General features: G+C 38.7%; 3 protein-coding genes and 1 long non-coding RNA gene across 7 annotated transcripts in view; 3 read left to right on the forward strand and 1 right to left on the reverse strand.

Annotated features, from left to right (window-relative positions):
* Positions 1–124781: 124781 nt before the first annotated feature.
* LRP1B (LDL receptor related protein 1B) lies at positions 124782–759218 on the reverse strand. The gene is made up of 91 exons (XM_053982292.1): positions 759040–759218; positions 596896–597021; positions 496959–497096; positions 422418–422537; positions 420691–420819; positions 413832–414089; positions 393318–393480; positions 357331–357553; positions 354334–354505; positions 352135–352278; positions 350118–350354; positions 345566–345746; positions 342554–342773; positions 340725–340914; positions 335730–335852; positions 333551–333691; positions 330182–330307; positions 328317–328433; positions 324746–324826; positions 323341–323508; positions 321456–321638; positions 315686–315886; positions 313943–314188; positions 307759–307956; positions 306879–307083; positions 304421–304585; positions 303644–303888; positions 297332–297463; positions 295936–296163; positions 292953–293127; positions 292563–292657; positions 288791–288940; positions 279980–280120; positions 279127–279252; positions 277876–278007; positions 274205–274339; positions 273265–273394; positions 270778–270904; positions 270472–270623; positions 270060–270184; positions 266615–266986; positions 255678–255867; positions 253577–253781; positions 248177–248369; positions 246899–247024; positions 244777–244905; positions 243319–243438; positions 241712–241825; positions 241373–241522; positions 238769–238891; positions 236917–237036; positions 234104–234232; positions 233110–233232; positions 232129–232269; positions 230862–231049; positions 229249–229432; positions 227963–228048; positions 224337–224459; positions 220423–220604; positions 217929–218128; positions 206217–206405; positions 205366–205514; positions 201525–201618; positions 200327–200443; positions 200037–200156; positions 197594–197713; positions 192088–192204; positions 187020–187126; positions 186234–186363; positions 185133–185239; positions 184665–184797; positions 181327–181449; positions 180748–180870; positions 180362–180499; positions 179706–179840; positions 178924–179043; positions 177522–177763; positions 171493–171716; positions 171180–171286; positions 169334–169450; positions 167493–167666; positions 166857–166982; positions 159409–159573; positions 150788–150949; positions 146597–146771; positions 145868–145972; positions 134505–134581; positions 132378–132468; positions 129924–130068; positions 128813–128911; positions 124782–126469 (listed from the first exon to the last, which is right to left on the reverse strand). Exons 1-91 carry the CDS (start codon positions 759119–759121, stop codon positions 126329–126331), a joined length of 13800 nt encoding a protein of 4599 aa, XP_053838267.1. The 5' UTR covers positions 759122–759218; the 3' UTR covers positions 124782–126328.
* A 277-nt stretch (positions 759219–759495) lies between these two features.
* LOC128810122 (uncharacterized) lies at positions 759496–784824 on the forward strand. Of its 2 annotated transcripts, none has more exons than XR_008437946.1 (4): positions 759496–759804; positions 772519–772708; positions 776698–776872; positions 784749–784824. It is a non-coding gene; the product is annotated as an uncharacterized LOC128810122 (long non-coding RNA). The 2 variants fall into 2 exon arrangements; XR_008437947.1 differs by lacking the exon at positions 759496–759804 and adding an exon at positions 771533–771597.
* Positions 784825–983268: 198444 nt separating this feature from the next.
* KYNU (kynureninase) lies at positions 983269–1044564 on the forward strand. 3 transcript variants are annotated; one of them, XM_053982453.1, is made up of 14 exons: positions 983269–983286; positions 991043–991232; positions 996249–996369; positions 1003007–1003089; positions 1008768–1008829; positions 1010172–1010243; positions 1011746–1011820; positions 1013146–1013292; positions 1019871–1019969; positions 1020756–1020829; positions 1037542–1037594; positions 1039082–1039167; positions 1042799–1043029; positions 1044239–1044564. In XM_053982453.1, exons 2-14 carry the CDS (start codon positions 991064–991066, stop codon positions 1044389–1044391), a joined length of 1425 nt encoding a protein of 474 aa, XP_053838428.1. In that variant the 5' UTR covers positions 983269–983286; positions 991043–991063; the 3' UTR covers positions 1044392–1044564. The 3 variants fall into 3 exon arrangements, with proteins under 3 accessions (XP_053838428.1, XP_053838425.1, XP_053838427.1); XM_053982450.1 differs by lacking the exon at positions 983269–983286 and adding an exon at positions 986593–986676; XM_053982452.1 differs by lacking the exon at positions 983269–983286 and adding an exon at positions 986647–986665.
* Positions 1044565–1057904: 13340 nt separating this feature from the next.
* Positions 1057905–1153433, forward strand: part of ARHGAP15 (Rho GTPase activating protein 15) — a 320784-nt gene continuing 225255 nt past the window's right edge. Inside the window, exons 1-6 of the mRNA XM_053982387.1 lie at positions 1057905–1057944; positions 1074548–1074727; positions 1104608–1104682; positions 1107836–1107897; positions 1109138–1109225; positions 1115677–1115766. Coding sequence (XP_053838362.1) covers positions 1057921–1057944; positions 1074548–1074727; positions 1104608–1104682; positions 1107836–1107897; positions 1109138–1109225; positions 1115677–1115766 — 519 coding nt within the window. The 5' untranslated portion in view covers positions 1057905–1057920. The remainder of the gene's footprint in view (positions 1057945–1074547; positions 1074728–1104607; positions 1104683–1107835; positions 1107898–1109137; positions 1109226–1115676; positions 1115767–1153433) is intronic.

Raw genomic sequence — 1153433 nt, forward strand, 5'->3', positions numbered from 1 at the left:
TCCAGCGTCACCACAGCAGCCAGAGTGACAGAATAGAGCACAGAAGCAAAGAATTCCATCACTCAGGTGGCTCTGATGCCTCAGGATTTCAGCTTTTATATTTTTCATGTATTTGTAATCCTGCAATTCTTTCGTGTATAGCTCTAAACTCCATACAGAGTATCAGCTGCTGTCTTCACATTTTGGTCAGACACAACAATTCCTCTCCAGGCGTGAGAATCAAGGACACTTTCCTGTCTCAGGCTCTGAGAGATGGAAACAAAAATGAGCTGGGGGGGAGCAAACTGGGGCTAATTTACTTCATTACCTGAAGCTGTAATTGGAAGATTAAGCCCCAGTATGCAAAAGGACCAAACTTATTAAAGTGTGAAAACCTGTGACCCATGGTCCATTTTGGGTGTCGCCCCTGGGGGGACTTCATCTGCCCAAAATGTACCTGGAGGCCCTTCAATAAATATAACTGGTTTTTTTCCTCTTAATTTTGTCTGGCCTCTGTTTTAGGTAGCCCCAAAAAGGCATCAGCACCATCACATTTCTCTCAAGTTTGGTCTCTCAAGTTGTCCTGTTGCTGCCACATGGTTCCTGCTTTTACTCAGTGTGAACAGAGTTTATTGTGTGACAATGCATGTTGCCACCTTAATGCAAAACAAGATGAATTTGCTGTTGAATCGCATCCTATACTCTGATATTTACACTCATAGTGTTTCATTTAGAAAACATTGCATCCCCACCCCCTGTTCAGTGTTTTCCATACCTGCCAGCACTCCTCTTCTTTGACTTGTCAAGTTTAAATATCTTGTGTCTGCTTGTTTAAGTGAGGGTATTCCGAATTATCTGATAAGAGAATATTATGCAAGGCTGTAAACATTCCAGACAAATGACTGTGAGGATCATTTAATGGAAAAGCACACACCAAGCCATTAAAGATATTTTGCAGTATAACCAAGGAGTTTCAAAAGTTGTTCATTTGGCTTAACTACATTGCTCAAGGAGTTTTATTCTTGGATTTCTTGAGGAAAAAATAGGTTACTTAAGAAGAAACTTCTAAATCGTTGTTCCTAATTTTGATTTTAGATTTTGCTGTTGCAGAATCACTGGTTTTACCACTCTTATTGGATGAGCCATTTTACAGGCCTGACTTGTAGCCCTTTGGGAGTCTTTGGAAGTCTTTCCATTAATTTCACTGATGTTTAGATTATATTCCTTCAAGATCACCAAGACTCCAAGTCCAGTATTTCTGATATTTTTTAATAAGAGATCTCTGTCTGTTTCCTAGAAATGAAAAAAAAAAAAAATCTGTTTTTAACAGTACACAATTTTTACTTTTCTGTGGCTTTCTTTGCTAATGTTTGAATTTATTTGTGGCAGTTTCTGTGCACTGGTAGGGGTCCAGTGTGGATTTTGTCTCTAAGTTTTGGCCTAAAAGGCACGGCTCTGAAATCTGTTGAAGGGTGAGATTTATCCTTGCCAAAATACTGGTAATCAAAACCAATTTCCAACAAAGAGAGTTTTCCAAAATCAGTCCAGCCTTTTTTAGTTGTCTGTTGACAGAAAACAAAAGGCAAAAAAAAAAAAAAAAAAAAAAAAAAAGTAAGTGGAAGGTTTTCAGGGCAATAGGAGAAAGGGGTAAGTTTTGGAGATTTGCTTATCCCTTATTTGTGTTCTTCTAAACAGATTTTAATCAAAGGGAGCCTTTGAGGGTGGTAAAGATGAAATTGAAGCTTCCCATTGTCTCAAGTAGGAATTTTCCCTGGGCTGGATATAGCTCCCTTCATTTCAGGAAGACAAATGATGGCAGGTCAGACAATGAGGTGTTTCCCATTCTCCCCATCCAAGACAAGACCTTACAGAATTCAGAAAAAAAGAATGACATTGACTTTTCCTTTCCCCCCTACCAAATGTCTTTCTAAAAGAAAAAAAAAAAAAAAGTGAAAAAACCCCATGGAGAACCTGCATAAAAATATCAGAAAATATCCTCACAGTTTCTACCGTTATTAACCTGAATAAGAGGAGAACCTGAAAGTCCACAGAAGGTTGGTGTAGTCAAGTGTGGGTAGGGGATGCTTGGAACAATTGTCTTCACTGTGAACAACACAACAGTGAACCCCTGACACCAGTCCTTCTAGTATTAAATGAATTTTCAGTGATGGGGATGGATACAGAGAGATAAAACAAGCCAAAAGTCACAGCTGGGAGCTGCCAGCAGCATTTTAGACTCAGCCAAAAATTGCCTGATGGATACACACGTTGGGTTCTCAAATGTCTTCACTTTGTAAGGAGACAGTGTTTGCCTGAACATCCCTCCTGGCATGTCAGAGTGGGGAGTGGGGACGGGCTGCAGGAGATGGGCTGGCTCTGCTGGGAGGATGGAGCAGCCCGGGGGACCAGCAGAGGGGGAGGAAGGCTGGAGGAAGAGTATTAAGAGCAACAACCTTTGCCTTTTTCTTCAGACGCAGGACTGAGTGTCAGGATGGAACTGAATGATAACACAATTATAAAAATGCAAATACATTTTGCCAAATAGCCAAAGATGCGGCTATTTGACACTTTGCTCCAAGTGTGAAATGCTCAGGCTCCAGAGTCAATGTAGGAGGTTTGAGTGGCCCACAGAAGACCTGGGTTACAGAGGAATGTTGAGAGATGAATCCCATCCCTCACATATTTTTTAAATCCCATCCCTCACATATTGTCCCATCTCACATATTTTCTGAAGGTCAGGTAGAAGCATCCTTCCCCTTGGGTACCTCCAGGAAGGAAAGGCGAGGGGTGTTTCATGTTCTGCTTCTCAAAATGTGTGGCTAGCAGTTTCCTTTTGCACTCGAGCCAGCAGGGATCTGTACAATCCTTTATTTCCTTCTGCTTCCTATGAGGAATACCCTTAACATGAGGCTGTCCCCTGGGGTGGCTTTCTAGGCAGAGAAGAGATTTGTTATTCACAGGTGACATAGAGAGCATGACCCTGCCTGAACGCACACTTTCCTAGTAGGACAGTGTCCTTCAGAGGGAAAAGATGTCTTCACTATAAAGGTTTTTGGTGTTTTTTTTTTTTTTTTTTTTTTTTGCAAGTCTGAATTTACTTGATAAAACCCTCCTCTGTCCATTTTTGTTTGCTTTTTTTTTTTTTTCATCTGACTGAAAATACCTGCCAGGTCTAGTGACAAGAAATAAACTCTCTGTGCCCCCAGGGCAGTCCCCTCTCTGTTGGTATGGGCTGGCTGTGTCCTCTGATTCTTCCAGTCCTTTCTGCAGTCCCTGAGCAAGAGGAAAGTTTGGCACAATGGGTTTTGATTGAGTCCCAGCACCCCTCCCACCAAAGGATTTTCCTAACAAGGATGAGAAGAAGATCAGTTTTGGGATTCTCTCTCCCTATTTCTTTTAGTTACCTTTGTCCGTATATTTTAGAGAGATGCCAAAAATCTTAGGATCACCAAAGTGCTACTCAAACCTCTTATTAGCCCAAAAAACTTCTCCTTATCTCTTACTGTAGGACTGCACAGATGACATGGAATGGGAAGAAATTCATCTTAGCTTATGTCCACTTTGGGGAAATACACAGAGGGCATACAGTGATTAGAGCTTGTGTTTTCTTCTGTTTTGTGTTCTTGTGTATGGAAGAGAGCATTGCTGGTTGTTCAGAAAACAATGCAAGTACTGTATGTAATTTAGAGGACCAAGCTCTGCATTTAAGTGAGAACTAGTTGTGATTTTTAGGGTAATAATTCATTACACATAAGCATATCCTGCTTTTCAGAGCTCTGGGATTGTAGAGAATGATTTAGATCATTTGATGTGTTTATCTTTCAGCTCCTAATTCCTTTGGGAGAGGAAGAACTCTTTTAGAGAATCACTCATTAGCCAGTGAAGGAAAATACAGGACTTCAAACTCTAAAGCAGAGACAAAATGAAGGAACCTCACGATCATCTCCAGTTTTTTTCAGGGTAGCAAGAGCATGGGTGCCTGGGCTCTGAGACAGCATAAGTGCACCTATTATAGGCAATAAATCAGGTCCTTGTAACTGCAGTGCCCCATGGCATGGATCAAGGCAGGGTGTGCCCCCTGACCTGACCTGGAGCCCTCCCAGCTCTGGCAGAGCAGGGGCAGGAGTCTCTGCTTCTCTCTCCTCACCGTTTTGCTACTCTGACCAGCTGAACTTTAGCTGGGCACAGGGTGCCCTTATTAAATCTGCAGAGTGTCCCCTCAGTGCCCTTCTTAGATGGCACCACTGCCAGGTGCCAGGGCACAGCCAGGACTGATGTGTGAATTATTCATATCAGCTCCTTATTTAATGGAAAACCCCAAATTGTTGCAGAGATGTCAAAATAAATCACATTGCAATATGCCTCTGCTCCAGAGTGCCCCAAGACATGTCTGAGAATGGTTGTTGTTGCTCAGCTGCTCAAACCCAAAAATGATTATTCTAAGTGAAGAGATTGGCAATTACCAAATATTTGTAAAGAGGACACTCATGTATAAACTATGTATATTGGAACTGGCTGGTGATTTCCCATCAGAATCCATTTTCAGAAAAGCACATGATTTCCACTAAATCTGTATGAAAGAGAAATCTTTCATTTTTTAGAAATCCTTTTCTTTTTCTTCCTCCTAGATCAGCTCAGTATTTATTTCACTTTTGTGAACTGCTCTGGCTGTCTGAATTCCTTCTACCAGGGACTGCTTCAGCCTCTGCAAACATCATTTATTGTGCAACTTAAGTGAAATGGTTACATGATTAAATAACCAAACAAACTACATTTTGATCCTTCTTCTGCAAAATTAATATTAATGACTATGGAAGTGTTATTGAAACACTTTGCCTCTCCTCCCTAAGTCTTGCCTTATTTTGTCTCAATAGTGAAAAAAAGAGTAAGAGAAGTGGCTTCTCACAGCCTTCATGCAGTTATTATTGCTCAGGAAATTTTCTGACTGAATTTTCCCACTGAGAGTGAACTTTCCATATAGGAATGAATTTCCTTTGAAAAGGCAGCAGAAAGACATTCCACAGGAGGTTTTCATCAGTATGTGCAGTGGAAAGGCATGAAGTGGAAAGGTGTTGCCCATCCCTTGAACCATTTCATTCATCCTTTTCTTTTTTGAAGAAATCAAAACTCTCAAGGGCAATCCCCTCCTAGGTGTTCCAGCCAGGGGTAATAATGAGAGTGAGAGCAGAACCACCAGCTTGGACTGAAAACATACTAGAACCAGCCCTGGAACTGGCTGTCCACATATCTGTCATCTCTTCTCTCATCCTCCTTTCCCACCCTGGCTGCTACAATTTGATGTTTTAGGAGAGGCTGTGTAAGCAGATGTTGTGTTCAGAGAGAGCTCAATTCCTGCTCCTGGCCTGGGCAGGGCTCCTCTGGGGCAGGCCTGGAGGTTGCTGCCACTTCTTCCACACAGATGTTGCCTCTTCCAAGCTTTCAAACAGGCCAGGGATGCCAGGAGTAAATAAAAAACCACCAGAGCTGTACCAAAAATATTATATAAATGGTTTGAGATGTAAAATATGGCAAAGCTATTGGGTGAATGAAAACAAGTGGCAGAGAAATGTGAGTATTGCAGTGGAGATCACTCCCCTAATTTGATTCAATTGCCTTTCCACATTCATTCAAGACAGAAAAATGCTGCAAATATAATTTCTTTTCAGAGCTGATGGGTTAATATAAGTATTAATGGGAGTATTCATCACCATCAGATTAACTCTAAAGCCCTAGGAGACAGGCATCCCAGCAGATTTAGGAGCACAGTCAGGCTCCTCCATAGGATGCTCACCATAATTTATTTTTTCAGGATCCCTGAGAAATCCCCTGGAGAATCCTCAACTGCATCACTGTAAAGGAAACCAAGGCATCAAAGTGTGTTCTTAAAACTCCTCCTCTTCTTCCAGTCTGTGTCATACAAATAGGAAACGAGGTTTAACAATTTTGTTAAAACATTTGCAATTACAAATAAGAATTTTATGTCAAGCTCCCAGCGACATATGTTTCACTCTACAGCCTTATCACGGAGTAGATTGCTTTGGAAAAGACAGAGATTTATTCTGAAACATTTTTCTTTCATCTCTTTATAGTTCTTTTGATGATTTTAAATGTTTGTGCTATTGGTACTTACGTACAGTAAATGATAAATGATATATTATAACAACAACTCCACGAAGCTGCATTGCTTTTTAAACTGAATTTAGTGAATTTACTGCCTTGAAAGGTAACAGATTGATAGCACTAGTGAATTAAATCCTCTCTTTATCCCCAGAACAAGAATAATATGGGCATTGCAAATATTTTCCAGGCCTATAAATCAGCCATGGCACCTCAACTCTCATCCACAGGGACCTGCTGCTCCCTGCTTTTATTTTGCTTTTTTCCTAAAGCTTCTTTAGGGATTTTACAGAATACATCAATTTTGAGAAGAAAAGGGTGGTGGAATACCTCATAAGCCTCTGGTTTATGTATGAAACAAAAATCATTAAATTATAAATGATTAGAATTGTTAGGAATATGTGATTTGGTGGTTAGTGCTGCCTTGGAAGGTGGAACAGGAGCTGCTGAAATAAACACCTCACCCAGCCATGGGTGAGAGACTCTCCTCCACCTCTCACAGACACTGTTTTCAAAATCTCCACTCTTTTACTGCTGATACTGTCATAAACCTCCAAGTGGCCACCTTGGAAACACCAGAAACCATAGAAATGTTGGAAATACAGTGCTGTATTCTCTCAGATATATTTACTTCATTGCTCTCAGTGAAGTTAATCTGATTTATACACATCACCCCACAGGAAAAGCAAGTTTCCAACAGAGTTCAGAAAGACCTCATGGGAGCTAAGGGTCAATTTCCAGCCAGCCCAATAATTTATTTTCCACAAGGCTTCCTCTGTTCAGTATTCTCCACCACACATTTTGCAAAATCTAGATTTTCATCTTTTGAGACAGGTAAAAATCAATTCATTACCGAATTTTTCTGAAGAAAATTGTGTGCAGGGAAAAAGCAGGTGTTAAATAAAAACTGAGGCACTCCAAACACATTATTGCAGCTCTTATAAATAACAGTTGTCTCTTAAATTCATCTCTTGTAAAGAGATCTCATCTAATTCACCTGCCTTTGAAAACCCCGTAATATAAAACTAATGGAATAATATTTATTGTTATAGACCAGTAGCATTTTAGAGGCAATGATGGGGCTAGAATAGGTTTTATTTGATGTGGGTTTTTTTCACCAAGGTAAGTATTCATTTCAAATATCACATAAATTGGAATCATAACTCTGTGTTACAAACCTGTGTGGCTTTTTGGGCAGTAGATAATGGGCTGCTCTTAAATAATTGCCTTCCTGTCTCCCACTGCACACAGACCTCCCTCGGGCTAGTTTTTCAATGATTCCTTTCTTTCTGCCCAACTTTTTTTGTTGTTGTCCATTTTGACATTTTTATGACCTCATTTTGGATTAGCTGTTTCAGCCACCTTTTTAAGGGACATTTCACCTTCAGTGCAATGGCCCTTAGCTTCTAATATTCATAAAATTCAAATCTTGCCTTCAGCCAGTTATTCCTGTTGTTTCCTTCTCCAGCTGCTTTTCTGTCGTTTCAGTTTGATTGGCAACATGAGATTTGCTATGAACCACCCAAAAATTCTGCAGTTGCTGCTTCTGAAGGTCCATGAAAACAATGCAAGTGCAGCAGAGATAATTTCTTTGTTTTCAGCTTCAGTTTTTATTTATTTGTGGCTCAAACCAGCGCAATCAGGGACATGAAATTAGTGGTGTATCAGAGCAAATCTTATGAAAGCATTTTGGTGTTTATTTATATAAACCCAAGAAAAAACGTTTTTACTTTATTAGGGGCTTTAATAACATTTACCTGTTTAGATTTTACAGTCTGAGTGTCATGTGATGGGTTTTACACATCTGAGTGCTTGTTAATTGAATACTCCAATTCAGCCTCTAATTCTGCCTTTTAATGGTTGAAAGGCCATTAAAGCAGTGATTTCTCTAATAGCTGTGTAGGAAAGGTGATTTTTTTTGTTTCATCCCAACCCACTCTCTCCCTCACCTTTGGCTGAGTGCTCTGAAGGGGCTGACCAGACCCTTTTGGTTCAAGCTTGGTGCCAGAGCAGCTCAAAGCTCATTTTCGGAATTATCTCACAATGCAAATAAGACAGACCTGCTCTGTGTGTGTTTTCCACAATAAAACCCTCAGATCAGCGTTTCCTGTTAGCACATATTAATTTTATTTATATAATATATATTATAATAGATATTATTATATATAATATATAAAATATATTATATAGCGTATATTATATATAATATATTTATTACACAATAAATATTATATATTATCTATAATATGTTATATATTATCTATTATATGTATTATATATTATATATTATATATCATGTATCATATATTATATGTTATATATGATATATATGATATATATGATTATGATATATGATATATGATATATGATATATGATATATGATATATGATATATTATATATATATTTTTAAAATTTCATTAGCCTAAAACAATGGTCTGCAGAACTCCTTTCAAAAATTCAGCCAAACCCTTTTTTTCCAGCTAGAGAACCTGGATGAAGCTAAATAAGTCCTCAGAAAATTGCAAAGGAGGAAGGAAAGTTTGCTTTTTTTATTTCCCCAGCACACCCAGAGCTTCATAAAATTCTAGTCCAAGCTGAAGCACACTGGGTTACAGGACACTTCTCTGCAGCTATAAAAAAAGGAGCAGATGTTTGCACCTGCCAGATTTGCTTCTGACTCCCATGCTGTGAACGTGTAATCACTGCAGGTAATGGCATCTTGCTAAGAGCTAACTCAATAAGTTGCATTTAGGGACATGGAGCTTATGATTCATTCTGTTACTGCATTTTGTTACACACTTAGTAGGATTGACTCAATACCAATGGCTAAATTATGACTAAATACCATTGGCTAACTTATCAAGGTATCTGATTTTATAACTCCATCTTAATGTGCTTTGCTCTTTTTTTGGGCTTGCTAATGTATTGCAAATTGTCAATTCTTTAAAATATTCTAGAAAATGTCAACTCACATCGTTGCTTGGCCTAAAGTCAAATGTAACAAATGCTTTGTTAAATAATTGGTGTAAGACTAGAGAACAAAGTCATCCATCATCGAGTCACAGGTTTTGTTTTGTTTCCAGTAAGTTCTTTCAGTGCAATTTCCTTTGGTAATAAATCTTAGATCTGTGATATTTAATAGCATTACACAACACTGAATTTTCTCTGTGTGTTTAACACTGAATTTTCTCTGTGTGTAGGCTAAACACCAATATGAAAACCAAGAGCTTACACAGACCTTTCACAGCATTTTTGAGTGTATAGTGGACATAAAATATTTAAGATATGAGCCAACTACTGCTCAGCTGAAGAGGAAACTTCTGTTATTCCCCCAGTGCTCATTATCAAGTTTGCTGAACTTTCCTCAGGAGCAGCTGGTGCTGGGCAATGCCTGATGAAATGAACAGTCTGGCTTGTCACATCACAAATGCTTCCTCGAGTTTGGAGTGGGTCACAGAGCAGAAATTGGCTGTTTCATGGAGCAGGAACTGTTGCATCAGCCACATTTTCAGCTTTTGGATAACGTCCCCTCAGTGCCCCTGAGTGAGGATCCCCCTGGCCCTGCAGAGCTTGGCACTGGAGATGAGGATCTGGGGAATGAGGCACTTCAGTGGTGCAAAGGAATCTCAACAGCCAGTTTTTGGAAATGCATGCTTCCTTTTCTAGTGTGAATCAGTAAATCTGATAATCTAATTCCCATTATATTAACATTCTCTGTTGTTGTGTTTTGGTTTTGATTTATTTAAATTGTTTGGAAGGCAAATCAATTAGTAAAAGATTCAGTTGCACAAGCTCACAGAGAGTTGAGGGTCTAAGTGGTCCGTTAAATCAAAGAATAAATGGAAATATTTTTTATAAGTTCTGGCTTTCTCTGTGTTTTAGGATCTGAGTCAAAATGGTACCAAAACACAATACAATTTGGTCCATTCTTTTGGCTGAAATTACTGAGAATTTCCATGATTCTGTAAGATTTTCAGGTGAATTATGAAGACCCTTTTATGACCAGTTTCTCTGAGACTGTCTTACCAAAACTGACTCCAGGTTTAGCTGGAAAAAAACTTGCAATTTTTCCCCCTAAAATAGCAGTATGCCATTTTCTGTTGGCCAAGATTGCACTACCTGCTCTACCAGGAGTTGCTAAAGCAGAGATTAAACTCCAGGGAAACACCTGACCACCAGACCCATGGATCTGGACTCTACAGGCAGCTTCCAGGTTTCTCATGAGGTTTATTGTTATTTTTTTGTAAGGTGAAGACAAGATATAGGTGGTATTTTAACATTGGCACAAGGGCAGTGGATGAAAGCATTGGCATCTCCAAAAGACTTCCTGGAATTTCTGGAATACCTGCAGCATTTCAGCAGTGCCTACAAATTGCTAATGTCATTTGGTGACAGACTGCAAATGATTTAAAATGGCTAAATATGATGCTAGTAGATGGGCTTGTTGAAAGCTTTGATCGAAGAGAGAAAGGGATTCTTTTAAAAACCCACTGCTAACAGTAGGTAAAAAGTTAATGAGAAACATGTAAATAATTAATTCTTCCTCTAGAGCCAGAAAAGATTTGTTGTTGCTGTTAATGGACTCACAATATATGTTGTATTGTCTTTTCTGAAGTAAGCACCGAGTTACTTGATCTCCATACAAAAGAAAATAATTTATTGCACCAATAGTTTTAATACTGTTTTCCCAGAAAACAGTGTTTTCCTGGGTTAACTACAGCAGCATGTCTTGATGATAACACATGGCTCAGCTAAAGTGACACTTCAAAAATAAACAGGATACTTTAAATCAAAAAACTGGAGAAGGAAAATATGGGAAAAAATTCTGGCACTTGATATTTGCAAAAAAGCAATTGCAAAGCACACAGAACTGTCTCAGATGACCCAGCTGTAATACTGCAGTTAAATATATTTCCTTCCTCCACTTGATGTTCTCTGAAGCAGTTGCTCCAGGAGAAGCAGTAAAGTCAGGACTTTATTTACAAATATAATAAGCAGAGTCTGAAGGTCACAGCCTGAAGGTCATTCAGGTCAAAAATACTCACAGGATTGTTCAGATGTGGTCATTCCACAGCTGAAGTGAAAATATCCTCTCCCCACTTTATTTGGTAAGCATTTTGGCAACATTACAATAATCTCTCCCATAATTTGACATTGTGATATTAAATAATGTGACTGCTCTTAGCTGGCTCAAAAAAAAAAAATTCCTTGATAGTTGTGATGAACTTTTAATTTTAATTCAACCTTTCTGACCACATTCTCTGCATTGTTTTAGAAACTGGGCTGGAGCAGGTGCAGCTCATGTAGTGATACCTTGTCATGAACCAGAGGATGGCTGGGGGATAGGTACTGGGTGTAAAAAAACACATAAAAAATTGTCAGCCAGGTCCCTTCTGGAAAAGATAGTCAGCTCATGGTACAGCCTCATCCATGTGTGACAGACACCCTGGTATTTAATCATTATAAATGCACAGGGCCTACTGCTGCTCCTGCTCCTGATGGAAAAGCTGCACCTTGGCTATCTGATGCTATTACTTTTCATTTATAAGTAAATGTAAGTGAATAAATATAGTGGAAGGATTTATTTTTATTTTTATGTTTATTTTATTTTTATTTTTATTTTTATTTGTATTTTTTTTTTCATTTCTGTAGCACCCAGCAGGAGTTTCAGGATATTGAATTACTTCATCCTGTTTTTCTTTTTCCCCATGGGCATCTGAAATAGCTGGAGGTGTCACAGCTTTTATAACTTTGTGAAAATCAACGGGCTGATGGAGTGGGGGTAGGTCTTGTGTAACTCCAGCAACTCTTCCTCTGCAGAAATGGGAAATCTCCCTGACTTTTCACACGAGGGCTGTCACTCATCCTCACTGAGGGACCCCAGCAGATTGGCACATGCTTGAGCCTTTTTTCCTGGTTCCTGTGAAAGCTTTTCTCCACGGATCCAACTGTTAGCAAGTCTTTGGTCATTTGGTAGGTGGGGAAAAGCTTCACACAATCCCAGGCACGTCATCCCTGTTGGTGCCTTAGGCTACAGAAGATGATGAGCCTTGGCCACGTTAGCTGAGCTGGCAGCCTTGTGGCTTCTCGGCTCATTGCTGCTGAATGCCACCTCAGTGTCACAGGGGCCTCACGTCCTCCCTGGAAAATACTTGTGTCAGAAATGAGGCTACAGAAAGTCTGACACACCCAGCAGCAAGTGATCCTGCTGCATTGATAATTCCTGCAAGAATCATTCCTGGGTCTTGGTGACGTGCTGTTCCCCACATCTGGCCGTGGCAAGCATCTCACCCTGTCAGTGGACGTTGCTATTTCTGGGTTTCTGCTTCCCAGGCTGGATGTGAGCAGCTGCATGTGACCTAGCAACAGATCTGGGAGAGCAAATGATATCAGTCCTGACGGGAATTAAAATCATGTATCTTTTACAGGGCACAGCTGCTCTAGGGGTGCTGCTCCCCACACAGAAATGCTGTGAAAAATGTTCCCCAACTCCCTCCTCATGTCAGGCAAGGCAGACATGTTTTGTTATGTATCTGTTTAGCTAAGCCTTACACAGCAAGCAGCCTGGGAAAGCATCAGTCGGTATCAGTAATAGAAATAATTAAGAATTACGTGATGAGGGCTTGCCAGGCATGTTCTAGTGTGTACCAGAGGAGCTGTCACACACACTCATCTCCCAAGGAGCTCTCCACTCCCTGAATTACCCAGCTGCCCAGCAGATGGTGGTATTATTTCAACTACTCTGCTCTGAGCTGCCTGGGAAGCAGCCAGGCTGCACGGAACAGCATCGGAAAAGTCAGTTCAGGATTTCACAGCTCTCACTATTGCATTTACAGGTTATTTCCTGCAGCATCCTGATATTCCTTCTTGTAGAAATAAATGTTACTGATATATATCAGCTGCCTGGTAGCCAAAGGGGACTTACAAGAAGGTTGAAGAGGGAATTTTTTCGAGGGCAGAGAGTGACAGGACAAGGGGGAATGGCTTCAGACTGACAGAGGGCAGGGTTAGATTGGATATTAGGAAGAAATTCTTCCCTGTGAGGAGGTGAGGCCCTGGCACAGGTTGCTCAGAGAAGCTGTGGCTGCCCCATCCCTGGAAGTGTTCAAGGCCAGGTTGGATGAGCAGCCTGGTCTAGAGGAAAGTGTCCCTGCCCATGGCAGAGGGATTGGAACAAGATTCTCTGATCTATTAAGCTAACTATTCTTACAGTTGTCTTGCATAAAATGCTGGTGACATGAGGGAGATCCCCTTCTCACTATCAGGAAGAAATAATTCTTTGAAAGAGCTCTTTTCCAGAAATTTCAATCGGCTACAAGCAGCATTTGAGCCATGGCCTTGTGGTGTCATTACCTCCTGGGAGTTCCAGCCTTTTCCACAGCTTATGTGGGATAACCCAATTACTCATCATCTATACCAGCAATAAGCTGTTTCTTTCTTTTTCATCTCTTGTAACATTTTATTCTGCTCTGTTTTCCCCCCTCCTGAGCAGACACTTCATTAGATTTGCTGACTCTCTCCCATCTCCTTTTTGCAGTCTGTGTTTTGTCCTTTTCCCTCTGAGCTGCTGGCACATCTACAGACATCAGCTCCTCTCCTGGCTGTTTGGCTGCCATGGAGCAAGATTCCCCAAGGGAGAAGCAATCACAGATCTGATGGTGTTTGTGCCTTTGGGTGGGAGCTAGAGAGAGGAAATAGCATTTTTAGGGTGGAGCCTCTCTCTACTCTCTTAAGTTGTACTTAATCTTTTGCTTACTTTATTATAAGCCATTGAAGCCTGACATGGTCAGTCACCAGCTGGGAATGATCACCCAAAGGCAGCTGGAAAAATCTGTTTGCTGAATAATACTCAATAATTGATAATATTGATAATATTCAATAAGTTGTGACCTGACACAATATCTGGATGCTTTCCAGAGGAGTGAGGAATGACATGTTTCAGTGCAGACTTCATGAGCTGCTGCACATATTTATTTAGCTGCTGTAGATCTTCATGAATACTTTATATGAACCCAAAGTCTGGAACATGATGCAGGTAATTTTCCTGATGCCAGCAGGAGCAGAAATTTGTCATACCTATTTAGGTCTTGTGACTCTATATTCGAGTGCTAAGAAAACAATAACCGATTATGAATATTGAATATTATGTAAAAAATATTTAGGACCAAACTCACCTGCAGCTCTATCACTTAACCTGCAGCCAGGTTGCACAGAGCTAGCAAAATATTCCAGTATTCCAGCCTCTGGAATTCTGGCCCTGGTGGGAACTCTCAGAAAAATCAGAACTTTGTGGCACCCACAGTGCAAATACAGCTGAAATTTGAGGGTGGGACCCAAAATTCTGTTTCAAGTGTGTTTCCTCAAACAGCACAGGCCATGCCTGACCAAGGTGGGTACTGCAGAGCTGTAGCCTGGGTTGTAGTTATCCCACCCACTCAGCCATGCACAGTAAGGTATCAAAATGTGAGAGACGTGAGGAGGAGACTGCTCATGAGAACTACAGAGTATAATTTCTGTAATATAAGGCAATTTATATGTAAAATGTCTGCAATCTGAAAAAAGTGCCTTAAATGCAATATTCAAAATTCAGCAATAAAAATCCTGTATCTGACAATGATAAAACATTGTATTAAAAACATGTCACTCAGAGAGGAGGTGTTCTTTGTGGGGGAAACAAGGTTTGTAATGTGGAGTTAAAATAGTGGTGACAGGAGCAGGATCAGTCATGCACAGCTGATCCCTGTCCCCCAGCAGGGCCAGGATGGGAGCTTGGAGGTGCAGAAATACTTCACACTTCAGAATTTTGCTCTGGGCACCAGGACTCTCCACTGGGGCTGCTGCCAGGACTGTGGGTTTGCAGAATTGGACCCTACAGTAATAGGAACTAGTTGCTGGTCAAGCGATAAATTCTTCTAAATTGGCTCAAATAGGAATAGTCTAGCAATTTCTTTCTTTGTGTTCCAGGCCCCAAAGCACTTAATTTTCAAACAGTTAAAAATAATTAATAAACTAATCAAGTCTTACCTAACCATCCTAATTATGAATATTATGAGTATTACCTTTGAATCTTACATTCCCCTGGTCTTTTCACTGCACTTGATCTCTACACAGATGATCCGAAGAAGATTTCCTTGTAACCCAAAGATAAATAAATTAAGGAGATCTCTCAAAGTAGAAAATAGAAGCAGTTCTATTACTTACAGAAAAAGCAGCCAAAAAAATTCACTAAAGAGAGTGGAATAATGCATACCCTACATCCTTGAAATGAACTTTAGACAGCTGCAGAGGAACTGGGACATTTCAGTTGTACAGTACCAAGAATGGGGTCACAAGCTAGCTTTCATGGGAATTAGATCTTTATCTATCTTGTCTGTGCTTGATTAGAGCAGTGGGATGAAATGCAAGAAGTTTTCTAGTATGTTCTCTTCTCTCTCTCTCTCTCTTTTTTTTTTTTTTTTCCCAGTTTAATCTATTTCCAAAGTAGTAAGATGGAAGATTTAGATGCTGAAAAGCAGCAATGCCATCAAGCAGCCTCAGTCACAGAAGGCATAAACATGTAATACAGTGTGCAATTTAACAGGATTATCAGAAAATATTACCCAAGATTTTCTTCTACTAAATGTTCACCCATCCTTTGTCAAGTATTTCTAATTACCAGGATTTTAATGGTAATGTTTAACAGCCCCAGAACTCCAGGGTCTTTTAATATCTGCCACAACTGAGTTTTCAATTAACATAATTCTGTCCTTAATTTCCATCATCATAATTATCCTTCATTACAGCAACATTCTTAAATCGGACTCATCAAAGCAAAATCTTTCCTTGTTTAATTTGACTTGCAACTCAGACTGGGATTCAACCTCAAATTGTCATTTCACCCTATAGTTTCAATAAGTGGAAAAAAACACCAACCCACTTTGGTTTTCCCCATGCAGCAGTTGTTTTGGTGTCGGGGACACACCATGATTTTTGTCAAAACTAAGAGTCAAGGGTTGAGTGTTTGTACAATTCTTGTAATAATAGCAGGAACAGTGCAAGATAGAACTGTGTGATATTTGCAACAGTCACTCACATCACAGCATGGCTGACCTTCAGAAAACCCAGCACGTAACAAAAGAGTATTTGTAGTAGATAAGAGCCATCTCTCTGATAATTCACCTATCTTAGAGGAGCAATCCATTTGATATGCTATTAATTACTTTAAAAAATGCTGGGCTACCAGTAAGCTACAGCTCTTAATTTATTTAAATTTCTCATATGCAATTCATTTCCAAAGTGCCTCAATGTTTGCATTTGGAAAATGTGATCAGCCTACAAAGGAATTTCGATGTTCTCAGTGTCAGATCTTGCAGCCTGCACCAGCTGTGGGTGACCTCAGTGTGATGGCAAAGCAGGATGGAGTCTGTCTGCCTCCAGAAGTGGCTTTCAAGCCCACTGAAGCAGGTCACTGGAACCAGTGGTGCACTGCTGCATGGAGTGCAGCCTCACCCTGAGCTCATTGAAGTCAATTTTATTGCTGATTTTGTGGGAACAGACTCCAGCTCTCCATCCCTTTGTCAGTGTGCTTTCAAAATCCCTTCTGCAGTGCTTCATCCAAGAAATCAATTTCACAAATTCAGATCAGGAGGACTGCAAAACAAATGTAGCTGTGACAAGCAGGTCATGATAAAGGGTTGGGTGCTGCTTATTACTTTGAGTACTTTTGTGGTATTTCCTCTCTTAAGCCTGTGTAGCAGCCTCAGCTTAGAAGGTTTCTAAATTAAAACTAAAATCTAAGAAATACTACATCATAGAAAAATAACTGGCAATCTCACTTTATTTGATGGAGAAAAATAGCTGGCAATCTCATTATCCTCTTCTGCCATTGCCCTGTGGGATGCTGTGTGGTGCAAGGAGATTGTGGGGTGTAATGCAGCCCTGGTACCCAGCTGAGCCTGGAAGTGGCTCTAGAATTTTGGACCCTTCTTCCCTTTCATTCAAGCAAACTGGAAAATTAGAGGCAACACAGACCCAGAGTAAAAAAATGGACATTGCTTATAGCAGTGTTTTCTAGAAAGGTGAATTGCAAAGCATAATTTTGGAACAGCAGCTTTGTTCAGGACTGTAATAATGTGTGTGCTACATGCAAGCAGCAATTCTATATATACATAGTGCAATATAAATTTATGAGATTTATAGATGCCTGTCTTTGCTTTTTTGGCTGTGTGCTATGCAATAAAGAGATCTTCTTGCAGCTGCCTAAAATCTATAGATAATAAAAGTGTAGTCCATACTCAATTGCTAATTAATCTAGATCTTCTCTTTACATTTTATTAATTTTAATGCGGCTGATTAGGAGCAAAAGACATGATTTATATAAAGGCTGCACTTAGCTCATTGCAAGAGGCTTAAGCTCTCAGCCGTAACACGAGAAGGAAGGAGCCTGGAAACATTTTCTTTCTTCTGCATCCTTGGTCTCTGCAATCCAGTGCTGAGAGCACAGTCTGGCCAGGGGGACACAGAATCATTCCTTTTCTTGGATATACCTGATCTTGGTGATCATCCTGCACATTCCTGTTATTTATATCCTGCTCCATCCAGGCTGGAGTAGATGACCTCCAGATGTTCCTCCAACAGACATTTCTGGGTTCCCTTGGTCCTGCTGCTCCGGGGTACAAAATCAGCCTGGATGGCATCATCTGTGAGCAGGGGACACTGCAGGGCCTGAGGTGCCTTACTGAACTGTTTAAGAGGTTATCTTGGGAACCTTGAAATCCTCAAGAGTTCATTTTGATTCATGTTTTCCTGGGAACTCTCCTGGGGGTGCAAATCTGGATCTGGGTCTTACTTTTACACACCCTAAGTGCCTTTGATCCCAAACCTGCAACTGATGTAAATGGGAGATGGTAGAAGATGCTTATTTAAAAAAACACAACCCTTTCCCCCCCAAAAAAAACCCCAAACAAACAAAACTCAAAAAAAAAAAACCCACAAAACAAAGAAAAAAGGACACCATAAAATATATTTTCCAGCTAAGATGATAGTTGACTTTTAAACAAAATTTTCTGTTTCACATAACAGTTCCTGAGCTGCTGACAATTCCAGAGTAGCAACCTGAGAGCGGTTTTGTTCTTCCTTTCTGATAAAACTCCTCCTGTTGTCAGCAGTAGGATAATACTAGCACTGAAATCTACCTGTGTTGGATCAACATGGTTTGATTTATAGTCTGTATGTAGCTACTTAATTCATAGCTATATAAATAAATATTTTTAAAAATCGAGTACAGCAAATTCAGAGTGGGAATAACTAAGATATTTTATGAAAATATCAATAATGCCATGAGTATGTGTGTGACACCAAAGAAATAAGCAATTACAAGGCATGGCTTGAATACTACTACTGTAGTAGGAAAGCAGTTTGAAGCAAGGATGAGGATTTTTATTTCCTGATGGGATTTTGAGAGCCAGCCCCCCTTACAAGCTGGTCATCCTTAACTTAATGCTGTTAAGAACTGTCAAGATTAAAGCAAATTTGTGCACATGAAAGAGTAAGTAAATGCATGTGCTTGATCTTACCTGTTTCTTTTCATGCAGTCCCAGTGTAACTGCTCTTTACATCCATAAATTTAATCAACATCATGACTGGTAAACTCCTCCTGTTGTGGCCCATTAAAAATCTTTAGAAATTATTGGCTGGCTAAAATAATGAAAGGATGAAATAACGTTTGTTTCTAGCTGGTCTTTGGCCTGGCTTTGTGCTGCAACACTTGCAATGTACAGGAATGTATAATTAAAAATTATCTACTATGTTTTAAAAATATTCACTGAAAATACTTTTACTCACACAATATTGCCTATTCCTCTTCAATTTGGGTTTCTAGTGAAAACAAGTTGAATTTCTGGGGTGATCAAGAGAGGCAGCAGAAAGCATTGTCCCAAGCTCAAGTAAATTCATAAACAAGTTTTATGTCCTGGATGAATTCTAGCCCTTGCTAAGCAGTGCAACACACTGCTCTGGGTATGGCCCATCTGCCACTTCAGCACATCCTACCCAACCTCTTCTGTAAGGTGTAAGCAAAAAAAAAAAAAAGAAAAAATAAAGTCATTCCTTGCTTATCCTCTGCTTGAAGGAGAATCTGTGTCTCCTAGAATGTTGGGCCCTGAGTGGGGAAAGTATCCGAGCTCACTCCGAGTCAGCTGTGCTGGGAGCTGGCTGCACTGCAGGAGTCCTTCACAGCTGGAATTCCCATTTCATCTGCTGGGACTGAATTCACTGCACTTCATCCAAGCAGCAATCCAAGCCCCCAGAAGAGGCAGGCAGGCAAATTCTACCAGAAAATCAAAATTTGGCTGCGTGTGGAATGTTGACTCTGGCTTGAGTTACCTTTATGAGCACAAGTGCATATTTCAAACGCTGCAAGCACATATGGTAATGGCTGGCAATTAGGCATCCCCTGACAAGGATATTTGTCTTCAAAGTCAACAAATACAGTATGACCACCCTTTGTCTAGGTAAAGAACAAAAAAATTACAGTTCCTTATTTAAAATTATTTACTTTATCATTCATAAAAGTCTAATCGCACCATCATTTAATAAAATTTTATTGAAAGAACCAGCAAGGTCTCAGCAAGAAATTTTATCTGTCCTTTGATTGCAATAACTTACAGGCTAAGCAGAAAACCACTAAAGAAAATGGAAAACATTCATCCTGTTCACTTTTCTATTAGCACAGGATTGTTTTGCCTTTTGTTTCACCAGTGTCTTGTCTAGTCTGGTCTCCAGTGTTCCTATGAGACTTCTGAAATAAGTTAGCAATAAAAAAGATAGTGCTGTTAAAATTTTCTCTTTGATATGTATTGGCATTTGTCAGACATTTCACTCTGATTAAGAAAAAGTGGCTAAATGTAAACCTTAACCAATCTTTTTTTTGCAGGGCTATTTTTTATTAAATGCAATGAAAACAAAGATTTTTTTTTTTAAGTCATACTAAAATTAGGATTTGGTTATGATCATGATTGATAAAATTTAACAAGTTGCATTTACAACCTCTGAGTTAATGTCCTGTCTAATGAATCATATTTTTGTGTCCTTTTTATTACATTTCTGTCATTGATAAGAAGAAGCTGCCCTATAATGCTTGTGTTATAGCTGTTATTCATAGGTGTGTTTTCAGATAAAGCTGTAATAAAAAAATATTTTCAATGAAGCTTTCTTTAACAAAATATTAAATGCGTCTTTGCAAATTAAATCAAATATGAAGGAAAACATGATAAAGGCAAATATGTCAACCAACACAGGCTATGCAGTCCTGCCCTTGACTGACTGAGTGAAAGCTTTTCTGCTTTGGTAAATATTAAGAGTAGAATATGAAAAACACTAATTAATGTGCACAGCCCCTATTGACTCTCAGAAAGACATGACTTTTCAAGGTCACTTATCCATTTTCAATTATTCCATCTTTAGGCTTTAACAGAAGACTCACATCACCATGGTGTTCAAGAAAAAATGGTGTGTCATGTATTAGGAGCTAGTCTAACGCGTGAAAAATCTAAATCCATTTTACTTAACTATTTAAAACCTTCCATGAGAGAAGCCTTGCCTGGAGTTTGGACAGGGGATCCAAAAATTCCTAGGATGGTGGGGAGGAAAAAGTGTAGTAATTTCCTCTGCTAATGAATGCGGAACAGCCAATCTTCCTCTGACTCCAAAATGCTTTTACCTGGGCTCAAAGTGAGCTGTCATCGGAAAAAAAAATCATAAATAAATTATGATTTATCTATATACAGCAAATAACAAATGCAATGCTTTAACAGCAAGAGCAGACTGAATCACTGCTTGTAGAGGAGAAGAGCTGTTGTTACGACCAACATCAGATTAAAAATGAGTGTTCCAGAATGGATTCCTTATTGGATGTAAAAACCACTACCTGTCCTTCCCTGAGGAACTGGAGGTTGGTTGTTTCTTTTTAAGGGAAAAAAACAAAAGACTATAAAGGCAATAAAGAGGAATCATACAATCTGCCAGCAAGGCAAACAGAGAAGTCTGGATATGTACATCCCATTTTGCCTTGTTTGCTGACAACTGATACTGAGAAATAGCAGCAGCCCATACCTCTGTCCTCCCACTGCTCATCCTAATCTTACCTAAAAAATAAAAAATAAATAAATATGGAGTGTAGTTATAAGAATACAGAGATTCCTGTCCTGAAGTAGTGGGGAGCCAGCAATGAAGGGAAACAGTGAGATAAAAGTAGGATTTCATGAACAAGGAATATTTATATTATAATTTGCCCAAGAAGAAAAATGGGTTATGTGAGGAGCAGGAGGCATATTTTGTCCTGTGATCCCAAAATTTCAATTCACCTCTGTGATGGAGGCTTACAAAATCCTGAGGTGGAAACGTGTTAAAACAAACTGTTCCATTTCCAGCTCTGCCACCAGCACCACACAGGGTGAGCCACCCACTTCTCCTCTGTCTCAGCTTCCAGCTCTGAAAAACAGGTTAATAACACCTATCTCACAGAGAAGTCGTGAGCTTGCATTTTTCAGCCAGATTGGAGACAGCCAGAAAACATGCTGAGGTAATTGACTGATAGTTGCAAAGCACTTTGAATGTAAATATCCAGTAGCCTGACTTTATTCAGGATTTCTTATCTTTAATTTCCCATTTACAAACATGTGGCACGCTTTTTAGCTGCAAAAAGCATTTTTTAAGGGAGCTTACAAGCGGTAGCATATCAGAAGATCTGAACAGGGTGGATTTGTTGTGCTTCTTTCAGGTTAACTGTTTGCAGATTTTACCAGTTTCACAAGTGCAAGAAAACAAAGCTAAAGGTCTGTTTAGCTTTAAAAGCATTTGGAAGATTAATAGCATGATGGTTTTATTCCCATCATCTTGGTGATTTTTTTCTTCTTTCCATTTCTGTCTTAATCTTGTGTTTTTATCCTTTTTAGGTTTTTTTTTACCTGGTGTTTGATTTCTTCCCAGGCATCTCCAGAAAGAGGGCGAAAGGTGGGATCCAGAAAATCTGCTGGCACCACCTGCAACTCCTGCCACATGGAAATGCTCCCAGGGAACATCTGTTCTTCCTCATGGATTTGCAGAGGTGAGTTCCTCCTCTTCCTCCTTTTCCTGTAGTCAAATGCTGATCCATGTGCTGTTTCTCCTGGATAGGAATCACACAGCCGTGATTATATACTATTATTATTATTATTATTATTATTATAGTTATACAAGACCAAAACTTGTGGATCAAAACCATTTCCTTACTAGAGGCTGCTGTGTTTTTTGAAGGATGAAACAATCCCTTTGGATGATCTAGCACAAACTTTTAGGGGTTTAATGAAGAGACCAGGAAGGCTTTAATTGGGTAGATAGAAAGAGTAAATACCACACACTTTTGTGACCCTGGTTCACACATGTAAGGAAAGACCAATCAGCTGTAATAATATTCACTGAATACACACTCAATACACACTGAAGTGTACTGAGTCCTCATCAAAACTCCCATTTTCCACTGTGTTTCCAAACTCCCAAAATCTGAAGTTCTGCCAACTGGCAGCACAAGTATTCAGCTCTAGATTTCAAATTGTGATGTTGCTTTTGCTAAATAGGAGTGCTTTTGAGACAATTGTGTTCCTGCTCCAATAATCTCTGTAGCTGCTTGTTTCCATCAAACCCTTCCTCTGTGCTGGAGTGATTGCAGTTTCTTCCAGTTCAGGAGCACTGTTAGAGGCAGACTGGTCAGAACTAGCTCTGACATGCCTGAAATTCTGACTCCTGCTTCTGCATGTCACTTTTCATCTTATTTGGGCTTTAAGATGAGGGATCATTGTGCAGTGTTGTTCCAGAAGGCTTCAAAGTCATTGATCAAGAAATATGAATCCATCACTGTGTGTAATTGGGTGTGAACTGTCTTCATCCCACAACTGGCACTTTGGCAGCATCAGAAGGGATGCACTTTTACTGAAATAGTCATCATAGCAGGATCCTGTGTCTTGCTCATGCAGCTTTTACTAACTGAGAATGCAGAAGATAATTTGACATTGCTGCTCAAAGCAGCTGGGGGCAAACCTTGAGCCTGCTGCACAGGCTCTCATGGGCAAGTCTCCTCTGGCATTAAAATAAATGAATTTATGGTCCTAGAGTTGGGTAGCCAAGTTCTCCCCAAATCAAAATCACTGCACAGCAGTATCCAGAGCTGTCAACAGGAGAGTTTTCGAAGGGGGTCTCAGTGAATCTGTTGTCAGTCCCATCACAGTGGGTGAATAAATATTGGAGCTGGCCAACTGCTGGGAGGGAGAGAGGCTCCTCTGACAGGAACATTAGGTAGGAATTTGAAGTGGCTTCTTAAACAGGAAATGATCCTGGTTTTCTGAGAAGTCCAGATACACTCTTTTTTTTCTGCTGTACAAATTTTAATCCATTGTTTGACCCTCTTAGACACCCACTAGAAGCTGAGATGCTTGTCTCACACTTAACTCCCTCTTATGAGCTCTGTTCTGCTGGGCTGTCTGCAGAGAATGAGGGTAACCAGTGTGTAAACTCATTCCCACTCTTTATTCCCTTTTTTATCCCTCTTTGCCTGTGAGAGTTGAGGAGGGATTGTATTTCTGAACTGTGCAGAGATCATCACACTTTTAGGTAGGGCTACCAAAAAAATTAAAGAGAGTAAAAATGGAACAGAGATCGTTTTCAAAACACCTCATCATACTCCACTGGCTCCCATCAGTCAACAGGACATGCATGAGGAAATCCTGCACACAGACAACATCAGAAACAGGAACATACTTTTGCTTTCTAACCCAAGAGCTCTTATCAATATTTGATGTTACTTTCACTTGGACTGTGTCTTTTTAAATGTACTTTACAATCTTTTGTAATGTGAATTCAGTCAAATAAGTGTAGAGACTGCTTCTTTCTCTGTAATTCTCGTTATTGCTTTGGACAAAGTATTTCCAAAAACGCTCTGGCAGTGCGTGGCAGGCTTCACAGAATAGAGGCTTGCAATGGATTTGCTGACAGGCTCTTAGTTGGTTCAGCACTAGCCACCAGAGCTATGATAAAGAGCTTTATCTTGGATTAAAGCTTCTGGAATTACTCATTAATTGGATTAATGAACTGTAATTCATCATGCATGTCAATCCTACTTTGCTCTAACTTCTTCTTTCACCCTACTTGTAACATTCATCCAAAGGAAGACCTCTGTTCTGGGAAAGTTCAAGAACAATGTTAAGACTTCAATGATTCATTTTAAATACCTAATGTGATCAAAAATCCCTTTATTTCTTCCTGGAGTACCTCTATAACTTTTAGTTATGTCATACTTAGAGCATTTCTTTAAAACCCCTCATTTCAGAGTTTAGGTCTGTTTGAGAAGTTTTTTTTAAGCTTTCAAGGCTGAAGAAGCATCTTCACTGTTGTTTTTTAATTTTTTTCTTTTAAGAAATTAAATTACTTTAAGTGCTTACCTTAGATTTGTGTCTGTGTATGTGTTGTAATGCATTCTATTAAAATATTTACTTAAGTAGAGCCAGAAAGAAACACAGGCTGAAACTTCCAGTTGATTGTGGTTAAAAAATCTTTGGAAAATATACTCTACCTTTTTTTCCCTCACATTTTTTTCCTATGTGCTGATAAATGATCTAAAATTTTAGCATGTGTTTTTTGGCTTTTTGTCTCAAATAAGCTGTTTCATTTGCACTGTCAGAGGACACTTCATTGAATATACAGAATATATATTGCTCTACACTCTGAAACAGTAACATTAGCCCTGCTCAGCTGTGAAAAGCTGAAGAACAGATTCTGCAGACATCACTCCTCCAGAGCTGTTAATATATTGCCTCAGAGTCTGCTTACAGAAGAATATGTGCATGGCAGGAAGTCAGAATTTGACATGAAAATGTTTCTGAAGTTTGGAAGTTACCTAATCACACATCTTCCCGTTTGCTCTGTGAGTGTCGAAGCCCCTTGGCCTGAACCTCGGAAGGGTAAGGAGCTCTCAGCTTTCACATCTTGCTGTGGAGAAAGGGATGTTTCATCTGCATATCCCAGCCACTCTCAGTTTTCAGCAGCCAGCAGCTCCTGAGGGATAGGAGCTATCTAATCCCATTTATTTGCAGAGGGGAAGTCAAACATGGTCACAGGAGAGGTTTAATGTACATGTGCTTTCTGTACAGAGCATTTGCAGTAAAACGGCAGCACTCGCCCTGCCCAGCAGAAGCCAGAACAGACTGAGGAGTGGAGTAAAAAGAGATTCTGCTCTCTCATGTCAAGGAGATCTTTCTCTGCTCCTGTGCTGGGGGAAAGATGCTTTGATGGGAACCTGCACCTTAGTGAGGTGGAAAGCAAAGCCCCTGTGCAGGAGGAGAGTGTTGCTATTGAACACAAAATGAGTACACAGAAGCTTGGTGAGTTCAAGAGAGAAAAAGCTAATTTTATTTCTGACTTCATAATATATAGAATTCCAAAAGTGGCAGTGGATTGGAGGATAAAATTGCCACCTCTCCAACCACACTGGTCAAACCAACAGTCCATCAATTCTCTCCTCCCACAAAGAAGAATGCAAACCAATCATTATTTACATGAACAGTGCGTGAGAACTCCAGTAGAAATATGTAAACATTGTCAGAAGGCTAAAGAAGTTTTATGAGACTTTAAAACTTTCAAAAGAACTATAAAAGAAAACACTTAAACATCAGGGTACCAGGAGAGCAGAGGTGAAGCAGCGCTGGCGAGAGCTCCCCAGCTCCACCTCGGAATGTGACTCGCTCCTTCAGAGCAGGGCCAGGACCCCCAGAGAGGCCAGCCTTGGCACACAGAGCAGAAATCAGTCAGGCTGATTGCACCCAAACATTACCATATTCTCTGGCACCAAAGCAAGGACCTAGCCCAGCCAAGGAAGAAGAGTGGGGGAAGTGATATCCGAGTGACATTTTCCCATGTGCCCTCCTCTTAGTCTGGGGGAACTGAGCTAATGAAATACCACCAGTGTTTCTGTGAGTGAACGCATTACTTAACATTATAAGAGAAATATCTTCTATGAGGAAAGGTAATATCCCTTATTAAACCAACTAATATAATTAGAAACCAGAGAGACTTTCAAGCCAGAGTCGCTTTGTTAGTCTGACAAGAAGAGCAGAATTCAGCTTAATGTAGGCCAGACACAAGAGCTCATAATTCAAGCTAATTGTGTTAATCACTTTGTGGTGGAGAAGGGAGCTGGCACATCAGTGCAGGGAGGGCTGATATCAGGGGAAAAGGGACCATGACTTAGTTTGGGAGTAATATGAAGGTGCTCAGTGTTGCAGAGTGGGTAAGAGGAAGATTGTAATGTACTGTAAAATCAGAGCTTTTATGGATTTTTATTAACCAGTCACCTTCTAAGATTTAGTTCCTGGCTTGACTTTTGAAGGTATTTTTCTGGTATTTTCCTTTCCTGAGGATCAAATCTGAGAAATTAAAGATGGAGCACGTGCTTGGAGGAAATGCTCTTCCACTGGCAGAACAGAATTGAGATTCATATGGCATCTCTGCTTTCTAACAGGACTGTTCACTGTCTTTTTACCCCCAGAAGTTTCCCTTGTTTTGTACACAGACTCAGGGTGGGATTTACATCACTGAAATTTAGCTATTTTGTATAGGAGAGACATCACCCAATCAGTTATGGGAAAAAACACTCCTCCAGAGAAAAATTCACGTCACCCACCTTCAGGAGAGGTTGCTACTGGATTAGCATAATGCATTTGACAGAAAACCCTGGTAATTCAATAGCTGTCATGTCATCAACAGCATCCTACAAAGGGCAATGACTGATAGACCCCCCCAGGGATGGAAACCTTCGAGGTTATCCATCCTAAGCTGCTCCTGATGTTTCAGATGTATTTTTAAGATGGGTTGGATCAGCCTTTCAAAGTGGTGAAACAGAGTGCACCAAGGTAAGAAGCTTTAACCATCTGCCTTCCCAATGCAGCCACCCCAAGTTTAATTATTTCACTGTTTGAAAATAGAGCTTACCAAAATATTGTTGATCCCGGGAATTCACAGAGGCTGCACAAGACAGAAGCAGTTTTCTTCAAAGAGATGAGCTTGTTATTTGAATCTGGCCCTTGCTGCTAATAGTAGGATATGGAGGATTAAATCTAAAGATAAGTAGGCGTGGAAGATGTTTGCAATAAAAATTATGTACTTTAAAAAAAAACTTAGAATAATTAAAATGAATTGGGTTGAGAGGCCAGTTGATTCTTCTGCTTTCAGGACACCTGGAAAACTTAGCACTGCTCTGAGGCTTCTCAGCATGGGTTGAAGACAGGAATTAACTCAGCCAGTGGGATCTCTTAAATATAAAAGACTTCTCCATTAGTTTTAAGTAGGGAGATTTTTTCTTTTCTTCACTGCAGATGCACACTGGGATGGTGACAGGTAGACACTCCTGTGTCATGGACAATGAAGGTGAAAGAGAGAGCCCAGGGCTCTCTCCTGCCATGGGAAAACCAGCCTCCTGCCATGAAGGTTTCCTGAAGGGGAATTCCTCCACCCATGCCAGCAGTGACCTTGTTTGTGTCCATGGAGCTGCTGACTCGAGGCTTCAGTCGCTCAAGGCAAAACCTTCTCCCTCAACCTCAAATCTGGAGCAATTTGCACAAAGTTTAACAGACATTGTTCAGGCCCTGGAACACAACAACAAGCAAGCACTGTGTAGAGATGGCACTGCACAGATTAACAATCCAGAGGAACATGATGCTGAATGGAAATTGCACTTCTGGCTTTAATTTCCTTAGGTGAGTAACAGGGCTGTAAACTCCATGTCTTGAACCACAATGCTGGCACATCTCCATCCCACCTGGAAGCGTCCCCTCCACTGAAACCCTCATACAGTGTAAGTGACACCCTGTCTATATTGAAATAATCTCTACAGATTGTCTTTTTCTTGATTCAGAGCAGACTATGAGGTTGTTTTACACAATGTACTCTGAAGGGAGGCTGTAGACAGGTGGGGGTCGGTCTCTTCCATGGGGCAGCAGCTGACAGAACAAGGGGACACAGTCTCAAGCTACGTCAGGGAAGGTACAGGTTGGATATTAGGCAAAAACTTTTCACTGAAAGAATAATAGAGTACTGCAATTGTCTTCCCAGGGAGGTGGAAGAATCACCATCTCTGGATGTGTCTAAAAAAGACTGGACGTGGTGCTTGGTGCTATAGTCTAGTTGAGGTGTCAGGGCACAGGATGGACTTTGTGATCTTAGAGGTCTCTTCCAACCTCATGATTCTGTGATTCTGTGATTCTGTATCTTGTGATCAATCCCCGTGGTTTTGCTCTCCAAAGCATTGATCTCATCCTGCTTCTGGATCACCTCTACTCAGATTTGTTCCGTGCTTCACAGAGCCATGATTCCCATTGCCAGGCACTGCTCCAAGCAAATGATAAGTCTTGTATTTTAGGATGTAGATTGAGGCAAAAGGCTGTTTTTCTGAAAAAGCCTACATCTTCCACCATTATGGAGCTTTTCTTCAACAAAGCTGACACCGCTTCAAACCGAACATTTTTAGATAGCTGTCACAAAAAACATCAGACTCTTCTGTTGAGTGTAACAGTCGGTGCCTGAACCCCAGGAAACGTTGCTCAAATTATCATTTCAAATGTCAGCACTGGCTATAATGAAAACTGAATTTCTAACCACTCCAAAACCACACTTAAAAAGAGATTTTTCTGGAGCTTTCATAATTCTGTGGTGTACAAGAGAAAAAAAAAAAAACAAACAATGTTATATGCATATAAATTAATTTCCAGAAGCACAGATTATGTTGCATTATTATTTTATTAACACTTAATGACTGGGTCACCTTACCAGGAAGATGACACTTTCTGCAGAACTACAAAGAATACATAAGCCTAGCAAATAGAATCTAATACAGCACAAAATAAATTATGATATGTACTTTTACCAAAACATGAATGCCACAATATTAAAGAAAAAGTTTATTACAGATAATTGCTTGCTCTGTTTATGCTGTTTCTGTAGAACTTGGATAAGCAATTTAAGTTGCAGAGATTTATAACTGTTTCCCTGAAGATGTATGAAATAAAAAAAAATTGCAAGCCTTTTTAATCCACCTATAAATCATTTTATACATTTAATTTCGTCTGTATACATTTCATGGGTTCATATATAAAATACAACTGAAAACTGCTACATGCTTTCAGATGAACCAGGTTTTCCACTTCTTTTCACCTCTTTATCATTACTTTATGTGTTCACTTCAAGTAGAATATATCAAAATTCCCACCGGTTACTTAATATTAAATATTTAACGGACGTACAATTCCGCATTTAAAAATATTTTTGTGTGGATGTCAGTGGTGAGTATTGCATATGTTTCTCCTCAATAAGACTCGGGATGCGTTGAATACTTTGGAAACCTGAGTACTGAGGAGGGAGCCCCAGACTTGGCAAGGCTGGCTGCAAGGCAAGTGCCAAACACTGGAGAAGGCTCTGGGGAGACCAGAGAGACCCTTCCAGTGCCTCGAAGGGCTCCAGGAGAGCTGGAGAGGGACTTCTCACAAGGACAGGGAGTGACAGAAGGGGGAATAGCCTTAGGCTGCAGGAGGGCAGGGTTGGATGGGATGTTAGGAAGAATTCATCCCTGTGAGGGTGGTGAGGGCAGCACAGGCTGCCCACAGAAGCTGTGCCTGCTCCATCTCTAAAAGCAGTCAGTGCCAGTTTGAACAGGGCAGTCTGAGGTGTCCCTGCCCATGGCAGCGTGGATAGTTATAACTGCATAATTATGGTCCCTTCCAACACAAAGCATTCTGTGATTCCATGATCCAAGGGGAAACCCCAGCTGGGACCCAGCACTCTTGAATGAAGCCAAAATCTTCTACATTGTCCCACCTCTGATTCCTGCCCCCAAGGCAAGCCCTGGGGAGATGGGCTCACCACCCAAAGACTCTCTCTCCTGTTCCAATCCATTTCCCCTCTTCACAAGGTGCAGCAAAATCCCTCATTTGCTATCAAGAATCAATGCATTTAACAGAAAAAAGTGGCAGCACCAAGGCTCTGACTCCTCCCTGCCCTTGGCAGCTCAATCTGAGATGTATCCTCCCGTTTCCTTGTTTAAAATTTTAAAAGTTGAATTTTAAAAATGGTTTTGGAGAAGAATCCTCCAAACTTTGCATTTAGGTATCTGGAACATATATTTTGATGATATACAACTACTATCAATGTGCTGCTACACATATTTTAAACACAACAGAGCTTCAGTTATAGATTACTTACTGTTTTTTTAAATGGTAGTTGAGAAGTTCAAAGCCATTTTATTACTACTGAGAAATTTATCTGTGGGGACATTAGAATAAAAAGTACTTATTTCTTCGTGACTGAAATTGCACTATTGTGGGGTATCAGTTTACATTTTAAAGCTGTAAATTTATGAAATTGCATTATGTTTATAGTTGTCATCAAAATATGAAAAGGAACATTAATCTTTTCAAATTTAATTTTCCCTGGATTTTAATTTCATTGCTTATTATCGGAGGGATTTATAGATTTTTTTCTTCTTAATATCTCTGACTTAACAAAATTTATGTTTGAAAAAAATATATAGGCCACAGTACTAAAGAGATTTTTCTAGATAATTATTTTTCCATTTCTTTTCATAGGCAAATATTTTATTGAGCAGATGGGACTCTGGTACTCCAGTATCAGAGAACATATGTAAAATATAATATCCCTGGTTGCCTTGTTCACACTGGTATGAGAGAAGCCTATTTTGTCCTGCAGTTTTGAAGCCTTGACTGAGATGCAAGATGAGAAATGTGTGTAGCATGGTAGATGTACATTTATTTGTCTCATAGCTAAAGCTGAGGCAGCTGAAGTAAGAAGATGCTACAACAAAATGAACTAGATCTCAAAGTGCTTTTGTTTAAGAGTTTAGGCTTGTTCTGTTTCTTAAGAAAATGAACAGAATAGACTGAGAAATGGTGAAAAATTACCTGCACTGCTTGTTTCCTGCTCTGTGTCACTGGAGGATCCTCCGTGAGATTCACTGCCCATTTAGGGTGAATTTCTCATGGTGGAAATGTCCACCAAAATCCAAATTCAGGAAGAAATCTCTCTTTTACCTCTAAGTCAGGCACTTTTCATCACTGCCTATCCTACTCTTTTGTTGCTTGAATTTTTATGGGCTGTATTTTATCTCTGCCAAGAGAACAGCAGCTCCTGAACTACGAAACATTTTCACACAGGGCAGCTTAGCCCTTCGTGTATTTCCTGATGGATTTTGCTTCTTTCCATTTCGTTGTACAAAAGCAGGCAGCAGACCCAGTTTCCCACAGGAATGGTTTGCTGTGTTTACTAACCTTGAGAGAGGGAAACAGTTAATTTGGATGTGCTCATTTAGATGATCTTTTTACCAGTCCTTGTGGAAAGACAGAGAATTACTTGCAGATATTAAAATCTCAAAAATGCGACTGAGGTGCTACCTTAATAGAAGTCAGACCTTATAAATATTCCATGTGCCTGGGATTGTATATTACATTTCTGCAATTTTCTTTCTGCTATTATCTATTTTTATTATGAGCTTTATTCGATCAGCAACTCTGATAACTTCAGTAAAAAGTTTATTTAGAAAAACAAATCCAGAAAGGTTTTCATTGTAGACTGCTAGGGAATTTTTGGACTGCCAGTCATTCTTCTTTCCAGTTGGGATTTATTGCCTGTTTGTCACTTACAGTCTACAGATTATACTTATCAATAAACAAAGACTTGTTTTTTTTATTACAGTTTATGCATGTCAAGGATGATTTTTTATTCCCCTGCATCATCAGACAAGTTAATTTCTGAATATCCAACACCTCTAGTTTGTCAGCTCATGGCATGACATGACACCCCTACTGCCATCCTTGAAGGGTTTTTATATGAAGTATAAATTAGTGTCACACTCATGGATCTGTGCCTGAAGGTGCAAATGTGAACAAACTGTGAAGGATGGGTTGGTTCTCACAAATTCCTTAGGATTAACATGGTTTGGAGTCCAAGTTAAAATGAATAAAAATGTGGTTGATGTCAGAGTTTCGAGTTCTTTTTCCTTCATCAGTCTGCTAGACTCTGCTCCAGGGAGGGAAGCTAAATAGAGAAATAATTTACCTCTTGTAAAAGCTGATCCAGGACCTTTCTGCTTACCTGCCTGCGTGGGTTAGAGCAGTCACGCAGCAAGGAGGAGGCATTTGCACGGGGCCACATCCTCCATTTGGGTTCAGAGACACTAAATAAATAATACATCCTTTCCTAATGTCTCAGCAGGATGATCTTTCACCCTCTGGCTCTGGTCTCCGGGAAGCCATTGTAGTTCCAGTTACAGTCATGCACTTCTAATTTTTGAAAAGGTTAACACAGTTTTATCTTTAATAGCTGCTTGATCATTGCAGAAGCTAACAAGTCATGTTGGAAACATTAGTCAGGGAGACAGGGGAATATATCTGGATGTCTCACACAATTATAAGGAGGGTTATTCTCCTGCTGTTATCACTGCACTACCATGGCTGGTATTGAAATGACATATTTATTAGGGAAGAGTACATGGGGTTCAAGAAGTTTTGGGTGCTTGCCAGCAGTGGAGTGTTTGCCTCTCCCCTCCTCCATCTGGTCATCTGCTTCTCCAAACCGTCTTGTGAAAATAGTCAGGCTATTGCTGCTCCTCTTATGTTCTAGGATTTCACGCTGGCACTTTCACTGAAGGGCATCACCATGTTCTCTGCCACAGTAATTTGATTAAATGGCAGAGTGCTGTGTTAGGAAGAGAGAGTCAAATAAAACAGCTTTTTTTTTTTTTTTTAATGTTCTTAATTAAGCATATGCAACTTTGTGTAAATTGTCTTTGAAAAATGAATTATAATACAAATTTATTGTTCATTTAAAAAATCTTGTGATTTTCTCTACATCTTCTCTCTGACCAGATCCAGCCGAGCTCTCTGTTTGCCAGGAATTAGTAAAATCCCTGAATCTCTCCAGCTTTGGTACTCCATCATGGGAGAGATTAATATCAGGAACTGGAGTGCCATGAAAACTGGAGTCATGGGACAGGTCAAGGAGCATAAGCAAAATCAGTGGCTTCTCCTGTGGTTTCAGCCACAAATCCACTCTTTCCAACAATTCAGACTAAGAAATGTTATCATTCTTCCTGTGATTTAAGTAACTACTGTGCTCTGGGAAAAAGGTAGGTGGATGCAAATTTGTTTAAGTTTCTTTTTCATTAGAAAATAAAAACTGTATTGACTTGGGGATCAGCACACAGATATAATGTCATTTGGCAGTCATCCATGACTGTGGCTTATTTCTAGTGATGTATTTCTGTGTTTGCTTTAGTTCATGAAATTCTTTGCAAAGATGGACTACAAACAAAACTGTATTTATTTTAATTGCAAAATATATTATTATACTTTTTTGTATATAACATGTGAATACATAATAATATATCTGTATATTACTAAATACATAATAATATCTATGTTTCATTAAATATGTAATAATAATATATCTATAATAATATATTTATATATAATGATTATCTATATGTATCTGTATCAATATCTACATTTGTAGAGAGAAACAGATGTGGATATTGATATCATTATAGATATAAATATCCATATGGATATTCCCAAAAGCATTTTGTGTTTAAGGAATGAGTAGTCTAAGTCAATTATAACTAGCAACATCTGCAACTGTGTCTGCTTTCCTAAAAGAACCCTTTTGTGGGGGGGAGGGGAATTTTTTCCCCAGACTTGCCCTGAACCAGGACAAACTGTTAACAAGGTTGCGCAGGTAAGTTTTATTAAAGAAGTAACAAAAATTGTAAAATTCATTGGTTTAGAGAAAGCACACATTGCAAGTAGGGGATGAAGAAATGCTCAGTTCAAGAAGATTGACATTTATCCAAAATAAGTACACTTTAGCTGAATATAGGTTAATATCACAGCACCTTTCGTAACAATTTTCACTAAAAGCAGTATTTTAGTGGCAATATTTGCTGCTGATTTCACACTGACCCACTATCAGATTGCATTTAGGCTGTTTTAAAATTCAAAGTTGTGGCTGCCCCATCGCTGGGAGTGTCCAAGGCCAGGTTGGATGGGGTTTGGAGCAACCTGGGACAGTGGAAGGTATCCCTGCTCATGGCAGGGAAGTCGGAAGGAGATGAACTTTAAGTTCACTTCCACCCCAAACCATTCTATGATTCCATGTTTTCAGTGGCTCAGTGTTACTGCTTGAAGGCTAATTATTTGCTGTGATTGCCTAAAGATTCCGTATTGCCTTTAAGTGGGGAAAAGAAAAACTAATGAAGTTGTACAATTAGAGTAATCATAGCTAATAATTAAATAAGGCTGGAAATTGCACATACGGAGCTGTTCTGCTTTTTTTTTTTTTTAATGTCCTAATTTTAATGACTTTGCTGAGTCTTAAGAGCAGAGGCTTAAGAGAAATTGAATGTTCCCCATCTAGAGCTGGTGACCAGAGATCGTGCAACATCCCAAAATAATTAAAATTCTAGCTGAAAGCCCAGCCCACATTCATTGTAATGTAATAACATTTTGATGCAGTTACTGCAATAACATTTTGATTTTTACATGTATCATGTGAAAATATTTTGGAATTAGAAAAAGCAAAAGGGGCAAAAATATTCTTTTGGCTTGCACAGTTTCAGGAGAGGTCTCTGACTTGTGCTGTGGGTGTGCAAACCCTGACATCCTTTCTTGTGGCCACCTTCTGGTGAGCAGGGCGTGTATTGGGACATCTAGAGCAGTGAAGAGGGAAGAAATATCTTAACTAAAGCTTGTTACATCACCACCACAAGCTGGGAGGAAAATGCTTTGGCTGATAACTGGGGGCAAGTCTGTAATGATTGTGGGCAGCAGAGCACCAGTTTGGCCACACCAAATTCCAGAGAAAAGAAGATAGAATGGATTTTCTTATCATTTTGAGCTAAAGAATTATTTTTATGAGTTTTTTTTTTTTTTTGTTTTCCTAGCTAGAGCATTCTCTCAATTTTCTTTATTTAGACTGTTTGCACACACATATTTTCTAGTGTTGGAATTCTCTGCTGCTTAATGTAAACACTGGGCAACATCTCAGTTATTTTATCAGGAGTGTTGCACTAAACATGAATGTGTCAACACATGAATAAACCTAGAAAAATTCAAAATAATTGGACAAGTAGCTTCTACTGCAGCCTTCAGTTGACTAAACTAATAGCAAATGAGAATGCCATGATGGAAATATTGAGACATGCAGTGCAGAAAACACATGAAATGCTAAATGAATCATGGAAACCCTGACATCAAATTACAACAGTGAAGCAAAACCTGACTCCAGGAGAAGGAAAATGGAACTGAAACTCCTGCTAAAATTGTGGCAAGCTTTGACTATAATCCACCATCTAAATCCATGTGTCTGTCCCCCGAGTTTAACCTCAGTGTCACAAAAAAACCCAAAAAAAAACCCCCCCAAAAAAAACCAAACAAAAAACCCCAAAAAACCCCCAAAAACCACCAAAAACCAAACCAAACCAAAACGAACAAAAAAAACCACAACAAAACAAAACAACAACAACAAAAAAAAAAAAAAAAAAACACCAAAAAAAAAAGCAACCAAAAAAAACCTAACAAACCACCCAGCCTGCAAAATACAGAACTGGTGTAAATTAAATAAGTGTCTGCTTCTGCCTTTCCCCACAGGAAAAGATGCTGCTGGTACCAAAGCTCTGGAGTCACCTGGAACTTCTACCAAAGAACGAAACCTGTGTGGAGCAGCTCACAGTCTGGGAAGAGCATCTCAAAAACTCTCTGAGCCTTGCAAAACTGTCATTTAAAGGCTCCTTCAACCTGGGAAGTTAAAAAAAAAAAAAAAATCTGAAAAAAAACCAAACCAACTAAACAGAAGATGGGAACAAACTTCCAACAGATGTAGCTGTCATTTAAAATTAATGCAAAAAGCTGTGGTACAAATCCTTATGATGTGTGCAATCACCCTTGTTTCTAGCAAAGCAAAAGCAGCAATGTCTCCCAAAATATATCCATTAAAAAGAAAGAAACAAAGTGCACCAACAGTAATTAAATCAAGGCACTGAGTAGAAGAGCTCCACAATCTGTCCACACATGCATCCTATAGGCACCTCAAAGCCCCGTCCTCAAGGACCAATAATCCCCCCAAGAAGTGATTTACTTTCCTTGCCACAAAACGTGCCGAAACATGAAGCCACGAATTCTCCTGCTGAAAAGAGGAAAACATTCCTGTCCTAAAAGTGGGAGGAGCAGGGAAGAGAAGTGGTTAACAAAACCCACAGCGTTGTGCCTTGAGCGTGGGCAGGGGAGCGCTGCTGGAGGCCTTGGCTTGGGGTCAAGTGCCGATGAAAGAAGCAGGGAAGATGGTTGTTTTAGGAAAAAAGACCCATTTCAAATAAGACAGCCATCATATCTAACACAAATTAGTGGTGCTTCCAAAAAAAAAAAAAAAAAAAAAAAAAAAACAAAAAAAAAACACCATGCTAACCTGGAAATAAAGAAATCTTCCCAAACTCATCAGTGCCGTGTCCAAACAGCACTCGTGTCCCCTCAGCCAGAGGTGTGAATGGGAGAAGACACCTCATGTCTCCAGAGCCTTTTTCAGCTTCTGGGATCAGAGAGGATTGGGGGAATAGGTGATTGCATACCCAAAGTGGGAATAATTGCTTTCAGGTGAAAGAAGTTTACAGTCATAGCCAAAATCCATTTTTACTCAAGTAGCAGCAAGATGTCTACGTATATGAAAAAAGAAAAAAAGGCATAGTGGAAATATGTCTAAATTCCACTGTATTTTACTTAACTAATAAAGAAAAAAAAATTTGGTCACGTTTTTATTTCTGGAATTATGCCTTTCCCATTCTACATAGATGTCTTTAAACCATCCTTCTGTGTTGTTTCACCTAATACCTTAACACTTGCATACAAGGAAGCATCATTTTCAGATTACTGCTTCTGCCACACACATTAGAATTACTTCCCAAGGGAATGAACTCCTAATTTTTAACAGCCAATACAATTATTTGCATTTTAAATATCATCTTGATTAATCACTGACAAGCTGCTCGGTACGAGACACCAGTCAAATGAATATATTTTAAAAGTACTATATAATCAAGCCATTTAACCAAGCATTTTATATGTCTCAGGACAAAACAAACCTCTGTCAATAAAATTACAAGGCATATCACAATCTACAACAGATGCTTTATTGAATTCTTTAAATATATTACTCCATTAGCTTCAGTTCATGTCAGTGTGGCATGTCAGGTGAAAGCTTCTTAAATGAACACCAGATAAAGGATGAACCTGTTGCAGCAATAGATTTACTGTTATGGATTTAAGAGGCCTCTGCTGTATTCCCATTACTTTATTACCATTTAGCACATTCTAATTAAAAATAAAAAGACTTCTTCCCTTCGCCTCCTTCCCTTGTGCATTGAGAAGTGATTTAATTCTACGGAGAAAGAGCAAACGACAGATCAAAAGAAAATGTTAGACTATAAATTACCTGCTTCTCTGGACATATGGACTATTCATTAAGTATGAGGTTGAATGTTAGTTAAATTGCTTGGCTGTCAGATATGCTAATTCAACTGAGCCATTTTCTACATCGTGTACGACATTCCCTCGCTGTGATTTAGGGAATTGCTTCTCAACTGGAAGCTCTGGTTCCCAGAGACCCTCCAGCCACATCTTTGCTGGTGTGACAAGGACTGGCACTGCCCACGAGGCCAGGCAGGTGTCTGCTCCACCACTACCCCCCAAAACCTGATATTCACTTAATTAACCTGAGAAGGTAGGCAATCTCAGTGGATGAATGGCTAGGGAAAAAAAAGTGCAAGGAATAGAAATGACAGCAGTGCAGATTTGTCCTTCTCTGGGAAAAGCTCGAGTTTCCTTTATGGAAATGAAATGCTGGGCTCCCTGTATTTCAAAGTGTCCACATCTCTAACGACAGCCTGTGAACAGCAGGGCAAGGCAGGCAAATTGCACTCACAACAGAAATGGAGTTGCAGAAAAAAGCTATGCTGTTGACAGCCTAGAAGTATGGTAATGGGAGAGTGGGTAGCTCATGCCTTTTGCTGCACTTGGAGGGGGTTGTGTAAAGGACCTACATTAGCACTACATTTTATTATTCAATTAAAACCTCCCACAGACTTTTTTTTATTTATGCAAATTTTTGAGAGTGGAAAAATTGTTGTTATTATGAATGAAAATCCTGAATCCTCATTGTTGGATTTTTAGTTTAAATGCTGATGGCTCTTAACATTCATAAAAATAGTAATAAGAAAATTTGCACTGGATAGATCCTGGCAAAACCCTGCCAGGACCAGCTTAGCCTTAGCAGAGCTGAGTGAATGCAATTTAGCATTCTCCAGCAGCCCTTTGCTCTTCCCAGGCTTCCTTTCATCAGAGACTTGCCAAAGTATTTTGAACTGCTTGGTTATTTCTGACTTAGATAAACACCCTGTAGGAAATTACATTAATACTAGTTCACACTGGGAAACCCTTATGACCCCGTTTCATTATTACCACTCCTATCATCATTCACATCATGAATAAAGATGTGGGGCATTGCTCCTGGAAATACATTCTATTGCTAAAAGGCTGCATTTTTTAAGTTACCTTTGCCTTGCTGGAAGGGAAGAGGTGGTGTCAAGGCAGGTTGTCTGCAAGAGCTTCACATTTGCCCAAGTGAGCTGATACACTGAACCTCCAAAAAGCAAGGCTGAGAAACATTAGATACTTCTTTAGACTAGGGATTTGTTTTCTTTAGGATCATTTAAAGCTTACCTAGTCTCAGGTTAAAACTTTTCCCAGCTGTTGGATAGGCACAGATTAAGAAAGCTGAAGTTTAACCACAGGCTGGCACTGCACTTCAAAATGGTTTTTGCTGGATGAGTTTCCAACTTGAAGAGCACATGGTTAAAATTTATTAGGGACATTTTCCTACACAGTAAATTTACCAAAAGGAAATTCAGTTCTGTGAGATGACTGTGTATGTCAAACTATTTGAATCATTTGGGCTATAATGAAGAACATGTTATCCAGCTTTAACTGGATATTCACGTCAGGGAGAAGATGCACCTACTTAGAAGGAATTTGGTTATAGTAATCAGTCATTTCTCTGAAAAAGCACTGTTGATTAATCCTGTTGTGGCAGGAGTTACCAGGCAATTTTGTTAACAACAGCCTTAAAGTTATTTTATTTGGAGAGAAGGCAAATCAGAATTTTTCTCTAGGAAAGCATAGTATTGTTCTCTGTTCTCCTAAAGAGTGGCCCTTTGAGAGAAGTTGTCAGATAGTGGAGAACTTGTTTTTGCATTTCATTATCTATCTTTCAAGGAAATTTCTAGGACAGAGCAGCTTTCTGGGAACTGAACTGTGCTTCATGGACTGAACTTTTCAGAAGACTGGGTTGTGGTTTCCCTGAATATATCCTTTTCCTCTGATGAGACTGGTGTGGATATGCACAAAGTAAGTTAAACTCAGACTGTAGTTAAACTGTAAGTTAAACCAGACTCTGCTTCAGTGGTTTCTTCCTCCTGAGCTATTCTCTAAGGGCAAAGCTAAGCATTTAAATGTACATAACTTATTAGGATAACACTGAAAGTCTGGCCAATTGGAGAGAGTATAAATCTGAATTTAAATGCCCACTTTTGAGGATTTTTGGTTACTGACAGTTATTGCAATAGCTTTGCAATTATACCCCAAAAATGCAATTGTGCATGAGTGTTTGTAGGGTTTTATTTGCACATAATTAATATTTTGTCTCATTGGCAGTGGGTACAAAAGGTTTGCAGTGTTTGGAAAGATGGAGTGCTCAGAGCTGCTAAACTTAAAATTCAAGCTACATTTCCATAAACATAAAATATGAGGGTGAGAAGTGATTTAAATTTATGAATGGGGAATAAAATTCTCCTGCTCTAAAACTCTCTTACCATTTGCTAATGGTAGAATGGTAGATAATGATGGAATGGTTTGTGAATTTACTTTGTGACTAAACTACAGACTGAAGAAGTTCTGAGCTTTCAGAACATCAGAGTTAGATGACACACAGTACTATGTAATTGTCAAATATCGCACGATATCCATAAAGAAAAACTCATTAAACAGCAGTGAAATTGCAGATGATTTGAAAGGTATCTGAATGTTTCTAAATTTAGCTCAATTAAAATAATAGACCAGTGTGAAAAATAGTGCTTAAGAAGTCTGAGGGGAGAAAAAATGATTCTAGTGATCTAGTAGTATGTGCTCTGTGTAAACAAAGCTCTAAAGATTCAGAAACAAGATACTGTAATTGAAGTCCATTAAAATCAACAGAGGAATAAAAAGCAGAGGGAAACAGCACAGGAAGGAAAACACATGCCAAGGGAGTTTCAGGGTACTGATTGTACCAAGGGAGGTTCAAAATATCGAGTGCTCACCTGGAATTTCCACTGAATTAACAAAAGCAATTGATGATCAAGGACTGAGGAAGCCTTGGGAGTCTCTCTGCTGGTAAATTTTGGCATGAAGCTTTAAGGACATTATTCTGCTGACCTCGCTCAGCCTGTGATTCCACCCCTGTCCCTCTGTTTTTCCTTTTTACAAGGTGTGGACTATAAATAAGTCATAATGCTGAATCACACCCTTTCTGCAGTGCAACATTCTCTGATCTGCTGCATTTGCTTCATCTGAAAGGGCAAAGAAAAGTATTTATGTCTGTCCTCAGGCTTGCCACGAATTACCCTGTCAGCACCCAGTATCTCTAAAAATATATCTGTCATGCAGAGAATTTTTCTTCCCACCCTGTGCTCTTCTTCCTCATGGCCATGAGGATCCTGAGGAGCCTCACCAGTTGTAGGAGCTATGCACCAACAGTGACAACTTTCATGTTCTGACTTCACGAGCCCAGCTTCAGCAGCAAAATATTTTACTTCTATTTGTGTTTTCCATCTGCTTTTTCATCTTCAACTGTCATTTTCATGACTTTCTTCCTATCTATGAAGACTGTCATTTTTCCCATTCAGGGAAATACAATTTTAAAGAATGTGATTGTCATTTTTCCCGTTCAGGGAAATACAGTTTTAAAAAATTGTGATTTTAAGTTTTGATGCTTTAGAAGAACATAAACTAGCATGAGATTTATAAGATATAATTGAATGAGATTTTGTTGGTTTACTTAGAGGAAATTTCCCCTTATTTTCCTGACTCTTCTCTCTATTAAAATAACACAAAAGCAAGGAAAAATCTACAGCATCCCCATACAGTCACCATTTGAATTTACTGTGCTTGGGTACCCAGCAGACCCATTAGTGAGTATCATTACATACAGAGAGTGCTTATTTCAGGAAGAGTATCATATTTGATTATAAACTGTGGAACACATATAATTTTAATATGCTGTATTGGCCAGATTAATTGGTCCTTCCTCTTACATTGTAAGTGGTCTCATTTATTTCAGTATAGCACAAAATTAAGTAAAGGAACAAATAAAAGCGACAATGGGTCAATTTAATAGTCAGGAGGTTGCACAGCCTGCACCACTTTTCTGCTTCCACTCCAGACAGGCTGTTGTGATAATTTTAACTCTGCCTGGTTAATGATGATGTGAAATGCTGGCCAAATATTGTACACCTTGCTCATGCCAGCAATCCCACTGAACCCCGGTGTTTATAGCAGTTTCTGTACTCCATCACCTGGATGCCATGAAATGAAGTAGGATAGTCCATTAATTTCTTTTAGTGCAGGACTGGCAAACTGAAGACTGCACCAATTGATGTGCTGAACAGGAGGCTGGGAGGTTGGAAATGTACCTGATGCTGCATCTTTGCACACAGCTCAAGTAAAAATAATCATTAATCAATAAACAGCAAAATGTATTTTTCAGAGGAATTTTTTTTCCAATGAGAAATCAGCTGCTGAAATGGCTGCCATAGGAAAGTTTTCCCATTTCAAGTGAGGTATTTGTGTAAACTGGCTGATAAACAAAAAAAACAAGATTATTTTGCAGCCACCCCTAAAAGAAATTTTAGGCCTATCAAGCAAAGAGATGATGTGTTCTGTGCCTTTGAGTGCATCTTGCCTCAGAATTCCCTTTGCCTTAATTTGGTGGGCTAATTAATTCCCATTTATGTTTAAGTAAATGATTCTTCACAGCATTCACTGACTTAGTCCTTATTGGATAAACATAAACAAAATTTATGGATAACTCTAAGCCCAAGTCCTTGAACTGCTGAGAGGACTGCCTTGAGAATTCAGCCTTCAATTCCCAACTTCTTAGAAAGTCCACAGTAAGTAATGATGCTCAGTATATCAGCCTGATACTGCCTCTGCACATTAGCATTGCTTGGATGGTGTCCATAACTCTTGAAATGCTGAAGCCCACAGTAAAAACAAGTACCATCATGGGGCTGTTCTCCCTCAATAAAAATGTTTCTTTGCATGCAGACCTACAAGCCTATATGAAAGCAACGTGTCTAACTAACTAGCCACTTGCTCGATGGATTTTGGGGAGCAGAAGGGAGTTGAAAGGCACAAGTTGCAGTGGGCTAAGCTGCTTGTCTGGCTTTATTTCCTCTGCCATCTTAAAGATGCTCAAAGGTGGATAAATTGATGTGGGAACTTGTACCTATATATTATTTTCTCAGCCTGGAGAAGAGAAGGTTCTGAGGAGAACACATTGAGGCTTTTCAGTACTTTTAGAGGGCTTATAAAAAAGGACAGGGACTTTTTATGTGGGCAGATGGGGCCAGGACAAGAGGGAATGATTTTAATCCAAAAGAGGAGAGATTTAGATTAGGTATTAGGAAGAAATTCGTGGCTGTGAGGGTGGTGAGGCACAGGGTGCCCACAGAAGCTGGGGATGCTCCATCCCTGGAAGTGTCCAAGGCCAGGTTGGACGGGGCTTGGAGCAACCTGGTCTGGTGGAAGGTGTCCCTGCCCATGGCAAGGGTTGGAACTGGATGAGCTTTAAGGTTCCATTCCAACCCAAAACATTCTCCAATTCTCTGCCTGTGGAACAAAGCAATCTGGCATTTCATAAATATCAACAGGAGTGAAGTAACGTCCCTGTATGTAGTTCCTTTTAGATCTTCAGGAAGAGGCATAAAAATTAATATTTATAAAATAAAAATAATAATTTTTATTTTATCAAATAATTGGTGAATGATTTTATTAACACTTAATTTTGCATTGGTGGTCTCTACTAATCCCATACTGCCATTGGTTAAATTTGGGCAAGAAAAGTGAGTGTGGATCTGACCCATAGGCACTCTGCCAGCATAAGAAACAAAAACAGGCAGGTATTTAAAAGAAAAAAGCAGACAAACAAAACTACATTTTCACTTAGAAAAGGAATTTTAAAGACAAAATGGGAAACAGGCACTGTAGAAGCAGATAGGCAGCATATTTAGAGAATATCCAGACTACAAAGGCAGTAAAATTAAAATAAAAATGGAGCAACTCAATGAAAAGAACAAAAGATTCCAAGAGCACTGGAGTACATGTTTTACATAATGAAGAATTCAAAGGAAAAGAAGAAAAATAATGAATTTTAAATACTCTTTTCAGTAGTACCTACCTCTAAGTCTCTAATCAAAACCAGAAGCCTTTGCACAGAGCACAGCAATTATAGTAATCAAATACAGTGTGCAAGTTTATTTCTTTGGACTTTTTCTTGTTTCTTCTTTTTCCTTTTATTCTTTCTTTATTTCTCAGTTATTTCTTTTTCTCTCTTCCTTGCTTTCTTCTCCCTCACATGTGTATTCTATCCCCTTTTCATAATTTTTCAGTGCTTTTTCTTATTTTCATTAAGTTATTTATAGAAAACCTTAAGATGATATAGTGAAAATGTGTGAAAGCCACTCCTGTTGATTTCTGTAATACAAAATTTCTAAAAGTGTGTTTGAGCTATGACTGTGAATAATTATATTTAGGTCTCAAGAATGTAACATGACCCCAGTGGAACAATATTGCTTGTTACCTGTTGAACTGTATTTTGTGAACACAAGGATGTCCCCCAGGGGGATTAGAAACCAAAGCCCTTTGGCATCAGAGTTCTGACAACAAGATAAAATAGGAAATTAGGCAGGTGAAAATCAGTTATCTGTAGCTGGGTTTCCTTTGCTGAGACTGCAGACTCCAAAACAGAGTTTACATTGGTATCACCCTCAACACCAATGGCATCAGACAGGAAATGTCTGATATTATAAACTAGCCCTTACTCAGCCCCTTCCCAGCAATGATCACACCAATCATTTCAACATCAAATACACAGTATGTAACCCTACAGCAAAAGTCTGAGTAGCTTTAAATCATTTTTATTTAGAGTGTTTAGCTTGTTGCTCTCTCTCTCTCTCTGTCATTTATATAGCTCTCTCTTTTTTTTTTTTTTTTTTAAGGCTTACATGATTTAGCATCAGAAACAGTTGGGAATGAAATTGTCTACATTAGAAAAAAAAATTATAAAACAAATAAGGCAAGTAAAGCAGAAATCATTGGTTCATTTTATCTCTGAATCTTACCAAAACCATAAAAAAAAGTACTTCAGAATCTCCATCTCTGCCCAATTTGGTTAAGCAAAACACAAGAAAACTGTGGCTAGAAGCAGAAAAGCTGCTGTTGAATAATTTGTAGTGTAAAGAAACACATGCACATCTTGCCTTTCTCGCTTTTCCAACTGATGCCAAGCTTTGTGAAAGAACACATCTTGCCAGACACGGCTGAATGTCATCCCACCCCCAGGATTTTCTACAGAAGACAACCTAATGCTGCAACATTCATACATAAAATAGTTTTTGTTTTCTGCCATTATCAGGGCAGAGGAATGTTTTGATATACACAGACTAGTTCCTCACATCATCACTGATCTCGTAAACATAATAAATATCAATAAGGCAGTATGAAGCCTCCAAAATTACTGATGCCCATTGACAAAAATTTCCATTTCAAGAAAACCTTAAAGACATTTTAAGAGGCTGATACACAGAGCTTTTAAAAGGCACTGCTGAAGACTGATTGTCCTCTTATCATGTCTGCAGCTTCTAAGTCTTCCAAGCTGTTCATTTTCAGGGAGATTTACATTAGAAAATTAAAGGGTTTAGATTAAGCATGAAGATTTTTAGATTACAAATAATAAATCACACCTGAGTTCCTGAATAAACCAAATTATTGAGATTTTTCAGGCTCACCTAAAAGACTATTTCTTCTATCACTAGTTCTTGCACTTCTGATCATTTCAGTTTTAACTGGAAAGAAAATAAATCCATTCCTTCAAAACAAAATTATTGTATAACTAGCAAAAAACAGAATTTATTATTTGTTTTTCAGCAAGATGCTTGAAATGGTACATTTTAACTAGAAAAGAATAGCTCTGTCTTTCCTCCACTAGGGAAAGACTTAGGAAAAAAGTTAAATTATGTTGCTTTAGTATTTCCTTGGGAGACCTCCTCTTTTCCGCTTCTTTTATTTCTGAAATTCCCAAAAGAGATTGACTTATGACATAAAAGAGGAAGAAAATAGAAGCCATTTTCTTTCAGCTTCTGTGGACTACACTGTAAGCAGGAGTTGCCTCTTTTTCACCCAAGAATCATTTTCACTCAGTTATCAATACTGACAATTTTACCTGTTTAGGAAAGACATGATTGGTTTTGACAGGTCCTAGTGAAGGATGCACCCAATTGTGTGCAGCTCTCAGGCTCCCTGCTCTGATTCCTGTCCCAGAACATTAAATCTCTGTTTTCCAGCAGCTCAGGTGCCGTCCTCTTCTCTTGAGGAGATCAATTTCCTCACGGCCAGTAAATGAACGAATGAAGACGCTGCTGTTTCAAAAATCATTGCTGGGCACTGGTGGTTCACACTAACAAGAGGAGAGAAGCCAGTGAGTGATTCCTGCAGTTAACCTTCACACACACACACAGATGGGCCTGAGCAAGAGAAAATGCCACGGAGAGCAGAGCTGCAGAGGCTGATCAGAAAGACAAACGTTCCTGATGGAAAGTGATCTTTCACCATCAGCTCCTTGGTTCAAACCCTTTCAAAAGTTGTGAGATTAAGCAAGGTTAAAGGATTGAAGTTACTGAGAGCCCAAGGCTCCAAGAGTTTCCTTGTCCTCTCTGTGTACTTAAGTGGAAAATACGAATACACAGCAATACCTGCTAAAATTTTTTGTGAGATTTGAATGCCCTTTGAAAACTACAGAAAAATAGAGTTAAAACATTTCATGTATGCTCCTGCTTCTAATGGTAAACGTGGTCACATTGTCCCAGAAATTAAAGGAGTTAAAAGTTGAGTGGGAAGATGAACACTGCTCATAATAACAACAAAATGTGGAAAGTGGTGGTAATGATAAATAAAAATAGATTTGTGATATTGATGCATGTTTCTGAAGCTAATTACCAAAAGTGAATAGATAGCTAAATGTAATGAAATAAAATAAAAATTGGTGATAGGAACATAATATATTATTATTATTATTTCCATTTCCCACAATAATATATACTGAATGGTCACTCCCCAGAACATCAATTGCACCTCACACTTAAGCACACACTCACCAAAACTTTTAACCCCCATTTGCACTTCAGCTGGAGAAGAGATGATTAACAGAGGTTTTCTATCAAAAATACTAGCCTAAGAAATATCAGCACCTTCCAGATATGCCACTGAGCATACAGATGAAAAGCACCTGCACAAGTACCCTCTTAAAATGTTTTCCTTGCAGGAAATGCTAGAAAATTTAAATATGGACCCTTTCTCTTCCATTCTGTCAAAGTTTACATTATCTGAAACTTTCAAAATACCTTTACTTGTGGAGCAGGTAACAATATTGTCTTTTCAAGAGACTGGAATTGCTACATTTTTCTGTGACTGACTTTTAGTGAAATTATTACTGGATCACCTTTATTATCTCAGAGAAATTTTCAGTCTGTCCTTGACTCACATAACCTGGATAATGTGTGTGAACTGCCTCAGTGGGGGCAGTGCAGGTCATGGCACAAGTAGGGAGTAAGGTCCCTGATTATAGTTGAATATCTGCATCTACATGACTGGCAAACAGGGGTTGTACTGACCCCTATTTTGGTGCTTTTGGAAATTCTGCCTTTCATGGCATTTATTATTGTTGCCACTTAACTGTTTGGGACAGGAATAAGAAAAATAAATTTCCCATGTCAGATGTTAGTAAATTGATTCATGCACTTCTGAAAGTCATGCAGTTGGTAGAAAATTAAGCTGATATAGGAACCTGCACATAACAATACTTCTTTAGCTCTTTTCCTAAAGTGTAATAATATGCACTCCCCACACGCAACAATCAATGTCACAATTCACCACACTGAAAAATATTTAATTTAGAATTCTTTTTGGCTTGGTTTTTTTTTTTTTTTTTTTTTTTTTTTTTTTTTTTTTTTTCCACTACCATGAAGTTTTAATGTTGAATCCTGAGTTTTGATGCATGGCTTATTGGATAGATGACAAAACCCAGCATGGCAATTAGCACAGACAAGTGTGAGGGAGCAGAATCAAGTTTTCTTGGCAGCACAATGAGTGCTATGCCCTGATGGGTCCATTTTCTCCTTTGCTTGCAGAAACAACTGCACCATTTCCTCACGCTGAGTCTCAGTTAGAATTCAGGAGTAAATGGGGAGAAGTTGTTGACAAGTTTTTTCCAGCACAGAAAGTTAACTTAATTTGCTAGGAGATTGTTTTTTTGTGCAAAACCACCGTGATATCTGACATGAGGAGCTTTCTTCTGAGACCTAAATTGTTTTCACCAATTCTTACACCACCATTTGCTTCACTCTCCTTAATGGTTCAGTTATCAAATGAGATAGAGGAAAATACTCTCATATCCCTTTAAAATTCCAGGAATAATTAACCTCTAAAATAAACTTTTGTTCTACTTTTGGAGGAATCATTAAGCAATAATGGAAACAATAGACTTTTTAATTAAACTTCACTGGAGAGGCAATTCTGGTATTTGCTGAGCTTGTCAGATGCTTTGATAGCATTTCCCAGTTTTGCTGGCATTTTGCTGCTTTTTCTCCCTGACCCTCCCTGAACTCTAGCTTTATTTAGGGAATCTTGATGTTGACAGAGATGTTCCCAGCAAACTGAGTTTTCATCTTGCTTGCAGACACTTTCTGGCTGGCAGTGTCACCTTGTGCACTCCCAGTGTGTGGTGCAGGCTGCCTTTCTGAGCTCACAGTGCCAGGTCAGCTTTCAGAGGAGGACAATCCATCCTTCAGACTTGGTCATTGGCTCTCTGCTCCTATTTTCTCATGAACCACCTGAAGTCCTGACTTCTCCAGGTGCAAGCCAGATTTCTGAAGGTGTTTCCACTCTGTTTAAAAGAGATTGTCCCTTGACATTTGAACCTCTGCTACTGACCAACCCAATCTCTGTTGAGGACCTGCAGATGCTTCGAGGAAATCAACCTGTGAAGGTTCTTCTGGGGAAAGGGCAAGGAAAAGAAGCACCAATATGAGCAACTCTAGATTTTATCTCCTTTTGAATAGTCTGTACAAGAGCAGAGAAAAAACACAGAGTAAGAAGTGGGTGAAAGAGGCAGAGCAGTAAATTAAGATGTCAGAAGCAGAGGAGCATGATGAGTTTGGGATGTCTGTGTTAGACAAGAATCATGCTTGAAATGTGTGACAGAAAGTTGCCAGACAAGGACACACACAGAAGAGTGGTCAGAGATGGGTCATATTTAGATCTATATTTAGATTTATTTTCATCTATATTTAGATGTTAGTGAGGGTGGTTAGACATTAATAGGTTTTCAAATCTCAGAGTAAAATGGGTATTGGGAGCTGAAATGAGAGCAGCTCATCCATACTCCCCAGAGGGAAAATAAAGAGAACTCGGCTTCCACAGCTCCTCTGGGTTCAACAGAAGGAAAGTCTGCTGCCAAACCCTGTCATGTTCCAACCATCTGCAAACACAAAATGATGAAGGCACCAACACAAGTCTCTGTTAGTAGCACAGCTCTCCTAAAATGGGTTTTTTGAAATCTTGGGCAGACAAGTCCAGAGGTAAAGGCAGGAAGAAAGGAGACAGCTCAGACACAGTGCAACAATTAGACCTTCTCACCCAGTCAGGTAGCAGAATGTAAGGAAAAGCCTTATAAGCTCCTTGTGGGGAAGTGGAAACCTGGGTTAGACAGGTATATTAAGGTGCTATAAAAAAGGATCTTAGGAAAGTACCAAAAATTGTGCTAGGAGATTATTGTGAAAAGGGAGTTATAAGTAATCAATAATTGTCTGGATGTGAAGAAAGCCTTGGCTGTGAAAAATCATCCAAAGGAAAAAAACTATTTACTGTATTATAAAAACTAGTAGTATTATAAAAACTAGTCCTTTAAGATCAATGTCTATTTTAGATCTCATAACTGCTATCTGCAGTTATCCAAAAATTACAGTTACAATTTGTCCATTGCAGCTATGGTAAAAATTAAAAATAAACTTTTTCTGTCCTCTTCCACCACCTGTTTTAAAGAATGGCATTCAGTTCTCATATAAAAAAAATGCAAAATATATAAATAATATGTTTGATTTTTTAAAATTTCACTAAAGAGAAAATAATTTGTTACTTGAAAATTACAGTTTTCAAAGACCAGGAGCTTAATTTCTGACCAGGTGATTTTAATGGGAATGACATTGGATTACTGCCAGGCATTTAATGAAAAATATCCCCTTAAGTGTCTTCATTATAATTATGAAAACAGTGCAGTTCAGCTAAATCTAAAAAACTTACCCCTAAGTAATCGTGCCACGACTTTTCATTACAGTGCATTAGTTTAAAGCACACATTGAACCCAGGCCAAATCAATACTTGATTTAAAGAGGAAGAATGGAAAGTTTTGTAAAAGTCTGGAGGTGACAGCATCTGTACATCTCTTTTTCCCAATAAAAAATGCATTGCAATAACATTTTCTATCCGAGAAAACATTTGGTTGGCAGGTTCTAAACACACAAAACACAAACTTGACGCAGATGCTTTATATAAAGTCTGGAAATCCAGCTGAGACCCACAGCTGCAGGAGGGACATTTGAATAACAGAATAAATAGGGGCCCATTTTCTGACTGACCAGCTCATTTCTCAACTCCTGTAATTTGAGAAGTGCCGAGTTTTCCCTTCCAAATCCTCCATCATCCAGAGCACACCTAGCAGAGTCTGATCTAATCCTTCCAGGAGTTAATTTCCTTTGTGTTCAGCAAAATGTTCAAGACTCCCTATTTAATCTTTTGTCTGTTACATGAGCTTTTAGAATGGGTTCAGAGGGTACAGCAGTTTTTACATTTTGTGTTTTTACTGTTTATTCTGATCTATGTGAAATCTCAGTCAAATATTTTGCTTATTTTTAAAATCCTATTTTTATGTCAATTCCAGTAACATTAACAAGTATTGTGTTAGTGCATAGCTAAAATATTAGCATTAAATACATGTTAAATACCTGGATGATTTCTAGTCTGAATGACACCTTCAGCTGTTGCTGTTTAACAGTCATCAATCCCTGGGAATTGGAGCAGAGTTCGATTTTTCTTCCTAATTTCTCCCTTACACATTTTCAGCTTTCAGACTCTGTGGCCTTTTGGGGGAATATTCTCCTTTCTGGACATGTGTGTTACAGTGCTGTGGCCATGGAAACTGGAGTTCCAAACAAGAAAGAAAAGCAAAACAGGAGTTTTTGCCTCCTCCAAGACCCAGCACTGAGTCCCAAATCATCTTCTGCACTTCCCTTCTCTTCCAGATAATTGTTTGCTTCCAACTATTTCTTTTTCTCTTGAACTGGTTTAGTTTTCATCTTCGTTTTCAACTATTTTTAAAGGTATAAAGATTGATTACATTCTCTCCCTTTCTTTTTAGCTGCCATTTGTCACTGTTGTGAAAAACATCGGCATGAAGGCTACTTCTATTAAATGGGAAACACTATAATTCCCATGTAATTTGTCCTTGTATAAGGAACAAAAAAAAAAAAAAAAAAGGAAAAAAAAGAGAAGAAATAGCATTTCTTCCGTGGCTAGATTTGATTTCCCCACATAAATCCACACCTTCACACATCCCACCCACACATCATTTCATACACGCTGCCGAGTTAGTGAAATGCCACAGACTGCAAGGAAATATCTTAGAAACAATTGCATTTATCTTGTGAATGGCACCCTCTGATTAGCTTCCTTATAATCAATCACACTGATATCTGATTCACAAAAGCCCAATTATGCCTCTGTAAGAGCAATTAGATGGAGACCTTAAAAGAACAGATTAAAAGGTTTGAATACTTGGAGAGAGTAATTTAAAAATATTTAAAGGAAATTACTTTTTAATTTTATGTATTCATCTATTTGTAAGTTAATGAAATTAATGAGGCAAGAAATGAAATGGAAATTCCACAACTTTGCATTTCTACAGTTAGTTTGTTTGCCCCGAGCAAGCACAGAAAACCATATTTACTACCATTCTGGAGCTAAAAATAATAAATAGTGTATAATTGCAAGAGTAATTCTATTACATATTTTGCCCCTTTTCTCTCATAAAATCTACAAATATCCTAAAATATCTCCATGAAGAAGTCTCTGTTGGCCAGCATGAGGCTGAAATTCTACTGTAAATGTATATAAAGTGACCCTGGAAAAATCACATATTTCTATTAAGATTGGTCTTTTCCCTTCTGCAAACAATATCTGCTCAGCTTTCCATGTCAACCTAACTTTGAAATGAATCATTTGTGGAACTGAAAGCTGTGGCCTAAGAACTGTGAAAAAAAGCAGTTTTCAGAAGATATGTGTGTACTTGAAATGTTTTCTTCCTGCTTCAGATGGGGAGACATTTGCTCGTTCCCTTCACTTTAGCTTGGAAAAATCAACACAATCAAAATAAATATAAGAAATGGGCTGAAACTCAACCTGCAGCTCCTTTGCAATCACTGAACACCCATAAGTTTTGATCAAGCACTCAAGCTAAGGAAGAATTCCAATGATTGATTAGCTCAGGTACTCTAACGAGCTAGCTGGGCAGCATCTCCTCCTGCTGACATCTTCTATAGTTCACTCTTGGTGGGCTGCCATCCTGATTTCTTTTGCTTGTAAAAAAAAACCATAATTCACCATCCCAATGCAAGGACACACTAATATATACAAGGAATTAGGTTTTAGGGTCTTTGGTTGGGTTGTGTGGTTTATGGGTGGTTTTGCTGTAGGCAGGATCACACCTCTGGATTAGGATGGGCCATGGGAGGAGATGGGAGGCTCCTAACAGACAGTGACTGACATTTTCTTGTTGTTTAGGCCCAAAAATCTATCATCAGTGGTTGCAGACACAGAGCAAGAGAATAAAAACTGACAGTGTTGAAATGAGGCAGGAACCACTGCTCTTGAAAATTCTCCTCAGAAATGTTAGGAAGGTCATGAAATAAAGCCTTGCTCAGGGAGATACTGATACTTGATAAAGTTCTGAACCTCAGGATCTGACATTATTGCTCATGAAATTGGTGGGAGCCACTTGGTTGAATGCTAAGCTCCTTTTGAGACTATCCTTAGAAGGATTAAAAAGGAGAACAAGCAGAGCATGAAAATCTGAATTATTACACCCAAAGTAAAAGGCAGTCAGTGCAAATATTCAAAGAAAGTGACATCAGTAGCCTTTGGGTCTTGTGAGGAACAAAATTATAACTTTTGAGAAAAGTAAGAAAATGTACATCATCAAATCAGATGTCCCAAGCTAATATAACACCAATAGAACATATTTGACTTTTACTAGAAGCCATGAAGCACTTAATTAAGAAGATCAAGTTGGCAAGAAGCCTTTTTATTAGTTATATCTAATTGTAAGCAATCGCTGTAGTATTAAACCAGTAATATAGCAAAAGTGTCATTTATTATTATGAGATTCTGTGTAGTTTAAAGTTCTGTTTAATAATACCAACAACAGTGATAATAACATTAATGTACAAAGCATTAGCAGGAAGCTTATGAGGTCATTGTCCCTCTTGTCCTGCTCAGAAGGAATCCTTCTGGCAGTTTTGGGTCTCTAATCAGACTTGCAGGACTGAAACAAATAGAAAATCTCTAAGCTTCAATATTTGGGTCTCAGCCCATCAAATGTGAATGCTTTCAGACTTGTCTATATCTCTTGCTCTTGATCCCTCATCTTGGAGACCAGGATGCAGCATGGCACCATCCCTAGCATCCGAGCATGGGAACATTCTTTACATTGCTATCTTTTTTAAAGAGGATGGTTTAAACCAGGTGGTGGTTTTTTTTTTTTTGTTTTGTTGCTGTTGTTTTGTTTTGTTTTGGTTTGGTTTTTTGTGGGCTTTTTTTTGTTTGTTTGTTTGTTTTTTTTTTTTTTTTTTTTTTTTTTGTTTTTGTTTTTGTTTTTTTTGGGTTTTTTTAAAGATAGAATAACTCCTCTAAAATGAACGGCTGGACACACAGCACTACAAAAGCAGCAGACATTTGGCTTTAGATGCTCATTAGTTGTTCTTTGGCTAGGGTAACAAAGGCATCAATCTGGATTTGATAGGAAAATCCTGTAGGTATTTATTCTCCAAACTTTCCCCACTACCTTTACACATAGACCCTGACCCTACACTCCTTCCTGTACCCCATTTGTCTCCTGCCAAGAAGGAATCCAAAATCTCACCTGACCTAGGAGTTCCCTTCTTCTTTCACTCATGCCCCACTTCAATGTTGACCACAATGGTGATTATCTTTCAGGTCTGGTGGTGGTCCATGTTGCCTGAATGGTCATCAAACTTTAACAACTTCTCATAATTTCTGGCCAAAATTATGCTAATGGAAAACTGCACAGAGCTCAGATATATCAAAGCATCAAATTAAGGAACAATTTTAGACTTCCATCCAAAATTCATAAATTCAGCACAAACAGATTCCTGGAGCCGTCCCTGTTAAGTCAACTGTGAATATCTGTGGGTAAGTGTAATTGCTTATGTAAGTAAAATAAACAAATAAAGTAGCAGATGACATCACATATTTAGCAACAAAAATAAATCTTCAAAGTAGAAATAGGATTCAGTACATGTTTGTGGAAAGACAGAATCTTGCCTAAGATGTTAAAAAACATTTAAGTACATTAACAATGCCCAGGAGTGCAGTAGTTCCTCCCCCTGTTTAGCAGCCTACTGGACATACTGAAAAGCTCAGGCCTTGCCATGCAAAAACTTGACTTGGAGCGGGTTTGGATCAAATGGAGTCAGCTGCATGAAAGAAACCTCTTAGTGTATATTTGATTTTAGAGTTGAAGGACAAACTCTTTTAGAGTTTAAATCTAGCCAAATTTTTACTTTATTTATGATCTTTATATTGTTTTTGCAGTGAGAGATTTTGACTTCAGAGCCTGTAAACAAACAAGATATCTTGATATTCTCACGTACACAAATTGTTATATGTAAAGACACGCTACCTCCTTTGATGCTTTCTCATTGAAATTGGCATCATTGATATTAAATATATTAACATCTATGTGATCTTAGGTGCATCAGTGCATCCTTAGGTATTTATTATTTTTGTATTTCTCATTGCTATATTGTGTTTTTCTTGGCAGCAGCTTTCTCACCTCTGCTGACGCCATTGTCTGATACAATTAATCAGCAGGAAGTGCTGGTCTCTATCTACAGTCACTGACTCATAAATATCATAAACACTCCTTCATTGCATCCTGAAAACATAAAAATAATGGTATCAAAGTGTATTTCTATGAGTCATGCAGCTAGTTCTATGGAACCAAAACGACATCTTTTTTTTCATGGAAAAAAAAAAAAAAAGGATCTTTTTGGCAGAGTTTGATTTCCAGAGAAAGAATTCACCATATCTCTGTAATTCTGCTTATTCTTCATTTGCTTCATGGATGATTATATTCAGATTATGGATATTGTAATGACTGAATCTTTATTTCAATGACAGTTTGAGAATGGACTATCTGAATTTACTCAACAGAAAATAAATCCACAGTAAATAACAAAGTGTCTTTGTCTTACAAAGCAAACTAAATAATGAATTCAAACTTTCTTTCTTGAGAAGAAGTATGGAATGTTTTCAAAATGTTAATATACAAAATTGGATGCTGAATTTTTTCCCCTACGTTTCAGGCTGATCTGCAAGAGATCTGCTGATCTCTTTCCATAGCAGGAAAGAGAAATAATAAAGTTTTCAGAAATACTTACAGTAAACCTAAGTAATTTTTTTTTTACTTTGAAAATAATAATTAATAATGATATAAACCCATGTCAGTTCCTGCTTTTGTGTTTTTCTATATATTGGCAATTTTTGCAGTGTGATCTTAGCTCCACTGAAGTCCATAGTACAAAATAAAATCCCTCAGTGGGTAAACACAAGCACACTGTGAAAAAAAGTGGTACTCTGAAGACCTTGAAAACACAACACACATTTTCTTTCCTCCTGCTTTATCATTTTTACCTCTGTGAGCCCTCAGAAACCTTCAGGTTATTTTTCATGGAAATTATGAGCACCTTTCTCTCTCTTGTCTTTTAATCATCCACCAATGCAGAGGACAATTCTTCTCTTCTTATTTGCAAAGCAGAGCTTTAGAGCTATTATTTCTCCCCCACAAAAGAGCATAATATAGGCAGCTGCAGATAACTGGTTTTGTGATCTTCACATTTTGCTCCAAAATACTGCAATCTTTAAAATAAATGCTGGAGCTGGAAAAGTCCTACATTCACAATCCTCTCAATAAGGCTAAGATTTCTTTAGTGGTCCCTGCCAATAAGACATGACATTTATTTGGGCCAGGATTCATATGTGTTGACAAGGGAATGAACAAAGTCCTAACCCACTTTACACAGGCCATGAAATATTCCCATCAAAGGGCTGCACTGCTAAACTAAGACTGATTTTAAGAGGTGAAGAATGCTGTATAAGCATGATTCCTTGGAGCAATTATAACCTTCAAAAGGCAACCGTGTAACAGGATTTAATCTAGAATAAGAAATAAAAGACCTACATTCTTGGGTCACATATGAGATAAAGCTCAAATTCTGCATTTTTAATTTTTCTCCCAAGAAATGATTTGAAGAACATCCACTTTATTCAACTGCCAGACCTAAAGCTTTCCAAGCTAATACACTGCTTCCTTTGATCCTACTTTGGCACAGGCACAATCTGCCTCATTGTAATCTGAATCCCCTCTTTTGTTTTCTGTTTAACAGCAGACACTTTAAGAGAAGAATAAAAGTCCCTGTTCCATACAGGTCTCAAAAACCTCTTTGCATCATTTGGCTTTATCTCTGAAACTGGCAGGTCTCACAAGTGTAAAACTCCAGCTACGATTTCCCAGTGATTTCTGGAAGTTTCCCTGTCCTTTAAAATACCCTCTGTCCTTACCTTCTGGAAAACGAAATATATAGAAGTATTAAACACTTCCAGCTCTCCATCACATCAAGGTGGTTCAGTTGAGGTTGCTGTTATGAACTCAGGCCCTCAGAATATTCACCCTGACACCCAAGAAGTCAAGTTTTGAATCTCAGCTCGCTATAATTGACTACCGCTGGGATTTGTGGCTCAACTTATCTGTATCAAGGACTCATTACTGCTTTTCTGAGACAAGCTGGGCTTTGCAAAATCACCAGCATTGTCACATTTTCAAAAATGTTCATAGATTTGCTCCATAGAGTCATTAAATGTTGCCCAGGCTCTTGACCCACCGGTGACAGAGCAGAGTCGAGTTCTGCTCACGGAGCAATGTCACAGTGCCCAGCAAGGGCTGTTTCCAGAAAAGAAATCCCACAGCAAACAAGTCCATCCCTGCAAGTGACCACTTCAGATGGTGCAAGTTTTGTGATTATGAATCCTTGGGGCTGTTCCTCTGTTGCTACAGAGAATCACAGAATAACAGAACAGTTTGGGTTGCAAAGGACCTTAAAAGTCATCTGGGTCCACCCCCAGCCATGGGCAGGTTGCTCAATGTGTCATCACATCTTTCACTGCATCTTGTCAGAAAAATCTGTGTATTGTTCCTCACTAAGGAGCAATACTCCTTTTAATTACTCTTTTAGGTATGATGGGCTCAGGTTTTCCTGACTACTTTGAAAGAAAACTCTACAGTTTTTAATTTGTTTTTGTTTACATTTCACTGCCACAATTTCAAGGAATTTGGACATGTCTCTATTATGGAGAAATCCTTGTGTTGGAATTTTGGTTATTGAGAATTTTGGATTTTTTGTGTTGACAGGTATTGATTTTTAAGAGAATATTTGATTTGAGGTTGTAGAGAGGTCTTTAAAATTGAATAATACATCTAAGCTTATAGGCGTATAGTTTAAAAAGAAGTGTGCAATATTATGTAGTAGAAAACGTAGAGTTTAAATTTTTAGAATATAGTAATATATATAAAGTAAAATAAAAGTTTTAAGGTAGAAAATAATCTCTTTTTAATTAATTTTTTTAAATTTAATTTTAATTTTTTTTTTTTGCATGACTGAGAATTTAACAATTTGCAATCCTTGCATGGCTGAGAATTTAACAATGTGCAAACCAAACATTTTCTGAGTGCAAAAGCTCTGCACATTCTTGCCTCGCTTGCTCAGAGGAATATAAATGAGTGGGTCAGATGGGAATCTTTATTCTTTCGTTTTTAAATATCTACTAATGAAGCAATTGTCAGAAGGCTGAGTCATAATGTAAATGTGTTTCTGACCAAAGGTCTGGCTGCTCCAGCACACTTCAGAGTATCCGGAGGAGTACATCTAATCTGCATCCACTCTAGTTATTCATCAGACTCCTGCAATTATCTCAAGAGTGCTGGAAGGAAACAAGCAGACACAGGGAAATTCTTGGAGTAAATTTTGATCTGACTGAACTGAAGCTGCTACTTCTACTACAAGAAAGATTCTTTACAAAAGCCCAAAACAATTACAGCAAAATATGTTAGAGTTCATCCTGGCATCAGAAAGGTGGCTAACAAGTGTTTGGAATAATTTCTCCTGGAAGGAACATTTAGAGGTCACCTAGTCCTACCCCCTGCAATGAGAAGGGACATCTTCAATCAGATCAGGCTGCTCAGAGCCCTGTCTTCTAAAAGAATGCATAAATGCATCCCTTTTGATGCACAGGGGAGGGAAAAGAGCCACCAAAGGAGAGGGGAAAATAAAGAAAGAAGGAACAATGGCATTAATACAAAGAAGAACCAGCACATTTAGTTCAAATCCTTCAATATGATGTAAACTAACAGAAACCAAACTGCAAGTTATATTTGAAAATAATATCAAGTAAAATTATAATATATGGTGAGAGGATTTGGCACTGCTCACGTGAGAATAATGACACTGATCCTTCCCCTTAAGAGTATGGATCATTCATAATTATTACTCCAATTTAAAGGCTTCTGAACACTTTTCAAGCACCTTCTCTAGATGGTGGCTATAAGAAGGTCAGAAGTTTTATAAGTATATATGAAAAGAAGGGACAGCTAGCAAACAGAAGGAGCAGAGAGCGAGAAAGAGATGTTAAACTGGTAAAAAGAGAGAGACTGGGATATTTGGTAGCTTCTCCTGCAAATTCTGGAATGGTTTGCAGAGGTAAAGACCTTCCCTGAGAGAGTTCTTTCAGAGCAAAGATATATTTGCTGTTTGGTAAATCCTGAAATCAACGTGTGCTTTCCTATAGGTCTACACATCCTCACATCTTCCTTCCACAATTTCAAAAGATATTACCAAAATATGTAAACACAGGATTTATTTCCTTAATGTCAATTGTTGTCAAAGACCACGATCTGTTTTGACAGCCAGGGTACATTTCTATGCAGCCTCTCAGCTGGAAAGGAGCTGAAGCAGAAGGAAGGATTTTTCTGGATCAGCCTGCTAGGACATGAGATTTTGGCTGTACAAACAGGCTCTGACTCTCAAGTAGGTATGTGCATGTGCTTGCACAGTGTTTCAAATATTTTTAACTTTGGATTGCCACCAACTAGTAAACTTTCTGTGTGCCTGTGCACATTAATTCTTTTATTCACTCTAAACTTCCTCACCTTCAGGGAAGAAATGTCTTGAGATTATGTTAGGAAAAGAAACACACTTGGCCCTAGGTCTAGGTCAAACATTGACTTGAAGAAACAATAATTGTGTCAGTAAATTATTTCTGGCACAATATCTGTCACCTGTTTCAAAAGAGTTGAAGGCAAACATGCCCATTCCTCAGCTTAAACAAATCTGGCCTCCATGCTGCTGAGCTGGCAAGAGATGCTTATATTCCTTTTCTGCTTTTTTTTTTAATCAAGTTTTAAAAGGTCCTTGTTGCCAGGCTTCTAAACAAGCCATTTCAAGCCAACTTCTGATTTCTTCTTTGTTTTCTCAGGGGGAATTTGAGGGCTTCACTCTGAGGGAGTCAGACAGTCATTTTCCTGTGCTCGTGTCTTTCCTTCTGCTGAAGAGTCAGTGTCTGGGAAAGACTTAAAATTTGGGGAGTTGGTAGGGACTAGCAGTCAAAATACTCAATGAAAATATTTGTGTAAACTCGAGGAAATTAAAATCCTAGCTAATGTTAACATGATTGTAGAGGAGAATAACAATAGTGAATAGATGTAGCCACACACCTGCTCTGGAGAGCTCATTTTAAATTGATTATTCAGGTCTCACCAGGTGCAGCAACTTTTTCTGTTGATGCTTGTGCTAGTTTGAAGCTCAAGCGCAATGTTATTATTAGTTACTTCTCAGTTGGTTTCTCACTTTACCCGTTTCTGAAGGATTTTAGCCCAATCTCGTTATTTTTCATACTAAATGAGGAAAACCAGATGGACAAGATGGATCACAGACAGCCTTGAAATTATGCTTGTTCTCCAAGGAAGGAATGAAATCCTGCAGTTATATCATTTATGAGTGGCTGTTTACTTTTACTGCCTCATAACCAGACCTTGGGATCCATTAATGACTAGAAATCACACACCCTGTAGCAACCATTTATGCAAACTTTAGTGAGCAAAAAGAAGAGTCATCCGTATCTTTCACGTTATGCTATAGGAGAATAATAATATCAAATAACCCAGAATATGCTGCAATGTAAAAGTATCAGCTGCAGGTCTGCATACAAAAAAGAAGACACATAAAACTTTATAGTTGATGTCTTTTTAATATTCTAAATTAATACATAAGTGTAAAAAACTACTTTGCCTGTGTCCTGTTAGCCAAGGAGGGCAGAGGTCTAATGTTTCATCTCATAAATTTATTTTAAGAAATAAGAAAACTTGCCTTTGAGAGGTATGTCAATGCAAAAATAATTATTGCATGCAAGCCCCTCAGCATAAAATGAAATTAGACAAGAAATAAAGGAAATGAAACAATACTATTTGAATGATTAAATCAATTTTGGCTGGGGTCATGTTGCATTAAGGGAAGACATTATACAGGCAGGACTATATTTTCCCTTCCTGTCAAGAGGACTGCAGTTCATCTGACTCCTGCACCTCAGCAGTACACGTGCCACACAGGAATGTTATCTCCCAATGCCATTTTAGTAGGAAACAAAAGCTGTTCCTCTTCAGTGCAAACCTTGTCACTGTGACCCAGGTATTGTTGAGTTTGGGTTGTTTGAAGAGGTTTTACAAGTAGTGACCTCAGCAAATTCAATTATCAAGGGCAATCATATCTCCCCCTCTCAATGTTTGAGCAGAAAAAAGTCTGATTTTGTAAACAAGTTCTCCTCTGAGATCCTTTATCCCTTCCTGTAGCAATTCTGGTCTGGATTCACCATATCTGAAGAGAGATAACAGTCAAGGTGTGCAGCAACTCACTTCAGAGTTGTATTCATTAAGACATATAAATACTTAATTATCTTCACTGGAAAGAGCCTGCAATTACAGCCCCTCAGAGAAGTTTGTAAGCAGCATGTAGCTGAATATGATATCTTATATTTTCTCAGGTGTCAAACTGTTGACTTCATCACCAGCTTCTCTACCTGAAGTAATAATTTTCCATCTTGCAACATATCAGATGTGCTGAAGCTCAACCCCCAAAATAGTCACTTTTCATTTTCTTTTTTTTTCCTCCTGAAACAAATCATGTCTAAAAAATCATGATTATATAGAGATAGTAAATTTATAGAGCATTTTGTTTTATTGCCTCGTCTGCATTCTTTTCATTCTGAGTGCAGATAGAGGTGAGCCCACTGTACAGCAGTGGTTTTACATCTTGCCTCACACCTTTCTTTTCCTCCTTCTAGGAGTTGTAGAGGCTACATCAAAATGTCTAGGCAGTGTTTGGGTGAAGTTTTGTATCAATAGATGATTTAAGAGGCTAAAGACTCTTAAGTTATTATTTTGGTTGGCATCAAACAATTGGGCCAAGGAAAGTCCTGGGCTTTGGACCATGCATCCACAATTTGTTGAACTGGTTGCTGTCAGGTGGTACCCAGGGAAGGAGTTCAGAAGAATTCAAATGAATGATGAGCCATGGGTGTGGATGGACAGGAGGCTGACTGAACATCAAATAAGGACACAATGAAGGGCTGTGAGGCTTTTGCTTCAGGCCATAACAAGAACTGCAGTGCTTAGGAGGAAAACACTGCTGTGACTGGGTCTTTCCATCACCACCAGGATTATTGGATTTTCTTATTCTTATTAAACAGTGCCTAAAGAGCAAAGAATGCTGCAGTGGCTGGACCATAGGATAGTTGTGATATTCCAAGGAACAAACTCAGAAAATCAACACTCATCAGTTTAAACATCTTAATCTATTCTATCATTTATTCTGCCTATGCTGTTTGTAAACGCCATTAAAGTGAATTAACAAACTATAATACTGAAGGCAGACAAGAAATCTAATTATCTTTTGTCTCAGAGCACCATATGCTTCTTTTAACTTCAAATAATAGGCTGAAAAACATTAGTATTTTAAATGAATCTTTGATGAAGTTGAACAAGAGAGAGGGAAAAAAAAAAAGCTAACCAATCCCTTCCAGTTATATTGTTTTTTGCTACATGGGTTTACCTTTTTCATATGCTTGTTTTGCAGCATACCAAAGGGCAAATGAAAACAGGTGACAGGGTTAGTCACTTTTATGTCAGACATCATTTTGCTCCCAGCTGTGGCCCTGAGGAAGGTTTTGTTCATTGGTTTTTTTATTATTACTGTATTTTTGGCATGCTCATCTAGCTGCAAAAGCACCAGATGTCTCCATTGACTTTTTGAATAAACAAGCAAACTAGAAAATTATAATAATTTTAAATCCCTTCATATGTTGCATGCATAAAGGAGAGCCTTGTTCTTTGGGATTTATTTTTTACTCCGAAATGTTACACCGCAAAAAATAAAAAGCAAACAACGCCCCAACCCACCAAAACAAAACAACCCCCTGGAGCAATACCTTCTCGTGGCTGATGGCAAGTGTGGATCCACTGGCCTGGAGAGCACTTTCTCAAAAGAAGTGAAAGGCAGGCATTGCCTCTCCATCCTGCTGGCTGTCTGTGTGCACCGAGGACAGCGAGGCTGTGTGGGTGCAGAACCGCCCCAAGCCATGACCTTCATCCAGGAATATTGGCTGTGTCCAATGAGGTGTCCATTTCTCCAGGGACATCTGTAAGGAGGAGAAACCTGTATGGAAAGATAGTTAAAAATATTTCTATTAAAAATATTTGTATTGCATAGTGATGGCTTTTTCTTTTCCCTCTTCCTTGTTCACGGGTTTTTTGTAAGAGTTTCTGAGGTAGCTGGTTTATCTGTTCAGCTCTTTCTATCAGCAGCAGCTATCAGATTTTTTTTTTTAATGCATTATTAGTCTTCTATAGAATAATCCACAAATAAACTTAGGGGATAAAAAATGGCTGTTTACAATACTGATGACAGAAAGAAAAAAATCTATTTTAGATACTTGGCAAGACTCCTTTTTGCTTTGTCTCCAGGCAGGAAGAGGACAGGAACCATTTGGTGTGTCTGTGCTGGTAATGAAGACATACACATGGACTACCACCAGCTCTGCTTCATGAAGCCACTCTGTGCTCTTCAGGTGATTAATAAAAGACTTTATGGTTGAGATTTAAGGAAGAGAAAGGTTTTCATACATTTGCTCTGGTTTTCTTTTAAAGGATTACTCACATTCTTTCCAAAAGAAGCTGGCAATACTTTTTCTCAGAAAGGAAATTAATTATAACAGCAACTTCTGGTTTCATTAAATATATTAGTACTTTAATATTTCATATTTGGTTAAGATCTGAAAAGAGAAATAAAAGCTGTTAAATCTTTAGGACATCACTTCAATTTCCTCAGAAAGTCTGAGGAAGCAATTCCATCTTTTCTATTCATTACATAAAGGAAAAGAGGATTATTTAAATGTATTCAGAGACCTTAACTATGCAATATCCTGGTGGAATTTGCATGTAATGATGATTTTAGACTAAATTCTTCTTTTGGATAAAGTCACAGTAGTATTTTTTTATTTCAGGACTGGTTCAAATCAAATCAGATCTTGACCACATTGAGCTCTGGCAGGTTTTTGGGCAATGCCTCCTTCCCTGGTCGAAGAACTGCTCATATGGGTCAATCCTGCTCTGAGTGGAGTCTCAGGGACCATCAGTCACCAGCAATATCCTCTGATTCTGAGTGCAAAGTGAAAGGATATGGAATTTAGATAAAGAATTGGTTAACCAAAGAATTTTACTCAAAGCAATAATACACAAATAAAAATATGTTTAACTAACCCTAAGAATTCCCTTTTCCAATTTCACCTGCAGGAGAGGCACAACTGGCTAATAAAAGTTCCAGACTGGAAAGAAATATTTTCCTCTCTAAGCATTTCATTTGGATCCTGACAGTTCTTTCACAATCCTTTGGATTTTCATCTCTCCACTTCAAATATATTATTCCAGGTAATAACTACAATATTTACCATTTTATCTCCTCTCAGTGGTGTACTGAGTACACAAAAAAGTACTTTTTGGAGGTCTAAAATGTTTCTTGCAGAGCATCTGAGGGACACTGCAGCCCCTGTCAGCTGGAAGTGGGTGCTCAAGACCTTTTTACCCTTTTATCAATGAGACTTTTGCATACTCATTTTAAAATTAGACCATCCATACCAGTCTTATTTGTGTTTCTTTATAAAGTGTCTCTGCTGCCTCCTCTGAGCAGTGATTCTTTTGCAGCTGGCCTTGCTTTTTTGGGCTGCATGTTCTATTTTCCTGGAATGAATCTCATATCACTTCTGAAATGTGGAATACTGTCAAAGGGAGGGATATTGACTGCATCCTCACATAAAACTGCTGAGAAAGACACAGAAAATGGATCTCACCCCTGGCTGAGGAGGACTTAGCCCCATCCCAAGACTACTAGACTAAACTCAGCCTACTAATAAAAAATGCCAAACCACCTCCCTTTTAGGAACCCTACTCCACATTTAGGCAGGGATGCTGTTGTTACATGAGGACATCAGCTGTCCAAATGCAGGCAGGTGATGCCCCTCTTCATTCAGTCCTTTCTGGTGAGATGCACCTGGATGTGGACAGGTCTAGGAAGCGTCAGGTGAGAAACCTGTGCTGCAGTGGGGACAGCATGCAAAGGACTTTCCTCTTTAATATCTTACACTTACTTATTTTAAGTGGATGTGTCCTAAATTGTGCAGTTAAAGACCTTAATCATTGAGGGTGTCTCCTCACTGTACAGTTTTGTATCCCAGATACTTAAGAGATGGGCTAGAATGCAAAGAACTGAAATCCACGTTTTGAAAAAATTAGGGCTTGTTGTTTTTTTTTTTTTCTTTCAGCTGGATTACATTATTGTGGTAGGTCTCTTCTAAGTTAAAATAATCTATTCTGTCCCTTTTATTGAGTTCAGTCTTAAGCAACAATTGCACTAGCAGCCCCTCCTCCTGTCTTTGCCTGTCTTTGGGTAACAGCCTCTTCACTGCTGAGTGATGCTCTGATCAACAGGGAAAAAACAGAGAAATGGACAATTTCCCCTAAGCCATCATAAATATTTCCTGCCAGGACCCCCGTGATAAGATGGAGCTGCTGATTTCATATTGCAGCTGCATCCCAGAATGGCAAAAAGGAATTGCATGGTGTTGCTGCTTAGGGAGCCTATAAAGTCCTAGTGAGATCTCTGTCCCCACATGCCCACGCCAAGGAATGGATATGATAAAGCTTGGACCTCATCCAAACCCTGCTTTCTGTCTCCAGCTTTCTGTTTGCAGCAGCCGAGCCTTTCAAATTCATGCTGGAATAATGTGACCTCGGGAGATCTTTATTTAAACAAATAGAATCAGGTTGTATAGCTATGTGGTTAATGACAGCTCCTGAAACACATTCAGCAGCAATTTGATGTTATTATTACAGCTAAGTAGTTTCCATAAGGTCTCAGTTAAATATTTCTCCACTAACTCACCAAGACAAAGAGTTGACCTCAGCTTTCTTTCGGAGTCCATCAATACAGTTCCTTGCGAAGCAGAGGGGCTGTTTAAAACAAAAATAAATCCAAGAACTTCCACCTCCTCCTGTTCCATATTAGCTAAACACACTGAGCCGGCAGGGCTGCCCATCCCCTGATGGCCCATAAGAGCTGTTTTCCTTCTATTTTTAAGGGTAAAATTCTCTATAAAGGTGGGCTGCCTGCTGGACTCATGATGGATTTAAGATGTTGGTATTCAGATTAGGGCAGAAGCAGCTAAAAAGGAAGGAAAATATGTTCTAGTCTTGCTGTTGTGTTCAATGAAAGTCTAATCACATCAGGCATTTTTTTTCAAATTAGCATTATTTGTGTTTAGCCTTCATTAGCGCAGTTTAAATTCAACAGTTGGTTACAGTAAACCCTACAGAAACAGGGACATGCTTCAGCTTCTTTGCAAAGGGGCCTGGGGACTGCATATTTATAGAGATCCGTGGAAAAGATTACAAATAAAAAAACACAGATATTTTTGTTTGAATTCAATTCATATTAGTATTGTGAAGCTATCAACATGAAGGAAAAAGATTCTGTTAATAAGAGAGCATCTCTGCACTTGTCAGCATGACAGAAATGTTCTGTAGATGGGTGTTTTCTTTAGAATATGCACATTGTAAAGCTTACCAAGCCTGACATTGCCTCAGAGTCTGGGTTCACATTCAGGGGCAGATATAGATTGGTTTGGGCAGAAAGGAACCTTAAAGTTCATCTTTGCAAGTCTCTGCCATGGTCAGGGACAATTTCCACTGTCCCAGGTTGCTCCAAGCCCTGTCCAACCTGGCCTTGAACACTTCCAGGGACTCAGGGGCAGCCACAGCTGCTCTGGGCACCCTGTGCCAGGGCCTCACCTCCTGACAGGGAAGGAATAGAAACACAAACTTTCATTTCCCTCAAAGCACAGCTACATGAGACCTGCATGAATTTTTGAGGTGTGAATACACATTTTTTGCTGCTTGGCCTCTCTGGTCTTGGAAAGCTCTCCTGGACCCAGGGAATGTTGTGGGCTGCCAGGCAGATCTGGTGCCCCAGAGGTGCCCAGCACTTCTCTCAGAAGGGTTACCTGAGAAAGAGCTACCTGAGCTTTGTCTACTGCCTGGAAAAGTTCTCATGCCCACCTGTGATGTTATCCCAGATGTCCTTGTCCGTGCCTTCTACTTGCCCTCTATAGTTTTAAGCCTGAACTAATGTAAAACGACATCCTCCAAAACGTCAAGGCCCATTTCCTTCAACCTTCCCTTCATGAGCATTAACTCCTGAAGAGTTACATACAGTTTCCTGACTGCCACCTGTCTCTCTTCCAATTCCAGCTGAATTAACAGCATGAGCTGTTCTTCCCTCTGTTCAAGGTTAGCACCAAGCCCTTGATGTCTGGGGACTAAAAAGGTCATGGGATATTGGAACTCTTGATGGTTCACCAGCAATGGGGCACCTCTGGAGGCAGTGGCTGGCTGCTGGAGGCCCAAGGACAGCGCCAAAATCTGCCACAGCCCCGAGGGGTTCTGCCCACCCATCAGCAAGCAGAGGTGATGGCACTGCAGGAGGAGTGAACCCAGCTCTGGAGAAGCAGGACACCTCTGTGAGAGTCTCCACTTGTTCTCTGTGATTTAAAAAAGTAACTACAGGAAAATAAACAAGATTTTGCTTACAAATATGACTGAAACACCTCTGTGGAGGCTTTTACAGCAACCAAGGGAGCATGCTGTGAGTTTGTAATCAGGCCACGCTGTACTGTCAGAGACTGAGTCCTTTCAGCAGCCGTGGCAATGACGTGCATGTGTTGAAAAGTGAAAAAACAACTTTATGTTTTTCCCCGTGGGGGAAAACACTGAAAGCCTTTTTTCCTTTTTAATATACTAAGAGGTGTGAAAGATTTCATGCTATCTTCAGATGTCAGTGTTAGATTAGGATGTAATGACAGGGGACATAAGGTATTGCTGGACAGTAAAATGCCTCTGGCCACAAGCAAGCCTGTCCTCGTTAATTTTATCTCAACCTCATCTCTCTGATTTGTCACTGGCTCTGAATTCTTCAATCCCTTCTCTCCATAAAAATGTCTAGCTGTCTCTTAAATTCATTTATGTCATTGCCTTTTATGACCTTTCTTGATAACTTACTCTTTGTATTTTCTATCCTGAGTAAAAAGCTCTGCCTGAGTGAATTCTCTCATTGGTCTTAATTTCCTAATTTGTAGGGTTTGCTGTCTGTCCAAGTTATTAAATTCTGCACCAATAAGAGCATTATATTTATGGATATTTTGTTTTTTCACTAGTTAAAAAGCTTGGGAAGTGTTGTTCTTTTTTTTTTTTAATAGAAGTTCATTTACTGAAATACCCATGGGCAGCTTTTTTCATGTTTTTTGCCAGATGTAAGTTTGGAAAGAGTTTTAAAACTGTACATATCTATATTGTACCTGGAGCAGGGACTTAAGCAGGGTTGGGTTTGACTCAAATTGCTGGTTTTGGCAAGTTCCTTCCCAACCTACTCTTCTCTTCCCCTATTCTATGGTTTGTGTGTTTTAAACCATCATCCTCTACTCTCTGTCAACTATGAATGCAGCTTCTGCAAAAATGTTCCTCTTGACTGTCTTGATAATTTCTGCAGTACTTGGAGTATTAAAAAGCTTTGTGAAACAGTAATAAAAATACAATGTTCACAAGTATCTCTATTCATATGCATCTCTATTCTTTACACCTCAGCTTGGGCTATCTATGAAAGTCTCTCATATGCATTTTCTACTTCCAGACTTTGTGCTCCAGATCAGCTCAAAAGGCTTTATTATTAAAACTTTACCCATTTCATTTCTGTGCAGATTTCATTGTCCGTCATGGCCAATATATCTTCCCTTAATTTTCACAAAGTCCAGCCAGGTAGGTCATGACCAGGTTCTTCTACAATCTTTTTATATATTTAGACACTGTAATGAGATCATCATCCAGTGTGCTTTTTCGTTCAGGCTAAATATGCTACACTTCCTGAGTCCCTTTCTCATCCACGGCATAAATTTAACTCCTTACCTTTACCACACTGCTGTAAAAACTGACTGAAGTGTCAAAGCTCTGGGTGGCTTTTCAATTTTTCTGAGTTGGTACATGATTTTAAAAATTTTTTGGGTCCAGCTCCTTCCTTCCTTCCTTCCTTCCTTCCTTCCTTCCTTCCTTCCTTCCTTCCTTCCTTCCTTCCTTCCTTCCTTCCTTCCTTCCTTCCTTCCTTCCTTCCTTCTTCCTTCCTTCCTTCCTTCCTTCCTTCCTTCCTTCCTTCCTTCCTTCCTTCCTTCCTTCCTTCCTTCCTTCCTTCCTTCCTTCCTTCCTTCCTTCCTTCCTTCCTCCCTTCCTCCCTCCCTCCCTCCCTCCCTCCCTCCCTCCCTTCCTCCCTCCCTCCCTCCCCCCCTTCCTCCCTTCCTCCCTTCCTCCCTTCCCTTCCTCCCTCCCTTCCTCCCTCCCTTCCTCCCTTCCTTCCTTCCTTCCTTCCTTCCTTCCTTCCTTCCTTCCTTCCTTCCTTCCTTCCTTCCTTCCTTCCTCTTCCTTCCTTCCTTCTTCCTTCCTTCCTTCCTTCCTTCCTTCCTTCCTTCCTTCCTTCCTTCCTTCCTTCCTTCCTTCCTTCCTTCCTTCCTTCCTTCTTCCTTCCTTCTTCCTTCCTTCCTTCCTTCCTTCCTTCCTTCCTTCCTTCCTTCCTTCCTTCCTTCCTTCCTTCCTTCCTTCCTTCCTTCCTTCCTTCCTTCCTTCCTTCCTTCCTTCCTTCCTTCCTTCCTTCCTTCCTTCCTTCCTTCCTTCCTTCCTTCCTTCCTTCCTTCCTTCCTTCCTTCCTTCCTTCCTTCCTTCCTTCCTTCCTTCCTTCCTTCCTTCCTTCCTTCCTTCCTTCCTTCCTTCCTTCCTTCCTTCCTTCCTTCCTTCCTTCCTTCCTTCCTTCCTTCCTTCCTTCCTTCCTTCCTTCCTTCCTTCCTTCCTTCCTTCTTCCTTCCTTCCTTCCTTCCTTCCTTCCTTCCTTCCTTCCTTCCTTCCTTCCTTCCTTCCTTCCTTCCTTCCTTCCTTCCTTCCTTCCTTCCTCCTTCCTTCCTTCCTTCCTTCCTTCCTTCCTTCCTTCCTTCCTCCCTTCCTCCCTTCCTCCCTTCCTCCCTTCCTCCCTTCCTCCCTTCCTCCCTTCCTCCCTTCCTCCCCTTCCTCCCTTCCTCCCCTTCCTCCCTTCCTCCCTTCCTCCCTTCCTCCCTCCCTTCCTCCCTCCCTTCCTTCCTCCCTTCCTTCCTCCCTTCCTTCCTCCCTTCCTCCCTTCCTCCCTCCTTCCTTCCACAGAAAGAACTGCCTCCATGACACTGCTGAGTGTTGCAGAAGCTGCCATTTGGGAGCACTAGTCAAAAAAAAAAATAAAAAAAATCCCCCCAAACCAAAAGCTGACTGCTGTTTCCCAAATGCTGGCTGTTCCGTGGGTTTTTCTTACCAGCATGCAAGACCTGGCTTGGAAAGAAGGATAAAGGCACAAGACTTTCTTGTTCCTGTATTATAAACCACACTGGTAACAGAGTTGGGTAGAGAATTGAGTAAATTCTCAGCAAAACAACTCAAGTTCTGCTCAGGAATGTGCATAATGCTCTCTTATAAAGGGAATTTTTTCTTCTGGACTTATTAATGAGAAGAAACTGAAATGCTGAACGCATGGATTGTTCTGCAGCACTAAATAATTACAGCAAGTTCTTCTAGTTCTGTCCGTGGGGCTAGCAATGAAATGACTCTTTCCTTTCTCTCAGTGTTCAGCAATATTAATTCCTGTGTCCCTGAGTTATTTGGCAAGAGTGAGCTGAAAATTCAGAGGAAATGCTGCGTTTATTTTTTAGTACTGTCTTCAGTCTCATGGGGCCAGCATGGTTTGTACCAAGGAAAGACAATCATTTGTTCTGCTTACAAGGAAGGAAAAAAGTAATTGGGGGGTGATATTTACCATTGTTGTATAAATAAGACCATTTTGATGTTGAATTTGGAGGTAGATGTGATTGGAATTGTCAGACAGGTAAAAGAGTGCTGGTGGTGATGCTCAGCAGCCAGGACAGGGAGCATCAGGGACAAAGGAAGTCCCACAAGTGCAGGAAGAATGGTGGGCTGATGCCTGTGTTGCCATCCCTTCCTGCATGACTGGCTCATAGACATGCACTGTGCATCACTTTAAAATATTTGTTTCCAGCTGCAATTCTGTGCATGCTGCTTTGCTTGGAGGCTGCATATCCTGCTTGGGTGTTTCCAAAAAGATGGGAATTTTTCTCAGCAGAAAAGGACCATGTAACAGATAAAGCACCACAAGCAAATATTTTTTTAAAAAAATATTATCAGACTAGGACTAGATTAAAATTATAATTATCAAGAAAAAGAAATGCCATGATAGGCTTGATTTGCTCGAGTCTGACTGATAATTTGAGCACAGAGCTACACTTCCTCCAAAGCATGCCTGAGATCTATTCCTGAAACTGGATCCAAGTGGTATTCATTAACAGCTCCACCATGCATATTTATTTTGCTCTGCACATGATAATGTGTGAACAACAAAAGGGATAATGTCATTATGGAGGCGCAAGTAGCAGCTCTGTACTTGTGAGCAGGTTTATGTTCTCATCCTCTCATTTTCTGCTCCAAAGATCTGTCTGCACGATGTCTTTGGTTAAAAGAGCGCACACAAAAAAAAAAAAAAAAAAAAAAAAAAAAAAAAAAAAAAAAAAAAGCTCCAGGAAATTTAAATCCAGATTAAAACACATTTCTATGCTGATTATTAAAACATCATTTAAGGATCATCTTATGCTGTGCTTTTCACACAGATCTCCCACACCGATGGAAATTGCCAGGGCAGGGATGGACTTACAGCCTCTCTTTGCCTCAGGAGCAAAAACAAGAGATGCAGTTTAGGCAGCCCACCCTGGAGATGGCAGCACTGGCCAGGTTTCCCGAGATTATGAGTGTTCTGTCCTCTCATGCTTTACTTGAGCAAAGCTTTGCCACAAACCCTGGTGCCAGGATTTATATCAGTAAGTGTGGAAAGCCCACAGGGCTCCACTGAGCTGCCTTTTGCAGCACTGTTCTGCTCATGAGCTCCATAGTTTCAGTAGCTCAAAACTGCATGAAGAAAGATGTGTTTGTTGAAGGAAATAAAAGTCTCACCCAGGAAAAGAAGATCTAAAATAACCCTGAAAATATGAAGAGACAGAAAAATGTTAATATCTTATCCCAGGATGGCTCTGAAACTGATTTTGAAGCAAACAAACAGCCAAAGAAAGTTATGGGGGAGTTTTAGAAAGGTATTTCTGTGACAAAGCAGGCTGCCGCTGTATTTGTTGCACATGAGAAGGATGCAGGAGCCTCGTGCATGTCCAGGCTCCTTTGGTCACAGCAGGACTTGTTCTGTCCTGCCTCGAGCAGAGCGACTGCTGTCACCCAGCCCCGAGTGCCAGCTGCACAACACAAACAAATGGGCTGGTACCCACCACACTCGGGAATTTCTTTGATGAATTGCCATCAGTGGAGAATAATTTATCATAGCTGAACCATTTTTGGTAGAAAACACTGTGTGAGCAATGAAATATGTCAGGAAGTACTTTTTAGCTGGAGGTTCTGTTCAGGATGAAAAATGCCTTCCTTGAAGGAAGCAGCACACTGATACCCAGGAGAGGAAACAGGGATGTACAAGGAAAGGTCCTTTATCCCTTTATCCAAACAATGGAATCCTAAAGCCTCTTTTCTGCACAACCTCATGGTGAGGGATGCTCTTGGAAGATACAGAAATGGCAGCATGAGGACATGAGTGTGCATCCTACACTTCCAAACAGAAGATGTCATCTCTGCCCAGGAAAATTATTCAAATCTCAATACTTCCTAGGAAGGAAATCTCTTCTCATGAGGGAAAAGTGTCCCTCTTAGGAAGGATGTGCTTGTTCTGAACAACAGCCAGCCAGCACTGGATTTTCACCTTTCACCACAAGTTCTCAGGAGCCATTGACTCTAATCACTTGTCTCTTGTGTCTATATACCTTTGTAGACTTTCCTCACTCTGCTTTCCTCACTCTGAAATTAGTTTGTGGTGTCCTAGAAAACCTGGGCACCATGAAAAAATTCCTTGCCTTTTGTTGGGGCTTTTTTTTTTTTGAGATTTAGGAAGTATTACCATCTACCCTAGTGGTATAATACACAAAGCACCTATTGGAACAAATGGACAGTTTTCATTTTTGTCTCCTCTCTCTAGTAAATAACAGCTTATTTGAAAGAAGCAGGAATTAGCTGAAACTAAATGAAACAACTATCCATGATAAAGGTTTGTGACAACCAGGCAGGAAATAGTTTTCTGGTTTCACCCAAATTTTTTCAGTCTGGGACATTTGTGGCTGCCTGGAATGGGTGAGGGCCAAGATCTCACTCTCCATTACAAAGAGGCTGTGAGGCTGGTGGTGTTCTCATGTTTCCACCAAAACTTTTATTTTTCTCAGGTTTCATTTCAGTTTTGATTTTCTTATGGTTACACTGCAGTAAGGGAGAGCAAAGTACCAAAACAGAACTCATTTCCAGCCTTCAGAAAGCATATAAGTGGGTTTAGAAAGGGTTGGGATGAAATTCTTCAATAACATGCAAGCCTTTCTCTCTGAAGAGTTTCACATCAATATCTTTGTGGAAACAAACATTTTCCTGATTTCAACAGGCCAGTGCTTCTCCTCAAAACACCTTTCAAGGCTCTCACCTAATTCAGAATGTTACACAGACACAACTTCAGAAATCCTATGACTTTCTTTAGGCTTTTTGAACTTTCCTAAAACAAAGGCATGAGTTTCTGTTCCATTTTCTGGGACAGAAAGACCTATGGAAAATCGTAATTGTTTAACATTCAGTGTAGTTTTGCAGCAAAGGGTGAAACACAAACCTTTATTCTCAGGTTCTCCAAACCCCTCCACTTTACAGCTGGGGTCCAGAAGAGAGCACCTGACATTTCCTCAGTGTCCTCACCTGGCACTGCTGATGGGCACAGGCAAAAAGCTCCATGCAATTGGAATCATGCTTTGAAATCCATGACCCTTTTTTGGAAGCTGAACATATATTGTTCAAGCTCCACCAGCAGAAGGAGTGCAACCAGCTGCATCCTCATTTCCCTCCCAGTGCACTCCTAAGAATCCCAGTGGGTAACAGAAATTTTGCTTTATTACAGCCCTTCTCTGTATGGATTAATGCACTCACTGCAGCCTTCTAGCACTCCACTGCTCAAGTAATAGACTGTAATATCCCTGACATTCAGGAGGAAAAAAACAGAATACAATTAAAAACAGAATACATAATATTCACTGAAATAAAACAGATTTCCAATCAATTAAAACAGACTCTCCTTCCAATAGCACCAGACAAATAATACATTTACAAAACTAATCGGTTCTACACAAGCTGAGCTAATGAGTGTCATTTGGGTCACATCCTCAAATTGCAAATAAATGTTATCATTTATCAACCTAACACATTACTCAATAAATCTTCTGCACCACTGTTCATATTTATCAGCTGTGTCATTTAATATTCCTTTCTGGTTTAGAAAACTATTTCCTCTGGTTCCTGACCCTTTGTAATGAAAAACTCCTGAAAACAGACAGTAGCTAATTCAAGAATCATATAATTTGGAGCTAATCAGTGCTGTGGCTGGTGTTGAAATGCTCTAATATTAATTTCTCAATGGACCTCCTCCCAGGTTGGAAATACTATGAGCTGTTGAGATTAAATATTCATTTAAGGAAGGCCAGACTGTAGTCAATGCCATAAGAGGTTTTACAGCATATAAAAGCATGACAATTATTTTCTGTTTTTTTCATTTATGCAAGTGCAATTTGGACACTCCCAGTCTGAGGCATAAACCCTCTCCATCTCAGCCACCCGATGCACAACACACCACCTCATGTGCAGATTGGTGATTCTGGTGATTTCAGCATCCCCCAGTCCCTGCTGGGATGGAAATGAGAGAGGGGGAAGCTTCCAAACACTGCCGGCCAACATCCCTCCTTCCCCCCTGACAGCCATGGGGCAAACAGGTCTTGATACCTGGGGGGTCCTTTCCTTTGTCCCAGACTGCTTCCCCAGCAGTGGCATCCTGGCAGGGCTCACTGCAGGCTCACACAGAGAGGCCCCTTTGCCCAACACATCCATTCCAGAACTGAATTACTCAGATTCATCTTCTTCACTGCAAGCACATAAAGCACAGGCACAGAGCCACTGGGACACCTCTGAGAGGGGCATCCTGTGAGTGCCCTTCTCCAGGAGCGTGCTTGTGTATCTCCAGAGCATGTTCTGAGTGACTGCTAAACACTAAAGGAGTCCTGAGCTGCAGTGTCCTCTTTGTACAGCTGTACAGTGTCCTCTTTACAGCCCACAGCACAGCTGGACACAATCCATGGCTCCACATTTCACCAGAAGGGCCCTCACCACCAGTGCTCAGGGTAGCAAATGATCTGTTTGATGAACATGGCTGAGCTGGGCATGCTGGTGGTCATCTGGCTCAGGTTGTTATGTGGATCTAACTCCCCATTTTCAGTTCTCTTTTCCCTAGCTCCTTCTGTTTCCTGCTATTTCCCCCATCTCCTGCCCCACTGCTGCTCGAAGTGCCCTTGCATTGACTCCAGCCCCCCTTTAGCACCATCATCACTCCTATCCCATCATCTTAATGGCTCCTAATGCTCTCATCAGCTTCCTTACTTTTACTTTCAGCTCACATCCCACCCATTTCCATTTCCCAATGGACTACAGTCCATTTCCTATCACCTCCTTTGGTCCCTCTCCTTCATTTCCCTCCTTTTCATCCTCCTTTCATCATTTGATTCAGATAGGTTTTGTGATCCCCTGCCTGCCTCTGGCACCTGCAGAGCTGAAAGCAAGGATGAGACAGCATTTTGTTGTCAGCTCGAGCCTGGTTGTGACAGAAACCCCCAGATGCAAAGAGATTTGACTGCTCCAGCAGCTGGAGGCCCAAACAGAGTCACAGAATTGGAAGGGACCTTAAAGATCATCGAGTTCCAAACCCCTGCCATGGGCAGGGACACCTTCCACTAGAAATATGGGCAGGCTGTCACCCCTCAGTAGGAGCAGTGCAAGTATGGACCTTGCATGCCTCATGCAAAGCTCTGCAACAGCTCTCTGCAAAGCTGGGGACACACACAGAGGTTTGCAAAAATTTCCCCTTGAGGGAAGTTTTGACTGCAAAGTCAGCAAAAAGCACCTCTGGTACAGGAGGATCTGCTGACAAATAACAAGCTCTCATAGCAGGAGGTTAAATCAGAGTAATGTGCCTAAAATCATGTAGCCAGAAGCAAACATAAGTGTGAGTAGTTATAAACAACTGAAAATGAGAGGTTGATTGTGGGAAATGTTAGACAACTTTGGCTTAAACATAGAATTCTCACTATAGATATGGCTGCCATATTGTTTATAAACAGACTTAGATCTGCTGAAATGTACCATCACAAGGAATTCTGCATCCATCAAAAACTGGCCACTTTGAAGTTCTACCTTATCTGGATTTCACTGAGAATGTATAGAAACAAGCAAATCTGCAGTTCTGGATTTCCATATAAACAGAACTCAGATAAACATCCCAACACCTCGAGTGCTCCTTTCAGCTGTAGTTTTGATCTTACTGCTTTCAGTGAGAGCCCTGGAAACTTAACAGCACTGGAATATCCAGACTGGTTTTTGCTGTGCAGATCTGAGGGGGGAAATTTACACTTGAATGTTACATTTATTTTAATGTTTGTTTATGTAATTTAATAAACACATCAGTACTGTAGATGGAATTTAGCAATGTGTAAATACCTCAAAAATAGTATGCATAACATTTATGGTACAACGTAGTCATAACACATCAACCACTATTAAAAACCCATTTACTTGAATTTTAGGGTTGCACTTCACACTGCTAAATGTCTTAGATAAGTTTATCCAGCCATTTCTAATGTAACATGCAACATTAAAATAAAGGCATTTGCAGTGCCTGTTGACCACTTTAACCAATTTAATAAACCATGAATAATAAGGTACATGCACAGAAGTGTCAAATAAGTATCAGGTGAATCTTCATTTTTAAAATATTCATCTCCCCAACTAAAATAAACGCCTTTTCTTTGAGTGACAATGTGCTGAACTCCTGTGAGTTAAAGAGTCTCTGTGCTTTCAGTAAATATTTTCCTTTGTGAGCTCAGTCTGTGTGCATTGTGTGTGGGGGGGTGCTTCAGATGAGTATTTTCTGGCAGTATTTACATTTCTGTAATCACATCACCTGTAGTGACAATGAACAGTTGTTAAGCATCTTGTAGAGCTTTGTCTTGCTCAGAACTACTTCTTCCTCTTGTGCATAAAGAGAGTGCTGGTTCCATAACTGAGAATGTTTGCATTTAGAGCAAACTTCACATTTGTAATCTGGAAATGTCTCGACTGAGTCATGTTACTTCAGGCAGCTTTTAGGTAGCCTCACATGAGGTGGACATGCAGCCTATTCCATGAGAGCATCTGTTTTCAGAGACACAGCAGGGAGACCTGAGAGCATCCACAAACCACATTCTGCTCTCTGTGCACATTGCTGCACAGAAGTAGCAAGTGGATTTTCACAGGGATGTGAACTTAATGCAAAGTCCTTACCTCTTTATTCTGTGAAGATACATTCCATGCCTTTATTCCTTCGCTAAACAGTCTAATCTAACTACAACTTTGTGGCACATAATCATTACACCCATGCACAAACTCCTGCCTCTGTGCTTTCCCTTTTTCATTCTCCCATTCAGCAGTGTGCAAAGCCCCAGCCTTTCTCTGCATTTATCATTCCTCTCCCTGCTGCAGCTCCTGCAGAACCTGGCTTGCGTGCTGAGGAACAGTCAGAAAAAAAAACCACCCAACCATTTAACAAGACTTTGAGCTCCAGTCATCTGGATTTACTCTGTGGATCTTGCAGCTGGTATTGATCTCAAAGAATAATTCTGAAATAGTAAGTTCTGGGAAAGTAAATAGAAACAGCCACCAGGGTTTTTTTTACCCATGTTCCCAAGTATTGAATGCTCCATTATGAAAGCCATTCTGGTTATAATTCTTCCCTTATCCCAACTTCTTTCTGCTGCTTGCTATTTTCAGTAAAACCTAATAAATAGTTACTCTAGGGTTTTGTTTTCAAGGATGCAGAATAATGGTTGTAACTTGCCTCAGGTGCCTGTTCACCATGGTTACCACATCGAGGTTGAGAGAGCTGTGGAACTTTGGACAGTGGGGACGTGGGCTGAGGGAGTGAGCCCCTGGCAGGACAGGGAAGCAGCCTGGAGACTCCTAAGGTGGCAGAATAAATTACAGATTAATTGCCACTGTCTAAACAGTGACAATCATAATTTGTTTTTCAACAAGAGATGACATCAGAAGTCTTAAAAAAAAAAAAAAAACCACATCATTTTAAAGCCGGCAAATTAACACAGGTGTGTAATATATATCTCATCCTATGGTTATTTATAATTGCAAAACTTTCTTGACCTTCCCCTGAGATGTCAAAATTTTTACTCTGAGCTCTGTCATTTCTTAGTTTTGCCCTTCTTCAACAGTATGCTTAGACTTTTAAAAGGTTTGTCCACAGCACTAAGCAGCAATCAAAGGATGAAGAATTTTAGACTTTGATTGCGTGTAAAGTAGAGAGACAACAATGCATCAATATGGTGCTGCTCTGAGCAATGACTGAAGCCTGTTCTCTCTCCAGCTTTATGGCTGTAGGAGTGACTCATAAGAAGGTATTTTATTTAGTTATTATATCACAGAGCAGGTTGTGCTCTGTATAGTCTGCTGAGTCTTTAAGATTAGTAATTATTCTCCAAAGATGAGATTCAGAAAAGCATCACCTAATCAGTGTGCTGGCTTCATTGCACACGTTAGTTGACATTAGCAGTCTGTTTTACTCCAGGCTCTGCAGCATTTTGGACATCTTTTTGCTACTACTTCAATAAAGTTTTGGTAGAGAGCTCAGGGTGTTAAGCACATGTTCAACATTAACAATAATGGCAGTCATGCACATTTTGCTATCAGGACTTCATTTACTAATTACCTCCAAGGCTTTATATTCTAAACCAAATACATTAAGCGTAGCATTTGCCAGAATGCACTTGAGTTTCTTTCATTCATACTTCTGTTCCAGGCTCCAGACAGACCAAATATTCTGATTGTGTCACTCTTTAATGCTAAATTGGGTACAAATGTACTTGGGTAATTAATCACACTCAGTGTTTATTGTGCATCTTTCTTATTATTATGCAAGTAGATTTCTCACAGCTTGTAGCTCATTATCAGAGTGCATGAAAACAGCTGATTACCTTTCTTCTCATATAATTACATTAACAGCAAGGCCAACTTCCTTTTTTTCCATGTATCTTTGACCATGTGAAGTATTTGGGAAAGAATTATTGGGAGAAAAGAGCAATATTTCACAGGTTTCAACTACCACCAACAAACAGAAATAGCAGAAATACCCAGAATTCCCATCCCCATAGAAAACAAACAAACAAACAAAAACAAAACAAAACAAAACAAAACAAACAAACAAACAAACAAAAAACCACACACACAAAAAAACACAGGAGTGAAAAAAAAAGACTGAAGAATAAGTCTAGATTTAGGTAGAATTGGCTGAAGAAACATGTTTTTCATGGATCTGTGGTTTCATTGTTAAATGATTAAAAAAAAAAAAAAAATTACCATGACCCAAGTTTTACCCTCTGCGTCACTGGAGCTGAGATTTTTTTGCCTTAAGCAGGTATTGCTTTACTCTGTGTCTACAGTCCCAATAAAAAGATCTTTTGGGACCTTTCTTTGGAAATGGGTGCTCATTTTCCAGCCATCCCACTGCTCCCTCTGTGGTTTTGGCATTCCCACCTTTGGGACCTGCCCAGACCTCTCTGCATTCCCCTTGGCCACCTGCCTGTGTGTTCTGAATGAGCTGTGGACATTCAGATCTGAAGCAGCTAAAAGAGAGGTGGATCCCATTTGGATTTAAGTTCAGCCTTTTAATGATGGCTAGCATCTAAACAGCTTCACCTAAACTTATGCTGCTGATGGATATTTTTAAAACAAAGTAAAAGTGTTATTTGATTAACATAATTTTTATTTCTTCTTGAATGGATATGCAATTTTTTCCATTAAATTACAAGAAAGTGCACAATGAAATTTTAGCTTCCCTTTTCAGTTCCCATAGTAGATCTTTTGTTTTGTATTGAATCTGCATTGCATTATTATTCGTAATTGCCCCATTTTGTCTGATAAATTACAGGGAAATGAAGAAGAGTGACTTAAATTCTACGAGGGAAATAGGAAAGATTAGCACCATATTGACTCACCTTAGTGTTTTTTTAAAGGTGATTATTAGAGGAGAATTCATCACCTAAGCTTCCCCTTAATATCTCAAACCTCCACCCATCTCTGATGTAGAAAAATACCACTCTTACAAAAAGTCATGGTAAACATAAACCAGAGAAACCTTTGTTCAAGGTGCTCTAATTGGCCCCATCCATTGAAAACAAACACAGAGCTGCTGTGTCCCAGAACAGGGGATAAAATCAGCCTCGTTCTCCCCGTGCAGCTTTGGCAGAGTTGAACAAACAGGTGAGCAGATAGATTTTCCTCACTCAGTTCTTCCAAGGGGAAGGGCTGCCAGTCAAGGACCCATTTCCAGGAGATGGATGAAGGATGGTAAGGGCTGCTTGCAGCGAGGGCTTCTTGTGCTTGTAAGGAGACTCCTCACTCCAGTTCTGCCCCGCAGTGCAATTACAAATCCTCATTTTGTACCATGTACCTTCTTTTGTTTGAAGAACAGAATGCTTGAGCAGTTACTGTGCTTATTTGCATACGGGCATTTTACAGCACATATCATCAACCCTGTTCCCTTATGTAATTACACCAGTCCAGCTTTTTCCTGGGGCTTTCTTCTCCTTCTCATTATGCCTTCACCAGCACTAAAATTCTTTGTGCCTGCCTCTAAATGATCTTCTGGACCCAATCATAGTTCAGAGCTTTAATCAAACTGAATTTAGACTCTGCATCCTTTCTCTTTAGTTTGGCTACATTTTAAAAACTGTAGAGACAAATAGCAGTACTTCTGTTATGCTTTGGAATTATTTAGTTTCTATTATGTTTTGGAATCACTTCTGGGATCAAATTATCTTTTATATCTGGATGAAGCTGTTGACTTCACTGGGATTGCATGTGCAGATATGAAAACAGAGTACAATGAGACCAATGGATGCTTAATAAATTAATACTTTCAGAAAATTAGCTCTCTTCTCTGGTGGGATAAAGCAGTGGCACAAAATAAACCATAAACACATACTTACAACACAGAGTCCTCAATTATTTTCCTAACATTTATTTTTATTGTCTGTAAATTTACCAGGAGGGTAATTCCCTCTGGTAGCCCTTATGAAATTTCATAAACCTGTTATTTTCTTATTAATGACTTTCCTCTAGAATTTAAGGAAAAAAAAAAAAAAAGGGAGGAAAGGTAGGTCATGCACTGTACTGCTCTGGTGCCATATACATATTTAAATACTTACTGCTTACACATGTGGATCCCACTCCAACAGCAAGTAGGGAAGAGAAATTTTCAATCAGGTTCTACAGTTCCAGGGTTTCTCTCATCACTGCTTTTAGACTTTTATGCTAGAGGGACAAAAAACGATCTTCACTGTTAATTTCACATATTAAGTGGAGTAGCCTTTGAAATTTCTGGATGGTTCCTGTACATATTTCCTGTGAATATGTACCATATTTTCACTGCTAAAATATTGGAACTTTTTCAGGTGGCAAATTGTCCATGAGATTTATTCTTGCAAACAAGTGCATTATAAGTTCCTTCTTTCATTTATTTTCAAAAATTGCTATATGAAAAAAGAGAGAACTCTACCCTTAGATAATTATTCAAGTAAGCTGGTTTCATCTTGTTTCAAAAGCAATCCAATAACTATGGTGCAACAGGAGATGTAACCTAGCATAAATAAAAGGGAGTTTAATTACTCCTATGATTATATGAAATGAAGGCAAAATCACAGGTCTCTGATAGGCAAAAGCTGTATCTCATCTTGTCATTTGTGGAAATTCAGGATGTTTCTACTTATGCTGTTTGGGGCCACTGTTTTAGTTTTCAGTCTTCCCCCCACCCCCCCACCCCCCTTTGTCTCCACCCATTTTTTTTCCTATTTTACCAAGACCCCAAATTTAATTTCTTCAGAAGGCCAGGTCAGAGCAGCTCATCCTCTATGAGTGTTTGAGTTCATATGCTGTGAGGCACTTTGAAAACATGAAATAAAATACTGTTATTCTCTCCTGATATTCCCTGGGACTCAACACGCTCTGACAAATATGTTCTCAGACCCAAATTATCCTATTTGGATTAGCAGAGCTTGCTGCATCCCAGAAGGAATGGAGGCAGCACAGACCTGTCCTCCCCTTCTTCCTGTGTAAGAAATAAACCCTGAACCAAACATCCTCAGAATCACCACCCTTGTGAAAGAACAGCATATGGACAGCCACAATTTAGAATCTCTCTGGAATTCCACTGGAATACTTAGCAGCATTTCTTTTGTTGTTGTTGCTGCTGTTGATTTATGGAACAGAGCAAGATTAAAAAGTATTGTCTCACTGGAGAAACTGAAAATTGTAATGAGTTTTGTGGTCAGCAGTGATCATATTAGCTTTCCTTAAAATAGGAGATATCCAAATTCTCATCTAATTACAGTTTCACAATGAAGTAGGGGAGAGAAAGGTCACAGCATTATAGCCAGCATATTTTGTTTTCCTCTGGAAAGAGTACAAGAATAGTTTCAATGGAAGCAGTTTGTGATTATGCTTGATAATTTGTAATTAACTCTCCAGGGTGCTGGTGAGGCCTAATTAATTACTTATTGGAAAGCATTTGGAGATCTTTGGATCAACGCTGTTATAATAATGCCAAGAATTGTTGTTGTTGTTATCATTAGGTATTTTCCATCCCCAAATGCAGTTAGGTGGAAAATGTACCTTTATTACTTTATGATGTCTTACAGGCAGGACTAATCTGCAGAAAAGCAGTATTTAAAAGCTGAGAATCATTTTCTCTGCAGTGTGAAACTAGAGATGTTTATTCTAAATCTGTGAGCATAATTTATGAGTAAGGCAAACACATAAATTGCGTTCAGGAGTTTCACAGTAATAACACACTTTATATTCTCCATCTGCAGATAAGCAGATAAGGTGCATCTATTTGTAGGATTTGTCTTAAGTTATGAAACTGTCTTCAGTGCTGTGAAACTAGCATATCATGAATGCCTGTGTGTATTTAGCATCCAGCATTCATTCTCAGGCCTGTCAACAGGAACATGCCACCTCTGCAATTAACCCAATTTAATATAGAAATGGAGAGTTCTGAAGAGATGAGGATCTCTGTCCAAGCCAGGATGATACCTTGCTGCAAAACATCAGGAAACCAGTCCATACAATATTTGTTTTTCATAGAACCTGGGTTTGCAGGGTGGGGCAGACTCACGTGTAAAACAGATGACAGATGCTGGCTTTTCTACAAAAGTCTGAGAAGAGAAGGACAGCTTCAAAAAACAGCACCTTGCAGGAGGCTTGAACTGGAGCAAGGAACTGACTTCTGCAGTCTCTGCTGTTCAGATGAGCTGTGGAGGAGGGAGGTGAGCAATAGAACAAAAACTGTGTGCAAGGACTCAGGAGCCTTCCAGCGTCTCCAGACAGAACTCCAAAAATGTTCAGACATGGTATAGAAACTGAGGAATCTGTAGAGAATTTTCTCAGAATTGTAGATATTTCCCACCCCCCCACCCCAGATCTTATGTTTTATTGTAGGTAAATCTAAAGCAAATGGTTAAATTATGTTCTGTGACTCCTAATCACAGCTGCAGGTTTATCTTCAGTATCAAAATCCCTTGGAAATACCTGCAGTGAAAAAGTATCTAATTGTGTTACACTGAAGAGTCCAAGAGATAGGAAATATTCCTGAGGTCTCCTCGTTGTGCAGAGCTAGCAACCTGGGAGTCTAAAGCAGGATGCTTTGCTATACACTGCTCAAACAAAGAAAGGCTGAAGTCTGAAGATAGTGAGTGTCTTTCAAGTACAGATCAACCCTGGAGGAACCCTGCCAGTGCTGGAAAAATGTGGGTAAAAAGAGACACAAATATGCATATCATCTATGGAACTCATAATAATTACCCAGAGAAATATGGTTTACTTGTAGTAAGTATTCATGTTTCTTTCAGAAGAAGAAAGATCTCAAAATATATTGCTTTCAATATTTTGTCCCTTGTAGTAATGCATTCATGAATAAATCTCTAGATAACCATATACCACTCCTTTTTTTTTTTTTAATTTATTTTTTATGGTGTTGAATGTGTAGTTCCCTCAAGCATTAGCTGTCTCTAACAAGCAGGTTGTGGTGGCTCTCTGTTTACCTTGTCAACAGTACTCATTTCTGTTATCACTCTTCTGGAAGAACAAAGTTTCTAGATATGCCTCAAAGGTGAACATAATTACGCTGTTTACATTGTTATTCCTACAGGGATCATAAAACAGTACTTAGAATGATGTTTACAGTCATCAGCGAGGCAGAAATCACTCTGTACGTTCAAGAAAGGCAGCAAACAATGTCCCATCACCAGCTAATTACAAATGGGACTGTGCTGTGCAAAGATCCCCTGCCTCACACGTGATCTAGGTGTGGGTACATCAGTAGCCTGAAGCATTCAGCAATTAATCTGTCCATCAAAACAAAATTTCTCTGAGGTGTTTTCATTGGGACCCTGCAGACAGCGTGACTTGCCAGTTTCTAACCTGATACTCAAGGCAAAAAAAAAAAAAAAAAACCAAAAAAAACAACAAACCAATTATAATGATGTAAGCTTTAATGTATCAAAACCTCCACATCCTTCCTCTGTACCAAACTTTCCTGGTTTTCTGCTAGGCTCAGCAGCAAAGTAAAGTGAAGCCCACAGAATAATTTCCTTTAACTTCGGCGTGGTTTGGGTCAGAAGTTTGCAGAGGGGCTCATGAAAAACAGCAACGAAGTGGAAATTCTGCTGCAGGGGTGTTCACACCAAGGGAGCACAGCTGCTCCTCCTGCCTGTGAGCTGCCTGTGAGATCACAGACACAGCAACACTTTTTAAAGTTACTTCTCTAAAATATACAATAAATACTGATTTAAGACAGCTTAGCAATGATCATTCATGCTTTGCTTGAGACCAAAACTTCGATTTTCGCACAAAACCAGGTGTTTTCCTTATTTCCTGATTGCTAATCACCAAGCAAGCCTGTTCCATTGAACTGTGATGTTATTTGATATTCACAATCTTCCTGTTGTAATATGAAGTTTATCCTGGCTGACACTTTCCTTCCCTTGTTTGGTGGCTTGGTAGTCAAACATCATCATTGCTGTTTGTGGAGGAAGAGCACGGGGGAGGCATCAGCTCCACTGCACATCCATGGCAATGTCAGCCACAGAAGCTCAAATTAATCAGCCAACATAATCAAATATCTATCATAAAAACCCAAAAGCTATCACTTTGGAGAGAAGAAAAATAATAAAAGAAGTACAGCATATGAAATGCTGCGAGGATGCAGCAAAACCAATTTTTGTGGGAATCCTTGGACCTTGTCGACACAGCCCTGTTGTTTATGGAGGCAATTATGCCAGTGTAAACACACTGCTGAGAGAAAAGTGCAGCTTTTGAAGTTAAACAGATGGAGGTTAAACCTTTGCCCTGGACAGGATAAGGTTTGGGACAGTCATGCTGTGCTGTTGGTCACCTCTGGGCTGCACTGGAAATTCAGCATTGTCCTGGGGTGCCAGTAAAAGAACACCAGGGCACCCTTGCTACACCTGGAGAACATAAACCACACAATCATGGGATGGGTTGGGCTGGAAGGGACCTTTCAAAGGTCATCCAGCCCAGCCCCCTGCCATGTGCAGGGATGCCTTCTGTGTGGCTGGCTTGCTCCCATACAGGCAGTCCTTGAATCCAGTAATGCTCTGGAAATTGCTGTCCAGAGACCAAAAAGGGTTTTGAGAGGTTTTCAGTAATTTGTCTTTTTTTTTTTTTTTTTTTCTCTTTTGATTCTGTGTAAGAGTGAGAGCTGGTGAAGTCTGAAGCTGAGCACATAACCATGGATGACAGCAAGGTCAGGGTTTCCACCAAGCTGTGAAGCTTGTTCTTAGCACAGCACTTCCAGCTGCAAAACACAGGCCAAACTCAGGGTTATTGCTGTCACATATATTTAAGAGGTGACAGTCATGAAAGGAAGGGCAGAGAGTCCACCAGAGGTACAGTTCGTACATTAGCAATTTCACAACCCATCTGTTAAATTCTTATCTCTTTAGATTTATTGCCAGCTTGACAAAATAAAGCTTTAAGAAGACAGAGGCATCTTCTAATCATTCAGAAAGCTGAAATAAAACATTTCCATATAATGGTTTGCTGTATCTTTTTTGTCATTTTTACAGCATGTTTCAGTCTCAGTTACTCATGGAGTGTTTAAACTATTTTAAGTGAAACTGGAGAGAGCATTGTCATACTTTTCTCTTGCAGAATTTCAAATTGAAGAACTTATCAGGTCTCAAAAATTCAGAGTTCAATCTGGTCTCCTAATATAAGAAAGAGGAAGTTTTGGTGTTCTTTGGTCTTTCCAGAATACTATTAGTACTCTCCTCTGCAAATGGGGAGAAATTTAGAAGCCTGCACCACTTCTAAAGCATTGACAAAATTTCTGACATTTCTGGTTGAAAAACAATTATGTTTTTCTTAATTATTTCTTATTTTATCATAGACCAAACCCTCCAAGTTCAACAGCCATTCATATATAAGGACTCTCATTGATTGTGATTAAATCCTTTCTGCATCTCAGTAATGATGGGTAAGTGCTCCAATTAATTATAGAATTAACCATTCTCAATACCATTATAGAAATACTTTTTAAAACTATCTACATTAACATGATTTAGCAATTAAGATCGACATAATGAAAAAAAAATTTAAAATTATACAAAATTGAGAGGATCTGCTCACAAACTCTCAGGCACATGAACAAAACACAACTGGAAGCTGAGGTGGTACAGATAGAAGGCCTCACCATGATGCTTTCACAACTCGTCCCCCTCTCTGAACAGCCATTCTGTTCAGAAAAAATGTTTTTTTTATGGCCCCAACCATATCTTCAAATTAAATTTGCTATTTCCATCGCTGGTTTAAATTCTGACTATTTTACTTTCCTGAGTAACACCCTGAATTTGTTTACTACAATAATCTTTTAATTTGTATGTGGATAAATTCATGCACAATTTCTTGGGTGGACCAGGAGGATGAGAATATATTTTAGTAATAACAATCAAGCCTGTCTCATTTCCTTGGGATTAATGATTAGCTGAGAGAGCTGATGGCCTCAAGTAGGAGACATTATTTTATCAGAGGTAATTATTTTGTTTTGTTTTTAATTAGGGAACAATTAGAAAAAAACCTGACTTTGTAAGAGGAATTAAAGCATCACAGGAGGAAAAAAATACAATCTCTCAGACAAGGGAAAAGGTCTCTTTAAAGTGTTTGATAACCTTTGGTAAGATAAGCAGGTTAATACTGCAACAAACCAGTATTTTCTCTGGGTTTCATCTGTTCTCTCAAGTGTTTGTGTTTCTCTGCTCCCAGTAGGGTTTTTTGTTGATGTTTTGAAAAATGAAGCATGTAGATTTTGAGAAACATTCATATATCTATTGTGCATGCTTGGAAAATGTTTTACAACATAATCTTTTATGATGAGTGGCTCTGTCTGACTTCAAGTCTGTCAGCTAAAATGCATTGCAAATGGGTGAGGAAAAGGAAAACTGGAAAATGTCAAAGACCTTTAAAACGTAAAAACCCCCGGGGAGATAAAAACCTAAACCCAACCAAGCCAAAGCACAAAAGAAGAGTCAGAGGTTTACAGACCAGTCAATTTAACCTCTCTTACCAAGAATAAAAAATTAGAATAAAAAGTTAAATTAAGTCTTTGCAAGTACCCAGAAGACATTAGGGAAATGGGTAACAACCAACACAAGTTCATCAATAACTGTGACATGATTGTGACAAATTTCTTCTCTGTCAATTGTGTCAACTATTTTCCTGTATCACAGTAAAAGACTTGTGCTACTTTCATGTGCTTTTCTTACACTAACACAACTTAAATGAGCTTGTTAGGACAGAGAGTGAAAAACTGCCAGCAAACACACACTGAGAGGGAAGGCAGGAGGAGATGGAGTGTCAGAAGGTCAGACCTGAGACAGCTGCAGCATCCTCAGGTTCCTGTAAGGACAGGTTTTATCAGCGACCAGGGAAGGTCAGAGCACAGAGCTATAAAATTTACACCTAACCTGAAGCAGAAGGGAACTGCAAACACATTGGAATATGAAAACAATATGGAATATGAAACACATGATCTTGAGTGGTGGAGTTGATCCGTAAAGAAAAATAAAGGAGGTAAATATCAGCAGGAACTAATTTTGTGCTTAAACGGGAACAATTGTCTGCACAACTACAGAATGGTGGAAAGCACCCAGTTATTCTTTTGTAAATCCAAAGAAGTTGTGGAGATCAACCAAAAGTGTCTGAGAAGTGCAGGAGTTTACACAATGTGCAGTTCACATGGGCACTCACATGCAGCTGCCATCCCTGATTTTGGGGAAAGAAGAGGCATGGTACTGTATGACAAGGTGATACAGGAATAAAGACAAGGGCAAAAATACTTGAGATCAGATGGCTTCTGAAGACAAGTTTTTCTAACTATGCCTGACCACGTTGCTCTTGGGTTCCTTGGCAGTTTTTTGCACTTCTCAAGAAATGTTGTCAAGAAAAGGGAAGAGAAGAAGCCTTCTTGGTGTGTCTGACAAGCAGGATCACACATCCTGAATAAGAAAAACTTGAACCCACTAGAAATACTGGTGTGCAAAGTTCAGATTAGTTTGACCTTCATTTTCCAAACAATTTATAAATTAGCTTCATCTTGCAGGTTTTCACTCTCCTTAAATGTGTTATTTATAACACTAAGCGTTGTAGCTAAGGAGAACCAGTGCCCATGATAATGCTGTTTTCAGTTCAAGCACACTCTTGATGACTTTGTCTTTGTTAACTTATTTGTCTTTGCTTTGTGAAATTATCTGCCATTTGCTCATCATGTTCTGCAAATCCTCTGCAGTAATAACTACATGCAGCAGCCCTTCTGTCTAGTCAGCCGAGATTTGACAGCCTCTGTTTGTTAAGCGAATCACTTCACCGAGACTTTGGAACGCACTTTTCATCTCCCTCCATTCTCATTATCCAGCTAAGGTCCTTATAACATATGGTCCTATTTTCCTAATTGCGTCCTCCGTTCCACGTCAAACCAAGCTAATCTTTCAAACCGTCAGGCTAATCAGTACAAAATGCATGGCCACTGCTTGCACACATGCTGGTAACAAGAGGGGAACAGGACCTACACAAATCAGGAAATGCCACCGAGTCCCAGCTGCCTTGTTTATTCCTCCCTCATTTTCTAAGATTATCTGAAATGCATCTTCTTTCGCATTTACATTTTCCAAGTGATTTTCTCAGCAGAGAACCATTAGCACTGGTGGCTGGTGTCCTACCCAGCCAGACCTCCACCATAAAGTACAGCTTTCACTAGTGGTTCCCCTGAGACAGATCTTCAGGTGAAGGAATAATGCTGTATAAAATGTTCCTATTATCCGCAAGAAAAGACAACATATTATTTAACCACCTTTAAGGCAGCAAAAAATGTAGTTTGTGTGGCAATTACCACTCAGTTGCAGGTTTCTTATTTGGTAAAAAATAAAAGGTAACATGTAGCTTGTAATCTACTTATCATAACTTTGACATAATCTCAGCAAGCCTGATCATTCCTCTAAAGCAGGCTGGCTGGGCAGCTAATGCAGAGAGGGGCTGGAGAGATGCTGGTTTGTGCATTTAAGCACACAGCTATAGACTAAAAGAAACAAAGGCAAAGAAAAACTCCTTCCTTGCAGTTTAAATACATTTTTGGTATCTGGGCCAGCTGATACATCATAGACAATTCCATCAAAGTTGTATGAATTCAGTAGACCTGACCTAACTCCTAGTGCATCTTCTGATGCACTGAATTGTCTTTACTCGTGAATAAAGACTGAATTGTATTTACTCGTGAATAAATGCCACAGAGACATGAAATCTGAGACAGTTCTGAATTAGGATTTTCATTCCTCAACATTCCTCATCATCCTACATGACACATTTGTGCCCTGGGCCCCTCACATATGTGTAGGGCTGAGCCTTTAACCACACACACAGACAAAACCCACCTATTTTCTGTGTTTGGTCTGCAAACACTTGTGCCTGTGGGGAGCATTTCTCACAGTGTTGTTCCACAGTAGCACAGGAAAAACTAGGAGCATCTTCTCAGTGAGCAGCATAAGAGGTGTAAGCCCGCCTTAAATTAAAATGTGGGTGCCAAGGGAGAATTGGTTTATATGATCAGAATATGGACTATCTTTAAGTATAAGCAAATGTTTTAAATATGATTACTACAAATCCTCATAAGCCTACCTTGAAAATTAGCTCCTGAAAGAGCAATTTAGGTGTCCCCATTCCTGCATCATGGACAATCCTGTCACTTGCTCCTGGTTACACAGATCCTGGTTTACCTGACCTTGCAACATCCAGGTCTGCTCCTAATCCACGATAATGAGCAGTGAATGAAGGAAAAGTCTGAAGTTTCTCATACAAAGGGAAAAAATACAGAATCCAAGGGTCCTGCTCTCGTTTCATTCACGCCTCGTGTGTCTCGGATTTATCTGAAGCAGGAATTGTGGAACTGTCTCCTGTAAAAGACACCTAAGTACTGCTCCATGGAAATGCATGTATTCACACTGGGGCCCTATTTAGTGCCTTGGTTTGATCTCCAGTCTAAAGATACCTCTGAAGTAACATCAAAGCATGATTTTAGAACAGTTTTCCTTACATGTATTACACGGAGTTGACTTTATACAATTCAACTGATACAACTCAGACTAGAAACCAAGTAGGGAGGTATTAAATGTGAGACATATGGCAGTGCTAGGAGAGGCACACAGGAGAGGAAAAGGCTGCTGGATCTACGTAGATGTAGACACAGCCTCTGAGTAGGGAGAGATTAAATGGGCTGGTGTGCAATCTGTTTGGGAAAGAGATGGCTCAGGTGGGATGTCGCAGAGGAAAGTTATGAGCAACACAGAAAAAGTTAATAGGGAGTAATTATCCAACACAGAAGGGTTTGGGACAGTGCACTAAATTAATTTGTGTAATTTAAGAAGAGGCAAAGGGCAGCTTTTTTTCCATGCATTCACGATTAAATTGTGGAACTGGTAATTATAGGGTGTTACAATCATAAAGAGGTTCAAAGGCAATTAAACTAATAGAGGGAAGAAACACACTTCTGGGGCCAATCTACAATGATGTGGATGCTGTGTGGGTGAGAGCAGAGGAGCCAGGCTGCAGGTGTGCTCTCCTTCCTCAGGCATTTGCTGACAGCCACTGCCAGAGATGAAACCCTGAAGGGGATGACTCCACAGCCTAGTCCATCACAGCCAGCTTTCTGGTTTATATTCTGAGTTTTCCCTGTCCACAGAGGCCTCTCAGCAGGCAGTTCCAACCCTGGCTACTCCAGAGCCTCTGGTAGGAGAGGGCAGTCACATCCCACAGCAAAAATACCCCAGTGCTGGGCAGGCAGCAATGCCTGGCAGTAATTAACACAGGTCACATAAATATAAAATCATATGCTTCTAAACACATTACTAAAGTTCACCCAATGTCCAAAAGAAAACAAAATGTAATTAAGTAAATTATGTGCTTCTCTGTATTTTTGAGGCTTTCTTAAGAAGGGAGTGGGGGGGGGGGGGAAAGGATGCTTAGGAATTTAGGGATGCTTGAATTTTCAGTTCCAGATAATTAAGTTCTGCATTTGAGGCTTATTAAAATATATTGCCCAAGAGACCAGACAGAATGTGAGATGGCTGGGTACAAAACTTTCAGAGATAAAGAGAGCAAAGCTGCGAGGTCTAAATGACCTTTTATTATTCCTGAATACCTTATGATGTTGGGAAATGAAGACTGTGAAACAGATGGAGCTGTTAACGAGTTTAGGCAACAACAAGAAAGCTGCTGCAGCTCAGAAAGGCTGTAGCAAAAAAGCTTGAATTTCATATTAAAAACTGTGGGTCAGTTAAGATCAGTCAAACGTAGAAGGGGAAAAGATAGCAAAGACTCATAACTTGTTTTATTTTTAAAAGCCAGAAGATATAATGGCTTCTCTCCAAATGAGATGCCACTTTGGCTCAGCCAGATGATGCCCCAGCTGCCCCTGGTGGGCAGGATAGGCTGGGGATATCTCAGGGACCTGAAGCTGGTCTATACCAGAGCTACTGCTGTAGTTTATGCCTAAATAAGTGAATTGAATGATTCAGCAGAAATCAATCAGCAGAAAACTATGGATATTGCACCTGCAGACAATTGTTGCTTGAGAAAGCTAAAAGCACAGAGTTTTGTTTAAAACCTAAGGGCCTAGTAAGAGTTGAGATGAGGTCGTTTAGGGTCCTAGGACAGCCTGTGTCAATGCTTCTTGCACGTGTCTGAGATGCTGAACGTGGTCTGTCTCACCAATCTGCACCTGACAGAAAGGTTAGATAAGCTTTCTGTTACATTTTGTACCCACCACACACAATATAGAAATGTTAATAATTTATTACCATTTGTCATTAATATTGCAAAGTCAAGCATTCATAAGCTGGGTTGTCTGGGCAACCTCCTTTTTTGCTCTCTTGTGCACTGTATTGATGAGTTCTGTAATTACAGCAGGACTTGCCATTATTTCTGCAGGACCCTCGACTCATTTGGTGCACGGATCAGCCACGGCTCCTCTAATGAGCACAGCTCGTCAATATTTTATTTCAGCCCCGCTGTTAATTGTGTGGCTGCATCACATTTACCAGCCCTGTTTAAACACGGTGCTGAGGACTGACCTGCCAGGCTCCCCACTGACTTCCAAACCACATTCATTATTCCCCTGCTTTTGTGCAGAGCAGCTGTTTGATCCCCACACTGACACCACAAGGACAGGGCAGGAACCTGCTCATTTCACTGTGGGAAACTGAAGTACCAAGAGATGAAGGTCAAAACTGTTTGCTAGTTTTGAATGTCCAGCCTGGGGCCTCTGGGAGGTGAATTTTTGAGTGTGCTCAGCATTATGTGACATGAGGTACGTGCAGTGCACCCCTCCTATTGCCATTAGCTGCATCTACAAGCACTCAAAATTTCTACACATCACACAGTCAAAAACAATGCCAAAATGAACTTGAAAATGCTCAAGACTTGTCACATTAGGTTGAATTAAACAGTCTTTCTTTTTTTCAAATTATGGTGTGTTTCTATCTTGTAGATATTTTACATTATTGGTGTGTTTCTATCTTGTAGATATTTTACATTATTTGGACTTTCCTCCTTTTGCTCCCACACAATCCCAAGCATTGATGTCCTGACGGTGCTTTTGTGGAATAGCAAACCTTTCAATGGTTTGAACAGAGCCAGGCTTGGCCTGAAATGAACAATATCTAATGCTCTGTTCAATTTGGTCAATAATGTCTCCTCACAATACTGGAAACAAGGATGGACTGACCCATGCAGTGACCCGTGTCCTCCTCTCATTCCCCTGCCTTCCACCACACAGCTGAACAAATTAATACAACTTCAAGGCAACCAAGTTCAGAAAGAACAGTAAATGGTGTGTTCTCTTCCAAACCCCCAAATAATCTACATTTGTTTTGGAGCACTACCATGAATCACTTTAATCTTTCCTTTCTTGAGATATTTTTTGATTTCTTTCTATGAATTCCATCCTTCCCCAGCTGAACATGTCTATTCTGGGTGCATTTGAAAACTCCTCAGATGAGGGTTTTAGTCATTTGCTTTTTGGTGAGTAATTGTGCTCATTTCCAGCCAGAAGGCAGTTAACCTTTTGAGACAGTCAATTGCCCTCTCTGTGTACCTACTGCTGCTCTTACGGGTGGTGGAAGGCTAAAACTTAATAACCTAGAAAAGATGAAGCATTAACTTCGCTCTGACAAAAAAACTCATTCTAAGTTTTAAGGCGAGAAATTTTCAAGAGAACCTGAAAGACTTGGTTCTCAGAGAACTGTTGTAGAGTTGGAAACCTGACTAACTTAGTACTAAATCACAGTCTGTATGACTCAGGCAGCATCTGTGACACTTTCTTGTATTTGATTGTGATAACTATGTGAGTTTGAAGGCTATTACTGAAAGATAATGTAAAATATAAGGAGTGCGCAGATGTATATATCCTTTTTATCAATTAGAAAATCTTGCTTTGCTTCAGAAAAAGAACCATATGCACTTAAATTAAATGATGGCAATCTTTAACAAACACACCAGGAGACTGTGATTACCCATAAGAACTTTAAACTGTGCATATCTTTGTAAAAATCCCATTTTAAAAGTGCCATATGCACTACATATGCAAAACAAATATTGCAACATGACACTCTTAGAATACTACATGTGCTAGCAGCCAAGTTATAGAAGATTGGGAAAACCCAGCAATAAATCTTTAACACTTTTTAAGTGAAATTCTACCCCACTTTTTGGAAGGGTTCACAGTTATGCAGGCAAGCCCCAGGTGGCCTTTAAAGATGAGGACAAGGGGGAAGGTTCTTTATCTGTGCCCTTGAAGGTGGGCTTTAAGCACCTACAATTCCTCCTTGTTCCTCCCTCTTTACCTTGGGGGGCCACCAGAACTGGGACAACTGGGACAGAAGGAGGCTGGGGGAGGTCAGAAGGTGATTAGACCCATCCAGCATTAGTGATAAAGTGAGGGAAAAGAGAGGGCAATAAAACCAGAAAGAGACAAAATCCTGGCTTGGGGAGCTACCCTCTGTCAGTCTGGGGGTCCCGACACAGTATGGGCATAGTCAGAAATCCTGGGAGGCAGATTTGAGGGGGAGGAGGTGGGAGAAGATGATGTTGAGGAGACACACAGGTAGAGCTCCTCATCTGAAAGTCAAAGACAGAGAAATAACTAGTTGTGGCTTCGGGGACTGCTCTTTTTTGTTTTGCTTTTACTTTTACTTGATAGATGAAGAGGAAACAGGGAATTTCCATTGGGTTTGGATTTAAAATGGATCTGTAAAATCATTCTTCACTTGACAGACTTGGTCTCCTCAGTGGGAAACTTTCAGAAGATGGCTAAAAAAAAAAAAAAAAAACCAACCAAAAAACAACAAACCACCAAAACAACCCAAGCCAAAACCTGCTTAATATCCCCATGAGTATAAAATCCAAATAGATCTGTGTGAGAGATGCTCCTACCCCTGGCAGAGTAGGCTAATGATGATGTTGCTGTCTCAGAGAAGAGCAGATGTAAAGTTGTAGAGTGAAGGGAGTCTCTGATTCACACACTTCATTATTTCCCATATTTGCATCATGAAAAATCAGGCTCTATCTATGCCATGCAAAGCAGGTGTTGTTTCACAGCTCCTCATTACCCTGGTCTTATCTCAGTGTCTTCTCACCCCCAACTTTGCCACCAGGTGCTTTTCCTGCTCCAGCAGCAGGTCAGCAAACCCCAAACTGGCACATCCACAGCTCTTTCCTTATCCCTATTTGTAGGAAAAGGTCTAATTTCTAGAAGCCTTTGTGTGGGCTTGAATAACTTAAATACAAATTAATTCTTTTTTGAAACATTCTAAATTCTTAATTCCTCAAATGCTAAGAACATTTGCTACTGAGAAATGTTTTATAGAAAAAGTTTGTTACTGCTAATACATCTGTCTGCTTAAAGGTGAAAAATCACATACATTTCTTAACAGACCCCAAATGATATGTTCTTCTGAGGTGCCTATTTTCAGGTATTTTGTATTTTTCTGCAATCAAAATCACAAAACTTTTTAAAATGATAACACAGAAAATTATATTTTTCCGTCTTTTTCATTTTCCATCAAATGACTACAAAGTCAAAATTCTTTAGGCAGTCATTATCTGGCAATTTTTAAGCAATTTCCTTGCCAAAACTAAAAAAGAAATATCCCTACAAAGATACTTAAAAAGAGACAATACCTGCTTTGGTGATCACTCCATGCAAAGCCTTTGTGAGAACTGAATTTAATCAGACATGCTTGGAGCTGGAAGTCTGCCTTTGTTGAAATAAGAATGAACTGACCTGAAACAGCATTTTGGCTCCTTTTCAACCCCTCAGAAACTTAAAGGTATAGCTCAAGGAATGTCCTGCATGAAAGAATAAAATGGAAACTTTTACAATGCTCACTAATTTCTGCCCATACAAAGGAGACGCAGCCATCGAGCTCAGGAAAAATTCTAACTCAACCTGCACATGTGGTGGCATATTAACTAGGGATGACCTGATCCTGCTGGCATGGCAATTCCATGGAAACGAAAAAAGTTAAAGGAATGAGGATTTTTAGCAGCCAGTGCCTGGCACAGGTGATGTGTCATGTGCTGTGTGCTACGTGGTGGTGCCAGGTGAGCACAAACACTTCTTCCAGGAACTCTTGTTTTCATTATTTTCATTGATCTGACAAGATTTAACTGAAAGTTCAGCTTTGACCAGTTCTAAACCAGATTATTTAAAATGGTTTAGCACATCAAGCATAGTTCCTGAATTTTTGCATGAAGTTCTTCTGCACCTTGATAAGCAAATCCAGTTTTCCTTGTGGCATCAGGATAAGATGATCTAGCACTCAAGACATTTTGGCCTTATGTCCCTAAGGACACATCCCTGGTCCAGGGCAGATCCACCACTGGCCTGCTCTGCTTTCACAGCCTGGGCATGGAATTCTTCTTGATGAATCCATGTTCCAGGTGGAGAATTTAGTTGCAGGTACATCATCTGTCTTCGCAAACCAGTAAAAACACATGTATTATTTATTTATAAACACTTTCTGCTCTCTTAGATACTAAGCCAGGCTATGGCTTTCTATACTGCTCTTTTATTAAGAATGTTGTCACATTTTTTGTTGGCACCTGTTGGGTTTTTCCACCTATTTCTCCTGACCCAATGCCTGGAAATTCAAAAGACATGAAATATCCTGGTTTCTCCTAAAAAGCTTCAAGTATTTCTCCAAATTCCCAGCAAATCAGGCAAAAATTATTAAACACTTTTCACAAATCATAAACTATTCCAGAAAAGCTCCCTTCCTTAATACATCCATGATTTAAGAGAAGCAATTATCACTGCAAAGGCTTATTTTAGGGCTGCAGCTGTAACAGACTGAGAGCACTGTGATTTCATTAATAATCAATAAAAGAGGCAATAGAAGCCTTCCCTTTAAGCATCCTTTTCATCGTGAAGGAATCTTCTCGTTTGAAGCAAAAATGCAATGCAGATGGATGATGACAACATCACTGGAAATATCTTAAGGCATTTACATATTTTTCTGACTCCAAAACCCATTAGAGAAGTCAGGCACATTTTGCACTCACTTTTGAGCACTGTGAACACCAGGAATTTAATAACGAGAAACGTTCCAAGTCAGTGCTAGTGTAGTGTTAAATGCAACCTGTATTTCTCATCGTTTTTTCCCTAAGTGACAATCTTGACAAGTCTAGACAGGCTTTTTCTCCCACATGTTCACTAAATTCCTCCCATTTTGCCACTGAAAATTTCCAGCAGCCTCCACAGTACAGCAGTGCAGCCAAAACCAAACATAAAATGTTGTTACAAACCCTCGGTGGGGAGTGGTGGTGGTTTTTTTTCTACAGAACTAATATTCGTGACTTGAAAATCTTGTTTTTATGCATCCAAGTTAAAAAATCATAGTCCCTGATGGTATCAGGGAATGGTTTGCAGATGAATAGATGCTTACCTTTTCCTGCTAATGTTATGACAGTAGCATTGTAAGAACTGGAATATAAGAGAGATGAGGTTTTCAGGAAAGGAGGAAATATCTTTTATTAAAACACAGCTGGAAGAGTGATGAAAACATAGCTGGAAGAGTGATGAATCTCTGTCTGTGGTAAAAGTTTTGTATCTGAAAGTATCTATTGGGGTTTGGTGGTTTTCCCCCTCTACTGAGAGCAATTTTCTTCCTACAACCACTTATAACTCATTTACACCACTTCTGCCAGGGAATCCTCCAACTCTCACAATCTTTGACATTGCCAAAGACAGTAAAAATATTACTCTAAAGAGACACTCAGAGCTTCTTCACGGCCTTTGGGCTGAAAATTGTCCAAAAAACACGGGGAGAAAAACAGGACTGTAGTTCTCTGTCCTGGCTTACCTACCTCTGGAAGTGGGAGACACATAAAGAGGAATAGACAGAGAATCACAGAATATTCTGTGTTGGAAGAGACCCATGAGGATCCTTCGAGTCCAACTGCTGGCCCTGAACAGGGTAATCCTGAGAGCCACACACGTGCCATCAGCACAGAGGATGGAGGAGGACGATGCCCTGTGCAGTCTCTGTGTCCATGTGCAGACCCAGCTGAGCTGAATGCAGCCAGGGCTTTGCACAGAGGAACCTCCAGCACCTCCTGGAGCCTCCCACCAGCTTTGTCCCCAGCAGACAGCGGGGAGCAGGGCTGGCATGGGACCAGCCATCCTGGCTCAGCTCCTGCAGAAACAGGCAGGGCAAGGAGGAGGGAACAGCACTCCAACCAACACAGCCTTCCCTAACAGGGAGGTCAGTGGGGAAAAAGACTAAGGGATCACTTTGGCTGTCAGAAGTGCCATCTTTTAATGAAAATGGCAAGCACAAAGTCACTTATTTTTCGTGTATTACATGGCAACACTTGTCTCGCAGTCAAGTATCGCAGGCATGCTTTCAGCAGGGCTTTTAATGAGGTGCTTGATCCTTATGTAAAATCAGCACCAGAGCCCTTATCCAGCAGGAACTAACAAGGAGCTATAAATGGCCCAATTACCAGCCTGAAATGTCATTCACACATTCGTTATCTCCCACACCAACAAGGAAAAATAACACGGAGACACAGTAGCTGAGGGCGAATTGAAATTGCTGTTGATTGAACTAGAACTTGTGAAGCTCTCCATGCAATTCAAAGCTTTAAAATTTAATGTGAACTATATTTAGTTTCAAACATTAGCTGGGTTCATTGATATTTTGTTTTAGCCTTGCCAAAAGTCACAATATCCTTATTAATAATATTAGCAGCTTTGAGTGTTGCCTACGTGACGATGTACTGAGCTCTCAAGAGAAGTTCCTTAGAGAACTTACTTTGGGAGCAGCAGCCCTCAGCACAGAGGATTTCTGGGACATGTAGTCTTTGTGGTCAAATGCTCTTCCTTCAAGCCACTTTTGTGGACTTCACACATCACTTTTGTGTGAGGCTTGATACCTGAAGAAGGGATTTTGCATGTTTGATTTTTTAAACTGAATTTTTCATCTTAATCATTCTGTTGCTAAATCATACGGTGGTTAACTTTGCAGATGTTAATCCTATATTATGTAGGCCTTTAAATTGGCAGTACTATAATAGTAGAGCAACTAAATAATAAAATTATAGAATGGTTTGGATTGGGAGGGACCTTAAAGCTCATCTCCTTCTGACTGCCTGCCATGGACAGGGACACCTTCCACTAGACCAGGTTGCTCTGAGCTCCATCCAACCTGGTCTTGAACACTTCAAGGGATGGAGCATCCACCACTTCTGTGGGTGAACAGTACCAGAGCTTCACCACCCTCACAGTAAATAATAGTAAATAAAAATTTCCCTGAAAGAAAAAGAAAGCTGCTGATAACATCATTGTTTATAATACTATACTATAATTTTAACAATATGAACTCTGTCAGGCAGTGGGAGTGCCTTGGCCATGGCACAGCAACCCTCAGCTCCTCCCATCTTCCCCTGTTTCACAGGCACATCATCTAATCCAAGAAAAGCTCTGAAATAAAGGTTTTCCACTTCAAGTTAGCACAGGCAGGTCCCAGCAAGCAGACATCATCTAAATCCCTCACTGCTTTCTACAAAAATAAAGTTGTTTTTCCTCCTTCCTTTCATGTGAGCTGCGTTGTTGCTGTGGGACACCCGGATCCATGCCCCTGGGGGATGCTGTGATCCCCTATAAAGCACTTTGGATGAAACAAAGCTGAATGTCTCATTCTGAGGTGCTCAGGGAAGATACAGGGCAGTTTAGATCCCAGCACTGTCACGTTTCAAAAGCCTGTTTAAGAGAAAGGAAGAGTTTTGCATTCCTCCTCTTGGAGCTGTCAGTAAATTCACTAATTGGGGCTGTGAAATTGCTCATTTCTGGTGTTACCTGGAAGGCAAACAAAGGATGGGGATCAGGAGCTGGAGTGGAGGGTGCAGGTTTGAGACCCACTCAGTTCTAGACACACCTTACACAGGTGCATATCACACGTTTGCAATATATTTCTGTTGATTCCCAGCCAAGAATTTTCAAGCAGATTTAAATAAATGGGGTTAAATTTGCTTGCAGAAGCACGCCTATATTGCACTTTAAATAAAAACAAATTATGGTAATGTGTGTTGCTGAATGCAGAGAGCTCTAAGCACTAAAAAGAATAAACATGTCTTATCTTCTAGCCTTTGTAACTGATAATACTTCAGGCTTTTAATAGCGAAATAGCATTTTGTTTTTACCTTTGGCATGGCATATTCATCCATTAGATTTCACTGAAGTTCAGTGAAGTGGAAATAGTTTAATTTTCAGTAATTTTGGTTAATCTCAATTTACCATGTGTTTTACAGAAAATGCTGAGCACATCATGTTAGGGACTGATTTGAGTCACAAAAAAAGTGCGTTTTTTCCTATTTGATTTTTTTTAAAGATATTAGAAAAAAAGAAAAAAGTCTGATTTTCAACACAACTATATACATCATGAGTATTTTTCATGAGAATATTGCTATAAACCATCAACATCTTAACACAATAAAAAAAGGTCCCTTTTTAATGCAATTTCTTCAATTAATATTTAAAACACAAGGTGTTACTTACTTCTATTGAGTAGGTCTTTCCTTCCTCTCTTACATTTTTACTTCTGTTTTGTTCCTTTGTCTGGTCTTTTGGAGACTTTTCAGGTGATTAGGGGGCGGTGTTGGGTTTGCCTTTTTTCTTCCCCTTACAACTATTAGGATGGAAGTGCAAGATAAATTACTTTTTCTACCCATCATTTTTCTCCTGGAGTATCTTTTGCATCAGCATTTCCCTCCAGCTAAACTCATGCTTCACCAGCTTTTTAAGCACAAGGAACAATCTCTGTGTTGCCATCTCGGAGCAGAGTCAGCCCAGCCTGCAGGAGAGGATGCTCTCTGTGCTCCCCACCCTGCACAGATCACTCCCTTGGGAATATGTGCTATTTATTAAATTTATTTTTATTTATATGGGAACATACAGCTTTTTTCTGCTGTTGAATGAGGGAAGATTTGGCCTTTGGGCCAAATGTCACTTGCAGTGCCCATTGGGACAGTGGTGTGTGTGGCGGATTTGTTGCAAAACCCACTATAATATGGAAATTTTCCTTAGCAGTACAGTGGTCAGTGGTCCCAGAAAATAACCTAATAAACCACAGATAGACACAGAAAAAGCCATTGGGGTGGGCAAAGCAACTTCACTTTATTACTTTTTAAAGATCACCTGGGTGAAGGTGCCTGGCTTTAGTTTGAGAGGGCTAGACACTGTGATCAAGGCAGATCCTCCTCTCAACCTCTTCTCTGATTGGCTTTTTTTGTTTGCTTGTTCTTTGGTGGTGGTTTTTGTGTATTTTGTTTGTTTGTTTGGTTTGGTCTTTTCTGTGTTTTTTTTTTTTTTTTTTTTTTTTTTGTTGGTTGTGGTTGTTTTTGCTTTTTTAATATCATAGAATCATAGAATGGTTTGAGTTGGGCAGGACCTTAAAGATCCTCCTGTTCCACCCCCTGCCATGTGACACCTTCCAGTGGACCAGGTTGCTCCAGGCCCCATCCACCGTGGCTGTGGACACTGCCAGGGAGGAGGCATCCACAAGGATTGTCACAAGTTTTGCCTCTACTCTGTGAAAGCTTACACAGAATTTTAGTTATAAGCAAACAAGCAGGAGAGTTTAAAGTACATCCCTGCTTGAGTCAAACAAGAACTTAATCCCTGAGCAGCAGCAGTTCCTACACTGCAGCCTGACTTGTAGATTAAATTTGCCACAGGACAAGAATTTTCAAAGGGAGTAGATAATCCTATGGACAGCCAAGGTATCCAGAGACATAATTAGCAGCTTCTGAAGAAGCTGGAAGGAAGTTCAAACATTTATATTTCAGATATTAGTGGGCTGCATTGCATTTTGTATCTTTGCATCCTGAATTTAGGGGAAGAGCTTACTTTTTATTCCTTTTCAGGCATCTCACCACTGACAGAGACAGATTGCTGAAAGGTGTGGTCTTTAGGTCTCATTCAGTTCCTAATCACTGGATCCTGAGGTGCAGTCAGGCAGCATTTTTCTCTGCAATCACATTACAATTTGTAGGTGAACTCAGTAATGCTTTCTAAACTTGTTTAATATTTCTAGTGCAGCTGTCAGCCGGCTTATGAAATGTTTACCTGTACTGTGGTTTCCATGTTCCTCTTGCTGAGTTTCTTCTTTGGAAATTAAAGCTGTCCATGATCTTGTGCAGAGATATTGCCAGTGCTGCTGACCAGAAGGAGCACAGAGTTTCCTGAGGCCACTTTATAATTGCATTTTGGAATACAAATGAGTTTACTCTCTGAAGAAGATATTTCATTTGAATTCTTCCCAACTTAATTTCTTTTATAAACTCCATCATCCCAGTGTTTCTGCAGTCTGCCCACAAATTAAACAATATTTTGTGACTGTGCAAAGTAGCTCCTGTGTGGGATTCTGACATGTGATTTTGCCCCTGGTTTATAGTCTGCTTTCTGTGAGGCTGAAGGGCAGATGAAGCAAAGTGGGCACAACCAAAAGCCTGTGTGACGTGCATCACTCTGCAGTGATACTGAAATTGCAAATCCAGATGCCCTGACTTGCACAGCTGTGTGTCAAATCAAAATAAAATAGGAGATAAATTGCAAGTGAATGCTCTCACAGACCACCCAGAGGCTCTGTGATGGAGCAGCGCTGAAATAACTCTGTCGGGTGGTGGCAATTGCTATTAGAGCTGCCCCACGGTGAGGATTTGGGTCAAAAGTCCCCTGAAATGTCAGAATGTTCTCCATTTCATATTACTATTTTCTGATTTCAAAAGCTGTGCATGCTAAACCCCTTGGAAGTTCGGAAGGGGGACTTCTATAACTCAATAAATGTCTTGCCAGAAAAAATGTTGCCACAAATAAGTGGTGATTCTGTCCTTCTTGTATTCATTCTTTTTCTCTAGCTTTTGTGGCATTTCCCACCTCTTAACTACTAAAACACACACTTTTGCACTAGGCAAGAGCTGCTGAAATCCTTTGGTCTGTCCCCCTGCACTGTGGTGTCCCAGCCAACCCCAACTGGCCACCATAAATATCTAAAGAGGGATTTGCTACTTTGTGCTTACATTACCTGTGTCAGTCCTTCAGCAGAGTTTTAATGCTTTGAATCATTCCTCTACCCATTTTTGCATCCTTTAAGAATTTCTAATCATGGTTTTTCTGCCAGTCTAGACATTGATAGCTCATTTTATCTTTCCACACAGTGTGTGCTTTGCCGACCTGCGAACCATTTTTAGAGCTTTTCGCTAAACTCCTTCCAAATTAGTCAACATCTCCCTGCTAATGATGCATTCAGAGTTAACATAAAGGTGAAAAAGCATCACTAAATGAGCTCCTTTCTATGTTAGCAGTGCTTAAATGAAAGCAAGTTCAAGTGAAAAAGCTTATTTTAATGGTAGTGGTGTCTGAGCGAAGTCTGCTGGATGTGGAGCACCAGGCAGATGAATGGCTGAGTGAATCTGAACAGGCCAAATTGCTAATGTGGGAATGCCAATAAACAGAACCATTTGGATGAATATTTGATGGAATCAAGAGAACTTCATAAAGATTTAAATTTTATCATAAAGGTATTGGAAATTAGAAAATGACTGAAACACGTTCCCTTCCTGCTGCTTAAAGGGAGTTGTGGTGGTTTTTTCCATCCAAAAATATTAAATTTTTTAAGAGAAGGAATAGTGAGCATGGAGTCTCTATAGCTGTAGACATGTCAGTCTTCAGGGACAGCCTGGAATATTGATTCAGTCTGCAGCAGGAGGGAGAGTTGGGGCAGGGGGCTTGATGTAGAGAAGGAAACTTTCCAGAGTATCAGTAGGGAAAGCACTGAGCTGGGATGAACCACAACCACATGCTGCTCCTCTGCATTCACAGGCCACATTACAGCTTCTTTGGTGTTACAAGTGAGTAGTAGAATGGACTTGTGTGGAATTACTCAGCTGATGCAAACTTGGTTGTACAGAAAGATGCCTTTTAAAGTTAAAATTGAATATTGTTCTGTACATGCCTTGAGTGTAGCACAGAGCAGAAATGGAAGAAATTAAGTCTTAAAAACATCCGCTCATGAAATATCTTTTCAACAGAAAAGAGAACGCTAAAAGTGGGAAAACATTAAATGCCAGCAGCTAGATCCACAAATGGTAAAGCAAATACTTAATATTTTGCACCTTAATTACATGAGTAAAGCCATGACAAAGAGTCTCTGGCAGGGCTAAAAAAAATACAAGTAAAGCAACTTAGATTCAACATCAAATCATGAGAAAACTTCTGATGCTTCCCACAATTAAGTTAGGTTAAGCTCAAAACATTTATGGAAATTCATAAGAAAATATAACTCTTAGTGAAAAGGAAAAAGATTCTTGTAAATTTTTAATATGAACTATGCAGACAATTACATTAATAAGATTTAATTATACCATGAAATATTTAGTGTTTCTCTCTATGCTAAATATTATTTTGAACACAGTTCTAGAAAGATTAGAAAGCTTAAGAGATAGCAAGAAAGAAAACAAGAACAAGTGTTTAAAACAAATTAATTTTGAAAATGCATTAACTGTAAAGACCGTTGTTTCAGTCTTTGCTTAAAACAAGGGAGCATTTTGGTCAGCTATTGCATATTAATCTCTTTATAAATACAGATATAAGAAATACTTTGTGTGCTATGTTTAATTAAGAGAAGAAACAGCTCAAGTCTTATAGGTCACATTTAACAAAATCTACAATTAACACCCAAATTTTGGCAGAAATGCACAACTATTTATTAGTGTCTACATTTACTTTTTACTATGGCAGAACTAACCAGCCATATATTTACTATCAACCACAACGTGACTGGCTAATTAACCACCTTGTGAAGTACTGTTTCCTAAACTGTCTGCTGTTGCTGTCTTCATTCTATGGCTCTTTGGTCTAACACCACTTCATAATTAAGGGAAGCCAAGCTTCCTGCAGGAAGTGCACTGGATTCTGTCCATCCTCAGCCCTGGTTCTCTTTCAGTGTAGGCTGCATCCCTACTGACCCACAGGATGGGCTCCCATTCCCACCCAAATGCTTGCCCTGATGCCCACACACTTGGTGCTGGTAGTTCAAATTGTGATTTAAACTTATTGCCAAAAGCAATAGAATAGCCCAGGACAGCTGTAATTGGATAAACAAGTTGTTATTCCTCAAAATGCACATTTCTAATGCCAGTCTCCCCTATAGTACCTCAAGCACTGTACCACTCATCTGTGCCTCAGACCCACTGAATTCACTGAGGTTCATAAGGAATTAGGTGCCAGAACACCATCAAGTGATCTTTTTCACCCTAAACATGAACAAAATGCTTTATGCATCTAATAAGACCAATATTCAATAAGCAGAAAGGGATTTCAAGGGTTTACCTGACTTCCAGGTGAGCATAGGGCAGGCAGAGCATCCAGGGCAGTGTGCTGGAAACCTGGGCAGCCCAGAAAAACATGCAGGATAAGTCTCCTCCGAATGGGAATGAGTGCTGTGGAGTTGGCCCTGAAATATAAGCATCATTTTTTTGTAAATGTGATGTTTGTTTTTACATTTCATAGAGCCAGAGAGTCACAGAATGGTTTGGGTTAGAAGGGACCATAAAGATCCCTTTAACTAGTTAAGGGATCTTAACCTTTAGTTAAGGTTAAGGGATCTTAAACTAATCTCAACTACCCTTAAGCTAGTTCCAACCCCCATGCCATGGGCAAGGACACTTGAATGCAGTTAATTCATGTACTGACTCAAATCTATTCACATTTTTTAATAAGGATACAATATATGACATATATTTACATATAGATGCAGAGCTGTCTATATGTACACACACACACAATCTGTATGGAAGAAAAGACTCCAGCCTCTGCTCTATCCTCCCCTCCCATCCCTGTCAGAAGTACAGATTAGCCTTATTTCTGCAGGGCATGGCAACAGTTTGAGGAAGAAAGAGGCGAGGAGCCTGTGCTGCTGCTGGCATGGAGTGTGTCCCTGTGAGGACAATCCCTGCTTCCCACAGCCAGGGCACTGACCATCCCTGCTTCCCACAGCCAGGGCACTGCTTTAAGGGATGGGTCTGGAGCCTGTTCCCTCACCAATATCACTTGACATGTGGAACAGGGAAGTGGCACTCTGTATATCCATCCCCAGCAACTCCTAATGTTTTATTTAATAATTTGGCACAGGAGGAGATGCTATGATTAATTTTGAATACAAAATGCTCACACTGCTTCAATATGGTGAGCTCTTTAAAGGATCTGCTCGCAGCAGACACCAGTTGTGATTTCCCACCCTACCTGGTCTCACATCAGTTGGGGCACCACAACTTCTAGAGGAGTCCTTGGTGGGTGGTGTCTCTGCCCATGGCAGGGGGTTGGAACTGCTTGTTCCATCCAACCCAAACCACTCCATACTCTATGATGTCATTCTATTCTGTTTTACATGTTTTCTGTGCCCTTCTCCACCACTTTCCCCTTTTTTAAACTTTTAATTCTCTCACTTTTATTTCCTTTCTCTTTTGCCTAAAACACCTCGTTAGCTTTAACACACTATTTCACTCTGCCTACTCTGCCAGGGAGCAGCTTGGATTTGTTTGTTTTCCATTTTATTTGGAAGCCCATAAAGGAGGGAGAGGAGCAAGTAGCCCCAGGTGCACGGGGGCAGCCACCTGCCCCTTGTGCCACACGGTGCAGGGGCATGAAAAGCAAAGTTACAGGTGGGGAGCACGTAGCTCAAGGAGAGAGGCTGCAGGGAAGAGGAGGAGCCAACAGCTTGGGCTCAGAGGAGGTGAGAAAATGAACCTGCCCAGAGATGAGAGAGAGGAGGGCACAGTTTGCTGCAGCTCTGAAAGAGAATTAACCAAAGCAAATCCTGCAAGTCAGCACAGACCTGCAAGTGTGGCAGGGGAGACAGGAGGAGATGCACAGAAAACTTTTTTTTGCTGTTCTGTCGCTGCTCAGCTCATTCCTTTGAAGGTTTGTTTGTTTTAGATGGCAAATATTAGGCAAAAGTGAAGTGAAAAAATATTTTTGTAGGTGTTTCTTCTGTCTTTTTTTTTTTTTTTTTTCTTTAAATTTAAAACACTGCTCCTTCTTGAGATCTCAAAGCCAAGAGGAGGAAAGTGCAGACTACCTCTGACTGGTTTGGGGTCCCATCACATCTGCCCTGGGAGACACAGACAGGAATGGGCAGGGCTGGCTCCCTGCATAGCACTCCAGGCAGGAGAAGACATTAAATTTTGTAAGATCAGAAAATAATTTTAGATTTGTATTTGGTGGGTTTTTGTTGGGGTTTTTCTATGCCTATAAGGGTTAGGGATATCAATCCCTCAAACTTTCATGTGTTTAGGCACCTGCTGGGGCACTGTTTCACGCCTTGTCTCTAGTGAAGATAGGATTTAGCTATAAGCCAATCCTATTTCCACTTCCCCAAGCAGAAAACTGGGCATAATGGACCTCACCTTTTCTTTTTATGTGTAGGACAATCATCCATGCAGCTCTCCTCACTGGCATGCAGGAAGGTTGCCCACTCTGGACCAGCAGTCTGTGGGTAGAAAAAGAGGCCACTTGCTGTCACCTCAGCATCAGGCTTTGCAACAAATATCACCATGTTTGGCACCCCCAGGAACTGAATTTTCTCACCTCAGACACGCTGCCATGCACATGGGCAGGAGGAGGGAGGGAGAAGAAGCCTCTGCAGTAGGCTAATCGTGGAGAGCACTAGGTTAAAATTTATGCTTTCAGAATATATTGATTTCAAAATAAGTATCAATTTACCTTGCCACCCTACAAGCTTTTTCTAGGCACTAATTCATGAGCTTTACACACACACACACACATACACAAAATAGTTGAGAAGGCAGAGATAAGACATGCTGGTTGAATTTAAAATTATTTCTGTCATAAAAAAACACCCAAAAAAACCTTTTTTGGGGACAGATTCTCAGATAAATCTACACAGCTCCTCTGAAGTGAACCGAGCCATGACGTTTTGTACTCCAGCTACAGAGTTTGTCCTTATCAGATTGATCCTGATGGACACAAAGTCAGCCATCAAATCCCTTGTATTTTCAGCAGGGAAGGATTGGTTCCGTTGTATAAACATCGTGGAGTTGCTGAAAAGATGAAGGAAGAAAAAGGCATCATAAAGTTCCTGGTTTCCTAAGCAGATGGGAGAAAGAAGGCAAATTATAGTGTAAAGCATCATTTCACCAAGAGAAGGGTCCATGCTGGAAGAGCTCTCAGCAAAGAGGATTTTGCTTTGCCATGTGTGGTCTCTGGGAAACAAAAGGAAGGGTGTGACTGAAATGAAGACGGGCAGAATGCAATATTTCCCTTTGATGTGTAAACAGATTTAATGCAACAAAAATCAATGAGGAAACTCTCCAAAGGAGAGTGTTTTAATGTGTTATCATATTTCACATAGATTTCATAAAAATTCAATTTCAATTATAGCACAGTTTACAAACAGAGGAAAGCGCTGTGCCTCCCTGGAAAACATATGGCCATCAAAACTTCAAACAAAATACTGCCAAAGTCACTCATAAAAAATAAATAGCCATAAGCCAGCGTGTTATTGTCCTTTTAATGTCTGCTGAATGCCCATAACTCTTCCTGTGCCCGCCTCGGCTGTCAGCTCCCTGACACTCCAGTCTCCCATCCTCACACCTCCCCTTGAGGAGCTCTCGGAGCAGGAGCTGCATTGTGAGCAGGGCTGGATGGTTCTGGGTGTTATCTGACATCTCCAGCTGGCTGCAGAAGGCTGCTGCAGGAAAAGCATCCAATAAAGAACCACAAAGAGCCCCAGCGTGGCGGTGGAGCAGCAGCAGGGAGAGGCTGAGCCCAGCCACAGGCCAGGGCTGCTGTGGCTGCTGCAGGAAGAGAAATGGGCTCTGTCCCAGGCAGCAGCAGAGGTTTCCTGAGAGCTCTTGGCTCCAGCCACCAGCTCCTGCCTTCCCAAATTAAAAACCCATTTGGTTTGCCCAAGCTGGACAACCAGACTCAGTGTGGGGCTCATTTCTGGCTTTGCTGCAGGTGTCAGGAGGAGCCGGGCTCTGGTGCTGTGTGTACAAGTGGGGACCTACTTTTGCACTTTTGTCAAGGGATTGGGATAGGAATGAGAGGAAATGTCCAGGCTGGAAGGCAGAGGTGGCTGTGAAACCCCATGCCCTCGGCAGATGTGCAGCTTTGACCTCAGCACAGCCTGCACCCCAATGCCCATTGCTGGGATACATTTGTGTGAAAAAAACCCTTTTCCTGCCACTGGGATACAGCTAAAGCTTTCTGGAAAAGCAGTAATGCTTTTTCCCCACCTTTAACTGCTAGCAGGTTCACCATATCTCTCTCTGCACTTTCCAGCTGATGGAGAGATATGCTGTTTCCATTAACAACCAAACTGTTTCCCTTTTTCCCCAATATTTTGTCCTTTAAGAACTTCCTGCTGTTGGATGGAGACCAGCATGTGCAAGTGAAGGGATGCCTGGCTGGGTCAGGCATCCCTCTACAATGTTCTGTCCCTTTGCAGTACCCACAGAGGGGGAAAGGGAAGGCAGGGCCAGGGGACAGCAGGGCAAAGGCAGCACTCAGGGAAGAGCAAATCTGCAGGGCAGCACTCCCCAGCCCCCTCACATCCCAATTTAATTTGGAAATACAGGAGGGACCTACTAGTTCTAAGAGTTTTGCTCAGGCTGGAGGGAGGTGAATCAGGAGCAAGAGCCAGGAATGAACAGAAGAAATGAAAACCAGAAAAACATGGAAGAAGGAGGACATTATTGATGGCAATAGTGAAGTGTAAGTGTGGGGGAAGAAAGCATGATGTATGCTGGCAAGGGAGGGTGAGCTCACAAACCTGATGTATTTTATCTGAGGGAGAGAGAGGACAGGGCTCAGAGCTGACACTTTTCTCAGGGCACACCTGTCCAGCACAGACTGGGAGATGTGGGTCTGGCTGCACCTCCACGAGCTCTTACAGATGGTACCTGCAAATTTGCTCAGGACAGACACCCTACATAAATATAAAGAATAAGAAAAATCATTTCTCCTTTCTTAATAGTAGCCTGCACCTAGGCTAGAGATTTTTTGTTTTTCCAGAAAGGCTATAAAATGTATCATCCCTACCCTCCCCCTGGCATTAAAGTCTTGCCTCAAAATATACCCAATCTTGACTTTAGGACGTGTGGCCCTTGGAGTAAGGCCAAATATCCACACATCTGCCATTAGGATTTTACAGGAAACCATTTAGTGGCAGGGTTTTCCCACAAGCAGTTCGTCTCCTCACTAAATGAGCCATTTTGACAGCTTCTGGACCATCTTTCTCTGTGAGCTCTTTGGGGCAGTTTGGTTTTAAGGCTCCTGAGCACAAACTGCTGACAACTTGGTGGATTTGGTCACTTCTAGAACAATAAAGACAAAAAGGAAAGACTGATTTTTTCTTTTTGTTTGCTTGTTTTTCCTATTACAAACGATAGTATCTAAGTTCACAGTGGGTAGCACAGTAATATTAAAATAGATCACTCTCCAAAGGCCTGAGAAAATAGCAACAATTAAATGTTAAATATAAATGCATGACGCCTTCAAGGTAGCTCAAGCCAGCTTCATCAGTAAATAGCATTATAGAGAAAGATGAATCTCACAGCATCCCCCAAAAGAACTAAAAATGATGGGAAAACTTCAGGCACAGTCACAACAGCAATAGCATCAGGGTGCATAGGAATGCACATTTCTGCACATTAAATATTCTCCTTACAACTTTCCTTCTGGGTCTCTCCTGCGGGGGTAAATTTATTCCAATAATGTCCAATCCTCTCTTTAGAGATCTGTAATGGCAAGGCAGCCCAAAGCACAAATTCACAGAGACAAAAGCCCTGGAGAGCATTCACAGGTGTGTGCCTCACCAAGGAGCACAAAAACCCAGGATCTGCAGCAGTTTTGGGTCAGACATAAAGTATTTTTTTTAGTTTGTTGTTTCTTGTTTTTTGTTGGGTTTTTATTTTAGTTTTGTTGTGGGGTGGTTTTTTTTGTTGTTGTTGTTGTTATTGTTTTGGTTTGGTTTTTTGGGTTTTTTTTGGGGTTTGTTTTGTTTTGTTTTGTGTTTTCCTTTTGTTTCCTCCTACCCTGTTGGCTGGGTGCCCTTCCTGAGGGTGGGCAGTGTGCTGGGGTGGGATGCTCAGGTGGGAGAGGGATGCTCATGTGGGAAGACAACACATATTTGGAAGTGATCTATAGAAAAGCCTCGGGTTTGTACCTAAATTCTCTTAAATATTTAACTAATAGGCATGAAGAGAAAAGTGGCCACCTTGTTTAACCTATGAAGAGCTGGGCAGTGTGAGCTGGCAAATAACAGTGTCTGAAATGCCAGGAGGAAGGGGAAAATAAAGAAACACAAACACAGGAGTATTGGAGACATAAAAGCACCTCTGTCACTGGATAAGTTGGTAGCTTTGCTCTGCATGGGAGGTGGGACTGGAGCCTTCCAGGGATTGTGCTGTGGGTTTGAAGGGTGATGGTGTTTAGAGACCAAGCACTGCCTGTCCCCAGGACACGACTGGAGGAGAGGGGAGCAGCTCAGACATGTCACCTCCAGATTTCTAGCTGCTTCTGGCTAAAGCAAAAGAGAAATATATCCCCTTCCCTTCCAAAAACTCTCCAAGGATCCACAACTGTAAAATTAGAAAGCTCTAACCTAATATTTATAAAGAAGGATATAAAAGAGGACTAAAAAAATATTGCACTGGTGGGTAAGCAGTTGGTTAAATCAGGCAGGAAAGCCAGGAAAATGCCATCCCATGTGATGAAGTGCAGCCAGGAGGACACAGCAGTGGGAGGGAGGAGTGTGGAGCTCTGTGAGGGAACACAGGCTGCTTGCCTGGGGTGCTGCAGCAGCCTGCAGGCTTGGGCAGTGCATCCATGCCTTGGGCAGAGCATCCATGCCTTGGGCATGAGCAAAGGGAAGAGAGAAAGGACGTGGTTATGGATCTTCAGGCAGGGCAAAGAGGAAAAAATGGCAAGACCAAAAGAGTTTTGGAGAAATTTGCAACCTCTCAGGTGCGCTCAGGGCTGACACTGCACTGCTGCTGTGGGAATCACTGCTGGAACTCCCCAGCATGAGGTGACTTTCAGAGAGCTGCAGTAACCCCAGGAGAAGGTTGGGCCAGTGAAGATCAGCCTCGGGAGTGCCCTTCAGGAGAAGAGCAAATAAATTTGGGCCACAGCCTCCCCACTCTGCCCAAAGAGCTGGGAGAAGTCGCAGCATAGGAAAGTTGTGCTGGACTTTAATGAGGCTGCCTGCGGGCAAATGTGAAATGAATAAGAGACAGCTGATGGAAACTAATCACTGCCTAAAAGAGTTCAGTACAGATGTGTTCAAGACACAGTTATGAAAGACAGGATTGAACATCTCCTCCAATAAAAGCTGTGTCAAATGACAGCCCAGGCCGACGCAGTTAATTAAAGCACAGTGTTGAGACACTCGTGTATGGGAAGCAATAAACAGCTTTTGCAGTTGATTAAACAGTGAAGACTGGGGCTTTTAAATTGGCACAGGAGATATTTGCTGTAAGCACACCTCAGAGTCACAGGTATTAATGCTCCAAAAAGGATGGTTTGCTCAGCTTACCTTCCCCAGAGAAGGAGCAGCAAGTGCATGGACACAGGCAGATGAATTTCCTTCTCAGCAAAGGTGGCTTTGGTCATGAGGGAGGTTGGGGAGAGGCTGCTGTGTGGAGCAGAGATGAGCTGAGCCTCCAAAAGTGGGTAAAACGCTCGATAACAGACAGTAATTTTGTTGCAGTTTATCTTTTCCAGTTCACGAATGCCCCTGTTGGTTTTTAGACACACAAAAGCCCTTCCAGAGCTGAAAATTGCTCTCACTGTAAGAGCACCTGGCTCCTGCAGCTTGCAGCCATCCCCGGCAGCAGCAGCCTGACGTGCCTGTGACACTCAGGATACACACACAGCGGCCAAGTGCCTCACCCCAACTTATCTTTATAGACAAAGGAAGAACAATAGCAAAGCCAGAGGCACATTATATGAGTTTCACAATGCCCTGCCATCAAACACAGCCTCCTGCAGCCTTTACTGCTGAGCAAAGAGTTTCACAGAACAATTTACCAGAGCCACAGAGAGCCAAAGCTGGGAGTGAGTGAATATTTTGCTTTCCATGTCACTGGTTCATTAAGCACAATTAACCCTGAACTTGAGTGTGCCACCAGCTGTGCCTTCCCACTGCTCTGTCCTCTGCTATGCCACACCCACCAGTAGCCCAGAATTTTGGACATGGAGAGTCCCACACTTGCAGAATATTTGCGTGAATAGGGCAAACAGAGCCCAGAGGAAAAAGGGTAAGGTGGTGAGGCAAAATATTTGTTGTGAAATTCACTTTTCTGTTAAGTGGCAGCACCATGTTTCCCAGCTGTATTTACATGATAAACAGTGTAGGGAATTCAATCAGAGGAATTCTACTTGAAATATCAGCTGAGGACTGTAAATAATGTAATTAATATAATATTGTAGTGCAATGTAATTCAATGCAAGGTGCATACAGCTGTCAGTTGACAGCAAAGAAAGAGAAGATGCTGGATACAGGGGCTAATTGACAGTGCTAATTATTTCTCATGAACGGATAACATATATAAAAAATTATAACTTGTATAGGATCCTGAATGCTGAAGGAAGATAAAGCCATCAGGTTATGCCAGGAGGAGAGAAGGGATGGGATGGATTCCAAGGAAGGGACACAGATCAGTGATCCTGTGCTGCTTTCAGCCCAAATTCTCCAGGCTTGGAAGCCAAGCAGGGCTCCCTGTCCATTCTGTACTGAACTTTAAAGTGCAGGGAAAAGCAGGAGCTCAAAATGAGTTTCAGTAGTGAAGCTGCTCTTTACTTTTCATAGCAATGGATTTTTTAAAAGGTATGTCAAAGAGAATTGAATTTGGGTCCATGAATACAGCAGTAAGTGATGTAACTCAAGTTAATTGCATTGTCTCTGTCTCCCAAGAACTGGATTTCTCCTTCTTCCAGCAGATAGACTCTGTATATTGTGGGCTTGGTTAAAATCTAAGTGTTCACTTTAGATCAAGGTGTTTTCCTAGTGAGATATACTGAATATATTTTGAATTTATAAAATACTCTTATGAGAAAGAACTATTGAGAATGAAGATGGGAAAGTAGGGAGCATATAAAACAGTTTGTAAATATTTTCTGTGAAATTCTGGTGTATGTGTAGGAGTTCCCCTGTCCAAGCCCAGCCTGTGCTCCAGGGGTGGGACACTGACAGCTCTTTCCCTTTGGCCAATACTTTCCTAGCAAAAAAAAAAGCTCCATTAATGCCTGAAAGAGCCCATGGGACCAGGAAATGGCCAAACTGTTACTGGCAGGGTTAAATCATGGGTGTACATTGGGAAAATGTACCTCAGGGTGTAAATCCTGAGGTGTACATTGGGAAAACAAGGTTTTCTCCAGGCTATGTGGAGAAGATGGTGCTGCTCTGACAGAGTGATGGTTCTTATTTCTTTTTGGCCTTTGGCATGTGACTATCATTTCACATCCTGATGCCCACCAGCAGTGTCCAAACAATGCTCATTGCAGTGACATTATTGTTATTGTTGTTGAAAAATGAAAGTAAACAAGGGGCTTGGACGTATCCATAGGGCAACAGGGTTTTACAAGCACTTTAAAATACACAATTTTTCAAATTTTTCACTTGAGTACTCTCAGTAGCAATACTGTGTGTTCTTACAAGGGTTTCAGCCTGCAGATTTATGCTCTAGTGTGAACTACATTGCTACCTTCAGCTATTAACTTGGTACAGGAAAAAAATAAACTCATATGCCGAGACTGCACAGTGAACCTAAAAAAAAATTCTTGTCATTAAGAAGCAGGTTTGCTACACAGAATTTTGAACAGCCTTTAATTTCCACTGTACATTCACACACACACGCTGGACGAACTGCAAGCTCTCACAGGAAACATCCAGAGAAGGGATTTTAAATTCTAGAGTATAAAGAAACTGATTTAATCAGCTTAAAGCATGTTGATAAAATAGTTAAGTAGATTAGATTAAAATTCCACAGTTTCAATGCTTCATGAGTGAAGCTGTTTAGTCCCTATGAGAGTGGCACTTTTTTGCCATCATCTAAGGAAAGCAATGGACACTGAATACATGTCACATCACAAGAAATGCTCTGTTCCTGGCAAACTTGGAATTCAGAGCACTCTTAAAGAGCAGGTTATGCAAATATCCATTTCCTAGTAGAAATTTAATTATGTGATACCATGCTATGAAAATCAGAAATTCTCTTCCTGCCCATGTACCTGGACTTTAGAAGACATTCATGTGTTTCTGCAGCACAATAGTCTCAAATATTCTAAAATTCCTAAAAGTTCCTAAAACCCCCTAAAAATCAGTATCACCACATCTCACACTGACACAAAAAATACTTACAAAAGTGATTTTGACATTCTAATAGGAAGCTAACCAGCATCATGAGCAGAATCAAGTAAAGTAGATCCATCTCTGTGGTGGTTGCTGCCAAGTTCCCCACAGCTTAGCAAGCAGAGCAGGCACAGACAACGCTTAAAAGCCATCAAAACTGAAATTACAGGGGGAAAAAAAAATGTCTGATAATGGAGCACTTTGCTTTGCAAGGCTGCTCTAGCTTAGGTCAGGCAGAGTTTTCAATGGAAACAAAAAAATCTCTATGCAGTGACAGCAAAGAAAACTGAAGCAGGAGATGCCCTTATTATCATAAATGTCCATTTCCCTCTGTATCCTTTAGAATATAACTTTTCATGAACCTCACTACTGTGTAAGGTTGCCATGAGCCCTGAGGGAAGCGAGCCAGTCCAGCCAAGCTGGCTGAGGTGTCCATCCTCTGGAGGTCCTGAGTCTGCTGCCCAGAGCAGGTCAGCACAGAGTGGAGCTGAGAGAGAATTCAAGAGCCATCAGGATGAGAAATGGCAGAATTTCAATTCCTCGGGGCCAGAGAGCCTGGTGGCAAGGGTGAGGAGTGAGAGGAGGGAGCTGGAGTGCAAGTTAAGGGTTGCTGAAACCAGCTGAGAGAAAAGGGGTGTGATCATTGCAATTGCACAGAGCAGAGCCAGTGCCTTAAACAACTACAGCCTTTGCTGAGAAGCATTTTACTGCTCTTTATGAATGAAATGTGGGGTCAGGGCCTTCCTAGGATTGTTCTCTGGTGTTCACTTCTCTTGCCTTCTTTTCTGTTTTGTGAAAACCTCCCTTTAGCAGCTAATAATGCTGAAGGGGTAGGTAGGAGGAAACCCAAACAACAAAAAATCCCACCTCTTTAGAGCACCTGGCAACATGACAAGACACCAGGTATTGGAAATTTCATCCTGGGGAAAGTCTTTTCTTCATTCTACCAGCATAGACCTTCCTCCAACCCAAAAAAACCCTCAGAGGTTTCTCCAGCAGAAATTATTCAGAATATAGGCCCAAATCTTGCTCTTATAGACATAATGAAATCAGCTGCATTGGCTACACTATCGTAGAATCATAGAACATCTAGGGTTCAAAGTAACCCACAGGCATTGAGTCCAACTTCTTAGATACATTAAATACTATCTGTGTGACTCTCTGATGCCCAGAATTTTGCAGAGGCATGGATGCAGCCTTGTTTGTTTGGAGTTTTTCTCTGCTGAAATATGAAGATATCTGCTCACAGTGCCAATTCAATTTGGGAGTTAGCTCCTTAGAGATCGTGCCTGGCATTGGCAAGGGATCAATGCATGTCTTCACTTACAGAGCAAGATTTACAAGCAATGAAGTGGCAGTTCAGAGCTCTGTGGCCACTTGGACTGCAGTAAGGAGGAGACAGAGAGCAAAGAGTCTCCATGAGTCCCTCCCCCCTCAGATATCACACAGAGACCATGGGGTGCAGCAAAAGAGGACAACCAGACCCCTGTGGCCTTTGTGCTGCCCCACAGCCTGGCTGGAGGTGACATTCCAGCAGGTGACATTCCGTGCTCGTGAGGTGTAGAGCGGGTCCCACCACAACGGGGTCATCTCTGCTTCATTTTAACTCCTCACTTTCTTAAGGGCTGTAAAAAGTAGGGTAGTTTGTCCATGATGGATGGGACAAGCAGCTTTAAACTTCACCGGTGGAAACTGAGACATATGCATCAATTAAAAAAAAAAAAATTAAAAAGTAAGGACAGCAAGTGCTGAAATTGGCTGTTTAAGGATATTGCTGTCACTTTGAAATTGGCTGTTTAGGGACACTGCTGTCACTCTTCAGAAATTCTGGAGAAATGCCTATGGAGGCTGCCTGAGCCATAGCTGATGCTGTTAAGGAAATGTGGAGAGGGCAAGAAGAACCCCAAGGTACTGTCAAGCCCTGTGATTCTGGTTTTTTTTTTATTCTTAATTAAGTAGTTCCCTCCCTCGGTGCTGTCCACAGGGTTTCTGTCATCTGTAATGAGTATGATTCTGTTTTTCTGTCATTCAGCTCTTCCAAAACACCACAAATTTTTAAACTGCAATTCAAACTCTGAAATTGCAGGAAGTATAAATTAAAGGAACAGCTCTGTACAAAGAATTCAATTTCATATTATCTGTACCCATGGAAATCCAGTTAATTTCCCTGACTTTTTTCAACCTGCCAGGGAGTAGGAATTAAAAACACGTATGAAAACATTAAAGAAGTAGAATTGCATTTGAGTACTTTGGAATAGGAATAAGGAAGGGTTGAAAACAATTTAAGAAATAAGAGGCTTCCAGTAACTGAGTCCTACAGACTTTGGGTACACATAGTATCTATATTGTAACTCTGAAAACAAGAATTAAAAGGATCCTCTCGGATATATAAGGTGTTTTACTAGCTAGACTCATTTTCCATAACTTCCTGTGAGGAGTTATTATCCTGAACTTTGACATCCCTCAAAGTCCCCTCAGCCAGCTAAGGGAAAATTTAATTCTTCATAATATACACATTTAAAATAGACCACATAGCTTCAAATGAACACTCCCCACCAAAAACCACAAGTCTCTATTTCTTCTTTTTTTTTTTTTTTTTTTTTTTTTTTTTTTTTTTTTTTTTTTTTTTAATTTTAGTTAACTTACATGTAGCTTTCCATGCACCTCTTGGAATCTTCATCATTTTGCTCCACACCTCTGGAGACAGTTCCCTCTCCCAGCACTGGTTCATGGAGCCAGGCAGATTTTGTGAGCTCCCCAAAGGCTCGTCCCAGATCTAATCTTGCTCTCTTGCCATTACAAGACAGTGTAGGTGTTTTTTTTTTAATTAAGAAGGGCCTCATTTCCCTTCCTCTGAGACACAACTGTTGCTTTGTTAGGTCAAGGAACATCTCCTCTCCTGATGGACTAATGAAGTGCTCCTTGTCCCAGGGAAGGTAACGCTTCTGTCCCCTCCCTCCAGAGAGTCACCAAGCTTGTCTCAGGGTGAAGTGTCCTTTTCAATGAACTTTCATATTTTACATCAAGCTGTACAAATAAACACACTTGACCCAGCAGTGCAGTGGAGTTTCAATGTTCCCAGGTTATTGCCTGCTCCTGGCTGACATGGAAACTATTAACCACCCTGGGATGACTGACCTCAGCATTTTTCTCTTTGGCGGACGGTAGCAATTGTTCTGATATTAATGATGTCAATGAAAATAGGATGTGATGCAGTAATATGTGACAGGATCCAGGTTGTCATACTGTATTTATGGGATATGGCTATTTAAACAGACAATATGATTGCTGCTTTTCAATTTTCATTATGGTAATTGATTTGCTGTTTCATTTACTGCTAATGTGCTTGTTAACCTAAATTATTTTATTCCTTCATTAAAATGTTAATTTAACAAAGCATATTTCTGAAAGTCTACTTTTAAGAGATATGTGAGAAGAAAATTCCTTTAAGGTATTTTCAAATATTGAAATGTTAGCTACATTTTAAAACACTTACAGCAGTAGACACAAGTTGTAATGGATGTATGAACTTTTTACTGCAAAAAAGAGGTTTGCCCTGCTGATTATAGACCCTTAAAAGTAATTTAATATGATTTCTTTCAATTTTGATATTCCTTAAAGAAGGACACTGTTATCAAGTCAGATGTGCCTAATTAGGACTTTATCAGTGACAAGAAATGCTGTTCAATCCTTTAAGACTTATTAATTTTATATCAAAACGCATGAGAGCTGTCATGTAGTTTGCCAGATATTCTTAAATCTGGGTAGATAATATTTGATTTGGGATTATGGACAACTGAAACTGTCCAGCATGACTCAGTCTGGGAAATAACCAGCTAAGAATTTTGTTGGGCTGAAGACGTGGGGCCAAACCCAGTGGTGGTGCTGGTGGTGCTTCACCCCATGAGTCCTTCAGTGGGACACAAGGATGTGCAATCCCTATTTCCCTCCCAGTCCTTCCATGCCTGACATTCCTTTCCAGCTGCTGCCACGGCACTCGGGGATTACTCTCAGCTCTGTGTCCCCGTGCCCTTGCATATTTAATCATAATTGGAAGTCAAGTGACTTTTACGAGACATGAATGTTAATTACCTTTCAAATTGCTGGAGAGGGTACTTTGTCTGGAGTTCCTCTGATTGTGGTAATTAATTAGTTGTGTGAGGTCAGCCTCCTGCCTTGCACAGTTCATTGAACAGCGTCTTTTCAAATATTTATAAAGATGTTTTAGTACCTATCACTGAAAGCTGCATTAATGTTTTAATTTAAGCAGAAAAAAGCACAACTTAATCCTGTCAGACACAACTGTGGTAATATATCTACATAGTAGCATTCTCAAATTAGGCATTATATTTTATTTTATTCATGTTCATTAAGAATAGGGGAGAAATATATCTGATTCTGCATTGTAGGAAACAAACTAGAAAAAAATGAACTAGAGCTAAAACTGTAGAAAAATTTACATTAAATTACTTTTCAAGGCAATGAACTACTAGGATTTCAGGAATTTCAAGATGATTAAAATAGCTGAATATATGCAGAAAATCATCACAAATCTTCCTCTAAAGCTTAACATCTTCTGAAAAGTGTCAGATGAGACACATCAGGGCAGAGCAAGGTCTGAACCCAATCACGCACACAAATCCCAAAGAAGGTCTCTCTCTCTTTATGACAGACCAATTTTCCAACTGCCTGTTGAGCTACAGAGCCCTACAGGTTAGATAGGTTCTGTTTGTACAACCATAGCTCACCACAGCCAGTGGAAAGGGCACCAAAAGTCCATGGGATCTCCAGCCTGGGGGAGCAGGGGCTGCACACCAGCCTTGGGGAGCTCACACACTGCTTTTATTGCACAGTGACTCTGGTTCTGCTGTACAAAGAGCCCTGGTACACTCTTACTACATAAAAGAAGTTTCAATGACTGCCGGGCTCTAACTGGAATATTGGGACTCCTGAAGTAAGGACAGACATTGCTAGTCCAACAGATCTGATCACTGGAGAATGCACTGGACACCTTTATCCACTTCTACTCCCCAGTGCACTCCTCCTGCTCTGAAAAGCAGCAGATAAGACCTTTTGAAGTTGAATGCTTACAATTTTACAGAAAAATGCAGGATATGCACATATTCCATTTGTGTGTCAGGTAGGAGAAAAGAGATGTCCAGAATTACAGACTTACCTGGAGCAGAGCAACCTTAACCTTACACATAAACCAGACCACTCATCCCATCTTGTTTTATTCTTCCTGAAGGACATCTCTCCTGATGTATTACTATAAGACATGGCAGACCACCTCCCAGTATGTGAGAATATTACTTGAACATTTCTTCCTTTTCCTTTTGAAAAGAAAAATTTCCTTTTTTTAAAATAAAAATTTTTACGGACCTCTAACACCTCAAAGTAACAGCACAACTAGAGCTGCTATATTTACATTTCAGTCATCACTTCCTGATTTACCAAGCAGTTAATCTCATATTTCACCAAGTGTGCAGAATTTCTGTTGGGCAGCTCTGGGGATAGCTGGCCACTCTCTGAATGTGAAGAAAAGGCAGTGTGTGATGTCCACAGCACAGCATGAGGGCTGAGCTGGAAGGCGGAAAGCTCCTCCCGAGCTCCTTGCTGCAGTTTTGCTATCAGGTGTCACCGCTCTCACACCCAGCAACCTCGTGCTCTTCAGAGCTTCATTCCTGCTTTTCTATCAGACCAGGGCTCCACTTTGGGATACTCCAAAACTCAGAGTCCTCAATGGAATTAAAACTTTGCCCTGACATTGGCTGCTGCTCTTTGGATGGAGCAAATCCACCGTGGCTCCTGCCCTGGTTTAGGTGTTGGTCTGCCACAGAGCTCGGTGAGCTGCTCACACACACAGGGCACCAGATTTAAACACCATCAGGTGGAAACCCATTCCCTGAGGCTCAGATGCAATCCCCTTGAGCTGTTCAGGAGCTTCGACACTCACCTGTTGAGCAGGTCATCTCTTCAGCAAGCGCTCTCATGAATCTGCACACACTTACCTCATTCTCTTTATCACTAATGAATCATCAAACACCAGCTCATGTGACAGAATGCTGCCTGTGCATTATAAACAGTGAGAAACTATTGGACTACATAGCTTATTTCCTGAAATCTTCTGAAGTGCCAACTCTTGTAACATTCAAAATTGTTTATTTAAGAAATATTTTAAGAAAAATGAGTGGCCAGTTTCTATATTTTTTTTTTTTCCCTCTCCAGCATGAACAGATACTTTAAAAAAGCTTTAGCAGTAATCCTAAATTAATATTTCATTTGAGCTTCCCTGGTAGTTTCAGCTCTTCCCTTCTATTCAACTGTGAAAATTATTTTTTACTCAAAGTAACTATAGATAAGTACTGATACTATACTATTCACTATATACATTTTGTATTTGTACACATCATGGTATTTTAAAGTTATTTTTTATCAAAAAATGGATCATTAGTAGGCTTAGTAGCAGTAGTGGAGGTCAGCAGTGTCATCATCTTCATTCCATGGAAAATTCATTGAACATCCTTTGAGGGCAGCAGACAATTCCCTCTATACAAGTTCAGCTTTGAACATCACTGTCAGAGGTCATGAGAGGCACAACACGTACCAAGTGACGTGCAGCTGGCACAGGGAAGCAAAAAGATCCTTATGCCTTTTTCTTCCTCTTTGTCACCTTAAAATATGGGCACTGAATGAGAAACCCTTGCCTCCATGAGACCTGTATTTCACATGTGGAGATGGTAAGCACAGTAAATTAGTGACCTAGGATGATAAATTATCCTTCCCTCCATCAGCCATCCTTCTGTCCAGCTAAGACTTGAAAAATTCCAAATGCCTCAGTACCTTTGCAGAGATGCCCAGGGCTGGACAGACAAGATTCATTGTTGGTCTGCTTGTTCCACATGAAAAATGTCTTCACTTTTAAGTCTGACAACCTTGAGGACCTTTTATCATCACTGACATTGCTTCCCTCTATCATCTTCTCATCCTCCAAAAAGGGGATGCATTGATTCTATTCTGATACATAACTTTGGTTATACATAACTGGTTCTATTGTGATGATAACTTTGACACATTTTCTGAAATTTTTACACAAAATTTAGTTAATATATGTGACTACACTGATTCTGACAAAAATAAAACAATTGCTGCTACATTAGGAGTTTCTCAGCAATCTCACTGCCAGGTAATAGACTGAAGTAGGAATTTTAAAGGCATTCCATTACAGAGCTTTCCTTCTGCAAACATCAAACACCATGACTGTCTTAGAAATGAGAAAGAAACAATTAGAATATGCACAGCAAAATAAATAATCTCAAAATAAATATTCTCAAATCTGCTTCCTAGTGTGTTCATTAACAGGACTGCACTGATGTTGCCAATCTCAATTATGTGGAGTGACTAATCAGAGTACCAGGATTATCACCCACCTCAATTTGTCATTTAGAATTTTGTCATCATTCAGAGTTTATGTAAACTCTTGTATAGACCAACAGGCCAATTACAAAGCAGAGACTCCACTGCACTATTATGTAAATAAACTAGAATAACTTCTGTGAGGAAATAAAAAATCCATTAGACAGAACTATAACATTTTCAACACATCCCTCTTTTTTTTTTTTTTTTTCATGTTTTGCATAGAGATTCTCCATTCGGCAAAGAATTTTAGAACCTAGTTTGTGATGGAGCACATCACCTGTCCCCCTTTAAACTTAGACTTATTTCTGTTGTCCATTGAATGAAAACGTGGGTATTCCTTAGCCTAAGAGCACAAAGTCAATGAACAGTTCCATTTCTGTAAATAATTTTAACTCCTGCTATTTGTGGAACCCACAGAGAGCTTCCCATTGCCAAGCAAAATCATTAGTACTGTGGGAGAAAAAAATTATCCCGATGAATTCTGTGGAATAGTACAGAACTGGCATTTCACCTGAATGCCCACTGAATGCTTTCACAGGAAAACAACCAGGAAAAGTCTTGCAACTACGCTCTGAAGAGACAGATGCATCTATCTGTGATGTAGCCAATTTTTTTTTTTTTTTTTTTCACTTCTAAGCTTGTGTCAGCTTACAACACACATGAATCTGTGCTCTAAATAACAGCAAAAAGGCTGCGGGAATGTAAAAAGTTAAACATTTTTCTTGTCCCTTGTAAAATTTTATAGAATTTCCTGCCCAAAACTATTTTACTAAACTTATGAGGATGCACATATAAGTAATTGATCAGATCCTCAATTTTTCACCCTTCAGCTCCTTGTGTGTTCTGCCCACCTACAGAACCTGGGAATTCTGGGGCTGTGGAAGGATTGTGGAAAGAGCTGCTGTGGAGAACCTTGGTAAAGTGAAACAACAAACAAACAAAAACCATTGTGGATTGTTACAACTATGTGCAATTTAAAGATTATTAAGTATGGCAGTGGTAGAGCTCAGTATCTCCATCAAAATTCTGCCTACATATTTATGACCTCATTCTGATCTAATATCGAGTATTTAATAGCTCCACTAACATCAACTGTGTATTCAGAAGGAAATAAATTATTATTTATAAAATAATTAACTCTCAAGCAGGTATAAAGTAAATAAAATATCTCAGTGAAGGGAAACTGAGACATCACAATAGGTAAAATTCCTCAGGCCTGTGTAAGAATTCATAGTTTAAAACTCATGTTACTTTTATACCCACCAGATAAAATTTAGATCTACCCGAGTTTTAAAGATAAGAGATTCTTTGCCAGAAAATTAATGGTAAAGTTTCTGAAATGTCCAACTACTTACGCCTCGTAACGACTGTAATTGTGGGGAAAAAAAAAAATTAAAAGAGGGCCTAATCCATCTCTGATGATGTCAGCAGAACAAAGGCAGAACCTGTGGAATCGTAGCTGTGTGGTATGAAACTATTTAATACAGTATTTTTATAGAAAAAATAATAGCTTTAAAATTCTATTGACATTAATATACAGCTATACACCTAAGTCATCCAAACACGTGCAGAGCTGCAAAAACATTCAAATAGAATTTGTATAAAAAGCAAAAATTTTCATTAAGAAAATGGATTTAGCCATTTGTACAAAGTAATGTTCTTTTGCTTCAATTTGCTCTTTCTTTAGCTTTCATTTTATAAGTTAAATTTAAAAATTAGTCAACACACTGAATTAAGTATGTAGATTTTCATTTAAATAAATCAGTCAACAATTTTTTTATAAAGTATTTAACACTTCATTGTAGAAACATAGGCAAAATGACTATTATAACCAAAATGAAAAATACTGTTCAATTTAAAAAAATGTACTTAAACAAGAACCTGAAAAAGTTTATGATATGCATAACATTGTTCAAGCAAAATTGCACTAGTATTACATAAATCAAGAGTTTTATAAAGGCCCCAATATGGCAAAGTTTAGAAATAGGTAGTATGCATGCACAATAGTACAACAAAAATCTCTTATAAAACAGCAGTTATTTTTGTAATGCTTGTACAAAGGGAATAAAGAGCAACCACAAACATATTTAATCTGTTAGGTTAATATATTATGATAGCTAAAAGTCAGTCATGTCTAGGAGAGGAAGGAAGAGTCCTCCACAGTATATGTGTGAATACGTCTTTTGTGCCTTTAAAGTTATGTATAAAATATTTTGATTCAGTTCAAACCTGAAAGCAATTGTATTCTTTATTTCCATCAAAATTAAAAAAAAAGGTGAGTTGGATTTTGCCTCTTAGCAACAACAGAAAACAGGCCAGGTCAGAGAAGTGCTGGAAACCGATACTGATGCTTTTCACTTTTGATACTCGGAGTTTGATATTGAACCCAGACTACTGAAACTTGGGCTTTGCTAAGGTTTCACTAATATGCAGCTTGGCTCCTTTTACCTCCACAATTCCACAGTTTATCTTAATTTAAAGAAACTGCTGTGTTTTGAATCCTTTAATATCACTAAATGGGTGTGAGGGGTTTAATTTATGATTGTCAAAACCGAATGCTGTGATCATCTGAGTGTGCTTAAGGTTTGGGGTCCGGCTTTTTCCCTACTGCTGGGTGTGAGTTGAGGAGTTATTAATCCATAAGAACTGTGTGTGATTAAGTGAATAAACATGTAAAGCATGTGTAGGCAATGCCCTCTTGTGCTCTAGGGTGGCTACTGTCCTACAGGACAGTTGGAGTTTGTATGCTTTGTCCCACAGCAAGTAAGGTTTCAGCTTCCAAGATATATCATTGCTATGTTCTATAAGGTTTTAATAAATACAAAGCTTGTTTACATGGTATATATGTTTAGTATATCATGTACAGTCACTGAATTTCTGAAACATAATCATTGTGTTCATGCAGATCATTAGATGTTTCACTTCTATAGTCTTGTTTACTTCTTGGCAACCTAAAGCTAATTTAAAAGCAAGTTATGTTTGTTTGTGAAAAGTTATCTAGCTTCATCAGGATCTGAAGAGAAGTTCTAATGGGCACAAAGAAGAGAGTAGACCATTCAATCATTCTTTCACCATTTAAAATAAACAAAATTACACACTGTACTACAGCTTCCAGACTACATAATGAAAAAGTGCAGATACCATCTTCATCGATTAAGTAGAACCAAAAAAGTTCATAGAAAATAGATTGCTCATTTTCACGCTACAAACGAATAAGTTGTTTGCCATTTTAACAAATTTAAAGATGTGTTTTTTCAGCAGCATTGTTGTAAATTGTACCGTAGTGCAGTTTCTTTTTCATAAAAATACCTTACAAATGGTCAGTCAAAAGTCATCAGCAAAAGAAAAACCCAGAAAACAATCAACCAAACAAAAAACAGAGGTAATGCTGATGCCAAAACAATTATAATACTGTTGGTACATAGAAAAGTAATCCTTATATTTTATACATTTATACAGAGTATAAAAGGTAACAGCAGATTATGCCACAGTCTCCCTTATCCCAATATCTATTTTCTTTGGAAGAAGTTCTCTTCTTTCATCAACACTTGCTAAGGAGTTTCGACAGTTTTGTCCATCCACGTATAACTTTGCATATACTGGATTGGCGTAATTTGTTGGCTGTAGAGAAATTAAACAAACATTAGACCAGTCAGATTGAATCAAAATTAGCATTTATGGAAATGGAAATGGCTTGTTAAAGCAAGAACAAGTACACATAAAATACAACAGGACATATTTAATAGATACCTGGACATCTGCAAACCTGATGATGAGTTAATTATTTAGTTGAAAATTAAATTCATGATGAGACATGCTATTAAAGCAACCAATGACATGACATGCAGCATATTATGATATTAAAACCACAAAAACATTGACAAATATGAAATTAAAAACCTTGAAAAAATGTCTCTGAGGTTGACTTGTCCACCTTATTACACTGGAAGATTTCAGAATAGGTATGAAGGAGTTTATAGGGAAGGTGCACTGTGAGACCATGTGACAAGTTTAACAGTAGAAAACTGCAGCCAACAGTTTCCATATATTACCTGTTCTAAGACATCAGCATCCCATCAATAGCTGACCATGTTTTCGAATTCTGTGGCCCAAATACACAACATGATTTGACCAAAAATATTCAAGACTTTTGTCATGTAAATTAAACTTTAATAATAAACCAGCATAACTGCTAATATATCATAGTAGTTACAAATTGAGAAGTCATTTCTCAGCAATTTTGGTGGTTTGGATTGTAATAAAAAACATCTGTTGAAATGAGTGGCACTTCAGCATAGGACGAGTCCATTTTTAATGCTGCAAAGCCCTTCATTGTGTGAGAAATCCCCTGAGTCTCCACTACTTCCTTCATACTTTGTGCCTTTATTGTCTCTAGAAGAACTTTGCTATCCAATAAGTGTTCAGCTTTTACCCACGAAAACAGGAAAGGCACCTTGTGTCAAAATCCTCCTCTTTTCATAACTAATTTATCAGCACTGCTCTGCTTGCACAGGTACAGAGTGGAACACCAACAAGCTCTAAAAAAGGAAAATAATTTGCTTGGTGTAATATGAAGTGGCTAAACTTTGAATTGGCCAAACCAGAAATGAGTAGGTTTTCCTGACTTGAAAATATCCTGAGTACACCCTGGGAAACAAGAAATGAAAAAATGACTTTAAGTCTTAGTTCTTCCTTTCCTTGTTGCTCAACTCTGTTTTTGAGCCCAGGATTCAGATATTCCTCAGGCTGGATAGCTACAGCAGCTGCTCAGTTAGTGATTAAAAAGCTGCCCATTCCATCTATTACAGATGAAAAAGTGATTGCCTCGTGGTCCAGACTTTCCTGGAATGGAGGCAGAACAAGGTGAGCCACATTTATTTATTAAAAAAAAAAAAATTAAAAAAAGGTACTTTCAGTTCTACCTGTCTGTCCCCATAGATCTTTACTTTTGTGGTCATGATTATAATCAGAAATTTAGTTTTATTTCAATTGTTAGGACTTTTTTACTTCATTGACTCCTATTATTAAGGATGATAAGCACAACAGAACAGAGATCCTTTGCATCTTTGCAGTGCCTTATTGAGTTATTAAAATTATGCAAAATAGTAGGGTCTGCCTCATGATGCCTCTTTGAGTGGTACTGATGGCACAAGGCAGTACAGTGAGGTGCAGAAAGAAGCTGGAGTGACCAGAATTTAAGAGAAAAAGTTAAAGATGGGTGAATATTCTGGCTTTCATCATCCATGGTTCTGTGCTCTATCAGAAAAACCACACCCCATAAAAATTATTACATTTCCAAATACAACATGTTACAATCATGCAAGAACATGAATGGCACAAAAGATGGATATATATTGAGGCACATGAATATGAATGTTGTATTGATGTCTTTTTTGTATCTTAAATCATACTAAGTTGTAGTAAAAAATCCAATGTTTTCGAAGGAGCTCTTTTATGATACAAATCCATTAAAATCTGAACAATTGTAACATGCTTTGCAAATATTGAGGGAAATTGTTAATTTTAATGTGCATCAAATTCCTCTATAATAAAAGCACTTGTTTCCATTATTTGGGACCATTTTTCAGTTTGATAAACTTCACTAAATGCCTGTAATTACATACAGATTTCAAATATATCAGGATACATGGCTGTGAAGACCATGGTAAACTTGTATAATGTTATGGCAAAGCATCACATCGCTTACTGGTTTTATTCCTTTTCAAAGACATTTGCAGTTTTAGATCATGTTACGATGATGGTACAGATGAAATTTTGTATGCAGAGGGGGACCCTTTATTTCAAATAGAAAATGTATTTTTTACTGTCATTCTTCATTCCATTAAAAGAAGAAAAACAAAATTAAAAACAAACAGAAAATGCCTCTACTCAAAAATGACAGACAAACTTTCTTTAGAAAGGGGCTGTGGTGGAATGGAATGGACTTGGATCATCATTTCTCACCCCTGTTGATAGTGGTCCTTTCAAGTCAGAGTTTAGGTAGATTGATGGAGCTGTGTGGGGAAGCTTGAATGCAGTGGACCCTCCCCCTATGTATCTGGCCTGTATAAACAGAAAATTTCAGTTTCTGGGCTAATAGAGCATTTTCCATGTGTACTTATCAACACTGCTAAATAAACAGTGCACCAACTAAAAGCATTATTTTAGAGTGATCTACATTTATTAAAGCCTCCTTCCAGGCAATCCTCAGCACGAAAAATTCTTACATTCAATACAAGAATAAAATCCAGCATTTTCCGACCATTTTCCACTAAAGGATTAGGGCCAGACTTCACAATAAGCATTGGCTCAGCCACTCTGCCTCCAGTGAGTAACTCCATTTCCAGCTTACCTCCTGCACTGAGCACACTGCCTGCGTGATGCAGTGATGACATTCCTAGAGCTATCAGTAATCCCGTTATTGCTTTGTCAGAAATGCCACAGAGTGATGGCTGCCCTTTGGTGTGTGTCTGATTATGGAGCTCCGGGAGAGATATCGCGGCATTACCCCGCTCATCCCGTGTCACATCACTCAGGCACTTCAATCACTGGAGTGGTGCTGCAGGACTGACAGCATCTCTTACAAGGAAATGATAATACTTACTAGCTTTGTGCAAACATTTAATCTATCTGCCCCGTCAGGAATCCCAGTTCCTCGTGCCTTGGCAAGTTTTCACGTGTGAACTAAGTTAGTCTCGTATGTATGCATGCACTCTTTCATGCTTCAGACAGGGCTGGGCAATAATGTGTTTCCAATTCTAAATATTTGCCACTAGGTTGTGGTTTGCCGGCTCACAGACACGTCTGCCTTGACAAAAAAACCCCAATCATTTTGTAGTTAATTTCTAACTCTATTTTGATAAAATACGGGCACCAGGAAAAATGACCATCAGACAGCATCGGACTACAAAACAGCTGTTAATATATATATGACATTTATTCTAATGAAATCTAACTTAGTTTTATATTCATTAACTAAATCTAAATGTCATTGTTCTACATTTCTATTCGTTACATTTAAAGACAAAACCTTTGCAAGACATAAAATGGCTTTGCCACTAGAAAGAGAAATTACCTTTTCTGCATTTAGAGTAAAATCTGAGGCTAAAAGACCACCTTCACTGTGGTCATGGCCCACCTCATACATGTTATATGATGGATTGCCAATTTCTACATTGATTCCTCCATTAATCATGGGCTGTCTTCTGATAGTTTTTGTCCTGCAATGCATAAACATACAAAAAAAAAAAAAAAAAAAAAAAAAAAGATAGTGAACTTTCAAGTAAGCTGTTGGGTATTTTGTTTCTCTTTAATCTCTAACATCAACAGGGTGAAAAAGCATTTCCTGCAGAGACAATCAGAGAAAATCCTTCCATTTTCCAAGCAAAGTAGCAATCTGAGTCTACGTATAGATCTCACAGAAGCTGGAAGCAGAATGTTACTGTTTTTCTCAGTTTAGCTATAGTGGTATGGATCCATACAAAGTGCTAACTTGCTGGATACAACCCTGACTTCCTCCAGTTATTTCCAGATTTCCCTCACTTCCAAGGAAAGCCTTGCAAAGTCATTGCAGATTCCCTGCAGGAATGAAGACAGAGAGAACATGAGTCATGTCCCCTTGCTCATTCATTTCACTTCTATTTCCAACCAGCTGCCCAAAGTCAGCTGTAAGCTGAGGACAAGCAAATGGTTCCATCACGACGCATTAAAAATGTATGAACTTCTCATCATTCCAGTTTGTATTCCCTGCCAGTGGTGATTGGAACGCTGAAGTTCAACTTGAATTTTCTTTCAAGCTTTAAATAAAAGACAGAGCCTTATTTTTAACCTTGAATTAGGTATCAGTAAAGATAAGTGATTGAGTTGAATTGTTTCTGTTGCTGAATTCATTTCTTTAAGCTAAGGAGGTGATTTCAGCCCGAGCAATTGAAATAACCTCAAGAGGGTAATTTTTTCCCAGTGCAATATGTTCTCTAGAATTACAAGGGAATAATAGGGAGGTCACAGTCAGGATGATAACAGTCGAGTCCTCTTGTTGGCTGAGTAAGATGCAGTCAGTGTCTGAAATCCAATATACTAAATGATCCGTATTTTTCAGAAATGTCATTGAAAGAAATATTTCCTAAAATAGGCACTTAACAGTAGCATGCAAGTGTTGAACAGCTACACCTAGTTTAACACTTGACAATCTTCTCTGAAGAGATAAAATAACTCTAAAATACATTTTAAAATATAATTTTAAGAAGAAAGCCCTTTATTGAGGCTAGTTTTTATTTCTCCACTGAACATCTATTATTTAACAAGTGTTTCTCAGTAACCTAAATAATTTACAGAGCAGCAACTGGTTTCAGTATTTGGCTATCACTAAACTTGGCATTTTAGGTGCAGCAGCACATAATGACATCCATGGAGTCTGGCAGGGTCAGCATTACTAACAGTATGGTCAGGAAATGTATTTATCTTATTGGCTTTACAAAAAAAGGTTTTAAAAATTGATGCTCACTAGTTTACACCAGAGTTTGCAGGGGAGAGAGATGCTGCATGTGATGCCAGATCACAGTAACTCAAAAGATTCTTTTAGCCTGGAGCACTGAAATAGCCTTGTAAATGTCCGCGTTTGCAGAAACAGCAGATTCATCACTTATTTCTAAAGGACTTAACAAAGAGACATTATCTTGGTTTCAGATGTGGGGTGACAAGCCCCAGGAGAAAGGAAGCCAGCTGCTCAAGGCCAGCAAGCAGGACAGCTACAGGCCTGAAGTCAGTGGTTTGCTCTCTGATTCCCACTCTGCCTTCCCTAGTGAGCCATGTCCTTTTTACCAGGAATCTTCCCTTGCTAAATCTGCATCACCTTCAACATGATGCTCTTTGAACATGTGAAGGGTAGCAGCTCTCTCAGGTGCCTCGTACAGCAGAAACACTTCTGCCTCCCCTGGCCACCAAACGTGGCCTTGGAAGAAATGCCCAAAGTCAAAAAGCCAAACTCGAGCTCATTATCAGCTCTAAGGCAGCTAAATTCAAGAGAACAAAATATTCCCTGCTCAGTGCTGGATTTTTTCTTCCTGTACAAGATACTAAAGGACCACAGTAATGAGGAAAAGGTTTGGAACTCTACAGTAAATATTCTGAGTATTGTTTACGTCTTCAATATAACTTGAAGATGTAAACAATACTCAAAATTTGAGTATGTGGTTTCCATGAAACACATTCATTCTGTTAAGTTCTCTAAGTCTCTGGATAAAGTTATTGTATTGTACAATAACTTTACACTTATACAGGATTGAGCAAAGTAGGTAAGAACTACAATTTTTTATCTACTGCATGAGGAACTTAAATATCAATAACAGATGTGGTTGTTCCAGCAAGAACCAAAATGTAACTGATTTGCTGCCTCCAGAAACAAGTCTTGGGTCATTTGTTGCATTTTTGTCCCTCACATAAAGTGATTTTTTTTGTATATTGGGAAGATGCAAATGCTTGAGAGATTTTTTCATATTTTCACTTCATAAATCAATATCAAATTACTTACCTTCGTTTTCTTTTGCAAAGAAATAGTCCAATTACAAGAGTAGTGATCAAAGTCACCAGTAGAACAAGAGGAACAATGATTGCTATGCTTCCTAAAACAGAAGGAAATATCATTGAATAATCATGGTTTCACAGCTGTAAAACAGTTAAATTAATTAAAAGAGAATAATTTCCCACACCAACAATGCAATTTCACGTGGTGTGCTTCACTCATCAATTTGAGATTTTAATGCTGATCAATAAAAAAACCCAACTTCATTACAGTTAATAGTGTACACACAAGTACTTTTATGAACAAATCAGGAGTTTCCTCTTTTTGGATACCAATATAATTTGAATTAATTCCCTGCCCTCATTTGCAGCAACAGTCCATGAAAGCCTGGAATTGCTGAACAATTTGGACTGGAGCGGCACAGCCAGGATCTTCAACAGTTTAGGTCATGTAATTATTAATTTAAAATATCCAGTAGGCTTAGCTCTGGTTGAAGAATTAATTAGTATTTATAGGTATCTATTATCTTTATTTGTGGGAAAATAAAAAGCAGCATCTTCATTTCTAGATGGTTGGTGCATTCCTGCATTTTGCTGCATTTTACTGCATTGTAGTCGAGAGCCAACAATTTTGCTTTGTTGATATAGGCAATCACAAAAACTACAATAATGTTTAATGCAGCAGAAAAACAGTGCACAGATCAGACAGCAATGTTAAAGGAAAGGAGGGAACAGGGAAGAACAAAATGGGCTTCACATTATTTTGGCAGATAATTTCACTGAAATGAGACCATCTGCAAAAATAAGGTCAGTAACTGTACCCTCATTTCTGAGCCTTACTTTAAGTGTCTGCTTCTAAAGTAATACATGCAACAAGTAATTTTATGTTATAAATACAGGACTTATGAAAGCAGGAATCCAGGATAAAGCCAGTGTGGAGAGGCATGTATTTTCTTTAACACCACAATCCGTAACTGGTGGAAACCAAAAATATTGCTGGTTGTTTCACTGACAACATTTATTGATTTATTAAAAAAATAAGCTGCTGGCAGTGTCTGCTCTACATTAAGCACAGTCTAAATAAAGAATTGAAAACTGCTTTGAATTCTGCCTGAAGGCTTTCTGCTTGAAAGCCAAGTCAGGTTGTCAGAGACACGAAATGAAGTACTGAATAAAAACTTGAAGCATCCTGAGTTCACTTCAGTTTATGAGGATTCAGCATGTAAAGGATATTACAACAAGACTCTTTTAAGAAAATATTTGATAAATGACTGTGTTAAGTCCTACTTAGGTGCCACAAAAAAAAAAAAAAAAAAAAAAAAAAAAAAGGTTAATTTTGTCTTGGCATGTAAACACTCAGAAAAAAAAAAAGCCCTGAAAAACATCCCACCAGGCATGAGTTACCATTTGGTGGCCACGGTGCAGCCTGGGGTCTAAGAGAAGCCCCTTCCCCAAACTGCAGCTGTTATTCCCTCACAATGAAACAGTGACCCAAGTTCTGCCTGGGAAGGTTTCATCTAAGCACCAAGCTGACCTGAATAGCAGGCAGCTCCTTGTGCTGCTCCACTTGGGCTACGTGTGAGCAGGGCAGGTACAGCAGGGCACCAGCAGCACACTCAGCACTCTGCAGGACAGTTTCAGCTGCCAATCCTGCAGCAATGCCATCCTTTTATGCACTCAGACGTGTTCAAAAACATTCAGCAGGAGCTATTCTTACTTTCAGGGTGATTTTCACACTAGGTAAAACTCACCCCTCTGCAGATGGCCAACACAAAAGTTATGCACTACTTCCAGCTCTATTTTTGATGCTTTCAGTAGGATTTAAATGGTCAGAGGTCTCTCACTAGTTCCCTGCACAGGGCTGATATGGCCAAGTGCTTGTCACTGGATATTCTTTTCTTAGAAAAAGTGCAGCTAGCCCTTGGAGCAGGGAGTGCAAGGCCCAAGAACTGCCTCGTGCAACACCAAATGGCAATCTAAAGTCTAGAAATATCTACATTTTGTTTTTTTTTAAAAGAAAAATATACCAGTAATGAGCATTTTCCATGACATAAACTCCCATTTTAAGATAGCACAAGGCTTAGATTTCTAAAGTGAGCCAAATTTGATGAGTGACAGCAGTGATTGAAGTACTTACTGGTACTGATGTTGTCAGACTTGCTGCTTTTGGGAGCTGGCCTCTCACACTGTGTGCCTGACCAGTTGGCTGAACATCTGAAAGGATCCAATTACGATGGGAAAGTTAATAAATGTCAGCTATTAACACAGCAACCCATGAAAGAGACCACCAGCATCTTCTCAAGAACTACATGAACAACAGCAGTGCATCTAAAAAACCAACAAGAATCCTCATGGAAAGGAGTCAGCAGGACCCTGCCACAGCACTGACAACACTCAGAGTAGGGATTTAGTTTCAACCTGCACCTTTGTGTGTTTGATTCCTGTTATTATCACTGCAAGCTCAATTCTAGAGTTCTTTTCTAATTTCTCAAATAATAAAACAAGTTTAATCAAAAGTATATTAGGATTTTAACTTTTGAAACCTTGAACTTCATAACCAGATATTTATTTGCAGAAATACAGCCACATGTGTGTGTGTGTGTGTAAGCAGGCATGAGAGTCAAAGAATAAAGAGTTGTCCTAAAGGGACAGGAGCATCTCCTGGCCTCAGAAAGCCCTAAATACTATTTATATTCCGAATATGTGTTCGAGGAGCCAGGTGCCTGGATTCTGCTCTTCTGCTGTATTTCAGCTATTCTGCTATAATTTCCTTGTGTGAATATCAATATGCAAATAGTTCTTCAGCTGGGATTCAGAACACTCTCCAAGCATACAAGGAAACACAAGGAGTCCATGGAAGCAGACTCAGTAAATCCATCAAAAGCAGAAACAAATACTTGAATGAAAGTCATTTGCTTATTCAACCTGCTGTAAATATGATTAAGTTTACTACAGACCCTCAAACTCTCCTTGTGGAAACGGCAGGAAGTAGTCACTTTTCATCTGTCTCTGCTGCAAATTGTGAAATGAATCATGTTTTTTCTAAGTCTTTTTGAATTATTTATGAATTTCAACATCAGTTATCTTTAGGGAGGTGCAATAGAGCATTACCCTCATACAGTTCCAAGAATTACTGCTATCTGATGCCTTCCTAAGGATTTAATAAATTGCAAAGTTTAGAGCTGGTTATGCTTAACAACTGGTCTTGTTCTATAATAAAAGAAGTTTTGGAAAGACACCAAATATTCTAGACAAAAACAATGCCATTCTCAGAGAGGAGCCCCAGGCAGCTTTGCTGGTGATACTTTGGGCTCTCTTTTGTCTTTGCAGAACACTGCAGAAGACTGGCTCGTTTCTCTCCTTGATCCTAAGCCTATTCCAGCACAACCTGACATTCAGATAAATCTCTTTACTGGGTTTCATTTTAAGCTAGAACTTCTTTTGGGAAGTTAATTTAATTTTTGGTAGGATACACTATGAAAATGCTTAAGCTCTACAGAGGGTCTTTAGAAGCATTATTGATTTTTTAAAATAAATTGATTATTATTGCTAGTTGATTCATATATTGTCACACACTAGCTAAATTACATTATAATTTAGAAGTACTTCATGTTCATTGAAATAAGTTTGTTTATTTAAATAAATATGGCAAATACACAGTTAGGTTTCCCCACTGCAAAGAACCCCCAATTCTTAATTACACACATGCTACACAATGATATATTTTATAACTGAACCCAACTGACTTTTCCACCTGCTTACCATCACTTCAGCACACTGCAAGTCACAGGGAACACAACTTTAATCTTTCAAAAGATGCATCTGTTCCTTTTTCTTTCCAGATCTCTTTTTTAGCAATTATGTAAGATAAAAATAAGTTTGCACTGACAGCTTACCTTGCTAAGATACTGTTCAAGGAATTTGCTTTTTAAAAATATCAATTTTCAACATACAGCTGCAAAATAAGTGCCTCCATTCTTGTAGAGAAGCACTATATATCTTTATACTTAGAATATTCTACTCAGCTCCGAGCTGTTGGCACATGACAAACATGAACCAGTCTTTCTATTTCTTACTGATATTTTGCATCATTCCTGCTCAGGATTCAGCTCATGTAATTAAAACTTGTGATGACAGGCAATTTGCATTTAATACTATACTACTGAAGGGGGAAAAATAATTTAGTGTTAGACAAATCTAACTTTGCAACTAAATTCTTATATTAAATGTTTCAAATGCTTTCACTGTATATAAAATCATTATGATAAATCTGTCATAAAAACACTTCAGAGAAGATAAGGCAGTGAAACTAGCAAAAGGATCACCATGAAGCATTCAAGTACAAGCTCATGAGAAACTTGTATAATGTACAATTACATTCTTCAAAACCTTTTAGCAGACATGATATTAAAACAGCTGGTGAAGAAAAAAATCCCACAGCTAGATATGCAGTAAACAGAGGAAAATATAAGGCAAACATATTAAAAGTTCTTTACCTATCTTGTCAATCTAATTGCAAAAATCAGCAATATTGAAACACCTGAGGCATTTGCTAGAAGTCTCATAAAAACATTGTCAGTTGCCACTACATTTTAATTTTTTTTCCAAATGCTTGCTTTCTCTAATAAACTTTAAAGAGACTGAAGCTGGAAGAATGACAATCATTTCCTTCTGCACTTGGAGGTGAAATGAGTGCCCTTTGATGGTCCAGCAAGGTACTAAAGGCTTGTCATGGGCAGACAGAGAAGGAAAAGGAATAAAGCCCAGGGGAAAGGGATGTTTCCTGCAGGGGAATTTGACACAGAAAATTAGCCATGAGCAGGCACATGGATAATGATGGGGCTGGGACATGGACAGCTGTTCATGCAGGAACATGGGAAAAGAGCAGATCTTAGACAGTTTTAATTGTCTGCAGAGAGAAATTGCTCTTAATAACAGCATTTTCTGGTGTCAGGACATTTAAATTCAGACTGTTCAGTTCCCAGCATGGGAACTGACTCCTGGTTGAGTTTGATGTGCAGTGGTTTGTCCTTTTCCAAGCTCTTTGGTACCAGGAGCTGTTGTCCTGTGCCATTTTCAGGGGCTGTATGGTCAGACAGGACATTTGCAGAACCACATAAAGCCACTTTGTTTCATCAAAGATGTTCACATCATCACAAACTCAGGAGAAAGAACAGTGGAAATGCCTGATTTGAGTCACTCCCAGACAAATACAGATGGAAACAGGTGGGGAAGCTGACAGTGAAGGACAGGCTGGAGTCAGTTGTGTGGGGCAAGGTGCTGCAGAGAACATCTCAGGTGCAAATCTCCAGTTCCCAGCAGAACCAGAGAAAGATCAAAGAGCAGCAGTACCACAGGGGATGCCCAGATGAAAACTGAGAGTGACTGTAATAAATAAAGGTTGCACACGTTCTGCTGCCAAGGTCATTAATAAAACTGCTACAGCTCTCTCTGTAATAATTCAGTTCCACATTTATAAAGAGATGAGAGCTTGGGAAGTGCCTCCTCAGGTACTGAATGCCTGTGCCATTGCAATTATCTATTTTGAGGAAATAGCATTGGAAAGAGATGTTTTAAAAAACTTTTAGTTGAGGTTATGAAGGTGCAGCACTTGGAGTGAGGAATGTTTAGAATGAAGATATTTACATTTCCAATCATGCTGTTGTTACAGAGTCCATTCATGACAAAATGTCTCTCTCCTTTATTTCTGTATAACCCTTACAGGTCAGTCTGATCAAACTTTCTAAACTCCATTATTCAGGTACTTGACCATTTCACTATGAAATAACTGAATAAATAGGGAAAAAAAAGTAAAAAAAGGGCTAATTTGGTGGCAATATGCAATTAAAAAAATAATTATCCTTTTTTCTCCCTCTTTGTGCCACAGGCATTGTGATAAAAATATAATACAGAAGGCATAACATGCAGTTAAAAGTGCTTTTGTTTTCCAACTCAATACACCAGTGCAGATCCAAAAATGACAACATTGAAAGACTAGTCTAGACATGTAACAGAAACTGTGAAACAGTCCTTACAAAACAAAGGTGGAAGGGAAACTGAAAATGTTTCTTAGCTATAAATGATATTTCTTCATTATACAAAGTAATTTTTTAAACTTTGCTTTTCCTTTTGGTCATTATATAGCAATATATACTAAAACATCCTTATGAAAGTATCTAGCCTCTCTGTTTTAAGAGCACTTAACATTAAAATTTCACTGGAACTTGTCTTATCATTAATATTAAAACTATTTTTAAGACAAGAGAACATCTGGATTACAGTTATTTACTATCTACATTAAATTACATTGAAAGATAAAAATCAAAATTCCCTTTTTACCCAAAACTCTGTAGGATGCCAGAGGATGACAAAAGCCTTGCACTAAACCAATTAATTAAACTATTCCTTATAACAAATTTAGGAATACTTCTGCAGATATGTATTGTTCATACAGGGAGCTGATATAATAGAGTTAAACCCACTGATAAACTCTCTGAAGTTTCTAAACTCACTTTCATAACAAAGACCAAAATCCCAACCCAGGGCTGATCAATAATTCCACATTCTGCAGCTTGCCCTCTATTGTAGGGTTTCATTATTTTCAAGTAATAACTTTTCCATGATCATTTTATACATGAATAAACTTGGAGCTGAGTAGTTTTGACTAATGAGCATCCCTCAACATCATAAAAGGAAAATAATGTAGAAGCTAAGGGATACAAAATTTATACTGGCTACCTGAAAATGAAATACAAATTACCTTGCAGTCCAATACATTCAGAACAGGACAATTACATCATTCAAAAGCAGGTAAAACAACAAAAAATTTCTTTTCAGGAATGCAAAAAAAAAAAAAACCCAGAAATTTAGTCAAAATATACTTGGAAAAAAAAAAGTGACTTGAAAAATGAATTTTAATTTGGGCATGAGATTACTATGTACAAATCATTATTCACAGCTGCATGACGTTCACTGTAAGGAACAACTTCCATGTGCAACTCAGCCTCATTCATCCCAAGGTAAGAAAAAGAAGAAACTGAGAGTCATTAACCACTGTGCAATTAGCAATATGTGTACAGTACAGAGGCTATACAAGTACCAAAAATAATAACAGAAAAATATATAAAAGCATGTCCAGGTGACTACTACTGTAGCTGAAATTACACTGAGCAATAAAACAAAAGGAAAAGAGGTTGAAATGCTAAAACTATAAAGAAAAGATGAGAAAAGACTGGGTAAGTAGGTAGATAAAAACCCAAACATGTTTTTCCCAAGCAGTGATATACAGCAACAAATATTATACAAGTTTTATCTGAACAATTTTAAACTCATGGACAAAGGATATCTGCGTTACAGCCTAGTCAGTAAATGCCCCATGAAAAAGATACATATTCCTCTTTTCCAAGATCTTAAAATTTCCTCCTCTGACAGCCACTCTTCAAACACCTGTTTTCATTTGGTTCTTGAACTACTACTAGTTTGTGGTACAAAGTGGGTAAAAGATCTTTTATCATACAAAGGTATAACCTGTGGATTATATTCAATTTCAAGATATTTATAACAAAGATATTTTTAGTTGAAAAAGAAACCTCTCAAAGGACTGGCAGAATGCTGTGACATTCCTGTTGTAATTGCAATTGGGGAGCTCATTAAATATACCCTAGGAAATCATATGGAAAGCATTTATTGCAGGATACTTGATAAAATTTCCTGGTTTGTGCTGCTTCTCAGGGTCACCAGGGCCTTCTCTTAGGCTTTTCAATCCTGTGACTGTTCTATATCACAGAGGCTTTTTCTACTCAGCCTCCAGAAAATGCCAGTCAGGGTCTGCAGGCTATGCTCCCTTATTTGTCCACAACTGGACCATGGATGTACCTGAACCTTTTTTTGAGCAGAGGTTTGGTTTAGTGATGAGTTTATTTATTATAAACCTGCGTGTAAATGTAGCACTTGTACAGCTGCATGCGCACTTAAATAAAAACTGTTCATATTTGAAGATTTTTCAACAGGAAAGGAATGTCAGGAGGAAGGTACAACATCACAGGCACATGAGCTGCAGGAGAGCGCCTCCATAAAGAGGAATGCACTCTTTTATTCCTGAATTCTGGGACCTAAACACACACAGACACATCTGCACACACAGTGCTCACTCCCAAGCTCTCCCCTCACACACTGTCTCTCTCCAGCCTCCTGGATACAAAGCTGGCAAGAACAACTTGGCAACACTGGGGCAGGTTTCCCAGAAAAGCTGTGCATGCCCCATCCCTGGAAGGTCCAGGCCAGGCTGGGTGGGGCTCCGAACAGCCTGCTCCAGTGGAAGGTGTCCCTGCCCATGGCAGGGGGGCTGGAACAAGAGGAGCTTTAAGGTCCCTTCCAACCAAAAGCATCCTAGGATTCTGTCAGAACAGCTCTCCTGCTTGTTTCACTCCTGCAGGAGCTACTTTTCCTAATTTATGCAAGTCTGAAATTCCAGGTTCAAACTTTGTAATCAGTTTTAAGTAATCCCACAACTTGTTCTCTCCCCAGTTGTTCACGGTAGTTAACCTGTTACTTGACTAAAATTCTCCATTAAGAAATGAAGTTATTTATTCTTTCTCCATCCTTCACTTCTCAGTTTCCTCTGTTACCAAATTCAGGCTTTCTCCAAGCTCCTGCATGGTTTGTGCCTTCTCATTAACTCTCCAGGATGAGTTGTTCTTCACTACAGAGGAACTGATGTTTGTTCTAATACTGAAATACAACACACACTAGAATCCCTCTGAACACTTAGCACATCCAGTCACAGGCAACTAATGTAATGCTGTACTTTGTCTTCTGCTTTTTATATTTCTAGAATGCCTTAGGGGTTGTGTAAGGGAGTTATGATTTGATCACATTTATTTTCAGATAATAATAATAGAACACATCCATGTGCAGGTACAAATACCAATAGTAATAAAAAAAAAAAAAGATGGCATTCTGGCAACATATAGTTATGATGAAGGTATAAAAGAAACAAAGCTGAGAGAGAGCAATATTCTGTGCTAAAGATTCTGTAATGAAAGCTCTGCCCATTCAACAACCAGTGCCACTCTTGAGTTCTTGAAAATTTCAATTCTTTCCAGTTCTCTTCACTGGTATCATACAAGGTGTAATCTCTCTCTAAACCTTGCTTCTCTTGCAGGAATGTATATACAGGTGGGTAGTTAGTGAGAAGGAAACAGAGACATAAATGAAGATATTTATTTAAAGACAGACTGATAGAACAGATGGAATGAACAGTTTGTGAAATACACAGAAAAAACATTTCTTGATTATTTCCCATATGAATCTGATCTCCTGATCATTCTTTTTTTCAACTGATTTGTAAATTTACTGGTGCAATTCAGGCATATCTCACCTGCTTCTTCTGTTATGCACATCACACACAGACCCCACCCATTAGTGAGCAGTACTAAAGAGGTCCTTGAAAACACAGTATGGGAATGACAGTAACTTATCCTACTTTAAGACACCCTAAGTGGAACACTTTTCAGAAAAGGTCATTACCCCAAATTTTAACATTCTGAAATTCTCTCACAACCTTTGTAACTGAGCAAGAACAATAATGTGTGTGTGTGTGGGGGGGGAATAATAATCATCACATACCAAAAATAATGTGAAGAAATAATATTCTAGATTGCATACAAGTCCAAAGAGAAATCACAGCATATTCTGCATATTTAAAACCCTGACAAGATCTTTCACTGAAACTGACAATAGCCTTCATAAAACATTCTTTTTTTTGGTGCCTTATATGAAGTCTCAGTAAGGCCTTAATTCATTCCTAAAATGGTTGGGTGAAAACCACAACTCCTCCTTCCAGAGTGCAACTGATATTTAGGTCATTTAGTGCATTCAACATTAAAAAGACACCTTGAGACAGGAAGATAAAATAAAAATGTGTGCTAGCAGTACAGGCTGTTGAAAGGAGAGTCTGTTCTTACAGGCTTAGAGTTGCTCTATAATTATGGCTTTGGGATTGCCCTTTGGAACAGCTAAATCTTATTCTCTATTGTCTTTACTGAATGATAATAAGGGCATGATTAAGTGTAAAGTTTGCATTCTCAACTGATGCTGACTGTGAGAGAGAGCAGAGCTCCTGCTGAATGACAATAAACCCAGGCATCTCCTATTTCTTCTAAAAATCACCCACTCCCCAGTTAGAGACTGGTTTAGAAAAACATTAACCTGTGGACAAATGGCTCCTAGAGCATTTGAGAGAAAAAGCAGGAAAGGTACATCCAATATGTGACTTTATAGGCAGCAGTATGTTGTTCTTAGGGCTGCATGGTTCTGAAAGCACAGGCATGATACATGGAGATACAAAAAGTTCCAAGCACCCCTGTTCCACACACTGCTGACCACTCCATACTCTTCCAAGTCCAAGAAGTGGTAGTTAGGACATTAATCTTGTTTCCAACTGATTTATGGTACCTCAAGCCAGAGAGTTTCATTGCATGAGAACATTGCCAAAGCAACTGAGATCACGTTTAAAAAAAAAAAAAATTTAGATTATTCACCCTAAGCAGTCACTGTCTTTGGTACCCACCAGACACCCACATTACATCCCCACAGCATTCTGTGTTTTCATAAGCCATTCACTGAGAGAAGTTTAAATCTATGTGAATTTCACATTTTCTCCCAAGTCTAGGTCTTTGGTTCATGATTTCATTACTGACTTTTGCATCACAACCACTGAGTGAAGCTGTGTTCATCTGACAGGTGTTTTGAATCTCTCTGTTCATCTGCAGGATTTTCAAAGACTAAGGTTGTTTTTTTTTCCTGATGAAGCTTAAAATTTTCTCTTTAAGAAATAGACCTAAAATCCTTCAGAGAAGTAGAGAATACAAATGTAATTTTCTTTTTTAACCAAAGAAGTCAATGTTATGATGTAGCTCACATACTTTTGTTTAACAGTTTCTGTTTTACAGCATTATTTCTATAAAATTAACAACAACACTTATAAATAAGTTTCATTCCTGAATTAGCACCTAAATAGCTGTTCTGTTCCTTTCCCTGTTCAGATAAGAAATAGGAAGTCAGACTACAGAACATGTGCAATATCACTGTTCACTAAACTTTATGCAATGTAGGATTAACTTGGTAAAATATCTGAAAACATGAGCAATAGAGGCCGAGCGGCATTTTCAATTTTTTTCCAATTTACTTAGTAAAAATAAAGCCTTTTATTTCTTTCTCTGATGATACACACACTCCAAATGTATTTATAAATATACTCATCAGTGCAACTCTCAAAGGGTAAGTGTGTATTATAGAAATGGTCCCCCAGATTAAGTATATATTGTGAAATGTATGTGAATGTGCATGACTTGAACCAATGAACTGTGGCCTGGAATGATGTCACAGAATGTTCAGCATTAAGTGGAAGGTTAAACCTACTTGCATCTCGGTTCATTAAACGTGGTTAAAGTGCAAATTCCCTCATTCTGACAGTAGTAATCACAAGGGTTCACTTTCTGGTCACAGCGCTGACTTTTAAACCCCACAGAGCATCTGCAGAATTTCAGTAAAATAGACCTACATAAATATTCTGCCTCGTGCTGGAAAGATTTTAAACGCATTATATACAACCACGGCAAGACACGCACACATACACGGGCACACACCCACAGAAGACAAAAATCAATATTTTCTTTTCATGGAAGGTCCATCTGACAACACTGAAAAGTCTGCTCATGACTGATGATCAAATAGTTTTTAAAACAATGGGCCTATACTGCCTGAGGGATCTCAGAGTATTGTCAGATGTACATTTCTATCGATTGATCCAGATTGCAATGGCCTTAAAAATGTTCATTACCATTTTCGTAGCATTGTTAATGGTGTTGGTGTATGCTGCAGCATTTATGTATTGTAAATCCACACACAAATTAAAGCACAAAACCTTTTTTTTTTTTTTTTCCTTGAGATGCTATGGTGCTCCATGTGAATTGAAAAAGAATATGAGAGTTTTATAAGAAAAAAAATTAATGAAAAGTCACAAGCTTCCAAAATAGCCATTCTAGGTGTTTAAGCAAATGAATCACCAGGCTTAGTCAGCATATTTGGGCCTTACATATCATAGCTACAATACTCTCCTTTTGTCAGGATTTATCAGTCTCTGGTTCTCAACTAAAAACATTTAAGGAGGCATAAATAACAGGCAAAATGGTAAAAACAGGAAAAAATAATAATGAAAGAGAAAAATAAGCACCAAAAATATTTCCAAATGAATAAGGGCTACCATGCAAAACTAAATTACATTGTCTTCAGCCCCAAACCTGCAAACATACGTTGACAATTTTTCAGTGGTAGTGCCACTACAATTGTGTGTCCTTTTTCTCTTGCAGAAGTGCTTCATCTCTCACAGGGAGGAACCCTTGGCACATCTCCTCCACTGGTCAGACTAACAAAATCTAGGCATTTATGAAACTCCTTTGAGAGACTGAATAGAACTCTTTCAAGATCACCTGCATCAACAAAATTAAGGAATGGCTGTATCTTTATTCACAAAGTTGTGGTGCCAAATCCCTTTGGGCAACAATTTGCTTATATCACCCAGGAAATGAGACACTTATGTCCAATTCTGTCTTCCAACACGTCTCCCTTCCAGCCTGGAGGATGCTCTGAGCTCCAGGTGGTTTGGAGAACTGGAAGACTATTGTGAAATTAATATTTTAAGGAAACAAATAAAAAAAATGTAAAAAAAATGAAAAGAGTGTGACTACGTAGCTCAGAATAACTGAGAGCAGGAAAGAAATTAATTTCTTGCTACAGTGATTACTTCAGTGTTTTATATTGAGCAGCTGAAAAAGAAGATACACCATAGCTCTCAAGAAAGGAGTAGAATGTAGGCTTTTCTGCTTGCAACAGTACTTCTCTTCTAGGCTACAAAATCAGAATTTCTTTGGCATTTTATGTCTGAGCTTAAGAAAAGCACCCTGAATTACTCTCAACCATGGCATAGGAGAGAGATCACAATCTCACCCCCGAACAGCCACAACACTCCGGGCAGTGGGAAGGTTAGGGCAGAAATGTGAAATACATGAGCATATCTCCATAGGGGAATAACACTGATATGACTTTTCCTATTCTCCAGCCATCAGGAGGAGGGTTTTGCCTCCAAATCTGACCATCTCTGTAGGAAAAAAGACTCAATCCACCTCTGAGAAGCAGGACAGGCAATCTCGAGTTTCCATTCCAGATAAAAATGCCTGAATAGACCTAAAATTACTATAAGTCTCCAAAGATATATCTTTGTATCTATATGCATTCACAATAGAGCCCTTAGTTCTAAATTTCAACACACATTTTGCAAAAAGGTATGCAAGGTATGAGGTTACACAAATAGCTAGAAAACAAATACTGTAAGCTGAAACTGCAACCAGCACATTATTCATCCTAGAGAGACCAAAAATGCAGACACATGCACAATAATTTCAATATTTGTCGTCACACAGACATTTTAATGATACTCACAGACAGACAGGTATATTTGTCTCTGGGTCCAGCTGACAGGTGCCACCATTGTAGCAGTAGCCATCACACAGCTGACAGGTAGAGGCAATCTTTCCATTAGTGCAACTGCCATGGTTTAAAAAAAAAAAAATGCAAAGTGTTTCAGTAAATCTGAGCATTTCACTGTAAAATCAGTATTTTAATATATTATTATAAGATCTACTGATTGAAAGAATTCTAGGTTTCTGGTTTGAAAAGTTAGCACAGACAATGAAATTATTGCACAGTATATATTTAATCTTTCTTTTAATGAAAATAAACTATTATAATACAAAACAATCACTCGGCAACAGAGCAGCACATGTTACCTATGCCTCCAACAGTATTTAGTATGTCTCTATCCTCTATCGCTGTCACAGATAATGCAGAATTTTCAACAGTGAAGAACAATGAAGAAATTTCAATGGTATAGAAGAACTCCATTGTTAACTTGATTAATTTCAACGTTTCCAAGTGAAAACCCTTCAGTTTCCTGCTATATTGTGCTTCCTCCAGTGAGGAGTGCTCCACAAGTTGGTGTTGAAAGCCAGGAGCCAGCTGGTTTTGCACGGGCAGGAGCCACACAGAGGAACTGACGTGACGTGACCGCTCCAGGGACAAGCTGTGGCGCGAGAGATGTAAAGCACAACGCAGCAGAGCTGCTGCAAAATGTAGGGCTTGGAACAAGACCTCTCCCCCAGACACACTCACTTGCACACCACGTCGCTGCTGTCCTTGTTTGTGATGCAGTGTCCCCCGTGGCAGCGGCTGCACTTGTCCACCTCGCACTTGGGGCCCTCAAACCGCGCGGGGCAGACGCATTCCACGCGGCCGTCGTCGGAAATCGTGCACGACTCGGAGTTCACGCAGTAGTGGTGGCAAACATCTGAAACAACACCAGGCCCAATTACTAAAAGGCATTAAGGAGGATTATAGAAATAAATAATGCATTGCTTTCATGTTTTAAAGGATACTGTAACAAAAACAAAATGGAAACTGAAGGCGGTGACTCACTGGCATCCACAGGAATCGAGAATACCCCATAAACAGATATATAATATATTAACAATGTAATCTTAGGAAGTTAAATGGAAGTATAAACTCATAAGAGGGTTTTTTTTTTTCCCTTTCTAATTGTCTAACCATTTATGGCATCATTCCACATAATATAAAGACTCCTGATGAGAAAAGCAGAGCAATCTTAATGTATTTAATGGGACGTTGGCTGAATAAAAATCTTCTGATACATTCACATTACCATTAACAGCATTATGCTAAACTGAAATTGAAACAATATTTTGAAATAATTAAGTTTTATTTTCATTTATCCACATATTAAAATTTCATGGAGTTCTAATAATAATGTATAAAGACATAATCCATAAGTTCTACCAAGTACCACATACATGCATAAGCTTCACAGACTGTGCAAGACCCTATTATCATATTTAACTTTTTAAATGCCAGTAGGACTGAGATTTCAAGTAGCAAAATCTTTAACTCTTCAGAACCACCAGTAAGTGTCTCGGTTTTCATCCCTTTTAAAAAATCAAATTGCCTAACTGAAGAAGCTTCCAAGGGCTACAAAATACTGGTAATCTTAACATTTGGGTTAATTTTTATTTATGTGGTAGTGACAAGTTTATTTTGTGGTTTGTTTTTATCTTTAAAGTCATCATTTAAGCTCCTTAATGGGCAGGGACACCTTCCACTATCCCAGGTTGCTCCAAGCCTCATCCTGGCCTTGAACACTTCCAGGGATGGGGCAGCCACAACTTCTCTGGGCAGCACTTATGGGGGTATCTCAAAGTCAGAAACACATTTAGCTAATGCTGCTCTCTGTGCTGCTTTTCCTCCTCTCCAAGGAGTGAGAACTGCTGGAAGAGTTTTGCTGGGGGGCAGAGCATGGCTGTTGGAGGAGTTATTTCTGTTTGAATATTCATTTTATGTCTCCATTGTCTGTGCAGGCTGTAGGCTCAGCTGCTTAAGGAATCAGCAACCAAGCAGCTTAAAAGATGCTAAATGAAGTTCTTAGTTGTTTCTTGTTCCCCAGTTCCAGGTATGGAATGGCATTTTGCAGCAGGGGGGCTGTTTTTGGAACAAAAACTACTGCAGTTTGAAAGCTAATACTGGAAGTGATTTTATGTAAGAACAGTGCAAGGGGCATATGTTTGCATGGACATTACAATAAAAAAAAAAAACCACAAATATGTAGGAATAGGAAGGTCACATGTCAAAACAATTATTAGTTTTTAGGCTTGATTGCAGTCACAAGCACCTAGAGTCATCTGCAGTATCTAAAATGTTTATGCTACATTTGGGCTGAAATGACACAAAATTATTTCTTTTTCCTCCTAAAAAAGGGATTTCAGTTTCAAAGTCACAGCTTGTGGGATCACCATATCCACTTTGAATGATTGTAACTGCATGAAAATATTTCTTATTTTTTAGGTAGTTTGGGCCTTAAATGATACAAGAAATGAACTTTAGCTACTCTGTGTGTCTTTTTTCTGGAATTTAAAACAGGGAGCTACATTCAAATACATCAGATTTATGTGTATTTAATAACATGCACAGTGTTAGTAGAATTCTATGTAAATTCAGTCACTTAAATTTATTTCAGCCATGCCAGTGCCTTGACACGGAACACTCATTTAGGTTATTAGCCCTTATGTGAACTAATCACAGGAGAAACTCTGCATTGGGTAATTGGAGACAATAAGTGTGGGGGAAATGAGGTCTTTGCAAGCTGGTAATACTGCAAGCAAATGTCTTCTCCCTGCCATAAAACCCTACTAATAATATTTTAAGCTTGGGAGCAGGAGTAAAATACCTACACACATTCATGTGCCATCCTTTGCATATGAACTACCTTCAATCACAGCAAAGACAGACTGAAAAAGATATCTGGGAGGCAACCAATCTTTGCAATAATGCCATTTAATGTATTCCAACTGGCATAAAAAGTGAGGGTAATTAATAAAGCAAAATATAATGCACATGTGTGAATAAAGCAAAAAAATTACAGATATGGCTTTATATACACATTATTAACTGTAGATTGGTATAATATAACAAAACTTATTGGCCAGCAAAAAATACTCTAAAAGATTGCAAGATTTTCTTTTTCCCCCAAAAGACTTAAGTTTTAGATCAGCAAAATCTTAATTTTATTTTGTATTTCATAATGTCTTCGAGTCTCTGTGTTGTGGTAATTTCCCAGACAATCCAAATCTGATAATAAGCACTGTTTAAAAAGTACCCCTAAATTCCCAAATTTACATTTAAATTAATTCTCTTAAATAAATAAAAAAAAGAGGATGTTTGCAGAAGCATTCAACTAGAAACAATTTGTTTGGTTTTGGGTAAGCCTCAAGTAAATATTTTTCCTTAATCTGTGTGTCTGTCTCTGCATGATTTATGTGCTATACTATTTTCAAATACCCAATTGTGTTTGCAGATACTTATTTGTGGATTCATGCAGTTTGTTTAATACCAAGGGGGAGAGAATCACAATTACTGCTGGTTTTCCATTCAAAGGTTTCAATTTATTTCATAGTCTCCCAACTGGAAATATATTCAGTTTACTTCAGTACAAAGATACACACTATCCCTTTCCTTGTCTGACAGACCTTTCTCTAAAACTAAATACCTTTTTATATTGCAGAGTATTCTAAGCCAGACCTTTATAGCAGCTAATTTCCCATCCCTTTTTTTTTCTTAAATCAAGCCTTCTTCAGCAAATTCACTGAAGGTATATAAGAGATGATGGCTTTCACATTTAATGTTCTATGACAAGCACTACGACAGTCTAACAAGGCTATGACAGTCCTTGCCTTTGGAATGTTACAATCAAAGAAAAGCAGGAGATGATTAAAAAACATAATTCAGATCTCATTAAAATAATTTGTTCTGACTTAAGGAAGGTTGCTTGTTAGTCATCATTTTTGAAAAGACATGGGGAAGACAAACTGCCATTTGTAACTGAGTGACCAAAAGAAGAAATTCAAGATTATGTTCAAATGTCTTGAGTTACTGAAAAGAGATAATGGTGAAAAAAAACACAAAAGCATAGCAAGAAAATAAATATAAATGAAATAAGAGCAAAATGTCTATTGGTTGATAGTCTACTTTTCTTACTCCTCTGTTAAATAAATGAAAAATTAGAGGATGTTGTAGAAAGTGAGAAGAGCCTTTCTAAGGGCATGGAAACCTTCAGAAAACAGTCTCAATGAGAAGAGACTGATGGTCAGTGGAATGAAAAAAATGGGAGAAAATCAGATACAAAAGACAGAAGCTAAGTCCTGAGAATTAAACAAGAGTAACATTCAGAAATCCTTTACAATTCCAACACCACGATGGGGCAGAAACCATACTCAGGGTGATCACTGAGCAAGCTGAGGGAATATAGCATTGTGAAACTCAAAGCTATCCTCAAAGTGCTGCTTGCTGGGGGAAGAAATCGAAAACAAAGGTAAAAGAGCAGTTTAAAAGACTTTTTTGTCTGCAAAGATTAGGGACACCAGAAGGTTCTTTAACCAAGTATGTCAATTCATTACCAGCATAACAAAACACATGACAAGTTGTAGTAGAAGATTTTTACACAATTATCTCACGGCTACTGACAAAGTCATCTGTCTTGTACTGCTCCACTCTATGGCTTATTCATGAAAATAACAATAAATCATTCTTAAAAAAGCTCTTTCTTCAGCCATGTAGAAGGGGAGAAATATGCTCAAAGATCACCTGAATACACCAGATGACATTGCCTCAGCAGCACAAATAATCTGGGGCTAAATTTAACTACGCCATAAAAGAAAAATACCCACGTGGGCTTTAAACTTCCATTGCGTGGAGCTTTTCCTACAAACCCAGATGGAATAATTTGTGGAGATCACTTACAGTACTGGCACCTGTCTCCTGTGTACTCGGGCAGGCAGGCACAGAAGGGCTGGTTGCCAGCAGTGACACTGCAGGTGCCCCCGTTCTGGCAGAAGCGCTCGCACACGGTCTGGTTGCAGCGCGGCCCCGTAAAACCCAGAGCGCAGCTGCAGGTCGGCCGGCCTGTCCAAAGCAGAGAAAGCTATTTTATGATAAAAATAAATACAAAGTAATCAGCACTTCACACAGATTTATTGTAAGAGTAGGAAGTTTCAATGTTCTAGCCCAACTGTGTTTCCCTGGACGCTGAGGGAGTGTGCCTTTGCAAACATTTCTTGAATGCAGAACTTTTGAAAAACAAAAGAGTCTCTGGGAGATATGGGCACTCAAAAACTGCATCTCTGCATTTTTACACTTGTGCATGTGCAGTCATTGACTCTTTTATGAGAAAAAAGTCATTATTTAAAATGTGAAATCATTTCAAAGGTGGTCCTAAGCAGGAATTTAAGATATGACTGAACTCTTCAAGTCATCCTGCCATGCTGGGTTCCTTCTGTTGCAAAGGATAACTGTGTGATCACCATTGCTGTCTCTTCAGGGTGCACTACGTTATTCTGAAATCTACAAACCTTGATATATAATCACATGTAAAACAAATATTTACTAATGCACTAATAGCTACACTTTACAGAACAGTTTTTAATAAACCACAAGTATCTGTGCCTGTTTTGTTGTGCCACCCCTCTCAGATAACGAAGACTGTTACACAAAAATTGCTGTCTGGCATCAGACCAAAGATACCTGTTACATCAGTATTCAATGTCTGAAAAGCAGTTAACACTTGGGGATGAACATTTGCACACAATGAACTCCTAGTCTACAACTTCTTTTCAAAGGATTTTAAAATAGTCTTTAAAACCCAATGCATTTTTCTCCTATGATCATTCTCTGTTGTAGTTTTCCCATTTTTTTTCCTTATCTAAATCTCATGTCTAAAGGATTTATAGCTTTGTTACTATTCCACTGTTTTATTAAACCCTTCCACTTTCCTGTCTTATTTTCTTAAGGCTTATCTTTAAAACAAACTTCTAGATCCCATTAATGTTTTTCCATCTCCTGACTTTGCTTTTTTATCTCCTTTATAATCGTCAGGTAAATGACCTGATGTGTCCAACCAGCCATCTCCCTTCTCACTTCTTAATAAACCATTCTCATTCTTGATTATCTCTTGCAATACATTATTTTTTCCCCCACCCTCCTCTTTGCTTTCATTCAGCTTCAAGGATTTTCCTAAATTTGTGGAGAACAAAGTTTAACACTTTTATTTTTCCTGGCTTCCCAGGAAGGAAAGAGATGAAGATTAAGCAGGACCTGAGGACCCTTCTGAAATAAAAGGGCAGACAGGATGGGTTGGAATAAGATGAGCATTAAGGTTCCCTCCAACCCAAAACATTTCATGGTTTGGTGTTTATCAAGTTAACTGTGTCATGTACTGCATGTCTGATGCAGAATCACTGGACTGGAATTACAGGCATAAACAGGAGAAATAACCTCTCAGGTTTTACCACTGACCACCCAATGTATCCACACTTGCTTTCCCACTTGCCTCCTGATGTTCACCACAGCTGCATCTGAAACTCTGAGGTGTGCAACCCTGCTTACCTTGCTGGTCTTTCTTCTCCACTTAGCTGGCTGTATTATTGAGTAATTAAGATTAAACTGTGTATTCCACAAACCCCACAATCTGATTTTTCTTCTGGTCTGCCTTTCTTTTAATCCTGTGCAATCATTTAGTATCAAATTCTTTGGAGAATTTTTCAATGCAAGCGAACCGCCCTCATTTTGTCTCCTCTCTCTGACTCATGCAGAATGATTTATTCAATCATTTTCCTTCACTTCTTACCCTTCTAACACGACACACTTCATGTAATTCTTTTCTGTATTTTCTATTTTAAGCTATGCTAATTTAAAGTGTTTTGCAAATCATCCTAAGGGCCATGAGATCAGTTAGTCTCTTTCTCTAATGAGTACAGCAGGAACAAAACCATTGACCTAAAAATAGCTCCAACTCCTTTAATATGCATCAGCCTGGTTATTCATATCTGTCCCCTGTGATCTAAACATTAAATCAAAGATGTTGAACTCAGATGTTAGCACAGATTCCACTTGTTTTTCCCCATGTATACAGTTGTATTTAAATTTCTGCCCCCAAGACAGGAGGTTTCACATAATCCTTCATTTGAAGCAGTGTTTCAGTAAAAAAACCCCATAAAATAGTGACAGAACATAGATCTGGAGGTCTGAAATCAGTTTTCATTATAAATAGTCCTCTATCTGTTAAAAAGATGAGACAATGATATTTTTCTAGTTTGTAGAAAAGATTATTCTATTCTTTACTAAAGTAGACTTATAAATATGCCAAACTGCTGACAGCTAAATGAAAATTTAATACAGTATAGCCTAAAACCCATTTTTGTCACTCAATTTAACATGATTTTCAGTAATGCTAACAGTCCATTGCCTATTTATACACTGAGTGTTGACACCAGAAATAATACTAATAATGACATTTTCATTTGCCTTATTCCCATAAATTATTTCTGATACAAAAAAAAAAAAAAAAAAGTTCCAGGGACAGTTTAACAGAACTGCAGCATTAAACAATACCAAACAATGGCATAAGGTTTTGTATCATAGAATCAGAACATAGATTTATGTTTGCAAAGGAAACAGTCATGTAACCAAGATGTCACATAACCCAGATGGCAGAAACTGCAGGATGAGCTCATGCACAGAGAGCTCCAGCACCTTCTCTGGTCATGAAATCTCAGGATTAGAACTCCACAGACACAGAATTAAAACTCTCTCTGAATTCTTGACCCTCACCACCACAGAAAGATTCACAACACATTAGCATGTAGAAAAATATTCACATGGGAAGTGGTTCATGGAATAAATGCAGAACAGAATTTAGTAGAATAAAGGAGAATATATTCTGGTGACTCTAAGTTATTTTCGGCAGTAGGATATGAAAAAACAGATGAAATTTTTGACATAGAAATGAAATGTAGTTTTGCCCTTTCTCACAAAAAATAAATCATTCAAAAAGAAAAAAAAAAAAGATAGCAGGGATTAAAATCTTTCAATGTTCAATTAGGTTTGGATACAGAGGATGTAGTTACTCCTGGTTTGTCAACTTAATTTGGTATATAATAACTATTGTCTATATAATAACTTTTCAAATAAACTTCAAAAATTGCCAATAAATATCTTGGTTTACTTTCTCTGTAATATGTGGGTGACTTCTTTTGGGAATTCATTCATTATCTTAAGCTTATATTTATATATATTTTTCAAGGACTAGAATTCTAAGGAGATAAATTTTCACACATGATATTGCCTAAGCAACAGAGAAACACTGCATTTTCAATAACCAAATAAAGTTAAAAAAAATTTAAAAATAATTAAAACCTAGGTCAATAGCATTATTTTTGTAAGCTTTCTGCAAGTTTTGAAAATGAGATCATCCAGACGAATGTCTTCACCAAAACCTACATTATTTATTTCTTCCAGTCACTGGTAAATTCACTATTAGCAATGTGTGTTTTGAAGTCATTATGTATGAATATGCACAATTAATTTCAATATTTAAGTTGCTGTCATTATTAAAGAAAAGGAGGTGATTCTACATGAGCTTTCTGTAAGCAATATTTTGTCCTTTGGAGTTGTTATCAGCAGTCTGTGGGAATCACAATAATTCATTTCTGTGTGGTTGATGAACCATAATTAGCTTTACTGAAACAATAGGAGTGGAGAGAAGCTGCATTATTGAAGATAATTAGTAGGTGAGCTGATTGGGATCTATCCCAACAGATAGAGAGTCTCTCTGTGTTATTGGAAAGGAGAAAAGAACAATTTCTAAATATCTCTGAGTAGTTTCAGGGACTGCTCTTTCCAAAGCTGGTGGTGGTGGTTCTGCTGGGACCTGGGATCAGCTCCAGGGAAACACCACCCTCGTGCTGCCCACAGTGCCTGTCCTGCTGACAGCACCAGGGAAACTCCTGGGACTGATGTGGCATCAGCAAAACAGGCTCTTCACTGACAGTGTTTTCAGTGGGCACCAAATCACCTTGTTTTGCTCATAAAATAGAATGCAAAATAACATCTGCTTCATACACAATGATTCTTTCAGATTATTTCATATATTTCCATTTAGAGGAAAGACAATTTTTTTCACTCATTTTGATACAAACATCACAATTCTGTATGATTAGACACACCTTTTGTATAGTACAAAGTGATTTCTCTAATTCTGTGAATGAGATAAAATAATGTGTTTGAGACAATCAGCAAACTATTGCTGCAATATTTTTGCTTTAAATTACATGGAGAAACAAAGTGTGTTTTTATGGTAACAGTGACTTTTTTCACCGAAATTCCCATTAATTTGGCTTACTGGAAAGTGTTCATTATTACACCCAAACTTTTAATTACATGTCTCAGATGTGTACTTTTAATTAACTGATGACATTTTCTTTGTTCAATTATTGTAGTTCAATACAACTGTCGTAAACTTATAAATTTTAATTAAAGCTGCTCCAATCTCTGGCTATATAACATTCACACAGGAATTTGCCAAAAGGCTTAGCAGTAAGTAAGCCAACAGTGAATAATCCCTGAATTGCCAGTGGGATTTGTTTAACAAATTAACATTTGTGTGCAGATAATGAGGTTCTACAACTTAACACATCCAGCAAAGATTTAGCACAATCATGTTTTAAAAAATTAGCAATACTCTGCAATTTACTTAATTAGTTATCACATTACTATTCTGTATTAGGTGGGGAAAGAGGATTTACACATCCACTAGAACACACACATTCACCAGAAGATTATTTTGTATGCTGCATCATTTTATTTGGATCAGAATATGATCCGTTCATTCCCAGGAAATCTCATTTTTTTTGAGCCAGAAATTATCAGTAAGGAAATTCCCTGACTCCTGAGGAAGCTTCCAGCTGTGGGGACCCTTTGGAAGCATCATCTCATGAGGCTGAAATTGCTGGCAGCTCCTAAGCTCTCCAGAGGCCACGTGTACAAAATGACACTTGTGAGATTGACTGCATCAAAGCTGTTAGAATAACATGTCAGAATTGACAAGGGCAATTCAAGCCTCCAAGGAAGAGAGGGTCAAGCAAGCTGAAATGATCACAGGTCATTTGTATCTTGCAGATGGGTTTAGATTGGCACTGGCACATGTATGGCTTCTGCAACTTCCAGAGGAAAACTTGTCATCATTTTGAACAAAAATACACTTTAAGAAAAGGCAAGGTTGGGAAAACATGTAGAACTTGATTGCATGAGTTTAGCAGGTCAGTTTGATGAGTCAGATGTATAATGGATGAGAAGGATGACTGCTGCTTGTTGAGGAGGTGTTTGTGAGCACAGACAGCAACAGCACAGCAGATCAAAGTCAAACGATATGAGCTGACTTAATTTTAAAATAGTAATCTTACACTTCACAGAGATTGAGGCAGTTTACCAAAACCAGTTTGCAATATGCCTATTGGAACATGGGGATTTAAAGGATGTGTCACTTGTAGGCCTGGTTTAGTGGGGCACCTGGCAGAGCTGGGTTAAGCTGGACTCAACCTCAGAGGTCTTTTCCAGTCTTAAAGATTCTATGATTCTATTGCTGTCAGACAGACCAACCTGGTAGGACAAGCTACAGATCTAGACAAAATATAATGCTGAAGTTCTAAAACCATTAATGAGAAACTGAGCAGTTCCTGGTAATAAAAAAAGTTTTCATTCCTATGTGTAGAAATGTACAAGAATAAAATAATGACAAACTAACAACTCTCACGTGAGCCTGGCACAGCAGATCAGCTCTGGCTGGGAGGCTGAGACGAGGAGAAGGCTGGTCTGGATTTTACACCCTCAGTCCAACTGCAAAGGGCTTGTCCATCCCCTGCAGCTAAAAGTGCCCTGCCCTATTCAAGGGCTGTGTATCCGACTGTAAAGATGAAATGGTTGCTGCAAAAATACTGGAGGAATTAAGCTATCTTGGTTTAATTGCATTTTTCAATGCTTTTGGGGAGTCCAGTGTAACTCCTCTCTGTAAAACATGGAACACACTTAGCACATCATGGGCTGGATTAAGCTGTGATAAGGGGCATCTCAATGGCATGCTAGTTTGTTTCAGTAACACACGATTTATGGACTGATAGAGATAAGAAATGCAGCCTGATAAGAAATAGAGATTTCCTCTTAATAGAATATTTACCAGGTCCAGGGGCCAGGCATGCAAGGAAGATGAGATGCACATGAACTTGAACATTTTTTCTGGAATATTGGATGGAGTAACTGTGATTTAGAAAGATACAAGGTCTTTCTTCCACATTTCCAGCACATGAAAGTTATGGTGTGGGCTTCAAGGCATGACTACCCTCATGAATTGGAAATGGCAGGTAGGACATCTGGTTAACTTGAAATATGGCTGTTAAAAATTTGATGAAACTAAATGGAGACAGCACAGCAGAAGAATAGTCCTATCAGTGGGTGTGCAGAGGTACAGCCATCAGACCCAACTCTGTGCTGGTGTCAGCTCTTAAAGGCTACAATGTGTGCTACAATAAACTTCAGCTGCTGTTAAAGATTCAGATTCCCCCAAATGAGGCAGCTGAACAATGAAATGTGGACTGTGGTGACACCCATGCTGGCTCTCCTGATGCATTTTAGTACAGACATGTCATTCCATTTGGGACCAAGCATCAGGCTGATTCCTGCCCTCCTTAAGCCGATTCCTTCATCCCCAGGCTGATTCCTGCCTCCTCTGACTGATTTCTGCCCTCCCCAGGCTGATTCCTGCCCTCCCCAGGCCCATGTTAAGAATTCAACAAAGTGTATTGTAGACCCTGCTTATATCTTGCCTAAACCCACTGGTGGCAAAACCACTAATTGTTTTAGCAAGGCTGAGAGATTTCAGAGGCTGGATTTAGCAGGAAAATGAAAATTAAAAATATCCATGCAGTAGCATAGCTGTGTGAGCACAGCAAGTGTGATCTGCCTGGGAAAGGGAAAACAAACTGCTGGAGGTGAGTGAGCCCTGTGGCTACTGCCAAAAAAAAAAGGATTAAATAAATCCCTGGGGTCTCTGCAGGACTCACAACAGAGCTGAGTTCCAGGAGCCAAGTTATTAATTTTATTAAGCCTTTTAACCCCACAAAAGAATCAATTAGATGCCAGACATGTAAAAATGTGGGAATAAACATCCTCTCTTCAGATGATGAGGAAGCTCTTCACACCATTTAAACCATCACTTCCACTCACTTCCATGTCCTTACTTAGCATTTATTGATCTCAACACATTGATAAAAATCTCTGCTTATCACTTGTGCCAGTAGTTCCATCAGCTGTTAGGAGCAGTTTAAAGTCTAATTAATCAACTTCCAGTACAAGTAATTCTCATTTTCTGATATTTAGTCATTATTATGAACAACATTATTAACCCTCAACGACTCAGAACTGAAATAATAAATTACTAGACTTGCATTCCCTGGGAATTTTGCCACCACACCTCAGTCAATGGGAGGAGGCTCCAGAGAAGCCAGCAAGTGGGGCTAAATTAGCAAATTACATAGGCTAACGTTAATTAGTAAGGAGCATCATGAAAATCTTTACAATCTAAGCCCTCTCTGCCATGGAAACTCAGATGCAGAATTCTGCATTACAAGGAGGAAACTCTGATGAGCAGTCACAAACTTCTCAATGTCAGGTGCCTGGACTTTTTTCAGAGGGTGGTGGCCACTTCATCACACAGGAGAAAATGATTCACAGCATCTTAAGCGGATGAAAGTTTCTGAGAAGGAGGTAGCAAACTCTTCTCCAGCTCTTGTATTTTGAATCAAATATTTAAATATTCATTGAAGCAGAAAATAGAGTTCTACTTCTCCTTTCTCACAGAATTGCTACATTTTAGAGTACTTCTTTTTACACTTTTCCTCTCTAGCCCAAACATTACACAAGATACAAAAGCTTATGTGTTAGGAACAAAGATCAATTGTCAAATGCCTGCTTTTTAACAGGATAAACCCCCTGAACCCAGGAGATGGAATTTCAAATTCCTTCAGGAAAATGAAGGATCTGAGTTCTCATCAACAAAGTCTTCCTGAGAATTAGGTGAGTAAAATTCCTATTTGGTGAACTCCAGTAAGACAAAGGTAAAAGATTGAGGTCAGGTATTTAAGCAAATATCTCTGTGTATGCACATATAAATTTAGGGGGTGAATTGATATAAATTTAGAGAAGAAGAAATCTGAACTTGCTGTAGATGTAGCTTGACTGGACATTTTGCTTTACAATTCCACTGCTACACCACAACACATGAGTCTTTACACTGAATATTTACTTATATTCTCCTTTTTCTGGTATACAGTTTAATTGTGCTGAAACTCCCAGATAAGTGAATGAAAAGCCCTATTGATTACAAACAATATGTGTGGAATATGCTGCTATTTTTTTGCATATTGTTTAAGTACAGACAAAGCAAATAAAGAGAAAAAGAAAAAAAAATTAAAGGAACAAATTCAAGCATTTAATGCAGGTATAACAGCAAGATAGAACTCTTCAGAAATACTTACCAAGGAGAGAGGCCCCACAGGTTCCCCCATTCTGGCAGTAGTTGTAGCAGTGATTGGTTTCACACCTTTCACCAGAGTAGCTTGGCCAGCAGTGGCATCGGGCATCCCCCTTCTCATTTATAATGCACTTCCCTCCGTTCTCACAGGTTAATTTACAGCTGTCATCTGCAGCAAGAGCACACACAGCTTCAAAAACCCCAGCCCCATGAAATGGCAAAACGGAACCTTGCCTCAAACACAGCCACGGATCTCTGTCAGCAAGGGGCAGAATATCACTTTTCACAATGGAGAAAGAAACTATGCCTTCTGTTTGCACAGTGACAGAAAAATCCCCACAACTGGGGACCATAAACCCTGGAAAGGCTCCCAGGAGCTGTAGAGCTGGTGGGAGCTCTTGCATGTCACAGGGAAGTTGGCCTCCCTAGGATCTAAGTGAGTAATGATAGTATGAATTCTTATTTGAAATTATAATTCCAAGTTTGAGAATTGGAAAATTGAATGCTGGCTTCATCTGGGAGACCTTGGAAAACTTCTCAGTCATTTTCTTGTGACTTCAGCCCTTTTTAATTAGCCTTTTTTGGATTTCTCTTCCACACTCTCTGCTAACTAACAGCCTTCTTAACTAAGCCCTGTCCAAAATATTTAAAAGGAAATTATTTAGCCTTTAAATCCTCTTCCAAAATTGGTATTTGCATACAAACCTGTTTCTCATAAGTCACATTTTCTGCTAATTTATTTTTTTTCTGTTCAGACTGTAAAATCCCTGAGAAGGGAAGCTGCCTGCTGCTCTGCAATCACATTTCTTATGGCAGTGCCACCCTCTTAGTGATGCAGTATAAGGGGACACAAACTCTGATCAGGCCAGACTCAATCCTCATGTAAAGCTCTTGTGTAATTAGAGTTGTGCCTCTCTTCAAAACACTGTGAACAGTAAACCTCTATTAATTTCAATGAACAAGGTACAAAATCACTCAATGATAACAACAGCAAATTAATTCTAGATGAGCACACATATAATGCTCAAACACACAAACAACTGTAATCCTAAAGAAGCAGAAAAGCACCTTTCCAGCCCAAATCATACTTTCAGCAACGGGACTTCATTTGTCACGTAGCAAAACAATTCTGTGAAGCCAGACTGCTTCCTAACTAATCCAGGAATTTAGCCAACATGGCTTTAAACAAAAGAGATGCCACAAGAACTTTTCAATAATGCATCCACCAGCTGCAGGAGTGTTGCTGAATTCATCTGCTTTAGTCAAACAATTCATGAAAAAGAGTCCAAGTTCCTATTTGTCCCTTTGTGGTTGAGGTCTAACCCTGGTGTGGCACAGGCACAGCACCTCCTTTGAGGTTTAATGAAACACATTGTGTTGCAAGTGCAGAGCTTAGCAGTGTTGGATGTTCTCTACCTAGCCAGTTCTCTCCAGAAAGAACTCTGTAAAACCCAGGAACACAACTGTGCTTGTGCAGAGCCCTTTCTTTGATGCTGCCAAGTCTCTCTCTCCTGCCTGTGAGCACCCCTCCTCAGCAGGGTCTAAGCCTCCTTTCACAGCCAGTGCTGAGATGGTGCAGACACAAAACCTGGGATCAAACCTATTTAAACAAAACTTCTGGAAACTGTCATCTTTCAGATAATTGTAACTTTCCAAAATTAAGCTGCAACTAAATTTCCCATGATGGACTGACCAGCGCCTCATTATTTCCCGAGTTTTACAATAAAAATATGAAATCCTGTTTTCACTTGATTTTTTGGTATCCACCCTGTATAAATACAATTGCTGTAAGAAAGCTACTTTGTATTTGGGAGTTTGAGGATGCTTCAGTGTTTTATTAATTTGGGTGGTTCATTAAATCCTTTGATGTTCCATGAACCATTCTTTGGTTACTCATTATAGAAGTTGTTTGAATGGATAATGTAGCATATCTTATTGGAGAGAAGGCCTATTTTTGTTTTGCTTAGCTTATCTGTTTTACTTATCATTACTCATGAGTTTATGGAGCAGAACTTGGCAAAAACAGAATAAATAACAGTGAAGTACAGACAACTGCTCATTTTTATGAACCTTTCTGATAGTGCATTAAAAGTATGTTCTATTTCTTTTTTTGAGCAATTCCACAAAATTAAGATATAAAATTTGGGGGGGGGAAATGGAAACTACGACTGATTTTGTTCTCTATGAAACATCTTGAATTCAAGACTTTCAGTACAACTCTAATATGAAAAGAAAAAAATCTAATACAGCAATTTTGGACTTTCAATAAGCTGAGAAAGAAGATTGAAAGATGCAATGGAAAAGGCAGTTTTAAAATAGTGTATTAGACTTGAACAATATATGGGGTGTAATGCTGCTGCTTTGGTGTCTGGAGGTAAATACAAGAAACAAATTACACGGATTCACATCAGCTGAGCACAAAAGGGGATGACATGCCTGCCTTTGTGTGGGAGACACGAGCAGAACAGTTCCATAGGAGAAGACAGGAAGAAAAGGAATACAGGAGAAAAATACAGAAGAATTAGTAGAAAAAGTTGAATACAGTTAATTGGAATTACTGAATAAATACCTCAGAAAGAAGAAGTGGGAACAGGTCTAGCAAGTGCCCACCCTTGGAACAAACTTGTTAAAAAGACAAAATCAGAAAAGTTTCTAACTCCAGTTTCAATGCTGCTCTGAGCTTACTAAACTCAGACTTAAAAGACCTCTCAGCTGCTCCTTTCACTTCTGAAATGACAGAGGTATATAATTTCAATTGTTATCCTACCTCTAGTCTAGCTACTGAATCTCTCTAACATGAAAGAAAGAAAGGATTACAGATCATGTAATTTTATATATTCTCCCCTAATCTGGATATTTAGACTTCTACTGCCTTGTTTTTCCTATTTCAATCTTAACATGTTTAATACACAATACAAAGAATTTTGATTCACCATTTCTCTTATGATTTTCTTCCCAGTAAAACTGACAGAAACATTAGTAGACTTTGTCTTATCAGCTTCATCTTTGACTCTTCCCTTTTACTGGAAGCAAAAGGAAAATCTTACAAAGAATAAACACTGATAAAACACCAAACCAAAGCTTTGTGAACTCTACTGGTATTTTTTTCTTTCACTTGTTCAATTTTTTTGATATTCCATTCCTCTCCCCCATTTACACAAGACACACCTTTTATTGGCATTTCTATAACAACCCTATTCTTTCTTAGAGAAAAATGCATCTTTTTGCTATTTTCTCCTTTTTGAAGTATTCCCCATTTTCTGGACAAAACAAGTTAAATGGGGAGATGATGTTACAGAGCACAAGGCTCGGGACCTACGTCCTTTGGGACAAGAACAGTTTCCCCCACAGTGGGAAATACTCATCCCATGGGGCAGAAAGTTATTTGCTCTTGGCTCTCCCTTGGACAAAGATGTAGCTCATCCTTTACTGAGCAGAATGCACCTCATAAAGACAGAGAGCAGAGTTTTAATGTTGAGGTAAGGTTCTATAAATCTTCCTTCAGATGAGAGTCGTACTACACCTGCCAATTCGCCATATGCTGAAAAGTATCAGAACAAGTTGTTCTCCCCAAATTTTGTCTGAAGGCTGCAAGACAGATGCTCCTCTTTGTTTTCCCTTCACATTTTTTTTTCCTCTTAAGACATCTGTTTTCTTTACAATTTTAAAAGGAAAAGAATGGCTAAGAAAACAATGCAGAGTGAGAAAATCTAGCTGGCACCCATTTTCTTCTGAACTAGGAAACAATAACCCCTTTGTAAATACAGAAGAAATGCTGTAAACAGAAGATTTCTTTTCAAACCAGGAGCAGATTTCTTTGTGACCACTGTTTTTTTTTTGTGGTTTTTTTTTTTTTTTTTGTTTTTTTGTTTTTTTTTTTTTGGTTTTTTTTTTTTTTTTTTTTTTTTTTTTTTTTAAATCTAAGAAGTTTGGAAAACAGAAGAACCCCCAAGAAGATATCATGGACCAAACTGCAGTAGCTCCTCCTCCCTAAGGCAGACTTTGGGGTTGAAAAAGAAGGCACACAGGGATGAACCTCTCCAACCCCAGCCAAAGCACCTCCTCTGCCTGCAATCTCTGTATGCACTGGGCAAGTCCCCGCAGAGACGTGCTGAGGGAAGCAACATGATAAATTAATTGTTTCATCTCTCTTCAGAAGCAACACCAGTTCTGAGTCTTTGGAATTTTTTCCTCAGGCTTTCCATTCAACCAAAAGAACAGAAATGCTCCCCTCTTAAGAGGAAAGTGATGAATGTGAGGCTCCAGAACAGGGAACTCTTGGAAGTTTTCATTACTCTTGCTCCTTCAGCTGTGTGACTCAATGTCTTCCTCCAATGCAAGTCTCTCTGTTTTCATCCTCTGGGTACATTTTTAGTTTCATTGTGCTACAGACAATTAGATACAAGAAACCCAATATATGCAAATCCAGGGGTCTCTCTTAGGAAAACGAGGTGGTACGCTGCTCTTTCCTCTGCTCTAACTAAAGTGTACTTTCTAAACTGAAAAAGTCCTGCCTGTTTCAGTCAATAAATAAACCCCAAAAGAACTCTGGTCTATCAGTCACTCACAATGATCCAGGGAGAAATGAGATGGAAGCTCATCTCAGAAAACACTGGAACTTGTACTCACTTGGTTATAAAAAAACCTTCCCAGTGATGCAACACACCCATATGTTGCAATGACTCCAGCTTGAAAACTCCAAATCAAACCCAGAAGTTGTTTCTCCTCAGTTGCTTGAGGTGTCTGAGGAAATCTGGATTCAGTCCTACAGAAAGCCACTGAGGATTCAATATTTAAAATTCCTCATGTATGGCCGATGAGAAAAAAAAACAAAACAATGGACCAAGCCAGGAGTAGCAGTATGCAGAATTTTAGGACTTAGCTAATTTTCTTCTGATTAAAAAAAAAAAAAAAGGAAGAAACTGAACAATCTAAAGAACAAAAATCTGAGCCAGTTTTTGGGATGTAGCACAAGGAACAGAACAAGACTGAGATTACCTTGCAGTCACCAACCATTATGGTAGACAGACTAAGAGACATTGAATTGAAATGGAGAAGGCTGTCCCATTTTGGCTCTGCCAAGTCATGGAAATCTATCAGTAGTTTCCTTACTGCATTTAAAAAGACTTAAAAACCACTCAAAGACATTTAAAATATTATGAATAGTCAAGATCCTACTATTTTCTATTGTAACTTGAATTATATATTATTCAAAAAGTACAGTTCAACCCTACAAGTTCTTGATATCCACAATTGCTAGTAATTTCTAAGAGTAAAAGACTTCTTACATGACCTAAAATAGCTGTGTGCAAGCACAATAAAACCAGAACACCTCAAAAACCAGAAGGCCACCAAAATCAACAAGAATATTTTGACTGACTTTGAATCAGGATTTGATTGCACAATAACAGAAAAAAAAAAAAAAAAAGTCTGTATAAGCTCCCTTTGGATTGTCAGGTCACCCTTAAACAGTACACAGTCAATTGAGGCAGGATTTTCTGTTTGGGTTTATTGACGTCCTTAACTGTGCCAAAAATGCTCTGAAGAGCTTTAAACAAACTGAATGTGTGGGGTCTGGAATATTCACATACATTTTCTAGATCTTCATCAGAAAGGGAAAACTGCAGCTCCTAGTTTTTATTCCATATTTTATAACCTCCTAAAGGAAAAGAACCTGATTTATAAATTGATTTTTCGTTGGTTTGCAGGCTATTGGTGACCTAAGAATGGCAAGTGACTGTCAGTCAGCAGTTAATTATACATCTGTATCAGTTCAAGATGCTGATCTTGGGGTCAACACTGATATTTTCAGAAATCTCTGCTGGTCCTTGGAAGCTGAAGTGGAGTTTCAGCAAGAGACAAACATTTAACATCCACTTCCACTTAAAAAAAAAATCAAAATAGTGCAGAAAAAATAGAGTATGCTGTAATACAGAAGTGTCAATTCATAATTTGTAATCTGTGATATTACAAAACTTGATGCCTACTATTACAAAAATAAAATAGATGAAAAAAAGTAAGAAAAAGCCTACATTAGGCATTACTTGAAACATAATTGTAAACAAAAAACTAAGGAAACACTTATTCAGCAGCCCTTTAAAAAGTCATAACAGATATTGCAGCCATGGGAAGGTACTGAAAATTATCAATATATTAAAAATGCTTCTCTAGGCATTTTCTGTCTACCCATAAAAATTTATAACAAGTCATTTAAAAACCTCTTCAGATCTCTCTTTAATAAAAACACACATTCCTGAAAACATTACCACAGCACAATCCTTTGCCCACGAGTGAAAATGGAGCATTACTGAAATTATGAGTTCAAACTGGTACAAGTCAGCAGTGAAAACAAATTTATTTTATTTGTCCATTCTTCAGCACCTAAGTAACTATAGGTAATTTGAAATAATTTTTAGGCAGTGCTGTAACAGCAGAAATTCTTGACACGTGTCCACCTGAGATGGAGAAAGAGCTGACCCTTGGGCAGGGAGGGTGTTCAGACTGATTTGTGCCCAGAGTTGGACAGTTTTATTCATACCACGTCATGAACCACTAAAACACAGTCTTGTTAATTCAATATTTAAAGCCTAGGCAGTATAGATCAATGAGATTTTCTTCAGAGAATTATGACATTTCAGGTAAATTAATTTAATGGCTAAATTGAGCACTTTAAGCACAGAGGATCTCACCAAAATATCCATCACTTGCACTTCTGAGCCTGGAATTAAACATCAGAAAAACATCCTAATACACATAATACACACAAGAAATGCTATTCTGTGATTTCTGGAACATTTACAAATTCAAGCTGGCTAAGAAATCATTCAAGTAGTGTGACCAAGCTAGGTTTGGCCTAAATTAAAGACATTTTAAAGTACTTAATAATCTTCTATGGAAAAGATTCCCTCCCCATTACTAAAACACAGCAAGAACTTAATGGCTCTTTTCTCATGAATTCTGGTTTCCAGTGTCTCAGTATTAGTCATTACAGAGGTTCCCAGAATATATAAGTTTAGATAAAAATGCTGCAGGGTTTTTTTCTTTTTTTGACTGTTACTTCAAAGTCATTATTATTTGCTATGCTGCTCTTGCTGTCTTTTCACCATTGCTGCAGTGTTTTTTTTTCTCCTGAATGACTCACATTTAATTTGGGATCCAAAACACCTCAGTGCTTTTCAAACTTCTCTTGGTCAGTATTTATACCCACTCACTTTTAAGTATCATCTTATATCACTTAAGCTGAAAGCTCATTTTTCATTTTGATGAATATTAGCAGGGGAGATATTTTTTTGAATCAGGGGTTTTGTTTCTTCACCTTTCAGTTTCAGCTAATTAATGTGTGTATTGAACAACATCACAAAACTCTGCACTCACAGCCAGCCTGGCTTTTTGCAATGACCAAAACTGACCAGCTGTTTATTTTCTGGTTTTCCTGTAGTGTTCAGTACCTACCTAGGAGGCTCTGATCAATGCATGTTCCATTCATCAATGCCTTTCCTTCTGGACAAGCACATGTTGCACCAGAAGGGTTGAGTAAACAAATGAATTCACACGTCAGGTCCAAGCAGGGGTTGGGCACTGTTTAAAAAGACAAAATATTAGAAATATTGATTTTTAAAATTATTTAATAAATTCAGAGGTATGTTCTAAAGCTAAGAAAAGATAAATAATCAGATACAAAAATTCTGATACACTTCCACTTCCCAGGACATCAACAGCCTCAAGTCTGTGAACCCACTCCCCCAAAAAGCAATGCAAGACCCACAGAAGGACAGAATTCATTCCATTACCAAGAAATGTATTGGTAACATGGAGTAAGAAATTTCACCTGCTTCTGGCTAGAGGGATTGTTATTCATCTCTCCTCTAATTTTTTTATATCTCAGTTACTGTGCAGGTACCAAGGGCATTTCTGTACAAATTTGTCCAGCATCCTTTCAAATGGGTGCAAACGCATCAAAATGATATAAAGAAATATGACTAAATCTATTTTCAGTGTGTACAATCAGGCTCTGGTTTATGTTTACACAACTTGGTTACTTTTTTTCCCCCCTGAGGTGATAAATTTAAAGTAATTATGCTTACTCACAGTCCGTTTGTTTGTAGCGGTGAAAAATCAAGGCACTTTTTGCTTTATCAACATCCACACTGAGATATTCCACAAGGCTCTTGCCAAATTTGTGCACTCTAAATGCACCATTTTTAGGGCCTGCTCCATATATGTAATCCTCAAAAATGTCAATTCTATGTGGATGCAGTAAACCTTGAGTAAAAATGGATAGCGAATACAAATATATATTCATATTCAAATAAACAACTATTTAAAATAAAAACGTCAATTAATTACTGTGATTAACACCTAAGGACATTATCTTTCAGACAGCTTGTTTGGTCCTCACAAAAATTACCTTTAAAAAAGCAATCTTCCTCAAAGGAACTCTTCCCCTTTTGCAGGCAACTTAAATGTTAAGATTTTTATCAGTTTTCCACAAAATTGAGCCTCAGAAACTGGCTGATCATTGAAAAAAAAAATAAAAGAACTCCATAGTAACAGCTCACCAATTAGAACAGACTTGTTCTACTTGCTGTACCTGAAGTACAACACTTTAACTAGATGTATGTGACAAGGAAGAAAGAGGTCATTTTGCTTCACATCAAAGAAATTATTCTGACAAAACATTTCTTCAGCTCCTTCCTAACATATTTGAAATGCTAGGTTTTCTCCTACACTTGTTTTAATTCATAATTATAGTAAATTAATGCAAAAGAAATTGTTAACTCTACCAACTCCTCATTTTTTAAGAGCTCTGTGGGCCTATTAGGCCATCAGTTGGATTTCCTGTTTTATTTCCCTTGTATTTACTTAATTTCATCAATCAGCCTTTATTTCTTCCTATTGTTCTTTCATGCTCTCAGTGTTTGGTACTCAGTATTTAATTTTCAAAAAAATATGTATAAATTCTTATTAATACCTTAAGGTTTATTTAATTCAATGGGTTGAAGGTTTTAGTCTCATTGCAAAGCAATTTCTAAACTCCCCCAATTTTCCTTTGGTAAGAGGAGTTTGTGGTCAGACCCCTACCCTCAAAGTGATCTCTCTTCAGATGATTATATTCATGGATATTGATACAAATTGTGGAATAAAATGCTTTTAAACCAAAATAAAAGTATTTCAAACTTGTCCTGCCCAATTAGGATTATGGGAGATTCCTCCTAGTATATTCCAGAATATCTTAGGGAATTCTGGGTTAAAACACTCAGGACCACCAGGTATAACAACACCCTGACAATTCTCCAGAACCAGCTGCCCACTAAGCAATCCTCTCAAAAAGACTGCTTTCAAATATTTTTTTTAATGTGTCCCTTTTATTTTCTACTCAAATTTCATAAATTTCTTACTTAACAAATTGTTAAAAAGCCATTGTGCAACTGAAAACAGTTTGCTTCACCAGAATCTCCTTTTTTATCAAAAGGAACTTTCTTCATTCACATTCTGTTAGCAGAATTCTGTGATTAGTCCCTGACCTGAAAGCCAAGCCCATTATTCTCCCAGAACTGATTCAGATCAACTGTTCTACAACCCCTGAAACTCCAATTCAATGCAGGCAGCTCTAATATAAGTCCAAATGAAATCAAGCCTAAATATTAATCACAATGTTACTCAATAGTACCTAAACTTGGAGAACTGCACACAGATCTTTGAATCTTTGTTCCCCTAAGGTAATTTTATTAGATTATCCTAAAGCTGAAATTTTCTTTATCTTATCTAAAACACTTGCTTAGATAAGGTTTGAAGCATTGTCTAACAAAAGCACAAAATATTACTCAATAAGCACTGCTTTTTGCTTACATAGTTCCTCTGAATAGTGAAACTTCAGTCATATAAAATAAAGTAAAATAGGAATCATGTTATACCAAGGCTCTCCATACCTTGTTTTGTGCTCACAGACACAACTGAGTCGGACCCATCAAAAAGAACACTGCCAATAACAGACAACTCAAAATCAGCCCAGAACAAGCGCTGGCTGAACTGATCAACTACGAGACCTACAAAGGAGATAAAGTTCAAATAGGAACATAAAACCTGAAAAAAATTAATATTTTTCTATAATTCTACATGTTTATGTCATTCATATTGTTATGTACACAAAATATTGCAGCAATGAAAAGATTTGACTGGAAAACAAAGCAAATAAAATATTACATCTCTCACTTAAACCTTCCCCTTGGGGCAACCATGGTTTTTTACTTTCTTTACCTTACTCTGGCCAAGGTCAGCACCTTTTCTAGCCCATTCTTCTCAGGGATAGAAATACCAGGTGGGAATTAAATATAGACTCAAATCCTCTAACCTGTTCTCCCAACCAAAATCTAATATGCCAATTGCACCAGTGTGATCCCATGTTAAAAACAAGGTATTCAGAATTCATGGAGTCTTTGCACCCTGCTTCCACACATATTTAATTCTGTTCTCATTTTTATCACCAATACTTCCCATGCAGTCTTGCAGAATTAAAAATCAGATTATTTTAACTACATTACTGCTGCAAAACTTAAACAGCAATATTGGCAGATATATAGCTATATATATATATTTATCTGTATATGAAAAGAAAACAAAAGAGAATAAAAGATCAATGACATTATAAATGCCCAGTCTCTAAGCAACAATTAAATGGCTAAATCAAGTAGTCCATGCTTCACAGAGGAAGATTAAATTGTTAATATGCCATTTTAGGTCATGTTAAAAACTTCAGCCTGAAGAAAATATTGAAACCATAAAATAATTTAATTCTGAGCTTTTGAAGTTGCAGTGCATCTTTAATAAGAATGGGAAAAGGTATTTTTTCTTCCTATTTATGTAAGTAGGTAAGTCAGAAAAAAATGCATCAAAAGAAATTATACATAACAGTGAAAATACTCCTCTCAAGGTCATAAATTAATCAGCTACAGATAGATGAGACGAAGTGGAGAAATTCTGACTCACAGACCAGTGAAATATATTTACATTTAAAACTCCACTAAAAAAAAAAAAACAAAAAAAACCAAAAACAAACAAACAAAAAAAAACCTCTTGTAAAGAAACACTGGTATTCAGGGATATGGCTAAAGAGAATAATTTCTGGCAAAAGGCAATCATCATGTGTCAGTTCTGTGTGATACATGGGACCTGTAAGGGGAATGCTTTAGAAGCAGTCCCCACTCTCCAGATTTAATTTAATCTTTGCATTTTAATGAGAAGATTTAAATACAAATTAATACATAACTAGCATTCTCAAGGTATCTTTCATGGTATCAGAGATAAAAGAAGTACTTCTATTTGTTTTATACATGTAACACTCCTGTGATAGTAATTTCTGTGTGAATCCTATGAAGTCAGGCCCAAATGCTCAAATTCTCACTCCCTCTTATTTGAAATAGGAAAGCCATATGTGGTAATAAATTTAAAAACATTGTAAACAAAATTAGTAAAATCCCATTTGGGAGGAAATACTAAAGGCTTGAACTCTTTCTTTGCATTCCCTCTATATTGGCCTGTGTTAAATATCTGACAAAAAATTTAAAAACTCCATGAACATCTATTTCCTACCATGTGGTAAAGGAAGAAAACACAGTAAATTATTTCCAGTCAGAAAATATAGGAAAATGCCCATTCCTTGGGTGTTTTTTCAGGTTCTTTTGGTTGTTGTTGTTTTTGTTTGGTTTTTTTAACTGAGAGACTGAAATCCTCCTGATTTAGTGAGTACCAGATATTTGGGAAAAATAAGGTGTTTACCTGTAGGTCTTTGCAGGTTCTTTTGAACCAGTATCCTTCTCAGAGTACCATCCATAGATGATTCCTCTATGTGAGACCGATCCCCAATAACTGTCCAGTACATCATCCTGAAAGTATTAAACACAAAAATTAACCTAAATGCTGGCACAGAGCCTCAAAACACTTCACTGATGCTCAATTGTTGAGAGCCTTTCAGCATTCCTGCAGAGTGGAGGTCTTGGTTTACATTTAGGTAAGCTGAGCAAGAAATTAAGTAAACAACTTGAAATTTTATTTGAATTACCAAATCAGAGAGGTGTTGACGGATACATACCCCTTTTTAGGATTTACAGCAATTGCATATGGCTCTCCTGCAATGCTGGTGAGGAGCCTGGTGCAGTTGGGTCCCTTCAGCTGTCCCACATTGATGGAGTACCTGAGGCTGGTCCAGTGAGTCGTGTAGTAGCTGAACCAATGCATTCGGGAATGATCAGTCCAGTAAATATTCCCAGCCACCCAGTCCACAGCAATGCCCCTGGGCCTTTTGAACTCTGGACACTAAAAGGAACAGATGTTGCAGTCAGATTTGTGGAAATGGCCTTCCACAGCAGCTGCACAGCCACAGATTCCTGTCATTTTTTCAGAAACACTGCACTGGAAAGATTTAAACTGCACCTGCAGGAGTTCAGCTCTGAGGGATCTGCTGATCCTCTATTCCACGCAGAGGAACAAGCCAATGCTTCAAATCTGTTCTCTCAAGTTTAAGGCTACCCACATTAGGGAAAAGTCACTTTGACATCCACTACTTGAACTATTGATACTGAAGCAAATAAGTGTTTTGGACTGTAATTTGAAAGTGAAGGAAAAGGAAGATTTAAGATTATGCAGCTATTTTATTCCATGGTGTTCCATGCCAAAGCCCTCAGTGAAAACAGCATGAGCCCATCCTGAGGAGAGGGTAGAGAAAATCTGCATTAGAAAACTGCATAAAATTCCCTCTGTATTCATGAATATTCATCTTCACACATAAAAGATGCTTGACTGATTATAACATTAAATTTATCAACTGCAGGATCTCTATCATTTTTTTTTTCATCATGATTAAGGCTTAGCTCTGAAAGATGCTCCTAAGGACAGGAGTTCATATTGCAAATAGGAGATCTATATGAACAACTCTAAAGTTTACTGGAATTCCTGCAGAAATGAGGATTACCCAACTCTTTCTAACATGAATGCAGTGTATCATAAAAACCTCAAGACCAGCATAAGCTATAAATACACATACAGTTGTTTGCCTATTTACTTATAACTATATCAAATTAAATTATGAAAAAAAACCCCAGATATTCTTTAAAAAATGAAGGAATGAAATGCTACTAAGACACATAACTGAAAACCAGGAAAGAAAATCCTAAAATAACTTCTTTTCCCTTAAGTGCCAGAGTTCCCTAATACCACAAGACTTTTTTAGACTATTTTCATCATAAAATAAAGGTACTTTCATTCTCTAGGTGAAATAATAGGACCACAAGGGTGAATTTAGAGAGTTCGTTGCTCATAAACTTTTAATTCTGCAAAAAGTTCATAGAAGGTATGCTTTATAGATATGTAGAACCTTGATTTTCTATTTAGAGGAATAGTAAAGCAGCAAAATCAATCACTGCATTTACAAAACAGTATTTCATTAAAAACAGGGTCACAGTTTATTTTTAAAGTGAAATAAAATATTGTACCATAATTCTTTGGTATGAGATGATGACAGTGGTGGAATATGCTTCCACAAATAACAGAATTCTTTTTTTAAGTGTAGTATTTGCATACAACAAACTTTTTTCTTCTTTACTATCCAAGCAACATTCACAGAAAGGACCAGATACCAAAAAAAGAGGTATTTCCAGGTAAGACTAATTGTATTTTTAGTCCAAACTCCTTTTAGTTCTGGGCAATATTCAGGCACCTGAGTCAAGAAACTTCTCATACCTGGAGATCTGTTTGGATACTACAAGGATGAATGGCTTACAATGATGGAACAAAATATCGTTTTAAAAGGAAGGCATCTGCCATGGCCAGAAAAAAAAAAAGCCTCTCAATTTTTTTTTTTTTTTTTTTTTTTTTTTTTTTTTTTTTTACTGTTCAAACCCACAGTTTACGATAAGACTCTTTTTTGAGAGCCTGGAAAGACCCAGATGGGAGTTGCCAAGCAGACTGAGAGATGGTTCCCAAAAAAGGTGGTTCTAGAAGCAGATGAGACATCCTACAAAAACTGGAGAATGGGGATGGGGTTGTTGAGGAATACTGACCCTGTCTCCTCAACCAGACAGGAAAAGTAAAGCTCCAGTAATGCTGGGGGAATATTAAAGATCAAATGAAGAGGGAGACGAACAGAAGAAATGTCAAGGAGCCATGTGGTGTAAGAGATTTTAAAAAAAGAGGAAAAAACCCACTAGCTGATGCTGTGGCTGTGCAATTTCCAGTTGTGTTCATTAAGTTGCAGCTACATCATATTTGTGAGGTCTTCAGCATCTTCTCACACTGTCTAGCAAAATTGCTAACTGGAAATGAGCTCTTACCTAATAGCTTATTTGGATTATGTTAATTTTGATGAATAATTCTGCATACAAAATAAGGATGAAAATACAGGAAGAAAATCACATTAATGTTTTCTGCAGTGATTTTAGCCCACTTTGATGCTAATTATAATGTGCTACAACTTATTAGAAAAACTGTGGTTTGAAAGCTAATTGCCTTTCACAGTTTGGAAGTCTCTGCACAGCTACAGACCACGGCAGCTCAATGACTTTTGATCGGAACTGCTGTCTTTTGTAAATTCTGTTTTCAAGGTAAAGAATTAATAACAAAAACCAAAAACCAAAAAAAAACCCAAAAAACCCCCAAAAAACAACCAACCAAACAAAAAAACCCCAAAAACAAACCCAACAAATGAACAAACACACACAAAAAAAAGAAGCTGCAGTAATAACTTGGATCTGAAAACCTTTATCATATAATGGCAGATTACAGATGTTCAGCCCCCAAAGCTGAGTTTGACTGAAAAAAATATGTTGCACATGAAGTAGGAATGCATCCCTTTGCAATGTTTAACAGGAACAATAAATCTAATTTGTATTATAAGCACATATGAAGCAGTATTTTATCTTATTTATTTTGCAGATATTTTGGGTATGGAATTGCTGTGGAACAAAGTAAAGGAATATTTTATTTTGCCTAAAATACCTTCATTAAAAATAATACATTATCTAATGTTATATTACTAGAACAGTAAAAAGAAATTAAAAACAACAAAATGTTTAGATTTTTGCCCACTGAAACACAACATTTTTGTTGATAGATGAGCATCCCAGTGGGTGCAGTAATTCACCAAACCACCACTTGTATTACATAAAGTAGGATCACTTATAAACCCAAACCAGCTGATTCCAGAAAGAGTCTTCTAAGTATATAAACTTCATCCAGACAGAGCTGTAGCTCTAAATAAACTCCTGCTGTTCAGAGAAAATGGGCTGGAAGCAGTTTGCATTCACAGGGGTGCACTGGGCCCAGGGGCAAGGGTTGGGAAACATCCCGAGGGTGGTTAAGGGTTCTTGAGGGTTCTTGTGAACCCTTGTCCCAAGGGTTGGGACTCATCCCGAGGGTGGTTAAGGGTTCTTGTGAAGCTCTCAGAACTCTGGGGCTGGAGCAGGCTGCCCATAAACTGACTGGATACACTACAAAACCTGTGCTTTTCTTCCTGTTAGATGGTATCATCATTTTCATGTTTTTTGTCCTCTTCCATAAAATAAAGCACTTGAACTGAAGTGTGGGGTGGCTCCGTGTTCATTGTTCACCTCAGATAACTTCTGCAGCTCTCTCCAAGGATTAGGCAGCAAAAAGCTGCTCCAGTTATCACCAACTCACTCTGACTGCCTGCACTCGGCTGGGATGAAATCCTCTTCTGCATCTGTCAATAAACTCTGAAGAGCTGATATTTACTATTTCCTTTAATGCTTGAATTTGTACCAGTCTTAAACCCCTTTTCACAGAAAATCAGGAGAGCTACTTAAAGCTATTCTCTGAGGAAGGCTCTTGATATGCTAATTCTGTGGAGCAATTTCAGTTGAGATGGATTTTTGCATTAATGTAATTACCTGAAAATGCAGGTGACTTTGTTCAAGTTTACTGTCCTGATTTACATATCAAAGTCTAGATATAAAAGTTATAATTTAACCTTTGAAAATTTATCCATTAAAAAAAAAAAACAAAAAAACCTTGGGTTAAAATTAAGGAATTCTCAAGCTTTTTAAAGCCAAATTTCAGTGACAATATTAAAGCAACACTATAAAACCAATTAACCTATTGATCAGCTGCAAATAAGGCAACAATATTAGAATATTAATGAGATAACACTGGGAAAATAACTGAATAGTTAAGCACAATGAGAAGCAAATATTTCACAAATATAAATGAGAAGTGTCCAAGATCTATTCAAAGACAGTCTGCGCATTTTCCACATTCAGATTTGTAATCTGAATTCTTATGTTGGATCAAACATTGTCACAAGGACCTACGTGCACTGAAGAGACAGGGGAACATGGGGTATAAAGAAAACCATCATTTTTTCAATATCTTTGAATCAAAAAGGAAGTGACTAAAAGATCTTTTTAGATAACAGTGAAAAGGGATACAAAAAGTGAAAACTATTTCAGTATATTAGGGAAATACTAATTCTAACAATATTTTTTCTCTATTAGTTTAAACAGGGGGGCAGTGACAAATGAGCTGTGAAAATTTCAGTCCCTGGACTATGAAGATGTCTGAAGGAAGCTTATGCTCCATTTTATGGATCTCTAAGAAAGTGTTAGATCTTTTAGAGAGGCTGCAGGTCAGCAAGCTGCTCTTGCTGCAGAATGCACCTGCAGATTGCCCCCAAAAAGAAAAAAAAAAAAAAAAAATAACACCACCACCTTCTCAACACTAACTTTACAAGGCTTCACACTTTCATTATTTTCTAATGAATAACTCGATACACAGATCTGCTAATCAGGAGTTTTCAAACAGAAATGTACACCACATTTAAATGAGAAAACTCAATGGCAGAATTACTCCACATCTTCAATACAGGTATACTTCTGCAAAATCAAATGATAGAGCTGACCTGTTAGGGTTCCTAGGCATTATTTTGTACTTCAGATCTACATTCCATACACGTTCTCTGAACGAAATCTAGACACTTCTGCTGGGCAGGTGGGAGTGTTGGTTTGAAACCACTCTTATAAAGATGCAACAACAGATTCCAGATATCTTCAGGGCCCATTGGTGCCTACATCAGGAGGCTTTTTGCCCTGCTGGTGTCAAAGGTCAGGAATGTCATTCCTTTGGAGAGGAAATATCCTTGGGTGGAATGTACTCAGAAGTGGTTTCAGAAGTGTATGAATTATAGATGAAAGATTGGGCTACTGTTGCTACTCCTGTTTATTCTGGGTGCATAAAAGCAGGCATGTGATGGGAGGTCATCACTGTTACCTCTCCTAAGTTTAAGGAAACGTGAAACAGCCAGAGAGGTGTTTTTTCTAACTGGCCAAAAAAACACCATTAAAAACTCTACTCTGCTATCAAATTCAATGAAGACTAAAAAACCCCAAATCTAAATTTACAGCATTATAGAAACAGCAATGCAAAGACCACATTGCTATCTTCAGTTCAGCAATATCACTTCCTAGAGAATTTTGTAGAAACATTTTAGGCAAAATGAGTAACAACCTGCATTTATTTTATTTTCAAGTAAAGACCACTTAAAATTACCCAAGCTTATGAAAATATACATTTCTGTTGCAAAGCCTAAACCTACATTTATGCTTATCCAAAATAAGATACTATGAAGTTCAACAAAAACAGGAGTAAATACCAATTGTTCTAACGTTTAAATGTATGTCATAACTTTGCCAATATTATTGTCTATATGATCTCTGTAGAAATTAAATTAAATTGTGTTTAATATTCATTTTCTGTCTTCCAAAGATTTGAAATTCATGGCTTTCTTCTTCTATATATTATATTCTTCCCTTTTCCCTGTTGAAATAAAAAATCTCAATGGTATACAGCCTTCTCAATGTTCTAATATAGTGATTACTTCTCTGCAGGAAAGTTTTTCAAATCCTACAATTTCGTTGTCTTGGAGACTTTACCAAATCTGTCAGAGTCTTGAACAGAAAAGCTTTAGTAGCCATATATATCACTGAAATAAAATCATTCTCAGAGAGACATTTTAATTTACTGAATCAGCCCATGCTATTATAGAAGAGTCAGAATAAAAAAAATAAATTGTATTAAATTTGTGTGATTTAATCTTTGATTTTGATCACTTACTATCAAGCCACTGTTACTCTGCCTTCTCTCTCTGTCGTGAAGTTTTCTGTAGAAAATCCCTCCTGGATTAAATTGAGTGCTCCAAACAATCATATCCCCTTGAAAATATGCATCCATTCCAGTTATCCTTGAATTGTGTTCAATATGTGATATTTGCTGATGAGCATCACTGTAGTTGAATGGATATGCAAAACCCAGGATGTCAGTGTCATTAGCAACATAGAGAACTTGATCTTCAGAGCCTAGGGATTATTATAGTGAAACAAAAATAAGGTAAATGTCAACTAATGCAAAATCAGTGTGTTTTACTCAAGTAGCTTTTCGGTGCTCAGCTGATATAATTTCTGAGGTTAAAATTATTTTCTGGTTGTTGAAGACTGCAGAAGCACCTACACTCTGGGAAATAAATGCAACTCTTGATATTCTGATATCAACATATCAACTTCAGTGCTCACCAAGTACACAGTGAGACACCCAGGACTACATTTTAAGGTGTATGTAATATTAGAATTTGAATATTTTAAAGCAGTATACAAAAATACACAATATTATGCATTCAGCCCATATGAACCCCATATGAATCCCATATCCCATATATGCATGCTGTCTTAGAGGGTCCTAAATGTATACATTAAAGGAACAGAGAACTGTCAATAAACATGGCTTTAAATTGCTCAATGGGAAATTAGGAGTGGAATGATTTTATCTTTAGTGAAGGCTGTTGACTGCAACAGAACCTGTGTCTTACATCTCCTCATTTCAGATAGCCAGATACCATCTTGATCCAGATGTTGTAAAGTATATTATTCATAAGAAAATGTTCTCTAATATCAATTAATTGTGTTTTGAGAAAGTGAAAATCTGATTGATAATTTAGAATGTATTTGGATTATTTTTATATCCCCATTAATATTGCATTTATCCATAGAGAATCAATTTTAAATGTCTGTCCAACACACTTCCTCCTTATGAGTATGAAATATCAAGCATCATTTGTTCCCTTCCTCCTGATAAATGCAAGAACAAAGAGGAGGTTGGTTAAAGCAAATATCAGGGAGGAAAGAAGGAAGCATGAACTGCATTACAATGGAAATTAAGCTGGTGGACAATTCAGATTTAGGATAATGATTCCCAGATTTTTAAATTATAAGCCCCCAGAATTATGTCTGTGTTCCTATAATAACAAACCATTATCTTCAGTTAGTAATCCTATTTGTTCCCATGTCATAATCTGATTTCTTTAGTAACAGGCAGTGATGCCAAACCCTGAGAGAGTCCATGTTATGTGTGAAATACTAATGACTCATTAATATGATCTTCCCATGGCAAATTTGCTTCAAAAAATATGGACAAGCTATATAACAAATGACAGCACTGTCGCTTTTGATTTTTACAGCCTTACCCTTTGCTATGCAACTGTTGTTCCTCTCCTTGTAATTTTTCTCACACGCACATCTGTAAGAGCCCTTTAAATTATGGCAGTGTTGGGAGCAGGTACCAAATACCATACATTCATTGATATCTATGAAGAAAAAATTGTAATTTATATACCTGTAGTTCAGTACACTACTATTTAACATGCTCATACAGCCATGGAACAAAGCAGATGAGCAAAGATGAACAAACAAACTCAAACATTTTCCTGCTCACCAGTGTGGCACCATACATATTAAGATTACATTTTTTAAGGAAATTCACTTTCTATCTGTTTACCTTGATTTCGGTTTTGTATTATGCATCTTCATTCTTTTAAGCATCTCAAAATATTCTCATATGCCAACCTTAATACCAATGTTAAATAATCTACTAGACCATAAAAAAATCCATTTAGTCCTTAAATTATTTAATAGCCTGACTTGAACCTCTTGACATTCTAACAACTTATGTTAAATCAGTTGTTCTTAACAACTAATGCTAAATCTTTGATAACCTCTCCAGGTAAAATGCATGAATCTACATTTTGTAAATACTTTCTGGTGGCTTTTTTGGTTTTGTTGTGGTTTTTTTTTTTTTTTTTTTTTCTTTTCTTTTCTTTTCTTTTCTTAATCCCATAGCTATCGAACAGCTTTTACTCTGTGGAAAAAGAAAAACCCCAAACATGATATGTATCTTCTTCTCCAGCACAGAAAATTGACTACAGAATTTTAATACTTCACAACAAGGGAAGATGGAAAATATCTGTACCTTCACATTGTCTGTTCCTCCTGTTTCTCTGAAATCCAGGTTTACACTGACACAATAGGGATGATTTTGTTTGATTACAGAACGCATCATCTCCACAAGGATTCACATTATCTTCACATGTATATTCAGCGATGCCTAAACATAAACAAAATGTCTAAAAAAATCCCTGATTTTAACACTTTGTTCAAAGTGTTAAAAATTACATCTAATTTAACAACAACAACTATCAAATTCATCTTTCTGTTTAAAGAGCATCAGGTAAATTTTTAACAAATAAATGACATTATAGTGTTTATCTACAGCTGCATGATTTAATGTATTATATTTTATGCAATGACTGTATTTAGCTGAGATACATTTCCCATCAAGAATTTAATACTTAATTTTTTCTTGTTGCAAATATGAAACAATACAATCAACTTGTACTTAAATTTTGTAAAGAACTCGTAACTACACCAAAAAAGCTCTACAACTTGAATTGCTATCAAATTTGCCTTGCTCCTGTGCTACAGGATTTCATTAAATTTTAACTAAAAAAAGGAACTACATTAAACTGAGTTCTGTATTGTTTAATAGGTCTTGCACAGATGAATGTCTTGGCTAATTGTTTATTTTCTGCTACAATCAAGAGAACAGATCTTGCCAGCCCAACTCACTTATTTTGCAGTCTTGCTCATCTGAGCCATCTCCACAGTCATCAAACCAGTCACACTGCAGCTCCATGGGAATGCACTTCTTGTCATTGCAAGCAAACTCATCTTTTTTACACGGTCTGGCTTTATACGTGATTTTATCTACATAATTACAGGTCGATAAGAGAAAAAATAAATCAGTATTTAGGATTCTCAGGTTATTTTAGACACATACAAATGGGAATCACCGCCAAGCATTAGGCGACTGGAAATTAAATTCTTTTGGTTTCAAATCCTGATCTGCTAACCTGCAGTTCAGCTTTACTGAAGGACAAGCAGATCTGGGTAACAAAGTTTGCCTTCAAGGTGTTTTCTCTGCTCAGAATGCCTAGAAAGGCAATATCACCTACCACAGTGATCTTCATCTGAGTTATCTCCGCAGTCATCGACCTCGTTGCAAATCTGCTCAGGCCGCAGACAAACCCTGTTGTTTCTACATCTGTAGGGCCTCGTTGGAGGGCAGGGAAACTTTACTGCACAGCAAAGAAAAGAAGCAGCTGTTACCCAGCTGTTAATCCTTTTTTATGACACCTCAAAGCCAGATGTGTGTTGGCATTTTAAGTACTTCTTTTAGAGGTTTTGTGTGATAAGGGTGATTTATACCTTTTTTTTGAGAACTAGTAAATATGGCAGAAAAATAGCAAAAGAAAGATGAAGTATAATGATGGTCAATATTACATCATACAAGTAACTTTTTGCTCCCTCTGTGGGTTTCCTACAGAAAAGTTTCATTTCTCAAAACCAGAAAATATCAAATATCTGAAATTACATGAAAAGCAATAACAAAAGAAAGTTATATCCCCATATTTCAAGCTTATCTTCTAAAAGCAAAACAAAATTTAAGGCACATGTGCCTTTATATATTTGTGTGTCTTAAATGCTATTCTTGCTTTGTTATACACAAAACTCTGAAAAATATAATGCCATACCACACATTTCAGCAACTTCATCAGAGTTATCTCCACAGTCGTCCTCACCATCACAAACCCAAAAATGTAGTTTGCAGAGGGAATTGTTGCACAAAAATTCATCAGCTCTACATATATTTCCCCCTGGGAAGATGAAAAGACAACAGAAAAAAAAGGCAGGAAAACAAAAAGACGAAAGAATGTCAGTTTTTGATAAAACCACTACAACCACTTACCACACACTATTTGCAGAGAGTAACAGAAGTAACATAACTAAATTTACAGATCCCAAAGGAACAGGCTGGAGAGGCAGAGGAATACTCATTCAAAAATCTCTTCCTTGACCAAACAGTCCCTGTCTCTGACTGCCAGCTGGGAATTACCAAACCAGTGACCAGCTGGGCATGTCCCATTTGCATTTAGCCAGGAGATGTTCAAACTCCCTGTCTGCAACTCTCCTTGGTGCTGCAGCCTCTCAGCAAAGGCCTGGCTGGTACATCAGGAATTTGGGCCATCAGAGAATGAAATAAACAGAAATAGGGCCAAATATGTGAAAAGCCACTTCAGTCCTGGTTTATTTCACACCAGTGTCTGATCCTTCACCTATTCCTACTCCACTCTCTGAGTCACACGTTGGAGACAAAGTGATTGCAGCCCATCAGCCATGAGGCAGCACCTTCTTCTTCTCCTGAGGAGCAACAGGCTTGGCCAGCTTTGTAAAACCCCCACCACCTCCAAATGCTGTATCTAGGAAAGGTCCAGCCATGTGGGCACAGAACAGATAAAATTAAAGTGACCTCTGCCAGATCTTCCTTTCTGTAACTTCTGAAATGCCTCATTGGGACAGTTATTGAACACAGAAAGCAGCAAGAATAAAATCTTCCATGCGTTCTGACTCATCTAACAAAAGGGAACCTAGGGTAAGGGAAAATGGTTTAGGGCAGAGTGCTCTCAGGCTTTAAAAATTAGTTCAAGGTGGATTCAGTTCTAATGTATGTTGTGATATGAAAGAATTTGTTTCCCAATTGTGACTAAATTTTATCACTACCAATCAACAAAGTTATGGAAAGTTCTTGCAATTAATTTCCTATAAAACACTTTTTTTTGGTAAATGGATTTTCAGTTTCCTGAGAGGAGTGGATTATAAAATAAATAAAGCTGTGTACCTGCAGAGAAGGAAACAATGAAATTTTATATGATAATGCCAAAACTCTTACTGTGGCTTACCTCAATGCATTACACCCACTCTAAGAGCTAGATCAGGCTTCAGTGGCTTTTTACTCACTCATTCAATGCCCTGTTCACACCTCATTAAAATCAACAGAAGGCTTTCTCTTGCTATAAAGGTTCAGAATGGCTGAACTTTTTCCCCCCAAAAAACTAATTTCCATGAAATGCCCATTGCATAAAAGGATATTCGAACTCTCACTCTGCTACCAGGTATTATTCATTCCCATGGCAAATATAACTTATGAACATTAACAGAAATATCCTGTATAATTATCCAAGGAAAATATATAAAATTCAAGTACTCTTCATGATGAAAGGCATGAATCCAAATAATAGTGTGTGCAATCACAATATAACCATCATTCTAGTTGTTTAATAAGATTGAAGAGAGTTATTTTTGTAAACATGCACAGTGGGCCACAGATAAATATTATGGATATTATTTTAGAATGCTGTAGAATAAAACTCCATTTGTGTTTGTTGTATTTCCAAAGATGAAAAAATTAGTTATCTGTGAGATAAACTGGAATTTCTTTCATGTGATTGCTCTGCCTGTCATAATTCCTTTATAAAATAGATTTCTGCAACAGAATTATAATTGTGACATAAATACAAAGTATGATAGCAATAACCAACTAGGAATAGGTTTCTTATTGTATTGTAAGCAATTTGCAGTTCACAGAAGCTCCATTACGCTACCCAAAGAATAACGTGGACATCAGATAAAATAAGTGTGTTACTATTTACTTCCACTTCATTGGGTTTTAAAGAGATATAGTTGAGATATTTTAAAAGCACTTTTAAAATGGACTAGATGGCTGTTATTTATTTATTTATTTGACTTTGTTATCTGTCTTCTTGCACCTAAACACCTCTGGAATATTCTGCACATTCTCTGGATTTCCTGGTCTCTCTTTCAAACCTAACCATCCACACACAATGTCTTTTTTTCCCCCCTTTAGTCTTAAGTACTGTGTAAAAAACTTAAAACAAGGAAAGGACAATTGATTATGTTTGCTTTGTATCTGATTATTATCACATACAACTGTACTCCATTATGCTTTGAATTTATGCACAGAACATGTGACTGTAGGTGGCTAACCCACAGAACTATCCACTTTAAAGAAAAAGAAAGAAGAAAATCCAGGAAAAAAACCCAAAAGGATGACAAAATGCCAATTAAAATTATTCTTTAGGAAAAAAGTCCTTTAATTTGATTAAGAGGCTGGTGAGGAATGTGCGGGTCAAGGGCAGCCTGGGCTGCAGTGGTCATGGAATGGGGGAGTTCAAAACCCTTCAGGCTGCAAGGAGGGTGCAGAGCAAGATCCCTACACTGCTGGGCTCCAGGACAGCACACTTGGGCTTCTCCAGGATGTGCTTGGGAAAGCCCTGGAGGGAAGAGGGGCCCAGGAGAGCCTGGCTGGTATCCAAGCATCACCTCTTCCAAGCCCAGGAGTGATGTGTCTCAACAAAGAGTAAGTCAGAGTGTGCCAGAAGGACTCTGGATGAACAAGCTGCTCATGGACAAACACAAAAAAGAAGGTGAACCACTGGCACAGGTTGCTCAGAGAAGCTCTGGATGCCCATCCCTGGAAGTGTCCAAGGCCAGGTTGGATGGGGCTTGGATCAGCCTGGGACAGTGGAAGGTGTCCCTGCCCATGGCAGAGGGCTGGAACTGGATGAATTTTAAGGTCTCTTCCAATCCAAAGTGTTCTGTAATTTTCTGAAATTAAACAGAAACCTGGGTTCTTAAGATGACTTATTTAGCAAATGTTCATTATATTGCACAGCTGTGTGATTTATTGTGCATGGCTTTGTAATTTACTGTGTCCTATAAAAGCTTAAATTAACCAGATTTACTGCTGATTTCCTTGATGAAAAAGAATGTGCTTCCAGTAACAACATGACCTTTTCATCACTGGGGAGGGAAACAGAAAGGAAGAACAAGTCATAAACAACCTAAGTTTTGCTTATTCCTATAGATCACTTGTTAAGCTGCTGTACTGTCTTCATCAGAAGAGGTTGCAGAACTTTCCTTTCTCCACTCATAATGGCCAGGGTACCACTAACTTGCAATATGTGTGTTCATAAAAAAGCCCAATGAACATTTTTGGAGAAGTGTCTCTTGCCTTGGTCACAGTTTTCTTCATCACTGCCATCCACACAGTCATGGATCCCATCACAAAGCCATCGCACAGGGATACAGTACGCCTTGTTTCTGCACCGAAACTGATCTTCTTTACATTCTGTTACACAATCCATCTGTGGGAACACAGACATCAGCTATGGATTAATGACTGAGAGCAGCAACAACTTGTCCACGCTGCCAGGATGGAGCAGACCCTGATGGAAACCGCCCCAGAACCACGCTTGGGGGTTGACTTTGAGAAAACACATTTCTGCACTTGTCAAATGCACAGGCTGTCAAAACCTGTCCACAGAGCACAGAAACATACAATCATGGGGCTAAATTATCTCACAGCACTCAGAGGATGCAGGAAAACCCTATTTGCCCTTTCAATTATTTTGAGACCTAAAAAATTTATAAAACAAAAAATCAGGAAAAAGAAATAAATCACCAGAAATGTGTCAGGTACCTCATCAGAGCCATCAGCACAGTCCAACTCCCCGTTGCATTTCAAGGATGCTGAAATGCAGCCTCCACTTGCACACACGTACTCACTTGAAGAGCAGGTTGGAGATGCTGGTTACAAACACATATTTTGGCATTAAGAAAAATATAATTTATGAATAAATTGATTTTTAATTTGAAGTTTCCTTCTGGTTAATAGCAAGCCAACTTGTGTCTAAGCACTTTCCTAAAATACAATAAAATATTTGACAAATCTGAATTGTGGCATCCCAAATAAATTGTATAAGTATAGTGAAAAGGTATTTGTGTTTTTCATTTAGAAATTTAATTTTATTATTTCCTTATGCTTGGTAACAAAGGCAACTACACAAATGCATATCTTCATAGAATGAGTATATTCAAAAAATTGCATTCCTTAAAATGGGCTTAGAGTTTAGCTAAATGTAGCTAATTTATAATTGAATAAACTAAATTTTTAGGAAATCATCTCATTGGAAAGTATACCTTATTACAATCAAAAACATAAATATTAAGCAGGATATTTTAATATAAAGGTGGATATTTTTTGTTGCACTGTAAATCAGGAGAGTTTTGTCATAGGCTTTTATCACTGACACCTAGCTTACAAAAAAATTTAGGAAAGTTCCTGCTAAAATAAACAACTGTATTTTCCAAGAAAGCAAACCTAAAATAAAATAAAAATAACAATAATTTAGTAGACAAAAATCTTTGCATAAAGACTATTAAACTTTGAATGAAGACCACAAAGCAAAACATCTCAGGACACACCAAGATTTACTGACATTTTCAGAGCAGAATTTTATATGTTGAGTATTTATTAACAAATTACAATTCAAAAAAATTGAATTAAATACCTATGCCCCAACAAGCTTCACACTGCAGAGTTGTACATACGTGGGATTTTCAAAACACCAGTAAGAATACACAATGATGCAAAGTCAAAAGGTGAAGTATTTCAGATTTTTTTTGCACTTTCTTGCTGCTACTAGTGCCCAAGAAATCATGATTTGATGATTTATATTCTTCCTTCACTCTGATTCATTCCTGGCTTCATTTTATAATTCAGAATTATTTAAAACAATACCTGGTTCACAATTTTTCTCATCATCCCCAAGTTTGCAGTCCTCGTGGCCGTCACATTTCCATTTTGCCGAGATGCACTGGCCATTGGAGCACTGGAACTGATCCCTAGAACAGCCTGTTTCACAATACCTCTGGTACCAGAAACAACCAATAAACAAGATCAAGAATTTAATATAAACATTGGTAAATATGCAGCTGGTGACAGAAGCTACAGCCAATAATCCCACATGTTATGAAATATGTAGTAATTAAAGTCTTGTGAAAAGAAATATATTTGTGGAGATGATTCAAAATGGTGGCACACACCCTCTAAATAGCTGGGAAACACCTGAGGTCAGCATTGACAGGAAAAGACAAGGGAAAAAAGGGAAAAAAAAAAACCAGAAAGCCAGCAAAGTATTATTCAGTGAGCTTCTGATGCACAGCAAACAGTCTTCATTGTTATTTCAAAAAAATTCTCTCAAACCAAGCCAATGCTGTGTGTAAAGAGAATGGTTTCCCAAGCAGGACACAAAGTCTTTATGTGATGGGAAGAGTTTCAGATCACTACTGAGACAAGAAAATGTAGAATACTCTTCAACTTTACTTGATTTATTTATGTGTTCTCTTTTTAGAATAATTACATCAGGAGGTTTGGTTTTAATTTAGTAATTATATTTGCATACAGGGATTTATGTGTGGAGTTACCACTGTTGCTTTTCAGAAAATTTCTATGCAGGAATCCATTCTCCAACAATTTAAAGCTACTAATTCTCTAAAGAAATGTTTTATTCTGGAAGATCCCTACCTCATCTGAGCCATCTGCACAGTCATAGTCGCCATCACACCAGAATCTTGCGGAAACACAGTCTCCATTTGCACAAGGAAAATCTTTCAAAGTGCACGTTTGAGGCTCTGAAGAAAGAAAAGAAACAACCCTAGGTTTATTATAATTTCCTTTAAATATTTTACAAATAAACCCTCCCAATCAATCAATGAATAAATATGAAAAACTCAAAACAATTAGCTTGCAAATGATAAGAAGTGGTTTTCTGTGGGATTTTATTCCACATCTTTTAACTAAATTTCACTTACGTATAGTAAGACAGTAATGAAAATACTTTCATTACTTTCATACATTTGGGTTCTACCAAATTTCTTTGCAAAATAACATGATATTGAGTGTACATATTTTATTAATTTCCACACATGCAGGTCATTAGAGGGTTTGTGAGATATGCACCACAGAGCAGAAATACATTTTGCATGTCAATATCCAGTGAAATTAGAACTAAGCAGATTTCTGACTTTCCATCACTCACTAGCACATCATTTATCACATATCTTTTAGAGGGTGTGTGCCAAGAGTCAGCTTCCCCCGTGCTCAGCATTCAGGGGAATGGCAAATGGAACACAAAATTTGGTGTTTCAAATAAAATAAATTTTTTCACTACTGCTGACACAGAAACATTGGCAAGGGGGACCTCTGGGGGAGAGTCCCACAGGAGAACATCATGTGCTTTCCTCCTGAGAATGAGGACCACTCCAAATGACATTTTTTGCATTCTGGAGCATTAGACTAAACAAAGGTAGAAGGTATTGGGGATTTAGGAGAAGTTAAACAAGTCTCTATGTGCAATTTAGATCTGCCAGTCAGAGGGCTTGGGGAAAAAAAGGACTTAAAAAGCAAAACAGGATTATTTGCGGGATTATTTCCACCACAGAAAACAAGGCATTGTGTAAATGACGTAAAATCAAAAATAAGGATTAATTAGTAAAATCTTTTCAGCAGAGAGATGGGAAACAACAAATGACAGTGACTGAATGAAAGGAAGAAGGATAAAAAAAAGAGAAGAGACAGAGCAGACAGCAGGAATGGACATCAGGAATGGATAGCAATAAATTGAGAAATGCTGAAGGGTCCTTTAGTGAGTTATGGAAGGTGCAAGCATGAATGCTTTTGGAAAATGTACCACAGTGATAAAGAAAAGCAAACACAATAGTAGAGGACTCAAACTGAGAAAAATTTGGTAAATACCAGCATGAGAATACACCACACACAAGTTACATGGATGTAACAAACTTGACTTCATGTGTTTTGGGGTCTGTTTTCTTTTTGGTTGGTTGGTTGGTTGGTTGGTTTTTTCCCCCCAAGGATTTATAAAAATCAAAAACTGTTCCAGGAAAGGAACAGTTTTAATCAACTTTTCCACTGCCTTTTTCCACTCTTTACTTCATAAAAAGATTCAAAATAACGCTTTTTGAAATTTTTTAAGAGAAACTTCACTTTTTGGGTAGGAACAAGTTTTGAAGTTGTAGGAAAGTAATTTTAAAAGCTCATCTACAACAATTACATCAATTCTTCAGAAATGTTATATTTCAACAAATTAAAGGCTGGCATTGATGTGGACATAGATTATATGCACACTACCTCAAATTTTCTTTCAAAGTGTAAGCTTTAGTAAATCCCTGACATTTAATTCTTTTTGTTTTCATCAATCCAAGAAAGAGAATTTCATGATATGATAAAATATATACAGGAAATAATTTGTGGGAAAAGTAATTCGCAAGCAAACAAAACATTTGACATATTTCTATATTGATTGGAAAATACAAGCAAATACTTTTGCTATACTGCTAATAAATTATTTATAAGCAGAGATTTGATACTGGAAAAAATGTACACAAAGAGCTAAGTACTCAAATCTCCATTTGCAAGAAATATTTCTTCTGCTGCTGGGTTCCAGCTCTGTGATTTACATATGAACACAGAAAAGTACTTTTCCATCAGTGCTCAGATTGTTAGAAAGGAATGAGTATTAATACAAAACAATATTAAAGGAACAAGCTTTAATGGACTTCTGTATAACCCATGAAGGACAACATTGGTAAAGCTGCTTTACCAAAACACTGAAACACCTTCCCAAGAAAAGCATTTGGGATATAAACTTATCCCAGGACAAAATTAACTCATTTGTTTTCTTGGCAACTTGTAGAAGCAACAAAAGAGCATTAGGAAGAACTTGTAGCAGCACAAATATTTTTACACTGATTGAATTCATGTCTTGCCACAACATTATTGTGTTAGCTTTGCTTCAATGGTTACAGTACCTTACATTTTCTTTAATCACATTAAATAAAAAAAAAAAAAAAATACTGGTGCCTCCTTTTTAGGTTAGATAGAATAAGATTAATTCCTATTGAATTTTCCTTTATTGGAGTTTCCTGATAGAGGAAACTTCATTTTTGTGGTAATTTGTTTTTAAAAATCCAAATAAATGCTGAAAGCAAATTCTCCCTCCAGATAGATATTACCTCAGAAGAATTAAAAATGTATCCTACATTTCTTATTGTGGACCCATTACATACCAATATCCAAGCCAATAAGTCTTATTTCAAACCGTCCAAATATAGTTAAAAAACCAATAGACTGTAAGACAAATAATGACAAAAACTCTTATAAAGAGCTATGAAAAAATGCCTGACCTCCAATTGCTCAATAATCTGGTGAATTAAAAATAAATATTACAATTAGTTTACCTTTATCAGTTAGTTACGCATAGGATTTCTTACCTCTCAAAAAGAATCATAATCACTGTTCAGAACTAAAGTGCATTTGTTAACAAGGAATTTTGATCAAATACTACCTGCTCATTACATGTTAAAAAAAAAAAAAAACTGAATGGGTGTGAAAAATTATTAGTGCTATATTATTGTGCCCATTGAGACTTTGTTATGATATGATCAGAAGAGTAAAGTTCTTGCATGTGAAGAAACTCTAGAGAAAAGTGTAAATGCTTGAGCTGAATTTCTATAATTCAGTGAATTCATTCCTCATTCCTGAAAAACAACTCATTTTCTGATATACTTCCCTGATAGCCTTTTGTATATTATATTCATGGATGTCATGAACAATTTATCTCACTGTGCAATGGAACTTATTTTGTCAAATGCTTTTAAAGTTCTAATTTCATATGTATTTGTTTCATTGCACTTTATTCTGTAAGTGGCTTGATGGTCTATAAAAATTTTATACAACTATTTCAAAGAGCTGAACAGTATTAAGTAGTGCCCCAGTGCTTCCAAGATTTTGGATTTTAAAACTATGCAAGCCTGCTGTGTTTAATTTAAACAGTAGAATCCATAGCTAGAATTTAAGTATGCATTTGACAAGCAAAAGTAAACTTTAAAAAACCCTAACACCTTTTTTACCTGGGTACTGTCAACTCACTAATTCCATCCATTACAATTAATTACAATTTTTTTTTTTTATCTTCAAGTCTAGAGAACAACCAAGAATTGAATGTATAACTTAGCTATTAATATGGACACAAAGTTGGCTAACAGCATAATCTTTTTTTTTCTTAGAAACTTCAGATTATTTCTCTATTTGAATTTTCTCTATATTCTCTATTTGAATTTTTTGATAGCACTTTGTAGTATGATGATCTGAACTTTAAGGAAGAGAATTATTACTGCTGGGTCATACACATGGCTAATTCCAAATATGATACTCAGATACTCAACACTTATTTTGCCAACAGCAACAACATTTTGTGGAAGTTTTTGTTTTTTCCTTTTTTTTCCCAAATTTTCAAACTGCCCAGTCCTATAGATTAACACCATCACAGCAAAACTATCACTCTCTATTTGACTTCTACATGAGAATAAAAACATAAAATGATTTCTTGCTACTTGTAGTACAGAAAACTGACACTAATAATCAATCCCCAAGTAAAATGTCCCACAAAGCTAAGAAAGCTTTTGTGTGCCAACCCCCCTGGGGCACAACAACAAAAGGCTCTGCGTGATTACTGAGCCACATTTTCCTTTTTTTTTTGTAACACTTCCATATGAAAACCACAGCACTACTGCTTGCAGTAATAAAACTCACAATATTTTCAAGTGCAGGGAGTAATTACCAGGCAGACAAATCCACTTTAACCTCCCAAGCTGAATGAGACACTCTGTACCTAGGGACACCACATCCTGGACTGCAGAAAGGGGCAGCAGCATTCACTCTGCATTAGAATGTCGAATTTATTAATCTTTCTAGATCATCACCTTGAAGATACTAAATACACTCTCATGGTATACAATCAGGAATGAGTATTCATGATTATGTGCAAGAAAAAGATATTAACTTTGTGCATTTCTGAGTAAAAAGGAAAAAAAAAAACCACAGCAATTGTCAAGAGAAGGGGCTTCAGAACTATATAGGGAATGTCCCTCTTGAAATATTTTATAAAGACAGTAATTATTAGATAAAAGCATTACAAATTTTTCATTTCTTCCTGAGATCCAGATGGAAATTAACTCCCTGAAAGTGGTATTACAGAGATTTATTAGGCCTTCAGGTTCCTCATGGGTAGGAGAGAACTGGGTAACTGAGTTACTTTGAATAACCACATCTATTTCTCAATGCAATTAAATACTAAAGAAATTGACTTCTCAATATGAAACAAGGCAAATCATCTCAAGAATACAATGAATATAATGAGCAGGTAATGTTTGATCAAAATTCCTTGTTAACAAATGCTTATCACTTCACTTTTGAACAGTATTTATGATTCTTTTTTAAATATAATAAATTTGAAATGTAACTAACTGATAAACGAATTGTAAACCAATATTTATTTTTAATTCACCAGATTATTAAGCAGTTGGAGGTCAGGCATTTTTTCATAGCTGATACAGCTCTTTATAAGAATAAACAGAATTTGAGAATTACAGGAAGGGACATTTTCAATTGCGGTCAGCAGAGCAGAGGGTGTTGAATGAAAGTTCACGTGTGTTTTATAAAAATCCCAAGGTTTTCTCTTGCACGTTGCCAACCTGACTCTGTTCTAACATGGACCAAGGGAAAAGTTACTTACTACAGTTTTCTTCATCAGAATTATCTCCACAATCATTCTGGCTGTCACATCTCCAGTGATCTGGAATGCAGTTGTTGTTTTTGCACTGGAACTCATGAGGTCCACAAGTTTTTTTATCTGTAATTAGGGTAAGTAATATTTACAGCATTGCAAACAAAGAGTCAAAATGAGAAAGACTCCCACTAAATGCATTATAACGTTACTGGATCCATAAAATAATGAGCAACCATAATACTTGAAGTTTTACTTTCAGGAATAATTTATCTCTCATAACATTCTTTAAACTTCTATTTATACTTTTACACCTTAATCTGAAATTTGATGAAATTAAAATATGCAGTGCATAAACTATCATATAAAGTTAAAAAAATATGTAATTCAGAAGGGGTCACAAAAGAGGGTATTAGTACACTGAATCTCAAGAACTGAATTCACTTTTCCTTGAATTTATCTGTAGGACTGCCCTAAAAAAGATCAGGTCACTATAAACCACTAAAATATTGATTTGAAAAATGTACAAAATATGTATTTCTCAAAAGTTACTTTGACATATAATAATTTAGGACAGGAAATTTTGCACTTTGATTTAAATTTTTACCTACTGATGGATTGGATGTTACTCATATAAGGTAAAACATTACAAGGCCTATAGTGCTGAACTGAGGGAAATTTCCTTCAGGTTCTGTATTTTCAATGAACTTTTCTATTTACAGAGGAGCATTGGAAGCCTCTTAGAGATACATGAACACCCTGAACTCCTCCAGCAGGGAGGAGCTGCCTTTGTGTTTTCTGTGAGCAACTCTTGAATAATTTGTTCAGCTTCTAAGGACTGAGATGAAATGAAGTAAATTAAAAAGTTATCAGTGACATTTTCACTGGGGGAGGAAAAAAAAAAAAAAGCTTGCTTTGTAAAAGCCTCAATGACATATTTAAAATTACATGTCACTGTGATATTGCACTAGAAAATGTTTAAATTTCTGTTAGGAAAAGTCAAAACATGTCAGAGCAGCTTCACTCTGCTCTCATGGCAACCCAGGGCTGCTAATGACTGACAAACAGCAGCTCCAATCAACTGATTCCTCTGCTGCTGAACCACAAATTAGAGGTGTTAATTTGATGCTAGGGGCCAAATGTTGCATTTTGTCTGTTGTTTTAGATGTGGCTCTGGAACCAGATTGATAAAACTACATTTGAGTACCAAGATTGGTGTTGCAGCTCAGTTGTGTGCACTGAAAAATATGATCATTGCAATTCTGTCTTTTGGCAGAGAACAAGGAACAAACACAATATCACAATTGCAAGCAGTTTTCTCCCAAAGTATGTTTTTCCCTATGATATTTTTTAATATTACAGTCTATGATACTTGCATCATAATATTTCAAATACTTGCACTGGCAAACAATTAAAAAGAATTAATATTACAAAATGTAAAAATATTCCTCCCAAACGTATCACACTCTTGTATTTTCATTCCGTAGCTCAGCAAAGGATAAAGTTTCAAACCTGAAATCCATCCTATGTTTATTAAAACACTTCCAGTAAAGTCTGCAATCTTCCACTAGAGTATTTGCCCACAAAATTAATTGTAGCACTAATGACAGATAACATCACAGCAACATATAAATATTCTATTTATCCCTCCACATTCAGTAGAAATACCAAGATCTAATCAGTAATACACAGAGCCAGAGATGACACCCATTCATTTCACTTACCTGAATATGAAATATATCTTTTCTTACTCTTCATAAATAATTATTTAGTTCTGAAGCATACTAAATCCATTTTGTAGCATTTCCTTTCCTATACATTTGAAGAAAATCTAGATTTTTTAATTTATCCAACCTTAACCTCTGATTGCTACTTGAATGTTAATCTTTCTCTTCATACTTTACTCCTAGCAAACATAAAGGAATACAGTTTTTTAAAACAAAATATTTTGCATGTTTGTAAGGCTCTCCTTTCTTCACAAATCTGAAAACTTTATTTTTCCTCAGGGTTGAATGATCTCGTGTAGCAGCTTACAGCTGACAATGTCTTACAAACCAGATTTGCTTGTCTTGTATTTCTTTCTTCACATAAATGAGAACTGAGGGAAACACTGGGATACCAGTGATAGGATATAACAAAGAAGAAAATTTGGGAAAGTTTTGTAACAATTATCTGATCTTTGAGAATGATGGATTCATTCACCTCAAAGGAAACAGTGCCAGACCTTCTTTATTGGGAATTGTGGAACCATGAAAAGCACACAGGGGCCCACACACATTTTGCCATCTCTGCCTTCCACACTAAATTGTTTTCTCATTTTTCTTAAAATGAGACCCCCTTAAAGTGTGAAAGTTCAGATAGAAATGGTGCAAAGGCAAAGGAGCAAGCACTGATAACTCCATTTTCATATTGCTCTCTTCAAATTGTTATTAAGAGATTCACTGACCTGCTGTAACTGGCACAGCCCTTCCTTAGAAATTTGTGTGATCAGAGGGAGCTGCGGATGCTGCTGAACTGAACTAGGATTTTATTTTAGAAATATTTCTAAATGAGCATGAGGAAACCAGGATGAAGGCTTAAATGGAGAAACAAAACCAAAACAAGGCAAAAAAGCCCATCTGCACCCTAAACACATTTTGATTCAAATATCAATCCCTGTGAATGAAACCACTAATTGTATGCATTGCTCTTCTTTGGGGATTTTAAATCCATACATTTTCACGTGTGTGCATTTGTGTGTGTGTGTGTGTCTGGGTGGGATAAAATCCAAAACTAAAAGGAATTTGCTTTTGATCCAGGATCAGCTGGCTGTCCTAGAGCTTGGCAGGCTGTCACCCATGCTGGGTACAGGAAATTATAAACCTGTTGAAGGAACTTTAAGATTATGTAATGCATCCTTCAAGTGCCTCAAAGAAAATATTCTTTATCATCAGGAAAAAAGCCTACTTTTTTACTTTCACAGCTAAAAATAAAAATCAATATTTAAAAAACTAAGAAGGAAGAAAGCAGTCATGCCAATGTTGACACATCAGGAAAATAAAGACCTGAAACACACAAAACCTTTAAAGACTATTATAAAATCACTTTCCAAGACCACATACAGCTTTCTTCAGATTCTAACTCAAACTAGTCCATTTTAATGTAAAGTATCAAAGTTGTGAGCAAGGACTAGCATCATCTAATGGCTTTCTTTAATTGCCTGGACCGTTAGCACCAATGAACTCTATCTCTTGTTCTCCAAGAAACACCAGACACTCCTAAAGAAACCTACATTTCCTGATTCTACCTCGACTGTCTGAGTTGGAAAGCAACCACAGAAGAATAAATACATTTACACTGCTTCTAGAAATGTACTCAGTGTGACATCTCCAATAACACACAGCAGCAGAAGTTGACTAAGCAAAGTACATATGGCCATGCAGCACTCAAGCAAAAACAGATTCTTTTACACAAGTTTTGAATTGCAGACATTTTAGAAATGAACTCCAAACAATAACAAATTAGTGTTACATCAACATATGTAGATCCTTTTTATACTCATTCATATACTTCATAGAATTTAATTCTATCAAACTTTGTACATAAAAATAACAATCTTTAACTTGAAAAAGAAAATGCAGAGGACCAAACTGTGTTGAAACTACTGCCATTGTAAGGTCATTTAACCATATTTCAAATGCTAAAAATATGGAAAACTTCAAAATATGATTAAACACACCCTGTTCTTGTCAAGGCTTAGCTGTTCCATGTGTACTCAACCGTGTTTGGCACAGAGATTGTGACTATGGATAAATTATTCTGTCTCCTCCAACACAAAAAACAAGAGCAGTGTACGCAGCCAGGAGATTAAAAATAAAGATGTGGGTGTTTTATCAGGGAAGTGTGTGGTTAAGCTGTGGGACACCTCGCTGCAGCATGTTGTGAAAACTTTACAAAGGCAAAAAGAGACTGAAATCTATGATGAATTATTGTTCACAGAGACCTATTTGACTGACAATATCTCTGATTCTCCAGTTGTTAGAGGATGGAAGGGTATCCCAGGGAAGTCTCAGTGTGGGCCAGGTTTGCTCACATTTTCCTGCCTAGAGAAAGGACAAAAGTCAAGCTGAGTCTCAGATATGAACCAACACCTCCAGCTGGATATGTTGTGATTTGAAGGACTTTTTGAGCTTGGGACTGCACACATTGCTTCTCTATATTTTTTAACCATTTGAGTAATTTTTATTCTATCTCTTGTAAAATAATGGCTCAGAGTGAAGTACTTATCCTAAACACAATTTTTCCGATTTACTGTCAGTGTTATTTCTTTTTCTCTTTTTTAAAAAAATAAATTGTGACTTGAGCGTATTACTAGAGGAAATATTTTACGACCATTTGTGCCACATCAGTTGGGTGTGCACAGGTTGGCCAAAATGTGAATCCATGGTTTGGAAGTTTGGAATGCTGTCCCAGTTGGAAAGCCACAGCATGTTGGACATCCAGGTGATGTGGAATAGTGGAGGAGAAAGTAGCTGTGACATAGATCAGAAAGTGAGCAGGGCAGGGCAGGAGTGGAGATGGAGCTTCATCTCCTTTGCATTCACTGTTTCTTCAAGATAAATGATTCCTTGGACTGTAAACTTCTCACCACTCGACAGGAATAATTATTTTCCCCATCCTGGCAATTCAAACGATGGTCTTGGATTTTCAGTGCTGAGAAAGTTCATTTTCCCAGGCATATTTGCCACCTTCAGCATTTTCTTTATATGCTCATGTGTCAATTATTTGAAACACATCCATGGAAAAGCAGCTCAGTGCTTTGTCCTTGACTGTAGCCTGTAGTTTTGTTACTCTGTTGTCCCAGAGATAAACCTGTCCAGACACAGGTGTTTCATCAAACCATTCACTGATGTGTGGATGAATAATGGTGAGAGCTTTAAATGTTCCATATTTGTCTTGTTCTCCTCCACCTCAGACCATTTTTCTGTGTTTTCCTTTATAGACCAGTCTTGGAACTTTCACAAGTGTTTCTGCACATGGTTAGTGTGTGTCTTGCATTGACATCCATACTCATAACTCCCTGGAGCTCACAGAGAGAAGTTGGCCATGTCAAGTTAAAAACTGCTCTGAACCTTTCTATACCATCAGTCTTAACTACCAGGATTTGCAAATTATTGTATTTTCACTATTTATGAACTTCAGCAGCAATTAATTGCAGACTGAACTATAACTATATTTAAAAATAAAGAATATCACCTAATCCTATGACAGCCACTACATTCTGTGCCACTTCCATGACTCTAAATGCCAAATGAGAGCCTCATTTGCAGCTCCTGCCAATAAAGAAGTTGCACAATAGGAATTGATCAACTACTCATACAAAGATTGCCATTCAGTAAGAACTGGATGAGCCAGAGAAGTTCCAGATAGGTATTATCAAACACTGAAAGAGGATATAAAAAGTGGGAAGATGATTTCCTTTTGCTAAAAAAATGTCAAGCCACAGCAATAGGTACAGGACCATTGGCATACTCACCACAGTTTGCTTCATCTGACCCATCTGCACAGTCTGGGTCTTCATCACACACCCACAGCTTGGAAATGCAGTGTTTGGTTGTTTTACACTGGAAGTGGTCTGGAGAACAACTGTTTTCAGCTTTAAATAAAAGAATTCCAGATCAAAATTAGAAATTTCTGCTAATACTTAAAATATGTGTTTTAAAGAAAAAGAAACCATTAAGGATTCAAGAATCAGAAACTGGATATCTCTAGCATAATTTATATAATATCTGTAAGAAAAAAACCATTCAGGTTTATACTGTTTATAGTTTTGTCATTTTCTTATATATTATTTTTTATAAACATTAAGGTAAAAGAAATATAATGAGACAATATGAATATCACAATGAATATATTGTGATAGTCTTTTAACAGCAAATAGACTTACCATGGATAGAATGAAACCACTTTAGCAAAAATCATTCAAGCTTTTTACCTTACCTTTCTAAAATGCCAGTTATAAATTCTGAGAGTCAGTTTATAAGACTAAGGCAGCTCTGGATGCTTTGATCAAAAACAGAATTACAATTATGCATGATTTTTGTGAAAGTCTGTGTTCTGTTAAACTGGGCAAATGTTAAGAAAAGTTTGACAAATATTTCACTTAATCAGTTTAGAACAACAATTTTTGAATGAATCTTGCAGCAAGAAAAAGATGCAAAGATGCAGCTGAGCTTTCAGCCTATTCTTTAAGTATGGTCTAAGTTAGAGTTTAACTGCATTAACCTTAGAACAGGTATTTAAAAACAAAACAGATCCTCAGTGCACACGTGATTCTAGATGTTCTTTAGAGATGAGTATATGTACCCCAAATAATTTTAAACTGAACTGACCATAGGAGAAAAACAGGAAATGTTTGATAAGGTTTTCCCACATGAATTTATGTCCCACCTTTGACTAAGGAATTCTGTAGTGCCTTTAAAAACTTTCCTGCTCCTGTTGTTTCCTCCCTGATATTACCATTCTTGTCTCAGGTTTGGCAAGATGAAAAATTTTAGGTTTGCTAAAAGTTGGTGTATTATTGCTTTCAGTGTCACATTTCCATAGACTTGGGTATGTTCCTAACTGTACCACAACAAATAATTCTGATCCTCAGCTAGGACACATCACCAGGGATTTCAGAGTGCTTTACAAGAAACACCAGCACAATGACCTTCACTGTACATTTGGAAAGCCTTCAGTATGAAATGTGACTTTGAAAAAATCACCTGGTAAGCAAAACAGAACAGTGGCAGACCTAAAAAAAAAAAAGAAAAAGGATTTTATGGATGCCAGACTGGTGACATTAGAGTGAGAGAGAATCTCACCTGTTACCTGTCTTGTGCCAGGAGCCCAAGTCAATATGAACTCACAGTCCCTGAGCTGTAGATTCTGCTGCTCTGATTTAACTTCTGCCAGCTACACCTCAAGGTTTTTGGGAGCCTTCCATGTACCATGTGCAGTTCTTTCCAGGGGAAAAAGTAATCTCCCTTATCTTTCACAAGAGCTTTCCTGATCCCTCTTAATCAGCTTTTAAAGAAACCCAACATGCAAACCAACACAAAATGCTTTCTGCAAAACTTGTATTTACATCTCTCACGAGCAGTTTGGAAGGCAGCCATCAAACATGACCATCCACAAAGCCTTTGTATCCTTAGCCTCCCCTTGCAGAAGGATTTGTTCTTTGCAGAAATGCAACACATGCAAACCTCGAGAAAGCTGATCCAGAGCAAGCAGCTCAGATCAGCAGCAGATCTGAGCAGTGAAATCAGTAAAACACAGAGCTACATTTCAAGGCAGCCCCATGATCTTTGTTACAAAATGATCAGACACAAATTTATTCAACAAATTTCCATTATAAATTAAAAATATTTTCTCCACTTATATCTAAGAAATGTAAAGTGAAAATAAATGTGTGAAAAGTAAATTGCACTAAAAGCTGAGCTGCACTAAATGGAAATCCAGTTACATAGATAAATGAATGAAATACCCAGAGAAAGGGGAACAGAAAAGGTAAAAATAATCAATGAAACAACAAGAATGTAAAGGAGCTTGAATCCACAGCTTTTCCAACAAAAGATTCTGAAAAACATCTTTTTCCATTGAAACATACTGCTGCAAGGCATAGCAGATGAAAGCTCAGGAATATGAGTCATTTGTGAGTTGGTTCAGAGTCAAATACATGTTTCAACCTCAGTCAAAAACCCAATTAAATGCCTGAAATTGTTTATACCCCTCTCTTCTTTGCAATGACTTGAAATTTGGAGTTAATAAATTACATTTTAGTTTGCTCTTTTGTATATGAAGCATTGCACACCAGTCCTGTGAATTAACTGTTTGCACGTTCTCAAATTGTTTTATATAGAGGACATTGAGAGTGTTTTACTCCAGTTCCCTGTTTAAAACCAGCTACAGAGGAAAATTCTCTAAGCATAACTTACGACAGTCTCTTTCATCTTCTTCATCACCACAGTCATCCTGGCCATTGCATCTCAGGTTTATTGGGATACACTTCTGGTTCTTTGTGCACTTGAATTGCCCCGACAGACACACGTGTGTGTCTGTAAATTAAAAGAAAATTAAAAGAGCAAGTTAAAATGATTAAAAGTTGAAAAGATTCAAAACTTCAAAGGTAGATGAAGAAAAATGCTGTTTGTTGACAGTGTGTGAAACATGACATTTAAAGCAGTTTGGCCTGTTTCTGAAGCCTGCAGTGCATACAAGCACCTACCACAGTTCAGTTCATCAGAATTGTCCCCACAGTCGTTCTCTCCATCACAGATAAAGGCTGGAAGAGCACAAAGCCCAGTTCCACACTGGAAACGTCCTGGCTGACATCTGAATTCAGCTGGGAAAAGACAAAACCTCTTATGAATACACCAGAGCAATGGTTAAAGTCTCACTCTTGCTGTTCTTACCCCATGGACTAATCCAATACACCTATAAACTTGTATTTCCTTTATAATCTCAATCTCAGTATATATTAGTAATTAAATGATTGCAAGACTAATTTCAAAGTCTGATATCTTTAATTTGTATGGCTCTAGTTACAGTGCTAATGACACAGAGTGAAAACCCCCTGCAGGTTGAAGCTTACCAAAGGTTCAACAGAGACCTGCAATTTCAGATCAATACACTTGAGTTCAAGTCTGCTTTTAAGAAACTCCCTATCCCACTGTAATTTTATTTCCCAAGGAAGGAATTGTTCCTTCTCCAGCCACTGTCATTAGAAATAATGAGCAATTACATACCTCTATAGTAATATTATATGTAAGTATAGAATAGCTTAAAATAAAAACTTATGTGGAATGATTGCACATGGTAAAATTTGCTTCAGAGGCCTCTGTAGCAGGAGAAGAGAACTAATTATAAAATGGTTAAAATAGGGGTCAGGGATTTAAATTTAAAAAAAATCAAATTATCTGTTAATTAACCAGAAAATTGTGGAACACACCGAGCATTTTTTTCAAATATAAGCTTAAGGAAGGGAAGCAAGGATCACAGGGAGAACATTTTTGTTGCTCAGAAAACAGCAGTGAAGAATAATGTGTATCTAAATGTCTACAATTGCAACAAAACACAAGGAAATGAGATTAGAATCCCACATTTTTATTACACTGAAAAAAAAAAAAAACCAAATAAACCTGTCAGAAGTTTGTATCCATGCAAAGAATTCCACAACCTCAAAGCAACAGTTTCAAAATTAAAATCTTTAGTGAAAATGTAACCGAGACGAAGAAAAGGTTTGAAAGATGAAAAATATGCATGATTTTCCAAACACCTTAATAGACTCAGAGACCAAGGAGCATAAAGTTGTGCTGCAAACAGAAATGTCCACAAAAATCCTCTTCCTAAACTTATTTATGAAGTGTTCTATTTGGTCTGGGCCCTGCTGACAGAGGCAGAGCCCAGAGCCGGCGCGCACTCACGGCACTCGGCGGGCTCGTCGGAGCCGTCCCCGCAGTCATCCACCGTGTCACACTTCCACCAGAACGGGATGCACTTGTCGGTTTTGCAGCGGAACTGCAAAGAGGAAAGGCCAGCAGGAATAAAAGATTTCATATTGACATTTTTCATTCATTTATTTATTTCTTTATAAGCAGGAATAGTGCAGTTTATGAACATCAGCTCTGCTGTGAGACAGGGGCTTCGAAATTTAACTCAAGGTAGAAACCAATTTTGGATTGAGCAGGAGTCTGCTGTTTAAACTTGTTTAGTCTATTAACTCCTTGTGCTTGCAAAAGAGAAACAAAGACCTTCTCTGCAAGGAAAACAAAGGTGATTCAAAGCTATTTAGAAAAGAATACAAGCACCCAAGCTGAAGAGAGATTAAGAGGGGCCCCACCGACCTTGGGGCTAAAGCAGACAGAAAATCTGAATCTGGGTTACAAGCACCACATTACAGCTGCGTGACTGAAGAACTGTGCAAGCTCATAAAAATTGATAAGACAGTTTAATGTCTTTTATGCATGTCTTTTATGCATATGCAACAGGTTAGAGGGATAAAATAAACTCAGGAATTTTCGGAGATACACGTGTCCTTTAAAGGAAGCTATCCCACATGCGCCCAATGCTAAAATAAATCATACTGACTTTACAATTTCTACAAGTTGTGGAGTAGTTTTTTCAGCAAATCAGCTGCTTGAGGCATTGACGTATCAATAATTTTCTGGCTGTTAATTTTACAAAACTTGTGTTTTAAATTTTGGGGCTTTTTTATTTAGATATGTTTGGCACTGGGTTTGCCAAAGTGATAAAAATCACTGTAGTTTCAATGACTGTGTTATGCTGGCGTACAATGCCCCAACACAAACTGCTCATTAAATTTTGCTGCCTTCTGTGATTTCATTCTTGAAGGTCTTATTCAAAGCAAACACTTCAATTCTCACTTTTTGCAGACTGTTGAAACAGACAACATCATTTTTCCAGATAAATACAAACACTCACAGTTGAAAAGAGCCTTAATGTGTGGTGTTGTGTACAGTGTTGCTTACATTGTTTGAATTAAATGAAAAAATCAAATGTAAAGCCTTCCAGACTTTCAAAAAGATAAAACATCTGTAGAAAAAAATGAAAAATCTTCTGTAGGAAGGCTGTGCATTTACTCTCTACTCAGGTGAGCAGAGTACTTTGTTCTGACTGAAAGGGGAATGCAAACAAAAACGGTACAAACTGATGTCATTTTCTAGGGCTGTACCTAAAAACTGAGTACATTATGAGGATCATTTCAGGGACAAAAATCTGGGTAGATTATCAGTCAGCTTTTAAGAAATGCTGGTTTTCCTACCTTCTGTCTCTTTGAACACAGAAAGGAAGGAAACCAGAAGATTTAGAAAGGCAAGATATTTCATTTTCTGTCTCTGGGCAGCTTATTTTCACATTTTAAAAATCAATGATTATTCAATAAAACTGTATTTAAATGATATATGATATATTTGGTGCCTTAGCTCAGTTTCTTTTTTCTGCCAAGAAAAATTAGGATTTCAATGGCATTTATGATATAGAACCTATAGTTGGAGCTACATCATTCCTGTAGCACTGTGAGGGACCTGCTGTGTAACAGGCTGGGCTGAGGGGCAGCTGTTACTGCCCCACACAGATCTGCAGCTCAGAGGGGTCAGCAGGAGTCAAACAGAAACTCAGACAATTGCCATCCTTTGTCCTCTTCACTTGCTCTGCTCACCACAAGGGACTTCAGGCTGCCAAAATGGCATCAGAAAGTTATTTCCAGGAAATAAGCACTAACTCTGAGATGTTGTTATGAAAATACTTGCATTCCTTTCCAAACTGAGGAGACAAAACCCTGCAAAATCAGGGATCAGGGTCTCATATGGGTCTTAAATGGATGGATTTTTGGTGTTCAAGAGTCTAATGGGATTTGTATTAAAAAACTTCTCATGCCAAATGGGCCATCACAGGATGGTCTGGAGAGGCAAGGTCAGTTTATGGACCATCCAACTCCTTCCCATCAGAAACAGCCAAAGGTGGCTGTGCTGTCAAAAATGATGACATTGCAGGAGCAACTCTGATCTGACAGCATCATCTGAAAGTCTTAAGGAGAGACAAAATTTTGCCACTGATATCTGCATCTGATGCCATCAGACTGATGAGTTATCAAAGAGTAATCAGATTGCAAACCTGGAAAAAAATTATGAATAATCAATGCCAAGCTCTAACTTCCTGTCTGAAGCTGCCTCTTTCACATAATTCTGCTCTCCACTGTGGATTCCACAAGTGATAAAATATTGCTCCTCAAGTGTCCAAGATGTGATGCTATTTCTTCAATTCATACTACCACTGAATTAATTAGACTGGAATGGAGCCATTCAGTCAACTGTTAGTATATAAATTCACTGTGGTATAAGCTTCTAGTGTCACTAGAAATTTTAAGTGTCTATTTTTTTTAAAGCTAAATTTGAGGAACTAAATATGGGGCAAAATTGTTATGAAATTCCCAATTTTAGAAGTGATTTACATCTTAAGCAAACAGAGAAAGTCAAGTCTCTTAAATAAGATTATTATTTGAGTGAAACTGTACCTCTTTTATTAAGATGGACACTGCTCCCTAAAAATTAGGAGTAAAACGATTTTCCTTAATGCTGGAAATCATTATCATGCATCATGATATAGAACATTGTAAGAAGTCATTAGCACACCTCTATTAAAAAGGAACTATTAGAAAATCAGACTACTAAAAATACTTTAAAAGCCATATGTACTATAAAAATCAACCATTTAATTGTCTGGTTAGAACAATCCAAAGGCTTTTATCAAAGTGGTTCTCTTATATGAAATCAGTATGTTCTACTTACTTACCTTACATTTTAAGAAAAAAAAGTAATAAATGTTTCTTTTAAGTAATAGGGAATACAGTTTAGTGTTTTAATTGATGAATTTTTTTTCCATTTTACATATTTATTTTTAACACAAGTCTATCATTTTCCAATCTTTCTAACTAGACTGAGCTTGTCTTTTTTTAATGCAAAATTCATTCATGCATCCCAAATCACTGTTACACACACTCTGTATTTGATATTTCAGACAAATGTTTTTTCAAGGCTATTTTTACAAGTTTAGCAGCTGTATTTGTTCTGGTGACTGGCAGGAACACCAACATTTGAAAGTGAACAAGTCCTGTATTCTCTGGAGAAAAAGCCATTTGCAAGTGTTTCCCTCTAACAGCCTTGGAGACGAAATACTCTGTGGAATCTCGTCCAACTGGGATTCCTGCTTCATCTAATTTATCATTTAGATGCATTTGCAGAGGGCTTTGGCCACAAACCATGGCAGGCAGGGCACTGAGGGGAGGGGACACCTGACCAGGCCACGATGGGAATTAGTAGTATGCTAATAGAACCATCCTATGTTTGGTCAAGTTTCCAGTTCTCCTTCTCCCTTGGTTCAGGACTTTTTTCTTATAAGGTCGTGTTCTGAGCTCACCCTCCTGACTGGACCTTGTCCCCCAATACCTGGCTGCATTTGCCCTGCCTAAGGGGTTTTTGGAATCTAACTCTGTTCCCTGCACCCCGTTTGTTATTTTCCTTATTAAACTTTTTATTTTCCAGGCTAGATCCATCGCTCCCGTTCCTCTTCCATTAGCCAGCTCTTCCCGGCTTAGCCAGGCAGGGAGATCACTGTGAGCTCTCAAGCTCACAACGCTCCAAGTGCCCCTCTGAGTGTTGAGCTCCTTTTGATGGTCCCCCATGCTGGGTGAAGCCAGCATTCCTGGTTGCACAGCAGGGGCAGGGCAGTCAATCCCCAGGCAGGTACCTGGCTGGCGGTGCAGTTGGACAGGCACGTCCTGTTGTCCGCGGCCAGGTAGAAGTTGGTGGGGCAGGCACACGAGTGCAGCTTGTCAGGGGCCAGCAGGCACAGGTGGCTGCAGCCGCCGTTGTTCAGCGTGCACACGTGTCTGGACACTGTGGAGAGAAGAGGGGAGGTAGATCAGAGCCTCTTATCTTAGCACGCTTTGGGGTATCTGCTTTACGGAGGAAGAAAATTGTGTGCCATGTTCTGTCTTTGCAGTGCAATGTCTCGGATCAAAAACACACAGAGGCAAACTCTTCCTGCTGCCTTTAAGCTATTCTCTGTTGTATACAAAAATGAATTATTGCCATGGTTGTAAGTTCAATACTGAAAGAATGAGAGGAATAAAAAATCTCTTTTTTTTATAATGTGATAAAAATTAGCTTATCTATGTCAATTGCCAAATAGCATTCAGTTATAGTGATATCAGCAGATAAGACAGAATCATACCACTCACATTCTCTGACATTCCCTCAGTCTAGCAGTATTCTTCTGCAATATTAACACTTTTCAAAGAACTGGGTTAAAAGTTTTCATAACACACTGTTCCTCACTTAAAAAATGGTAACTTGTACTGTAATGCAACTTAACAGTTCTTTACTTTCAGTCAGCATTTCGGTTAATTTTTAAGCACATAAATTATATCTCTACTGAGCAAGTTTTGTTAGATGAAAAATGATCATGTGAAAACTTCCACAATCTGAAGCAGAACAGAAACAATCATTGCAGATAAACGAGCATGCAGTACTTCAGCACATGGCTACTCAGTCAAATACCTCCATGTGCTGCCTGGAAAGCAGAGACAGGATAATTACCATCAGGCTGCCTGTAAGAATGATACACCTGGATGTCTGTGATGGTGTGCCACGAGTTAATCAGGGAGAGCCTGTCCGAGCCAGAGGTTTTGTGGGCACGGCTGAGGGATTTGGTTTTCCCATCTGTCCAGTAGATGTAGTCTTCAAACAATGTCAGTGCAATCACCCCTGGGATGTCTTGATTAGGGACTGGAAGGAGAGATGCTCAGATTAATGTTCACTCTTGGGAAAGTGCCAGTTAAAATATTCCCCACTGCACAGGCTGGCAGAACAACTGCTATGGAATGTCCTGAGGATAATTATGGTGACAACACACCAGCACCAGAGGGTCCCTTATTACCAGTTACAATGAAGGTGGATGGAGGACAAGCTCTACCTGCTTGGAATTTGTTGGTCCAGTCAGTGTTAAGGAAATGAAACAATTTCAGTTCAAAAAACAACCTCCAGATTTTAAACTAAAGGCACATCAAACTTTAAAATAGTAAGTAACAAACATAACTTTCTCCACTCTTTGCATAAGCAATATAAATTGGCTCTTTTACTGGAATAAAAGTTATTAGAAAACATTCAGAACATAACATATACATCTCCTGATGCTCTCTGTTTAATACTCTTTCTTACAATTAATAGCATTTTATTTCATCAAAATATACTGACAAGAAAGACAGAAAAAAAAATGGTATTAAAAAAAACCATTGCAGTAAGAGGGAATATTGATAATTTCTAGCATCACCAACCACACAATATAAAAAAATAAGTCCATAGCTACAGTATCACAAAATTATGAGCCAACATTATTTGGAAAAGGATGGAAGGACAAAAGGGAGAAAAAGCTTTGGAGCATTCTTTATCCTTCAATATACTCCTTAACCTGAAGTATTTGTTCTTGGTAAGCAGTAACTGAATGCCACCTTTCCTTTTTCCTCCTTTAAACATCAATAGTAGTAATCATAGATGTCACAGGAGAATATCTGACCACAATAATTATTTGTAAATGATAATCTTTTGTTGCTGAATCACCTAATTACTGTTAGAGGTGAAAAGGCAGAGCACAGCACAGCAGATGACTGTCATGTTTAACCAGCACATCTTTAACACCTTTACCCTGTTTTCTGCATCTTTTTACCTGAAAACTGTTGACATAGAGTAGGCAAATCTCAAATTCCCGTTGGAACATTTTATAGCTCATTGAGATCTGATGACTGGTACTTGGAACAACAACTGAGAAAATTCAATTTTCTATCCAGTATTCCTCCCTCTACTGAACATGCAGGGCATGTTGCCCTCTGGTCAAGGAGACCTTGCTGCTTAGGCCTGAAATTATTTTCCCTTCTTATATGTCTCCATGAACCACATCAATCACACTGAAATGAGAATATAATATTTTTGAAAGAGCTTCAGAGCATTTCCGAGAAATCAGTCAAAGTCCAAAGAAATCTTGGCAATTTTAATCTTAATCCTCTTTACAGAGGCAACTTTGCCACAGTTCCATACAGGGTACAGTACAAGAAGAGCTCTTATAACTTCTGTGATTTGTAGACTCCCACTGTGTAACGTTTCCAATGAGAAATACAAGCCAGGCTGACAGGAGAAGCAGGATGGGACATCAGAAGCTGCTCCCCTGAATGAGGCCCCAAAACTTTCCATAACTCTAATTATTTTATTTTTGCTTCAGTTCTGAGACAGTATTGGTTCATATAAATTATGACCCTTGCTTCTACTTTTAGCACCAAATTAAAGATGTCAAAAGTCCCACTCCAGTCTCTCTAAAGACAAAAAATGTCCTATTTTATCTGTCAGTTTTCTCTTTTTCTGATCAAAGTTAAGATTAAAATCAGAATAAGAGGGCATATAAAAGCATTAACATACATGAAGAGATTTACATAGAAAAAATTATTTTGATTTCATCACCTTTATTATTCCCCACCAATGAAAAATACACCTAATAGTCATCCTTATTTTGGATATCCAGGAATCAAACCCCATAGCCTAAGCATAGCTATATGAATAAACGCTTATTCTTTTGTTTTGTGGATGTTTGTGGATGTCCAGACAATTTATCCTGCCTTCATTGGATTAGACATACATCAAAATCCAGATGAAACTTTATATTCATGAGCTAAAGAAGATTCAGGAGATTTCCATACACTGCCTGAACTGGCCCATCACACTGCATTAACAGGAAGCCAAGTGAAGTGTGTGGCACAAAATATTAAATACTACAGTTAGAACACTGCACAGAAGAAAATTGTTCATTGACTCAAGTACAATTTTCTTTTATTTAAAAGAAAAATAAATTCTGCAAGTACCAGGTTTAAAAGCTTAACTCTTTCAAACGTCTTAAAAATAAACACACCTTATCAGGAACAATGCAGCAAATATTAAAGTCTCTTCTTTTTATGTTCTTTAAAAAAAGAAAGACAAAATATATTTGTTTCTAAAAACTGGGTTTCCTATTATTACTATTTATAGGTATAAAGTTGGAACTGTCAATGGCAGAACACTCACAGATTCAGGTTGCAATTTGTCCTGTCCCTGTTTTTATTTCTGAGCAACTCTGTAATTTTAATGGGCTTCTGCATTAACTTTTCATTAGGTCACAATCAACACAAACTTGCACCATTAAAAGCTGTAAAAGCTAAATGTATTCTGTTGTGAAACATAGGGAAAGTTATTAAAAAATCAATTAAGAAAGCAATGAATAGTACACATATATGCAAATGAAAATCCATTTGAAGTAAAACAGAATATAGCTACAGAATGACTGGAAAATATTTTTTACAAAAATTCTACACTGACCATAAAAAGATAAAATGCTTATAAAAGAAGAATTAATAATTACATAACAGAAAAACTTATATTTCTTTTAAGCTGCCCATAAAACTCATTGTATTTTCTTGTAGAAAATAAACCTGTAAAGCCTGAGAGAGTTTTCTGAAAACAGGCATTGAGTGGCTACCAATTCTGATTACTTTTTTTTTTTTTTTTTTTTTTTTTTTTTTTTTGCCTTTTACTATGTTATAAGCATGGAAACATCAGAACTGTTGACATGTAAGAGGTTCTAGAATTTATAGTTCCCACCAACCAAACAAAAATGAACAGAAAACTGAGGTCATTTTTGCATCTGATTATCTGATGGAGCAGTAAAATGCTCCATAATGCTCTTTATTCTTTGTCTTTGAGGATATCAGTGTTTCACACTTTCCAAAACTTCAGGCAGTGAATATTGATTTTTCTAGAAATGTATGGAGTAGTAGAAACACCCACTTCCTTTTTTCACTCTTTCCTGTAACTCCAAAAAACATTTTATCACATTGCAAACCCATTAGTAAGAACGGAATATATTCTGTTAAAGCTAAAATTCCTTTCTCCACCACAACCTCCTCCTCTCAGAGCTGGGCAAGTTCCTTGCAATTCCTCCTCTTCTTATGAACCTGCTGCCAACTCTGATTCTCTGCTGGTGTTTCATTTTACCCATAAATCATGGATTTTCTGACACTGAATGCTAATCCCAAACAGTGCTTGACCAACCAGGTAGATGAGAAAAGGGACGAGAAAGAGGAGGCAGAAAGGAGAAGGAATGCACAGGCCTTTCAGAAAGCTGCAGAAAATAGGAAGAAAAAACTCAGGCGGGTAATAAAGGGAAAAACAAGGAGGCTTGTAACAGATCAGAAGTGGTGGGAAATAAAAATTATTAGATACTTGAAGACAAAAATGACAATATATAACATAAGGAAGAGAAAGTGCTGCATGAACTTATGAGAAGAGCCACAGGAGTTTATGTGACTTATGTGATTATGTTGACACATGAGAACCACGACAGACTTAAAATATATGTGTCTCTCTCTCCCCTACTTAGAAATTTTGTATGAATTTTGATCCAAGAATATAAATTCATAGGCTGTAAGTCATATTTGTGATACAAATGTTTACTTTTCTCTGAGAAGTGAACTCTGCATCCCTTATATTTTCTGAGCACATTTACTTAAGCATAAAAAAATGCTCATTTATTTCAGGAATGAAAATCATTCCATCTAGGATTCCTGAGCTACAAAACCTGAAGGCATACAGAAGTGAAGCCCAGTTCCCTTGGCTCTTATTGAAACACAAGTTTTTCCAAAAGTAAAAACAAATACAATAACTCAAATAATAATAAAATAGGTCTCATTGGCAGGTGGTAAAATCGATGTACCAAGAAAAAGTGTCCTTTAAAGGACAAATGTTGACCCCCTTCTAAGAGAAAAACAAAAGCAAAATTATCAGTGCCCTATCATGTCCAGAAGATGGTTGATCACTTCCAAGACAGAAAGGGATGTGTCCCTTCCCTTTCCAAAAACAAGGGACTGCAACCTTGCCCTGCCCTTGTGCAAAATCTACAGAAACAGAAGAGGTGAAAAATCCCTGTTAGGCTCCTGTTAGAATGCCAGTTCTGGGAAGCAATTGCTAAAAGTAATTAATTGTTGTTAAGCAACAATTTAAATTACTTTCTAGCTCCCTGGGCATTACAGGAGTTTGTTTTAGAATTTTGGCATCCAAACACAGAAAATTTACATGGGTGACCAAACCTGAAAAAACAGGCTACGCTATTTTGAATTCCACTCCCTGAAAATCAAGTTCAGAAACTTGATTTTCTGAACTGCAATAAAAGAGAAATAAAAAGCCTACTGACATCTCGATCTAAATGGAAGCAGTGGTAATCTCCTAGGAAGGGTTACAAACCCTCCAAAGACAAATTGCATCAAGGAAGAACAACACTTAATAAGAAAATAGCAATTAAACCTACAAAACCAAATAAACTTGGAGATTGCTGATCTCTTCTGCAGCAATTCCTGGCCCCCACTGTCCTCTTGCCACATGAACTCCCTTGTAGCTGTTTCTGTCTCATTTTACATTCAACTTGGAGCCTCCCTGAGACACAGTCAATATTTTTTTATTTCCTATACTACTTATTCCTGATACTTGCTTCCTTTGATAAAGAATTTGAACTGCTTAGTCCATAAAATTAATAATGAATAATGACAATAAGATTATATCTATTAAGCTTGTGACAAAGTGCGTAGTTCTGACAGATATAATTAAATTTAAGTATATTACATCACATTATATATTGCATTAAAATACTGTATTTTAAAGATATATTATAATCATTATTACATTTATGAAATTGACACTTGGTTTAGAAACCTAAACCTGTCAAACTCAATGAACAGAAAAAAGAAATATTAATGTAATATATAGATTAACTCTATATAAAAACTATATATATATAAAATATATATATAGTTTTTTATATATATAGTTATGCATATATATAGTTTTAGGATGTTATTACTCATATCTTTAATAACATGTGCATGCATAAATATTTATTTCTGCAAAATTAATATATTACCTCAAACATCCAGATTGGGTTAAGGATGGAAGATAAAAGTTCAGTGGTGGGATATTTTGCCAGTATAAAAATGTAACTGAAACAATGAAAACTGAGAATATTTCAGTACAACAAACTCACACAAAACTTGTTATACATCCCCAAACTGCTATCACTAAAGAAGCAGGAAATTTAGCCTTAAATCTAAACATCTTAAAGTACTAATGTGTTTGAGATATTAAAGTTCATGATTAGATATAACAATACCATGAGTATAGATGCATAAATTTTTCAAAACCTGCCTACAAAACCAATTGATAAAAACGAGGAATGAAATATTTTATTGTCCCACTTTAAAATGTTTTATTACCTTTTTTAATTCACTGTGAGCAGTTGTTTATATGCCAGTTACCCCACGGCAGTACAAAGCAGTAATAAATTACTCTCAAATATACACAAGTCACTATTTGAGTAGAACAACTGTGTGTGCTAGTGAATTTTAAAGGTTTTTTAATTATTTTTCAGATTTACAGAGACCCATTGCCTGCCTGCCAGCCCCTCACCTTAGACTCCTGTCTTGCTGCTGGTTTTCATATCCATTCCCAGTGACCCCTAAGTTATTCCTTCTTTTATCTTTCCCTCTCCTGCCACCATCCAACTGTGAGGACATAAACCACTGAGCCACTTTGGTTTATCTCATTTGTCTTCTACTGAAACCATGGGAGCTGATCAACATTGCAACTCCCTTCATCAAAATCCTCCCCTTTTCCATTGTGTTGATTGGAACAGGGAGAAAACAGAAAATCTGTGGTTTATGTTCTTTGTCCTGATTACCCTCTGACAGGAACAGCTGCATGGGAAGTAATGCCCATCCCTTAAAATTTGTGATAGCACAAGTCCAGCACATGGAGAAGTTTCAAGTATAGTGAACTATTTTCAGAAGTTTATAGTCTAATTTGGGCGTATTTCACAAAGCCAGCAGAATATACAGAAACCAAACTGTTGGCAACCTTTGATGCCTCAGGTTTTAGCTTTTATATTTTTCAGGTTCTGTGCTACTGTAGCGTGTGGGTCTGGGCTCCATATTAGAGGACAATAAGCTCTCTTCACAGAGTAGGGAGACAAAACAATTCCTTCTCTAGCTGGGATCCAAGGACAAATGATCCAAATCTCAGGCCCAAGAGCACAAACAACATGAAGAGAGAAAAACAAGAAGGATGAGACTTCATAACCTAAAGCTGTATGTGGAGAATTAACTCCAATATGCAAATGGACCAAAATATATAAAAATGAGAGACCCTGTGACAGGTTGTGCATTTTGTGACCATTTTGGTTCATCTTGGGTGCAGCCCTGGCTGGGCTCTTGTGCTGCCCAAAGTGCATCCATTGAGGACTTCTAATAAATCCCTGCTTTATTCTTTAGCTCTGTCCAGTCTCTGTTCTGGGTCAGCCTTCACAAGGCATCACCCTCAAACTGGTCTTCATAAATTGAAGACTGGGCAACCTTAGAGTAAAGTAACTGCCTTTAATACAGGTGGATCTGAACAGTTTCTCCTGGATATTATCCTTTAAAAGAGAAGGAACCCAATAACATAAAGTAATCAGATTTGGAAAGACATATGGATTGGAGAATTTTATAGGAACAATTATGAAAAGTGAATCCAGAAGTCAGTAACAGAGAGGAAGCAATTATCAGTTTGTGCCATCATATGTGGCTACAATTAATAATTCTATAGACTCTTCAAAAGTTGGGAAAATGCTGCCATATCAGAGCTACTTCTCATCTGCTCTGAGAAACAAACCCTCTTTCAGATGTCTCTAATTTTTGAGCTATGAGAACTTCCAGTATAAATCTAGAAGGAAATGGTTACTGTAATCTTTTAGATCACTTCTACATTAGGAGAATTTTATAAACAATTGGGCATATTCTCTTTTAAAACTCTGGTGGCAGAGTTCAGAATTAGACAGAAATACTCATTTTCTACCTGCAAACTCCTTACAATGAGCAACTGCTGAAATCACAGGCACTAAAAATGAAAGTGGTTGTAATGTCCAACTCCCTTGTGCTCGTTACTTCAAAACTTGCATTCTCTCCAAGTCTGAGAATTGCAAACATTCAGGCAGAAGTTGTCTCAAGAACAGGGTTTTTTTTTCAAATTGAGTTACTCCAGGAAAGTTATTCTCTGTTGATTATATTACACTTAAAGAAGTAATGTAATAATAATAATTTATTTGAAGTGCAACATTTTCCCATCGCTAATTTCCATGCCTCTGTCAGATGAAGGAATAAAGTGCTCAACTTTTTGTTTTTACTGTATAAACCAACAGCTTGACACAGTTTAAGACCTAATCTCAGAGAAGTTTCTGTACTTCCTAAATTGGACTGTCAGATTTCCCTTTTATAGTTTCATTATATTGAAATGCTCATCTTCAAAGAGAAATGGGGGAATGCAGGCAGCTCTGGGATTTAGGAGCCCTGAAGGTTGGGAAAACCTGAATGGAGAACCAGATACCCAGGGAACTGTGAAGCTTGCATCTCTTCTGGGTGGTGGGAACAGAGAACAGTTAAGTCTGACAAATTCTTAAATTTTTTATTTATTTTTTTTTTAAAGCTCACATAAGTAAACCAGCTTAGTGCTTAGCCAGATTAGTGCTTCAATACTTGCTTAATCATTTACAGTGTATAACATTTGTGAATGCTGCAGTGCTGAATTGGCTAAGCTCTAAAGACAGTTTATATAACCAAGCATTAAACTTCAAACAGCTCAGCAAGGTCATTGCTGCCCCAGTGCCAAGAAGAGCTCCCAAGCACTCTAAGATTTCTGGCCTAGTTAGCACGTTTTCAAAATTCTTACTAGGAGTCTCTTGGCAATTATAAAAAACAATTTCTCTACTGAAATGCAGAGGAACTTTACAAGAGAAAAGCAGCAGATGTTCTCCTCAAAAAGGTTTAAGGTTCAGTAGAAACAACCCAATTTAAAAACCCCATACTTGTTGATGAAATGTTAACACCAAGATCTAAATACACGTAAACTCCTATTGCATGTAATGAACACTTCCTGGTTTAGCAGACAGCATGTCAATAATTAGCCTAAGATTGTTGTGTTTATCCTAAATTATCTGATGTGGAGCACAGAACACTACACACTGTCTCATACCATCCCTTAATGATGTGAAATCCACTAATTCTCATAAGTTACTTATTTGCCGGGTCTTTTGAAATCTCTGTGCCATTTTCTGATACATTTTGTAATAGACAACTTAAAATCCAAAAATCACAGTCTCAGGAAAAAACCTCAGAGCAAGCCATCCTTATCCTCAGAGGTCACAGAAACAGGTGAGAAAATTATTAGTTTGCCATTAGGAGCACTTCATTGCATCACTGACAGCATTCCTGTTCAGACTTTTCCCTCTCCTCCATGAAAATGTATTTTGTGGTCGCTGTATCTGTACCTTTATCCTTCTCCATTCGAAAACACAAAGGATAAGAGCAAACTCAACCATCTCCCCCTTAGTTAGCTTTGACAATAAAAAATGTCCAAAATGACAAAGGAAAACAGACCATGAAATCCATGCGAAAAACATGCCTTCAAGGAACACAATTATCACAAGAGAGAAAACCTAATCTTTCTCATTTAAGTGCTTATCAGTGTGGATTACAGATATCAGAAGGCCAAGGGGTATCACAGTTCTAAACACTGAACTTGAGCACTGAGTTTACCCTATTAAAATAATTATTTTACAATGGCTAAATTTCATCATCCAGAATATTTCTAGTCTTGTGCTGAATCACAAAGAAATTATTTTTTTTTTGTTGGTTGTTCCAGGAGACAGCTGGGAGAAAGGGAAAAGACTCTGATTAAAGGCAAATTGATCATTATCTGTGAACTCTGCAAAACTGTCAAAGCTCCCCTTGGAGCACCCACGGGGCTGTTTCATCTGTTTCAGACACCAAGAATTCTATCCCTGTTTTGTTAAATCCACAGAAACTTTTCTACAACTTCATTTTGATTTGTTAATGATGTTTTGAGTGAAACTCCTGACAGCAGAAAGCGACAAGAGGCGTTAGGTGTGGGCAGGCAGGAGAGGATCCAGACAAGGGCCACAAAGATGATCCAAGGCTTGGGAACCTGCCATGAGAGCAAAGGCTGAGAGAATTGGCTTTGTTCACTCTTTAGAAGAGAAACCTCATCACCAGATTCCAGTCTTTAAAGAGGCTGCAAAGAAATGGAGACTCCCTTTTTACATGGAAAAGGTGAGGTGTGATGGGAACAGGTTACTCTTGGGAAGATTCCGACTGGAGATAAGAGGAACAATTTTCACAATGAGAATATTGGAATATGTTCCCAAGGAAATAATGGATTGGATACTTCTAAGATGCAGCTGGACATGGCTGTGGGTCATCCAGACCATGCTTTTCCCAGAAAAGACTGGACTAAGTGATCCATGAGGTTGGACTAGGTGATCCGTGAGGTCCTTTCCAACCTCATCCTTTACGATGATTGACTAAGGAAAAAATCTGCTTTCACATCATTTAAATACCTCAGGATCTCCCAAAGCTCAATTCTGATGGCTTGAATATTTATACACCATCTGGACTTCAAAGAGACATGTCCTCAAAAGCAGCACGATACCAGCTTTACACAAAGTCACTATTGCTTTTGGAGCTTGCCTCAGATACTTCACTGCTACCAAATCTGGATAAATTTGCTGTGGCATTGTGAAAAATTTCCTTCTTCTCCAGGATCAGGCATCCTCAGAAGAAGACATTAGCAGATACAAAGCAGTTGAAACTGATTTTATCCAATTGTGCAGGAACCCCACAGGTTGGAGACCAAGACAATGGACACTGAAGATGGTCTGGCTGGAATTTTGCAGCTATCTCCTGAGTTTAGTGACAGAAGGACATTTCTGGGGAAAGAAAAATTCTGAAACTCTCAGGCTGAAAGGGAAGACTGTGAAAAGTTTGACCACTGCAGTCAGTTTAGGGCTAAGAGAGACACACTGGCTACTATTTACTTCTTTCCTTTGAAAGATCCAGAAAGAAGAGTAAGAGGATAATTTTATGAGAACAAAAAGCAGGATAGCAGCACAGAGAATGACATCAAGAGGAGGAGGGAGTTTTGCTTCCTCTGTCAGAAGAGCAGACTGTCAGCGGGAATCCAGCTCAGGGCTATGTCTGAGCAAGGGCTGCTTAGGTGAGCAGGTTACAATTGACTGGTGTTCATCCCAAAAAAACATGGACATTATGCTGAGATTAATGGGAATGTTTACAGCTCTCGTAGCTACTGCTAGAATCTCTCCAATCTACCATTTCAGACAACTGCCATTGAATTATTCATGATGTATTTATAACCTACAATTCATGAATATAAGGGCTAGAAAACTTGGTTTTGCTTTCCTTTTTTTTTTTTTTTTTTTTTTTTTTTTTTTTTTCATAGTGAAGCTTTGATCTGAAAATAAAGTAGTTACTTCATCAATTGTGGTTTGGAGAAGACGAGAGGCACCCAGTACAGGATAAAAGCCTAAAAGAGCCCAAATCCATGAAGTTTTACCAGCAGTACAGCAGTGCTGAGGTTGGGTAAATCTTGAGGAAGGAGTTCAGGTAACAATTTCATCTCAAATAAAACCCCCCAAAAAACTCTGTAGACTAATACTATTTCATATATTTGAATTAAAATGAAAGATCTTTAATTATACAATTTGGAATATGAGAACAATTCATCATAGTGTAGAATCATTTTTTTTTTAATACTTTACAGATAAATGACACAAGCTTTTTAATTATCTGTCAGGTGAGAAGCAAAACACAGGATAAAGATTAGTTCATTGCATAAGTATTTCAAAAGTTATTATTTCACCCATCTACCGGGAAAGCCCCAAATTACATTTGAAATACTGGTCTCATGCTGAGCAGACTAATAGCTTTTCCAGGCTTTCTGAAGTGGGAGAAAAGGCTGATTTTATCCCCCTGTTCTGACACATGGCACAGAGGATCTCTCCCTTCTACTTTTACTCACTCTGTAACTTAATCAAGAACGTGTCTATATATGCCAGAGTATAAAATTGAAAGGCTGCCTCAGACTACTGCGTGTGTTCCTAGAGCATCTTTTTCTATTTGACATTTTTCCCACAAACACATAGTACTGCACATTTAAAAGCTATTCATATCCATAACAGAGAACAAAAATGAAAAGCAGATTTTAAAATATTGATAAAAGGAAAAAAAAAATAATCTCAAAAAAGGTTGGAAAAAGGTTTTAAAGGACAGTTTTTACATAACTATACATAACATGGAAAGGATCAAAAAGAAAAAAAACACAACTGAAGTGTTGACCAACCTTTATGTCTGTGAGATCCATCCATGTCAGAAAACTCAATGTGATTCTCATCAGCCCAGTAGAGTCTGTGGTTGACGTAGTCTATGGTGAGAGCCATAGGTCTGGATATTTGTGTTTCTATAACCACAGCTTGCCTGGATCCATCCATCCCAACACGGCCAATGTGAGGGGACTCACAGCAATCGATCCAGTACAGGTATCTGTGAAACAAAACACAGCAACTGAGTAACAATGATGCTTCAGGTTTTAGCTTTTATATTTTTCAGGTTTTGTTTTACTGTAGTGTGTGTCTAGGCTTCATATAAAGGGATGGTGAGCTCTCTTCACAGAGCAGGGAGACAAAACAATTCCTTCTCTAGCTGGGATCCAAGGACAAATGATCCAAATCTCAGGCCCAAGATCATAAACAATGTGGACTGAAGAGAAAAAACCGAGAAGGATGTGACTTCATAAACTAAATTTCATAAACTAAACTTCATAAACTAAAGCTATAACTGGACAATTAACTCCAAATGGACCAAAACATATAAACTCATGGCCAGTCGTCCACTTTGTGACCATTTTGGGTTCACCTTGGGTGTAGCCCTGGCTGGGTTCTTGTGCTGCCCAAAGTAGATCTATTGAAACCTCCTAAGAAATCCCTACTTTATTCTTTAGCTCCATCTAGTCTCTGTTCTAGGTCAGCCTTCACAAGGCATCAGCAGCAATAATTGACCAGAGAAGCTGTGGCTGCCCCATCCCTGGAAGTGTCCAAGACCAGGTTTGATGGGGCTTTGAGCAACCTGGGATAGTGAATGGCATTCCTGCCCATCTTGGGGGTTTGAAACTGGATGATCTTTAGGTCTCTTCTAAACCAAACCATTCTGTGACTTAATGCTTAATTTATTTAGTTGATCTCAAGAATAAATCAGTAATTACTCTACAAATTTCCACCTTCCAGATAAATCTTTTCATTTTTCTGGACCTGTCTCTAAATAGGTATGGTGAATGTAAAGGCTTTGAATACGAATCCTCATGCTAAGTGTGATTTTATTAAATTGATTATGGACTAGCAAAATGTGAATTTAAATGGCTTAGTCTTGATACCTTAGAATTTGAAGCACCACCAAAACTGGGCTTTGTGAATCTCATATCCTATGTAAATGGCATCATTAATAAATTTATCAGAAATATGGCATTGCATCTACTTCTTTTTTTTGACACATATTTCAAAACTTTTTTTGCTGTTATGCAACCACATAATTCAAATTTACTTGCTTCAAGAAGTACTAGCTCCAAAACATTAAAAGAGTTTCTCGCACAGAGGGTTTAAAGATGGGTGAAACACTGAGAGAGGCTGTCGGAAAGCTGAGCAGCAATTTTCCCCTCAACATGCTATTTAACCACAATTCAGAGCATGTTTGCCATAAAGAAAGAAAAATCCCATTATTTAGTACATGGATGCATGTGGCTGCTGTTGTGTGCCATTACTCAGAACCTCAGGACAGATCTTTCCAGCTGGGAAGTTGATTCTGCTCTACAGGCTTTGGACAGGCCCTCCAAAACCCAGATGCAGCTCATATTCTTAATAACCACCTGGAACAGAATTTGTGTGCAGGAGGAAATGGTGGCCCTAAGAGCAGTTACAGGTATGCTACAACACCCAGGTGCAATATGCTGGCACCCAGCCTGCTCCACACAGAGAGAGGAAACTTTCTCCACTCTCTCCAACAGAAAATGTTTTCTTTGGAAACAAACTGCATGGCAGCAGCAGGTTAATTCACTAAGCATTTCTCATTTGTGAGGAAAAAAAAAACAAACCCAAGATACAAGTAACACCGTTTCAAATTATATCTGAATTTAAGGTTTTATTTCCAGTAAAATTCTGCATTAAAATAAATGAAGAAAAGCTTATATTTAGCAATAAAAAATTGTAAAAAACAGCCTTGGAAAGCTGTCTATACACATAAAAAAAGCCCCCCAGTAAGTTATTATGCCTATTCATTTATATATCTAAGCCTTCCTGAAAGACTGGCACTCTCTGTTCTAACTTTGTAGAGTGATTTTTGCATACTCAGGGATGCCCAGGCAACCACAGAAATATTCCATCTCTTGGAAACATTAAACAAAGGTCTGTATCCTCCCTTCCCAATTTTACAGGGAAGAAAGGGTACAGTTAAAAGAAAATTAAATTCTAGTTCTAAGAAATAGTAGAAAATAGCTTTTATCTTGAAAAAACTAGTAAAGTATATATATATATATATATATATATATATATATATATATATATATATATATATAAAAGTATATATATATTTATGCAAGGAAAAACACTGTGTTTCTTTGTTTAGGTAGAGTCCAGATCAACACAACTTTCTCCTGTCACGAATATTAGATAAAAAAAAAAAACAAACCCAAAACAACAAAGTATTAATTCCTATTTTTTGAATAAAAATTATTTTAATATCACATCAGGATTAAGTAGGAAGTACTGAAAATTGAAGCTGCTTCTTACCCAGCTTGAGGATCTAAGGACAGATCTCTGGGAAACTTCACTCTCTTGCTCACAAGGACGGTTGGGTACAAGCCATTGAGTTTAGACACCTCAATAATTCTCTTTTCAGTATCAGACCAATAGAGATTCTTCCCAATCCAATCGACAGCCAGGGCATTGGGAACAGCTGTATTGTGAACTACCTGGAAAAGCAAAAATTATATTATTTATCTAAATAACTGGCGAAAGGAACAATAATCCGAGAGCTACTGATGCCAGGATACTGAGAGACTGGATATTTCATACAGTGACATAAAGCATGTAAAAATTGGGTATTATTCACTGCTAAACACTGACACTTCTCAGGCAATGACACTTCTTAGGTAGCTACAAGAATGTGACACTTTCCTCCTAGTGAGGGAGAATGGAGCATGCTATGATATTGTAAAGAGGAAATTACCAACTTCTCTGCATTATGCATGAATTTTAAAAACTTTTGATCTTTCATTTTTCATCTTAAGTATCCAGTTTTCTCTTAATGTAAAAAGAAAAAAAAAAAAAAACAAAACCAAACTTTTCTCCCTTTCACTATTCTATTTTTTGTTCCACAGAACAGAGTGGAGATGTGGCTGCTCTCCCCACAGCGTGCCCTTGAGCACATCTGCTTCGCATCTGCCCATTTCTCTCAGCAGTCCCCATCAGTGTCTCCTTCATTTTAATGTCACAGTAGTGCCATATGTCATCGTGACAGAGAGACCATGAGAGCACTCAGAGTTACTGGCTGGACAGGAAATACTGGGCTCTTATTTCCAACATTCATGTGGCAGAAGAATGAGGAACTTCCCAAGAATTAGTTAAATTTCAAAAGGATGACATTGTTAAGAGATAAAAGCAGTTTAGTCACCTACTGGAAAGCCTACAGACTACTGACAGGGATATGTTATTCCCAGGGGTTTTGATGACTTGGATAATTCTGGAACTTGAACAAATTCCTCTAGATATATGTGATTGCAAATCTCATCATGACAGCATGAGTCAGTCTGGCTTGTCTGGGAGTACTTCATGTCAAGTGTTCAGTAATATTTGAATATTCACAATCATTTGAGTCCAATTTCTCCTAGGCTTGAAAATTCTATTCCTGAGAAGATCTATCCTGACCTGATATCTACTCCTGATTAAGTTCTGATTAGGTCTGTGCAGCTAGAACTTCAGGAAAAAAAAACCCCACAAATCAGAAAACAATACTTGAAAATTTATGAGATTTCTTAAGCACTGATAATGGGTTTATACTGATAATGGGTTTATTATTGTGGTGAACATTCTAATTTACTGTTATCTTCATCACCAACAGCATGTGCACCAGAGTATAAACTTCATGTATAAACCTGTATTATGTATAACTGAATGTGCTAGTTTTAAATTTATTTACCATCTGAAGACATGGAAAAGCCTTCAAGATAAAAAGGGATATGGTGAGATGCTTTAAATCAATTTTACAGTTATGAATATGTAAAAGCACCTTCTCAGGTTGTTACATAATTTATCACCTTATAAATTCTTTTTAAAAAGTTAAATTCCAGGATACATCGCCTTTTTAATGGGAATAAGAGGTTTTATTTTCTAAAGCCTCCACACTACCAGCTTCACCAGTTTATAAATGTGCAATTGCAGCACCTGCTGCACTGGCACAAGGGACATTTAATGCAGAAATAGATAACTCTGAAAATTTAGGTAGTGGTTTAGCTGTCTAAAGACTACACTAGAGCATCAACCAAACGAATGAGTCTCTCTTTCTGATGGCTTTTCCTTGGGAGAGTCACTTCAACCTGTCCCAGTCACTGAGATCACCAGTGTGGCACTTCATGTGCATGGTCCAGCTTTTGACTTCATTTCCCACTAACATTTGGGAACCTAAACTCTCCATAAAACACTGTGTTAACAGCTGAACACAGCCATGTGAAAAAGCTGTCATTTCAATTCTGTAAGTATCTCCTCCATGAGCAGAGGCAGAAGAAAAATGAGATGTCATCAGGCTTCCCAGAGCTGGTGTGCTGAAGAAATGCCATCTCCTGCAAGGGGAATCTGAAGCAATACATCAAATAGCATCTTACACTGAGAGCAGTTCTATTTATAGCAAAGAATAACACAACAAGTGGGAAGATATTAAAATGAGAGATTCAACAGGGGAAAAACCATAAAAACTCTCCCTTGTGACAAAACAACCCCATTAAAATATGTATACAGGTTTGCTAGATAACAAGTAATAACCCCAACATTTAAATAATTAAATAAATAATTATAATAATTTCATTTGAAATAATTTTTAATTATGTCAGCTATTAAGTATATCCTATGGCAAGCTAATAAAAAAGTCAAAGAGTCACAAAAATTTGGCTCTGCATAAAAGGTTACTGACAGACTGTTAGAGAGTTCTAGTATATAATTCTTGCTAATTTTTTTCACCTTTTTTTTTTTTTTAGCTTTCAGAGGCCAAATCTTGGCCAAGTTTTTCAGAGAAAAAACAGATTTTTGCATGAAAATTAAATGGATTTATTTTTATGATTATTGCTTTGAATATAGCATCCTGTATGAGCAAAATTTTAATTGACATGATACTTGTGCAACTTGCAAACTGATGGAAAAATGAAATATCCTCATCCTAAACAAAATGTCCAGATCCTAATTTTCTTCTAGTGGTTGTTCAATTTTTGATATATTTTCTTAAAAAATGTAATTATTAATGAATCAGTAAAAAGCAATTTTTTTTATAATCTTCTACCTGGTTATTAGAACACTTTTAACTGGGAAAAATTCCTTGTTCTTGAAATAGTGAAGATTAGAAATAAAGAGTCTGAGTAATCCCCAGCCCTTATATAATACTGAATCATCCAGAAGGGACAGAAGCTGAGGAGGATGCTTTGGAAACTGTTTAAAGACAATAAATATGATTCAAGGATTTAATGGATTTTGAACCCCACACTTGCCAGCCTTCTATTTTTTTCCCCACACAGGTAAAACTTCTGAATGCATGCTGGGTTTTACTTTTACCCCAATGCAATCAGATTGCCAGAAGCTGCTCATCCACTTGCTTTTTTTTTTTTTTTTTTCTTTTCAAGAACAATTATTTTGGTGCGAAGGTTGCAAACAAGGTTCACTGAAGCCAGTGAGTTTCAAACCCTAACTCACATAAGGAGCAAAGCTGACGTGCTCTGAGGATGTGTCAGTCCATGCACCAAGCTGAGAAGGAAAAACACAAATCTTTTCTCTCTTCATGATTACTGGTGTGCAGAGAGGGAACAAAATTCATAAGATAGGTTCCTGCTCATTTAAGTCCCTGTTTCAGAAGGCCAGACATAATAGAATAAACAAATAATTCCTTACTGCTTATCACCAGTTCTGGGAAAATGTTCACAAAAGTCAACAAATGTGTTTAATAGTGGATTTGTGAACTTAATCCACTACAGAGACAGAACAGACAGGCTGTGCAGAAATGGGAGTGCACTTTTACCCGTCACAGCAAAGACATTGAGTCATTTTAATTATCAATGTAGTGAAGGTGAAACAAAAACAAACTGAAGATCACAGGAAATGTGATACAGGAAGAAATAATGCACCAGTGTATTTATACAGCTTACACCTAATTATAGCTCTTTTTTTTTTTCCTTTGGCATCCTGGAAGCCACATGGAACTGCCAATTCAGTAAACTGTCAGATAAGTCCTAAGGAATTTAGCTCCTAAATACAGTTCTCCTTGCCCCTATCTTTACTTCAAATAAGATACCAATGCAATTAAATTTTACTAGGACTTGCTAGCTCATGCTGCGTTTGTATTCATACACCAAAGCTTCACAATCTGGGTTAAATGTATGAAGGAGCATTTCCCAAAGCACTCAAAAAATTTAATTCTAGTAGTGACATTATTAATCCTCAATTACCTTGATGTCACTTCCATTTAAAGACATTCTGTTTATGCGACTGCCATTTGGTCTGCTGGAATCAATCCAATAAATGAACTCTTCTCTGTAGTCAAAGTCTATTGCAATCACATTGTTCAGCCCCTAAAAACAGGAAAAAACCTCAATTTATTCAAATGTTTGAACACAAAGTGCTGGATAGCATTCAGAATGCAAAACATATTTAATATTCCTAATGCTTTATTTTACTGTCTGCACATTTGTGAAGCACTTCCCTCTCTTTTCCATACATTACTTGTAAACAAAGACAAAGACTGTAACAGAAATAAATTTGGTGACAAATTGAGCCATTTCAAAAAATGCAGATGAGACTTGAAACTAAGTGAGGCTCCTGTGTTTTTCTATACTCTTATATAAATGAAGTTTAGCAGTGAATACTTCTAACTTTTGCTCAGTTTCACTCTTGATTACTACCTTTGGCCTTCCTTTGGCAAACTAGATGTGAGAATCAGAAACAGTATAATGTTTATGACATTTAAATAGTGAAAAAAAAATCCTTAGTAATATAAATAAATCAGGAATTCAAAATGGTGGTGGTGCAAAAAGGCATTATTGTTAATTCCTGAATGAGGAGGTTTTGATTTTTTTAGATGCTATATTATATAGGTACACTACATATATGTATTTATAGATGTGTGTGTGTGGTGTGTATCTACACAGAGGTGGTAGATACAAAAAGTGTGAAAGCTGGAGATCCAGCAGGCACCTGGGAATCTCCTGTGGCTCCAATTACAGAGCCAACACATTTTGAGAGAGAGTGGTGATTATATCTGAGGTAATCCAACACACTGGGAGGAGCAATCATACAATAATGGCCTTTCATCCCAAATGGCAGATAAGGAAGAAGGAGCTTGCATTCAGATGATGCCTCTTATTTCCTTATCTGCCCCATAACCTGCTGAATGTTCTGATATGTAGTGAAATCACAATTATTCTTAATATGCCAGTTGTTATCAATGAAATATGGAGCAGCAGCAGTGAAAGGAACGGATGTGGTCTGTATTCCCTCTATAAATTCAAGGTCAGTTAATCAATTCCCTTATCAGCTCAATAGCATCCTGCTTTCAGGTAGATCAGCAGCCTCCCTGTTTAGTGTAACATTGCTGGGAAGGGCTGGACCAGCCAGCTCCAAAGTAAACAACTAAGCACAACAACATTTAATCGTACGGAAATTGATACACGGCTTATCCGCCATCTACTGCCATGTAATTTCTGTAAATCTACCTTTTGATCAAAATGTACAGGAAAACAGTAGTTAGGCTGCACAAATCATCATGAAAAAAAGCCTGAAACTATCTAGTGTAGGAAGACCACTCATATTTTTCAAAAATATCATATATGTGCAGACACTTTTCACAAAACCAGCTGCAGCTCTGTCAGTCATAACTGGGCTGCAAAACACTGATCCTGTCTCTTTTCCCTTTTCCTCCTGTTAGTATAATTGCATCTACAGAGAAACCCCCACCAAAAATTCTTAACCAAGGAGACAACAGGTCAACAGACACAAAATATTATTTAATACAACTTCATAACATTCTATAAATCAAAGTCAGCAATTTGTAAAAAAAAAAAAAAAAAAATGGCCTTATTGCTATATATTCCACAGCACTGTAAAAGTTTCCTAAGGATCAAAACTAATACAGAGAACTGACTGCCTGCACATCTTTGGTTTCAAGTGTTTTATTTTGGGTCAGTATAATTTCAATTTTTGCCAGAACATCAATTGCAGGTAAAGAATTCTATATGTCTGTAACAGAGTTTTCTGTCCAGACATAATTTCCTCTTTATCATATACATATCTCATTTAAGTCCTCCTAGCATAATTCTTTGTCATTTCACAAGAAATTTGCTTTTTAGAAAGAATAGGGAAGATTTCAAATGGCATCAGTGGCCTTAGTCTCTCATCATAAACCTGTGGATTTGTTTCTGTTACACACAGCACACAATATATCCTTGGCTGTGATTTGTGTTCCCTTGGTGCCCCACTTAAAAACATGGAGATAAACATCACAAATAATGAGGAGGAAGATTATCTACTCTGCCTATTGAAACCCTGAGGATTTTGATGACTAGGAGTAAAGGAAATGGAAAGCAAAGACGATACATGACGCACAATTCAAACAGTTGTACTGTTTATGTGTATTTGGAAAAAAAAAAAAAGAAAGAAAAAGAAAATAGAGGAAAAAGCTGGCACATAACTCAGAGAAGACTGAAGGAGCTCCTAATTTCAGCTCCTTTATTTGGAGTTTATATGAACAACTATTAGAATGGTAATCACAGACCAAATACACAGAGAGAAGGGTGGGTTTGCTCCTCTGCCAGAGCCACTCTGGTGTTTGCCATCACCTGGTAGATGTGCAGGAAAGAGCCCAATCCATCATGGCACTACAAGGACACAGGGATGTCCTTATGAGGGACACAGCCCCCCTGCTCTGCTGGTAAAGATCCCTCTTTGGCTTTCACATCAAATGCTGGCTTTGCAGGAGCAAACACCAGTGGGTTCAACAGCAGAGGTGTTTATCAGCCCAGTGAATGAATGGAACATGGAAAACATTTATTTTGTTCAATGGTTGGAGCTGCTTGGTCTCTAATGTCCATTGAATTCAGGACCATCTGTCAGCACCAACCACGAAGAAAATGTCCTGTGGCTCCCCTCTTTTCACAGGCATCTATGAACAGGTACACCAGCAAAAGAGGAGAGAGGCAGTGAGATGCAAATGAGAGGGAATCAGAAGGATTTCAGGAGAACAGACAGACTTTCACAATGTCTAAGCTTAAATAAAGGCAATGTTTCATTCAAGATGGTTAATTTCATAATTACTGTTGTGAAGACCTGAGCACCTCTCTTGTGACATTCAGGTGCACAGCATAGTCACACAAGAAGTTACAAAAAGCCTAATGATATTGATGGGGAGTAGATAATTTCCTAGTCTTACTACAACTGATCCATTAGTATTCAAGGAAATTGATATTTTTATTAAAACATATTTTGGAAATCTAATCTGTGGCAAATAACTACACTTAGGTGAAGCACAGAAGGACAGCAGACTGCTAAAAATGGCAGCTCTGTATTTACTGGGTGACGTTCTATTTTTGCAGTTTTTCACTTTTTCTTTTCTCTGTTATAATATTTTAGAGTAATTACTTTAAAAATTAGCTTTACACAAAGATAAGAGTTCACATTTTGTAATACCATAAATATTGGGACTGCCTGTCTGAAAATAGATTTAAATTATGACAGTAAGTGGCCCAAATAATACATGGCCAAATAAGTGGGAATTTTTGTTTGTTTTTTTTTTTTTTAACTGAAATAGACAAATTGCACAAAACATATTGTGATGGAAGAGGATCACAAATAACATAATTTTAGTACATCAGAATGACTGACAAAACAACTGCCTGAGCTTTAATCATGTCAAATCCAGAAAAAAATAGTCAATTAGAGGTATTGTAATAACTCTGAAGGTACCGCAGTTGTTCTGTGGTGCACACAATGCCAATTATAGGATGATGTTTCTGTCAGTTGCAAACTTTAGAAAAAAATAAAAGTATTGAGTTAAACTTAGAGCATGGTACTATGGTTATACCTGTTTCAACAAAGTGTAGTTGGATCCATCAGTGCTAATTTTTCTTATTTCATGATGATCAGCCAGAATTAAGAAAGGTTCCTCATCTAAACCCCGGGAGAAAGAATATATTAGACTAGCTTTTACGTTAATTTATGGAAAATCAGGAATACAATGCTGAAATACAGATGGCTTGAAAAATAAATGTTACATGCTCTGATCAATGTTATGGATGAAAGAAATATTTAAAACATTCAAATGCTCCAAGAAAGATCAATGATGCAGTATAAAAATGAACAAAGCAATCAATTAGTATATCTTTCAATGCAATTTAACTCTTTTGCCTTTGTAATATGGGAACCACACTTTATTTTATCCTAATTTAATGTAGAGATTAAATGGGAAATATATTTCATTCCATATGTTTTAATTTCAGCATTTCCTTTCAATTTAACACTGGCTACTAATTATGGTTGCAAACCAAGCATGTTTTTGAGGTTTCATTAGTCTGAATGATACTTTGAGAAAGAAACAGCTACTCATAAAAACCTTGATTTTTTTGTAAGTTTGGACTGAAGCCAGATTTGACTTTGTGTAACCCTGGCTTTCTAGCTTATAAAAAATATTTACTTTCAGATACTCCGTCATGACATCACTGAAACATCTCTGACTGACACTGACATATATAGTTCTAAAAATATTTTTAAGGCTGTGTTTATTTTAGCTCTATTGAGAGACACCTCGACTAAAATTAAAAAAAAAAAAAAAAAGATCACCAGTGATAATTAAAAATGTATTAAAGGCTTTGTATCTACTGCTCTTGCACTCTAGAATGTAATGTGTTGTCCAGCCTATTCTGCTCCTGTACTGAACACATTTGCATGTCATAACAAAGTTTGTATTTTCTATTATTTTTTCCTGCTCCTCCTTTTCAATGAGGAAGTTTGATGTATATTCTAATATTCTAAAGGTGATGAAATCTTATCCTAACCATGCTATTATCATCTGACTCAGAAGCAGAACTAAATGATGTATTTTAACTTTTCTAATAAAGTTAATTATTCACACTTTCATAAACCACTGTATCTATTTATTACAAATGAGCTGAGGAAAATACAGACTAAAAATATAACTTATTATTGCATTCAGACACAGTCACATTGCTATTTTATATTGAAAAAGTAGCAGATTCAAAGTAACTCTGTTTTTATCTTGCATATAAAGGCAACACAGACCTTAGGGCTAATTTTTTTTCCACAAATTATTTGAATACAGCTGTGGATTATAAAAGCATTAAACAGTAATACCTGAAAGGGATTTGCAGCCATTTGGGTTATCAGGCTGTGTTTCATACCCTTCTGCACACAAGCATTTGTAGGTTCCATAAGTATTGATGCATTGCTGGCTACAGGGAAATCCAGATGAACATTCATCAATATCTACACACGTTTTGCCATCATCCTTCAGGAGGAATCCAGGCCAGCATTTGCACTAGGAAAGAAAACCAAATACATTCATTTTTAATTCTGTTTATCACCTGTGTGTACTTGCTTCTGAATATGTTAGCATCATAAACTTTTTATGTATCTCATTTTTTTCAAGTAACATCTTAATTACTTTGCTGCTTGTATGGTTTACAGGAGGCATATCTAATTTTCTTTTCAAATATTCCTGATGTGATCCTATGCACCATTTCAAAAAAATCCAAACAAAACCCTGTAGAATGAGCAATTATTCTTTCTACTTTAACTGCAAAAAAAGTAAAGCACACCTTTTCAAAATTATAGAAAGGATTTTTTCTTGAAAATAATGATGAATGGACCTTTGGATGCCTTCATTTTCAATTATAAATCTGTTTTTTGGTGAGGATAGACAGTTTTTAACTATTTTCCCTGGAATCATTAATACCACCTAGCAATCTATGTAACCAACACAGGAATGTGAATGAGAACTCTTGAGGCCGATTAGGAGCTGGACGTGGACAATTCTTGTGGATCCCTTCTAACTCAGAATATTCTCTGATCCTGGCAAGTTTATCCCATGCAATGGGAAAGGTGCACAATACAACTGGGCAGAGGGGTTTTGAAAAAGAGGCATAAATTTTATCTACAGAAGACTTCCTGTCATGTTCCCTCCTATATTCTCTATTTCTCTCTGCAGAGATCCAGGGCGTGCTTTCTCCACCACTTCAACAAGGTTTTTGTTGAACTCAACAGCTCTTGAGTCTCTGTCTCAACCCTCACACTTCCAGAGGGTTGAATACCTGCAGATCTAAGCCAAGCTGCACAGATTTTATTTAGTTCTCAGTGGGACAATATTCAGCTGAAAAGATGAAACTTTGGGAGTGCAGTTAGGGTTACTTCAGAGTTAAAACCCTGAAAAAAGTCTTTTTTCTATTTTTAGCTGCTATTTACAGGCTGCTGCAGGCCGTTCCTTTCTACTTGTCAAGGCCAAAGAGCAGATTCAAAAAACATCCTCACATGCAGATAATGAACAGTTTTATTCTGCTACTAAGGTGATATTACTTTATTTAAATATTTCTGTAAGAGTCTCTGTCTTGGGGAAAGAAAAAAAATAAAACAAAAAACTGGAGAAAACCACTATTTCTGCTGTTCGTTCCTATGTATTGTAAAATTTTTACTCATTGATTTTCAGTGGTCTGTATATACCAGTATGATTTGTGGTATTTAAAGCATTGAATGGTCTTTTCCATAGCTTTAAAAATATGTACATTTTTAAAATACAATTGGCAATTGTTTGCTTACAGGAAATGAAAATTTGAATGTTCTTATTTTGGCACTCAAGCTACTTCACTACAAAGAGATACCGCACAGTGGGACTTTTTTATAATCATGCAATAGTTAAACACTTAAGAGCTAAAAACTCAAATTATATTAAACCATATTTTGCAATTATTCACCTTGTATCCAACAGGAAGGTCCTGACAATCTTGGGAACAGCCACTGACTTTCTTACTGAGGCACTCATTAATGTGGCAGCTTTTCTCATCAGACCCATCACTGCAATCTTCTTTGTTATCACAAACCTCACTTTGAGGAATGCACTTGCCATTTTTGCACATAAAAAAAGAGCTGTTACATGACTGCTCTGGAAAACAAAAAAGAACACACAACTTGGTGTCACCTCTTAGTATTTGGAATTAGTTTTCTCATGGATCAGCTGCTGTGTGCATGCAAAAGGAAAAAATTGTGTAACAATTGAATGTTTATTATTTATTGATAGCTTTATAAAAACTTCTCACTTTTCAGTGTCTTTGAAGATTATTCCTCTCCTGGAAAAATGAGTGAAGGCATCAACTTATTACTCCCTTCTACATATTTATTTTCCATTTATATAATGGAGAACCCTCTACATAATTGCTGCACAAAATACAGTTCTTGTTTCCAAAAGTTAAAAAAAACCCCCATGAGTTCCACCCTCTATGGATGCTGAGGGGTTTAGGAACACAACTGGCTGAATTCCAATGTCTAATTCCTTTTCTAATGACCTACATTCAGCTCCTTCAAATAACAACTGGAACATTTAAATAAATATAAGGCAGGTGTGCTGCCTCACCTCACAGGAGATGAGTGTTTTCCATCAAAATTGGAATAAAGAACCAGGCTACAGTGCAATGAAATGCTAAGGTCTAGACAGAAGAATTGGTCTTTCAGAAAGCCACAGAATAGAACAACAAATGCAGACCAGGACTAATTTCCCTCTCAAAAACCAGTCAAACCTCATCAAACGTATTAATGTAAGCAGAAATATCAATAAAATCAATAGCATTCCATCAATAATTTACTAAAAAAATTAAGCAGTGTTTATTATTTATAGTGGGAGTAACTTTACATCTCCTTTTATATGAACTCCTTCTGTGTGATGAATATCTGGAACACAGTAACCGTTATAAGAGCAAACTTTGGAAATTACAATATTGATATCATCTTCTTTTAGTATCAACAGGAGTTATGCATTAAGGACGTGTCTGCTATTTTATTCCATAGGAACTGGTGGATTGGACTTTGTGAAGTTTAGGATGCTCAGAACACTTTCTCCTTGCAAGACATGAGCAAAATCACCATGAAGGCACTGGAAATTTAAGCTATGTGGTTTTTGCTGACTTAGAACTCTAAACCATCGCTCTCAAAAAAAGAAAGGTCACTCAGGTTCAAAAAATTACAAACCTGAACTTTTGCACTTGGGGTTGATAGGTGCTTCGTCAGAGTGGTCTGGGCAGTCAAAGTCCCCATCGCATTGCCACTGGGAATTCAGCAGGCAGCGCCCATCAGCACAGGTGAACTCCCCAGGACGACAGCGACGATACCCTACAAAAACAGCAACCACTCACCTCATGTTTGCTCTCACAGCTTCAATAGAAAATTCTACATTACTGAAGCAACACAAAGAAAATTATTTTTTGCCCCGTTTAGAGATGCAGAGTGTTGTGCTCATACACCAGCAAAAAGAGAAATCAAAATAAAGGAATCAGTAATATACAGATATTTTCTAGCTATTTGCTGTTGTGTTTCTCATTTCTGGAGCAAATTTCAGAGTAAATAACCAATATAGATTGTAACAGCACAAAACCAGGCATGATAATCACCAAATTGTCATGTTGAAGGGGATATTTGCTCTGTATTTTCCATAAATATTATTTATATAGATTAATGTTTCTGAGTATGGCCCAGATACATAGAACAGACACTCAGAACATATAAGAAATCCTAAATTCATGTGAATGGTGAAAATTAAATATTCACATATGGTTATAGTTGATATAATTTAAATGCACTGATAATCATGACAGATGTGTTTGACTCTGTGATAGAAAAAAAAAACATATATGGAGATAAAGACAAAAATACATATAATAAAGATAAACTTATTAAACAAGAAATTTTAGGACATACTTTTAAAATTCTCCCAAATATTATTAGCAATCAACTGTAAGACTCTACGGAAAATAATTTGTCACTCTAGTCCCAGATCCAAGTTAATTCCAAGCTGTATTAATTAATGCATAATTTAAAAGTAAGAATTAAAACAATTTTTAGAAAAGAATTTTTATTCTTTTTCAATAATGCCTTAGAGAGGCAGACCCTGAAGAATACCTTACAGTTAGCAATGTGAAATTGTTTTATTTACTCTATTTTTGTTATACTTGCCACATTCCAGGGATTCATCTGATCCATCTCCACAGTCGTCATCGTGGTCACAAACAAACTGTTTGGGAATGCAGACTTTGTTATGGCACATGAAAGCATTCTCATCACAAGTGTTATTGGGAGCTAAAGAAAATGCAGCACATAAAAAAAAAAAAAAAAGAAAGAAATTGTGAACAATCAGATAAACAGCCGATTTTCTTACACAAAGATGAAATGAGAAGTGAATTTCAGGGAATTCAATGGAAATAACCATAACTTCTTAGTCAGATAAGAAGCATCACACAATTCAATACCAGAAAAAGCTACTCATCACAAAGAAAGCTACAGAAGTAAAGATAGCTAAAATCTTCTGTAATCCAAGAAAGAAAAGCTTCAGAAGTCGATGCTGTCTATGACTAAACTAAGGTCTGGCTCTGAAGAAAAGAATATTTGGGAAGAAGAGATGTCCTTAAATTGGTCTGCTCCTGAACAAATGCTCTTTGAAGTCCACATTCAAAACACTCACAATATATAGAATATACTTATGTACAGTTTTTATATATTAATTAAAAAAAAACCTCCAATGAAACTATTACTGAACTCCTGACACTGTTCATGGAAATGTGTCTCAGGTAGTCTGGAAGTAACATTTTATAGGGCAAGAGATGTCAGGATCTGAACGATTAGCCAGAATAAACTGAAGACAGAACTTGCATCTCCCTTCTTGATGCACAACCTCCTTGACATGAGCAGAAGCATTTTCTTCAGGAAGAGCAATAAAACGTCAGAGTCACTGAAGTGCTGATTTTCACCAGTAAACACTGCAAAAAGCCTGTGTCGTGCCACACATCCTGATCTCCAGCTGGGCTTCCTCGGTGTGTCAGCCTGAGTAAAGCTGTGCAGGATCCTCTCCACGCGCTCACACGTGGGTCAGCACTCTTCACCAGCAAAGTGGACATGAAAATGACATGAAATAGCATGAGAATAATATTTTTTTTTTGACATGCAAACCTACCACAGCCCGCTGTGGAGAGCTCATCGCTTCCGTTGGGACAGTCGCGCTCCCCGTCACAGAGCCAGTGCTGGGGCACGCAGGCGTGGGAGCCCAGGCAGCTGAAGGTGTCTGCAGCACACGTCACTGAGCCTGGGGAGACAAAGCAAGGGAGCCCTCAGCACTGAACCATCCCAAATCGCCAGCTGGAATACCCTAGCCCATGTTTGTATGGTGACTGGTGATGATTAAAGGGATTTATTTTAACATCTAGGCAATTATTTCATTCTGCACATTATGATAAATCTACTGGCCAGGATCATTTTACAGTCAATTTTTCACAGAATTCACAGAATCACCAGGTTGGAAGAGACCTTCAAGATCATTGAGTCATCCAGCCCCAGCACCTCAACTAAACACTGGCACCCAGTGCCACATCCAGGTTTTTTTAAACACAGCCAGGGATGGTGACTCCACCACCTCCCCGGGCAGCCATTCCAGAACTTTATCACCCTTTCCATAAAAAAACTTTTTCCTAATATCCAACCTGTATTTCCCTTGGTGCAGCTTGAGACTGTGTGCTCTGGTTCTGTCAGTGCTGCCTGGGGAAAGAGCCCAATCCCACCTGAGCACAGCCACCTTTCAGGGAGTTCTAGAGAGTGATAAGGTCACTCTGAGTCTCCTTTTCTCCAGGCTAAACACCCCCATCTTTTGACCATCTGCTGTTTCTTCCATTCTTTTCATTCATTCAGTCTCTTAAATTTCTCATGCTTCATGGAAACTATCCAGCAGAATAACTTTTCCAACCAGTTTTGGTCAATAACTTTGGCTGCATGTTTGGACTGACTGGACACAGGAACTGATCAAACCACGTGATCCCTGCATCACCAAACTCTGTGCCAGGAATCCAAAGGCACTCCAAACTTTTTTCCCACAGAGAAGAAAACAATGTGCACCAAGTACAACAGTAGTGGGAGTAAAAAATATCTGACAGCTCTGATCCAACTAACTCCACATACTATTTACCCAATTTTTTTTTTGCTATTTTTTAGATAATATTATACCCTAGGGTTAAACTTCCTCAATTTGGAAGTAAATTTTTGTGCAATCCATCACTTTATGTATTCTCTTAGATAAGTTAAAAATTATTCACTAAAAAGGAGACAGTGCATTTTATACTAGTTTTAATTCGAATTTAATAAAATATTAATTTAAAAAATATTTTCTAACTTACTTATGCAAAAGAGGCAACTTTTGCTTACTTAAACTCATTTGCCATTTTTTGATATTTCTGGAATTGAACTTCATGTTAAAAAAATACTGATTTTTCTAAGACTGAAAAATCTGAAGTCATTTTGATCTCTTTTCTCCTTGCAACGGAGATCTGACTACTGTTCCTAAGAAGAAATACAGCCTTAACTCTCCCTTCATCGTACCCAGCGCAGATTTTTCCCTCTTTGAGAGAAGTTAAGTGTCCTAAATAATTAATATTTTGCCATATTTGAACAGTATAAGTTCTACCTCCACCCCTTTCATTTGCTGGTATTTCTACATCTTTGATTAAGCAACTACTTCAACAAACCAGACTTTTTTCTCTGTCTAACACTTACAGTTATCAACAATATTTTTACTGTGATTACACACTGGCAATATGGAATAAATATTGTTTGTTGAATCGACTTTAAGTAAAAGGATTTTTGAAAAGGAACATATCTTTAAATGCTAAAAGCTGAAATTTTAAAAAGAAACTTAAAATACAGAGAACAACGGAACCGATGTATAAATATCACCAAATTGTGACAGCATGACTTGACACAATGTGATTTTCTTTGGAAAAGAATTCAATACCACATTTCCAGTCCATTGAGCCCTAGAATAAACACAAAATTTTCAATTCCTTATGCACCTTGAAGAGTTTGGGAATTTGAGAGGAATATCATCCAGTATATGCTTATGGCATAGAAAATTTTAGAGGGAATAAAAGAAAGAGCTAGGGAAAAAAACAAAAAACAAAAAACCAAAAAAAAACCAACCTAAAACAAAAATACAATAACTTTAGAGTCTTTGAGCACCTGGCACTCAAATGTAAAACTCAAATGGGCTTTTATATCAAGGATAGGAAGTGGAGAACAGGCTGGCTGCCCTTTTACCCAGCTGGTTTGCCATTCATAACTTTACTGATAGTGATGCCTTAAGTTTCAGCTTTCATATTTTTCAGATTCTGTACTGCCTTAGTGTGTGACTCTGAACTTCATATAAAGTGTTAGTAAGTTCTCTTCACAGCTTAGTTAGACAAAATAATCCTTTTCCAGCCTGAGAACCAAGGACAGCATTGCAGCTTCAGGCCCCAGAAGTGTAAACACCAGCGAATTGAGGAGAGCAAACTGGGAGGATGGGACTGCATAACCTGCAGCTGTAATTGGACAATTGACCTCAATGTGCAAATGGACCAAATCTTATAAAAGTGTGACAACTCGTGACTGGTCATTCATTTTTGTGACCATTTTGGGTCCATCTTGGGCAGAGCCATGGCTGGGCTCTTGCACTGCCCAAGGTGTATCCTTTGAAGGCTTTTTAATAAATACCTACTTCATTCTTTTAACTCTGTCCAACCTCTGCTCCAGGTCAGCCTCTTTAGGCATCAAGAGAATTACATAAATCATACAGTTCCCATAAAAATTAACCTATCTGCTGGTTGGAGGGGGTTGAGGGAGGCGATCCCTCACAACCTTTGGAGACTCTGCCCTTGTTCCCTTCCCAGCCTCTGCTTTGGAACATGTGATCACCCTCATTAAGCATGATCTGACCCAACCCAGAACTGAAAAGATCCAACTCACCACAGATGGCATCGCTCTCGTCTAAACCATCTCCGCAGTCGTCCTCACCGTCGCAGGTCCACTGCTTGGAGATGCACTTGTTTGCAGAGCAAGCAAACTGATTCCAGGAGCAGGACGAATCTGGGGATGACACCAGGCCCTGCATTTGTTAGGTTGACAACATCACTGCATTCCCTGCTGTTTCAAGCACAGTTTAGGGCTTTTTGCACTGCTCCTTTCTCTCCTCCCACTTGCCATGTATTAAAACACTCCAACTCTGTGCAATCCCAGTCTTGTTATTCATCATATTATCAGTTTGTCAAGGGTTTGCATTCACCAACACATTTTCAAAAATAAACAGTGACACATTCCAAAAGACATTCCAATATTTTCAAATATTTTGTAAGTGGGATGAGGATAAATACTTTTAAAAAACTGAAGCCTAGTTTGCTTATTTAACAGATGCTACAACTACAGTGAAATGCTTTATTTGGGTAGTAGGACAGCGAGGGCACAGTTCAAATTTTCCAACCCAGCCTTCCTCCTATATTCTAGATGTTAATATGATATTTTCTAAGGATGGAGTTCTTTTTTCTCACAAGAAAAAATTCTGTGTGTTTGCTTTATGCCATTTACACCTTTCTATACATTGAAAATAAGAGCTTCTACATTTCAAAATCAGACTGCAAAATTGTCCTAAATCAACTCTATTCTTTCCTGAAAAATTCAGGTCTTGTATTTTTCCCAGGGTTCTTTCTTTAAGAATAAATCTTATTTTGTTGCAACTGATTTTGATGACAAAAAATTTTAATATTAACATTAAAAAGAATTTTAGGTAAGAAATCTGAATTTAAAGGAGAGCATTGTAACAGGTATCTCAAAATGGGCAAGAGCAATTGATAGGGAAAAAGCATTGACTTAACCCCCTTCCCTTTTGCCCACAAAAATCAGCTAATTCAGTTTGCAGTATTGTACACAAGTGTATAACACCTGGAAATATAAACACCAAGTTAAGCTTGAGAAATGTGGCCAACAGAAAAGATTCTGATTGCCACAGTGCACAGCACTTCCTAATTTCAAAGTTATGAGATTAAAATATACAATGTAAACTGCAAATCAAATATGGAAGCATGTCAGTGGGAACTGGGTCATGAAGAGAGTAATTTAAAATGTTCAGTCATGGTAAGTAAAGAAAAAAAAAACACAAAAAAAACTGAAAAAAACCCCAAAATTCAGGTTTTATTTAAAAAGGGAATAGAAAAATTTGACACTGCTTTCTGGTACAATTTCAATACAAAAATAATCCATTCAGGTAATTCATGCAAATTGAAAAGACCAGCTCTCACTAGGAGTAAAACCAACCTGCTTTGTGTATCAATTAGTTAAAATTTAAGAATCTGAAAAGATCTGAGACAGAACAGACCCTTAACCCAGTACACAGTTCATGCTGTATTTTATTTACATCACTTTTGTCCTTACTTTAAACAATTATATCTGTATAGTCTCTGATGCAAAGCAATGCCTTCTTTGAGGTTTGGGTATTTCCTGCTGGGCTCCAAATACTGATTCAAATTCAGCATATCTGTAAAACTCTTCTAATTAGAAGTTGTGAAGAATTAGTGGAATTGTTAAATATTAAAGTAATAGAAAACCCTATATATAAAGATATCCTTAAGAGAAAAAAGAAAATTAAAGGGCTTTCATTCTGGCATGAAATAGAATTTAAGGTATTGGCAGTATGAAATATTAGAGTTGAATCTTAAAACGCAGCATTAAAGACATTTTTATAGAATCTCTGAGATATGAATGCACACTTCTTTGTTTCCAAAGTGCATTAGTGACTAGAGAAATACAAATAAGACAAAATGCTCACCACAGTGCAATTCATCTACTCCGTCCTCACAGTCTTTCTGCCCATCACAAAGCCAGGTGGTCAGAATACATCTTCCACTAGGACAACCAAAATAATTTTCTTCACATGTGGGTTTGTTTTGAACTGTGATAAAATAAAGAATGTAATGTAAAATGGTCTCTACTAGTATGATTAGGAGCCTAATACATTTCTGCTAAATTTCTGAATACTGATGGACAAAGTGTTTATGTCTAAAAATGGAAAAAAAATAATTTGTGATCATAAAAAAAAAGTGATAGATAAGTAGTTTAGTGAGCTGAAATACTTATTTTTTATTTTTTTAGAGAAGAATCAGAGCACAGCTTCAAACTAAATCAAAAAGCCTAGAGAGGAAAGTAGTTCAGTTTACAGGTTTTGAGGTCAGGCAGGTCAGCATTGCTTGTTGTTTTACACCAGCTGAAGAAATTGCCCTTCTGAACTTTCTGCTGTCATTTACAAGATAATCTAATTGTGACAGTATTTTTGTCACTGGGAGAAGCCACAGATCTCATGCATGCACTGACTAACAGGAGCTACACCAGTGATACTGAAGCCAGAGGTTTAGATTTGGTCAGAAATTAAAAAGTTCTCCCCTGACTTTTTAATTTTGTTGAGATAGAAAGTAATTTAAAATTTGACTTTTATGAATAATTAAGAAACCAGGTGTGAGGAAAGAAAACATGCCACATGTAGAGTTCCATGATGCAAGCAGAAATATTAGTCTAATAACAGCTTATTTTCAAAATCTTAAGCAAGGTCCTGGGAAAACCCAGGATGGAATTTCAAGCACTGGAGACCACTGAAACTCTGTGCCATGATTTTCATTATTCTCTCAGTGCACTGGATTTCTTTTCAGCCTCATCTCTTTTGAAAGGAAAGGTAAAGTAAACATTTATGGCTTCTACAGCTGTATGAATGCAAAAAAACCCAAAATAACTAAAGAAAGAAGTGGAACATCTGTGATGACTTGGTAGATATTAAGGATTCCCTAAGCATAGCTACCTTCCATGAATATTTTGCTGTAATTTTCTGTAAGAACAGTGACACTGAACCAAACTGCTAATGGGAATTGCAATATTCATAACAGAAACAACACTCAAAAACTTAATGTGCCAGAGCTGGTCAGTTTTGAATGAAATGGCAAAGGAAATCGCATGTAGGCTGAGTGGGAATGGTATTGCTTCCAAGTAAAGGGAGGAATGATCCAGGCAATTAGTCACACATTAAAATGATGGAACATTTTGGCACGCATTTGGAATTCAGAGAGAAGTAATACAAATAAATGGACAATGGAATAAAATGCACATTAGTGTACTTATGCAACATTACTTTACAGAAGCTGTAGCACACTGCTCTCAACGTTTTCCGTAGTATGGAAAAAAAACCCTTTCTTTGTCTAAAAATACAGCAAAAATTAAGCTATTTTGACCTTAAAGAAAATAAATTCTACATAATTAAGAGAAAATCTAGAGAATGTAGAGAATAGAATGGAAACTCTAAGTTAATATGCATCTATTTTATAGGATGGAAGTTCTTAATGACAGGTTGGCTGTCAGTACTGCTGAAGTCTCAGATTCCTCTGGATCCTGGTAATATTTTTGTCAATAAATTTGGCACAATAAATATGAGAATTCTAACAGAGCCTTCTGGTGACACAATAGGATTATCACATAGGAAAAGATAACATTAAATGGAAAGAATCAGATTATGTCCACTACTATGCAAAAGTTTGATGGCATCGAACAATGTAAATTAGTAGTTTTAATTTTACAAATGAATAAAATTTATTATGTACTTAATATTTACTTTTATTTAACACTAATTCTTAGAGGAAGGAGAGTTACTGGTCAACAGGAGGTTCATTTCCCTCTAGAATTAATTAATTATAAAAAGAAATAGAAATTTAAAAAGTTTTCATGTTGTACTTAGTATTATCAAACTCAAATGAGGGGTTCTGGATAAAAATGGAGCAAACACAGAAATGCCCTCCTTCATTAGTTAAGAATTTAATTTATGACTAATTCATTGGTTAACATTAAATAGAACCCCAGTCCTATGTCTGGGGCTCAAGTTATCATGATCTCTTTCTCCTGGCTGCTATCACAAAAGCAATAACCCTGGATTCTACCCTTGCAGCCTATTCCAACAAATAAAAGAGAAAGTAAAACAAGTCAGCATGAAAAGAAATACCACCCACTAAAGCAGTAGCTAATAAAAGTTCCTGAGTGGTTATGTTGATGCTTGATGAGCTTGACATTTTAATGACTCATGTTTTACTCAAATAAAAATGATAAATGGCAGGCCTAACCTGGAGGAAACAGAAAGCTAGACATTACAGTTTGCTTCAGAAAAAAAAAGTCAGTATTCATTGTAATAATTTGCATAATCCCAGGAAACACAAAATAAAGGTGAATAAACTGCATTCAACATTGTAATAATCTCCATGGTAAATAAATCAGTATTGACCAAATAAACATTTTGCAACATCATGAGAAACTCTCCCTCCCCATACAGGACATTTTATCTTTGTTTAAGAGGTAAATTAATGTTTTGAGTTGGTTTTTTAAATTTTTTTTTTACAGTTACCTGGGCATTTTAATTCATCTGTATAATCTCCGCAGTCATTAGACCCATCACAAATCCATTCTGGCAGTATACAGAGGGAAGTTGAATTACAGCTGATAAATCCTGAAGATTTTATCCCAAGTTTATAGAAGTAAGCACAGTTTGTATTATCTGGAAAGAGACAGAAAATTACCACACACCTAACAGAGCCTGAGAGCCTCAACATTTAATTTTCACGTTGGGCTCAAGGAGCCCATGCAGGTGTTGGAATCCCAAGCAGCAACACCCAGGAATGAACTGCTCCATAACAAGGAATAATCAGGGAGCAGCTGCTGGGAGGCAGCACGAACACAAACTCACTGCAGTTCTTTTCATCCGAGGCATCTGCACAGTCAATGATCTGGTTGCACTGCGCTGATTTCCCGACGCAAACCCCATCTGCGCAGCGGAATTCTGCCGGGGCGCACGCCGAGTCTGCAACATATGGTTATAAAGGATGTAAATTTGTGTGCTAAACACACTCTTCAGATGCACATCAGACACATGATGATGCTTAAGCCTTCTGCCTTTCAGAATGAGGCATTCAGAACACACTGTACCTTCCAGCAGACATATGATTTGGAGTTTATTACACCTTCTAAGTTGCTAATTTTTTTAATTTATTTTTTTTAGCCTAAGAGTGTCTCTAGGTAATTCAATTCATTTTGGGATGATCAATTGTCCTGGTTTTGCACAATTGCAGATTTCCCTTGGTGGCAGCTATTTGTGAAAAAATTGTGAGTGACAAGAGAACTGTTTTTTTTTCTTGTGGAGAAGTCTCCAGAATGTTAACAAGAGGGACTTCTTTCCTTAAGTGAACTGAAGAAAGACTTTTCTAGAAGTGGTAAACTTACTGAAATTTTAGGTTTTGTTTCTTTACATTGCCAGTGGGAAAGAAAAAGTTGTGGGGGGAGGAGAATTGCTCTAAAGGTTTTGTTCTGATTCTTATTACTCTTTTAGTTACCGTTAGTAAATTTTTCTTTATAACCTTTTAAAGTTTTGAGCCTGCTTTGCCTTTCTCCTAATCCTACCTCACAGCAGGAAGTGATTGACCAGCACTGAACCCACCACACTCATTGGAAATCTCAAAATTGGCAAAATCTCAAATTAGGGAACCAAAACCACTACATGAAATTGGTGTTTCCTCCTGGTTTCGAACTGAAACTGCCACATCATCATTTGAGGGAGGAAGAAGCATTTTCAGGATCATCTGTGAATCTCTCAGATTTATTTCTCGTAAGACCAGTTTGGGGTTCTTGCCTATATGTTTTTCCCTCCACTTATATTTAGATAAATGATTAAAAATAATTTGGTGCCTTCAAAAAATGCTTGTTACTACAGCTATTCAGCTTTTAGTTATAAATCTCGTGGAATAATATCCCTGCCAACCTTTCTGAATTGTAACTAAGGATTTGTGTGGTCTGCTTGCTGGTCTATATGCATTGGCTGTTGCACAGATATAAATATTCATGTTAAAAGATATAAATCAAAAAACAATTCTGATATGAAGAGAAGAACAATTCTTGGAAGCTTTGCAAAGGCCACGGACACTGCCATGCATCTGAGAAGCAGAGAAATAGAGCATTTGCTGCTTCAGAGAAGAAGCACATGCAGAGAAATCACCATCTTTCAATCTGTCTGCAGTACAATTACTCTCTCATTACTTCACAGAAGATACAGCACCTGTATTTTATATTTTATACATATAAAACATAAAATATTAAATGCATAATGCACATGTATATGTTGTATTTTATAGCCAAAACCACTCTCCTTCTAGAAGACTGTAGGTGCAAACCAAAATCAGCCTTTGCATCAATCCCATCGTATGACTAAATCACACATTATTTTCCAGCTACTCCTATTTGCATAATGAGTATTTACAAAGCAATATTCCAAAATCGCCTTGGAAATAAAATGCCATTTACCTTTGCAGTCAAATTCATCAGAGTTGTCACCACAGTCATTGGCACCATCACAGACTTTGTCACTGGGAACACAGCGGCGATTGGAGCACGGCTTGAAGCCCTTCCGACAGCCTCTGTTTTCTGGGAAGTTAAATACCAGCTCATGATTGGATTGACACCTCACGAAAACAGCCTTACCCTCAATCCAAACAAATGTTCCAGAACAATATTTTAATTGATGATGCATTCCAAGCTACAGGAAAAAAAACTTCAGAAATTGTTCATCTATTATGCAGCATAACTTGGACTGATAAAGGGATAAAGAGCAATAAATAAAACCATGATGAGAAAGAATGACCAAAAAAAAGAAAAAAAGAAAAAGGGTGGCCTAATTCCCAGCTTTCATTACCTTGGTACAAAATGCCCATGTACCTAAAATGCATTTGTTTTGACACGCTTGTTTGGGGAGACTGTTTGCATGTGGCATCACAAAGAATGAAGTATACCAAATTTGGCCTAAACCAAAACAGGAATAAATGGAGAAAAAAACAATAACAAATATTAGCAGAGAGGTTTCTGGATTTATGAGCACCAATACCAACAGCGTTCTGCTCAAGAACATTATTGAAGACTGAATTTTGCATATAATGATATGTTTGAAAATTCAGGACTGATTTACTGAAGCCCTAATTATTGCAGAAGTCACAATAATAATGTTCACTGCATTAGTTAATCAAAATAATGAGTCCAGCACTCTGTTCTTTATCAGATTCAGAAAGCAACATCCTGTATATGACCTAGTGCACGAAAGGACTCCAGTTCTTTCAGGTTTTTTCTCCAATGTGTAGGAAAATATTTGGTACAGTTGATTTAAATGAGGCAAGGTGTTCACTGTCACACTGTGTCCGTCATAAATTATGTGGCAAATCCATGGAAAGACAAATTGTTGGTTCTCAGAATTACAGAATCATGGAATGGGTTTGAAGGGACCTTAAAAATCATCTCCTTCCACCCCACTCCACACCTTTTACTATCCCAGGCTGCTCCAAGACCTGTCCAATTTGGCCTTGGACACTTCTGGGGATGGGGCAACCACAGCTGCTCTGGGTAACAAATGTTGTATTTATCAATCTATAAATTTAATAACTAGCATTTATATATTTTACATTACTGTACAATAAGGTATCTTCCATCTTTAAAAAAGCAGTTAGCCATGTTTTTCTTTATTTTTGTTCTAGACAGAAACATGAGAACATCTGAGATGCTTTTTATTAAATATGTCAGTTGATACATGAAGTTTGGAAGAAAAAAATATTTTCAGGTAATTTTTTCCATGTCATGTCAAGGTTTTCTTAATGTGTGTTGGCATTTTCTTCCTGGCCATCTTGGCCGAGCACTTGGTGTGAATAAGAGGAAGCAATCTAAGTATGTATAACACCAAAACGACAACAGGAAGGTGAAAGATCTGGAAATACTCACCACAGTAGAAAAGTTTCTCATCAGACTTGTCCTTACAGTGAGCAATGCCATCGCAGGTCAGCTGATAATCAATGCATTCACCGTTCCCACATTCAAACTCTGAATAGATGTTGCAAGTAGAATTTTTACCTAAAAATAAACCACATTAACATGTAATTTTTAAAAGCTTTTATAAGTACTGAAAATGAGAAAATATGCTGGCTGCATTTCAATTTTGACCTACATGAATTTTGAATTTACGGTTTTGAGTACAAAACAGTAAAACACACCATGGCATCAGAACTTAAAAGCTTCTACAAAGAGAACCTGTAAAAGAAAATACATTGACAAATATCCATGAAGGAACATGTAGTGGAACTATTCACAAGCACTCATTCTGATAAGAACTTTGGAACTACTGTGCTCAGCTTCCTTCTACTCACCCATGCCTTCCCAACCCCCAGCTTGATTGATACAGCCTAAACCCCAAGGCACAAAACCTGCTGCTTCCATTTTACTTTTTTCTTTTATTCACAGAAACCCTCCCCTTCTCATCTAGTGGATGTTTTATGTATTATTTTAGAAGACAACCAGGTGCATGTTTAAAATTTTTCCTCTTTTACTTAAAAAACAAAAACATTTCACAAATTAGACACAACAATTTGGTCATGAACTTTAGGATAAGTCATACATCTGCTTCATGAGCATGGTTCTAAGAAAAATATCAATGTGAAAAGAAACAAGGAGCATTTAGGACAACTCAAGAAGAAGAAAATGGGGAAATTATATCCAATTGTTATGCTTCTTTCTTGTTTCCATTATAAGCACTTCAGCACAAATTCAGGAAGAACCAATGTCTGCTATATGCAATAGCCAAGCCAATATAAAATGAAAATATTTCTTGATTTGATTGAAACATGAAGAAAAAGTGCTGAAAACAGATTCTGAACAAGGTGAGATCTGGTCTTGAATATGATTTATTTAGTCCTTTACATTTGAAGTATTTTTATCTCCTTTCCCTCCATTTTCTAGCATTGTATTGAGAATAATTATCAATTACATTTGTAGTTCATCTAGTTCAGCATCTTAGACTGCAATCTTTAGAAAAAAATGAAAATAATAAAAGTATATATAGTATAACCTGCCCTCAGTTTGAGTCTAACTGGACACCCTTGTAGAGATTGCTTCAAACTCCATCTTGCAGAAAGAAAGAATTTTAAATGCCTTTCAAATGGTTTCTTTGATGGCATGTAAGTAGTCAGAGTAGTCATTACCCATATCATCATCACTCCCTCTTAGAATTTCACTGAAGCTTTGTCTCAAGACTCTTGACTGGCAGTAAGTTATACAGCCTAATTACACTGTGAAAGGACAGTTAATTCCTTTTCTCAGCTGGAATTGCTAACTTTCAATTTTATTGAGTATCACTTGCAATTCTGTTATGAAGAAAGGAACTTTTGATCTCAAAGCTAAACTCTAGTCTGTCTTGTCTCCATCCTTTATGTGCTACTCTACCCCATCATTTAATGTCTTTTTTTTTTTTTCCTGATAGCTGAGATCAACATTTCCTGCAAACACTCTACAGAATAATTTAGAAGATTAAATCTTATTTCATGTCCTAGATGACAATTTAAACATGATTTTACATAAGAGCAATTTTAAAAGTTGTGATGTATTTGGAAAATAGAAATGCCATATAATTATAAAATAAATTGTTAGGCATGTGAATTAATCTGCTGAACCTCTCTCACTTCCACTGCCAATCACAGGTTTGACAACACAGAGATAGGTGAGAAAGTGCTTTAATTAAGGTTCAGCTTCAGTAGCTTATCCCACATAACTCTGGGGAAGGATACACACAGACATTTCTATATCAGCAGTAATTGTGATAAATACGTAAAAATCCTATTAATAAGAAACAGTATCCCACTACCATAATAGGAGTTTAAGGAGAGTATGAACACTTTTTAACCCCCCAAAGGACTTACAAGACAAAAGAGTTAAAAGCCTGGTTTGTGCTGAATTGCCAGATCAATTTTTACAGTATACCGAAGAAATAAAATTAATGGCTTGGGCCAACTGTCCTATGAAAGCCAAGTGCCTCACAGCACAGAAAAGCATTGTGTCAGCCACCATTACTTACTCACACATCTGTTATCATCTATCAGGACTCTGTCCCCTCTGCACGAGCAGTTCACTCGTCCATCAGGCGTCAGAAGGCACAAATCATGGCAGCCTCCATTCATTTGTGCACAGGGAGATAACTCACCTGGAAGACAAACAACAAGAGATGAACTCTTATTTTATTAAATTTGCTTCAATGGCCAATGTCTTTGAGAGAGCAGAAGTCACCATATCTCAAATTCATGGGCAATTGATTCGGGTTTTATCAGTCAGATGAAAATGTCAGCATCCCTCAGATGCTGGCATGCTAAAGATAAACAAACACCTGAAAAATAATAATTTTAAAAACCTGCAACTTTCAAAACTGCAGAAATTTGACAGGAAAGTATTTAGCTGCTATCCACTGAGCTCTGCGCACATTCTGAATAATGCTTATTTACTTGGTGCCCTGGGTTGTAAGATATGTGTGTATACTATTTGACATCTGTCAGAGGTGGGGCAGTTATCTCCTGTTAGCTGGGCAGTTTTCTTTATCATTTCCACAAACCAATCCTCCCTCCAGGAGATCTCTTCTGTTCATGGGCCAGTGAGTGTCCCTGCATGAGGTGATAAAGTTCCATCATCCCATTGAGAGATGCTCCGCCCAGGGGGAAGGGCCAAGCATTCCTACCTGGATACAATCTGACATCTGGAACACCACAGCAGCCTTTGCCCACTGCGTTCCCAGAGGAGCAGCTTTCTTTCACTGGATTCCCAGAGGAAGATCAGGCCCATCTCCACCACCACTGGACCTTCAGAGGAAAACTTTACCCTTCTCTAGGATCCCTCCTCCAGCAGAGCCACAGCTGGCACTGCAGGAGGGCTGAGCCACCATTTCAATTGGACTGCTACCAACACCCTGACCCAAAGGGTGTCAGGTCATGTTCTGAATCTGTCAGTGCTTTTGTTTATTTTTTTGGTTTGTTTTTTTTTTTGTTTGTACTATTGCATTTGTATTTAAATTTTCCTATTAAAGAACTGTTATCCTATTCCCATATCTTTGCCTGAGAGCCCCTTCATTTCAAAATTATAATAATTGGGAGGGAGGGGGTTTACATTTTCCATTTCAAGGAAGGCTCCTGCCTTCCTTAGCAGACACCTGTCTTTTCAAACAAAGACACATGGGAAAAGGTTATACCCCATCTTTTCTTAATGAAAGAATTTATGAAACACCATATAAACTTTTAACTCAGCTAAAACTAAGTAAAATCCCTGAAATGAATGATGTTGGCATTAAGAAAACTGCTTTGTAGCTTACAACTGTTGGTGTCGTTGGCAACAGCGATGATTCCCATGGGCTGGTGCGGGATGTCAGAGCGCAGAACTTTGGTGTCTCCCCCCGTGTATTTGCTGGAACGCAGGATGGCTCTCCTCACTCCATCTGACCAGAAGATGTACTCGTCATACACAGCCAGGCTGAGGAAAGTGCCTGGGCCAGACTTGACAATGACCTAAAATGCAAAAGTGCAGAAAAGGAACAGGAGAGGAAGTGCTGTCACTGAATGAGAAGATTTTAAAGTGCAAACTGTGACTCCCATCACGTTAGGCAAAACACTTAATACTTTTATACCTTCAGCACCTGGGGAAATGAGATAACAGCACTTAAAATATGTTAAAAGGATGCCACAGGCATCCAAATTTCAGAAAATCAGGCATCTGTTCCTTAATTAAAAAAAAACACAGTTTATCTAAATGTGCCTGTAAAAATACCTACTCAACACTTTACCTGCTTAATAGCTCCAAAAGAAGAGAGAGAAGGTTCTTTCAGCATGGGTCAAAGTCTAAAAATTCAGTCTTAGGAACCAAAGTTTTTCAGTCTTTAGGCAATGAAGTGCTTTAGAACTGAGAAACTTGACCCTAGACAATAAATGTTTCATGTTTCCCAATTCAGAAAAAAAAATCTCACCATAGTAATAACTAATTTAAAACCTAGAAGGAAAAATGAATTGAAGGTCACTATCTAATAAAATAATAAAAAAAAATCTAGAAATACAATGAATTTGATCCTAATCCAAACCATGCCTCCTGTAAAATATTTGTATATGTTCTTTCTTTCCATATATCAGAATTAAAAATTTCACATGAACAGTTTCCCTTCTGAAGAATCTGATGAATTTATACCAGAGTTTTAGTTGAAAGTTTAATTTCGGCTGAACAGAATTACTGGAAGGGGGTTAACATTTCTCCATTAGATAATGGACATAAAAAATACTCTTACTATTTTTATTGAATTGTTCTAGGTTTCTATGTGAAAAAATAGTAAGTTATGTATAAAGTGGGAACAGTTCTCACCCAGGTTATGAAAAAAAAAAAAAACAAAACAACCCTGTGTCTATGTGCTACTTATCATAGGGAAATTGGGATAAAACTAGAAAAATAATATCCCTTAACATATCTACTTAGATCACCATGGTTTTCCATCTGCTTTGTGTGCTTTATCACCTTTCCCAGAGGGAGTTTATAACAACAATGAGATTTCATGGAAATCTCCGTGAATCAGCAATCCTTTGTGCTTGCAAGGGGATGCTTTGTGACAGCTCTTTAAAAAAGGCTGGAATGAGAACGGAGTAGTAATAGTCAATCCCATATTTAATTATTAAAAAAATTCATTGTGGTTGTGTAGGAAGTCTTTCCCTCCATATAACAAATGCACCTACTATACAGGACATCCAAATTTAATTTTGTGAAACACAAGCTCCCAGTTTTGATATTGCAGCTATGCCTTGGAGACTAAGAAGGTGCCCCAGTTCTGCAGGATTCAATACCAAGGGATGCTCCAAGTTTCTTCCCACCTGTGCCATTTCAGGGTATCTCAACAACCTGCTAACATAAATAATTCTTGTCCTGTGCACAGCAGCATTCCTGTCCATGTTTAAATTCACTGATACAGACAGAATGTCAAAATTGCTTACATTAATCAGATAATTATAACAAATTCTACTTCACTATGCACATCATGTATTGTTGCATATTTTAAAGAGAGTTGGACAGTAAATCATTTTACCCAGGAAAGATTTTTTTCCCCATGATAAGTATCCTAAAAAAACAACTTTTCTCTACCCAACATTTTTCCAGAATGAAAAGTATTAAAAGATAAATGGGAATAAATTAATGGGGAAAGATTTCTTCTCTAACTGTGCAAATTTCCAGTAAGACACTTTTCATAATACACTCTTAAAAGCTTGCAGTATTTATATTCAGACATTTCAGGGGGGGAAAAAATAAAAATCATTAATGTTTCTAAAAGATCTTTATGAAATCTGGCCATGCAGATTTTGCAGCCCCATATTCTTCTCTGTGATAGTGTGATACTGTCCCAGTTGGAACAATTCTATTGTTAAAACCAGGACTAAAGCGCTGCCCTGCTCAGGTTTTTGTGCTGCGGAGCACTGTCCTAATTTATCTCAGATTCTAACAATGGAATGTAAATTCACCACAGAGCTGATCATTGCTGTTCGGCCTTGGGAGAGCTGAGGTCCAAATACAGTGTCACAAAACCAAATGGTTTTTTTCACTATTGCTCATTGTATTTCATTTCCTGGGGTCACTGTATTATGTCACAGCCCTATACAAGGACACTGGTTTTATTCAAGCAACCAAAATAAAGACTTCATATTTCTATCAGCTTTTGGCCACCTTTACAACCCTTTGAAATTCTAACTTATATAATAACACTGACAGTTGTGACAATATTTTATTTCTATTTTTTAATTTCTATTTTTTTAAAGCTAAATTTATACTAAAACTTGCAACAACCCAAGTACAATTTTAAAACTTTAAGGAATCATGAAAAGACATCCCTACCATCCCTTCCATCTGCAAGAGTGGAAGTCAGACACATCCAAGAGCACATCCCATGTTTTAATAGTAAATGATATCAAAGCTCAGTTACATAAGATATTTCAAGCCCTAAGTAACAGATGAAAATTTTTCTCTGGTTTCTCTGGTTTTTCATAAATGCACAGCCAAACCTAAAGCTTGCACTTCTGCTGTGGACTGAAGCTATCTGATAAAATGTAATTGAATAAAACAGAAGTTGAACACCAACTGTGGAACTTCTTGAATTGCGTTAATACAGAAATTCAATAGAATAAAAACAAACACCCTAGAAACTGGAAGTTACAATTACTGGCAGGTTGCATTTACATGAAGGTTACAATTACCAGAAACACCTCTAAACCCATATTGATTTTAACAATCACGCCTATAGGTCTTCAAAATTATAACTGAGAATACAAAAATTCCACTTGGATATTAAAAAAATAACTGTTTACAGGAAGTTATTGATGTTTCTAGTTTTTCACATGTAAAATATAACAAAATACTTAACACTGAAGAAGAAAAGGAAAAAGAAATCAAAGTAGCTCATGATTTATTAGAAAAATAAGTCCAAAACTTGAAATCAGCTTTATTTGCTGTTGGCTCTGTTTCTTTGTTAAAAGAAAGAAAAAAAAAAAAAAAAAAAAAAAAGTTGTAATTAAAGCACTAAGCAGCTAAAACCAGGTGTGGCCATAATATAAAATCCAAGTAAGGGCAGGAGAAAAAATGGAAGAAAATGGGAAAGATTTATGGAAAAAAAAAGAAACCAAAAAAACCCCACACTTCTATTCTTAAACCAAAAGATCTGACAGAATAGAACAAAAAATGTTAAAAATCCAACCCCATAAAAACTTTATATTTTCTAAGCAATAAGGAACAACAGTAACAAAAGTCTTCCAAACTTGAAAGAGTATTCTTGAAACCAAATACTGGTATTAAAATATCAGCTCAACACAAAAATCAATAAACCCTTACAATCCACTTTAAAGAGTCAGTTCAATATTGCTAAATGATTTTCTCCTAATTCATTGTACTAGATTATTGTGGTGAGCAGAATGAAGAAAGAAGCTGCTATCTGGAAGGAAATTCATTACATTACCATTAGCCTTTCATGTTCTGCTACCCAATTTCTACCCTTGTTAACCTAACTGGAACCAGAGAGCAATGAAGCAGAGATACTGGGGATAGGGAAATTTGATTTTTGATGGGTTGTTCAGGACTGAACACCCCGAAGAATCTGAGATCACCAGAAGAATGGACCAATCATAACCTGCATTGATGTCAGAGAAATCCAAGATCTCATCCAGATGGACAGCACATGGGCAAAGTAAAACAGCTGCTCTGGAAATATTTTTCTCTAGGTTAATAATAGAGTTAACAGGCTGGATTCTGGCATTGCTTGTGCCAGTAAAAATGCATCTACAGCGTGATCAGCCACTCTGCTGAAGTGCTGCTAGAGGCCAAGCAGCCTGATGGGCTTTTCCTTCTGCCGTAACAATCCTCATCTAAGTAATGCAGGAAGAGTGAGAACCCAGATCAGTGCTTGTGACAACAGAATCAACTGATTATCCCACAACAGGTATTGGTGTAACACACAGAGCTCCCAAAAACCCTTCAGAAGAGAGTGCTGGACTCAGATTACTGTGTACATGAGTTTTTTTTTTACTGCAATGGAGAAGAAGAGGTAAATTGTCAGAAAGCCAAACCAAGAGGCAAGGCACAGAAAAATTTGAAGTTTCAATGTTGAAAAATCACTGAGAAAACTCAATGATCATTTTCTTCTTGCTGCTGCAAAATGAAAGTCAAAGACCTGATCAAAAAAGTAGTATTTCAGTAATGGTTTCTGTAACTAAGTGGCATCATGTCCTACTTCATGTCTGTGATGCCTATTTTGTGACACCTTATGCAAAGATAAACTATTTAATCACAATCTACTAATTACTTTGTATTTCTGTTTTGTGTTAACAAGTATATAGTCAGAGAGTGAAAACTTCAGATTCCATTTGGTTGGTTTGCCAAGTTTCTGATACAGTTACTGCATCTGCAAGCATTAGTGAGCTGTGGTCAATGTTTATAGAAGGAAAACAAAAGGAAAAAGGAAAAGCACATGCCTGTCCATGCTGACTGTATTTCAGTTCTGCTCTTACAAGCTTGGCTCTCCTATTTCATTCTGAAAAAAATATTTGTCTAAAAATAGTGTGTGGAACTTCTGGATAAGATTCCAAAAAGCCATATAATTTTCATTTAAGATGAAAAAAATATTTCAAAGCTCATATATTGCATATGAAGCAGTTTTAAAAAGTTAATAGTTATCAAAGGGGGATGATGCACACTCTCTTGTAAAGCTGGGAATTGAGTACAAGCCAGAACATGCCCTTCATTCATTATATCCTGAACTTTGGGAGGTACAAAATCCCTGAAATGAAGATTTCATGAAATATGAGAAATGTAGGGCTAAAGATGTAACAAATCCACAAGCACAGATCAACTGCCTTCAGCACATTCCTAGTAAATGATCTGCTTGAGCTGAAACTAAAAGAGTGTTCAAGGACCAAAGTATATAACGATGAAAGACTAATGGAGAGCAGTTCAATATCTGAAAATGTATAGTTAGAAAATATTAGAAATAAGATTTGAGTAACACTTAAGCATTACACAAAAGAAATTCTGAGCAAATTGAGCATTATTTGTATTTCAATAGAGTTAAAAGTCTAATATACAACTAACACTAGGAGAAAATTAGGCAATTATTAATCTTTCTGTAAAAATTTCATTTTGAAGATGCTAATGAATGTAAACAAACCTACAATGAGTATGCACAGGATTTTTTTTTACTTACATATCTTTGTGATCCATCATATTCACACCTCTCAATTTTTCCCAAGCTGCCATCTGAAAAGTAAAGTTTCTCTGCCCTGTGATCAATGGTGAGTCCATTTGGTGTCAGGATATCAGTGCTAATGATAACTTGGGCATTTTTGCCTGAGAGGGTGGATCTCATGATGCTTGGGAGCTGCTCATTCCAGTTAGTCCAAAACATTAAGCTGTATTAAAATCAAAATAACAAACAAAACCATAAGATACATTTTATAATTTAATTCTCTATGAAATGAGCAACAGAGAAAAAAACCCAAATGCCTTCATAAACAACTCTGAATGACATCTATAAATAATTGTGATAATCAATAGTAAATAAGAAAATGCAACAGCCTATAAATAAATTATATATATAAATTATAGCAGTTTTGTAGTTCATTAATTTGTATAGGAGTACAATTTTCTTCTCTTACAGATCTGTTCAATCCTGATCTTGTCTCTATACTAATTTACCATTAGAGAGAGATACAAGCTGTGTAATGATAGAAACTTAATTCAGCTAATGTGTGTATTAGTAATATTTAACAGTGAAATTAATCTGCAGCTTCTCCCATGTTAGAGCTGTAATAGACACCCAAGGACTGATGTGCAGAGAGTTGATAATGGGAAGAAAAGGACCTTAATGTGCTCTACAGGAGGCTCAGTCAGCCCCTTGTTGCTGTTACCAATGACAGAAAATGTTATGGACCGGGCTGCTGATGGAATTCTAATCCATGGACTGACAGAACCTGCCCCTCCTCTCACTGCAATCTCCATCAGAGCTTTGGGGTTTATTGGTGGTACCTTGGTAATTGCATTTTACAGTGCAGCATAAACTCTTGATTGCATTAACGGAATATGAAATCACACATGGAAATATTCTCCGGTATTCATGCAGCTTTGTACACTCAGCTAACACAACTTAAAAATAGAATTTAATATGGCAGAAATGTTCCCCAACTTCCCCAAAACACAGAGACAGTTACAAGAAGTAGAAAAAGAAGGCTGTCTTTCTCCTAGAATTAACGGAGAAAATTTAAAGTACCTCAAATGTGTAAGACACTGAAGTAAAAATAAAAATCCTCTCACTAATACAGTACTTTTGAGAGTCGCAGGAAGGAACTAAATTAGACTTTGCATGATTTTGTCCATTGTTACATACAACACTGATTTCTGTGATAAACACATGGGCCTCTATGCTGCACACAAGAAACTCAGACTTCTTTTTGTAAGTGCTTAAATTAATTTTGGATTTTTTTTTTAACTTAAGCAGTAAGAGTGATGATGTCTTGTGAAGGCTGACCTTGGCCTGACCTCAGCCTAGAAGGCTGAGCTAAAAAATAAACTAGGGATTTATTAGGAGGCCTCAAAGGATCCACCTTGGGCAGCACAAGAGCTCAGCCAGGGCTACACCCAAGATGCACCAAAATGGTCACAAAATGGGCAACCAGTGATGGGGTCTCACACTTTTACAAGTTTTGGCCCATTTGTATATTGGAGTTAATTGTCCAGTTCCAGCTTTAGCCCATGAAGTCCCATCCTTCTTGTTTTTCTCTCTTCAGTCTACATTGTTTATGCTCTTAGGCCTGAGATTTGGATCATTTGTCCTTGGTCCCCAGCTAGAGAAGGAATTGTTTTGTCTCCCTGCTCTGTGAAGAGAGCTCACCATGCCTTAAAACAAAGCTCAGAACTACACACTAAAGCAGCACAGAATCTGAAAAACATAAAAGTTAAAACCTGAGGCATCTGTGATACATCTGAGAAAACGACCACTCAATAATTTGTGTTTAGCTCACTCTTAAGAAAAGCAGCTTGAACTTTTTTTTTACATTCCATGAAAATGCAATGATTATTTGATCTGAAGCATAAGAACATATAAAATATTGAATCTTACTTCTGCAACTTCTTTATAAGAGCAAGACAACAAAAGATACCAACAATAAAACATGTTAACATTTGCCTCCTAAACGGAGAAATCTAATCAACCTTTGTAGGGTTCAGCAACATTGGCTGACTGAAAGAAATGTTGCTTGACTTGACAGCAGGCAAGAATTAGGATTTGCAGGAGAGATGTTAACACCTACTTTTGGCACTCATCCAGGGCCAGCACATGGGGATGGTCGTCCTCAGCCATGGTGATGACGGCCTCGCGGTTGAACGCCCCGCGGCGCCGCTGGTCCACGCTGTGCCTGGTGATGGAGGACGTGGTGGAGCTGGTCCAGTACAGAGTGTCCCAAGCTCTGTGATAAGCCAGGCCTTCCACCGACCCGACATCTGCAAGATATGGTGACAGAGCAAATCAAACTCCTGCTAACGGGCTTGTTTTGTTCTTCCTCAGAGCTTATCCTGAAGACTAACAGGGTTCAGTTATTTCAGCTTATTGTTATTTTTATCATTTCTTCTGTTTATTTTTATTGTAATCAAAATCTTATAATTATCATGAATTTAAATGAAAACAACATAGAGGGCAAGACCACTGTTAATAACACTTTACTATATTTATCAATTCTAACAATCATTAAACTGCTATTACCACTACAGAATGCCCAGATAACACTTCAGAAATAACAGACATTCATTCAAGACAATAATTATTTAGTCTCATCTTCAAATATAATTTAAACCAGGTCTTGGCATTTTTTCAATAGTTACTTGTATTATTTAGTGCCATCTCTCAATGTATTACAGCACTGACATGCTGTACTAATAGGGATCAAAGTACCCTGTTGTTAACAGTATTGGCTTTTGCTAAACACCTGAAAATTACTGGAAAAATACCAACTCTGAAGGCCTCAGCATCAATATGTAATTTTAATAAGCCATGACACCACACTCATTCATTCAACACAAAAAACTGTAAGCTAGGAAAAAAAATGTCCTGAAAAGATAAATTGTATTTAATCCCAATATATAAAAGTGACAGACTGTGAGAAATAGAAATAATTATTTCCTTCCACTATTTGTGAATTACTACAGAAATATGTATGTTGATAACGTCACTTGTTATTTTGCCAGAAACAAATATTTTTAGACCAGAAGGTTCATGCAGCTTATTAATGAGCTACAGAAGACAAAAATCTAGAAATATCATTAGGATTATATTATGTTGGCTATTACAATTCAGCTGGCTGAAAGATGTAATTTTTACTGTGCAGTTCATATATACAGAACAAAAAGTCCCAACAAGAGGTTGATCACTTTAAAAGGGTAAATACTGAATCTAAATTTCAAGGCAAATAAATCAAAACTATGAGGCCAATAATGATGTATCAGTTTTCTGTATTTTTCTTGTTAAAGCATTTGGCTATCTTCTGATGTCACATTTTGTGACATATCTGTGTAGAAGTAACAATGACTTGTATTCAAGAAGAAACAACAGAAAAAATAAATGAGATGACGCTCCTTAAAGGGAGGTGAATATGTGTAAAAAATTGTTTCCCCACTTATGAAACAGTATTTATGAAACAATATTTATGAAACAAACCCCACTTTCGGTTCATCTACAAGTAACTCAAAATATTGAAATATAGTGAAGGTTTTAGAAATCATTCTACTGAAATTCAAAGATAATAAGTTCTTTCAAATATCGTAATAGAGATTTCCATTTAAATTATATGCTGAATCCAAATTCAAAACTACATACAATTCCCTGAACTAAAACAAATGTTCTTAGAAATATGATTTAACTATTAGGTTTCTCTGTGCAGAATCACAACTTGGTCTCAATGGTCCTTGTGGGTCCCTTCCGACTCGGATATTCTGTGATTCTATTAAAAAATGACAGAGGTATTGACATTTTCTGACCAATTCTACACTGCATTTGTAATGAACAAACCATCAAACAAAGCTATTTATTGCTCTTTGTTTGTAAGATGACCGAAAAATAAAAAATCATTTTCCTGGTGTAACCCTTTGAATTTCTATCAATTTTAGCTTTGTTTCCTGTCTGAGTCTGTCAAGAAATTTGAGAGCAAACTGGTTACAGAACACAGTCCAAAACTTTTCTGTAGCAGACAAAAAGTAATTATGTTGTTCCTGTCACAGCGAGATGTGATCAACTAAAACACAACTACAGAGATGAAAGTGCTCTTCAATACCAGATTTCTTGTTTTATGAGTAATTTCTGTACTAAAGAGGAAAAACTCAATTTTCCCACGGGTATCAGAAAGCCAAGTTCCCCCTTCTTACATCATACTGCAGTTCCATGTCTAGGCCTGTGAATGGTGACAGAAGGTGGTTTCATTGCAAGTTACTGTTTATAAAATGGTAATTTCTAAATTTTTAGACAATAACTACATGGAAGGTTATAGCATGTATGGAGACAAGCAAATATTTAGCACACATGAAAAATGTGTTAATAAATTATCTAAAATATGCAGTTTTGCAGAAAAACCTTTGTCATACAAATTGTTACATACATAATTGAAAAAGAAAAACTCAGAGTAAAAAAGTATGCTCTTACAAAAAAAAAAAAAAAGAATCAGAGGAATTCAATTGCTACAAGACAAGAAACAAAATAATTAAAAAGAAAACTAACTTCTTCAAACACACACCAAGTTCATTTTCTTAACACCACCAAGAGCATTCATTCTGAAGGATTTACACCAGGCACACACTTTTATTTGCTAATAAACTTTTAGTTTTATCGTGTTCTGTACTTATGGAATTGACAACTCAACCAATATAGAAGTGACTCATTTAATAGCTTTAGAAATCTATAAATAAGGTGGTTTTAAAGTCAAGGGCAGAAGATTTAGAGAGTGATACAACTTTTAGATAAATTCTTACAATGGATAACACAAGTAACTTTGTTCTTGCTACATTGTGGTATGTGCTGGATATGCCAGCAGTGCATTTTTTCACCAATTTATATGTTTCTAGATTAAATTTGTTTGTTTATTGGGTTTTTGTTTGTTTTTGTTTCGGGTTTTGTTTGTTTGTTTAGCTGTTGATGACTCCCCAAATTCCTGTAAATCTTTTTATCAGTGATAAACAGTTACCAAGGACAGATTTATCCTAGAAATGGTCCTTTAGGCTTTAGGCTGCTCCTTAAAACATTTCAGCAACTTTATATTTCTAAAGACAGGACACTGGAGAAGATTCTTAAGCAGTGTTATATCAGTACCGATTTGCATGGATATTATTTTATATTTACTGATTTCATACTCCTTTAAAGAATATTCTAGAGCACTTTTTTCCTTAAATTTAATTTATCATTATATACTCAGCTACTAGAAAATACATCAGAAATATGTACTCATCCTCTCTGATGCTACAGTTGGGGGATTTAGTCCCAAGGTTGAAAATTAGCAATTTGTTTACTCTAAGCTTCATATTTCTGCAGCATCATGTAATGTTCTGAATTGGTAAAGCATAAAGAAACTGGAAATGAAAAGAATCCCATTTGTTTCACTGACATATTGAATTAAAACACTGATGGCATTAGATGCCTATAGCACTGATTAAATTTATTCTAGCCATGAAGCAACAGTTTATGATTTTCACATGAATAGCATACTTAAATGAAAAGAACATTAATACAATATGATATTAATATACAAATACTCACATTATTCACCTGCCACTGACATTCCGAATTAAGTCAGTAATGGGGTGTATAACTGATTAAATATCTACACATGAGAATGCAACAGCCTATGATTTACAAAGGCAATGCCAGAGCGATCACATCATTACGTTGCCAAATGCCATCTATCACTTTTACTGAAGTTAACGAAGATAGATTGCATCCCACAGATGAGATGCAGCCTATAAATATTGCCATGCTGATCTTCATCTGACTTTCTCGGGGAACAGACAAGCAACAAATCAATAACTGAAGAACTCAGAATATGCTCCCATATTAATAGAACCAGAAAATAAAAATACAAAAGGGCAAAGTTTAAATTATCCAATAATAGTTGAGTTTGGATATATATATATATATATACACACACACACACTAGTTCTCCATTTCCTAGATTTTTACCTCTTATCTTCTGTTTTGAAACCATCTAGAAAGTGTACAGTCAAAACTTTTCCAGTTGCACCACTTCAATTACCTTGTTCCTTTAATTTCCTATTTCAACCAACTCCTTTTATTTAACAATGATGCAAAGCAAGAACAACTGTCAACACCATCAATTCTTTTAACACTGAAAAGCCATCAAAGTAATAAAATTGAGCACAAACAGCACTTTGCTATCAGAACATTGGCCACGGCTTTAACGATCAGTATTCATTCTCTGACTCAGTTTTGCAATTTCCTTTTCAGGATTCAGCCTGCGGATTGTTCCAGCAGGCTGGTCGCAGGAGGGGGCCGTGGTTTCTGTCACTCTGTTTGTGTAGGATTATGGTGACGGGTAACAGGTGGTCACTGTTTGATCTGGGGTGAAAGAAAAGCCTCGGGAGCAACAAGGCACCTGAAGGAAAGTGTTTATTTTCACATCTCTCACTGACTGCACAATCAGAACTTCACAGAATTCTCACCCTCACTTTGCTCCTCAAGTACCAGAAAGCCTTTTGCTAAACAATAGTTCTAAGACAGAACTAAGTTTATAATAAACTGCAATAACCAATTATGACATTCTTCTATTTAGCCTGAGAATATAATTTAGTTTCAGAGTATATGTAAAGTTTGCTAAAATTATACCAAAAATGAGCAAATATCTGTACCATTTTTCTCTGTCCTTAAAAAATAAACCCATGCTATAGGCTATCCCATGTAAAAGATTTTTAAATGCAATAAGACAAATCGAACAAAGGCTTTGGGTTCTTCAAGGTAACAAGTAGCTCAAGTCCAAGACACCACAAACATCTCCATGGATGTGACCTTATTACTCCTTCACACTGCCTGAGACAATATTGGAAAGAATGAACATTTGTTGGGAATGATATAAAGAAACATAAGACCATTCTAAAAGCAGAAAAATCCCTCACTCTTTTTGTTGTTTCTTGTTTGTTTGTTTGTGGAAAGTGTAATACTGAAATCTCATATCTAGCAAAACATTTGGTGTCTGCCAAAACAAATCAACAGATTTTTTATGACTAAATCTATAGCTATCTCCAATTATTTTTTTCCAGACAATGGATATAGCCCTTCCACAAATGTTCCCTGATTATTTACCGAGGAAAACCACAAGAGAGATGTAAACCTGCAATACTCTGTGCTCTGTTATCTGAGATATAGCTTACTCCTTTACTAAATTTAGGGATTATCATAGGGTCAGCAGGAATAATGTAGGAATAAAGGACTAATGATACATCAAAAACTTAAGAAAATAGAGGGAACTCAACAATTTAGGAAGCCAATAGTATTTTATATAACTGGAACCCTCCCAAGATGTTTCAACAAATTATTACTAGTTAGCAAGTGCTATGATATCACAACTTCAATGTAGTTAAACATATCCATATAAAAGAAGGTTTAAAAGAAGAAAGAGATCTGGAATGGAAAGCTAACACAAAGATGGAAGTGTTTTACTAGATTATTAAAAATCTCAACAATTTTCATAGAAGTAATGTTTTCCTACTTACAGGAGCTTACATTCTAAAAAGACCCCAAAACTCTTCACCCTTACCACCTTCAGAACAATATCACAACTATCCTAATAAGCTTTCTAATAAATATGTATAATCACACACTTTTATTGTTGCTGTTGAAAAAGAGCTATTTGAGGCTTTAATGACAGAATAGCCTAGTAAAGCCTCATGATCTAATAATATTTGCTAGATCACATTACCCTTTAGAAAAAAAACCCAATAAAATTAAAGGGATGTTCCTCTGTAGCTTTTTCCTGACAATTCACCAAAGTTTTACATGTTATGCAACTAAATCACATCTGCTGATAGAAAAAAATAGCAAATGTGTACATCAATATAAATTTAAGGGCAATGCTTAAAGTTGAATAAGTCACAAACATTGTTAATTCTTCATGAACAATCTCAAGTGCAATAGGCAGGAACTGTTTAAATGCAATAGGCAGGGACACCTTTCCTCAGTAATGAGGAATGCTCAGGACATACCAAACTAAAAGATCAGTGTGAGTCAGCTCCCACCATTAATATATTTCAGAGTTTCATACCAGGAACACCTAAACTAAGCATGAAAAGTGCAGGAATACACATTTCTAAAATAAAATTCAAAAATATTTAATATAAAATTAGTAAACTTTATCTACCTATAACAACAACCATGGATTTTACCCAATGGTCTTAGTCTAGTGGGAGATACCCCTGCCCTGGCAGTGTCTTGGAACAAGATGATCTTAAAGGTCCCTTCCAGCCAAAACATTCTGTGATTATCTGATTCTCTAATATGCAGCAACATACAAAAAAAAAATATATTGACAAACCAGACACATTTTTTTCTCTAACAATGTTTGCATTGTATTAATAAATGTTATTTTTTACTATTTAAATATCCTAGATTTAACAACAGCCTCTCACTTTCCCTCCTTTAAAAAGTGAAAAATCACTGGACCTTGAGTCCAACACACACAGTTACCATTAATCCCATTCATTTATGAAATGAAAAACAGGAATATTCAAGTATTTATTTTTAACAGATTAAAAAGTTCTTTCCTGAAGAAGAAAGCTCAAAACTAAAGGGATCTCATACAATGTACAAAATGTACATTCTCTGCAAGAGAAATGGGAACATAAATGCCTTTTTGACAGTTAAATTGGACCCATTTAGTTGGGAAGAATAGCAGCACACATTGGAACATCTTTAAAAGATTCAGACTGTAAAAAGGCTTAAAATAAATCACAGGACCTGACACTTTACGTTAGCAGTGAAAAGATTTTTGCGTTCCTTGGGCATGAGCGCCTCAGGTTCAAAACAGGAGAGTTTTTTTCACAAAACATTTCCTTTTTGTGCTGTGAAAGACACTACACTGGCAAAATGTCTCAGTGCCATTGTTTACACAGGCAGGAGAAAAAACAGCTCACTGAGTGTATGTCATCTTAATACTTTTCCCTCTTTCTCATTTGATTTTTTTGCTTTTCCTTGCCTCCACCTTTTTTCTGTAATTTTAACTTGTTTGTTGGTCTTCTGTCTACTGTTGTACCCCTGTATAAACCTACTGGAGCACTGCACTGCTTTTCTGCAGGTATACTGAGGCAGGCTTTGGTTAGTGAATATATTACTTCAAACTTCTCCTTGTGATAAATAAATAAATTAAAAAAAACACTAATAGACTAGAAACTGAAACATTAACTTCTAAAAAGGCTTCTTTGTATAAACATAAGCTTTGAAATAACATAGATCAGCCAAAAGAAAATTATTTGTGGGAAACCAGAGGCAAGAACAAGGTTCTTGCTTTTAAAAAGTGGGAATAAGAAAGGTTAACCTGATAAAGTTACTCAGGAAAAAAAAAAAAAAGAAAAAAAAAAAAAGAAAAACAAAGATAAAGCCACTGCTGATTGACCCAATGAGGTTAGAAATATGAAAGAATCTCCTCAAAAAAACCCCTACATTGCACCAATAATGCAATTGTTAGGGCATGGCACTGTGCACATCCTAGACTGGTTTATTGTTGTTGTTGTCATTGTTTCTTCCTGCTGAAGACGGGACCCCACCAGGTACAGGAATCTTTGTGAGTTTTGAATCTGTTTTTAGTGAACCGGAACAAGTTAGATAAAGTTGTTTATACGCTGTAAATCTACGTTCCCTGAGCCAAAAACCTGTTAGCTAATGGGTTGTTTATGAGTTGCAAATCTGTTCAGTGAGGTGAAAATTTGTCAGATAATGGCTTGTTTATGAATTCTAAATCAATATTCAGTGAGTCGGAACTCTGTTAGATAATAGCTTGTGTATGGGTTGTAAATCTGTTTTCAGTGAACTGGAAACATGTTAGATAATGGGTTGTTTCTGGGTAGTAAATCTGTTCTCAGTGAGCTAAAAACATGTTAGATAATGGGTTGCTCGTGAGTTGTAAATCTGTTTTTAGTGAGCTGGAAACCTGTTTTACAAAGATCTCTACGAGTCTTAAGCGTTTTTAGAGTGCAGAAAAGTTCACGGATCTATTAGATTTGAGCAGCAGCTCTGATTTCAGGGAGGGAGAAATCCGTCTGAAAATAGATCCTTTATGAGCAGATTTACATTCAGGGAATGAAAAATCTGGGACAACAGTGTCTTGGATATATCATACCCTATTTCCTCTATTAAAGTCAATTACTGACTAAAGGTTTGCACTATTTGTAGTCTTCAACTTAATGAAGCAGAAAAAGAGTGTAGAAGTGATATAACCACACTGGGTATTTCCAATGGGGTTTTGAATCTCTTCCTAATAAAGGAAGATTTCCTACAGATGCATTCAAGTAAATTTAGAGGAAAAAATAGCAAAATTAATGTCAAGTATGTTATTTTTCAATCCTGAAATGAAAAATTATTACTAAAATCTCTCAGCAGGATTCCATTTAATAATTTCTAGATTCTTAATGTGGAAATACGACAATTTCAGAATTTTTCATCTTCCAGTGAATGGAATTACTGGTGTCAACCAATCCTACCACTGCTCTTCTCCTTATAGGTGGAGGTTGAACAAATATCTCCACTATATCAAGCAGCTTCATGAACTGTCTGCTGTTTACAGTGAGAGAAAAATCACGCGCAGACTGTGGGATAGAAGGCTACAAAAATACCAGCTGAAAAAGAATGACTCAAACTGAAGAGGTTTAAAACACATGAAAGAGAGCAATAAACATATTCATGTATGTTATATCCCTTCTCACTTAGAAAGAAGCATTTCTACAGAAGTATTTCTACAAAAATGCCATAGTTCACATGTACATCCCAAGCATGTACAATGAAGGCTTTTACAAGGATACAAATTTTCACCTGACATTCAATTATTCAGAGAGCTGACTCTGCTAATGAAAAATGAAATCTGGCATATTAAGCTACAAGTAGAAACACTTCCTAACAATTTCTTAAAACTATAATTCCCAGCTATACTTTATGGAATGTCTTTAGCTCTTGTAGAGCAACCTATTATGAAGTAATGAGGAATACTTTATTGTTCTTTTAAAAACCAATTTCTATCTGCATTAGTGCTTCACCAGTATTTATTTCTCCTCTTTGTCTGTTCTAAATGTTGAAAATTCCAGCAACTTTTCATATAATACATTTAATCTCTTCTTATAAAACAAGAGTTTAAATTGTGCTTCCATGTCATCACTGCACATTTCTGTCTCTCACGCAGCTAGGCTCAACGCTGAACCCCTTGGTGCTTTTCTGGGAGTAATGGGAACATCCTGATAACATTGCTTAGTTTATCTTTAACATATCACAATACAGATGTCATAAATTCCTCTAAGATATCCACACATAGGAAATAAATGGAAAAAAAACCTAAACACCTTGAATCATATATCATCACAGAATGGTTTGTGTTGGAAGAGACCTTAAAAGATCATCTGCTTCTGCCCCCTGCCAAGGGCAGGGACGCCTTCCAGTATCCCAGGCTGCTCCAAGCCCCCTCCAGCCTGGCCTTGGACGCTTCCAGGGATGGGGCAGCCACAGCTTCTCTGAGCACCATGTGCCAGGGGTTACTACTCTCATAATGAAGAATTTCTTCCTTGTATCTCATCTAAATCTGCCCTCTTTCAATTTAAAAACATTTTAAATGCTTTTCCATGCATTAGTGCCAACTGTCTTCATAACCACAAATGACTCCACAGAACTTCAGTGCAGAGGTAAAACATACAACAACTATCCAATGTCACTTGTGGAATAATATTTTGTCAGTTTGCAGCTGTTTAACTTTTTTTATTTCCTAAAATATATTCCCATTAACATGCAACAGCAAAAGGTGATGCATCAAACAAACTTCCATTTTTCCTCATCACTCTTTGGTCTTGTTATTGAATTGACCCAAGAAAATAGCTAAATCTAGGCAACATAGCATAAATAGAAATTCGTATGAGATTTATCCACATCTTAAGGAACAAATACTACATAGCACACAGGACATATTGGAAAACAATTACTGAAATTGCAGCCTTCAAAAAAAACCAGACAGTACTGAAAAAAGACAAGAGAACAAACAAATAAATTATCTGCATCTGTTAAGTGACTACAAATGAATGTGGTTTGTTGCATATCTTAGAAAAAACTAAGTAGAACAGAAATGAAAAAGAGCAGAAGTGTTTACAATTAACACTTTTGTTATGTATATTTATGGTATTTAGCATTAAGGATGTATTCCTTATGTATTCATATTCAGATTTTCCTCAAATTCAGATTTTCCCATGACAAACCTGGTACCTTCCTACATACACCTCGTATTACAGTTGTGTCAGACTTGGCTAATAAACATTTTGTTGCCAGATATTGAGATTTTATTGAGACCTCAGATGTAAAATATGGTTTGTCTAATCCTGAAGACTTTGGTGAAGATGCTGGCAGAAATTTCTTGATAATAGTGCTGAGCTTCAAGTCTCAAAGGCTAGAAAGGCTAGATTGGAATTTGCCTCTGATTATCAATGAGCACAAATCCCCTTCTTGGGCTGCACTTCAAGAAGGGTGAATCAACTGAACACGCTGACCAAGGTCTTAATATTTTATACTGGGAAATGGCTACAACAGAGACTTCACCCTCACTAACTAGAAAAAGAAACAACCAAATAGTGTAATTTCCAAGCAATGCACAGTGAGGTTTTGTTTCAACAGTAAAGCTCCTAAAATCACAGTAATATAAATTAAGCATTGCCACCATCACTTCTGTTTTCTAGTAAAATGCTTCACATCTCATAAGCCCATTTTAAAACAAATTATTTTGAAGTGGTTAATGTTTAAATATATTTTACAGGGATAAAATATAAGAATTAATTATGGTAAAATTTCATTGACTTTTTTTCTCTATAAAGCCAAGTGATCACCAACTTTTCACTCAATAAAGTTTATTGAAATAAAACAGGCATATTGCAAAATATGGGGTTTTTTTGTTTTGTTTTGTTGTTTTTTTTTTTTTTTTCTTTTCTTTTTGTTTTGTTGTTTTTGTTTTTTTTTACTTACTTTCAATTAGCACTTTTCTGCCTGCCCAGTTGTCTTTAATAACTTGGATGTTTCCATAGTGGGCATCACTGAAGAATATGCGATTGGTGCCCCTTCCCTTCAGGCTGTAGTCGAAGGCCAGCGCTATCACATTTTTGAAGTACTCTGGGTTTTCGTAGGGCCTCACTGGAGAATTCAGGTTGGTTTCATCTGAAAGGTGGATGCTTTTTAATATTGTCCTTCCTGAGTAGAGCAGGTAACCCTCGTGCCTGAGGCAGCTGATCCCATCCTCTGCCAGGTACCCGTGAGCGCAGGCACAAGTTCTCCGCGCGTTGCCGCGGTAAAGGCAGAGCTGGTGGCACCCGCCGTTGTTCTTGGCACAGACGTTGGTACCTGGGAAAAAGCATAATACAGCCTGTCTGTTATAAATAAAAATATACTTAGTTAACTTAAATAGAAATGAATTTTTATGTGTTCTGGGAACTCTCCTCTTAAAAAATTATTTGGGCTATGTTCACGAGGAAAACAAAAGGCCAAAAGAGCAAATAATGCAATTTTAACCACACCAAAACATAATTTTAAAGAATACAATTAATGAGCAAATACAATTATGAGGAAATACTGTTAATGTCCTTTTCAATTCACAACAGCACATATTTTATGAATGGAAAAAGATGGATTATTCCTCCAAAACCAGCTGAAAACTTAGAAAATGTTTCAAGTCTTTTGAGCTTTAATTTTTTTTAAAACACCTGTTACTGGCAAAAAGTCAAATTTAGCTACCACCAGAATACAGTACTGCTTTAAGGTATTTTCTACCAAGTTAAATATGCATGTATTGACTGGTAAAAAACTGCGTGAATCCAGTTCCCTGTTTTTTAATGAAGACTTTTCCCAGCATTTTGTTCTAATTTAATTCAAAACCTGACTTCAAAAACTTACTCCCTGACAATTGCACACCATTAAGGAATCACTGTCAAATTAGTAAGCACACTTGTTGCAAGTATTATTTAAAATAACAATAATCATCAATAATTTGGAGCTATTTGTCTTTCTTTTTTATTTTGGACTATCTATGAACTATTATTATAGCTAGTTGAGATAATTCAGTTTCTGTTTCTGACAGCCCTTTCCACCTAAGTATTCAGCTTTTTTAGTATAGTAATTTTCCCATTTCTGAAAATTTTCTGCATAATGAAGGTGAATAAAACATTTTAATAGAATGTTTTGAGGTTCAAAACTGCAATTGTTGGGAAGATGTAGTATCTGAAAGTACTGTTGATTGAATTCTTTAACTGATACATTTCAAGCTGAAAATCCTTTTAAGAAAAAATCATGGCAAATGAGAGATAACGTGTTCTTTTTAAAGTGGAAATATTTAATTTTGTTCTCCTAGGAAAAATTCCATGAGCTAGTCCTCTGGAGTTATGTAAAACATGTGGAGATTCAGCAATACACATTTTTACATTCCGTTTTCTTAAAAGGTACTTTAAAAATTTTATTAGGCTAGAAAAGTTAATATCTGTTTGGAAGGATGAGAGGTTGAGAAGAAAAAAAGAAAATATATGAAACAGATCCTCAAGCTTCTGAAATCTCTTGGAAAACTTCAATGCTTCCATGGTTTGTCAGCTGTAAGCATCTTTAAAAATGGCCAGTTCTGAAGCCAGGGTAGTCAGGGCATGTCCTTGCACACCTGTAAAATTGCACTGAAGGGTGGGAATCTTTGCAAGTCCCACTGCAGGACGGATTCATCAGAAAGGGTAAAACAGGTGTTTGAAAAAAAAGCATCAATCACAATCAGCACAGCTCATCAGGGTGTTTGGGTTTTTTTGTTTGGTTGATTTTTTTGTTTGAGGGTTGTTTTAATAGCAAAATTCAGGAAACTAATTACACTGGGTTTTTTAAACACTTAACTACTTCTAGTCCAATAAACTTAAAAATATATATATATATATATAATAGTGTGAGAGAGAAAAACATTCCAAAAACATTTTTCACCTGTTTTTTCCCTTTTGTCCTTCTGGCTCACTGACATCCCCTCCCAATGACATTAACCATTTGTACCCTAGTAAAATTTGAAAAATGTATTAAAAAATCATTCAGGTATGTTTTTAAAACTAACATCAGTAGATTTTTAGCCTCAGTAACCATTTCTCCTGTTCCTTATGTGATCAAGTCTATAAATCCATCAATCAAAATTACACATAAAGAAGCATTGTTTTATCCCACTGTTCTATTCTCCTCATTCTATAATATAAAGCCCTTCCAAGCCAGCAGACATTAACAGTTTCTAGCCTAGTTAAAAGAAATGGATTTTGGTGTGCACTTATTTTTATCCACAAAATATGATGCTCTGAAATTGCATGCAGAAATTATTAGTAAGATTATTATGCATATATGTTTGCAAATTATTTTTTCTCAAAAATAATTAATTTTTAAAGAGTTTTATTAATTCATAAATATGTTTCCTTTCAAAATGCAGATTTATTTAACGTCATATTTAAGGCAGTTATTTGGAGAGATTGATGTAGAAGAAACATAATCCTTGGATATATAATGCTGCGATTAAAGAAAATTTTGAGTTCTACCAACATTAGAAATATATTTGTATTAAAAACTTTATATATAATCATCTTAACATTATTTTTTTCCACTCTTTTTGAGTAAATTTCTAGAAAATTTTGTCTGGATTACCTGGTAGCAGTTTTTTTCTGAGGAAATCATCATCATTTTTGGTAGATATCTAACCAATTTTCCTCAGTAAAGCAAGTTTTTCAAGGTCTTGTGAAAACCAGAATTTTAGAAGTAAAAAGACAGTTAAATAGCAAGATTATTCTTAGTCAAGTAGTGGAGAATAAAGTTTAACTATCAGTACCATAAATCACAGCGAGTTTATAATAACTTTTGTCTCTTGAGTTTGCTAAACTAATTGAATATAAAGGAAATCTGATTATTTACAAGGTCTCTTTCTTCAGAAGGAACAAAAAAAAAAAAAAAAAAAAAAAAAGCAAGACTCAAACCCAAGTAATGTCAGCAAAAAAATATTGAGACACAGAGGATGGGAATTTCTAATATGAAAAAATTCTGGTTTGCTTTCCAATAGAAATCTGAAACTCCTGAAATTACTGTTCTGTAAAGCACAGGTCAAGGTCTCTCAATCCTAAGAGTTCAAAGTCTCTTAATGCTAAGACTCTCTTTTAAGAAAAACAAAACAAAAACCATCAAACCTGGAGTGATAGGAAGTGTTTTGGTTTTAGGTTTTCTCTTTGAAACATTCTGAAGAATTTTAGTAGGGTTTGTACTATATATTTTCTTTAGTACATTAATTTTAGTTTAAAAAAAAATATTTCAAGAGTAAAAAGTGGTGACAAAATCATTTATTACTTAATTTTTGGTATGCTTTAATATACAGAAAAAGTAGCAGGTGATATTAAAACAATCAATAGCATCCTTAAGAACAGCCAACCTTTCTCTCGTGCTCTATTAAAGACTTTCACTTCCTTCAGGTTTATTCCAAGGCCAGTCCTCATGGTCACAGCATCCGTGGCCTCATTCTTGTGGCCTCTTCTAATAGAGCCATTTGCATGTGCTCTGCCAAAAAAGTTGAAGATGTCTCATCAACAATCCTCAACTAATTCACACCAAACAAATGACTGAAGAGCAGTGGAGAGTTCACTTAACAGGGGATGGAGAAGCCTGTTCTTATCTACGCCACTGAGGCACTTTTCATCTTTCAGAACTCCCTCTCCTTGGAAACTGCGCGGGATTCCGCGATCCCGCCTGCGACCTTGCTAAGGAACGGCTAATCCTACAAAGGTGAGGCACCTGGCACCGAAACAACGTTTTGAGATTTAAAATACTTATGAAAAATAAATTACCTGTCAGACCAGTAGATGTAAGCTCCGAACACAGCAACTGAAAACATATCCACATTGCTCCCTGACAGCACAATCTCCCGACTCCCTCCACTCTCAAGGTCAATTCTTTCTATCTTGTCGGTACGAGCATCACACCAATACAATTTATTTTCCTAAAGATTAATTTCAAAGGAAACGTCAACAGGCTTGTCCAAGCATTTAATTAAGAGTTATTAAGATTACATCAAGGTGGAACACCAGTTGGCTTTAATGAAACATAACAAATACTGCATGTTTTAAGGTATGCTGGAAGACAGAGGAACCAACCTCATAATCGATGGAAATCCCATTAGGCCATGCAATCCCCAGGCTCACAAGGACGACCTTCTCAGAGCCATCCAAGTGTGCTCTGCCTATGCAAGGGCTCTGTCCCCACTCTGTCCAAAATAAATACCTAGAAGGTTGTAGAAATCACCAATTAAAATTGCAAACAAAATGCACTATTACCATTAAATGGATACCAAGAAAAAATATGGCGCTCGTGTCTCTAAATAATCTTAAGAAGTTAAACATATCGTAATACTTGTTAATTGGACACTTTGTTAAGATATTGCTTACAAATGATATACATGAAGAAATTCTTAAAACTGTATTCCATGAGTCCATATGCAATTCTATTCCTTAAAGAATTCAGCTTTTTGCTTGGGGGAAAAAAAAAAAAAAAGTTAAAAAAATAAATTCTAGAACAGAGGCTCTTGCATCTAATTGCTAACAAATGCTGGGATAATACAAGGAATACCTAATTTAAAAATGTTTTAGATATGAAGTAGTGAGAAACACTACAAGAAATGGTAGAGAAATGGGACTTTATTTGAGAAGAAAATATTTTTCAAATTCTGCCAAATGCTTCATGGGAAAAATCTGAATCTTATCTAATCTCATGTTTCTGTATATTCACTGCCACAGTTGCATCATCAATTTGGGACAAGATGCTTTGTCAAACTTCTATCTTGATAAACTTCTCGGGCTGTTGCTTCAGGTATAACAAAATGAGGCCAAAAAATCTACACAGAGCACTTCCTTTATGAACAGTAACCTTAAAGACTACAAAATCTTCTGGGCACTACTGAACAGTTCTCCCCTGTGTCTGGTGACATCTTTACACCAGTCTGTGGTTAAGCAGCTGTATTTGACTAGATGACTACAGAAATGTCAAATAATGAGGGATAATAATGTGATAAGGGTGAAAAAAATATGAATCCTATAATTTCCTCATCAGGTTCAGCTTCTGAAGCAACCCACTTTGGCTCTCGTTGTAGAGCTTCCTGGCTTCAGGAAAAATGAATCTGTTCTTATAGCTCTTGATATAACAAATAATACCATTTATACCAATGATACAATACATGCAGATTAGGAAACAGAACTGCAACATGAGTTAAATTAAAAATGGAATGCCAAAATAGGCAGTATTAATCAGCTGAATTTTAACAATCACTACATAAGTTTAATGCAATTTTATCCCGATCATTAACAGCACCTCTAAACAGAACTGAAATTGCTTTCAAGCATCTGGTCAGAGGTCAGAGAGTTATTTGAGACTTTCTTCCTTAATATAGGATATGAACTAAATGTTGAACAAAGGAAAGCAGACATTATATACTCAAACATTCCTTAAATCAGCCTATAATTAGCAGATTAAATGAATCTAAAATCCTCCAAAGAAAATCATAAACAGCTGCCAAAAATATTATATGAATAAATATACCTGATGGGAGACAAAGACAACCTTTTGTAGGGCTACATGTTCCTCACTTTTTCCTCAGTGACAATAAATAATGTCACCAACCAGCTGAATGCTGCCTGCTTCCCATCTTGGCATAACTGGCAGATTCAACGAGCTCTAATAACTGCTATTTTCTTCTCTATTCTTACAGCTGTCAACTCCAGCTTCCAGACAAATGCAGAATGCGAAGTCAGGGCAAGGGGAGGGAAGAACACCTTTGAAAGTTTTACCTCAGAAAGGGGAAGAGATTTAACAATAATGCAAAGGGCAAAAAGACCTTAATCTTTGCACAGAAAAGCAGCCCTGTACTTTCCTAGCAAAACGCTGTGCTTCTCCTGCAGTAACTGAGCAGAGACTTCTCAAGTTATCACAATATAATAAAACAAATTAGGATTTCCTTCCTTTGTAGAAAATACACTATTCTACCAGACATGTAAAACAGTAGTCTGTGCTCCTCTAATTCTCCTTAAGTATCCTGAACAACCCCCATGCCATGGGCAGGGACACCTTCCCCAGGCCAGGTTACTCAGAGCCTCGTCCAGCCTGGCCTGGAACAACTCCAGGGAAGGGGATTCTACAAGGAATTCTGGAGGTGGAAGGGGATGGATGGTACAATCCCTATTTCTGTCAATGCTGCAGGGTAGTCCTTGCCCTCAAAAATCATCTGGGTGAACACAGATGTCACTCTTGCCAGCTGTTACTCTCCAATCAACAACCTTAATCTCACGTGACTTTCAGCTACCCTGGCCACTCTCCCTGGTTGTTGCACAGGGATGTTACACGATCCTGGAGTTTCTAACTACCAAGGATTACACTGCTCTGTGATTTCATCATGAAGTCCCTCATCAGCTGATGTGGCTTCCTTGGATTTGCTGGGCATTTCAGATTGAGGCATGCTTCCAAGCAACGCCTAAACTTCAGGTGAAACGGTTTCCTTAGAAAACAAAAACGGTTTTGCAGAGAACTTACAGAACGTTATGAATACAGAGAGCAAGGCAAAAGCTCTGTGTACATTAGGAATAACATGTTACCCTTTCTCTGGGTGTACCGCGATAGAGCGTGGCTGGTCCAGCCCCTGGGAGATCACCACGTAGCGGAACGAGCCGTTCAGCCGCGCCACCTCGATCAGGTTGAAGCCATGGTCTGTCCAGTATATGTTACCTGGAAAAAATACCCTGAAGTCACTGCAGGAAGGAGAGGCTACTTGAAAAGTGTTTCAGTCAGAACCAGAAACTAACTGCTATATTTTCATTTGCATAGGTGTTATATTTGTCATTTATAGTCCTAGGCAGCCTTTTTATAGCATAAACCGGTATTGAAACTGTTCATCTATGAAGTACCATCCTATATATATATATATTACTGTATTATATTGTATTGTATTATATGTAATTTCCAGACATTTACAATACTAGAAATTAGAGCTGAAAGGAATCAAAGTTATTTAACCTTGGACTGAAGAGGCAAGCCTGTACTCTAAGAAATGATGACACGTGTTGCAGTAAGGTAGAAAAATCAGAGAAAGGCTTCATAAAATCAAGCCTGCTCTCCTGGAGTCAGTGGCTGGCCTTGTGAAAGCTAGCATTTTGCAAGTTCCCATGTGAAAGCAATTCTGTTATGAACAATTTGTTAGTATAACAATCTATTCCTGGGTAAAAAACAGCTTGCACCTGTACAAACTGTTTTTGCACCCCTAGATAGAAAAATGGAAACTGTCTTTCACAAACAATTTCCCTGCAGGCATACACTGAGAGTTTGAGTGACCACTCAATACAGAATAACGACTTGTTATTAACCAATAAAAGTAACTGGCAAGAAAACTACTAACCAATTGGAGTCCCACACGAGGTCTGTAAAACTGTATAGAAAGGAGTTATGTGAATGAAGAGGCCTTTTTCTACCATGAAGAAAATGGAGTCCTGTATGATTTATTCCCCATGCAGACCCATCCTGGAGCAGGCTCTGACCCACCTGCTATCCAGTCCACTGCAATGCCTTCAACTCGCCCCAGACCATTTGTGACAATGTCTTCTTTCCAGGTTTGGTCTCGCTTAGCTCTGCTGATCTTGTTGAAACCCATGTCTGTCCAATAGATTGTATCATTTCCTATAAAACACGTGCCAATGACTCTCAGGTTAATTCACTTCAGTCCGAGTTTCTGCATTAGCAACTGTAAATATTGCCACTTATTGCTTTAACATGTATTAAGCATCAAAATTATCAGCTTTAATTCCTCATTCCTTTGCCTTTTCTTCAATTTTGTTTAAAATAATTCTATCAGAATTCTAGGTTGTTTAGCATATACATATAGCACAATAGGGCTATGACAGGAAGCTACTACCTCTGTTAAAAATCACAATAAATTATGTTTTCCCTAATGGAATAAATGCCTCAAAAACATACTATTTTGTTTGTCACCATTCCAAAACATTTAGGAGTCTGAAAAGCTACAGTGTAAAACTGCTTATACAGTCTTTTCCTTCAGTAATCAGCCACATTGAATTTTAACAGTGAAAGAAAAAAAATAACTCGGGAAATAAAAAATGACATTTGAGAGTGATATGCTGACAAAAGAATAAAAAAATATTCCATCCACAAGTCAGTTTTTATTTTAAATATCCTTACAAGCTTCCACTATTAGTCTTTTTGTTTGGTGTTTCAAGACATCTCAGCTGTCTTTCCAGCCTTTCTGCTGCAGTGATTGTCCATAAAGTGGAAAAAAGAGACAACTTGACCATTTAAACTCAAAAAAACAGATGGAGAATTTGAAGTGGCCCAAGCACAGACACAAACTTCCCTCTGTGGCACAAAATAACCTCAAGAGGTGGGGCAAACAAAGTGAGAACGTCCCTTGAGCAGAATTGTCTCTATTTTCAATGATAGGGTTCTGTAAATAAGCTGCAACCAACATCCTGCTTGCAAAGTAATGAGCTGATGACCACCTGAGTGAGATGTTTTGCAGAGAGATATTAAATAATGTTTCTTCCTTCATTATTTTTTCATACTTTGTACATCTGTTTTTAATTCCATAATATTGTGTGTATTTATAGAATCTATATTTCCATATACAGCATAAAAATGTTACCTATATAAATAGATATATATATTTCATACCTACATATATATACATGTGTCTATATATATATGTATGTGTGTGTGAATATTTGTGTAGATTGATAGATTTATTTATAAAATAAGGTAGTTATTTGTGACCAAACAATATTGGTATGCTCAAGAATCTTACCCCACCACCAATTAAACAAATGACAATTCTGACTTCAAGTACTCAAAACAAATATGAGAGCCATGCATTTTGCTACTTATTTGCTAATTAGAATTTAGTTAGAAGTATCAAAACACAGGGAGAAAAAAGTTGTATGCATCTTCTAGAGTGCTCATCTCCGCAAAAATTGTCATTAGACTTTTAATTGTGATATGCTATTCTACTAGCATATGTAAATACATTTTATATACTTCGCATACCTAAGTTACTGAGATAACAGCAAAATCTGGGAATCCTTCTCAATTAAGACTGAAATGAAAGCACCACTCACTAAATGGAAAACAAAAAACCAATATGAAATCTGAAACTACCTCCACTTGCTTTCTGAGTCATATTTGATATATGTAGGGTTTAGAAATGAATTTATACAATTGAATGTAAGGTACCAAAATGAGAAAAACAGATGTTTTTGAAGCTGAAATGTAGTTGAAACCTTTTTATAACACTATATCCCCTTGTGATAGAGTGCACACCATTTACATTTATCTTTGCAATGCATTTGTCACTGCCAATTCTAGTCATGTTCCCTGAGCTGTGACTTCATCAAGCCAAGTTGGAGAATCTCACTTAATTTCATCCAGCCTCAAATTTCATTTTTCCAAAAAGTCAAAAATCTCATTCTTCCAAAATATTAATTTGATACTTATTAGCTAAATCCACATAAACTTCTCTAAAGCTAGCATATCTTACGACTATGATAAAAAAATTCTCAAACCAAAAAAACATGAGATACAAAATAGCCAATAAAACCAATAAAAGTCAATAAAATATTGTTACTTTAAATTGAAAAGGCCAAATTTTAGTCTTCAGTGTTAGATGTAAGAATTTTGTAAAGTTTTCCATAATTTAAATTAAAAAAAAAAATCTCTAGAAAACCTGATTGCATTGCCTTAGTAGTCTCTGTGATGAATATGTGTGATCACTTCTCTCTTTTTCTTTCTTTTTATTTTTCTCTCTTTTTCTTTCTCTCTTTTTCTCTCTTTCTCTTTAATGTGTTCTTTCCAGGAACAGATTAAATCTCTGTTACAGAGTCTTTCCCATCTCAGCTGTGTGCTCAAAGGCACTCGCTTTTAAGTGATTTTTATGTCTCTGGAGACTATAACTGAACTATACCCATGATGTGAGGAAAGCTCTGAACATCAGCTGCTACTGGTTTGAAAGCAAAATATGCAATTATGAGGGTGCTGTAAAATGTTGAGAGAGCCTGAAATTTTGCTAGGCAAAGATGCAAGAGCATCACTGAAGAAGCAGATCAAAAAAAGTGAGGATCTAATGAATTTAACTTTCAACCTGATAAAAAATGTTTAGTGATATTTGTGTGATGAAGTAGTCTAACAAAATCAACATAAATAGGTCTGATTTCAATACCAAGGCTATTAACATACAATTTAAAAATTAGGATCTCTTAATGCTGAATTCCCAGGCAGAATTTATGTCAAAATAAAAAACAGCAGAGTATGACAAAATAATTGTATGTTGCAAGAAGGTAATGTCTGTATTTATATAACATAGGTAACTTAAGATTTTATTTCTAGACTGACAGTTTGTAAACTCGATGGGTAACAAAATGAGTCTCGAAGGAAGGCTGATGGGTTCAAAATACAGAGACAGGATATTTTTCAGGTCACTACTTGGTCACAGATTATTTATTTTCCAAAAACTAATCAAAACTTGCTAACGTGTTTGAAGCTATCCAACCACCACTGGGCGAGGTATCCAATCAATTTTAGAATCTGGTCTGCATTTTTTTCCCAGCTTTTTTCACATGCGTGCAAAGCTGAAACCTCCTAATTTCATAGGAAGTTTGTGAGGCTGTGTAAATTAAAAGCTATTTTTGTATATACATTGGAAAGGTATGTAGTGCACTCCAGGTGGAAATGCCTGCTCTTCAGGCAGTCAGAGCTTCTTCCAGAAGGAAGAGACACATCCAGACTTGGCTTAAGCCCTGCAGGAACATGGCTGAGCTGGGCTGGACAGGGAGAAAACCATCCCACTCTGCTGTCAAAGCCACTTCTAGGTACAGCACCACCCAGGACTACGAAAATTCCATGGAAAAAGTGTCATAGCAGGAGCAAGCCTTTTTACACTTTCTCTAAAATCACCAGTTTTCCACTCAAGTTCTCAGCAATGACTCCACCAAAAGAGAGCAGCTGCTGCTGCCAGAACAATTGGCATGTGCACAATATTTCCTATGCACTGTAAATATTAAAGGTAGAGCTTAACTCTCTAACATGATGCATTTCCAATTCCTTTAAACACAGCTGTAACTTAGAAGGTTTGAGAACAAAGGGTTATTTCATTTATGAGAAGAATTTTCAATTTTAACCATACGTACAACAAATTATAACATTATATTTACCTGCATGGAAGTCTATGCCCACAGCAAATGAAGCCCCAGATATAGGCATTAAAGCATCCATTTTATCATTTGGATCAAGAGGAATTCCTCTAATTCCCTCATGAACAGAGTACATGAGAAATGATTCAATACCTAAGGGAGAGATAAGGCAGCCAATGAAAGCAAAGTGGAAACTTTCCAAATAACCAAGATGAGAGGAGCTAACATACATCAGACATCATTTTCCACAAGTGCTCCACAGTTTTCCAGAGTGACAACTTTAGCTCTTTGAAAAGATATCCGTGAGTCATTACAGTGCATTTCTAACTAAATTACAAATGTGGTCCTATCAAGAGAAGGGAATCACAGTCCATGTCAAACACCACCTTATAATCAGATAATTAGCAGAAATTAAAATTAAAATTTAAGAAAAAAATTGGTTCAAATTATGAGAAATTTAAGAATATTTTCAGTGCACACCTGTGATTTCTGAACATATTCAGCAAGAGACACTTTTAAATAACTTGTGGAAAACATGAAAGTAAATTGTCTTTTGAGGTACAAGTTTCATCTTACTTCAGTTATGCACATTTCCTTTGCAGAGAGAGAGAATTACATAGTTTTAGTGATGTATTTTAAGTGTCTACTTTTCTGTTAGATTAATCAAATTCCAAATGCACCTATTTCTGTTAAGTAGGAATAAATTATACTGTGTAGTCTTCTTCTTACACAATAATTCTCATTAATTACTTAGTCCTAATTAATAGTTATAAATAACATTGAATTTATAAAACTATAAGACACCTTGACCATAAGGTTGTTTTTCATTATTCAGGCAAAGAGTAAGACTTTGCCTGTGAGCTATGTTCTGACTTCTGCCAACTTAAAAAAGAAAAAAAAATAAGGAAAAAATAGATTTTATTTTATATAAAGAGCAGGATGAGATACCCAACCATTCAGATACTTGTAACCTGTAACTTAAAGATAAGTTATATGATCTTGAATATGAATGATGTTTCATTTGGTCTGTTTTTCTGTCCACATTAAAAAAAAAAAAATCAGTTACCACAGAGATGTATTTATTCAAATAATTTAATGAAAAGCTAAATTTAATTCTGTCCTAAACACAACAGACATTTCTCTGTTACTGCTTCAATCAAGCGTATTAAGTATAGTTATTGAACTAAAAATGACTAAAGTAAGTTTATTTACTTATTGCAATGTTCCCCTGGAACTCAAGCTGGTTAAAATAAATGCTGAAAGCCACTTTACCTTTGCAGGCCATGCGGTTTTTTTGGAGGTTGTAGCCTACAGTGCACACACAAGTTCTGGTGGTTTCTGATGTTGGCAAACAAAGCTGGGAGCATCCCCCATTGTTTAACTGACAGGAATTGCTGCCTATGGCATGATAGGAGAAGAGACAAGAGAAACCAAAACTTGAGCAATGCAACCCTGGTTAAAAACTAAGTGTTATTGTCAATATATTAGTATTATTTCCTTTTTTTTTTTCAGATAACCTATTCGAAAAATTGAGATATGCATAAAATATTTCATCAATTCATAGACCTTTCCATGCATTCACTTCTGCATATTCATGCAGAATTTCAACCCCACATTTCCCCTCAGAACATAAATAATTCTGTTTTCTGAAGAATCGGCCAATTTTAAAGCAAAAGCATATGAAAAACCTGAACATTCTATGTTGTGTTAATGATGAAATCTCACTGACATTAGCGTATCCTAATCTAGACCATGAACAAATCATTGGTTATATCCTATTCATTCATCAAATATTATATTAGCCTTGTTATGAACAAGCCATTTTTAGTATATTTAAGACATAGTCCAAAGTGATCTCACAAATCCATGCTCCTAACTGCCTAATCATTACAATATTTAAGTAATAGATGAAGATATTTTAATAAGTTTTATAATAGACATTATACACAGTAAACTAAACACATCTCAGAAATTTGAAGCTTCATGAAGAAAAATTTAAATTCACTAAGATAGTCAAGGAATTAACTGATTACAAGTTATTATTTTCTTCACATTGGGAGAACCACATGAGAAAAGATACTGTGCACTCTAAAATTTGGTTAAACATCCTTCAAATGTGATTTACCTTGCTGTGCTGCTTTATCATACACTTTCATATGAACAACACCTGCAGTTTTGTTTCGCAGGACAGTTGGGTTTCTTCCATCTTTTTTATTACAGGTGCCAATCTGAGCCAAGTTCTGGTCTGCCCACCAAAGCTTTTTATCTGTAAAATTTAGTTTCAGAAATTAGGAGGATCATTATCAAACTGTATGTGGATGAGACCTAAGGTGGGAAAAAGCTTTTGAGGTTAATTCTGAGGTCAGTTTTAAGGGAAATAGCCTAGAGAGGTTATAGAGAAAATCTGAAGGAATTGTGTTATTAAGATTCTGCAGACATGAAAGCAGTTTTCACCAGTTTTACTTTTGCTGAGACAACTGCTGATTTAAGGCTACCTGCATAGAAAAATGCCTCATTTTTCATATATATGTGAAAACTCTAGTGTTACCCTAGGGAAGAAATTCATTTTCACAAGCAAACAAAATTGCTTGAAATATTAAACTAAGTCTTTTATTAAAAAAAGTTACAATCCATTACTAAGAAAGCCTGAAAAAATTGAAAAGCAGGCACTGCCTCCCAAAGTTTCAGAATTACACTTTTAACAGCTTTGATTTCAAGCTCAAACTTCAGTGAACTAATGGCTGAAGACTCTATCCAATCTTCTGATTATCCCTGTCATGAGTCCTCACTCCTTGAGCCCACACAGATGAATGATGAGATGGGCTCAGGGTTCTTCATTTCAGCCAGAAAAGATAATTACTGTAGAGGAACCAAAATAAACCCTTCAACTGAAAACCTTTAAACTTCAGGAACACTGCATTCCCAACAAATGTGTATCAACTTCAATTTGAGTTAATTCTCTTTTCAGTTAAAAGAATTTTTGCCTATCCTGCAGTTTTAATATTTAAGTAACAAATTTATAGAGCCACACAGTTGAGTGATTTGTGATAGAAAGTGCAGATCTAAAAAATAATTTCCACTGTGGTAACTGTAAAAAATTACAGCACAAAATAAAATATCCAGGAAAAACCCAAAACACACTCTCCACAAGTATATGATAAGACCAGAATCTGTGGAATGAAAAATATTTTAAATATCAAGATTTGGAGACACAAATGGAACTCTCTATTTAAATTTGGATAAGATTTAAAGAAATCCTATAATTTTATGCATTGACTAGTCAGTCTAAAATTGACTGATTCAAAACATCATTATGCAATAATGATCAATTAACAGCAGCTTGCATCTAAAGACACTTTTATCAGGAAATCCTTAGAACAAGAAGTGCCTGTGCTCGATTTTGATTATGTCAATTATAAAAAAAAGGCACATGAAAGCTAAAAATGGGAAGGTGACTGTGTGCTATAATCCATATATGAAATATTGGGAATTGGAGTTGTTTTTTTTCCTTAGATAATGACCCACAATCCTAAAGGTTAGGTGAACTTTTTCAATGAAATATTTGTATGTGAGGAAGAGTTTTTATTCTTCACATCCTCTATGTGACCACAAATCAGAAAAGGCCATTAAATAATTTTGGTTAATTTAATTAGATTAACCAAATTAAATGATGACAGGTGTTCTGTGCATAGTAACATGAACTTACTGTTTTACATATCCAAACCCATTTACAAATAAATGAGTTGTTTTGTAAGACCGGGATACAGGAAGAAAGCAAATTACATATGGTTTTGGTGTTTTCATCCTTTAGTTCAAGTAATCAAATGGTTTAACAATTTTTTAAATATTTTGTGCAAAATCTCAACTTTGGCTCCGATTTCAACAACCTCCCAAACCTGTCTTTGGCTTACCTGCCTGTCTCCTTAGGAAAACTCCAAATAACCAACTTGTTTTACCAAGACATGAACACATGGCACGTACTTAACCAAGAAGTTTAATTACCAGTGATAATCTACACCACAAATATTTTCATTTCTCCCTTTTGGTAATAAGTCCAGAGCCAAACCCACTTTTACACGAGCAGCTGAATGTTCCACCAGGTACCTCTTTTGTTTTCTGAGCTACTCAACGAGACCACATCTGCTTCCATGCACAGTTTAGAGTGTCTAAACAATTTCCATCAGTGGTGTCAGACACCTGAGATCCTGGAGTTGTTCTCCTCTGGTGACAAAAGTAACACTTCATAAACTCATTACTAATCCTAATGTACTCGACTGTGACTGCAGAGGTTGAAGAGTTTCCTACATCCCCTACACCAATATAAAGGACAAATCACAACAATTCACAAGTGAAGTATCACAATACTCTTCAAAATGATTCTTTTACCTTCTGCTTTTGTTCTTGATAACGTGAAACCTGGATAAACCTTTCAATAAAAGTGTAACTTACAAAATCTAACTAGTGTTTATTCTTCTCTCACGTGGAATGGCACACTATGATTTTTGGAAGGAGACAAATATAGAGTTAGGAGGATTTAAATGAGGAAGGTCATACAAATCCTGACCTAGTATAGTTAAAAATAAAGGTAAAAAATAGAATAAAATCAAAAAACCCACTAATCTAAAAATCCAAATACCTGAACAAAACAACACACAAATTCTGAAGTACAGACACATTGAGGTCAAACCTCTTATGACTACCTGGCCAAAAACTTGCCAGTTATGCCCTAAAACCTAAGAAATAAATGTTTCAATTCTTCAGAAACTGCTAGGCGACCAACAAACACCACTGCAGTTACAAATAAAAAAAAAAAAAAAAAAAAAAACAAAACAAAAAAACTAAAAAACAACACAACAAAAACAATTACACATCTATTTTTGACCATAATTCTAAATTAAATTTGGACTATTTGTCTCTGCATTACTGATATTCTGTCAGTAGATAACTCATCTATGATGTCTAGTATTCAGGATTAATTATTTCTATATTAATTTCAAAATATAGTAGATGATTTTACAAAAAAAAAACCACTTCAGCGTAAAGACAACTTGCTTTCACACACTAGGGAAGAAAAAAATGCTGTTTTGGACATTTAAACATCAAACTGAAGTGATTTATTTGCTTGATTATGCTAACAAGAATGTTGCTTGATCGCTAATTACAATCTTGTAGCTGAAACAGGGTTATAATATAAATTAAAATTGTTGTACTTTTCCATTCTGTTAGGTAATTAGCATTAAGCTCTGCAACATATTGGGAAACAGCAACTTCAAATGCCAAAAATTGCTACCCTAGGTCTGTGGACAGTCCTTTGGAGACTTCAAGTAGTACTCTGAATGCAAATTTTGATGGGCCATTAGTTTTCATTAATGGTGGTTTGAGTATTTATGGAAGACAACTATGTACTGCACTTAGAACCGGGCAAATTGCCTAGATATATTTCATGTATTAATGCTAACGTAATGAATGGTGTTATGGCAATTAGGAGACTGATGACTTGGAAAATTAAGGTGTATGTGTTTGAAGTCCCCTGATCTGAGCAACCCCTTTCACTTTGCAAACAGATCCAGCAAAGTCACAGCATCTGAGCTACTAAGAAAGCATTCTGGTGTTTTTTCTAGTTTTGAAACTTTATTTAGGATGAAACAAAAATCAAATAACCAGTATATCATCTAACGCATGATGAAAGTAAACAGGAGCATGAATATATTTTGGTAATATTAGCCTACATTTTCTGTCTAAATGAAATACTATAATTGTTACTTTCTGTTTTGATGGCTTGATAATACAACTTGATGGCTATATTTATATACAGTTTTTGTTCAAAAGACATTCTTCTAATATCTGCATGCCCATTGAAAAGCTATTATGTATATTTGATTTTGTTGTATTGCTGATTGAATTTTTTTTATTATGAACTTGAACAGAAATAGCACTTACACATAAAATCATTCACTACGTGGAGTTAGTCTATTTTATACTGAAAAAGACCAAATGCACAACAAATTATATCCTCATTATACAATCTACATTATATTCCTATTTTGTAGAGACATGAGCTGAATTTTGTGGTTTTGTGTAAATTGTATTTCTGCGAGGACCTGATACAAAATCCAACCAAATGCCTCCACCAAAACTGCTGACAGAAGCCTTCAGCATGCCTTTCTTCTCAGCTACAGACTCACAGCAACTAATCAATACTTTTCTAGTCTCTCATTCAGAGTCATTTGTCATTCAAGAAACAACACACCAGTTTGGAAACACGTCAGATATTGCTGCGAGCTCCTCTGCAACTCAGATCATGTGAAATAATGACTCCGCTCACCAATCCAGAAATACAGCTCTCACATCAAAGGAAAATTTCTAACAGTTTCAATACCAGTCAAGGAACCATTTTTACTAAGTAAGCTGAAAGGCAGGAAATGAGACTTTATGCAGAATTCCAAATATATCTTTATAATTTGATCCCACTCAAAACACTGGCTACCAGGAAAATGGCTAAAATCAGACATTGAATGGTAAATTAAACCTTTAGACAAATATAGAAAGTATTTTATTATTGTTGAAAAGAATTTTGCTGTACTGTATAAGACATTCAGAGATTCTTTCACATGGAACATGCTAAATATCAGAACAGAGGACCTATTTGATATCAGCTTAAAAATTGCGCCAGCAGCAGATGTTGAAAATTATGTAGGGCACAGGGTGCTGTGAATCAGATAAAGTTCTAAATGACCAAGAAAACCAGCAGAGGTCTTTGAAGGAAATAAAATGTCAAGTTTACATAGTAACAGAAGAAAATTTCTATGACCAAATGCAAGACAACAACCAGTGGGAGGTACTAGATAAATCATTCATGTGGTTTTGACTGATAGATTAATTAAACATGGCTGATGTTGCATACACTGACATCTTGCAGAGTGAATATGGATTTGAAGAAAAAGTGGTAAGAGTAGGAAAGCATATAGGACTTCATAGATTTACAACAATTTTTTTGTAATACAGAATGGCAACAGCAATTTTTTTTTGTATGCTTAAAGGCATGGAAAAAAAAATAGCCATTTTGTACATATCAAATGGAATATTATTTTCATCCCATCTATATCATGCTCAAAAAGATTTAGCAAAAACAGGCACCAAAAGACTAGGAATTTTGCTCAGCATATTGAAAAAGAAAGATGACTGACACTGCTGAGTAGAAAACCAATAAATGAAAGACACAAAATTCAGAAAGATGTGAATTATATATTGTTCCCATTCCCCTCAAGGATAAACCTAACAGTTACCTTGGCACCAACTTGTTTGCTAACATTATTTTTTATGTCCTATCATTGCCTTCTATAAGCTTCCACTAAAGAATGCAATAGTAGGAAAATGTAAAACTGAGCCTGTAAAGGACTAAACAACAGCAAACATCTGAAACAGAACTGGTAACTTCCAAATGGTTTCCAACAGCTAAACTGCAATGCTAAAATAGAGGAATTGAAAGCAATAAAAACAATGTGGAGATTGAGGGGTCATGCTAAAGGAGCAGCCTCATTGCTGGTGAAGCTCTGAACCACTCCATAAATTGTATTACAAAGCAAACCAAATACTGACTTCACCAGCTGTGTCTATTGAGTTCAAATCATAGAACACAACCATGGAGTGCCTAACTGCTTCTCTTTTCCAATACTGAAACTAATAGAATCAAAGATCAAGAAACTCAAGCTATCAGAACAGCACAGAGATTACTGAGGCAAACTAAAGAAGTCTTGGTTGGGCCAAGCCTCTCCCAGTTATTGACTTTTTTATAGCTCTGAAAAATCTTCTGGAGCGTGAAATGTAAGGTACAGCAAAAGCCACTGGGAGCTGTCAGATCTGTGAGTTTTCTGTGCAAAATTCTGTCCAGACATGGGATGGAAGGCATTAGCTCTTGACACAGGCTGTGGGATTCTCTTTGGGTGCCTCTGAGGTCACACTTTCTCACAAGGAGATTGATGGCTTGGGAAGATGCTTCCCAAACGGCTAAAGACATTTTCAAAATCAACAGCTTGAAGAGACATCACTGGTGTAGTAAGTTTATTAGAAATTCAGGAATTTTTCTGAAGATCCTTTCTCCTCCAGTACACTTAGCCTTGGCAGGGAATGGGTGCAGGGCAACCAGGGCTGTCTCAGACCACATTACCCATGCCCTCAATCCACTGAGGTGCCCTCCACTGTTTCCTTGTTTCAGCTCCTCAGTCCAGTAAAGGTCCCAGTGATCAACAAGTGACCAGATCTGTGAGCTGGTGACACAACTGTACAAAGGGAGTTTTAAAATACCAAACTCCATCTCCTTTTTTTGCTCAGTGGAAACATAAACCAACAATATGACAAGATCATATAGTAAAAATATACCAACAAAGAAAGTTAGCTGTGCAAAACATGGCTTTTAGCTGGGAAGACACTAAATGCAAAAGACAGAATAATGCAAAAGAAAGTTGAAGATTACAGAACTCTCCACCACTGAGCAGAAATTAAATTCTACAAAACAGTTAAGGGTTTGGGCACAGGTATCATCTCTCTCTTCAGTCACTGATGAATTCAAATGGTACAAAAAAGATATCTCAGTATATTCACAGAGGAGAAATACTTCATCCTTGCTTTATTATGTTTACTGTGTTTTTAGATACAAGCTGTCAAGAAAATTTAGGAATAGGAGCAAAAATGATGCAGTAAACATTGCAATTACTGTGATTCACCTGCTAAAACCTCTGATTAAACTTGTAGACAAGCAGATCATCGGGGTAGTACATTTTTGTACACTATCACATTAAATCTTTCATTGGAACAAATTAGTCATTCTTCTTTACTTATATTAGTTATGACCATTTATCAATTAGAGTTCTATTTTCTTGCTTCATATGGCATTGGATTTTCTGTTCTGACCCACTTTACATGCACAAAAGCCTCCTTGTAAGAAGCTGATGCACATCCACTCACTCTTCAGGAAAATAAATGCCATTTATATTACCACAGTATGTTCCCCAATATGGAAACTTAGAGGAGAAATGAATGCAGGAACTTTTCATGTTTTTCAATCAGCACATACAATACTGTGATAAAATTGTATGTGCTTGTGCTTTTTCTCCAGCGGATTTTTATGGGGAATCCCACTGCAATGCCAAGATACAGTTTAGCACAACTATGACTCCAAAACCCCAAAGCAAAACAAACAGAAAGCCCCAAACTCTTTGTAAGGTTTGTTCACCATTTTTGACTAAAAAGAATTGTCATCACCCATAAAAACCAAGCATCCCAAACTATGAATATTAGAGGTACATGTGATAAAACCTACACAGCAGCTATTCTTCCATCTCCAGATGTGCAAAAATTCGACTGCTTTCATTCACTCTTCTTTACATGGCAGCTATAAACTCTTTATTTCCTGTCCCAGAGGGATCATCACTGCTGTAGCTTCTGTGAATGGCAGGTGAAGATCTGCCACCACCACCAGCTCAGTGACAGTATGAACAAAAACTCTTTGCACCTCCTGGTAAAGACTTCCGACAGCTCCCCAGAGTAAGGGTCATTTATTCAGTCTACTTCCAGTCACAATCCAATTAATGAAAAACAATTTATCCAAATGAACATTCATGATTCCTTCTGACACCAAACCTGCTCATCTTTAGGAGTGCACATATGAAAGCATAACACCTCCAATAGATACTGACAGCATTTAGAGTTCAGTACCGGCCAAATGGGTGTATAAGAAACCTGATTTAGTAATTACAACTTTAAATATTACATAATTTGCATCATGTGCATAAAAATCATTAAATCTTATTTCATTTTCACTAGCACACTATCTATATGTACATAATTATTATTTCATTTGTCAATCAAATAAAATATTTCATAATAAAAATACAAAAATAATATTGAAAATAAGAAAAATATAACAATATTAAGAAAATATAAAAATAAGAAGAAACTAAAAATATACAAAATATAAAAATTAATAAGAAATATAAAAATATTTCATAAAAAGACTGACAGTTGATAACTCACTCATCCCAACAAAAGTCTGTTTATCAATTGAACTTTTTTTTTTTTAATATCCAAGATAAATATAATTGATTTTTAAGTGAACCAGAATAGAGGTCAGTAATTTGTAGGAAATATGGAAAGCTCTAACATCATCTCTAAAAAAGCAGAAGCATAAACATAAATTCTGAGTCAAACTGGAATTTCTTACTACACTCTGTCCCAGCTACAGCAAGAACTAAGAGCTGAAGGTGCATATGAGAAAAAGTCAATGAAGTAATATTTTTATAATATTCAGTGATCAGCAATTAGCTGATTTTTTTTAGGAATTTTTCCTTATGATACTGTTCTTTTTGATTTTTCTGATAGATGTTTTTGAACATTCTAAAAATTTCATATTTACGAAGTGTAACAAATAGAATATTTTTCTTTCAATCAATTTAATATATGGAATATGAGCAGACATATCAAAATCCAAATTCTCAATCATCAATTCATAACCCAAAGAAGTCTTCCCAAAGTGCCAGGCAATCCAACAAAGCAGGAATATTCTGAACTAAGTAGGAGGAACTGAGCAGAAGAAACACATCATGGATAATTCTGTGTAATAAACAGCATGACAGCTCCTTCCCCTTTGAAAATTCTTCACATGTGACTGAAGTAAATATAAGCCATCAATTTGTTACCTTCATTCCACACACACACACACACATATATATATATGCAAGTCCACATTTAGAAATATCCTTGTAGTAGAGAGTGCAAACTGTTCAACTGAACATAAAGAACTTTTCATGGACAACAGTCTGGCTTGTGAATGCACTGTATGTATTATTTACATAAAACCAACAATAACTTCCCTAAGCTTTTTATATTTCATTATTAATTAGCTTTGAATAATTAAAATAAATATTATCACTGGACTTACCCATAATGGTTAAAGCTGTGGCTTTTGTTAACTCTTCTTTCATTGATTCAATTATTTCAAGATTACCACCATCCAAATTGCATCTACTTATGGTTCCATTTCCTGAACTGATCCAGTAAAGCTTGTTCTCCCCATAATCTATTGATAAACCTGTAATTAATGCATTACACTTTAAATGTGGCTTTAATGGATGATATACATTTATTGTTAAGCTGGTTTCATTATGGAAGTGCACTTAAGAAATATATATATACACACACACAATTATGTTATCTAGTCACTCATATACTTACACTAAAAAAAAAAAAAAAAAGAAAACCAAACTTGGTCATTTCCAACAAAAAAAAAAAAAAAAAAAAAAAAAAAAAAAAAAAAAAAAAAAAAACCCAACAACAACAACAACAAAAAAAAAACCCAAAAAAAAATCAACCCAGGCTTTTGGAAAGATTAGTGCCTTTTATTTCTTTAAGCAGTTACCAAAATCAATGACTGACTGATGAAAGAGCATTATCTGGCAATGAAGAATTACTTGAATAAGCTGAGGTCCTAAGCAAGGTTATTAACAACTTGTAAACGCAAACCAGAAGCCATCATTTATATTTTAAAATTATGAATACACAGAGGCTTGGTAAACAAGGTACTTTTTGTGATTCAGAACTATAAAAAGTCTGTTCTCTCCCTGCTTATGATGATAAAATACCAAAATCTAATCCAAACTCCTGATAAATTTATAGTATTACTTTTCATTTTGATTCATAGTGAACTGACCTCATAATCAGTTCTTTGGAGCTTGAAGCAAGAAAACTGTCAACATAAAGATACTTGCAAAATAAGCTACTAAATGAATAAAGTAAAGAGTTTTCTTAAAGTAAGGGTAAAGAACTAGGAGATAATGCATTTCAGACTTCTGTAATCCTTTAAAAATGTTCAAGAAGTGGTAGCAGGAGATTTTCCACAGTAAAATATTCTTGGCATGGTAACAATACCTGCCATAACAATTTGTTTCGGTGCTCCAGCTTTCCCAGAACTCACGCTAAGTACCCAGCAGCAAGTTGCCAAAAAATAGTGTATTTCACTACATGGGTCAAGCTCTGGACACTGCACTGTAGTCTTTTTCATCCTGTGGAAAGTTGTTTTGGAAACCCCGACAGGAGAGCGCAGTGCCATGAGCTGCAGCCCTTACAGCAGCCATCGTGCCACTATTTCTTCATGCACATTGGCCATGGCAGGCCAAAAGGTGTCTGCTTTCTGAGCTTCTAAAAAACACCTTCCCAGTCCCTCTGCAGGGCCTGATATTTCCTTCCACCTCTCTGCAAGGGTTTCACCCAGGAGGAAACATCACACGCTGGGGAGAGGATCTGGAGCAGGGCCTTCAGGAGGGACTCATCTCACAGTGCCACATCCTCATGTTTGTACAACCAGCTTCCCTCCAAGCAGAGAGCACCAGGGATCCTGGAGACGGGCACAGCACAGGGACTTCCCAGCACAGGGAACTTCCCTGGGAATATCAGTGTGGGAATACATCAGCAGGAAGGGTTCCCTGCTCCGAGATGTGCAGCTTTTGGGACCTGCCACAGCTCCTACAGATTGCACCTGGATGGGATCTGTTTGTGAGGCACTGCCAGTGCCAGCTGAGCAGCAATTAAAGTCCTGTCCTGTCTGGTTTTATACTTCAGATACCCAGCTGGTGCTTCTTCACACAGGCATTCCAACTACACAGCAGCAACTGACACTAAAAACATTCCTGTCTCCTTCTACACAAGTCTAGCACGTTGTTCTCCCCCAAATACTTTCCATCTATTACCAACATTTGCAAAACCATGCTATTTCTAATGTAGGCAGAGCATATTTAATTAGATTTTTTTCAGGAATTGTCCTGCTTTACTAATGAAAACAAGTGGTTTATTGGCCATAAGCATCACAGACATTCATGATGAATTCAAGAGTAGGTGACTGGCTTAAACCTTATGAGATGCTAAAGTGAATCTGAGCATGAGGACTGGACTATATTGCTCTCAGGGAATTCAAATGAGCAAATGATTTGCTCAGCAAAGTACAAAATTAAGCATGAATTCTGAATTCCTAAGATTGTTGGCACTCCAGTGGCCAGTTCTTTAATCAACAAATATATGTTAGCACTGGAGACTTTTAGAACTGCAGAATGGACCAGCAAACCACAACTAGTTTGTACTAGTTAAGATGAAAATAAATTACACCATCTGTTTTCCTAAAAGTATCAGTTCCCAAAATTTCCAAAATAAAAATACTCTTGATAATAATAGAAAATACTGTAAATGAAAAATTGTCTCCTTGTTTTGATGGAACTCAAATAGGAAAAATAAATCCATCAGCTTAATTCAGGTCATAGATTGGAAAATTCCCTTATTTTTCAAATTCTGAATTTTTGCATCAAGAAAATTAAATATCCCATCAATTATCAGGATATCCAACTCTAATAAAACAGATATTTGCCTTTTTCAGCAATCTACCTGAGAACTCCCCAAACACTCAAAATTAACACTGCATGAACTAGAGCCTCACTTATAGAAGAAGTCAGTTTTCTCAGTGCACAAATGAAATATTAAATTAAGGTTTTACGACTGCTACTTTCTAAATCTTTAGAAGGGTTTTGTTGTTCTTAGCATGGGACTGACTTATGTTAATGGTAAAAAAACATTTAAACCATTGAAACGAGCATTTTGCATATATTTTAATTCAGTTTGATATTGGAAACCCTAAGCATTGCAATTTAGGACCTTGAGAGCTCTGATCACAAAATATTCAGAGCAAAGTTTTGCACACAGCTGTCCTTAATATTGTTCTAATGGTCTTAAAAGTCCTTGTTCTTCACATTAAAATTAGTGGGTTTGCCACTCTTTTCTCTCTAGATAAAAAAGTAAAAAAGATAATTTTCTCTTCAAATGGATAGACAAATAATCTTATCAACAGTAAAACAGTTATCAAGTAATTTCTACAAAATTCATTGAATTTAGGGTATAAAATGCATGTCATGTTGCTCTTATGTCAATTTTATTGAATTCTTTAAATCACTTTCACTTCACTTGCTTGCATTCTGTTGTAAAAAAATAAATGTTTTAAAATCACTTTATTGGTGGTCCATTAACAAGGCAGCAACAATTGACATAACCACTTTAACTCTCTAAGGAATTAAATTATCTACCAAAAAAAACTTGAGTAAAACAAAAAAAAATACACATAGAAAGAGCTTTTTTCTTTTTTTTTCTTTTTTTTTAATGCCATAATTTATCAGCAACTATGTGAATCCCCAAATGCTAAAACTGAGGCTAAGTCATAATATGAAATGCATGCTTCAACTGTGGCTTTTTTCTCTGTGTGAAAAAGTGAGGGCAGTTTATATTTTGATTTTGCAGCTGAGATTCTGGTGAGGAAGGATCCACATTTGCACTCAAAGCATCCTCTCACATGTATCCATGACTTATTAAAACCCTGACCTCCACATTTTTGTAACCGTGATACAAAGATGCAGAAATAGGGATGGGTTCTCCTTCAGTCTACTGTAGTCCTAGAAGTCAATAATACTCCACTAAATCTACAGTGGATTTCAGTTAGAATGGGCCAAAAATAGCTTAAATTGTGAAACACAACAGCAACATGAGTGTTGTTCATTTCTTTATGCCTGTTCTTATCACTGCAGATGAAAAACCTCATTGTACATTTAAATAGGAATTCAAGATACTGTCCATAATGAATCATTGTCAGTTAAAAAAGAAACAGGAAAAAAGCTATTTACCAACAGGATCTTTTTGATTCTGAAAGAGTATTTTGCTGTTGCTGCCATCCATGTTTGCCATGTTGATTGTGTTGCCATCCGTCCAGTACAGCTTCCTGAAGAAGAGAATTTACATATTTACAATATTGCTTTGTGCACGCAGTGTTTCTAATGAGTCAGCAGTGAAAACATTCATCAGTTTAGGAGACAAAGTGCACAACTATTAGCTACATGATTTAATCAGCACCTTTCTAAAGGAAGCATTCAGTCAAGATATTTTCAGTAAAATCTTTAAAATTCATGCTTTTAGGTTTGAAAGAAAGCAGAATGGCCAAACTTAAAATAAAAATGAAGAGCCACCTTCTGATGAGCTTTACTGCAGTTTATTTATCACAGCCATGGATACCTTACCCTTTTACTGGGTGAACTGCAAGACACTGGGGTTTGTCGATTCCGTGGATGATTGAGGTTTTCAAGGAACCATCCAAATGTGCCACGTTAATTTGTGTTTCATCAAATTCTGAGCTAATCCAATACAAATTACGGGATATCCAATCCACTGCAAGACCTCTGATACTCTGAATATCTGCAAAAAGAGAAAGCAGGTTGTTTGATTTTCTTTGCGGATTGTTGTCAGTGTTAGGGATAAAAAAAAATATATTCTACAGTTTGTTAACAATACTGTTCAATATTAACTACTTGCCAAGAATCAATAATTTTAATTTTTCTTCCTGGGCCTGATACACTAACCATAAGAACATGAAAATCACACTGAATATTCACAGCATGAAACCTATTGTCCCAAAAAATTAATCAGAGATGCTGAACTTCTGCATTGTATTTTTCTACTTCAGAAAGCATTTATTGCTCAGTGGCATTCTGAAACAATGCTATGCTAAAATGTAAAAGCCTCCTTCCTTCTTCAGCTCCACAAAGGCTCAGTACAGAGGATCTGGATTAAAACCACTGGTCTATAGCATAGTCCTGTAGCTATTAAGTACTCGTGTCACTGGAGAGGTTTACTGGTTTTACTTTTGAAGGCTTTAAGTTACTCCCCTGCCTTTTTCGATACAGCAAAACATCTGTCAGCCAATGGGAAGCAGAAAATGCATTCTATATTTTGCTTTCCTACTGTTCACAGCTTTTACTTTTCATATTAAGTTGTTTTTTATAAGGTACACAAGACTTTTCTCACTTTTACCCTTCTGATTCTCTTCTCCATGAAGGAGCAGCTGTGGGGGGCTGAGGGTCACAGCACCAGAATTACCTGAGGCAGCAAAACAGGAGCATGATATGAGTGATTTGGTAACTTGGTGATCTTCCTTAGCAAGGTATTTAAAGAAATGTCAATCTGTGTTAAAATCTGCCTGAAATACTGGGTGTAAAGTCACTGCTCCATCTCTAGGTCCCAGCACACCCCTCTGCCCTGAGTTAATACTTGTTGGCATCTTTGTGGAGAAGGAAGCAGGCCAAGGGTGATTCAATGATTCATTATAGTTCATCATTTATACACATCTCCTGTCAACTCAACATGGTAATTTGCCCTGACAGGATTATTGCCCTTGACAAACTGACATGGATGTGGCTGAGGACTGGTTTGCAGGTCCATAAGGCTGAGCAGAGATTGGACATTAGGAAGATTGCCAGCCTCACAGAATGCAGTGAAGGACACCAAACACACAGTCCTTGACTCATTTTAAATTGCTCCCCTGCCCTTCTGAGTTTTTGTTTGTTTGTTTGTTTGTTTTTGTTTTTTTTTTTTTTTTTTGCTTGTAGGATCTAGAAAATAATAATTTTATACTCTTAAAAAGATTAAAGTATGACTTGGCATCTTTGTACACTGGCATAAGACTTCACCCAATGAGAATCCCACCAGGACATTCTTACAAAGTTTCTTATGTTCTTATAAGAAGTATAAAAATATAACTGTAAGTAAATGAGATAGTTTACACATAATAAATAGTCTTTACAATGTTTTGATGTGCCAAAACATTGTAATTTTCTCAAACTTATTATGCAAAAGTTACACCTGGAAAAAAAAAATCAAATCAAATCAAAACAAACCACAGAAAATTCTACCACAGAAGCTACCATAATAAAAGGAATATGAAATAATAGTATATTTCTTTTGGTTTCATTAAGTTCCTTGACAAGTTTGGTGTTTTTACTATAAGAAACAATGTTTTTATTCTACTACTTTTTGAAAAAAAAAAACAAAAAAACAAGCAACAAGACTGTCTGTTGGGCACCTGAATTCCTGATATAAAGATCTCTAGGAAGCATTCTAAATCTTGTTCTCATTACTGGGACTGAAAAACATATCTGATTGTTAATAAAGTTGTCTCTGAAACAGCAGGGGAAAATAAAAAGTAGCCATACAACAATAAATGAATTCACAGTCTACAAAATGGGGAAATTGCCATATTTGTCCAAACATTTCCCCAAATGTCCTAACACAGGAGTAATTTCTTCTAAAGTCACACAAGGGGCAGAGCTTGAACTATTTATTTTCTAAAGTCCCCAGATATTCAAGTATACGGTTTATTTGTTCTCCAAGTCAGAAAAGGTCTGATCTTACAAAACTGAGCTATTTCTTTTCTCTTCTTCCCCACCAAACATTCCTTAACTCTTGGGGAACCAGATTTAGCAAAATTTGCTTTCACATAGTCAGTTTTTCCTATTTTCAAGCAGGTGGGTACATTACAAAGTAGAAGAGCAAGTGCTGCCAGGAGAGGAACTGACAGTGGTTGGAAACAAAAAACAAATGTTACCAAGGACAAAAAATGGTTTTCACTTCAGTACCAGGGCTACTTGAACTTGCTGTTGAAGCAAACAGATATAGACTTTTTATTCATTAAGTTTCTGTACTTATGTACATATTCTGTACAGAAAAAGAAAAAAAAAAACATATTACACCAGTATCACCAAAATTACCAGGCGGCCATGGTGTGGTTTCACCAATGGTCCCAAAGCTGAGATTTACATGGACTGGAAAGAGAAAATAACCCTGACAGAGCCAATTTCATTGCTAGGTCAACATAGGTAGCCAAAGGACAGAGGTAAATCCTCAGTACAAAGCTGTGTCAGGATACTGTGCTCCTCCTGCTTTTCATCTTTATTCTTTCTACCTTCAAGACATTAATTTGCTTTTTTACTACACATTTCAATCTTGTTCAAAATCAATGCAAAATTACATCTCAATTTGTTTACATAAAATTGAATTATCAATCAATAAAGTGAACCAGTATCCTAAAGAAAATTCTACTTGCTTATTGTTTAGATCAATTATCCAATACCAGGGCAAGGTACACATATCAAGAACCTGCATGATCCTATTTTAGCATGCCCGTTGTCCTAGAAGGAATTATTTTTACTTCAATGCTGTGCTGTTTACCTCTTGAAATAATGGTTTCTAAGCCAGTCCCGTTGATGAAGGCACGTTTGATGGTCTGTGTTTTCACGTCAGTCCAGTACAAACGCTCCTCAACAGCATCAAAATCTATGACTGTCACATCATCAATGTCAGGAACAGTGAAGGCTGTGATGAAGTTGAAATATGGGTTCTCTATATCCACCCCTCTTATTTCTGAACGCCTTGCATAAAGAAGAAACTTCTTTCTTTCTGTTAGAAAAAGGGAAAACATCATTCTTCATCCTCTTCACAACATCTCTAACAGAAATCAAAGTTATTCATTTGATAGCACTTTACAAATGTGTAGATGACATTTATATATGTGATTAAACATCTCCAGAAAACCTGCAGCCTAGTGACACTTGAGAAATAATGTTACAGAGCATAAAAATCACAGAAAAAAATATAAGAATTCTGTATATTGGACATTGTTACACAGCTCTAAATCAATATGGTCTTATAAGCGTGAAGGAAAAAAATGTTGAAAATGTTATTTTAAACATTTCACCCTCTTTAGTCCACTCAAACAAATCCTGTTTCACCTGCCCATTGTAACAGATATTAACATTTGGTATCTCAGAGTATCAGATTCTCTGTAAAAGGGAAGTGTTGCAAACAGCAAAGGTGTGTGTGAAAAGCAAAGAGTTGGAACAAAAAGGGCAAATTGGTTATTCTAATTTAAACCCTTACTAGGGAAAAAGGATGATAAATTAAAGGCAATGCAGAGCTCTCTTTTTAATCTCAAAACTGAATAAATGGAACAAGCACCTGCAAATGAACAGTAAAAGTAACTTTTACTGCAATATCCCTGACATGCCAAAATATTATTTTCTTTTCCATTTCTTGAATGTTATTAATCAACAGTAAAAAGGATAATTTAGTACAAGGTTTTATAGATAATACACACAATTATTTGACATTTCAAGGGCTTTTAGAGCTTAAAAGTGCATATAGTTTTTTAAATAAAACTCCCCTGCAAGAATGCACTTCTAATATTTACTCTTTGTTTTTTAATCCTTGAAAATGAAACTAAGACAACTGTAGAGCAGGTAGGGATTTAAGCTATTAAGCATCTTTTTGTTATTCAGCTTACCTGACTCAGAATGTTGGGATGATTTCAATATAAAGCTTTCTGTTTTGCAGAGATAAATTTTATGAACACATCACACACACCCCAGCAGCACAAAGGAACAGCTGTGGCAGCAAATATCAAAGCACCACAGACCTCAACTATTAGAATAAGTCATCGATTCTCAAAAAGCAGCTTCTCCTTTAAAACACACCATTAAAAAGCACTGTAGAGATTTTATTTTTAACATTAATCTGTCCGTTGATTCTAAAATCAATGCAATTGCCAGGCTGTGGGAGGAAAACTTACCATAACATGTTTTTTTGTCTGAAGACAGTTTCATCAGGTGTGGACAGGCACAGGCAGCACTTCTGTTGTGATTGATCAGACACATGTGAGAGCAGGGACCCCTGCCCTCGTTAGCAGCACACGGGTTGGGAGCTAAAACAGAACCATTGAAACACACAACATGTAAAAACACTTGTTTGATCAAGGCTTGTCAAACAGCCGGCAGAAGGTAAAAATTGTGTCTGAAGACAAACCCAGTCTAAGTGATTAGCTCAGCTTGTTCTTTAATAATTTTTATAGGCTAATATTCAACTCTAGTGCAAGAAAAGAAAAAAAAAAATATATATACATATATTTAATATTTAATTTTTGTTTTGTTAATACAGCCACAGTTTATAATTGTAACTTTAAGAAGACACTGGATATAATTTTCCCAGGGAAATATTAATTTTGCCACCTTTTCATAAGATTTAAATCTTACACGCCTAATCAAGACACATGGGATTAAAAAAATGTCAATATGATGTGGACCTGAAAAACAGATTTAGTTGTGTGAAAGCAATTGTCAAAGCTTAGATTATGAGGTGAACTATGGTAAATTCAATTTTCTTCTCAATTTAATTTCATTACTAGAATATTAGTTGGAAATCGAACACAGAAAGAAAATCTGAAAGGGAAAAAAAAAAACAAACAAAAACCCAAAAAAAACCACAGCAAAGTATTTCTGCTTTTCTCAAAGAAAAATTCTCCTAAGTGTTTTCAGAAGTTACGTCCTGTAGCTCACTGACAGAATAAGATGTGCTAAAACTGCTTTAAGGAACAGGAAGAAAGCTGACCAGAGAGGACCCCCTTAGTCTTACAAAACCTGGAAATGGTTCTTATCTTCATTCCTTGTGATAAACCCCAAATCTCCAGAGCACTGTTGAAGAGACATTTCAAGCATAAACAGAAAGTAGTATTGACTCTTCCTTTTTTAAGAAAAAAACCCTTTGAAAATTAACATTGATGAAAAGGGAAGTGGGATTGACTGACTCAAACTTATAATTAACAAAACCAATTAGTGTAGAATATATTTCTCTAACGTTGTGCTAGGCTGCAGTACAAATAATTAGATAACCACAGCAATCTAATGTATTCATTTCCTTAAAAAATAAATTTAGCTCAAACTCAAGCACTAAAATTTGAAGACAGTTTTGCTTCATTGATCCTTGTTCTTTCCACCAGTACATGCTTCCTTAAATTTATCCAGGAGTTCCTGAATCCTTTAACTACTTACCTGTACTGTGGGAAGAAAGAAGCTTTCAAAATCTTGAAAAAACAGGATAATTACAATTGTAGCCATCAGTCTATTAAAACAAAACAAAAACCCAAAAAAACCAACCCAGGCTTTTAATATTTTCTATAAAATCATCCCATTTGCTCCTTTTAAGCACTGGCAGCCACTCAAGCCTTTCCCAGGAACTAAAAAAGACGAATGTTTATTTAACATCACTCTTCTTGTGTCAATAGAACACAGAGAAAATCTGGGATGATCTCTTGTAATAAGTTCAGAATTTAATGTGGAAGACAAAAAAAAAGTCAAGTTGAAGAAAAAACACTGAAGTTAACAAGGCTTAGGGAGCCTTTCCAATTATTAATAAACTATTAGTAAAGAGAATCATCTATCCCTATGAAGTATACATCAGGAACAAAGCACAACTTAGAGTTTTGAAAATATTGTGAAGGAGATCATAGAATCATTTATGTTGTAAGGGATATCAGGAGACCAGCTAGAGATTTAACCTCCTGCAATTTTTTGGCATTTTTTTCCACAGGTGCTGCAACACTGTAAAAATCTGGTGCTGTGTTTTGCAGAGAAGCATTTCCTTTCATTTATTTGCTAATACAAAGCAGTAATTTCTGTGGAATTTCAACCTCTGTGACAAGGATTTACTTTGGGCCTAAGAATAATTAATCCCTGTATTGTCTTTCCAGGGAAATAATGCTTTATGGAATTGAATATATGGAATTTAAAAAGAGGAAGAGACAGAAGAAAAAAATAGAAGGCATGTTGGCTAATGATTATTTTAAAGAGAGTTTTGTAGTTCAAGTGTGCTCCAAGCATCCACCAAGAAGTCAGTGCAATTTGTGTACTGTTCACATCACAGCTCCCTCCATATTGCACAGAACACAGAATTGGTGGGAAAAGAAATGTTATAAAGCAGATGTGTTTCTTTCCACATGAATGCACCACTCTAGGAGCAAAGCACCATGATCTAAATATTACTTCTAGCAGCACATATTTATATATTCCTTTCATATTCATACTGTTTTCACGGAATAACAGCTAAGCCTGCTCTTTATTTCCTAATAAAAACTAATTCTCCTGAGGGCACATTGTTATTGCTCCGACTCAAAAATTTGGCTTTTTTTATTTTCTTGTGCTCATTCTAACATTTCTCTTTCTATTGTGAATAACCTCATAAGCATTTGTTACTCACCATTTCTGTGCCATTTATGATTTCACAGACTGCCACCATAGAGAAGCCTGTCTATAAATGCTATTTCCAGCAGCATCAGCCAACCTGTCCCCAGAGCAAAACCTGTCCCATACTCTTGATCAGCCTGTCAGGCTTTCTTGATGTGCTGTATATGATCTGTATACAGTATTCCAGCTGTGGGAGTGATATGGATTTATACAGCATCACAGTTCACTACCTGTGCTGCTTTATTCCTTTCCTAATCATTTCCACCAATCTATTTTCCCTTTGATCACAGCAAGTCACAGATCTGGCATTTTCCCTGACTGGCCAGCCTTTTTCATTATTTGATTGATTTCCAGTGCTGATTGCTTGTCAATCTGTTTGTCTCACAGCACTGTGCCCAGGTGTACACATGTCAGTGTTGTCACATTGCTTCTTGACTGCTCTCTAAAACTTCATTTAAAAAAAATGCTTATTTTTCTTGACCAGTAACCCTTAAAAACAACCCTCTCAGACATTCCATCACCAGCTGACAAACGGAAACTTACTCTGACAACCTCTCAATATGCATTTCCTATGGCCAGCTTATCCCCTCATTAACTTCACACTGAGCTTGTCCCTTCGTGGCACCAGATTTTAGCGAGACAAAGTTTGATCTTACAATTTAACAGTGCACAAAATGTTTGAATTCTGCCTAAACCTTCAAATATCTGCACTACAGTCACATCAAAAGGTGCTTTCAAATTGCTGACAATCGATTCCCACTCATATTTAAAACCAGTTACAGATCAAATCCTCTGCTCACTGTCGATACTTCCAATAGAATTGCTTTTCCTAAGGCCAAAGTACTCAGCCAAGTTAAATCTTTATACTGCCTGATTATATCTGGTGATTTTAACACCAATCTTTTAAATTTACAGATTAGGACTGATCAGATGTGCAAGTTCTAAAGTAAATATTTATTTCCTCTAATCACTCTGTTTCAGTTTTTAATCATTCATTTCAAAAATTAGTAAGTTCATATTCACCACAAAACTAAATAAAGAGGAATACTCTTAGAACAAAGCACAATTCTTGAAAAAGCTCAGAAAAACATATGTTATTATATATATATAAAAATATATATATACTATAAGTAAATAAAAATAAATATATTTTGGTATATCTATTTTGCATTATTCATAATACATATACAAAACTTTCTGCTAATGTTGAAGTAAAAAGAACATATACAAGGTTGAGATAAGTTCTCAAAGTAATTTTTTTTTTTAGTTCTTCTCATCTTAAGCTACATTTCTGTAAGAGTTTATTATTTTAAACAGCTGGCAATCTGGGCCCCAATACAATATTATAACAAAACAGTGCTGTGAAGTTAAATGTTCTTCATTTTATTAATTACAAAAGAGCCCAGTGGTACAAATATACTATGTTTATTATTGCACTGTTTGTCCTGATTTCAAAATAAAAAAATTAATCTGCAGAAAGAAAAATAATATCACAGCCATGTTTGGTTTTTAATTTTAATTCAAATTAATACCTTGGAAAAATGAAAAAAAAAAAAAAAAAAAAAAAGGGAAGTGTGAGAAATTCACAGCTTTGTGTTTTCAAGATGTGATCCTTCCAATGCTCCATATTAACCCCTCTTATCACCATCCTCAATAGTGCAGTGCTACAACTTCTTGTGACTAAATAGACCTTGTTGTTTGCAGCAGGTGGATTTTTAAAAGACAATGATTGTTGAAAAAAAATTTAAAATCTTCCTAAAAACCCTGTTTGCCATCTTTACAGCACTCTGGACACGCAGCTTTGATTCTGGGAAGACAAGTGGGGCTCAAGCTCACATTCCTGAGAATATTCTGCATTAGGGGAGAAGCTTCCCCAGTCCCCTGTGGTTTGCTGACAGCTGAACTTATCATCCATACAAATATCTCACTTTAACTTCGCTACCTTAAATTAGCATCTGTCCTAGACTGACTCAATTAAAATGGTTTTAGGCTAGGAAAGTTTATTTAGCTCTGCTCTACTTCATTTCAATCAAAATAATTTCCCTGATATATGTATTAAAAGCTAATAAACTTTCACCCACGTAGATGACCCAGATGGAGATGAAAATGCAAAGTGTTCATCCTGCAGTGCTCTACTCATACTGACAATTTGCAGTGTAAATCTACTCCTAATTTTATTTTAGGATTCTAACCTACATACTGTCTTGTTCAGGTATTGCAAAATAGCTACAAATTCAAAGGAAAATTTAACAAGTAACCAGGCAGTATCATCATTTCTTTAGCTCAAATAAAAAGGTACTGCAGGTTTGAAGAAATAAATTGCTCCTGCTGGAAGACAGTAATTTAGAGCAAACCCAGAATGCCAAACGTAAATCAGAATCCAGTGCTTTCTACATCATAAAATAAAAGCTGCAATTACACAACTTGATCCTTGAACTTCTTGATTTTGGAAAAAAACAACGGAAGAGTTTTCTGCAGCTTTTATTTGCCTGGGGGCTGAGATATCTGTGACTGTGGAATACTGCCTGATGTCTCCCTGGGCTACAGAATCCCTCTGAAGATGCTGTCTGGCCCCAGTCCAAACAGAAAGGAGTTGTTCTTTTTCTGAGAGCAAGAAAAGGCAAATACCAACTTTACTGCTGCTCTAGAAACATCAAATATGGAACACAGTTCCTCAAATCCCAAAGTTATGAGCCATTAAAAGAAAAATTGCCAAATTAAAGAAGTTAAAAGAAAATTGCCAAAAATCCCCAAACAAACAAAAGCACCCAAAAACCTGAAACAAAAGGAAAAAAAAAACAAGAAAAAAAACTTATTTGAAAGGTGGGGTGCAGTAAATATTCATCTCTGCACACTATTTTAACTGCCTGAGCACACATATTATCTTCAGCAGAAGTCAGACAGCTTTTAAGAAAGTACTCTGCCCCAAAAAGCAAATTCTGAAGAAAAAGGGGAAAAAGTGCCTTATTTCAGAAAGTGATGAAATCCAAGAGACTTGACATCCACTGAAAACCTGTAACATATCTTCAATATACATTAATTATTATTTTAAAATGAAAGCATCAGAAAAATGAATCCTGACAATTTATGTCACATATTGAGAGGTCACAGTTGCCACCACTCTTGGACACACTTCCCAGCAATGAGTGGTATTCATTGCTTTTCCTTTATTCCATGTGAGAACATTCCTCAAATCTTTTGCCTTCTAGTGTGCAGTAGAATTTTCCTTGCTGGTACTCATTTACATTAGAGCTTTAACCACAGTGTTCTAATGCAGAACTGGGCTCCAATACATTTACACAGCCATCCAAAATTGTCAGCATGTGAAATTTTGAAGTTAATATTGCTCACAACCTACTAACATACAAGTCTAAATTCCTTACTGAGCACTGCAAACCCTGGATGAGGAGAAAAACAAAATATCATTTCTCAGTATTAAAAAGAAAGAACCACAACAAGTATTAATGAGATAAATTCTAAAATAGTATTGTATTAACATCAACTTCTTGCCAGGAAAGGTGAGATTTATCCAGAGAACATGGAAGATTCTGTAACTAATTGGTGGTCATCCTTTAGTGGTATTTTTCACTTTCCAATATTTATCTATAAAATATTGGCTGTCTTTTGTTATATCTCACAACAAAAATCCACACTGTTTTTTTTTCAGCATTGCTATTTTGTAACCTATACAAATATATATATATATATTTGTACCCAATAAAAACTTCTGCCACATGGGTTGTGTACTTTTGACTTCATCTAGTGCTGAACACAACAGTTCAAGACAAAATAATACACAGACATTTATATATATAAAAGATACTTATTATCCCTCCTCAGTAATAAATTATTCTATAAATATTCACCTTGTGGCTGACGACTTGGATGATAAATCTGGAGATCAAATGGCTGAGCACTTGTTTTTTGTATTACACTGACATTTTGGCCAGTCCATTTATTGGCTTTGGCGAGGGTATTGGTCCTCCAATCTGTCCAATAAACTTCACTCCCATACAAAGAAACAGCAAAAGGGTGAGAAAGGTATTCGTGACCCCGAATAATCTCTATCATGCTGGTTCCATCATACAATGCAGAATAAATGGCATCCGATCTACAAGACAACCCCAAATTTAAGATTACGTAAAAATAAAATAAAAATCACACAACCATTATGACATTGGGCAAAATGTGTAAAAAACTTACTTTGTAAGAGTGGTAAGACCAAAGAATTTTTGCAGTGCAATCATTAACTTTATAGATTATTGAGTTCATATTATTAATTAACTTAGACATATGAAATACTCGTTTGTATAATGCTTTAATTTACCTCAATGCTGTGAGAAATACAACAACAAATTCAGTTTCCTTTCAGATGAACTTTAAAAAACAATGAACTAACTTGGGCCTTGCATGGATGAGTGTCAGGAAGGACACAAGGAAAGGCACAGGGAGCCAGGACTATGGGTGATGCCACAGCTGGCAGGGCAATTAAATCAATGTACATATTGTACACGTGCCTGCCCAGGGCTCTTCACGTCCATAATTAATGTCCATAACTACATTCCACTTAGACTGCAGTTCACATTTCTGCATGGAGGAATGAGGATTTCCCAGTGACAATAAGGATGCTGTGAGCACTTTACCTGGCATCTGTCCACACTATTCTTTTTTCAAAGTGATCCACAGTGAGGCCGTTGGGCCAGGCTCCAGTGTCCATGTCCTTGTAGATGATTTTCCTCTCTGCTCCACTCATGGAAGCAGACTCGATGCGAGGGAAATTTGCATCCCAGTCTGTCCAAAACAGAATTCTGGTGAGAGGAAAAGGAAAAGAAAGGGGGATAGAAGAAAATATTAAAGCATGAAGAAAAAATCTGAAATAGTTTATGAGACAACAGCTGGAAAAAAGGTTCAATCATTTACATACTTTAAATGAAAGGATTAAACATAGATCAATTTTTGTCTCTATATAAATTCCTTAGGGTAATGTGGAGGCAATATTTCATTATTAGTTAGAGCTATCATGAAAATAAAGAACTTTAAAGAAAAAAAAAAAAAAAGGTTTAGTAGCATTCCCTTTTCCATGTCCATTTATACAGTGGCAGCTTGCCTTGTCTTCCCTCTATAATTAGAAACCCAGCTCATTAACAGAAATTATAATGAGAGCCTTTGAAAGCAACCCAAGGATAAGAAGGATGGGGAGGGAAGAATGGGAAAAAAGGTGATTTGAGGTAGCAGGGATCAAGGAACAGGCTAAACAAGAGATTTTCAGCTACTCTTAAGAGTGTTCTAATGAAGACCTCTGGATTTTGGTATGTCACTAATGAATTTTATACAGATTAAACAAAGAAAGCTTCAAAGATGGGTTTTATTGTTGTCTCTCTCAGTTTTGTACCATCTCTAATGTTTTTCTAATAAAGAGAACATTCATTGTTATGACCAAAGAAGTGTCTTGTTAAATAACAGAAGCAGCATCACCAAGAAGACAGAAATAAACTCTTAACTGTTCTTAGATTACTGCATCTTCAACAACGCACAGACTTATCAAAGGAAAATTATACTTTTGATAGGAAAACTTGTGGTTAGTTGTAAAAAGTTAATTGCAAAGAGCCAGACTGCAACAACACTTCTGACAAGTATTTCCCACTAAAAGACCTTCAACCTTAGCAGCCAGGGAGGTTCCCAGGGGACGTGTTTATCTGCAGATGTTTATTTTGCACACATCTGTATGGGTGTGGACTGAGAACACCTGCTCAGCCCCACTGCAGGCTGGAGTGCAGCTCTGCCTCCACTAGGACACAGGATTTGTGCACTCCTAACACAACCCTTTTCCTTGAATCACCAGTGTTTATTCATATTTATTTGTGAAAGGATTGAGGATTTATTCCTGTCTATGTTTAAAGATTTTTTTTTCTTTCCTGACTTCTAACATAATGTAGCACCAATTGCTTCTAGCTCTTCAAAAGGTAGATTAAGCCTTCAGTTTCAAGAAGAGTGGTGATTTGATTTTTTTCCCATCCCAACCATTTAATTTGAGCAACTTCTCTGCCAATTTTTCTGCCAACAGGATGCCTCTTTTTAAAGATTTTTATAGATAAGCGATCCACTCTGTAAATAAGCTTTCTAACAGCTCAGTTGAGTGGGCAAAAGCCTTAATCACTAAGGCATGTACATCCTGAGTCACACTTTAGATCCCAGAATTTCGGACCTTTATCAATCTTTGTTTTTTTATTCACAGCTTTGCTTCTGAGAGAAATTTTCAGTGAAGACACATAACATACCGCAGCAAATTCCTAAACAAAATTAAGTATCATTACTTTGAAAACAGGTCAGTTGTGTTATATTTGGCCACATTTAATTTGTGGTTGGTGGCTTGTCACTTTTGTTGTGTTTTTCTGAATGTTTTTGTTTGTTTCAGATTTTTTTCCCCTCTCTGAAAGAGCAATAATTTTGAAAAGAGGATGGAGCTATTGAATATACATAATATTCTGGTTTACAGCATACCCCTAATGAATAGGTAGAAAAAATACTGACAGGAACTGGCAAGCATTATCTCCACTTTAGAGATGAAAACCAAACACAAAAGGCGGCATTTACCTCACTCAGCCATTAGACTTCCAGTAACATCTAAACTGTATTTTTATAGTCCCACCAAAAAAAACCCGAAACCAACCCTCCCCCCAAAAAAAAACCAACAACAACAAAAAATCCCCAAACAAATACAAAAAGTCAAAACAAAAAAACCCAAAACTGGTCTCTAAGTGAGAAGAATCACCTAAATCACACAGAAATGTTAGACCAAACATTCCAGTTATCATCCACATTGAAAAAAAAAGAAATGAAACAACAACGTGGCAAGGTAAGTAATTTGCCAACAAAAAGATCCCTGTGTCCTCTGACTTACAGTTTTTTAATTCTTTTCACTTAGAAAAAGCACACTAATAATGGACACTTTATCATTCCAAATAGACTTTCAAGAACTATCAAAGAGAAGTTAAAAGCTATAACTCACAACAAATAAGGAAATGAAACAAATATCACATTTAAACATTTTTAAAATACTTTGCAACAAGGAAAAATAATGCTTTTGTAATTTATAATTACCCATATCTGGGATCCAAAGCAATAGCCCTTGGGTGCTCCATAGCTCCAGCTATTAACGTTGTCCTCAAAGTGCCATCGAGTTTTGCTACTTCAATTTGGTCCAAATTGCTGTCTATCCAGTAAATGTTTCCTGCTATCCAATCCACAGTCAGACCTTCAGGAGTGGCCAGGCCATGCTGCACCACAACCTCAATGGCACTAACACCTTACAGAAAAAAGAAAAAAAATAAGAAACCAGAAAATAAGAGAGCAAAAGAGATTCTTAAAGAGCTGATGTAGAGACTGGCAGAATGAACATGGACATACAAGTTCATCAGATGTTCTTAAAGTGAATTCTGGTGTATATGGAGTTTGCCTTTTAGATGAAAGCACTGGAACATACACTTCAACAAAGAACATTTTGTAGCATCTCTTTTGCATATATCATGAGATTATATTGAGTTATAGACCATCATTATGTCACCAGAGCAAAGAAAAAGTCTTTCTGAATGCTATAAAATTTTGAAGCAGAATCTTTCACCTAGTGACAGGAGCTAATTTATCAGACATCCGATAAATTCTTACAATTTTTTAATAAGGTGAAGATAAACTGAAAAAAAAAAAAAAATCAATATTGCACTCATTGAACCAGGGAGAAACACCAGTTCTTTGCATTTGCCATTTTCTTCCCCTTAGAGCAAACTGCAAAAGGAAACTTTGATAACAAGAGTCTTTTATCTGCCCAGAAATGAAGAACAACCTTGATATAGCCCTTGTGAAAGGCAGGATGCCATCATAAATTCTGTTTCTGTGAATGGCAGCTCAGTTACGACTGACCAGGTCTCACACCCTGTAGCTGCAGGCGTTCTAACTGTTAAAGAAATAAAGATTCAAGCCATACCTCCAGTATCAGAAAGCTTGCCTCTGTAAATTTTGTCCTCCACCACATCTGTCCAGTACAGTAAACTCTGACTGAAATGAAAATCCAGGGCTATTGTGTTTCTTAAACCAGGAACTAAGAGGCTGTAGTCACGCTTGTGAAGATCAATTTTTCTGATCTCGTGTCGAATAGAAAAAATTATGAAAGCCTCAAATGGATCTGGAAGACGAAGATTAAACATTTCAAAGCCATAATAAAAAAGATATTGCTACAAATTGATATAAATGACAAGTGGAAGGTGAACAACAGAATACTTTATCAGGAGAAAGAGATGATTAAAACAATTCATCTTTTGATAAGGAGTCTTTCAATTATTTTTTCAGTCCAACAGACTTCTTAATTCTCCCTTCTAGCATTATCTTTGATCCCAACTAGAGATATTAGACATTAAATTTGGGAATATCAGACTCAACTGTTGAACTGTATTTTGTAGCTCTAGCATTATGAGCCCAGAATTAGAGCTTTAAAAATCACATTATCAAATTTAAAATCTGCTTCTCAAAAGGTTCAGAAAAATGAAACCATTAAAATAGACATTGTTTCAAAAGCCAATCAGCTGAAACCATGTACTAATACATAAAGTACCTTTTGAATATACAGTGTACCTTGTGTTTTCAATTGAAGTGCACAAAAAACCCCTCATGCCAAACTAACAAGCAAGAAAATGAACATTTGATGTCATGTCATCACAACTCCAGCTACCAATGACTTTCTCCTTCCATTGTTAATGAATTAATGCTACATGATTTGTGCCTGTGAGTTGATATCAAAGTGCATAAAAATATCTGTAAACATGATAAGCATTGGCCAACCATACTATGAAACTGATTTTTTTATTATTATTCTTACATAGATTGGGAAAGCTTTTTCAAGCAAGTAGCTGTGTTAATAAAACAAACAAGAAGACCAAAATTGATTCTATAAACTGTTGAATCAACTCAGTATATCCACTTTGATATTTTTTCACAGCAAGCCTTTTCTGTGGGGAAGCAGTTGTTCCCCTCACAAGGCTCTGAGTTCCTTCTCCTAGAGTGAAACACAGATTATACTGGGATGTTTGCTTTCAGTACAATTAAACTTATTTACGTAAAAGATTATTGGCAGTTTATGGCAATAGGCAATATTTCTGCTTCTCAAGGCTCCTAAGAGTCTCTGAAAATACCCAGTTTATCTCTTCTCATTCACTTCATCACTTCCTCCAGCTCCCTCTTCTCCTGATGCCCACTGCACACACAAATTGTCTGCGATGATTTAGGCTAAACAAGCACCTCAGCAGAGCTGTGTTTCTGCTCTTGAAGCACTTGTCCACAGCCTGCTTTGAACTTTCCAAATGACCCTCCTATCTGTTAAAGCAATGAATGACTTTCTGCAAAGCAAATTTTTTCAAAGCTCTGCAGTGGTTAAATAATTTAGTGCAGAACAGGATCACTGACATTAGGAGCTGTTTCACAAGCACCAGTTATCTGAACTTGAGACACACTTTAATGGCACTTTCCAAATTCTGATAAATCGGCAGCTGTTATGCAGGAATTTACTGATCTATGGGGTTTTTTGGCAGTTCCAACGCATGGGAACACAAGTCATAATCCTCACTAGCAGCTTTTTTTTTTTTTTTTTGTATTTCTTAGTAATTAACACCACAATGGGAGAAAAAGAAACCTAATAGATCTGTGCTATGTTCGATTTTTTTTTAATTCAAAGTAGAAGAGGTACTGTTTAAGATAAATAACCTACAGTGCAAATTATGTTTATGGAAAGGATTAAAGTTCAATGGGATCTTGACAGGAATTACAATTGAAATAAACACAACAAAACCCTAAGCTTGGCTGACAACAGCCTGCAAAACTGTATCCTCCTCTGAGCACAGCTCTTGAAGAGTGTGAATCAGTACAGAAACACAGGAGGAAATGAGCAGTGTTCCAAAAGGTCTAGAAATCATGGCCTGCGAGGGAAGAATGAACAATCTGGAACTGCTTAGTCTAAAAAAATGGAATAAGAAGAAGCATATAAAATTCCTTTAAGTCATAAAAGACTTATGAATTGAAAACAGGAAAAATCCTGTTTTCTGTATAAATAACAAGTAGGGCAAGGATTAAAGGCTTAAACTGGACCAGGAAGACTCAAAGACCAGAAAAAACAAGAGTCTTCAGGCGAGTGAGTCAACAAAACATTTCACCCCTGGGAAACTTGGAGTGTAGCACTGAAGGTGTCCTGAAGGTCTTGGAAAGCAGATAAACAGCCACAGCATTAGCTGGGCTTTGATCTTCCTTCCAGCCTGATCATTCAATGGCTCTATAAAACCAGCTACATTACAGGGAATTGGGACTTTCAGGCTCAATCAAATAAATTTAAAAAAAAGTATGCTTCTATCACCTGATAAACCCAAAATTTTATGTTATATTCCTGATTAATCTTCTAGAAATTGACAGCAAATACTTTTTATTATGCAAATTGATTAAAAGAATTTCTATAAATCAATACAATGGTTATTGTATTGATTCTTGTATTGATTATTGTATTGATTTACATTCTTTAAAACTTTCAGGAAAACTAACTCTTATCAATTTGTTGAGAAAAATTATACATTTCTGCACTCCGTGATTTCATAAATGCCTCGATTTTTTTTACCACAAAGGTTAGGATATAAAACATATGAGGCAAACAAAGTATAAGCTACATGAAAAGCTGTAAAAAAAAAAAAAAAAAAAAAAAAAAAAGTCTCTGGTAGAATAAAACTGCCCATACAGTGCCATCAAAAAAGACTCGATAAAGAATAATGCCTCACATTTTTCAGTGCGTTAAATTTAAAATTCTTTCTTAGAAAAATTTCTGATTGTACCTAATTGTTTGATTGAAGCTCACTGTAACAATAACAGCTCAGCAAACAATCTACACTGTGCTTTTATGAAAATTACCTCAAAGAAAAACACTAACTTGATAAAGATTCTGAAAAGAAACCTTAATTAAAAGCTTGACTAAGCTCAGAGAGGATTGGACTATTCCCCTCTCCATTTTAATTTTGTTATAATTTCCAGATACCTTTAAATACTAAGTTTCAAACCAGCCAAGACAGATCAAACAGACAGACACTTCATCCTCTATTTAAAAAGAAAGAAATAAATATATATATGTATATATAATACAATATTATTATTGTATTATTATTACATATAATATTATATAATATATGTATAATAAATATATATATGTATATTATATATATACATATATATATATATATATACATACACACACACACATATATATATATATATATATGAAGTGATATAACAGTTTCCACTGCTTAGGAAAGGCTGACAATCAATTTCAAACTAAGTGTTTCTGAGCTCATCTAACATTTATTACACCAAAGTCTGAAAGGTTGAATATAAACATGAAATTTAAATATTTTTTAAGAACAGTTGTTTTTTTTTCCTGAATGCTTATTATCATTTAAAAGAGCAAGTGCAATATATCAGCACAACTTACTTTGAAATGTGTTTTAAGAGAAACCAGGAGCACGAGTATGAAAACATATAATTTGTATTGACGTTCCATCTGAATAATGGAACTCTGTAACACACTCTTAGTTCAATCAATACAAATTTAAATCTAAAGGAAACATTTAAAGTTTGGGAAGTCAGTAATGTCACAATGCCAGAACAGCAACAAGCAAACGAGATGAAAACAAGAGACATGGAAAGTGCAGAAACTCTGGAGGAGAAAAAAGACAACATTTAAAACCCTCAAGAAATAACAGCATAAGCAGAAATAAGACACTAAGATACAACAGAGGAAACTAAGTAAGGCTTGGAAAAAGAAACTGGGAAGAGAAGAACTGCTCAATTCAAGCATTTTAGTTTTAAATATTTATTATTCTGTAACTCATTATATTTCACTGGCAATTCATTAGATTTCTCTGACAAACACACTTTTTGATACTGAAATGCAATCAGGAAAAAAAGTTAGAATCACCTAATTCCTGCATTCTCAGCACTCATATTCCCCTTCTAATGGGCTCACAAATAAACCATTTTTACCATATTCTGAAAATGTGTTGCGTACTAACTTTACATGTTATTGCTGTGTGCTTGTGAAATTTTTCTAATACATAGGAAAATGCTATTTTAGATAGAGAAAAAAAAAAAGGTAAAGGGCAATGTTCTCATTTTCTTCTAAGTAATTTATTTTTTCTTCTGGAAAACAGATTACAAGTTACTATTCTAATAAAATACACACGTGGTTCAAGGCAGCTTAAATCACTATGGCTATTCTAAGAATTACTTCGTAACAACTGAAATTGTTGAAATGGTAGTTTGGCATTTGGGGGACAGCTTGCCTTCATAAGGCCACTTTGAACTTTATTTGTAATAGTGTAATATAAAAGTTTTTCTTCATTCTAAGTTCATTCAAGATCTCCTGCTCAGAGACTTAGATGATGGGGACATTTTGAGTCTCACAGATCCACAAAAGAAACCAAAATTGTTCTCACTTTCCTAAAATGCCCTTCACACAGTCAGCAACTGAAGTGTCAGAGGATCTGTCCTCCAGAGAACTTCCCATGCCTTTTGAATTAAATAAACTGAAAAGAGCCAAGATGATTTGTGCCTCTAAAAGCACATGCCATATTTAATATGGAATAATTTTGTCACAGCTTTGATGGCATTAGGGTAGCATCATTACAGCTTGTAAAGAAAAGGATCATTTTTCTTTATATCAGCTGACATCACAGGTCTCAGATCATATATTTAGTATTACATTCTTTGGGAAAAATCTGGAGAAATCAATTTGTAACTTCAGATTCTCACCAACACCAGTAAACATTAAGCAGAAATATCCCATGGGCTTAAGAAACCCAAGAAGCTGTAGTCTCACTTTTCTTATTTTATACCACAAGTGAGTATACTTCACTTTTTTCCCCATTTAGTTTCCAAATTTTGGTCATTTCTACCTGATTTAGTTTAAAGTTTGTTTCAAGTTTTCCTCATATGAGCTACTAACACTGTCTTAAATTCCTTTAATCCTCTCCTTTCTCTAACCCAATAAGAATGAACTTTTTTTCAGTTACTGGAATTGTCCACAATATAGCAAATCAGATTGATAAAAATCATTGGGAACCAGACCAAAGCACTGACAGAATGCAAGAACTTTAACAGCAATCACTGCAGAGTAAGAGTAAATAAAGCCTATACTAATCATATTTACTGAACTGCAAAATATCCAAGTAAGCAAAAGAGAATGTGGAAGATATTTCTGTTCAGAGTTGCTAAAACTCTATGAAAGAATAGAGAAAATATAGAATAAAATTATCAAAGAATCCTGAATCAAAGTAAACTGAATTATTAACATCTAGAAAGCAAACTCAAGACTATTTTTAAGTCCCTACCAGGGAGGTAAAGTTGTGATAACAGTTTATATTGCACATGACTGTTTCTGTTTTACACACAACACTGCACCTGAAAAACACACTCCTAACATAGTTTCCAACTGATGCCTCAGTACTTATTGAGAGTGATCAATGAGGGGAATACATTCCCCTCTCCTGTTTTGGCTCATGTTGGTTTTCACCTCGATTAATGAGCTAAGCAGGCTCTTAACTGCTGTCAAAAAACAAGTGCCAGAATGTCTAAGGGGAAAAAACATCTTAAATATTGAATACTAACAGGCAGCATATTCAAAATTAACCTTCTGAACCCTCAACCAATACTGATCAATACCATGATTGATCCATTTCTTAAAAATACATAGTAAATTCCCCATATAGAATGCAAAATTGTGTTGAAACTTATATGCCCATGCATATTAACTGTACATGAAAAACTGTATACAACTTCAACCAGTTTCAGAATTATATCATATTAATATTCCTAGAAACATCTGGTATTAGCATTCTTAGATTAGCAACAGCCTAATATTTCAATATCCCTTTGTACATCAAGAATAGGGACAGTTTTAATCCTTAATTTAATCCTTAGATTGCAATCAACCCCACATTTGGACAATCCCAGCCTGTATTTCATATATTAAAAAAAAAAAAAAAAAAAAAGAAAAAAAAAAAAAAAAAAAGGTGAAAGAAGCTCTCAGTAAATTGCCATCACAGCTATTAACATCCTGAATATTGAATATGCACCGAATTTCAACTTACCAGTACTCACACAACTCTCTCCATCCTTACTGAGCTTCCAGCCTTCATAACATGAGCACTTGACAGTATTTTTATGCTGTTCACAAACTTGGCTACACTTGAGGTGCTTGGTGCAGTAATCCATAATCTCACAAGTTTTGTTGTCTGTAGTAAGATTGAATCCTGCAGGGCAGGAGCACACAATTCTTCCTCCAGGAACCACAGAACACTGATGGCTACATCCACCATTGTTAAGTGAACATTCGTCTGAAATAACATGGAAAAACAATAATTAATGGCTGCAAAAGCTGTCAGGTTGTATATAGCAAAGTCAACTAAAACACCTACAAAAGCCTCCAAGATGGGTAAGCAAAAATTTATATTGCTAAAACAAATTTCTACTTCTATTTCTATTTTCTACTTTTCTATTTCTATTGTTTATGAAGTTATCTGATGTGCAGCCATTCATCTGGTAGCTTTACTGAACATTTCAAGGTTTTAGCCTAGCTCCATATCCAAGTGGTGATCCCCAGGAGTCAGCATTGGGATTGACACTGTTGAACACCTTTATCAGTGACATAGACAGTGGGATTGAGGGCACCCTCAGCAAGTTTCTGATCAGACAGAGTTGTGTGAGTGATTCAGCAGGGAAAAGATGCCATCCAGAAGGACCTTGCCAGGCTTGAAAGGTGGGGCCTGTGCCACCTGAATGTTGATGTTCAACAAGGCCAAATACCAGGACCTGCACTGAGTCGGGGCTATCACAAGCACAAATACAGGCTTGGAAAATAATGGATTGAGAGCAGCCCTGAGGGGGAGGAAGTGGAGGTGTTAGTGGACAAGAAGCACAACATGACCTGGAAATGTGAGCCTGCAGCCCAGAAAGCCAAATGTGTCTTGGACTGCATCAAATAAAGCTGTACCTCAAAAGAAGCAGATTCTTCCCCTCTGTTCTTGTGAGAGGACTGAATCCAGCTCTGGGGCCCCCAACATGAGGAGGATGGGGACATTTTGGAGCAAGTGTAGGGAAAGCCATGAAAATGCTCTGAGGCCTGGAGCAGCTCTGCTCTGTAAACAGGCTGAGAGCTGGGAGTGTTCAGCCTGGAGAAGAGAAGGCTCCAGGGAGACCTTAGAGTCCTTTCCAGGGTTTAAAGGGACTCCAAGAGAGCTGGAGAGGGACTTTGGACAAGGGCCTGCAGTGACAGGACAAGGAGGAGGGGTTTCAAACTGACAGAGGACAAGTTAGATTTGTGATTGGGAAGAAATTTTTGACTTTGAGAGTGCTGAGGCTCTGGCACAGGGTGCCCAGAGAAGCTGTGGCTGCCCCATCCCTGGAAGTGTCCAAGGCCAGGTTGAAAGGGGCTTGGAGTAAGCTGGTCTAACAGAAGTATCCCTGCCTGAGCAGGAGGTTGGAACAAGATGACATTTAAGGTGCCTTCCAAGCCAAACCATTCTATGGTGTGAACTCAAGCTTCTGTAGTTGGAGAGAACTGCAAATGACCTGAAGTCCTTTCCTACACATCGATGGCCTTTAAATTGTTTACCTCCAGCAATGTTTTAATGGGCTTGAAAACAAAAGATTTGTCTCCTTTGCCTTATTTGAAGAAAGCTAAAACTTCAAGCATAAACTCAGTATGATAAACTAAACTAAAATTCTCACAGAGGCTCCAGTGCTAAAATTTCAGTACGAGAACCTTTTTCCCAATAGGAGGCATCACAACAGACAGCATCATGAGCAATCAGAAAAAGGTGTCTAAAAAGTACCACAAAGATCGCCTTCATCAGATCCATCAGGACAATCTCTTCTCCCATTGCAGAGCTTCTCAGGCTGTAGGCAGATGGAGGTATCATTAGCACAAGGGTATTTTGGTGGTCCACACAAATAGCCCTCGCAATTATCCTCATCAGACTGATCCTCACAATCAATATCGCCATCACATAGCCACGCTTTGCTAATGCATCTCCCTTGGGGAAAAGAGACAATAAACACAGGAAATCAGACTGGAAGCAAACTTTAGGAGGGAAAAAAAAAAAAAACCTTCAAAACAATGTACAGATTTCTCTTTTTTCATTATTATTCTTTTCTATTAATACTTTTTTCCACTTTGATGAGCAGAAAGAAACCAACTTGCACTTACACTCTGAAGCATCGTTCACAGCACTTTTGACAATCTAATTTTCCAAACAACGCCAGCCCTACTTATTTGTGTGCTGCACAAAAGTGCATACAGGCAGAACAGAACCTCAAAATCTGTTAAATACACCAAATGATACTAAAATTTTCTAATTATTTTTAATTTTTGCTTTTCTTCATCTCTCTTATCTTCTACTGCAACAGCCCTCTATGGAAGGAATGTTTCAATGTATGACTTTTAATTAGCATGGGTTTGCAAAGCAAAATCTTTCTAGAAATAGACACAACCCATTCCCCAGTGAGTCAGATAAATTATCAGCTTTTAGGCAACATAACTACAGCAGACAAAATTTCTTAAATTACTTCAGTTTTGTCAAATCAGTGTTCAGATTATGCCTCAAAAGGGAGAAAAGGAATTTGTGATGACCATCAATGTTAGAGAGGCAAGATAACCTCTTGATTAGAAAAAAGGTTTTAATCTTTAAAATCATGGAGGTATTAAATTAGAATCAACAAAAGGAGGGATTTAAATGAAAAGAGACAAGACTGTGAATGCTGACAGTTACAGGTGTGTGTGTGTGCTCCTGTCCCAATCTATTCTTCTACTCGCTACCTACAGCCAGGAGGGTTTAGCTGTAAATTTTGATAACACCAAGCCTGAACAGAAATGTTATGTACTTTATTTTCCAACTAATAGACAGAGAACAGATAGAACCACAGGTAATGAAGCTGATCTAGAAATATTTCCCCCCCCCCCCCCCCCCCCATGAATTAATTATGCAGAGAAAAATTCAATTGGAATGGGAAGGAAGATCCTGGGAATGTTTAATTCCATTAACAGCAATTCTGGTGGATGCCCAGGCACTGACTGGCAAAGCCTGAGACTTCTAAGTTCAAACCTACTCAGCATGAACTGACACGACTTTCTGCCCACTCTTCCCAGCTTATACAATGTCAGATTTCAGTTTTCTTGAAAGAACACATTTGTTGAAGATCGGTTTAATGCACTTGGTTTGACATTTTAGTCTTCTTTTCATGCAAAAAAAAAAAAAAAAAAGCTCATGTCCTCACAGAAAGTCAAGGGGATAAAAGATAGTGAAACAAGAAGACTGAAAAAAACCCCCGTGATTCTGCAGCACTCATGAGGAAAATGACAGACTGTTTTCACTTTTGGTGAAGAAAAGCAAGAAGTGAAACTTCAGGATCATAGTACACTGAATGTGAGGTTTAAACAAGAGAACATCATTTTGCCAGTGCAAAATCAGCTTGAAAACAAACAGGGAGGGGTGGCAATTAGAATGAAAAGCTTGCACCATTTTCTTTAGTGGCCAAAGTCCCAAATATGAAAAGACAGAACTGCACAGACACGAGGAAACAAAATTGTATGCATGATACGTATGCAGCTTATCATTGCATGCAGTCACAAGTGTTTCAAAAAAGTGTCCCTATTCTTTATTATCCTGAATGATCATTGATTTTATATATTACTATAACACAGCAGTAGAATGCAAGCTAATGGAAAATACCAACATGAACCAAACCAACCATAACCCAAAGTAAATTGAAGTTGCTTCCAGTAGTGCTCCTAATCTGTTATTTTAATCTTTAATGCATTCAAATATTTACAGAGAAAATCAGTTTCCCTACCTTTCTTGTGCCTTAGTGAAGATATGTTTTATAATGAAAGACTCATCTTTCATTATGATAGATATGGCATGTTCTTAAGTAGAATATACTTTCAAGGAATTAATCTTTGCCAAGATTCTTAAGAGATGGACTTAATGAAATATTATGACTGTCTTGAAATCATTACTTAAAATTCACTGAAATATTTTTCCTTTATTGCCCCTTAGTGAAACTCACACTTCTGGCTTCCAGAAATCTCTTTAGTGAAATTCCACCATAAATTAATTGCCTCAATAGCTGTATCTGCCCTTTTCCAAAGCTCTTTTGTGTAACACAGTCAAACAGAAGGCCTGAGCAGCAGCTACGTGGGAAAGCCTGATCCAAATGCTTCTCCAATGTTTTTTATTTCCTACAAATATTATCAACAGAATTAACTACTTATACATCCCTTCAGTGTTCCTCAGGATACTGAACCCAGGAGGTTTTTTGTCTGAATATATCTTCAACCATAGGAAAACTACTTTGGTGAAGCATTAATTGCTCTGTTTCCTCTTACAGCTAATTCTTACTACCTAAAGCTGTAATGTAACACCTTCCTAAACTACAGCATGGACTCAATCTTGATCCCATCAACATTACAGAATGTTCCAACCTGACACATTTTACAAAATGTTGTGATGGTTAGTGATCTCACTTGTCCTGTAGAATACCCATGGGACTTAGACTGAATCACATTGCTTCAAAAATGTGGCCATTTCTCAATTTAAAGATTTTAGTACAAAACAGATGTTTATAAATGACTCCTAGATGAGATAGGAGGAAAAAAAAAGCCAAAAAACCCAGGCCTAAGGAAGAACAAGAGAGCTGATACCACAGAAAACAATGTGGCCATGAACTAAGAATAAAAATGCTACCAATTTCCTCATCATGTTTCTAGAAAACCTTTCCTTCCCAGACTTCCTCAGCACCAGGTTCTTTGGTCACAAATCTAATCTGGACTCTGACAATCCCCATCCAGACAGCACCAGTGCTGCTTTTGTTATATTCTTCCAGCATCACTGTGATCTGCACCCACTGATTTGATTTCCTCTCTGTACATTCCTTATTTTCCATTTCAAACCAATACTGCTTCTTTCCTCAAAATCTTTTTTCCCCCTCTAATATATTATTACATGTAAGGGAAAAAAAAAAAAAAAAAAAAAAAAAAAAGTATAAAAAAAAATAGTCCACAGAGTAGCATCCAAAATGGTGGGATACCATCAACTGCTACTTGAAAAAATAAAAAAGAACAGTATGATGAATAAGTGTTACAGCTCAGATGTACTGCTTACTAAACTGAAGCATTCAAGGCTCTTTTGCATTTTTCTTCACAGAAGTACTTTATTATGATCACTAGAGTAATTAGATGACATTTTAAGTGAGATTGCACAGATTCTGCTCTTGGTGCAGCACTACTAGCTGAAAAGTAGGGAGATGGAATAAAAAGCATAAATTTATGTGGTACATAAAATTGAGCTGAAGTACATGCCTGTAATAATTTTTGGAGGACAGAATCAGAGTTTAAAATAGAAAGTTGGACCTTTGTACAATTTAAATTAATCTAGTCTACTTTAAAAGAAGCCTAATCTAATTTAAAACCAGAAGATAATTGGCTAGCAGCAGCCCAAGAGTAGTCAATCCCAATCAGGTAATGACTGCTTCTCACATCCTACTGCTACACAACCTCCAGTATATTTTCCATCACACATCACTACAAAAAAACATGGGATGGTTTCAAAAAAAATTAGAAAAGCAATTCTGAAATCTGGTAGCTCAAGTACCCTGCAGCATTTTGGCTGACTTTGGACACAGCAGCTCAAGGACTGCCCAGGCTGGACAGTTCCAGCAAGACCAACCAAAATAATAGAGATGTAAAAACATAAAACAGAAATGGAAGATATGCAAGGAGAGAAGAAAAGTATTTGTTTTTTCAACAAATAATGCTTTTAGGGACCCATAAGCCATTCAATATCTAAAGGGAGTCAGATGACTTGTTAGGAATTTAATGTTAACTACTAAAGGCAAAAGACAAAAGGCCATCTATGTAAGTTTTAGAATACAGAATACACTCTGCATAGGTCCTTAACTGAATATTGGAAAAGGAGCTGGGTATGATGGGTTCTTGAGATCACCATCCCTGTAAGCAGAAAATTCCCTTTTGGCTGAATGCTGGCAAATCCTGGTTTTGTAGCTTGGCACTCATGCCTGTGGCATTGTGACACATCGACCAAAGCCACAGTAAGGAAAGACCCTGCAGCTACTATTTACAGACATAAAATGAAAAGAAATAAGCAAAAAATGGGTAGTACCATCTCACTATTACTCTTCTCACCAGCTGCCCCTTCCCTCCTGAAGTACTGGCTGTTTCAGCTCCCTCCACACACACAGAGCCATCACATTCTGTATCAGATGTCACCACCCAGCAGTCTCTGAGGGGACAATTAGCCAGTGCCTCCTCGCCAGAACAGCTGCCATAAATGCACAAGCCAGACAGCATTATTTCTTTAGAATCATGCACAGAGAAAATTACACTTCTTCTGAAACATTCCAGTAACTATTTCTCATAAACTCATATTACTCCTTTGTCCAAACCACATGGAACAAATGGAAAAGTAGCTAAACAAAAATTTTCTTTTGCTGTTTTCTGCTACAGTGCATTACTACATGCCTCCTCCAGAACAGCAGTTTTGCCCCTTCAGGAGGAAGGAATATTGCAAAAGAGAAGATGATGACTGTCATAACTGCTTGCTCCAGTAGTGTTTCCACACAACAAACAAGCATGATTGCATTTTCCTTCAAATCAAAGCTGCATACCCTTGAATTTAGCAAATTTTTGATGAATATATTTGGTTTTGCTTTGTTTCTATGTGACTGCCAGAGAAGTCTCCTTTGACCCTGTAAACTGAGACAGTGCCCTCCTTTAACCTGACTACAAACATAGAGAAGTATGTAGGATTGTGGACTTTGAAATTGGGTTCTAGTTCTCTGTTGAAAAAAAAAAACTCATTCAGACAATTATGCTGAATTTAACTCCTTGCTATTTCCTGTTATTATGGCAGCTGTAGTTGGGAAATCTTAGCTTGCTGTGAAAGTTGTTTTAACCCTAATATCACACAAAGTTTTCATAGAAATCACAAAAATATTAATACTGTGCTAATATCTATTAACTTCTTCTTTAACTGGACTTTCCCTTTAAAAAAGTTCAATCTAAACATTATTGTTTATATCATTGCATATCCTCATGCAATGATTGCCACCTTCTTATCCCATCATTTAGTGTAGTATACTTAGAGAAAAAAAAAAAAAATTTTAAACACAATCAAAGAATGCATTTTTCTTCCAATACTGCACTTCAAATTTCCAGTGCTGTAGTTGTAATTCTTCACAGTATTCAAGGTACTTTATACCATTTCATTCAACTTATTTCTAGGGCCAGGAAAGGGAAATAAAAGAAAATACCTGAACTTTGGAGTACTATTAAATGCTTTATTTAAGTATTTGGTGTGATGTACTATCATAGAGAGTGGTTTCAGCTTTAAGTAATCTCAAAACTCATCCATTTCATATTGTAAATCAGAAAACAGGATGTGTAAATCAATATTATTTTCCTGGTAGGAATACAATGGGTAACCCTACCTCATTAGTATTAAGCATAATTTAAAGAGTAGATATGTGATGAAACAACACAAACTCACACAGACACACACAGAGTAAGTGAGAGGAAGATGCATTTACCTGTACTCTTGCAGGAGAACTTTGTTTTCTCATCACACACCCGCAGAGTTCCATTGCAGCCTTTCTCATCACTGCCATCCTCACAGTCCTTCTCTCCATCGCAGCGCCACAGCTCGGGAACGCAGCTCCCGTCAGGACTGCACTGAAATTCCCTCCCACTGCACCTTCCAGGAGAGGGAGTTTCTTAGAAAAATAAGAATTACATTGAAGAATTTGTTTGTGTGAATTTTTTTCCATTCCAAGTCTACACTGGCTTAGAATCCTCTTCCTAACCCAACTCAAAATCAGAGTTCCCAAGCATAACACTCAAAATGCCCTGTTCCATCCTATAACTCATCACTCCAACACAAGCTTCAGACAAACTCTTTCTTATCCTCCTCACTTCCTTCACTCCCCCGCCTGCACATGCACAATACTGATTTTTATTTCCTTTTTTCACATCTTTTAGACAGGAAGGAGTTTGGAGGTATAAGGAGAAGGAACAAGGCCAGTGAAATTTCCCTGGTGTTGCATAAACCCTGTACTTAATCCTCAAGCTGCTTTCCCTCATCCTTCCTCATTCTCCTTTTTTACCCAACAAGGTCCAGCTCCTAATGCACAGAACCTGAAAGGTCCCAGCTGTGCTCTAGCAAGGCCCCCACATCTGCCTGGTTTGTGCTGCCACAGCACTGCAGGAGCAGCTGGAGCTGTTCCCAACTCCACAGCAAAGGGGCTTCACTCAGTGTGGCCCTGGAATCAGTGCTGACTGCTTCAAACAATAATTACTGGGAGATTTTAATTATTCATCACATACATAATTCTCTAAGCATTTTCTAGCTTATGGCCATTTCAATTTTATTCTTGCTTTTCTTTTCTCAAGCTATTACAACTGTATTTCTGTTATTTAATAAAGTACTAACAACAATAACATGAACTTTAAAGTAATGGCATACTTATACTTTCCTGCTTGTACCAAGAAGCATTATTTGAATCAATTCCTATAGCACTACTTATAAATATACATTTTATTTTATTTAACATTACTTTGTTGGGTTTTTTTCTTACATAATCAGCATTCTTGTATTCTATTGTAAAAGGTTAGAGCAAGGCTTTAAATTTAAACTGGAAATGACAGGGGTAAAAGTGGATTGTTCAGTTCCAGACTGATCATTTTGATAGAGATAGATAAAAATTACTTTTGTGAATATATAAAATTAATACAGCATTCTGATAATTCATGCATTTGTATGAGGTATCCAACTAGATTTAAAATATAAAGTTATGAAAAGGGACGAATAACACTGTGTACAATTACTTTGTTGCAGAAAAAAACATTAGGAAGAAAATATGAAAGATATTCCCTCATTCTGATCTGATTATTCTTTATCCTTTGCCATAAGCATCCTTCCTTTCTCTCCCCAGTCAAATAAATACAACGTATGGCATTTAAATAGGGCTGTAGTTTGTTAAAATGCTTTTATGTTTAAAAACCCCACAAACTCAAAGACTTGCATCACACAAAAATGAGAGTATTACTGTTCTACTGCATGAAAAAAACCAGAAAATATCAATAATAACTTAAAGAATGGTTCTTACTGTCTCTTAACCTAGACAGCACGCATCTCTGCAATAAGACAAACACCACATCTAGTATAATTCACTGAAGTAAAACTGTAAAACTTTTCTCTCTGTAATACCTGTTCTGTTTTTAAATGCATTCCTCTCCATGATACACTTCTGTATTATCACATTGCACTTGACATAGTTCCCATTCCAGCCTTTACCAAGGTTAAAAGCATCTCCTCTTTGTGCATTGGCTGAAGGTCAGGTATTTAAAACAAATTATTCTCTGTGTTTATAAATATTAAAAACTTGGAAGAAGAAATAAAATAAAATAAAATCTAACCTTCCCTGCTGCAGTTTGTTTTGGTTTCATCACTGAAATCTCCACAGTCATTGTCACCATCACATGCCCAGTGCCCTGGGATACATCTGCCATTCTGACACCTGAACTGATCAGCAGAACACGAGTGAACACAGCCCAGCTCGTCACTGCCGTCACCACAGTCATCATCTGCAAACAACATTTTAAAATATTTTAAAATATAAAATTTCTGAACAAAATATGTAAGGAGGGAAAATCACTTTGAAAAAGGCAAGAGAAAAAAAAATCCATTAAATAAAGTAGCATGATTTCTGCGCACAGGTATCAAATTATTTCGAATGCACGTAGTAACTTAAATCTTATTTACCAACAGCCCTCAACTCAGTAATTTTGTATAGTCTAACACCTTACTCAGTTATTCAATCAGAGACAGCAGCAAGCATAAAAAGCCTGTAGATTTTCTTAATTTCTTTAGCTGTGTGTGACTATACAGGCTTTCAAACACAGTTGGTTTACTTTATTCTCTGTGATAACCTAAGACAGTTAATCACAGACACAAACAGCTTCATATAAACCAAAATGAAAACCTAATAAATTTCAATATTATTAAACTTTGTTTCCATGTGTTTACAAGAGTGCAAAGTGGAAAAAGCACATAAATAATCATGGACTGCAGTGTCTCATTACTCTAATGTTGTAGTCATTACAGCAGTCTTAAGGCAATTCCCATAATTTGATCGTGCTCATCAAGGGAGGAAGGAGATAAATATGTTAGGTACACTCTAAAGGGTCTCCATGCACAGAAATTCATCAGCACACTGTGACAATTTTGGGAATTTGTCCACTTACAGCTAAAAATTCCAGTCAGACAAATAAAATTATAGAAACACCAAATGCTTTGGACCAACCCAATGTTATTAGGACTGGAGCAACATCACTCCCACACCACAAGCTCTGAGAGGAGATTCATTTTAACATTTAAATATGTATTCTTCCAGCCAAAAGAACTAAACACATTGTAAAGTTTTGCTGGCCTTCACTCCTCAGGGATGCTATTTATTTAAATGAACTTGTCCATAAAAAACAAAAAATCAGATATATTGGTCACCAAAATCATGTTGTTTTCTAAGAACAGAAAATACTTCCATAAGCAATAGCTTTGCTTTCCTTTTTCTTTTTTAGTAATGAATCATCATGCTTCATTCTACATAATACAATATTTGTACCTATTACGGTTCCCAATGCCTCATTCCTTATCTGAACCTTCAGTGTTGCTGATTTCTAGGCCATATCAGTAATTCTGAAATGCTTTATTTATTCTCTGGCCACTTACAAGTCAATATGAGTCTCAGAAAAAAAGAACATCAAAGCAATATTTATGTGATATCCCTCATATTCACTTCAGTACAGAGGACTTGATACTTGCCTGAATCACAGAGCCATTTGCTGCTAATGCATCTTCCATTTCTGCAGATAAACTGAGTTAGTGGCTCACATGTTGGGAATTCTGTGAAAGTGTTCAAAAAGAAATAAAAACTATTTAACATAACATCCTCTTCAGCAGCATTCTGTCACCTTCCTATATGCATAAAATACACAAGTGTGTGTAGCAATCATTTGCACCTTCCAGGTATTTAATCTGGAGTGGAGAAAAAGGTGAGACACCAAAAAGAAAAGATAAAATGGCTTCAAGCTGTAAATACTGTCTAAACCCTACTTTTCATCAACATGAAATTCATTCTTCTGTGATAAATGGTCTGGTCCTATAATCCCATCAGACCAAGGCTGGTTTTCCCACTATGCCAATATTTAAGACTAACCATAGCTTGGTGACTGATACAAACTCTATTTTCTATGTGCTTATTTACAGAGAGGATCTCCAATTGCAACAGCACTGCCAGGAACAGACAGGAAATGGAGCTCTATAAAATGGGAAGGTTAAGTACCAAGCTAAAGAACAGCCAAGAAATAAAGTTACTCTACACTGGCATAATAAAATACAAAATTAAAATGTCAGCCTTCACAAGCAATTCCTCCCAGCATTCCAGTAAAGCAGTAGAAATCTGAGAAATTATTACTCACAAAGTATTATCTGTATTGATCACACATATTTGTTTCTATAATTATCTAATATGCTTCTGAATAGAGTAACTAAATATAGTCTGAATTTTTTCAGACTTTTCTTCTAAATCCAATGACATAGGTAGACGTGTGCATTTATTATTAAATTGCTAAACACTCTGGGAAATACTGAAGAGTTTTCTAAATTTTTAAAACATGCCACATAAATATAAGACTTTCTTAGCATGAGTACTGAAATAACTTTGTTTTTTCTGAACCTCACAATGTTTTGGCTCAAAAAGAGTCGCACTCTGATGAAGCACTAAACCAAACCCGCTGAATCTAATAACAGATTTAAAATAAAATAAATTTTTATTTAAAAATTACATAGAGAACACCAAGAACTTAATTGAACAGAGGTGATTATCCTGCTTCAAAAGTGAAACGGGTAAGAAAAAAAAGCTACCATTGAAAACAACACTTTGTCAGTTACTTCTAGAAAGTTCTTTTTTTGTTTAGTTTGTTTTGGGTTTTGTTTATTTGTTTGTTTTGTGTTTGTTGGAAAAGGGTTTTTGGTGTTTTGGGTTTTGTCATTACAATGACAAAAAAATCTGTTCCAAGAAAAAAAATTGAGTGTGCAACTGCAGTAGTGCTTAGCCACAATATATGCCCCATGTGCTTCAAGCAAAGCTGGAAGCAACTTTTAATTTTGCTTTTTCAAGCAATTTTTCCACAAATTTAGCTCATTCATTAAATGTAATTTTCCTCTTTTCCATACATGAATGCCTCCATGACTTAATTTTCTTTATGTTCACATGTACAAAGGGACAGAAACTGATTAAAATGAATTATGATTACCCTCACTACCACCAGGCGCAGCCAGCTCACGACCCCCCAGCCCAGCACAGCCTTTCCAAGAATGTTTTGTAGCATCTGCAGAGTTTTCCCCAGCCTTCATTAGCCACAGCTCCTGCTCACATCCCAGAGGACACCCAGCACTTCCCCTCATTGTCCCCATGGTCCTTTCCACTTCACAGAACAGAGATGCACATCCTGCAGCTCACCCACACCCAGCCCTGTCCTGAGTGCCATGGAGACACAGAAATGAGGAAAGGTGACTCGAGCTCCCCGTGAGGTCTCTCCACAGTGTAGACACCTGTCCCCACTTGAAAGGCAAGATGTGTTCCATTTGCCATCTGTATGGCAGTTATCTTCTGTTTACTGGGCAATTTTTCCTTATCTCTTCCACAACCAATTCTCCCTCTGGGAGATAATGGGCTATTGAATGTCACTGCATGACTGATAAGAACTAGAACATTCCATTGTGAGATGCTCCACCCAGAGGGAGGAGCCAAGCATTCCTACCTGGATATAATCTGGGTTTTGGGGACACCAGACTCAGCCTTTTCTGCTGGATTTCCAGGAGGATTGCTGCCATTCCAATTTGGACTGCTACCAATACCCTGACCAAAAAGGGTGTCAGGTTGTATGCTGACTCTGTCAGTGGTTTTTCTTTTCTATTATTGCATGTATTTTGTTTTCTTTTTCACTTTTCCTAATAAAATGTATTTCTGACTTGGAGTCTCTCACTGGTTTTGTTTTCAAACCAGAACACCAATCTCATTTCTCTCTTGTGTCCTTATGGATACAAGAATTTTAAGCAGTTTAATAGAAGGAAATATGTCCCACTAAACAGAACACGTAAGTAAATGCCATTAGCATGCCCATTAGTGATCAAATTATGGGGCAGGATGAAAAATGAAATATTTGACCATATTTGCACAGCCAGTGTTGGAGGATAACAAAACAACATGCTAAAACATGAAACAAGTTTGGCTACACAGAAAAAACAGCCAGTGACATAAATCCTGGTTAAAAGATCTGAAGAAATATCCCAGGTCAGCTGAGAGGATACGGAACAAAGCTCACAGGAAGGGTTTCCAAAGGTGCCAGTAACATCTGTGTGTGGCTGATGTGCCTGCAAACATGAGGTAGAGGCAGAGAAACTGTTCTAGCACTGAGAGTCAATGCTGTGCCATTAAACTGAGAGTTAGAACTTTAGAGAATGCAAAATACAAATCCCCTGGTCACTCATCCTACCTCTGTACACAACTGAACTTACTTGATCTGAAGCAAGGCCATTAGAAGTCTACCTTACTAATATTATTATTTTTTTATTCATGTGAAGACTTCATTTTTTTGCCTCATCCCTGCAAGTGCTCAATGCCAGTTTGGATGGAGCTCTGGCCTGGTGGGAAGTACCCCTGCCCATGGCAAGGGGTTGGAAAAAAAAATTATCTTTAAGGTTCTTTCCAACCCCAACCACCCTGTGATTCTACATCATGTTCTGTGATTCTGCATCTGCAGACAGCTCATTGACCCTTGTGCTCTCAGACTCACAGCAGTTACCAGTGCCCTGCAAAACAAGTGACTATTAAAATCCTTAATTGTTTGGAAGCAGCTGATTAGAGAGAGCACACCCCTCTCTGCAGTATCTCAGCAAAGCAGCAGTCAGCACAGCTGCTGATACTCTCATGATAGAACCAAGATTTTTTTTTTTTTTCTGAAAAATACAAGATCAAATATACTTCTGTTGAGGCTTGAAACAAGCTGATTTTATTGACATCTAGAATATGCTGAGGAGGCCCATGTGGAGAGGTATGTGGCAGAGATAAAGAGCAATTTTTGAGGGTGACAGCATTTGATAATGGGCTGTAAATTAAAAAAGTCTTGATTGATCTGCATATTTGGTATTGTAGTTAAAAACTCATTAAATAGAAAATGCTGTATTTGCTTTGGGTTTATTTATCAACCAAACAAATTCTATTTGCCATTTCAGAAACTGTATTATCATTTCATTTGACAAGAGATCCCTACATGTTTTATATGTTACAGAAGAATTTTTCCTTTCCCCCCCAAAACAAAATTCCACTTACCACAGGATGTCATTTCATCAGTTCCATCTCCACAGTCATCCTCCCTGTCACACAGCCACGACGTTGGAATACACCGTCCATTCCCACAAGAAAACTGATTAACCTGACAAGTTCTTGCTGTCAAGACAAAACACTCCAAAAATACAAGGGAAATGGACTAGATCCATTAGACCTCTTGGTGGGTGTCTGATTTTAGAAGCTGCAGGGCTGGAGGGTACCTCCTGGCCTGCTGCACCTTTCCCCTCCTCTGACTAAACATCATTCACCTCCTTTGATTTCAGAGAAAACTGAGGTCATCTGCAGGGCTGTGTTCTACCTCCGCTCTGTGGAATTCTTAGTGGTTTCTTCCTCATAAAATAACATGAAATTCTAGATATAACTGTGCAAAACCAGGTGGTAAGAAGAGAATTGATATGCACTAATGCCTGAAATAAACAAAGATCAGGTCATAAAAATGCCCACAATTTGGGATATTAACAACCTGTATTCCACACCATGAACAATGGTCTTGTGAATTTTGTATTTACAAAGGAAAATGGGAATTAGCCTGTGTGTGATGGGCCTGGTCTCACTGTTCTTAGAATCCTTTGCAAACACTTGACTGCAATCATCCATTAAAGGAATCAATGCATGTCTTTCTCCTAAAGAAATAAGGATCACTAAAAGAATTTGTGCTATGTAATATGTAACTACAGAAATTACTTTGAAAGCTGATGAATTGTAAAATGTCACTAAAAAGCTAGCATAGAAAACTGTCATTATGTATAATTTTATTTAAAATTTGAACCCATAACAATGCCAGAGATAGCAACATAGATTTTGATTCCAAATTTAAGCTTTTAGAGTTCATCTCCATGTTATTCTACACCTTAAAAAAAAAAATGGCTGATATGTCAAAAACCCTAGTGGCTGAAAGAATATTTCTTAATTTGTTATTTTCAAATACCATTTTCCTTTTTATTCAGAGAAGTAGCCCAAAACACAAAAGAGGAATCTAAGTTTAAAATATTTCAAAGTAATTTTTTTAACATTAACTGTGTTTGCCACTGCAAGAATAAATGGAAAAACAAGAATACAAAATTCGATCCATTGCCAACTGACAGAGGATTTAAAAAATGGTCCTCAAATTAGACTCTCACCCTACAAGCAAACAGCTGGATATCAAAGAATATCAAGGCAGTAAGGCAACAGGGAATAGTTTAATACACAATGTGTGTGGTCTTGCACTGCACTTCAGTTCAAAACACTCATCAGCTTATTGATGGCTGGCATGTTGCATATTTGAGATTTAATGCTTGTTTAGAGTACTCTGACAGCAAGCACTAAACATCACTTCCACACAAGCAAAGGACAGATTTGGGAATTCCATTATTTACTACAGTGGAATCAGTAAACAATGCTCATCTTGCTATTTCCTTAAAAACCCACTCACCAGTTAATAATTCAGAAATGAAAAAAAGTTCAAGGCATCAAGTGGAAACTGAATAACTAATTATGTATAAACTAAATCAGCATAAAATAAAATTTACTGGTGACGTGGCACCCATCACAGCACGTTAATAAAAAATGTTCTAACTGCCAAAAAAGATTTGTACCTCAGAGTTTGTACCTGAGCATTGCTTTGGCAGTCGACCCATATGGAGAGATTAAGAGCTGAATAACATTGGAAAGCACAGCCAAGCACATGGATTAAGTAAAATATAATTTGCATTCCAGCCTTGGTGGCATCAAAATCTGAATTCATTTAAAACATCAATAATCAGATTATAAGCACCAGCTTGATTCAGTTCAGTTCAAATCAGTCCTGAACTGTTCATGGAACTGAAGTTAGAGAACCTGTTTGCACAACCAAGTAAAATTTTTACCTGCACAAGTTTTATTTGATTCATCTTCGTTATTACCACAATCATTAGCTCCATCACAAAGCCACCTCTTGGGAATGCAACGATTATTTTGGCACTTAAACTGATCATCGGGACAGCTGTGATTGACTGTGGAGAAAAAAACAGAGGTTTTTTTTTTTCCCTAAGAAGATAACCTGAGAAAAACAGCTGTGAAATCTGTGAAAAGAACCCATTAAATGCTGTTCCCTAGTGATGCAGTTAGTGTGGTTATCCTGTATGTATAGCTACCATGACATAAAGATTGTTCAGCAAACCAGTCAATTACAAACACTGCAGCACTTCAGTCATAAATTAAATAGTATCTAGTAAAGATGCCAATATGGGGATCCTCTTCTATTAGGTGATAGAAGATAGCAGCATTTTATAGAGCTGTTTCCTTAAAGAAACATGTTCTTAATCACATTTGGGCAGTGTGATGAGGTTTGCAAACTAAAGTGCATATAAACAAAGGAAAACACCAAAGAGAACAGCTGCAAGCTGCTAAGTGCAGATCCAAAATATGATACCACAGTGAGCAGGGATTTGGGCAGGTCATAAAATGCTTCTAAAATGAGGCACATTACTGTCAATGGCCACATATAGATCTGCTGTTTACTCACCATGAAATTGTAGGTGTCAAAAAGTGAAATATGCAACACGATGTAAAACTAACAAAAAAAAATCTGGTATTCAGGAGTGAGCAAGGTATCTCTCAAACATGTTTTTGCTGGCTACCAATTCTCATGGAAAGAATGAAGCTGAATGCACAGGATTTATGTAAATACTATTGGCCTGCTCTTACAACTGTAGTAAGTGTTTATGTTCTGCCTTCTTTCATGCTATTAACATCTATTATAAGCAGGTCTTGCTCATCTCAATCTAGACAAGAACAGTAAACTGCACATGGTTCCAAACGCTGCTTAAAAATAATCTCCAGCTATTTTTCACCTACTCAGCCATTCACAGGCTCTTTTTTAAAGTTAAACATACATCTGGAAACAAAGGGTATCTAAAATGAAAGGATGTCTTGCAGGCTTATCCTTGACATTTCAGTAGCTTTTATCTTTGACCTTTCTGCCTATTCTTGCAATTGAAGATGACACAAAGCGAGGATGATATCAAAAACACATGAACCCTGGTTTGTGTGCAGGGTGCAGAAGCACAGGAAGCAGAGATTAATTAATAATCTGAGCAGAAAGGTGTTCCAAATCTCGTACTTCCAAAGTTTGCAATGTGACTGGAGAACAAAACTGGGAGCATCCAAGTAATAAAATCACAAGTTGAAGATTTTGTTTTTTTAATTTGACTTTAATACTTGACATAGATATTGCTTTAAATGGTCGTTAAGCTTTTGCTCATATATATTTAGTAATGTGTATTCTACTGATAATTGCAAATATTTCAAACTCATAAAGAACTATTGGAGTTACTATGGCAACTGCTGAGAAGAGATCAATGTTATCACACTGGCATGTAAACTATAGATCACATTCAGGTTTAAGACCAGGTTATTATTCCATTTATATTTGTATAAATCCTCAGAGAATTACAAGCTTTGATCAATGAACTGGTCTTTCTTACACTAATTTAAAAGACAATCAAGTCAAATCTGCTGAAAGATTTTCCTTCTCACTGTCTTTATTAGCTGAGCTCCTTATTTTAAGTGCAGGAAATGCTGGTTTCAAAACAAAATGAGAGTAAGCACTACAAGTCAGGACAAGAAAAATATTTTAAAAAAGATTACTGAAATCATCAATGACTACCACATGGAGCAACCAAAATACATAAATGCTGTAAAAAAACCCCACAATGAAACAAAACACATCCAAAAGTAGCAATTTAACAGCCACATGGCAAAAGGTCTAGGCATTACAGAGGATCACAAGATCCTTTGTATCAGCAGACTCAGGCCCATGTGAAGCAGGCAAGATTTACCCAAGGATGAATAAACAATCACCCTTCACAAACACATTCTTTCAGCCTAAGCAGCTTCACAAAAGCCTCAGCAGAAATACACACATCCAGTTTTGGACATCCAGTCCTTAGAATCACTTCAGAAAAGAACAATGAAATCCAAAAAACCTGCCATAATCCACTAGGAAAAAAAAAAAAAAACAAACCAAAAAAACAAAATACAACAACAAAAAACTAACAAAAACCCAGAACAGTTTAGAGTTGTTTGGTCTCAAAAAGATAAGAAAGAGAGACTATGAAAAGAATTTTCAGACACATAGAACAATACTGCACAGCAGAAGAGTGTTCATGTCTACAACTGATTGGGAGAAACATTGTACTTTCATTTCAGTAAAGGAGATTTGGTTTAGAGAAATGATCTAAGGACAGAAATAGAAAGCATTGCGACAAACAGAGTAAGGAAGAGAATTCTCAGTGCTGCGACACTAATTTTAAAGTAGGCAACTTAAGAACCTTCCAGAAATGACAGGGACATAATTGGTACATTTTCTATTATTTTTCATTTCAACAGTGGAACTCCTCTACAGCTAAAAAATATATATCTCTTGTAAAACGGTAATTTTGAAGACAACGTACATTAATTTAATACTCCAAGTTGTGTAGGGATTTGTGTTTTGGTTTTGTTGCTGGTTTGGTTTTCTTGGGGAGTTTTGGGGAGTAGGTAGTTTATTCACTTTGTTGGTTTGATTACTTGTGGGGTTTTTTGGTTTTGTTTGATTTTTTTTTTTCCTTTTTTCCAGAGGATTTTTTGGTGTTTTTTTAAGAAATGCATTATACAATCTCAGAAATTTTCATGGTTGGAAGGGACCTGCTAAAATCGCCTGGTGTAATCCCCTACTTGAGCAGGGCCAACTAGAACAGGTTTTTCAGGACCATGTCCATAGAAGTTTCAAGCATTTCCACAGACAGAAACAACACAACCAGTTTGGGCAATGTATTCCAGTGTCTGACAGTAAAAAAGTGTTATCTTTCAGATGTTTAGATAAAATTAATGCTTTTCAGTTTGTGCCCATTACCTTTTGTCCTGCTAGTGACACTACCAAGAAGAGCCTGGCTCCCTTTTTCCATTCTCTCCCATCGGCTGTTATTCTGTGACCCGTGTTAGAAATAGTGGAAAACAAAGCAAAAAACACCAATATTTAAAGAATCAGGAATGACAATGCCAACCCCAAAAGAGGACTGCTCTGGCACTGTGCTACGCAACGAGTGCACCAGCGAGATTTGAAAGGGCTGTCATTACTGCACGTAGGAAAAGAAGGAAATGAAAAATTTGCAGGAATGGCTGCAGGGTGATTGCTTTAGTTTAGCTGCATGGTTTAGTTTGCAATCCTTGAAGTCAAGCATGGATTGTGGGGTAAAAGGAGAGTGCCTACGTACAGCAGATCTCCGAGTGCTCGTCACTGCCATCCAGGCAGTCGTCGTCGCCGTCGCAGCGCCAGCGCTCCTGGATGCAGCGCTTGTTGCTGCACTGGAACTGCTCTGCCTTGCACAGCTGGGGCAGCACCTCTCCCTCTTTAACTGGGGAAAACAACCAACAAGAACATCTCTTTATCTGCTTGACACACCCAGAATGCAATACTGCCCCTACATACATACACATCACAGAATTCACAGAATTCACAGAATCACTGGGTTGGAAGAGACCTTCAAGATCATCGAGTCCAACCCAGCCCCAGCACCTCAACTAAACCCTGGCACCCAGTGCCACATCCAGGCTTTTTTAAACACAGCCAGGGAAGGTGACTCCACCACCTCCTCGGGCAGCCATTCCAGACCTTTATCACTCTTTCTGTGAAAAACTTTTTCCTAATATCCAACCTGTATTTCCCTTGGTGCAGCTTGAGACTGTGTGCTCTGGTTCTGTCAGTGCTGCCTGGGGAAAGAGACCGACCCTACCTGAGCACAGCCACCTTTCAGGGAGTTCTAGAGAGTGATAAGGTCACCCCTGAGTCTCCTTTTCTGCAGGCTAAAAAACCCCAGCTCCCTCAGTGGTTCCTCACAGGGCTTGTGTTCCAAGCCCTTACCAGCCTCGTTGCCTCCTCTGGATGTGCTGGAGCATCTCAACATCCTTCCCAAACTGAGGGAAATATCAATTCTTGTTCTCACACTTCAGAATGTTCCTACATAAACTCAGCGCATCTGAGGTAATTCCACCTGAAGCCTGTAGTGGCACACATATCTGAGTGTATGGTTGAAGGAATGAACTTTTAATAAATGTAAAAACTCCGAACAGAATAGCACTCAAACTGGTTTTTGAATTGGTGTTTCGATTACAGTGTAAAATACCAGTTTAAATATTGAAATACCTCATCAACAGCAAGCAGGAAATATTCTGACAGACATTGGCCAAATTCTGGAGCACATTTAGAGATAGGAAATGATTACTGAAAAGCTGATTCTTGTATCCAAGCAACAACTCAAACACCTGCATTGTGCACTGGTACAGACTCGGCAGAGAAGAAAGGATAAAAATCTGCTGGGGTAGAGTTAAGTAGCAAGCTAGAAGCTTATTAATAAATCCAGGCAGATGTTCTCCTCAATATCAGGTTCAGAGTGCTTCATGTGTAAATGCCACACATGAGTCCAGGACCCTCTGAGGAATACCAGAGTCCTTGGAAAGAGCCAGGCAGTGGTGTGTGTTGGGGAAAAAAAAAAACAGGAAACCTGCCCCATTCCAATCTCAAAGTCTCTAACCTCTCTTCCTAATGCCTACATTCCATCTTACCAATGAGGAGTTCCCGTTCCAGTTACTTCTGCTAAAAGGAAAATATAGCATTTTTTTAAAACAAAAATGATGGCTCTGCCTGGTCACTGCAGGCTCCATAGTGTTCATCATGTTATGAAATAATCCTTATGCTTTACTTATCTCTACTGAGCTTATTCCTGGAGACTTGCGTAAAATGTTACAATTAATTCAAAGAAATACATCAATGAGACTTTAAAAAAACAGGGAAAATTTTTAGAAAGTTACAAACAACAAGTCTAAACATTTTAAAAAAGAGATATCTGTAGTACCTGGCAAGTTTGAATTTTAATTGAAATGCCCACCTTATATTAGAACAACTTTCATCAATGTTTCAATGAAGATATATAAAGAAAAGGTGAAAGACGGCAATATTTGCACAGTCTGTGTCAGAACCTATCATACATAAATACATCTGCTTGATGTGCTTTATGAACAGTTTCGTCATGAACATTTCAATGTCAGATTTCCTCTTAAGATACTTAGTGGAATAATCTAAAACTGTTCGTATATATTTAATACAGTAATTTTATGGATCCATTTTTAATGATTTCAGTGAACTATTTAAGTACTTTATCATATCAGATATGCTGAAATATTTTCCAATGCATTTTAATCTAAATAGTGTACTTAATATTCTGTTTTCTTTGGAAAAGCTTTTTTATTCTGTAAACTGTAAACTAGAATATTTATCCAAGTAATATTTCTTTGTCTTATAGACCCTCTAGGAGGCCACACTTTCTGGTTTTATTTTCAGGTCTGACTTGATCCCTTAACAGCAGCATCAACTCAGACATTCTGTAAGAATCTTACTCAAGCAGGTTGTACTGTTTTCCTCCAAAAGCTGATTATCAGCACAGGCACAAACTCTGCCTCCAGGAATGGCCAAACAAAGAGTGCTGCAGCCTCCATTATTAACACGACAGGCATTATCACCTGGGAAAAGAAATAAAAAGCAACTTTAACAGCCACGCTAGGACTAAATAATGGGGGTTTTAGTTGCCTTTTTTTTTTTTTTTCTTTGGGAACATAAACAGATGAAGAATTTTTTTGCAATTACTTTCTTCTTGTGTTAGGAGCACATTACTCTCATATTTTGGTTATTGTAGGTTATGATATTTAAACATAATTAGTTACAGGTTGCAATACTCTATAATAATAATATAATAATAATAATAATAAAAAAATAGTAATACCACAAAAAGCTGCACCATCAGCTCACAGCATTTTATCTGCCTGTTTTATGAAGGGAACAAATACTGCAAAGTATTTGGCACAGCTACATGCATGCAGTGGCTTCAAGGAATCAAACAGCAGATAAAGGAATGTTCTGAAGTTAATAGACATCTGTACACATTAAAACAATGTGGCTACAAATGCAGATTAGGAAAAAAAGAGAGAGAAAACAAAAGTATAAAGAGATTTATGGCAGATAGACTACAGGCAAATATTCCACTACTCTTTTCTAAGCACATCTGCCATTGCTGTGCTTTGCTTTTCCGTGTTATTGTTCCTTCCCCAAGCTGTTCCCATGAAAACACTGACAGCTGTCAGGTGTTTTACCATCCACCAAGGGCTGCTGCATCCTCACCACCTCATTCCTGAGGCAACCAGGCTTCAGTCACTGAGAGCCCACAAATTTCTGTCCCAGTTTCTGTTTGTGTCACTTTGGTCATGCCCTGATTGCTCAGATCTGCACTGCTGGGGACAACCAGCTTCCCATGAGCAAAGCTCTGCTGATTTCAGCTGCTGGTGAGAAGTGATTATGATCAAGCAAGATACAAAACTTCATGTCTGCTTGAACCTTTAAATTAAAGCTATGGTTTTTACATCTTCCTGTTCTAGTAAAAAGCAGCTCCTCCTTTTAAAGGTGTAGAAAATGTTTATCAGCTTCCCTCTCCTCAAAGCTCCTCACTTCACTTTTTATAGAATATATAATATTCAGTTCTCACAGAGCTATGAACATGGATATTAAACTGTCCCATCAGAGCCAGTCCTGCAGGTGCAGGGAAATCTCAAAATTATCAAATGAACATCAGACAATAAACAAATAATTTAAGATTTTGAAAATTTTTATATTTTAAGATGTACCTTAATATGTCTTACATTTTGAGCAGTGCTTAATAACCTTTTTCTATACTTTTTCTGATCCACCATACACAATATTTCTTACAAGAAAATGTGTCAACAGTCCATTAAAGTCCCATTGAACTTTTAAATAAAATTGTGCAAAATGATTAATAGAGAATGATGTGAAAGGCCATTGTGGTACTTGTACTTTCACTGGACAGGGTGTGAGTGAGATGACAAGAACACCGCTGTATAACCAGGGAAAATGGGAATTCTCTGAGAAGTCTGAGGGCTTGATCACAATTTTAGAAAGAGCTTAGACTGGACACTTAATACACATTATTAGGCCCTGACTTCAAGTCTGAGACTTTTACCTAAACCGCTAAAAAAATCAACCGTTACATCTATGCTCACCAAAACTGAAATATTATGAACAAAACATCAAAAACGTAAGAAATGTATTTGAGTCTAAATTTTGGAAAACCTCAGGTAAAGCAAAGCTTCAGAAAAAGTAGCCTTGAAAGTCTCTCCATCTTTACAGGGCCATCATTGTAAAAATCAAAGGATGTCAGTAACACAAAGATTTAAAAAGGTTTCAGAAGCTGCCAAAATAAACAAACCAAAATACAATCTTCAAAAGTGACTCCAAAATTACATGGCACAAGTCAAAACATTTGCAGTGATTTAATTAAAAAGAAACTCACATACATGAGTTTGTCAGCTCACTAAAAGAGAATAAACTTACAGAATAAAGGACTATTTCAGCCAAATATAGAAAACACATGATGATTCTGAAGCCCAATGAAAGCTGAAAATAAATACTATCAAAAATTAAATCACTAGATCAAAGTCAAATGGTCCATCTTGAAGATGAAAAGTTCCTACTTAACCTCATAATTGGGATGACAAACTCTTGCACAGTGGGTTATGTGCTAAGCAAAGTGATAAAAGAGGGGATGATGACAAGGAAACTAGAAGTACCAAGAGTTAAAGCAAAAAGATCCAAGATAAAAAGGTTTATAAAGTGCAGTCTTCAACCTGAAGGTGCAATGAGACCTTCAGTCCCATCAGTCTTGCTGAAGAGACTCCTAGGCTTAAATGTCTCCCAAAACACAGTTCAAGTAGGTTAAGCCTCTTCATTGAACAAGGTAGAACCTGTAAAGCTATCAAGTATCTGGGGAATTAAATTTCCTTGACTACAGTTCCTAACAGCTATTTTATATGGTTGTTCTTAAAGTAGTCCCAAGCTTTTAAAATACTTTCAAAGCTATTATCATAGTATTCATATTTTGACAGCTTTTAAAACAGTTGCTGCCCTGTTGATTGCATGTGAATAAATTAGGCCAATTCCATTTTAATTAGCTAAAAAATTAGTCCAGAACTAAACCAACAATGTAATTGCATTTCAGTCATTGTTCTCAGAAAAAAAAAAAAAAAATTGAAACCATGCACATTTGTTTAATCTTTTCATCTAAGAGATACACTGAAGTATGTATTGCATTTGCAGCTTCTTATGAACCTAACCTCAAGTACTGTTAAATTGGGTAAGCCCACTCTTAGGATCATTCTCCACACATGAGGAATAGCAGCCTGGTGCACGAGCTCTTCTTTGCAATCTGGGGAGTTAAAACATTAGCTGATTTCAAAAGAGGCTACTTTAACTGCTGTAAATGCAATTTGTCCAGAATTATTTACATGGAAGTAGCAATCCAGCCTTTCAATGCAGTGGAAATACCTGCAGGGTCATATTCTGAGTGTAATCCAACTCCTATGATTAATATGCTTCACCTTCCCACATTTTATTATGCACAGAGACCCAAAGACTCAGCCTAAGAAAGTAAGGTGAGTTCTAAGCTCTGAAAGCAAGGGAAAAAAATAAAAATAAAATAAAAAAAAAATATTCCTCCTCTAGGGGATAATGCCTCATGAGAGAGAGAGACAATGAAAAACACCTCTCCTTGAGGAGATCCCAAAAGCTTCATGTCCCCACACAAAGCACAAAGCAAAGCAGGATTGGAACAGTATCCTGGAAAAGCCCTCCTGATAAAAATGCCAGTCTGAACTGAGCAATGCCCAAATGAAATGACATTTTCTGCTTGTGTGACAAGACCAGCTTGTGTGACAGCTTCTGCTTGTATGACAATACCAGCAGCATCAAAGCAGTCACCTCAAAAGATCACAGCCAAAAGTTTCTGAGGGATGTGTGTGTAATCTTTAATACACAACTCATCTATAAAGTGGTTTCCTGTGGTTTTCTTTGTACAACTATTCAGCCTTAAGCCTGCTCTTTTACAAGGAAAACATGCACACACACACAAATAGTTTCTTTAAAAGAAATTTTTATGTTCCTTTGGGAGCAATGGCAAGATCAACCTCACTGAGCATGACAAAAAAGGAAGTTCCTAAAGGCTGCAGTTAGCTTACAAAATCCCAATTACAATTTCAAACAAAGAATATATTAACAAGCCAAATGCCCTCCCTTAAGACTTTAGCTCATTCAGCAAAACTGTCTAAGAGGCAATACTTTCTCTCTCTGGTGTCAGCTTATTTGGAAGCTAACAGCAACTGCATTAAATGTCGCTTTTTTCTGAAAAATAAAGGAATTTTCTGAGTACCAAATAAAGCAGCAGTCATATTGAAAGCAAACACTGCATCTTCTATTATCAGGCACAGCATTCTGAAATTTGGCCACCTTGAGGGTAGATTTGGGCCCAGATTTTGCCTTAAAAACACCAACCAAACAAAACCCACACTAAATACAAGAAAAACCCCAAACAAACTATACTTTTATATGTCTTTGAATGTCAGAGAGAGTCCCTGAAAAGCAGCTGTGAAAAGAGGATCACTGTTACAGCAACCCTGACTTAGCACAGTGCTACACAGACTAGCTTGGTTTAGGGAAAGGAAATTTAGATACTACAGTATCAGAAAAGAGAAAATTTAACCAGTAAAAAAATCATCTTTTAAACAGTATTTTATCTATATTAATTCCTGATGCTCATTTTTATGTTTGGTGGCAGACTAAACAAACAATCTGTTAATTAGAAATATGTTTTAACTAAAGCAAGAAAATAAATAATCAACAACTCATAGGAACGCTGGATGTAGGAAATGGAATGCAAAGTTTTCTTCAGTAAAGCACATTTTTATCTTTATCTGTAGAGTAGCAATTTTATTTTCTAAATTCCATCCATGTAAACTTATGGCTTTTATCTCATTTCTCTACTGATACATGTAGCAACAACTATGGATTTTCCACTACTCGCAAAATACTTTTATCCTGTGCACCATACAGTGTTGATTGTAGATCAAGATGGGGGAGCAAATTAAAAACAAACAAACAAACAAAAATACAGGCAGGATCTATGATCTCATTTAAGAAAAGGCAAATGTAATCATATATTTTATGTCTATGAGCCAATGCAGATATGTTTCCCTCTCTAATTAATACTTGCACAGCATTTCTTGGTCACACAAGGAAAAAGGGAAAAAAAGGCAGTGTGAATGCACAGAAGGAATTCAGACAGGAATAATGCTGTGATTCACTTTTTAGTATTTATGAGAGAATCAATTTCTACTTAAACGGACTGAAAAACGGTTCCTCCAGAGAGGAACTTTCTCGTGCCACAACCCACATTTGTTTTTCTATTTTTGTTCATCCAGTCACCTCAAAATGCTTGGAGATTCTAAGGGAAAACGTCCTTTTATAACAGACCTCTGGAGACACTGTATAAGTACCTTGCTGTTTGCGTGGATCATAAATCTGGAGCCCAAACAAAGGTGGCCTCTCACTTCTCAACAGTGTCACATTCCTTGTTACCAAATCCAACTGGAAAATTGACCCGTTCATGTAATCTGTCCAGTATATATAATTTCCATGATGTGACAGTCCAAAAGGATGATTCAAATCTTTTCCATTGTAGACTACCTGCAATTAATTAGTGGTAGGTCAGCATCAGCAAGGTTAAAAGAACCTTTAATTTTTCAGAGAAAGTAAAACAGGAAATAGGAAAACTGAGATCATTACTGTCCCAAATATAACAACCTATTGCAATGAAATGAAATGAAGAGTGCAAAGCCCTTCTGTGCAGCAGAACCAATATCTAACTTGAAAAAAAAAAACAAAAAACTTCATATAAATTGACTTTAAGTGGCCCCCATCAGAGAACAAAGGATGTGTTGCAGTCTCTAACCCTGAGAGGATTTGAAAGATGTAAACATGGGGTTTAGGGTCGTGTTTAGTGATGAACTTGGCAGTGCTGGGTTAAGGGCTGGACTTGAAGATCTTAAGGACTTTTCCAACATAAACAATTCTATGATCCTGTGATTTTATCCCAGCAGATTCAGTTTGGAGTCATTGATCTCCTTCTTTGGCTGGGATCCTTGCTTGAACCAAGAGGTTTTTTTCTACCTTGCCTCTAGAGAGAAGGAAGCAGCTCCTCACATGCCCTACCTTGTCTATTTCTAGACACAAACCCAAGAGAACAGGGAGGTAAAGACAACTAAAATATTCTTTTGAGGGGAGTGACAATCATCCCCTTTTGCCCTTTAAATTTTCTCTTTGGACTTGGAATTCTTATAGTCAAAGCTCCTCACCTCTAAACTGCTTTTGATCCAAATTCATCTATCAGTCAATAATTGGACAGCTATTAGTGGAATTAAGGACCTCCCTATCCCCCAAAATCTTTACTGTAATAAAGAATTATAGATGTGACTGATCCAGTTAAATTTTGACCAAAATAACCTATGAATAAATACAAATGATTAAGCATCAAAAACATGTATCTTATAGTTACTTTCAGCTACATAAATTCAAGTAGTGATGCATTTTTTGTACATCTCAGGATTAAAGAATACTCACTTTCTAAAAAAAACAAAACAAAACAAAACAAAAAAACAACATTTTGTGGCACACTTCAAAATAAAACCTGTAGACATGTGCTTCTTATTATTCACCAGTCACTAATTTTATGAAGCAGATGGTAAAACTTCCCCAAATTATCAGACTCCATTTTGAGCCTTAACCATTCTCAAAGTCTCTTATTCTGTGCTTGCTGCCTCTACAAACCCACACAGAATGTCTGCACAGGCTTGTATCCAGCTAGTACAGGCATTAGGAACAGCTAAAGCAATCTCTCTCCATCTTTAACAGTATTTGCTGTGTGCTGCCCCTCTGAATATTACCACAAAAGCTCAAAAGAGGCAGAGATTCAGAAAAACCCATCCAGTGAAGTTGAAGGAAAAGCCTGTCTTTGGCAAAGCCAGAAAAGCCGTGCTTTTCTACCGAAAAGCTCTTTGCAGCTTCATGGCTCAATCAAAATAGAACTCATTGCCACGTGAGAAAAGATAGATTAAAAAAAAAAGAAAATCAGGTTTGGTGACACTTAGGACAGAGGAGTACCCTAAGCTGTGTTCCAGTCTCTGCCACCATCGTTCCAGCAGAGGTGACGTAGGACACGCCGCAGGTTCCGCAGACTTTAAAATCCTCGGGAAGCATTTTTAACGTAACACAATAAAATCCAGAGACAGAACATGCCTGTGGCAAACCAGCAGCATTTCTCTTTTACCTTTCTGTCAGTCCCATTCAAATAGATCCTTTCAATGTGATCATAATAGGCATCACACCAGTACAGCACGTTGGCACGGTAGTCCAGAGTTAAACCATTTGGCCAGAGCATCTTTGATGTGACAAAAACCTGCCGGCTGTAGCCATCCATCCAGGCCTTCTCAATCCTCCCCACGCTGGCATCTATTTCATCTTCCTCCCAGTCTGTCCAGTACATCCATCTAGGGAATTACAAAAATGAGCATTCACATCCCATTTTAATCAGGTGAATTGTACCTCAGGCTTTCAGCAGCAGCTCGTCCAAGCCAGAGCAATTCTGACTTTTTCATGTTTCTTTCCATTGCTGTTTCTGCAACTCTGTTTACTGTCCCTGACCACTGGATGCTGCTGAAGTGACACTTATGTTATTTTGCTCATATTGTGATAAATTACATGAATACCAGAGAACCAACAGAAAGAAAAGTGAAAGAATTAAGACCTTATTTATTCCCACCAGAATTATACGGTTTATTTTTTTTTTTTTGTAAATCTCCTTTTTATTACACCTAATTCTATCAAAGGAGTTGCAACACAATAATTATTTGCACTCTGGTTTTAGAGCTAAAGGATAACCTTGGCGTTCTGTGAACTTCATCAAAGCAGCTAAATCACTCAGAAAACTGTAAGGTGCACTTTGTCCATCACAAAAATGTTTAGAAACAGTTGCTGTGAAAATCAGTTGAAAAAAAGCCAGTAGGCAATTTGAACATAGTTTTATGGCTTATAGTGCAGCAATATAGAGTAAAAAAAATAAAAATAAAAATAAAAATAAAAATAAAAATAAAAATAAAAATAACAAATAAAAATAACAAATAAAATAAAATTAAAATAAATTAACGAAGTCTGAAAGAAAGGCACCAATATTACTTTGAAAAAGTTAAAAAAAATCTATTAACTCCTTTAAAATTATTGGCTCAGAGGAATTCTGAGAGCCATCCTGGAAACTACAGAATAAACCTTTCCTTATTGAATTTTTCTGAATATCATATTCTATTCCAGAATATGCCTTTGAAAACAGTGATTTCAACCATTTAAAATACACAACTTGAACTTGTACAAAACCAGATAGCAAATATGCTAAGAAACACTACTTTTCTTTCTTCTTTTTTTTCTAATCTGTTTTTCCCTAAGGAGATGAGTTATTGGGAAGAAATACTTAGAAGCCTGTAAGCACTCTGTGAATCATCTCAGATTGTATCACATACAGTCACATCAGTTCATAAATGAAAACATTTGCCAGACAGCTGATGTTTACTTTTAGTCAACCTAGGACTTCAATTAATAAGCATTAAAGAGAAAAAAAACCATTATACCAATCTTAAATCCTATTTGTTCATCATTATTTAATTGCTATTAATGTACCTCACCTTTTCTTTCACTAGATTTATGTTTCTGAAATAACTTCTGTGATCCTAACCCATTAACCATTTAATTGGCATGTACTTTGAAGAGTAAAGTCCTGGAATTTAAATACTGAATTTAAAAAGGAATGATACACTGAAGTGAAAAATTATTTTATTATCACACCTGTCTGTGTAAATTATATCAAAGTTACTGGTCAAAAATTTTATTCAAATGTACTTTTATGTATAAGCATAATTTGATATTTATGAGAAATTGGAAAAAAAAAAGAAAAATTGTGTTACACAATTTGCAGATATGCACATGCAGCTTTTTTGTTTATTTTTCATGTCTCTCAAATCACCCACTAGAAGGTTGTTTTGGGTTCTTTTAGTATTTTTGTAAATCTGTGCAAAGAACATCAGTCTATTTTTGATCCCCAAGCCTTACAAACTCCATTGCATGTTAGACTCTAACAGCACTAGGTTTAATCACAGAATTATAAACCCTGCACATGCCCTGAGGCTCAGGTCAATATAGCACTTATTTTATTGGGACACAAAATATGTTTTACAAATATTTACATGACTTCTCAACAGCAATTACTGGGCTTTTCCCCATTAACTTTTTGTCTGTCCTTATTCCATTTATCCTGTCAATAGCTAAAACCTGCTTACAGTGACAGGCATTTATGTCAATGTGCTTTAACTGTATCTCAAAATGCAGTTAATGCTCCAACACCGCTTAAATCAAGACTAAAATTTTGGAAACACAATTAAAAAGCCATAATAAATGCTATCCCTCAGGAAGAGCTTCCATGAGAAGTATAATCATGAAGGACACGCTATTTTATTAGAGAAGTGTTTTCTATAATGGCCCTTTTCAGGCAATACATCTTCATACACTGTTTCCTGTGCCGTGCATTTACTGAGCTGGAAAATTTAACAAAGTAATTGCAGGTGTGGTTATGGCTCCTGGTCTCATTTTATACCCTCACTATCTGACCTTAATGAATTTCCACAGCCACTTCCACCCCTCAAAGGACAGACTCAAAAGGGAAAACCTGAGAGTGTAAATATTTTCTGTAACAGGAAAACAGCAATCAATCCAGACACATGGAATGATGTACCTACCTACATCATTCTGCAGTGATTTTTTAAGTAAATGACCATTATACCATGGTAATATAATGTTGTTTTCTTTATTATGCAGCCTACTAAAATTAATTTAAGCTAATAAGTAATGAAAAGTACCTGTCTCAGTTTTGTAAACCAATGTGCACAAGGATATGGTCATAATTGGCTCCAGAAATTGAGATTACAGAGAGAGAAACACAGGAGAGCATCTTAAAATTCACTTGATATTAAAAATTCATACAGGACTTACACCTTCAATTTGTTTGAGAAAAAGGTGAGTCACATTCAGATTAACAGGACAGACATGCAACAGTGACAGGCATACAAATTATTCTGAAGGCTTCAGGGCAAGCATGCTGGGCAGGAATTAGAGATATTACAGGCTCCTGAAGGATTACAGATCACTACATGACTCTACAAACCTCATCCTGAGCAAACTGAATCCTGTATTTATGCCACAAAGACAACCATTACAGAAAAATCAGTTTGCTTCATACCCATTGACAGGATCGACAACAATTCCTCTGGGGTGGGACATGTCTCCCTCCAACAAGGTTTTCCTACTCTGAGCAGCTTTTTCCAGTCTGGCAACAGCAATGGTTTTCCTGTGGCCGTCATTGGTCCAATAGAGATTATTTCCAATCCAGTCCACTGCTATGCCTTCCACATTATCAAGGTCTGTTGAGAGAGAGAGAACAGTATAAGAGATTATATACTAATTATGTTCTATATGTACCTATGTTCACTACTCTGTAATACCCATGCCATATTTTTAAGATTGCTATTTTCCCTTATCTACTGATGGTCCAAAGCAAATTGCAGATATTTGGTATCAACCAAAGTACCAACTAAGCCTTGCTCACTTAAGAAACTTAACTGAAATTTTGTAAATCAATCACAGGTGTAGAGGTGACAATATATCCTGTGAGACAAAAGATGAGAAAGTTATTAAAAAAAAATGGCATGAGCTGAGGAGTCTTGCAAAATGTGTTTTAACATTTTTATCTGTATTTCTGATACACCTGAACACCACTGCACTTTTGGGAATCTATTTTTCCTTGTGGTTTAAGAAGCTGGAGGGAAGCAAAGGTGTCAGAATGAATTCTCTGGGACATGAAACAACAGAATGATGACATTTCTAACCCAGCAACCACCTGATCTGACAAGAATCACCCAAAGCACAGAAGAACTGTGGCTCAGGCAGTGTCTGAGAGCAGTGCCAGCAGCTCAGCCATGTTCCCCAGGCTGATGGACACTGCCAGTTTTATTTTCATCTCTCAGTGCCTTTGCTATATTGTTTTGAAAAGACAATGTCAGAGGCAGCTGAAAGTTCCTGAAAGAGGAGAGTGGTCTTTGGTCTTGGAGTGGTCAAGGAGGTTGAGAAAAGTGCTAAGAATGGAAGGGAAAAGAAGAGAGAATTTAACCAAGGACCTGGAGCCCCAGGCCCAGGGAAAATAAAAAACCACAAAACTGCTGAACAGAATAGGCAACACAGAGAAACCTGAGCTGTGCAAGAAATGTCCTGCAGAGCTCTGAGGGGCCTCAGCAGATTTTGCTCGTCAAGAAACCACTGGCATGGGTAAAATCAAGCTTGAGGACAAGGAGTGATTTGTTCAAAACCCATTTTATTTTATCCTGTCTGACATAAGCAATTTGAGCTAAACACAGTTTTTATACTGATAAGCTCAGATTTTTATATTAATAATATCATCTTTTTAAGAAAAATATTTTGCTGATTTTTTTGCTCTTTTGGGAGTCAAACCAGTCCAAATATGGGTTTGTATCAGCAGCAAAACTGTTAGATTAGAATGCTGGACACCTTGTAAAATTTACAAGACTTTTGCTCCACATCTATTCAGCTTCATATAATACTGTCTCTGAGCTACCTTGCCTTCTGCAGGAATTTTGGGGCAAATATGATTCTGAACTAAATACAATCTAAGTCCAAAAACCCCTCATGGTAACTAGATACTAAATACATCAGAAAGTTGGGGTTTTTTTAAAGAGAATTCTACAGCATGACCCCATAGAGATAACTTTAATTGGTTTTGTGGAGTTATAATTAAAAATTCACTTTTATTTCACTAAAAGACTTAAATACATTAATTACTCTTCAAATGGCTTTCACATCAAGTAGTAAACAGGAAGAAAACAATGGTCATTCTGCCTTTCTTGTCTTGATTTGACTACAGCAAAGCCCTTTCAGCATAAAAGGGATGAAGCAATAAAATACCCTTGTGATCATTCTCTACTTGCTAATTGAAAAGTTAACAGTTATAATTCTAGAATTTCCACCACAATTTGACTACCAACACAAATATGAGAGCTCCAAATATATTGAATGTAGATGGGAGGTTTTCAGAAACAGTTCTAGAGGCAGCAGTTTGCCACACTGCTTTTCAGTATGAAACAGAGAACAGGCACAACATGTAATTGGGTACAGAATGGCCAAGTCCACCAATGTCATGTGTAATAAATGGTGCCTCAAATGCTAGGTTAACATAAAACCTGGTGGGAAAATAATTCTGCTATATACCAACCATCTAAACAGCTTCCAAAGAGCTTTACAGACTTACGGTGGCCTTGTTTAAGCAACAGGTTGACCATCTTGAATAATATTTACAAGTAAATGTTGTAAGAATTTTAGGGTCACAGCAACCCCCCAAAAAACATTAGAGGTACAAAGACAAGTAAAAAAAGCCTGAGCTTGTGTTCATGTTGCATTCACTGAGCAGTACTTAGATCCATTTAAAAATGTCTGTGGTTTTTAAAAAACACAGACATTAAAATTGTCTGTAGTTTTTTTCCCAATTTTTAATGTAAAAGGCTGATTTTAAATGCAACTTTGAAAGGTTAATTATAATTCTTGTTGGTGGTGGAAGTACAGTTCTACTGCAGCTGTGCCACCAGCTCTAAGCCAGGCTGTGCTGGGGGCTGTCAAATTGTTATCAATACTACCCAGCAGTTTGCTTCCTAAAGTGAAGAAACAGAAATCACAGCTGAAACTATATGGGAAATCAAACTCCAGCAGGGTGAGGTGCTCAGTGATCTCAATTCCCAGTCAACAGCTGTAGGATCAGGCTCTCATGTAGGCAAACTGTAATTATCTGAGCTGCAATGCTGCCTGAACAAGTGTATACATTCTCAAAAACCCTGATAGTCACCAAAAAAAGGCAAGTTGTAATCTGAGAAGTGGCACCTACCACAGCTAGAAGCCCTTAGCAGCACGCTGTTCAGAGCAAATATTAAACCACCTCCTGACACACCTGATTTTCTGTAGTAGCCTTCCACCAAGGAATGATTTAATCTGTCCCTGCTGAGTTTGTGAGAGTTAACAAGAATAAGAGCTGAGGTGTTATGGCTGGAGGCCATATTAATTTTTTAAATCATGAAAAATACATTAACAAGTGTTCTTTAAATATACTTTAAAGTTATGAAACTACACCAAGTTAGAACTAACAATGTAAGCTCCTGGGGGAAAAGGAAGGGGAGAATGACAGTAACGTATTTTTTGTCTTTGCAAATAGTAGAATCACCAATAATAAATCATCAGATAATCCACAGCTCTTTCAGTATTGCATTAATATTTCTGCTATGTTGTACTTATAAAGAGTAAACACTGCACTTAAACATTGTTTACAGGAATATCACCAATTTTCTGGTTTGGCATACAAAGTTTATTCATGTTTGAGATGATCAATCCCAACCTGTCTGACCCCGACCTGTCTGATACCTTTCAGCCAGGATGCTCCCTGCTGCTCCTTTATAATGTTTTAATTTACATATTTCCTGCTCCTTCCTCTACTCCACATTTGAACTACTGAGTTGTCAAATGAAATGCACAGTTAGGAAAGGAAAGTCAGCAATGGAAGATGTGAGATGTACATTATCCATTCCCGTGCTGGAAGTGAAATGAGGAATTACCAGACTGACAGCTGAGTATTTGTTATTTTCTGAGACAAATGCCCTTTATTAACCATTCCCCAGAGCAGGGTAAAAAGCCTGTCACTATTCCTTGCAACTGCTGCTGAAAGGATCTTTGTGCAGACTCTGAGGAGAGACCTTACACTAAAAGAGCATCATATCACTGCACAGAGGAGGTGGCTCCTCAGAAGTGTGGATTAAAACATGCCTTATGAATGGCAGGGAGTGAACATCCCTCTGCTGAAACAATGGAATTTTAGAGACTTTCACTGTCCTGAGCTTTCATTCACAAATAAAGATATTAAGCTCTCTGAAGGCTAAGATGAGTATTTATGCTTCTTCTTGGATTGAGGACCAGAAAAAATAATTACTGTAGAATGAATTTCAGCTGAGGCAGTTGCTACCTCCTGCTGAAGCAGTATTTCAGAGCAGGGTCCATAAAGGAAAACAAAATATTGATTGAGAAACTGCAAGTTTTTTTTCACCACAACAGCATTTGGTGTGATGAGATATGATTCTAGACCAGAGAGATTCAATGCAGTGGGAGATGTGGAAACTAAAGACTTGCTGGCATTTTCTCTTATTGCTATAATAAATGTTACAAGCATCTTAATTAAGGTTCTAATAAATGTTTAGGTCTAACTGTTGCTTCCACATTCACAATGGAAAATGCATCAGGAAGGACAATGTTTTTTTTCCTAATGAGTTTTCAAGCACTACAGACAGTCTCATTCTGCCAAACTACTTGAATAAGCTCCAGAATCCACAGTGTGATGCAGGCTGGAGCAAAAGAGTCTTAGAAAGTCTGCAAGGATTTGGGATGGCTCAACAAATATCCTGCAAGGAAAAAGTGGAGAAATAGGAATTACTCACCAGTGGTGAGCTTAAATGGACAAAGTAAGAATTCACAACAGAGCGACTCAACCAAACTTTACATTTCTGACCTCAGGAAAAAAAAAACCAAAACCAGGAAGCTGTAAAAAAGTATCTCCAATTCTGTTCTAGGTCAAATTTGTGTCTGTTTTCTATGGGAGATCCAAAAAACCTTTAAATTATCTGCAAATGTCAGTTCAACTTCTTGGTAGTGAGCATCTCTGAATGTCACCACCACTGAGCATCACCCACCGTCTTTGAGGATTGTTTCTCGCTCTGTGCCATCAATTTTCTGTCGTCCAATCAGGAAACTGGTGGTATCAGCAAAGTAAATGTAATTGCTTTCAGCATGGAAGTCCAGAGCACGAGGATTGACCAGGTTCTCTATGGGGATCATGTACTCATCAGACATTTTGGTATTCAGGTCCATTCCCCGGATTATTCCCGGCCGTCCCTTCCCATAAAAAAGAAACAATTCATTCTTTGGTCCTGCAAAAGAAAGATTACAAACATAAACAATTGATGCTGCTTGATCTTCTTCACAGTGCATAATGCCCCTGTTTAACTGGCATAATTAGTGGGGAGCTGGAGCCTTACTTGATAGCAAAAATTAAACTTCTATATATTCTGAAGGTATCTAGATTAAAAAAGCAAAAAAAGACCAAGAAAAAATAGCTAATTACATTACCTTATTCAAAATACAAGTTACTTCAGTGAGCTGCTTACATCTAATTATTTTTTTGTGCAAAAGTTCACACTGAAAAAGCAGTTGTCGATCACAGAATAACTTTGCATCTGCTGTGAAGTGGACATACATAGCTCTGTAGACATTTAATTTTACAATTCATTAGGATCTATCAAGGTAATATAGACCATGATTGAAGTAATCTCAAAATCTAACAGCACCATGAACGCCAGCATATACAAAATGCTTTTTTTCAGCCTAAAGTTTCTCAGAATCAAACAACAAAAAAGATAAATTTCTTTAAGATTGAAAGGAATAAAACAAATCAACGTACTCTGTTCTTTCCAGCTGAGGTAGAAAACACAGATATCAAAAGTTCATATTTCTAAGATTTTTACAATTTAAATAATTAAGGTGATTACAAACAACTGAAGCTCAGCAAAGTGATTTTCTTTCCTTAAAGATACTTATCCTTAGAGCCTTAATGCTATCAATATACCTCTTTGAATTCTCTGTGTATTTTTCCTGCTGGCTCTCAGGGTATTTTGATGGAATTGTCAGTCAAAACTGCATCAGGTTCGACTGAGGTCAAATGAATCCACCTCCCAGCATCCATCAGAGCATCTAACTGCATGTCTTTTATCTGAACTAAATCAACACCGTTTGACTGAAAAACCAGGCAAAAACCAGACATTCCCCAAAAGTCCTGCTGGCTCTAGGTGACCTACAGATTGTGTACATGTAACATTAGGTATAACCACAGCTGCACAAATCATATTTGTTTTCACAAAGTATTCTGAGAAAAACCTTGCCTTGCTCGCATGAATGTTCTGCTGTTGTGCTCCAAGTTGATTGTATGGGTGGAAATTGTACCAGCACCTGTGTGCTGTGGAAATCCATGGCATAGAAATAAAGAGTGAGGCTGATTCATGTAAAACTTGTGATAATTCTAGTGTTCTTTGAGCATCCCAGGTTTAACCTGTCACTCCTGTGAACTAAGCCAAATCAAATAACTTCAAGGGAATGAAAGGAGTATGTGAAAAAAGCATCAGGTACACGTTAAAAGTGTGTAATATTATATAGTGGAAAACTTAGCGTTTAAGGTTTTAGAATATAGTAATAAAGGCAGATAGAAGTTTTAGGAAAGAAGTTAGGGGTTTTTTTTTGCCTTTTTAATGAGTTTAGTATTGTAATTAATAAATTGTAATTAAATTATAATAAAAATTACAATTAATAATTGTAATTAAATAAAAAATCTCTATTATATGTTATAAATAATTATTTATTAGGTTAAAAGTAAAAACAATTTAAGTATTATTTTTAATTAAATTGTTTATAAAAAAAACTTTATTAAAAAATAAAACTCTATTTTTAGTTTGTTAAAGTATTGTAAAATTCACAGTTTGTGAGACTATAATATAGATAAGATTTAATAAACATTTGAATTCAAACAAAAACTACTGTCTCACACATTTAATTTTAAACAAACTTTACCCCAAAGCAGCCCATGTGATTTGCTAGAGAACACCCAGAACCATCCCCTGGATTATTCCTGGCTGGCAGACTGTGATGTCAAGCACATACTTTTGCATGACCTGCCATCACTCCCCAGGATGAAGCCAGTCCTGCAGCGACAGGTCCTTGCTTTGTGGCTGCTGCTGAGCAGGCAGATGTGGGAGCATCCCCCCGGCATTCCAGACGGGTCCGGCTCACACGCGTGGCTTCTGACTGCGGCCAGGGGAAAACAGCTCAGATCATTGAAAGCAAGACAATTACATCAGTGTGGAGAGAGGTCAGACAGAGGGAAAACATAAAGAAAGGGGATTTGTGTCACAAGGAATCTTTCCCCACAATATAACTGCTAAGGAAGGTGTTTTTTAAAGATGATCTCCAAGCCAGGCCAATAATGCCCAGGGCTATGGAGCCGTGCCCGTGGCTGTGTGCAATCACCCCTTTGTGAATGAGCTCCTGCTCAGCATTTTTTGGGCAGTGCTTCCCTGGGGGAGCTGACACTTCTCCCCTTTTCCATTTGTTGCTTTGGTTCATGTGTTGGTTGGGGTTTTCTGAGGACAGAGTGCATCCCATGCCCACGCAGTCTGGCATTCCTTCTACTCCATTAGACAGCACCTTTCTGGGCAGACACATATGCTGAAACTAAGGAACAGAACAAGCCTTGTAGAATTCTTCCATATTTATAGAATCACACAATGGTTTGGGTGGGAAGGAGCCTTAGAGCCCATTTTATTCCAAACCCCTGCCATTGGCAGGGATGCCTCCCACTAAACCAGGATGTTCCAAGCCCCATCCAACCTTGCCTTGAACACTTCCCGGGATGGGATGCAGATTTGTACAGTTGGGATATAAATCCAGCTGAAGAAGTCAAATAATTCCTTATCCTTGCATATTTACAAATACATGGTTCTAAATTAGCAGCCTAATTTTATTTTTTTTTTGAACTGTTTAAGGCAGTATGCTGAGGAAACAAAATCTACCAGGCTATCTTACACTTTCTAAGCTGGCTTAAACCAGAAAAGAAGAGTATTCTAGTTCAAAAAATGTTTTGTTCTTCCTACTTTACCTCAAGGTTTTCAGGTTTGTTTCTTTTAAAATAAAGCAATCAAGTGGTTTAGGGTCGATAAGGTTAAAGGTAATACAGAAACTCCACCAAGCTGAGACAGCTGTTGCAGAGAATCTTGACAAGGAACAAACATGTCCATTCAAAACTAAAGGAGTAGTGGAGTAATCACAGGATGTAATAAAAGATTACACTGTGCTCATGTCTCTCCTCTACTCAACCTCTCTGACTCCCTCAGGAGTACGAGAGGCATGATAATAGCAGAGAAAGAGTCTTTACAGCCTCCTTCAGACATTGACATCTGCAAATCAATGTCCTCAGCTCCAGGGTGAAAATTAGTTCACCCACTCTACATCAATTTAGAGTTTGTTCCCACTTTAGAAACTTCTTCAGAAGCAGCCATTCTGTTTAGAAACATCGACATTGAGAATTGATGTGTTGGCTTTTCTGTCTAAGCAGTCATGGCAATGATTTATTGTTATCAGTCATGCCAAAAACATTCTCATAAAGCATCATGGTAAATATTTTGGATCTTGCTATCTTTGCACTAAGCTCCCAGAACTGCTACTGATGTTCTGCATACAGAAAAGATGTGAACAGATTACAGTCATACAGGACTACAGACCTCAGAAATTGATGTTTTACCAAAAAAATTCCGATATAAAAAAGAGTTCAGTCATTCTAGATGAAAATGAAGATTTCTTTCACAGATGGCAAAGCTGATATTCACACAAAGCAAGGACACCCTGTCAGTATTTCCCTCTCTCACCAGGGCTGTGATGGCAGCTCGGCTCTGTGCCTTTTTGGCAGCCCCAAAGCCAGGAGCTCACCTGAGATGTGGGCTCTGTCTGAAAAGCAGGCCCAGAGATACCAGGAATCTCTGAGGTCTGAGACCCAAAGCATGTGGACAACACTGGACATCCAACAATCCTGAAGGTGTTAAGTTCTCAGAATGCTGAGTGTCAGAACGTGCAGAGCAGGGCTCTTGGGCAGTTCTCCAAACTGAATTCTCTGGAAAGGGTTGAGCTGGAGCTTAGAGACGTGGGAAAAGTGGAACAGCCACACAAAACTCAAGGAACAGAATGCTGCATCACAAGTACAAATTTTAATTCCATCTTCAGATACTTTTTTCTGGTAGGACCTTTTGAACTGCACAACCACTTACTATCTGGTTTTGTGCTTTCTAGAGAGAGGAAATTTGATCTTACCTGCTGCTTGAGTTCTCTTCTGGTACACACGGATCTCTTTGGCATTGTCCAGCCTAGCAAGAGCCTGAACATCAGTACCATTGTATCTGTGTATTCGTAAAATGCTGAGGTTGTCTGAATTAATTGTATATAAATAGTTTTCAAACACTGCCAAACCACTAAGATGCCTAATCTGGAAAAGAAATAAATGGTATCATCATTTTAGCTCAATATTTTAGGCATATCTATGAGTTGTAAACATCAAACACTACTGTGGATTGTATGTGATAAACTGCACAAAAGGCTTTCTGAGTACTTGTAAATAATAATCACAAAATACACTAAAAATACAGTTCATATTCCTGTAGTCTGAAATTCATAATTAGAAAAGCTTTATACAAGAAATGTAGAAAATTCAAATTATTTAGCAATCTAAATTCCTTTACTCTACAAATTACCCAGTTTCTCTGTTTTTTAAATTAAAATCTTCTACATTCTTGAAGTGCAACTACATTAGTATTAACTAATGATCATTAACTAACAGTAACTAAGATAAATTAACTATTATTAACTAATTTATTATTAACTAATAAATACAGAAAACTAAGAAGTTTAAAACACAGTTCACAGGTGCAATTGATCCACTTTTTACAATTATTTTATTATCAAATCAGGGCAAATGGTGCAAGATATACCTGCTGAATATTTCCTTGAGAAAATATTTTATGAGAAATAAACAAATTCTCTCAGCTCTGCTGTGTTCCTTTTGTGTTGGTGTCTCTGAATATGGTGGTGGCCACTTGGTAGTGCTTGTTTATCAAAAAGTGAATTCTAAAATTGTGATAATCTCTGATGTGTCTCTGTACATTGATTAAAAATTACCTAATAGCTGGTATTTAGGCAATCACAGCTCAAACACAAAGTGTCAATAATTTAGAGGCTGTACTTGATTTATAGATTTAGAAAATATAAAAAATCTCACTGGTAATTTTGAAAACTGAACAAATTAAAGAATTTTTTTTGGCAGACATTCAGATATTCACAGGCTGAATATCTTATTACTTTAATCATTCAAATGCTCACCAAGAAGTATTTACTTATCTCATTCACTCCCAAATTCAGACATGTGTCAATCCAAACAAAAAAACCCTGTTGTGCATCAAGCATTTCAGTCATTCTGGAAATTATACCACAGTTGGCCAAGTCTTGCCATTGTATTCTGTCCTCACTCAGAAAAAATAATAATAATTGACATCATTGCAAGCATTTGATTAAGACCCAATAGAAATTCAATGCAATTATAGTAAGATGGAAAAGAAAACAGCCTTGAAAATAAAGACACATCTGTACCAAACTGTGGAATTCTCCCCTGAATTACAATCCTTTCTTTTCTACTTCCATTTCCACTCAGTTTAAATCTTTATCATTTAAGTCCCATGAGAGACTTTCTTTATTAAAACTATTAAAGGTATGTGGCTCATCTTACAATGCTTTTTATAATGATCTAATTATTTGTATTTTTTTTTTTTTTAATTTGTTAGGTTTCTACATCTCATGAAGCTTTCCAGCAATCCTGTGCATGACTGAAAACATTACTGGCTTTTCCTTTTAAAGTCACCCAGGCTGTCAATCACAGAATCTAGTTTTGTTTGGAAAGCACATATTTGACATGTTTGTACTTACACAATAAACTTTAGTCCCTAAAATTTTTTTGGGAACAGTTTTGTGGTCTGCTGTTTCCTTGGACTAATGAGGAGTAATTTGAAGAAAGTCATTCTAGGTCATGGCATATGCAGCACAAGACATACTGAAACTACCAATTCTTCATTTGAGTGGAAAGACAATCAGTACCATTTGTGACAACAGTGGGAGGTCAAACTTTTTAATACCCTTCACCCATATCAAAAACCAGAGATCTCATTTTATAGCTAGTTAGGAGAAGAATCCCTCTGAACTCGATAAAGTATCCTCTTTTTCATCTACATTTCAGAAAGAAGAGGAAGAACAAGCATCTCTCCTATGATACAGGCACAGCTCAGTTAGAAGCCTGTAAAGGTATTTGTTAATGGCTTCTGAAAATGATTTTAGCTTTTTAAATATCTACTCCAAAATGGTACTTAAAAAAAACAAAAACAAAAAACCCCAAAGTTTTCAAGACCTCTTGTTCCAGAGCTGGTTAAAGACGGGATAGATTGGCAAAAATAGGAAGGTTTTTGCCAAACCACTGCTTAGACTGCTTTTTGTCACATTTTCTGCCTGTTTTTAGTCAACAGTCTAACAAGCTGCATCTTGCTAAGCACTGATTACTTGGAAGCAACGAATGACAGGAGAACAGGTAAAATGTTTATTCTGCTTGCACATTTTTACATCCCCTGTTTAACCTCAGGCAGAAATATATACAAACTTGGTGCCCACACCTGGCAGTTCAGGTAGCGACCAGAACAGTTTGGTCTTTGCTGATTTTCCCTGGATTTACATAAGACTCACAATGCCAGACAACTCTTCCACTCTCCAGGCTAATGGACTGATGCTCCTCACAGTTTTAGAGTTTGTATTTATGACTCTGAACATTGGGATCAGCTGTGAAAAGCATCATTGCCACCAACAACAATAAGATTTAAGGGCATCCACATTAGTCTGAATGGGTGAACAGCTTTTGCTATTCTATTTCACATTATTGTGCATGTTAGTCTCTCCTTCCTGAGTGGGTAAGGACATCTTGTCATTAATGATTTATCTCCTGCACCTTTCCGCCTCAGATTTTCCCTCCTGAAGTCATTAACAACGCTGACTTACGGGGTGCATTGTTACTGAGACGCTGCATGGAAATATTCATAGGTTGCAAAATTGCTAAATTGCAGATAAACCAAAGCATGCAGATGGATCTTTTAAATTCTAACACATGAGAACTAAAAAGGTAAAAAAAAAAAAAAAAATGAAATTCCTGTAGCTGCTAGCGCTATGTGCATTCATTTATTGATATCATTACTTTTTACTGATTTGCAAATAAATACCTACTTGTCTGCCTTTAGTTATTGTTTGCCTCCTTCTCCCCTGATAGTCAACAACTTCCACACTCTCCAGATATATGTCAAGCCAGTACACATATTTATTGATGAGGTCTAGTGCCAGAGCAGTTGGCTGTTCAATTTTTGAGTCTACTATCCACGTCCTGTTCGTTCCATCCATGTCACATCTCTCCACCTTGGCAGCATTCCCATAGTCTGTAAAGAAAAGCTTGCTGTTGAAAGAAAATAAGATGTTGTAAGTTTTAAAGGGCGTGAGCAGAGTGCAAAGCTCGTCCTGGCTCTGGAAAGAGGAAGTTTTCATTCTTTGTAATTTCAATTTCCTATATACCCCATATTGATAAGCACATAATTATTTTTTAAAATTCACCGTATCTTCTAACAGATTAACAATTACACAGGATTATCTTTCAAATGTAAAGCATAGAAGTTCTAAATGCATTTCCTTACAAAACAGATGCACCATGTAAGACTCTAAAATGACAACTGTAAATTCATTTTTAACCATTATTTGTAGAAAATTGTAGAATAGTTACAGGTAACTGACAAAAGCACAAAGCACTCAGGTTGTCAGGAGAACAGCTATTGCACACCAGCTATAACAAATACAGGGATCCCCACTGCCAGGTGTTGTTCTAACACCTATTTCTGAAGGAGTTGCTTTAGTCTGTAGTACATTTGTCTCCACCCTTGGAAAGGTGTTCAGGCTTCAAAATGCTTCCACAAATCCAGTGAGTCATTCCATTCAGGAATAATGGGAAACTATCAAAGACTTACAACTGCTGCTAAAGCTCCCTAACCCAATGCTTGATCAGCATCCACTGGGTTCAGCAAATCAATTTTGATTAACCTGACAATATTTTAACAGGATTACCTATTTGTGAGAACAAATTACACTTGCAGGCTGAAGACCACCTTGCCATGACTTTAACATGCTGTAAAGAATAATCTGATTCCAGGCTGAATGTTACTAAAACCACTTTGAGAACCAGGATTTCATTATCCAAATGAAGTGAATTATCTCCTATTTATTACCACTTATGGGAATAACTTTGGATCAATAGCATATAAAACTTCAGATATTTTATGTGACAGACAGAACAGTAATTTATAGTAGTAATTTATAGTAATTTATAACCTCTCATAAAAATCCAGTTTTAGGCTATTTGCTGAACAGCAGAATGAAACCCATATCCTTTATTTTCAGTCTTCAAATAAATAAGAATATATTTTAGAGGTAAAGTGTTTCAAGTGCAAAAATTAAAATTAAACTTAAAAAAAAAACAACAACAACACAACAACTTTTTAAAAAAGTAAAGGCATTAGAATAATCTATAGTCTATGTGCAGGAGCTGTCAAATGCCAAAATGAATTGATCTCAGAATCATAAAATAGGGCTGGAGGAGGATTTGAAAGGTCATGTAGTCCATCACCAGGCCATAAGGCAGAATAAACTTTACCTATAACATTCCTGAGGGATAACTCCATTCCTGACAGGGATTTCTATTTATCAAAATAATTCTGAATTCCTGTCCTGTCCTTCATTGTCATTCTTTATCCCAGCTGTATTCTAAGAATATATTTAAAAACACAAACTTAACATTCAGGTCTATATAAATCAAAATGTCCATAGCACAGAATATTTGCAAAGTAAAAATCATGCCTTAAAAGCAAAAGTAATTTGGAATGAAAACAGAAAGAAAGAAAAAGTGTTTCTATAGCAGTATATACACTTATTTATGTATGTATTCATATAATCAGAAATAACAAGGCAAACACCTATATATATTGAAAATAAGTTTTTAAGATGTTACATGTACTCCGGACTACAATCTGTACTTCTGGGGATTTGATTTATGTTATTTATTGGAACTTTGTGCCTCAAGATTCAATAATTCAAATAAAGCTCATTTTGGAATCATAGAACCAACTGGGTTTGCTGTGATCAGGCACTCACATATAAATAAATATATAAACACACATGCATGTAAATACACATCCAGACACAACACAACAGTTACAAACACCTGAAGTCTGACTTCACACTGGCTCTACTACATGGTGTTTAGTTTTAATAATAATTTAACATTTCTACAGATTAAAATAAAAGTTAAAAAATAACTATTAGCCTTTTACAACGAGATTATCTTTTCAGATCAGACAAGAAATAAAATGTTTGTATGTCAATAACAAATAGATCCAGTAAGGAATATCTAATTAAGAATATTTAAGAATTTAAGAGGTTGCTCCAGCTTTGTGGAATAGGGAGTAATTTCTTTTTTTCCTCAATATCTGTCTTATAATAACATCATTGGTGTGAGTTATCATGACTTCATGTGCAAATGACACTCTTTTTACTCTAAAAGTCATAATTCTCCTTGAGACTGACAACAATGAAACTTTATAATTAAAGGAAGAGGCAAAAGACAGAACAAGAAAGTAGCTCCCTAAGTGCTGTTGCATGATCAAAGTGCTCTGAAAATTAAATTAAGAAAATTAAATGCTTTATTGTGTAATCTTGAAATGCAATTCTGTATTTAAAGACTAATGCAGATTTTTAGAGTGAGGTTTAAACCAGAACTGCATTTCTAACACAGGAAGTTGACCCCCAATTACACTGTATTGCCTTTGCCTTGGGAGCTCTAAAGGATGCACTGTGCAGCATTTATTTCAGCTCAAGGCTAATTTTTGTGCTCACAAATGGGGCTGGGTTTGCCTCTCCATTTTCAGCAGAGGGCAATGAAATCTTTTGTCCATTCCCAGAGCAACTCTGGGAGGAAAACTGACCGAGGGCATGTCCCTGCAGAGCCCAGCTCAGGGCTGGGGCTGCCAGAGAGAGCTGAGTCCATTGCAGCCTTCATTTCCTGACACTGCCAACGAGGCTAATTGATTGCTAATTGAGGCTGCTGCAACAGTAAACATGTTGGCACTAAACTGAATTTTATTAAGTCTATCTTAATAAAAAGGTTATCTTTTGAAAGCTTATCTTTCATGTGTGGAAATTCTGAATTCTACCTCAAGTTAAACAACAACAAAAAGGGGAATCTTCTTCATCAAGTCCTGGTGCTTTGCAGGCATTTAAACTCAAAAGTATTCAGTTGTTTTGACTCTTCCAAGATTATTTCACTGTGGTCCCAGCAGTTAAGAATCTACATCTAATAACTAATGGTGATATCTTCCAGACTGAATTACACAGACTGATTTCTGCAGCAGCTTATTTGGCTTAAACAGCTATTTTCACCTGTCCTCCTCTCCAGAGCTATTTCTAGATGGAAATCAAATTCTTTCCCTCTGCCTAGCAGCTAGAGATAAGCAAGGCAAGGCAGACTTCCCCCTCCCATAAGACAGGCTCTTTCTGTTGCCCTCTTGTGCAGTTATTCCAATTTTAGGTCAGTGATTGAACAAGCATGACCAGCTCTGGGTTTGCTGCTCCAGAGTTCACTGGGGTCTGCACAACAGCCCAGCAACCTCCCTGCACCAGCTGGGGATTCAGCCACCCCTGGATGACATTTGCTGTTTTCACAGCTCTATTACACTGCTGATATAAACTCATCCTCTCCCTCTATTACATGCACCCTCCTCGGTCTAACAACTTAGTCTTAAAAAGTTATGGCTGGAACTTATCCAGAGAGTTTGGTTCCAGCTAGGAATAAATACACAGGCACTATTCTGTCCATATCTGAGCAGTGACCAGCCTTTTAAAATTACCCTCCCTGACAAACCCACTGACTAAAAACAGCAATAAATGTTGCCAAATAGAACTAATTCCATATGAAAAGAATGCTGCCATGAGACAAAAGTGACAGCGAACTTCCCAGTCCCTGCTCTCACACCAGTGGTCACAGATTCATCTTTCCTTCATTATCAAGCCTCAAAAATGTGAAAGGAGGGCCTCAAAAGGGCTGTTTTTCTTTCCTTACAGAGACATCTGTAGGATAGTTACTGCCTTAGCTCAGCTGCCAAACCCCTTATCACCACTGGTTTTGTCCAGAACCTTCTATCTCCTCACTTCCTTTTGTTTTCCAAGCTTTCAGTCACCTCGTTCATAAACCACCTATTTAATTAGCTGAGAAAGAATTGTTTTCCCTGAAAAGCTACATTTGGGCACTTGCATAACTGAAAACTGCTAATTTCTAATGCACCTAGGATGCCAAACACTGTACAGCACAAACAGAGTTTAGGGGACAAAAATACACAATTCTGGAGCTCCTTGACAAAAAACAATGAAATATAGAAAGAAAGTTAGTAAAGTATATCCAGAAAAAGAGGACGCTTTCTTAGGCAAAGTTACTGCTATGGACAAAATCTAACTAGAATAAAGTAAAATAATTCCTAGCACTCCTCAACAGGAGCTATGAGTAGAAAGGACAGGGTTTAATTTTCAGGAGGGTCATTTTCAAAACAGGAGGCAACTAAAGACGTTCAGTTTATCTTAGCAAAATGAACAAGTCACAAAAGGTTAGAGACTTTTTACCAATTTGGGAGCAGGATTATGCTGTGGGAAAGAAGTTTGAATTGGAATTAAGAGAAATGCTGTGCAATTTAATTGGTTTGAAGCATAATGAGAGCAGCATTGGCATTGAGTGGCACCATCCAGATTTACTGTAGGACAAATAAAATAACTAAAATTGTGGGGACTGTGGTGAACAAGGAACCTTCTTCAGAGGAGGTGATCAAAACAGCTAATTAAAAGGACTGTGTGAAAACACCCCTGGGGCTCTGCTACAGCCTGTGCTATGAGGTGCTCCACTGACTGGATTCTCAGAAGGGGCTGCCACACAGTCCTGTATCTGATTTCTTTTACATTTTTAAAAAATTGAATGTGATTTGATTTAGTTTACATCACATTTAATTAATAATAAGCTTTATAGCATGGTCCAGGAACATTTTTTAACTGATGATGTTTAGGTTGGTTTCTGGGTTCAGCAGTTTGCTTTTTCATCCACATCTAAAGCAAAAGAAATCGGCCACCCTCAGACTTGGCCCATTTTTGGTAATAAATGATCCATGGCCCTCAGTGTCCCAGACAGATTTTAGGAACTTGAAGAACACTGTTTGCTAGAACACACACACACACACACATTGAAAGCAATTTTCAAGTTTGGGGCAAAGAGAAATTTTCCCCCAGAGGAGGAACTGAAATACCACTGGATTTGGGTATTCCTTCCTCTTCCTACTTTTTTCCAGCACAGTGCAGCATCCATCACCTGGAGGATCATTTCCCACTCTTCTTTGGGGGGTTAGAAACTCTTTGGCTCTCCAGCAAAGTGCTTTTTTTTTTTTTTATTTTTTATTTTGTAACTTATATTGGAAGGAAATATCAAGTGGATGTTTTTGTGCTGCATGGGAGTGAAATTCTATTAAAGTTCCTCTGTGATTTCTGCAGTGTAAAGGAGGACATATGTTCCAAATGTTCCTGGCATTTTGGAAATCTAGCTCTGAGTGCCTGTGAGTAACATAATAATGGTTTCTTCTCCTGGAGAGCTGCAGATTTAGTGCCAGGCAGGAAGCAGCACAGGGTCGAGCTGCAGATAAAAGTAAAACCCAGTCAGACAACTCATTTTCACCACGCAGAGCCCAGCTCCACTCACTGCTTGCTGCACAACAACAGGCAAAAATCAGCAAAACTCAGCCCCCAGGGGGGACATTTGTAATGAAATACACTTCTCTTTACAGGGAAGTCGCCAATTCAAACAAAAATTTTCTTATTTGAAGACACAGGGGTGGTAGCCTGAGCAGCAAATGGGGAAAGTAGCTGAGAATTTGGGGATGGATTAAAAACTGGTCCACTGCTAAAGAAGATACAAGTAGTCATATTTGTTTGTTTGTTTGTTTGCATTTAAACTGTCCATCAACCATCTATAAAAATGTGGCTTTAGAATGCTAAATTGGTTTGCCATTAACAGGTCCCCCCAGCCCCCCATTTCCTTACAGACACAGAAATGTGAATTTTCAGGTGTCATAAAGTGAATGTAGTTTGCCAATTCAGGATGGTTATGACTGTACACCACAATTGTTTTAGCAATCCTGCATGTTATTCTTCAAGTTTGATCCCTTCCACTCCAGAGAGTATAAAATCCTTTACTTCATTTGACTTAGGGACGTCAATCAAATATACATAAAATTCATAATAATCCTTAAAAGTGTTTGCCCCTCCTTTTTCCACCCAAATATACTTTTTCTGCAGGGTGAGAGTGCAGATGCCTGTCCTGTGCACTCATCTACCACCTCTGGGTGCTGCAGGGATGATGCAGGACAGAAATACGTACACCTGAGTTTCTCTCTAATGATGTTTTGTCACAGTTGCAATTTTTTTCACACAAGCTCTGCACCATCCTATGCAGAGGAATATGTAAAATAAGTAAACATGCAATAAATCCATATCAATCCTACCATATTCTATTTCTTGCTCCATTTATGAGTAGTTGTGGCTGTACACGCTCAAAAAAGCACATCTGGGTTGTAACAGCAATAAATCAAACACACAGAGAAATGGAAGTTCAGCTCCTAGGTTTTGCTTGTGGATAAAATTGCACAGAAAGTTTGTCCTACACTCTCATCACAAGGGTTATCTGTTTGGTTTTTTTTTTCCATATGAAGACTACAGCAATGGGATGTACTCTTGGAAAGGTGCATCCCTTAGAATATATCACATTTATGCTTGCTTAAACCTGCTTTCTGTCTATGTACAATTCAATGTCTTTTCATTAAAATCATCTAATTACCTTGAGTAATTTTGTGCACAAAGTAATTTTCTGAATACAAAGCATGTTCTGTGAATTTTCAAAATTTATTCCCAATATAAAATTTTAGTAAGTAAATCAAATATTGCCTTTACAGCCACATTTTTTTTTCCATAACTACATGTGAAGTTTTAATAACTGTCAGTTTGAAATGAAAGCATTGCAGATGTATTCCTGGATTCATTAAGGGCCCTGAACATCAGTATTTATTTGTCAGATTATTGCCCTTTATCTGAAAATGTAAGGATTGAGACTTAAATCAGATGCAGAAAGTTGGAATTAAGAGTCCTTTCAGACTAAATGTTTTTCCCCATGTGTAACTACAATCTCATCAATTAGAATATAAATGAAGAAATATTGATTATTCACATTTTATCACAAACCAGCTGCGCCAAATCAATGTGCTGATCCACTGAAAAAAATCATTTTATAAACAAAGTGCCATATTACATGGCTTTATATCAACATTTAAGTAGACTTCAAATGTGACATCTAAATAATTCTTATTTTTAAAAAGTAGATATAAAACCTCCCTAAAGTAAAGAAAATATTTAGCAGACTTTATATAGTTATAAAATATATGTTAACATTCAAACCGCACACTGATGCTAGAGATACTGAAATCTGGAACATGATGATGAATAGTTCTTGGATTATCCTGAGTATTTATTTTTGAGGGTAAGATGGTTCATTTCCACTCCTTTACCAGGTGTACAAGATGCAGGGAAATAATTTTGCCATAGAAAATTAAAATTCTCTTTCCTCATTGGCAACTCAGGCTCTGATATAGTTGTTATATCCTTGAAACTCAACTTCAGATAGGTATTTTTAATGTGCAATTTTTGATTATTCTGCTTTGAATGATTTCTGGAGCATCAAAATGGTGCCACGTGACCTTTTATACTCCTTACATGCACTCTTTTATGTACAGAGCAGAATACACACATTCATACACTGATTTTCAAAGATTTCCTTACTATTGTACCAAAGCTCTTTCACAGAAGAAATAAATGCAGCACTTTTCCTGAAGGTATTTAATTTTCACAAGATATTATTATGTGCAGTCAGACTCTATTGCTTCTTCCACTTAATAAATAACCTTTTCCCTTAGTTGAAAAGTGACAATATTAAAAATTACTTTGAAAATAGGATTTTTTAGGGATGGAGAGGGGAGGAAGAGGGAAAGTTTTCATTAATTGCTCCATGATTGTAGGGCAATAAAGGTAGAAATAAAGAAGATCCCTGAAATTGTGTTTGACTTGCAGCCTGAGGAGCTTCAGGCTAAAGCAGTGTGGAGTTTGGAGGCTTTAATTTTTGTCCTAGAGCTAAGCTCAGGCTCAGGCAAATCAGGACAGCACCAGCAGCAAGTCCTTGTTTAAAAATGACTGTCTAGACACAGGAGGCCATCATTTCCCAAACACAGCTCACTTCTCCAGGGCCTTTTCCTTCCCAGAATTTGAGACATGGCTTTTTCAACCCAGCCTGAGAAATGATGGTTGCACGGAGCATTTGGCACTATGAAATGTGGAAAATGTGCCCACTCTGTTTGTCAGGGATTTAAAATCATGTTTTCCACACCACCAGCATCAATCACAACACAGGATGCTTTGTCTTCAACTATGTGATTTCTGTCAACCAACTTTTTCCCACTTAGTGACAAGCAATGAAAAAGGAAACATTTTTGCAATATTAATTTCTTTTAAATGTATTATTAATGAGAAAAAATAAATTAAAACAGTTCTTCCACCATGGTATTTGATGACCTATACCAGATTAAATGTCAGTAATAGCTGGCATTTGAGAACCTGTCTCATCCATCTTATGCAGAAAATGCTACAATAATCATCATTATGTAGGATTACAGTAAATTAATCAAAAATCCACAGTTTGCCAGCTTTAGGAATCTCAGGGCTCCTTCCTAGGCAGACCTGCAGAAAGGCCAGGATTACATTGAGACTTTAGATCCCAAAGGCTTCAGACCCTGAAAACTGATGATTTTAAGTTGTGATGAGTTAGCAGTCAACAGAAGGGATGGGGATTCTTTTTTTTTTTTTTTTTTTTTTTTTTCTTTCCAGCAAATTCAAGGAAGGCTGTATCAGTGCCTGTTAAATGCAATGGTGTTTCAAACTCTGAAAATCCCAGCACTGCACACAGCTGGAAGCTGGCAGGTTTGCTGTGGGAGCTGCTGCTGGATGCTGAGTTATTCTTTCCTTCTCATCTAAGGTGTGTTTTGTTTTTTGTTTTGGTTTTTTTTTTTTTTTTTTTTTTTTTTTTTTTTTTTTTTTTTGGTTTTAATTTTGTTTCTTTGTTGTTTTTGTTTTTTTGTTTGTTTTCTGTTTTTCTCTGCATGCTGTGGGAAGCAACAGTGCTGGTACATCCCTCAGTGCCCCTGCTCTCAAAGCTCTCAGGTTAAATTTAAGTCATTAAATATCATCAATGTCATCAAAGCTGAAGATGATTGTGGATAAAGAAACAGGTAAAGCTGTAAAAAAACTATTCTGACAAAAAAAAATCTGAAATTTATATTTCAAATACATTATAAAAATTCTAATTAGTATAAAAAAATACTTCAAATTAAGTTTATGCAAGTTAATGATCTTACCTTATGCTGAAGAGGAGCAAAACCATTTAATATTTGATCTCCACAAGCAAACACTCCTAACACAATAAATCCTTCAGGTGGTTTAAATTGTGCCAGTGGTTATTTATCACAGTGTAGAACAGAAATTGGACAGCCTGTGCTTGGCAGCAGTGGACAGAACTGATCTGTATCCTGGCTTTCCTTTGGGGTGAGCAGTAAACTTTGCAGAATTATTATGAATTAAATTATTCCAATTCAATTGATGCTTCCAGTGGTGAGCAACAATGAGAAATACTCAGGGCTCACCAAGGAAAAAAAGTATCTAGCCAAATTATAACTGCACAAAATGAAATAAACCCAAGATTCTCATCCAGAACTTCAATGCTCCTGTTTAGGAATCTCTGTTCTTTAATGCTTGTGGGGGTTTTTTTGCAACGCAGTAAGTTCTTAAGTGAATATTAGAATTTACATCTTGAATTTCTGATGTTTCAAATATTTTTCAATATTTGAAATATTTCAAATATTTTCTGCTGCAGAGGTTGGTTTGGATGCTGCTGCTCCACACCAGGCTCAGTGATGGCACATCTCTGTGCAGGACTCAGACCTACAAATCTTCCCACTACAAATCCCTACATGGAGCATTATTTAATGTCAGCAACAAGTGAATTTCCTGATTCCATGTCTCATCCTGGCATTTGACAGTAAGTAAAAATAGGCAGCTTTGCTTCTTCAGTAACTACTGAGTAAATTAGTCATTTTCTCCCCAAAATTGTACTTGTAAATTAAAATTAAAAATAAAAAATAAAAAAACCAAACAGAAGTCTTGTCTAAACCAAAGATCATAGGCAACAAATTAGCAAGCTAGTAGAAAGAAAAAACAAAGCCAGATTTTTACAGAACTATAATATTTGAAATTAAGTTGGAAATATTGTATTTGCATTATTTTATCTCTTCTGAGATCACACACTCCTTAAATCTTCATGATATTTTTTCTTAAGGCGCTACAAAAGAGAACTCAATTTCAGTTCAGTGTCAACAAAATTGGTTTTATTCCACCACGGAGAAGGCTCTTGTGCTTTTGCTGTTGTTAATCTATTCTTGATCTGATAACCTTTAATTTACAGCAGCAAGGCCTAGTGGGAAGGCAGAATTATTTATGATACCACTAGTAATTAGTGCCTAATTACTAAAACTAATATGAAGCTGCTAGGAAGCTGTGCATATATTCAGGATTTAAAGTCAACGAGTGCTGATTTGTAACACAAATATATAAACGGCATAAATATTTCCATTTTGACTTCCAAAGGTTCCCCAACTGAAGCCCATCAATGATCTGCCACATTCTACTTTGGCAAAAAAGTTACACAAATAATTGTCAAAAGGAATTCCTGCTTTTGGCTCTAGCTAGGAAACAGACTTTTCCTGAAAGATTTACTGAGTGCCAAGAAGAATACAAAGACAAAAAAGATTCAATATGTGGTGCTATGTAATGATATGGACATAGTGACTGGAGTGTTACAGTAAATTGCTGGAGGTTCTGTATTTTGATGCTCAAAGTGATAAATATGCATATATTTATTTATTTCAGTCATTGGTTTGAAATTTCCCTTTTCATCAGAGCAGATCATTCTAATAATCCTTATTTACTGACCTATCTGCTGCTGCTTTCCACATGAAGTTGTGTCATTTGAAGAGCAGTGAAAACCTGTGCTGGCATGACAAAATACTTTATAGAAAAGCCATATGTGTAATACACTCGCTGTGCTTGTTACAGAGTTGTGAACATAAGTAATGAATTAAATAAGAGGCTGCAAGAAGCAATGTGGGAATTGTGGGATTAAAGAGGCTGTCAGCTGATCCAGAGGCACAACATCCACTTCTGCTCCAAGCACACACACACACACACACACATATATATATATATATATATATATATATATAAGCAGTTGGCAAAATGTGGTAGCAAAAAGTTATGCTTTGTTTACAAAAATGATGAAGGGATTAGCTGAAACCAAACAAACAAAGATAGAAATAAAATAAATTCCCTGCCTCCTCCCAGAGAATCCGCAAAACCATGGGGAAAATTGATCAAGATACTCAACAACAAAATAAATATTATTTCAGGGGATTATTGGGTTATCTAGCTATCTATTCATATCAATCAGACATTTTCTGCTAGGAGATTTTGACTCCTCCTTGTTCTCTGGGGATAAAAGCATGGAACGATATCATGTTCAGCATGGAAAGAATTCCAGAAAGTCACAAATCATAAATGATTTCCAGAACAGAAAAATAAAGGACACTTTAGCACTTCACCTCCTGCCCTGCTCCACTCAGCCCTGGGCTGTCCATGATTCTGAGGAATGGGACACACAGGATCACCCCACCCCACATTTTCCTCTGCAACGTGCAACAAACCCATTCCTGGATTTCCTTATTCAGGGAAGGAATTTCATAAGCAATTTTGAAGCCAGCAAACAAATCTGCTTCCTGATTACTCTTCTGCAACACCAGAAATGTAGAGATGTATTAGCAGCCCTGGCTCCAAGCAGAATGAGGAGAAAAAGGAGGGGATTTGTACACCCCAGTGATGGCTGCACACACCATCTCTGTAATAATGTTTCAAACACCAACCCACCCCACACAGAATTAGTTAGGAAGACAATTTCTAAAAATTACTAAAATGGAAAAAAAATGAAGAAAGAATTGAAGGAAAAATAAAATTAAAATACTTTTCTGGCCAAGTATAGGACTAAATTAATGTGCAGAGCAGTTAGGCTATGCCAGCATGAACTGATAACCGCACTACCTCACCGATTTTATTTTCAATTCTAAGACAATTTCAGAACTCAAAGAAATAAGTTATGGCTGATGTCATTAATACTAGATGAAAAATGGAATTCTAACATATTTATGATTCATGCCACTCAGTCTCACAGGCTTTTGGTCACATCAGTAAATCACTTTTTCCTTGCTCAAAGCAGCACTGCTCCCCAAGTCTCCAGGCTACCAGGCACACAGTGATGAGTACAGCTGCATTTTAGAGCTGCTGAATTTATTTGTTTTATTAATTAACTAATTATCTCATTTTAGGAGAAGAAGAAACAATATCAACCCCAATACAAATGCTGAGTACCTGATATCTCATGTACTGAGTGACAGCAGGAAAGGAGGTGAAGCTGCACAAGGAAGGCAGCTGCACGTGCAGCCCAAGAGGCATTGATGGAAATACTTTTATTAAAACAGCTGATACAGTCTGAGGAGAAGATTCCCTCTGCAGCAGACAGCCTGAAAGCAGATCATGGTGTGCCTACCTGTCAGGAAGGCTTTACTTCTTTATTTTAAGACAAAACTGATATACACTGACATGAGTGAGAGTGGATCAGCAAACAGCCTGGTGGGATTTGGGGGGGAGCAGGGCACTGCCTGTTCGCTTGCTTGATTACAGGATAAAAGCAATAATCTACAGGCACCACTAATGAAACATATTTTTTACATTATTTTTGTCTGATGCCAGAAATATAATTAATACCTACTTTGCATATTACCTGCAATAGAAGTGAATTTACTCTAATCAGCCTGAGGTGAAGGGAGCACAGATTAACTTGGGGCTTTCTTCCCCTTCCTTTGCTTCAACTTAATTGTCCTCCTCTGACACATCCCCAGTGAATCATCTCACAACCTCCAGCACTTTATAATCACTCACATTCCTCACTGCCCTCTGGGAAGAGGCAGCAGATAGCTTGGGCTGGGACACACAGCCACCAGCTGCTGCAGAGCAGTCATTTCCTTTCTTACCTCATTAAAAGATCTGCTCCTGGTCTTTTCACATTTGATTCCAAAAGAGGGAAGACTGAAGAGCAGTAAGGATACTACTTTATATTCCTTAAGAGCTGTTCCTGTGTTCAGCAAGCAGTAATTGCTTGATTCAACCTGCTCTTGATGGTACCTGGCAAGGGAGGTGCTTACTTGTCAAAGCATAATGGGGAGACAGCAGCGGTGACAATCAGCCCAGCAGATCAGATGGTGCCCAAATCCCTGTGAAACCTACACCAATGAAAAGGATAAACCCCTGGGATTCAGTTCTTTTTGGAAATCTTAATTGCTTCCCAAGTCACTGAGATCCAGTCCCCATCCCTGTTAAGTCAGACAAGGTCTCACCACACAAATGATGAACCCCAAGAACAGAAGAACCACTCAATTATAATTCAAAACTCCATCCTTTCTGCTATTATTTGGTTCCTTTTTTTTTTCTTTTTTTTATTTTCTTCTTCTTAATTAAACTAGTAATTGAGGCTGTGCTATGAGCTGAACTCAATTAAATAAGTCAGGGTATGTTCAACACATGCTCCCAAAACTCTGCCACTCAAAGCCCAGGCTGGAACATCTAATCTACAGCATCAGACAGCTGTAAAGAGGAAATAAATTGCCATCTGAGCATCGTGCTATTGAACATGTCTAGGAAAAGGCAGCACTCTCCTCAGTATCTAAATAACAACTGAAAATCTAAGGACAATTCCAAAGGTGAGGAAAAATTCAATCAAAAATAAGTATTTACTGGAGAGAGAGGGGTATTTCTTTGGCTTATTGGTTAATTACTCTGCATTAGGGATTTTGCTTTAATATTTTATCAAGCACAGTGATTTCAGCAGCACATGAAGTTTTCTGGTGGGTGTACCAGAGTCCACCAGATACCCCAAGGGCTGGGAAAAATCTGTTGCTGACTTGATGAGTTCTTCAAATCTCCATGTACTTCTGCATCAGAGAACCTGGCCCAACATTTCCTTCTGAAACTTTTCTGTTACTATTTAAAAGAGAAGAGAGAACAAAGTCAATAAAACCAGGTATGAGCGAGACAAAAAAATTCTCTTCTCTAATGAAAATTATTTATTTACACAATGAAAAAGAGCTTCAAAAAGATAATATTTGGTGGCTAAACACCTGTCTGCTGTGGTGGAGCAGTGGAGATACTTGAATTTGGAAGCACCAGACATTACATGAGGATCTCCCGTGGCCGTGGTTTTCCCAAAATGTTTCCTTTTTCATGGCAACTGTGAAAGTTCGCAGGTTCACCTCAAAATAGAACAGAAAATCTTTTGCAGGACAGAAAAAGATCTTCCTATCACCTCAACTTCTGAACATTAAGAAATAACGATTATTCAGATTTCTTTGTAAACAAAGAAAAAGAAAATCCCAATCAATTTTGATGCTAGAAATCCCAGAAATCAGGTTATTCCTTGCAGAAAATGCTCTCTTCATACTTAGGAGTAGCCCAAACTGAAGGAAGCAGCTTAGAAGGGCAGTAGCTGTTGTGTTTATTTTGTGTCTTCCTAATCTGTTGAGGATATCCAGCTATCCTTGTATCCAGAAACAGATAAGCTGCTTCAAATCAATGCTCAGAATATTTTAAACTGCACACTGCCATCATATATTTGTGAAAACACCAGCTACTTATAGAAATAAATAATTGGACATGAAGCTCTTTCGTTGTCATAACAGATCACTGGACATCATGAGATGTTCATTAATCTTTGTTTCAGTTTGAATGGGAACATATTCTGTCTGAAGCACAGAAATGGAAGCCATAAGAGCAGAATACACATGTGCTGTTTTTCAAATGCATTCTCTAATGCCACATAACAAAGTCAGTGATCCAAGAGAGCTAAGAAATTCACAGGGTAAAAAGACTGAAAAGGATGATATTATTAAGCCTCTTTTCAGGTTTTCCTAATAGGAATCCCGTCACTAATCAGTCATTCGTAACAAATACTCATTAATTGTCATCCTTCTCAAAGCACTCAGCAACAGGACGGTATTTTAGAGGTGGGGAGGTTGAAATGTAGAGCAGTGAGCTCACAAAACTGACAGGTATAAAAACAGGAAGAAAAAACAGTGGGGTTTTTTTTAGCTCTTACACCTGTGCCTTCCCCAGCTGTTTACAGCTGGGTCTTTACTGAGCACCGAGCAGGCAGCGTGCCCGGAGCTTAAACACACCACAGGAGACAGAGATGTATTGGCATCTCCTTGTTTGCCAGGTACAGCAAATATTTGCTTTCATTTCACAAGCCCTGCATTGACATCAAATAATTTATAACTCTATTGAGTATAAACCTCAAAATAAGCTCATTTGGCTCATGCAGAATTAAGCTGATGTGCTACAGAAGATGAGGAGGACTTAGAAACACAAAGTGCTCAGTTCTGCCTTCTGCTAAACACATGTCTAGAAAACTTGATAAAAACTGAGTTGTGGTGAGGTTTTATGAAAGCCTCCTCTACATTTCTGGTTAATGTTTTAGGCCACAGGCAATAGCACAGAGCCACAGAGGCAGCTGCTGTATTTAAGGCAAGATGCTTGATTTTACCAAATCATTGATGCAGTTTCTTTGGTTTCACCTTTTCCCAGACACATTTCTGTACAAAGGATTCTCTCCAAGGGACTTAGACTTGACAACTGAACAGCCTTGTGCTCAGAAGTCCTTGTTTTAATTTTTGGTGAGATCCTGTTGGTTTTTGCATGCAGGAGGCAAAGTTCAGTTTTCAAGAATGTGCACTTGCTATGAGAGAAAAATGTATGGGCTCTGTGGGTTCTCCCACAAAACACTGTCCCATCACTGCTTACAGTAAATATTCCAATCAAAATATTAACATCCCAGTTTAAATACTAATAATAGGTGCAGCACAGTTTCCCAAGAGTGTTGAACAATTGTACAATAAAGTTAAAAACTGAGATTGTTCCACTGACACAAGGCTTCTTCTTAAAATATTGAAATTTCTTTATATTCTTTCTTTATGTCTGTGACCAGAATAAAAGAAGACCCATACTGAATTCCCACCTTTTCTTCAAGTTTCTTTATCCATCTATTTTTCACACTACTACTTAGCTCCTTAACTAGATATTTATCCTCACCTCCCTGTTTCAGAGCACTGCCCCTTGACTGGAAGCCACGAAGGCTGAGCAGTCTCAGACATCCCCATTTGGGAAATAAAAGTTTTAATTCATCCAGCTTGTTTTTGAGATCTTAGATTTTGGCAATAAAGAGTAATTGCATATTCTTGAAAAGAGCTCGTGGTGCACGTAGATAAATACACTGTATTTTAAGCACACAATGAATTTTAAAATGCATATAATGACTTGAAATATTTCTTCATTGCTGTCACAAAACTGTTTAAATTTTTTTTTTTCTTTAATCTTTCATGACTGTAGCTATAAATCCAATGATGGGAAATAAGCATTTTCATTTGATTAAGCAGCATTGAGTTTGGGGAACACTCTCTTGAAGCACAAAATGAGAAATAAAATGACACCATGAAAGGTAAATGTCACCAATCTTTTGATTAAAAAGACAATTAGGGAAGACTTAAAACTAATTCTGTGAATGATTTTTTTTCCTTTTTTTTTTTTTTTTTTCTTTAAACTGTACCACATGTGCAAATATGCAACACAGACAAGTTCACCTGCAGAGGCCAGGCCATGGGCAGCCAGTGACCTCTGACAGGTGCCCTGCAAAACACTCCAGGTACCAACAGAGCTGTGGCATGACCTTTGCTTTATTTATTATGAGGGGGAATGGTGTTAGAAACTGAAAATAGGATTTAAAAATCACATAAATCAGAACTGGAACAACCTTCTAAGCCATGTCTAAACTCAGCAGCAACACAGGAAGGAAATTTTCACAGGTTTTTTAAAGGTTTTTTTTGCTTGTTTTTGTTTTTGTTTTTTGTTTTCATTTGTGAATGAAATAATTCCAGTTGGCTAAGTTTTCATGAGACATTCTACTTAGGAAAATAATATATAGCCACAGACAAGATAAAATATGGATCTGCAGGAAATCAGAATGGTCAGTCAGATTCACTTCTCAGATAAAACTTCAGCATCTTTCCTTATTTACCCAATTTTATAGCAGAATTCCTGTCAAAGTACCTTCCACAAGCACCAAGTTCTTCAGAGAACCTGAAATTTAAAGAACAGTTTGCCTGATAATCGGTTTAGGGAAAGGGGGGAAGCAGAAAATCCAGGCCATGGACATCCCCCAAAGCCTGAGGGTGAGCTCAGCATCCCCAGTGTGAGCCTGTTCAGCACTTGAGTGGCTTGGACCTGATGGTCCTGGGTTTAAATGATCATCTTTACTTTCACAGAGAGGTAAAAAAATATGGAAACCACCAGGCCAAGCTCAGCACTGCACAGAAAACACCACTAGGGCTGGACTGAGTGCCAGCACCACCCTGGCTAAAGAGGCTGCTGAGCACCCTGAGAGCCAATTCACCTTCCCTGCTCTTCCAGAATTCACAGGGAATGGCACTCCCTGCGTGCAGCTTCCCTGAAAATAGCTGCTCCAGGATGGTGCTGGTTCCAGGAGTCAGGTGTATTGGTGTAAAAAGGGCTGGAGCAGCTCTCATCTTACTCATTTTGGTTGCAAACAAGCAGTGACTGAGAAGAGTTAAGTACAATTTCTTTCCTCCCCATCCCTCCCAGCCCAAATTGAAACATCTTTCCCCAGAGGTTTGGCACTGACAGTGACAGTCATTACTCCTAATACTGAAAAACAGTATCATCTCCAAAACCTGTAAGATCTCTGCTTAGAAAAGATAGATTCTGCAATCTTCATCTCAGGGTTTTCTTACCATTTGCAGAAATCCATACTACACTGCAGTGGCAAAAGCTTCCTATCAACACCTGTGGATTTCAATCTGCAAATTAGGAGCTCTATTTCTCTGCAGTATCATAACAGCAAAATAAAGCACCAGCAGGACACCAGATGTGAAATGGTAGAGTTTGTCTCGTCAAGGAAAAATTGGGTCCCATCCAAGAGTAAGGGAAAATCAAAGCTTCTACAATTTGTGTAATTCCGCTCTATGTGAAGTGGCCCATTCATGGCTCCTATTTTCTCTTTATCTAAACAAAAGCAGGTTGCTTAAATTAAAATGTAATTCAGTCATAGACAGTTAACAAATGGAGATTTGTGTCACAGCAGTAGCTAGAGCAGTTATTTTCCCACCACAAAAATATATTCTTTTCATTTTCCTTTGGCTGTTCGGATAGGTGCACATTTAGGAACATATAATCTGTCTGTGTGACTGTATGTAGGAAGACATTGAGTAAAAATGTCATTTAAATAGGATCAGAGCTGCTTTCGAGCTGCTTGGAAGACAGAAAATGTTACCTAGGATTATTTAATACATGCACATTTTGTAACTGCACATAATTACTTACCTGACAGAAAGACAGAGCCTACAACTTCATAAACATAGGAAAGCTGCTGTCATAGCTCTTCTATCTCCACTATTTCTCCTTCAGCAGATAGAAAATGGCTAAATTATCTTTCTCATCCATGGCAAACCTAATATGAGCTCTCAAACCCACCACATGCTGAGGAGAAAATACAGCTCAGGTGCCCCTGGTTATTATTAGCTGTCATATTTTTTATTCTAAGAGGTCTGTAAGACTTCATTATCTGATTTTACAGTGGTACTTTGCTGATAACGAGTAAAACCAAGTAAAGAAGCACAAAGAAATGGAATTGTGCACTCAGGGAAGTGCAGTGTGGCCATCCTGGCGAGGCTTCTCCAGAGCAGACAGCCGAGGTTCAAACTGCGGCCAACTCACCTTAACACCTGTAAATCAAAACCAAACCTGTGCCCTGGGAACCATCCACAGATTGCAGGAATTTATAGCAATGTGCAGGATCACAGCTTTTCTTTTTTCTAATGCCTCTGCCTGTCTGCAACAACCTAATGATGTTCTTCATGCTGAGGCTTTCTTAGCTTTGTTCCTCCTTTCCTTTTTCTCTTCTTATTTTTTCCCCAAATAAGTTTGTCCACTCTTGGCATACTTTTGCCCCCTCTCACCCAATTTGCTCCTTTTGCTCTTTGAATTGTATCTGCTTGTCTGACCTCAGATTATTTTTACTGCCCTTTCAACAACCTGGCATTTCATATTGTCTTTTCCACGTCTGTCCATACTCATTTTAAGCACTAAAGTGTACTTTCCCTTCTATAGCTTTCCAATGTGATTCAAAATTGAAGAGAGAAGCAATAGCCTCAAGACATTCAAACCCATCTATTTAAACTTGATCACAGAGAAGGCTCTGTAACTGTGAAGTTCACATCTTTTTTTATGGTCTCATTTCCCCTGGAACACCTATGCAGAGAAATATCATGGTAGAATAAAAAAACTCATCATTAAGCCCCAGAGTGTGTGAATATGGAGGCAAGCCAAAACATAAATAGATATTTGGCTTTTGGCAAGATAGTATTTGGCATTTAATACATCAAGCAGTAATCTGCATTGTATTTATTCAGCTGAGCATTTAAGGTGCATTTGAATGTGAGAGTGATAAATAGGAAGGAGTTACACAAACAACAATCAAACCGTGTGCTATTATAGGCCTCGGAATTACTAAAATGAAAATACAAAGAGAACAGTGTGGGGGTGTTTCTGTAAAGGATGCTTTAGCTAATACCTCTAAGGGTTTATTTGTAGGTGCAATTCTTTTTCTCCCAGTGGAAAACTGCACCTCTGAGGCAGCTCTCCCAAAATCTCACCTATGTGTGGTACAATAGTCTATGTATGAGACTACTCTTCCCATTCAGCTTTTACAAACCCTCAAATGCAATCCAAAAATTTCCAAAGCTGGCTGGTAACAAGCCAGTTCAACCATCAGATCAGGCACTGACTCAGGCAAAATTGTTGTGATTGTAGTTCATTTTTATTTTTGGAGTGTTCTACTGCCATTTATCTGCGGCCCTGCCCCAGTAACTGGATTGCAGCTTTGTGTCCCTCCCCGTGGCTCCAGGTGTAATAATTGCCAGATATTTCCATGTTGTTTGTCATGTGTTTATCTCATTACCATCAGGGGACAGATGCTGAACAGCGGCTGAGGTGGACAATCTTTTGTATTGTAAGCAAATAGGGTTGAATTCTGCCTGGAATTTCAATCCTTATCTTTCTGCAATATAACATTTGCCATTTATTATATTAGAGGATAATCCATGTTGCATTTGTTTACAAATACAAGTTTGTGCTACTTGGAACAATAAAATCCAGGAACTTTTTTTTCTACAACTTTCTCAATCAGTTGCAGGGGGTGAAAGCAGAATTTTTTGGAGATCTTTTGGCTTTCTCTAGCTTATTATGCATTGCAGTCAATCCCACAACCACTTTTCCATACATTTATTTGAATGAAAATGCCCAAACTTGTAAATTCAGCCCTGTCCACAAGACACTTCCACGGTCTCCACGACAATGTTTGCCCCACAAGGCACCTGCCCTGGTGGCACTGGCTTCAATACAGCTGTGGTCCTTTAGGCTGTGACTTCTTACACCTTCCTGCAGCCCTGTTACCTGGTGAGTGTGTTAGGGCTAAGTAATACATCTTAAACCAAACACCACAACATGCACCCACTCCATAGTTAAAGGGTTATAACCACTGAGCAGAGTTTACACAGAAATGAAGAAAAGCATATTTGAGAGCTGCACATTGTGAGACATGATTGGAGCTTGCCTGTGAGTGCCTACAGGAAGGACGTGATCCCTTTGCTGTTGTTATTTTTAATTGTATTCTTGCTATCCCGGAATGCAAGCAAAACTCTGCATTAAAATATTAACATTTCATCTGCAGCAGCACCTGCTGCCTTCATCTGTTAATGCTGATGTCTTCAAGGTGATATAGCTCATTGGTCTTTGGGCAATAAAATACCCCAAAACATTCAGCATTAATGAAGGCCAAAGCACCATCTGGCAGAGCCCATAAAGTGCCATGGGGCACAGGAGGCACCCAGGGCCCTGCCTGGGGAGATCTGCATTGGCAGCAGGCACAGAGCACTCACTGCTCAGAAGTCCTTGTTTTAATTTTTTGTGAGATCTTGTTGCATGCAGGAGGCAAAGTTCAGTTTTCAAGAACGTGCACTTGCTATGAGAGAAAAATGCACAGGCTCTGTGGGTTCTCCCACAAAACACTGTCCCATCGCTGCTTACAGTAAATATTCCAATCAAAATACTTCTGTTACAGTTTAAATACTAATAATAGATGGAGCACAGTTTCTTAAGAATGTTGAACACTTGAACCATAAAGCTAAAGACTGAGATTGTCCCACTTGCACAAAGCTTCTTTTTTTAAATATTGAAATTTCTTTATATTCTTTCTTTATATCTGTGACCAGAATAAAAGAAGACTCATTCTACTGTTTTTTGGTTTTTTTTTGTCCCCTAAATTCCCACCTTTTCTTTAAGTCTCTTTATCCATCTATTTTTCACAGTACTACTTAGCTCTTTAACTAGATATTTATCCTCACCTCCCTGTTTCAGAGCACTGCCCCTTGACTGGAAGCCACGAAGGCTGAGCAGTCTCAGACGTCCCCATCTGGGAAATAAAAGGTTTAATTCATGCCCTGTAACTGGCCCATGATGTTAATTACAATTACATGTTCACTGCAGAACTTTATGGCTTGTATGGACAGATGAATAGAGACTTGATTAACAAGCTATGGACTAAATGGATGCATTTCTGAGACTGATGGTTCTCAAAACTAATAATGGGGTTTAGTAAAGTAATATTTCCTGTTATTAACTGGCAAGAGGGAAGCAGATCATACACAGCCATATCTAAGGAGTACATGAGATTAAAGACATAAATATCATTATCCAGCTCTGTGGTCTGTGTGTGGGTATTTACAGCAATAAATTTCCTGTCAGAAAGCTTTTGCATTTGATCTCTCAGCATCTACTTCTGCTACAACAGTAGCAGAAGTCTTGTATGTGGGGTCTTTTTTTGTTTTTTTTTTTCTTCCCTTCTTTACAGAAGGGTCAAAAACTAGATACACTTTATTGTGCTGAGAGGCAACTCCTGCCAAATTCACCCTCCTCTAAGTTGTGCAACATTGAGGTGATGACAGACAGGAGTTCACACTCCCACACTCTGGCAGCTGTGTCCCTCTCTACCTTCTAGGGTCACTTTAAAAAATGGAAGTGGAAACACAGCAGAAATAATTTTCTGAAGTTCTGCTGGGCATCAGAAAACTATCTTTTAGAATAATGAACAATGTGCCCCAGAATAAAGAACACATCTTGCTTTGAACAGCACCTAAAAGTAAGGGATGGCAAAGGAATGTGGGGAAGGGAATTAGACATCCCACTGTCCCAGCTGAAATAGGATGCACTTGAGTAAGATGTATAGGAAAAGCTGCCACCAGAAGCTGAACCATCCCAACAGCTTCCCCTGTGCAAAATCCCCCTTTTATAATCCCTCTTTATAATGATTAGTGACTCATCTGCACAGATACAAGACAGGGAGAACCTGGGTCCACAAGAGATCTAAAAGGTGAGGCAGTGACAGCTGGAAGGGCACAGAAAGAACTGAAGCAGAAAAACATGTAGCAGGAAGAGGAAAATCCAAATCATTAAATCACTTTTGCCAAGGTAATACCTGACCAGAATCTAGACCCACATCAGTTTTGTCACAGTGCCAAAGAAAAATCTCCAGAAAAATATCAAGTATTACACTGTTTACAACAGGAAATAAACAAACTTCCCTACTTCCATCAGTTTTCCAGGAAAATGGAGACCAAACAGAGAGTATATAGAGTGCAGCAACTAAAAAATTCAAAGTTTAGATGAAGAAGGTATTAATGGTGGAGAATATATTAAAAAAAAAAAGTTGCAAGAAGTGAGTTTTCTTAGTCTAGATTAAAAGAAGTATCTGCTAGTTGTCCTGAAGTAGCTAAAAAGTCACTGCAAGAAGAGGCAAATAAACTGTTCTGCATGCCAGCTCACAGGATAATTAGAGACAATAATCTTAAATTGACAGAGGCAAAGATATATAGTTCATGCAATCTCCTCTCTGAATATTGTGGATTATGAAATTTAAACAAAACCTGTTTATAGAATGTCACAGGCTCATTTATTCTGCCTTCAAAGATTGTGATAAAATAAGCAACCTCTCAACCTCTTCCTCTAATCTCTACTCCTTTTCCATACAAACTGGACAAGGCAGAGCAGGTGTGGATCTATGTAACTTATCTCCAGGCTGTGAGATAAGTATGAACAAGACAAAAATAAAAATGCACATAAAAATGTTACAAGTACAAACCCAAGCATTACAATTCCTGTGTTCCCTTAAATTTTCCCGTGATATGAGCAATCAGAATTCTCTGATTACATCCATGCTGGTTATTATTTCAAAACACCCTCCTCATGCTCTGAGGAGTGACTGCTGCTTCCTTACATAAGTGCTGTCTCACACCCTTCCACAGAGATGCATTTTGTTCAGCTCCTGCTCAGAATGCAAAGCTGCTCATTCCCAAACAGGCACTTACCAGTGTTCACACCTCTGTCTCTGACTGCTTCCCAGACATTAATGAATTCTTCTTCACAAAATCCTCCCAAGCTTAAATGAAGTGAACCTTCTGCAGAATTTAAACCACAACTTCAAGCCTACCTGGTAATTATGACTGCTCAGCTCAAGCTTGATGCTGCAGAGCCTGATTCTGCCTGTGACACTGAGACATTATATTTCCAAAACCTCATTCCAAATCACAGGCAGTTCAACACAGCCAAAACTTCTGCCTGAGGACACAGGTGGCTCATCAAATATTATTTATATATATATGTGTAATTATATTAAAAATACATAATCAGAAGTGTCTTGTAGAATATCAGACAAAAATAATTCACCAGCGAAAGACAGTAATCCTCTCCGAAAGTCTTGGAAATCATACACAGACAAAATCTGTATTGTGTAAGCAGCCTCACTTCAGCTGTCTCAGCTGTTCCCTGAATTGGGTAAGACCTGTGGGCATTCAAACCTTTCAAAGTAAAGCTGCCAGCGTATTGAAAGTTTAAGCACGCGTGCAAATTCCAATATTAAGATTTCACTTTTGAAAATGTTAGAATAGACATCGAGTTTTCTGAAGTGACAGCTGCATACACCAAAGTATTGTGATCTATGAAAGTATTACTGCTTTCAGAAAACTCTACGTGACAACTAACCCAACAGTAATTTAACAAAGAGATTCATACATAAAAACAAACAAACAAATAAATCCTTGAACTTGCAGAAGATGCAATGTTTTCACATCAGTAAACCATGTCAGACACTCAGGAATCCAAACAAGAGCTTGGCTTGGTGTAGTCAACCGAGTTCTGTTCCAATTTAAATATTTTGGTAGAGGTCTGATTTTCTGTTGAAGGGAGTGTAATCCCTGTTGGGAATGCAGTTTGCTTTTTCTCCTCTCCTTCTGCTCAGCCCCAGGAGCTGTGCCAGCGGAAAGTACAGTGCATTTCTGTTCTGCTGGAGGAGAACAGCCAAGAGGTGGTGCTGTGCAATCCCTGGGTCTGGTGAAGCCTGACAGCAAAACCATGTATTTGTAAAACTTACAAAGCTCCCAGACTGCAAGCAGGGGTTTCTCAGCATGTAAAAGAGGCAGTGAGGTTCAAATACCCTAGTATTAATTGAGTATTTTAATTTAATATCTGTTGAATAAAGATCCCTGAGTATTTTGGTTTGGGGTTTGTCGATTTGCTGTCAAACCCTAATGAATAAAAACGATCTAAACAAAACTGAAGCAGAGTCAATGAGATTATTTTTTAACTCAATGGCCTTTTCCTAGATTTCCCTGTGCTAAAGGTTTGCCTCCTCAGTAGCTAATTACCCATTGATACAAAGTAAACAAGTTTTCAAGTGCCAGCCTGGACACTGCCCAAACTCCTAAATTCTGCTCCTTGGAAACACCAAGACTGAGGCCAAATGCAAATTTGGACCAAGTTTTTTTGTGTGCACATTAACATGTTTGTGTGTGAAAATGAACCAGCTAACTCAAGCTAACTGGTAATGAGCAAACTTCAAAAGGTTTAGAAGTTTCTAGCACAGAGCATATTAATTTCAGAACCAAGAGAGAGCCAGTGCTCCCACACTTTGAGGACTTTTGCTGGAGTTTTCAGGATGGTGAAGCAGAAATTGATTCTCCTTCCACTTGTAGTGTGACACAGTGGTGTTGCAATAGATAACCTTGGACAGCTTATTTAAGAGCTCTGTGGCTGATCAAACCCAGCAAGGAAATTGTGTCAGCACCTCCAAAGAAAAGCTGCTCCTCACCCCCAGTGTCCCACAACCTTCTACTCAAGGCAGGAATTTGCCTTCTCAACCACCACGTGAGAAAGCTGCTCCTGCTGCTTTAGGAACACAAAACTAAACAATTAAACTTACAATTTAACCACTCAAGTCAAGGCAATTCTTAAAAAGCAAGTCATGTGTTCCAGGATAAAGTTTTGGTATCAAAATCACTTTAAAACCCAATTTTCAGTTTCATTTGCAGCAAATCCCTGAAAAGAAAAAAAAAAAAAAAAACTTCCTAGAATTTATGTTTTGATCCATTTTCCTTACAATCCCTCAAATTCCTTCAAGCGGAGAGACAAAACAAAGGGTTACTTTGGTAATGATTCAGCCATACTTTTGAAATAGCAGCACTGAAACATTAGTAAATAGAATTATTGACTTTTATTCTTCTAGCACACCATTCTTTGACATTATAAGCTTACAGACCTGCACACACATACATCCTGATGTGAAATCCAAGGCTGAACCTTGAATCCCTTACAGCCAGACAGTCCCAAGTGTCCCTAATGACAGAGACTCCAACTTCTACAGCAGTTAAATGCTAAGGTTGCCTCAGACTTTAATTTTTTCTTCTATTTACCTGTATCTGCTAATTAAAATTATTTTTTCCTGTATTCCTTCCTATAATTCCTCAAAATAATTAAAATTTACCTTGCTATTCTACCAGTCTTTTATAAGAATAGTATGGATTTTCTCTTCTAGAATAAGTCACCACAGTTCCTGCAAGTTTTACATAGGGTATGAGGGTTTTACACTTTTTATTTCCTATTAATATCTCCAGATTTCCTCCAGCTTTTCTCTATCTTCCACCAAAAGGGGTCGTGTTGCAGCTGAGCTCCAGCAAGGCATGTTCACACTACTGAGCACAGCAACGAGGCCACTGACATGCAAGAAAACTCAGGAAAAAAAATAAAACTGGAAAATCAATATATATTTAAAAAATAGCCATCCATGTAATCAGCCCTGAGAAAACAGCAGTTCCATCAGGATGATGTCATCATACTGCTGATGAATTAACTGAATTGACTGAATTCATCATTTTTGTTACTCTGGGTGGTTCTGGTTAATCCTGAGCAAGAGTAATGGACTCAGTGATCCTTTTGGGTCCCTTCCAACTCAGAATATTCTATGATTTAGTGGTTTTATGCTTCAAACATGGCATCTACACAGACAGTTATTTATCTTGTGGCAAGAAGGAAATGAATGGCATGGCAAGAGCTTATTAGAAAATTCATGGTTTGCACAATTTTGCACTACTGCAATACCAAGACTCAGTTAAAAACCACAAGAAATATGTGAGCTGTGCTAGGAAAACAGATTTGGAAAACTTTATAACACAATAATACACTATCTGTGTTAAGCATGAGCTTTTTGTTCCTGTTTTCATTTTAGAGGAAAAAAAAATCTCTATCAATACCTATCCATATACACATGGATATTTTTTAATCTAGAATAAAACAACTACATCTACAAAAAAAAGAGGTCCTGAGCACTTGCATTTTCAGTTCTGCTCTTCCACTCATGCAGTGTTCTAGTTCATATCAGAACCTGTCTTCAAAATAAATGACCTTACAAAAGCTGGTTAGATAATAAGACAATCGGGTAATAAAAAAATAAAAATAAAAAAAAAAAAAAAAAAAAAAAAAAAAAAAAAAAAAAAAAAAAAAGGAGACTTCAAATGGACATGAACATAATGTCCATGCATTATGGAGCCTTAAACTCCCATTTATATTCTCATTCAGAAACAGAGTGGCCTCAATTCTCTCCAGCTTAATTGCTTTCAACTTGAAGAAAATCACTGATAGGGTGGCTTAAATCACGTAGCTTTTTCCTGGACATCTGAGTTATCAAAAAAAAAAAAAAAAAAAAAAAAAAAAAAAAAAAAAAAAAAACCGAAAAACAAAACCTTCAAGACTTCTGTTCCAAGGAGAATAACATGTCCATTTCTGGGTCTCCTTGCCAAAAAAATTAATTTAAAAAAAATCGAATTCATAGATCTGTGGTAATTTCAGTGAAAGAAGAGCATTTTGAGAAGAAGCTTCATTGGTGAAGGGCTGAGGGTGGGAGGACAGGCAGCAGAGTAAGGACTCCAGTCCCCCAGGGAGGTGTGAAGCTCGGTGGGAGGAGGTGCTGGATCAGCTGTGGATGCCCCCAGGCAATGCAGCTCAGTTTCATTTGTGCTGCTCATGTGCTCAGCCTGGTTTGCTGAGCCACTTCTGATCTTTGGGGCCGGAGAGCAGCGGGCAGAGCTGGTTTGGGTCATGAAGGTGCTGTGGTTTGACAGCTCAGCTCCCCAGGAGCACCTGAGCCCCTGAGAGAGGCACCACGCTGCCTTCGAGCTCCTCTGCACCGAACTCGGGAGAAGTGAAGAAAAGTTTTGCTGATTTACAAGCTATTTTTTCATTTTTTAAATCTTTCTTTTTACAAGCCACAGCTGTCTTGTAATTCCACAAATGTTTTTGTATTCCCACTGATTTTTTTTTTTTTTTTTTTTTCATACTTGCTGACACTACTCAAATGTTGTTCCTCTTAGTAGCAATAGATGAGAACCATTACTGGGCACATGCTGCATAAGAAAAACAGCTCACTTTAGTTCATGCTTCACCAGTATTACTCTAGTTAGCTTTTTATTCTCCAGGCAGTATTGTTATAATACCAAGTCTCAGAACATCAGTTCTGAACTATTCTAATAACATTGCCAATGTTCACTGCCAGCTCTTTCACAAAGGATTATTATCAAAAAATACATCCTTTGTCACTGCTATCAGTACTTTTTTTTTGTCTGAATGCAACTCGGTTTGGGCACCAAATACAGCCCACCTTCAGGGTACATACAGAAGACTGGGTATTAATTATACTCATCCATCTTTATTTTCAGCAATGTTTGATTAATGAAAAAGTATGCACAATAGCAAACACACATCATTACTTGAGAGCATGCATGTACCAAATCTGTTCAGAGCTATTCTACTTTTATTGTTTTGGTTATATTTGTCACTTCAGTCCAGACCAATTACCTGACATTGTTCATGAGTTCCTTTTTAATGCAGTTAGGTCACATTCTTGGTATTTTAATTCCTTTAGATTTTTCAGTGACTCTGAGTCCTTTTCCACTGAATTAACTGACTTTTTTTATACAACCTCATATCTTTGCATGTTCAAAAATCAAATTTTATTTATTTATTTTATAATTTGCTGTTAAAAACAACCATAAGTTCTCCTATCTTCTGTTTGCACACGAATGCAGAATCATTGTATCACCTTATTTAGGGAAGGAGAGCAGATGTGACAATACCCCTTGCTTCTTTTTCTTACCAAGAGCAGCAGCCACAAGGCTTCCCAGTGAGCAGACCTGTGCTGCTGCACTGGAATTGAAGTTTCAAGGGAGAAAAGATCCAGGGGGAAATACAAAGGTGAAAGAGTTTTCTGTCTCAGTCTCAGTTTAGTTACAACAGTTAAAATTAAAAGATGGAATAGTACAGAACTGGAAGCAGTTTTGTAAAACCTGAGATCAGACCAAAAAAAAAAAAAAATCATAATTTTCTAGCAAGCATTTGAGCTAAAGGGATAAAAAAAAAGTGGAAATAATTTTAAAAAGGTGTATTTTGGGATTTTTGGTCTGATTAGGTATCTTTGCTTCTCTCATCTTATTTTGGCTCCTCTATTATGCCATCTCCAACTGTTCACAGCCTGAAAGAGGTTGTGGAGGGGGAGGATGAGCAACAAAATATGAATTCTTAATGAAAACTTTCATATTACGATTAGTTACTACAACGTTTTTAATGTTTTTTCCCTTGAGGGGTTTTTTCCTTGTTTTGTTGTTTTTTTTTTTTTTTAATTATTTTTTTAAAGACTCCTTTTCAGGCCATTTTTAAAAGTTTTTTTGAAGTGAGTGGGTCTTATATGTATCTTACAGTTCTTTGAAAATCTTTGTGACAAGAAAAGGAACTGAGCTCTTTTAATAATGTCATGTTATTAAACCAGTAATGATTTGGCTGTTTAAGAATGAGCTTTAATGATTATAACTCTCCTCTTTGATCAGCAGAAAATGGTGACTAATCTGATAGGGAAAAAAAAAAAAAACAACAAAGTTTTAAGACTCAGAGTCTCTCCTAAGCCTAGTGGCTGCTCTAAAAGCTCAAAGGCAAGAGAGTAAAAAGAGAATAAAACAGGGAGCAGACAATAAGTGCAGATGTTTTATTTTTACCCTGAAATACTCCCCTCTCTAAATAACAATGAAGGAAATAAAGAAAAAAAAAATGTATACTTTGACCTTCCCTCCTTTTGAATTTCTACTCTGTCTCCACTGCAAGAATTTTCAGCTCCTCACTGATACCTCCAGGCAAATATGAGCTGAATGCAAACTCTGTTCATTGTGCCTAATACAAACTGCATTTGTGTTTTTTTGGGTTTTTTTTTGTTTTTTTTCTTTTTTTTTTTTTTTTTAAGACATAGGTGCAGAAAGAGAAGAAAAACAAAATTACTGTCAATAAATTTGTTTCAGAAAGGTCTCTCTCCACCCCTCACCAGCTGATTTGCTCTTTGCTGGCTGTTGTGGATTTACTGATGCAGGATTTCAGGGCTGGCTTTGGGTTCTGTCCCATGAAACATTCCATCAGAGACCTCACCCATCGTCTGTCCAAAATCCCATCATGTAGGACAGCTCTAACTGCCTTGCATGTCTACCCATGATGTCAAACAGGTTGGGTTGTCAGCCCAAAACTCTTTTTTTTTTTACACCTTCAATCCCTTTGACTCATTAAGGGCTGTTTTCCATCCTCTGGGATGGCTTTTCCATACCCCAGGCACCATCTCCTAAGCATTTTCTCTAATAAGGAAAACTTTTCATTCAATGATGTGCAAAACTTCCCATTCCCTTTGATTTTTAGTGAAAAGTGCTCGGTGCACCTTGCATTGCATTGTGATCTGGCCAAGAAAAGCAAACATCCCACGAGGATGATCACACACAGCTCAAAAAAGAACATTTGCAACAGCATCTAAACACCCTGATCACAACAGGGCTCACATGACCAACCCCCAGTTTCCTCCTCTTACCTCTACCAGATTTCAGAGGTAGAATAAATTCAAAACTAAAACAACAAAACAAACAAACAAAAAGGCAGAATTAACTACTTCTTATGATTCTTCTTCCAGATCCCTCAAATATGATATTTTAAAGCTGCTGTTCAACTCTGTTCATACACAGAAGGCTGAATTTCAAAATATCTTCTTATCCCATTGCTTCCTCCTGTCTTCTGAAATTTTAGACTGAGGCAAATTTCCCTACTCTGTCTCAGAAAATGACACTATGTATTTTTAATTACCATTATTATTTTCATACTGTGGCTTTGATTTGAGCCACAGAAGAAATCTGAGAGAAAGTTCACAGAATAATATTTTTATATTTTTTCCTCAGAAAAAGCTTCTGAGATGATGAAGTAGACAACTTCAGCTGTTAATTCTTCACTTGTTTCCCTTGTTCCCCTTTATTTATTAATCCCAGAGGTATCAACTAATTGCTATTACAGACTTAAAATGCAACAGAGTATTTTTTTTTTTTGCTGTTGTGCATTGTTTTTTTTTCCTGACTCACTAACATTACCAAGAAATGGTACATAACACCATAACACATTAATAGCTGTTGTTCTTCAATCATCATAACGTTTTTTTGAATGCATTCACAAATGTTGTGTGGAAGAAATAAGCAGAGCCTGTGGATTTTTTTTTTTTTGTATTTCTACACCATAGCAGAAAGAAAAGCTGATTAAAAGATTTATTCAAATATTTACATGACACACACTGTTGCAGTATTAAAATGTGAGCTTGCTCCTTTTACAAATCTCTTTAGAAGTCTTTTCTCCCCTTTGTTCCTAATACAACTTTTAAATGGCAGTCACAAGTTTCAATGACTCCAGCTCACTTGTTCATCCTCTCAGGTTCTTCTCTTCCCCCTCCTCCTCTTCTCCCCCTCAATCCACCACTGGCTGCATCATAGGAAGAGTGGACAGGTCAAGGTGAGACCCCACCTGAGGAGCTGCCTCCAGCCCTGGGATCCTCAACACAGGAAGGACACGGAGATGCTGGAGCAGCTCCTGGGGAGGCCACAAAGACGCTCCCAGGACTGGAGCCCCTCTGCTCTGGAGCCAGGCTGGGAGAGCTGGGGGTGTTCAGTGTGGAAGTGGGAAGGCTCTGGGAGACCTCAGAGCCCCTTCCAGAGCCTAAAGGGGCTCCAGGAGAGCTGGAGAGAGACTGGGGACAAGGGATGGAGGGACAGGACAAGGGAGAATGGCTTCAAACAGAAGGAAGGCAGGGTCAGATGGGATATGGGGAAGAGATTTGTCCCTGTGAGGAGGTGAGGCCCCAGCATAGGGTGCCCAGAGCAGCTGTGGCTGCCCCATCCTGGAAGTGTTCAAGGCCAGGTTGGATGGGGCTTGGACCAACCTGGGATAGCAAAGGTGTCCCTGCCATGGCAGGGGGTGGAACTGGCTGAGTTTAAGGTCTTTTCAACCCAAGCTGTTCTGGAATTCTGTGATGATTCTATGGAGGCTCATGTAGGAGGTGTCTAAACCATTTCCTTACTCCCATTACTGCTCCACACTCTGTTCCACATGTCCTTCCATGCTCCAGCCTTGCTCTGCACATCCTTTCTGCAATGTCACCCCATGTAACCTCTAATCACACAACTCCTTATGTTTGAACAGTTTTGTCAGTGGATGCTACATCAATACCCTCCACATTTCAAACCTCCTCCTTAAAGTTCATCTTTTTCCCATAAGCCTGGGAAATAAAGTAGAAAGTTATGGCTGGCATCCCAAAAGGCATCATAGCCATTGGTACAAGCTGCACAATTCTGGAACCAGGAGTAGCCCCAAGGTTCCAACCCCATCTGCTCTTCCTGTCCTTTCCCATGTTCTGGCATTCCCAAAGAAATCAGAAAATGGGTATGAGGAGGCATTAAGACACCCTGGTATTTCTATTATTCCATATATATCAGATGTCTGAGCAGTATGACCAGGACTGAAGTGTTGGGAGGGAACTGCAGCACATCCCCCTGCTCCAAAGCATTTTTGCTCTGTAAAATGGTGCAGTACATTCTGCATGGCCATTGTGGTGCAGTGGAAGGCAACGATTTACCTTGAACACTGGAGGCAACTAAGTAGACATATTTACATAAATATAATCAATAAATATGAATATATACACAGTTAGCATTCCACAATATTAATTCCTAATGTTTCTGAATGCATTCAAATATCACATAGCTTGAACAACAGTCATTTTATGCTTCTTAATAAATACAAAGAGATGCAGAGCCATAAACAGAATAAAATACTCTGTGTAGAGCCTTTCAGCTGGTTGTGGCAGAGCTGGGAGAGAACCTAAATCTGATCTATCCTCTTGTGAGTTTTAAATGTGTTACCTTCCCCATCATCAATGTCTGGTGATCAAAGTCTCATGAATATGCCAATGGAATACTGGCTGGGATACTTTGAAAAACCATTCCCCATGAATGCAGCAGACCTGAACTGAGGATCTCAGCTAAACCCATTCTAACCCAGCTTGTATTTGTTTCATGTTGACAGTCAGCAGCACCATCATCAATTTTACACCAATTTCATGGACCAGCAAAAGTAATTGCTTCTGTTCCTTGACCACTGAAGAAAAGAAGTCCTGTATTAAAATTTATCAAAGCTATCAACTGCAGACATATGGAGCCAAACATCTTAGTTCAAAGGCATTTGATAGATAATATATTATTGTAAAACAATTTATTCTCCCTCTCTGTTGCCAATTGCCACTATATTTCCTCCTCTCCTTGTCCCAGCTTTTCCTTCAATCCATGTTTCACTGCTGTGTCTGGCTCTGAAGTGCTCCCAGTGATCAGCAGAGACACATTCCCTGTCCCTGGAAATGCTTTCCTCAACACGGGTCTGATACTTACACCGTGCTACTCTTAATTGATAATTAGTTAATGAAAGGGATGAGTACCAGCACTGCAAAACACCTAACTGGGTAAATTACCAGCTCACTGGGGCAAGCAGGTATTTTTCTGGTGGTTGTGCATTAGATCTAGTCTGGAATAACCAAAACATCAAACACAGTTCAGATTGATAAAGTGCTGAAATCCTGCCAAAGTAACATGCTTGGAAGAGAAACATAACAAACATGGCTCTTCAAGAGCTGTATGAATAGCAGAATCTTTTTTGTCTCCATTTCAAATTCAGTTTTATGAGAATAAGCTTCTATGAAAAGTTCTTTCACTCCCTGTGTGATGTGAGAGCAGCTTAGTAGCTCAAGTTCCATTGCAAGCTCATAGGAGAATATATCAAACCATCACCACTAAACATCTAACACAACTTGCAGGCACAGAGATGTAAAATTAACCACACTCAGAAAAGATATTCTTGAGTGCAGTGAAGGGAACCATTTGGAATGAGAAAATTTTCCACCATGCCTTGGTTGTTTTATGGATAAAAGCAGAATTTCTGGTTCATGACATAGCTAAACTCCTAACACACGGATGTGAACGTGCAAGAATAACAGGGCTTGACCCTGTGCTGCTACAGGAAGTTTATCACAGACATAAAGGCTTGGGGTCACACTCTGGATTTCCCAGCATTGGAAATGGTCCCCTCTGTGTGAGCAGCAGCTCATTCAGAGCTCAACTTGCACTATAGGTTTTAAGATGGATGCTTTTGTGATTTTTTAAATAAAATAAACCTACTGAGTTATCAAGACAGCAGTACCACCCTAAAACTCTGGCACCAAAATATTTCGCAACTATGATCAGCATGAAAGGGTTAAAAGAAAAAAAGAAGGACAGACAACAAAAGACAAAAGAAAGGATCAAGAGGGTTTTTTTGTTTTTGTTTTTTTTTTTTTTAATAGCCAGAATGCTTTTTCATTATCTGTTTGCATTCTGGTCCAAAACCAGTCAAAAACTAACATAACTAATACATACATTGGGGTTTAGCAGTTAAAATGTATGTTAGGTATCCAATTAACAGGACAACATACATCAAATAATTAATAAAAACTAAAAAAAAAAAAAAAACAAAAAACAGAACAGTAATGAAATAACTGTTGAACTGCATAACATGCACTCTGATAAAATTTCCCACACAGTGTTTTCACCACAAAATAGATGGAGATTGCTTAATAAGAATCAAGTGTAAAATATCATGGTCACCTGTGGACTTTCCTACAGGCCAGCACTTCCCTCTCCCCACACCAGCCACTGTTCACCTTGCACATGGCACTGAAGAGGTGGCTCTGAGCAGGAATGGTTTGTAGCCAGCAGATAACAACTGAGGTCTCTCATTTTTCTGTCCCTCCTCACAAAACCAAAGGCTTGGGCACCATTCCTACATCCCTGACAGATAAGATTAGCTAATGGCAAGCTTTGGATTCATCCAGTAAATCCAGCAAAGAATATACAAGTAAAGGCATAGAAAAAAGGCTGCTGTCAGCAAATTTGAAAGCTTCAAGTTCTTTCAGATCAGAACTTGCAGAAAATCAATTTCTACATGAATTTTTATTTTTCTTTTAAAACAACTCTGCAGTCAGATCGAGTCAAGCTTACCATCTGCTGCAGAGAGAAGTACAGCTATGCTCAAGATCACATTATCAAACTTCTTTGTAAATTTTACATGCAAGCTGTTCCTGTCAGAATTGAAGTCATTGTGATAATGCTTCTTAATATTCATTCAGGCTTTAAATAAAGACTGACAAAAGTCCACATATGGATGACAAGCTGTTCTACTGTAAATATTTTTGTATTTGTTAAGAAGGGGCTTATGGCAGTTTAGGACATATTCCATCAGGGATTTTGGTCTGAACTACTTATCGACTGATAAAACCAAGGTAAAATCCTTGTTCAAAACCCTTACCAAAATTTAGTTATAAATTAATTTGCTCCTATTCCTACTCCTATTTAGTTATGCTTTTACATCATTATTGCTTAAAAGTTTTTCCCAGCCAGTAGATGTTATAAAATGGAAGACATTTAACTACTCTGTATTTTAAGCAAGACTTAATTCCCAATTGGCACTGAAGGTAGCTATCTATGGAACAAAAAATGGTAATTTTACCATTAGAGCTGAACCTCTAAAGCACAGTAAAAATTCTTCCACTTTTTTTTGTGTAAATAAACTTGGTAAACTCATTTCCAATATTCCTGTAATTGAAGGGATACAGTATAAAAATCCTTCAAAAATTCCTTTCCCACATTCTTTACTAAGAAACACAGCTTCCAGAAAAGCAAACACAGAAGCAAATGTTGTGACAAGTAGGGATCAAATTGCTTTCTCAGTTTTGATTCCATTTTGAGAAGTCACAAGGCACACGCTGCAATAATTATTGCAATTAACACAGTTAACAATTTGCTCCAAGTTCATTACACATTATTGCTTTAGTATGGCAACAATGCAAGTAACTCAATGCAGCAAAGGAAAACCAGTTTTTAAAACATCTGCATGACACAGATACATGATGTGCAGTCACAGACTCCTGTGAAATAAATCCTAGTGCAAAGAAAGAACCTTACCCTGATGTTGGATCAACAGCTATGGCCCTGGGGTTGCTCAGGTCCAGCTCGATGAGGGTCACACACACTGACCCATTCTGGCTGCAGACAAAGATCCTGTCACTGACGTGATCCACAAAGTAAAAATTCCCCGTGATCCAGTCCATTGCTATTTGCTGCACATCTGCCAAAAAAAAAAAAAAAAAAAGGAAAAAAGAAAGAAAAAGGAGCTCAGGAGTGCAGTTTTAATCCAAGTAAGCAACTGCTGGCTGCTCTGCCAGCAGATGCTTCACCCACTTAAAGAGCTCCAGCTCCTTTGCATTTATTATAGGATTTCTAATAAGGAATCCAATTCTCAATACACAAATAGGGGTTGGGGAGAATTTTTTTCCTTTTTAGGTACAGACATCTGATTACAACCACAGTGGTTTGAAAGATACACATTTGTTTTGAGCTCTGTTAAATATTTTTAAGTCTGTCATTGTGATTTTTTATGGTCTCCTCAGAAGCAGCACCACTGAACGATGGTGCACCTGTGGAGCAGCTGAAACACTGGTGGTACCAGGCTGCTGGGGGAAGGCAGCTCTGAAGCCACTCAGATTCTGGATTTAGTGTTCTAGAATGTCTGCCAGACCCTGGGATGGGACATTGGTAAAAGTTAAAGGAGTTAGTTGGTTATTTTTAAAGGGGGCTAAAAGTAGACCAGAAATACTTAACAGAAATTAAAAAAATGTGATTTGCATGTCTAAAACCACCTTATCTATGCATTCGTTTTAATTTAAAAACCTTTTTTCTTGTAGTTCTGGGGTATCTGGATGCTGCCAGATTTCTGATAGTTGCCACAATAAGTAGCACTGAAGTAAATTTTCTGTGATAATATAGGGACATTCACTAACAACCAAGTTTTCCTTCTCAGGACACTGTGTCAGCTTCACAGTGCCCTAACACAGCTGCTCACTCCGTTCTTTTCCTTGTGGGATCCTGGAACCACACTCTGTAAATGCCTTATAAATCCTCCATTTTTCTTAAAAATCAGCTGACCTGCTCATACACCATCTTACTGTTACAGTAAGCAAAAGTAGAGAGAAGTGCAAAGAACATAACTTTATCAATTTTATTGAACTAAGATTTCTTTTCTTCCTCTTCTTATTGACAGTATTGTATTGATACCACTCTGTAGGACAGAATTAGTTAATCTTTAATAAAGAATACTGCAATTAATAGAAACATATATCCTGTTAAATGTTTTCAATTATCAATCTCAATGACTGTTGATTTAAAAAGCTTAAATATGTTTATTATTTTACAGTGCTTACACAATAGTGCTAACGTAAGCTGAGATTGTGTCATGATGAGAGAACTCAGATGTGATAAAATAGCATTACTTAGAGAAGATGTTGTTTTTTTGTTTTTTTTTTTTTTTTAACTTCTAGTTTTTTGTATGCTTATAATCCTTCACACGGGGGATTTTTAGGTTTGCTTTCCACAATCCAAAAAATAATCCTGCCTCCATCACATCCACACTGCACTGGAGAGTAGTAAGTAAACTTGATTGAACAAAAATTGTATTCATTGAGTTTTTGATGATAACTCAGGGCTTATGAGCCTCTTACTTAAAACAGACATGGAAGCTCATTTATTGTCCTTCAAAGTGCAGGAAACTTAAATAAGATTTACTCAGTGAAATACCAGGAACACCAACTGTATCCCACCTCAGCCACCCCATTACACAGTTCACTGCTGTCTTCTGTCTCTCCCATTCCTGCCCTTCCACTACTCATTTCCCTTTGAATTAAAAGTGAATATTGTGCCTGATAGGTCCTATTACCAAGATCTGCTGAGCCAGAATAAAGAAATGCTCCATTTAGCCCAATATCCAAACTCCAGAGGAGGCCAATGTCACATGCACTGTGAGATATGTGAGCATTGATATATTTCAGACAATAGGAAGAAAACACTTTTTTTTTTTCTCCTCCCTTTTTCCAAGCAAAATATAGGACATGCTTTTAAAAATGCCAGAAGAAAACTCTGTGCCTCTGGAAATCACTAACGGTTAAAGCATTTTCAATGTGCCTGCTTACCATTTTCTGAAGTTAGATTCATGGAATGAAAAATTTATGGTTTACTGATTCAGGAAAACTTTTGAAAATTGCAGATAAGCTTCTGTGTAACAGAAGCATTTCAGAAAATATTGTTTAAATGGGACAAAAGGTACAAAAGGGATCCAATTTCAAACATGTAGAAATAAAATTAGTAATTAAATTCCTGCAATGAGAGCTCTAGAAGATTGCTGTACACTGGGAGCTGGATGAAAAGGAACAAGGTTAAGTAGCAACCTTGGAGGAGGGTTTTTTTTCTCCTATTGTGTGAAAAACGTACCTATTTTGAGATGAAAGTGATATATATGTGAAAGGCACATCACACACAGGTTATTGCATTTGTTAACATAACAGTACTTAATGTTATAAAACATTTGCTCTATTCTTTCCTTAGGTTTTTGGTAACATATCACAAGAAATTGCACCAAAGAGCTTTTTTTTTTTTTTTTATGGAAACCAAGAATAATTCATTCAAGGTCATAGTAGGGATGACCATTTGCATTAGGTAGTTAAAACTGAGCTCAGCATTCCAGGAAAAGCGAGACATCCAGAAGCAATACCACACCATAAACTTTGTGTCAAACAGCATTGGTAGCTGTGAACACTTATTTATCCAAGTTCCCTGCCCAGCAGGATTTGGGAAGGGCACGGAGCCCCCAGCAGCACGGGCTATTGGAGAGGTTTAGGCTCATTCCAACTGCATTCCTTGTACAGCTGCTCTTCCCAGAGCATGCCATGCTTCATGACTTTTGTCACAGTTTCCAGAACAAGCTACACATTAATTCACAGTAATTTTCTTCAGAAGAACAGAGTGCCAGAGAGATATCTTGAATCAAGGGTTTAAAGAAACTGAAAGAGTTAAAAGTTTAGCTAGATTTACTTAGGGGCTGGAGGGGAAGAAACAATTAAGAGTATAGCAAGAAGAAATAATAAGGGATAGTTAATTATTAGCAGACAGAATAGTTAAGGCTAAGCTATAAATCATGTATCTGTCTTTACTGTGTTTAAAGAAGCAGGATGCTGATCTCATTGTGAAAAAGAAGAGGGCCATGGCTGCACTTGGGCCCTGAAACTTGACCTATAGCTACGGGGTCCAAAGCCTGCCAACAAGGCAAAATTAAAGGGTCACTTTGACATCAGAAGAGCACCGACCCATTTCAGAACCCACTGACCCATTTCAGACACACTGACCCATTTCAGAACCCACTGACCCATTTCAAACCCACTGACCCATTTGAAGTGAAAGACTGCACAAGCATGAAGGAACTTTGGACTAATTTAAATACATTTCACTATGAAACAAGGGTAGGTGGGGTTAGGTGATGAATATGTATTAGGTGTTTCGGGAATTATATTAATATGTAAGACTTTTTTAGATAAATAGAGAGCCAGAGCCTGTGATTCTTTGCACACACCTTTGGAAATTATTCCACTTGTGCCTGGTGCTGTAATAAACACACCACTTTTCAGCTTTAAGTAGTTGAAGAGTCGTCTGTCCATGCTTCAGTCCTGCTATGCAAAGAACACTTCCCTCCAAACCAGCCCATCACTGTCCTTGGCAATTCATGTGGGCGCTGAGCACATTTGGCATTTGTGTGTTGGAGGCACCATTGATCTGCTCTGGGATTTGTCTCTGTTCTGTGTCCCCTGTATTGGACACATCCACCTTCTCCCAACAGAACTTTGTAAGGTATTGCCAAGGTCCACTCCCCCACCAAATTAAATTCGACATGAGAAATCCCCTCAGTTGGCAGATTATGGGTTTTCATCTCCATGGTTTGGTAGCAGCTCTGCATGAAGCTGCTGTGAATGGCTCCCCAGCTCCCCATGAGTTGCATGCACTGTAAACCACTGAGGAAAGGCTCTGCTTGAACTGGGGACTTTTAAAATATAGATAAAAATGTTGTACTCAAGAAGTTATTGAATTCATTTTATGCCTATTTCTGGATTTATATATAAGCCCCACTATGTGCAGATGTTTGGTCCACTTGCATCTTTAAAGTAATTAATCTTTTTTTCTTTCATTTGCACGGTTTCAGAAGCCTCTAAAAAGAAATGTTTCCCCTTGAAAACACACATATTTATTCTGAGCAATCCTCTCTATCGTTCTGAGGGCTTTTCCTATATTAATAAAAGTTTCCTTGGAGCATTTTTGCCAAATGTGATCATCTTTCCTTTATTACTTTCTAAAAACTAGGATTTCCTCTTAAGGGCTTCATAAAGAATAGTTAAGACAGCATATAGGTTAAATTCTGCTCTACTTAATGACATTATGTAGACTGGGCACAGCAAAAGTGTGTCTGGAAGTGAATTTTTCCTATGTCTTTTAAACACACAGACATTATCAGACCTTTAGATAATAATAATTTCATATAAGGGTGGCTAAATCTTCAAAGGGTCCAGGAAATACATGTCTTATAGCCAAACCATGGTTTATGGAAATCAGAGAAAAATAAAATGGCTCTCTTCTTTCACTTTGATTTTCCAACATATATCTTGTATGAATTATGACATTTATTTCCATTTCAAATCAAGACTAGCAGAAGACTTCAGATCTTCAGCAGAAGAGAGGGAAAAGCAGTGACATATTCTTGTATTTCTGTTACAAGAAAGGATTCTACCTAATACTATCTATTAAAATCAGTATTATATTAACAGATTTCATTATTCCCAGATGTAGAAACAAAAATTAGCAAGTTTTTTTCCTGTTAAAAGCTTCAGTATAAGCATTTCTTGTTTTTAATGTATGAACTGATTGGAACAAACTACTCAGTGGAATTCTTGAGTTGTTGGACTGTTTTTGAGAAATTTTTGAGTGAAACTTTTCTCCATATATTTCTTGTCTATGATGAAAGAGATTGACCATTTCTCACTATTTTAAGGGAAAGAACTTAGCTTCTACTGCCTGATATAGTCAATTTTTCCTTAGTCTGGACATTACTGCAATGAAAACTTCCTCATATATGCAGATATAAATCAGTATTGAATTAATATTTAGATTTTCCCCATATTAATATATATTTTAAAAATATGTATTTGAAAGTGATTAAAACAATCTTTGTTTTTCACACAGAAATGCTGGGTTGTTTTTAGGTTTTTGTGGATTTTGTTTGCTTTGTTTTTCCCTTTATTTTGTTGTTGGTTTTTTTGTTTGTTTGGTTGGTTTTTTTTGCTTTTGTAAAAATTGATCTTAAAGGAAGAATTATTTTGATTATTTTAAATTACCAATTTTTCTTCTACAACCCCTATATCTCCTTTGTGAATGCAATGTCCAAACTGGTATGGCCAGATTTAGTTTAATTTATTATCTAGTTAGAAAGAAAAAAAGAGATAAAATTATGTATTTATCAGGGAACAAACAAACTTTATTGCAAAGATAAGCAGAAAGTCACTTGGGAATAGTTTTTGCCTCCACTGAGTAAAAAGACAATTTTGGAACAAGACAAGGAGCACCAAGTCCTTTTTTTTTATTTTTTTATTTTTTTTTCCTCCAAAACCCAGTGATGGTGAGAGCAGGCAAGAAGTGTTAAAACACATAAATGACAAGCTATGAAACCCTGCAGCAGCACTGCCTTTGCTGTGCCACTCTTTTGACATTAATGTTCCTAATTAGCAGCCCAGACAGCCTTGTACTGACACAGTGCCTTGGGAAAGTGCAGCTGGAATGGATTTTCTCTGTGCCTCTTCTACTACCAAAAATTTGCCATAATTCTGTCTGTAATGCCACTTAAAAATATGATTTTTATTAAAGATGTCACCATTTAATAAGTCAGACACACTGGTGTCTCAACTTTTAACAGCCATGTCCAGAGTGGTTATTACATAAGTTGAAAAATGAAAAGTCAAGTGAAGAATATCCATCCCTCTTTTTCAAATTACTCATCCTCAAATATCTGATTCCTCGGAATTAAATCAGCCTTCAGAGATACTCTTTATTAGAAGCACAATGCAGAACCTAAGATACACTAAATTTAAATAAGCACTTTAAAGCATCTAGACTTCAAGTTCCTCAAAAGAAGAGAAAGCTTTTCCTTTTCTTTGTGGAGTAAAAGTATTTCAATTTCAATCAATTTGGTTACTGACAAAAATATCGTTGGCTTTCTTTCAACCCTGGAGCATAATATACTGCACTAAAAACCTAGAAATATGAACACTGAGACAATAGCAGTTTCTCCAAGCTAAAGAATTTTCAAAAATATAAGAATAATCTAAATATTATGAATACTTAATGAAAGCATCCTGATGGCTCAGAAAGACACAAAGTCTCTCAGAGACGTGGTCGATTCAGGCGCTCTGAGATTCAGGCATTCAGCTTCCCAGCAGGTACAGAAAAGAAAAAATTCTGGCATTTGGTGAGGAGCTGGAGCAGGTCGTGGCTGCCCCATCCCTGGAAGTGTCCAAGGCCAGGCTGGACGGGGCTTGGAACAACCTGGGACAGTGGAAGGTGGCCCTGCCCTTGGCAGGGGAGTGAAATGATCTTAGAGGTCTCTTTCAACCCAAAGCATTCTGTGATTCCGTGATTCTGCATTGGCTGAGGTGGAATATTGAGCAGGTACTGAGAGAGAAGCGTGAAAGTGTGGCTTTAATAAACTTCCTTCTTCTCCTTCTTCTACCGATATTAACAACAATGACAACAAAATTCACCAGCAATATCCTCCTCTAACAAATTCCTTTACACAGCACTCGGTGGAAATGTGATCATGCCCCAGATATGTTTGTGCCATTCCCAGGAATTTTACAGCAAGTTAGCAAAATCTGGTCCTAAATTCTTAAGCATTCTTAAGAATCTTTCTTCTCTTACTTTTGTTATAGAATGATTCTATCAGGAAATGCATTGAGCTTCTGGAACAAGTCAGATGAATGAAATTTCTGTTATTGGACCCTGCATCACAGAGCTGGCTGCGATGCCAACGGGTTAAAGGAGCAAGGAGAAAGTGTGAAACAATTAAATAAGGGCCTTGTGAGTGGCCCTATCTTTTAATCCTGACTGTTAAGATTTTTACGGAGGGTGAATTTTCTGACATCAATCTCATGTCAGAAGTAAGTAAGAATAGCTGAAAACCATAACATTCCTAATTTCTGCATTGCTGAGTCTCAAACACATTGCCCAGTGATTGCAAACCTGTAATGGGGTCCCAGTGGCCCATGTACATGCTGAACAATAAAGACAGATTTATAGAGGCACATAGCTATAACAGTCTTATTTTTTTTCTTTTTAGCTGCACATTCAACAGCTTCTTATAAATCTAGTGAGACTGTAAATCAAACCCAGTTATTTACTTCAAAGCAGTTAAGTCACCCACTGTTAAAATTAAAGCATAATTCAGCTGCAACAGGCATCCCATCAAACACATGGCCTCGGAGAGCTGCTGTGGGGACACGGCGTGGCTGCTCCAGGCTGTGACATTCCCTTCCTTCAACCACCTCCCACCTCCCTAGGACTGCCCCCTACATGGGTTATGAACCCCATAAACCTTCATCACACAACCATAAAGCCACTTAAAACGTTTTTCCACAGACAGGCTAAGCAGCAGGTGATTACAATGCAAAGAGATGCCAATAAATGTGTGGAGTTACTTCCACAATGCGAAGTATTTAAGGGAAATGACTTCCAGAGAAAGTTTGAACAGTTTAATACCAGAGGTAAGCAACAGTGCCCTAAGAAATGCTTTTGGGGGAATAATTGAGAAGTGACTTATGGCTGACAACTCTTAAAAAATGGGTTAGGCAACTCAGGAAAAGAAACTCACTCTGTACTTTTTTTTGTAGAAGGCAATATTTGTCAGAGAACACTCATTCACAGGATCCAGGTATGCTGCAGGTTCTTGCAGGCCATAATTTTGTAGGCTATGTTAATCTGGAGCTCACTCTAGCTTCTCTTAGCAATAAATGGTCTAGACAATATGAAATGCAGGACATGCCATGACCCACTGGTGTAAATCAATCCCAAAGGACATTATTATACTCAGATTTAATCAGAAGGTAATACTGACCACAAATTTAATTGACCATTTACTGTCCATATTTAATTTTGTTAAACAGATGCATTCACATTAGGCACAAAAGTCTTTGTCTTCCTCTCAAACATATTAGAGCAAAAGGAGAATAACAGTTGCAACAAAGAAACAAACAAACCACATCACAAAAAACAAACAAACAAAACCCAAACAAAAACACAAACAAACAAAAAAAACCACAAAAACCAACCAAACAAACCCAAAAAAAAAAAAAAACCACCCCAAAAAACAACCAACCAAAAAAAAAAAAAAACCAAAAGTACCCAACTTTAGTGCTAGAATAAATAGAACTTGCTTTTAATATAATTAAAATCTGCATACAGAGCCCATTTTAAATCCAGCTTGAGAATTACAACTTAGACAATCTAAAAATATTCTTAATATTAAAAAATATGACCTGCATGGTTAGCAAACATACACCTCATTATTTTGGAAACAAAACCCTATCATGTATTTTACTAGATAAAAAGCCTTTATTTTTAGGGTTGCCAAGGAAAAAAAAAAAAAAAAAAAAAAAAAAGCTTCTTATATTAAGGACATTGATCTCTTATTGATCTCTTTTCTTAATCTTTTCCTCTTCCTCTAGCAGAGGGATCATCACACCATGCCATCAGCAGACTGGCACTCCTGCCAGACTCTGAAACCACTGCTCAGCACCTACAAAAATCATCTGAGAAAAACAAACAAATAAAACCCTTCCTGCCTACCAATGCTGCAACAGACAATAATAAATGCATCCCATGTAAACATTACCTCATCCTCCCTTTCTCCCTCTCTGTCCTTTTCTTTTTTTCACCCATTTATTACATATTTGAAATATCAAAATAGTAATCTTTGAGAAGAAGATTCATTATATGTGAACTGACCAACAAAACAGACAACTGCCCAGACTTAAAATATTGACATTGTTACTGCACTTAAAAATAATAATAAAAATTCCTTGTTAACTCATTTCCAGTAATGCAAGAAATAAAAATAAAACATGGCTTTAGACTTATACATAAATTATTTTTCTATCCATTTTCAACCAGACATCAAGACACTGCTTTTTTGTTGTTGTTTATTTATTTCTCTCATCACCCCAATAGTGCTGCTATTGGGCTACCTGAGCATTATCCTAAGCCAGAATGGCACCATAGATCCCATTTAATGTCTCATAAATCACTCACACAGCCAGTGCTTCCAGAAATATGACTCCAACTCAATGTGCTTATATGTCAGAACCTGACCTTTGCTTTCAGAAGACTTCCAGCCCTTCCCTTCCCTTGCCCACCCTAGGAAGATGTGAGCCCATAATCCCACCTCTTCACAACCCCTCAAGTCCCAGGTACCTTGTGCCAACCACTCCCACCTTGTCTACCCCCTGTGGATATTCTCATCTCAGTCAGAGAGAAAGGGAAAGGTTTTCTAACCAGGCGAGAGCCTGGGAACCAGTTGGGAAAGAATGTAAATAATTCTCTAATCTATCTTGTTATTCACATTGTTTATAGATATGTCCTGCCACTGTGCATCATGCACTGCACACCAATGGTGTGACATGTTTTTACTCTAAGACCACTGAAATTAGTTCACACGATGTTCTCTATATATAGAGCGGTGCATTTGAAATAAATCGGAGTTCATTCTCTTTGCCTTCTAACGTGGAGTCTTCGTTCCCGTCCTGCTCAACGGTGACATCCCCCCAGCATTTCAGGTTTTAAACTTCACAGTGTCTGTTATTCATAGAATTCACAGAATCACTGGGTTGGAAGAGACCTTCAAGATCATCGAGTCCAACCCAGTCCCAGCACCTCAACTAAACCCTGGCACCCAGTGCCACATCCAGGCTTTTTTAAACACACCCAGGGATGGTGACTCCACAACCTCCCTGGGCAGCCATTCCAGAACTTTATCACCCTTTCTGTGAAAAACTTTTTCCTAATCTCCAACCTGTATTTCCCTTGACATATTCTACATGTAGAGGGGAAAAGACAAAACACAGCATATTGCCTTTCTTCCTAAATCACTGCTCCTTTCATGTAAACAATAAAAACAAATTGTCCCAAACCCTGCAGAGAAGTGCAGAGGAGAGACACGAATCTGCACTGCACCCTCCTCCAGGTCCTCTTGTCTTCCTCCTAGCAATAATTTTTACCCATGAAATTTTTTCCTACCCTGATGTGAGCTCAGTTCTGGGCTGAGGGATCCCAAAAGCAGCAGAGGCTGTGCTGTGACACTGAGTGGAGCAGGGGCACAGCCCCAGGTGCTCCCCTCCAGCCTGCAGCAGCTCTGCTCTGCAGAATGTGGATCACAGAGCATTCACAGGCTGTTGTAAAATACATTTTCTATTACTTCATCTTACTTTTCTCAGTGGATTTGTTTCTGAAGGTAATGCAGGGGTTATGACTGTTTAAAACAAATCTGAATTCTGCAACCAGTTGTACAGACTCAGTGACAAAACAATATCATCTCTGAAGAGCCTTAAAAGGAAAATACATATTTTCAGTATATGCACAACTAGAAGGGAAAAGGCACTAAGAGAAAAGGCACTAATATTTTATAACACATTGTACTTATCTCCTTATATATCAATAGAAAAAAACTGTCCCTGATTAAAAAATATGATAATGCATTTAAGTAAAAGAGCAATAAACAACATTCAAGCCAAGTCCAAAATTGCCAAAGAGTGAGGGTGCTCTGAACTGTCAGTTGTGGCACAGTCCCCACAAACTCCTCAATCAGCTCATTATTTTTGCTTACACAGTGTGACAGAAGTGTTATGGAATTACACATACACAGAGAACCCAAACTTTGTCCCCAGCTCAGAACTGTCACAGTGAATGCCTGGCCCAGCACATTGAGTGGCAGCTGCTGATAACACTCAGGGAATCAATTTTATGCAAGCAAACTGGCCCTTTGCAGATCCTGTCCTTATCATTTCATTGCTTACAATGGTTTCAACACTTGCTTTTTTTCTTCCAGAACAAAGAAAATCAGATTTTGCCTTTAGCAAAAGTAATCTACTTCAGATAGAACATTTGTTGCATGTAATTTGCCAGTTTTAGAAATGTGCTTCACTCAACTATTAAAAATGTGCAAGTAAAACCAAGATTTTATTTAACTGAACTCAACTGACAAATTGTGAAAAGGACAAACTTTGTTGTTACATTTTATTTATTTCCATGATGCTGACACAATCCATAATGTTTTCAGCATTTCAAGTTCAACTCCAAAGCTGAAGTCACAAGAAAGTTCTAAATCAAATTTGCTTCATTCCAATTAGAAATCCACAATTTTATGTATTGAGAACAAAAACAATATTTCCATGATTTGGAGATATTATTTGTTGAGCCAGTCATTGCTTCTGCCAGTCAAAGAAGTTAAAGACTGAATAAAGCAATCCTATATTAAATCCCCACAATCAGATGGTGGTTTTAATTTGTCATGTCCATCACAATCTAAATAATAATCACAACATTGCAAAATATGCAATTCATCTTTTTGTTAGGGCTCCTGATAAAGTGATAAGGAAAGAACATGTCCTTTATTTATTCTGACACACACACTTTTTGGGTTGTCTCTGCCAAGAACTCCAGTCCAGCACAGAAATACCCAGGCTGCTCTGAGTACAGAAAGCAGATTAGGCAAGAGCTCAAGGTGCTGTAGCAGCTGGTTTTAATTTCATCACATATGTAGCTTCTATTTCAGATTTGCTTCCATTAATGCAGTTCTTCATTGTTATTCCTTTCTGAAAAGCATGCTCTCTATTTACCTTTTTCCCTTCAGCAGAACAAAGCATCAGATCAAAACCTGAGTTTCAAAACAGCAATTTCCAGAGGCCATGAGTTTGATCAGGAGTGGCATACTTGTGATTTTAGTCTATGAATCTTTTCGTTGCATAAGATGTACAAACAGATTTTTCCTCTTTTATTTCTCTTTTCCTGCTGTTTCCCCAGGATTTACAGCAGGTGGAATGTGTGGTTCAGCTGTGCCATTCCCTGTGGGTCACTTCCCTGCAGACTCAGATCTCTGTGTAGCACAGAGAATTCCTAACCCTGCTCTGGCTCATTGCTAACAAAATGCTGTTCCCTCACGGCTTTAGCTACTGCTAAATCTCTCCCTGGGATGGACTTTGGTCTGCAATTGCTCAAGTGCTTCCTTTTTATATCTAAACATGGTTCCAGTTATGATGCTGGATGTAAACAAACCATATTTTGGACTTTATAGTTTTTATGTCCCCTTTGCTCCTATAAAGGCAAAAGTACTTTCAAAGAAGACACAGACTTTTTTAAAGTTTCCTTTAATGTTGCTCAGGAAAAATCTTTAGGAGGTAGAAGAACTCATTTAATGACACAATCCAAAGTGCATTATAAAAAAAGAAAAAAAGCCCAAAACCAAGAATCCTTGACTTCTTCACTTGACTTTAGTAGAGTGTTTTAGGACTTTAATGAAGTCTGAATTAAATATTTGCATAAATAAATAAATATATATCTGTGTGGCAAATTTGCTGATTAGTCTAAATGAAGCAAACTTGGTTGGCAATATATGTGAGTTTCATTTACAAAGATATTTTACCACTCAAGAAGACAACCACTGGCTAAATCATAAGAGATGTGAAATTTATAGACACAGTAGAAAAGCACCAGTAGAAAGCTAAAAAATTATGCATATGTAATTAGCATATTGAAGTATACTGAAATATTAATAATTTATTTTATTGCCACTAAGAAAGTTTCCAAGAGTGCATTTGAAGCCTCAAGTCCATAAACAACTTTACTGAAATGGGCAGCTTACAAGTGTTTTTCTCTTATTTATCTCCTATATCTCTCCTCATTGGAAGAAAGGCAGAAGACATGCTCCTGTGAACACTGAGGAAATGTGCATAATTCCAAGAACAGTTCCAGTGGCTACTGAGTAAAGAACAAAATAAAGCCAACATGGTGCATGTGGATGTTAAAGTTTTATGAAAAAAATGTGAGTCTAATGCCATAAAACATGCAGTAATTAATGCCACATTTCAGGAAAAATAAACTACTTGGTTTTTATATTAAAACAAATAATTAATTTAAACAAAAATATGGTTTTTGTTTAACCAATACTTCACTACTGTCGTATATGAAGATATAAGTGCTTTTGTAAAATATTCACTACAAAACTGTGATTCACATTAGCAGAAACCTAGTTATCTACACATTACATCTCTATAGTCCCCACAATTATTTTATTCCACCTTAAAGACCCTGTTAACAAAATCAAAATGCTACTGTTTTACAAGAAACATAATAATTCAATTTGACAGAGATGAAGAGTCCCTCAGAATTCTGACTGATAAATTTATGTGGTTGCTGCTACTTTGACAAAAAGTCCTTTTTTTTCTTTACAAAGCCCTTCTGCTGCTGTGAGAGTTTGCTTGCTTGCTCTTGTATTTCCTCCCTGGTGCAAGAGCCTTTCTACCCAGAATGGGTTGGGATGTAAGGAAGACATAAAATGATCCAGTCATGTCCCACTTTAGGATAACAACAAATCTGGAATTAAGAAGAAAGTCCAAAAATGGTGAGGTAAGAAATTGATAAAACAGGGAAAAGGGAATATGACAATTCAACACTGATAATTTTTGTCTCTTTGCAGAGAAAGCATTCAGGAGACTGATCCAGGCAGAGCCTTGGAGTTTAGGGAAGGGGAAAAAAATACAAAACAAAACAAAAGCAATCAAAAATTTGCACTGAGAAATGCCATTGAGATAAGGCTTTTTATTTCCTGTGCTCAGTCTGAGATGTAACTGCCCAGGATATAACTACTGAAGAATAAATAAAGAACAGATATCATGCCAGCTTTGCTAGGAACAGAAGACAGACACAGGGTTTTGACCAATGTCAATGCAAGATCAATTGTGGAAGGTGGATGAGTAACAAAGCTTGAAAAATAGTAACATCATATCTCTGAACAACTGAAAAAATCCATTTGTGGCAATTAACAGTCAGTTAATAAGTAGCTCTGGTGTCAAAAAGGATTAAGTGCAGATCACCTAGCTTTGGAGGGAAATGCCACCAAGTCAGGCTCTCTGCCATGGGAGCTTGTGCCTCAAAGTGACACAACACAATGTTGTGGTGACATTACTCAAACCAGTAGAACAATTCCCAAGCCAGATGGAGAAGTCTGTACCCAAAAGATGCAGCAAAAGTAGATAGATCCTTCACAACTAATATTTAAAACCCCCGAAGAGAAGAAGGGCCCTCTTAGGGTTTCAGCTATACAGGTTATATCTTCACTTCTGTGCAAACACCATCGAGAATTGAGGTATAGACCTGATTATATGAATATTATTCATTTAAAAAATTATATATAATAAATATGCAGTACACAGCACAAAGGATGATACCCAAGTGATTGTGCTTGCTGGAGCAGAAAGGTTGAATGAAGAGATATGGCCTATCCTTATCCTTCCACTTATATTGATAACCATCAAAAGGCTGTGCAGAACCAATAATCAGCAAAGACAAGGAGCTAAAGAGAGGAGCACTGGTCAAAGGAAGTTTCTGTACAGGCCTGATTCTCTAAAGGAGTCTTGGCATTACAGGGGACAGAAAAACTCACTGAAAAAGAACAATTATCAGATAGCACCATTTCCTGCACTAAATAAAAGTCTGTACTGTGCTAGGAAAGCACCTTATTGAGGCTGTATCAAATCCTGGATCAGAAGTTCTGTCAGTTCAGGGACATCAGAATGAGGAATAAAACAGCTGCACAGAAAGCATTTCCCATATCATGGAGCATGAAGAAAAAAAAAATGGGCTTAAAATATCAGAAAGCACATGGAAATTAAAACAAAATGTAAACAGGGAAACACGAAAATCCCAACAGATGCTGAGGAAAACATGAGGAAGACTCGGGAAAGATGTAGCCTGACATATAGGACAGAGAGGGACCAAGTATGGCCCAAGTGGATCAATCCTGGTTCTCTGTGGAACATCATCAAGTTCCAGAGCAACAGCCTGTTCTGGAACCTGTGTGAGACAACATCCACGAGCCTCCTGGAAGATGACATGAATAAAAAGGTGATGAGGTCCAATAAAAAATGAGATTTCCAGAACAGCAAAGAGAATGGTCTGTTTTGAAGAACTGCAGGACCTCAGGAGACTGACTGGGTGGACAGTGAAAGGAGATGGGAAATTATAGCTGAATAAACAGTTAATGAGAAAATTATCCTAGTTTTGTATATTTACTCATGGTTCTGTCTAGAGCACTTAAGAATGAGATGTTGACACTATTAAAAAAAATAATAATAATAATAAAAAAAAACCTAAAGCCAAAAGCCAAGAAATCCCACCTTTGGACAAAGCAAGAAAGTCCATTATCCCAAAACCAGCATTTGACCAGTCTTCTCAGAAATGCAAGGACAGCAATGCAAGATCAGCCAGAGCTTGAGAAGTCCACACACAGGAAAATTATTCTGTGATACTCCCTTAGGACACTCTTCTCACCTCCCATTTGGGCCCCCATGACTCATTCAGGTGCTCTGAACACTACTAAGGAACCATGTGAGGTATAAATTACTTTTGAGATTAAACCTTCTCCTTCCTGTGCATCCTCAAGGCACATGGGCTGTCTATCACAGGAGGAAAAGCAAACCCACATTCTACAACTGTGTGACAGCTCTTAGTGCCTGTCTGGAGGCAAGTTTGGGGCAGACTATGTAGGAATAAACACTTTCCCCCAGATCTTCTCAGTTTTGCTCCTGCAGAGTAAGCCAAACTTTGCTCTGATTTTCCATGAATATTCATGGAAATTCACAGGAATTGCTGTCAGGAACATCATCTCCAGTGCTTGGTGTTTCCTTCAGTGACTGAGCCTCAGCAGTGCCAAGGGAAATTACTGCAGCTACTCTGAACACAGCAGTGTTTATGGATAATCACTCCTGAGAAGTGATGTAGGTCAGGAGGTGGAGGAGCCATTAGGGGGACCAAAATCAGGGAAGGAAACAGTAATGTACCCAAACAGACACTCCTGGATCGTGATCAAATTCCCTGGGCTCGCTGCCTGATGTTCTTCACTGCCCTCACATCCAGAAAGTGGGAAATCCAAAAAGCCAGCCTGGATTGTGCCCAGCAGGTCAAGCAGAAGGTTCTGGGTCCCACAAACAGAGATGCAAATCCCTTTCCCTCCAGAGACTCCAGGCCCTCCATAACCACCCCTTGCTCCCAACCTTGGCAGGTGAAAACAATTACTACAGAGGAAACAAGTTGTTTCTTTTAATCCAGAGCAGTCCTATCCAAACACAGCTGCCAAGAGAAAAGCCTGTGCCCCTTCCCAGGTGAGGTGTGATCAACTGTGGGCACAAAGCACAGGTGGCAAAGCTGAACACAGGCACTGCAGCATTGCTTGTGGTGTGCTGAGATAACAGAGTGCCAAGAAAACCTGAATCAAACGTCAGCCAAGCAGAAATGATCATGCATCATCCCAGAAGAGATTTTGTTATATTCTGTAGAAGAATAGCAGCTAAAACCCAGGTGGTGCTGCCTGATGCTGGTTTGTAGAGCATGAAAGGTGCTTGGTGCTTGTAATGATGAAGACACAAAATGCCTCCTAAAATGAGGAAGAAGGAGATTCTTGTATCCAGAGGATGCTGCTCTGGCCACCTCTCAGCTCCCACACACAAAAGCATTCATGAAAGATTGCACATCATGGCTTTGAAAGGGCAGAAAATTGGGAGATTTTCCACATTCATGCCGTTAGAAAGAGCTTTTGTTAGTTTGGGCCTAGAGATATCAGTTTAAATAAATGATTGTTCCTGGAAGTCTCACTGTACTCACTGAAGTGGGCTGTGAGGTGTCAAGGAGCACGCCTGTTACTATGGACAGAGGTTGCACAAGCCTCCCTTACAGGAGAATCACCTCTGAAAGCCCATTTGGCTCCAGAACTGTCTGCATAAATCTCTCCCAAGAGGAAAATTTCCAGCTTCTCTTCCAAGAACTTCTTGGTCTTAAAAGACAAAGATGAAACAACGTGACAATGCCTGGCCTTGTCTGAGACCAAAGTGCTTGTGCTGATACTGCTGTGCCTGCAGAAAGCTGTCCTCATGTGAGGGGATAAAACTACCAAACAAGCCCTGAGATAATAAATATTAAGAGTGAAATTAGCCTAACTACTAAGCACGAGGTGGTATCTCTGGAGCTGCACCCTGTTCTCTAGAGCAAAAACACCCAAGGGCAGGATCAGCCTCTGCTCAGCCTTTCTCCCTCTGCAGACTGAGACACTGACCAAGCTCCCCAGTGCTTCAAAGGATCTCATCCCATCCATCTGGGACTCGTCCTCTCCAAAGTGAAGTCACATTGGACTCTTCAGAGGATGAATGGTAGAAACTAAAGAACTATAATTCCCTTTCTTTTGTGAATCCAAAGCTTATGTTCGGTACCTGGAGCTGGTGCTGTGTGACCCATCATGAAAACTAAGTCATTTTCATAGTCTCTGCTTTCCTAGATGGAGACTTTCATCTTTAAAGATGATCTATATTCTTTGTTCCTACCTACAAGACTTACTTGCCTTCACTGAAGAAAACACTTTAAATAAATGTACTTCAAGCAGTCCAAATCACTTTGTATAACTCACTTTCTAGCACATTTTGTGTCAAATGCAGATTTATTTTTCCACTAACAAAATGATTAGAAGATTGGAATAAAAAAGACAAATTCCACAAACACTGCTAAGAAAACCTTTAATGTTTGTTTGTTTTATTTTTTCCCCTAGTACTTTTAGAAATAACCAATTTCACACAAACACAAAAGAAAGCTTCCTATGAAGAACAGAATGTACAATTTTTTGCGAATCACCCCATGGCCCTGACCATTTATTTGGCTTGAGCTGGCAGAGAATGCAATTACACTGGAAAACATTTTCCTTGACAGAGTTACAAAATTAATTTGCCTCATCAGGTGTAGTGCTGTATGATGAAGAGAAACAGCAGAAATGACCTGACAGGTAACAGAAGGTGGAGCGAAGAAAAAGGAGAATTTAAAATTAAAACTCAATTTTGCAGCAGCTACAAGATTATCTGGCAAATATAGCAGGTAGAGCAACATGAGATTCCTGCCATGTCCTGGCAGGAATAACTCCAGGGTGTCTAGAAGATCCTAATTAGGTGGACAAAAGCAGGTTTCATGCTGCTTCTCCCTCTGAGGAGACATGCCCAGACCATGGGGATTGATGCAGCTCCACTGAGCAACACAACAGAAGTGTCTGTGGATGTGTGTGCTTGGGAAAAACACTCCCACAGCTACATCTGTGAGAGTGTGTCAGTAAGAGCTCCCAGAAAAGTTCTTTTATTGAAGTCCCTAGGCACTATTTCCCAAATCAAAATCAAAAAGTCAAAGCAAGTCTCTACAGTCACTTCATGTCCAAGGTAATTATTATTCTTCATCTAATTAAGACTGAATGATTACCATGAAGTTAGGGTAGAATATTAGAGACCACAGGCCGGTGTGTGCTGGCATTATGAAAAATGAGCAGCTCATAAATTGCAGCACTGTATTAATTTTAAACCCATGCCAGGGCCTTGATTTTGCAAACAGATGTAGTGATGCATCTGGATCAGAAATTCTCTGCACATGCAGGGAAACAGAGGGACAGGAACACAGGGGAAGGGGTGGAAGGCTCAGGTCCACTCTGATGGTGCAAACATCATGACAGAACACACACACAGAGTTCAAAACAAAGCACATTTCACCCAGGACTGTGGTTAATTTGATTTTTCTTGCTAAAAGGAAAACAAAATATCAATGGCTAAGTGAATTCAAAATGCACAATGAAATACTACCACCATGATCTTTAGAGTACTTTGATATCTAAAGTATAAAAAGCCCTCTAAAATACACTTAAAACCTCTCCTAAAAAATGCAACTGAATAGAAGAAACAAGAAGAAGGCAAAAAAAAAAAAAAAACCTACAAATAAATATATTTATGCCTAGGATAAGAGTGTTCACTAAAAGTAGAATACTCACATTGAGTGGTGAATAAAAAGATCCCCAAAATCCAAACCCTATTTTTGGAGTGATTTTTTAAAATTCAATTTACTATTCTAGTACATATAAAAGTTAAAAAAAAACCCCTTACCCTGCATCAATGAGCATACCTAAAACCAGCTATCTGTATAGTCTAAAGCACAATCTCAATGAAGAATTTATTACTTTTGCACCTCTAAGAGTTGCAATCAAATTTGTGGTTTAAATATTCCTGAAGTCATGGTCAGAGGGTTTGAAATCCTTTCAGAGATATTCTTTGATGCACATCTCACCTTAAAAGGATTTTCCCAAAGCTTAGATCAAATTTTAGACCATCTCTGTGAAAGAGGAAGAAAATCTCTCTTCTTTTTTTTTTTTTTCTTTTTTTTTTTTCATTCCCCGCATGACATTTTGCAGTCTGTTCACATGTTAATGCTGATGCCTTGAGAGGCTCCCTGGAACAGAGGCTGGACAGAGTTAAAGGAATAAAATAGGGATTTATTAAAAACCCTTCAAGGATACACCTTGGGCAGTGCAAGAGCCTGGCCAGGGCTACACCCAAGATGGACTCTGAGCCACGAGTTTTCACTCTTTTATAAGTTTTGACATATTGGGGTCAATTGTCCAATTACAGCTGCAGGTTATGAAGTCCCATCCTCCCGGCTTGCTCTCCTCAATCTGATGGTGTTTACACTTTTTGGACATTTTTTGCAATGCTGTCCTTGGTTTTCAGGCTGGAAAAGGATTGTTTTGTCTGACTAAGCTGTGAAGAGAACTTACTTTATATGAAGTTCAGAGTTATCTACTAATGCAGTACAGAATCTGGGTAATAGGAAAGCTGAAACTTTCAGCATCAGTGTGTGTGTGGATGAACACCTTCCTCATAAGTTAACTGTCCCACAAATTGAAAAGCTGACTGAGGAATAATGCTGTAATGCAAAGGCTAATTCAGTGTGATGACTTCAGGGATTTTAAAATTTATTTTCTTAATTTTAAAAAACAGAGGCAGCACTTTATTTCAAGTAAGTCAGGAAATATTTTGGTATTTTTAAGAACTAACATACCTATGATAGTTGGTGTGCTAAATATGGTTCCATTTCATTGTTAGTATTGTCCCAGCAGCAAAGAATGAGCTTTATGTAGGACTATTTTGCCAGAGAAAAAGAAGCCTTTTACATTTCTTCTTCCATTGCACTGTTGGCTTTGTAACTCCCACACATTATAGTTAGTCTATAAAACCACACATCTTAAAAACCTTTGCATAGATACGAACACTGCAGCACAGGCTGAATATATGACAGAAAAGCCATAAAATCGCTTCAGTGTGAGCTGCAATATTTAAAGCCTTGAGGCTGTTTTCAGCTGCAAGCCCAAAAACACTTCTGCAGGCCCTCTTTTGTCAGGACAGACACAACTGTTGTGCCAAAACACTGCCAAATACTCACTGTGAAGGTTCTGGGCGATGCTCACTGTCCACTCCTCTGGTAAGGTCCCAGCTTTGGAGATCCTGGAGCACTTGAGCTGGCTGGAGAGCTCTCGGGACTCAACCCAGCACAGGGTGTCCTCTCTGTAGCTGTAGTCCAGGGTCACCACTGCAGATCCCTTCACAGGGCTCCAGGCAGACATTCTGCTGCCATTAAGGTATAAAACCTCAATCATTTCCGGGCTTGCAATCAGAAGAAGAGGAGGTCTATCAGCAGGCTCTGGAAAACAAAGTGAGGAGAGTTTAAAGGAATAATAGGCTGTATATTTCATATTTATCTTTTTGGTTTTAATGTAGTTTTTAATGTTCTTACCTGCTTGTTTTAAGATATGTAATAAATTGGTTTTGGTTTTATTTTCATAACTATCATATATTCCCAATTATTAGTCTATTTTATCCTGCTGTTCCAACGGTTCACATCATTAAAGAAAATTAATTACCCCAGCCCCACAGCCTCTGTTTAATTCCAAGTATCATTATTGCAACATTTTTCACACCTAAATCATAAAATGAAATACAACTTATGCAAATTATCTCTATCCAGATTAGTGGCATTTCAAAAAAGAATTAGGGCCAGGAAAACCTGCAGAACTCATGAGGACACATGAAATTGTAAGATGCTTTTCATATAAGAGTCTATAAAATAGGACAAAATCTGAGGAGTGGGTGCTGCTCAAAGAAGTTATAACCAACCTGACAATAAATCCAGTGCAATGAAACCTTAAAGGATAGAAACCCTGCAGCTTCAGGCACACGTGAAAAAAAAATTGTGTTGCCACATCAGGAGCTCTCACCCCAACGTGATCTGCTTGTTTTCAAAGGAATACATCAATGTTTGAACACTGCTTTGACATGCAGCACTTTCTATCAATATTCCAACTAATGGAGTTCTCAAATTTTCACTAAGCAGTTCCAGATGTCTAAATGGTGAAAAAAATTGCATAAATAAAAGGATTTGACAAATGGTACTTCATCAGCTGGTCTGATTAACAGAAAAGAATATTTCAGTGAGTACAGTGTTCAGTGATCTCACTCAAAGCCACAGCAATAGGTGTTCTGTTCTTTGGTAATATCTGCTTTATTTATACATCTTGATGCTCTCTTTTTTTTTAAATTTATTTTTTTATGCAAAAAAAAAATATATTTCTATAAAGCTTCAGTGTGTATTCTTTTGAGTTTGGATTTCATTTACTCCTTGTTTATTCTTTCTTATTCCATAATGTATATTCTTGTTACACATCTTGTCCCTCCCCAGTAAATCCCACATGAACATTTGTAAATCCACACTTCTGCAGTGTTACTTTTGGAACTTACTGCCTGTCCTCATCATCCCCACATTCACTTCCACCCATCCATCAGTCAGATCCAAGCATTATTTCCTCTTTGAATTTCAGAAGACATCCAAGAACTGCAGGGATTGAATTTCTTTGCAAAGCAATCCCTTGTGGTGTAAACCATGAGTGAAGCTCTCGAGTCTTGTTTGTTTTTTCCTTTCCAAAAGATGAGGTGGTGGGGGGTTCTCAGTAAGTAATTTTTGTTTGAAATATGCCAGGTAGGTCCCTTTGCAGTCAGTGCCTGTAAATCTCTCTTTCCCCCTGTTCTTAGCAACTTTTGCTACCCTTGAGGAAAGGCAGATTTAGGAACTTCTGTCCCTATCACCCACTCACCCCAGACTGGTACAAAAGGAGAGTTTCCATCTGCATCCCGCTGAGTCTGGGGATTTATTTTTACATCCAACAGCTCTGTGCTCAGCTTCTCTCTCCCCACAAAATAACACCATTGCCTACTTCTGGATCCAATCACTCTTTCCTCAGCTACCAGCAGTGTGGTAAGACCTTTATTATGATTTTTGCTCTTATTCTGTGTGTTAAGCCGGATATTTCCACAGTCTGCAATATCTAAAGCCTCAAAGAGAAGGCAGCTCACAGGAGCTGTTTGCGGTTTCAAAGCCACCAGGTGGTTTAGGGCTGTGAGACAGAACCAGATCTTTTCTTTGAACCGACCTCTTGAAAACTGTATCGAGGATTTAATACCTCACTAAACTCCAGAGAAAGGCTGTATTTTGGTATTAGGCTCTAAGACATAAAGGAATTCTTAAAAGGAATTCACTTCAAACCTCTTGAGCAGCTGCTGTAATCAAACCTGGCTGCAGACAAAGGTGTTGTAAGGACCTGTGGTATCGCCAAGAAGTTCTGCTCAACAGGCACCATTACACATTAAAAATACAGCAACTAGATTACTGGGATTGGAATTGTATTTTTAAAGCATAAATACATGAAATAATTCAATGGATTAAAGCAGTTAATCATGGTTTTGCACAGCAAGGTAGATTACCTGCTTTTTTCAGTGTTACTCAGATAAAGGCTGATTTCATAATTTGAAAAGTATAATATATTGATAATAAAACTCTACAAAATATCAAAATTTCATATGAAAATGTATAAATCAACTTACTGTATAGCATAATGCAGATGAAAAACAGGAGATACTAAAAAAATCATGTCCTCACTCTCACAAAAACTTCTTGTCCGTTCCTGAAGAACAGATTCTACACAGCTTAAAAGTTTTAGAGGACAGATTAGAGTGAGTTCCAGTGAACTGACAGCAGCTTTTCAAACAAATGGACTTCACACATGTTATTTTTTTCACAAGTTTTTCTTTTTTTTTTTTTTTTTTCATTTTACAGGAAAGATAAGAAGTGAATAGCTCTTTAATCCAGGGAAGTTTTATGATTCATCATTCTTGACTAAAATGAAAGCATCCTCCTTTGAATTATGTTTAAGATAGAGTAGTGGAAAAGATGAAAGACTTGCATTTCCCTCCTACCTGATCTTGTCTAAAATACAGATCAATAAGTGATGCCACAACAAACCAGAAATGAAGGTGTTTTGCACTGCCAACAGACTTCTCATCTGAAAAAAAACCTCAGAAATGCCAGCATTTTCTATTTTTTCCACCATAATGATATGAAAGGCATAAACCCCAGAATTCAGTATTTAAAAACAGCTTCAACCCCCTTTTCTTGGGGTATACATTGTAAATCTAAGGACTTTGCTGTCACCAATATATATATTGTATAAAAACCTGAAAAAAACCTGAGAAGTTCAATTTTTTTTACATTATTTTTGATGCTTAACCATAATGTACCTCACAAATGTTTTATTTCCAAAGTCTGAAAACTTCATTTGGTGAGATTTTATAAGAAAATTGTGTTCTCAAATCAGTTAAACAGGGCTGATTTTTTTTTTCCTAAAAGCTAGAATTCATTTTTTTCTTTAGTCATTATCAGTTCATCCCACTTTATCTACACGACAAATATTTCTTACCACACAGCATTTCTGTCTAGATTGGCTTTGGATATATAAAACATATCAGGAATGTTTGTAAAACAGATGAATTTCTTTTCCTCATCCAGATATTCCCAATTCTGTAATTTTCTTTCCTTAAATAGTCTTCTCATCACATGAAGGCTTTACAATTTAGGCATAAAAACTTGGTAAACAAGTAAGTTCTTAAATTCAGTAAACCACAAAAAGTGTGTTTTGTTTCATTTTTAATTCAGAAGAAACCATTAACTGCCTCTTTATTCATAAAAGAAAATATGCTAAAAAAGTCTGGAAAAAGCCCACAGTGAGCCCCCAGCTGTTTTGTTACCTATTTTAACATCCTTCCCAAAGGGAATGTGCAGCTAAAAGCTTTCAGCTCCAGAGTTATTTAACTGTGCTGAGGAAGAAAATGCAGAATTTAATGAGGGCAAGACCTCACCACCTTCCCAGCTGAGTGCTTGGCTGCCTGAAGGGCAGCAAAGAGCAGCTTTTGGGGAGTTCTCTGCTCATTGTGCCACCCCACACGTGCAGAGATGGTTGAGAGGGGACAGGCTCCGAGGCCACCCAGCAGCTGATGGACCTGTGGGGTCACCACGCTGTCCCCAGCCCTGGGCAGGGTTCCTGCAGGTACCAACAAGTGTCACCTCCTCAGCACCTCCTGCACCTCCCTGTTCCTTGTGGGAAAAACAGCAAAGGTAAGAAGATTTCTAGAAAGCTGTGGAAGTAGGTCTCAGAAACAGAAAGAGTAAAAAACTCATAGCTAGCTGTAGTTGGAAAGTCTGAAAGTAGCAAACTTACAGTAGCACAGCAAGCAAGGACATGAAACAATAGTTTGAGTTTCAGGCTTGGCTGGGATAGACCTCAAGACTGCAGAAAAATACGCTTAGCAAGAGAGTAGAAGGTTTAAAGCTTAATAATGGCGTATTGTGTGTTGTTAATAGAAGGCATAAAAGAAAGTATTGTGTGAAGCAGGTGCACATCTGCTTTTAGGGACTGGCTAGAACAATGAGTAAGCATTTAGCATTTAGTAAACAATCAGTAAGCTTTAGCAACATGCTATTGGCTAGAAAGTTTTTAAAATGCTCTGTAACAAAGAAATCTTTGTCTGCTGCTGGCCGTACGAGAGCTGCTCCCATCTTTCAATTGTCTCAACCACGTAATGAGGCTGAAGCCACAATAAAGCTCAAGGGATGTACCCCAAACCGTTTGTGCAAACCTCCAATGCACCCCTCAGCATTCAGAAACCTCCCAGCTCATTCCCAGAGCCAGCTGGGGTGTTTGGTGTTCTGGGCTGTTGTAGGAATATAAAAAGGTAAAAGACTTTAGAAAGGAAAAGGCCTCAGGAAGTAGACATAAAGCTAAGAAAGGCTGGGAAATTTTAAAATCTTCTCATGGGAAGGTAGGAAGTTAAGAACCAAATGAATACATTTATATTTATCATGAGGAACAAAAAAGAACAAAAACTTATTGATAGTTCAAGATGTGAAAAGTCCTAGAAATATGCTTTGCAAAGACAGAAATGGTTTCCATCTTAAATAATGAATTATTGTGTATTGTTTGAGGTTCATAGAAGTCCTTTTGTTAATGTTAAACCCATGTGGGTCCTTTTCTAATTAGAGTATAATGACTTTACACCTTTTCTTTTACACTATTAGTTCAAAGAATACGTAGAAAAAGGCTTTGCCATCTTGACTCTGATCTAGATTTACATAGATGTTGTTATTTCCCTGTGTCTCTTGCTTTTTGCTTGTATGATAGAGACAGATAATAAATCCTAAGTCTACAACCAGTCAGGGTCCTGTCCCGTTTGTGAGACACGGACCCATCCAACAGAGGTTGTGTCATGCCCAGGATCTCAGCATGGGTGGAAATTCATATTCAGAGCAGATTGGCTGTTATTAATGTTGAAAGCTCCACAGAAAACCCAGCCTACACCTCTAGTGCTGCTTCTTATCTCTAACAGCTTTTACACACAGGGCTGAATGTTCCTCAGCTCCTCTTCTGCATCTGTTTGACAACTACTTTTGCCAAATGTAGGCAAAGCACAGAGGTTGCACAGAGGTTTTCCATCCTTATTTGCTTTAGGTTCTTTAAGGACAAAACCTGATAGGTTTTCTAAGTGCTGGGTTTTCTTTTATCCTTAGACACCTGCTTTTTTTTTTTTTTCTTTTTTTTCTTGGATTCTGTTCTTTTGATCCAAAGCTACCTTAAAAAAAACAAAATAAAAAAAAAAAACAAAGAAATGGGGAACACTCATTTCTTTGCAGCACCATGACCCTGGTTTTGCATTGTCCTACAGGGATTTCTTTGATTAATGAGCAGTGATTCCATTCTGAGGAATACTAAAAATGTGAAAACGTTTGTCAAATAAACATGATAAAGTAGCAGAAAATACAGAGAATTTCCTTATTAATGGGATTTGTTTCATCTTGACACCAACAGCTAACTACAACACTCAGTTTTCTGTGTCTAAAAAGGGAAACCAAAAGGGCCATCTCAAGCCCAGTACTGGCACCATGAGGATTTCCTGATCTAGAATTGCATTATTGATTTTCATGTAGTGGAGAAAGAAGAACAAGAAACTATTTTTTCTTTGCATGGGCTTTCTTATCTCACAAGACTTCAGGGTCTTTTTTTTTTTTTTTAAATATCCGCGTATGGATCAAGAAAAAACAGTATAAGCAGGCAAACACTCTAACTCTTAGTGGTGATCAAGGAAGGACACATTTAGTAATGTTCTTTAGGTGAGGAAGCCTCAAAACCATCGCTAGACCTTTCTATTTTCTGATGGCAAAATAGTTGCAAAAAGGAAGCCTTAAAAATATATACAATAAACATGACTTCATACTCAGCTGCCAATGCTTCAGTATTGTGGATGTTGAAGAATTCCTTAAGGAACTTTTTTTGTGTTTTAATATAAAAGCATTGTTAATTCATTATGTTGAATAAGAAAACACTGTGTACTATATTGCCTCATTAAGCACAATTGACTAATTTCCTCAAATACCCAATCCACTATAAGTAATGAAAACATGCACTAAGCAACAAAAAGCCTCATGTGAATATGTATACCAGGAAATTCACCTCTTGGGATGAGGCAAGGACAAAGCAATCTCATGTCTTTTTTCATCCTAAGGGTACAATTACCTCATGATCATTTCCCCTGTCTCCATTGTCTTCCCAGAGTAAACAGCCTTTTTTTGTTTGTGTGAGGAAAATCTTTGATTTATTTATGAACAGGGAAACTGGGAACTCTTCTAATCTTGGCTGATTTTTTTTCTTTAATTAATAATATCCAGATAATAACTTTTGATATTTCCCTTGGAGTATTGTCTTAATAAGTGAAAAGTTTTTTCCTAAGCTTGCTGTGCAGCTCTTTGTTGTGGAGTGAAGGAAAGTTCATCTCACCTGTGTTCATCTCTGTCTTTTCACATGAATCCTCCATGAGCGAACCACAAAATATTTTCAGGAAGGTAAAAAGATGTTAAAACTTACTATTTTTGGCCTTGCAGGACTTGTTATCAGGCTGAAGCACATAACCCTCCACACAGCTGCAAGTGTAGGATCCATCTGTATTTACACACATCTGGCTACAGCTTCCATACGTGTCACATTCATTCACATCTAAAGGGACATTAACAAGATCTAGTTTAGGGATTAGGAAAAAAGAAAAAAAAGGAAATTCAATAAAACTGAGAATTCCAAGAGAGATGTTTAAGTCATGAATCATTTTGGTTGGAGGCTTGATATTTTCCCCTTCTCAAGCCATGAATTTATCAGGGATGTTGGCTGTTGAAATCACTCAAGTAGCCAGGAAGAAGGGTAGGAGTTTTCAAGCTCAATAGCTCTTAATTTTGAAAGATAAAACCTTCATTATTTCAAGTAGTCTCCAATGCCTACATCATGTTAGGGAGACATTTGGGTCCTTGTTAGCAATAGAGATCACTAGTTATCAGCATTGATGAATGGAGCAACATTTCAGGAGAGGAAGTAATTGATTACTCTTCTCGACCTATTTATGCTGGCAATGTCTTACAGTTCCTTAAATGAGCTGTCACCACTTCTCCATTAAACCACCATCCAACATCAAAAACCATACACTCCTCTAATAAATATAAAGAACATTTTTCTCAGCTAGGGTGTATAAGGATAATACCATAAAATCAGGATATGCTATTTAACAGTGGCTGAGGGTTTAGGTAATAAATTGACATTCTAAAAAACCCGCTGTTTAAATTATTTCCTGAGATATATTTTTAATCACAAAACATGACAACCATAGAGAGAAAGAATTTATAATAAATTATATTTATGAAGAATCTGGTTCAGTACTTTTAGTTGGAGAGAGGAGTGATTGGTAGTAGAGAACATCCATAGGGCCATAGAACTCCAAGATAATTATTAATAGAGAAAAAATAAAGCAAGAACCAAACACCTGGATAGAGAATGAAGAAGTCATATATTTCAAAAATAGAAGAGAACAGTCTACAATTTGTCTACGGTTTCAGTCTACAATTAATTACTCCAAAATAATGTTCCCAGCTAAGTAGTAGGACCTTGAGAGGGTTCATTTATCAAATTCTAATCTAGGTGTGACTTTATGGCCGTGAGGTGAAACAGTGCAAGTTTTAGAGGCTCTCTGATGGGGGGGTGTGGAGAGGGAGCAGCTCACACAGCTGAGCTGCAGCTCCACAACTGCTCCAGTCCAGCTGAGCTGTGGGAAACTGTAAAGGTTAGATGATGCTTAAAGCAAACATTGTTTGAAGCAGGTAGACCTGTACTTTTAGTGATTGGCTAGAAAGTTTTTAAAATACTCTGTAACAAAAGAAATCTTTGGCTGCTGGCAGTACGTGAGCTGTTACCATCTTCCAATTGTCACTTAACGAGGCCGATACTACAATAAAGCTCAAAGAACATATCCCAACAGTCCCGTCCTATTTGTGAAAAACCCCAACACACTGATCCTTCAGTAGCTTCAGGGGAGCTGCTGCTGGGGCACAGGAGCATTAGAGAGTCAGGAGGGAGGTCCTGACTCTCATTTTAGGGGCACTCTTTCCCATCCCCTGCCCCAAAAGCCCATGCTTGCCCCTGACCAATGCCTTTGAAGAGGGATGAGGAAGCGACAGCGCTGTGCTGGTTGTCCATCAGCTCCCTGCCCCTGAGAGCCAACAGGAACCATGGAGACACCTGGGTCATGATGTTACACTGAATTTCCTGTTTACCTGTGCAGCTTCTCCCATCACTGCTCGTTTCGTATCCATCCCCGCAGTAGCAGCGGGTGCCGTTCCTGGTGATGGCACATCTGTGCTGGCAATTCATCTGCTGGCACTTGGGGAGCAACTCTGGGAATGGTAACAGAGTAAGATGTTACTAAATATTTGTGTTATTCCTAAATCTCAAACTTTAGAAACATTGAAATATATCTTAAGTGCATGTCTCAGGAAGGCAACACCACCACCATTTTCATTAGCTGGAAATATATCACACACACACCCTGTAAAGAGCTTGTTATGAAAACTGTATGTCAGCAAGAAACATTAGAAATCAACATTTTAAACATTAGAAATCAACATTTTCTTTTTATCAAGAGTTGCTCACAAGTTTATTGCTGAGGTGTACTCTTGCTCTGCCTAAACATCGGTTTTTTGCATGTTAGCCATAACTATTGTTGGGGAAAAAAACAAACCAAAACAAAAACAACCCTGAAATGCTAACAATTATAAAAAACTGAGATTATGAGATATGTTTCAACACCTATGTCTTCATTATTCCTCATATCAATTGATTTTCTAACTTTTAAAAGCTTGTTTTGGTTTAATGATGCACGCAAAACCTTCACACCAAACAATGGGGATACATTCTACCTCAATAATTTAACGTTGGACATGTAATGCTGGATAAACCCATGGAGAGTATATATGTCATTACTACAGAAATCCTTCATAGAATCTGCTTAAATACACACCATCAGCAAAAGGCATGATGCAAACAAACTGTAGAAATCTTGTAACAATACAGACTGCAATGTTTTCCAGCCTGAAGCAGCACAAAACCAAACAAAAACTGCTCCAACCCTTCCCAGCCTCAAGCTGTGTGCAAAGTTTCAATAATTTTGCTGATCAAAAAAACCTCACTATTTTAATGACTAACACTTTTTTCCCTCCAGGAAAATGAAAACAAAGATTGAGAAACCCAGCTTAAGGAGGTGCTCTGAGGGCATTTTTCAAAACTATGCAGATGAGTCAGAAAATAACCTGCAAATGGACAGAGAAATTTCTGCTACAGGGCTGGCTTTAAGTAACTGGGTATGACCTAAGGAAAAAGAGGAATCTGTATCCTAATATGTGAACTGTTTTAATCCATCTGATCATTATTCATTGAGTTCTACTTGGGAGTAGAATGAATATGAAGAAGAGTCTCTATCAGCATCTGAGCCCTGGAGCTTCCATTCTGGAGCAACTGCCGCTGTCAAAATAAAGCTGAAATTTTGGGAGAAAAGTGGATGTGGCTGGCACACAAAGTTACTACTTATTCTAATGCAGCTATTCTAAAAAGAAAGTGGTTTCACACAATTTTCTCAGGGCATTCCCTAGAACTCTGTGGCACACCATCTACAGACTGCTCTATAAACCACACAATGTCTAAATCTGCCCATTTTCCCAGTGGTTTCTGGTATATTACTCTGCCTTCTGGGCCCCTGTGATAGATAATATATTTTTTGGCTGTAGCTGGCTTTGTTGGTTTCCTGTCCCTAGTCCAGTCCTTAAATCTGCTACACCTTTCCAAGAACAAGTCCCACATAGGTAAACTGGAGAACTCCCCTAAAATGGTTCTGCACACTGATATGGGGAGCTGTTGATTTAATATGTCTATCTGAACAAAATCAACACATACACCTCATTTTCTAAGCAAATATGGATCAGCCATCCTTTACCACCTATAATTTTCTTCCTCCAATATTTGTCTGATGCTGCACAGCCAGGAGCTCCTACTGGATGAGAACTGTTTGACTCACAAACAGGTCTTGGTTTGTTTGCACTCTTTCCTTAATGGATGCAGACAGGCAGCAGCTTGAACCAGAACAGAGCTGCACACAGCCAGGAAAGCTGGAGAACTGTGACAGTAAATTGGGAAGTGAGGTCCATTTGGGGAAAATTAAAAGCAAAACCAAAAACCCCTGCCCCCCCCCCCCCCCAAAAAAAAAAAAAAACCCAAGCAACAACAACAAATGTCTAGCTGCTCTTTTTTTTCAGAAAAGTTGTATTTCATTAATTTTAAGTTATTGCTATATCATGTGAGTGGCTTTTAACAGAAAAATGGTTGCATTTTCCTTACAAAACCATGAATCACTGTTAGCTGCCATCTGTTTCTGACTTCAGACTGACATTTTCCCCTCCTTCTCTAAATTATACATCAGATCATTTCAAATACATTTTAGTTTTTTATTGTGACAGACACTTTTTGGCCCCAGAAATTTTTGCTCTGTTGCTGATCTGCTAACCCTGCCAGGGGAACCCATAAGTGAAAAAGCAAAGAAATACAATAATAATTGAGGGAAAGAATAGATAGAATATAACAAAAGTAGGTCTCTTTTATTTGAAAGGGACCTACAATGAACATTTAGTCACACTGCCTGAGCCCTTCAGGACTGACCAACAGTTAGGGCATGTTATTAATGCCTCTACCTGATGCCTTTAATAAATAAAACATGAAACACTAAAATAGCAAATGTATTTTCTACTTTACTAGCTGGTTTGCAATAGCTGTAATACTGATCCTGAAAACCTTTGGAAGAAAACAGCGTTTGACTGCCTCTGGCAATGTTTGAAATATTGAAGGACAAGCTATGGAAGACAGTGTATACATTTAAGGCTTGGTTAGATTTGTAACAGGTTTCTTGGGAAGTGAGGAGGCAAAGAAAAATCATGAAGCAGAACACTGATATTTTTAATGCTCCAGATAGGACATTTAAAGAGATAAAAGCCAGGGACTGTCATTTCTTGTCTTTTCTAAAATTCTGCACCCACTTTGATCTCCCTTTCTCAGCGAGAACTGGTTTACAAAGTACACGGGCAGTGAAGAATGAGCATCACTGAGCTTTGCACTTTCATCACAGCTACAGAAACTTCTGCATTTGTCAAAGCCTGGTATTTCTGCTGCAAGATTTAAAGGAAGGAGCTGCACTGAAGGAAACAACGGGAGAGAGCTTTACAGCTCTCTGGCTGAGCCACAGTTCAAGACAAGGGGCTGCAGAGCAAGCCGTGAGATTTGCAGAAACATGGGGTAGCAGAGGCAGCTGTGAGTGTCTTTAGGATGATCTACTTTCCCCAAACCCAGGGAGCAGTGACAATTCATCCAACTCTGATTTAGGTCATTTTGTTCAGTGTTTTCTTTCTTCCATGGGAGACATGAAGGGCAGCATTTTTTACTTCCCTACATCTCCATGAACTCTCTGAAGTTGTGATCCATGTATGCCACAAAAGCCACCCTGCTTTCTCAAAGATACCCATGCCAATCTCATGCTTCCTGACTTTCATGCTGGTCTAACTCCCAGGCATCTGGTCCCACAGGAGAGCATCAATCAGGCAAAGATGCTGCTGATCTCATCTCCCCTAAAGTGATACACCTTTGACAATGACTCAGAGGAGCTGTAAGCTTCCCGGACAAACTGCTCCCACAGGAATTCACCATAATAAAATCCTGCCTTCATTTGTTCCTTCTGTGTTCAATGAAACACATTGCTTAACACAGTTCATTCAAGATGAATGCTATAAGGAACTAACTTCTTCTGAATGGCTTTTTAATGAAAGGTTTAAGCAATTGATCTGACTATCCTTTTTGTCAGTTCCTCCTGAGCTGACATGAGGTTCACAAAGGGTTCACATCAGGTTCTCATGCTCAGATGTTTTGGCTGTTTCTACAAAGGGGAAAAGAAGCTCAGCTTGTAGTTTCTTAATACTGAATTTATTTATTTGGGGACTATTGGGGATTGTAAAAAAAAAAAAAAAAAAAAAATCACAGATTTACTGATGTACCTGTTTGTTACAGCACATGCCACAGTTGAGATGGCCACAACACACAGAGCATCACCATACAATTTCAGAAGTCTTCAACCCATCAGACCATTTCAGAAAGCTTCAAGCAGCTGCCTTTTCAGTTCTTTAGCCCTTATGGTTAATGCATTGCACCTGTGTGCCCTCTGTCCCCTTTGGTGATTGCTCAGTGCACCTCATCTCAGTGCCTTCAATGCTGCTTACCTGCTTCTCACAGCTGTACCCATTGGGGATGAGGCTGGGCCACAGCCCCGCTCCCAGTTACCACAAAGTCTGCACCAAAACCCGTTAGCTTTGTCTTTCCTGGCAGGGAAAACAACCAAGGCCAGGTTGGATGGGGTCCTGAGCAGCCTCATCAGGTGGAAGGTGTCCCAGGCCTTGGCAGGGTGGTGTGGGATGGAATGACAGGTCTGTAAGGTCTCTTCCAACCCAAACCTTTCTGTGATTCTGTATGACCATATGAAAGCAGACTTGAGGCACACACAGAGAAAAATGTATTTAGCTGCCATTATTCCTGAACCTCCTGCATGACAATAAAGCATTTTGGCTGCAATGGGTTCCCAATTATGTTTCCTATGTACTTCTGTAATATAAAAATCCTGTCCTGCTTTTTTTTGTAATGACAATATATACTGGGGAGTACTGACAACATTTAAGTACTCTGTGAATTAAAATTAACTGATCATGTAATGTTGATAAACATCAAAAAATACAGAGCTGGTGCAAATAAAAGAAACTGGCTGAAGTTTACATGTTGAAAGTGCCAGACAATACACCAGGGGCATAAAAGCAGAGCTTCTGTTGTCAGTTCAGGACTTGCCAATTTGAAACAACAAAGGATCCTTGTCACATAGTTCATCAGAGAGTGACCAGGAGCTACCAGTGCAATGCTGCCTGGGAAAAGGGGAAATGCATCACTGAGAGCACTGGGAGAAGTGTTTCCCAGAGAGAAGTGTTGATGTCAAGGCCCAGGACGCTCCTGAGTGCTTCCCTTCCAGGAGGCAGCTGCTGGCAGCTGTGCACACCCCGATGGGCACGAGGAGAATAAACTCAGCTTTAAGCAGAATCACAGCCTGTGGGATTAGCAGGGGAATGGAGAGCTGCAATCTGATGGGGAGACTGTAAATTTTCATCTTGATTGGTGCCAGGGGATGAAAATGAAGAGGAATTAGGACTGCTGTCTATGAATATATCAGAGGATCAACAGCAGGGAAAGAGACAATTTAAACTAAAGGGCTATTGGCAGAAGTACAAATGAGTATAAATTGCCCATTAATAAATTCTGGCTGAAAATGAGAAGGTTCTTAGCTATTACCATAATCAGGTTCTGGAACTCCTCTTTGAGCGGGAAGAGCAGGGACAGAAAATAAGTGCTTGCTTTTGACATGGATCATGATAGACCACAGAAAACCAGCATATGGAAAGGGCCCTGAAACACCAGAAACCATTTATGTGACCCAGGAGGCTCCTTCACTGTATTCCTCAAGCAACCTGCTAAAACACAAGTTTTCATTATGCAGCTAGGATTTTTTTTTCTTTTTGTCTTGTGTCTGAAATATACCCAAGGGAAAACTTACAGGAGTTTGGTACTCGACTATTTTTCTAATTGAACTCTGTGCATTATTTTTTTTTTTTTTTCCTCTTAAATATTCAAGTTCTTTTCAGTACCTTTGTGTTTCATAAATTTACTTGATCTTATCTCTGTTTTATTCAGTTTTTGTGATTCAATATTTATACTCTGATGTCTAGACTATTCTTATCACACATATGCCATAAGCCTTATTTTTCTTTTCTAGCTAATGTTTTGAGTTTTTGAATAACAACCCTTTCACAAATTAGTCTTTGTTGTAATCTACTGTAAGTTTTTTGGTTTTTTGTTATTGTTGATGCTAGAAAGACAATATAAAGCTCCATGGATTGCTTCTCTGGCAGAAAAGGGTGGCTTGATTGATAGAATTCAACTGCTAGACTGAAATAACACAGCATGTTTTTATCTTATATTTGTTGGTCATGTTATTAGTTTTTAATATCTTACCATAAAAGAAAAAACACAACTGTAATGAACTTTGTCATCCCATAACTCTGTTGTGGTAGATGTACCACAGAAAAAGAGACATGGAAATCAGAGATCATGACCTTACAGCCCTGCTGTGGGTGCTGCTGTCAAATTCAGCAGAAAAGCACAATGAGTCAAATTTTAAAATGTTGGGGTTTATTAGCTCCTAGGAAAAAAAAAATCCATTCAGAAAAATAAATTGGGATATATTAAAGACTCAGCCATTTGCAGTTGAAGTCTGTAGCCAGCCCAGCTGCCCTGCCCCAGGATCCATCAGGCAGGGCAGGATTTCTGTGCAATTCACAGACAGGGTAATCAGACCCCAGAATGACAAATTAAAACTCTGCATCCTGAGCTCTGACAGCAAGCCAAAGCAAATTCTAAGTCCTGGGTATAACTGCAAGCCTTTTCCTTCACACTGCTGGGATGTCTAAGTTAGGACTGCTGATAGGTATTTCCATGTGCTCAAACTCCTGAGGGCAGAATCTCTTCCTAGGGCTGAAGTGTTACAATAATATTTTTAAGACAGAGGGAGAGAAATGATGCTTGAGGATGGTGCTTTGTCCTGGGTACCAGGCTGCTCCTAAATTTTCCACAAAATATTTACTGGATAAAATGTATTAACAGATTGCTGTATTTTCACCCTTTTTCATTACTATAATCATCAGGCAACTGATCCTTTTTCCCAGCAGTATTAATTCAACCTGAAAACACTTGATGCAGCAACTGGTGCATCCTGTGGAGGAAAGGATGATGGGCTGTGATGTCTGAACACCCCTGAGGCACAGGAAACACCTGGGCAGTCGTGGTTGCCCCCTCCTAACAACTGCTGTGTGGACAATGCTGTCATGTAAAGGCTGAGCACCTCATTTTGTCATGTTAGTTATAATTTATTTGTAAAAATGGCCTTAATACACTGTGTCAGAGCTCAGCCCCATCAGCAGGAGAACCTTGGCCTGCAGCAACAAGTGATGCAGGAAGTTTTACTTGGAAAAGGGCAGCTCAAGGCAAGCATGGTGCATTGTGCTTCACAATTTCACCTGATGTATCTCAACCCTCTGTTGTCTCTTTCCCCACATCACTGTCTATGTGTTGGCAATCAGTCGCTGAACAACTTAATTTGTTATTTTAAATAGACATTACAGTGTGTTTGTCTCTTTTATGATTACAGGAAAATTACATATCTTGTTTAATCTGCTTGTCAGTCTGCACACAACCAGAAGCGTCTCACTGTGATTATTGTTCAGTGAAAATGGGCATGTCTTGCTGAGTAAGTTCAGGCTGCTTCTGAGTAACAAGATATTACTTAGAAAAGACAGATTTTTTTTTTCCTTTTTTTTCCCACTGTCATTTCCAACATATCAGAGAGAAGAAGGAATGTTGTGGGAAAAAAATATATATATTAAATAATACATTTCGATAACACTCAGCAGTTCTTTTCAGAGTATAACTATCTTAAAAATATTACTGAACAGTATCTCCCTACACAGTTCATGGATAAATTTATTTTTCAAGGATGTACTATTGAAATTTCTGCCTGCCTAAATCTTGACCTACAATATTTGGCTCAGCTTCAAAACAATTTGTTTTATGTAGTGCTCTTCAACCATAGCATCACACAACACTTTAAAAGATGAGATCAGCAGGTAGGAGGCATGTAGAGAAATATTGGCTTCACCCATGGAAATGGCTCATTATCCTGACCTTTTGCTGTTTTAGTTATACCTTGGCTGCTATACACAAGCATAAGCTAAAGCAAAGTTCACATGGGAAAAAAACAAACTGGGTAAATGATTTCACTGCTGAAGAAAGTAATTTATCAGTTTCTTAGCCTGGATACAAAATATAAATTTAAAAGAATAACTGTGAGAAGAATACACATTTATTTAAGTTTATATAAACCATTTACAGTTTTAGGCATATTCAATGCCAGTCAATTTACCAATTTTCATGGTATTGAGTACATGTTCTTTGAGGTATAGATAATAATCTTTATGGGTGTCTAATGAGATATGAAGCCTGACAATACTGCACGTTTTAAAAGGCCAAAGGTGAGAGCAGGGAGTGATGAAGTCAGTGAATGGCAGAATGGACAAACTACAGAGATGTCCAGAAGTCAGCAGGAGCAGATCACCTGGGCTTTTTAGTCTGGACTTAGTTGTATGAAATGCATTTCCAGAATTAGCTCACAATTTCTCAGCCTTGTAAGTAAATTGCAGTTCAGTGCCTGAGGAATGCTTGGACACCAGAGCAGCAATTTGCTGGCAGGAGCAGAGCAGGCTCTGCTGGGAAAAATGCTCAGGAATGTTTTGTGGCAGTAAAGGATGTTAGGAAGCCTCTCAGGAGGAGCTCTGGAAATCTAGGTAATGTTGAGGAGACTGTCCCTGATTGTCTCTCCTGGGTTGTCCCCTCACCTAGGCACACAGTTCCACCCAGCTCATCTGGTCACTGGATGACAAGGACTTCTAAGTGGAGAAAGTGTGGTTTCCTGTGGTTTTATACATGTTTTCCAGCTTTATTTATGGGAAGCCAGCTCACAGTACAGCATCATCAATGCTCAGTGTCTCTCTTAAAACAGTCTCTCACAGAGGACTGAACCATCTCACTCCCTCATGAGCATCAGCTCACCCAAAACCAGCGGTGTGTTTTCATTCGTGCATTTCTGGCCATGGCCCAGCCCAATGGCCCACAAGGATCAGCTGAAAATCTCTAATGTGCCTCAAGTGAATACACCCCAGCACAGCCATGCCACGTTCCCTTCATGTGCCACACCAAGATGTCTCGGTCCTCTTCTGGAGCAACAATTTTTAGTGATAAAGAACGAGTTTAGACTCTCTTTGTTGTGTTGCCTCATCTAGTGCTACAGATATAATGGTGCAACAGAGCTGGGAAGGGTGTGGAACTTTTAAAACATTGAAGAGAGGCCAAAAAATTATTAATTTTCTTTTACTGATACTTGAGGGGGAAGGAGGTGAAGAAAAAGGGAAAAAAAAGCTGGCAACTTTATTTACTTTGCTTGGTTCATTGTTATGTGGAAAAACACAATTAAATCATTCTGAAATCACAAAAGACACCTATAATAGCTTTTCTCAACGCCCAATTTCATGCTTCTTCATGGAAGTAGTACCTCAGAAATTGCTTCTCTTCATGAACACAACTACACTTGACAGATAAAATCCTCAAAAAATTGCCAAGCAGAAACCTCAGGCTCATGAGGCAGAGCCTTTCTGGAAACTCAGCCAAGGACTTGGAATCAATTACAAAAATAGCAGCAGGTTCCAGAGAACCAAACATGAGATTCAGTAAGTGAACATTGTTTATGTGCAAACAAAACTCAGTGAAGGATAACAGAAAGGACTTTAAGTTAGAAGAAAAACTAAAAACTGGTAGCAAGGAAAAATTATGCTAGAGAAAAAAATTCTTATTCAATTGTTGCCTGGTTTTATTCCAAGGAGACAGACATTTGTATTCCTGGACTCTGGCAGGGGCTACAAAAAGTGATGCACTCCCTCACAAGCAGATGTTCAGTCAGTTAAAGAGGGTGAATATTTAAATTTTTCCCTGCAGCAAGCAGGCTGGTATTCAAGTTGACTTTTGGAACATATTTGTCCCATTGGAAGTGAACAATTCAAGACAAATTCTACTTTAAGTTGTATATTGCTGCTGGTGCCTGGAGCCACTCACAACTGCCAGTTCTCAAGGCACTGCTGGCAGTGTTGTCCCGAGCATTTTCACCCATGGGTGTCACCATCTCACACAAGTGTGTCACTGTGCACAAATGCAGGTGTCCAGAGAGCCAGGAAATGGGAACCATCAAATCCCAACACCTAGGAAATCACTGTGACTCAAACCTGCTGTCCCAGTGTTTGGGAGAGCACACACAATTCCCTCTTTGGTGATTTGATGTCATCTCCCCTGGCATGCAGCTGGGATTGCTCAGCAACAACTTTTTTGGAAGCACCAAACGTAGAGCACAAGCTGAAACACGATCACAGCACCACTGCAAACTATGGCAACATTGCTGCCATTTGCCCATGACCCATCTCCTCTTGTTGCATTTCTTATATTTTAGCCAGCTGATGAGCCCTGAGCCTTGGCAATGTGTCACTGATTCAGTGGCACTGAGTTTGAAGGCAACAGAGGGCCAAGAACTGCTTTTCATTCATTTATTCATTCAGCTGCAAGTCAGACACCTACCCAGGGCATCCTTATTGCCCATGCATGTTATTGCCATAGCCACACATAATATATGCAGGAAACCTTAATTTCACTGAATATTTTGCATGGGATAACATCATTCTGTATTTTTTTCATTGTAAGTTCTCCAGCTGTTGTTTCAGGATTTTTTTTTTTTTTTTTTTTTTTTTTTTGCAAAGTGTTTCAAGTCTCTAGAGCCCAAAATAAAACCCTTCCCTTTTTCCATCCTATAAATCAAAGAACTGGTGAACAGAAAAAGAAAACTCCAGTGATGAATCATTTCAGCCACCTGTAGCTTTTATGATCAAGTACAGTTATATTTTTATGTAGCTGCATGTACCTTGCATGTAAAGGAATAGAAAAATGCAGTTTTTTCACAGGAGACATCATTAACACATTTTATTAGTAGCCATAACATAAATAAAGGTAATCCCTGTAACCTGCCCCTTGCTTCATTCTCCGGGCCACAAGCAGAAAAGGCTGAGGAAAAAAGTTAATAAAACATGATGGTTCTCACTGCCAATTTCAGCATTCCAGAGCCTGAGATTATGGGAGACACAGCCGCAAAGGATAACAATGAAAATGAGAGACTCAGGTGATGTGCTTTGGAGGCTGAAGGGCACCACAAAGATCAGCCCTATTCCCAGCTCTGAGAATAACTATGGAATTGCCAAGGTATTTACACTGCTTCATGTGTTACTTCAACAGTCAGCTACTACATTCTGGCATGTAAAAAATTAACCTGGCTCTTCCCTGGCTTCGCAAGGGAGAAAAAAGAAAAGGAGAGGGAACAAATAAACACATGTTTCTATTTTTTTCTTTTTCACAGAACCTTTTTCTAAATCTTCTGATTATTTCAGAGAACAGTCCAACTGTGCCAAGGGCTTGGCTTAAGTCAATGAATGCAGTTTTGGTGTGGATCACTGCTTCTCTCAAATGTTATGTTGAGATATTCTCTCCATAAAGTAAAGAAAACTGCTAGCATAATGTAGCTTCTCACAATTTCTTCAACTAGAAACTCAGGAGATGGAAGTAACTCCAGTTGCTCTTGGCTCATTCCAGGTTTGGCAGAGAACTTCATTATTTCCTCCTTAAAGAACTATAAAGCTCCTCCCATGTAGGGTTCAGTAGGCAAAGCACCTACGTCCAAATTACGAAGTTAATTAACAAATTCATCACCTTAGGTTTGATTTGTAGCTATTTTTTACATCTCAGATTGATTTTTTGAAAGATTAGGACTACTTGGAAATAATTTTTTTCAGTGTAACAGTGTACCATTAAGACTACTCCAACACTGTATTTTATGTTAGTAAAATCTGGATTTACAGTTAACAGTTCTAAATAACTATTTGCAATAAAATTTTCATACAAAAATATTGTCAAATACCTTTGATTATGTATATATCTTCATTATATTCTATTTATTAAATACTGAATAAATATTTCGTCATATATAGTTAAAGGTATTTTTAAGTGACCTAAGTTAGAGGGCTCTCCTAACTTTTAACATCAGAAGATAAAGATCTTACTGCTTGGATAAATGAAGAAGAGATTCATTAAGAGATTCATTTACTCCTCTGTAAAAGCTTTTTACAGGAAACTGCTTTCAGCATGCTGTAAACTTTGTGTGCCATTTGAAGAACTTTCAAAAAGAGTTTTACCCTCATCAACCATGGGTTTGAAATTGGACAAAATGCCTCATTTTTATTTTCTCTGTGTAGTCTTGACCAGATCAAAGAACAAGAAGCAAAGGTTCCTCCTGAACCATGGCTGTGTGTTGGTGAGTTCCTGGTTATGCAGTCAGAGAATTCCAGAGCAGCTTTTATCACTGAATGACACAAAACTTTCCCTGGAAGAGCCCCCTGAATACAGGAAGCCTTTTCCAGATGTGGAACATCTTTAGTCAGGATTAGATGTTCTCTTTTGCTTGACTTGCAAAGAGACTTTTTCTCCACTGAGAGAAGTACTTTCAGCATTTCTAGAAAAATCCATCACACTGGGAGTTGGAACAGCCATTACAAGAAATGCAGAGTTAAAAAATCACCCTTTTTCCCCCTGAAAAGTGATACTAAAACAAAATCAGAGTGCAAACATCTTGTCTACAATATTTTATATTATTGCTACTGGACTTGTGCCTGGAAGATGGTACTGCTTACATGGTTTTGATAGCTACATCCTCATGTGTGAAGACACACAACACATTTATGAAATATCACTGAAACAAATTTAGGGCTTAATTTTCTTCTTGCTATTCCAGTAAAAGCTTAAGCATACCCAGATTTAAAGATGAATTTGGAATAGCCGAGATAACACAAAAAGAAAAGAAAAAAAAAAAAAAAAGGAGGATATAATGTATTTATTTACTGACTTTTAATAAAAGCCATTAAATACCTGAATATCAGAATGATTTGTAAAGCAAAAAATCTGAATAGATGATTACTGTGAAATTAAAGGACCAGTTAAAGAGGAAATGAGTTAAAATGGTTGTAGCATAATTAAATTCTTAATGAAGAAAACAGAAATTAAAATTTAAATTAAGAGAGAATTTGTAGAAACAGCAACATTTAAATGTGTGCACTTCACCTTCACTTTTTCTAACAACCAACATATAATAACTGTACTCAAATTTAGAAAATAAAAATCTTGCTTTATTCTGCAAAGTCTATTAGTATTTATTTTTTAATTTATTTATTTTTTGCCCTGCTTGGGCATGTCTTTTTGATATCTCCCACGTTTTTAATTTTGCTCCATGCTCCTCATTGTCCCTCCCTCCACCACACTACCAAACGTTCTCCATTCTGAACACATTCAATTATTCTCCAAAAAGCAGCATTTTCTAATTCTCCCAAACTTCTTCACTGCTCTCAGTCCAGCATACAGAATAAAGGACACCAGAAACAAAAAGCTTTTTCTTTCAACTGCCTCTAAAAGACAGGGCGTGTCCAACTAAAAGAAAAGTACACAATACTTGCATAACTGTGAAAAACAAGTCTACTACCACATTTAAAAGAGGAGAGGTTTCAGAAGGCAAAACAGCTATTTCGCAGCATTTTTCCTCTCTTGTTTCTTTTGATGAGGTTGTAGAGAAAGTGAGATTAGAAAATCCACTATTAAAAACTCCTCACTGTTACCTGACTACACCTGTACAATTAATCAAAACTAGTTAATATGCACTAAATCTGATGTATTTTTTTGTCTCATGCTTTAATGACTACTGTGAGTGAACTGCAGCCACACCTGCTGCTGGCCTCCCTGTGGCAGCTGTGGGACCACATCCCCTCTGGCCAGGTTACCACCAGACAGTTCCATCCTTCCACCTATGTGAAGCTTTGCAAATGCCACAGTTTTCATTAATTTAATCCGATTTTTTTTTTTTTCTGTGTGTTTGTGCCAGTGGCATTTCAGAGCGATGAGGAGACAGCAATTCCCATTTCCTGCCACAGCTTTTTCACAGTCCTTCCACACATCTCTCCCCAGACTCAGAAGGAGGAGGACAAATCCAGCAGCCTTCAGTGGTTAAATGTCAGCTCACAAGCAGCTGTGGTGATTTATTTAGTGTAGTGCTAGTAGTTGTTGTACATGCATTTCTTTTAATATGAGACAGAAAATTGGTTCTGTGGTTGGGAAGAAAAAGTAACTGGTTTGCTCCTCCAGTTTTGGTGTTAACTTGCTTTTTCATCCCTGTCACGTTTCCCTTTCCTAAACTGATCCATTTTCAGAAGCATACAATGGGAACCACCTGGTAAGAGACCCTCATTTGCAGAGAATACAGGAGATCACAGGAGGAATCTTCATTAGGCACAAATCCACAGAGGGTTGTTTTCTTCTTTCTACAATTACCTCATTGTGGCACAGCAGAGCTTTTATAGTTTTAATAGTACAACTTCAAGTAATACTTAAAATATCTGGAGAAAATCCTCCACCTCTGTCCCACAAAGCCACCCCCTAAGGACCTGTTCCAAAGTGGTGCCATTATTTGCCCTCCTTTGTACCCCAGAGGGTAACTCCAGATCTGTGCTGCAACACACGGTGTGGCTGTGCCCTGTGGAAGCAGCAGTTCCAACTTCAATGAGATGAATTTTGAGTTCACATAAATCCAGCCACACATATTTAACACACAGCTCCAGAACTCCTTCCCAAGCCTCAGTGTCTCATGCAAAGCCAGCCTGATGTAGCCTGCAACATCCAAGGAATCCTAAGGCAGAGCACAACCCAGAAAAGTCTGTATCCTCACAGTCACATCCAGTTGCAAGTGATGTCCTTTAAGTGGCTGATGAATGGACATTATTATAAAGATGTCTACAAGACAAGTCTATTGGAGAATCCTGGATAAAATAAAGACTTCAAATACCATTAAAGTTAATGAATTAGGTCAAGGCAGGTAATTTATCACCTGTCTGAATTGGAATCCAATCTGTGGCATCCTTTAAAAAAAGACACATTCAAATGAGGTGGTGTTCCCAGGGAAGTTCATAGTGAAGATAATCATAATTTAAATGAGAAAATGCCTACATAGTTTTTTGCAAAGCCTGACAAAGGATTCTGTGCAAAAGCAGCATGGTAAGCAAAAGCAAATTTCCACAAATTAATTTGACCTTGATGAAAGGCACATATTTTTATCAATCAGACTTAACAAATATTGACTTTAGGCATTAACTGAAGACATACATAAACATTCAGGTTGTTGAAACAGTTGTCAAGTTCATTTTCCTTCTGAAATCACAGTTTGCTGCTGAAGATCAAACTGAACTTAACCTCTTGAGAAAACCTGCGGTGCCTCATAAAGCAAGAGTCATATGGATTGGTCTTCTCTGTCTATCAGCTGCTAAAAAAAGATGTGTCACCCAGGCAGACTGAAACCTGGAGCCAGAGTGCTGATGAGGATACACACAGATGTGCCACTTGGTATAACTAGAGCCACAGTGGGCCCTGTGCCACGGCCCGTCCTCGTTCAGCAGCACCAGCTGGAGGCTGTGAGTTCACTTCTGCTTGTGAGTCCCCTTCACCATGGAGGTTTCACTTCCATGGGAGGGGCAGCAGAGCAGCTTGCTTCAAGGAGCATGATTTATGGGGCACCAAGCAGAGGACTTGCCTAAGAAAAGACTAGCACACAGTCACTGCTTAATTTTGCAAAAATCTGAAAGATGAAAAAAGCATTTTAACGGTACTGTGTATTCTCTGCTCTTCTTGGAGGAGGGAGGGGAGGAGAGCAGCTCGTGTACAATGGTGCTGTCTTCTTTCAAGTCACTCTAACAGAATCTGAATGAAAAATCAACCCTCATCTTTGGAGAAACAAGATTCCCAAGACACCTCCAGAGCCCAGGCAGTCACTGAGCAGGTACAAGGTCTGTCCTGCCAGGCAGGGCACGAGCTCCAGGCTGAGGCTGGGAGTCCCTGCAGGAAACACTCCCTGCTCGAGAGCACCAACAGCTCCTCCCTCCTCTGAGCCCAAAATCTCTGAACTGTCAGGTTTCCTGGGAGAAGGCAAGAGCAGGAACCACAGCAGCAGCCAAGCATTTGCAAACATCCTGTAAGGTGAGCTCGAGACTGGACTTGAGTACAAAAAGGCTTTTTCTGCGCCACAGCATTCAGGCATCTACTTTGTGTCACATCCAACCTTCACCAACGAAACACCTTGAGGCATTTCATGGCTACGTTGACATTTCAATTATGCTGCATTTAAACAGATTTTGTTGTGCTGAGTCTTATGTCTTGCTAAAATATTTCCCCTTCTCAATATAGAGTTATAGAGTTATTTACTAAGGTAAATTCTGACAGGGAACATACCAAGGAAGCAGCAAAGCAGAAAGTCATAGTATTTGCCTCCCCTTTTTAAAAATTCTCTCTGTCTCTCCATTTTTCATCTGCTCCATGACTGGAGGCTGTGCACAGGGAGCACTGCAAAGACAGAAGCAGAGCTCCGTAAGGAATCTTCAGAACGGATTTCGCATGAGGAATAGCAAAATAAAGTTTATTTTCTCCTAGAACTGGCTGTAAAATGAGCTGGAGATCAGCCTACCTGCTGGAGTGGCCAAAAAGGGTCCAGGCCAACATAAGAAATCTGTGAACAGCCTGGGAATGAAAGGCTGTAAGTAACTCAGGGAGCCACTCAGCCAACCAAGTACGCCAATACTTTTCCCTCAAATACTCCTGAAGCTTATAGGAAGCAATAGAAGCAAAGAACTGACAGATAAAAATTGCCTCCATAATTTAGCAGCCTGTCTGTAATGACTGACTTCTCCACGAGCCCTGGAAATGTCAAAGCCTCTGCTGGCAGAGTTTGGAGAGCTCCCTTAAACGCTCATGCACAGCGAGCCCTCCGGAGCCTGCGGCTTCCTGAACCACAGAACAGCCTCACACTCTTTGAAGGAAGAAGAAAAACTAAGAGGCAGTTAAGTTTTATCACTGTCTACTCTTCCACCTATTCCTGGCTCAGGAAAAGTGACAGTTGGCTAATTCCAGACTAGCTAGGTACAAATGTTTTTTTTTTTTTTTTTCCCCAGCACAGGCTGTGCCTCTCTGCTGCCTTTGCTGTTCTGCAAGTGATAAATGGTACAGAGCCTGAATATTTCCCCACATGTATATTTAAGATTTGCACTAACTGTTGTTTATCCAGAGAAAGTAATGGCTTTGAATCCTGATGAAAATTATAGCAGATTCAGGCCAAGTTTTACTGAAACTGGTTTTATGAGAAAGAATAAAACAAGTGCACAGAGCTCTTCAGCGAGTTATACTGCTCACTTTTTTTCATGTGCCCAGAAATATTTGAGGCAGTGTGAAAGTGATCTCTGGAGGATATATCCAATACCCACTGTTCCCCTTACAATCTCATGCTGAAACATCATTGCCAAAAATAGCCTCCTAAAGGTGACACTTCTATAAAAGATGTCACAAGTTGCAGCAAGAGGCTCAGGAGTATATAAGTTATCTTTACAGTGCTACTGCACATGCATTTCATGCATTTTCCGTTTCTTATTTGATTTCCCTTCTCCTGTTTTACAGGAAGTTTTTAGGTTTGGAGCTTATTTCCAATACATGCAGTTATGCATGGGGTTTGCTTGAAAAATCTCATTATTATATGAATGTGAATACATCTGCAGAGCAGTGGGTTTGAGCCAAAAAAGGAATCTGGAAGCCAAAGAGCAAGTGATCACTTTGTACATTTAAAAGGCAAAGAAAAAAAAAAAAAAAAAAAAAAAAAAGAATCCAAAACCAAAAAATGCAAACAAACATAACCAAAACCAAAAAAATCCCCATAATTTAATAAAGGAAGCAAAAATAAAACCATTCCCCACACAGCTTCAAAAGAAACAAGTAATGAACAGGTACTTGTGGAAAGATTTTCATCGGTGTGCTTACTTTTTAAAACTGTGTATTCACTTTTTAAAAGCATCTACATCATCACATGATTTATTTATTGTAATATTTCCCCAAAACTCATTTTTCTCTACAGTGACCACTTATTTTTGCATTGGCTTGTCCTTCTCAGCACGGCTGAGGCTCCAGACCTGATTCAGATTTTGAGGAATAATATCTGTCTACCAGTAAAATCCAATGGAATATTTACATAGAAAATGCTTATTATTATTCAGGCGACATAAAGGCTGTTGTGGGACCTAGAAGTGATGCTAATTTTAGGTCATATTTCCAACTGCAGCGAGCAGCTTCTTTTATTTTATATTTTATTCCACTTTCACTTGCTCTACTTGTCACTGCAGTAGGTGATTCAGGTACAGGATGCAGATGAGCTGCAGGATATTAGCTGCTGGTATAAGAAATATTTCTACAGTTTTACTACAATGCTTCAGACTCATTTCGCATGCACAACCATTACAATAAAATATGAGGGGAAAAACAACCCTGAATGGTTAAATTAATAAAGAAGGAATTGTGTAAATGAGGTAGTGTGAGCATATCCCACCTCCTACCCTTTTTGCAGGGAGAGAAATACAATTTTTTGATAGCTTTTAGTACAACTAAAAGGAAAACTAACTTTTTTTTTTTTTAAAAGCTGGAAAAATTAGTCAACAAATAGAAATTTTAACTTTCCTTCAAACACAATTTGCTCCATTATTCAAATAAAACTATGATCCTACTAGAAGTCCCCCTCAATCAAAATTGTTGTGGTTTTTTTTTTTTTTTTTTTTTTTTTTTTTGAGATAGAAAACATTTATTAAAAACAAAGAAAGGGACAACATCAAATGATGTAAGTTTGTTATATCAAATGATGTAACTACACTGATGTAAGTTTAGGGCTGTTAATAGAGGCTACCTTTGGGGAAAAAAAACCAAATTCACAACCTAAGGAAGTGAATCCTACAAGTAGGATTCATACACATCCTCTTGATCCTGATAAATAAAATTAAAGATGATCAAGTGTTTTATTTTCTGGCATGGCTGGTTTGCAAACAAGATGTGCAGATTGTTCTGAGGGGATGCAGGCAGTGCAGTGACAAAGGGAAAACGTCCCACTGATTGTGCAAGTGGATATATCTTTGTACTCTGCTGGAATGCTACGGTATTGAAACCATGTCTGAGGTCAGACTGCCACAGTTCATGTGCTTTACAACCTGGGGCTGGATGTGATCACTTATCCCCTGTCCCAAAATGAACACAAGAGAGCTCTACCACTTTCCCTTCATCAGGATCCTGGAAGGACACGTAAGGTTTGGGCTCCCACAATATTTTACTGAAAAGGCACAAATTCCTACAGTTCTCTCCTCTTGGCTGAGCAATTCTTGTCTTCAAATAGCACAGCAAGTCTCGTGACTGCTACACAGGCATGGACATAGAGGCTCTTACTACTCCCTCTACTACTCCAAATACATCTACACTACATTGCTACTACCAGCTGTGACTGCAATGTTGTGATCCACCCAGTTGTAAGGAAGGAGAACTTGGCTGACCTCTGGGATTTACCCTAAAATATTTAAACAAATTGCTAATTTTCATAGTAATTTTAGCTCCTAGGAGTAAGGAAAAAAATGAAAAGGAAAGTAAATTTCCTTGCAAGAATCAGCTAAAGTATCAAGCAGAGATGTTCTAAAATTCACACTTCACCTTTTAAAAGCAAACCCAGGTCTTTATTCCAATACAAATGAGAAAAAAACTGGGATTATACTTGGATGAAAGGACTGGTAACAAGACTCCCAATTAAAATCATACCAGCAAAATCCAGCAATGCATCAACCAGTAAGAAATCCAATTGTTCTGCAGCCCCTGGCTGCCTACCAGGCTCAGCTGTAAGAAAAATACAACTAAATCCAAAACTATTTCCAAAAATTCGTATGGAGAACTTCTAAGGGACCCATATTACTTTCCCTAACTTTTTACAATGTATCATGTTCTCTGAAGTGCCTTTATTAGTGCATTCAGGGTTTTAATAAATTGAGAGACTATCCAAGATCAGAGATCTACTTCCTTTCAAGCAGCACCTCCAAAAACCCTTCCAACATTCATAAGTTCAAACCGAATGCTGACTATCACAGTGTGCTCTTCCTGACCTGAATATTTCAAATTCGGTTTTCTAATGAAAATCTCCCATCAAACACTTTTTTTTTTTTTTATTGACAATGGTGCTCTCCTTGGAACAAAGAGAACGACACCTCGAGAATAAGAAATGTGTATCTGCAACCCCTCCATATTTTACCGGTGACAAAAGTTCTCTGACTTCATGCTTCCTCCATACAAAAAAAACCTACAGGGAAAGCTGTGCCATTAAAATCATAGGAGAATCAAGAGTGCACTAAGAGCCCATTATTGCTGCTAATGAGGCTGATACCGCTGCGTCGAGTTGCTCTTTGGCGGCTGCTGCTCCACAATTGAGGCAGCCTGATGGACTCAGAGCCGATTGTCAAACACCCAGAAGGCAGCACAGGGAGGTCACAGGTCTGTGTAGCATCAGACACGTGGGGAAAGCCAGGAGAAGGAAGATTGTTTGGAAAATGGGGAATATGCAAATGCCTTGTCTTTGTCGTAGCAGTCTGACAGAGGAAAGCTCTGCTATTAAACCCCAGGATGGCTCCTGTGCTCCACCCAGGTCTCTGCAGCCTATTCCAACCTCCCTCAGCCACTGCAGTGGAGCAGGAGGATGACTTAAAGGAGCTTTCAATGTGCCACCACTTCCCATGAAGATGCTGAGCTACGGCACACCCACACCCACCCAACCTGTGCAGCTCCCAGCTCGGCATAAAACCACGCAGTTTAAAACACCACAATCATAACTCCACATTTTCAGATGGCACCATTTGTTACAGGGTGGGTGTCTGCTGCCTGTTTTATCTTCTGCAGATGGAAAATCTATGGTCGCTCTTGAAAACGTTTCAGAGAAATTCAAGGAACTCGCTACCAACTTCCAGGGTGCAGCAGCTCCCATCAATTCCTACGTGGGGACACAAGGACAGCGGTGCTCGGTGAGGGGAAGCGGGGCTCTCACAAGCAGCAGGTGACTGACTGCGCTCACAAACAGCACACACAAAGCAAATTAACCAGCAGAGGCATAGCCACGTGGGGAAGGCTACACTGAGCTCAGTTTTCTTGTTTGCACTGGAAGGGTGAGACAGGACGAGTATGGCTGTGTCAGGCGGGTCAACTGTTGATGTCTCAGGGTTCAGATACTCGAGGTCACCCCGAGATCGTAAAAAGTCTTTGCTTCCTAGCCCGACGCAGCCAAACAAGGAGTCTGGAATGCTTTGGATCGCGTTCTCAAGGTTGTTTATTTTTTCTTATCTATAACATTCTTTCTCTGACCTCTGGCTAGCAATGGCATTCTGCTCTGCCCTCTCAGGAGGTGTTTACCTTTTATATCAAAAGTTACGTACAGTCTGTTTACAATAACATGCCAATATCTGTCATTTATGTTGGACTGTGTGTCTCTACCTTAAACCAATAGAAAAGTGTCACCATCACACCAAGACATGGAGGACAAGAAGAAGGAGAAGAAGGCTAGGACACACCCAAATTCCCCCATCTTGTACCCCTGAATCACATTCTAAAAATCCCAAAATTCTAATTTTCACCCTATGTCAATTCAGCTATTACACTACTCAGACCCTTTTGGCTTGTAATTCCTCATACAAAGTTGGCAGCTTTTTCCACGGGCTAAAATCAAAGCCACAGGTGTTTTTGACTTCATGCCAAGGTCTCCGAGCCCCCTGCCAGGGTCTGGAGACAGCCAGGGCAGCCAGAGGGATGTGCTGGACTCCAACAGTCAATGAATTAATAAAATGGATTATTGGATCTTACATACTACAAAAAATACTGCTATTTATACCCAAAGCATGACTCAAAACTGGAAAAAAAGAATCCATAAATGTCTAAGTCCATATTAAAGATACTGATGCCTCCCATGATTCCAGAAATCACTTCATCTCCGCTTTTATTTTCCACAATTAATGGACATATGGACATTGATAAGCAAGTATTTATTAGCTAAAATTACAATTTAATTCCATATTTAAATGAATTACCTTCATATTAAATTATTTCATTTCATTCTTTGGAGACAGAGACAGCAAATATAAAAGGTTGATGTTGATAACAATCTGCGGAAAAGCAACTGAAAACTGGAAAAAAAAAAACCTAGTAGAACAGCAAAAATCCCAAGTTAAGAGACCTGGTAAGGTGACAATTACAGCTGAAAAATAAAAAAGCTAATGTATTTCCATGATCTCCTATCTCTTGCAAGAATTACTGTATCCCTCAATACAATCTCTTTTTTTTTCTTCCTTTAATAAAATGCCATTCAAAAGCCCTTCAAGAAGAACAGCTGGCAGCAGCTGCAATATTCTTTAGATTTTTAAAAAGAGATGAGATGCCCTGATTGAAAAATGCTGGTCAGTAACAATAGCTTTGTCCCATCTTTCTTTTTTTTTTTTTTCCCCCAAAGGAGAAAAGTGCTCCCTGACTGAGAAGAGTGGGCACAAAGTGTGTTCTCCTAATCACTCGGAGGTAACAGGTCCCAGCTGAGCTCTACCAGGCAACAAGCTTTCTATTTTCTTTCAAAGAAAGGGAGATAGACCTCATTTAGAGAATTTAGAAGTTGGATGATTTTTTTATTCCCTCTTTTGAATAGAAATAGCTGCAAAATAGGCTGACTAATGCTGCAGTGGCTCTTCAGAGCCATATTGGGTTTACTGTGCAAAAAAGAAGAACTTGGTACCTCTTCTGCAGGAAACAAATGTGTGGACACCAGGGGCTCTTCTCAAATTGGTCAGTACTCCTAATTCTACAGTCAGTATTAATAAACCTGAATTTTGATTTGTTTAAAGTTGTTTCTAATGAATCATCACAGTTGTTTTTTGTTTTTTGTTTTTTGTTTTTTTCAGAACAGATGAGAGATATAGTTCTATCCCTGTTTCAAATACTCTAATCTGTAAGGAAAAAAAAAAAAGCCAATGGATAATTTGGGCTGGTTTCCCTTGACCCTGACAAGGAATGGCACAGAACACAGAGCCTGGGGTTAATTTGGATTTCATAATTTAATGACTGGGCCTGTCAATCAGAGAGGAAATGTGTTAATAAAATCAACTCAAGTGCTAGGGGGATTAGGACTCCTTTCTCTGTGTGGGACTGTGGTGGCCAAAGGTTATCGTGGAGAATATTAAAAGCAAGAGATGCTGATAAACCAGCTTAGCATGTTCAGCAGCTGCTGCACAAACACAATAATCATTTCCACACTGAGCACAGAATCAATACAGAGAATTGCTTCCAAATACCTCCCAGTTTGTTCTCAATGTCACCAGGGAAGGTCTGTCAGAAATGCCAGAGTCACCATCCAGCACCTCTCCCACTCACTGCCCTCACTGACACCGTTTTCCATCTCTGACAACTCTGTTTGACATCCTGCTCTTCTTCAGCTGCACTTCTTCATCTGCCCTGGTCCATCCTCTCCATCCCACAGTTTGAACACAAGGGAGACCAGCAGAATTATTTAGTTCTCAGGCTTCTCCATCACAAAAAACGAAGACACAAATTTTGTCCAGAAGACTTTCAAAATAACTTAGTCAACCATCTACTCTCACACAAACACCTCCCTTAAAATTGTTAAAGAAAATTTGTGGCCAGTTTTTACTCCTCTCTCCAGCTGTGCAATTTTTTTATTTTTTTTTTTTTTCTTTCAAAAGTTTTCTTTCCAGTAAATAATTTGATTGTTTTCTTAACTTTTTTAAGCTTCGGTACTTTGCACTTACTAACAAAACTTCTGAGTCTGCTTGTGATTTTGTCTGATAAGAACTCTTACAGCCCTCATTCCAAGCTGCTGCTGCTTTTTCTTCCCTGGTATTTCAGGAATACCAAATGCCAAGTCTACGTCTCTTATTTTTGAGACTCATTGACTACCATATCTTGTTATCTCTTAAAAAATTTATTTTATGTATTTTTATGCACTTTTTCAAATGAATACGCTGCACTTAACAATTCTACAATTCTCAGTGTTCTGTGCATCCCAAAGCAAAGCATCAAGAGCCAACAAGTCAAGCAAATAAGAACAGCAATTACAGAATTAATCTACTTTTACTTTTGATTTGAAGTAAACTAAAGCAAAATTAATGTGGTAAAGAATTCCAACTGAGTGTTGGATGAGCAAATTCTACTTAAGTAAGTTAAAGAAATAAGAAAATGAGACATTAAAACAGAATGAGTAATTGAGTAGAAAACCACTGGATATGCACAAAAAGAAAATAAATGGAGAGGGTTAAAGTACCTGGGCAGGGATAATGTGCTTATATCTAGCACTTTGGTAGCAGAACTATTATAATTCATATTTCATCCTTAAGGAAAAAATAACACTAAACCCCTCACCCTTTCCATGCTATGCTACAATATTTAATTGTCAACTCTAAACTGTTTGCAACAACTTATTCCTTAAGATCAGGGGTAAAACAAAAAAAAAACAAAAAAACCAAAAAAAACCCCAAATCTATTATATCAGCTGGCATGATATAACATTTCTTTTTAAAAAATAATTATAAACCTCTTGTAAAAATCTTTAAGAATATTGAATAAGTATCTTAATATAACCATATTTTTAAACTTTTTCTAGATTTTTGCTCTACTACATCTGAATCATGCTGCAAACAATGCATGTGAAGTAAAGAACATCAGGAAAATATTAATTCCAGAAATCCAATGTGAAGAACAAGAGCAGCTGCAGAAATAATCTAAGTTCTGATGCTTAAGTTTCAATACCCTTTTAAAAGATGGAGAATATATTCACTTGCTTGAACATCATTTATTGAACTCTAAGATCACATTGTAAGAGCTACAAAGGATAGTAATTATTGTTGAAGATACAATAGTGGTTCTAAAATAGGAATAGAGATAGGGAGAGAGAGAGACTGCTCAGTCTGGGTAGATCTAGCACACAATTTGAGTTCTAGTGTGAAAACTCCTGTTTGGTGACTCCTCAACCAATCCCATGCAAACCAACTGTTAAAGCAACGTTTATTGTTGGCATAAATCTGCTTTTCCACACCTCTGTATGACTGAGTTTCTAAATTAGAGGCATAAGAAGTACAATTTCTCAGCCAGCAGCTTCCCTTTGTTAGGAAGTGTGCAGGCTCCTGAACTTTTACTGATTTTGAGAGCTCTGCATGGCACAGGCTCACAAGTCAACTCAGATTGCCTGGATTTTCAAAACAGCTATAATTTCAATATTATTTTAGGAGATCAAGATTTATATTTTAGCATGGTTTTGATTTTTTTTCCCTCACAGAACACCCTGTCCTTCATGGCTGGAATGGAAAAATGACATGGACCATCTAGCCGGAATGTTCTTATAACCCTAAAAGATAAAGGGCTGGACAAGCCTATGGAAAGAGGCTGAGATAGAGGTGGGTTAGGACTGGAAAGAAAGGAGATTTAGAGGATAAAAAGGACAATTTTAATAGTCAGAAAAAAATGCAGCAGACAGAGGAGACAGTTTATATACATACATGCAATCAGAGCCCTACGGTGTGCTGATACCAGCCCACGCCTCCTGATAACTTGGGCACATCATCAAGAATCCTCCCAGGAACCTCCATTCCTGGGATTTTGAAGTCTGGGACGGTGGCAGTGCTCTGTGTGACAGCTGTGATCCTCTGGGAGGGTCAACAAAGGTGCTGAGCTCACCTGGAAAGCCACAGGAGCTGCATCAAGCAAATTCCACCACACCCACATTCCTGCAGAATGGCTCTTTCTGTACCTCCCTGAGGATTGTCACTCCTGGTAAGAACTTTTACAGCCCTCATTCCAAGCTGCTGTTGTTTTGTTTTTTTTTTTTCCCTGGTATTTCAGGAATACCAAATGCCAAGTCTTTTCCTGCCTCTAACAATATGTTTTTCTGCACATTTCTTTGTTTCTTCATTTGGCTCATGGTACAACTGGCTCTAGCCTAGACTCAAGCCCTGTTTTTTCTAACAACTTCTTTAGTTTTGATTTGTTTTACTGAAGAGTAAGATTTCCCTAAATATGAACATCCACATTTCACACAACATGAATTCTTGGAACAAGAATTGGATTCCTGGAATAAAAATACCTGTCCTACCCATGAAGACGAGATGACATGGGTGCTGAGAGCCAGCTTTTACCAGGAAAAGCTGCTGCCTCTACAAGTTCCTCTTTGTCATGGGATTCCAACCCAAGAAGCCTAAATCACTAAATACTATTTTAAACTATTTTTAGTTAATATTTTATTTTGATAGCTTTATTGCAAATCTTTGTGTTTAATTGGTATCAAAGCTTAAAAACTACACAGAAATATTCTTTAAAACACTAATAAATACTTCCAAAGGTTGGACTCGATAGTCTTAGAGGTCTTCTCCAACCTTAGTGGTTTTACTATTCTATACCACATCACATTAGAATTGTTTTTACTATATATTTTGCTTATTTTTTCCTTGTAGTAAAATATTTTCCCAGCTGGTGTCACTAAAATAATTGTCATCTACTAAGGCAAGTGTCCTTTGTTCTGAGATGGTATTTTTGGGTTTAGTTTCAATATTTATGTTGGCCACAAGTTGAGATCCTAGCAATAAAAGCTCAGGTACTGTGGTGATTTGTGCAGGAGACTCACCAGCACAAAATATATTTTCCCATAAAATAATATTATCACTTATTATCTACATTTCTGTAAATTTTAGTTTTTCTTTGGGCAAGGAACACTTTGAAAAAATTAATTCTGTGGAGTAAATATTTTTAAATGTGTAATATGCACTACCCTGTGGCTACTCAACATAGATATAAGCTTATTATACATTTTTTTTTTTTTTTTTTTTTTTGCCAGTAACTCAGGGCAGAAATCCTTTTTACTGTAATTTATCCATTTTCTTGTTGATGCATGAATAACTCAATTTCTCTTATGCTGACAATATAGTAGAGATGCACCTCTATTAAAAAAAGCAGCAGGTATTTTTTCTTGACTGTATTGAATGTAGGTAGGGGGCTGGTTTTACATATAATCAGAATCCTCTTTTACAGACTTGCATTTTATAACAGACTCCCTTTTGAAGTTGGTACTCTCTGATGAGGCATATTGGATCTACCAAAAATTGAAGTATGAAGTGTTAATTAACAGAGGTGATGCTAATGAAATATAAATATTCTAGCAGCGTAACGATAATGAAAATGACTTTCAGATAATTCTTGGATCATTCTTGCCAGTACCACATTAAATTGTGCTATACTTTAAAATTGCCCTTTTGCTTGCCTAGATGTCTGATAGCAGCTTAATTAGTGTCTTACACCCAGTGAAAAAACATAATTTATTATCCTTTTCTTACTTCTAATTTGTGAAATGTTACTTGCATTAAAAGTTCCTTTCTAGTTTGGTGTTTGCAGCCTGGAAACTGAGAAGTTTGGCCCAAGCTCCAAATGCTTGGGACTGAAGATGAATGAGGAAAACAGGAAGAAGCACAACCAGAAGAAAAACTATCAGGAAAGGACACAAAGAGCAGATTTTTCCTCTTCTTTTTTCCATTCACACAAAAACCCGTTCTGGCATTTAAAAAAAAATCATTGCAACAAAGCAAAGGGTTCTTGTTACTTCTGAGGTGTGAGCCTGTCTAAATTTGGCACAAATGAGCAAGTTGAAGGCATTTCAATTTCATTTCAAAAGGACTAAGGACACTCTTCAAAAAGGTCTTCTATTATTTGAAAAAAAATCCCTACTTTACTAAAAAAAAAAAAAAATTATAAATAATTTTGGTTTTCATTGGGTACATAAGCAGTGAAAAGTAAAGCCACTTCAGCAAGTTCACTTTTCCATCTGCTAGAATTTATGCCAGTATTTTACAATCTAAGGGAATTTTAAAATATACCATTAATGGCTATTTCATTTTCACATGGAAATGGTGGAAGACTCATCAAACTTACACTCCTGGGAGCAATCCTGAACTAAAACAGGGATGACCAGAAGATACAACATAATTCAACTCTAATTTCTTAGAATAATTAATAAATACCTCTATGAGTCGCTCACAGTAATTGTTAAGAGTTCTTTATAAATTAGCTCAGCAGCACCATGGCCATAATAAGCCAGTAAAAGAATTCTCTATCTTTAGATGAAAACCCAGAAATTAAGTTTTATGCTTAATAATAATTAGTGGGGAACTAAAGGATCTCACCCTGCTTGGTAAAAAATGGTCACTATCACTTTGAGTGAATAAATATATATTTACCTCTGTACTGGTCCCAGTAGATTACAAAATGAAGAAAAAAAAAAAAACAAAAACAAAAACAAAACAGAATATGTGATAATTTTCAGTTTTTAATTGAATATTCATTTTGCATTTTGTCCAACCCTTTGGCAGATATACTAAATCAAAATTCCTTCTGGAGTTCTACTGAGTGTGCTTAATTGATAACACCAGCTAATTAAATTTACAACTTCTATGCATATTAATTCTTCATTTTTATTTTGGCACTCTGAAATTCCATCAAGCTCCTGTTAATAAAGGATACAAACATGGGTATGTAGCTGTTTCTGTTGCTTAGTGTACATGTAGAGTTTCAAAGCACAGAATTTAGAGCCTTTAATAAAATGGACACCTTTGAACTCACTTGGAATATAAAAAACCTCAAAAAGCCAGACTTTTCTGAACCTGTAGTGATCAAAGCTGTAGTTTACTTAGGAAAGATAATTATTCAAATATCTTTTAGATCAAGATACATATTATCAAGTATCAAAAGCCTTAGGGATATGTTTTAATGTACAATATCCACCTTAGAGTTTCCTTGCCCTACACAGTTCACAGAACATATAATGGGTGCTCTCTAGATTGACCCAGCTAGACTCACTCAAAACATTTTGTGACTTTGATTTTAAATCTTTGTATATCATGATTCAGAAAAACTTCCCAATCGGTGGATTTGTCCTTAGAATGGATTCACAGGTGGCTGAATTATTTTTTCCTTATTGATCTGAGGCTTCTTGTGCACAGAAGAATTCAATGAAGGCCACATCTGTATCGCTATAATTGTCACAATCACTCTCATTTTGCAGCCACAGCTCTGATTGCACAAGTTTCTGTTGGATAAAAATAAACCTTTTTTTTTTTCTTCTTTCAAAAGCTCATGCCTATTTGATATCAGCATCATCTCACACCATCTTAAAGGAAAGGAAAGTAACAAAGACCAGAAAGGACAAGGAACTCTTGGGTTCAAAGCAGCACCAGGACTCCCTCCCACTGGTGCTGTGCATTTGGCCACCCACCAGTATATTCCAAATCTGGGATTATATTACTCACAGAAGAAACAGATATCTGACAGTAGCTGAGAAGAAAAAAAAAAAAAAAATCTAGGGTGAGTGGGAGATTCAATTTTCCTTGGAATATTTTCCTCTTTGATTTATTTTCCTATTTCAAAAGACATTTTCTGGGCATGAAAAAAAAAGTAGTATAACTACTACAGCATCCCAAAGAAAAGAGATGTTTTCAAAACTGATTTAGACCATTTAATTCAATGAACTACTTTATCTGAAGTCAGAGAAAAGTGGCTTTGACAACCAATAATAAAACTTGGATCTTTCAGTATGTTGTGCTAATAAGACTTGAACTTGATGGATGAATTTTGCTGACCTCACTGTAAACCTTTTACATTATGGGGATGTCATAAACAGCACTCAGCAAATGAGCTCATTGGAGAGAGGAATGAATGTGGATAGATTGGCTCCTATTGGCACATCATTGCTTTGTTAGATTTCACTTTTATTTTTGAAATCCTGATGCACTTCAGGTCACTGATAATAACCAGCAGTCGTTCCCAAAGGATTTCTCACAGTGTAACCCCAGTGAACTCATGCTGCTGTCTATTATCCACTCCAGATGTTTGCCACTAAATAAGCTGAGATTTATAGCCTTTGGGAGTAGTTAGTAAGTAGAAAGTAAAAACAAATAAACTGTGTCGTTTTCTGTAAGATAAATTATATCTAATTGAAGGAAGACTTTCATTACGGCCAAGATTCTCAAAGAATATGGCAAAACATAAAACTGTTTGTCAAAAAAGCCATTTCCTTTCTTGGAAAGGATGAGGCCCAGCTCGTGTCAGCTCCTGAGTTAGGCAGCAGTACTACGTTGTAGTTCAAATCCTGCTGAGAGCTGCCAAAATTCACTCCTTCACCAGGGAAACCAAGTGACGACAAGGGAAAAGGACAAGGAGGAGCAGGAGGATGAGGAGGATTTTCCTCTTTCTCAGAGTGAGCTGCTGCCAGGTCCTCTAGGATTTCCACAAATCCTCCGTGAGCTGAGGGATGACACCAGAGCAGAGCTTGACCTCACTCCCCCAACTCCATCTGTCAGATGGTGCAGTCCTAAGCCTTAAACACAAAGCCTGATGAAGGCTGTGGATTCTGCAGCTGTGAGGAAGCGTAGGACATTTAGTGTGGATCTCTCCTGTGCCTGGCCTGGTTGGAATTATTGATTGAATTACTAATAGACAACAAACAGCACAGCCATGGTGTGGCCATGGAGGAAAAAGTTGTGGTTATGGAGGTCATGGAGGAAAAACCATAAAATTTCTCAAAATGGATGAAAGAAGTTCATAAAATTAGGTGGAAAAAGTAAATCCAGATGCAACACTGGGAGATGCTTATCTTCCCAAAACAAAGGGCACACACTCCTTGTCTCCCCACCAGCTCTTTTTCTAATATTTTCCCCAAACAATGACTCCTGGCTGCTGGCAGAGATTGGATCCTTGGCCAGCTGGACCTTTGCAGAGAAGTTATTTTGGGGTCAGAATTAAAAGGAAAAGTTTCTCCCATTGCCTTCTAATCCCCCTTACATTTACCTTTCTCGGTTACAGTACATAAAGCTATTGAATTAGCCAATAAAGGCCAAGTATTAAAGCTATTATTTCTGCTCTTCTGAAGTTACACTTGAGAATAGAAGGCTTGGAAGAAGTTCTCCTTGATCCTTAGGGGTAGAAAAGGCTTATTTATAAAAAGGAACAGATGTAGCTAGATGAAAAGAAGCCAACCATACCACTTAAAAAAAAAAAAAAAAAAAGGAAAAGAAAAAGGGAGAGTAATCCTTCACTCAGCAAAAAAAATGGATACTTGCAATATGTGAAGATGCTATTAAAATGCTTCTTTTTATAGTATTCTATTATGCTTCTGAAATTTTCAACTTAAAAAATTATTTTGCTCATAAGTAAACTGAATTTTTTTTGGAAAAAAAAAATCCTAAAATCACTTGGACACGATTTTTTTAGAGAATCATGAATGTAGAATACTTCCTCTAGTTTTATTGATAAATGTATCTTTTCTTCTTCTATTATAAATCTTATATTCATTAAATGAGCTTCAAATGTCTCAGTTTATATTCAAATTTGTTTATTCTGCACCTGATAATTTGCACTAGTAGGCCAAGGTAGTGAATGGAATTCCCTGCTGTGCCCTTACAATGTATGCCCGAGAAGAATTTAGGCTAAATTCAAATGGTGAGGAAGACAACAGAGTGGCACATGGGTGACAAATGGTTGTCCCTCCTGCTCTCTGGGCACGTTTACAGCCTGATTTGGAACCACATTTCTTTTTGCACAAGGCTGTACAAGTACCATGGCATGGCAGCACGTTTCCTAACAAGAGCCTTGTGGCTTATAAACCTTAACATATGAGGTTATTTTAATTCTTTCATCTAAAAGCAATTCTCCCAGGTGGCTTCTAAAGACCCAGATAACTTATATTTGTGTGACAGAGAAGCAGAGAGGAAGAACAATATTTTATTGACGATTTGAAAAAGTCATCAGAAAGCTGCAATTTGTATTCTAACGAACGTGAACTGTGTTGTTGCCATCCCTTAAAATAACTTATCAACCAGCCAAAATTATCCTAACTCTGGTCTCTTAAATTCTACCACACATCCATAGTAAGTGGAGCTCAATGGGCCTCATCTAACACTATTTTTGCTAACAATTTAGTGAGCAGCATGGAATTAATTCACAGCAGTATCACCACAGACTGTGCTGGAGGAAATTCATGGTGCTAAGGATTAAAACCCAATGACAATATACTATAGGTATGGGGTTAGATTTTGCAAACTGCTTTTTGTATTTATCTCCTTACAGGAATAATTAGGCTTGTTCTTGGAAAGACTGAATAAAAGCCAAAAAGGATATAAGCATAAATACATAAATAGCTGTGGGTTGGCATTAGGAGGAACAGAACAGCTATGTCACTTGAATTTTAATAAACAAAGCATGTTGTGTGGAAAAAATAGAAGAAATTTGAATGGCAGGACCAAAGGATTGAGAAAAAAAACCTCTTCCATTGCTTGTTCCAGGATGCTCAGCTGCATTCAATTAAAGTAAAAATCCATTTCCCTACATTCAACACTAAAATGTCTTTCAGAAGTTGAGAGTTGATTTTTTGGTGGGTTTTTTTTTGGGTTTTTTTTTGTTTGTTTGTTTGTTTGGTTTTTTTGGGTTTTTTTTTTTTTTGTTTTTGTTTTTGGTTTTTTTTTTTTGTTTTGTTTTTTGTTTTTTGTTTTTGTAATAAAACAGAAGAACATTTAGGACACTCGACTAGGACAGTAATGTCACTGTAAGTATCTAATAATAATCCTCTTCAAAAATAAACAACCAAAACCTTGGTTGAAGCCATAACCCTTCTGAGCCTTTTTAATCAGATGGCACCATAGGGTGTTATTAACACAAGCTTTACATGTTTTTGTGCAACAGTTATGCAGAATTTCAAGTTTTTCTTCTGTATATTTACAATTTAGAATTGATCTGGGTGCTGGAGGTTATTTTCCTCTCATCATACAACAATACAGTATCAACAGCTACACCCAAGGGAATAATTCCTTCAGCAGGAAAGCCCAGGCCCATCCATTTTCTGTAAGAGCTGAATGGGAATGACTACTTAAAGTAATAAGTTTTAAAATGTTTTCTGAGATAAAGCAGCAGTACTCCAGCACTTTTGTTTTTTTTTTTTCATTGTGATTCTGTTAGGAAACAGGTAGGCAACAACACTTCAGAATGTAATTCCATTTACACACAGATCTGAATGTAGACTTGAGACTCCTTTGTGCAATTCAGGGCTCTGGAATTGTCACATTGGGTGTATCTCACTAAAGCCTTGTATTGCAGATTGCAAATGCAGAGCAGTTGTTGAGTTCCTATCCCTGGGGAAAGTGCAGGCACTGCAGATTTGGAGTGCTCTGTCTGCAGGTGAGAGAACAGCCAGAAGCTCTGTGCATCAGCTTTTCTCCTGGCCAAGGAAAAAAGTGACCTTGTTCCTGTCCTTCTTAGCAGGTCTGAAAGACACGCAGGAAACTGCATGAGCAGCAGGCAGCAGAGGAGAGGAAGGGGATATCTCACCCCTTGGGGCTGCAACACAAATAAGACTGTAAATAAATGCGTGTCTACCTTTCACTACGCTTTTTTTACTCGTATTTTTTCATATTCACCTTCTCTCTCCTGCCTTTGCTCCCAGGCAGGCTGTTCCTGTCTATCACCCTGCCATGGGACCAGGTGGCACTGACACGTAGGAGAAAGCAGCAGCAGCAGCAGCACTGATAAAGGAAGCAGGAGCCACAGGGATAATTTTGTGTGGTGCTGGAAGGAGGAGCAGCACAACAACTGGCACCCAGCTCCTCTGTGCCCATCAGCAGGTGCAGCAAGAATCCATAGAACCAAACCCTGGAAATGCAGGGGCTGGCTTCAAAATAATCTGTCAATGGGCAGAAAGGCTGGGCAGACTTCAGCCTGCTTCTCTGCTCCGGTTGTGCTGCTCAGCTCACGTGGGACTGAGCTGGTGCATGCTCAAACACACACTGAAGTGCCCAGAGGGGTACTGTGAGGTTATGTTTTATATCTTGCACTGATCTCTGCTGGGTGTAAAGTCAGCCTTGCTTGCATCCACATGTTCAGGTCAAGCTCCTGTCCCTGAGTCCTGCAGAGATGCTGCTGTCCTCTCTAATAACACAGCTCCCAGAGCAAATGCTGTGTGTCTCATGAGCTCCAAAATCATGAGGCATTTAGAAAAATATGCAAGGGAAATGCTGGGATTTGACATGATAATCTTTCCATGGCAAAGCCACTGGACATTCATTTCTGTTCATGTATAATTCAGAGTGGGAATTCAACCTGAAAGGATCACATTGTGTGTGCAGTTAGGCACTCACAGTAATGAAGAATTTAGGAATAATGTTAAAAATGAGAAGAGTATTGCTCTTCAGAACACAGCTACACTTTTCAAGTGTGTTTTTCCACTTGAGCAGACAGTTTACAGCTCTTGAAGCTGTTGGACTATTTCAACTAAGCAAAAGGCTGACTTTTAAAGATATTATATTTTGACAAGATTTGTGCAAATCAAGAGCTTGGCATGTGAGAAACTTATTTCCTGCCTCCATTACCACGGAAACTGTGAAAAACCTCTCTCCCTGGTTTGCCCCAGTGACTTTGGCAATCACCTCACACACTCTGCTGTGCCAATGAACCCCAGGGCAGTATTTTTGGGATACCTCACACAGGGCTGCCCACTGGGGTGAAGGGTGGGGGACAAGGGAGGGCTTGGGGGGCACTGCAGGGAGGCAGGGAGGGAGGGAGACTGTGGAGGCAAGGATGGCAGCAGACTCAGGAATATCTGAGTTAGCTTAGGAAGGGGAAAGGGACACTCATGGCTTTACAGCAACCTGGCTTTCCTGGGGGAAGGATGAAGATGCAAGACACTATTCAGTTTTTTTAATGTATTTTATGATTATGAAAGAACTCTTTTTTTTTTTTTTTTTCTTGGTGATTAAGGATCTTTTCACTTTATGACTCACTATTTCCTTGGTCTTTGCACTGTTTCCAGTAGCTGAATCTTTCTTTTCCCCCTTTCCAGAAGTCTGCTGCATTCTTGTCTTTGAAAACAGCAGCATCTCTTCTTACTGATTCCTGCCTTTAATCCCTCCAATCCTCCTACAGTGCCTTGATTCACATCTTACATTCCTCTCTCTGGTATTCAGAGTTCTAGCCCCACATTCTCCTTCAATTCCTGTTCCTGGTGTTTTCCTATCTTGTGCAAAGACCAGACCCATAATTTCCCTGCCTCTTCCACTGTGTCTTATTCTCATTTCTGTCCTCTGCTCTGCAGCATGAAAGGCACAGAGCCCCTGCTCTCTTTGTGTAAAAGCAGTTTGCAGGCACCTCCAGGACTTTCCCTGCCATCAAACTTCCTGAACGGCCTGCAGCCGATTTTCAGCTGATTTTACAAACGGCTTGAGCTGTTAAAGTGAATACAATTCCCCTCAGCCTGAATGGCTTAGAATCAGATATTTCTCCTCTATACCAAAAGGCAAATGTGTATTTGATGTCTCTGACGGCTGCCTTTGTTCAGGGATCTATATGTCTGCTGCTAGACTGTTGTGGCATGATAAAAAACCTAAGAAGCATAAAAACATTACCTGGATTTCAGCTGACAGCACATATATCTCAGTATTAACCATGAGCACATAAAGAATATCAGCTTGTTTTATGAACAGGCTCTGCTGCAATTGTAGTAATAGAGCTGGTGCTATTAAGGAGTGACAGTTTGTTGTGTTTGCATTACAACTGTCAGGTTCCAGCCTTGTACAGACCTCACTCGGCTGCCTCTGCAACGATGAGTATGAGAAGCAGAGCAGAAAGATTAACTGCAAATCAAACTGGAGGAACTACACAGGTGAGGCAAAGTTTGTAGGAGGGTAATGGCTCTGTGCTTCTCAGGAAGAGACAAGCTGTGAAGGGGAAAGTGTTGTTTCCCAGCCCCAGATGACATCAGGAATGTCAGAGATTTAGCACACAAGCTATTAAATTGCACGTACTCCAGCGGGATGTGAGGAAGCTCAATTAATACTTGCAAAATGTTTGAAAATGAAATGCTAAGAATTAACCTTGCTATCATAAAAATCACTGACAATTATGGTAAAATCCTGTTTCTCAGCTGTTGATAATTTCTCCCATAGATTCTCTTTTAGAAAAGAGCTATAATCATATCTTGCTTGTGATAGTCTATTATTCAGCTACCAGCTCCCTTTTAAGAAAATCTTCTTACAAATGGTTCTGGTTTTCCCTATTTAAAGTTGTTAATTCTTATCCCTCTCTTATGTTGTATTGCACAAATCCAAACCCCAATTAAAAGAAAAAAGTAATTGTGTTGACAGATTATTATCAGAATTTTTCAAGGAAAAAAAAAAATGCTTAGAAATGACTACAAAGTACAAATATTGTTTACAATTAAAATGCAAATACTAGGCCTTTAAGCTGAAACTCAGAACATTAATTCTGTACAACAGAAGCTGGTCAAAACGATATTACATTTCGTTTATCACTTGACATAAACAGACAAGAAGGAATCTGGTAGTCAAGTCCCTCTCTCTCAGATGTATGAAGCTTTCTGCTGAGATCTGACACCCATCAGGACGCCCCAGGAAAACTCATTGTACTGCTAGGAATGATTTATGGTGTGCTGTGAACATTGGTGTTTCGTGTGGTGAGGTCTTGTTAGAATGCTGATGTATTAAAAAAAAAAATATCATCACCTCTTAAACTCTGTGATAATGTATTAAACCTGTCTTGGTGGCCATCCAGCCTCAGCACTGCCAGCTGTAAGAACCAGCAGCTTTCCTCTCCGAGGAGCTTTTCAAAACACATCCCTTCCCTCAGAGCTGACAGTTTCTGATCAATCCTGAGCATCCAAAACCACATGAAGGAAAGACTTTTTTATACTTCCATCACCAAACATAATAATCCCTCTGTCATTTAAACCAGCGTGCTTATTGTTAGTTCAATTCTTGTTTAAACATTTCTTCTTTTACTATTGCCAGTATTCTGGGTCCTTAAGCAATGAAGAATAACCAGTTCAGGTGATGTGACTCTGCAGTGGTTTTTGGCTTGATAATTAATGTATTAATTAACTCACAGAGCCTTAAATGTGGGGCATATAATTATGGCAGCTGAAACTACACAATGTAGCATTTTGACCAACTTGTATTTCCATGATGGTTTTAACCATAAAGTAAGAAGATGAAACAGAGTAACAAATTATAACAAAACATTCCAAATACTGATTGTGGTGCCCAACCAAATTTCCCCCTCCCAATTACTCACATCTCTGATATTTCATAAACAACTACAAACCAACATAAATCTCCCTCTGATGCATACAGAAAAATTACAGATTTCAGCCTCACTGCATAGCAGATATCAGAATGCAGATCAGCAGAAACTTGCTGAACTGAAGCAAGAAATTAGTTTTATTCCAAAGAGATGTTATATAGATGTTGAATGTAGGTCTGAATCTCTATCTAGCTGATGTACAGGCTTGCATCCAGCCATGGAAAGTGTCTGAAAAAGCTTACAGCAAAGAGAGAAATAGGAAAGCAGCCCAGGTTCTGCTCACTTTCATTAGTATGACAATCAAGGAATGGGATAAGAAACTTTTTTGTTTTGTTTGAATTTAGCAATCAGACTGCTCCACGTTTGAGTGTATATTTAGCAAAATTACACACAGACTTGGTCATCAAGTAGCTGAGAGAGATCCTCTCATGCATCCAACGAGGCACAGAGGTTTCCACCCCAAGGAGGTCACGACAGGATCTGTGTGCACTGCAGGGAAAAAGTGCTGCAGGGACAGACACCATGATCACCTGTGCCTGCAGGGCCAGCTGATCAAAGGAATGCCTAATTGATGGGGAAGGCTTTTGGCTAATTATGATTGGGTTGCTCAGATCTTACACTTTTTTAGTTAGAGTAAACTTCTGCCTTGACAGATGGACAGTAGCCTGGTGTCTCTGGAAGCTCAAAGGGTTGAGTTTCTAATGGGGGTTACAGGAGTGAGGAAATAATGTTCCCATCTGCAGCATTAAGCATCCCAGATCTGATACAGAGCAGGGTCAAGAACATTTTTTATATGGATGAACTATTATTGGATGAACTATTGAGCAGTATTTTCAAAAACCCCATAATTTGATGAAAATGAGTTTGACTCTACTATTAAGGTAGCTGATGAAAATGCCTTAGTGCTAAAGTAAAGGAGGGAATAAAGATATCAAAATGGGATTGGTTGGAAGAAAGAAGAAAGAGGTTACAGGCAGTGGATCTTGCAGTCACAGGGTAATAACAGTCATAGCTGAATATTTTTACTACTACTTTAACAAGCAGTATCTTACATACTGACTATTAAAACTGCTCTGTCATTAGAAAAAAAAAAAAAATCAGAGTAAGGTAGTTTTACATAAATAAAAAAGAAGTCCTGAGTAAGAGGGATCTTCTATTGGTTTTTTACTAGATTGTTAAAAAGGGAACAAAATTGAGTGATTTTTTTTTTCTTCACTGGTTGGTAGAATGACGTTCTCTTGAACATTGAGGAAAAAAAGTGAACTTTCCACTGGCTTTACCAGATGAGAAAGAGCTACATGGTAACCATTTCCCTTTCTTGTTTAAGATCACCTCATCCAGGCAGCTTCAGTCTATCAGAGGTCCTTTGAAAGGCCTTGGCAGCACACTCACAAAATTCACTTAAGTCCCCTTTGCCCTTCCAGTTGCTTTCAGTGGCTCCTGTTGCGCAGGATTTGACCACTGACATGAAATTCGTGGGGAAGTTATCACACATTCCTCCCTAAGAACATCTGAAGCCTCAATTCCCAGCACTTTTGATGCTACAGTAACAGGGCAGTAACAGACAACAGTAGGAAAAGATGCTATGAAGCAGGAAGTTACACTGGGATTTCAATCCATTTTATTCACATTTTAATTGATCATTTTAACAAATGCCCAGATAGAACTGATTTTCCTAGCCAAGGGTATAGTCAGCCAAATTACACAAAGCTGAAGGAACTGTTGTCATTTTTAGTTCAACAAACATGTAAGAAAAAGACCCTGTTCTAGGAGAAGCTAAGGGAACGTGATCATTTGCTCTCTATTCTTACCTCCTGTAAAAAACTATTTGTATTAAAGAATAAAACTTAATGACAAGTGCTCCACACATCCAAATCCAATTATTTTATTCTCTGATGACTGCGGTTTTTTATGTATTTGTTAAAAGAAATGTGTGAGGTGAACTGTGACCTTTCTCAGATGCAGCAGGTTTGATTGCTGTGTTTCTACAAGGTGTAGCCAATACAGCATTAATTTAAGGCCACAGCAAATTAAATAATCTCATTATTGTCAGTCAACTTGGACTTGACACTAATTATAGCAGAGCTTTCATAGTAAGAAATGTCTTCTGATACATTTATCAAGAACAAAATAACAAATACTGTAATAAGAGAGTAACTTTAGGTCAAATTATATTAATTTACGTTCATCTAAATCAAGATTAATTCTTTGGATTTCTACCATAATAATGAAACAAAAAATGTTCTCCTGTTTTATATTTTGATGTTGTGCTTCCTGAATGAAGCTGTAAATGTCGAAGCCTTTTATGTGCCAGTTACATTTTTAAATACAATAGTAACCATTCCCACCTCAAAATAACCTGACCAAAAATGTTTCCACAAAACAATAGGGAAATCAAAGTCCTCATTGTTTGTTGTCAATGCTTCAAAATGCCTTTTGAGAATGGAATTTTTAAGCACAGCTTTTAGATGTATAACAAAAATAACTTCTGCAATTGTTTGCAGCACTCGGATTTTTAGCTGAGCGTGCTCACAACAATCTGGCGTGGCTCAACCCCTGCCAGAGCCCTCCTCATCAGATGTTCACCAGGTGTGCTGAGATCCAGCATTTGGGGCAGATGCCTTCCAGAGTGAGCAATCTGATTCTTGACAGTGGCACAAGAGGTCTTTTAATTTCCTACATCTCCCAAGGCAAACATCAAAACCCCCGAAGTGACGTTCAAACACACCCTAGAAATGTGGAGCCTGGGGGTTTAGACTAGAGAACTGAGCTAGCCCGTGCTGTTTGCACTACAATCTAAACAACCATGTTACAAACACAGAGACTTTGTTATTATTGCCATCAGTATGTTCAGGTTTGCTGAACACAGCTGTAGTGGGGGTAAAGGAGATCTGCTCTTCCTGTTGGCTCTACTTTGGGTGCAGCTCATGGGGCAGAAGGCCACTAGCCCCTGCTCCAAAACAAGGACTTTTTAAAAGCTGACTCTGCCCAGCTCTGAGGAGCCCTTCCAGCAGTGCAGAGGACAGCTGAATGTCTCTCTTCTAAGGTATTCTGAGGGCATGGCCAGCCCTCCCTCCTCACCTGTCTGTGGGATTAAACTGACAAAGCACAACCCAAACACTGCACATTCCAGCAGTGCCTTTTTGGAAATATATATCTTAATCCCCATTTGAAATGAATATGTGGTTACTGTACAAACTGGAAATTGGAAAGAATTTCTGGAGATTTCTGAATTACTGTGGCTGTAATGGCCATTGAATTGAGCTGTAAAAGCTGAAGACAAGGAAAGCAATAAAAGAACGTAAAGGAACCACACAGGTAACACTCCCTTATTGACTGCCACTTGTGAGGCATAGCTCAAAATATGAAAGACATGAGTTCACTAAAGTTTAGGTTTTCAAAATTCTTTAAAACAGCACTATTTTGTTTCAATGAAAATTATACTAATGCAATAGAAAAGTAAATTTATCTGAGGCACTTCAAACCCTAGTTGTTGGTTGGGTTGGGTGTTTTTCCTATAGCACAGCACACAGATATCTGGTACTGGCTCAAAGCACAGGGACCTGAGAAGAAGGATGCCCCAAAATAAACTGAATTCTTATGCATGACTTTGGACTTGAGCTCCCATCTCATGTAGCATTTGATTTTTCTGTAGAAGTGCACTTTTGCATGCCCTGTTACAGAGAATATTTCATCTAGTTTTATTTGAGTTTTCTTTCTCGGTGATACTTTGGAAAACTGGAAAGCCTCATATCGTGGCACTTGGTCTATTTAGAGAGCAGACATTAATTCAGACAGTAAGTGTCTAATCTGCATTTTATTAAAACAGAAAAAGAGAAGAAAACCTCCACCAATTCAGTTCCTCCTTCTTCTCCCAACCTTTCTTTCCTCTCCTGCTGCCCTTCCAGACCTTTCCCAGCACCACTGGAATTAGTCCATCTGCATGCACACCTTTGACAGACATAATCAGAAGCTTTCCTCATTTGATTCTTAGAAACTCCACAGGAAAAAATGTAAATCCTCACCAAATCTCATTAGGGACCAACCAATTACACTCACTTGAACTCCCAAGAAGAGATGGATAAATAATTAAAAATTTACTAGATGATTTAAGATCTAATTTTTACTCATAAAAAGATTGCAGAGGATTTTTTTTTTTTTTTTTTTTTTTTTTTTTTTTTTTTTTTTTTTTTTTGTCTTTGGAAACACCCTGTGAACTATTTCTGTAAATAATTCTATGTGTGCAGTTTCTAGTTGTGTTTGAGTTTCTCTAGGGGATTTGTTACTCAGCACTCACAGGCTGAGATAATTGTCTGAAACCACAGATCCCATATTATGTTTCTATCATGTTTTTGCATAGCTGCAGTAACTATAAAACTATAATTATTTCCTGATGTGAATATTAAATTAGTGCATCTGAAGCAATTCTTCACTATTATTTTAAGAACTGAGTTTCTATAAGCATTCTTGTAGCTAAAACTCAAGATGGTCTGGTAAGCACCCCCATGTTCATCTGAACTACTGGAATGATGTGTGTGAGAGGGGTTTGCAATCTTTCTGCAATGTCATTGGAGAGCAAGATATGAAACAGATCCATCACTGAATTCACTGAGGGTTCCTTCTATTCTGGTGCTCTTCCAGCCTCACGGGCAAGAGAGTCAAACACCAGGCTCAGAGCTGGAGTCTGAATGAAAGAAGGAAGGGGAAAATCTCAATAGGCAAGAAGCCAGAGCTGGGATAGGTAGGGAAGAACAAGGAGCTGTGTTAAGGACAGGAAAAGATATGGAACTGACAAGGAATGAAAGCCAGCATCCCCTGATAACAATGTATGGAATATTTAATGGTTTAGTTCCAGACCTAAACAGCTCTCTCTATCAATAAAACATGCCCCTCTCTGTTGCAGACATTATTCTTCCTGCTTTTATATTTTTCACAAGTCTTTAGTCTGTCCAGAAACCATGGAAAACAAACAGGAAATAAAGATATGGTTATTCAGGCATCTATAGGTTAGAAGAAATGAATATACATAAATTCAGAGCTCTCAAATTGTACAGCATGAACTGTCAATGAATGGCTTTAACCCATACTTAATTAACTCTATTTTTAATTATTAAATCAGTACAACTATAACAGTATGAAAAAACAGGTGCCTGGAAATCATCCTTTTTTCCAAACTGTGTAATTACAAATTCCACAATATTGGACTCATCCTAATACTACTAAAAAAATAGATTTATCTACTAACAGAACATGGTTTGAATATTTCTAGATAACTGAAATTGTGCAAAACTATTCACTCATCAAAAGAATTAGGAAGATTTTCACGTACATGGCTCCTGCTAAAGAAATGTGGAGGTGGAGTTTTTTCTTTCATGGGGAAAAATACCAAGAAATAAAAAGATGTTCTAACAGATCAAAGAAAAAAACAGTGAAATCCTTCTGGAGAATAAACAATAAGAAAGGAAACCTCAGCAAAATTTTTGTTTGTTTCTTCTAAGACAAGAATTTATTTTTCCCTTATAGCTAAAATTAGAAGGGGGGGAAATAATCTGTTGTAAATATACATCAAGAATGAAACTCATTCAAAAAAAAAAATCTCTTCTTTTGAATCTTTCTCTCTAATTTCCTTGAAGAATTCCTTGTCTGCAGTCTGCTTCTAGTGGAGTTAAATGTCGAATAATCTAAAAGTGAACTGCTTTGGTTCTAAGATTTCTCTGCTCGGGTCCTTGAGTGCACAGTAGGTCTTAGAATTAGCTGTGAATTCATTAGAAATGCTGGTAAAAGTTGGAAAGCTCCTTTGTGGAACCAGGTAGCTGAAAATAATTTGAGATTTCCTTAAAACTCTGGTAGCTGCTACTATTCAGCCTGATAGAGCATGGACAGTAAGAAAAAAAAAAAATTTCAGCCTCATAGGGCATGGACAGGACATTTGGGAACAGGAGTTTCACTGAGCATTATTTTGGGATTGTTTTGCTATTATTGAGAAAGAAGTAGAAAGAAAAACAAACTTACAGCATAATTTTTTAAAATTCCTACTGGGAAAAAAAAAATTCTAAAGATCCTGGATCCAGTTAACAACTTCAAAAAAAAAAAAGGTGGAATGTAAATGTTGCAATGGATTTCAGTTTCCAAGGGAAGTAGCACGGAACTGGTCCTCCTGATAATCCATGATGGGACAAACAGTGCAGGTACTTTCATAGCTCGCAGATGTCTCAGAAAAAAATGAAAAATATGATTTAAAACAAAGGCTGGACACATAAAAATGAATTAAAGCTGTGTCTGAAAGGTTTCTAGAAAACAGCAGAGGGATGTCTTGCTTTTGGAGATGAAACATCTGTTAAAGTAACAACCAGACTGTCTAGACAGATTATGAAGTCCATTTGTCTCGCAATGGTAAGACAAATCAGGACAAAGTGACTAGTAATGCAATTACTACTGACAAAAATATTTTTCATTGTAAAAAGGTAGGGAAGGTAAAGGATACTCTTAATGGAAAAGAACTGCAGCAAGGACTTCAGCACCTGGGAGAGGGCTGAAAACACTGCAGAGAGACTATTTGGTAATATATGGAATATTGACAGAAAAAAATACAGCCCAACTCTAGTTCCAGCAACCAAAAGTGCCAAGAACTTAAAACTTCTCTCAGTTATGTTACTCATTAATCCCAGTTTAAAGCCTGGTCTTTTTACAAGGTTTCATTCCAGTTATTTGCCAGGGACAGGTAAGGCACAGTTGAAAGCTAAAGAAAGATATAAAGAAGAAACTCTATCCAGGCTGATAGAGGACCTTGGGAAAGTTGCTTCCTTGGCATAACAGATTAATTACTACTGGCACAAACCAGAAATGACCCGGTTTATAGCTCCTGTGAAATTTGTCATGGAACTTGCAGTGATAACCAGGAGAGGCAGAATCTAGCAGGGCAGGGAAAGAGCTTTTCCCAATAGTCCCCAATACATCCTGATGTCTAAGATGTCCATAGGATAGAGGGTTCTCATCTGCTCCATGACATTCCTGAACAAATATCATCAGCTTGTAAAATAAGAAAAACAAAAAGTAGTGAAAAAACGGAGGAAAGTGGCTGGGGGAGATGTATGTAGTCCCATATTGGCACAGTCACAAAATCTATCAGGGCTGTGTCCTCTTCCTGAAAATTGCCAGGAGCAGATGCTTAGCAAAATATACTACCAACAAGACATGTTCAGAGTCATCTTTCCTCTGGTTTATCTTCCCAGTAGCTGACAGCCAGAGGCCAGTGAACATCTCCAAGTGATGGCTGTGCCAGGGGTACTAGCTACTGATCAACAGTACTACCAGGAATGTGACTAATCTTTTTTTGGTTTTTTTTTTCCTTTTTTTTTTTTAAATTTAATTGTAGGAATAATTTAGCCATATCCTGAGTTTAAAAAAAAAAAAAAAAATGAAGGGAATAGCCACAAAACCCCACGCACCATAACTATTAACAAATCCAGTTACACTGCAGATCCAGCACCAAATACAAAGCAAACATGAGCTGAAAGTGGCTTTCCTGTCGTGAGAACAAGAGGCAGCACAACTTGGAGGCAGGCAGCAGTTTGTAAGTGCTGTTTACCTCTGCACCTCTGTTTTCTTTGCTTACTGCAAAGTAATAATAATGTTAGTAATGCAATTATGTACAGGAATGGTAGATATTTGCTGAAATGTAATAGTTATCAGATCTGGCACGCTGGGACAGCCCAGGGGAGTATTAGCTGCTAAAGTTCCTGTGGATCTGGAGGAGAAATGTTGTACCTACCTATCACTGCCTGCTGAACATTTTAACTAGCAGAAAATGGTACAGAAGGAAACACTGGAGCAAGCCTGAAGTAGAAGCCTTTGAGATGGAAGAGAGTGCAAGAAGGTGGAATTTCTCTACAAATGAGCAATTCTGCATTTCCAGTCTGGGACAGCCTTTGTACTCCACAACAATCAAAACTTAACTGGTCCTAGCCAAACAATGAAGCTGGAAAAAAACACAGAAATATTTCTGTGAGACTCTGCTTAAGTGTCTAGTAAAGACAGAACAAATCTCTTAGGCTGATTGCTCATTTAACAAATGTGTGAGTGAGCCTTGGGTTTTAGAAGTTTTCACCCCAAACTAGAATCTCCCAAACTTCCCTCAATATACACTCCAAGAAAGCAGGCAATGCATGTTGATCTTAGTAATTTATGTGTCTGATATTTCTGACCTATAATTACTGATGTACAAAGGTGTCTAATCTTTATTTGGTACCCAAGTGATTAATTTCTATTTATGCCACTCAGTATCAATGCTGCCTGTATTTCTAACTTGCATAATTTCTTACACTTGCTTTATTCCCTGATCAACAATTTAAATAACCTTTGTGGGTTATCCAGTAACTTGTTTATATCAGCATTCCCACAGTTCGATCCACTTAGGTCAGGCAGGAAAAACTTCTAATTAATTACGTTCCTCAGGCATCTAAATTGCTCTGCTTGAATTTCTGCAAAGTTGAAAACCTCAATAGGGTCAACAGCCTTTTAAAGGATTCTTAAGTCATGAACATCCTGGATGCAACAGCAAGTTCAACCATTTATTCCTCCCCACATTAAAGGACAGTATTGGCAGCTGGAAGTGGATCTGAAGGAGAGGGAGAGATTCTTGCAGAAAGAGCCAAGGCCTTGTAATTTAAAGTCATGGCTTTTGAACCTGGCCACACTTAGCAGGCTAATGGTGGTGACAGTGCATGACCTGCCTCATCACTTTGTTTGTTATATTAGCCCATAGATTACTTTTCTATTGCATGCTAAAACCTTTGGAATGTCTGAAAGATGTGTGAATAATTTAGCAAAACCCTGAGCTACACTGTGAGCTGAAGCTGTGAGTGAGAATTCCCTCTCCATAAATGAAAACACAGCTGCTGTGGAACTGTCTGTGGCCAGACACCAACTGCACAGGGGTGACTCTACTCTTAAAAACAACAACAAAGTTGTTCATTTATTGCTCTCTTGGTTCAGATAAAATATTCACTATATGCACTGAAAAAAACCTGTATTTTAAAGTTTGCAAACTTTTGGCATTATAACAAAATCTGCCATGGAAATATATAAAGCTATTTTCAAAATCAGAACTTCCAGTGGAGCAAAGCACAACAAGAGTGCAACATTTGGAAACTCCACAGTTAAGACATATTCTCTAGATGTTTTTAAGTGAATGATGAAGTCAACGGAATTATTTTAGCTGAGATCTGATTATTTTCTCCTAAATCTCATCAAATTTGAAGACCTGTTGTAAATTTACACTGGGAAGCAATGCTGCTAGTGGCACAACAAGCAAATTAGTTACTTTAACTATTTTCATGAGTTATTCAGCAAGGTGATGAATTCCCAGCCTTTTTTCCCAAAAAGACCGTATTTGATAACTTTAAGAAATACACAGCAATGGCTGAGTGCACTGAAATTCCCAGCACTGCTAGAAGCGTGAGTAGTAAAAGCCTGCCAAATCCAAACATGGTGAAAAGGTCAATTAAGAAAGGCTGGAATCTTAAAATAAAACAGGCAAAGGTGTTGTGTATTTGAAATGCAAATAAAAGGAGAAATTAAAAAAAAAAAAAAAAGTGCAGATGAAAATTTCTTACTGGTAAACACAGATTTTTATTTTTTTTCTCTTGGAGGACACAGTGGACCCTGCTAGAATTGAAAGCCAGTGAGCACTTGCAATGCATGTATAATTCAGCAGGTAAAGTGCTAACTGTTGAAAGCATTAAAATCTGATGGGTATGTTCTACTGGAATAAAGGGAACAAAATTCTTACCCTCATACACATCCACTCACAGAGTTTAACTGCATTTCCCCTAGAATATGTTTTTAATACAGAAAAGCTCTCAAGAGAGCTCTGGTGACTAAATACTGCTTTGTATAGAAGATCACATTTCATTTATATTGTGCACTCCTGAAAAATTATGGGCTCCTCATACACAACATAAAGGTCAAGTCATTAGCCTGGAAAATTTCTGCATTCAGAGGTGGAGAGAGGAGCTGTCTGAGGCCTCTTATTCTCTGCTCAAAGGTCTGGCTTGGTATTTCATCAGATACCTCAGAAATCTTCAGGATGGCAAATCATTCTCTTCAGCTTCATCATACAGTGCTCTCTAGAATACAATATATTTGATTCTCATTTTGTCTGCCCTGAGACGTTTCAGGTTGAGCACAGTTTCTATTCCAGCATTATGAGCATGCCTTTCTGTATTGCTTCTATTGACAGATTATCTACATACAGTGATTTTAATGTCAAGGTGAATTATGTGCAGGGTCATTGATGGCTTGCACCCTTTTCTCCCCTTAAAAAACCATAACATTTTGACCTACCAACAAACTTTCCACTCTTATTTTCACTGAATTGCCTGAACAATAAAAAAAAAAAAACAAAACAAAAAAAAAAAAACACCCAAAAAACAAAAAAAAAAAAAACAAAAACAAAACAAAACAACAAAACAAAACAAAACAAAAAACAAAAACAAAAAACAAAAAAAGGCAAATAAACAAACAAACCCCAAAACAAAAACAAAAAAAAACACCACGAAACCAAAACCAAAACCAATTCTGGATGAACTGGTTCTGTCAGTTCTTTAAAATATGACATCACTATCACTATCTGAGGAGATTTATGTGTCACAGCAGATGGATGGGGACATATATCAACTGTGAGATCTATGATGCATGTGTGCCATGTATTGTGACAAAAAAAAAATATGGGACAATAAAATATTAACAGGTGTGGTCACTACAAAGCAAGTTTGTTTTTTTTTTTTGTTTGTTTTTTTTTTTTTTTTTTTTTTTTTTTTGTTAAATATTTAAGGAACAGCACGGAGCAAAAGAATTAATCTTCATTCTTTATTTGCCAAAATCAGAAGCCAGCCAAGGCTTTGTGTTCCAGTCATTCAAATAACTTGTGCTGGCACCTTGGTATTCAATTTTTTAGGTTAATTACTTCACAGAAATGACATGCATATATTTAAATAAAAAGGAAAAACCCTGACTTACTAGAGTTGTCTTCGGCTCTCTGTGCACAATAAACTGTGCATTCCTTGCCATTTTTACTAATTCTTAAAAAAATCCCACTTTGTATTTCCTGCAGTCATCCATAGGGATAAATAAATAGCTCATAGGAAAAAAAATATCTCTGATATCTCTTCCTCCCTAGCTCGTGCTTTGACAGAGTTTTTATTTTTATTTAGTTTATTTAGCACTGATAACTCAGCTCCTGCACTTTCATTTCCAGTCAAAACCTGAGCTGGGGTTGGTCCTCAGCCTGGGTTGATTCTAAAACTGAAGCTGAAACACTTCACCAGTAGCCTACAAGCAGGAAGAAGCCAACACTCTTGGATCAAGGGGACATTTTTAGAGCAATCCTCTCAGGTTTTGGACTCTTTGTCTCAGTGTTTTAAATATCTGGGGTTGTTTTGTTTCTAGAGGAGTGTGGGGAAGAACAAAGAAGCCAACAAATCACTCAGGCTCACCAATTTGATGCTGCAGAATGCAGATATTTACATGATGACTTTGTACCCTTGCTGTAGTTCCATTCCTGTTTTATTTTCAGAATTAATTTGTACTGCATCTTGATTACATCTCTGTGTACTCCCTGAATCTTACTGTGTAATTTGGAACATTGAAGTTTCCTTTGAACTGGCTTCCCCCAACTGCTCAATGTCATTAGCAAACTTTATGATGTTACTGCATTGTTCTCCTTGGAATTAAAATGCAGAAAAAAAACCTACATTGTCTGAAGGCACCCTTTTAGTCACTGACTTGCTTTAGAAAACCCATCTGTCATCAATATCTTTATCCACTGAAGTCCCTCCTGGTTCTACCCTTGATGCATTCACCAATTAGTGTTTTGCAATGCACTTTATCAAAGCTTTCCAAGACCATGTTTTGTGGTTGTTATTGTTTAAGTTCTTTTTCCATTTACATAAATGTTACTGCCTGAAAAAAGACACTTCATGATGACCAGCTCACAGACCTCTTTAATATGTGCTGATTTCTAAGTTGTTAACAAGAGTCCTGTGTAATCCCCTCAGTAATTAATACAGCTACACACTCAGCAGAGGTGGGTTCCTGCTTGAATGAGTAAAAAGGAAGAATGTGGAATTGCTGAATTACAGTCCCAGTGTTCCAGGTTGGGATAACAACAATATAATGAGAAAATATGAAACAATCATCAAGTTCTGCACTAATTTAGTAAATAACAGAGTAATTGCAGGAAATAGAGAAAAAAAAGAAAGAGAGTAAGACATAAATCAATCTACAAACTACTGCTGAGTACCGTGCTGGATTCGTGTCTAGGAGCTTCCCTAATATCAGAACATTGGGACAACCAGTGGGAGCTGCAGGGGTGAGACTGGACATCCCACAGAGACATCCCACAGACTCTGAGCTGGTCCTAAACTACATCCCCTGAGCATGCTGAGCTCACACATCTGTGTGCAAATCACTCCATCCTCACCCTGGGAGCAGAGGAAGGCACACAGGGAGCTCCCTGCCCTTCTCACTCTCCTTCACAGCCCTGCAGAGAATCCGTAGGTAACTCTGTGCACGGGACATTGCTGCTCCTCCCTGGCTTAAGTTGAGCTGACTGATTCCCCAGGTTTGCTTTTGTGTTTGAATACAACTTACTGCACAACATAAAGCAGTCTATCACCATTAAAAATCACTGACCAGGCAGCCTAGCACATTTCAGATTTGTCATTCTCTCATTAAAAAGAATGCTTGATGAACATGAAGAATTTTATTACAATAGATTTTTTTTTTCTTTTTTTTTTTTGGTATGTTTTTAATAAGTTAGCAAACACTGTGTTTCATCTTCTGGAATGTTTCAACAGCTGAGACTCAAAATGTCAAGCTTGTATGTATAATGGAAATGCTTACACACATTTATTGTTGCCTTGTTAGCCGAGCCAATATGATAAAAGCAACTTCACATGTCCTGTGATTTTGACCTGATTGTTTGTGTCAGCGAGCCTTGTAAGAGCAAGGGGGAGCACAGCGTGCTCTCCTGGTCTCTAAATGGCAACATGAATTGTGGTCATTAGAGCATTCATGACCTGTGTGCAAAACAAGGCATCAGTGTTAGCACAGGCTGCAGGATCCTGCGGGACACAGATAATTGCTCCTCCTGCTATGGATCAAACTGCAGCAGCGCCTTGGGAGCTTCAAAGCTGGGGGATCTCTTCACTCTGAGCTTCAGGACTCATACATGTTAGAGTCTATTTACCTTCTAGAAATGTAATTCATTGCTAATCCAAGGGAAAAATAAGCATAATAACAACAACTGAAAAAAAAACAAAGCAAAAAATATTAAAAAAAAAAGAAGAGGAATTATAGCAGTTAAGAAAAGGCCTAGATCTGACCTCTCTTAAAAGGAAACACATCTCAAATTATGTATCTTTCTCCTGAACAATATGCCTTATTTATTCATGAATACTCATCTGCATGTGAAACCTATAAACCTGTATATACATTTAAATGAAGCAACTGTTACTGCATAACATTATTTCCATCACCAAATCCCCTGAGCAAACTGAAAACAAAGGAATAATAAAAATGTTGGGTCAGCCAAAAATGTGTATTCTCAGGTATTGATTTATTTATTTTTGGCAGAACCACCTTTTCTCCAGCTATTTTCTAGTTCAGAATTAATAAGGCATTTGGCCAATGGTGGATCTGGGTTGGTTGCTGAGAGTGGCCCTGTGGGATGTCCAGGGAAGACCAAGATGAGGCTATGTGAATGACATTTCCCCTTAGCAGCCTCTCACACTCTAAATATATTCATGGCAGAGATTTTTCTGTATTTGCTGTATATCCCATAACCTTCTGAGAATTCTTTTCCCATTCTTCATACCCAGTTTGTCCTTGCACCCATTAAAATGCCCATTTACAACATTCATTGGAGAGGAATTTTAAAGGCTCCTTATCCAATGTGTCAAAGAAATACTTGCAGTGATTGGTCCCATGGCACCTATCAGCTTTCACTGATGCCCTGTAAATTCTGTCATGGAAAAGACACACAGCAACAGTCCCTATCCCTCTCACTCATGCTTTTACAGATCCCTGAAATATTCCAACATGGACAATCATTTCTGAGGATGAGGAGTCTTAGCTAGCTCCACTAATCCTAAAAACATGTAACTCCATCATCCTTGTTCAATAAAACTTGCTGCCCTACACTCATTTCTCCCCAGTTTTGCAAAGTGGGAGAAGCAATCTTTCATTCCCCAACTCCTTTGATTGGTATCCACTTTGAGGAAGATGAAAACAGAGATCCCACTTGTCTGACTTGGAATTGCATCTCACCAGGACAAGTCCTGGCTAGGATTTTCTACTTTACTAGTCAAATATATGTCTTACCCAAAAGATAAAAAGATAATTTCTCTAGAACTCGGTACTTATCCTCCAGAAATACAAACCTAGGCTCCAGTTTGTCACTGAAGGATATCTCATATTAAAGTAATTTAGGATAAATAGTACCAATGGAGATTGAGAGCTGCCTACTCAAAATACTTCCAGAATGATGGTCTAGTCAGCTGTGTTAAGAAATTCAGGGAAAAGTTCATGCTGACTCAAGCAGAGGGAGTTTGAAAGAGTGTCTAATGGTTTCTGATGAAATGATTTTAACCCTTAAGTTAAAGAAGGGGGTCTTCTCCCAAAATTCTGTGCATCTCAGGACACCATGTTCTGAAAATGTGATTAAAATTCACCATCACTTTCAAATTACTAAGTAAAACCTGAGATTTTAATTAAAAACCACCAAAACAACTCATTGAGTCCTAGTCTGTTACCAATCTCTGCTTTCCAGGAACAAATGTACTTTTTTTTTTTTTTTTTTTTTTTTTTTTTTTTTTTTTTTTTTTTTTTTTTTTTTTTTAAAATTCAGATCAACACAGCAGACACATCCCTACAATGTTTTAGAGCTTTACAAACCCCAGGCACACGCAGCATTTCTCTCCATGCACAGGAACACGGTGTTCTCATCTCACTGCTACCCAGCGCAGATGCCAACAAACACTGCCACAATCTCTGATCAACACATCTCACCTGGTGCTCAGAAAAAAGAATGGCTTGCCAAAGTTGGGTTTGGAATAAGGTGTGACAAATGGAGGAGTGATCAGGATATGCAATCATTACTGAGGGATGAGTTAATTGACATAAGAAAATGAAGAAATGTCATCACCAGAAGAGATGGCATAAAATGGCTTTGCATGGACACAAATGTCCCCTGTTGCCTGGGTCTGGTTTTCCATTTTTCTCTTTTCCCCTAACTGGGTTAACAGCCCACAAGTGCCTCTTTATGGGGCAGAAGACACGTGTAGAAGTTTTAAGCTGTTTGTGGGTTTCCTGTTTCTGCTCATTTCCCTGTATCTATTCCATGTGGGTGCGAATGGATGCTGCGTGTCCCAGAGCTCAGGGGATGTTCCATGTTTGTCCAAAGGTACTCCCACCACCCCTGTAGTCAGTGAAGAGCTTCCCTGTGTGACACCTAGAAGATGACTTAGGAAAAATATCTAAACTGCATGAACTACTTCATTTTCTTCCTTCTCGTTCTGCAGGGAGGAGTATTTTTGCACTGATTTTGTAGCCATGAAGAAAAAAAAAATAAAAAAACATTCAACAACATTTTATTTTGCTGCTCTTCCAAAAACATTTTGAAAATGTTAATTTGAATGTAAATTTATTTTTTAAATAAATTTTAAAATTTAAAAAAAAATTAGTTTTAACAGCTTGTTTTACTGCAAGTACTTTCCAGAGATCAATAATGAGATCCACACAACTCATTCTTAGAAAGTCTCTGTCCTGCAATGTTTCAAATGTCAATGCACAAAACATGGAAGGATTAAGAATAGACATTGTGTCTATCATATCACTGGGGGGAGGTTAAGACTTTTATTATAAATAAGTATACAAGTTGTACTATAAGCAATATTATTAAAAATCTATTTGGATAAGAAAAGAAGGGAAAATGTCATGGTTCAGGTCCATCTCTGTAAATGGGGTCCTCACCAGGGATTTAAGGGATTTGCCTTTAGCTGATGCATGTTCATAGGAATCCTTCCAAAAGGAACTATTAACTGTGCCAGTTCTGTAATCACACCTGCCTTCCTACAGGTAGATGTTTAACCCTAAAACATCACATGGCTATTATTCCAATGTGTTGTTACTATTATTAAGTCAAAAATAAGACTGCATGAATCAGTTATGTCAGTTCTGGAAGCTGCAGAGTGAAGGAAGACAAACAGAAATACCAAATGTCTGAGGCTGTCCCTAAGCAGAGTTTTGGAACACACAGGTGTTTGTGCAGAGCCTCACAAGCAGGATGCTCCAAGGGACACCGCTGTCGTTATGGCAGAGGTCACCAGATGGCACTGTTAAACATGCCAAGATTCAACCGATAAAGATTCATTCTTTTTTTTTCTGTTCATCTTGATTTGTCTATTTAGAGTCAATACCAGAGAAAGAGTGATCTCCTGCAAGCTCTGGCTTAACTTCTGTGATGAGAGGCAGCTCCATATGGGATGCTTCTGGCCTCTTTATTTCCAAGACCAACACAAGCAGTGTAAAATATACTAATTACACGAACAGCATCAAGATCTAGATATGCAGAACCTTTTTTTTTTTTTTTTTTCTTTTTTCTCCTCCATTTGGAAACAATCCACAAAGTTTTGATATCTGATAACATGTGTCAAGAAGGGGAAAACTACAATTCTCCATGGAAAGGGGAGATGGGGAGACCTCTATTCCTTAACAAAGATTTCCTTCCATTTTTGTTCATACGTACAAATCCAAAACACTTTTTCTGGAGTGTCCATGGAGTCTTTTGTAAAAAGAGGAGAAAATACTTTGACAGAAACTTCTTGGCAATGCTTTATATTAATTGATACTTCATCCAGCAGGGAAAACCATACTGATAATCCTAAATATTACTCTGTCCTCTTGGGAAATTTACAATCTTCCCAACAATGAAGACCACAGGAATTCCACCAACTTGTTAGCCTGAAATCTTTATTTTGTAGCAAGGGGAGATATATTGATCAGCACTCTTGCACAGGATACATCGATCATACCTGTCTACTTAGATCTAATAGCAGTGGCGAGGAGTGGGAATGTGTACAAACTTGCACATGAAATGATAAACAGCGCAGTCGTGTCTGACACAAATTTTATCACCTGACTGGATACTGAGGAGATTTATGGAGACAAGTTGTCTAACTGGCTGAAACGACACATAAAATCTCACTAGCTGATCACTTAGGCAGGGAAAGCTCTGAGGAATTTTGGCCCATGCTTTTATATTCAGTGAATTCTCTTGTCACTTAACACGTTCATATAAATAATATTGCATTTTTAAAATTTCGACCTCAGGAGTGTAAAACTGTCAGCCTGTATAAATTGCTGTAATAATATATGACAGCACAGTTTGGGCAAGTCAGCAAAACTGGGGTTAGAATTAACCCAGTGATTAATTTCATTGGCACCAATTGAGAGAAAGTCATCAAATACACTACTTTTACAGTGCCATAGTCACAAGGGAGAGGAAGGACCTCTATCTACATCCTTTAGGTGCTTTGAAATTTCAGTTCATTTCCCTATGAAACAGCAGCCTTCATGAAAAAACACTAAAACTCTTTTTAGTTTAAAACTAAAAATCCAAATAAAAATATTGTCTGATGCTCTTTCAGCTGTGGCTTGAAACTGTGGTCTGGCTATCATCTCTGTCCACCCAGTGCCGGTACCACTGAGAAGGATCCATTAAGCTTTTGGGTGTTTTAGAGTGTCACTATGGTTTTGTTTTTTTGTTTTTTTTTTTGTTTTTTTTTTTTTTTGTTTTTTTTGTTTTTTTTTGTTTTGTTTTTGGTTTTTTTTTGTTGTTGTTGTTTTTGTTTTGTTTTGTTTTGTTTTTTGTTTGTTTGTTTTTTTGTTTTGTTTTTTTTTTTTCTGAGAGGAAAAAACTGAGAGTCTCAAAGCCAAAACATAAAGCAAAAACCTTTTTGAAATCTCAAAAAGCATCCTTAGAATTTTAAAATGACCTTGTGCACTGTTGATGTCTCTAGACTATCCAATTAGTAAATAAATAGCATTATCTTCATAACTTTTGCATTGTGGAACCTGATTTCTCTTCTTTATTTTAAATGCAGATATGCTTTAGGGAAAAAAAAGTGTATTTCCTTCTTCATAAACCTATATTTGCTTCAACAAGTAGTTCCACCTTCATTTCAAATTCTGTCACGAGTCTCAAGAAAAGTGGCAAATACAATCAACTGAATATTACAGTAATAAATACAGACCACATAATAAACCTCCAACTATGATCATCTCACTAAAATCCACTGATTTACACAAATTTCCAAGAATTTTATTTAAAATCTGATAAAATTTAAAAATAATTGAGATCATTACAGATTTCATTTTTGTCCCATGGAGTTTTCCTCTGCATATTTTTTTTTTTAATCAATGCACAGCTAAACTATAAAGCCTAAGGCAAGGAAGGAAGACAGAATGTTATTTTAATCTATTAATTCAAAGGAAATGTTTTTATTATTTTTCTTTGCATCCTAATTAAGTTAAATGACATTAAAATAACTGAAATGCACAAATTTTTGACAAGGGAATACTTGGCAAAAGTGTATCATCTGTTAAAGCTGGGGAAATTAACTAAATTTAGTTTATATACTTATAATTGCCATTAAGGGGGAAAAAAAATCACACAAAAACCATACATACAAAACAAAAAATAAAGCCAAGAAAACCCAAAAACCCCCTAAGCTAAAACCTGAGAAGCTCAAACAGAATATTTTTTTGTAGGATGATTATTTTTTGCTTACTGTCCTATGTAATATTTTTTTATTGCAGACCAACAGGAATGGAGATCAAATTTAAGTGAAGATTACGGTAGGTGTCTCAGCCTTTCATCCACAACCAAAGTTCATAAGCCCATTCTGATTTTAAATAGGAAATCTATGTTAAATACATATTTGCTGCCTTCCTTACATTAACTTACTGCTATTACTGGCTCTTGTCAGCTTCCATTGTTAGAAATTTGTTTTCACAGACAGAATTCCTGTGGGATTCTTGTAATACTAAGTGGTGCTGGGCAGTGCTGTGGAAAAAACCTCAATACCTCCCCTTAAAACCAGCTCTGTGTATAGGATTTACTTCTGAACATGCACAAATTCCTGGCTCAAGCAAGTCACTTCTGAAGAGGACAAGAAACAGATCAAAGGGATGGTCAGGAGACAGACTGGCATTTCCTTGTGATCTAAATAGGCAAATCTGCTTTGCAATCGACTGGAAAACATAAACCACGATGTTCTACAAAGCATTTTTCCTGGTGAAGAAATGTATTATTCACCAAGGTTTGGCAGTATGGCCAAGAAACTCCAAATGAGAATGACTGGACAGTTGGCACCCAGTAGACACTGCCTGGAAGTGTGAAAGCAAAACCTGGATCATGTCCAGCTCAAGGCTAGAGGTCATGGACTGGAAAAACCTCCTCTTTTTATTAAACAAACTCTGCATAGACACTTTGGTCATAGTCGAGTTCTCTGTTCAAGAACACGGGCATGTTCCACGGAGTGCTCTTGAAAGTGCACTTCAATCCTGGGCTCTTGCTCCCAGGAGTTTCCCTTAGCATGAGTAGCAGATTGCAAGTTTTTCCATGTAGAAGGAAAACTGAAACAGGTTTGCTTTCCCTTCTAGAGTTCCAGCTTTGTAGTAAAACCTGTCAGAACTTGTAAGAGAAAAGACCCTGCAGCTTGGCCTTAAACAAAGCACATCTGATATGATGAGCAAGTGTCAGGGTGGGCACAAGGAAAAAGGAGCATCATTAAAATGGATTCTAATTCTGTGCAGTATGGAATATCAGAGCAGCACATTCTCCACTTGTTCTCCCCTTTGTGCTGCAGGGGTCACCGCCAAGGTCACCCCTCCTGCTCAGGACAGACGGTGGCTTCCTGCTGGTTCCACTGCTCCACAGCCAACAGCACGACTGTGTTGGTCATTCAGGGGCAAAGAGTGTGAAATATGGAATTGTCAACTTCTTTTTATGGAAGCAAACAGTCAGGAAGATTGAAAAAATCAACACGGAGATTCTCAGTTGGTTAACTGCTCTTCTTACAGCACATAAGCGTCTCTGGGAGACTCAAATGCCTTTCTGGGTTGTCATGTCACCTTAAAATTTGGTGACTTAAGCATCCCAAATGACTTCCCTGAAGTATATAAAAAACCCAGCAGGAAATATTGAAGCAGCTACTGAATGTCTTTGGATATTCAGCACAATTTAGACTCCATGAAATATAGATTTTTCAGTACACCTTGTCCATGGCAATAATGCGCTGAAGTTTACAACAATACATTTAATAATTTGTGAGCGCTGCTGAAAAAAAAAAGGAATAAAAATGTCAGGAAATCTGAATGTGGAGTGGATGGTGACTGTTTTCAATGCCTTGGCTGCTCTCTGCTACCTTTGTTACACAGCTCAACACAGTTCAAGATCAAGTCTGTTTCCACCTTTAGGTTGGGGCAGTTGGATTCTAGAAGGGTGCAGTATCTTTAAGCATATTGTTATCACAAACTACAAATCCCTCTTTTGTGGATTATTGTTATTATTCTCCCCTAAATCCATACCAAGGAGTAGGTGGAGAATGCAGAAGGGACAAAAGCACAGACAGTGCAGTAATGAATAAAAAATTTATTTAAAAACTGTGTAAAAATGGCCTACTTTCATTTATTGTCTTCCTAATATGCACAGTTTGGCTTCTCTCATATTTATGCACTTTTGCTGATATAAACTTCTTTCCATTGAAACTGTACACACCTTTGTTGTACTGCTTCTAATGTGCAATTTATTTTGGCTATAATAATCCTCAGCATTAGGCTAAGTCAGAAAACAAATAAAACCAACATAATGAAAGTAATTTCTTTTCTATTTGATTTCCATGCATAAGATTTAAATGTGTTTTGGGAAAGTGCACGAGGACCGAAGAGACTGTTCAGAAACCATGGAAGGGAAGGTGCAGCAACCTGAGAGTCCTCTGTGCTGAGTCTTCCTCCCTCCTATGTGTGCCAAAGGCTGCCAGGAGGAGAACAGCAGCTCCTGTACCACACAAATCTTATGGCTGGGCACAGGAGCAATGCATCAGCCTCCTAAACATCAAAAGTTATGAGCAGCACATTAGGATTTCACAACTGTTTCCTAAAGCCACTTCATACTACAGCTCCTTGGTGTGGGAGGTTATGCTTTTTTATTCCTCAATTTTGCTTCAAAGTGCCAAGCAGTTGTATTAATACATAAGAAAAATATTCAGGTCAGTGCTGAACAGTAATAATCTTCCATGCAAAAGGATCATAAAGTAATTGTGAGCTATCTGAGAGTCATCCTCAAACGGAAATGCATCCATGTCCGGGATGGAAGGAAGGGAATTTGTTACAGCAGCCCTGGTGCTAGTAGTAGCAGGTCAGGATAAAGTAAATTAGGGCAGTTAATAACAGTTCAGTCTGTGCAGGCCTCACAGACTCTATAGCCAAGATAATGAAAGCAGCACACTGGGACTTTGGGATAAAACACCACAGGAACCAAGTGCTTCCCTAACCTGAGCCTTGGAGCTCTGGTTCTGTTTTGGACACCTTTGGAGCCCCTGTGAGAGAGGCAGAGCAGGGCCAGGCCCAGCTCCTGGTTACTCCAAGGCCTGTGGCATGGCCATCCCTCTCCATTCCCCCTCTCCCTCCTGGCATCTCACCTTTAGCATCTCTCCTTTTAGCCCAGTGCCATTGAGGAACTTTTTGGTGCCCTTTCAACAACCAAGGCCATTGATGTCAGGTACCAAACTGCCCTCCATGCTGCACAGAGCACCCTGCACACAGCTTTTAGGAACCAAATTGTGTAACATGCACTGAATCAGACTCAAGCTGCCACTGTATGAATAACTGAAGTGTTCCTAAACTACTTTTGGATTTGCTTGGGCACATCAGCATTCCTACTTCTGCCATTACATGAATGAAATAAAGCAAAAACAAGCCCTGGAAAGAAGATAAAAGAGCTGTTAAAAGCAAACATTCCTCTTTCACTGTGCTGTTAATTTTCTCTTTAACAGATCACATTCCCAATGCCCCCTGAGCCAGGAGAGGGTCTCCGTGGTGGTGTATTTTGCAGAGCACTCAGCACAGCACACATAAAACCCTACCTATGTAGGACACAGCTGCTTGAAATTTCCATGCAGCCGCCAGATTTGTTTTTGTTTGGGAGGATCTCCCCGCAGTTGATGCACAGATGGAGAAGGCAGTTAACTAACAGTGATAATAATCATCCTCCATGGCAGGCCTGGAGCTGGATCCACATCTGTAGTGAGCTTTGAAGGCATGGAGTCAATGCCCTGGCCATTAGTGAGGGCACAGCGTAGGAGAGGCACAACCCTCTGTTCCTGTTGGGGATGGAGGCTCTCTTTAAGCCACTAAGCCCAGACAGAGCTGTCAGGCAGAACTATTTATTAACAGGTTATTATCCTGCTGCAGTGCAGGACACACACCAAAGAGAAGCCACTGTTTGAAACCACTATTAACCTTGGTGAACAGGTGAGTTCTCTAATCATAAAAACGTGTTATCTTGGAGGCATCAGGGCAGGGAAGGACAGTCTCTCTCATCTCCTCATCTCTCCTGTGATTCCAGTAGGAATGATACAAAATCCCTCAGAGGTGAAAGGTTTTGATATTTCTTTTTTTTTTTTTTTTTTTTTACTACACAGTTCCATTATCCCAAAGAAAAGTTTATCACACAAGTGTTGCATCCATTACCTTATTAATTGTCATTATTATAATGTTAGTTGTGGGTAGAAGGACTGAATAGTTTAGATACACATGATAATACATGAATGCTCAGGATATTTAATTTGCAGCTGAAGTGGAAGACCTCTGAGGCAGACTTTACAGTATGTCTGGATTCACAGAAGTGTAAAATATGAATAGTGGGTGAAAACTATATCAATGCACCAGAGTAACCATGAACTATTCAGAATATTGGAATCCAAACACTTTGAAGTGCATTAAATTCCTGCTTTCAAAATGTTACATCAGCTTTTCACTATGTAGTGGGAACTAGGGCATAAAAAGTTCTCCCTTACCCTATGAATAACTGTTCTATAGTATTAGTTTTGAAGTGCTCTAAAAAAAATGTTATCTTAAATTTTCAATCTGTAGCACCAAATGAGGAGAGGAAAGGTGTAGCAGACATTTTGCAGTTAAACAGAAGCCAATTCATTTTGCTGGGAATAACTTCTGAGGCAATATTAGAAATATAAAAATATGCATATATACAACATATCTGGCTTAGCAGTTTTAAAACAATCCAGACTTCAACAGTCCCCAGACTGCAGTTTGGGTGAATTTATGATGGAGGAGATGCCTAGCTCACTGTGCCTACCCAGATACCCTCCAGGTTGGATTGTCTCACTGTTTGGTCCTTTGCCAGCAGTCACAGTGCAACCACAGCAGAAAATCAGCTGAACCTAACTGGGATTTATGCTCCATGCAGCTCCACTGGAAAACAAAAGTTTTAATTCTGTCCAAATGGCATCAACCACCCTTACACTGCAATTGCACGAGCAGAGGACAAAGAAGGTCAGAGAATAATGAAATTATAACTCAGTGACAAAATAACAAGCAACAAATGAATGCATTGGCAAATCAAGCCCAATGACAGAACATTAGTCAAACAACAACAAAATGATTAATAGATTTAAGTATTCCTGGTGATGATTAAAATACCTGAATCCTGTACTTATGGACTTGATCATTCCCTGGCTGTGAGGAACAAAAGCCACATGGTAATTGCCACCTTCTTAAAGCCACTGGTGCAGATTTAATGTGCTCAGACTGAAGTCCTTTGGCTTTAAAGCCATGAGGAATGATTGCAACCTTTCCTGGCACCTATCAATAAAAAATGGGTTTGCAGTGATATTAAAAGATGAAAATCACTTTATTTTACTTACTGACATCTCCTTTTTGAAGTTAAGTTTATGATTAAAACGAGAGCAGCCGCTTTTTGTCACCGCTGAAAGACGGATGGCTTAAAAGCACATATCACCACTGCAAAGAGGCTCCAGATCTTCATCAATATAAATCCACAAAGCATTTGACTGTGCCAGGGAAACATATTCTCAAATTTTCATTCCACCAAGAGATTATGGGGACTTAAAAGGCAAATAGCCATTGATTCTTACTGCACAAACTGCTAAAGCAAGAAGAAAAAGCAAACATTTAAACCATTCTTTTAAATCTCTTCCTTTGCTTCTGCTTCTTCGCACTGAAGTGCTGAGCACTGTTGAAATTTTTGTGCAGTCTGTGCTATGTTTTCCCCCTTGAACTTTCTTTCATTTTGCAGATCAATCAAAACTCTTAGAAACGGTTTTGTTTTTCACTGAGGCACAGGAGGCAGCATTTTCCCTACTCTTGGTAGTGTATTTTGTCACTGAAGGGGCTGTTGAGTGTTCTGAGCAGCCAGGGTGTTTGTGTTCCACCCTAAGGTCTCTCACAGGCTCACTGATCCCAGCTCCATGGAACAACCACAGGTTTTCCCTTGTGCACACACTTCAGTGTGTGATAATTGTCTCTGGGGTGATTAGCCATAATTATTTTTATTGTAAGGTAATCATTATTACCTCAGTGCCCAGGAGTTCAAACTGCACAACCAGATCCCCTCTATCAAGTGAGGTATTCCTCTGTCACAGGAAACCTCCAATCCTTCAGCAGCCAGCTATACAGGTAATTAGGAAGGGAAATTAGGAAATTACAGCCAATACCATGGCCAGTACAAGAGGCAACTCCATCATGTGCCGAGGACTCTATTTCACTTTAGACCTTTCCATGTTTCCAGAACATCCCTGAGTTTAAAGTATCAAGTATCCACAATTTTTTAAAACAAACATAATTTAAAAAAAAAACATTTTTGACAAGAAATGTGAGTTAATATTATGAATTCTAAAAAACTTCAAAACAGTTATAAAAGCTTTATCCTGCAGGTTTTGGATTGATCATCTTTTTTTTTTATTTTTTTCTTGAAAACATCCATATTTAGATGACCCTCTGAGGAGACTAGAGAAGTTTTTGCACGATGTTCTGAAAGTAAATTACACTGCAGCTGGTGACACACATCTCTTTTTTTAAAAAGCATATATGGATTGAGGTAAAAACAGTTTTCATGCTGCTTTATAATGGCCTGGCTGTCTATTCCAGGCAACATTAGATGTGCTTTCAAAGCTTCTGACCAGCCCTACTCATCCACCAGCTCCAGGTTATTTTCTGCCTGCTGGAAAATCTGTCCAGAGCATACAAGAGGAGAAAAAATTCTGTATTTGAACTCTGCGATTTCAGAAAGCACAGTGCTCTCCTTCTCCCTTGGGCATTTTCCTGCCTGGATCAACAGGTCTCCTTCATCTCAGCACCACCTTCACCTCCTCCACATCCAGAAAGTTCTTGATCAACTGTTGTTTTCCCAATTTCATCAATTATCTGTGCTTTGCACAGAAGAGTGTCCATTATAATATCAGAGGGACAAGACAGCTCTCATCCAAATGCAGGGACTTTTCAAATTTTAAATTAAATTTTTAAAAAATGAAGTATTATTGTTCTTAATTTCCAGTAATTATTTTACATTTTTATCACGATCGATAAAATCTATTTTTTCAAAATTCTAAACTCTAGTTTTATAATATATTGTCTGACCTTTCCTAAAGTAAACTCCTCTATATAGAGCATGGATTTAGTGGAGGTTTCTGCAACTCTTCTTAAAATACATCAGCATGGGAACACAACAAAACCTATACTTATAATTAAATCAGACAGAGTCTGTGGTGTTTTGCTGAAGAGCTAATATCAAATTGTTTTTTAAATTCACCTTTGACTTTTTAATTTACAAATATTCTAGCCTTCTGTACACAACAAAATTAAAACCATCTAGATTAATTTGTATTAAAAACTCCACAAGTCATTGTCTAAAGGCTATTAAGGAAAAAAAAAATCAGTTATCATGTTATATTTTTGCTACCACATTTTTCCCCAAAAAATGTCCTTTTTAACATCCAGATGCAAGTACAAGCAATGTTTAGCACTGTAATCAACATTTCCGAGCTACCTACCAGCAGAACTCACAGTGCTGAACATCAGCATTGTCAGCTCCTTCGAAGCCTCAGACATATTTTACATAGTCCAAACAAATTATGGTCTCCATTTATAATCCTTGCATGCAGGGAGGGGAGCTCCTGAGCAGAAATTCAGGCTAGAATGTGCTTTACAGCTGAAGAAGATCACTGCACAGCAGGTTCTGTGCCCAGAATCAGCACGGGATGGCTGAGCTGAGCTCACCTCTCCTTGAAGCAAATGCCAGGGGTGAGACAAGAAATAGCAAAAAAAAAAATCCAACCAAAACCAAAGGAACACCCAGTAATTTCTATTTGAATTAATGTTTTCAGATTTTACAGAGTCTCACTTACTCATCCAGACCCCATCAAATGAAGCAGGATATAAATTCTGGACAATGCAAAGATTTACTAAGCTGCCACAGATTTTCTGTGCTTCTATCTCCAGAAATGCCCTCAGCACAAGACAATAACGAATCTCTCTGAGAATTAGTCGCTAACAACAACTCTTTTTGAAGGCAGATAAACTATTCTGGAAGTCTAGAATCCCTAATCACACTCTTTGTCAAGCCCTAAATGCACAGCTGTGCCTTCATTAGGGGAAAAAGCCCTAAAAGTGTGAGCAGCACTTCTGCAGCTGAAGCCAGCAGCAAAGGCCTGCAGATGTACCCTTAACCACAGTTTCAGTATTTCACTCACAGCCCTTTTAGTTGGGGGATGATTCTAACACAGCAGCAATTCCTGCTGTTATTTACAGTCCCTCTATGGAAAAGAGCTTCCCGGGTCCTTTGGTGAACACCAGGAGCAGTGCTGTAAGACCAGCAGAATGGTTTTCCATATGCCAGTACTGGAGGGATAAATCCTTTCAAAGCTCTCTGGTCCCTGTTTTGAGGATGTACAGGGACGTTTTCAGAGCTGGGGTTCAGACCCAACCAATTCCTGTCCAGCTCTGTGTGCCTTTCCATCCTGCCCAGCTTCCCTCTCCAGCTGCCTGCTGGGAACATGGTAGATTTGTGTACATCTTAGGGATGTGTCATATGGAGCACATACATCCTTTAGATACAGCAAGGGCTCTTTCTGACTTTGTGGTGAGTCTTAGAAAACCTGAGGCATTCTCCAAATGGCTCTTCTCAGCTCTAGACACCTTTGGCATCAGAAAGAAAAAAAAAAAAAAAAAAGCCTGGATTGGCAGAAAAAAAAAAATATTAGAAGTAATGAATGGACTTTTTAAGATGTATAAATAATGAGATTGCAAATTCCTGCATTTAACATGAAATTTATATCCCAAAAACTTGATTTTTTTTTTTTTTTCCATTGGAATGATTCATGCCTTTGCTGCAGTTACCAGACAACATCAAAAAATTGGTGGACTTCAAAATAAAAAGTTTTCAAACAGCAGAAAGGCTGATTTTTATGGGGATCATGTGAGGGCATCTTTTTTTGCCTTTCATCTGGTTCTCCTTTGGAGACCCAAACAGGACACGTGTGTAGACCCAGTAACCTTTTCAGTCAGAGAGGGACCCTCCATGATCCCCATTTTCCTCCAGCTGAACTGTAACCCACACCATGTCACTAAAAGCCACACTGCTATTTAAAGCTGTTTTTTTCCCCACCTCCATTAAGCTCAAGAGAGAGAAATTACAGTTTGAAGAGCAGAGTGTTTTATCCTTTAATAGCAGACATTGTGACCAACTTCACATTTGGTTTGGGTTTGTTTGGGTTATTTTTTCTCTTCACTAAAAATCAAAACATCCAGCTCCCATGGGAAGGGCAGGATGCATTCCCAGGTTGTCCTGAAGGCTCACTTCACTTTTTTTTGAACACAGGACATTCAAGTTTACCACAAAACAGAACTATGGGCCTCAAACTGTGTCCACTTAAATTTATAAGTAATTAATTGATATTTTTTTAACATAAATTGTGTCAGCTCATGGCAGGAAGCAGAACATTTGTGCCTCACAGATGAATTTTTAGTGTCCATGTATGTTAAATGTGAGTTCTCAGGATGTCTGAATAATTTTGTTTTAATGTAACTGTGCTCATTTTATGTAACATTTTGCAGAACAGACCTTGTTCCCATTCTTTTTTATCCTCCTGATGCCACTGTGTGCCATTAGTCTGAGAATGTAAAACTATTCTCATGTCTTTCCTGTAGAAACCTAAAAGTTACCTGCACATAAATATTTTGTGTAGTTCTGCTTCATTGTCTTTCAGTGGATTAAAAAAGCTCAACTTATTAAAAAACAACCAAATGTTCTTCTATTTCAGTATTGTGAACTTTCTTTTCCTTTTTTATTTGTAAGCTGGACTCATCTCTGCTAAAATTCCAGGAGATGCACATCATTAAGAGAGAGAAAAAGTCAATTAAACAAGTAGCAGGTCCTCCATCTGATGCATGGTTTTGAAAGAGGCTATGAAATATGCAAGAACATTAGAAAAAAGAAAAAAGTACCTTAGACAGCAACTAATTGTGCTGAATTGCCTGCTGGTAATTAAACAGGGCATGTGCTAAAAAGACCATATTTAGTTCTTAATGAGTGAGGATTTTGACCTTCTGTGTAGTTAGGCTAAAAAATATGTTTGGGGCTTGAACCGCTATGAATGATTCTTTTATTGCAAACACAGACATTTTCTCCCTTACTGATCTTGCTCTGGGAATGTGACATCAGCTGTTGTGGAATCTCACTCACATGAGTGTGAAAACCAAGCTGAAAAGTCAGAAAAGTGTCACTGTGCGTGGGATGAACCTTTTGTTGGAATCATAATCTGGACTGCTGCTAATTTTTCCTCATTTTCAATCCTAGTGGCCAACACTTCCTTGGAGAAAGTGGGCACCAGTACTTTGTTCCAGTAATCCATTCCATGTACAAGATACCTTACCTTCCAAACTGCAGTTCTGGTACTTTGCTGTGTCTTAATTGATTTTAAGAAGGACTAGATTGACAGAAAATATTTTAGAAAGATGCTAAATATAGTCTCAAAAAGTTTGATTCCATAGGATTTGTTTCATCAGGATATCCCACCCTTAGAAAGAGACACTCGGGGAGAAGCCAATGCAACTGCAGCAGCCTTTTTCAACAGCTGAGTGTCAGAAAATATTGAAATATTGTTGATTTGAAGAGAGTGGGTCTGGTCACATCTTGACCTTTAAATATGGCTTATTATTCCCCAGATGGAACAGTCACCTGGAGGTTTTTTTTGGTATTTGCTTTATTTTTTTTTTTTCCACATGTAAATGCTTACAGAACCTGAATAAAAGGAAAAAAGAAAAAAAAGAAAGAAAAAACAAACAAACAAACAAACAAACAAACAAACAAAAAACATCCAGAAGCCTAAACCCAAGGAAATGCTGTCATTCATTCCAGTAGGACTCAGGTCTCATCATAACTAATTTTCTTTTTTTTTCCCTTCTTGTACACAATTCATATCCTGTCACTCATGCACAGCAACAATGCCTTCAACACCCTCATTTTCACAAGAGATAAAGTATTTTTAGGTAATGGAATCTCCTGGAAAACTCTTTATTTTCTTATCGGAGTCAATGCACTCAGAATGCATTCCTATTCTTTGATGGACATAGCTCCAGAGAATACTGATTTAAAGTATTCTGCTTGACAATCCCTTAAATAAAGTATTTTACTGAAACCTTTCTATTGACTGGGCTCTGTGTTCCCCCAGTTTTCTGTTTTCACTTGATTGCTTCCAGGTATTTTTTTCCCCTGTTGCCCACAATTTTTAACTTATTCCGTTTCATCTCACAGTATTTTAATCTGTACATTTGTCATATAACTAAAATCATGAGCATTACTGCAGTGAGTTAAAGATTAAGTTACACTTTCATAGAATTTTGTGGAGAAAAGATGACTGGAGACTGAGAGGGTATAATGAATTCTGAAAATCAGTTTTTGTACGCTCTGTACATGTTCTTGCTTCTGAGTGGAAGAGCAAGAGTAATTTCTCAATGTGTCAAAGCAAACTTCACACCATTGAGTAGTATCAATCTCACTTAAAACTGCTGGTGACATCTTGACTTGTTTATCATAGTCTCGGCAATAATGGCAAATTTTAATTTTTAAACTATATTACACAGTCTGAGAATGACTTAGGCTTTTGGATTATACAGTTCCATGAGCTTAAAATTGAAAAACATAAGAAGTGGGGAACGGTAGGGAAGTAAAGCCCTTGTCTGGAAGAAAAAAATTACAGTTTCTCCTTATTTCAGCTCTGAATTGCAGTGTGTGAAAATGCAGAATCTGCTGTGCTCTGTGTACAGGTGGTCAGGCAGGTGGATGTTGTGCAAAGGCATCTGCATTCCAGGTAGGAATACTCCTACCCCAGCTCCCAGAATTTACTGCTTTGGTTAACGACACACAGCTAAGTGCTGAGATGGGAACAAGTGAGAGGCCAGACCTCACTCTGCAAATGCAAATGAATGCTCCTGCAGCTTCAAGTATTTGTACAATAAATGTTTAACTGTTTATGGCTCCTGGAAAAGAGCCCCAAGGAGCAAAAGTACCCCTTCACAGAACAGATGTAGTTTCCTTATTTGTTTATTCACCTTGGGAAGATCAGGAGCTGGGAAGTCAAATCCCCCCAGGCAAGGAGTGGAAGAACTTGAAACCAAGTCTTATAATGTAGCTTGGCTGAGGGCTCCTGGGGCAGAAAACTGACAACTGCACTTCTGACAAATTATGTGATGCTAGCCCCAGAATTTGTTCTTTTCTTTCTTCTTCTCTGTCTCCAATTTGATACCATTCTGTAAATTTAGGCTGACATTATAAATTGCTCTAGGAGGACCAAAATCACGTTTTTCAGCACACATGCCTGTCACTTTTTTTTTTTCTCACTTCAAACACCAGGTTGCCCAATTATTTTAACACTGTTGAATGAAGCAATGAATAGGCAAATAATGCCACTGGAAAAAGAGTACATGGAAATTTAATGACATGTTTTATTGATGGGCAGATGCCTCAGATGTGTTTTTGTTCAGCACATATAATTTTACTATTAGTTAATGTAAGAAATAGTAATTAAATTCTCATGCTAGAGGTCTAAATGCAATAGTTTATGTATATCCTGAGAAAAAAGAGGAAAAAATGCCCAAAAAGAAACTGAAAAAAAAAGCATTATTCTATCTAAATAAGATTTCAGGATGTCTAAGCTATCCCATCTCCTCAAATATAGGTGGTGATAGCTGAAGACAGACCCTGTGCTGTCGTTCTCCCTACGCCTCAAGGTTACCAGTGCTTCACAAGCATTTGGTGTCAGGTCCCAGTCTCTGCTGGGTGAAAAGCTGTCTCTGATGCCTGGATATTGAAAATACACTGAAGATTTACTCAGTGATGTGATCTAATGGCAGCCAGGCAGCAGCTACACAGCTACAATTCCTGCTCAAGGGCTGAGTTTAGGAGTGTCAAGGCTTTTTTGCCATGCAAATCGTTCTGGAACTTCTGATACAGAGATTATGTCCAGAGTATTTATCTTCATAAAAATCGTTTGAGATTTAATCATACAAAAAGCTTGTTGCATTTCTTACTCCTTAAGGAGTTTTAATAGCTTATTTGTTTATTAACAGGGACAAATTAACAGGTAACTCTACATACTAATCAACAGAAAGGTAATAAAACATCTTGAGTACAACTGAAAAGGAGATGCTCGTGATATGAGTTTAAATATTTGTTTTCTCAAAAAAGGGCAGCCTCAAAACAGTAACAGCAGACAACAATAAATAGCATTTAACCTAAATCTCTGGCAAGTAGAATAAAGATTTCTCAGATCGTCCCCTCCCATCCTCTGAGTCACTGACTGTAGCTGCTTTCCTAGAGTTTCTGCAGCCCTGTCCATGAATGAGTTAACAACCACTAATTGGCCCTCTTAACCACGATAATCTCAGCTCAAATATGATAGATTAACATCTCTGCTACTCTTTGTGCATTTTATTGGGCAACAGGATCATAGGAAACCTGAAATATTTGAGTAATAATCTTTACTCCTCTTTTTCATAACTTAGAACTCCATGGTTTAACCATCCATCACTGCATTTGCTATTGCAAGCAGGGTTTCTGTGCCCTGAAGAAAGCATGTGCATTTAAATGTGTGTGCTAAAAAAATCTGACCAAAATTTGTATTCAGGGAGGCCAGACCTGACCAACACTTGATTTCACCAGCAAGGAACAATAGCCAACATTTTCTCTCAGGAAAATGGACACTGCAACTGAAATGGAAATCCTGGCTGGGAGCAGACAGGACATTGCTCCTCCAGTGGACGAGATCAGAACACTCTCTACAAACCATGAACCAGTTAATGATCTGCTGTCACACATTATCATCATAAATGGCCAAACATTTAAGTCCTACACTTAATTTGCCACAGAGACAACGCTGATACCTTCACAACAGCTTTCCTTTGTGAATTCTAGCCGAAAAACTCCTCAGCAGCAGCCCATCAAGGTAGGATGAAATCACATCACTCAAATGTCTTCCACTGCTCATTCCCCCACCAGCCTCCTCTAATTTGCTTTGCTGCAAAAGGATTTTCTGATGGAAAGTTATTAAATCACCAAGCCCATGACTTCTTTGTCTTGGCAGTAGAATAGACTAAATGACCTTGGCTAATTTGAATGAGCCACATCATGCTCTATTGAGGCAAAAATATAGGAAAGACAGTAATATACAAGAAATTGGATGTTTGGATGCTGAAATGAGGAGATATCATAATACTAAACTATGCAAATTGAGCTTTCAGCCAGACAAATAGAGTTCTTTACTAGCAACTCTGTTCCAAAGCAAAACCACACAGGGTTTGTTTTTGTTTGTTTTTTTTTTTTTGTTTTGTTTTTGGTTTTGGTTTTGGTTTTGGTTTTTTTTTTTTTTTTTTTTTTTTGGTTTTTTTTTTTAATACCCCCAATTTTTTCTCTTTTCTGCCTCATAATCCAAATGGAAACCTTGATGCAGAATGCAGAGTGGTCACAGTGGGAATCATTCCAAATGTTACCCAATGGTTTCAGCAGCCCCACTGGTCCATCAGGAGCTCTGGGAGATTTCCTGGGGGTTCCAGGATTCAGTAACCTCATGTGAGGATTTGTACATCACAGCCTTAAAGGATGATTTAAAGCTTGTCAGAATAAATCAAATGAGTTCACAGGGAATTCTGATGCAGGTAAGCATTACTTCCAGAAAAACTCTCATGAGAAAATGGAGGGACATTTATAACTCCTGACTGTTTTAGGGGGGGTTTTGTTACACAACTGCACTAGGGAAAAAAAAAAAAAAAAAAAAAAAAAAAAAAAGACTAGGATCTAAATGTAGGTCCATATCTTTCAGTTTTATATTTATAACTTTGCATCATTCTTGAAAGGTCTGAATTTTCCTTAAAATTCTGAAATGTATATTTTCCCTCTGGCAAACAATACTTAAAATTTCCCAGTGCTTCAGCTGTAGAAAGACCAGAACAAAATGATTGAGTAATAGCAGCATTTATCTTCATCTTCTGATAACAATTCATTCAAAAAGCCTAAACATAAAAACAATACTCTGATTATAGGCTGCTAAAACAGAACAACTTTTGGCCAAAACTTATCAATGTGTGTTCTGCAGTTTTTTTAATACTAAATGATCCAGAGTTTGCCTTTGAATATTTTATTGATTAGAGACTTCGGAGATTATGATTCAGATCACAGTTAATAAAGATCTAAATAATCTGAAGACTTGGAAGGATTCTATTTGTACTGGTATTTTTTTGTAGTATTCTTTTAGCATTTTCTGGCTGGAAAACTAAAATATTAGCACAGCTATTCCACGAGTTACTAAATAATAACTTAAGTTAAAGGAGATCTCCATACTCTGTACAAGTTTTCATTTCCTCCATCTCTAACTCAGCCCAAATCCCAATTTTGGCATGCCACTTTCAATTGTGTGCCATATACAGATATATAAAGCACTGATTTATAAAACTGTACATCTCCACAGCCTTATAAAATAACCCTCACCTTTACTAAGATTCATGGGATTGTGACTGGAATTCTCTAGAAATTATCTTAATAATTATATCTGATGCTATACATTCTCAAGACCAGGTAACTCCAACTACCCTGTAACAGATATTTGCCTGAGTCATTGCTACAACTTTCAGGAGGAAGAAAAAAACAAATAAGAAGAGGTATTTTAGCCTTCAAAGGACCTCAAAATCAGACTGGGACAAGCTGCAGCCACACGAGCCCAGCTTTAACTGACCAGAGCCACAGTCAGCCCCAGCCCCATACTGGGATGAACCCTGTGAAGGAAAGACTTGGAACTAGAAAGTTCAGTTTGCAATAATTTGGCAGCTCCCTGGGGCAGGAGAGTTCTCAGCTCATTGCTCAGCTGAGCAGTAAAAGTGGCTGCAAATGCAGCTGAAATAAAGGCCTGGCTCTCCACAGAAGCCTGAAGAGGTGTGTCAAAGAAAGAAGCTTAATTGCCAAGAGCAGATCTGGAGCAGTCTTCAACTAGAACTACTCAAGCTTGGCTCTAGTTTTGGCACTGGTAAATTTTATCTGAGCCTTAACAACTCTCCCAGGAGCTGATGGGTTGAACTCCCCACTCAGAAGGGCTGGATCATGATGGAATTATTGGAATTTTCAGAAAGCTGAACAGCCCAGGGATAAGCTTTATAGGAGGGGTTAATATATATTTTGATTTCTCCCTTATCCAACCTCTCTAAAGCATTCTTCAATTAGATAAAAAAATGAAAAGGAATCCAAAATGACCAAATACAGATGTCTTATCACCATTATATGCTCTGAGGTTCAAATCCAGTGGATTATACACCCCTTTCTCCTCCGAAGGACATTGGAACACATAATGTGAAACAACCATGCATAATAAAACATTTTTTATTTCATATTGCCACAACCTCACCTGAATTTATGCATTACATTCACCTGCAAAAATGCATATGTGCCTGAAATAAAAGATGATAATACAGGAATGTCATTGTATTTACTACTATTTCCTTGAAATTTCCCATACATTACCATTTCACACCGGAGCAATGACCATATTTCCCCTTGCCAGGGAAAGGTGCAGGCCTGAATACAACTCTAAAAGATCCTTAATAATGAATTAATGTGAGAATGTTAAATTTAGAGAAAGGAATTGGAATAATTTCACTTACTGGATGTTTATACTCCATTAGTTCTTAGAGATTTCACCCCTTTGGAGTTACCTGTGCCGTGAAATGGGCTTTGCCCTGGTGACACCCCCATATTTCAAGCCATAAATGATTTTCCTGGTGCTTGGACTGTGACTTATTTACACAGCACTATCAGTGTCCTCAGCAAGAGATGATTTTAACCCAGCTCTGTGACCAGCTTGGCTCCTTACAATTCAATATTGAAAATTGCTGTTGCCTTCCTCGATCACAAATTTCACATGACCACTGGGAATTACAGCACAATTGATAATGCCACTCTTGTGAGTAATAGAAAGGAAAAGCTAATGGGTTGGCTGGATTTCTGAAGTAACTTTGCAACTTTTGGTCACATAAATGAGTTCAAAATATGATTGTGTGTTCAAGACTTAGAAAGTATATATATATATATATATATATATGTTTATCAGAAAAATGTTTGGGTAACTTTTGAGTCATTCCTCATTACATTCTGTATATATATATATTATATATATATATATATATATTTTATATATATATATATATATACACTATATATATATATACTATATATACTATACTGTGTATATATATATATATACACAGAGAGAGAGAGAGAGAATAATTACAACTATAAGGACCTCATACCAAATATTTGAAATATAGGAATGTAACATAATGACACTTTAGTTGCAGCTGTTTGTAACAAACTACAGGATCATAATGTAAAATTATGGCTTTCTATATTCTTTGGTTCTGTTGACAGAAATGTGCCCACTGATATTTTCAATTCTGCCCCTAATAAGCATGTAAAAATATGGAACTGCCACAAAAATCAATATTAATGAGTTGTTAACCATTTCCTAAACGAGGAGGCACTGTGACACTTCATTATGTAGTTGTTCTGTGTGGTCTAGCAGAAATATTTATTTAGAATGTTTTACCAAATTCTATGGTGATTTATTAAAGCAGACATTAATTTTTCCACTGGGAAGTTTTCATATTCATGTATGATAATAAAGAAAGGAGTGGGAATCAACATGAACCTTACAAAGTGTATTTGAGCATAAATTAAAAGGACGTGAATAGAGATTGGGTATTTTATGTGCTATCACATTCCAACATACAGGACAGATGTACAATAGGAAAAGCAAACATATTTCATTGCCACTAACATGGGATTATACTTCTAGTCAATTTTCTTTTTTTTCTGATTTCACTAATCTTGTGATTTAAAGACTTAAAATACAATAAAAATATAAGACAGTTATAATATAAAAATTATTCAGCACTGGAGATTTTTAATCTTCTGTCTTTTAATCCTGAGTAACTTACAGAAAACCATGAAATATTGAGGAATGTAAATTTAAACAGAACTTAATGAATCAATACTTTTCTCTGAAAAACACTCACCTGCAACTTCAGAAAGTTTCAGTATAGGCCAAAAAGTGCTTTGGCCTGTTTAACTTCTGGGGTATTTTTTGGATGCTAGGCTCAATATGCTGACACAAATTTTGATTTTGTGTAATGCTCATTGAACAAGGACTATAAAACAGTTGAGCCTTCAAGAAAAGAAGTGATTCCTATCACTGTGAATAAGAATTTTCATATATTTTATGACAGTCTGTATCCTCACCTGGTTATATAAAAATAACTATTTGTAGTTTTGTGAAGTCAGCAGTATTGTACTGGCTTTTTTTTTTTTTTCTAATTTTAATTTATTTTTTCCATGTGGCTTATTTTTGGTGTGGGCTTAGATTTTACTCTGACAGCTCTGAAAATATGCCCACATGAAATTTTAAATTCTAATTTTACTTTCTGAACTCTACCATTAATTGTATCCTTCACTGTATATTGTCATTTTGCATTGCAGCAGAAGTCCCAGCACCTGTCTCTGAGCTTCTGGTTTAGAAGATGAGATCTGTTGAACATCATCAACAATCATTCATCTGGAAATCTTCTTATTAAAAATAACTGATTCAAGGAATCCAAGATTTGGCCCTAAAGCTATCCCCAGTGCAGACCTCAAAAATTCATCTCAGTTGAGCTGAGATATTAAATACTTGACCTTCACCAATTTCTATTTAAGATTTCTCATTGTCAGAATTTGGTGACTACATTATTAAACAGTAGATTATTTGCATAAAACACTTCTGAAACAAAGCCCTCCATGTAAAATAATGCTCATAGCAAATTCAATATATTTTTCAGTGGTTTTCTTCGTCTTTTTTTTTTTTTTTTTAAAGCAGAAGTTATAAGGAAAAGAAAATTAATTGTGGCAAACATTGTTTGTGCTGCCCAACTTTTGCTCAGTAAAGTTTCCTCATTCTTCTTTTGATAGAAGAGTTTCCATCATAGCAACTACTGCAGGAAAAGTCTGAAAATCTCTGTGTGTTTTTTACTTGCATTTGGTTTTCACACAAAATATTTTTTTGAATTAACTTGAAACACGTTTCTATCAGTTCTCTTTTGGATGTTTTACATATATTCCCACACACATATATACCTATATGTATTCCCAAGGAGTAAATTCTGGTTCTCTTTGAACTCAAAAAAGAAAATGCAGTGGAAGAGTTGAGGGTAGAGCAATTTTCACTCACCCCTGCAATGAACTCCTTCGTCGTAGCCATCGGAGCAGTCGTAGACCCCGTTGCAGAGCTGGGACAAGTGGATGCATTTGTTGGTGCCAATGCAGCTGATGAAATTCGGGCTGCACTTGAAATCTGATTCCTCAGGACCTAAGGAACAGATGGAAAATTTCTTACATATTTCTTACGTATGTTTTTACATCCACCACAAGGCAAAGAAAGTTCTGCACCTTGTTTCCTTTTTGAAGCTAAGGGCAACACTCTGTGTATTAGTTCATTTTGAAGAATTTGTTCATTTGGAAGATTTTAGGGCCTTGTTATCACACATAAATTCATCAAGAAATAATTAGTGTGATTACAAATCAATGGCTCAGAGGATTATTTCCTAAAATACATGTGTTTTGCAGTTGCTAAAATAAGCTTTGTAGACACTAAAAAGCATCATGAGATTTTCAATTGACCTGTGAATATCCTATCAAGAGTCATATCAAGAGTAACAGGTACCAGCATTTACTTCCACTGCTGTGCTATGCAGATAATTGTAGATATTTATGAAAATACATATAAATGTCACATCTTTGTGGCTGCATTAGATGAGAGAAACTGTTGCTCCAGCCCAGGAGACTGCCTCAGAAACTGCACAGTCCAGGATGGAAGAGGGAGGATAATGATGCTATGATTGCTCCCTTTGGGATACCACCCCAGCTGCAATCACTTCTCTCTGTCCCCTTTTCCCTGAAGTGTTTGGTTCAGGGAGTTTTGAGGGAGCTTAGGGACTCTTGAGAACCACTTTTGTTTATCTCTTAGAAATGGTTCTGACTGATAAATTTCCCCCCATAATTCCACACTGTAAAGACAGATTTTTAACACAGCAAAGAACATTTGGAGGTCTGAAGGGTTTGACTCAGTTAGAGGTTGAACCATAATTTACACATTGTATATCATTAGCTACTCACAGACCAAAGGGATTGGGAGTTTTTTAGGAAAACAACTTGAACCTCCTGGATTTCTTGTGTTGGAGCTTTGGGTCTGTGCTGGGAGCTTGCAACAGTCCTTTAGGGAAATCTATCCTTGGATGCACAGTGCTCAAGTGCAAGATGCTTTCACCTCCCTCAAGGCACTAACTCCAGGAGGAAGGACAGAAATCACTGGCAGTAGCTGAAAGCTCTCTAATTAATAAGTTGGAAAATCTCATTTTTCTCAAGTCTTGTCTCTTGGAGTCAGCAGGACAAACCATTTGAGAGGAATCTACAACTTCTATAACAAATGTGCTGAGATGCCTCTCAGCACAGACCATTAAGTAAAAAATCTAATGTACAAAATTTGTCCCAATTAGAAAACCCCAACAGCACAGGGCAGTGCTCTCCTTCCCCAAGCAAAGCAGGAGCCTCTGACAGGGCCCATCCCTTGTGCAGGAAAAAGGGATGCAGTGCCCTGCTCCCTCCTCTGACCTTCCAGCTCCACACCTGGTACCCCTGAGGGACACCAATGACATCCTTGAGGAATTCCTGATTACAGGGATTCCTGATTACAGCATGCTGGCTTTAGGGGTGGAAAGGCAGTGCTTGTGGGGATGAATGTACCCTGTCTCAAAGGATTTGTGTGCTCCCAGGATGAAACACAAACTATCATCACCATGCTCCAGGTTGAATACACGCAATTCAAACATAGAGGGATTAAAATGTTTCACAAAGAAAATGTATTCCCTGCATTTTTCAGTAAAATACACGAAGAACTTAACAACAGAACATTGAAAGTTGATCAAAATTCATCCTAGATGTCAGGATTTGCTGACTATGGTAATGAGAAAGAGAGAACCAGAGAGTTTAGGTTTTAGGCATTTTATTGCTCATTTTGTACCCTGGAGGCAGGACACTTCATGCCATGAAGCATCCCATGTACCTACAGTACCTACAAGCCCTGGCAGTGCCAGGCACTCCTCCAGGACTGGTTTGACTCTGCAGACCTTTGAAGGAAGAGCATAAATAAAGCAGCCCAAAGCTCAGTGCCAGGTAGGTCATATAAAACCACAAGGTTTCATTTGATTACCACCTCAGCTGCATCAGCACTTGAAGGCACTTGACACGTAAATAAGGCAAACTAATTCTCTGATTTGCCAGTAATAACTTGCTTATTCTTTGTGTTAGGGCATCTGTGATAGAATGTGAGGAGTGAAAAAGTATTTTCTTCTAATACAGAGAACATTCTTTGAAAAAAAAAAATTAGATCTGTGAAGCATGTCAACCATGGTACCTGCTTATTACTATAAACTTGAGATCACTTGAAGGTTTTCATACTTTAGCAAACGGAAAATTTCAGATCTGTGACCAAAACTATAAAAACATATTTACATATATCCTACATTTAATGAGTGAAAGAAGGAATCTCTGATTAACATTTAAACCTTTAATAGACTAGTCTGACACGTTCCTGTCTATCACATTTTTGATTTGATGCTACTTGCTTTTAAAATACAAGATTCCTCCAGGACACAAACATTGCACAATTCTATACATATTGTCTAACTCAAAATACTAATAGAAGAGCTTGCTAATAAAGATTTCTTTGACTGGGGACATGGGATGGGACACTGAAAAACACTCCAGGAAGTATTACTCAATTTGTTTTGGTTTTGAGAGAAACTTTGTGCACCACTTGTGAAAGGAGAAGATTGGAAGTGATTCCCTTATCCATGTGATAAATTCATTTGTACTTTGACTTGCTACAAGCATCATGCTTTGGAAGGCAACTTGACTTAAAAGTGAAGATGAGCTTCAGTCCTAAAAAGCCCTGTTTTATAGAAGTTTTGTGACTTATTTTGTCTGCAAAAAAACTCTAAATGGTAATAAGTCTCAACCATTAACACCAGTAGAATAGAACAGCAGGCCTCCCTGCCCACAATTTCTATGACCTCTATTGAAAAAACTAAAAAAAATTAAAAAGCCAAATCAAGCTGCATGTTGTGATGCCTTTGAAGCAACACTTGCTTCTCCCACTGAATCCTTCCAGCTGCTGCACTTTCTGAAATGTCTAATGCAAATAAAGAAGAGTAGCTTTTTATCTTGTTTACACCTCTTCACTCTCCCTTTAACAGACAGCCACTTCTGGCAGCGTTATCAAGTGAACTTCGGGAAAAGGAATTTAAAAGTGTTCTTCTTCAAAATAATCTCGGTGTATTTTACATCAGTGCAAGAATGCTAAGAATATAAAAGACTGATGGTGTCTTTTCTTCCCTTCAAAAGACATAATAATTCCTAGGTTTGCCAGTTGGTGGAAAAATAGTCAAAACTACTGGCTGCAATTATGGTAATACAACATCTCGATGTTTCAAACATTCATCCTGGGACGCTGCTTGGAGGGCAAAGAGGATGCAAGCAGCTCAAGAGAGTCGGCTCAGGAAGCAGAATATCCAAGTGTTTCTGTAAGTAATTGTCTGGGAACAGATGGCTGAGGAAGGGGAAAGAGCTGAGCTGCAGAAGCTGAGCCAGTGCCATGGGGGAGCCCCCCAGGGCCACGGGGGAGCCCCCCAGGGCTGCAGGCAGGGCTGTCCCAGCCTCAGGGGAGGGTGTTTGGGCACTGGGTGCTTCCCTAGGGACAGGGGGTGATGGTCAGGTTTGGTGAGGCTGCCAAGGCCAGGCACATTCCATTCCAGGTGCACAGATTCTTGCTGCTTTCCCTGAATCTCCAGAAAACAACCTGTGCCCAGAGACAGGCTGGAAACGGGAGAGAGATTAATTTCGGGTCCAGATTTCATTGGCTATCAGATCACCTGGGAAAGCCATTTCTGATTTGGTCACTGGAGGAAAACTGGACAGAGTTTTGGCAATATCTGTGCAGGTCACAGGGAATCCAGCTCCAGCCCCTTCAGGGAAGGGGCCCTCAGGTCAGGAGGGTTGGGAAGAGGTCAGGGAGTCCTTGTGATGTCCTCCAAGAGGAAACAAGGGGAGGAGTCAATCACAAACTCTGGGTTCACACTAAAGAAGCATCACAAGAAAGTATTAAAGGCTTCTGTCAGAACCAGCAGAGACATTTCACCATGGACTCCTCATAGGGCATCTGTGAATTTGTGCTTAATGAAAACTCTGCCTGCCTCACCTCAGGCTCCTGCTCCACTACATTTCAAACTGGAGAATGCAACTAAGGCTCTACAAACTGGTTAGTTCCACTATTTTTATTACCATATATACTACTGTTAATTAGCAAAAATTTTGAATTAATTATGAAATTATTAATTATTATTAATTATTTCATTATGTACATTTCCTTCTTCTGAAGAAAAAAAATTCTCTTAGAGAAACATTCTGTCTACTCTAACATAAATTAAGGTACAACTTCACGTAGTAAGTTTAGGGGGGTTGCAAAGTATGACAAAAGGATATTTGCAAATTTCCATCTGCACTTGGATGCACAACACAAATTCAAGGTTCACAGGAAGTTATTAGATTACAGTAAAACATACACATCCATTTATTGGAAATTCAATAAGTGATGCTTCTATTTGACAACTGTTACCAAAAAAAGCATCAAAGCTGCTACTTCTGTCTTTATTTTTTCACCTTTGTCTCTCTCAACTATGATTATACAAAGTGCTTTCTCCTTGAACAACTTAGGCAAGTAGTTGGAATTTTAAGCAAGAGACAAGGCAGCCAAATGTGGCACATCCTTTTACATCACTGTGTCCAATTTACCTCAAGACCAGCATTTTTTGAGCAGCTCTAATCCTGGGCTGTCCTCAGCCATGAGAACTAATTATACCAAACTGTGGGACATCTTCAAAATTCCTGTTGGTGTTGTACATCAGTGACTTGCACATCCTTCCTGCTCTCCTAAGTGTCTTGTTGGAGTGAATCTTCTCCACAGTGAGCAGTTATCCTGAACAAAACCTTATTCCATGGCCTTTGAATTAAATTCTATCTTAAAGAAGAAGAATCAACACCAATTTTGGGATCTCTCTGGATAAATATGGGTTTAAATGAAAGCACTATGGTAGATAAGAGTATGTGGCTTGTCAAACACAAATATAAAATTGTGAGGATTTTTTCTCTCTGTTAACTTTCTTCCAAAGCACTGCTGGTGAACCATTTCTACTGTGACTCAGAGTGTGGAATATGACATTTAAATTTGCAGATTTGATTTTAAAACTTTATTCTTTAAAATCACTCTTGGCAGCAAGAAACAACCTGCAACATGTGGCCCAAGTAACGTAAAATATCTGATACAATTTTAATTGTGAGTAGTCTTCTCACAGGTGGGGTTTTTGATTTATCTTCTGCCCAGTTCATTATCAAAAAACAGAAATTTCAAAAGTGGTCATCTTTTAGAAAACTTATAATCACAGCATCTTAAAGTCATGTCTCTGCCCTTGCCAAGACAAGACATATTGTTCCTTGATGAAGACATTGCTTTTATGGGAAAATTAGATGGTTTTGTATTGGGTTTTCTTTTCTTTTTTTTTTTTTTTTAACTTAAATATTTGAACTCTCACAGAGGTTGAATACTAGGTATTAATTTCTGTATTTTTAAGTTCATCTAAGTGTAAACTAAGCACATAGGGTATCTAATGGTATGACAACTGCTTTATAAAGTCAGTTTTTACACAGACTAGAGGCACATTTCTAGTACCAAGACTTTGAAACACTGGGATAAATGTATGGAAATGATTTAAAATCCTCTGTGCCATCTTATATATATGCAAAGAAAGAATTTCATATTTAATAAGGATTTATGCTGCATAAGTAACCCCTTATCCATAGTCACTTTTATCCATATGCTTCATTCAACCATGCAGATTGATAATTAATATAAATTTGAAGTCACCTTCAATCAAATCAGATATTCAGCTACCCATGTAAGGAGAATAATAAACATTTACAGTAGGATGTGGATAACTGAAAAAAAGAGCAAAGTAGAAGTATTGAGCTGTAACAGCACAAGAAGTGTAAACTCTGACCTCGCAGACACAGCATTTTATCTACAAAATAACACTTCAAAAAACCAATAAAATCAGTGGCAACCAGTGGCTTTGTGAGTTGGCAAGTGAGCAAATGCAGCTCCGGCACACAAAAGTCATGGCTTATGACCAAAGCTAAGAGAGGAGTTAAGACTGTAGAAACCAACACCAAAACAAACAGCAACAAAAGAGAAAATGAAGAACTTCAGAAATCAGAAGATGCCTTTGAGTCACCACGGTCTGACCAGCAGTTATCTGTGCTGCTCCACTTGTCACACACCTGGTGACAAGTGTCCACTCTTTACCTGGGGGATGTCAACAGCTCCTTCTGCTCTGCATAGGCAGCAGAAAAACAGCTAACCTGGTCAAATTCCCAAATTCCATCAGAACAGCTACCCCAGCCAAACATCCCAAATCCAACCAAGGACTTGCATTGACCATCTTAAGTCTCCTCTTGAATCCTGTGCTAGTTTGTGCTCCTCATACACAGCAGACTTTGAGGGGCTGGAGCGTGTCCAGGGAAGGGAATGGAGCTGGGAAGGGTCTGGAGTACCAAGAGCAGCTGAGGGAGTTGGGAAATGGGCTCAGCCTGGAGAAAAGGAGACCCAGGGGGGATCCTGTGGCTCTGCACAACTCCCTGACAGGAGAGGGCAGCCAGGTGGGCTCTGTCCCTTCTCCAAAGTAATAGGACAATAGGAAATGGAGTCAATTTGCACAAGATTTAGATTGGATACTGGGAAAAATTTCTACCTCTAAAGGCACTGGGACAGGTTGCCCAGGGCAGTGGTGGGGTCACCATCCCTGGAGATATTTAAAAGACAATGTGGTCCTTGGAAACATGAGTTAGTGGTGAACACAGTGGTGCTGGACTCTATAATCTTAGCAAGCTTTTCAGACCTAAATTATTCTGTGATATATAATTTGGTCAGTTAATAATAATAATAATAATAATAATAATAATAATAATAATAATAATAATAATTTTAAAAATCCACATTAAATTTCCCTTCCAAACGATGGTTCCCAATTCTGTGCATTACAGCAGACAAAACAGTTCAAGATGTTATCTGTCTGTAAAGCTTAACAAGGCTCACAGTGGCTCACAAAACTCCCATTCCTGGACTCCTGTGACACCCTCAGCACCAGAATTGTGCACAAATGAACTCACAGGTGCAGCACACAGTGTATGGATATTGACTTTATGAGCATCACGCTTTAAGAGTAATGCTCTACACTCCCCTTCTCCTCTGAGTGGGTTTGTACACACCAGACAAGCAAAAAGCAATACAGTCTAAATCTATTACACAACAACTTTGATTTTTTAAATACTTCATTTCAAACCTGTTTGCACAGTGCCACGATAAGGGCTCTGTCAGCTCTGTTTGAGATGGCTTTTCAGCAAACACTTCCCCTCTGGCTCTGTTTCCTGCTCACTGCTTTCTGCGTGTCAGACACTTGCTCATCTTCACTGCACAGATGTAAATAATTAACAGGGCCACAGGACTCATCCTTTCTCCTGTAATGGAGCTGATGGCCACTGGAGACAGGGGGAACGCTGTGCTGAAGGTTGCAAAAAAGCTGATGGAGAGGGAAAAAGAGGTGGAGGAAATCCTTCTGAAACAGCTCAGCACTGAATCATTATCCAAAAATCCCTCTGGGCAGTCTCAGGCTGGGGTGGGGCTGGAGGCAGAGCACAGCTCTTGAGGGGGTCGGGCCAAGAGCAGCCACCAGAACTGGGACCTGAATTAAGTGTGGTTTCCACCTAGCATCACTGCTGCCACTAAAGCTATAAAAGCCGTGCAGGTATTCAGATTGATAATAGTAAAATCAGCTCATTAACAGCAAAGTCCATCTCTATTCCTAAATGAAGTTGGATGTTTTGCATCCCCAAATTATCTCAGACTAGAAAATGCACCTAGCAAAGGGAGAAAAGCTCACCTCCTCAGCCAACCTCCATCTAATGCTACCATTCAACAAGAATGGGGTATTTTTTCACTGAACAGCTCTAAATGTAACCATTTCTGGATTAAATACAGTGACAAAGTAGGGTTTTTTGTTTGTTTGTTTGTTTGGTTTTTTGTTTGTTTTTGTTTTTGAAACAACGTTCAGGGTGATCAGTGAAATCCATGGCCACAACTGAAACACCAAACCTTACCTCCCCCCCACTGCTCTGCAGCCTGTCTGGTTACAGAAATAAACAAAGAACAAGTGATGGCAAAGAGAAGAGGAGAGGAAGCGAGACTTGTGTAGCCTGGGGAGTTCCAATATTCATTCCCGTGGTGTGAGGAGCTCAAAGTAATAAATAAATTAATAAATCTACAGTGCTCAAACACTGCAACACTGTACCAGAATGAAAATTAAGATCAGGGGAGAGGGTAACACAAACACCTAACTTTACTTTATAGAGGAACTGACAAACACCTAAAGTACAAAATATGTTTGTGCTTGCATTTTTTTCTGATGTCAGTGAAAATTACACATTCAAAGAATTGATGAGGTTGGAATGTCTACTGTGATTGTCAGCAGGGTAGCACCTCTATGCAAAGCAACATTTTCATTCCTATGGAACAGGTTAAAAAATGCAGTCTTTACTAAAGTCAAGATAAATATCCTAATTTTTGCCATTTTTCTTAAATCAAAGCCTTCTCTCTACTGCTTCATATGCACATATGACCTACTACCATGTTAATATGGTCCCTCACCTTTCCCATTCCCCCTTCTACAATAACCTGGAATTGTGAATATAGATATAAAAAATATGTCTTGCATAGTTTTTAGTCCTCTGATATGGCTTAAATATTCCTAAATTTCACCTTTCACCTTAGAATTTTCATTTCAAATTGCTGTAAATGAAAAGATGTAGTCTTGCAATATTAGATAGTATGGAAGATAAAGCATTATCTCACACCAGCTATCAAAAAACCCCTCTGTGCAGTCAGGAAACACTAATCAAGATATTTATCTGTAGAGAAAACCGGTGGGGCTTTGAAGCAAGAATGAAGAACTGACAAGAGAACACATCTAGCATGATTTTTTCTTAAAAATCAAATCTCTGTCTAGTCTTACAAAGCTCAGTGTAGCAGTAGCTTTTTTTTTTTTTTAATATTAAAAACAACAATAAAACAATTCTTGCCGTTACAATCTTCCATCACAATGGTCCAACATAACACAGTTATGCATCAATGCACTTTATATCTTGTTCAATGACCACAGCTTCAGCTTGAGCAGTAAAACTTCCCAGAGATGAGAGAATTTGTGCTCTTTGCCACAGACCCTAAAAATTAAAAACCTAATCCACACATTTACTAAGCTCTTGCATGTAGTATTTATCAGAATATAAAGAGAGGTCCTTGTATGTACCAACATCAGCAAAGTCATTGCTAGTTTATATTCCCTGGTTATTTTTAAGGAATGGCTTTACAAACATTTGTCAATGATGAGGAGAAAGAAAAAGAAAAAGTATGTTCTCAGGAAGCAAAAATAATTAATATTCTTTGTACTTGCAGCGATAAAAAAGCTTTGGTAATGGATTTTTTTGTGATTTACTACAACACACCACAGTAATAATTTATGATCAATGAAGTAAAAAATGAATATATTCTCATGTAGATGGTCACTCCTCATTAGTTATAAGGAACCTATTTTTAATTTGGAGATTTTGATTTAATTAGTGTCACACATCTCAAGCCTGCCTTGTGTCAACTGCTGTAATGACTCGATGTCTGCGTGTGGCACAGCAGTGGCTGCTGCTGGGGTCTCACTGAGAAAATGGCACGAGGTGAACTGAAGTGCTAATTACCTAAACAATTAAAGTACCCAACACCAGCAAGATTGTAACACATCAACGTTCATGTTATAGATGGTTACATAGCCAAAGTGTATAAATGTCACTTGTGAATGTTCTTGATAAAGCAGTGTAGATGTGCAATGGAACAGTTGGATGCAGCAGCCACCCAAAGCTCTGCAGCACCCCAAACAGACATTGCAAAAAGTCTATTTGACATTGTAACATGTGTGTGTGACACATTTACACACATCATCCCTCTCTGTACAGACCTTTCCATCGAGTTCCAGCTCAGCTCTTCATCAGACACAGAAATTGTATCCAAATAAGATCCCCTTATAAGAAGATTTTTAGTGGATCATAGCAATACCAAGCTCTGATGGAAACCCAAGGCCTGCATCTTATGAGCAGTTATGCACTCCCACACAACCTCAGAAATGTCTATGGACTGAGAAGGAATTTACCAAGCTCACTTTTCCATCAGCAGAACTGGAATTCAAACACACAAACAGTTCTCAAGCCCTAAATTGCACAAAATTTCCCATGGTTGGATGACATTTGTAACATAAGACATTTTTAAAAACAAGACAGGACTAGAACATGTGGTGATACTTTAACTCCTAACTTTAAATAGCAAAACACAAAGTTTTCATCTCATTTGCAATACTTTCAGATGTTTCAGCAGATGATGTTAGTATCAACATGCATGTTTTATTTACAATTTTGGGTAAAAATTTACCATTGAAATGCTGTGTTCTATAATCACATGAAAAATTAACTTTGAGAGCCAACACTGCCTAAGTATTTGAGCTTAAAAAAATCTGTATTACTTATTCATTTTAAAAATCATCTTATATGTTTAATTCAGCTTTAACACAGACACTTAGAAATAGTTCCCATGCATTTTTAAACCAAGTTAGGCAGTTTCCAATCATAAACTTACTCATTTTTATTTTGTACACAGACATATAAATTTCATCCAATTAAAATAAGTGTTTTACTTGTTTTTTCTTACATAGTCATGCACTGAAAGGATGAGAACCAATTTCAACTGCTCTAAGTACAAAATAAAACACTATAAAAGATTTAATCAGCTTTGTTGGAGTTTACAGTGTGTCAGAAAGATAAAAATGGCAGGGCTTTGTGTTGTGCAGACACTGAGGGTCCTGTTTGATTGAGTATTGGCCCATAACTATAAAGTGACCCGGAATTTCTTTCATTTGGAAAAAAAAATAACATAATATATGTTGGTGTGTATATCACAGTAAAATTTCCATCTCTCACAACATCCATGTGTTTTCCCTTCCTTAGTGATGAAAATAAGAGAACAACACCTCAGATGGGCAAAAAAAGTAGAAAAGCTGGCAAAAGAACGCTGTATTGCTCACAGAAAATGTTGAATTAATAATTCTTAGAGAGTTCTAAAAGGCTTTGTAGTGTTATAGGTACTACAACTCAGAGAGAAAAATAGCTTCACATGTTTACCAGCAAAAAATTAAACAGCCTTCCCTGCTCATTTTTGTGCTCTTAGAATAATTCTGAAGAGGCATTATTGAAGGTGATTCAGTCCTGGCTGCATCAGTTTCCCTACACAAAACCCAAAGTGCCTCCTGCTAACAGCAGACAAAGAGCCTGTGTCAGACACAGCTATGGTGTTTTTTAGCTCTTTCAAGGCAGATCTTCCCAAATTATTGAGCAAGTATTAATGAAATTCATGGGGAAACCTCCAGCTCATCCAGCTGCATTCCCTCTGAAACAGGATTCTGCTGAACTCAAGGCCAGGAGCAGGAGCACCTCTAGATGTGATCCTTACCCACCTGCCCAGCAGCTCCTGGAGCTTTCTGCAGGTGCAAATTGTAAAGAGCTGGACAGCTCAGGGTGTGTCTGAGCTTTAAAATGTCTTTTGCAGGTCAATTCTTGTGAAAAATGCATATTTGATGATTGGCTTTTTGCAAATATTAAACTGAATGTTATATGTATTATGTTATATTGATTAGAAGCGCTGTATTAATATTTTAATAGTATGGTAAATGTAGCTTTGTAGTTAAAATAGAAACTATGTATGTGTTTTTTTTTTTTTTAATGAATGAGATACTCACTTTGAGAGAACAATCCCAAAACACCTAAATCTCCCAGAGAAGAAGAATTTATGGTTCTCTTATCAGAAGAAGCTAATTTCTTCAGGCCTTGCTCAGACTCAAAGACGCCGTGGGGATTAGAAGAAGGAGTTGACATATTCCAGACAGAGTTTCTTATTTTAAATAGAATGTATGCATAACCATGAAGTACATATGAATATGCAACAGTGTATGGTTTTTAAGGGTTATTCCTTTGTTCACAAAACATGCTTGTTGTGGCTTAAGTGCCCGAGAGCATCCGGACGTCCGTAAGTCTTTGCTTTTTATTGTCTTGTAATTGTCCTCACTCTAAATTTTTATTACTCTAATTGTATTACTATATTTATAACTATTTTATTATTATTAAACTTTTAAAATTTTAAAAACCAAATGATTGGTGTTTTTCACAATTCTGTATGATCATGTTTGAAAGAGAAATTGGTATTTCACCACTAACAGAACAGTCCAGAACACTGGAATTTCCAAGAAGCCATGCCTGGCTGGCAGCAGAATCCTCACCAAGTGAAGGGGACTGGGGCATTAAGTCTGAAGAAACAAGAGCAATTTCATTTGAAATACAGAGAGAATACATTGGGGTTAAAAGTGCTATTTCTCTGCTGAGTTCTGCTCACCAGACATTTCCCCCCTCATCACCAACAGCCCAGCTTCTCAGAGCTGAGCATGTAGATATTCACTGTTTGTTTGTTTGTTTACTGCTTGTAGATATTCACAGTTTATAGGATATTTCAAGCTTTCCATCATGTCCTAGAAGAGCTGAACACTTCAGAGGACTCAAGAGTAAAGGAAGTCCAGAAGTGCAGGGGCTTTGACAGAGACAAAGGGAAATGAATGAGAACAGCCAAAAAGCTGGAAGACAATAACCAAAACCATGCTCTACTTTCCATCTTTTACCATATCTGGCACCATCTTTTCTACAGCTTAAAATGCCAAAAATCTATTCTATGATCTCAATCTTCTGTCTTTCCTCTTCTCTCTTCAAAAAATAGTGCTGCTAAGCCATGAGATTCATCATTTCTGACTAAGGAAATCACTTCCATCATGGGGAGCTTCAGAGAGTGTTTACCAAGAAATCCAGCCTTTATTGGTACTCATCAAGATCTAGCAGAGATGTGTGTGTCACAGAACAAGCTTTAAATATTATACTCCAAGATGAGAAAACAACATCCTTTTGGTTTATTAAAAAAAATCTGTAAATGAATCCAAGACCTTATTAAGATCATAACTTAAATCGCCATTAAAAACAAACAAAGAAAGAAACAAACAAGAATAAACAAAAATAACAAAACTTGTTATGAAATTATGAAACAAAATCAAACCTCTTCCATATAAATCTATGAAATGGTAATTACAATGGTAATTATATTACTTAGTAAAATTACCAAACATAGACACAGAACAAACAAAACATTTTTGTTCTACATACACTATTTTTAGAAAGCATTTTATGTACCTGAACTAGAAGTTTCTGGTAATAAACTAATTGTGAGGCAAAATTAGTGTGTTGAAGATAGAAATGAAAATATGCTTCTATTTTTAACAGGTATAAAACCATTTTATGGAAAGTATTTCCTCTCTTTCACAATAGGACTGGTGGTAGAAAGATTTCCAGATAATTGCAACAGAGTGTAGTGAGCTGGACTGATGATTGCTGTTAAGACTATTTCCTACAATATTGGGCTTTAACTGTCGAGACTCAAGATTTAAAACTATATTCAGGTGAAGAATTGCAATGTTTTCAAATATCAAAGCCAAGAAAGTGTCAAAATGGTTTATAAAGAAGATATATATTATTCTGGTTTTATATATAATAATCTAAACCTTAGAACATGCTACTTTGTCAAAATGAAAGTGGAGTTTCTGTCTAAAACTTTTTTTTTTCTGTCTTGTGGTAACATGCTGTGACTCAACAGCTAAAGTTCAATATGGAAAAAAAAATTAGTCCTGGGTCTATATTTAGCAAATATTCTAAAGCTCTTATATAGATATGTTAAAAAAAAAATCAGATTTAGACAGAAAAAGCATATAATTGTCCTTGTAATTGCATGATGGTTAAAAATAAATATAATCCTTTCTATTTTTGTTGAATATATAAGTGTTGAGTAGAGAGATAGTAACCTTCCCACTGATTTACCTGTAGCAAACAGACCTGGGCAATATTGGTCTGGAAATTTCTGGTATGAACTTGGTATTTTCAACTTTAACTTTGCAATGAATCTTCCTGTTCCAGCAAAGGGATGACATGAATGACATCAAACTGATTATTTTTCTATTTCATACATAAAAAAGCCCTACAAAAAATTTAAGACATGGTTCCAAAATATTACCAGTGACTCAGTATTCAGTAATTCTTGCTGAGAATCAGCAGTGCCTAAAAAAAATGGACAGGCTCAGTGCAGCTGGGAATAAGTGCTGCAATTTAAGTATCTTTAGAGTAGGGACATTTATCGTTCACTTGAAATAGAAAGCAGAAATTTTCCAGGAAAGTGACAGTACATAACAGATATTGGTGGGGTATTGGTATTTTTTTTTTTTTAAGTCTACAATGGTTGACTAAATAATGACAGAAATCCTATATTTGATAACTACAGAAGACACATGGGTGAGTCTGAGTGCTGCCAGAATCATTTCCACCCTTTACAGACAAGTTCTAGGAGAAGTAACTCATTTATGTGAATATAATTTCAAGAAATTCCTTTTGTGGTTAGTGAACCTATCTTCAGTGCTCTGGCATTTGGTGAAGCACAAGAGACACTTTATTCTGATGAGAGCAGCTCAGAAAGAAAAGACTGTAATATTCATATTTTACCTGAATACATTCCTAAGGACTTTTAGGGCACATATATTTAAAAGATTCAATTTAGAGCCTGCTACACTGACAATGTTGTCCTATTAATCTCCAAAGTTTGCCTTTGTGCTTTATACTTCTGGGCTAGAGCCTAAAAAGGTAACAGAATTGTGTTCCTGTTCTTAGCACTGCTTAGTTTTCATCCATGCTCAACTCCTGTCAACCTCAGGCAGCTTCCACAAGAGCAGGATGTGATTTTAGTTATCATCCATTCACATTTTTTTAACATTCAGCTTCTCACAAATAAATGTATTTTATTTCTTTTCTAAGTAAAGCAGCCAATGGTGTCCATAGATATTTTGCTTAAAAAAGAAAATATTTTGCAAATATTTAATTTTCTGTCTGTTTATTACCTCTCAATTACCTCTTACACTTTCAGAAAGTTCTGGGTGTAGATCCAGAGCTCATAAAGCATGTGGAGTGAAACCAGATGAAATTTGGACAACTAAATTCAGTGCTAAGACTGGAAAAGTCTCCTAAACTCAGTGAGTGAAATTCATTTTCAGTTCAAAGCACTGCTATGCAGAAGCACCTTGAAGAGTTGGAAAGGGAGATGTTTGCACAACACACAGGAGCATTGTGGAAGAGATGAGAATGCAGCTGCCACATACTAACTTCAAAATAATTAATTTTCCTTTTTCATTAATTCCAGCTGGGATCACCTGGGCTTTGAGGGCTGTATCTACATCAATGACGGCTCTCATTGCTCCAAGAGGAGACTCAATATTGTTTGTTTTTTGCTGGGCAAAGACCAGAATTGCAGGTTAAGAAGGCTGGAGTGCAGTGTTTGTACTGTCCTTTTGTGTTTGCTGAAGAAGATGGAGTAGTGCATTGCCACAGTCTCCTTTTCCAGACCTCTCCCATTGCTACACAAACACCCTGCAGTGCTTCCCTCTGTGAAAATATCTCATCTTTAAGAACAAAGCCTGTAAGGATCCAGTGTTGTGCCAAAATATCCATTTTTACCTTGCTAATCTTGCTTAAAAAAAGGAATAATGTCAGGGCCTCTCTATAGTGAAACTTGCATTTGTCCTCTGACTAAAACCAGACACCAAAATCAATGGTGTTGGTTTTACTGTCATTAGTGATGGTGGAGTCACCCCTTCTGTCTGAGATTTTTCTGATGTCCTTCTAAGATCAGTAGCTGGGATAACATTGTATCCCCTTTTTGCTGGTTCAAAAATGATGTTTCATTCTAGTGCCATTGAAATTGGTTTCAATTTTAAAAGAATGTAGGAATTTTTCTTTATTTTTTCAAGCTGATCTTTGACCCAGATGTCTCAATTATAAAGAGTTTAAGTAAATAATGGAGTTGGAGGGAAGTATTTTAAATATATCTTTTATTCATGCCCTTTCTCACAGATGCTTTTTTTTTTTTTTTTTCTTTTTTTCCCATGCTAGAGATGATTAAAAAGGAGAAGTCTACACCATGAAGAATGGTCTCTGTCTCGGGACCTCTTAACTACAACAAATACATAAAAGGTGATGTTTCCCTTTCTCTCTGCTATTGTCCCTTGGATGCTTTTATGGAAAAAATGTTATATATTTTTATATATATATTCAATATGCTGTTTGGAGGACTTTCTCCCATTTTTGTTATCTCTGCCTCCTGGTGGTCTTTGTTTTTTTTGAGTTTTTATTTTGAAAAAAAAATCCACTTTTAAGAATGTTTTTAGTCCTGACTCATGTTCTGCTATTCACATGCCTTTGCCTGGCAGTCACAGGCTTTACCCAGGTGCATTTATTTTATACATTAAAAGGAAAGTATTGAAGCTGAGATCACAATATCAAAGAATTGGCCCTGTTTTTCCTAGCAAATATATCGCCTGCTTTTCAGATCTGTTCCTTGGAATCTTATTCCTCAACTTTGCCTGTCTCAGGTTTGCTTCAAGGTAATACTCTCTTGTCAGAGGAACAATACCGAGTGACCCTCCCAGGCTAGGAGCCAGTATCCAAATCCATTTCAAGGCCTTTATTCTGCAGTTAAACAGAAATGCTTTTCCCACTTACTTTCATAACAATAGTTGTGAGGCCCCTTGCTCCAGGCAGAGGCTCATGTAAATATTAGTTTACAAAGTTTCTCCCCCTCACACTGCCTGCAGAACAGCTGCAGAATCCATCAGTCAGTACAGACATCAAGGAGAAAATAAAATGAAAAATGGTATTAGTACGAACATCTCTGAATAGACAAATAAATACTGCAAGCATAACCCAGGATCAGAGACAGAGAAAAATCACAAAATGGTTTGGGTTGAAAGGGACCTTAAAGATTTAGTTCCAGCCCTCCTGCTGTGGGGAGGGATGCCACCAAGAGACAAGAAATTAGGCAACAGACACATGCAGCAAATGTGGGGGGGGGGGGGGGGGAAAGGTGGGGGGAAATACAAAAACAAAGCCAACCCTTCAAGATCTACATCTGCTATAACATTTTTGTGCACTTTTTTTTAATACCTACAAGCTTGCTGAAAGGCTTTGATTGATGAGTAGGAAAAAAGTTTCTTTTCTAGCTTAAATGAGTTGAAAAAAATAAGGTCTGACATATCTATATATTCAATGAATGTATTTGTATGTCCACAAATAGATAAATGGATCATTTATTCACTTCCATTAAGGCACCTTTATACGTTGGAAGATAAACAAGAGGGAGATTTGTAGAGCTCCATAGAAGTCCCAAAACCCTGTCAGCACTCACATTGTTTCCCTGTGTATTTACTGGTGTGCAGACACAACCAGCTGTTACCTGAAAGATTTTCAGTCAGAGCTCTAAGTGAACTTCTTAAGTTCCCAGTTGAGCTTTTAGAGAAATTGCCATGGTTTCTGAGGAAAAAGAAAAAAAAGTCCTAGACTTAAGTGCCTCAAAGCAGAAACCCATTTTTAAGCTACTTAAAGTCTTGAGGCATTCTGAGTTCCCAAAAATACATTGTTCTCAAGAAATCATTCAAAATTTAAGATTTACATCTTCAAATTTAGTTCATCAGATTATTAGAATTCTGTACATCCACTGCCAGGATTTGAACTGGTTTAAAATGTGGATTTCAAGACAGGCACAGCTTTTTATTCATCACTGGGCCCCTATTTTGGGGGGTTATATTACTTGCTGACTAATTGCTGTGCTGACCATCCTCCTCCCTGTTCCACACTTTGACTTTTACACAGTTTTGGGCAGTGTGCAGCGAGCTTTGCTTTCTGTGCCATGGGGATAATGGAATTCATGCTTGGCCTATTGTGCAGAGCTGCCAATTTTGCTCCTGCCTGGCTGTTTCATAGCATGACTTTTAATTCAGAGCAAATCTCTTCCTTTTCTGAACATGAACTGTGAATTATACAATTAGTGTCCTTTTATATCTGAAGAAAGAAATCTAAATGTTAACTAAATACAATTTTCCTCTTGATGTGTATTCACAATGGTGGCTCAGTCTTCTTAGTCCACCAACCACACACTATTAATAGCCCTTTTTTATTTTTCTTCAGACCTATTTCATCCCACTTCTAAAACTCTATTTACTGCTAAGATTTCATTTTTTCTGAATACTTTCGCATCTTTGTTTTCACCAGCTTCAGTCAGTGCCTGTGCCACAGCAATTCCAGGGAGACTCTGCATTTTACCATCATTCCCTCATCTTCCAGAAAAGCAGATTTCCCAACAGAGCTCAGTAAAAGCAAAGGAGATTTTTGTTACAAAATGTAGGCACACTTTGGAATGCCTCCTTTTGTCATTTATAGGATTGTATGGATTTTTAAACTTGTCCTCTTTTAGTGAGATTTTTTCTAGGTTTTCTGTTGCTAAAATTTATTAACTGTATATATATAATATACATATATATTCATATAAATATATTAATTTCCTATAACATTTTTTATTTCCAAGTAGAAATGCAAAAGGAAGAAGAATTTGTTTTGTTTTGTGAACACTGTGCACAAAATGCTGTAATCTAATTGAGCTGTTTCATGTGGAGCTGAAGAAACACATGAACTTGAGTTATCCACATCTTTGATGAACAGTGACTGGGTTATTCCGTGCTTTCTGATTTCATAATTTGCTCAATAACATTCAATTAAAGCTGGTATTTCCCATGCACTGTAACTACTTAAAAATTCAGCAGCTCCTTTTCACCAAAGTCCATATATTCACACACACCAATGTAATTTTCTCTCTTGCACCAGATCAGATTTGTGAGACCATACCCAAAGTGCCTTCACTGCTCATTACTGCAGCTCTAGGACAACCTTGGTAAGATCAGTAACTAAAATAATTTTGTTTTGCTTTGTTTTTAATGGGCAAGCTGAGACTCCTTCAGCCTGTAACTTCAATTGTTCAGCAATTCAGACACCATCTGCTTGGTGCTGGACACATGCCACAGACAGATAAATACTCTTAGAAAGAGATGTGGTTGTTATTGCTTAATTCATCCTTTGGCTGTGCTTTATTTACACTGCAAGTCTTTCCTGCTTTATAACCATATTTACTGTCACTTGCAGGAAATCATCTTTTAATAACCAATTTTCATAAGGGCTTGGAACCTTTAACCTCCCATCACTTCTGATAAGAGCAGGTGCTGTTATCAGAACAAGAACAAGTGATGCTCCAAGAGTTATTCCAGCCTTGACAGCCAACTCCAGCTCTCAGCCCCTCATGGACAACGTTACAACTCAATGAAATGAAAAGCAGTTTTCAATGGGGAAAATTGATTTTATGCCTGCATAAAAATTTGCCTGCCTTGGCAAAACTGCCTCTTGAAGAAAGGAGTATTGTTTTTTCTTCCAAGTTTGGAAAATTACTTAAAAGAAAAATAAGTTTTTCTGCTCTCTCTCAGCTGCTTGTTTGTTTGTTTTTCTTTTCTTTTTTGGGTTTATTTGTTTTTTGGGTTTTTTTTGAGTTGTTTTGTTTTGTTTTGGGTCTTTTGGTTTTGGGTTTGTTTTTTTTTTTTTTTAATGGAAAGGTATTTCTTCCAATCACAGCCTGTTGGAAAGCCAAAGCACAGTCATGTGTGTGCACTCCCAGAGTTGGCAGTCAAATTCTCTTCAATTCCTGTTATCTCTTCTGACAGTTTCCCAGTAGAAAGCTGTAGCTGATCAAACCCCTCCTCCCTCCCCTGTGCAATTCTGCAGGCACTGTGCCTACTGTTTGTTTTTGTTTTTTTTTTTTTTAAACAGGGAATTGTAAGGAGCAAAATCCAGCAGTGTGGTGATGCTGGGAAGTCAGGGCAGCCTCAGACATCCCTCGAGCACAGCAAAGTTTGATCGTGTTCATCCTGGAAGGCAACAGTGCCCCACGTGTTCCAGACATGGATTTATCACTTCTGATTCGTGTAAGTGTCTCCAGTTCAGCCAAGCATGCCATCCTTCAAACCCACTTTTTTTTTTTTGGTGGTGAAGCTGTAATCACCAGTTCCACCCCTTAAATGAGAAATTTTTAAGCAAGGCTTCTTGTTTGAAGGCTGCATCGTCACAGCAAGCTTCAAAAATTCAAGTAGGAAATATGAATTTCTTTAGAGTTACTGACGCTGTGAAGGAATTGAATCCTTTACAAGCTGCTTTTCCAACTCCAAACTCACTTTTTCACCTAGATCTCCTTGTACCCTCTCAAAAGTGGTTTTGGTCGTTTTTTTTTTTTCCTCTCTTCACCTGGAGTGATTTACAGCTTATCTATGTTTAACAACTGGGAAGACTGCTTGAGTGACCTGACATCAGTTTCCATCCAGCAAGAGATGTCTCTGTCACTGTGACATGGGGACAGCTGTTGACATGCACAGGGACTCCAATGATTGTCAGATCTGACTGGAACTGTTCCTTGCTGGAGCTTCACTGACCTGCTGAGCACACACCAGCTCAGGAGAAAAAGTCCCTCAGCTCTGACATTTATTCCTTAGGCCAGCAAAACAATCAGGCTTTGACCTGTTTTGAGGCTTGATTTCAAGCTTAAGCAACCCTGAATAAAAACAGTAAAGAAAAAAAAAAAAAAAAAAAAAAAAAAAAAAGAAAAGAAAAACAGAGAGAGCAGAAAAACTTATTTTTGTTTTAAGTAATTTTCCAAACTTGGAAGAAAAAACAATACTCCTTTCTCCATGAGGCAGTTTTGCCAAGGCAGGCAAATTTTTATGCAGGCATAAAATCAATTTCTCCCCATTGAAAACTGCTTTGGCCCTTCCCTCATCTAAACTCCACGTCTTCACCAACAAACAAATGATAAATAAAAGCATACTAAAAAGGACAACAGAAAACCAAATGAACTCAATAGATAAAGTGCATCTGATCAAACTTCTTAATGAGTTAAAATTATCCCAGATTCTGACAGGACTATGAGATTTGATTCTTACTGAGTTCATTAAACCAATTTTATCAAAACCCATGTACATCTGACACAAAATGAGCAAGGCAAATGTTAATCCTTGCTAAATACGAAGTGTCAGGGCAAAGCAAGATGTCATAGTGGCCTTGAGGACATGGGATGAGTCCTGTCCCCACTGGTTAAACTGGTGGGAAGATCGGAGGAAGGCAGGTACAGGTGGGATATTTGGTTACTTGTGAAAGGAAGGGAGAGCACAGGGTGGATAAAGAAGCACACCCACCATTGATTTTTCTCTCTCTGCATTACTTAAGGCATGAGGAAAGCATGTGAAAACACCATTTTACACTGACAGGGGCTTCAAAAGGAGAAAAGGCAAATGTCAGCAAAAAGATACAATATAATGTATGTGGGATCATTTTAAGGAGACAGAAAGAACAGGAAGGCTGAAGAACAGTATTTACATCTAGAACAGAAAAAAGCTTTGAGAGCACTGGGTTTGATAAGTGTTTCAGTGGATATAAGAGCAACAGCTGCTTTTATGCTGCTGACCCTTTAATGAAAAGCTAGCAACTTTTAGTGAGAGAAATCTTTTCTGTCGCTAAATCACTCAGCAAAAGCCACTCCTCGTGTGTTTGTAACTGATTTTTTTTTTTTTTTTCAATGCTTTTGTATAGACACACCTGATCTGGCTTCTTGGCAGAAAACAATCTTTAATCTGAACAAGCAATTTAATCAAATGACAAAAGTCACGAGCTGGGAGAAAAACAATAATAAAAATACCATCAGGTAGCCAAAAAAGCCAGAGTGCAAGTAGCAAATAGAAGACACAGCAACAAAATACCTCTCTGATGGCCTGATTAATTATTCTAATTATTCAGAACTCTTTAAAAGGAGTTCAAAATGACAACTTCCCAGTTTGAAACAACATACACAACTCCTGGACAAACCATTCACATCCATGTGGAACACACAGACTAGAGCTGAACACCTAGAGAACCACAGCACATTTACCTTTAAATTAAATGCTGCTACTAAAGGTGCATAAATAAAGGTACAATTAACTTTATTTTAATTCTTATGGAAGAGAACCTTCCTACACTAACCTCACACATGAAATAAGGACAAATGGTTTAATATATTTATGATACTCACAGTCACCACTTGCTCCAATTAAAATGTTTACTGTACTATGCACCCTTTAATTCCCTCCAGAAATGCATATAATTATACAAATCATCCAGAAATATTAATGGAAAAAAGTGAAAGTTTGATTTCCATAAAATCTTCCAATGAGGTGCAGATGGAGATTTCAACATGAGTTTTATTCCAGACCCTGAATTCCAGGAGGATTTGTCAATATTGGTTGGTCCTTCTCATTTTTTCTGAATTATATATTTAGCTTCATTTAACATAACCAATGAGGCTGTAATTTGGGAAACATCAGATGAGGGTTCCCAAGGGTATGTTGATGGAGAGTATGTAAATTATTAAATTCAAGTAATCAAATATAGAGGAAAAGCAAAAAAAAATGCCTGCTAGATCGTGTATAATTAACTGCATTCTAAGAGCACACAAAAGACAACTTTGGGTAATTTGTTTATTAGGCTCATAATTGAGTTTTCTCTTCTGTTTAGGGCTATTAATATTCTCTAACCTTTCTGTAAAACACCTGATGTTCTTTATTCCAGACTTTCGAGTGGGATGCTGAGAGGCTAATCCAGCTCACATCCATTCAATTGCATGGAGATTGTGTGGCTGTATTAGTTAATATTTGTTCTTTATTTATTTATAACAACATAAATCACAAGTAAGTTGACAGAAATCAAGGCAATTATAGGGCTATAAAATAGATGTAGGTAAAGATGACCTACACCATTAAAACTGGGGCTCATTAAGGCTGCTTTTCAAGTAGGAAAAGCTGATGGATGACTGGGGGACTATTTCCCAGGAGCAAAGTATCCCAGAAATACAGACCTTTTACCTGGCTGTAATGAGCATATTTAGTCATTACTCAAAATCAGATTAATCATCAATGCAATGCACTTGCCAGCACACACCTCTTACCAGCCATTTGACTATTTATGCATCCCATGGTGCTGCACAATTAGTTCCTGAATTCCAGTGACATTCCTGCCCTGATCTGATCTCTCCTCAATCTAACCACCTATGAATATCAGGTAACAGGGGTGTTCCTGCCATTCCCTTTGCACAATTTTGTGAATAAAAGCATGACATTCTTATTGTGCCAAAGTGGGAAAAAAAAGGCAAAAGGAGAAAATAAAACAAACAAACAAACAAAAAAATCATGGATTTTCTTGAAGCTTGGACCACCAAAAAATTTTTGCAATATTTGCTTTGCTCTAATTGCTAATATGCCATGACATTTTTACTTAACTAAAGATCAAACCAAGGTTATTTGCAGTAATTAAAGCTACAGGCTCCAAGCACCGACTGGGTCAGAAAAAAAAAAAAAAAAAAAAAAGTATGCTGTTGGAAGAATTCCTTCAAACTTCCCTGGGCTCTTGGCTGCTCATTCTGTAGCTCCACAGGTGGAGAAAGCAGCCCAACATCCACCTGTGTCTGAGCCTGGAGCAAGATTCTGTCCACTATTATTCAGATTAACAAGAAGAGATGAAAAAAATTTTAAAAAGAAAAAAAAAAAAAAAACCTCCAAAAAAAACCTCTATCTTCCTTGCACCCCCACTGCCATTCCTTCCAAATTTTGTAAAACCTCTTCTACATGCTAATCACAAAATAGCAGTAAATTAAGGAATTATGTACATTTGTACCAGTTCAACACAATCTCTCTCTATTTAAATGAATGCAGTAGGGAAGGATCCAAAATTGTCAGAATAGAATGAACTAGTTTTAAAAAAACCTGCTAAACATACTTATATGGGAACTTCCAGGGGACTGGAAGATCTCTTTTATTTTCCTAGGAACTGCACCATAAACCATTTTTTCTTTTCATTTAGTAAAAATGTAACCTCATCTGTTTAATGAGACACTAAGTAAAAGTAGCAAGGTGATATTTTCTAATATTTTCAAGTGAACGCTGATTTTCAGTCTATACTCTCTCACACAATTTTACATACAGTTCATGTCACTGAAATCTAAGAAGGTTCTCTGTAGAGTATCCACAAAGTAATAGATAATTCAAATTTATATCCATGTACACAGTGACACAAGATTCATCAAAGTCTTACTTGCTTATTTTTCTTAATTCAAGTTAGAGACACTAAGACAGGAAGCTTTTTCTGACACTGGTAGCTGTCAAAAAGCTTTCCTAAAAAAAGAACCTGGGAGACAGTACTGCATTTAAATTTCCATCTGATTTCAAAACAAGATATTTTTTTCTGTCCTACTGGTAAATTACTTCAGAACACAATGGTGAGAAAGTGCCATTGTTTCAGCCTGATAAATGCTCTGCTCCCAGCTACTTTCTCCACTCCTGTACTTTGGCTGTAGTGTTTAGTTCCTCTTGCTTTTGCTAATATTCCTTCACCCTCAGTATTTCTCAGATTCTCCCGGTTTGGTCCTCTGCTCTTAGTTTTGATGTGGTTTTTGTTTAGTTTTGTTGTTGTTTGGCTTTTTTTTTTTTTTTTCCCTCATGTTATCTACTTTCTTCTTTAATATATGACCAAGCAGGTTTCCTCTCCATAGTCCTGTTGCTTCTTAGTTTTTTCCCCTTTAGTTTCTACAACAAAATTTTTAATCCAAGTCCTGGCAGTAGCTTGACCACTCAGTTGGTATTGAGGAACATGCTTTAAGATTATTACTGCCCAGTTACAAATTCCATATTAAATTTAGCCAAATTGTGCAAAGGGCTAAATGGAAAATTCTTCACAGGTAGGCCCTTGACTAATATGATAATCATTCACTCTATGATTCTGTGTGAATAAACTCAAAAAGGATTCAAAAACCTTGTCTTGAAGAAACTCTATAAATTGCATCTGTCAGTATTCATCTCTCATTTTACGGTTTTTTTTTCTCTCAAGCATCAATCAGAGTAACATTTGGTTTCCACCAGTGTTTGCAGAAAGAAAAAAAAAATCTTTGCATCTTTTCAGTATTTTCTAAAAAAGTTATTTGTTCAACAACTTCAAGATGCTCTTTATCTTCCCTCCATTTGCAAAAGTTTGTGATTTCACAGGAATTAAAACTATTCACAGTTCATTACTCTGCCGACTAACAGCGTTAATTGGTCAAATAATTATTTGCTAAGAACGTTTCAGCCAATTATCTTGAAGTATGCTGCTCGGGGAGAGGGAGGGTGATTTGTCAAGAGGATGCAGCTGCCAAACACATTCTACATTATCATAAAAAATTCTGTGTCTGGATAGGTTGAGGAACACTTTTTTAATAATACTTTTTTTGTTAAAAGGAATCTAAAGGAATTCCTGTGCCAGGTCTTTCTTTTATCCACATTTCACAATGACTTTTAATCTTAGAAAAAAAAAAACAAACCCTTCAAAAAGCTTCTATGGGAGGTAGTCCTACTAGGGTAGAAGAGGCAAGAGAAAAGATCTGTTTAACCTTCGTGTCCTTACAGCTGTAATTGCACCACAGCTCCACTGTCCACGGGAGAAGAGAGAAATTCTCAGCAGCTGGTTACAACCAGAATTAAATTTCTTTTGAATAGGACCCATCTCTAGTGGCAACACAACCTTATCTCTGCAGCTTTGTTTACTTCTCCCATTGATTTAGATCCAGAAGATAGGAGTTATTTCAGTGATAAACTTCTGAACAATGTAGGTGCAGTATTTATCCTCTTTTGTGCCATCTTTTCAAAAACTCATAAATCTTTTTTTATTACGAGCACACCTTCAAAATGTTACTGATTTCCTGAGATGTGCCCCTCACTGAATGTGTCACATTTCATGAGGCAAGTAATATGAAAGTTTAGATTTAAAGAGAAAAAAAAAAAATGCTCCATTTATCAACTTTGAAAATATTAAGATCTTGTAAAGAAATAATGGGGGGAAACCAATCAGAAGAGTATATACCAATTTCAATTTCAAAAGATAATTTGCCAATCATTTACTCTACTCTGAGCTTCTGTGGGGAAGTTCTCCTAAATAACAATAATTTGACTGGCAAATTGTAGAGCTGCAGAAGCTCATCTTTGGCATTCCCATTAAAAGGCTTTCAGCTACTCCTTAGCTCACTGAATGTAGTTTTATTTTGTTTACTTGTTTGGCTGTAATTGCATGCAATTTGTAGTTGTGCCTTCCCTCTAATTACACATGCCACTTTTCCTAGTGAAAAAATGATGCAGCAACGTGGCAGTCTAAAGATATATTGTGGTGAAAATTGACAGCTTTTCACTACCACATGTTTTTGATGTGTATAGGTGTCATGGAAAAGAATGAAGACCTAGCAGTGCACACAGATCAAAGCTGCTCAGTTTTGTAATGGAAATCTAAACATGCATTAAAATTCTTTTCATCTTAATGATCATAGTGTAATAAATACTTTGCTAAATGAAAACCCTTTCATTGTTTCTTTTTTTTTTTCCAGATAACTGTGTAGACTCACAACACTATAATTAGCTGAGAGATATTTTGCAAACTTCTATAAGGTGCCCAGTGACCACGAGGGTTATATAGTGTAGCATTTCACATGTTGCATTTCATTAATTTCTAAAAATAGGGCTAAAATATCCAAGTCCTTCAGTCACCAAAAATGCTTTTGATAATCCTTTTATGCTTTTGATAATCCTTTCAGAAATAAATGGAAGAACACTTTGTTTATACAGAAATGGGGATGAGTTATGTAGCAAAATTGTACAGTAATAGAAACAGATGTTAATGCAGTTCACTGAAATGAAAACATAATCCAGATTTTAAGAATTCCAAACCTAAACAATTCAGAATTTTACCCTGAACTAAGATTACTGCAACTGTGGATGAGAAATGATGAGAAACTCGAGGAAATCCTCATTGTCCTTCCCCCAGGAGATGAAGACAACACCCTAAATGCCAGCTAATTAAAAGCATTTGGATTCCATTAGGATCAAGGTTTACAAAAGACAAGTGAAGGAGTAAACATCTCAAGCAAGTGCCCACACTGACAACATTTCAGTCCCTTAGATAAATAGCTGCAATTTTAACAACAGCACTCCTAACACTGCATAAAAAGGCATGTGCATGAAACCTGCTAACTACCAACAGTGTGTGTGTGCTGCAGCCTAAATGCTCTCCTCCAAATATCCAGTATCAAAATATCCTGTACACTGGATATTTGGAAAACATGGATTAAAATGCTGGTTCTGCTCACGAGTCACTGGCCACGTTCATGTGATGACAGCTAAATTACAGTTTATCTATCACGTCACAGTCACTCCTGTGTGTGTGGATATCTGGGTGCATGCAAAACACACTTCATTTCCCAAGGATAATGCACGTGGGTTGAGCTTTCACATTTTACTCTCAACATTAATGAAATATTCATACCATTTTTGCTGCTCCTTTGACAAGCAGTAACTTCCTGAACTATTGCAATTTGTGTACGTGACCATGTTCTGACCAACCCACCCAACAGACTTCCTACTGTCCTCATTTTGCAGATAAAACACCTGGAACATGACACTACAATGGTGGCAGATAAACTTCTGATTCTTCATCTCAAATCTGCCCCTGCTATTTCCACACTGTCTCCAACTTACAGCCAGGCTTCAGTAGTCAGTCTTCCACACTTCGCCTTTTTTTAACAATTTTTTAATGATCTTTTTAGTTCTGCAATAATTGTAATATATGTGTGTGTAGATCATTGTGGAAAGTAAAACTATTAAGAAATTTTACTAAAATAAAGCATGTTGGGTATTTGAGAAGCTTCACTGATGTGACTTTTATTGTTTTCCAATTTTATTCATATATTTTATCCCTCCCAACCCCAATTGTTATTCGGATCAGACTTCTGTAATGTTATGCACAACCCTTTACTGTCTCCATCAGTAGCTGGAAATGCTCAGAATGAGTAAATATAAAAATGCAGATGAATTTCTAGGTGGTGCAAATCCATCAGTCTCCAGCATTTCCATTGGCCAGTTATTTCTGTTGATTGGGTGGAGGGAAAGAATGAAAAAGCCAAGCCTTATTCAAATGCCTGAGAACATTCCCTTGAGAAACAATCTCAATTTATTTCTTCATCAGCATTTCAACTGACCTCATAGAACAAACCTATTTCTGATTCCTCTGTCATCGACTGAGAATGAGAACAACAGATGTGATGGACAATGAGCATTCCTGGGCAGGCAGGAGAGGAGAGCAGGAGTTTCCTGCTGGGCTCTATCCCACTTCCCATCCTGACCTTTCCAAGACCTGTTTGTGAGCTGGGCACAGTTCCTACTCCAATACTCCTGCTCTTACTCAGGTAGTAATTTACTGATGAGCTGAAATGAAGTTCCCCCTAGTTTGGCACCCTAGTTTTTGGCACCAGGCTGTACCTGGTGGCAGAGGGCACCAGCCCTGGTGCTGTTACTGCCAGCTGAGAGGCTTTGATGCCACCCAGAGGTGGGGCTGTGATCAGGGACTCCACCCTCGTGCCCATGTATTACTTATGGCTGCTGTCCCTGCAAAGTTGAGTTTTGCACTAATGAAAAACATTTCTTCTGAGTACCTACTCATCTATGTTCTAAAAACTGACATTATAAGGGGAAAAAAAACAAAACAAAACAAAACAAAACAAAAAAAAAAAAAAAAAAAAAAAAAAAAACCTCATGCATGAAGCTACTGTTTAAATATATCCAAGTTTTTATCCCATTCTAGAATATAGTCTAGTGAATCTATAAACAAAAGTAAGTTTTCTCCATCAGATCATGGGTATTTGGCATCCTAACCTCAGCCACCTATGGTGCCTTTCTCAAACCATTCATTTGCAATTGTGGATTTCCAGCTTTCAGAGTCTCTAACCAACATCACAGAATGGTTTGGGTTAGAAGGGACCTTAAAGACCATCCCATCCCACCCCCTGCCATGGGCAGGGACACCTTCCACCATCCCAGGTTGTCCCAGCCCTGTGCAACCTGGCCTTGGACACTTCCAAGGTCAGCCCCAACCTCACTGTGTCACCTGTGCCAGGTCCCCTGTCACACGCACAGTAAGGAACTTCCTCCCAATTTATCATCTGGAATATTTGAAATCTGGATAACGGAGACAAAATGTGTGTGTTGCTTCTATTCCACACCAACAAACCCACTGTAGGGTGGGGATGAACAAGTTCTACTGCTGAAGATGGCCACAATCTACTGACGATCCCCATTAAAAAATCAGTTTGCAACAACAATATCACGACAGTTTAGTCCCTGATTTTCCTCGTACAGACACGTGCAGCTATGACTGTGGGAGTACCAATGGAAAACAGGAGTTGCTAGTACTGTATGTATTTTTCATTTAAACTCAGTAATTCCTCAGAAGACTTATTATGTCAAAAAAAAAAAAAAAAAAAAAAAAAGTGTTAGTATCATTTATATCCTTCTGAGAAATATATTACCTTATATATCAAGAAAACTAATTAGAGCCAAGAACATTGTTTTCTGGTCCTTTCTGAATGGTACACAACCTTTTTATTGGCACAGTGAATTGTCCCTGGTTGAAAGTGATGATTCCTTCAGAGCCAAACACTTAAATCTTTATTTAATAGTGGAGCAAGCCCTGAAGAAACAATATTCCCATGTGTCAAAGTAGTGTATTTTTTGAAAATACAACCTTCTGCAGAAACAGATTTCAATTACACTTCTTTCATGCTTAAAATACAGTTACCTCATTGACTAATTTTCCATCTAGCATATAACTATGGAATGTATAACAATTTCAATATAAACCTAGCTGGCTATAACAAAAAAAAAAAAAAAAAAAAAAATTACTGGAGAAATAAAACACTGCAAATCATTGCTTAATTGACTCACAAATGTCACTAGCTCCAACCATGTCACAGCAATGACAAGTTACTATGGAAACTAATGTATAAATTATGTTTTAGAATAATTAAAATGTGCATTACTTCAGCATTGCAGCATTTAATAGAGCCATATAGAAACAAACCATCTTGCACAGAGGCATCCACCACCCCAGAACTGACTCCTGCACCTCATGGAAATGAGAAAGGATGCATTTCCCTGTTAATGAAATACTTGAGACTTGAGCTAGCTACACTTGTACTCTTTGAGAGGAGCCTTCATCTGTGCTTTGTATCTCCATCAGGCACCAAACTAAATGTAGAATTCACAAGCTGTGTACTCTATTTCTGCTTCTTCCCAGGGAGACAAGGGCAAAGCAGACTGGAAGGAAGAAGAGACAATCATGCTGGATGCTCTGAACATTAGTGATGGAAAACAATTCTGAAGTGGATGTAGGTGTAAATGCATCCTCCTGATCTGTGTCTTCACAGGCAGCAGCAAAGTAACTCATTGTTTTCCCTCACATGTTAACACTGTGATAAGCAAATGAGAAAAAAGAAAAGAAAAAAAACGAAAGGAAAACATTCCAGCAAATTATTTTCCCCAAAGATCAAATCTTTTGTTCTGCAGAGCATGTCAGTATATCTGAAGAGGGATCCATGAGAGGGGAGGAAGTTAATTGCCTTGTGAGTCCAATGCTCTGTTAATAGAAATTTCTTCTGAATAAATAATGTGGAAATGAGCATATTAAATAGCTCCACAAAACACACTGGCTCTACATAACACCATTCCAGACAGCTTTGTGTTGTGAGAGCTGCTGGGTTAGAACACATTTCAGTGACAGAGAATCATGATTTGACACTCATTTGCAATTGCTCATTGCTGGGAATTCATCTCAGAAAGCCAATATATCAATTTTTTTTTTTTTTTTTTTTTTTTTTTTTTTTTTTTAACTGAAGCTAAATTTACTAAGAAAACATCAAATTTTGCTGCTCAAAAGACAGTGCTACTCCACTGGTGCAAATGAGTTTGGAAAATTGGCTTCTAGACAGCAATGGGAAATGTTCCTTAAAGGAAAGCCTAGCAGGACTTTCTTCTTCCTGCTGTCTTGGGGTCTGCACAATGTCACATTTTAACTGTTAAATATTGAATTTTCTTAATTTTTTTCCCCCCCATATAAGTTGATTATGGAAAACTTCATTTAGAGATGGATTGAGAGTTTCTAAGTGAGTTAAAATTCTGTTTCACTATATTCTAAATTTAATCATGAAGGCTAAATTTATATAGAACAATTCTTCAGAGGCAAGTCATTATCATAATGTGAGCTCAGTAAAAACCCAGATTAAAAAAAATTGCTAAGGGAACCTCTTTTTTTTTCCTCTTTATGTAAACAAATAACCACAATCCAAACATCCTCCAAAGTAAAATCAATGCAATGCACTACAAAATTTAAAGTATTTCTCTCAATTTCTTTTCTTTTTGAGGACTAATGAACAACCTACATGTGACATCCCTTAGCAGTAGGAGCAGTATTACAGCAATTAGTGGGTTATTGGTATTTACATAAAACAGAAGTTGGTAGAGACAAAATGAGACTTCCAATCATAGAAAACATGTGGAAATTGCATCAAAAAAAGAACTAACAAACACATGATAAGACATTTAGTAAGATACATAGAAGAAGCTAAAAAAAGACATAGAATTAAAATAGAAATAAAGTGTCTCTCAAATTTACATAAGCCTATTAAGAAGGTGGGAAGCTTCTGGAAAAGAATAATGAATATAAGTTATACCTAAATGGCAACCCTTTTTACAAGTGTCCCTTACCTAAATATCTTAAAATAACTGTACCACCATGAGGTAAGAGAGCGGGTCATCCTGTGAATTAGAGAGTCTCTAAATGATTAAAAGCTTATGGCAGAATTTTTATTTCCCCCCCCATGTAATAGATGTAGGTTATTTCAAGGTTCAGGGCTCAGAGCTGTGCTATTCAACATTTAAGTAAATCATGTGGCAAGTTGGAAGGTTTGTACATAGGTTTGATGGAAAAGGCACAGACAACACAGACTGCTGATGAAATGGCAGATCCATCTAAATGGCAGCACAGAAGTAAAAATAACCCTACCTAGAGCAATAATAAACTCTAGATAAGACATTGCCACTCATACAAGACATCTAGTGTCGTGTCAGACAGTTCCCTAAAAGTGTCAGCTTAATGCTCAGTAGCTCTCAAAAAGGCAAATAGAAAACTATTAAGAATATCTCAAAACCATCATCATGCCATTGTGGAAATTCATGATGCATGTCTGGAATTTTCCATGCAATCCCAGGCATCTCACCTCAAGAAAGCCTTAAGGCAGAACTATGAAAAAAAGAAAATAAATAAATAAATAAATAAATAAAAATATATACTTTACAGAAGTTTCTAAATAGGAAAAAATATGCATGTAATGGAAAGGGGGAAAAAACCTACAAGTAGAGCAAAATTTTGCAGATCAATAAAGAAACAGAAACAAAACCAGACAGAATAAAATACCAAATCGTATGAGAACATTACAAAAAATATTTTATGTGTTTCAAAGAAATAAAAGAAGAAAAATTTAAACAGAATCTTGTAAAGTTACCATTTGAAATCATAGTTTTGCAACAGTGCTGAGGATTTGATTGAAGTAAATGTGTTCAAAAACAGGTCAGGGCAAAGTCTGTCACTGCCAACCAGTTAGGATGGTGCAGATACAAACCCTGGCTCAGGAGGGTTTTTCCTTGGTCCTTAACTTATCAGTTAAAATCTCTCAAGTGTCCCAAGGTTGGATAAGTCTCCCTGTCTTGGATGCTTTATGTTTCCTTACTGGCCACTTTCCAAAAGACTTTATTGAACTGGTTGGATTCTCCATCTTAGACATCTTTATGCTTCTGAATCCTTAAGCTTATTTATTGTTAATACACACCTGATCCAATTAAACTTTGATTTAGCTACTATTTTATTTATTATTGGATAGGAGTTATCCAGCTGAAATACCTCTTTATAACATTTCATTACAAACTTATTTCAAGGTATCACACATTTTTTCCCTTCCTCATTTTCCTTTTTTTTTTTTTTTGTGGTTGCATTTTCACAGCTTTCCAAAAAAAAGTAATTTAAACAGCCAGACAACATTTAAACCAGTGTGAACCTCCTCACATAGAACTATTAGCTAAGCCAGAGCTGAAAATTGGTTGGAAATTTGCTGTACTGCAGAAATTGAAAGACAACTCCATGGCAAAGGTGAAGGACTGAAATAAACAGACAGAAATTCTGTCTGAGTCAGTGGACAGTAATATCTGAATTTTTTCTCTAAAACAACAACTTACCCAGCAAATTGCTAAATTGCTGCCATTCAAGGCATGCAGGACTCAGAAAATACACTGGGAGTGCAGTTTAAAATATCTGCTCCTGCTCTGCCTCTGCTCCCCAGGCTTGGCTGTCCTCCTCCTCTGTGCCAGCGCTGGCACTTGTGGCATCCCAGACTGCACAGAAAGATGGAGTGTGCCAAAATTATCCCATGATGGAAAAGCACAGGCTGCACAGATCAGCTCCCAACTCCCAGAGTTATCCTAATTGATGGAGGAAAAGCACAGTCTGCAGACAGATCAGCTCACTCTGCTCATGGGTAGATTTTAAGTGATGGAAATGAAGGAAACAACAGAAACTGCTGCTGGAGGAGCCATATGCAAATAGTGTGATTCAATCTATTTTTATCATCATCGTCAACATTGTTATTCAGCATAAAACAAGAGCCAATACTTCCATAACATTTTATTTCCATTAGAAAGGTCCTTACTAAAGAGGAAAAAGCAGGAGTTGTCCTCATCTTTTCAGAGGACTATTCACTTCCCTCTACAAAGATCTTTTTCCAGAGAGATTTAAAATGCTTTCAGTCCCATGGATAAATAAAGACCTGCCAGCAGTACAAGGAGATTCTAATGGATTGCCATTAGCAACATGTCCAGCTACAGAAAAATAATTGAATTGGTCAATGAGCAGTTCTGCTTCCTGTGTGGTGGCATTAGGGAGGCACAGGAGAACTGGGAGAATGTGCTCCTGTTAAAAAACCATGTCAGGTTCTGTACTCCCAGCATTATTAGCAGACCAGATCTTGTAAAATCCCAGCTGTAAGGCAGTTGAATGTGGTGGAACACTGGTATTCCCCATGGATGGCACCTCTGGAATGTTTCTGTGGGATGGGATGCACAGTTTGAGTTTGAGCTCTAGAGCCCCATCCTGAAATGGGAGAGATGGCTCTTCCATCAGGACAAGCCATGGGACACCAGAGTGAACAACAACCTCTTAAATCCATTATTAATAGTTATTTTTAGACAGAAAACACCAACACAGGCAGGCAATTAAACCCTTGTAAGGCTGTGCCAATACTTTACCATAGCATTTTAGTATTTCAAAACCTATGGTTGGTCTAAATTGTGAAAAATTAAGTGGTTTTTGAATGGTTACCCAGAACTGGCAAGTTGAAATATTATTGTCAAAGTTATACTCACACTCCTTCCTTTCAACATGGATATCCAGGATGGTATTTGGGAGGAAACATAAAGCCCATCACAGCCCCTGCCCTAGAGGTTCTGCTCTCCATGTTCAGAACATTCAAACACAGTCATTTTAGATGATTTCAGCACAGCTCTTACACAGTATTTTGGGAAGTCCTTCTTCCCCTTCCCCTCTTCACCCAAAACATCAAACTGACAGATCCCTGCAAAATATTTTGGCTGTACAAAGCCAACAAGCTCTACATGTAATATTTGCTGTTCACCAGCACCTTGTCATGTCAGAGAAACAGATGTTTCCCTGCTTCCCTTCTGACAAGTGTGTACAATGTGCAGCAAACCTCCATCTCCCCTCTTTGGCACCAAGCACACCGTCAGTCATGAGCACAAAGTATTTAATCAACTCCAAACAAACCTCCCAGACACGAGCCAGGCTGAGAAATGCCACGAGTGCCTCAAAAGGGGATGCACTTCTTTCAAAATATAATCATCTCTCATCCCATCATTTTTCAATAGCTTAGATTTGGGATTTCTCTGCCAGTTCATGAGGCTTCCAGATTTCCTTTCACATCTGCTCAGAGCTGGAAATCCTACATGTAATGAATTTTATTCAGCATCTCCAGAGGGAATTTATGTAATCATTTAATTAAGGCTTCCTTTTGTTCAGCTGGCCAGCCTGGGTCAGGGGCTGCCGGGATCCCAGCCCCAGGCAGGATGAGTTTGAATTACACTGATGGTGAATTACACCAGATTTTTATATCACTTGAAGGAAAAATGTCAAAAAAAAAATTGAAAAATACTTTTGTTTTCAATGAAATATTTGTTCAATAACAGCTAGAGATGCAGTTCATTGAGCCTGTGGCTAATTTATGAGAAGGTCCTTCACATTTTTGATATTCAAAAGAATCTCCTATTAAGGGAGAAGATTTGGAAAGCCAGAAATCTGCTTCCAATGGAAGATTTCAAGCATTCCTCATACTTCTAGCATAGCACAAATTAAAATTTTGCTTAGATTATATTCAACAGTTTTCCCCTTACCCCAAAAAGAGGTCAGGAACCAAAGGACAGAGTTCTGAAAAAACAAAATACACTATCACTATGTAAAGCATATGGGTATTTAGGAATATTGAACCAATAGTAGCTTCAGGTTTACAAGATATTTTAGTCTGGGGTTTACTCATGTTCTTGTTTTATTACCCTGGCTACCCTGAAGTTAGAGTAATGCACACTAAACAATGAGGCAGTTAAAAATATCTATATAACAATAGCATGGCTGCCTTGAGGATGAGGCTCTGCACACACCTGAGCACTGATTTACACCTCTTATTATTTAACCATATCAACAGTGAGGGAACTCTCCTCATTTTTATCAACTCACAAAGGTAGCAGCAGAGAAGAAAAGCAATTTTGGGTGTGCTGAAAATCTAGACTTAAGACTATTGTCTGGGATCCTTTCAGAGACGTATTTTAGTAAATTTAGCACTTTAGACAAAAATGAATTTGGCACAGAAATTCTAAGTCAACTCTATATTAAAATTAGCACTAACTTTCCTAATGCCAGTTTCTCCAGTCCTCCGTACAAGATCATCTGCTTTTTCCCTTTACCAAAAAAGAACCAAAGAACCTCTCTTAATTCTACACCAAAACTGAGAATAAAACTCCACTTTATCTCCTTTCATACTCTCAGTGTAGTTTTACCAGATACTTACAGAAAGATTAAACAGAAAATTATGATTTTTTTTAACTGAAGCATTTAATCTCCTTTTTGATTTAACAAATGAATATGTGAAGACCACTTCCTCAAGAAAGATCAACTGTAATGGCTTCTTTTCATTTGCATTATGAAATGCTGACAAAATTTCAGCCTTCTCTGTCCTATTTCATTATCCTTTCTCAGATTTTAACAACATATGCTTTGTCAGCACTCTTCATTTATAGCATATTGCTCTGTTCCCTACGACTGCTTTATCTTACTAAAAATAAAATTGGGAATTTGTCTTGCTTAACTTGGCTATGGGCTTGTTCTGTCTATCTTCCTTTCTTTCTCACCCTCCAAAAATCCACTTACTGTCATTCCTGTCTTGAGGCTTCTCAAATAATATCTATACCAGTAAGGTATATATTGCTCTTTCTTGACAGCTGATTCCTTAGTTGGATAAAGATTTCCCCAAGCTTACAAGCAGCACTAGAGCACCAAAATTTACTCACCTTTCTGTTTATGCATAGAATTTTACAACATATCTTTAGCTAGAAATTCCCACTTCATTGCTACAAAGACAGAAAGAAGACAAGAGTTGCAAAACATTGCTACGAAGACAAGAGTTGCATATTTACCCATATTACTATGAGTGGAAATTTTGGCTGAAAGAAGTTTTGATTCCCTCACTGAGCAAAGCTCCAGGGTCCATAATTCTTGAAAGTTTTGGTGAACAGTGGCTCAACTGACCTCACAAATACAGCACTACCTCCAGACTGGTGATAATCCTTCAGGGTGAAATGGAGAGCTTCACTGCAGTCAAATTGTTCAGTCAGCTCTGTAATTAAGGCTTAAAAAGGTTTGGATTTTGTACTCTGAGGTGCCAAAATTGTTTAAACCAGAATTGAGAATACACCATTTGGTTATTGTTAACCTCCAGCACTGTGCTGTGTTGCTGCTGTTCCTGAGGTAGCTCGTGCTACAGATATTTTTTTCCAAGGCTCATGAATAAAGTCAACATCTTTGTTTTATCAATCAACTTCTAATCTCATCCAAACCAATACCAAGGTAGCTTGGTAGGATCTATTTTCCCTCAGCCAACGCTAATAGGCATTAATTACATTACATTCCTTACATTTTTATTAAGCAAGCCTTGCATTAACCACTGCATTATTTTGCTCTGGATCAATACCAGGCTGGGTAACAGGCCAGCAATCACCACGACCAGCAGTGACTCGTTCTAAATATCAGCACAACCTTATCCTTCTGCTGATATCTGTACCTTCTCAAGATGAATTATTTTAGTTATTACAAAGAATATTTCTACAAAAGCAAGAAAAATGCAGTTGCTGAAGTAACTTTAATTTGGTATTTTTTGGTATAAAACTATAAGATACATTTTCAAGAAGCTTTGGGCATCTAGATATAAAAACTTTTAAGATCTTACATCCAACATCCAAAACAATGAGGTCTAAAACTGTTCAAGTTTATGGTCAAGACACATCAAGGCAAGATGACATTCAGCCCTTTCACCTGTGAGGCTCATCATGTTGATGAGCTCTGATTATTTCAGGAAAGAGACAAAAAAAAAGGCACCCCTTTGCCTACTGCTGCCCCCTTGGCTGCCAGAATATTCCCCCTGGGAGATCCTGCTCCATATCCTCCTCCAGCTGAGGAGACTTTAATTCCTGATTCACACTTCCCTGGAGGGTTCCCCACTGTTCTGCTGTCAGGTATTGGGCAGCTCCACCGGTTTTTGCCAGCACGTTTTCTATGGACTTTGGAGGCAGAAATTATTGATTAAAAACAGTATGTTGAAGGTATTGATTAAGAACATACAGGGGGAAACTTGCTCTTGAAATTTCTTAAACTAGGTTTGCAAAGCTGCATTTTGATAGATATATATATATAAATACACAACCACACAAATATTTATATATTTAAAATGAAAGACCACACTGAAATAAAAATTGACATCCCTATAGAGCATGAAGAGTATTGGAAGTTCTGAAACAAATGAAATGTCATTTTATTTTCCTTCTACTTCTGGATATTGGATCATAGAATATGCACCCATTTGCTGTCTTAAAAAAAATGTACAGCATAGATTGAGTATAGTTTATTCATCCCAATAAAAGAATCAAAATTGTGAAGCAAAAATGAAATAATGTGGATGTTCAGATGAAAAGTTTTGACACTGTCAAAGACAAAATGAGGAGCTTATATAAACTGACTGAGGGGAAGACAGCAGTGATACAGCTGGGAGCTAATAAAAGATTTAGGTCTTGTAAAAGTTCATACTCTGGTCAAAAACACTGGACAGAAAATTGATGCAATTATATACATATTCCTTTTTGGTTTTTTTTTCCCTGAGAAATAAACAGTCTTCTACAAACTATACAGTATTTTGAATCAATGCAATATTTAATTGGTTTTCCCTAAAACATTCAAATCAGTGACATAATTACAATAGTTCTTTTATCAATTTTTTTTCCAAATATGGCCTATTTTGCTTACGACATTCAACTCTACAGTGCCCAGTAGATTTCCTTTTTCTCTTTACAAAGCTTTTGAAGCAGCAATACTAGAAAACCAAAGTACACAGTACCCAGAGGAGCAGTTTCTGTTCACTGCCTTTCTACTTCCCCACTGAAAGTAACCATGTTCTTAGGCTAATCTATGCCTAAATGTTTTATTATTTCTTTTATTCATTGAAAAGAGCAGCAGAAGTGTATAATAACTCTAAACCACATCAAATAGTGTTCTGCCCTGGCACAAAGAACACAGCATCTTTGAAACTTGTTTCCCAACTCTGCCTCAGAACATCAGAAAGAAGCATGAGGTGATGTGGAAGTCTCCCTAGCATGTCTCCCAAAGTAAGAGAACTGCTCATTTTCTAAGAAATGCCCAGTGGTGTATCAAAAAGGAAAATTTTATATTGTTTCCAGTCCTTTTTATCCACACAATATAACAATGACAACGAGCTGTTTGCCTTGAAGTGAATAAGTGGCACAGGAGTCATTCCAACACATGTGAATCCTCTTCTACACGACTCTGCTCAATGCAGTGGTAAAACCCTAAATGCTTTTCCCTTTCATTCACCACTTTAGCAAATACACATAAATAATGCACAACAAAAGATCACAACACAAGATTCTCCATGGAAACACTCTGTTTAATAGTTTGAGGTTTTTTCCTATTAATTCTTAATGCATAATGAAATAGCTGGTGTTATAGGTGAGTAATATAATGGCTGACTCTCACAATTAAGGGGTGAATACTATTTATATGTTAAGATGTATAATGATGTCATTGTAATGTGCCCTCCCCCTTGTAACAGCCTCAGTAGTCATGGCATTTGGAGTCAGGGCTTGTTACCAAGAGGTGCAGCATAACAAAACCTGACTCCAGGCAAGATATAAGAAAATTATCTCCACCAGTGGACGGCAGAGAAAGAGTTCACTGACAAAACTTTGGGAGGGGCTAAGGGTATCAAAGGCAGAGCGTCCATTTTGTAGATGAGCTAGTCACAGAGGCTCCCAGCTCTGCAATTTTCCTTGTTCAGTCCTTTGTTGTATTTTTTGTTGAGGCTTAATAAACCTTTTTAATATTTTTAAAGTGAAGGTCATTTCCCCACAGTTGGTTTCTCACACAGCACTTTGATCATCTAAGGAAAGTGGAAGTCACGATCTGCATTGAATCATGGAATGGTTTGGGTTGGAAAGGACTCTAAAGATCCTCTTATACCAATCCCTGCTATTGCCCAGGACCCTTTCCACTAAACCAATGATGTCAATCAGCTGCCTCATTTTGACACATATATTCCCACCATATTCTGAAGAATTCAAAATTTGGCTTTACAAAACCACTAAGAACATTCTTATTTTGAATATCCTGACCAGCCTAACTGGAACAGGCTGGGAGGAGGCAGAGATTTAAAGAACATCTCTGGAGGCTCTGCAGCTGGAGATCTGCAGAGGCAAACCTTGTCTTTGTGCCTGATACAAACACATCAACAGTGACAATATGCCATCTGGGCTTTCTGTTTTCTCAGTCTTTCCATTACAGCTTCTATTTCTTCAAAAATATTTCCATTTGCCTACTGTCAAATAAACTGCTGCTGAGCTACGGGAATTCCAGGTATTTGTAGCTACCCAAACTGATTCATTAGTTCTCAGAATAGTGTGGTAGACAGCTCTAAAAATCACATTTTCATCAGATGAAGGTTGCCTGAGCTTCAGGGGGTAGTTATATATCTGAAATAAAATGTATTCTAAGGCATAGTTGCAGAAACTACAATAGAGAATTAGTTGAAAATTGCTGAAAAGTACAAATTAAATGGCTCTTTTGGTAACACGATTCTAGAAATAAGATTGCATTATAGGAAACATGTCACAGCTTGACTTTGGGTGGTTTTGATAACTCAAGAAAAGAGTTTTTAGAAGATTACATTTCTTAAACATTGCTCTTCAAATGAAAAACACATTTTTTTTATTTATAGATATATATTTAAAACCCACATGAGCTTTGATACAAGTTCTGTATTTTGCAGAATTCAGAGCTGGAGGAGAGAGGGCAAAGAGGAGATAGAGAGTACCAGAAAAAAAAAAATCATATTAAATAATGATGCTTCAGTGGCAGAAAAACACAGAAAATTAATATGCCTTTTATCTGAATAAGCTCTGGAAAGAGGAAAAAGCTGTAATTTAAATTCCTTGCCTAATAATTATGTATGATTATAACCAGAAACAAGACTCAGATCAAGTTTTGTTTTTGTTTTTTTTTTTTTTTTTTTCCCTTGATTCAGCCACCCTTTCTTTCCAAGAGACAAAGTTTGGAGAGTCCCACTTGCAGGCTTGGTGGCAGCTCCATGTGCAGTGGAGCACTAAACAATCCAAAAGAAAAGTACATGCAAATTTTTGCCAGCAATTAGCGGGGTTTATGAGCTCACTCAGAATGTTATTCTGTGAATTGATGGAAAAAAACTGTTATTTCTTTCACGAGCAGTTGACATTTGTGAACAACAAGGCACCAGACCATCAGGTGGCTAATTTAAGCATTAACAGTCCTTGGCAGGAAAGACAGCCAGACTGCATGCAGGCATTTATGACAGCATTTCTAAATGTAGGTTTTGGTCTGTAATCCTATAAATGAACATTCTTTTGTGCAATATTTTGACAAATCAAGGGAAAAAATGCCAGGAAAAATCCAGCAGATAGCATGAGTCACACCTTTCCTAAGCCATTTCAGGCATCTGCTGCTATGGGACCATATGGGTAAAACAGAAGATGCAGGTACCTTTTCCAGTCACAAGTATTCTAAAGATAAACACATGGGTAGAAAAATGCTAAAAAAAAAAAAAAAAAAAAAAAAAAAAGAAAAAAAAAAAAAAAAAAGACTGATTTAATTGTTTGTTAATATGATGTACTATGCTTGCAACAGCTTTTCTTTTATCACTGTTACACTTAATTCTGATTCACTGTTGTTCTTGACACTCTGACATCCAAGTGCCAAAACCAAAAGTAAAATATTTTTAAATTTTAAAGCTGCGTTTTTTTGGTTTTGAGGGTTTTGTTGTTGTGGGTTTTTTTTAATTTTTTTTTTTTTATTGGGAGTGGGTGTGTTTCTGTGTCAACACTAACCTCAGCTTTCACCCATATTTTAAATTTTGATCATTCTTCTACACGTTTATTGTACTGTTAGAAAATGGACCAGCTGAACAGAGTAGGCTGGAATTGTATTTATTTCCCTATATCAGAAAATTGCTGAATGACGAATGTGCAAATAGTTTTGACACCAGGGGTTAATGGCTCATTACCTACATTTGCATAAGAAAACTTAATCATGGTTTGTTCTTTTATTTTAGGGTAGAAGATGATTCCAAGAACTATCACCACCAAAAAAAAAAAACAAAGTAATAAAAAACCCCACAGGCATTAAATGCTATAAATAGCATTTGCTTACCTCATGTGTTCCTATAAATGGGTTCCAAAGTGCTGGCAGACCTATGAACAAAGCCCTGGAGGCAGAATAGCCCCTGCTGGCACTGCATATGCCCAGCTGCACTTCAGAGAGAGGTGCCACAACCAAAACCCCACCTTTTAACACAGATACGTGAATCAAGGCACCAATCTTGTCAGGGTCATTTATCTTCCTCATACAGATCATAATTAAGTTGTGAGAGTGCATGAATTGATAAAAATTATGATTTTTGCACATTGTTCATAGTATGATTATCAGGTTAAGATTTATAAAAGTACAGGTTACTTTTACTGTATTTTCCCATTTTGGGTACCAGAAAAATTTCAGGAGCAGACTGGTAGGTAATTTTCAAGCTGTTCTCAAGGTGTGAGTGAACTTGAACTACTTCCAAAACCATGAGAATTCACAAATTTGAGGAAAGTGCAATTTTTCAGGCACCTAAAGAGCTCCAAAAACTAGAGAGCAAAATCTCAAATAATATGTCTTTTCTAATGAAAGATTACATATATTTTTGTGTATATATATATATAAATATATATGCATATATAGAATATGTATATAGACATATATACCATAGAATGGTTGAGGTTGGAAAGGACCTTAAAAATCACCTAATTTCAACCTCACAGGGACACTTTCCACACCTCCATGTTGCTCAGAGCACCATAGATATACATATAGATAAAATTCAGTATATCAGAATTTCAGTTCCATTCAGCTGGGCTCAGCTGACTGCAGAAGGTGAATTGGACAACAACATTTAAGGATTTTATCACAATTTTTCGAGGAATATCCAAGCCTTAGAATGATTTACCACTATGTTGTGGGGTTTATATGCATTTTTTGTTAAATATGTGTTGCTTTGTTTTAGATTTCAGCTCTTTAGTTTGTATCCATGCTTTTGGCCCTGCAGCACAGAGCCTGCAGGACTCTGTGCTGATTTGGATCCAGCAGGAATGTTAACACTGTCAAAGCTTTCACCTTCCTTCCCTCTTCTCTTCCTTCCATCCTGAAGATTTTTTAATACAGTATTTCCTCTCCAACCTCCTTATCAGCAAACCATATGCAGAGCTAATCATGCAAGCTGTGTTATCACCTCCGCTCCTCCAATGACAGTTCTAACAGAAATCAGCTTTAAATCAATTACAGCATCAATCAACCTCCCTGCACTCCAAATTCAACAGGACCTTGTCTTTGAAAATATCCACTCCAAAGGAGGGTCTGACAGTATGCACAGCTGACTCCCTTCTTTCTCTCAGTGGCAATGTCTTTTTATCATAATGATAAGCAATGACACTTGAAATAAAAGTGCTGGAAATCTGAATATCACAGCCTGAACAATGTTAGTGTCTCAGGACATTTAAAATGAAAAAAGCTCAAATCAAAGCCTAATGCTGCCCGTTTTATCTTCTGTGCTTCTTCCTGTCAGGTGAAATAAAAGCACAAATCCACAGAATACACAAGGATTATGAAATGCTCCTGCTTTCCTTGAACACCCCTTGCTGGCCTGCACTGAAGGTAATTGCTGTTGAGTCAGAAACTGCTGAAAAATAAGAGAAGCTGCAAAAAAAGATTTGTAGGCATAACACAAAGGTGACAGGGCCTGCCTCAGAATGTGCTCTATTGCAAGCCAGCATCGTCCCATTTGCCCTTCCAAATCTAGCTCGAAAAAAGGATGTATTTTCTATTACAAGTTGGGTTTTTTTTCTAGATTGAGTACACAAATAACACTTCTCTACATTGAAATGTGCATTTATTATCTGTCTCTTAAGTTCGTATTTCACTGAAATTCTATTTCTGTATTTTTTTCATTGGTAAAATGTATATATCAACAAATAATTTTGACTGGCACCCCACTCAGTGTCCCACCATACCAGTGCTAGCACCAGTCTGCCTTCAATTACAATCCCAATACTGCTGACAATATTATTTGGCCTAATTATACTTCACATGACCATAGAAATATTTCAGTCAACCTTCACAAGCTGCTGTAATGATATTCTACTTTGAGATGTCCATGTGTATAGCCCAACACTAAATTTTAAGCAGATTTGAAGACAAATACAGTATTGAAACATATCCTAATGTGTATGGAGGACTATTTTAGGTTGCTTTCCTTAAAAGTGGTCCCAGGCACACATGAATATAAATGCAAGTGGGTTGGCTTTCTAAAAATCAAAATAAATCAAGAAAAATGATGCTTCTTCCTCTTTTTGTTTACTCCAGAGGAAGAAATCAAGATGCATTTTGAAAACTAAAGGATATTATAGCAAAATTGTTTTACTAGGTACAATTAGAAAATAATCTAATTTCCAATTGTCAGTGAGAAATATGTGCTCTGACTAAAACATTAATTACAGATAATTTAATTATTACTTAGTTTGGGGGATTTTTGTTAAACTTTTGTTTTTATTTAAGGCAGTCACAAACCTCACTCTCATAGTGGTTAGAAAATTTCTTTTTAGACATAAGCAAATAATAGTATGAACACATTATTCAGTGAGAACCTTTGACCAAATCCAATTCCCAGCCTGAACTGAAGGCTTCGTAAACGTTCTCCAACATTTCATTAGAACTATTTGCATCTCTTTGATCTTCTTGTTTCTCTCTGGCCTGAGTTTTAAGTGTCAAAATAGAAAGAATATAATAAAATACAGTCAAGTCCAAAGTTGGAAGGGTCTACAGTGACCATCAAGTTCAACTGCCCAACCACTTAAGGGATGACCAGAAGTAAAACTCTATTTATTAACAAGGAAATAGTCCAAATCCCTCCTAAACATGGACAGGGATGCAGCAAATCCTCAGGCAATATTTCAGTGATGCTCCCAGAGAAAGAGGATCTTCCTTCTAAGGAATATCCAATTATATTAATTTTCTTCTGGGAATACAACAAAAGAGTGGTCAGTTTTCCTGTAACACCTTGTAAACAATTAATGTAAAATAAGAAAACTTTCTTATTAAAAACTTTCAATTAGTGTGAAATAAGAAAACTTTCTTACTAAAAAAATGCTATATTTGGGATAAGAAATCAAACTTTGTCTCATGGAATAACTTTTTTTTTTTTCCCCTTTATATATTCCTCTACACAGACCACAAACTCCAGCAGTCATTTTTTGTTCATTTAACAATCTACAATATTTCTTTGAAAGACTTTCTCCCTTATTTTACCTCTGTGTACTGCCTCTGTAGGCACAAGCTCTGCTCAAGACAGAGGCAGAGGTGATCATCCTGTAGCAAGCAAAAATCCATGGATTTAACCAGAGATGCACTGGAAGATCTTACAAGGGGCATTATCCCCTTGAGAAAGGCTCCATTTCCTGGCCATTATCCCAGCAATCTTTCCCTAGTATTATATTTAGCTATGTATTTAGGGCAAATCAGCCAAGCCCAGATCTGTGCCTACACTTAAGGATGTGTCCCAGCTTTTCTGTGCTCAGCACAGGCCACTGACCCCATCCAGCAGAGCACTCAGACATCTCTGCAGAAACCTGAAAACACACACACACATACACTGACAAACTGCAACGTGCATTGCCACCTGTTTTGCTTAAAAGCAAGTAAATTGCCTACAAAATACTTAAATCATTGCCATGCATGCAAAATACTCTTATTCTTGTTCAGTGTGATAAACCCCTCTGCCAGGAGTTAATAGTTTTGCTATATTCAGAGCTCTGCAGATAGGCAAGTGCACAGAAGAAAGTAAAGTATGAGTTACACTGTGCTGATAGCAAATGTTGCAATTTTCCTCAATTCCTACAGTCTGGTCCACAGTGCAATCCTCACTGGAATATGGTTAAACACTGAGCAGTTCAGTGTGCTTGTTACTCAGCCTCTTGGCTCTGCAAAAGCTGAAGAGAAATGGATAGGCCACTTGTGGGATTCACTCTGAGTGTGTGTGTTAGAGAGATAATTTATCTGGGCACAACAAAAGATGTGCTGCCCTACATCAAAGACACTGACACTGATGTGATGGTATCCTATAAGTCCTAACCCTCTCAATAAGTATCAAGCTTTAAGAGAAAATACACAAAAGAGAGAAAAACAGGCACAACAAGGCCAGGTTGGATGAGCAACCTGCTCTGCTGGGAGGTGTCCCTGCCATGGAAGAGGTGGAACTGCATGATCTGTAAGGTCCCTGCCAACCCAAACCATTCCATGATCTTAAGATCCAGCTCACAGTTTTGAATGACACAACACAAATATCAGAATGACAGCACTGACCTTTTAGAATCTGCTGAAAGACAAAGATCTTTAGGAAGTCTATAGGTTGAGGGGTTTTCACAGATTTTCCTAGGAAACTGATCAGAAATAGATTCTATACACATATAATAGACTGTGCTTTGCTCAAAGCTCCTACATTTGCAACTGTTACTATAATTCAGTGGAAATTCACGAGATATTTTCTTCAATCCCCAATAATATGGACTGTTTGAATTGTTTTTTTTTTTCCTGAACTTGTTTCTTGGTAAATCAACAGATCTTAAAAATAAAAATGGTCTAAGGAATTTCCTTTGGAAGATTACATCAGTAAGTTACAAAAAAAAAAAAACCCTAACTTCAAGCACAGAATTTCCTAAAAACTCTATTGGGAAGACAAAACTGCACTTAGTATGTGAGGTTATTGTATAAAAAGCCCTGGGGAATTCTGTATTTGCAGATCAGACAACATTTGAATGCTGCTTTAGGAAGGCTGGGTTTTGAGAGGCAGTTGTCGCCCAGAGGCTCTCTGATATTAACAGCAAATCACTCCTGATGGTGTGTTTTGAATCAGAAGCAAGAACATGGTTATGGCATTTTGATCTTATGTTAAATATTCATGTAATAGCCACGAGGGTGAATAGTAACTATTCTCCAATGAAATAACTCTTTGGATAGAGGTGTCAATATGAAAGAGCCAAAGATGAATCTTTTCTTTTGAATGCCACAGGAGAGCATGGACAGGATAGAGGAGTTCTTAAAACTCCCAACCCAGAGTCCCAGGTTAAGCCTCATTTGTGTTGCCCTGCCATGAACCAGAGCTATGGTCTCAGTGTTTCTGAGTATTAAAATGCTGCTTTTGTGTCCCATTTCTGTCTGTTTCAGCAACTACAGTGATCTAACACCATCGACTTTTTGAACCTTCTCGGGTTTTCTTTTTTTAATATTGAATTAACATGGTGTTAGGTAGAAGGCAGAGATTTAAGAAGCCATGCCAAGTGATTCCATCATTGTTGCGGTTTTATTTCCTCCCCTTCATCTTGTTTAGTGTTATATTTAAACCAAATAAACCCAGCCTTTGCTAATCAACCAGTAGAACACAATGGCCTTCACCCTGTTTGTCTGATATGGCTTCTTGATGAGATAAAGGCTGCTAATAAGGAAATTATTGAACTACATTTGTTCTAATTTTGGATATTAGTATCTTAGATATGAAATTATTAGAAAACATAATGACCTGAATTGTAATTAAACCCAATATTGAAGGTGCTGTGCAATAATGAATGATTAATGATGACCCTGCTACCACTGGAGAGAAAGCAGACTGCAACCTAAAGCTCTTTATCTCCCTGTAGTGGGGACATTTCCTTTCCCTTGATGCCCTCATAGAGGTTTAGACTTTCTGACATTGTGGTTTGAGTCTAAACCCCACACAAAGGCTAAAGAGAAGAGCTGATCTATTGAGCTTGTTCTGGTATTCTCCTTCTACTGTTTATTCCCCCTGACAAGCATTTTGACCTTGACCAATGTCACTGCAAAACACCAACACACCTGGAGCTGAGGAGAGAGAAAAGGTGAATAACAATGGGCTGGGGTGTGGATTAACCTGAATCTGATCCTGAGGCTCCTGGCAGCCTGGCACCACAGAGCAGCAACAGAGATCAGGCACCACTGGGCAAACCACAGAGCAGGGCTGGGCATGCTCGGGGTGTGCAGGAGAACAGGGACATCACCAGGAGCAGTGATCTTCCAGCTGTCACCTGCTGACTTCTGAAGAGAACAACAACCAAAACCTCAGAAATACCTGAGCAAGACCAAAAGGAATCTTTAAATACCTTCTAAGGTGATTTTAAAGAGAATTAAATACGAGGCTCTGCTCCTGGAACAGTTCATACCCCAAAGCTAACTTACTTCTATTTCATGCCAAATAAAAGCTTTATGAATCACATAATAAAATGTTATGGCTGCTGGCACAATTAATTAGAGATGGAGGACAGCACAACTTTCACCTCAAACAGAAGTGTCATGTTAAAAAAAAAGGCAGTTAAAATACTGTGACCACAACCATTTCAAACTGATTCAGTACAAAAATTAAGAGATGCTAAGAAAATATTAATTTAAAGGAGATAAGAACAATGTATCACTGCAATGTTTGTAAACACCTGAAGATCATATTGAGAGGAGAGTGGATCAACACTTCAGATGACAAACCTCTAATTTCTCTACTGCTACTTACAGCTGCAAAAAAAAAGTGTCTCAGCATCTGTACATGGGCCAATAAAATCCATTTATACATTTGGGAAAAGAAACTTTCACTGATGTCCAACTTCCTACACGATTCTGAATCTTCTTTCTAACATTTCAGAAACAAAAATGAATTCAAGAATTATTCAGGATGGCTCAAAACCGATTACCCTACTGAAGGATGACAAGAGTGCTTATGGAATGGAAACCCCACTGTGGAATGGAAACCCCATTTTATTTGTGGCTGGGCTCATGGAGCACCATCTTTATGCAATGTAGTGCATGAAGTCCATACACTATATGTTGTGCTGACCCGCACTGCACAAAAGCCAGGAAACACATTAAAAATAGAGCAAAGCAACAGTTTTGAATCAGTCAGAATAAATGTGACATTTTTAGAGGATATTTCTATATCAAGCATAGGTAACACGCTAAGTGTTTATTAACTTCACCTTTAGTTCCATTCACATTGACAAAGTTTCAGAGTTGACTGCTTAATCTGAACAGAAAACCTGCAGTCCTCGCTCTGAGTTCTACATCTCTGAAGTGGTATGGATGGTTCATTCAGAAGAAATATAAATATAACATTGCTCAGGTACAAAATAAAATAAAAAGCTAACAGTGGTGAAAACATTCCTTCTGTTCACCAAACATGCTCAATCACTGCTCCCAGAAGAGACGTGGATCTGGAACCCAAGTTTTGGGATCAAGGATTACCCTCCCCACATCCCACTCCTTTTACACAAATGAGCAGTCACCCTTTGCAGTAAATCATTGTGTGACTGCACAGTGGCAGCTGAGATGTCACTTGTAACCTCTGATGCCTGATTATGTCACTTAACAGAAACACTATTTTAGAAGTGTTTATGCACACAGTGCAGTGCAGCAGAAATTGGGATCCACTTTTGACAGAAGCAGGCAATGGTGACACAAAGACTCATTAATAATCTGCCTGCATGTGTCAGCTCTAATTTTTAAAAATGTCTATTTGGAAGACCTAGAGATTATATATAAGTATTTTGATCATAGTTAATTATTAAACACATTGTTAGTTTCAGCCTTTTTAAGAGAGTTGTTCTTTACTTAAGAATCCAGGAAACTTTCTGCAGAACAAGTTGTTAGTAAATAAGACTTTTCTTAGTCTTTGGTTCTGTTTGGGCTTTTTTGTTATGATAGTTTGTATGGTTTGTTAGGCAGGAGTTCTGCTCGACTGGCTCGATGCAAATTGCAGCACTGCTCAGATCCAGAGTGCCACGCTTCCGTCTGCACCAAACCTGATTAACAACGAGCATCCACCAGGAGCTCTGCCTCTCACAAATGAGACTTAACTAGGTTTCCTTCTGTGATGTTTACCCACAGGGAATGAGGAAAAATTTGTATTCCTACTTAGAATTTCTTCCTCTTTGCATGTAGAGGAAGCAAGTTTCCCCTAGGTATACATCCTTCTATGTTTATGAACAGATGTAGGAAGGAAGCAGAGTTTATAGTATACTACTTTTAAATTCACTCATTTGTGATTTCATTAAAATGCAGAATAAATTTGATATCCCCAGGCAATATTTCCACAGATTTCTTTAGGTTAAGATTTCCTATTTCTCTAAAAACCAAAGGAGATTTTCTAAAGGCTTGCTGATTTTATATATCATTAAAAGTGCTGTTCAAAAAAGGAAAGGAGAAAAGAACAAATTTTATTCCTCAATATTCATCATTACTTCTTAAAACAGCATACATTTCATGAAACTTAGAAACTCAGTCAGAAAGTTAGAGAGCCTCCACTTGTGGAGCACCTGTGAAAAATCCACATAGAGTAAATGTATTTGCATATGTTACACTTTTGAATTCTCCTTTTCTGTCTTTCTGCTAATGTATTTATTCTGGATTAGATTAACATGATTTTTAGGCACTAAAAAATGAAAGACAGCTGTTGGTATGAAGTTACAGAGAGCAAGAAACTACAATATTTTTGCCTTCATCTCAGGAGTCTGTATTCTCATACATGAATATTTCCTGAATTCTATGATCAATAAAAAAAAAAAGGTTCTGTAGTTTAGCACTCAACATTCTATCTAACATTTATTCTTACAAACTACTTTGATGATGAAAAGTCAACTTTGGTGAGGAAAAAAAAATATTAATGCACTTCTGGTTAAATATTCATTGGGCCTAGGAAGTTTTTATCTTTAATGACATGTCTAAAAATGCCCTTAGTGACCCCATATGCCATCCTCAGACAATTTTGAGGTTTGAAGATTTGGCACGCACCGTGTGCATCTGAAACGCCGAGATGAAAAATCATTTCAAAATTTTGTCATGGGAGATTTAGTCACAACCAATTATAGTGAGGTTCTACACAGGCAGTAAAAGACAACCCCAGTAAAAGACCTGTGCTGCAGGTGATCAAGGGATATAATTCTTTGAAAAATATCCATTTCTGCAGTTGCAAGCACAGTAATTAACTGAGGAAGTGACAGGCAGATACTTTTGATAGAGTAACCAAGTCTCGCAGCAGAGGGTTTGGAGTCCTTCAGCTGCCAGCTTGTATTGGCCTCCTGGTATCACCTTTTCTGGCTCACCTCCTCCTGACTGGAGTATTCCTTACACTACAAAGCACTGAACTGTTGGATACATGGATTTTAGTGGAAATTGTGCTGTCTTTTAAATTTGACAGCCTTATTAACAGCTGGACTTTTAGTTCAGTACCAGGAATCACTTAATAAATGTACAAATTGCAGCTTAGGCAGGAGACATTGTATATGGGTTATCTGAAATACTTCTCTGGTCAGTAAAGCCACACGGCAAACAAGACCAAACAGTGTTTATTCTACTCTGCTTATGGTGAAGATATAATAGAAATGTAGGGGGAAATAATTAAGAGAAAAGCACTTTTGTTTTTGCATAATGTTCCCACCTTACAGATCCATCATTACAGCTATTATTCTGTGAACAAGGAATGGAATCTAGTTTTGAAAGCTTAATTGAAGTTCTTTGGCTTTGTGACAGAACCAGTTCATTTCTGTTTGCTTCAAATAATCTCACTGCTCTTTCAGAAGTTCCTGGACTTGAACAACAGCAGCAACATAAGTGATGTAACAGATTCTACTACTAAAATCCTCTCTGAAATGAGGAGATATTAACATGAATGCCACATTTCTTAGTCTCATATGCTACTATAACAAAAAAGTAGAATTATTTCCATGAAGCATTTTTGTTAGCATACACTGCTTATTTATAAAGCAGCTATTTGAAAATCCTGACCCTTGGGCTGCTGCAAACTATTCCGGGAGAGCAAGAGGAACAAAGACTGAGGGATGAGGAATATCATGAAACTAGGTCAGGGTTCAGTCCCGAATTAACATGATCTGCTGGGAGTCTTGAACTTTTCTGAAAATTGGAATTCAGGGGAAAACATGCAGCATAACCTAAGTATCTGTGACTGGCCTGAATTAGATTGCAAAAGCTGTGGGGACAGCCAAGAACTTTTCTCTCCTGCATAATCCAGGCAATGAGTGATGTAAAAGAAGGCAGCATTTCCCAAGTGGCCACCAGAAGGTAAGTGTTGTAACCCAGGCTTTTATTATTTCTGTCTGAACTGCTTATCTTCTGAAAAGGCATTTCTCTCAGAAAGAGATGAACACTTCATTGCAAAGTTAGCTGGAGAGGCAAATGTGGGATCCACTGGGAACCCGAGGTTGGAAATGGAAGGCATTGTCACTAAGTAATAAGTCCTATTTACCACATATGGGGATTTTCTTTCATTTTGGTTTTGTGCTAAACAACTGTAAGTGAGGGAAAAAGCCAGGCTCCAAAAACCTTAATTTTCAAACAGCCATGTACTCTAGACGGGGTAGGGGGAAATAGATGTATTCCATTTGATTAGGTTAGAAATGCTCTGAGAACAATTTAAATTGAGTAGAAAACAACTATAGGGTACAGAGTGATGCAGGGAATATCACTCCTCTCATGTCAGCTTCCAGTTTCAGCTCAAATCCATATATTCCTTCCCATTAATAAGTGCATATCTTTACTACTTATCTACTTAACTGAATACATTTAGCTTTTCTGTAAATAGATGTTAGACCAGGTATTTCAAGAGTTTAGAAGACTAAAATTGGGCAAACACACATTCTGGAGCACATCTACAGATTTCAGTTTCTCTCTGACCTTGCAAACATTGAAATTCTTGTGAAAAAGCACCTTTTTATGTCTTGTGCATTGCTCACTTCCAGCTCACAAAGGACTAATTCAAGATTTTTTACTTTTGCAAGGTTTCATCTCTGACTAGCAACACTGAAAGCATGTGAAGATTAAATCTGCCTGCCTAATTGGCAGATTAATGCATATTAGTTTTGGTGAAGAATCCCATTCTGGCTGGAGACCAGACCTTCCCTGGGATGACACCTGAGACTGTGCTTTACATAAAGCAAGATTTAGAGGTGTGCAGCTGTGAAGGAATCTGTCCTGTGCTGGTGACAGAATGGGAAACAAAAATCAAAGAGGAAGGAAAATAACACTGCACTATTTTCATGGGTGTATGGAATATGCTCTGTGGAAAAAAAAACAAAGGACCAGCAAAGAAAATAAGTGCTAAAATGTAGGAAAATACAGTAAGCGTGAATTTTTAGATGTTTATACCTTGGCAAAATAAGGATATGATGAATATAGATACAGGTGTACATCATGGGCAGGAGTAAGAACAGAATATGTGTACTCTTAACAACATCTTTTAATATTTGAATGAAGAAGCTTTTAGGTCACTTAAGGAATGGAGGAATAAAGGAATTTGGGAAATGCTTCCTTTCTTCACGGAACCTTACAACACGTCCCATGAAAGGCTGTACCATTTGTATGTAATAATCAGGCAAAGAATGTATTTTCCCTTAATCTCTCTCTCTCTGAAACACTGGACATATTTCATAGACTGAAATACCCTGGTATTTAGCTTAGCTGATATAACTGACACTAAAGTTTCTGCAATACATGTAAAGCTCAGCAGAAGAGAAACAAGCCCTGAGAGCAGGGTTTGGTCTGGGAAGGCAGCAAACAATCTCCACAGGAATCCCTGCTGCGAGTCCTGCCAGGAACAGATACAAAGCAGAGCTTTTCCCATAACCCTCCAAAGATATTACGTTGGATTCTTGTCAACCATCAAATTCTGAAGCTGTCTGTGACTGAACTTAGCTGCCACCTGCCACATCTCACGTGGCAGAGAAGACATTGCTTCCAAGAGCACTCACAGGAGCTGTGACTTCTGACATCTCTAATGCTTACTTACAAGAGTAACAGGAAAATTGGTCTGTCTGAACAGTATTCAATTCAAAAAGCAATTTACATAGCAAAACAACACACAACAAAAAAAAAAAAACACTTTTAAAACAGAAAGGGCACTTGCAAAGAAATTATTCCACAGAATTTCTCTTTTAATTATAACTGTACACACAAAATACACACTGTAGGCATAGTAGATGACAATTCTCAGTCGTTGTCATCCTTGACCCAATTTCAAAACATTAGATAAGATGTCAGGAAACCACTTTGAGAGATGGTGAACATTTGCACCTCAGGACTTCTATAATGCTATTTTCTTCAATATTTCATCTGCCTGTCTTATGCCTTCTTAGTTGGAATGGTCTTTATTAGCCCTCACATAACATGACTGAATGTCAAGAATACAAGCACTCTAAATGCTCAGGATATTTCTCTCTTGAAAATGGTAAGGATAATTGAATACTACTTGCCTGGGGAGATTAGACTTGCAATATGCTTTATATATCCTAGTTGATTGGGTAATATACTTAATGGAACATACCTGGGAAGATGAACTGCTTATCTGGCCATAGCATGTCTCCAGGAAAGATAAGACAATTGACTTTTTTTTTTTCCCCCTGAACTGATAGTTCTTGATAATTCACCTGTTTGTTCATTTGCATATACCAAAGCTTTATGAAGCCTTTTACACCCACTCATCAAAAGGGAAATGTGGAGAGCAGTAGCAAGCAAGCAGCAACTCTCTGACTCCCTGAGTTCCCTTCAGCAGGTCTCCATGGATGGAGCAGCAAATCAGACACCTGCACATGCCATGGTCTCTAAAAGGGCTGTGGCAGGAAAAGCTGCAGCCTAGTGAGATCAGTCAGCCTTGAAAGGGGTCTGGCCTGAAATTGTAGCTCTTACACAACAATCAAGCATCTGGTATGAAGGTAAATCAGATCCTTTCTTCACCCCACAGCCTCTACTGCTTGTCAGCAATTGCCAGAAAGGCACCTCTGGCCAACAGGAAAAGTGCAGGTAAAAACAATTGAGATGCCCAGCAATTTCTTCTCCTGCAGGCTCTCCTTTGCCTGTCTCATCTCACATCAAAAGAGCACCAGGCATTAGCAGTTTGTTTTATGATCCCTTTTTTTTTTCAGAAAAACTGTTGTGTTTGTTTTTTCTTTTTTTTTGTTTGTTTTGTGGTTTTGTTTTTTTTGGTTTTTTTTTTTTGTTTTTTTTAACTGAACAGAGATGAGATCTATTTTTCTGTGACAGGGTGCAGTCAGCCAGCCCTGACTTTGAGTCATTAGATCCCAGAGCTTTCCTGAAAAGAAGAAGTTGGAACAAACAGCAGAGAAGTGGAAATGGTACTTGGTAGGCCAGTCTTTGTTTTGAAAAGGAATTTTAGTCATAAGTAATCAGAGTGGGGGTCCAGCTTGGAATTCACACTTCATTCTGGTGGATTTCTGTGGAAGCTGATGGAGCTGCAGAGTAAAGGCTGTGCCCTGCTGGGCTCTGACAGCTCAGCAGGTGGGTGCCCACCAATAGCACAGTTTTCTCTCAGGTAATAAAGGCAGCACTTGTGGTGAACTGAGGTAGGAAACCAACTCAATAAACACCATTGCTATAGTCATTTGGCTGACTCATGGCCAAAATTAACAAAACAGTTATGTGAACAAAAAGGTCTACAAAACTTCAAAAATCCTGAGGGTGCTTTGGTGCATTTTGCTGTGCCACATGTAAATCCCAAACTACCTATGCCTCTAAGGGTCAGAATTCCAACCTCTCACTTCAAGTACTCCACAGAAAGATCTACTTTGGGAAAGCAAAAAGGATCCAGAGAAAGATGTTGACAAAGAGACAGAGAAAGAAAATGGCTTTTAGTAAATTCCTTTTTACTTCCATTACTAAAGCAAGGGAATGGACACCTTCTACTGCCAACAACTCTGCTAGCCAGTAGCTCACAATGAAATTACTTAATAGATTTAATAAGTGAATCATTTCCTATATTAAGTTACCAATAACTATAAATACAGTTATGACAGCTGAAGTTCCATAGTCTGGGAGAAGCAGGTCACCCTAGGGCCACGTTTTTTTACAGTAGCTGGTTCCTGATTTCAAAGTCAGTTTTAAGAGCTCAACTTTAAAAACTCATTGAGTCATCATTATCAGGGCAGGAACAACAAGTTCTTGGTTCATTGCATGACTTAAAATTGCTGATGCTGCTCACAACTGTAAAGTAAACAAACCATATCAAAATCAAACAAATCCATATCAAAAAGAAGTGGTATAAGCTTACCTGCAGCTCTTTTTTTAGTCAGACTAGGTGTTACTGAAGGCTGAACACCTACTGTAGCAAAATCTTGGTGTAAATTGCCATAATCCCACAATAAATTCAACAGTGTTCCCTTTGAATTTAGTGAAAACAGTAAATTGGATTGTATTTATACTACATTAAAAGATTACCAGACTAAGAACATTCATAGACTCATAGAAGGGTTTGGGTTGGAATGGATTTAAAGATAATCTCATTTCAAACCCCTGCCATGGGCACCTTCCAATACACCTGGTTACTCAAAGTCCCCTAAGTGATCAAGGAATCTCTTCCTGATACCTAAAAATCTCTCACTTTTAAGCATTTCAAAATATTTTCTTTTTATTTGTTGCAAGCTATCAAATGTTGTGAACAAAATAGTTGGGAAAAGCCTAGTACAAGATCTAAAATGTCTTCCTCCTTTTAATACAGGTCAGTCTCCTAGAACAGGGTAGAGTTTATGAAAGAAAAAAACCTCTTTTCCTCTGTACCTTTTCTCACTCCCTGCTGTTGTTTTCCTTATCTTTGTGGCGGTTTTCCACATCAATTTCTATCAAAAGAATTGTTAAATTTTACTGTCTACATCTCAAAATGCCTTTCAATAAAATGAGCCTGCAGGTGCAGTGCCTTGAAGGGAGTAACTTTTCCAGCTGGGACAAAATGATACCATTTTACTGTCAATAAAGAACAAAACCAAAAAGAATGGTGTAGAGAAATAAAAACACACCTAAAGCCATACCTTAAATCAAATAATCATGGCACTAAAGATGGGACAGTAAAAGAGAGCAAAAGCAGTATTTACGGGAAGGAGAAATCCACCTACTTTGATATCCCTCATTCGGGCTGATATTGGAGGAATTATTCCAGATATTTTGAAAACGGGGAATTTGACTGGACTTTTGGAAGACTGCTCTTCAAAACATGTAATGTATTTCTATTTCTGTTGTTTAGTGTCTAGTTGCAATATGAAAAATGGAAGAACTGATTCACTAATTCACAAAAACATATTACTCAGAGTCCGACAGAAGGCAATAAGTAGCTCAACATTAATTGCATTTGTGAAAATGAAAATGCTTCAAAACCAATCAAAATTGATACACAGCCCTGATATGCCTAAACACTTAATGCCAGCATAACATGATGACCACCACACCAATCCATTCTCAAACCTACAATTCAAATTTTGGATTTCACTACAACCTCTCCTCCACCCAAACACAAAACCTAACTGAAACATAAATCTTAAATTAACATCTATGTGGCATGATAAATAATAAAATAATTATAAAGTGGTTAAGAGTAGTTTTGATCTGTGTGTTTGCTCGGAATGGTCAACTGCAGAAGCAATACAATTCAATGCCTGCCAATAAAACATTTTGAATATAAAGTACAATGAATGCTTTCAATCTTGATGTATATATTTCCCCAACACTAAACTGCATAACAGCTTTATACTTTCATTCCTTTGTTTTTCACAATAAATCTTTAAAAACGTCTAAAGAACAGAAGTTCAAGGTCCAGCTGCTCTCACAATAAACTTTATCTTTCAAAACAGTTGAAACAAATTAGATTAAATTGATTATCTTGAATTTTATTGTGATTGGGGAACATGCTGTTTCCAAGCATTTGGATTAATTGCATCCCTTTGAGGCCTCCTAGGCCCTGCTGTAGTACAAGGAACCCATAAATACTAACTAAGTTTATTTTTATAAGGTGAAATATGTCAAGCTGGAGGGAAAAAAAAAATACATCTGGAAGGATGAAAGCAAAAGAAAAGCATAAATAACCAAATAGTTTCTGTTCCTTTGACTGTGAAGCATGTTAGCTGTCTGGCCTCATACCATTCAGCAACCACAGACAGAAACTTAGGCTTCTGTTCTGTTCTTTAAGAGAAGGATTAGCCAGAATTTGGAGCTGCAAGTCTTATTTAAGTCTAGATTCTCTGCTCCTGGTTAAAGACAGCAAGATCACATGGATTCATATGTCTTCACAGAGCTTTCAAATAAATGAAACTAATTTGGATAAGCTTACTTGATTAATAAAGTCCTCAAGCTTTAGAATGTTTCATTTTGATGGACAGGAAAGAAAACACACAAAGCTGTGTGAGAGAAGAAATGTGAGCATGTTATTGCACTGGCAAGAAGCTTGGCATCACCAGAGTTTTGATAACCATGCTCAGGATGTCACCTTGTGCTTGCCTGTACATGGATATCTTGCCCCTTCTGAATTCAATGGCATGCAATAGAAATAATACACTTTCCAAAGAGTTGCCATCAGTTAATTTTTCAATGGTTAAACAGTAAAATCTAAAGATTTTTAAACACCCGAGCTCAATAAGAAAGTTTATTTAAAATTCCAGATGAAAGAGCAGAAGGTCAGATTCTGAAATCCCATATCAGGACATGGTACATGACAGCTCCCATATACCGATAGTGAATAAAAACATTACTTATCTTAATGACAATATTTTTAAATTGAGTTTGAAGTACTACTGTGACTCCCTACATGAAACTCAGAAATTGAAAAGGGAGTGAAGTTATATGCTAACATGTTGCATATTTCAAATCTTCCATCAGTTTAGCATGCACATTCATATATCGCTGACATTCATTTATAATTCATGAAACATTTTTCCACGTCATCAGATTCAAAACATGTTTCTGCTTTTGTTTTTCAAATGCTACAATGAGACACATGGAAGGATTTGAGAAACTGCAAATCACTGAACCAAATTTGTTATAATAACCAAATCCTACCTCCAAAATGTGTCTGACTGAGCAGATTAATTGTTCTTTTGCTACTCCCTTGGCAAGATAAACCACACAGAAATAGGCCAGGACTCCAGAAACTCTTATCACTTGTCAGCTTCATGCAGGGATCAAAGCTTCACAACCACACACAGATTTGAGAGAAGTGAGGAGGGGCTACCTGAACTTACAGCAGCTGCTATAGCAGTGCCCACAGGAGCAGCAGAATGATTTAGGTGCCTACACCTTCCCCCTTGAATGATGGAAATGGTTCAGTCTGCAGTGCTGAGGTGCTCTGGGAACACCTTCTCCTTCAGACTCACAGTCTAGCAGCAGGGCTAGAATCACCGTGGGATTTAAATTCGCAGTCCTTTCTCACTTACAACCTGACTCAAAACCTGTTTTGGCACGTGACAAACTTGAAGCACATCTGCCTTCACTAAGTCACTTCCAAGGGACTCACCTGTATGGCATCAGCCACCATTTGCAGTAACAGAGAAGGGAAGGGGCAGGTGAAGACAAGGTATCTTCACATCATCCTTGGGAAAGGCTAAAACCAGAGAAGCTGATGTTTCGCCTTCTCAAGGAAACCTAGTGATTTTAGCTGTAGCAGTTACTAAGGTTGCTCTTTATCTTGTTTGTTAGTAAAGCACAAGAATGAGAACAAACAGAATAAGAATATTTACAGAAGTGTGCTCATTAGAATAAAGTCACCGTTCCTTGCAAATTTTCATCTTTCTGTGTAATAATTATAGCTCAAACCTCAAGGTCAACCTGAGTAAACACATTACAACAAACACAACAGTTTAAGGATCAGCACCAAATGTCTCCCAGTGAGCATCTCCAAGCCAAGTATGGACCAAAATGAGAAAATCCACAGTTACAGAAAGGAAGAAATGTAAAACAAAAGCAAATTGTGCACTAAAAGTATAGAGAAAGATGTTTTCTTGTAAAGTATCTGTGTGACCTCTTATTACTCTAAGTGACACCTGCAGACAAACCTTGTCAATACAGTCACACACTGCTGTTATTTCTGTTTTGAATTTTATACAGCAAATTACTCATGTAAGATGCAAACTGTTTTCTCAGTAATGTGATTTTAACCTGTCTTTTGAGGATTTTTTCCTTGATTAATGGTAAATTACTGTGACTATTCAATGTCTTTCAGTAGGCTACTTCCACATATTAACAACAAGATAATGATGGGTAATTCATTTTACCAAAATTAAAAGCTTTCACATGAGCTACTTGCAGCCCAAAGATGATTTGCATTTATTCCAATAAGACTGCAACACACGGACATGTGCCAGTACATCTCTTATTGCCACTTTACTCCTGCAGTTTTGCATGAATTCTATTTCTTAATTCTGAAGTCCTTTTCTTCAACATCCACACCAGAACAACTTCTTGAGCTTTTGAAATGAAGCCCAACATCATCAAAATCAACGTAAGCAATTTCTGTTCCAGCGAGGCAGGCTGCACCTGGCATTCAGCAAATACCCTGGGAAGGCCTGGCAGGGGGTGCAGTGGCTTTTTAATTGCTCCAACCTGTCCTGCTGCTTCGCACCTGAGCTGGCACCAGCAAAAGTGACTATTCAGCCTCCTGTAAGACCTTCTGTAGAAGGATGTACTCTGTAAGAAATCCCCACTCCATGTTTCCCCCTCTCTTAAGCTTTTGTTCACAGTCACTGTTCGGTGTGAGGACCAAACCTCGCCATTAATTTGTGCACAGCACTTCCCCATTGATCCCAGGAGGATCAATAAAGCAGGGGCTGAGCCAGCAGAGCACAGGGAGCATCCACCCCCCTGGGAGGCAGCAGAGATTTCAGGGACCACAGAGCCACCCCTGCTTCCCACAGCGCTTGACTTGGCTTCCAGGAGTCTCCACCACCCTCAATGTCTCTCTGCGGGAGAAATATGCTGCAGAAATCAGACATATAAATCATGTGCTGAATAAAAGCTGCTTTGAGGACAGGCTTGGCAGAAAATAATCCTTTAAGGCCCCCAGCTATTTTTTATTTTTACTGTGTCATTAAGACTCTCACATTCCTATCGTGGATTACCTAAAGAGAAATGCACACACACCTGCATATCCCAAAATCGGTGTCTCCTGCTTGTTTGGGTTTACTGTGGAGCACAAGTGCTCATCTGTTGACCCACTGTGGCTCAAGAGCAGACCTGGATTTTTCCAGTCTAACCAAAGCACTGGCTATGGCACAGCTACAGGATGTCTGCCCTGAAATTTTCCAGTTCAGCCAGAAAAGATATTCATTAGAAAAGTAAACACATCTGGGAAATACAGATGCACAGCAGTTCTATTCTACTCAGTTCTGCCAAACTAGAATGCAGAAAATAGAAAAATAACTAAAAAAATAAAAATTCTAACATACTTCTGTGGTGTAATGTCAAATTGTGCTACAAAATTTTCAGGAAGAAAAACAGATAATAAAAACCAAAATCAAGAATCAGAAAAAGCTGAAGAGTATGAATTAAAATAGATTCAAACCCAAGAAATGGAAAAACTTTATGTATATGAAATAATTCTCTGCCACAAAATATAATTGAGACAGGCTGTTCAGTAACATTGGCATCTATATGATGTTTTGCCATCTACATGAATCCCTAAAAGATTTCAAAGTTGTCATCACTAAGAGTTGCAAATTTGACAAAACAATATAAAAACCATCCACAATCAGAAATAACTGTACTCATTTGTGCATAATGGTAGAAGTGAAATTGCTCACACTTCATTACAATGTTCCCAAACTATCAATTAGAAAAGTACTAATTTCATCAATAAAAAGTTGTCAAGAGATGACACTTTCTTACAAGTCTCCGACTCATATTGATACCTCAGGTTTTAGCTTTCATATTTTTCAGATTCTGTTCTGCTTTAGTGTGTAGTATTGAACTTCATGTTAGGGGATGGTGAGCTCTCTTCACAGAGCAGGGAGACAAAACAATTCCTTCTCTAGCTGGGGACCAAGGACAAATGATCCAAATCTCAGGCCCAAGAGCACAAACAACATGGGCTGAAGAGAGAAAAACAAGAAGGATGGGACTTCATAGGCTAAAGCTATAACTGCACAAATAACTCCAATATGAAAATGGACCAGAACTTATAAAAGTGAGAGACCCCATGACTGGTCAGGCATTTTGGGACCATTTTGGTTCATCTTGGGTGCAGTCATGGCTGAGCTCTTGTGCTGCCCAAGGTGCATCCATTGAGGCCTTCTAATAAATCCCTGCTTTATTCTTTAACTTTCTATTCTCAGTTCTAGGTCAGCCTTCGCAAGGCATCAATATGGGCTGGATTCTGTGTCATTTACTGGCTTTTCCACACAATTTTTGTTTAATGAGTATTCTAGCTGTCTCCAGATGCAGCAATTATTTTTAATTCTCATAGAATTATTAAGGTTAGAAAAAACATTTAAGATTATCAAGTGCAACCAGTAACCCTGCACTGGCAAGGCCACCACTGAACCATGTCCCCAGGTGCCACACCTACATGGCTTTTAAATCCCTCCAGGGACAGGGAGTCTGCCACCTCCCTGGGCAGCTGTGCCAGGGGGCTTGACAGCCTGTTCAGTGAAGAAATTTTCTCTAATATCTAATCTAAACCTCCCTTGGTACAACCTAAGGCTGTTTCTTCTTTTGCCATTGCTTGTTACCAAGGAGAAGGGACAGACCCCACCTGGCTGCACCCTCCTGTCAGGGAGTTTTTGGGAGTGAGAAGGTCCCCCCTGAGCCTCCTTTTCTCCCGGCTGAGCCCCCTCAGGGGCTGGTTCTCCAGATCCTCCCCAAGCTCTGTTCCCTTCTCTGGACACACTCCAGCCCTTCAATATTTTCTTGTCCTGAGGAACCAAAAGTGACCCTGGGACTGAAGGTGTGGCCTCAGCAGTGCCCAGCGCAGGTGGCAATCACTGTCCTGTTCCTGCTGAGCACAATATTCCCGACACAATCCCTGCTCCCGCCCGACAGCATGATGAGTCAATCCTGTACATTCATGCCATGACCACCTCTGGTTTTGAATCTTACCGGTGCAAAACCAAGCTTGACCTTCCCAATCAATCCTAATTGATGCTGTTGATTCATTTGCAAAGAGAAGACACAAGGGAAGCCTAAACCTTGCTAAATAGACCATTTATGAGATAATATCCTGAGGAAATAAAAGGTGAAAACACATTGTTTGGGAGCATTAAAATACAATGTGACAAAATCCATTGTAAGGATTTCACCTGGAACATCACTGCCCTGGAGGGGAGATTAACTTCTCTGTCTTCTCTCCAGCGAGCCTGAGCTTATTTGCTCTGTATTGAGCTCTTCCTCATCTGCTATTCAAAGCAACTTGGAGGCAAATCACTTATCACTAATTGCTATCTGTTCACCGTGCTACAAAAATGTACACATCAGTTTTTAGGGCACTTCTCCTGTATTTCATTTGTAATTTAAATTAACTCTCAAGTCAATATGAAACATCCCTCTTTAGCTCAGTGAAATGCTCTTAATTATTTTTGTAGTTATAGGAGCTATAAAATCAATGTCATTATAAAGACAAATACATTTCATGCAAGTCACAGAAAATACTGTTACAGGCAAGTCCCCTTTTCAACATCTATTTTGTTTTCTTTGTAAGAAAAAAGCTCTTCTATTTAAAAGCACAGTTCTGTCCATTCATAAATCACAAGGTAGCTGAAAAGTTTTCTAAGTGAATTAACCAGACCTTGAAAAACTCCAGATTTAGGCAGTGGAAAAAATGATTTTTCAAGTGAAGGCCATGCTTTTATGCTAAAGCAGACTTTAACTGTACAAGTTTGACTAATACCCAAGCTGTTTATGAATCAAGAGAAGACTCATCCTCACAAAGCACTTTGGAGTCAAACTCATTGAGTAACTGTCAAAAAAAAGCCCCACTGATACTTCTGAATATTTATCCCATGTCACACTGATGGGCTGCAGAAAAATCACTATTAGTTGAGTTAATCTACTATGGTTTTATGAACCAAAGGAGAGATACATTCTATGCCATATTCTCCAAAACCAGTTGTTTCCACTTCTACACTACTGCACCAACAGTCCCAAGGAGCCAGGCTGCAATTAGATCGTTCATAACATCTGAAGAAATAAAATCAAGTGAAAGAGAACAACAGAGAGATTGTGTGAAGGCCATAGATGAGAAAAAAAAAAATTAAAAGTAAGTAAAGGAAGAGAGGAAAACCATACCACCATAGACTAAAAAAAAAAAAAAAAAAATTAAACCCTTCAATTTTTAAAACAGAAAAATGACAAAGAGTAAAGAGACTGAACCGTGGTGGAGGGAAAGAGAGTAGGGAAGAGCTTTGGGAGACAGGAGCTCTTGTTGCAGTCACCAATCTGGATCTGTCCTAGCCCCTCACACTGACCCATGCTTTCATTGAAGACAGTTTATCCATGAGGCTGAAAAGTTTCAGAGGAACAATTTTATATATTTATTTCTTGGCAAGGAGTGACTCAAAATTCAAAAGTTCCTAACTTCCCAACAAACTGGAGAGTGAAATAAGGAGCTGACATTTATTGGGATTTGCTTTCCCGTTTTTTGTAGCTTCATTGTGACATTATCTCCCTTGTTCTGTTACAATTTAAATGTAAATCTATTTGGTTTGTTTTATGGTAGTAACTCTCCAATTTAGTACTGTAATACAGAGAGTCCATTTAAAGCTCTAAGTGCTCCCAAAAGGTATCTGTCATACTGCCACGTTTTATTATTCTCAAACATCATTGAGAGCAGGGAGAGGGCCAATTCTCACACATTATGCTGCTTTACACCCAGCTTTTTCCCCTGGTTCTGCAGGAAACTGCAGATCTATGCACTTTTGGTTATGCTCTTGATTGTATTGATGCTTGTGAAAAAAAAAAAAAAAAAAAAAGCAATTTTACATTTAGGATCATTAATACTGGAAAGTAAAGGATTTGTTTCAAACTACCTCCTTTTAAGACACCCAGGTTATTTTAAAGGATCTCTTTGAGCACCCCTTTTGTCTCACAAGAGTCTCCCCAAGAAAACACCCAACTTCACCATTCTCCATAAAGCTGGTGCACGGGGGCAGCGCAGCCTGCCTGGAAAGGGTCAGGTAACCCCATCAGCCAGGAGCTATCATCACATGCAGCCTTTCATTAGTGATTCTAAAATCCCCTCGGCCATCAGGGTCAGCAGATAATGCATTCAATGACAGGAGGCACAGGGTGATTTTAGCATCTCCTTTGACTGAGGTCCAAGGCTGCTTTGGGTAGGGATGACTTCCCTGCTCCACACAGCATCACTGTGGTAGCTGGCTAATCAAAAACAACTGTAGCAATGACATGATCAGCAACGCCCTTGTGACAGAATTTGTAGGATGCAGCTTTCTGATTTAACCAAGTATCACATAAGTATTAATGTACAAATAGCAGAGCATTTATCCCACTTGGTACAAACACAAGCTTGGGAATAAAAGACTCAAGGAGGAAATTTACACTTAACAGAATGCAGAGTTTGAAATTTTTCCCTATGACTGAAAATCCAACTGTAATTTCCTTCAGTCGACATTAGGCAATTGGGGGAAAAAATGTTTCTGTAGTCGATGCATGAAGCAAGTTCTCAAGAAAAGCTTTTGAGAAGATACTTCACAAATTGGTAGATAGTAGGAAATGCTGGGATGTTTATGCACCTCCTTGAAAAAGATATAAATTTAGAACAGGAGAACAACTCAGGAGGATATGCCTCTTACGAGTTCCTTATACAGTATTTTAGTCCTAGATACAAGTTATAAACCCATAAAAGCCAAGTTTATTTCCTCATATAAAATGCCCATGGTCACATCATGCTCTAAATTGTGTGGGATGACCAAACCCTGCAGCACCACTATTGCAAATCAGATCAGTTTTCATGTTCTTTACCATCCAGAAGATGGCAGATCAACCGATATTTTTCTCCCACATAAACACTGTCAATGAGATTATTATTAAAATTATTTGGTATTCTGAATTCTATCCCTCTAACCCAGAGCTTTGTGGTTTCAGTAAATACTCACTAAAACATAAACAGCTTTTGCAGCCCCAAAGTCCATGTTTCATAAGCTGGGCTGAGTTTGCAGCTCACTTTTATTTAAGTTGGATTTAGGTGTTTCAGTGCTCATGCAACTCAAAGCAATATCTTCTCATTTCTATGTGTCTGACCTCACTGAATTCCATTTTTTACCAAAACCTCAGAGGTAAGACACAAATGTCAATACAAATTAAACTCTGGCCAGTGTAAATCTCTTTAGTCTTTTATTTCTTTATAAAAGAAAACAATGTGCAAGAAAAGAAAGAAACAGAGAAGCAGGCTTCAATCTCCAGTGACTTCAGTTTGAAAATAACCATTTAACTAAAAATAAGTATTATCCTGAGTATAAACAGTCACATTACCTTCCACTAACTGCTAAATGTGAAAATTATCATTAATAGTCGAATGTGCACAACTGAAATTTCCCTATCCTATGAAAATTCTACCTATGTCTTGTAAACAACCAGTCCAGCTTCTCATTTAATGTCTTTAAATTCACTGAGTCAGTAGAAGAGATTTGTAAAATGGAAATTTTACAATAAACATAGATTCAGATTCTTTAATTTTACTGACAATTATGTAAAAAGGACATAGATTTTCTGTGCAGCTAAGAGAGAAACTGATGGCATTTTCTGAAGTGCCTGTGTAGCACTTCAGCCTTCTCACTGTTTACTGAAATCAGAACTATTATCTATAAACAAAAATCCTACCCCCATCTTTTTTTACCACAATACTCTCTGTCTCCAACTCATGAATATATGATTTATATGTATTTAATGCACATTAGGACAGGCAGGTTTTGATATCACTTCTTCCAATTTTTGTTCAGCTTCCAAAAAACCCTAGCAGAACAACCAGACCATGACAGTGGGAAATCTGGGACCAGCATTATTCTGTTCTTCCATCCTTCCTCTCAGATCTGCTGTGCTGCCTCCCACCACCCTCTTGTTCCCACAACACAAACCAGACACATCCAGGCTCCTGTATTTATTTCTCAAGCTTTTTAACAGCTCCTTGCTGTAACTCTTCCCTTTTTTTCCCAAGGATTTAATCACACTACAGCAGACATTCAGCAAGTGTCAGCTGCCGTGCTCCAAGTGAAGGATGTATTATAGGGTTTTTATCTTTATAAAGTTTAACAAAAGCTACATGCAAGTTTGCTGTCTGCCTTTTCCATCAGTGCTGATAAATAAACAGGGGCAAAGCAACAGCTTTCTGCTGTAGAGTTTACAGCTGGAACTCCCTAATGAATGAAAATTAAATGGCTGTGCTGGCAAAGGATGAGACCTTCACTTCTGATTCCCCTCAGCTTCAACTTTGAGCTGAAACCTCTTCAAACTCAGCCCAGCAGAGCACTGTCTGCTCCAAGGCTCAGAAATCCCCACTGCTGAAAGCTCCTAATCCTCCTGTGCTTCCCCTCTCCTCCCAACACCTCTCCACATGGTGTTATATTCATAAATAGTTGAATTTAACAGTAACAACTGCTGCACATCCAGAATCCCACTTAGTTAAATGCCAGGGCTGCTCTTAGTTCCAGATGAAATCATATTTTCAATTTTTATTTCTTGGCATTGAGGGAAGAAGAAAGAAAGGAAAGGGATGAAAATATACTCTTAGCAGATTTTTCAAAAATACATGAATAACATTCATTGCTCAGAAAACATCAAATTACATTCTACAGCAAACTGTTAGTAGGAGCTTGAAACAAATTCTGCTAATTGTACTTTTCGGAAAAAGCCCTGCAGTTGAGATAACTAATCAGCTGGGAATATTGTAATCTGGCAAAGAAAGCTGTCAATTGGGGGAGGAATTTTTAGCATTGCTTATGAGCCAGAATTAGGACAGCTACAAATGGTTCATAGTATTTGGAAATATTTGAGGAAAGTTTAAGTAGGTTAAAAAAAAAAAAAAGGAAAGAAAGAAACTTAACGCTATGACCAGCAAAACAAGATGGTTGGGGAAAATAATATATATTTTTAGCATTGCACATATACATGTAAGCAGTGCAAACACACCCTGTACATATATTTAATGCCAAAATCCAGGTTTCTAATATTCCACTATTCTCATTTTCACTGGAGAAAGCCACACTACTCTCTTGTGCCTCAGTGTAAAATCAAGTAAAAGAGCGAGGAAAATAATAGTTTCTAAAACTTTGTAGTACACTTAGAGATTTCAGTGTCTAGAAATTCTCAGGAAACTAAAGAAAAAGTGACTGATTGACAGTCAAAAAAACAGCTCAAGAAATTGATGAGACATTACACTCAAATATTTTCAAAAAATCCCCACTGCTGTTTTCTTGTCTCTGGTCCCAGCTCCTATGTCCTGTCCCATGTTCCATTGAAAGAGGAATTCATAGGGTTTTTTCTGCTGTGTTACAGAGCAAAAAAAAAAAAACCATGAAAATAATGTTTACCCTGATAATGAAAGCAAAAACAAACAAACACCAACAAAACTCACATCCCTGTTAAGGAAACTTCCCTGTCTGACTGCCTACATCACTGAAGGGGATAAAATCATTCTCACACAGAGATTGCACAGCAGAGACCCAACTGATAAACTTTTGAGAGCAAAATGAAAACTACTGAAAAGTGTTATCAAAGCTTCAGTCACCTCTGTTTTCAAGAGAAAGTATGAGCACCGAAATAACCCTTGTGTGTTCTAATTTAGCATTTTTATATCTTGCATAGTTATGTGTTATTAGTATCTGTCATCATAGATTGATAAAGAAAAAGTGTCCTTGGACTGCACTCGGTCCTTACTCTGAACAAAATACAGTCACAGCCCAAAGCATTCAAATGGATGGAAGCTGTACAGAAATGTGGTGTCTCTTGCTTGACTAGTTAATATAATTTTGGAGTAAAACTCGACAGCAAACAGATAAAATACAGAGCTATTTTCAGAAAACTGGTATGTACAAGGCTTGTATTTTCTATCTATATCAAACTACACACATTGCCTATCCTTACAAAATATGAGTATTCAAACTTAAAACAGTAAAATTAGTGAAGACGATGTTATATGACGGTGTCACTTCACTTAACTTCCAATAAAAAAGAAGAAGAAAAAAAAAGGGAACTTTAGATATCCATGCATATTTAAGGAGTTCCTCAGACTTTTAGTTCTTCACTAAGGTAGATGAAGTATTTGTACTCAAGGCTAATAAGCTCATCAGGGGAATAACCACTAATGATTAAAAGTCAGAAAACAAAATTTGCAACCTTGAATGGCACTCAGGCTGAAGTGATCCGGCACATTTAGGAAAGATCACATCCCAATTAACTAGAATATTTAAGGCATTTATAGAAATGTGTAGTTCTGTTTCTCAAAAGTTAATAAACAGATTTCATGTGATTACCAACTGGAGTATTTGCCTGGGTATATGTTATATGATATCTTTATTAAAAAATAATTATTGTAGGATCTATACTAAAACTGAAATATTATTGAAGGAAATCCAGAGCTTCTAAATTGAAAGTAATAAAAAAATGGCTAACAGATGAGAGAGAAAGAAAAGTAATGGGTTGCATTAAGTAAACGATGTGTGTTTGTACAAGCATAAAGCAAAGGAGGAAATTTACTTCAATTGACTTTATTCCAATCTAAAAGCAGGAATGCAGATCTATAAGAAAAAAAAAAAAATTACTCAGATTGGAGCTAGGACAGTGCCAAGCAGCGCTGATGAAGAGGGAGAACATTAGAGAAAGAGTATCAAGGTCATTCTCTAATTGAAGACTAATTGATCCCAGTCCACTGGAATCAATGAAGCCTTTCCCAATGAGTTCTGTGGCAGGCAAATGCCAAAGGAATCCCCCCCAGCCTCTGCCCAGGGCACACAGGGAGCCCAGGGCTGGCAGAGGGGGCTCCTGGCAGGGAGGGGTGCCAGGGCTGCAAACCCAGCCACCAACCACTCCTTCATCATGGATCACACCAGGTGGCCTTTATGCTTGGTACTTTGACTTACTAAAGATCACAGAACTGTAAACTTTCAGCAAAATCCAAAAATGATATGGCATTCATGTTGGAGATTTAAATAAAGAATCTACAGAATATCCAAAGAAAAAAAACCTGTCTGGCTACCATGAACAAAAAGACAATGAGGTGACACAGTAAAAGAGGAGTGATGCACACAATGATTCACAAGTGACCCTGAATGAAAGATGGGCCATTACAAGCAGTGTCTTCTAAATGCAATGTTTTTGTTCTGGATCTCCCATACCTTGGCATAATCACCAAAGACTTTGATTGGGACTGCTTATAAAAAAAATTAGTCACTTCTAGTCCTACTACCAGAACACCTTTTCCCCCTGTGTAATTGCATTTTAATCCATCTCCTGCTTCTCCAGCAATTTTCTCCAGCAATTCATTGCTTTGACTGTGACTCAAATGGTATTTGAGTGACTCGAGTTGATTTGACTGTGACTCAAGCTCAGCTTTTTCTGAACACACTGAAATGAAGTCCCGTTGTGGGGATGAGTTTGTTGCTTTTGTTGCCTCTCTCAGTGAATCCCCTTTAATCTCTTACTCCACTCCTGGTGACAATTTGTGGTGCAGCTGGAGGTGCATTGAGCCATCACCACGGGACTGTCAGTCACTGCACTCCCCAAGAACACCTCCAGCTTACTGAAGGGAAATACATCAAGCACAGAATTTTGGCAATAATAATATTGCCCACGGACAATACAATATTACATATAATATATATATATATTATTATATATATATTATAATAATATAATAATATTTCCCACTGACAATAAAGTTGACACTGCACTGGACTAGAAATGTATTTGACATTGCATACAGTGACACTGGAAGCACTTTGGCCATTAAAGGAGGATCTATGTCCATTAATGCTCCATCCATAGATGGGGATTATCTTTATCATTGTGTCTTATCTCTTTCTGATATTCTGTCACAGCAAAAAAGTTTCAATAAAAGATCTTTCAAATACAAAATCAGAACAGGTAAAAATGCAATGTCAAAAGAAAAACCAAACAAAGAATTAAATCCCAGCACTGCACAACAGTCAGCCCAAGCTGAACCATTCCCATCTATACACTCTGCAGCCTTGTATTTCAAAGAATTTGATTCTTTTTTTCTGTCTCTGTTGAAAAATTACAATTATTTCTATTCCCATCTTCCACTTAGTACCCCTAATGGTGATACAGAGATAATTGAATCACCTCCAGAATGTATTCAGGTTTTACTATTAATTCAAGAATGTATATTCTGAGGTTTTTTTGACAGAAACATCTCTGTTCCGTCAGAATTAGCAGGTTTGGAGCTCAGTATGCACAAAATGCAAACTCCCACGTCCATGTTCCAGGTCGGCTCTATAGACCAGAGCCCTCGGCATCTCAGGATTGCATGGAAGAATTCCCCATGTTCTGAGGGAACAGAACTGGCTGAAAAACCAGTAAGAAACTTATGAAGGAGTTGGAAAACAATAAGAGCAAAATAACTAAACTCAGGGACAATTAAATGGAGAGATTTAGAGCAAACTCTTAAAATTAACATGCTTCTAAATAATTTCAAAATATCTGCTCTGGGCTGCTAGGAAGCAATCAAAAGAGGAGCTATTACAAACCGTGGGTGTAGTGTTTATACAGAGGCCACTGTTCACTCTCCAAGACAGAAATAATTTCTGGAGGGACCAGGGCATGCAAATGTATGAGCTCTGAGTCCAAAACCACAGCCAGATGTTGTAGACTTGTCATTAGAATCGCATGAAGAGGCACTGTTTGCAAAACAGTTTCATCCCAGAATCTCTTGACTGATGCTTGAACAGCAGCCCAGTTTGCCAACTGGCACCAGGTTAGGGAGACTCCTGAGCAAATTGTCATCTGTGTCACCTGCTGGTTCTCAGGGATGCAGCACTCTCCATTTCCCCTTCCCCACCCTCCGAGCACAGGGACAAATACAAGCTTGTTCTGGAAACAACAGAATCACTTTAAATTTCACCCCTTTCCACCCTTTCCCCTGTCTCCCCAGCAAAGCCCAAGTTCTGCGTGCTTTACAGCACGAGGAAGGCAGTTCCTAACGTGCACTGTACAGTTCTCTGTGTATGAAAGCAGCCTCAGCCTTCCTGCTGCTCCTCCCCAGCTTCCCCTGGTTTGCTTTGCCTTTTAGGACCTAAACTTTTAAAGCAGCATTAAAGCTCTCCCAGGCCTCTGTGGACAGCAGTCAAGAATAACCAGGGAGTGGAACCTGCTATGTTTTATCTCCACCCTGCTCTCCTTCAGAAGATGAGCTTTTACAATTTTGTACACCAGATGGACTCTGGAAACTCCTTTCTGCAGGAGGCCATAACTTATTTTACACAACAATGTCTCTGTTCAAGTCCCAGAGGCGAAGGGAAATTATTGTGTGCCCTTTCTACTTTAGTGGGAACTTTAAAACTACTTGTACTTTGCTCTCCACAACCTTCAAGCAGGAGTAATAGATAAATAGGGCCAGTTTGTTTTGGAAAAGATATCATCTTGAATAAAAACTAGACTTTACTGATTTGGAACAAACGATAGGATAAGTCCCAGCCAGGATTTTCTTTTATTGAATCGTTGTCCTTTTTTAATTTTTTTACTAAATGACAGCTGTAAGTGATATCAGTATGGCAAAGCCACCAAGAGTATCATTATCCCACAGATAAAATATTCAAACTATGACTTTAAAAATGAAAGACATTAGTTGCACTGGAATAATAAGTTTTCTCTGAACCTAATATAATTCCCACTGAAATAGATTTCCTGAACTGAAAAATACGCAGTGGAACATTATTCCACTTGAAAAATTTCTGAAAGCAATTCTGTAAAAGGAATTCCTCCATAAACCACATTCCTGCTTCATTAACCCTCATATAGTTACAAAAAATTATAATGTAATTATTAACCTTAACAAAGATTAAAGCATGTCTGCAGAGACCCTACGGTATTAAGAAGTGTGGTGCAACTCTGAATATTCTTTCATTTAGTAGGTCCAATTCCTTTTCAAAGATTTAATATCTGTGACACAGACACATTACAGGAAACAAATACACCAAAGGGATACACAAAAGGAAAAGCCAGGGGATGGAAATATTACACTTTGCAGTTTACAAAGTGAAATTTTCTTGTTTCTACATTACACTGAGAAAAGCTGTTTTATTCTGATGCACTGATTCTTTTCCCCTGAACACCCCATAAGCAAATTGGGTCACCCAGAACCATTGAAGGGGCACGATTTGGGCTTTCAGTCCTAGAAGGTGAAGGCACACACCACAGGGTGTGTCAGTAATTGCCTCAGCAGAGATGCTCTCTGGTCTGCAGCAGCACAGCAGCTCATCTGCCCAAAGACAGGCTTGGCTGGCCAAGATACTCTACAGAAACTGAATTTCAAACCTTCCTTCAGCCCATTCCCATCCCCTGACAGGGCAGCATGAAGGGGAAGGCAGGATGAAGAGATTCCTGAGTTAAATTTAAAAGGTTCTAAGTCTATCATAACCTAAAGGGGAGCAGTAGAAAGTGAACTGAACTGTTGAAGGAGGTGAAAAGCCATTTATGATTAATAAGCTTTTTATTTTTCATCTTTCCATAACTTTAATTAAAACACAAAAAGCAGATATGAAATACAGCCCTTTACTTTGTGGCACTAAGATGAAAGCATGCTGCTGCTTTTCATTCCCATCCCAGTGCCCCTACACCACACCTCTGCAATAAGTTTGTCTTTCAAAAACTGTCCTGGGCCACATCAGAAGGGTCTGAGTGTGCATCTCCTGTTCCTTCCATTCCACAGGCTGCCCTGTGCAGCATCCCTGAGCAAGGCACTCTCCTCCTGCTCGCTGGCACTGCTCCATGTCACAGATAATATTCACTGGGTCGGCATCAAAGGAGCATTTTGAGTCAAAACTCACACTGGAGACCCAGCCAGCCAGGACAGTCAGCTAATGATGACTGCCTCACTTGGAGTCCTGCTCCAGTGAGTGCCAAATACTTACTCTCCAGCTGCCACCAGTGTTTCCTGCTAACCCAATCCGTCACGCACCCTCCGCAGAGCTGAGCGCGATCCCTGCGAAAGCAGCTGGGGGAAGCTGCCAGTTTGAGTGGCAGCTGAGCTGCCTGCTGAAGATCTGAAGCCTGGACTTACACTTCTGGAGTGACAGGCATCTGTCTTAACTCTGTGGATGCAGCCTTTAATTGTTGTGGAGCCTGGCAGCTGGGGCAGACAGGAAAATGGCAGAGTCAATGTCCTGCTCCAGCGGGGCGCGGACGCGGAGCCGCACGCCAGGGACGGCGCGGGGAAGCACAGCGTGCCCAGCACGCAGCACTCGGGGCATTTCTCTGCCAGCTGGAGCTGCTAACCTGTACACAGCAGAGAAAGGGAGTCCTGGGCAAGCAGAGGGAGGATCATCTCAGCTGGAAGATCTCCACTTGTAATTCTGGAGGATTATCTCTGCTGGAAGCAGGGGAGTGGCTCCAGTTGTAATTCTGGAGGGTGACAAAGCAAACAGGGATTGTCTGGAGGGGATGCTCTCCCCACTGCTCCCCCCTTGTGTAACCAGAGTGATGAAAACCTTACTAACACAGCGTAAGAGACGTGCTAAAAATGGGAAGGTGAAGTTCCAGAAGGCAAATCTGTAAAACCACTCAGGTCCTGTGACCCATTAGGGCCTAGGGTTGCAAGCTGAACTCTGATTTTCCCAATTCAGTCGGTTCCTTCTGGAGCCAGGACACTGGATTGGGAGACAAAGCCATTTTTGCAATCACTTTATTTTCAATTACATGCCCCCTTGCACTTTTTAATATAAAAAGAAGGAGCACCTTGCTGATACATGACAATTCCTTTTGTGAACCTGAGGTTTTGGCATTGTACTTTGAACAGTGACACCTGGGAGATCTGCACAAAAAAAGTGCAGGAAAAACACAGTCCCTCGAGGGAGCTTAGACTACAAATTACTGATGTGCTAATAAGATTCTTTATGTACAAACAGGAATAAAGAAATGAAGAATATAGGCAATATCAGTAGGATACATAGAGACAAAATTAAATAACGCTGTGGGAGTAATCCTCTGTAAAAGACATACTTTGGGGCATTTTATTTCTCTCTGCTTAGTTAAATAAATGAATTGCCTAATAGAAAGTAAGAATTATAGTATTTTTTTTTTTAATTTAACTAATGCTTCATTTTTTAAATTGCTTAAAGAGTCTAATTTTTCCAAAAGTACCTATGCAATCAAATATGCTGGAGCTACAAAAATTCATCCTCATATATTATTTTAGAAAGTTCTCCATATATGATGTAAAATTTGAAAGCTAAAATACGGAAAAAAAAAAAAAGGCAGAAAATGCTGCCTTTAATTCTACTGAAAGATGCTATATGCTTAGAATTACTCAGTGTACTTAAATCTAAAAAAAAATCCAAAGGCACATTTGTGCCCTTTTTAAATCTGCTTTCTCAGTTCTGTTTTGTTTATTTTAGTTAATCAAGCCTGCTCATAATTCATTTTGGACTTCTGTTAAGAATATCTACTTCTCTAAGAACACAGGGACTCAGGGTACTGAACATATAAACCCATTTTTAGTTTTTGTGGTACAGGGCAGAAACCTGTTTCCAATCTTAAGCAGCACAAACCCTAAAAAACTTAGTTTTACTTCTGAGGAGTGTATTTCTCGTGTAGAAATAATGATAAGAAAAAGTTGTATATTGATAACTAAGAGAAGTTTCAGACAAAAAAAAAAAAAAAAAAAAAAAAAAAAGAGGCATTTGGAACAAAAGAACAAAGGAAAATCACAGTCTGGGGTTAACACCAGATAGAAACCGATGCACAAGTTCAAGGGGGCAAGTTCACCAAAAACTCTAAAAACCTGAGATGTTTCTTCTTGCTGTATCCAAAGTGTTCTCTCTCTCTACTTTTAAGTAACATCAATCATTTTCCTCCATTAACCATTAAAAAAGTATAAAAAATAAAAGACTGATTATGTTGTGGGTTTTTAATCAGTATAAGTGATTTAAGTCATCCATTGGCATCAGAGAGGAAAAAAAAAATGACAATTTACAGGGCCTTTCTTGTGATATTTTTTTCTTTTCATTTCTTTCTGGAATCACACAAAGATTAAACCAGGAGTGCCTGGGAAGTTGATGATACATTTCAAACAACAGAGGAGTTTTAATTTCTGAACTGATGTTTCAGTCGCTGGCTGTTACATAAAATCCAACGTGTCAACTGGAAGAGCAGAAAGAAGTCTCTCTTTTAAAAAAAGGTTTCCTTCTTTTTCCATATAATTTCAATTTTTTTCCTCTTTGGAAGAGTGTAACAATGAGGGAGTATCTCTTATTTAATTGGAAGCTTAAAAAGAATGGATACATTTTATATGTTACATAAATCAGAGCAAGAGATTAGAGTTCCTCTCTACAAGATTTTTTTCCAATTTCCAAGGGCTTGAAAAGATGAAGTTTTCTAATATATAAAGTTCTTAGAAATTATCTGACTTTGACAAAAGATTTTTTTTTTTTTTTTTAATGCTGGGATATTCTAGAAGACAAATAACTTTTAATATTGTAAGAAATTCAGTATAATTCAGCACACTAACCCACAAGCATATGGTCTTTCATAGTATGCTACACTTTGCTGGTCTCGATGTACTTAGGACCTATGTCTGAGCATCTCCCTCCAATGTATTGGAAAAAAAATATTTTTCCCCCTTTTTAAAATAAACCCACAAAAGTAAAAATCCTACTAATTACATTTAAGTACCTGATAATATTTTCCTAATTGTTTTCTATCTTCAGTCATTTGTACCCTCATATCATTGCTACTAATGAGTCATAATAACAGCATAAAAACAGTATTAAAAGTGATTTGCTTTACATAAAAGAGCTTCCATCCATGCAGACAGTTATTTGGTTATCCTGTGCGGAGCATTTCCTGAAAAAACATATTTTTGGTTCCTCGATCAAATACTGCAAATCCTGCTTATGCTTTTTTCTGCCTAATAAAGGGCAATTATATTGGTGGAAGGAAGGCATCTTGGGCAGGAAACAGACTTAAAAGGCTTGCAAATATAACTTTTCTGAATTCATAGCCTTGATTTAATGCTGGACTGGAGATTTTTTCTCTCAACTCCATCCCACAGCCAGGTTCCTTTTTTCTCTTTTCTAGTCTCGGGAGATCCTCCCATTTCAGTATCCTGTTCCTTTTACACCTCCTTTTTATTTTTTTTTTTTTTTTGGGGGTGGGAAATAAAAGAAAGGGGAAAAGAGCAGCTATGCAGTAGTGGGATTTCAACAGCTACTAAGTACATGAAAGCAAAGAAACAGCAAGCGGGCAAGGAGCCAGAAGTGAATGGTTTTAGGAGTTGCTAAAATACTGCTCAGGATCAGCTGTTGTTGGTGTGGGTTGGAGGAACAGGAGTTTCCAGGAGGTCAGTGGGGACAGGGAGCCTGGAGCTGCCCCTTCCCTGTGGCATGCTCCAGGCTGCAGGGGCTCCCCTACAGCAAACCTTGACAGAAGCCCTGGAGGCAGCTCAGGAGCCTCACGCAACAGACACAATTGCTCATTTGCCTCCCTTGTCTGAGCTCAATATCCCTCTCCAGGAATGCTGAGAGATTTCCCTGTTCCAAGGCAGGGTCAGCAGCCTCTCTAACATAGCCTTGTTCTTGCACTGAAACTTTCCTCACTCCCTCTGCCTTTTCTTGGGATGGACAAGGACTTTATGCATTATTTATTGGAATGAAACAAGGACTCCCCAAGGCCTCTCCAAAAAGGACAGGAGATTAAGGGAGCAGGAGAGGAAAGCCAGAGGTGCTCAAAGTGCCTCTCAGAAAAACCAGCAGGATCTGTGTTTGTCTGCACAGTTGTTCAGAGGGATGAAATTCCTGATGCATTTTCCATTCTATTACATAGCTTTGGGATGCAATTTTCTGTGTAATTAAGAGATCCAAAAGCACTGCATCACTGGTTTCAACAGAATTTAGGTCAAAACCATTCTTGACCAAAATACCCATCACACCAACAAAAAATACTCTGCCCTCCTGTACTACAACGTAGTGTAAACAATGAGTAGCTACAATTAACAGCAGAACATCTACACATGACTTAAAATTAATGTTTGGTTAACACGGCACTGGAGCTGTAGATGATGTATTATAAAGACTATTGTTACAAAAACTCTGTACCAATCAATTTAAAATAACCTTGTAAAGCTTAATTGCTATCTTACAGGAGTAATGAATTGAACAAATGTCAGATCCCAGTAAAAGTGCCTTTTATCATAAATCAGTATTCCACATACAATAATTATCCCATTAATGCTGAATGAAATGCTTATTGAGTTTGTTTAGCACGCACTGTAAGTGGATAAAGTGACCAGGAATACCTAATAATTTACTGACAGGCATATTCAAAAAAATATTACTTTGAAAGGCAAATTATAATTTTTAAAAATTACTATATGGAAGATAATTTAAATAGAAGCAAAAGTATAGTGTCCTAAATTCTCTTGAACATATTTTGACTTTAATAAATAAAAAATACACCAACAAACTCCAGCATCTTCCTAAAGCAAGAAGGCTCAATGTTTCATTCTGGCTTAGTTCTGTCTTATGAGATAAAAAATGGAGCAGTTGCCAATTTATCTAACTTAAAAAGTCCCAGACTTGCCAAGTATGCTGTGATAAATAGTTTTAACTACCTTCTGCTCATATTTTATTATAGGACATGACAAAGGGATTTGTAGATTAAGTCTTCAACTTTACTTGTGATACTTTGCAAGAGATAGATAAGAAGGGCACTTTAGAGGTTTAGCATGAAAAATACAGTTTAAGAGGTAAACAAACAGCAAAACTGTATTTTACATTGAAAATATCTACAGGTTTAGAAAAGCCTTTAAAGAAAGCTCAGTGTTGTTGTAACCACTGAGCAATGCCCTAAATAACCACGATCTTGCTTTCTGAAATCCATCTGTATGGATTCTGGCTACCTGAGGAAGCCACGTGTCAGTACAAGGCTGCCTCGGCCTGGGACTCTGAGGGAAGCAATCCTTTGCTATGATATGTGAGAGGAAATGTAGGCAAACACACAAATGTGCCAATAATCCAATTCAATGAGCTCTGCACAGCTGGAACGCTCCTGACACCCAAACACAGCCTCCCACTGCCACAAAGAAGGGACATCATCAAAGCTGCCATCTCCTCTTCCCTTTCCCTTCCCAAGCTCAAACCCTTCACACACTTTTCTCGTGTGGGTTTCAAAGTGAGAACTCCTTTTCACATTTTTCTCTCCAAAAATCACTGTGGCACAAGTCTTGCCTCTCATTGAACCAGTTTGCCTGCAGGCCACCACAAACCCTGCAGCAGCCTCTTCTGACAACTTCACGCTGCTGTGACCAGTGAAAGAAACCCATGCATCTCTATTTGCTACCTTGGAAATTAAAGACTTTCTAGAAAGCCCAGGAAAGCTTACAAATGTGTCTCCTGGTTCATTAGAAATTTATGTGCACCAGTGATAATCATTATCATTAAATCATTAGCATAAATCATTACCATTACATGGTCCTTGCCCTCATCCTCTAGAGCACCTGAACCGATCCTGCATCCTGACAGAAAGCTTTTTGAACTCTTTTATTATATTTTGCACAACATATCAGGTAGAGCACTTCATGCTGGGAGACACTTTTTTGCCTGATATGGAGCAAATGGTGCCCAAGTTATTAGGCAGCTTAATTTAACTTTTACCTATTACAAGCTGCAACTCTTCTCCCACCACCTCAAGCAGTGGTTCTTACCTGCCAGTTTTAACAACCAACCCCATGTCCCAAAACGATGAGTCTGGAAGTACATGATGATTGCAAGACAGGAAGAATAAACAATAGTTTAATTATCATATTATTCTGTCATCCTCATGACAGAAGCCTGGCAGATGCTACAAAACCATCATCTAACAAACTACTGTTCCTGAATCAACCCACATTTGAAAAGCAGTGAATAACCCCTCAATGTATTTGTGTAAATGTGGAAGTAAATGTAGACAGGATAGAAACTTGCCAAATATGAAGTCACCACAGGCTCTACCTCTGCCTACTATTTCTGGCACTCAACATACTCTGCTCCCCTTGTATATGCTTAGATCATTTTGAAACCTGTTTTATTTTACAAGGTAAGTATCACTGTGATCTTATACATCATGAAATAAAAATAATTACTGGAAAAACATTGGGCTAGCGTTTTACTGATATAATTTATTACATTTCTAGGGAAAAAAAAAACAAGAAAGCTGCCTTAGAGAGTGGAGTAGTCCTGCAACACTAGAGGAGAAAGGTCTGTTTGTACAGGACCCTGTGCAGGGGATGGAAACAATCCCTTTGTCTCACCAGGACACATTTCCATTGCTGCTTTTCCCTGCCTTGGTTCATGGACTTCAGTGCTCTCTCAATAGTTACACTGCCAACTCAGGCTATGGGTACAGGCAATCAAATTTTTTCTCTCTTGAAACCCCCAAATATTGAATTAATTAAAACAATTAAGTGATTGTGACCTACTTGCAAAATAACTCATCACCAAGAGAGAGGGTCATTCTGAAAGCTATTAATCTGCTGAATCAACTCAGAAACTCCTTGAACCTCAGTGGTAGCTCAGCTCCTGTGACTCCCTCATGCAGCAACATCTCTGTTTTCACACCGTGCTTTCTTCTTGGTGTTCTGTTAGAATTATGCCAACACACCAGACAAAGCACCTGCTTCTCTCTCCACACTCACACACTTCCTCTGAGGCACCACAAAAACCTTTTCCAGAATAAGGTACCACTACAAGAGACAATTTTTATATGTAGGTCTGGTTCTTTTGTGCCCACATGTGTGTACGTGTCAGTCTTCACCTGAATTACCTTTAAGAAAAATTAAAATGCTCCATATCAGGCAAAAAGTGCCTCCCAACATGAAGCCTTTTAGCTACATCTCCCATGTGATATCTGTGACATCTACTGGCTAAACTCCACAGAGGTTCCATAGCTTTGCTTTTTATTTCATATGAGGTTCTTTTCATATAGCATCTTCTCCAATAGGTATTTATCAAATGCTGACAAGCTGATAAACTGATTATACCACTGCTCACCACAAAAGCTGATGATATTCCTTCTTCCACCTCATTGCTAAACAAAAAATAAAACAAAAAGGGGAACATCAACCTTTTTTCCTTCCAGAAACAACCTGGAAATAATAAAATATCAAACATTTTTCCCTTATAGATTTATTTTCTAGACAGAACAATATTCTTTATGAGCTACTTTACATTTAGAAATCAAACAAGTTATTTATGTTTCTTGCTTTCTACTCATGTTTCCACATACTTCACAGATAAAAAATCCCCAATAAATGTGGGACTAACACATTTCTTATCCTCCCACAATTTGTGGAACTTCTCAGAGCATCCTTAACTTGTGAGAATCTGTGTAGAAAGTCTCTGGGAAGAGTGTGAAAGCGCTGGTTATGTTATGCCAAAGTTAATATTGCAATATACTGGTCACATTTACATGGCCACACCTAACCAACCTTCCTTCAGGCCCTTCCTGGCTGAGTGATTAAAGAATAACATTTGTAGCTCCATGAGGTTTTTAATGGCATGACTGAAATTGAGCCTATCACAAGCTATGCTGTCCCTCAAAATGTGGGGTGAAAATTCTGTTGAAACAACAAAAATTTTCCAGGTGACTCACGTTAGAAAAACAAACTGTAGAACTCAAGAACCACAGAATTACATAGAATCAATAGGTTGGAGAAGGCCTCTGAAATCACTGAGTGTAACCTCTGACCAACATCAGACCACAGCACTGAGTGCCACATCCAGGCTTTCCTTAAACACCTCCCTGGGCAGCCCATTCCAATGTCTAAACACCCTTTCTGTGCTGAAATTCTTCCTAATGTCCAATCTAAACCTTCCCACTGCAGTCCACATAAATATGAAAAAATAGTGATCATTATCCTGTGCTACAGGTTATACAGAAAGAAAGGAAAAAGACAGAAGAGAGTCAAGCTAATGCAAGACTAAAATGAAAAAGAGCACTGCTCATGAATGAATCAACCCCAAAAAATAATTTAAAAATATAAATACCCAAAAAAGTGTGACATTTAAGGACCAGAATTCACGTGGATAGACAATGTTGATAAAAATGCTGGGGGTAATACAACATTGAATCCATGAGCAAAGCAAAGGCTGTGCACCCCAGGCATACCCTGAGGCTCTGCCCTTCACCTCCAAACAGCCTCCCTTTGAGAGGGGTCCAGGCAGCACTCTTGCAGAGCTGGAGGTTGCACCACGTTTCCACCACTCAAAGCACTGGGCTGAGTGGTTGCCCTGACATGCAGGGGCACTCTGGCCACATCCACAAAAAGACAGCAGAGGCTGCCTCTGGAATGTGTCATAAAAGCAACGGAGGAACCAGAATTGCATCACTTTGCAGCAGTTTGGATGGCATGGCAAAGCTCACAAAACCCCCTCCTGAGAGAACAAATCCTTCAGAAGTAACTGGTGATATTGCAGCACATAATGAATTGACTATTAGCCTTTAGCAAATGGGGTATTTATTATTTTTAAATCGTGCATTAGTGCTCAAGCAACAATGATATTTAAACTGCACATCAAACCACAAGAGCAGGAAAGTGGCGAGCTAAAACTGAGGACTCAGATTAGTGATCTTGTATGCCCTGAGGGAGCACGAGACCTAAACAGATGCACACATGAAGTAAATAAGATGCAATGATACTGGGGAAATGATGCCAACTGAGTCAGCAATATGAAAACCCTCCTGTGCAAAAATGTCCTGTGGACATCAGACTGCAGTCTGAAAAGACAGCTTGGGAACTGGAGAGATGTTATCAAAAGAGGGAGCAATGCTGAAGCAAGAGCTAAGAACACCTCCAGGAAAAGCACTGACTAGTTCTTTCACAGTACAATGTCTAGAAAGCAGCACATAAAGCTCCTTGCAGAGCGCTCAGAGTGAGCTGGCACACAGCAGAACGCTATACCATCATGTTATATTTGTCTTTGGAAGTTCTCCTCAGAGAGCAAGCCAAAACATCAACATATCACTATTAAAAATTCCTGTTATCCTCCTACAGCTTTTAGGTTGTGGATATTAACAAAGATGAAATGCTTATCTGTTCAAATAGAAAGGCAATTTTGACCTTAGTGCATTAGTGTAAAAACAAAATGTGCTGTTTTGATATTTACAAGATGCCAGAATTAGCTGCAGTTCATAATCAGCCTCATGGCATCCGTGCTAAAACAGCCTTCCAAAAGTCTCTCTGGAGGAGGAGAGAAGAGAAAAAAAACAAGAAAAAACAGTTACCAGTAGAGGATTTACAAACCAGACTTTAAAAAGACCAGACTGAGCACTTGAGCTCTGCAGATAAAGGATTCGTGAAGCCCAAACTAAGAGCAGGCTTTGCATTTATGTCAAACCTTTCCCAAGACCAGCTACAGGCCCGTGATTGCCAGAGCTGCTGGGGAGGGTGAATCCTGCTTTCCAGGGACTACTGGAGGTGCCACGAGGATTAGGGAGGAAAAGCTGGTTTGCACAAACCACGCTCATCCTGGTTTGTCTGTGCACCCTCCCAGTTCTCTGGGCAATACGAGGCAGAGGACGTTTACCTGGAGATGTTTTGGCCAGTGCTGCTGCCAGTGAACCACCCTGAGCACACAGACATGAAGAAAAGACTGATTTTAACTAATCTGAGTCCTCAACTACAATAAGCAGCAGCAACACGGTGAGCACTGCAGTGCCATCAGTGACTGGCTGTGCTGTGGGGGCTGCAGGAGGCTCTGACACCCAGCAGGGAAACCATTCACACCAGTGCCAAGCTTTTTATTAAACATCTCCCAACAATACACCTGGCACAGCTCTGAGACATTTCTAGTTTTTATTTTATTCACTCTTTATTTCAGCAGCAAAGATCCTGCGTGCCTTTAGAGGAATATTAATGAGCAGAAGACCCAACCCTGAGCTCCGTGAAAGCTATTACTGCTTGCTCAGAGTCACTGGGCTGATGCCAGCTCAGTTGATTATATCTTCTTTGTTTGTTTCCCTGAAAACACGATGCTACAGTGAACCAGGGGATGTTAATGTATTTCCATGCCATGCTGCATTTGTTTTTATAGCCAGGACTCCTTAGTTAATATAGCTGATACCTTCTTTGAGGCTGAGACATCTTAATGAGCTCAGCACAACCATGCACGGAGGCCACACCAAAGATCACTGCCTCATGAGCAGTTTGCTGGGGAGGGCATGGATCACTTTCCAAATGCTACTGCTGGCTGCAGACTAACTAATGCAGCTCTAACAAGCTAAAAACATCATGCTAAAACCAATTTGTCATTACAAATAAGTAACAATAAAGTGGGGATATGGGCAGTGCGTGTGCCGAGGCCGTTGCACGGCGATGGGAATCACCTTTGGTACTTGGCCCAGAGGGTTTTGCATACACTCTTTTATTCTGGTAATTTCACTTGCTAAAAGACACCTTACTGTCAACCTGATGCATTATAAGGCAAAATCCCTTCAGCACCCCAGGTTCATTAAATGGTACCACTAATAAGGCTGTGCCTGAGAGGAGTCCTGCCCACCCCTGTGCACTGGAACACCAGCACCCTGGGCACACCCTCTGATCTCAGCCTTTCAAAGATCACACAGTGCCATGCTAGAGGGATGCCAGGTGAGCCCTGCTCTGCTGACCTGCAGGGCTACAGGTGGACCACTCACATATCTTTGATCAAGACAGCAAGATGCTCTCCCTGAGGGTTGGGGCTCAGTCCCAGCCCAGCACTGCAGTGGAGCAGCACAAGATTTGCTGTCAGGTTTAACTGAACCCTGCACTCTGCAACTCCTGGAGTGTGGCTCCTTACATAGGTGGAATTGTTATAGGAACATACAAACACACATTAATGACAAGGTTATTGTTCTGAGAAGAGAAAGAAATCTTTAAATTCAAGCACAACTGAAAGTGCAACCAATGAGGTGCTGCTCTGCACAGCCAAAAAACATAAACAGAGATTAAAACCAAAAGAGAGATCCCAACAGACACCATTAAATCCACCTTAAATCCAACACCTCCTGCCCTCAGTAACTTTTCACATTCCTTTTCCAAGTGTTAGGAGTTTTTCAGTTAAAAAAAAAAAAAAAAAAAATCAGTGAGGGTCATACACAAAAGGGGTCAAAATCTGCTGATGTTCAAGACCAGCTTGGACAGGGCTTGGAGCAATCTGGTCTAGTGGAAGGTGTCCCTGCCCATGGCAGGAGGCTGGGATTATGTAACTTTTAAGGTCCCTTCCAACACAAACCATTCTATGCCCTTATGAAACATGGATTTCTTTAAAAAAACATGAAGTTTGAGGTAATTATAGATGCTGCATCACTGTCTTTTCCTCACAGTACATTCCTCAGGTGCAATTTTCTATGTCTCTTAGCTTTCTTCCCCACAATGCAAAAGAAACACTTCCCTTGACTGTGCATGAAGTTTTTCAGCTCTTTACTGTCATACAAAAATCAAACTGAAAAAAGTAAAATCTCCCCTAAAGAATCTTACAGTAATTTTTATACACTCAAAATTATAAGCCTGCTGGCAGCTAAAATGTAGCCACAAATGCAGCTGAGTCACAGAAAAACAGAATAAACACACCATGATTTATGGCTTTATGATTTACCCCAGAAAAAACACAGGGCTGTCTGGATGACTGCAATTTTCTCTTCCTTTCTCAACTTGGATTGCTCCCAATTAGAGCAAACTATTTTAAGCCCTTTGAAAATTAATTCTTAAAAAAAAAAAAAAAAAAAAAAAAAAACCACAACTGTAGGATGCAGACAGGACAAGATCAAGCTGTTTGACTGTAAGAAAAGGAGCTGAGAAGTGCTCAGTGATAGGGCAGTGACTCAGGAGTGCCAGGCTCTGTGAGCTGTCCCTGCCTGGCAGCAGCACTTCCTAATCCAGGCTCAGGTGTGAAGCTGCTCCATTCACATTGACCTGTGTAGGCTGTGAGAAGACTTGAAAAGCAATCAGATCCTGTAGCTCCTCCATCTCCAGCTTTCCCCTGCCAGGCCAAGGGCTCTTGCTGAGCCATTTGTCCTGCACAGCCTCAGGAGGGTTTTCCAAGGGGCAGCAGCAGCAGATCCCTGCAGCAGCAGCTGTGCTCCCCGCTCCTGCCTGTGGCTGCATTATGGATGCTGGAGGTGTAACCACGGTGTGCTCTCATCTTTCTGGGTGCTGCTCCTGACAGCAGCGTGCCAAAAAAAACAGAGACCAGGCCTTAAAGGTCAAGGAATATAATATGCATCATTTCAACCTATCATCAGCTCAAAAAAAAACCACCAACCACCAAGCCTCTTTTTCTTTAAGCTTGGATTAGTCAAAGTTAACCTTCTTCTGGTTTATTAAGGAACATTTATCTATTTCACATTTCCAGTTCTTATATGAAAATACAAAATGTTTGAAAAAAAAAATAGTTTAAATCCATATACATGCTTGAACCAATTAGCACCACACTTCACAGAAACATTAAATTAGCCAAGTCCTTCTCCCAGCATCCCTTTCTGTAGCAGACTAAAGAACACTGCTGTGAAATGGCTTCTTTTACTGTTCTTGCTCATCTGCAGCATCACTGTGCTGGTAAAGAAGGAAAGGAACAGTACAAAGGCAGCCCTGTGCCCAAGCCCAGCACCAGGACTGTGCTCTCTCCTTCACAAACACAAGGGAAATCAAAAATGGCCCCATCTTCCCCACAGCTCTGCAGCCTACCTTGCATATACATGAATTCATTCTCCCTCTAGCTAGCTCCCATTTTTCCTGCTTTGGTGACTCGACCACAACAACTCAATCTGAAAACTGGAGGAGAAATTCCCTTTTATCTAAAAAAAAAAAAAAAAAAAAAAAACCAAAAAAGTACTGGTAGAATTTTTCCAATTTGGGAATATTCAGCAGTGTGGAAACAGTACTACATAATACTTCCTGTCAACAACACCAGATGTGTTTCTAGTAGAAACAAATGGCTGGAAATTTATTTATTGACATTTTGGATGACTGAACATTGTTACCTTTTGATCTTAATCATCATTTGTACAATTTGCTATCTAACTGAAGGTCAAGGACCTTCCCTGACCCCTTTTTAGAAGTATCAGCAGTGTTTATTGATAGGTTGGAATACTGAATATGATTATGGAATATGGATATGTGGAGTATGAAACTTCAGCTGAATTAATATGGCCCAGCTACAACTAAACTGTAGCAAAAGCTTCTGGTTCAATAGCAAAAGCTTCTGGGTAAATATAAAACACAGAAAGGAAATAAGCACATAGCTAAATCTATACCAAATTATCAATTTATAACAACTTAAACCCTCAATGCATAAATTATTCCTGCAGAATATATTCCTAAACTCCTGTTCCAGACTCTATAAAATGCTTCCAGTGGATGCAGGGCTTTTCTCTGTCACACAGCCTTGGGCCAGTTCTGGACAGGTAATTCACAACAGCCTGTTTCTCTGGCCTGGGCACAGCAAGCACGGCTGAAAGGCCAGAGGAAATAACTTCAAGGACCAGCATTTAATGCACATGGACAGAGGAGGAACTGTTCATCATTTAAATTGTTCCAAAGCCCATCCTGCTCCTTAGGCTTGACAGTGGCTTGCTCATATAGGGCGAATTTAAAGATCAGGGTTCTTGACATGGTAGATTAGGCTCTCCTTCCACGCATTTTGCTTGCTGTGTAATTTGATCATTAACAATCTTTGTGCCACTTCCAGATAAGAATGTCTCTAATTTCTTTTAAAGGCAGCATTTTTTCTCCTGAAATAAAAACCTTTTCAGGTAATTTTTTAAAGCACAAAAATTTTCTTGCTGCTAGTATTAGTAATATATTAATTATTTAACTGAAATAAGTGCATCTGTTAATGTGTTTAATTAAGCATACAAAGCTCCTTATTTGATGTTATTTGTATTTAAAATTTCCTGTTTTCCCTGAAGTATTTATTATCCAAGGCATGATTTTTCTAATCTTAGACATACTCTGGGACTGAAGTACTATTTTATATCAGCATTTCTCAGCTGCTTTTATCATGAATAAATATATTACAAACCATGTTAATGAGCTGTTTAGTATTCATATATTAGACTTTTCCTCATTTCATATGGAAATACTACAATAAAAATTCTAAGAATACTAGTTTTATGTGCATGATAATGATGAGATTCAAAGCAAATAAGGAGGAGAAAATCTGTGGTGGCAGTGAATATGAAATGGATTAGTGCATCGTCAATGTGCTTTACATTGGTATAAAATTATTAGGGATGTAATTAAGTAGGATCAATGGCACTGTTTGTTTTGGGGTAATGTTTTAGCTATTTTAGATGTGTCATCTTTAAGAATTTAATTTCACACTTTAATGATCTTTTTGTAATTTCCTCCTCCTGCCACGAAGTCACACAGTCAGGGTAGGCATGACATCCACTGCAGATCGAGGAGTGACTCTGCTGAAGGCCAGGCCAAAGCCACCGTGAAGGAAGATGAGAACAAGGCAAATTAATAATTTTGTAAATACAAAAGTAGTTCAACTGACCTTATCAATCAGACATATTCAAATCCCTGGGATTGTTAGCAGGAAAGAGGTTTTACGGTTACTTGCAGAATCTGCAGCTTTGACCTGGCTGACCTCGGAGACATCTCCAGTACAGCCAAAAAGAAATGAGACTTGGTGTTAGAGGAACCTAATGAGTCAAACCACAGCCTTCAGTACACTTACATCTGCAAGCAGAAATTAAAAAAAAATCCAAAAACCCAGCTTTGGGTGAAGAGGAAAGAGAAAAAGAAGATTATTGGCTGTCTTGGAGAGAGAACTTACTACTGGCTACTGAATAGAAACCCAACTGTGAAAATAAGGCTGCTACTAAACTTAATTGTCTCATTTCAAACTTGGAATTACAAATCAATGGAACAAAGCCTTTGTTGTTATGGAAAACACAGTGTCTGAACATGTTCCCTTATTAATTTTATATGCTGGACAAAGCAGATGCTGACACTGTGGCCCCAGCTCATGTCCTTCTGCATGTGACTTCCCAGGGACTGACAGCAGAGCCAAGGATGCCAGCAGCCGTTGGGACTGAAAAGGATTAGGAAGGTGGAGACAAATCCATTGAAAGGCAAAATGACAATAGCTGCTATTTTTTCTGCATAAATACAGTCAGATTTCAGTAGATAATAATGTGGGTTTTACTTTGTTATTGAACCAATCAGGTGTTACACCATATAGCTGCTCTCTTCACAGCAGAGCAGTTATTTATATTTAATATATTATAATATATTATATATTATATTTAATATATTATAATATATTTATATTATTTATATTATTCATTATTTGTACCTGGTTTTTGGTACCTGAGCCTCACTGGCATCAGATTACACAGCACACTTGTAAATGAATCTTGCAAAAAGAAGAGAACCACCTTAGACAACTTTAGTCTAAATAGTTTTTAAAAATTGCCTCAAAGATCAATAGCCTGGTGCAGAAGCAGAGCAAAAAAAAAAAAAAAAAAACAAAAACCCAAAAAACAACAAAAACCAAAAATTAGTTAGAAAATGCCATCCCAATATTTTACACAACCTGAGCATAAGAGCAGCAAGAGACATTCCTTGTAGCCCTGGCCTATTTATGAATGCTAAACAAGTGAAGGAAGAAGAAAAACTTCAGAGGTAATTTTATTGTACTATGAAAAAATAGGTTTCTCCTCCCACTCCTAGATTTTATTACAACAGTTAAATAATGAAAAATAAGTTTGCCACATCTTTACTCTGAAGTAACTCATGTTATTGCATATCTACCTACCATTAACAGCTATACCTGTGCCTTTAACAAGATTACAGATGGCAGATGGCAAAAATTAATTTAGAATTCTCTGTGAGGAAGTATAAACACAAACTTGGGTCCAGTCCTATAAATGGCTGCTCTCATGAGTAAAACTAACTTGAAATTACCTCATAGTGGGCATATTCCAAGTTTTAAATGGAGTTTAAGACCCATTTCTGAGGCCAGACCTCACAGTCCTCCAAAGTGGTTGCACATGTGTGCTGATGCATCTTTGAATAATGTGACATAAAGGTGTTTAGCAATACAGGCTTGAAAATGTTTCCTCTGGCACAGTTAAATTTCCCCCAGAGCAAGTGCATGAGTAAGAGCTGCTAAAATATGGACTCCCTGGATTAGATCTGTACATTTGTAAATTAAGATAAGGACAGAAATACTTATTAAATCTCAATTTGTTTGAAATTATTTTTTATCTTTTCCTTTTCTGCTTTATTAAGTTCCACTCCTCTGTCATAGTTATGCACTACTCTTGGTGAGCAGAGGTTTTGGTCTTGCACTGTTCCTTCATCCATGGCAAAGTGCCCTCTTTGCTGACTGAAATTACTATGCACGTCATCAATACAAACGTATATAAACTCTTATTTAAATCACAGCCTTATTTTCAAAAATAGCAATTTTACTTTTCTTCCAGAAATTCATCTGCTTGCTAATGAGAGTTGTGTTCATTGGTAATTTTGAAGGAGAAGAGAAATGATTATTACCCTGGCAATTTCAAGTGACAAATAAGAATTCCACCCAGCCTTCTATTTAAGTCCATGACATTTCTCCCAGTGTAGGATCTACAGGCCAGATGCATCATTATAATTATAAACATTTGTAATGAGCCTCAGTGCAAATGGGTGAAGTAGCATCACCTCAGATAAAAATCTTTCAACAAGCCATTTCATACCCAAGATTGCTGTAATTTCTAAATCCCTGTGTTATCAAAAATTACCTTTTGATGTCAGCAGAGCCAAGAAGGGCTTTGATGATGCTATATCCTTATGTTTTCTCCTAAATATGTTTCTACATTTTGTCAATGTCTATTGATTAGACATTGCTGTGATACAGCAATTTCTCCACTTCCCTTATGCCAGAGCTATTCCTGGCAGAGAAAGCCTAAATGGCAGCCTAAAAATCAACATCCTCACAATCAGCTCTGGGATTTGGCTGAATTATCCTGCAAAAGGTGCATTCCTCATTTCCCAAAATATTCTTTTTTCCTGATGCTGACTCTTAAACAACAGCATCACAGGACAGCAAGGCACAAAGGACTGTTAATGGGAAGATAAAAACTGAGCCAGAAAATGAATTAGTAGGTCTGGGTATCAGTGAAGTTGATGAGACCTATGAGAGGGAAAAGAGAACCTGTTGATGATGGTAAGAGAGGAAAAATAAAGGAACATGGAAAATGAAAAAAATAGTTTTCATAGCAGTTTTAATAGTTTATCAGCAGAACTAAGAAAAAAAGCAAAAGTGTGAAAGTAATGAATAAAGCAACAGCAAGCATTAGGGAGAAACAAAATACTGTGTGAATATGCAGTGCTACAGTGAAAGGGCTCAACTGATTTACAGAAGGCCTTGAGAGATGTGCAAGGACATAAATATGAAAGAGGAGAAAAGAAGGAAAAAAAACACTGTTGTTAAATAGAACAGAAATTAAGTGGATTGTAAATAAATGTGCATAGCAATAGGGACCAAAATATCATAAAGGGTTTCTAAAAGAAGCCCAAACAAACCGTCACACTGTAACCTCACATCTCTGCTGCCTCACTTGCCTAGTGACCAGTTCCTGGCCCTTTTGGGGGCATTTTCTGCCCCGGGGTATCTCAGAGGTGCAGTCCTTTGATCCACAGGGCTCCTGTTAACTCCTCACTGGGGTCTCCTGTGTTGCCAGTGCAGGAGACACATCCCTCCTGTGCAAGCAGAGAGCACAGCCTCTGTACCTGACAGACAGCCCACACTCAAACCATGCCTCACACTGAAACAAGTGTCTTACTTGTGGCCAAATGCTGTCAAGAAGGTCAATTCTCAGAAAGAAAAACTAAAGCCATTAAGCTCAGCTTAACAGCCAGCACAACCTCAGGAAAGACAAACCGTGCCATATCTTTCCATCTCTTCTCTCCCCGTGGGCAATTTTTTTTAGGGTTTTTTTGGGGGGGGGGTATAATTTATAGCTTAGGTATGAAAATAAAATTGTTTTGGGTTAAAAAACTTCAAAACAAAGTCTTCCTCAAAGTATAAATTACTTTTATAGGTTTTTCAAAAGATTGATCTTTTAATTTTTTTCATCTTATGAGTATATATCACATTAGGTCTGCTTCTGTGTTGGAATTGCAATTTTAGCAAGCAATTAATCCATAAATGAGCTGTTTCAGAGTTCTAGGTATTGGGCATCACCCTTCAAAGGCTCTGTGCTGGCCCTGGATTACATCTCCATGTTTTCACAGACCTCAAAAGAAGCTCATTTTGCTGGCAGTCATTTAATTGAATTCCCCATGAATCACTTTGGAAAATTATGCTCAGGATAATCAGGCACAGGCAAAAAAGAGGAGGTAGTATTTCTAATAACCGTGTCACTGAGAGATGCAATGACCTTTACATCCTTCAACACTGAACTTCTTGTTGCTTACTTTATTCCAAAAGAAAATACACAGCCATGGAAATTACACTTATTTGATCCTGGACCTCTTGCCAGGGCTGCTGAGTTTCTGTGCAATAACAGGCCCATGATTCCTCCCCATGCAGTTCTCATCTTTGACACAGACTAAAAAAGTTGCGGTTTTGACATCATCAACCCCCCCAAATTAATAATTAAGGATTTTGAATATTTTGCACCATGTGCAAAGGCAAAATGAAATCTAATTTTAGGCATTACACTGCATTTTGTGTACTCAGAGGGTGACAAACTCTAGCACTTTACTGAATAGAAGTGAAAATCTTGTATAAGATTACTTTGCACTGAAAGCATTTAAAAAACAAAGGAACTCTTCTTTCTCAAACTTTTTGTGCACCACAGAAATCTTCTGCTATATATTTGCAAGGCAAAAATCATTCCTAGCACACGAGAAATGAGCTCACCTTACCAAAACCATTTCAGTACAGTAAGAGTTAAAGTAACAGTTTATATTTGCAAGGTATAAATAACTGCCTAAATATCTGCATATGTAGCACACCAACTTCAGAATGACAATAAAATTCAAAGTCTTCAACTATTTTTTTTAAGGTAATTATATTTATCTGGAACAGGTTTGGATGTTTGGACTATGTAAAGGACAATGTTAAAAACTTTCAGACGGGAAATCAAAGTGAAATGAATACATAGAATAGAAAATAAAGTAGGAAGAAAAAGCAAAAACAAAGCACAAAATTTAACTAAGCATTTTTAGCCTTTAAAATGCTTTAAAGAAAATTAGCAGAAGCAAGTAATTCTATTCCCTGTCAAATCTCAGTGTATACCTGAGAGTAGCAGGACATTTGCAAAATTATTATTTAAGAAAAACAGCTTTTTATTCAGAAAGCTGAAATTGTAGCCCCTTACTTAATGAAGCTGCTGGGGGCCAAGCTGCTGTTTAGAGCTCAGGCAGCAGTGCCTGACTCACCAGGAATGAGAATCTCTGCATTTCTGATTCAGGTTGCACAGACTCACACCTTGCTCTTCCAAGATCTTTATGTTCAGTCTGGTGTAAATTTTATTTCCCATGGTGTTACCTGACACTGTCTAATCCTACCAAGTATTTAAAGTCACTTCCCCTGAAAAAGAGTGAATAAACTAATTTATGCAGAGAAGGCAAATGTTTGTATCCCAGTGATGGGACAGCATGCTTATGCCTCAGAAGTAGCATTAGAGCCCACGGGGAAATTATAAAAAGGAATTGCCTCTAAACATTCTCTGGAGCCTCAACAACTCTGCCTATATGCTGGCTGTGGCAGGAAGTAAATGTAAAAGCATCAAAGTTATCCCCTGGCCCCAGGCAAGTGCTCCCCAGCAGCCAAAGATGGGAGCCCAGAGGGAAAAGGAGCAGAATCAGTGGAGAGAAAGGCAGGAACATGCTCCAAGAATGATCCCCCTTAGGATGACAACTGGGCATCATCAAGAGCAGCCCTAAACACCCCAGTGGAGCAGGCTGAGCTCCTCCAGACTGATGGCAGTGCAGGATTTGTCTCACTGGGGTGCTTCTCTGTAACCTTCCCAAAGGGCTTAGAGGGTACGAGCACCATGGACACCCATCCTTTCCAGACTGTTTGCTCTAATACCCCATTAATTATCAGAACATCAGCAATCCCATCATCCCAGCAAAACCACATTTCCTGGAAGAGCTGAGCTCTCTGGTTTTCCAAATGGTGGAGCAAGGTGAAAAAAAGAGGTCAAAAGCTGAAGCCCAGGTCACAGTCACCAACAAGCAAACTACCTGGATGGGATGAACCAGCAGCCCTGATAGGCTATGTGCCAGTAAATAGGATAGCAAAAGTTCCAGCCAGAATAAAAATGCCTTTAGAGTCTTTTCTTTACCAGTGTTCACCAACCACAGAAGCTTTGCCAGGGTAAACTGCAAGAGCCTCAGTGGGAAATGTGTTTTGTTTCAGGTCTGCAAAAATTGTATCAGGAAAGTTAATACCCCTCCAAAACATTCATCTTGTTCTGTCAGAAACGCTTCTCACCAGTTAACATAAAAGCTGGCAATATTGTATTGCTGCATTAAGCATTTAACTTAATTTTATGTAAACCAGCAGCAGTTGGATAAAATTTGTTGACATTTGTCATTTTGCTGTGGTTCATTTCCTACAACAGCTTCAGAAGTTTTACACTACTGATAGGAAAAATCCTGATGCAGAGGAAAAAAAGGGAGTACCTATTCATCATCTCAAATCAGACTAAATTAATATCTTCCAGTAACAAGTTCAAATATCTTGCTGAAAAATAGGTGTAAAAAGGTATTTTATATAGCAGATTCCTTGTTTAACAGTAACTACACACAACAAAATTATAAAGAATGAAAACAAAAGACCACATTTTCCCTTCATGTCCAGCATTTTCTTCATTTACCATTAGCAGCTTCATGGCAGTGCACCTTCAATGTATGCACATTATTTACTGAGCTGGGATTTTCCAAAGCTACTAAAGAGTGATTTGGGATCCCAGCTTCTATTGAATTTCAATGAATCTACTCATAAAAGAATTAGGAGCTTTAGGAAATTTTATCTTTATTGTTTCATACCACAAGAGCAACATTGCATCCAATTATCTTATCCTTTGCTGGTAAAAGAACTACAACAGAGGTACCCAATTAACAATTTTTAAGCTTCTGAAACAAGTCTCCCATAATTAGCATCCAGAGAATGAAAGACACACTTTTAGCAACCAAAGTGAGACTCAAGCTTTTAAACAAGACACTTCTGGTTGCTGCATTTCTTTTGCTCCTCCAACTTCAGTTTAATCATGATTATAGACACTGACATTCCCTAAAATCCCAGAGGAAGATCATTATCAGAGATACTTTCAACATGTTACAATAAGGATACATCTACTCAAACTACCAGAGACAGGGACCATTCAAATTTCATGATTTATTAATGGCAACCAGAGTTGCTTCAATGCAGGGCCAGTCAGCCACAAATAAATTGTGTGGGTGGAAGGTATACAAACAGTATTTGGATAATATTTGGGAAACTTAAATACCAGAGCAACAGTGTCAGGATCACAAACAAAGGGCAGTTGAGGACAATAGGAGAGACAAGAGTTGCAGTCTGGCTGTGAGGAGTGAAATGTTTTCAGGATTTTGTTGCTGCTAAAATAAATGAGAATCAAGCACTTTTGGTCTTGGCAGTTCCTTTTAGAGTGTTGCTCTGTTAATGGGAGATCTGATATTGTAGAGTTTTATTCCCTCTGGGTTATTCATGGCATTCAAGCAGTATTTGGGGTCATAGATGGTTCTAATGGGAAGCTGTGCTGCTGCATAGCTCTGCTGCCTGTTCTGCCACAGATGGATACGAAAGGAGCTCAGGGGAACCTCGTTCCAGACCTCAAGTGTCTCTTCACAGGGCAGCTGTCAGGTAATGTTATAGCACCTTTCTCTTCTCCATGTCTGAGAGACAACAAACAGCCTTAGCTGGAGCTGCGGCACCCAGCATTACAATACCCAAACATAATCAGTGTGCACAGTTTCAAAAAGAAGCTGTAGAAAATAAGCAACTTCTCTCCCTGCTCCTTTGTTTCACCTCGCCCTGGCAGAATACATTCTGACAGAGAGGCATTGTTGAGCTGAGATTTGAAAACAACATGCAAGCCAGATGAGTGCTGAAGCTGCAAACACACAGAAAAAGCCTTAAGTACTAAATGGAAGGAGTAATTTGCCAATGCACCTTTTAGATCTCAGCTCTGTTAGTAGGAGGCTGAGGAGAAAAGCAGGTAATAGCACATCACATCAAATATTTTTCTGGTTTCAGAAACCACAGTACTCCTTGGGCATGGCTTACTTAGGATGAATATGTTACTGAGAGGTACAATAGTGGAATACAAAACACACAGGTAAAAAAACATGTTATAAACTGGATCTTTAAGATACCAAAAAATTAGTGAAGTTCACTATTTACAGTTGCTGAGATAGGCAAATGCTTACAGGTTAAGACCAACACTAATGGCAAGAATGGTAAAATAAGCCAAAAAAAAATCCAATCAAAACACCAAAAATAAAACAAATAACCAAAAAGCCACGAAAAACAGCACTAAAACCATCCCCAAGAAAATGAGTATGGCATTGATGTTTCTAAGTGGTAACTGCACACAGTAGTGAAGTCAGCTGATGATACAAATATACAAATAGCTGTCAATGTTATGTTTTTAAATTCTATGCTTTTCAACAATGGATTTGAGTTTTGTAATTGTCTCACCAAAATCACATGTCAGGTGAGTCTGCAGGCAGACATTTTAGTTTTCCTTTTAATGGAAATGCTCCTCTGAACATTTGCATCAACCTCCAGACTCACTATCTGTAAAAGCCAAACAGTCTGGCCAGATTCTGGTCTGTCTGATAAAGTTCTATTGATTTTGAGTGAGCTTGCTGATTTAGGCTACTGAAGAACCCAGCATCATCTGATTAGGTTGAGTAAATTGATTTTTGAATCCTGACTATTTGCAAAAAACCCATGAACAACCGAGAGACCACCCAAGAAAGCGTAAAAATTACTTGGTCAAGAGTTTTATTAATACATTTTGTTTTTTTTTCAAAAATCAATTTTCTCATGAACAACTCTGGAAGAGAAAAGCAACAGAATTTGTTCACTAAATTATTCATTATAAGTTACTGAGGTATCTTGGTACTGTAAAAACCAGCATCTTCAGAGAGCAGAAAGAACTACAGCTGCTAAGAAATGGAAAAGAACACCAGTGTAGCTGCTGTAGGGGTTCACTTATGATTTTACCAAGCTGTTTGTGAGGCCATTTAGAGGAAGGTGGGAAGTAGAAGGGGAACAGCCTGGTGCTGGAAGCTTTCTGCTGCCTGAGAAGAGGCAGGCAGAGCCACGACACCCCCAGCAAACCCCTGACAGCTCCAGGAAGTTGTGCCTGCACAGAGCCCTGCCCAAGACAGGGCCAACAGACACTGAATTCAACAATAACTAAGGATGCCATCATTCCCCCCTTTTCTGTCCCATCCCAGATCTCCTTACAAACACTAATAAAGGAACTAGATTGTAGGATTTCAGGTGTGTTCCTGAGGCAATTACTTGATACAAGCATATCATGTGTGTTTGTACAACAGTAACTTTCGGGTTCTGTTGTAACACTTGGTTAAAACACCACCAGGAGATTGCTCACAAAGATATTTAGTTCCTGAATGTTTTCTGTAAATGGATGCTTGAATGATGAGACTAATAAGACTTCTCATATTCTCACCATGGGAAAAACTGCAGCTTGAGAATTTCTCTCCTTTTCTACAGTTTGAAATTCCCACAGGAGAGAAGTTAAGAACTTCCACACACAGGAAAAGCTTTGATCAATGCTTGCACATTATTAGAACCCAGAAAACCCTATTACTAGGCACAATCCACAGAAAATCAATCCAAATCCATTTGTTTATGGCTATAGGAACAACTAGCAATATCTGTCAGGCTACAACAAATAATTCATCACATGCAAGTCAAGAAAGAGCTGACAAATTCATCTAAAACAGACACATGACTCTGTGCAAAAAAAACCTGAATGCTGTGTCCCTGGTATTAGCACTATGGATCAAATATAAGAATATTTTTAATGTAATTTTTAAGTTCTACAGACACTGTGTGCAAAGTATCAGCACCAAAAAAATTCAGAAGCATTATATTCATTTTTAATGAGAAACAACTTACCTGATGAAGCCAAAGTAGGCACACAAATTTCAACAATTTAACAGAAAATTGTGCTGACCAATAAATACAGAACCATCCAGTGCAAAACAAAATTGTGAGCAATTATGTAAGAGAGTTTCACCCAATGCCCCAGCACTGTCACTTGGTTCTCACTCAGTCCTGGGCTGAGTTACACTGAGAAGGTGAGAGAGGGCAGCAGACCTAAGGCAATTATTGTCTCACACACTCAGCTGTGGCCCAGGCACCTCATTACCCAGCAGCTCCTCAGCAAAGGCCCTGGAAGCTGGAGAAGAATAAGGATTCAAACAACTTCCTTCTCTATAACCAGAAAAGCCACGGTGCTGACTCCTGCCTTTGGCTTAGGACAGCCTAAGGAAAGCATCTGACATAAAACTGTTCACATTTGCAAAGGGAAAGGTTTCCAAGAGGACCATGCTGGTTGATGTTAGGAAAAGTGTAGACTCTCTTTCCCACTACCTCCCCATTTCTTCCAGCCATCAATAAACTCCAAATGCCATGTTTTTAATATGCCACAGCTTTAAATGAAATTGCTGAACACAGGTCTTACAAAACATGTGAGCATCCAGTGCTGCTGGGTTTGGGCATCCAGTGAGCTGCTGGGTTTGGAACTACATGGCAAATATCAGGAGGCAAGTGAAAAACTCTGTGTGTGACCATTTGTGTGCTCCTATCTCGATATTCATTAGTCAGAAAAACTTTTACCTGCACATATTAACACTGTGTTTGAAAAGACATCAGAGAAGGGGGCGATCAGTCAGCAGCGCAGTAACAAAATCCCAGCTGTACCCAACGCTCCCCACTGCAGGATGTTGTTGCTGAGAATCCCAAAGTGTGTGGAGGGTGGTTAATCAGAGCACCCTCTCCACAGCCCCCGAGGCAATTTTCTGATCAGTAGCAGAGAAGGAGCTCTGGAGCAGGAAGGCTGCAATCAGCACTGCAGTGTTTGCCCAGACAGAAATGGCTCCCAGACATCTTGAGCTTCTGTCCGTCATTTTAAAGATTAGACTCCTAAACACTGTCTGATGTTTGATATTTTCTTTTCTTTGAGCAGCAAACCCTATTTCCAGCCTTCCTGATTGTCAGTATTGCTTTGATACAAAATACATGGTTCTTCTCTTACATTAAGTGATTATCCTGGGGATAAAATCAGGAAATTCCCTCATTTTCCTCAGAACACAGGAAACAAGGGAACATTAAGATTTAATAACACCTCATCAGTAGTCTACAAGGCTGATAAGAAAAAAAAGTCTGTAAGGTTGTTACTCTGGTGTTCAAAAGCTCTTAGCCACATTAAAAACCCAAAAAAAAACCCAAAAAGGTCTTCACTATAATTAAATATGTTTTATTAAAGCTTTCCATCATCTTCATTTCTTTGTTTATTTCCCCCCTCACAGCTCTCACATCGTCTTCCATTCTTCCCTTTGATGTTTGTATGCTTTTCATATTTGTATTGAAAATATTTTGCACTTTTCCACCCCAGCTCCCCGTAAATGTATTTAGAGGAGCACATTTTCCTGTGCCTGACTTTGCCTGTCCCCTCTCAGCCCATCGACAGCTCGGGGAGAGCAGAGGGCACACATGCTCCAGTGACAGTGCCCATGACAGAGTGGCACAAGAACAAAACACCTTCCATCTTCTGTCTCTCACCTACACTAAGAATGTAACCTGCTCCCCTCAACAGGAAGAGAATTTATAAACCAAAATGGAACCTGCCCTTTCAGTTGTATAGTCAGTGTGACTGAAAACGTTTCAGTTCAAAGGGAGATAAAATAAAAGAGCAGCTCCTGCTTTACTTACACGTGTCTAAGGACTCATCAGAATCATCAGGACAGTCGGGCTCCCCGTCACACAGCCAGTGCCAGGACACACAGGTGATGCCATCGTGGCACAGGAACTCCCCTACGTCACACAAGGGATGCTCTTCTGGAAATGAGAATGGGTTACAGTGAAATGGTTACAGGTGAAGGGAAAAAAAACAGTGGCACCATGAAAATCAAAAGTGAAAATGAAATGATTCAAAAAGCAAAAATCAAAGGAAACGATAGGAACAATATGAAGCAATAATTTAGTGGTATCTGATACCCTCACTTAGGGAAGTCTAACATCCAGCTGAGGGTTCAGTGGGAGCTGCCCATCACCCTTCCAATCTGAGAGGAACAACATCACCATGAACTACTTTTATGGAATAAAATTTTAGTAAATCTGTTTTTTTCTAAATATTTCAGCATGAAGGAAATTTGCTCACTAGATAGAAACCAACAAGATTTAATGGCTTGTTACCAGCAGGGAGGTTCCTGACTCACTTCTCCTGCCACAGAAAATATTTTTATATTGTTTCAAGTTATCAAATTTTCAAGGATGTATTTTTGTAAGCAGTCAAAGTTCTACTTAATAAAACAAATCTATTTTCAACTATTTCCTTAGACCCATTTTAAGGACCAAATCCTTCCTCCATTTTATATTAAAATTATTTTATAGTTCACATGACAAATTAGCAAACAAAGAATTTAAAGTCAACACTGGGGCACCTTGAAAACAATGGCTTTTAAAAGAGGGCAGTTCTGGAAGTTTGGCACACCCACACTCTCTGCTGCATTCAACCACCACAGGCTGATGTCCTTGAGATCTAGAGTTAATTAACTCAAGACTATTCCATCATTATTCAATGTAAAACTATTCTAATATTAATTAAAGCTCACAAAACCTCTGTGCAATATATTATATTCATTTTATCAATATATAAATTACAGTAGTGTCTTCCACAAGGTTACATTGCAGATTGCTGGGAAAAGGTTTCCTCATTATTCTTAACACTGGCACAAGAGAGAAATAACTTGAGTGGAGTCAATACTGCCACAAAGACATAAAACCAAGTATAAAGGAGGAGACAAAACCCAATCCACTCATAGATCTCTCCATTGGTTTAGTTCATCCAAAAGCCATGGGAGGTATTATCACTAAAGAAAAAAACAAGAAGAATCCTTTATTAGAGTGATAATTTAATAACATCCTATGTGCAGGCCTCATTTCCGAGGTCAGGTTCCCAACTACTGACGCCATTCGATTTTACAACAAGCCAAATTTGCAACTACTGTGTAGATAGATTTCATATTTCTTAAGATAACTGTAGCACAACTTCTTTTAAGACTGCAAGAATGAAATATTTTTGTTATAACTTAATTCCTTTCCCTCAACAGCAAAAATGAGCAACTACATAATTAAGAGTCTAAGTTTACATGGAGTGGTTTTGCTTAAAGCTTTCAGGGAGATGATTAAAGGCCCTGCTTTGATAGCACATCTTGAAAAGCCATCCTGGAAGTCAGAAAGAGGGAGAGAGTTTGGCAAGTTTTAACATTTCAAAGATATAAAGTAGTGTGAGAAGCACACAGAAGAACTCTGTAATATTTGGTTTTAAAGTATTCTTGAAAGCCATGATACATTTCTGCTTTTACTACAGGATGAACTGCAATTTTCTGTGTATTGCACATCTGCTTCTAACAGACCTGGAAATATTAAAACTAGCATTGCCAAACATGTCCACTTATTTATTCAGCCCTGGAATGTTTATTCCTTAAAGCAAAAAATAGTTGAAAATTCTTTCATTATTAAGAGTAACAAATTTATTTATTTACTTAGAGAGGCTTCTGAACTGACAGCTAAGTGAAAAAAAATTACTGAATAAATATAGAAATGTAAAGTTGTGAAAATACTTCTACAGTCAAGGTCACACAAGTGTCTGGTTCTACATGAACCTCCCCAAATAACTCCACGTACAGCACCTCCAGAAGAAAAATCTTGTCTGAAACAAAACCTGGCAGGGTGATTATCCCTTCCTTAGTGCAACTGCTTCTTTCAAATCTGCAGATGGTCACACGTGTCTACACACAAAAATCTTGCATTTGCTCCTCTTTTAGGCAAAGATTATGAAAATAGCCTAAGTGACTGGATATAAAGAAGTTCTAACAAGCAATTTCACACTGAGCTCAGAGTTGAATGCTTGTACTTGAAAAAAGGCTTGTTTGCTACCTTTTTTTAAAAATGGAAAAAATTAAGCTATTTCCATACTATTAAATCCTTGCTTTCCATTTTATGCAACAATACAGAAATTATGGAGATCTAAGCTTTTTATATTCTCTACCTTGAGAAAAACTTAGCAGAGTGAAAAAAACACTAACTTATAAAACACTTTGAAAAATAGATTTTGTCTAGAATAAAGCAGTTTAATATTACCTCAGGGTTTTATTGGCTCTGAAAGTGCTTTCTCAAATGTTTTTATTTTGCATAACCACAGAATTATTTTTGTTTTCAGCTGTTTTCTTCACAGAGTGAATTTGACCAGTTAATTACGAACACGCACTAATTAGCGGGCTTTAAAAAAATAAAACAAAAATCACAACAACCCTCTTGCTGAAAAATAGTCATCTATGATGGCCCAGAAGTAAAACAGTTCTTTTCAGTGACATCTTTTTCTTTCTGTAATACGTGAGCTGTGCAGGAAAGCTCCCAGTGGATGGGAAAATTCACATTTTTAACATCCCAGTTCTCTGAGATACAGAGCAGATGGTGAGAAATCATCCCTCTATGGGTAAATGAAAGCCTTGCCTCCCTAAGGATACCACTCCTATGCTCCTATCCTATGCTGCAAACACCTGGCAGTGCCTCTTAGAAGGAAAGTTTAAAAAGAGAAATAGAAAACCTGGTGCGTTTGTTTAAAGTCAATGCTCCCACAGCCAAAAATGTGTTGATTTTTTTTTTCTTTTTTAAAGATGAACATTTTTTAAAGAAGACAAAACTCTAAATCGTCATTAGGAAAGCAACTAGAATTATATTGTATGAAATTACATTAAACTCGGAAAACCAAAATTCCATTATGATGATAAAAAGAATAGAGAAAAAACAGAAACAAACCAATCAACCAACCAGCACACAAGGCTGATGTCTGCCTGGACCAGGAATGCTCCTGGATTAAAAAGGCATTTGCCTCTGTAAATTTGCATTCGGCTCCTAAAAAAGTAGGGATGAAGATCACTGCCTGTGGTCACTGTTTAGGGTCAAAGGGATCTGGATCCTTCCTATTTGAGGGAATGCAATAAAGAAAAGCAGGTCAACAGGGCTCTTGAAGAGACCTAATGGGAGATAGCATTGATATAATTGAGTGCTCTCCAGCTCTGTCACGAGACTGGAAACTATTCACTGTGAATCTAATTAAGAACTGCCTTGGTGAAGGAAGCAGGTGTCCAGAGAAGCTGCTGAATCCCAGAATTGTGCTTCCCACTCCCAGCAGTCCCTTGCTTGGGCACTCCGTGGTTCTGCCAGGCTCCTGCTGTGGTCCTGGTGACCCCCCAAGCAGCATTCATGGGAGTTGCTTGGTGCTCTGTCTTCCGAGCACTTCCAGCTCCATCTGCCAAGAGCACCTGGAGAAAACAAACCTCCCATATGGCAACGCTCTTCAAAGAGCAAAACTCAGCCTCATAAAGTCTTGATCCACTAGAGCAGGGAGCCTGCTCATTAGGCTTTCACTAAATATTCAGAAAAACCACATGTGCACACTAACCCAGAAAGCACATTCCTAGAGAAGCTTTTGAAGGATATGATACAAGCACGATGGGAATGAATGTTGAAGGATAAGAGATCATCACACATCATAATATTTAAAAGCTTTTATAGCAATAGCTTAAGATCAATGTGAAGTTAGAATGCCTCACTAATTGATTTCATTTCATTTTGCACTTTAAAAATATTTTCACTGTGTTTGAAGTGAAACAAACAAACAACAAAAGCTGAAATTTTCAATTCCCTCTCCATTTTCAAGGAAGAGGGCACGAAAAGATGCACATAGACCAGGGGGATGTGTGTGAACATGCTTTCTTTTTCCATTTGAGAATGGTTAAATCAAGGAATGAACCATGAAATCCATGAATAAAAACTAAAAACAGTTAGACCTCAGCTGGTTTGTCCCTTAGCTGCATAACCAGAGAAAACTCATAGCAGAGAAAAGGAATTTCCTGCCAAAATATTTTTTTTTCCCCAGAAGCAAAAGAACAGGAATAGTAAGAAAGAGCAGAAAGGCCAAAAGGAGTGGTCAGAAAACTGCAATCCAGCTGTACATTTCCATTGGGATCCACTGGCATCACCTGTCTGCATAACCAGGAATTCTGGCAATGATAATAAACCCATCCTGCCATATTTCAGGGATGTTATGCAACCAAAAACTTGCACTTTTAAGTTCTTAATTAGTTTTGCTTTGATTTTAATTAAGTTATCTTCATTGCAAGAGTCTAAGAACTCAGAACTATTTCCCCCCCTCTCAAAAGAATGTTTTCCGTTTGGGATTTTCTTTGATCTCTCACTGAAACATGGGAGGGTTTCCATATTAATTTCAGCAAAATTTACTCCAAAGCTGAAAAGTGTATTCTGGTAGTAATTTATGACAGAATTCATCATATGCTAAAACCTAAATTACTGTAACTGAAAGGGAGATGTGAAGAAAAAGCATGCACAGCATTTCCTACTTATGAATTTCAGACTTTTATATAATACTTTTCAAATCTTTCATACCTTTGGAGTTAAATCTACATTTTTAGAGCCAAGTAATGAGTAAAACATTTTCATTTTGACCACACTAAACTACAGACAAAATCCTTGAGATTTGTCTTGCAAAACAGTAAACAGTTTTACATTCAGGCTATAAAATCATTATTATGATACCATTTATTTCTGTCCTACCTGGTTCAGTGTACTGCTGTGTTCAAAGTAATGCAATTTTATTTACAGAACTCAAAAATGTCTCACGAGATCTACCAAACCCTGATTTGAGCTTCCACAATGCAAATGGGCTTAAAGAGCTGCTGGTATGTGCACATGTAGCATCCTAAACAGGAATAAGGATCTTTTATGTGTATTTATTCAGCTCTTGGCATAATAGTTATCACTTACTCAGCATTTACTAATCAGTTAATTGCTTTATCCATAAGCAGGGCACACTCACAGGTACCTGTCAGTAAAAGCACCATATGTTCAGTTTAAGGCACATATGTTTAAATTCCATGTGTAAACTTTCCTCAGTCTGCACATCTCCCACCCAGCAAGGTCACAGGCATCTTGTTTGGGTTCTGTGGAGTGACATCGGATATCCCAGTTCTCAGTCCATAATAGTCATGCTCAAATTCCTTATTTACACCACACAGCTGCAAGAATTCCTCATATTTTTTTGACTTGCTCTGTGCTACTATAATTCATGGATCAGATTAAGCAAATATTGAGAGAGATCAGTACTAACAGGAAGGCGAGAATCATCCACTGATTGATGAAAATCCTGGAGTATTTTTGGAAATGGGCAGGTGATAAGTTTAGGGACTGTCTTGTTCCTTGTTCTTTTTGGCTCTTTCTTTGCCAAAAGCATATTTCCATTAAGGGGGGGACACCAAGTTCCCTCCTGGATTTGAACAAGAGAAGGTTATTCAAACTCAGCTTGGCACAATCTAGGGAGAGAGAATTTTAAGAAATACTCAGATAATGAGAAACACCCAAATATTCCTGGGCCAATTTTTATCTAATCAGCAAAGGGTCACAGAATAATACCTATCTCAGCAAACTACAAAATGACATGATAGTTATGTTCCTTAATGGCTTGAAAATACCACAGAATAGCCAGGTACCTTCTCTAACACAATAGAGAGACCCTAATAAAAACACATTACCTGCAATCCTGCCATTTGCCAATCCCTGCTCCCAGTAGCCCTACAAAGAAAGGAGGCCGAAGGCCAAACAAGCTCCCTCTGAACCATTTCTTCACAATTATCCTTTCCCTCCCTGAAAGCTGGAGGAAACATGCAAAGACATTCCCCAGGGTGAAGTGGTCCTTCTTTCCAAGCAGCCTGACGTGGATTAAATGTAAATGTCAGGGTGGAGAGTCAAAGTGACCATCACTTATCCCTCTGTGTGTGAAGAGTGACAAGCCCTGTACCAGAGTCAACAAGGTGCCCTTTCAGCTGCTGACAGCCAGTGCCAGGGTGAACATGAGCAAAAATGTTCTCACTTGTGGAAAGCCTTCAAAGGCTCCCACTGAAACAACCTTTCTTTCTTTCCCATGTCAAAGAACAAAATTACTTTCAAAAAAGAGTTTTATATGGAATGTGACAACCTCTGAGCCTCTCCACTACCTTAGCCTGTAGTGTCATAGTGTGCTCATAATATTATAGTTTCATTTCTTATTCGACAGGAAGAAATGGTTGCAACAGAACTTGAAAAAGTTAATAAATATACAGGAATAAAAATTAGGTTTTTATAAGGAATGGCAAGCATCTTGGAAAGACCCTTCACAGGAGCTCTTATATAAGGACACTTCCTGTACACTTGGAGAAGCAACACAAACTTTCACATGAAAAAGGAATTCTAGGAGCCATGACTTGAATAACACATTTCTTGTACACAGACATATTTCCTGCTCCATCAGGAAGGTCAGTAGAGAAACGACTGAGGTTTTCAGCTGCTCCCAGGATCAAACCTCCAGAAGGTCTGACAGGCAAACTCCTGAAGAGCACAAGAAATGAGCAGACGGGTGGGGACTGAGGACAAGTCACCCGGCGCCGATTTCAAACCCAGCTCGCCGCAGTGCGCCACTCACTGTGCCTCCAAGCAGGACTTCAAATGAATCTTTTTCATCTCCTATCTGTGCTAGCTCTTGGAATTTAGATATTTCCAAACTACACTCACTGAGTTCTAAAGTTTCCAAATTCCATTATAATGTTTTCATGGCAAAATTGTTTCTTTTTCTTAAAGTGGGATGGAAATCCTAACTTGAGTCAAATTATTTAAATAAATGCCACATAAAATATTTTCTCTTTTGAAAGCTGAAACATTCATTACATAGCTTATTACAATACCTTTGATAAGCCCTCTGCTGAGCAGATGTTCTATCATTGTGAATTTTCACATATGAACGTTTTTAGCAAATACTAAAAGATAATTAATTTAGATAAATTTCATCTATCAAAGGGTAATCAATGATGTCATTGTTTTAATTTGGTAGTGTTCTTACCATGTAAGACATAACAAAGCCATTTCACTTGAATATTTCAAACTGTAATAGAATGACATCTGTCCACACAAGGAAGGAAAAGCACATAAACTGTTGAGATATTTTAAGATACTGGGAACATTATGGGAATATTTAGAAAAAAAAAAATAGGCTCTGCTCATCATCACTTTGAATAAAGGTAGTTTTTTGTTTTCTTTTAAAGTGCAGATAACATTATGAGGGAAAGATATAGATAGGTAAGATGTAGGTATCTCAGATGACTGCATAATTGGGAAAAAAAATTATACTGAGAAAACAGAAAATAAGTTACCATAAAGGATTAAAAAATTAAAAGCAGTATGGAAGGAACTACAAAGCATCTGGATTTAAGTGAACCATCTTCTTTATTTTCTCTTTTATTTCCCTGGAGAAGGATGTTGAGGCTATGTTAGCATGGGTGCTTGATTTGCTTGTCTGTTTTAGGACTCAAGCACAAATATTATTCCTTTTACCATATCGAAAAATAACATCTCGGATAGGATACAAAAAAGGTTAATCCTGAAATCATAGCATCTTCTACCAACTAAATGGTTTGTTCTATGAAGTTCCCCAGTCCAGCTCCCTCACAGGATGACAGTGCAGCTCTTGGATGCAGCAGTGGAATTCCTGCTCTGCCTGGCTCCTATTCCAGCAGATCCCACCCCTGCCCAGGCGGGCTCCATCCCATTTACCCAGATCCTGCTCCAGTGCAGCAGCACGGGGCCACCCATCTTCCCTGCCCGCTCCTGTGTCACTGCACTGCCATCACCGAGTGCTGCCTGCTCTGCTAAGCACCCCCGGTGTCCCCCACGCAGGGCTGATGGATGGCAGGGCTGCATTTATCCCGCAGCAATCAATGCAGCGGGCAGGGGGAGACGCAGGGAGGGGATTGCAACTTGCACGCAGTTTAACAGCACAAATGAAACACAGAATTTTGCAGAAGATGGCAAGGCTGGAGAAGTGAGAACCAAACTCTTGGAGAAAACCTTCTCGGAAGGTGATACGTTCATTTTTGCAGCTAGAAAGGAAGGAAGCTGTGTCCTACCCTGCTCTCACAGCCAGGAGAGCCAAGCCTGCTGTCACTAAGCATTTCTCAGAATGCTCCCACTTAAAATGACACAAAATAATGATGAACAGGTTTCAATAGCAGATGGAAGCCTATTACATAATTCGGTTTTAATGACCAGAGAAATCTTAAATATGACGGGTTTGTTTTGTGCAACAAGAGACTTATATTAAATGGAACAGCCAAATCTGCTTCCATAAGCAACTGCATATGTTTAATACACATTTGTTTTATATTAGGATAATTAATCTACAGGGAAATGGGGTTAAATACTAAGATAACTTTAAACTATACTCAGTTATTGAAAGGATGTGAGAATTAGAGGAAAGCCATGCTAAAATTCCTTTCTAAATAGTGTCTATATTAAGAGCTAAAAGGAAAATCTCATTACTAGCGTTAACTATTTTATTCCAGGTGGATGTCACTAAATATTAAAAATATAGTAGCAATATGAGAAACTTGTAACTAAAATAATCTGTTTCTCATATAAATCTTTAAAAATTTACTCTAATCCTAAAAAGGTCTCCACATTTATTCTGGCCTTACTGAAATCCTATCCATTATTTTAAATAACTACATTCAACAGTTCTAAGTTAAATTGTGAGAATTAAGTAAAAGGCACATCAAAGGGTCACTTAATATAGGTTTAATTGCAATATAACAGTTGGGAAAGCAGTTACAATTGTGATCTTCTGCAGTTCAGGACTGACTTTCTTGATAGTATGATCCAAGACTGATAATTGAATTTGGAAATGCATACATTGAATAATAATTTTCAGACCACTAGAGAGCAATGTATTGTGATATTAGATGCTGCTGTCAGTAGGTCTTCAATGTGATTTTCTGAACAGGCAAACATATCATTCACAGGCAGCAAAATGCAATATTTAGCAAGAGATTTCTGCTAAAATACTTAAAATGGTATTTTGCAGGGAAGCTTGCATTTCACCCAAAAAGTCCATGTTACAAAGAAGGAGCAAAGTAAAGGACAGATGTGACATCAGCCTGGTGTCACTCAGCCACCTACAAAGAAGTTATGAAACCCTCTCTGCTAGGAGCTGTGAGTGACCACAGGCAGGATTAATGACCCCTCCACCCACTGGCTCCTCGGAAACAAGGAGGAAATGGCCAAAGCCTCAACACTGAGGAGAGGAGTTGGAATGATAAAAGGATGAGAAGATTTTTACAGGCTTCAAGTTTGGACTGGTAATAAAACCCTTCATTTTCAAAGGGAGCAAGAGTCACCTTTCTCTGTCAAGAACTTTACTGCAGGAATAAGGCCTTGTCCTAGGTTGCATTCTACAGTCACCACTGGTTCATCATGCAAGGCAAACCAAATACTATTGCCCAGAATTATTAAATGTTCCTAAATAAAGTGATAAAACATTTATTTATTGAATGCTTTAACACATAAACATTCTTTAAAAGCAATTATATATAAACATTTAATTTTTCAAAGGCAAATAAAATCCAATGAACCATCAGTTTAGATGATTATTCCTTTGATTTATTAAGGACATTCTATTATAACTCGTAAGTGTTGACTACTATTTAAAAAACACCTTGTAAAAAACCAGCTATGAAAACAGTTACAAGGGAAATAAAGACAACTTTGGATATATTGTTATCAAGCAACTTGCTCAAAATAATTTTAAAAGTTTCTTGCCAAGAAACTTGTCTATGCTGGACACTTGACAAAAACTGAAAGACCCCCACATATCCTTATGGAGGAAACATTTAATTCAAAGGCAGCATTTCTGTGGGAAAGCTTTCCTCAGCTATTGCTTTCTCAAATCCCTGCCATCCCTGAGACTATTTGTGTCACACAGGATGATCAAGAGAAACAGGCAATTAGAAAATTAAAGACAGCATCAGGAACAGAATCGATAGGATGGTATGCAGGATTACACACACAGAGTAAATGTTTCAGTTGCATGAAAACCGAGGAAGCAATAATTTAATTTTTAATGTAACTGCTTTCTTCAATCTATCCAGGAGTCTGGGGACTGAAGGGTGGCCAAGAAAACTCTAACTATTAAGAAATTCCACCGCAGTCATGGAAATGAGGCTCATAACTGATGTGCTGAACAAGGAGTTGGTGGACACCTGAACAAATATGACATATCCAGGTTTCACAGGGGAAGGTCTCACCACAAAACAGGCTGGAGGAAATCCATCACAAATACAGACTCAAGGTCCTCTTTGTCCCCTCTCTAGCCAAAAATCTTGAAGTTATTTTTGAGACTTTCCATATGTGAGGAAGAGATAATTACAATTTAAATGATGGCTGAGGAGGCAGGAGAGGAAATCAAGAACTTCATATTCAGAAAAAATTGGTCATCTTTAAATAGAAACCAAAAGGCATGGGACGGGTGGTAAACTCAGAATCAAACCTGAAGATGGAATAATTTTAGCAGGTCAAAAGATGATGGATGTTTAACCTTTGTTAGCAATAGCAGATCTGACTTCATCAGCAGGGGTGCTGAGGATTTTATTACCAGCTTTGCGAGCTGCTGAGATTATGAAGAGAAAATTAAGCCCTGGTTTCACCACACAAAAAAGTGAACAAAGACTCTCTCTTTGCATTGAGCTCCTTTGCCTCTAAATATTGGTTCCAGCTCACCCTTAAGTGATTTCATGCATATCGAAGGTGAGCCAATGCTTTATACTGTAAAATAGGTAAAATCTTGACAACTGTCACTTCCACAGCAGTGCTGGTTATCCCCAGCTACATCCAGGTGATGCAAAAACTCAAACTATGTCTGCTGGGATTATTAAACACACACAGTGCTCTGTAGACTAAACCCTAATTAGGTACAATGTCGGTATTGTAAAAGCACAGTAATTATGGCCCTGCTTGTTCTACTAATTTCCTTAGCACTAAGAATGTAAATTCTCACAGCTAACATGAAAGTAGTAGTTTTCAGTTCAGAAGTCTCCTCTCTTCTGATGGGGAAAAAATGTTTCTATAAAGATAACAAAGCCAACAGACTCCACTGTACAAATATATATATATATAAATTTAAAAACTCCATGGGACTTTGGATCAGGCCACAGATAAGGAGCTTTTATATCCCTGTGCAATATGGACCACTTAATAGAGTTAAGTGACATTCATCTTTATACCATCTCCTCCCCTGAGAAGACAGTAACAGCAGCTGCCTACACAGAAAAAAACAATATTAGAAAGCATGTATTTTTAGCAACTTTAATTATATTCTAGCATATTTAATTATATTCTAGCAGCAGGAAAGAAAGAGATGCAGAAGCATACAAGCAGGCAATTTTCCCCAGAAGACAGACACAGCTTCAGAGCTCTGCAGCAGAATGATTTCACCTGTGAGTCGGCTCAAGTCAGAGAATTACTGAGGGGACTGCTCTGTTAGTCCTGCACTGGTTATTCCTTAACAATTCCTGCAGAATGTATGTACACACACTCCAGAAAGAGATGGTTTGGCCTGATCTATGACCACAGTAATAACAATACTTCTTAGGTGTTTTTTTTTAGTGGCATCCCATTTCTAAGTTTCCCCTAGCTAGTGGTTTGTTAAGAGCAGTTCTCTGTACTTTAAGCCACAGGCAAAAAAAGCAGGTCTACCTCAAATCCACTGCTGTTAAGAAGCTGTGGACCTGAATGCCAGCCTAGATTGTGCAATATTGTTAATATTTTTAATAAGTATCTGAAGCAACTGATATTCCAGTCATGTAATGATCGAAAAACCCAACGGAGAACGAGAGAAATGGGGTTCTAAACTAACCCAGTTGATGAATTCAAGTAATTTCTTTCCACACACTAAAGCAGCAGCTTTTCTGGGCAGTAGGCTGAGGGAAGATACAGGACAAAACATTCAAATCACTACTGCTGCTGATTACATGTAATCAGACTTTCATCATACCTATTCCTTTTGCTGTGTGCAGGGCATGATGGATCATTTAGATTGCATTTGAGGTGCAAGTGAAGAAAAGAGCTTCATCCCATTCATAAAGAACACATTTTCCTGCTGCAAAGTCCATGCCTCTCTCTGAGCAGCACATATAACTGCAGGATTTGAAAGAAGCTCAGCTTAGGAAATATTTACATCACAAAGGTAAATGTTTAGTTTGGTGGTTTAGTGCCATATTAATTTGGGGGAATAAAGCCTCATTTCTTGACTGTGAAAGGAGGCAGTTGTGGAGGTGCTGAAGAGCACCTGCATTGCTCAGTACTGTTGCCTCTGTGTCCAGCCCAACCTGAAGGAGCTCCACGTTTTTAGGATATCAGAGATTTAAAACCTGTAATAGAAAATTACTTCTGTAGCAAGCAACAGAGCATCCCATGCATGTTACATTTTCAGGGTGGATGTTATCAGTGTAGATAAAATTATACCCACGCCAGAGACTTTCTATTGTAGAAATAAATAACCAGTGAAAGAAATCCTTGCTCAAAATGCCATTGCTTTAAAGAACTGCATTTAAATGCATGAGTTTTACAACCACTATTAAAGTAAGTGTTAATAAAAACCACACACTTAGAGCATATGAATATACATTCTTGTGGGGGTGTCTATTACAGTTTCAAGAACCAGGACCAGAAGTAAATACTCCCCAGGTGGCTCAGCCCACTTGCAGCTGAGACAGGGGAAGGATCTGTGAAGATTCCTTCCCACTCTTATTTAAGCAAAACTGAAAGAATTTAAAGCCTGGCAATCAATAACCCAGACAGAGGCCTCCTGCACAATGGGTATAAACATTTTACAGTGCCATTAACACATCCCTGTGCACTTCAAAACTAAACCTTGATGCATACTTTAATAATCCAGGAGGATTATAATGCTGACTGCAAGTTCTTAGCAAATGAAGTTGTGCTCACTCAGGAATACTTTTTGTCTAAAACTCTGCCAGGAACACGTGCTCTGCAATATCCAATATGATCCCCTTTGCACAGTACTGCTGGGGCCAGATGAACTACCAGCTCTTATATACCAACAAAAAAAAAAAAAATAAATACTAAATTATTACTCATTTTATGCTGACAAAATTATACACAACATCAACTGCTGAAGTTATTACTGGAAGACATGTAATAAATATTTTAAATACTTTATTTCTCCAAAATAATTGCAATAGCTCACATCATGATGTGACAGTCAAAAAATATTAAACTTTGTTCCACTTCCTGTATTTACAGAACAAATACAAGCCTGAATTAGGGCTCAGGGAATGGAATATTTAGTTTGTACAATCTAAATATATCTCCCAGGGAAAAACAATTAATTATCTTTGTTATTGCCACTACTGCTGAGAACAGCTGCAATTTCTGGCTTGCCAAGTTCACGTCATCGAGGGTTATTCCTATTAATATCAATTAAGATCTAAACAGTTTGAGTCTCTACAATAATGATGCTCAAGTAGATTTAAAGTGCCGTCTCACAGAAAGCACACCTGTGGCAGGACTGTGACACCTATTCTTTTCTATCTAAAAAAAAAAAAATTAAAAATAAAAATATATCAAGAATTATAGCTATGACCCACTGACGAATTCATAAGATGGCCCCAGTGACCTGTGTACTTGCTTTCACTTAAAAAGCGTGGTAAAAACTTAGTTCCTGGATTGAATCAGAGACACTCTTACACCTTCACTTGGGGACTGCCACTAAAGCAGCCCCTAAAGCCATGTCACACTGGTGATGTGTTTATGTGTTTAAAAAAGAGATTGGATGAATTTAAAAAAAGCCTGGATGTAGCACTGGGTACCAGGGTTTAGTTGAGGTGTTGGGGCATGGGTTGGACCTGACGATCTTGAAGGTCTCTTCCAACCTGGTGATTGTGTGATATTGAATGACTTCACTGCTGAGTGCCCCTGGAGAGCACCACAGCTGGAGGAAACTCCTCTGTGGCCACCCCAGCCCTGCCCTGAGTCCGTCTATTTGTAGGATATTTAAATCTATTCCTCATTAAGCCATCGAGGGCTGATGAGCATAAACAACAATTCTCTCACTGCAACAAGTTTTGTTAAACAAAACAAGTTCACATAGCAGAACACTGACATTGATTGAACCAAGTCTAACTAAACTGAGCTCTAGGAATTAATAAACAAATAATTTTTCGTCATTTACCTTTAACTGACTGATAAAAATACATTTTTTCCCCTCTTAGATCCATTTCTTGCAGTGGTGTTAAAGGAGGGGGAAAAATAAAAATGACCAAAACGAACCAAAAAAAAAAAAAAAACAAAAAAAACAAACAAACCACCCAAGAAAACCACAGCAATGGCTTTGAAGACATTTCTAAAGATTGCATTGTGAAACTAAGTTTATGGTAGCTTGGCAGGGTATTTTAGGTAAGATTTAGCAACAAACCAAGGCTGTTTGAAAGCTGCTTTGTTTATCTGCACAAATAAAAAATATTTTTTTCCTGTCATTTACTTCTCACTAATGAACACTATCATAAATATTGAGATAGTTTAAGCAAAAAAAAAAAAAAAAAAAAAGTGTTCCAATCCTGGAAGATACAAATACCAGAAAAAAAAAAAAATCCAAGAGATTTTAAGGGCAATTTGACAAGAAAAATAAACCATATGCTTAATTTTGAAGAAAACCACATGTTATCACTGAGGACAAACCAGCATTCCAGGTAGAAGGCATGAATATTGAAAATGACCTTAGGTGATGAATGCAGCTGGATACACAGGGGAAAACTTTTTAAACTCACACCACCTGTTTAAAGATATTTCAATGATCCCTTGAGGTATTCATTAAAATGGCTGGATATTTGAAAGCATTTTGGAAATGTGCCTTTTGAGGAAATAGAAAGATGATATTGTAGTATTGTAAACAGGCATCAAAATTGTGAAACTTTTGATCAATGAAAATCAGAATAGAAACAGGATAAGATGCTCCAGTCAAACAGCATTTTCTTAACTGCTCTGCTAAATGGAGTGAGGACTGTTTTTATCATAATTACTAGAATTTGACAGAAAAGATGGTAAATCAAATCTAAGTATTCATGAGTTTCCCAAGATCTCCAGCTGGGAACACTGATGTGTTTTAAGCCTGAAAGGGCAGAGTGAGGCCTCCTGAGGACACTCCAGGAGAGCTCTGTCTCAGAGCCCCAGCAGGATTCAAGGCTCTGCTGAGATCTTTGCACACCATTCCCATCACACCCATGGACCAAGGCACCAACAGGAAAACTACCTACACTGTGCTCCACAAAACAAAAGATCTTTCAACTGGCTTGGCTCACTTTTTCTCTTTCCATCTCCTGCTGTGCTGCTGGAGATCCACATCATAAGAGTGTTTTACCCCAGCCCACGTCTGGGGCACCACATTCTCTTTCTTTTGTTCCATCAGAAACATCCCACTGGGAATGATTTTAGCTAAAAAGGGACATGACACAGTGCAGTATAAAGAGTTAGGAGGTAGAGTTGGATCCATAATTTTCTTCTTTAGGTGGACATGTGAGCAGTTTAACCTCCCACAGAGATTAATCTGCCAGGCCAAACAAACTCCACCTTCCATAGAAGAAAGATTTGTGGATTTGTGAGCACTAAGGGGGAATCATACGAGCTCTCACAATTTACAAAGATGAATGAGTTACAAATCCATGTTCCCAGAGCTCTTCTAAACACCACTGATTTTACCTATGAAAAGAAGGCCTTTAAGGTTTTCATTGGACACTTGCATGAAAACCACTTTTTCATGGTTCCACTCCCTGACTGTGCCTGGCCTCAACAAGGTATTGTTTGGTCCTCATGCTTTTCTGTGCTGGCCCAAACATCACTGGACACCATCCCCCTTCTTATTTCTACCAAGTGACACTATTTGTCATTCAGGTGTGGTCCAGAGGAGACCACACAGGTGACTGGCAACTGGAGCACCTCTGCTAGACAGAAGGGCTTGAGAAAGTTGGAGTTGTTCAGGCTGGAAAAAGAGCTAAAGTAGAGATTTCTGACAAGGGCCTGGAGTGCCAGAACAAGGGGGAATGGCTTCACAGTGACAGACAGCAGGGTTAGAGGAGATATTAGGAAGAAACTCTTCCCTGTGAGGGCAGTGAGGTCCTGGCACAGGCTGCCCAGAGATGCTGTGAATACCCCATCCCTCAAAACTTTCAAGGCCATGTTGGAAAGGGCTCTGAGCAACCTGATGCAGTTGAAGAAGAGGTCTCTGCCCTGCCCATGGCAGTGGGGTTAGACTAGATGTCCTTTAAAGGTCTCCTCTCCAACCTATTATGTTATTTCAGGATTTAAGAATGCCCCAGACAAACTGATGGGAAGAAAGATCTCTCCCTCATCTGAAAAGGGAGGACAGCAGTAACAGGGCTGCTGTTAAGGAAGCAAAAACTAGATGAAATTATGTTAAGATAGACAAGGAGATGAAAATAGAGACAACTAAAAATTTTAAAAATACAGCACTAAAGCAAAACAAAAAGCAGATCAAGGAGTTATTACATTGTGTGAAACAGCTTTCATACACTTAGAAACTGACCTCTGCACATCCAAATCCATAGAGGGACCAGGTGAGTCAAAGGGAGTTTGCATCAAGTAGAGAGAGAAAATAATGTTTGAAAGTGAAGCCTTATTCATCACTCAAACCCAAATGCAGGACTGTTCTGTTTAACTCAATGCTGCTTCTAATAAAGTGGGGGAGACTCACTTTATTGGCTTACAAGTTCATTTTTATTCTGATCAGATTCACTGATAGACACCATTGTGCTTCCTCATCTTGTCAAAGGAACACAGGACCAAGACATTCTCAAGGCTGACAGTTCAGTACATAACAGGACATTTATCACACCAAAGCAAACTTTTTCTTTTAAAAATGTGCCAATAGCATCCTGTGGCAGGGTTAAATCCCCTTCCAAGTTTTTCTAGGCATGGTCTGGTTGAATAACACCAACATAAAAGGGATCACTTCATGAAGAATTCTGATTTTTCTCCCCAGCCCTGAAGGTAACTGCCTTAAGTACTGCAAAAATTAAAATTCAACAACACCAAATTTAACATAGATAATTACTTTACATAACTTAAAAGTGACAAATAGCAGAAGTCTGCAAAACTACAAAAACTAGAAGAAAATAATTTTATGAGTTACCTAGAAGTAATGAGCTCTTTGAAAACTTGTCTTTTCTTTTTCTTACCAAACCCAAGCTAACATTTCCCATCATCTCAATTTTCTGTTATTTTTTCAAATAGCTCATGAGAAATCCTGTTGTCATTTTTCATAATTCCTGGCCAGATTGTTCCTGCTCTAAGCATGGAAATATATCATTAATCCAGGCAGGCTGTCTTCCCTGAGTTTCTTGGTGTGCTTCCCAGAGAAGGAATTATATTCCTACTCCACCTCTATTTCTGCTTGCAGTTATGCTGGAATCACACAACTGCATTTATAAACAAAACTCATCCATGCACCAGCATGAAACATAACTTCTTCCTTGAGTATTATCACACCCACATAAATAATTCAGAATTCCAGCCAGCTGAAATATCATCTGGGGAATAAAGATCACCAAGAGAAGAGATCAAGTGAAAGTTATTTATTTAGCAAAATGAAGAAGAGGTTGATGGGAAGATCATCGGCTCTCAAGAAGGTAGAAGAGACTCAAGAAAAAGGAATGTTTATGCAGGTGTCCTTGTCCTTAATATCTAGACTGGCCATGATTTAATGTACAGAAAGTTATAAAATCTAAATTTTGAGACTTTTTCCCTAGTGACTAATAAAGGCAAATAATAATACTAATAATAAAATACAGTGGAGCTTAAAGAAAATGATGATTAAGCTATAAAGCTGTTGTGTACAATACATTCTCAACATTCCTCACCCATAAAGCTCAGACAGTATGACCAAAACTTTCCTAATGACCATGTTTATACTTTATTTTCATGTGTTTACTTAGACCCATGATTAAAATATTTTTTCACTGCAATGCCAAGACCAGGAGCTGGCCCTGCCAACTTGCATTTAAAGACAGCAGCCAAAAAGGAAGTGTAATGGTACCCCTTGAAAAAATCTCTGTCCTCCGCTTAATTGCAATGACCCCAAGGTAATGAGCATTTCCTGGAACATACAAAGTATTCTTTTCTGATGAGGACAGAATATATTTGTTTCCCAAATTAAGTAGAGCCCTACAGATGTTGGCATTAAGTGTACTGATGGGAATCGTGATCATCTGTCAGGAAAATGTATAAATCCTCTGGGCTCTATAGCAAGTTGATGGCATTCCTGTGAAATATTAACTAGGCACAATGCAGACATTGACATTTAACTCCATTTCCACTGGATTTTTCTTCCAACTCATCATTGCTCTCTCCAGTTTCCTCAGGCTCTGTATTTTAGAGAAATGGCCATATGTTTAGATTGGTATTTGATTACATAATTGCAAAACTGCAGTGAGAGAGCAGCTCGAGCCCTGCAAAGGAGCTGCAAAGCTGCAGAAACATTCTGCAATGTGGTGAAAGTCACATTAACAGCTTCCAAATCTCAGCAATGAAATGGATATTTACACTGGCAGTTATAGCAGAAGCAGGAGACCAGGCAGCCCTTAACATAAACTAGGCTACATTTACAAAAGTACCAGAGGAAATGGTAAATCTGTCAAGGTTTTTGGGTTCTGTGAAAAAGAGGGGTTGACCTTTCTGTAGATCCATCATCATTTACAAAACAGCATTATGGTAAGACAGAAAGTTTATGAATGTTTTATGAAGTTGTAGATGCTAGAAAACAGCTTCTTGCTCAAAAGAGAAAAGCTGGAGTTAGACTTTCTCCTCCAGAATTCTTTCATGAGCCTAAGGACTCTCCTTAAGGAAGAGGTTTCAGCAGAAGGGGTATGGCTTTCCAGATACAGGCAAGAATAATCACTTTATAAAAGGTCTGGGTTTCTTTCCCCTATTAATTTACTAATTGAAAAATTTTCCAACCAGCAACTTCTGAAACAGCCAAAAGAGACTCAAGTGACAGCAGCACAGGATGGGCAGTGGGGATTTAACCACAGCTCCATCTATCTGTCCCGATGTCTCATTCCACCCTGTGCGGGTGGGGAGGCCCTGGCACAGCTTGCTCAGACCAGCTGTGGCTTCCCCATCCCTGGAAGTGTCCAAGGATGGAGCTTGGAGCAGCCTGGTCTAGTGGAATGTGTCCCTGCCCATGGCAGGGGGTGGAATTGGATGATCTCCTCAGGTGCCTTCCAACACTGCCATCCCTTCATAGCTGGGGACCCTTGAGCATCTCCAAGCTGTGCTGAACATCAGCTCATGCACATTGGCCTCCCTCATGCAGGAGATCACTCCAGGCAGTGGACTTAAACTTTTTGCTTGAATTGCTTTATTCTTTCTATATTTTTTACTTTCTATATTTAATAGACTTTGAGATTACAACTGAAACCAAAATATTTAACTTGGTGTGGTTGTAAAATATCTTTATACATTACACTAGGAAATGCCTGATTGTATTCCAATGCTACAGGAAGCCAAACTCCAAAATCTGACATAGGACAGAAGTTCTGTCTCATTCATTCTTCTAATCAGAATGTTAAAGTAAGTAAAACTCATCCAATTGAGCCAATTATCATTTCAACAGAAGCAGAGCTAAGATTTAAAAAGGGAAGTCTATTAAAAAAAAAAATACAATCAACAAAATCTTGTACTCTCTAGAAAAACATAATTGTTCTAACTTGTTATAGATGTACATTATTTCTTGGATACAAAAAGCAAAGCTTGATTACAGCAGTAGAGAAAGCTACCGTGATTATCCTAATTAAAAATTTGCCAGGTTATTTATAGTATAATGCAAGGAAATGACATTCATTATCCTATAAACAATCCAACAAACCATTAAGCACTGTAATAAAATCAATTGGCAAAAAGAGGTGCAATTATATATATACTCATGTAAACTCCTTAGCAAACTAGAACCAAATCATCCTTTGGACTCAGCATTCCTTCTGCAAGCAGTGCAAAGAGATTTGGAAATACAGAAGGAGCTCTTAATTAATATGTGAACAGTTTTTTAACTTCTCGTTTGGTAGCCAGCTGCAATTGCACAACAGGTTTGCAGAGCACAGAGTTCAGAAGAAAAAGAAATTTCATAGAGCAGGTACAGCTTGTACATAAGTACAAGTCAAAAACTATTTTACCACCTTTTAAAATATGTTGATTTACTCTTAATTAACTGATGAAGCAGCATTCTGAAGTCTTTCTTTCACTACACACACAATTAACTCATAAGCAATCAGGGAAATTAGGGGAAAATTACAAACAGGGTTGTCATAAAGAGTTGATCATCCCCACCTGCAATGCACACCTGCTGGAATTTAACTTGCCTCGACAAACAACTGGTTTTTAAAACATCACTTTATTTTTTTTTTTTTTTTTATATATATTTTAAGCCCAACATTGTCCACAACCTGGACTGCTTAAGCTATAGAAAATAACTGCCCTATAGGCCAACCTTTCTGATTTGTGGTAACAATAAGAATTCAATGAACATTTCCCAAAGGTAGAAGTAAGCATGCCATAATTTACCAACACCTCTCCAGAGCCAATCCTATTTAGGCCAATTTAGAAAAGCATTACACTACACTTGTGTCAGCTCTGCTGCCCCTATCAGTTTCTCAAGCTAGAAAACAGAAGTTCATCACCCTTATCTCTATCAGCATGTCCTACATCAGCCCTAACACCAGTCACAGAGAACTGCTACCTGCCAGGCTCTGCCTTCTTGTCAGCTGAGCTGCAGAGGAATCCCTCATCCATTCATTTGGAGTAAAGTGCAATAAAACAATTTTTTTTTTTTTTTTTTTTTTTTTAAGCTCGAAAGTTGGTTAAGCACCTGCAATAACACAACAAAGCTCTGTGGCTTGGCCAACATACATATATATTTCCTTTTTTTTTTTGGAGAAGCAATTAATACCCTTGAGGGAGTGTATTAGTGGAAGGGGAACTCTGTGCTTTGATCTCATTAGTGAGAATGAATCATGACTGGAATTCACCAGGGTGAATAAAATCAGGAGAATAAGCTCACATCCATCTCTCCTGCTGAGGAAAAACATGAAACTAACTAGAACTTCCTCACAATAGTGTAGATTATTCTGCAGAGTCGTCCTCCACCTCTTAAAAGGACAAATAAAATAGGAGCTTTGATATGTTGGTTTGTTTTTTTTTTTTTTTTTAAGTAGCTAATCTTTTCTTCCTTTGATCTAAGACATGTTTGACAATTCCCATGTATAGGAAATATTGGTACCACTTCTCACACATGCTTAGTCCTCTGAATAGGAATACCCCCAACCCCGAAGCACATATTTACTAAATTTACTTTGAAATTAGCATTACCTGCAGTGCAACTTCCATTTACAAAAGCCATTAGCTACACAAATAAACCCAACACCCTGCATTGAAGGTATCAATTACCCACAAAGGCCAGCTCTCCCCACACCATGCACTGTACAAACCACTGGCATTTGCAGGCAGCAAGAGTCTCAACACAGGGCTATGTAGAAAGATTGCTGGAAATGTGGAGCTGGAGCTCATGGAAACAGCTGTTTTCTCCCTGGTAATGCACAAACTAAGTTTCACATCACTCCCTCTCTCAGGAGACATACGAGCGATGAAAAATCCAGTTTGTCCCTCTGCAGTAGAACTCTGGTTGAGAACAGGAACATCTGTTAGGGCTGAGAAACCTCTGCCAGCTGACAACCTGAACTGAAAAACACTCCAAGCACCAAACAGCAAATTTTGATGTTTTCTTTCTCTATCATTAATATTTCTTCCCTTACAATAGGCTTATTTTTTTTTTTTTTAATTCTCAACATCAGTTGAGAGTGAACATGACTCTATTGGAAGGGAAAAAGTGCCAAAATCTAAGAGCACCACATCTTCCCACTTATTTGTGATGCCCTTCAGGTTTATACCATAAGCAGTGATGCATATTCATGCTAGCAAAACAATAATTAGAGGGGGCAACCATTCAGCATAAGAAATTGAGGCATCAGATACAGAAGTAGGGCTACAATTAAATCCAGGAGAGAGCTTCAAAGCCCCTGACACCCCCTCAGTAATGTACCTGCTAGTCAGCTCCAACAGCAGCTCTCTCCTTCCTCCATGCCCTGGCAAATGACTCGGGCACAGAGATTCAGTTAAAAATGTTTTCCTGACACAAAAGTTAAGGATTTTCCAGCAGGAATTACTGATCAAATTCCTATATTTATGTACACACACACTTTTATGCTGCAGGCGAGGGCCAGTGACATAGAGCAGTTCACTTGGGACCACAGCCCTCATTTAGTCCATGTGCAGTGCAGCACAGCCATGGTTAGCTGGCCTTAAATCCCCACAGTGCACAGGACTCAGGGGAGCAGGATTTGGCCCTCCAGAGCCATCAGTGAAGTTTGTATTTCTTGTCGTGCATCTTCCCGCGTGTATTTCAGCTTCATGCCCTCTCGTGCACTGACAGCGCTATTAATCTCCTGGAGAAATACAAGGCAATTAAAATATTACCTTCTTCCTTAAGCCCTCTGGGACTCCTGAACAGTGCCATTTCAGAAAGGAGAGAAGTTCAACCCTGCTTGTTTCTCCTCTCACCAGCTTCAAACTCACATGTTTAATATCCACAGTGAATATAAGAGAGTTTAACGGCTCTTCTGGACTACATTTTACAGGGCAGATACAAAGCAATGTGGGAAAATAACAAGGACACAGATGAAATCCAAACAAGCAATTAAATCTGTTTATGATCCCTCCTTTCTGAATTTACACAACCTGGGACTTGCAGATGCATCCAAGCAGTGCCCTGGCTGGAGAGCCAGGTTTGCAGCACCCAGCACCCAGGGGTGCCATCAGCACAGAGCTGAGAGAAGAGGCTGAACTTGGGGCACAGAGCATTGAGAAGCCATGCTGCCTTAATTTTTAATAGGTTTTTTTGATAAGACAGGAATATTTAAGGAGTCATAAGCAAGGAGACAAGCCTCCCATCTATGGAACCTAAACCCATTTTTTGTTTAAGTAAAATGCTGGAGTGGCAGCAAGTATTTTCATTCTAAGAAATATTGATTCTGCTTATTTAGTATCACTGAGAGAAAAGATGAAAGGGAGGATGAAGAGGAGGAACGTGGCATGTGATGAATTTATTATGAGAACACATTGGAGTGAAAAATCTCACTTTCCTCTAAATTCAACTTTCACAGTCCTGTAGACCCCTGCTATTTTTGCCCCACACAAACTTCATGTCTGGTTTCTGGACAACGGATGGACCTGTTTGCAATTGCAGCTAATTATTATAAGCCACCAAAAGGATCATATAATATTTTCTGAAAATAGACTCTGGAAAGGACTTTCATGAACTCTAAAAGTAGGATTAAGCACACACTCCTCCTGTTTTCAAACCCAAGTCTGCCAGCTGTTTTTAATTACTTTGTGTTGGCCAAGTGCAAAGTCAGGCAAGAATGTGTTTTTTTCCCTTGAAGCAGCCCCTCTGGTAGGGTTATGCCTTTTCATATGTATTCTCTGTTGGCTGAATTGTATTTCCTTTTTGCTTTTTGGCTTTTTAGTTACTTCATTTTTTTATTTATTTATTTAAATAGAAGATAAAGACTAACAGCTATTTTTTTTTCCTCAAAAGAAGGCAGTTCTTGTCAGACATCCTTATGAAGTGACCACGTTTTTCTGAGGTCTTGGTTTGGTAATGGGAACAGCTAGAGGCTGATGTTCTTCCAAAATGTACACCTCAAATTACCTGCTGCTGTCTCTAAGCCTTCTAAAGAGATAAAGAAAATGAAGACAGGGAAAATATTTGATCTTTCATGCTATCTCCTCGTAGAAATTCCTTCCTATCTTTTAAACACATTTAAGGCAAGTCCTGGAAGTAAAAGCATATAAGCAGTTGAAAATAATTGTATGATACTGCAGAAGATCTGGCTTTGAAGAAAATTGGAGTACTTCAATGTATAAATAGTACATGTGCTGCATTTTGCCTGGTTTTAGTGTTCTGTAAAACCTGCATGCGTGTACTGAGGTTTAGTTAAAGTCACAGAAAAAGATGATTTTCTTGCATGGTTGATACACAGAGGGTTAAAGGCTGAACCAGTCAATGGCATTTTGACACTGACTTCAAAAGGGTTGGCATCTTCCCCTCAGTAAAATTAAATTCAGAAGAGCCACAGAGTTGTTACTTTTATATAACTTCCATTGGATTAGCATAAAATAAGCAGAGATCTTTGCTCAAAATGACATTAACCTTTGCAAGCTTTCAGTGTCCTGTAAAAAAAAAAAAAAAAAAAAAAAAAAAAAAAAAAAAAGATATCTGGCCACTCAGACTGTTTGTTATGAGCTTTATGAAACCAAGGATGTGAGCAGGGCACACACACTCGCATTCAGGCAAGTGCAGCAGGTTCTGAGTCACACTGGCAGCCCTGCTCCTGCTGGAGCCAGCACAGGCTGCACTGCTCAGTCATTCCTGCTGCACCACGGGTGGCTCAGGAAGGCTCCAGGAAGAGGAGACTGAAACCCCCAGCAAATTGAGCAGGTCTTTGTTCAGGGACACCTGAAAAAGCCCAGCACTCATGCTCCAAAGTACTCGTGCTGGAGGAAGACTGGCCTAGGAGCACAGTTGATGGAATGCTGCCTGTGTGGGCTTGAAATCCTGCTCCTTCCAGGTACTTCTAATGAATCCATTGGTGTGTACCTTCATCCTCACCACAGATTCAGACCAGATCCCTCTCCTTGAGGCTGGTGTCAACATCCACTGGACAAATAATGAGAATTATCTCACTGTTTCCCTTTCAAACCATTTTGTTGGGAGCCTAATGAATAAAAGCAGGTACATCAAAGCATTTGATGGCCAACTTGTCAAATTCCCCAGCTAAAGCAGACAGTTCACTCAAGGTTCCAATCTCCCAGGAGAGCAAGCTATGGACTCCACACTCCCCCTCTGAAACCTTACCCCCAGTCAGCTGTGAACACCTCTTCCACCAGATGAGAGAGCTTTTGCACCAAGGAACCCATCCAATCTCTGTTTCTAGCAGGGCTCAGCCAGTTTTGCACTGAACAACAATAAAAACAACCCAACAGTCACCTTGAAACATCTAACTTCTTTTCCAATTACACCCCTTCATCATCTCTCCAGGAGGATGTTCAAACCTCCCTGAAAAAAAAGTTAATGGAAAAGTTTAATAAACCTGTGAAATCTATCTTGAGAAATCATCCAGAATTAATTGCCAACAAAAATCATCTTCTGTTCAAGATGGAAGAGAACAAAGCACCTGGGCATGGCATTATTATGGACTGCTTGCAATAAAAGATATTTGATTAATCCTTCCAGAAATTAAAATGAGTGAAACACTAACAATAGTTGGTGGTAAATAGCTGAAGTAAAACTCAACAAATATAGCACACATGGCTTGAGGTTTTTTGGTGAGATTTTGATTGTTCCATTTTCAAATCTTTCAATCACATCATGTCCTTCTAAAGAAAACCTAAGTTTAGGTTTTTTTTCTTAAATTTATAATATCAGCTGGTTGTGAGACACCATCAAGCCCATGGTTCTATGGAGTTACTCTGTGCCCTACCCAGCCCTTTTCATACCTATCTTCTAGAAAAGTAGGAGAGGGAAAAAAAAAAAAAAAAAAAAAGTTTTAGCAGTTTAGCCATGTGACAGCTGTTGATAAAAAAATGGAGGTAAAGTGTTCTAGAATAACTGAACTACACTACAGAATGATGTTATCAGCTTGTTTGGAATTGCTACTGGATACAGGCCAGATATCAAGATTTTAATTAGCAGCTAATTAGAGACAGCCTTGTCTTGGAGGTTCCCAGTAATCTCTAGATCACTCAGTGGTGGTTATCACATCCTTTACAATTGTTTAGAGCAAATTAGGGGATCCTTTGTCACATGTAATGTGCCACTTTGGTTTTTGTGAGCGCACCAGTGGCATTAATGCCAACAGGTAAGTAAGGCCAGAAATGGCCTAGGGGAAAAAAAAAATTACTTAAAATTAAAATCTGTTGAAAAGGCTGTTGCATTCTTTATTTAAAAAATAAATAATATCTGTGCTTCCATTTTCTGAAAAGGGGGTTACAAATGTTTGATAAGATTCCATTTTTCAAATAAACAAAGATATGATTATATTTGAGGGATGTTGCAACAGTGCACAAAACAGGAACTTTTTACACATTTCAGATATTTCTGTAAAGGAATGCTCCTGTCACTATTTATATAAAAATTTAAACAGAAGCAATCAGTCAAGCTTCTTTAAAAGGAAGGAAGCACTTGATACAAAACTCACCCCCTCCCTTGGGCAGACACATTTTCCATTAGCCCTGGCCTACAAAGCTCAGCACTGAATAGCACAGGTAGGAAAAGAGAAGAACAATTTAGATTGTTCTGGGACTTGAGGGAACACTGCAACACCCTGAGACATAACCCTGGCATTTTAAATTGCACAGCAGCTCTGGGGCTGCCACTCAGCCTCCAGCTTGTGCTTCTCAATTCAGATTAAGAAGGGATCCACTGTGTGACGCTGATTACATGGACACGTTCTGCTGACATTGTCAGGAACATTCATTTTAATACAATGGAGGAAGTGGCTGAGGCAAGTTTAATTTTGACCTTGAAATAAGATATTACGCAACAGAGAGAATGCTGAGTCTAAGATATATAGACAAGTATGGGAAAACTTAAGCAGGTAAATCAAGATGTTCAGCTGTGGAAGTCAACATGATTTACCCTATCTAACCAAATTTGGGGTCAGGCTCCATCTATGTTCCAGATTCACTACATTATGCCATTTCAGCAGCCTCTTTGTCTCTTCTCCAAAATACAGGGTGATACGAACGAGATCTTTGCTGAACTTTGCACAGAACAAAAGAATATCCCAAACTGGAAGAGCTGCAGTTATTATCCAGGCATGTGGACACAGCACATGTGCCTGAAGAGAAGAAACACTCTATCTTTGCTTTCCAAAGTGGCTGCATCAAGCTTCAGGAAACACAATTGATAAAACCCAGACACACAAATCACTTTCAAATAACCAGTCAAACCATTTCTCCATCCATTTATATCCAAGAACCTCTATGATTCTCCCCTGCTCTCACCAGGGACAGGGTCTGGCTTGGCAAAAGCTCTTTGACACGGCAGAATAATGCATGCAGGTATTTTTCAATCCAATTTGCTCTAAGAGTTATGTACCCTGGATATGGTTTATTCCAACTGATAGAAAGACAGCATTGCTTATCACAAGGACCTTAATCAATACACAAATAAACCTCTGAGCTGGTTCATGCCATGAAAACCCACTGTGCTTTCACAGCCAACTAAAAAGAAACTATAAACCATTTCAGATGTTGCAAAATCTCATCAGCTCTGCCAGGGGCAACACCTGCTCCCATCCAGGTTTCCCCGGTGGCATCAGGATAGGTTTTCCTTTTTCCTTTTGCCCCTCCTGTGTCTCTCAGTCACTGCAGCACTGCTCTGCTTTTATTTCTTTAGAGCAATTAGCAGTCCCAGTTCAACCATACCTAATAATACAACATTTGGGCGTTTCACTATTTTGTATTTAAACTTGCTTGAAGAGGCCTTCCATAAAAATAAACCAACTTCTTTCACCCTCTTAATATTCTCTTCCACAGACTTTAGCAAGCAAACAGCAAATTTCTCTTACCAACAGACCTGAACAACACTTTACTGGTTCTGAACACGGAAAACAATCTTTGCTCTTCCCCCCCAGTTCAACCCGAGATGCAGTAGCAAGAATAATTTATAATACGGGCAGAAGGAGTGCATTAAATTCTGAGCAGAACAGCTCTCACCTGAGATCCCTGGAGCCCCCAAGGGCAGGAAAGCTGGAGACCAACCCCAGGGACAACATCTCCTGCCTCACCTTCCTTATCTTCACACAATTGGTTATTCTTTCAGTGTAATCACTGCCTCAAAGTTTCTGTAGTGCCTTTTCCTATTCCCCTTCCCTGCTCCTTACCAGCCTCACCCTGGGGAAGCATAAAAAGCAACGCTTTTTCCAGACTCAAAGCCCCCTTAATGAAGACCACTTTTCCATTTCACCCCCAAATTGTGTATTTTATCTATATAGAATTATCACTCACCCTGTTCATTCTGCACTGCTCCATATTTCTGATTATTCCTTCATCCCAGTTTAAATCCCAGAAGCTGCTTTCTCTTAGAGCACCATAAAGCTGCTGCTTTTCTTTGTCCACCCTTGCCTCCTAAATCTTTACTGGGTTCAGGTGTTTTCCACCAAGTCCAACAAGGAGGCAAATTATTCATCACAGCTGATCTGAATTCTTCTCTTTAATCACACCTGACCTGAACTTTAATGATCTTAAAAAAAATCTGAAATCATGCTGTATACTCTGTAGCTTGATGTATGGTCTTGGAAAAAAATGTATAATAGAACATAAATAAAATTTAAAATGTGTAACTATAGCTTGTTCTATTGCAATGGTGTGTTTCTAGATATGGGGATCTTAGGGGAAATCACTGTTCTTTGTAGTGTTCTGCTCAGAATAGGCAGTGTCCCCTCACTCCAGCAGCACAGCCAGGTCTTTGGGATTTCTGGAAGGAGAAGACATAAATAAACCCGTTTCTGGCGTGATCCCAGTAAGTTTTATAATGGTGTGAGGTCCCAGCACCTGCATGCTTTATAAAGCTGGGGAATGCTTACATCGCCTCAGAGCCTGGTACCTCTTTCAAAAATAACAAGGGCTTTCTGCAGAATGTAGATGTCTGGGTAACCTGTAGCCAAAAAAACAGCAGCTGCAGGGTGGTTGTTGGATCTCAGTTCTAGAGCAAGTACTTAAATACTTCATAAATCTCCCATTAGTGTCTGGGTCTCTCAGGGAGGATCCAGTGATGGAGTTTATAAAGTTATAATTGCTGCCATCAGACTATGCTTAGAAGGAAATGATAGATATGTGCAGGTTCACCTGCCAGGGGGGCTGTTAAAGAACAAAACAAACTGGACTGGAAATTAGATTAATATATGGTGTTAAAATACAACTGATTCTAATTTCACCCAGCTTTCCAGTAATATTACCTAATGCATTGCCATTCTTCTGTTGTTTTTCTTACCCCCCAAAAAAACCCTTTTAAGTAACGTGTCCAAGTCACACACCACCAGGATGGGGTTTAGTGGGTCTGCACATTTGAAAAGCAGCAGGTTGCCAGAACCCTGCTTAATGGCTGGTTTTCCACTCTTGTTTTTGACATCACTTTTTATAACTGCCTATTGATATTTCCCACAAATTACTTTTACACCACAGCCTGTGGATTCATAAAGCCTAGGGATGGACAACTCAAATTAGCAGTTGGAAGCACTGTTTTTCTTCTTCTCGTATTTTTTCAGGGTTTTTTTTGCACATGTTAATTCTGTGCCATCTGCACTCATTCTGTGCATACACCCTGTCCGGTTTCCTTGAAATGTCTTTTCAGTGATTAAAGATGGATACTAAGTTAGCATTTATCTGAATACTCTAAAAATGTAATGTGTATCAAAAAGTTAAAATTTACAGATACACTATTATAGTAGACTATGTGTTACTGCCCTAGTCAAAAAGGAGTATTATTTTTAAAACAATTTTATTTAAATATATTACAAAATTGTCCAGAGCAAATGAGACAAAATCACAAATTTGAGGGTCAATATGATCTTCTGATTCAATAGAAAACAAATACATCACAAACTATTGCTTTCCAGGGATCTTATTAATACAGTTTTGCTGTCTGAAAAGGAAACTTGCCAGTGGCTTACCCAGAAGACAAATTCTTTTTTCCAATATTGTTTTTTTTTTTCCTTTTCTCCTGTCTTTTGACATTGTTATGGTGAACAACAATTAGGGTCATAATTTTTTTTTCATATATTTTGCATTTTTTCTACAATAATAGCAAATATCATATACAAAGTAGAATATACTGATTAGATCTATGATTTGACATCATAATTTTGTATTCTATTTGCATATTAATGGTACTGATGGGAAGAACAAATTGCAAGCAGTTATTAGAACATGTAAGGAGAATTTTCTTGCATAAGCCGTTTTTATATCATGTCACCATTATAAAAAAAAAAAAATTGTGATGAATGTTCCCCCTGAAGCTGACAAGTTACAAGGGCTTGTACTAAGGGAATAATAACTCCAAGATTCATAAAAACGGTAATTACTTTATCAACCTTCTAGTCACATTGCAGACACACACACCGAATCACTCCAAAATAACACTGACAGAAAAATTAGACTTTATGTTGATATTATACTTCTTACCTGAGGTTTCCTTCTAAAAACATACAGGCCAATATTTTTTGATTGCTAATTACCCTGAAACCAAGAAAATCAGGTTTATGTCACGTATCTTTAAACAGCCAGGTAAGACTGGATGGGACAGGAGAAGGAGGAGGAGATATCAGGAGGAAGGAAGTATTCAGATTCAAGGATGACACAGCCAAGGTGTAAATTACCATAGATTTCCTCTAGGCACAGCAAGGCTTAGCTTGACAGCTCCTTGTAAGACACCATCACCTTGGACAGCATCCCAGGAAGGGCAGCAGAGATAAAAGTACACCATAAACCCAATCAGCTTCAATGATGTTTAATTAATTAATTAATTAACGAAATTATGTGCTCATGCCACTACCAAGGAACATCCACATCCCTCTTGGCTTCAAACATTACCATGTGAAAGAGATCCAAAAATGGGCCCAAAAATATCCTAACCCTACACCTGATTTCTCCTATGGAACTGCCCAAAAAATCCACAGCAGTGCAGGTTCAGCAATGAAGAATAGCTCCATGGATCCAAGTCGATATTCTTGTGTCCAGAGGCACAACTTCCCCTAGCACAGCTGGATCCCCCAGAGCAGACAGCTGAGAGAAGAGCTGCTCTCTGCAATAATGACAAAATTGTGATCCCAGAGATCATTCCCAAGTGAGATGGGGATCCCTGTGCTCCATCACAAGCTGCTTTTGTCTGTAAAAGTGGCAGGGTCCTGCTGACCCTTTGCCTCCCAATTTAATCCTCGGCCCTGGAGCAGCACAGCCCCTCTGGCTCCATTTCCAGTTCTTAACTGTCCTTGGCAATCGATAGGGACAGGGAGCACTTCCCTGGGGCTGTGGATACTAAAGGATGGGGATGTGCTGCGCTGTGCAGCACTCAGGTCCTTCCCAAAGACCCAACAGTTACTCCTTTGCAGTGTTCAATGTCTGCATCGGTATCCCTGTGAGATAAACAATATTACCATTGGGGTTTGGAGGTAGAAGCATTTAATGTACTTTTCAGAGATGAGTGGATAAGCAGCATTTGTTGTGTGTTCCAGTAAAAGGGTGCAACTGGACAAATAAATGCTCATTACTTCTTACTTAACTCATTAATCACTTTGTGCTCTTGGAGCAACCTGAAAGGATGAAAATATCATTGAGCTGGAAATTAAAGGGATAGTGTTCCCTCAATTTTTTTTATTTAGTTTTTTATTTTTTTTTCCCAAAATTTTAACACATAATTTGTCTCATTAAGCAAATCAGAGTTTAGAGGCTGGAAGATTCAAGGTGGTTCTCCCTTTAAAAGGTGTTAGTCAGTTCTCCATGAGGGAATCACTGGGCCACCAAGCACACATTCTGTTTTAGGAGGAGAGAGTGAGTGCCTCATGTCCATGCAAATGCATGGGATTAGAAATGTGTAAAATTAGAAATGTAAATACTATTATGATTTTTTAAAGAATGCTTTCAGGCTGAGGCAGAACACCATCTTCAAAATAATGCTGCAGTTTTTCTCTTAGATATACACTGCTTGTTCTCTCTGTAAGAGCCTGAACTACCCATTTTTAAACTCCTAATCACATTATTTTAATTTCTAATGAGTTCTTATGTGTGGCTGGACATTTGAGCCCTTTAAGAAGAGTGCCTTGCAGATGGAAATCTCTTTAGAGAGGGACTGCATCCTCCCTGTGAGCTCCCAGGCTCAGTGTAGCCTGAAAGGAGGCAATAGCTCAGCCTTTGTTCCAGCTGGGTCCTTGACCTCCTTGTTTACAGTGCTAATGGGGACAGCAGTTAGTCAGAGTCAAGATGGCATTTCTGAGATGTGAATAATCCCACAAGAAAACAGGCTGGAACAGTCGGCACATTCAGAGCTCGGCCTAACCCAGCCACTGGCTCCTTGTGATGTTCAGCCACCACCACTGCTCCGAGCAGGAACAGAGACAGTGACCTATAGGAAATATAATCTCTGTCCCATTACCAACTCCCTGAGACATTTTTCTCCTTCTAAAGCCCAAGACTGTCAATGCCTTCCTTCTCAAAAGACCCTCTTTCATGTCGCTTTTATCATCCTGACCTTGTTCTAATGGGAATTTCCATTCTGCCTTTTGAGACATGCAAACGATGTAAAATTTCACTCCTTTCTTGCTGCACAAAGCTCCAAAGAGTAAAACCCCAGCTTGGGATGTGGCCTGTCTCTCCCAGCCTGCGTGGCCAGCACAGAGTGTGTGCTCCTGGTCATGTTTTACGGGCTGCCTGTTCCCACCGTGGTGTCACAGCTGGCCCATCCCTGGAGCACCAGCTGTGCTGCCAAGATCATGCAGTGTAAGAAGATTTGATATATTATATAGTTGTTATATACAAACTTTATTTACAGAACTTGTTCTTGCAGAAGAGTGAATTACCCTGTTTGACAATACCATCTTTACAAGTGGAGAAATGTGACATTCAAGACATCAAATACCCGTCTTGATGTTTTGCTTGGCAATCAAAGTCCCAGATACAATCCCTGAGAATTTAATACACCTCTTCAGCAATTCCCTGTAATGCTACTTGAGTGAGCATAAAACACTCCGTGTTGAACCACTGCGGCCTGGATTTCCTTAATTATATTGGAATAAGATGAAGATTTCCCCAAAGCACAGCTGTGACTCAAATTCACTCAGCTCTGCCCTGCTAATGGGGTCACACCCTGTGCAGACACCAGGTTCATAGGTATCATGGCTCAAGAGCTATGGCCTCAAGCCCAATGCACTCAGCAGAGTTGTAATTATAACACTTAAAGCTATTCCAAAGACTGAATCCACACATTAAGTGAAAACAACAAGTATAAAACTCTACATGGAGAGCATTGTTTGCATAAGCTCATGGTTTTAAGCGTCCCAGTTCAAAACCTTCAGCTCTTATCAATTTACATCTGAAATTTTTATTAAAAAGCTGTGTTTGTATCTTGAGGCCAGTAAGACACAGGAAAAAAGAGAAGAGTGTCTGAGGAGATGATCAAGGCTGTGTTGATTTACATTTTTCATAACACATACCTTACTATTCTTTTGTATGGTTTGAGAAATGAAGGTTCTTGAGAAGAACTTAAGAGACCCTTCCAGGATCTAAAGGGGCTCTAAGTGAGCTAGAGAGGGGCTTTGGACAAGGGCCTGGAGGGACAGGACAAGGGGGAATGGCTTCACACTGACAGAGAGCAGGGGATTAGGTATTATGAAAAATTCTTCCCTGTGAGGAGGTGAGGCCCTGGCACAGGGTGCCCAGAGAAGCTGTGGCTGCCCCTGGATCCCTGGCAGTGTCCACAGCCAGATTAGATGGGGCTTGGAGCAACCTGGGACAGTGGGAGGTGTCCCTGCCATGGCAGGGATGCAATGAGATGAGCTTCAAGGATCCTTCCAACACAAAGTATTCCATGGTTCTGGGATCCTTGGTAATTGGAGGACTTTAACCACCAGTGTTGGGGTGATACAGGAAGAATAATTTTAGAATAAAGAGTCCAACTGTTGAATAAAAAAGGGATTCTTTTTTATACTTTGATTTTTAAACTTTGATAAACAAGAAACAATCTTATCTAGAAACCTCAGAAACTACTTCTCTGTATGTTGGTGGAATCACAGCCCCATCTAACTCAATTCACAGCCTTAATAAGTTCTGTCATCTGTTCTTTCGAGTCTCACTCTAATGTGCAGAAGAGACTTATTTTAATTTATCTGTGTAGGAAATGCCAGAGTGTAACTTGTACAGTACATACAGCAATCGATTCCCTACAACAGTGCTAAGATTACACAAATAAGAGTTATCATTTCCTGAATTTCACAGATGAAGAAAGGAACATCATTCTGTCTACTGCACCTTTTAACTTGTGAGCTGTATAGAAAAATCATAAATAATTTCCATAGGGAAAAAAAGAGCCATTGCTTCACCCTCAATTTTCCTGTAACTTCAATGCATTCAATTTTTAAATTAGTCTGATATAAAGAAAGGGACATCAATGAAATGCTATTATCCCTCTGACTTTCTAAGTAGAGCTGCAGTCATGAAAGATTACTGGAAATGATGTGGTTAAAGCACTGCAGTACATGTAGAAAATGTAGCAAGTAAGGTCAAACTTGCAAGCAAATTCACAGATAAGAAAGAATTGCTTTGATGATTTTTAAAACATCATAGTCATACTATATTAGGTCATCCACACTAGCTTGAATCTTTTTAAAAGTCATAATAAATTGAAAAATCCAATTTCTTGGATGAAATATTTTTATTTTTAAGTCAAATTCAAGCTTGATTGAAATGTACTTGCAGGATTTGCGAAGTAAGCCAAGTCTGTAAAGCAATCAAGAAATTTTGATGTAGGTAGCTGGAATAGTGTCATCCGTGATCTCCAAGTTCCCAACACAAAGTTTCTCAGCAATGTATGAGGGAGGGGAGCTCCAGGGCTCAGTCTGGTAGCTATATTCTGTTCTGGTGGAACTAATGCATTTAGTTGCTGAAACTAAATAGGAAAGTTTTAAAGGTGTATTTGAAAATGCATTAATAAATCCCCTAGAAGCCATTTCTGATCAGATGAAGTTGAAATAAAATAATATTACAAATTTTCAAGTAATTTTTGGTGTTTCACCTACTTCTCCTACCAATTAATAATATTATGTTTGCTGCTATGGAAACTCTCATTTAAGCAGAGAACTATGGTTACACCAGTAACTTGGACACGTCTGATCAAACAAAATTCTTGCACCTATTTTTCTGAGCCAGGTCTTGGAGTGGATCTGCATCCAAAATCCCACAACTTGTTCTGTCTATGACACAGAGATAATACACACAAAGTAGTTTCTGCAGAATACACCTTGGGAGGCCTGTCAGTAGAGTGCATTGTGCATATAATTTCATACCACTAATTGTTTTAAATCCAGCTATCTGTAAACTAAATGGGCAATCCCACATTTTACCCTCTAATGTCTACTGGCTGCTCCTTGAGGATTTCTGGATGGCAGCATATAACCAGCATAGTCAGAGTTTTTTTCCTGACAAATAAAAGTATTTTGTTCTCTGCTACCTTCTGCTTGAAATGTGATTATCAGGCCAGGGACTCATTGTTATTTTATTGTCTGACAGCTTCAGAATAGAATTGAGATATTACATATGTGTTGCCCTGAAAGCCTTTGTGAGATTTTGTCTTTGAGGGCGTGTGAAGCTGCATTTCCCCTGGATCTCTGGCCACAAAGGGCTCTGACCTGTCTCTGCAGCAGCCTCTGTGCCCTGTGCCTTGAACAGAGGCCGTGGCACAGCTTCCTGCAGCCCAGCCTGCAGGGTGCTCCCAGCCAGGCCTGCAGGAAAAAAAAAACACCTGGCAGATTTAGGATCTCCCCCACAGAACTGGGGCAGGATGTTAAAATAGAGAGCAGAGAGCTGGGCTAGGAAGGACTTTAGACAGCAGGCTATTTCTGGGTGACATGAACTGGAGAGAGCTTTTGTTTCTCTAACAGTTGGTAGAGTCACAGCTCGCTGGCAGGCAAACCCCAGAGCAGGAGAGGAGATTCTGGACAGAGGCAAAGCTCGTGCAGAATTCCTGTTTTCCACAATGTTGTAGAGAGAGGGGTAAAGGGAATCATCCTCCAAGGAGACCCCAGCTCGCTCACTCTTGCAGGTTTTCCATGTGCTGTAACTCTTAAATAATATTGTCCTATTTTCTGTATTATTTTAGGAAGGTGTAAAAAAGTTGGCTTCACTAACACACTCTGCAATGGCACTTCAGGAGGCAAAACCACCCAACTTCAAATGCAATTCACAAACACCAGTGTTGTTTTCCTTGGATGGGCTACCAAAGCATAAAACAGTATTAAAAAAAATCTTTCATGTCATCAAAGAAATCCTCATACTATTAGGCATTTGCTGGGATAAAAATATCTATATATTGCTGGAGGGGATTTTTTTCTGCTCTTTCTGTAAAAAAAAATTACTGCCAGAAGTTCAGAGAAATGAAAACTTAGTGGAGCTCGTGGCAGGTATGACATACAGGATCAACACAGGCTCTTCACTGCTTTTTACTCTTAAAACTATTTTAAATTGTCTTGGGTCTAAACTGATTTTTCTCAAACCGTGACTCCAGTTCTGCCACAGCTTTGAAAATGAGACAGTTGGCAAACAGTAGGAAAATACCTGCTGTGTCCAAGGCTTTCTGCAAGGCTGGGAGCCAAGTCCACTGCTAGAAACCCACCTCGAAAAGGCTTCCTGAGGGATCGTGTTTGCCTTAGGGCAGGATCACTCCTGCACCGCGGCCATGGAAAAAAAAAAGTTTATTACGTCTCCTTACACTTTCCTGTGGCTAACTACTCCAAGGAGGGAGAGTCCTTTGGGAAGAGGCTGGGATGCTTCTCACATCCTCATCACTCCCCAAGGTACCCAGGGCAGGGAACTCACATGCCAAGGCCATCAATATGTGGGCTTAGCTTTAAACTGCCTGTCACTGGCACAGGTAAGGGTACAAGTGCTGGCATCCCTTGACATTAAACTCTGTTTCATACTGATGCACATTGCTGTGGAAAGATTTCCTCAAGTTCTCTTTAAGGCAGAACATTACACTTTTCCCTTTAAATATCTTGATCCTAGATGCAACTCGTGCCAACATTACTACTTTTTTTTTTAATCCACCTTCAGTTTCTCTTTGCAACCACTCCCAACCCCTGTCCTCTTTTGCTCTTGGACACTTGCACCAAGAACAAATGAGGTCTGTACTGGTCTGAATTTGCTCAGGATCTTCAAAGGCAGATTTTCTTACTAAAAAGAGGCTCATTTGATTTGATGGCAAGGGATTGAAATGAAATGGTCTATAAGGTCATTCCCAACCCAAACCATTCTATAATAGCTAAAGAGCTAAAGAATCAAGAAGCATGAGATCAATTAATGTGGAAAAAGTTGATAATGTGACTTTTTTTGTTGCTGTAAAACAGCAAAACAAAGTTAGTATTGAACAGCCTTCTAAAAACATCAAAGTGAATAACTAAATGTGAGATTCCAGGGAGTATTTATGCTGCTATGAGATACTACACATAAGAAGGAAAAGGCCACTGAAATAGGTGACTGATGTATGTAACACTGAAAAAAAACTTAGCAACAAGTAGAAAAGATAAATAATACTTAAAAAATAAATCAGATGCTGGACCAGTCTTTTAAGTTTTGGCTTAAGGTTCAAAAACTTTACTCTCATATACATAATTAAATAAAAGAGTGAAACTATTTTTAAATACAAACTATAAAAGATATGACCTCAATACACTTTTATTATACAGGCAGTAAATAAATTAAATACTCTCTAAACATATTCCCCCATCAGTATTATGGGAAAGGCATAAGGATGATTTCTGATTTAGATGTTCTGTTTGTTTTTATTTCCAAGTAAGACCATGGAAACACGTGAGGAATGGAGCCTTGTTGGAAGAAGAGGGCACCTTCAACAAATCCTCCCAGTTTAGGGGTGGCTTCTGACAAAAGTAACTTACTTTTTGTGTCTTTTGATTATTGGAATCTTCTATCATGATCCCATCTAGCACTGAGATACCTTGTGAAGGACTAGAAAGCTCCTACAATAAACAAGAGGCAATACTTTTAGGTAGTATTTGCAAAAATTTGGCAAAATGAAATCTTTAGTACCACCTGTAGTGAAAACCTCTATCCTGTGACGATATGATCTCTGTCTGTATAAAGAATGAAGCTATGATTCATCAGGGCAGTAAAAGACACTTCAGCTGTTGATTCCTCAAGCAAACTCTGTAAAAATGGTGGGGAGACATTTCAAGGAGAGGGACTCCATCTGAGAAAACTGCTCTGGTATTTTGTGGAACCAAACGTGTCTGACTTTGGCATGCAGGGCAGGTACGTTTGTTCTGGCAGCCTTTTAATTGAATCTCTTCTCTGGCAGAGAGGCAGTTCTTGTGTGCGACAGTAATGTAGATTTATGGAAAATAATAAGGTGATCAGCTGCCCTGCAGAGTTATTATTTTGTTTCATTAAAAAAAAAGAAGGCACTATGCCTAAACTGATGGGTTGATGAATGCAGTGACATGCGGTGCCTGTTTCATAGTTCAGTGCAGTTAATGGAAAAACTCCCATTGCCTTCACTTAGGAATCAACCAGCAAGTGTATAAACAAGGCACAACAAAAACTGAGAGAGAAAAAAAACCCTGAAGTTAGGTAAGTGCCAGAGCAGGGACTGCTTTATAAATATCCACTTTTTTTAAAAGCATTCCTTTTGACTCCATTCTTGTCCCTTTGTGTTCCCTGGGTTTCATATTTTGGCAGATTTATTTAAGGCAAGATTAATCACCAAAGCAGTGAATTTAAAATTAATATCCCAGAATACGAAAAGAATATAATTAGAACATTAATTTTAAATTTATCATCATGTTTATGCATAAATAATTATTAATTTTTTCACTCATCTGCCTCCTCACAATTATCTCATCCTAATAATAACTCTGTCAGATCAATGGAAGTTCTTTCTTTGACTTTGCTGGGCACAGGAAAGAGCCCTTACAGAATCCTAAGCAGAAATAAAACACCCTACATGATCCAGTGCATCCAAGTAAAGCTGCTTGGGTTTCAAATTTCAATCTACAAAATCACTCAACACTTGTATTTTGTCCTCTGCAAAAAAATCCCTGAGAAAACTCTTCAGTGCAGTGAATACTAACAAGAAATTGCCTAGGGCAGAAATTGCTTTCATGTACATACCCCCTTCTTTTCTGTTAAAATTACAACTAGACACAGCACTTTGTGTCCTTCCTCCTTTTGGTTATCAGACCAGAGACATTTTCAGAAAATAAAACATTTTCAGTTTTTCAATTAATATTTCCAGATCTTCTTTTCAGGGACGCAAAATTATGCTGAAACAGCTGGAAGTACCAGAAGAATCCAGCTGGCCTCACAAGAAATGCAACTGCGGTTTTCACCACATACAATATCCACTAAAAAATATCCTTTGTTTAACCACAAGGGAAATATCGTGGTCACAGGCAGGTCAAGTTGAGAAGGATGCACTTTTCCACCAGGATACAGAAGACAAGATGCATCCCAGTGTGTAACTGTCATCATCCACAAAACCCCCTCAGCTGAACCCTTCTCCACACAGAGCAAACATTTCCATCACTCCTTTTCAAATGCAGTGGTGTTTGAAGTGGTGATATCACATCCTTTTAACCAAGAAGTCCAAATCCTGCACTGTCCTTTGAACCTTTTCATGGGTCAGGAAGTTTCTAACTGAGGAAAGAGCAACCTTGGTGGTTCTCCATCTTTTACTTCAGCTCGCTTGCAAAGGTTTTTCTCTTCTTCACCTTAGAACACACACAGAGCACATTTACTCGTTGGAACTGATTAATCTTTGTGTACTTAGTTGAGGTAGATAAGACAAAGTAAAAAGAGTAAAGTAAATGAGGCAGAAGGGTAGTAGGAAGAGGAATGGTGCTCCTGATCCCACAGGCAGAGCTGTACCAATTTATCTCTTGACATTTTGTCCCATGTCTCATCCAATAAGCCAGAGAACACCAGGCCAGGGCACAACTGCAGCACTGTGAGACAGAGACTAGAATTGAAGAGCCATCATTTTCTGTTCACCCTTTCCCATCAATGCATAGCTTCTTCATGGAAAAACCCACTTAGGAACATCTAAAATTGCTCCCTGCTCCTTTTTAAGGGATTGTGCAGCTGAAACTTCTTCTCTGATGAAGAAAGTCAGGGATGAGCAGCTCCCCAGAGCACACTGTGACGTGAAATATTTCCCCCCTCTCCTTTGCCTGTGTAAAAGGCAGTAATTATTTGGGATTGACATATGGCACATTAACTTATTCCTGTAACTTTCACACAGTCAAGCACCAGCAAAACTTGGAGGGTCACACTTGAATGCTTTGCTTGGTACAGCAAGTCCTACGACACAATAAGGTTTCTCATATTTCTCGTGGCAGTGCTGCTTGTGGGAGAGAAATAATTTCTCTCCCTTTCCACTTGATTTTTGAGTCCAACCCTGCCAGTGATCAGCTCACCAAACTCCAAGTGACTCCAACGCGAGTTCACATCCAGCTTCCTGGAAAAGTGGGGTTTATTAACGCTCTGCTGGAGCTCCCAGGCTGCTGCTGCTGCTGCTGCTGCCTTATTGATCAGATCCTGTGAAATTGCATGTCTACCCACGGAGATTATGGGTAGAATCAACTAAGGGTCATCAGGCTGACTGATATTTTTAACAAATTTCATGTTGCTAGTTATTTTCCTGGTGCTGTGTGTGGGGAAACAAAGGTGCTACCAACGTAGGAGGGAAATAGACTCTAAAAAGGGAATATCAAATGAACTTACAAATTTAAGTGGCATTTACTCTAGGCGAGAAAAGATTTTATCTGTAACTTATCAACAGTGCTTTTCAAGGTATGAATTCCTACAGCAGATATTCCTGGGTTTGTTTTTTTTGTTTTTTTGGGGTGTTTGTTTGTTTGTTTGTGGTTTTTTTTGGTTTTGTTTTTGTTTTTTTTTGCTGAGTTTCAATCCTTCCAGCTAATCTAGCCCTATTTTTTTTCTTTTTTCTTATTAAAAAATCCCAGTTGACCCATGTCCAGGGTCTACCTAAGTCTTCTGGGATTTAAAAACCACGTTTGCTTTCCCATTCAATACTCCCAGGTTCAAGACTTTGGGTGGACTTTAATCAACTGCACATTGCCCTTTGCTTGATCTCAACAATCAGCTCAGAAAATTTCTCATTATGGCTTTTGTAAGAAGAAATAATAGCCTGTCTTCTTGCAAGCAAACACAATTTGAATGAGCAAAATTAATGTCTGCCTCTCTTATTTTTGTCCTCTTACTGAAGTGATAGGTTATATATGAGGTGTAATTACAATAATGTCAAAGTCGCTGCAGAAAGAGTTAATCTGCAAGGAAAAATTCCCACCAGGAAAAATAAAATAATCTTTGGTATGCAGATGAACTGTTTACTTGGTAGCTCTTGCGTGATCAGAATGAAGCTAAGCTGAACTGCTGAAACAATAAAAGTAAATTGTTAGTGGGGCTTTGCAAACCTCAATTAAATAAATATTATGCAGTAAACAACATACTGGATTTTAGTTAAGATAAAACAACTGAAAAAGGAGTTACCAACCTGTTGTTAGGATCAAACAACTGAAAAAGGAGTTATCAACCTGTTGTATTATCTCACAGTAACCTTCAAACACTTCTTTCAGAAGACTTTTTCATCGTAAAGAGATTTAGGTTAAAAAAAAAAAAACTATTAAAAAAATCCACTCCCACTTTATTTTTATAAGTATCAAAAGTCACCTCATTATATATTTTCCCTCCTAAAAGTTTCTTTAAAACTTTAAATTAGATAAATATGGGTATTGATGGTGGTTTTCTGGTCCCAGCTTTTCAATTACTTTACAGAAAGCAAAGCATTTTGAAAATAATGTGATCAATTTGTTGCACTTACTCTAACAAAATGAAATCACCATCTAATTATCCAGTCAAACAAAAAACGAGTGCTAACTGGGGGGTAACTAATTTTAAATGGCAGGTTCCAGAATGGAAATCATGCCGCATTTTGCATTTTTTTCCTGGTAGGTATAATGCAGTGCAAGACAGTGTTTTCATTATTCATTTGCTTTTTTTTTTTTTTTTTTTTTTTTTTTTGTTTTTTTTTTTTTTTGTTTTTTTTTGTAATGCTGTGCACTCTGTAACAGAGATGAATCCCTTGCTGAGCTATCAGATCCCAGGATGCCTTTGGCAGTGGTAAAGCAGATTTCTACAGAAACTGAAGCACAATCCACACTTTGACTCCTCACCAGTTTGCCCCTGTCTGAAACTGAGTTCCCACAGCAAACCATGAGTTTTTCATCCCAGAGTGCAGCATGGAGCACGTGTTAGTATGGCCTAAAGGGGAATAAAATGTCCTGTTACTTCTTCCAAAACAAACTTCACCCCTGTCTCCAGCAGCCTGGAGAACATCACCTTCACAAACAAATATATTTATGTATGCAGACTGTTTAAGTGTCAATTACTGTCAATTAAGCTGTCTTCAAAATGTTAAAATTGCAGCCTTCTTATAAACATTGTTCCATTAATCAGCAGTGAAACAGCCCATTCTCAATGGAGACAAAATTATTAGTCTAAAAATGAAAAGTTGAGCTTGTAAAGAAATAGCAATGACATTTGTAGGGGTTGACATTTCTGCACAACATGGTGAGCTATTAATTTGCTAATTACACATGTAACACTATTTCAGTGCATACTCCAAGCAATAGTCTAAATTTAACCTGAAGATTAAAAATCTCACCCTAAAGGCTTGGATTTCTCCCTTTGTTTTACACTACAATCTCTGAAGTAAATTAACAGGCTGCTTTTTTTGTGACTCTCTCAGGAGGGAAAGTGAGAAGCTCAAGGGTCAGACTGAAATTCCCTGTGGGAACAGTCACCACTGCCCTGCAGTCCCCTCTGTTCCTGCAGAATTGGTACATTTGATTAACCTTCCTGCTCTTGGGAGTTCCAGCAGTGTCCAGAACCACAGCTGGGCTTTGCCACCTCTCTCTCCTTTTTCCCCTGCTGTTGGCACAGCTGCATTCACACCTGGAGTGTGGCAATGGCTCAGGGGCTCTCAGACCTCCTCCCTGGCAGGAGCTTGGGAAGGGATCACAGTGGAGGTGTCAATACCTTCTGCTGCTGCTTCTTTAGGTGATGATTCCCTTAATCAGCTCTTAATTCCACTTTATTAAAATGACAATGCCTTACAAAATGTCATTACCCCCGACCTTTGCTGCCAGGTAATTTTCATCCACTCAACATTGTGATAGGGAGTGTTCATGTAGAAAAAGCTTTTTTCTTTTTTTTTCCCCACAAGAAAATGACAGAATAGCCTGCACACAGCAGGCCAAAGAATCAGTCAGATTTCCAGTGCCATCTCCAGCTGTTCCTCAGCCAAAACTCAGAGACCATCTGTGCCAAGCTGAGTAAAGTCTCACCTGATAACAACCTCCTGGCTCTCCCTTCACTGCCAACGTCTTATTTGCTCCCCTTACCCTCCCAGTCTCCTTGCTAGTTTTTTGCTCCTGCTTAGAGAAAGATAATTTCCTTAAACAGGGCTCTTGACCCTGTTTTGTTTTAGCGATCTCACCAGAGACTTTGGCCATTCACAAGACCTCAGCAGTTTTATTCTGTGTTACTCAAAGGACAACTGTTGAAGGTCATAATGAAAATTTTCCACCACCCTCACACACATATGGCCTTCACTTCCACATGACCAACAGCTTCCAGGTTCACAGAAGGAAGACTGACAGTTCTGTGATGTGGAACACACAGAAATCCAACCTAATTAATTTAAAAGAAAATCCATCCTTTAATGCTTCTGTTGGTTGATTTTTCTACCAGCAGAACACAAAGCTCAGATCTTAATCAAATTCACAAGTGACATTGGGCTGTTCCTTTCTTTCTTTGTCCCCACCTTCTCAATATCCAAACAAGGATAAAGTGTGTAAAAAAAATAACTGAGAAAGCATCAAGAGAAATCAGGGAACTTCAAGTTACCTGGCAGTATGGTACATGACACTCTCTGGAAATCAGCTCTTCCTAAGTTCCTGTTATACCTCTGTCCTAATTTCCCTGATGACAATAATCATTAGAAGAAGAAAAACATGCTTAGAGAATTTAGAATCCTTCAAGTATTCTTTTTTTTTTTTTTTTTTAATTTCTGTCTCTCCTTTGAGGAATGCTGTTTCCTGTGTAAATTATTTTCTCCTTCAGCAGTCACCTCCCACAGCTCAGGGAGCCCCAGCCCAGCACTCAGACAGCCACAGGCTCCTCCAAGCTCCTGAGAACGGGAGCTCAGTGTCCCTGTGAGGACACACGGTCTGAAATCAGTCACTCATCCACAAATGAGGGGTTCAAAGGCCTTATTTGACCAATCTCCTCAGCTACATTCCTTAAGGGAAAGCAGATCCAAGTGTATATAGATGTATATATATGTTTATGTATGAGTGCATTCTCTGCTTACAGAATGTCCACCTGCAGAACTTTCCCAAGTTTTCATACTCATCCCCAGCCTTATCACCTCTATTTTCTCTCTGTAGATACATGTTTGGGTTCCATTAGAGAAAGGGATGAGTCTGACCAAAACCTCCTCTATCCAAGCTATATTCAGCTGTTCTAGGACACCTACATGGCTGTAAATTCTCCTCTAAGAGAATTCTTTCATAATGTACCAGAAAACTGGGATGTAACCAAGCTGTGACCAGCTAGCTCATTTTTTTTTCCCCAGATTCCTTGTTGTAGCCAAGCACAAGCTCAACCAAAACCTTCCTGTCAAGAGTCCCAGAATGCTGAGATTAACAGACTCTGCAGGCAGAATGCACAAACCTTGTTTATGAAGACAAAGAAGAAAGTAGATGAGTTTCACATCAAATGCATCTAAACAGCATGGTAAGGGGAAAAAAAGGTGTTTATAAACTCTAACCTTTGAAAAATTACTGTTTAAGACAAACACAGTGACCTCTCATGTGGAACAGGAAGCTTGGGTGACTATGGGTATGGAACAGGAAAGACAAGAGTGTGATTTTGGGAGAGGGCAGTACAAATTTTTAGGAACACACTGTAAGTTCACAAAACTGCACTTAAAAGTTAACTTTTCTCCTCAGTCTCTCAGGTGTTGCTGTGACACCTCATTGCTGTTAAGTGAACAAAGAAGCCCTGAATATATGGTTAAATCATACACCACAGCAAACATCAATTAATTGATATTTGAATAGCATATGGAGAGCTTAAGAGTTGTACAACTGGGACATGGGAAGCACTCACTCAAATGTGACATCTCTGGTATTCCCAGTTCTCCCTGCAGCTCCCTGGTATGGCAAGAGCTGTGATTTTGGTGAGACACAATGCCTGGTGTCCTCGTTCCTGTGGCTGGGGGGTTATAGTGGGGATGGTGGCGGCTTTGTTTTCCATGTCACTGCTAGAGGTACTTATGCTCTCTGTGCACAATGAGAGGATGTAGGTGATCTTTTACTTTTGAAAGTCTCAAAGCATGTGTGTTTTTATTCAATTTTTCTGAAAGGTCAATATACTCCAGATCACTTATCAGTGATCCTTCCTTGCCTAGCCATCATTTGTACACTGTAGCATCAGTTTTCCTGGTTCAACAGTCAGCTCCTAATAAAAGAGGATGACATGTATTAGAAGCAAAGAAAAATAGCTGTAATAATAGCACTCCAATCCTACTTACTTGTCTCTTAACCTCTTTCTTTCAAAGGCTCCCCCGCTGCAGTGCTCAGAAGAAAGTTGCCATTGAATTATCCACCGGAAATCCATTGGCATCTATTGCTGCTCTGGTGCAGCAGAGTACAGGGCAACAATAACTGATAGCACTTCTCACATCCCTGCCCCTCCTCTGCCTCAAACTATGGCTCTAGAAATAAAACCCCGTGCAGACATCGAATATTTTTTAAATTAAGCTCACAGCTGCAGACAGAAATCAGCTCCATCTGACAGCTCAGCCCCCCAGGACCTCGGTGCTCACCCACTGCCCCCCTGCTCCTCACAGCATTGTTCTGGAGAAGCACTTCTACGACAATTCTCACTGATCATGAAAGACAAATAAACCAAATCCCAGAAGCAAAAGCAAAAAGCATCAATACAGTTTTCTCCAGCAGCCTACTGCTATTTATTTACAGGTGACTGTGAACATTCACACATCAAAAACAGTGGTATTTTGGCATCTCTTCCAGGAGCAATCATCTCCCTAATGGATAGCACAGTAAATACACTGTCCCCGATGAGGAGAAGATGCTTGAATCATTACAGCAGCAGTCTGTAATGAAAAGGATGCAGATTCAGTTCCCTGTCAGATTTCCTGATAGGAGATTTTTTTAGAAATCTCACAGGTACCTTTGGATTTCAGTACAAGGATCTAGGTGGCTTTTAATGACACAATTAAAATTTCTGTGCTTTTCCTAACTTCACAGAGGAATTATCAAGATTGATACATTAAAGAACAAGGGATTCATCAGGGAGCTGGCAGCACACAGCTTTGGTATCTAAAGTGGATAAAAATTCAAATTGGGTGAACAAACCCTCCAGCCTAAAACTCTACTGGTTCCATCAATTATTGGTTCAAGGGGGCAGAGGAACAGCCATGATCTGCTCCCTTTTTAGGGCACAGTAGCCACATAACTGCTGAGTTACACCTCTGTCCCCCAAATGCCCTCCGAGAGGGGCCCAGAAAACTTCCTAGCAGACGATGATTTGGTCTGTCTGCATGGCAAAATCCCAGAGTGGTTTGGGGTGGAATAGACCTTAAACACCATCCAGTTCCATCTCCTGCCATGGGCAGGGACACCTTCCACTGTCCCAGGTTACTCCAAGCCCGTGCAGCGTGACCTTGGACACTGCCAGGGATAGGGCACCTTGTTTTTACTGTAAAAGTGGCACAAATATATTCATCCAATGTTTTTCATGGACTGGCAAGACAATTTCACACTTTTTTTTTTTTTTTTTTTTTTAAAGCACCTCTTGTGCTGATCTTGCAGGCCAGGCATTCACACTGCAATCTCTGCTATCTCATTTTTAAGATTAAGCAGTTAAATAGTCTTGGCCTGGATCTTCTTAATCACACTAATACCACTTTTACAGTGATCTGGGCTGAAAGGTTTAGTATGAAGGACAATCATCCTCCTTTATTAACAGCCAGTGCTGAGCCAGTGCATTTAACAGGAAAGTCACTGTGAGCTTCAGAAAGAATAAGATCAGAGTTAGACTCCTGTTGACATGGAAATACTCTGAAAAGTCTCCTAAGAAGTGTCCCAAGAACTGAAGCTCTCTGTATTCCTTATGCCCTAATGAAGTTGCTGCCACAAGTCTGAATTTGGAGCTTTTCTTCCTGTTGAATGTTAGTGTAAAGAATAAATAAGATCGATTAGAGTCATTTTGGCACTAAAAAAAGGCAGTGTACTCCATGTCCTTGCCAAGGCTCCCCTGTGTATCTGACAGGAATAGCTGCAAGGACTGGAGAAGCAGTAACTTTTGGAAAGGACTATATCTCCTACAGAAGCATCACATTAAGTAGACCATTTCCAATGAATCCCAAATGCTCGTGTTCATTAGCTTTTTGTGAAAGCAGAATACCATGTTAAATGGGCATTGCACAGCGTGACTTGTACTGGTGCCCTGAACGGAGAAAGAAGTCAAACAACATCCCTAGATTAAACATTTAAATGGAAAAAAAAAAAAAAAAATATTCCCAGATTAAGCATTTAAAGGGAAAAAAATTATCTGAGCAGAAGAAACATTGCTCTGTAGAACTGCAGTCAAACAGAACTGGGAAGAATACGATTTCTTTACACCAGAGCATAAAGTACATGTATCTTAAAATCAGCTAATATCTACTTACTAGACCTTTAAACCAGAAGAAAATGTATTTTGCTATTTAGATAAGCAGCACAATATGAGTTTGGGGACTGTGTTCAGCATGGAATGAGATATTAAACATCAATTGAGTCAGTTATATTATTAAATCAAAATCCCAACATTTATGTATTATCACTTTTCTTTTGCTTCTTTTTTTTTTTTTTTTTAACCTGAGAGGCAGTGCTTTGAGAAACAGTTTTCTCCATGAGTAAGGGACTATGGGAGCTCTAAGGCTTTGCTCAGAAATGGGATCTGCTGGCAGTTCCCAGTTCTTGAGATGGATGTGGCAGGATGAGGCCTCTATTCCCCTCTGGTTTGCAGCTAAAGAAACTCTCACCATGTGGCCCTGAAGGACCTGCAGCTTGTACACCTGCTGGGAAACTTTGTTATGTGGCAAGTGTCAGGTATTTCTGCTTTTTACACAGACAAATCAATGTGTCAGACATCAAGGATTTCACAAACACCATGAACGAGTAAAGACATTGAGTTCACTAAATGGGATATGACAAATGCCATCGTTGACTGCAACAATTACCAGTTTTCTTCATATCTTTATAAAAGGTGACATCTATCTCATAGCTAGAAGAAATATTGTTTGCCATGTAGGTGAGCCAGATCAAAGTAGAGAGTGGATTTAAACTGGAATATTCCCTTGTTTTTACTACTGTATAAATTTTGCACGTGATGTGCATCAGGATGCTCTTGCCTACTGTGTGCTTATTGCCAGTTCTTTTGGTTCATTTATATGAAAGTAAAAAATGAACAAAAGTATTATCTAACTCACTGGGGAGTTATGAACTGTCACTGCTATTGATAACAACAGGAAATGAGATCTGTGCCTGTTCCCCTTGCTCAGCATCAACATGGTAAAATCATAAAACAACTGAAAATCCTATGTTTGGCTGTGTTTGCAATGCAAGGCAAGGGAGCAGCTTCAGCACTGTGACATCTCTGTGGCTCCAGTCACTCCAGCTGATTCGTAATGGAGCAGTCAATCACACCCCTGATGCAACTCCTGCTCCTTCCTCATTTTCAGCTCACCAAAGGACTTTGTCTAAGGCAGTCCAGCGATACATTTTTGCATGTCCTGCCTCCAGAAAAACACCTCAGTGTCTGCTGAGCTGGTGTCCAGATCAGAGTATCACTACACAGTAAGGAAGATGTAAGTCATCTACTTAATCAAATCCTGGCAGCCAGGATGCTGCACTGGATGGACCATGGCCAAGGACAAATGCTTCAGACAAAGGCAGACTTTGCAAAAGCAGATTAAGATCTGATTACAGATAAGAAGCCATGCTTTAAGTGTGGCAAATTTACCTAATTTTTTTTTTTTTTTTTTAGTTCTTTTGAAGGGGTTATAAATCTTTCCTAGCAGAAGTCCAGCAGTGAGATTCTCTGTGGAGAGGAGTGTTGGCTACCAGCATGGCCCATTGGCTTCTCCCATCTGGACACCTCAAGGTGCAGGATAGACCCTGCCCTCCCAGCAGCCACCAGCACCACAGATCTGGAGCACATCCTGCACATTCCTGCTGTGATTCTCCAGGAATCTGTTGAAAACATCCTCTCAGCCCCTGGACAGTACTGCAGACCCATCATGAATTCTAGAGGGCACACACCAGGGACAGGGCAAGGAAAAACACAGGGAAAGGACAGTGAGAAAGAGAGGTGTGATTTTGAGAACAGAAGGAACCCAGCGCAGACAAAGGACAAAATCCCTTTTAAATCATCAGATGACACAACGGCCAACATGAATGACAAAAATCAGTGGCTACTGCCCAGGACTAAACACTCCACACACCCAGTATATTGGCCAAAGTCCTCAAAACAGCCTTTAAAAGCAGTCATTCCAGGACCTTGATGCCCTCTTGTTCTTCAGAAGTAACTCCGTTACCTTGCCCTGGACTACTGAAAATACCTGACAACAAGCAATACAAGCTCAAGACAAAATCTAATGTTAGGTCCCTTTAGGTTATCCATGCTCTTGCAGCAAATTCTCTTGCCTCTAAAATGATCACAGAAAAGCATCTCCCCTTGGTTATGAGGGGCTGATCACCTAAACAAGATTGATGTCAGGCCATGGAGTCAGAGTGACGGAATTATCCAGTTCTGGAAGGAAATGCTATTGGACAATCTGTGGCAACCCAGGGCAAAAATCTAAAGATGAAGAGGTGCACAAACCTTCCCTAAAATGTTAGTCCTTTCCCTCATTATTTCCCCTTCTCTTAAGATCCTCCATCAAGCTGAAAGCCTGCAGTGAGAACAGGATGCTTTGCTTGCAGGCAGAGCTACAACTGTTCCAATCAAGTTTATGTCTTGATCAGAGAAAAAAAAAAAAAACCATTTTATCCCAAATCCTGCCAGAGGACTACAGCCTTCACCTTCCATTTGAGAAGGTTCTTTGTGGATCTCTCCAACTGTTCCAATGCCCATAGTCTTGATGTCTCCACGAGGATGATACAGGAATGGCACAAGTGTGGGTGTGTGAGGATGCTGCCATTCTGCTCCAGTGGCAGAATGGCATTCAGCTCTGCACGGCAGAAAGGGAAGCACTTTGCTACAAGTAACATTAAAAAAAAAAACCCAAGCTTGGAAAGCTGTGCTGCCAGACAGCTCAAGGAACACAGCTTTTACCCTTGTGTAAGTACAGATGAAGAGAGGAATCAAGAAACACGGTTGACATGGAACAAGCACTAGAGCCTGAAGATATTCTCAGCTGCCGCCTGGTTCTCAAGCACGCACAGGTACTGAGCTGGGCTGGTCCCAATTAGCAGGGTCCTCGCAGCAAAACTACTCGTGTCAGCTTGGACTAACTGCTGGAAACGTGTGAGGTGGACTAAATGCAGCAATTTCACCCTCTCCAAAACCATCCAGCACCTGCAAAGTTCTTTGTATTCACGTGAGTGAGGGGAAAGGCGCAGATGCAGCATGTGCTGGTGCTGCCCCGTGCCACAGTTGCAGAACATCCTCTGCCACATCCCTGGCAGCCTTGGCCTCACAGAGGGTTTTGGGGCCTCGCTGCTGTGTCCTCTGACAGCTCCAGCAGCACGAGGCTCTTGGAGGATGATATGCCGGTACTTAGCAGCTTGTTTGGCTGCTCAGCAGGGAAGAGAAGCATTGGTGTTGCTTCTATCTGTACTTCAGCCTTTTGAAATCAAATATTGCCTTTTTTCCCTTCAAATCCAAGTCCCCTCAGAGAGCCCTCAGTTTTCCATTTCCCATCAAAACCACAAGGCGCCCAGCAACTCATGCATAAAAATTGGTCACGAACTCATGCAGTGTTAGTGTAGTTACACTTGATGAATGAGGCAAGAGATTTCCAATTTGTAAAGTTATTATTCCATAAGCACAGTTTGCCAGGTAGCAACTGTAAAATTCAGAAATATTTATTCAGATAAGATCTGATATTGATCTTCATTGCATTTCCATTCTGGCAGGGATTTTTAAGGACCCTACCAGCTACCTTCTCCCAGTGATACCGCCAAGGCTCCACCTATAATGAAACAAATCGCCACCATTTTAGCAGAAGCACATGTGAATGTGAATTCCACAATAATCCTTGAAAAATGAATACAGTCTATGCAGTGTTAATAAGGCAATTATCACACAAGTGGCACAGGTTTTTTTTCTGTGATTTCCTAATTAACATGATTATCAACTGCTTGTTATTAAAGCAGTTTCCTATGCTTTGACTTACAGCATACTGTAAACAAATTTAAGATGCCATTTCCTGCTCTATTGTTTACATCACACTGTTCATTCACACTTGCATTTGTTTTTCCTATCTGTTAGTGCATTTCAGAGAAAACCCTACATTGTGATGGGGAAGAAAAGCAATAGTAGAAACAAAGCCACAAAAAGCAGACTGGTGGATTATTTCCAAATAAAGTATGTGCCATGGGAATTTTTTCATAAATTTGTGAAACTACACATCAATAATCTGGAAAAACTATCTCCTTGTGCATCAGTATTTTATTGCCTTTTCTCCAACAGATGCCACTGACAGTTTACTAAATGGTGCACTGCTTAATAGATTTAGTGGAGGAAAAAGAACACTTATTTTCATACAAATTAAATCCTGCACGAACCTAACTGGAGCATTTAGGGGAAAAAGGCTTCGGTCCAGTAAAGCGGGGGAGCAGAGTGGGAGAGCAGAATTTCTACTCTTTCTGAGGTTAACATCAAGCAATTTCCAACACGGCACATTCTTCTGGTTTGCTGTTTCCTGTAAATGCCATCCCATGGCTAAATTTTTCCAGAACCAGCAATTTAAATATCCAGCTCTTTGAAATGACATCTCTGTGGTGGTGCAGCTGTCAGAGAGTGCTGAAACCCTCAGGTCCCATAAACATCCACTAATGAGATGAAACAAGATCTAAAGTGCTCAAATGTTGATAAGTACAGAATGTAGCTCACGATGTACTCTTCACAAATTAGTGAGGGGTTGCTATGACTCCTTAATGAAATGTTATTATGTTTTAAAACTGAAACCAGACATCTGGGGACGGGGGGAGGAAATGGGAGCGAGTGTTTGAACACCGTTGTCTAGGCTTCCTTTCATCAGCCAGCTGAATTTGCTTACTTGTCCTGAATGAGTGGATCCATTTCTTCAGCTGGTGCAGTGCCTTGCAATAAAGCCGAGCAGTGTGTGCCGAGTTCCGCTCCCTGGGAAGCAGAAATCACTGCTATGGGAGAGGAGGCTTCTGTAGGAAAGGCTATAGGAGCTGCTTTTCCTGGCTGTAAAAATCTCCTTCTCCCTGCAGCATCCAAAGGATTTGACAAATGCAAATGCCAATGTATGCAGCACGTTCTCAAAATGACCCGCCAGATCTTCAAAAAAATTAAGCACTAAAGTAGTGAGAATTGCTTGTTTCATGCTAGACTCAGATGGAAAAATATTTATTTTAAAGTTCTTTATATGAGGCTATGACAATTTCTTTCTGTACTAACCTTGATATACATGCACAGAAAGACAGAGAGACACAGAGGAATGCATGTATCTATATACACATACCTGAACATAAAGCATATATATATATATATATATATATATACATATATATACAACATTTAAATGACAGACAAGGACAGATCTGGCTCCAGCTACAGATTTCTGACCTCATGGTAAACACTGACTTTTTCAGCAGTGCCCAGCACTCACAGAGCTATTCGCCTCCTGAGTCACAGAGCAATCACTGCATTACCAGCCACAATAAGAACTAAACGCTTCATCCCTGGTGCTGGGAGGTGATTCCAAAATCACATATGGAGAGCCATGGGTTAAGCTAGAGCTAGTAGACACCCAGGAACACACTTCCTCCAGCTAATCCTAAAAACATTTCTTTAAATGCATCCTTTAAAAGTTTCTTTTGAGAGGATGAAGTGAGGGAGGACCATGCTGACAGAGATTAAACGAGCTGGCATTCACTCTCTGGCACTCCAGGACGCTCAGCCTGCTGCTGGCACTGCATATCAACACCGCACGTGGGCGGCCAGCGCAGCCCCCACGGGTGGCTCTGGCAACTGATCCCATCTTTCCTAACAAACAAGCACACAAATGTATATCCATTTTAAATCAGATTCAGCTTAAATCTAATCCATTGAACCTATTTAACCGTTCTGCTAGTCTTGTTTACCTTACATGTGGCAGCACATCCAGGCTGAAGCCCCCTCGCCCCATGATGGGGCTGTGGCTTGAGATCCTGCATCACTATTGCATCCCCAGGGTCCCTATTTTCCAAACTAAGTGTACTTTTGATATTGGCAATTCTGGTAATAGTTCTTGTGGGGAATTTTTTTTTAAAAAGGAGACTAAAGCCATGCAAGTTCAGATGCCTGACAGCTACTCCTGGCCTTGGCAGACCTACAAATGGCACTGGGGCCTGCGCCACAGCCAACGGCATCAGCCCAACCTGCAGGGATGAGTTCACACACCTCCTTATCCATCACTCTGGCTGCTGGATCAATTGAACCCATACATCAGAGCAGAGACCCAACCTGCTTAGCACAGTCAGAGAGATATTTCTTACATTAATTACTGAATACAGAATCATAGAATCATTTAGGCTGGAAAAGCCATCTAAGATCGAGTCCAACCATTCCTCCAGCAGTGCCAAGCCCAGTGCTGGACCATGTCCCCAAGTGCCACATCTACACATCTTTTATAGACCTCCAGGGATGGTGACTGCCACTTCCCTGGGAACCTCACTCCAGTGCCTGAAAACATTTCAGAGAAGAAATTTTCCCTAATGTCCAACCTGAACCTCCTCAAGCACAACTTGAGGTAATTTCCTCATCCTAGTGCTTGCCTGGGAGAAGAAACTGACCTCACCTCACTACAATCTCCTTTCTGGGAGCTGTATAAGGTCCCCTGGGCCTCCTTTTCTCCTGGCTGAGCCCCCTCAGCTCCCTCAGCTGCTGCTGGTGCTCCAGATCTTTCCCCAGCTCTGTTCCCTTCTCTGGATTCACTCCAGCCCTTCAATGTTTTTCTTGTAGTGAGCAGACAAAACTGACCCAGATTCAAAGTGTGGCCTTGCCACTGCCCAGTACAGGGGGCCAGTTGCTGCCCTGGTCCTGCTGGCCACACTATTGCTGATATAAGCCAGGAGCCATCAGCCCTTTTGGCCACAGCTGGCTCGTGTTCAGCCTCTGCCAACAACAACTTCCCCTACATATACTTCAGCTGGACATTGAACAAGCAGATGAGTTTCACTGAACCCTATGAACTTGAGCAGGACTTTGTCATTTGAATATAAATGTGGAATCATAAAACACCACTCAACCTACTCAACAGGACCCAGCTCTCAGTGCCTGGGCAGGAACCCACACCCCCAGCATCAACATTTGCACATCAACATCACAGAGGCAGTTCATCTGATGAGGCTTGAACATAGACCTTCCTGAGGGAAAAGCTCTGTGTGAGCACAAGCACTTCAGTATGTAGACAGAGGAATAAAATCTTGCCACTTAAAATTCATGGTAAAAATAATAGATTGGATTAAAATCAGCTTTACTCCTTGTTAATTATGTTATTTCCTTCCCCTAATTGCTATGTTCACATCATAAAGTGCTATGCACGCATTTTAAACATTTTAAAAGAAGGATAAAGAAAAATGAAGGAAAATTTATGTGTGCACACATATATATGTATTTATACATAGCCTAATTACTTTCAAGCCATTCAAATACTGATTTCAACAATCTAGTACTGGAAATCCCAGGCTGGTACTACAGTTCTGTAATCAATACTCCCAGAGTAAATACTTTACATTTCCACAAGAAAAAAATAAAAATTAAAAGACTCAAAGTGATTTAGAGGGAGTGATTCATATGATACATTAAGTGATTTCTATTTATTACTACCTACTCTTTCTGGTTTTTAATACCAACATAGAGGTTTCAGAACAAGATTTCCAAACAATTTGGTCTTCTTCCGTTTGGCAAACACTGTGTCTAATGGAGCTTGAAATTAAACCACCTTTTTTTTGGTAATTCCCTCTTTGCAAAATCCCAGCAGTGATGAGGGACTCTCCTGTTCACAGGCTGCAGCAGAGGATGCTCAAAAGAAAAGAGCATCTCTCACACAAACAGCTGAACTACTCTGTGAGGCTCCACTCCATGAATGAGATCAGTAGGAGCTAACACCTTAAAAATGGATAAAATGTACACTTGTATTTTGATTTTTGCTGCGAGTACAGAAGAGTGTGATTTATGACTTTGACCGCCTATGCTGGGATAAATGCAAGTGATAAACGGCCACTATAAATGACAAACAGTGGATGTTGTTACCACCTCACTGGGAATCTGACAATATCCCCTTGGAAATCCCTGTCTCACTAGATTAGGAGTGCATGCAACTTAATTAAAGAGACTTCTTCAACTCTTATTGAACATTTCAGTGACTCAAATAAATGCACTCACAGGTCTGTTTAAGTTTGTCTTTTTCTTCTTAAGGCTACTTGATCTTTTCCTGCATTTCAGAATGCATTTGGACAATCTAATCTGCTTTAAGAGATGAGTGGTTATGAAAGCCGTGTTTTGAAATGTCTAGGAAACACCTGACAGCCACAACCTGGACTTTTCCTTATCTATTTGGGAAATTAAATATGAATTTAAGTTGGAAGTTTCTCATGCTGAGCCTTTAACACATTAGTCTTCATCCAGACTTTTAGTTTCCACCTTCAAAGTAACAGTCACGTCTCCATATCCGTACCAGCTACAGCTACTCAGGATATTTCAATTTGATTTATAGTCTGGCACTGGGAAAAGTATTTTGCTAATTTTTCCATTTGTTTACTCTTAGCCATCTGTTAATTCTTCATGAGTACTTCGTTCCACTGCTTCCTACACTGCAAATATCTCCCCCTTTTTCCAGTGCACCCTGTGTGTCAGCGTTGAAAGGGGGCTGGGTTTTGCCAGAGCCACTCCTCATGGAACGCAATCAGCGTCCTGAACTGATCAGCTGTGCTCTCTCGAACCACAAAAATCTGCTGTAGGGTAGTGACAGATTGATATTGCCCAAGATTTATGCTCTATTTTCCAAATGATTCCTGGGAGATCATGACCTTGTTGTGGATTTTCTTTGAGGAAAAACTTAGAATTATTAAATTCAGATGATATGTAAATATATGGATCGATGCTCCTCTCAGCAGGTGATTGCCAGAGTATTCAATGACTGCTTTTTTTGGTACAAAAGACACCTTCAACTCTCTCCTTCCCTGAAAATCTCCTCGTAAATGTCTCTGATGGCAGATCGTTAAATGCTGAGCTGTGGCATTTCCCTGAAGATATAATTATAAAGCTGTGGGAGGAAAAGAGACAACTCTTTAGACCACACTCTTCATTCTTTTATGGCTGTGTAGTTCAGTGGCTAATGTGTATATTGAATTTAATTTAATCACTTCTGTTATTCTACCAGTTAGATAGCAGCCATTTCATCCAGACATATTATTAAATTATTTATATGGGACTTTCTACAAGCTCAACCTCATTAAGATGGAGTTAAAAGTTTATAAGCTCCAAAATAGCATGGCTGGCTGAGGTCATGGTGAGAGAGATGCAGTACAAGAACACTACATTTCCATGTTGGAATTCATAAGACTGTCTGTGAGCCAGATGCCTAAAATCCATCGCCACTGGAGATCCAGTACATGGAGACACAGGAATTTGCAGAGTAACATGATGGGCCAGCCACTCCCCAGGGCTCTATGGCTTCATCAATCAAGTCTCCCCTGGCATGGCAGATGAGACACACTGGCTGCATGTAGATGCTGATATTTAGGTCAGTCTCATATGGAATCCCACCCAGACAGCCTGGAGATGGAGCATCACTTAAGAAGTTTTGAAAAGTTTGTTAGTTTTGTTGTTTTGGGTTTTTTGCCTGGAAAAGAGTTACATTTTTCACAGAATTTTTCTGAACTTGTTTTTCTCAGTATTTTCTTGAATAGTGTTTGATTCCTTGGAGGATAGTTTGGGCATTATTGTGTTCAGTTTTTGCTAAGGGCATCATGGCCTGGTCTTAGACACTCAAACAAAAAGCCAGGGATGCTAATCCATCCTACTCCCCAGTACCACACAATTAATGTAATGCCAGATTCCCAATTTACCTGTTCAGCCTTCCCACTTTCCCCACACAATCCTTGCTATTGACTACTTCCAATACCCCGTTCCCACAGACTGCACAGTACCTCAAACTCACAAAGCACCTCCCAGGCATCCCCTGCAAGGGACACTCAGCTGGTGGGATTCAGGAGGCAGAGCCTGTCCTCAACACTTCTGGCTGAGCTAAATGAAAGCCTCTCTCCTGAGCATTTGTGAATCCAAAGATGCCTCTTATATAACATGTGAGGCCACTCCTGCCCTTCTGCTCCTTGCTCTGCAGAGGTGGGACAGCAGCAGGATTAATGGCCAGGCCAAAGAAGCAGTGTGTGAACAGAATGGGCTGGAAGCTGGTGCAATCATATCTCTTCAACACTGACATCACTATATGCAACTACTTGAAGTTAAGATTTCTTCCAAAATTGCCTCCTTTTACTATGCCTAACTAGAACTGCCTATGTTCAATTGACAGTGATTTCATAGCCCTCTCTTTGATTCCATTATAGGAGCCATTCAATAATTACCTGTCCCACAACCACATTCTTTCCATCACATGCTCTAACTAGACAAATTCCATGTGCAAATATCCCTACAAGTCTGAACTTTGAATATGAAGTTTCCACCCACAGATCACGGGACTTGTTCAGCAATATTACGGAACAAACCTTTCCCCCTTCCAAAATGTTGCATTGCTGAAGTCAGTTAGGTTTCAGCAAGTTATCAAAACACGAACATAAATTAAATCACTGTGTTCTGGATTTCAAAGACTGAAACATTTCCTAGATGTTTAGCTGACTGGGCATGTGGGCAGTTTCCATGAGCTTTAGGTACTGTTTTTACAACAGCAAGCTGTAACTATCGTCTTTCAAAAATCTGGCCATTTCCTGCAGCTTGCAGGGAAAAAGCTCAGAAGTTCTTGTTGTTTTTAAATTATACCAAAATATGTAATGCAATATACATAGTCATAAGAGATTATAAGAACAAGGGACATGTGAAAGAGAAAGATAGGGAAAGAATACGGCCTTATCTACCACAAGTTGTTATTTGACTTAGCATGATTTAAAATTAATCTTGCTAAACAAGTGGAAAGACTTTGTAAACCCCATAAATCATTTTTACCGTGGTTTAAATCCATTTTTTAAAAAACAGATTAAAGTCGTGGACACAGGAACTCGTTACCACAAGTAACAGATTTGTGCACCACAGGCAATCTGCAGTAAAGTGGAATATGTCACATGAACTGAAATAACACTGTCTGTGGAGATGCTTGTTTTAATTTATCTGAATCACCTAAGCCTGTAGGAAATGGAGACCTCCTGTAAAAAACACCAAGACTGTGAGAGGCAAAGCAACAAATGTGTGAGGAAAGAGCATGGATTGTGTTTTGAATGATACACTACATGCATAGAGGTCTGGAGATAAACATTCGTGTTACACAAATTTATAGCACTGCTGAGGGCTTTCCATCACATCATAACACCAAAGAACAAAGCTGGAGTGTTTTCTTGCCAAAATGGGATTTTCTAGCACTTTGCTGATTGCTTGTTTTTATAGCACAATCGGTTTATTTGACTTGTTTCAGTCTTCCTGCATTGCAGCTTCTGAGCCTGACCTGCAGGAACAACAGCATTTGAAAACTTGGTTAAATATTGCCAAGCACATCAAAGATCACTGCAGTCAGCTGAAAAATGACTATTGACCTCAGTGATCCCTGGTGTATGTGCTCAGCATGCTCCTGTGTCTGGCATGGAAAGATGCTTCCATTCTGGAAGCTTGGAAAAAAAAGAAGCAAGAAAATTGAGCTGCTCTCCATCCTAAAGACAACGTTGTCTCATTAAAGATAATCACATTTACCATTAGAAATGTACAAAAGCGATTAAAGTGAGGTTTTTACTTAAGGATCAAAAGGCTTCTGTAATTCTGTATCACCAAGACTGTGTTGAAGTCACACTACCAATGGTCTTAAGAACTTAAATCAGTTCAGAAGAACTAAACAGCCTGCACAAGTGTCTTCGACTGCTGCATGCTTGCCATTCATTTCCTCTGCTATTTATACTCTTAATTTATAAATAATGTGGATTTACAAATTCTTTTAGCACAGGTGGCTAGTTTCTTCCTGCTTTCCAATTACACTACAAGTTGGAAAAATTAGAAACAATTTCCATGACAGTGCAGGGCAGTACCAGCATGTGCCACTGCAAGGTTTTCTAAGCAACCTCTCCCCCTCCTTTTGCCACAAAATGCATTAAAAAAAAAAAAAAAAAAAAAGTTACTGGGAATCCTATCAGATCAGGTTCTATCATGCAAAAATATTTGCAGATATTTTTTTCTAGTCTGATGTCTAGAACTCTCCAGGGAGTTCTAGTCTAGAACTCTCCAGGGAGTTCAACTGGACTTCTTTGAAAAAAGCAGTGAATAAATATAGGTTTTTTTTTTAAAAAAAAAACAAGTGAAATGCTATGTTGCCCTGTTATTTTGAAAGTTTTAAAGTCCTTTTAAAAGTTTTCTATGCCTTCTGATGTTTACATATTTCTACTGGAGTTCTCACACACTGTTGATGTAAATAATGATTGTTTTGCATTCTTCTTTGTAGGAGGAGAGAATTGATGGACTGTTGGTTTGACCAGTGTGGTTGGAGAGGTGGCAATTTCATCCTCCAATCCACTGTCACCTTTGGAATTCTATATATTGCAAAGTCAGAAATAAAACTTCCTCTTTTCCTTCTTTTACATCTTGAGTGAGTGTGTGAGTTATTTCATGTTGTAGTCCAACAATGCTATGGTTTGGCTCCCAGCCACAAAAGCAGGGACACTGAAAATTAAAAATGACATTCATGGCCTTTATTCACACTACCAGGTTCTTCCTTGATCTCACGCAGCAGCCTCGTTTTTCACTGACCTTTGTGGTGCTGTAAGAAGAAAGAAATGGTTTGACACAATAAATCATGATGTCACTTTTGCTGTAATTGTATAATACCTGACTAAATTTTTTTTTCTTTAATCAAGGTGAAATATAGGGCTACCCTCTCTTTAGTGGGCTCAAATCAACTCTAAATCCCAGTAACAATTAATTTTCTTGTCCTAATCAAATCCCCAGTTGATCTGGGCTTGTTCATGGCCAAATTCAGTTTAGTATGATAATACTCAGAAAACTGCATGTTGAGTACATTAGAAAACAAACTAAAACTTTGCATTGCTCAAGCCAAGCCTGTCAGGTTTACTTGCAGTTATTTTTAAGGAATCTCCTTATGCAGGGTTTTAGCCCTTAGGGCTAAATGAGCAACAATCTTGAAGTTTATTACTTTATTTCTGACTTACAACTCTATGGCAACTCCCAGGAGAATTCCATTCTTATGGGGTTAAATGAAGTTGGAAAGGTTTGGACTGGGACTAAATGTTCCATGTCCTTTAACATCTTTGTAAGTGTTTTATTCTATGAATATTTCATGTTGAAGAAAAGCCTTGTTTGTGCCTGCCAGATAAGAAAGGTTTTAAGGATCTGCCATCTAGCTAAGAAAATAAGAAAATCCATCAGAAATTCTTACTAGGGAGGAAATGGGAAAATGCAGCTCGAGGAACAAGAGTCAGACACTTGAAAATGTTTCATCCTCCCAAATTTGCATCCTTACCCAGCAGAAAAATCTGCTGCTGCTGCTGCACATTAACAAAGCCTGAGATCAATACTATGTGGGTAATTAAGAACCAAGTTATGTTTAAGGGACTTCTGCCGCTTGTTTGATAAGCTCAAAATTGTATCTCTGTGTTTAAATCTTGCATTTTTAGTCAGTTATGAAAAACGGAGCAGTAGGAGATAAACTCCTCTCAGTTGACAGGGAATTGCTGTAGATACTGGGATCCAAGCCTTGGAAGAAAGGGCAAGAAGACAATCCCAAAAAACCTAGAACAACCAGGAGCAACTAAACAAGAGGAGCAGAGCTAACAACTGACTTGCACCACAGGCACAATGATGTTTTCAAAAAGTCACTCCAAGGAGTCAGATTATAACCCATTTTGCACAGATTACTCTTGCCTTTGCTTTCTCAAATTCATTGAAGTGGGTTGATTTATTCTCCAACCTGTGAACAGAGCAATGATCACATGAAATCCAAACTGGTTTGTTTGGGGAAGTAATTAACAGTGAAAAAATAGAGCTGCCAGACTGCCTTGATCCTAGGTTAGGAATTATATTTTGATGCAAAATTCCTTCACACAGGACTGAAATCAGCTGTGTGCATGGGAAAGGCTGTTCATTACTGAACAGTGATTCCAGGTCTCATTAACTTGATCCTACTGTGATACTTAAATACTACTGCAGTATTCCTACATCCCCTTCCTAATAATCACAAAATAAATATATTTATACTTATTAGAAAGGAAATGTGAAGATTTATGGCACATTTTTGAAAGCTATTTATATATTTGCAAAACCAACAACCCTCGTCATTTTTTTAAATTAATAATGTATGTCACAGCCTTGATATTTAGAGGTACAGGTTTTTCACAAGAAAATGTTAATTACATTCACCAGCCATGAGCAGAATATATAAGAAGCAATTTATAAATTAAACACAGTAATTTGGAGTTTCAGGAAATCAGAAGTAAACTGAAATTATATTTAGATTCAAGGAACAGAAATAGGTAGTGATTCACTATAGCACAGTAAAACATAATCAACAGATGGCAGAACAGTACTGGTCTAGGGGGTTTTTGTATTGTCTTTTTTTTCTTAGTATACATTAATCTACATTAGTTTTATGAGACAATTGTCAGTGCTTAATAAGGGTTTGAGAACAAATTTGTGGTTTGGAAATGTGGCAATTAGAACACCTAAGAAATACGAAAGGGGTGAACCCATGCAACTGGTGATTGGAAAAATAAAGCTTTAATTTAGATCTGGAGGTAACAGTCCTAGAAAGCAGAGAGATTCAGAAAAGGGTAAGTTGTAATATGAGAATAACTTTTTAATTAAAACCACTGACACATGCACAGATAAAAAAAACAGAGGACAAGCCTAATTACTGTTAGCTCACACTTGTCCCAAAACTGAAGAAAACCTGAGGTCATGAACCCAAAAAGCTGTTCCACAGCATTATGAATTAAGGGAAAACCAACTGTGGCACCTGAGAAACCACCAGCAGAGCTAAATCCCTCGTCTAAGAATTCACTGGGAAAAAAAAACACAAAAAAACCCAAAAAACCAAAAGCAAAACCAAAAACATCAACCAAAACCAAACCCAAGCACCAGCAATGAGAAAAAGGAAATAAACCCACCTACATACCTGCTTTGAACAAACTCAGTACCAGAGAAGGACCTGCAGGCAAATTGACCTTCTCAGTAGGAGCAAAGCAGGTTAATGATGAAAAACACTTTTTGTCTCCATCTATTGGTCAGAAGCCCATTTAGCTGCTGGTTGAGTATGTATTTTGCAGTACTATTCCAGAAAGGACATCTGTGAAGCAAATACCCCAATATCCCCATCTTTTCTATCTTGTGATGAGCCTTTTTGATGCCCAGGAACACATTCTCCATCTGCCTGATCAAAGCCTTTTTGTACAGAATGCAGGTGTCCAAGTTCATTATTTGCTTGTAAGGCTGCAATAATGCAGCAGCCTTTGACAAACCACCTTCCTCCCAGAGAAATAAAGTATGTGCTTTTGTGAAAAGAGAATATTACAGAAAGGACCAGAAACCGAAGAGGTAATTTGAGTTTTTAGCTAAGCACAGGAGTTAGAATAGCATATTGACATGATTTCTGGTGACCTCGAAACCAGAATGGTTTAAGGATTTTTTTTTTTTTTTTTTTATCATAAACATAAATGTAAAGGTCTGAACAGAAAAGAATTAATGCTTTAGGAATTCTTCAGTCAGGGAAGTGCATTAGCACTTCAGGAGAGAAGGTGCAAAGGGAATAAGTAGCTATTTAAATGTGAGCAGCATCCCTTGATTTTTTTTTTTCCTTATTTTTTAACATTAGCTTCCACAATAAAACAACCTGTATAAAAGTTAATATTGGCATACTGTCCCTGCTCAGAAAGCATTCCTGCTGCATTACAGAAGGCAGCTGGGCGGCACAGTAAATGTGTCATTTGCTATTTAACATCTCTGTGACCTGGATTTAAATTCAGAGTCACACAAAATGAGACTTCAGTTCCCTCAGAGGACTATTAAGGCACACACAGAAAGACTTGTGAGGCATCCAAAGCCAGAGGGAACGCGCTCCCTGCGCCCACCCCTGCGGACACACACCCTCAGAGCCCACGGGGGAAGAAGGAACTGGATAATTTTTATTAAAAGGATGCCTTCAGTTTGGAACAAGAGCACCCAACTACTGTGAATAAATCTTCTGTTTATTTAAAAGTTTACCCACAAGGCTTCAACCTCCCTGTGAGAAAAGGCATTTGATATGTCGCTTTATCCCAGAGCCTCACACAGGGCTTTGCAGGTCTAATTGTTTTCCTGTCCACAAAGAACAAAAAGGAGAGCTGTGAAAATTCAAAAATGTTATATTCACTCCCTTAAAGCATCATTACCCACCATCTACTGCATAATACTCCCAGCCTTGCTGCTGCATCTGTGCACAGAACAAGCTGTATGTCTTGCCTTTACAAGGCAGGGCAAGTGCTTATGGCTTGTCTTTAAATTAAGCTCAAAACTCACCTTCTTTATTAGTTTTACATTTGCCACCTCAAAACAATTAAAACTTCAGCTTCGGCATGAGTCAGTATTTTAGGCCTAGTTATAATCTTTTTGAGAACTGGCCCAGCAAGACCTGGAGACCAACACCCAGGTGAGGTGGCACGTGTGTATATCACACATCCCAGGTGATGTGAGCCCAGCACCTCTCACCCCACTGCTGTGCCCTCCATCCCTGACCCCACAGCAATTTGGACCCCTGCAATGATCCTGCTCTGCCCCTGCCTCCAGCTCCAGACTCCTGTCCTCTGCAACCAGCTACATGCAGCAGCCCTCCCAGCTGAAATAGACTCTTTTTTTTTTTTTTAGTATTTTTTTTCTTTCTTTTTTTTTTTTTTTTTTTTTTTTTGGAAGGACTTAAAGAGATTAATTCCTTGGTGCCCTGACTACTATGGTAGTATTGGCACAGAGAAGGAGGTACAAAGGTATCATCTATGTACAGACTTAGATTAAATCCGACCCCCTAGACATGAACCGCAGTAAGTCAGCTGTGAGAAGAGATACTTGTAAAATTTCCAGGTAAATATTTTCCATAGAGTTTGATTTTTGCCCTTGTTTCATTGAAACAAAAAAAATTGTTGCAGAGAGCTGAAGTTTAACTGAAGCATCTCAAAGTGTCAATCTAAATCAAATCACTCAATATTAATGTACACCTGTCTGAACTTCAACATGGTCTTTTCACTTTCCCTAAAAAGCAAAATATTGTGAGACCTTTCTGAATAAAAAGATGAGGATGAACTGAGTCGTAAGTAATGCTGAAGGGTTCCTGAGAAGGAGCAACCAAAACCAGCTATATCATTCTGCACACTTTAAATGGTCCTTTGCTATGCATGAGACAGATTCAAAGGAGATATTTAAGAAGGATTTGGATAACTGTCTGATGTGTGACAAGCCAAAATGAACTCTTCAAAGCTCCCTTGGCCCCCTGACGTTTGTGTCTTGCAAAGTACCAATGGCCCTGCCAGTCATCACTCCCCCTCGCTGCCACCCTGCCCCACTGCAGGGACAGGACATTGTCCATGTTTAGCATGAATCTCTTCCCAAAGCATTTTATTATTATTTTTGTTATTATATTAAGGGCCTTTCATGGCTCACGCAGGTCCCAGAGCAATGTGAGGTCTAAGAGCACCAGACCAGGCTGTTCCCCAGCTGTCCTTGTTCCTCTCTTCAGGTATAAAGGTGTCACCTCCATCATCTGTCTCACTCCCACCCACCAAAACTATTTTCTTATTTTATTGTACTAACCATTTCAGAAGGACACCTGTCTTCAACCTTTGGCCATGCCAGGCACTTTCTCCTGGTAGCAGCAGGAGACCCCACACCCACTGACTTCAAGTGGACCCAGTGAAGGCTTCTGCATCTTACCAGAGCTTGAGTCATACACACACAGTGTTAAACCTACTTTTTTTTTTTTTTTTTAATTTACATTCTCAGTTTTATCTGTATTTTGTCACTGTCACCAAGAGTTACACGTGCTAAAACACCTATGAGCCCCAGGTTTCATCAAGGACCTCTTTTTGGCAGAATTTCCTTTATTTATCTTATTTCCCTGCAGAAAACTCTAATTGGGATGTTATCTGCTGGCTTTATTAAATTTCAACATGACTCTTCAGGGCTAGGGATAACTATAAATCGAATGCTTCAGAATAAATCAAAGCATAAAATTACATTGTCTCTGGCAAGAAAAAGATTTGATTATCTGAATTTCTGTACGAAGAAATTACGGAAGAACTTGCTTTGGAGTTTAAAGGCCTGACTTGTTCCCAATTGAAATGTAGCAAGCAAACAGGTTTGTCCCTCCATTCTTATCCTGACAGGAATCAGTTTGAGCTGATTTGTCCCCTCCCTGGTGACAGGGAGGGAATGCAGAGCGCTTGGCATTGCAGATGGAGCTATTCTGGTCCGTGCAGACCGGCGGGGATTTTATGTGTAGCAGGAATTGAATTGTGCATCTCTCCCAAATGATGGGAAAATCACTCCCCATGAAGGTGAGGCAGTGGAAGGAATCAAAGAACAGCACAAAGGACACTACAAATGTCAGTTTCTTGCTGTATTTTCTACAGTGAAAGACTCAACTTGGGAACATACTGGAAACAGGTAATTGCATTATCAGATGAGTATTTGTGGTCTATACAATCTTGTATCTCAAAACTGTCATCAAAGGTAAAAATGGGCAATATAAGGATTAGCTATAAAAGTCAGTAGTTAATGATTCACCATAATGCATGACTTAGCTGTAAGCTAGGAAAAAAATTCACAAAAATAGCTCAAGAAACTAATTTCTTATGCTTTTTCAGGCATACAGATGATTTAAACTCAGGCATTTCCATATTCTTCAGATCCCTGAGCAATGGCATTTGATGAGAAACCAATCTGTTTAGACATTCTCTTTTAGGGTGAATAACGACACTTTATGGCATCCTAGAAAAGATTGTGTAGTTCCATAATTGGTAATTTTGTACAGCTTGCATGAGGTCCCTTGTCATTTCACAAATTTCCCAAAGCAACTGCTGTGACTGGGGTGCTATAATTGATTACACAGAATTGCTGGGAGAGAGAAACAAGCACACAATCAATTACATTGATAGAAAATTGGTGGGGCTGAAGAGTCATTTATAGCAACCACAGCTGAACTCCTAATGGCAGAACAGGTGCCATGCTCACATTCTGGGCTCAGTGTCAAATTACACAGCACCTAAGGAGTGATTCTGGATCACCCTGGGTTAATTCCAGCAGGACAGCCCAGCTTTCCAGTGGGAGAAAAGCGAGAGCTCATCATTTCAATGCCTGCATTTCTCTCCGTGAAGCTGAACCCTGAGTTGTGTCCTTGGCTCTCTACAGGTGATGCCAGCCTGAGATTTGCTACTGGTGTCTTCACTCTCCTGTTCCCTTTGCCCAGGATTACAGTCCTCAGTCATCAGAAAAAACTTCTGGGAACACAAGATCTGCTTTCAAATTCCTTTACACTTCTCTTTGTGAGCAAAGTTGAGTTGTAGCCATCGAGCGCCGCTTGTGTCAGATTTATCTCTAAGTGAGCAGAGTGCTTGTGATTTCATGGGCTCAGCTGATGAGGCTCAAATGAACTCAAATGGTTTTCCATGTGCTACAGTGAGAGAGGTTCTGTCCTGCCCTTGCTTGATCACAGCAGCTCAGATCCTGTAAGGATTCTGCTTCCCACCTATAGCAAAGGGAAGACTGGATAGATGACGTAACAACAAATTCTCAGTCCTCCTCATGTATTTTGGTCCTACTTCTACATCCAGTATTTTCCTGGGGTTTCTCCTGGTTTCTGAAATTTCACCACCTACTAACATTAGTGGTACAAGAATAAAAAATTTTTTATACAAATAGAAATGTTCAGCTGAATCCATGTCTGAACCTCTGGGCAGAAACATTACTATGTGTGCCCCAGACTCCTTCTCTTGCCATTGCTGAAAGCCTCATGTGCTAACTGAAGCAGCCATCAGAGAATTAATGAGCAGAATTAACGAAGAAAAATCTTAATGAAGAAAATCCATACACTTTTTTTTTTAAGCATAGGAAGTGGCTATGTAATTTTATTTATATATATTTATATATATATACATATATATATATATACTTCATATTTATGTATGTGTGTGTAACTTTATAGTGGTGTCTTTCAGACTGATGTCAGCAGTAGATGTGCCAGTTCTTGAACTCAGACCCCAGTGTTTTTGTAAACACCGCAGAAAACAATCTGAAAGTGCTTGTAGTATCAAATTCCTACACTGAAACCTTTTATGTCACTTCAGAGCCTCCCATAAAGACATTAAGCACACTTATGAAAAACAACAGTCTTCCAGGAGCTACACTACAATGACTCTTTTCCAACACCAGCCATCAGAAAATCTCTTTCAGATGTTCGATGTGGTAAAATATGTAAATGACATACAGTTGCTAGGAGATAAAAAACTACATGAACTTGTGAAAACATTGCAATCTGCTGCCTTTGAATCTGCAAGGTCAGCTGTATTTTTCATGATGATAACTTGTTTATATTGTCTCCTTGCTAAAAATGAGCTTCTACGCAGGTTACCTCTTTACATAATAGCAGCTGACCTACTGTACCTATAAATTGGTATTTATTACAAGGCTGGTTAACTTCCTCATAGAGTTTACAGCCTTTTAATTACATTCACCAGACTAATTAATAAATACACCGTACACTAGTCTTGAAACAAGCAAAGGGTTTATACTCAACACTTCTGTATCCATTTATTTATTTAAGCATTTCATTAAATGTTAGATATGTCTCTTTTTAATGAAAAACACAGGAAGAGGAGAATGAAAGTCTGGTTTATTGTCCAATTAACAAATCTAGTAGCTTACTCTGTCACTCAATGAATGATAATGCCTGGCTCATAAATCAGGAAGAAAACTACTTAGGCACAGACCTCGTAATCAATGCCACGTATTGGCTGCTCTCCACATAATCCAGCCCTAAATGTGCAGTATGATTTTATTCCAGTAACACATTAAGAGAATGTACAACCATTTTGAGTTTTGAAAATGGGCTAACGGTGTCGCGGAAAAAAGCATTTGTCCGTTTTTTAAAACAAATGTGTCCCAGTGATGAATGTGTTCAGCAATTTTAGTGATGAAGCAGCAACATGAACTAACTGTGGCCTCACAGTGGAGGCTCTTTCATCACCATGTTTCAGATGGGATCTCCACCAACCAAAGTGTGCTGGCTGGGATTCAGTTTTCATGTGGACCTTGATTGTTCTGTGTTTCCATGCATATTCTTGGGATTCGCATATTTTGGTATCTGCACAGGAAGACCCTGCTTTTCTGGGCAGCATCACTTGCTTTGAACAAACGAGTGCCAAAGCACTGTAGGTTGTTGGGGCAGTGGCCAGAGACTTTGTAATACCATTGTGCCAGAAAGCTCGGAATGAAACCAGCAGCTTTCCCACTTCCATCCCCACTAGTGACTCTGAGGCATTGTCCTCGTCCAAGGACTTGCCACTCTGCTGTGGAAAGATAGCAACATTTCACTGTTTGTACTTGTTATAAACCTCTCCTGATGTAAAGCTGCTGTCTTTTGAATGCTCAGAGGGTATTAAACAGGGTAAGTGCTAAAAGCATCTCTCAAGAAACATAACAAAGCCTTACTAAAAGACTTCACAAATGCATTGACAGAAAGCAAAGGGCAAGATCCATGGCTTCTGTCACTTCTTGGTTGACAACCCATTTTTGCTGATGCAGACACTGCAGGAAAGCCAAGGAACTGAAGACCCCAGCAAAAAGACATGTGGCACTGATGTGTCAAACATAAAAGCCTGGTGAATCCAACAATTTTATGTTGTTTTTGTTGGGTTGTTTTTATGGCTTTTTCCCCCCTAAGTGAGCTCACTTAGCTGTTAAGCAGCTTTGCCTGAGCTTTCACAGCTAGAGCTGTGGAGCAACAGTAACAGAATTATGAAAGATTCCCCTGGGATATTTGAAAGGGTGAGAAGGTTCCAGAGTAGTTGAAGAATAAATCCTAATTCCCATCCAAAAGAGAGAGAATGGGATAATCATGAAAATATTAGCAGAATAAGCATGTTGAGTAACAGCCAGAGGATCTTTTACCAAAGTCATCCTAAGCAGGATTGAGGAAACACTTAAATTAATAACATGTGGATTAGTACAGTTTTAGGATGGCATTTACAGTTTTAGAAATGGCGTTTAAGCACCAAATCTTTCTGATCACACAAAATGGAGAAATAGAGCGATTCTGTGTGATGTTTTTCTTGCAGAAGTTTCTTCACTTAAAGAAATGATCAAGATGTGCAATAATGGAAAATCTCTGAAACAAGAGAAAACAGGTTTGACTTTGCTCCACTGTATTGTCTACACATGTACTGAAGCAGATAATTTAGATTGTTTTAGAAATAGAATGGAATTATATATTTTTTTCCTGTTTTCTTCTCTTCCTGGAAGAAGTAACACCTTTCCTAAGGGAAATAGTTCATGTACTGCCATGATGATCTTGGCACTACCAGAACAGAACAACCAATGCAGGTTATTGTGAGAATTAATGGGAAATAGGACAGAGGAAAGAGATGGATTGGAAATATATCTGAAAAAAATACTGACAAAGAAAACAGATATTCTGCTAATATTAAAAAAAAAAAAAGATTATTTTTGAGATAATGTGAAATGGAGTCAGAGAAAATTCTCAACAGAAAAAGCCTCTAGCACTATTGAAGGACTAAGCCTTCCTTCTGCAGCAGAGGAGCTGTCATGCAGACAGAAAAACTCACCCACAGTTCAGTGAAGTAGCAGAACTGTGTCTTATCAGAGGCCAAACACCTGTGGGATGAAATACAGGCTTTCTGCAGTGTTTTAACAGCTCCAACACTGTTGGAGTGTTGAAGAATGACCCTACGCCTGTGTCTGACTTTCTCAGTCTCAGGCCCTATTCCAAGCTCTGATTCGAGGGCACCATCATGGATTGCACTGGAACAGCCCAACCAGTGCACGATTTCAGAGAACTAAAGAGTTCTTGGGAATGAGATGAGGCTCCATTTGCCTTCTCCAGCTCTCTTGGCCAATCTCCCTTCTCTTAACCCTGCTAAGGTATCATCTTGCTGGCTTTTAAAGTGCTCTCCAGTTGCCAGCTTTGAGGGACATGGCTACAAAATGAAGGTGTGTCATTAGCTCTCTTCTTCAGACTATTTAATTATAGAAGTTTGTAAATATTATAACCCAAGGGTAGGTGGTTTATCCAGTCACTGGTCTTAGTCACCTGTAGTTTTCAGTCTTGTGACTGGATACCTGTGAGGGGAATATGCTGGGGCTGAACATGTTTGGAATTAGTCTGCTTGTTTTAATGGGACAGCCAAGAAAAAACAGAACTAGGCAGACCGGTAAAACTGGAAAAAAAAAAAAAAATAAAAAATCTGCCAAATCCATTTTAATGCTTCCCATCACAAATATTATGAGCAATCAAAACCCGTGGTCCTGCACAGGTAACCTCTGTGTCAAAGGCTTTCAGCAAATTCTAGTTGGAAGCATCTTCTCCAGGGTACCACCACAGGAATCCAATTCACAAATGTCATAGTGTGCAACATTTGTAACGGAACACTAAGGGCTGCAAATTAAACCTATAAACAAGAAAGGACTCCTTAGACTTTCTGACCTTGTCTACCTCAGTGATTGCTAAACTGGCTGTAAAATTCATGACCTCACCTGATTTCACAAAACCATCCTTGCCTCAGTCTGTAAAAGTCTGCAAAATATAAAGATATCATTTTTGTTTGCCCCCATTTTTTCCACTTAATAATTTAACTTCTGAGATTGAAATTGTCAGTATGTTTTGAACCACAAAGCCTTGCAAAGTTTTATGTAATTACTGTACTTTTGTAATCAGGTCATTCACACCAGTGAATGTTTTTTCCTTACTACACATACCTTCCAGAGCAGGTCTGTTTTTCCTTTTCCTATTTTTAAACAAAAGACAGATTTAATACTTTACCTAAACAGACTAATTAGTTGGTTAGATGTTTGTAGGCTGACTGCTGAAGAAATAAGTAGATTGCATTTCATTAATCAAAATCAGCTTTAAAACCCCATTACTCATAAAACATTTACATTTTACAAATCAGCTGACACATTCCCAAGCTATCCATTAGAGATTTGCTTGTGCTTATCTAGGATTCTACTGCTTCCCCAGATTGCTGTGTATCTAATGAGAACAATGTGTTCCAGTGACCTCCACAATGAAAAAAATGTTGCCCTTGTTTAGACACAAATTATTTCCCTCTACTTTACTTGGTGAACATGAAAGTGGTTAGCGTACTATTACACCATGCATAATTTAATGTTATATTTATTATTCTCCTGCTTATATGGACTTGGGGTTGAAAACTTCAATATTTATGTACTGAACTCTAAAACAACACAAGGAAAAAAACCCATAGGACAGGCAAATGAAGTAAGAGAATGTCTTTGAGCAGTAGTTATGGACTAATATATATGGAACTTTGCAAACATGGGGAAAAAAGTTGTCAATGGACTTAAACAGAAGTTTTTTATTTATTAAACTATAGCAGTGAATATTTCCAAATAGCAAAAGTGGAAAAGGCACAACTTAAAAAGGCAGAATAGTTCAAATGCAGTTAACAAAGTGCCAGCTGGATTTCCTCTTTGCTTACTAACAGCAGCGCAATGCTCTGCCTCAGACTTCCCAGGAGCCATTTCCAAATTGCTCCATCTCTCTAAATCTCTGAAGTGAGAATAATAACAATTCTTATCTCCTACTCTAAAACCCTGCCAAGATCTCTTGTCAAGTGTTTGTGCAAAGACTTCCACAGTGGCTGTGAGTTCAACTGAAGTCTCTGGGCACTGTTGAAATTTAAATAAAATTATTACTGGTGACTATTACCAGTGATCACCATCTCGCAAAACTTAACCATCAGCTGCCATACGAATGGTAGGTCTGAACATGGCAATTGTAATTTTCCTTATTCCAGAAGTGATTTCCATCTATAATTTATGTGGCTATAAAATTTAAATGGCTCAGCCTCTCCTCCTCTGAGTTTGTGATTCACCTGATAGAACAGACACAGTGTGCCTGACAGTAAAGGGATACTGTCTCACCCATATAATGGACTTCTTCTTTCCTTCTTTCCTTCTTTCCTTCTTTTCTTTCTTCCTTCCTTCCAGGGCACAGTTCTACAAGGATTTGTTGCCACTTCTGAGGAGCTCTGCCGCTGCTTTCAAAGGGTGAAGGAGGAAGCAGCGTGGGCTTCATCCACAATAGCAGAGGCCAGAATAAAAGCAGTTGAATGTTATAACCAACTGCTACCAGTTTCTCCCTCAAAGCCAAGCAAACCCTGAATTCATTACAATATCATGAGCTTTAAATAAATTAACACCCAGCTTGTGTCAGGACTCTGTGCATGCTGAGCAATTTGCATTCTGTGCTTCCGCGATGTTTCTTCTCCTTTGCAACTCTCCTGTTGGCAGAAATCAAATCAGGACACAACGGATTGCACCTAATTCTAATTCTTTACATTCTTTCCTTGAACTGTACTTAAAACTAATATGAAAATTGTAAATTGAAGTTTTAATAAAAGTTTATATTAGGGCAGAAATTAAATTAAGCAAGTGTGACAGAACACCTGTCAGACTGGACTGAACTTGGCCGCCCTGATGGCCTGGGTTAATGATCAGTGCCCCTCCCCAGGCAGGCTGGGTCATGCTCTGAGAATCACAAGGAGTTTGTGACTCTCCAGCAGCATGGACACCACAAAAATTCAGCTCAGGGATGAATGCTGAAGCATCAACGCCACTGCAGATGCTGGGACCATTCCTGTAGCACACCTTGGTGCAGCCTCAGTGTGAGATGTACATCTCCCTCTTCCCACCAGCAGTATTTCCTCACAAAGCAGCCCTGGAATACTGCAGATGTGACTGACAGCTGAACACATCATGCTGCAGAATTTTTGTATTTATTATACTCAGGTTTTTCCCAATTTAAATGTTTTTTACTTGCTGCACTAACTTGGTGCAGTTTTGCAGAGAAGGAGGAAAGAAAGCATGAAGGGTTTTTACCTGCAGGTACTTTTATGTATCTCACATGTTGCACACGTGCACAAGCATCTTGATCCTGTCTGCCCTCTGTTTCTTACACAGAGAACTTGACAGTTCCTACTAACTTTTTCAACAATGTTACTAAAGAAAATTACTTCCTAATTATGAAGAAATAAAAATAACAGGGGTATAAAATAATGTTTAATCTTTCTGTTAATTTAGGACCTAGCCTGCATTTTTGTAATAAAATCTCAAAATATATAAAATCATTCTTTCTTAATTTTAAAACCAAATACAACTCTCCTTGCAGACAACCAAATGACCAAATTACAAAATTATGCAGGGCATTTTCAGTGTTCCTCTGACAACTCATCTGGGACACCATGCCCAGGACTTTACTGATGAAAGAACCACAAAGAGATTGATCTCCAAAAGAAAGAGATGTTCCCAGTTATTCATAATTTTAGGGATAAAAACTGTACACATTTTCCTTGCATGTTAAAATAATAAAGGTATTGAGTGTTAGGACTTGTTTCACAGCCAGCCCTAATTTCTTATTGCATCACAATCCCTGTGTGCTGTGTACTTCTCCTGCCCCTCCACCTTCCACCTCTAAGTGGTAAATTCAGAAAGGAAGGTGCTTCTTTATGTCCTGTCCCCCTTCTTCAGCAGTTACAGCACCACAGAATAACCTGAGTTGGAAGGAAACCACAAGGCTTATGGAGTCCAACTCCTGAGCAGCCACAGAACAACCTCAAATTTTTGGTAAAATGCTGCCACTATCAACAAAGTTCTCCCATGGCACTAAAATGCCTCCTTGATCATTAAGTCTTGAGGTTTTGGAGAAACATTTTCTGATTTATCTTAGTTTGAATTTAATTGAATTCAGTTATTTATAAACTCTGTTACCTTCTACCCTACTTGCCCTACTGTACCACGGTCTGTTGATTAAAGATCCATCTATTGCTTAGCAAGGTCGTCTCACCCACGAAAGCTGTTTACGTATGGGATGCAAGCTCAGGGCATATTGATCCATAGGATGAAAAGAGATCATAGGGCAAAATGCCCTGACTATTTTTAGTTGGGTTAATTTTTTTCCCCGCTATCAGGTAAAAGGAGATGACTGCTTTAATGCATTGTGCTGGCTCCCTTGCTTTTCAAAGGAAAAGCCATATATGCCTGTATGTGCTGCAGCTTCTCTGTCACTTCCATTCCACTTCAGTTTGCATTAGTGACACTAAGAGAGGATCTGAGCGCTGGCCATCAGGTCTGATTGCTGGCCCACACTCAGAAGCTCAGTCCAGCTCTGTGGTGAAACAACACCAAGCATTTCTAGCCCCAGACACATTCAGTCCTGGACTCTCAGGGATAATTTGGCTCATGATGTTTAAATTGTATCAAAAAACTGTTTGCAGAAGCTACTCAACCATAGGGTGAATCCATCTAATAGAAAAAGAATATATATATTTAGAAAAAAAAAGCTTCAGTTGTCCCATTTACCTTCTGTTTGCAAATAAAAAAATACTTCAATTTATTTGCTGAACAAATTTCCATAAAATATTAAAGGAACCACTGGCATCAATTTTTCTCCTATTGCATAAAATATTTTGCAACTTCATACAACTCCAGTTAGAAAGCTTTTATTGCATCTATTTCCATAAGATAAAATCAGAATCTGCTCTCTTTTACAAATCTGATTGCTTTTGCCTTCTGGTCTGCTTTATCTCTTTAATGTTTATTCCTTCAGTCAGCACTTTGCAGTGCTGATTGCTTCAGCTTTTTTTGCCCCATTAGACAAAACTTGTTCCCAAGTCTCAAGCTCTAAGCTGGGCTTGGCTCTAGTACAAGCTCTCACCTGCATCTACAGGGCTGTGCTGCCTCCTGCCCACAAGGAATCTATTTCTGAAATACCTCATCATATGTGGCATTTATTGCCACTTGTCTCTCTCATGTTTGGACATCCCTTAGTTTTGGTAGGCAACAGAGAGAGCAATTCTAGCCATGATCAGAGCAGGAGTGCAAGGGCTCTGCACGTCCCATGTGCCAGGACAAAAGATGCAGGGTTTGGGATGGGGATTTAAGAAAAGGATTGTCAGACACAGAGTGACTGAATGCTTTGGATGAGGAATACAATCCATGGCATCATCTCCTGTTTCTCCAACTCTGGTTACCTGACTGCTTGGAGTTCAGGCTTTGCTCCCTCAAGGCCTCTCCTGCTTCTTATGAAGCTGCCAGCTGACATGGACCAAAAAGTAGCCTGAAAAAGCAATCCTTGGTAGCAGCTCTGCCATGAATCAGTCAGGAGGAAGAGACATTGAGAAACTTCCAGGTGGAGGAATGTAGAGAGATTGTCATGTCAACTCTGGGGCTGACTTGTTTCCAGGCTTTCAGGCATGTAATGCTGAAGAAGTTTGTTGCAGATATTGTTTTATGCTCTGCAGAAAATCCAGCAGAGGTTTAGATTTCCTTTGAGCACCTTGGTTTAGAGAAGCAGTAAATACTGCTTGATCCTGCACAAAGAAAGACATAAAAGAGAAATGACTTATCAACAATGCTGAATACCTCTGTATTTCGGTCTGGGAATGGGTGATAGGGAGCTGAAGATGACATTGCCTTCCTACTAGAGGATGCTTACAAATGTTTACAAATGGGAAAAGGAAAACCCCACAACCTTTCCAAAACTTGAGCCTATCAAGAGGCCTGAGCATAGGAAATCACTGAAATTGTGTTCAGCACAATTTCACACATGAAATGTATGCATATTTTCTGGTCTGAAAGATGTGAAGCAGAATTCCTCTTCCTATTTGTCCTGAACTTTATCTATTGCAGCTATTTAGGGAAAGTCTTTCAAGGATGAAAGGTTAATTATCTTTTCTGCTATTAGCCCCAACGATATTACAAAAGTTCTTGAGATGTTAAGAATTAAACCATCTGTGCCTTTCAGGCTCATTGCAACCTCCTGCTCTCTCTGCTTGTGGGGGGAGGATTTGGGAACTTTGTAAAACTTGTAGGAAGAAGGATGGAGATGGATAAAGTGGCTGGTGCCCACTCAGCAGACACAGAGGGGACTGGTGGTACTCAGTGGAAATCAAAGAGGTTCCAAAGCTGTGATAAGTACTCTAGGAAGGATCTAAGACAAAAGTAAGGAATAAGAAACCTTCTGTTATGCTGTAAGTCTCTGAAACAACAAGGCAAGAGGCACTACAGTGGAGTTTGCTTTGGTTTGTGAGTATAAAAATACTTGACATTAAGCAGCTGAGCATCCACAAAGGGAAAGACAAAGAGCATTTCAAATGCTCTGCTAAGTTATGTACAGCAGAGCCTTCTGCATTCATTACAGACCACCTTTTGCCATGCATCTGCTTTACTTATTAGTATAATGAATCCCTAATTTATTAAAAAACCTCCCACAGAACAATCCAAGTACATGGCTCCCTTTGCACTTGCAGTGTGAAAATCACGTAGCTCGTGTATATTCAGTATCAAAGCTCTCTCTGCTCTCTGAGAATGTATCTCAGAAATCATCCCTTGGATCCCACAGCCAGTGATCCTGATGCAGAGCACCATCTCTGAAGGATGTTTTCATTTGTTTCCATTTTCCCCTTTGTGTGTGTCAGAGCTGCTGCTTCAGATGGAACACACCGAGTCGTGTTTGACTTTCTGTGAGCTCCACTTTGAAGCTCCCACTCATGCAACAGCCTTGGAGAGGGGAAGAAAATCACTTTGGCAAGATTATGCATAAGCAAATTGAAACAAATACAGGAACGTGGTGAATTGTACCCTGACAGCCCATGACCCTTTGCCAAATCAAATGCATGTATATCCTGATGCTCAGAAAAGCTCCATTATCATTATTCTCTGTATTTCTGCCTTTCAGACCAATTTTGAGCCAGAAGGGATGAAATGATTGCATAAGTCTTGCTGCAGTGTTTTAGTGTGCAGCTGGATTAGGCTGCAGCACATTTGGGAGGCAGCTGAATTCAGTGCTAGAGGCAGAGAGGGCACCAGGACTTGTGTAGGAATTTGGGGTGAGCTGTGGAAATGCTCTGAGCTGCACTTTGCTGGTTCTCCTTAATGGGGAAGGTCCTCCTGTCACGGTGAATCTGGGTGAGGCTGCTGCCTGAGCAAAGGGCTGTCACCACTGGATGTGTTTATACACACACCATTTAGAAAAACACTCAGGGATCAGCGTCTGAGCAATTCAGCCAAATTCCCTGTGCAAAAATCTGCAAAAATAGGAGCCTCTGATCTTTCTGATAATTGCAAAATGAAAAATAGATATGTTTTCTGCTGCAGATTGTGCCAGAACTTGCAATCTGTTCATAAGCAGTATAAAGTCATAGGATGGAAAGTTCTTCTCTTATTGTCTCTTCATTGCCCTCTTTCTGTCATAACATTTCTAAACCACTATGAATTTACTAAACTCTAAATTCTGGCTCCTCTATTACCAGCTATAAAGAGCTCAGCTTCATTATGCAACTGTAATTTCGTTTAATTTTTTGAGACTTCAACATGATTTTCTTCATGCAGAATAAGAAAAGTTATTGAAAATGACAACATTTTAGTTAGGTTGAATGAGCTTATCTCAATCACTCTGCTAGGATAATAATTTTTGTTACCTAATGTGAAAACCTACCTAGTTTCTGTTTAAATGCAAAAGGAAGGAACATTTACCCGGGTTTGCACATACAGATTTTAGGTAAAACAACAAAACATTCTAGCTATGCTCAGATCTTTTCAAAGTCAATGTATGTATGAGTTTCTCTATGGAATAGTATAAGCAGAAATAACTTTACGTACATTTTCTAGAAACTTCTAAGAAAAACTGCAAGTGTTTTTGGAGAGAAAACAAATCTCCACTGTTTATAGAAAAGAACTATTGTAATCATCTTCTGTTATTTATGGGGACACTTACATTTCAGAAAAGCCTGGGGCCAACCCAGCTTGTTTTAGGGTGATGAGCTGGGTATGCAGGGCACAGTGACAAGGACAAAAGAGTGTCTCAATCCATATTTTGGCCACTTCTGTAGGAGCCACAATTCAGGCTTGGTCTGCAGGATGCTTTTAAAGTCTTTTATGAATACTCCATGCCACAGGTAGCGACAGCTCCTCTGTCACAGCACAGGGTGTGGACTGGCCACAGAAATGACAGTGATCTGTATTTTGATTGAAACCCTGCCTTGAATCTTGAGCCTGTGGCTACATCAGGATTGTTCATAAAAATAAAGATGAGCTGATTAACATGGACACCTCTCATTGCTGGTGGAGTGATGTTTGTGGGATAGAGCCTGCCACGACCAGTGCTGCACAAGCAGCCTGAGAGCCTCTACATCTTCCCAAAACCCTGGTGCAGTGTTATTAAACACTCTCCTTCCCCAGAGCAACCTGACAGCTGAGGATGTTTGTCAAAGAGGGATTGGCTTCAGCCAAACAAGTCACCTCTCAAATTGGAAAACTTTCCCTGAGCTCTGCTGGGGACACTGAAGTTAATAATCCCTCAACTGCTCACAGTGGTGGCCACCTCACCTCCCACTGCTGGAACCTAAAACACAGCGAGACATTTTGGTAACTATCCCACCCAGTTACAGGGAGCTGACACTTAAGGGAGAAGCAAGGCTTTAATGTGATATAGTGTAATTTTATTATCCATCACTAAAAGTCAGTAGAGGAAAATAGAATTTTGTTTCTTAAAACCACACTGGTCCCCAAGTCTTTTTATTAGAAGCTACAATTGCTTATTCATTATCATCCTCACATCACCAGGCTACAAGTAAATACCAGCTTTTTGGAACACACATATGTGCAATGTCCTCAAAATTCCCAGTGAATAAAGGGAAATGCTGAAAACATGTTTCATAAACAGAACATTCCCCAAAGCCTTAGTGGTTGTTGGTTTAGTTTTAACTTCCATTAGTAGCTCTTAAGAACTCCTGTGTCTTCATATGCAAAAACCCTGCAAACAAAATGTTAAAGCATTTTGAGCTGGGAAAAAGTCAGAAGACAAAAGAGTCACATTCTAAAGTGCCAGCCTTTCCCTTTCTCCATGCTCACTTTGCTCATAGGAGAACATGAGCTTCATGGTAAAAGGAAAGAGAAAAAAAGGCTAAAAGTAGGCCGAGATGTACAAAGCAAGATAAACCACTTCAGCCTAATGAAGCCAATTGAAAACTTGGAAACTGCAACTCTTACAAAAAGGAGTCAAATGAAGCCAAACTGTTGCTCTTAGACTCCCTGTGCTTGGCATGCCTTTCCCTGCTTCATCTCCCAGTGGTTTTTAATCTATCAGACCACATAAGCACTGCTTCCCTGTCTTTAATATATCTTTATTTTTTTTCTCATGAAAAAGACAGACAATATATTGTGAGTAAGTAAAGTCTAGAATTTTAACTCCATTCGTCTGCTGGTTTTTGAACTAATGTATTTTGTGTGAGTATCATCTACGACTACGCTGGCAAATTGAGACAAATGACTCCCAGAGCCAACGGCAGAAGGGCCAGAATATTGGATCTTCTTTTTCTGTATCTTGCAGCTCTTCAGAGTTCACCTGAAAAAGCAGTAAGTCCTAATTTAAGTGCATGCAACACACAAGGTTATGTACAAGGCTGCTCCCCTGCAGACCTCCCAAACATAACTGGTTGGACACAAACACTTCCATGTCCTCTGCAGTTATTTTGACTGCCTTATAAAAAAACTGCTACATTGCAGGAATGCAAGTTTGGCCTCTCCAACCCATTATGCTTTGAGTGTGGCATAGTTGCCAGCAGTCAGCATTTGCAAGCAATTAATATAAAGTACTGCAAGGTTCAAGATCCCATTACTCTTCCTTCATTAGCCTTAAAATCTTGCCTTTGACAAGTCTGTGGCTGGCAAAATCTGACTTTTAAGAGCTTCTATAGCCCACAGTTTTACCTTCTAGCATGTTGACATCTCCAAGGTGCATATTGAAAAGACAATCAGTAACAAGGATGCATCAGTAACAAGGAGCATCCTAGGATGCTGAATGAGTAACTGAGTGAGCGTGGAGGGGCTCACAGTCTGCATGGCAAGACCTGACACATGTAATTAGGACAGTCCTGGAATACTGTGCTGGTAGGACACACAAACCTGACAGCTCAGACACATGGATGGCTCTGAAGAGAATAGATGAAAACTTTAAAGGTAAAAACTTAAATAAAGATGGCTCTACTATGATTTCCCCTATATATTTTATACATATATATATATATTCCTATATAGAGAGCACAGTTTCACCTATGTGAGTCCATCATTACTGACACAACAAAATGCCTTGGTAAGAAAAGCAGAGAAGCACAGAGAACAAACACATGTCCATTACTCATTTCTGTCCCAAGTAATGGCTAGAACAGATAAAAGTAGCAAAAGATGCCAACATTTCATGCCATGTTCACCCCAAGCTTGTAATTCTGGGAGTCTTATACTGGTTATGTTCTTTTTAACCTCCTAGAACCAGTGTGTCAGAATTATTATTAATGAAAATTTGTTGAAATATGTCCTTTGGGGAGTACAAATGCTCCAAAAACTCCATTCCAATCAGCACATTTCTACTTTGAAGTACACGGTTATTTACAATAAGAATTTATAGGTCACCTTGCAAGTGGAAATATTAGATTTCATTAGTTTATTGTCATTAAATAATGAAAGTATAGGTTTCAACAGATAACACAAGTGGCACTGTTGCAATGGTTAGTCATTATTTCTGTGTCAATATTCATCACATCTCATGTCTCAGAGAAAGGCACTGCAGACCCACAAGGAAAACAGCTAGTTTAGACTGCATTTATTTCCCAGTTGTTTACTTAAAGGAAGCTCTTTCCCAAAAGGAAAACATAACACTCAAAGATTTGCAAAGCAGAAGGATTCAAAATCTTATTTATTTTTTTGAGCCACCAAGTAAAAGGCACCAAGGCTGCAAAGGCTGGCTCTGTGCACGGGAATGCAGAATAGGGTATCAGGCAGAAAGAGTGAGGAGGAGTGAGCAAAATGCTGATTACTTGACTGACAACAGGGGTGACGCTGATGTGTGACCTTGAAATTATGTCCAGAAAGCTCAAACTGCTGAAAGAGCAGAGCCTCTGAATGCTACAGTGAGTCTCTGTGCTGCTTCAAAACAGAATTATTGACACATAAGAGCATTTTAACATGTAAAATTAGTCTCTCCTGTTCTTCCTCAAAGATTTGATAAAAATCTGTGCTACTGCTTGAAACTTACTTGCATCTATCCTGCTAATTTCTGACTCCACAGCTGATTCTGTCCTGTGTTTTTCTCTGCGATAATCTTTTGCCCATAAACATGGCTTTATTTACTTTCTTTAAATCATCCCAGCTATGACCTAGCAGTGTCTATCATTACCAAGTGACAAAGTTCATCCTAATTCTTCACTACCTTTCCCAAAGATGATGCTGAGGTACTTTGCAAATTTTGCAAACAAGCACCATCGGGTCGCTGGGATGCAGCGCCCATCGTGAGCGACTTGGCAGCCTCCGAATTGGCACAGCAACACGGCACAACGCTGACAGCAACAACAACAACAACAAGTGCCTGAGCACATTCCTGATGGCTCTATGTAGGCAGAACAACAGGAGGAGTTATTTTTGGATTACCTCTGCAAATTTGTTTGTATTATTATTCTCTCCTTTGAGGCGCAGATAGATTATGATCAAAGACGGTTTTAGGCAATTTCTGCCTTTATCCAGGTTTCCATTTCATCACTTATAATAGAGATGTCCATTTGTCCACAGTTGAAGAGGGTTTTGTTGAATCACACTAAGGCTGATCAAACCTAGTCTGTAGAAGAGTATTACAGATAATAGATCACTGCCTCCTTCCCCATCCCTGAAGAACTTGATGTTTGAGATAAGAGATTCTCCTCATCTCATCTTAATAATACTTAGCACTTTACAAGCTCTGCTTCAAAGTGTTATACAGACATGAATTGTCACAAAGCCCCAGTGAGATAGCAAGGCATTATCTTCATGTAAAAGATTAAAAAAAAAAAAATATAACCCAGACCCAGCGAGCTTTAGTGACATCTCATGATGGACAGAAACTCTGGGTCAGAGCTGGAATTAGATTGTGGCGGTTCTTTGCTTTATCTTTAATCTCTAAATATAATTTTACCCCATCTGCCTCCTCTGGATATTAAGTATTTATAGAAGTATTGTCTCCTCCTCCCTCTATCCAGATTCTTCATTTTCAACATTACTAGCATAATAATTACACAAAAATTGAACTATTAGCACCAATTTCTATACAAATCTATAAACTCTGAAGCATAGCCTCAGTGTCACATTGTCTAGAAGAGGAAAAGGGCATGATTTAATTGAATATGACTTTTCTTCTTTATCTAATTAATTTTGTAACAACCTCACTGCACTGGCTGGCAATAATTCTTCTCTCTAACAGGTGGATAAAGTGCCTGTTCCTCTGATCCCACCCAATTCGCTCTCCTCTTGCAGCAGTAACTTCATATAGGATTGAGGCTGCCCAGCCAAAGCAGACAAGCCCTCCTTGGGGACTGGAAGTGATCAGAGGAGTTCCAGGCTCCCATTCCCACAGCTGGCTCAATTGGCAGCATCTTGCATCTGGTGCCCCTGCCTTGGCCACCAAATTTATTGGCAGTAGGGAAGAGAGCAACAGGATGATACAATTCCCCAGCCATCTGGCTGTGGTGCTGATTTTCGTAACCTTGTATATGCTAAATAGCATAATAAATTTTGAAATAAGATTTTGAGAAGGCTCAAGGGAGCCTTTATGATGACAGGATGAGTCTGTTCTAAACAAACATGACCAGCTATGTCTCACATATCTCCATGTACCTGCACCCTGTTATTTTAGCTGTAGGTTTACCAGCTAAGTAACTCCTTGTGTAAACTTTCGTTGTTGTTGCTGTTGTGTAACCCTGGTCTGTGCACTCAGAGCTGTAGCTGTAAAATAAACACATCAGGCTGGGAGCTGTAACCACATCATATACAGAGCGCAGCCTTCTCAGGGAGTCAGGAAACTTGAAAGTAATTTCTGCTTTCCCCATTGATCTGACCCTATTACTTCAGCAGATGAGAAAGCAAGTGAAATGAATTCTCCTGCACGGTGAGACTCATGTTTTGGGTCATGGAAAGCGGGGAGCTGTGCCCTGAATTCCTTCAACTTCATCAGTGGCAGAGCCTGCCATCCCTGGGGGTGTCACAGAGCCATGGTGCTCGTGGCCATGCATTGCCCAGATGCCAGGTGGCACCACCAGCTCAAATGTTGAGATCGTGGTAGGCAAGAAGCAGAGAGAGTTCAGAGAGGGAACAGCACACCAGCACAAAAGGACAGGGTTCTGGGTTTGTTTTTAACTCTGTCACTGACTTTGGCCTTGAAGAAATCAATCTTCAATCGACTCCTTTCCCCACCTCATACACTGGTGAGCAGTCTGGGCTGGAAACTCACATCTTACATTTGCCCACAACATTTTAGGCTGGTGCTTCTCAGGACATCTTCAATGCTGATAAACAACTGACTCTTCAGAGCATTGAACTGGAGAGAGAAGGACATGGAAGTGCTTCCAGTCCCTTCCAGGGACTATCAGAGTCCTATTCCTGTACCACACAACACAGACCCCTCTGAGAAACCAGCCAAACCAGATAGGTCTATTTCTGAGCAATTTCTTCAAGAGCAACTCAAGAGGGCAAAAAAAGAGCCTTCCATTCTTTTCACTACTGATTCAGTAGCTATTTGAATCTAAATAAACCCAAAGTTTATATAAATTTATTTATATTTAAATAAACCCAATCTCATTTAAAGTCACCCTTTATTTGCGAAGTGCATTGATCACTGCAAAGTCTTGCTCACTTTGTCCTGTGCAGAACTGCTGGTCTCTACTTTCCTAATGAAAATATTCTGTTCTTTCCACCACACCACCCAAAATTAATTCTCAACTGAATCATATTTGTAAATTTTCTCAAATTGTGTTTGAGTTAAGTTTGCAAACTGAACCTACTCAGGGGGGAGGAAAAAAACACATCTGCAAGCCCAGGATTGTTCCATATGAGTTTTTCCTTTTTTTTGTTTGTTTTTGTGGGTTGTTTTTTTTTTTTTTTTTACTTGGTTTTCATTATCAAATTTAAAGCTACTGTTCAATGCTGCAGCACTTCACAATTAATTGCAATTAATTAACCTTTGAGAAAACCTGTAAGTTGCTAATATACGCTCCTTTTTTCCTGGTCTCTTTTTCTTACAAGGCTGTTTTGGGGAGATGTTAGGCTAAGGAAGGATTAAGAAATCACAGACACTAAGCCTGAATACTAATTCATTGCATGTTTCATCTGAATTTCCCAGCTCTTTCTGAAAGCATTTTAACTCTCAGAAAGCACAATTGTGGAGAAAAATAAAAGAAGTAATTTATTTTTGTTTCTTTCTTTATCTTTCCATAACTAACACACCTTATGGGTTCACAGTATTTCTGCAACTGCTCTTTTCCAGTGAAAGAGCCTAATCAACAAATACAGACTTGATGGAAACCTGGCCAGGAGCAGAGATTTGAGGGAATTGGTGCCATTTACAGATAGCAGAGTCCAGGAGGAGAAATCCAACTCAACACAGAGCCCATGGGCCCCTCTGAAAGTGGGACATGATGACCTTTCCCCATATCCACCCTGCTGTGTGCTGGGCTGCCCTTCAGCAGCACTGCCTGCAGATCCTCAGAGCCTGTACTTTCCCAAAAATCTGCTGTCCTGATGACCTCCCCCAGAGCTCACCAGTGTGCAGAGCCCTGGCACGGGGCTCTCACCACAGGCACACCCTCAGTGAGAACACAGCAAGTGTAGGCAGCAGAGTCTCTCACAGCACAGAGGAGAAGCGTGATCCATCCCATAATGGGTGTTCTCCTACAAACCCTAATCATGACTGGCATTAGCTGGCATCATTACTTACTGCTGCTGTCTGTGACATTCCTCCTGGGGAAAAAAGTTCCCTGTTCTTTACTCTGAAGGCTCAAACCTGCATGTGTGGTCCCTGTCAGTGGCCACACAAGTCAAAAGGTGCATGGGATTTTCTATGGTACCGGAGGGAAGTTTACAGCATTCCAAAACTCCAATATTCCCAAGCTTCCTCTGCACTGGTCCATCAACAGTCTAAGCTCAGGAAACCAATTCCATTGGAACAGAGGACACTGGAAGACCATAAGTTTTCTACATAAGATTGGAAGTGGGCACACTTCTCATTTGTCTTTCCAAAAGAGATCTTGGCTTGTGGCTGAACAAGGAGAACTTAAGAACTCCCAGGCATTTTGTTATGTAAATCAGACTTCGTGTTTTATGTGAAGACACAATTTGTAATGTAATTTATTAGCAGGTAATTTTTTTCCCTTAAAGTTGAGATTCTATTTCATAGAAGACCAGCTTTTCTCAAAGCCTTTCTGTGTATCTCAACTTCCACTACTGTTTTACCTCCCTAATATGAACAGAAGGAGATGAAGGCTCATTAACAAGCATAAAGAAATTACAAGAGACAATGCTCTCAGTTTTAAATTCACCAGCCATTCCACCTAACCTTTTCAATTATGGTAGCCTGCAAAGGATGCTTCAAAACCAGGGGAAAACAGTTGCTATGCACTCACAGGTGCACGAAGGGAAAGGAATCCTTTTGCCATGATTGCTGGCATGAGGATTATCCATCACCATGACTCTGCCTGTCCATAGCATCTCCATGGGGTTTGTCAAAGGTGTTGAAGGACAAGGACCCAAGGAATCTTCTGAACCATGTAGAAAACATGGTCTACATCTCAGCTGCGCTCCCTGGCTTGGAGACATCATTGCACAATGTAGAGCACCAGAAATAAACTAAATAAGAGAGAAGTTGCTAAAAGCCCACAGAGCTGTAGCACTGGAGACAGGAAGAATCACAGAATACTTTGGGCTGGAAGCAACCTTTAAGATCATCTAGTTCCAATCCATGTCCCATGTCCATGTCCCATGTCCCATTGCAGGGACTTCCACTATCCCAGGTTGTTTCAAGCCGCATCCAGCCTGACCATGAACACTTCCAGGGGTGGGGCAACCACAGCTTCTCTGGGTCACCCATGCCAGGGCCTCACCACTCTCACAGGGAAGAATTTTTTTCCATCTAAGGAGAGATACACAGCATTTCTCTCTGTCAGTGAAGGGCACTGTCATTAACAGAGGTAGACAAAAGGTGACTTTAATTTTCATAACATCTGGCCTGACCTTGTCAATATATTTGCACTGCAGCAACAATTAAAAGCTCTGGTTTGGGATTAGGATTGGAGCAGGCTAAAAGTGCTGTACAAACAGCCATCCCAGGCAGATGATCCCCACAACAACCACTTCACAACCACAGCATAAGGTGAGGCACAGACAACAGATGGGTATAACAAAAGGTTAAAAGCTGCACACCATGACAGCGAAATGATGATGATAATTGCCACCAGTCAGCATCTAAAGCATGCAAATGCACATTTGTTATTCAGGATGCCGCAAATACCCTGCCCGAGGCAAGTAAGAGGAAAGAACATGAGTATGAATCTCTAATTTGGCCACAGGTCTAGAGAGCAGCCAAGGTAAAAGCTGAGAATTGCTTTAAGAAAAACTGAGTAAGACTTAAGGGCAATGATATATAACTAAAGACATAGCAGGTGGCAAAAGGGAGACAATGACAGTGCATGGGGAGTAAGAAAACCACTTAAAGATGAATAGTTGGTATTTCATGATCCTCTTTCCCTCTGCTGTCAATGTTTCTGGAATATTGGAACACCAGCTATCTGATGTCTTTTATCCAGGAGTTTTTCAATGGAAAATACACCATTCTTTCAATATTCAGGAGAAAGTTACCGCTAATAATAAAAAAGAAGGACTAACTGCTGTAATATATTGGTTGTCATTCTTTGAGACCCACATAGCGCCTGACCAAAAATCCATCTAATAGTGGTGTATTTTAGTCCAGAGGAGAGTACAGTGCCATATAATCAGTGTAACCATGCTTAGAACTCAGTCTGTCAATATGGGCTTTCAAAAAAGTATTTCCAGGGGCTGCTTTCAGCCTGAAGGCTTTGGCACTTAAAGCACAGATGCTTTCTGTAGATTTTTTCCAATTGTAGTTCCACAAAGCAGCCTTCAGATGTATAAAGCACACAATCATCCACATGCATCTCTGGGGAGGTGATTCCAGGCACTGCACTTATGATTTGGAGGGGGGGAAAATCCATATCTTATGGGTGTTTTAATAAATTACATCATCTTTACCTGTAATAGCCATTCTCTTGTCGTGCACACATCAAAATGTCAGGGATACAGGAGAAAACAGAACCACCCATCAAGTGAATCATGTTGATTTCCATCTGCAATATATCTCACGTTCAGATATGTGTTTATAGGGAATTCTGTAACTGTCTTTGCTCAACCAACACCTACTGCCCTGCACGTCCCAAAACACCTTCTAATCTGCATTTATAGCAAATGAGATGGCATCAAATGTCTTCAAGTATCAAGCTTTCTGTATATTTTGGAAAAGGAGGTATTCCTCTAATGGTACCTCTTCACAAACCCTGGAAAAGAAGTGCAGTTTGATGAGAAGCAGGAAAACCATACTGGAATCCACAGGCATCCACAGCCTTCCCAGCAGCAAAACATTAAAAGCACAAGGCACATCCCAAAAGCAGAACTGCTTTGTTGATGGTATGGCAGAGGAAATATTATTTCCTGTCTTAAAAATCCACCAGCTCTTTTCAGGTGTGATTCCACCAAGGTGTGCATTTCCCAGCTAGTTAAAAATTCACACTTCTTAAATGTCTGGTTTGGGGATTTTTGAGGCATGTAGTGTATGATTAACTTTATCAAAACACAAATCCACTGCTATAGAACACACCTTCACTTGTATCCTCTATTCAGCTAATGAATTTTGAATAAGGGTGGAATTTCCTAATCAAGAGTGGTTCCTGATAGCATGTCCTACAAACAAATTACAGTCAAGTGGCTGCTTTCAGACCATTTAAGACGAGCTAACGCGTGCTGAAAATTAGTGAGCATCCTTCCACTGACTCTGTGCACGGCAGACAGGACAGGGGATGGCAGGGAAGTGGCCATTTGCCATAATGGTGGCATCCAAGTCAGGTAGAGGGAACCCTGGCTTCATGCTGAAAATGCCTCTGCTCGCAGCAGCTGATGGGTCAGGACAATCTCTTGTGGTCTCCCACTGGTACAGAACTGTATTGATATTAATTGGCATGTATTGGCTCAGTCTGAAGTGCTAAGGAGTAGGTTATTTCTGGAAAAGCAGCATTCAGCTTTTGAAAACACATATAATTTAAAGCACCTTTGCCATCTCTAAGGGTGTGAACACAAAGGAGAGCTTCACTTAGTGCCCATCTCTAAGAGAGGAAAAGAAGAAGAATCTCAGTAATTCTGTACCTGTACTCAGTCACCAACTATCACCGCCTTGTGGGTGACCTTGTGGTTGTCCACATCCACCTTCCAATGCTCCCAGGTGCCCCTTAGCCCAGCACACAGGGGCAGGTAGTCCATGACACCTCCCTGCCACTGAGACCGGCCTGCCCCAGAGGAGGATCCAACTCCTTCTGTTGATCCCAGAGGTCACTCCCCTTTGAGCCCTCCTCTGAGCCAGAACGGAGCCCTGAGACGATGCACAGCCAGGGATTAAAGCACAGGGCTGGGAGTCTGAAGACACATTTATATAAAGACCTGCCTCATGTCTGGGGGCAGTATCATGAATCTGGCACCCCTGCAATGCGCTCCTGCCAGAACTGATAAAATGTCCCGTATTCGCTGAGAGCCGCCCGTCGCGATAAGCTCGACTTTAGCACAAAGAGCACCGGGGTCCAGGTGAAGAGACCATGAGTTATCATCTCAGCTCTCCCACTGACTGCCTGTACTATTTCTCTGCTCTTCCTAATTCTTAATAACCAAGGTCCCTCGCCCCTGCCAGGGCCCAGATAACTGTAATTTACCAAATGTGCAGCTGCGGTGACGGAGGGGTTGGGCAGGTCATGGCAGGCAGACCTGCAGCAGAGTCCTCACTGCTGCCAGACAGACTCGCCTCTTATCCATTCGCTCTTTCAGGAGCTGACAGAAAATGATAAGATCACTGAAGGGCGGCCGAGATGGCTGGCAGGTCACCTAATCACCACCAAATGAGGGCACAGAAGGAGATTCATCAGTGCCTTTTTTTGCATTGTACTTGACATCTGAGATTTTAATACTCATTCACAAATATTTATGTAATCTGGAACAAAATAAACGATGTTTTCTTGCACTGGGTGAAAATCCCAGAGGGCAGAAGCAGGACTACATTGAATGCTGTCTAATCACCCAGTTAGTGAAAAACTGTATTTAAATTAATTTGACGAACCAGGTGAGGTGTCAAAAGGAGCATAAGATGCAAAATGAGCAACAAGGAGGTGAAACTCTAAGTTTATGGATCTTATCACAGGCTGAAGAACTTGTCCTGTCCACGGCTGATGAAATTAAGGAGGACAGCACAGGAGCTGTTTTTCTGTTTATAGCAACTCTGAGCCTGCTTAGGATGCCTTTAGACCAGTCACAATTCAACCTAAAAATTGCATCCCTACAATGAAGATGCCTCTTTCTGGAACAGAGGGCAATAAAGCTAATTTGAGAAATTGGGGTTTTGCCTGTTTGAATGCAAAGGCTTGAGTCTAAACCAAGCAATTAGCTAGTAACAGGCACTGCTATCAAACAGATATTCAGGACTCCAAAAGGAAATTATTTTGTTTTTAAATTATCTTGCAAGTACTTTCTCTTATTTGCAAAATTTGGAAACAGATAATTCCTGAAGGTAAGTTTTAAGCAGAGCCTAGACTGCCACAGAAAGCATTAGCAAGATGCAACATGAACCATTCCACATACCTTGGTTTGTGAAAGCCAAGTCCTGGTAGGATGATTAAGGAGGAGGAAATTAAAAAGAGCTTGGTCTGTTTAGCTTAGCAAAATGAAGTCTGAGAGGGGATGCAATTATTCTTTATAGGTACATTTGGAAGTAAACAGCAGGGAAGGAGAAGAATTATTTAAGTTTGAAGGCTGATACTCGTACAAGACTGAGGGGCTATAAATTGTTCATGAATAAATTTAGACTGGAATTTAGAAGATTTCTGACAATTTGCAGACTTCCCAAAGAAGGTGATATAGGCAAACTGATTTGAAAGGAAGCTTGATACATTTCTGGAAAAAAAAAATAAGATAGAGGAGAGAGGATCTTGGAGGCAGAAATTAAAGTTTTCAATAGAGGATTCAGGAATTTGATTTGTTGTGATTGTTCAGATTTGTCTAAAATAGACTTGAAAGCCTTGTGTGACCCTTTACATGGAAGTCCCTGAGAGTCTGATTTTCTTGACCACACAAGACAGCTGCTGTGAGTATCAAATGCTCAAGATCAAGAAATAGTTTTCAAGGTGAAATGCTGTTTCTGGCATGAAAGTGGCAGGTTAGTTTTGGAAGTCATGTTTCCTGGGATTTAGTAAGCCAACTTTCTATCTTTGCAAAGATATATTTTCCTCTACTGTGTAAGAATTTTTCCTGCTTTTATGATAAATAAAAGCAGACTGGACAGTTCTGTATTGGCCATTTGTGGAACAAATAAAGGTTTGGGTTGGTTTTTATGTTTACATGCACATTTTCCACAGACGTTAATTAATACATGGAGCCGAATAACAGCAGCCAATGCTACATTTGCCAACAACAAATTTTCGGATCTAAGAGCTCATTTGCTCTGATCCTGTGCTTTGTTCCTCTCTAATTTTTGGATACAAATTATATATGAAAACTAATTTTTCTTCTACAAAAATGTTTGCATGTAGGATGTTTGCTCTAAGTACTTCTAAGCAACTCCATGTTTTAAATTTACTGACAAGCCCTTTAACTACCTCCTGTAAAGGGTTTTGTGTGCTAGACACCACTAAGGTTTTTCTGAAGACTGTCCACAACATAATACATTTTTTTATTACAAAATACAAAAATTGAATTAAAAAGGATGCATTTGCCTTTTTTTTTTTTTTTTTTTGCAAGCTCAGTACAGGTTTTGTTCTCATGATTCACACATTTGTTCAAACATATGTTTTTTCCTAATATTCCCTCATCCCTTACAAACCCAGCATGTTTCACCACAACATCTTTAAATATTCTTGCATACCCTTGCACTAAACCTTTCTCTTCCAGCGCGTTTCAAAACGCACCATTGCCACAACAAGGATTTTAGTGCAATCCATCAATCTCACTACATTACGAACATCAGTAACGACAGAAAAACCTTCATAGAATTTTTCTTGCTTATTTGGAGAGGGGAATTGATGAATACCATGATATGTTTGAGCACAGTGTTCAGGAATTGATTAGGGCAGCCAGACGGAGGAGGCTGACTCAGGTACGCGATGCCCCCCACGAACCTCCAGAAGGGCTTGAGGACTCTTCCTCAGCCGGTGGAAATTCTGGCACCACAGCTGAAATTGATGGGTTACTCTAATGTATATGGCATGAGATTCCTCTGTAATTAAACCTGGATGGAGAAAAAACAACAAAAATAAGAGAAACTTAGGAAGAGGGAGAGTGACACTGACTTTGTGCCATTCTCTCCTCCTGCAGGAATGTGGGTCACATCAGACAGAAGAAGCCTCCTACGCGAGCGTGTGCTGGGTGTAACACCCATCCATCTTCCCAGGTTTGCACAGCCATCCTCTGGAAACCTTGTTCTTGTTTCCTCCCCTCTTTCATTCCTCCAGCTTATTTAAGGAGCACGGAGGCACATAATGATGGAGATAACTCTCCTGTACCCTGTGCGGCACGTTCAACAGACGTCAATGTCAGCCCGTGTGTGCTCAAGGACTGCGGCTCAGAGACTGAAGAATGAGCCTCGTGGCAAGATCTAAATATAAAATTATAAAAACCTAAAAAGTGCTAGCACATTGATAGCAAAATCTGACTTTTTTACCTATGAATATATGGTAAGATTATAGTGAGTTAAAAATGTAGGCATGCCTGCAAGTTTTATTTACAGATGACCAGTAAATACACAGACTTCTATTATTTTTAGCACTGCAGCTGAGAAATTCAGAATAGAGTAGAAGGAGGGGGGGAAAAAAAGGTTGTGGTTCTAACTTTTGTTTCAAATGAGGTATAAATGGATGTCAGTCTCTCATGTGGGACACAAAAGAAAATAAATCCAGCATAATTTACTACTCCACTGTAGAAAGAAAAGCAAACTAAATGCAGCAGTAACAACATTAAAACTGCAACATTTTCCTAGACCTTATCATTACAGAAAGCACATCCCTTTCAAGTGTCAGCCCTCCAGCACTGCAGGTCCTTCTATCACGTTGTTACTACTAACCTCTGATCCTCCTGGATTCAGCAGCACGATAAAGAGAGCTAATTAAGTAACAAGAGATCCATAGATTTTTTCCCTGCTATCAGGTTAAGACGTGACATCATACCATCACTGCACAAAACCATCACTAAATAAGCACAGGGAAGAGCCTCATCTCCCTGGCTCTGTGCAGTTAGTGGAGAGCAGAGACCCCAAATTCCCTAGCAAGGACAATAGGAAGGTGGAAAATACGAGTGTTGTTCTACCTGCCTGAATAGGAACAGGCACACCAGGTTTCATTTTTTCATAAAATTTTATTTATTTTTAGTTTCATTAATATTAAATACCTAAAAAGATGAAAGGTAGTGGTTGAGACTAATTTACTTTAAAATATCCACTTAAATAGTTTTTCTCATTCTACATAATTATAAATTACTCTCACAGAGCCGTATTTGAAGCTTTTGCATGATTATTAAGCTTACAGAGAGCCCTGTGCATAGAATGACAGAATCACAGACTGGTGTGAGTTGGGAAGGACCTTAAAGATCATCTTGTTCCACCCCCCTGCCATGGGCAGAGACACCTTCCACTAGACCAGGGGGTTCCAAGCCCCATCCAGCCTGGCCTTGGACACTTCCAGGGATCCAGGGGCAGCCACAGGTTCTCTGGGCACCCTGTGCCAGGGCCTCACCACCCTCACAGGGAATATTTTTTTCCCAGTACCTGATCTAAACCTAATATCTGTAATTTTAAATCCATTCCGTCTTGTCCTCTCACTCCTTGACCTGGTCCCCAAGTCTCTCTCCAGCTCTTCTGGAGCCCTTTAAACACTGGAAGGGGCTCGGAGCTCTCCCTGGAGCCTTCCCTTCTCCAGGTGAGCACCCTCAGCTCTCCCAGCCTGGCTTCAGAACAGAGGGGCTCCAGCCCTTGGAGCATCTCCGTGGCCTCCTCTAGATTCCCTCCAGCACCTCCACGTCCTTATACTGATGGCCCCAAAGGTGGACTCAGCACTGCAGGTGGGGTCTCAGGAGAGCAGAACAGTTATCGTCCTAACAGAACTACTCAGCAGTAGGCAATCCATGCTCAGAATTCATATTTTCTCACTGGACACTAGCTCTCAGGAGACAGTCTTCTGAAAAACCCACCAGTTATCCAAATCCCAGCAATCCATCATTTATTCCAATACTACAAACTGCCTTCCCTCACTAAGATGTTGCTGTGACACACCACTAGAAACTGCATGCTTTTCAGTTGCCTATTAATATCATATCACAGACAAAAAGGCATTAATCTAGAAATGGTTTCAAATGGGTAGGACTATAGAATCTGAACTAATGATTCATAAAATCATTTGCAGCTATTAGTCTACAAGGATAAGTGAAGCTACTGCTTTTATTTCAGTGCTTGGTGTAGTACCATCAATTTAAAATCTATCTCATCTGCTGTGATGGATTTATGTATGCAGTGGAACCCAGAGCAGCCTTGTCAGGATTTTAAAGTCTAGATTGCTATATACAATTACAGGTGTCACAATATGAAATAACAATTGGAGGCACCAAGAGGAAAACTCCAAAAATTCCCGTGCACGCCACACGGGAAGGCAGTTGTTTAATATTCCTGTATCACACTGTGGTTATTTCACTTGATGGAAGTGATGTATTTTTACATAGCTTGATCTAAGGTTACGTCTCTCATGAAAATGATTTGCAGTCTTGAAATCCCCAGGGATAAGGAAAAGTGAGAGGGATATTTTTAATGGGCAGATGCCATTTTTGTGAACATTTCACCAGCTGTCAATACAAAATGTGTCAGCTGGACTCTATTTTGGAAAAACAGTAGAAAATACCTTAGCTGGCAGATATTTTAATTCTTTACCTTTTTCTTGAGTAGCAGAAAGGCAGAAATATGCAGTGCTAGGCATAACTAGCAGCGACCGCATTATGGAGGTGAAAACAGTCACTGAGCCGAAAGGAACGAGCAGCTTTAAGGACAAAACTCTTGGAGGACACACCGTGGTCTCTCTGGGTGGAGGTTGGGTCTCTGACACCTCACAGCATGTTGCTACCTCTCCCCTGTGTAGCAGTGACAGCAGCACTTCATTTCTATCTGCATAATAAATTAGATTAAATAGTTGGGGTGTAGGGAGACCTGTGAGCCCCAAGGGATTACCAACTTGATGAAGACCTCATTTTTAAGTCACTAGAAGACCTACAATCATGGGAAATAATGAAGAAATCATAATTGTCTGGAGAGCACATGGGGCTGACTGACAGGTTCAATCCATTTTCTGTAGGACAGATGTGTCAAACACAACACAACAATACAATATGCACAGTTATTTAGGGCAAGGACAACCTGTCCAGCAGAGCACTGAAGGGGCAGAGGGTGGCACAAATAATTTCAGCCTTTTCAAAATGATGTCCATCCAACACTTCTCTTACAAGAAGAACACTTGACCCCCTTTGTACATGTGCAAGGGGCCCTCACCAGGGTTTAGGTTTTTGGGGACTGTTTATTGACTGCCACTTCCTAGCGCTGAATATGCTGAAAAAAATAATCTCCAGTGAAGACAGAGAGAGTATGTCTGGCATTATGAAAGCAGCAAATGTGCTTTATGAGGACTTTAATTCAGCGATGTTTAAACTTAATTAAATTATTTGTATTGTGCAATTAATTATGCTAAACTGCCTAAGCCTTGAATGAATGTACTTTGCCTTTTAATCTAAATAAAACACATGCACAGAAAACCAGCAGCAGCAGAGAAGTCCACAGCTGCTGCCAAGACCTGCAGAATTTGAGACTCACATGACCTTTCAGGAGCACTGCTGAAAAAACAAACCAGGGGAAAAAACTCAAACTGCTAAGAATGGAGAAAGTGAATATGACATTTTGTCAGGATATAAAACACCTTGTTACGCAGTCACCAGGACAAGTTAAATGGGCTTTACCAAATCCTTCAATCTGCTCAGAAAGTTGTTTCCAGTGGCTGTTCAAGAAGTAGTAAAGAAAACAAAAGCTCATTTTGAGGTTCATCATCCTTTTCCCTTACAGCTTGCCCAGTGAAGGAAACCCAGAAGGCCAGAGCCACTGAGCTGCCTGCTTTAACCAGCTGGTTTGCTGGGAAGGAGCCACCAGTGATTCAGAGCTCATCTGGATTATAACAAAGGACTCAGTGCTTACTTTGGGGAAAAGGAAAGATTTGGGAAGTCTCCTCTTTTTTGAGTAGGTGTAATGAATCAGTCTATGCAGGTCTGTATCCAATTTGAAATTACAGAAGAGCTTTATATACACGCAACCTCATTAGCCTTTTACAAGAGTAACTGTCATTTTTATTCTAATATTATGACTGTAATGCTGAGGCTGGTTAATGCTTTTGATATTTAATCACAGAGTACAAACCATAATTGTTCTCTTTCTAGTATGCCTCTGACCTCTGGCCTCCAATGATAAACTATGTGATTGCTTTTCAAAATACATAAATGTGTGTTGATGTTAACAGTTTTTAACATAGATTTTACATTTAAAAAGATATTTGAAAATATTAAGAATTTAAATTAATCATTTTTGTAAAGACAAAAATATTCCAAGATTTTGAGCTATGTAGGAGGACATTCTTTCAATATTTTTAAGAATTCTGGCAAAGAAATAGAAGTACCATTTGCATATTGAACTGGCCATTTCTATACGGGCAGTTCGGTGATGATATTAAAATGCTCCCTGGTAGCTCGAAAAGAGAGGCCAATGTTAAGTTCCAGTAAAGTCTTTCATTTTCTTGGGCACATTTGGATCTTGCAACCAGTACTGAATCAATGTTTGTGCAAAAAGCCTCTCAACATCTCATTCACTTGATAGGTCCTTTGGGGCATAATATTGTTCCTTTTCTATAATGGACCATTGCCTTCAAACACTGTAGCATCTGTGGTAGATGATTACCAACTTCCTGGGCCAAATTAATCCCTGGTGTAAATTCCTCGAATCTGATCAAATCATGCCAGGGTGAGTGTGACTCTTCACCTACCCACATTTCTTCTCAAATTTTAAGAGTGTAAATGGTGTAATCCTTCACCTAGTTTTTTGGCTTTTTTTTTGTCCTAAATAAATAAGCCAGGAAAATTTTAGAGGCCCGGAAAGGATCATTCAAATAAAATCTAATTTATTATTATTATTAATTTAATTCCCTATTTTCTACATGGGAGCAGTCATAATTAATTTTCTCTATCTCAGAACATAAAACAGGAAAAATGGAGAAGTTTCAGACTAATTGGAGCTTGATAATTCTTTAACTCTTTTGGAAAGAAGCCTAATACTCCAACTGTGCTTTTAAGTGTGGATTCTTTGGGAAGTAAAACGAAATGCAGAAATCCAGATGGGAAAGAAGAGGAGATGCTTCGTGCATTCCTTAGGGAGTCTTAGACATCTCTTTAAAGAATACCTTGGGAAGAAGGCTGTATTTGGAACCAGACAATGATTTAGGTTGTAAGGACCTCAGGAGGTCCAACCCCCTGCCCCTCCCTGGGCTGACTTCCCGTTAGATCAGGTTGTAGAGCTTTGTCCCCATGTTCAATCCCATCCTGGGGTTAGAGAATGCAAACCTGCAGGGGGAATCCTAAACAGGGCTGTAATTGTCATTAATTGCAATGGCTGACTTATCAAGAGTAGTATTTTCCACAGCTGGAAAAGCGGCAGAAAACATTTTTGGGATTTATGGCAAAGCTTTGCCATGGCTGCAATGGGAACAGACCACGGTGAAGGGCAGGAGAAAGAAATACTGCCCAGGGCCGAGCACAGCCTTGAGCAGTTCACAACTGGAGAAAATATGAGAGGCTAAGGAAGGCAGCATTCATCCAGAGAAGGAAGGAAAAATGAGAGAAATAAAGCACAGTGGAGTGGAGAAATTTGTCAGAAATGGCAAAGAAAGATCACAGAGGAAGAAGAAAAACCTGGTTGTAATGGTGGAAAACAGATTCTCTGCCACACATTATCTGCTGACTGCAAGTGTCTCATCAGTCCTGATTTCTACCGATTTACAGTATCAAAGAAGAAAAGAGAAAGGGGAAAACCCAGAACAGATTCATATGATTAATCCAAATATATGTATGTGTAGAGCAGAATATACCAGTGATAGCACAGGCAATCATAAACCAACCCCACTCAAAGAGATCCAACTGGACCTTCTGAAGATTTTATTTCTATAATCCAGCAGATACCAAAAGGAGAATCAAAACCTTTGCATGTGAAGAGGGTGGAGGTGAGTAAATGGCAGGAAGGGACGTGAACAGAGATGAGCCAGGACTTTGCAGAGCAGGCATCGAGCTGCTGCCACTGGAGCACTGTGACTCTGAGAGGAGATTTCTGTCTGGAGATAAATTCTCTCCATTGCCACAGGCACTGGGAAACTGTCCCTTCTCCTGCTACCAAATGAATATGAATGGAGTTACAAATGAGCAGCACTGACGAAAAAAATCAGACTGATAATCGATAAGACTCTTCTGTAGTGGGCACACAAGGAAGGCTTATAAAATTCACCCATACTGCAGTTTATTGCTCCATAAATTGACATAATGATTTTTTTCCAAATAAATACATACTAAACATTGTAAATGATGCAATATTTGAGAAATATATCTTTCCAGCAAGTATATCCCACCTTATTTCCAGCAGGTACAGTTTGTAGTCCCCATTACTGATGTAAGATTCAGGGGTCTTTTCAGGCTACTGTGATATTTTTAATTGTTATTAACATAAATAATGGCTTCTCACCATCACTGACAAGACACCAGCTCCTTGTTGTCTCATAAAAGTGCCTATATTATTCTATAAATTATTTAATGCTGTCAGATACTCTCATAGAGGACTAACAACTATTGCACTCTTGTAATGATGGATAAAAGTAAGCTATGATTGATTAGGAATTACAGAGTTATTGATTAAATCAGGCTACTGAAATCCCATGAATCATTTTCTTTTCATGGTATGCAAAAAATAATTTATCAGTCACCAAATCTTGTCTTTTTAATACCTGTAGCATAATTTAACTTTCATTGTTAGCAGGAATCTTGAAGAGCAGTTTATGACCTTGGCTTGCTATAGCTAGAAATAAAACCACTTAATAAATTCTTAGAATTTACATATTTTTTTCTAAAAATAGGCTATATGCTATATAATATGCAGATAATATATGCTGGAAAAGATTAACTAACTTAGGGAGAAGAAAAGGGGGAAAATGAGAAGAGACTTTCTTTTTTTTAAAAAAATAAAATGGGAAAAATTAGTTTCTTAAAGATATAGGACATAGAACAGAGGTTCATAACTTCCTCATGGCTTTTTTTAACTGATGCTTCCATTAATAAGTTATATGGAAAGGCACAAGGACACAGAGGAGATGAGACAGAACTGCTCTGCTGAAAATTCAAACCTCTTCCAAACAGTAACACTTCCACTTGCACCAGAGGATGCTGCTGATTCTTCATTACTTTGAACTGATCATATGCCTTTCAATAACATTTTTTAAACATTATTTCCTTGGAAGCAAGTAAGAGTTAACAAAGTAATTTTAATAAAAACATTATGCATTTGCTTAAAATGCAAAACTTCTTCATGACAAGCTGTTCGTCATACTTTTGGCAAGGTTATCCATGATTGCCTTTTTATTTTTTGACTATTACAGAGGCTAATGGCATACTAAAAATCTCCTTTCATGTACAAATTAATTGTGTCCTTTTGCAATTCATATTAGCCTGCCTTACTTTTCGTTCAGAGGCTTTTCAGAGGTTTATATGGAACCAATGGATGTTCTCCTTTGTTGTGCACACCACTTCAATTACCCACTTTCTACGGGTTGAAAGCAAAAAGACTGTAAATGCTGGATAGAGACCATTGTCAACATGCGGTAATTTGGCAGATTTTTTTTTTTTTTTTAAAGTTATGTTCAAAAATAATTAAAAAAAAAGTAAATTTAAACTCTCAGCTTTGGACATTGCCAGCAAATTGTTTTTATATTTAGCAACTACAAAGAAGCGTGTACTCCTTAATGATGGAAACAGGGTGTTAACAATTTGCAAAGGTCTGAATTTCACTCCTCCTGTTCCAGATAAAAATATATTATCCACTCTCCCCTTGCCATTAAATGAAGTTCAACCTTCTCCTTTCTGTCAGTTCTTTGCACAAGTGAAAAGTTGTGGGGTTTTTTTTTAACTTTTCCTTGCTGAAAACACTGTTGGGCACAGAGCTGAGGGCTGCCACTCCCCAGGCAGAGCCAGGGATCCGAGGGACACCCTGAGCCCCCATCACGCCACTGGGCCTTGGGAAACAGAGACATTTGCTATGAACTTAACAATTTCTGCAGGAGCTGATGGCATTTCAGCAAGCAGATAACAAACAGAGGGGCTGCAGGAAACAGGACAAGGAATGACTTTGCCACCACAAACGATTTTGAAATCTGAAATTTTAATGCTTTAAGTTGTCCTGTCTAAAACACCTGCAGGAACACAGACTCGGTGTCTTTGCAGGTTCACCTCTGTAATCAGAGTGAAATCACCCTTTATTTTATGTTGGTCACTGAGATACTGCATCTTGTAAACACTGCTAGAAAAGCTAACAAGAAAAAAAAGTCTATGCTTAAAAGGTATTTCTTCTACTTGGATGCAAACCACAAATTCCTCAGGCAGATACTGACTATGCTGTAAGCAAGTAAAAAGAAAATAAAGTGAAATAGAGTAAAGAAAATTAAAGTTTTGGGGTTTTGGGGATTTTTTTTTTCATTTCTTTTATTCCTAAACAATACCTTTTATGCTCTATAGGACATTACTACTTTTTCAGCAATTGGCTAATTTTTTTTCCTGTGTTTCATATTACTATTACCAAGCAGAGAGTTATAGGTAGAGATGGAGAGAGTTTCCTTCCATGCAGCCACCACAGCTGCAAATTCATCAACAGATTTGGTGAACTCAATTCATTTGGGCAGAAGGAGGCATTGCATATCAACCCTGGTAATTATGTGTCAGGGTATGAGATCCTGAGTAATAGATATGTGTGATCCAAGGGCTGTTACATTAATATCAGCTAGCACTGGTTTGTCACATTTCTTACGCTCTGGAAAATAAGAACTTTTTAAAAAGTAATCAAAATATATATATATATATAACCTCAGCTTCTTGTTTTTATCTCCACCAAAAAAAAAAAAAAAAAAAAAAAAAGGTAGGTTTTTGTACAAGAATGCTGACATTTTTCAGGAAGGAAGAAATAATTTTCTTTTTCCTTCCCTCTTAGTGTTTCATGCTTTGTATCATTTGATAATATACATGACTAGGTTTAATACTCAATCGTTTCCCAAATCCAATTTGACTACCTAACAGGGTTTAATTTACATGATGATACAATTTCTCACACCAGAAAGCATAGTAACCCTTCTTCTTGGGAGGTTAATGGTGATCTAGCTTAAAGCCCAAAAGATAATTACAAGGAATGTGCTTCAGGTGACAAAGTATTTTTGACAACCCCAGACTGTTGATAGCTTTTTAATTATACTTCTTCCCACCATAGGAAACAGTATGCTTTTTCCTAAATAGTTTGAAGGCATTTGGAGTTTATTTATTTATTTTTCAGCAAATTGCTATGCACTGTAATCAATATTTTAACTGACTGCTACCCCAGGCTCTGCTCTCTTTCTTTCTTCTATTTGGAGCAGAAATTAAACTTGGGGTTATTTTTTTTTTTTTTTCCATAGAAAATGAAATACAAAAGAGCATCAAAAGAAGAATACAAACATTTATTGACTTGCTTCTTATCTTCTGCACCCATTTGATATTTTGTGACATTTAGAAATTGAAACTTCGCAGGATTTTTAGGTGCGAGCTTTGCTAACAGAGAAGGTCAGGCTCTTAAGCAACAAGGAAGTTTATTAAATATGACCAACTAAAAAGGAAAAATAAAGGCAAATCCCGTGGCTGTTTTTGCATTTCCTGAATATTTTTCTGCCCCTGCATTACTCTGTGGGTAATAAAGGGGTGGTTTGGTTGAGAGCAGAAAGTAATTGTTGTAAATAACTGTGATACACGGTAGGAGCAATAATGTGCAGGGGCACTTGTTTTCCATTCACTTTATATGCAAGCGTTGATTGTTTTTTATGCCACTGAAATTAGTTTCCCACTAGTATTTATGTGTCTTACAACAAATTGTTTGTCACTTTCCCTGATTAAATGTGCTCTTAATAACACCCAACTTTAAAAGTCTTTTCAGTTTGGAGCCCACAGTTCAATCATGATGTCTGCCCCTCCCAGCACCTCTCACTTGTACTTAAATAAACACCTCTATAACTTAAAGAGTATGGCAGAAAAGTAGAAAATGAGACCTGGGTGGAAGTGCTCCAAAAAACAACACAGGTCTTGGAATAGAACCAAAAAAGCAGAAACACTGTAATTGCTGTAAAAATTAATTAAAAGTGTAACAGTACCTGTGCCCTCAAACATTCCCTGCATCTTATTAGTCCCCCTGCAGGTTCTTATTAACATGCACAGAGAAAACTTAAGTTCTCTGTTGGGGCAGAGAGGAAATTATGGAAATCCAGCACAAAGTAAATCCTTGGATAACCAAGGATTTTCTTGCTTTTCATTTATGCTTTCCTTAGTTCCACCTCTTGTTCAGCTCAGACTCAGATCTATTTCCAGGCCTCAGCTGGATGGAGCTCCAAGCAATCAGGTCTAGGGGAAGGTGTCCCTGCCCATGGCCGGGGCTTGGAAGGAGATGACCTTCCAACCCAAACCATTCCAGGATTCCACAATTCTATGAAATACAGAATTTTAAGGTAATGCCAGAAATTCTGGAAGCTGAAATAGTACAGCTCAATCTATTTTTGTCCTATTAATTGTCAGTCCATGTAATTAACCCCTGGGGTACCTGACATCAGCAGGGAGGCCCTTTAGGCTGGGGTTTGGGGCTTTCCAGGGAAGCTGTGCAAGCTCCTGTGCCCTCACTCCTGTGCTGGAGCAGCTTTACAGTGCCCACTCTTGTTAGCAGCAATTACAGTGGTGCAGCTCTGCTAGCAAAGCCTCTAAACATCACTTTAACTTATCTCAATTCTTCTGTTCTACTTTTCTTTTCCTCCTAAATGTAGTTTATTTTGTCACACTGACTGAAGTAAGTGCTCCTGAAAAAAAGAAGTTTAAATATTGAAAAAGCTCAACCTCCCCCCCAAAAAAACCATTATCCATCTAGGCCACCTCTCCCTATGCTAGGATTGCACAGGATCAGCTTAAAGCAGCCACAGAGAGTGTCTGCTTCTGCAGACAAAAAAAAAAAAAAAAATTAAAAATGGGAGAAAAACTTCAGCATACTACAAAATTTATGAAGAGTAATATTTGTTGATAAACAAATCTTTTAAGCTACTCTACCCTTACAAAAGCTAGACTGGATTGAACTCCCTTAACTAACTCCAAGGCATATTTTTGCTATGAATTTACCATATATTTATATTCTTGTCATAAATGACCTTTTATTTTTTTTTGTGTGATGTTTGCTCTTATTAAAGCCTAGTAATAGTGGAGGGCAGATACTAAAAGCATGTCATAGAGAATATCCAGAATTTATTTTTCTAAAAAAAAGAAGCCTTGTATACAGCATTGATCACACTTCAAAAGATGTGTTATTGCCTAGGGTGTGACTACAAGGGAGTGCATTATCACTGATGCTACATTTTAATCTGAAAATAATAAAAAAACGTTTTGTAAACACACTGCAGCTACACTGAGTGACTGCAGTGAGAGCCTCACTACTTTCTTCCTGTGAAACCCAGCTCTGTGCAGTGCTGGTGGAAATCAGAGTGGTCTTAGTCTGTCTGATTTATTTGAAGTTTCAAGGGCACACAGAAATAGCAAGTGGCAGATCTGCACTCTTTTCCCCAGTATGGACATATGTAGGTTAATAGATTGATAGAGCAATTGGGACTGAGACACGTTATGTAAGTTAAAAAAGTACTGAGTGCAGGTTTTTTTCAGGGCCACAACAAAAAGTTCAGTCCAGGGCTGATACTGGAGTTCACATTTTCCCTGACTGTAGATCAGAGCAGCACCTTTGAAGTAAGCAACACTTAAATTAGTCTCCACTAAACTGCAAGAAGTAGAGCAAATGAGATCCACTTTATCACCTTTATTTTTTTAATTCTCATGTAGTCCTTGGCTTCTCCAGTCTGGCTTCTTCTTTATCACTACTGAATCTTAAACAGACTAAATGTAATATGAGAATTGCAGGAGTTAGGAGTTTGGATTTGGTTTTGTTAATCTAAAAGCAGAAAGTCAGAAATATAAATATTTCCTAAAATCATTCCAGTTCTTGCTTTTCTCTACCCCTCTAGATATCATTTCTTCTTCATATATCACATTGTCAAACACTTTCCTGTGGTCATCACAAGAATAACACTTGATTTACTTCCCTTGAGTTGATTTTCTACACAGGTCAACATTTTCACATTTATTTTTTCTGTCACATTATCATCGTGCTTTCAAATAACTAAATGACAGTATACTCAATGTATCATCTTGCAGCAACAAAACTCCCTTCTAAACCAGACTGCAAATATGATGGCTTTGAATGTCACTTCTCCCGACACCAGGCAGCTGTGAAATCTGCACAGGATGTTTCTGCTCTCTCCAGACAGCTGTACAGTTACAGAGCCCCATAAATCAAAGCAATACACAGTGAATTGTATACAGACTAATACAGATTTCTAACCACTACAGGAATTTTAATATCAGGTATTTGTGTAGCTGCTTTGTCTTATTTACACAGAAAATAAAATTTGCATTATCTGAGCTGTGTGCTATATAAAAGATTCTTACTGTTCATCCATTTACTCAAGGTCCTGCTGCAAGCCCTACATTGAGCACCAGCACAGCCCTCTCCTTTGAGACCCACTGCTCCTCTGATCCTTACTGACATAGAACTTTGCTTTCCAAAGGTGCAGACAGGCAACAAGCTACAAAATAAAGTCCTTCTAGATATTCCTCCTTTAACTTGTGTAACAGGAGCTGTACCTGTTAATACAAACACTGCAAGACAGAGGTGCAGTCTTACTAAAACAAGTTGTTTTATCTGTGACTAAATCATTAATGGCATCAGCAGCACAGGTTCTGTGCAGGAAAGCTGCAGGAACAGAACCCCTTGCACCCAACATGACTCATACAAGGCAGCTGGGCAAACTCCAGTGATGTCTGATTCCTATTTTCATCCCTGTTTCAAACACACCTGTTGATCCACGATCCTTATGCTTGCACAAATCCATGTTTCAATCAAATTGTGCCTTTTCTGTTTCTTTCTTTTTTTTCTTCTCTCTGCCATATGCATAATGATGGGTGACAGCTCAGAGGAGAATAGGCTGACATGTTCATCACTGTGAAGGATGGCCTCCTGTCACCTCAGCTGTGACAGAACAGTCACAGCCTGAAAGGGCCTAATGAACAAGGCTGGATTTTGTCCTTCCTCCGTGAAAAGTTGCAATAGTGCCTTTTTCCCCCTTCACACAGCAACAAATTGTCACAGTAAGCAATCCTGCTTGGATCTGCTTCAGCCAGACACTCAGTGTCTATTTTTACAAAACTGAAGAATTTAGAAAAACAAAAGCAGCACATTTCAGGCTGCCCCTCAGCAGAAGTGAAACGTACAGGATAGGTATGTCAAAAGGTAGTTTTAACCCACACCACCCAGAGGCCAGGAGAAAGGTGCAGTGCTTCCCCATTCAAAAGGCAAATGTAAACACCCACTTACTTTCAAGGATACCCTTCCTGGAGCTGTTAAAGCCTGGGAAAGGTCATTTGTCAGGACACAATCCAGCAGTACATCTTGTCCTTCTAACAAGAAGGATTTCTTTCCCCTCATAGCAGCAAGAGAGAAACGAGTACTGAGCTAAATTCCTTAAATTGGCAGTAACTAGGATGTTTATGGGTGTGCTAAGAATATGATCTGCACACTGCTAGCAGCTAGAAAAGATTTTTCAATTCATTTGGTAGTGCAGAAGGTCATCCCTTTGCAGATGGAGAGCATTTGGTGTGTCCTTATGCACACAGGACTGTAGCTGTGCATTTGTTTGCCTGTGAATGCATTCTGATTTATGTGGTTTGTATGTATTGTGTGTGCACGCTATCCAAAGCGGGGTTCATTGCCACTGTTAATAACTCATGATGTGCAGTTTCACGTATGAATCACTATTAAATTGTGACAGAGGGATGGTAGGAAAGAAAACCCTATATTACCTGATAAAGCAGACAACTGACTCTCCCTTCAAATATAGGAACGTTCTGAAATGATTTTCTATGTGCAATTTCTTATACTTTTGCTTTTTCAATTAAGTAGCATTTCAGTCTCAAGGCTATAATGAGTCTAGATGCAAGTCTGACATGACCAATGAGTTTTCGTCTTCTTGATTAAAAAAAAATTACAATTTACATATGCAGCATATTCAGTAAAATGTTACAAATATATAAGGTTCAGCCTGTTTTATTTACTTACATGGTTGGGGGGGGGCACAGAATATTGTGGACTCAGCATAGTATAATTTATTCAAATCAGATATGAAGCACAGAACTAATACCCTATATAAAACAGGTACTTGAACTCTTTCTTTTTCCCAATCATGAACATGCCCTAAATCTGCAAAATATGCATACACAAATATTCTAAAAAATATTAGGTGGTTCCAAATAATTTATTTTAGATCGAGCCTCTCCTTGTAAACACAAAATAAACATAAAATAAATATACTTAGCAAGTATAATTTCCAATTAAGAACCAAAATTAATTTTAAAAAATATCAATTATCAGCATTGCCTCATAGGAGAAGCTTTCCAGAATTTCCCTCTGAAACAGTGTCCCAACATGGGATAAATCCACACAGCCCAACTGAGCAAGTATCATAAAAACAGCTTTTGGAGTATCTTTCAGCAGTAGCTTGAAATAGAATTAATAAAGCAGTTATTGGAGTTCTTAACCTTACTAGTTTTTCTCATTTAAAGTAGTCCAGGGCATTCAGTGTGGAGAGTAAGTTCTTCACCACACAAACTGTACTATAAACACACACTGTGCTCTAAACCACAAACCTTTACCTGATAGCATAAAGATCTGACAATCCAGCCTTTCTCTCTTGCAGAAGTCTGCACCAAATGCAGGGAATTTCAGTAGGAACATGGGTAGGTGGATCACCATGAAATACTGCTTTAAGAGTGTGAAAAGGTGGCAACCAACTAAAAGGATAAAATAAAAGAGTCAAATTTTATATTGCAACAAATCACGGAAAATATGCCTATAAAGAAATTACTTGCAGATGTTGCTTTTAGGATGGGAATTAAAAAGCAGAGGGCACAAGGGCAATATACTGCTCAATGTGTGAATTACATATGTGTGATTTAGTAACTTGCTATTACATAATAAAATGTGTAATTAAAGAGTTAAATTGCTTCCAGACTTATACAATATAGTCTATGTAGCCCATATATCTACTGAGCTGAAAATGCCAGGGATTACACAATACAGAAAGGTGTTAATGTTGATTTATATGTGCACACAGTTCTATGTACAAGTGCTGTACGGAGGGGGCTGGGTGCTGCTACAGTTGTTGGTTCTTAAACTTGGAAGGGGCTGTTTTCAAACCTTTAGTGTGGCAATTACACAGGAGGTCTAGGAAAACTTCCAGACTGATCAGCAAGTCAGTAATTTTTGCTAGAAGACAAAACTATGATATTTAATCGCTCTGTTGTCTAAATGTGCAGAATTCTTCCCTTCCCTAAGCAGCTCCTGTCAGAGACAGGATGGGTGATGCTGAGGATTCCCAGGCTCCAGTAGACAGCAGCTCTTCTGCTGGTCCACAAGGAAATCTGGGAGACACTGTCAGAAAGCAATTGCTTCTGTCTCAATTCCACCTCCATTTCCTTGCAATCAAATTATTGCTGTTAAATGGTTTCATTCTGACAGTTCAGTCACCTTTTGCTAGCATAAAACACACAAAGTGATTAAATTCCCAGCTGCATTTTGTCGGGACTTGCAAATCTGGATGATTTGGAAGTCACCCTTTGGGATTACACTGCTGTTGGTTTAGTAGGATGATTAATTTAAAGTAAAGAATGTGTTTGAAAAAGGGTGTTTGGCATCAGGAATAACCACTGCTGGACATCAGTGGGAGAACAGAGATTTTTGTTTTCTTTAAGAGTTAATACTGCATTAGGGGGAATACTTTGAATTCCATGGGACAGCTTTCTGAGGCTGAAACACTCTGAATTTATTGCAATATGGAATTTATCCATGGATATTAAGATACTGATACATCAGTCAATTATTTTGGGGGTTCTTGGGGTCAACAAACTGACTGGAGTCCAGGACCCAGCTCAGATCCTAAGTCCTTTTTTTAAAGGAGAACATAACTTTTTTTCTGTCATGGTTTTTCTTTACCTTCCCTAATCCTTCTTGATGAATGGAATTATGTTTTTCCCATTGCTTACAAAATACTGGTAAACAACCTATCTATATAAAAAAAGAGAGGAAGAACCTTTTAATGGGACATGTGGACTGTCAGAAGTTACTTGGCATGAAAAATCATGCTGCAAATATGCTATGATTTAGTATAGAAAGCTCATACACAAAGACAAAGTCTGTAAATTAACTGCAAATTAGTACATTCCTATTATATCTGTGCACAATAGAAATTAAACTTATGACATTTCATCCTTATTTTGAACATGGTTCTAACAACTAATGAGTTCAATAGATGACCATAATCCTCAGTGTACTTAAAATTTTAGAAAATATTGACAACATTGGTTTTCATAAGATTACACCCCAAATTTTGATAATATTAAGTTGTATAAACATTTAGTATGCACCAGACTAAAGCTTTAAGATTTGAAAGTCACACGTTTAGCAACATCCAGAACTGGTGTTGTTACCCACACCTCTGCAGGTGTATGAGGTGGCAAGGCAGGTGAGACAGGGGCTTTTTAAACATCCAATTAAGAGCAAAAAATGTTGAATCCAAGAGCAGCTGTACTGGAAACAGTGGCACGAAAGCAGCAATAGCCATTCCTGCTATGGGTTTGGTAGGAACAACATGAAACTGCCCTCTCTTCCCACACTGCAGACAAGGGCTTGCAAAGAACCTTTGGCACAGCGTTGCAAATTAAGCCTGTTAACAAGTATGTATCTGAGCTTTTGTGGCTAATTAAATGGGAAAAGATTTCCTGGGGAAGCAAAGAGCACAGAAATGCAAATGGAACAAACAGACAAAAAAAGCTAATGTGCTGTTTCCACAAACATCAAAGAGTTTCCTAAATGACATTTTGTACACTATTGAGATTTTGTGCTGGTTATATCAGAGTTTTACTGCTGTTTTCTGCTCTGTTTTAGGTACAAATGTGAATCTAAGTTAGTACAGTAGTATGGTAGTACACACTACCTATAATGAAGAGCAGGAAGTCAACAGACCTAACTGTAGCCAACACAGTTCAGCCATTTATCAGATCCCTGATAAAACAAGTTCAAGTTTTTAACTAGTAGAAAAATCTTGGGCTTTTGTACAGAGCAAATTATTCCTTATTTGCTGTAAAGCTCATTCTTAGAAGAATTTTTTGCACCACTGGCACAACAATCCTGTTAATTTCAGATTTGAAGTCTTAATTTGGCAACTTCGGGGTTTGTATCTGAAAGAAAACAAAAATCTTAAAGTGTGAGTGCCCACCCCTGGAAGTGTCCAAGGCCAGGCTGAATGGGTCCTGGAGCAACCTGATCTGGAGGAAGGTGTCCCCACCCGTGGCAGTGGATCTTTAAGGCCCCTTCCAATACAAACCATTCTGTGAATCTATGAAAAGCTGATGACATCATGTCAGTGCTGCCTAGTCATTTTTATGACTAAATATTAAATAATGGAATTTTAAAACTTCAGGTTCAAAGTTCTGTTTAAAAGACACTGTGAGCTTTGAGAATTTCTTTATCAGTTTGTGCCATATTTGATCTCCATCCTGTACACAGGGAATGGACTAAAGTATTTTGGCCTACAATGAATTCTGTGCACTACCACCCCTGCAGGCTAATAACCAGCTCTGACTGACAGTTCTTTAAATTAATGGCATTTTCACAACAGTAGTGAAGATGATCCAGCTTCAAAACAACATAAAAATTAACTGGCAGAAAGTTCAGGCTACTGTAGAAGCCCTCAGGTGCCCCATAATGGCAAATATGAGTGCCCTTGCTTCTGCTGGTGTTTGAGTTTCCTCACCTGTTATTCTATAGACCACTCTGCAGGGCTGTTTTGGCCAAGATCTCTCTCTTTAGGGCTTTCTTTCCATAGCATCTCTTATTTACAATTTAATAAAGCCTTTGTAACATTTGACAACCAGAGGCCAGAGGGAACTTTGCTGCTGACACCAAAAACTTCCACAGGAGCATCACCTTTGACACAAAAGTGGAGAAGAAAGAGCAGAGCGAGACCTTTCTCAGCGCAGCTGCCCACCTCCAGCCGAGATAAGACAACAGCCCCATTACTGCTGACAGTGTAGGGCCCGCAGCACAGGGAGAGCAGGAGTTTAACATCACCTCACTCTGCTGGGAGAGCCCAGCCTGCAGCGTTGGCATTCAGCATCCCCTCTTTGATCTACATGGGAATTCTGCACGGAAAACACCTCATCCCCAATGAACCCCAACACGAGCACCTCTCCAGTGCCCAATGGGATGGATCCCCCTCTGTAACCCAGGTTCCACCTATGCTTTGCAAGGAATGCTTCTGTTGGATAAGCACTGTTTGACATTCCTCTTTTCCCCCCAGCACATTGCAGCCACCGCAGACGGTTCATGACTCCGAGCTGAGCCCCTGCTCGAGTTGTTTGCTAAAGCTGCTGGGGTCTGATCACAAACACTGCAGACTGGAGGAAACAGCAAACACCAGACAGTTCAGCCAGAAGGCAGGCCTTTCTTCCAGCCCTTTGGACAGACAGGGAAGAACAGCTTGTACTGACTTTTTTTAACTTTTTTTTTTATCTAGTACATCACTTTTCCTAACTAATTCAGCCTTCAGAATTTTATAAGCAATTTAAGTTCTGCGAGGTCACTACTTCCTAAAGGGATTTTAATTTTTAAAATTTCTGGATGGTTATTCAGTTCAGACCTGTGAGTTCATAAACAGTATTTGAGCTACGTGGTTTATGGTTGTATTTTAATTGTAGCAAGATGAAAAAGGCCTGACTTCCTTTTTTTTCAGTAGCTTCAGGCAGAATATGTTTCCTTTCAGCTATACATTTTAGCCTTTCTAAAAGCATCTGAAAGGTAAGAGAGCTAATATAAGAAAGTTTTCCTCCCACAACTAAAGTAGCAAGTCCTTCTACCTGCTGTGAGATGTGTCATATTAGAGTTTACAGATATTTTGAAAATATAACATTGCTCTCTCTCTTTTCCCTGACACCAGCAGGCACCTGGATTTGTGGTTTAATTGCAAGTGCTTTCAGTTAATGTCAATGTGTAGGCGTGAGTAGGGATCAAGAGCTTTAGCACCAGGAGAAGTTCACAGACAATCCTTATTCCAATTACACTCCCTACCTTGCCCATCTTTGTAGCATTTCAAAGAAATGCTGACCAGGAGACAAGTGATCCAGGAATGCATTAAAACATGTATCTACATTCACTGCACTTTTTACTCATTTATTATTTTTGCTGAACATGTAATATCTAAATTAACTGGGAACACTTACAAAATTCTCCTTGGGTTCAATTTGCCCTAGTGGGAATGCCATTCCTCAGTTATTGCTCACCAGGGATGGCATCCAACCAGCTGAGGCACCCCAAAAAGATCCAACCACAGTGATTTATGGGCCTTAATGGTAAACAATCTTTTGCTTCTACTTTTCCTGACCAACTGCACCCAAGTTCTTATATGTGACACCATTTGGTGTCTGCTGAGTGGAAATGTGTGATCCTTTTGCCAGCAGGCCTTGAAAGGCTATGTCCTGTTTGGCATGGAGGCTGGTAACACAGAATTGGGTATTTGCATTGTGAAACAGGCTCATTTATGAGACTAACCTCTCTCAACTCCACAAAGGATCTATGTTTTTTAAGAGTACTTAAAATAGGCCTTCTCCCCAAATTATTTTCATTTACCTTAATTTGCCTTGATCTCATATTCAAAATGATCAATCCACTCTCATTCTCAACACTTACTCTAATCTCCCTCTCAAAAGCACATCAGAAATTCCACATTTTTTCACCTTTTTTCAGATATTTCCAAACCAATGATCTCCACAGCTTGAACAAGAATCAGTGATGTAACCTATTTAATTTATCTTCTTGAATTGTACAGTTCTTGAAAGTACTTCAATTTTTCCTGAAGAAATTCTCTGCTCGATAACTACAGCACTTTATTTTTTTTTCTAATGGAGATTTAATACTCTTTATTTTTAACTGTATTTTATACATTTATTATTGCATATGTTAAAAATACATGCAGAGCAGGATCCTGTCAGCAGTTTTTGCAGTGAGTCACCAGCTTCACAGCTGCTGTTCTGAAATAATATATTTAATCTCCAGTTTTTCCAGCTGTGTCCAAACAGACCACTGCTCCTGTGTTGAAATCCCTTCAGTTTAATGGGTACTGTGCACGTTTTCCTGTCAGGAGCAGTCTGTAGAATTAAGTCTCAGTCTGGCTGCCTGTTGCACATGTCAGGCTCTCATGAAGCTGTAGAGGTGAAAATTGAGAGAAGGTGAAAAAATTACATTGCTGACACCCTGGGCACAGTTATAGCACATGAAAGTATGTGCAGAGTATTGAAAAAATTTAATTAATTCAATTTCAGGCCAATGATGTCTTCTGAAGTAGAGCACAGAATCCAAAATCATAAAGTCACAGAATGGTTTGGTTTGGAAGGGACTTCAAAGACCACCTAGCTCCACTGTCCTGTCATGGGAAAGGACACCTTCCACTAGACCAGGCTGCTCAGAGCTCCATCCCACCTGGCCTTGGATACTTCCAGGAATGGGGCAGTCACAGCTTCTCTGGGAAACTTGTGCCAGGTCCTCACCACCCTCACAGTAGAAAACTTTGCCAAATATCTAATGTTATTCTACTGTCACTTTGAATCCATTCTCTCTTGCTCTGTCACTACGCCCTCTTGTCAAAAGTCCATTTTCTCCTCAACCAAGAGCAAGGGGCTGTCCTGATCCCCACTCCACCAAACTCCTTCCCTTGCTCTGCAGAGCAAGCTGCATGCACAGACTCTGTTTCCTTCCTGCAGAGGATGAAATACACCTCACAATAAAAGTCAATGAGGCTGTGCAGCACGAGGCCAGTCCCAGGGGGTTGTGATTGACGGAGGCAATCGGAGACGCTGATGGCAAAGGCTTACACAGTCCACTAGGAATATTTACTCTGCATTTCATATCTGCCACACAAGCCTTAAAACCTGTTTGCTGAATGTCACTGTTTCACTCCATCAACACCCAACACAATGATCAAACTCTCTCCAGTGGGGATCTGGTGCTTGCTCTGCCTTCCATCCACTGAGCAGCACGGGTTAATAAACTGGGAAGTGTCTCATGACACCCTATCTATGAACAATAATAATCTCTTTGCCTTTCTCAATTTTGAGTTTCAAAATTGGGCATAATTATTTTAATAAATCAGTATTCACTTGGAGGAGTGATGCTTTCATCTAGGTTTAAACATTCCTTATTTCTCAGTTTCCTTCTAAGTCATCAGACTTCTTAGAAGTCATATAAAATAGACTGTTTCAATAGTTGAAATTTTAAAAACAGCACTCCCTTTTCATTTCTATGATTTTAAAAATTTAATATTTAGACTCTTAAGCTAAATACAACTGTCAAAATATCTGCTGCTCTTTAGGAGGTTCTACGATACCAAGATTAAAAATAAAGGAATTTAGAAGGTTGGTTATTGCTGTTTTATTTACAGTTTCCCTTCTTATTTACAGTTTCCCTTCTTATTTACAGTGAGTGCTTATCTGGAATAAAAAATCAATTATTCTTGAATGTCTATTGAAAACAAGAATGATGTTGTCAAGAGGGCTGGGTTTTATTCACCCAGCCTTGGTGTCACTCCTTCACGTGTTGATTCAAAGTAATATTACTAACAGCACATGTCTCCCTTGTGCTGTCAATGCCATTTGTTTTTAATTTGGGATTTGGTAGCTACAAGCACATGTTTGCTGACAACAACCCCAGCTCCAAAGGGATCTTGGTATGTGCTGGTGCCCATTCTGTATCTGAGTGCCAGGAGAAATGTGTGGGCTTCACTGCCCATCAACAGCTTTTAGCTTTGTGCATTCTTGAACTAGAAGACTTCCATTTAATAAGCATCTGCAGGCAGATAAATGGGAATATAATTGACTTTCCATGGGAAAAACTTGATTTATCTCAGTGTGGCAAGCATATACAGACCACTATATGAATCTGGGCCAATTTGGGAAAAAAATGCTGGAGGCTTCAAGAAACTCCTGAGAGGATGTAGAGCTGCTTCAAAGCAGGGCCAGAAAGGCCCAGCACACAGCTTGGAGGCACTGGGCTCTCCTGCTCTGAGGGGAGCAGGCCTGGGACCACCAGGGCCCAGAACCAGCTGAACTGGCAGCAAATGAGAGAGACGAGCCCAGCACCTCTCCTCCAGCCCCATGTACACAGAGCTATTCCAGCACACTTCTCCCCGGCATATACACATGTCCTAGAGAACATCCACCTCTTAACAAAAGGAGGAGACAAAAGAAAAACCAGTTGCACGTGCTCATAACAGCACAGGTTAGAACGAAGCCTTTTGGAGCCACTAATTACTCAAATAAAGCAATGATGCTTTCCTTTCCATTAACATTATCTTCCCCATCAACAGCCAAGGCTGGTATTCCTTAATATTGGCTGTAAGAGCAAGTTTAAAGGCACTGAAGTCTCAGTCCCCAGCTCCTCCCCTGCTCTGCTGCACTGACTTGGCAGGTTCCTGCACCTCAGGAACCCCCTGTGAACCGAGGCCCCTGTGAACAGTGCCAAAAGCTCACTGTGCCAGTACCGCTCCTGGGGAGAATCCTTGAAGAAAAAGGGTAAGGAAACCCCAGGAGCTGTGCTAATTGATTTTCCATATAAACAAATAAATCATTAAATAAGCAACTCAATGGCTTTACTCGCATGAAGTTAATAGCTAAATGCTCAAAAGGAATTACACTTAAGTCCTGGTTAACTCTTAAATCTATATATGCTGCTTCTGCTGAAAACTTTAAAATACTAGTAAGGAATAACCACAGCAAATGAAAATATTTATTTCCTGTATTCATGTGAAACAAAAGCAAATGGAGCTATTTGTCCTAACAAAGCTACACATTTCAGAATAAGCAAAGCCAACTGTTCATATTTTAGCCTTGTTGGGAGAGGTATTTCAATAAAACACACTCTGCTTTTAAGTACACTACACATGAAAAAATGTATTAAATAAGCTAAATGTTGTCTACTAAAAAGGAGCTCAATGGCAGTCTGAGCCAGGGCTGTCTAATGTCCATGAGATCTCTGGAGCGCAGAGATATTCTGCATTTACTCCCCTAGGCAAACTTCCAGCACTGGGGAGTCTTCACCAAAGCACTGGCTCGATCAACTTACTGCAAACACAGTCACACTAAAACGCTTTTCTTCCCAGCCCCTCCTTTCAGTCTTTTTCATTCTCATAATTTTCCAGACTCTCAATAACCATAATTCTAATTTTCTATTCTCTAAGCTTCCAAGACTCTTTTGGACAAACCACAGAATTCCAAGCTACAAACCCCTTTGCTGAACACAGTGTTTTCCTACTAAATGCTGCTCTTCTCCAGTTCTTTGGCTTGCCTCCAGTTACCAATCTACATTTGCAATGCCACCTATCTCTGTTTGCAGCAGCCTTCTCTATCCCCCAAGCAGTCCCTTCCTGCAGCTCCAGCTCCAGCTCTCATCACTTTGAGCCTCAGCATCCATGACCAGCTTTCCCACATCACTTCCCCAGTAGTATTTTCTTTTAACTCCAACATTTTGTTTCTGCCAAGATCTAAGTAATGACTCCCTGGAACAAGCAACAGTTTTGCTTTTTGTTGTAGGATGTGGTAGCCAATGTTGTATGTAATTTTGGGAGTCAGTCTTGTAACTCTTACCAACAAGACAGGAGACAGAAGCACAGCAGCTCATATATATATATGTATATATGTATATATGTATATATGTATATATGTATATATGTATATATGTGTATATATATATGTATATATTTAAAATACATATGTAATTTTAAGGAATAGCTACCACCCCCTGATATCTGTTAGAGTTTCAAGCTCAGTCTGTGCAGCCACTGGGCAATTGTGATGCCAGGGGGCACGTACTGCTGATCTGAACTAAAACCTTGCAGCCCAAGTGACAGCCAGTCCTGTCCTCAAATACTGGAAAAATCACAACTTTCCCACTTAAGAAGCAATAAAGGAACAAACAGAAGCAAAAATGTGTATACATTAATAATTCACATAAGTAACACTTGGCTGAGATCCCATATTTCATCACCACTGAATTTCCACCACTATTGTTCCTGCACTGTCACAATTTGTAAGACCAACATATTTCAAAATTGCAAAAGGCAGGCATAAAAAAATGAGGAGAAAAAGCAAAATGTTTCTTCATTCTAATATTAATAATGTTTCTAATAATTGTTTTCATTCTAAGTATCTTGAGATAGTAACTTTTATACAAAACTCATTAATTTTATGAATTTTAAATTAATGTGATAACTTCCAAATAGCTATCTTTACTAATTTCTACTGTATTACCAGTTCATTACTTTAACATATTTTTTCATTGACTGCAACAGCAACAGTCTAGGATTATAATTTTTTTTAAAATACTGGGTATTGGATTTTGAAGAATTAAAACCAAATGGAGAATCTTGGGAATGCTGATGAGATTGTTGCTTGGGCACAGATATTCTGTTCCAACAGTAGGCAGAGGGAGGATTCTCTTCAATCCAAGCAAGTCATTATGGTGGAGTAAGACACAAAATGTCTGTCTTCAAAAATCAATGCAAATTCCTGCAACTCCAAAAAGAGGGGAATGTGAAAACTCCAACTGTCTGTAGCTTGGGTTTGGTGCTCAAACATAACTCTGAGACTTGGAGATGGCCTAAAATAATGACAGTAGTCCAAAGCCATAAGGTAATGGATACAGAAGGTATTAAGAAATAAATTGCATCTGAGCCCTTAGAGGACTTCCCTCTGCTGTGAATTTTTTCCAGGACTGGCTTGGCAGAGAGCACCAACCATTCCCAGCCCAGAACAGCCCAGGATCCCAACAACCTGTGCTCAGTGCTGCTCACAGAGGAGACCCTCAAGGGCACCTGGATGTCGATCCCAGAAGACATCTGCTTATTGCAGGATTTCTCACAGGTTCACTGGCCTGCAGCGATTTTCACTGGACTCAATGCATTCTTTAAGAACACTTATTTAGGCAGAATGTGAATTTCTGGAACCTTCTGAGGTTCACCCACCATTGCTCTCAGCACTTTTCAAGGATGATGCTCTAAAGCAATCACTCTTAATTTGACAGGTAGGGTCTTTCTTGTATTTTCTAGTAAACACTGTGTTTTACAGGCCTTCATGTTCCTGGCAAAGAAGTGTGGCATAAACCTTGAATAGACCTTTCACTTTTTCAGCCTTTAGTGCAAAAATGGGGGAAATACATATTTTCTATGTGAAAACTTGTATTACAGCACCAATACTAAAGCAAAAATGGTGATAATACATCAAGTTTAGTATGTCAACAATAAAATCCAAATTCTGTTCTCCTTTGAAATTCTGCAGTGCCTAATTGACTGGAATGGTAGAAGAGGAATCATGAAGAGAAGCATAAAAAATAGAGGTTTAAATTACAGTTCAATTTATTACAAATTCTGTTTTATTTAACAGTCTATAAACTCAGGCAAAAATTCTACAACTTTGGTTCTGTACATTTTTAAAATTAATTTATAGAAAGATTGTGTTACATAGAAATTCTAATGAATTATTTTTTGGTTGAGCTCCTCCTCTGTTACCTATCAGATTTTCTGATCATTAGGTATTTCTCATGCATGTCAGACCTTTCATTTTTAATGCTCAGAATGATCAAGGAGCCTGATGTTTTGTCATTTATTTTAAATTAAGATGACCCTGAAAACTAGCTCAGTCAGTCATTTCTGTACAGCAGTCCCTTATCATTAAAGTAGCAACATTTTCCCAACCTCCATAATTAACCTTTTTGTACAAGCAAAAGCAATAGCAATCTATCCTTGGAAAGCCCTTCTGGGTCTATTTAGCACACTTCTCTCACAACTGAACAGAAATAAGGCAGCAAAGATGAAAAAAAAAAAAAAAAAAAAAAAAAAAAAAAAAAAAAAACCAACAAAAAAAGAACCCTGAACCACCCTGCTTAGAATAAAATTAGATACTTTGTTCTGTATGAGTCATAAAAATATCACAAATCAGAATTAAAACCTCATTTAACTTCTTTTTTTTTCCCCCAGGTCAAAAATGTCCTGCTTTATTTTTCATCTCTATACACTCATGGGTTCCTGGTAAAATGTGTATTACTCAATTGCTTTCAGCATAAGATTATTTCCCCCTTTATGCAATTGTTTGCTTCTACTCCCTATTCAAAAATCAATTTTTATTGATCCAGTCAGTGGCACATTGTTTCCCACTGAAAAGGAGAACTATGTCATGCTAATTCATACACAGAGGCAAGTTCCGTGGCTGTGTCTGCTCTTCTTTTCCAGAAAGAGTATCTTGGGTTTTTCTGTTTGAAACAGGGAGAGGAGCAGACAATAAACACAGGCTTACTCCCTGAAACTGGATGCAACACTAAAGGAAAAATTACAGCAGGAGCACTTGGGCTTAGGTCCACAGGCCTTAAAGCAGAAGGCTGATTTACCCCAAGAGCTCGGGTCTCATGGAGAGAGGCAGGACAGATGCTGGCAGAGGTTGATGCATCACTTCAGAGCTCTTGGTGCCTGGGACGGCAGAGGGGCTCCGATGGAAATGCGGAGATTGACCCCGGGCAGCCCAGAGCGCGTCCATGAGGCACACCAGCCTCATTCCACAGACTGCAATCTTGCTCGAATTACCAGGATAATTTTGAATTTTCCTCTTGGAAAACAAGCTACAAACACAGGAAATTATACCTGCAACCTGTATTTTAAAGTTAGTATTTGAAGATCTATCCATTTCTTATGGTTTGGCTGTGAGCCTCTGTTTCTGTTGCTGCAGGGAATGGAAATACCCAATGTATAAATTTGCCACAGTGGCAGAGATGAAACCTGTGTTTGCAGGAAGAAAAGGAATCAAGGTCTTGGCAGAAGGGTTTTTATTTGTTTGTTGTTTGCTGTTTTCATTTTTCTGGCAGCCACATGAATCAGTTAAAGAGTTTTGAACGCCAGAATAAATCTCAGCAGAGATACAGTGAGCAAAAGCAGGTGAAGTGAACAAAGCTGAAATTTAATCACATTTCTATTATAATCAAATATGCATTCACAGTTGTGTACAACATATTATACAAACATACAATGAGCTAAACTGTGATTTCAGCAGTGCAAATAGCAGAGAAAATGCATTGATCTCAGGAGAGTACTTGTGGCTTCTCACTGGTATAACCAAGAAGAATTCTGAACAGCAAATGCTAATTACATACAATATCATATGGCAAACACTGAAACTCAGCTCTGATCACCCTGCCAGGAGGCTCATTGGTCTGAAGCTTTGCTGCAGGAAGAAATATATATAACCCTCGATTTTCATCAGGCAGCAAGTCAAACTTTGAGTCCTGTTAAAATAAAAAAGATCAATAAACATGTAACAAAATATCTGCATTCTAGTTTGCCTTCCCAATTCAGTTTGTGGATAAAGTATGATTTTGTAACATAAAGACTCACCAAAACCATGAAGAAAAATATCCTGCAAATTTATTTTTCCATCCTCAATTTTACATGATCTGCTGTTCTTTTAGCAGAAGCATGCAATTAAAAACAAAGCCCATGTAATTAAATTAGGAGCTGATTTATTTCTAAATTGTATTCCTCATTGTTAGAAAGCCACCAACAAAACTCAGCTGACATATAGAGATAATACCCATAAGTAACAACAGCCATAAGGACATCCATTAAAAAAAAAGTCAGAATAAGTGGGCCAGTGGAGGCAGGCAATACATGCAGCTTTTGGGATTTTTCCTTTTCCTTTATCTGAGCTGTAATATGCATTTATTCCCAATTTATCAAGTGCTTAACAGGCAAAAACAGCCCAAAAGATTAAGACTGAACCAACCATCTTTATCTCCTCGGTCCCCAACTGGCATTTAACACACTTAGTAAAAGCAAGTGCCTCGTCTCATTTTCATCAGCTGCAATCACTGTGCCTTCACTGACACATGAACTACTTTACAGCCCAATCCCTCTTACCTTTAGTAAGAAGAAGGGATGCCCTGGCCTGTGGAGACTCCTGCTCAGTCCCGTGGAAAGCCTCTCCCTGCCCCATGGGTGCACAGCTGGTACCCTGCTGAGCCCAGCAAACTTGGAAAAATGCTTTTTGAGCATGCTGGACTGGAGCTTTCAGGTTTAATTGAAATCTGAAAATCAATTCTAATATTCATATTTCCAGATGTTGTCCAAGACAAGTGTGGAAAACCATCCTGCAAACATTTTGATTCAGCATCTACTAACACTGATGAGCAGAATCTCAGTATCACCCCTAAGGTTGCTATGCAAAAGTGCCTCCTTCCCTAAAAGCATTTTAACATCTTCCCAATGAACTCTTCCTCAAAATCATTTCCTTTGAACCCAAGGTTACAAGTAAACCATAATACATGCAATAATTTGTTGCTCCTGACACCTTCCTGTTTTTCTTCATTTGAAAAATTGATCATCTAAATACCAAAGAAAGTTTGTATTAACGTAAATCTACTTTACTTAAGCACTGGCTTGGACAAGGAATTATTAAATCCTGACAAAAATAATATTTATGAGATACAGAAGAGCCTTTTGACATAGAGAAATCAATATTTTTTTCTCTTCAGAATTCTCGGAATCATCAAAAAGATAATATTTATAGACAAAAAAATCCTAAGGCAATGACAAGCATGGTATTGTATATTTCTTAAGTCAGTGCAATAAAATAAACAAGAAAAGAAATTAACTCTAATGAAAGAGCCAATAATATGTCACAAGGATGTGTCATTTTATATGCTAGGGAAAAAAAGGAAGAGTTCACATGGTTCTGGAGGAGATGCTGGTACAGGCACACAGAGTCACACCCACACACTCAGCTTCAAAAACCACATTGTCATGGGGCACACAGAGCTGCCCTCATGGGATTCGTACCACCATGTTTTGGCACTCGACATCAGCACAGATCCCTACTTTGATGGTTAAGGTATGTACAAAATAGCTGAAGATCTCTCTCATTGATAGCAAAACCTCCCATAAAACCCATCACCTCATGAACAGACATGTGCTGAGTCCCATCTTGCACCAGACCTGGGACAGCCACCTGCTGGTTCTGTGCCCCTCCACAGCTTGGGAAGATGGATGTCTCCAGGGCTTACTTGATTTTCTATGATGTCTTACAAACAAAGCTGAACCCCAAGATTTGAGCACTTGCCCTTCCTTGTACTCCAAATGAACCCTTGCAATTTTTGAAAAACCCAGCCAAGCTCATCTTCCCATATTTTAGCTACCACAAGCTCTGAAACAGGAACAGTATCATTTTCCTCATACTTATTTTTAAAGGTTAATTAATGTTCATACAACATCCTTCAACGACTAAATTCCATTATTATAGATTTGCTCATAGATCAGTGCACAAGACAGCAGATTGGCATTCTTTGCTTCAAACTGATGCACTACAGGAGTCACAGAGTATTGATGGTCATGGCTGAGATGCTGCAGAAGATGATGTTGAGAACTGCATATATTACCTTGCTAAAGTAAAGCTGACCCTTGCCAGCTCTATTGATCCTCCATTAAATTCACCCCTTAAAAATCAGAGGTGAAAAAACCACCTAGTTTCCTCACTTCTAATTCATTTTGCTCTTATTTCCTTTTGCTAATATATAGTTTAATGATTTTAAAAGGTACCAGGTACCCAGATTATGGCCATTTTTCAAACTTATTGATTTACACTCAGGTGAAAATTTGTGTCCAACTTCTCTTTGGGAGATTTGGGCTTCTGCGAAATGCAGGACCACTCCCAAAATGGAAAGGGCAGAAGAGCAGCCCACTGCAAGCACTCCTCTACCAGGAAAGGAAACAGCCCTTTTGGGAAATGACAGTATTAGATCAGGCAGCCTGTGACATTTGTAGTGTTTGAACTTGAAGAAAAAGAAAATTAATTTCTCCTGTTTCTACATGCCAGAGTGACTGACGACACCTTGATTTTATTCCTAGATTTACCATTCACCTTATTTCTATCCAGGGATAAATAAGGAAAAAGAAACAAAAAGAAAAAACTACCACATATTTCTAGCACTTACAAAAGGACAAAATCAAATCATCCTTGAAGAGATATTAAAATTAGTTGCAAGGCTTAATTATTATTTAAAGAAAAACTCCTGGAGATCTTCCAGTGACAGGCAGCAAATAACAGAGAACATTATTATTTTTACAGTATTTGAGTGCATTCATCTGCCACTGCCTTTCCTTTTAGCCAAGAAAAGCTCAGAGGAGCTCAGCTGACCTAAGTGTTCTGAATTTTCCTCTTATGCTCTGTGGTTCTGTTCAGGTCCATTATGTAATTGAAATGCTAGTTTTCATTGTTCAAACAAAACTATACTTCTGAGATGCTGATGATAGGAGATTATTTTAATTTCATTTTGTGGTAGTTTGAATTCTGGTCAATCTTTTGTGTCCTTTCTGTTTGGTGCCAGCTGCTTTGTACCTCAGCTGGCAGTGAGTTTTACATTCCAGGGTTATGGGAATGGACTGTAGGAAAAAGCTCATCATCCTTTTGTACTGCAAAGGGAACAGCATTGCAACTGAGACAAAAAGAGCACACTTTAAAGACAAGTATCAGTTGATAGTGTAGCAGAAGATCCAATTTTTTTTTTTAGACATGAATAAACCAAGCCCCTGGGAGCGTGCAGTACTTTGCATAAGAGGGCAGTAAATAATTTGGCACTGATTTATTCTAACTTAATGTAATACTATTAATATAAAAAATATTGCCACTGCATTCAACAAGATTGACAGAGTAACAGAAGTATACATGTTCTAAAAGCCATTCTAAAAAGATTTCATTTATAAAATTAAGAATAAAAGATAAGGAAACACTCCAAATAGATTCTTTTTAACTCGATGTGGAGCTGGATGAAGAACAGCACCACAACATTGCACCTGTAAAGGGTGTCAGAGGAAAGAAGTGTTGTTGGGTTTTTTTAGCTCTCTCTTTGAAAAAAATTGATTTTCATACCACACAGACATAAGTTTACAGTGATCCTATTGCTTGTAATTTCTAATATGCTCAAAGCAGAGTGTCACTAACTTCAAAAGCATCATTCTGGACATGACATTAAAAAAAAAAAAAACACATTAGGAACCTACCTAGGCACCGCCCCAGGGCAGCAGCAGAGTCCTCCTCACTCAGTTAATGGACCTTCCTAAGGGGTACAGTTGCTCTGTGCCCCTCTGGGCCTTTACAATCCTTTCCCCTGAGATCACTTGCTGTTGCTATGTTCTCAACTGTTTTCAAACTCCAGCCATCATTCTTTGAATCAAAAACCCATATATACAGAAGAGGTCCATGGAGAGAACTGTCTGTGAAATCTTGACCTTCTGATTTCCTCTTTAAAGGAAGACTTGGATGATGGCAACAACTCCAAAATAAGCATTTGATTGATAGTATCATGAAAGCCAAGTTTATGTTCTTTAAAGGATTTGATGGAGCCACAAAACAATCCCCTTTGCCTCCTTTGAGAGAATTTCATACAATACCTTGAAGAAATTTTGGATTATCGTAATTGTATGCAAAGAGGGGAAAAAACCCCATAAACACAATTGGATGCATGGTTTTGAGTCTGTGATTAAATACAAGGATCTGGAGTTCGTAAAATGCTGCCTTTCATACATCACTGCTCTTTCTCTTTAGATGTCAATACTTTCAAACATTATTCACACAAAGCTTGACAGTGAAGCAAACACAGGTCAGGGTAAGAAGCAAAAGGGCATCTGTGGCCCTGGCCAATTCAAAGCTGTTTCATGTCATCTGAACGAGCCATGACCCCTTTCCCTGCCCACTGTCCCATGGGTGAGAGGACAATCAGCTTCCCTGGAAAGACCATTTTGATCAGTTTACCAAACTCATCCAGACGCATGAGAGTTTAAAAAAATACTGTTTAGAAATCTTCTTTTCCCATCGAATTTGTTTTGCCTTAAGCCACTCTTGGTTTGGTAACCACACTGGCCTCTAAACTCCATAGGAGGGAGAACAGCATTAGAATGTTGAGATGCTTTTATTATCAAGCATGCTGTAGATGAAGCAAATGCCTTAAAGAATAAAATTCCACCATTCCCCCACAGAGGATAAATCAGAGCTGTTTTATTTAGGCTAAAAGCAAAATACAGAGGTGAAAGGAGAAATTGTGCAACTGTTTTTTTCTGAGTTTGCTTTACTTTGCATTAGAAACTGTGCCTCTCCAGCATAGACTCTGGCTGGCAGGGTGGAGATCTGCACACTGCAGATACAGAAACCTCCCAGATGTTCAGAGGGTGCAGCCACTCTTGGCATCACCCAGCAACCCTTCTCAGATCCATCCCATGCTGAACAATATCTGAGATTTCACTGTGCAGGCACTTGAAAAAAAGGCAGCTTTCTTGAAAGGCTGTCTAAAAATGGTGAGAAAAAATGTTTTTCTGTTCTCCCATGAAATGCATCCTTTCCATGGTGATTAACATAACGAGTCCTCTGCTCATGGGGAGCAGAGCGGGTCTGAGGGCACCAGCCTGTGATCATTTCTATTTCAGGAATCTGAAGAGGAGTGCATACATGAAAACCTTTACTGAAGCTGTGAACTCTGAAGCTGTCAGGGAAAGAAGCACTCAGTTTGCATTAGTGTAACCCTGCAGCTTCCTTGAGCTACCCCTAATTTACACACAGGGAATTGGAGGAAGAAGCAGAATTCACTCTGGAAGTTTAAGAGTATATGAGATTTATTCTACCCCAGCACTAACACTCCACCCCACAAAACAGCACACGGCAAACTCTGCACCCTTTGCTCCTGCTTATAGACTAAGTCAGAGTTTGCATGTCTATTCAGGGCCTGGGAATAACAGCTAAATCAGAACTTTAATTTAGATTAATCCCACACAACACAATGGCCCTAAAGCAATCTCATATGCTGGTCACAAAGAACTGACAGATGTTGTACCCAAATGTGACCCCCGCTGTTAAATATGATCATCACATTTCTATATGCAATTTTGTCATTCATATGCTAATAGGCAGATGTACACATGGTGTGTCTGTTTTGATGGTAAAACAACAAACATTCCCATTATGGGGAAAAAAAAATCCTATATTCATACAAAGCGGCCTGCAGAAAAGTTGCAATTCTTCCTAGCACTGAGCCACTCACTCTTCTTCAGGAATGTTTTTAAAGGACTGGCATAATGATAATGAAATAAGAAATAAAAATATTTCTCATTCATTACACAACAAGCCTGCAGATGTGGCAGCTTCTGATCTTCTTTCTAGTTACAACACATCACACAAATCTTCTTTCTTTAGCTGTTTTATTACAATTCTGGGTACAGTTGCCACACCACAGGATCCCATTTTCTCCCATTCCCCTCCGAATGCTGATGGCAAGGCTGTATTTTATAAACACTTCCCAATTATTTCCCTTGGGCTGGATGAGACACACACCAGTGAGCACTTAAAAGTTCAGTGTTTTCTCCAAGATCTGCAGCAAGTGTCTACATGAAAGCTCTCTCTGCAGGGCACAGGGTATTTGAAACATAGATTTCCTTGGCTCCCTGCAGGATCTCACAAATAGATCTGACCAAGGAGCTCAGCTCTCCACAAACTGACAAGGTTTGCATGTGCCTGTGAGGTCCCCCAGGTGCCCCAGCTCTGGTGGCAGGTCACAAAAGGAAGAAACCCTCAACCACCTAATTACAGCCCTGGAGCATTTGTGTGCCTAAAGGCTCTGAATTCCTGGAATATTTTAATAACATCATCATCCAGTGCAATGAATAGTAACATCATGTTATGCTTAAATAGTCATTTCAATCTGCATGACCCCATGTGCTCGCTTCACACCAGACAAGGAAAGCACAACCTACACAGGTATTTCTGCTGTGCCACACCAGGTAAAAGCAAATCTGGATCTGGAAAAACACTGCAGATCTGAAAAAAAAAAAAAAATGCTGACACCAGTCTCAATTTGTACCACTAATTTACATTCTGATTTTGCAAGGTGATTTGAGGAGCCAAAGTTAAGTATTTTAAGAAGTCATACTGTGAAAGTTAAATTGGTGAAATCCATTTCTTTGTTTCACAGCTCAAATAGTCCAAGAGCAGCCACAGACACACCTCTGAGCTCAGTCTTCTTGATGCTCCATTCAGACATCTCTGATTAACTGAAGTGCTGAAACCCATATATCAATACACAAAAATGTCTGGGAATGTAAGAAAATGTTTACAAACACCCAGTCCTGTACTCCCACTGTTCTGAAATGTAACATACATCTTGCAAAAATAAGTGATCTGCAACAAAAGAAACCTTTTATTTTTTTTTTAATAAAACAAATCTTTGAAAAATACCACCAGATTGTAGTGTGTATCCTTATCTACAGAAAAATCATATACCAGATGAAAAAGGGTGTCTAAATGTGGACATCTCTGTTAGAGTGCCTGAGCTTGCTACAACAAAGAGATCAATGGTATCACTAAATCCCATTCTGGGACTCATTTTTTGGGCTTTCAAATTATCCTGAAGCAGTCAGTAGCCAGAGTTCAGAGCTCGCCTTTGATTCTTGCGGAAATAAGCAGTGATTGTACATTCAGAACAAGTACAGCATATGCACAAATTTATCTTCATTATCAGTCTCTTTTCAATGACTCCAACAGTTGAAACATGCCAGATTTTGGGCTTATTTATGATACTCATGAGAGTGCAGATATGCAACTAAATATTCACATCCGCATCACTGAGACATCGCTAACTGCATTTCTTCAATTGTAAAATGGGAATAATAATGCTTAGAAGTCCACATTGCTCATTTAATGAAACAATTAACCAGAGACAATTTATGTTCCAATTTAGATACTCCTTATAACTACAGAGGAAATAAGAGACATAAGTCATGGTACAGTATCTCTGAGGTGATTTAAGTGCCACTGGCATCTGCTGAGCCACAGTGCCACAACAGAGGGGCTCATGATGCCTAGAGAGGAATAAAGAGTTAAAGGAATTAAGTAGGGATTTATTAAAAGGCCTTCAAAGAATATACCTTGGGCAGTACAAGAGCCTGGCCATGGCTCTACCCCAGATGGACCCAACCTGGACACAAGATGGACAACCGGTCACGAGTTTTCACACTTTTATAAGTTTTGACATATGGGGGTCAATTGTCCAATTACAGCTCCAGGTTATTAAGTCCCATCCTCCCAGTTTGCTCTCCTCAATTCGCTGGTGTTTACACTTTTGGGGCCTGAAGCTGCAATGCTGTCCTTGGTTCTCATGCTGGAAAAGGATTATTTTGTCTAACTAAGCTGTGAAGAGAACTTACTAACACTTTATATGAAGTTCAGAGTCACACACTAAAGCAGTACAGAATCTGAAAAATATGAAAGCTGAAACTTAAGGCATCACTCAGGTTGTGACTTTGAATATGAGAAGAAAAAAGGAAAAATAAAAAAGCAAGGCCACTTGAGTTAGCACAAAAGCTTTTTCATCTTTGTGAACACTTCAGTGTTAAAACAGCAGCGGCTAAAATTATTGACTGGTTGACCTTTATGCAGATTAGAAAGTTTCATGCAGACTCAACTCATTAGGCTACAAAGCTCAGCTGTAACAAGTTATTGGACACTGGAATGTTTCACATTAATCAAAAAGTTAACTGTAATAAATTATATTTCTAAAAGTCTTCAGGGAGTTACACACCTCTACAGAGCTGTGGCTGCCCCATCACTGGAAGTGTCCAAGGCTATGTTGGAAGGGGTTTGGAGCCACCTGCCATAGTGGAAGGTGTTCCCATCCACAGCAGGGCATCAGAACTAAAGCATCTTTAAGGTCCCTTCCAACCCAAACCATTCTATGGTTCTATGAAATGTGGCTTTTGTCTTGAGAGACGTTGGTTGGTTTTAATGTTTAGTTTGGCAATGAGAGGAGAGTCAGCAGCAGGAGAGGCTGGAGAGCCCTCGAGGGTACCACACAAGGAGCATTAGAGAACCTTGACCCTCATGGCAACCTACAGAAACACAGCGTGTACTGGATAAAGGTTACTGCTCAATGTCACCTCAGCTTTGGCTTCCAAAATCTCTGGGGCGTGTCCATGCACATTTTCTTTATCTCAACCATCAGCAAAGCACTTTGCCAAGGCTAACCTGGAACTCATCACCTAACAATTTCTGCTTCTGATTCTTTGTGACCCATTTACAGCTATGAATGTTAACACAGGAGTTTAGGGATATTTCAGGAGCCATTAGCACAACAACCTTGTTAGGATCCTCAAATACTAGATTTCAAAAATGGCTTTTTTCAATTGTAAGGTCAGAACAAACATGCAATCAAACTGCTAAATCTGTCATGCACAGGAGCTACACATCTGTGTTCCTATGGAAACAGCTTTGGTTATGCTTGGGGTTGACATTTACTCATTTTTTCTATTGTTTTACCAGTTTTCAAAACTTACCTGTTCACCCAAAATTTTCAACTTCAGAGGCTAATCTCAGTTCTGGGAACAATTTCATTGAAGCAGACAATAAAAAAAAAGGTTTTTTAATTCATGAATAAGGAATGCACAATGGTTTGGCTGGCATTAGTGTTTGTTTAAATCTGAGAAGAAACAGAATGCCTGAAGTTGGCCATTTATAACATCTTGCCTGAGTCAGTCTTGTCCTCACACTTCTCATCTGCACCTTCAAAAAGGACGTTGTGCTACTTCAGCCATTAATTTACACAGCTTTTACTTCTCTTATTTTTATTTCAAGCTGACTGTTCAGCCAGGATTTTTCCCCCTGATGTACCCATTTTGTTTGATTTTCCTTGCTACATTTACAGAAAAGTCTGTAGACACGTTATGCTTCACAAAGCTTTTTCATTCGTGCAGGAATTCATATTAGTGTAGCTTGAGAAGACTGAACAAATAGCTAAATCCAGGAACTGACCCAAAGGTACTGTCAAAAACTTAAAAACTGAAATTCTTTATTCTTCTAGATGAACATACCAATTTAATGATAAGTAGCATTCTTCTGAATTTCCATACTGTCCAAAAGAAAATAAAAACTGTTTGTAGATTACAGGTCCAAATGAGGAAACAGTCATTTCAATGGGTGCAGTAAGGACATTACTCATTAAACAGCACAATTTTACACCATTACTTTTGATTATCGGAGAAGTACTTCTGATATTTGGATTACAAAGAAGTATTCATTAAGTATTTTAATACTTTCCCAGTGACTACTATAGTAATAGATTAGATAAGCATGTCTAAACAAGGAAATAAACACCTTGAAACAGATGCATTATGTAATTAGACATTAGTTATGAGATAAATTACTTTCCAACTTTTTAACTTAAAATAAGAAGGAAGCAAGAAGTCAAAATAAGATTGCTGTTATTCAAGACTATAAATACTATATACTACATGCAGACTATTCCAGAAGAACATAAAAATTTCTTAATCTCTACAGGCTTTCAGAGAAATTTATTAAAATTTGCCCCTCTCATTGGCATTCTTGCTCTGGAAGGAATTTACAGACAGATATAATTTACAGACATTTTCCCACATTCCTGTCCCATCCCAGAGAAGCTTTTCCTTCTCAAAAACATTGTGGTCTTTAAGCAGCCCCTGCAACTAAGCAGAATTGTCACCTATCAGCTTATGGGTATCTTATTTGTTGACCCTGCCAAGCACCGTTTAGGAACTGTTTGCTTTTATTCCCCAATTTCTCTTTTTATTTCCCCCCACATTAACCCTCAAGTTAATTACTACCTCTGGTCCAACAAGAAAGTTGGAGGCACCCTTTAATTTTTGTTGTCTCAGTGCAGCAGGATAAACATTACTATACAGACTTTAATACAGACCCAAGTACACCACGTACTCTGCATCACATTCGGAGCACTGACAAGTGAAATTCAAGGCTCCCTGTGCCTGAGGGTCAACACCACTTCTGACAAGCCCAGGTTGAAGTTACATTGCTGAAGCTGAACTTTTCCTGCCAGTCTTTTTATTCTTTTCCAGTTGTCTTTGTGTTGGCAAGGCTCAGTGGCTTTTTTAACAATTCCTGCAAGGATCAATGTCACCGAGCAAAGAAAAACCTGTCTTTCTCTACCTTATCAAGCCACTCATCATATCCACCTTAACCAGCTTTGCAACCCAAAGCTGGGTTGCTGTGAAAACCCACCTCTGAGGCTGACATTACGATGCCATCACTGTATTAGCAGCTACCCTGCGTGTCTTGTAGCAATAACTGCACTGGTTAGAAACACTTTTACGGGCAAAACAGCTTTTCTAAAGAAAAGCCTTTTGTATTCTGAAAATTCCCTTTGCAAATTTACATTGTGGCTCTTTCTTGAACTTTTGATATTTTGTGCTATGAGCAATAACGGCTTGCTCAGACACAATAGCTTTCACAAATCTTTTTCAAATAGACCGTGATTTAGGCTAACTGTACATATGTGTATATCTGGCCTCAACTATGGGACTGTCTCTTCATGGAACTCATTATTTTGGTGCAATTTTAGGCAAGTTTTAATAGCTTCTTTCACAGCTCTTGCATTTTGCAGTGGCTGACTGATGAACCTTTTATTTTTCAAATGCATAATAGGGGAGGTGATTCAAAGTCTTCAAAGACTATGATACTAATTGGATCCTCCTGTTTTCCCCCTCTAAGTTGGGACAGACCTTCAAAGGTCCTGGTCCAAACCCCTTGCTCAAAGCAGAACTAAATTCAGAGTTAAATCTGTTCGCCCTGGAGCAAGACAGGTTTTCTGCTGGACATTGCTGGACAAGGATGGAAATATCACAGCTCCTCTGGGCACCAGTACTACCACTGAAGATTCTCTCATGGTGAAATCTTTCTTTCTTTTGGAATTTCCCTTGCTGCAAGTCATGACCACTTCCTAATGTCACCAAAACCACAGAAAAATCTCCTCCCAAACACAGGTGGAAACACTATTCCTGAAACACTATTCCTCTCTATCCAGCTCCTCACTGCCCAGGTGCAGCATTCCAATGAGTGAACTTAATTTTTCATTTAAACATACACATTACATACTGGGGGATTGATTAACAGTTTTATTGTCTTTTGTTGGTGTTTTAGGGGGTTTGTCTGTTTGTTTTTTATGAGACCAGGCACAGGTTACCAACCACCATGGTGATAATGTGTTGCATCCTGGGTTTGGGTTCAGATTAGGGGTTCTGATCTATGTTAGCTAGCTGAGTTCTGTGTACCCCCATGCACCCCCCGTGTTTCCCCCGCCACGGTGGTCAGCTCTGGGTCTCTTATTGGAGTTAGCCCACGCCACTCCTGTAACCACCCCCCTGTCCATTCCGGAGGGTTCAGTGTCTGTTACCCTGATCCCACAACCCCTTTCACCCCAGAGCCCCGTGTCCGCCCCTGTCGCGTTCCCGTTGGTCACTATGGTCCACGTCATCACCATGGCACCTGTCCCCCATTGGGCAGGAGGGCTCCTGCCCTCCCTGTCCCACCCCCTATATCATCCCGCGCCTCCCCGGTCCCACTGCCATTTTTGTCCACGCGGAGTTGGGTGCGGTCTGCAGTTTCTCCATCGTGGCTCCCGTGGCCATTAAAGCCTTCCAGCCACCACACGGACGAATTTGGACAATTCCCTCTCCTCTTTATTTCGCCCCTCACCCTGGCTACGGCAAAGCACAACCAGCCCGCCCCGGTGCGCGGCAGCAGACGCGCCCGGGAATCACGACAAGCGCCGGCCCCGCTGAGAAGCAGCGGTGCCCAAGCCGGGCACTCAGGAGCTGACTGGGGCCAAGAAAAATAACGCATTGTCGCAATAATGCTTTGAGACAAACCATCTCCACTCTTCTGCTATCTTTGAGGCAGACTGGGAAAGCCCTCAGTTCAATTATCCTTTATCTTTTTAAATTAGCTTTTTACTAATTATTACACTGATGATTCAGAACTTTCAAGATAATTTCAGGAGTGTTGACAAGCAGTGGTAGAGTGACTGTTATTAGTGCCAATATAAAGTAAGAACAGACTCTGCAAGATTTCTAGGCCACAGTGCCAGCAGCTGGTTCCACAAGACAGCAGAATTTTGTCATCAAACACCAAAACATCATCTGACACTGCAGGTACCCTTTGAGATGGGACAACAGCCAGCCAGCCTAAGTCTACTGTCCTGGCAATAGTAAAAACCTGGACCAAGATTTTTAAAACCAGAACCCACCCAACCCCACCCCACAAACCCAAATAATGCACAACTTGTCTGACTTTGTAGGAAGTGCAGAGAACTTTGCAATATTGATCATTAATCTAATCACTTATTCTGGTACCTATGCATGAATTTATATGCTAAGCCTTAGAGTAGATTTCCAAAAATTCACGTTCCAGATCAAGTGATTCAGGTAACTTGTAGGAAAAGTCAGCTAGCTTGGGGTGTAAAGACAGAGAACTGTGATGTCTAGGGGGAGAAAAGAGAAGAAAAAAAGGTTGAAATGTAAACCTTCATGAGCTGTACTGTAGAACAGCAGAGGGGTAACTTTGTAAATAACATAAAATATAACAATGGCTCTGAAATCCATTTGACAGGAAAACAGAAGCATAAACAACATTAAAAATATGTATTGATATGCTCAAAGCAACATAACAACTTTCCAGAGTAACATACATATGGATATGTGTTTCCTTAGGATTTAAAAATAACTACTTGATAGATTGAGGGGAATAACAATCTGTCATAAAGCGATCTTTTAAACAAGGCACATATGCACTGTAATAATTTAATTGTACATCTCTGTATTTTAGAAACACATTTGACCTTCTGCACACTAAGAATTTATTGATTTTCAATAATTCTTAATGCTCAGTAGGATCCTTGATTCTCAGAGCAAGCCAACAGCAAGTGTTTGTAAATATGTCTCTTAAATTATAACTGCCTTAACAAAAGGTGTCTCAGCTCTTTTTTAGTGAATTTATCATTTGAAAATTTAGCAAAGTTACATGTGCATCTGTCAATGTTGTGCTCCATCCTTGTGGCTACATTTTAATGAAAATTGCAGCCAGGCAGCTACCCAATTTCTTCCCTAAGAATGGAGGCAGAGGGTGGAGTTGTATGCAAGAGAAGGGCTGGAATGTGTGGAGCTGGCAGTTGGCAGTGGCATCGCTGAGGGTGTCTCTGGGTAAGGATTAATCTCAGGTACAGGAACTGAGGGAACCAGCCAGGAACGATGCCCTCCTTGATTTGCTGCCTATCAGCAAAGAGGGCCTCATGAGCGAAGTGGTGATTGGTGGCCATCGTGGCCACAGCAATCATGAAAGAATCGAGTTTAAAACATGGTGACAGGAAGGAAAGTACAAACGAAACTTGGGCACGAGGAGAGCAGGTTTCAGGCTGCTCAGAGAGCGAGTAAAGGCCCCTAGGCAAACGCTTAAACGCTTCTGCTGGGGTCCATCAGCGTTGATTGCCCAACAGCACAGGCAATTCCAAAATGTTGGAAGACAAGCAGACAAGGCAGGATTTAAATCCTCCAGCTGGCTTGGCTGACCAGGGATGACCTTCTGGAGCTAAGGCAAAAAAAAAAAAAAAAAAAAAAAAAAAAAAAAAAAAAAAAAAAAAAGAAGGGTAGAACCAGTGGAAGCAAGGTCAGGTGACATGGGAGGAATGAGATGCTGCTCACCACCGTAGGGAGAAAATTTGTGTGGCCAGAGCTCAATTAGAGTTGAAGTTGGCCAGAACTGTGAGGAACAATGAGATTACTTAAATGCATTGACAGCAAAAGGCAGTGTAGAAATAACATTGACTGTGGGAATAGTACACTCCCAGTCAACCCTGAACTTGTGTGGGATCTGCTGCTCCAGCTGGATCCCTGTAAGTCTATGGGGCCTGATGGGGATTCAGCTGAGAACACATAAAGAGCTGGCTGATCACCACAAGGCCTCTCCCAATGATTTTTGAACAGTCTTGGGAATGTGGAGAGGTCCCTGTTGAGCTGGCAAACGTTGTCTCCATTTTCAAGAAGGATGACCCTGGAAATTACAGGCCCTTCAGTCTCACTTCAGTGCCTGAAGTAAAGGGGCCCTGCAGAGAGACTTGGACAAATCAGAGGGGCTGGTAAGAGCAGCTCTACAAAGATCAATAAAGACACCTCTAGTCCTGGGGGCAGTTTTGGGCACCACAGACATAATGAAGAAATGAAGCCATTGGAGAGTGTCCAAAGGAGGGTTACAAAGATGGTCATGGCTCCAAGGCTGCCAGAGCTCAAGGAGTATTTGGACAATGCTCTCAGGCACGTGCTGTCATTCTTGGAGCTGTCCCATGATAGACAAAGACGAGCTGGGCTTTGATTATCCTTAGGGTCTCTTCCAACAAAGGATATTCTATGATTTTATTCTACGATTCTAAATTATTTTCCTTATATCATTTTAGGATCACGAAGTGGTTTAAACACACAGGTTATTCATAATGAAGCAGTGAGGGAGTCAATAAATTAAATAATATCAGCGCCATGCAGGGGTTTCTTGAATTCTAATGAAATATTTCTCAGTCTTTGGGCTGGGCATCCCATTGCAATGTGCATGGCAAAGGAAAAATGACATCTCAAAAAGTTCTCCCCTTTGTCCTTGACAGAAATGATGGGGCTACAGGGGATGCATATCAGCAGAATCAGCTCTTGCCTTCAAGTTCAAGGGTTTACAATGACTGGGAAGAGGTTTCTTAAAGATCAAGATGTCAAAATACTCCCCTTGCTTTTCTTATTTTGCTTGTACTGTTCCTTTGATTGCTTTTGTCAATCTATTGTTTGTCTTCCCCTTCCTTTGATTCACCTCCCATCATGAATCCCCTTGTATTTCAGTCTTCTAAAGAGAGTATTTTGCACCAGAGGGAACATCTCTTCAGCAAAATTTTGTTGGATTTAAAGCCTGCCTATTTTGATTTTTGAATAACACTCAGATCTTGCTTTACACATTCTCTTTGAACAGTTACATTGTTTTGTTCATTTTATTTCTTATTTTCATTTTAATCTCCAGGTATTTAAAGGTACCTAGGAGTTGTTTTCTCCAATCACACATTCAGAGTGGTGAGCAAACATGCCATGGTAAACATCACAGTCCATTTTCCCAATCAAAATGAAAGGAAATGTCAAGACTGGGTTGAAAGCCAAAGGACAGGTACATGCTTTAACATATAATTTCCCACAGCACAGGCTGCTGTCTCATCAGTAAACACATCCTGGTAGAAACTTTTCCTTCATTAGTAAAAGATCACAATTTTCCACCAATTAAGAATATTGCCATGCACTTCTTTTCTAAACACTATTTATCTACTGGATGAAGCATGAACATTCTGGCACTGAAAAAATATAATTCTCAAAAAATTGTAACAACAATACTGATTTTTTTTCCTCTTTCTTGCCTTAACAGCAGCATAAATTATTCTTCAGCAAATAACACCAATTAGCAACAGAAGTAAGATGTGCTTCTATAAAAGGATGTTATCTCCCCTTGGCTAATATGACCTTTTTAAAACCAAGGTAAAACTTTTAATTAAAATCTGAGTTGCTCCTAGGACTTCTTAAAACTAGGAATTTTTAATTTAATTGAGGTAATTATGAAGTACCAAACATGCCAGATTGAAAAGTAGTTTATACATATCGCGTATTGATTCATATAGGCTACATAAATTTGTATAACAAGCAGATTGATGTAAACATATTTTATTTAAAAAGTGAGACATTAAATCTATGTCCATTTGCTTTGCTGCATATTGGTTTATAAATAAAATATGTTGTTGCATGGCTGTTTTATTTGCTTTTATATAAACCAGGGGTTCATTTATGACAAATTGATTAATGCATATAATAAGTTGACTTGCAGTTGCAGAATATTAAATGTGGCAGGATTGCTTTTGGTTTTGTAAGTCATTAATTTTTTGATAGCCATACTAGTAGGATTTAAAACACATAAAAGTCTAGTTGCCTTTCTTTAACTGCAAGTAACAACCATTAGAGTTGATAGGACTTCTGTATGTAGCTAGAGTCTGAAAAAATATTCTTAGACTTTTATGAATTAAAGGGAGAATAAATAGAATTTGAATCTTATATGAGACTTTGGGGTAGTTTGACAGTCAAATGTGGAAAAAATATTCAAGTTCATAGGACAGATACACACGTTAGATAACATTTCCAGAACAGTTTGTTGTACATCTTATCCAGGTATTCCATCTTAGTATTAGGCACAAAGGTTGTGGCTGGCCTAATTAGGCACATTTTAAGCACACTTTGAATATCATGTCATCCTCCTCAAGCTCAGGGCACAGACTGATCAGGGGGAAGGGTATTTGGCAGGAGGAAGAGAACAAGAGGAAGGCTTCTCCTCCCTCCCACGTGTGGTCAAACAGCAGACAGAACAGCAGTTTCCAGCCACCTCACAGGTACAGCTGATTACAGAAATATTTGCTTTATAAGCCATTTGCACCACAGCCTTCTTGCTCCATCTGTGGTAGAGCTGCTCACAACCAGTGTGGAAAAGAACAACAAAAAGAACACAAATAATGTTTTTAATTTATGAACCCAGGACCAGAGTGCCAGGCATGGGGCTCTGCCCAGCCACTGAGGCAATTTCAATGCTGGCAATGGAGCCGAGGTCCATCAGAGCTCCATCTGCTGACACGAACAGCAAGCTCAGCCAAAGCTCATCCAGAATCATCATATCCATAATTTCCACAGATCTTTCAATTCTGTCAAAACTCTGAGCTAGTGACAAATCACAAAGAAGGGAGTAAGACCAAGTTTTTCAATGGGAGAGGACCAGAGCAGAATTAAAAGGAGGGAGGAAAATGGGGAAGAGGCACTCCTAAAAAAAACAAGTGAACATTTTCTCCTTAACAGCCTTGTCCATGGATTTCAACACGGGAAGAGAAAATCTTATTTTTATATGTGGTTTATATATATTTTTGTAAGAATATTACAATATTACACAGAATACAATATTACAAAGAAGATTTACAACAACATACATTAAAAATATGATGACCAGATACCATTCTTTCAAGTGTCAGAACATCTCATGTTAGAACTGATGGCAGGTTTGAAAATACAGCACTTGACCAATTAATGCCCATTTAATCTTTCCAAATGTTACATTTACTTTTAAATAAAAATGTATTTGCTGAAACACAAGAGCTCTACTGACTCTAGTGCACTCCTAACCAGAACAAATGTATCTACCCCGAAGCTCAAATATTTCAGCCAAAAAATCAATGCATTTTAACACAAGCCAATAAAATTACATCTGAGACAAACTATTCTTATTATAAACAATACATTTCCCCTGGAATGTATGTAACACTACTGAAACCAACCTGGAGTCATTGAAACTGACTTAAAACTGGTTAAAAGGCTAAAGAGTGGGAAAACACACACACACACACAGAGGAAAAAAAATCTACTAGTGCTCCAAACCTTATTATGTTTCAGAAAACTTGGAATATTTCTATTTTCTGTATCATGACTCCAGCCTCATTCACCTTGAACCATTTAATGCACTGTCATCAACTCCATGTCCCTGCCCAAATGATATACATGACTGTATGATATACATGACTGTATACAGTCATTGCTACAATGACTGTAGCAATCTCATTTTAATCGGGCTACACACATCCTTAATAATACAGAAAGCAGGATGGTGCAGAGGGTGTGATACTACTACTTTTTTCCTTGCTTTTCTAATTTCTTTTTTTACTTACTTGTGGATTTTAGAAATTTCATTAAAAACAATCCTCCAGTTGTTACCTCTATTGCCTGGATGACATGTTGTGGGATCTCCTGTGATGGGGCAATGAAAACACTGAGCCCAGTGGGAAACAACACCACGACAAGCAGAGCAGGCAGATGATGTTGGTACTTCCCTCTCCCATCCAGCAGTGCTGACTAAAACCAGCCTGAAGCCTGTCTACACTGCTTGGCCACTTTGTGCCTGATTTGTATTTTAAACTATGCTGGAGAACACAAGGTGCCACTTTTGTATCATAGAAAACATAAGAATTTTTTTTTTCTTTTTGGAGAGTTTTTTTAAAAACCTGACCTTTATATTTTTTGTGCTTTCTCCTCCATAAATGACCCAAGATATAAAAACTTGACTACTAACATCAGCTATAATATCAGATCTAGCTCTATAGTGCCTGATTAGATTATCTGGGTATGAACTAAAACTTCCTGAAACAATGTGTACTCCCTCTAGTGTTCACAAAAATCCACTCCAAATGGTGACTAAAATGCATGAAACCAGTTTTAAAATAAATGCAGATGAAAATTAATACATCTTGAGAATTAATGGTCACCGAATTAAATCTCGCCCATTCACTTTTCAAACAGGAGCTGAAAATTGATAAAGAATTAAGGCTGAATATGGATCTCATGTGGAAAAGACACATACACTGGGGAGGAGAGGAGTGTTTCACTGTTAGGCCAAAAAAAAGTATCTGCTAAATTTCTCTTTGGTCACAAATCAGTGCATTTACCCTGATACACCAATCAAGTAATTTGCCTCTGAGAAAACCACTAACACTATAAATTCACAATTAGATTAAATCAATTATTTAAATCAAAGTTTTCTGCTTGTTGGTTTAAATCAGAGTTAAATCACTTTGATTCATGTCAATTCACCTTATTGAACCCTTTAATCTTTCAGTCGATGACAAAGCTGCCATTGACTTGGAGTGGATGGTTCAGGAGGATTCCCTTAGGCTGCACAAACCAAACTCCTGCCTGCTCTGCCAGAATCACGTTCAGACAATTATCAGCCCCATCTGATAAATTAGTTTTATAGACTGACACAGACAATGTCAAGAATTACAGCACCTCGTGCTGTAACGCTCCAGTAACGCGCAGGCAGAATCTTTGCCCGTGTCAGCCCCTGCATGTTTTTGTTTTCACAAGCCCTGGTTCAAAGCTAACTTGTTTTTTTCTTGGCCTGGAAACCCGGATCCAGCTCCATGTACATCACTCTGGTTGAACCAGTGCAGAAGCCTGTTTCCATCAGATCAGGCCCCATCTGTCCACTTATGGAATACTGGCAGGTCAGGGTCTAAAAGTTTCCTGCATTTGATTTGTTTATTTCTGTGGCATAATTAAAAATGCAGCGCTTTTAATAAAACGCTGAATAATGTTGTACTGCCTTCGCAGTGGAAGAAAAAGATCCTGCATCCGTTATTCACAACTCTCTCTGAACTTATGGCTGGATTTTGCCAACATATTAATTTTCACCATTTTTTTCCCAAGGAAAAAGAAAAGACCTTTGGAAGAGAATCAAAGTAGTGAGCATACAAAACAAGCACACATGCAAATCCAAATCTGAAAATGCTTTCGGCTAAAAAAAGGGCTGCAAATAAAAACAGAAAAGCAATTTAAACAATCAAATTAAATAATCCAATTAAAACAAACTAATTCATATATTCCCATGGGTGTCTTGATGAGCTCTAAATGGAGGCCCGAACTGAAATAGTACCATTAATTTAACAAAACAAATTTATTCTTGCACTCCCCTTCCCCAAAATGGCTGTTTTGCTAGAAATCCCATCTTTATCTATTCGAACTATTCAATTTTTAATAGCCTTTTCTGGGCATCCAAAGGGCTTTTGTGAGTGGTTACGTCTTTCTGGGAACTGCATGTAGTTCTGATTAACACTGATAAAATAAAATCAGAATCTACCACCCATAATGAGGCAATTATCTTGCAAGCTAAAAATAAAAATGAAAAACCCAATTAAATTACTTCATTCTCACTAATACTGACCAGTTATTTTTCCCAACACTTTTGTCTCAGAAAACATGCACAAGTCATCATGTATTTTGCACCCAGAAACATGCACTTATGCTGCTGTATATATATATATACACACACTATATAATATAATATATTTAAAATAATATTATAAATATATATATTATATCTATATATTATATAGATATATTTCATACTTTATTGTAGCAGCCTGAACTGCCGCTAGTAAAGTCCAGGGTAAAGAAGTAGAAAGGGCCTTTGCATGCAGTTCAGGCTGCTACACTTTATGGATAGACATTTAAGAAAAATGGAGCTCTATTTCAATAAATATTGGGGGTTTTGCATTTTCTTTATCTCTTCTGGGTAGCATCAGTAACAACAGCATTACCATATGGCCAAGGTGGTTAAGAAATCAGTAGCTTATTGCCCATGATCACACCAAACTGAAGATGAATTATATAATTTGTCTTTATAGGCCACATTAGGATGACCACACTGGCATTGTCCCCATGGTTACACCTTGATTAATTCCTGAATTATGTGCAGAACTTCAGCATAAGCAGCTGCTGGGCAGGAACCCAATGTAAACACGGTACCCTGCTTAACTGGGATATCCTACTGAATTATCATTTATTGTGCCACCAGGATGCTATTAATAGTGACACCTTCTATAAGTTGCATTTTTGAAAGTGAACTAGAAATCACCACAGTGGTAAAGCACTTAGAAGTTATTGCTATACCACTGAAGAAATACAAATATAGTTATTAGATGCATTTTTAAAGGAAGACTTTTTTTTTTTCCTCCCCTTATAATTTACTACACTCACAGTTTTTATGTCTTAAGGTGTTGCCTGAGCAAAACAAAGGTTGTGCTTACTTGGCAAGGAAATTCTAAATTGCTGATGCCAAGCACAGCACATTAAAGACAAAGCTATTAGGATTTTAAAGAGTATAGTGGGAAATAAACAGCTAAAGACAAAGAGAACAGTGTGGGATGGAAGAGGTTCATCAATTAGTTTTGCAGGCAGGCTGGTCCAGGAGCAACTGAAAACAGCAAGGAAGGAATGGGGGTTTGTGAACACAGAGCTTTCCACCATAAAATCATGGGTCCTGTGATAGAAAGGGATCCTTTTCAGAGCTGCTTTAAAATATCTCTCTAGAAGATGTGAAAATAAGGCTCACACAAGACAAACCAAAACCACCTCAGAAACTTCCACTGCATGAAAATCATAAAAAGGGGCATGCAGAGGTAAAAGAAAACAAGAATACAAGGACAAAGTTCATCTGGTGGCTGCCCTCCTTGTCTTCCAGCAGGTTTTGCTCTGCATCTGTGCAGAATCAGATACATGGATTTGGGCCAAGGAAAATACAGTTATGACTTTTCTGCACAATCTTTATTGGAGGAGAGGGGTTGCTAAACGTCCACTTAGAGCTTTTTCAAAATGTATTTCAGTAAAAAGGCTGAAGCTCCAGGGATGGTTATTCCAGGATAAATGCAGAAGCTTTACAGAGTGAAGCTGTTAATGTAGAATAAGGAAGGAAAAAGAAAATATTCTTAAGAAATTAAGGTTGTCTCCCACCTTTCATTCATCCTTTTTTTCCCTAAAACTATCTATCTCACCCTAATATTTTTTTTGGTTCAAGACTTAAGGACTCCTCTGGCCACTTTCCCCACTACAAGTTGAGTCAGACTTCCCAGTCTTCCCTGCTATCATGCTAAGAGAAAAAACCTGCCTTTTTTTTTTTTTTTTTTTTTTTTTTTTAAACACCTACTCCAACAGTTTTCCAGTCTGTTTACCTTTAGACCCTCACTTCATCACCAGTTAAAAGAAAGATGACATTTGAAGTCTGGCAGTTCCTCACATTCACAGAGTGGGTGTCTTGATCTTATCTGAGGACAATTTTTTATTAATCTGCATACTCTCTTCCTCTAAGCATTGTTTTTCCTTTACCAGATAACCCCCAAATCAACATACACCCAATATACATCTCACACTCTTTTGATAACTGATCCTCCACTTAGGAAGGAATTCAATTTTGCAGGTTCAAGAAAAATCAGCTTGCAAAGGCAAATTAAGTGAAGAATGTATTATACTTGAGAATGCAATTGTTAAGCAACTCCCTCATTTATAGCATTATTCACTGAATAATGACTTTGGGAATATCTTGTGAAGATGAGTTTTAAGTGTGTATTAGCTGCCAATCCTGAACCTTTCCTCTCACCCCATTCCCTGACAGGCAAGAGCTGTCGTAGAAGATTTGTCTTTAGTTTTTGTTAGTCCTGGCTTACCATGCAAGGGGAAGAGGAAGCAATTCTTAATCTGCTGTGTCTAGCTAAGAACAAAAGGAAATAATAGAAGTGAGGCACAAGCCAGCGAGCTCTAGAGCCCCAGTGCCCTGCCTGTGCTCAGCAGACCAGACATAAGGAGACTGGGGGAAGAAAATCCATTTCCAAGCAGGTTGCAGGAATAAAGATGCCAGGTGGAGGGATGGCATGTTCTCACCGTGTTTGTTTGCAGGTTTGTAGCGAAGATGGTTTAAGGACTTGGCAAAGACGAGAGCTCCCCCAGGAGCCTGGCTTTGGGCTCACCTGGGCACAGGCTGCTTTGGAGAGGGCTCTGCCTGGCCAAGGGACAGCTCATGAACACCATCTCACCTTGAGGAGTGGTGGAGCTTGGAATGTTTTTAGCAAGGAACCAAAACAATCGCAATTTCCATGCAGGCAGACTGCCTCTCCTGGTGGTCAGGGCCAGGACAGGCATCTCTTGCCTGCAAACAAGTTATAAATAGCAGTATTATCCACGCACTGATAGCAGATATTCCAACGTGTCTCAGTCACTGCAAACCAAGGCAGAGTGACTGCAAACCAAGGCAGAGTGATACACACCAATCCACAGCATTCCTAAAATAACCTCTTGTTTGTAGCTCTTGGACAAGGCACGGCTGTATCCTCCTGGTACAGCAGAAATGTCAAAGGCAGCCTCCTCTTTATCCATGTGGATGAACTTGCTAAGAGAAGCCGCGCTGCCGGAGCAAATCAGGTACAGTTTCAAACAGAGATTAAGTGACTTTCACAAGCTGGAAAGAGCACTGGAATAAGGGGAATGAAAGGGAGGAAAGATTAAAAGAAAGGTGAAGAGGTGACCTCCTTTGATGAAAAAATGAACAGGTTAAAAAATATGAAGAAAGCACATCCGAAACCCAAAAGCTCAAGCCTTTTCAGTAGTATTCAGACAAACCCCAAATAGGAACAGATTGTTAAGAATTCTGGAATCAAGAGATGTGAAATACTATTTAGTGATAGTTAATATTCTAGACATATTTGGCAAAATGTTTTTCCTCGCAGACTTTAAAAAATACTCTTTTTTAAAACCTAACTATTAGTATACATTTTATATAAGCGAGACAGACGTATGAAAATTAGTTTCTAATTAAATAAAAATCAACAGATGGCACACTATAGGCAAGTCTTTATTTTCCTCATTAATTATATGGCTTTGCCTGAAAATTCTTGTGTGATTTAAAGAGTTTGCAATTTGGACACAACAGCTCTGAAAAGGTCACATGAAATATGCTTTAACTGATTTGTCCCTAATAATGTCATTAATGACAGATGAAAAATATATATACAAGGCAAGAAATCTGAACAATTCATATTTCCTAATTTTTACAAGAATAACAATTTTTTTCAGTCTTGGAGATTGTAATTGCCTTCTGTCAACAAGGTATTTTAATTCACATACACAAACAAAAGCCTCCCTGGTTGCAGCTACATGTGCAACTTTGCACAGGGAATCACAGGATTATTTCTTGTTAGGTGTGAAATGCTGGAAATCTCTGTATGGAGTATCACAAATAAAAATATCAGTAAACTGAGCTGCACACAGACGGGATCTTAGTGAGGAAAAGCATGAGTGAGTCTTCCTCACCCCAGCCCTCCAAAGCAAGTTAACCTTAGTGCACTTTTCTTACATGACAAGTACAACTTCCATCTAGCTAATTTTACCTTCTCTAACCCTTGGCTGGAAAACAGGATAGGCTGGGCCTGACTTCTGGAATACAGGGCTCAGACACAGAGGGAGTTTTGTTCTGGGCTACACAGGACACGATTTCAGCAGTGTTTTCCATCCCAGGAACTGTCAGAGGCAACTTCAGCCACAGCAGCACTGGCAGAACCCATTCCAGGCAAAAAAATCCCATCAAAGAGTGCTTCAGACCCTGCTTTGGGAATTTTTAACTAGCATTAAATTAACTCCATGCCCCCCAGACTCTCCCACAGCCATTTCTGAGGGTAAACAATGAGTACAATAACTCAACAATATGTTTTTAGTTGGTTATCACACATGAAAGGTGAAGATGCTGAAACTCAGAGGAGCAGACTGACATGTAAATGCAGGGGTTTTGTCCTTGTGCAAATAAGGCACAGTTTACTGTAGGCTGATTTTTCTCTGTGTGATATCTGGATTAGCAATTAACATTTTAATTAAAGATGGATTAACAAATATTAAGAAAATTATGTCTGGAACTGTTCAATTTTAAATCTACCATATATACACAGATAAACATGTCATTAAGTGCAAGTCATTTTCTGGTCTGTGTAAGAATGATGTGATTTATGTCTTTGAGAGACAGCATAATAATTTGATATTATTATACATGGAGATAACTACTGAACAAATATAATACATGGAGAATTTTTTTTTTTTAGAAGCTATATAATTACCACTAAGTTTCAGATGTTCATTTAGTGGAAGCTCTGACTGCAGTTCAAGCTGTAGACTAGTTCAACTTAACTATGTTCAAACAGAGCATGGTGGTGAAGGAGGACACACTGTTCTAAATGTAAATTGTATTTGCAACAACATATTGAGATTTCTGTACTCTTTGTTCCATTTGCGGATTTTTTGCCACGAGAATAAATCACAGCGTGCTTTCTGTTCTTGTAGCAATCTTTGCAGGGAGAAGCCAGAATCTGCTCCATGTGCTTTTCACTCTGCATCTGGTCTCCTTTTGTCGAGGCACCCTGGGTGCTGGGTTTGCTATTTCTGCTGTGTTTTTGTGCGGAGGTAAAACCTCCCAATCTCCATCTCACCTTCTTACCAGACAAGGCAACATTATGATCTGAGAATAAGTGGCACTAATGGCTAAGCAAGTCAAAGAGAGAACAGGAAAGAGAGCATAATGTGTGGAATATTTGGACCTATTTACTAGTCATTAAAATTACAGATAAATTGCACTTTCAGCATGGTCACAGAAAGGAACTGGAATAAGCACAATTATGGCAAACAGTATTATCAGAACCTGCAAAAAACTTAACTGTTCTCATCAGCACCTTTTAAACCAATCTGGATACAGCTGAATGATTTTGCATTTGTAAAAATTTACTATACTTGGATGAGTAGTAAATAGCATAATACATACAATGAAGCATTGATTTGTAAAGCCAGTCTTTTTACTCTTTAGTCCCAAGGTGTTTTAGTTTTCAATAAAACACTCAAAAGAAATGAATCCAGATCATTATAGTGCACAGTTTCTAAGGCAGTAGCAAACAAAACAAAAAAATCTTTTAAGCCAAATAACTTCAAAATGGCAAAGCTTTCTGGTTATATAGTTGCTGAGCATCTCCCTGGGTTTAACTTCATTGACATGAGTAGTGACAAAGAAATTTATTTTCGACAGGTACTGAGGAAGCAGAGCACCCACTGGTGGGTAGAGACACACATCCAATGAGAAGCAACTGCAACAATTCACAGCTAAGCAAACAAAACTGAATACTTTTGGAAAGGGAAAAAGCCTTTTTATCCAGGGCAATATTTATGGCAATATTTATACAGGTCATGTCAGATTTGACTATGACTCCTTTCTGTATGTCAAAGTCATACATCTAAAAACTCACATTCACAGATTGAAAGGAAGAGGAGACTCAACAATAAAGTCTCTTGTGTCTAAAAAGCAGCTAGGAAACACTGAGGCAGCAGAAATGCATTTTAGAACTGCTCACTAGAGTTTAAACATGACATTTTGTCATTTCATGGGCAAGCAACAACAGAGCAAAACTCACAATACAGAGCGCTTACTCTGACACCATCCATCCTAAAGGCTGCTCCAACATCTTCATGGAATAACTTCATCAAACTGTGGTTAGGACTTCTACTATTTTTGTTTTGTTTTTTTTTTTTTTTTTCAAAAGTCTAGTGTCAGTCTTTGTCTGGACCACAGTGAGGTTCAAAGCCATGATCTTGGAACTACCTTACCCACATTTATCTGTGCAAAAATTGGCACTCCACAAGAGTAAAGCTTGTGTAGAAAGGTAGGGATGGGGTGAATTGGTTTCTGAGAGGAAAGACTTTTCTCACCTCTCCAGGCAGCCTCATGATTCCAGGAGACGGCAGTGGGAAAGCAAACACAACCTCAGAGTCTTTCTGAAAAATACAACTGCATGATTTAACATCTTTGAGGTACTGAGAGCCATTACACAGCCTGGCCACAGACCACAGCCAGCTCCTCTGCAGAGGCAAATTCCTGCAGCCACCTACAAGGCTGTATCCCAACAGGAATGTCTGTATTCCTACCAGGTGTCCAAGTATGTAATAAACAATTTCCATCTATTGTGAAGTTCTTTGATGTGAATTTCAGAAGTGCAGGCCCCTTACATTTCCACTGTAAACACTGTAGTGTTTGCACCTGTTCTTTCTGTTAATGTTTTGACTTGTCCTCAGAGCATCCTTTGAAATTGCCAAAGAACCAACACCTACTTGTTTCTTTAACTTGTCAAGTCATGCACTGCTATTAACATTGCAGGAATAAAAGCAGAAACACAAAACCTCAGCTGCATTATTAGAAGAAGAGAAATACAAAGTGCTGGTCATAAATTACACTGAAAGGGAAGCTCTAAAATGCCCTCGCAGAGGTTGCTGCAATGTTTTGAGGGGAGAGAGGGTATTTTGAAGTGGCACATGTGCTACCTGAAGCTGAGCTGTCATAGCAACAACCTCATTAAAGCACCCCTCTTGGGACTGCTAACCTGTGTTCCAACTATGGAAAGATGTCATTTATAATGTGACTTAATTCAGTTAAGAGTCAAAGTATAGCAGACAGCAGAAAAGTGAAACTGCTAATTTAAGGAATTCATAAATGAACACGAATACCATATAAAACAGCTGTGAAAAAATCTGGCTTTTGCCCTCATCATCTTCCATTCCCTGGAACCATCACACCACTATTTCTGTCTTTAAGCCTATGATTTGCAAGTTACTGGCAATTCCTCTTTCCTTGCCACCGTCCCTCCAACTAGGCCTCAGGATGTGACTCTTTTCTAATCTTGCCACCCCTACATAGAAGGCATTGCCAACTCAACTGCTCACTCTGATTGTCTCCAGCTCTCACACCAAGCTCTTATCCCAGCAATTCACGCCCCACAAACAATCCCACAGCAGGATCTGCTTTGCTCCTCTACTGCACCATCCTCAAGGTGCTTCCTTCAGTATCCATCCTTCCGCCAGAATCCCCCAAAAATGACAATTCAAATGAACATTATGATCCTTATAAAGAAACATCTGCCAATATTCAAAGCTGCCTGGATATGATACTCATCACTTCTCTAATGGAGTGGCTGTGCAGCAGCCGAATAAATTCATGCATATTTGGATTTCACTTTTAAAGATCTATGATTTAATAACTAATTGACAGCAGTAATGCATCAGTACAATATGTTTTGGAAGGACCTTTCAGTTTTTAGAGGAGTAGAGATAATTGCAGATGAAAAATGAAAGAAAATGGCACTGCTTAGTAAATGAGTCGTTAACCTTTCAACCCGAGAGCTCCCGCTGGAAGCCTGACCAGAGGGACTGCAAGAGCTGCAGCAGCTGCAAGAGAGAGAATAAAGTTAATTCAGCTTTGGATTTCTTTTTTGGTTTTTTAAAAGTGCTTACAAAACTTGGTGTCCATCTCCCCAAAACAGTTGCTTGGCACAGCATTTTGTGCATCACGAGGCAGGCTCAGCTATTTCCCCCTTTGGTAGATCTCTCACAGTGAAGGTGAGCTTTACATATCCTTGCCCATAATGTGCTGTCTGCAGCATTTTAAGCTAAAACACGAACCAGTCATTTGGTGTCAGCGCTTTGACCTTGAGTGATAAAATTCACAATTTTCCCTTTGTGCTTGCAGGTCCCCAAACAGCAGGAACAATCTCCTCAAAGATCAGGGAGATGCAGCCTGCAGGGCAGCATTCCTCCCATGGAAAGCTGGGAGAGGAACAGTGACCAGTGACCAGTAAAGCACAAAAACTCCCAGTTTAAATTTCTGTGGATCCCAGAAAGTGTCTGAAGTCATGATCCATAGTGGTATCTCTCAGTCATTGCTTGGACAAATTGACTATATACATCAATGAGCTCTCCAAAAAATACATTTTTTAAAAACTTCATTAAATCTTGTTAGGCCTTAATCAATAAACTTGATTCAAATTTTGGTAGAAATTTGAAGTGTTTCAGCTCTGTATTTGGATCACAGCTTACAGTGCTATTGCTTAGAATAACAACACATTACAGAGACTAAGCAATAAAAGTATCTGGGACTTGCATAAAATAGGTTATTTACATCAGGCTCCAGGTATGAGTTCAGTTAAAAAGGAAATACCGCTTATATTTGCACTGATTTCAGTTATCCTGCACAGCACACGTACCAAGAGATATACAAAATACAATTATTATCTTCTGGTTCACTGGTTTGTTACAAGAAGCCATCTCTGCTGTTCAAGGTATGGTTTTATCCAGTACACATGGATCTGTACTAGACTTTCAGTATTAATGTGTTTATTTGTTAACTGTTGGCAGAGTTGCACAAGAATACTTTTGCAGCCAGTTGCAACTTACAGATTTTACAATAAAAAGGGAGAAATATTGGCCAGATAGTTAATTAAATGGCACCGAAACAGTTTTTTCCCCTTTCACAAATTCCAGTTAGTATTCCAAACCTGTCTTAGGTGCCCCAATGACACAAAAACCAATAAATCTTCATTTATTGTCAGTAGATTTCTAACCTGGCTGTTTTAAACAGCATGATGAACACATTTTAGCAGAATATATTAGCTGTGCCAGTTTAATAAGAGGGAGATTGATTAAGCCTTTCCTTTCTTCCTGTGTACGAAGCACTCAGGGAAGAAAATCCTTTGGATTTTCCTTCTTCAGCAACACCGTTGCCTTTCCTGGGACACCATTTCTCCTCCTTGGACTATTACTAGCCAGTCTTCTCCAAAAGAAATTTCCAATGAAATTCAAGAGGGATCTCAAGTTTTATCAGCACCCACCTGATGGGAGAGTGGAAGGAAGAATGACCTCAGCCTCACGGACTGTATCGCTGTGCCCAAGCTCTGCACAGGCGTCCCCTCCCTGTTGGGTTCAAAGCCAACACACCCTGAATGTGGCCATCTGGGCCCGACAGGGAATGAAGTCTGAGGAGGGGGCACCCTCCCCGGGGAGGAGCCAAGGTCCATCCCTGACCCCTCACTCCAGGATTAGCATCAGCAGCACCACCAGCACAGAAGGCATGTCTCAGATCAGATTCTCTGGCAATTAAAGGGTTAAGGACAAAAGAGAGATTTTCTTCCCCATTATATAACATTTAAGACTACCCAGAAAAATACAAATGTTTCCTTTTATTTTTTTTTTCTGAAGGACAACACCTATCTCACACTTAAAATTGCTCCAAGAACTAATCCTGTTCTTGATGCCTGCATCATTCACATGAAGAACCAGAAGACCACAACATGAGCAACCCTTCTCCACCACCATCACAGGAGAAGTAGGAGTCCAACCCCACTCCTTCCAGAGGGGCTTTACCTAGTCCCAACTGCTCAGGTATTTTCCTTTCAAAGTGAACATAATTAAACAGTTTTTCCAAAACTTGCCCCAGCCCCTTGTGTAGAAAAGGCTGCAAAGGGAGGCAGGAGTTGTGACCTTGGCATGTGTAGGAGCCCCAGAGGTCCTGTAAGAAAGAGATGTTTTGAGAGATGTTTCACCCCCAGGTATGGGAATGCATATTGTTATTGGCTAATGAAATTCATTCTCATACCTCCCACTTACTCCTTCGAAAGGATATCCTTTTGGATGTTTTGTGGTCCAACAGACTTTGACATCTAAGAACCTGTGAGTCTGCTTTTTATTCCTCTTGTAATTAGAACAAATGTTCAGGTTATTGAGAGAATTAAGAAAATCAATATTAATGAGCTTTTGGACTATGTTTTTAGACAGTTTCAGCCAACTGCAAAGTACTCTGGCTTACTTTGACAGGGTTTTGGGTTTGTCTGTTGCTTTTAAACACTAACAGACTTCTCATGGCAAAAAATAAAAAGGTAAGTCTGTGCAGCCAAGCTGACCAAATTGTAAAAACTCAGTTTATACCAGTCATTACACACTCCTGCCCCTAAAAAAAAAAGAGCTCTAAAGAACAGAGCACTCCACCAAATACAGTTTTGAGGTATGTACTTACATTAAATATAACCAATTGCTTTAAAGGGCAACCATTCCCACAGCACAAAGTTCACATAAATTTTCCCACAAGTCCCAAATGCAAACACTATCTGCAAAGTCCACACACTTTGTGTTTCACCAAAGCTTTGCAGAATACATTAAGCATAAGAGAAAACAGAGTTAGGTTTTGCTCTTCACTTCATCTTTTCTGACAGAAAGATGTCAATAGAAAGGTACTGACAGGAAAGCTGACTGCAGCCCATGCAGCTTTATTACTGAAGTGTGGGGGGATTACATGGTGTTATTGAAACATCACTGCACTACTGTTGACCTCTTTTTTTTCCCTCCTTACAGTGGTAGTGATTCCTATCGGGATGAGTTACTTTTAAACTTCACTTATTTATCAGTGGGGAGAAAATAAAAAAAGAAAAATAATTCTTGAAGTCTAGAATAAGGCAGGTGAATGTAAAATACCCCCGCACAGACTTGAGGTCCCACAGTGGGTTACCATTCATTTCTATAAAAATTAGATCTGGATCATCCATGAACTCTTCACTAATACACTCATTCCCAAAAGCAAGTGCTTCTAGAAGCCTCCTGTATTTTCAGGAAAGAAAGAAGAGATGTTGATTTCCCCATGGCTTATCAAAGACAATACTTGTACATACCAAATGTTGCTGCTTAACTCTTCATGTATTCAGCAACATAAGTTATTTTTGGTTCAGAAGCACTGTGGAGATTAGGGTTAGGGTTTTTTGGTACTGGATGTGCCATTTTAGTTTAGCATCAAATAAAATAATGCTGTAATTTAACAAGTAACCCTCCTCCACTCACTTCCAGTTTGTTTCTTTCCCTGTGGCTGCAAACCCCAAATGAAAACACAGCATTTGACAGACACCTGTACCATCAACAGCTGTGACTCTCCAATGAGCTCAGCAGCACCTGGGCTCCTGAAGCCGTAAGGGAATTTCGCAGACATGAGATTTTGTAAATTTGATAGGGAAGAAAAAAAAGGAAAAAAGAGAGGGATATCCTACTCAAGATGAAACCAGGATTTGTGAGGTGAAATCAGATGCAAACCAGTGGGAGTCACAACTCTGCTGGCCCACGAGCAAAAAAACCCATGGCCAGCTTATGCTTATGCTTTTTTGCGTCCCATGATACACAATCCAAGATTTCCACTCAGGTGGGGCAACTTTTCCACACAACAGAAAACAGGATACCAAATTAAATGGAACAAAGATTTTTTTTTTTTTTAATACTAGTGAGGGGAAATTACTTGTGTGCATGCATAACCAGACAGTGATAAGCAGTTCAAGATGACCACCCTCAGCAGACAAGTCTTCCGTCCCCAAAAAACAGCAGAAGAATCATCAGCTGGCTTCAGCACAAGCACTCTGCTGTGTTAATTTACTCCTAGTACCACACCAAGGACATGCTGTGCTATCTTTAGAAAAAACTGGCTACTGTGGGGCGAAGCAGACTGTTGATATATTACGCTCTGACATTTTTCATTAAGATATATAAACTTGTGGAAGACACACTCTTGAATTTGCATATTTGCATCATGCTTTTCATAGACACGTAAACAGCCTTTAATGCACTTCAATTTCTTTGAGCTGCTGGATTAGCAAAAGGGATGCAGTGGAAGGATCCGAGTTGTGCCACACCTACCGCATCTCAGCACTCATTTTATGCAAATGCTTTTAGTTACGCTCCTAAGGCTCACAGCCACTTATTAAAATTTCCTGAATTTTCAAGTCTTTTGCTGGGAAGTCTTCAGAGCAGCAGTCAACAGCAGAATGACAATCATGGGCAATCACTGAGAGTTTAGTTATGTTACAACTTTTTGTGAGGCACTTCTGACTCAGTGTGATGCCGTTGTGGGAAGACAGGCCACCAATTAATGTAAATCAGCCTGGTTTCATCAAGGAGCATTTAACAATTCTAACTGACATAAAATCATATCATGGTTCATATACTCATTACTGAACACCACTAATTGGTGTGGGGAGTTATGCTGTTCTCAGAAAAAAATATGGAAGTTATGAATTGTTCCAAGAATATTCCACAGCAAAGGTAGCAATAGCATTAGAAACACAAGCAGGCTTTATACACTTGAATGTGCTTCAAATAGGCTTTAAATACTCAGCTTCACAGTTTGTATCAGAGCCGTATTTCAGAATTTTGTCATCATCTGTTGACAACCATCTGCTTCAAACTTCTTACCGCCCTAAGAGTGGCCAAAATTGGATACTGACAGAGAGAATTTCTGCACAGAAAGCAAACGATTCACAGACAAAATAAGTGTCAAAGGCTGGAGACCTGGACACACGGGCCCAGAAATCTCAGGTAAATAAGAAAATTATAGAAATTTAGATCTGACACTCTCCTGCAATGCTACTGCAGATGCAGTTCGCAGGTCTCTGAAAATGCAGAAGTAGCAGATTAGCTGACACCAATTCTCCAGAGGAGTATAATCTACAGAATAAATAGGTAATATTGTGTACTGTCAACTCTGCTCAACTCACAGCCACTGGAAACCCAGAGAAAGAAATGTAACACAGCAAGTGCAAGCTGAAGAATTCATTCAGGTGGGTCTGTACACACACACTGACCTGAATAGCTTGCTCCAGTTTGAAGAAATGTGATAATGGGCCACTTGGGTCAGGGCATCAGACTCTTATCTGCTGAAAGAAAAGCCCTGGTACTCCTGGCTTTGCTGCACTCAGCACAGCACCTCTCATGTCTCCCCCTCTATATCCAATGCTCTATATACATATGTATATATGTGCAATATATTCTCACAGCAGTGGTTTACAGCAGCCCTACAGCATCTCACCTGCTCAGGTGAGCCTCCAAAACATCTATTTGATCCAACACAGAACAGCTTTGTTTCCAAAGGCATACCAGCAACTCAACCCACAAGCTGTAGGCCTGGGACAGTGCTTAAATTTTCACACTTTTACAATCCAGACCTGCTTCATCTCCCTTGCACAGGGTTCAATGTTGCAGCCTCAAGAGTTTTGCCTATGACTCCTTACTGTAAGATAACACTATGGAGAAACCATTTGCTGCTCACCATTCTTTCTGCTATCTAAATATAAAAATAAAAACACTTGGCTTAGGACTTGGGCCCAAGAAGAACAAATTCCATTTTACAGCTTTCCTCCACTACTTGTACTCTTAAACTCCCACTGCCTGCAAACATCCCTCAGAAAAATCAACTTCAATAGTTTCACAAAATAAACCTATTTTAAACCAAGTATTTCTGGTGAATTTGGAAGGCAGGCCAGTTTCCCTCCAGGAGATATATGACTATCAGCACTGGAGAACACACAGGCTTGACCTACCCCTCATTATACTTTACTAAATACTGCTGGAAAAACAGCTGCTTTAGGACAGGTTCCAAAAGAAGGTCAAGTGTGCTCATCCTTGGATAAATCTACAAAGATTCATAGGGAACTGATGTTCAGAGTGAGAAGGTGCCACCTTTATAATCCTTCCACATCTCCAAAGCCAATATACATTTTTTTATGAAGAAAAGGGTAGTGCATCATGTAGAAGACCAGCAGATCCTTCTGTATAGCAAAAAACTAGGTTTAACCGACCCAATGACTTGCAAGTAGCAGACCATACACATCTTAGCATATTGAGCTGTCTGGAATTTTCTCAGGTTTTCTGACCTCACAGGAAGGCAGTTTCCTTGCAAAACCAGATGTTTTTACATGAAAAAATATCAAATTATCTTTATTAAAATAACTTATAATTCCTTTTCTAGAGGATTATTACAAATTCTGAAATGGGAAGTAATCATGTATTTGATGCACATAATATAAAATTAGATAAGAGAAATATAAACATAGGTTCAGTTTAAGAAACCCAACAAAATTGAACCAACTATTGGAATAGAAATATTTCAAGAAATAGGTATTTCTTGCATAAAAGTCATAGGGCAATACACACAGCATAATTTAATTAAAGGTCCTCTAATAAAGAATTTTCAGTGAAATTTTAATAAAAATATTTCAAAGTTCCTTTACACTTAGATGAAATCTGATTCTGGTACATCAAGGACAAAAGAAAGGATCCATTGACTTCAGTGGTCTTGATGAAGGTCTGAAATCTATTTGTTTACAAAACATGAAAAATGTTTTGCTCCAGAGAAGAAAAAGTCTCATTGGCAAATGACACACTTTGATTTCCTAAGCACACAGCTTTACACAAATATCAATATACTTTGGGTAAATCAGTATGTGTTTGCATATGCAAAAGAGCATCCAACCAGCAATGAACTTACTTTGCTCTTTCCTCTTTTATCTTCCCTGTATTTGCAAGCCAAAACAGGCAGGTGTTTTACGGAAACCTACCTATCATGTAGAAAATTGCTATAATTTTTTGTGATCTTCTGGCATTAGTGTAACTTTTTCAAACGTGCATTTTTTGACTACACAACACTACAGCATTTCCCAAAAAAAAAAAAAAAAAAAAAAAAAACAGACTAAGAGGGATGTATCAGAAATGTTGTTTTTTGGTACTTCCAGTGCCTTAGAGTTATTCAGAACTTTGCTTGAGGAAAAAATACTTTCCTGCATGTTAAGGGAGGTGGAGACCCAAGTGTTCTACACTGTATCACAGCCTCTGAGAAGATTATAAACAGCAGCCTAAACTATTTGACAATATGAAAATTGTATTTTAAAAAGTATCACTGACAAGATATTTTTGTTAGTTTCCAGGCAGGTAAATTACAATCACAAAGCTTTATAAGAAAGCCACATGGGAATTTTTGTGGGAGCATGTCCATGTGTTCACAGAACAATCTCCTAGACAGAGCACCTCACATCAAAACACTGCATTTGCAGAGCAGTGCATCAGCATTTGTCTTGTTTGCACACGGCCCATCCCCAGCCCAAAATACCACTGCAAAAATCAAAACTGCATCTTTCCATTCTCTCTGTTCATTCAAGGAAAACCAAGAGTGACTCTTATGAACTGCTGTTAAAAACAGAGTTCTACAATAGTGAAAACTTTGAGGAATTATAGATATTATTTTGAAGGCTTAGATTGGTTTCTAGCACTTATTCTACTGCACTTGAAGTGTAAGTCATTCAAGAGTGCCATGTCCAAAATTACCAAGGGATGTCCTACAGACAACCAGGCAATAGATAGCCCAAAATACATGGGTATTTCCAAGAAAAGGAAATAGGTACATCCTTGTTTCTGAAAAGAAGCTGAGTTTCAGCTGTCTGGCTCCTCTGGAAGGCCTCATCACTCAGCAGGAAGCAGCAGGAGAGGTGTTTAGGAGCATCAGGCGGGTTGGGAAGAGCATTTCAGGATGCAACGTACCATATCTAGAACTCGTTATGCTGTAATCTGTTTTTCTGCCTCAGAGAACTAGGCTGTATTTCCAACTGCATGGAAATAAAAATCTCCAGGCGCACCTCACTTCCAGACTGGCATTACATCATCTCTAAAAAGCCCTATTACTTAGCAGCACACTCTGCATATTGCAGTGTTTTGTTATTAATACACCATTGCAATTTATAGCAAAATGGTCAATAAAAATGCGGTTTCTGAAGAAACAAACAGCCTTCTCTCCAGCATGCAGCCCTACCCTCAGACTGCCAGAGTTCATAACCACCACACACAGAGCCCAACCCCAATTCTGGATTTACATAGTGCTTGGGAAGCAATGACATATACAACAACAAAATATAATGGGCTCACATAACACTTCCCAGGTACAGAGAAAAATCTTACTCCTGCTATGTGGATCTTGCAAATTAAATCAGATTAATAACATGGTGAACATATTACTGGCAAAAGCATGTGTTTATCTCTAATGATCCTTCCCAGTTGCCATTAAATCTAATTAAAAGGCACTGAGTGAGTTTTATTAGAATTCCATTACTGAGGTCCAATCCTGCTCTCGCACAGCCCAGTACCCATGGGAAAATGCCCTTCGCTCCTGCAGAGGCTCCTGAGCATCCTCACCAAAGGAATCCTGGCAGCAGGACCACAGCTGGGCTGGGCAGCTGATTCTACAGCAACGAGTCCTGGTTATTTCACTTTACCAACTGCTTAAAAATGAAGATTTTATCACTTTACAGCACTATGTTTTGGTACATCTTGGGAATTTGTCCCATTATGGTCAACAACTGGCTAGCTAGCTGGGATAAGTTTACAAATATTTTCGTCTCTTCGACAGAGATAATTTAAGGGGGAAAAAATTCAACTTGTTCAATTAAAAAGCAAACTAGTGGGTTGGACAGAAGGTGCAAAGTCATTATTTGAGTAATTATATTTTTAAAGAAACCCAATTAGTTCCTAATTGCACTTAGAAATTTAAGACCTAGTTCTCCAATGTCTACACTTAGCTCAAACTGACATTAAATACAGATTCAATAGTCTGTATGACTCGCTTAGAAGTAGCCAAGTTCTGCTATTTTCATCTTCACTGTTCATCATTAAGAATGTTTTGAGGAAGTGCAATTAAAATGAGTTCTCTAAGAAAATTTTTTTTTAATTGCATTTGAAGAACAAGACTATTAAACGACAGATTAATGCATAAAAGCTAAGAAAAAAGCAACAGCATGCTGGGATTCCAAATATGCTACTGTAACAAAACCAATGTTCTATTATCTAAATTGCCAGCCTTTCTAGAGATAGCCATAATTATAAATTCACAAGTTACAATTTCGTAAGTCCTTAGAGCCACTGCAAAATGGAGAAACCAAATTTCTTCAGCTGCAAATAACCAGTAAAGGACCTGTAAGAAGGTGCTGGAGGAACACTTGCTTCCAACCTGCAGACTGAAGTCAATGTGAGTTTTGCCATGTTAAATGCAGAAAGACTGGGGTCCATATGAACCTCAAAGGTATGGCATATACTCAGATTTACATAGCAGCCATCATGCAGCTCTTCAAAGGAAGCACTGTGGCAAAGTGAGAGCTTCTCTCCAAGCCTCTGGAGGACAGCTCCTTCAACCTGCCACAGCTCCAGCAGAACTGCTGTGATAAATTAGTAAAAGGCTTGCTGCAGAACAAGTTTACACATAGTCTTTTCACATCAAACACCTAGTTTTGAACTTTGAAATGCAGCTTAGCCTTTAAATAGTTAGTGTGTTTCTACCACTTTCTTTTTACTAAACTACAGCTCTCAGAAACAACTGAACTTAAAAGAACAACCCAGGTAAGAGAGAATGTGCACGTCAGTTCACAGAAACCCACACACAGAGCTCAGGCTCCAGGAGTGTCAGGGGTTTGTGTGTGCACTCACACACTCAGCTGAGGGCAGACACACAGCACTGAGTGCCTCCAAAACCAGCCAGCCACCGAAACTGCACTTGTGGACATCTCCCACCATTTCTGACTTTAATTAACCCTTATCACACATCATGCAAAGAACTATCCCAAATTCCTTGATGTATTTTCACCCTCCTCACTAATGATAGGCATGTTCTTAAGTAATGTTTTTTTTAGGGTAAATAAATAAACAGCAAAGTCACTATGACATTGGAAGCATCTCTTTTGCACATAAGATACTAATATTTATTATCTATGTTCAAAACATAACTAAGTTAACTATGGGAACATCCACCTCTGTAGTACAGCACAGAAACAGCTTTTGTAGGTTTTTTCAAGAACACTTTCCAACAGATGGCCAAGCTGGAGCTCAGTCTGGTGAAGTACAGCAGTGCTGGTACACCCAGTTTCCAGCATTAAGCTGCTAATAATGACAAAGTTGTATTGTAAAGGCTCCCGGTGCAGAGTCACCTGCTGTGGCACCTTACCAGGGAATGAGGGCCATCAGCAATCGTACCAAGAAGACAAATTTATTTTGCCTGGTTTGTGTTTCTGCCACAGGGTAAGAAATCCAAACTCTCACCGGCCTAACCTTAAGCCTGAAAATTCCATTTCAAAGTAATTTGCTTCCAGATTTCACTTAAATACGGTCAAAAGGACACTGTGAGAACAATAAATTCCCTGTTAAGTGGGATAAAGACAGAAGTTTTAGAAGTGGTTTTGGGACTGCAGAAAGGAAGAAAATTCATGGAGATTTCTCGTTTCTCCAAAAAAAAAAACAGTTTTCAAATTAGAAAACAAAAAAAAATTAAAAAATAACGTGTGATATACCATTACTCATGAACTTGAGTTTTAAGTTATGTGACAACATTTTCGCATGCCATATAAAGTCTCCCTTTGCAGGAGCATCTCTTATCTGTAAGACTTTGCTGAGAAGCTGTTTCACCATGCCAGCGCCTGCCTGAGAGCTCCAAAACACTAAAACTACACATGAAAGAATGGGAGAAGTCAGTGGCTCAGTGCTGCTGACAGCAGTGACGTGCCACCAAAACCCAGCACAAACAAGCCTCAGCACAGACAGCAAGTCGATTAATAACGAACAATGCAACTCATTAATACTGGTGTGGATACACATCTCACTGACAACACCGAGATTATCCAGTCAAGCTCCCATTATCCGGGGCATCTCTGCAATTTGGATCACCCCTAGGTAATCACTTCAATTAGTGCAGTGGATCCATGTCATGATCACAGCAGCAGACACAAAAATCAAGGATGACAAAAAAGGGTGGAGGAGCCCAGGCAGGGAGCAGGGTGAAGCTCCACGGCTGTGGGAAGTAAACGCCCACCAGAACCACAGACACCGACGGGACCTGTGAAGTTCCCTTGAGCGTCTGTAGGGAGAGCAGGTAACAAATGTTGCCTTCTCAGCTTCTCAAACTGCTTCCAAGGTTTTTCTCAGGTTCCATAAATTCATTTGTTGCAGCTATACTATGAAGTAGTTGCAAGTGTCACAAGGAATCTGAGTCCATCCATTTCCCTGTGAAGATCTGACTGAAGCAGAAGGAAAGGAAATCATCTCTTTGTGGCTTCAGTGGCACAACCTCAGCTGCAGCAGGACTTGGCCCTTATCCTACCACACTCTCCTGGCTGGATTCCCTTCTGCTCACTTCCCTTTTTCATCTCATTTCTAGCTCCCCTTCTCCATATCGTTTTCTCTTCACAATGTTTTTATGTATATGAAGTTAGAGGAGCTGTAACCTGGCTGAGGACAGACCTGATAAGATGGAAAAGAATTTAATTGTATTTCAAGAGAAAAGGGCTTAGATAATTCAAACTTTGATGGGGCTCCCCCCCCACCTCTTTTTTTCCTCCTGATGTTGCCCAGTGATCTAAGAGAAAGTGTTACCTCTCCCTACAGCACCTCACTAGTATGTTATATTACCATGGCTACCACAACACTGCTATTAACACAACCCATGACATTTTCCCAATTCTCTTATTACCTATGGCCAGGCTCAGTGCATTCCAAATTTCAGTGCCTTTTACATACAGTAAGCTTAACATGCTCCAGTGACTCAGAATTTCCTCCTGTAAAGGAAAATCATCCTGGTATGGTCAATAATTTTTGTACTGTATCATAAAGTTTATCTGATGTGCAAATGTAATTCCCTTTCTGGATGCCTCATCCTGAATCTTTTTTAGGTTGAAACCACTTGACATTTTTTGTGAAACAAAATGCCTTTTAAGTCATAATTTGTGCAGTGCTCAGTTTTGATAAGACATGACATTATGATATGATGAGTTAGTTGATTCTAAGTAAATTTGATTTATCCCACTTTTGGGGCTGGTATGATTTACAAGGATGCTGCCTTTTAAGATAGGATTGATTTTAATATAAGGTGGCAGCACCTTTTTTTTTTATTATTTTCAGAGCAAGGTAACTATAAAAAAATGTTAAAAAAGGTAAAGTTAAACAAAATTTAAACACCAGAAATTAATATTCATGCATAATTGGCACTTGCTTACCGCTATGAAGGAATACAGAGTGACAAATCAGTTTCCAAAACAATTCCACAAAATGTTTGGAAGTTTGATTTTTATTCAAAAAATCAGATGCAAGCTACAGTTGCTGAAATCTAATCTGACCATTCTGTGAATACCATGGAAAGTTCTTGAAATATTTTCCATCAAACAAGCACTACCACGACCACGAATCATTGTGAACCAAAGCAAAAGCATATGTACCCTTCATAAAACTGAAAAGATTTCCTCTCTGGCTGTTCAAGTGCCGTTCTACGGAACACTATCCTCATTTCCTCGCAGTATCCCTGCACCTTGTGATGCAGTGTTTGAAACATGCAAGTTTGCGATGCTGCAGCAATACTTTCCTCGTTGATAGGTAGTTATTTCTCATTTTCGCAGCATGAATCACCTATGTAATTCTGATGGCTACGTGGGAAAGGAACGGGAGAGCTTTGGTAGTTCGACTGAAGCAGAAATCTGTACCCCAGACCGACTGTGCAGAGGTATCCGCACTCACCCAAACGAGTTGTAAGCAGTTAGTAAACAATTTAGTAGGTAATGTGTGCGTGATGGAGAGGATGTCTAACAGTGAGAATTCAAGGCTTTAGAGAGTTACATTTCTACTGAAATCTAACTAAACCCTCGCAGACTGCGTACACCGCCCAGGGCATCTCATTCATGAGATCACGCAGTTTGGGAGCGGAAGGGCTACAACAAGCCGACAGACAATTTTCTGGTGAGCGGGGTTTTCGACAGCAGTAAGAAAACCTGAGTCAGAGCAGCACACCGCCGTTCCCGCACCTGAGCCACACAGAAAGCGGACTTGGGCTATACTTAGAAAATATCCAATTCAAACATCTCGCAGGAAAATGAGAGCGCTCTGGTGACTGTGCAGTAAGCGACACGAAACCCAGAGCCCCGCTCCGGCGGGGGAACCGCAACCCTCTTGGATCAGGGACTTCTCTGAGCAGAACAGAGTTGGAAGTTCCGTGATCGCCCACCCCGCGGCTGCGGGACCCCGAGCCCCCGTGCCCAAATCCAAGTTCGGGCACTGAGCGAGCGGCACCTCGAGCACATTGAAGAGGGAACTTTTGGAAGGTGGTGGGAAGCGGAGGGCGCTCGCCGTTCCTGCGGCACATCTCCGCCGGCCGCAGGGCTGGCTCGGGGAGCCGCGGCCGGGACCGGGGGGGTCGCCGGTAGCAGCGGCTCTTCCCCCTCCGTGGCAGATCGCACCCCGTGGTTCGTGCCCGGCGAGGCCATCGGGACCAGTGGGGACATCATCCCGCTCCTCGCCCCCGTGTATTCGCCGCCGCCAAGGTTCGCCCCCAAGCCAGCGCAGCGCGCCCGCAATCCAGGCGTGCGGGAGCGCGGTGATGGAGCGCGGTGATGGAGCGCGGTGATGGAGCGCGGTGATGGAGCGCGGTGAGGGGTGCGCTCCGCGACCGCGCCCGTCCGCGCAAGGGAGCAAAACTTCCCGAGCAGAAGCGACGGGAAGTTCCGCGGCTCCGCACCCCGCCACGGACGCGCCTTACCTCCGCGGGCTGCCGCTGCCAGCGCCTCGGCGACGGGCGGTAATCCCCAGAGCGTCGCCAGGGCCAGGAGGAGCGCGGACATCGCGGCGGACGTGCGGGAGAAGAGGCAGGAGCCGAGCCTGTCGGCCGCGGGTGCGGAGCGGCAGAGCCTGCGCGGGAGGAGGCGCGGCGGCACCGCCGGCACTTTGCGGAGCGCGGAGCGCGGCTGGGCTCGCCGCACGCAGCGAGCGGGCAGCGCGGGGCGCCGGCGGCCGGCAGCGCCGCGCTCCGCCCCGCACCGCCCCGCGCACCGCCCCGCGCCGCCCCTCACGGCTCCGCGCGCCGCCCCGCGGGGCTCCGCGCGCCGCTCGCGCCGCCCGCTCCCCCACCGCACTCCCCCCAACCCCCCCCAGAGCCGCGCGCCGCCTCCCGCACGCGCGCGCCGGAGGCGCGAAGCCGCCTCAAGGGAGGCGCCCCTCAGCCCTCAGCCGCTGCGCCCTCCCGCCCTCGGTGGGTGCTCTCTGAAATCTGAGGGGTTGTTTCGCCTTTCTTTTTTTTTTTTTCTTTTAATAATCCGCAAAGGCGAGTGAGGCCGAGGGAGGAGGAGTGAGTTAGCAAAAAGAAAAAGATACATATATATATATTAAAAAAAAAAAAAAAATTGAAACCCCACAAGCCCGTTTGCCGTGTGAAGCTGCGGGGATGCTGAGGGATGGCGATGCTGAAGGAAGGGGATGCGCACCGCCCCGGGCTGTGAGCGCGAAGTCGTTGTCCTAAGGTGCCCAGGTAAATTTGGGTTCGGTTAATGATGCTCCACGGAATCGCCGGATGGTTTGTGGTAAACACCAAAGCCCATCCAGTTCCAACCTTCCGCCATGGGCAGGGACACCTTCCAGCAGAACAGGTGGCTCCGAGCGTCGGCCAGCCTGTCCTTGGACAGGGTTTTGTTTTTGTGTAATTCTCAGACAATGAAAGTAGGGAATCACGCTACTTTAACAGCACAATGCCATATCCAGTGACCGCTCAATCTTCTCTAAGTGTTCTTTTTTGTCTTGAGGTCTCAGTTCACAGTCGATACTGCCTGTTTAGACTTTATGTGACTTTAGGCAAGAGTATTACCTTGAACTGGCCCCATACCAAAACTACAGTTTATCACATCTTCACACATTTGTTTTCTTTTTTAAAAAAAACAGACCCTTTAATAGGTGAAAGGTGATAAAGCTTCTACATCATCCTCAGATATTAGTTTTCTCCAAAGACAGCCGGGTGCTAATATTGATGGCTGAGACCTTCACATTCCAAGGGTAAAGCCTCAGCTCTTTCACCTTCACGTTTATATCCACAGCACAGAACCTAAATACCTTTTATATGAAGCACCATGGCCAGGAGGCTTCCAGGACCAGACAGACCAAGTAATGCTGAAGGACAGAAAAGTACATAACGTAGTATGTCAAATATATCATTATATCTGCTGAACTGGGGGAAGTTCAGTTGCCCAAGAACTGAAGAGCCCAGTCCGGGTCCCAGAGCCGTCTCTGAGGTCAAGGATTGTCAGGACTCACAGAGGGTTGCAGGTTTGCTTGTTGACAGCAAAGAATTTACAGCCAAAGGGGAAAATCCAGTTGGATCAAATTCTGCGTTCATCTACTGCCATTAAAGCCTGTGTAATTCACCTACAGTCAATTAGTATTTATACAGCCATAACTGAGCAGAATTATGGATCCCAGAGTAGAGAGCCTTTGCTAATACAGAAACAGGTCTGAATAAAGATGAAAAAATCTGGCAGTGTCCATGGTCTTGGAAATCGGTTGCTTTTATAACCAAAATGAAGTCATGCTGAATGTCACACTGGAACATCATTCCACCGGGTTTATGGAAGAGATTGCTCTGTGTCCTGCCTCAAATCCCCCAAGCCACCTATACGGCTCTTAGGCATTAATTGTGGCTTTATTTGAGCAACCTATTGCATTTCAAATACAAAAATCTGTAGACGCTGGAGCAAAGTGAGAAAAATGTGTGAAGGAAAACGAGGGGGAATTCCAAGTTTTAAGGAACTCCGCATTAAATCAGTGACATTTCCCCCGTGCCAGGACTGTCACATGGTATAAAGACACACATATTCACAGCGAACACGCTGTCCCAGCATTCTCAAGATGTGGAACTGTCTTTGCAGAATAGTCTTCTTCTTGTCTTCTCGCAAAATTTTCTGCAAAACTTTCAAGGTCTGCAGGGTTGCAAGTGGTGATGCCTTTCCCCCAAACATTATCTGTTAATTGGTGTGCTGCCCTTTCGTGCCTCCTCACAAAAGCACCTCAGCTAAAATCCTGCTTTTCAACCATCTAATTTGCTCTTTTTAATTCTTATTCCATACTTATTTAACAACAGTCCTCTCTACTCTCCGTGAATAATTTCCTTTAATGATACAGTGCCATTTAGTGCCCATTTTAAACATTAGCATTTATGAGAGACTTTGAAGAACTGATTGATCTTGCTTTCAATACTGCTGATCACATATGCACATAAGCTTATTAAAATATTTAAATTATATTTATAATAAAAGTCAGTGGCCCCCTTGTTTACAGGACATAAAATGTCGATATGGAGTATGTGATGTGAATTATGACTTAAAACTCAATTACTGATAAGTAATTCTTTTTTAAATTACCTAAAAATGTAACTTGCTTCAAGATAATACCATGAGGTGAGAATTCTTATAGAAGTCTCATATTTAAAATACAGGCTGCTGAACAAATAAAAGTTGACCTTTGATAAATCATTCCCCTCAGCCTCATTTCCATTAAACATCAATTGCTATGAAGTGTTGAAGGATCCCATTCTCTGATGGAATGGGATGACATCAACAGTACAGTAAAAATACATAGAAGTAACTCAACTCTCATCTCTCCTTTCCACATCCAAAAAAAGGCTGCACCAAGAAGTGCATGAAAGTTTTAATGTATAATTCTATGAATATAAAAAAAAAGTTTGCTGAAATGTTTGCTGAAATGATCATAATCCAAGGCAGTATTTATACATGTATTATAATTTAGATGCTTCAAGCCATCACCTGCTGTATGACAGCCTTTTTAGCCTCAGACTTGAGGAAAAAAAAAAGGGAATGGCAATATTAGCTGGAAGCAGTTTCTGCATTCCCAGCCTCCCTGTTGCTGTTTGAATGCACACAGCTGTGTTCAGATTTCTGTGTGGTGTCTGAATGTCGAGACACACAGGACCAGTGCAGGTACACAGCTCAGGAACCAGTCTGGCTTGTCAAATATTTATTGAAGTCTTCACTCAGTCCCGCTTGAAAAATCCAAATCAGAAGCACTGGGGAGTTACACAGGGAGCAGATACAGTGGAGAGATACAGAAAAGAATCCAGGGAATCTCTTTTCCTTGCTACAGCCAAAAAAAGGAAGTTAATTGCATAGGAGACTAGACTGAAATACTTGTCAGAAGTAAATTCAAAGTTAAAACTGCTGTTAGAGATCTGTTCACACTTACGGTACTTTATAACTTCTTCCTCGTAATCAGAGTTATTAACACTGACAAGTTAAATAAATTAATTCATCAAGCTATAGAATATTATGAAATCTCTTATTTAGATAAATTAAACAAAGTAGAACCAATCATTCATACTTGCTGGTATAATACAACACAGGAATATTAATTATCACCAGAAGGTAATTCTGGCATTAGTCGCTATGAAAACGCCTGGACTGCATCACTGAGACCTGGGTTGTGTTCCTGTTTATTGTGTACCAGCCACAGCCTTCGAGTGGTTGTGTGGGTAGGCAGGGATGGTGGCATCAGAGACTCCCCCAGTGCCTGGTGTGACAGGGGCAGTGGGGACAAAGGTTGCTGGCTGGTGTGCAGCCCTTTGCAGAGCATCACAGTGCCTGGCCTGGTTGCTAGGGGATGGTGCTGGCAGGCAGACCAAAGGCGGTCGGGTGCCCTGCCCCATCCCACCACACAGAGAAAAGTTGCCAGGCAGCAGCTGACACAGGAGCAGAAAGAAGGGAGAAAGTATTTGAGAGGATCGAGAAGAGAAGAAAGACCAAAGATTAAAAACAGAACAAAAAAACCCACCCTATCTGAATTCAGAGAGTTGCATTCCATGCTATCCCTGCTGGAGAAAACATCCCTGAAGGAATTTTTCATTACTGCAGTGCAACATTGGTTTCAATATTAAAGATTTTCTGGACGTGCATCTCCAACAGCTGCAGGAAAAGTTCTCCATGTGTGAGCTGTAATGTGGATATTTGCATACCAAGTGTCATGGATGGAAATTGCTGCCTGGCATTCCAGATGATTTGGTGTGGCTTTAATGCATAAATTGGGAGGTATTAAAAGCCACATAAAAACAGATCAGTGTGAAGACCCTGCCTCACTAGTGCAACAATAAATGAGACACAAAGCAGAACACAAAGTCCTAAACCTGGAAACCATGACCTCGATCTGCACTAAACTCCATCTACCAGCTATTGTAAAAAAATTCTGATTTTTTTTTTTTTTTTTCTTGCAAAACTCTTGAGAAGTGGTGCATTCCACACCAGGGGAAATGCAATGAACTGATGCAGCTCTGCTAAAGGGCAGCTCAACGCCAGCTTGTGGTACCCAGACATCTGCTCAGGACAAGTGACATTTTGCAGTTAACTGGACATGCTTTAGTGAAGGCATAAATGGGAAATCTTAATGCTGATTGCAAGGTTTGGTTCTCGTAAAAATAGCCTCATAAAAGTTATTAGAACAGAAAAGAACTCATCACCTTTCAAGTCTGTTTAAAGGGCAATTTTGAGGCACGCACACACAAAAAAAAAAGTATTTCTTTCAAAAGAAAGTTCCAAATCATTCTATTACCCAATAAATTAAGATGTTTATATAAAGCAGGCCAAATTCCTTACCCACCATCCTGCTGTTCTCAGAGGTGCTGCACTCACATGCAGGGAGAAATGAAATTTATTTCCAATGAATGTAATAGAAACTCCTTGTCCAAAAAAAAAAAAGTGTTCGTAGTCACTGCTTAGAAAAAGTATGAAAAGTTGAAAAAAAGAGAAAAATATCTGGTTCCATCTGTTCCAAACTCTCATGGTAAAATTTGTGACCAGACCATGTGGCATATTAGTCAGTTCAAAGTACTTCTTTTACCAGTTTATCCAAAAATAAATATAGTGCATAGCTCTGAAAAACATAATAAAATTACCTTTGTTTAATATAACGTGATTTTCTGAGACAGTGGATAACTAAAGTTCATCTCCCAAATACCCATGAACATGTGCTTCATCATGAATTTGCTCTACATTTTTTGTCCTGAAGGTCCAGTTACTGAAATTGTTGAGATTTGGACAACTAAGTGCCTCTCCAGTAGGACCAAGGGGTAGCAGAGACAACCAGTCTTACGATTAGTAATTTAGGATTAACTCCATAATTTATGGCATTCACACAACACCTATTCAAAAACCCACATGAAAATTGCCTAAGGAGAGAACTCGTCTTTTTTTTCTTTTTTTTTTTTTCTTTTTAAATGAGATCTCAATGCAACTTATTTATGAAATTTTCAATTTCATTGTGCAAGTATTGTGAAGTAAAGTGTACACCTTTATCTACCTCTTTTATTTTCCTAAATGTGGCATCAGGAATAACCTACTAGGATCTTTCTTAGTGATGGGAAATGATTAAAATAATAATAATGCATAATGCATAATGTCATTGACAGAAGTCATTATCCATTTCCACAATCTCCTGTTATGTTCCCATACCTTACTGCTCTCAAGGATCATATATTTGCCATTTGCCAGAAGCACAGAAGGAATATCTAAAAAAGAAGGGTTTTTTTTTTAAGACTTACACCTGGTGGTGTTGAAATTGGAGATACTTGTGTTGTAAATGGATGCTATTTGACAAATATCAATTGTGCATTCCCAGTTATGCAGCATAAGAAGAAAAGATGATATACCACAGAAATAGGGATGCCTCTTTTAACAAACCTGGGGAGCTCAGGGTTGTTTGGCATGCCCAGGAAACACATAAACCATTTCTCCTTATGCAATAAAACCAACTATAGTTAATGTATTTATTATTAAAAAATTACAGTTGCCACTTTCTGTTGTACATTGGCTCTTCATGCCAAAATGATCCCAGCTTGAATCAAAACAGTGATGATACTTCACATTTGTATTTTAGGTGATTTTCCTAAGGGAAGAGCCCTCCCTTTCCACTCCAAACATACCTCCACAATACTCAATTCAGCAGCCTTATAAACTCATAACATTTTCCCTTCTTGATAAATGTTAGGCACTTGCATTACTGAAGGAGCTTGTACGAACGCTTTCCTTCTGGCACAATATTTTTCTACAGAGAAGTGGAATTGTACTATTTGGATGAGGTTTAGCCCTGTGGTTGGTGGTGCATCAGCCCAGGCTCTGTCCCACCCCTACTGCAGTGGCATCAGCGCTGCCTGGCCAGGCATGAGAGCTTCTGTGTGTAACTGTTTGCTATCCAAACTTCCTTTAACTTTCCCTCTAGGAGAAATTAGTGCTATTTACCAGTCTGAGATGTTTGGAAAATTATCCTGCTGACAGCTATTATAGTGACTTTTTACTCTCTTCCTCCAAAATGTATCAGAATGAAAACTTATGAGTCTGCACCACAGCGTTTCAAAGGCTAAACAAGCCTCCCCCCCCGACTACAAAGCAAATTATTGTGCGACGGCAGCCAGGTGCCAGAGCAGGGTTTTCATTCTGGTTTTGGGCTAAATCTGATTAATCATAAAACAGATCAAATAAAAGAACATCTGGTACAAGATTTTTGCCATCAGATAAAGGCTTTACGGTTGCAGTCCAAATGACTGCTGTGGCAAACAGCCATCACTACAACAGTAGGCAAAATTTTCCTTCATGGCACAAAAAAAAAAAAAAAAAAAAAAAAAAAAAAAAAAAAAAAAATCAAAACAATTTGCATAAATAATTGTTTCACTCCATAAAGCCAAAAACAGAGCATGCAAATGTCATTAAAGTTTAAAACAATCCCAAAAACTCGATAGGCAAACAATAATTGTCTCTACTATTGAAACATCTTGTAAAAGGTACCTTGTCTGTAATTTAAAAATGCAGACAAGCTCCACAGTCTGCACGATGCTCTTATGCTTTTAGCATAATCAGGCTCTGAATGTCATTTAAATGCACCTTTAATATAATTTTGTCTTTCATCGGGGAATAGTGAAGCTGCGACAAAAAAAAATGGTTTAGTTTATTTTCCTCACTTTTGTTCCTTTTATAAAAGGTAATGTGAAAATGTGCCCCAGGGTCTGCCCCATCCCGGCGCAGACGATCTGAGAAGTTTGGGAGGAGCGGGATCTGTTTGCAGTCCTTGAGTGCCCCCCATAGGCTACTGCTCAAATCATCACTTTGAACTAGGCTCAAACCCAAAAATCTTTCAATTTGGGGGGAAAAGGAGCGTAAAATCTTAAAATCGAAGTCGTCCCCCCCTGCAATAAAATTATAGATCACAAAGGAACATTACAGTGGTTTACATAACTGTAGATCCAGTCACTATTTACATTGTATTTTATTTTTTTGAATAATCTGTATTTAGTTGGGTTAAGGCTTCAGATAATTCTAAACATAATTTATTTCAATGTGGCCATTCAAATTGAAAAAAATAATAGATATAGCGTATTTCAAGAAGCATAATAGTTACTTTTCTAATTCAAATTTTTATGGGAATAAAACCTACAAAAGCATACTGTAACTTGAATTGATATAGTTCTCAAAATAATTGATATGAATTAATAAATTCTATTAGAAATTAAAAAAAATTACCAAGCTACTTATGATGAAGACTTAAAAAGTAGGACTTTTAAACTTCTCTCTTTTAAATATTCTCTTTTTTTATAATTGACACTAAAATATGTTGTCCTTTTATCTGTGGTTGATGTTAAAGTTTGTAGGTAAAGAAGCTTCACACATATGACCATGGCAGGGTCAGATACCTCCTTGTCACATACCCACCCACCTTTGGAGCATCTCATGTCTGCACAAATGCACTTAAGGAGCATGAAGAAGGAAAGTGGTAGAAGAGGCAAAGGAAACTATTGAGAAAAAAAAAATTACCGGGGATATAAAAAAAAAAGTTTAGTGGGTGCAGTCATTGAATAATATGTTAGAAGGTGATTCAGAATGGAACATAAACTCTCTGAGGGGTTAATTCACCCAGGCTTATCTAGCTAATGCTGTTAGGGAATCACAGCATTTACTCTTATGTCTGCAGATGGAATAACAATGAAACACAGAAATTGCTACATGGAGGAGAGGGAGAGCTGAAAATGAGAAACTACAGTGAACGATGGAGAGGGAAAATCCAAATTCAACTTCTAAACAAAGATCACATTAATCTTTATTTATCTCTTCTTTGTAACAGAAGCAGGTAGATCTGTTACCAGTGCAAGTGCACAAATCAGAATAACACGGCTCTGTACGTTGAATTGAATTTAATCCCTGACCTAAAACTGCAGAGTAACTGCTCCCATGGAATGACTTTAACTCTCCTGAGTGTGAAGTCCAGCTCATTTGCTGTTACCTTCTCTCACAGCAGAGACTTTAGCTCACATGTAAGTGCCTGATGCAGTGGGACACTCAGCAGCCTGTTTCTCCTCCCAAGTTCTGCAGTGCACACTGAGTAGGTCTGGAAGAAGTTTCCTTAAAGAAGTTGCTAGACAGATCTTGACTGATAACAGTTTTACAGTCACTGCTTGAGGTTTTAGAAGGATTCCTCTGAAAAATATGATTCTGATTCAAAATGCTGATTTGCTCCCTTTCCCCTCTCCCTGTCTCCTCTAAAGGATGGGTATCCCCCTCCTCTGGCTAGGACAAATTCTGAATCTTTTTTACCTGGAATGAGGATACAGGTAGTGCTGGTGGGGGGAAAGGAGAAGAGTAGAGAGACAGAAGACCTTTATGTTGAACCAACTCTGTGTTTTGGTGATCCTGGTTAAGATGGGAACTCACTTCAATAACTTGAGCAGCTCTTTCATGGCTGTGTGCTACCTGCCTATCTAAAGGGGGAGCAGAGCAAGCTGTGCACTCATGCAGAAATGAAAGGGCACTGGATGTTAGGTAATATCCAATGACAGTTACATGTGCAAAAATACTTCAAGGGCTTCAACATTTTTTTCAATACAGGCACAGCAGGAAAAGAAAGCAGATGATGTCAAAACACACATGGATGTCTGTGGGTGTGAAGGACCTGGCCTGAGGGACTAAGGCTTCACTTTCAGCTCTAATCATGAGGATATGAACATAAACCTCTTCTTCACCAGTCCTTTACCCTTGATAGCAACATACAGTTCTCTGCACTTGTAGAAAAATGGGGCTCAGCTCCTCTTCTCCATGTGAGAGGGACACAGTTCAGCATCTGCCTGCTCCTTTTCAAAGGGCTTTCAAGGATTCTGTCATTTAAGTCTGAAAGGAAATTTGCAGCAGGATGAGAGAGGAAATTTCTTCATGGATAAATAGCTAGGTGATTAGAAACAAAGGGTAGTAGTAAATTATTATTATTTTCTCAGTGAAGAAAGTGGAATTCACTCCAGGAGTCCCCAAGGATATTTCTGCAGCATCACATGCAAGCCAAGAAGACATCTCTTACATTTCTTACATTGGAGTTTATACTTTGTCTTAATACATGCAGAAGCCTTGTGTAAACCAGTAACCTGGTGCCCTTCCTCTGAATGAGAATGCAGGGGATTGAAGAGTGAGGAAATGATACAGGGAGCAACAGAAGACAGAAAGGGAAACCCAAGAAATGTGAAGAAGAGAAAGTCACTGGCAGCTGGGCCAGTTGGGAATTGTGGTCCTGAGGGAAACATTCTCCAGCTGATCTAAAAAAAAAAAAAAAAAAAGGAAAGCAGAGGCAGGAATGGGAATGAATTATCTGATGGAAAGAGGTGTTAAATACCATTGGTTCACAGGAGGATTATTGAATTAAAGGGTCCTGCAACTTTCAAAATCAGACCTTATTTACCTCTTTTCTGTCTTTTTCTTTGCAGCAGAATACACACCAAAGCTGGCACTTGCCAATACTTTCAGACTATGAAAATAAACTTAAACTAGCAGATTCCTCACATTAACTTGTTCTGAACACTATATTTAAGACGTACAAATGTCTGCAAAAAAAACCCAAAACAAACAAACAAAAGACCCAGACACAAGGGATGGTACTTATGTCTTCTCAAAGTAAACAAAAGTATCTCTGCAAACACATAAACTAAGAGGGAGAAAAAAAAAAACATTTAACAATCTCTCATATTAAACACACTTTGATAGAAAGCTTAATTCCTTCTTTCTGAAAAAAAATCTACAAGGGTAATGCTGTAGCAGGACACGTGTCTGGGATTATTTGAAATGAAGGCAGGAAGATCTTGTAGTGTCCTATGGCAATCCATCTGGGGAAAATTTCAAAAATATCCAACACTTACTTTAATATAGTCTGTCCCAAAGGCGAAACTATTTGCTTTTCACAGAGATTTTTATGAGCTACATCTTAAAAGTAATCACTGGCAGAGATAATTTATTGTTAGCCAGGGAGGATATTGAAAGGCAGAAGAGCTATTAATCATCTATGCAGATATGGGTGAGATGCTAGCCCTATGGAAGTCAACAGTAAAATTCCCATTGACATCTGTGAAGCCGGGCTATTACTCTCCATGCTGGAGGTTTAAGTGTTTGCTCTGTCTATTAGGTCAAGTTTCTCGTTCGCATAATTTTCTGATTTACACAGAGTTACGCCAGGGTCTGACTGAGGGAATAGCTCCAGTTTGCTGAAATAAATGTTTTTCTGCAGGAGGACTGCTTCAATATTTATAATAGGAATTGTTTCTGTGTTACAAGGTACAAGCCTGCTGTAAACATCCGGGTGTAGAGGTACAGTCAGTCATTGTTCAGAGCTGTGAGGAGACTGTGGCTGAGATTGTGTTGAGTGAGACACTGTCACGCTCTCTTCCTGGTAAGTCCATTGGTGTTTAGTTTTGCTTTCACTGGGAGAAGTTCACAGTGGAGCTGTGAAGTACAACAAACCAACAGCAAGTCCAATAAACAATCCCGGAAATATCTACACTCAAAAAATGTTTTCATACAATTACCAGTGTCCTTCAGCATAATCCATGCCTTTCATGGAAAGTGGGGATATGAGCCCCAAGAGTTAAGTCTGCGTAAAAAAGGGGAAAAAAAAGCCAGAAAAAACACAGCTTTAAGTAAGGCTCTTCCCTTTTCTGTTGGAGAGGGTGATATGTTTCATAGCAGATCACTTTGTGACATTTTGCCACTTAGATGTCATGATCAACACACTCTCACTCCTGCTCAATATTTAGATTCTCTGTGAAATGTGTTGCCGATGCTTCATAAAGCTCCATCTCCTCTTCAGCTATAAAGGATGTGATCAAGTTATTTCTACCTGCTTGTAGACAAAGTGCTCTGGAGGCATCATTTTTAGTCTCAGCTCATGGGAACAGAAGTGATTAAACAATTGCTGTTTAAAAATAGCATCACACATCACCAGCAGTCCATCGCAGAGTCAGCTGCAAACCAGCAGCAGCAGAGTTGTTTGTTTTTACCCTCTTCTGGGCTGTCATGGCAGACAAAATATTCTCTTTCTCCAAATTGATTTGTTCTGAAAGCCCAAGTATATTTGTTTTCCTGAGCAAATCCTTATGATTAATAATAGTAGGTGAGAGTTATTCTGTGTGCTTTATTTTAATGAATAAAACCCAAATCACAGGAAGGTTTGTGCTCAAACAAGGCTGGAACAAAATTCAGTGGGAGATTTTTGCTTTTCATGTGTCTTTTCTTTGGTGTTCAGGATTCAAATCTGTAGCACCATACTCTAAATCCCTATATGGGAAAAGCAGGGTCAGGCCCAAGTGATGGATTAAATCTCACTATCCAGAATATTTGAAATTGCTGTTTTGTTCAGAAGCACAGGGCTCATAAAAGGAACGATAGCCTTATCTACATATTTGTTTTCATGTATATTCAAAACAGGCTGAAAAGCCTGGTCTCTCTTAATTAAATCATGAATAAATATGAGATTTCCTCCCGTTAAAGCCCAGCCTGCTTCCTGAGCTAAGACTTTCCACACCAGGCAGGGTTGGATTGTGCAGGTTCAGCTGGCTGAACCCTGTTGTCAGCAGCTTGAGTGATACGTTCAGAGTGCACGATCTGGTCTGGCACATAGAGAATGAGATCTACTGAACACGATCCTGGTGCCCCAGAGCCTGAAATTCAGATTCAAAAGATGCACTGGCCTCCTTCCCGAGGCTGTGGGATGTCAGTCCTGGCATTCAGAACAATGATCCCACTTCCTGGGACCCACGTTCCTTATTTCCACCTCAGAGATGAGCATATGCTCCTCTCTAAGGAGTCAGGCAGCACAAGGTGAAACCCCCAAGTTGGAGACTCATCTCAGCTTCCTAAAAATACAGCCCTACCTTTCTTCTCTAGGGGAGCGAGCACATGGAGCAGCCAGGAAGCTGGGAGAGCAGATCTGGACCAGCAACCAAACTCAGCAGGAGCACACCCAGATCTCAGAGGTTTTGGCAGGCATTGTTCTCCCCACCCTTACGTCCCACTCATGAGCTGCCTTCTATCTTTCTGTCATCCTGTGGCTGGCCACCCATCCATCTCCAGTTTGGGAGGGGAAGATATCCTGGGTGTGGAGCACATGCTGCTGTTCCCTGCACAGTGCAGAAGGAAGCCAGCAGCAGCAGAGGTGGGTGGTGGATGGCACAGGAAGGAGCGGGAGGATTGTCCAGGCCATGTGATCAGTGGCATCAGATGAAAGGCACCCAGAAAGGCATCAGATGCAAAAAGCATCTTAATTATGGCAATTCAAGGCAGAAGTAAAATTGCCTTCCTAATTTTGGAGAGCGCTGATAGGAAACACCCACCCTGCTAAGGCTGGAGCACAGATGGAGCCAGACTGCCAGCGATAAGGTCATTCAAGGGGCAACGTGGAAAGGGCAATGCCTTTGGGGCAAGGTCCTGCTCTTTCACTGGATGTTGGTTTTCTGCTGAAACTGTCAGGCATTGCCTTTCATTGCCCCAGTTTACTAATTCCTTCAGGAGAAGAGCTAGTGAAAAGTATGCTTTTCTGGATCAAATATTTCCCATTTGTCCAAGCTTTTCCAAAGAGCAGCTGATTTCAGTGCCTGTGTGGCTCTGTGAAAAGGCTGTGACAGTTTGTTCCTCTGGCTTTTCCATGCAATGCACAAAAACCTTGCCCACTTCCCCAGATATCCATATCCCCAGAAGTACACCACAAGCCAATATTCATGTAGACTTCCAGAACACTGTAATATCCTTAGAGGCGAGGGAGATTCCCAAGGGAGATGACTAACCCTGATTTTTTAATCAAACAGCAGAGGGTTGTAATGCAAACAGAGATTCAGATGCCATTTTCTCATCCCATTCCTCTGTGTGTTAACCCTCAGTAACACCTGATCTGCCCACAGACTGTGGAAAGAAGGGCTGGCTGTGTCCTGCTTGCACTGCCCTCAGCTATGGAAGACAATACTCGTTCTACTGGATGGCAGGGAGAGGATTCTGAGCCTGCAGGAGCCCACAAAGGCCAGCACCTGAGCAAGGGACCTGGACAGACTGAAGAAGACATGATGGCAACCTGAAGAAAAAGACTGAATCAGGGTAGGAGCTGCCTTTTGAAGTGCATTGAACACACAATGCATGAGGACTAGTTATAATTCTGAAGCCAGACCATAAAAAGCCATGCTCTGCCACTTGCTATATCAATTTGGGGCACCCTAAAATGTGCTGGGGAATCAGTGTGCATATGGTGAAATGTGAGCATGCAACCATGCAAGTGCATTTTTGGTAGAAATGGAGTCAGGGAGTGGGGAACCAACTAAACATAATTTTATGCTACACTGAAATACTCAACACAGGAAAATGGAGGTCGTAGTTTTTTGTGTGCATTTGTCAAGTCCAGGCCAGATTTAATGCTCCAATTTTGAGTTATTTTTCTCCCTCACTGTTCCTGTGTTAGAAATCTCACACAAATATTGTAACAAGTTGTGTAATGGCCTTATTTTTCCGTGGACAGAATCACTTTGATGCTTTGAACCCCATCTCTTACCCGCATCTTCTTATCAGGTGGATCTCCACCCTCTCAGGTGCTTCTACATTAAGTTGCATCTCTTGGGCCAATTCAGGACACTCGCTGTTGGCAGCACAGTACACAAATTTCAAATTAGCTTTCAAAGTAATCAACAATTTATCATTTATTTATATGTCCTTTTTACATCTAGCTTAACATTTAAGCATTAAGATAAAAAATAGTCTTTGAGTTGACTATTGCATTTCACTCTGCATAATTGGATGTATGAATCCTCTTTTGTTTAATATACAAAACTCTTGTGGTGGGGTGTAATTCAGCTAACATTTCTGCTTTTAGTACATCTTTTTTCCTGAATTTCACTAAGAAGAGTGGAAAGAAAGTAGATGTGTGTCACACAGAGCTTTTTACATTATAGAATTCATAACCCTCATAGGACAATAACATAAATGATGCATCATTGAGTTCTGCATTGTCTGAGACACATACCTGACACTGACAGAGAAGGAGCTTTTCTGAGTAATCCTTTCAAACCATCAGCCTTGGAGGGGCTCTGCTGCCCTGGGCAAAACTCCACCCTCACGAGTCACCCGTACAAAGGAGTCCTGAATGTTTTGCAAGAGTCACTCTCAAGACTTTAAAGTTCAGCCTTTTTCTGTCACTCATGTAACATCTGCTTTTCAGAAGCAAGGCTGCTGCCGTAGCTATTTTTTTCTGAAAAAGGAAAAAACCTTTAGTTCTGTGCTTTGTTACTGGAGGGGGTTGTTTGTTTGTTTGTTTTAAACAAAACTCTTCCTGTTCACACCCCATTTCCCATTCTTGCTCCCATCCTGGCTCCTAAAGGCCCAGCAGAGCCCTTGCTACTATGGAAGGAAAAGGCAAAGACTTGCCACCTTGCAGAAATCAGTCCACCTGAAAATGTCAGGCCATCAAAACTGCTCCTTGTCAGCTGCAGCAGGAATCATGAGCTGCTCAGCTACACAACAGAGCAAAAGTGAAACAAGTAAGAGTGATTTGTTGTATGTCTTGGTGGCTGTTGCTTGACAATGGAGGAATTTTATTAAATTCAGAAACTTTGAAGTTAGAAGGTATCTGGAGAGAAAATAAAACCTTGACCCTTTTACAGGTTAAAAAAAAAGAAGGAAAAGGAGATCTTGGAGAACAATATCTAAAACAAACAGCTTGGAATACTGGGTATTAAGGACTTATTTGGTGATGGAGAGGAAAACTTACTAGATATGAGTTCCAGTAATAGCTTTCTATAGCAACCACAGAAATATGAGATCTGGGCAAAAGGGGAGAGAGAGAGAGAGATTCCTTTTGCCTCTGCTGATGAAGACAACAATTTTTCCTTGAGCGTGTCTGGAGAAATATATAAAAAGCCTTTATTCACCACATGCTCAACACAGGAATATGAGAATACCTTATAATGTGATGTGTAGCTGCCTTGTTCTCTCCCAATATTCTTATCTATCCCATCTATTGATAGTAGTGAGAAAAAGATTATTTTCATTTTAAACTTTACTTCTTTGAACAAATATTTGCTTACTGAGAGGGATTAGCATTTTATTAAGAAGCCAGGGCACACCTGTACAATCATATACTAAAGGCCTTAGATAAGAAGATTAAAATGTTCACTAATTTCAAGATAGAATTTGCATGTTCTGGCCCTTAAATTGCAAAGCTATGGCAATTATATGCTTTTTACTTACCAAGCTAAACAATTAAGGATGCAAAAAAGTCAACCTAAAGAGAAAAAATTGATCTCAAAGCTTACCTGAATTACAGGAAAAGTGTTTCTGCTTCAAGTCTAAAGATATTTAAATTATAGCTGTGTTTTGAAATTTTTTTATAGTCAGAAATAAACTGATTTATTTTTGGTTACTTACAGACAAAACCTACTTAATTTGGCACTAATGATTATTTGTTACCTTATGCCTCCTTTCAACCATATTTTAAATTGCAGTGAAATTATTATAAGTTATGAACATGAAGATGAAAAAAGGAAATCCTGAGTCCCAAACCTGAGTCTGATGCTTGTTAAATGCTTTGCACTGGTTGTTTATTGCTCAGACACACACGATTTCTGTTGATCCTCTGCTGCTGTGGAAGGATCCTGTTTGGTTCTGCTGGCCTCTTCACCTTAGCATCTATATTTATACTTCCCTCTTACACCTTTAGCCCAATCCTTGCTCAAGCCTAGGAGAAAAAGAGTTTGCAGCCCTAAAAGGTTTGCTGCTACCTTACCCAGTCCTGTCTGGCACGACCTTGTGTAAATTCTTGTATTCCATATTTATGGCGTGGTTCCCCTCTTCCTCAGGTCTTGAGGTGCCGCTAGGAATAGATGTGAATCCTGACAGTAAAAATGAACAACATGAAAGAACAAGACTTGCTCTCTTCCCCCCACTCCATCTGAGTCTCTGTTCTAGCCAGCAGCACCAAGGGCTTTTCTTTCCCGTTGTAAATGAACCTGTCTCAGCTGAAAGGCGGCATTATGTAAGATTTATATGTTGCAATTATGAAGTATTATTTTTAGATGTTTCTCTGGCATTACAACATTTCAGCCAAAACCCGAAAGTTGCATAAAAGAGCACTCGAAGTGTAAACTTTGAAATGCAGTTTTAATAGTGCCCTAAGCTTGGCAGCAAGACAATATTGCACCAGTCCTGTACCAGGAAGAGCAATAAACTCCCTAAAGGCTCTGGGTGGGGAACATCAGTCAGGAAGCACCTAAATATTAATGCCAGTTTGCATTCAGGAATGCCAAGGACATCCCATTCATAATGAGATGGCTCAAGCCAAAGATTCAATCCTGAAAAATAGTCTTTAATCCACACTCCAGTATTGGGGGCATCAGGATATATGCCCAAACTGCATCAGGATATATGCCATCACTTCTCCCCTAAAGGTTCCCTGTTCCTACAAAAAAAATATTGAGAAAGAGGAGGGGGGAAAAAATTCACTGTTAGTCCAAACTAGAACTCCTCAGACTTTTATCCAGTTTGTTTTGTGCTGCAGAATGTTCTCAGGTATCAGTGATGCCATTCGTGCAGAAGTAATAGACTTACCTTACAGTACCCATCCCTTTGTGAGGAAAACATGCCTCTCAGACATCTCAAAATTATGTCTTTTTAATTTTTTTTTTCCTGTAACGGTTGTGTCCTTCTGTTTTACGTCTGATAACGCTCTGTTAATCAGAGTTATCTCCATGTATCTGATAACTATTTATAGTATAAAGGGAGCAACACTTAAAGCTAGAGCTCCTTTCTACCAACCAAGAGCCCTAAATTTTTAAACACAGAAAATCCTGCTCCTCCCCACTTCTGGTCCTCTGGCAAGTAGAAATGGGAAAACTGGAAGGTGTGCCTCCAGCCTGGCACCCAGAGACACAAGAATAGAGGAGTTCATGTCTCCTTAGAGTGCTTCATACTTCTGAGGCATTCAACTTTTAGTCCAAGTTCCTAATTCCTACATCTTTGTGTTCTGCTATTCCTGACCATATTTTAAATCTAGACTGAGGTGACTTGTGGCTGTTTGGTGAGATGTGTTTGCATTTCCACAGACCTGCTGCTGAGCCATCCTCCCTCACCATCTCAGGCAGACAGGCCTTGGCACCCTAGCAGCACTCAAGCGCTCCCAGGTCTCGTGTGTTTGCATGTGAAACCAACTTCTCTGAAATTCATCCTGCTCCTACATAATGGCTGTTCTGCCTACTGCAGGATAAAATTAACTTCAAGGTGAGAGATTAAACTGTGTGCATCATCACAAAAAGAACTCACCCCAAAGTTGCCAGCAGAAATGTATTGCAAAAGATCATGCTGCAGGAAAATTGGTTCCATCCCATTTCTGATCCAATCTCATGTTGATTCATGTAGCTCAAATTCGTTTAAAGGAATGAGATAATATTGTGCCAGTGATATGCGGTCACGATTCAACTTACACCTCTGTCTTCTGTTCATTACAAGAACCTGAAAATATTTGCAAATTAATCATTAACATGGATTCAATTTTATTGATTTATTTTAAATTTATGCAAAGTCTTGTTACTTACAGATTTTGTCCATTCATAGCCTCATGGTCCTTACAGATGTTGTTCATTCATAGCGACACTAAATTCATGTAAGTCTGAATTTCAGGGCAGGACCAAAACTAAAAGATATTATTGCTTAGAACAATGTTAAATTTAGAAGTAGGAAAAAGGGACCCATAATAATTGCAAATATTTTTAGTACTTTCCTGGACAGGATGAGTGTGTGGAAATAAAGAAAATAGGTTTGGTACTGGTGATTTTGAGAAGAGACATCTTTAGTTTTATAGAGGTATAAGACTCTACTGAGCAGTATCAAATATAGCTCCCTACATAAAGTGTTGTTAGTTTGCCTTGTCAGTCTGCTGATGCTCCTGAGCTGCGGAGCTTGGCATGGAGGGGAGCTGTGGGTGTCTTGCTGGAGTAACAGAGCCATAAGTGAATATGCTCACAGTTTTAAAGTGATCATTTTTTATTCCCTTTCTCTTTAAAGCTCTCACTGGAAAGATTTTATGTTTCTTTGTACTTTTTCAAAGCTGACTATTAGGACAATAGGGGGCTTAAATCAGCTCCATCCTTCTCTTGCTGCCCTTTTCTCTCTAGTTCATCCTGTTTGTTAAGCAAAGATTTCAGGATATTTTCTTTACCTCTCTTTCTGTTTGTAATGATTTTAGAATAAACTCCAAATCAGAATAGTCTTACTAGATAAGTCAATAAATATCTAGTAAGCAATATCTAATTTAATCCACAATGCAATGGACCTTTAGATTTACATTAAATTTATTCATGATAACCAGTCATCTCCTGTAAAACTCACCAAGATTTGAAATGGAACACTGGGTTATTTTACTTATTTTTTCTTAAAAAGTTTTAGCAGTAGTACAAATCCAAACCCAAGACAATAATTTGATTTGAGCCATTATGAACACACAGAGATGGTTTCCTTACTTTTGAATTTAAAAGACTTTCTATTTTTACCTCAAAATATAATTCACATAATTTAGGAGTTATTATAAAATCAGTGGTTAATAGATTTTTATTTTTCATTTATTTAGTGTGAAATAGAGGGCTGTGGGCTAAGCCCATTAATCCAAGATAGTTGTTATATGAAAACTACAAATATTCTGAAGTTTCCAAAACAAACAACCTCAAGCTTAAAAATTAACTTAAAAACTCAGAAATCAGCCTGAGGGAAGCTCAAGGAAATGAATAAAAATATCCAGAAAGAATTAGAATCAACACTGGAGAGAGAGAGTAATTGGGTTGACTTCAGGTAGACGAATTCACACACTGAAAGTTGATGATCTTAGGAGTTGAGATTTGGGGTTTTTTAAAGACTTGTCTTCATCCTCATTCTTGCCCTTTCTAGAGGAATCCACAAATGTGTGTATTTCTACCTGCTTTTCCTCATTGCCACGATATCAACACATACAGGTATGCACATATGTGTGTATACCTACTATACATTTCCAAATTTATATGGAAAGACCTTTTAAATGAAATACACCCCAAGCCAGCCAGGAAAATAATTACTGCCCGAGGTAGGCAGGCTGCAGTGCTCATCTGTGATACTGTCCTGGAAATTGTGTGACACAGGAGCTAAAACTTCCACTTCAAATGTGGTCCTAAGGCTTCCTTCTTCACCATCAAAAAGTAAGGTGTGCTATTCTGCCTTTTTAGTAGGGGAAAAACCTGTAATGGTGCAGTGTGGCTGAATTGTGAGCATTTAGCTCAAGATAACACAAAAATAATTTCACTTACTTCAATGAAATAATTTCACATCTAAACCGGAGTAACTGAAAATTTTCATTTGAACTCCAACTTCTTTCCTAACTGAATTGTTCAAGGAGATCCCATATTCTCACCCAGCATGATGCAGAGAAATCTTTTTTCCCCACTTTGAAAAAATAAAACCTTCCCTTGCTGTATTAACCACCTAGATATTCATATGGTCAGCACAAATTACAGGGATGACGCTGCCAAAAGGAGATGTTTCTGCAGTCAGCAATCTTTCCTCCTCAGATGTCAGTGGACATATCAAGAAAGTAAACAAAATTAGAAATTAGGCTGAGAAGAAAAACAGCTGCAAACAACTCCAGTTTGGTGCTTCCAGTACACTAAGAAGTCACTTTCCTGTGAAACTTTCTGGGCTATTTGTGCAGTTTCTTCAGGATCAGAAAACCTGACACTTTATATATATGTATATATGTATATGTATTGATATAAGCATATACAGATATGTACAGCTTATGGTCCTCAGGCAGCTAGTGCTCTGCAGAAAAACACACCAGCACAGCCTTAAAAAAGAAATGAGATCCCAATTTGACCCAAGGAATGTGAGGAGTCGGATACAGAAGTGAGACTTGTATCTTGATTTTGTTAGTGCTGCACAGCTCTTCCAGAAAGAAATGAGGGGGCACTCTGCAGGACATCTGGAAAGCTGAAAGGAGGCAGGGAAAAGGCAATGTTAAGAAAACTGAGCTGAAATTTATCCTTTGCTATTAAACAGGATGTTTCTTTCCCAGACTGGCTTATGGAGTCACAACTAATGGTTTGCACTCCTGGATTTCCTGAATGAAATAGATTCAGTGGAAGTCTCCATGTGAACTCCCATCCATTCTTATTACTGCTTTCCTCCAGGTTCTTCCATGCAGCAATATCCTGCCCGTGCAGGCTGACGCAGCTTGGCCTCTGCATTGCTCCAGGAGCTCTCAGAATGATTATGAGCCGGTATTTCCACCCCTAAGGTCTGGGAGAGTCAGGGTGCTTATCAGCTTAAATGATGCGACAATTGCAAAAGAACAAAAAAGAACCATCCAGTCTCCACCTTTGAACCAGAAATACCTCTTAAAAGCATTCTGGTTGCTGGTAAAAGTACAATATCTATTTTAATTTATTCTTGCAGATGTTTTGAATTGTGTAGTGGAATATTTAATAATATCTCTGCCCATAATAGTAGAATGAAAGGCAAATAAAATACTTGACTATTTTTCTACTGCATTTTTTACTCCTGGAGAGGTTACAGTATCAGCAAATCATCTCAACATTATGGTCTCACCTGCAATTATGCCTTCAATTTGGGTTATTTTGTAGAACATATAACACTAATAAAGGGATATACTGAGCAAAAACATAAACTGTAAAAAAAAAAGAAACCTTGAGATAATTTTGATTTTATATTACAGGCAGTAATAATGGTTTAACTTCTGCAGAAATGAAGAAAAATGAAGCAGTAAATAAATCCTAAGTGCTGTATATTACTTACCAGGAGGTAAACTCTGAGAGCGTATCAACTTTCTTAGTGTAAGAGAAATAAAACATTCAATAAAACTGAAAACTCTCTCCTTTCAAACATACAAGAAAATGTAAAATTATACATCTCCTCTCCCAACCTTCTTCTCCCACTATTGATCCCTGGAACTCAAGATTAGTGACTGTTGGGGCTCTAAAGAGAAGAGTAGGGGGTTTTTTTGCATAGTAAGATCATCGCTGACAAATGTACAGTGAAAACTTCCTAAAATGCTCACGCTTCATGGAATTAGCCAGTCACATAGTGGAATAAGGAAAACACTCTCTTGCTGTCCCTACTGAGATGTTCTTGTGTCTTTCTTGTAAGTGCTTGAGAGAAGAAAACTACTGTGCTTTGATCATGCCAAGGTCCATAAGTGACATTACATCTCCCAAAAAATAAAAAAACTGATTTTGACTTTTTTTGCTTCAAAAGTAGTTAGAAACATTGCAGAGAGTCCCTCAGCCCCTGTGAATGTGAATAATTTCATATTTCATAGAATTCAGGTCTTCTGTTCCAAAAAATCTTTTCTCCTAGGTTTTTCCTCTAGCCCTGTTTCTCACTGGAGTCACCATTGTTATCTCTGCAGATGGGAGGAAAACCATAAATGTGAAGTGATGTGGAGTTTTGAGTGAGTGAGGTCTGGACACTGCACTGATACAGGCTTTGGCTCCCACATGGATAGCTAGATCATTCACTGCTCTTCCAAATACATTGTGCTCTATTCCTTAATCCCATGTGAAATCATGCCCAGGTGAAATAGTTCTCCATCTACTTGCTGGTTTTGCTGTCAAACCTAATGTGTGCTGTGAACATCCTATAAATAATTCCAAAAGGCAGGGCAGGGAGGAGGACTGTGCATGTTGTAGTTAAACAGAACTTGGGTCATTTAGAGGTTTCCCTGTTTTCCCATGCTGTTGGTCGTGGTAGGTCCATATGACGTGATACAGACACTGGGGTACACCAGGTCCTGTCAGCCTCAGAAATGTCATGTCAGTATTCATCCCACCTGAGTGGAGAATAATTTGCTGATGTTGTGCACTGAGCTGTTGGGTCTCTGGTGCCACAATGACCTTGGCATGGCGTTTTCCTGATGTAGAGGGAACAGGATCAATGGCAGTTTTGGGTTTCAGGCTCCTCTCCATCCTCCTGCCACTTGTGCACAGCAGGGCAGATGCAGGAACATCTTCAGGAACGCATAAATCTCTCACAGTGAGTACCCAGGGGCAGTCCCCTTCCCTGGAGAGGGCTGCACGTAATTTATTTTCATTCACGCTCTTTTCCTTTCGTACTAGCAGATAAGTAATCTTCCTCTTCTCAAATACATCCTTAATTATAGCAGACAGAAGATTATTTACCACATTGAAATTTCTTTCAGATCCATTAGTTTGCTCAATGTACAGCTAACCATGGCATTATTTTCTTTTGACAGTGTTCTTGCAAAAGAGTTTTCTAATACACAACAGCAACGCATTGGTCTAACAATGCTCAAAACACAGCATCCACACTGGCTGTATTTTAAAGGGTTAGGGAGGCATAATAATATCCCTTGGATTTGCACAGTCCACCCCCTAGGACCATCAGAAGGCTTTATTAAGAGGAATTGATACAATAATCTTGGAAAGCACTTTTGAAATGGGAAGTATATTAACTTTATTAGCATATAACAGAACTATATAATAGATCAAGTCATTAACTGGAATATTGTTATAGACTGAAGAAAGAATGTGATTTAAAATTTAAAAAAATCTATTATTTTTACTTTTACTATTATTTTAATAGCTAAATGCCTGTTATAAAATGTGCCCTGAAATAATCCATCCAAAGTGGACACCTTCAGCACCCATCAGCTGGTTACTTTCATGTATTTCCTTGCTCTTAATAATATCCTTGATGGTTACCAAAAGAAAAAAAAAATTCCATTAACTTTCTTCATGTAAAAAAAATGCTTTTCACATCATTCCCCAAAGTGGGGGTTTCAAGTCAGAGACTGAGAGAGTTCACACCTCTCCATGTGAAGCAACAAAAGGTGGATAGAGTGGCCAAAGAGTATCCAGGCAGTGCTCAGAGGCAAATGGAGACTATTTCAAAGGGCTGGAGCAGAGCAGAGGAAGAGGAGGAGGAGTGGGAGAGGAGTGTCAGCACTTGGCCTTTGCTGGGCCATGTCATAAGGTGAATAAAGGATTGGGAATGCTCCTTAGGGTCTGTGCCACAGTGCCTACAGCCAGTCTCAGCCAAAACCTGGCAATCAGATTGCTGGGCTTTTTAATCCCATTTATATTTTCAAGACAACTTCTTTGCAGGGGATCTCTTTCCTCTCTACAACTACCTGGAAAAGAGTTTGTAGTGAGGGAGGGGGTCAGTCTCCTTTGCATTATCTAAAAGAAAAGGATGAGAGGAAAAGAGGAAATGGCCTTAAGATGTGCCAGGGGAGGTCCAGATTAGATATTGCAAATAAATATTACAAATAAAAACTTCACTGAAAGAGTGTCTAGGCCAGTGGTGGAGTTGTTGTCTCTGGCAATGTTCCAGAGGTGTCTGGATGTGGCATTTAGGGATATGGTTTAGGGATATTTATGTTGGAGCTAGGCTGATTACGGGACAGGATGACCTTGAAAGCCTCTTCAAACCTTGATGATTCTGTGATTCTGTATGTGTTAAAAATTGAAAACTGATAAAAAAATTTTAAAAATCCTGTTAAAAACTCAAAAAAATCCCTGAACGCAGCAATAAGACCCCCTCAGGTGATACTCTTTAAATTGACAAAAAGAAAGCTGAAACAACTTTTTCCACCCCCAGAACTTATTCTCCATGCAGGGCTCTTTTCTGGTGCCCCCAGGCATCTTGCACAATTATTCCCTGGCCTTGGGAGATCATTCAGTTCTTTTTGCAAAACCCCTCACGAGTGCTGAGCTGTTCCCTGAGGAGAAGCCATACAAGGAGTTTATCTGTTTCCCCTTCCAGCTGGGCTGTGGGAGCACCCCTCTGCATTTCTCAGAGCAATTCCCTCCATCCCATCTCCTTGCCATCAGCAGAGGTTTTGCTGCCTGGGAAAGGAGGATTATTCTCTCTGGGAAGTGCAGCCAGCATCCTCAGAGAGAGAGCGCATCCCTGATGGCGTGTGATGATGTGCTGCAGTGCAAGGCTTTTCCCACTATCAGCACTGACTCTCTCTCATCATTACTTGTTTTGTTTTATTTTTTCCTTTCCAATGCTGGATTTGCTTCAACAAATTAGAATATTTTTTTTTTTCTTAAACCTAACAACAAGCACCTATTCTTCAACACCACTTTTGATCTTGCACGTAGAAGTAGTTCAGGTGATAGATTAGTTACTGGGGCAGTGAAATGAATGAAATCTCTGCTGTTTAGTCTCATGATAACAGGGATATGGCCAAAGGGAAAGTGGAGTCTGAATGGAAAAACAGAGCATCATGCAGTTACAGTAGCAATTGTGTTACATATTGATTTGGAATCCATTGTTTCTTTAGATCCCCACACGCATCGAATTCTCTTCCAGCTCTTACTCCAGGGTCTGGGATTTAATAAGCATCTCAGATGAATGCTTCATTCCTGCTTCTCACAAACACTATTTCAGACTTTGAAATCTCAGGGATATTCTTGCAGTGTCTTACCTTCAGCTAAGTCTTTCAAGCTGCTCTGTGTAGCCATCATGACTAGTGGCAGAACATTTGAAAACCACAGCCTGAGACTCTAGAAGATGATTTCAGAGTGAAGAACAGTTTGCCATGCAAATTCTAGAGCAGGGCTAGGCTTTGCAGGATTCTATTCAATGGCTTTGTTTGCAGCTTCTTAACATTATTAGGGAGACTTCTGTGGGCTGTGTCTCAGGCCTGTGTATATTAGCTACCTGTATGAATGGCCAAACTCATGTTAGTAATAGATACCCTCATCATTTCCAGTGTTTTATAATTATTGACTCATTGGTTAAGTTAAATCTAAATCTAAACTTACTTTTTCTAACATCTTAATTGAAGAATTAAAAAAAAAAAAAAGGAATATCTAATTGAAGCAACAGCTGCTTTTAAAGAATAATTTTCAGGAAAGGTTTTAAAAAAAAATGCACTCATGTTATATCTGACTTTTGATTTTTCTTTCTTTTTCAAAATATAGCTTCCTTTTCAAACTTGTCTTTCTTTGATAAACCTAGAGCACTACTGTTAACAGACGTTCTGAATCAACATATCTGTCACTGATTTTTTTTTTTTTTTTACATGAAGCAAATAAATTAAAGATCACAATGAGTATTGGAATAATAAAACACCTTTCTTTTGCAGGAGGGAATGACCTCGCTTGCCACTCTGCTTTGTAGGAGCGATGTGCCAGCAATGCTAATAAAGTGTTATCAATTCATGTGCTTTCTCAGTTAAATAATGGTGACTTTGAGAAGTGGCACATGTTAAATTGTGTGGTCCTGTGTGAGGCATGACACACAGACACACAGAACGTTGTGTGATGCAGAGTTTTGCCTGCTCCATGCAGGATTGGCCTGGCAGTGGGATGAAGGTGCTGCTGGGGTCGTGGCTCTGTGCTGGATGATGCTGCAGCTTTCTCCAGGACTCGCTTCCTGTGGCAGAAAAGGATTGAAATATTGTGTTATGATTCATGAAAAGAAAGCTCCTGCCCATCATCACTGAGGTAAAATAACATGTGGCTGTAAAACGTGCATGAGCAAGAGTTCAACATGTGAACCCCTGGCAGGGGAGCAGGGGCAGGTTTCAGTGGGAGCTGGCAGATTTGGGCTCCCAGTTACCAGTCCACATTAGGTTGTCTTTGCTCCTGTTGCTACCAGTGACTGTTAAAATAGAGTTAACCTGGATGCATCTTCTTTGCTGAAATTCTAATTTAGCTTTTCTCTGTAAACACCCATTTAGTATCTGTATCTCATTCCCACCTTTGTAAAGTAAAATAATAATATTCTCCTGCCTCATATGGTGTAATGAAGTTTACTACATTAAAGATAGTGAGGCACTAGTTGCTATAGTAATGTACTATTTAAATAACTAAGGGGAAAAAAAGCCCCTCAGAAGTGTTTCAACAAATGCAGTTTATTGAGGGCTACTTGTTTTGCACAGAACATCTTTGGGATGGTGATCACACCACAGGGAAAGTCTCTGAGGCTATTCAGGACAAAAACTGATAAGGGCAGTGTGGTGTGTGGTATTAATCAGTGCTGAGTGGAGAAGGCTTTCCCATCCTGCCACATCCAGGATTAGCTGTCTGCTGGCCAAGGGGTGGCTGAGGTGGGGGAATGGTTCATCTGAGCCCCTCAGCCCGGGAGAGGCACCTCTGACAATCCCTTCACATGCTGACAGGGGTTTGTTTTAGAAAGGGCCAGCAGCAGGTCCAGTGCCTGTGAAGCTGCCAACTGTTTGATCATTTGTACAGACACAGAGCCTGGAGTGCAGTTCCCTTCCCTGCTGGAAGCAATTAAACTCTCTGCTGCTAGATTAAACTGTCTTTGGAAAATACCTCTGGTCCTGAGATCAGAAACTCACCAGCACTGCTTAAGGAACTGCACTGAGGGGCTGGGAATGTGGGCTTGCACCTTCCCTGGCAGAAGGTGAAATCAAATATATATTCTCCATTTCTTGGGCAAACACTGTAAGAAATAGCGTATATAACACATGAGCACTGCCACCAATCATGCTCTCGAGGGCCAAGTTTTAAAAATAAAGTCACTTCATCTGTATTCTTCACATGTTTGCTGGCTGTGATCTCTGAACAGCTATTAGATCAAATTCCTCAAGAGATTTAAGGAAAAAAAAAATCTGATTTCTGAGTTCTGATCAGCTTGATGGGTGCAGGAGAGAAGCTGTGGGTAGCAGAGGACATGCCCAGGGTACCTCACAGCTGGAAGGACATTTTGAGAAAAATCTTCAACTGAGATGATTCAATTTCACCTTAGTCATCCTTTAGGCACCTGTATAATTTTTAGATCTTGTCCACAATCACACTGAATAATTTCTTAAGTCAGGGAGAAAAAATTTATAAACCTAGCTCATTCTGTAAAGATGCCCCTAAGTTATGAATGTAAGGATACTGATTTTAATTCTATTTCTGATCATGATATAGAAAAGATCAATATAACAAAAAAAAAAATCTGTATTGATGAACAGTTTAAACATTGTTTTTTTCTGATTTAGCTTCAAATAAGAGGGATTTTTTAATGTGTAGATATATATAATTAGATGCTCTATTTTTTAGTAAAATTTTGTTTGGATTAAAATGTATGGACAGAAATAGAGACTATGGGTATAAATGTATCTTGGTAATAGGTCAAATGCAAAATGTATAACTTGCAAATCAAACCTTAAAGCAAGTGAATCTCTGTTGGAATCAATAGGAGCTGAGATGGTTGACTGAGCAGAAGGTGGGAAAAAGAATAATTTGTTGCCTCTCTGTAGCAAATATAAGTCAAGTCAGTCCACCATGACCTCAGTGTGAAGTAGAACTTATGCTTAAATGGTTTATTTTACATATTGACAATATTCCTCTGAATTTGACTCCAGATTGCAACAACTTCCACCAACAACTTTACTGGTGGAAAAAAATTACAGTATCCTCAGATGGGTTTTTTTTTTTATTTTTTAGCAGAATGTTTGATTAAAAAATTCTGACTGTAACAAAGCAAATTGTTTTCTGGGAAAGTAACAGGTTTGAGAAAATTTTTGCCTAAAATGTTATACAAATTGGGAGTGAAAATTCTAATTCCAGTAATATAAAGAGAAAACTACATCTATTTTTTTCTGATGCAAACTATCTGAACACAACTTTCCTCAAATATATGAACATCCATCCTCACTGGGGTATAGAACCATAGGATCATTAAGACCACCAAGATTCCTTTTCCAAAATAGCATTTATACCAAGAGGATCCACAGTGATAAAGATTTTCCAAGTTTCTTGGTCCTCACCTGGAAACAGGATCATGCCATTGTTTAGAGTCAAGTACTTCTTCAGCTGCCTTTCCTCACCCTTACACATCTATTCCTACAAAAACTGTTTATTTACCTGTGAAAAGCAGCCCCATCCAGCAGAAGATCAGCAGAGGAATATGCAATAGGCTGGCAGGCACTGATGTCCAGAAGCCTGAAAACCCTAAACCAGACAGGGGAAGAGCCAAGCTTGGCTCAGTCACACCTTGTGTGAATGCCTCCAACAATGAGATTTTATAATTTTGTTTTATGGCGAAAATTTCTGAAACCTCTTGGTTCTCCCTCACCCCACAATGGGACTTTTGTAATCTGAAAGTGTTTTATGGCATGAGAAAATTGCTTCCTGTCTTGGGCTGCTTTTCAAATTGGACCAAACTACCATTATTGAATAGTTTTCAGGCTGTCCCTGCTGGTAAATGCAGTGACTCCATCAGAATGAAGCTTTCACGCCTTTAAAAAAAATTTTGGCAGAAATTGCCTGAATTAACTGAAGGGAATTTCAAGCCTCGTATACCCCTATATTCAGTGAATTGTAGGACTTTTTTTTTTTTTTTTTTTCAGTATTCTGCAGGTATTAATTAGTTAGGAAAAAAACATTAACACTTTCTTCACATTCTCAAATATCTGCTCATATAAATCAGTATCTGCTCATGCAAATCAGTATCAAAACCAAATCAACATATTGATCTCCTTGTTTCAAATAAACAGTTATCAAAACATATTTAGTTATTTTATGGTCCTTCATGTCAAACAAGTGTTCTTCCTCTTTTAAGAGGAAAGCATTTGAAACATCATGAGGTAACATTAAGTTATTTGACTGAGACCACAGAAAGACATTTTCAAAGCCCAAATCATAAAGCAGCAGACCTTACTTAAATCACCTCCACAGAAGTTTAAGCTAAAGTGTTGTGCTTGTCATTGCAAAAAAGCCCCAACCTGTGTACAAAATCAGCTGCAGTCACTTGGCTAATAAGTATAATCTGTTTTACTGCTCTAACTCAGCCTGGTTTGATTGTGTGTCCAGCACTGGTGGCTCTAATGCTTTTTGGCTGGGGAAGGAGGGGTCTGCAAAAAAACCTCTAGAGACTCTGTGTGCACGGAGGAGAGCTTTGAGAGAACAGGATTGTGCAAACAAAGTCATTGTGAATGAGCAATTTTCAGGACATTTTGAGCAAGAGAATATTTAGAATATTTATTTGAGAAAACAGAAGATGGCTATCTGTAAATATCCTTGCAACATCCTTCTCTGCATGACATTTGGGGTAGCTGGAGCTGTCCTATGCTTGTCTTTGCAAGGTTGGGGCAGCCCATGAAACCCTGGTGCATGAAGACACCAGGATCCACTAAAACATTCCCAGATCTTGTTTTCCAGCATAAAACATTGTAACAAAGAGGATTAAAGTGCACAACTGCACAAGGAATTTGGACAAGTGGCCACACAAATAAAAGAGTGTGGAGGGAGTCCTGCTCTCTCCCCGGTAAGCACTCAGGCTGGCACACAGCCTGAGTTCAACAGGGTCACAAACTCTTAGAAATCCCACCAAGCTCCATTTTCCATGGAGCAAGGATGGAGGAGGGGAACATCAGGAGACAGGACTGCTTTTGCTTGTCCTGCTTTTACCAGAGGTAAAGTGACTCATTGCTGACACACTCACAGAAAATTAAGGTGTGTAATGTATTTTTCCAAATTTCAGAAAGGTTTGAGAGCTAATTTTAGGTGAAATTGGAAGCTTTGAGTCAGTGCAATCACTATATATAGAACAAGATGGAAACTTTGTTAAAACTAGAATTATCATTGGCCTTTATGGATCTATGTGTCAAAGGCAGGAAGTTGCAGCTACTGGGTCTTGGGCTTGGTGGGCAGTGCTGTGAATGGGTGTTTGTCTGGCTATGAACTGAGAAAATTTAATTATATATAATTATTTTTCAAAATGCATACACATTGAGAATTTGTGATATTCATATTATTATTGTTATTTTTATGCATGTCTGGTTTTGAAAGATGCTCAGGAAGATATGGGAAATATATATTTACTGTGATCCCTCAAACTTCTCACCTGCAAAGAGAGGGAGATGACACAAAGGAGATTAGCCTAGGTACTTCTGTGACCAAATAGCAATTTTTTTTTCCCCTTCTGGAATATTGTGGGTCAATTTCATGCTGAATTTAAATATCTGCAGAATCATAGGTTTAATCTAGATAATGCATTTTGTAAGTTTTCCTGATTTAATTTCCTGGCATTATTTCTCCATTGTGCACTGTAAGCTTTGTTACATAGAGCCCCGAGATGATTGATAAAAATAATTTTATAATGAAATGTGAATTAACACTAATTCAATTTGGTGGGTTTTGGAGATGACAACTATTGATATATGGATTTCCTTGTTCCTCAGGAATAATAGTCAATAGCACTGAAATTGGGATTGATCAAATGGATTTTCTTACTTGTGTATGCAGCTCCTTTCATGACTCATAATTTTCCAAAATATTCATAACTTTTAGGGTTAACACTTGTCAGAATAACTAAGGATCAGTCCACATGTTGTGCAGAGAAGCTGTGGCTGCCCCATCCCTGGAAGTGTCCAAGGCCAGGTTGGGCAGGGCTTGGAGCATCTGGAAGGTGTCCCTGCCCATGGCAGGGGGTGGGACAGGATGAGCTTCAAGACTTTTCCAACCCAAACCATTCTGTAATTCTATAATTCCATAATTCCATAATTCTATATCATTGTGGTTATAGCTATAATCAGCAATTTAGCTCAGGACTTCTGGTTTCCAGTGAGTACCTGGAATCACCCAAGAAAATGCAAGATAAACATGTAACACCACCTTTTGGTAGCTGATTTTGTGAATAACTTTATCAGTTTTGGTATCATTAACACTGGAAAATAAGCATAATTCTCTGTGCACATAAAAGCAAAATTTGGAAAAGGGGGGAAAAAAAGAAATCAGGTCTAATCAACCAGTTGTCCCAATATATTGCATGGGGAATTCATACTTAAAAAGGGTTCAAAGCCATTTAAATAATGCATTTATCCATGAAGAAAAAGCAGAGTTAAATCCAGCTGTATCAGCTGCAACAGAAAATGATTAATAAAAGATCATCTATGCCATTTATGGTATCTTCAAACAGCGAGTACTAAAATGTGTTTCTGTGATGGCATAACAAGGTGTTTCAAACTCAGGATCCTATCCAATGTCCTCTAAAGTCAGATTTAAAATAACTCCTCTAGAATCTGACTTCCTTGAGTCACTGTGGTAAAAAGCAATATAAGAAAAATATATTAGCATTTAATGGTCTAGTTAAGAACAACAGCATGCAGCAAAGCACAAGAAATGTGATATTATCAAGGGAACTGAAATATTTCTAATAAGGAGACTATGCATCCACCATCTCCTGGGGGGGACAAGAAGGAGGAGGAAGAAGAGAAAATCCCACCTGGTTTACTTGATTTGCTTTCAGTGGAACCTAAATAACGTACAGCACAGTACACAGACAACAAAAATCTTTACTTTTCAGAGCTCCATATGGTGAGAAACTGCAGGAAAGGAGAAGCTTTCCACCCCCACCAGTAATCCATGTGCACCAAGTTATTTACCTGAACCTTCATCCTCAGATAACTTTGGCAATTACTTGGAAGTTGTTAAAAACGTAAGCAAACCCCAAACTGATTGAATGATGCCACTAAAGGCATCTGTGAAGTGACTTATTGAGTCCAGGCAATGCCCCACATTTCACTTCCCTCTCCACATGACATGGTGCTGTCGGTAGTGGTGCTGGCCTGGCTCAGGGCTCTTGGGCTGGGCATCCCTTCTGGCTTGCCCCTTTGGAGTGATGGGAGTCAGAGCATGGCTCCTTAGCTCTATTTCTTCCTTTTTTCCCCAAAGAATGGGGCCAGAGATCTTCTGAAAAGGCTTCTGAAAAGGAGGCAGTTCTGTAAGGCTGGAAAAGAAGAAGAACATGGGACTTACATACACTTGTTATCTTTCAAGATACACTTTTTCATGCCTCTCCTCATCCAAATAATTTTCCATTTTTTGGATGATTTCCCAAAGTTGTCACGACAGAGGAAAAGCTTGAAGGGGATTTAAATGAGGAGATTTTTTTGTTGCCAGATCAATACAGGGTTGTCATTTAGTATGTAAAAGTGCAAGTATGAGACACTTGTGAGGGAACTGGGCAGGCAGAAAATAGTTGAGGGGATAGGTAACAAGAAAAGAAGAATTTAATTTTGTAACAGATGTCCCCATCTTTTTATTTGCATAGGGCTAAAACTTAAAATGTAAGAAATCTGACAAATTTATGGCCAAGAAAAAGGCTTTAGATCATTTTATCATTTTATCTTAAATGACAAGGAGAAAGGTGAAACTGGTCAGTCCAACACTTGTCTTTTTTTTTTTTTTTTCTTTTCCTTTTTCTTTTTTTCTTTCCTTAATGTAAATTATAGCACTCCAGAATGGATATCCATGTCCAGTCCTGTATTGGTGCAATTCACTTGAGGTCTTGCTCCAATCTGGTTATCTCTGTTGCTGAGAGGAGGCTGTTATTACCCCATCTCAGGTGATCCTCTGTGCTCACTGCTGATGTTCACAGCCTGTGTGATGATGGAGAGGTGTTTACACCATATAATCACCAGTGGCCAGCCTTGCAGAAAAGGAAAAAGGTAAGATTTTCATAGCCAAAATTACTTTCTCTCTCCCTTTGAGATGGATCCCATCAAATCAATTTGGTGAGAGGTAAAAGAGTGTGGGTGGCCTTTCAGTGTCACTGAGCAAATTGTTGCTATTCTTTGTTGCAAAATGACAATGCCATTTCCAGAGCTCTCAGTCAAGGCAGCATCGTTCCCAGACACTGAATCCTAATTGTTAAATTCCTTTATTTTATTTTGAGCTAAGTTGATGACAGTGAATAGACAGGAGACAAAATATGGTAATTTCATTAGTAAAAAAATGCACATTAAAACGGTAACATTTCCACAAGTGGGGAAAAAAATATATCAGACATTTCTCAGACTACCATGATCTCATGATTTGGCTATAGGGAAGGACCATGTAGATCATCCTCCTCTCACTTCATAAAAGGAATGGGTCAGAGACCTGGTGTTGAGCATAGAACCCGGTTATAAACACAGCCCCCGAGATCCATGCACACACTTAGTGGCTGTTTCTGCATCAGCCTGCAGTGACAGCCAGGAGCAGATCCCATAGCAGCAAATTGACCTGAGCTGAGGGAGAGGAGCTGCTGGAGGGTGAGGCTGCAGCAGAGCTGCTCAATTCCCCATGCTGCTGGAGCCTCCCTGGCCTAGCACTGAACCCAGAGTCCCAAGGGCGCTCCCTCATTTCGGGTCCCACTTGAACATGCGGCTGGAGACACTCTTGAGATCAATTTTTAGATTAGCTGAATACTTACTCACTGAAGCTGATTATGAGTGGAGGCTGATTATAGTAATTTTGACATCTCTGAACAAGTTTTAGATGCCTCTGATGAGTGCACATTCCTTCCTCCCCAAAATGGAGGCACTAGAAATCAGTGAGCACTCAGCAGTGCAAAAGATCTTCCCTTTTGTAGTTTGTTTTTAGACTTAGGCTTTAATGCACTCTTATGTCCCACAGATGTTGAAAGGATTAAACAAAAAACAAGGCCTGGACCAAAGTAACCATGAGAAACCTCTGATGTGACCTTATATCATATTATTCATCTGTGGGTAAAAATCAAGCACAGCCACTGAGTTTTTAGAAGAATATTAATGGTTCAGAAGGCCTTCTCCTTCCTAAATATCTGCATTCTGTGTCTCCCAGAAAAAATTTCCTTCCTAAGTATTGACATTCTGTTACAGAAAACAAACTATTTGACAAAATACCCAAAAAACCCCGCAAACAAACAAAAAACCTCAACAAAACATTTTTAAAGCCTTGATCTAGATACATCCCAATCCTGAATCTGCCAAAATAATAATGTGTCACTAGAAGACTAATTGACATTTCTTCTTTATAGATTTTTGTCCACTAGACATTGAGCAGGCAGATAAATCTTAATATCCTTTTACACTGTGCAAAAATATTCTGTCACCAAATAAATAATATTTTCTTATCCCCAAAACATCATTGCAAGTTGTTCTACATTAAAAATTCATCTGTCAGACTCACCTTACCTCTTACCTCCTCACAGGCACAGAACATTCTCCAAAGCCTTCCTGCCTGCAACTGGTTATGCAAGTTGGGGGAAAATATAAACAGTTTCTCAGCTTGAGAAAAAGGTGTGATTCCACTACTTAAATCAAGGGTTTACTAAATAAATTTAGAAAATTGCACAGAAGTTCAAGATTTAGAATCACTTTAAAATTTTAAACTGGTTCATTTTCTTCATGTTGGATTATTGAAGGAAGTTGAGGAGCAGCATGACAGGTTTTAGAAAGGAGAGAGATAACCTGTTTATTCATCCGCATCTCCCTAAGCCCAAGTATTGACTTCTGGTTTGCCATACTCCCTGAAAAGTTCTCTAGAGACTGAAAATATAAGGATAGGCTACAAAATTTGTAATTTTCTAGGACTGATTCTAATCTTCTTACCCCTGATTAATGAGAGGACAACATGATGACTCCTATGCACAAGAAATTCATGGTTTGTATTTCCCTTCTGCCCTGCAAAAGGAAAGTTATATAGATAACAATACTCAGTAGGTTTTGGAGACATATAATATATGCACCATGGAAATGAATGTCCAGAGATCCCAAATATATCCCCCTGTAAACTGCAGCAAACAAACGAGAGAGAGTTTCCACACACAGTTTGGAATGCAGTTTCATGCACAGATTTCTGTGCATGGTTCCTTTTATATGGTTTCTGTCTAACTCTTGGAAATGATCCTTAAAGATTTCTATCATGTACTTTATTGCCCTTATATTCAGACCAGATATAATATTAGACATATCATATGTGGTGATTAAATTTACTCTTTTAATATTGTGGGTATGAGAAATGAACATTAATTCAGGAATATAAAACTCACATTTTCTTCCTTTATGTTGCTCTGTTACTTTTGGGTAATTTCATTACATCTACAGAATTAATGAAAACAAGCTCTTTACTTTTCCTTTTTCCATAACATCTGTTCATATGAAATTGTGAACCACATTTTGCAGAAATGCTTGAAATATTTCAAATAGTTGATTTAGCTTCTTCCACCTAAATTAAATTTTTAGGATTTTAATTTTTTTATGTATTTTTTTTTACTATTCTTGTACAATGTTCTGCTCCAGAGATTATTACAGTTTATCTTACTTATCAATAGCTCACTGACATTTATTGAGCTGGAAATATTGTTTGCTCTTCACTGTCAATCAAAATCTTGACTCTTACGTCTAGCTATCCATTCTGCTTTATGCTTCTGATTGATACTGGGAAAAAATCATTACTGGATATGACTTAACACAGAAGTAACTGGTGGGTTTGGTGGTGTGTTGAAGAGACAGCACATGTAGCAGCTACTGTCAGAGATTAAAGAAGTATCCCAACAGCAAACAGGCTGTGTTACTTAAACTTATCTGCTTTCAATTAAAATGAAAATTTAATGCTGGGAGAGAGGCAAGGCAAAAAAATATCTAGAAATAATTGGCCCAGTTAATTTACATCTGATTTTTATGGTGTCAGTGAGGCATCCTTTGGCTTCGGTTTGAAGAGCATCAGACTTTCTGGTTGTTAATATTTCAGATGTAAGAATAACAGAATAGATCAGGAATGGTTCAAAAGTGTTGTAAAGAGACAACAGTGGCAAAGCTAAGGGGGAAGGCATAGTTCTTCCCAAAGTTAGAGAAATTGAGTGGAAAGAGTAGCCTACACAATTAATATCCTAAAAGTTCTAATAGGATGTATCATATGAATGCTAGGCAACATCTCTTGTTCCTCAGAGAAGACAGATTTATCCATATGAAAATGCTTTAATGCTTTAAGGTGGCCAAGGAATGCACCAAATAAAACAATGTCAGAGAGTGAATGTGGAACAAACTTGCTGAAGTGAGAGCTCTGAGTGCCCACACCTCCAGGGAAGGAGGAACCATCATCTCAGCTCCCCATGCCTTGCTTGGGTATTCTGAACTCTCTCCCATTGCTGAAGGATTATCCTATGGACATTCAATAATCACCTGAGCTGAGCTCAGTGTATTTTCTCATTCCCATGAGCCCAGCATTGCTGAGTGACTTTTACACTGGCAGATGGTGATGGGACAACAAGGGGGAATGGTGTTAAAATAAAAGAGGAGAGATCAGGTTAGATATCAGGAGGAAGCTCTTGCCTGTGAGGGTGATGAGGCCCTGGCACAGATTTCCCAGAGCTGTGGCTGCCCCATCCCTGGAAGTGTCCAAGGCCAGGCTGGCTGGGGCTTGGATAGTGGAAGGTGTCCCTGCCCATGGAATGAGATGGTATTTAAAGTCCCTCCCAACCCAATCCATTCTATGATTCTATGATTATGTATATACAAAGCAATTAATTTTCCTTTTAGGTGTTGTATGTACAGTGTGCTCAATTGGAATCCTCCGAACCCCTCCTTTAAGGCTCTTGGACACAGGGAATAGGAACAGCCCTGAGCTGGCTGGCTGGGAGGATAAGCAGGAGTGGTGAAGTTAGAAAACAGATTAAGTTAACTAAACATGGCAGATCAAGACATATTTCTCTCTTCTATACCCACTCATCAAGAAAACTGTAGTGCTTTTTGTAATAAAGGCATCTATTCTGTTAGAGATGGTCAATTTAAAAACAAATTGTCAGTCTGGGAAGGGCTCCTTACCTATGAAAAACTGGGACCTTAATTTTTTCTTCAAATCAGACAGCTTTTTTATGCAGCTCAATTTCATTACCACTGAGATGACTTTCAGGGTCACCCTGAGAAAAAAAACTAGCAATTATATTAAATAGGAGAAGAAAATAAAAAACCCTGGCTGTTCTGTTTACTTGAATCCTGCCATTCTGTCATTCCAACATGAAAACTGTCCTTGAAGTCTAGTACAACTTACAAAGACAAACAGTGAAGGGAGTTTATATAAATCAAATTGGTGTCATATGATCCCTAAGCCCTGATGTGTTTCTATAAAGTTAGAAGCAAACTATTTTAAGCACCAAAGGACTCTGTGGCATCTCTTCTTTTTGTTATTTTCATTGCCAGGGGCATGTTTCTACATAAAAAGAATATCTTTATCAATAAAGACATTTACCACGTGGTGAGGCACAGCCCAGCTGAACCCTAATAAATGACCTGCCTGTAAGTTGTGAGTGTAAAGCTTGAGTTGTTCACTTGTCAGACTTGGATCCTTCACTGAGAGGAAAATCCTCATCCTTACAGGCTTGCAAAACACAGATCTCAAAAACTCAGTGGCCAAACTCACTGTGTTATCCCAGGGAATGGGCTTGGACCACTGTTAGTATTATTCCTGTCTGAATGCAGAAAAAACCCTCAACAAACAACCAGAAATGGGTACTTTTCTTTATCCACAGTGATAAGGTGGTAGCAGAGGGTTCTTTTGAAAGGGAGAGACATTTATTCAGAGGTGAATATTTCTTCCAGTACTTCTGGAACCTAAGTTTCAGGTGGAAGAATTAATAATAATGACAATAAAAGAAAAAAAATAGTTTTGTGGTCTGCTCCATTTTCTGTCTCATTCACTTTTGTGCTCCTTTCATTCTTCCCCCTCCCCTCTCAACCTTTTTTTAGACATAAAAATATTATTTTTGAAGTTTTCAATTACAAAGAAGAACAGAAACACTAAGAAGCCCAAGTCACTATTGCTTCTGAATCAAGATATGTCCTTAGATGTGGATTGAGAAAAAAGCCTTCCTATGGAAAAACAAAAAAAACCCCAAAAAATTAAAAAAAACCCAAACAGGACAAACAACAGCTACAAAAATGGGGGCTGGAGGGGGGAAAGCCCTTTTCCATCAAAATTTTAAAAAATATAATATCCAGTTTCTTAGCAAGAGAAGTGAAGGCTAGACTTGCATTTTTTATGAAAAACAAATATTCTAAGTACAGCAGCCTATTATCTGCTTGGCATTGGTTTCATTGTCTATAAAATTATGTGACCTTGGCTATAAACCCCCTGTGAGCTGGACTGCATATAAAAATCCCCTTCCCTCAGAGACAATTTGTGGGCTGTTCTTGCAGAAGGTGCATTTGTACTTTCTGCTTCAGCATCACTCCAAGAACTCCTTTGCAATGACTTTCTCTTGTACCCTGAGTGCACTGGTAAAAATTCACATTTGTTTCAGAGGGACTTAGAATTAAAATTCCCCGGTATTCTTATTATTTTTTTAATTTTTTTTTTTTTAATTTTTACCTGCAGATTCACTCTCGGCTTTAGTATAAACAGTCTTTGCTGGTAACCTTTTGGTTACAAAGAATTCAGCATTCAGACCTATCAATCTTACACTGCAGAGCTGCCAAGTCTCGTAACAAAAGAGTATTTTGTTTGAAGGGCAAACCAAATTGACTTGTGTTTCCAATAACTGTAATGTCCGGCTTCTTATCAGTATTAATAAGAAAATGCAAATTGCATTCCTGTCAAAAAAAATGAAAATGCGAAAAAAAAAAAAAAAAGAGTTGAAACGAGCAGTACAAGCAGTAAATTGCTTGCAATATGCTATTATATTCAGATTCTCATTTTCAGCTATACAGTAGCTTACTTAAGGTGAGCAAAAAGAGCAATCAATGCAAAAAAGGACCAAAATGTTCCAAGTCTTTTAAGTATGAGCAAACAGAAGAACATAATGGATAATTGTAGCAGAAATAATAGCACACAGCAATATGTAAATCATCAGCAGGTTAACCATTAATCTCTTTATTTGGATTTTTATTTTAACTAAAAACAAAATTCCTATTAAATATGTAGTAGTTTAGAAATTCTGAAGTACCCTTGGACAATGATCAACACTTAATTAATCAATTTTCTGTCTGCCTTGTAAAAACAACTTCTGCTTTATTGCTTTTTGGAAACAAAATTAAAATAAAGCCATATAAAAACTATTATACAGGAGAACTTGTGGCTTGCAAAATGTTCCCCTCTTTGACTAAATTGTATCATCTCTGTTTCTTGTTTGATTATCTCATGTTAGTCAGAAAGCAATGGGTTTACTCTTTTTTTTGCTTGTTCAAATATCTGGTAGATTAAAATACAGCTTTTTCTCTTATGAAATCTCAGTGCACCAGTATTGGATACAAGGGTCACACATGGGACAAATGGAGCTGTCACCAATGTGTGACAGAACCTGGGGATGCGCAATCCAAGGATGGGGTAGAGGTTAGCTTTAAAAACTTCTAGAATAGATGAGGTCAAATAAAATGTTCATTTCATTAGCTGTTTACCTTCTTTTCAGGGTAATCTACAATTTAATTTGCATTAGGTACAATCATCCTGGTTTGCAGAGTAAGTGTGGAATGAAACATCACTGAAATATCCCTCTGATATCAGCATTACTTTGGTAAATATAAACTCATCAAAGGGATCTGTGTTAGACCTGCTCTCTGTTACCTGTGAAGAATAATATCTGGGTACATTAAATGTCCTTAAACATGGAAATTATTAGGAAGTCCTGGTCTGAATGTGAGCACTGAAAATGGCTTTTGAAGGGGTTCTATCCTGTAGGAGATCCTCTCAGGAGGAGCTGCAGCCTTTCCTATGGGCAGATCCAGTGGCATTTGGGAATTAATAGCTGAAAAAATTCCATCCCAGATCCAAGTCAGAAGCCATTAGAAAAACCTGTACCAGACTCATAGCACTCAGGAGCACACGTGCCTTCTGCAATTCCATCTCTTACCCAGGAGACTGAAGGAACATGTGCATGGGGAGACCTTGTGGCAATTTAATCTCAAAGTGGCCAAGGCAGAGAAGTTGGAAACCTCAGTCTTACTGTGTAGTAGTGAGATGCAGATGTGAAAAACCCTAAATTCATAGCACTGAGAACATCTGATAATGTAAAGGCTCTTTAAGTCATGGATGAGAAAAACTCACTGAATTTGGTATTCAAGCTATGGTATCAACTATTCAAAATTCACTTCCACTACCTCTGATTTTTATGTTATCAGTGGTGTGGCATCCCACAAATAGTTCTTGACTCACAGTGCCAGCACTCCAAATGACACTGGCCACCTGCTGCCAGCCTTTGCCATGAATAGCAGAACAGAATAAAAGGCATTTTTGGTCAGAGCACAGGTTTTGCTGATCTTCACACAGAAGCCATCCCATTTGTTAAACCTCCAGTCATCTCCTCCAAACTTTTCCACTCTAAGATGCCTTTCCAGTATTTGTTCAGGGCGTTAGTGCTGTGGGTTTGTGAGGTGACATAGCACTGCTTGACTTTGCTTTTTCACTTTCTGTGCCTTCCCTAACACATCCTGGAATTTTGCTGGCTTTCCTGCCTCTGAGTGAGTAGTGACTTCCCACACCACTTCTGCATCTAGAGTTTCATTAGCTGTTTTATTGCTGTTACTCAGAGTTGTGAAATCTGCTCCCTGCAGAAGGTGTTCACATTGCCCAGGTCTGCCTGACTGTGCTGCCACATTTAAATTCACAGAACTCATACTGTTTTCTATTACTTCCATTATTTGGATTTCATTTTTAAAAAGATTTCTTATTCTTTCTAATTATCTCCTGTACAGTGTTCTTTAACTAAACCCCATGGTTTTTTTTCTTGACCTTTTCTGAAGATGGTTTTGCTGAGGGTTTGCCTGAAGTCAAAACCAAGTTTTGGGATTTTATTAAAAAAATTTTAAAAGTTGCCAGCTTACTGCAAATGTTTCACTCTTTTGTATTCTCCTTTTTGTTATTTTTTAAAAGATTTTCTTCACTTTCTATTGTTTTCCCTATGTCATATATTTGAAAACTATTGTATAAAACTGAGAATTATTGAGAACTATTGAAAACTATTGTATAAAATTTAATTATTAATTCAACATATTTGCCAGTACAGGTAGACATCCTATTACATGGTGGACTTCAGGACAATTGGGAGTTGCTGTTTCTTAACTATCTAATCGATTAAATTTTATTTTTGTGTTTGTTTTGTAGCAATGTTCATTACTTTTCTTTCTTTACTTCCCAGTTGATATATTTAATATCCTTTTTTGTGTGTTTTTTTCTCAAGAAGGGCTGATCCTTCCATCTCAAATATCTGACATTTGTTTGATCTCATGAGGCCAAAAGGACTTTGTATGAATAGATTATAAGTGTTAATAACAAATCTGAATTTTCCTTAATTGAATGAAATATGTTGTCAAAATTACTACTCCTAAAATTAATCTCCTAGCTTGTTTGAATTATATTCTGCATAAAACTGGGGTCACTGTTTGCTTGTCTGCTTTTTTTTTTTTTTTTAAAGACATTCATGAGGAATAAGCTTCTAGAAATTCACAGTGATGCAAGTTAAAAGCAAAAAAATTAGTTCTTGCCTTAATTCTGAGTAAGTGCAGGTAAAAACCACTGTCAGACTTTTATAAACATGTGAGCCCCAACACCTGTTCCATTCATGGTCTGGCCAATTTTATACATGTCTAATTTATCTAAGTTAGAGACCTCTAAAGTCCACTTTGATAGAGCCCAATAAAATGAAAATGAATTTCACCTCGGGAAATGAACCCAGATGGAAAACTTGGGAAATTGAAACCAAATGAGTATTAGTGTAGTTGAAAAGCTAAACTTGAATCAATTAATTTATCCCTCACTCAATTCTTATTCCTCAAAAAATAACAGAGTATAATTGATATCTAGACACTTTTGAAGTCAGTGGATTTAAGTGTGCTGAGGGTTTTATTTTATGTCTCTTTCAAAAGAGCCTAATGTTAGATAAAGTGATTGAAAGAGTATCAGGTAGTTATAAATAGTTTAGCTACATTGGCTTTTTAATTCCCTATGTCCTGTGCCTTAAAGCTGATTTTAATGAGGAAGGTATTGTCACATTTCCTCATCTCTTGTATATTCATGACTCTAAAATGTTCAGATAATTCATTTCTCACTAATCTAAAAGCCCAGGAAAACATCAATAGAATTATTCAAATCTGTAAAATTTCAGAAGAATTTCCATGGCAAATGCCAAAATTAATGGCAGCACTTCACAAGCAGAGGTTAATCACAGTTCATTGTTTAGCTGCTCCCTGCAATGACAATGCTCATTACAAGTGCATGTGTAGACAGAATCTGGAAGGATCCCCTGCTCAGGTATTGCAGTGAGATGTTTGCAGTCCTTGCTGTTGATTTCTGTTTGCAGAGGAACCAATTCATGCATTAAATGCTAGAAACCATAGCTACAGTGGATCTCTGTACCCACTGAAATAATTTTTGAAGGCTAATTCCTGCAAAGCCAGGCATGGTGGAGTGTTAAGCATGACTCAGAAATGGACAAAACCTCTCAATTCTGTTTGAAAATTATTCCTTGGAGAACCAGAGGTAGAATTGGGAACTACATGGCCCATTGTGGCATTTTGCATTTGTGGACTTGTCAATATACAGAGTGCTTCGGGTGCTTGAACTTAGTTTCATGTCTGGCATTAAAAGGGAATTTATCTTATTCTTTAAAGGTAAAATTCTCTCTGCTGTGGCCCACACAAAATATTTGCATTCATTTGCATCACTTACCATGAGTGAGTAATAAGCCCTGTGCTTCTCTCAACATTGCAAAAAAAAAAGTTCTCCTTAGAAAACCTAAAAGAATTCATTGCTCTCTGAACCCATGGATTATGCAAACCCCCTCACCCCATGATTATTAACTGTGCCCACAACACATCCAGAGCCCAGTCCGTTGGGACTATTTCTGTTCACAAATATTTGCTTGTTCACATGTCAGAAAGCCTCGTCTCTGCAGCCTGCGAGTAAATTGAATTTTAATTTCAGTTTTGATGTCTGGTCCCCTACTTCTTGTTTTAGAGGAATCATAGATTATACTGGTCAAAATATTTCCTGCATCCCATTAATTCCAGTGATGGGATCTCATGATATACACTGCAGTCACTGCTGCCAGAAAGAAAAGGTGAAAATATCAATTGTCCTACAAGAAGCTAATGCACAATCTGTGGCTTCATGTAAAATTTTCTAGCAGGACCTATAGTCACAGGACATATAAATTTAGTCCAAGCTGGTGAATCAAACTGTGTGAAATTACTGCGCATCACATCTGAATAGTAATTATTTTATAAGTTTTTTCTTATAAAACTTGTGGATGTGCTACAACTGAGCATTGCTTTGAGCATTGGGGATCCTTGTGAAGAAGACCCACGGTCTTATAGGCAAACAGAGCTGATGCTATTTAAGAAAACCATAAATAATTCCAAGCAATCTCTCCATTCAGCTCATGTGCTGTGCAGTGCTAAAGGACATCTCACCTTTTTTAGTGTCCCTCCTGCTTCTGCCAAAATGCCCCTGTCAGCACAAACGGCAACGGGCAACCTGCCCTGACTATCCTGGTGACCAAGGGGAAGTGATTGATTACCCAGAGAGAGCTCAACATTCCACACTGGCTACAAATATCCTGTCCCTCCACGTTGACTGGTACAGGGGAGAGAAGGTGCTCTTGCCAGAAGGGAGCACCTTAGAAAAAGAAAAAAGAAAAAAAAAAAAAAAAAAGAAAGAAAACCAGAAGAAATAATACTCCTTGGTACTGTTAAATTTTTTATGCAGTTGTCTTCCAGAAGAAGTCTCAGATGTCCTCAAATATTAGTACTGGTAATGAAATGCCCAGACTAGCAATTGCATAAATCCTTCCCTCGGACGGAAGTTGCAGCCTGTGAGATCGCGGCCGATTAAAAAGATTGTTCCAGCCACAGTCACCTTTGCCTTAAGCTGCTGCCAGGTGCTATCAGTCAAGTTAGAAGTCAACACAGTGTGCAAAATATGATCCTCTGTGGGGCAAAATCTGGCTCATCTCACTCTCAGTGTCCCAGCGTGAATGAGGCACTGCGGGACAGGAGAATGAGGGCAGATTGCGGCAGGGAGGATAAAACTGCTCCGTGAAACCTTTTAATACATTTTAACCAAGAGACTTGGGGCTGTATCTTGTTCTCAATTTTGTATTGACCTTTATGGGGTTTTAAAAGAGAGCAGATTTTCCCTGTTCTTAATTTATGCCACTTACCAAAGATCCCTGGAGTCAAATCTGTACTAATTTACACAATGTGCAGATCCTCTAAAGGCAATGGGTTGCAATGTAAATTAGAGCATAAATCAGGTCAGAATTTGGCCCCTGATGAAGATCCAATGGAAAGATGTTGTCTTAAATGATTCAAAAGAAGCAGCTAAGCCTATTGATTTTTATTTAAATGAATCACGCTTGGAATAGATCTCAAAACGTTATTAAGAACTGAAACAGAATGCTCTTTATTCTACAAGATGGAAATATTTAGCGTATCTACTCTCTTGTGACCTAAAGGGAGAAGCTGTACTGACAGCAAGAACCAATTCCTAAACAGCCCCTGAAAATTAATATATTCCATGAATAACAGAATCAAAATTTGGTGCTAAATACCTAGCTAACTTGGAAATAGCTAAGCAAAGGGGGCAGAAATAGCACCTGTATTTTCTTGTTTGTTTGTTTGCTTTTTTTTTAATGCTAGGATCTTCATTATTTACTACAATATTTCTTCCAAGGCCCTGGGTATCTTTGCTATCTCCACATATTAATAATATATCATTTTGGAACAAATTCAGGGCTAGTTTTCACAGGTGCAGTCACATTAATTTCACACCTCTGAATTTAGCTCTTTGCTGTGTATCTGGAGACCATTCATCAATATTCTCTGGAAACTGGCTTGCTCCCTTCTCAACAAATAACCATATCAGCCTCTGATATTTCCAGCCAGAACAAATTCCACTTGGTGGCTTTCATTTTTATGTGTATATTATTCTAAATATAGGAAATATTCTAGCAGATGGGAGGGAGAGTATATAGGAGCTTCTATGGCAAACTTTAAATAAATTGGTTTTGTGAGGAGACCTTCTCAGCTAGTTATTACATCAATAAATCAAGACATATCGAATGTGGAAACATTAATCAGAATTTGATAACGTCTTCTAGAGTCATTCAGAACAGCTGACATAAAATAGCTGTAATTACATATTGTGGTATTGTATCATGTGTTTCATATTTCACAACATTTATTCTTAGGGAATGTCTCAGCAGTCTTCTATTAGTAGGAGAGCATTATCCTTTGACAAAGGCCTATTTTTCTATTCTTTTTCTATTCTATGGACATTAACTCTTAATTATCTTTTTTTTTTTTTTTTTTTTTTTTTTTTTTTGAACAACAATAAATTAAAGTAAATGAGGATTATGGAAATCTCTCTCACAAATACCTTGTGACTGTTACCTTAAATGCTCAGGGCTAGAGAATGAAATTCAGTGTGTATGAGCTCAAAGACGCTATTTACTACTTTAACATTTTACAAGTCATACATTAACATTTAGCAAGTCATAAAAAATTTACATCTTTAAGCGATTTGTACTTAATAGGTTAGTGATATGCATTTCATTCAGAATGCAGGGGAAAGAATCTATAAAACAAAGGCATTTTGCATTGTCTGCAAGTAGTTTATACTGCTGGTGGATCAAACCATCAAACCCACAGAAGGAGTCTGATGTGCTGCTCCTCTCTAGTTGAGAGATATTCTCTGCGGGGGTAACAACATGCCCATGGTAGCAGACTGGTACAAACTCTCTTAAAATTACTCAGCTTCTACTAATGTCATTGCAATTTAAGGAAAAAGGTTTAAAATAATCCAGCAACCACTACAACAAAATTCAGGAAGTGGATTATTGTGATTCCACTGGGATAAATATTGCTGTATGATATCAGTGAATATTTGCCCTTTTTCTTTCCAGGAGGTTCCTGCAGTTATTTTTAGTTACATGCGATGTGCTCTGATAGATCAGACGATAAGGAGACAAACTTTGTGTCAAGATCCCAATAACCAAACCCCGGCTCTGTGAATCAGTCACATCCATCCTTAACCAAGTTGGTGCCACTAGGTGGTACCCAAGAATGTGAACCATAGACAGTCACTTTTCCACGATTTCCCTACTTTTGCAAGGAAAGGAGCTTCCTCTGGGCTTCAGGAAAAGACTGTCACACTCTTGTCATCTTTCAGGGGGATGTCAGAGGCACAGAAGAATTGAGGCCAAATCCCTGCCAGATGTAATCCTGTTCTCCCAGCTCCCAGGCAGCAGCACTGAGCCCTGCCACAGCCATTCCCTTAAACACAAACTACTAAAACCTAATGAAGAGGTATTCAAGATGAAACTGCAAGCTGGAAATTCTCCATACAAAACCAAATCGTGAATTAATTTGTGTAAATTCTGAACTTCTCTCAAGTATATTCTGAATAGGAAAAACACAGAGATAGGTTTTCAAGATACATAGCTCCGATTAAATTATTTACTCTGCTCTATTCATGATTATATAAGCTAATTTGGACATGCTGCTGTTTCACTATTTGCATGTCTCTAGCACTGACAGCTGAAAAATGAGCATGATGACAGTACAGAGTAGGATGTTTAGACAGCAAAACACAGCAACAATATCTGGTGAAATGCTTCCTTCAAAATATCCCTATCAAATATTGTAGTTTCTTTTAAAGAATCCAGTTTAGACATAACCCCTACTTCTCTAAAGTTTCTCTCTTCTATGATATAACTATTAATTACCTATCCTTTAAATAAAACACATCTTAACTCATGGAAAGCCTGGAACCGGGCTCTGTAGGATAGTCTGGCTTTTCCTTTGAGAGATCTCCTGTGGAGCAGCTTGATGTTACAAAAGCTCTTCAGCATTCACCCTGTGGAGTTTCTGTCACGTTGCACTGTTGTGGAGGGATTTGCCAGCATTTGTGGCATGGGGGGCAGCAGGAAAAAGTGTAAAATTACTGTGAAATCAGGGAACATGTGCTCCAATCCTGCTGCTGTCTCAGGAGGGGCATTAAAAAAATGTTCACGGAAGAAATATTAATATCTTTGTGTCATAGACTTTAAGAGATGTTTTGCTGTTTGCTTGGTGATATTAATGCTTTTGAAAACTAATTTTTTCAGTTAATCTTTGAAACAGAAATAGTGGTTAGATCATTCCACATCTCCTCCAAAATGAGACCCTTTATAAAGCACTTGGATCAAATCTGATCTTGTCCCCTTGTTTTTTATATGAGTTGCTCTCTTCAATCTAGTTCATCTTTGGAGAGGAGAGGAAAAGGTTTTTATAAACACTGTATATTTTTTCCTGTGTCTCTGCCACGTTCTAGATTAAAAAGTGTTCTGTGTCATGAGTAGACAAACCCAGAAGTGCTTCGAAGGTTTTGGATGCCATCAGTGCTGTTGATGCTTCTGCATCAACTTTGTCAAATGTATTGGGTCCCTCCTATGTCCTCTCCAATCTTCTCCATCTCTGATAGAACAGAATCACAGAATCCCATAGTTTGGAAAGGACCTTTAAGATCATTGGGTCCAACCATTCCCCCAACACTGCCAAGGCCACCACAAAACATGTCCCCAAGTGCCACATCTACATGACTTTTAAATGCCTCCATAGATGGTGACTCTGCCACTGCCCTGGGCAGCTGTGCCAGGGCTTGACAACCTTTTCAGTGAAGTTTTCTCAATATCTATTCTAAGTCTCCCCTGGTGCAACTTAAGGCCATTTCTTCTTGTCCTGTTGCTCGTGACTTGGGAGAAGAGATCGACCCCCACCTGGTGACACCCTTCTTCCAGAAAATTTTATGGAGCAAGAAGGTCCCCTCTGAGCCTCCTTTTCTCCAGGCTGAGCCCCCCTAAACCCTTCAGACCTGTGCTCCAGACCCCAGCTCCGTTTCCCTTCTTCGGCCATGCATGCAAAGGAACACAAATTCCAGCCTTACCAAACTATTCCTTTTATTAGAGGGGTAGTAGTGTCATTTTAATGCTCCAAATGCTTGAAACAAATACTGTTCTAAAATGTTTCTAAATAACTTCTTTTTTCCCTCTACCACTTAGAGAATAAGTAAACATTTGCATGTTTCGATCCTGATCTAGCCTTCCTGCTGCTGAGTCTAGATATATATATAGATAAATATACATTTATTTATATATATTAATTAATAGCTGCAATTTCCTTTAGGGTTAGAAAAACTTTTTGCTCAGCTGATCCTTTTGGGCATGGCCTGTAGCTCAGGCAAACCCAGCACACAAAAATCCTGCTACATCCCATCGAGAGCAGCACACGGTGCCATCTGCAGTGCTGCTGTTCTCCAGGTTGCTCTTTTCCCTGGGGTGCCATCCCCTGCCTCCTGAGTGCTTGGCAGAGTTCAGACCTGTCACTCTTTCATCCCTCACGGGCAATTCAGCACCTGCAACTCCCAGTTTAAAAGACCATGGGGACTTTGAGCAGCCCGCAGAGGAAGCAGTATCGCGGTTAATGTTCCAGCTGATATCAAAGCTCATGAGGTTAAAGCTGCTTATTTGAAATGTGGGAGTAGTAGCTCTGGCTCTGGGTGCTAGCAACGTATTTTTATGTCTTTGTGCAAAATGGTGGAGGGGAAAAAGGGCATGGGAATATTCTATTTTGCTTATTTTTAGTAAGGGGTTTTAGGATATCCTGATTGTACAGTCTGAAAAGGTCTTATTTGGTGGGAGGTTCTGTAAAATTCAGGCCTGAGGAAACAGATGTAGCTATCTGCATATCTATTTCAATTTACTGTCTGTGGTGTTAGAGAGGGGGAAGAAACAGAATTATTTTCAATAAATTTTACACATAACTTGACAACCAATCAAGCGCATCAACATTAGCAATCAATTAGGAGCTCAATGCATGGTTCTGAGTAGCTGTAAATTACTGCACACTAATGCCTCTTAAGCAAACCTCCAGAACAGGTTCAGCTTTTTTTTTCACCAATAAAGCAGTGAACATCATAAAGCCACAACAGGGGAAAATGTTCAAATTAACTTAATCTATTTTAATTTTCAAATAAACAAATCTTATTTATAGAGCAAATAGCAGCAACAAAAGCAACACGATACTTTTCAAATCCCTCTGGACCATTTAGAATGCTTCTCATTCATATTATAGCACAGGAAATACATTTCTCCATCCCTTTCTCTCTCTTTCATCTGGAAAGGCTGTCACTGCAGTTGTGCTGGGAGACTTCTGAGGATTTTTTGTTTGATTCTGTTTTCCCTTTGCACTAAAACTCTACCATATTTAAGGGATAACAAGTCTGTTGCTTTTCTATCCCCATAAACTTGTCTCATTCTCACTAAAGTAACTAGGAAAATATACCATAAAAAATGGTATAAGACCTTTTATTTATTTACTGCCTTTCTGCAGCTCTATATGAGGCACATATGTTTTGGAGTCAAGCGTATTTCTGACAGCCTCCCTGAGATCATCAGGATGAGATCTGCTAAGTAAGAGGATGCAATTTTTAAGCCTTTTCTCTAAGCTTTATCATCATTAATGGTACATACTTCACTGAAAGTTTCTTCAGAAATATTATGTCAAATGCTGACTTCATTGCACATATGTCACACACTGATATCATTATTATTACTCAAGTCTTACTGGAAAGAAGTTGGGGCCAAAGTATTTAATTTACTTAATTAATTGTTAACTGTTTGACCAAGTATGTCTTCCATAGAGAAGATGGGAGTACAATGAAGTGAGAAAAATTTCCCAGGGCTTTAGATCAGGCATTAAGTAAAGCAGTTATATCTTTTGGAAGAATGAGTGTCAGCTAATGCAGAACTTCTTTCCTTTATTCAGAAGATTCATTAATATTCTTGCTTATGATGGAGTATGAGCAAAAGTCATTCACACAGACACTCAGCCTTCCTTTTCCTTGAATTTCCAGTATGCATAATTCACCTTTAAAACCAGGTCTTTTAGGAAAACTTCATGATATTGGTAAAAATTCTCCTGTCTTGTGCACTGTAATAGTGAAATCTGAATGAGTGTCCCTTGCACTGATCCTGAAGAGAAATATCAGGTGTCTGATAACACTATTCTGCAGTTATTTACAGAGAAAGTAATTCTGCTTTCTCTTAGGATTAAATGTTTGCATTTATTCAGGCTGTTTTACTAACATATAATGAATTGTGATTGTGAATGGAGCTTTAGCACATTTACATGTTTATGTCAGTCTATTCCTTTCTCTTGTCTGCCTAAAAAGGCATTAATCCTCCTGTCTATTCCAGTCAATATTAGTTTGCTCATATATTCATTAGTTAACTTTAGGAGGTGGAAGAGAACACGAATCTTCACAGTTACAATGTATAATGACTAAAAATATAAAACTATAGAAAGGCAAAATCAGAGAATCATAGAATGGTTTGAGTTGCAAGGGACTTTAAAGATCATCCCATTCCAATCCCCTGCCATGGGCAGGGACACCTTCCAGTCTCCCAGGTTGCTCCAAGCCCTGGCCTTGAACACTTCCAGAGTGAGGCATCCACAGCTTCCTTGGACAAACAGTTCCAATGTCTTATCACCCTCACAGTCAAGAATTTCTTCCCAATATCCCATCTAACCCTGCCCTTGCTCAAATTGAAGCCATTTCCCCTTGTCCTGTCACTTCATGCTTTTGTCCAAAGTCCTTCTACCGCTTCAGGCATTTGAAGGGGCTCTAAGACCTCCCCAGAGCCTTCTCTTCTCCAGGCTGAACAGCTGAACAACTCTCTCAGCCTGCCTCTGGAGCAGAGGGGGTCCAGCCCTCAGAGCATCTTTGTGGCCTCCTCTGTACTCATTCCAACAGCTCCATGTCCTTGCTGTGTAGGGGGCCCAGAGCTGGATGCAGGTGGGGTCTCACAAGCGCAAAACAGAGGGACAGAATCACCTCCCCTGCCCTGCTGGCATTCAGAACATCCTAGAAAGACAAAAAAATAACCAAAGGCTCCCTTTTCCTCTTTTTCTGAATACACATCCTACCTTCTTCTACAGTTTAGGAGCACAAAGATTCCAAAAATGCAACTGCTGAGACACATTGGTTTGCTTATTTAGAACCTGCAAAGCATCACATGGGGACAACAGGGCTTGATACAGGTAATTTACACAACATCTAAAATGCATTGGGAGCCAGTTCTGCTCCTCAAGGCAGCAACTTTGTGCTGTCTTGAGAAGCATGTGTGCCCTTTAGCACACATCAGTATGCAAAAATATGGAGATGACCCATGGAGCGAGCTCATCTCTGGAGTTTCTCTTGGCTTCTCCAGTGGCTGCTTCTCCCTGTGATGCCTGGGAAGCCCAAGGCACTGGTGGTGTGAGGTGCTCCTCGCTGCCTGCCAGTGTCCCCTCAGCATTTCTTACATCTTCTTTCCATTTATTCCCAGAGATAAAGCTGTGTGAAAGCTAACTTAGCCAAAATCTCCCATTTTGCAGTTAAAGGAGAGGAAGTTCACTTACATCATGCTGCTCTATTTAAGTTCTCTAATCTGAACTATGAAGAGGAAATCAAATTAAAGATTGAGTCAGTCAGAATTATGCATTAAAATCACAAAAAAATGAAACATCCCAAATCTCTATATTACATTAAAAATACACTAAAAGAAAGTTAAGTTAGCAAAATCAAACCTTTAGAAGCATGGAAATACCATAAAAATCATTACTACCTTATGCCACTTCAAACTAAGCCTCCCTCTGCATATAAAATATAATACTGTCTTTAACAGCAGATTTGCATTTCTTTTTCCACAAAACTTCTCCCTCGCTGCTTCACGGTATTAGTCTCCCTTTGCTTTATCTCATATGCCCTTAAATCTTCTTAGTTCTTCATTTACTCCTACTTTTCTCTCTTTATCTTTTCTGTGTCTCTGAAGCCACTGAAATCTCCTCTTCCAGTGCTGGTCAGTCCTTATAAGAATTAATCTTTGGTTAGAATTAGTAGATATGGAGTTGTTGTTGAAGGGCAGAATTCAAAGCCTGTGGTGTCCCATGAGGGATTAGGCTGATGCTGTGGAAAGCTTGCTTTATAATTTATCCTTTATTTAAACTACAAAAGAGCATCACCTGGACAGGCAGTCACTTAGGTAAAAAAATCTATTTAGAGCTGGAGGAGTTACACTGCAGCCCAAGTTCCCCATGGGGGCATCAGTGCATGTCATTGGCCTGGGTAATTAGGGAGAAAAACAGTGAAAAAGATGATACTTAAAATACTCAAGGAGATATATTCTCTCTAATGCCTTTCAAGTATCCAACCTTAGGGATCACTTCTAACAACAGAAGGTAAAACATTTTTAAATAGATGTGCAGTTTTAAAATTGACAGTGTCCTTTTAACAACTTCAGCAGTTGGAGGGTTTTATGTAGGTGGGTGAATCTGATGCTAAATAGTTAAACCTGTTTTAAGTAAGAACTTGTGACTTCCCAAATAAAATCTTGCCTGTAGAAGAAAGTAACAGCAACTGGGAACAAAGCATAGAAGAATGGGCCAGTTCTAATTTATGCAGGTCCGAGGAGGCTCATCTACATGCTTTATTTTTTATTTGTTTTTTTAATGTGAATAATTTAGCCAAGTTTCTGATAACTGTCTGTTGGAACAAAAGGTTCCCACTACTGTTGCACAGCAAGTTCAGCCTCTCATGGGTCAAAGATGTTGGAATACATCTACTGAGCCCAGTCTGGGGGCTCCAGCACTGGGTATTGCACATTCTGCATTGACCAGTGTGTCCTGTGCTGCACCAGCACATCTGTGTGCACCCTGTAAAACCCCTGTGGGCTGTTTCTTGGCTTGCAAAAGCTGCTAGAGCTGCAAATGCAAATGTATTCACATTAATTAGAATAAATGACCACGTGGTTGCATCGTTAACTAAGTTCCCAAACTCCCAGGGAAGGAAGCTTCTGCACAGTCAAACACTGCAGGATTTGCATCTGAGGGAAGCTTTTTAGGTTTCTGTATATTTTACCAACAATTAAGGAACTGAGCTGGCACTTTCCTTGCACATTTGCAATTTAAATCTAAAATTTTGAGCCACCCCAACGTGTTTTAGTTCCCATCTTGGTGGTCGATTCACAGGGGTGAGAAGAGTGACCTTGTGTATGGTGATGGTAGAATTTAGAACAAGAATTAGCTACATTGCCTCACAGAAATTTGGATGGCAAGGATAATTTTTTGGGCAGCCTCTGCCACTGTACAGCATAAGGTGATATTTGATGTATCTGTGTGTAACCAGAGAGGCAAGGGCAGCAAAGCAGCCAGGCCAGCAAAACCGGGTGAGGAAGCCATGGGGCTTGGATTCAACAACCCACAGTCATCTCCTCCAAAGGGGAGTGCAATTCAAACCTGGCTTGAATTTTTACATATCACCCTGCAGCAGATCAGCCAAGGAAGGCTGGTGACACAGACAGCAGCATTGGCAGAGACACACTGCACCTTCTGGGTCAACAACAATCCCCTGCCTAAAATTTCAAAATATTTTCAGTAATCATCATAATCCAAAATTACAACAAGCAATTCCACTCCTCGTGTCAGAAAAAGAGCCCAAATTTCTGCTCATCCTTGTTATGTGTGCTTGGGGAATTACCACTGGCCATTGGGAAAAGCCAAGAGAATAAACAGCCACTAAGTGCAGGCTGTTCCTACAACAGAAAAAATGATCATCCCCAGAAAGGGAATTGGAGAAATCTTCATAAATGGAAATTCTCTAAACCACACTTTCCTTGGGGCCGGTGCTGCAGGAGGCTTGATCTGCTATGCACAGGCTGACATGTGCACCCCTAGCAGGGATGTTCCTGTACACAGCATTAAGCTCTTTAAAATTATCTGTCCTTCAGACATTTAATAGAGGAACTATATATTTATATCCAACTTTTTAATCTGCTTCACCTCTGTGAAAATACTGCATCCAGAGCTCTCATGTCCATACTGGTACTACAATTCACCTATTGCATAATTTCAAACCTTTTGACCAATTACATAGAAGAATATATATTAGGAACAATTTGCACTTGAGAACATTAAAGATAATAATGATTTCTGTGTTTCAAGATTATTGGTTGTATAGACTTGTGCTGTGTCTCAGTAGAACCCATGAACAGTATGTGGCAGATCTGAAGTACCTAATTAAAAATATGAAAGAAATAAATTATATAAATTTGAATACTATGGGCTTCTGCTTGTAATCTATAACATGCTAGTGGTTTTAATGTAGCTGATATGATTTTTAACCTTCCACTCAAACCAAATTTAATTTGTATTTCTCAAGGCTGGCTACCAAATCCTCCCCCTTTCTTGGAAGTCTCCTAACAATAAAAGTCACTTTTAACCAACCAGATGTGTAGAACTATGAACTTATTTGAAGGTGTGGCAAAAGTTATTAGTGGCAAAATGCTTACTAGTAGCATGTTGGAATATTGCAAATAAAGAGAACTTATTGAGTTGTCTGCTATGTAACATTTTGGTGAGATGTCACAGGAGGTATCTGTCTGACGAAGGGAATCTATCTGCTGCTGTTGGTTTAGTTTTGTCCCTGTTAGAATAATTTAATACCAATATCAGAATAGTGGTGATCCTTGTGGGTAGATATCAAAGTGATAATTCTCCCTCAAAGAAGGAAATCTTACAGCCCTAATCCTGCCTGCTGCCTCAGAGGGACAGGACCTGTGCTGCCCCATGGCCATGCACACATCCCACAGCCCAGGATGAACCTGCACAGAGCAGCTTGGCAGGAGCAGACTTAAAGTTTTTTTAAAACCAGAATTGCGTGACAGCTAATAGAAAACTCAATTATAAGTCACATCACATTAAAAAAAAAAAATATGATAAGAGGAGAAAACAACTCATGAGACAACTATTATCCAGAGATGTTTCCAATTACAAATCGCAGCACAGCTTGAGCACCTGGGCTATTCATCCCGAGAGCTGATTACAACATCATGATATGAGTGATACAATGACTAATACAGTATCAGGACCAGCATCTCCCACTCTATTTTTTCAGTATCATGTAAGTGGAAAGTGTTTAATTAGAAAGCTTTCAGTATTCATTTTCTATCTTAATAGGCTTTTCTGGTTGATAACAACCTTATTATGTGTTGGGAATAGATGCTTAGCCAACCCAAAAATATCTTTTTCCCCCTTCTTGTCTTTTAAGAAAAACAAGCAGATATCTTTCCTATCCATTGAAACACTGTTATTAGATTTGACTCATTTTAATAGAGCTGTGTCAGTTCAATTAGTGTAAGGGCAAGAAATGACAAATTATATTCTAGTTTTTGTGACTGTAATATCATGGATAAAACAGTGTAATTCCAGGCAATAGATGCAATTTTTCTGGTGTTTTATGGTAAGTCTGGGGAAGGGTGTGAGACAGCGAATCTGTCTCTAAAATTCTATCTTGTATACAGCAATACTTGACCAAAGTATTAACATTTCCTCCAAATGAAGCTCTCTCATTGCTATTAAATAGATGTACTCATTTCATGCAGTTTCAGCAAAGTCACTGATCCCCTACCAGGTACTTCCTGAGTAAGTTACAAGTGTTGCAGTAAATTACCGGAGGATTTTATGCCAAAATTCCTCTTTTTTGTTTGTTTGACAGTAGACTTAAATTGCACCACATAGAAATTGAAGCTTCTGGTGCTCATCAAACATAAAGCTTTCCTTTTTGTACCAAATAAACTTGTAGTGAAAGTGATGGGGCTTGCATCCTTTATGTTCCAAAAGCTTTCCTTTGGCTTTCTTAATAGCTACTGGGAAGAAAGACAATTTGCGTTAAAGGGATTCCTTGTCTTCTTAAGTGTTAATTAACATTTTCCTCAGAGTTTCCATTCAAGATATGGGCTTATTTTCAAAAGTGAAAACCTGGGGCTTGCTTTGGGTTGTTCTTGTAAGTAAAGACAGAGAAAAAATATTATCTCCCTTGCTTCAGAGGAAAATTTACATAGTACATTTTTTAGTACTTTAGGAGGGCTTTAGTATTTCAGAGGATTTTTACATAATACCTGAATCAATTTACATAGATTTTGGTTTATGTGGTTCTAGCAAGCTCTGGAATGTGTAACTTCAACTGGAAATCTAATCCCTGCCAAATACCATCACTGAACATTTAATGTGTAAAGTAGTTTCAGGTGCCCACACATCAGCTGTGATCCCACGGTCACCACCTAGGAGTAACAACTTAAATCTTAAAACATGGGAACAGGTTTGACTTTCACCTCTCTTTCAACTGAGGAGAATTGCCCTCAAATTTTGTGCTGAAATGGCAAAAATGGTGGAAAAACCAAACAAATAAGAAGAAACAATTAAAAGAAGAATTAAAAACCTTTCATTTTGTCAAAGAAACATAAGGTGATAAAAGTGTCATGAACAGATGGGTGCAGGCCAACCTTTGATAGCTGGAAGAAGTGGAGCCGGGGAACAAGGGAGGGAGTTTGCTTCCTGACACCAGAAACAGATAAAAAATTCCTTTTTGATGATGAGATTGGTTTTTAGTTTATGACTGAGGTGTGCTACATTTTTTTGTTGGTTATAACCCCACAGTTTCAAACTCCGTGATTTTCTTCAAGCAGAGTCATGATTCTGACAGTTTTTCTAACTGGCAAGAGAAATCATGCTCAGTTTCACTGGGATCTCAAATTGTCATACTATCTATATGTGGAATTTTGGTGGTGATTTTCTTAAACAAAAAAGTTATTATCCTTTTTCTTTTTTTTTTTTTTTTTTTTATTTAGGGTCCTGGAGGAACATGCATATTGGAAGAGGGGCTTTCATCTGCACTCCTGCATCATTTCCTCCTTCCTCATCCTCACCTTCAGCCTGTCCTTGCTCTTCAGTTCTGCTTGGCACTGTGAGTAACAATTTTGTTATTCCTCTTTCAGCACTCTTAGTGCCTAAAACATTGAATTATCCTCATTATCAGCTACCACTCTGTGTTTTTCAGGGAAGCTTTGTGTGCCAGAAAAAGGACTATTTTGATTGCAGTTAAAATATTAAACCATAACTTTATGTTTGCATGGTGAAAAACTCCTTGACAAAATCTGAAAGCAGTGAAAGTGAGTGTAGTTGTTGGGTTTTTGTTAGCAGTTTAACTCATAGGAGTGTTTTGCTTATAAGAAATCAAGGACAGTGATGATGAAATATTCAATGCCTAATCTCCAGTAAAAATAGAATGCATAAGGATATTTCTCAGGGTTTTTTTTTTTCCTGGAACTATTTTAATGTCCTGTTTTCATCATCGTTATACGGACAGTAAAAATAAAAATAATACCCCATGCTTTTTATGCTGCTGTTACCTTAGTGTGAAGAAAACTGGTCTTTGAATGTTTGATCCTTTATTTTCAGTGCAAATTGCCAGTAGGTCAAAGTCCTAATACTTTTCCTAAGAAGCATATACATATTTTTATATCCTCGGAAGCAAGCAGCAGTAGATGTAATAAACTGTGTGTTTTGGTGTTTGTTTATAATGCACACTGAAAGCAAGGGCTGAAACCATCTCAATTCTGCTGGTTTGCTTGTCAAGTGCATGTTCTTTGTGATAATATAACTAGATGGGTAAGGTTTCTTGAGCTCCAAGTTCACTTTGCACTAATATGTAAAGATAAAATATTGTCATTAGTCTGCCACTGAAGAGTTTGCATTTCCTTACAACAGTCCTTGATAAATGAAGAGATCTCATGAAAACTCCATGTTGCTGATTCTTGCCTGTTTATTGTAACTCTTGTCTCAATTGATATTCCCCTTAAACAAACTTCCTTTAGGAGCTATGGTTGCTGATGGAAACTGAGTTTTTCAAGAGGGAAAAGAATGAGAAAGGAAAAGGAGAAAAAGAAATGCTAATTTTAAGTTTTGGTGAAGAAGATCTTGAGAAAATTGATCTGAAAGGTTTAACATCAGACGTCAGTTCTGAGAACTCACATTTTTAAGTCACTGTTTTCAGGCTAATGTAATGATCAGGCCTGGCTTAGCATTTTAACAGCTGCATCTTTCCTGACACCCATGGAATTATTCATAAGGCTGACGTCAGACTATGCCAAGGTAAGGAACATCAGTGGGATTAGGCCATTATGAGCCAATCTTATGCCTACTGGAAGCATAATTTTGCTATTAGTATGAAAGGTGTACAGACAGGCCTTCTGATTGCATGGAAAACATTCAGGTTTGTGTTTATAATTTGGTGTGTGTATGTTCTACTTTGTGTAAATCAGACCGTTTTGTAGTGTCTATCCCTGTGACTATGACATGTGCCTTTATAAATGAAATATAATATGTTGTTTTGAATGCATAATGGCAGTTTGCATACTGATCTATAAGTTTGAGATTTTTACAAGTCAACATTGACTTTCCTTGTGAATTCTTTTGAATATGTTAAAACACATAATTTTGTATAAGAATCCTACTTTTTTCTACTTTAATTTTTTTTCTTTCTTCTTGTTTTCTTTTGCATTGCTCCCAATTTTTTCTCTTCTTTTTGCCTACCCGCTGCATGCAGGCTGTCTCTGAAGGCAAACACCCGACCCTGGAAGGTTTCAGAGGAGTACCATGACCCATATATAAGGCAGAGGTAGCATTATAATAGAGCAAAAACCCGTGATGCATTATTATTGTCTGCATGACCTCCCTCTGAAGCAAAGCACAGCCCCAACTTTGATATGATTATTCCTGAATGTGCCAAAGCAGTACTTTCTGAAATAGCCCTGGTGTCAAAGATGATGAATGGCCAATTCTGTAATGTCAGTCCCAGTGGTAACTCCAGCAGTGACACAGTCCTGGGCTGTCTGGAAACCTCGATGGGGAGAGGGACTGGGAGGGACTACGGGAATCGGCTCCTCCTGTCTGCATGGCACAGGGAGCTCCTCAGCCTCAGTCCTGCTCCAGTCCAAAGCTGGGGCAAGTAACCCACGTGGAGCTGCTTTTACACCTGCCATCAGGTAACACATTTGTTTGTCAGACTCACCAGAAGGCAAAAGAAGTAATCAAAAAAAGTAGCTAGTATATATAAAAATAATAAGCTCTAAAATATAACCAGGTTTGAACAACGGCCAAAATTCAATTTCTGTTGCCTGCATCTCTTCATGGTGTTTTTAAAAGATGTCTATGGATATTTTAAATGAGGTTCATTTTTTTATGAATAAGTTCACATAAAGTTTAAAATCCTGCATGTCTGAGGGCGATATTCAGTAGTTTGTTTGGGCTGTAAAGACAAAATTTCCTTATTCAGTGGCAGCTTGCTCTTCTGCCACCGAACATCTACTGCTGCAGGGTCCCATCTCCAGACTTGCTGCACCCTTGGAGCTAAATCCCACGAAATCACCTCTGTGCCGTGGTGGGAATTTCTGACAGAGTGAATTAGTGCAGTGCAGCTCTTTGCCTGTCAAAATGCACCTACCTGCAGTGACTGTGCTGCTGCTCATCAAAGACAACTCCCATAGGGCTTAAAAAATAAGGTATTCATCTCATGGTGATGACTCACCTTCATCTTTTAAATGTGTATGTTGTCATGAAATTTCTTTTTTTAATCTACTCTGAGCTCCTGTTTACAATTTTCCATTCCAACAATGCCCCGTTTCCCTTTTACTTCACTTAAAAAAACTTTGTATTTCCAGAAAAACACATAGGATATGTGAAATGTATGGTGCCTAGCAGGCTTCCTTTTTTAAAAAAACCTACTTTCTCAGTCTTGGCTTGGTATTTACTTTAAAAATTGTTCTTCCTTGTTCTTAAAAAAAAAAAAAAACAAGCCCAGTCATAAAAATAATTCATCTTTATATGCTGAACTCTTTCAGCTTTAGATTTCATAGGAATTGCCACACAAAACATGCAATCAATTAAACATTAAATGCTCAATACAGATACATTTTTGGAAAGTTGTTTTTATTTCAGGAATTAAATCGTCCAAAGCCTCAACTTAAAATATAAACAGAAAGGCATCATACTAAAGCTTTATTTGGAGTTTAAAAACTAAAACTCTTCTGTTCCTCAAATCTAAATGAAAAGTTATTTCTTTTCTTTTGCTTACATGTGCTCTTTGCAAATCTCAGCCTGAAGAATGCCTGTTCCCTCTGCTGTTCTCCTCCCACTCTTACCAATACTTGAGGACCAGTTTTGAACTTGTACATTCTGACTGGGAGGTTTTATTTAAAGAGTGAAAGCCTTTCAAGGATTACTTTCTCCATAGCCAGTGGTAAATATCACATTTGAAGCCTGCCAGTCAGATATAAGTTTTAATATAATATTTCAATCTTAAGCCATCATTGTTTCAAAGAACAATGTAATTTATTAGAGTAACAAACCAGGCTATAATGGACTCAAATCAATATAATACAATTAAGGCACATAAAATATGCAGAGCACAGTGGCATTTTGGCTCTTCTAACTACTTTATTCTCATGCCCATATGCAATCCTGTCCCAAAGCATGGGCCCATGGGGACCATCTCATGGTCCCTTAATTTGAAAGGGATCCTGCAAGCAGAGCACAATATTTAATGTACATGCATCAGTGTCCATCTCAGTTTTCCTGGTGTTGAATATGATGTGCAGCCTCTACAAGAACTCAAAATGCTTAGGAGAGCCATTCTTGGTCATATAAACAGAAGAAGATATTGCTATATTGCTCTTTAGAATAATGGATTAAAAGCAGTTTGGTAGATGGGTGGGAGGAGAAAGACTGAAAACAAATCAAAACCCTTTGCAAGCAGTACAAAAGCAGTTTTAAGGGCTTAAAAGTAAGTCTAATTATTTAAAATAATGCATAACACTTCCCACTGTCAAAATCCTGCATAAAGCAAGTGGTTCATGCACAATAGTGAAATACAGAATACCTTATCTGATTTCCAAAGGCACTTGTGGCACCCCGTGCTTTTAGGCTCTAGTCTGGAAAGGTGCACAGGACCCACGTTTGCTAACAACATGCCAACACTGAGGATAAGCCCTTTTTTCTTTAATTCCCTCCTGATCATAAGACTTCTTTCATTTATGCATATTATTCCTGGAGTCTGATAACTGCACTGTGGGATTTTCCAGCATGAATAGCTTTAATTCTGTCAGTTTAGCTTTGTACATATGAGATGCTAAAACCATAGATACAGTATTCTTTTGTAAATCTACTTTAAAAATCTGACATATTTCAACTTTTGGTAATTCTTTAAAGTTTCTGGATGTAAAAGAGCCTTCCACTACTTAATTTTACCACAGATGTTTGTAATCGATGTAAGTACTTCACAAATATATTTCTTTTCCTTTGGATACAAAGCACATTTGAACATTTTAAAAGGAGAAGCTTCTTCCTGAGTTTCTTTTGGGAATCAAGATTGGCACATAAATTGTTCATGGCAGCTTCTAGTGGTAATCCAAAGGTTGGAGGGCAGTGTTATATTTAATGGCAACCACACAATGGAGGCATTATGGCCATTAAAAATGAAGGACCAGAGAGTACACGCTACCCGAATAACTCCTGCAGATTTGAAAAGAAAGAGCTGTTTTCTCAAGGTGAGTGTCTCAATCCAAGTATCATGTTCTCGTAAGTTTCTAAAGAAAAACATAAACCTCTCTTGAACTGAGCCTTATCTTGAGCTGGCCTAAAGACTCACTCAGCTGGTGCAGCACGGCTGAGTCACCATGACTGAACTTCCAGTCACTAATAGAATTTCCCAATAGAGCAGAGGACAAGGGCCCCAAAGCATTATACTTTTTTTTTTTTTGCTAAGTTTGAAATGTTTTTTTGAAGGTTGTACTCTTTTTGTAAAAGAAGTGGTTCTCAGAACTGTTAGGAGTGGAAGGAAGGAACCTTGCTTGGGTTCTGTTCATGTTTGGCATACTTGTAACAGAGCTTTCTTATTTAGTTTAGTGGAAACAGAACTTTCTCATTTCACCTTTTCCATTAATTTGAGGCAGTGTATGCGGTCTGGCTTTGGTTCAGAGCTGTCTGACAGGTTCAGACAGTGGAAAAACTAGGAAATATGCTGCTGATGAGAAATCTTTAAAACCAAATTAAAAATTGAAAAATCATGAACTGAAATGAATACCTATCATTTTCCTCGCTGCCTAATACATTAGTGCCTCACTGTGATAACCCAAACCTGGCAGTTCAGACACTCAAAACAGGTCTTTGCCTGAACCCCTGACCCTTTTCTCTCAACAGGGGTGGGGCTTTGGTGCTCAGCAGTTTGGAGCCTCTATCCAGCTCATGGTATTTCAATATTTGCTGCTCTTTTGGGTTTGCTGGAGGGCAGCTTTGAGAAGGATGGGTCTGCATTGCATAAAGCCCAGTACCACAATGCTTGGGCCAGAGAAGGGACTTCAGGAGATCAGATTAAGCTCAGATCTCATTAAGCTCAGACGTAACATCCAATGCATCAGTGACCTGACTGACACCTACACAAAGCCACACTGATGCATTGTTTTGACAGACTCAAAGCCACACGCATGTGGCCCAGCAGCAGAAGTGACTTGGTTCTGGATCTCCCCTGCTCTCCACACATTTTTGCAACCACAAATTGCTTCAGAACTTCTGCAGAGCCAAGAGCTTTTGCAATGTTTAGGAATTTGTTTATTACTTGGGTTTTGTGTCACACATGTAGGCAAAGTTTGTTTTACCACAGGCTCATATATTTGTTCCCTTCCCATGATTGCTTTTGTGGGGTCTCTCATTACTCTGAGACCTTTGGCTGAAGTGGCTTTGCCTTGCCTGGAGCTAGCTAAGCCCTCCCTGATGCCTCCCCTTTGTTGCTGGCCTGAATGATGGAGTTTGTGCTTTACTCTAACTATATAAGATAAATTTCAATCCCTCAAATTATTTTTTTTTTATCTGCTATGTTCAGTTTTGTGGTTTGTTTTATTTTAGTATGTGCTTAGGTCTTTTTTCAGCTTTCCTGAGGGAAGGAAGAAGAAACATAGGGGCCAGGGAAATAGAAATTATTTAGGGAGTTTCCAAACTTTTTGAGGGGTGCGACCTTTCTCTGAAGTTATCAATTTTTGTAAGGCTTATTTCTGTGGCACTAAGGGTAGAGGTCCATGATTTTTAATCTTCTCACATATTTAATTGCTTATTTGCATCTGTTTATCCTTGTATTACAGGGTAAATATATCCTGCCAAGTGCCTTTACATCTCTTCTCTGCCTTAATCCAAACTGCATCTGACACCCCCAGTGTGGGGAAAATCCCAGCCAATTATTCATGATCCCATTAACATTGCTGGAATTGCTTGATTTCATATTGTACCTCATTTGGTAAGGAAAAAAAAAAAAAAAAAAAGCAAGCAACCAAATGAAACCCATAAAATTATGTTTTACTTTAATAAGTTCACAATTAGAATGCCACTCTGCTTATGCTAGAATGTTAACATCTGATGGCTAAAATGTGAAAATGAACATTGTCCCTAGCTGGAGTCTGGTTTTCAGGTGTCTTTTAAAGTAGCAGAGGGTTTTCACACCCTTTATTTTGCTAAGAAAGGTTGATTTTCAGAGACAAAGTCTTGGTGAACCGTGTTGGCTTTTCTTTAAGCACTGGTAAGCACAGTTTGCTTCAGAGTGACGTGACAATTGTTCTCACTTCTCTTACTTTAATAAAATAATGAAAAAGATATTATTAAGGAAACCTTATAAAATAGTTATTTCTATTTGTCTTCTTCTAGTTTGCAATATTGCTGGGCATTTCCTCTCTGAATGTGGAATTTCAAACCTCACTTCTCTTTCCCTAAAGGAAACGAAATGCTGTCACGGCAGCAGCATTGAGGGCAATATCATGGTTTCCTGTTGTGCTGCACTCAGACTTCATTAAACAGGCTCTCCTAGGTTTAATTTGTAACTTTTGGACAGTACAGAAACCTGCCTGATCTGTCCCACTACTCATTATTAGATTTGGAGGTATGACATGCTCGAAAAGATATTTTCCTTCTTTCTTTCTCTTTTCCCTATACTGAACTGGCTTGCTGAAAGATGGGATCTGCTGGACTCAGGCCAAAAGCACTTTGAGGCCATATATTTATAATGGTTTTGTTATGAAGAATGGCATCTGGCTAATGGACCCGTGCAACTGCTAGAAAAATATTGATATACATGCAAATCACAGGTCATATACGAGGGAATAAAGCCGTGAAGAACCCTGCAGAGGTTAGTTTGTTGTGTTTAGGCATTTTCTTGCCATTTGTCTGTTTATTCTGTTTGTTATTTTAAAGTAACAGAGCAGATATGTACTGTATTTTTCTGAGATCTTTTCTGTTCCCTCTTTTGGTACAAGATAAACTTCTTGCAGCTCTGTCATCCAATTCAAGCTTTCGTTGAAATGTTTTAAACCTTTTCACTGAATTCACATCTTCTGCCAAGGATGCTTCTGTGAAGTACATTTTTCACACCTTTTCCACCATGGCTCTTCGTAAAGATTGGGTCAGTTGTGTCAACTTGTAAACAGTCTTTTGGCTTATGATTCTTTTCTATTATTATTATTATAGATTAAAGTGGGTTTGGTAGCACAGCACTGTATTGTTGAAAGATAATTAGAATGTCCCAGTTTCAGGAGCACAGAAATTCTCATGTTAAGCTGGAGCGATGCTCAAAGTAGGATTTTGACAATAACCTATACCAGATGCTTCAGAGAAAAACTCTATACAGCACAACAATATAATAGCAAAATGGGAAGTTTCTCGTTATACCTATTGGCTGGCAGCTTGAATGCCTTCAAGCATAATACAGGAAATGTTTGAATTCTTATTCTACCAGCAGTTGTTCTTATATATATTTGAAAACACGTATTAATCTTTATCTTGCTTTTGCATTACAGTATGCCAGCTTTTCCTGAGAGGCTCTTAGTGCTTTCCCCAAGTTAGAAACAATTCTGAAATACTAAGTAGGCACAAATCTCCTTTGATTATTCAAAAGATTCCTCCTTCTCTGTGATTAGGAAGTATTTGGCTTTTGGCTTCTTCACAGAGGGGCTATAGTAGATCCCACTAATGCTGTTTTTGTTTGTTTGTTTTTTTTTTTTTTTTTTTTTTTTTTTTTTTTTTTTTTTTGGAAAAGTGTCCTATAACATAGGTTTGGTGTTGTTAGAGATGAAATTTTAATGCTATATTCTAAATTCCCAATGTGTGCCATGCATCTGTTTGCAAAATCACCTTGTTTATGTACATGAAAGTGCTGTTCATCATTAGTACATAACAAATGCCACATAACTCATTACACCTGCCAATAAAAATTGTAACCTGAAGGAACTAATTCAAAATCTCACTGCTTTATCTGCTTTATTAGGGCATGTACTCTGCCTGGGCACATAACTAAAACCCCAATAGTCTGATACAAATGTCCCCAAACACAGATCTTTTTCCTTCAACTGCATTTGTTCCATTTTCCTGATAGATTGCTTTCACTTCTTTCTAATTTTTTTTGTGAGTGGCACTCAATGGAAAACCAGAAGGACGATTTTTGGAAAATATTTCAGCAAGTTGTTTTCTGTGCTTATGACTAGAACTTTTGCTGAAGAGTCAGACACACTGATAGATCTCATGTCAAGTATATATATTCCATAAAGTAATATGAAACAAAAATATGCAAAGGCTGACAAAAACCAATGCAATAAGTGCAATGTAGGAAAAAATTTGCTAGGCGTTTGGATGCATTGCTGGTAATTATTTTTTCTCAAATTGCAGTTAAACTGGACAGTAAGAAAAAATATAATCCTGGAAGCAGTGGGAAGAAATATGGCCATGTGATGTGTAATAAGAACATGCTGAGAGCAGAGAGAAAACTGGGGCTCCCCAGGAAAATCCAACAGGGGTGACATAAACCAGTTGTTTGAACATGTGTTGGCCTGGAGAAGAGTGTACTCAATGATGTGGCAATGGGACAATCTGAGTTGTGGGGTTTACTGACAGCAGCTGCAGTTCTCCATGTGAGAAAACAGTCACCCTGAGCTCGCAAAGTGTGCACCCACCTCAGGGACTCATGGAGACAAAGCAAGACCCAGAAACAGCAAATTTCCCTCACCCCAAGAGCCACTTGAACACAACTGAAATAGAGGCTTCTACAAATTCTGTTAAAATCCAGTGGGAGGGAATCTGGAAATGTACAAGGAGAGGGAAAATAAGTCTACTGAAGGTATGCAAAGCAGATAGTTTTGTGGGTGGGCTGGTTGCCAATTCATCCACTCTCACTGGACACAGAGCAAACAAAAATGGCTATTTGTTATCAGTTTTAGTGCACAGACTGTCTGACCTATGCAGAACAAATATATTTGCTCTCTGTGACTTCTGACATATAGATTTTCTGGAGTAATGGAGCCCCTGGACAGGATTTTTCAGGATACCTCACTTCCTGACTGATGAGGGGGTCCAGGAGCCCCTGAGAAAGTTCTGAGCTGGGAGGACTTCTACTCCCCTTGTAGTTGCTAGTTAGTGTTGCCCTGACTGTGAGGAGAATAGCATATAGTACAGGAATCTCACTGGTTCCTGAAGAGATCTCCTATGAGGGACATCATCTGAAGGGCTGTGCTGAGAGTCCAGAAAACACAACAAAAGCATGAAAAGAGTCTTGTTCCTTCCTAGTCTCCAAATGGATTTGGTACATACACAATTGTATGCACACAAACTGAAAAAGGTCAGAGATATAAAGAGGAATTTGCAAGGATGAAGAAAACAATAATTTTAGCACAAGTGTCCCTGCTGTCACTTGGGAGGTCGGTGGCTTTAGAAAATTAATCTTCATTGAATTACACAGCTTTTGTCCCCAGCAGACCTTTGTGTCAAATGCAATCAACAAACATTCAAAAGGAATTTGTATCAGTCAACAAGAAGCTTGAAGAAGAGCACAGTTCTAGCAGAGAAAAGAGGTACAGGGGAATGAGAACATTGCTGCATTGCATGTGGAGTGCACAGTTCCTCTGTAAATAGCTATTGGAATACTAAAAATTGTCTACTTTTAGAAACATGGACTCAGTTCAAGTTGTTATTAAATGTGATGGTATGTGAATCTTCAGAGGGAATTACAGCATAATGTCTGAGTTTGGGTTTGAAATTCCATTCATATGGAGATATTCTTGCCTTCAAAACTCTATGAATCTGTCTAACTCATCTAAAATGTGACATCTTCTTGTTAATGTTCAGATTATGGAAGCATGCTAAAAAAAAGGAATGAGGATGGAAATGCTTTATTTTATTTCTATGTATGGCTTTTGTGAGAAAACAAACTATAAATAACAAAAAAAAGAAAAAATCCCTCAGCAGCGGTATAAATCTAGGTTTACTTTGAGACTTAGGCTAAAAATTCTTTGGTGGGTTTGAAAAGATAACTGGATGACTTCTAAATAGGAAGGACTGTGGTTATACAATTTCCAGCACCTTTCTGATTCATAATCCTTTCTTTTTGATTCTCTTTCTTTTTTTCAAAGCTTTAAGAACTCAAGAAAATCTATTGGTAGTTTAATTTTGTAATTGTCATGTCCCCTGACTAATTAGGCATGCAATATAAATGAGTACAACACAAAAGTAAATGTGTGGGAGGCTGATGAGATCATAGTTCTACTGCAGTTAGTTTGTTTAATTCTCAGCGAGTCTGAAGTTTGTGGAGCTGTCAAATAATTCTTTTATCAGGTCAAGGAGAAAAAATAAATAGTTAGAATTCATACAGAAGAAACAGTATAAACAAAGTCTTATTGCTGAAACTTTATGTTTCTGTTATCCACTATTTACAATATCCAAGTGGCATTGCAGTTGGATGGTTATTTGGAAATTGGATGCTCATTTTCTAGAGGAGAAATGGATCTTGGCCACTGGATATGAGAGCTTGCTCTGGTCTCCAGGCTCTCCCCAGAGAGGAAGGAAATAAAATGACTGCTATGGATGTTCAGCAGTAGCACATCCAGCCTCTCTGATATCCCTACAGAATAAGCACTGGTGGTCTGGGATAAGGGATGGAGTCCCTCAGCCTGAGCAAGATGGAAGGGAAGGAGAGAAAGAGAAGGAAACATTGGTGCCATGTTTCAGTGCTCAGGTGAAGTTCTACTCTGTCGTTTATTTGTGTGGTACTTGATGTAAGCCCCAAAAGTAATCTCAGCCAAATCAATGGAATGATTGTAGAGAAAGGTGTTACCAATGGGACTAATGATTGGCAGCATTTTGCCCTTAGAATTCAATTAAAGTTATTTACCAGATTGCTGTTTTCAGCATCTCTCTTATGAACTAATTTCAAGAAACAATAGCAATTACATATCTGTCAAGAAGTGTGATTTTCAGAGCAGTAAAGAGAGCAACAGTCCATGCACACTCTTTTGCACATCTGCAGGAATTGATTCAGTGATTAACGTGGGGAGGATGGGATCCCACCAACTGCCCTGCCATGACTTCTAGAGCTGTGTAATGCTCACCTGTACACTCAGGAATAATTAGCAAAATCTTGATGATTTGTCACCTACCTTGTAAAACTGCTTTTCCTTGCCTCAGCTGAATAACCCCTACCTTTGCACCAACGGCCTCTCCCAGCTAATTAAACTGGTTCCTTAGGAAGAATGTCCCAGCCGTTTGGTCACATCTGTTTGATACAACACACAAGCCTAAAACTCATTCCAGTAAGCCGTGATCATGGAATCTGGGAGAAATTTTTAAAAATGAATACGTGTTTAAAGAAGTGATTAAACACTGAAATTATTCAATGGAAATTCCATATGCCAAATGGTGAGATATAATAGATATCTGATCTGTTAAAAGGAAAAACCTTTTAAACTGATCGATCTTCTGTGCAACAATTTATGTCAGTGCCTTTTAAGATGATCCCGTCTTAAATGGGTGGCTGACAAAGAAATATGTCTGATACAACTGCTAAATGAATAGATTTGCAATGTACTAAGGCCATACATTTTAAGAGGTCTCTCATGCACTTTGAAATGAGGTTAAAAATCCTGGCAGCTCTTAAAAAGCAGATTCTTAAGTGGTGTATTTTTTGTGCCATAATATTTTGGCTCAATAACATAGCAGCATTACAGCAAACATGGGTTTTCTCATTCTTCTTCTCAAGACCTTGTTTTTCAATGAACTAGGCAAAAAAATATTAGGTTGTATTTTCAGTCTGAAATAAAAAAAAAAAAAATAAAAAAAAAAATAAAAAAAAAAAATTTAAGAGAGACATACTGTCTACAACTATTTTACAAAGCCTGGAAGCAGTACCTTGTTCCCATTCCTTCCTCCAGCCCATCATGGTCTTGTCCAAATTATCTGGCTGGCCTCCAGGACTGACTGATGAAGGTTTTGTTTGCATGATTTTCTATTTCATTCCATCATCTCTACATGTAAGGAAGTATTAAAAAATATCCAAGCTTACCACTTTTTTGTCTTTACGATAAAAAGGAGGTGGTATCATCACCAATTTAACAGGGGCATTTTAGTCAATACCACAGTGTAAAGTTTTGTCTCTAAAATGTATTACAGTGTTTCCTGCCATGCCTATGCTGTACTAGTTGTTATGCAGAGCAATGTAAGATGGGAAAACAACTACAATTTTTCATCCTAATGGTTGCAGACAGTGACTGGTAAAAGGTGGGGAGCCTTGTATTACTGACTCTTCCATATTCAAGTACGTATGCTACATTATATGTAGTAATAAACCAGGAAACATTTGTCCTGAAGAAGAGGGAAGAAAAGCATTTTGGGAATTCGATTCCTTGTCTGCTTCCAGAAATAAGCACTAAAGTATGACCCCTTGTTGGGAGAAATGTTGGGCTCACAGAGACAGGAATATTTACCTAGAGATGAATCCTATTGAGGGTCTATGCTTTTCTCCTATAAAACATGAGTCAAGTCATAGCTATAACTCAAAGTATATCTCTATACTTAATGAAAAACCACATGCTCCTCACCAGTACATCTCCATCTGAGTCTGGGTGTACCATCTTTTTAAAATTAGAGAACAGTTGAGATTTAATGCTCACCAGTAAATTTCCACCCTGCTCTCTTTAGGAGAGTGCTCCCGATTTGCAGACGTCTTTATAAGCCTATAACTCTTTATTTTTAGTGTCACTATATTGCCTATGAGACCTCATCATAGGGGTGGGCAGCTATCTAAATAAGGTGAACATGCAGGACATAAAGATGATTTTCTAATCTCAAAGTAAGACAGGCAAGAATGTAGAAATAAATAAAAAAGAATGGTGAATACGAGAAAGCAATGAGGTAATATTGATTAACACGGTGTGTAGTATATCTCAGTGTGGCCACAGCCAATGAAAAACAGTCACTTCACAAAAAGAGAGGTTTGAGGGACATTCTGGAGGAGGAGTAGTTATTTTTTCTCATGTTTATGGGAAGCTCCTGCATAGAGGGAGTGATAGTATGGGAGAAAGCATCAAAGTGCCAACTTGAAAAATGAATCCTTTAAAAATGGAGTTCAGCGGTATGATCTGGTCGGAGATGGGGATACAACATGGCTTTGGAGGAGGAAACAAGAAGTTTATGTTTGACACAGGAGAGAAAGCAGGAGGAGTAAGATGAGAAAGAAAGGGGATTAAGAACAGTATTCTGCTCAAGACAGGCATGTACTCATAAAGCTAAAGAGAAGAGAGCTGCACAAGCTGAAATTCATGATGAAAAAAAGCCTGGGTTAATTTCTAGCTGTTTTGATATTTATAAAACTTATGCATACAAGACATGATGGGTGGAAAATATCTGCAAGATTTTATCAGAAGAGCTAGAAACTGATTAACTGATGGTGTCACCCACAGTGCTCCCAGACAAGAAATGTTCACTCAAATCTTCACTCGAGTGAAGAGTGAATTCAGGTTAGGTCATCTGAGGCCAGAAAGTGTTATAAGTTAATAGAAAATTAGAGATGGAACATAATGTGTGGGTAATGTGGTTAATGCCAAAGGAAATCATCAGCAGTCAAAAGGAGAAGAGCCTGTTGTTCCCCAGGCACAGCCTAATGAATGGAAGCTGCATTTGTCAGCTGTTGAGTGGGATAGCGCATAAAGTGGTGTTTAAAAGCCCAGTTTTTGCTGTTTATCACATTGTTTGTTGTAAGATCTCTGCAGAGGTTACTCTCTGCCCAAGCTGGTCCCAGTGTCATGGGAAGAGGCACCAAGAGTCCGAGGGGCTGAACCTAAGGGACAGGGGCTCATTGCTGTCTCCTGACCAGCTGTGGTCCCCAGGAGTCTGGAGGTGACCTTGGCTCAGCATTGCTGCCCTCAGGCTTCATCCTTGGCACTGTCATGTCTTGGCCAAGAATAGCAATGCAGATGGTTTAATTTTAATCCATGGATAGGACAGATGATGCAGCACTTTGAAGTGCTAGGAACACCTTGCCAAGGTTATGAGGACTTACAGGCTGAGGGACAAGTGCAGAGATATTCCACATAGCATGGATCATGCATGAAATTCAGCTAACCTGATGGACACAGCTGGGAGTGTGAAGAGGACACTGCCAGGAGAAAATTAATAGAGAGGTTAAAGATAGCATCTTCATTGCTAAATATATTGCCAACATGCTAGAGAGAGGCATTATATAAATTGACATAGAACATAGTGATGAAGTGAAGAGTGAAGTAAATTTAAAAATAAAAACAATAAAATTTCCCACTTTGTATTTACAAAATTATAGAGGAGGCCACCAATTTCTTCACTTTGAAGAACTCAGCCCATATTAGCCCACAAATGACATTGCCTTTTAGTGAGGTTCTGGGAGCAAGAGGAAGCAATACTAGTGGATTAACTTTGATATTTGTCTTAAAAGAAAAATTAGATATGTTGCAAACTCAGGAGTATCTGTTTTATCTGGAATAAAATGGCTTGGTTTGGAAGGGACTTAAAAGCCCAGTTCCAACCTCCAACTTCAAGTGGAGAGGAGGGGCATCTGTGGACTAAAATGTTTGTCTTACACTTCATTTTTCAAACACTGCATTACATTAGGCAGATGAAAGGTGGGAACAAAGCAGTGCCTAGATTATATTTTTTACCTTCCACATTTTTACAAAACCCAAGCTCTATTGTAGGTGTGTGTTTCCACTACGTACAGGTTTTTCCATCAATACAAGAATGCCTGATCCCATGTTTAACGTATTATTACACAGGCTCACTATGCAAGCTAATAGCTGTATTCATGCCAATAAAAATTGATACAAAAGCCACATTTATTTCTATGTGAGTATTTCCACCTTGCCTTCACATGGAGATGTTATTTTGGTGCGTCACTGGACAAGGGAAGTTCTCTATCCCCAACACCACAACATTCCACCACTGGAACCCATCTTCTGCCACTACCTTTGGAAGCTATAATACAGAGATGCTGTCAAAAAATATGGGAAGGGGATGGTTCCCAGTATTTGGTTTGGAATTTTTAGCAGATGCCAGGCTCCTGAGTAGCCTGTGGGCACATAAATGTGCTCAGGCATGAGCAGGCACTGGGATGCCACAGGAGGGAGGACAGGACATCCCCCATGTCTGTCCCCCCATTGTGCCATGGATCACATCTCGGAGCTGCTTCAGCAGGAGCTCTCAGGCTCTGTCTCTCCTCACAAGAATCAGGCTCAAAAGCCCACATATGAATATTTAAACAAAAGGCATTAGCAAACCTGCCTGGCAAATGTAATAAGAATGTCTTTTTGAAGAAAATATGCTACCAAAATGACAGATAGCTACATTTTTCACTTCTTCCATTCTAAGTGCTCTTAGTGTTAATTTGTGAATTAAGGTTCCTAATGAAAATAATACTTTATGCAGTAAGGGTGGTATTATGTTTTCTTAATCTATTTTACAGAAAATTTTGTTGTTCAGGCTGTTCTTATTTAAAAGCTAAGGCTTGTTTTGTATTTCACTGCTTGTCGCCAGCTTGCTGACAAAACTAAAGGCTATGAATTTGTTAGACCCTACTTTATAATATATTCTGTTTATCATCATTTCTTTTTCATTATGGTGGTGTTATTTTCACTGCTGTACTGAAGGTGCTGTCAAAATTTCCATTATAAATACTATTTTTGAGGGTTTGTGAGTCTAAGAGTTCTATATTAAAATCCTTTCTGGCTCAAATTTGGCATGCAAGTCTCAGCAATGAACTGTTTTCTTTACTTTCAGTTTAAATTGGCTTAGTCATCTTTTTAAAAGAAATTTGCATGTAAGTATCAGGAGCCACCCATAGAGTACAGTCTCATATATTTAAATAACAGTAAGATAAACATATATTTACAGAAAATGTTTCTGAATTTCAATAGGGATCGGTCTACAAGCACTAAACGATGTGAAAGAAAAAAGCCCTGATAAAACAGACCTATTCCATAAATACACATTGGCAATTTCATGACTCCTAGGTTACTGCAGCAGATTTATAAGGTAATGGGTAAAGATGCTGTGTTCAATGTTTGACAGAGATGCAAAACAAAAGTGTAGAAGTTGTAATGGAGGAATAGATATATCATCCCACCAGCACAAGGCAGGTGTTTGTGTTTAGTCGGATCCCATGGAGGGAATCAAGAACAATCTTTCAGTGACCTCTTATTTCATGAGACAGTCAAGATGCTTAGTAAGAGTTTCTCTACATTTTAATTTATGGAACATAATTTGTCCTGTCACTCCTCTGCTTTCACTGACTTCTCAGGGATGATGCTTCTCCCTGCTGTAATACCTTGTTATAGGTTCTTTTTGTGGTTTAGTTTATCTAATCACCTCAAAATCTTATGGTTACTGCTTTTCCTCCTGTAAACTTAAAAAATCTTACAATGGCAGGAAAAGTAAGCAGTGCTTGAAAATGGTAGAAGAAATATCTTTCAATTAAAAAGGTGCAAACTATTAAAAAAACGTGTGGGATATGCATCAGACATCAGTCAATATCAGTTCTAGAAAAATGAAAAAACACAGATGTTTCTCACGCTTTCATTTCTGGCAGTGTGCAGTTTTCTTAAAACAAAAAAAGAGTTGAAAGGGGGTGATTTTTCCCCTTGTTTATTTTATGCCTTCCCTGCCCCACACTGAGGCTCAAACTGTGGCACTGGGGGCACTGCCCACAGAGAAAAGCTCTGCCTTCCTTCAGCCTTGGGTCCTAAACATGTCTAGAGAGGATCTGTTCAGAGCTGGGTTGTGCTAAAACCTTCTGAGAAAAGACTGCAGAAAAGATTCCTAAGCACGCTTGCAGCCTTTGTTTCAAAGCAGATCAACAGTTGCAATTCCATGGAATACTGGTTTGTGTGGCCTCGTGCCACTCACTGCCACATGAGTGTGGCACAGTGCTGGCTGGAGAGAGCACTGTGTGTTTCCTCTGAGGAGCACCCTGTGGAAGCTGTGCTCCCCTTTGCCTCCCAGAGACCTCCAGATACCTTCAGAAACCTCTTTCTGAAGCTTTGACAGTTTGAGGCTCTTGTTTTCTTTTTTATTTTCCTTTAATAATGATCACAACATCTGTAACTGTCTTTGGAGACCAAGAAATTTCCATGGCTCGGAGCATATGCAATATCTTGTCTGATTAATATCAGCAGATATCACTGTGTATGTGTGTGAATCCATTTTTTTTTTTTTAATATGGTTCATTAGAGAAAAAATCCCTAGTGATTAAAGTATGTAAGAGGTATTATGTTAACAGAGGCAGAAAAGAATATCATGGCAATATCTGTGAGGGCTGACACTATTACCCATCCCTGGGGTCCATCCCCCTCGTGTTCCTGTAGCCCCAGAGATGCCCAGCAGGTAGAGGGGCACAGCCCTAAGGAATCCAGCAGCACGCAGTGGGGTGGCAGATGCTGTTTTTCACTTGTGTGCTCACTGAAACAGATCCAGAAATCATGGCAAGACACTGGGACTCCTTTTCAATATTCCCAGCTGAAATACCTTTAGGAGCTCCCAGATCCTTCAGTCAAGTGATATTTCACTGGGTATGAAGAAGAGTAACTAAAATAATCTTTCAAGCATAAGAAGCGAAACAGCAAAGGTGCAAAATTGCCCATTTGCTGAATATTTATTTAGTGGAAAACAGTTCTATATAATGGCCCAGTATTGTAGAGATGCATTTTGCTTCATGTATATACACAAATGACTGTGCTTCAGGGAAATGCACAGGTGAAGCTTAATCTTTCCCCAGAACCATTTTGTGAAATGACTGATAGTGTAATTCATTTTTCCTTATATGTCCTAAAGTAAAAAAAAAAAAAAAAAAAAAAGGTAGTCATATGCACAGTCAGCAAGGTATGCTGATGGTACCCTTTTTATGGACTAGATAATAATAGAGCATTAGAGAGTCTTTCAAGTTCCTTCTCCTTCAAAAGCCTTTCTATATTAACATATTTTACCAAAAAAAGGGCAAATTCTTTCACTTTTAGAAACTACATTGTAGTATTGAGTTTTGCTGAAGAGCCTGGGAGTATAAATAGAATTGTAGTGTTGCCTTTTGAATAGCAATTTATTTAATCTTTGAAAGATATTGCAGCAGGAATATAAGTAAAGGAAAAAAGAAAAAGAGAGCAAATGTGCAAATCTAAGAGTTACATTGAGGTGGATAAGTGTGGAGCTGTAGTTATTTCTCAAAAGAACATGGCAAGCTCGTGGGACTGACATTATGTCAATAGTGCATTTCTATGATTCATTTTTTCATTTTAAAGCAAGGAACGAAAGAAGTCAGATAAATACAACTGAGGCATCTCTAGGAATAAGATTCTGCTGATATGTGGACTTATATCTAAACATTTTCGTAACTTCACTCCTGTAATAGTTAAAACCCTTCTGATTTTCACCTCCATTTATTAATGAACATTTATTCTGTTTGTTTTCCTCTTGTGCTGTGATTAAATTCAGCAGCTCCTCCTCATTCCCAGGGTTAAGCTCCATGCTGTATTGAGGGAGGAGATCATGTTCCCTCTCAGCCTTCCAGCAGTGGTGAATTGCTCCATTCCCTCACCCATGGGCATGCTTTGAATAGGAGCACAATGAGCTCGTCCCTTCTTTCCAAACACTCACTGAAAAGTTGGCTTCCTGCCACTTGTCACTCAAGAAGCAAAGGCAAGAGCGTTTGAAATTGCACAAATGTCTCTATTATTGTTCAGCTTGTTTTGCCTATCCCTCTGGTGACCAGAGCTGAACAGTAACTCCAGAGAGAGCTGACAAAAAGCTGCAGTACAGAGGAAAAAATGGTCCAAAGGTAACATTCAGGTACACTTGGGCCAACCTTAGCAACCCCATGGACTATTATAGAAAAAGATTTTCACTATTTCCACTATTAATCATAGCAGAATGGTACCCAAAGACTAACCAGTTTTTTATTACCTATCGTTTCTTGTAGGAGGCCAAGATTTCCATTTGGATGTTCCTACAGGGAAATATCTGAGTGATGTCCAACAGTTCTGGAGGACCCAGTGGAGGGGGCAGAGGGCATCATTTTCTCTCACTACAGAACAGACATCAATAACACCGTTCCCCTCTCCAGGTTTCTCTTTCCTCCATGGAGGTTGTACTGCTCATCCCCACAAAGGCACAGGGCAGTGGGTTCAGGGGCAGTGGGTTTAGATCCAGTGAGTTTAATGTGGTGCAGTAAAGTCAGGACAAAACAAATAATCAATTTTGGATGAAAGACACAAATGCCTCCAAGAAACATAAACCCCAGGCTTCATTTACACAGTTCTCATTGCCATCAATTATATATGTAGCATATTTAATATTAATTGCAGCTGTGAAAACACTACACTTCTCTTTCTTTATGAATCACAGAATCATAGAATGGCCTGGGTTGGGAAGGGACCTTAAAGACCATCTCATTTCAACCCCCCTGTCATGGGCAGGGACGTCTTCCACTAGACCAAGTTGTTCAGAATCCCATCCAGCCTGACCTTGAAAACAAGGAAAAAAAAATTAATATAAAGCTACTTATGCTCCCCACATAGCAAAAAGGTGCAAACTAAAATTGTTCTCCTGCATACAGATAACTGTGCATCTTTAGGTGAATCAAAAATCCAGGATCCACATCTTTCAGATGGAAGTTTGAAATTCAAATCTGAAAGGAACATTTCCTACATTCCACTGCCCTTGGCTCTTAGAGGCAACTTTGATAGCACCAAACCTGGATTCAAATCTTGAGTTCACATCCAGGCTTTTTGGCTTGAGACCATCTTTTAAAAGTAAAAATGAAGCAACCCCAAAATATACAACCTCTGTTTCTGCCACATGAGTTACAGCAGGAGAGAATCCTTCCCTAATGACCCTGACCTAGAATAAGTGTGAGCCTGCTTAAAACACTGCTTTCCCATTTAGGAAAATTTATGGCACCCTAAGTGCTGAACATTTGGTCACAGCACTTTCACTACAGGTTGGCCTAATGAGTCTGTAATCATCATCTTTTTGTTGAGGGTTTTCATCCCATCAGGGTTGGTCTGACATTCACCAAGGTGCTCACATTTTTAAGGGGGAGGAACCACCAAAGTAAAGAGGTGCTGGAAGCAGCAATTTGGGAATGCTGGCAGGAGGGTGGGAGAAGGGATGCAGCTGGGGCTCAGCACAGCACTGGGACCCTCTGGAAGAAACAGGTGGGCTGGTGGGAAGAGCCTTTATGTCACTGCCACTCATTTTGCTCACACTGTCATGTGAAACTGGATCTAATATCTAATTTTGAAAAATACTGAAGTTGAGTGAAAAATATATTCCATTTAAAGTGCATGTAGATATGCAACTGGGTAGGAAAAAGAATATTTAAACTGCGATGTTCAAAGATGGTGAGGGTGTCTCATTTGCTTTCTCACAGTCCTGACTCCTCTGAACTGCTGCAAATATATTCCAAATATTTGGAAAACAGCACAGAGTTGTTGAAAGTACATTTTGTAGAAAGGTGACCTTAAAAGTACACCATTGCTACAGGCAAAATCATGTTACTGGGAACGCTTCTGAGATGGGCGTTGAATTCTTCCCTGCCTTAGTCTGGCTTTGCACCAAAGCATCTCTATTTCTTACTGGGGTTGTGATTTCAACCAGAGCAGGACAGCAGAGACAGCATCCCTTGGTAAGAAGGATGTCTATAAAACAGGAAAGCTGTGTCCCTACCCTCCTGCACTGGGTGCCATTTCCAGTGGGACACACAAAGCACAGACAGGGAAGGGAGCACTCCTGTCCTGGCCAGGAAAAGCTGCAACGTGCTTGTTAAATAGGGAGAAAAGATGCCACTGACATCCTTTCTCCCACTAATATTTAAAGACAATTATCTTCAATATGAATTGCAATTCCTCTAGTCTGCAATGGCGGAGAATATTCCAGCATTAAAATGTTATTAGGAAAACATTCTCCATTGAGAAGAATGCTGTAAGAGACAGGTTTTGTTTTTGATTATTTTTGATTGGGTTTTTTTTTGGGGGTTTTTTTGAGTTTTTTTTAATCTAGGTTTAGTGTCTTCAAAACATTTTCTTATTAAATATCTTTTGCCCACATGCACTTTCATTACACAACAGTAATGCTCACTGAGATGTCATGATATCATTTTATTGCTGTAAAGTCAACACAAACTGAACTGCTTTTATGAAATTTGTTCAGCACAAGATCCTCAGAGAAAGTAAAGTAAATTTGTTAAATGTTTCATGTCACCAAATTTGATTCCTCTCCCTCCCCAAAAAACCCATTCCTGTCAAGAAAATATCACCCAGCTGTCAACAGATGTCACATTTCATGTTGGAAAGGAAGAATGCAACCTGCAAAAAAATTTACATCAGCTTGAAGGAAATAGAAGAAAAAGAAAAAGAAATCTGTTTCAAATTATCTCTATAAAGTTTCAGGGAGGGTGGCCAGGTCCTGAATTCAGCATGCAGAGAGCACAGGGCACAGGGCATTGGCTCTCTGTGGGTCCTTGAGCTGAAGGAGCATGGTGTGAACATCCTCCCCCTTGGATAGCCCTGGGATTTTACTTAGCAGCACCCACAGGCTGCACAATGATTAGAATCACAGAATTATTTAGGCTGGTAAAGACCTCTAAGATCATCAAGTCCTGCCATGAACCCTGCCAAGCTCACCACTGAAATCTGTCCTCAAGTGCCACTGACAACTCTTTCAAAGTTTTAATTTTAGAGCATATTACTACAAAAAGCCCTTAAATAATCATCCAACACATTTGATATTTTAATGGATTCTTCTGAAGTCTGTATCAGAGTAAAACTCAAGATGTACAGAAGTATAGATTAGAAATTTGGAGGATAGACAGGAGCTTTACGCTACCAGCTTTAAACAAAATCAAGGCATCTGAGAAGTTGCTGAGGATCAGCTCCTGTGCAAATGTGTGAGGAGGAGCTGAGTGCTGAGGAAGCCACACTGAGAGAGAGATGCCTCAGAGAGTGCCAAACCTATAACTGGGATGTACAACACCACTATGAGGGAGATGTTATTATTCCCATTTTTACAGATGGAGAAATATTTTAGGAGTGACTTTTTTCATTTGCTCACAACATTAATTTCAAGAAGAAGAAAAGCAGAATGAACTGCTGTTGCTGCCCTGCTAGAATGGAAAACAAAGAAATTCCTCTCTGAAAACAACTTGCAAGGGGAACACAGCACTTGCCCTTTCTGGGTCTCAGTTTCAGAGGTAACTTCCTCAATGGCAGCAATATATCCCAGGAGCCCCAGTGCTGAAGGTAAGGAAGGAAGTCAGTGTATTAGGAATTTACAGCTTCTTCTTTCCATTTATGTTCTGTAATATCCTCCCCTGGTCTGGTCTGAGGCCCCAGTAGTTTACCTTTTGGGGTCACTTGTCATATGGTGTTGAATGATTTGGAAAAAAAAACAAACAAACAAAAAAAACCAAACAAACAAACAAAAAAAAAACCACAAGAAAAAAAAAGTTAAAAATCCAGAGCCTATGTGAAGAATAATCCAGCAGCTATACTGGGCTGATGGAAGTTGAAAATTAGGTAAATCCGCTTTGTACAAAAATGTAAGGCTTGGTTTAGTTGTTAATAAACAACTGAGTTGATAGTTACAAGTTTGCAAGACCACCCCATCTAATAGGAAGTTGACATTACCACAGTGGTGGCCTGGCCCCCTGGAGGGGCCAGAACAGACTTCAATGTTAACATGTGAACTCACATCATATAATGAGATTTGGGTCTAAAATCATTCCATCTAGACTTTCACAGTGGTCCATCCCATTTTGACGGATCTCTACCCACAAAAGCCTCACAGGCAGTCAACCACATCACCTACAGGCTGCCTCAGGGTTTCTGCAGAAAAAGAAATCTAATGCTTTTCTATGCCTTTTCTTGTTTTACTTATTTATCTATTCTTTTATTTTCTTCAAAAAGCCTTCCTGATCCTACCAATCTTGCTGAGGAGAAACCTTTTCCCACAATTCTTCTTTTTATTTAACATCATACTAGAAAATTCAACATTTACCTCTGTCCATTATTCAGTTTTTTCTTTTTCAATATCCAATAGAAAGATGCTGTGACTATCAATACATGTTAGTGTTTTCAATGTTTGATTTTTTTCCCCCTTCAATACAATTTTCTGTGTCAACTCCTTTCTGTTTCAAAACTTTGACTGCAGGATTGCCACGTTTACCACATTTGTGCCCTCAGAGTGAATAGTGCAAAATATTTCTGGATAGCCAGGGAGCTACTGGATGATCAATTGCTCTGTGTCCTTTTCCTCGAAGTCTAATTGCAGCCTACCAGCAAAATCCTCCTTCCTCATTGATTACCTCTCTTGCTTTATTTCTTACTGATTCGTTTCTCCCAGTCCCAGCTTTAATTAACAGGGCTTACTCTTCTTTTCCCAGACATTCAGAAACTCCTCGACCAGCTATGAGACAAGTACAACCTGTTCCTGGTCACATCAAGAGATCACAGCTCTGCTGATATAAATTCTTGCAACTGAACATTTTAGCTTTCTGTTACCCTTCTCTGTGTGTGTGTGTGTATTTTTAAAGCACTTCTAGAGAAAGCCCTTTATCTTTTCAAACCAATAACAGGTCAATGAAATTCTTTTACATTCTGCAGCTGCAATGTTCCTATCTCTCATGGAGTGGCAATCATTTGCTCTCATGATTGACTCTTTTTCTTCAGTTTGTTGGAAAAAATATACTAACAGCTTTGCCCTTTTTCTTTTGTTTTGGCTCTTGGCACTGGCATGGTGGCAACTGATGTGCTCTGTCTGGGTGCATTTACTGACACAGGAGCTTGTTGGAGTGTAAATATGCTGCAAGGAGAATGATATTACCAGCTCTCATGGATAATATAAATGTTACCGAAGAAATAGCATGGGGAAAAAAAATAAATCTAATTAAAGACTTTTATCTGACAAGAGTTTTGATTGTACTCAGCTAAACCTGAAATCAAGTACTTGTGTTCGACACTGACTTAAATCTTCCTGAGTGCATGCATAAGCCTATTGACTTTGAGCCAGTATTTCTTTTCATATTGGTGTGTGAGTCTGGAAAAATCAAGGCTGGCTAAGTTGACTTCAAGGTTGGACAACTTGACTCTCTTATTTAGGCACCTTGAGGATGTCAAAGAAAAGTTGAAAGGTTTCTTGAAAGCAAAATATCCTTTCTTTTGGCTTTGTGGGAGAAGGTCATGGTGCTCTGCATCACACAAAGCCAAGAGAAGCAGATTTGGAGATAGATGATACCCTCAGAAGTTGTTTTTGCTGTATTTCTGAATAGAACTCAGCTTTTACTTTGTTGATTTAGAAGCTCCTTCCTTAAATGCCTAAGAACTGCTTTGGACTTGATGAAATTCACAGCTGTGCAGACAGCAAACACGACAGATACTTGCCTTCTACTTAAGACGTACTTGAAGTTACAGGAATAGAAATAAACCTTCTTACAGTGCTGGTAACAGCATTGCCTATCTTGATTGTCAGCTGCTACAAACCCCCTTTGTCTTAGGCTTTTTGCCCCAGGGAATCTCCCAGGTTCACTATAACTTGTAGGACTTTGTGCCAAATTATTCAGTTTTCCTGTTCATCCTCTCATTCTCCATTTACCCATCGGCCATAAACACCAGGACAGAAGTCTGGAACCAAGGCTAAGCACACTGGAAAACATCCCAGCAGCCTGAAGATAATCTGAAAGCAGATTTAGACGCTCCATTCTACCTTGTCATAAAAGCAGTTCTGTTGGTGTGGCTACTAATATTTGGATAATAATTAGGTGCATTTTTTTCTAATACATTGGTACTGAAATTCTGTATCTTCATGAGCAACTTCACACTGCAGGGATGCCAAGCCTGTGAGAGAAAAGCCAAACAAGGTAAATAAGAAGGTTCAGGGAATGGTAGATCCTTCTTAAAATGAAACAAGGAATGGGAAGGACAGTTTAGCAGACTCAGAATATCCAGACTCCCAGGCTATCCAGAAATATTTTGCACTATTCACTCTGAGGGCACAAATGTGGTAAACGGGCAATCCTGCAGTCAAAGTTTTGAAACAGAAAGAAGTTGATGCAGATAGTTGTATTGAAGTGGGAAAAAAATCAAACATTGAAAACACTAACATGTATTGATAGTTACAGCATCTTTCTATTGGATATTGAAAAAGAGAAAAAACTGAATAATGGACAGAGGTAAATGTTGAATTTTCTAGTATGATCTTAAATAACATGAGTAGTCATGACAAAGAGCTTGAGGAGTTTGCATTGTGTGCACGATGCACAGGCAGACAGCTGGGTGAGACTGATTTGTTTCCAAGCTCAAGCATAATTTCCCAGTGCAACCACATTGTGCAGACCATTGAGCAAAAACTGCAGAGCATCATTTCATCTCTAGCTCTGCAAGCTCTTACTGGGCTAATTAACTGCACCAAAGACAAACTCTTTGGACAGTTCTTACCCAGCAAATATGTCATTGTGTTCAGGTGCACTGCTCCTGGGGTTACTCATTTGACAATTTTTTTAGTTTTGTGTGAAAGACCTCCTGGGAGAGCAGCACCCACAATCGTCATCCCACAATCACCAGCTCACAGTTACCTTCCCATTAACTCCCAACAAGATCAAAACAATAGTTTCTAATATGTCCATGTTGCTTAGGTAATGTCATCAAAGCAAAAAACAAATAAAAGATTCCTGTCCTTATTTCAGCCAAAAGTTTTCCAAAGGTGCCTTTGTTGGCTGGTCCTAACGTGTCACATCATCTACCTGCACTTTTTGTCCTCGGGCAACACTTTCAACCTTGATGTTTCAGAAATGTGGGTCCATTATACCTTACTGTGCCACACTGAGAATGGTAGGAGCTTTGAGTTTTATCCCCTCACTGTACATTCAGATCTGAAACAACACCCAGTTGTCCCCTGTGTACAGTGTGAAAGGGCCCGTTTCATGATGTGAAAATGCTCACTAAGGAGCAAACCAGAAAAGCAAAAACTGAGCTCATTCTCCCAGTGTAGCAGTGAGAGGAAGCCTGAGAAGCAAAAACGTCCTTGCTGATTTCAGAAAACAGCCTTCAGTTGATAAAGATCTTGCCAATATGGATCTTTCTTTTCAATTTGGAGAAGTCAAGCAGGCAAAATCCTTTCTTGTTGATAAACCTTTCTCTTTCTCTGCTTTGTGAGACAATGAGTACATACATTATCTATGATTTGACAGCTTTACAGGTGGAAGATTCTCAATATTGCTGTGTGCTGCCAATCTTTTTATGATCTGGCACCGTGGACTCCCAAATGTCGCCCATGACAACAGTCCCTACAGCTGATCTACCAACACTAAATTAACTGTGCAATATCAGCAATCAGAAGTGATGCACTTTAATTAAAGATCTGGTAATGATTGCTGGTTGGTGATTGGCCACGGGCTTCTCCAAGGTTTGGCCAGGTGTGTGGATTGTCCACAAAAACAACTGGGCAACCTTCTGCTGAGCTCTTCCCCTGCTCCGTGTGCTGCTGCCATTGGCACAGCTGCGCTTCCCCACACGCCGCCATCAGCTCTGCTTTGCCACTGCAATCCAAATATTTCCTTTCTGCAGGGTAGGGAGCTGCTGTAAACCACAGGTTCCAGGTGCTGAGCACGGCGTGCACGAGGTGTTTGGCAGGGGAGGCTGATGAAGGGAAATTTTCAGTCAGTGAGCATAGCAATACACGGGTACTTCTGACTAAAGACATTTTAATTACAAAAGTTGGGATTATAGGCAGCCTGGCACTATCAGGCCATGGAAAAAACCTACAGCCAGCTTACAGGGCAACCAAAGTTCCCACAGTGCTGCACATCTGATACCAATTCTGTCTTCCCTTTCTTGTCACTATCTTCCCCCTGCTGAAGAAAAAGGAGGAAAAGAAGTGCAGCGTTTTTACAATTCTGCCTCTTTGTGCCTCCATGTATGGCAGGAAATGGATTCTAAAAAGCTGCCAATAAAACTGTAAAAATGACATTCAGAAGTACTTCTGAAAAATTCTGATTACACTTTACATCTGGTGAAAAGACATGAAGGCTTCACTGATATCAGAACAATCCATCAGCTTTCACTCTGCATAATTATTCCCCACCAAAATGGTGCTCAGGGAAGAGGCTGGAAAATGCCCTTAAGTTCTCATGACCTTCAGCTGTGGCAAGTGTTACTATCTGTGCTAATATTGCTAAAAACTATTTGTTTGAAATCCCAGTTACAATTAGATTAATTGCAAGAACTAATGAACTTAATTAAGGGAAAGAACATATATTTGTTTTTAAATCAGATTTTTAGATTGCACTTTCTCCTACTCTTCCCATGTGCTGTTTGCTAAAGATGAAGTCAGACACCACCAGTAAATTTTTAGTTTGCAGTTCTTGTAGCATTCACATCCATGTTCCACTTCACCATTATTTTTTAGGATGCACTGTCTGAGAGGGAAAATTAGATCTTTCTAGAAACTGCATATTCAAAATGAGATAATTGCTCACCTGGTTACCATCAGCTCATGTTCTGGACATCTCAGTGGCTGATGAAGTGTGACCTGTGTCTTCCACATCTGCTCCAGGAAGAGAGGGAAACTGTAAAAACAAGGTAGTGATCCATGCTCCTTGGCAGAGGCTGGTTTGGGCCGTGCACCAACTCCTTCTGCTTTTGCTGCCCACTGGAGTGGTGTGCATCAGCTCAAACCCAAGTGCAGGGTTATGAGGTGCATCTCAGCTCAGCACAGAGGCAAGAACAGTTCCCATCTCTGGGGTGGGAGCAGAGCCTGGTGGCATCTCAGTGCCACCTACTTAGACATGCTTGGCTATTGTACATTGAATGTGCTCATCGGAAATTTCAGGTCAGTCAGCTGAACTACACGAGGGGTTTCTGGTTTTTAATAATATTCTTCAGTGTTTTCAGACCAGCATGGTCTTCATTTTGTGTTCTAAAAGTCTTGATTTCATCTCAGTGTGATCAGGAGACATTTAATGCATCATCCCACTGAGGGCCCCATCCCACTGTGTAGCTGCTCCTTTCCCCTGCTCTGACTGGGGAGCTTCTGCTGAGAAGGACAACTCCCTGCAGCTGTAATTTTGGAACCTACTTGCACATTAGAGAGAGGTGAGAAAGAAGTTTCCTTTCAGGGTAGTGTTTCCATGTTCCAGCTGCATTTGCTCACATACATTTTATACACACCCAGACACAGATAAGTTTTTATATACACTGAAGTGTAACTACAGCACTTGGCTCCCCTCACTGACCATCAACTGACCCTGAGCACAGTTACACCACTCCACAAATTAAAGATAGATCATTATATCATCTTTTCTCAAACAGATAAAGAGAAAACACCAAACCCTTAGCAAGTTAATCCTACACATTTCCTTATTTAAATATCTAACCTTAAAAGTATACTTAAAATCTTATTGAAGTGTTTATTTGATGTGAGGAAATTGTGCTCTGTGTAGAAGCTCCATCATTTCCCAGGCTCTGGCACTCCTCACAGTGTTCTCTGAACTCAGTCAGTGTGTCCATGCCCTGTTGGAAACACAAACTTGTACACTGAGTATCTATTTGAAAGGCCTTTAGAAGCACAACACATTGTATAAGAAAGCACATGTTCCACAAGCCAGAGATTTTTCTTCATTTTATAATTTCCACTTTATTTATTCCTATCTGGTTATTTTGGCCAAGAATGTGTTGCCATTAAGTATGCAGAAGGAAAAAGGTATTTTGCCACTATGTCAGGATTTTTTCCTTTCCAAGACATTTCAGATGTTTTGTAGGGATTTCCAGCGTCAGATACAGTACAGATACAGTATCTGTTCACATTGTCTTTTTTTTTTTTTTTTTTTACTGTGGGACTACAGACAGCTATTTACAAATGATACACCTACACATTATGCAATGTATAGAAGAGGGAAGGGAGCCATGCAATTTAGACCAAACTACAATGTTTTTGATGATTCTAAATCTGCACAGTTGCTGAAACTGTTGCTATGTTACATGAAGACATTTTGTGGCACCAGAAATTATTGAAGAGATTGAAGAGCTATGCTAGATGAAACACAGTGCATTGCAATTCTAGTACATCCTCTTATGGCTTTGCAAAATTTGAAAAGGTTACTACAGAAGTTTCCTTCAAAGTAGAGAGAAATCCCTTGCTTGGAACTTAATTGTGAGAAATGTAAGTGCCAGGATATTCTCTGAGTGTTATTTTTCAGTTGTTTGTTTGTGTTTGGTGGGTTTTTGTTAACCCTCAAATACTTTTCTTTCAAATGCTTCTCCTTAAGAGCCATGCTAGCACAATTTATTGTATATGTAAGAATGCTATTGAGAATGATTTCCCTATAGATTTATCAGAGTGAGCTCCAGTGAGCCTGTCAAAAATCCATTGTATAATAGCTTTCATGTTTTCAATGAGACTGAAGCTTTCCTGGTATAAAAGATTATTTATCAAACAATTTTAGTAACAATTTGGATTAGGTTGTTATTTGTAACCCGCACTAAGAGTAGCACACAACACATGATTTGAGAACAGTTTAGAAATCAGAATGAAAAATGGGAAAATCACAGTTTCTGCTTTGTCCTGTTTGGAGGTACCTGTTCTGGAAGTCATGTCACCTCACTGTGGTGGCTGCCTGGGCTTGGATAATATTCTGAATATTCTGAACATTTACCTTGGGCCTTCTGCCCTCATCCTGCTTTCTTGTCCTCATCCTCCTCCCTCTGCTCTCTCCTTCTTTCCTCTACCTCACCCTTCCTACCTAAGCACAGTCTCCTAAAGGTAAGAGTTTAAAAAAAAGCAGTGACAGTAACTAGCAGAAAGGGCTCAGCAATTAAAAGGAGAAGATCACAGGATCTGATTTAACACTTCTATCACAGGATCAATAATTTGGTGCTATGCCAGTCACCAAATGCTCCAGGCACCAGACACTTTAGGCTTCTCCCCGTTTGCCTGTGAGATTTCTGCACTCCCCTGCAGCAAACTGGCCTCAGGTAAATACAGCAGGGGGTTAAAATGTTAAACCCAAGGAAACTCTGCTTTTGCCAAATTCCCAGGAGAAATCTGAAACCATCTTACAGTGCATTTCACTTTTCATATGAATTTCCAGTGATACTACGAAGGGATGAAATTTGAACAATGCAGATTGTCAAATAATTGGGACAAATCTACATGAAATGTTTTCATCTCCAGAGGATATCCATAGATTATATATCTTGATTTAGAAGGAACATGTGGGCATCCCAGAAGTACTGATGAAGGCCTGTGAGCCTCATACTGATGTCAGTAAGTTTTGGAGATGCCCAAGAAACCAGAGGATTTACCCATGGGTTTGTGGCCTTAAGAGAATGGCATGGGACCAAACGGAAAAACTACTGTGGGTTCTTGTAAAGGGCTACAGGAGAGCTGGAGAGGGACTTTGGACATGGGCCTGGAGTGACAGGACAAGGGGGAATGGATTCACTCTGGAATTGGGCTGGGTTAGATTGGGTATTATGAAGAAATTCTTCCTTGTGAAGGAGGGGAGGCCCTGGCACAGGGTGGATAGTGGAAGGTGTCCCTGCCCATGGGAAGGAGTTTGGATTAGATGAGTGTTAAAGCCACAGCCAAACCAGACCATTTCATGAATCTATGATTCAATGAAATAAGCAAGGATCTGAAAACCTTTTCTCCTCTATTGCCATCACCAATGATTGACCGTTTCCAAATACAGAGTAAGACAGTAAGCTTTTTTGTTTTGCTTTGTTTTTAGCTGCATAGGAACATAAATAATTCAATTCATTTTCCTGTGTTAGCATTAATAAAGACTTTTCCCCTCACAGAAAACAAATAGCTGCAATTCGCAGGCAACGGAGATGGGGTGAGAAGAAGAGTGATCTTGGTCTGTATAGATTCTTATATAACCACTCTGTGCAGAAAGTGCAAAACAGAAGTTGTATATCCTTTAAAAAATCCTTTGTGGGCCAGAAATTTTGGTTTTGATGTACTTTAGATTTACAGTGCTTCTTGTAAGTTTTGTTTGTTGTGTTGTATTTCTTAATGATCGACTTGCTGCAGTAAATAATTCAGGAAATCATCCTGTACTCTATTGTTCTTTGGGCATATGGATTTTTTTTTCCACTTCAAAGCTCCAGTTTCTTCTGTATGTTGAAATTTCAAAGCTCTCTGAGGAACTGAATACAGGTTTTGTAATTATAACAATTTCTAGCCTAGTACCTGTACATCTGCTGTGCCCTTTGGGGAATAGAGCACAACAAAATGCATCAATTCCCTCTGGAGAAAATGTGACAGCATTTCTATTTCCTAGCTTTTCAGACCACCTAGGCTTATTATTTTTAGAACATTATGGATTGTTATTAAGCAATAGTGGATTGTTGTGGAAACACAGGCAGACAAGGTGCACAGCATCGCCCTTCTGAAGGAAACCAGACCCACGAGCACAGCTCCTCCTTCTGCAGCGCTGCAGCTGCATTTCCCTGGTCTGTAACAGACACAGAGACAAGGACTTTACAGCCTCAGTCTTTTATAGAAAGATAGCTGGAGGTCTCCAGCAAAAAAAAAACCTGCTATTAACAGCTTTTGGTCACATAGAAACATCTTTCATGGGAAACCGCTTAAAGGTGTTCAAGTCTGATAAGTGTAACAAATACTGCAAATTTCCTTTTTTTTTTTTTTTTTTTTTCTTTTTTTTTTTTTTTTTTTTTTTTTTTCTTTTTTTTCCCTGAAATAAACCTTACCCTGTGCAGGCACACATGCATAGGCAATATAAGCCATTATGAGCAATTGAACTTTGGGAAATGTTTTTTACCACACTGTTCTGTATCACTCTGTTGAATACATATTAATTCATGTAGAAGGAAAGGCTGAAATGATGCTCTGAGCTATCAAATAAATATTATGCTCTAAAATGAAAATATTATGTTTCCAGCAGACAACTTTATTGCCTTTTTTGAAAATATCACACAATGATGATGATCTAATTGATTTTTACCTGTAGAGCTCCTATTAAATAAAAAAAATTAGGACACCTTGGAAGATGTTAAATTGGTAGGGAAAACCCAGCTTTAGTAAAGTTAATGGCAAAAATCCCATTTCACCTTGGTGCTTTCTCAAATCACCTTTGAAAACTGGTTACCTTTCTGTCTCCGTTATCATTTTAATTATGCTGCTACTTTTTTTAATTATACCCACACACTGGGTTATGTCTCTTGTGCTGCTTCTGCAAATTCCCCCATTCAGGATTTGAAAGCTGGAGAGGAACACCTGATTAAAAAAGGATATCTGAGTGATACCTTCACTGATCCCACTCTGGTCCCTTGAACATTTCATTGTGAGGGTGCAATGGGAGCATCAGGTTTTACTCCAATTTGTGCTGTGCTGCTGCTTGGGCAAGAGCAGGAAGAACATGGGAACACCACCAGCCCTTCTCCCCTGTTATTCCTGGGCCTAACTGCTCTCTTTGACCCAAGACAGCCCAAGATAAGACCAGATCCAACTGGATATATTAGTAATACTATGTGGGGGTAGAATTATGTTGTTTTTATCTCTTTTTTTTCAATTACATATTATTATTACAGACTAAATGAGTAGGTCTCTGAGGTGGTGAATTCTATACAGTTATGGGGGAGTGACCAGCAAAACAGGGATGACCAACCTCACCACTGACAGGAGCACACTCCAAATCTAAAAATACAAATCTAAATTTGGGGCAGAATATATGCAAAATATTATTTTTATTTCAAATTGACCCACAACATTGCAGATTTTTTTTTTTTAAAGATGATTGTGTGATCTTTAATTTATATAAAAATGAGTGGACAGACCAAAATTAGAAGGGCAAATGTCAATCTAATCCTTTCAGTTATTACCAGGAGCTGTTGATCATTTTCACCACAGCACCAAAATCTTTACAGCTGCTTCTCCTCTCCAGGAGCTCCCCTGTGTTTCTTTGACCAAACAGTTGGAGTTTTTCTAGCCTGACTCACACTCAGAGCTCACCCACGTGGAGGAGGAAGAAGAGCAGCTGCAGTCACATCCAGCTGTGCCACCACTCTTTCAAGGTCCTGTTCCTCCCTTGCTGCCCCTGGTCCAACCCTCAGACTTGCTCTGTTCTTTAAGCACCATATTTTTTTCCCAATAAACAGGGAGTTGGCCTGAGCTGTTCCTGATCAAGAGGCAGCTTGGATGGTGGATTGAATGACAGAGTCATAAAGAAACAAGGAGATAAGAATAACTACAAGCTAAGAGGTGTCAAGGACAGCTTTTTAAAGTTCTCCTCGGCTGTAGCTGGTATGACTGTAAACTTGTATGACCTAATTAATTCCAGTTTGGTTTAAATGACTGCTGAACAGTGGTTTAAACTGCTCTGCTCACCTTTGCTCTGAGCTGGACTCACATCCTTTACCCAGTCAATCACTGCACTGCAGCCAGCAGTGTGAAGGGGTCAGGGCACATCCCAAATGCAGACAACTCTCAGAGCTGCCATTAATGCCTCCATGCAGAACATAAAAAGCAGCTGCATTGTCCACCTCCCGATAATCCAGTCCAGAGTCCTCATTTTCAGAAGCTATAGCTTAGAAATTGTTTGCTAATACTGATGGTTTAACATGATGATCCTAGAGGTGTTTCTCAACCTTAACGATTCTATGATTCTCACCCACTGAGAAGCCCTGGGATTCCTGTGGTTGCCCACCCTGCCTGTGTGCTTGCCTGCTCCTGTGACCTTTTCTGGAGCTTAGGTTATTTCTTGAGCCGTGTGGATGTGCCCACAGTGGGCTCAGGTACTGCCTAGAATACAATAAAACCCTGTAGAAATGGTTGTATGGACATACCTTGGCTAAACTCTCCAAATGTTTGCAACATCTCTGGTTATTTTAATAATTTCCTGCAGGGAACAAGGATGGAAGGTGCTGAGTCCTCCTGCAATATACAACATAACTTTTAATGTTCAATGAAAGCTATTTGTAACAAAATTTTTCAAGCAGCACCTCTAAAAGAAAATAAATCAGTGTTGTTTGTTTTTCCTAAGCAAGTGGGACTATGCTGGTAATTTTGCTGCAAAATTGGGTGCTAAGACAGTAAAGAACTGGCTGCTGGTTTTATATACAATTAAAATAGGTCACATGGCTATACAAAGTACCATTTTTAATGCTTTCTCAAAAAAATCACACCAATTTCTAGGAGCTTTTGATTTATGACAATGCTTATTTGCTCTGTTGCAAACAGGGTCTATGTTGATGCATCCTGGTTTCTTCCCATGATCCCTGCTTGGCCACAGAAGTGACCATATGCACCCCATGGGATTGCAAACCAAGCATTCTACCACTTAGACCTTGCCAGTCTGCTCCAAGGAGCAACAACTCTGGGCACCCTGGGAGTGAGGTCACCCACCTCCATGAGCCTGAAGGTCAAGGGTCTCTCCATGGCATGGTCTCTCAAGACAGAGAGAAGGAATTTTCCCTTTCCTCCATTGAGGGGAACTCCAGGAACAGGCACAGCTGGCATGGTATAGACAGCAATTGCTGCTTAGAACAAGTAGGGTAAAGAGATGCTGGATTTTAGCAGTGCTGCTGTATCAGCTGGCTTGAAATGTGGAGAATGAAAGTGCTATCATGTTCCTTCTGTCCAAGGCTTCATAAAGAAACTCTCCTCTCTGCCTCAGAGGACACTGCACTTGAGCAATTGCTTTCTAATCTATGTTTTTCATATCATTCCTGTCACTTTGACATTTGGATTTAAACCCCAGGACAGTGTAAACAAACATTTTAGCTAAAAGAAGATGGCTAAATGGGATTGATAGTATCAAAAACTGGTCTTACAGTGATGCTCTTTATCTTTTCCCTTCCTTTGCCCCATAGCCCTTTATCTCTTGCCTACTTAGAGCACAGAACTTCTTAGTTCCTGCTATCTAAATTGCAGGTCTTTCAGCAGTTTGTTAAATGTGAGGAAACATGGATCTTTTGCGTGGTGCAGTAAAGCTCTCGTTTTGTTGGTTACTAAGTCAGCACTCTCAGGGCACTGTGATTTAGGGTTTTCTCATGGTGCTGCAATGTTTAAAGGCACAGCAACCACAGCACCGGAGTAAGAATGAAGAACATGGCTACAGAGAGCCAGTTGGGCAGAGGGAGGCTTGAGAATGTGCAGAATGTTTGTACACAAACTCAGAGAAGAAGTTTTTAACCTTATCACTCACTTTGAAATGTTTGTCATAGGTAGTGGTCCCTGACAACAAATAGAAAGGTGATGCTTTGGAAAAGTGCATCAGATCAAGAGTACAGCATTGACAAGTTAGTGATGAAAGCTTGTGTTCTTTTCAGAAATGAGAGATGCCTTAGACATCATTTGCCATGTTCTACTAATTGAAAGTATTTCAGAAATTGAATGCCTTCTAAAAATCAAAGTGGAAAATAATAGTGTTATCTCCTGTCTTAAGCATCCAGACAGAAAAATTTGTTTGGAAGGAGGAAGGGTGGAGATGGACCTTTAAATCAAGGTTAGAAAGGGGCCAGCAGAAATGGAATTTGATGTAGGACATCAGGGGTTAGATAGCAGCATGCCAGGCAGAAATGATTTGCAGATTAATTGATGACACAATTTTAAGGTTTTGTTAATTGTATTCCTCTTCCTGTTTTGTCAGTGGGCTCAAAATAAATAATTATAATTAACACAGGAACACTCTCCAGCTCTGAGGCCCTGGAAATCAAAAGGGCATGGACCTGCTGGAGTGAGTCCAGAGGGAGCCACGGAGACGTTCCGAGGGCGGGAGCCCTTCTGCTCTGGAGACAGGATGGAAGAGCTGGAGGTGTTCAGTGGAGAAGAGAAGGCTCCTGGGAGACCTGAGAGCCCTTTCCAGTGCCTAAAGAAGCTCCAGGAGAGCTGGAGAGGGACTGGGGACAAGAGCCTGGAGTGACAGGACAAGGGGCAAAGGCTTCAAACTGACAGAGAGCAGGGGATTAGGTGTTAAGAAGAAAGTGTTCCCTGTGAGGGTGGTGAGGGCCTGGCATGGGTTATTCAGAGAAGCTGTGGCTGTCCCTGGATCCCTGGAAGTGTCCAAGGCCAGGCTGGATGGGGTTCTGAGCCACCTGGGGTAGTGGAAGGTGTCCCATGGCAGGGGATTAGAATTAGAGGATTTTTGTTGTCCCCTCCTACACAAACCATTCTCATCTGATGAAAACAACCTCAGGTACTTCACCAAGAAATAAATTAAACTTTCCATGCCATTTCTATGTAAATAGAGAAGAAAGGGCAAAGAATTCCTCCCCTGGATTGTGTTGGCAGCAAGCAGATGGCAATCACTCTCCCTTTCTGCAGAGGATGATGGAAGTTAATCTGCAGTTCAGAAGTTCTTGGATAGTTTTAAACTGATTATCTCATTCTGAATGCACACAATGCCCTGAGTACAAAGCACATCTCACCCAGACTGGTTTAGTGGCTGAGCACATACACTAATATTCAATCAGTGCTATGCTCCATTTTTTATTAATCATTTTCCCTGTGTATTTGCAAAATGGTACCCTTTGCAAAAAATAGAAAAGTCTATAATTCTCCTGTTGGGGTTTTTAATGAAAATGACTGCACGGTGTTTTTAACCAGTAATAGAAAAAAAAAAAAAAAAAAAAAAAAAAACAAAACCACCATGTTTTATGCTGAATTCCTTCTATTTCTTTGGATTTAAGAGTTTAAGAGAAAAAATATCACATCCAGGAAAAAGCAGGAAAACATCTCTGTTTTAATTCTACCTAAAACACAAAAAAAAAGCACATGTGTCCAGTATAACAATCTCATTTAATTTTAGTTTGATCGTGGTAAATGTGATTCCAATTAATTTTACTTAGCAAGTGCAGATGGAGCCAAAATCATATTGATACATCTGAAGATAAAACTCAAATTTTATGTCAGGAGAAATAATAATGAAATTGCCTTGGCATGTTTCATAAAGTCGCAGTGAATAGTCTAGAGTACAAAAATAACTTCAGACTGTTCGGATTTAGATGATCAACAGATACATCTGATGACAGCAAAGAGAATTTAACATTGTTTTTCTTACACACCAGATTATGAAGATGAGCTCTTAATGAATAAATTCTCAGCATTTCCAATTCCTTTTCAAAGCCCAGTGGAATATATTAATTGAAATTTTTAACAGAAGTCAAGTAACTGAATTAGTTAAGCAATTATGTAGGTCCCATTAGTACTTGTGTATATATTTTAGGCTGTTGAATAACTTCACAAGTCTGACCCTAGGTCATTTCAAAAATTTGAGCTTGGGCCAAGAATATGTGGAAATATCCATGTGCTTTTAAAAATCCACTTTGATCCTTTTGTGCATGTTTATCACTTGAATAAATTCATAGATTTGATCACCAGGTGATTTTACAAAACTTAGGGTTTTTTCTGTGTAGCAAATTATTTGTCTCAATCCCATTAACAATCAGAGTTACAAACCCATTCAATCACACCTGTGTTTAAGATTATTGGGCCCATTTCTTGAGATTACCATCAAAATTTGTTGTGCTTTTGTTTTTCCCCTGTTGTTCATTGGCTCTTTGCTGAACTTTGCTAATGCTTCTTCTCTAGTAATGAATTCTTATTTTTCATTGACTTCTTTGAGAAAATACTCCTTTGTGTTTGTTATCTTTTTCTTCTGTTCCCTGCTCTTAAGATTTTTTTCTACATAAACAACCTGTATTGTTCAGAACCCATTGACCTGGAGATAAAAACCCCACACAAATGATTCTTCTGATCTCCCTTCTGGTTTTCAAGGGCACACTTCTCCCCTCAGTCATAGAAGTTGTAAAGGTTTATTTTTTTCCCCCTTCTGTGGTTCCCACCTCTGCGATCCAGAACTTTACAGGCAGCAGCAGGGCTTAACTCTTGTCGTCTGTAAAGGACCTGCCAAGTCTCACTCACTTCAAATGAGAGATGTCCTCAATTTGATTTTTAAATTGCCTTAAAATTGAATCACTCCACTTTTGTGGCGATGATTGTGTAGTGTGTTTCAATAAGACATCCAGAATAATGTTCCTAATACTCTGAAATTTCATATATTTCAGCTGTCACATTTTGAGTCACGTGTCAGGCTTCCCAGACTTGGAGCTCTTGCCAGTAATAAACCATCGTCCTCTCATTTCTCCATCTTCCTCTGTTTGTTGTTGTTTGTGAAGAAGAGCTGTGGAAAAAACTATGCTGGCACTGTCTCCTTTCTGCTGCAGCATGGAGAATTCTTGCTATTCCATGCCTTATCCTTCATGGTTTTAAGGTGCACTCAGAATTACACGGTAAAATCTGAAGTGAAAACCATGGACTTTTTGTTATCTCTCTTTAATATGGGAAAAATAATCAAAGAGAAAATAAAAGGAAAAAAAAAACAAACACCTTGGAGCCTTGAAGTAGAAGTTTGCTATATTTTTTTTTCCTTTTTATGCAGCACTTCCTGTGTGATTATGTTGTTGTAATCTACAAAATTAATAATATTCTCACTGGAATCCCAACAATGCCATTGAATTTTTGAGCTGGTGTGTTACTGTTAGTACAAACTCTGCTCTTCCCATGCTCTAGTGCATCCCCTGAAGATGGAGCTCCACGGTTTTGCCAAGACCTGAAAAAGATTATGTGAGATTCAGAAATATTCAGACCTCATGTATTGATGCCCAAAAGTGTTGTCACAACGAAAGCCTTTCCAAATTCAGCTGACTCCCATCATTCACCAGGACACTAAAAAACCTAGGTGCAGCAATATACAGCTTTGCACTCAAGAGTTGATCTAAAAATAAAGGAAATTGATGACACAGAAGGCACAAGATCAGCAAATTGTTTAAGATTTGTTGACTTTTTTTGTGTCACACAATGATGATACTCGGCCAAATCAACCTTTGATGTTACCAGTCTTTTTTTTTTTTTTTCTATTTTTCAAAGTTTAAACCATGAAAAATGTCCATAAGACTCCAGTTCAGAGGGCAATATTCAGGCAATAGATGCTTTCTTTTCCTTTCCCTTTATCCTAAGGAGAAGTAAAATTTAGGTAGGGAAAACAATCCAGTTTCTTTCAGCTTTCTGATAACAAAACCCATGATTGCAAGGAGCTGGGGAGAACAACCTTCTAATGCTTGTGACTGTATTAATGAAAATTTAGCTAATTAATCCAATGATCTCCAAACCTTCCCAGAATGGGAATGGCTGAATCCATTTCAGGTGGGAGCAGAAGTTGTTCAAGAGCTCACCCTCTCCTGGGTCACAGCTGCCCTTCCTCGATCAAAAGACCACAAGATTTCCCACAGCCAGAGGATTTTTCCTGTTGTTTCACACAGAGAAATATGGAGATGCCTGAGGTTTGTTTCAGAAACACTGGAAAATAACAAGGTGCTCATTTTTGTCTTAAAACTCACTACATGAAGACACAAGACAGCTGTGAGATTCCTAACTTCTTGTTTTTAAATAATAAAATATTATTATTATAATTATTTTGAGATAGTTCGAATCAGGAGAGACTAAGAGTTCTAATTTGGGTAGCAAAGCTGATAGCTCTGACTATCTCATGCTACCAGGATAAGCCATGCAATGCTAATTACAGGACTAAAAAATATACATTATAAACCCAGAGAGACACTCTTCTCCCATTTTCATATTTTTCTCCCCCAAGTAAACTAACTAGATTAAGTGTTGACTTCTGCCAAATATTGTTGTTGTGGGCAGCTAAAGAGTGACCTGCAGAGTTCCTGATGTTTATCCATGGGCTTAAGTTAATCCAGCCCTTGGATTGCATTAAAAAGTCCAAATGCCCAGTAGCTTCCTTAGGTAGTTATATGAATGAGATTAATGTTCATGCTGGTGATAACAGTTCTCACATAGCAACAACAACAACAACAACAAAAAAGTTTATTATGACTAGGTGACATTGTGAAAAGCTTTTTTTTTTTCTTTTTTTTTAGTTTTAAAAGTAGCTTTTCAATGAAAGTTTAAAAAAATCAGGTACAAGTGCATAACAACAAATATAGAGACATATGGATCTTGGATGAGTTTTGTTCATGTCTGAAAGATCATGAGGGATACAAAAGAGAATTGTGACATATGGAGGAAGCAGATTAATTAATTTGAAAGCAACCTTTGTACAAGGAACAGTTTCAGCTCAAGTAATTAAATGTAAAATGTTGTATGGCTGTCAAGGTTTGTGAAAGGAGAGGGAGTCAGGACTGTTATCAGGTTCTGGGAGAGCGCTGTAAAACCTTGTAATCTAATAAGGTAAGAAACGCTGATGTGCAATACTTAACAGCCCATTTTGCTTGCAGAACTATTCCACATAACCAAGAACAAACACATCACCCTGCCTGTAGCACAGGCACTGATTATTTACTGTTCCCTCTACCCTGCTCCGAGTTCAGCTTTGGGGAAACTTTCATCACTTTCTCTAGCACCAGAATGATTTTCGCTGTTCGTCTCTGACAGCACATTTAAAATCTTGTTTTCCACTGCTGATAGACTCAAACTGTGTTGTCTTTGCTGCCACATCTGTCACAGCTGGGGATGCAGTGGCCCAGCTAGGTCCTGTCAGACACTTTGCTGGACACTGACAATGTTATAATCACCTCTATGCATATTCTGCAGTTTCATGACTTAATCATGGGACAGTAAATAACCCTAGAATGAAAAGCTATTATTTTAGATCTTCTTGACCATTATTTATTTTGAGGAAAATATCCTCAAGCTGTCTAGTGAGGAGATAGTCCAATAAAATATTAAGAACAATTTTGTCAATGTAAACTCTGAAATATTGAAAGGGTTATGGTGTCGGGTTATTTTTTACCTTTATAAATCTCAGATGCCAAGTAACCCTGGACTAGAGCAAAGAAAAATTGTTGTCTGAGTAGAATGGTAGCTGGGGCACAGCTTTCTCTGCATTAATAGTGCTTTAACTGAATCTCACTCCTCTCCAGCAAAGTGAGATTTGGATTTTTTTCCTAGGATTTCAAGGAAAAAAACTGCACCCCATTAAGCAAATAGTGATGGGTCTTCCTTGAACACATCTTGGAAAGAATTATTCAGCCTGTGAGGGAAGGTAAAGAGAGCAATTTGTAGCACCTACCATGCTCAGCAAAAGCAATGTTTAAGACAGAAAGTTTACAAGCCTCTTGGGTTTCGTTTGGCATGTAGTTGGGACTTCTTGAAACCAGTTAACCAATCCAAATGAAAAAAGAAAAATTCCAAAGTCCCAGGATCTGAATGCATAAATTTTATTTCCTCTGAATTCCCTGCCAAAGTCACTTCAGTCACCAAACTCACACGCAAATTATATGCATGCATTCTTACAAGCAATTGCCTTTTCCTTTCAAATATTCCTGAAGAAAAAAGTAAACTTTAATTATGAAGAGATAACCAGAGGTGTTACCCTCAGAATTTAATTATTATTTGATTAAATTTCAAAAGCCACAACTCTGATAGGGGCAGAAAGAATAGCAAAATGGTAATTTTGAAATAAGAGATATGAATTAAGATACGTTAGAAAACATTTTTGCAAGTGTATGCTTGTGGGAAGGGGAATAAAATAAGTGAATGTTCTCACAGTCTTATACAATAATAACATTTGGGGTTAGAAGGTGTGTTAATTGATGCCATCTGGTGAAAGGACATGGAAACCCTGCTACCCTTTACCTCTAAAATAACTTTGTGAGAGAAGTGGGACTGCTACTGTTGTAAGGTGGGCTGTGTTTTGAACTGCACAAAATTTGAGAGTAAAAATCAAATAAATATGGGTGAGATGTACCAACAATAAAAGATGGAGACCCAGCTTAGCAGCACAGAAGCAGCAGATGTATAAATCTACGTGGCTTCTACAAATTCCCTCTCAGGGCCCTGCAGTTGCAGCCACTGCTGACATATTTTGAGCAGCTGGAATCTTGGGCTGCTGGTTTTCCAAAGAAAGCAAAATTAAACATTCTTTCAAGTCTTCATATTCATGATGGATGGTCCTATACACTTTAAATTGTCAAGCTGTTCCTCAGCACACAGAGCTGCCTGCTTGCAGTGTGAAGGATGGAGAGCTGAGAAGTGGAAACGGGGGAGCTGAGGGTTTTTATTTTGAGGGCAGCCCCCCAGGGAGGAAGAAAAGCAGAGGGTGAGCTGAGCTGGGTGAATTGCTGAGCTCTGGGTGCAGGATGGAGCAGCAGGGATTGCAGTTCTCACTTTCTCCTCCCTCTCCCTGGCACAAGAACCAAAATCTGCCTCTTGGCCCATCTGCCCATCCCTCCTTCTGACGTTTGCAAATACTCACCATGGGTTCCTCAGAAACCCCAGAAATTCAATATTTAACTTCCAAGACTTGATTTAAAGGTAATGACCTGGGAATGTGTGTTGGGAGCTCAGTCTTGAAAACCTTTACCCCAGCAATAATCCACATACACAGAATATTCGTTCTAAAATTGGGATTAATCACACACAAAGTCCTGCTTCTGAGTTGTAATTCACAGGAAAACAAACTTCTTTTGTTAGATTTTATATTCTTAAGAGGAGCACCCCTCAACTAAGCACTTATCTTTGTTTCTCAGTTTTTTAGCACTTCTTTTTCACTTTGGAATCTGCATTCTGCTGTAGTGTTAGTTTTATTCCCAGACCATGAAGACACATCTAAGGGAAGCATCTAATCCTGAAGTCAATTCATAAATCCATCTAAACAACAATTTTATTAGTACCGAGGAGAGGACAAATACCTTTGTGTGTGTGTGTGTGCTGAGATACCTTTGTACTGTCCTTTAATTAAGGATTTAACAGCTTACATTTATCCTGCTGAATTTTCTTTGGATTAACTAGTTGGTTTACTACCCTTAGGAAAATACCAGCTTTTTCCTCCTTGTACACCTACTGGGAAGTTTCCTTGAATGCAAAGACAAACCTCCCATGGAGGCTCCACCTTTATTTTTCCAGAAGGATGCACAAGTGCTGCAGTCTTCTGGTACAATTTTAATTCCAATCACAGATGAGTTCTACTGATACTTTGTGTTTCAGTGGAAGCATGAAGCTTTTTTACTAATGACACTTTTTCTCTGTAGGCACTGTGCCTAAATTTTAAAGGAAAAGGCTTTTATTGGCTGAAATGTAGGAGGGAATGATGGAAGTGGTGCATTTCTTCTATTTTGTCTTATTTAAGTTTCACATTAAAAATCTGTAAGGGTCCCATTCTAATATCAAATTTCCTGGTCGTATCAGACAGGAGCTAAAACACGTATTTACAGGCAGTTTCTGTAACAGTGGAAATTAATTGTAAATACAACTGTTCCATGTCCAGGAATATAAAAATAAAAGTCTCTACCTTGCTTTTCTCACTCTTTTCCTTTGAGATTTGCCTAGAAGCTTACAGAATATATCCTATAAATCGCTAAAATTGAACCTGACATCCTTTGAGAAATATTTTAACCAAGTTATCACTGTGAGTTTCAAATCCAGTTGCTAGAATTTTAAGAGATTACTTATTTCCCTCACTTCTGTCATGCCACAGAAGCTTCCCTAACCCAGTCACTTATGTCAGGAATGTATATACAGAGAAGTGACTTCATGCCAGAGACCTCTGTGTGCACTTACAAAGGGGAAAGTAAAAATCCTGATACTTCACACCATACAACAACACAAAGGAGTTTCTTCTGTGGCAAAGTGCTTGTGGTCTCCCTTCATCTGTTGCTGAGAAACCTTTCTGAGAATTAATCAGGGAAACATCACAAATGCTGCTAAATCATGCGCCACACTGCAGATTGAGCTGCTCCAGAGAGATGAGAAAACTCCCTTTTCCTGTTAACCCAGCACAGGCTGGTGTGCACAGCATTTCCTCCAGTGAGTGCACTGCTGTACAAGTGCAAAACATTTACTCTGTGTCTCCAGCAAAGCTGACAGTCACATCTCACCAGGAACCATTGTACAACAAGGACAAACACAGGCACACCACACTCCGAGCATGGGAGGAGATGCTCAGCCAGCTTCAGGGCATGCTGGAAGTTCAAGGTTGGACTGTGGATTTAATTTATTTTAAAGAGACTTGTAGAGATTCTAACAGAGGTTTGATGGGTCCTGTCCACCTTGGAGTGGGGATGGGAGGTGGTAAAGGTGGCCAAAGCAGAGGTTGAGCTGTCGTGGCAAGGAGTGATGCAGCAAACTGGAGAAAAGCATTGCAAGCACCAGGAGGTTGCACCACTTCACCTGTATTGGCACAGATCTGGTTATTCCAGTTAAAATGTGCCTTTTAAGAGCATTGCAGTCCCTGTGTGGAAGGGCAAATAAGTAATTCCTGTATCAGACACTTTAAATCAGTCTGGCATGTTCCTGTAAAGGGATTGCGGAGAAAAAGCGTTCTGGTTAAAACACACACAGATTTCAACCAAATGCTTAAAACACTGCCAAGCCCATATTTAGAAGAGAGATGAGATTGGGGCTGGCATGCAAAAGAGGGAAAAGCTGGCTCTTTGTGCACAAACTGGGACCCGAGGGCTCAGGGAAGGATGCCGGGGAGCAGGAGGCTGCGAAATGCTGGAATGGAGGGTCAGAAACTCTGTTCTGCATTTCACAACATATGCTCCATAGCTGCTCAGCCTCAAATTGCAGAGATTAGATCTCAGATCCTGCCATCAAAAGCCAAAGTCTTACAAAAATAGCTTTTCTCGTGTGAATTCAACTCTTCCATACATGAGGAATGCATCCATTGTGGGTTTGGACTTAAAGTTGGGTGTGTGTTCTGATGCAAGAGATGAATACTTTGACCCTATGTTCCAGTTTCAGGAATAATTATCTGGGATTTTTTTTGTTTGTTTGTTTGTTTTTTGTTTTATTCAACAACTTTATTATTTTTTTTCCCTCAGTCTATGACTATTACAGGGACTGAAATTTGTCCCAAAATCTTTTGAGAGAAGACCTTGGAGAAAAGCCTAGGCTCAATGGCAAGAACAGACTATTTTGCTTTTAAAAGCTTTGTACGGAATTCTGGGGCATTTGTTATGCCAAGTGCCAAATAAAGAGCAGTTTTTAGACACAGACAGGAAATTTCAGACCAGTGGTAACACAACTGAAAAAATCTCAACTTCTCCTTTAGTCCGTGGCTGGCAACACCAACTTGATGCTGGCACATGGGACTGTGACTCTGCTCTGCTGTTGGTCTTGGTCAAGTTGCCGTCAGACAGATGTCTCTCCTGCAAAGCCACCACAGTATCTGGCAACCTGGCTGGAGATTGTTTGCTGCTCTTCATAAAGCTGCTGTTGTTTTGCTAGTTGGAGATGCTGTTAAATACAAAGGGAGGAATTAATCTTAGTGAAGGAGCCAAAAAATGAATTGGTGTGGAAAGAGAATTACTTGCACTTCTCAGTAGGTGGTCTGTCCTCATCAGGACAGGGACGTGTTCACAGAATGAGCAAGCAGAGCCTGCTGCAGCAGCTCATACTCTCAATGTGCAGAAAGAATTGTTTTCTGGGGCTTGCAGCCTGCTCTCTGGAGTCACTAAGTACATTTTCAACCAAACAGAAAAAAAGCTTTCCCAGAACAATCTTCCTCCCAGCCCCCAAGTGCAGCACACCATATGTTAGCAGGTGCCTTCTGTCAGAACATTCTTTTGGAGGTGTTTGGTGAATGGAATGGAATGGGGAAGAATGGAATGGGGAAGAATAGAAAGAATATTTTCAGTTGGAAGGAACCTTCAGTAATAAACTAATTCAGCTTCCTAACATTTATCCTGGCTTCGTGACACTCTGCAGGAGCTTCTCTGCACGGATAAAATCATGAGAGAACAAGGAAATGAAGTTCCCTTTCCCCTCCATGTGCTCCAGGAAGCTTTCTTCTGTGGGCAGAGCAGAGGGGCTCTGGATCCTTAGTTTGCTTTATCCAGCAGGTCAGTGGGAAGAGGAGCAGGTAGGAGAAGCAGGTAGCTCTTCAGAGGATATCTGGAGCTACTGCCACCCCTCTCCTCACCTGTGCCCACCGTGCAGCAGCTCGAGGAGGCTGCAGCAGACACCCAGCTCTCGCTTGCACACCTCACGCTCCACCACTCTGATCACAGCTGCTTGGCCCCTTGCCCAGAGCTGATAAAATCCACACCCTCAGGATCTCCTCTTTGTCCCACGTACAGCACAGCAGCAGTGTCCTGATGTCAACAGGAGCAGGAGCAGGTGTCCATGCTCTGGTTTTGCAGAGCAGCGTGTCCAGCTTTATAAACGTCATTTTCAATGAATCCTTCTAGGTAAACATGTGGAGCTGCAGTGACAGCAGCTTGGCCTAACAGCTCATCATAGCAAAGGTCAGTAAGATTCAAAGATGATGGGAAATTACACTTGAAAATAAAAGAAAAATACCCCAGTAAAATATCTGCAGTTACACTGAGAGCATGGAAATATATGAGCATCATAAATCCCTGCATTTCAGGAGAGAAGTTATCTTGTTGCCCAGGGTCAGGGTGAGCAGTTGTTGTAGACACAGCCAAGAAGTGTTTGACAATATCAGACATCAATATTGGCCGCTCTTGTTAGACAGATCTTTTGCTGGACTAATCTGATCTGCCAAGGTGAATCCCATATTCATAAAACACCTGAAATAATATTGGCTGTTCATGTAAAAAACCCTCAAAAGTAAAGCTATTTCCCCTGGGCTTCATCATGAAATCTCTTCATTTCCATTGGTTAAACCCTGAATCGCCATTAAGACAGAGTGCTAAAACTGGAAAAACAAACTGGAAAAAACCCTGGAAAAATGGCTCTGGCCATATGTAGGCAAGGAAATCCCCTTTCTTCCATCAGGAAATCCAGTCACTCTGGTCCACCAGCATCCAATCCCTCACCAGCACAGGCTCCATTTTCAGTGGTGGGCGCTGTGTGCCTTTCAGGAGGATTACCTTCTAGTTTTTGGTTGAATTTCTCAGTGTTTCTTTTTCTCTTGCATGCTGGTCTGGGCAAACAGATGCCTGGAACACCTTGGAGTGCCCATTCTCACGCCCCATCCTCCCTCTTTCCAGGCAGTAATTGTTGCAGCATCCAAAGAGATAAAAAGGCATTAAAGGTAATGACCCTTGTTCTGATTTCACATATGGCTGGGTCTTACCCAACAAAATCCTAATCCCTGTTTTACAGATAATTATGTATCAAAAGTGATAAATGTTCTGTGACAATATATTACCCAAAAAACAGTAAAAAAACTGCTGTAGCTGGGAGTAGCCAGATGTGTGCTCTGAATGTGGTGCTGTGACAAACACACACCTAAGGCAATGTTTGCAGAGCTACTTCTCCTTTTGGGAAGTGGATAATAATTTTCTGTAAGTCTCAGCTGAAATTTTGAGGCAATTCTGTGTGTATTCAGCACTATTGCATTTCCATTGCTAAATATTTGTAACAACACATTAGCCTTGGATATCTATTAAAAAGGATTTGTAATTGGTTTGATGAGAGATGCCCACAAAGATGGTGCAATGCTGCTTCAAAATTATTGATTAAATCAGTAAAAAGACATTAAAAATAAGCATGAATAGAGAGCTTATTAAATGATATTGCCATGCCTCCTTCAGAACCAGCTCCTGAAGTAACTTTTAAGCAATGTAAAATGCATTAACACAATACTAATTTAAAAAAAAAAAGAAGAGAGCCCACTTTCAATTCAGAATTAAAGCTGATCAAAATTAACAGGCTGTGGGGGTCAGGAACCAAGAGATTCTAAATGTGAAAGCAGAGAAAAACAAGAAACAAAAGGAAGTTATTTCATTATTTCAACTTTTAAAGCCCTTTAACAAAGCAGAGTTCAATCTCAGAAATTATTATTGTTCCAGAAAAATAATTGACAACTATAACTTCACCATATTTAAAACAGTTTGAAACCAATTAGCTTCCCACCTAGACTTGAAGGAAGGCCAGTGCTACTTCTGTAACATAATGTAATCAAAATCACATTGAAGTATAACAGGAACTATCCTGATGCAAGTTGGTTTTTATTCACATTTAGGAACAAAATTAATTGGACAACTGTAGAGAAAGAATCACCATCCACCAAGTTCATAAGTGGAAAAATCCTTTGTACAGCAGTTCAAACTCAGCCACATAAAGCAACTTTGTAAAAGATTTAACTTATTATACCATGATGCACTGATATGGAAAGAGTGGCAAGTATCCAAAGCAACCATAAAGGCTGGATTAAAACACATTAAAAATTGCTAAGATTTTATATGCAATTCTGTGTGAGGGCACATGGCTGTTGGGCTCTGGGAAAAGTTTTGCTCTCAAATTCTTTGATTGTAATGTGCAATGGTTTCACCTCCACAACAGACACACCCTTACACCTTTATGCTTTGGTCTTCAGAGGATCTGTGCTTCTTAAAATAATTTCAGCTCTTATTCTTGGGGTTTGGCCAATTGATCTTCCCCATGCTTGGGCTTGCAAGATCCAAGGTGAGTATTGCCCCAGTGCATTGCATTCTGACAAGAGCAGGAGTGATGTTTTGCAGTCTAGTAGAAGGATGAGACCATGGATATGGCAGACCATGGTCTACAGAAGATCCCCACTCAGAAGTCATCTGTCAGGGCGTCTGCTACGTGGTTACAGCCCCTGTGGTCTCCTCATACAGAGCCTGATCTGAACTCATGCAGCTGATTCAGGAGATTTTGATGGGTTAAATTTGTCTGAGGAGATGCCCTGCTCATCATTGTCATTGGATGCTGAGACATCCAGTCTTTGTCTTCCTTCAATGACACAAAATCCATGTTGTGCGCCCACATGGCTGAGAGGAGTGGAGATACCGGGTCCAATTCTGGTGAAGATCTGGCATTGGCAGTGCTGATGTGTGCGTGGCAGGACCCAGAGTCCATCACCACTTGAGGGATTCCTCTGGCAGGTCCCAGAGCCCATCACTTGAGGGACTTATCTGACAGAAACCAGAGTCCATCACCATTTGAGGGATGCATCTGGCCCTCTCCACCCAGTGTTAAACCCTTGGGACCATCTCATTCAAGAGGATTCTCCCAGGCCCTGCACAGGCTGCAGTATTTAACACTGATTTCTCTTCTGAAACATTTGCAACTCTTTTCCACGCAGTACAAGCTCGGCTCATTCCGTCTGTGCCTCCGCTGAGCTCAGACCACCTTTCCCTGCACAATGACAGATGTCTTGAGACCATTGATGGCAATGGGGCTGGGAGGGAACACCTGCTTCCCACAGGCCAGGGCCCTCTCCTACTAGCATTTCCTGTCTTCCCCACAGCCACAAAATTCAGAAAGTTACTTTTGTGAAAAATTAACTTTTTTTACCGAGTCAGTCTGTAGAAGAACAGGTCTTTGCATAGAGCTCTCATTGCAGCTCCCAAGACTTTTATGAACAGCACTATGTTTTACCCAAAAATAGTAAATAGTGGGGACATGGTGGTTTGGGAGTGCAGGTGCAGCCAGGCACATGTTTGCTGTCCACACCACAGCAGCTTTTATCAGTTCCCCCTGATTTTGTGCCAGTGGATATGAGGACATGAGGGGTCCCCACTGTGCTGGGAAATGTTGCTCCTGGCTGGAGCTGGAGACTTGTGCCTTTACAGGCATTTGGGCAGGCAGGGAGGTGAAGCAGAGCTAAATCTACTCCAAAAACAATCCAGAAGAAAATAATATCTAGAAAAAGAGCAGCTGCAATGCTTCCTGGGTGGTGGGGATGCACAAGGATGCACAGGGATGCACAAGGGCTGCAAGGGGCAATTCTGGTCATGTCCCCTGCCCTGGGAGATATAGGACTGAGAAAGATTTTACCAACAGGAATAAGGATAGTGGGGATGGACCTCACTATCCCAGGGAAGAGCTGCCTCTGCTACAGTCCATATTTAATTTAAATGCTGTTAGTAATGTGTATATTACATTTGTATAATATGTCATAGCTTGGTGCTATGAATAAATATGAAGACATAAACAAGGTCATTTATGGGAAGCCAACAGCAATATTACTGCTGGAGAAAGGCACACACAAAAATAGAAACCAGAACTTTTAGGTGGCTAGAGGATGTTGCTAATGAAGAAATAAAACACCTTTTCCAGTATTATCAGTGATGCTTTAACTTCTGATATCTTAAACATATCTTCCCTTGAATAATATTTTCACTTCCTGAAAACAATCTGTTATCCAGAAAACATTAAACACCAGCAAAAACAGGCGGCACTGGCTTTGATGCATTATCTACAGACTTACAAGAAGCATGGATACTCAAGATGTCATAAACAAAAAGATGAACCTTCAAAAGAGTAAAGATATTAAAACAAACAACAAAAAAAAAGTGACATTGGATAGATAAAAATAAAAACACAAAGGAAACCAACCCAAATGAGACACGGAGCTTCCTGCTAGGAGTTGTGTGCCAGTTTGACAATTAATTGATTCAGACTGATTGGTGACTTGGCAGGTATTATCAACACAGTTTCCTGCAATCTGCCAGTCCAACCATCCAAAGGATGTTACTGGATTCTGCCCCACTCTGTTCTCTCTCCCATCTGCTGTGTTATGCAAGATGAGATACAGCAGTCCTAGAGAATTCAGAAAGCAGTGCAGAGGAGAGAAAAAGCATCTTCCTTGCACCTTACACTCAACATCACATTGCAGGATTAGGATACATTGAAAATGAAGACACAGTAAGGGAAATTCCTCTGGAAATCTTGAAAACTTAAGGAGCTTTTACTGCACAGAAATAGGAGAGCAACAGCTGCACTTTCTCAATTCAATAATCAGACAGTAATGCAAGAATCAGTTGTATCAGAATCCCTACAAATTAGTTGTGGCTTCTTATGGGGAACTGTGCTTTATATTTTATAAAGTACATTAATATACTGTTTTTCTTGAGGTGAATAAATATCCTCTGCACAGATTTTTAACTACAAGGTGCATGTGCAGGTCTCAAGATCTTTGTGGTTCTGAGAGGTCCCAAGGAACAGGTACCAATCTGTTCCAGGATACCCGGAGCATCCCACACTGTGTCAGGGCAGTGCAGAGGGAGACAGGACACTCCAAAAGTGACCTCAGCCCCTGATATGAGGGTTTCTGATGCTGCAGCCTCTCCTGGGAGATGGAGAGCACTTGAGGGTGCTACTAAGGACCAGAGACACCTTATCCAGGAAGATTTTCTATCAGCTTATACAGACTGATATGCTTAAACATTATTAATATTTACTTTGGAGAATTTCCTAAGAGTCTAGAAAAAAATATGGCCACCATCAGCTGCAGACTGATATTCCAGTTGTACAGATAATGGAGTTGAAAAGGAAGAAAATAATTAGGCATTTGGTTTTGGCTAACGTTTTATTCAGCATAGATCAAAAATCAGTTCAGAGATTAATTCAACCTACTGATCTTTATTATTTCTTGCCTGTCCTTGTTGGCATTTGTCTGGAAAGTATTTTCCATGGACAATGTATCTAAATCTTGTTTTTTACAGAGTGAAACACTGATGTCTAAAATTATCTGTGAAACAGCTGAAAATGCAGAATGGGAGAAGTTTTATTGCTAAAAGGGATGGGTGGGTGGGCAACACTTGTATGGCTGACAAGTGGAAGACAGCACAGAGATCTCAGATCACTTCCACTGAAGGGAAGACATGGCTCCTCCTAAAAGTCTTTCTCTTATCTACTCATTCCTTGGTTTCAATAGATATTTTAGCACCTTCAAGAAGTTCACTGAGGCAGAAAGGAAGCACTGAGGTGCCACTCTCAGCCCTGGGGCGAACCAGCCCCTCAGCTTCACAAGAGGTGCAACTACAGAGGCACAAATTTATTTAGCAGAACAGGCTTAAGATCTGGGCAACTGCTGTCATAATTAGTCAAGCAATTACCCTGTTGATGAACAAGCTGAGATCCTTGCATGAGCAAGGATCAGGATCCCTGGAAGTGCTCAAGGCCAGGTTGGACAGGGCTTGGAGCAACCTGGGATAATGGAAGGCGTCCCCACCCATGGCAGGGGGCTGGAAGGTCTCTTCCAACCCAAACCATTTCACGATTTTATGATCACAGGCAAACTTCAGAGAGCCACTTCTTCCTACAAAGATTTTTAGCTTGCAATTCTGTCCTTCTGCCTCTTCCTCTTACCGTTTCACACATGTGTGATCCTCATTAGTATTCAGTTCTGGATTGTTTGCTGATTTTGCTAAATACATAATGAAGTGTAATGCTGCAGCAATCTTCCCGCTGAAAAAAATGGGATATGGAATTAAAACTTGCTGTTCTACATTGCACATCCTAATGGACAAAGTCAGCATTTAAATGACTCCCTGCTTTATGTTATTTGTAGTTTTGATACAATGTCCCTACAGACAAGTGATGAACATTTCAGCCTCTTCAGCCATGTAGGCCCACAGCTTGATTTAATACTTTAGTAAGTAAATGGGCAACTTTGGAGCTCATCCATTTATTCAAACAGCTTCTGTGCCAATAGCAAAGATGAAAGGCAAGTATTCCTTCTGTTACAAAACTTTTATACATGTGGGGTAAGCTTAAAGCTTCAGCCTAATTGAAAGTTGTCTATTTCCACTCTGGTCTGGGCATGAAGCTGTCTGGTGATGTTAATATGTTCTCAGTGAAATGTTTTATTTCCCAATGAAATTTAACACAAGACTTAAATGTCATTAAATAACCATTTTATTTTTTTTTTATTTTCTTATCTGTGTGGTGTTCATTCATTCTGTCTGGAATTAGATGGAATTGCCAGTTTGCTTCATTGAGGAAGATTTTCTCAGAGAGACCAAATCCATTATCTTCTACTTCTTGAGCAGCTGAAAATCTACCAAGGCAGAGAAGTCATCATGCCAGAAATTAAATCAAGCAACACATTGCATAAAAAAAAAAAAAAAAAAAAATCCAATGCCAATTCCAAAAAGCCAGGAGAATTGGTCCTGGAGAAGTAATTCACCCTTATCAAAGACAGGTGCTTTTTAACTTCCTTAACAAGATCAGAGATTGATGCAATAGGACATATGGAAAATTTAACTACATTTCCATTATTTTTCACATTTTGCAGCATTAGATAATTAATTTTAAAATGTTCTTTCCGAATGAGGGTCTGCTGCTTTACCACCCATGCTCAGTGCACTGAAATCAGTGCCTTTGCCTCATGCAGCTCCAAGTGACAAGAATTGCAGCACACAGTAGAGGCACATTTCTGCTGGAAAAATCTCTGTCATTGATAACAAAAATTACCTGAAGAATAGTTGTTCTCTTACAATTTTATGTAGTTGCTCCCTTACAATTTTATCTTGCTACCACCAGAAATTTGCCTTAAAATGGTCTGAATTTTGGGTGCTGCCTAAGGAACTCAAGAAAAAAAAAAATGACATGCACTCATATCTAATATAAATTCCAGTTCTTCAAAGATGTTTTTATCCCTAGCCTGTAACTCAACAGGAAACAAATAAAATTGTTATGAGTACATGAAATTGAACTTTCCTAAAAATTTCAGAGGATAACTGAAAACAACATCCCAGCCAAACCTTCAGTTTTGTGACAAATCTTCAATGCTGCACATCTGAGTTTTGAAATCCTTTCAGAGACAAAGCTAGTGCAGTATACTTAAATAAGGCATCCTAAAGTGAAGAGAAAAAAAACACCCAAAATCTGTGCTTTTATATCAGTAACAGATCCAAATGCCTCACACACCCTTCTTCTTCTCCCTTGTAGAGTGAAGCAAGCATGGACTTGAGCAGAAGTTTCCTGCTCCTTGATGGCCAGACTCTCTGCTACAGCTTGTTTTATATCCCACTTTGTTACTTCTGTCTGACTCCTGACCTGCTGCATCCTGTGACCCCACAGCTGTGCAAGTGCTGCCTCTCTGTGATGCTTTCTGAGGTGAAAAATGCACGTTTTCCCTGCTCACACAGAGCAGGTGAGCATGGTGCTTTTGCTTGGCTTTGCCAGTGAAGTTGGGACTTCTGCAGAGTTAAACTTTTTGAACTTTTGATTTAAACCCTTGGGAATATACTGCAGACTGGGGAGCCTGGAGGGAATGGGAATGCCTTTTTTCCAACCTGATTCAGCCTGGCATTTAATCTCCAGAGAGAACTGAGGCTTCCAAGACAGTTATATGTTTAGCATTTCCTAATAGCTGGTTGCTAGTAATGGTGCCACAATGTGAAAGTCTTCTAGATTACTCTTACAGCCTTTAGCTGTCTAAACTCTTAGTTTCTTAGTTTTGATTCTGAGTTTTAAATTCTGTTATCAGGCTAATTCTTGTTGGTTTATTTTTTTTTTTTTTTTTACTTAGGTGATATGGTATCTAATTTAGACCTGAATCTTTGTTTGGAAACAGAGCCTGGTCTGATCTAATAAGAAATCCACTCTAAAACTGAAATAATGCTTTTTCAGGAAGGTTAACCTATTGCCTAGTCCAGGCCAATCTTATTGACTGACTGATTACTCTTCCTACTTCTAAATATATACAAAACCAGGATTTTTGTTTATTTCTGGGTAAAATCAGCAGTCCGGTTCAGCTAACTTCCACTGATGATGTTTGTAGGTTTTTTTTTAAAAAGTATCTAGGTAAAAGCTGTTCTGATTTCAGGCTATCAGGCTTCTTGTAAACATAATATTCCCAGTTTGCACTTCTGGAATTCCGAGTCTAATATCTGCATTAAAAAGTAATCAGTTCCTTCCCCACAATCTCCATAGAGATAGTTGCAGAGATGTTATGTGGTGTAAGATGCTCTTCCCATCTCAAAGGATCAGATATTACTGACAGTAATATACTCTTAATTCCTTAACGATCACTTCATTTTTAGGAGCTTAAACAGTGATTTATGGCTTCAAATTACTGAGCAGAAAACATATCAAGCAATCAAAGCTGGAGTTGTTAATGAAGCATCTGAATGCAGTAGTTTTAATGCAAGAGCTTTCCAGAAATTGTTGTAGACATTTCAGCAAGATATCTGCCTCTGAATGTGTGGCAGTGTGACTTTACAACTTTTTCCTTTCTTCCTTTGCACCAGGACTGGTTGCAGAAGTCAGATTCCATGATCTTAGAGGTATTTTCCAACCTGAATGATTCTTTACTCTCAGCTGAGCTGTAAGGTCCTTCCTGCTCATCATGACCTCATTTTACCAGCCCTGGAAAAGTGAGTTTCATCCAGGATGAAAACACAAACCAGCCACCAGCACACAGACTGTGCAGGTTGATGGCACCTCTCACTTTCTCAGGCTGCCTCAGTCAGCATCAAGTATTCAAAATATATTGAGAGAAAGGACAAAAAACATGAAAGAAGCTTTTGTAGGCTTGTGGTTGGGATGCTAAGGAGCAAGGGACCTTGGAGTGCAGTCCTTGCCTCAAAGAGCAGCTATTTATGCTGGAGAGTTTCATGTAAACTGTGCAATCATCCCCCTGGAGCAGAGATTCATGTTCAAGCCTAACACAGAACTCAGAGCTGTAACAGCCAACTGGAGGCCAGGCTTTCTGCTGGTGCAAGTGATTGAAGTGATGGAGCAGCACCAGGAGTGAGAGGTGCTCTCTGCATTTTGGGGAGGAGCTGTGACCGCATCTCTCGGTAGGAAGATGGGTCATTCTAGCCTCAGTCTGTGATTTTAACAAAAATAATAATAATCTTCAAGGAATCCAGCTGAGGTCCCTGCAGAGGAGTGTGTGACATTAATGACACCAAATGGAAAGCCCTGGCTGAAGGCAGCCCTGAGCAGCTCTGCCAGGGATGTGCTGTGTCTCCCTCTTGGCAGCTTTAGACTAAACACATCAATTTTAGGCTGCTCTGCTGTGCAGGTTGTTTCCAACCTAACAAAACACATTTTGTTTTAGAAAGGAGCAGACTGAAAGATATTGCAGCACCCATGAGGTGTCTGTGGGAATGAGGTGGTGTGCTAACAGAAGAGCTTATTGTTGCTGAAAAGGAGAGACCCTGATCTTCCCATCCTCTGCTCCTGGTTACATCCTCCATCTGTGTATTTTATACCAGCTTTGCTGCCCCGCAGACACTTCCACGAGGTAATTCTACAATTTTAATCCAATTTCACATGGTGGTAGAAAAAGCACCCAGCAAAAGAGTTGTTCCTGGAAGGTGATACAGAGCAAGCTCACAGAGAAGCTGAGGAGCAGAGCTGGCAGGAGGGATGAGGGATCACAGAGATGGGAAAGGCAGAGATCGGACCACCCACCTGGGAGCAGCAAAGCATCACGGCCATTAATCTGTGCACAGCCACAGCCCTTAGTTACTTTTAAAAATGACTCAGGATCCCATAAGCAGTGATTCAAAGCACTGAGGTAAAACTCTGCTGAGTAGGAGAGCAAAAAACCCGAGATCCCAGCACCACACTGGCAGTGACGAACTCACTGCTGCATTGAGGCAGCCACAAAAGGGAGGGGAGTGATAAAGCCACTGCCAGGAGTCAAACAGCCACTGCAGCTCCTTTTGTTAGAGATCTGATTGGGTTTCACTGAAATGGTTTGGAAGGGATCAGCTCAGGTTAGGGCAGACTGGACTTGCCTTTCTGTATGAAAGCAGCACTTCAGAGCTTACAGGAATGTGAGTATTAGCAAGGATTTTGTTAAGAAACTGAATTACAAAATCATAATCTTCTTTGGATGCCCAGGACACTACTTTTAAAAGGCCTTTTTTTTTTTCCTTACCTTTCAAAGTTTATTTCGTTTGATCAGTTGTTGTCCTGAAGCTGCCTGATTTATCCCATATTGTGATGTTATACCCTACCTTGTAAACTAAAAGTTCTTTTTGCGGGAAGAGCAAAGCTTGAGCAACTACCACAAAATTAGAAAGCCTGTTCTTAACAGCTTTTATTTAAGGATGATCCTGTCCCATAGGAATCTCTCAAGACAAGCCATTAGCTCAGTTTTATCTAATTTCTTCTTTTAACAGTTAGGCACTCAGTGTACAATTCCTCTCATATCACTTTCTGACTCCTATTAAACATTTTCTAAAGTTTGTTGAAGTGAATAGGAAGATGAACACAAACACTTTCTGGATCAGGCCTTACAATGAGACAGTTGTGACTTTCCAAAATATTCCAAGGAGCTAAACCCTGGTTCTGCAGTTCATGAACTATCCTGTGGCTAAAGAAGAGTCAGGACAAGTCCAAGTCCTTTCAGGACATTGGGTTAACTGGAATGAGACTGAAAAATTTCACCTCACAAGTGGTGAAATATACTTCAAATATACTTCTGAGTATGACCCTGAGACAGATGACTGCAAGCAACTTCACTTTAGTGCAAATAGGAAAGGTAAATTCAGGTGGATTACAAACATTTTTTATTGCATTAATTTAAATGATACTCATTTTCATCCTCAATAATTGTAAAATTCCTATTTCCTTTGCATTTGAGCTCAGGTCCAGGTATTCATGAAGTGGCAAAGTACGAAATATTGACTTCTGTAAAATCAGCCATAGAAGTGGAATCTCCTAAATGTGAGTCACACCAATGTAATGGGGTGCAGGTACCATTACTTTTTTTTTTTTTTTTCTGTTTCAAAGAGGATTCAAGATGCCACAGAGTCCTTCTCAGAAACTCTGCTTTCTCACTAGATTAATTCCTTCTTTTCTGGAAGTAGTGCTAAAAGGTAGATTAGAAGGAAACTGTTTGGAACTGAAATTAGGGATAATGCTGGATCCCATGGACGGCACTGAGGTGTTTCATTTGCTGATTGCAGGAATGTTAATAATGCTTCATTGTGCCCTGACAATTGCCAGGAGCAGAGATAACAAAACCTTATTTGTGAACTCCTTTTAATATAAAACCCATCTGAGTTAGCACCTCAACAGAAACACTGCTCTTAGAGATACCTTTGGCATATCAGCACACGCTGAAATCACAGAACCTGATAATATCTCTGCAGCATTTTCAGAGGGGAGGAGGGGATAAAAAGACTCTTAATGAACATATATGAAACCACACTCATACATCACCTACATAATATATTAAATAGCTCCTTTGGAGTTTGATCCTCTACCACTAAAGTCAATGGAATTTTTTCCTGTTCATTTAGGTAGGATCAAATTCAAAGATTTAATGTCCCACTGTGTCACTCTGGGGAAAATCTCTCCTTATTATAGGAGAGTCTTGTAATTTGGTTTCCAGCTGTAGGAGATTACTTCTTTCCTTTTCCCTTTGTATGCACTTTATGACAGAAATAAAACACTGCACAATCACAGTGCAAAACAGAAGCCCCAAGGGCATCTTACAGACACTTGTGGCTCTTTAGGAAACCTTTAAAATCTCCAAAGCCACTGTGATTGCTTTGTGCTGCTTACTAAAGAACACTTTCCCACAACTGGTAAATAATGTGATATTTTGAAGGGTATTGGAAATGCTTATGGAAGGTCAGCTGCGTACGCTCACCTGGAGTCACTTGTTATACTGCAGCTGAGATATAGTGGAAATATTACATCTTTAATAGCCTATGCTTCATGGAGGGATGACAAGTGCATGTGCTGTCCCACTGTCTGGCTCAAAAAGCCGTTTTTCATATGTGTTTTCCTTGGTTTACTTGTAATCTTCAGTAGAAGCCCATCTGGAGGAAAAATAGGAAATTTAAAAAAAAAAAATCTGCAAGCATTCAGAGCTATACAGAAAAGCTCAGAAAAAAAAAAAAAAAGCAAATAAACAAACAGAAAACAAACACCAACTAAAACAAAGCAGACTAAAATCCTGGAGGCTTTCTCCTCCCTTTTCTGGGGCAGCAGAGGGCTGGGTGGATGCTCTGAGCAGCCCTGGCAGCGCGGGGGCAGCGCGGCTTTCCAACCCGGGAGCTGGCAGCGCTGGCACAGGAGCTGCATCCAGCCAGGTAAATCATGCATAAAACTGGCATCTGCAGGAACAGATTGGCTAAATCCTACGGATACCACAGAGCCTGCACAGAGCCGCTGCGTCCCAACAGCAGCTCCTCCCTCCTCTTAGCGCTGGCACCAGGGCTGGCACTGCCGCTGTGCATTTTCCCTCCCCACCACACGGGTCATTATAAAAAAAGGACAAACCCAAAATTCTACAGACAAACCTGGCAGTCTCCACTCCCTCAGAAGCTTCTTGCTGCCCATGTTCATTCCTGATAACAGAATGCACTGTGTAGTACTCCAATTTTTCTTCTTATACACCAAGATTTTGCATGCAAAACTCATTTTCGGCATATTCTAGCTTTTAAAAATGGAATGTTTGTTGAACATTGTTCTAACAAGCAGTGTACATAAGGCATATGTATTTGACAGGAAAAATAATCTCATCTTTCCAATCAGAGACAGTTTGCATAGCTCGTGTTACATGACATCTCAGAAAAAAAGTATTCTGCTCTTTTACTGCGTTCTGCTCTTTTACTGCATTCACTTTAGTGAGATGGAAGGCATGGATTGCGTATGATATTAGCAAGTCAAAATGGGCCCAAAATGAGGTATATGCATATGCTGAGGTTTGAAAGGTATATAAAAAGCAAGACTAGGGACATAGAGAAAGAAAAATAAGAGAGGGGGAAAAAAAAGGAAAAGAAATGATGCAAGGGATTAATTTCTTATTCAGAGAGTTCTGGGGATATTCCTCATTTTGTAGCATGAAAGTGAAGAACTGAGGGTTCAAGCTGCTTCCAGTAAGGGCACAATTCAAGTTCAGTCTCTAAACTTTGTACAAATTTTAATGGGAGCAGTAAAACATAAACAAATGGAACTGTGAATATTGTGTCCCTGGATAACACCTGCAATAACTTGGGAGTTTCACTGAAGGGAGGAGAATAAAAAGGAGGATTAACTGATCATTCAGTGGGCAAGAAATACATCCTTGGAAGGAAATAGGTTATATTGATATTTAGGTCCAGCCTCTCTGGTGTTCACACTCAGCTTAACCACATAAACTCTTTCCCCTTCTGCCTCTGCTTTTTGTCAAACCTACACTATGCAGTCCTGCTCTGCAGAGCCAGGAGTCCAGAATGAGGGGGTTCCCAACCCCTGTGCAGAGCTTTGGGCTCCCTGTCACTGGTGGCAGTGACCAGGAGTGGGGACTCCCTGTGACTGTGACCTGCAGGATGCTCTCACAAGCAACTGACTTTAAAATTGTCCTGGATGAGCAGGGAGCTGATGGCCCTGAGGAGCTTTGCTGTTAGAAGCTGCAATTCCTTGCAGCACTGAGGTTTCCCTCACTGTGTGGATGTTGGTTTGGAAACTGCACCAACTCAGATGTTGCACTGTCAAGCAGCAGGGACTGACACGGCCTGGATGAATTCCCTCAGTGTGTTGGATGGACTTCACAATGTGGCTGCTGGGATAAATCCAGCTCATCCAGATAATCCAGTTACTGCTCTCTGGAAACTAAGAACCTCTACTATGAGGTGCTGGAGTCTGCATACCTATCTGCATGATCTACTGTGACACCAAAAAAGTCCAAGATACAAAATTCATGTCTTTCACCTGGATGGATTTATGTAGCTTACATCACACAGTTGCATTCTTTTCCTATGAGTTTAATTCTTAGAGGAGATCTAAGATTTTATCCATTACTTGATGTTCATGATAGAAAATATTTAGGGCTTTTACCTGGTCTGCCTCATCTCTGCAGCCCATACTCAGTGTGTAGGCAGTGACAGCCTGACACAGACTCCATCCTGCTGTGGCACAGCATTTATTAATGTGATGGTGGAACAGGCTGCCCTGTAGGACATGTGGCAGGAATTACATCTCTGATGGCAGCAAAGCATTTAAAAATGAAGGAGATGAGGGGGAGGGATGATTGCAGCAAGCCTGGTGGTGAGGTAGGTGTGGGTGAGTGTCTGGAGTGGACTGAGGGTGGTTGGGCTCCCTCGGAAAGACTGTACATTTTTAGTCTTAACTGAAGAAAAGTGGCAGTGCAGCCCTCCTGGTGGGTTGTGCCCCGCTCCAAATTGTGATTGCCCAAGGACAACAGAGCCAAGTGTTCACCTTCCTCCTGCCCTTGCCTCCTGGGGGTTTAACAGGGGCACACTGGCTGCAAGTGCATCCTGGGTTACTTGGCTCTGCTGTGCCTTTATCCTCTGCTTTTTGCCAGAGGCGCTTTTAAGAAAGAGACACTTAGGAAAAAGCTGCACCAACTAAGCAGGTTTAAATCAAAAACTCCAAAGGACAAAATATTTCCTGAGGAAAGTGCTCAGTTTGCCAAGCAATAATGAATTCACCCAAGCAAACCTCTGCAGATACTGTCTCACTGGTGCTCTGTGTTGCCTCCCACTGATTCTGATATTGCCAGTAAAGATGCTTTGAAAAAAAAAAAAAAAAAGCTTTCAAAATGTATATACTTACATATTCTGTTTTGATTTTATTTAGGAGAGAAAATGGTTGTGGCTGCTTGTTTGTTATGAAACTTACTTTAGGTGGATTAACATAATAAGGGCAGTTTAAATGAATTGTTCCACAAAGAATAAGGTTAAGGAATTACTTCGTTGATCTGTGTATTTCACAGTTAATTCCCCCCAGAGGAGTGCCTATACCTCTCTTAACATTAGCAAAGCCTACAGCCACCTGCAGCCTGGCTGGCTGAGCTCGGCTCACAGGGATGAGGATAAACGTTGTGGAGGTAGGGATATGGAAAATACTTCATTATTCTCTAGCACTCAAAAGTACAGGTTGGCTGAGAAAAGCTAATTATTGCTTTCCCTGTGGTGCTGGAAGAATGCTTAAACCCTTTAAGAGCCCTTTGAAATTCCCAAATAATCCTTAAAAAAGGCATTTTTATCCTTTAAGGAGCTCCAAAATTATTTCTTAGTGTACAACAAGAACTTGCCAAGTGAAATGTGAATATATCTAGTTTTCTTTTTCTGCTGGCCCACCTGGTTGTAGGTCACTCCCTTAGAAAGACCTGCTGCATCTTAGAGCATTTGGCTCAGGATTCTTTCCAAGATCTCTGCCTGCTTCTTGTCAGCTGTGACCCTCCAGCTGGAGCAGGGGAAATTAAAAATGGAGATTCTCCAGGACCAGTGTGACCTTCCTGGTCACACTGGCAGGTCCTTCTGCAGGTGTTGTTAGCTTGTCTGCATAAATTATTTGCATTAGTTTCTTTGTAAATGCAACGATGGTTAAATCACGAGACAGGGGAGACTGTTTCTTCAGAGATGATAATGCCTTCATCAAGTGAAGCTGCGAGGTATTAACTGCTTTTGAGGATCTGTTCCCTTCATGTAGACACCTGGCTCAGACAAAGGAGCCTGAGCAACACAGAAAATATGCAACAGCACAAGCATAATTACTGAGTGATGTTTTCCAAAGATACACTATAAAAAAAAAAGAAAAAATATTGTAAGCTTTTCCTATTTTTCAGAAAGCTGCATTTTACTGTGGCTGTTACTGGCAGAACCAATGCCTCATTGCTTCTTAAAAAAAAAAAAAAAATCTGTTTAAAGTACAGAACTTTATGCTTTGGAGTTAAAAATGGTATTCGGAGAGGTTTGGTGTCTTTTTAGGTTAGTTGCCACTATTTTTTACGCTCTCCCTGGGATCTTATTCTTGCATTATTTTTTGCTGTTGTTTTAAATATAATGAGGGGTAACTCTGACTGCCAAACACTCTCTTGGCAGGTTTGCAGCCTTGTGTACTTTATTTATAGCTGCTGGTTCTGGGATGTGTGTGAGGGGATTCAGCTCCCTAGAAGCACAAGGGGGAACAGGGGCTGCTCCAGATCATACAGATTTCTGGGACAGAGCCAGAGTTACAAGCCGCTTTTTCCCGGTCCAACATGTTCATATTTTCCTTATCACTTGTCAAAGGAGTCAGAGCTGAGGCTTTCTTTTCCTTTTTATAAAGGAGAAAACCTTGAATAAGACAAAGGTGCAATAATCTAATTCAAGAGTGAGGAGAACTTCCTTTATGCAATTCTGCCTCTATTATCACAATTCAGTCTTGGCCATTGACAGCTGAATTGCAACCCTGACACCTGGTACACTGTTTATGAACAGGCAGAAACTCTTTCCTCCAGCATTTATGGCTTAGTACGGTGAAAATCTCGCCTAAATACACACATAAATACAGAATAATCTAAATAAATGGGAAAATAGCCTGGTTATACTGGGGAAGAGTGCATGTCATCTCCTGCAATGTGGGGATTGACTCTCCAGCTTTGATTAAGAGAAGTCATGTATCTCTCTTGTAGCATTGTTGCACTGACTACTTAAGACTAGAATTAAATTAATTAATTCCAGCTCTTCTGGCTCTTCAGTACCTTGCCAGATATGGGGCACCTTGAAGAAGATAACAGCAGGCACTGAAATTCTACCTTCACCCAGTTTTTAACCAAACTTAGGTTAGGGGAACCTAAGTTTCCTGAGGAGCAGCACCTTGAGTTTTTTTAAATTCACATTAGATTTTTTAATCTAATTTTTTCTTTTTTTTTGACATGCTTAGAGCTGCTCCTCCTCCATCTGCCTGCTTTCTTTCCCCATGTCTGGGGCTCATGTGCTTTTGACCCCACTTGCCGTTTTTCTGAGGTCATAGCACAGCATTACTTCTTTTTATTATATTTATTGGAGGAACTGTGCACACAGAACAGTGTTGGAGATGCACAACACCAATTTGACACTAAAGCTAAGTATTTTTCCCAGGTGTGAACACTTTTGTTGTGAGAAGGAATCAGCTCCAGGCTTAAGCAGAACATCCGAGGCCTCCTCCCATGGCAGTGGTGAACCTTGGTGAGTTTTGTGAACTACTTTCTCTCTTTAGGGTTCTTCTTTTAAAGCCTCTATTAAAAGGCTGTGCAGACTCTTTTTTTAGATAAAGGAATTCCAAACCCAAGGAATTTTGAGCAATGTGTTAATCTGGGATGTTTTTTCAGGGATGCACAAAAGGGGAGGTGTTTTAATGAGTGAGGTTCCTGCTAATGTGATGACAGGATCAGTTGCTGATACCAGGTCAATTGTGCTGAGCATTAAAATAGGAAATCAGTGCTGGTTTCAAAATATCATGTCAACTTGCAGGTTGCAAGAGGTGATTCTTTGATTCTTCCTCTCTTGGTTTTCAGTGGACTGACAATGAAAAATGTCTCTTTATTCATGCCCACCTTGCACAATGGTTTTGCCCATTCTTACCAGGATGTCGTTTCTTGGGGACCTGGGGTTAACCTCAGTCAGTGCATCCCCTGAAAGGGTCAGGAATTCACTGCCCTCCTGCTCCATCCCTTTTCCATTTTCTTCTCTTGTACCTGCTGTAGGCTAGCCTGGGTCACTGATACAAAGAGACATTACCTGGCTTTTGTGGGGTTGGTTTTTGACTTATTTATCTTGTCTGTCGTGCTGGCTGTGTAACAACCCAGGATCAGGAAAGCACTGAATGTGTCTGCTGGGGAGGATTGGGCAAACGTGCACATGAAATGGAATGGTCAGAAATGAATTCTTTTCCATGTCTTTGAGCTTCTTCCTAGACTTAATTACTCTATCCACATTGGTCTAAACTTCAAAGATTCATAAGCTACTCTTGCTGAAAAAAAAATGCAACTCTGAGACAGAATTAAACTTCTTGATCTGTTTTGTTTCTTTCATTAGTGTATTTGGGATAGTTCTCAGGCTTCCTGCCTTCTCTTAGATTGGCCTCTTTCTTAAAAAAAATCCATAAAGGATGAGTCTTCCTTGGGAACGTTTAATATGGACAACTCCTAATGTCATCCGAAAAGAGAATTTATTGCAGCTATTACTTTTAAAAGTGTAATAAAAAGACAAATACATTATATGTGGTTTACAGTTAGTCCTTATATTTTAAAAGCTGTAGTATAAAAGTGTTTTGAAACACTTTGAAAGCAATGTTTAGCAGGGATACTCTTTTGTCTCACAACATTTCACAGTAAATGTGAGTGAAGAGCTTTGTCCTGAACCCTTATTGTCAGCTCTAGTTTCTTCATGAGTTTTTAAATTTAAGGGAGTTATTTTGAACCAGAAATTATTCAGTATTTGTTGAATTATTTCACATTTCTTGTGTGTAAATGAGAGGATGAGTGGCAAAATGTATGGGAGTTCCTACAGAGTATCACTAAAATCCCCTCCCCAAAGATTAGTTTCCTAAAAATAGCCACAAGAAGATGGGTGATAGCTCTGAAGGGTCAAACAGTACAGCAGGAATGGCATTGCCAGTTTGACTAAAAAAATAAAATAAGGGTGAATTGGCAGAAGAGATACAGGGACAACATGTGAAACCACACAGGGAAATCCACTCTTTGACTTTATAATCAGCCTCTGACTAATCAAAGCATCAGCAATGCTCATGCTGGTAGCCTGAGCTGCTGGGTAAGGGTTTATTTGCCTCTCTTTAGCATAACTTCAGGGGCAATAAGTCCTTGTACAAAAGTGTACAGCGCTGCAATTGGAAAAGCAAGTGTGGGCCTGACCTGGCGACACAGATGTTTATTTCCAATACTCTGCTTGTTCTTTGTGGAGAATGGTTTATTGATTATGTCAAGACAGGTTTGAAATGCCCCTGCAAGGCTACAATTGCATGCCACTGGTGTGCTCAGTGAACCAAGGCTGAATGTTTGACCAGTAACTTGGATAGGAGCATTAAGTGTTTGGCCTGGGAGCGTTTTGATAGTCGGACCAACTTTTTATGGTCTAGAAAATGCTGACTTGGAAAGAGTCTCTTTGCGTGCACCTCGGTTCTGTACTGTGACAGCTACAGAGCTGAAAGAGTAAAATTAATTAGAGCAGCCAGTGGATAAATGAACTTTTCTAGCAGAAACTTGTGTGTCTAGAAAAGCAGTGCAGATCAGCTCACAATAACTGGCTATATGCTGCTAGAACCCTAACTACTGAGAATTTTAGACTTTCTATTCTAGACTATTTTAGACTTTCTATTCTAGACTTTTCTGCTAACAAACACTAACCCCCAAAATAGCACTACATTTAACCTAAGACCATAAAAAAACCTCCAAAACTAAATAATAAAACTAAGATTGAGTGTGTAATTTAAATAAAAGTATATGGTATTATATATTTAAATTTTAAAAATGATATTTTAATAAAATTATATTATTTAAATAAAAGTATATTGTATCATTATTACATAATAAAAACCTTAAAAATTAAAATTTTAAAATACAATAATATATATAAGACAAAAATTTTAAAACAAAAACTAATCTTTCTTCACCTTCTTCATAAGTTGAAGTAATATTATATAATTAAATAAATCCACCTTTCAAATGATTAGTCATTAAGTTAAAAATAAAAATAATTTAAATATAATTTCTTAATTATATTTAATTATCCTTAAAACACCTTATTAAAAAAATAGAACTCCATCTTTAATTTATTAAAGTAAAATACTGGAAATGCACCCACTCCCCTTGACTTGACAATGCAAATACTTCATGTTAGGGCTCTTTGGTGAAATGGCTTGTTTGAAATCTGAGCCACTGATTCTTCTGGCATTGATCACTTGAGTCTTTGGAAAAGGGCTCGATTTCCTACATAAATCCATCTGTATCACAAGGATAACTTGTGTACCTGCTTGAAGGCTGCACTGTTGCATGCCTCTATGGCATGAATATACAAATCCACAAGGGTTTTTTTGGTGTGTATAAAATACCCAAATAACACTCCAGGGTTTGCTCAAGGATTTCTTGTTGTTCTCTGTAATTTTATTCAGGATGTGTTTATTACAGTTACTGGATTATGACCCATACATATATATGTTTATTTGGAATTCCATTTTGGTCTACTCCAGATCCCATTAGCATAAAAAGATCCCCAGAGCTTGCTAGTGTAGTTCATAGCATGTAAATTAGCAAACACTGCAATTCTCTCCAAACTCCTAATATTTTACCACCATGAACTTTATTACACATGCCAGATCTTTCAGCATTTAAATTCTCTGATTTTGTTATGTCCAAGGCTAGGATTATGCACCATCCATTTTCCCCAAAGTAATTAATCAAGGCTCATTAACTATATAAATGGGTTTAAAGTTTATAAATTTCTAAACTATGATTTTCTGTTTACATGTCATAGTTTTCTGTGTGCATGGCTAATTGGAACCATTCAGCACTTAGGGTTGTGAATGGCTTTAACAGGTGAGGGAGCTTTTTCTGGCTTAATGGATTTCTGTTTTTCCACCCATTTAAATACAAAAAAATGAACTCTCAAAGTGAAATCTATATTTTCAAATAGGTGAAGCTTTGAAGGATAACTTTCTGAACAAGTCCAAGAGCAGGAGAGCTGAGATGTGAATGAATCTCCAAGCAAATGGCAAATCTAGCTGAGGGTGATAGTCCCTCAACATGAAATTTGTGCCTTTGAAAGCAATCCTGAGGATGTGGATTAAACCTAGGCTCCTGCCTACTATAGATTAAATAGGAGTCTAAAGTTTGGCTGCCCAATTCAGAAAAGGGGTTTTATGCTTACATTGGACTGAGCATATTAAATGAGCCTGATTGCATTTCCCATTTGAATCCTTCTAGACTTTTGATTTTATCTGGACTTCGAATGGTGCCTTCCTTTAACCCAGCCTCATTAAGATAGGAATAAATGGATTTTGGAGTGTTCAGGTATTTTGATATTAAGAAAGAAAATATTTGAGGCTATGGGATTTGTAAGGGATCCTCCTTGGTGTGAAGATACTTGAGGAGCTGGTACCACAGCTGGAAGTGTGGAGGAAGGGCTTTGCAGTGTCTTGGTGTGTAACATCTACACCCAACGGCATCAGGGGAGTGGGGAAGGTGTTTGAGCCTTAAGGGGTTTCAGAAAACATTCAATTCCTGAACTAATGCCAGGCAAACTTGCTACACAGCCACTCCTCCACATCTATACATAATTTATGTAGTCTGCTTAAAAAAAGCATTTTGAGGAATTTGTCAGGGTTGACTGTAGAGCTTTGTTTTCAGTTACAACTTCCTCAGCTGCTGCAGGCATTTCTGCTTGCTGCAAAGCTTTTGGATGAAATGATTTTTGTCTGTTCTGGCTCAGGTAGCACATCCAAGGTGCAACTCTGGGGCTGGGCTCGTCATCTCCTGGGCTGCCTGAGACATGCTTATTCTGAAGTCTCTCAGCATATTTAATTGCTGTAAAACGCAGTGCATGTTGGCTGGTGTGAGCTTGGTTTTCAGCATCTCATGGATAAGCGTAAGAATGAAGAATGCTCATGAGGAAAGATTCTTGTTATATTAGTAAAATATATTGTGGGATTGCCAGCAAAAGCATAGATAACTTGGGATAAATTGGGATTTCAGCTTGCCTGAAAATGGCAGCTTTCACTGTATAACTATAACTTGTGGATGAGCCATGCGACTCTCGTCCTATTCTGACTGAAATTTGCTTTATTTCTCAGCGTTTTGTTGTTCAACACTCAAAACTGAGTTGATGCAACGGTGAACAATATCTGTGTATTTTATATATTGCATTTCGGGCAAGAGGAGAGGAAAACAACACTGGGCAGACTATGAAGCAGGCAAATAGAACTGAAGAAATATGAAATAGCTTTGATAGCTGCTTGCCCAACAGATGTAAACCGTCATGCACTGAGGGCTTCTATCTGAACAATTGTATGATTTATGCATTGTGGAATGGTTTATGATTTAAAGTTTTCACAAGCCTATCTTAAAATCTTTTCAATCTTTCTGTCCCTTGGTATAACTTCAAAAAAAAAAAAAAAAAAAACTTCCTGACAGCATATGGTATCTTTTCACATATGCCCAGCTAAACAATCCAGCCCACAAAGAAAGAAATGCTAAGTGAACAATGTGAAAAATGGTTCTGGAGACTTGCAATGTGCTGGTATTAATTGGGTCAGCCCATTATGACTTGTAAATTCAAAGCAACCCACAAGTTTTGACTTCTTCGGAAACAAGAACTTGAACTGAAATAAATTATTCAGGATGCATCCCATGCTTATCTTTATGTACATAATTTTCCCTGTCCAAATAATTTAACAATTTAAAGGCCACGCTTGTATTGCTGTTTTTAGGACACCATCAGATTTTTTTTCCCATTGGTGTAACAGTTAACCTGCTGTGCTTTTGATGAGTTTATCCCAATAATTTATATACATGTCCATAAAAATGGATTTAGCCATGTTTACTGCTGTGTGCTTCCCACTCAGGTAGCTGTCATAAAATTGGAGGCAGTTCAGTATTTTTGTGAACCTACCAAATATTACCATTATTATCAACTTGTCTACATCTTCTATAACCTTATAGCAAGAATTATTTAAGCACAGGGCAACCCCCCCTCCAAAATCTAGTTACTATTCCGAGATGCTTCATAGCAGGTGAATTATGATGAGTTTGGAAGGGGAATAGTGAAGTACTTTTAAAGATATTTCTAAAGTGTTACTCCCAAGAGTAAAATGTGATATAGAGGTGCTTGTTTGGAAAACCCAAGTAGTGGAAGCCAGTGTTGTGGAGTGAGCAGGGTGGGTTAGCAAAATGTCTTTACAGCAGCACTGTGGCTGAGGTGAGTGGAGCAGGAATGCTTTGGGGGGCTGTGGTGTACCTGGGGCCCCAGAGATGGAAGCATGGCCTTAGGGCAAGAGGAAAAGTCACATCCCCAAAATATCCTGTGGGTTAGTTCTGCAGAACTTTAAGTTATTTATAACTGCTCGTCTATAGCTGGTGCCTAAGCACATTATGAGATGGAATTGCAGTGTATATTTGTCCCAAATTATTTTCAGGAAATGCTAGGCTGTCTTGCTTTATCATCCCAAATATATTTTGAGAATAAAACTTTGTTTCAGTGTCCATCTAACATGGTGAGTAGCCTCTGCCTTGGTGTAAGTCACCTGTCATGCTGTTACTGAGCAGTTCCCATTTCTGCCAGGCATCCCTGCCGTCTGCAATGAGCAGGAAAATAATGGGTCATATTTTGTAAATCACTATTTTTATTCTTTAAAACTTATTTTAACCATTTGTCTGATATTTTTAGAGAGCAAGCACTCCTGTCAGCAAAGTAAATCAAAGTGGTACCTTAATACTCTCCTTACTTTCTACAGAGAATGATATGAAGTCACTTTTTTGTGCATGATAGATTAGAAATCTAAATACCTGAATTCCCATCTATCTTTGGTGTTTACAATGATTGTACCATTATTAATAGGTAATGACTTACACTGTGTGCACTCAGGATTTCTTAAAAAATGGAAAACCAATGCAAGTAAAAGATGTGCTAAAAATGAGGCATTTGGAATAGTTCTGGTGGCAGGGATAGCAGAAGGAACTGTGGCTATAGGCCAATTTTGCATGGAAAACAGCAGTTTTTAAAAGGACTTTTTAAATCAAAATGTGAATATATCATAGCAAGGGACAGAGTTGGTGGGGAAATTCAATACTGGTGTAATTTAATAGTTGAGAGGAACTTCAGAAAATATTCAGTTCTGGCTCTCAAAAGGAAGAAAGGATATTGGTCCTATCACTAAAATAACAAATCTTTCCCCACTTGTATTTTCTAAATACAATGTCACTACAGGAAATACATGGGTGTAGCAAAGGATGACTTTCCTTGTGGATGACTTGATATCGTGTCTAATTCGAGACGCTTTCAGCCAGTATTTAACATCTTGTTATCTAAGCCTACTGCAGAAGATCAAAGGAAACACTTAACAGCTAAATGAAATGCTTCCCAAACAACAGCAAAAATAAATCCAGCAGAAAATGAATGTAAGACATCTTTCTGCTTTAGAAAGGAATCAGGAATATATCAGTTTAATGAAATATCACAACAAGAGTGCTGAAAAGCACCCTCACTCAGAATCAATGTTGTCTGTCTGCAGCCCCCACCGACAGTTCTTCAGCTGCAAACATTTTCCAGAGTGGCTGAGGAGCTGATTAACAGCGCAGGTTTATAGAGACAAGCTCGTGTCAATTAAGCCCCAGGAGGGACCATCAATTAACGTCAGTCAGGCAAACCATTTACCACTTAAATTAACATAATGAAAAATGATGCTCATTCATTCAAGGTTCAAGAAACTTTTGCCATCCAAAAAGACATTCTTTTCCAATAAAAGCCTTGAGGCCATGAAGAATACTTTTTTTTGCAAAATAGTCATATGAAGAGTTGTCTCCTTTTTTTTTTTTCTGAACTATTGTTTTTATAATTTTTCATTTTTATGCCTTAAGAGAGTGTTCAAGAAACTTTGGCCAAGTTCTTTTTGTTGGATAACTTGGTTCTGCAAGGTATAATGAGGTGCTGGAAGTCCGTGCGGTGACGGGATTAAAGCAAATAACCTGGCAAGATGAAAAAAGCAGCAATTAGACCAAGCCCCCAGCACTAGCATTTAACGAAAGTTCAGTGTTTCATAAACAAAAATTAAACGACCAGAAGCTCCAGTGCTTCTTAAATTTGTCATCCTTCCAGTTTCTGGCTTTTGCCAGTTGGCTGAAATAAGGAAGATCAGTTTTAAGCAGGAAGATACTTGAAAAGGAGTTAGCTGGACTTGTTGTGAAAGAACAGTCTAAGTGTTTCAACATTTTGTTTGAGATGTCCATGATGTATTTTTAATTTATGTGCAGTATTGAGGGATGTGGCTGTCAAACTCATATCCTCCCCTACAAATCACATGCACCGGGGGATTGCTTTAAAAATCAGATGATCGTCAAACAGACAGTGAGGATGGATTTGTGTTTCCTTTCCACGCCGCAATCGGGCGAACCCTTGGCAGTGTTGTGTGAAATTAGTCCCAAGGTGACAGTGAAGAGAGGTGAGAAGTGCAGAAGGAACAAGGCCCTTTGAAAGTTGCTGGAAGTGGAAATTGTGCTTTTTAAAGTGTTAATTTCGGCTTTGCGCTGCCCTTGTTTGCTCCTGGAAGATCCTGTGCTGTCGGAGGGATTTACTCCCCTTGGGAAGCTCCTGCCCCTGGACCAGGAGGCTCCGCTCGGGTCTCCCCCGAGAGCCCCCCAGGAGGTTCTGGAGCTGCCCCAGCCCTGATGCAGTTAAGAATGCTTTTTTCTTAACTTAAAGTAACTAAAAAACCTTTTAAAAACCTTCATTCCATTTTCAGTCTCATAAAAAAGTGAAACAATACAAATATTATAATTCACGCCATGACAATCAAAAACCAGCTATTTCCTAATTACAATACACTATAAGCATTTCTTAACCTATCGACTTTTTATCACACCATACTATAAATACCTTAAAACCAGTCATCTAAAACTACTCCTCATAAATCCTACCACAATGCATCTTTCATAATTCTATTTCTCCAAAATATCTAATCTCATTTACAAAGCCATCCTTTAAAACTATTTTCTAATTCTATTTCTCTCTCGACAACATCTATCCTTATTCCATAACATTTCTAAATCAACATTTCTTATCTCAAAATTCACATACAAATAAATACTGTATAAACCTTCTATGAAACCCTAAAAACTCTCTACAAATCAATTTCCTACAATGCAGGAGTGCATCCCCTGTCAGCCCTGCTGAGCACTTCTAGTGAGCATCCCTGGGCTGCCTGGCCTTTCTGCAATAGAGGAAACTTTACTTTTTTTTTTTTTTTCCCCAAAAGGCTTTTTTATTCCAAAGCTAACCTTGAAGGCATATATTATTTTATACTCACTGCTGAGTTTACATGGATTTTCTCTTTTTTTTGGGCAGATATTATGTTTTCTGTTTCTTGGGGAACACTTTATTTTTGGAATATCTATCATTTTATTGAATTGTGTTGCATTGAAGATGTTTACCTTATGTATATTGCATCCCATGCTGCAGCCTGTGGCTAAGGCACATATTAGTAAGCATATTGCCATTGATTTTTCTTTGTCCCCGTTTTTCTGTGTGCATAAGAAGTTGAAATATGTTTGGAATCTGTCCCTTACAGTGATCTGTTTGTGAACACTGATTGTGCTGTTAAGGCACAGAGAAAGTGATTTTTTTGTTGTTTTTTTTTTTTTTTGTTTTTCCCCATGAGTTCAGTGAGATGCAGAGTCCCAGGAACTGGTAGGGGGTGAGGATTTGGTACAAGAGGAAATGTCTGAATCTGGGGAATGGGAGCTAGTTCAGAAATGCTCCCTATCTGTAGTGCTGTGACCTCTGCCCCTTCATTCATGGACCCGCAGAGTGGCCTGGGTTGGAAGGGACTTTAAAGAAAATCTTTTTCCAACCCCTCTGCCCTGGGCAGGGACACCTTCCACTAGATCAGGTTCCTCAGAGCTGACACCACAGTGGAATCCAAATATTCCTAACTTTTAATTGACGTCCCATATAGACCGAAGGGGAGAGAGCATGTATGTCTGTGTGTATATATATATATATATATAAGCAGCCAAAACCACTTCTGTCATGAAAGGAAAGCTCCTCACCAGGGGATGGTAATCAGATTTTTGCCTGTATGCAACTTTTGCACCCAAAATGCCCAACCCAAGTTTACCCTAAGGGTATAAGTGCCTTTAAAATAGCCCCTGTGCTTACAGAAGGCAGTGATGCTGAGCAGGGTTCCCTTGGGGGCAGATAAGGTGACTTCTTGTTCTGAACAGCCCAAAAGCCACCCAAACTAATCCCTCTCTCCTGCTCCTTAGTGCCTGCAGTAATGTCAGCACAGTATTGATGTAACACTCCTAAAAACGTGCACAAATTTAGATTTTTCTGCACAGCTGTTCCACTACAAAGGTTATTAAGTATTACACAGCTATCATCAAAACATTTTTTTAATTAGCTTCTTCAGCGCTGTGTTTAATTACAAGCACTTAGCCACAGGGAATGTTTGTGCCTCCTAACCTCTGACTGAGGGAATACAGGAGCTCTAACAGGACACAGAAACCTACACGTGTCAAATGCCACCGAGGGCTTCGAGTTTTTCCCCACTGAGAGCTGTGTTGATGTTGAACATCACAGGGCAAGACCTGAAGGAACACCCAGAAGAACTTCCAGTGTGAGGTGCCCAAGCCCCTCACACAGTGGGTATTTGTCTCAGGAAATCCTAGGTGGTAGCAGGCTAAATTTGATAGTCTTACTTATTGCTTGGTAAAAATGATATTCGTGTTAAAGTTCAAAATGGAGGTGTCTTGTTTCTTTAGGCACTCATTTTGTCCCGGCGTTGTGGGGTGGATGATGAGTCTTAAACTTGAGTAGTACTTGAGAATAAACAGTTCTTTGACAGTCTCTTGAGGCTTCAGTGGAAAATCAGTATTAAAATCTGTGATGTGACTCTCTCTCTGCTCCAGTGTAGCTCTGAGATCCGTGAGTGAGAGAGGGAAATGTAGAAATTCCAATGCATAAGGCCTGTAACACTTCCCCCCACCCCACGTGAGGAAAAATGTAAAAATGACTTCTTACCTTTTCTCCTTTTGCCAAGTGTTTCTCCCCTTGACTTTTGCAAGATTCCTGAAAACTTAAGAGCAGTGTTGGCTGTAATTTGAGTCTATTTTTAACAAGATATTATCTGTTTAATGATAGGAGGTAAATATGCTTTAAAAAAAAAATCATAAAAACCTACACTGACTATTTCTCAGTTTGCAGCTCCCCTTTTTAACTGGTGGTTGTGGAGATCTGGGAAATATATGGCTTTTCTGAGAGGGCTCCTGGGCAAGAGCCAGGTAGAACACTGATTATGCACGAGCTTGAAATATATTGGCTGGGCGAGTAAAGTGAAGATTTTCTCATTTTGTTCGGGGTTTAAGATCTGCAGCATTGTGCTGGAGTCATTAGTCACAATTCAGTGAGCTCGGGTAAAAACGTGAATGTGGAAAGTGTTCACTCCAGGTTCTGCTCCCAGAGCCAGCATTCCTGGGGCTGCATGGCTTGCATGGATGTGGCAGGAAAAGCACTTGGACAGAGGAGATTTCTTATCCCCAGAGGGTGTTTCCCCCTGCTCTGACAGCTGTGAGGAAGGGGCTCTGAAGGTGCAGAAAAATCACCTCGGCAGTCCTTTGTGAAAAGATGTGGTGTCTTTTCATCTCAGAAGCACCAAATCTGGAAGTTGTGTTGTGGTGGGCAAGTTATCCTTGTTCCTCTAGACCCTGTTTCAGGTTTTTGTTTTGGTTGTTTTTGGCTTTTTTTAATACAAAGAGTAGAGTTCATGACAACTTAAATTTCAGACTCCCATTTCAAGGGGAAAAACAAACCAAACCCAAAACAAAACCCCCCAGAAAAACACCCTCAACTGATTTTTGGTCTTGGGAGGTGCTTGGAAAAGATATTTTACCAGCACTCCTTAAGTGCCTGGCTTGCACTTGATGCTAAATTCCCCCAGATGAAGGAGTTTGATTTGCTCTTCTTCCACACAAGTTTAACAACAATGAACACCATCTCAGGCACTTACCAAACCATTAACCAAGTCCATCACGCTCCTTTGGCCTGCATTTCAGCACCACTCAGACTTGTTGGTCCTCAGATATGTTGATACTTCTTTGAGTATGTTTATTCAGATGGAAATTGTCCTTAAATGTAAAAATTTCCTTTGTTGGCCATACCAGACCTTCTCAAAGCAAAATAGGGTCTCTGTTTGCTCTCCTTCAAGTGTGATGTCACTTGTACACAAATCAACTTATTTTGCTCATTTTCCTGCTGTGATCAGTGTGTGTGTCCAAATCTTGTCTCCTTTTTTCTTCTTTCTGTCTGAGTAAAGAGAATTCTAGAAACTTATTTCTTTTTAGCAGTGGGTGGTTGGTAGAATTCCTTTAGTTTCCCTTTCCTTGTGTTCCCTAGTGAAAAATATATTTCTGCAGCATACTAGTGGTTACAGTTGCTTGTCTGTCTTCCACTGAGATAATTAATTTAATGACAATATTAAATATATTTATTGTGTCAAACCACTGTCAGACTGAGATTGTATTTTAGATGACATCATTGGTTTCTGCTACCTGTATTAAAAAAAACAAAAACAAAACAAAACAAACTTGAAACACCAACATGCTGAACTGGCTCTTGGGTGAGGTATTTTCCTCAACTCAGTTGCTTATTTCCTTCTGTCTTCCAGACTGTGAAAGTGCTTGTATATATTTTATATATGCATGTACCTCTTTATTATTTCATGGCCTCTTTAAACAAAAGCATTGAAATCTGCCCATCATGATCTTGACTGTCCTCTCTGCCTTGGACAATATAAGTCTCTAGTAAATAACGTAAAGATGTGAAATATTTGTTACTGCCCTATGTGTTGTTTGCACGTTGGAATAGTTGTTGTAATCAGGTTTATTAAAAAAGGGCTTGTCAGATATTCAGTCCATTTTACAGATTATATCCAGGCACATTTGTTCTTATTTTTATTTCTCCTGTTTTTTGCTTTCTCTGTGCCTTCTCAATTAGTCTGCTTTGTCTTTAGGCTTCCCTAAAGCACCTTATGAATTACATGATGTTGAGTGGGCAACACAGGATCTGCTGTATCATTACAGGTGGGCAAAGCAAATTCTACATAGGTATAGATTTTCCTTTCCTTAGATGAATTTTTTTTTTTGCATTTCACTGGTGGAAGTGGCCAGGTGAACTATAAGGTGGATGAAAACTGAACTCCTTTTTTCATACATTAGGTGCAGTGGGTTTTGCACCTGACACCAGGCAGTCTCCTGTGCATCCCTGATCCTCCCCAAGCCCTCTAACATATCTGTCAAAACAGTATTTCAATGAAGCTGGAACTACTTTTTTTTTTTTTTAACATTGACCTTTTATTTGAAATCAGAACTTAGCATTTGCAATGGCTAATAATTTTTCCTTTCTAAATAGCCATTTAATATCCATACTGTTTCAGTTCTGCACCAAACTTTGCTATGTAATCAATTTTCTATCAGAGGAAGCACCTGCTTGGCCCATTACCATGGACTGAGGGTTTAGAACAAAGTGCAGCCCTAAACCATCAGGCATATCTAAAAGTTGAACTGAGAGTTGACAGGAAAGCTGCGTCCTGTTCTCTTCTGATGTTATGCACAGACTCTGGAGGTTCATCAACCCAGGCAGAACAACAAACAGGCTGATTTTCAGTCTGCTGCTGTTACCGGGAACTGTTTCAGTAAGCTTTGTTCCTCCTTTGATTCCCTCAGGCTCCAGCAAGCTTCACTCTTTGCCACTGCCCCCTGAAAAAGCCATTTATGATGCTGTGAGGCAGCAAATACAATGTGAGCCTCGTGGGCTCTGACACACACAGCTGTGGGCAGATGTGGCTTAGCCTGCTCCAGAGGAGCCACAGGGCAGGGACCTCTCAGGGTGAGTGGTGCGGGGGAAGCAAGGATGTCTGAGGAGAAAGGGAAGGTGAATCAAGTACAGTGTTTAAAACACCTTGCTTTGCTTCTTTCTTCACCAAGCTCTCTTTCTTGTATGGTGTTTGTTCACCCTAGAGGTGTTGGAGTGGTGTTGAATTCTGATGAGGAAACTTGAAACCTCAGGACAGCTTTTCTCGGTTTGAAGATTTTTTTTTTTTCCCCAGTGGAAAAGAACACCTGTCTATATTCAGCTTGCTGTGTCCTGTCACCTGTGATAGCACTTCTTCCTTTAGCAAATGAGTACATTGGGCTAATTTAGGATGAAGTATTAAAACATCACCAAACCAGCACACCTGCCTCCATTGGTGGCAAAAGACTCACCAGAAGCATGTGCTCAGATGTGTGGGCAGCTTGTCCAATGCATCTGTTGTGCAACTGTGCTGTAAATTCTGTACTGTTGGGGCTTTTAAATTTTCCAAGAGGTGAAAATCAATTTTCAAGCAGGCAAGCAGGAGGTTGGACAACCCTCAGTGGCAGCAAGCAATGTACTGAGGGGTTGATTTGTGTACAGTGGAGAAAAAATGAAGGATTTCTGGGCACTCCTGTCCAGGCATCTTAGATGAATCTGAAGAATCTATTTTTCAAAAAGACAGTCATAGCCACAAGCCATCCTCATAGCAGCTGGGCCACAAAGAGCTCCCTGGGGTCATTTGATTGACACAAACCTCTCTGATTTCTGTGAGAGCTCCATCACCACTAGTGTGCATTATGCCATCATCTACCTGCAGGAAAACATGCTTTGTGCAATGGAACAATTGCACAAGTTGTCTGTCAGTGACAGTGAAGTATTGAAAATTGAAGGAGTTGCTGTGTGTTGGGAATTTGAGATGTTACTTGTTACTCCAGATTGTAGTGGTACAATGGGAAGCTTCACTGATGGGGAATAGGAGATTGACTTGTGCATTTTGAAAATTCTTATGAAGCTATGCGTGTCCAGATGTCTTTAAGGCAAATTCATCTGGCAATATTCAAATCAGAAATTATTACTCTCTTCTTACCAGTACAGAAATCAGAAATAGGTACAGAGGCAAAACAACATGGACAGATCAGTCAGTGGGTGAGTAACATGGGTGGAAAAGATCTGGAGTTTCTCTACACTTAGTCCAGGAAATAATGTTTTCCTTAAGTAAAGCAAATTACAATTAATTATCATTTTGCTCCAATTTATGCTTGTTTTATTCTGTGCGAGGAAATGATGCAGGAGACCATTGATAGAATTTCATTCATTGCGTCCCTAAAGACAAATGAGGAGCTGGTTTTTCTTATGAGTTAATTTCTTACACGTGTAAACTCGATATAATTCTGTATCCTTATCAAATAATGGGTGTGTGTTCCCATCTCACCTGTGAGGGACAAATTGCCAATCCCACTGAGTGCCCACCCTTGTGCTTCAGCAGGAGTTTGGCATCACTGGACTGTAAAGGTTTGTTTGAAGAAACAAACCTGGCCTTGGTCAGAGATCTGTAGTCTTGGAGGTGAGAAAGGCCACCAAAAAGTGTTTTCAAGAAGAAGCTTTTTATCTATGAAAAGTGAGAACTCCTGACTGCCTCTGGGGCAGGGGGATGAGGGGCATAATCAGCTGAATTTTGTGTTCCTGTTTTCCAAAGTATGTTTCGTTATGATTGTTATAAAAGAAAGAAGGAAAACACTTTGGAAATGATACCAAAAGAGCCTGGAAACCTGCTGAAGAACTCTGGTCCTTGAATATATGTCAGCATGACTTCTCTATAGAAAAATGAGTATTGCAGAGGGTTTTTTTTTTTTTTTTTTTCTAGTCAACAGATGCAGAAAGGGTTGATCTGGAAATGGATTTTAAATATCATTAGCACTTCCTAACTTTTACCACAGAAAGAATATCTGCACTATGATGGCAGCAGAGGTGAGCAGAGCACACTGTACTGCAGCACTGCTGGAGTGAGAGGAGAAGATGCATCTCTGCAAGAAATATAGATTTTCAAGTTTTACTTTTAGGTGTCAGACCTCTGTAGCTGCTCTTGGTTTGTAATTCAAGGCTTTGCTCAGGAGGGAAGTATATTCATCTCTTTCTTAATGGGTTTGCACAGCTCTCCTAAGTGTTGGTGGGAATTATAAATGGACTTTGCAGGAAAAAATATGCCTTTTAATGCTGTATTGCAGTGTGAAGTCTCGGTGCACAGTGGGATCTGTGCATGTGTGTCTGTGTATACAGTGCCAGGGGGACATGGCTTTGGAACACTTCATTACTTGGACAAAAAGGGATGCTGACCTGGCTTGATGCTCTGTGTCGGGGTTGCAATATTTGTGCAGGACTGGGGGAGAACTCTGCTCCTGTCTCACATCAGAAGTTTGGTCTCAGTTAAAGCTGAGCTACTCTGTAGTGACAGAATAGTTGGTGCAGGGGGTAACAGTCATGACAAAAATAGAGCATTTTAGATAATAACTTCATGATTTTTAAGCAGTGTCAGAGGTTCAATGAGTTTGTAGAAAATACATCTTGCTGAAGTGTAACCTCTCAACCTGCCAATCTCCTTAAGACAAGAGCATTCCTGCTAAACATCCGTGTTATTCAGGCAGACTTTGAAAGGCTAATCTTAATGCCACACAAAAAGAATTTTCAGAAAATACTTTCAGAGAAGGAAAGAACAACAAGCCCATTTCCCCCCTTGCTGATTTCTTTCCAAATATCATGTGCATGTACCCATACTGGCTTGCTGAGATATCTGCAGGGAGAAAAGTAATAGCCTTAATCTTATCCATTCTTCTCATTCTTCTTTTCTTTTTTTTTTTTTTTTTTTTTTTTTTTTTTGGCTGGTTTTGCTGCTGCTTCTCTCCTGGTCCTCAGGCTTAGAGTGAAAGAGCTTTGGTGAGGGAGAACTCCTTTCATACTGCTCATGTCCCTCTGTTTGAACCCAGTTTAGTTCAATATGGAAACCTCAGCAACTCTGGTTCAATGAATATGCAACTATCATATCAACAATTTAAATCTGCTGTATTGTCCTTAGTTTTATCTTCAGTTCTGCTGTCAAGGTATTCCTTGAATTAACATTCTTCTGGGTCAAGCCATATTATGTATAAAAATATCTGTGATCCCCTTGAAAGAGGGAAGAGGTGTAGAGAGTTTGTTTTTAAGTCTAGACAGGAAGGAAAAATACGTCAGGAACTGTAGTGATAGGACAAGGAGTAGTGGATACAAATTGTAAGAGAGGAAATTTAGGTTCAATACCAGGAAAAAATTCCTCCCTGTGAAGGTGATGAGGCCCTGGCACAGGGTGCCCAGAGAAGCTGTGGCTGCCTCTGGATCCCTGGGAGTGTCCAAGGTCAGGTTGGAACAACCTGGGATAGAGGAAGGTGTTCCTGCCATGGCAGGGGGTGGGACTTCCAACCCTTTATCCTTCTATTATCCTTCTATTATTATTATATCTATTACAATACCTAACACTGGGCCCTTTATGGTGCATCAGAGGGTTTTATTTCCTTTTACAAAAGGGCCAATCTCAGAGCTATTTTTCCTCTAGGAAAAGACAGTTGTAGAGTTTGTTTCCTGTGCTGTGTTCTGTTACTGTGACTCATTGGTCTTTTATTACTTGTTGTGACTTTCAACCTTTTTTAAGGTTTTGAGGGAGCACCTTCAAGAGGTGTTTTGATTTCATGAGGGAAAGTGTGTCCTTTACCTGTTTCTGCAGGGGTCTGTGAAGGAAACCTAACAAAAAGGGAAAAAATATTTTCTGATTCCATAGTCTTGAGCAAGATGTGCTTTGAGTACCAAGAGCAATATTGCCCTATTAGATGAGCACCCCTACCTGGTCTGCCTGGTCCTTATGCTTGGCTGATTCTCAAGAAAAATATTCCTGCATGTGTTGTGTTGTTCTGAGATGGTGGAGACTCTAAGCTTCTTGTATTTCCAAAGTTAGAAATAGGGTTTGATCAAACTGCATCAAAATGGCTGTTTCTTTGTTATGACTATTAATATTTTTATTCCCCCCCCCCCCGAATGAGTTATAAATACAACTGCATTGCTAGTGCTTAGCTTGGGAGTGAATTGGAGCTGATGATAAATGCAGCATTCCCAGCAATTTGTAGCTTGCTTTGTCCCCCCTGGTGTGGAGGAGGAGGAGGCAATGCAGTTGCTCAACCACAGTGACTGTAACTAATGAGGAAGCCAAAGCACCTTATCTCAGCTGATAAATCCTCATCTCCTTATATCTGTCTCCAGCGCTGTCACTCAGTGCCTGGCTCTGCTGCAGGATTCCTTTCAGAAGCAGGAGGTAACTTAGGCTTGCTGAGCACAGTGACTACATACAGCATTTCATGGAAGACAACCTTTCCAGAAATGTCTCCAACTTAAAATAACTGTTCCCAGTCCTCTAGCAAAATGCTACTCTATTATCTGTTTGCTGCTTTGGGACCACACAAACAGCTGTATTTGTCAAAACATGCATCTCTTGCTAAAGAACTGTTGTGGCTTAGCCCCAGCTGCCAGCTAAGCCCTGCACAGCCACTCGCTTTCCCCACAGTGGGATGGGCAAAGAACTGGAGAAGTGAGAACCTTGTGGGTCGAGATAAAAGTTTAACAGGTAAAGCAGAAGCTGTTCATGCAAGCAAAGCAAGTCAAGGAATTCCTCCCTCACTTCTCATGGGCAGGCAGGTGTTCAGCCATCCCCAGGAAAACAGGGCTCAGAATGGCCCCAGTTCTCTCTTTCCTCCCCCCCCAGGTTGCATTCTGAGCATGATGCCAAACGTTCCAGGACGTTCCTTGGGTCCACTGGGGTTTGCTGTTGCAGCTGTGTCCCTTCTGGTGTCCTTCCAGCCCCCTTGCTGGTGGGGTGAGGAGCAGAACTGTGCCTGGCTGTGTGCAGTCCCTGCCTAGCAGTAGCAGCCGTGTCCCTGGGTCATGCACAGCTTCCAGCAGCTCCACACAGGAATCAATTCTGCCAAAGCCAGCACGAGAATGCAGAACAAAATCCAGGACAGGCCTTCCCTGTCCTGGAAAGTCCAGGACGGTCCCTGGCAGCATCTTTCCATTTTACACACTGGTCAAAGGTAAAAGCTTTGAGTGCTGTTTTAAAACCAACTGTCTACATGCTTCACAAGAACTTCTCTTGGGCCTTCCTTTCTGAGTTTACTTATGAAAGTTATGAGAGTTGATCTTGCTATCAACAGCCTCACCAGACTGCATCTGCAGCTTCCCACGTGCTCCTCAGTGTCAGCAATGCCTCTTTTTTTGTGACAGGGTTAATCTGCTCTCCAGACATTCACACCCTAAATGTTCACATTTTTATCTCCTCATTTTAAGCACAGTTCTAATACACTCCCAAATACAACAGCATGGTTGTCTGATCTTTAAATCCTTGGACCTTCTTTGTGTCTTCTCTTTGCAGAGCTGGTGCTCTCTCTGCCCTTCCCCATTCCCAAAGGACTTCCCTGCCCTCTGAATTCTCAAAGATAATTGCTAATGGTCCTTAGATGGCTCAAGTTAATTCATTGAGTACTTTACAGTGCATTTCATTTGTCTTTGGAACTCAAATATGTCTAACTTAAATATTCTTCAACCTTTCCTTTTCATATTCCTGTCCTGTGCTTTTAGCTCCCAGTTAAAACTAATTGTTTTGGTATCTGGCTGTTATTACTCTAAGTGAAAACTGAAGAAAGGCAGCTTTTGGCTGCTTGAGTTTTCCTGCATTTGCCATTATTATAACTAAAATAAGGGAACTTGTTGGCTCTTTATCTTCTGTTATGAATGTTGCATTTCTGGAATTGTTTTCCTGCTTTCATTTACATTAATAGCTGGTCATAACTTGCTTTGTGCATCTGTCTTTTCAATTCTATGTCTACATACTTGTCCTATTCATTTACACTTGTCCTTAATTATATATCCACTTTCAGCACAACTCCACTTTAAATACCATTCCTTTCTGATTATCTGGGTTGTTAAAGAGGTCCTAGGTCTCTATTTCTTCCATTTTCCCTGCATTAGGATTATTTGATACTGTGCCCTGAATAAGCTGTCCTTTAACAACAGCTGTCCTGAATTTTAAAAGGTTTTTTTGTTTTGTTTTAATTCCACATAATGTCTTAACAATTTCTCCACATTTGCTGACATTTCCTTTTAATGTAGATTTTCCTTTTTCGGTTCCTTTGGAATTATGAACAAAATTGTTCTGTGAATCTTTACATCTTCTGCCTTCAGGTTTTTTAGCTAACAATTTGTATTCTCATTCCTTCATTTTCCTGATTGTGAGCAAAAATAAAGCCAGAATTCCTAGGTATGCCAATTCAAACTGTGGCAGCTGAGATTTCTAATGGTGACCTTCAAAATCTGTTTTGAAGGGCAAGTTCATCTACAGCTTGGTCATACTTGCCCATTGATATATGCAAAGAATCATCATTTAAAATAATTAAATTGTATGAGAAACATGAGTGACGGGTGGGTCAGCACACAGAGTATGACAGGCTGTCCCATGGCACCTCCTCAGAGTGCTGCTCACCTTTGTGATTGCTCTGCACAGTGAGGAGATGTCTTTGTATTGCTTGTTTTAGGAGATACTCAGGCTGTTGGTTATATGTAATGATACACAATTTATCTGTGTACAATAAATGTACAGAGGACCATAAATGGGTCAAAGAGCAGGATGGGACAGGGGGGTGAACTCTCAGCCTTGGCTCTGACTCGGACAAGATTTCTTAATTCATTAAAATTAATTTCATTTCATTCATGAAATAGGAACACAGTGGAATAAAACCTGTGCTGATGTGCATCACCTTGGATGCTTCTCCTGATGTGAAGCCTCCTTGTCCTTCCCTGCCTTTTTTGTGTCTGTCCCCAGCCAGCTCCTCTGCACTGCAGCTGTTCCTGTCCCCTTCCTTCTCCACCTCACAGCCCTCACCAGCAGAGACAGAGCTATTTCAATAAGTGCAGCTGTGCCGCTAAATTGCAACTTTCCTATTTTTATTGGAAAACTAAATGGAGATATTTGTAATGATCCCAGGAGAAGGCTGGCCCAGCACAGCATAATCCAACTCAGAAACTCAGAGTGGCAATCTAATGGGGGCAGCAAATGAAGCAGGGCTGGGAATCCACGGTCAAAACAACAGCTCAAGTTTAAAACACATCTGGCTCCTTGCATCTGCATTTCACACCGCTATCAGTATTGGCTTGTTCTGTAAGCTTAGCTGGCTCTTCTTTATCTTTAAAATCCCTCCTGGAAGCTCCTTGCTGCAGCCCTGTTCTCCAATTAGCCTGCTGTTCTGTGTGTGATAACATCATTTTAGGAAAACTCGATGCTTGCCCAGGCAGGGTCTGGACCTGCCAAGGCCTCAGTTCTGCACTGTGGGCAGCTTGACAGAAACATTTCACCATGGGCCAGTCAGTCCTTCCTAATATCCCACCAAAACAGGGCTGCTCTGCCCCTGAGGGGCTGGGACAGACATGTGGACACAGCTGCACCCAGATATGGATGATCAGATGTCGCCCTGATTTTCAAGAGTTTTCTAAAGCCTTCTGAGTTTACATTCTTGTAGAGAACTTTCCCACACAACTTTCTGTAAACAACCTATTGTTTTGCATTCTTTCATAGAGGCGGAGAAATTTGATGTACAGGTAGTTTGTCCAGTGTCGTTGGAGAGGTGGCACGTTCACCCTCCAATCCACTGGCACCTTTTGAGAACTATAAAAGATTGGAGTCAGAGAAAATAAATTAGTCTCTTCATCGTGACCAAAGCTGTGGTGCGTCGTTTTTCCTTGTGTCATCTGGTGACAGTCAGACCCCTGTGGATCCAGGGCCTCATGGTCTGACCAGATAGATGGGGAAGGGTGAACATTGCAAAAAAAAAAAAGTTTTCATTTCTATAGGCTGGCATAGAAATAAGAAAAAAAGGATTTTTTTTTTTTAATCCCCTAGAAGGTGAAAAAGCTTGTCCACTCCCAAATTATATTAAACCACAGAGCTAACCATATATTCTCCTGTAGTCTGCATTTTTCTTACTTTTCATTCAGAATCTTCAATCCAATGTCTATTAATCAGTTTCCCAGCTGGGTTGCTGATAGGTAAATCTGTAGTTGTAATCTCTTGGTGTTCAAATTATCTTTCCTTCTTGCACCTTCGTGTCATCCAGCCACATCCCACAGTAGGCTGCTACCAGTAGGCTTGCATCTACAATCTGCATATTGAAAGATGAAATAGGAACACATTTAATGTTCCCTGTTAGATGTTTCATTAAGAAATGAACATGACAAGCTAAGAATTGAAATATGGTGTCTGTGCTAAATACAGACAGAAACTGTTTTTGAAATTTTTTTTGTGAACTGTGAGCCCTGTATCTTTCCCATTGCTGTCAAACAGACCTGGAAACAGTAATGTACCTGCAGGATTTTACTTAGGTGAGTGGGTTGGATTGATTGGAATTGACACTGCATTAATTTAGTGAGTCTGGAGCACCAAGTCAGAAATTCTTAGAAACAGAACGAATTTTACCTTACATTTGGGTTGCACTTTGGTAAACTGATGTAGGAGACATAACTTCTCTTACCACCTGTCTGAAAAAGTGTTAATTTTTATGGTTTGGTTTGTTGTGTTCTGGATTGGTTTGTTGGTTGGTTGGAATTGATTTGGGTTGTTTTTTTTTTTCCCAAGCATAGTCAATGTTTTTAGATGGTAGGGCAATATGCTTAGTATTCTTTGCATCTTTTGTAGGTTTTATTATACATGTGCACTGCAAAACTCCTTAAATTCTAAGCTTTTTATTTTCCCCCCTGTGGTCTCTTTGTAGGGAACATGTGGGAAAAGGGAAAATTGTGAAATCGTACTTGGATTTATCTGGAGGTGCCTGGGCCATACCAAACCAAGCTAATTGGATTCAACCTTCCAATTATCTGTTTTGGTTTGGTTTATATTAGAGATCAAGCTGGGTGTATTCACTATATCTGAGAAACACAACTATTGGTTTTGGTGTCTGCAGATGGAACTATGATACAGATTTTGGAGCATGATCACATAGAAAATCCTGCACATGCTGAGACTAAGCTTCCCAAGGAGACTTTCTAGCATAGGTGGCAATTGTCATTATAGGTGACAAATAGAACCACTTAAGCCTAGAAGTTGGTATTTTTAGCATATTTAAATTATTCAAATCTAGTTACTTCTAACTTTAACCTGCTACCATGGCAATAGTGCTATGTATTAATAGACTTAAGTGTGTGGCTGACTAATCAGCTCCAAAGTCTGTCTCCAGAGTGGAAGGGTTTTGTTCAGCTACCTCCTTGCACCTGAGAGAGAGAAGACACCAAGGTCAGGTTAGCAAACCACATGGTCATTCCAGTCATCACACAAGTCTGTGTGGAATTTGTAGGGAACAACTTCCAAATGGAGATATCTTAACTTCTCTGCATACTTAAAAAAAAAACAAAAACAAAAGAGATAAAAGTTCTTCCACTACGAACTTAAAGCAGTTATTCATGCTTTTCACCTAAATGGGAGCTGCTTTTACATGTTCATGAGTAAAGGGCACCTGATAGAAAATCAGACCTGTTTCTGAAAAAGTCTATTTTCAGTAGGCTTTATCTTTAAAAGTGTAATATTCTGATTAGTATACAGAAATATTGTCTTTAGATATTGCATGTTTAGCACCTGCTGTAAGGTAAGGTTCTGCAGCTCATGTTTGTACTGATGGTAAAGAACTATCTGGTTATTGAAACCAACTTACTGATTAAATCCCTGCCCATGGCAGGGGGATTGGAATTAGACGATCTTTTAAAGTCCCTTCCAACCCAACCCATCCTACAATTCTACGGAGAAAATTCTTGATGTTTTTTGGTTTTTTTTTTGGTGTTTTTTTTTTTTTTTTTTTTTTTTTCCCAGATGATAAAAATACTCTTCCTTTCTCTTCCTATTTGTTTTATGGCCGTTATGGTCATATAAAATTTAAATAGTCACTGAGACCATAACCTGTACTAAAGAAATTAATCCTATCCTTGACCTTGCTTGGTTTTAGAGCAGAAACCTGGAAATCCAAGTTGCAATTCTGCCTCCTTACTGCCAATTTACTTTCATGGATTTCTGAAATACTAGTTATTGCAAGCACTAATTATTTAGAGCTTATTTTCACTAAATGTTTGTCCTCTTGGCTGTCTCTATTTCCATTGTAATAATACCTGTAAGAATAATCCCCAGTGTAGACCCAATTAGTGTTAAATCCTGTCACCAACTTAAATAGATCTCATGCCCTTCTCTTCATCAGAAACACGCCATGCATTCAGAACCATAATCAAGACCTCGATCTGTGAAAACCTGAGAATATAGCTGAAACTAACAATGTTTTTCTAAAAGGAGAAAGACCTCCTTATTTTCTTAAAAAAAAAAAAATTCCACAAATGAAACCACAAGTCAGTTGAAGTCAAAAGATTAATAATAAACTCCTGAAAGACCTGACCCTCAAGTCTTAGGTCATTAGTTGAAAATTATTTATGCTGTACACTACTCTAACCTTTCTTTCCTCTTGTCAAGAATAACAGATCTAAAGGAGTGAACTGCAGTCCTTAAAAATCTTCCAGTGATTTACCTAGTCCTATCAAAGCTTCTTAGTCACAATACTCAAAATCATTTGTCAAGTAGGTGGAATTGGGAACTTTTCATTTCAGAATATAGGAATAAAAATTAATTGGTGCCAAACAAAAAGGCATCAGTTTAAAAGGTTTTTTTTTAACTTCTCCAGCAGTAATCAATATTTATGTGACCTTTACCAAAACTAAGGCACTAAGCAATCTCTTTAGTTCAGGCTGTCCAGGGTATGTGAAATAGGGGTAATGTATATGAAGGAAAAACTTTTAGGGCTGTTTTCCAAGTGATATCCCTGGTCTTTTCCCTAGGGAGCTTTCAAAAAGCCTGCTTGACTTCTTACCTGCTCTGGGCCCTCAACCTGAGCCTGAGGCTCTCGCCCTATTTACTTTAATAGGTCTTTCATACCAGCACGGATAAAAGTTTATGAACCAAGGCATTAGCTGATATTTGTGGCTTCCCTGTGAATTGATTTCTTGCAGACCACAGCCAGATCTGGTTATGCTGGGAAATGTCAAGCCAGCTCTGATATTAAGACATTTCTCCTCTCTTGTTTGTTCCAGTGAATAGCTGCATGATTTTTTGACAGCTCCTGACTGCATATTCATACGTTCAAACAGTGAGCTCTGCATCTCAGATGGAAATCTGGAGGTGGTTATGTGAATGTTCCCCTCTGCCCAGCTGCAGGACGAGATGATCGAGGCCCTCATAAGCAAATCTGGAGGTGTTTAGGAATGAAAACACAGGTTCTGCTGCTTGACTGAAGGAGCCCTTGGAGTATGTGGTGGCAGCAGGCTGTGTGTCAGGAGACGCTCATGATGCTGAGTCACAGCCATAAGTGGCTGTGCTGGTTTTCCACCAGTCTGTGTTCACAGCCAGAGCTTCCCAAAGCTGCTCCAGGGCCACACTGCTGGCACACGTTCCATGGCTTATGCAAAACAAATCCAGTCTCTCTAACATTTAACTTGGTTTTCAGATGAATATATTGATGTTTCTCTCCCACCTGCCTCTGAACTTTCTATAACATGTAGGTTTATTGATGATAACATTCTCCAGACTAAAACCTCTGTAATAATTTAGCAACATATGCATAAGCTTCTCTGTGGGATTTCCATTCTGTATTCGGCATAGGAACCTTAACTCTGAACATCACCCCAACAAAGCAAGGGAACAACTTCTTTTATGTTTTTTTGCCTGAAGGAAAGGAAAGAACTCTGCCAAGTGAGTCAAGAATTCTGAAATTTATTGTATGAAAAATAATTTCAGGAATTCTTTAAGGCCCTTTACTGTATTATATCAGTAATATATTGTCTAAGTGGGTGAGAGCAGTAGCCTTTGATTAAAAACTGCAGAACCTTTGTACATGCACAGCCCAAAGAAATTGGCTGTTCTCTTTGCTGGCAAACACAGACCCGTGGCTTGTGTTCCTCACTGAGCATTTGCTGTTCTGCAAGGCTGTAGACCAATACACTGGCCTTTATTTTTGTCCTGTTTCTGTACAGATTTTTCTTTAACCTTCATCTTATGGCACTGATGCTGAATGCAGATGAGCCATTGCTTCGTTCCTCTCAATTATTTCTTTCAGATAATTAGCTGAAATCCCAAATAAGCGTTCTGGAATTTTTTGAAATGTTTTTGCAAGGGGTCTATCCCTGATTCACCTCCTGACCACAAGAAAGTATTAAGAAGCTGCATGCAGTTGATTCGGGATCTGTATCTTAGCTGCTTTTGACTGAAAAAAAAAAAATTAAAAAATCCACAACTAAGGTTTTAGATTCATATTATTCAGGCATCTGAAGCTTGGTGCAGTACAAAGGTTTGGTGTAATTATTACTTGTGAAGTGTTGGTAACAAGTATAGGAGCAGTAGCAAATTCTGCTGAGACATGTTTGACTCCCTATACAAACCACAGGTGAAAAAACGTTGCTAATTAATGCCTGTGAAGTATTTACTTATAATTATATCTGTCTCCAAAGACTGCATTTTCATTGTGTTTTGCAGCGCTGGCTCTGGCTCTAGAAAGGAAGGGAAAATGTGCTCTTTATGGCTAAAAGTGCTTTTCTAAAGTGGATATTTAGTGCTGCTCTTGACAGGAACTTATTCATCCAGAGAAAGTCAATAGGACAACTGCAACAGACCCAGCAGGTTCCTCACACTCAACACTAGTGGCAGGGAGGCTTAGCTGGGGAAAGCAAAAACACAGAGAAAGCTCTGTAATATTAGAGGCTGTTTGCTCTTTAGCTCTGAATTTTGCCTTTTGCCTCTTCTACACCCCCCTGTACAAAGCTGACTGTGGTAAAAAGCAAAAGCAAGGTGGGGAGAAGAGTAATGAGTGTAGAAAAAGGGCAAATGTGTCAAAATTACCATTACTGACAGCCACAATATATAGTTAAAGGGGCCTTTCCATTGGGGAATGGTGTGTACTGAATGAATTTCCTTTTCCCTGAAAAAAACCTACCAAATAAAAATTGAAATATTATTCAAATGCTGTTTTATCCATTCCTATAAAAGAAAGCACTCTAATGGTTGTTGACTTTGTTTCCTTGCTGTGCTTCCCCTGTGCCTCTTTCAGTTAACAGCCAGGCTTAGTTCTGCCTTCTGCTTCTGGGCATGCACGACGGTCATGGCAAAAGCCAAATTCCCCCTTTTCTTATTTTTCCCTTGTGCTTGTGGTGATGGAACCATGCTCTGCACGTGCTGCTCACAGCTTTGAGAAGATAAAACACTAAACACGAGCACCCTTCCTGATGTTTTAAACATCAGAAGCCTGGAAGGAAGCAAAGGGTCAGAAATCAATTCTTCAGTCAAATGGCTCAAGGGGACTTGATTTCTCTGAAAGAGGTAAACAACTCTTCCTGTAGAGGGCTTCTTATGGTGGGAAGGGCTCTGCAGAGGAGAGTGCAGGGGTCTGAAACTTCATTCCTTAGGAGAAGTACCCAAACACTTTTTTTTTCCAGCCCATATATTCTGTTCCATGTCTTTCTTCTTCCGTCTTCTGCAAGAAGAGCCCAGAGCTGAATTTTTGCCTTTTTTCACAGCAGGTTAGAGCTTCTCCTCACTGTTGCAGCCATTGGGATTGGCTTGTTACCTGCTGTGCAGGGACTAATTAAATAATGGGCCTGTGCAGGGATGGTCACACTTTAAATACCACCAATTCTGGTTGCAGGGATTTCTTATGTGCTTCAAGTGAGTTCGCACCCCAAGGTATGAGGGGGTAAATGGCTCAGTGGTGCCAGGGTTGCCCCTTGGAGCCAAGGAAAACATGGGGAGAGGGAAAGGGGAGGGAAGGAGGCAGCGGAGATGAGTGTGAGGATATCGGGAAGTGGTTTCCTTAGCAACAACAGCACTTTGGATGGTTTCAGACAAGAGTACAACAGGGTACAAAGTATCTGATTAAAATTTATTGCAAGGGATAGAAGCAGTGCGAGCCATAGGCAGATCCAGCGTGTGTGCTGGAGATGTGATTTGAATGATTGCTGCATTGTCTGGGCCATCTCTTCTGTGCTCAAGGAGAAGAAAAGAGGTTTGGGAAGTGGCAGGTGTGTGAAGGTGGCGTGACCAAGCTTTGAAGACACAAAAAAAAAAATCAAAATAAATAAAAAAAAAAAAATTTAAGAATGTCCTGCTATAGAAAATTACAAAAATTTTCTTTAGTAGCTATGAGACCTATATTTTTCATCATGAGATGGACCAACTGTTGGCAATGGCAGCTGCTAACTGTCCTACTGTGCTCCTATTTGTGAATTGAAGTTTCTGGGTCTCTTTTTTCATTTACCAAGGTGATAAATAAACATCCCAACCACACACTTTTAAGCCAAAAATAATCACTTCTCTTTATAATAATAGTAGGTCCAGTGGCACAAATCCTGTTATTAATATTTAGATCTTGTTTTCCCCCAGGGTTGCTGTTTGGAAAGTTACCAGGTAGAAGTTAGAAGTCTTTAAATCAGCCTAAGATGTTAACTAGGTTATTTTTAGGGGTTTATGTATTTTTATACCTGACAGCTCTTTTTTTTTTTTTTTTTTAATTGGAGCAAAATGCTCATTTCTGAATGTGAATACTTAAGCCATCATTTAGATGCCTGAGAGTCCATTTTAGACATTGAAAGTAAATGTCAATTTCTTAGTCATGCACTTTTCTCTGTGCTTAAGTTTCCTCATCTGTAAAATAACTGTATTTAAGTTTATATCTCACACAGATGTTGCAAGATTTATTTCTAGAAGAAATGTAAAATGTTATGAGTTGCTTGTCTGGCTGTGTAAATATAAATTACTAACTACAAGGAAGACTTCAAAATTTTGAGGTTTTATCTGAAGTCTTGAGTCTTCAATAGTGGTCTCAAAACCTGATGACAACACCCTTTCATGCAGTATTCCCATCAGATTTGCCTTTTGTGTGTGTGCAGTGGTGCATAGAAAGTGTTGAAGTAAAATGCAACTCAAAGTCAAACATTTTTTTCGTTCATTTTTGGGTTTAGAGCTCTCAAATGTTTCAGCTCAGAGTGCACAAGACAGGTAGATAAAAGAACTCAGCTGACCTGTGAAGCAAAGGCTATAAAATAAAGGTCTTTGAGTATTCACTGGACCAAACTCTCAAGGAATTGTAGAAAAACTCATCAGGTTTTTTTTAAGCTCTTAACATTCAGTGTGAAAGGAAGGTGGGTTTGTAATGCTGTCATTGTCCTGATGCCAAACCCTGTGTGCTTAGAGAAATATAAATTATTGGGAAGCTCCCATGACAGTGAAAGTCAACAGGTGTAAAGAGAGCCAACACACATTGGAATTTCCAAACAAGGGCAGCAAGGGGAAGGTTGCACAGCCTGGAATACTTGGACATGGCTGTAGGTGCAGCTCCTCATGCTGTCCCATTTCAGGCACTTCCTTGGAGTCATTATCCCTCTTTCCTTTATGTTAGTGGAGAAACAGCCTTGGACAATGAGGACCCAGTACAGTGGATCAAAACCAACACCTTGTTGCACCAGTAAGTGCCTGAATCCAGGAGAAATACATCAGGCAGAAAAGTAAAATAGTAATGGAACGGCCAGGCTTGGATTGAATGTTTTCATTGTATATTGCTTGGATTAGAATAGTTTGGTTAAACAATAAATAAAAGTTCCTTACAGTTGCCACTTCCTCTTTTTAAGCATTCCAAGAACTTAGAAAGAAATTATTTCAATTTTCATTATTTAGGAAATAGCTGTGAGCATGCTCCAAAAAGAGTTCATTCTTGCCATTCCCTGAATCAGTATGATAAACATAAGTGAGCACAGTTCAGAATTAGCAACATGCCAGCAGCAGACTAAAGGGTCTCTGTGCTTCTCAGTCTTGCTAACAGCAATAGGATAACTAACAGCTGTAAATATTCCCCAAACTGAGGAAGTATCCTGTTCCTTCTGCTCCTCAAAGTAACTGGAACGGACTGGTCCTGTCTATGGCACTGTCAGCCTCTGCCATAACGTGAACTTTTGTCAGTGTCACTTTTCTCAGCAAGATGCCAACATCAGGTCCTTCCTTCGTTCCGCCTTGCACAGGAGTTGTGACCTGTCCCTCCTCCGTCCCCTGCTGTAGCTGCTCTCCCACCTGCCGAGCTCTGAGGGAAGAGGAGATGACTTTCATAAAGCTTTTAGTGCTGCTGCTCGTTGCGCTGTGCCACCACCTATGATAGATTGATACATCAGGATTAAGAAATAATTTATTATAATCTTCATCAATTTAAAGTCGCCATTTGATTTAATGGATTGCGGGTTTATCGGAAAAGCTTTTATCCACGGTCATTGACTCGAGTTCCCTTGGCCTGGCTGGTGAAGGAGATGCACTCTGATAACTGGTTTGAGATCAGAAGTGGCACAGGTCAATTCTTGTTTGCATTTCTAACTAGGGAAAACAGCAGGCAGGGCTGCTGTCTGACATGCCTGCCATTTATCTTCTGTTGTTTTTTTTTTTTTTAACTGATATGATATAGGATAAGATCTCTTGGGAATGTATTGGTGTTTGAAGAGCTGGAAGATGCATATTCAATCTGGATCTTTACCTCTGAGTTCCTAGATAATCTCGGGCAATTGAATTTTCTGTTAAGCTGTTTCCCTTGTATGCAGTGATAAAGAAAAATAAAAGAGAATTTTGAAATTATTTCCTTGTCAAGGGCAAGCTAGTTTTTGAGGGCATGTAAGTAAAATCGACCTGGTATAGGACATGTATCAGAAGATGCTTTGTCTATACATTTTACAGGTCATCTTAAATTACATCTCCTGTACTAAAGGTCTATTCTAAATAAGACAAGCGCTAAAATTCAATATAAGTGAAGCCTTAAAATTTAATGGCATTAAATTTTATGAAGTGGCATAAAGTATCTGAGATAAAATTAATGTTAAAATGCAAAATTAATGTTTTATGTTTTACTACCCTTTATATGTAAATGCCTTAATTTTGGATTGTCACATGAACCGAATATTAAAAAAAAATATTAACAACAGAAGTTGGAAAATATTAGGATAAAGTTGATCTGTCTTGTGTGTCTATATATGTATAAAAATGGTAGAATAAAATAAATTCCTCAGTATGAGTGCTGTGTACATGCTACATTATGTGTCTTTTTGATTATAGGTCTAAAGATACTGGATAAAAAATTATGGATATTATTCAAAATACACTTAAGGCTTTCCAATAGTTATTTAGGAAATTTGAGTGCTGAGTGAGAGTTGAGGTGTGTTATACCATCAAAACGTAATCTTAACTCCATAAGCTGAACACCTTAAAATTGTGGAAGTATTTTTGCTCCATAGGGAATATCACACAGTTTTAATCAATTATTTCTAGTGGCTTTTTTTTTTTTATTTCTGGACTCAGTTACTTGGACTAGCAGCACTCTCCTTTCCAAAGGCGTACCATGGCCTTCCCTTTTCCTGCCTCTGCAGTCCAAGGAGAATAGATGAGAGAAACATGTTTTCCCTCCATCAAAGCAGGAGTAACCACACATCCTCCAGTTTGCACCGGGGGTCTGTGTTGCATATTTTATACCTCTCTCTACCCAAACTCAGCAGAGAAAAGCAGAAGTGTGGAACAGGCAGCGCTGCTCTAAACCGCGCCTGAATGCGGATGAGAAGGAAGATTTATCCTCGTCTGTGGCCGAGTTAGTGATGCCAAATTTAACAATGATTTCAGGGTGGGTGAGGCTGGTGCCTCCCTCAAGTACAAGTGGTGTTGGGTATTAAATGCATTCTTTGTCACTTCTGATTATTGCTGTTGTACATAAGAAGAAAATTTGGGTCATTTTGTGGGGTTTTGGTGTGTAGCAGGCAGAGTCCTGTTTAAATTTGAACAAGGTCCCTCATTCTTTAACAGGTTGAGTGAAAACATTCAACACAAATTGTTTTGTGTCATGGCAAAACTCAATTTAAAGGTAAAACATGAGAACCATGAGCATGTACCAGAGGTTCTCCCTGATGTTTCGGGACCAAGGGTATTCGGATGATTCACACAGGAATTGCTTTATATGAGCGGTATGGAAATGAAATGGAGGAAAAGTGGCTCAGGAAAGGTGTGTTTTGGCAGGAGAGGAGGATGGTGAGGGTGAGAAGGCGTAGGTAGGAGGGAGTGAAGCCTGCCAAAATAGCAAAAGACAAAGTTTTTCAGTGGAGCAGAAGAAATGCCTCGTTAGCAGAGGGTGAGCAGAGCACTTGGCTGTGCAAACAGCGACTGGGGCTGGCAGCAGAAGGAGAAATCCCTGAGCCAGGGAGCTGGAGGATGACCTGCAGGAAAAGCCAAAGGGCAGCTTGGGTGCCTGAACTCCTGCACAGTCAATGTGACTTGGAGGGACTGGTTATGCTGAAGCTCCTATTTGAATTTTTATCTTTGCTTTTATTAATGCAATACAATCTCTTCCCTCAAATCACATTTTTATATGTGTGTGTGCCTATGTATTAGCTATATGCATATAAATTGCCTACCAAATTAATTTCCAAAGGGGAAAAAATGTATTTTCTCAATTTACCGGGAGGATTTATGATATTTAAATGAAAACTTGCAAAAATAAGTTTGAAATCAATGGATCTTCAGGCCCCTCTCCCTTCTGAATAAAATAGAGGAGATCGTCCCTGTACAGCTCCTGGTTTGTGCAATACTGTAAAGTTACTGTTCAGTATGGAAATTCAACTTTCAGGGTGTCACTTACCACCATCAATAGCCCTAAATATTGAGTAGTTTATTTATAATTCCAGCATTAATCCTGATATTAAGGCAGCACTGTACTGTACATCAAAATCCTAAGGGATGGAAAGCAAAGAAATTTTTCATGGGACTAGGAAGCATTTGATATGACAAATACTTCATAAAATTAGAGAAGTCTTATCATTTAAAAGATGAATCACACTGAGTTGTAACTGCCCTGCTGTGCTTTGCATTCTGTCTGCTGATATCTGGTATTTCAAGTGTATATATCATCGACCTCCTTATCTGCACTTTACAATCATTTTTTTTTTCTTTTGGTGCTGTTACAGAATTTTTGCTGATTCCTCATCTTTAAATTTAGTTTTGGAAGTGTAGGGTGGTTAATTTAAAGTAGGCTTAAGGTAACATTTAAGCTCAAATTGCTGTTTAGGGATTTCTGGGGAGGGAGGAGGAAAACTTTATTTTATATACTGTCTCTCCCTCCAAGAATACCAGGGAAAACAGATCTCTGGTACAAGCCACACACGACAAGAAAAGATACTGTGTTTTTCTCAGTAATTTATCACCTTCTGTATGATGGAAAGCCTAGTTTTCCAACAGAAATATCAGGGAGGGAAAAAAATACCCTGAAACAAAGTCATATTTAGTACAGGTGAGGAATTCAGTGACTCAAACCCAAGCTTATTTCCTGCATTTCTGATGGACTTTGGTCTGCCAGTTACAGATTCGAATGGGGATGCTCAGGAACGACCCTGCTGTGCGACTGTTGCCTAGGTTGGGGTGGGATTGGGGGGGGAGTTGTTATTCCATGACAAATCTGTTTAGATGTTTCATAACACATCTCAAATGAACACCATTTTATAGCTGTTTTCAACCAAGCAAAATGTGATATGTCATTGTGACTGTAACAGAGAACCATATTTTTAAACAGATGTCATTTTTTCTTATGATTTCTGTGTTCTATTATGAATCACTGCTGTTGGAGGGTAAAAAATAAATCTCATCTCTAAATGTACAAAACCTCATACCTGGAATACACAGAGTTCTGGAAATAGCAGTAATAGGACACAGTAGTCCTCCTCCTGTATCAGCCTTGAATGCCAAGAGTTCTTCAGAGAAGAAAAGCTGAGGCCTTAGAAGATATTGCTGGGTATTAAAGATATGAATTTTTATATCAAAACCAGCACATTATAATACCAACAAAGCCTTTCAGTATAAACAAACAGAATTGATAGCATTGGATATCAAATGATCTATAAAGTACTTTATTTCGTGTAAGATGGTTGTGGAGGTTTAATATCCAGGAGAAAGTTGCTATAAAATGCCATAATGTTGCACATAAGAGAGCTGCTAATTAGAATTGTCAATCAGAGATTGATCACTGCCTCATAAACTGCATAAGATGCTGTGCATCCAAGCAATTGTGTTATCTTAAGGGGACAAGGAACTGCAGCATTCAGCTCGGAGCTGTCAGCAGGATTTCACACAGTGAAGGTCTGTTCTATCCCTGCAGTCTGTTGAGCAGCCTTGCAGAGAACACCTAGAGCATCCTCAGCTTCACAGCTTGCTGGTAAAGGAATGCTCTGCTGTAATATAACAGATATTTGTGATGTCATTCTTTTTTAATATAGAAAAATATATTTGTAGTGTTATGTTCATTCGCCAATTTTTTTTTTCTTTTGTATTTCAACACGTACAGGGAAGATATTAATGGATAGATTATTCTCAAAAGTCAGACCCCCACTCAGGGCACTGCATCCAGCTGGGGGAACCCCAGCACAAGAAGGACTGCAGCTGCTGGAGGAGGTCCAGAGGAGGCCACAAAGACACCCAGAGGGCTGAAGCCCTCTGGCCTGTAGCCAGGCTGGGAGAGTTGGGGGTGTTCAGCCTGGAGAAGGCTCTGGGGAGACTTTAGAGCCCCTTCAAGTACTAAGGGGGCTCCAAGAGAGCTGGAGAGGAACTTTGGAGATGGGCATGCAGTGACAGGGCAAGGGGCAATGGATTCACACTGACAGAGGGCTGGGCTAGCTGGGATATTGGGAAGAGATTCTTCCCTGTGAGGGTGGTGGGGCCCTGGCACGGTTTCCCAGAGAAGCTGTGGCTGCCCCTGGCAGTGTCCAAAGCCAGGCTGGACAGGGCTTGGAGCAACCTGGGTTAGTGGAAAGTGTCCCTGCCCATGTCAGGGCATGGAACAAGATGATCTTTATGGTCCTTTCTAACCCAACCCATTCTGTGATTTGATGAAAGCAGACTCAGGTGCTTCACCAAGGGAAAAAAATAGAACTTTATGCCATTTTTATGAATATGAAGAAGAGAGGGAGAAGAATTCATTTTCTGTTATGGGAAATATATTGTAAAGAAAGATGATAGCTACTACTTTCATAATAAAGTAAAACAAATCTTATTGTTTATTAAGGGCAGTCTGATATGAAATTGTTCCTTCTGCTTGAGTTCTTGGTATTATCACTTTTATCTATGTAAATTGTGTCCTCAGAATAGAAAAGTGTCTCCTCAAACTTCAGGTATCCAAAAAGAAGCTGGTTACAGTTTGATGTGAGAGGTTTGGGATGGCAATGCCATGTAGCTACTGAGGGGCATAAAATTTCAAAATAACTGTGATCAAAATATTGATATTTCTCTGCATGATAATCTACTATCCATCCAAGCTATGTTTAGAGAGTCTGAAAGGAAGAAATTCTAGGAAATTAATTTTTTTTTACCACACCAGAAAACTCTGGTGTGGTAATTCAATGTCAGCTCTGCTAAAGGGGCCAAAGCAGAGATCAGAGTTGAAGCTTGGTGGGAAATAATAAAATGACTGCCTTAAACTTTTGCAGGGTTAGGGAGCATTGGTGTATTCAAGACAAGGCAGGATCAGCCTGAGGTCTATGAATTGTCAATCAGAGATACTGATGCAAGTTGCCAGCGTTGGGATCTGAGGGTTGCAGGGTAATTTAGGTAGGAAAGGGGCCCCAGCAGGTCTTGGGTCAGACTTCCTGTTCCAGAAGGGCCAGCCCTGGGGTCTGACTCACTTGTCTGGGGCTTCATCCACTTGGATCCTGCAAACCTATGAGGTTGGAGGTGGGCAATCTTCTTCTCTCATTCACTGCTACCATGGGGGAAAAGGCTTTGTCTGAGTCACTCTTCCTTAGTTTTGAAAGATTAGAGTGATAAATGAAAAGATGGAGGTGATAGTGAGTCATTCATGGCCAAAAATAAAATTGCTCTAGGATATTGTCTTGAAGAAAGGCAGCAAAGCTTATCCAGACCCCAGATTTACTTTATGACTGTTGTGACTAGCCATGGGAAACAATGCCTTGCACTTAAGGCTCATTTGTAGTGTTTTGCAAAGCAATTCTGAAACTGTAAGTGCTAGGAAGGTTAATTTAATACAGAGTTAACAAGAGACTCTATAACTCATCCTCCCTAATGCTAATCATTCAAAACATCTTTACTTCTTAACTGACTACTGTCAATTACCAGCTCTTAGAGATGCTGAATAGGTAATTTCTTGTATACTGATTCTTGTCAGTATTTTATAAAACAGCATCTCATTCAGAAAGCTTGAATTTGGAAAGAACAAAAAGCCCTGTTGGAACAGATGGTTTCTGTGACTGACGCCCTAATGCACAGTTTCAACTCTGTCTAGTCGCTTTAACAGGAAAGCGTTTTAAGGATTCACCAGTTGGCTCGTCAAATTAGCATCAGAGACTGGTTTGAATGTAGAATCATAAATCATTTGGTGACCTGAGGGTGGATGAAGTATTGGCTAAAAGGAAACTTATCTCAAAGAGCAGCCTTTCCTGTGCTCTGGTGCCACCTTTAAGTGGGAGGTTGGCCACTGTGAGCTGACCTCTCCTCTGCAGGGTCTGCATCCTTTTACCATGAAGTCATGGAGGTGCCTACTGAGCTTCCATGAAACAGCAGCAAAGAAAGGATATTTATGAGTCCTTAATGCCAGGCACTATCCAGCAACTGCCATGATTTTGACTCCAAACCATCCTTAATGGAGGGCTGTTCAGAAAACCAAGTTTAACTGAACTGACAGTGGTGGGGTAACATCTCACAGACATGTTCATTAAATCAATCATCAGATCCTTTGTGTTGCTTCCACCACTTTGTTCTCAGGAAATTTGACTTCTGTGTAAGTGCTTGGCTTAGGTCAAATTCCATTTAAGTCTTTCTGTTGTGTGAAAAATCTTTAGCAGTCAAAGAGCAAGGGAAGATGCAGCAAAGGAAGGATGTGGCAAATCATCTTCTTCACTGATAAAAGTGCTTAGGAGTTTACTCAATACAATTCTGAATTGTGAATAATGCCAGAAGATTTGTCTAAATAGAATAAGACCTGTAAGAAATCCTGCCTCTTAGGGGATGTGACTTTCCAATTCCTCCTTAATTTTGCAGATAATATTTTTATGCCAATAATACATGCCTGAAATGAGAGAGAGAGCTGTAGAAACTGGAGAGAAAAATAAATGTAGAGGAGAAGAACAGGGAAAGAGTTAGGGGTAGAGTGAAAAAGAGAAAATGTAAATGTAAGCAAATAAAAAGGGAAGGGGAAAAGGGCAAAAAAAATATTTCAAGTGATGGGAGATAGAGGGATGAGTAGGAGGTGGCAGATTCAAAACAAACAAGCTATGAAGTGTGGGATAAGCTTTAAAACGCCTGCTACAGGATGTGGGGAAAATTTGTACCCTCTCCATCGCTTTTTCACAGCCACTATTACTTCCATATGCTGTACATGCTCAGCTTAGGGGTCTTTAGCAGAGAGGAGAATATAAAAAGGCACAGAAAAGAGACTTTAGGTTCAAGTAGAAGCTGGACACATTGATTGAAGATTAATCCCCTGTGGGTGTCTTACTACTTGGAAAGCACATCTGGTGGATCTTTGGGATGGGATGAGCAGGGCAGAGGCTTTGGCTTTTCCCTGCTGTTGGAGCTCGGATGTGGGATCTGGCACTGCTGCTCTGGGCCTCTGTGGCTGCTCCTGTGTCAGGAAAGAACCAGGCTGGCAGAAAAGCATGGCCAGTGCATGCTGCAAAAGAAACTTAGCCCTCAAAAAGCAGCATGCCAGCAGAGCCAGAAGATTTCCAAAGGGTTAGTACCCATTTGCCTTTGCCCTTCTAATGGCACTGGGCTTCCCTGGCTTTCATCTCTCTCCAATCCTCCCAATGCAGAGGTTTCCTCTTGCTGCCTTCTTTGTGACACTGCTGAAAGCCATCATTCTCCCTAAGCACACTTTGTCCTGATGGCTCCCCAGTCAGGTATTATCCCTCACCACTCACTATTTAGACTTATGCTCTGCTCAAGTATAGTTTTTACTAATCTCTTTCACTCTGAGGAATTCCTAATATTTATCAAGAGCATATGCAAGGATTTCTTTGGGAAGATGAGTGTGAGTTATATCTCTGTTCAGATGGGTTTTGAACTGCACATTTGAGCTGTGTGAAATGGTCATTTGGAATGAGAGGAACTTGTAAAATTGCTGTTTGCCTGATGCCATAAGGCCGTGCTGGTGGGATTTACAGCACATCCTGGGCCTGTGCTGCACTTCTTCAGCAGAATGAGCCTGCATCATTCCCTTTCAAATGTTTGGCTGACCCCCTGCAGGGGTGTGAGGTGGGACAGGAAGAGTGGGTGCACGCCCCAGGGTTAGGGTGGAAAGGACTCAGTCTCTGTGAATCATGGTTTTGCTTTTTCCATGTTAGTAGACCAGTTCCCTTTTTATGCATCCTTTACTAAGGAAAACACTGCCTTCCAAGTTCTTTTCTCCCTCTTGTAGGCTTTCCCAGGTATGCAAGGTGTTGCCTTGCAAGTAATGGCCAAGCTTTCTTTTAGCCTAATTAATTTTTTTGGTTGGTGAGCTATTGAAAATTAATGAGCCCATTACATGTGAATTTTAAAAGTACTCCTGCAGTGCTTTGCAAAATGTCACCCCTGCTTAGACTGAGAAGAATTTTACAATGTTCCAAATACACTGAAATGTATTCCAGATTTCTGTATCTAAAATGCAATCAGTATTGGGAGATTATATGTGCCTATAAAACAGAAATACTTTTATCTGCTTCTCAAAGATAATTTTATATAATTTAGTATATAAGGGATATAATGATAAACTGGGTGCTTAATTTCAAATCTGAAATGATAAAACCCCACACAGTTTTAAAGTGAATAATCTGTGTAAGTTGGCAGTTTGTAATCCTTTCTAGCCACTTCTATTAGCCAGCATTGCATCACAGTCACAGCTTATCACCCATTGCATAAGGGAATTAAGTCACTTTTACTGAGAGTATAGGGGACTATTTACCTCTGACAAAATTACAAGGTAATAAATACAAGTAATGTCAAAGTTTAACTACCCAAACCATTGTTAATTACCCATTTCCAGATGATTATTAGAAGAAAAAAGAAATAATAAAAAAAAAATTACTTTTTCCCTGCATGAAGGGCTTCTAAGAAACTTCAAGCAAGAATAGTATAAGAGTGCCTCCAAGTGGCATCTATCTAAATTAGGAAAACAGTTAAAGCTAGCTTTAGGAATTAGTTCACAAAACCAAGCTAAACAAATCCTGCCTTTTTGGGGGTTTTTTTGTGTTTTGTTTTGTTGTTCTTAGTCCATTTCATTCTTTAGGTGTTTATGTGTACTAATCAGTGAGGCTTGCTGTGTGTTATTAGGAAACCACAAGAGAGCAGTAATCTAAATCACTGTTCTTAGAGGCTTATCTTTATAGCCTACCTTTGCAGAGGTCATCCTTAGATTAATTTTAATGGTTGAATTAAATTTATCGACACATCATGTCACAGCATTGGTGTTTCCTGGGAACTGCTGCTGATTTTTTTTTCTTCCTTTGGTTTTGTGGTGTTTCCTGCTAAAGGATCTCCAGCAGAGCCACATCCCCATGGGTTCTCTGCTGCATGCAGAGGTTCCATCACTGCCATGGGTGTCCTTGCAGGGAGAAAGGGGAGACTTTTTCCTGTAGGACTGGAGGTAAATGGAGAGACTCAGAGAAAGGGAAGATGTGAAAAATCTGTGATCTGTGTACCCTCACACAGGACAGGGGCTTTCATAGGCACAGTCATGTGCTGGAAAACCCCAGGAAAAGAGAGAAGTGCATCGCCCTGTGCTCGTGGAGTTCTGGGTTTGGAGAGACTAAAGGACTCTCTCTCTCTCTCTCTCTCTCTTTTTGTAAAGACTAATATGAGCCACACTTGGTTCTGAAGCTCGTTAGAACGAGAAGAAGATCTTCAAAACCTACAAAAGAAAAGTACTTTTTGATCGCTGTGCAAGTGAGGTCTGGAAGTGGAGACAGACAACATCAGCCTGCTCAAAAAGGGTTAGAAACATCCATGGATAGGAAGTCCATAAAAATACACTGATGGAAGGGAACAGGCAGAGATGTCTGCAATAAAGTCCCTAATCCAGAAAATGTGGATGTTGGATGAGCCTGTGAACCACAGGAAATCATGCAGGCTCTCCCAGCTGGATTCGATGGATCAAAGGTCTCACCTAGTAGGGGATTTTTTGCCATTAAAAGAGATTACACCCCACATGTTGAAGACAATTGATTACAGAATGGTTTCTTTTCTTTTTTTCCCCTCCATACTAGAAAATTTGTAACTGTAGTCCTGAAGTTTTAATCACCAAAAATGAAAATAACTCATATAAAAGAGACTTTATGTGGAAATTTAAGAATAACACCAAATTATACATGGGAACAAACCCACAAGCTTTACAATCTTCATGTGTTTTTTTTTTCCTACAGGTGTCTCAAGTTATTGTATCCTTTTTAAGGAGATAACTTGATATCTGGGAGAAAATCACTCTCTAAGAAACCTACAAATTTAAATTATCTTGTATGATTGACAGTTTTTAACACCCACAACTAAAATGGAGCTACTTGATGGCAGACTTCACAGTTTACAGATAGATTAAAAGGAAGCAGAAAATTTGTTCTTACTTCAAAGTGAGCCTGTGTAGCATATATCCAGCCTTCCTTTGAATAAGCAATCTGCTTTTGAGAGAGAAAACTCACTGATATACATTTAAGAAAAACAGAAAATAAAAATCAGTGTTGCAGTCATTAGTTTTTGGTTTTGTAGAGGCCTTTAGAAAGACAGTAGCATTTAGCAACACCTATTTTTGCAAGTCTGTCTACACATTAAAGAATGGGGACTTAGGTTTAGACATGCAATTAATAACAATAATCCAGCCTCGGAAAACACAAGCACAAATATCTAGTGCTTGTAACCTGCATTGATATTTCTCTTTGCTCCAAATGAATGCCTGTACTTTTTTTTTTCCTGACTGTATCCTGTGTCAATCCAAAGACTGTTGGCTTTTTTATTTTTGTTAGTTTGTTGGTTTGCTTTTGTTTTTTCTTTTTAAAGATAAATCATGTTTAGCTCACTTCAAGGTTTAGGCATGAAATATTTTCCATAGTGATTTGCAGCTTAGTAATCCTTGGAATGGCTTTGTGGGAGAAAAGAGCTTTGTCAGAGATCAGTCTGCAGGAAACAGAGATTTAACAGACTAGCTGAAATAGCGGGGAAGTTTGGGAAAGCATATCTGAACAGCCTGTCTGAGAGGAAACAGGTAAAAGAGAAAAAGCACTGGCAGAATTCTCTCAGATCATAATATGCAGTTTATGCAGCTGGCACGTAATTATAGAGTGGTTTTGAGGTTGGAAGGGACCTTAAAGATCCTCTAGTTCCCATCCCCTTGCCATGGGCAGAGACACATTCCAGTTATTCTAGAATAACTCCAGACCTTGATCCATAAGGAAGAACAAAGGGAGTTAAACATTGGTAGGCAGAACTGAGCTGACAGGAGCTGAAGTGTGTTGGAAAGAATGTGTGCTATTTACCACTGTCATGGAGAGTACTGCCCCAAATTCCAAATATTTTTAAATTCTTTTCACTTCGTAGACTCCTATTTTTGCCCATTGATTCTCTTAGTTCTTTTAAGACCTTAAAAGTAGTTTTCCTGTCTTTAGACTCCACTATTAGTTGGGTTTTTTTCCTGCTTTTCCTAATGAAGGGACTTTTAATTATTTTAATTCTTCCTGACCAGTGATCTGTCAACAAATATGAACAAATTATATCATCTTAGCAGCATGTAATGTGTTCTGCAGGAATGTCTGAGTGCATTCACTTTAAGGATGTGCTCAGTTTAGCAAGAAAAGGAAAGAGTAAGCTCCATACCTGATGAGCTAAACCACATTTCAACATTCATCCATGGGAGCACAGCAGTGCATCAACAAAGAAGTGCTTAGAGGAGCACTGAGGTTTGTGCAGGCACAAGCAAAGATGCAGTGAAGTTGGGATGGAACAGCTGCATCTGAGGCTCGATGCAGTAGATATTTTGCAAAGACAATGCTATTTCTCTTGCAAGTTTTGAAGTAATTTCTCACTTCTTCCTTTTCAAGTCCCCTTCAACAAAAGTTTGTTGGTATCACCCCATGGTCATGATGCAGTGACAAGCCAGGGAATACACTGGAGCCAGGATGGTGACACAGCTGATGGCAGTGGCCATGGCAATGGTTTGACATTTTATTTAAAACCTTTGAGCACAATGAATCATGAGAGCTTTGGGCCAGACCCAGCACAGCTGATTTAAGGCGGTGGGATTTATGTCCCTGTCAGCACTTGTCTTGGTATGCCTGGAAGGACAAGAGCTTTCTCTCTCTGGATTTGGAATCTCTTTGGATTATTGTCTATTTGAAATTACTGCAGAAGGAGAGAGAATCTGTTTCTCAGTGGTTAGAAAACAGGAAAGACAGGCCACCCATTTGAAGCTTTTGCCCTCCAACCTATCGTGGAAGAGGGAAGCATTTTTACCATCTCTCGAAGAACAAAAAGCAAAGAAATTTTTGTGATGGTTGCACTCCATCTCCAGCCACTGAGATCACTCCTCTGGCTTTTAAATCTCTTTATTTCAAAAGTTTGTCTGCTAACTACCTATACCTCCATAATCTTACCAAAAAGCAATTGCTCAGAAATGCTTTAGGAGGGAATAATTCAGAATTAGGTAACTAAAGAACATCTAGAACTCAGAAGTATAGAATGAGTTTAATTTTTGTTTTGTAGACAAATTGATTTTAAGTCATAGTTTGGAGAAAGTGTTGCTTGTAGCTTTTCTGCTAGAAAATTATGAAATAGCATTGCCAGCATGATTCAGCATTAGTCAGGAGTGGCATTATTGCCAAAAAAGTGACTCAGGCTCTACAATGTGTTAAAGTTACAGAGGAAATGGACCTGTAATTCTGAAATTCCACTTAGAAGTACAATAATTGACAGGCCATTGGATTCAGAGATGCATTTTTTTTTTCCTCTGGGCAAATAGAAATGTAAAGATTAGTTAAAAGTATGAAGAAATAGTTAAAAGTAACCTTATTAAAAAATTGTGGTCCCTTAATATTTGGTGTTTTATGATGGTTTCATGGCCAGGATAAAGGCAAATCTCTAAGTGTAGGAAATAGCAACAGGAGATTGTCATTCTTCCAGATTTTCTTCAGTGATCTGTTCTCTCAGAGGAAGAATCCTCATTTCTTCTCCCAAAGAAAGCAGTGACTCAGGTCAGTCTCTCCCTGGATTATCCCTGTTCCTCCATGAAGGTCAGTGGAAGTTGCAGGTCTGAGCTTTTTCTCCTTGACTTCAAGTGAAGCTTGACTTCATCTTCCCTTGTCTGTTCAGCCCTTCTGTTTGTTCCACTCTCAGGAACCTCTCAGGGATGAGGGGTGGATATTTCCCCTGCCATGGCAGAAGGGCCCTGGCAAGATCAGATGTGGCTTTTGCAGAGTTTTGGAGGCAGCACTGAGAGCCAGACTGGTCTGTCACCTCCTCACTCTTTAACAGGAATTATTGATATTTTAAGGAGTATTCAAACCTCCTTCCCAGGTTTTGTCTTGTTTTTATCAGGTCTGTAGAAGATGAAAGATTCATAGTTTAGAATCACAATCATTGACATCAGAAAAGACCTCTAAAATCAGAGTCCAGTCATTAATCCAGCACTAAGTTCACACTAAACCTTGTCCCCAAGTGCCACTTCTGTCTTTTGAACACTTCCAGGAAGGGTGATATCCCCTCTCCTCTGGGCAGCCTGTTCCTATTCCCCCTATTCAGAAGACATCTCTTCCCAAAGAGAAATCCACTCGAGCAGTTTGCTTAGGCAGTCCCACACATTCCATGCCTTCCTATATCATCTCTGCTCTACCAGTTTGTGACCATCTGCTCGTGCTGTTTGCATCTATATTTATTTGTGTGTGTTTTTGTTGGTGGATGCATCTCACATAGGCACCTTTTCCTGAAGCAATGCCCCCCGAAAGGCAGCAGCAGGAGCCTCAGTTGTTGAGATAATTCTCACCCACCAGTGTGGAGGAAGAACTGGTCCTAGTCCGTTGCTATAGCAATTTTCAGAGGTGTGAATGTGGCTTAATAGTGTCATCCTGGAGACCTATAAATCTAAAGTAATGCCTGCCAAACTATTACATTCTGAAAATTCCATACTAAGGGAGTTAATAAAATTGATATGTGTGCAAATGGCATTTATAAGTTGCACATTGCCAATACTGTGCTCGGTCCCATTCCAATAAAAATCAGTTGCAAAACTCTCGTTGACTTTATGATGTTCAAGATGAGGCCTAACATCCAGCTGTGATTAAGTATGCAGTCTTGACAATTCAATGAAGAAAAGATAAAAAGCAATATGCCTATGGAAAACAAAGCTCCTTTTCTGTTTATCAACATATGTGTTCAAAATCTTCTGTTGTTTAATAATACATCAATAATATCATAAAATGGAAAGGTAAAAAGCAAGTGTCAAACTGAAATCTTTGATGCATAAACCTGTGCAAGATGATGAAAACCAGAGCCCAATATAGCTGTCTGATAAAATCTGCTAGGTGTATAAAATATGTGTACTTCTCTACTATATGACTTTATAATTAATGCTTAATCCTTTATTGTTATAATTAGCACGCTTAAATAATAGTCTTCAGCAAATTTGTAAAATATCCACTGACAACGCTTCTGCAGTTTTTATATATAAGTGTATTGAGACCAAAAGGGATTTAAAAACATGTTCAGCCTGTGTCAGTTTTAAGGCAAATGCAAATCACCTCAATTGTTTAGAAAACAATAATATTATGGGCTGTTGTTGTGGAAGAGGGACAAAACTGAGGGCTCAGTACATTAGACTGCCACATCTCTGCAGTCTGTTTATAAACAGAGAGCCCAACCAAGCAGATATAGGAGAATGAGTTGTTCTTCCTCTTTTCTTGTGTGTAGTTTTTAAGTAGAAGAGAACTCTTGTATTTTTTTTCATAGCTAAGGGAGGTTGCTCCTTGTTAGTTCCTTCAGAGTGACTGTTTTCCCTGTATGGCACTCAGAAGTTTGCACTCTGTAACTGAGGTGCTCAAGGGGTGGTTTTCCCTCTTTATGAAGTTGCTGGTACTCACCAGTGTGCTCCCCCCAGTGCTGTGGAACAGCCCAGGCCGTGCTAAGGTGCTGCAGGTGGGTGGGGATGGGGATTAGCTGGAATTAATGACTATTTTCTGTAGCTTTATGGGTAGAAAAAGTTATTTGTGTTCTTGCACAATGTGTTCAGTCATGTTTCCATGCAGTGAATATTGCTGTGCCACCAATCGAAGTTCTTAGATCATAGAACCATAGAATGGTTTGGCTTGGATGAAATCTTAAAAATTATCTAGTTCCAATTCCCTGCCATGGGCAGGAACAACTTCTACTAGTAGATGCAAGACTTGTGATTTTAATTTAAGATTCTAAGAAAAAACAGTTTTATCCCTTTCTGTAAAGCAGCTTACCCCACATTGCAACTTCATGTTAAACTACCAGAAAACCAATATATTTATTATGTATCAAGGTCATTCTTATTGCAGCAATCAAAGACTTTAAATTAAAAAAAAAAAAAAAAAAAAAAAAAGAGAGAAACTGAAAGCCGGAAATATTCTGAACAGATACTTTTTAATTACATGAACTTGATCCTGTCTTTTAAAATTATCTGTCAATGCATCATGGTTGCTTTGCAGTGTTTGCTTTTCAGGGGATGGAAATTGAGGACATGGCTCTTGTTGCAGTGGAAAATGAATTCAGAAAAGAGCAGCAGGAGGCAAGGGGGAGAAATTCTGTGACCACCAGACCTTCAGCAGGGAGGTCCAGGGTCACCAGAGTGGGGGTGTCTGCAGCACAGAGTGAGGAACTTCATCTCAGGAAACCTTGAAAGAATTTGCAGCAATTTCAGCAGGACTTGCCTGCCAGGTTGTGTGGTTTAGTTCGTGCTCTGCAGTTCATATAAATAACACCGATTTGCTTTCACTTAGTTTTCCCTTCTCATCCTCTTTCTTCCCATGTAAGTACAAACCTCAATCTTTATTTCTCCAGAAAGGGCTGGAGCTCCTTTCCAGCAATTATTCAGATGTGAAGCAGTTCAGCATAGCAAAATTCAGCTATAAAAATAACAGCACAGACAGGAAAAATATTACATGATGGATTGTGATCTCCTGTGTTTTAACATTAATCACAGTATTGATTTTAACAAGGATGACTTCTCAGCATAGTGACTGTAGCTGCTTTTTCCCCCCCTTATTTTACTGTGGCTGATTAGTTTCTGTCTGATGTCCAGTGTAGAACCATCCTCTGGAGAGAGCCCTTTCAGAAATACTTCTACTGTTTTCTTAGTAAAATAATTACTTGAAGAGATTAGACCTAATAACTGCAGTTGAGTCAGCTTGTGTTCTTATTGGATTATTATGTAAAATTAAAAGATAGCAAATTCAGGATATATTTATCTAAGAGGCCTGTTCCATTGCATACCCGTAAACTGTAGATGATTTCAGTTCAAATAATTTGGGAAAAAATGTTGCAGGAAAATATCAGACTGTGACGTAGGTCACTTTTCTGCTCATTCATGATCCTCGTTAAGCCTTCCTTTTTTTTTTTTTTTTTTAAGAACTTTCTAGGAAATGTCACAGTCTGATTTACTATTGACTTCAGTGGTGCTGCTCAGAAATTAGATTGCTCAAAATCTTTATGTTTGAGCTGGAGCTGGATAATCAGATACTGCTATCTGCAGGTTTCATTGCAGCTTTACCTCTGGCCCCTGTTGTTTCTTCATTCCCTGCATATCACTGCTTTGGGACAATGAAGGAATTTTGCTGCTCAGGAGATCTCTGGGGACAAATGTCACAAATCAAATGCCCAGAGCTGGGGGAGGGATGCAGGACATGGTCCTGTCAATGGCACTGCCAGCTTAAGCTGAGTGCAAGCAATGATTTCTGTGCATGTGAGACTTGCTGATGTGTATTAGGGTAAGTTTGTGCCAAAAACCTGTTAATCCCCCCAAAAAAGAGCAGGGAACTGACTGGGAACTGGGAGAGCTGAGGGTACACAGAGCCATGCTGGAGCTAGCAGTGGGTTCTGGGACAGCTCCCCTGTCTCTAAATGTTTACATCTCTATATTTAGTGCAGAAGATGACTGTGAAAGTGATAGTTCTTCATACATGAACTACCAGAATTCCATGTCCTTCACCATAAGAACGACCACAACCCATGTCAGGGAGGTGTATTTTGCCATTATTAAGGCTGCCCATCTTTATTAGCTCTTCTGCTGCCTAATCACCATTCTCAATATTCCTTGAACTGGTACTTTAACCTCTGGAAAACTATTTTTCTTGATCTAATGTGCAATTCTCATTCCATCAGGGGTGACTGGGCTTGACTTTGTGACCTCTTGACTGCAGTAAAATCACAATAGTAATGCTTAATTACACACAGGGTTGAAAATGTATTTTTAAGATTTGCAAGGCTGTTACTTTCTCAATTTCAAATTTATCAGCCAATTAAAATAATTAAATATTCAGTATCTGTTTAACTTAACAGAGAGGTTGGGCCTACTTAACAGACTTTATTAAACTCATGGGTCAAAATTAATTTATTAAAACTACTCAAGGCAAGAGATAGTGCCCTGTAATACATCTATTTAATGCTGGTCTACAATAAAGCCACATACCAGATTTCTAATTCAATGCTTACCAGCCTTTAGAACATTGTTTCAATCCATTTTACTGAGTAAATTTGACTGGGGAAAAATCAAATAACAAAGACAAATTAGTTGCATCTTCTGTTAATCATCGATTATAAATTAGACATGCTAGCTTAACTGAAATGTCTCCAAGGGTGTGAATATTAGAGTTAATTGTTTAATTTGGAAAGGAGCTGGAAAGTTTGTTTCCATTTGTACTGGTTGTAATCCTCTGAGATTAAGGTGTTTGGACTGTCTCTTTACTCAGTAAGTGGCACTGTCTTTCAAACACTCCCTGATTTCATGGGCCACTGTTGAGAGAGGAATGGGTACCTGGAAAGCCAAAGTGTTTTTTCACTCTCATGATCACTCTCGTTTCTTGGTGTATTCTCCATGATCACACTTCTTGCATAGAATTATTACAGAGAAAAAAATTGCTTAATTACTATTTAAAGATACTCCATTTTTTTCAGCCACCTTGAAAGTTCTGCACAGGAAAATTATGCTTTAATTTTGTATTAATATATGCCTAACACCGTGGCAACCAGGTTCTTGGCTGATAGCCCTGGGTGGTACTGTGCTATAAATTTAAACACATACTTTGTATATAGATAATTTCTATATATAATATACTAATATTTTGGAATTTTTATAATTTTTATAATTTATAAATATTATAGTAATGATAGTTGTTGTAATAGTTTATGTTATTTACCTTTACATAAGATCATAGAATGTTTTGGGTTGGAAAGGACCCTAAAAATCATCCCATTCTACCCCCTGCCATAGTCAGGGACACCTTTCACTATCCCAGGTTGCTCCAAGCCCTGTCCAGCCTGGCCTTGGACAATTCCAGGGATCCAGGGGCAACCACAGCAGCAACACAGCTTCTCTGGGCACCCTGTGCCTCATCACCCTCAGAGCAAAGAATTTCTTCAGCTCTTTTATGTTTATATATTTTTTATGCAATATAGAAAAAAGTATATTTTATAATTATAATATTTTATAATTGTTACAACAATTTTAAACCCTTTTAGACATGGTTTCTTATAGCTCCTACATCAAAGACTTAGTCAGTCTTCCTCCAATCTTTTAATTAACAATGGAAGGCAACAGGGCTCTTGGAAACATTCTGGATGCATGCGGAGCATTCATCTGGAAAATTTTAATGACAGGAGTGATAGTCAACTGTGGGGAAAAAAAAATTGGAGGAGTCTTTAATGCAAAGAGACGGTGGTGACTTTGTTGACTCAAGAGCTCAGTCAGGGGAAGCAGAGAAAGGGCATCACCAATTCAGTGGCAAACTCATGGGACAGACCTTTTCCTTAGCACTTGAGATGAGAAAATTCTCATGAATCTTATGAAGACCATTTAGCTCTGTGAATCCCAGAGGAACGGTGCAAAAATAAAAAAAAATAATTGTGGAGCTCAGAAAGGAGAACAGGCAGCAGTGAGAGTCAGGAATATTATTTAAATGAACTTTACTCTTTGGTAAATAGCAAAGTTTTCCCCTTTTCCTCTGCTATTTCTGGCAGAGTTTAGATGAGTGTAGGTTGATATGACATCTGAGTGTGCCAGACTGCCAAGAGGCACCACTTCTAACTTTTGACAAGGCACATCTCTATAAATGTTATATATTTTCTAAACAGCTGTATAATTAGGACAAAAAAAAACATTTGGAGCACCATTTATTCTGCTGCATAGCTGAAGGCACATGCCACCCATTAAACTCTGGGAAGGTCCTTTGTTCTTCTTGTGAAGAGCAACAAACCAGTGGATTCCATGAAAGCCACAAATTTTGTCTGATTGACATCACGTTTAAGACTTTTTTCCAAATATTTTTCTGTTCTGGAAAATAGAGCTTCGGTTTTACAAGTGCATCTCAAACTCAACCTGTAATTGGAAGATGCTGAAAGTAATGAAATGCATTTTTGATCAGCTGTACACATTTTTACAGTGCAAGGGGGAACACGACCTGGTGAGGGGTGGATGTGGCTGGAGCACAAGAGTTGGGGCCAGAAGCTGCAGGTGACAGCAGAATCAGCTACAATCAATTCTCTAAAAATGGCTGATATTGAGGCAGAAGGCATTTAAGTGCATTTAAGTGCTTAAACTCAGAATAAAGTGAGTACATGTTTAATGCCATTCACAGACAGCTTCCTGGGCTGGCGCCTAAACCTGAGCAGAAAAGAAATTAAACATTAAACGCTTCTAATGGCAAGAAATACTGTCCTGGTGAAATCAATATAAATATTGGAATAGTCATGGTCAATATTCACCAAGGCTGGACACTTTTAAGAGTTGTCTGGACAGAATGCTGGGCCATTTCTAGAACGTCTTTGCCAAGAAAGGTCGGACCAGATGATCCTTGAGGTCTCTTCCAACCTGGTATTCTATGATGTATTTTGGCTTTTCAAATTATTATAATGATCAGAATGAACAAGCAAGTTTAGAAAGTGTAACCTATCAGTGCTATGATAAATTGGATGGGCTTCAGAATATCTGGTCAGCCTTTCTGATGATTTATGAATGTCAGAGGCCTAATAACTGAAAGAAACTGGTTGAGTCTTTCTATCTGATCATGTTTGCTGTGCTTTGTGGTTTAAAATAAACTGTGTATTTGTATCAGGATTACAAAACATTGAACTAAGCACAGAGATAAATCTGTGTTGATGTAATTTGCCTCCATTTTTGGCCACTTTCCACGCAAGCTTTTCCAACTCAAAATCCCAGAAAGGCTTTCTACCAGAGTACATACATGCTTGCTTTTGTATCACATTAATTTTTTTCTTAATTGTGTACTTGAAATGTACATTTCAGTCTGACACTCTAATCACCTCTAACAGCAACAGAAATATACCTATAAAACAAGCATATATTATATCAAAAATAATAATGAAAATGAGAAATGACACTGCAGGTACCTGAATCTCCTCCAGAGTATAAAGTTGGTAAGCTGGGTTTTTTCCAAGCTGTGAATGATACAAAATAAACTGAGTGGAAGATTTTGCTGCATTTCTGATAGTGAATATCATGATTACATGACAATTAGTCAAGATTTAGTCAAAGGACTCAAAGGTTTGATACTGCTGATTTCTTGCAAAAGATCTTTCTCATAACTTCTGCAGGAATATTTCACTGGCAGCCATGCACTCCATCCTAATATTTTTTTCATATAAATATTTAGATCATATTAAGCTATACCTGAATTATATTTAACCTACCACAGTGTACATTCTAGTGGAGTGCAAAATATGTGATTCAGTATTTAAATAAAATTATATCTTTATAAAACTTGAGAAGGTGGATTAAAAAAAAAAATAAATTAAATTTACCACCAAAGAAGAGTTAGTTTGGGTCACTTTCACCTGTTGTAAAATTTGAGTGGTTAATAGTCCTCTGTCTAGACTGGAAAACGTCTCTAAAATAGTGCTGAACTCTGGAATGAAAATTACATAATTGCAGCTAGGAGATATTTTAGTCTTTGCAATATAGATGATGCAAAGTCAAATCAAAATGGGAGTTAAATCTGATGGCATTTTGTCTTCTCCCCTACTTCATAAATGTTGAGGATTTTGCATAAAGTTTGCATTCATTTTTATATATTCCTCACAATCTGATATGCTCTGCCGCTTTTCAGGAACTGAGATTATTTCTAGAGCCTCATGAAGATCGGCCCCATATAATCATGTCACACCATAACAGGTCTCCATAAGATGTCTTATTTTCCCTTTTCTGCACAAAGTTGAAGCTGATCCCCTCCCTGCTCCGTAAATTAGACACAAAGCCTCCAGGAAATCAAACTGAGTAATCAAGCACTTAATAAAAAATGCATCATGGTACGTCAGCCTATGTTATCAACTTGGAAGAAAAAGCAGCATAAAATGCACAGACAATAATGATTTTCATGCATATAAACATTAATGCTAACTTCAGCCTCACTGTACTTCTGAGATGTTTAAAGCCTTTTACCAGATTAAGTTTTCTTCAAACCTTTCTGACAAACTACTTTGTTAAAAAACCGCACGAGTTGGTAAATGATTATGAACAAACAGATTGTGAATATGGAGTGAAATTAGGTCATGTCAAAGATATCTGCTCCATGCTCACTTGTAAATATTTACAACCCATTATATATGTCTGTTCATTATATATTCACACTTGTGATATTTGCAATATCACAACCTCACTGGTAGGTCCTGGTCACTGGTACAAGGTGATTCCAGATATTCCTGCCCCCCACTTGCAATTATTTGTTTTAAAACAGAGAAAAGAGCAAGATGTAATCTCTCAAAAGATTTTTTTACCTTACTTTTCAGCAGAAGAGTCTTTCTATGTTTCTTCCAGAAAGGAAGACAAGAACAAAGCATTTAGAACTTAATGTGGTGATTTATGATAAAAACCCCCAATAAAATAAACAAACAAACTAACTAAAAACAAGCATGCATCTCCCAACAAAAAAAACAAACCCCCAGAATTATTTAGCATGCTTTGTCAGTGAAAGAGGGAATTTTAGTCATTGAAAAGTCATTGTTGCATTTAATCATATAAATTTCACAAATATGAAATGTGAATATCAGATTGGTACTTCTCTCTCTCTCATCTGTTTAAAATATTTCTCTTTAGTATCAGTTTATTTTCAGATTTTTACTTTAATTCCCATTATTTTGAATTATTTATGAAAGGACTGCAACCTTATCCAATATATGGCATATATTTATGTGTATAATTTAGATATACATTTATAGCAATAAATTTACAGAACTGAGTCATATGAGCAACAACAAATTTATCTTTATATTTGCAAAGTAAATACTGTGGATTTATAATATTTGCCTGCTCTGTAATAGTTTATTGAAGTACAAACAATTTGCTGATCTTGCCAGGAAATGGCTAAAAATGTTTTTAAGAAAAGACACCATGATGATGCTTTAGGACAGTGTGAGAAATCAGTATAAAATTAATACATTTCTGTATTCTGTACATGACTTTTACACCCAGCCCATCCCATGGTGGCCCTTAACCTTTGCTGATCTGTGGATAACAACTGTAACAAGGAAACGAGACATTTTAATTTGTCTTTTCATTTCCAATACTCAATGATGATGGCCAACCTTAAAAAAAAAAAGACAAAAAAAAGAAGACAAAAAACTTAGGTATGACCCATGTGCTGGAAGGTCATTTTCCTCCTTAATACAAGGTTTAATTTCCCTAAGTTTAGTCAAGCCAATTTCTCAAGGGTATCCATGGAAGTTTAGTCCTAGTGAGGATCTAAATTGCAGTGGATATGCCCATGTATAATATTCAGTCTTGCATTAACTTTAATGCAGTGTTTTATAGTGCAGTTTTTTTACAGGGTATAGTTTAGTTAATATGATAAAACATTAAGTTAATGCTCTGCTCCTCAGAATTTATTTTATAACTGTTTTTTTTGTTAAAAAAAAAAAAAAAAAAAAAGAAAAGACACGTTACAAGGATGTGAAACTTGAAGCGCCTGGCTTGGCAACTACATTTAAGATGGCCAAATATCAGTGGCTATCAAATGACTGGTGGTAAATGTTGCTTGGAAAATACTTGTTTTACAAGGAAAAAGAACTGTACAAGCATAAACTTTGCTTTCTAATGCATTGTTTGTTGTACCTGGCAGCACTTTGATGCCTGTCAAGCAGCCCCTTACAACAATAACACCCAAGACAACGTGAAGTGAACAGGTACACCATTAAAGCACTAATAAAGTTCCCCTCTCTTCATTAATGTACCTTGTAATAGACCAGTTAGAAGACAATTTGTTCTTTCTTTCATGCAGATAGTTCTATTAATGGAGCAGAGACTATGATGACAATTTAAAAGGTACACTAAAACACTCTGATGAATATATGGGCTGAGTGGTGCTCCTGTGGCTGGGATGCGAAGGAAAATAAAACATACGTGTTCTTGGTGTTGCAACTGCTATGAGTCAGTTCAGCCCTTGGTCCAGGTTGGTTTAGATATTTAGCAAAATAAATTTGCCAAATGAATTGCCAAAATAAATTTACCTAGTAAACTGCCAAAAAAATGTTTCCACTGTCACTGTACAGGTACAAAAATTATTTGAGTATTAATGCAGACTCAAATATGTAGAGCACATTGGTCTTAATTCCATCCAGGTCAATAAATTTGCAGTGATGTGGAAGAGTGTGGGGTTTGACAAATCATTTATTCCCCACACAGTTCACCATGTATTTCATCACATTTGTTCACCATGAATACATGGTTCACCATATATTTCTTATTCTCTGAGATATTTTAGCTATCCAAAGCTAGAGCCCAAGCAGGCTGTACAGGGAAGACAGATATTTAGACAGTGATTCAAAACACTTCCATGGGATTAAACCAAGTTAACCATGTAAGGGAGAGCCCATGGAAGTACAATAACTGACTGGGAATATCCCAGTGTCCAGCCCAGTAGGACATTGAAGCTTTCACTTACCTTTCAATATCATTTTGAAGTAGTCATTCCAAGTCTCTCCATTGTGAATTTCTTAGTTGTGAAAAGGAAGCTTATTGGGGGAGTTCTATTGGTGTTTTACTGATTAACATTTAGCCTAATCTGGAAAGGGATTTGTATGCATAATATAGAACTATTTGTACACTTAAAATTCAGCACTGACTTTATTATCTAGCTCAATCAGGATTAAATAAGTCAAAGTCTAAGTTCTTATTGACTGTAGGTAAGTTTGGATCAGGACCTACACTATCATCACCTCTCAAACTTCTTGAAAGGTTTTAAGAATATCATTGAATAGAAATTAAATGAGAATAACTTTGTGCTGCTCTTGGTGTTAGATCTTTTGTGAGTCATACGCTCATCATGATCGGCCAAATCAGGACGGAACCCTGCAGAGATAAAGCTCTCAAACTGTGGTAGAGTGTGCAGGCTGATACCAAAGACCTGCAAAAAGAGTTGTGCAAAACCCTAAAGCACTTTCCTCTGGGATTTCCTTCCAGGAGATAAATAGAGAAGCACTGGTGGATGGATGTAGGAACTGTTTCACCTGCTTATTCTCTGAACAGCCCTGATGCAACTCAGTACCTCAGGAATTGCTTTGGAAATTTAACACTTACTGATCTCAAGCTAGCTGGAGAAATAAACTCGTCAGCATTCCAGTATTTCCCATTTTATATCATTTTCCCTTTTGAAGAGTTTGGACGCTCTAGAAGAGTCTTCCATGAGTCCTTTGGAAAGCAAATCCTCCTCTGAGAGCTGGGCTTTTCCTGTGCTTTTATGTTCAGAATTACAGTGCACCTTCCCTCCCTCAGCCCCTGTTAGAACATAACACAACCTACTAAGTAACAGCAAACAAGCTTTTTACCTTTCTTATAATTATTAGCTTTTTTTTTTCCCCTAGAAAGAAAAGCCCTATGGAGGTTTAATCACTTTCTGTTATATCTGATGGTTCTTAGAGTGATTTTTGTAGACTGCTATTACAGTTTCATAGTGTCCTATTGATTTTGTTTCTCTTAAGGGCTTTCCCACCAAAAGATTATATATAATACAAAGGGCAATAAAAGAAATTGCTAAGCAGTAAGGATTATTCTTCTCCATGTTTACTGCTGTACCAACTATATGAAAACAACCCAGAAAAATAGGCTGAGGTAATGAACTTATGACCACCGGAATTTGTAGTATTTTCTGTGTAAATGCATGATGACCTCCAACTGCCTGGAATGGTAAAATCAATAACAAGAAATCCACCCACCGTTTATTACTCTGAAATTGTTATGCAGGTTATATATTAAAAGAAGGTTTCATCTGCAGTGTAGTGTATCATGTTACATAGCTAGACTTTTCTGAAAGCACCTATCATATCTGTGGGGATATTATATTACTCTGGCATAATAGCATTGCACTGGCAATCCAAATTCAGTATTTTTTTCTTCTTAGAGGCTATATTTATGGCCAAAGTAGCCACAATTTTCTTCACATAAAATATGAAGTGTAATCTAATCTTTCTCTTCCTGACAGAAGAGTATTGTAATTCTAATCTTTCTCTTCTTGACAGAAGGGGATCATAATTCTGTTCAGTCCTCAGCCATTCTTTACAAAGATTAATGATGGAATTTTGGAAAAAAGACAATAATTTATTTTGAAAATAAAACTGAACAATGTTTTCTCAGTTATGAAAGTAATTGTACCATGGTAACAAATATGACTGCCACCCTTCCAACTTTTTACAGTGGCACAATTAATTCTTACTCAAGTAAAGAATCTCACTTGGTGTGGACTAGCACCAGTCTTGGATGTAACAAAGATGATTTTGTGTTTCTTTTGCAACAGATTCTCGTTGGACAAGAAATCCTTGAAAACTCTTTGTTATTCATCAGTTCATGATTGATGACATTGATGAAATTTAGAATTTTGCAGTGTCAGATGAATTTATAGACTTGAGCATGGTACCAATGACACAAGAACAGAACTCACGCTGGCATCAGTGATGCCAAGAAAAAAGGAACCTGGAATCTCAAAACTGATGAACATCTCCAGTTTTAAATAAGAGCAATGAATGTCCTCCACAGATCTATCCAGCATGTTTAGCAAACATACAGTGATCAAAAAAAACCCAAAAATAAGTCGATATTTTTGAAAATATTGTTCTTAGTATGAAAATATTCCTTTGGGTATCATATGAAAAAAAAGAGTATTTTTTAAAATTGTTGATAGGGCTTTGCAACTTTCACCCAGCTAATAAATGGAATGTACAATACAATTAAATAACACATTGTAACGCTAGAGAAAGAAGAATAAGTTCTTTTAACTAGAAGAAAATGCTACATTTACCTATGGGCTACAAAATTTAAACCCTTGTGGTGGTTGCAAATTATGATGTACACAAAATTTGCATTTTCAGTTCCTCAGTAAAGGAAGTAGGGATAATTTAGTTTCAGAGTTCAGTATCCAGGGAAAGAAAGAATAAAGCAGAATGGAGGAACAGCAAAATGATCTCGTTTACTGAGATCGAAATGTGCTGTTTACTCTTTGATGTAAGGTATCTCCTCCTCCTTTCAAACCAGGACATATTTCTTATTTCCATGTTTATAAAACAAGAAAGTAAGAAGTGGGTAGGAAAACCCAGGTATTAAATAACAGGAAAAAATGGCAGTTTTCATAAAAAGAGTTGTTGATCAAAGAAGTTTCATTCCATTCAGAATATTTTCTCAGAAATATTGTGGCACTTGGAATTTTTGCTTTTGAGGGCCTCATTGTAGCCTCTGAATAAGGTATAATTTAGTTAAAGAATCAGAGGCATCAAGATGATATTACTATGGATTTATACCCATTTTCTTCTCTCTCTCCCATTTTTTCTTTTAATTGGGTAATTGAATACCTACTATAACCAAACTGGTATAAAAGGTCAGAGCATGAGTTAGTCTCCTCTTGGGACATTTTATTATGTGTCCTTGCAGCTTTTAAGGATATTTCCACTATGTTTAAAGAAATACATCACTAACTTGGGCATCAACCATTTATTTTTGTGGAGTCTGCCTCCTTGGTTTGTCCTCCACAACACATCAGGAAACCTAGGCTGTTGTTTGCCTACAAAGGAACTCTGATAAATAATGTTTGCTGAATTTGCTTGTTGCAAGCAGGAAATGCAAAATGAATAAAGTGTACAGAAAGGGAAACCTTTAGAAATGAAGATTAAAATATGGCCTAAGGTTAATGATGTATTATCCAATGTTTCTTTTCTTTCAGTAACTCATATCTTGGCTTGCATACACTGTAGTTATTGAAATTATAATAGAAGAAAATATTTCACTGGCGAAATTATTACCAATATTTAGATTTAGAGGGAATTCAAAGTATAACATCAATTTAAAACTCATTAAAATTATCTTACTACTTTATTTCTTTTACAAAAGGATTTGGGCTGGATTAATTATAGCACGACCAAATGCAGAGACACCAATGCAATGTTTTGCTGATATTGTCCTTTATAATTGTATACGAAGTCTTGACTTCTGATACTCTGTATCCATCCTCTTCTGAATTTTTTTCTTTGAATCATTGCTTTAGTTTGTAAACTCTGTAAGTAAGAATATACTCATTATTACTATGCTTCTTTCTAGCAAAGAATTCTCAGAAAGACAGCACGTTTTTATTTATTGATGTGATGTTCATTACAGGAGTCCTTCTTCCCATATAATGACCTGCCAGGCTTGATGAAATCTGGCCTATGGCCTGCATCCAAGACCTTCCTTATGGATTGGAGAATTCTGTGAGTATCAGAAGGACTTTGCAAACTCATTAATGGGTTTAATGGTATCACTTCTATTAAAAAAGACAGATGAAAGAGAAGGGAAAACGTGCAGACTGTGGTTTTGCTGCAAATGCTGGTGCTTTGGCGTAAGGAATGTGAGTAGGAGTTGAGCTGGTGGCCAGCAGAGATTTCTGGAGAAGCTGGGATGGAGGAGAACTTGGGAAGTTGGTCAGGTTTGTCTCTCAGCTCTTCCCCCAGCAGCTCAGAGCTGAAGAGCCTAAAACTTGTAACATCAAAACCTCTTAACTTTGTTACTCCTCTTGTTATCCCAAAAAAGCATCCAAATCTTCAACCTAAGAAAAAGTCAGGTTAAAAATGTGGGAAAAAGTTGTGCTATACAGCTGCTTTCATGTAAAACCCAAGCAGCATAGATGAGTCACTGTGGAAGTCCTGTAATTTTCTGCCAAGCGATAAATTATTACCTTAGCCCGCACTGGAAATGGGGGAAAAGTTAGCTAAAAGTGTTTGAAAAAGCAAAACCTCCTACCTTTTTGCAGCATAATAATAGATATAGTTATCTCTGATGACTCATGTTATGGGAGGTCATGGTGGGAGCTGTGGAAGCATTTTGGCATTGAATTTAAAATGAAACAGCTGAAATTGTTCTAAACAAATATGTTTTTTTCCCCCTCCCATTTGGGAATATTCTCAGACTTTCTTTTAAAAGCAAGTATTTCACAAGAGATTCAAACTGTGTGAATAATAAAATGTCATTAACTTTATATTTGAAATCTGAATGGACAAAAAAATAAGGCTGTTATTATTCAGACTTAAGTTTAGAAAAACAGGCTTTAGGAAAGTGAAATAATCTACCACTGGAAGTGGTAATGTGTGGCTGGTTCAGAAACCCATGAAAAAAAATTGCAGTAACTTTAAATGTTCATGAAATATTTATTTGCTATAAAAATTAATATTGTTAACTTATGACATTATGATCTGTCAGGGAAGGTTCTCTGTGCTGTCATTCAGAGTTTTTTTTAAAAATCTGTTTTTTGGCAAAATTTTACAATGATGGGGTTGATTAGTTCTGAAAGGATCCTCATCCAGTTTCAAAAAAAATCAGTGAAAAAATGAATATTTTCTTAATAGTTGAAGTCATCAACATTAAAGGTGATATTTAAAAAAAAAAAGAAAGATGGGAAAGAAAAAAAAAGAGAGAATAACTCCAATGAAGGAAAAATTAAGCCCTTGATCTTCACATTCCTGACTGACTGAAGAAAACCCAGTGTCAGATGCAGGCAGATCCCAGCACTGAAACCCTGTTGAGGCTCTGCCTTTCCAAGCATAAATAAAGAGCATTGGACTGTGACACTGAAAAAGCTTAAATGTCTTTAAAGAAGGTATCAAAGTGTGTACTGCAGGCTTTAAATATTTTTTAATGTTGTCAGGAACGTTCAGTTCAGCAACAAAAAATTATAGACGCTCAAAAATATCTTGGTTTGTACATTTGTGCAACTTTATTGGAAAAGCAATATATGTGCTGTCCTCTGTCATTAGGAAAATTGATGATTACAAGGTAACTTCTATGGGATACAAAAAATTTGTGTAGAGAATGAGTTCAATTATTATTCAGCACATTGACCAAGCATCAAAAAAAAAAAAAAAAAAGAAAATGCCAAGCAACCCATATTGGACATCTGTCTCAAAAATGTTTAAATCAATACGAAAGGCAAACTTTCTTTGACTTGTAGTCACAGTCTAATTCCATTCCCAAATTTTCCACAGGCTAAGTAATTACAATTAACCAATGATTAATGCTTTCACTAATAGGAATTTTGTTGAGGAGCTGAATATACCATACTTTCAAAAAACATGGGAAAAGGCAGGTTAAAAGGGTATTTCACAGGCAGACATACAGAGAAATCTATAGCAGAAAATGAGTTATTGTTTGATCATTTCTGAAATTTGTTTTGTATTTGATTTATGACTTTATAGTTTACACTTCTAGTTTATCAGTTTTTTGATGTTCATAAACGAAATTATTTCCTCATTTTCTGGGAGTAAAACCAGGCAATTCTATTCTGAGCTGATGGGTGAAGAAAATTGATTTTTCCTCAGCAGTACTTCTTGTATTTACTAATATTTCCCAAATATTGCTATGCAATTTTATTTCACTTTGTTCTTTACAGCTAGACTTTCTTGAAGTTTCTTTTTTTTTTTTCTTGAAAGTGATCTGATGAAAAATTTGCTGCAACTTAATAATACAGTATTTCATTTAAAATGAGGCCAGAAATCTCCCACTTAATTCAGATAAAAGCTGAGCATAGAAATTTTAGAATTTTTTTTTCTTGGTCATCCAATTTGTAATGTTCTCATAAAATCAGAAAAAGTAGTTCAAAACAGTGAACAGATATATGACAGTGCATTTGGCCTCATGAATATCTCTTGGGTTTAATTATTTTCCTTCTTTTTTGTTTGTACAGTTTAATCAGTCAAGACATTGTGACAAAATGCATCAATCCAGAACTGAATATTTTTTCAATAGAAAAGCATTTCCATTACAAATCTTAATTGATTTTATTGCCTTTCTATAGGGTATTTCCTGTAGTAACTGGCTTTACTGTCTTTCATATACAGAAAACATTTCTGGATGTCAAATAAATGCCCATTTGGTAGTTTACTGTGTCTGTCAGCCACTTTTCATTGCTCAGGAACTTGCCAGATATTTTTATGCATCTTAGAAATATTCACACTGGCAGGAAAACACATTGTCGAGAAAAATCAACAGCTCTGCCATCCAAAATGGACAAGCAAGGGGCAGTTTCTTAGCCATTATCTCTGCCTTAGGCTTTGGAACTCAATATTTAATTATTTGAGGACTCAGCATGACAAAAATCCAGAAGGTGAGGGACTTGCTCATCTGGTGAATTAGGACCTGAGGTCTGTGGCCATGCTTTGTTTGGATGTGATGAACTCCAGAAGATTTTCCAGTAATGTCCAGCTCCACCTTGAAGGACTCTGGTCCTCCTGCCCTCTTCCCTGCCTGTTTTCCCTTGCAGCCTGGATTTTCCTCGCCAGACATGGGTCTTGCAAGTGACCAAGAGGATCCATCCCATGTGCACAGACCCAAGGACACGTGGGGACAAAGCGGTGGAGGTGAGATAGTCCAACATGGGTGGCTGAAGTCCACCTGCTGTAAATCCTGAGGGAATTTCCCTGTTTAACTCAGGGATTTTATACAGCTCAGTCCAGTCTATCATCTCTGGGACTCCTCAAGATAATACAGCATTCTGGAACTGGGAGTTCACTAGGCACTGATAATGGAGCTAAAAGGAAAAACACGTGGACTGAGTTCTGCTGTCTTTGTTTCAGGCAAAATTACTCCCTGCACATGATACGTTATACATTTATTCAGATATTTTTATATTTTATTTTATCAGCAGTTTTCAGTGGGGTGGGAAGTTTTCCCTATAGACAAACCAAACCTGCTGGGATTCTTATTACTTTGGAACTTACTGCTACTTCTGAAACAGTTAAAATATTCTACCTTCTGCGTGCAGTAATTGCTTAATATTTACAGTAATTTTTATTATTATTATTTTTTAATTCTGTGCATACTTTGAAAGTGCAATCAGTATTCTAACGAGTTTCCAGGTTGCTGATTCCTCTGCCGCAGAATATCTTGCTCTGGAGGACTTAAAAGGCATCTCTAATTTGCCTCACTGTCAAAGACCGAGTAGGTCCAACATTTTACTTTGAAATTATGTTCTTCTTATGAACTGCTTATTAGGCAATTAAATGTGCTGTTTAAGCTAGAACTAGCTAAAATTGAAATGAAATTATTTTAAAAGACTCAGTGGTAGCTCTTGTTGAAAGACAGTTACGACTGTGTGGCTGTCAGATAGGGTTTAGAGTAATGAGACACACAGGTAATCAGCATGAGCTGGCAGGAACAGTTTTTCCATGATTTCATTCCAAGGGGACCTGATTAGAAAAAATATTGCACTTATTACTTCTGAGCGAGCATTTTAAGTAGGCTTGGCTAGAAAGAGAATTACATATGGCATTACTATTTCAGGCATCTAAAAAGCTGTAAAGTGTGTGTAAAAAGAGGAAAATTACTATTTCTGGGATTAGCGCTTTAGCAGGCCCTGCTAGCCAAATGTTTTTAGTACTTACAACTTAAAGGTGCTACTCTCCAGTTGTGGAAGAGTTTCCAGACGTGACAGGCTCCAAAATTTGTGAAACAAATGATATAAATTAAATAAGTGAATTAAGGATAAAGTTGTGATTTCCATCTTGACCGTACAGGTTGGTGCTTTTTTGTGCGTTCCAAAATCTTCAGGCTAGTTTTTGGTTGTTACTTCTCATTATAAAAGGTTCCCTTCATTGAAGTGGACCTCAAAACACTCCACAACCTTCTTTGTGCATTGAACACCACTTCTCTGATGTGTTAGGGAATTTTTTGGTACCTTTGAGAAGACATAAACCAAATTAACATAAAATTAAATAATAAGAACATCAAAACAGACATCTGACTCTGAATAATGTGAATAGTCTACACACAGTACAGCAGAATAGGGCAGATGAATTTATCTGCAATCTCTTCTTCCTCTCAGAACTTGGATTGCAGCAGAGCTCAGAGGTCCTAAAAGAAATGACTAAATTATCTTAGAAGATGATTTTTTTTTGCATTTCAATAAACCCCAGTTTAGGCTCTTCACCCATTTTTAATTTCTGAAACCTGATGAAGTTTTTACAAGTAGCTACCAGATACTGCCTTATCACCGCAGTAGGTCCAGTTCATAGGCAGAGATAATTCTCACTGATGTAGGTAAGAATAAAGTCTGATTGTTCCCTTTTGACTTCTCAAAGAAAAATGTCATGATGTAAAGAATCACAAGAGCTCCCACAGATTCTCTTGAAGGAGTCCATGACATGCTTGGAAAACATAATGCTGATCTACAAAGCCCTACACTTTTTAAAATCTGTCAATGGAACACAACAATGCTTTTAAAACTGAAATTGTAATTATAAACTAAATAATCAGCTCACAAAGGGGAAAAAATTGGCTGTTCAGCATTAGCTAGCTACCTGGAGTTATGGTAAGTAGTGCCATCATTCATTTTAAGACATAATGAGATGCCAGGTTTGAGGGCATAATGAGATGCTGAAGTTGAAGGATATTTATTTGATAGTCATCTCCTCTATGCTCCCCGATTAGTTTAAGCTGAATAAACCCAACAGCCCAGCATTAGTGACGAGCCAGCAGAGCTCCAGTTGCCTGGAGCATCATATGGGTAATGGATTATCAAATTCATCTCAAGAGGTAAATCTGTCGCCATTCCACATTTTGTCTGAAAAACTTGGTAGTGTCATTGGTAACATAGAGCTAATCTTAATACAAAAAGAACCCAAAAGAGCCACAAAACCCCCTCCAAACTAAAACATAGGTCAGGCTTTGGAACAGGCTGCCCAGGGCACTGCTTGAGGGATCACCATCCCTGGAGGGATTTAGAAGAGGTGCATTATGAGGCACCTGGGGATGTGGGTTAGAGGTGGGCTTGGCAGCGCTGGGTTAATGGGAACTTGATGATCCTAGAGGGCTTTTCCAATCTTAATGATTCTATAATTAAATTTGTAGAGCAGGGCACTGGGGAAAGAGGGTCTGACCTCCCTGGCAGAATCACTGATGTGCACTGTGGGTTGTACAAAAGAAAATTTTCAGACCCCAACATCCTGACACACCAACGGAACACATTACCCTCTGCTTGTGTGAATGAACAAGGCTGAAATCACGAACAAGAAAAGCCTTTGTGGCAGCTGGACACAGTCAGGATGCTGTGGAGATAAAAATCCCATAATTTGGGTGGGAACTGTGCGTCCAGAGAGGAGCAGATGGATAAACTACAAACTTTTCTTGAACAGGCAGCACCCTTTGGAGAGCAAGGAGGGCTGCTGACATCTAGTGTTTCCCACTATAACACGTCTCCTGCTGGTGCTTTTCAGGAGCAGAAGTGCCTGTGTGTGGTGACAGCCCCTGGGCTGCTCGGGGAGCACAAGGAGCAGGGCTCCAAGACATCTGTTGAGTGAGGGGCTTGTGGAAGATGCTGGTGTGAAATTCCCTGTCCCTGCTACCTGGGATAACTGTGTCTCCAATATCCTGATCCATGTGGACACTGGGACAAAGGGGTCTGCAGGGGGAGCTGCTTTTGAACATTTACTTTATTTCTCCCCCAGTCTTATTTTCTTGAACCAAGAAGCAATTTCTAAAATCAAGATCAAAAATTATTTCGAGGAAACATCAAGAAAAAGACAATAGAAAAATGGAGGGCCTCACTTCCTAAATCCAAAAACAATCAAATTTTGCAGTGTTTGCTTTTCATACAAAGCAAAACAAATGAAAAAAGGTGGGAAAGGAGGCTTTCACTGATATCGTAGATGCAGTCAGAGCACATAAATATTGCATGTCCTCACTGTGATTGTCACTATGCTTCCTTTTAACCAAACATAATTCTTCTATAATAGTTTCATTGGAGAATATGTTTTGCCTCCCTACAAAAGTTCATTCTCTTTACTCTGTCTATTTACAGTTTGTGCACACTGTCTGATTACGTTAGGACTGTCATTCTGTGCTGTCATTATTATCTGGATTGTTTTGTTAGCTCTGTTGCTGTTAGACTCATTATTTTCAGCCTGCTAAATGTCCTGACCTAGATTTGATTGCCTACCAGGTGACTCATTATTTAAATTAACTGGTAGATCTACATCAGACATTACAATCTAATTCCTTGAATTAGATTGCCTGCTGATTCTTCCTCTCCAGATGATTGATAGTTTGAATGATTGCCATTTATGGGGAAAAAAAAAATAACTAAGCTTTTGTGTATGAATCAGTATTTAACTATTCCTTTTCTTTTATACTTTAGCCTCAAATTTGTCCTTGAAGCCTGAAACAAAATCATAGAACAGTTTAGGCTGGAAAAGACCTCTAAGATCATTGAGACGTAGGGATGTGATTACAATGATTTTACAGTGGAAAATATTTTAATATTTTAATAGTTTGCCTGCAATAGCCTTTACTTAAATGTTCTAGAAAGATATCTTCTGGCTACTGTTGAGGATGTCTTTATTTATGTTGCAGATCCTTTGACATGCCAGCTGCAGGGAGACCTTTGTGCTAAATGCAGGAGGAGATAGTGACTTCCCTGAACAGCTCTCTCAACCTAAAGGTTACATTGAGAATGTCTTTTTTGCAGGGATGGATGAGTGCCTGCATGAGCTGTATCATTATTTTGTATGAGGCAACTAGTGCAAGTGCTACTCATCAATGAGAATAACTGGTTCACAATCTGTCTCTCAAAGATAAGACACGAAAAGGACACAGACCTCAGGAGTGACTCCCAATCTGTTACCTTATCCACAAGACCATTATGATGAGGATATCAGCTTTTTCTCCATGTGTTTGTCTAGAGAAGACAGTTTGCATGAGGAAATTAACTATTTAAAAAAACTTTTTAAGCCTTACCCTGCACAAAATGAATTGTGAATTTTGTGCCTCTATAATTAATATTGTTTCCAGCTGATGGTGGGTTTTGACTCTGCAAGAAAGAGTTAAATTGCTGCTGTCATGCTGAGCTCTAAGCCTGTTAGTGTTTAGCAGGATAGGAGTTTCTTCTCTTGAATTTTTGCCTTTCACAGTGGAAGGTGTGAGATTTTGTGGCTGTGCTAAAGGTTGCTCTACCTTTTCCTTTTCACCAGAGCATTTTTTCTCTGATTTTCAGTTTGACAGTTTAGACTGAGGTTAGAAGAGTTCATCTTGTTTACTGCTTCTCTGGATGGGAGTAGTGCATGTGTATATTCATGTACCAAAGATGTAAAAAGATGTGTTTTGGAGATGGTTTGCTCACCCTCTCACTGAGACAGCTCTATCTGTTCACTATCACAAGGCACTGAGAAAAGGAGTAATGGTATTTTTATTTTTTGATCCATCATTACCATGATGCTAAGAGAAACCTCTCTGCACTGCCAGACTTCTGTAACTCCAAAGGAGGGCAGGGGGGAGTAGACAAGCACTCAGGCTCATTGCTGAATGCTCTCAGCTCAGTGAACATGCAATCACAGGCCTAATTGTAATCAAATAAGTAATCCAGGCCCCAATCCATAAACCACGTAAGGGTATAATTAGCATTAAACAAGTACCGAGTCCTGTTAGGTTTAATAGAAGATAAGCATAGCCTAATGTTAAGCATACACTCACCTACCCAATCTCCATGTACTTCAGAGTTGCAGCCTTAAATCTCTCGTGTGGAAAGTGGGCTGCTTGAGTGTGGATTCCAGCAGGTAGCCAAGCCTGGGGTGCATAAGAAGTGTAGGTGTTTAACATAGCTGTAGGCAGAAATATGAAAAATGAAGAAAAGCAGTGTGCTTAAGCCAGCCTAAATTCCTCTGGGGACTATGTATCAGTACCTAAGGCACCCCATGGTTTATTCTGTCCTACATGAAGTGTGAGAGAGGCTTAATGTGTTGTTTCTGCTTGTTGCAACAGGAGCAATCCTTGTGTGAAGGTCTGCTCTGTGGGACAACAAAGCATTCTATTCACAACACTGAGGGCTGGGGTGGCTAAAGCCCTTGGTGCCCAAGAGACACCCCAAGGCCAGATTAGATGAGGTTTGGAGCAACCTGGTCTAGTGCAAGGTGTCCCTGCCCACGGCAGGGGGTTGGAACTGGTTTTAAGATCCCTCCTAACCCAAACCATTCCATGACCCACAGAAGTAAATAAGCAAGTCATGCCCACAGGTGCCCAGACCACCTGATTCAAAAGCATCTCAAGAACTCCAGCATTCAGCGAGGGACCAGAGATCCTGTGTCCTTCAACATTTCAATTGCTGGTTCTCAAAATTACTTACCAATGAAAAATCAAGTGTCTTAAACCAGGTAGACATTAAGGGGGAAAAGCCAGGAAAAATAGAGTGTGAGAGAACAGCAAGTTACTATCAGTACAGTGAAGAATAGAGCAATATATGTTAACTCCTGATTGCAAAAGACATAAACTATCAAACTGTTCTGCACAGCCAGGGTAAGGACTGCAGAATTAAACATTAATGCTAAGCTGCTTAAGATGAATGCTGTGACTCCAGATTGTGTACATTAGAGAGGTTGACAGAAGACTAATTTCTAAAGGAGAAAATGTTTTAAAAATTAAGCACAGCCATCAATAAATCAGCCAAGCTTAAAATAAAAATAGGGGTTTGGATATATTCTGACATTTGAATATAATATAGCTGTAAGAATAAAGGTTTTAGAGAACCATGTTCTAAAGTAGTCAACTATTTCTTTCACTTAATATCTTTATGCTGCAGATAGTGTATAAAGAATTGTAACCAATGGTATAGTTCATGGATTTATATCAGACTTCATATGGTACTAATGCTACAGTAATAATTTCTCATGGAATATATATATACCAGTGCAGACATACAGAGTGCTTTACCAGCATTATTTAATGACAGGCACAATGGCCCTTTGAGGTATGTATTGTAGGGATGGAAAAGCTGAGGCACGGCAAGATAGTCCTTAAAGCTATTTTGTGAATAAGCAGAAGGGTAAGAATTAGAATTTAAGAGGACTTAGTTCCTCAAAATGACTGGGGATCGTCTCTGCACAATGCTTTTCAAAAGTGATTAAATTCTTAAAATGCTTTCATTCCACATGTGGGCTCTAGCCCACTCTGATGTCTCTGGCCTAAACTGTTTCTTTTCACTGCTCGGGGCTAGATCCTCAAAGAAGCTTTGTAATCTGGCCCTTTTTAACCAAGCGCTTACATCAATAAGACTACACACGCACAAACTTTAAGTACCTGCACTAATGCCTCTGGGGATTAAAGCCATACAGTTCAGCACCTTAAAAGAGTGAGCTGCAAATTTAAATTTTAGTGTCATATGCTGCTTGAGACAATTAATTTTTAATAGAAAAGGCATTGGTTTTGGCACACTTCCTCCAGCACAAAAAATTAAGTTCTCACTGGTCCAATACTTTTGCTTATGGGCTCACTCAGTACCACCAAACTCGTTCTGTGTCGGGTTTGGGTAATGCACAGGTATTTTGGGACATCACTCAAACCAAAGGTGTCTGAGGCTGGGCTGAGCCATGTCCTTGGGGACTGGGGAAATTCCTGAGGGCTCCAGTTGTTGGCCAGTTAGACCCAGGTGATGCAATTGTTCACTCAAAGCCTCAAGGTGAATGTTTGAACAAAACAAGGTGAACAAAAGGAGAGGAAGGGTGGGATGAGGAGTTTTCAGGTAAAGCACAACTTCCCTTTATTTATGAGCCTGAGTCTAGGCCACTCTTCACTGTAATAATAAAAAGTGTGTACATCTATATATATATATAAAAACAAAAAATGTCATTAACTTATCTGTTTTCACAAGTAAAATGTTTTTGTTGCTATTTTACACTTAGTCCACTAATGTATCCATTGAATATGTCTGTCAGCATTTCTTAAGCATCTCTCAACCTGGTACCTAAGCAAACATATGGGTTCTGGCAGGCAATGAGAGCTGCCTCGAAGGCACTCACTCCTGTGCCTTGAGTTTTAATTACAGCAAGCAGACATTATTTCTGATGTTTTGGTTTAATTGTGGTTTTAATGATTAAATGTTGCATTTGGTTGTGATTTTTCTTCTGTTTTCCTTCTCTCTGAAAATTAAACAGCAGAGAAGTGTTCCTTTTCCTCTGACTTGCAACTTGAGCAATTAATTTCTTATTTCCTCTTTTGGTAAGATTTTTTTTTCACAGCTTGTACCTTGCATTTGAGAGGACTTTACTTAAAAATTGAATACTCTTAGGCTCCCACTGCAAGATGTCCCAAGAGTGACAGACCTGGCATACAAGATGACAGTAGCTGTCTTTAGCTCTCCATGGAGATAAAAAACTAAGAAAACACAGAGTCATTCTGCTCTTCAATCAGAGATGAAAAATGTGATTCAACAGTACATGAATTTGAGCACTTCAGGGATGATTTTATTCACTGGCTCATCTAGAGGATGATCAGCTGTGTTGGAATTTACAAGCCTCCTATTTAATATTCAGCAATCTTAATATTCAGTAAACTCTAGTCTAATTTAGGGTTATTAGCATGTCTGCTTAGATCCTGAGTTCAGTAGGCTCCTCCAGCACTCATGGAGCTGGTGTCTGCAGTGATCCTTACACTAATCACTAATATTTGATTAAAAAAATAAAAAATAAAAAATTATCTTTTGATCAGGGATTTACACTGTTGTGAGGAGCTGTGTTTCCATGTTAAATGCAAAGTGTTTGCCTTTGACCGATGAGCAACTTTTTTCCCTGTTTTGTGGTAAATTCTTTGTACTTGAAATGAGTTCCAAATCAAAGTAAGAAAACAAAATTCAGACGTTGAAGCAAAACAAAACAAGAATATTCAATTGGAGACTATCAAACTGTATTTCTGCTGCATTTCAGGATACATTGATAATATTATTCCAATGTATTCTATTTTATTCATATTTCAATATTGCACTGAATAACATGTTAGCTCTTTTATAAACCTCTCTGTGTGTCTGATGGGGTGCTCTGTGTCTTGCCTGTTGCAACCTGGAGGACAGTGATTAGCAGTCATGTTCTGAAGGTGGAAGCTGCTCTCCTGGGAGCTTTGCCTGGCACGCATGACCTGCCATATGGCCGTGTGTCCAGATGATCACCGTGCTGCTCGTGGAATTCAGGATATCAGTTCCTCAGTACAAAGAGCTCTCCCACGTCTTTTCCAGTGCAGGAATGTCAGCAGACAAAGTGACCAGCAAGACTCCCACTTTTCCTGTCCATTACACACGTTTGCAGTGAGCTGTGGCCACATCTACTTGTGGAGCACGGGCTCTGTTGAACGATTCTCTGGGATGTTCCCAGATGCAGGCCCTCATTAGGTTAGGCAGAGCCACAGCTGAGCATATCTCCAATTAACCTATAAATTAATGGAACTATTTCCAGGCTGCCACGCCCTACTTGTGCCTTGTAAATGACAGGATAAGGTTTAGACACTCAGCTGCTCTCTGCCCCTTGACCTTCCATGAAGGGAAACCTCCACACACCCTTTGGAATGGAGTAAAAGAGTATGGAGTAAAAGAGAATGGAGTAAAAAAACCATTCTGCAGGTTGAATGATAAGGAAAGCCAGGTCCTGGGCAAAGCAGCACTATCAGCTTAGTGACCTTTTGCTAGTTCTGGGCTTCCATGAGGCAATCCCAAAGCTCTCTGTGCTCCATAAAGGGGTGATCTGCTGGGACCATCCTGTGAAAGCAGCTCAGTGAGCTTTGTCCTAGGGCAGCTCCAAAATACAGGCTTTGCTACACTCGAGTGCTAAGGGCACCAGGAAACCAAGAGGTTGTCCCGTATTTTCTTGGCTGTATCTGGTCAATCCCTGCTATCTCAATCTGCTCAGGAGTGATGCTGCAGTGCCAGACATGAATCCAGTGAGATGTTGTCCCAGTGTGTCGCATTCTCTGTACAAGCCACAGCCATCGCCAAGCAGAAGCAGTTTCACAACAGATGCAGAAACAGAAGGACTTAGGAGGAGGGCAAATAGGAATATTTCAATGAAATTTTCAGCATTTTCTCATGTTTTTCTTCTCAGGCCTAAATCTTTCTGTAGGATCCACACCTGGCAGTGTAATTAGCCAAAGTCTGCAGCAGTAGTCACTTAAACTATGGGGTTTCTGAGGGCTGAATGTTTCTCAGCCTCCTCAATCCATTTTTGCAAATGTGCAAAAATGGGATTACTGAGAGGCTTTGTCTGGGTTGCTTTAGATGTAATTCCTGAAGAGTTTTTAGAGCTGCTAATCTAAGAGCTTGTCTCTGAAGGCTGATGACTCTTAAATCTATCTTGCAGATTTAAATACCTCACCCTTAATATCCAGCGCTGGGGTTAGAAATGCCACTTACCCTTTCCATCCTCTCTCTGCTCTCTGAGAAGGATGATAAAATTACCAGGAGAGACAGATAAAGACGAGCAGAAGGGTTAGGAGGAAGGAGACAGGCATTTTTCCTTGCTCAGCTCAGCTTGCACTCTAACAGGTATTTACAGTCTCTGGCTCGTGGTGCTTGTACTCAACTGTGTCAATCTGCTTCTATCCACAGGCTGACTGTAGCTAGGAGCAAGATAATTTATCTTTCTTGCTCTTACCCTTGTCTGTGTCCCCACACATTAAGGATGTTTCTCAGGCAGCACAAATATGTGTGAAATCTCTTGATTGCCTTTGCCCCTTGTGAAAAGACATTGTGTGCTCTGTCCTTGACCAGTTATTGTTATGCCTTCAGAGCTGCCTGATGGATTCGCAGAGCACAAGCACAAATTCTGATGGACTGGAAAAAAAAAAAGTATATAAATATATATATAAAAAAAATCTATGCTCTGTAGTGGAAGGGCACAGCTCCTGGTGACACTGCCTGGCAGAGAGCTGCCAGTGCTCCGTGAGCTGGGTTTTCATATTTATGGGCTGCTTTCTAAACAACTGGTTCCAGGTGTTTATGGACTCTGTGTGTTCCTCCTCTGTCTTTCTAAATTAGTGTTTGTGGGTGCTGCTGCTCTTTGCAAAGGTCACTGCTCCCAAAAGGACCAGCAGCATCACTGGCACCATTACCCTTGCACAAGGTGTTCCCAAATCTGCAAAGCATACTGGCTCACAGTCATTTCTTCCTTGTCAGCTGCAAGGATAAAAATCTGTGAATTTTTTTTTCTCTTCCTTTCAGTGTGCAGAACTTCTGTGAGCATTTTTCACAATAGCTAATTATTTTTTAGGAAAAGACTAAGATTAAGTAGAGGCTGGGGGAGAGACACAAATTATTTTCAAGTGGTCAAGTTCCTCATTCTCTGTTTAATTCCTGATACAAATGGAGCCTTCTACAGATATTTTTCAGGCTAAAGAGAATTTTTGGTGCTGATAGATCTCACACAAAGCTGAATAATGCAGATTGCAATTTTATATTGCACATCTCTCAAATGATAAATATAACATCTTCCATTTTCAGTACCAGAAAAATATTTAGCTATTACAAATGAATAATCTGTAAACAAAACTATGACTGTAAACCACCTTTGGGAGACCAATATATAATTCTGGAATTGCCTCAAAATATTTGTGTTTAAGATTGCTGGGGTAGTTTGTGCCACGTAGTTTGTGCTTCTGGCCCACATGTATAACCTGTGGGATTGGCAAAAAAGTCAGGTTTCTGATGCATCAGAAAAACTAACCGAAAATCTGTGTGAATCTATGATTATTTTAGCTCTCAAAAGTAGTTATTTAAAACAAAATGGGTCAAGTACAACCAAAGCTAGGAGATAGAAAGCTTTTTTGTTTTTCCTGTCTCGATGTCAGTTGAATAATGTCATTTTATATCAGGGACACATCCATCTATCAGTGACTGGAGATTCAAAATCCAAGGTTTGATTAAATTAACCATTTTTATTTTGGGAAAAATGTCTGTGAAGTATCACATAACACAGACATTAGCATGCTTTATGGCTCTGAAATCCTCACTGTCTTTTTCAAATGTATTGGAAAGAGTGTTATAGATTAAGTCCTAACACTGTCTTCAAGAAAATTGAGAGTTAATCTGTATTTTACAACTGTAATCAACAGATTTATAGTAATACAGGAGAAGTATTGGGAAGAAGCAAAGAAATACCTTTTCAGATCGACAAAATATACAGGAAAATAATATTGAGGCCGAATAAATTCACCTCCTGTTTCAAATGCTTAATACAAATATTAAACTTTTAATTAGGAGAAAGTCTTGTAAGTTCTGTGCAGCCCCTTTGAACTTTTCAGACTTTTTTTGTCTGGCACAGGAGCCTTTTCAGGAGGCAGTTTTGGAGAGCAGCTGCTGACAAATGATGCTGCATGCATTCCCAGCAAATCTACTTTGCAAATGTACAGGCAGAATCCAAATTAAGGATGAAAACAGGGCATAATTAATGCCAAAGCAAAAGCAACAGGAATATTTGGAATGCCTTTTTTCAGTTAAGCTGGGAGATAATCAAATGTATGGCAGCTGAAGCTAAAGAAAAAGAGCTAGATGAGAAGATGTGTGTTTAGCAATGTAAAAGAGGTAACAGATATGGTGTAAGGTCAGAGAGAAACAGCCAAATGGCTCAGGTCAGCTCTGGGACCTCCTTATCAGGGAAGACAAGGCTCACAGCACGAAGGAAGTCTGTGAAATCTTCTGATTGTATCCATTGCTGTGACCCTACAAGCACAAACACGTCCCCACCAGACTGACTGTTTTGCTGTAAGTCAGTGAGAAGCTCATTTCAGTCCTGTGGTGCCTGGGATGCAGCACTGTGCTGCTTCCTCACAGCTGGGTGCACCATTACTGCCTTCAGATGCCTTGGAGACTGGATCTGGAGGTTGCTCACAGGCCAGAAGATGATGCCAAGGCAGCAGAAGAGGACCTGCAGCACTTGCTGGATTTGCAAAGAGCTGAAATGGGACCCACCTGTGTCTGCCAGAGATGTCTGTTCCAAAAAAAACCCTTTATTTAGGTTGTCATGAGAATTCTGTCATTTCCCTATGGGAGATTATTAAATTGTATAAAACCCTTGACAAAACTCATTTATTGGTCTGGAGGATGTCAAAGCTGTTGAGCAAGCAGGAATATCTTGATGTAGGAGCAGTTTTCTTGTTCTTTGGACAGGAACAAAATTCAGTGACCCAAGGAACACTGAATTTGAATCCCAACTTTCTATGAGTTATATATAAATATGAATACAACTTTCCTCATCATAAATGGTAGAAGACGAAGGGGTACCGATGGTGAGACATTCCAGTACTTTGTTTTTCCCCAGACCAGACCCGAAGGAAGGGAGACTTTATTTACAAAACAACACCAAAGAGAGTGAATCACAAATTTCCACCCAAGCTTTTAATTTTGGAAAAAGTTTGGCTATGCTGAAAATATTTTAGCTTCAGTTTGTGGTTTGCTTGTTTGCTTTCTTTCCCCCCCCAGTTTTTATTGTAACCTAAAGCTTTTTTTCCCCTGTTGTTCAGAAATGTTCTGCTTCCCCATCACCTTATCCGGGCTCTGTCAAAAGCCTGTTTTGGCTTCAGATGTATGTGCAGCTCCCATTGAACTCAATGGCGCTTCTTAACCACAGGTATTCAATTATCTGTTGCTAATGGCCCATCCATTTTGAAAACACCTATTGCTTTCTCTAAGTATTCTCTTAACTCATCCTAATATTGACCAGATTCCTCTGGAAAAGGCATCTGTTGTGCGTATGTCAGGACATCACTTACCAGTGTACCCTTTTCCTCACTAGATGCTTTCTAAGTCTTATTTCAACAAAATTTTTCTCTGTTCTACAGTGGTAATTCTGTCTGTGCATGCAAAGTACAAGAATGTGCAAAACTTGAACTTCAATGAGAACCTTTAGAAAACAGTGTTAAAATTTAAAGTTTATCTCTAGGAGAAGCCAGGAAGGTTGTGGTGAACGCCAGCTTGTAACCAAAGTGCCATCAGATCTTAAATGGAACAGACAGGGTTTTAACATTTCACCCCAAAGGGTGCCAACACCTGTAGGACAGAGCCTTAAAGGATTTTCTGCTACAGAAAAATTAAAAACAGAGCAAATGCTCCCGGGTTTGCAGGTGAGTTCTCTTCTGTTCAGAGAGTTTAATCCTTTCATCTCAGTGGTGGTTTCTTTACCCAGCTAAAGAAAACCTGCTGGGTATGGGACAATCCCGGCTCTAGAAAGCAAGTCATGATTTTTGTCCTGAGTCGTGCCTCACCAGCAGCCCCTCCATGTGGGTACCTGCGGGCACAAAAGGTTGAGTAAATTGTGTATTCAGCCTCGGTGAGCGTTGCTGAAAGCTTCCTGACTCCCTGGCGGCAGCAGCTTAGCACGGACAGCACAGACTTCTCCTCCTCCACCCAGCCTATGGAGAACTGAAGTCTCTCACATGTTCACCTTGACAGATCTGGGTTAGCAGCATCCCTGACAGCCCAGCTGTCTCGTGTCCCGATGTCTCTATTTGGACGCAGACAGCATATTTTAGGAGGGGCAGGAAGAAGAACAAGAGCAGCTAATTTGCCCTTCTGAAGGAGCTGTGGTTTGATGAAATCCTGCCAGCCGAGCGGTGCCACGCTTTCTGCTGTGCCGTGTCACTGTCAGGCAGGTTCTCACTCCTGATCCGTGGCTGACAGTCTGAGATGCAGAACAGGAGATGTCCCTTTTTCTCTGTTTACAAGCTTCATGTACTTGCTAATTACTTCAGAGGATAGTTAAATTTTATCTTGCAAACCATATTATGCCAGGTATTGTTTTTGCCTTTATTCCTGGTAAATGTAGTGTGTTGTTTTCTTTGGCACATCACGAGGACAGTAGTCTTGGGTCTGGCTGTTATTTATTTATCAGTTCGGTGACTTCACTGTGCTAAGGCAAATACAAGGCATTGTCTCTGGCCATAGGGGACAACATTGCATTTGGATGCTTTTATTTACTGATTGATCCTTATTAATATAAATTTCTAGGTTTTAGTCAGGTCATTTTCACGTTCATTAAAAATGCATGTCTAAAAAAACCATGCAAAGAATTGCAGGTGGTACTTCAAATCAGAGTTTTTCTGATTTATGTTTATTTTTGGAGATACAAGGCAGACAAAAGTTTTCATGGAATATTTGTTCATCTTGTGGACACCAAACAGGCTTAGACTTTAGGTGACAGTACCCCTGTGTGACACATGAAGTTCTCCTTCTGAGCAAGTACAGCTTCCACTGTGAGCAATGAGCAGTGTTAATATAAATGAAATCTAATTTTGGCCTGCACAAGGTTTCCATAGTCCGATTAACAAGGGCTGTGAAAATCTCCATCTTTGGCACTGCTGGCACAATCCCAGGGCATTACACTCAGCCAGATATAAAAGTTCTTTATCACACAGTAGCACTTCCCACACAGGAATAAGCTCTTCCAGAACATGTATGTGGCAGCTTCTGTTTGTTTGCACTTTTCCCACACTTGTTTTACTTCCCTTTGAGAAGGTGTGACAGAGCCACGTGAAACCTGCTGAGGAGAGGGGAGATGGGCTTGTGTCTGCAGGGATGGGCACTGGGAAGATTTAGGAACTGCTGAAGGTGAATTTTGAGTTGAAACCATGGGCACTAAGGACTGATATAGATGTATCCTTAGCTTAACCTCCATGGAAAAATTGCACATCCTTTTTAGATTTTTTTTTTTCCTCTCTAATTGCTGTAATAGATGGAAGTGAGTAAGTCTCCTTTGTTATTCCAGCATGAAGTGTATTTCACATAAATCATTGTGTCCCCTGTGGCCCACTAAAGTCCCTATGCTAATTTGAATTAATCGCTCTGTTCTGGGCAGGTATCTCATGGCACAGTCTTTCATTATACCTATAATTTGTTTTGTTTTGTTGTTTTTTGGGTTTTTTTTTTCCTTTGAATAGATGGGAGATGCCAAACAGAAGCCATAGAGCACACAGGCATTAGTCTCAGAGCTCTGTTTATAAGTTGCCAACCAACCATCTCATGCAAGCAAGATGGTGCACAGGTGTTCGGGCTCAAACAAGGGGATGAATTTCTGTCTGCTATTCCAGCAGGATGCTCCAGCTCTGTACCCATTGGAGGAATGGCAATGGGTTGAAATAAAGATATTATTTATATTTTTGACAGTGCTGATCTGAAGTAACTTATTGGGGAGACAAAATGGCTGAGCTCACAGGCATTGACTGGTTAGAAAGAATGACGGCACAAACTCTCCACTGGTGGTTGAAATTAGGTCTAAGAAGGTCTGTCTGCTTAAAAGACCTTTGCTGAGCTCATCTGTGTTTTGTAGCAGCAAAAGGCTGACTTAAGGCTTCACCTCACATAAAGCAGGGAGTTGCTCTTTTCATCTGAAAATGGGTTCCTGGCTGTGTTAGTAAGAAACTCTGTGTTTAGAGATCCCAAATGGGTATAATTAGGTGAGAAACTCAGCAGCCTTTGCTGATCTATGGGTTGGAATGTAGAGAAGCCTGGTGGGAACATCAGCTCAGCTCTGCAAGGAGCTGCTGTAGGTTTTGTGATTGCACCCGTTCTCTGGAGTGAACCTACATGGAAATAGAGCCTGGCTCTGCTTGCAAGGCAAACCTCTTTGTGCCCAGGTGGAGCAGGAGGATGGGTAGGTTCTGGCTGCCATCCAGAACTCTGCCAAGCATCTTCAAAACCCCAATGGCAGCAGCCACCACACTGAACACCCCGACTCTCCAGAAGTATTCAATGTGTTAGGAAGCCAACAGACCTTTCCAGTCATATTGCAAAGCACTCTCCTTGAGATAAACTTGATGTCTGCTCTGAAAAGCCTTCTCAGCACAGTCGGGGCTATTTTGCTTTGTAAATTTACTGGTGTAATGCTGAGTAAATTTGAAGTAGTTCCCAGTGCATCTTTTCTACCTCTTTATTCTCTTCTCCTAAGGAAAGGGGTCTCTCCTGTGAGATGTTTTATTTGTAGAATGATGTAGCTGACAACTTGCAGGAGGGTTCAGGCCACTGTCCTGAGTGTGAGACCTGGAGAGGGGAAATGAGCAGGAGCAGCTGGGAAAACAGGAGGTAGCCCCATATCTGTGAGGGAACAAGGCAAACACATGGCAAATGAGGGGATTTCATGGGTATATTTAAATTCATGCTCTGGAAAAGGAGGAAATCAGATGTCACGTACCTGGAAATGAGTGTCCACATGGATATTTTTGTACAGCATTTAAAGTTGGTGAATCACACAGTTAATGACTGCGTGGGATATTTCTGGTGTGGGCTTTGAAGGCCCGTGCTTCTCCAAAATTTTACAGGAACAAATAGTTATGGTGAATTAATGCCTGCTAATTATTGCATGGGAGGAAGCAGTCTGTCAGGGAAGCATCCAGACAAGGGGATTCTCATACATTTCCTCATGTCTCCTTGCAGAGGTGGAACTTCACTGGAAATAAGGACACTTCATGTGCATCACTGAGGCAGAACGTGAGCTGCAGAAATCATGGCTGAAGAAAGCTGGGTTTGAGGATTTGGCCCTGGACTTGTTGTGCTCTTCACTCTTCACACCATCACTCTTAAATCACATTATAAAAAAACATTAAGATGGTCTTTGGAGAACTGGATGAACTTTTATATCTGTGTTATCTAATCCTTGCTCAGAAAGGTCTGGCAGTTGTGATTAGGCAGACAACTTTTTAAAGACTTTCAGGTGACAAACTCCACTCTTTTTCCACCATGATCTCTTCACAAAGGTTTGTTAAATAGGGCACTGCACTTTCATAGCCTTTGTTGTTCTGACACTTCTGACTAATTCAGATTGAGTTTCAGTCTACTGGACTTAGTGATTTGCATTTCAAAGCCCCAGAAAGTGAGCTGCAGAGCCAGACACTTCTTGAGTTTGGGACTTTAAAAAAATACCCAAAAACTTTGGCAATTGTTAGCTGAAATGCTGACTCATCAGTTGTGCCACTTTTTTTTAACCTGCCTCAGTGGCTAATTAAGGATTTCCAAAGTGAGACACGGTGCAAAATGAAGAAGAGCAAGGAGAATTTGGCTGACAGGAGATTAGCAAAGAACAGAGTTGGATCTAAAGGGAACATTATCCTCTGTGCATCCCTGAATTGAGCTGCAGGGGTGTACCTGCTGGCTGGGACTGCTGAGGAGTGCACAGGATTTATAATAAACTGCCAGGTCTACTATATCTTTCATGAGCTGACTGAATGCTTTTTTGGTCTCAAGTGAAGACGGCACAGAGTTAATACTCTGCTAACCTGTATCCTGCCTTGGAGCTGCAGATAAGCCACCAACACTTGATGAAGGGCTACAAAAAAAACCCAGTTAAGCCTATGTTCCAGTAGCAACAAAGAAAAATGAGGGCAAAAGACTTTAGTCTGTTAATTTGTTTCTTTTTGCCTTTTTTTTTCTTTTTTTTTAATTTGCAAAACTGAGCACAGGCCCCCACTGAACATGGGTTCATTTAGGTCTCTGGTCCCACATCTGTCTCTTGGAATGTACTGGCTTTATAGGAATTCCCACAGCTGTAGGGAAACGAGTTGCCTCTGGATTTCTTAATGATTAAATAGTAAAGACACTCTAATTTATGCATTTTATTATTTCAAATACCTTCGCTGATAAAGGAAATCAACCATATTTGAATCTGTAGCTATCTAAAACTGTCTGGCTATTGGTTCTTAATTTATTCACATTATCATTGCTACAGTGGGATGGGGACTGTATTAGTCCAACTCTCAATCTTGGTGTCATTAGAGAATAAGGTTGAGCCTAGAATAAAAGGCTAAGAAATAGAATTACACAGATGTTCTTGTGTGTTCTGTTAAAACATTGACAAGGGGTTTTTTTCCGGGCATTTTCTGATAATTTGGAACATCCCTAGATTATTCCAATACTAATTTAACAATGAATATTTACAAATAAAAGCTATATTAATGGTTATGACAGCTGCTTTTCCAGATATTTAGAAGTTCCAGTGTGAAACTAATAAACCCCCATTTTTTCTAATTATCTTGTGTACTACAGGAATTAAACAATTTACAAAAAAGTTTCAGAAAATCAAAGGATGTTTAATCTTTGCAATAGTAGAAAAAATTATGTCACTCAGAACAAAAGCTCTTTTCATGATCTTCAGAAAATGACATTACTTATTTTGGAAAAAAAAAATATTTACTAAAATTCACATTATAAAACTTGACTATGAGTGGAAATTGTTCTTTCTAGATGAACTATACTTTTTTCTAATATCTTTTTGGCATGCAAATTAAAAATAACAAATGTTCCAAGAACGTTTACTTTATATTAACCTAAACATTTTACCTTCATGTTTTTAATACATTTGTTTGGAGTTTTTTTGTTTTGTTTTGTTCTTTTTGTTTGCTTTTCACTTTTTAAAATCCTTTGTTACAGTTTAAAGCTTAAAAAGGTATTAACTAGAAAGATGAAAATGAAAAAAAAGTTAAAATACCTGTTTTTCTTTATTTCAAGCTTAAAACAACCGTTAAGTTATTAATAATAAAATTACTAATTTCAAAATGTTTGCATTTTTGATATCAGAAGACAATCTAAAATATTTTAAAATACCAATGACAGGTGAAGAAAAACTTGACACAGATTTATATATGAATTTTCCTAAACTATATTCAATATCTTCTTCCTTTTTTTTTTTGGTTTGTTTGTTTTAGGTTTTTGATATTTCTTTTGCCATCTCTCTGGTATCTCTAATGAGTGTGCAGACCCAGCACTCTGAGCAGGACAACTGGGAATGGATTGAGATATTCCAAGGGAGGAGACAGGCACAAAACTGCTGGGGGACTGTTTAAGATTTAATTAAAGCAGGAAACTTGAACTGGTGCTATAATTTTAAAGTGGTTTTTAGACTTCACTAACTCAGGAAGTTTAACTAAATCCTTGCAGAAGGCAAGATAATCCAGCAATCAGTAACAAGACCTCTCTTCTTGAACATGAAAACAACTGAGACAGTGACTTAGGTTAAAAAAAAGTCACTATTCGAGTATAAAAGGTCTGTATACAAGGGAAAAAAAAATATTCCTTTATGGCTCTGAACATCATATGTTTATTTACAATATGCCATTATTATTTCACAGTCTCATGTCCTTTATGATCTCACAGTCTCATGTACTAAGCAGGAGCAAGCTGAGGAGGAATCAAAGACATGCAGTGGTAAAATAATTCATCTTTAAGATTTGAGAGGTCTGGCTGGGAAGTTTATCCTGACTAAAAGAACAGTATTGCTACTAAACTCCCTGATTGTTTCTGGCTGCCAGTTCTGATCTCTGCCACTCCTGGAGGCTCCACCAGGAACCTTTGTGTCACCACATTTCTGTTTGGCTCCCTCTCAGATAACAAAATATTTAAGGACTCTGGTTTTATTAGCATTGAAATGATTGTTTTTCCTCTCCTCCTTCTGGCTTGTTTCCTGAAACAATAATAGAGTGTATTTCCAGTTCCATTGACTTCCACTTCCCATGAATTACCTGGAGAAAGCCATTTTAATTATTTCTGTCTGCACATTTCTTGTCTAAATGATGCAAATTTTTACCCAGAGCCCCACCAGTTCAGGAAGTCCTTTCCAGGGCACACCAAGCACAGCTCACAGAATACAACTGATTTTCCACAGCAACTTTTATTTGGTTGTTTGACTTCTGGATTTCTTAAAAAAAAAAAAAAAAACCTTTTTCAAGTACAAATGTGTTATTAATATTAAAGGAAAAAACATCCCTATTATGTTGACATAGGAAAGATGAGTATTATGAAGAAAGTATTCATGAATTTGCTTAATGGTCTTGCTGCTCCGGCTTTTGGATTAGGTTGTTCTCATGGTGGGATTAAGAGACATCCACAGAAATAAAGGGCAGGAGCACCTGATGAATATTAACAAAACCCAGACAGCTCCAGGTATAAGCAATGATTAACCTGCCTGCTTTACCTATGTCAAAGCCCCAGAAAGCTCAGCTTACTGCTCTTGCCACCCAGGTGTCAAGGTTTATGCAGTATAAATTACCAATGAAATCGCAGTCAGACTGCATAAAATACAGCATCAAATGAAACAGAGTCAGAGCGCCTGCAGCGCCATGTGAGGGATGGCAGGAATTATTTATTTATGCGTTTCAATCATTAACCATGTTATTTTTTTAACTACAGGTTAAATAAAAATTTGGAGAGCAGAAACTTTGGTTTATCTGTAGATCGAGTTCTTTTAAAGGAGCTTTTTCCTTCGTCAAATCTATCTTTTTTTTTCTTCATCAATTTAATTTTGCAATTTATTTCAGACAAAATAACTCGTTTTTTGCTAAAAAAGTTCATTTCTTAGTGATCCATAGACACAATTCTTTCTGCATGGGACAAATGGCTTTTCTGTTTTATGCACTGCATTACAACTTTAGCATAAATTTTTATTTACACATACAATGGTTCTCTGAATGAAATTAGAATTTTATGCATTTTCTCAAAGAAGCAAGGAGCTGAAACAGGACCATTTTCTGAAGTTATCTGAAAATATCCCCAGTGCCACTGAGGATTTGGCTTGGAGTTTTTGTGGTATGTAGAGTGAAACCTTGGCTTGCCAAGGACTTTTGCTATGGAATTCAAGCCTTCTCCTCATACAGCCCTGCAAAGGGATAAGAGAGCTGGGGTTGCTCAGCCTTGAGAAGGTTCCAGGAAGATCTTAGAGCCCCTTCCAGAGCCTAAAGACGTTCCAAAAGAGCTGGAGAGGGACTTTGGCCAAGGGCCTGGAGGGACAGGACAAGGGGGAATGGTTTCCCACAGCCAGAGGGCAGGGTTAGATGGGATATTGGGAAGGAAGCATTCCCTGGGAGGGTGGAGAGGCCCTGGCACACGGTGCCCAGAGAAGCTGTGGCTGCTCCATCCCTGGAAGCATCCAAGGCCAGGGTGGACAGGGTTCTGAGCACCCTGGGATAGTGGAAGGTGTCCCTGCCCATGGCAGGGGCTGGGATGAGATGGGCTTTAAGATCCCCTCCAGCCCAAGCCATTCTGTGATGCTGTGATGTATGCCAAGAGACAATTAGAACAGCAGCCCATCAGGCTGATCTGCACGGGGATGCTCTAAGGGAATGAGTAGAGAGGCGAATGCAAAGAGCCTTTCCCCTCCTGGGGTGCTGAGCTGCCCCACCCCACCTGCAGAGCAGCTTCTCCAGCCACCTTCCCACCCCACCCTGCAGAAAGCGCTGCTTGAGCTGTGATTGTGCTCGGGGTGCCTCGCTGCAGTTTTGGGTAACGCACTCCTGCCCCAGCCCCTCTCTGCGCCTCATCCACGGGAACCATGGAAGAGTAGCCGCCCCTCCTGCACGGGAAGCCAGGAAAAGTTGCAGCTGCACTTAAAATTCATAACAGAGCTTGTTCTGTGCTGACCTCCCCGTGTAGACAAGCCCTTTATGAGATCATCTGCAGTTTTGATGATAATGGCGGCTTTATTTTCTTCTATTAGGCCTTGGGGTGCAAGAGCTATTGTAAATCCTCTTGCACTTGTGCATGCTATTGCTCCTTATTTCCCTCCTAATTCACAATTCCTATCCCCTAGACCAAAATACTGATGTAAATAAGGTTTTTATTTTCATTTTTCAAAGTTATAGCCCTGTAGAGTAAGAGACAAAAAAATCTACACATTTTCTTTTTTTTTTTGGGAAAAGCTCTTTTTTTTTGAGGAGGGGAGCTTTACATAAGAAAGGTCAAATGCTCCCTCTCACATTTGATTCATTTAATAGCAGGATGCTCTTTCTGGCCATCTGCTTATTGTTGAATTAATTGTCAATTAATTGTCTCTTAATTGAAGCATTTGTTTCCAATTTTCAATGATTAGCAGGGTATTAAACAAGAGAGGTCAACACAATTTAGGAGAATGTTTTAAATTTTGCATATAGAAGCTGGGAATTGTAGCTTTCATTAAACATCACTCTGGTATAATTTGTGTCATTAAAAGTGGCAATTTCAGCCAATTACCACAGCTGTTTGGAGTTTACTTGCTTGAACAATTCCTGATTCCAGGAGTTAAGAAATGCTGAACTCTCACTGTTCTTGCTGCTGCTACGTCTATTTAAGAATTGAAGTAATCATATAAAAAATAATTCAGATTTTTTTTAATGGAAAATGTAACTCTTTAATAATAAAAACACATAGATACCTGTTTATAAAGGCAGACACTAAGCCCTAATTAAGTGGGTTTTAAACTAAGCCAGGTGAGAAGTAAAAGGCTAATGGTGATGGAAGCAAGAGACAAGCCCTGATTGCACCAAGGATAGTGAAAAGATCCCAAATGCCTTAAGGTGATCTGTGGGGTCCAAAAGTCAGCACAGAGAGACAGCCTGGGTGCCATGGAGTGTAATTACAGTGGGCAGGTGATAAAAACCCACAGAATTCACACAATCACCAGGTTGGAAGAGACCTTCAAGATCATCAAGTCCAACCCAGCCCCAACACCTCAACTAAACCCTGGCACCCAGTGCCACACCCAGGCTTTTTTAAACACAGCCAGGGATGGTGACTCCACCACCTCCCCAGGTGGTGACCATTCCAGAACTTTATCACTCTTTCCATAAAAAACTTTTCCTAATATCCAACCTGTATTTCCCTTGGTGCAGCTTGAGACTGTGTGCTCTGGTTCTGTCAGTGCTGCCTGGGGAAAGAGACCGACCCCACCTGAGCACAGCCACCTTTCAGGGAGTTCTAGAGAGTGGTAAGGTCACCCCTGAGTCTCCTTTTCTCCAGGCTAAACACCCCCAGCTCCCTCAGTGGTTCCTCACAGGGCTTGTGTTCCAAGCCCTTACCAGCCTTGTTGCCTCCTCTGGATGTGCCCAGGTGTCTCAACATCCTTCCCAAGCTGAGGGCCCAGAACTGGACACGGCACTCGAGGTGTGCCCTCACCAGTGCTGAGCACAGGACAGAATGACCTCCCTGCTCCTGCTGGCCACACCATTCCTGATCCAGGCCAGGAGCCTTTGGCCTTCTTGGTCCAGAGCAGCTGAGTCCTGAAGTGTGCGTGGGAGCCTCAGGGCTGGGCTCTGCAGCAGGCACCAAGCCCAGCCTCAGCCCTCAGGTGTGGAGCCCGGCTGTGACTGATGGATATTGCCCACAAAGAGGTCGATTAAGCCCATGGAAGCTCAGGGCTGCCGATAGCCATCAGTTGAAAGTTTCGCTTCTGTTTTACATTCCATTAAGTAATTTAAATGCTTAGATTGAATAAGGCCTTGGTCCCCTAATGCATCTGCTTTATTGAATGGAAATACAAGCTTAGGAAGATATGTTCTTTGAAAGACCCAAACTATTGTGTTTTATTCCCTAGAAAGTCAAATACTAAAGAAAAAAAAAATCATGCTTTAGTTTAATTAAATCTATAACTTTATTAATCAGAGATTCAGCAGGTTCTGGGGAGAATCTTTTCCTTCACAAGTGGGATTTGATATTGCATGTCTTTTTCTACTGAGAAATTTTAGATAATTTTTGGTAAATTTAGAGCTGGGAAAGCAGTTCTAATTCAATGTTGCTTTATTAACACTGCCTCCACCCCAGATTTCAGGATGCCTACCTGGAGGGATCTGTTTTCCCAGTATCAATGCTTAGACAGAGGCAATTGTGTATGTGCACTGATACAGCTGTTCTTTTCTTTTGACCACATTATCCCTACTCTCTAATCACAGAGAAAGATCTTGCAAGGGCCAAGCTAACAGAGTTTAGGAGATCAGAAATATCAGAGCCTAAGTAGATAACACTGATTACTCAAAGACTACAGCATGCTCTGTCTTATTTGATAGAGGAGAAATGAAATTTGATTTTGATGTTTGCACACACTCGAGCTGTACGAGGTTGGATGTACATCCATCTGTCACTGTGTGGGGAAAATTGACAAACTCTGCTCATGCCTAGCCCAGTCTTACTTGTCTCTTCTCAAAGTATAAAATGTTATATCCAGAATAATCAATATAAATGTATGGGATAAATAAGGCAGCCAGAAACGTAAAGTGGTGTTTCCACTGTGCCTCTTCTCAAAACCCTGCCAATTCCTGGGACAAGCTGGAAAAGGCAGCTCTGAGGCAGATGGTAGGACAACTGCAGTGGAAGAAAAGACCAGGTACTTGGAAGTGCCCAGGGTTTGGAATTTCGGCTTAAATCCCGAGGAAATGAGTCCAAAAGAATGGCAAAATGGGCATGCACTGTTTCTCCCCCTGGTCCCACATTTTGTCAGTGAATTGCCACTATTGTGTGTGGTTAGGATGAAGAGAGGGATGCTCAGGCAGCAGGAGGATGCTCAGGGAGAATCGAGGTCTGAGTCAGAGCCTGAATGGGATCACAACTCCTACTCACGGTAATTTGCTCACTGTATGCATTCAGGGAAGGACAAAGTGATAAAACCTGTTACAAACCCCCAAATTCCAGGCATGTCCTGTAAACCAGGGGCAGAGATAAATCTGCTCTCTACTCGTTTTAGTGTGAGCCACTGAGTTCAACAAATCTTTCCTGACTAAGCCCATGCTGAACAGCTGGGAACCTGTTCTCACTGGTCACGCCTGCTGGCTGCAAATGATTTATTTGTGATTTACATAAGCATGAGTGGAAAATATGGCCTGATTGCTCTCACTGAGTACTGCTGAGGAGGTGAGTACAGTAAAGACAATTTAGTGGTTCTACACCAAGGTCTTTAAAAAAAGGAAAGTCATGTTTTAATGACATCACAAATTCAGCAGGACTAAAGCAGTGAAGTAGAGGATATTGGTTCATTATTAAGCAAAATGTTTTGTGGAGGCCTCACCAAATGCTGTGCACAATAATCTTACAGAGAAAGAGGAACATTTAAAGGAAAATTTAAAAGGAATAGGACCATGCAGCTGAAAAATAAGCATTATTTAAACTGAAAACCACATTTTCTGTCTGGTTGAATAGTCATAAGAGTTTATGTTCATTTAGATATTTATTTATGTGATACAAAAATAATTTTATATAATATGCACCAAAGTTCAGGATAAGCCTTCCACAGAAGTTTGGTTAATTGAATTATCTAACAATGTAATTATCAACATTGTATATTTTCTCTGGAATAATTTCTCCCTGAATCATTTTATAGCTTAGAATGACTTTTTTTGCTAATGGCTTCCAAGTAACATTTTGTTACATTTAAGAATTAGAGTGGAATAAATCTTTAACCCCAAAATTTGACATTCTTCCCAAAACACTGGGTTCACTCTCTGGATTAGTTCAGATAAGAAAGACACGCTTGGCTGACAGCATTTCACTGACTAATTACAAAAATTTATAGGTTCACCATGAAAAAAAATCTAAATAATTATTTTGCACCCCATGTACTAAAAACCAAGCTGTTGTTTACATCAAGTCATTGAAGGAAGCAAATAAGATGAACTTCAGCTCTTCTCCTTTTGTTGTTTTCTTTTCATTTTTACATCATCATCTGCTCTACTACCCTGAGACGCTGTTGTGTCACTAGAAAAGGAAAGCTGTGTCACCAGGAAAGCTCCAAAGGACTGTTCTCAGATGCTTTCATTATCTCTGAATTCTTGTAAACTCATCTCTGCCCAAATTACTCTTATATTTTGCTCAAACTGGTATCAGCAATTTTCATTTTATTAGTGGAGCTGTAGCCTGAAGACAGTTTCTAACAAAGGCAATTCCTGCAGGTACTCTAAATATTCTAAATGCTTTAAAATATTATTGTTTTCCTTTAAAACTTATTGAGCAAGGTTATTAATAAAGTCCTTATAGACTTTGATTAATGAATCTCCACTGCTCATTCCCTTATGTCAAGCAAATTTCTGGAGCCTAGCTCTTTCTCCTCACAATTTTGCAATACCTAATCTTTCAGAAAATCAATGCACATGGCTGTTAGTTTAATGTTACTTCTTCCTGACATCCCTTCGAATTGGCAAACTGTTCAGCAAGACACAGAGACACGCGGGGTAATTCACTTTAAATGTTTAGGACCTCATTGCATTTCTTGGTAAATTGAACGCAAAAAAATATGTGAGTTTTACCCTGGATGATATTAAATAGGTGTTTTGCTCCTGCTGTGAGTAAAACCCTTGCAGAAGAGAAAAACGTGGGATGCGCTGCCACAGTGTAAAAATTGTCTGGCTTGTGTAACAAAGGGCTTTATCTGTTTCATAGCCATTGGGGAGATAAATCGTTTTAAATCATTGTACAGCACAGTTCTAGCATATAAAATCAGAAAAGCGTCAGCTACAAACCACTGGATGTAACAGGTGACTTGCTCTTCAGACATCTGTCAGTAATACTGGGGCTGTGTTGTCATAAAGTTGGAGTGCCATAATAGTGGTGGCTTCCTGCTGACAAGTTTGAAATGTCCTTGAAATTTACAAATCTTACCATTGGCAAATTCCTATTAAAAAAAATGTTAAACTGGGAAGCATTCTATAAGAAAACTCATTTTGAGAAAGAAATTGATATTCATCACAAATAAAAATTAGTTCTGGGATCGCTGAAAATAATCCTAGCTTCACTGCCCTGGTTATGTGCAAAAAATCAAATCCTGAATAATATTAATATTTTCAAACACAGAATCAGTACAGACACTTTTCAAGGAGGGTCTTCCTGATTTGCAATCAGTCTTGAGCCTGATCAAAGCAGAACAAAGAAATAAAAAATAACTAAGGAGGATTATTAAAGTGAGATGAATAGCTATAAACATAGAGATTAAAAGATCCACTGGCTTCATTTAATAACAGAAACAAATTAAAGTATTTTTGAGAGGTTTACATTGATTTTAGTACCACAGCTCCATATATATTCATAAAGCATATATCAGATACAAAATAACCTTATTGGCTAAGCAGTATTTTAATTGGGAAGGTAAACACTTCAGAATTAAGAAATGCTAAGTGTGTAATTGTCTGTCATTTTATTTTTGTCCTTTGCATCTCTGTTCTATAATAACTTACTGAGGTGTTGCTGTGGGGCAGCAGCAGTGGTCAGACAGTTTAAATTTCAAATTGGAGGCTTTTTCTTAATTCTGACATCTCAGGTGGTGGTGATAAGGCTTCTTTAGAAGTGCTCTTAAGTTGATTTTTCAGCTTTCTGCTTTTGTGTTCCTCCTGTTCAGGATATGCTTGGTCTTGGGAAGGAGGTAGCAACAGGATGCTGAGAGCTACAGCTCCTCTGTGGATGCTCAGGTTCTGCTCTGGGAAGAAAACCAAATCAGGTGAAGTTGCCATGGTTTTTATCTTTTTTAATGTGTTTTGTTGAAGAGTTGTACGCCCAGTAAAGCTGCTGTGAGCCAGCTGCTCTTCTCACTGTTTGAGTGAGATCCAGAGAATCAGATTCTTTTAGGTTGGAAAAGACCCTTAAGATCATTGAGCCCAACCATCCCCCAGCACTGCCAAGGCCACCACTGACCCATGTCCCCAGGTGCCACATCCACATGGTTTTTAAATCCCTCCAGGGATGGCAACTCTACCACTGCCCTGGGCAGCTGTGCCAGAGTTTGGCAACTCTTTTGGTGAAGAACTTGTTCCTAAAATCCAACCTAAACGTTCCTTGGCACAACCTGAGGTTTAGATGGATAAGCTTAGATGGATATGGGGATAATACTGGAGTTGTTGCATAATTCCTCACAACAGCTCATCTTGGAAAGGGAACAGTGTTACTGCTGGCCTAAGAAAGGGAGCAGAAACATGTGGGACTTTACCCCACAGCTCTCTAACTTCTCCTGACTCTCTGATGCTGTCACTGTGACTTGTAGATGTGATTCAGCTGCAGGCTGTGTTGTATGTGCTGGCTAGGTACAAAGATAACATGCTCTACCTAACACGTACTGTACAGAATTTCAAATTTTTTTCAGAGAAAAAGGTGTTGTTGCAAGCCTTTAATTCCCAATGGACTCACTGGCGTTATGATTGGGATTTAACAAAAATTTCAAAAATACCTATTTCTGATATTTTATTTAGTTAATAAGAAATTTTATTGTAATTACCAATGCCACAGCAATAAAACCACTGCATTATAAAATAACTTACCAAAAGAAAAAAAGGTCTATGAAATAAAGGCCCCATAATAGCACACCTCCTTCTCTCTGACCTGAGCTGGATCACTTTGATTACACAGAAGGCTCTGATGTAAATGCATGCTTATTGTGTTTCTTTAATCTCATTATAAAGTTAAAGAAAAAATTCTGGGAAATTCATTTGGATAGAGCCAAAGAAGACCAAACCTGAGAAATGGATTCCTTTGTAGCCCTTGTGATTGATTTTAAATTATGCTAAAGGAAGCACCTCCGTTCCCTTCATTCAGAAGTGAAGACCCATGTTTCCATCACAGACATACCTCAGCAGTGACTGAATTTTTAAATTCACAGCCAGAGAAGGTATCAGGGAGGAGAGGCTGATATTTTTAGTGAAATCCTTTTTATCTCTACTGAGCACCAGGCAAAGACATTTGCTGGAAGGATTCGGAGACTCTGAGAGGAGTGTGGTTATTAGAGCTGTTCAATAGCAGCTTTTGAAACTCCACAGAAAGTTTCTTCTGAGAAGAGTGTGAGTCTCTCATGCTCACCACCCAAAGTGGGGAGAAGTGAAGAATCCAATTAACAAAGAGACTCTTTTAAGGTGCTGTTAAAACCTCATTCTCTGGCATGGTCACAATAGACATCTGTGGATATACTACATTTGGAAAATTGCAGCAAAATATAGTCCTGTCAGCAGAAGGTTTTTAAATATGGAACGGGAAATATTCAAAACCTTGCAGCTTTATTTAATGAATTTTAAAGAATAAATCCAAAAATGCTTGAAAATATTTAAGGGTAAAATAAAGAATTTCTCGCTGCAGTAAATAATGGGGTGTTTCCTCTGCGGCTGCCTGGCAGCTGGTGCAGTTGTTTTCTATTTTTTTGGTTCATGCTAAGCCAGTGAATTCCCTTGTGTCACTAAGATGAAGGGCCAGGAAATGTGGCTGGGGGCTCCATCCAGCAATCTGTGTTATCCCTTGCCCAGCTGGCTGGAGCTTGGGAATGTTTTCTGCCTGTTTTGAGTGTGATTAAACCCAATTTCTCAGTGCCAGTCAACGTGTGTGGGAGGGGTTCCTGCTCTCCCTTGGGAGGCAGCAACAGTGTAGAAAAAGGTCGCCAACCAGCTGCTGCTCTCCACCCCAGAAGAGCTGTCAATCAATGTTTAGCATACTCCCCAGTTCCAGAAAGTTCAGTTATTCTGTTACCCCCATTGGCTCCTGTTAGAATACCACTCCTCCTCTGTACCCCGATTAGTTCTCTGTATGTCACCCCACTCTGTCTCCCCCCTTTTACCCGTTGCCGTTGGCTGTTTTGTACCCTAACCACTCCCACTTCTTTGCCCTTAATACCCAGCCCCGCCTTTCCTCGGGGGTCCCGGAGTTCGCTCCCTTCTGGAGAGTTTGTGCCCCCCGTTTCACCCTCCTGTTCCTGCGACGCTCCTGAAATAAAGCCTCTAGGAATAAAGCCACTTCGGAGCCCTCTGGTCCTTACGGTGGAGCTATCCGGGTCCCGCCACATCCTCCCCGCGGACCAGTCCTCTGAGGGTTTTCCCCCGGACAGGCTGGGCACCCGGGTGAAGCCCGGAGGACTTGTATTTTAATACAAACGTGCACTTAATTTCACACACAGAGAGCAATGTAAAACACAGAAAACACTTCATGTACCAACAGAGGACCCACATGCAGATGTAGCATTAAATATTTTGGATTTTTTAACCTTGTCTCCTGCAGGTTTGGCAGACCATAGTTCTCAGAATGCGGTTGCTGAGATTCAACCCATTGCATTGGCCCTGTGAACGCAGAAGTCTGAGTTATTTGCTCTGAGTGTGGCTGTATGAGTCGCAGAGATGAGCTGGAGCTCATCTGAGGTTGTCCTCTGCATCATGGTTTTGCCTGATTTTTATGGATCAGTGGTCTAGTGGTGATATTATATAAAGAAGGACTGACCCGGTCCTGCAATTTCGTAAAGAAATGTAAATAGAAGTGGCTATGGACAAAAAGTGATATAAAAAGTGATTTATCTTGCCAGTTAGTAAGGAAAAGACTATCACAAAGATAGTGTGATCTTTGATTTCACTGCCATTTGCAAGACTCACTTTTGGAAACACATGTTGGAGAAATGAGAGAATAAGTGTGTTTAAAAGGCACATCAGATGGTAGTAAATGCCACGCAGCATTTTGTCAAATCATTTGTGGTTTATTTTTCCTGTATTGCTTTCTCTCTCACTACACACTAAAAATTCTCGGATTTTTTTTTTTGGGTCAGGGAAAGCACAACATCATTTCTGGGATTCTCAAAAGTTTTGTGCGCTCTGGGATTGTGTTATAAAGCAAAGTGTGATATAAGTGGCCAATAAACACCCCATTAAAATCAGTGAGAGCACTGTATCTCACTTTTCTCCCACCTGTTGGATGTTTTCTTTTGTGTCCCGATAACACCAGGGTAGCCAATATAGCCCCTATGTTATACCTTTGCAATTAATGCCTTTTGATCATTTAAATAACCTGAGCAGAATATGTTACTTCTGAGGAAAATTAAATAATATTTTTGCTGCATCTTAAAAAACACTCTCAGCGTGTGTCTCTGTCTATTTTTTCTTCCTCTTCGAAAACAATCCCCCAAAGTACCACGTGAATAAGCTGTGTTGCAGATATATTACTGTTGTTCCTGCAGGGTAGGTGATTGCAATCTTTTAGAGTAAATTCCAAAAAAAAATGAACTGCTCCAAAAAATTTGTTGTTTTACAATGAACACACTCAACATGTTCATCTTTTATATGGTTATTGTCTAGGAGAAATATCTGTGGTAGGTAATTAAGACACTCCTGTAAGGCACTAGAGCAATATGCTTTCTATTTCAAATTAGGACAGCCAAGCAGTTTTATTCTTTAAGGCTGATGTAAAACTTAAAAAAAAATGAATCTAAATTAAAAGTATTAAATGGTGAAGTTACATAAAGATGTATTTCATTAAGATCTTACTGGAAGGTGATTCTGTTTTTTAACTCTTAGTGTATTTCTGAAGGTGTGGTATAAATCTGGGGAATTTCTACTGGCACTGAACAAGCCTTGCACATTTATTGCTTAATTGAAGATAATTGGCCTGGATGTAGAAGTGTACACCTGGCCATTCCAGGATCACGACATCTAAAGGTTAAGTATCACTTCCAGTAAAATCCTCTCAGGGAATTCAGAAGTTGCAAAGCAAAGTTTGGTAAGATATCCAATTTTCTTGCTGACTGCGATTTTTCTGGTTTTTTAATTTAAGGTTAATACAGCATTTGAATTTACTTATAACACATCTGCCCTGACCAAAAATTATTATTAAAGCACTTAATGTCACTTTAATAACTGCATTCATTTTGGGCTTTTTCTCCGAATGGTTTGTGAATTGTTGAAGCTATCTCAGTATAACGCAATTATTTGAAATAGAATAAGACAATAAAGATATTCTTCCATTAAACAGAAGTAATAGGAAAAACGTATAATGTTTCCATCAGCAAATTAATCAAAGCAAATTGTGAAATAACTGTTATTCAAACCCACCATACTAAGAAATTCATAAATATTTATTTAGCATTGCCACCTCAAAACTATATACCATAACTTTATGGCAATACAGATATGATTTAATTTATTTTGTGTGCTGCTGTAATAAACATTGGGACTGAATTAATTCTCAGCTGGCACTAGATTGAGCTTAATTCCTGTGCAGGTAAACTGTATAAAAAAATAACCATTGCATCTTCCAGCTGTAAGTTTGCCATGGGGACACATCGGATTTTCTACTTCATGTGCCACATAGAAACAAAATATATTAACTTGTATCACAGTTCTATTAGAAAGCAAGATTTTTGGGTATTTATGGCTAAGCTGTAAAACTTGTTTCTGAGTGAAATGCAGAGATTTCCATCTTCTCTAACAAGTTTGTCTCTCCCATTTGCAGACAGAACCAATTTGTTTTATGATATTGTGTGGTTTTGCACTGCAGTTAATGGGTGCAAACACACCATGAAAGATTGCAGGGGTCCTTGTGTAATATGGGCATCTCTGTTACCTCAGGTGAGGGCAAATCAGCAATTTCTGCTTTGCAATTAGATTGAAAGGTCTGAGTTAGCACTGAATATGTCATCCCTTCACCCCTTTTCTATCTGTGCAAACATCCATGTTTCTCCCACATAAGCTAGCAGTCTGACTTTTGAGTGACCTTCTGGACAGGTAGATAATAAACTGAAAGCTAAGGTAGATTAAATAAATAAAAAAAAAAGTAGAAAATTAATTTTTAAACCATTTTCAAACAACTTGATAATTGGCGTTGGCACAAGAGAGGTGCTGGAAGCATGTGGCCAACACAAGAGGAGACCTTAAACCTTCATAAAACTGTGCGTTCAATTTTATTTCTTTGCCATAACAAGGCCAAAAGTTTCATTTCAAGGGAAATGGGGAAGGATTTGCACTCTTTTCCCAGTGGCATTTACTGTTTATCTTCAGTTTTCATCATGTTACAAGATGCCAGGGATCATTCACAGCCACGTGAATAATTAGAAAATGTTCCTATGCAGGTGTATGTGTTCTCTGCTGAACACGTTTGTCCTTCTTTAGTCAGGAGAAAGAGAGGATTAGGGAATGTCATTTTCACAACAGGCTGTTAATTGTTCCAGCATCTGATAGCAACCATTTAAAACCAAAACCTCCCTCTTTACTGAGTTGGTGTTAAAACATTCATATTTAAATATAAAATTCCATTTGTATGCACATATAGGTGGGCTGTTTCCATCATGGATATTTTCCCAGAATACTATTTCCTTACTTATTATCAAGATTTTAATTCAGAATTTATTATCCTATGGACCCCATGAGACAATTTCTTTGTGCATGGGGTCACTGCTGCTTCTTGATGGGAACCTGCCCCTCTGCAGGGCAATATCTCCTGCAGGAGCAGGAACACCTGGGTTTGTGGCTGTGCTGAGTGCTGAGCAGCCACTCCACCCTCAGCACAATCATGAGTGGTATCACTGCAGCTCTCAGTGGTTTCTGACTGATTTCATGAGTAGTACTTGCTGTGGCATTGAGGTTTTTTAGCTCAACTTTTTTTTTGTTGTTTTGTTTGTTTGTTTGTTTGTTTGTTTGTTTTCCCCCATAAATATAACCTTCTGGAAGAGGCAGGGTATTACTCCAGCAGTGAAATCCCTAAGACTTACACTAGGAAGATATGAAAGAGATTTTATTGGTGATATTTATAGATATTTTGCACTAGAGGAACTGTAGAGAAAGCCTGTGGTGAGGCTGAGAGCTTGGCTGGCAGGACTGGCTCTTACCTGGCAGATGCTGCATCTTAGCTGTGCTCTGAGAGGCTTGAAAATAGTAATATTTCTGTGTGATACAGAACAAAATTAGGTATTGATTAATAAGAGTTAGGGATAACCTGCAGGGATGTGTCTTTCCACTCACTCCTAAGACATCAAAATTATGGGGCTGTCTTTAGTAAAGCTGTAATAAACTCTGTTTTCAAGATTTTGTAGTGGATTGCAGAGGAATATCTGAGGATATTTTTGGGTTCAGCCTGATATACTGTAGACATACCTCAACAGGTATGCAGCTACTTTTCAAACAGCCAGACTGCTGGTTTTTTGGTCTTCTTGGTACTTTGATTTTGTTTTTTTTTTTTTTTTTTTTTTTTTTTTTTTTTTTTTGTTTTGTTTTTTTTTTTTGGTTTTTTTTTTTTTTTTTTTTTTTTTTTTTTTTTTGGTTTGGTTTGGTTTGGTTTTTTTTCTGAAATGGGAACTGCATTGAGAATTGCACCAGCCAGGCATTTTATTTTCAAAGGTAGGTTAATATGTATACCAGAGTGGGACAACTTGAAATCCTGACCAGAGCTTCAGTGCCTTTTATTAATGCAATCATTATCTTTTATTGTTTGTCAAAGCTCATACAAGTTGGGGGGAGATATTGGGATTCTTTAGGATCTGAACTTCCATAATGACAAAATGCACCCTGCTGCAAAATTTTGTCTTAAACTAAGTTCTGCAGCTGAATGTGACTTCATGATCTCTTTTTTTCAACACTTATATGGGAGAAGGATGGTGGAGAGCTCACAGACAGGTAGAGCTGGTGGAAACACACACATGGATGAGCCCTTGGTGTTAAATTTTTGGAAACCCCTTCCTCCAAGGTCAAGTGAGACTTGCATTCTGCCAGAAATGTGCAGCCTGTGCACATATGTCAGTAAACCATTTTTATGGGCTCTGTCTTTCAAAATCTCTGTCTGGTATAAACTTCAGCTCATGCCAGTAGGAAGCACATTTTGCCTTTACTTCATTAAAGTAAGATTGTAGAATAACAATCATTCCTGAGGCAAAAACTAGTGGGGCAATGAAAGGGGCTTTTGTTTTTTCATGTTTTAGCAAAGAGTATCTTCCACTATCTCTTGTGCAAAAGATGTTGTGACTGCATAGAGAGCAGCATCTTCTGGAGCTGGATTGGAGGGACCTGACAGAGGGAGCTGGGAAAGGGGCTCAGCCTGGAGAAAAGGAGGCTCAGGGGGGACCTTCTGGCTCTGCACAACTCCCTGACAGGAGGGGACAGCCAAGGGGATTCAGGCTCTGCTCCCAAGGAACAAGGACAGGAGGAGAGGGAACGGCCTCGAGTTGCACCAGGGAAGATTTAGATTGGATTTTAGGGAATATTTCTTCCCTGAAAGGGCTATCAAACACTGGAACAGGCTGCTCAGGGCAGTGCCTGAGTCACCATCCCTGGAGGTGTTTAAAGTGTGTGTGGTTGTGGCATCTGGGGACATGGGTTAATGGTAGACTTGGCACTGCTGGGGGAACTGTTGGACTCGATAATCTTAAGGTCTTTTCAACCTAAATGATTCAACGATTATAAAAACCTAGTTTGAAGGACTCTGAACATGCCTGGGGTCATCCTAACCTGGCCAACAAAGCATGGGGTCTTGAAAGGAGACAAGGTCATCCAGGAAAAGAAAGTCTGTATCCAAGTTCAAGATACAACTTACAAAGGGATAAAGACATAAAATAGCTTTATTGTGGCCTGAGTATGGGGTTGGCCAAGAGGAAAAAAGTGTCTGTGTAAGAAAATTATCTCATAAAGTGAACAGCTTGGGCCCCCAGCCTGGATCTACATCTGTGTCTGGCTGTCACTAAAGAAAAACTGCTGAGGCATCGTGCTGGGACACGCTTCCTGAGAAGATCCATGAGCAGGAATCAGGTGGGCACAGCCCCCTGGACAGCTGGTGCTGTGGTCACCAAGCATTTCTCTCCTGGGAGATGGATGGCGAGTGTGGCAGGCACAGGCTGCCCGCTCTGTCCCTCAGGAGCAGATGGCATTTCCTCGGAGCCCTGGGACTGGAGAGTGCTCCGTGGGGATAGGAGGTTTTAGGGATATTTCAGCAGGGACCTGCCCTGCTCCAGCTCTTCTGGTGATGAGCAGCAGCTGTTCCTCCTGAGCCACACTGAACACCTGCCTGGACTGCAGAGCTCTCTTTGCCCCGCGTTAGTCCAAAATCCCTGTTTGCAAAAGGCCTTTCCTGCTCTCCAGCTGTATCTCCTCCCAGCTCTCATCTCAGCTGTCAGGATTTACAAATATCTCTGCTGATTTGGTCGGTGGTGGCCACCAGGCCAGGGGAGGTGTCCTGGTTTAGGGTAAATTTGGGAGAGAAGCTCCAAAGGGGCTCCTCTAGAAAGCAGATTCAAGCAGCCTCTCCCCTAACTGGTTTGGGAAAATATTTCCTTGGAGAAAAGTGGAAAAAGCCTGTTTACTAACATTCACCAGCACAAAAAAAAATGAACAATATTAAATAATAAAAGCTTTTGCTGCTGTAAAAGAGATGACAAAGTCAGAAGTCCCCTTGGTGGGCTGTAGCTCAGCTCACTCAGTCTCTTATCAGGAAATGCCGTGGCCCAGGCCCAGCCTGGTGGGCCACAGGTGCGAGCTGCCGGTGCTCTTCAGTCCAGAGCAGGTTTAAACAGTTCCAAGAAAAAGAAAAACCACAGTCCAGGGAACTTTTCTGCCTCAGCTAGCTAAAAACTAACTAAAAGCAAAGGAGAGCCCTGTCCCGCTGTCTGTCCATGCTGCAGACAACACAGGAATGTGGAGGAGCAAGTGCAGCTTCTGAAAACAAACTCTGCGCTTCTTCTCCCCCCACTTTGCTCTCAGAACCAATCTTAAAGTTTATCTTAAAAAAATTTCTGGGCTAAACAGATGAATGAGGATACACTGAGCATCATAAAGTCACTGCAGGACAGAAAGTAAACCTGACCCAGCCTCCAGCAGGTTTTGCAGCTCCCATTTGGAGCATTGCCCAGCATTTTCTGCCCACCAGCTGCTCTGAGCACCCTTCCTGTGCCTGTTGGTGATGCTGCCTCCCACTCGAGGTTTTGGATGTGCTCAATTGGTTGAGAATCTAAAACTCAGCCATCTACAAATTCAATCTAAATCTAGCATCAAACCCTTGGATCCTGCCCCAGGTCACTACAGTGCATAGGATGCTCCCATCTTTCCCTTTATTGCCATTTGTATTAAAATAATTTTTCCAGGTATCTGGACATCCAAATAGATTAATAGATGAACCCAACAGATTTAGCATATAAAAATCATCAGTTGTGCATCTTCAATGTAATATCCTGAGTTATGCAATTTCACTGTTATCTATTTTTTTAATATTTGGTATTTTAGGTTTAAAATAATATTAAAATTGAATGTTCAAAACTTAGCAGCTTTCAAAAAGACCTTGCCTTTTCTTTCTTTCTTTTTTTTCTTGTGCAGAAGAAAATACAAGGAACTGTGGCAAATAATTAAACACTCTAATTTGAGATAATCTTTGATTAATGAAGAAGCTGCTTTCAAATGCTCTTCTCTGGCTCTAATAATTGATCTCTAATTGTTCCATCTAAAGGTTATATATTGCCTTTCCTCCTGCTTGTGTCCTCCTAATGCCTTATAACTTGAATCAAGCTATTAGCAATGTTCATTAATTCCTCTGGAAAATGCTGTGAACTTTCCAAACTGAAAAAAAAAAATAGTTCTTTCTAAAACCAAGTTTAGTTTCATGCCAGTTTTGAGACTCTTGACAAAATCACACCAAATGATGTCACAAACATGATGTGTAATTTTTCAGTTCAAAATTATTTAAGAATTTACATCTAAACTATTTGAGGATGTTTTCAGAGGAGGTGTAGGAGGATAAACTAATTAAAAATAACAGAACAAATGCTTTTTGTTTTACTGCATGCAAACAGGTGGTGGATTTGCAATAAGTGCCTTTATGCAAAAATTGGAAATCTGTGGAGTTTAGGATCTGGTGAAGTGTTTGTGATGGTAGAAAAACTCTGGGTTGTTACAAAGGAATTTTACTTGTCTCTAACAAGTTGGGACAGCTAAACATTTATTTCATTGTTTCTCTGAGAGATGAGACTTTTCATAAACTTTTAATTAATTTCTGGAATAAACTGCATTTTAATCTTATTCTACTTTAGTTAGACAAACCCTTTTAACCTGTTGCTTAGCAGAGTTCCTTTTGTAAAGCCAAAGAAATATGACTAAACTTCTTTGTTGTTCCTACTAGAGACTGAATTATGTTCCCTAAATGTTTGTGTGTGTCTGGTGCTTGACCACAGCAGGACAGCACCAAAGGCTTGTGATTATCCAGCACATTTTCTTCATCTTTTGATATTAAAATATGCATAAAGTACTTGCATGAGCACAGGTTTTTACAAATCTGTCTAATTAATACAATTTGAAAATGTTCTTGCTTTCTTTGCTCCTGAAATTTTCAGTCTAATTTCACTGAAAAGTGAAATACTTATTCATGTGCTGCTTTCCCTAATTTTGGCTTAATTGTTTCCAGTCTGTACAGCCCGGCTGTCTGGAGATGTTTATTACCAAGTAAATGTATTCTGCAAGGAGAGAGCCTGGCTAAATTGCTGGAAAGAAAAATTCTACAGCCTGACCTTATCAAGGCAGGATCCAGAAGGTTCTTATTTTTCATTTTGACTGCAGACCGTTAGTGAGGCAAAAAACAATCCAAAGAAGTTAACTAAAGTCTATCAGAGCAGTCAGTGGTTCTAGGGGAAGGGAAAAAAGGGAAAAAAAGAAAAGTACTGTCAAACACTTATAATCCGTTCTGCAGGATAGCAGAAAATAGTATTGCATATCCTGGAATGATACAAAGATATTTTCTTCTGGCTTTGGAAAACACAAATCTCTTCCAGGCAAATGCACTTGGCATTTAGGGAATCTTTTAATATACTTTAAGTATATGATAACACAAAATGAGAGTGCAGCATCAAAGTGTTCAATAATCTATTTTGAGTGATCTTTAGCAACTCTCCTAAGCATTTATAGCTTGCTAGAGGGAAATGCATTTTTCAAAGATCATGAGCAGTCCCTATGGAGACCTGTAACCTTCCTCAGAGCAATTCACCACATCCTGATAGGTCTGATCACAGCACAAGGGAGACAGCCAGTGCAAAGGAAACGCTCTGGGAATATTAATGGAGCCCTGTGCCTGCTGAGTCACCACCTGGAACCAGGGAGGGGGCAAACAACGGGTTATTTGGGGATTATAAATATCAATATGGAGTTAAATGTTGGAGTTTCCTTTAAACCTTGGCCGGTTTGTGGTCTGATCTGCTGCCTAATCAGTTTATTAGTGAATCAAGCAAAGATACACTCTGTGCTCAGGGAGGGCTGGGAGGTTGGACACTGGGGCTGGGGGAAGGAGGAGTGAGTGTGTGGATAGCAAAAACCTCCTTGGAGCAGCACAAGAACCTGTTTGTTCTTCTGGACAGAGTTTGGTACTGACGTGTTCCCGCGCAACCTGCTGGGTTTGTGAATAAAGCTCAAGGTTTCCTCCTCAGCTCTGGCCCCTTGCAAGAGCCATGCTGTGCCCTGGTGGCCTTAAAGCTTGTTGCTTTTCTCATGTTATTTGGTATGAGAGTTCTGCAGGATTTTCAGCTTTGCCAATCTCCAGGATTTTCAGAATGCCGCTGTTTCTGTGTGTGCTGTTAGACCCGCTGGGAGAGAAAGCTGCAGAAGGGTTTCTTATCACAGATATGTGTGACTATATCCCCTTCCTAAGCCACTGCTGGCCTCCCTCAGGTGTCACACGCCATTTTTCTGCCTGTCACCATCCTTCATGTGCTGTTGGTTCCTCTGCTCATTCCAGGCCATCCAGAACAGTCACGCGCTATTTCAATTTAAACCAGCTTTTGGAGGGTCCAGATCTACGTGATTAACCTGTACTGTGCTATGTGTGGCCTTTGGATTTTATTTTATTATTTTATTTTATTTTATTTTATTTTATTTTATTTTATTTTTTATTTTATTTTTGTATTTCACTTTTCATACAGCCCACATGTAGTACAAGCTCAGCTTGTTATTTTCTATCCTGCCTTTTCTTCCTTCCTGCCTCCCTGAGCCTTCTTCCAGGTGGCAACTGCTGCAAGAGCTTAAAAACAAGAGTGAAAAGTGTGAAGTGCATTTACTTTTATGGAGCTGCAAACAAGGGAAGGGGGAAGGAGAGGAAAGTCACCAGGGTCGTTTGTCTGCCCCAGCTCAGTTCATGTCCTCAGCTATTTGTCAGCCTGCAATGGTGTGAAGAGCATCATATAAGATGTGCTACACACACATTTAGGACAAAAGGAAAGTTCTGGTGTTGTGGGAAGCCTCTCAGTGAGGTGGCGTTGTTTTGCCATTGCATCTGGCTCCTAGCTGGTGTCTGATTTCCCCTTTCTCAAAAGCTCTGTGACCACAGGCAGGAAATGTGCCACAGGCAGATGGAGAAGTTGGTGGTTGTGTTGTTCTGTGAGATCTGGACACGCAGCTGCTCACCTGCAGGATAAGGAAACTGCGGCTAGGTAGAAAGAGGCTACACCTGATACAGAAACAGCTATTAAAAGAACCTTGCAGAAAGAGCAGTTAGGAGGTTGATGGAAATCCATCCCCAAGGCACTCAGTTTGATTTTTAGGGTTTTATAACACATAGCAAGTGTTATGAACAGTTTCCAGGTATTCCCCAGAAACGTGGTCAGGGCTTTCCTAGTTCCCATGGCAACACTAAAAGACCGATATTGAAATGCTAATTAGCTAATTGCTCTGTTTGTTTTCTTTAAACTACCTGGGAACAACCGGCCCCCCACCCCTCCACGCTGCCACTCTGAGACTAACATGCAAATAGAAACCCCTTAGGATCATGGGAGTATTTTTAGGAGGGAAAAAAGAATATAAATCAGAAACTGAACACAGTAGAGAAATCCAGGCAAATGCCCTAGCTGAGGAAGAGGGAAACACATCCCCTGATTGACTTTTAACTGTCGCCATCACCTAAGAAGGAACAGACTAGATTAGGCTCTGAGAAGTAGGGTGATAGAGAGACAGAGAGCCCTGGTGCTGCCACCAAGGAAGGGGCGGGGACAGCTGTTGTTCTGGACTTCAGCAACAGACTCTGCACACCACGCCTCCTCATCCTCGGGCCACCGGTGTGCCACAAGGAAAGGAGAAAGGACAGCTGCTGCTCGGGATTCCAGTGACCGACTCTGCACGCCGCCTTCCTTCTGGCTGCCTGGGAAAGCTACGACTGCGGGGGCGAGCTCTGCGTCGAGCCCCCTGCCCAGCTGATCTTTTTAATAAAGAGCTGAACATTAATAAAGGCATTAGCCCTGTTCATTTCAGCAAGCAGCTCCTGTGAGAAAAGGGGGTCCCACGTCCCCCAGTTTTCTCCAGTCTCTCAAATGCCCCCTTGGCCATCACACTACTGCTCCTTCAGGAAGGGACAGGCACGTCCCCCCTCCTGTCCCTTGATAAAAAACACTCAAAATGTCCTTGCTTGTCCTTGTCCTTATCCAGAGCAAACATTGAGACCAAATATTTGACCAGAGATGGGGGAAATCTTATTCTTTGCAAAACATTAAGATCAACAACAGTGAAAACCCATTCCTTATAGCAATAGGCTTTAAAAAAAAAAAAACAACAATGTATGTTTGCATCCAGCCTGGAAATGCAGGTGAGGGCACTGGAGCTACAGTCATCTTTTATTAGCAGCAGCTAACTTGGGGAGACACAAGGAAATTTCATCTATTCAAAATGTGTTCTCCTGCTGCTGCAGCTACCATGGAGTTATCAGAGCCATGGGGAGTTACTGCTCTTGCTTCTTTTACGTGGAAATCACTTGACTCTCATTCCCTTATTGTCCCTCTCTGGGTATTACTATTATCAGTGCAACAGTGCAATAGTTCTCCTTAAATGTTACTACAGAAAAGTAAATAATTTCTTATTCCTGTGATTTTTTTCTTTTTTTTTCATAGAGCCACTACTTTGAGAATAGATTTTAAAGGACAAATATTATGTTTAATGACTCAGAAAGAAATGAAAATGATTACTAATATAGAGCCTGAAGAAAAACAATACTAGGAGCAGGTCACATAACAGGAAAAAACTCATATCTATTTAGATAAGATATGCCTAACAGTCTGACTGAAAAGAAAATAGGGAAAATCCATTCAGACAAGGAGGAAGGTTTCAGGAGCTCATTTTGGCTACTCCAAAGGCAATTAATTATTTAGCAGGAGCTACTAATGACTGCTTCATAAATAAATAAAAAAATAAACACTGGATTATCATTATAGGGAGTGAAGTCTCTATAAAGTAAAGTTTAATGGACTGAGGGGTTTTTAGTCTTAATCAGAAGACTAAAAGTTAAAATCAGACAGCCAGAGCAATCCACTCCTGCAAAAAGGTCAAATATATATATGTTCCCTTCAAATAACTTCAGAAGGAAAAAGCAACCCAGCTGGGACTGAGAGGGAGGGAGGAGAATCTGTTAAGTGAGGTGCAGGTGTAGGGCATCCTTAGCACACAGGTCACAAATGTGACCTGAGGTAACAGGAGTTTTTGGGCAGAGCAGGGCTGTTGATGGAGTGGAGAGAAAACAAAAGTGATAAGAAAGTTATTATAGCAAGCTCAGCAGGGAGGAGACCAAAGGTTTTATGCTGTTGTTTACTGAGCGATTGCTGTGAAGCCTGAGGTGAAATGCATCGTGCCATCACAAGGTGCTGATGGCATGCTTTAAAAAATAGCTGTGGGGCTTGCCTTGTAAGTACAGACAATCCTGGTTTTTCTAGGCATCTGTGCCTGAGCAGAGCTCTGTGCTGCTGGTGCAGTGTGTGCTGCTTGCACAGTCACTGCTTTGCTGCTCCTTTCCTGACTGTAAGAACCACAGTTTTCCTGCCTGAGGGTCTTCCAGGCCATCTCATTGTGGATAAGACCTGTCTATTCCAGTTAGAGAGAATCCTCCTTTGTTTGCTGGATCATTTTATCCTCTTGACAGCAAGAAAGCTCAGGGCTAGCAGTGCCCAGGCAAGCTTTCATGACCTGATGGACCCAGTGTCCTGGCATCCCATCTGGCACAGGCTGAGTTTGCTTTAGGGTGCCCTTGGTTATTTGTTGTTGTCACATGCCTTCAGAAGAAGGCATATGTTTTGTTAAATTAATTTGTTACAACTTTTACTGGTGCTCCTGTGTAAAAGCACACACAGTTCCTTCTGGTCAAGGGACAAGGCTCCCTAGGCTGGGGCTTGAGTGGTCTCTGGTCAGTCTGGGAGGGGCAGTGAGGGATGGCAGATGGGCACAGCAAATAACTGGGGAGGAGGCTGAGATGGAGCACTCTCAGCACACCTGAGGACGTGGCTGGCAGTGGGTGGCTCAGTGCGGTTATGAGGCAAGGAAGCTGCTGGTATGGGAAATGTGTTTTTCTGCTGGCCCCTCAATCCCTTCTCTGCCCCAAGTATCCCACACCACACAGCCCTTAGTTACAGAGACACAGAGCTCCTTTTATTCTTCTTTTTTAAACTGTCTGTCAGATGTTCCTGCCTTCCCATCATGCTCTTAACAGCTCCTTTGAGAGGATGAGGGCTGAGCTGCCCTCGGTTGCATTCTCTGCCACACAGACCTGTGCCCACCAGGACTTTGCCCGTCTCGTGTGGCCTCACTCCCTTGTAGATTGGTCTTGCTATAACTTTCAGCAGCTCTTTCTCCCCTTCCTGTCCTCTGGCTGCTTCACAGCAACACAGGAAAAAAAAAACCAAAAAAAAACCACACACACACACAAAAAAAAAAAAAAAAAAAAAAGAGAAACACCAAGAATAAAACAAAAAACCCAGACCATTTTACTTGTTCTGCAGCTAAAAAAAAAAAAAAGTATCCAGGATATGTGTTTGCTGATGTTTGAGCCTTGAATTTAGGGGCAAAGGATTTTGTCTCTGTTTTCCTTTCATTCCAGTAGAAGGGTTGAGCAGACTAGTTGGGAAGAAGGGGTCAATATTCCAATTCTCATAAAAGTCTGCAAGCATATGGCCTTTGCCAGCACAGCTGCTTTCCTGCCACCATCGACAATCAAGGTTAAAATGCACGATGCTCATTCAAAGGGAAATGCAGTGGGAAAATTTTCACTCCACTGTTTGTGCAGTTTTATTTCCAAAGGCAAATTGAAAAGTTGCAGTGTATTTCAGCTTGGTTTGACCTAAATGGCCAACCAAACAAGAAATAAATACCCTTTTGGGCTGCGTTTGACTTTGGATTCCTTTTGCTTCAGTAGCTCAAGTGCCCCAATCTCCTGCTTCTTTCTCAGACCAGACTCCTGGCAGGATAAAGTTTCATTGTCCTGCTGGTGGAGTAAACAAGCTGAGTTAGTAGGAAGCCCCAGAAAAAGTCATTTGACAGTACAAAAGAGGGCAATGGTACTTCAGGAACTGATGGATAGAGGTCAGTTCTATTTGGGTCAATATTAAGTGTGCTGTGTGGTTGTTTTGTTGGGCTTTTTTCTAGCAAAGAAGATGAAATGTTACAGTTCAAGAGTGTCACATCTATTGGTGCTTACTGAAAATGGAAATCCAGATAATAAACAAGCATTACTGCAGGGGTCTGGGCACACAGAACTCCAGGATGGAGATATATCTCTGAATTACATTGTTAGTCCACAACTCTGACTCTCCTGCCCCTATATCTCTCCTCACAGTTCTGTTATATATTTTTGTGGTTTTTCTTTCTTTTCTTTTTTTTTTTTTTAACCCTCCTCTGAAGCTTCACAGAAGCTGGATGGAAGCATTTTTTCTTGGTACATATTCCTGTGTTCTAGCTGTGTGTAGGAATGGGTGTCACTCAAGCTTGAATGGAGGGGATTGAGCAAACACATGGCTGGTTTGAGATAATGTTTATAGAGAGCAAAGAGAGAGATATCAACTCTGTTCGTTCCTAATTTCACCTTCAATTCTTCCTCTGTTTTTCACCTGGCAAATTTGCATTCTGTGTAAATTCCCACCACTCCCTCTGCCATGTGATTGCAAACTCTGCTGGCTTCTTGCTGTTCTGCTATCGATCGTCTCCTTCATGAAAGCGAAAGAGTTTGGTCTAAAACCACTTTCATTACAGCTGTGTTTATTTTCCCATGCCCATATGGAAGAGGGGTGCCTTCTTAATTTAATCAGAGCTTTAAATTTTGCCACGGCGACAAAAGAAAAGATAATAATAGGAGAAATAATTATATATACACCTGGTTTTTGGTTAACCCGGAGATCATGTGGCTGGTGGGGTCAGAGTCTGGGGAACCAGGCATGTGACTGCGGCTGTTTCTCCATGCAGCAATGAGTATTTGCTCAGGACTTCCATCACCCCCCCCCCCCCCCAGGAACAGCTGCCGACCACAGGGTAACGTGGTTTCACTCTAGAGGAGAAAAGATGAGTTTTCTATGTAAAATTACTTTTAGCACCATAGCGCTTCTTGACATGAAGGTCAATAAGTGCCTAAATTACTCTAAGTAACTGAGTTTATTATAATTCCTTTCTGTCACATTCCCTTGCTGCAGCTGTGACACTGTGCTGTATAACTTATTTAATTATACAGTGGTGGTTGCTGCTGCATGTCTGTTGTTGGGGATGTTATGAATATTTAGATTTTTCTTTCTCTCCAGTTCCGTAATTTAAACAAATTCACTGAAGGGTATTTAACCTGAAGTAATCCAGACTGCACTGCATGCTGCTTTGGGCTGTGCTGTTTTAGAAACTTCCTTCTGCACAATCATATTCAAGCAAAGCAATTTCTTTGGTGTAAAGATGGGAAGAGAACCAGCCCTTACACGCCACGCAGTTCTGGAGTTCCTCTTTTGTTTGTTTTCTAAGCCAGCCTCAGTTACGGCGCTATTGGTGCTCTCAGTGGGTGTATTTTGACAGCCTGGACCTGTGCTGCAAACTTCCCCACTCACACTGTGCACACCCCCAGTTTTCCTCCCCAAAGGATGCATTTGGACACCAGCCCCAGCATATCAAAGGTCTGTGGGCTGAGCTGTGTTAAGCAACCTGGAGCACAGCTATTGGAGGGCAGAAAGGGCAGGACAGGCGATCTCCATGATAAACCCTTTTCCCTTGAGGATACAGCTTAAAGTAGGGATTCATTGTGTGCCTGTCAGCACTGTGCTGGGTAGGAAGACTGTGAGTAACATCTTGGAATATTTAAAGAAAATGTTTTTAAGGGGAGGGTTAAGGGAACTTTACATCTTTTTTTTTTTTTTTTTTTTTTTTTTTCTTTTTTTTACAAAGACATCAAGACAGAGGGGAGATCCATAAAGATATAAGTGGATCTAAAACAGGACAAATTATCATTCTTATAATTAAGCCTAATGGACCTTCCTGAGGAGGTTTGATAAGATGACTTGCTAATATTCACTTTTTTTTTTTTTTATTTAGTCAGTAAATTATGCATAAAGGACAAAACTGAAATAATCACCCAGACATTCGCCTCACTTGTGCCTGACTGATTCTCATCCATTGTCTTTCAGAGCTTTAAAATGGGAAAGAAGTAGTAGAGGCCAATGTTTGATAGGGGCTGATAAATTATGGAAAAATTACTATTTTTCTTAATATAAGTTGCATGTGATCTTTTTGAATATGAAAGATGCCTACAGTCATAGTTGAGTTTTTACATTGAATCGGGCTGCAGTACAAGCAAGTCCTGTGGAAGAGCAGAAGAACAAAGAAAGAAGAAAAAAGTAAAAATATACTGACTTCATGTCATCTGTTAAGTCAAAATTTGTAATAAATTTTCAAGGAAAGAAAGAAGAAAACCTGGTCTAGTGGAAGGTGTCTCTGCCCATGGCAGGGATTGGAACAAAGTGGCCTTTAAAATCCCTTCCAACCCAAACCATTCTGGGGTTATATAAAAACACCTGAACACCTTTTTTAGAGTAGGTAGTGGAGACAAATTGTTTCTCTTAAAATATTCTTTTTTTTTTTTCTCTAAGCTGTATGGGAAAAAATATTCTGGTAAGGAGCCATGTTTATCAAAGTGGGAATTGCATTTTCCACTGATGGGTCTGAATTTCAGTTTGAAGAGGTTACTGAATATTGTTTTCAGCTGCAAGGAGATAAAGTGTTCTGTTCTAATACAAATGTGTTTGCTCTACATGTAGAAAACCACAAATGACTCATGAATTATTGTAAAAGAGTTGCACAGGGCTCTATTCTGAAAATAAAGAAAATACAATAATGCTAGTCAGAGTTAAGGGAGGTGGGAAAAGCCAACCCCAAGGAATTCTGGGATTCCTCCCTAGGAAGCCAAATTCCCACTCAATGGGCAAAAGTACTTTCTTATGCTGTTCTCAGAATTGGATCTTTGGTTTTCATTCCCCAATAAGATTTTGATTGATTTTATTTTAGTAATTTTATCTTAATAATGTTTGTATTAAATCAGATACCCTTAAGCACTTAATCTTTTTTAACTTCTAGATCTCTGTATTCAATATTATATTTGTTGTCAAAATCAATAACAATCACAATAAATGTAAATCATTGATCAGATGCAGCAATGACAGGGATCCAAGAGCCTGATCCAGGAATTGCTGTCTGTAATAGAGACACAATAAATTGGTTTCAGTGAGGTTTGGGTCAGGCCCCAAATGGAACCAAAACCCACCTGTGCAAGCCAGGTGGTCAGTGGATGACCTGGGAGATGGCTATGAATCCACTGCAATAACTGGGTTAAAAAATGTTAAAACTTGTTAAAAAATGGTGACTGCTGAGATAAATAATGGGAATTCCTAAATAATAAGGAGCTGTGCTGTGTTCAAGTGGTGTAGAGCAGGGAATCCACAGGCTGGATGAGAAGAATGGGGTTATAATACCAAATAGTCCTTCAAGCACCCTTATCATCCACTTCCTGATCTCAAATTTCAGTGCAATTACCTCAGTGGTCCCAGGAGATGAATGCTGGAGGCTCTCAAACCCCCTTTAGGCTGTTTTCAGAAGAGGACAGAGGTAATGGCAATACTTCCTAGGGACCATGGGGGCTGAGCATCACTGAACAAATATTCTTAACTCAAGATTCATCTGTTTAGAGAGCTGAAAAGGCTCCTTACCTCCAGGAGGAATGTCACCAGGGAGTAAAATTTTAAAAAATGAAAAATAAAAATCCAGGCATTTACTTGAGTGGGAAGGAGATTTTACAGAAAATACTGCACTGGCAATTGTTTTACCTAGAAGGAGACAGTCAGGGAGACATGGGTTTCAACCTCTCATATAAGAATTTTTTTTACATAATTTGCATTAACTACTCATTATTAAAAATAGAAGGCTCTATCTTTATTATGTATGTGCTGGACATACTTTGATAATGGCATCGGGACATCCATGCTGGGGTTGTAAATCAAATAAACAAGCTTTGGAAACAAAACCTAGTTCTGCTTTCCAAGTGCTGATCCAAGTATTGCTTGGAAACAAGATCTCATTAATCCTGTAATTTGGAGAAGTGGAACTTAAGTTACTCTAATGAGGTGACTGTATTAGTGATGGCCGTGCTGTCTGTGACCATAACTTGCTTTTCTTGTTGGTTCACAACATCTGGAGGAAATAAAGATCCCTGAGGCATCCTCCCCAGGTCCTGTCCTGCAGAAAAGCACATCTGTGACTGACATCCCAGCAGGGAACAGAGGTCTTGGATCAGCTGCTCAGCTGTAGAGGAACTGAGGAACACTTCCCTGGGGCACAGGGAGCCTGGTCACACCTTCCTCAAGGCTTTCAATGGGGTGGCAGCTCTTTGGGAGTTGGGGCCACTTGAGCATCACACCCTGCTCCCAGTCTGGCTGTAGCCCTCTTCCTCCAAGAAACCTTGAAAATCACTCTGAAAACCAAGATGCTGGAATATTTTTTTTTCCTCCCCCCCCCTCCCCCAACATTTTTGCTATTTTATTTTCCTTTTCACCAATTAAATGATGATTAGGGTGAATGAGTGGGAATGATAAATTTGGTGACAATGAGGAGGTGTGAACAACCTGTGTGGAGACAGCATAAAAATAGGATGTCTCCAATAACTCCCAGGGGAGGGTGAACACTGGCTAAATGAAAACTGTTGTTTGAAGGAACTCTGCTAGCATTTCTTTTTTTTTTTTTTTTAATTCTGCATGCTGGTGGGAGGGGAAAAATTGTTATTGTGTAAGATATCAGGTCTGGAGGGGAAAAAGATAATGTTCTCATCATAAAACCAAATGATAGCAGATTAAAGCAGGTAAGTAGCATTATGCTGGCCATTTGGCCAGAGTATAAACGGGTTTGGGTTAATTAGCACTAAGGAGGCTGTGCTGTTTGGGGAGTTTATATTTAAATACCAAGTGTTGTCCTTCCCATATGTGTTGACAAAGCTCTTCTCAATAGTCATCTGTTGTTCTATCCACAGCTTGTTTCTGATAGCTATATGTAGGATATTTTGGCTTTAAGAAATGAGAGCTTATGGAAGATATGTGCTTAAAGAGTTTTCTTTCTCAAACAGGGAGAAAAAGTGATATTCTCTAGTGGCTCTGCATTCCTTGTTATGTGCTAATCTATCCTATTTCAGCCTATCCCCTCCAGGGTTCCTTTGCACCAAGACTCTTGGGGATGTTAAAAGGCAGAGAATGTTGTGTGGTGTAACTACACATTTCCCTAAACTGGGGCAGCCACCAAGCACCTCAGTGAGCCTCTTGGCTGCCTGCTGCCACAAAACACAGCAGGGAAGTCTTGCCCTAAGGTGCAGAGTATGCGCTGCAAACCTTCTCTGTCAATGGTAAAGCCAAGTGCACAAGTGCTGTCTGGAGTGCAGTGGTGTCTCTGAGCATTACAGCTACAGGACTGTTTTTATATCAAGATCAACGAGGTTGTAAATTTTGCAGTTAGTTTTGGGCGTTCTCTTAGAATTCATGGGCTGATTTCACTTGGGCTTCTCTCCCAGGAGAAACAGATCTAAACCAGCAGGATATTTGGTGTAGCTGAAAGGAAATATTAATTCAAGGCCCTGATCTTGAAAGCTCTGTTTGCCTGACACCTGCATCCTGCCTGTTCTGCTCTTGCACATGAGCACGGCCGTTTACAAACACCCCCTCCAATTTTTGAGGCAAAAAATGCTGAAAGGGGCTGACATTGCACAGCCTGGAAACAACTTCAGTGTATGTGTGCACCTGCTATTCTTAGGAGCTCAGACTGCAGAAACAATAATGCTGCCTCTGGCTTTGACGTCTCCAGACTGTGAGTGACACTCCAGCATTTGGAGCTGCTGTCAGTCTGGTGGGAGAACTTAGAAGAGGCTGATAAAGTTTAAAAAGGGAAGAGCTTTGTATCTACAGAAGGGAAAGAAAAAAGCCTTTGGGGGTTACAGCAATATGTTGCCTTGGAAATATTTGATCAGGTTTACCATTCTATTCAGGCACTTCACTTTTTAAAAGCTTTAAATCAAGTAAGTTTTGGTCTTGAATGGTGCAGCTTTAGTGGCTGCTTATCAGCCACTCGTGACTATGCAAACTGCAGAAGCTAAACTGCCATTTCTGATTTTCAGGTGAAATTGAATGACCTGAAAATGGATCCATCTTCTCCTGTGCTCCCAGCAAGCATTTTGGAACAAACTGCTTTGCAGCTCAGATGCAGTCCCACGGACAAAAAACTCGCTTTACACTTAGATGAAAAAGATGAGTTAAAGCATCTCCGGGAATGTTTCTGTGTCCCCAAAGTCAAGGATCTGCCTCCAAGTGAGAGTTATAATTGCTGTTGAGGGAGGGGGAAAGGGCTGGGCTTCACATCTTCTGCATGTGTTTATCACAAGTCTTTGGAAATCATCGTCACTTATGAGATAATTGAGCAATTGTAGTCATATCTGAGCACAGAATGTCCCCGCTGTTGCTAAATCAATCCATCAGCTTATTCTAGCACCAAAAGCTCTGTGTTCTCGTTGCCATCCTGAATCAAATGTGAGGATACAGTGGTGCTTATGCTGTCAGTCAGCAGCTTTGAACAATGTAGTGACTGATTGAAAATTATAGGCAGGAGCTTTTCTGTCTAATGGCTCGAAACAGCAGCCTCGCTTGGGTAGTTCATAGCAGTTGCTTCCTTGGTGTGATTCAGCTTGGAATTATCTGTCTGGTTACAATTATTTTAGTTAATGAAAGAGGCAGTATATATATTATGTGAACATTTATGTCTTATTGCTGGTGGTGGAGCTATTTTCTCACTCATGCCAAGTGGAAGACTGTGCCTCTGAACAAATAATTGATCTGAGCAAATAATTCATAATGAAGCCTTTTATTTGAAGATATTTTCCACTTTCGTCATGAATTGCCTAAAATAGATAGCACCTGGCTTCAGTGAAGCTATGTGAAATTGTTCTGGACATTACTCTCCTTCTTTCCTGTTCCACAGGTTGCTTTGAGGAGGTCGTGGCATGTCTGGGTATGGGGAGGGCTTGGTGTGGAGGCAGGGGGGCTGGAAAAGGGGATAGGCTGAGAGGGAAGCATTTGCTTGAGGTTAGTACTCCCAGACCACCAAAACTAAAACCCAGCTCTAACTTTTTTTTGGTACCTTCAATAGCCACCATGTTTAGCCAAATTCATGCAGGGAAACCTGGTGGGAGCAGCCACTAATGTATTCATTTTTCAATGAATACAGACAGAATTTTCTGCAGATTTTCTTTTTCCGAAAAGACATTACTGATGGTAAATGAGAAATTACAGGTGCATTCACCAAAGTGTGTTCAGTAAGGGACTATGATAGAAAATGGTGTCAATAGTCTGAATTCCTGGACATCTTTTGAAACAGTCTGTCTTCAGTATCTTCCTGCTGAGCAATGATGAGTGTTGGGAATGCAGTCTGCTCCCACCCTTGGGACGCAGCGATGATAAATCTCAGTTCTCTATGTTCTGGTGGTATTGGCTTATCTTTCCCCACATTTAAATCCTTGAGTTGTGCTGTTTCTATTATTAAGAGCAGGACTGGACACTTTGCAAATATTTAAACCATGTGCTTCCTCCGTGCCCCTGTAATTTTTCTTTGTAATTTTTTTTTTTTACCTTCGTTGCTTAAGAGAGTTTCCTAAACCCACTCTGTTTGGATATTTGACTATTCTGTACTCAAAACTCCTTCAGCTGCCACCATGGTGCTGCAAGATGTGCCACTAAAGCTGGAAAGATGCTGGGACACAGTTCCCATGCAGTGGTGCTGCTGGAATCCAGCCCAAGCAGGAGTAGCTGGATCTTTGCTGAATGTCAAATGTCTCTCCAGGATATCAAAGGTCACTTTTCAGTGCAGTGTTGTAGCAGCTTCAGATTAAAGAATCTTCTGAGAAGTAGGTAGAGGTTTTGATACCCATGTGACAGTTTTGGTTTCTTCCCTTTCAAAATCCATTATTGTTTCGTTTTCAATTACCACAATATTTAGACCCAAACTCTGCTGCTGTGGGGTTTTCTCCCTGTAGTTACAATAATATTTAGTCCCGGAATTTGGATAGATATATTTTAGTGAAGATAAAGAATGTACAAAGTAGTACCAGTTGAAAAGCACAGAGAACCCATTATTCTGGTGCTCCTAAATTGAGGGGTTTTTCCCTCCCCTTTTTTTCCTGTCCTTCTTTTCTGTGCTTCAGCTGTCATCAGGAACAGCTTCCCTGCTGAAGAACAGCAGGGGTGTAAATATATATATATTTACATTGTGTGACTATACCATAGAGACAGATCTTCCATGACATTTATCTGCACCCAGGAGCGGATGCCAGATAACACATTCCTGAAGATAAATGTCATTCCAGATATTAGCCATCAAATATTCTTTATATATTTACATAAAACATTACAATGAGGCTTTAAAATGAAACCTTACAAGAAGCAGATGAGAACATCCATAGGAGACAACAGTAAGATGACGTACAGGAAAATATTTAGGAAGTCATTAGAATAGTTTAATTTAGTTATCAAGTTATAAACTGTCAGGGCTGTTTATCTGCTGTATCAATCAAGAGGAAACCAGTAGCAGCCTAACTCCCTGCAAATCTGGGAGGTTTTATGTGCGAGCATGAGGGACAAGGCTCAGGTGAGCAAATGAGGAAAAGATGACAGCAGAAGATTTAGGGAAATATTTGGATCCCGTTGCTCTTCTCCAAGCTAACAACAAAGTCCCTTTAATTTCTCTTAAAGGGAGGGAGGAGGCAGGAATGCCTGGATTGCAGCTGGGCACCAAATCCCCCATCTGATTAAGGCTATGGCTTGTGCTTTGTCACCTGCTAAAGGAGTAAGGTGTCATTTGGGAATAAAATTGGGTTTCGTGGGAATAAAAATATGCCCCAGAGTGAAAGCGCTGAGCTGTATTTCCAGAAGAAATGGTTGAAAGTAGTGGTTAACCATAAAAATCTGGCGTTTTGGAGGGCTGTTGAGGGGGGTACAGACAGTGTGAAAGAGATCTTTTATCCTTCAGCTAAGGACAGTGCTCAGATCAGTATAAGCAGATTTAGTCCTTCCTTTCTGGTTAATTAACCCATTACATTTTTCCCTTTTTTTTTGGACTGAATATTTCTGACAGTAAACTTGCTTTTCCTTTTAGGTTTAAAAGGTATAGAAGGGCATCTTTAATGTAGATGAATGGGTATAATTAGTATGCAAAGCACTGCATGTGATTAGATTTGACCAGTTTGCAGAAATCTGAGTAGGTGTGTGAATATATAATATATTTAATTAATCTTAATGCAAAAGTATTTTTTGATCCAGGCTACTCTAAGAACACTTTTCAATAATTATTTCCTTTTTTTTTCTTTGCCTTTATTTCCTCAATTGTGTTTATTTCCTGTTAGAATATTTCAATATTTATTTCAAATCAGCCACAGCTCCTCCAGAAATTAAAAGGGCCACTACTGTGAGAAATAAATGTAATTTGGGGAAAGACAAGTGCTAGGAGAAAAGAATATCACAGTGAATGTGGAGTTGTTGGAGCATGAAGAGGTGCTGATCAGGAGAAATTACAAAGATGGTGAAAGAAACGAGCAGCAATGGTCCAAAATGGATCTTTTAGTGATGTCAGAGAGGAGGAAGTAAAGAGCTTTTTGTCAAAAGGAAAAAAACAGTTCATCCAGATTTAGAGTTGATAACACATCAAGAAAAGATTATCTGAAGGAACAGGTATAAAGATGTTAAAATAACTTTATCAAAAAGGCAGTGCCCTATGTCTCCAACAGTGCAGAGCTGTTTTTATTTAGAAAGGACTGTGGTGTAAGAAAAGCTGGCTTGCTGATAATTCCTCACCTGTTTTACTGCTTGGTGAGTATTGGTGAGATGGAGCTCCAGATTCTTGAGCAAAGATCCTTCTCTCTAACCCCAGGGGGACAGTGTTATTGTGTTTCTTGGTAGGAAAAGAACTTTTAATAGAATCAATTTGGGGGCATGGATGATATTTATGCCTCTCTGTTTTCATTCATATTACAATGGAGATGAAAAACAGACAGAGTATCTGCAAAACAGATTAGGCTGAGATTAATCTCTGACTTATGCTTTTTAAAAGCCTCTAAAACTTTAATTAAGAAATTACCCAAGTTGTCTATACTCCTGAAAAATGTGTTTCTGGGGAAGTTCAACGAAATTGGTAATTGTTAGGGCAAAAGGTAGTAAGAAACCTTTTCCAGGCTGTTTTTCTACCAGCCTTACAAAATTTTCACAGAATGAATTGCAATCTTACGGTTCATTTTTAGCATGTATCTTAACATGCTCATTCATTTGATCCTTATTCTGAGGGATATCAATTATATTTATCAAAATTATATGTGATATTAGCTTTTAGGGATATTGTAAGTATAGGTTTAGACAAATGCAAATCACTACTTCTAGAAGGTCTCTATCACTTGTCCCTCCAAGAATCTCTAACATGAGAAGTAACAGAAGAAGGCTGTGTTTGGATTGATAGATGATGACAGAGGGTAATTAGATTGTTCAGAGCCTCACTAGAGCTATTATTTATAAATTTCTACTGCCTTGCTTTTCTCCTAATCATTGAAAGGATTTGTCAACATAGATTTCCTCCTTCTCCTCAGATGATGACAGGAAGTGCAGCCCACAGTATTTGCTGACAAGACAAGAACTTTTGAGACTGCCTTCAAATACTCTCCTCAGCAATTACATGTTTTCTAAATAGAGATTTAATTGTGCAGAGACAACTTACATGAAAGACACAGATTTACCTAGTTCTAACTTTTATTAAATGCATGATCCCAGTAGCTTCATGACTCAGAGTAGGCATATCTTGGTGGTGGAAGAAAAGTGGATAGCCTGATAGGGAAAATACCTCCTGTTTACTCACTGTTGGTTACAGACCTGATAAAATTGGTGCCAGTGCCTGCTTCTCACACAGCCCCTGAGAACTGGGGATTTAGTGGTGCCTGAATTCTAATCAGCTCCAAAAGTTGTAGGAGGAAAAGGTGAATAGTTGCTTGCAAATTGTCTCCTTAGGTGCTCCTCAGGGTTACCTGAGTGATGTTCTGGGAGAGAGGTCAGGATGTGACACCTCTGTTTGCAAGTGGGGACCATGATGTCCCAGGGGATGGACAGAGCTCTGGGAGTGGCACGTGTGTTTGGGGGTGTGCACACCTGCTGGCCCTCCTGTGCTGTGTCCCACACGTACTGACCCTCCTGTGCTGTGTCCCACTCCTGCTGGCCCTCCTGTGCTGTGTCCCACTCCTGCTGGCCCTCCTGTGCTCAGTCCCACGTGCATTTTGTTTCTCTGGTTTCCCTCCACAGCTGACCTGACTCTGGTGAATGGAGAGGAGAGCTGTGTGTACTTTGCTGGGAATTCTCTTGGGCTCCAGCCAAGAAAAGTTAAAACTTACTTGGATGAAGAACTGGACAAGTGGGCTCGGACGTGAGTACCCTGCAGGGTGTGCCAGATGCTGGCCTGAGCTTCAGAGGAGCTCTTTATTTTGGGATCTGCCTTGGAACTGCTTGAGCAGCAGAAGAGTGCATTAAAAGTACTGCAGCCCAGGAGTAAAACATGTTCAGTGTTTCCCCAGCGCTGTTTATATCTCTTTTAAAGGCAGGAGCAGTAAAACAGGCAGATAGACCCTTTCAGCTGTGAGAGCCTGTGCTGTGTGTGGTGGCTCTGCTTAGCTCACCTGGAGGACCTGTGCAGTTTAACCCTCCCCACCCTGCAGTGTTTATAAAGTGTTCCTACAAAGCACTCAAGCCTATTTGGTTGCTGCTGCTTGCTGGTGAATGTGGTGGGGTTCCAGGCCCTGTGATTTTCTAATTAATGGTTTTAACTGCGTGATTCACCCCACAGGCCTTGCAACGAGCAGTTCCCCTTGAAACAGCACCGAATGCAGGTGATGCTGCAGCAAATGCTGGCAGGTTTTTGGCTCCTCTTAAACCAGGTCTCTGCCTGACAAGTTCATTTTATTTAGAAAGAAACATTCCTGTCTTCTCAGTATGATCTCAGCAAGGAGCTGAGTGTGAATTACAACAAGCTTTGCTAAATCAACCTGATGTAAAAGAGACAGGATAAAAGAAAGACACATTGCGGGAAAGGGACACTGTCATCATAACAAATGGGGAACTTTTTAATATACATGGGGGAAAGAAAAAGCTTTTTTTTGCTCTTTATTTAGGTTTTTTTAATATTATGTTCTGTTCCATTAAGAGTCTGTGCTTTGAGATCCCCAGCACCTGCCTGAGCAGCTGGAGCAGGGATGAGTAAGGAAAATGATGAGTAAAAAACAGGGAACTGAAGGTGGGAAAAAAAATAACATCCAGATGAGTGAGTGAGCTGGGCGAGAGATGAACTCTTTTATAGGGTGCGGGATATGAGTGGAACAGATGTGATTTCATGGTGAGAGAGCAGAGGAAATATGGAGAGGCAGAAGAGGAAAAATGAATTCTGCTAAGTGGGCAGCCTTGTTTCAGCAGGAATGGTTGAGATGGAGGCTTCTCAATGCAAATGTGAGAAATCTGTAGCTGCTGCTCCACTTGTAAATGTATGAATGCTGGGAGCTCATCAATATGGTTTATTGATTCCTCTTTTTCACCTGTATTTTTATAGGTGAGAAGGCTGAGAATGAGTGGGAATGAGTGGAACTTTGGGAAGAGCTCGTTCCTTCTGGCTATTCAGGCAGCACAGCAATGCAGTTCCTCCAGTCGTTTGAAAAAATTGCAACCCTGTCCATTCCTGTGCTGTTATCCCACTTTGTCAGGGAAACAGCTGAGCTCTTTCAAAAAGCAGAAGTCAGATAACATTCTTAGAGTGATGCACTGGGACTGCAAATGTATTTCAGATCCTTCAGTGTATCTTTTCACTGCCTTACTTCTATTCTTGTGTTTGTCTTTGCTGCAGTGAAAGATGAGTTTTTCCACAGTGACTGTAAAAACCTGGAAGAAAAAGGTAGGCAGTGTGTTCCTTCAGATCACAAGTGCCTTCAGGAACTGTATCTAGGGGGGAAATATGGCTGAGCAATGATTTCAAGCCACTTCAAGAGAGGGAGCAGAACTAGAAAGGCAAAGGCTGTTTGCCAAAAACACAGCTTAGCCTCAAAAGCCTTGCCCAGAATAAATCAGAAAGTTTAAAAACAAATTAAAACCAAAACAAAGTACCAACTAAGCAAAACCCCCCAAATTAAGATCAACAAAGAAACAGAATAAAATCCTGAATCTAAAGCAACTGAGACAGCCAGGGTACAATCAAGCTTATTTTGAGGAGAACAGTGTATGCTTAGAGAAGGTGGTGAATGGAATGCAAAGAAATAGGTGGCTGAAGGCACAGAAATGAGTACTTTTATTCCAGTCACCAAGGACAGCTTAGCAAAACCCAGTCTAAGGTGGTAGCTGTTCCCAGCTGAAGGCTGTTCAGTGGCTGTTGTGTCAGCAGTGTGGGATGTAGTGGCTCTGGCTTAGATAAATAAGTAGTAAGAATCTAGGAAATGGCATGCAAATTAGGTACATCCATCAAGTCAGGAATGGTATAGATTCTGGCTTTCTTATAAATTGGTTTATTGCATTTTCTGTTTGTTGTGTCTTGGGACCCCTCTCAAAGAGCTGTGAGTCTATTTAAATGGCTTTCACTGCTCATAGTTAAGGGCAAGAGAGAAAAGGAAGATTACCCAGAGCTGACCAAGGGCAGGGGAGCCGTAGCTTTATCTCCAGGTAGTGATGGTAACTCATCAGGCAAATAGCAGGGAGAGAAAAGCATGGAAAAGCCTCTCTCATTGTGTTTCCTCTTAGTGCCTAGTTCCTCTCCCCACCTCCCCTTTAACTGGTGGGTTCCAGCTCTCATCCGACATCTGCCTCCCACATACCTTCTCTGGATTTGTATTCTTCCTCTCCATATCCCTTCCCACTGTTCCTTATGCTAATGTAGCAAGACTAAAAATCCAAGCCACTGGCATTCTTACCATGGATTTCAAAGCAGCCTCTGAGGCTTCATCTTTTAGTTATGATTTCAGCTAAATCCAAGATTTATTGAATAAGGGGTGAAAAGGGATGGAGAGTTGTTCCCTCATGTTTAGCCTAGAGTAGCCAGTAACCCAATGTTTTAAAAGTCCAAACTTCGAGGGACTTTTTTGGTTGGATGAAAGCCAAGAGATGCTTTGCAGTGCCTTGTTTTCCCCTCTGCCCTGCCAGAACTCGTAAAGTAATTAAAATATTTTATAGAATCATTACTGTGTGTGAGCATACTCACTGCAGCAGGCAATGTCTCTCGTCTGAATAACTCATTAAAGTGGAACAATTAAAACAGAAGGGAGCCTGCTGTAGCCAGTTGTGCTCCTGTGAAGGGCTGGCAGGGTGACTGGGGAGTGGGGAACCTGCTGCACGCAAGTCTTGAGGACTGGAGTTGTTGAGCAAAATTAAGACTGAAAGGGAAAATGATTGTTCCCTGTGGATGTATCAATGTAGGAGAAGGAAGGAACCACTAATATGAAAAGTATGCTGGCATAGTAAATATAAACAAGGAATTACTGAATTGAAGCTAGAAATAAAACATATATATATATATATATATATACACCTCTAAGCATTGAAGTGGTCTGGCAAGAGGCTGACATGGACAAAGGATATTAACAACCTCCAAGTCTGAGGAAGGTTTATAATAAACACTTGCAGTAGCAAAGACTATTTTCAGCAAGTCAGAAGGTATCTTAGGGTCTGTGTGCTGAACTGGTCCAGCAAGACAGAAGAATGCTGCAGACAGGAGTGCAGCTTGGCCAAGCCCTGTTGGACAGCTCCACCTCTCCTGCCATTCTCAGCACTCTGCCTTCCAGCAGGTTCTGTGGTAGATCTGCAAATTCCTGTTTCAATGCCCTGGGATTTTTAGTTTTGTCTTTAATCTGCTGGTCCATACAGTTCTTTATCTTTTGATTTGCCTTCCCTTTTTTGGCTGTTTCTTTGCTGGAAACCTTGGTCCAACTTAAGAGTCTGTACTGGCTCATTAAATACCTTGCATCATTTTTGGCAAAGGAGCAAGAAGGAAATTTGCACTTGAACAAGATTTGGATGAGCACAGAAGATTCCTGAAGATGGCAATTAATTTAAATTCCTTTTCTCACCGCCTTTGAAACCTTGGGATCATCTCAGAAAATGTGTTTCCAGCTCCCCTAGCAAGCTTTAAATCAACCAGACCTCAGCGAATAAAACGTGGCATTGTGATTTCCTGCCAAATTGAAAATAAAATGGTAACCAACTAAAAATTAATTTGCACAATGAGAAACTCTCATAGAAGTTGAAGAAATATCTGTTTGTCTGATGCTCTGTGATTTGATGGGTGAAGTTTTGTATTCATTAATTTGGATACCTCAATTTAAATCTCTTTTGCTACCTAGGGTGCAGTGGGGGGAAAAAAGGGATGTAGGCTCTCCATGTATGAGGGGAATGCCAGGAGCATTTGTGTCCTTAAAGATTATTACCCCCAGTGCTTACCAGAGCTGAGAGAGGGGTGGCATAATATAGAGAGATATAAATTCTCTGAGGCAGAGCATAGAATTTTACAACCTAAGTGTAATAGGATGTATTGTGCCATCAGCAAAGTCTACAGAGTTTCATGTGATTAAAATAAAAAAAAAAAAGGGTCCAAGAATATGCTTTTAACTACCATTTTAGAGGCAATAATTTTTGTCTCTTGGCATTTATATTGGCCATCAAGAGGGAGGCAAGCTGTAAGCTGTGCCATAATAATAATAATAAGAATAATAATAAATGCTGCCTCTCCTTTCTTTCAATATGGTTAAATGTCCATGTTTTCCTCTCAGAATAAAACATTTTCATGACCAAAATCTCACAACTGTTTTCATGATAACTTGGAAATTTATTCTGAAATTTTGATAGTCCTGTATGCTGATAGAGAGAACTTTCATTAGTAAATTCCCATTAGGATGACACTAATGGCTATAAAATCAGGGAAAGCTAATGAAAGAGAGTCCCATAGGTAGTTAGGACTTATTTTTCCCATCTTATTATATTTGCTATCCTCTTTCAGAAATACAGATTCCCTCAGGCTGGGAGCCACTGAAAATCTTTGGGGGTTTTATTTTAAGAGTCTGTATTATCCTAAAGTCCCTTGATCGCTGTATTACAGTTAAGAATAAGACAGGAAATTACCAATAAATGTCTTGCTGTTTGTGAAACATATACCCCTGTCTTCAGGGAATGCAGCTGCATTGTGGGCTGAGAGAAGGGAGGAAATTTTAGCACTACTCCTGCCCCTCACAGCATTTTGTCCCCTCCCCACCCACTGCCTTTATTCCTCATCTATGAAATGCTCTTTAATGAGGGTTATTTCACACTGCCTGCTCTCTGCTGTCGAGGACTCATCAGAGAGCAATTGTAAAATGGAGGAAAGCAGTCAGCTGCTGTAGCAGGACCTCATCCAAACTGAGGAGCAGGGTCCTCCTAGTCTGTGTGGGATTGGACTTGTTGAGCATGAGGATGTTCTTTTTTCTGTAAGAGGTGTTCAGTTGCACTCCTTCAGTTGTTCACCTAATCTAGTCCAAAATTAAATGGGGTTTTGTAAGGATGAGAGGCTTGAAATGGTTAATACAGCTGTGCTTTTTAAAAGCATCAGCTTCCCTAGTTTTTATTATTGTAGTTCTTATTTGGACATATCCCTATGTGGCATGAATTAGACCCAAGTCAATCAAAAAGGGTCTGACTGTAAAATGCTCAGGTAATTTTTGCAAGAAACAGAATGCAACTCTACCCAAGAAGGAAAAGTGTGAGGTGGATAGGGAAAACCAATCTTTTAAATAGCCTTGAGGATGGAGTAGTGTCTCATGCATCCTCCTTTCTCATGTCTTAATCTGCCAGCTGTCCTCCTATGGTTTTGAGTGAATCTTGTGGGTCAGTTCTTCTTTAAAAGGTTTACTACTTTTTTTCCTTTTTTCTCACATCAGAGCTTTTAGGGCTTCTTCTGCTCTTTACCCAGCTTCCTGGCTTTGTCTTTATTTTGAAACAGCTTTATACTCAGCCTCATGCAGCCTGGTGTTTCCAACTCCACAAGTACCCCGTGGTGCTCAGCAAATATGAAAATCATCCAGTGTGAGATGGGAGCCCAGAGCAATGTTTTCCTGGATTAGCACCATTATTACTTTTCTCAATCTGCCTCCATTTGCATTTAAATCTGTACTCTACACCCTGCATGTTTAAGAAAATAGACATTTTTTATTTATATATGCATGGCAGATATATAAGAAAACTTAGAAGTTTTCTTCTCTGTCATAATTGAAGGAAAATTTAGTTCAGAGCACTTAATCCAGAACTGAATTTATACATCTGTCACTTCAGAGTAGCAACACACTTGAGCTTAAGGTGACCATACGATCCCCTGCAGACAGGAGCAGCTTGAAATAGAAAGGTTTAAAATACCCTTTGTCAACCCAAAAACCTTTATGCACACTGAGATCTAGAACAATTTTTCAGGGAGAAGAGAAGCAATAAAAATTAGCAAGCAGCTCTGTTGATGCAGGGAAGCACCTGCCCCTGCATGAAGTACCCTCTGGTTTATGCAGAAGAGTGAGCTCAGACAGGAGATGCAGGAGGATGGAAATTGTTTCTGACAAGAAATATTCCTGTCTGGGAGCAAGGCAGTGTTTGAGTCTCTCATCCTCTGCACCATCTAATGCCCAGCCAGAAATGCAGGTTGGGAAGTCTGTGGGGTGATCTCTGCTGTCTGTGCAGTGGCATGAGCCTGGCTTAGCAGGTGCCATCCCACACTGGGATGCCCTGTCCCAGCTTTCCTGTCCCCAGAGTCTCCCAGAACCCATGTAGCCATTTCAAGGGGCTTGTGAGAAAGCTATCATTAATTCTGAGGAATTTTGTGGGTCAAAATAAATAATTTTCAAGCAACTGAAATCCTGTCTCAAACCAATAAATTGCCTTTGCTCTGAGGTTTAACAGTATAAGTGTTGTGCTCAGCTTAGGCAATTCTCATCCTCCAAATGTGTAGTCTCCAAATCAGAGACTCTTAGGACTGATCCAAGCAGAATGCCACACATTTTCATCATTTTTCCCTTCCTTTTCAGAGGTGTCCATGGCCATTTCAATGGCCAGCGCCCGTGGGCTTTGGCAGACGAGTGCATCCTGGACCTGATGGCTGAGCTGGTTGGTAGGTGTGACATGCAGGGGAACACCTTTTTCCAGAAATAAAAACAAATTTAGTTTCTTTAAGACTCAAAACCCTGAAACTTTGTAGGCAGAATTTAGTTCCTTTTATTCTTATGTTTGAAAGGTTTTCTTGTGCGTGGACTAACGTTTTATTTTAAGGCTGTACAAATGTTTTAGGGGATGAATGTGTGTGATAATGTATGACCATGTGCATATCATGAAACTAATTGCAGCAGAGGGTTTCTTGGAGCATCATAAACCACCATAAAACACGTGAAGCCCTTTTAAAGGGTATTTGGTATTGCAGAGTCTCAGTCACTCTTCCAGAAGTAAAATTATTAACTTTCCCCTTTTGATAAATTATTTCTATCTAGAAATTTTCTGTTTTACCTCCACTTTTTCCTGCCACTAAATCCAGACTCATATTTAAGAGCTGCTTATGGCAATGAAGCAGATAATTGGGGCAGGACCTGCTATTGATGAGTTCCCATGACTCTGCTGTCCCCCTTGAGGGGCCTGCAGTGCTGCAGGACTTTGGCAGGAAGTGTTTCTGTTTATTCCAGAGATTGAGGAGCCCTGGAGACTCCTCCTGGTGAATTTGCTATGAAAGCAGTCAGCTGAGTGGGAACGAAAATCTCCTCTATCACTTTTTACTCTGTGTAGTTGCTGAAATAATCTTTCACTGGGATTTCTTTCAGAGCTGTCTCTGAAGGAGGAAGAGGAAATTATCTTGGCAAGGTTTTTTTCTCCCCAGCCCTCCCAGCTGTTGTCAAGGCTAGGTTAGTAGATTTTTGGGGAGATCTGGCCTGTATTTCAATAGGTGTTGAAGGCAATTCTCAATAGCGACTATCGGAACTGAATTATCAGGCATTCATTTGTGCCATCACTAAGGAAAAATACTACCCTTATGTTGACCTACTGTATTCTAGATATTGTATTGTAATTTCTCCTCCAACTGCAGACAAGTGTTCAATGAGAAAATTATGGTTTTTCTCCTTCAAGCAAAGCAAATGGGGTTGGAACAATTGGGAGCAGAGACATTAACGAATGTTTCATGACAAGTTTATTTATAAACTTATAAATAAAATCCCTCTCTGAATTCTTTATGAAGTTTCCAAATAGCTAAAATAGTGGGTGTTATTATTGGAGCAGAACAAATGCAATAAATTATTGTCGTAGTTGGTTTATCCATGATGTAAACTCTGAGATAATATAATTATGAGTGTGGCTACACTGGGCATCACTGATCTATGTAGAAAAATCCCATCTGCAGAATGAAATAAAAATCTCAAAATGCAGATTAGGGATTCTGATTTTGTAAGTTGCTATTGTACCTGATGTTGCTCAGGAGGTTAAGAAGTTACTTCTCTTGCTTTCATTACATTCAAGGGCAAGCTCAGCACCCTCATCCATTAAGCATCATAGGACATAAAAATGTGGAAATATAAAGGAGTGGAGGGTGTGAAATGCTGAACACAGCTGATTTAAGGGTTTCTCCATTATGACCTATCTCCCTTGGCCAGTGGATATTCTTGTTCTGATAGGGTACAACTAGGAAGATATGGAAAGGTGCCTTGAAATTTTCAGCTGTAAACCTTGAATTTATCTAAGCAGGCAGACAAGAACTTCTCTTATGTCATACTCCCAGGCACTCCAATCAAGGTAAGACCACTGACGTTCTTCACATAATCAGGAGAGAGAGAGCTACGATTCCCCAAAGGACAGCTGGAAACTTCTGAGTTATCATCCTTCTCTGCATCACCTTCTGTGGCTGTTTGCCTCTGCTTTGTTTGCAGAATGTGGAGCCCCCAGGCAGGCTGAGCCCTGACCTCCTGCCACTGCCCCTGCCAGGGTCCCCCTGGCCTCAGCTGTAGGTTAAGAGTCACTGCAGAAAGCAGAGAACAAGGCTGGGACCCTTTTACCCTTAACCATCTGTCTTGTAGAGGCTGCCAACTAAGTCTCTATTTTAATATTAATTTAACTACAAGATGCATTGTAGGTGTAAGGAGATGGAAATGAAAGCTTCGCTTAAATTTCATCTAGCTGCTCATCCATCTCCTTACTTTCCTTTTATTTACCGAGCTCCATGTGCCACCAGTGCTTTTACATCACCATGGCTTAACCACAATGAACTTATTGTCATTTTCTTAATGGCAAACAAATATTTCCAAAATTTTCAATTAAAAATTATGACTGAAGTCACCTAAACACTAACTTAATTTTTTTGGTTTTAAAATTATTTCTTGGGAAGTGCTTCCTGTTGTTTTTCTCAAAGATAAAAGGCATGGTTTGGATTCTGTTCTCCAGAATCTTTGGGGCTTTGTTTGATTAAATTGTAAAACGTGTGTAGAGTTTTGTTTAGAAAAGACCCTCATGTTTTGTTTTTTTTTTTTTCAGGACACAGGTTAGTGATTCTTAGAATGCAAATGAATTAATATTTCCCAAATAATGGATGTATCACAGTCAATTCCAATTTTTAAAATTGTAGGCAATGGTGAAGAGGCTAAAAGGATAAATGGAGGGGGAGAAAAGCTATATTAAAGTGCTCTTTTCAGTGTGGTATTCCACAGATTCATGAATTGATTTAGGCTGGAAGGGATCTTAAAGTTCCAACCCTCACAATTTATGCTTAAGTACCATTTTCCAACAAAAATTAATATTGATTATGTATGAGTATGTAGCTGAATGAATTCTGAATTTATTTTCTTATTGACTTTAATGTAAGAACAATAACAGAACCTTACTGTTTTTTTTTATTCAGTGTTGAACCTGCTTTGACGGAGGAGGAAGAATTGTCATTTCTCACCCTAAGTAGTGGTAGCAACTAAACCTTATTCAGGAATGGACCAAGGACTGTAAAACACCTTTGTCTGCTTAATGGTTTATAGTGCACGAACACCTTGCTTATTAAAGGCAGTCACATTTTCTTGTTCAATGAAAGTTACAGTAGTAAATACGTTGTGAAATGAAGAGTCAAGGTCAGTGGAGGCCAAAGCTTTTTTCCTGTGCTCACACCAAGTGGCAGAAGGCAGTGAAGGCAATCTCTGCCTCTCCTACCAGACTTTATTAAAACATTACAACCTTGGCAGGATCACCTTCTGATGGAACAAGATTAACTGTGTGGCTGCTGCTCTACGATGGGCTCGGGCAGGTCTCTGTTGAGGGAAGACTGAACGCTGAGCAGATTTGGAGTGACTTTGAGTGATAAGGATTATTTGAAATAACTAAAATGTTTTTGAAACTGGGGCCCTTAGCCTTTTTTCAATCATTTTACAAAATGCTTTTTACTTACTCCAGCGAGGATCAGACTTCCCTGGCAGTCAGAGAGGAGAAGGATGGCAGTGTCTGCCTAACGCAATCATAATTGTCTCTGAAGTTGTACTTTGTAAACGCTGCTTCCTTTTATTAAAGAGGAGATTTATCATGCAGAACATACAGGTTTTAGCCTGTCCTGGAGATATGGTATAAAGTTAGGAAATAAGGAAGGCAAACATAATTTTGTCTCCCGTGTGCCGGGTCTTTGAATATTGTAATAGGTTAATTGGATCATGGAAAGGTTGTTTTCTGAAATGCAGTGCAGGTTATAAAGGATAACAGTTTTCCAATGACATGGATGAGGTTTGTTTTGTGGGCATGAAATTCAATAATGGAAGGCTTTTAATAAATATATAATTTACGGAAGACCAAGACTTACATGACAAATGTAGCGTCATATTTAATTTGGGATGCTAACGTGCAGCTAAAAGTGATCTACAGATTAACCATTTGTTTTATACAGAATCAGTACAGCAGGCAGAGGATTGCTGGTGCAGAATTTGCTGTGAAAACCACAGACTTCAGGGAAGGAGCAGAGGGACAAATAAGAACAATACCATTTCTTGATCCTGTCCCTTTTTTCAGCCTCAAGAGTTCCATAGAAATATTAAGACTGCAAATAATACTGTTTTGAGCTGCAATCACTCTCTCTAGCTGTCTCCTGGATCTGCAATAGAACAACCCCAAGGTGACCTCTTCCAGCAGCATGGAGCCTTAAGATGCAATGCTATCAGAGGGAAGAAAAGAAAGCAAAGAAGAGGAATTTAAGTAAAGAAAAAAGCTTATTTTTCCCTATGAAGAACTAGCCTTTCATATGTTTCTTTCCACAAACTTGATGATGTTCCTGGTGTCTGAAGGAGGAGGGAGCTTATTCATGATGCCTCATTTTTGTTGTGGCTCATCCCCTGGACTGATCATTCCCAGTCACTGACACCTGTTTTCCAAATCCTTCTGTCTAAAACCTGGAGATTTCCAGCAACACATGGAAATGGCTTTGAACACCTCAATGAGAATGGTGCTCAGCTTTTCCTGGGCTGGCAGAAGCTGAGTCCTGCTTGGGAGGAATGTATGACTTAATAATAATTATAGATTTCCATGTTCTCTGGCTGTATTTGCCTGTATTGGGTTGAACCCATGGTTATATCTTTTCCCCTACACTGACAAAGCAATCACTCTGTGAATTTAAACTGTTTAGGATATGGTGGCAGTGTAAGGCAGGGACAGGAAAAATTCAGGGTTCAGCTTTCCTTTTCTTGTGGCTCCCCTTACCCTTTTATATTCCAAAATAATCTTTTCCTTCCTCTGTATTGATTCCAAAAGTGGCTGTTGCCCTCCCTGCCTGCTTACACTTCTCTTCATCCCTCCCTCTCTGCAACCTCTCCATGTTTGGTGAATCTGTGGCTGAGTGAGGATCAGGACAAGGTGCATGAACACGTCTCCCATCTGAAGAAGACTCTCAAGATATTGATTTATCTCAAAAATGAATTTCTGCTTTTCAACAACAGACACCAAGCATTCCAGAAGGAAACAGGAACTGATTTTCTCCATATCTTGGTGCCGCCCTGCCCAACACACAATTCCCTGTCCTACCTAAAACCTTTCACCAGGGCTTGACAAATGCTGGAGAATTTGTTACTAAATACTTGCTAACAACAATTAGTTGTTACTAATTAGCTCTGCCTGTGATTAGCTGTAGTCTAAAGGCATCTGTTATTATCCTCCTTGGAGCAATGTGGGTATGGCTTCTTGTGAAGCTGCTACGTTAATAATAGTCTGTTTTATTCAATAGGTCAATTTTGCTTGTTTCATTTTTTTAATTAGGGATGAGATTTATCTTGACATTACAGTAACCACTTACAACAGATGATTATCTCAATATGTTTTCTCACTTGTGTTACATATGAACTTCTGACAAAAATAAGTCTTCAGGTCTTGTTTTACATATAGTCTTCATGACTTCACTTGTCTGAGGTATTCAAGCTAATAAATCCACTGGTGGTTTGCTGGGAAATGGAAAGATTTAGGTGGTTTTTTTTTTTGTTGGTTTTTTTTTTTTTTTTTTTTTTTTTTTTGTTGTTGTTTTTTTTTTGTTTTTTTTTTTTTTGTTTTGTTTTGTTTTCTGTGTCTGACCTGAAAAAAATAAATATTTTCCTGCCAGTGCAGCATAGAGAGTCAGACAAGAAATCTTTTTATTTCACTCTCATGACACCTCAAACATTTGTTTCCTTTCCAGGCTTTGGAGAGACATTGACTGAATTCACGCTTTTGCTTTCTCACTACTGTTCTCTGCTCTCTGTTCTATTTCTCTGAAATTTTAAAGAAAACCTCCAACCATTTGTCAAACTTTTTATCTTTTTATTTCAGGGGCCAAAAGACAAGAAATAGCCTTAATGAATGGGCTCACTGTTAACTTGCACCTTCAGATGGTATGTCTTTATGATGAATATTTCATCTTGTGTTGACAAGTATTTTTCTCCTTTCTTTGTGTGTGTGTAAGCAAAGTGTTTTCTGAGGACCTCACAGAGACAGCACTGGGTGACAGATTAAGTTTTTAAGCCTTGGGAGTTGTATCTTGAATAATGTATGTGCAAGACCTGGCCTGACTCAATACTGAGCAGGAAAGCTGGACAGAGAAATATTTTCAAGGACTCTGTAGGGGAAGTTTCAGCTGTTCTCACTTGTGTTGTACGTCAGTTGCCAGAGGAAATCTTATTATTTAAGTAACATTTACAAGTAACTTCTCAAATTTCAATTCCATGCCAAATTTCAAAGTTAAGGAAAAGGAGCTCAACTGTGAGCAAGACAAAGCTGTAATATCAGTCAAGCTTAAAATGCAGCTGCATACTAGAGATGACACTTAGAATTATGCTATTTTATATGTGCCTAAAATGTGCTAAAGCATTTTGACTTGCATGCCATAGCGACCATAAATGTGTTTTATTTATGCTCAGGTGTCCCTGTGGCTGCATAAAGCCTGTCTCCGCTTCTCCAATATTTCCAAAGATTTGGTTCCACTGAGTGTAGATGTGAAACTTTGCTTTGGGTGGTTCTCACAGCAAGGTTTATCACTTGGATCTGCTCTTCTGGACCTTTTAAAATTAAGGGACCTGGAGCAGGGCAGGGTGGGCTTGGTACAGCCAATTCATGTGGCTACTCTGCCCTGAATCAGGTGTGAATTTCTGGAGTACACAGACCATGCAAGGGTTGTGTAGGGCTTTGTAACCCAAGCTAAGTTGAGCAGGAGGGCTTGTAAGTCTTCATAGTCCTCCTGGCACAGTGGCCAGCCCAGCTTGCCAGGACCTGAGAAGAAAATACCACCCACCTGTAGGTGCTGAGATCAGATCTCTGGTCAGCCTTGTTTTGGAGTAAGGGATGATTCCACAGCTAAAGCTTAAGGGCAGGCGTGTAAATCTAATTCTTTGTCACTGCCTGCTACTCTTCAGCTGCTGCTTTTGATTGCTGGATGGAGCTGGGTGAAATCCCAGCTTGCCTGGCTGCAGTCAAAGCTTTGCCATTGATTCCTGCAAGTGCAAGTTTTCACTGCTGGGTTTTGGTGACCTTTGTTATGGATACGTGAAGTACAATATTATAACGCTTTCCTACTTTGATAAATGTTATATGGACAAAGAAATATTTGTAATTTCTGCGGGATTCTCTGTAGGTCTGCATGAAATTAAAGCAGTCTTTATTAAAGTAACATGTTGGGAGCATCTTTCTCATCTCTGCTTAGATAAATTTCAATATTTCTTTCTTTTTTTCCCTTAACAGCTATCGTTCTTTAAGCCTACTCCAAGACGCTATAAAATTCTTCTAGAAGCAAGAGCCTTTCCATCTGACCATGTAAGAAATTAATATTTCACCATATTTGTATTATTAATCATATTTTTCCAAAGAATATCAGTAGTATGATTTGAATATTTATTAGCTCATCTTGTCCAAGTAACATTACAATAAAAAATCTGTCAGAAACTCTTGAGCTCAGCATACTTTACAGATTGTAGCTTTATTCCTTTTGTTCAAATAAGAAGTGTTGCATGAGGAAAAGAATGAATGGGTGCATTGATTTATTAGTAGTTTTAAAGATGTGGAGCAAACTGTTGGCCTAATCAACTAAAGTTGTAAATGTTTTACTAATTCTTGTTGCTGTTTTACTTTATGAAACCAAATCAATACAAACTCACGACATTAACACCTATATAGCCCCAGACAGAGATAGAAATGTTTGTTCTCAGCAGTTTAGATTACTATTTCAAACATAATTTGTCTGCTATAAAATAAGAGACAATAGCCTGTGCATCAGAGCTTCAAGCAAATTAATCTTTGGTTTTGTGGGGCACTGCTACTTTATCATCAGCACCGTAAACTCCTGGAAATTGATAACAAATTTGATCTCTAAGGTGCAATGAAAGTGACTCGAGCTACTAGCAGGTTTATTTGTAATGGAGATGCTGGCACAGATGTATACACCTCAGATTGCTTTTATTCTAAGTAATGTTCAGATTAATCCCACATTTGTTCCACATGCACTTGTACATTTACACTTCATCCTCTTAAATTTCTATGGCACTTCAATAATAATCTCTGCAACTGCCATCGCTTCAGTTCCTGTCGTGAAATTTTAAACTCTTTTATACTGTTATTTGATGATTGTTATTTGATCTCCAGGACCATTATTTATCATTATAATAGGCAGATAGGATTTTTTAAATAGCTTGAGAGTTTAAAGCCCTTATTTCCCTCCAGCTGTGCAGCAAATAGAAGAGGTGAGAATGTCACAGGGCAGGATGTCTGTGCTGGCCAAACCTCATTTTTATTGGCAGCAGGGCATGTGGGTACCCAGGACTCCTGGAGAAGGGATGCTCAGTCCTTCTTGTCTGTTATCCCTACATGCTTGGCTTTCTGGCCTCTGGTGAAGTGCATCCATCACCACAGAACCATGGAATGGTTTAGGTTGGAAAGGACTTCAAGATTCCTGTTCCCACCCCTTACGAGTTCCCACCCCCTGCCATAGGCAGGGATGCCACCCACTGGATCAGGTTGCTCAGGGCCCATCTCCACCCTCGTTCTGCTCCATGGATTTATCCTGTGGGATTCAGGCTTTGACTTCATCCTTGCAAAGGAATTAAATTAATTCTCATGTGAATTAAATTCAGATCTTTTTTAATCCAAAGGAAATCAGTGAATTTCTCACTGGAGTTGGATTATGCTTTCAAGCATTACTTTTAGTGAAAAGCAAGGCACCTGAACACCTTTCTCAAGTTCTGATGTCTTTGTCCTTTTTTTCCTTGTAGTTGTTTATCATGTATTTGAATTAATGTTGTCTGCATGGAATTCTCTTCCAGTATGCTGTGGAGTCCCAGCTCCGACTGCATGGGCTGGATGTGGAGAAAAGCATGCTCCTGCTGCAGCCAAGGCAGGTGGGTGAGGAATCTGTCACTTCTGCTTGCTGCCACCAAGGGCAGAAACACGTTTCATGTGAATATTCTCAAATATTCTAGTGTAGAAGTTGTAATCTGTGCATTAAAATCTAGATAAAATGTATGAATCATAAACAGATGTCTTTCTGTGCATATTTTTGACGTTAGATGCCATTTTATAATTGCTGATTCAATAGTTAGCTTTCCCAGAAGAACAGCAAAAACAACAACAAAAAAAAATCTATTATCTCTATTTTTCCTGTTTCCAAAAAAACTGGCAGCATCCTGAGTCACCTGCAAAATATGATTTTGACTCACTGAGAGCTCCCAGTGTCCTTTGAATGTCCTGAGGTAAGAGATTGCCATAACACGAGCACCACTGTGTCTGCATCAGCACGGGCCGAGAGAAAGGTCTGCTCTCGGTAATATGCAATTCAGATTAATTTGAAATGCTGCCTCGCTTCACTTCTGCAGCATTAAGAACTTTGTCACCTCACTATAAACCGAGGGTGACCTTTTGCTTCTGAAATCTGAGTCATCTTGTGAGTAAAGAGCCCACTCCTGAACGCTTGATAGATTTGCAGAGATTGTTGAGATAATAACAGTCCCTTGCAATTCAACCATCTTGCCCAAGCTTTTTTCAGTAACAAGGCTAATTTAATTCTAGGTTTTCACTGCCTAATTGATCCCTAGGTGGTGGTATGTTTTACAAGATCCCTTGCTAGGAAGACAGGAGGAAGATGGGGCAGTAATTTTCCTGTAAAGAATCAAAAATGAGGTTGATTTTTTCTTTTTCTTGTGGTTGAAATTCTTCTATATTTAATGACCACAGGTTTGGGGATTTTTGTACTTTTGGTGGTATGAGACATTGTTTTTGAAATATGAATATGTCAGGTTTATAATAGCTTCCTGTGGGATATCGAGTTTATCAGAAAAGTAAAGAGTGAAGCTGATAGACAACTTTCAAATCTTGTGGGTGTCACAAATTTCAGATGCCACTTAAAAATCATTAGATATTCTGTCTGCACCAGGAATTTTTGACTGTAAATTAAAACTGTCAGAAATACTAAAGGGTATGAAGCATGTTAGAGTGTGAAGTGAATAGACATTTTATAACAGACACTTCCAAGATTCAGTTGCTAATAATTATTTTTTGAGGGTACTTGCTCGTAGACTACCTCCTAGCACTATCTTTGTATATCCTTATCAAGACAAGGGTTTGCTTTTGATCTCCTTTCATTGTAAAATATAGATTATGAAATAAGGAATGGCAATGTCATTACTGCCAGAGTTGGTGTACAATGTGTCCTTTGATTTTGTTTTAGGGGGAGGAGACCTTGAGGACTGAAGATATCCTGGCTGTAATTGAGAAGGAAGGGGACTCTATTGCTGTCATTATGTTCAGTGGGGTGCAGTACTACACGGGACAGTTGTTTGACATCCCTAGAATAACAAGGGCTGGCCAAAAAAAGGTAGGACTGATCCAGATGTGTCCTTTTCATACTAATTTTAGATCAGTTTTCTGTATGAAATCAGTTGTTCTGGGGTTTTTTTTTGTGGAACAAAACACAGAAATGTGTAGGTCTCCGGTAAAATGTAAAAGCACTCTGTGCCCAGACCTTTGGGGACTGTGTTCTGCATGAAGAAATAGCCCTGTGGGAGCAACCTTTCAGGCAGATTAATGTTAAACTATTTGGAAAAGTTAATTTATGACTATTAACTTTGACATGGCTTTTCTTGAAGGGTAGAATACCAAGAGCCTCAGTGAAGGAGGAGAAGGAGGCAATCACAGTTCTAACCTGTCTTTGAAAGTTAGTGTAAGATTTCTGAGCTTTTTCTTCACTTTTCAACATGAGACTTTCATGATTTTCTTCCTTTGCTGTAGCTGTGCTATGGCAGATTTTGCCCCCCCCTTGAGCAGGGGGTGAGCTCCCCACGGAGCTCAGACTCCACTGATGAGTTTTCCAGAGACAGGCACAACGTGGAGCACATCAACATCACAAGATGAGTGTATTTTAGTGATGACTCAGCCTTCAGAGCTTGCAGGCAGTGTGTTCTGTGGACATAGCTGTAAAACTCTTTCATTTCAATTGCCTTAGGAATCCAGGAGAAAATAGTTTTTGATTAAGTTGTCTTATCAACAGGAGGTCAGCCTTTTACTGGATGCACTTTATACGAGATTAAACCTTACCTTATACGAGATTAAACCACTGAAGGGTAAACTTATTTGGTATCACTGAATTTTTGGCAAACCAGCTAACTCTTTATATTTAATGGTTTAACTCCCTGGAGAGGTTCCTACCTCACAGCACACTATACATCTTCTGTAGCTGTAGGTCTGGCAGTGGAATTTTTCCTGGACGTCAGGGCGTAAGTTATGCTGACGGCAAGAGATGGTAAAGTGCCCCCTGGGAGAGCAGAGCAGGTGTGAGAGCTGGTGCAGGGCCCGTGGGATATAAAAAGGGAATGTTCTCTCAGAGCAGCACCTGGTGTTAAAACCCAGTGTTAAAAACAGCAAAAAACAAAACCAACTTCTGGCATTGATCTAGAAAAGCAGGGTGAAAAGAAATGTGGGGAGTCAGCTGCAGGGGAAGTGGGTTTGTGCAGGAGCTCCAAAAGCAACACTGTCATGGTGCTTTCCTGGAGTGTCTGCCAGGACTTTGCTGACCACAAAAAAATCACAATTCCACCGTGCTGGAATGTTAGAAAGGGAAGACAGGTTATTAACAGGATGATGCCACCCACCGCTCTACTCTCTCTCTCTCCTGGTGGCAGCAGAGCTTTCGTTCAGCTGCCAACACCTACATGTCTTCAGTGCTGCTTCCCAGAAAGCCACTCTGTGATGTGTCTGAAAGGTGTCTGAGAAAGAGAGAGAAAAATTTTCCTTCCTTTCCATAAAGATGAACAACCTGGGAAAAACCTATCTCTTTACCACCTCTCCAAAGATGCTCTCTGGACTGTGGGCTCTTGTAGATGTTGGTGAACTTAGTGAGAAGAAATGAGGATGTTTGACTTAATTTAGAAGGTTGAATGATTTCTTTATTATAACTATGTTAAAATACATTATATAAAGGAAGATACTAAAACTACAAAACTTATTTTTTCTAACTATTATCTTTAACTAACTTACAACTCGTGACCTTCTCATGAGTCTAGACACAGGTGGATCTGATTGGCCATCAGGCCCAAACAATCCACCATGATCTAAGTGATTACTCTAGATAAACAATTTTCTAAACACATTCTATAAGAGAAAAACAAGGAGCAGAAATAGAAATTGTTTTCTCTTTCATTTCTCTCTGTGCATCTTTATAAAAAATCCTGAGAGAGAGAGAAATGTGGTTACCACAGTGGGCTGCAGACTTGGATATGTGGAAGAGATGCAGTTTCACTCATAGCTCTAAACTGCCCCAAAGTAGTGTTCTGGGAGAGAGCTTATTACTCACAGCTTATTACATAGAAGGAAAATGGATTTGATGTTTATAAAATCTGAGGGGATAACCAGGACTTGGTGGAGAAAGATTAAAATATCTGCAAGGCAGTGCAAATAATAATAATAGTATTAACTCAGGGGTATGGACTTCCACAGGGATGCACACAAAAACACCTCACACTTTACCCAGACACTGTATCATGTTCCTGAAGGAGAGCAATTTGTGACAGCAATTCAGCATTCCAGCAGGAACACGTAGATGTCAAAGGCCTGTTTCCATCTGAATGCCTGTTAGAAATGACATAATGTAGACATGAATCTCTTCTTCCACAAATTTTTCAAGAGAGAGAGAAAAAAAACCCACATCAAATTGAATTTCTAGTGGTTCGAGTGTGCAGGATTGAGATCCGGGTAGATTAATGAACTAAAATATCATTGGTATACTGAAAAAGCAAAATTAATTCAACCTGAAGAACTGTTTGAGTACCCTTAAGGCTTGAAAATCATGAGCCAGTCGTGTTTTTATTTCCCTCCTGTCAGATACACTCAGCTCAATGTCCTTACAGATTCTGCCCACAGGTTAAGTGATGTTTATATGTTTATACAAACCTTCTATGTAAGAAACTGTTACACCACATTTCAACGTCTGCTTATCACAAATATTTACATGAAATCATTGAATGATGAAGAGTTTCTGTTAGTAAGAAGCATTTCTTCTCCCTGCTTCTTATCTTGGACTCAGGGCTTCTGGTTATCAAAATGCCTGAAATGTGGGGTTTTCAAAAGAATTGTCTCCTCTCCTTTTTCCCCAGGCCAAAACTGGAGTTAGGAGCTGCCGTTGGATTAGAGGAAAACAAAAACAACTGCTGAAGCAGAATCACTAGTGTCTATGTATCTGTACATGGCTTTAATTGGACTTACCAGATCTCCTTCAAGAGCTTCTGGACCTGATAAATCCAGAACTGTCTTCTAGTCAACATATTGTCACAGATAGGCTGAAAAGTTCTTTTAAAAGCAGATAAGGCTGAAAAGTCATGTTTATAGCAAAAATGCAAGGTTCTTCTTCCCAGGGATGACCCTGCACTCCTGAACAGAAAATAGACTGGGGAGAGCTGACAAGCAAATGAGTCAGAAAGGGAAAATACAAGGTGAAAATGCCATTTGAGAAGAAGAGAGAGGGAAAAAAAAATCACTTGTCACCTAGTATGTCAGAGAGAAAAATCCTCCACAGATGATCTTAATAATTCTTTTAATGTACTATTGAAATAAAGTCCCACAGTGTTGTGCCCTATCAGGGCTTGGCTAAAGATTTGAGCTGTGAGCTCTGGAGGCCTGGAAAATGTCCTAGGATTCTTGAGGTCAATCATTTATGAATTAAGTTACTGATTTCCTTTTACATTTTTTAAGCCAATTTCCTAAGTTCTCTGCGTACATTAAGATTCCTCCCAGAGTGAAAGCTCTGCACATAGACAGCTTCATTAAGTCATTAAATATTAAATGAACTAAATTAAGCTTGAAAAATTACCTCAGGCTATTTTTCCATCTAAGGTCTCTCAGATAAATCGAAATTACTACGTATTGTGCAAGAGACTCATCAGCAGGCTGAGGAGGATGTAACAGTTTTCCTTGTTTCATACTTTCAAGCTTGCTCTAGAGGATGGAGGAGGCTGAGTTGTTTTATTCTTCTACAAGTAAAGAAATAGCTGACTTTTAGGAGACTCTACCTTTCAAATACAATTTTCATTTCATAAGTTTTATTGTACTTTCCACTGACTCTGTACCATTATGTAAAATATTTTAATCTCTTGAGTCCCAGTAGGAAGAGCTTTAAGATCCTTCATCTTCATTTCTTTCCTGTCTCTCTTTCTAAATGTCCCAGCTTTGCTGGCGTGAAGCTGTCATTTCTCTCCCTCTCTCCAAATGTCATTGTCCATGCTGAGTTGTTACCTGCTGGTTATCAGCAGCTACCCAGACACTTGGCAGAAATGACTTTTAGATGTTAGAATAAAACGGAAGAGGCAGGGGAGAGCACATGTCCTCTCCTTTGCCCGGAGCAGATGGAGAGCTCTGTTTCCCCCCAGTCTGGTGAAGCGCCGTTCCCACGCAGTCCTGGTTCTGCATGGCTTGTGCAGGGAGAGCTGCTTCAGTTTGTTTTACTTTTTCCATGCAATCTGTGTGGCTAAACATTTGCTGTTTGTGTGACTCAAGTGCCAGACACCTCCCTGGGAAAGCAAACCAGCACAACCCATCTTGCAGATGACGACTCGAACAAACTGGTGCGAGTGGGCGTTTCTGAGACGATGCAGGAGCCCTGCCAGCGCTGAACCCGAATTTCCCATGCCTTGTTAAACAGTGCCCAGTAGGATCTGCCAACCAGCTTCAAAGTGGTGGGGAGCAGCTGAAGGAGTTCAGGAGGATGACCCACGGGTGTTTATGTGAATGGCCTTTCTTTTTGTGGGCTCTTTTTGTGGGTTTGAGCTGATCTGTTGCAGCCACTCTTGGTGCCCAAGAATGTTTTTCCATGTCAAGGTCACACGTGTGGATGTGGTTATGGAACCTCTTTATTGTGAGGGCATCCAACCTGCCGCTGTCCCAAGGTGTCTCCTCCTACTTCCCACCTACTGTATTTTAATAATTTGATATTATGTGGTTGAACATAATTTTTTACAGAGTATATGGCGTACAGACAGGTAAAGGACAACTGATTTTGGCACATGATTTATAGAATTAAATTTCTTATGTGCTTTTTCTTTATGAGCAACTTCATTTTTTTTGTTTGTTTGTTTCAATTTTGTTAATGTACAGCCAGACACCCACACTCTGCAAGGCCCTCATCTGTTTTTCCTGGTTTCCACTGAAACCAGCGAATCTGTCATAGAATTGGTCCCAAAAGTTTGTGTGGGATGCACGTACCTGTTAAGGTTTAAATCCAGTCAACTGAAGTTTTGAAGTTAATGCCTTAAAACCCTACGAGAACCTCCTCATTCACTGCCAATTGGATTTAGTTTGTTGTAGCTGATTTCACTGATCCAAAGCCATTTTATCCCTGAATGAGAGCATTCCCAATGGAATTCAGCATGCCCCTGCCTCTCTGCATTAGCTTCACCATTTCAGTTGATTTCTCTTAACTCAGTTCTGCGTGTCCCTGTGAAATCAAGCCACCACGGCTATTTACTGGGACTTTAGTTCCAACATTTAGATCATGCAAATGCTATGGCAGTGAGTTTTCCTCCCATCGTTTTGGAGCAACTTTTCAAGCTGATAACATCACGAATGTCTCCATTAGAATTAACGTGTCACATCTTCTTAAAATGCTGCTCCGTACAAATTGTTATCTAGTTTATACAGAAGATTAAATATACCAAAGTACTGCTTAAATAATTTAGCTAAGACTCCCTCCATGCAAGAAACAGCAGGAGATTCTTTAAAAAACCCTTTGTTTTATTATTGGACGTTGATTTTTCTGAAGCCTGTGCTCTCACTCTTATTCCTACCCTGCTGCTTGCAAGCAAGCTGTTTGTGTTTTAAAAGAAAAATGCAAAATAGCATTTAATTTGTAGTCCAGGCACAAAAAGCAGTTTTATTTCTCTGCTCTTAAATAAATAGCAAAGCTTAGAATAACTTTTTAGTTTAAAAATGCTGCCATCCAGTGGTTATTTCATGTGTAAAATTCATACTTTTAGATCTAGAAATCTCTCAGTCCTTAGATATTGTGGTTTTTCCCCTCCCCACTTTTTCCCAGTGTCCTGTGCAAGTTGTGGTTATGGCAAATACAAGAGTTTTCACAGAGAAATGACAGAATCCTTCTTTTTAATGACAAGCATAAAAGATCAAGGCATTGCATAAGCTGCTATCTCATCCATTTGGATTCCCAAAGAGCAAGGTCCTCCTCATTTAAATATCAGGGACGCCTTGGCCATGAATATTTATTGGAATGGGATTGTTCATGGGTAACTGGCATCATGATGACCATTACTGTTTTGTCTCTGCCTGGGGTTTATTGTGCCATACAGGAAGTGTTTGTGTTTATACATTTGTTCTCAATACTCGTTTCAAGTGATTCCACTTCACTGCACAATCAAAACCTCAGAAATCTAAACCCTATCCAAGCATCCTTGAAGATAAATCACAGAAAAATTGATGATTTTTACGTGTATCTGTGGCGTAGAAAGCCTGTTTCTAGTAATCACTAAGAACAGATGGGACTTGATAGATTAATCATAGAAGGGTTTAGGTTGGAAGGGACCTTAAGGATTGACTTGTTCCAACCCCCTGCCATGGGCAGGGACACCTTCCATGATCCCAGGTTGCTCCAAGCCCCATCCAACCTGGCCTTGAACACTTCCAGGAATGGGGCAGCCACAGCTTCTCTGAGTAACTTCTTCCAGTGTCTCACCACCCTCACAGAAAAACATTTCTTCCTAACATCTAACCTAAATCTCTCCTCTTTGAGTTTAAATCCATTCACACTTATCCTATCACTCTCTGCTTCTGTAAAAAGTCTCTAGGTAGCCTACATACCAAGAGCAAGTTAAGCTCTGAAGGAGTTCTTTTCAAAATAATATCACAGTGATGATTATCTTACTAAGTAGCCCAATAATCATCTCTTTCCTGCAGGGATGCCTTGTCGGATTCGACCTGGCTCATGCTGTTGGGAATGTAGAGCTTCATTTGCATGACTGGGGAGTAGATTTTGCCTGCTGGTGCTCCTACAAGGTAAAACAGATTCATTGTTGGAGACTGTTTTCCATAATGTCACTTATCTCATGGGTCAGCACACAGGTCAGTTGAATAAAAGCTGCACCTGAACAGTTGAGCAAGACTTGGCTGAATCTTTGAATTCAACGCAACAAAGAGATGGACACTGACTTCAATGGTGCCTTTGTTATGAGTGGTGCCAAAAAGTAACAGTGGCAATGACCTACAAGATCTTGTGGATGTGAGATGGCTACTGGTGGTGGTTAAACATCTGCCCTGTGGACATGGGATCAGAGGTTCCTCTCTTATTTCTCACACCAAGGAGGTCTCACAGCTATAATATTTTATGATGTGGTCCCTAAATAAGAGAATATTCTTGTCTAAGCTTTAATAATTTCAGATCACAGAGCAAGGTTTAATAATTTCAGATCAGAGAGTATCTTTAGTTCCTTTGACTCCTAACGAGATTAAGACTTGCCAGACGTAGATTGATTGTTTCATGACTTTGCTATATACATTTTATGTACACATATATATAGCAAATATATGTAGAACTGTTTCAGATGTACTTCAATTTTCTGGCCTCTTAGAGTTCAAATACCATACGTAAGCCAAGAGAGATACTTTTAAAACTAATCTGAAAAAATATATCTGCTTTTACCTCCATCAGCACTTTGTGATAAATGCTAATATCTCCATCTAGAAACCACTAGAAATGTTAAAATTGGTTTGTTTTATAGATCAGGGTGAGGGAACTTTACAGATAATGAGCACGACATGTACATGTTGATTTATTCTTTGCAGTATTTAAATTCTGGAGCAGGAGGCCTTGCTGGTGCCTACATTCATGAAAAACATTCCAAGACTATTAAACCAGTGTAAGTATTTTTCTAATAATAAATTCCCAAATAAAAGGTGCTGTGAAGTTTAAATGGGAAAGAACCTTCCCTTTCAGAACTGAGATCTGAAAGTGAAATTGTGTCAATTCCTAGCCATAAAATATGGGCATGTGTATCTATGCATATATTTATAGAAACAGAGGAAAATTCCTGTTTCAATAAAAACTCATTGGGCTAATATTTGTTACTGATTTATTGCTTCAATGAAAAGGGTTGTAAACATTTTGACAATATGGTCTTCTGACTTTGTTACTTCAGATGGGTTGCTTTACACTAACTTTAGTAAATTTTGAAATTGCTAATGCATGTGCTCACATCTAAAATGCATTTCCTCCTTTAAGTCTGGTATCAGTTCTTAACTAAATAGAACCATAAAAGAGAGTGTTGGTAATATTAAAAACAAGCATCCTAAATGAGGCTGCTTAATATAAAGAGAATATTTAACACCTTCCTTTAAATATGGATCTTAAATAATCATTGAAGTCTTTGGTTGGTGAACAAAATCAAAGACAGTTTCAACTCTGTGCCTAATAGCTCTTTAGTAGTGGCATGTTTTCATTAAAATTATATCCACTGGAAGAGCTAGGAAGTATTACATGGAGATCTGTTCAGAAAGACTGTATAATCCATGGAAAGCTGAGCTATCAGCTGAGGTTAGCTGCATTAACAAAAATACCTGTTATTTAAGCCATTTTATGGCTATACTCTATCTGTGTATATTAAGAACAGTGGAATAAATATTTTTAATGCACTGACCAATGTAAACATTTCTGGTTGTAATGCTTGGAACTATTACTGGCACTTCCTTTTATTTTAGCTTGAAGAACGGAAACTAAATCAGGTTCCAGAGATAAATATTATTATAATAAGCAGCTTTGCTGCACTATGTGCTGGTTTCAGACTGTCTAGACTCCCAGGAGATAACAAAATAATGCTGATAAGTTCTTTTCAGTCACCCATAACAGAAAACTCATTAGGATGACAGATGACCTGTTGTGAGCTGATTCCAGCCTTATATGTGAACACGGGCAAAACATACTGGATATCTGGATATTTCTTCTGGAAAGGTTTTTTCCTGCTCCCCTGTTGCCAGGTACAGGCATTGCTCCCATGGCGACACCTGGTTGTGTGGTTCCGATGGATCCTGGTTGTGGGGAACTGGGAAGATGCTGAACAGTGGAAAAAATGTGAAAAATTACAGAATAGCTATAGGTGGAATGAATAAAATATCAAGGACCTTCAGGTTTTTTTCCTCCTTGATGACATTTTGGAATTTTTCTGAGGGTACTAACTTGGTATTGTAGGTAAGAGTTTAGATTAGCTTTTCCTGAATCAGCTCCTTCATGCATAGTCATTAATTTGTGTACTGAATCTGGATATTGAATATCTTAAATGAAATTACCTATACGGAATAGGCTTTTCCAGCCTGGGGACAAATTAAGGATATAATTCCAAACTTCCTGCATCGACCCTCTGCATTATTTAATCACGATTATTTCATATTTCCCGAGATTTGATAATCACTCATCAAATTGTTTGCCGCTCCTATGGCCTGGTTGCAGTACTTTTCTTTCTTTCCTCCATCAACCAGCCATTTCAGGTCTCCAGATAAGGCACTGAGACAAAGGAGAATTTGTCTATGTCAAAGTATTCAATTGTATAGCTGATTTAAATGCAGAGCAATTTGCTGTATGTTGTACAATCAAATAGAGTGGAATTTAACTGCTCGGGAAGTTGCAGGCTCTGTGCTGTAGCTGCAGAGTCTCTGGCTGTCATCTGAATCAAGGATGACACCCAGTGGCCACACAACTTCAGTCAAGAGCAGAGGCACCAACCACTTGTTTCTTTGCACCTCAGCCCACACATAAGCAGGGAATTAAATTCCAATCCAGCTGAGACCCTTTTGTCGTTTGAGCTGTCTGAAATACTGTTCTAACTCACTGCCGGTTTTAGGTGAGTCACTTTTTACTCACTTATATAAATTTTTCTAATTTGTCTCATCCTTCATACTTCCTGCAAGTTATCGACTAGGTAGTTATTTTAATATGGAAATAATCTCTTGTGTCTTAATGGGAAAATGTGTGTTCTGACTGTAATCCAGAGAGGCAGAACATTTGTCTTTTACTGTCTGAGGCTGGGGCAAAAAAGCACTTGTTGAAAACAAAACAGCTCAGTCCAAAATCTCATTTTTTAAACCCCTCAAACCCAGCTAGTGCACATCACCAAAGGAATTTAGGTATTTTGTTTTAACTTCTCCTAATTTTGTGAGTATGCTTTGTCTTATGCCCAGTTTAAGAAACTGGGTTCCTCTCCAGCTGCTCCCTCCAACAACAAAACATTTATTTGCTGCTTTCTTTTAAAATGCAACTCGGGATAGAATTGTTAAAGCATTTAAAGTATTTAATAGCCTTACCATCACTACATGAAGCCATGCCAGAGCTGTTTCTACTTTGGGGCTGCCTCACTGCAAACCCCCCACAACCCAAACCTGATGTAAATCAGTAGTACCTTGGCATGTCCCAGCAGAAAAAAAGGCAAACCAGTCCCACTCTTCTTCATGGAAGTGCAAGCTTCCCACAAGAGTTATAAAGTTGGTAATTCAGTATCTTGGGAAAGGATTTATGCCTGAGGGAAGGGCTTGATCTTTAGATCAGATGGAAGCTGAGGGTGATAGAATCTCTTGTGTCCTGCTGTTGTTTTGTGTCATTGCAAACACCATCCTGCAGTCCTGCAAACACCTTGCCTTAGCTTGGGATGGTTCTCTAATTCACTGCAGGGGCCATGGGTCTAAAAGTAACCTATTGTAACCAGCCTAATTAACATCTGTACCCAAGTATGGGGGGTAGTCCTTTCTAGTCCCCGTCTTTCTCCTTAGAGCAGCAACACTGAATCAATCTGACATATATGGGTCTGATCTATCCCCATTCTCCCATGATCTCACCTCCTTTGAAGTCTCTCTTAATACTCAAATAGCTTTTTTAATACCTGCTCTATATATCACAATGCAATATATTCCTGGCTAATTGTGCGAGAGTGATTTCTTTATGGGAAGGTTTCAAATAAAAGAAAAAAGGACCTGGAGAGAGCAGAGCTATGAAATACTACTGAAACCATCGGGTCAATGCAGCCTGTGCCACAAGGTTTCCATGTAAGTGTTGCAGAGGGGAGGTTTCCAACACACAGAGAGCACTGAAGTGACCTACTAATACTGAAAGTTTGCTTGTCTAGCTGTTTGAGCTCCAGAAAAGTTCTCATTTTAATTTTTGAAACTTTTTGCTCCCTCCCTAATTCTCCATTTATAAAAAGGATAACTTGAATTACCAAGCGATTTAGCTGTAATGAAATGTGAATGTTTGTGAGCACCTGGGGGAGAGGATGCTTGAGTCAGGTGCTCCCAGCAAGGTGTTTGCAGCTGTAGATGGGCAATAGGTTCAGCTCTGCTGTCAGGGGGTGAAAGGGACAGGAGGAGGCAAATTTGCAGAGCCCTGAGACAGTAAACTAAGTAAGGCACAATTTAAACAGATGAAAGGGAAATAAATGTATGTAAAGCAGTCGGGAAAATAATAGATAAACCTTTGCAGAGGATTAAATGAAAACTCTACAATGCTTAAAATGAAGGGGTTTATCAAGACTTTAGCCCACACTAGCAGCAGGTAGTGTTTAAAAGTGAAAAGTTTCTGTGATGTGAAGAAATGCTGCATGTGCAGGAAGAAGTTGATGTCCAAAGAATGTGTTGCCTTTTACCACAGGATAAAAAAAAAAGTTTAAAAGAGCAAGAAGCAAAAAGGTAATGATTTCATATTAGCTTTGAGGAACAAAAGGCATCTTCTGCCAATTTCTTCACAGACAGAGGTGAGATATCAGCTCTTTTTCTTATACTACTTCCCCTTTTGGTATTTTGATGCCAATGAAAATACGAGAGCACAAATAGCTTCCTGCTACTTCTTTATAGAGACCTGCACAGGTTTTTTTTTTGTGTGAACTCTAATCCTGGTGTCAGATAAACAGAAATATGTTACTTCAGCTTCTTATACTTTCCCCTTCCCATTTTTCCCAGGTGCTCTGGATCCCCATTCTGCTCCAGTGCAAACCTTCTCTCTCCAGTAATTGTTTTGCAAGAGGTTACTCTACACCTTCTAGGACTGGTAGCTCCCACTGAGTTTTTCTTTGCTCATTTTCTTGATTTATGGGGAGATATTACATTAGTCTTTTTTTGACTTAGAGTCACATAATCCCCAAAATAAAGAGCCCCTGTAAAACTGCTGAAAATAATGTAATTTTGGAGGAGCGTGAGTTGGAAGCAAAGGACAGTCATAAAAGGATCTGGAAGGTTGTTTTATATCTACTGTACTGGAAAGAACTAAAGAATGCTTCTAGGAATCATGGGATTATAGAATGATTTTGGTTGGGAAAGACCTTAAATCCCATCCAATTCCACCCCCTGCCATGGGCAGGGACACCTTCCACTGTCCCAGGCTGCTCCAAGCCCCATCCAGCCTGGCCTTGGCCACTTCTAGGGATCCAGGGGCAGCCACAGCTTCTCTGGGCACCCTGTGCCAGGGCCTCACCACCCTCACAGGGAGGGATTTTTTTACTCAAACTGAGTCTTCTACTCAGACTTTACTCATATAATAGGCCAAGATGGTCCATTTCTCATTGACCACTTGAATTTGTCTTCTGTGAGTATCTCAGCACTACTGGAAGCTTTATCAGAACAGAGCACCTTGTCCTGGTCAAGGAGAGGATCTGGAGAAGCAGCACAGAGACTCGTAGGGAAGCTGTGCTGAGTGCAGCCAGGTGGGAAAGTCAGTGGTGACTTGGCAGTGCCACATGGCAGTGAACGTGCTGCTGTTTCCAGAAGGGTTCTCCCTGCTCCTACTGGACTCAAATTGTGGGCTAATGTAAATAAACTACTCGTGCAGTGAACACGTGTCCCCCGAGTGCATGAAGTATCCTGTGCTAAGGTAAAATGAACTGTTGCTTTGCCAAGGAGATGAGAGCAATTTAGCTCCTTGAGCTAATTTAGAAACCAAAAGTTAAAACCTCCCTTGGGAAGAGACTGTTTAGGAATAAAGCTATCGGCTAATTAGGCTTAATTGCATTGTCTTGGGACAAGTGATTTATTAGGCCAATCTAGACCCATGATGGGCCTGCAGGGGTGTGTTCTCGGATTCACCAACTGCATGGCAAATAGCCAAGAGCATTTTTTAACTTTGGAGTGAGTCTCTGGGAGAAAAAAGGAGAGAGGTTAATGTGCACTCACATCATCTATTCCCATTCTTTTTCTTCGGCTCCTTTTATGTGGCTCCCATGATTGTCTCCTTGTTCTCTGTCAAGCATTTTCTCTCTCTCTTCCTTCAAATCCTTCCTTGTAATTAAGCTGTATCCTCAAGCAATCTCACCTCTTTTCTCATTATAAATATCCTTCTTGTTCTTTCCTTCTTGAAGGTCTTCCTCCTTGTTTTGTCATCTTTGCCCTGGTTGGATTTTAAGGTGATTGTAAAGGTGCTGTGTGTGAACTCCGCATCACCTGTGGGGTGAGTGTGGAAGAAATGTGCTGCTCTCATTCCCTGAGTGCATTCCCATGCATTTTTCCTCCTGGATCACGCTGAAGGGACATCACGTGGTGTGCCGTGCCGTGGTCCTGTCCCACTCCCAGCCTCGGGAATGAGAGGGAGGTGGCTCTGTTCCTTCCACATTTGCTTTCCCATCTGCAGCGCCTCGAGCTTTCTCATGGATGGTGTAAGACACAACTGCTCGAACACATGAAAGGAGCCAGCAGGCTTAGCCTGATGGAAAGGTGACTGTAGCCTGGGGGCGACTCTTGCATCCCGTTAACTAGCAAGGAAGGGATCCCGGGGCTCTCCTTGGAGTCTGGATGGTTGCTGTGATTTTCCCTTGCATTTCAAAGGCTGCGTGTTGTTACCTGCCTGCTCTTCGTGCCTCAGTTCTCCACTTCCAGGCAGGTAGTTTTGAAAGCACTTTGCTGTGTCTTGATTTTTCCCAATAAAACAAAACATCAAGCTTCCTTGCTGCTGAATTAATCTGCAGAAATGGAACACTCATACTGGTGTTACACACCTCTAAGAAAATGGAAAGAAAACCTTCTTTGCCTGCTTTTTTACTAAGTCACAAAAAGAGGAGTTATTTATTTTTTTATCTGTGTGTTTCTGTAGCCACCTCACAGAACTTGTCTATATTAGGGAGGAAAGTTTATTTTTAATGGAAAAAAAACCTCTAGTAAATCTTCTGCTGTTTCCACTAAAAGCTCACTTACCTCTGTGCAGAAATGTGCTGGAACTAATGCAATTTTGCATCTGGGATTTCCTACTAGATGTTGACTCACTTTCAGTGTTTGATCATTTTTCACTTTTTCTACTTCAGAAATTTTGGAACTTTCTATGAATCATTCCTCCTAAGATTCTCAGTTAAACCTGTAGTCTGCACGTGCCCTTTAAAAATGAGATTTTCTCATGCTTTTGTATTGGTTCATTAGACCACAGTGGGAAATTGTGTCTAATTTCTCCTTATAAAATGTGCTTTGAGGTCGTGGTATGGCTTGAAATTGCTCTAAGCTGAAAGCACCAGCAAGAGCCTTTATGCTTTTGTGCCATTAATAGTCACCAGTTTTCTCTTCATCCTGGAGTATGTTCCTGTAATTCTCAGCTAGGTGTTCACATGGGGTTTTGTGCCTGGGATGTCTCCCAGAGCTGTTCATGTCCCTGACCTGGCTGAGCACCTGTCTGGCTTTAGCTGCAGCTCTGGGGTCACACATACAGCTCATGTTGTGATTCATGTCTCAGCCAGCACCTGACTCAAACCATAAGCATTTTCAAAGGTCATTGGAATGTCATTGCTCAGGTTGAGGAAATAATTCAGTCTTGTTACTTTTTGCTAAGCTGGCACTCTGGATTTGTGCACGGGGGGATTATGAAAGGTTTTTTGGTTTTTTTTGGTTTTTTTTTTGTTTTTGGTTTTTTTGTTGTGGTTTTTTTTTTTTTTTTTTTTTTTTTTTTTTTTTTTTTTTTTTTTTCTTGGTTTACTACTTGTGCCTATTTGTTTCCACACATTCATGGGGTTTCTAGTCCCCATACTCCCTCTTTCTCCTGGTTAAAACTTCTTTCCAACACTCAACCAAGATAAGGTCTCACCAGGTCAGAAACTTCTATATTTTTCTTTTGTCCCCCTTAATCAAATGTATTTTATCTTAAAGTCCAATAAAAGATATCCACAGCCTGCTATCTTTTATTTCTTACCCATCTCCACATGAATTTGAATCAGGAGCTTCCTAGAGGCCTTCATGACATATATTGTCTATTCTTGCCCACAAGCTGTAAGCCATCCTTCCTCTCACTTTCCATTTGTGAAATACTTACTTTCACACCTCTTTGTCGCTGCTGGTAAATTTTTACTGTCACAGTGACTACTCCTCATTTTTCACCGGGGTAATTTTCAGTGCTTGCTGGCAGCTGCCTCTTGCAGCCTTCCACTGTGTGGAAACTGCAGGGCAGTTCCAGTTCTAGAGAGCTCACTCAAGTGTCTGAAGAGTGAGATGCTGGGAGAAACACACAATCTTCCCTTTCCTTTCCTTTTCCCTGATTTCTCAGTCAGCATGACATCAATTCACTGATCTAATCACACCAGTGCAACAGTTTTGGGAAAATGTTAGATTCTTTCTGTCCCATGCCATGAAAAACAGCTGCTCAACGTGAAGATTTATTTATTATTTTCTTTAGCTGTGCACAGATTATTGAGCAAAAATGGAATAGTTTCCTACTGAAATCTAGTTTTTCAGCATCCCTCTGTTTTCAGTGACAGTTTTCTGAGATGACTTTCAAGCAACCTGCTGTGAGCAGGAAGATTTTGTCAGTGCGTGCTGAAGGTCAGAGTTGCAGGTACAGTTTTTTTCTGACAGGACAATAAGTCCACATAAATGTCCTTATTTGATGCTTCTCACCTGTTTCTGCAGTGAGACGAGCCTGGAACTCCTGGAACCGGTGTAGGACCTCATGTCAAACATGACATACTTACATTGGACCTCATGTCAAATCTGTTTTAGACCCCATAAGACTGTTAAATTTATGTGCTACTGGAAATTTGGGCAACTGCAGCCTAATAAAGAAAGCCCCTTAAGTCACATTGTTCTTATTTTCTAGTGATGGATGAAATTTAATCTTTTTGAAGAGATACTCTTTAAAACAGCTCTGAAAGACGCACATTTCTGTTTTCCCTTAATTATTTCATGTCTTAGGCTTCAGCTTGAAGACTTCATCTGAGTTTTCCTCCTTCAGTATCACTCAGTAAATGTTTTGTAACACAACTGCTGGATTCTGTGGCAAATTTGCTGGCACTTGAAACGATCTCATCTAATGTGGATTGTTTCTTCTTTCAGGCAAAGAGCAGAGGTGATAACTTACATTTTAGCTAAAAAGGATTCTGGTATTATAAAGGTCTTGCATTAATATTGTGATTAGTCTATTCAAAAACAACAAGGACCCAAGGAAGCGCAACTTCCCAGATCTTAAAAATTTTATATTATATTTCAGTAAGATATATTTATTATTTAGAAATCTATCTAGATATCCTCCCCTGAAAGATTTATTCAAGGGATTGCAAAGACTGTATAGTTCAGTAAATGCATCATAGTAATCAAAACTACCCAAGTCTCCTTTAAGTCAGAATTCACGTTTAAAAGTAGCTCTAGGAGGGACTGCTGCTTTCATTTGTTTAATTTAATCTATTTGAAACAGTCTTCAAAAAAAATTATGGAATTCTTAAAGAATATAACATGCTCTTTTTTTTTATCAGCATAAAATAATTGAGAGCTATTCAGTACTTTATAAAAATTACTGAGAACTTTATTAATATCTCTATGAGTAAATTGGCTCCCTGCTTGATTTTTAATTTCTGGTGTTAGGCAGAATATTCAATTTCCCCTTACTAAATGTGTGAACATACTGTTGGCTGTATTCCCCCTTTTCATATATCTGATATTTGGCCAGTGAAAGTGTTATATGAGCACTTTGTGATAATAGTTTTTCGTAAGCTGATTTAACAGTTTTTAATTCAACTTCATTAGCCTTAGGGGGTTTGTTTTTTGTGAAATCTTCTCCTGGGATTTAATTTAGGCTCCCATTTTGTCTGCTGTCGGATCGTACCTTTCTTTTGCCTAATCATGGTGAATGAAATTATTGTCCTTTATCGCAAGCGCCTCAGAGGTTTGGTGGAGAGCTCTGTGAGGCTCCAAAGGGCCCTGATTGGATTGGCAGCATTGCAGCTATTCCTCTTCCTCATGCCCTGGCCACAGCAACTTGTTTCCTGCTACAGAAGTGAGCTCAATCTCCTTTTGTTTTGACCTGGAGGGGTAATATGGATGGACATGTTGAAATTGGTGTATTCCCACTTGAGTCGAGCCTAAAAGACTAACAAGGTAAAAATCAATCCAGGAAGAGCGTGTGCCCCCTCTGTCTCCAAGTAGCCACGAGCTGCAAATCACCTTGTACTCCACTGACCAAACAGCCCAGGTTTTTCACCCAAGAGCCTCTCTAATTGTGGCAACAGTTTTGTTAAATCACCCACCTCAAAGAGCAGCAAAGCTCAGGGAGCTGAGAGCTGCCCACCTACTTTTGGAAAGAGGGTGATCACTCAAATCTAGAAGTTTCTTAATTCCATCCATTGCAGTTGCATAGTTAAGTGTCATTGTTTAAATTATGAGACTGTTTTTCTGGATTTGGGTCTTTGCTGTTAAAACTTGCTGCTAGGCAGAAAGTGAGTTTAGCTATTTTTTAAACCAAGACAAGCCTCAAAATAGAGGAGAAAAATTGTCTCCCTTTAGATGGTACTGAAAATGCAAGCCTCTTAACAGAAGAAAAATGTCATGCTATTAGCCTCTAATACAATCACATTACTTTGGTCCTTTGACAAAGTAAAGCCTCATTGATATTAAATATGAAAAGTTACTACTTTCACAGTAGCAACTTTTCATAAGGAGTTTTGATTTTTTTCCACTGAGTTCTAAGAGACTGGCCCATTAATAATATATGGTGCCGCTCACAAGTCACATATGCTTAATAATTAGGAAACATTTGTAATGAGTTGAAAAGGGTAAGGAAAGCAGCAGAGTGTGAGCAAGTCCTAAACTACAGAAGTCTGAGGCTAATAATTACCTGGGCTTCAAAAGCTTTTCAAATCCTAACAACAGATCCTACTTAAAATTAACAGGCACTGCACAGAAGAGAATAATGAAACAAGTCCAAGCTTACCATTTGGGATAAAGGATAGCTAAAAAGATATAAGGGAAGAAAAAAAAAAAAAAGCTTTAAATATAGCTTCTGGCAATGTTGGCAAGGTTTTCTGAAGGAGACTATGAGAGTTAGGCTGGAAGTATTGCTGAAGTCTAACAGGGGTAGCTGCTAGAAGTCCCTTAATCCCTTGTGCAAATCCTAGCCCTTATAGATATATACTGTGGGGATGCTCCATAACTCAGTATGGGAAGAATTTCACCTACACAAGGGGGTTAAAATCGTTGAATTCTTGATTTCAGTGATGAAACCAGCAGTTATTTTCCTGTTATTCTTTGTTTTGATTAAACAGACCCCTCATCATTTCAATCATTTGAAATGTCTTTTCTCCCTTTCAGTGAGCTGTCAGCAGGGAAGCTCTGGGTGAGAGCAGGACCCTGCTGGGGTGCTCAGTATGGAGAGGGTGGGGTGGAGTGGAATAACACTGTCCATCCACTTGGGCTTGTTTTGTTTCAGCATAGTTGTAAAATACCATGTGGAATTAAGCAATAGAAATATTGATTTTTAAATTTTTTTTATAACCCTATCAGAAATGCTGGTAAAGTGATCTAGATCAAGAAAAATATTAGATTCTGAAATGAATAAAAACTGGCATACTGGCAACAACTTTGGAGGGTGAGATGATAATTTGGGGAAAGGCTGACAGGAGGGGAAAAAACCAAATGACATCAGCTTTACCTCCAAATGACTTTTTCTTATCTGCATATTAAAAAATCCTGTATAAGATGTTCCAAATAAATCTTTTTCTTCATCCTTACATGGTCCTCATTGTTAAACATGTGAGTATATTTTAACAAATATATTCTCATCCCTCACTGCAGTTAGAGCAGTTCTGAGCAGAATTCCCAGAGATGAGGGCTTGAGGCATGGAGAGACCAAATGACTCATCAGTGATCAGACAAGTCTGTGATAGCAAAGAAAATTGAAACTCCTTCTCAAACTCCAGCCAGTGAGCCAAAAATATGCCACGTAAAGCAAGGAGCAGGTTTTTCTGTTTTCTTAGTTGATGTATGTGTGTGTCATTCTATTTATTCTGAGTTTTGGCATTGAATCCAAAGAAACACAATTATGCTCATGTGCTTGCAATAAAATTAATGCCATAGAAATTAAATTAAAACATATAAAAATGCAATTAGAAAGCTGCAATAAAATTAATGCAGAGGAGAATGCAAAGAGTTGAGGCCAGCTGTTGAGCCTGGGGACCAGGTCTGTGCTCAGAGGTTGTGCAGGGCTGTTTGTAGGTGTGGATGAGAGCAAGGTAGATTTGAGGGGGTGAGGGAACTGTTTCTGTGAGTTTGGTATCTGGGACTGACCTTTGACTGAGTGCAGCAGCATTAGGAGATGTTCCTGCTGAGGACCCAAGTCCTGGGTACCGTTTCTATCTGTATTGCATTTCGTGGAGCCCAGGAAACTGAAGGAATGTACCTCAGAATACGGAATTAAACTTCCAGTGGAGATGCAGATTCATATATAGATGTAAGGCATGTTTAGAAATGTTTTTGATTTTGAGGAGCTGATTGTACCATTTGTTGGTTTGGGGTGGGTTTTTTTTTTGGTTTGGTTTGGGTTGGGTTTTTTTATCCTGGAATTTGAAATATGAAAGCTGGGCTTTGGATGTGGTACCAGCACATTCTCCTAGGCAGAAGGATGATGGTCCAGGATGGTCAGATGTGGATTGTTCCTAGCTCCAGGCTGGCTCCAGCCTCCAGCCTTTCTATGTCCCTTTTGCAGTTTAATTTCTAAGACCTCATGGTTGTTTTTGTTACACATTTCCTGCTAAGAAAGTGATATTTAAGTCACAATTAACCTCTTTCCTCTAAACTTGTGTCACAGTGCCTGTTGCTTGCCCATCTTAGGTCTTCAGGGTGTTTTGAGACATGGATGTGCTCTTCACGTAGCCAGCTGTGCCATGGACATATAGGACTGCAAGAAACTGAATTTAATGATTATTTTTGTCCCTTTCATTCTTTTCCCTGCACAAGGCTGCCTTTGCAGACATGGCATAAGATCTGCCTGGCTCTGTGTAATGAACTTTGGGAGCAGTGACAAGTCTCATTAACTCCTCAGAGCTGATTCTTTCTCATGGCTGGAACAGTAGCATGAAAAAAAAATCAAACAAATCTTTGCCAACACCTGGATGCTTTTGCAAAATTAAAGCAATGTGTGAATGAAGAGCTTAGCTGCCACCCAGCAGTTACATCATCTCCTTTGTGGACACAGCCTGGCCCCAAACTGCCTGTTTATGATTTGGCTTGATCCATCCTTTCATAAAAATATCATGCTTTGCTGGTATATGCTCCTAATATAATCTAAATAATGACTATGAAATTTCCAGCTCGCTTTGTGACCTGATAAGGGAGAGGAAACAAACTGCTCCATGCCCAGGGAAGCTGGAAGATGTAAAATCATGTATTACAAATTTCACACTGTATTCCTGTAGCTTTTCAACTTGCCTTCCTCTGGATGTGAAATGATTATCTCACACAATATAATGACAGGATACTTCAACACATTGCCCTGGACTGTAAAAGCTGGGCCACATTAATGGCATTTCCCTGTTTTCTGTACCACTACTCAAGAGTTTCTGTCTCTTTTTCTTGCTGAGAAGGGAAATGAGACCCATGTTGCTTCAGGCTGTAAATTATAAATGAGTAGCATGATCATCTGTAATGCTGAAGCAAAGGTCAGAGGAATTTTTTTTTGTATTATTTCTGTGTTCTTTAACTGGATCTTCTTTGATGTTTACACTGCACATACATCATGATCATTATATCCTGCACTCCTGCATCATTAATACAACTACAAATGAGATGACTCAAGTTATGAACAACCAGTGCTTTCCTCTAATGCAGACAGATATGAAGGAGGAAAATGAGCTAAATAAAAATACTTATTGAAGGGATTGTTCCCTGGTGTAAATGTCCTCAAAGAGAGGTTGACTAAATAAGAGGATACTGTTCCTTTCTGCAGTCATTTTCCAGCCCAGCAAACCTTTGTTAATTGATTTGTAAAACAAGAGAACATTTTGGAGTAAATAAAAAAGGAATTTGAAAACCTTTCAGCAATATTTAATTATATTCTTGTTTCATTAAACCGAGCTAATAATAGTTTGCTTTAAATTTTATGTGGCACATGTAAAAATTCTGTGCAAAGACTGGAAGTGGCAGAATTCCCTGGGAAAGTCTCAGTGTTATGAAACTGGGAGGACCTAGACAAGGCTGGGTGGGTCCTTCAGCAGCCTGGTCCAGTGGAAGGTGTCCCTGCCCATGGCAGGGGTTTGGAAAGGGATGTTTTTCAAGGTGCCTTCCAACCCAATGGCAATGGTTTTATTTGAGGCATAGAATGGAACAATCTATTTAAAAGGTTATTTTCTAACAGAAATGATCTTGTAAGGACATATTCACCTTACAGAATAAGACACAGCTAATGTGTGGCACTAATTTATTCTCATTTTAGACATGATTTCTCAATGGATTTTAAATATGCTTTTGCTCCAGAATGGAGAGATGTTCTCTGTGGAGGTGTTCCAGGAGCATCTCTGCTGACCAGCCTGGGGAGGCTGCTGGGGCTACCTGGGACTGGCAGCAGGATGCTGCAACCAAAACCTATCCAACGCTGAGATAACGAATTTGATTAGTGATGTGTTAAAACAAGGGCTCAGTTTGGATAAATTTGCATTTTTAATTTATAGTGGAACATTTGCTAAATTAGACCTTTATCTCCTTAGATACTGATTTTAACACACTTCCCACAATGGGTTTTATCTGCCATGGAAAGCATGTAACTTGACAGTCCCATTGCTAACATGTTTTAAGGTGTTTTTAATCACAAGCACATCATATATGGCTTTTCAGAGCCTTCCACTTTATGCATTTTGCCAAAAGTTATGGGAATTCAGAATCTATTTAGATCTTGGTGCCTTTGTTTTTGAGGCAGGAACGGTTGAAATGGCGACTGCAGTTCAAAATGCTCACTTTGCATGCAGAGTAACAACTCTTTAATAAGAAATTTTACTGCAGTAAGTTAATGTGCAGTTTTATTGCCTATTATTTTTAGTGAGCATTTATAAAGTGTTATGTTTGGGGTTTAACACCTTAGCTCTCTCCCATCACAACAGGTTGAAATTTGGCATAGCGGTGGCAACCTTCATTTCAAAATTTTCACAGAAAATTGTAAACAGCAAATCGCTATAATTTGTGAAGATTTTGTTAATTTCCACGCTTTGAAGCCTGTCAGCTTAAATGTCAAATAACATGACATCCATATGGACCATTAGATCAATGAGAGTGTAGGACCAGAGCTGCCTCAAAGTGCACATCCTGCAGTGACACCTCTGAAGTTCTAGAACAGCCAAAAGAGAAAAAAAATAAAAAAGAGGAAAATCAAATTGTCAGATTATGGTAGGAAAGGGCAAGACAGCAAAAACTGTCTTTAAAAAAAAAGTCCTTCATTCTGTCATTTTGGAAAAGTTTTGAAATTTCACTTTCCAAGTTGCCTCCGTGGTGCTGCAGCTGAGATCTGGGTTGAAGCCAACTTCAGAATTAGTGAGCTTTGAGCATTTGAAGTGCAACCAGAGAGCTTTTCATCAGCCCTGATCTGGGTAATGGTCTGATTGATCTGTATTTTGTCTTTGCTTTCTGGGTGTGGTCCAAGTGGAACATAGTATTGTTTTCTCCTCACAGACTATTTGTCCAGATGTTTTATTTCCCATGGATTTCTTTTCTGCTTCAAAGCTTTGAAATTCATAGACTGTGTGTAGACATTGATATCAGCAGATTGTTGCAGGAACATGCAATATTCAGGGTTTTCAGTACAATGTTGTCTATATATTATAGAGTTCCTATAAAATAACTGAAATATCTTTTATGATTCGAAGCATCAGTAATGGAGTCACTTGGGCAGAAGCTGTGTTGTACTTTATTTGGGGTGTATTCATTTTGGCAATGTAATATCTCATTTAAAATGGATGTATATTGCACTATTAATTTTCATGGGTCTCAGAATAATAAAAACATCATGCAGCAATAAAGAAAAAAACATCCTTTTCTGTAGAGTCTCTGTTTAGATGCAACTCACAGAAGTAAACATAAAACCTGTGTTGTTATACAGAAATACGAACTACTTTATTTTACACTCTGCAGTATTCATATAACAAGTTTCTAACTCAAATGTGGTCTTTATTCTGCAGAGCTCAGCTCTTTTAGGCAAACTGCAAAATGCTCCTTTAGGAAGGGGCCATGGCTTTCTTTTTCCTGTTTGCTTCCAGGAAGGCTGATCTACTGTGACCTTTATATATAGACTTATTTATCGTTACAAGTTTTGCCAGGCTTCACCCCTAAAATTTTGCTATCTGACATAGGGAAAATTGAGCAAAGCCTTGGCAGAAATGGTGTCCAATATGTCCAGTTGTGGAGAGAGCTGAGAAGTTCAGGAAGGAGTCTGTGATGGTGACTTCTTGATATTAATAAAAGCATTGATACAGGGGGATCTCAAGTAGGACTGGCATTACTGATCACTGATATCACTGTGTGCTGAGATAAGGAGTGGAGAACCCAAGGGAGGTGGGGAAAAAGTCCCTGATTTTGCAATATTGGTTTTATCTGCAGTGCCCTGGCAGTAGGTGATCCAGTACATCCAGCTGCTTTAGAAAATTGTTTGTAGCAATGCCCTCAAACATCCTTTCCATTAAATATGAGTTAATAATGTAGTGTCATTTTAATGACACCAAGCTCAGGCATATTATTTTTTAAATAATTTTTTTTTTTTTTCAGCAGACAATCTTAAAAAAAGGAATATAGCCTTAAACTGGTTTGGGTTTTATTTTAAAGAAAGTTTTTTGAATAATAATTTAGTTCAGGAAAATAAAAGAGTATGCAGAATTCACATTGGTCTTGCAGTAAGGACGAGACAATGCCCACACAATCCTCTCTCCAAGGTCTTGTGTGCTTGTTGTTCACCAAAAAGTCCTTTTCTTAGTGAAACTAAGTCAGATTTTATAACTTCTTTTAGCTTTCAATATTCATTAAACTAAGTTTAAGAGCAGGGGAGAATGTTTTGAATTTAATGCCTTGGAACCTAACAGTGGAAATATTTCTGTACTATTTTTTGTTTTGTGAAGTGAATTCAGAGAAAATGGATATTGTTAAAATCAATAGTTAATTGAAAGATGTGATGTGTTTTATTATTTGCAGTAAAAGAAAAATTCTCAAATGGTAATGTTATGTTTTTAGTGCTCTTTATAGAATTTATTGCATTTTTATGTCATTGTTAGAAATAAAACTTATTATTGGAAATTTATATATTGCTTAATCTTATACAATTCTTGATACTTAAAGCTAAACTAAAAGCTATTAAGATTTCTATTAATTTATTTTCTTTAAAAAATCTTAGGCTAGTCGGCTGGTGGGGCCATGACTTCAAAACACGATTCCTCATGGAAAACAGTAAGTACTTATACACTCTCAATTTTACCTTATTTGATTTATTTATATAGAACCAGCTTCACTTTTGTAGCAGTTTAAGGAGAAAGGACAGAACTTTGACTTTCCTCATTTATGTTAAAGGCATTAGGCTAACCTCATCCTAAATATGTGAAACAGTGAAGTTAACAAAATAAATGTTGGAATAAATTTGTGTGTGGGCACAAAGGTTTAACTGGTTTGACTGCCTGCTCCTAGATATTTTGCTGAAATACCTTCAAAAAGGAGCTATAGAATATGGATGAAACTTTCAAGGTATCTCAGTGAATTAAATTCCTAAGTCTCTGAGGAGCGAGGATCTGCCATCAGTCACTGGGGTAATATCTTTCTTCAGGATTAGTTCTACTGGAATTAATGAGAAATGATACAAATTCAGGTAAGGCAACCTGACAAAAGTCATGAAATCCCACTAATGTTTCAGCGTCTCCAAATTTCCTGCACTAGGGAGGGATGGGTTGTTAGACAAACCTGCTCTGAAATAATGTTTATTGTCCCAACACAAAATGAGAGCTCCTTTCCAAATCTGACAGCTAGACTGTTCAGCTCCAGCTTAAACTATGGCAGAGAGAATATCCTGAGGGATCAGGATGAGAAAGGAGCTTTTTGGTTTGATTGGTTGTTTTGTTTTTAATATATTTTTAATTTTCTGTGGCAGCGCCTGTTGATGTGGCTTTGGCTGGAGAGCACCTCTCTAATAGCCTCAGTCTGCTCTTTGTTTTCAGACCAAATGCAAGAGAGTGGCACTATGGAAAGCCAGCAGGAGACACAAATTGCCTTGAAATTTGCTAGAAGAAGAAAAGCGTTGTTTATTCATTTCCATGAGCAGTTTACAGGGGAGAAGTTGGGCATTATAAAATTAGCCAGTCTGCTGTGCGTGAAAAGCGTTTCCTCTGCCGCGTCCTCTCGCTCTGGTGCTGGAGCGTGAAATATCAGCGGTGACACAGAACTTACAGCGAGGCTTTTGTAGATTTATTAAATAGATTTTGTGAAATTTCACAGCCCAAAGTCTAGGCAGCTCCTCTCCTTGGCCTGAAGCTACACTTAGCTGCATATGCAGCCTCCCATGTGTCTCATCAGCTCAATAAAGTGAAGGAACGTGATTCCTTGCTCCGCGTGAGTGTGCCTCTGCTGACTTGGAATTCCTCTGCCTCGTGCCAGCCTTAAAAGAGATTCAAGTGTAAAGGTGGTTTTAGCACACACCATTTAAACAAATTAATTGCAGTTCTCTGGTTCCCATGAAGCTGCTAATGAGGTCTTCTGCTGGATAAAATTGGGCTTCTCTCGAAGTTGAAAGTATTAGCCGGGAATAGATTACTATTTCCTTTTAATGACCGATTCCTACGGGCCGCATTAGGGAAATATTTTACTGCGTGAGGACAGACTTCAAGATAAGGTCCAATCCATTAAAATGAAGAAATCAAAAACACTAATATAAGTTATTCATTTTCCAGAATTACAACTAAGTGAAGGAATTAATGGATTCCGGTTATCAAATCCTCCAATTTTACTGGTCTGTGCTTTGCATGCCAGTTTAGAGGTAAGTAATTGCTTTACTTTGAGCCTGAATTTAAGAGTATAAAAATGTTTAATGAATGTTACGTGTATTATTGCTGTCTCCCTTAAAGAAAAGTGTGAAATATTTGAACATGGAAGGGGAGAAGTAATGAAAAGCAAACAAAATAACCCCACAGCCCTGAGAGACCAAGGCCTTTAATGAATATACTCTTCTCCCCATGTCTCTCACAAACTCTGCTGGAGAGGCCCGAGTTGGACCAAGGGTATTTGAGGTTTGCATCTCCAAACCTGAACTCTAGCAATGTGTTTGTCCCTGCTTTTAGGAGCTCAGTACAAACAGCACCTTTATCCCATAGAAATATTCATGGCTCAAAATCACAGAATAATTAAAGTTGGAAGAGATGTCTGAGATCACCAAGTCCAACAGTGCCTTGTCTCAGTACTACTCATGGGAAGGATTATGCTCAGCATCTTCCTGCATAGGAATCATGTAAGTCTGAAAAATTGCATTCAGAGCTCCTGCTTCATACATTCCACCAGCAAAGCAGACTTATATCCTATATGAAAGAAAATTAGGTGTCCTGACTGTCCTGGATCAACTGTTCCAGTGGCTCAGGGAATCTGTTCTGCCTTTGGTTGCAAGCAGAAGAGACACAAACTATCTGCAAATGTTTCCTAAAAGGGGAATCCATGAGTGTGGCATAGCTCCAAGCTGTCTTTTCTTTCATTAAATCATTTGTTTTCTGGTGGCCAAAGGAGCAGAGCCCCATCTCTGAGCTATCTCTGTATGAATCACTGACACTGTGGCTGTGGGAAGGGCAGTCCTACAGAGTTAATTCCTCCTCTGAAGGTGTGATCCATGTGCTGAAAGCCTCTGATCCACTTTGGAGAGCACAGCCCATCCCTGTTTGAGGACATGGAGCTGTTCCCCAAACACCTGTGTTTCATATCAAGATGTTCCAGCATTTCTCATAAGGATGGTTCACCCCTGAAATCAGGACTCTTGGTGCGTGGTGTTACTCAGATTTACCTGCTATATGCAATATATTCTACTATAAAATTATCCTTAAGCTGGTTTTCAAGGCAGCCTTGGGTAGCAAGGTTCTGCCACCAGCATAAATGGCAGAAATTTATTTCTGGTTAGCATTCCATTAGTTCTAGTGGAATGGCTGAGCTGATGCTGGAACAAAGAGCTATGTCCACATCCCTCTTCTGTATTTACTGAAAAAAAAAGCATCTTAAGCAAACAAAGTCAGAAAATTGCCAGTTGTGATCTCTCCATCTTACATGCAACACTGAAGGACTGCAAAGGGCACAGCCAATGCTTCTCGTTCCGCCTGATGATTTATTTTTTTAGTCCTTAAACATCCAATATATTGTTTTAAACTTTATGTGACCTTCGAGATAAGCTGAAAGCTGTTCTGCCATGACCCAGATTGTGAGTGCTCGGGTTTGTGTGGGCTGGTGTCATTTAGCCCACTGCAGGGAGCCTGGAACAATGAGGGCTGAGCAGTTTCCACTGCCTCCCCTTTCCCTGCCCACATTACCTTTTGGCACAGCCAGTATTTCCCAGTGCTAATTGCTCTAATACAGTGGGAAACAAAATAGTTTTCATGTCTGGCAAGAGATGGCTAGTGAAATTGCATGCCACCTTCACTGGGACACATTAAGCAGAAGGCAGTGTTTCCAATGGAAACAATGAAAACTGCAAGTGTTAATGGATGTTATTCCTCAATAATGCTTAAAGTGACTGTTATGGCACTAGCTGCTGCCTTTTATGGAAAAAAGGGGAGCGCTCTACAGACACATTTTAAAGACCTTTTTCAAAAAATTTCACCCAGGAGACCAAGTATTCCTTGCACAAAGCCTGTGGAAGCAGATTTTTTGCATGTAGCCTAAGGAGATCCATCCCTCATACTCCTGGAGGAGAAGGAGGCAGGTCTGTTTTCCCTCTAGTAATGCACTGAACAGTCCTGTGTCTGCTCTGCCTGCCTGGGTGGAGAGGGAAGCACCTCTAGATTTTTGCTGACTTGTGCAACTGCTGACTACTGGTGGCTCTGGTCCCTGTCACATTTATTCCCTTGCAAAATCTGTCTTACAGCATCCACGTTCCATTTCACAAGCACAAATGCAGGGGTTCTTGGTTTTGTGCAGCATCTAGTGGCTGTGATAGCAACAGGAAGTGAGATTTGGGATGTTCTACAGAACAATGTTTTCCAGATGCTGCTGGAAACCAAACTTTGGTGTATTTTGAGTAGGATTTCTCAGGTACCTCTCTTTACGCTTTTCCAGGTTATGATATAGATAATCTTAAAATTGTTACTTCTCTATTGTGGAACAGTGATTTCTTGAGAGTGAAGATCATGGATTTTCATCCAGGGCACTGCCTTGTCTCTGATTTGCAGCTGCAGTCAGTGGAGAGAGAGCTGTCCACAAGCATTGATGTGCCAGGATGTGATTTGAAGTGGCTGTTGGGCACTTGCATGTCTGTATCCTTGTCATTTTCCCCTGCAGCTAATTCCACGGGAAGAAGGAAAGGGAGGTTTGAAGAAGGCAGGGGTAAATTGTTTCTGGGGTTGCATTTCCATCATTGCCTGTAATGGAGCCTTTCCAGAGCAAAAGCAGAAGCTGTCTCACCTTCTGCTTCCAAACTCCTCTAACACATTGATCTTGTTTGTGTGGCCTACCAGCACTGCCAATTCCAAGCAGTCATTTTTGCATGTCTCATGATATTTTGAGTGTCTGAAACTCACCAGTTCTTGTAGCTGTGCAAGAGTACAGAGCTATTGAAAAATAATTCAATGAATATTTTTTTTTTCTTCATGTGGATTAGAGAGAGCGAGCCTGTACAGAACTTAAAGCTGTAAAGTCAATGTTAGTATACATTTTGTGCTTTCACAGACAAGAATTTCTACACCAGTCATGATGTTTCAGTCTTGGCCCTTGGATTTGGTTAGTAGAATCGTTTACTTTGGAAAAGACCTCAGAGATCATTGTGTCCAACCATTAAACCAGCACTGCCTGGCCCACCATCAAACCGTGTCCTCAAGTGCCACACCCACGTGGTTTTGAACACTTCAGAGACAGTGATTCCTGCCATGGACAGCCTGTTCCAGTGCTTCACCACCCTCTTAGTTAAGAAACTCTTCCTAATATGGAAACTAAGCCTCTCCTGGTGCCACTTGAGGCTGTTCCCTCTTTTCCCATCAACAGTTTCCTGGGAGAGGAGACCAAACCCCACTGGTTACACCCTCCTTTCAAGGAGTTGTAGAGACTGAGAAGGTGTGTACTAAAGGTACATACAAGGGAAAACTTTCATGTGACTTCAGCACTGTTGCACCTACAGAGGATTTATGGATCCTCTTTAGACATGCAGAGGAATGATCTCTTAGCAAACTGGCTTTGTGTTCAAGTTATTTTTGCAGACGCAGATGTGTGTGAAACTTATAAACCGTAGGCACAAATATCTGTCATTATCTAAAGCATAATGTTATCCTGTGTTTTCCAAAGCCCATTCCTGCCATGTTTATGTGAAATGTCTCTCTGCTGTTAATACTTGATTCCAGTGATAATGTATAGAGAAATCTTTCTTTATTTCCTTTTCATTTTCTACAGAAACACATTCTCATTCTAATGATTTCAAATCATCACAGGTTTTTAGTCAAACTACAATGAAAGCATTGAGGAGGAAATCTGTTCTACTCACTGGTTACCTGGAATACCTGATAAAGCATTACTACAGTGAGGATAAAACAAATCCAGAGAAGCCCTTTGTAAGAATAATCACACCGTCTCAGATTAAGGAGAGAGGATGCCAGCTCACTCTGTCGTTTTCCCTCCCAATAAAATCTGTGTTTAAAGAGCTGGAGAAGAGAGGAGTGGCTGTAAGTAAATCAAACTTCATCTTTTTTATAAGTAACAAACTATTAATTTGCTTTAATTCAAATGTAGTCTCATATAAGGCAAAAACCCACTAGGACTGATGATGATTTCTTTCAATTTCAATTTTTACTTGTGCAAGCAGTCAAATACATAAAGTTATTTTATGAAATAATTGTTATGCTCTGTATTGCCCTTTCACTGTTGACTTATTTCCTGTAGTTCTGGAGTCACTGCTGAGGTTAGAGTTGTATCATGGGTGCATGAGGATGGGAGGCACAGCTACAGATTTACATGACAAGGAACTCTGAACCTACATCAGTCCCCTTCTTGACCCACAAATGGCCAAAAGTTTTTTGGAGTATCGAGATGGAGCAATGGAAAAGCTGCTATTTCCATAGATATGTATTTTAGCACTCAGAAAAAGCAGCCACTGAGCAGCACTTCCTTGTAATGGCACAGTTACCATCAAGCACTGCTCCAAAAGAATAAAAGGGAAATTTACATTACATTGGGTGATCTAGATGTGCTGGGAGGTGAGGCTGATAGCATAATGCCATATAAATGAGATATCAGTTTTATTTCTGCTGGTCACTTGTCTCCCCAAAGGGCACCTCTTTTAGGTTACGTATGCTGCTGCTTTGGTGCTGCCAGGGAATTCCAGGAACTCCTGCTTTTAACAGGGCACAGGGCCTCACACTGTTGGCTTGTCTTTGCAATGCAGTGATATTTTTCAAATATAAGAGATTATTATATTCAGGAAAATGTTCAAAATCACAGTGAAGGGAAGAAAAATACTGCAATGCCTGTGCCATTACTTGTACCTTTAGAACAAGACACTCACATACTGGAATGGGGGGATTTTGCGCTTTTCTTTTTTGGTCACCTCTGTGCCTCTTCAACTCTGGGTTGCTGTAGGCATTAAAGTGAATTTTGGGGCTGCATAGTTGGTTTGAAGCCCTCAGTGGCACTGCTAAAGTCCTGCCCATCCTGAGCTTTGTATCATATTTTTAGGCAAAACTACTCTTCTTGCTAAATTTTTCTCAATCATGCTCCTCACTGTTGCTCCTTGAGGATCCCAAAGGTTTTACACGTGCTTCCTTGTCAGCCCAGTCATTCTTCCTTGAAGACAAGTTGTGGCATTTAAAAATACAGGCTGACAGATAGACAAGAAGTGACCTGAATTTACTGAATGTTCCCTCTCTGTTTTGCAGTGTGACATGAGAGAACCAAACGCTCTTCGCGTTGCTCCAGTTCCTCTCTACAATTCCTTCCTTGATGTGCACAGATTTATTGAAATCCTGGGATCTGCAATTACATCTTCAAAACAAACAGCAAATAATACTGTGCTATCTGGCTCTTATTGATGGTTCAGCTGTACCTTTTAATCTATTTCTGACTAAGATGCATTTATCCTGCTGAGTGATTCTTTGCTTTGAGTAGACCGAGCTATATCCCATGCAATTTGCAAAAAAATGACTGTGCTTGAATAGTTATTTACAACAGACATAGTTTTATTAAAGCTCATATTTCCACTCTGCTTTGACTTTGACTTCATGAATTAGTATGCTTTGTATATTTTAATGGGGCTCTTCTTAAACATTTTATGTAGTTTTATTACATTAGCCTTGAGAAGCATGGAAAAATTGCTATCAACTAGAACAGGGATGAAAAAAAAATCCCTTCTTTATTATAAAAATTATGCATAATAAAATGTGGAAAATAGACAAATCACCAACTGTTAAAAGACACAGTCCAATTTACATTTTTAATTTAGTAATTCTATTTAAAGTACAGGGTATTCTTGAAAAGTAAAAGTTGAACAATTGTTTCAAAACTCCTGACTGCTGCATACTGAGTTTTTCAAAGGCCCCAGTATTTTGAAATTTTGGTTTAATGAATGATTTAATTGAAGAATGGATTTAAATTGCAGATACCTTCTTTGGTGTGATACAGTTGGCCAAAACAAAACATTTTATCTTTCTAGGTAGTCCTGTTGGAGAGGAGGAGCTGGAGAAAGCTGAGGAAGAGTTGAACACCCGTGTAAGGCAGCGTGAAGGGCTGTACGAGCACTCCCTGCAGCTTTAGTGAGGCTTAGTTGGGATTAGGCAAAATGAACCCTGAGCTCTTTAAACATCAGCAAAACATCTCATTGTTAGCTCACCGTGTGGCCCGAATTTTTACAGAGATTTGCACCAGACAGGCAAGAGCAACATAGAAAAACTGCTTCCATTTCAGCAACTCTTTATCCAAAGTTGTTTTAAGGCATAAATAACACCTTGGCATAATTGGCAATTAAGCTCTAAAGTCTGTAGCTATTCACGCAGCGTTTTCCAAGAATCAGCTGAAACTTCCTCCCTGATGATGTTCAATGTGTCTCATTTTTGGTATGAAGCACTTAGAAAATTACATCCAGTAGTGCTTTGAATATGTGAAGGGAGCCTGTAATAAAGACAGGGACAAACTGATGTGGTAGGACAAGGGGGGGATGGTTTTAAACTGGAGGAGGGTGGATTTAGGGTAGAGGTAGGACAGCAGTTTTTTACAGTGAAGGGGCTGAAACTCTGGAACAGAGAGGTTGTGATGCATCCTTGGAAACACTCAAGGCCAGGCTGGATGGGGCTCTGAGCAGCCTGCTCAGAAAGTCCCTCTGGGGACCCTTTAAAAGGTCCATTCCAACCCAAACTACCCTGATTCTATGATACTTGCAAGAGTGAGGAAGGATTCTGGGAGGAGTGAGGTCTTCTCTAGTTTTGTTTACAGTTACTGTTGCTGGTTGAAACTTTCACACCCTTGGAGCACCTCCTGCACAAGGAAACCCAAGGACCTTCACAGCACCTACCTGTTCTCCAAAATTCCCCAAAGATGTGTAGTGTTAAAACCCTTCCTGCACTTTTTGCCTATTTTATTGGCTGTAATATGCAGGGAAAAGCTGAAAGAACTGCAAATACAGCATTTGTTGGTATTTTTAGCACTTGTGAAGAGAAAGAAGAGCTCCTTTAAGCAGAATATTGTTATAAAGAATAGCACAGGGGTCTTAATCAGTTGGAAAGCTCTGTCTCAAGAGGTTTTGATTGCACTGACGTCATCTCTCCTCGGTTCAGCGGAGCTGGATTGTTGTGCTGCAGGCCAGGTATCCGTATTTGTGTGGGTTTATTTTCATCCTTGCACCTGCAGCTCAGCTACTTTAGCTGATCTTAGAGGAGGACCATTTTCCATAAAGTGACAGTTGATGCAAAAAACACTGAATATAAAAATGTGCAGGTCCATAACGTTGAAAAGGGGTTTAACTCGGTGTCAGTGCATTTGCAGCACTTGTGTACAAATGCCAGCTCACTCTTCCGTCTTCCCATTAAAGTTAGGCAAGCTTAAATTCAGGCATGGATGTAGATCATGTTATAAAATACCTTGTTGTGATACCATCTCAAACCCCAGAGGAGTAAGAATTCCAAAATCTCTTTCTAAATAGCATCTAGACCTCAGGTTTGGACAAGTCTTGGTAGTTCTGGGGCAATAAAGAGTGATTTTTGAGAAGTTTGAGATCTGCTTTTAATTTACAGACTCTGTTTGAGGAAAGTGAACCATGTAGTAGGTAAGTACTGCATATATGCAGTTCAGGTTTCAAAGACTAACAGATTAATAATAAATGTTTGATAAGATTTTGTCTTTTAGTATCATTTCAGGCTAAAGCTACAAATATTGACTTTACAAATAAGTATCGGTGTTCCATTTGATGGATTTGATTAAATTCAGTGCACTTATTTCATCTACTTTGAGTTATTATTATTATTATGCTCTTTTTTACCTGTGACTTGTGATAATAAAACTGAAAGCTCCTTGCATTTATAGGCATATATATATATATAAATAAATTCAGAAAATTATTTCCAAAAAGTGAGGGAAGCCTATATTGCACTTTACTCATTTTACTGAAATGAAATTGCAGCATAAGCACCAGTTTCACATGGTCTTTCTGTACCTGAAGTAAAAGTTTTGCAAAATGAATAATACTGGAAGTTAACATTAGGTGTCAGTATTTTACATATTATTTAGCAAAAGAATATCAAGGGAAAGAGCTTCTATGAAAAAAAAAAATATTGCAGTCTGCTATTTCAAATGCTTTAAGTTATCACAGTTAGAGTAATATCAGGAATAATTATGTGTGAAATAATTAATTGTATATACCCCGAATGCTTCTTGCTAGTTACATCTCTAATTTAAAATTCAATACTAAGTACCACGGCTTTCTAATTGTGATAACATTTCATTCTTGGATTGTCTGAAGAAATTACATTTTTCAAATTGAACTGCAGGACATGAGGATCTTTAGATGACAGAAAATTGATACCCAGGTAGAGTGAGAAAATGCCTACAAAATGAAAGCAAATGTGAGTATGCAGATCCCTGGTTGTGTGTGATCTTTTTCAGCACAACAACACTTAAAAATGTACAGAACTCTTAAAGCTCACTGCAACTGTTGAAAATATGAGGAAGAAATACTATGGGATCCATCTCTGCATTTTTAACCCTGTTCTGCCATGGGAACACCAAAGACAAGGCCAAGCAGCAAAGGATGCCTTTGTCTTCCAAAAGAACAATATACTCTGAGTGAAGGAAAAGGCATGACATAGTAATTTTTTCATCTGAACTTGTGGCATTACTGAGAATGGGAAGGACGTGCCTCATTTGAAGAGCTTAAACCCCAAAAAGTCCTTGTGTGACAGTGACAGACCCCACCTTGATTTCATTTTACCAGCAAATCATTATACATTGGTAGATTAAGCAAGAAAGATGCAAGAAAGGATGGAAGATCCTGAAACAATATAATTAACTTTTTAACTTGTGTTAGATATTCCCAAACAGAACTGGGTACAGTGGGAATTCCCTGTGAAATTCCAGCCCCTGGGGTAGGGATGGGCTTCGTTGGGTTCAAAAAGGTGAGAAGAAACATTTTGGGCTAAATCCACAGAGGGGCTGACAGGATGTGTCGACATCAAAGCAGCCACATCAATATTTTATTTTAATACCTTTCCCTGAGTCACAGAATCACTGAGGTTTTAAAAGAACTCCATTGAGTCCAGCCACTCAGCCAGCACTGCCATGGTCACTGCTGTAATGAAGCCATGGCTGAGGTAGGTGTGCTATTTCCTAAATAAAGTGTGTATAAAACACACTTCAGATGGAGCTGACCTACCCAGAGACTCCCCAGAACCTCCGCAGGTTCCCATCTGAACCTCTGGGCACTCAAGCTGGTGCAAATATATTTCTGAAAAGCTGCTCACTCTCTGAGACCAGCTGAGAGACAGTTTTGCATCGTAAGCTTAAACTTTTGTCAATATTTGTGAAATATATTTAGACAGCTTATTCAGAAATGAGTAAGTTATAGATCAGTAATTCATACTTTTTATATCCCGAGTTTTTATTTCCTAAACTTACTCTTCTAAGCATCGTTTTATGTTTCTAGTTAAATATAAGTGAGAATTGATTGGGGTATTTCTCAATGGAATTCTATCTTTATTTCATCATAATTGCTTCATATTTGAATAATGACAGATGAACTACTTCATTCAATTGCAGTTTTAAGGCTTTGAAGTCACAATAGCAGCAAAGGATTTAAATCCTGAAACCATTATTATGGCAGAGAAGACATCAGGGAAAAGGAAAACTTATGGTAGTGTAATTTTCTAGACAGAAAAATTCTTCTGTGGTTGCACTTTTTTTTCTTTTATTATTTTTTCTCTGGACACTTTATTAATGTTAAAAGAGCCCTGGAAGAAGAGATTGGAAATGCTGAATGAGAGTCCTGCTGTAAGTAAACTTCTGTAGTTATTTGGCTTTGGAGCTGGCTACAAACCTTTTAAAATTCTGGGCAGCTGCAATACTGTATTTCACCAATAAAGAGTTCATTAGATCTTTTTTCTCTCTGACATTTTACATCTAGTCCTGAGTACATGTTAATACTCCAAGGTATGAATTTCAAAGTTCCCTTTATCTTTGTGTACAGTTTTAAGCAATTAATCAAATGATAAAATACAGCTTTAAAATTAGAAACGAATTGTGAATTTAAAGTATATGTTCAAAAAGTTTCTACATTATAATTTTGGGGGGGTGGGGCCTCATCAACTGAACTTAATTCTGGTGTTCTTTTTTTTTTTTTTTTTTAAACCATACATTTTATTGAAGAAATTTGAAGCGATCCTCAAATTGTTAAAACATGACCAAGTGGTCTATCCAGGATAGTTCTTTCTCCTCAGAGGCTACATCAAAGTGGCAGAGACATAGAAAAATCATCATTCAATATGTTCAAAATGATTCCCACGTGGGGGAAGATTTATACAGGCTTCTGAAATGAGTGTGGGGGCAAACAGCACTGAGACCCCTTCGTCTGAAATAAAAGTGAGTGGCAGTTGTATCATCCCTGTACAAGGTATGAATTTGAAGTGTGGTGGGGTGGGGATTGCCACATAATTTTGGCAGCAGGGGCCAAATCCAACCTCTTGAGTTCAACCTGCAACTTTTCTATTCCAAGGATGTTCCTGTTGCCTCAGTTTTAAAAGCCTGAGGTGGGGTGGCTGTTCCAAAGGTAACTGGGAGAGAACATCTCCAAAGTTCCCTTTGATACCTGAGCACAAGGCATTAAGAACTGGGAGTTTCTAAATGTCATCAATGAATCTCAGTAGAAACATGCTTGTAATTATTTTGCCTGTGTTTTCTGTTTTATTCACTGAGGTGTGCCAAGCACACAACACCCTGTTTCTTCTTAGTGAGTGTGTTATTTTAATTTTCACCTGGGAGGTGAAAGGCAATATTCAGAAATATTCGTTCTTCAGACAAGACGTGGAAGCAGTTTTAACATCGTAGCTGAAGGTTGGTGCAAAATGCTCAGATGTTGTTTTGTGTGATATCCAGTTTAAACCATAGTGGCCAGGAGGCAACAGATGCTGCCAATTCTTCCCTTCCTCTGTGGAAAACACCTCACAACTGGGTAACTGGTGAATCTGTGGGCCTTCCTTTTTAAGGATGCTTCTGGATTTTCTGTACTGCTCTTACTTAAAGAGAAAAAACGTGAGATCTCATTTAGAGGAATGAAAGAACATACTCACCTGCTTCTGAGTTCTCTTAATTGACCCTGAAAGTGTGGGGTTTTTTCTTATTTCCAAACTCATGTGAAAATCCCACTTATTATAGAATCATGGAATCATTTATGTTGGAAAAGACTTTGAGGTCACCGAGTGCATCCTTAGACCTGATGCTGCCAAGTCCACCACTAAACTATTTCCCTGATTTTTCTTTAACTTCTAGTTTTAATACAGTACAGTGCCAGATTAATTTAATGAATTTATAATCCTCATTATAACACTTAAATTTTGTTTGATTTTGAAGGAACTTGGATTAGAAAAGATAAATTTCTTTTACATTAATACAACAGTGACAAGTACACTAAATTTTGAGAAGTTACTCTCAACTTTTCAAATGTAACTACTAAATGAAATATTCTGCATTGCTCTATATCAGATATGGATGAAGGATAAAGCTACGTGTCAGTTTTTGGAATATCCTAAATTCTGTGGAAGATGATGCAGCATATGACTGCTTGATTTTCATTAGTATTCTTATTTTATTCAAACTTTCTCTCTTTAACCAGATATTAAAGCTGAAGTGATAAAAAAACAGAAGAAGTATGAATCACAAAAGTTCTTTGTTGAAGTCTGATCTTCTGACATTTTTCTGAATGAATATTGAAATGCTTCTCAACAAAAGATCTTGAAATTGTTCTATCAGTAACCAGACCCAGACCTGACTTGAAAAAAATTCTTTTTATATTTAGTTATGAGAAGCATGCTCTTAATTATAATGATGATCATTAAAACAAATGTCTTGGAAGGCCACTATTTTCAATTCAAAGTCTCTTCAAAAGCATATGAAAAACCTGATGATATATATAACAGGTCCATCCCAAAAAAATATTAGAAAAACATACCAAATTAATGTATATGATATACATGTACATGTATGTGTATGTATATGTATGCTCCTCTCCAGAGAATCATTGGTTCTGTCTTTATTTTTTTTTTTTTTACATTTATGGGAAGTGTAAGAAGTGGTTTAATTTGATGAAATCAAACATTTGGTGAAAACAAAGGCGTTAGCTCTGAAATAAGACATCAGCTTTGCTGGGCTATAGATCCTTTGAACTTGGATGACATTGTCTCTGAGGACAAGATGTTTGATGAATTTTAGACTTTAAAGCCTTTGGTAGGAAAAATTAGTCCAGAATCTGTTCTTGTAGGATGGGGGTGGGGGGGGGAATCATTCTTCAAAAGATCAGGGAAAAAATGATGTCATTTCTATTTCCCTTAAGTACCTTTTCTTCAGATGCTTATATTGGAAAAGGCTCAACAGCCATGAATTTAGGGGCTTATGCTGCAAGTGATCAGGGCATTTATGTCCTCTCTGCACAGAATATTGAGGAGAAACCAAAAAAAAAAAAAACCTCTTAGAATTTAAGGATAAAGGGCTCTGTGGGCAAGATGGCCTTACAAAACATCGCTGACTAATTTTAATCTATTAATTTAAAATAATGAACATAATGATTTGTGTAAAATTACTTTACCCCTGTTATATGCCAAATCTGTCAGGAACAGCTGCTTTGCATTCAATATATCATAATGACATATACTGTGGAGTTATAATATTTAAATTTCTTTTCATTAAGGCCCTATTTTAGATTTGCAAGCTTATGCACAGGGGGAGAGGGGCTGGTGCCTCCGTCGACTGTCGCTGTTAAAGGTTATCAAAGAGAACTCTTGGCTCTGTGAAGAAATAAGTAATGAGTGCAAGTTGGTTTTGCAGACCCTGTTACAAGGGAAGAATAAACCAAGATTAAAAAGCCTCATGGAGAGTATTTTTCCCAACAGGCCTAATGTTTAATAGTTTTTTTGCTCAGAAGAATTAGGAGGGTCACAGTAGCTGGAGCTTGAAATAAAGGTGAATTGATAACACAGGTGGGGAGGTGGACTGAAGGGTTTGTAATTAATTAAGCTTTTATAAAAACCCAGATGCTGCAGCAGAGACTCCTTCGCTCACTCTTTCCTACATCCTAAATACTCCTAAAAATATTACCTAGCTCTAAATACCACTTTTTTTTGGAACTGCTGATGATACAGTTTGTCCTGTCTCAGGGCTTGCCTGGACTTATGGAAATAATGGGTCTGGATGAGCATTTCTCACAGCTCAGAAGGTCCAATTCTGGCTGAGAAGAAATTAGCATTGCAATAATTTTGCTATGCACACACCTCATGCAAGAGTAGAGTTGCTGTAAAACATAGCTCCAGGCTCCTTCTGCTGTAGCCTGGAGGTGATTCTTCCACCAACCTACGGAGGTGACGGCAGCATTAGGGTGAGGCAGTGCTGGGTACCTGCTTTAGGAGAGTCTCTATCAGTCTTGGCAGATTAACAAAATAAAAAGGGCCCCAAAATAACAATATTACAGGCATGGGCCAGAGCATGGCCTTGAGAAACAAGGGAAAAGGAAGTCTCTGACTTGAGAGACCACAGACTATAGAATTAAAAGGAACTGAAAAACTGGAACAAGCTCAAGAGCTATAGAATGAGGGCTATCAGTTTTCTATTTTTGTGTGCTTGGAGCAAGCTGAAATTCATTGTATTTCCACGGACGTGTTGAAGTGCTCTGAGTAAGGACATTCTTGTTTTCTGTAGGTGGCTGCTGTGACTAAGTCTTCCAAGAAATGCAGACAGCCAAACATATCTAATGCTCATCTTGGTGGCTACGAGTTGCACTAAAGATGCCCTTCTTATTTTCTTTTTTTTTTTTTTCTTTTTTCCTTCCTCAGATCTGGATACCCCCATTCACCAATAACCTGATTTCCTGACATCTCCCAGATCTTGTGAGAATACAGCAATTGCCTGCCAGGAGGGAGCTGAGGAAAAGGGCAAAGGCAAAAAAAAGAACCAAGCACACAAAATAGAAGTATCTGTGTATTACATGAGCAAATAAAATCACAGGAAGGGATTGGAACTGACATACAGAATTAATTAATTCAACTAACTGCTTCAAGTCTTTGATAAACTGAATTATTTGACGTTTCCCAGTCCATTCCAAGCAGCACAGTCTCCCCTGAAAGCTTCTGGACACAAGAGAAGACATTCATCTGTCTGCAGAGGAGTTTGACATCCTGCAACTGACTCTCCCTTGCATTTGTTGCTTTTTTTTTTTTTTTTTTTTTTTTTTTTTCTGGCACCAGTGCCTGGACAGTTCTGATGAACTCTGGGATGGCAGCATGGGAGGGAGCAGGGTGAGAGCAGAGCTGCCACTCGGATAAAGCCTCTGTTAGCAAGAGACAAGAAAAGACCTCAGCAATTCTTATTTCCACAGGATTTGATGGGGACACATTGTTTGTGTGAATAGCTTGTTTGGCTGCTTGCTTATGTTTGGTTAGTTATTTATTTACTTATTGTGAATTGGGACTTTGGTACGGTAGAAATTAGACTTTTGAAAAAATTATTTTCCTCAAAGTCTGAAGCAGAAGGAGAAAATATCTCAGAACATCTTATCTTTCTTCTCTGTTCATCCTCAGCATGGGATTTTACAGGATTTGGGACTTTCTCCACTGGAAAGTATTCACCAAGTAGCTGAAACTCTTTTAACAGAGGTAGAAGCAACACTGTCTGAGCATCGTTTTTGTGCTAAGGACTGACATACTCCTTCCAGAATCTTCCTTCACCATGAAAACAATGACTGTTTTTGTAGCTCTGACTTGATCACAGGCTCATAGATCAAGATAATATCTCCCAGAGAGCACAGCTCTTTTCTTTCAAGGTTCCTTATTGTGTGATAAAGTGTGTAAAACCACCTTTTTTGGCAGTTTGGTATTGTAGTACTTTTAGCACTCCAGAAAATACATTTACACTGCATTTCAAGCTTGCATGTAACTAAATCCTGTCAAGGAAAGTCTTTACATAATGCATCAACATATGCTGGGGTTTTGTCTCTTTTTTTAGTACAGTATGGCTATACAATGGATTGGAGTGGCTTTTCTAAGTTATTAAATATAGCCCTAGGCAAGGCTGGCTTTTAAAATAAATGGCAAGGTCTGTAAAAACACCTGGGAAAGAGAGAGAAAAAGACTAGTTTGGATTTTTATAGAACTTTCTTACTTTCTTAGTTGTTTTCGTTAACTTTAGTGTCTTATTTTTTTTTCTTTAACAGTGAAATATAGCAGTAACTAAGCTTGAAAAATAATGAGGTTAAACAAAAAATAAATGTTATTTTCTCAGTTATGAATATTCCTAAATCCAAACCTCACTTTAAGGCAAAATGAAGTTTATTAGGAGTAAATGTTCAGAGAGTTCTATCCTAAACTTCTCTGCTGCGCTCTGCAGTTTATCTGTTGTCAAAACTTCAGTGCCTCAGCTATTAAGTGATTTAACGCAAGATCATTTTTTCTCCTTTTGAAATGTTCTAAAATTATGAAAAATTACATTTCTCTGGTGAAAGATGTGTGGAAAAAATCATTATTTTTTAACTGTCCAAGGCCAGGTTGAATGAGGTTTGGAGCAATCTGGTTTAGTGGAAGGTGCCCCTGCCTATGGCAAGAGGTTGGAACTGGATGATCTGTAAGGGCCTTTCCAAACCAAACCATTCCATGATTCCATGATCATCACTGACTCTTCTAGTTTCCTAGGGTTTTTCCCAGTGAATTGAAAAGTTTTGGCGCTTTAGCCACTTTTATTAATAAAAAAATTATTTTCTTCTGCAACGAGGCAAATGATGCACAATTGTCCTTCCAGGCCTGTGCCTGTGTGCTGTCAGGTTTGTATTGTCTGTTACGGCTTGATTTAAGCACTGAATTAGTTTTGCTACTGGGTATCTGCTGTACAAGCCAGACACCAGGCTGCCTGCCAGTCATCACAACAGGGAGTAAAGGCTGAACTAGGCAAAAACAACAGAAAAAGTCGTTTTCTTTCCCCCTTAGGAGACTGCTGGTCCAGAATAAATGTCGGAATAGCTGTTTATGCACCTGAGGAAGCTCATGATACCTCTTGAATTTATCATAACAGAGTTGACAACATTTGCTGGGGATTCAGCACCTTCATTCAACAGTGATTTTTTTTTTTAAACAGCTTTTTTAGCTTTCATTCTCTGAGGTATGAGATGAGGCAATCTGGATGCTCACCAGCGTGGTGACACATCTCATAGGCAATGACGCCATCAGCCACTAAAACAGGGACAAGAAATCAGCGCCTCAGAAATGATGCTCCATCTTTAACTTGCACAGCAAACACAAGGGCCAACCTATTGCACAGCAATCTGCTCCAGGTAGTGCCTATGCAGCTTCTCTTTCCTGCTTAGTTTTACTTAGATTAAATGAGCGCTTAGATTTTGTTAAACCGGCTCTTTTTTTTTTTTTTTTTTTTTTTTTTGCACATCTAAAGTATTTTCAGCCTTTCAGAGATCACACAGGAAGCCTGTGCTGCATAAGTTTGAGCTGTATGCAAAGCTGCCATCCTTTTATAGAATTTTGTCACTGCTGACATACTGTCAAATGGATGTGAAGGAGCTCAGACGCAGTCTGCAACTCGAGTGAAATGTTAGGTGTGCGGTGAAAGATGTTTTCATGAAAAATGTCATGTCCCCAGTCATATAGGGTTTGCACCAGGTAACATAGGCAACTTCTGCTGCAGCATTTTACAGGTTTGATAGTGGCTTTTCACATTTTAGTGGTTAAGTTCTGTTGTCCACACCACTCACAAATATTTTGTGACTTTAAAAATGCTTCCAGTGATTTTATTTGAGGAAAATCTTGAGATCCACACAGCTACAATAGATTTTTCAGTTAAAATTTATTTCATATGACAAAATCAGTTGGTATACACACTGCTTTTAAAAGAGTTAGCTGTTAATTACTGCTGCTGAAATGATTACTAGAAATTGTTAGTTTACAGAAAAATGCTATATTGCTCTCTCCCCTCCTCAAACCTGGGAGAAACCCCTCGTCACTATTCATAGACATCATTCCCTTTTTAATTTCAAAAGTCTAACTTTAAGATACATCCCTGAAATGCAGGGCCCACAAAGAAATGCTAGTTTAGAACAGTGAAGAGCAGCTGTCGTGCTGTTCAGCTCCCTCTCCTGCTTGTCCCTGTGTGCTGCCTCTTGGCACACATTGGCAGCATTTGGAAACAAGCAGAGTCTTGGTGCTGGCTTTCTGTGGCCTTTGGCAAAACTGGATCTTTGGCCATGAAATGGGTCTTGTAGAAGTTACTAAAAATGAATAATAATAATAAAAGGGTCACTGTGTAGCCTAAGAGCTCTGCCATCCCTTCAGCAGGGCTGTCCCCCTGTTTTATTACTGGACTTATCTTGAGTCCCTGAAGGTCTTGCTTCCCCACTGCTTTAGTAAGTGCATGATGGACTAAAGCTCCTCTCTACAGGAACTTTCTTGCATCTTTTTTCTTGCTCAATAGGAAATGATCTGCCTGCAAATCACTCTTTTCTTTGCAGCCTTTTATAATATGTCACAATCCCTTTGTAGGCCTGCTCAAGCTCCAGTGCAGGCACAGACCCCACCCCTCGTTTCCTATCTCCATTAGGATGGCTTTGTTCTCCCCATTATCTCGATTTCCCTCTATTACAGCCATGGGTTGTTCTGTGGGATCCTCCTTTAGATGGACTTTGTTGCTGGACCTCTGTACAGATGGGACAGAGCTTCTTGAGGAGCTCCATCTGTCAACAGAGCTCATTTTACCTCACTGTTGGGACAAAACCCTAAACATCAGGACAGCCATGATTTCCTCAGGTCATTTGGCAGGTGTTTGGTGTTTTTTTTTTTTTTTTTTTGTGGGAGACAACCAAAAAGGGACCCCTTTTTCTGCCAAAGCATTACCCATTACCAGAGAGCTGTTCAGCCTGAGCAGCATCGTGATTGTGCTCACCACAGCACCACAGCCCTGCCCTGCACGGGAATCCCCGCTGCTCCAGTTTGCAAGTTGACCTAGAAATACCAGGAAAATAGTATTGTTCCTTGCTGAAAGAAGAAAAAAAAAAAAGCCACGTGGCAGACACTGATGAAGGCATTTACAAGGAAGGGGCGTTTCCAGAGCCACACAGGCCCAGAGCTGTGCCTGAATGTGGTGTTTCTCTGGGTTCCCCCTGCCTGGGAGGGACCAAGGGGTGTGGGATGCTGCGGGAAGTGACGCAGGGCAGCAGCTGTGTGTGCCCCTGCTTCTCCAAGGGCTGCTTCATGGAGAAGTCTTAAAGTAGAAAATCAAAGAAAGAGAAGTGTTTGCCTCTGACCTCTACCAGTCTGACCTCTACCAGGCAATAGTACAAGTCACTAAGGGCTTTTTTTCTTTAGTAGCAAACTCTCTGATTGTCCAGGACTTGCTACTTTTTTAATCTAAATAACAGTACAGTAAGTGTCCTGCTAAATAAAGTTATATTTCAAAATAGCAAAGCAGATTTGTTGCAAGCTATTTATTTCAGTACTCAAAGGGTTTCATTGAAGGTAAGAAAAGGGAAGTTGTCTTAAGGCTTAGAATCATAATTCCTTTCAGCATTTCCTTTTAAACCTCATTTTTACCTTTTGCAAAAGCCAACCTTCCCTGTTTGCTGCGATTTTCACAAAGAAGCTGCTTTTTTTTCTCTAATCCAGAAGAATTTTGCACTAACCTCTAGATGTAAGTCGCTCATTGGTGAGATGGTTCACTTCTGCTCTTGCAGGAAGTGGTTTCATTTTACTTTTTCCCTGCTTTTTTTCTCTCTGTATGAGCTGTGGGACTAACTCAAGTGCTGTCTCTAGACACGTGACCTTGATCTTTTCCGTTCTTTTGAAATAGTTAAAGCTGTTGCTCGTTGATGGCGGCTTGAGATGAGATGACAACGTCCCTGAGACTGCAGGTAAGGAGCCTCCTCTGATCCATCTCGATGCAGTTTGGATAACCTGTTGCTGAGGATTTTTTAAATAATCATGGCTACAAGCATTTTGTAGGCATTCAAATCAGGTTGGTTTAGTTGCACAATTACTTTATTTCTGTATGCCTTTGTGAATTTGGAAGCAATGAGAAAAGTGTAGAGGATACAGATGTGAAATGAGGTTTTAAATCAGTTCAGAGTTTAGCAAATCTGTTGCATTCTGTGCAAGTGGCAACTTCACCTGACCTTGTCTAGTACCCCAAACCACTAATCCCTTCTCATATCCCAGTTGGAACTAACTGCCCAAAAATGCAGGAAAGTTTGTGGCACTGGCTGGGAAATGAGATTAGATCACTTTTCCCAGTATTTGCCCTCCCTGAGTGCAGTTTAGCACTGGTTGATTAACTGGCTCCTGTGCTGGTGACCATGAGGGATGTGATTAGTAGCCATGGATACTGTAAAAGTCAGTGCTAAGGTAGGTATCAAGTTGTTTTGGTATTTCTAGAGTCTGAAGATGTTGATAGAGGGACTTCTTGCCCTACTCAATAGCAAGAAGTTTGATACCACTCTATTATTTGTCAGGTAAGAAAAGAACATGCGGCATAAAGGACATTTTACATAAAATATCCTGGGTTTCTCTTTGGGCAGTCAGTGCTGGAGCTGTTCAGTGGAGATGTCATGGCTGTGTGTTTCCTGTGTGGGCTGTTTAAACCCCAACTAATTCATCCTTCAGAGCTGGCCAGAAAAGGGTTGTATGTCCTGAGCCCCCACCTCAAAGTTTTCCCTCAGCAAAGACACTTTTGCATTGCTGTTGGTAGGCAAACAACTTTTTGGCCTGCACAGCTTTGCAAAGAAATAGTAATTCAGGGAGATGCTCAAATAACACAATAAAGCACTTTGATCATGGGCCACACAAAGGAGAGCCAGAATTAGCAAGGCTTGTTTTATGCTGAAGGTTTTTTATCCCAGTAACATGTAGCTTGTTACAAACTTTGTGACTTGTGCTCCTGTTTGCAACTGATTGCCTTCTCCAAACAGGCAACTTGGGTTTCTTTTGGAAATATGGGTCAGAGTTGAAAGATATCACACGTGGCTCGGAGCTCATTTTGGAATCGTGCATACTAATTGGAGACAGATTTTAGTGTAATGTTGTAAGATCACATTTCATATTTTCTGTACTTTTTGGAGAAAAAAAAAGCTGTCCTGCCTGCATACACAAATCAGCACAGACAGGGAAATTGTATAAAAAGAATATGTTCTCTTCCTGGACTGTGTTTGTCGTGATTTTTATGTTTCTGCTGCAGAGTCTTAGAGTAATTTAAAATGCATTTTCCAAAGAGCTGTGAGATTTGGTGAAGTAGTTTGAATTCTCAGAGTTTTATGTCTTTATTTTCTCCCTTTCTCTACAACTTACCTCTTTGTGTCAAAGCAAATTCATTTTAAAGCAGCATGTCTTGTTCAGTTTACCTCTCCATCCAATTACATCTGTGAGGTACATTTGTTCATTTTCTTTTCCAAACAGAGTGAACAGCAAAAGCACTCTGTATTTTAAAGCTCCTGCTGAACACTATTATTGAATTGCAAAAAAAAAAAAAAAAACAAACCAAAAAATATTGCTTTTTTTGACAGCATTTGTTGTAGAAACTTCTTTTTGCTTTGACACAAAGATATCCTGGTTTGGAAGAGGCTCTCCATCTTCTTCCAACCAAGCTTGAGTGCATGACACTCTTGGTAGTCCCAGGGGGCTGTATCCTGGCCTTGGGTATTTTCCTCCCTACCTGGAGTGAAACAGGAAACAGAAAATAAAGTGGTGACAGAGGCATGTTTGAATTTTCCTCCTAGCGTTTGGGTAGCAAAACTCCACAACCTCCAATGTGATGCTGGAGAATTCCAACAGCTCTGGTTTGGATTTCTCTGTCTGTTTCTGGTCCCATAAATTATTACTTCTTTGCAGCAATGAGCTTCAGGGCAGGGCTTAGGAAGCAGCATCCCATGCAGTGGGATGGATTTCCCTTTGTTGCCTCCAGTGCTGCAGTGAGAATGGCTTTGGCTGTGCTGCCCAAAGATTTCAGCTGGGTCTCTGCTGCTAGGCTTTGAGCCATGCTAACTGCTGTACTGGGGTGTGCTTTACTGATTCACATCCAGGAGAGTGGGCTATAGGCAGAGTCTTATGGATTTTTGGTGCTCACTATGTGTAATTCTGATACTTGCTTATTTTTCTTGATTTTTTTTTTTTTTTGTTAGATACCTCTGTGCTGTATCAGATGTGAGTTGTTAACCATTTAATGAGCTGTTAAAGCCTGTGTGGGACTAAAAACCATCTCTTGTTGTTGAAGAAGTCTGTCAGTACTTAAGTGTGTTCCTAACTTTTAACCTGAAACTTTTAACCAGCAGTTGTACAGAACTCCTAATCCTCTATTGGTGCTGTTTGGGCTGATCTCTTTTAAAAACAAAATAAAGCATCACCTGAGCTCCAGCCAAAGTCTCTACATTCCATTTAGCTCCTAGGAGCTCCATATGAATGCATGAAACCTGTTTCTCAGTGCTACAAAGGCAGAAATTGGTGCTGATGGATACTGATATATGCAGATGGTTTTCCTGATTTCATTTTTTGGTAGTATAAATTTTGAAGAAAGCAGATTGGATACAATTTTGGCACAGATTTTCCATAATAATTCAAGTGCCATTCAGAGCACTGCAGCTCTGAATGCAGATTTCCCCACCTGGTTACACAACCTGCACAAAACTGTCCTTTTTTCCATTCTGTGGTGGCTTCCAACAGCTTTTGTCACCATCAAACTGGTGTCATGACCTCTGAGGGTCAGGGTAGGCTGAATGCCTTGCTGCCTTCAGCATTTGGAGACCTGGGCTAGGTGAGGAGATGTTGGTGTTACCTGCTCTGAAACCTTCTCTTAAGGTGGGTCTGCTTCAACCAGTGAACCTGAATTCCACCCTCACCAGCCCCGAAGGACAGAGATGGTTGTTTCCTTGCTGTGCTGGGTGTTAGGATCGTGCTTTCATGCACTCAGCATGCCTCTGTCCGTCCTCCCTGCTTTGAGAATTACTATAAAAAGGTTGTTTTGGAGACTCACTACAAAACAAGCACTGCTAGCTCCCCATTTACGCTGGGACTTCCTCAATGCAGAGCTATTTTTTATTTAAGGAGTGAGTGTCACAGAGTCTTGCATCATCTTTGTCACAACTTGAAGCTCCCTGGGTTGCAAACTTCCAGGCTGGCCGAGACAGGAGCAAAAGGAAAGGACTTGGATTTTCATTAAGAAAGTTAGGAAATAATTTTCTGGGCACAGATGTTTAGATGTTGCAAACTGACAAAGGGGCAAATATAGCCCATGCAAGAGCTGTCAGTGGAAGCAGCCAGGCCATGCTGGAGAAGTCTTTCAGAGCATTATTGGTTCTTATTTAAGTAATCTGGAAATGTTGACATCTGGCACATGTAAAATAATTCCTCTTTGCAGAAACTAGGAACAAAAATTCATATATGCTTAAAAATTTTGACTTTTTTATCTTAATTTTTCTATATTTTCACTCAGCTTATTTATGAGAAAGAAATGTTTTCAGAATTAAGTAAGAAAGGTAACAGAGGTTTAAATAGATATTTATATTCTCCAAATTATCTGCTAAGCTACTGTGTGTGTTGCATTAACTCAGGGAGTGCTCAGTTATTTACTGGAGCATTTCTTCAATAAATTAACTGAGTTTGATGGTGCTATGGTTGGTGGTAGGTTGTTTAAGATCCATATAACTCTTCCTGCCATTGGAGATTGACAGATATGAAACCATTCACTTGCAGTTAAGCTGGGTAGTGTGGGTTTCTACTGTGGTTTTCATGAATATTTCTTCCAAACCTTGTGCCTGATACACTAAGCAGGCACAGTCCTTGAAGAGATGAAGTTAAAGGGACTTATGATTCCTTCTGCAAAACATCCATCAGTTTTCAGTACACCTGCAACCTGAGATGAGGAGGAAAGGGAAACAGAAGTGAACGTGGCTTAGAGCTGAAGAGATGTGTGTCAAATGTGTGCTTGTTCTTTGTTTTGGATTTCTTTTTCTGCCACACCCTGAGCAAAACCTCTGCTGTACTTGGTGCTGAATCAGATACCAGTTACTGAAAGTGCTCTTGGGCAGGACACAGCCCATGGCACCTGAACGTGTTTATTTGCTACTCAGGATGTTACAAATTCTCTTCCTTTCAGGGTGAGGAAGGAAATGACAGAGATATTTTGTGGTGGCAGTTGAAGCTCTGGAGTTCTGTCTCTGAAGGGGTTCTGTCACCTCCATGGCTGGTGGGTCTGTCACACATCACAGGACAACCACAGTAAACACCAACAGAAGCCTCCCTGGGCTCTCTCAAAAATGCATTTCTAGCAAATAGTTTTGCTATGAATTAATTAATTAATATTTTGAACCTGGGAGGGTATCACATCAGCCTTTCCATCTCTCAGAGTTCTGGCACATGCTGCCATTTGTGTTTTGGGCTGAGTAGTGCTGAGGTTTGATCCAGAGAGATTAATGTTTCCATTATCAGCAACACATTGCATTCTTGGTTAATTTATTGGGAAAAAAAAACACACCCAACAAAGTATAGTAACGAGTATGTGATGATTTTTAGATTTAGAATTAACCTATTTAGCATTAATCCATCCACCATTAATCCATCTGCTCTTGGAGTGCCAAAGAAAGCAGAAACAGCCCAAGTGAAAGCATGTCAGTTCCTCCTCCTTCATTAATCCTAAACCCTGGAAAAGGCAAGGAGTGCCCTGAGATTTAGCAGACACTTAGAGGAAGTGATGTCTTCAACCCATTCTTGAATTTCCTTTGGACAGTCCAGCACTAGCTCCTGCTTGAGTAGGATGCAGTCACAGACACCTGAGACATTCAGAATTGCTGCACAGAGTTTGAATTCTGCACAGAGTTTGAATTGGAAAACTTCCTTTCTAGCTTTCATTTTCTTCTGAAGTTTGGGTCTTTTGTAAAACCTTTCTTAGAGTGGGGGTAGCTGAAAAGAGGGGATCTATTAAGATGTGGAGCAAAAATTGTATAGAATAAAAGAATGAAAGAAGTTAAATCAAGAAATTTCTTATCAGAGTTGTACCCTGCAGCAAGATTCAGGTGTTTAGGGAACAAAGTTGATGCAGTTTAAGGACATTTTAACTCAGGTGCGCAGGACTGCAGAGGTTTGTTTGAGCTGAGTGCAGCTATTTCATCCAAAAAGGGATTTAAGGATGCTACCTCACAAACCCAGTGGAAAATGTAATAGTCATGAAGTATTTTTGCCCTGAACAGTGCTGGGGGCCGATGAATGGCTGTGACTGTCTCACTATGAGTGTTGGTGCTTGCAGGTGGCTCTGCTGTGTTCCTGGTGCCCTTGGCATTGACTTTGGCTGTGTGTAGCACATCTGTGCTGGGACACAGGTAGTTGTGGCCTCCTGGCCAGCAGAAAATGTGTACAAGATTTCCTGGATTCATCCTGAGCCACTTTAGTGAGATAAAGTTTTCTGGTCCCTCACTAAAGAGTTTCATTTGCAGCAAAAAAAAAAATTAATATAATTAACAGAGCCCATACTCAAACTACTTGTGTCATCAAAGCAATCATGTCAGCAGAAATGGAAATAGATGATCTTTAAGGTCCTTTGCGGCCCAAAACCATTACACAAGTCTATGAAATTAACTTTTCTGACAGCACAGCACCCTTGGTATTTCTCCTGTGCAGACACCTCAGCTGCACGATGTGATATCAGATGTTATCACACAGAACAAGGGCCTTTGTCTTCTCTTGGCCACGTGGTGCCGGGGAGCAGCCTGGTGGGGCAGACACTCCTGCTGCAGAAGAAAGCAAACTGGGCGCCCCATGAAATGCAGAAGAGGGGCTTGCTCAAAGCAAACCACAAAGAATTTCCCCTCCTGCTTCCTGCTGCGACTCAAAAGTTTTCTCCCAGAACTGTAGGTGCCATCTCTGCTGCATTTCACAGCAGCGTCTCTTGGAAGTGCAGCACCAGGAGCTCTGCAGAGGAAAGTGGGGATGGAGTGTGGGAACGGATTAAAAGTGTCTGGAGGATTTTTTTCCTCCCTCAGATGGGAAGTGGGAGCAGTGAGAAGTAAGGGAACAGCTGCAGGATCACAGCACAAAAACTGCTGCAGATATAGATGATGGGAGATGGGGAGAGGGTGGGAGGGACTCTTTCATGTGCACAGCACAGGAAGTCAAACATCATCCGGGGAGTGGGAGGGAGGGCATCTCTCTGCCCGGGTAAAGGACAAGTCTCCTCTCTGTAGAACTACTGAGGCAGGCAGGGTCAGCAAAGGAAAAAAAAAAAGTGTTATTGTAAGTTTTAAATAAAAAGACAAATAAGTTTTTCATAAATTCACTTTATTCTTTAATTTATTTTTAAAGTCTGAGAAGATTTAAAGCCCTTGGTATTCAATAATCTCAGTATCTCAGTTTGACAGATGTCTTCTGTGGGATGATGGGTATATGGAACTGCAAAAAGGAGAAAGATATAGCAAATGTGCATTGAAACTGCTAAGCTGAGGAGCTCTCAGATACTCTAAGAGGTTAAAACTGCTGTTGCTGCTTCACCAAAGAACTCAAGAAGGCATTTTTTCTGGTGAAGAGGATGGTGCTGCTGCAGGAACTGAGGACTGGGGGGCAAAGTGAGGCATGACTTACAACTTCTCAGTAGTGCCCAACAGCTTTAGAGTGAGATAAAACTCGTGTGTAGTTTTACTCAGTGATGAACGTGAAATGTTTCCTCCCAGTGAATCATCCAGTGGAGCTGTGGGGAGGGCACAAAGGGGCTGTCACACCCTACCCAAGCAGGCCTTGTGACAGTCCTCTCCCTGTCAAATTAAGCCCAAAATTTCTGGTGGCAAAGCTCTGAAATTTAGAACTTACAGGAAGTTTGTTTCTTTGGCTATTTGCAGCAAGATTTCAGGTGTTTAAAAAATATTTTTCTAATACATCACTTTGTCTTGTGGTACAAACTCTTCTACTTCTCCAGAGAGTTTGGGCTGTTCCAAAATTACCATCACCACATGTCTAGTTCAGGTAAGCATGGAAAGCTTGGATGAATATCCAAATCTCTGTGAGGAGAAGTTCTGCAAAATTGAGCTGGAAGTATTTCAAGCAGCCTTACTTTGAAATTTCTGTCACTTCTGCTTCTGCTTGTATCTGTAAATACTGCAAGAATAACCTTTCCCATAGTATCTCATCACTTCAGATCTGGCAACATTAAAAGTAACAACACTTTTCTGAACATTTAGGCTATAGGAACAGATTTCTTTCAAGCACCGGGGAAAATTTGTGATTCTTATGTGATCTTCCTAGAGAAAACATTGGATTTTTTTTTTTTCTTTTAAATTCCGAATTAGACAGCTTTAAACTAAAAAGTTACCATGAGACAAGCATCAGGTGCAGGTGTGAAATGAGTTTAGACTGGTCAGTCTTGAGCTGTTTGCAAAGCCATGGCTCTCTGCTCTGTATTAACTGCAGTAAATAAAACTTAGCATAAAGGAAGGAGGTAGAAGGAAATTTTTTTCTCCTTATGAGTAGAACAGGTCAAGAGTAACCAAGCATTTTCCTCTAGCACTTATTAGGTCATATTTAGTGTTAAACCAATTAAATGCATGAATTATGAATTGTTACTAATTTTTATGCTGCTTTAAATTACTTAATGCCATTGATCTAATGTCCAAACCATTCTAGTCCTGCTGTTTGGGGCCATAGGAAGCATTAGAAGTGCTGTGCATGGGATGATACTCACAGATTGGTTTTTAATACTGCATCTTTATAACCAATATTCTCCATCAGAAGGATTGCACTGTTCAGAAAATAGAGGCAGGTGTCATGGATCAGAAGCAATCCAGAAAGAAATGAAAGGTGCTGCCAGCAGGAAGACCTAGAAGTAGCTTTTTTTTTTTTTTTTCCCCAGGCATGTTCTTTTACATATTCAACTGAATTTCTACTATGGACAACTGTTCCCAGAACATATGCAGGCCAAACTGTACACAAAGGATACTTTTAGCTTCAAGTTCCACTGGAAGCTGAGATATTGAATTGACATGGGAATGGTGAAAATAGACTCCATTATGCTATCCCATATGATATATTGGGACAGAAGAACTTTTGAAACAACTGCTACCTTTTTTTGAGATTTTCCTGTGTAACATAATTAGGAAACTGAGGGATGCAAGAGGAAGCATGACCATACGAAGTCACTTGATGACTTTCTTTTACCCTATTAAATGTGGTTTTGTTGTTTTCAATAATATCCCAGTGACATTTCCAAGCAAGTTTTGTTTGTGCAGGGAAGACCTGCAGAGAGCATTACAGGATTAGAGTTGTTGGATCTGGAGTCATAAAATGTGGATGTGAAGAGTTTATCATTGTATCCACAAAACTTTGGAATTGCAACTCTCCCATTCTCCTCTCTTTCTAATTCTCAGAACATTTCCAGCCAGATAGGACAGCATTTCCAGAGGGAGAAGGTCTCTGCCCTATAGAGACCAAGCAGATTTTCCCTGTTTTCCTTTGTCATCTGTCCTGCTCTTTTTAAGGGTTTAAGAACCCTTGCATAGAAGGGTTAGAATGTATCTGTATAGAAGGGAACAGACTATGGGGTTATCATCTTCTAAGAAATTCCAGAATAACACAAAGGAGGACTTTAGGCCCCTTTTAAATCCTCATTGATAACCATTGCCAGTCCAGAAGAGGCACATAAATTTTCTCTCTTCATGTTTCACTCCATCCAGTCCTGGAGAAAAATCAAGCAAAAATTTGTAAAGATTAATAATATTTCCATTGAATTTATTTAGATAAGATACTTTGCTGCCACTTGCTAGAAAGTGAGACTTGATATAAGCCTTTTGTTATTATATTTTATCCTTTTATTTTTTTTTAAATTTTGTAGTGTGCTGTTACTTGTTGAAAAAAATAGAAGAAGGGTAAAGTCAATCTTCACATCAATAAGACACTCATAGTTTTAGCCCATCTGTCAATGGACAGGAAATCACTGTACAAGTCTGTAAGGTATTGTGGGGTGCAGACTGTATTTATGTGGGTCTGTGACTTGCTGTAAGTAGAGAATAACATATCCCTAATATGTGTGGAAAACCCTCAGCAATGAGAAATGAAGTACCACACTCCAATACTTTAATTCTTAGGAACTGAGTCATCAAAAAAACCAAACTTTAAGTATGTTTTCAGACCCAAAATTAAACAAAACCATTGCTTCTGTACAATGGGGCAAGTCTGTGCCCTCCCCTCTTGTGACAAAGTGCATTTCCTTGCCTGATCCATAATGCAATGAATGCTTTGTCTCTCCTCCTAAGGGGTGCTTAATGTTGCTATTCCTCAGCTGTAATTCCATCAGCCTCAGTTGGTTCACTGGGAACTCAAAAACACAATCAGGCTGGTAAGACCTGCCTGGAACCACCTTTTCTGTATTGCACAAGCCAGAAAGAAATGATGTTATATCAAAACATGTTTTGTTCCTACTGGATATTAGGTCGGTACATGAGATTTCTGTTGTGAGAATTTTGTAGTTGCTAACCAAGAGTTGTAAAATATAGCCCTCTCTTAATATAAGAGAATAAATCAGAGAGGTTTAAATTGTCATCATACCAAGGATCAGGTTAAAATCTCACCAATAACAGGTTTTTCAGCCCAAAGCCTTGTTTAATGCTTTACTCTTGTATTGAGTTACTACTTAGAAAGTCTGCTAAGTGATAGGCCAAGAGGAAATGGCTTCAAGTTGTGTCAGGAGAGGTTTATATTGGGTTTTAGGGAAAATTCCTTCACTGAAAGGGTGGTCAAGCACTGGAACAGTCTGCCTAGGAAAATGGAATCACAGTGCCCAGAAGCGTTCAAAAACATGGAGATGTGATGCTTCAGGACATGGTTTAGTGATGGACCTGTCAACGGATGATGTTAGAAGTATTTTCCAACCTCAATTATTCTCTGATTCTATGATTTGGGTCAAGCTGCGTTGAGAAATTTGCCTTTATGTGCTTCCTTCATAGAGACTGAATGATATACCTCAGAGCATAAAAAATTGTGAATAATGGTTCAGGCAGCTTATGCCACACACGGTGACAGAAAAATTCTGGACAGTGAGATATGGCTCCAAACAAAGCATAAAAGATAATTTGCTCTTCTCTTTGACCACAGCAGAGAGAGGGGTGACTGTACATATAAATTGGAGTGGGCCATTTCTGCTTTTATTTGCAGAAAGTCCACAAGTACTGGACTAGAAAAGAGAAACTACAAAGCCAGCTTTTAGAGGACCTCCATGACCCTTGCTCTGTGATTGTCTGTTCTGAGACAGCAGCAAAACTCTAGTATGGCTGCAAGAGGGTAAAAAATAAAAGAGGCTGTGATAATTAATGCTGATGAAGATGCTTTTTGTAGGACTTAGGGTGCATCAACTTAGAGATGAGATTGCAGTTTTGGGCAATAAGGGAAACTGAGCTGCTGAGTTTAGGACATTTAACATTTTACAGCAGGCTGAACCAGGCACTAAATTCTTGTTTATTTTCTATCTGATATAAACACACAAAAGTGGGGTAAGGATCCAGGCAATGGTGATGTTGTGTCATTCCTGATCTCCTGCTTTGATTAAAGGTAGGAGTGATGGTTGAAATTAATCCTGCTTCCTAAGTACCTGATATTTTTTTGCAAATGAAAAGGCATAGGAAGGTTATATTTGCTTTGTATTTTCAGTCCAATGGATTTCTGTGTTTTCCAGCACTCAGATGAACTGGCTTCAGGACACTCCTGGGCACCAGCCCAGGACACTGTATCCCTCAGCAGCCTTTCCTGTCTGTGTCCCTGCCCTGGGCACAGGGGTGTGGTGTGTCAACTCTGAGAGCAGCACGGTGGGGATGGCTGAAATAAAATAGACACAGCAAAGTGCAGATAGGAATAATTAAAACCAAACAAACTATGGAGCAATTTATTTGCTATCCTCTCTCTTTACATGTAGTTTTTTTTGTCATTGGTGCACCTTTATTTCCATCACTGTGTGTATTTAAGAACTTGCTGCCCTGAGCTGTGTGCCTCTGCAGAGATATCAGTGCCAAAGGCAAAACCTAACAGCAGCACTATTTACATAGGTGTGTTGATTTTGGTGATAAACATTTTCACAGACACACTGACACATTCTCCTTATCAGGAGTTAAGGCTCCAACTCACCCCATGTCTGGCATTCTCTTGGTTTTTTTTTTCAGTTGTTAACTGCAACTTCTGCTTCCATTTTTGTGGTTTTGCAGGCTCACAGGTCTGGTGTGATGGTGAACCTAGTGCTGATTTTTATCCTTCTGTGATATTGTTACATTAGGTTTCATCCATGCTCTTCAAGTACTGTGTGTTCTTGAGCAAAATACTTAAATTGGTCAATGCAACAAGATGCACTTCAATTTTGCAGTGTTTGCACTTTGCTGGGTCGAGAACTTTCATGTTCATTATGCTTCTGACTTGACAGTGGTGCAAGTCATAAGGAGGAAACGTGGGAGAAATTAAAAGCTTATTTAGAAATACTGAAAAAATATATTATTTTAAAGTCATAATCCTGAATAACAAATTTGAGAAGTTCTATTAATTAGGCTTTTTTTTTTTTTTTTTTTCCTTTTTTGAAGAAAAGAACATGTTACCGCTGTTTAATCATAGAAACCTAGAATGATGCATGTTGGAAGGGACTTTAAAGATCACCTTGTTCCAACCCTCTGCCATGGGCAGGGACACCTTCCACTACTCCAGGTTGCTCCAACCTCATCCAACCTGGCCTTGGGCACTTCCAGGGATGGGGCAGCCACCGTTTCTCTGGTACAAGATGCTGCTCAGTTATCATTTACATTCTGCCTTCTACTGTATGTAGCTGCAGGAAATGTGGGCACAGCTCAAGCCAAAATTTGGAAATACTGCTATCTTCTTGTTTCTTGAAGAATTAATTCTCTGCCTTGTAGGAAATTTACATACTGACTTTACCAGTACTGCAGCAAAACTCAGGAAATAAAGTTCTTGGCTAATACCAATCAGTTCACTCATTATAGGGTCACTTTTTGGACAAAGCAGAATGTATAAAATGGATTAAAATGCTGATAAATTCAGTATGAAACTCATTCTAGGTCCATGATGTGCTGTAGGAGGGCAGTACTTACAGACTGTCATTCTGAGACAGGAACCATAGTTCAGCTACAAGAGATGCAAGAATAGTAGGGATAAGAGCAATTCACTGTCTTTCATTTTTCAAAAAGCTAAAAAATGTATTTTTGCTTTTTTGCTAGAAACTGTAAACAGCAACAGAAGAGTTTGCTTTCATTTTGTTTGATTTGTAATCTCCTTTCTCTTTTCAAAAGGACAGAAATAATTTTTCCCTATCAAACAAAAATAATTGACATATTTTCACTGTTATCAAACACCATGATTCTATGAAAGCTCTACTTTCAAATGAAACATTACAGAAAATCTTCTGGTGAATAGTTTTGGCTGTTCCAAACACTTTGTGGGGAAGGAGGAGATCTGACCTTCACCATTTGCTCTGCAATTCTCTAAACTTGGGCTGGGTTCTCAGAAGTGGGAAGGCTTTGCTGTCTGTGGATTTGCGTCTGCCATAACCTTTCTGATTTTCACCTCTACAACCCTCATTATTTCCACACCATGTGTTTGAAAGTCAGCTGTACATTTAGAAATTGGGTTTTTAGACTCTTTAGGAACTGTCAAATGCCACTTGAATGTTTATCAGCCAGCTCTCCCCTGTAGCTGGTGCCTGAGCTCTGGCTTAACTCAATCTGCTGCACTACAAGGTTGCTATGCTACTTGCTGGAGCAGACTTACATCCTCCTGGAGCATTCCAAACACATGGATCCGTCTGTGGGAAAAGTCACTGCAAGAGTTGACCCACTGAGGCTGCAATTTTTGTTAAAGGATGAGCCACTTCCTTCAAAGAAGGCTTTTGACCTCCTGAAGTATCTCTGAAAGTGACTGGTTGTGTAGGACTGAATTGGTTTTGCTGCTGCAGCCAAAAAGGTGATCTTGTTCCTTCAGCTCAGTGGTGTTTCTTGCCCCATAAATAAGTGATTCACACACTCTCCAGAAACTGAATTTCTTCTTCCTCATACCTACTGTAACCTCTTTTCCCCACTCTATGAATCAGTTTTATTCTTCCTGCATCATCCATCTGTTCTCATGTCAAGGATTTTTCTTGCCCTGACTATTCCTCACCCTTTTCCAGCCTGCCCCTTCTGTTCCACAGTGCCCCAAAGCAGTTATTTCCAAGAGGAATTTTGAGTGTGTACCCTTGTTTCCCTTCTCTTATGTTAATGTCTCAAAATTGTCTTGTTAATGTCTCTAAAAATGTTAAAGTCTCAAAGCCCCTTTACTCCAGGAGCTCTCTAAACAACAAGGTGGAGAGGAGGGGAAATTCTGTCTTGGTTTAATGCCTTTCTCTAGCAAATCAACCATAGGAGGTTTCAAAACTGAAATTTATATCCAGACTGTTTGCCAAAAGGCAAATTAGATAATTATATAATGGACATGGAGTGCCACACAAGCAGTTGCACGGGGCTTGGCATCTCTGCCTTCCAAAGGAAGCGAAACAAATTCCCCTGCAAAACCGGCCCAAACTTGGCCCTGATGCTTCTAATAACAATTTGGAAGCACCAACTCATAAATGCAGAAGATAGGATCCTTTTTATGTTTTCTGAAAATATTTTATCTGTTTCCTGATGGTCTTCCCCTCTGTTATTAAAAAAAAAAAAAAAATTAGAACAAAAATAAGCAAACAAACAATAGAGGCAGGGCAGAGTATGAGGATTACCAAATGCTCCTTGCAAATGCAAATGTCGTGCTGTTGCTTTTGTGGAGCTCATATTCAGGGTGCCATCTACTGGCATGTAGGGCTGGTAACGCTGTCAGGAGTCTGCATGGAGCTTGGACAGCACAGGATTCCTACCTGAAAATCCTAAGGGCACAACTTTAGTACCTTTCTTCCATATTATGCCAGACTTCCTTCATATTCTGCAGAATCTCACTGTGTTTTACACTAAGACAAATCTAATGGTGGAAATGCTCCGTTTTGGGTTTTGTTGTTGTTTTCTTTTATAGTAGTTCCTGTCATTTTAGTATCTTGGAAAGCCTCCTTGTAATACTCTGATGTATGCAAATTAGTTCAAATTTCAGGAAAACTAACCAAGGTTCAATGAGATTAGAACCAAGAGTTTCAGAAGTCTTCACAGCCCTGCCGTTTACTGACTGTGCTCCTGCTTGTGATCCAGGGCATGACTTTGTCACACTATTAAACTTTTTTATGGCACGTCATGTACTGACAACACCAGAGACTACCTAATTAAAACTCATAATGCTCCTGAGAAGGGATATGTCAGAGCTTTATAGGTGGGAGACTTCAGAAGAAAATCTGAGCAATGTGCTCCAGCCAAACATTGGATCCGTGACAGAGCCAGCGCTGCTCTCGTCTCTCGAGTCTGATCCGCTCTCCAGCCTGGAGCCTACTGAAAATCTGTTGAGAAGCAATTTTGATTTGATACCAACATGAAATAAAAAATGATTTGACTCTCCAAGTTTAGGAGGAGAGAAAAAATAATTTCCTGCTTGGAGCTGCTACAGTCCTTACTGCCAAAATGGCAAAGTACCCCTGTGACATTGATTTGGGTGCTAACTGCTCTGAAAGGTGGTGAGAAGTGTCTTGGGGAGGGAGAACACACAGTGCTGCCCACCAAGGATTCATGGAAAGAGTTTTCTCAAGTACAATACACCAGCTCTGCAGCAGTCATAGGCAGGCATGCTGCTAAGTAACATGAAACAGCTTTAATCTAATTTCTATAACCCGAGGTTCAACTTCTGTGGGGATCCTTGAGTAACTGAGTCAATGCAAGAAACAGCCAATGGGCACAAGCTTTGTTTTTGGTATGGATATTTTGGATTCAATTCAGTGTTTCTATCATGGCACATCATGTTGAGTGAGTAATGGGCTAATATTAAAGCACTTCCTTCTTTCTTTTGTCGAGAGTGCTATCACAAATTCATATAAATTCCCCTGAAGGTCCCAGCCCATGCCAGGGGAGTTGGAAATTTAAGGTTAGATTTTTTTTAAAGTTGGATTTTTAAGGTCCCTTCCAATCCCCAAAATAGTCTATGGTTCTATAAAAAACCTTCTGGACATGGGCCAACCACTTCTAGGTGTTCCTGCTTGAACAAGTTGGACCAGATGACTTACCAAGGTCTCTTCCACCCTCAGCCATTCTGACTGCATGACCTGTTATCATCCTCTACATTTAGGGCAATTTCCTGTGAGGGATGGTTTTATCAGTGCTGAGAGTCTGAAGCTGTGGGAGCTGTGTCCTCCCACCTGTACAGGCTGTGCTCCTGCCCAGAGATGTGCAGCAGAGCTTCCCATCTCCCCCTCCCACCTTCACACCTGGACAATGTGTTCTCTGCTCTATGACGTCTTCATAGTAATGGGCTTTCTTGAAATCAAGGAATTTAATCTTTCAGAGCCTTCAGAAGTTGTGGGGATGTTGCTAGAAATAGCCATGCTCTCCAACCCGTTTGGAAAATGCTGATTTTTCAACAGTTTAGACTATAACTGCACTTAAATGGATTTCCATTTCCCTGGCTCCATAGTTGGGAAACCAGCTATTTCAGCTTGTGTAGTATCTCTTCCTTACACATTTTCTCATGTGGTTACACAGCAATATAAAGAGCCAGTTTTCTTGTGACTCTCAGTAGATTACTGCACCCACGAGCTACATGTAGTAGTACGAGGGTGAGCAAGGGGGGAGGAAAACAGAGCAAGTGTTGTACATCACTGTCTTGGTGTTTTCTACAGGAAATATAAAGCAACTTTTGACTACCAGAAATGTTTCAGGACTCTGAATAGCTAGAAGGGAGGTAACTGAGTAACACCAAAATGGGAGGTTGAACAGCAGCACTGTGATCATTCTAGGTCCACCCCCCATCCAAGGGCTTGAGAGCTCAGCGATTTCTCAATTTCAGATTTTAAAAACAGACAGAGAAACAAAAATCTCATCCATGCTGCTGGTAGAATTGTGAAAATTAAGGGCTATTTTATCAGCTCCAGGTTTGGCTCTGGGACACTAGCAGGGTTTCAGCGTGGCCCTGAGATGCACTTGTAGCTGGCCCGTGAGGGACTGTGGAGGTAAGATATGTTAATTGGCTTCACAGCGTGTCCTTTCCCTTTGCAAGATTTAAAATGTGTCGTGTGAGCAGGGCCAAAGACAAAGTGGAGTGGCTGCCAGCTGGACGTGGCAGAGGCTTGCAGGGAGATTACACCATGGAGGAGAATGGCTTTTGAGATAAGGATAATCTTTTACATAAACTAACTCTTCCAAGGCAGTTTGGATGGGAGGGTGATAAGGACAATAATAAAACTGCAGGCTGACACAGCTGATAGTTATCCTGGTGTTCAAAGATGATCAAGATCTTGCCAGCAAGACAACTCAGCTTCTTCTCCTGACTGCAGTGACACAGACCTGGCATTGATACGTTTTTGTATGAGGAGTCCCTAGATTAATGCTCTTATTTCACATTCTTCAGGTCAACCCAGCAACCATGGAAAGGTCTTCAACTTCTGATACAGCCTCTGAAAAGCCTAATCCTTCCCACCATAGCACGGGGGCTGTTCAAATGAGGATCAAAAATTCCAACAGTCACCATGACAGGCTGAGCCAAAGCAAATCTATGATTCTCTCTGAGAATGTGAAAGTCGCCGAGCCCGTAAGTAAAACACTCCTAATATTTTCTGAGTCTTCAAATTTTTAAAAAAAATCTATGGATTTATTTTATGCGTTTTAAGACACTGGTTCCATTATCATCCGTTGAAAGGAGGGATTTAAAGTCACTAATACATTTTTAGGAGTATCTCTAGGCATTGGAATAACAATTTTCCTTCATGAAATACAGAATTTGGCTTTGGTGGCCATGATCATAACAGCTACTCAGCATTTCAACTCACAGTTGTAACAGCTCTTAAGTAAGGCTTAAGTAAGTAGAGAATAGCACTTCCAGTTTCACATACATGAAGGGTTTCTCAAAAGGCAAACTTGAAAAGCAGACAGAAGAAACTAAATGGAAATTTCAAACTCTGCAAATGATTTTGTAACAAAAAGTCTTGCTGTAAGACTGAATGAATTGTACAAAAATCAGACACTGAATATATGCTGTTATTTCAGTAGTTAACAGAGTCATTTTTTTATCCATTTGCATTTTTTTAAATTAAATAGTTAGTGATGAACTCTATTGCCAGTTGCATCCCTGCCCCTGTACTCCTTGTGAGCTACTAAACAAACTGATTGGTATGAGTCTCCCCTGGTTAATTTTCTTCCATAATGGTGGCAACTTGCAGCTGAGGCCATATGATGTTACAAAATTATTTATGCAATGTTAACCACTTTTTTGGACTCCAGATCCATTTTGTTCTCAGAGAATGCAAATGAGGGGGAAAACTCTGTTAGCTGGGGACAGAGTCCCAGATCTCAGCCACTTCTCACAACCATGCCAACCATTTTTTTTTTTTTTTTTGCTGTTGATGTAATGGATTCCTATGAAATATTCAGCTTTTTGACAAAGTTATTAAATGGAGGAAAGCCACAAGACCTCTGGTATTTCCTTTTTACTCAAAATTGAACCTCAAAATTTAGGCTTATTTAGAAATATGTTATTCTAGTGATTAATTTCTCTGGTGTAATTTAATTAATTTCTCCTTATATTTCTAGAGTGAAAAATCTGTTTAGATTTTAGCAGCTGATTTACCATTTATTTAAATTATATTCTTTACCTCAGACACACTGCATATGTTTCCCCCTTTTATCTGACTTGCAGTGTTCTTCTACCAAAAACTTGGAACACTGCTTATAATAATTTACTGGGAATACTGTAATGCAATACCAGGAAGAACTGTACCTTTGAAAAAGTTTAAAAGTTAAGTATATTTAATGGTGCCTAACGTTTTATTGGCTGTGTTTAACAAAAGGCACTAGGCTGCAGTTGTTTTTGACAAGCATGAAAACATCACAGCATGAGACTGCAAAAGGAATTATGTAGAGAAATTACAAGTGATCCATCTCTCAATGAATTATCCACCTCAATAGCCTGCAGAACTCAGCTACCAATTAACACCTACTTTATTACATGTTGGGATGTACTTAATAACTTTCATGTGTTTATGCACTATTACCTTGACTGATGCCTCTTGTACAATTAGGCATAATTGGCATATCAATATGCAAAAGTTAAAAGGATTAACCCTCTTAAAACTAATGAGCATTTCTGTATCCAGCTGCTAAATGAGACAAAATTAGCATTTTTCACTTTTGGGCAGGATTTTATCATGCAGTTTCTCATTGTTGATATTACCTTGTTACATAACTTTAGTTTGGGGGATAGTATGCTGGACTGTTACAGAGCAAGGGCTCTAAAAAGTTAAATTAGACATAAATATTCACTGCCGTATCCCAACAACCACACCAGGTGCAATATATGTTCATTGGCTGGGAGCTGGAAAGTTGCTTTGTGTTACATTTGTTTAGTAGCTAATTACATAAAAGCGGAATTTTACCGAGTATATGTCATTTTACCAAGCAAACTTGGCTCCGACATAATAGATTGAAAGCTTGCCATGCTACTAATTTCCTTTCTGTTTCAATTCTTTTCATCTCTTTTTGCCATGCAGAATTTTCTGACTAGATATTGACAGGCTGAAAGTGTTTGGGCGTATTTACTTAAATAAGCCTCTTAAAGTTGTTTGCTAATGCCCAAAGTAAAAGCAAAATTCCTAAGGATCCAAATGCTTTCAACTGTGGGCTTTCAGTGCAGCGAGTTAAAGGAACAGTGAAATACCAATTGTGTGTATCAGCCCTGTGCTGACATATCTGGGCATGTGACTTGGGAAGGATTTGGGGGAAAGTAATGCAGGGGAGTATCTCCTATCCTTCCAAGTGTCTTGAAAAAGAAGGGTCCAGCTGACACACGCATATATGTGTACATGAATATAAATTTAATAATATTGTTTTAAAAATCAAGGCGCTCCTCCCGTTGCACTTTTCCACACAGTCTTCACTTCTGTATTTAGAGGCACACAGATCCTTGCTAAAAGACATATATTACCAGAATATTAATCAAAGCTAATTATTTTGTGCTTGAAGAGAAAAAGGATTTATCCTCATCTTTCTACTTGGAAATTTTCTGTTTTCATGGTCTGCCTCTGTTTAGATGATGGATATAATCCATGAGGCATCCATTGATTATGTTTATTTTCTATTTTATGTTGACTGAGTATTTTTGCCCTAGTATTGGAGAGATTTTTCTTTTGAAAAAAACTAGAAGCAGCTGAATAAAGGATTCCATACCACCCTTTTGCTGTCCATGCTTGGTGTGTGCAATATACTCTGTTCTATTAATAAATGGGTCAAATCTTTTTTACTCAACTTATGCAAAATGTACTGACTTTAGTGGATTAAGGCAATCAGCCTTTGGCACATTTTGAACAATCAATAGAAATATAGATTTCTAAAACGTATTTGGAAAGAGGAAATTCCCACTCTGGACAATAAAGGGCGTAAACCAGGCACAAAGGTAGAAAGATGAGTGGTGATTTATAGAGGACAAAAGTGCCTAATTTTCTCTGAGGGATTTGCTGTAGTCTGAAGCATGTGCTGTGGTGCTTGTAAACACACCTGGGGCTATACTTTTGAAGGTGAACAGATTATTTTCTGTAGGGTGACAGGGAAGGATGTGCCTCATACACCAGCAGGTCCATATGCACGTGTGCATTTTATAGTGGTGCAGATGCAAATGTGGGAGGCAGGAACTAAACAAGCAAGAGATTATTGGGGGTTTATGTTATTTATTTCAATGGAAATGCCTGAGCTTTGTGCAAAGGTTGAAATTGATATTAATGTAGAGTCTAAAGAGCACAAATCATGAAGCTGGACACAGGCTGTGGCAAGTGAAGGCTCTTTCTGTGCTTAATGGTAGTGTCTGAACCAGCAATGTAAATGAATATTTGCTATTTTCATCTGTTAAACCCCAGGGAAGTGCATTTTGCTTCATTCAGAACAACTTCAAACAATGAAATGTCTTTTTTATTGGTGTCTATATTAAGAATTAGAACCTATTTAGACATTCCAAAATGTTAATGTATTAGAGCTTTCTCTGATTAGGTTAAACAAACTGGTAGGTTTATTTATCTCCCTAATACATTATCAGAGAAATGGGAAGCAATCTTCTTTTGTTTCTTACTTCTGTGATCATAGAACACTTGCCAAAGTTATGGCTAGCCAAAAAGACAGAAATAAATTTGCTAAAAATATAAACCTTCTGTTTAGCAGAGTTTTTGAGCCATATTTTGAAATTGCAGGGCTTGTACATGTTTACTTCAAATCAAGCTTATAGTCAAGTTTGAGGCTTTGTTTGTATAGATTGTCCTGAAGTAGATCCTGATATTTAATTAAAATGACACTAAATCACATTGAATTGATAAGACTTGGCATCTCAAACAAAGGTAATTGCCCGTATTGGTTTTGTACAAAAATAGAGCTGCTTGGAAAATGTGCAGCCAACACAGACTGTCAACTCCATTTATAGATCAATATGTGAAAACCATTGATCAGGCAGGCATGTGTAACAGTAACACTTTGCATTTATTTGTTGTTTTTATACCACGTTAAGGCTTACAGGATTATCGGCTTCCAAAATATTTTGACTTCCTCGTAAATATGTTATCTGTTTAATGTTAATTACAAGACAGTCTCCAGCCCTCTTTTAGAGTATTTTCAGTTTCATTGCTATGGGTAGTTTTAGCTCAAAAAGGGATTATTTCAATCTCTGCGAGATCATCAGAGCTTCTTTTATAGTGTAGTTTATTTAGGGAAAGTTTTTGAGGATAGCTCTTTTTTTTTTTTCCCCCGTTTACTTTTTTTCTTGGAGGAAAAAGCAAATCTTGACAAAATATTTCTAAAAGCAGAAAACCTCCTCCTGATGTAGTTTTGAAAAATATTCCCTTTACTGTGATCTAATAGTGATTGCCCAGGCTTTATTCTCTACAAATTTTGTCATCATACACTGGTCTGTTACAGATGCAGCCACATTTGTCCCTATAAAAGAAGAATGCTGTGATCCCTTCAAGGTTTGCACAAATCATATAATAGCACTGGGACAGATACAGAAAAATATATGAGCTTGCCATGACAAGGGTGGGAATTGTTAATAAATGCAAGCTTACACCTTATTTGCTCCAAGTATTTCAGGGTAGGTATGAAAGCCGTGGGTCTACAAACACAGTCCAGTTTCACTTCTTGAACATGAATATTGCTAAAAGAAAACAAGTCTGTTTAGTAACATTAGTCATTCTCCTTTCCAGGGCAGGAAAACAAGAAATGAAGTGTGTCATATGTCCCCTTACTGTATTCAAACTGGTTTTGTGCTTTGAAGATGTAGATCTGCTCTCTGCTGAGTGTGGTGCTCACAGCCTGTCTCCTCCAGCCCTTGGCTCCAGTTTTTCACCCATTTCAGTGCCTGTGTCCCTTGCTCCCCACCTGAGGAGCTGCTCTGGCTCTGGGGCAGAGGCCCCCAGCCTGCACAGATGTGCCCCTACACGCTCATGTATGTTCTCCATACCATAAAGTCCTTTGACTTAAAAGCTGAAAGGAGAATATTAATGCATGAGCCTATTTTAGGGCTCAGCTTACCTTCAATAAGTGATTTTTCTCAGGTTTGCCTCCCAACCTTTTTACAGGAGCAATATTTTGTGTACAGGTGTGTTTTCGGGTTCAAAACAAGCCTCTTGCTTTTGTGAATAATTTTTTTTTTTTTGGTTTCTATTTTTTAAATATGCCCTGTGAGAAGTTATTCTTTATTGCATATTTACATCATAGTACTTCAGCTGAAATAATCCTGGCTAAAAAGGAAGAAGTTAATTTTATTGTTCAACTCCCCATTTATTTCTCCTCCCCACAGTTTCGCTGTACAATTCCAGCTGGGTAGCTTGACAGGCAGCATCATAATGAGATCATAGAAAAAGGAAATAACCAGCACCTATTTCTTCTTGAAAGCAAGGATAAATTCATTTCAGCTCTATTAAGGGAGTGGTGAATGTAACTGGTTTGGCTTCCTTGTTAAGCCAAACCGAAGTTCAGACAAGATATTACAGGGGTCAGAATTGCTGATTTTGACTTTTACTCAGTGTGACAGAAGAGTAGAAAAAAGGTTCAAAAAACCTCCATATTTTTTCTTTTTTTTTTTTTTTTGCAATCTTACATTATCTCACGCTGTGAAAATCTTTATTTACCAAGCACAAATTAGTCTTGCCAAAGGTTCTGAAAGTTTGCTACTTCAGCTTAGATCCTAAAACTTCAAAGAGAGCTGCAACTCCACAAATTAGTGTATGTGCTCTGCCATGGCTATTTTCACTTGAACTTAGCTAAATTCGTTTATAATTTAGTGCTGATTGAACGCTGCCATAAACGTACACAAGACACATTTTTTAAAGTTAGTCCTCCGATTACTAATTTGAATAAAAAACTCTAACCTTGTTAGCATCTGGACTTATTTTCATAATAACAACCCCTTCAGAACCTACAAAGTAATGAATAATTGACAACAAATGAAATGTTTTGATAGTTGTCGGCACAAAGCATGTTTAATGTTTTGTGTTGCTTCCTAGCTAATTATGTAGATGACACATTTGTCAGACCTTGACTGCCATTAGAAACGTGTTTCCAGAGGGGAGAAAAACAGGCTATTCATAGAGTAATTAACTAGAATGCTCAATGACCTGTGAGAGATTCAAATGGCTGCCAGTTCAGACATTGTTTTGTTACAGAAGCAGAGGGGTAATTAAAATTCCAAATTACAGTGCTATGATGAAGCATTTGTTTGTTGACAGTATACTCTTACTCTAGTTTGTTAATTCTTTTTTAAATTGCTTCTAATCCATTTTATAGCTTTAGGAGTTCCGTCTTTGAATTTACTGACAACTAATATTATGGCAAATTGTTCCTCGGCGGAGCTCCGCGGGCTTGGCAGTTCCATGGGAGCACAAGGTGGGTGGGATGGAATCGCTGCTCTCCCCCTAAACCGACGCACCATGTGCTGCCACCGAGACGCGGCTAACGCGGCGCATCTTGTGAAATGATATGTTCATAATTCTGCGTTAGGGAAGATGTCTGCTTAGGGGAGGAAATGGTTCAGATAAAGCAATAATAATCAGACAAATTGAGGGAAGGTGTCCTAGAATGTTAGGGGAAGAGCTGTGATGGGGCTGGGGCCAGGGTGACTGTGGGTTAGGTGAAGCACTTTGGGAAGCCGAGGTCCGCTCGGTGACGGAGATTTGGAGGACAATCGTCTGCTTAAAGAAATCAAGCACAAAATATGAGGAATGGGGTGTTTCATAAGAGTCCACTGTATCTTTGCCAGCGCCTTTGCAGGCAGTAATGGACCTGACAGGGTAAGCTGTCTTTTCTCCTCCAAATGGGGACTCTTTGCAAGTCCAAAGTGTTAAAGTTCTCTAAACAATGAACTAAATGCAAGCCCGAGTGAAATATTTATTTACTTTGCCAAAAGTGAGACTCTGGTTTTGTTAAGGAGATGTGACAGAAGTAACATGGTGTTTGATGCAGGAGAGCTGACAGCGGCATGGAGTGAGCGCTGATTATCCCGAAGACACTGTCAGCCGGGATTGATTTCCACTTTCTCCGTTTATGTAACGGTTCCTGTAATACAGCTGACCCCAAATCACGTTACCTTGTCATTTCTCTGCATGGATCAAGAAGAGATGAGCTGAAAATAGCTAGGCACTGACCTTGAACTTGGCGGAGAAGTGAGAAGTGACAGCGGGGGATGCTCGGCGGGGGATGCTCTGCGGCCGCGGCAGCACCAGGGGGCAGAGCAGCACCAGGGATTGCAGCTGGAGCAGCTGATCCCACGGACCCACAACCCCGTGCCAAACGTCTTTCCACCCCCCTCCTTTTCCTTCCCTTCCCCCCTTTTTTTTTTTTTTTTTTTCTCTCCTTTAAAAATTGGGGAGATGCTGGCTAGAGGAGCAGCTGGCTCTAAAACATCGGCGTTCCCATCATCTGCTGGTTGAAAATGGAATTATTTGAAAGGATGTTCAATATTAAAATACCCTCCTAACTGAATGTGCTGTTAGGAAGTTTTGCATCATCTTTATGAATCCCTCCCTCCGCCACGTTGTTTTCCTAACATCTAGTGAAAAAATGTAACATTTCCTTTATCATTAATAGAGTTTTTTACAGTTTGGGTGGTTTATGAGAAGATCAATGCATTCCTCAAAGTCTACAAATCCCTTTGAGTTTCATAGAAAGCTTGGTGTAGATACATATAAAAATATTTTTAAGCTGATAGAACATCTAAAAAAGGGTAAAAAATTAAAGAGTTTTTTTTTTTCTTTTCAGATGAGACACTTCTCTCTGTTGTAATGTATGTCTTGAGGGGGAAAAATGAAAACTTGGTTATGAAAATATTATTTAATTTACCATCTAAAACCCATGCTTGACTTCTTTTGTTCTATATTTTCTTTTAATCTCTTAACAGCCCTTTTAGTGTCTGAGGCTGGCAGGAGCTGTGGAGACATGAGATGGCAGCGCTGGTTCTTCTCAAGGATCTGGGGCTTTGGGGTGTCACTGCTCAGGGCAGGACCTTGTGAGAGCTTGGGCCAGGACCAGGAACCCTGAGCTCACCCTTCAAGATATTTGGCCAGAGTTCCCACTCTCAGTTGTTAACACTGGGACACTGATAGGAAAGTAGATAGAGAAACACTCCAAAAATATCTTCTAAGGTAGTGTTGGTGTTGGTAGTTCTTCACAGAACACAGGAAAGACAAGGTGTAAATGGGAGTTTCTGGATTAGTAATTATTGATTTTATTGTCATCTATAGAAGAATAGTGGAGATTCATGCTAATACCAATTTTGGTCCACATCATATAAAATGTGATGTCTTGTTTAAGAGCAGAGTGCAGGCACAGACTGAGGCTCTCATTTCTCACAGCTGGGGACTGGGGCTGTGGAACCCACAGGAAATTAGAAGGAAAAAGGAGTAAGAGACACCCCTCTTCATTCTTTCCATCAGAAATGTGTGAAAATGGTGAAATGGGAACTCTAAATGTTCCTCTCCTTCACCTTATCTTGCTCAAACCCAAAGAACCATTATGGAGTTCAGTCGGGAGTTTGTAGCTCAAAACTTGCTTGCTCCAAAACTCTGCAGAGTGTAGTCTTTGAGCTGTCCTGGTAAGGCAATGCAGCAGACTAAGAAAACTTGGACATGAGGTTAGAACCCTCCAAATAATATTATTTTCTCTACCATAATATGTGATTCAAATTACAGTGATCCCAGTGCTTTTGTATTACCACCATTTCAGAGTCCATACCATTTATCCTTGTGTTTTCTACTAGCAGGAAAAATTATTTCATAAAATCTCTGCTGATTCTGCTCCTCAGGCTTCTAATTTTTTGACTGTTTTATCCTGTAAGAAGTGACATCCAAATACACAGACATGTTAATGACACTGAAGTTGCCATCATGATGCTAAACAGACCAACACACTATAAAGCTGCATCTTTTTGATTCAGGAGTGAGATAGCAACATGCCATGATGTTAGCAAGATAATTTTATACACATAATATTTCACTTGGCTTTCAAGATAGCCTTCATTTGTATTTATGCATTGCAACCAAGTGGAGAAGGAGCTGGACTGGAATTTGTCATGTTTCCCTGGTCCCAGCCTGGATGTTTGCCTGACAAAGGGATTTTTTAGGGGTTTTTTTTCTGTTTCTCTACCTGTAAAGTGGGACTGTGGAGAATGTATATTTCTTTTCCACACATTAAAGAGGCTGCCTCAAAGCTGGTTCGACTGTTATGTTTCAATCATGCTCTTTATGTAGATAATTCCATTCTCATCATATTAACTCTATTAATTAAAACAGAATTATTCCACAATTATGCTAGTGTAACTGAGAGGAGAACTTGGCCCCAGGTCCTGTACATTTTCCTTATCTATATTCTCTGTGCTTAACTGTTTCACTATTTTTCATCCAAAAAAGCCTTATTTTGGCTTCATCATTAATCAGTTCTCTTCCCTTGATTCTGTACCCCTGTGCTTTCAGCAGTGTTAGGTTTCTCTGAGGGCCTTTGTGTTCTATGCTGTATATTTCAAAAAGTATGCTTAAAAAGTGTTGTTTAAAGGAGTCTCCCTGGAAATCTGTGTCAGTGCACACCGTGACAGGGAACATAAGCTGTGGAATTATATTCCTTTTACGCTATCTTTATTAAATACTGTGTTACAGCTGAATTGTGGCATCTAACACATTTCCTTTCAAAAATGCCATCAGATTTGAAATATGTAGGTACTGAAACTGAGATTATATCAAACTTCCCATAGCTAGTCTTGGGCACCTGACCTGCATAGCTTCCCACAGGGGAAAAGTAAGCTCCATTTCTTTAAATTTCCAATGAGAAGGGACATGTGTCTCCTTGCATTGAGCTACATGATATCACATCATGTGGCACCGAGTGACCCAATGCAACATGACAGGAGAGGTAAAGAACCAGGGTGGGTTTTTTTTTTTTTTGCTTGCTTTATAACTGCAGTGAAATATTTGCAGTACCAATGAGATGAAATGGGGATCAAATTACTTTGTGCATGCCCTAAATACATTTGCTATTGCACTGTGTGTGCACATGCTTAATAAATGTTGTTTAATGTGATGAGAAGGGGTTTTAAAACAGACAAGAGTGTCCTTGTTAGGCAATGTGCCTATTCTTAGAGAAATAGTTGACAGCAGAATTCTCCTGCCCTAAATCAGATCAAATTTCCTTTTAAGTCAACCTTTCTTTATTTCTTTTTTTTTCAGCATCTGATCCTGTCATGTTAACATGGTAATATTTTATTTTCTGTTTGATTTCCTGTTTGGTGTGATTCATAGCCTTAATGGAAATAGGTCTTTATCATCCATGATTTTCTAGTTAAGGGTGTGCCTGCATAGACACACAGCTGGGTTGGAACCTCCCCTTCAAAGGCCCCAGAACCCAACACCTTGAGAGGAAGAAGAAGCTTCATTTCTCAATATACAGCCTAAAAAAAAAAAAAATTTTTTTTTTACTTACCTGTCATAGACCAATGCAACTAAGTTATGTTTGTTATTTTAGGACAGTACTGAATATGCCTAAACTTTAGAAGCAGTTGCACCTTTCTTTTTGTGATTATTGACTCTCTGAGCTGCCACATGCTCTGCCAGTTGCAGTAAAAAGTGGCATTGAAGACTACAGCCAAAACTCAAGTAGAGTAAAAAATGTGCTTTCCTTTCTAATCTCTGAATCTTCCCCCAGTTTTGGAATCAAATTTGAAAGTCTGTGAAATCCCCATCCTATTTTCCCTTACTTCCCTCCCCTGCCCCAGAGCTCTGTAAGAAAGATTGTTCTCCTGGATATTTCATCCATAGCCAGGACTGGAAGTGCTGCAGCTGTGATGAGAGAATCTGTTCTCATGACATCTTTAGCCCCAAGGCAGGTAGAAAACCCAGACAAGCATACAAACTTTTGTTTATTTATTTGGACCAAATCTGGATTTTGGACCAACTGAGCTTCCCATCAGTGATTCTATCATCCTTAAGAGCTCATTCTTCTTGATTGTGGTCCTGAAGTCAGACTCTAACTTTATAACCTCATTACACAAAACCCCCCAATGTTTAAAAATTAAAATGCCAGGTGCCAACTCTTTCCAGTAGTTGGCTACTTTAACTTTGAGCTTTCCATTTTTTATCAGCAAATGATAAACTGAAAATTCAGTGTTCCCAGTTTAGATCTTTCTCAAAATTAAAGTGTAAATCTTAAGTAGCCACCTGTAAGCACTAAAACCTGAAGACATTTGGACACAAGTTAAACAAATTGTTTAAAGAACTGCCAATTGGTTGCATCAGGTTTTAAGAATAACTTTGCAGGGAAGATCCAAAATTTGTGCTTTAACATTTTCACGCCTGATTTTCCGTTCTTGTTTTTTTCCCCTTTGGAGGTGGGGAGAGTTTTGTATTTTGTTTTTAAAATTTTATTTTAATCAAGAAATAGGAGAGCTGGGAAAAGAAATAACATGGTTGTAGATAAACTGTTGCAGAAGATTAAGGTTGACACCACCATGCAAATCTCAAAAAACCTGAAAAATCCTGGGGCCACTGGGCCCATTGTGAAAAGCATGGAGCAAGTAGGGAGCAGAGGGATTTGGAGACAGGTGGGTGGGAAGAAATTGGGTGGGAAATGTAAATTTGCTGGGTGGAGCTGTGAATTGTGGTTGGAGGAAGGGTTGTGCTCCCGGTCTTTAGTGCTGGTGCTTTGTTGGCAGTCAGGGAAAAAGCTCCTCATCAGTTTTGGTATTTAGCTGACTGCACATCCAGGTAGGTTTGTTTTTCTGTGTATGACAGTTTGCATAAAATCTTTAGCTGCACTGAATTTGGCTGACATTCCAGTTTTGTGGGTCATATTTGTGTTGGTATAAACAAGACAGACGTTCTAGTGCACTCTGAGCACATGAACCACTAGCTCCTAAAAAATGTCCATCCTTTTCCCAGAACCTTTTTTTGGTTTATTTATTTCACTTTCTTCATGTAAATTCTTTCATGTTTTTATGACAGATGAGCCTGATTACATGAAAGTTTACCTTTCAAATACCTCCCGTTTATCACACAGTTTTCTTACCTAGAAAATCCCAACGCAGCCACTGCTAATGTTTGATAAGATTTGTACCTGGTAGATTCTAAATTACATTAATGCATAAAGCCTGCAATGCCAGGCTCCCTATTGTTACAGTTATTAAAGCTGTAACTGAAATGATATCTTTCATATTGATCTTCAGCTAGCAGCTCTTATCCAGAAGCTTTGTTTCACATTAAAGACACTAATGATTGTCTCCACAAAATGAGCAGCTTAATAGTTAGAGAAAGTTAAATGGAAAAAACCCAACTTTGATAGCCACCTTTGATAGCTCTTTGCTCCAACATCTCTCATGGCCACAAAGTGCAAGCCAAGCATTAATAGACCTTTTAATAAAATGACTTGAAAGGAATCAATGGTATTTTTCACAAAGTCTAATTTCCAGCAAGTTATTTAAATGTTTGTATTCCTTCTGGACAGATCATGTCCTTCTGTAGTTGCCAGTTTTTCCTGGAATTTCTCAGGCTGTCTTCTTAGGGTTTTTATTTTGAGGGGCCTGGTTTTGATTTGCTGCTTTATTGAAATTTTTTTAAAAAAAAAAGAGTAAATAGAAATCTTGTACTCTTCCAAGGCTGGCAAAATTTCCTGTAGACTTAAAGCCAACAGCCAAGTGTTTGTGGGGTGGAGGGTGAAGACCGGTTAGAAATGTGCCAAGAGCCTTTTTGAGTAGGCTCAGGTCCCTTGGTTCCTTCATGGCCTATGAGAATTCCATCTCTTTCCTCTCCTTCAGGTGAAAATGGTATCTCCTAGCAGCTGAAATTGTGATAAGTGGAACTGCAGAACAGGAGGCTCTGGCTTGGGCTGGAGTTTGTGGGTGAAGAGAACCGAGTCATAAACCCAGGGAATGGTTTGGGTTGGAAGGGACCATAAAGCTCATCCAGCTCCATCCCCTGCCATGGGCAGTGACACCTTCCACCAGACCAGGCTGCTCAGAGATCCATCCAACCTGGTCTTGGACATGTCCTGGAATGGGGCAGTCCCATATTATTGCACTTGCTCTTTTCCTTTTTTCTTTTTTTTTTTTTTTTTTTCCTGGGATTTTTGTGTAGCTTTTCTGTTAGTTTTTAGTTCACTTGTTTGTTTTGGCTCTGGGTGAGGAGCAGCTGCTGGATCTTTTCTTGTTTTCAGCTAGAAAATTATTTTCCCCCATTTTTGGATGTGACAGACAGAGTGCAACCTAAGTGTTTTCCATGAGACCATGCAGTGTGAGCAGAGAAATACATGAGAAATTTTTATGTTCTCTAAGCTCATTTATTGTACTTGAGATATGACAGGTATCTATTTAAAGACTGATATTCAAGTGAAGGACATTTTTTTTTTTTTTTGACCAGCAGCAAACACACAAGTTGTTCTATTTGTGTTGAATAACAGGTTGATATTTATTATTTTGCATAAAGAGAGACATGGTGTGCTTGACAAGGTAGAATGTAAGGGATCAAATTAATTTGTATTACTATAAAATGTAGTTCAGCTGAGATCACACCCTCTGTGTTCACTGGGGGATGGTGTTTCCCTGATGAGCTCTAGTCAATCCACAGCAATGATTAAGTCAAATATCCCATATGTTAAAAGTTCATATATGAAGTCATGGGGGTGAAAAAAGAGAGGGAAAGGTAATAATATCAATTAAAAAAAAACAAAAAAAACAAAAAAACAAAAACCAAAACAAAGAACAAAACAGCAGAAGAGTACACTATGAAGATTCCACATCTACAAAATATTCAAAGTATTTCCCTCTTCTCTCACTATCTCATGAGGACTCAGCCCTTATTTCTGCTGCTTTTTTTCCCAGGCTCCACTGGAAGAGCCCAGATTAAACTAATGCAGGGACATGTTTTGGCCGCTTATTATTTATTACAATTTTAGTTCCAGGTTTCAAAAACAATTAGGGAAACTGCTTAATAGGAAAATGACTCTAATTACTTGTTAATTGAGGTTATCTGCTTCACATTATTCAAAACGTAAATTGTGTTGACACTTGTACCCAGATATGATTACTTAATAAACAGACTGAAAATGCATCATGAACGAATTCACCCCCCCACCCAAAAAAAGGGACATTTTATTTTTTGACTCTGGCTTGCTCATCTGAAAGATATTAAAAAGTATGTATACAGTTTGCAGTAAGCTCAGTTATAGCATGTTAGTGCGAAAAATAAATTATATGTTTCAAACAGTGAAAAAATGAAGGACTGAAATTGACAAGTGAAAAGGTTTATTAAGCTTGCACATAATATATTCAGGTAAGGTTTGCACACATAAAAATGGAGTTACATGAAGTATGGTGTTACCTCTTGAATAAATAATTTAGCTGATAAATCAAGTACCTGGATCCAAATAAATACCAGTGTTAATATTTGACATGCTAACATTTATGCTTGTGTTTGATTTTGGCAGCTGACAAAAAGAGGAGTGCTATCTTTTAAAAAATAGCTCTTTTGGGGATGAGAGATACAGGTTTCTAAACAATACTATATTTTCTAGAGCAAGATATTTCTACAATTTAAGAATATAACTGAAGCATCCCCTTTTTCCTTTGCCCTGGGACTTCTGGTTTTTTTTTCAGAAAAATACAATCTCTATTTTTTAGAAAGTCTTAGGCCATAAATTAGATTTCACAGTGGCCAAATGTCTAATGATATCCAAGATCTTGATTCCATACAATGGAATTTGCCATGTCCATGTGGGTAGGATCAACCATTTTTAAAGCACTGGGATTTGGGGCTTGTGTGGTTAATTTTGATTTTTTTATGATGTGGCTTGCAAGCATCATAATTTGCCTGAAACCACAAATTTTTATTGCAGGAAAAAAAAAAAAGTGAGAAAAATTGAAAGGCACCATTTTTGTTTTAAAGACACAGGTAGCGAACCTGTTGACAAGAGAAAATTTGTGTGTGTTTCACCTTGAAATTTTCCCTGTTTGAAATGAGAGAAAGACCTCTGTTCATGCAGAGGAGCCATGATTCCAGCCTCAGGGTCTGTTCCTGTGTGTCAGACTTGGGACTATTTATTGCTGAGGCATTTTTGGACACATGAACCTCGGCAGACCACGGTGGTCAGGCAAGGACAGAGGGACAGCAGGAAAATGGTGGAGAGTGGAAATAAATTGGGTTTTTTTCAAATTAAAGGCCTTGACTGCACATTTACAAGATTATTTACTTTTTTAATATGCAAGCATGACTCTTCCACTTCAAAATTTTGGACTTGTATTTTCCTTAGCTAAATACCTTTTTGAGGCATTTTCTGTAGAAATACCCTTACTCCCTTCTCCTTCATATTTTGCCAAGAAATGATGGGAAGTTGCAAAGCCCACAAGGATGGAAGTTTCAGAGCTGTGTTTGTGCCCATTAATTTTCTCTTCTATGATATTTTCCCATTTTCACTCTGTTTGACATTGAGCCTGAGCTTTGTTCCTGACTCGTAGCCTATGGCAGTGGAACGGGGAGATGAGACATCACGGAGATGTAGAGCACACATAAAAAGAGAAGATGTGTAAAAACTGAAATGACATGGCAGCTGAAGCAGCTTGTTGCTCAGCTTGGTTGCATGTTTGAGTGGAGGAAGCGAGGTAAATTGTGATATGTAAGAGAATAACACTCGACAGGGTGTATGGTTGTAAGGTATATGGATGCTCAATCATGTGGTGAGGCAGAAGGCTGAAGGACAAGCGCCTTCAGTATCCACAGTCTGTGGATATCCGTGTGACCTACAAAACAGGGGGTGTTAGGCTTGCAAAAATATCACTTGCAAAGCAGATCCAAACCATTTCAAGAAAATTCCATCCACACCGTTTGGCTACCTCCTAATCTTTCAATAATTATTAAAATGATGGCGTTTGGTGGGGGAGGGGGAAGAAAAATCACTGTCACACGTTTCTGTGTGCGTTCCCCCCATAAATGATGAATTCTCACAGTAGTCTATAGACAAACAACCATTTTCACTTCCCACTGGTTGTACTTATTAACCTATTAGAGATACATGTGCCTTTATGCTAATTTATCTGAACATTTGCAACCACCACTCTGTTTGTGCCTGAATGGCTTTGTGTAATGGATCTGATGATCTTCAGATCTGGAGTAGCATTTATTTAGGTCAGACTCCATTTACAGTATTTTGGATATTTGAGCTGGGAAGCGAATGGCCCTTTGTATACTGACAGTAGAACATTTTAAGATCAATTTTGATACTTTTAAAGCCACGTGGAAAATAGTTTGCAAATTTGTTTCTATGGCAATATGTAAAAAGTGACTGAAGGAATTATAATTTAGGTGGATTTATCTTCCTTTATGCTCCACTGTTACCACACACGTGCTTAAACCTGCAAGGAGTTTAAAAAATCAGCGTGTCACAGTACACCAGCCTGCCTCTTCCTTCCTGATTTTATGTGCACCTGTATAAATTAGAGAAAATATCCCATTTTTGATTTGGCAACTTTCTTCACAGAAAAAAGAGGTAATTGTATAAAACACAAGGTAAAATTAACTTCATTATTTTAGCACATGGAAGCTGTAGAGTCCAGATAATTTTGCTCTATCAGATATTATTATGTATTATGCATTCAGCAGTTTATAAATCTATAGCCACTGAATCTAGGCAGTGACAAACTGGGCTATATTGGCTAATAGATTGTTTTTTTTGTGATGGCACTTGTTACAGGCAAAGATGGGTCCTTTACACAGTGGAAAGCAGCCAAATGTTAAAATGTGTATAAAACCTTCCCTACAACCAACTTCACCCCAGGTATTGTACCTTGAGGGGACTCCTGCAAGCCCTGCAGTGCTGGACAAAAGGGAGGCATTCCCTGTGTCCTGAAGGCTTCCAAATTCTTTAAGTTCTGAACTCTGTGCACAGGAATAATTTCAATAAACTTGTTTTATCTCTATTTTTAAGAGCTTAATTCTGTGCTGTTACAGGCTCACTGCTAAGATGATGAGGTTTATAACAGCGATGCAGAAAAAATCAGAATAATGAATAAATATTTGTGAGGTTTTGTGTTTGTGGTTTGTTTGGTGTTTTCCGAAAATCACTTTGCTTGATTATGAGAAAGTGATGATGAACTTTCTATCCTATTCAAGCCTGTTGAATGTTCATTTCAGAAGAAACTAGCAAAAGCTAGCAAAATTTTAGGAAACCTAAATAAATATCTTACTACAACCTTGCAGAGTTTTCTGAGGTGGTCCATGCCTGTTCATTTAAGTTGTAAATATTTAGTTGTCAAGGAAATGACAAAATTTAAAAAAGGGGCAATCATTATGCCAGTGTTCAGAAAAGGAAAATGGCATGACTTGGAAAATTTCACAGTCAAATTATCCTGTAAGAGTATTGGGTCAATTAATGGAAAAGTGTTCCAGGGTTCAATTAAAAAATAGGAATATCATTGATGTCAATCATAATAAGTGAACAAATAGCAAATTTTAAAAATGCAACCAAATGGATTATTTTTTGATGTAAGTCTGGTTGGAAAAGGAGCCATACTTGTGCAGTGAAAGTTTTTAAGTCAGTCGACTTAATAGTACGTGACATTCTGATTAAATATTAGTTATGTGCTGTATCAGTGAAGCACACATTAAATGGATTAAGAACTGATTAATTTACACGTTTTGGAAAGTAGTCCCTGGGGAATCATCATCAACTGGGTGAATTTTTAGAGTTGTTCTCCAGGGACTAGTATTAAGCTTGACACTAATCACTCTTTTTATCCATGATATGGAAGTAAATAGAACAGTTCTAATAACATTTGAAAATAAAGCAAAGATTGATGGACTGGCAAATAGGTCTGGGTGAAGGCACTCGTGGAGAGTGATCCAGATAGCTTAATGGCTGAAAACCTTAATTTATCCAAATGTATGTTTATATGGGAAACAGGCTGTGCTGCACCCAGAATTAGGAACTGTGTTCTGGGATTTTGCTGTAAAATGTAGCTTTTGTGGGTGTTTTAGGGTCAAGAAGTTTGAGCTGATCATTGTGAGTGAAAATGAAGCATGGAGCAAATGCTCATATCTGTTAGTGGCACTGATGAATAGAAAATCAGAACAGTGATTCCAAAAAAATTAAGATTATGCAAGGAAGAGGGAAAACAAAAAAAAAGTGAGGTTAGGAAAATTGTCTTGACAATGAAGGACCTACAGACTTCAGCATGTTTAAATTATTGAATGAAGTTGAAAGGCAAATTATTTCTCTCTTTCCTACATTATGGGACAGCATTGGGCACCAGAGTTCTTTAATGTAGTGGGAAATGGGTATACAAGATGAAATGTCAGGAAGTTGGAACCCCCCCAAAATAAAATGAGAATTGCAGCACATTTTGCAAAAGACTAGTGGGAAACTACCAAGAGAATTGGTAAATTCATTGTGTTTTCATGCCTTCAACTAAGAAATGTGTCCCTTCCAGGGAGCTATCAGAGAGAAATATCCAGCATATGCTAAGTCCAGCATAGTTTGGATAAAATATTTATATAAACATTTTCATAAGTGGTGCCATCTTGATTCCTCATCCATGTCGTGGGGTGGAGAAGCAAAGCAATCTGGTGGCAGGTGCAGTTTGAAATCCTTTGTTGAGCTGAGGCTGAAAGAGGAAGAAACCAAGCACATAAATCAAAACCTTTTTCCTTACATTGTTTGTGACTTTGCTGAGAATGTGGTCTTTATGTATGTGCAACATGATATATGCACTGAAATATGCAGTTAAAGTCCTGTTTTTGTGTGCCACCAAAGCTTCTAACAATGTTTGGTTCATTTGTTTTCTTGAGTTGCTGGATGGTCGTTTGGGGTTTTTTTATGAATTATATAGATGTATAATTTTGGGGTTTTTAATAAGGTAAATTACTTCTCTGGGGTAAGTGCTGCCTTTATACACTGCCCACATCTTGGATAGCAGTGGATGATCTTTGTAATGCAGAGAGTATTTTTTTTTAATGTTTTGAAAAATAGGTGACTTTTTCCTATCAGGAAAATCAAATCAGGGGCAATTTTCAGTCTGTCTAGACGTTTCAGAAGTTTCAAACAAGATAATTCCATTTCTTCCTTTCTTTATCTGCTGTGTTAGCATTATGTGGTTTGCTGTCAGTGTGATGCCACAGGAGTAATACCAGGAGGTTCAGTGTGGATCAGGAATATTCCCTGTCCCCAGTGCTCTCTTCAGGACATGGCCTGACTTGTGGAGTAGGTTTTTTGAAATGTTTCTATGTCTCTGAAGTGCAAATAATGAAATAGCACTTAAGCAATATGAAGAATAGAGTTTTGCAATTGTAGTTCTTATTTTGCCTAGACACAAATAGATTGCACTTCTTCTCGTTTTTCTTATCTTTTTTTTTTTTTTTAATGTCTATGACAAAGAATCTCATCATGAATCCTAAAGTCTGATACAAATTTGAAGTACTGACTTTGGTATTTGAAAAACCCCCAACCAAGCCCTAACCTTTACATTATCATAGTTTTACTGTGTCAGCAGGTTGTGGTAAAAATGCTAGGATATTAATTTTGTGTGAAATAAAGGCAAATTGTAAGTGGAGAATCCCTGAGCTGGGTAGCAGCACTAGCAATCACTGCTGTCCTACCTGGTTTGCTGCAAGGTTGTGATTAAATATAAAACTGAGAAATCTCCAAGGAAGAGGGGAGAAAAGTTAGGCTTTTAAATATTTTCATTCTTTTCCTAGCTGAATATTGTGGTGTCAAATCTAATAGGAAGGAGTCATCGTGCTAATTGACCTTTGCAAAATTACCCATTTGCTTAAAAAGCTACTTGAAGTAGATCAGTTATTATCTTGATTACTCTTTCTTTCATGTTAATGTTTATAATGGCACCTGGGAAAATCTCTTTGAAAACTTTGCTTCATTCTTTCTTGTGCTGCAATCTGTAACTTGGCCCTCTGAACAATGCTAATAAGCAAAACTGACTTTTTTAAGAGATTGCAGGTCTTGATGGTATGAAAGACTAATATGAGCCAACAGCACTGGGGATAAAGTATTCACAAGCTTATTCGGGTTATTAGTGCAAAGGGAAGGGAGAGCAGGTGGCAAGTTAGATGGCCATCTAGATATTATAAACCTGACAGGTATCCAAGTGGTTCTGTATTACAGTCTCTAATTTTGGTCTCTGAACAGTTTTTAATAAGATTTAGCTATGGGGTTGTCAGCCGTGACCTGTGTTAGAAGATACTCCTTTCAATCACACAAAAAGGTTCTTTGTGAGAATTTCTGCACCAAGGAAGACAAAGGACTTTCCATTGTAAAAGCCAATGTTTCACCTCTGCTTTGCCTGGAATCAAGAGCCTAAAAGCTAGAAAGGAGGTGCTCTTAGTGGTTTCTTTTCCCTTCAGATTAAAGAAGTTGAACTAAGCTTGAGAGTCAGAACAAACCACTTTTTATTCCCATTCTTTGATTTTTGTCACCGGATGTTCATAGCGGCTATTTTGGCTTGTGTTCTATATAAATCTAATTTCATTCTGGAGCCAGGACTTTTTCGGCACTGCTCCCATGGAACTTGGACACAAGGCTTTGACAATATGTCCAGACCCAAACAGATCAAGCAGCCACACATGAGTGACTCGGCGGAGCATGCTCAAAGACAAGACTGATGTCTCCGCACAGCAAACAATTCTCTGGGGCAGGGACAGCGCGCTCAAATCCAGTCACCCCAGAGTAAACACTAAGTTAGACACAGCTTAAATGTGCCTCCAAGCACAGCACACTGCTGACTCCACGAGAGCCCTGAGCCAGGCTGCCGATCCAGCCTTGTAGATTTATCTCTCTTTCCAGCCTGCTTGAAAATTGTTGGAGCATTGTTGGGGTGCACTCATTGAGGGGAAGGGGAAGAAAAAAGAGAAAGAAACACTTGTTGGCATAATTATATCAATGTGTTTCATTGGTATTTGCAACTCAGTTTGTTAATTTTTCCATGTATGTTTGTAAGACTGATAGTTTGGTCACCACAGTGTTGGTAGGAAGGAGGATTCCTGAAAGACTATACTGGAAATACTCTCTGCTTTAGCACTCTGACTTCCCCTTCCCTCCTTCTTCTAAAAGCTTAGTTCATCTAATCAAGGAGCAGAGTCTCTCTGATTTTTCTAAAGACTCCCACACAATGTATGAAGAACAACTAAAGAATGGATGGCCTGTGGAAATACTTTGGGATTTTTAAGGTGCCTTATAGGTTCAAATAATTTCAATAAAAATGTAAATAAAATATATATTTTTGGAATAGTTAACAAAGTATTAATTTTTTAAGTAGCTTATTTCAAGCAATAAAATTATTGCTGTATGTTGATTTACTGTTAATTAAAGTAGGGAAGAAAATTATATTTTCATTTAAATTGCTGCTTTGTCTTAATATAGCTGCAAAAAGGTTGATTTTTGGACTTGGGGGGAAAAAAAAGAAGAGAAACTTTTCTTATCTGCTAAATTATCTGAAATAATCTCTTGTTACTAAGTTCAGTTTTCTCAGTTAGTGTTTCAAAGGACAATAATGACACAAGTTAAAATGAACCTTTGTTAAAATGACTTATTTCCTGGCTACCTTTTCTGGTGCCACGGCTTCCCATGGAATATTTTGTGCTGTGTGGTGTATGCAGAATGTGTGTTGAAGTTTAGACAGGTCTGGGTTTAGATCACACTGATTTTGGTACGATTTGGTTTTGATTTTTATACACTTTGAGTGCATAGCGAGAGGTGTGCAGTACCCAAAGTAGTTGTAGAGAAGTTGGGTATGAGAAGTGGGAATCGGGCTAAACCAGGCTGTGCTCTGGCCAGCGTGGCCACGGCTGTGCTGCTCTGATGCTTGAGCCACCTTGTTCCCACTTACCCTGGGTGTCCCTCCACTGCCATGGGCAATGGAGAGTATATTCTTACACAGGAATCCTTGCAAATTTTTTGTATCATTCCACTTTGCCTTTCCCCCCCCCATGCACGTTCCCCCCCTCCCTTTCCATTCCTGGCACATATATGTCCACAGGTGTTATTAAGTGTAGGGTAGCATGTGGTGCCCATGCTTCAGTGCTATTGCAGAGGAAGGACTTCCTACAGGAAAAAAAATGATCACTTTCAGTATTTTGCAGGCTGCCCATCTAAGCCCATCATTGCCTGGCATCTACACACTAAGGGCAAGGATCCAGCGAACTTGTGAGTGGGCACCATGCCATCTGAACAGATGGGCATGGAAGTAGGCAGCCAGTAGACCATGTATGTGCATCAACTGTGGGTGTTGAGGGCAAGATTCCCAGTGGAGAATGTCCAAACAGCTGTCTGGCCTGAGCCAACATGCCTACGACCAAGCAAAAGTGCCATCCCTAAATCCTGCTGAGTTGGATTAACCTTCAAAAATAAAAATTGCTTCTGCAGTAGCATAAGGTGAGTTTTTGGCTTGTTTAAATCCGAGAGAAGGAATTAGGTAGGCAGGATAAAGCCATGTGCTAATGTGGGGTCCACTGGAGGGGACTGAGCATTTGTCTAGGAATATTAATATTATTTTCTGTAAGGGTATTTATATGGCAAACAGCAATGGATGACTTGCAGGAGTGTGACATCAATGTTAATTATGCTTTTTTGTAAGACAGTCCTTTCAGGAGAGAGCTTTTGAGTGCATTTTGATTGTAGTGTATGTGCTGGATGTGATTTTGTAAAGGCAGTTCTTGTAGATGTTTTTGCACATTTACTTAGTAAGTTTTAATTATATTTTTTTGCTTTCCTTTTACCCTGAGACTACAGTTCTGGGGTGCAATTTCAGGTCAGAGTTGCTGACACAGTTTGCTGTCACAGCTGAGTTCTCACATTTATTGTCTTTATTTTTCTAAGATCCAGAGGGGACATGAAAAGATAATCTATCATTACTCTATGTCTGTATTAACTTTGATTTTTACCTTTTGTAGCCATAACATCAAAGAGCAGTTTTGCAGACTTAGATGTCAGAGGCAAAGAACAGTGAAGCTCTGATAGTCATTGCATTTTTTTTCCTGCTGTTTTTCCTCCATATTTTCTCTACTATTGCTGCACTACTCATCTGTAATTTTACCAAATCACCTGCAATAGTTTAGATAAATATATTAAGATATCACAGTGAACCAAAAGTAATTACTGTGTGATGAATAGAAAAATCAGAATAGGAAACTTATCAATACATTAGATTTCTTAATATACTTTTTTATGTATGGCTGGATGAATGCTGTCACAGTGTGTACCTTGCTGCATTTTGTTGCATATTACAGGCTGGAACAGAAAAGGCAAATAGAAATGTATCAGAAGTCCCACTTTTAATGTTCTTTCCTGGAATCGATGAGGATTGGATTTAATGCAATTAAAGCATATTGAAGCTTAGAGACCGGGTTCCAGTTTGATTTCCAGTTGGAAATCCTGCGGATTAGAGGCAGCACAGCTGTTGGTTCCTTTGTGATGGTTGGATCCCCAGGTACACGGATCCGAGTGACCCACAGTCAAATTTAGAGCAGCCCTAGGATTTCTTGAACGCATATGGGTGGTAAGAACCTTTTGTAGCTGTCTCTTCTTCTACATAGGCTTTTGGCACTTCTCCTACTCCTGAAAATGCTAAAAATGAAGCCAACTACATCAGCTGGGACTCCCTCAAAGCAAGGATCAATTGGACAAATTTCAAAGGCCATTTGAGTGACTAGAGAGGAACAAAAGGGCTCCCACTCTAGGGAAAAATCTGCTCCTGGGAAACAGCAAGCCATTAATGGAGAAAAGAACCAGGGAAGGCTAATTCTTGGACTTAAAATATTAGCCCAAACTGGATACCCCAAATTTAGAACAACCCTCCAATAATTTGGGGAAAGAAGGCAACATAATTTCAAACAAGCTCTGCTTTGTAATCATACTTCTGATTAATGATTCTCTGATCAGAGAGAATGAGCTCATCTTAACACTGAGCTGAAATTTAAACTAGGATCTGAGTAATTATTTTGCTCTTCTTTCGTGAATGAAGATAAATGGAGATACTCCCCCAGCAGAGGCACCGTGGTGCTCGTCTACAGCAAGTCCTGAAGCCAGGGAGCAGCACGCCCACGTGGTTATATTGCCTTGATAAAAAATACCCACCTTCACAGGCTCGGATACAAAGGAGGACCCTCACACTGTGGGAAAGGTCTATAGGATTCTGATTTATAAGGGAGCAAGAGGTCAAGGGAAGCAAACCCATTATCATTATTTTCAGAGGCTCTGGAGAAGTGAGCTGAGTGTAGAGAGCAGTGTGCTCAAAGGGAGGCGCGCAGGGTGAAGGCAGCACAGTCCTGCTTGCTGCTTTTTCTCTTCCCCCCGCCGATTTCAGGCTGCAGATTCTGCTGAGAGTATGTCATATGTAATACAGGCCTGTGAGGACTGTGAAGTGGTTTTCTTATTAAATGATGCATGGAAAGATTATCTGGTCTGTAGCCAGCACACAAAAGCTCCATCCATGCAAGTTCCTATTCCTGAGCAAAGCGTTCGGTCACCTGCGTGGTAATGAGTTTTCAGGAGCCTGGGGATGGAGGGTGAGGAGCAGATCTGGGCTGGTGGGGGCAGGACTGAAACTGCATTTTGTGTCTCTTTCTCCTGCAAGCCTTGGAAAAAAGGCATGGAGACCTAATATCATATTATACTACCTTTAGTCTCATTGCCTTTTTTTCCTGAAGAAACCTCTTAGAGACAAGGAAGGGGAAAAAAGAAAACATAAACCATGTGGTTCTTACGTAATCCTCAGGAGGATGGTGTTAGGAGCAAGGCAGGAGTGCCAGTGGCTGTGGGCAGGGAGCCCACTGGGACATGGAGCTTTCCCCAGGGCTGGAAGGGGTCTTGTGCTGGGAGATGGCACAGCTCAAATGTGCTGGGAGCATCTGCAGCAGTGTGGGGGAGGAATGGGAGAGTTCACGCTGTTTCTTGACATCCTCCATCTCTTGATAATGGATAAAAATTCCTTATCTGCTGAAATGAAATGAATAGAAATGAATAGAGTCATAGAATAGTGTGTGGCTTGGAAGGTACCTTATATGCCATCCAGTGCCACCACCTGCCATGGGCTGGGAGACCTTCCAGTATCCCAGGATGCTCCAAGCCCTGTCCAACCTGGCCTTGGACACTTCCAGAGATGGGGCAGCCACAGCTTCTGTGGGCATCCTGTGCCAGGGCCACACCACCCTTGGGTAAGGGAAGGATTTCTTTCTGACCCATAATCTAACCCTGCCCTCTGTCACTTGGAAGGCTCTCACAATTTTCATGTCATGAAATGCCCTTGAAAACGACAAAGGGGCATCTCTGAGTGGGGAGGCCTGTGGGATTTTCTCAGTGCCTTTCACAGCTGACATGAAATCATATCATAACTCAGCTGTTTCCAAATAATTTCTGTAGATAACGATGGGCTTGCCATACTGCCCAAGATTGGATCTTGAAAACAAGTCACTTTTGAGCATGGCAGTGAGTGAAATGTTACAGGATTCTCCTTGCCATTGCATAGGTGTCTTTCAAGGGATGTGGCTATTAAGAAATGCTACAATAGATTTCTGTTAAGTTTCTTTATCTAAGCGATTATGAGCTGTCACTGCAGTTTGGGAGTGACTGGGAACGAAATGACCACAGACATCACTAAATCAGGTGTCACCCCTCCTTCTCTGTTGAAGGAATGGTTTCCACGAAAGTTTATGTGACTAGTTTGTACTTTTATTGCAAAACTCTCAAGCTGCCACCAGTAAGTTCGATCCTGTAAAGAATGGAGTGTTCTGGCCCTGATCCAGAAAAACACTTAAGGCCACTACAGAGTGCTTTGCTGGATTGGGTCCAGAACAGAGCATCAGGCAGCAGTAGGGCTCGACAGTAGGGGATTTCTCTCTTTTTTGGTTATTTATAAAGGAATCTCCACGTACATGGTTGCAGTGTCGGCAGGATGAAACAAAACAATAACTAGAGCCCTGGAAAGAAAGGTCAAACCATGAACAACATGAAAGGGTTTTGGTAGAAATCTATCAAGCCCTCCATGAGAACCTTCTCCTTGGCAGAGCAATACTGTGAATGATGGAGAAAACAGCAGGTAGATGCCAGTTTAGAGTTTCCCATCCAAAGCAGAGCTCTGTTGGACCAGGTGCTGCTTGTTTGAGAAAACCATGGTTTTCCCAAGCTACTTGTAGGTGGTGTTTGTGGATAAATAGTCTGTGGTGAATAACTTACTTGACAATCTTGAAAGCCACCTAGAAAGGTCATACAATTATCTTAATTACTTAGGGATACAACTAAATTCAGAATGACATTTCAGGAAATAATTAATTGTCTGTACTTTGCACTGGAGCAGCATTTTGAGTAATGCTGGTTGCTTTTGTTAGGTTTGGTTGAAATCAAAAAGAAGTCTGCTGCTTCTCGTTGACGAGATGAATTAGGTTAGAAATATGCCTGTAATGGGAAATAAAAAACAAATGGATCCTCCAAGTTTCTTTTTAAATCAATGCCACACTGTGTGAAGAGAGTAGTGCTGACTTAGCCATGATGAATCCTCACAGAAAGAGGGAGAATTTAAAGAACAAACGGGAACACAGAGAGAAATTAAATGAAACATCAGGTTCCTGTGTTTTACCTCCCTGTGCAAACAGCAGCTGTCAGATGGTTGTCCCTTCACACCGGGGTACCAGGCACACGGAATGGAGGCTTTGCCTTTGTGGGAAGGATGATGACGGATTAGTGCTTAGATGCTGAAATAACTCTGGTAGGAGATGGATCCCCTTTAGCTAAGGGAAAGGGGGGGCAGCTCAGGCTGAATTTAACAAAACCAGACTTGCCCACAGAGTTGCAAGCGCTCGCAGAGTGGATTTTTAGTGCTGCAGGTGACATTGTTGCTGACTGAAGAATGTTCATCAAATCAGAAAACTGCTGATAAGCTGCCTTTCCCAAAAAGGGATCTCACGAACTTCTCCTGTAAATCTCTGCCTTTCATTGTACCCTGGGAGGTGAGGTAGAGGACTTGTGACAGATATTATTTAGGTTTTTCTTGAGTTTATTAGGCTAATCAAATAGAGCTATGGAGGGGAAAAAAAGCCACCTCAACCTCTCTCCTTTTTGGCCTATCTATTAAAAACTGAATGAAAGAATGAAAATAACAGAGCCTACACCTCCCTCTGAATATTTTGGTACTTCATTGAAAATTGTGAGTAAATTGAAACATGGCCATCTTGGCTGCTGTCATCCAGGTTCTGCTGAGATAAATCAACCAGATTTATCTTAAGGGAAGTGATGTAACTAACCCATTCACTGATATTTGTAAAATATATTTAAAGACCAAATTTCTGTCAGCCCTGCTGGAATTTTATCAACTCAGTCTAAAAGAGTATATTTCCTCCGATGATACTGTTTCTTTTTTTCAAGTTGTTTAGATTAATTTTCTCTGAAGTTCTATTTCTAAACCAGAAGGCTGGTAGAAATCAATAAGAACTTTATTGAAGTTACATTAATTCCACTAGTGAGCCAAATATTTGGGTTTTTTTTCCAGAAAAACTGGATCTTGGCTTACATAATTGTGGATTTTGGTTGTAGATCTCTAACTAGGTTCAGACTTTGGAGCTTCAGGACTTTGCATGAGATACTAGTGGGCTACCAAAAAAGAACCACCTTTTTAGCAAAAGTATCAAATAATTGTGTAAGAGGTTTATTCTTTCCTTTGCCTTCATGCAGTTTTCCCTAACATTTCTTCTTTGCATACACAAAGAGGTTTCTTAAAGGACATAGTACCATCCACACCTGGAATTTTATTTTCCTTAGTTGTTTCATATTTCCTGGAAATCCTGAATAGTGTCCTTTAATTACACTACCCCAACAATTTGCTAGGCCTACAAAAAGAGGACTTTCTACTCATTTCTTCATTCTGCTGTGGATGGATTTAGGGCTCCGGATAAATTCTTTTTTAGCAAATATCAAACGTGAGCATTTCTTTTGGAAATGCTCTGATCGCTGAACCAGAGAGCGGCCGAGAGCTCAGCTCGGTGCTCCACACTTCACAAAGTTGCACACAGGGCCCCCAACAGCCACGTGGGGCTCCTGGAGAGAGCGGCTGAATGTTAAAACAGGCACTGTGGAGTGGTGGTGTGCCTTGTTATTTAATTTGGATGAGTGAAGAATATATTTGAGAAGCCATCGCCGGGCAATGCGCTCTGTCGTATGTTAAGGAATAATTAGGATGTGGGGGATCTGGGTAAGAAACAGTTCCTGTGATCTAGACCTGAATAGTTTAGCTATATGTCTCGGGCACTACAGAACCTTCAGAGTTGTCTAACAGAAAAGATAAAGAAAAAGATAAATGGAATTAATTTATTTTGAATTTATATACATGTCTCTGCCTGCATTAATATTAAGCTCCATCCAAAATCTAAATAGAAGGACTGTAATCTTAGAAGTTCTCTCAATAGCATCAGCAAATCATTCTTGTTTACCCTACATGCTAATAAAACAGGAACATGACACTCCTGAAAACAAGATTGCAAAATACAGAAAATGTGGTCTGACATTTTTTTTCTCCCCAAAGGAGGGACTGCCACTAACTAAAGTATTTCTTATGAAAGCTCGATTGCTTAAGATGCAGAATATTAAGAGAGAAAAACACTTTAGGACACAGCCATGTCACCAGCTGTTACTCACCCTTAATGAAATTGTTAAGTGATATTCTTCATAAATAGGTCAGAGAAACTTTTGAATTGTGAAGAATGTTTTATCTCTTTCTTTGAAATGTTTGTATTAAATTTAGAACTGGTAATTCATTAAGCTCATTAGCTCTGACTAGGAGAGTAGAGCAATATCTAGGATATAGATTTCAAGGCTTAAAAACCTTAGTGCTTACAAATAAACATGAAAGCAATGTGTGGAGAAAAAATATGGGATCATAATATGTTTAACTGTTTTTTGAGCGTGGCCCTCTGGATTAATTAAGAACATTTTCTATATTCAGACACTTGAATATAAACAGAATACATTATGACTTTTGGTTAACTCTCTTTTAATAGGGGAAAAGAGAATGCATTATGATGAATACAGTGGAAACTAGTTGAGACTATATTTTGTTGTTTGCTTTGTGACTTGAGCTAAAAGAGGAAATTATCACTGAATTTTACAGGACCTCAGCTCATAATTATATATTTTTTGATTGATACTGAATTTAAACAATAAAAGTTTTATGTGTATATATATGCACACACACTTGCACACACTTTTGAGTGATCTGTTTTTTTTTTTTTGCAGATTTTCAAGGAAATAAAATGCTATTAAGCTCCGCCACATGCTTGATTTGTGAAGTAACTTTTATTTTGTTTTAATAGTTTCTGGTATAAAGCAGTAATTTTTCAGAATTAAGTCACAGTTAATCAACTGTGTCTTCCTCAAAGAAAAGGGAGAATTGGAGGAAATCAAGGACTCAGTATTTGGGAGCAATTGTAGAGTCAGAGTCCAGTATTGCTGTAACCTTTCAGAGATGGAGACTTTAGAAACAGCCTTTAAAGCAGTTTAAACTTGCTGGATCCTTGTGTGCTTGTGCCCAATTGTTTTCTGGTTTCTTCACTGACTTGCTTTTTGTGGCCTTGAAGTTATAATCAGCAGCTTTCCTATTTCTCTGAAATGAGTTTAAGAGCACCTAAGCAATTAAACCATTTTTGAGATTCCTAATGGGGAAAAAATAAAACCACTGTAATTTAGGTTATTATTATCAGTTGATTATTTTTTAGATAAATTTGCCAATGTGACATCACACAGAAACACAATTATACCAGAGTTTTATACCAGAGTATATCAACTGTACATTTTAAATACCCAGGGCTCAGAGGAACACCAGAAAGAAGCCCCAAACCTCCAACCTGCTGTGTGTGCCCTGTGGTCCATCTTTACCTGCATGTGTTTGAATCCTGTCTGAATGCAAATATTTCTTCTTCTTTTTCAGATAAATCGTCACAGAAGAAATCTTTCCCAACACAACTTGACTTTTGCAGACATCATCAGTACCCAGGACCCCACGGTAAGAAACTGCTCTATAGAGCTGATAAATCACTCTGGTTATTTAAAGGGTTGATAACATAAATGTTGCACTTGCTTTACTAAAGAATGAATATATGAGGGTTTGGATGCCTCAAGATGTTAAGGGATGTGATTAATCAATAAAAAGTATCATTTTAGAAGGTACAAAGTCATTTATATGGCTTGACTTTGCTGTTAATTCTGTTGTACTTGACTGAGGTTTCATCTATGTAAATATTCAGTACAAAGGAATGTGGTGAAGTCTTTGTCCTCTCTTTGCCCTTATTACGGTGTTTTTAATATTAGTATTCATTTGTATAAGAAATATTATAATGCAATTAAAACCAGTAAATTCTTGACATTAGAAGGGGGAATGAGAAACATGTTTTTCTGCTAAAATAAAATGGATATGCAAATACAGATACATTAAAGAAAGTTTGGTATCAGCAGTACTGTTACTTACACAAACTTTTTCGGATTAGATACATTCACAAAGTTTGAATTCTGCTTAAGAAAATTATAAAACCTGTATGTGATACAATGATAATTACGTTTCCTTATAGTTTCTAACAATATTAGCTCACGACAATGACAGTCTTTTTTAATTCTTGTTTAGAAACTCAAATATTTACACTCTGTACTCTCATCTGTACATTCTTCTAAAAACAATTTAAAAACAAGTCAACACAAACTCCACAAAATAATTCCATTTTCCTATTTCTATGCTAATTTTTCAGGGCATTTTGGGTCATATTATCAACCTTCCACATGTTGAAAAGGTGCAGGAAGGGCAGCAGCTTAACAACAGATGATGATATTTATTGAGACAGAAACAGAATGTATCATTAGGATATATTTGGAATTCTTTTCAGTCCAATATCATCCATTTGCAGGAGTATTGCAAGATGATCCTGAGCTGTCCTAGAAGTGTTTTCTTGGAAGAAAAGTAGCACAGAAAAGGGGATATTAACAGATGTTAAACAAGGGGAATGCAGCACTCCGAACAAAAATTATAAAAATATTGGGGTCATCCTAGATATATTTTTATTTGACTTTGTGGTAGTTTTTCCATAATTCCATGCATGCCCTTTATATTAATTACAGAGAAAGCTGTGCACGTTATCAATTAGAGGAGGCCATGCTAATTTTAAGTACAGCACCTGTACTAATTCAATTAAAGCAATGTATGTGAAAGGAGTTTTCTTAGCACTGAGAGGGCTCATATTAACTGCAGCTCTTGTAGTTTTTTACTGTTCAGTTTTGAGCCATTTAATTTATAGCAAATGGTGGATTTGAGCTATGTAATTTGAGTCAGGATATTTTATATACCCAATATTTGTTAGTGGATTTGATATCCTGGCTGAAGACAATTATAAGAAAAATATGACTGAGCAGTAACATTTTCATCTGGAAGCACATCCACTTCTTAGCTTCCCAAAACTGACAACAAAGGTGATTCAGATCTGATGTTGAAAAATAATATTTTCCTTTAGACCTGGATTGGTTAAGATAGCAGTTTGGGAAAGTGGTTGGTAAAATTTGAAAACATGAGATTTGGGGTCCGATTCAGAGAAGCAATTAACAGTTTGAATCAAGAGCCAATGCTCCTCCCAGTTTCTGTTTCCAGATGGATAGAAATATTAAAAAGAATAACTTTTCTCATACGATGTTTGGCATTTCTGGCCCTGGCTAACCACCAGAAGTTTTATTCCACAAAAAAGAAGGCTTAGAAGGGGAAGAAAAATATTGAAAACATAAAGTAAGGGGGGAAGAAAAATGGAGAAGTAGGTGGAGATGGGGATTAAACCTTATTTTAGCTCTGCTAGTTCACCCATCCATCACTAGATAAATAGTGACATAACTCTGCACAATAATCCCTGCCCAATTTCTCTCTGGGTTTTCTGTGGTAATGATATGCATGACAGGAATTTACATGAGATAAGTACAAATTACAGATGAAGCACATGCTGATCCTCCTGTACCCGTTTGAGAATGTCACTTAAATCACTGTCCATGGGCCTACAGGTCCTTCCATAGGTACAAACTGATGTGTACACAGTATATATGTCACTACATGTTGTATATCAACCACAGCCAAAATCTGAGGAAATTGTGAAACATACCATGCTGTTAAAATAATGCTATTTTGTGCAGTCAAAATAACAGACATGTTTGATTTAAAAATCCTTATATGCCTGTTAAAGCATGTTTTATTGCTATTTAATGGCTTTGCAGACAGCAAAATTCTATTGACATTGTTATGAAATTGCCTTGTGATGCAATTTACTACAAAGACCATGTGGAGTTTCTAATATCCAAGTCGGGTACTGGCTCAGTAATGTTTGAAAGCAAAACCAGACTCCCTCTTAATCACAATTTTGTTTCTTTTTCCCATTACTGACTCAGTTTAGACATCCTTAGTTGATGAGACCTGATGAGATGGAAGATCTTTGGGTTTGGGTGAAAAACAGCCATCTTGCTTTGTTCAGTTTTTAGCTTTTTAATGTAAATTTATATAGACAAGAATAACACCTATCCCAGCTGTATAATGGGATATTTCAGCTGATCAGAGAGCCAAGGGTCTGCCAGGGGGTCTGGCTCAAGGAAGGTGTTCAGAGAGGTGTAGAAGCACAAATTGAAATTAAAAAAAAAAAACCAAAAGAGCAAGCCTAGGTCTTGCTTCTAATACACCAAAAATCAAGCACGGTGTTGGGACCCGACAGTCAAGTGTCACATCTCCATACAGAGTCCTCAGGGTGCTGTGTGCCTCACAGCCAGTAATGAAACTTAATATATAAACTGATATTTTAGCATTGTTTACCTGAAATGTATTTCAAATTCTCTTTTACTCATAGCTAGTAACTTTGCCTGCATTTACATAAATTTATTCTAAATAAATAGAATAAAATAAAGTAAAATAAAACTTCATTGGGTTTTTATTGTGCTTAATTTTGTGTAGAAGTTGACTTTAAGTGTTGTTTGAATATTGTTTGCAAATATTCAAAAGAATGGAACATATCAGAAAGAAGAGGTGATTAAACTGAGAATTAGTGGAAAGATGCTCCACACTGGAGAATCTTGATGCATGTATTAAGTGGTTGTATTCAGCTGAATAAATAATGTGGTTATGACCGTTTCTTTTTCTTTCTTGCAGGTAGTGGAGAAGGAAGGATATCTTCTAAAAGCAAAAATAGCAGATGGTGGCAAGAAATTAAGGTACAACATGAGAATGTGACACAGCCTAAAGGGGATCCAAGAGGGCTGGAGAGGGACGTTGGACAAGGGCCTGGAATGACAGAAAAAGGGGGAATGGCTTCAGACTGACGTAGAGCAGGGTCAGATGGGATATTAGGAAGAAATTCTTGCCTGTAAGGGAGGTGAGGCCCTGGCACAGGTTGCCCAGAGAAGCTGTGGATGCCCCATTCTATCCCTAATTGTCACTGGATTTAAGATGTATTCCTTGGTAATTCCTTGGTAATCCAAGGAATCCAGCCTATCCAACTCGTAGGAAAGTTTGTTTAAATCTGCACATAGCATGCTTGACCACTTACACCTTTGTGCACTTGCAAGACCTCTTTTAAATGAAAATTAAAAATAGAGAAAAATAATGAAGATCTGAAGTGGTGCTTACACTAGACAACTCATATTCACCAGGTGAAGCAGATCAATAGTGGGTTTATGAGCTTTCCTGTAAATATCAGATGTTATGACCCCTAAATTCAAAAGTTAAACTTGAGCTGTTGATCTAAAAATAGCTTTTGATCAGATCAGATTTATGATTATGTAGTGGTTTGAAACCTGTTATAGGTAACATATGTAATAGCATTTTCCTCTGGGTTGAATATTATGTTTTTCTTTATTGGGGTCATTCTTTCACATGTCCATGTGTATTTTTACTTCTCCCTAGCCCCAGCAGTTTGTCAACTCTCTAGGGCTGTACCATGAACTCCTGATATTCAATAGTTACTCAAACCTTGCTCAGATATTGTTCTTATCTTCCTTGCACTCGTGTAAACTTTTAATTTAGGGAAAGGAGACAGCTTTTGGGACCTTTCAAAATAGACCTGTTACTGAGCTCTGTGTAGTCAGATCAACATTTTTCCTTCTCAGTTTTATTTTAAGTATTAGGTACCAGAAGGGTACCAGCTATTTCGGAGTCCTCTACTTGTGAACTTTGAGCATGTGTGAATAATCCCACTGTCTTCATTTGACACCATGGGAAAAAAGAAACACAAATGGGCTTCAAAATGTGAATGAGGAGAAAGAAGCCCTTCAAGCTTTGATAGGTCATATTTTGGTTATAATTAGGGCGGTGCAGCTCCATCAGTGTTGATGGAAGATTGTTGACAATGTTGACTTTAGACCATTTTTGTTTCTGACATATATATTAATATATATTATGTTTTAATAATTAAAAACCAAGTCTACAAATGAAATATCTTTTACCTCCTGCAAGGAAAAATTGGTCCACCTCCTGGATTGTTCTCACTGCTCGGAAAATGGAATTCTACAAAGAATCCAAGCAGCCGGCGCTGGCCAACCTGGTAGGCAATCAACCATCCAGTAGCCTCAGTCTCCTGGCAACTATTATTTCAATATAAAAAGTTTGGTGTTTACAGAAGACAAATTTAGACTGAGCTGGCAACTTCAAAGGTTTGAAAGCAGCTGAAGGAAAAATGCCTTGATAAACTCTTAATCAGATGTAGTGTATGTGAAGAAATAGGACACAGCATGTCCTTTATTAAGAGGTGCATTTCGAGAGTAATTGCAAAGTGAGACAAATGGTGAGTGACTACCCAGTAATGTGAAGGTAACACTTTAAATTAAGGTGCCACTTATAAATGCTTTATTCTTATTTATGAAAATGATCACTAAATGCAGCTACTTCCTCAAATAATGTATTATAAAGTATGTTATAAAATGCATTAGTAATAAATGCTGAACAGATGATGCGATGAGAATCTGTTGCAAAGGATATTGTGAGGCGTAAATTGTATTAAACCATGCATGTGCATCTTTAATACATGAATTTAAGTTGTTATCTACCATCCTATAAAGTGGTTTATACATTAATAAATAATAATAAATTATTTATAAGCGGCACCTTAATATAGGGTGTTACCAAAGCAGAAAACATTATAAGTTAGCAAAGTGATTTTTTATCGCAGTATAAATGTGACATCCACCATATCCCACTAACCTTCCTGAATATTTCTACGACTCCATCTAATGCAGCTAATGTGATTTCTGTAGCCTGTAGTTACTACAAAGTGAAATTTGCAGTACCTTTTTATTGTGCCCCAAGGAAAGGCCACCGATCCTTTGTCTGGGGACAAGTGACAGCTCTGCTGCGCGAGCGGTAGCAGCGCACGTCCCCTCAGTGCTGGGCACAGCCAAACCTCAGCGTGGGCAGCAAAAGGGAAATTTGGTGGCTCTGTGACACTGTGGGCAGTGAAGGGGTGGGTTTGACAAAGCCCTGTTGTGAAAGGCTCTCAAGGCCTGATCGAACCTGCCAAATCTCATTGGCTTGATGGGTGGCCACAAAGGTGCTCTCTTTGGCAGGAGTCACAAACAATAAGTTGTTTTTCCTGTGGCAGGTGATGCAAACCATTCTTCTATAAAACCTAGATCTATCAATGCCACCTGTCATAAAATCAGCCTTGAAGAGCACCTTTTCATGCCTTAAATTTTTTGAGCTTTGTAGAAAAAGAATCCCAGAACTAAGATATGAAACAATACAAATAAATATAGGGTGAAATCTAGCACTTTCTGCTTGTATTTGTGCTAGTCCAGCTGGAAAATGCAACTTCTCTGCAGCCATGAAAACAGAAAAGCTTGAAATTTTTTTTCAGAATCACCTATTTTCTTTAAAGTTGACTTTTATATTATTAGGAAAAAGAAAAATGTCTAAGGTGAACTTATTAGAACTATTATAATTTACTAAGTGTCTTACATGTCTATCTGCTACCTCTTCCCTCTCTTTGCAAGTCTTTACCCAAATCTGAGGAGATGAATGAACTGGTGGAAATTTAACACACAGGAGGCTTGATTTTGCTCTGAGACTCCTCAACATGGTTAAAATCCCCATTAGCTCTTTAGGGATTTGGATACTAAACTAGACCTTCCTGGGGAATGGGGGTTTTGGCCCAGATCTCAAATGTTTTAACTAAAAAAGTGATGGTGGGTTATGAAACAGGACCTTCTGAGAGGTCAGTCCCTTTCCCTGAAGCCTCAGTCACCACCCGTGCTCATTTTATCAGTGAGAGAAAATTTTCTGCCTCCTGTGTTAGGAAGAACACAGACATATTGAACTTGTGTTTTTCTCATTCTGGGGACGAAAAAAAAAGAGAAAAAAGAGGGGGTTTTTTGTTTGTTTTATTCCAAGCTAGATTTAAATGTTGGGGCTGTGAACTCAATGTTCACTAGGTGAGAAAAATCTGTTAAAGTTACATTTTTTGTCTGTTGCATAAAACTTAAATGCAACAGTAAATAAGCAAATTAGGTAAAGCTTGAAAACAACAAGAACTGTCAGTGTTTATAATCTTATAACTCAATTTCCTAAACTCAAATTTTGCATGTCAAAAAAAGCTAAACTGCCATGCTTATCTCATCTGATAAAGTACGTGATAAACGCAGTGCTTATTTCCTTTGTGAACCACTTAACCAGATATAATTTTGGTACTGGAAAGGGACTAATGCAAAAAAAGATTCATTAGAGACCATTTGTTTGCTGATTTTATTTTTCCAGTTTTTGTTTATTTTGGAAAAGGGGGAACTCAACCATTAATTAAATAATGTAAGAGAAGCTATGTTTATCCGTGATAGTATGAATTGTAACAAAGCATTTTTATTGTTAGGAAAATGATGCGACTTAACAAAAAGATTAAAGTTCCTTTGTATTTTAAAGATATTAATTCATTAATTATTAATTATTAAATACTGTACTTGGAGCAAAAATTTAGACTAAGACAGCATCATTAAAAAAGAAATTTTTGTTAAACAAAACAAAGGCAAGCAGGAGAGAGGAATGAGAGCACCTCTAATACCTCTTTTCATGACAATGGGGCTAAATAGAATTTAGAGGTGAACTAAAACTCTATTTGTCTAAATCTTTAGTAATGTTTTAATCAAAGAACTGGCAATATCTAAAAGGTTTTGCTGTTCCTGTGTATGACTGTAGGTGCAGGACTCACTGTGGCAACTTTGCTGTTGCTTTGCATGGAGAGGACTGGGATCCATTGCTTTGCTTTCTGGTGAAGTTGGTAACAAAATCTGGAATTATTTGAAGTAATAGAGCACAGCAATTAAAGCACACAGAGGAGAGATTCAGAAAATGAGATTGTTTACAAATACTACTGAAAATGCAAGTTTGCATCCCATGTAGCTAAATCATTAGCTTTTGCTGCTGCCTTGATCTTTTGTGCTCCTGGCTTTAATACACGTTTTTTGTTGTCTTTTTTTTTTTTTTCCTTTTTGTTTAACTATTCTTATGAATTTGACTGGCTCTTTATTTTAAATTAAGGACATTGTGATCTAAATGAATCACAGTTCCATTCTTCCTTACCAGCATTTAATTCTATCATCAGTTGGTCTTTCTGACCAAGAAAATGTAGTCAGTTTATTCCCTCAGATAGTTTATTCAACAGAGGTTGTTTTAACCTCAGGTTATTAGCCCATCTGCAGAGTAATTTAGTGAGTGAAAATGCTGCTGCAATCCATATTCATGTTTAGGAAGATTTCATCTTAGCAGACACTTGTATCAATTTACAGCATAACCCCCTGCAACAACATTGATATAACATAATTGCTCTGACTGCAGAGCACAAAGCAAGGACGTGGAGAGCTCAGGCTTCCCAGTCACCTCAACTTGCTCTCCCAGGGTCTCTGGGTGTTGCATAACCTGGGAAGCCAACTCTGTAGCAGGGAAATGTTTAGGCCAAAATGAATTTCCCTGTAGATTTCCTGGAGTTCTGATGGACTTCGGTGGGTGCTCCCCAGGTGTGCAGCTGAAGAGTGATGGGTGGTTTCAGGCTCAATGGATCTGAAAAGGGAGCTGGGGGTGTTTAGCCTGGAGAAAAGAAGATTCAATGGTGACCTTATCACCCTCTAGAACTCCCTGAAAGGTGGCTGTGCTCAGGTGGGGTCGGTCTCTTTCCCCAGGCAGCACTGACAGAACCAGAGCACACAGTCTCAAGCTGCACCAAGTGAAATACAGGCTTGGATATTAGAAAAAAGTTTTTTATGGAAAGAGTGATAAAGTTCTGGAATGGTCACCGCCTGGGGAGGTGGTGGAGTCACCATCCCTGGATATGTTTAAAAAAAGCCTGGATGTGGCACTGGGTGCCAGGGTTTAGTTGAGGTGCTGGGGCTGGGTTGGACTCGATGATCTTGAAGGTCTCTTCCAACCCGATGATTCTGTGAATTATGTGAATGATTTAGCATGAAATTTTCATCAGAAGCTTCACATTTTATGCCATACTCATGAGTTCATAGGCACATTGTGGTCAGAACTGATAAATTCTCCAAAGGATAAGTTTTCATAGAATCATAGAGTTTGGGTTGGAATGGACCTTAAATAATTTTGTTCCACTCCCCTGCTATGGGGAGGGACACCTTCCACTAGACCCGGTTGCTCAATTCATATTTATTTCCCCCAGAGAAAGAGACTGACTCAAGTAATTATTGCACATAGCAGAAGCCTGTTCATCTTTCCCACACCACAAGCCTGCATCCCATCCTTTCTGGAGAGGGACATGCACATGCTTGTACTTTTCTTCTGGTTGTTATAAAATCAGAGCTGTAAAAAAACCTCCAGAGTACTGCAACAGCAGCAAAATTACATGGTGTGTTCACTGGGTGCACAGAAGGGTCCAGCTTCTTCTGTTGCATATATATTTGTACAATAATAGAAATTAGAGATACTACTGAGTTCACTATTCCATCTTCTTGCAACACCTCTCTAGGCTTGTCATTGCTTTTTCTCCCTTCAGTGTTCCATGGCAGTTTTTCTGAGGAAAGTATTCTGTAGCCCAGTAATGTTCACTATCAAAAAAACGGTTTCTGTTTCTTTGTCTACATGTTAATCTCTTCTTTTAATCTCATCATGTGTTTCCAAAATTTCTCAACTCTTTCTGCTGGTGGAATAAAGCTGCCCCTCTTTGTTAAAGTATTTTCCGACTCAAACTATCCATGTGGGTAATTTTTTTTCAAAGAAAGCAAGATTGCCCACTTTGAGAAGCCTGTCTTGTGTGTTCCTGATGGGTTGCAGAGCTGCCTGTGTGGTGCAGATCTGGGCATTGCATGGAGTCCTGGAGATGATCTAAGCCTCATAGCCCTATTTATAAAAGTATTGGAATATTGAGAACTCCTTCATTTCCTCTGCAATTTGAATATTTATTTGCATTAATATATCGGTGCTTGGGTTTTTTCCCAACTTCATAATTTTTGCCATGCAAATATTAGCTGACTAAATTTCCCAACATATTTTTTTTTTTTCAAAATCAAGTCTCAATGCTGCAGTTTTGATCTGCTATTAAAAAATTGGAAAGACTAAGCTCTTGTCAGAGGCCAGGCAGGAAATTTGAGGCAGAAGTGGGGAAAAAGAAATCCAAGTTCTTTTCTTCCAGTGGTTTAACCACAAGAACATCCTTCTGTTTTGAACAGTATATTTCTTCTATTAAAAATATTAATAATAATAAAAAAAGGGAACAAAGGCACACAGGACTGTCAGTTTCAGTGGAGCTTAACCATCGTGGTTTTATGGTTTGGCAAATGGAGAACATAATTACTGTCCCAGTACTGAAAACTTCCAGACACTATGCCTGCAAATCACTTGACCAAGATCTCTTTGCTTCTTTTAACCTAAATAGGTTCTTTTCCTCTCATCTCAAAGGCATCCTAGAGAACACACATATTTTAGCCTTTAATAATAACTTCAGAGAAATTCAGTGAGTAGTTTTTGGAAAGCTGAATCTGTGGCTGGTGCTGGACTGGCCACTCTTAACTCTATAAAGTCTGTTTTCTGTATCACTAATGACATTTTTAGGGTAACTATGGCTTAAGAGCAGCAGAGAAAACAGTTGCATCAACCTGATTAATTAAATTATGTGGACATCACTCCATCCCCTACCCAAAAGGCAATTAGTGGTGCTTTTTATTTTAACAGTAGTATTTTTACTGTTGAGTAGGATGTGCAGCAACCCAATCTACAAAGCCTACTCTGAACTACACAGGCTTTGCCAGAACTGCTGCACAGGCAGTCCCTGGAGAAGGAGCTTCAATGGCAAATGGGGATTATTGTGCTTTACACCAACTCCCAGCAACGTAAATGATACAGGCAAACAAATCTGCTCTTTGAATTCCTTGCATCCATATGGAGGAGCAGGGAGGCAGAGCTGTGTCACTCCAGGATGCGTGGACTGACACTGAGAAGTATCAGCCCTTGTGCTGAGCTCTTTCTGGGTGTCACACATGCCCTCGAAGACTTTTCTTCTTTTTTTAGGAGCAAGAAATGATAATTTGTTTGGAGAAAGGAGATAGCTTGTCTTAGAGATACGATGTATGTTCTTGTCTAATTTCTGTCCTTTCCAGTTGCATCAGTTTAAATTTGCATTTGGAAAACCCACAAAATTTTTCCTTTAAACTCAATGACTCTTCAAGAGGTTTGGCAAAGTAAGCCTTGAAAATAGCTGGTCCTTGTGTCTGCATTTGTGTTTTGATCTACTATATGTTACACTAGACTGTTTTTTAAACCATTTAATTGTTTTTAAAATTATGTTCTAATATAGGAACTTCATTTCTGAACTAAGAACCCCAAGAGTGGTTATTTAACAATACCAGGGTATATAATGAGCTCTTTTCAGTAATATCAGCAGCTGTGCTACAACAACCTGTCACTTTAACTTGATCTATTCTTGTTTTATCTGATAACTGTCCCCATTTGTGAAAAGTCAGGCCATATTCATGTTGATTTTTTTTTTTCCTTTTCCTTTCCAGAAGCCGGGATATAAACCTGAGTGTGTGGATTTGTGTGGTGCTCGCATTGAGTGGACCTCAGAGAAATCCAGCAGAAAGAATGTCTTTCAGGTAAGAGGCAAAGCATTCCACTGCTCATTTGAGTCTGAACTCTGTGAAGATGTCGGTTTTATTTCCTTGGTTTTAATAACTAGATCCTGATTTAATACAGCATTTTTCTTACCAGTAAAGGAGTGTAACACTTTATCCAGCATCGGTTTACTATTTTTCTAAGAGAAGGATTTCTGATGACTGAGTCTCCTAAACACTTGAGAACCTGTTGATTTATTGATTAATGCTCTATATTCAATTTGTTTTTAAAACTTAGTAGGTAATTGCTTTGGGTTCAGGCCTAGAATCTTGACCTAGAGGACTTCCATAAACACAACTTCTTCAAACTGCTTATACAAGCACGGCTCCAGCGCAGTGCGGTTTCTCTGTTTATTTTTATTGCTGCTCAGGGTCCTCAGACGGTGATGACCCAGGTTCACTTCTGCAAGGGGAGGGGGAGGATTTTAAAAGCTTGCCTCTGTCAGGGCCAGCAGAGAAGGACATGTATTTCTCACAGGACTATTCTTCATTGATGGAAAATAATATTATTTAATTCCTTCATCCAAATCCCATTGAATTGAAAGGGAGGATCAAGGCCCAAGAAGATGAAAGGAGGGGAAAAGTATTACTGCAAGGTTAACATTCCAGGATCTAGGGGCTAAAATAGTTTATTGCAACATCTTCAGGTTTTGGACATAATCCAGCTCCCATGAATATCAGTAGAAAGGATTTGTTGTCTTTTTCTGTTTCACTAAATGTTGCATCAAGCCACATCAAAATATTATTCTCTATGAGCCAAGTTGTTTCCCAGAGTTCTAACACTTAAAATGTTTAACAATACAAGCAATAAAGGGGGGAGAGACACAGAAGGGAACATGTCAGGGTCAAGATCCTGTTAGTTACCAGATAGTCCTTTGGCATCATGACCAATGAAACATGCTGGAGGACCCAACTGTGTCTGGGTCTGGGATGGAAGGAAAAAAAAAAACCAACCAAAAAACCACTACACATTAAAAAAAACCAACCCTAAGGGCCTGTACATGGCTTCTTAAAAAGAAATCTCTTTGGGTCAACTGGGTGTTACAGAGGCTTTTTCAAGGTTTATTTTTCTAGACATCTTTCTAAAGCACATGCAATATTTAGAAATATTCCTCTTTTCCAAGACCGAGACTTATGCTTCTATACCCCCCACATCTTTCAGGTTTTCTTGAGACTACACTTAGGGCTTTGTCATTTCCTAGGTATTTTTAGAATAAATATTTTCGTTTTTGCTGTCAATCTTCAGCTTTTTCACTTGGAATGTGATTAAGTATAACCTTAGCCTTCACTCCTGCAACCCCCTGAGCACATTGACAGGTCTTCTGAGCTTCTAGGGTTTATTTCTCATTTTGCAGTAAGCAAAATTCCTGTTTGGAAATGCGTTTCGGGGCGGTGATTCATTTGAGCTAATACATTTCCAAAGACAAACGAAGCTCTGTTATTGATTTACCCAACTGGTGGTAGGAAGGCTCTGCAATGCATTTTCTTCTCACTTCTGTTCGTGTGAGGTGTAACTGAATCAGAATAATGTGAGAAAGGAAACTCATGCACTACTGCTTGAACCCATTAAAATGTGTCTTCATCAAGCCAATAAGTGAGTGGGAGAGACATTAAGAAGTAAAAGCATGGGAGGAAGGACATATGTTAAGACACATTTTGAAAAGGGATGGAGCATTGTTTAGACAGAGAGCTACAAGAAGATTGTGCCAGATGGTAGGAGCGAAAGAGGAGAAGGCTTTGGCACCAGTAGTGGTGACATTTTGGGAAAGGAAGGGACTGAACAAGACTCGAGCAGATAGAGTGGGAAGGGGACTGGAGAGGGAGCGAAGATTTGTGAGATAGTCTGGAGGGAATCCAAGGCGAGTTCGAAAGCAGAGAGGTCAGTTTGTACCTGGAAAATGAATATTTCAGGAAACACTTCTGATCTACTTATTCCTCGTGGGTGGGACTAAAATTGATAGTGTCTACTTATTCATAGGTTTGTTCAAATGAAAACAACATGGGTGGCTTTCTTTAATGCTTTCATTTTTTTCCCAACCTAAATATAGATGCATTGCATTGCTATTTGATTAAATACATTAGCTGCTTAACTCTGAAATGATCAGAAATAAGTGTAATTATATCTTCAAAGCCCATCAAAACATAGTTGGCATTTTGTTTCATTACTTTCTAGTAAAACCTTCTTTTCTCATTCAAACAGAGCAGTGGTTGCTTTGTGCTAATGTGTTGTATTAGGAGTAGGTACAGAATTTTGAGTTTGATTTAGCCAGGGTGCTCAATTTGAGTTCATGAATTATAGATTATAAATGGAAAATGAGTATTGAAATTTTGGGTTGAAGAAAAAGAAGGAAATCTTGGATTTAAAATATAAGCAGATGACAGTTAATGGATAGCAGCAAGAAGATGGAGCATAGGAGTATCATAAAGAAAAACTAATTGGAAACATGATCGATTCAGGGAGAAAAAAAAAGAGGGAACTGCAAGTGAATGATATTCAGGCAGGAAGATTTGGGTTTCTGGTCTTGATCATGATGTTCTCAGCAGTGTTACTCCTCTCATTTTAATTGAGCTACTCCCTTTTTAACAGGATAAGTCTGATCTGTCTCACACTATCCAATTTGTGCATGCAATCTATTTCTGTTCTTGATGAACACATTATGTGTTTTCTTTTTTTTTTTCCCCTCAACTTTTCCTTGATAGTAACTGAAAATATGCACATCTCATAGACTATAACCTCCTGATTTCCTTTCATTTATTTTATTGATGGTGTAGCTGGCACCAAGGAAAAGACCTGGTTAGGAACAGCTTCCCATGGTGTGGGGTAAGGTAGCAGCTTGCAGTGAGACACGGTGCTGTTTGCTCTTGCTGGCTGAGTGATGTGATGCACTAGGTCTTCATCGGAGGAGTGCTGAATAAAAGAAGATTTATGTTCAAATCACATGCTTTAAATATTTCTGCTAAGTGCTAGTTTGCTCTTTGGTGTTTAGCCTGAAATTTAAAGCACTGAGGATTAAAAGGATTACAACATAATCTTAAATAATCCTAAGTGTCATTTACAGAGAGATGGTTGTAATAACTAAATAAAACCATGTTAAGGGATGGCAGTGTTGTCAGTCAGCAAGTGGAACAGAAACAGCGCCTGTGTCACTTTGTTGTTCTCCTCCTGCCTTTTTTTTGGCTTAGTTTGATATTGGGTAGGTGTGTTTTGATGTGAGTTATCAAAAAAGAAAATAACTTAATGGGCTGCTTTTCAGACAGTATTGATATGGCATTTGAAACACCACTAACTAGACTAATTTGCAGATTTTTCCCCCAGTATTCCACATTTCCTACTTTTAGTAAACTTTTCAACTGGGTCTTATTCTTCCCCCTGTTTTACTCAACCTCTACTCTAAGTCAAACAGCCTTTTAATTTGAAATTCAGCCCAGACTCCATGGAAGATGTGCTCTTGACCTCTGGATTTTTAATTCTGGGGGTTCAAAGTCCTGTGGTTGTACACTATTTCCTTGAAGAGGTTTTGGGAGATTTCTCTCAGATAATTCAAAAAAAGAAAAGGAAAAATAGGAGAGAGGTGAAAAATACAAAAGAGGTCAGGAGCAGCATATTTATGAATCGATGAAGCTGCTTTGTTCTCTTAATAGCACCATTCATTTAAGTTACAGGCATTTTTGGGTTTCTTTAGTCATAATTTTACCCTGTTCACGAGTTCATTTTTAGGAAGGTTTCATATGAGGAATTTCTGGAGTTCTATGGCTGGGCTCTTGCCACAGATGTGGTGTGATACCGTTTTTTGTTTCAATGCACCGCAGCTGTAAGGTTTGAAGTAACTCAATCCTACACAACTAAGAAGTGTAAGTGTATTTTACAAATAGAGAAAGCTGTATAAGACCTACAGTATTCGACCAGTGAGACAGCTGAAAGTACAACTGCACCTATGTGTTATATGAAAGAATTTATCTTGCAGCTGTTTCATATATAATAACATTTATGGCGCTGATCCTGGCTAACTCCCTTGTCCTTGAAGCTCTCCAGCTTTGTCCAAGCGAGTAATCTGAATGATAAGCTATTTTGTTCTACATACTATGGGATCAGGATAGTGTCTGGATGCCTCTCAGGAATGGTTTAAGTCACTGCTTTTTGCCATGGGAGGGATCATCTTTGTTTCCACAATCTCTCTAGAGGAAGCACTGAGAGCGCGACGTGGAGGGGCTTGGGCTGGGATTGGTATTTGGGTTTCTTTTTGTGTTTTTGAACATAAATGCTGCACAGAGGAGGGAAATCTAAAAAAAGCCACCTTGCAGGGTTGTGGTGGTCCTTATCAGCAGCTGGAGCCTATCCCAGAATTAGTCCCATTTCCTGAGCTTGAGAGAGCTCTTGCTTTCAGCTCTGAGTTGTGCAGGAACCTTTGCTGGCTTTGAATCTGTTTCAGGGACCTCTCGTAATCTTATAACACCATTTTGTCCACTTCTGGACCTCACTGCTATGTCTGGGGTTTAATTTCTATCCTAGAGACCTGAATATGTTATTGCCTAATTAAAAGACTTGGCCACATCACACAGTCATTAGGTGGTATCAGAAAGAGGTTCTTTAAATAGCAGATTAGGTTTTTTTTTAGAAAAACACAAAACCAAGAAATGGTCTTCATCTTCAAAAGAAGCACGGCCAGCAGTGTGAGGGAGGTAGCTCCCCCACTTTGAGCACCTCGAGTTCTAGGACAAAAGGAAATTGTTTCCCACTGCCAGAGGGAAGTTTAGGTGGGATACTGGGAAAGAATTCTTCCCTGTGAGGGTGGTGAGGCCCTGGCACGGGTTGCTCAGGGAAGCTGTGGCTGCCCCTGGATCCTTGGAAATGTCCCAGGCCAGGTTGGATGGGGCTTGGAGTGGAAGTCCCTGCCCATGGAATGAGTCGAGTTAAGGTCCCTTCCAGTCCAAACCATTCTCTGATTTTACATAAGTACTCTTTTTATTGTTGTAAGTGGATGATCTTGAACACAGCAATGTGGAACAGCCCCACAACTGTGGTTCTAGTTTTAAGTGACTTGTTAATGACCTTACTGGCAAAGCTCCTGCCAAAATATTCAGTAAAACCTAATCAATGAATGTAGATAATCTTCTGACTTCTCAACATGTGTACTATTTTTTATTGTAACCTAAATCCAAAAAAACCCATGAATGTTTTTTTTTTTTTTTTTTGGTTGGTTGTTTTTTTTTTTTTTTTATGTATTCAGTTGTCCTTTTCTTCATTTCTTTAATTTTGAACATCTTGTAAGTTTTAATGTATTTTTTGGTGATCAAAACAGAAAAGTAAGATTGACAGTACATAGTGAAAGAGGAAAACCAGCCTTGATTGTGAGGAAAGTTTTGCAGGAAATAGAAAATTGCACACAATATGCATTTTAAACTTTAAACAATTGAGAAGTTACTTTGGCTTCTAAAGACTTTAATATGACATTTTTAAGGTGATGAGGAGGAGAGACCCTTAGTGATCCTTGGTAATTTTATTTTTTATTCTTTAATTTATTTTTTATGTGTGAAAAAGGCAGATTTAACTGTAACCACCTGTGTTGACAGTAGCTGCTCTTAGGACCCAAGGAGGTGTTGAGGTGTTGCTGGTTAGTAAAGAGGACAACAGGCAGGAAAATCAGCTGAGAAAGGAAAAGATCTTTGTCTAATTGAGAATAAGGAAGAGCCTGGTAACTGGAGTACTCTGGAACCTACAGTTCTACCCTTGTTTCAGAAGTGTTGGGTGAGAAATGGTCAGGCTTCTCTCACCAGTGTCTCTCTCTTCAATCTGGTGTTACTCATGTTAGCCCAAAGAGAACATATGGAAAATGAACCAGAATTCAGATTTCTCAGTAATGGCCACAGAAGTTCTTGATGTGATTCATGTTCTAAGGAATATCAGGTAATAAAGCCAATTTTGCCCCCAAAATAGTGACAGAAAGAGTGACACAAGCAAAGCTTTACACAAGGACAGTAACATACAAACTGTAAGGACTTTGACTTCATTTGCATAGGAAACCTTAACAAAAATGAAAAAAAAATAAACCTTTTCTATAACATATACAAAAATATTTCAGTATTTTGTTATTTCAATACTCAAGCTATAATCAATTTGGAAATAGACAAGCAATCAACAGGAGGTCACTCGACTGTGCTTTTAACAAGTTTGGAAAACTGAATCTTCAACCTCTGTAATAGAATTTCAAGGAAATTGTCTCTCAATTTAACCTCAGTAATGGGATTTAAAGGATTTCAAGGAACAGCAACTTTATTCATAAAAAGGACAAACCAAGCAGTTAAGTTAGAGGTGCCACAAAATTATAGTTAAATTGTTTCTTTCACTTGTGGTTTTTGAGTCTTTGGGGTAGCACAAACTCCTCAGTTATGTCAAAAAGGCCTTGTGTATTTTGTGGCTACAGAATCAGAACATTATTATTATTATTATTATTATTATTATTATTATTATTATTATTATTATTATTATTTAAAATCCTAATTACCACTTTTTTAATGATGTGAAAAATTGTTACTTTTCAGCAATAGTGGGGTCCACTCCTGATAAGCAATATTTTGTTATAGTTGGCTTCATGAAATAAGATTCAAAATTCTCAAAAAAACTTTGGTTGATTTGTAGCTAAATATGAGCTTACCTAGGCAGATATTTCTTTTTTCCCCATTACGGTCTTAAAAAAAATGCAGGAAAAAAAGAATCTCTTGAAAAGTGTAACTTCAACAGCTCATGGAGGTCTTGGAAAGGCTTGAAAGCCTGGCTGGAGCAGCAGCTGCCCTGAGCAGGGTGCTGTGGTGCTGCTGTCTGTGGCACTGCACATCACCCCTGTGTGGTACCCACTGCAGTCCACGGCCTCCCTAAATGCTGGAGAACTCCAAAATCCAATGGAAAAGCAAGCCTAAATTTTCCATGAAACCAGGCTGATTTTAAAAACTCACGATCTGTAGTCCCCCAGTCTATTATGATGTGTTTATAGAAGCCTGTCTGCTAAAAGTGATGGTTATAATAGCTCACTGTGCTTTTTAAGAGCCCATCTTTTGGCAAATCCAAGTGCTGATACGTGAGTGCCTGTGATAGGTACGAGTGTCTGTGTGTGCTCATACACATGTGCTTCTCAAGAAATTATCTGAATCACTTAGTCTGTGACAGCCACGCTTGCAGCTTTCACCAGTGCAGATGTTATTTGTCCATCAGAAAAGAAAATATTTATTTCAAGCCACAGGCATTTTCTGTGCTGCAGGAATAAAACATAGCAGCAGTTAATGCTTAATGTGCGTGTGACATAATTTTGTCAGGGACAGAAGCACGGCTGAGCACAAGGACCTGGACAAATCTGTGAGAGCAGAGGAAGCACCTTGTGCCTTGGAAAAAGCCGAGCCCACATGAGAAAGCATCTCGGGCAGCGTGACAGAGGAGCAGCTTAATTTTCCCATTGTGTTTTTTTTTTTTTTTGTTTTGGCCGCATTCACAGAGGGTTGTGCAGTCGGGGAGGGGAGGAGGGGGCTCGAGCGGTGTTATTTTGTTTCGCAGCTGAAGGAGCGAGCGGCGCTTTGCAGCTCCCGCATGCGAAATGGGGCTGCAGCCTCTGCTGCATTATTCATAAACATATTGCTGCCATCTCGTGGGCAGCGCACGGGCGGGCAGGGATGTGAACAGGGATGCGGGCAGGGGATGCGGGCAGGGGATGCAGGCAGTGGAGGTGGGCAGGGACGTGAACAGCAGTGAGGACAGGGAAGGTGGGCACTAGATGCAGGCAGGGACGTGAACAGCAATGCGGGCAAAGGATGTGGGCAGTGGATGCAGGCAGTGGATGCAGGCAGGGAAGGTGGGCAGGGATGTGAACAGCGATTCGGGCAGTGGATGCAGGCAGTGAAGGTGGGCAGGAATGCAGACAGGGAGCGTGGGCAGGGATGTGAACAGCAAATGAGGACAGGGAACGTGGGCAGTGGATGTGGGCAGGGATTTGGGCAGTGGAAGTGGGCAGGGATGCAGGCAGGGATTTGGGCAGTGGAAGTGGCAGGGATGCAGGCAGGGATTTGGGCAGTGGAAGTGGCAGGGATGCAGGCAGGGATTTGGGCAGTGGAAGTGGCAGGGATGCAGGCAGGGATTTGGGCAGTGGAAGTGAGCAGGGATGTGAACAGCAATGAGGACAGGAAAGGTGGGCAGTAGATGAGGGCAGGGATGTGAACAGCAATGTGAGCAAGGATGTGGGCAGGGATGCAGGCAGGGAAGGTGGGCTGGAATGTGAACAGCAATGAGGGCAGGGAAGGTGGGCAGTAGATGTAGGCAGGGATGTGAACATCGATGCGGGCATGGAAGTGGGCAGGGATGCGGGCAGGGATGCGGAAGTGGGCAGAGATGTGAACAGCAATGAGGACAGGGATGCAGGCAGTGGAGGCAGCCACAGCTGCCCAGTCTGTGCCCGGTGACACCAAGGCTCTCCCTTCCCCCGTGGACTCATCCTGCAGGGCACTCTGGTGACACTGAGTATTTTAAAAACATCTTTCAGCCAAAATCGGTGCCTGGTTGAGTAACTCAGACCAGCAGCTGCTCCAGAGAAAGGTGTCCCTGCCTAGGGCATGGGGGTTGGAACAGGTGACCTTTCCCTTCCAACTCAAATTATTCCATAATTAGCATTCATTTAACTGGTTTCTGAATCAACTAATTTTTTTTTTTTTTATTTTAATAAATAAATCCCCATAGACCTGTGTTCTCTAAATTTTTCCTTAGGTAGTAAATTTATGTTTTAAAATAGTGATTCTCTTCTGATCAGCTGGTAGGGAAAAGGTAAATGAACCTTCACCTAGGGTGAACTTGATAAAGCACCTCTGATGTGAGTGTGGCCCTTGGTGCTGTGTTTTGTGCATTTATGACCCAGGGAAAATGGTATTTTCTGGCAATCAACAGCTGCAAGAAAAATGTAAGAAATGCAAAAGAACACTGGATTTCCTGCTTCTTTAGTATTTTAAGGTTTAGTGCTTCTCCTAATGGAAAATAGTTAAATTAATTTAAGAGCATTATGATTTTTCGGTTTTTTTTAACTTAATGCAAGCTAATATGAACAAAAAAAAGTGTCTTGATAGGTGCCCAAACATTCCCTTAATTTATCAAACTCTTGGGGTAAAAAAAAAATAAAAGAGAAAAACAAATCCTAAATGAACTCCTCAGAGATAATCAAATCTGACTTGTTTACATGTTTGGTGCTGGTATTTCTGTATTCAGCCACTACATTTTTTAAAATCTTGGCGAAGCCACTTGACTCAATTTTTTTGTATTTCTCTTTAACGACTGAGGCAGATATTTGGAACTGGCTGGGCATGGGGAGCCTTGGCTGTCCTCTCTCTGAATTTGTGTGCAGAGGGATGCCAGAGGAGAGGTTTGGGATTCACTTTTTTTTTTTTTTTTTTTTTTTTGTGTAGGAGTGATTTCTTTGCGGACAGGATGTTTTTTGGATGCTTGAAGGTGTTATATGGACAATGGGAGGCAATTTAAATGCAAGGGGGGAGCTGCGGGCAGTGACCTGCCCTCTCTTTTAGATACAACACCTCTGGTTTTCAGCTGAGCGGGGAATTCCTAAACTGTGATTCATGGACCACTAATGGGATTGGGAGACTTTTTTGAAATGGTAATGCAAGACCAGTCGGCCTGAGAAGACATTTAAGGTGGTTCCCAGATGAAAGGAAAACCCACAAGAACGTTTTCCACCAGGGACCCTGACTTTTCTAACCTCCTCCTCAAGTTTATTGATTTTGAGGATGCGCCTGCAATTGATCCCAGTTAGAGACTATTTTTATATGGATTATGGGAGTTGTTAAAAATTTGAGATTGAGTTTAAGAGCTGGATTTCTTGAATTCTGGAGTGCTGAGGTTTTTTACTGTTTGGAGGTTTTATTGGGATTTTTTTGTTGGTTTTGTATTTTTAAAAAATTAATTTATTTTTATTTTTTTTTTTATTTTTACTTCCATAACCTCTGCTCTGATTTGGGGTAAAAAAAAATCCTAGGAATTTCAGCCACTACATCTGCAATTGCATCTGTAAAAGACAGTGATCCAAGAAGTTTAGCAAACATTTTCTTTGGCAAACAAAGTTGCAATGAGGGGATGTGGTTTGTTTACCATTTCATTTAGAAATAGTCTATCAAACTTAAATTATCAGACAACTTTAACACTTAAAATCTACAGCACTTCAGTCACACCCCCATTTTTTTTTGTCCTCATAATAGTCTTGATTGCTACAAACACATTATTATTTGAAATTTTAATATGCTTACAACCTAGAATGTGTTAGCCTCCTGCAAGTCAGAGTTTGCAGGTAAATTGTCACAGATTGAACTTTAAACTAATTTTTCTGGAGGCAAAGTGTGCATTTGTATATGTGAATATTTGCATGAGAGCACATTTTAATTTGGTAAAATGGGAGCCAATTACTGTGATTCTCTTAAGTAATAGACTAATTATTATTATTTTCTATTATTTGTACATAGTCATCACTAGGTGGAGGCATACTTTACATATTCTGTTGAACATGTCATCTATTATGGACTGAGATGAATTGCACTGATACTGCAGAGTTAAGTGAATGATCCCATTTTTACCCTGGACTGTTGAAATAACCTGTTACCACCCATGCCCAGCTCTCAAGCAGACTAAGCAAAATTGAGTTTCAACCATTGCTGCCACTGAAAAGCAATTAAAATTGGATAATTTTTAATCGCGTGCTGCCAGAAGTGCCTTGACTTAATTCAGAAAAATTGTTAATGTATGGTAAAGTTAAAAGGAGAAAACAAAGCAGGGGCCATGGAGCAAGAGGTTGAAAGGACAAATATCTATTTCTTTCAGTACCTCATCCTGCAGTGCTTAAATCAATGTGCAGTGGATTGGCTGTTTTTTTTTTTTTTTTTTATTTCTCATTTTAGTTGTGGAAGGAAAGTCCATTCCCAGTCCATCCTTATCTTCCTTATGGGGCTGCTTGTTACTGGGCATGTTGGATTTTGGCTGAGGGTCACAGGTCTTCTTCTGTTGACGTTAATTTCACCCAAACTCTCCTGATTCACACTGGGGGTAGAACATTCACATCTGTGCAGGTGTTAATAGCACCATGATGATGCTCCTTTCCTTCTTTCACCTTTATGAGCTCATAGGGCTGGCCCTGTGTGAGGTGGTCCTTGGCTGGCACAGCCCAAGCCCTCTCTGAGAGGCCACAAAAGGAGACTTTTGGGTGTGAATGTGGGAGTCTGAGATAAGAACTGTGTGTCTCCATACTTGGGATACTGTGTTATGACTCTGCATCTTTTAATATCCCCTGAATTTTACTGTTGGAGAAAGAAGAGTGATGGTGCATAGATTGTAAAGAAAAAATACACTTTATTCAGAAAATAATCATCACCATTTTTTTTTTTTATATATAAAACACATTGTTTTCTATAAATGCTGAAAGAAGTGGGTTGAATACATTTTTACATCTTTGCCATTTCAATATATTTCAGGGAATGGAGTCAGGATTGTTGAGAGAGCTGTTCCTGAGCATTGCAGCTTCTCCTACACCCCCAGACTGTCACAGTGGCCATTGCTGTGACTCCCAACTTTGTCACCTGACTGGGGATGCTCGGCCCCTGATGGGCCTGAGCTCTTCCTTCCCCTGGGACTGAGTCAAACACTTCCACCCTGGGAATAGACCCTTCCATGAAATCTAACAGACAGAGGTTTAAAAACACTGTAATACACCTGAAATATGCCCCCCTTGTGTTTGGTTTGTTGTTTGTATTTTTTTTTTTCCCCTGTATATTCTTTTTTTTTTTTAATGATTTGGAATCACACTTTTAATAATTATATTCACAATCTAAAATTAAATAAACATATAAACATTGTGTTTAGAGCTCGAGGAATTGCCAACCAGAACTCAGGAAAGTATGTCCAGCAATTTATCAGCGTGTAGAAAATAATTATAGCAATATTTTGAAATGCATTGGTTGTAGTTTTGTTTTGATTTATAGAATGTAAATAATCAGTTTTGGTTCTTCTGTTTCAAATGACTTTTTTTGAAGTAAGGCTTTTGAGTAAGAGTCCCTCAAACCAAGCTGCTACTCCTGGGAAATTCTGTAGTGGTATGTTACTGGCATTTGAAAAATGCACACCTTCTGAGAAAAAACAGGAAAATTCTGTCAGACAGACTGATGGGAATTCCCAAGTTTGGAAATGCAAGTTCTGTTGGAAAACAATGGCAGCACAATTCAGCTAGGGCTGCAGTTGGAGTGAAAAGGAACATGTTTTCACCATTGCATACATTTTTCTTCTTTTTCTTCTTTTTTTTTTTTTTTTTTTTTTTTTTTTTTTTTTTTTGTGTTTTGTTTTGTTTGGATTTTTTTTTTTTGTTGTCATTGTGGAAACAAATATTCTACATGATCAGTTAAAAAGTGCAAAGTAAGGAAAGAGAGAGAGTAATGTGTGTTGGAACATAACATAGGCTTTACCCATGTAGAAAAGTGTGAAGAAATATGGTAAAATTGAATGTAAACAAAGAAATGGGGAGAATGAATGTGGGAGTGAAGAACTGAGTGCAGGCAGTAGGAAGAATGTAATCCAATAGTAGAGATCAAAGGAAAGGAAGCCAATTTTTTCAAATATTCCATAATAACTTCAGTGCAGCAAGGTAAAGGATCCGAACAAAGGGTCAAAACACCACAAACGGGGGAGAGGAGAAAACATTACACGCAGCGAGGAGCGCACGATTCATTGTCATTATTTTTGTTTAGGATCAATTATTCTCTCCATCTCCTGGCATTTCAGGACTCTTTTATAATTACCAGCACTGTTTTCTCTCCCTCTCCTGCACACACGCTCCGTCTCGCTCCCCCTTGCAGGCAACACTTCTCCTCTCGCGCAGATTTGAGGGGGTAGGAGGATCTCAGGGGTTCTTTGCAAGATGCTCGTTTCCCACTGCAGACTGTGGCATTGCCAGGACTCTTCAGGGGACTCTCTGCCAGCTATCCTTAAAAGCTTGCAGAGGAGTGGGAGAAGATTTGCATACTGCCCAAGCAGGGCCAGATTTGAACCCCCCTCTCTGCTGAGTAGTTTGTTACTGAGTAAATAATGACACCAAAATCGCTGCAGCTTCTGCACTGGACTAGGTGCTGTGCTGTGCCAAGCTCTTGGGGTCTGTCCCTTATTTCTTTTCTCTCCTCAGTCCTAAGATGGTCCTTTTTTATAACTCAAACAGAGATTTCTTTTCACCTGCATTCCCTCTGCTTGTAATTTTACCTTTCTCTGCTCTTATTTTCTTTTCCCTTTCCCTTTATTTGTATTTTAAGAATATATTTTAAGCCATTTTTTTCTCCTGTTCTCAATGTGATGACAGTGTATCCTGATGGAAAGATAATAATGCCCAAGGAGGTTTTCTTTTATGAATTCTGCTGGTGTTACTTTCACATGCACAAATATATCATCTTGATTTCTAGCTCTGGGTCATTTCATTGCTCTTGTATGTCTTGCTACGAGATGTTTCCTGTAATTAAAAGATTAGGTTAAATAGATTATTTGTGCTGCCCTGTCTACATAAATGTTCTGTTTCTCTGCCTCAAGAAACTGGCTTTTGTGTTTTAAGGCAATGTTGTGTACATGGAGTCACATCGTGTCTCCTTTGTCTTTAAGCTGCTGATTTATTGGTAAGAGAAGCAATCAAACAAGACATTTACTGCCATAGCCTCGTAGGGTCAGTGAATTAACAGGTGCCAATAAGTTCTAAGGAAGTGTTTTAATCGTTTCTAAAGTATTTAATTAATGGACTTTCTTAGAGGCGTGGTGACAGAGCAGACATAAGGCTGATAAATATTTAATGCTTGTATCTAGGGAACTTTTTCTCCCTTTCATGTAATTTGAGGTGTTTACTAATGGAAAACAAAACCTAAATTGTTGTGTAGCATGCAATCAATGCTAAGCTGCTATTAGATTGTCCAGGGTTTGGATACCTATCAGGAATTAATCTCCTTGTGCTGTGATATTTTGTATTTAGAGCTGGTTTTGTTTAGAGGGGATTTTGGAACTGGGTTACATAGCTGGATACCTGTGCATTAGGTATCTATGTTAATACTTATGGGCTGTTTCAGGTAGTCTCTATGAGCAAAATTTATTGAATATTTAGTGTGTGCATGGCTGTTTGCTTGGGATGTCATGGTTTCAGCAACTTACACTCATAGGGTGGTAGTAGAAAAGAGAATCCAGGTCTCAGTGTCCTTGTTGCTCTATGTGGTGTTCAAAAAACTTTATTTAAACCATGACACTGGAAATGCCATAATTATGCTTAAAAGTTTGATAATATTTTTTACTTACTTACAATAATGTGGGTTTTTTTCACCTTAGAGGAACATTTTCCTACTTGTTACTTTCCTAAGTTTTCACTCCTTTTACTCTTAAAAAAAAATCATCTGTGTATAACCTACATTTGATGGTATATAATTCCTCTTGGTCTTTGTTCTATTCCTATGAAAATAAAAAAATTTTTTTTCCTTAATATCCCTACCTTAAGGAAGAAAGTTTGAGGTACAGCAAGTGTGGCTCCATTAATTAAGGCCCCTTTCCTTGCTTTCCCTTGCTGGTCTGAGCTTTAAGTCACGCTCTGCTGTTTGCTGTGGCAATGCAGAGCCTCTGGAAGGAATTGATTCTATCTCTTGCAGTTCAGCAGAGCTCTGATCTGCAATGCTCGAGCACACCAGGCTGTTCCAGACACCTTTTGCCATTGTTAGTGCAGTAGCAGACTGGTTGTTAGGTTGTAAGAGTTAATTTTGTCCTGTCAGGAGGGAGAAGTTGTGGTGTTGCAGGACTGGGGACGCGGCACTGACCAGCCAGTGCTCTCACTGGTGGCAGTGCCTGTGAGCAGCTCAGCTCTGCTGATCATTTCTAATTATAATGGCATGCTGCTGGAGTGACAAAAAAAGCATTTAGGTAGTTCCCAGGCCTCTTGACTACACAGAAAACGCAACTGAGAACATTGTGATTTAGTGACAGCATTGTTTTATGAATCCCTGAGCTATTAATGGGGAAAAGGTGGAAAGATGTGGTGCCTGTGGCATCTGAGGAGGGAAGAGGAAGCTTCCTTAGAAGTGGCTGATCCTGAGAGAGTCACAAAAACAGCTTTCTGGAGGTGTCTCTCATGTTGTCTAGAAGTTTGAACACACAAATCTATGGAAATGATGTGAGACAAGGAGCAAAATATTTATGATGAAAAAAAATTATTCATATCAGAATTCAGCTAATATATACTATATACTATTTACATGGTATAATATATTCCATAGTGCCCTTTTTTCCTTCCCTCACTTTTTAAACCCTTATTTTATTTGCTTTTCCTCTGTGTCTTTACTAATAAAATTGCTCTTTGAAAGCCTTTTATTTATATGATGATCCTGTTTGTGAGGGCTAGGTTTGAAGTCATCCACATTTTCTTTCCAGCTCCGCAGCACATAGAGAAGGATTTGCTTATAATCAGTGAAGGCAAAATAATTGGAAATAGGAATAATAATAGGGCAATGGGGCAAAATAATTGGAAACAGGAATAATAAAGTAGCAATGGCCAATGTATTTGTCAGCTCGCCTGCAATGGTTTTGGTTTTCCACTTGACTCAGTGAATGTTGCGTGGCACGTGGGGGAAAGCAGGCATCTCTGTGAGTCTGATGTATGCAAACCTGGAGATGCAGTTACCACAAATGTTGATTAGATCTGCCGATGTAATTAAAAATACACATCTGCCTCTTTGAGAATGCAGCTCCGTTCTTGGGTTTTTGGTTTTAGGCTTTCAGAGACAACTGTGCCAATCTGAGCAAGTCAAACAGTAACTTCGTTTGGACAAACTCTCACTCTGCTACTTTTTGTTCATAAATGCAGTTAACAAGTTCTTTTGTACTTCTTTGAGTGTTAATTGATGTAAACAAAGTCTGCATTTTATCTAATCCCACTGAAGCTTGTTAAAATTAGAGATGTGCCAAATTATTCCAAAGCAGGTTGTAAAGTAAGTGAACCATTAGATCCACTGGCTCACAAATGGCATAGACAATGTGTGCTGTTTGCTTCTTTTTCAGGGACTGTTTATGTCAGAACTTTCAAATCACAGGTTTTTTTGCATCTCTAACATTGTGTTTAGTTAATCTGTATGGCAGAAATATAGCACAAGCAGCAGGGCTGAGCATGCCTAAAGCTATTCCTAGAAAAGTCCATATATACATTCCTAATTGAGCATACCTAGCAATCAACTCTGCTAATTTCTATATCCAGCATTTTCTTTCTCACAGGCACGTTCATTTGTTAGCATTTTCCCTTTGCAGGACTGGGATTTGCAAAATTGGTTCTTGCCCAATGTGTTATTTCAGAGATGGTAATCCAGCACACAGGGCTCTGTGCTAACCTCAGCTAAGCCTCCAGGCTACAGGGTGAGCACTTAAGCATCGTGTCTATGGAAAAATGAGTGGGATTGATACAACTGCATGCAGCTGATGGCCCTTCTGTCCTTTCCTGGTAACTAGGCTGTCCTCAAAATCTGGTTGTTCTGGGCTGCTGTGATTCTGCTCTTTTCCACACCTTCATCTGCTCCTTAGCCTTTTGGAAAATTGTTCTTTTCCATCTCCTGCCTCCTCTAAAGACTTCAAGGTCTCTGATATGCTGTGCTGGTACAGGACAATGCCCAGAGCTGTTGTGCCTGCACTGTGAACAAAAAAAATCTACACTCCTGCTCCAGTCCTCACCCCTTCCTGACTCAATACCATCTGGATTCTCTCAAGTCTTCTGATATTTAACCATGAAGACAAGTTCAACATCTCCTCTAAGTCTTTTAAAGCTGGAAACTTAGACTTTCCCTGCAGGGTCCTACTGATAGAGGTGATGGTTTTGTTCCATGCATAATATAAGATGCATGACTGGGGCCTTGTGTTAGTAGGAGTAATAAACCCTTATAAAATAGCAAAAAAGTACCTCTCTGCCCGGTTTTCAAGTTTTGCTTCAAGTTGTAAATGATCACCAGGGATCAGTATCCTTCAACTGCATGTTTTACAGCACCTCATGGCAATTATTCCTACCAGAAGTTTGATTCTTAACTGATAAATTGAGATATTGTGAAGCAGGAACACTTACTGCTGCCCTCAAGGTGAAGGAGAGCAAATCTATAGAGAAAGTGGTTAGTGCTGGGATTTTCCTTGACTTCGGGAACTGGTTAGAACAGCTGATGTACCCAGTTAGGAACCAGATCCATAAACACCCTTACTGACCTGGTTGGCAGTGTTTTTATTTTTGCTTAATCACGAGCGCTTTTTTCCAAACCAAAATTTCATGTGGACAATTCTTCTCTCAGGTAAAGCTGAGATAATCTGGTGAAGCATGTAAGAAAAGACAGATCTCAAAGATCAGTATATATAGATGTTAACTTTCACAATTCTCTGTTTTTTTCCTAGCTGCCAGCACCATAGTATCTAATCTTTCTAGCAAACAGGTGGCTCTTGCAGCATGCTTTACAATCAGTCAGACTTTGCCTTAGCCTAATTTGCTTAATCATATTAATTAATTACTTTTGTAAATGTCAGAAAAGTTCAGCAGACATTTTACTTTTTAAAAAGATTTTTGAAGATCTTTCTAGTAAATATGTAACTTTGAAATATCTGCAGTCGTTTTACTGAAATTGCATAGTTACTCAGATTATTCATTACAAGTAAACTATTCAACTTTTTTTTCTCAGTTTTTTCACTTAGCAAATTGACTTAGATTTCTATGAATTTATTTCCTATTTTATCTCAGTTTAATTAGGTGATGCCAATCAATTTCATTCTATGATCTGTTCTGCTAGTTAGTGTGGCATTTTTCCATTTAATATACTCTCTGATTGGAGAACAAAGTATTAATGGTAGGTAAGCACTATGGACTAGAAATTATTTGGGTTTTTCCCAAATGCCTTTTATTTATGTATACCAAGATTTGTTTGCTGAAGAGTGACAGATTTTGTTTGTTTTTTTTTTTTTTTTGAGTATTGGAGACTCCAGAAGTCAACTTTAAAGAAGGAAATTAAGAGTAACATGACTCCTAAAGGTGGAACTCAGAGAGTTGTAAGCTACCTGTCTTGACCAGGGCTATTTGTTAACCAAAATGGTGATACTGTAGTCTTCATTTAATTAATAATATAAATGACTGGTTGAGAACATTTAAGAACAATGCTTGATAGTTTTGTGCAGGTTTATTTTTTTTCCTTTTTTTGGGCTGTATCTGTGGTGGCTGTTATGTGGTTATTTAGTAAGGCTCAGAACAGAGGTCAAGGCATAGGTGATGCTCTGAGTGACAGTTCTAAGAACCAAAATATTGAGACTTTATAGATCTCTGCAGTCACTGAATCATAGCAGACTTAGGTGAAATGAAGGAAAACAAATGCTCCTACCTCAAGAAGCCTTGGGGGAATCACTTGAAATAAAGCCTAATTGACTAACAAATCTACAAATGGTGCTTCTCCTTACATCTGACCATGTAGTGCACTTCCCGTAATTTCTTGTGCTAACACATTTTCTGGCTAATGGCCTCTGATGCGCGCAGTCGGGGTGTAGGAGATGTGCTCCAGATGTGCAGTGTAAGATCACTGTCCTGCAGCAAAAAGTCCTTCTGTTCCCATCTGTAACAGTATTTAACTTTGAACAGGGCAGTGATGGTTACAAAGAATTTGTAATTCCTCTTTTCCTTGGTGCCTATGAAAGCCAGAGACTTTTATGTTAATAATAAGCAAACATGAGAAGCTTGAAAAAAACCCCAATTTTCTGCCACGTGGTATCTTCAGGTTGGTCATCATCTCTTAACTCAAGGTCAAGCCAATAAAAGCATTTGCTTTGCTCCTGCACCATGGGTGCTTCCAGCCCAGAACCCATCTTAAATTGTAAAGCTTTGGGATTTCACTATTGTGCTGGTTTACTATTGATGCTGCTCAAGCTACTTGTTTGGATAGGAGCTTCTAATTTCCCAGCTATGTATGGAGATAGCAGACACTGCATAGAGCAAAAGGAAGCTGAACACGAGCACGAGGAGTTGTTTTAATTGTCTAGGAATTTGTCTCTCATTCTGAGATGGCTGTGTGTGGTATTTTTTTTTTTTTTAATGAAACAAAATGAAGGTTGCACCACAATTTGGCCTTGTTGACTCTAAAGTGCATGAAATCTCACCAGCCCTTCAGTGAGCGTGGGGTACATTTAAGCAGAAGAAGGCAGATTTTGTGTGGATCTGGACCAGTTGATGTTTTTTTGGCAGAAACAATAGAAAACATATTACACTGTGTTTTTATGTTTGTTTCCTCACACTGTGTGGTTTTGTCTGGTTTCTCTGCAAGCAAGGTTCAAGCTGGCGAGCCACACAGTTTCCTTTTGATTTCTTTGTTGTTCGTTTATTGGAATTTGAGATTGGAAGCAGATACAGTGGATGCAAACCCGAGCGAGCCAAAATGTTTTCAGTCTGCCTGTGCAGCCCTGCCTGAAAGCTCAAGTCATTGAATTTTATACAGCAACGATATTAAGCTAATTCTTCCAACTCTTCTGGAATGTATATTTCCATTAGGATGGATGTATTCACATAAACTAGTTATTTTAATATTCTTCTGAACTGGAATGCAATTATTCACTAAAATTAGCCTTTCAAAATATTGACTAAAGGGGTTATGACATTCTGATCCTTCATGAGGCTATGGTCAAAAATTCAAAGTTTGTCAAGATTCAAGATGCAGGCACATGAAATGGAGTATAAATGCAGGTTATGTATACTCCATCTGCAGCAATAATATTTTAAAAACTTAATCAGTATAATACTGCTTGACAGAATAGCACAAGATAAACTAATATTTTCAGTTCAATTGCATAAAGGCAGTTTAAAAATAGGCCTTACCATTTGATCATGCATTATTTTCCCTTTGAAAGAACATGTGGAAACAGTAAGAAATTATAATCCAACATAAAATATACAAATGTACAAATTTTATCCAAATGCTCCAGACAAGCCAATATGGCAACCAGTATAACATACTCTGCTTTTCACTAGCATGCCTTCAGCATCAGTTCTTAAGGGTTTTTTTTAATGCTTAAATATATTTGATATATATTTAATCCACATAGGAGTCCAGACAAAGCACTGGGGCACCAATGCCTTCACATCTGAAGCTGTTCTTTAGCATCTGGCTCCCACCTGCCCACTTAACATAATTTCTCAACATCAAACACTGTTTTGCTCATCTCCAGACTTCAAAGCCTCAAAGGAAAGTCCCTGTGCTTCTCTAAGATCCTGCCATGGCCATCACTGGCACTGGTGGTGGCACTGGCACCATCATGGTGCAGGAGGGCGAGGGGGAGTGCTGAGACTCAACCCTTTCCCCCCATGTACACGTAGTGGGAAGTTCAGGATATTTTTCCTGGTTTATTTCCTTTAAGAGGACCAAAAAGGCCCTTGTCATAGGTAAGAAGACCAGAGTGCTTGTTCTGGTGTCTGTCCCACTTTGTGCACTTATCCCACCTCCTTGTCCAGGTCACTTGCTGTGAGCAAAGATACTGGGCCTTACCTTTTGTTGGAGTGTCCATCCTTCTGGCTTGAGACAGCTTTGCTGGTCTCCTCCCCTGGGTTTGTGAGTTGTGTTAAGGAGCTGTCTGGTTCAGTCAGGCTCATCCATCTCCATCTCCAGGTTGTTGCGACATGGAGCTGCTCTCACTTGGATCTTCCTCTGCACATTCACCATGTGCAATGGAATGGCCCTTCCTCAGCTTCACAGGAGCTGGGGAACAGTCCTAGAAATGCACAGGTGGTCAGAGGATAAAGAGAAGTTTCTATGGCCGTTCTCTCTGAAGTGTATTTGCTCACGTCACAGCCCTCCTCGGCACAGAATTCCTGAGCTTGAGCTCTCAATGCTCTTTCCCAGGTGGCACAAAAGCCACATGATGGCGAGCACACCTGGCACACCTGCTGTGAGAATTGAGAATTAAAAACCTTCTGAATTAAAAATCTGGCTTTCAGAAACTAGACCCAGGCTGTGAATATATGCAGAATAAACAGGTCTCAGAGAACAGAAGCCGCAGGTAAATCATCTGGTTTTTGTTTTTTCTAGATATGTTGTGCTATGGAGGTGTTACTCTTCCTTATTTTTGTAGCTTTCCTTTAACTCATTGTGATTTAGAGATATTTAGATGCTGTTTTGTAATGAAAAATGTGTAATCCTCAAAAAATGTGGAAAGCAAAACTTTCCTAAAAATGTTTTACTTTCCATTCCTGCATAGATTAATGTGTCAGGCAAATGATAAATATCAACAGTGTTTTCAGATCAAAAATACTTTAGATAAAGGGCAGAAACAAAGAAAATGCGTGTCGGGTGCTTTAGAATGGGAGTGAATTAAGAGTCTTTGGTAGCAGTTATTCTGCTAGTCCAAATAATGACTAATTACCACGGCAATCCTTATGTTCTGTGCCATACGGACCCCACCATTCCCACTCAAAAACACTAATGGCAAATATACATTGCAAACAGATGCCATGTGCACATATCATCTGAAAAGGCTTTTAGGAAAACAAGATTGCTGGTCTTTGGGTAGAAGCAGAGCAGTTGCGCTGCAGGATGGCAGAGCACCAGTGATTCCCATCCCACTAGAGACTCCCCATCTGTGCCACCACTGCAGGAGGACTGGGGATGGAGTGAGGAAGAAAAGCCTGGCTCAGGTTTGAACACAAATCGGCCTCTCCAGGTACAGCTTTTCTGTGCCACGAGCACACCTCGGTCATGGAATATGACATCTGAGAAAACTGAGATGCTTCTCATTAGGTCCAAGCCTGTGTTGGTCCACAGCTGGTGGGGAACAGCTTTGGAAACCAGGCTGCTGGATAATTTGGGGGTCTCTCTCTGAGGTGTTGTCTGGAGAAATGGTGTTTAAGGTCTTTCCAATGCCAGAAATTAATTTCCCTCTGCCTATTTCAAGGTAACTTCTGCTCAGCTCAGTATGTTGCTGGCTGGACCATGGATGTCCCTGACACTCAGGGACATCCATGTCCCTCAGATCACCTTTGGGGAGCTCTGAATTAACAAATGAAAATCGCAGATTTGTAGTCCAGGAGTTGGTGCAGGTGCCCTTGGAATAGGGGAGAAGGAGGAGAGGGCTGTGAATTGCCACAGCTGGTACCCTGGTACAGCCCTGGGATGGGCAGGTGCTCTGTGGATCAAAACTCCTGCTGGGCTGCAGCTGCTCCTCTAATCCCATCCTTCTGTCATTCCTGCAGAGGCTCAGTGCAGAGCTTTGATTCCTATAATGAACCACTCTTGGGGGGGAGATAGGCCTGTAGATAATATATTTTGAAGTGCAAAGGACCATTATTTTCAGTAATTTGAAAATATGGAGTTAAATTTTGGAAAGCAAGGGGCATCCATACTTTTTAAAATTCTTTGTAGGAAAGAAAAGGAGAAAGGAAAGAAAGAGAAAGGAGGAAAGAAAAGGAGAAAAAGAATACTTTGGCCTACAAATGATTTCTCTGGCTTTTATCACTGCATTCTGGGTTTAACCATGATGAAACCTCACATGAAACGAATACAAATGTCTCTTTAGTTCTGATCCCAGAGATGAGGAGGCTTGGTCCACAGAGGCTTCATAAGAGCTGAGCCTACTGAGGACCTGCCAGCCTGCACATCTTGTCCCATGGCACAGCTCGGCCGTGCTCCTGGCAGCACTGAGGGGTGCCAGGATCCCGAGGTCCTGCGGGCACAGCTGCTGCCAGGAGAAGTCGAGGGGCACATTTGTGTTCGCTCGGTAGCCGTGGCCAGTGGCACAGCTATGCCACTTGACACATCATAAGACAAACATGTCAGGAGAGAATTGATATGTTTGAAAATCAATCTGGGAGCAGCTTTCCGCATTAGCGAAGTTTCTTTCCATATTTCTGCCATTTTGCCACGTTGTGATTTTGGAAGGTTTGAGTTATTCTCTTTTATAGGCATCCAATTCTAAAAAAAGTCCTTAATAATATGAAACTGTGTATCTAGTAAATGCTGATTGGAATAACTTCGAATAATTTTCCAATTAATTCTTACTGCCTGCTAGTATGTTGATGCAACCACTGCAGTGTCATGTATAACCCTGAATCCTTGGCAATTCCTGAAGCATCATGACATCTTGATTAATGAAACATGGTTAAAAACTCATCAGCCTTGATGGAGTAAACATCTGAAGGAAAAGGTGTATTTTCCTTAAAATATGAAGTTTTCCAAGCACTGAAAGAGAAAGGCCTATTGTGACCTTGTAATTACATTAACTGATATCTTTAGGATATAAAAATATTTTAAAATCTGATCTCAGACTTCCTCCAGCTACCTGCCTCTCTGTCCTGCGTATTAGTCCTGCATTTTTATTGCTTTATTGCTCTTCTGCTTGCCCCTTCAGAATCATGCTTATGTTACACATTCCTCTAGACAGTCTTTCACACTTCATAAGGCTCTGAACTATCATTAATTAGGAGGCATTTCCTCCTGAAAGTCCCCTACGTCTCTCTGATGGTGCATGAAGAGAGAGATATATCCTCACCAAATGAATAGTTTCTCCCTGTTGGTCATTATCCCTGTGGGACAGTGACATCTGTCCTGGTGTCACTGGCCATGGGCACGTAGATTGAGCTTACAGAAAATGTTTGTCCAGAGGTACAGAGGTGTTCATTTTCTGTATGACTTTACATATGGAATATCTGTGCTCAGTCGAGCCCTGCCCATAATACTTACAGCTGCAATAATATCTCCAATTATTTTTTTTCAGCAAATCCCATTATTGACATTTCAAGTTTAGCCTTTTTTTAATAAAAGGCACAACAGTGAATATGACATGTTATTATTTTCAATGCATTCAGTGCTTAAGCTGCATTCTTTTTTCTTTTTTTTTTTTTTTTTTTTTTTCTCCTGGCTTAACTTCTGTGTGAAAACAGTGCTGGATAATTTACATTATTAATACTTTTTTTAATGCTTCTCTGTATGAGGGAAAAGCACCTGGCCTCATCACTTTATGCATAGGCTAAAACCCAATGTGGAAAGCTCAGAGTTCCTTTTGTAAAGCTCAAAGACATTAATCTATGTTATGTGTATTCGGATACTTGGGAATCTTTTCTATCTCTCCCCCAGGGCCTTACAGGTCATTTTCCATGTATATCTTAGTGGGACTGTTCAGCACCGTGTCCATTCCATCTACCTCCAACTTCACCTGAAGGGCAAAATCCTTAAGATCTTGACACAATACTGATAAATATATGGAATTATTAAAGTTGCCATCTCAGCAGAATAGGATTGCTGCCGCCTTTGTTCTCAGGGGAATACATATTTCACCCAGTAGCAAGACACCCAACTGCTGCAACAATCAAAACTCTCTGAAATGCCTTTAAGCTAATCATCTTTGAACATAAGCCTTTGTTGTTAAATCAGGGACCTTCTAGATGCAAGGCAGAGAAACCTTTTTTGTTTTTTCTCCACCTTGCACAAAACAGCTTTAAGCCTGTCACCGCTGACAGTAAGGTTCAGTGATCTGTCAACATTCACCCCTGATAAAGACAGTGAGAGAAATCCGTGGCTCTGGAGAGTTCAGTAGAGACCAAACAGTATGTTTGCAAAAGAGCATTTTTATATGTTTTCTTGTGACAGCACTAGTTTAACAGAAAATAGTTGGAGTGTGCCAAAAAAAAAAAAAAAAAAAGGGTAAAAGAGAAAGAAAAGAAAAAAATAGAAAAAAAGACAGAAGTAGTAAGTTAGGCTAGCATGACATGATGGATCTGGGCTATGACAAACAGAATTGGAAAAAAACTTCCCTAGGGACCAACTATAGCAGGTTTGCTGAATTGTATTTCTTGATTTCTTACTGTGCAACAGTGCTTTTTAGTGTTAGATTGACTAGGCTTCAGAATATTTTTAAAATTGTACAAATCAAAATCCATGTAGCTTAAAAATGAAAGATGTAAAAGGTTTAGGAGTTTGATGTATTGAAAGACATTCTGTATTCCCTCATGTGAGTATTAAATGTACACTTTGTCTGTTTGATGAATTTTAAATCTTTGTGGATTGCAACAAGCACCACAGTAGTTTAGGGGGTATAAACCTTGTCTGAAGGAAAATGGAAAGGATGTGCAGTGGTGAGGCTTCAAACTAAGCTATTCTTCAGTTTTCCTGGTTTTCCTAGGTGCTGCAATCCAATTTATAGTGAGCTAAGTAAGAGCATTTGCGGAAAAAAATTTTGAAATATTCTTCTTGGAACCAACTAACCCTGACTACATTAAATGCAGGGAGTTTTCATCTTGTTTTAATTTTAGTGCAATATGAAAAAAACAAGGAGATATTTATGATGAAAGGACAGGCTGAAGGGATCAGAATATTTTGGAATAATAAATGCCTTTATTCAAACCTACTGTCATGTCAAACAAGGGTCTTGCTTGGTGACAAGCAAAGTGAGGACAAAAGGCTTTAGGGGCTTGAAAAATGACATTAGATGACATTGATCTCAAAACCTCTGGTTTCTAGGTACATCAACAGAGAGCTGGCACAGCAGGCCAGCAACACAAGGCGTGTTTTACTGGGTCCTGTCATCCCTCTCAATTCAATTCTGCCTCCTGGTGATGGAAATCTCTCCATCCACCACGGCAGCATTTTCATAACACACTTACAAAGTACTCATGAAAAAACCAAACATTAAGACATGAAATGATAGTTATAAAATCTAAACAAAATATTGTATCTGTGCTTTAATTGGCATGGATTTGGATGTGTGTTTTGTATGTATTTCAACTACAAGGGAAAAGATGGGGTTGTTTGGGAGCGACAGCTGGATTCATAGGAGTAGAGGGTGAGGGTAAAGTAAAATCAGCCCAAGCCTTTCTGTGACTTTGTTCTTTTCAAATCAAAACAAATGGTTCCCATTTCCTTGCTCCTCTTCAAAAGTTACCTTTCCTTTCTGTTCCAATATTTAAGTGTTTACCCCAGCTTGAGGTTCTTTTATTGAGTTTTGAATGCTTTGGGGATTTTGAAAAAGAGCTCATGACTGAAAAAGAGCTCTTTTTGAACTCATGACTGAGTTTTCTGACAAAAAAAAATTTGTGGTCACATGGGAATCTAATGGTAGGTCCAGGACTGAGCCTGGACAGATATCAAGAGGTGATGAATGCGTACCTGTCACTATGAATATTAACTGATTAGTCTTCAGAGCAATATTGGAAAGGCTTCACTACATTTGTTTCCAATTGGGGAAATCAAAGACATAAATAAAAAGTCAAGAATCAGGTAAAAAGGTAAAGTTACTATTCCTAGATCCAAGCCATGCAGCCCCTGCAAGGCAATGGGGTTGCTGTCTGCAGCTGAAGGAGCTGCTTTAGTTCAACATCTAATAAGGCATGAAAAAAATAGATAAATACACCAGCAACAATTTTTTTAGGGACATAAAAAGTTATGTCCTTTCCATGACCTTCCAGCCTGTATCATCAAAGGTCACCTGTGAGACTAGAAGCAAATTCTGGACTCTGTGAGGGGGATAGTGGTGCTGTTGCCAATTGCTTTGACTCGCATTATCAGCCATGGTACTGCCAATCACTCTGCTGATGCCTGTCAGGTTTCCACTGCTGCCAAGCAGAATGTAAAATTGACAGGGAATATTACAGTGCTCGTCAAAAACTGTGAGATACCTCTGCCTTGGGGAGTGCAGGCACCTGTGGTTACAGATAAGGATCAAGGCTTGGGAACACTTCGTTGCTCCCTTTACATTTTTTGAAACTTAATAATTTTAGAAGTGAAGTGCACAGTTCACCCATATTGAGACTCTGATTATGAAATTGATATTTCCACAGATTGAGCTAACATCCAATATGCTTTTCAATGCAAGCCTTAAGCAGAGATGTGAAATAAAATCAAAATGGGACTAAATTTTTGACAGTGGGAACAATACTTGTTAATTCTGTAGTCTAAAGTTTTGAGTGGCTGATCAGTATCTTTTTATAATATGTACTGTGGTCAGTTCCAAAAATCTGTCTACATGTTTCTTTTCTATTTGACATGGTTTCTCCAATTTCAAGAAGTTCTCTTCTACCTATTGCTGTATTCTTGGGTCTTACTGCACAAACCCAGGGTTTGCATTTGTACAGCCACCTAAAGTGTGGTTCATTAATCATCTGTAAAGTGTTAGGTTTCTCAAATGTAATATACACAAAAACTACAGCCAGCTGGACTCCTGGGTTTCCAACAAGACAATGACATGCCAGGAATGCTTTACTATTACAACCTGACACTAGGTTTTCTGCTGAACAGAGAAGACTCATGAATACATTCAAGAGAAGTCAATAGCTTGTGCAGCTATTGAGAATTATTTAATTAAATCTGGAAGCTTTCAAGGAAGCCATAAAAATGAGGTTAATGTGTCAGACTAATAAATTCTATATAATTAAGCTCCCCAAATATAGAAATTTCAGCATATGATGCTAAACATATCACAGTAGGGACATCAATTTATTTAATCTTAACATTGTTGCATTGTCTCCATGAACTTCCATTGGTGTCACAATAAGATTATTATGACAGCACCATTAAGCCCCATTCAAATGAATGGAGAATTAGTGTCATGATGGAAACAGCTGCAGCTAAGAGCTGCTGTCTATGATCAGCAGTTATTTTCAAAAAGTCAGATATTTTGCTATTACAATTATACTTTCTCTTTAAAGATATGTATAGCACAAGGAAGAAACCTGAGTATTCGAGGCACGGTGAAATCCAACACAGCAAAATGCAAACTGTGTGGCTATTTAATTTAATCCAAAAAATCTTCACTAGTCTCTCTCAATTTGTGTATTTTTTCCTGATGTGTGAAATCTTGACTGAACAGATGTATTGCTAAATTTTGGAACTGTCAGTCGATAACTTGTATGTTGTCAAGAACCTCTGCTTAGTCCTTTGTCCACTTTCCCCTTCCCAGAGGATGGAGAGTAAAAGACTTTTTGTCAATCACAGCAGACACACAAGGGCAGGACTGGGATCATACCAGTGACAAGAAGAAGTGAATTTAATGACTTAGAAGACCGAGTACTCTGAGCTCTTTCTTTTATACTTGTCCACCTTATGCCACCTCAGACTTCATTTGCCTTTCCATGTGCTGCTCTACCGTGTTGAGAGAACATTTGCACTAAAAGCTCCCATCTCCTAGCATTACATATCACAATTTTTCTTAAATTCTCATGGATTCGATAGCAACTTTAGGATTTGAAACTCTTTAAACAGGTTTTCTCTCACATATTAAACACTGAGATCTCTGCAAATTTGCAAATAAACCTATTTAGTTTTGTGGCAATATGTTTCACTTATATTCTGCTGTTTAATAGAAAATGAAAATATTTTATTGATAAAGTAAAAAAGAAAGTTGAGAGCTCTTTATGCAAAGCGTATCTGTCCATATCTAAAAGATAATTCTCCATGCTTTCCAGGGCAGATTTAGTTAAGTCTGCCTGTTTCAGGACCAAAGTAAAAGGTTTGAGATATTTAATATTTTTAAGCTCCAGGCTGGGGGTGTCACAGAGTGGCTGTTTGGAAATCCATGTTGATTTATGTTTAATATATAACTAGCTATTTGAGTGACATCACAGTCTTATGGATTTTTAGTGCTGTTTAAGCAGAATAATTGTTTTTCTTCATCATGAAGACTTCAACTTTTAAATTAAGTAGTTGGAAATACTTGGTACCTGTGTGCCAGTTCCCATTCTGTCCTGAAGATTTCAGAGATTACTTTGGTAATACACAGTTTCATGGTAAAACCTTTTTCCCCTCGTGCAAGGGGTTTGCCTTGTCAGTCATCACCTATGTAAATCCTTTCTCACACATCCAACTTGCTGCAGCTCTGCATCCTGCACTTCAAATAGTTCAGATTGCTGAAACTTGGGAGGTCAGTTCAATCATTCCTGCTGTGCTCCTAGGAGAAAACCAGTAACGTGAGACTTCCAGTCCTATCCCAGGGCCTTGGGGAACAACGGCTCCTCTGTGCCAATGGAAAGTGAGCACCTGTTGTAAACAAATTAAATGCTGTTTTTAAAAAACACAAATATTAATACCTGCCAAAATTGTGCCAATCAAAGGGAACCAGTTGGTGGCAGAAAGTACAATAGAGGATATGTTCTGAGTAGGTATGCTGCGTATCTCTGGTGCAAGCATTCTTTGATGAAAAGGCAGCTTGTTCGGGACACCTAGATTGAATTTCTTGTAAGGCAGCTGCTTTGGAGGATATAAGATATTTCTCTCAGCCACCTGTTTCCTTTTATTGTGTTAGCATTTGAGTTTGTTAGGACAGGCCATGTGAGGAGATAAGGCAGAGTTGCTGTATTTTGTTTAGAAGGGCATACTTGTTCATGCTTTTAAATATTCGTGGAAGGAGTTCAGCAGGGCAGCCCCGTGCGAGTTGAATGTAAAAGCTTCTTTTATTCCCAGTTTCAGTTAATTGTGGGTTTGTGTCCTTGCTTTGACATTGGAAAAGAGGTAAAATAACTGTATCTTTGCAAACAGTTGCACAACAGAAGGGGAGAGGGAGGGGGGGAATCTACACTTTACAGTAGAGGAGTATCCACCAATGGTCTTCAGCCCAGCACTGCATCTTGCTCATGTGTTGTGTGGCACTTTATAACAAAACTGATTATTTATCTTCTTATATTTGATGGGTTTTGGTAGATTCTGTGAGGATGGTGAGGTCCTGGCACAGGGTGCCCAGAGAAGCTGTGGCTACCCCTGGATCCCTGAAAGTGTCTGAGGTCAGGTTGGATGGGGCTTGGAGCAACCTGGGATAGTGGAAGGTGTCCCTGCCATGGAAGGGGGTGGCACTGGATGATCTCTCAGTTCCCTTCCAATCTAAACCATTTTATGATTCTATGATAATTTTCCCCCCAGGCTGCTTTGGTGAATCCTCATTTCAGGTGTCTTGTAAGAGCAGAACAAGTGCTCAGTGTGAGGGCTGGGGTTGGGTCAGTGTGCCAGTGGTTGTGACAAAGGAGCTCAAAATGCTGCATAAACACCTGTGTAGCTGCAAACAGAAATTCTTCTATTTCTGATAACTTAAGGAGTGTTTAACAATTGCCCCCAGAATGTTAGACAGAGAAGTAATTATATTTCCTTCTTTGTAGGAATATTAGGATACATTACTGAAGTGTTCTGAGGCAAGAGAATTGCTGAGAGTAAAATAACATTCAAACTCCAGTGAAAATAGTCCTGCCATGTACATCACAATTCAGTATACTGGGAGAAGATTAAATGTTAACTATTCATTTAAATGGTGTTCACATTAATTTTCCAAAACAGCAACAAAAAGACCCACCATGACAGTTGGGCATTTAAAAATATGAATGTTGCAACATGATTGCAGTTACTTTTATAAGGGTACCTGATCCCTGCCAACTGACACAGTGATGTCTTCTGATTGAATTAATGCTCATTACCTTAAAAAAATATAATCTCCCCCAAATAAACAACTGGAACAGGGAATAATTTATTTTCTCAAATTATTTTTAATGCTTTAAAAATCCTGAAGCCCTTCCCTTCACTGCTTTTGATTCTTGATAAAATCGTGCAAACACAGCCAGTTTGATGCTATTTTTTTGTTTACAGTATTGCTGTGTTGTTTTGGTTAACAGAATGAAAAACAGAACAGTTAGACTACAAGTAAAAATGTTTTATTCTTAGTTTGTTTCATCAATAAAAGCTGACATTTTTGCAAGAAAGATGTTATACTATTGGAATTAACTCTTAGTCAATTGTAAATAATTGTATTATATTGGTATGTTATCATGAAGATTAGAAATCATTTCCTACAGAATCATGTTCCTGCTTTCTCAGCACTGTTTCAATTGAAAGGAATTTGAATGAAGTGCATCTCATTACTAACATAAAGTAGATGGAGCTTGAATAATTTTTATATTTATTTTCCATAGATAGCTATTACATTTCTTATCCTATCCATCCAAATTTTATAAAATAAATTGTTTTAATCTGTTTTTTGGAGAGAAGCAATGAATTTGTTTTTGCAGAAGTAATACATCTGAATATATTGTAATATGCATAAAAATCTGTTAACACAGTTATTTATACAAAAAGTGTAGCTGCCTTACCTTTGATTTAATTTACATACTTTATTTGCCTTCTGACAAGTTCTTCCCTTGCCTTTTTTTATTTATGTGCCAAAAATATGTCTTTTCAGATAAGTCAACTAAAACTTTAATGTATTGTATATTTTAAAACTACATAAAATGTTTTATGCATTCCCTAGTTTTTTTTCCCACAAGCATTTGTTAAAGGTGATGCTATATCAAGATTAGACATGTTTTACCACTGATAACAGTATAATGACATTGTATTTCTTAAATATTATGAGCAAATAGATGTGTTCTATTTTAAAGCCGAAGCTGACATTTAGGTTGAATTATCAGGCATTTAAAAAAAAAAAAAATAAAAGAAAGAAGGAGGAAAAAAAATCTTTATTACACAAAGGTCAAAACTTTGGCAGCCTTCCTTTTATTTTTTTTTCAATATAAGAATTCAGGCCCACACCCTGAGAAAGAATTTGATGCATTTACTTTAAGTATGTGAAAGATGTGAGCGACATAATTATTTTTCCATTCAAATGTGGAAAACAATAAAAGTTTCCCATATGTAGCTCATAGGCTGTAACTCACATCACTCAGCACTAAAGCAATAAGCAATAGAGTGTTGATACAAAGAGCTCCAACTCTGGAAATATCAGCTTAACCCTTGCTGGTCTTTCCCTGCACTTTGCTACTGTAAACATGGTTTGAATTTACATAAGCCACCATTCATATTCTTGCGAGTTCATAATATAAATAATGCAGAAAATCTCATTCACTTCCCTAAATTATGCTAGTCATTACAGATGATTCATGTAAGTATTAATCTCTTGGATGTGGCAGAAAACCAGGGAGGAGAAACTACCTATCATATCATTTGCAGTTAAGAACCTGCTGCGTATCTCTGAGCTTTGCTGGAAACGCTTTGCAGTAATTGGGTGTGCATCTTTCCACTCTCCTGTAATCCAAGTGGCAATACGGGTTTCTCTGTGATTTCCTCCTGCTAGAAAATGCAGTCTGTGGAAAGATGCTAGAGTAACAACACGCCTGGGGGCAGGGTGATGTCCTGCAAGCAAGTTTGAGGAAAGCAGCCACAAATCTCTTTATTTGTTGCATCAGGATGTGTGATGAGGGGATAGACTGGGAAAGCAAGTACTTAAATCATAGAGTCACAGAATCCTAGAATGTCTTGGGTTGGAAGGGACCTTAAAATCCATCCAGTTTCACCCTCTGCCATGGGAAGGGACACCTTCCACTAGATCAGGTTGCTCCAGGCCCCATCCAACCTGGCCTTGAACACTTCTGGGGCTAGGGCTGCCAAAAAGTCAGTATTTGTCTCCTAAGACAATTTTAGTGCAAATTGATTTATGTCCCTGAAGGCTAGCCCTAAAATTGCTGTCTGCCTCTTACATTGGAAAATCTTGGTACAACAGAGACTCATATGTGATCAGAATTAGCTTTATAACTTATTTTTGGGGAGCAGTGGACCAAGAGAAAGGTCACTGACAGTTTCCTTTACATTTCCACAACTTTGGCTTTCTCCTTCATCCCCTTCAATGTGTGATCTTCCTCTGAGATTCTGCACCTTGTCACCTTCCTGAAAAAATAAAGGGCTAAGGGCAAATTATTGAATTTAAACAGTTGAATGTCATAAAAAATATGGGCTGGAGCCATAACCTTGATGTTTGTGAGTGAATTCTTGCAAGATGTTCTCCAGGACAGGGCAAGTAGTGACTAATAGAACAAAACAGTTGTTGAAACCAGATTCCAAAGGCTGCAGGGAAAGAGGTAGGAGGAGCACCAAGGCACAGCAAGGAGCAAACACATAACTGAACATTTCTCAGCAAAGCTCAGAAAAGTAGAGAAAGACACTAGGAAATATATTGCAGTCATTAGTCATAGATATTAGGAGTTGGACATTTATACCTGATGATCATTAATAGTTGATGATATATATAATACATTGCTGGGCAATTATATTTAAAATGCTTTAAAATATTTCCCTTTTTTTTTTTTTTTTTTTTTTTTTGAGAGACAGTGGTGCCATGAAAACTTTGGTTTTGCTAGTAGAAAATGCCAACTATGGAGTCATTAAAAGCAGTCTTTAAAGGCACTTTTTGTGCAGTGGGTTTGCAATTCTGACCATATTCCAGATTCTCCTTCAACTCAGGAGTATGCCAGCTTCCAGGGAGAAGGGAAAGATGAACAAAGGTTGGGATTAGAATAAAAAGGTGGAAGCCATACTGCTTTAAATACTCCTGTGAAGAATCAGAAGTGTAAAATAGGAGTTTGGGGGTTGTTGGCATTCATTCTCACAAAAGACTTTCAGGTATGGCACGTTCATGGGTCTGTGTTGCTGCACAGAGAGGACAGAGCTTTACAGGTAGATACCAGCATTGTGCCTAGAAATTTGCATTTCAAAAATCTTGAGTATTTGAATACTCTCAAGGCAGAATAAAGACATTGATTGTAGTTTTTATTTAAGCCAATTCATAATATTTTTCTTGCATTTTCTCATGACACTGCATTCCGACTCGGTTTTGAAAGCCTTAAAATTATTTTTTTTGTGTGTGTGAGAGCTTTTAGCTTAATTTTATGGATTATATGGTATTCTTCACTATGAAGTTTTAAAAGATACAAAAGAAAAACCTTGCTCAAATGTAGAAGTTATTTTTGCAGTAACGTATGTCATGATTTTTAAACATTCAGGCCTTTAAACTTTTTTTTTTATAGTGTATGTTCTTGCCAATCCCAGCACAGTTCTACAAAGTAAAATATTTGGCAGTGAATTCATATTAACAGATGGAACAAGAAATTAACACGTTTTTGCTTCGCTAATTCACAGTTCTTTTAATACGCTAATTCTAAATCACCTGTTCTGACTTTGACAGGCTACAGACACCTGTTTGGGGTAATATTCCACAGCTAATTATTACATGAGAAACTCAGTTTCCAACAAAAGGGTTTCTGTGTGAAATTGTCATAGTTAGCAAATTAGTAATACCAACTTTATACAAAAATAGCTTGCAGTTTTTAATTTACTTAACCTTGCCTGCAGAACTGGGAGCAGTGGGGTGCAGGGGGCAGCCTCTCCCCAGCACACCAGAGGGTTGGTGCCTCCATCCCTCACCCTCCAGAGCTGGAAAGTTCCTCATGTAATTCCTGGTCCTTGCAGCTGAGTCAGGGATACCAGATCATGAGAAGCATGGTGCTGCTCACCAAAAAACTAAAGAGGGCAAGAAGTTTCTCCCAAGGAGAAAACTTGGAGTAGTTTCCATTTTGCCAGTGTTGGTGTAGTTTTGAGTCAGAGTAAGGAAAGAAAAAAGTATTTTTTTTTATTTTTTAACTGATAGCCCTGCTGCAACATAAAGACATTATAGTGCTGTTACACTTTGAGTTTGTGCTGTTTACCTCTATAAATCTGATACAGCAGTTTAGAACTGAGCTTCAGTGTAGGATGTAATGTTTAAATATTGCCCCAAAAGCTGGCAGTGGATAATTTAATCCTATAACATTGAACGTGTGAGATTTTTTTGGGGTTTTTTTATGTATCTGTGCCTGTCAGAAAAAAATGCATGTTTTGTGGTTGCCTTTTTAGACGTTTATTACACTTCTGTCATAATGAGTCATCATGTTCATATGGGAAGGGGGGGAAGGGAGGGGAGAAGAAGTTATTCCCTGTCATTGCTCTTCTCCTCTGCTCTTTCACTCTTGACACAAAAGAGATGGTGCAGCTCCCAGCCTCTGTCCCAGTTGTGCACCAGTGTGGAGGCCAAGGAGAGTCTGCAGCACTAACAACTTTGTGATAATGGTGGAAACCCCAAATCTGGCATGGGAATGAGGGGATAAACAATGATGCTCAGTGCAATAGGATGAGAAAAAGTGTTCACTATGAGAGAAAAGTATAGACACAGTCACGTCTTACCACAAACGACAACATCTTAAAAAGCACCACTGGTACTGCCATGATCACTATACTTTTCTTTCTCTATTCCCTGAATTCTTTAAACACAAAATTAATCTAAAGTCCTTTGCTTATCTTGCTTTGAACTTTCCTTAATTCATCTCCAACTGCTTTATCAGGAGTTTTTGGATGGTAACTATGCCTTATTGCTTGACTGTAAGGTACAAACTACTCGGTGAATCTCTTTCCTTTGTTCTCTCTGCTTTTGATTCTTCCTTTCTGCTGTCTTTTCCCCACCTTTACATCTACTTCTCCTTTTGTTTTTATAGTGTTGAACTGTCTTGTCAGATAATCTATTGCAAACTGTGATACAAATCCCACAGCCTTAAAAATATCATTATTATGATAAGCCTAATGAAAAGAATGTCGTTCAGAGGGAAAATTCAAAATTATCATTAGTCATCCTTGCTTAGTTGTGCTTCCTTCAGGGATCTGAGGCAGCAGGACTTTCTAATGAAGCTGGACTCAAACATGTGGCTACTCCTTGCCATTCCTGAGCGTCTGGATGCTTTGGAGGGACAGTGCATTTTGTTGCTGACCAGAGTTGTCTTTACTTTTCCTGTTCCCTGAGGAAAATGTGTAGAATCTGTCAAATATTTTTTTTCATGTTTGTGCCTACTCCTGCATGTCTTTCCCCAGGAAAATAAATATACATAGGTCAAGGAATGTTAAACAGTCCTGGATAAAAAAAAAGTACAGGCTTACCAGCTATCCCAATGAAATTATGCAAATACTTATAACAAAGGGAATGTAAGCATCTTATGACATCTCTGTCTGCTGAGTTAAATTAAGTTCATTTACCCTCACTGTGATCATTCTTATCCTTTGGGAAACTGATTAAAATAAAGCTGCCTGGTACCTGGTGTGAGCACAGACTCTGTGACCATGTAACTCCTCTGATTAGTGACAGCAGTTTGATATTCAAACAGTTTTACAGGAATAAGTCAGGAAAAACACCATATAGTGAATAAAAGCCCCTTTAGAGATCGGTATGGGAGTGTAACTATTCTTATAGATCAAACTGTTAAGTCTCAGACTCAGTGCTTAGTATTGTTTGTATGGCTTAAAAAAATAAAGTAAAATTATCTATTTGCAATAATCTTTCACAGATTGTCAGAGAGACAAGGTAGAATATCTATCATGCAATTTCCCTTCTGCTTTCTGTAGGACAAAAAATATCCTAATTATTGTATCCCTCTGTGAGCTAAGACACCCCACTAATTTTTAAGTGGACCACAGGTCCTTCCTATCACCAAAACTATACTGAGGGTCTGCTGAAGTTAAGGCTGACACTTGTACTGGGGGGGATCTTTTCATTTTTTGATGGTATTTGAATGAGTAGCATTTCGTTGCTAATGTCTGTGTCCTTAAATGACTCTTACTTAGTGTATGACAGTAGTTTTCAGTTGTAGTTTCTGCATGCTGCTTTGTAAGACTTTGTTATTGCTTTAATCAGTTTCATTACACCTCGGTGTCTAGATCCTCTCCTTGTCAAAATATCATAGTCAGGCATTAACCATGGAATGATGATATGAATCTTAAGGCAGTAGGATCTGGCATTGATGCCGAGGGATTTCTGCTCTTCCACTTGTGCACTCACACGCTCCTGTCTTTTTCTTTTGGTTTTTTATGCCTGATCTAAGCAGAACTCCATCTAGTTAAAGCTCTGTAAGAGAATTTGCCTCTTTGGTTCGCAACAGATTTCTTAAGAATCCCAGTTAGCACATTTTGGTTTTGCTTATCTGACCCTGGAAAGCAATAGGACGTGAACCAGGGGGAAAAATGTCCCAATGAACAGCACCAGATGAGTGATGCCTTTGCCCACTGTGGCTGGGAAATCACTACCAAGTTGGTTGTTATAGACAGTGATTGATCCCTGCTCCTTCCACGGATGTGTGATAGATAAGGGAAATAGGCAAGTCTGGAAGAAGCTATTTTGTGCTCCTATTAACTGGAGGATTTTCAGCAGATGTCTTAATAGTTGGAAATCAGCAATAGTATATGGATTTATTTGTGTGCCATCTGAACCATTTGACTTGCCAGATGCATGTTGTTTAACAGCCTTTTGTACATCATTTTCAGAAGATAGTTCAGTAAGATTTTCTTTTATTGTGTGAAATAACCCATTTGTGGATAGCATTTCCTATTGTGAGGCTGTGTGTTGAAGAGACTAATCGGGTGCAGTCATTGCAGAGAAAAGAGGATATGCAAAACGCGAGCCTGTGCACCAAGAGGCACAATAGGAACTTGTGATGAAGTCATCCTTTATATCCTTTTTGAACATCACACATTTTTCTGCTTTTTGGATGTCTTTTGCTTGGCAGTGATCTTATGTTTAGGTACTTAGAAGCCACTTTACTGCCTCAGTATTTAGATTGTTTCAGTCATTCCTATCTTGTTACTGTCAACATTATCATACTCTAATATGGTTTAAATTATTTGCAGACGTTTCAGCCCTCTACCTAACATGAAGATAGTTTCAGCTTTCTGTTGTTCTTGTATGAAAGCGTATCTGAAAAGATAAATGAGATCTCAGCTCTTACACTGACTTATATCATACAGCCCCTGCCAGTCCCTCTGTGATT

Source organism: Vidua macroura, chromosome 7 (assembly GCF_024509145.1).
Source record: "Vidua macroura isolate BioBank_ID:100142 chromosome 7, ASM2450914v1, whole genome shotgun sequence".
Taxonomy (NCBI): domain Eukaryota; kingdom Metazoa; phylum Chordata; class Aves; order Passeriformes; family Viduidae; genus Vidua; species Vidua macroura.

What these genes read in the sequence shown, in the direction of transcription:
- LRP1B (XM_053982292.1), bottom strand. Translation starts at nt 759,121, where the DNA reads ATGTCCGCGCTCCTCCTGGCCCTGGCGACGCTCTGGGGATTACCGCCC. An exon ending in AAACCGCATGGCCTGCAAAG is followed by an intron (nt 278,008 to 279,126) that starts GTAAAGTGGCTT and finishes TCTCTCCCTTAG; the next exon opens with GTATTGAATCATTTCTCATG. An exon ending in TACATCTACTGGTCTGACAG is followed by an intron (nt 270,185 to 270,471) that starts GTAATTTATTTT and finishes CTTTTTTGGCAG; the next exon opens with AGCACATGCAAATGGCTCTA.
- KYNU (XM_053982450.1), top strand. Translation starts at nt 986,593, where the DNA reads ATGATAAACCCTTTTCCCTTGAGGATACAGCTTAAAGTAGGGATTCAT. An exon ending in ACGATTCCTCATGGAAAACA is followed by an intron (nt 1,037,595 to 1,039,081) that starts GTAAGTACTTAT and finishes TTCATTTTCCAG; the next exon opens with AATTACAACTAAGTGAAGGA. An exon ending in TGGAGAAGAGAGGAGTGGCT is followed by an intron (nt 1,043,030 to 1,044,238) that starts GTAAGTAAATCA and finishes TCTGTTTTGCAG; the next exon opens with TGTGACATGAGAGAACCAAA.